Source organism: Magallana gigas, chromosome 3, assembly GCF_963853765.1.
Source record: "Magallana gigas chromosome 3, xbMagGiga1.1, whole genome shotgun sequence".
Classification (NCBI taxonomy): Eukaryota; Metazoa; Mollusca; class Bivalvia; order Ostreida; family Ostreidae; genus Magallana; species Magallana gigas.
The window spans coordinates 4,053,790-5,145,108 of NC_088855.1; the positions used below are offsets into that span (position 1 = coordinate 4,053,790).

The 1,091,319-nt window shown below is 34.2% G+C and overlaps 64 protein-coding genes, 7 long non-coding RNA genes, 7 other non-coding genes and 2 pseudogenes across 140 annotated transcripts in view; 35 read left to right on the forward strand and 45 right to left on the reverse strand.

Annotated features, from left to right (window-relative positions):
- Positions 1-4,715, reverse strand: part of LOC117692581 (uncharacterized) — an 8,040-nt gene extending 3,325 nt beyond the window's left edge. Inside the window, exons 1-4 of one of the 5 annotated variants that reach the window (XM_066078146.1) lie at positions 3,881-4,715; positions 3,320-3,370; positions 2,520-2,593; positions 2,065-2,147 (exon numbers count right to left, since the gene is read on the reverse strand). In XM_066078146.1, coding sequence (XP_065934218.1) covers positions 2,065-2,147; positions 2,520-2,533 — 97 coding nt within the window. In that variant the 5' untranslated portion in view covers positions 2,534-2,593; positions 3,320-3,370; positions 3,881-4,715. Of the gene's footprint in view, positions 1-2,064; positions 2,148-2,519; positions 2,594-3,319; positions 3,517-3,628; positions 3,846-3,880 lie in introns of those variants that run through there. The other 4 variants (XM_066078147.1, XM_066078148.1, XM_066078150.1 and 1 more) reach the window with 4 other exon arrangements.
- A 55,898-nt stretch (positions 4,716-60,613) lies between these two features.
- Positions 60,614-66,687, forward strand: LOC117688367 (retrovirus-related Pol polyprotein from transposon 412). Its single transcript, XM_066078151.1, has 2 exons — positions 60,614-61,537; positions 63,198-66,687. The coding sequence occupies exon 2, from the start codon at positions 63,243-63,245 to the stop codon at positions 66,636-66,638; it is 3,396 nt and encodes a 1,131-aa protein (XP_065934223.1). The 5' UTR covers positions 60,614-61,537; positions 63,198-63,242; the 3' UTR covers positions 66,639-66,687.
- A 31,789-nt stretch (positions 66,688-98,476) lies between these two features.
- LOC136273390 (uncharacterized) lies at positions 98,477-99,296 on the forward strand. Its single transcript, XR_010711598.1, has 3 exons — positions 98,477-98,630; positions 98,715-98,865; positions 99,189-99,296. It is a non-coding gene; the product is annotated as an uncharacterized lncRNA (long non-coding RNA).
- A 32,479-nt stretch (positions 99,297-131,775) lies between these two features.
- On the reverse strand, positions 131,776-136,200 carry LOC105329359 (uncharacterized). Its single transcript, XM_066077711.1, has 7 exons — positions 136,130-136,200; positions 133,830-133,880; positions 133,620-133,676; positions 132,989-133,138; positions 132,448-132,599; positions 132,168-132,315; positions 131,776-132,076 (listed from the first exon to the last, which is right to left on the reverse strand). Exons 1-6 carry the CDS (start codon positions 136,194-136,196, stop codon positions 132,280-132,282), a joined length of 513 nt encoding a protein of 170 aa, XP_065933783.1. The 5' UTR covers positions 136,197-136,200; the 3' UTR covers positions 131,776-132,076; positions 132,168-132,279.
- A 1,983-nt stretch (positions 136,201-138,183) lies between these two features.
- Positions 138,184-142,977, forward strand: LOC109619690 (uncharacterized). 3 transcript variants are annotated; one of them, XR_010711714.1, is made up of 3 exons: positions 138,184-141,194; positions 141,439-141,593; positions 142,858-142,977. XR_010711714.1 is itself a non-coding variant. In XM_066078152.1 (2 exons), exon 1 carries the CDS (start codon positions 138,387-138,389, stop codon positions 139,158-139,160), a length of 774 nt encoding a protein of 257 aa, XP_065934224.1. In that variant the 5' UTR covers positions 138,184-138,386; the 3' UTR covers positions 139,161-139,172; positions 141,439-141,572. The 3 variants fall into 3 exon arrangements, 1 of the variants encoding a protein (XP_065934224.1); XR_010711713.1 differs by lacking the exon at positions 142,858-142,977 and having other exon boundaries at positions 141,439-141,577; XM_066078152.1 differs by lacking the exon at positions 142,858-142,977 and having other exon boundaries at positions 138,184-139,172; positions 141,439-141,572.
- LOC136273554 (integrase/recombinase xerD homolog) lies at positions 141,737-142,459 on the forward strand (annotated as a pseudogene).
- Positions 142,978-163,261: 20,284 nt separating the features above from the next.
- LOC136273284 (uncharacterized) lies at positions 163,262-170,266 on the reverse strand. Its single transcript, XM_066077685.1, has 3 exons — positions 170,231-170,266; positions 166,542-166,655; positions 163,262-166,273 (listed from the first exon to the last, which is right to left on the reverse strand). Exons 1-3 carry the CDS (start codon positions 170,264-170,266, stop codon positions 163,262-163,264), a joined length of 3,162 nt encoding a protein of 1,053 aa, XP_065933757.1.
- LOC117681601 (uncharacterized) lies at positions 166,670-169,660 on the reverse strand. The gene is made up of 2 exons (XM_034446869.2): positions 169,478-169,660; positions 166,670-168,992 (listed from the first exon to the last, which is right to left on the reverse strand). Exon 2 carries the CDS (start codon positions 168,872-168,874, stop codon positions 166,670-166,672), a length of 2,205 nt encoding a protein of 734 aa, XP_034302760.2. The 5' UTR covers positions 168,875-168,992; positions 169,478-169,660.
- Positions 170,267-191,336: 21,070 nt separating the features above from the next.
- Positions 191,337-200,482, reverse strand: LOC136273556 (uncharacterized). 3 transcript variants are annotated; one of them, XM_066078154.1, is made up of 9 exons: positions 200,404-200,482; positions 198,222-198,315; positions 197,317-197,497; positions 194,808-194,858; positions 194,595-194,651; positions 193,915-194,061; positions 192,846-192,997; positions 192,567-192,711; positions 191,337-192,474 (listed from the first exon to the last, which is right to left on the reverse strand). In XM_066078154.1, the coding sequence occupies exons 3-9, from the start codon at positions 197,456-197,458 to the stop codon at positions 192,290-192,292; spliced, it is 879 nt and encodes a 292-aa protein (XP_065934226.1). In that variant the 5' UTR covers positions 197,459-197,497; positions 198,222-198,315; positions 200,404-200,482; the 3' UTR covers positions 191,337-192,289. The 3 variants fall into 3 exon arrangements, with proteins under 3 accessions (XP_065934226.1, XP_065934228.1, XP_065934227.1); XM_066078156.1 differs by lacking the exon at positions 200,404-200,482 and adding an exon at positions 200,229-200,371; XM_066078155.1 differs by lacking the exon at positions 200,404-200,482 and having other exon boundaries at positions 198,222-198,493.
- Positions 200,483-204,308: 3,826 nt separating this feature from the next.
- LOC136273557 (uncharacterized) lies at positions 204,309-221,155 on the reverse strand. 2 transcript variants are annotated; one of them, XM_066078158.1, is made up of 8 exons: positions 221,053-221,155; positions 212,588-212,673; positions 211,783-211,833; positions 210,997-211,053; positions 208,832-208,981; positions 207,437-207,588; positions 207,124-207,271; positions 204,309-207,030 (listed from the first exon to the last, which is right to left on the reverse strand). In XM_066078158.1, the coding sequence occupies exons 2-8, from the start codon at positions 212,652-212,654 to the stop codon at positions 206,825-206,827; spliced, it is 831 nt and encodes a 276-aa protein (XP_065934230.1). In that variant the 5' UTR covers positions 212,655-212,673; positions 221,053-221,155; the 3' UTR covers positions 204,309-206,824. The 2 variants fall into 2 exon arrangements, with proteins under 2 accessions (XP_065934230.1, XP_065934229.1); XM_066078157.1 differs by lacking the exon at positions 221,053-221,155 and adding an exon at positions 214,125-214,266.
- On the forward strand, positions 214,612-215,850 carry LOC136273285 (putative nuclease HARBI1). The gene is made up of 3 exons (XM_066077686.1): positions 214,612-214,668; positions 214,918-215,094; positions 215,536-215,850. The coding sequence occupies exons 1-3, from the start codon at positions 214,612-214,614 to the stop codon at positions 215,848-215,850; spliced, it is 549 nt and encodes a 182-aa protein (XP_065933758.1).
- On the reverse strand, positions 217,721-220,885 carry LOC136273555 (uncharacterized). The gene is made up of 4 exons (XM_066078153.1): positions 220,770-220,885; positions 220,032-220,120; positions 219,532-219,674; positions 217,721-219,293 (listed from the first exon to the last, which is right to left on the reverse strand). The coding sequence occupies exons 1-4, from the start codon at positions 220,805-220,807 to the stop codon at positions 218,712-218,714; spliced, it is 852 nt and encodes a 283-aa protein (XP_065934225.1). The 5' UTR covers positions 220,808-220,885; the 3' UTR covers positions 217,721-218,711.
- A 1,150-nt stretch (positions 221,156-222,305) lies between the features above and the next one.
- Positions 222,306-224,853, reverse strand: LOC136273558 (uncharacterized). The gene is made up of 2 exons (XR_010711716.1): positions 224,149-224,853; positions 222,306-222,641 (listed from the first exon to the last, which is right to left on the reverse strand). It is a non-coding gene; the product is annotated as an uncharacterized lncRNA (long non-coding RNA).
- A 5,780-nt stretch (positions 224,854-230,633) lies between these two features.
- On the forward strand, positions 230,634-243,241 carry LOC117692575 (proline dehydrogenase 1, mitochondrial). Of its 4 annotated transcripts, XM_066078159.1 has the most exons (15): positions 230,634-231,010; positions 232,580-232,788; positions 233,346-233,401; positions 234,087-234,113; positions 235,309-235,335; positions 236,142-236,288; positions 236,815-236,882; positions 237,014-237,186; positions 238,206-238,287; positions 238,545-238,637; positions 238,925-239,071; positions 239,463-239,558; positions 240,400-240,584; positions 240,754-240,842; positions 241,065-243,241. In XM_066078159.1, the coding sequence occupies exons 1-15, from the start codon at positions 230,681-230,683 to the stop codon at positions 241,262-241,264; spliced, it is 1,929 nt and encodes a 642-aa protein (XP_065934231.1). In that variant the 5' UTR covers positions 230,634-230,680; the 3' UTR covers positions 241,265-243,241. The 4 variants fall into 4 exon arrangements, with proteins under 4 accessions (XP_065934231.1, XP_065934232.1, XP_065934233.1 ...); XM_066078160.1 differs by lacking the exon at positions 235,309-235,335; XM_066078161.1 differs by lacking the exon at positions 234,087-234,113.
- A 112,541-nt stretch (positions 243,242-355,782) lies between these two features.
- Positions 355,783-359,253, reverse strand: LOC105333760 (3-oxoacyl-[acyl-carrier-protein] synthase, mitochondrial). Its single transcript, XM_011436920.4, has 5 exons — positions 358,942-359,253; positions 358,269-358,451; positions 357,816-357,973; positions 357,387-357,538; positions 355,783-356,523 (listed from the first exon to the last, which is right to left on the reverse strand). Exons 1-5 carry the CDS (start codon positions 359,087-359,089, stop codon positions 355,878-355,880), a joined length of 1,287 nt encoding a protein of 428 aa, XP_011435222.3. The 5' UTR covers positions 359,090-359,253; the 3' UTR covers positions 355,783-355,877.
- A 166-nt stretch (positions 359,254-359,419) lies between these two features.
- On the forward strand, positions 359,420-373,883 carry LOC105333759 (rabankyrin-5). Of its 2 annotated transcripts, XM_011436918.4 has the most exons (26): positions 359,420-359,451; positions 359,675-359,864; positions 360,254-360,375; positions 360,765-360,900; positions 360,988-361,111; positions 361,541-361,690; positions 362,133-362,144; positions 363,431-363,596; positions 363,832-364,036; positions 364,286-364,415; positions 364,714-364,819; positions 364,940-365,037; positions 365,216-365,435; positions 365,835-366,087; positions 366,318-366,486; positions 366,774-366,892; positions 367,012-367,074; positions 367,379-367,472; positions 367,937-368,137; positions 368,660-368,836; positions 369,047-369,194; positions 369,491-369,581; positions 369,679-369,803; positions 369,939-370,085; positions 370,435-370,525; positions 370,803-373,883. In XM_011436918.4, exons 1-26 carry the CDS (start codon positions 359,442-359,444, stop codon positions 370,933-370,935), a joined length of 3,480 nt encoding a protein of 1,159 aa, XP_011435220.2. In that variant the 5' UTR covers positions 359,420-359,441; the 3' UTR covers positions 370,936-373,883. The 2 variants fall into 2 exon arrangements, with proteins under 2 accessions (XP_011435220.2, XP_011435221.2); XM_011436919.4 differs by lacking the exon at positions 362,133-362,144.
- Positions 373,884-374,483: 600 nt separating this feature from the next.
- On the reverse strand, positions 374,484-380,652 carry LOC105333758 (phytanoyl-CoA hydroxylase interacting protein-like). Of its 4 annotated transcripts, XM_034480974.2 has the most exons (6): positions 380,342-380,651; positions 380,159-380,207; positions 377,277-377,577; positions 377,040-377,083; positions 375,282-375,549; positions 374,484-375,198 (listed from the first exon to the last, which is right to left on the reverse strand). In XM_034480974.2, exons 2-6 carry the CDS (start codon positions 380,159-380,161, stop codon positions 374,513-374,515), a joined length of 1,302 nt encoding a protein of 433 aa, XP_034336865.2. In that variant the 5' UTR covers positions 380,162-380,207; positions 380,342-380,651; the 3' UTR covers positions 374,484-374,512. The 4 variants fall into 4 exon arrangements, with proteins under 4 accessions (XP_034336865.2, XP_065934235.1, XP_034336866.2 ...); XM_066078163.1 differs by having other exon boundaries at positions 377,277-377,573; positions 380,159-380,650; XM_034480975.2 differs by having other exon boundaries at positions 380,159-380,650.
- Positions 380,653-381,091: 439 nt separating this feature from the next.
- LOC105346549 (phytanoyl-CoA hydroxylase-interacting protein) lies at positions 381,092-385,820 on the reverse strand. Of its 2 annotated transcripts, none has more exons than XM_066077713.1 (5): positions 385,459-385,820; positions 383,512-383,806; positions 383,377-383,420; positions 381,938-382,217; positions 381,092-381,835 (listed from the first exon to the last, which is right to left on the reverse strand). In XM_066077713.1, exons 1-5 carry the CDS (start codon positions 385,459-385,461, stop codon positions 381,159-381,161), a joined length of 1,299 nt encoding a protein of 432 aa, XP_065933785.1. In that variant the 5' UTR covers positions 385,462-385,820; the 3' UTR covers positions 381,092-381,158. The 2 variants fall into 2 exon arrangements, with proteins under 2 accessions (XP_065933785.1, XP_034336870.2); XM_034480979.2 differs by having other exon boundaries at positions 381,094-381,835; positions 383,377-383,423; positions 385,459-385,816.
- A 2,165-nt stretch (positions 385,821-387,985) lies between these two features.
- LOC105338194 (uncharacterized) lies at positions 387,986-392,759 on the reverse strand. Its single transcript, XM_011443195.4, has 5 exons — positions 392,600-392,759; positions 392,086-392,332; positions 391,782-391,834; positions 391,129-391,582; positions 387,986-390,877 (listed from the first exon to the last, which is right to left on the reverse strand). The coding sequence occupies exons 1-5, from the start codon at positions 392,609-392,611 to the stop codon at positions 390,189-390,191; spliced, it is 1,455 nt and encodes a 484-aa protein (XP_011441497.3). The 5' UTR covers positions 392,612-392,759; the 3' UTR covers positions 387,986-390,188.
- Positions 392,760-398,148: 5,389 nt separating this feature from the next.
- On the forward strand, positions 398,149-400,371 carry LOC109618329 (uncharacterized). Its single transcript, XR_010711717.1, has 2 exons — positions 398,149-399,560; positions 399,784-400,371. It is a non-coding gene; the product is annotated as an uncharacterized lncRNA (long non-coding RNA).
- Positions 400,372-403,982: 3,611 nt separating this feature from the next.
- Positions 403,983-410,641, forward strand: LOC105341021 (uncharacterized). 2 transcript variants are annotated; one of them, XM_066078164.1, is made up of 2 exons: positions 403,983-409,565; positions 410,064-410,641. In XM_066078164.1, the coding sequence occupies exon 1, from the start codon at positions 405,548-405,550 to the stop codon at positions 409,220-409,222; it is 3,675 nt and encodes a 1,224-aa protein (XP_065934236.1). In that variant the 5' UTR covers positions 403,983-405,547; the 3' UTR covers positions 409,223-409,565; positions 410,064-410,641. The 2 variants fall into 2 exon arrangements, with proteins under 2 accessions (XP_065934236.1, XP_065934237.1); XM_066078165.1 differs by having other exon boundaries at positions 410,154-410,641.
- Positions 410,193-415,709, reverse strand: LOC105325001 (uncharacterized). The gene is made up of 6 exons (XM_066077687.1): positions 415,479-415,709; positions 414,975-415,221; positions 414,668-414,720; positions 414,084-414,489; positions 410,688-410,884; positions 410,193-410,435 (listed from the first exon to the last, which is right to left on the reverse strand). The coding sequence occupies exons 1-6, from the start codon at positions 415,488-415,490 to the stop codon at positions 410,193-410,195; spliced, it is 1,158 nt and encodes a 385-aa protein (XP_065933759.1). The 5' UTR covers positions 415,491-415,709.
- Positions 415,710-423,607: 7,898 nt separating this feature from the next.
- LOC105324973 (argininosuccinate lyase) lies at positions 423,608-431,401 on the reverse strand. Its single transcript, XM_011424269.4, has 16 exons — positions 431,172-431,401; positions 430,984-431,091; positions 430,618-430,704; positions 429,546-429,629; positions 428,081-428,235; positions 427,782-427,859; positions 427,291-427,368; positions 427,117-427,169; positions 426,944-427,006; positions 426,404-426,518; positions 426,154-426,238; positions 425,624-425,683; positions 425,426-425,509; positions 425,259-425,339; positions 424,860-424,966; positions 423,608-424,578 (listed from the first exon to the last, which is right to left on the reverse strand). The coding sequence occupies exons 1-16, from the start codon at positions 431,175-431,177 to the stop codon at positions 424,431-424,433; spliced, it is 1,392 nt and encodes a 463-aa protein (XP_011422571.2). The 5' UTR covers positions 431,178-431,401; the 3' UTR covers positions 423,608-424,430.
- A 1,931-nt stretch (positions 431,402-433,332) lies between these two features.
- Positions 433,333-445,897, forward strand: LOC105324972 (E3 ubiquitin-protein ligase RNF34). Of its 2 annotated transcripts, XM_011424267.4 has the most exons (8): positions 433,333-433,483; positions 439,176-439,361; positions 441,113-441,412; positions 441,609-441,809; positions 442,250-442,387; positions 443,088-443,295; positions 443,410-443,436; positions 443,565-445,897. In XM_011424267.4, the coding sequence occupies exons 2-8, from the start codon at positions 439,194-439,196 to the stop codon at positions 443,747-443,749; spliced, it is 1,227 nt and encodes a 408-aa protein (XP_011422569.3). In that variant the 5' UTR covers positions 433,333-433,483; positions 439,176-439,193; the 3' UTR covers positions 443,750-445,897. The 2 variants fall into 2 exon arrangements, with proteins under 2 accessions (XP_011422569.3, XP_019921352.3); XM_020065793.3 differs by lacking the exons at positions 433,333-433,483; positions 439,176-439,361 and adding an exon at positions 440,032-440,205.
- Positions 445,898-446,309: 412 nt separating this feature from the next.
- On the reverse strand, positions 446,310-470,011 carry LOC105324971 (segment polarity protein dishevelled homolog DVL-3). Of its 9 annotated transcripts, none has more exons than XM_034480980.2 (17): positions 469,759-470,009; positions 466,894-466,963; positions 466,463-466,587; positions 465,798-465,877; positions 456,923-456,976; positions 455,246-455,463; positions 454,197-454,266; positions 453,933-454,020; positions 453,677-453,805; positions 453,333-453,559; positions 453,076-453,207; positions 452,597-452,764; positions 452,177-452,194; positions 450,726-451,028; positions 450,232-450,492; positions 448,179-448,376; positions 446,310-447,531 (listed from the first exon to the last, which is right to left on the reverse strand). In XM_034480980.2, the coding sequence occupies exons 1-17, from the start codon at positions 469,917-469,919 to the stop codon at positions 447,509-447,511; spliced, it is 2,325 nt and encodes a 774-aa protein (XP_034336871.1). In that variant the 5' UTR covers positions 469,920-470,009; the 3' UTR covers positions 446,310-447,508. The 9 variants fall into 9 exon arrangements, with proteins under 9 accessions (XP_034336871.1, XP_011422566.1, XP_011422568.1 ...); XM_011424260.4 differs by lacking the exon at positions 446,310-447,531 and adding an exon at positions 448,750-449,073 and having other exon boundaries at positions 448,237-448,376; positions 469,759-470,010; XM_011424264.4 differs by having other exon boundaries at positions 446,310-448,376.
- A 235-nt stretch (positions 470,012-470,246) lies between these two features.
- Positions 470,247-480,486, forward strand: LOC105324970 (E3 ubiquitin-protein ligase MIB2). Of its 3 annotated transcripts, XM_066078166.1 has the most exons (19): positions 470,247-470,684; positions 470,765-470,831; positions 471,688-471,915; positions 472,034-472,205; positions 472,319-472,440; positions 472,581-472,775; positions 472,866-473,005; positions 473,106-473,216; positions 473,363-473,467; positions 473,673-473,841; positions 474,318-474,451; positions 474,680-474,828; positions 475,058-475,214; positions 475,682-475,836; positions 476,030-476,156; positions 476,407-476,616; positions 477,275-477,453; positions 478,397-478,569; positions 478,757-480,486. In XM_066078166.1, exons 3-19 carry the CDS (start codon positions 471,693-471,695, stop codon positions 478,951-478,953), a joined length of 2,718 nt encoding a protein of 905 aa, XP_065934238.1. In that variant the 5' UTR covers positions 470,247-470,684; positions 470,765-470,831; positions 471,688-471,692; the 3' UTR covers positions 478,954-480,486. The 3 variants fall into 3 exon arrangements, with proteins under 3 accessions (XP_065934238.1, XP_011422559.1, XP_011422561.1); XM_011424257.4 differs by lacking the exon at positions 470,765-470,831; XM_011424259.4 differs by lacking the exon at positions 470,765-470,831 and having other exon boundaries at positions 470,249-470,684; positions 472,319-472,434.
- Positions 480,487-495,755: 15,269 nt separating this feature from the next.
- Positions 495,756-499,173, reverse strand: LOC117692590 (uncharacterized). The gene is made up of 2 exons (XM_034480990.2): positions 499,072-499,173; positions 495,756-497,471 (listed from the first exon to the last, which is right to left on the reverse strand). The coding sequence occupies exon 2, from the start codon at positions 497,273-497,275 to the stop codon at positions 496,433-496,435; it is 843 nt and encodes a 280-aa protein (XP_034336881.2). The 5' UTR covers positions 497,276-497,471; positions 499,072-499,173; the 3' UTR covers positions 495,756-496,432.
- Positions 499,174-501,367: 2,194 nt separating this feature from the next.
- Positions 501,368-502,563, reverse strand: LOC117692591 (uncharacterized). Its single transcript, XM_034480991.2, has 2 exons — positions 502,430-502,563; positions 501,368-502,327 (listed from the first exon to the last, which is right to left on the reverse strand). The coding sequence occupies exon 2, from the start codon at positions 502,312-502,314 to the stop codon at positions 501,511-501,513; it is 804 nt and encodes a 267-aa protein (XP_034336882.2). The 5' UTR covers positions 502,315-502,327; positions 502,430-502,563; the 3' UTR covers positions 501,368-501,510.
- A 239-nt stretch (positions 502,564-502,802) lies between these two features.
- On the forward strand, positions 502,803-507,348 carry LOC105324968 (E3 ubiquitin-protein ligase RNF185). Its single transcript, XM_011424255.4, has 5 exons — positions 502,803-503,081; positions 503,302-503,433; positions 504,632-504,686; positions 506,759-506,876; positions 507,103-507,348. Exons 1-5 carry the CDS (start codon positions 502,936-502,938, stop codon positions 507,198-507,200), a joined length of 549 nt encoding a protein of 182 aa, XP_011422557.1. The 5' UTR covers positions 502,803-502,935; the 3' UTR covers positions 507,201-507,348.
- A 905-nt stretch (positions 507,349-508,253) lies between these two features.
- Positions 508,254-520,080, forward strand: LOC105324966 (uncharacterized). 2 transcript variants are annotated; one of them, XM_034480993.2, is made up of 31 exons: positions 508,259-508,399; positions 508,506-508,521; positions 509,026-509,076; positions 509,298-509,497; positions 509,602-509,648; positions 509,874-510,052; positions 510,289-510,405; positions 510,729-510,804; positions 510,970-511,055; positions 511,441-511,601; positions 511,731-511,867; positions 512,087-512,321; positions 512,607-512,699; positions 512,911-513,034; positions 513,498-513,574; positions 513,910-514,021; positions 514,182-514,274; positions 514,490-514,573; positions 514,666-514,741; positions 514,947-515,020; positions 515,212-515,336; positions 515,933-516,048; positions 516,160-516,269; positions 516,693-516,840; positions 517,276-517,439; positions 517,628-517,710; positions 517,819-517,885; positions 518,035-518,205; positions 518,591-518,809; positions 519,132-519,317; positions 519,467-520,080. In XM_034480993.2, exons 4-31 carry the CDS (start codon positions 509,355-509,357, stop codon positions 519,692-519,694), a joined length of 3,531 nt encoding a protein of 1,176 aa, XP_034336884.2. In that variant the 5' UTR covers positions 508,259-508,399; positions 508,506-508,521; positions 509,026-509,076; positions 509,298-509,354; the 3' UTR covers positions 519,695-520,080. The 2 variants fall into 2 exon arrangements, with proteins under 2 accessions (XP_034336883.2, XP_034336884.2); XM_034480992.2 differs by lacking the exon at positions 508,506-508,521 and having other exon boundaries at positions 508,254-508,399.
- A 117-nt stretch (positions 520,081-520,197) lies between these two features.
- On the reverse strand, positions 520,198-525,855 carry LOC105324967 (probable ABC transporter phosphonate/phosphite binding protein PhnD2). Of its 2 annotated transcripts, none has more exons than XM_011424251.4 (6): positions 525,671-525,855; positions 522,286-522,478; positions 521,837-521,984; positions 521,575-521,720; positions 521,310-521,489; positions 520,198-520,966 (listed from the first exon to the last, which is right to left on the reverse strand). In XM_011424251.4, the coding sequence occupies exons 2-6, from the start codon at positions 522,473-522,475 to the stop codon at positions 520,785-520,787; spliced, it is 846 nt and encodes a 281-aa protein (XP_011422553.2). In that variant the 5' UTR covers positions 522,476-522,478; positions 525,671-525,855; the 3' UTR covers positions 520,198-520,784. The 2 variants fall into 2 exon arrangements, with proteins under 2 accessions (XP_011422553.2, XP_011422556.2); XM_011424254.4 differs by lacking the exon at positions 525,671-525,855 and adding an exon at positions 522,874-523,008.
- Positions 525,856-525,892: 37 nt separating this feature from the next.
- Positions 525,893-531,988, forward strand: LOC105324965 (SWI/SNF-related matrix-associated actin-dependent regulator of chromatin subfamily B member 1-A). The gene is made up of 10 exons (XM_011424248.4): positions 525,893-526,037; positions 526,776-526,881; positions 527,178-527,304; positions 527,629-527,769; positions 528,067-528,194; positions 528,320-528,486; positions 528,589-528,697; positions 528,812-528,893; positions 529,131-529,262; positions 531,692-531,988. Exons 1-10 carry the CDS (start codon positions 525,948-525,950, stop codon positions 531,729-531,731), a joined length of 1,122 nt encoding a protein of 373 aa, XP_011422550.1. The 5' UTR covers positions 525,893-525,947; the 3' UTR covers positions 531,732-531,988.
- A 1,836-nt stretch (positions 531,989-533,824) lies between these two features.
- On the reverse strand, positions 533,825-538,350 carry LOC105324964 (NFATC2-interacting protein). The gene is made up of 8 exons (XM_011424247.4): positions 538,231-538,350; positions 536,747-536,948; positions 536,142-536,283; positions 535,688-535,813; positions 535,245-535,410; positions 534,876-535,020; positions 534,669-534,787; positions 533,825-534,579 (listed from the first exon to the last, which is right to left on the reverse strand). The coding sequence occupies exons 1-8, from the start codon at positions 538,237-538,239 to the stop codon at positions 534,415-534,417; spliced, it is 1,074 nt and encodes a 357-aa protein (XP_011422549.3). The 5' UTR covers positions 538,240-538,350; the 3' UTR covers positions 533,825-534,414.
- Positions 538,351-541,060: 2,710 nt separating this feature from the next.
- Positions 541,061-543,506, reverse strand: LOC105345602 (lectin). The gene is made up of 4 exons (XM_011453790.4): positions 543,163-543,506; positions 542,960-543,033; positions 541,848-541,935; positions 541,061-541,611 (listed from the first exon to the last, which is right to left on the reverse strand). The coding sequence occupies exons 1-4, from the start codon at positions 543,461-543,463 to the stop codon at positions 541,358-541,360; spliced, it is 717 nt and encodes a 238-aa protein (XP_011452092.3). The 5' UTR covers positions 543,464-543,506; the 3' UTR covers positions 541,061-541,357.
- Positions 543,507-551,015: 7,509 nt separating this feature from the next.
- On the reverse strand, positions 551,016-559,496 carry LOC105345600 (methylcrotonoyl-CoA carboxylase subunit alpha, mitochondrial). The gene is made up of 17 exons (XM_011453788.4): positions 559,387-559,496; positions 559,145-559,188; positions 558,887-559,026; positions 556,846-556,941; positions 556,586-556,707; positions 556,014-556,161; positions 555,575-555,696; positions 555,327-555,438; positions 555,154-555,235; positions 554,679-554,806; positions 554,085-554,268; positions 553,744-553,853; positions 553,239-553,452; positions 552,492-552,578; positions 552,076-552,263; positions 551,407-551,586; positions 551,016-551,298 (listed from the first exon to the last, which is right to left on the reverse strand). Exons 1-17 carry the CDS (start codon positions 559,413-559,415, stop codon positions 551,164-551,166), a joined length of 2,121 nt encoding a protein of 706 aa, XP_011452090.3. The 5' UTR covers positions 559,416-559,496; the 3' UTR covers positions 551,016-551,163.
- LOC105339124 (dihydroorotate dehydrogenase (quinone), mitochondrial) lies at positions 552,828-823,166 on the forward strand. The gene is made up of 10 exons (XM_066078184.1): positions 552,828-552,838; positions 811,607-811,692; positions 811,924-812,139; positions 819,828-820,027; positions 820,128-820,195; positions 820,942-821,129; positions 821,618-821,731; positions 822,122-822,275; positions 822,734-822,893; positions 823,036-823,166. Exons 2-10 carry the CDS (start codon positions 811,657-811,659, stop codon positions 823,088-823,090), a joined length of 1,191 nt encoding a protein of 396 aa, XP_065934256.1. The 5' UTR covers positions 552,828-552,838; positions 811,607-811,656; the 3' UTR covers positions 823,091-823,166.
- LOC105345597 (cytochrome P450 1B1) lies at positions 562,109-574,181 on the forward strand. Of its 2 annotated transcripts, none has more exons than XM_011453784.4 (4): positions 562,109-562,758; positions 563,037-563,843; positions 564,245-564,344; positions 573,495-574,181. In XM_011453784.4, exons 1-4 carry the CDS (start codon positions 562,341-562,343, stop codon positions 573,730-573,732), a joined length of 1,563 nt encoding a protein of 520 aa, XP_011452086.3. In that variant the 5' UTR covers positions 562,109-562,340; the 3' UTR covers positions 573,733-574,181. The 2 variants fall into 2 exon arrangements, with proteins under 2 accessions (XP_011452086.3, XP_065934241.1); XM_066078169.1 differs by lacking the exon at positions 573,495-574,181 and adding an exon at positions 564,535-565,109.
- On the reverse strand, positions 566,345-569,873 carry LOC136273559 (uncharacterized). Of its 3 annotated transcripts, XR_010711720.1 has the most exons (10): positions 569,762-569,861; positions 569,606-569,638; positions 569,353-569,475; positions 569,068-569,251; positions 567,926-568,192; positions 567,698-567,840; positions 567,310-567,483; positions 567,139-567,186; positions 566,971-567,045; positions 566,386-566,750 (listed from the first exon to the last, which is right to left on the reverse strand). XR_010711720.1 is itself a non-coding variant. In XM_066078174.1 (9 exons), exons 6-9 carry the CDS (start codon positions 567,460-567,462, stop codon positions 566,685-566,687), a joined length of 342 nt encoding a protein of 113 aa, XP_065934246.1. In that variant the 5' UTR covers positions 567,463-567,483; positions 567,698-567,840; positions 567,926-568,192; positions 569,068-569,251; positions 569,353-569,475; positions 569,762-569,871; the 3' UTR covers positions 566,345-566,684. The 3 variants fall into 3 exon arrangements, 1 of the variants encoding a protein (XP_065934246.1); XM_066078174.1 differs by lacking the exon at positions 569,606-569,638 and having other exon boundaries at positions 566,345-566,750; positions 569,762-569,871; XR_010711719.1 differs by lacking the exon at positions 569,606-569,638 and having other exon boundaries at positions 569,762-569,873.
- LOC136273261 (uncharacterized) lies at positions 571,281-572,190 on the forward strand (annotated as a pseudogene).
- On the reverse strand, positions 574,314-579,584 carry LOC117692594 (cys-loop ligand-gated ion channel). 3 transcript variants are annotated; one of them, XM_066078171.1, is made up of 10 exons: positions 579,492-579,584; positions 579,102-579,213; positions 578,685-578,807; positions 578,387-578,584; positions 576,896-577,162; positions 576,656-576,811; positions 576,279-576,452; positions 576,108-576,155; positions 575,940-576,014; positions 574,314-575,719 (listed from the first exon to the last, which is right to left on the reverse strand). In XM_066078171.1, the coding sequence occupies exons 2-10, from the start codon at positions 579,108-579,110 to the stop codon at positions 575,654-575,656; spliced, it is 1,116 nt and encodes a 371-aa protein (XP_065934243.1). In that variant the 5' UTR covers positions 579,111-579,213; positions 579,492-579,584; the 3' UTR covers positions 574,314-575,653. The 3 variants fall into 3 exon arrangements, with proteins under 3 accessions (XP_065934243.1, XP_065934244.1, XP_065934245.1); XM_066078172.1 differs by having other exon boundaries at positions 579,102-579,152; positions 579,492-579,510; XM_066078173.1 differs by lacking the exon at positions 579,102-579,213 and having other exon boundaries at positions 579,492-579,516.
- Positions 580,837-582,126, forward strand: LOC136273286 (uncharacterized). The gene has a single exon (XM_066077688.1). The coding sequence runs from the start codon at positions 580,837-580,839 to the stop codon at positions 581,863-581,865; it is 1,029 nt and encodes a 342-aa protein (XP_065933760.1). The 3' UTR covers positions 581,866-582,126.
- LOC117692595 (cytochrome P450 1A4) lies at positions 582,743-585,681 on the forward strand. The gene is made up of 3 exons (XM_066077689.1): positions 582,743-583,350; positions 583,593-583,701; positions 583,891-585,681. The coding sequence occupies exons 1-3, from the start codon at positions 582,852-582,854 to the stop codon at positions 584,147-584,149; spliced, it is 867 nt and encodes a 288-aa protein (XP_065933761.1). The 5' UTR covers positions 582,743-582,851; the 3' UTR covers positions 584,150-585,681.
- On the reverse strand, positions 584,713-590,699 carry LOC136269595 (cys-loop ligand-gated ion channel-like). Its single transcript, XM_066078170.1, has 9 exons — positions 590,530-590,699; positions 590,105-590,227; positions 589,810-590,007; positions 587,808-588,074; positions 587,566-587,721; positions 586,687-586,866; positions 586,522-586,569; positions 586,354-586,428; positions 584,713-586,125 (listed from the first exon to the last, which is right to left on the reverse strand). Exons 1-9 carry the CDS (start codon positions 590,536-590,538, stop codon positions 586,060-586,062), a joined length of 1,122 nt encoding a protein of 373 aa, XP_065934242.1. The 5' UTR covers positions 590,539-590,699; the 3' UTR covers positions 584,713-586,059.
- On the reverse strand, positions 597,671-597,809 carry LOC117680815 (U4 spliceosomal RNA). The gene has a single exon (XR_004595734.2). It is a non-coding gene; the product is annotated as a U4 spliceosomal RNA (small nuclear RNA).
- On the reverse strand, positions 601,529-609,596 carry LOC117691247 (uncharacterized). Its single transcript, XM_066078175.1, has 7 exons — positions 609,084-609,596; positions 607,908-607,969; positions 607,328-607,372; positions 606,833-606,904; positions 604,207-605,577; positions 603,464-603,659; positions 601,529-602,918 (listed from the first exon to the last, which is right to left on the reverse strand). Exons 5-7 carry the CDS (start codon positions 605,377-605,379, stop codon positions 601,882-601,884), a joined length of 2,406 nt encoding a protein of 801 aa, XP_065934247.1. The 5' UTR covers positions 605,380-605,577; positions 606,833-606,904; positions 607,328-607,372; positions 607,908-607,969; positions 609,084-609,596; the 3' UTR covers positions 601,529-601,881.
- On the reverse strand, positions 612,469-617,222 carry LOC105345598 (cys-loop ligand-gated ion channel). 3 transcript variants are annotated; one of them, XM_034480999.2, is made up of 10 exons: positions 617,066-617,222; positions 616,409-616,520; positions 616,000-616,122; positions 615,701-615,898; positions 613,889-614,155; positions 613,638-613,793; positions 613,237-613,416; positions 613,077-613,124; positions 612,900-612,974; positions 612,469-612,686 (listed from the first exon to the last, which is right to left on the reverse strand). In XM_034480999.2, the coding sequence occupies exons 2-10, from the start codon at positions 616,415-616,417 to the stop codon at positions 612,621-612,623; spliced, it is 1,122 nt and encodes a 373-aa protein (XP_034336890.2). In that variant the 5' UTR covers positions 616,418-616,520; positions 617,066-617,222; the 3' UTR covers positions 612,469-612,620. The 3 variants fall into 3 exon arrangements, with proteins under 3 accessions (XP_034336890.2, XP_065934248.1, XP_065934249.1); XM_066078176.1 differs by having other exon boundaries at positions 617,022-617,153; XM_066078177.1 differs by lacking the exon at positions 617,066-617,222 and adding an exon at positions 616,696-616,878.
- LOC105317127 (uncharacterized) lies at positions 632,652-640,388 on the reverse strand. Of its 4 annotated transcripts, none has more exons than XM_011413678.4 (2): positions 640,251-640,388; positions 632,652-636,528 (listed from the first exon to the last, which is right to left on the reverse strand). In XM_011413678.4, the coding sequence occupies exon 2, from the start codon at positions 636,266-636,268 to the stop codon at positions 634,475-634,477; it is 1,794 nt and encodes a 597-aa protein (XP_011411980.3). In that variant the 5' UTR covers positions 636,269-636,528; positions 640,251-640,388; the 3' UTR covers positions 632,652-634,474. The 4 variants fall into 4 exon arrangements, with proteins under 4 accessions (XP_011411980.3, XP_011411979.3, XP_011411978.3 ...); XM_011413677.4 differs by lacking the exon at positions 640,251-640,388 and adding an exon at positions 638,744-639,055; XM_011413676.4 differs by lacking the exon at positions 640,251-640,388 and adding an exon at positions 637,554-638,311.
- LOC105324295 (thioredoxin reductase 2, mitochondrial) lies at positions 654,382-670,395 on the reverse strand. Of its 2 annotated transcripts, none has more exons than XR_010711722.1 (17): positions 670,256-670,395; positions 669,917-669,988; positions 669,438-669,494; positions 669,105-669,249; positions 668,789-668,863; positions 668,459-668,537; positions 667,807-667,869; positions 667,403-667,473; positions 667,256-667,275; positions 667,008-667,099; positions 666,747-666,921; positions 666,437-666,582; positions 665,396-665,491; positions 665,201-665,293; positions 659,345-659,438; positions 656,982-657,069; positions 654,382-655,000 (listed from the first exon to the last, which is right to left on the reverse strand). XR_010711722.1 is itself a non-coding variant. In XM_066078179.1 (17 exons), the coding sequence occupies exons 1-17, from the start codon at positions 670,323-670,325 to the stop codon at positions 654,876-654,878; spliced, it is 1,539 nt and encodes a 512-aa protein (XP_065934251.1). In that variant the 5' UTR covers positions 670,326-670,395; the 3' UTR covers positions 654,382-654,875. The 2 variants fall into 2 exon arrangements, 1 of the variants encoding a protein (XP_065934251.1); XM_066078179.1 differs by having other exon boundaries at positions 659,367-659,438.
- LOC105324294 (serine-enriched protein) lies at positions 671,247-673,884 on the forward strand. The gene is made up of 5 exons (XM_011423361.4): positions 671,247-671,416; positions 671,553-671,736; positions 671,832-672,082; positions 672,462-672,619; positions 673,374-673,884. The coding sequence occupies exons 1-5, from the start codon at positions 671,398-671,400 to the stop codon at positions 673,467-673,469; spliced, it is 708 nt and encodes a 235-aa protein (XP_011421663.3). The 5' UTR covers positions 671,247-671,397; the 3' UTR covers positions 673,470-673,884.
- On the forward strand, positions 674,170-694,099 carry LOC117692597 (uncharacterized). 2 transcript variants are annotated; one of them, XR_004603920.2, is made up of 3 exons: positions 674,170-674,379; positions 679,994-680,101; positions 691,553-694,099. It is a non-coding gene; the product is annotated as an uncharacterized lncRNA (long non-coding RNA). The 2 variants fall into 2 exon arrangements; XR_004603919.2 differs by lacking the exon at positions 679,994-680,101.
- LOC105337439 (uncharacterized) lies at positions 689,652-716,493 on the reverse strand. Of its 13 annotated transcripts, none has more exons than XM_034481004.2 (8): positions 716,117-716,493; positions 706,791-709,293; positions 697,758-698,178; positions 696,759-696,877; positions 694,881-696,656; positions 694,629-694,771; positions 690,662-690,946; positions 689,652-690,566 (listed from the first exon to the last, which is right to left on the reverse strand). In XM_034481004.2, the coding sequence occupies exons 2-8, from the start codon at positions 709,036-709,038 to the stop codon at positions 690,474-690,476; spliced, it is 5,085 nt and encodes a 1,694-aa protein (XP_034336895.2). In that variant the 5' UTR covers positions 709,039-709,293; positions 716,117-716,493; the 3' UTR covers positions 689,652-690,473. The 13 variants fall into 13 exon arrangements, with proteins under 13 accessions (XP_034336895.2, XP_011440461.3, XP_011440460.3 ...); XM_011442159.4 differs by lacking the exon at positions 716,117-716,493 and adding an exon at positions 714,973-715,166; XM_011442158.4 differs by lacking the exon at positions 716,117-716,493 and adding an exon at positions 710,264-710,479 and having other exon boundaries at positions 690,662-690,943.
- On the forward strand, positions 715,254-720,463 carry LOC105337441 (uncharacterized). Its single transcript, XR_901629.4, has 2 exons — positions 715,254-715,479; positions 718,350-720,463. It is a non-coding gene; the product is annotated as an uncharacterized lncRNA (long non-coding RNA).
- Positions 738,301-745,568, reverse strand: LOC105337438 (uncharacterized protein CXorf65 homolog). Its single transcript, XM_011442154.4, has 5 exons — positions 745,159-745,568; positions 743,819-743,905; positions 742,358-742,474; positions 740,922-740,993; positions 738,301-738,917 (listed from the first exon to the last, which is right to left on the reverse strand). Exons 1-5 carry the CDS (start codon positions 745,205-745,207, stop codon positions 738,787-738,789), a joined length of 456 nt encoding a protein of 151 aa, XP_011440456.1. The 5' UTR covers positions 745,208-745,568; the 3' UTR covers positions 738,301-738,786.
- On the reverse strand, positions 745,272-761,863 carry LOC105339127 (mitochondrial sodium/calcium exchanger protein). 2 transcript variants are annotated; one of them, XM_034481007.2, is made up of 16 exons: positions 761,569-761,863; positions 761,145-761,297; positions 760,701-760,753; positions 760,507-760,564; positions 759,929-760,040; positions 759,354-759,521; positions 758,662-758,763; positions 758,476-758,529; positions 758,054-758,247; positions 757,811-757,943; positions 750,692-750,813; positions 750,430-750,507; positions 749,572-749,647; positions 749,246-749,326; positions 748,392-748,453; positions 745,272-747,899 (listed from the first exon to the last, which is right to left on the reverse strand). In XM_034481007.2, exons 1-16 carry the CDS (start codon positions 761,809-761,811, stop codon positions 747,705-747,707), a joined length of 1,884 nt encoding a protein of 627 aa, XP_034336898.2. In that variant the 5' UTR covers positions 761,812-761,863; the 3' UTR covers positions 745,272-747,704. The 2 variants fall into 2 exon arrangements, with proteins under 2 accessions (XP_034336898.2, XP_034336897.2); XM_034481006.2 differs by having other exon boundaries at positions 758,054-758,250.
- Positions 765,105-804,241, reverse strand: LOC105339126 (mucin-3B). Its single transcript, XM_066077690.1, has 8 exons — positions 803,893-804,241; positions 780,421-800,501; positions 768,107-780,303; positions 767,938-768,008; positions 766,738-766,892; positions 766,597-766,644; positions 766,420-766,498; positions 765,105-766,299 (listed from the first exon to the last, which is right to left on the reverse strand). The coding sequence occupies exons 2-8, from the start codon at positions 800,480-800,482 to the stop codon at positions 765,405-765,407; spliced, it is 33,507 nt and encodes an 11,168-aa protein (XP_065933762.1). The 5' UTR covers positions 800,483-800,501; positions 803,893-804,241; the 3' UTR covers positions 765,105-765,404.
- On the reverse strand, positions 807,301-808,540 carry LOC105339125 (uncharacterized). Its single transcript, XR_010711725.1, has 3 exons — positions 808,381-808,540; positions 808,169-808,280; positions 807,301-807,460 (listed from the first exon to the last, which is right to left on the reverse strand). It is a non-coding gene; the product is annotated as an uncharacterized lncRNA (long non-coding RNA).
- On the forward strand, positions 807,372-808,248 carry LOC136273562 (uncharacterized). Its single transcript, XR_010711726.1, has 3 exons — positions 807,372-807,497; positions 807,857-807,878; positions 808,111-808,248. It is a non-coding gene; the product is annotated as an uncharacterized lncRNA (long non-coding RNA).
- On the reverse strand, positions 813,499-819,040 carry LOC105339123 (uncharacterized). 2 transcript variants are annotated; one of them, XM_011444535.4, is made up of 6 exons: positions 818,671-819,040; positions 818,188-818,329; positions 817,626-817,827; positions 817,338-817,461; positions 816,266-816,957; positions 813,499-816,137 (listed from the first exon to the last, which is right to left on the reverse strand). In XM_011444535.4, the coding sequence occupies exons 2-6, from the start codon at positions 818,297-818,299 to the stop codon at positions 813,665-813,667; spliced, it is 3,603 nt and encodes a 1,200-aa protein (XP_011442837.3). In that variant the 5' UTR covers positions 818,300-818,329; positions 818,671-819,040; the 3' UTR covers positions 813,499-813,664. The 2 variants fall into 2 exon arrangements, with proteins under 2 accessions (XP_011442837.3, XP_019927310.3); XM_020071751.3 differs by having other exon boundaries at positions 818,721-819,039.
- Positions 823,167-824,882: 1,716 nt separating the features above from the next.
- LOC105339122 (CD151 antigen) lies at positions 824,883-826,915 on the forward strand. Its single transcript, XM_011444533.4, has one exon. It carries the CDS (start codon positions 825,267-825,269, stop codon positions 826,122-826,124), a length of 858 nt encoding a protein of 285 aa, XP_011442835.3. The 5' UTR covers positions 824,883-825,266; the 3' UTR covers positions 826,125-826,915.
- A 12,229-nt stretch (positions 826,916-839,144) lies between these two features.
- Positions 839,145-839,286, forward strand: LOC117680808 (U4 spliceosomal RNA). Its single transcript, XR_004595727.2, has one exon. It is a non-coding gene; the product is annotated as a U4 spliceosomal RNA (small nuclear RNA).
- Positions 839,287-840,478: 1,192 nt separating this feature from the next.
- On the forward strand, positions 840,479-840,617 carry LOC117680816 (U4 spliceosomal RNA). The gene has a single exon (XR_004595735.1). It is a non-coding gene; the product is annotated as a U4 spliceosomal RNA (small nuclear RNA).
- Positions 840,618-841,639: 1,022 nt separating this feature from the next.
- Positions 841,640-841,778, forward strand: LOC136274205 (U4 spliceosomal RNA). Its single transcript, XR_010712527.1, has one exon. It is a non-coding gene; the product is annotated as a U4 spliceosomal RNA (small nuclear RNA).
- A 5,194-nt stretch (positions 841,779-846,972) lies between these two features.
- LOC117680805 (U4 spliceosomal RNA) lies at positions 846,973-847,111 on the forward strand. The gene has a single exon (XR_004595724.1). It is a non-coding gene; the product is annotated as a U4 spliceosomal RNA (small nuclear RNA).
- Positions 847,112-848,130: 1,019 nt separating this feature from the next.
- On the forward strand, positions 848,131-848,269 carry LOC117680813 (U4 spliceosomal RNA). Its single transcript, XR_004595732.2, has one exon. It is a non-coding gene; the product is annotated as a U4 spliceosomal RNA (small nuclear RNA).
- Positions 848,270-850,988: 2,719 nt separating this feature from the next.
- On the reverse strand, positions 850,989-860,903 carry LOC105335030 (purine nucleoside phosphorylase). Its single transcript, XM_011438691.4, has 6 exons — positions 860,714-860,903; positions 852,886-853,058; positions 852,672-852,775; positions 852,352-852,527; positions 852,076-852,266; positions 850,989-851,768 (listed from the first exon to the last, which is right to left on the reverse strand). Exons 1-6 carry the CDS (start codon positions 860,821-860,823, stop codon positions 851,566-851,568), a joined length of 957 nt encoding a protein of 318 aa, XP_011436993.3. The 5' UTR covers positions 860,824-860,903; the 3' UTR covers positions 850,989-851,565.
- Positions 860,904-863,818: 2,915 nt separating this feature from the next.
- Positions 863,819-863,957, forward strand: LOC117680814 (U4 spliceosomal RNA). The gene has a single exon (XR_004595733.2). It is a non-coding gene; the product is annotated as a U4 spliceosomal RNA (small nuclear RNA).
- A 4,107-nt stretch (positions 863,958-868,064) lies between these two features.
- LOC105321089 (purine nucleoside phosphorylase) lies at positions 868,065-877,823 on the reverse strand. 2 transcript variants are annotated; one of them, XM_011419277.4, is made up of 6 exons: positions 877,640-877,823; positions 870,733-870,905; positions 870,514-870,617; positions 870,142-870,317; positions 869,833-870,023; positions 868,065-868,652 (listed from the first exon to the last, which is right to left on the reverse strand). In XM_011419277.4, the coding sequence occupies exons 1-6, from the start codon at positions 877,798-877,800 to the stop codon at positions 868,450-868,452; spliced, it is 1,008 nt and encodes a 335-aa protein (XP_011417579.2). In that variant the 5' UTR covers positions 877,801-877,823; the 3' UTR covers positions 868,065-868,449. The 2 variants fall into 2 exon arrangements, with proteins under 2 accessions (XP_011417579.2, XP_011417580.2); XM_011419278.4 differs by lacking the exon at positions 877,640-877,823 and adding an exon at positions 872,435-872,592.
- A 14,715-nt stretch (positions 877,824-892,538) lies between these two features.
- LOC105321090 (DNA repair-scaffolding protein) lies at positions 892,539-911,892 on the reverse strand. 4 transcript variants are annotated; one of them, XM_011419281.4, is made up of 20 exons: positions 911,803-911,891; positions 911,493-911,652; positions 910,882-911,117; positions 910,372-910,467; positions 909,892-910,091; positions 909,485-909,588; positions 908,925-909,096; positions 906,272-906,450; positions 906,068-906,138; positions 905,763-905,965; positions 905,095-905,250; positions 904,778-904,904; positions 904,077-904,214; positions 903,825-903,878; positions 902,744-902,927; positions 902,448-902,573; positions 901,731-901,824; positions 898,687-898,840; positions 898,089-898,142; positions 892,539-896,105 (listed from the first exon to the last, which is right to left on the reverse strand). In XM_011419281.4, exons 2-20 carry the CDS (start codon positions 911,650-911,652, stop codon positions 895,989-895,991), a joined length of 2,625 nt encoding a protein of 874 aa, XP_011417583.3. In that variant the 5' UTR covers positions 911,803-911,891; the 3' UTR covers positions 892,539-895,988. The 4 variants fall into 4 exon arrangements, with proteins under 4 accessions (XP_011417583.3, XP_011417581.3, XP_011417582.3 ...); XM_011419279.4 differs by having other exon boundaries at positions 908,925-909,099; XM_011419280.4 differs by having other exon boundaries at positions 908,925-909,099; positions 911,774-911,863.
- Positions 911,893-912,082: 190 nt separating this feature from the next.
- LOC105321091 (bromodomain-containing protein 7) lies at positions 912,083-919,242 on the forward strand. The gene is made up of 14 exons (XM_011419282.4): positions 912,083-912,245; positions 913,295-913,488; positions 913,604-913,812; positions 913,959-914,103; positions 914,860-914,970; positions 915,121-915,275; positions 915,404-915,521; positions 915,908-915,980; positions 916,080-916,190; positions 916,387-916,522; positions 916,718-916,829; positions 917,184-917,334; positions 917,631-917,836; positions 918,647-919,242. Exons 1-14 carry the CDS (start codon positions 912,194-912,196, stop codon positions 918,917-918,919), a joined length of 2,046 nt encoding a protein of 681 aa, XP_011417584.3. The 5' UTR covers positions 912,083-912,193; the 3' UTR covers positions 918,920-919,242.
- Positions 919,243-919,246: 4 nt separating this feature from the next.
- On the reverse strand, positions 919,247-922,496 carry LOC105321126 (arylacetamide deacetylase). The gene is made up of 6 exons (XM_066077691.1): positions 922,415-922,496; positions 920,989-921,314; positions 920,602-920,724; positions 920,384-920,504; positions 920,169-920,232; positions 919,247-920,084 (listed from the first exon to the last, which is right to left on the reverse strand). Exons 1-6 carry the CDS (start codon positions 922,494-922,496, stop codon positions 919,280-919,282), a joined length of 1,521 nt encoding a protein of 506 aa, XP_065933763.1. The 3' UTR covers positions 919,247-919,279.
- A 3,111-nt stretch (positions 922,497-925,607) lies between these two features.
- Positions 925,608-927,718, reverse strand: LOC105321092 (forkhead box C1-A). The gene has a single exon (XM_011419283.4). It carries the CDS (start codon positions 927,464-927,466, stop codon positions 925,964-925,966), a length of 1,503 nt encoding a protein of 500 aa, XP_011417585.2. The 5' UTR covers positions 927,467-927,718; the 3' UTR covers positions 925,608-925,963.
- Positions 927,719-964,642: 36,924 nt separating this feature from the next.
- Positions 964,643-966,495, forward strand: LOC105321094 (forkhead box protein C1). The gene has a single exon (XM_011419284.4). The coding sequence runs from the start codon at positions 964,889-964,891 to the stop codon at positions 966,044-966,046; it is 1,158 nt and encodes a 385-aa protein (XP_011417586.3). The 5' UTR covers positions 964,643-964,888; the 3' UTR covers positions 966,047-966,495.
- Positions 966,496-982,001: 15,506 nt separating this feature from the next.
- On the reverse strand, positions 982,002-1,006,284 carry LOC105321095 (GDP-mannose 4,6 dehydratase). The gene is made up of 12 exons (XM_011419286.4): positions 1,006,152-1,006,284; positions 1,005,092-1,005,136; positions 1,002,669-1,002,756; positions 993,491-993,600; positions 991,180-991,372; positions 990,724-990,828; positions 988,564-988,691; positions 987,331-987,449; positions 984,977-985,073; positions 983,004-983,072; positions 982,498-982,570; positions 982,002-982,266 (listed from the first exon to the last, which is right to left on the reverse strand). Exons 1-11 carry the CDS (start codon positions 1,006,203-1,006,205, stop codon positions 982,508-982,510), a joined length of 1,071 nt encoding a protein of 356 aa, XP_011417588.3. The 5' UTR covers positions 1,006,206-1,006,284; the 3' UTR covers positions 982,002-982,266; positions 982,498-982,507.
- Positions 1,006,285-1,006,409: 125 nt separating this feature from the next.
- LOC105321096 (uncharacterized) lies at positions 1,006,410-1,011,141 on the forward strand. The gene is made up of 5 exons (XM_011419287.4): positions 1,006,410-1,006,734; positions 1,007,547-1,007,744; positions 1,009,761-1,009,925; positions 1,010,050-1,010,219; positions 1,010,344-1,011,141. Exons 1-5 carry the CDS (start codon positions 1,006,548-1,006,550, stop codon positions 1,010,719-1,010,721), a joined length of 1,098 nt encoding a protein of 365 aa, XP_011417589.3. The 5' UTR covers positions 1,006,410-1,006,547; the 3' UTR covers positions 1,010,722-1,011,141.
- A 4,488-nt stretch (positions 1,011,142-1,015,629) lies between these two features.
- On the reverse strand, positions 1,015,630-1,016,670 carry LOC136273287 (paraneoplastic antigen Ma3 homolog). The gene has a single exon (XM_066077692.1). The coding sequence runs from the start codon at positions 1,016,668-1,016,670 to the stop codon at positions 1,015,630-1,015,632; it is 1,041 nt and encodes a 346-aa protein (XP_065933764.1).
- A 3,421-nt stretch (positions 1,016,671-1,020,091) lies between these two features.
- On the reverse strand, positions 1,020,092-1,029,188 carry LOC105321097 (probable aminopeptidase NPEPL1). The gene is made up of 13 exons (XM_034481013.2): positions 1,029,086-1,029,188; positions 1,024,130-1,024,318; positions 1,023,693-1,023,875; positions 1,023,186-1,023,440; positions 1,022,782-1,022,863; positions 1,022,283-1,022,425; positions 1,022,116-1,022,193; positions 1,021,853-1,021,953; positions 1,021,611-1,021,665; positions 1,021,166-1,021,247; positions 1,020,856-1,021,019; positions 1,020,436-1,020,546; positions 1,020,092-1,020,302 (listed from the first exon to the last, which is right to left on the reverse strand). The coding sequence occupies exons 2-13, from the start codon at positions 1,024,274-1,024,276 to the stop codon at positions 1,020,144-1,020,146; spliced, it is 1,560 nt and encodes a 519-aa protein (XP_034336904.2). The 5' UTR covers positions 1,024,277-1,024,318; positions 1,029,086-1,029,188; the 3' UTR covers positions 1,020,092-1,020,143.
- On the forward strand, positions 1,029,189-1,034,240 carry LOC105321098 (gigaxonin). Its single transcript, XM_011419290.4, has 5 exons — positions 1,029,189-1,029,502; positions 1,030,784-1,031,137; positions 1,031,401-1,031,763; positions 1,032,251-1,032,390; positions 1,032,674-1,034,240. Exons 1-5 carry the CDS (start codon positions 1,029,300-1,029,302, stop codon positions 1,033,483-1,033,485), a joined length of 1,872 nt encoding a protein of 623 aa, XP_011417592.3. The 5' UTR covers positions 1,029,189-1,029,299; the 3' UTR covers positions 1,033,486-1,034,240.
- A 749-nt stretch (positions 1,034,241-1,034,989) lies between these two features.
- On the reverse strand, positions 1,034,990-1,036,282 carry LOC105321127 (transcription factor AP-2-alpha). The gene has a single exon (XM_034481014.2). The coding sequence runs from the start codon at positions 1,036,280-1,036,282 to the stop codon at positions 1,034,990-1,034,992; it is 1,293 nt and encodes a 430-aa protein (XP_034336905.2).
- A 1,156-nt stretch (positions 1,036,283-1,037,438) lies between these two features.
- Positions 1,037,439-1,054,327, reverse strand: LOC105321099 (MTOR-associated protein MEAK7). Of its 2 annotated transcripts, none has more exons than XM_066078186.1 (8): positions 1,054,045-1,054,327; positions 1,042,049-1,042,270; positions 1,041,616-1,041,748; positions 1,041,083-1,041,198; positions 1,040,688-1,040,994; positions 1,040,046-1,040,164; positions 1,039,643-1,039,849; positions 1,037,439-1,039,219 (listed from the first exon to the last, which is right to left on the reverse strand). In XM_066078186.1, the coding sequence occupies exons 2-8, from the start codon at positions 1,042,088-1,042,090 to the stop codon at positions 1,039,061-1,039,063; spliced, it is 1,083 nt and encodes a 360-aa protein (XP_065934258.1). In that variant the 5' UTR covers positions 1,042,091-1,042,270; positions 1,054,045-1,054,327; the 3' UTR covers positions 1,037,439-1,039,060. The 2 variants fall into 2 exon arrangements, with proteins under 2 accessions (XP_065934258.1, XP_011417593.3); XM_011419291.4 differs by lacking the exon at positions 1,054,045-1,054,327 and adding an exon at positions 1,042,804-1,043,193.
- Positions 1,054,328-1,054,374: 47 nt separating this feature from the next.
- Positions 1,054,375-1,088,203, forward strand: LOC105321128 (uncharacterized). Its single transcript, XM_034481018.2, has 7 exons — positions 1,054,375-1,055,860; positions 1,063,715-1,064,005; positions 1,070,452-1,070,596; positions 1,071,249-1,071,368; positions 1,076,288-1,076,461; positions 1,080,422-1,080,480; positions 1,087,341-1,088,203. The coding sequence occupies exons 1-7, from the start codon at positions 1,055,279-1,055,281 to the stop codon at positions 1,087,518-1,087,520; spliced, it is 1,551 nt and encodes a 516-aa protein (XP_034336909.2). The 5' UTR covers positions 1,054,375-1,055,278; the 3' UTR covers positions 1,087,521-1,088,203.
- Positions 1,088,204-1,091,319: the final 3,116 nt, after the last annotated feature.

Sequence of the window (1,091,319 nt, forward strand, 5' to 3'; positions counted from 1 at the left end):
GAGGGGTCGAAAATTAAATGAGCTTAATCAGGGCTGTAAAGAAAACATCGTAACATTTACAGGGTGGTAAAAGCTTTTCATCGAACATACCTAATTAAACTGTGTATACTCTGTGAGAAAAAAATTAGGATACACGATTTGATAGAAAATAAAGTGGACGCAGAAAATAAGTGGATGAGCGTGCAGCACGGATACTTGATAGACAGATTCGGGTGCATAGAAAACGGCCTCTATCAGATCACCCCTGCGAATCCTATTGTCATTGAAATTTAGACCACGTTGTCTTTTTATTTTTTACTCTTTCAGTTTCGCAGTAAAAAAAAACTTGCCTCTTGTTTATAGTCTATTTCATAGAATCTAGGTACTTGTAGTCAAAAATAAAATCTAGACTTTTATTGATTTAAAACTTTACCTCTAATAATTGTTGGATAAAATGAGTTCTAGAAATAAATGTTGCAAAAGAAATATAGGTTTTTTCTGCTCTTGCAACAGTTAACATGCTTAGTAGCTCGGGTCGCAGCGATGACAAGCGAGTGCATTCTCCACTACGCTACTTGGACACCTGTGAAAGGATTTTCTTTTAAATTGGCTCGGTATACTAAGTTTAAAAAAAAATCATACATCCATTCATTTTTTAAAAAGCATGGTATTGCACACCAACAGCATCTAACATAATTTGATTGAGCAACCCATTCTTTATTTTTTCAACCACGTGTAGAGTAGTTTAAAACAACGATAACACTGTTCTGAATATCATTATATCATATTATAGCATATAGAATATCATATTAAATAAATTAAAGAAGGATATGATATGAAAAACGACCAGTACTTACGTATTTTGAAAATATTATCCGAACACTTATACTTCCGCTCGAAATTTCACAGGAACTGAACAAACCTTGGGAAAGTCTCGTGAACTTTAATTCGAGCACCTCTGGATTTGTTACATTTTTAGCAAAGATAAAGAAAACAATCCGAACACATACGCAGAGGTGAGACGTGACAAGTAAGTTTAACGAGAATAATAATGTGAATGTGTCATCAAAAACAATCTGGCTTAGTTTGAAACGTTATGGTTACAGAATAGTTGTATGTAAAAAGAAAATACGGTTCCGAGTGACAGATCATGTGAAATGAAAAAAATGAACAAGTGCGTTGACCAGTGTGCAAGAAAAAAAATTTGGACTGTTGAAAATGACTGGAAAGAAGTAATTTACTCCGATGAAAGTCAAATTGTCATTGGAAATGACTGTAGGGTTTACATATGGAGAAAGAGTTACGAATCCTGGCTGCCAGACTGTATATCCCCTGGAACTACTAAGAAAATAAGTGTCATGATCTGGGGATGCATTACGTATCATGTCGTTGGTACGTTTGATAGAGTGAATGGCAACATAAACTCCGAGAAATACATAGATATTTTAGATAATAACATGTGGCCTGTGGTAGCAAGACATTTCCCCGACAATACATGTACAATTTATTAATGTATGATAATGCACCTGTTCATCGGCATCATCTTTTCACAACTTATAAAATTAACAACAACATCCCAACGCTGGGGTGGCCCGCACAGTCCCCCAATGCAAACCCCATAGAAAATGTTTGTTAGTAATTAAAAGAAAGTCATGTTCACATTAAATCAGTTGATGAACTATATGAGAAAATGTTGGACATTTGAACTTCATATACCGTGGATTATGTAAAAAAAAAAAACCCAACTTGTATGCATCAGTTCCGACATGAGTGCATCGAGTTCAACGGGCCCGCGGGTACATCACAAAATATTATGGTAACGCCTTGTTTTCTTCCTATTATTGATCTTTGAAAAATTATTACATAGTTTTCTGCAGTTTTATGCACATTTCAATTTATTTGTGCAATCCAAATATAACAAAAAATACGTTTTATTACCGGCAGGTGTTTTTGATAAACAAAACGGCAACATGTTCATCGTGCGAATACTTTTGTCCACCGTCTGTATATATAAAGTGAGAAATCACATACTTAATTACTGTATTGATAAATTAATCGTTGTTTAACTCCTTTAATGCTGCCTACCCGATTGTTGCATTGCCAACGAAGAAATCCAAAGGACAACGACAGCAAAGACGAGTGTTTTCATATTTTTCAAGATACCATCGCTGAAATTAAAATGACAATAAAAATAATTCTTACATTTTTTAGCTTCTTTTAATTTTAAGTTTAATGTTTTATTATTGAATAGGTTAAAAAATGTTATGTCTCCTAAATTTATGAAATAGTTGGGAATAGGTTGATTTTTCTGAACACATAAAAGTATGACTTGAAAAAAAAAATTTACAAATTGTTACATAGCTTGACTTATACAAAGTTAAGAAATTTTAGAATGTATGCAAAAAATATGAAAAAATTAAATGATTAAAACATTAAAAATTATTTTTATAGAGAAACACATTTTTACCTATAGTCACTTCAATTAACATGTAATGAATAATCAATTAATATTTGTCGAAACTTATGAATGGTTGTTTAACCTTTTAAGGTGCATATCTCTATATGTCGCTAGAACCTTTGAATTGCTGAGGCGAAATAACTTTTAATGAACATCCTACAAAATGAAATAATTTTGTTGGGATAAAATGTCATTATGATTTGAAAAAAAAAATTAATTTAATATAGCAGTAGAGAATCAAATCGATTTATTGTACTTTTTAAGTTGAATATTTTTGTTTTTTAATTTTTTTAATTTAAACCACCGAAGTATAAGAATGAGTCTTTGCTACGGTACCGAAATTATTCTTTTGAGCATTGTACTGTAATCTTCAGAAAATCGTTTTAACCCCCCCCCCCCAGAAAAAAACATAATAAACCCCTTGAAATCGCTCTACATACAAATTGACCTTGACCTGCTGCTCACATCTCGATCACCACGTCACTTGAGATTGATTGGGGTGGGGGGGGGGGGTTATGCCAGAATGCATGTTCAATGGTTGTTGTTCGTATTTGGCGGTCGTATGTAACTTTCGATAGCTAAGCTACCTTACATAATTCCTATTATCGAACTTCGAAAGTGAAAGAAAAAGCGCTGTGGTTCTTGGTAAGAGAAAGTGGGGAATACTTAACTGCTGTACTTATTTTCTGTAAAAGTGGGGAATACCAAACTGCTTTGGATGCGGGGAATTCTTAATTTTCTGATAAACTGCTTCGCGCATTGATTACATTTCAGCCAACGTACTTTCTAATTTTCAAACACAATTGGTTGTCGATAGTAATGATTGCTAAGTTATCATAATGTCATAATGAGTTTTTTGATTTCAAAAGTAAACAAGATTACCTTTCTTTAATGGTAAACGCTTCAAATCTTCCTATATAGCGATCGAATTGCCTAAATGGAGAACAGTAGGACTAATCAACGACTATAAGTAGATTACAAACGACTTGAGTTCAACTTAAACGGATATATCTCTCAAAAAGTATTCAATTAACCAGCATTATCAGATCAACTGCTCCAAGCCACGTCTTTAAAAGTAGCATTTTATTTCATATTTTCATTATCTTGAATGAAAAAGAAAGTTATCAATGACTACAAAACTGTTCATAAGACAAAATCGTCTGATAGACGAATATTATGAATTTCAATTACCTAACCTTTCTGAACAGTCATATATTCACTACTAAAGTCATCTTCACAGAAGTCTGTGGGGGCATAACTGATGAAGTAACTAGATGTATATCTTTATTCTTGGCTATATATTTTTGTTCAACTCGGTGCACTATAGATAAACCTGATCTAATTCCTGATGTCTAGTTATTTGCATTTTTTTAAATATACATAAAAACGAAAGTTAGGCTATTACTGATATTGTACGTTTCTTCACCAAATAAAACAACCTACCTGATTGAAAGTATATCAGTTCACTCGCCAAATATAATGAAACAAAAAGAAAAACAAGAAGATATACGCAATTTATATAAGGAATGGAAAAATATAGGTCACGTTCAAATGATATGTACTTTGCTTTATAAAAAATCTTCTGCATTGCAAGACATTTAAACAAGAGGAGAGAACTCGAAATAGGTTTTGTCCCGGAGAGGCTGCATTGAACGTTAAACGTTACAACATTTAGATAAACAAGTTTTAAAAAAAGCTGACCCTCTCTCTCTCTCTCTCTCTCTCTCTCTCTCTCTCTCTCTCTCTGCTGTATAGTTTAATATAACTTAATCTTGCATTCTTTGTTGCCGTTTACATAGTTTGTGCAATTAAAAATACTAAACATATAGTTAGCATACGTATAAATAATGAAACTTGAAATGATATATTATTAAAGAATAATTGTTGCGTTCACAATTCATAAGCGGTACGCATACTCCTATATTATGTGACCATAATACTTTTATTATATATAATGTACATTATTGAAGAGTGGAGAGATTTCATTCAAAAAAGTGGGATTTACGAGCAATATATAGAAATAAAAAAGTAAACAAAAAACAAAACGTTCAAAACGTTTAAATATAGTCACCTCGCCTTACCTACCCTCTCTGTGCTCGCTGGTCACGAATGGAGAACACGAATGGAAGACACATACCATTGCAATGACATGGCACCAAGAGGGGAGAGAAAATTGACCAAGCAACACTAACATGGAGGAGAAGCACAGGGGTGGAGCGGTCTGTTGCAACCACTAATGAAATAAAACCACTATTGAAATAATTTATTTCAATAGCGGTTGGGAATGTATTTCATTTGAAAAATCACCTTGCAAGCACTATTGAAATGAAACCACTATTAAAATAAATTATTTCAATAGTGGTTGGGGACGTATTTCATTAAACGAATCACTTTGCAACCACTATTGAAATCCAACTACTATTGAAGTAATGATTTTAATAGAAGTTAGGGATGTATTTCATTATAAGAACTACTTTACAGACACCATTAAAGTTCAACTACTATTAAATTTATTTTTTCAATCATAGATGGGGATGAATTACTTTATAAATATAACTTTGTAATCACTATTGTAACTCATTTGGAAAGAAAGAAGTTGTATATCATATTTGCAAACTATTTGAAATGCAAAAAATATAACAAATAATTTCAAATACACAATTATGTTACAATTTTCACTGCTGTGTAGAAATAAATAACCAATTCTCGCAAATTAACATGCATATACAATTATTTTTATCTAACAAACAATTTCAAGTACACAATTAAGGTACTAAAGACTTGCATATTTTACGGTAATAATAATCAAGACTTTGAAATAAATGTACTTATTCTAAGATTTTTACTGTTGTGCAGAAATAACCAATCCTCGCAGATTAACATATCGAATTGTTTTCATATTTTTTCTTTACCTTATCATGTTTTATGAAAATTATAAATTATTTGTACTAGAAGACAACCTTTAAATTGTCAGAACTCTATTCAAAACCCCTGCATATTAAAAAATAATTTATAGCTTATATATCATTATAGATATATGTTATAATGAATATCACTATTGAGATAAATAATTTCAATAGTGGTTGGGGATGTACTTCATTATGACCAATATTGAATGAAATAAATTATTTCAATAGTGGTTAAGGATGCGGTTCATTACAACCATTATTGAAATAAAATATTTCAATTGTGGTAGGGATGCATGTCATTTTAATGTCTATTATTCCGACTGTGCATAACACTTTCGGTTCCAGATGACAGATGGTGTGGGAAAAATGACCATATAGAGGTAAATCAAAGAACATCATAATCAAAAAGGAATTCATCATCTCATAAGACATACTTCTTATCTTAATAAACTCCCCTATAGCATAAAGGAAAGTGTTACAAACAGACATAATAATAGAAATAAAACTTAAATGCATCATTAACCACTATTGAAATACCTTATTTCAATAGTGGTTGAAATGAAAGGTATCCCTAACCACTATTGAAATACTTTATTTCAGTAGTGGTTGAAATGAAACGCATCCTTAACCAATATTAAAATAATATATAACATTTCAATGGTGGTCATGATGAAGTACACCCTAAACACTATTGAAATAATTTATCTCAAAAGTGATATTTATGATAATATCTATCAATAAATAATTATTCAATATACAAGGGATTTGAAAAGAAGTTCTGGCAATTTACAAGATGTTCACTATTGTGCAAATAATATACAATATTCATATGTCTGTAGAAAGAGAAATGTAAAGAAAAAAATATAAATTTTCAAAGTTATATTTATAAAGAAATTCATTCTAAGCTATGATTGAAAAAAATAATTTTAATAGTAGTTGTACTTCAACAGTGTCTGTAAATTGATTTTCAAAATGATATACATCCCGGAACACTATTTAAATTATTTATTTCAATGGTGGTTGTATTTCAATAGTCGTTGCAAAGTGATTTTCTAATGTTATGCATTCCCAACTACTATTGAAATAATTTAATTCAATAGTGGTTTTATTTCAATTGTGGTTGCAACAGCGGTCTCATCCCGGGTGAAATTGTTGGAATAAGTAATTAAAACAGTTAGAAATGGAGGCAGGTGGAAGCGATTTAATAGGACCTTATGAAACAGCTAAACTAGAGAATAGGTGAGGTGACTGTATTTAGTTGTTTTATTTCTATTAGACACTGTGAATAAATAGCATTTGTGGTGGCTTAATTTTGTGGCATTTGTGGGTAGCCACCCCCCACGAATTTACATTAAAATAAAGACTAGGTACAGTATAAGTTATATTTTCCTGTTTAAAGTGATTTTTAAAAATATAACAAAAAATGAAGTGTTTCATTTATTTACTTAAGAATACCAATAAATTAAGATTTTTTAAATAGTTTCCTGATTAGACTTTAACACTGGTATTTGTGACGTCATAAACAGTGCATTTTCCCGTATGTTTTATTAAAAATAAGCAAATGACACCAATTTTTCAATGATTTTTTTAAATAGAAAATAATGTCCGCAGCTGTTGCCCACGATGAAAATTTCATTATAACTTTATCATATGATATCACATAAAATGTATAAATTTCGTTTTGGGCGACGGCTGCGGACACATTTTCCTCTTCAATAAATTATGAGGAAATGTGCTGTTTTTGACTGCATCTTAGAAATATGACAAAATGTTGAAGTCATTATTCTTTTTGAAATGCGATAAAAATGTATATCTTGGTACTTAATGTACACATGTATTCAAGATATTGTATACATGTTTTCAAAAGATTTACAACAACGTTTAAATTTTAGGGCAAATATTAAAGTAAACTGTACCTCCTTCTTTAAAAATCCAAGAATAAGCAAAAAATCTACAATCCATGAAAATTGTCCCCAACAAAATTAAATGATTCCAGAGTATATAATTTTACTTGATTTGCCATGTTGGCAAACTTGTATATTATATAACCTTCATTCAAATACAATGGATATTCTCAACGAGTGAAGGGATTCTGAGTCTTTACATTAAAATAAATGAAACATACGGGCTGTTATACACCTCTTCTACCTCTATTTGTCTTTGGCTATTGCCATTGCTTTGCTCATCAATTCCACCCAAGCTGAGACCGCTCCTGACCAGTACTTCTCCTCCATGTTGATTTTGGTTGGCCCAATTTCTCTTTCCTTCTGGTTGTCATTTCATTGCATTGGTACATGTCCTGGTTTATTAAATTCATTTCCATTCCAGTTGATTCACATAACTAATCAGGGCGAAATAATCCAGACTAAACAAAACCAGACACTCGCTCTCTAGTTTTAAAAGGATTACTACCTGTATCCATGTACAAAGTTAATGACTACCACTCCTAATCAGTCAAAGGGTAAAAACAAACAATTATCACTTCTTATATTACAAAAAATAATCTAAAATAGCTGGAAGGATGGGATGGTTCAAAAAGAAAGAAACGTTTTATAAACAAATAGCACAAACGTCATTACATTATCAGAGGTTTGGTATATCATGGCTTTGTGCAGCGCAAATCAGCAGCGCAATAAAGCATTTTAACAAATTTTATTTTTAAGTAAATTTCATGTTTGGACTTAAATATTAAAAACAAAATTGCAGTGTTAATAAGCATTAAATATAAAAAAAATTTAAGCCATGCCAGCTTTAAATGAAATTGCAGAGCAACAAAAGTGAACAAGCATGAATCAAATAAAAAAAAATCAATATGAAAATAACACCAATTCCCATTGACTGACTACGAGTCATTGAACAATGGATATCATTCCAACCACCACTTCGCCCGAAAAGGACATTTACAGAATTTGTAATACCAGATTGCTAGAGAGTTAAAAGGTTAAAAAACATTGATAAGAAGGATGTTAATTAGAAAAGCATTTGTATTATTAATGACAGCACAAAGTATATACAATGAATGTGAATTAAACACCTTGCAAAATATAGCATTTATCAGTTCTTTCCATTGTAAGATCAAGTACAGATATACCAATATAGTATTTATTTCAAAAGAATAAAGTTGCCCCCCCCCCCACTTTTATAGCACCATGTAAAAAATTGAATTGAAAATAAGAAAATATTCAGTGAAATTGAAGTTGAAGGTATGCTACCCCCCTCCCCCCACAACCACCACGGGTTAGGATTTTCAGAATTTTGCAAAGTTCCTTTTTTTCCCTTTTCCTTCGCTTAACTATAAACGGGGCTAATGATTTGTTAATTCTTTTTCGAGTGGTCTCGCTGGCATTATTTGATAACATACGTCTGTAGTAATTTCGTGGGAGTATCTGGGACCATATGAATCTAGTATACGGCAGAACTGTCTGTAGGATAACAACGGTTGATTTTATGATTTTTGCCGTCTTAGCAACGGCATTGTCCCAATACTATTGTCCCCGCAATGTAACATTACCCAATCTGGGTGGCCCATTTGTTCAGTGATACTTGTAATTGTGGGATCTACATCCTCCTAGACCATACCACTCTTTCCGTGCCAAAATACTGTGATATTATGTTTCTAAAGGTCTATCTTATCTGTGGTATCAATACCTAGACCTAAGAGATATAGACGAGTATAGGGAACCTCAGTTTTTTTGTCGTTTATTGGGACGCCCAACTCACTGCAAGTTAACTTGAACATTTCAGCAAGCTTTGAACATTGTAATGTATTTTGCTTGCAAACAAACAAAAAATCAACAAGATAATGAATGATATTTGAGCTACGAGCCAATGCAAAAATGGTGAGAATTTTTCAAAAGATTAACAAGCTTTGGTACAATCAAAGGGCATGGATCTCTTAAAATAGCATTTATCTTGAAAACATATTCATTACAGTGAAAAATCTGAAAGGTGAATAGGTAAAAGTCTGCGCTAGATTTTACAATTTTACAAAGCAATGCACCTTTACCATTCTCTTGGATTATAGAAATGACCTTATAAAAAGAAGCTAAGACACTGAGCACAGAATTGTATCAATATGCTCGTTGACGCTATTGCCAATGGTCGCCGACAAATTTGAAATTAACCTGTAACCTCCATCTTTCTTGGGCAGGACCCCAACAGGGTTACACCTTATGTTCGGAAAAGGGGGTTGGGAAAAGGGGCCTGACATCCTTCCTAACGTAATTTTTTTCTCATGATAGCCAAAAGTTTATCAGCACGTTCGCTCGCGGACTTCATATATTTGGATTGTAAGTCGACTCTTGGGCCTATGTAATTCAAGTAAAACCCGGATTTGAAACCATTTAATAAAAATTGAGCATTCTTAATTTCTGGATATGTAGCGACGTAATGCTCTAAAACGGAGATCTTAATTGGAGTTGAACCTAGGTGCATGATATCTTGGTGGCTGCTAATGCCTTGGGCGTAAATCGAGACTGTAGATAGTACAGTTTTATCAATGTTGTATCAACTTGTTTGTCAGTAGCTTGTCTTGCCCTTACGTATCGAATTAACTGAGAGACAAAAACTCTATGTGTAGGAGATAAAGGTGCACTGCTACATAAGTTAGAAAAGTTGACCTTGAAAAAGTTTTGTTGTTCAATATCTCTTTTTAGGAAAATAATCAAATATGAAACAGATAATGCAGAATCTGTGGTATCTTTTATTTCAAGTTCGCTGTGATATATCGAGTAGACGTGAGTATGGAAGTACCAGATGTTGGTAAATAATACGTCGTCGATATACCTGAATATTGAGTTGAAGGCAAAAGCGGGTGTTTTCTTTTTTTAACGTACAAGATTTTGAATAAATTTTACTTCATATGAATACAAAAAAGAGGTCAGCTAAACCATTAATGCGGTTTTATGATTAACTGCACGAATTCCCTGACTCGGCATTTCAAATGTTTGTATACGATCACTTTAATATTACGAAAGTTAGATATGATATTGTGGGTTTTCCACTGGTGGGAATTTTTTTGTCGCAATGAAAAGATACAAGCTGATAATAGATAATAAAAACATGAACTAGGTTAACATGGAGAATCCTGTAAAAACCCTGTTTGAATGAAACAAGTTTTAGAAAGATTTGTTTCAGCAAGTTTCATTTGTGTCGATTTATCTGATCCAAACATGTACTTTTGTAATTAAGACACGTAATAAAATTGTCGTTATTTTTTTTTCTTAGAATGTTTACATTTTTATAAAAAAAAAAATCATTTTTTGAACGAAAGATATGATGTATTCTTCCTGTGACTATGTTGAGTTGGAAGTGATTAAACAACGTTATTTCCTTTCCGAGAGAATAATTAATGGGTCCAGTCACAATCTTTAGTAAGATTTTAAGGCAGATGTTTAGAAATTTCTCTTTTAAAATAGAAAAGCATTTTGTATTGTTCATGTCAAAGTCGTAATTTAGGTGAATAACCAATTCTATCGTACTTTTTTTTTATTGCGCAATAATACGCCACCAAAGCCAGTTTTCTCTTTGCGCTTTTTTTGTTATGTTTTGGTATCTAAAAGTTGGTTTAAAATACGATATTTTTAAATTAGAGTGGTGTAAATAGCAGCCAATCACAAAATGAAATAACACAAATAACCATTTTTAATTTTTTGCTGTGGGCTATGAAGGCAGTTATCAATTGACATAAACAAAACTCTATTAAAAAGAGTATTCATTTCATAAAGATTTGAAGCTGCTAAGAATTTTGAATTCTAATTTTACAATTGACAAAGGAGGCAGAGATAACCAATGCTTTGTTTACACAGGAAGTGGTTGTAGCCATGTGCTATGTATCAGCACAAATATTATACCTTAGCATTGATTAGAAATTATTCCTTCACATGAATTACATTGTTACAGTGATAATTATTTAAATCAAATTAGAATTACTAAAATTACAGTTTTCTATGATTATATTAATCCAAACGTCAAACGATAAGCGCGTGCAGTAGCGAGAAATATTCGCGGCGAAGAAGAATTCGTGGTTTTCTTACGGAATAAAAGTTGATTGACAGTATATATCTTTAAAAATGAAAAATCTTACAAAAATAATCTAATTTTCCAATGCCAACGCATTTCAGACTTGTTGAATGGAATCCTCACCGTTTTAAATCAAGAAATGAATCATTTTCTTATAAAATATTTTTTCATAGTATTTTGATTACGTTCAGAATATAAACTGAGAAGACAAAGGCATGAACACAGATAAAAAGCATGAACATAGATAAAGGTATGAACACAGAGCTACTGTATACACACATTTAGTGTTGTTCTTTTGTGCAAATTTGAGCTTACAGGGAATTAATGTAAATACTTGAAAATATAAATATTTTGAATTGAATTTATTATTTGAAAAAAGACAATACTTTTTGCGCCCGTGTTATCAATTAGTTTTATGAATAGAAAAACTTTGGTCTACGATATGAAAAAAGAAACAAAATTACTAGTAAATAAAAACTTTTCGGTGCATCCTTCATTTTTATTTGTTTACTTAAAACAAAAAAACTTCAGTGAATGTTTTTAAACCAATTTAATAGAAAACATCATTCAATGCAACCATAAACATTAACAAAGCCATTATATCACTTGCCATTTTTATCAAGGTCACCGTAGATCTGATTTGTACAAAGACGAAAACAATATCATTATCAATAGAATGTTTCAGAACATGCAGGAATTTTGAAAATAGGTAGTATTGCAAATTAAACATACACACACACGGTTAAACATGTTGATTTTCGAAAATAAGTAGTATTGCAAATTAACCATACACACACGCTTAAACTGTAAAATAAAACACTTTGATATTTTAAAAAACAAATGTGCATAGATACTAAATATATACTCGGAAATAAAAGTTTATGAAATATAACTTCCCTTATACACCTTTTAAATACAATAATATTATGTACCCGATTTTATACTATAATTCTAATATCGAGACACATAACTCAAAGAGGCTTGTTAAGGCTTCTTTAAAAAAAGGAAAATTTTAAACACACACAAACAAAATCCTTTTCTGTATATAATTCTTCTCCGTTTACATTAACAGATTGAACATTATATTACGATACAAACAAGTAAAATGTACATCGATTTAATGCAAATTAGAGCTATTTTCATATGTATTTTACTTCAATGTATCCAAGTACGATATACTTTGAAAATAGACAACTTTACATCTCAAAATATGGACCTTAATGTATTTTTTGATATTTAATACATGTACAAGAATGCATTTAGAAAAATCAAAAAAGGGTTTAAGAATGTATAATTTTCGTCCTTCTTGCGATATATGTTTGGTCATTGTTTGGAAAAGTTACATACTAAATTGACTTCATAACAATTTGACAGTTCTATTATCTTCCGCATGGAGATTATTTTTATCGCTCAAATTACTGAATGTTTACGCAGAAACTTGCTTAAAGGGTTTGGGAGAAAATCTGGCCTAAAGGTTTTAAAAATACGATTTAAATCAGTCGAAATGTTGCATTTTTTTACGTTTTAAAAGTACAGAAATCTACAATCTTGTGAGATAGATTCTCTTGCGCTGATCCATGAAAGTTTTTACGAAGATTTCATTTTTGTTTAATAACTTGAATAAAAAATACAATCATGGATGTTTTGTATTTTTGCGGGCACAATATATCCAATGTTAATAATACCCTTTCATTTAGGATCTCATAATTGTAGTGATAGTGAAATAAATGTTAAAACATATGTAGACAAAATTATATCTGCAGATGAATTAAACTATAATCCGGCTCAGTGGGATTCATTGTTGTCGGGTAAATTGGGGCTCTAACAGGTAATTGTGTGGTATCTTCTGTGTCAACGCACAGCGGTAATCCTGTAAGAATGAAGATTGTTTCAATTACAAACACATAGATATATACATTAAAAGTGATGTTTTAAGAAATTTAACTTGTTTGCTCTCACCTCTTCTCTCCTGGGAGGTATCGGTCTCCTGACATTTGTAAGCGTACCGACGATGTCTACTGAAGGTAACACATTCCATTTTTGTCGAGTCACACCTTGTCAGGCCATTTGTTGATGAGATTCTATTACATATTCTCGTTACCTGATTTTTTTATGAATATAGAACATGCACACTTTTAAGCTAAACGTAATAAACTCTGAATGAAGATAATAACTATTTATCATTATACTCTTAAGTAGAAGAGCAAAGAAAGAAGAATAAATACTAACATTTTCTAATTTTTCCTCACAGAACATCCCCTTGTAGTTCGGTGGACACAGACACTTAATATTAGGAACCACTTCGTTACCTTTACATGTTAGAATACCACCATTGATACAAGGTCCATTTCTATTCATGCTATACTTCAAGCAATCAGGGCCTTAAAAACAAGATATACATATAGATTATTTTGTCAATGAATATCATAAAGCTGTCACCTGTTCTTGTCATGTGTTTTTCATCATTTAAACAGAGGTTTTCTCAGTGAATTTCCGACACTTGCATTTGAACACATCATTTGTTACAAAAAGGTGACTTCTTCAGACATTTACGTCTAACTTAATAGTTAGTTAACACATTAAACAATTTTCTCATAAATGTATACAGTAGCTATTCCTTGTTCAAAATATTATAATATTCATAAGTTTGAACTTTGCTTTTTATGTACTAGACATTTTGATTTTCTTGCCTACATTTTAATTTTGTGACATCATCTGATTTCTCTCCGTGAGGACAAGAGGAATAATCGTGGTATTTTGCCTCATATACGTTGAAGAAAGAACAGACACACTCGGGATTTATGTACACGTTTGACGTTCCACATCTCAGCATCCATTGTCTTGAAACAACGTAGAACTTACCAAGTGTTTTCGCAATTTATATCTTTCATATATTTGATTCAGTTATGTAAATAAAATGCTTGGTTCTTATACGCCAGATTTATTTTTGGAATAATGATCCGATTTGGTAAATCATACTTTTTCCATTAATATTTTGAACTCTTATACATGTATTTTGTCAATAACTGATAACCTTAAGTAGAATCCTCAAGCTCGATTTTACATCTTAAATACGTTTGACTGTTGCAAAAAAGGAACCCTTTTAATGTAAAATATATTAGCTATATATCATATATTGCTTTACACACTCCAGTACTACACTTTGTAGTTACCTGACCCATAAACTTGACACTGTGTTTTGATGCTGGAGGTAAAAAACGATGGATGATCTGTAAGGAAAAAATTTAAAACTTGCGTTAAGGATTACGTTTACTCAGGGGCGAAAAAAATTCCACTAATAGGAACGAAAAAGTACTTATTGTTCATTGTAGCACCACTATTGTGGTGCTATTTTTCACTTTCAAATAACTAGGTCAATGACCTACTTTTTCTGCTAGTGACCTCTAAATGTTTTTTGAAAAAAATTGTCAAAATTTGTCAAAATTGTCCACCATTTTCAAGGTTTTCTTTATTTTTTAATTATTAAAAATAATAAGATAATTTGTAGGTAGGGAAATTTTTTATTGTCTGTATTATGTTGTCTTTAATATTATATAAAGTCAATGATCAAAATTTCGAGATATTTTATCTTGAATTGATTTTATGTATTTTAAAGATTTTTCCAATCGCGTGCCAGCCATTGATATAAATTTATAGACGAGTAAATACAACCATAAAATACGTAAAATGATATTTAAAAACACTTAACATTTGCAATTACACAGCAACAGAAAGTTTTTAAGAGAAAATAAGAAAATGAAAAATTTAGTCCGAATTTCCTCTGTGTCAATTATAATCTACCTTTGTCAGAGCATATCTTCCTCAAATAAACAAATCATGGATATCAATATCGATATTTGTTAAAAACGTTGTTATTTTGTGTGTTTAAAACAACTTTGGACTTCAGATATTGAACTTTGTAAAAATATTTTTTTAAATCTCAAACCCTGAGTAAACGTAATTCTTGATCAATTTCCCATCTGTAACTATCTGATACAAAAGTACAAGCTCTTTTGATGTATTGAGAGTTTTTTTTTATGAAAAAAATTACATCTCGGTGAAATATCAATGCAACAAGACTCAAAGAAAGCCAGAGTAGTTTAAGTTCCACTCACTTAACGGCACTGTTAGACCCTGTTTATCTTGGATGATTACACATTGTAAAGGTCCGTCTAGAATCAATTAAAAATATACATCAAAAGATCAGGCTCCACCGTCACCAACATTTTCAAATCCCTCAACACATTCCTCAACTCAAATCCTTTAAAGAAATGTGCATTAATTTGAGGTAAAACCTCAGATTTGAGGCCGAGTATTGACTTGAGGAACTTTGGTGACGGCGGGGCCAGTATTGTTTTAATAACTTACTTTATGGCCATAAAGTAGTTCTGAATCTAACACCTTTTTAAAGTCTACAATCGGTAAACTGTGCTTGTTGGATAAAAATATAATTTCTAAAGGCTTATTTTGAATATTTTAGGCAAAATACTCAAGACTGTGTACATACAATAATTCATACTTTCTCTTTTTGTCATTCGATATTAAATTAGTATAAAATAGAAGTAGGATACATTTTTTCAATATCCTAATCCTTCTGTGTCAATATAGATAAAGAACCAAAAAATCAAAACGGAATTGTTCTCTATCTTTTCTATTCTTTTTTTAACATGTTACGATGATTTATGACTATTCTTAGTCGCTAAGGTGATATCTTAAGTGAAGCATCAAGTCATATACTAAACCATTATGTTGATTTATGTCTAAATTAATTGTTGTATAATTCCTATAATGCTGCCTACCCGATGGTTGCGGTGCTAACGAAGAAATACGAAGGACGATGACAGCAAAGACGAATGATTTCATAGTTTTCTACCATCGCTGAAATTAAAAGGATAATAAGAATAAATTTTCTGACTCCGAATAATCTAGAGTTTCATTAATGAATCGGTATCCAAAATGTAATTCCTCCTTACTTTATAAGAGATTTAGGAATAAGTTGATTTTTCTGAAAATAAAATTTGACTTATTATTAACAAAGAACTACATAGTTTGACTGATACACAGAGAAGAAATTCTAAAATGTATGCATTTAATATTAAAACATCTAAAATTATTATTATAAACAAAACATTATACCTATAGTCAGTATAATCTTAAAATGTAATGAATTAAAATTTAATGTTTGTTAAAAAATCATATATTGCATGTTTAACCTTTTAAGAGATATATATCTCCATATGTAGCGGGAACCTCTGAATTCCTGAGGCAAAATAACTTATAAGAACATCTGCAAAATAACTATTTTTGTTAAGATGAAATGTAAGTTGAAGGAAACTTACATATAATTTTATTAAATATTAGTGAATCAGATCGATTAATTTTATTTAAGTTGACGATTTGTGTTTGTCTTTTTCCATTTAAACTGCAAAAAGAGTGAGTCTTTGCAACAGCACCAAAATGACCCTTTTTCGGTATTGTCTTGTGATTTTAAGAAAATCTTGTGATTAATCTTGTGATTTTCTGTACTGTGGTTCTTTCACCCCTCTTTAAAAAAAATGATATTGCTCTGAAAAACCATCTGACATTGACCAGCTGCTCACGTCTCGATCACCACATCATATAAGGATCAATTGGAGGTTATGCCACAATGCTGTTTTATATATCCAATCCAAAGATCGTTTTTAATTTTATATCAATTGTTTGAAAGTTAAGATAGTTTAAGGTACCTTCAATAATTCAAACTGTTATAAAATTCGCAACGCGAAAGAGAACGTGCTGTAGTTCTACTAGAATAGTAAATATATTTAAATTTTTGTAAAAGAGGGGAACACATAATTTCTGTAAAGGCGGGTATACTTAATTATTGTATAGGTGGGAAATACCTCAAACTTTCTGATATATTGCTTCATGTGATGGTTACATTGCATCAAACGGTTCATTTGTGTCTTCTCTAATATTTAAACACATTATGTAGTAGATAGTAGAAAATTGCTAACAAATCAAGTTATACTGAATATTTAAATTTTAAAAGTCATCAAGCTTCCTTTTATTTGGAATAGCTATCTGTAAACAAATTAAATGTTCCTATAAAAAGTGACTGGGTTTCCTTAATTGGAAACAATAGGATTAACAATACACTATTAGTATTTCACAAACGGTTTAATGTGTAAGAGTACATATTCATAAAGAAGCAGGTTTAATAAACAGCTACAATCTAGCATTTAGATAAAAAAAAAAGACCAAGATAAACGATAATACTTTTGTCCTTGACATAATATTTGGTACACTGTAGCTACACTTCATAGTGATTTAAATTTTTGATAACTTTAACAGGTGCACAGGTCCCTACATATTCCCACTTCCGGGTTCATTTCTTTACTATAACACCGACGAAGCGTGCAAAGTTGCATAATATTTTTGCAGCATTTTAATAAAACTTTGAGTTTGACTTAAGCAAATATACTTCTCAAATTGATATTTGTATCACATTAACGTTCTAAGTTATGTCTTTACAAGTAGCATTTCTCCCCATATGTTCATCATTTAAATGAATCAGAAAGTTGACATTATATGTAAGACAAAATTAACATTGATAGACGATTGCTATAAATTTCAAGTTTTCTTGGTTTAAAAATGAGGAAAGTTTCCTAGGTTTGAGACATGAAATAATAAAACAAGCAAAGGCACTTTTATTGATAATCATTTTGATAAGTAAGATGTTAAAAAACTAGTTCAAGTACAAATGTTAGTGAGGAACTCTAACACATTGAGCTAAAATCACGAATTATCTTGACACAAATTTAAGTAGTTTTTGAAGAATTTCGAAAAGTGTCAACAAGGTTACAGGGACTATGTATTTAGCTGAAATGTGTAAGAAAGTGGGCATGAACAATGTTGAACTCGGTGCAAAGTAGATAAACATGTCAATCTCCGCGTGAGGTCCAGTTATTTGTATTTTCGATTTGAATACTTAAAAATAAAAAATTCCACGTCTATTTCAGTTACTGTACGTTTCCTTACCAAATACAACCTATCTGGTCAATGGTATATAAATTCACTGGTCAATTGTTATGAAACAAAAAGGAGAACAAGAAAATATACACAACTGAAAAATCTACGTCATATTTAAATGGTATGTCATTTTTTAGTGTACAGAATAGTGTACATTCTAGAATAATGGAGCGATTTTGAGTCATTTCACTAAATATGTGAAACGTACCGGCAATTGAAATCAAAAAAGTCAACAGGAAACAAAACGGTTACACAAAGTCACCTCACCTATCCTCTCCGTGTCAGCTGGCACATAAGGCCTTGTTGCATCGCGTCACTGTTTCTGTCTCTGCCTTCTGCTATTGCTTTGCTCAGCAAATCCACCCCAGTTGAGACCGCATCAACCCTGTGCTTCACCTCCTTATGCATGTTGATTTTGGTCGGCTTGTTTTCTCTTTCCTTCTAGATGCCATTTCTTTACAGTGGTTCATGATTTTTTAAAAATAGCCGGCATGACGGGGAGTGTCCAAAATAAAGGAAAAGTTTTACAAACAAATGACACAAACGTCGCTGCGTTATCAGAGGTTTACTCTATTAAGCTATATGCAATTCAAATCAGCAGTGCAATAGAACATTTTTACAAATGTTAGTTTTAATTTAATTTTCATGTTTGGACTTAAATATTGAAAATAACATTTCAGTGTTACTGAGCATTAGATATAAAACATTTTTTAAACGAAGTCAGATTTCAATGAAAGTGCAGAGCAACAAAAGTTAACCATAAGCATGAATTTCCCTCCCAAATAAAAAAAATTAATATAAACATTACACGGAGTTCCATTGACAGATACAAGGCATTGAACAATGGATATTATCTCCACCCCCACCCCCACCCTTCCCAAAATATGAAATATACAGAATTTGCATCTACAGAATACTAGAGAGTTAAAAGGTGGAAAACATCTCTAAGAAGCATGTTAAATAGAGAAGCATTCGTATCAGTAATGACATACACAAAGTATATACAATGAATGAACAACTTGTAAAATAGCATTTATCAGTTCTTTCCATGGTAAAATTAAGTACAAATATACCAATAGAGTATTATCTACAATTTTTCAAATCAACTTTTTAAACAAATGTTCAGGACAATTACATAATGTAGAGGAATGAATAATGTTTTTAATTACAGCAACATTCACAACGATGTACACAGTATGGAAATCATGCAAACTCAAAGCAAGGGTTGTCATATTATTATAACGCAAAAGAATCACTTTTAATTGACCAACAGATGATGATATACAGTCCTAAGAAGGAGCACATGGTATATCAGAGGTAACCACTTTAGAAATCAACAGCAGAAGTATAATATCTAGCGAGACAAAGATAATGCTGCTGATTGGCAACTATGATTTAGTTTAAGCTGAAGTAATTAGGAAACAAGTAAGGTTTCTACATCATGAAATACAAATAGGTGTTTGTTGTGCGCTTTAAAATGAAGTTAAATATTCATGAATTATGTAAATTTTACGCTTGACTTCTGTTAAATTCAATTTATAATCATGAGATTTTTATTCCGTAGAGGTAAGATAGGACCCCTTTTCATCGTTTATATAACCCAACTTGAAAGATGACTGAACTTTGTAGAAAATGTAATTTGATAATCGGTACTGCGTAAAGTCAATCATGAAACACCGGGTTTTATTTTATTGAAAATCGCGTAAAAGAAATGATATAGAGGAAGGATAAGGTCCATTAGCTTTTATGTCATTCAAATCAATTCTATCCATTACCTCTAATGTCATTCAACCTTAGATATGATTTGATTGATCTTAAGTGTAGTTTTCTACAGGGTACACTGTAAGTACAAACTAAAAAAAAACTAGATTATATAAATTATACATACACATTATCATGATTCCATGTTTTTTGCCGAGAGTTTCGACCAATTGATACTCGATCATGTAGATTCCAGCATTGTCAGTTTCTATAACGCTGTAAATTACAATCGGTTTGCTAAAGAATTATAATAGAGAAAATACACAGTAAATGTAAATGTGAAATATTATTTTAAAAATGTTTACATCGATGTATACAGACTGTGATTTGAATTAACCTATAACAATAACCTATAACAATGGAAATATATCATTGAACATCATTTTCAATTATAGATTTAATTTTTTTTAAATTATTCATTCTTTTATTATGCACAATATATAAGTGAACTTAGCACTTAATAAATCTACACTAAATAAACTGCCTGCCAGATGTCGTTCTATGACTAAGAACGTATTGGGTTTTCCAGCCGTAGATATTTAGGAGGTACAAATGTAGAGGGTGTCAGGTAAAAATGCAGAATGATAAGGTTTTCAGTGTAATACAACAAAATTCCTGGTAAATCACAGTTTCTATTTATCTAGGGTCATTTAGGGATAGCTAATTTGATGTCGACAGAAAGAAAACGAAAGTCATCTTGGATTTCCAATGATTTCACATATGAATCTGTTTAGGAAACAGATTGAATTTTCGAGGACAGCAAGATCAGTACAATTTAATAGGAAGACACCCTGATAAATTCAATATGCAGTATTTTAAACCCCTGTCTTTGATTTTTTTTAAATCAGCTGAACTGAAAGCTCAAGAGAGCTATTCTGAACACATTTTGTCTGTCGTCCGTCCGTCCGTCCATCTGTCCTTGAACTTTTCACATTTTCAACATCTTCTCCAGAACCGCTGAGCCAATTTCAACCAAACTTGTCACAATGCACTCTTTAGCAAAGGAAATTAAGGATCACACCCTTTTACAAAGGGAGATAATTAAGAATTATTGAAAATTTTGGAGAAATCTTTAAAAATCTTCTTCTGAAGAACCATCTGGCCAGGAAAGCTGAAACTTGAGTGGAAGCATTCTCAGGTAGTGTCAATTCAAAGTTGTGAAAATCATGAATCCGGGGCCACAATTGGGGTCGAATTTTTACGTAGGAATATATAGAGTAAATCTTTAAAAATCTTCTTCTCAGAAACCAATCAGCCAGGAAAGCTGAAACTTATGTGGAGACATCCTTAAGTAGTGTAAATTCAAAGTTGTCAGCAATAATAAAATGGTTGAGGTTTTTAAAAAAAACCAATGTCAGCTTTCAAGCATCCCAAAAACGAACATGGTGGTAAGAAACAAACTAAAGAACCCTCTACCTAATGATGGCTTTAAGACTTGTTCTGACACCTGGGCTGTGTTCAAGATCGTAGCAGCTAGCCTAGCCGCTAGGTCGTAGATATCTAGGTCTATTGAACGGACCGCTAGGTATAAGGGGTAAATCAAAATGTCTGACAAAATACTCTTTGTTGACTTAGACGTTTAATATTTTTGGGGATAAATGGTTTTATTCTGCTGTATGAATCTGGGAAGGTATTGATTTCAGTTTAGATTTAGTTTGGGCCTTACGGACATGCGGTTTGACGCATAAAAGACGTTCAACAATATATTGTCCTAGAGTTGAGGGTGTTTCCACGGGTTAAATTGAATGAGAGTGAGATTTTGTGTATCCGATGAGCACTATTGTTGAAAACAATACCATTGAAGTGCCATAAGATATGATAATTTCCAGTTCTCTTAATTTTCATCAAACGGAACAAGTTGTATAGTATGCACGGAATGAAATATACACATTTTCCAAGATTTAAGGGTATTTCCACGGGTAAAATTGAACGAGAGTGAGATTTTGTGCATCCGATGAGCACTACTGTTGCAAACAATACCATTGAAGTGCCATCAGATATGATAATTTCCAGTTCTCTTAATTTTCATCAAACGGAACAAGTTGTATAGTATGCACGGAAAGAAATATACACATTTTCCAAGATTTAAGGGTATTTCCGCGGGTAAAATTGAACGAGAGTGAGATTTTGTGTATCCGATGAGCACTTCTGTAGCAAACAATGCCATTGAAGTGCCATCAGATATTATAATTTCCAGTTCTCTTAATTTTCATCAAACAGAACAAGTTGTAGTGTATTTGGGGAGTTAACTTCCCCTTTATTTTTATCGGGCTCGGCGTCCTTTTCGCGGGCTTCTGACTCTTTTTTTTTTCGCGATCTGGACAGAGAAGGCACGAGAAGGTCTGCTGTTGATTGTGTTTGCTTTTTTGTATTTGTTATCGTAATAATATACCTGTTTTTTACTAAAGTGATTGTTGGCTTATTTATTGACCGCGGAAATTACTTCATTGGCGTCGCCAGTAGGATTTCTGGCGGTCAATTTGGACCGGCGCGGTGCCTAGGAGACACCGCGCAGTTCGGCTATGTATTAACATTTGTAAATTATTTGTAATGTTTAATTTTTTGTAAAGTTAAATTGTATTTTTGCTTATGTAAGTAGCCTTGCTAGGCAACGGCGGTGAGACCTATAGCTGTTAATCATACATTTGTTGTTATTGGTTGTGGGGGAAAATGGCGGAAAGTCAGGGGTCTTTTGGGTCAGGTAGGAGCGGTTCCTGGAAAATGAGTGGCATGGGTGTCCCAGGGGGCAAGGGAGCTAAGCCAGCTGGCATAGCTGGGGCCCAAGGAAGGGATATGGATGCCATGGGGGCCCTGTACCCGACAGATTTGACCAACTGTTCGGATTTGTGACCCCATTTAGGCCACCGGTCTACAGTACTCCTCAGACCCGGACAGTTGAAGATAGCACTGTGGTAGGGGAAGTAGATATGTCCCTTACTAGGGAGATGAATAGAGGTGAAGCTGTAAGGGGAACAAATGTATTGAGAACAGCTGAAGGAGAACATGGTAATGTTGGGGCAGGACAGAGGGACCCTGTAGTTATGACAAGGCCGGTAGCCATGGAGTCTGCCCGAGGGGATCAAGGTTTGTCTGAATTGTAGGCATGGGTTGGAGCTATAGAGTCACAGCTAGCCCAGATTACGCAACTGTTGGTGGGGATGTCAAGGTCCTTGGGGGGAACTCTCTCTCAGAGATCGAGCCCCAGGGATAAAGCACATGACAACTTGCCGCCAGAGGTAGGAGTGAGCTCGCAGTCTGGGGGTCAAGGCACTGTAGACACTGTGCTTCCTCTAGCGGATGCTTACGTTCCCAAGGTTGCAAGCACTGTGAGCAATGCTCGGGTGACACCAAGTAGCATGGGGGGGGGAGTGGTCCTCATCGGGGTGGTTCTCCGGGCCAGGGGCAGGTTGAGGGGCTGCGGCCAGGTGTTGAGACAAGTGGTTATGGTGAACACCACAAGATTGTAGTGTCGGGGCTAATGCCCGTCAGAGTAAGGGGGCTGTGCCCTGGGGGGAACCCTTGTATTGTGGGACATTCTCAGATACGCCTGTATTTAAGTGTCTGTCATCTCACATCGGGGTTATGCATTCTTTTGCGGAGCCATCTGGAACCTATAGCCACTGGCACTCATCCCTGGGTAGGGGTACAATGTCACCTTCAGTACTCCGGCACCACGGAGTGCCACAGTTGATAGTCAGGCTAGGTCTGCTTACCCATTAGTTAGGGAGAACATGTCATTGGGGACCCCGGGAAGGCCGATTGGAATTTTTTCAACCTCTAGCAGTAGTTGGGGACGGTCGGGGCGAAACATCCCAGCAGAGGCCAAAAGTCTAAGGTTCATTGGTAGTTTAGAGTGGGGTTTTTTTACGCCGAGTTCCGAACCTTAGCAAGGTACTAAGGGTGGACAGATGACACCAGTTTGTTGGCTCTAAGTGTATCAGTTGAAGGCCCTGCGTTGAAGTATGTTCATATCCTCTCCTGGCGGGGGGAAGAAATGAGCTTCGGGGAATTAGCTTTGCGCTTTGAGCAGCGGTTTGGGAAGGGCACGCTTCAAGCTGCATCTCAAGTAGAATTCAACCAGGTTATGGAAGTAGCACAGCGTGCTCGATTTTTTGTCAGTATTGATTTGAAGGATGCCTATTTGTCAGTACCCATTTATAAAAATGACAGAAAGTATTTGAATTTTTTTTGGAAAGGAGTCCTTTATCAATGCAGTGCATTAATTTTTGGTTTGGCATCAGCTCCGAGAGTTTTTACGAAATTAATGAAACCCATTTTTGCTTTTATACGACAACAAGGAATATCTTCATTTTATTATATTGATGACTCTTTAATTCAGGCTAATAATTTTGCTAAATGTGAACGGGATGCAAAAATTTTAGTTAATTTGTTAGAAAACTTGGGATTTGTTGTTAACAGAGAAAAATCGGCTTTAATACCATCTCAAGAAATACATTATTTGGGTCAAATTATAGACTCTGTCAAATTCAAGGTATATCTGCCAGATGAAAAAGTTGAACAAATCATTTCTTATTGTAACTTACGTTCAACCAAAACAGTATGTTTTATTAGGGAGGTTGCAAGATTAATAGGATTATTTACTTCCTCCCTTCATGCCATAAATCTAGGAGCTCTATTTTTTAGATACTTAGACAGAGGTAAAGTTCAAGCTTTGGCTAAAGAGAAAAACAATTATGATGCACAAATGTTGTTAAGTGATATGTCTATTAACGAAATAGTTTGGTGGAAAGAAAATATAACACTTAGGAATTGGAAATGGATACGGGACCCAAAAGTAGATATTTATTTGGAAACAGATGCTTCAAAAGCTGGATGGAGTGCAAATCTAAATGGTAAAATCACTGGTGGCAGATGGTCAAAAACAGAATCGGTTTTGCATATAAATATTTTAGAAATTATGGCTATCAAATTTGCATTACAGAGTTTATGTCAGAATATGAAAAATATGCACATTTGTATTAGATCAGACAATAGCGCTGCTGTCTCATACATTAATAATCAAGGTGGATCTGTATTATCATTATTTGAAGAGGCTAAAAATATTTGGCTTTGGTGTGATAATAAGAATATACTGATTTCTGCTGTTCATATTGCGGGAAAAAATAATGTTACTGCTGATTATATGTCTAGATCCTTCAGTGATTCAACAGAATGGAAATTGAATGAAAAGGTCTTTGATGAATTATGTAGAATATTTTTTTTATCCAGACATGGATCTCTTTGCATCTAGACTAAATAGACAATTAGAAAATTATATTTCCTGGTTTCCTGATCCTTTTGCTTTTACTTCAGATGCATTTTTTATCAGTTGGTCAGATTTTAAACCTTATATTTTTCCTCCTTTCAGTTTGATTGGGAGAGTTTTACAGAAGTTGGAGGACGATCAGGTGAGCAAGGCAATTATAGTTGTACCAAAGTGGGCAACACAAACCTGGTATCCAATGCTACTAAACATGTTAATAGGAATTCCAGTGCGTCTGCCAGTAATTCCAAATCTACTTCGGTTAGCTCACAACAATCAGTTACATCCTCTAAACAGAAAAAAAATGTTTCTATTCGCTTGTATGGTATCAGGAGAAATCTCAAAAGCAGAGGTCTTTCAGAGAAATCTATTGAGCTCATTTTAAATTCATGGAGACAAAGTACCAATAAAAAGTACAACTTTATTTGGGCAAAGTGGAATTTTTGGTGTAATCAAAGGGATGTCAATCCCATGCAACCAGCTTGTAATCAGTTAATTAATTTTTTATCAGAATTGGTCGAAAATATTTATTCATACAACACTATTAATGCATACAAAGCTGCAATAGCTCAGACACTTTCAGTCACTGGAAATTTTTATTTTAATCAAAATCCTTTGCTGATACGATTTATGAAAGTAGTATTTTTGAAAAATAGACCTAAACCAAAGTATACCTCAACATGGGATGTTGGTAAGGTTTTGACATATTTAAAATCTCTTTACCCATTGGAGAATTTAGATTTGAAAAATTTGACTATGAAATTGGCATCACTGATAGCTTTGACTACAGCACAAAGGGTTCAGACATTAATATCATTGAATATCAAAAATATGTCTGACCATGGTGAATACGTGGTGTTCACCATTTCTGATTAACAGAAAACTTCTAGACCAGGTCATGATATGAAAAAAGTAAAAATAAATTCTTTCTCTGTCAAAAGTTGTTGTGTATTACACACATTGCGATATTATTTAGAAAAAACAAGGGATTTAAGAAAAACGAGCAAATTATTAGTTTCATTTAAAACTTATACAGTTGCTCGATGGCTGAAAGAAATATTGAAAAAAGCTGGTATTGATGAGAAAGCTTTTTCGGCTCATTCTTACAGAAGTGCTTCTACCTCAGCAGCTTTTGCTAGAGGTGTGCAACTTACAGACATTTTAGAAACTGCATATTGGGCAAATGCAAAAACATTTTATACATTTTATAGAAGAGAATTGAGCAACACTTATTCTGATACTATTTTAAGCTCATCTAAGAATTGATGATTTTCTTATAGAAGTGATTTCCCAGATTTTCATCGATGGACCGATTTACGAGTACGGTACCCGGATACAGTCTCAGGATTATTCTTAATATGATTGCAGAGGAGGAACATGGTCACAGTGACATATTTTTGTGTGTTAGTGAACGATGAACTGTATAGACTGTGGTGTGTTCTTGATGACATGGATATATCGGACTTTGGAGTAATTATTGCGTATAATTCAACTTGGTTAATAAATGTATTTTTCTTTTCAAAATGTTGTTATTTTATTTTCTCTTATTACGTTGATGTTTTAAATTTGTTGTCTTTATTGCTTTAAAGATTCAATTTAAACGAGAGTAAAGCCTGGAGGCTCAATTAGGGAAAATGGAACCCTTATCCAAGCATCCTTAAAGATGTGATGGATGAGGGTCATTTTCCGAATTAGCCGTAATGCTACGAGGGTTTAAATACCCTCCCATATATTTCTTTTGGTGCATTGATGCAGAAACAATTATCCTAAAAATCCCACCACTAAACAACAAATTTAAGAACATGAATCTAATAATATAATTATTAAGTTGCTTTAAAACGACTCGAAGTGTGGCCAGGTAAACCTTATATACCCTGGGTGAACAGTATTCAATAGTGATATAAATAGCTTTTATTTTGATTTCTTTAAACAAGATACACGTGGACTAGTGTCGCACGATATTCCATTTAAACCCTCGTAGCCTTACAGCTATTTAGGAAAATGACCCTCATCCATCACATCCTTAAGGATGCTTGGATAAGGGTTTCATTCCTAAAGCACTGTAAATTATAAAAAAAAGAAAAGAAAAGTAGAATTTGACCAAATGACCATGCCCCTTTAAAGAATCAACAATTGTCAAAATGCTTGCATATAGGTACAACCATATATCATAACATTTGGGTTTTTGTGAATTTGTTTTCCTTTGTAAAATTGGACTCCCCAATGTAGCCCCACTAGTCTAGTCAATTTAGGCTTGAAATTGAACAAATTGCAACAGAATATGTGCAAAGAAATTTGAATAGTTTTAAGTCCATGTTTTAACATACTAAAACTTTACAAAAATTTTGTCAGGGGAAAATTGAAAATTGAAAAAAATTAAGTCCAAATTTTAAATTTTGCTTAGATAATTTATGTCACTTTCCAGCTGCCGTATCATCAAAGGGAAACAATAAATAAACATCCTTTTGCAGCAGACCATGTGTAATGTTGCTTACAACAACTTCGCTAATGATAATAAATACATAAATAGCAGGTAATTTGTGTTAAACTTTCTTTTTTAAATGATTGTTGATGAATATCAATAAAATCGAGCAATTGGTTCAAAAAAATAATCAGGTTAATGTAAACATCTACCGTAGATATTTGATCTGTTTAAGTTGGTATGTGTGCTAAAATTAGTTAGGTTGTATTATCTAAACAAGAGAATAACAATTACTATAGACATAAATGTTCAAATGTTGCATGATTTAATTTTCTTTAGTAAAAACTACGAAAAAATTAACACTTTATATAGAGTTTAGATTAGGTATGGAACACCATTACTAGCATAATTAACTATAAAATCGTGTTTTTTCTTTTGTTTTGTTTCCGTGAATTTTCGTTCTGTGTTTTATGTTTTCTCTTGCTACAACACGAAATACAAAGGACTGTCTAAAACATCCAGTGAAAGCTAAGTTTTATCTTTATTTCATTTTTATTTATGTAACATTATTGTTTAGTTTACATATCATTTCAACTTCTTAATCATAAAATTTTATTACTGTGATTAAGTTAACTTAATTTTGAGTCGCACATTACTTTATTAATTGATACTTTGATGCAAGCATTTTTGTTTTAAAACATCAAATTCAAATATGATCATACCTTTTTACATGATTTAGTCATTCTTTAATTTCAGATGATAAGCAAAAATGGCAAAGTGTGTCATGTGTTTGAAAGACGATGATCAGCAACTTGTATGTCTAAGGGAAAAGTGTTGTAAAGGAATAAATGATGCTGCCCAAAAGAGAGGAGATAAGCTTTGTACAGAAGCTGGACAGTATGTTTATTCAAAATGTCGCGAAGTCTACATAAACGAATTTAGCATTAAAAAAAACTGTTACATCGAAATCAGTTCCAGATGACTCTGCTTCGAATCAAACTCTTACTCGTTCCAAACAGCAATTCATGTTTGCTTCTCAATGTTTGTTCTGTTAACAAACAGCTAAAAAGGACAAAAAAGGTCAATAGAGGTATATCCTGTTCGAACTGTTGATTTTCAAAAAAAATATTCTGATGATATGTGATGAAAGAAGAGACGAGTGGTCAGCTGAGGTTCGTGGTAGAATAAAATCTGTAAATGATTTGCATGCAGCAGATGCTGTCTATCATCAAAGTTGTAGTGTTAATTTTTGAACAAAAAAAGCTAAGCCACAAACAGTTTTACCCGAACCGGAGCGCATCTTAAAGAAAGGTAGACCAAACACTACAGATGAATACTTTCAGTCTATTGTTTTGTTTTTACAGCAACATGACGATGAACAAGTCACAATTGCTGATCTTGTAAAAAAAATGAAACAGCTGTGTGGAGAAAATGCTTATTCTCCACGGTACATGAAAAAGAAATTGATGGATCACTTTGAAGATGAAATTATCATTTTTGATAAATATGGGACATCTGGAGTTGTAACTCTTTGAGACACAGCAAAAAAAATTATGCAGGATTTCTACCATAATTCTAAATTTAAGGATGCAGAGGAAGAAAGACTTTCAATTCTTACAACAGCAGCAAAACATCTTAAAAGTGAAATACGCTCCATTAATGTATCAACAGATGTATATCCATCTGCCAGCTTAATTTCTTCATTGTCCGAAAACTTGAATTATATACCAAAAGGCCTACGTACATTATTACAAGGGTTACTTGCTGAAAAGGAGAATCATATTAAAGTTTCATCTATAGGACAGGCCCTGATGCAATCGACTAGACCGAGGTGTTTGCTGTCACATCTGCAGATTGGGCTTGCAATTCAAATGCACCACAATATTCGTTCCAGGTCACTTATAGATACCCTGTATAACATGGGATTTTGTTCCTCTTATTCAGAAGTACAAAGGTTTGAAAAGTGTGCTGCATTTGCACAGGGTATATCCTTGCCAGGTTGCCAGGAAGAGAGTTTCGTGCAGTGTATTGCAGATAATGTCGACCATAATATTTGTACTCTTGATGGGAATGAAACATTCCATCGGATGGGCATTGTAGCTGGCATTACTCCTGGTGGTTTTGCAGACAATGCTGTTATCAAAAGATACCATGTTACTATTGATGACTTGAAATCAGTAGGAAAGATTGGCTTGACATACTACAAGGCCCCTATTATACATGTAAGCACGTCTGAATTGAAGTTTATTAGACTAGAGGATTTCAGTGTGAATGACCACACTTACATCATTGATATCTTTTTACAAATTGCATGGCCTCTGAAAACACCAACACCTGGTTGGTCTGGTGTTTAGCAGATGATATCCACAGGATCTTACCCTGGGAGGACATCTGTGGTATTTCTACCTATGATTGACTTAAGTCCTAGTGATCCATCATGTATTTTTTCAACCATGTTGTATGTGTCAGATCAAGCTCTACAACACAAGAAAACAGCTATACTTACCTTTGACCAGCCATTGTACTGGAAGGCCTATGAAATAAAGGCAAAGAAACAGGCAAACAGCGATTTGAAGAAGATGGTATTGCGCTTGGGAGGCTTTCACATGTGTTTGCGTTTTTTGGGAAGCATTGGACATATCATATTTGGGTCTAGTCTTCAAGAGACTTTTGAACTGATATTTGCAAAAAATGCAGTCCCGCATATCTTGAGTGGCAAGGCAGTATCAAGAGCAAGTAGGGCACACATGCTTTTAGAGACAGCACTTTTTACACTGATACAATCTAAATCAGTGGACACATCACAGGAAGAGCAGCCAAGTCAACGATTGACAACAGTTTCAGATGAAACAGATTTATCAGATATGAGTTTTTTAACTAGCCAATCCTTTAGAGTAACAGTTCAAGAATTATATGATCAGTTTCTGTCAGGAGAAAAATCAGTTGAAATGATGTGCAATGATGAGGAAGTAAAACGACTCTGTAGAAAATTTGAAAATGTTGTTCAAATCCTTATGGCCAATGGTAGAACTGCTAAGCTCTGGGGAAAATACCTTGAAATGATATCAATATTCAAGACCTTTTTAAAAGCTGAAAGAACTGGAAACTGGGAATTACATCTGAAATGTGTGCGAAATATGCTGCCTTACTTTGCTGCATCAGGCCATAATTTATATACAAAGTCATCTTACGTTTATTTGACTGACATGCAGAGCTTGGCAAACACACATCCAGATGTTCATGTACAATTTGTAAATGGACACCACGTAATGAGGCTGGCCTGTTCACAGATCTCATTATAGAACAGGTCTTGATGAGAAGTGTTAAGTCGTCAGGAGAGCTAACAAGAGGACGTGGTTTGTCAGAAAATCAGAGGTCACAGTGGTTACTTTCTATGCCTGCCTGTGCAGAGGTTACAAATGTAATAAATGAATTTACAGGTGTAGCATATACAACTAGTGAACAGCACAAAGAAGCAGGAAATTTCAGAATGGAAAGGGACAAAAAGGATATTGTGAGCATGCTGAGATTTGTAAAGGAGAGAGATCCTTTTGGAGAGTTTCCATCACTAAGAAACATTGAAACTGGGGTAACAGCAGACAGTAAAGTCAATGTAGATAGTGCAAAAGAAGTTGGTGAAAGAATCATTGAATCAATGAGTGGGCAATCTATTTCAACATACTCTTTTAAAAGATCTCAGCAAGTTGTCACATTGAACTCAAAAAACTTTATGAAAATTGATGTGGAACCTATTTTCATTGACCCTCAATTGCTTTTTCAACGGTTTGCCACATTGGCAAATAGCTTGGACTTGGATTTGTCTGCGGTTCTCTCTTTTTAGTTGTGCAGCATACCTCCAGCACTGTTTGATGCGAATGGTTTACCCAGAGAAGCATAGAAGATATTCTCAGATTAAGAAAATTTGGGAGTAAGGTAGCAGCGGGGTCTATATCTGTTCAAGTTCAAAGTTTACCACCAACAGCAGATGCAGCCAATTTCCATATTAAGCGAGCATATTTACAATGCCGATATTGGATGACCGGTGAGAATTTAGATCAATGCCAATGGGGATGGTACTTATCGTCAGGGAAGCTATTTCCAGTTAAAACAAGCAAGCCTGCAGCACCAGCCATTCTTCTTAAAACAGTCAAATGCAATTGCAAGACCAACTGTGACTCTAAAAGGTCCACTTGCAGGAAGAGTGGTTTGGATTGTTCGGTAAGTTGTGGCGAATGCCGTGGAACTTGTTCCAATTCTTCCGAGCCCGACCTATTGGACACTTTAGATGATGCCAATAAAAATTACCAATATTAACTGTTTAATTACTCATGTATATGTATTTTGTTAACATTTCAAATGAAAGTGAATAAAGTGCTGCAATATGTTGTAACCTTGTTCTGAAAGTTTTTGTATATTTGGCAATGACTCAAATTTAAAAAAAATACTATTTTAAATAAATGTAATAAAACTATAAAAATGTTTTAATACTGTTACACAGCAATATTTATAAACTTTATTTACAATTTGATGTAATTATGTAATAATTTTTCATTTAAGAGCGAAATACATAAAGCATTTTTAAGTTAAAAGCTTTTTTTTTCTATGTTGCAATTTGTGTCAAGGCGTCCATCTTTAGGACCTAAAAGAATCACTTTCCCCTAACTTGAATGCTCTAAACCTTTTATATTAGCTTCAGAGTGCTTATTGCTATTCTAAACAAGAGAAAAAAATTATATTGCAATTTGTTCAATTTCGGACTAATTTGAGTTGACTAGACTACACCCTCCTCCTGAAAAATATGATTTAGACAAATTTGAATTTACACTATCTAAGGTTGCTTTCAATAAAGTTGCACCTTTTTAAGAAAATGGTTTATTTTCGAAAAAAGATTTTTCTCTACACATTCCTATGTAAAAATGTAACCCCTTCCCATTGTTCCCTCGCCCTACCCCTGGGTATCATGATTCGAACAAACTTTGAACAACTACCTCACCTGAGGATACTTAACAAGTTACAGCTTTTCTGGCTCATCGTGTTCTGAATAGAAGATTCCACAAAAATATCTTTATATATTCCTATGTATAAATTTGACCCCACCCCCAATTGTGGTGCCACTTATCTCCAGGGACCATGATTTAAACAATCTTGATTCTCAACTATCTGAAGATGCTTCCACATAAGATTCAGCTTTTCAGGCTAAATGGTTTTTGAGAAGATTTCTAAAGATTAACTCTATATATAATATTCCTATGTAAAACTTCGATCCCCCATTGTGACCCCATCTTACCCCCGGTGTACCCAAGTTGAACAAACTTGATTTTACACTATTTGAGGATGGTTCTACACAAATTTCAGCTTTTCAACATGGGCATATGGTTTTTGAGAAGAATATTTTTTTTGAAATACCAAATAATCTTAAATAATTTCTTATTTTCTCCCCTTGAAAGAAGGCGTAGTCCTTAATTCCTTTAAACAAATTGAATCCCCTTTACCCAATGATGGTTTGTGCCAAGTTTGGTTGAAATTGGCGCAGTAGTTCTGGAGAAGAAGTTGAAAATGTAAAAAGTTTACAGAGAGACGGACAGACAAAAAGTGATCAGAAAAACTCACCTGAACTGAAGCTAAAAATGGTTACCAGTGCATATTAAACCCATTTTTGCATACATATATTTAAGAAACTTTTTAATTAACAAGAGGTCCATGAGCCACATCATTCACCTGAACAGTTCATTGTGAGGTCATTTTATTTTATTTTTAAAACATTTTCCCTAAATATTTCTTTATTAAAATTTGAACCCCTTTTGGGGTCCCAGTTAAAGTACCGGGGTCATGTTTTTAACAATTTATAATAAACACTATCTGAAAATGCTTATATAGTAATATATCACAAATTGTAGCATTGTAGCTCTTGAAAAGAAGATTTTTTAAAGATTGCTCCCATATATTTCTTTGTTAAACCTTGAACCCCTCTTGGGGCCCCAGTAACGGTCAAGGAGTCTCAATTTTAACAATTCAGAATCTTTAATATCGGTAGTTACAAGATTTAGTGCAAAAATTACATTTTCTGGTGAAGTGGTTCTTAAGATAATTTGATTTTTCATGACAAACACCTTATTTTTACAGTTTCACAATTATCTTTCTTTTAAAAAGGGTTTTGCTCTTTATTTTAACAATTTCAAATCCCCTTTTTATAAGCATGCTGTGTACTAAGTTTAAATAAGTTTAGCCCACTGGTTCTAGAGAAGAAGTAAAAATGTGAAAAGTTAACAGAAAGACAGAAAACAAGTGATCAGAAAAGTTCACTTGAACCTATAATTCAGGTAAGCTAAAAAAAGCTCAAATGGGGTTCCAAACATCATACCTCAAAACTATAAATATGTCGAAGTGAGTTGGGGTGTTTAAACAACTGATCCTTCATATATTTTCACCTTAACGTCTTTAATCGTTGGATTTCTTTTTAAATATTAACTAATATATAACAAGGCATATGACGTAGTGGAATTATACACATATACAAAGTATCTGGAGCAATGAATGACAAAAATTTGCATTCAAATTTCCTTATTATCCTATTATACAATCTAAGCATAATTTTTCTATGCATGTTTTTTTTAAGTTTTGGATCCCATCAGGGATCAATTTTAAGTTGAATTTAAAACATTTCTGATTTATATATACTCTTCTCACTGTCTTTATATACATTGCATTGATAGAATATAATTTGGAATCATTAGATTTTGAGGTGGCTCAATTTTCGTAGAATTCGTGGGTACCTCTTTTCAGCGAATTTACATCCTCCATAAATAAATAAATTAGAGTTATAAAATATTATTTGCTTTTGTAAGTATAGAAGAATACAAAAAATGACATCCCAACAAACTTGTAAAATTTAAGCAATCAACGAAAATTAGCCCCCACGAATATTAATAATTCCACAGTAACTGTTCAAAATGGTAAGAACAAATGGATCCCCAGAACAAATAGAAAATTTGACTTTCTCAGATCAGTTTTTAATAAACTGAGAATTATTTTAAGGATTTTGTAAGTATGCCGATTAAGTTTCTCCGAATGTTTTTTTCCATCCATTTTGTCATGACATCTTCTCTAAATTTTCTCATTTCCTCTTTTTCTTTGTCATTTGTTTTGGGTTTTTTTTTGCTTCTATTTTGCGGCTGGTTCTGAGGATGCTTCCTCCTTTCTTTTAGAAGATGAGGACGAGGATTCGCTGTCATTATCTGGATAAAGTAAATCAGAAATGAAATGCATGTACATGTAAAGTGAATGTGCATTTGAAGGCCATATTCTGTCCAAGTTTCTGTTAATTTCCACAGGTTTTTACTTGATATTTTGATGTTAATCAAAACCTTTGAGCCCAAACTATATTCATTTGCTAGAAGAAAAAAAATTCAGTTTTTTTCTGTTTTTAAATGTGCCCTCTATCGGTTCAGGTTTCAATACACAGCTAAAAATTAAAAAAATCTTTAAAATTTTGCATAGCAAATGACATAAGAGCCACAAAACAAATATGATAATGTTGAAAATTGTAGGAGGAGTCCTAAAATGTCTAAATAATCAATGACCCCTTCACATTAACATTCGTGCCAATGTGAGATATTGATAAAAGTTGCAAAACTTGTTTACAAATTGTTGTAAAATAAATTTTAAAAACTTCAGTTTTTAAGAGAAAAATTTCTGAATGAATAAGAAATGTCACATTTTTCCATTTTAAATTCCCTTGGACATACATTTTTGTTCCTGTGAATTTCTTCGGATATGTAGAGAGAACTTTTAAATGAAGATACCTTGGAATTTTCATTAACATGTATGTGTATTTTTTTTTTAAAGAAAATCAACAAAAGGTGATGGAAACTGTAACTTGGGACAAACTCATTGTAATGGCAGGGTGGAAAAAGCTGAAGATAACAGTTTACAGAATTCTGAAAAAGAACCTTCTTATTATCAAAGATTGTGAAACAGTTGGATAATATTAAAACAAAATTACTACGTTCTTTCAAACTATGTCATTTTAAAAAATGTATAGTTTCACATGAGCTACTGGTCGCCGCTGGCTCTGTCGCTCTGTCCTTATGTAGGATGGCATTTATTTTTTCAAAAGACACCCAGCACGTCCTGCCAGCTCCAGATTTACCCATGCTGTCGTTGATGGCTCTGTAGCTAACGTGCGTAACACAAGAAATATACGATGATTAAAGTCTTAAAGTTCAATATACAAGTACTGAAAATGAAAATAACCGTAAAGAAATCTGAAAACAATTAGAGAAAGCCATGGATAATAATACATGTAGCTATTAATATTTATATTTCATATTTTTTCAAATGTTGCTCTTTTATTTCATACTTCAAAGTTCTAAATATAAGTTACTGTGGTTTCATCAATATTTGTTGGAAAACCAATTTCTGTGGATTTCAATGTTAAGTTGATCGTCAAAGATAAATGTTAATTGACATGCAATTTCTACTTACATTTTGTATTGTTAGGGCCATTGGCCACAAATTTACGCATCCTTGAAACTGTGAATATTATTGAATCCACCAAAATTGATAACCACGAATATTAATGAAACCATAGTATGTATTCATATTAATTATAATTTATAAGCACTAGTAAAGTGGTGTAAAGCAATTGACATTTTTTATTTATTAGTTTTCATTTATCTTTAATCTTACAGTATGTGTAACTGAGAGTAGTAGTACATGTAATATTAAAGATCAGTGTTCCTCCACCAGAACAGTAAAAGAAAGAAGAAAATCAATAATAACTTAATCAGAAATGATTAACCATCACCAAATTTATAAACAAGGAGATGGGTAGTATTGGGAATTGTACCCATGTCATTGACTATCCTTACACTACCTACATTTACTTTTAATAAGATGTTTTGTTAGTTATACATGATTAAAAAAGGGATATCTTCCCTGCAACTTCCCAAATTAAAAATATATTTTTCCTCTCTTAGAAAACCTTTCAAATCTTAATACAATACAAAAATGCAAATTCAAAATTTGTGTTTAAAATTATCAACGAACCATAAAAACTGCATTTGAAGCAATACAGTTTGTATTTAAAATGACCTCTGAAAAGCTACATGAAAAGTCATACAAGATGCAAAAATTTAAATCATTATGCACCTCAAGTGTAATGTTACTCATTTTGAAAGGATCTTAACGGTTTACGAGGAGTTGTGCCACCAAAAAACCATGAATAACCCACTGACTTACAGACGTATAGGTCAAAACATTGTACCCCCAACACATGAGGTGTCATAAACATCTCAATATTATGATGACTTTCAGATTTAAGACAACATGAAACAATTAAAAATACGGAATTTTCAGATTGTTCCACTTTTTCTCGCACGTGGCTGAAGATTTGTAAAATTCTTCAGAATTCAACTTATCTGCAATCCGATTTCAAACTTCACATTTCTTTAAAGTTGGGTTATCGAGTTCATCTTTTTTCGACTCCACCTCCATTATAAGAGCAAGGACCTCATCATGAGTCCACTGGCTGGCTTTCATGTCTGAAAACATTTATGACAGTAAAAACACAATTTCTGGGACATTGACATCTGGGGCATATTAACTGGTATAAGCACTCACTTGGTTTCTCATCATGGGTCAATGTGGCATTGGAGTCAGACCTCCCCATCTTTTCTAGATTTTAGAACAAAAATAATAAGACAACACTTACAGTGTATATGGCATTGATTTCTAAAAAATAAATAAGCTACATACATCTTTTTTTTATCTACGAGCAGAGGATACTTCCCCAAATTCTCGTTTTTTCTTGAAGTTTTCTCATCTACCGGTATGTTTTTAAAAAATCAAAAATATAAACACACATAAAAATTCTTTCTACTTCAGATATTATTTCATATCATATGTAATATGTCACTACTAGATCGGTATTAATAAATAGACAGTATATAACCTTTAGCAGCTGGGCCATTCTAGCTATGACTTCAAAGTAAAGTAACATATTTAAAGTTGAGCACAACAAATAATGTAAAAAGTATTGTTATGGCTGACAATCTTTTTTGAAATAAAATAAAACTAATAAATACTTCTTAAAAGATGCCGATCCTGAATCTAATAAAAAATTAATTATCTATTAATATAATGCAATGTCTAGTTTACCCTTCTGTGATTTCATGTGACCTGAATTAAAATTGATAATTTTCAAGAATTTATACACAAAATGCTTACATTTTTTATGACACTGGAAACATATTCTTTAATCTTGTAAAAGAGAAAATCTTCGATATAACTAGGTGTAATAGAAGAGAAGGAATGAGCTAGGCACAAACCCAAAACTCTTCAGTTTAAAAACCAAGGCTTTACTGATTGACACACTAGCAAGTAGTATTATCAAGTGTATCATTCATACTATTACATTCTTCCCCCTCTTCTTTTTAGATTTCGATCCTTTAGAAATCTCACAAGAGACTCCCTTAACCACTCCACTTAAATAAGTTATTTTGTTAGGCGCCAATGTATTTGGAGATAAGAAGGAATGAGCTATGCTCAAATCCAGGACTCTTCAGCAAGTGCTAATTAGAGCAAGGCGGTAGTAAGCCTATTATATACCTAATACTCACTATAAAAGGGACCTGGACACGATTTCAGATGAAAATTTTATTTTTGATTTCTATGTATAAAATATTTTACTCTTGTATTTTGAATGATTCACCAAAATTTGAATGTCAGAAGTCATGTTACAAGCGAGATATAAAAGAAAGAAGTCGTTAATATGTAAACAAAGCTTGAGTAGTATATTTGTTTACAAATACTGTAAAGTAAATAAACTGCCATTTCTTTATTAGAATAACTTGTGGAAATAAAATAGACTGATTCAATGGGCTCATATAGATTGAAACTTATACCAATGCAACAATTATGTAAACATTAACAAGACACGAACCTTGTTTACAAAACAAAGAATTTTAACCTCTGTAACTTGCTTGTAACTCGATATTTGACTTTGAAATTTTTTTAAAGCATTGAAAACATCTATATTACCAATTCTGGACATAAAAATTGGAAAAAATAAATTTTGAAAATTTTGAGCTCAAATCGTGTCCAAGTCCCTCTAAAGAGCTCATCTGATACCGTAATTCTCACTGTCCTTCGCTGCCTCGGACTCTAACAGACTTTCTTTGATTTTATTTACGAAGTCAATGTCTGAAAAACAGTGTACAAGTATTAAAACCATGCATACAATTAACAATTATAGAAGTCAATCATCTTAATATGAAAACATTATTTTAAGTGAAATAACGACATTTAACAAATGGCTTTACAAGTGGGCGTTCCTTTGACTAAGTAAAAAAGAGATGTATCTCATAAAGACATTTATATCTAAAGTTTATTGCATTTGATGGAATTGAGTCCATACATATCAAAGTATAGTCAGACTGTCTGTCCCAAGATATTTATGCAGCACATTTTTACAATTTAAATAAAATTCCAAACCTGTGAAAGAGATGCAATAGAAATAGATGAAATGGAAAATATCCACTAATTAAAAGATAATTTCATTCACACATTGTCATTTTTCACTCAGAAAAATTCACAGGAACATAACTGATTTCTTTCGGAGATTTATAATGGTGAATGCTAACATTAAAAAGTCACTTGGAATACCTTGCACAACTTTTTAACATGAATATTATCCGGGTCTGTTGCAATACAAAATCCCCATATACATCACATTATTATAGCTGTGTATTGAAACCTAATAAGCTAGAGAAAGCATTTCAAAGATGAACTCTTGGAATTTTCCAGACTTTTGAATGAACTTCGTTTGAACCCTGAGGTATATACAAATATTGAGTAATTAACAAAAATGTGAATCGCAGATATCTTGGGACAGAGTATAATCTTTCTATCAGTTATGTTTATATATACAAAGAGTATATATCTCAAGACCTCCTGATTTTACACTCTCAGCATCATATCGGTTCAAAACCACTTTAACATCTGGATGTGACCCATCATCAAAATGTAATAAAATCTCTTCATAGAATCTGAAAGATGTCAAGAATAACCACACGTTTTAATATATTAACATTTTCATTTTTTTTTACATGTAGAAAAATAAACATGATCATCATGCTTAAAACTTACTTTTGTATTTTTGATCCGTTGATTATCAACATGATGAAATAAATTAATTGTTTAAAACTAAGACTGATCTATTTTTTTTAAATAATATTTTAACATGTCAGACATAAAAGATTCTGCAATTAATGTACTGTAAACATCAACTCTCGGAACTTTAACACCCGCCATAGTCAAAGAGCATCAAACCTTTATAGACAGTCTCATCAATCAAGCAGACGATATTGAGATGTAACAGACGAACCACTAAATAGTCGTTCTGATTTTTAAAAAATATCTCACAAAGACAAAAAGTGGTCAAATTTGTCACATCTCCATATACACGGTTCAGATTGAAAATCCTTTCCTTTTTATGTTTAAGTAATCCTACCTCCAGAGAAAATCGCAAGGCAAAATTAATTCGGGAGAGAACCAAATACGGTTAGAGCGTCTATTTGCCGTACATTACATATCTTAGTCATATCAAATTGATTATAAATAAAAGTCGGCCATTTTGATTTCATGATTTAGCCCTCAAATTTTAGGCTAGCTTTCCTTACGTAGCCGAGAGGCTAGCATACCGTTCAACAAAGTAGCCGCTACCTAGCCCTACCTAGCCGCTACGATCTTGACCACATTTTATCCACCAATTAAATTAAGATAAAGTTTAAATTAAATAAACCTCTAGATTTTATATTTGACTACAAGTATATAGATTCTATGAAATAGACTGTAAACTCGAGGCATGATTTTTACTGCGAAACTGAAAGGGTCAAATAAAATCATGTGGACTAAAATTTATATGACAATAACATTTGGAGGGGTGACGTTACCATGGACGAAAAGACGTGCCGAAATGTTTCAAATCCGGTATTTTATATATTATTAAGATTTTAGTTTAGTGCTAATTTTGTAGATGTTTTTCTCCTTAAATATGTAGTTTTTATTTTGTTGTCCTAAAGAGGGGATGGGTTGTCAATACGCGATAGAAAAAAACCAAGCAATACATTTTTTCATGTTGTATAGCTGCAGGAAGGATAATGGAAATAGGATTTTTTTCAATTCCTAATATAAGGATATGTATTCAGTTAAACTTCCACCTCATACATTTTCTTTAAGAAGCCCAAAAGCTCATTCCTGAACCATTAAAAACTATGTGATAGTTTTCCTTATGTTATTATTTTAGATGTTATCCTAATATAAAATTACGATTGTTATAACCATTAATTTCTTTTAAATCATAACATTCTGATTCACAATTAAAAACAAATATTTATATTAACACCTGGTTTTATGCAACAAATATAAAACAATTTTAAAAAATGATATATTTTGAGGATATAGATGGACAAGGGATGCCGGGATGCTGAGTTGCGAAAATATAAAAGAAACATTGCATATACCTTGTAAACATGACAAATAACTGTCACCTCAAGGATTGCTTTTTCGTTTTGATTTACCTTGGAAACGATTTAATTTTAAGCATTTGTTTTCAAAGGACCTACCAAATGTATGAACTTTCAGGACAGATTGTACTTTACACTAACTCGTAAGTGTTGCCTACTTCAATAATATCTTTATCATTAAAAAGCTAGACAATAATTTACCCAAACGTTATATTGGTAAATTATATTTAACTATCAAAATATAAAACACACACAATAAATGATTTATTGAATGATCACGAAATTTATTTCTTCTCTTACAGAACGTCCTTCTTTCTTGTTAAAAAACAACAAAACTGCTGAGTACAGGGAGCAGGTAAATAAGAAAGTAGTGCCACCGCCAGAATGAGTGCTATTGAGTCTTTAAAATGATTCGATAAAAGGGTTTGTAAAGAGTGTCTACAATAAGATAGGTAATTTACGCCTACTGTTTTTTTTTTTTGCTGAAGGAAGATACTGCTTTTAGTGCAGTTTACTTCAAATTGGAATATTAGCATACAGAACATTTCTGTCAACAAATTAGCCATACTTAAAAGTTTACACAGAAGTAGCCAGATTTGTAACACGAATGAACAATATGATTTAGCCTATTGTTCTCTAATAGTAATACACAGTTAAACTGTGGAATACTAGTACATGATTTACTTGCAGAGGGGATTTCTACCATAGGATAAAAGCACCTCAAAGAATCTAATTAATTTTTTGATAGATATTTTTTTCAATTGACTCATTACACAAAACCAACGATATCTTGATATATTTTTTTTCTAAAACTGTCATGCAACAGAAAAAAAGCTTAAATTTACAATATAAAAAAATTAAATGCAATAGATCATGTTGGTTTTTTTAAATATCCCTAAATTACAAATTATAATAAATCATTAAGCATTTAGGCTACATGTTGTTAGATTTGCAAGAGATAATCAAAAATCATGAGCTAACACCATAAAAATCAGCCATTCGATAATAAATATGAAATGCGTTCATTAACGGTTCTTCGTGCAACAATTTACTCCCTATTTTTGTCTTTGTAAACATATTCTATCATATATTTCATATAATCACTTTTTCATTTTTCTTTCTAGAACAAAAACCGTTTTAATACCTTTTCTTTCATAAAGTTAATACATTTTGTTGGAAATAAAGCACAACATTGAATTAAATTTTTTTTAATGGCTTAAAGGTGGCTTAAAGGTAGCTTAAAGGTGGCTTAAAGGTGGCTTAAAGAAGTTTGGACATTAAGGACCTATAAGTTGTCCTTAAAGGTGGCTTAAAGGTGACTTAAAGATAGTCTTTAAGCTGCCTTTAAGCCATCTTTACGCTTTCTTTAAGCCACCTTTAAGCAATACATATAGCTTAAAGGTAGCTTAAAGGTGGCTTAAAGATCGTCTTTAAGCTACCTTTAAACACCTTTAAGCTATCTTTAAGGAGGACTTAAAGATGGTCATTCATCCTGTGAACCGGGTAAATCAAACAACTCTATCAAATAAGATAATTTTAATCATTAGATTTATTCAATTTTGTGATCCAATGGGAAAATTTACAAGTCGGACGGTATCAGTAATAAAAGTTTTATGAAAACCTCGAGAACTCTAAAACTGCTGAATTAACAAAGTGAACATTTGTATACCGATAACAAACACAGGCACCCGACGTTAGAAATATTTTTTTTACAATAAGATTCCAAGAACTTTGACAGTATAAAGTTTTGTCACGGTCGCCATTTTGGTTTTTAAGACCGACTTATCTGGCTCGATTTTCTTCATTTGTGATTCATGGAAAATTAATTGGTAAAAATAAATCCGTTCGCCACTTACTACTTTTTTTGTGTAGACTCGTGCATCACCTACACGAATTACGATACAACCGTTCCTTTCCTTAAAAATCATACTCCGAAAATCAGAGACATAAATAACAGAGATTGTCAACTCTGCCATTAGCGTGTAATTGTTACGGGACCAACCTTACTTGAGAACTACAAGTGCAACAGCAATCTTGTATAAGTCATTAAATTTGAACCTGATAGTAAACATGAACATGAACCTGTAAATAATTTAAGCATGTTTTATTTATCAAAAATTTACATATTAAACTCTTTATTTAGTTTTTAAATTACTTTTTTAAAACTTCTTGACTTTTCACAAAGTAAGTATAAAGCATTACTTTACTCATGTAATGGTAATGTAATGCATTACTTCAAGAAAATTAAGTAATGGTAATGGTAATATAATGCCCAATTCATGAAGTAATGGTAATGTAATGCATTATTTTACAATGTAATTCACCCAAGCCTGATTCCAACTAAGCCGGAAAACATGAACATTAACATTTAACTTGGTTCTTCAATCGATAAGATTGTATATATCATTTGATGTATAAGTCTTCTAAAATGTATAATCTATTATAGATTTTGCTTACAATGCATTGTTTAAAATTTAAATTCAGTTTAATCAACTAAAGAGCCATCGAACGAGAAGGCAAATTCAGACTTGTTTTTATTTTCTTTGTACAAAATTCCTTTCGAGGCGAACAGCAGTCATACCGCAAGTAGACCGGAAGCCAATGAAACACCTATTGAATTTGTAAAACATCTGTGTATAACCCGTCCAGATGTTAACCTCGGCTTGCGCATTAAGTTTGGTAGTTTTAAGGTGAAAGAATGTCAAAATAAAATTCACAACTTTTCGAAAATGGCACACTGCGTTTGGGAACTATAATTTCGATTCCACCATCAACCTCTTCTATTGATTAATGAGGTCGTTCATCAACTGAATCGTCAACGGCGATGTGCATTCAGTTACATAACTCATTCCACATTTGAACCCGAGCAAGAATATTTTGATCAATAAAACTATTTGTTTATTTTCTAAATAGAATTTTTATTTACACAGAGGACTTAAAAAGATTTGATGCGTGTTTTTATAATACATATTTACTGAAATGAATGAAAACTTTCTGCACTATTTTCTTACGCGTAGACTCAATTCATGTGTTCTACGCGTGCCATCCGGTTTGAGACTTCGGCTGACAGTAAACCAATAGACGGGGTCACGTAAAAGAACTCTACACAAAAAGTGTGTCTTTCAAATTCAAATAACATTTACCTTTCAAATTTAAATAACATTTACCGATATGACAAGGCCCCATTATCAACATATATTCAAATAGTGATAATTTGACTTTGAATGTTTAGATAGATTACGAATGTAGAATATTTCCAAATAGAATAAATCCAAAATGACATCATCATTTTTTACCATTGATCTTTTGATATGACCGTGATATTTAATGTGCATTAAGTTTAAACTCTTGTGATGATTATATTCAAATTTCAGTTCACAGCTATTAACGAAGCAAAAGTTACAGATTTTTAAATGTAAAAAGACTAGATTGCACAAAGATCAAATGATAACCCGTCTTCGGTAGCCAAGGGTTTTCAGTCCACTTTGCTCCCCAGCAAAGTGAACCGAAAACCCTTGGCTACCGAAGATGATGATAACCATTCAAATGTAGACTTGGAAATTATCAAAATACGCTGTACCTCTATTTCTTCTGCAATTAGTAAATGATGGGTATCATTTATATTTTATTCTTAAGATAATGATTGAAATAAGTTTTTTCAAAATATTCAGCCATTATTTTGTGCATTGAAAATATATTTCAAATAACCTCACAAGTGTTTTGTACTACCTTAAGTTTGTATAAACATTTAATAAAGAAGTTTAAATATGACTTAAACTTATAACAAACACCCATCAGAGATAATAAAAAAAGGAGATAATTTTTTGATTAAGAAGCAGAAATTAAATATTAATTAAATCACACTCGACTGTTTGACAAAGTATGTTACGTGAGTCATGAGGAGCACATTTAAAAAGACGAAGTTTGATTTTAAAAAAGGCTAAATACACTAAAGGTAAATTATATTTCTCCTATTGTGATGTCTGACTTTCTATTGATGTTGGCCAATCTCTCTCTTTTCTCTCTATTTTCTATTAGCTTTAACTAATCTCTCTCTCTTTTCTCTATTTTTTTCTCAGATCTTGCAAATGTAGGGTTTAAACACTATTTACTTTTGTTTTGCCTCGGACTAGAATGCCTCGACGTCATAATATGAATCGCGTCACGTGATTGCCTTATAAATTTCTTTACACGGCAAGCGCCAAAATTTATACGGCAACTTGGCAGACGTAACGTTATTTGAGCTGATTTTGTACACAAACGTTCAACCAAACTTTTACTTTTTAAGCCGCAAAATATTTAGAGTAACCCTCCCTTTACCCGTGACGTAATATTATGATCCTACCATGGATTCCACGTTTGCACAGACGACTGACGAGGAAGGTACAACAATTTGAGAATTGACCTATGAATTTAATTCTTATATATTATCTTTTGTTTGTTTACATATCAAACTTTAGGTCCTCGACAAAACAAAACACTTATTAGGTTTGTTACTGACTGTTTACAGAAATTTGTGGGGTCAGTAAAGTCCATAGAAGGATCGGATCCGCCCGCCTCGCCTTCTATGGACTTTACCGACCCCACAAATTTCTGTAAAAAAGTCAGTAACAAACCTAATAAGTAATATTGTAGGAGGATAAAAACTTTTAAACTCTAATTTAAGATTGACAAGTGTCTTTGGATGCAAATTGATGGTTTTTTACCCAAGATTCACTAATGTGAAAATAAAATAATCAATTTATGAGGTTAATACAGCAATAACTGGTTATTGAAGAAAAAATAAATTTTTTACTGCAATGTCGCCGCCTTCATATTCCACATGAATCACCAACGAAAGCATTTTATTACTTATATTAACTTATGTAAGTGTCTTGTCAAAAAAGCAGTTAAAAAACGAACTTAAAAAGTATGTTGACTATTGTACTGGGAGATGAAAAAACAAGTTAAAACCTATTTTCTTTCAAAAGCAAATGTTACAGAAAAGAGAAATTTAGTACTTAATGTCCGTTGATTATTTGTTACCGTGCATAAAATTAAATAAACGCCGTAACCTTATAGCAAACAATCTTAAAACATGCAATTTAAACATCAACAGCAACACATGTTCAAGGACAATTTTGATTTTTGCATATACAGATATATATATATAATATTGAACAGTACACTTTTCATTGGTGTTTGCTAACTAAAAGGTAAGCTGCTAGCCGAAATTATAAAATTAACATTTTGAAATAAAATCACTCCAAAACTGTTTATTACAGTTTAAAGAAGAGCTTGCATTTTTTTTTTATTAATTCAAAGATAGTTAAGTTACTTTTTAAGACCGACAAAATAGTTAATGATTTGAATCTTTGTATTTCTGTTTCCTTTAGATGAGGCTTTCAGTTTTACTCCTTGTATTCACATGTTTTTTGATTGACGGCTCCGAAGCTTGGGGATCAAGATATAGATGGAGAAGAACCATAGATACATTGTGTAGAACAGTCTGTCCATACCATTGTAAGAAACTTTGCGATTGGTGTAAACCCGTTTGTCACTATGCGTGCAAACGCGTCTGTGGCAGAAAGAAAAGACAAGCAAGTACTCTTTTAAATTTATCCATATGATCGAATTTCAGGACCGTCTGTCGATTTTACATCTTCATAACCGTTTAATATTAGGTTTTGGGAACTGTCTCTCTGCCCTGTGACTTTGCTGATTGGGACAAAAACGGAGACGGCCATGTTGATATGGAAGAGTTTTCTTCTACTGCATACTCAGTTGTCGAGAAAGGAGACATGGCTTTAGCCTTCCAAGCCACTGATACTGATGGTATGCAAACACAACTATGACTTCTTTAACTATAATTTCATACATTGAAAATTTGAAAAATAGCACATTTTCATTTGAAGGGGCCGATGTTGCGCTAATTGAATTGTCAACTTTTAAAACAAGTCCCAATTATAAAATTCGAAGTGATGAATTCTATGCATCTTTTTGATAAATTTTCTTTTTAGTTTTATGTAAGCATTTCAAGAAACTGTCGTGGCATAACTGCAATTTGCTCACAGTGCCATTTTTGTGTCTTCGTTAACCTTGGCTCAAAAATACTATGTTGAAAATTAAAGTGTGATTTACCTTTTTTTTTCTTCAAGGGAACCAAAGAATTTCAAAAGAGGAGCTCTTCAAAGCTGAATTACTATCGCTGAAGTGTTAACAATATATCATGAAAGAATAAAGTAATATCTTAGCATGAAACACAATTGAATTTTATTTTGTCTAAAGAAAGTAAATGATTTGATTTGTCATGGCACAAAAGTAACCTTGGTATTGTAATCTGATGAGAATTCAACCAATTCACTGTAAGAGTAAATGCGACTTACACTTCCGGTTTAGAAGATTTACAAGTTTGGCTTCCTTGCTCATCTTATCCAGGCCCTTAAATTTACAGAAATACAGTATTTCTGTAAGGGAATAATGCGGCATGCATTTTCTTTGTATAATAATAATAATAAAAAGCCACCCTTACAATAAAAAAACCAAACCTAAGAACTAAAGCAATGAAATAACAAAGGACGAGTGCACTTATGCGCCACGGTAAAAAGTGAAAAAATGAAGATTCAGATATAGCAATTTTTTTACCTAACATCACCTACTGATATTTAAATAAGAATCAGCAAGTTTTAGCGGTAAATTTACTTTATATAAAAGCACGAAGCTTTACAACATAGTAGGGGTCAGCCAACATTCGTGGTTTCGCTTAGTAAATCGAGGACGGGCATTTATTTCAAAGCCTTTGTTTTCTTTCCGCCAAACCGAGTACAAACTTGTGGAAAAGACAAAATACGCATTATAAATTTAGAAAACTCCTGTGAAAATAAAAAGTTTGTGCAACATTAGGCTGGTACTTAAAAAATGAAAAACGTATGAAAATTTTAAGGTTTTTCCTATAGCAAGGAAAAGCTATTACCCGCGTGACCAATGTTTGAACCCACGCATGGAATAGATTAGGCTCTTTCAAACAATCTAGTGGGTTCTATCCACGAAGACATTTGTCAAATGTGCTCATTTTAAAACATTGACACTTTTTAGATCGCTTTCCATCAACTTTGTATAGTCAGGAATGTTTGTTTGATCACTATGGTAATATGCAACTTCAAAGCTTTATTCGATTTTTTTCAGACGTAAAATAATGCATAAAGTATAATTCAGCAAACCCGCCAATCAATCCATCAACAGAATAAAGTTGATTTAAATGTCTCCTCCCTCTCATATAAACAGACACATTTCAAGTAGATTCGGTTCGATTTTTCCTGATTTAGATTTTGAACAGGCATTTAAATGTCATCAATTTTTTTAACTGTATGCTTATTTTGGTAAATTTAAGCGTACATATGAATGAAAAATATCCAACAATGCTTAACGTTTACGGAAAAAATACAATTTGTAGATTTTGGGGAGTTGATTTTAATCAACTTTTCTATGCAGTTACTCTGGCAAACCGAAAGTGAAACAGTGTTTGGACATAAGCACAAATCATCACCGCTGACAAGACTTAGTTCTTGAAAATAATAGAAAAATTCAAAGTAATGTTTGCTGAAGCATTGTTTTTCAAGGAAACTTATCAATAAACACTTCGAAAATAGTCCGATTTTATATAATACACACAACTAAGATATTTTTATAGTCCCATGTATTCCTACGCCAGAGTCTAATTTAGCCTCGTTCAACCAAACGCTCTGCTGTCTCCGTAAATCTCCGACAAGCAGAAAGGCTCTCTTGCTTGTCGGAGATTAACAGAGACAGCCGAACGTCTGGTTGAACGAGACTAGAGTTCAATATCAATAGTGCTTGGGTCCATAAAATTTTTAGAATTGCTTCGATTACTTATACATAGTTTGAAATCTATCTTTAAATGTTACACAACATGATTCATATGGGGTTTCTCGAAATTCTTGTCGGAAAAGTCATAAAAATTCATATAATAAAAAAGTGCGTAATTCAAATACAGACTAGAAACTAATTACCATGCAAAATAAGTTGATTTTAAAATAAATGATAATCGATAAAATCAACTCCCGTCAGTACTTCAGTACTTTGATTTCTACATAAAAACGGCACTGAAAAAAGGGCCCATTCTCTTTGTAAACAGATAGCAATGCTATGACCTTGAATTGCTAGTATTACAAAATGGTCACTATGATATTTATGTGTACCTAGGTGCTGCGCACTGAATGATTTTTAGGATAATTAACATAATGAACTCTGTGATTCTTGTAGCACTGCGTAGTATTCCTAAATGATGTTATAAAACCAGGTGAATAATATGGGCATAATAATATTCAAATTGAGAGTTTAAAAACAAGTGTCATATTTGGCGATTCTGTGTCTGCAACGATAGCTCTGGTACTCTATATTGAGTCATGTATTGTATATTCTATATATTAACCTTTGTAACCTTTTATGCCATGTATGAATGAACGTATTATGAGTAAGTGATGCCTCATACCTATAGGTGGGGGACTCCGAGACTCAGTACTCGGAGACTCAAATCCTGCATCCGTACTCTTTGATTGGCAGTTTTGACAGTTCGTTACTTTATTTAGAAATAAAATATTTATCTTAATTTTGAACACTAAATGTTCACTCATGATCGTAGTAAATGGGCCGAACTAGTCAGAACTGTCCATCATAAGTACAATGTTATATATTCCTAGGTGAAATGATATTGACGAGACTTTTTGCTTTGGACTGCTTTTAATTGTTGTAATTGTTGTAACTATACGATCACGCTTTAATAAAACCGCTTGAGAAAGAAATACTGTACTTGTGATCACTAAGTTTGAGCTGACCCTCAATTGGATCCGTAAGACAGAAGGCTTACATCTTTAGCTCAAGTGTATTTGTTCCTTTGTAGAATCCTTCTCATAAAAGCATCTGCAATGTCAGATATCTGTGAGCTGTTGATTTACCTTATATTTTCAACATTTTCTTCCTTTAGTTCGCAGTAGCCGAGGTAGACAAAGATTTTGCAAAATTTACATAACTAAATTGTATGTGATAGATTTTAAGTACATTTCATTTCGTTCTATGTTTTTTTTTTAAATTGCTGCTTTTAAAATGTATTTAAGACATCTCCTCTTTACCTGTATAAAAATCATATCAAGGTGAAGTATTACTTATATTAGTGGTAATTCAAATTTTGCCAATGTTCTTATTTTCAATGAACTTGTAAAAAAAAATCATAAAATGCAATTAGAAACGATAAATGAAAAATAATTTACAAATGAACTTATTTGTGACATGCTCTGTGAAATACACACACCTTTTATGACAAGTGCTTTCATAAGCGCATTTCATAAAATCTTTCTGAAGCAATTTTGCATCACACCAGGATATTTTATCAATTTTTTAAAAGAAGAAATTTGTTTAACATATATTTAGTTCAATTATTAAAGACCATTACCCCGCCCCCCCCCCCCCGCCCCCCCCCCCGCCCCCCCCCCCCCCCAGTATCTGATTCCCTAAGACAAAAGCGATTAATTTGAACAATTTTGGTAGAAGACTTCATGAACATCATTATATTTATGCATTCAGATTATCCCCGTCCTCTGTGAAAAAAGATGATAGTTCAAGATTTAAGAGCCATTCTCTGTAAGCATTTAAACACTTGTATAGGAGGTTCGGCACGCATAGTCACCGATTTTTCTCAAATTTTAATAAGATGCATATTATCATATATCTATCATAAAAACACATAGGCAACTCCGTTACCATGGATACACATACCCATCATTCTTAGCACAAAGTGGTCTTGATTTTTACTGAAGAACACACTTTTTCTGCTAAAGTATTTATTTCAATTAGATTTGTTTGTGATAAATCTTTATCAAACTCTCAGAGCATCACATATTTACTATTGAATAATACATTTAGCAAATCAAAGCAGCTATCTTTCTTTATTGTTCCAAGGGCTTAAAAGTACTTGATTAACGACTTTGTAAAAAAAACCCTAGAAATGAGGCATTTTTGGTAATGCCCTGTAAATTCTTGCGGACAGGTTGATGCAAACCGACACCAATCCTGAAAGACTGGGTCTTCTGCTATCAGAAACAATCAAAACATTATGGGGAAGTTTCCTCAAAATTGTTGTTTCCATGGAAACAAAAGTGTATATTTTACAACTTTCAAACTTTATAAAACCCTTACTATGGTTCATTAATATGTGTAAATTATGTCCTTTTGAGAAAAAAAAAATATGTGAAGTTTTACATATGCAATAAATTGAGAGTGTTTGCAATATTGGTTTACAAATTATCAAATCTAGGTAAGATATATGTACAGTCGTTACACATGATAAAAAACGTTCGTTCAATTCTATGTTTAATAGACAGTTTATGTCTTTTTATCTCATTTCATTATGTAATGAATACCAAATTTTGATGAAAAAAAAGAGAGCATATTTTATCAAACATATTTTTAGCTCACCTGAGCTGAAAGCTTTTTATCCGTCCACCTATGAACTTTCCACATTTTAGCTTTTTCTCCAGAACCACTAAGCCAATTCTAACCAAACTTAGCACAAATCATCCAGAAGTTTAGGGGGTTCGAATTTGTTAGAATAAGGGTAACACCCTCTTTCAGGGGGGAACTAAACATCTGCTTTAATCTTAACATTTGACCTTGAAATTGGTTCAAGGTCACTGCACACTTTTTACATAAAAAGTTCTCTTCAATGGGAAGTATGAGCCAGACAGAGCTTAAAGGAGGGTGTATATGCTTATAATTTTTTTAGAGTAATCTGATATGACCTTCATTAGTTGGACAGATGTTTGGATAGATGAATGTTCAGACAAACAGATCACTATAGGTCACATTCAGAGAACGACTCTTATTCATTAAAACGTTGTTGGCATTCTTAAAAAATCTTCTCAAAAATTATTTAGCCAAAAAAGCTGAAACTTGTGTGGAAGCATCCTTTGGTAGCGTAGACTAAAGTTTGTCCAAATCATGATTCATAGGAGTAGGATGAGCCCACAATCAGAGGGAGGTGAATTTTTCCATAGGAACAAAAAGAAAAAATTCAAAATGTTCTTCTTGAAGAAAAAACAAGTCTGACGTTTAACATGAAAATATGATCATTTAATATTTATTCGTTTGATGAGATTTCGGCGCTTCTGATTGGTTGAAAAATTTCTTTGATACCTGCATCAATAAAATTTTTGCCGGATCTACTTTTCTCAACTGTTCTGATTTAACACTATTTATAGAATGGGAATTTCCAAGATAAACACTGTCAACAAAATGTAAAGTTGTGTCTGTTTTATTGTCAGCAAACAAAATGCAACCTTGTGAATATAAAAACTTGAAAGTTTAACCTTCAAAATTAAACAAAACACATTGTTTGATTCACGAAATAGAAAATTAAGCGTCTTCTCACGATTTCGTCTGCTTGAGATCAATCAACATTTACAGCGAGGCTGGCTGTCTCTTTTCCAGGAATATTATAACGAACAAATAGGCCTATAAACTTTCACGGTAACACTGCTGTTCAAATTTGGTAACGATAATTTTTTTTATTTACACACGTAGATGATCGGTCATCAGAATAAGCGTCGTAAAGAAAAGCTATGAGTACTCAGTAACTAATGCATCAACTCCTTCGGTGCATTCCAAGCGGCAGATATACCATTTAAGTACATCACTGGCTATCTAGTTACCACAACGTTTACAAAAGTCGCTTATACATACTGTTCTTTGTCGATATATCAGCTATTTTCGTCCACGATCGCCTTTCCTTGGATGGTTATGTCCAGTTGCATATTTCAGCGATTTCACATGAAAACTAGTTTTATTACGAGTTTTTCTGCACAGTGAATAATATCACAAGCTATCGCATGTATTTTCCTTTCGTTTTCAATTTAGCCGGTTCAGATTTTAACTCACTATTTGTGTTAAATCCATTAAATTCAGCACAATACTCTGCATCAGCTGAAGGCGCATCCATTTTGAATATTGTTGCTGTTGTTGTTTTGTATTCATACGCGCCGCTTCATTTACATTATTTACATTTCTGATCAATGACACTTCACGTTTTTTTATTTGAAAATGTTTAATTAAATGATAAGAAATGAAGATAATAATTTTTCTATTGATCGACGTATCAAAGAAAAAATTGACCGGAAAACTTTTTCATCAATGCGCTACGCAATTCAAGTGTATATATTTATGTAAAAATATAATCATGCAAATGTTGTAAGTAATGATCCATGTGTTGATTAATTATATACTATGTTTATGAATGCTTGCATTTTTCTTAGCTGCAAAATAAAAATAAGAGTACTTCTAATTATAAATATGCTGGTGAAAATCCAAATTGTTGTACGTAATTTCCATTTCTCCATTGCTTAAAATGCCAATTCACTCACTCAAACAATTTGAATTTTCAATTCATGGATGAACCCATATGCTTATAACCAAGCAGTTTGAAGAAAAGTTTAAAGACTTAAAAACTTGTCTGGAAACTGCTACTCAGCATACATGGTTATTTTTCAGTTACCAGATAAACACCTTTTAATACCAAGTAAGTCCTAGTAATAGAACTGTATTTGAAACAATCTATTCCCTTTAGTCAAAGTATTTACATGGCTGCTAATTTTATTCCATATTTCCTGTTTAACTGTAATCAAGGATCATGCAATTTCAAATTATCTTTTTTAAAACTTCACAATCTATATTATACAAGTACCCGATACGATATCATAATTATTAATTTACATGCATTATTTACAAAAATATGCGTACAGTTCCTGCAGGTTACCAATGCAGAGAATTTTTAAACATTTTCATTCAAATGGCAAGTTTGTATTTAATGTTATTTTTACATTCCCAATGCATAATAGTCCATTCCTTTCATTGTTTCATACTAATTAACAGTTTTGGCTGAATCAGAATGGCTCATTTATATAGAACTCAGCATAGGAGTTATGCATATTTTTCAGCAGAAAAAAATATTACTTTCATCAAGTTAGCTATAAATTTATTACTTATCCCAAATTTGATGCTGATTTCAAAAGTTTATAATTATAAATCTTAAGGTATGTGAACTTCAATAGATAATAATACAATGGACCCCACAATGCATTTTAATAAACATGATTTTAAGTGTTTTCCTGGGTAGGCCGGATTCACTGTCATTTTTTAGTTCTCTTTATGAAGTTTGTAATTGTAACTACAAAAACATGATAAGGCATTGGATGGGATTTCAGAAACACTAATAGTGGTTCATATTAGAGGTGTAGTGACAATATCTATGGTCATAACAAAAATAAAGATAAAATCTTGAAGATTGAAAAAAACCCACTTTGTTGACATGCTGTTTCAACATTTCTCTTTTTGAACTCAGCACAAAAGAGTTCTCAATTGCAAAGGGAGATAATTCATTTTCCAAAAATGTAATCATTTTTTAACTTATTATTTCACAACAATAAGTATAGCCTCCCCGTCATGTTTTTACATTTTTAGATAGATGAAGGATTGATGATTTTAATTCTATGCTTGTTAAACTTTGAGCTTGCCGCATTTTTTTTACAACACTCAGTAAAAATGGCCTATTTTGAGAACGAATTATGTTTGCCTCGAGTTTCCATGGAAACTGGTTAGAATATAGACAATTTGGCATGTGCATTTAAGATAGCTTAATAAGGTCTACATTCTGGAAAATTTTCGGCAAAATCCGTTTCTATGCGTGCCAAAAAAGTTTAAATGCTTGCAGAGAATGGATCTTAATACATTTCTATATCACCCTATTAGTTCCGCCGAAGGACATGAACTCGTAACCAAGGGACCAGGAATTTCAATATTAAGATAAAAGGCAATATGGACATCATAACAATGTATTTTTTAGAATTAGATAGTGAAGTGGAGAACGAGATTTTGTAAGATCTAATTAATTTCCATTATAGTCACATTGGCCCCGCCCTAATACCTGAACCCCTGACCCAGAGACCCTAAACTTACAATTTTGATAGAGGGCTTCATTGACCTTATAGATATGCATTTAGTTTTTCAACATGCTGTTGCGTTCAAAACAAGATTTTTGAAAATGTTGCATTTTTTTCATATATAGTACCGCTAGTGAGGCCCCGGGGACGTTAAAGTTATAAGTTAAAAATGTAATAGTGTTAACTGAAAACGGACTATGCAAGTTGACGGACGAAGCCAAGCGGTAATAAGTCACCAAAGTGCATGACTCAAGTAACCTTAAATTCCAGTATTCTACTTAGTGGGGCATGTATTTATCAGGGGTCGTCTCAAGATATTGAAATGCCCAAATGTTCTATTAATTTTGAGTAATACAAACGTAGATTCGTACAATGAATTCATTCCAATTTTAAAAAAAAATAATTCTAGGATTACAGACTCTTGTTTGTAATATTTAGAAGGCGAACTCTTTATACTTTTTTATGTCCATTCTTATTAACGTAGCCTTACAAAGCTTCATTTCATCAATTTATCATTATGTCTTACAAGCATATTGGCGATTGTGACCAAACGAATGACGGAGAGAATTAACAATAAAAAAAAAGGCCAACAGGCCTTGACTGTCACCTGAATACCACATTCATTTTAACACATTTTAGTCACATAGACAAGTGAGGTAGTCTTATGTTTGCATTTTAAGCTTCAAGTTTAAGTCTGAGCCCTAATCTAAGACTTATATGACGTTTGCGAACATCAATTCATAAATTTGGGAGGAGGCCCTTAAATAGTACCTGTAACGACGAAAAGTGACCCCCGTAAAATATTGACCTGGGTGTCAAATTCCTACGGTGAAAACTGACCCAGGGTCAGTATTCTATGACAAGTAGGGTTCTTTTTCTACAGTAGAAAACCATTCCAGACCTGTAGATTTACGACCCCCCACACTTTGAACACTGACCCCCATAAAATTTTGACCTCACTTATAAAGTACATAGAAATAATAGAAAGTAAAGGGGGCAGCGGAAGCATATAAAAGATAATAGACAGAACTAAGTATGCACTTCCCGCTTTACCGTTTTAAATATATAACATCAATTTAAACAAAGCCATGTCTGTGTTTTTCTTGAAGTACTTGTCACCTTGCCTTGTGGAACCACTTCGCTAAGCCTTTTTTGGGTTGTGCCCCCCCCCCACACACACTCCCCACACCCCAGAGGTATAGTTATGCATTATGATGTGCTCGCAGGCGCTCCCTTTTTGCATTATGCTCGCTTTGCTAAATAGGCTACATTATTAGAGTAGATGATTTGAAATATACAAACTCAAACTTAATGACTACGTATTGCATATTTTTAGAAGAAAAAACCTAGAAGACAGAAGTTAATCTGTTCTATTTAGCTTAACTGAATGTCTGACAACAAAACAAAACACCGTCACACCAACTTAATTATCTTACAGGTACACATAAGACAGCAACTCGCGTGTAAATTCGGAATTTTGGATATAGCACGATTGCGCTAACGTTACACTAAATGTCTGATAACTTTAACTTCAAACTCTGCATCGCCGCCATTATATGCTCAATAAAGTTGTTTAAATACAGGCACATAGCATCGTTTTTTAAAGGAAATAGGACAGACTAATCCGAAATCAGAACAAGCGAAAAGAAGAAAAAAAGGAAAACATTTTTCGCCAGTTTTCAAAATCCTAATGCGTTAGGGGGGGGGGGGGATAAATGTTTTTCTATAATTTTTTATCTGCTTCCAGAGACGGGGTGGGGCTCCTTATAAATTAAATCTTTTTACCTTGTAAACCTAAAAATGTTACCATGGGAGGAGAGGTTTGGAATTCGACTGCATTGTTTTAACCATAAACAAAGTGGCCAGCTCTTGTAATTAAAAGCTGGAAAACAAATAAACAAAAAACAAATACTTTTGGTCTCAAATTTGGCTTGGCCTCAAATTCTGGCACGACCTCAAATTTGGCCTGTACAAAAAATGTTTGTCCTCTTTTATATTTTCATATTTTATTTTCATATTTGAATCATCACACTAGATGGTTTTTAGTGTCTTATAATGATAATTCTATTGAAACATATTTATGACTACAGGTACATGTATAAGTGATTGATTCTAATAGATTTTGATCAAGTCTGCATTTAAATTCCAAAGGTAATTTAAGAATATAATACTGCCATTGCATTAGCATGGCATGGGTTTTTTTTCAATGTATATTGTAATTTAACTCAGACTGCTCTCAGTGTCAGCCAATACCTATCTTAAACACTTGTTTGAGAAAAAAAACTGCAGACACCAATTTGTGTTTATTCCAACCAACAGTAAAGGTCACAAAACGTTTTGGCAATCGGTAACGTTTTGTGTTGTTCAATGCATGAAACTCTACTCTAATCAAAAGGTAATGACTAATGGCCTCGCTGAATCAAGTTATTGGAGGAGGCAATGTTGCAATCATTCACAAATGACCCCATATAAGACCAAATGCTTTTTACCTGACAGATGTATTTTGCCTAAAATAACCGTTAAAACTAATCAGATTTATGACGAACCATCAAGCAATGCTGTAAAGGGACCACTTCCCTACTTTCTGCATGCCATATGCAACAAGTTGATGATGACTTCGTTTTTTACTCTTTTTCTGATTGAATTTTCCACTTTCACAACATATACATGTACATACGTGACATATCTCGTGCATTAGTTGATACAATCATTTTGGAAAACAAGTAACAGTAAATTTTAAGAAAGAGAGATAGAGAAGTAGGGGAGAGAGCGAGGAAAGGGGGTAGGGGCATTGTTTACATATGTATGTATTATATAAACCATATTCACGTGATAGGACCCTGTTTTACATTGAAACATTGATAGAAAAAACACAATAAAGAAACAATTTAACATATATACTACAGTACAACAGCTTATCACATATTTTTGCGATAGCTTTCATACTCCTTATACATGTATCTACAATTTTTCATTTAAGCATATATTTTTTTATCAAAAGCCTTTCTATTATTACAGTCTTTTATCCATGTATATCTGGATTTGCGTCACTTTTATATTTACTAGAAAAAATATATTGCTTCACAATAAGAACTACCAAATTAAAATCAAAGTACTGAAGAACTGACGGGAGTTGATTTTGTCGATGTTTATTTATTTTAAAATCAATGATATGTTATTTTGCTTGACAAGTACATGTAGTTTCTAATTTGAATTACGCACATTTTTATAATATGAATTTTTTTACTTTTTCGACAAGAATGTCGAGAAACCCCCAGATGAATCATGTTAAATAATATTTAACGATAAAATGATTCAATCAAACTATGTATCAGTAATAGAAATATTTCTCGAAAAATGTATGGATCCAAGCAATGTTGAACTCTAGTCTCGTTCAACCAAACGCTCAGCTGACACCGTAAATATCCGACAAGCACAAGCCGAGCGTCGAGTTGAACGAGTTGAACGAGACTATATTGAACTCTGGCGTAGGAATACATACGACTACAAAAGATATTTAAATTGTTCGTACCATTTAAAATCTGACTATTTTCAAGGTATTTATAAATAAGTTTCCTTGAAAAACAATGCTTTTGCACACATTACATCGAATTTATCAATTATTTTCAAGAACTAAGTCTTGTCAGCAGCAATGATTTGTGCTGAGGTCCAAACACTGCTTCACTTTCGGTTTGTCTGAGTAACTGCATAGGAGAGTTGATTTTAAAAATCAACTCCCAAAAATCATGAATCTCTCTAATTTTATATTTTCTAAAGAGAACTGATTGTTTATTAAATATTTTAACAAATTAAACTGTCTCAAAATCTATTCTTCAACATCATTCCATAATTCTTTTACTACAGTACATTAATAAAATAAATGTTAAATACTCCTTTCATCTTTTTTACAGAAAGTGCACACAGGAGACCCTGCTTTTTTGTTTTGAAAAGATATTTTGTTCCATGTTTCTTGTGCATAGTTATGACCCTTTTCTCTCCATTTTGATTAAGATGCACATGTTTCTCTCTTTTTATCTAATATAAATAAGTTGTACATAAGTTTGCAGCCTTTATACTCTCAATATTAATTAGCTAGTGGAAGTAAACTCAAGATAATCTCTATTATATAATTGCTAGTAAACAGTAGGATATGATCAGGGAGAACAGGTCCATATTCTATTATGATTTGTAAGTTTGGTACGTATAAATCTTTGTGTTTGCAATCTGGTCCTTACAGCAATTCTTATACCTCATTTTTTACTTATCAACAAATATATCTCAATAGATGTTATACTTTATTAACACTCAGTTAAGAGATCACTTTTTCGATAAAGGTTACAAAAAGCAGCTGTTGTTTCTACTTTTAGAAACTGCCAAAATGAGTATGATAGCCTGGAATTTATATGGGAAATCCAAGTAAAGTTAAAAGTTATGTAAGGATATCCCCGTATTATTTATTAGATTCAAATATTGTCGTTTTTAAATACCAAAGTTATATTCAAATGGAGTCAAAGTCAATGCCAAAGCATTTAGTGTCATTGTTTCTTTGCAATTTGCTCTAACTGTTACATACCAAAGTTTGCACGAGGTTTTTTTTTCATTATTGATTGATATTGTTCCTATTCAGTCATGGTTGAATAATGTACTTTGGTAAAATAAATATATATCTTTTCTTTTTTATTTGAAAAATTAAAAAACCGACTGAAATAATGATGATAGGCAATGACAAGTGATCAGAAAAGCGAACTGAAGCTGGTTGTTCGTACAAGGTTATACGATTAAAAAAAAATCTAAATACCAAGCAGGCAATGTAAATCCCCCCCCCCCCCAATCACAATCAACCCTGTATCCACCGTAAGGAAAAAGAATGAATCAAAAACATGTAAACATGGAATATGTAATAAATTTAGTCAATTTTCTACGGGGTCATTTTTCTACAACCAACACAGAGAAATATGACCCTAAGGTCATAATTTTTACGATGTAATCCATTTATTCTGCAACTGAGTGGGTCATTTTTCTACGTAGAAAAATTACCCTCTGTCGATATTCTACGGGGGTCACTTTTCGTCGTTACACCCGCAGGTCAGCCTAAACGAAACTCATGTCATAGAATGTATCTATCAGAATTAATTGCAAAAACCGCATCGAAATCGATGTAAAAAAAAAAAGAAGGAGTTATGCGGTCTTAAAATGGATGTTCCTACCTGCTTTAAAAATTGAATAAAGAAAAAATAGAATTAGGCGATAATGAGGTCTCATCGGAAGTGACGTGTAACACAATTGACCCCATTTTTAATTGTGTTTAATTGTCATAACAATTATGTACTATTTAATGACTTAATATTAATTCCTATGTTTTCGCTGTTTACCTGTACTCTTATAGTAGTCTGTTTACCTGGACGCATGAATGACAGAGGTCATTCGACCGTGCAGAATGCAGCGCTTAGACAAGGACGTACTTGTACACGTGCCGGGGGCAACAGAGCAGAACCGTGAAGACCGCTACCTGGACGCCAATCAAGGACACAGTTACTGGTGAACCAACACTCTTCTCGATGATCTACTCACTGACCAGGACGTTCTGACAATTGTTGTCATTCGAGTGTGGCTGATTGACAGTTAAACTAATTACTACACAAAGACTGTGTAAACGTATTTTAACGACTGGATCTTTTATGGACAGTTTACGAGCTTCAAAAGTAATGACCACGTTAATGCCCACGCATGAGTGACAAGGGGGCGTTTCTAGTGACCGTTTATACGAACTGACATGGACAGAGTGAAGCAGTCCTCAACCGACCACCAGTGAGGAACGGTCTCCCTCTGTTGTTACACCCGGCTTCCCAAAGTGTTGTCTGACTTTTTATTATTATATTTTTCGTTACTCTTGTTCAGTGACTCTGACATTCTAAAAGACTTTAAATTATTGTCAACAATTATTCTTTGATTGTAAAATCCTTAATTGTTTTTCTTTATTGTTTTTGCCTTATTATTGTAATTATTCAATTACTATAGTATTTTTGTTAACTCTATTAAAGTAGTATTTTAATTGGATCTGTTGTTGGCTTTCTTTGTGCTGTGTTACAGATCCTCGTTGGTGCCGTGACCAGGATATGCTGCATCTATCAGCGTCAGTTGCATCACGAACGGGTTCAACTTGCCAAGGAAATTTAATTCGGAATCTTCTACATTCTCTCTGGTAAGTTTTTGTTCTGTATTTTGCCACTAAACACAACGCGAACTAACATGAGTGAAGAAGCTTTTCTTAACGCAATGCAAGGGTTAGCAACTTCTATAGTAGATAACATTGGTCAGGCTTTTGGGGCAACTCAAATCAAACCTTTTGAGGGAGATCCTAAAGAATTTAAGAAATGGATAAAGGCTATCGAGAAATTTGCTTTGTTGAGAAGGGTCCCTGATGAAAAAATCAAACTTGTAGCTTATGAAACTAGTTCTGGACATGCTAGCGAGTTCATGCACCGTTATTTGTCGGGAAATCCGGGGGTTAATTGGGAGACAATGAAAAAGGAACTAAATCAAAGGTTCAACGCGGTAAACGACCCACAACATGCCCTTCAATTATTAAGAACGGTAAAACAAGAACATGGCGAAAACGTACAGATTTACGCTGAACGATTGCTTTCTCTCGCTGAACAAGCTGTAGGGGTTCTGGAAGTACAGCTAGTGGGTATTTTTACAGATGGGTTGCATTCAGATCGCGTAAGGTTAAAGGTAATGAGAGATAATCCTCAAACAATGACCGATGCAATCGCATCCGCGAGACAAGAGATAAATTTACAAATGCGTTTTCAGTTACGCACAGGACGCGACTACTTCTCACCGCGAGATACTAAGGGCGAGCCAATGGACATTGATCATTTTAGGGTTAGGCGCGACCGACAGCAACATAAACGCCAACCGCGACCTGAAAACAAACCAAGAGTAATTCACAAGAAAGTTTTGGCAGTCGATGAGCATCGACCGCGATCGCAAATCACTTGTTGGAATTGTCATAGACGGGGCCATTTTAGTTTTGAGTGTACAAATGCACGCGTCGCAGCGCGAGGTGCCGATGCAAGATTTACACCACGGAAAACAACACCGCAAGTCGCAGCGATTGACGAGATCGCGATTCATGATCAGGAAAGTCAGGAAGAGTTAAACTAAAACGCTCCGTCCATGCCGGGACGATTGGGGGGAGCAAATATAAAATTGAAAATAAATTACCAACTGTTACAATAAATTCGGTTGAAAATCCAAATTCATGTATCATTAAAATTGGAAAACGAAGATTTAGACCCCTTTTGGACACGGGCGCCGCCGTTTCTTTGGTTAACGCAGACGTTTATTGGTCGCTTCCTTATCCTTCAAAATTATCGAAACCGAAAGTAAATTTAAAATCTGTAAATGGCGCCGATTTGAAAATTGAAGGTTGTGCAAATATTAGATTCAAAATTGGTGGATTGACTTTAGATCATGAGTTTTATGTAGTCAAAAATGTAAATAGATCATTCATTTTGGGAAGAGATTGGTTAATTAAAAACGGGGTTAGACTTTATTTTGATTTGGGAAGTTTAAGAATTGGTAAAACTTATGTCCCTATGGTGGAAGATATTCATATAGCTTCTATCTTACGTGCATGCAAAAAGACTGTTCTTAGACCTCAGACCTCGACTGTGTGTTATGCAAAACACAAGAACCATTCGAACTTTGTGAATAAAACTGTTGAAATTAATGCAATTGATAAATGTTTTCTAAGTGATGAACCAGGCCTTATGATCGGAGGTGCAATTGCGAAAACAAGACAATCGTGTAGAGTGCCTGTATTGCTGGTTAACAATACTAACAAGATTTTTAAGGTGAAGCGCGGCAGCATCATTGGTAAGATCAACGCCGTCGACGAAATGTGCATCGAACCAACTACCAGTACGGGGAAGGATGATGATCTTCAAGACATCACAGCGGAGTTAAACGTTCCACCCGAACATCGCCAACGGATAGAGAAGTTAATCTCGCAACACCGAGACCTATTTGCTGTGTCGGACGCAGACCTAGGACACACCAATACCATACAGATGAAGATCGATACTGGAGATCATACCCCGATAAAGATGAAACCATACCGGACACCTTTGAACAAACGTAAGATTGTAGATCGCGCCATAGACGATATGTTAGCAGCTAACATCATCCAAAGATCAAAATCACCATGGAGTTTTCCTATCGTCGTGGTGGACAAGAAAGATGGCTCCAAAAGATTCTGCGTAGACTTCCGACGATTGAACAAAGTGACCAAGACCAATTCCTGGCCCTTACCATTGATTGACGATCTACTGGACCAGCTAGGAAAAGCGTCGTATTTCACATCGCTGGATCTAAAGTCCGGATATTGGCAAGTTCAAGTACAAGAAGAAGACAAAGAAAAGACTGCTTTTACGTGTCACCGAGGACTCTTTGAATTCAATGTGATGCCTTTCGGATTATGTAATGCTCCACAAATATTCTCAGAACTGATGAGTGTAGTGCTTCTGGGCTTAGATTCATGTGCTTTGGCCTACCTTGATGACATTTTGATCTTTTCCGAAACTCTGGAACAGCATGAACAACATATCAAGACTGTGTTCGATAGACTTAGAAAACATGGATTAAAACTAAAAGCGAAAAAGTGTTCATTTCTCAAGGAACAAACACAATATCTGGGATTTATCATCGACAAAACTGGAGTTAAACCAGACCCGAACAAAGTGGCTGCTATTCGATCCTTACCGAGCCCTACAACTGTCCGAGAAGTGAGAAGTTTCATAGGAATGTGCAGTTATTACCGCAGGTTTGTTCCTAATTTCTCAAAGATTGCTGAACCATTGGTCTCCCTAACGAAGAAGTATGCGAAGTTTAAATGGAACCCACAGTGTCAACTAGCCTTCGACTACATTAAAGACAGTTTGACGGTTATTCCATTGTTGTCATATCCAGATCCGAGCAGAGAGTACGTTCTGTATACGGATGCTTCAGACACAGCAGTGGGCGCCTGTTTAGTACAAGAAACAGACGACGATGATCAAGAAATTATTCCGGGTATCCGAAGAGAGAAACCACTCTACTACCTGTCCCACAAACTGAGCGATACACAGACTCGTTGGTCAACCGTGGAGAAAGAGGCCTTTGCGATACATTTTGCACTTCAGAAACTGGATCATTACCTACATAACGCAAAATTTGTGATAAGAACTGACCACAAACCTTTAAAGTATCTACTTGATGCTCCTATGAAGAACAAGAAGATTCAGCTTTGGGCTCTCGGCATCGCGGGATACAATTGTACGATTGAGTACATTCCAGGGACAGAAAATACTTGTGCTGATCTTCTGTCCAGGACTCCAACAACTACAGAAGTTAGTACGACGGAATTTGACGAGCCTGATGTTCATGACAACACATTGGAAATCAACTTTATTAATTCCAACGCAATCAATCCTAGAGAACACACAAACTTGGACATTGGAGAACCAGACATCCCTTATAAGCCCAAGATTGAGTTACAAGAGAACGGAGAACTCAACATTGCTGAAGAACAAGCTAAGGATCCAGAAATTGCATTCCTTGTAAGACAGCTACAACAAGGCCGGGCAACAAAATCCACAGGAAGTAAGCATCTTTTAATTGATGATGTTCTCTATTATCTCACCAACGCAGATAATGATCCTGTATTACGCCTGTTTGTACCAATGCATTACCGATCTGGAGTTATCAAGCAGTACCATGATGACAATGGCCACTTGGGAATCGACAAGACGTTTGATGCAATTAGGCAAAAGTACTATTGGCCTAATTTGTACAAAGAGTTATATGATTATGTCGGCAAGTGTGTCATATGTGCAACAAGAAACCTAAAACAACTTAAACCAACAACGCAGATAACGGATGTTCCACCGTTCCCGTTTGCAAAGATTGGTTTAGATCTATCAGGTCCTTATCCGAAGTCTTTATCGGGAAACAAGTATATTGTGGGATTTGTAGATCTACTTTCTGGATGGCCAGAAGCATACGCAGTACCAGATAAGACAGCTGCTACGATCGCTCATTTGATTATTGAGGAAATCTTCCCTCGTCACGGAGCTCCTATGGAAATAATCACAGACAATGGAACCGAAAACGAAAACAGAACTGTGAAAGAAACTTTAGAAGCACTGAACATATCTCATGTGAAGACCTCATACTATCATCCGCAAAGCAACGCCAAGGTTGAACGATTCCATAGGACTTTACATGATGTAATGGCTAAGAAGATGGACGACAACCTAACAACGTGGGATATTCATCTAAACCAAACTTTGGCTGCCATCAGATTCAACGTCAACGAATCAGCAGGATACACACCATTCTACCTATTGTATACCAGGGACGTTGTTCTGCCAATTGACAACATCCTGAGACCAAGACGACGGTACCTTGGAGAAGATCCTCACAGAATTGCGCTTGAACAACAACACAAAGCATTTACTACAGTTCATAGGATCTTAAGACGCTCGAAGAAACGACAGGCTAAATACGCTAACAGAACAGCAGTAGATATCGACCTGAAGGTAGGCGATCCTGTTTACTACAGAAACAATCAGCGCCAGAGTAAACTTCAATCCAGATGGAAGCCTTTCTACAGAATCATTGAACAAACATCACCAGTAACGTTCAAGATCAAGAACCAACTCGATGGCAAGGTCACTAAAGCCCACAAAGAGTTGCTGAGATTTGCCAAGATCGATCAATGGGAGATTCCAAAGGATGATACAGGAAAACCTCTACGTAAAACAGCGTATGTTATGCCACAAGAGTCAGAGTCAGACGATGATGAACCACAAGAAGAAGAAGAGGACGTGAATAATGAATCACACTCAGCGGCACCAAACTCTGATGATAATTCAGAAGCGCGATCTGTAGTTTCAGATCAAGATTCATTAATGACTGAAGAACACCATGATCACGAAGTACTCCCTAGCGAAAGTGAAGATGAGGACGACAATGTTCCGCTTGCACAGCTAGCACGACAGTATCGAAGAGAACGAGAAGACTCCTCTTCCGAAGATGATATTCCTCTGTGGGAACTTCAAAAGAGACTTAGAGCAAAAGACAATGTTAAAACTGACAAAGACTTGGATCTTACTACTGACACTGACAATGGGAATGGGTCTCTTTTGGATATGGATGTTAACGCATGTCATATTAAACCCAAGACCACTCGTAAACCAAAATCGGCTGAGAATAAGTTCAGATTCCTATTAGAAACTGCCATTCGACTTATGTAAACTATGTGTTTGAATTTCGAATTGCGCATAACCTTCTCTGTTCATTTCCGTTACAGATCATGATGTCGCTGAAGTCCCTGCCGCCCGTTGTGCAAGTGCACATCCTTGATAAATATCTAGATAAGTGTTTTAAAGACGAGCATAAACAGAAATTGAACGTAGTTTTTAAGAATTTAAATGCGCTTGTCCTCCTGTCAAATTCTGTCCGGTCACACTCTGAGGAAGTAAGGCCGTTAGTCTTACCTTCCTGCAATAGACCATTACGCTACCTGATCGAGCAAATCGAACGGGACAGTAGGTTCATGTGGCCTAGAACCAAGATTCTGGAGTGGTTAGAGACGCCCTCCGGCCACCAGTGCGTTTGGGACGCACGCATATACCCCTCGACGACGTATCAACAAACCCTGAATGCCGTCAGTACGGGTTTCTACATCCGTAAATATAAAATCAATCATAGACACGCACGTCTCGATCTTCTTTTCGGAACCTCATCTGACCTGGGAGACATTTTGGCTGTCCAGCCATTTGAACCCAACGGTCAGCCAACCCATAAACATAAAGAAGTTATGGGGAATATATCGGTGTTCTTGAAACTCACGGAACATTCTCAGACCGTCCCTAAGTATGACATATACGACAGGGACGCCCTGAGGTTCCTTGGGGGACATGAAGTGTTACGAAACGTATTCGGGGATGATTTTTGGGATCTGCTGGGCGAACCTTATCGGTCGACAGGTATCTGTCAAGCAGATCCCACAAAGTTGATCCTCCGGTATATGAGTTTTGTGTGACCGGCTAATATAAATTTTATCAATATTAAGAAAACGTAATTTATGTCATTTATTAATATTTTTTTTGTATTGCAGATCATGGCATCGACCATTCTGCCTTTCTTAATATTGATTTGGCTGACCAACGGCAACAGTATGATAGTAAGAGAAAATGTAATTTTTGAACAATCCCATGAAATTTCAACCACACGAAGTCGCTGGCTTGTAACGATGGTGATCGATTTGTCAGTTTATGATCAGTCCATTGACAAACTATATTCCGCTCTGGACGAAATTAATAGGATAAATAATGTTCTTGTCAAATTCTATGATGTTCCTCTTAAAGACAAATATTTCCAAACATTTAAAGGGTTAGAGTTAGAAATAATAAATTTAAGAACTGCTCAAAACGCTGTTTATAATAATTTCCAAATTCTGAGTCCTTTACATGATCTCACGGGTTATCGTCGTCGACGATCACTCTTACCCATTATTGGTAAAGCTTTTAGTTTTCTATTTGGAACAGTGTCGGAAGATGATTTACAGGGGATACGTAACAATATAAATAATTTGGCCAATAACCAACGAAAAATTACTCACGTAATACAAGAAAGCCTAAGGGGACGGATGTAACACAATTGACCCCATTTTTAATTGTGTTTAATTGTCATAACAATTATGTACTATTTAATGACTTAATATTAATTCCTATGTTTTCGCTGTTTACCTGTACTCTTATAGTAGTCTGTTTACCTGGACGCATGAATGACAGAGGTCATTCGACCGTGCAGAATGCAGCGCTTAGACAAGGACGTACTTGTACACGTGCCGGGGGCAACAGAGCAGAACCGTGAAGACCGCTACCTGGACGCCAATCAAGGACACAGTTACTGGTGAACCAACACTCTTCTCGATGATCTACTCACTGACCAGGACGTTCTGACAATTGTTGTCATTCGAGTGTGGCTGATTGACAGTTAAACTAATTACTACACAAAGACTGTGTAAACGTATTTTAACGACTGGATCTTTTATGGACAGTTTACGAGCTTCAAAAGTAATGACCACGTTAATGCCCACGCATGAGTGACAAGGGGGCGTTTCTAGTGACCGTTTATACGAACTGACATGGACAGAGTGAAGCAGTCCTCAACCGACCACCAGTGAGGAACGGTCTCCCTCTGTTGTTACACCCGGCTTCCCAAAGTGTTGTCTGACTTTTTATTATTATATTTTTCGTTACTCTTGTTCAGTGACTCTGACATTCTAAAAGACTTTAAATTATTGTCAACAATTATTCTTTGATTGTAAAATCCTTAATTGTTTTTCTTTATTGTTTTTGCCTTATTATTGTAATTATTCAATTACTATAGTATTTTTGTTAACTCTATTAAAGTAGTATTTTAATTGGATCTGTTGTTGGCTTTCTTTGTGCTGTGTTACAGACGTCAAGAAGTCAACAGGAGTGAAAATTTCTTACAAAGCTATGCAAAAAAAATTAATAGATATATGTCTGATGTTTTGACGTATCTAGTTATTTTAGGTATTGTTTATTCAGAAACTTTTATCCGTTTATATTTTATTTTAGCCAGATTTCTTTTAAAAGAATTTTAAAATTTGCTATTATCATCGCTTTTTTACCGATGACTACGATATCTTAAAAACTTGCATGCGCAGATTTATGTTCTTTATTCTTTTTTTTTTAATTGCACAATATCATTTTACACACGAATGATCCGAAAAAATGACTCAGGTAAAAAATTGAAATAAGAAGCTATACACTTGGTACACGGGTCTGATGAGAGGTTTCTAGACTGGTAAATTGATTTGTGTACATATAGCTACTCAATTTTTATCAGATAAAAGAGGAAAAAATAAATTAGACTGTCAAATCAAGCGTACATAGAATAGTACGTCAATCAGTATTTATAGTATCATAAGACTAATGTTAAAAATAAATGCCTTAATTATTAAATATAAGATTGTAATGAAAATTCCTTTGATTATGTAAATAAGGCAATCGGGTCAATCAAAATATTCAACCATATGCTATTCCTTGGGTGTGGTAAGCTGTCTCAAACGTCTTAATGACCATGCAATGAGTCAGCAGAATTGACAAAGGGTATAAATAGGAAGCGCGTCTGCATCATGGTTATTCTGCCGGTAAACGCAGAGGAGACAAGACCTCATTCAGAGAGCAAAGATACAGCGATATTAGAAGGTGCGGTTTATGTTTCATTTGCGGGATCCCAAAATACTGCGGGTGGACCATTTGAGACATTAAATCATTTAATATAGTTTGGGAGAACAAGCTCAGAAAAAAATAGTTCGGACGAGGTTCAGAACAGGGTCTAAAACGGTGGTTTTAGACCAAGTGTCGAGACTTGTTCAAGGATAGCTTGAGGAAAAGTATATCTCAAGTCAGTTAGAAATAATCATCGTGTTTGATTCAATTTGACTAATACTGTGGTTTCATCAATATTCGCTGAATACCAATTTTCGCGGATTTCGTTGTTCAGTTTATCCATATGCATGAAATTAAATGTTCATTGAAGTGCAATTTTTATTATCAATTTGTATTAATGGGGTCATTGGCCATGAATTTATGTATCCTTGAAACTGTGATTTTCACTTTATCCACGAAAATTGATACCCTTGAATATTAATGAAATCACAGTACTGTTTAAGAGTTGATTTTATTCAAATCATTTAGAAATGTTAAGGGTTTGAACCCACTTTACAGGTTACAAAATTTGGCAATTTAAATCTTATTTTCAATAGAATCGATTATTTATTTCGAAAGTAATTACGTTGATTATTGATTCGATCTTATCTAAGAAGTGCAACGTTCTATGGTCAGCAATTATACTCCATACAAGAGGCCCATGGGGCCACATCGCTCACCTGAGCAACAATGGGCGTTCAAAATATATTGTGCCATATGGTCCCTCGGTAGAAAAACAAAAAATAAATATTGTAAAGTATTCGAATTTTACACTAATTTTTGTATACATGTAATCTTTGACATTGTACCTTCATGAAATATTATTTTTTACCAGAATAAGAAAATTCTACGCAAGATATAAAACTAAACATTTGGTAGAGGTATACTGTTAAGCTTTTACTTCCAAATCCCTATATTTTCGTTTTGCCCCCCCCCCCCCTTTGTAAAGAGATCAAAATATATGAGAGCATATAGGTACATTTTTTTCATCAAATATTCAGTACTTACTAGTTATTGTATTAAAAAAAATAGTAGTTATTGTTTTTTATTTTAAAAACCCTACATGTATAGATGTGAAGAAGAAAATTGTACCTCAATGTGCTCAATTCCACAAATTAAAAACATTCAAAAATTTTATTTGTCTTCTCCATTATAATTAAATGACTGTTATTTACTTCGCGTACAAACCAGGATAATTTTCCGCTGTAGTATTCTTAGGAATAGCGATAATTACTTTATCCCCGCAACAGAAATGTGTCAGAAATATGAAAACTGTTTTAAAGATGTCGTTTTTATTTACTCGTGTCTGAAAAACTATCAAAATTGATGTAGATTTCACATTATTTATTGTATAAAGAGAGGGCCCCAGAGAGTAGATATATACAGAATACTGTGGAATCATTAAATATCGTGGGGGCCAATTTTCGTGGATGACTTAAATTTTACAGGTTCGTGGGGACGTAATTTCGTGTATTCATATATATCTACAAAAGGGAATATGACTTTATTACCCTAATTCATCAATTCGTGATGGATGTTATTTCGTGGATGAGAGGTACCCACGAATTCCACGAAAAATGAGCCACCACGAAATCTAATGATTTCACAGTATCATTCTTTTATTTTGTTTGTACAAGTATTAAACATGCTCTAATTCATAGAGATTTTCTAATGATCAACCAAAATTTCAGCGTCAATTGTAGAATTATAAGCAAGATACAGAGCTCACAGTTCGCCTAGGTTTGATTCATATTTTGTTCACATGAGTTTATTACATTCAGCTTATGATTTTTAACTTGGTATTTCCTATTCAGCATTTAAAATGGAAAAAAAGAATGGCCTAAGATTTTATATTCTTTTATTAACTCAAGACCAGTTCACTGGTATTTGAGGTTCAAAATCAGTGTATACAAATGTACACAAACACAGTGAAGGATCACATGTACAGTAGGAGTAATAATGACGAAAAATGTTAAGTTTACAATACAATAAGATGTTAAAGTTGGTTTTCTGACTTTGAAAATTTTCTTAATAAATATTGACAAATTTTTTACTTTTTTAATCTTTAGTTTTTAAGATCTGTGTATAAAAATAGAATTGTGAGCAAATCTCTGTATCGTGCTTATAATTTTAAGCTTAACACTCAAATATGGTTAGTAAATAGAAATTGAAAACAATTAAACACAAGAAACGTTCACTATAACAAATAAAGAACACAATTTATTTTTTCGAAATGAATCATATATATATACATGTATATACCTACATATTTCCGTCAGCAATGTCAAACTTTATATAAACTGAATACACTCGAGAAAATGCCGAGCATTGCAACAAAACCTTTTGCATTAATCTACCATTACGCAAAAGATAATGCCGATCGAATGACCGATAGAATGAATTGTATTTCATTATTTTTTGATACATCAGATTTTGCTTAATTTGCGCAGGTAAACAGTTAACTGTTTGATTTACCAAAGTCTCTGTTTGATTAGATACGTAAAAATCACAAAATAATACAGACGATAGTTCCCAGGTTACAAGCAGAAATAATGAAAACGAAACGAAAATCGGAACAAGCTAACACCAACGTCATGTGTGAAAACTGTCAACATTGAAATATTTAGCCTCAATTTATGCATGTTTCAAAAATTTCCCTTCATACGCGAACTGTTGCACAACAAGCAAATTCATCATAGTCAGATCGACCCTTTTTCGTATAATGTCATGGCTGCTTTCAACAAAGAACCTCGTTTTAGAAGTATGGAATACGCGTCTAGGTAAAATGGGTATGCAAACCCGGGCCGTGGCAAAATAAAAGCCAAGGCAGATCGACAATCGTCAATTCCAAATACGCATTATTTTGCAGCAATATTTACAGCGAATACAAATATACTACTCCATCAAATATCCTGAAATTTTAATGAGATTGGCAGATTAATAACTTCCAATCTTTGTTTTGCCCAGACCAAGTCTTGCCTACCCATTTTACCGGATGCCGGATTACCGGATGCCGAACCCGAAGCTATTAAACTGATTGAAACACGCATTTCCTTTATTATTATTTTCGTAATAACTCAGATTTGAAACAGAATTAGCACTTACTTTTTGCAATTTATATTTTCCTTCCCATAAGGATAATTTATGCTAAAATACGTTGAATTGGAATCAGTAGTTCTTGAGAAGATTTTTAAAAATGCACCCCCCTTTTACTACAGTTTCAAGGTTTTCTCCGCTTTGAATACAGATCGGACTTTTATTTTTGCAATTTATATTTGCCCTCACATAAGGATGCTTTGTGCCAAATTTGGTTGAAATTGGATAAGCGGTTTTAGAGGAGAAGTTCAAAATGTAAAAAGTTTACAGACGGACAGACAGACAGACGGACAGACAGACGGACGGACGGACGACGGACAAAATGTGATCAGAATAGCTCACTTGAGCTTTTAGCTCAGGTGAGCTAAAAAGTATATATTGTTGCAGGCACGTAGCATCAGGGAAATTTTGGTAGGGAAGAAGAATTTTTTTTTTTTGAGCTGAGGCTACCCCCCCCCCCCCCCCCCCCCCCACGGATTAGGATTTTGAAGATTTTTGGAAAACTTTAAATTTCCCTTTTTTTGCTTGTCAAGATTTTTTGGATGGGTCTGGCCCCCCCACTTTCAAAAACGATGCTACGTGCCTGTGTTGAACTGACTTTGAATCATTATGAAATATGAATAAGACAGACTTTATCACGCAGCTATTCTTGGACTTGGGCTATAATCCGTTCATGATCCTGAGTTTGTTTTATATGCATGCTATTTTGATTGTTTATGGTCTCAAATCAATATCTATAAATAATCGGGCGACATAGTTGTAATTTTAGGTCCCATACGAGGAATAGACTCTGCGTAAGCTTTTACACAGTATATATTGTCAATATTATTGATAATATCATGGAAAAATCATCCAAAAGAATGACAATATTAACAAAGAAATACAAAAATAAATATGTTCCTTTCAAGAATAATGTTTTGATTGATTATCATTTTGCTACCTAGGCTGTGAATTTATATAAAAGTGTGTTACATATTGAAGTAAATCCACGAAGCAAACATTTTTCCGAATTCGGCATTTTTGTACGATTTAATACGGGTGAAATCTCAAACAACAGTCTACATAGTCATACAGGGTTGATAAGGAAATAAAAATACAGAAACAACTGTTACTATATCGATAAGACAATGCAAGAAAACAAGTAGTTTTCATACGAATTTTTTTGGTTTCTCATGCATTCGTCACAGCTCATCCTACGCCAAATCGGCTTGATTAAATCAAAGTACTGAGAGTACTGAAAGACGGGGTCTTGAAAGTTTGAATTTGTAATTGTCCTAGATTTCCTAAAATATGCTTCCAAAATTTATGAGTTTGAATTAGTTGTTACAATCTATGTTAAGATGGCTTTTTTGCAATTGTCTGATACTTTGTCTAAATTTTACTCAATCCCGGCCTTCATAATTGTAGAAAATTGACACAATGTAATATATTATGTAAAATAAGACCCCAAGGAAAAATGTTAAAAATTACTACTAACCGGGAAAATCAAACAACTATATCAAAGTAGATAATTTTAATCATTAGATTTATTCAATTTTGTGATCTAAGGGAAAATCCACAAGTCGGACGGTATCCGTAATAAAAGTTTTATGAAAACCCCGAAAACTCTAAAACTGCTGAATTAACAAACAAAGTGAACATTTGTATACCGATAACAAACACAGGCACCTGACGTTAGAAATATCTTTTTTACAATAAGATTCCAAGAACTTTGACAATGAAAAGATTTGTCACGGTCGCCATTTTGATTTTTAACACTGACTTATCTGACACGATTTTCTTCATTTGCGATTCATGCAAAATTAATAGGTAAAAATAAATACGTTCGCCACTTACTACTTTTTTGTGTAAACTCGTGTATCACCCACATGAATTACGATACAGTCGTTCCTTTCATTGAAAATCATACTCCGAAAATCAGAGACATAAATAACAGAGATTGTCAACTCCCCCATTAGCGTGTAAATGTTACGGGACCAACCTTACTTTGAGAACTACAAGTGCAACAGCAATCTTGTATAAGTCATTAGATTTTAACCTGATAGTGAACATGAACATGAACCTGTAAATATTTTAAGCATGTTTTATTTATGAAATATTTACAAAACCTCTTTATTTAGTTTTTAAATTACTTTTTTAAAATTTATTGACTTTTCACAATGTAATGGTAATGCATTACTTTACTCATGTAATGTTAATATAATGCATTACTTCAAGAAAATTAAGTAATGGTAATGGTAATTTAATGCCCTAATTCATGAAGTAATGGTTATGTAATGCATTATTTCACAATGTAATTCACCCCAAGGCTAATTCCAACTAAGCCGGAAAACATGAACAATAACAATTAACTTGGTTCTTCAATCGATAAGATTGTATATATTATATGATGTATAAGTCTTCCAAAATGTATAATCTATTATAGATTTTGCTTACAATTCATTGTTTAAAATTCAAAGTCAGTTTAATCAACGAACGAGAAGGCAAATTCAGATTTGTTTTATTTTCTTTGTACAAAATTCCTTTAGAGACGAACAGCAGTCATACCGCAAGTAGACTGGAAGCCAATGAAACACCTATTGAATTTGTAAAATATCTGTGTATACCCGTTCCGATTTTAACTTCGGCTTGCGCATGAAGTTTGGTAGTATTAAGGTGAAAGACTGTCAAAATAAAATGTACAACTTTTCAAAAATGGCACATTGCGTTTGGGAACTTTATTTTCGATTCCACCATCAACCTCTTCTATTGATTAATGAGCTCATACACCAACTGAATCGTCAACGGCGCTGTGTATTCAGTTACGTAACTCATTCCACATTTGAACCCGAGCAAGAATATTTTGATCAATAAAACTATTTGTTTATTTTATAAATAGAATTTTGTTTACACACAGAGGACTTAAAAAGATTTAATGTGTGTTTTTTAATACATATTTACTGAAATGCATGAAAACTTTCTGCACTATTTTCTTACGCGTAGACTCAATTCATCTGTTCTACGCGTGCCTTCCGGTTTGAGACTTCGGCTGACAGTAAACCAACAGACGGGGTCACGTGACCCCGTCTAAAAATCGTTCAGGTGTGAGTTCGGGGTTCCCCCAAATAGTAACATTTTCAGGATTACGTTTTTTCACATAGATCTCTATAATATCAAAAATTTATTATAACTGCTGGTACCGTTTAATGGTAAATCTGTTATAATATTCAGTGTCATTTAAAATGAAAACAAGTATAGAATGCACGGGAAAAAAAATGTGTAAGATTTCTGGAAATAGAACACATATTGAACCAAATATTGCAAGGAACAATTTACCTTGAGGTTTTCAAGTTAATGTAAAATTGTTTACAGCATCGTACGATCAATAAGTTACCCGAGTGTTTCAACTGAACAAAAATAATGCATGTTCAATATAAAGACATATTTTCACCCGACCCCCAACCTCCCGCCTCAATAAAAAGCCTCCCCATTGCATAATGGGCAGTAAAGTTCACTATTTAAAAAGAGGAAATTATGGACATAATCAAAATGTATTTAGTTTATCTTCAACAACAGTGAAAGTATAAAAAAAATTAAAAATTCTCTACATTGCGTTTTGGCCCTACCCACGGGGCCTTAAACCCTGACCATGGGGTCACACAACAAATTAACAATTAAGGTAGAGGACTTTATTGACATGATACCCATGCATTCAAATTTTCTCAAATATATATGGGATTAGAGAAGAAGATTTTTTAAAGACACTTTTAACGCATGACCCAGCAGCTATGAATATCACAATTTTGGTAGAGGGCTTCATGGACTTCATAACCACATGTGTTGGAATAGAAAAGATTTTTTAAGATTGTATACATTTTCACTATATGGCTGTATTAGCCCCGCCCTAGAGCATGAACCCCTGTCTAAGGGCCATAAATTTCACAATATTGGTAGAGGGCTTCGTGGAAATCATAATCATGCATTAAGTTTTTCTCAAATATCTATGGGAATAGAGAAGATTTTCATTTAGTTTTTCCCCAAAACGTGTGAATATTAATAGAAAATATTTTTGAAAAACAATTGGGGGGTGGGGGTTGCATATCTGGTCCCGCCAATGAGGCCCCAGGGGTGGAAAAGTCATGAATTTCACAATTAAAATATTTTACCATAGAGATATTTCAAACTGAACTTCTTTTTTTTAAATTATCTATTTTTAAAACTGTTTAATTTAATAAAACAATACAAAAACAGGTCTAAATATATGGTATTTAACAGAAATTTGCAGGCGCAAAGAAAACAAAAGCTGTCACCTTAGATCTACCATATATCAGAAAGAGCATGCAAAATATGTGATAAAACATTTATTATAGGATTTTCTATTCTAAGTAAAAGGAATTTAACATTTAATCTTATTTTTATATTTTTCTGAATCTTTCCAAGGAAGGAACCTATGCCCAGTTTATCTAGTGGTTTTACAGAAGACGATAAAAGTATTTGTTCACCATATTATTTTTGATCGCTGAACTACGGCTACATAGATATATATATACCAGTCGAGAAAATTAAGGTCGGTTGTTTTCCGGTCGAAACCTTCAGGTTGTACGGACTTCTAAAATCATTAGCTATATTTTGTTGAATAAAAATGATAAAAGAAAATGATAAAAAATGATAATTTAAAATTACAATCCATAAAAAATAGAAGATGGTATATTTTTGGAAAGAATTGCCAAGGTATTCGAAGTATCTTTCACAGATAGTGCTGTGTGACTTCGCTTGCATATCGAACACGTGTGTTGTTCATGCAGAATGCATAACGTCTTCATAAGAATGTAGACCTTTGGTGCATTATATCCAAACAAGTTAACAGACAGAATAAATGCTCAGAATGAAAAAAGTATTATCCTTTTTAAAAATTCCGATTTAACCCCCCCCCCCCCCACTCCACCCCCAAAAACCGTTTTGTGAAGTCCATTCTTTTACTGTACGGTCTACTACAGTGCATTTATTTAAAAGTGCTTAATACAACAGCTGTTTGACGTAGCAGAACTTCAAAACCCATTCTACGAATAATCACTGTATCGTGTAATTGTGCCTAAAACATCCCTATTCGTTGAATACCAATTTCTTTGATTTCGTTCGTTTACAAAAAAAAAATGTATCTTTTTTCGAACTAAGCTGTTAAGTGCATAAGAATAGATTTAAGCACGGAATTGCCACTCATTTAAAAATCCTTGATGCTATAAACTTAACAATGAAGGAGTATAATTAGAGTGAGTATAATATTGGCAGTGAGTTTGATTTGAAAAAAAAAACCAGAAAAAATAGAATGTATAAGTTGACAAAAAATAACTTCTTTTATAGTCTAACTGAATAACAAATTAAATGAACCTATTATGGAAAATGTTTGGTCTACAGAATTTAGTGATATTAATTAACTCTTTTGACAAACTAAAATCATAAAAATCATTAACAAAAACATTGCTGAGTTAAAGGGACGTAGGCACGATTAGAGACCAAAATTTATTTTTTATGTATAAAATGTTTAACATGTATATTTTGAATGATTGACCAAAATTTCAATGTTAAGAGTCAAGAGAGATACAAAGGTAAGAATGCATTTAATGTAAACGAAGCTCGAGTCTATATTTGTTTAATTACAAACGTGTAAATTATAGGAATTACCAATTATTTGATAAAATGACTCATGGCAAACAAGATAAACAGATTCAGAAAAATATCATAAAAAACCCGCAGCATTTCATTGAAACTGATGCAATTACAACACATATGTAAAACAATAACAAGACTCGAGTTTTGTTTACAATACAAAAAATTTCAAACTCAGTATTTTGCTTGTAACTTAATATTTGACTTTCAAAATACGATGAAGCATTAGACATACTCAAACTCATCATTCTACACATTAAAAATGGAAAAATAAAATTTGTCTAGATCCCTTTTATACATTAAAATGTTACCAAATAATTTAAACCTGATCAGCTAATAGAATACATATTATGAGTCAAACATAATAGAGTATCATCAACAGTGAATATCAAAATCGTTTGGAAACATATTGTTATAGGGTTTAGATATATCATAGACACCACCAAAGTACTTTTATACTGAATAATGTCATATCGTTCATATTTTATTGAATTTTCAAACAAAAATATGATATGTAAATTACGAAGGAAATATCACTAACGAAAAGCTTGCACCATTTTTAAGTCATCACTGATATTTTTTCCTTGTAAACAAACAATCTAGACATGCACATACGAGTTAGGTATTTTGAAAACTCTGTACAAATATATTTCTCCTCTAACAGAAATAAAAATCAAAGTACCGAAGTTCTGTCAGGAGTAAATTTCATTGATTATTATTAATTTTAAAATCAACAATATGTTATGCAAATTTTTATAATATGAATTCTCGAAGTTTTCCGACAAGAATTTCGAAAAAATCCCATATGAATCATGTTGTATAATATTTAAAGATAGAATTAATTCCATCAAACTGTGTATCAGTAATCGAAATGTATACGTCTGGATCCAAGCAATATTGAACTCTAGTCTCGTTCAACCAGACGCTCGGCTGTTTCGTTAATCTCCGGCTACCAAGAGAAACTCTCTGCTTGTCGGAGATTTACGGAGACAACCGAGCGTCTGGTTGAACGAGACTATATTGAACTCTAGCGTAGGATATATGCAACTACAAAAAACAATTGAATTGTTCATATTATATAAAATCTGACTATTTTGAAGGTATTTATAGATACTTTTCTTTTGAAAAACAATGGTACAGCATACAGTACACCGAATTTATCTATTATTTTCAAGATCTACGTCTTGTCGGCGATGATAATTTGTGCTTAGGTTCAAACACTGTTTCACATTCGGTTTGCCAGAGTTACTGCATAGGAGAGTTGATTAAAATCAACTCCCAATTACGCGATTCCGTTCTAAAAAGTTTAGCGATCGATTTAAACCTTTGTATAAACCAACAGAAATGAAAATTACACGCTTTCATTCTAAATAGTTTATTGATCGGTTGAAACCTTCAGCAACCTAAACATCTCAAAGGACGAGAGCTGATTTTTATTCATAAGTTGATCAGTTCTTGTTCAAGATGAATCATTATTTGCAACAAAGACATAATTGTCAATAAGGTGTTTTTTCTCTGTAAATGATTTCAATGTGTATTAAAATTGTTTTCAAGAGATTACAATTAAATTATCCTATAGCTTTGAATGCTATTAAAACGATGAAAAAATCTCCATAAACGTTTTTTTTTTATAACAGACAGCAAGTCAGGCATACATACAAGAACATTGGGAAAAAAGGTATCGAAATATCATTAAAATTAGAGTGATTCAATATTTACTGTCTTAATATTTTGAACCCCTTTCCAATAGCAAAAGAAACTTAAGAAGAGGGCAATGTTTTGAAATCCCTCTCCAAAAGCGATGACGGGTTGGGGGGGGGGGGGTCAATATAATGAGGCCATAATATTTGGGACCCCTCTCCAATAGCAATTACAACAATGGGAATAAAAAATCTGAGTGCGCTTTAATATTTCACCGACATAATATATTAAACAAACTCTCTTACAGCAAATGAAAATATTCAATAGTTTGCAGCCATAATATCTTACATCATAAAAACACGACTTACTTGCATAAATAACTTGTTGCAGCCTTCTTAACGTTGCGATATCTGACGGGGCTGTTCTTTACTACCGTTATCAGGTTCCTTGTCTGGTAAAACCTGTTACCAAATCGTATGCAATTGATATCAAAGCGTCTGTGATACTAGGTATAGCAAAATCAATAAAATGTTGCCACTCTGAACTTTTCGGATCATTTTCAAAATTTTGCTCGCAAAAACATATGTAATGTTTTAAAATATTATACAGATATGTACACCAAATACATGCAAGACAAATTCACTAAAACGATGGGGTATCTTATCATAATCGTTCCCTTAAATAAAGCAAGTAGGTTTTAATTTTGTTGCTTATGACATTTTGAAGATACAAACTCATACCTTAAAATAGTTATCAAAATAATTCTAATAAGGTAGATCATTTGGTGTTTGGCACACACGCACGCACGCACACACCTCTTATTGAGCTTCACCTTCGCTCTGAACAGGATTTGAAGTCTTGACCGATTGTAGCGATATACAGTGCATAGACGTATACATAAGTCCAAACAAGGATTATAATAACTATTAGATTGACATATAACGCTTAAAGTGTAAAGTTCCTTTCCGCCCATGTTTCATGAAAAATCTTAAGAGCAAAAACATTTAAGATTCGAACATTCCAACGGCTCTGGATTTTCTCCTCAGTAGTAATTCTGCACTTTTTAAGTGTTTTTCATTCGAGACTATGACTAAAGACAAATTTTAATCGCCAAAAAATGTCACCGATAAGAGACACGTGCTGAAAACGCCAATCTTACGTCACGGATAATTTACTTCAATCAATATTGCTATATTTTGTCAGTGCAATTGATGAGAAGACATATCGGTTACAAAGTGTTGAAATTTGAAGAGGGGGGAATAAGATGGCGCAAATTCCCATTCGGTTTAGTAGTGAAATACAATTTTAAATTTATTTTCCCTCAATTGAATCTATTCAAATATATTATAATACAACTTTGCAAAAGCAAAATTTCTAACTATAGTTAGTTTTTAATATATTTATCAAAAAAATAAGAAAAAAAATATTGTCGGAAATTTTGGTGGTATCAAACCCGTTACATAAAAACCCTAGATATATACGGTTAGGTTATTTCAGGTACTTTAACTTTATATTCTTCTTTTGACAACAGTTTTGGTCGGTTTTTGGCACAAACATTGTTAACATTGTGCACATGCGTACAATATGACCAGATATTCCCCATAACGTGCTTCCGATCTTATGTCAGATATTCAAAGAACATATTCAGACCTTGTTCAGCATATTTAAAGAACAAAAAATCCCCGCCCACCACCCCCAAGATTGAACTCTTGCACCTAGAGGCAAGGGCTACCAAGTTATGTTTACATGTTAGACAGCTCTATTCTCCCATGTAAATGTGTATTCGTCATTCATTCAAAATCAACAGCAGAACAAAAGAAGATTTTTAAACATTCTATATGTTTTACTCTTCCCCTTTCCGAGGACAGAACCCTGCCAAAGGTATCTGAATTAAAAAAAAAACAAACAGGTTTATGGGTTTTTCTAGATATGCAGTCATTGTTTTTTTTATGTGTAAGAAGAAGAAAGAAGAGGATTTTTTAAATATTATATACTTTAACACTGTATGACCTTTTTGGCCCCACCCTAGAGTCAAAACCCTTTTCCCGGGGAAAATTGTTTTAAGTTTGGTAGAGACTTTCTGACCCACACTTAACGAAACTGTGTTCACCGTAATAAATATAATAAGTTGAAAAGTGTGATATAAAACTTTCAAAATTTGTAAGCAATTTGTCTTCTCAACAATAGCACAGATGAAATATAACAATACTGATTGGAATCAATGACGATACCTCAAAACAACAAATTAGTGTTTTTAAGCACGTGCTCCATATTTATTGTAATTTTTTGCAATTTACATTTGTCTTTAGTAATAGTCTCGAATGAAAAACACTTGATATTTTTAAAATTATCATTAAGGTAGCACGAGAGTGTTTAATGCTACGATTTTTTTTAACTTTGTTCATTAAAAAACTAAAAGTAAATATTTCCACTTCATATTTTTATTTGGAATATTTTTGCTTGTTAAGAGATTTTGATAGAACATAAGCATTTCCCCCAATATTGCATTGGTTTTGTTTATTTTCAATCCCTCTTTTGAGTTTATAAACACTTTTAGCTTTTCAAAGAATTCGCTCCTGTTATTGGCGTTATTCGGAGCATATATATACCAGTGTAAATATTTTACTGTCGATTTCAAAATGGATCAGAATTTTTCTCCCATCAATAGACTATTTAACATTCATAATGTTTGATTTTATTTTGTCGTTGAATAACAAAGACACACCTCTTACCCTAAAGATGCGTCACACCACATTAAAAAAGAATAAGCTATAAAGTTTAAAAGAAAACGTTAAAAAGGTTAAAATGCGAGTAGCCATTATTGCCGAAAATTACAAAGTTTTCTCTATATTACTCTCTTCATGTAAGCTGTCATGTAAAAAATTCAATGCAAATCTTAATGTTTATTTTTTTGACTTGAGTATTTTTTCAATTTCATTCTCATTAAAACTGACTTACTTCTGGCTAAAAATAAACCCTGTACATGACCTTTGATTAACAGGAAGTCGAGTACCCATTATTGCCGCATACATCTTGTCGTCATTTGTACGTAATTAACAAGACCGAGTACAGTTCGAGTGCGCATAACTTGCGCATCATTTTATTTTCATGCAGCCGTATGTGCAAAGTTGTAACTTTCTTTTGAATTGTGTCCTTATACAAAATTCATATGTAACGTTTATTAGTTAAGAAATTGTGATTTTAAGAATTTTGTCGGGAAAACTGCTAAAAAAGGCGCTTACGCACCATCAATTTCCGGTATTTTATTCTAGGCAAAAAAAAAAAAATAAAGAAAAAAGTACAATAAGTTCATTTATTCGAGGCGGCGATGAATTTTAAAAATAAGAATTTATTTCAAGAGCTCAAAGAGAAACATAATTGCATTTTATAAGTGTTATTTGATTAAAAGTAACTTCTTTAAGCCAGTATATACCCGATATGCCAATTTTTGGAGAAAACAAAACCAAATTGAATATTATCCCTGGACCAAAACACGAGGTTAACTTTTTTTCACCATTTTGTGACTTTTTGCAATAGTTTGCAAATATCTGAAAGAAAAAGAAATTTCTAGGGCAGAAATATAAAAAAATATAGGGAAACCATGAAAATTAAGCGCCTTTAAAAAATTTCCAATAGGGTCCTAAAGTAAAAAGTGAAACTTTTTAGAGGACCCTTACGAAATCGGGGTTGTAAATAAAAAAAAAATTTTGATCTTAAAATATTTTTTTTAAAATTAGTTTTAGTGCGATCAAGTAAAGGAAATAATATGTGTGGAAGTTAATAGCAACGCCTCTATGTTTCATCGCAGGTGCGTGGTAATAAAGCTTTGATCCACCCCATGTTACAGACAAAACGGCGTCTTACAAGCAAGCAGACGCTCGATGTTCTTTGTTAAATACTATGTAGTAGAAATGTCATCTTGGACATCTTTGTCAAATATCATAACAGGGAGGTAAATATTCTTCAAATTTAGACCTTAAAAATAATGCCCCGTCATTAAAATGGAATAACGTTTCAAGTCAAACATTCAGGGCCATAGTCATCACACGGATACAAATGAGATTCGTTTTCATAGGCTTACATTTTTTATGGTAAGTTAACAGAATAAGAACGTCCTTATCAACATAGAAATAAACATTTACTTTACTAAGATATATCCTTTGATTAAATCAGGTTACTAAAAGAGAAACTGAGATATAGCATACACTTTTTGTGTTTTTATTAGGTTGACATTCTTGTATGTAGAACAGAAAACTAATAAGATACAGGAATTTCTGTGACTCAGCGCATAATATCTTGCACTACTGAAACTTAAACCTTGTTGGCATTCCAGTTATGTGTATAAGATTAAAATAACATGGTCTTTGAGAAGCATAAATATGTTGACACTCAAAAATATTTTAAAGATTAGATTCTCGACTTCAGTTTACAGTGTGTATACAAAATCGAAACTCGTTTGGGTTTCAAAAGATTTCCCATCCACAAAAGAGAAAAGAAGTCCAATATACTTCAAAAAAATTGATATGGCATTTTTTGGTTTATTTTCCTTCTCAGAAATTAGCATCCTGTGGTTTGGTTTCTTTATCCTTTTAATTTTACGACACATAAAGTGCATTTCTTCCGCTCACGTGCAGATAACTTTTACATTTATTTGGTATTACAATCTATTATAGTTTATAGGTTACGTTTATACCTTTTTAAATAATATTAATTAACTGACACAAAAAAGTCTGAAAAATGTACAATGTATATTTATTGGAAAAAAATTATCAATTCTATCGGCAATCTAACAACCTGACACTTAAAATGCGACATTCATTAGCTACAGCTATTTTGAAAAAAAGTATTTTAGTACACATTGTTAGAAATGGGCCAGAGTACAAACAAGTGGGCAGTTGAATTGAAATATTAAGTCTAAAGGTGATTCGATTTAAATAGTTTGATATTCTACGATATATTCTCGTGATTTTTGTCATAAGATTTGAAAACAATAGATGTTAAGGTCTGAAAGTACGTATAATATTCTATTTTATATTTATTTAAGCAAACAAATTACAATTAATTTGTTAAAACAATGAAACCAAGGGTATTAGATGTACTAATACGTATTGACCCTCCCCAATTTATTTACTTCAGTAATTTATTAAATCGTTAAAGAGTAACTTTCTTGTAATAAATTTGTTTTTGTTTATGCATAGTTGCATTTAAAAATTATTGAAACATTATTATGTCCTAAAAGTATCTCCGAAAGTTGAAAGACATTTTAAAGAGAGGTATTTTAAACCTAAACGTCAAAATTTCAATTTAGGAATTTATATTTATTTGACTTAAAACTTATGATTTACCAGCATGACCGTGAAAATGGTTTAAACTATACTTAAATTGAGGTTTTTATTCATAATCTTAATGGATATTTAAGTATGTGGAATTTATGATTACAGTTTTATGGTGGAATGGACGAATTTTCTTACTCAACATTTGTATGTTTGCATACAGTCACTTAGAAAACGAAAGTTTATAGATTTTTTTTAGATAAAACATTAATTTGTCATTTTTCATTGGTGATTGTTTTATGACGTTAAGAAAAGATAAAAGCTGATAATATGTCAAAAGATCAATGTGTACTTTAAAATTTAAAATGAAAATACATTTCAAATCAATTTTTGATAACTTTGTTAAAATCTTCTAATTTCTGATTTATTTTTCAGAAAAATGAAACTAATCTTAGAGAAAAATTTTTTAACTCGTTTGTGTGCTTTAATTTATCTTAAGAGATAAAAATATAACTTTAAAAATTTGTTGTTTGGACATGTAAAAAATAAAAGATTTAAAATATATAATTCATGTCATCTAACTTCATTTTTACCAGGTATTTTTTTATTGTTTAAATTCGGTTGAAGCAAAAGTCACATGACTCTAAATTGAACTAAAATGCATATTGAATCAGAAACGGATTGAATTATGATCAACACGAAGAGTGTATTGATTCATGTACTTGTATACCTATCTCTCAATTGTTTATTTGTTGATAATGTTAATCATATGACATATGACTTTGTGTTTAAAGTTATGATTCTTTGTGTTAAATGTAGTACTTCGATATTGTACTCCTCTACACGACCCTGCAAAGCGGTTTAACATTATTATATCACTTATTTTCAAAGCATAAAAAATTTAAATTTTATGATATGGTTAGTTTAGCTATAAACTATTATTTAGCAAAAAATAAATCCTTATATTTTGCCTTTAAAATTTTGGTTTATCCTTATTTTTTGAAACAGAGCTCTTTTTCTAAAGGAGATCAATAGAGCTACGTACATCGAGCCCTCTTAAACAAATGTTCCTGTGTATATTGTAGATACTTTAATGTATAAAATTACAAAAATCAACGCTTGCTTGCTTAATATTTCTATATGCATTGCCAATTTAAGCATCTAAAGTATCTAAAGTATTTTTGTACACTTTATTAATAATATTTATATTTTTAGCATGAATCTAGTTAGTCAGGTTTTAAAGCATATAAATAACATTTTTATAACCAAATGTATTACTGGTATTTAAGATAAGAAACACAACTGAGTTATAATGTTCTGTGTAGATATGAATTTTTTTAGATTTATAAAAATAATTCCATTTTTTCACATATTTGCCAGCATCACATATCTATTGGATAATCACCAAATTTGTAAAATTGTGTCATAACCTTTTTATGTCAATTTGCAACATAATAGAGAAATAACTAACCTTTCGATTTTGGACACATTTTGAAAGAAACTGAACTAGCGTATTTTATTGTAGTTTATTTTGAAAATCTCTTCAATTACTGCTAATAATTAAAATGAAATAATCTTTAATAGACAGAGATTTCTTTGTACCTTTTTAAAACTATACATGTTAATATGTGTAATTAAATATCCAGAGGAATAATTTTCAATAGAAATATAAAACTCGAAATTGAGAACCACTGCAGGTATATTAAAATAGACAGTATATAAACTTTAGCAGCTGGGCCATTCTAGCTATGACTTCAAAGTAAAGTAACATATTTAAAGTTGAGCACAACAAATAATGTAAAAAGTATTGTTATGGCTGACAATCTTTTTTGAAATAAAAAAAAATAATAAATACTTCTTAAAAGATGCCAATCCTGAATCTAATAAAAAATTAATTATCGATTAATATAATGCAATGTCTAGTTTACCCTTCTGTGATTTCATGTGACCTGAATTAAAATTGATAATTTTCAAGAATTTATACAAAAAATGCTTACATTTTTTATGACACTGGAAACATATTCTTTAATCTTGTAAAAGAGAAAATCTTCGATATAACTAGGTGTAATAGAAGAGAAGGAATGAGCTAGGCACAAACCCAAAACTCTTCAGTTTAAAAACCAACGCTTTACTGATTGACACACTAGCAAGTAGCATTATCAAGTGTATCATTCATACTATTACATTCTTCCCTCTCTTCTTTTTAGATTTCGATCCTTTAGAAATCTCACAAGAGACTCCCTTAACCACTCCACTTAAATAAGTTAATTTGTTAGGCGCCAATGTATTTGGAGATAAGAAGGAATGAGCTAGGCTCAAATCCAGGACTCTTCAGCAAGTGCTAATTAGAGCAAGGCGGTAGTAAGCCTATTATATACCTAATACTCACTATAACATAGGTAAGGACTTCAAATTTGAATACATTTATGGACTACAAAGTTATTGCTAAAGTGAACCAATTTCGTTGGATTTTACATATTGACCCAAAAAATGATTTAATCAAAGGGACCTGGACACGATTTCAGATGAAAATTTTATTTTTGATTTCTATGTATAAAATATTTTACTCTTGTATTTTGAATGATTCACCAAAATTTGAATGTCAGAAGTCATGTTACAAGCGAGATATAAAGGTAAGAAGTCGTTAATATGTAAACAAAGCTCGAGTCGGATATTTGTTTACAAATACTGTAAAGTAAAGAAACTGCCATTTCTTTATTAAAATAACTTGTGGAAATAAAATAGACTGATTCAATGGGCTCATATAGATTGAAACTTATACCAATGCAACAATTATGTAAACATTAACAAGACACGAACCTTGTTTACAAAACAAAGAATTTCAACCTCTGTAACTTGCTTGTAACTCGATATTTGACTTTGAAATTTTTTTTAAAGCATTGAAAACATCTATATTAACAATTCTGGACATAAAAATTGGAAAAAATAAATTTTGAAAATTTTGAGCTCAAATCGTGTCCAAGTCCCTCTAAAGAGCTCATCTGATACCGTGATTCTCAATGTCCTTCGCTGCCTCGGACTCTAACAGACTTTCTTTGATTTTATTTACGAAGTCAATGTCTGAAAAACAGTGTACAAGTATTAAAACCATGCATACAATTAACAATTATAGAAGTCAATCATCTTAATATAAAAACATTATTTTAAGTGAAATAACGACATTTAACAAATGGCTTTACAAGTGGCCGTTCCTTTGACTAAGTAAAAAAGAGATGTATCTCATAAAGACATTTATATCTAAAGTTTATTGCATTTGATGGAATTGAGTCCATACATATCAAACTATAGTCAGACTGTCTGTCCCAAGATATTTATGCAGCACATTTTTACAATTTAAATAAAATTCCAAACCTGTGAAAGAGATGCAATAGAAATAGATGAAATGGAAAATATCCACTAATTAAAAGATAATTTCATTCACACATTGTCATTTTTCACTCAGAAAAATTCACAGGAACATAACTGATTTCTTTCGGAGATTTATAATGGTGAATGCTAACATTAAAAAGTCACTTGGAATACCTTGCACAACTTTTTAACATGAATATTATCCGGGTCTGTTGCAATACAAAATCCCCATATACATCACATTATTATAGCTGTGTATTGAAACCTAATAAGCTAGAGAAGGCATTTCAAAGATGAACTCTTGGAATTTTCCAGACTTTTGAATGAACTTCGTTTGAACCCTGAGGTATATACAAATATTGAGTAATTAACAAAAGTGTGAATCGCAGATATCTTGGGACAGAGTATAATCTTTCTATCAGTTATGTTTATATATACAAAAAGTATATATCTCAAGACCTCCTGATTTTACACTCTCAGCATCATATCGGTTCAAAACCACTTTAACATCTGGATGTGACCATTCATCAAAATGTAATAAAAACTCTTCATAGAATCTGAAAGATGTCAAGAATAACCACACGTTTTAATATATTAACATTTTCATTTTTTTTTTTTACATGTAGAAAAATAAACATGATCATCATGCTTAAAACTTACTTCTGTGTTTTTGATCCGTTGATTATCAACATGATGAAATAAATTAATTGTTTAAAACTAAGACTGATCTATTTTTTTTAAATAATATTTTAACATGTCAGACATAAAAGATTCTGCAATTAATGTACTGTAAACATCAACTCTCGGAACTTTAACACCCGCCATAGTCAAAGAGCATCAAACCTTTATAGACAGTCTCATCAATCAAGCAGACGATATTGAGATGTAACAGACGAACCACTAAATAGTCGTTCTGATTTTTAAAAAATATCTCACAAAGACAAAAAGTGGTCAAATTTGTCACATCTCCATATACACGGTTCAGACTGAAAATCCTTTCCTTTTTATGTTTAAGTAATCCTACCTCCAGAGAAAATCGCAAGGCAAAATTAATTCGGGAGAGAACCAAATACGGTTAGAGCGTCTATTTGCCGTACATTACATATCTTAGTCATATCAAATTGATTATAAATAAAAGTCGGCCATTTTGATTTCATGATTTAGCCCTCAAATTTTAGGCTAGCTTTCCTTACGTAGCCGATAGGCTAGCATACCGTTCAACAAAGTAGCCGCTACCTAGCCCTACCTAGCCGCTACGATCTTGAACACATTTTATCCACCAATTAAATTAAGATAAAGTTTAAATTAAATAAACCTCTAGATTTCATATTTGACTACAAGTACATAGATTCTATGAAATAGACTGTAAACTCGAGGCATGATTTTTACTGCAAAACTGAAAGGGTCAAATAAAATCATGTGGACTAAAATTTATATGACAATAACATTTGGAGGGGTGACGTTACCATGGACGAAAAGACGTGCCGAAACGTTTCAAATCCGGTATTTTATATATTATTAAGATTTTAGTTTAGTGCTAATTTTGTAGATGTTTTTCTCCTTAAATATGTAGTTTTTATTTTGTTGTCCTAAAGAGGGGACGGGTTGTCAATACGCGATAGAAAAAAAACCAAGCAATACATTTTTTCATGTTGTATAGCTGCAGGAAGGATAATGGAAATAGGATTTTTTTCAATTCCTAATATAAGGATATGTATTCAGTTAAACTTCCACCTCATACATTTTCTTTAAGAAGCCCAAAAGCTCATTCCTGAACCATTAAAAACTATGTGATATTTTTCCTTATGTTATTATTGTAGATGGTATCCTAATATAAAATTACGATTGTTATAACCATTAATTTCTTTTAAATCATAACATTCTGATTCACAATTAAAAACAAATATTTATATTAACACCTGGTTTTATGCAACAAATATAAAACAATTTTAAAAAATGATATATTTTGAGGATATAGATGGACAAGGGATGCCGGGATGCTGAGTTGCGAAAATATAAAAGAAACATTGCATATACCTTGTAAACATGACAAATAACTGTCACCTCAAGGATTGCTTTTTCGTTTTGATTTACCTTGGAAACGATTTAATTTTAAGCATTTGTTTTCAAAGGACCTACCCAATGTATGAACTTTCAGGACAGATTGTACTTTACACTAACTCGTAAGTGTTGCCTACTTCAATAATATCTTTATCTTTAAAAAGCTAGACAATAATTTACCCAAACGTTATATTGGTAAATTATATTCAACTATCAAAATATAAAACACACACAATAAATGATTTATTGAATGATCACGAAATTTATTTCTTCTCTTACAGAACGTCCTTCTTTCTTGTTAAAAAACAACAAAACTGCTGAGTACAGGGAGCAGGTAAATTAGAAAGTAGTGCCACCGCCAGAATGAGTGCTATTGAGTCTTTAAAATGATTCGATAAAAGGGTTTGTAAAGAGTGTCTACAATAAGATAGGTAATTTACGCCTACTGTTTTTTTTTTTGCTGAAGGAAGATATTGTTTTAGTGCAGTTTACTTCAAATTGGAATATTAGCATACAGAACATTTCTGTCAACAAATTAGCCATACTTAAAAGTTTACACAGAAGTAGCCAAATTTGTAACACGAATGAACAATATGATTTAGCCTATTGTTCTCTAATAGTAATACACAGTTAAACTGTGGAATACTAGTACATGTATATAGTCGAATTATTTACTTGCAGAGGGGATATCTACCATAGGATAAAAGCACCTCAAAGAATCTAATTAATTTTTTGATAGATATTTTTTTCAATTGACTCATTACACAAAACCAACGATATCTTGATCTATTTTTTTTTCTAAAACTGTCATGCAACAGAAAAAAGCTTAAATTTACAATATAAAAAAATTAAATGCAATAGATCATGTGAGTTTTTTTAAATATCACTAAATTACAAATTATGATAAATCATTAAGCATTTAGGCTACATGTTGTTAGATTTGCAAGAGATAATCAAAAACCATGAGCTAACACCATAAAAATCAGCCATTCGATAATAAATATGAAATGCGTTCATTAACGGTTCTTCGTGCAACAATTTACTCCCTATTTTTGTCTTTGTAAACATATTCTATCATATATTTCATATAATCAGTGTTGGTAAATCACCTAAAATGATTCATATTTTTTTTTATTTATGGTGTTTTTTTTTTAACTTTCCATTCAAATTAAACATGAAGTGAAAACAGTTGTTGAGATTTTTGTACATCGATTATAAATACATCAAGCATACAGTGGTGCAACTTTAATCAAAGTACTGAGAGTACTGAAAAACGGGGTCTTGAATTTGTAATTGTCCTGGATTTCCTCAAATAAGCTTCCAAAATTTATGAGTTTGAATTAGTTGTTACAATCTATGTTAATTTGTTGTTTTTTTGCAATTGTCTGATACTTTGTCTAAATTTTACTTAACCCCGGCCTTCATAATTGTAGAAAATTGACACAATGTAATATATTATGTAAAATAAGACCCCAAGGAAAATTTTTAAAAATTACTACTAACCGGGTAAATCAAACAACTCTATCAAATTAGATAATTTTAATCATTAGATTTATTCAATTTTGTGATCCAATGGGAAAATTTACAAGTCGGACGGTATCAGTAATAAAAGTTTTATGAAAACCTCGAGAACTCTAAAACTGCTGAATTAACAAAGTGAACATTTGTATACCGATAACAAACACAGGCACCCGACGTTAGAAATATTTATTTTACAATAAGATTCCAAGAACTTTGACAATATAAAGATTTGTCACGGTCGCCATTTTGGTTTTTAAGACCGACTTATCTGACTCGATTTTCTTCATTTGTGATTCATGGAAAATTAATTGGTAAAAATAAATCCGTTCGCCACTTACTACTTTTTTGTGTAAACTCGTGCATCACCTACGATAAAACCGTTCCTTTCCTTAAAAATCATACTCCGAAAATCAAAGACATAAATAACAGAGATTGTCAACTCCGCCATTAGCGTGTAAATGTTACGGGACCAACCTTACTTGAGAACTACAAGTGCAACAGCAATCTTGTATAAGTCATTAAATTTGAACCTGATAGTGAACATGAACATGAACCTGTAAATAATTTAAGCATGTTTTATTTATCAAAAATTTACATATTTAACTCTTTATTTAGTTTTTAAATTACTTTTTTAAAACTTATTGACTTTTCACAAAGTAAGTATAAAGCATTACTTTACTCATGTAATGGTAATGTAATGCATTACTTCAAGAAAATTAAGTAACGGTAATGGTAATTTAATGCCCTAATTCATGAAGTAATGGTAATGTAATGCATTATTTTACAATGTAATTCACCCAAGCCTGATTCCAACTAAGCCGGAAAACATGAACATTAACATTTAACTTGGTTCTTCAATCGATAAGATTGTATATATCATTTGATGTATAAGTCTTCCAAAATGTAAAATCTATTATAGATTTTGCTTACAATGCATTGTTTAAAATTTAAATTCAGTTTAATCAACTAAAGAGCCATCGAACGAGAAGGCAAATTCAGACTTGTTTTTATTTTCTTTGTACAAAATTCCTTTCGAGGCGAACAGCAGTCATAGCGCAAGTAGACCGGAAGCCAATGAAACACCTATTGAATTTGTAAAACATCTGTGTATAACCCGTCCAGATGTTAACCTCGGCTTGCGCATTAAGTTTGGTAGTTTTAAGGTGAAAGAATGTCAAAATAAAATTCACAACTTTTCACAGGATGAATGACCATCTTTAAGTCCTCCTTAAAGATAGCTTAAAGGTGTTTAAAGGTAGCTTAAAGACGATCTTTAAGCCACCTTTAAGCTACCTTTAAGCTATAAGTATTGCTTAAAGGTGGCTTAAAGAAAGCGTAAAGATGGCTTAAAGGCAGCTTAAAGACTATCTTTAAGCCACCTTTAAGCCACCTTTAAGGACAACTTATAGGTCCTTAATGTCCAAACTTCTTTAAGCCACCTTTAAGCCACCTTTAAGCTACCTTTAAGCCACCTTTAAGCCATTAAAAAAATTTTAATTCAATATTGTGCTTAATTTCCAACAAAATGTATTAACTTTATGAAAGAAAAGGTATTAAAACGGTTTTTGTTCTAGAAAGAAAAATGAAAAAAAAAACAAAAAAAATCGGCCACGGCGAGAATTGAACCCGGGACCCTTAGCTTACTAGCATCACCACACATCCTCTGCGCCACCGCAACTTACATATTTATGAGCGTTTTTATATCCTATATATCAGTGGATATTGAATCACTGTGACAAACCATTCAGTTTGTAACAATCAATTATATCTAATTTATAAATTACATGCATGCATGTATTTGAATGAAATACGGAACTTGGTCTTCAGTGAACGAAAATATATTATACCTAAATGGAAACCGTTAGGTTCACTATAGTAGGCTTTCTAAGTTAATAAATTTAAACCGAGTAGATATACGTTCATTTAATTTATAGCTATAAAAATGTAAGAAAGAAAATGAAATCATTTCTTTTATTAAATGCATTGATACTATTAGGGTATTTGTTCAATTTCCCGCAATTTCCCGGTTTTCATGATCGCGGCGCCGTTCCAATATGTTTAAATATTTACATGTAATTGTATGTACATGTACATGATTTTTAAACTATCAATTCTATAACAAACAAAATTACCAATTACCGGTGACGTATTTACTGCATGTGGCAATTGCAAATGACTTGTACATACAATTGTATGATGTGCCAGGCCGGGTATATTTGACATATTTACCCTTATACATATATTTAAATAATCAACCCCTATTTATGATCACCGGTACATTAATTAATTAGCCTCAAGATTTTACTCTTACATACATGTATCGTTAATTTGTAGACGTAACATCTTTGAAACCCAGAGCTAGGAAATAATACTTTGAAAATGAATTACAAATGTAAATTAACTTTTATTCACTAGAGTTATCGTATACTCGTACATACTAAGATTCAACGCCTTTAGAAACCCTGACGTGCACCTGGGCACACGACACACCTGTTGTGTATATCTTGTATATTCTGTGTTAGTTCCAGGGGTTTTCTTAAGTTGGACAAACAATAGACTTTAATTAGATATACACAAACATGCACCTGGGCACACGACACAACTGCTGTGTATATCTTGTATATTCTGTGTTAGTTCCAGGGGTTTTCTTAAGTTGGACAAACAATAGACTCTAATTAGATATACACAAACGAACAAAACTATGTCTAGACAAACAAAGCAGTAATATCCTGCCCGATATAACAAAGGCAGTTGAGAGTCTTTTCATCTTTAACATGTATCTAGCAGTTAGAAATAATGAAAATTGAAAAAAAAAATACAAACCTTAAACCGATTAACAAATTAAATCATGCATTTTTGGTTCATTATCTTTATTTTGTTTAATAACCGGATGAACTGAGAGAGAGAGAGAGAGATTTTTCACCGATTAATTTATAATAGGAAACAAACATACTTTAATTAGTTTTATGCACATATTAAGATACAGAGACTGCGCTCATACCTACAATAATTTTGAAACCCCCCAAAAATTATAAAGAATTTTATAACGGAAATCTGTGTCCATCAGAGCGGTGCTGATGATAGCGATCTGTGTTTAATGGAGCGACGATTAAAACCGCCTGGAACACCCCCCCCCCCCCTTCCTTGGAAATTATATTATCACTCGGATGACCCCCTCCCATCTCTATAAAAGAGCTTTTGCATTTAATATATGTTTTTATTGTTCAGCTTGATCAATATTGACTTAAAGGCCACTTAAAGACAGTGTAAAGGCAGTGTAAAGAGAGCGTAAATGCCACTTAAAGATGCTTAAAGGTGGCTTAAAGGTGGCTTAAAGGTAGCTTAAAGAAGTTTGGACATTAAGGACCTATAAGCACTTGCTTAAAGGTGACTTAAAGGCGGCTTAAAGGTTGTATAGCCTTTAAGCTCCTTTAAGTCACCTTTAAGCCACCTTTAAGGACTTGCTTAAAGATGGTTTTTCGCCGTGTGTTTCGAAAATGGCACACTGCGTTTGGGAACTATAATTTCGATTCCACCATCAACCTCTTCTATTGATCAATGAGATCGTACATCAACTGAATCGTCAACGGCGCTGTGCATTCAGTTACATAACTCATTCCACATTTGAACCCGAGCAAGAATATTTTGATCAATAAAAGTATTTGTTTATTTTCTAAATAGAATTTTTATTTACACAGAGGACTTAAAAAGATTTGATGCGTGTTTTTATAATACATATTTACTGAAATGCATGAAAACTTTCTGCACTATTTTCTTACGCGTAGACTCAATTCATGTGTTCTACGCGTGCCATCCGGTTTGAGACTTCGGCTGACAGTAAACCAATAGACGGGGTCACGTAAAAGAACTCTATACAAAAAGTGTGTCTTTCAAATTCAAATAACATTTACCTTTCAAATTTAAATAACATTTACCGGTATGACAAGGCCCCATTATCAACATATATTCAAATAGTGATAATTTGACTTTGAATGTTTAGATAAATTACGAATGTAGAATATTTGATAGGGGTAAAAATCCAAAATGACATCATCATTTTTTACCATTGATCTTTTGATATGACCGTGATATTTAATGTGCATTAAGTTTAAACTCTAGTGATGATTAATTCAAATTTCAGTTCACAGCTATTAACGAAGCAAAAGTTACAGATTTTTAAATGTAAAAAGACTAGATTGCACAAAGATCAAATGATAACCCGTCTTCGGTAGCCAAGGGTTTTCGGTCCACTTTGCTACCCAGCAAAGTGGACCAAAAACCCTTGACTACCGAAGATGATGATAACCATTCAAATGTAGACTTGGAAATTATCAAAATACGCTGTACCTCTATTTCTTCTGCAATTAGTAAAGGATGGGTATCATTTATATTTTATTCTTAAGATAATGATTGAAATAAGTTTTTTCAAAATATTCAGCCATTATTTTGTGCATTGAAAATATATTTCAAATAACCTCACAAGTGTTTTGTACTACCTTAAGTTTGTATAAACATTTAATAAAGAAGTTTAAATATGACTTAAACTTATAACAAACACCCATCAGAGATAATAAAAAAAGGAGATAATTTTTTGATTAAGAAGCAGAAATTAAATATCAATTAAATCACACTCGACTGTTTGACAAAGTATGTTACGTGAGTCATGAGGAGCACATTTAAAAAGACGAAGTTTGATTTTAAAAAAGGCTAAATACACTAAAGGTAAATTATATTTCTCCTATTGTGATGTTTGACTTTCTATTGATATTGGCCAATCTCTCTCTTTTCTCTCTATTTTCTATTTACTTTAACTAATCTTTCTCTTTTTTCTCTATTTTTTTCTCAGATCTTGCAAATGTAGGGTTTAAACACTATTTACTTTTGTTTTGCCTCGGACTAGAATGCCTCGACGTCATAAAATGAATCGCGTCACGTGATTGCCTAATAAATTTCTTTACACGGCAAGCGCCAAAATTTATACGGCAACTTGGCAGACGTAACGTTATTTGAGCTGATTTTGTACACAAACGTTCAACCAAACTTTTACTTTTTAAGCCGCAAAATATTTAGAGTGACCCTCCCTTTACCCGTGACGTAATATTATGATCCTACCATGGATTCCACGTTTGCACAGACGACTGACGAGGAAGGTACAACAATTTGAGAATTGAGCTATGAATTTAATTCTAATATATTATCTTTTGTTTGTTTACATATCAAACTTTAGGTCCTCGACAAAACAAAACACTTATTAGGTTTGTTACTGACTGTTTACAGAAATTTGTGGGGTCGGTAAAGTCCATAGAAGGATCGGATCCGCCCGCCTCGCCTTCTATGGACTTTACCGACCCCACAAATTTCTGTAAAAAAGTCAGTAACAAACCTAATAAGTAGTATTGTAGGAGGATAAAAACTTTTAAACTCTAATTTAAGATTGACAAGTGTCTTTGGATGCAAATTGATGGTTTTTTACCCAAGATTCACTAATGTGAAAATAAAATAATCAATTTAAGAGGTTAATACAGCAATAACTGGTTATTGAAGAAAAAATAAATTTTTTACTGCAATGTCGCCGCCTTCATATTCCACATGAATCATCAACGAAAGCATTTTATTATTTATATTAACTTATGTAAGTGTCTTGTTAAAAAAGCAGTTAAAAAACGAACTTAAAAAGGTATGTTGACTATTGTACTGGCAGATGAAAAAACAAGTTAAAACCTATTTTCTTTCAAAAGCAAATGTTACAGAAAAGAGAAATTTAGTACTTAATGTCCGTTGATTATTTGTTACCGTGCATAAAATTAAATAAACGCCGTAACCTTATAGCAAACAATCTTAAAACATGCAATTTAAACATCAACAGCAACACATGTTCAAGGACAATTTTGATTTTTGCATATACAGATATATATATATATATATATATATATATATATATATATATATATATATATATATATAATATTGAACAGTACACTTTTCATTGGTGTTTGCTAACTAAAAGGTAAGCTGCTAGCCGAAATTATAAAATTAACATTTTGAAATAAAATCACTCCAAAACTGTTTATTACAGTTGAAAGAAGAGCTTGCATTTTTTTTTTATTAATTCAAGGATAGTTAAGTTACTTTTTAAGACCGACAAAATAGTTAATGATTTGAATCATTGTATTTCTGTTTCCTTTAGATGAGGCTTTCAGTTTTACTCCTTGTATTCACATGGTTTTTGATTGACGGCTCCGAAGCTTGGGGATCAAGATATAGATGGAGAAGAACCATAGATACACTGTGTAGAACAGTCTGTCCATACCATTGTAAGAAACTTTGCGATTGGTGTAAACCCGTTTGTCACTATGCGTGCAAACGCGTCTGTGGCAGAAAGAAAAGACAAGCAAGTACTCTTTTAAATTTATCCATATGATCGAATTTTAGGACCGTCTGTCGATTTTACATCTTCATAACCGTTTAATATTAGGTTTTGGGAACTGTCTCTCTGCCCTGTGACTTTGCTGATTGGGACAAAAACGGAGACGGCCATGTTGATATGGAAGAGTTTTCTTCTACTGCATACTCAGTTGTCGAGAAAGGAGACATGGCTTTAGCCTTCCAAGCCACTGATACTGATGGTATGCAAACACAACTATGACTTCTTTAACTATAATTTCATACATTGAAAATTTGAAAAATAGCACATTTTCATTTGAAGGGGCCGATGTTGCGCTAATTGAATTGTCAACTTTTAAAACAAGTCCCAATTATAAAATTCGAAGTGATGAATTCTATGCATCTTTTTGATAAATTTTCTTTTTAGTTTTATGTAAGCATTTCAAGAAACTGTCGTGGCATAACTGCAATTTGCTCACAGTGCCATTTTTGTGTCTTCGTTAACCTTGGCTCAAAAATACTATGTTGAAAATTAAAGTGTGATTTACTTTTTTTTTTCTTCAAGGGAACCAAAGAATTTCAAAAGAGGAGCTCTTCAAAGCTGAATTACTATCGCTGAAGTGTTAACAATATATCATGAAAGAATAAAGTAATATCTTAGCATGAAACACAATTGAATTTTATTTTGTCTAAAGAATGTATCCTTTGCCACCAACCAAGAAACTACGTCGTTTTGAAGCATATTTCTCCAACATTTAAACATGTTTGTTTAAAAAAACAATTCATGGAATGAAAAATATGAGGGAAAGAAAATATAAACCTGAAGGCACTATGCAGTAAATGATTTGATTTGTCATGGCACAAAAGTAACCTTGGTATTGTAATCTGATGAGAATTCAACCAATTCACTGTAAGAGTAAATGCGACTTACACTTCCGGTTTTGAAGATTTACAAGTTTGGCTTCCTTGCTCATCTTATCCAGGCCCTTAAATTAACAGAAATACAGTATTTCTGTAAGGGAATAATGCGGCATGCATTTTCTTTGTATAATAATAATAATAAAAAGCCACCCTTACAATAAAAAAACCAAACCTAAGAACTAAAGCAATGAAATAACAAAGGACGAGTGCACTTATGCGCCACGGTAAAAAGTGAAAAAATGAAGATTCAGATATAGCAATTTTTTTACCTAACATCACCTACTGATATTTAAATAAGAATCAGCAAGTTTTAGCGGTAAATTTACTTTATATAAAAGCACGAAGCTTTACAACATAGTAGGGGTCAGCCAACATTCGTGGTTTCGCTTAGTAAAACGAGGACAGGCATTTATTTCAAAGCCTTTGTTTTCTTTCCGCCAAACCGAGTACAAACTTGTGGAAAAGACAAAATACGCATTATAAATTTAGAAAACTCCTGTGAAAATAAAAAGTTTGTGCAACATTAGGCTGGTTCTTAAAAAATGAAAAACGTATGAAAATTTTAAGGTTTTTCCTATAGCAAGCAAAAGCTATTACCCGCGTGACCCATGTTTGAACCCACGCATGGAATAGATTAGGCTCTTTCAAACAATCAAGTGGGTTCTATCCACGAAGACATTTGTCAAATGTGCTCACTTTAAAACATTGACACTTATTAGATCGCTTTCCATCAACTTTGTATAGTCAGGAATGTTTGTTTGATCACTATGGTAATATGCAACTTCAAAGCTTTATTCGATTTTTTTCAGACGTAAAATAATGCATAAAGTATAATTCAGCAAACCCGCCAATCAATCCATCAACAGAATAAAGTTGATTTAAATGTCTCCTCCCTCTCATATAAACAGACACATTTCAAGTAGATTCGGTTCGATTTTTCCTGATTTAGATTTTGAACAGGCATTTAAATGTCATCAATTTTTTTAACTGTATGCTTATTTTGGTAAATTTAAGCGTACATATGAATAAAAAATATCCAACAATGCTTAACGTTTACGGAAAAAATACAATTTGTAAATTTTGGGGATTTGATTTTAATCAACTTTTCTATGCAGTTACTCTGGCAAACCGAAAGTGAAACAGTGTTTGGACATAAGCACAAATCATCACCGCTGACAAGACTTAGTTCTTGAAAATAATAGAAAAATTCAAAGTAATGTATGCTGAAGCATTGTTTTTCAAGGAAACTTATCAATAAACACTTCGAAAATAGTCCGATTTTATATAATACACACAACTAAGATATTTTTATAGTCCCATGTATTCCTACGCCAGAGTCTAATTTAGCCTCGTTCAACCAAACGCTCTGCTGTCTCCGTAAATCTCCGACAAGCAGAAAGGCTCTCTTGCTTGTCGGAGATTAACAGAGACAGCCGAACGTCTGGTTGAACGAGACTAGAGTTCAATATCAATAGTGCTTGGGTCCATAAAATTTTTAGAATTGCTTCGATTACTTATACATAGTTTGAAATCTATCTTTAAATGTTACACATGATTCATATGGGATTTCTCGAAATTCTTGTCGGAAAAGTCATAAAAATTCATATAATAAAAAAGTGCGTAATTCAAATACAGACTAGAAACTAATTGCCATGCAAGATAAGTTGATTTTAAAATAAATGATAATCGATAAAATCAACTCCCGTCAGTACTTCAGTACTTTGATTTCTACATAAAAACGGCACTGAAAAAAGGGCCCATTCTCTTTGTAAACAGATAGCAATGCTATGACCTTGAATTGCTAGTATTACAAAATGGTCACTATGATATTTATGTGTACCTAGGTGCTGCGCACTGAATGGTTTTTAGGATAATTAACATAATGAACTCTGTGATTCTTGTAGCACTGCGTAGTATTCCTAAATGATGTTATAAAACCAGGTGAATAATCTGGGCATAATAATATCCAAATTGAGAGTTTAAAAACAAGTGTCATATTTGGCAATTCTGTGTCTGCAACGATAGCTCTGGTACTCTATATTGAGTCATGTATTGTATATTCTATATATTAACCTTTGTAACCTTTTATGCCATGTATGAATGAACGTATTATGAGTAAGTGATGCCTCATACCCATAGGTGGGGGACTCCGAGACTCAGGACTCGGAGACTCAAATCCTGCATCCGTACTCTTTGATTGGCAGTTTTGACAGTTTTGTTACTTTATTTAGAAATAAAATATTTATCTTAATTTTGAACACTAAATGTTCACTCATGATCGTAGTAAATGGGCCGAACTAGTCAGAACTGTCCATCATAAGTACAATGTTATATATTCCTAGGTGAAATGATATTGACGAGACTTTTTGCTTTGGACTGCTTTTAATTGTTGTAATTGTTGTAACTATACGATCACGCTTTAATAAAACCGCTTGAGAAAGAAATACTGTACTTGTGATCACTAAGTTTGAGCTGACCCTCAATTGGATCCGTAAGACAGAAGGCTTACATCTTTAGCTCAAGTGTATTTGTTCCTTTGTAGAATCCTTCTCATAAAAGCATCTGCAATGTCAGATATCTGTGAGCTGTTGATTTACCTTATATTTTCAACATTTTCTTCCTTTAGTTCGCAGTAGCCGAGGTAGACAAAGATTTTGCAAAATTTACATAACTAAATTGTATGTGATAGATTTAAAGTACATTTCATTTCGTTCTATGTTTTTTTTTTAAATTGCTGCTTTTAAAATGTATTTAAGACATCTCCTCTTTACCTCTATAAAAATCATATCAAGGTGAAGTATTACTTATATAAGTGGGAATTCAAATTTTGCCAATGTTCTTATTTTCAATGAACTTGTAAAAAAATCATAAAATGCAATTAGAAACGATAAATGAAAAATAATTTACAAATGAACTTATTTGTGACATGCTCTGTGAAATACACACACCTTTTATGACAAGTGCTTTCATAAGCGCTTTTCATAAAAACTTTCTGAAGCAATTTTGCATCACACCAGGATATTTTATCAATTTTTTTTAAAGAAGAAATTTGTTTAACATATATTTAGTTCAATTATTAAAGACCATTGCGCCCCCCCCCCCCCCAGTATCTGATTCCCTAAGACAAAAGCGATTAATTTGAACAATTTTGGTAGAAGACTTCATGAACATCATTATATTTATGCATTCAGATTATCCCCGTCCTCTGTGAAAAAAAGATGATAGTTCAAGATTTAAGAGCCATTCTCTGTAAGCATTTAAACACTTGTATAGGAGGTTCGGCACGCATAGTCATCGATTTTTCTCAAATTTTAATAAGATGCATATTATCATATATCTATCATAAAAACACATAGGCAACCCCGTTACCATGGATACACATACCCATCATTCTTAGCACATAGTGGTCTTGATTTTTACTGAAGAACACACTTTTTCTGCTAAAATATTTATTTCAATTAGATTTGTTTGTGATAAATCTTTATCAAACTCTCAGAGCATCACATATTAACTATTGAATAATACATTTAGCAAATCAAAGCAGCTATCTTTCTTTATTGTTCCAAGGGCTTAAAAGTACTTGATTAACGACTTTGTAAAAGAACCCCCTAGAAATGAGGCATTTTTGGTAATGCCCTGTAAATTCTTGCGGACAGGTTGATGCAAACCGACACCAATCCTGAAAGACTGGGTTTTCTGCTATCAGAAACAATCAAAACATTATGGGGAAGTTTCCTCAAAATTGTTGTTTCCATGGAAACAAAAGTGTATATTTTACAACTTTCAAACTTTATAAAACCCTTACTATGGTTCATAAATATGTGTAAATTATGTCCTTTTGAGAAAAAACAAATATGTGAAGTTTTACATATGCAATAAATTGAGAGTGTTTGCAATATTGGTTTACAAATTATCAAATCTAGGTAAGATATATGTACAGTCGTTACCATGAAAACATGATAAAAAAGTTCGTTCAATTCTATGTTTAATAGACAGTTTATGTCTTTTTATCTCATTTCATTATGTAATGAATACCAAATTTTGATGAAAAAAGGAGAGCATATTTTATCAAACATGTTTTTAGCTCACCTGAGCTGAAAGCTTTTTATCCGTCCACCTATGAACTTTCCACATTTTAGCTTTTTCTCCAGAACCACTAAGCCAATTCTAACCAAACTTAGCACAAATCATCCAGAAGTTTAGGGGGTTCGAATTTGTTAGAATAAGGGTAACACCCTCTGTCAGGGGGGAACTAAACATCTGCTTTAATCTTAACATTTGACCTTGAAATTGGTTCAAGGTCACTGCACACTTTTTACATAAAAAGTTCTCTTCAATGGGAAGTATGAGCCAGACAGAGCTTAAAGGAGGGTGTATATGCTTATAATTTTTTTAGAGTAATCTGATATGACCTTCATTAGTTGGACAGATGTTTGGATAGATGAATGTTCAGACAAACAGATCACTATAGGTCACATTCAGAGAACGACTCTTATTCATTAAAACGTTGTTGGCATTCTTAAAAAATCTTCTCAAAAATTATTTAGCCAAAAAAGCTGAAACTTGTGTGGAAGCATCCTTTGGTAGCGTAGACTAAAGTTTGTCCAAATCATGATTCATAGGAGTAGGATGAGCCCACAATCAGAGGGAGGTGAATTTTTCCATAGGAACAAAAAGAACAAAATTCAAAATGTTCTTCTTGAAGAAAAAAAAAGTCTGACGTTTAACATGAAAATATGTTCAAAAAAATTTAAAGATTATTTTTAAACAAGAATTACTTTACTAACTTGTCAAGACACATTGTTCTGATTTCATCAGAGTTATGGCTACAGTTGCTCAGGCGAGCCATGAGGCCCTTAGGCCTCTTGTTTGCCTAATTGCTATGGTAATATTTTATTATTTGGTAAGAAAGATCGTAATGCTACATGTACATGTACTGGTATTCATTCAGTGCGAAAAAAAAGTTGACTTCTTCCTTGATGTTAAATTTTCATTCAAAGTATGATTTAGGTATCAAAAAATAATTTGATAATTATTGCTCATACCAGTTATAAATAGTATTCTAATATAAATTATCATGAAATCCTTTGCCATCTTTTTTTGTCAATCCCTCAAGTTATTGTTGCAGCACTAATAAAATCATACATCTGTATTTTATTTAATTATAACTTTAATGAATTTAAAAAAAGGCATAAAGATGAGAATGCTGAAATAGTTTTTCAAATCAAGTGTATATATTTATGTAAAAATATAATCATGCAAATGTTGTAAGTAATGATCCATGTGTTGATTAATTATATACTATGTTTATGAATGCTTGCATTTTTCTTAGCTGCAAAATAAAAATAAGAGTACTTCTAATTATAAATATGCTGGTGAAAATCCAAATTGTTGTACGTAATTTCCATTTCTCCATTGCTTAAAATGCCAATTCACTCACTCAAACAATTTGAATTTTCAATTCATGGATGAACCCATATGCTTATAACCAAGCAGTTTGAAGAAAAGTTTAAAGACTTAAAAACTTGTCTGGAAACTGCTACTCAGCATACATGGTTATTTTTCAGTTACCAGATAAACACCTTTTAATACCAAGTAAGTCCTAGTAATAGAACTGTATTTGAAACAATCTATTCCCTTTAGTCAAAGTATTTACATGGCTGCTAATTTTATTCCATATTTCCTGTTTAACTGTAATCAAGGATCATGAAATTTCAAATTATCTTTTTTAAAACTTCACAATCTATATTATACAAGTACCCGATACGATATCATAATTATTAATTTACATGCATTATTTTCAAAAATATGCGTACAGTTCCTGCAGGTTACCAATGCAGAGAATTTTTAAACATTTTCATTCAAATAGCAAGTTTGTATTTAATGTTATTTTTACATTCCCAATGCATAATAGTCCATTCCTTTTATTGTTTCATACTAATTAACAGTTTTGGCTGAATCAGAATGGCTCATTTATATAGAACTCAGCATAGGAGTTATGCATATTTTTCAGCAGAAAAAAATATTACTTTCATCAAGTTAGCTATAAATTTATTACTTATCCCAAATTTGATGCTGATTTCAAAACTCTATAATAATTATAAATCTTAAGGTATGTGAACTTCAATAGATAATAATACAATGGACCCCACAATACATTTTAATAAACATGATTCTTAAGTGTTTTCCTGGGTAGGCCGGATTCACTGTCATTTTTTAGTTCTCGTTATGAAGTTTGTAATTGTAACTACATAAACATGATAAGGCATTGGATGGGATTTCAGAAACACTAATAGTGGTTCATATTAGAGGTGTAGTGACAATATCTATGGTCATAACAAAAATAAAGATAAAATCTTGAAGATTGAAAAAAAAACCACTTTGTTGACATGCTGTTTCAACATTTCTCTTTTTGAACTCAGCACAAAAGAGTTCTCAATTGCAAAGGGAGATAATTCATTTTCCAAAAATGTAATCATTTTTTAACTTATTATTTCACAACAATAAGTATAGCCTCCCCGTCATGTTTTTACATTTTTAGATAGATGAAGGATTGATGATTTTAATTCTATGCTTGTTAAACTTTGAGCTTGCCGCATTTTTTTTACAACACTCAGTAAAAATGGCCTATTTTGAGAACGAATTATGTTTGGCTCGAGTTTCCATGGAAACTGGTTAGAATATAGACAATTTGGCATGTGCATTTTAGATAGCTTAATAAGGTCTACATTCTGGAAAATTTTCGGCAAAATCCGTTTCTATGCGTGCCAAAAAAGTTTAAATGCTTGCAGAGAATGGATCTTAATACATTTTTATATCACCCTATTAGTTCCGCCGAAGGACATGAACTCGTAACCAAGGGACCAGGAATTTCACTATTAAGATAAAAGGCAATATGGACATCATAACCATGTATTTTTTAGAATTAGATAGTGAAGTAGAGAACGAGATTTTGTAAGATCTAATTAATTTCCATTATAGTCACATTGGCCCCGCCCTAATACCTGAACCCCTGACCCAGGGACCCTAAACTTACAAATTTTGATAGAGGGCTTCATTGACCTTATAGATATGCATTTAGTTTTTCAACATGCTGTTGCTTTCAAAACAAGATTTTTGAAAATGTTGCATTTTTTTCATATATAGTACCGCTAGTGAGGCCCCGGGGATGTTAAAGTTATAAGTTAAAAATGTAATAGTGTTAACTGAAAACGGACTATGCAAGTTGACGGACGAAGCCAAGCGGTAATAAGTCACCAAAGTGCATGACTCAAGTAACCTTAAATTCCAGTATTCTACTTAGTGGGGCATGTATTTATCAGGGGTCGTCTCAAGATATTGAAATGCCCAAATGTTCTATTAATTTTGAGTAATACAAACGTAGATTCGTACAATGAATTTATTCCAATTTTAAAAAAAAATAATTCTAGGATTACAGACTCTTGTTTGTAATATTTAGAAGGCGAACTCTTTATACTTTTTTATGTCCTTTCTTATTAACGTAGCCTTACAAAGCTTCATTTCTTCAATTTATCATTATGTCTTACAAGCATATTGGCGATTGTGACCAAACGAATGACGGAGAGAATTAACAATAAAAAAAAAGGCCAACAGGCCTTGACTGTCACCTGATCACACATTCATTTTAACACATTTTAGTCACATAGACAAGTGAGGTAGTCTTATGTTTGCATTTTAAGCTTCAAGTTTAAGTCTGAGCCCTAATCTAAGACTTCTCTGACAAGTACCCCTCCTTTTATTATATGACGTTTGCGAACATCAATTCATAAATTGGGGAGGAGGCCCTTAAATAGTACCTGTAACGACGAAAAGTGACCCCCGTAAAATATTGACCTGGGTGTCAAATTCCTACGGTGAAAACTGACCCAGGGTCAGTATTCTATGACAAGTAGGGTTCTTTTTCTACAGTAGAAAACCATTCCAGACCTGTAAATTTACGACCCCCCACACTTTGAAAACTGACCCCCATAAAAGTTTGACCTCACTTATAAAGTACATAGAAATAATAGAAATTAAATGGGGCAGCGGAAGCATATAAAAGATAATAGACAGAACTAAGTATGCACTTCCCGCTTTACCCTTTTAAATATATAACATCAATTTAAGCAAAGCCATGTCTGTGTTTTTCTTGAAGTACTTGTCACCTTGCCTTGTGGAACCACTTCGCTAAGCCTTTTTTGGGTTGTGCCCCCCCCCCCCCCACACACACACACACACTCCCCACACCCCAGAGGTATATATATGCATTATGATGTGCTCGCAGGCGCTCCCTTTTTGCATTATGCTCGCTTTGCTAAATAGGCTACATTATTAGAGTAGATGATTTGAAATATACAAACTCAAACTTAATGACTACGTATTGCATATTTTTAGAAGAAAAAACCTAGAAGACAGAAGTTAATCTGTTCTATTTAGCTTAACTGAATGTCTGACAACAAAACAAAACACCGTCACACCAACTTAATTATCTTACAGGTACACATAAGACAGCAACTCGCTTGTAAATTCGGAATTTTGGATATAGCACGATTGCGCTAACGTTACACTAAATGTCTGATAACTTTAACTTCAAACTCTGCATCGCCGCCATTATATGCTCAATAAAGTTGTTTAAATACAGGCACATAGCATCGTTTTTTAAAGGAAATAGGACAGACTAATCCGAAATCAGAACAAGCGAAAAGAAGAAAAAAAGGAAAACATTTTTCGCCAGTTTTCAAAATCCTAATGCGTTGGGGGGGGGGGGGAGATAAATGTTTTTCTATAATTTTTTATCTGCTTCCAGAGACGGGGTGGGGCTCCTTATAAATTAAATCTTTTTATCTTGTAAACCTAAAAATGTTACCATGGGAGGAGAGGTTTGGAATTCGACTGCATTGTTTTAACCATAAACAAAGTGGCCAGCTCTTGTAATTAAAAGCTGGAAAACAAATAAACAAAAAACAAATACTTTTGGTCTCAAATTTGGCTTGGCCTCAAATTCTGGCATGACCTCAAATTTGGCCTGTACAAAAAATGTTTGTCCTCTTTTATATTTTCATATTTTATTTTCATATTTGAATCATCACACTAGATGGTTTTTAGTGTCTTATAATGATAATTCTATTGAAACATATTTATGACTACAGGTACATGTATAAGTGATTGATTCTAATAGATTTTGATCAAGTCTGCATTTAAATTCCAAAGGTAATTTAAGAATATAATACTGCCATTGCATTAGCATGGCATGGGTTTTTTTTCAATGTATATTGTAATTTAACTCAGACTGCTCTCAGTGTCAGCCAATACCTATCTTAAACACTTGTTTGAGAAAAAAAACTGCAGACACCCATTTGTGTTTATTCCAACCAACAGTAAAGGTCAAAAACGTTTTGGCAATCGGTAACGTTTTGTGTTGTTCAATGCATGAAACTCTACTCTAATCAAAAGGTAATGACTAATGGCCTCGCTGAATCAAGTTATTGGAGGAGGCAATGTTGCAGTCATTCACAAATGACCTCATATAAGACCGAATGCTTTTTACCTGACAAATGTATTTTGCCTAAAATAACCGTTAAAACTAATCAGATTTATGACGAACCATCAAGCAATGCTGTAAAGGGCCCCCTTCCCTACTTTCTGTATGCCATATGCAACAAGTTGATGATGACTTCGTTTTTTACTCTTTTTCTGATTGAATTTTCCACTTTCACAACATATACATGTACATACGTGACATATCTCGTGCATTAGTTGATACAATCATTTTGGAAAACAAGTAACAGTAAATTTTAAGAAAGAGAGATAGAGAAGTAGGGGAGAGAGCGAGGAAAGGGGGTAGGGGCATTGTTTACATATGTATATATTATATAAACCATATTCACGTGATAGGACCCTGTTTTACATTGAAACATTGATAGAAAAAACACAGTAAAGAAACAATTTAACATATATACTACAGTACAACAGCTTATCACATATTTTTGCGATAGCTTTCATACTCCTTATACATGTATCTACAATTTTTCATTTAAGCATATATTTTTTTATCAAAAGCCTTTCTATTATTACAGTCTTTTTTCCATGTATATTTGGATTTGCGTCACTTTTATATTTACTAGAAAAAATATATTGCTTCACAATAAGAACTACCAAATTAAAATCAAAGTACTGAAGAACTGACGGGAGTTGATTTTGTCGATGTTTATTTATTTTAAAATCAATGATATTGCTTGACAAGTACATGTAGTTTCTAATTTGAATTACGCACATTTTCATAATATGAATTTTTTTACTTTTTCGACAAGAATGTCGAGAAACCCCCATATGAATCATGTTAAATAATATTTACCGATAAAATTAATTCAATCAAACTATGTATCAGTAATAGAAATATTTCTCGAAAAATGTATGGATCCAAGCAATGTTAACCCTAGTCTCGTTCAACCAAACGCTCAGCTGGCACCGTAAATATCCGACAAGGACAAGCCGAGCGTCGAGTTGAACGAGTTGAACGAGACTATATTGAACTCTGGCGTAGGAATACATACGACTACAAAAAATATTTAAATTGTTCGTACCATTTAAAATCTGACTATTTTCAAGGTATTTATAAATAAGTTTCCTTGAAAAACAATGCTTTTGCACACATTACATCGAATTTATCAATTATTTTCAAGAACTAAGTCTTGTCAGCAGCAATGATTTGTGCTGAGGTCCAAACACTATTTCACTTTCGGTTTGTCTGAGTAACTGCATAGGAGAGTTGATTTTAAAAATCAACTCCCAAAAATCATGAATCTCTCTAATTTTATATTTTCTAAAGAGAACTGATTGTTTATTTAATTCTTTTACTACAGTACATTAATAAAATAAATGTTAAATACTCCTTTCATCTTTTTTACAGAAAGTGCACACAGGAGGCCCTGCTTTTTTGTTTTGAAAAGATATTTTGTTCCATGTTTCTTGTGCATAGTTATGACCCTTTTCTCTCCATTTTGATTAAGATGCACATGTTTCTCTCTTTTTATCTAATATAAATTTAGTTGTACATAAGTTTGCAGCCTTTATACTCTCAATATTAATTAGCTAGTGGAAGTAAACTCAAGATAATCTCTGTTATATAATTGCTAGTAAACAGTAGGATATGATCAGGGATAACAGGTCCATATTCTATTATGATTTGTAAGTTTGGTATGTATAAATCTTTGTGTTTGCAATCTGGTCCTTACAGCAATTCTTATACCTCATTTTTTACTTATCAACAAATATATCTCAATAAATGCCGGTAAACGCAGAGGAGACAAGACCATTCAGAGAGCAAAGATACAGCGATATTAGAAGGTGCGGTTTATGTTTCATTTGCGGGATCTCAAAATACTGCGGGTGGACCATTTGAGACATTAAATCATTTAATATAGTTTGGGAGAACAAGCTCAGAAAAAAATAGTTCGGACGAGGTTCAGAACAGGGTGTGAAACGGTGGTTTTAGACCAAGTGCCGAGACTTGTTCAAGGATAGCTTGAGGAAAATTATATCTCAAGTCAGTTAGAAATAATCATCGTGTTTGATTCAATTTGACTAATACTGTTGTTTCATCAATATTCGCTGAATACCAATTTTCGCGGATTTCGTTGTTCAGTTTATCCATGAAATTAAATGTTCATTGAAGTGCAATTTCTATTATCAATTTGTATTAATGGGGTCATTGGCCATGAATTTATGTATCCTTGAAACTGTGATTTTCACTTTATCCACGAAAATTGATACCCTTGAATATTAATGAAATCACAGTACTGTTTAAGAGTTGATTTTATTCCAATCATTTAGAAATGTTAAGGGAAAATTAATATCCGTGGTTTGAACCCACTTTACAGGTTACAAAATTTGGCAATTTAAATCTTATTTTTAATAGAATCGATTATTTATTTCGAAAGTAATTACGTTGATTATTGATTCGATTTTATCTAAGAAGTGCAACGTTCTATGGTCAGCAATTATACTCCATACAAGAGGCCCATGGGGCCACATCGCTCACCTGAGCAACAATGGGCGTTCAAAAGATATTGTGCCATATGGTCCCTCGGTAGAAAAACAAAAAATAGATATTGTAAAGTATTCAAATTTTACACTTATTTTTGTATACATGTAATCTTTGACATTGTACCTTCATGAAATATTATTTTTTACCAGAATAAGAAAATTCTACGCAAGATATAAAACTAAACATTTGGTAGAGGTATACTGTTAAGGTGTTAACTTCCAAATCCCTATATTTTCGTTCTGCCCACCCACCCCCCCCCCCTTTGTAAAGAGATCAAAATATATGAGAGCATATAGGTACATTTTTTTCATCAAATACTCAGTACTTACTAGTTATTGTATTAAAAAAAATTGTAGTTATTGTTTTTTTTATTTTAAAAACCCTACATGTATAGATGTGAAGAAGAAAATTGTACCTCAATGTGCTCAATTCCTCAAATTAAAAAAATTCAAAAATTTTATTTGTCTTCTCCATTATAATTAAATGACTGTTATTTACTTCGCGTACAAACCAGGATAGTTTTCCGCTGTAGTATTCTTAGGAATAGCGATAATTACTATTTCCCCGCAACAGAAATGTGTCAGAAATATGAAAACTGTTTTAAAGATGTCGTTTTTATTTACTCGTGTCTGAAAAACTATCAAAATTGATGTAGATTTCACATTATTTATTGTATAAAGAGAGGGCCCCAGAGAGTAGATATATACAGAATACTGTGGAATCATTAAATATCGTGGGGGCCAATTTTCGTGGATGACTTAAATTTTACAGGTTCGTGGGGACGTAATTTCGTGTATTCATATATATCTACAAAAGGGAATATGACTTTATTACCCTAATTCATCAATTCGTGATGGATGTTATTTCGTGGATGAGAGGTACCCACGAATTCTACGAAAAATGAGCCACCACGAAATCTAATGATTTCACAGTTTCATTCTTTTATTTTGTTTGTACAAGTATTTAACATGCTCTAGAGAGATTCATAGAGATTTTCTAATGTTCAACCAAAATTTCAGCGTCAATTGTAGAATTATAAGCAAGATACAGAGCTCACAGTTCGCCTAGGTTTGATTCATATTTTGTTCACATGAGTTTATTACATTCAGCTTATGATTTTTAACTTGGTATTTCCTATTCAGCATTTAAAATGGAAAAAAAGAATGGCCTAAGATTTTATATTCTTTTATTAACTCAAGACCAGTTCACTGGTATTTGAGGTTCAAAATCAGTGTATACAAATGTACACAAACACAGTGAAGGATCACATGTACAGTAGGAGTAATAATGACGAAAAATGTTAAGTTTACAATACAATAAGATGTTAAAGTTGGTTTCTGAACGAACAAACTTTGAAAATTTTCTTAATAAATATTGACAAATTTTTTACTTTTTTAATCTTTAGTTTTTAAGATCTGTGTACAAAAATAGAATTGTGAGCAAATCTCTGTATCTTGCTTATAATTTTAAGCTTAACACTCAAATATGGTTAGTAAATAGAAAATGAAAACAATTAAACACAAGAAACATTCACTATAACAAATAAAGAACACAATTTATTTTTTCGAAATGAATCATATATATACATGTATATACCTTCATATTTCCGTCAGCAATGTCAAACTTTATATAAACTGAATACACTCGAGAAAATGCCGAGCATCGCAACAAAACCTTTTGCATTAATCTACCATTACGCAAAAGATAATGCCGATCGAATGACCGATAGAATGAATTGTATTTCATTTTTTTTTGATACATCAGATTTTGCTTAATTTGCGCAGGTAAACAGTTAACTGTTTGATTTACCAAAGTCTTTGTTTGATTAGATACGTAAAAATCACGAAATAATACAGACGATAGTTCCCAGGTTACAAGCAGAAATAATGAAAACGAAACGAAAATCGGAACAAGCTAACACCAACGTCATGTGTGAAAACTGTCAACATTGAAATATTTAGCCTCAATTTACTTCACAAAATCGGCAACAATATATTTTGCATGTTTTTCGTATAATGTCATGGCTGCTTTAAACAAAGAACCTCGTTTTAGAAGTATGGAATACGAGTCTAGGTAAAATGGGTATGCAAACCCGGGCCGTGGCAAAATAAAAGCCAAGGCAGATCGACAATCGTCAATTCCAAATACGCATTATTTTGCATCAATATTTACAGCGAATACAAATATACTACTCCATCAAATATCCTGAAATTTTAATGAGATTGGCAGATTAATAACTGCCAATCTTTGTTTTGCCCAGACCAAGTCTTGCCCACCCATTTTACCGGATGCCGGATTACCGGATGCCAAACCCGAAGCTATTAAACTGATTGAAACACGCATTTCCTTTATTATTATTTTCGTAATAACTCAGATTTGAAACAGAATTAGCACTTACTTTTTGCAATTTATATTTTCCTTCCCATAAGGATAATTTATGCTAAACTACGTTGAATTGGAATCAGTAGTTCTTGACAAGAAGATTTTTAAAAATGCACCCCCCTTTTTCTACAGTTTTAAGGTTTTCTCCGCTTTGAATACAGATCGGACTTTTATTTTTGCAATTTATATTTGCCCTCACATAAGGATGCTTTGTGCCAAATTTGGTTGAAATTGGATAAGCGGTTTTAGAGAAGAAGTTCAAAATGTAAAAAGTTTACAGACGGACAGACAGACGGACAGACAGACGGACAGATGGACGACGGACAAAATGTGATCAGAATAGTTCACCTGAGCTTTCAGCTCAGGTGAGCTAAAAAGTATATATTGTTGAACTGACTTTGAATCATTATGAAATATGAATAAGACAGACTTTATCACGCGGCTATTCTTGGACTTGGGCTATAATCCGTTCATGATCCTGAGTTTGTTTTATATGCATGCTATTTTGATTGTTTATGGTCTCAAATCAATATCTATAAATAATCGGGCGACATAGTTGTAATTTTAGGTCCCATACGAGGAATAGACTCTGCGTAAGCTTTTACACAGTATATATTGTCAATATTGTTGATAATATCATGGTAAAATCATCCAAAAGAATGACAATATTAACAAAGAAATACAAAAATATATATGTTCCTTTCAAGAATAATGTTTTGATTGATTATCATTTTGCTACCTAGGCTGTGAATTTATATAAAAGTGTGTTACATATTGAAGTAAATCCACGAAGCAAACATTTTTCCGAAATCGGCATTTTTGTACGATTTAATACGGGTGAAATCTCAAACAACAGTCTACAAGGTTGATAAGGAAATAAAAATACAGAAACAACTGTTACTATATCGATAAGACAATGCAAGAAAACAAGTAGTTTTCATACGAATTTTTTTGGTTTCTCATGCATTCGTCACAGCTCATCCTACGCCAAATCGGCTTGATTAAATCAAAGTACTGAGAGTACTGAAAGACGGGGTCTTAAAAGTTTGAATTTGTAATTGTCCTGGATTTCCTCAAATATGCTTCCAAAATTTATGAGTCTGAATTAGTTGTTACAATCTATGTTAAGATGGCTTTTTTGCAATTGTCCGATACTTTGTCTAAATTTTACTCAATCCCGGCCTTCATAATTGTAGAAAATTGACAACGGTATATTATGTAAAATAAGACCCCAAGGAAAAATTTTAAAAATTACTACTAACCGGGAAAATCAAACAACTATATCAAAGTAGATAATTTTAATCATTAGATTTATTCAATTTTGTGATCTAAGGGAAAATCCACAAGTCGGACGGTATCCGTAATAAAAGTTTTATGAAAACCCCGAAAACTCTTAAACTGCTGAATTAACAAACAAAGTGAACATTTGTATACCGATAACAAACACAGGCACCTGACGTTAGAAATATCTTTTTTATAATAAGATTCCAAGAACTTTGACAATGAAAAGATTTGTCACGGTCGCCATTTTGATTTTTAAGACTGACTTATCTGACACGATTTTCTTCATTTGCGATTCATGCAAAATTAATAGGTAAAAATAAATCCGTTCGCCACTTACTACTTTTTTGTGTAAACTCGTGTATCACCCACATGAATTACGATACAGTCGTTCCTTTCATTGAAAATCATACTCCGAAAATCAGAGACATAAATAACAGAGATTGTCAACTCCCCCATTAGCGTGTAAATGTTACGGGACCAACCTTACTTTGAGAAGTACAAGTGCAACAGCAATCTTGTATAAGTCATTAAATTTTAACCTGATAGTGAACATGAACATGAACCTGTAAATATTTTAAGCATGTTTTATTTATGAAATATCTACAAAACCTCTTTATTTAGTTTTTAAATTACTTTTTTAAAATTTATTGACTTTTCACAAAGTAATGGTAATGCATTACTTTACTCATGTAATGTTAATGTAATGCATTACTTCAAGAAAATTAAGTAATGGTAATGGTAATTTAATGCCCTAATTCATGAAGTAATGGTTATGTAATGCATTATTTCACAATGTAATTCACCCCAAGGCTAATTCCAACTAAGCCGGAAAACATGAACAATAACAATTAACTTGGTTCTTCAATCGATAAGATTGTATATATTATATGATGTATAAGTCTTCCAAAATGTATAATCTATTATAGATTTTGCTTACAATTCATTGTTTAAAATTCAAAGTCAGTTTAATCAAAGAACGAGAAGGCAAATTCAGATTTGTTTTATTTTCTTTGTACAAAATTCCTTTAGAGACGAACAGCAGTCATACCGCAAGTAGACTGGAAGCCAATGAAACACCTATTGAATTTGTAAAATATCTGTGTATACCCGTTCCGATTTTAACTTCGGCTTGCGCATGAAGTTTGGTAGTATTAAGGTGAAAGATTGTCAAAATAAAATTCACAACTTTTCAAAAATGGCACATTGCGTTTGGGAACTTTATTTTCGATTCCACCATCAACCTCTTTTATTGATTAATGAGCTCATACACCAACTGAATCGTCAACGGCGCTGTGTATTCAGTTACGTAACTCATTCCACATTTGAACCCGAGCAAGAATATTTTGAGCAATAAAACTATTTGTTTATTTTCTAAATAGAATTTTGTTTACACACAGAGCACTTAAAAAGATTTAATGTGTGTTTTTATAATACATATTTACTGAAATGCATGAAAACTTTCTGCACTATTTTCTTATGCGTAGACTCAATTCATCTGTTCTACGCGTGCCTTCCGGTTTAAGACTTCGGCTGACAGTAAACCAATAGACGGGGTCACGTAACCCCGTCTAAAAATCGTTCAGGTGTGAGTTCGGGGTTCCCCCAAATAGTAACATTTTCAGGATTACGTTTTTTCACATAGATCTCTATAATATCAAAAATTTATTATAACTGCTGGTACCGTTTAATGGTAAATCTGTTATAATATTCAGTGTCATTTAAAATGAAAACAAGTATAGAATGCACGGGAAAAAAAATGTGTAAGATTTCTGGAAATAGAACACATATTGAACCAAATATTGCAAGGAACAATTTACCTTGAGGTTTTCAAGTTAATGTAAAATTGTTTACAGCATCGTACGATCAACAAGTTACCCGAGTGTTTCAACTGAACAAAAATAATGCATGTTCAATATAAAGACATATTTTCACCCGACCCCCAACCTCCCGCCTCAATAAAAAGCCTCCCCATTGCATAATGGGCAGTAAAGTTCACTATTTAAAAAGAGGAAATTATGGACATAATCAAAATGTATTTAGTTTATCTTCAACAACAGTGAAAGTATAAAAAATTTTAAAAATTCTCCATATTGCGTTTTGGCCCTACCCACGGGGCCTTAAACCCTGACCATGGGGTCACACAACAAATTTACAATTAAGGTAGAGGACTTTATTGACATGATACCCATGCATTCAAATTTTCTCAAATATATATGGGGTTAGAGAAGAAGATTTTTAAAGACACTTTTAACGCATGACCCAGCAGCTATGAATATCACAATTTTGGTAGAGGGCTTCATGGACTTCATAACCACATGTGTTGGAATAGAAAAGATTTTTTAAGATTGTATACATTTTCACTATATGGCTGTATTAGCCCCGCCCTAGAGCATGAACCCCTGTCTAAGGGCCATAAATTTCACAATATTGGTAGAGGGCTTCGTGGAAATCATAATCATGCATTAAGTTTTTCTCAAATATCTATGGGAATAGAGAAGATTTTCATTTAGTTTTTCCCCAAAACGTGTGAATATTAATAGAAAATATTTTTGAAAAACAATTGGGGGGTGGGGGTTGCATATCTGGTCCCGCCAATGAGGCCTCAGGGGTGGAAAAGTCATGAATTTCACAATTAAAATATTTTACCATAGAGATTCTTCAAACTAAACTTCTTTTTTTTAAATTATCTATTTTTAAAACTGTTTAATTTAATAAAACAATACAAAAACAGGTCTAAATATATGGTATTTTACAGAAATTTGCAGGCGCAAAGAAAACAAAAGCTGTCACCTTAGATCTACCATATATCAGAAAGAGCATGCAAAATATGTGATAAAACATTTATTATAGGATTTTCTATTCTAAGTAAAAGGAATTTAACATTTTATCTTGTTTTTATATTTTTCTGAATCTTTCCAAGGAAGGAACCTATGCCCAGTTTATCTAGTGGTTTTACAGAAGACGATAAAAGTATTTGTTCACCATATTATTTTTGATCGCTGAACAACGGCTACAGAGATATATATACCAGTCGAGAAAATTAATGTCGGTTGTTTTCCGGTCGAAACCTTCAGGTTGTACGGACTTCTAAAATCATTAGCTATATTTCGTTGAATAAAAATGATAAAAGAAAATGATAAAAAATGATAATTTAAATTTACAATCCATAAAAAATAGAAGATGGTATATTTTTTGAAAGAATTGCCAAGGTATTCGAAGTATCTTTCACAGATAGTGCTGTGTGACTTCGCTTGCATATCGAACACGTGTGTTGTTCATGCAGAATGCATAACATCTTCATAAGAATGTAGACCTTTGGTGCATTATATCCAAACAAGTTAACAGACAGAATAAATTCTCAGAATGAAAAAACTATTATCCTTTTTAAAAATTCCGATTTAACCCCCCACCCCCCCACTCCACCCCCAAAAACCGTTTTGTGAAGTCCATTCTTTTACTGTACGGTCTACTACAGTGCATTTATTTAAAAGTGCTTAATACAACAGCTGTTTGACGTAGCAGAACTTCAAAACCCATTCTACGAATAATCACTGTATCGTGTAATTGTGCCTAAAACATCCCTATTCGTTGAATACCAATTTCTTTGATTTCGTTCGTTTACAAAAAAAATGTATCTTTTTTCGAACTAAGCTGTTAAGTGCATAAGAATAGATTTAAGCACGGGATTGCCACTCATTTAAAAATCCTTGATGCTATAAACTTAACAATGAAGGAGTATAATTAGAGTGAGTATAATATTGGCAGTGAGTTTGATTTGAAAAAAAAAACCCAGAAAAAATAGAATGTATAAGTTGACAAAAAATAACTTCTTTTATAGTCTAACTGAATAACAAATTAAAGGAACCTATTATGGAAAATGTTTGGTCTACAGAATTAAGTGATATTAATTAACTCTTTTGACAAACTAAAATCATAAAAATCATTAACAAAAAACATTGCTGAGTTAAAGGGACGTAGGCACGATTAGAGACCAAAATTTATTTTTTATGTATAAAATGTTTAACATGTATATTTTGAATGATTAATCAAAATTTCAATGTTAAGAGTCAAGAGAGATACAAAGGTAAGAATGCATTTAATGTAAACGAAGCTCGAGTCTATATTTGTTTAATTACTAACGTGTAAATTATAGGAATTACCAATTATTTGATAAAATGACTCATGGCAAACAAGATAAACAGATTCAGAAAAATATCATAAAAAACCCGCAGCATTTCATTGAAACTGATGCAATTACAACACATATGTAAAACAATAACAAGACTCGAGTTTTGTTTACAATACAAAAAATTTCAAACTCAGTATTTTGCTTGTAACTCAATATTTGACTTTCAAAATACGATGAAGCATTAGACATACTCAAACTCATCATTCTACACATTAAAAATGGAAAAATAATATTTGTCTAGATCCCTTTTATACATTAAAATGTTACGAAATAATTTAAACCTGATCAGCTAATAGAATCCATATTAAGAGTAAAACATAATAGAGTATCATCAACAGTGAATATCAAAATCGTTTGGAAACATATTGTTATAGGGTTTAGTTATATCATAGACACCACCAAAGTACTTTTATACTGAATAATGTCATATCGTTTATATTTTATTGAATTTTCAAACAAAAATATGATATGTAAATTACAAAGGAAATATCACTAACGAAAAGCTTGCACCATTTTTAAGTCATCACTGATATTTTTTCCTTGTAAACAAACAATCTAGACATGCACATACGAGTTAGGTATTTTGAAAACTCTGTACAAATATATTTCTCCTCTATTTCTAAAGCACATCAATTGCGATGCATAGCTTTTTATAAACCAACAGAAATAAAAATCAAAGTACCGAAGTACTGGCAGGAGTTAATTTTATTGATTATTATTAATTTTAAAATCAACGATATGTTATGCAAATTTTTATAATATGAATTCGCGAAGTTTTCCGACAAGAATTTCGAAAAAATCCCATATGAATCAAGTTGTGTAATATTTAAAGATAGAATTAATTCCATCAAACTGTGTATCAGTAATCGAAATGTATACGTCTGGATCCAGGCAATATTGAACTCTAGTCTCGTTCAACCAGACGCTCGGCTGTTTCGTTAATCTCCGGCTACCAAGAGAGACTCTCTGCTTGTCGGAGATTTACGGAGACAACCGAGCGTCTAGTTGAACGAGACTATATTGAACTCTAGCGTAGGATATATGCAACTACAAAAAACAATTGAATTGTTCGTATTATATAAAATCTGACTATTTTCAAGGTATTTATAGATACTTTTCTTTTGAAAAACAATGGTACAGCATACAGTACACCGAATTTATCTATTATTTTCAAGATCTACGTCTTGTCAGCGATGATGATTTGTGCTTAGGTTCAAAAACTGTTTCACATTCGGTTTGCCAGAGTTACTGCATAGGAGAGTTGATTAAAATCAACTCCCAATTACGCGATTCCGTTCTAAAAAGTTTAGCGATCGATTTAAACCTTTGTATAAACCAACAGAAATGAAAATTACACGCTTTCATTCCAAATAGTTTATCGATCGGTTGAAACCTTCAGCAACCTAAACATCTCAAAGGACGAGAGCTGATTTTTATTCATAAGTGGATCAGTTCTTGTTCAAGATGAATCATTATTTGCAACAAAGACATAATTGTCAATAAGGTGTTTTTTTCTCTGTAAATGATTTCAATGTGTATTAAAATTGTTTTCAAGAGATTACAATTAAATTATCCTATAGCCTTGAATGCTATTAAACCATGAAAAAATCTCCATAAACAGTTTTTTTTATAACAGACAACAAGTTAGACATACATACAAGAACATTGGGAAAAAAGGTATCGAAATATCATTAAAATTAGAGTGATTCAATATTTACTGTCTTAATATTTTGAACCCCTCTCCAATAGCAAAAGAAACTTAAGAAGAGGGCAATGTTTTGAAATCCCTCTCCAAAAGCGATGACGGGTTTGGGAGGGGGGGGGGTCAATATAATGAGGCCATAATATTTGGGACCCCTCTCCAATAGCAATTACAACAATGGGAATAAAAAATCTGAGTGCACTTTAATATTTCACCGACATAATATATTAAACAAACTCTCTTATAGCAAATGAAAATATTCAATAGTTTGCAGCCATAATATCTTACATCATAAAAACACGACTTACTTGCATAAATAACTTGTTGCAGCCTTATTAACGTTGCGATATCTGACGGGGCTGTTCTTTACTACCGTTATCAGGTTCCTTGTCTGGTAAAACCTGTTACCAAATCGTATGCAATTGATATCAAAGCGTCTGTGATACTAGGTATAGCAAAATCAATAAAATGTTGCCACTCTGAACTTTTCGGATCATTTTCAAAAATTTGCTCGCAAAAACATATGTAATGTTTTAAAATATTATACAGATATGTACACCAAATACATGCAAGACAAATTCACTAAAACGATGGGGTTTCTTATCATAATCGTTCCCTTAAATAAAGTAAGTAGGTTTTAATTTTGTTGCTTATGACATTTTGAAGATTCAAACTAATACCTTAAAATAGTTATCAAAATAATTCTAATAAGGTAGATCATTTGGTGTTTGGCACACACACACGCACGCACACACCTCTTATTGAGCTTCATCTTCGCTCTGAACAGGATTTGAAGTCTTGACCGATTGTAGCGATATACAGTGCATAGACGTATACATAAGTCCAAACAAGGATTATAATAACTATTAGATTGACATATAACGCCTAAAGTGTAAAGTTCCTTTCCGCCCATGTTTCATGAAAAATCTTAAGAGCAAAAACATTTAAGATTCGAACATTCCAACGGCTCTGGATTTTCTCCTCAGCAGTAATTCTGCACTTTTTAAGTGTTTTTCATTCGAGACTATGACTAAAGACAAATTTTAATCGCCAAAAAATGTCACCGATAAGAGGCACGTGCTGAAAACGCCAATTTTACGTCACGGATAATTTACTTCAATCAATATTGCTATATTTTATCAGTGCAATTGATGAGAAGACATATCGGTTACAAAGTGTTGAAATTTGAAGATGGGGGAATAAGATGGCGCAAATGCCCATTCGGTTTAGTAGTGAAATACAATTTTAAATTTATTTTTCCTCAATTGAATCTATTCCAATATATTATAATACAACTTTGCAAGAGCAAAATTTCTAACTATAGTTAGTTTTTAATATATTTATCAAAAAAATAAGAAAAAAAAAATATTGTCGGAAATTTTGGTGGTATCGAACCCGTTACATAAAAACCCTAGATATATACGGTTAGGTTATTCCAGGTACTTTTTTTTTTTTTTTTTTTTTTATCTTTTATTGATCAATCATACATATTCCAGGTACTTTAACCACTGAGCCATTTCAGACACAACAAAGTCGGCTTTTTAAATATTATGTGTGACTAAGGTCACGAATTACCGGACTTGTATTATTTTTTTCAAAAGTTCAGTTGTTGGGATACAAAATGATATTTTTAATGTATAGTGGGTCATCTCTCCACGTTTTTGTTGATTGAAATCGGGTTGTTTTCCATTAGACCTTAATTAGACTATGAGAAAAATATGGGGCACAGACCTACTCTATAAAAGAAAATGCCTTGAAGTTCTAAAAAATGACAATATTTGCAGGTGTTGATACGTATACGCCTGTTTGAGACAACATATTCCAAGTACTGAACATACCTACAGGTTACAAATCAATGATTCGTTAAATATATATTGTTTTAAATGATTTAAAAAAAAACCCATCAGATTTGTTGATACTTCATTTTTTAGTAGCCTGTCCGACCGCGTATGGGCTTTTTACACATCTTATCCACCCATCTTCTTTTATATTATTTTATTTTATGGTTTTTAAAATATTTTATTCCTCAGAAAGATTCGTTAAGTGTACACAATCGGTATACTCTATTGTTGACGGGGATATGTGTCCGGCCTGTTGTAGATTTTAGGACCAACTGTTAACATTTCTTGACGTGGCTTGTTTCTCTCAAATACTTGTACGCATAATTTGTATGCATAATTTGCATACAAAACAGCTTGTAAAACCTTCATTTTTACCGCTTTATTCTTCTTTTGACAACAGTTTTGGTCGGTTTTTGGCACAAACATTGTTAACATTGTGCACATGCGTACAATATGACCAGATATTCCCCATAACGTGCTTCCGATCTTATGTCAGATATTCAAAGAACATATTCAGACCTTGTTCAGCATATTTAAAGAACAAAAAATCCCCGCCCACCACCCCCAAGATTGAACTCTTGCACCTAGAGGCAAGGGCTACCAAGTTATGTTTACATGTTAGACAGCTCTATTCTCCCATGTAAATGTGTATTCGTCATTCATTCAAAATCAACAGCAGAACAAAAGAAGATTTTTAAACATTCTATATGTTTTACTCTTTCCCTTCCCGAGGACAGAACCCTGCCAATGGTATCTGAATTTAAAAAAAAAATAAACAGGTTTATGGGTTTTTCTAGATATGCAGTCATTGATTTTTTATGTGTAAGAAGAAGAAAGAAGAGGATTTTTTAAATATTATATACTTTAACACTGTATGACCTTTTTGGCCCCACCCTAGAGTCAAAACCCTTTTCCCGGGGAAAATTGTTTAAAGTTTGGTAGAGACTTTCTGACCCACACTTAACGAAACTGTGTTCACCGTAATAAATATAATAAGTTGAAAAGTGTGATATAAAACTTTCAACATTTGTAAGCAATTTGTCTTCTCAACAATAGCACAGATGAAATATAACAATACTGATTGGAATCAATGACGATACCTCAAAACAACAAATTAGTGTTTTTAAGCACGTGCTCCATATTTATTGTAATTTATTGCAATTTACATTTGTCTTTAGGAATAGTCTCGAATGAAAAACACTTGATATTTTTAGAATTATCATTAAGGTAGCACGAGAGTGTTTAATGCTACGATTTTTTAACTTTGTTCATTAAAAAACTAAAAGTAAATATTTCCACTTCATATTTTTATTTGGAATATTTTTGCTTGTTAAGAGATTTTGATAGAACATAAGCATTTTCCCCAATATTGCATTGGTTTTGTTTATTTTCAATCCCTCTTTTGAGTTTATAAACACTTTTAGCTTTTCAAAGAATTCGCTCCTGTTATTGGCGTTATTCGGAGCATATATATATTTACCAGTGTAAATATTTTACTGTCGATTTCAAGATGGATCAGAATTTTTCTCCCATCAATAGACTATTTAACATTCATAATGTTTGATTTTATTTTGTCGTTGAATAACAAAGACACTCTTACCCTAAAGATGCGTCACACCACATTAAAAAAGAATAAGCTATAAAGTTTAAAAGAAAACGTTAAAAAGGTTAAAATGCGAGTAGCCATTATTGCCGAAAATTACAAAGTTTTCTCTATATTACTCTCTTAATGTAAGCTGTCATGTAAAAAAATTCAATGCAAATCTTATCGTTTATTTTTTTGACTTGAGTATTTTTTCAATTTCATTCTCATTAAAACTGACTTACTTCTGGCTAAAAATAAACTCTGTACATGACCTTTGATTAACAGGAAGTCGAGTACCCATTATTGCCGTATACATCTTGTCGTCATTTGTACGTAATTAACGAGACCGAGTACAGTTCGAGTGCGCATAACTTGCGCATCATTTTATTTTCATGCAGCCGTATGTGCAAAGTTATAACTTTCTTTTGAATTGTGTCTTTATACAAAATTCACATGTAACGTTTATTAGTTAAGAAATAGTGATTTTAAGAATTTTGTCGGGAAAACTGCTAAAAAAGGCGCTTATGCACCATCGATTTCCGGTATTTTATTCTAGGCAAAAAAAAAAATAAAGAAAAAAGTACAATAAGTTCATTTATTCGAGGCGGCGATGAATTTTGAAAATAAGAATTTATTTCAAGAGCTCAAAGAGAGTGTTATTTCATTAAAAGTAACTTCTTTAAGCCAGTATATACCCGATATGCCAATTTTTGGAGAAAACAAAACCAAATTCAATATTATCCCTGGACCAAAACACGAGGTTAACTTTTTTTCACTATTTTGTGACTTTTTACAATAGTTTGCATATATTTGAAAGAAAAAGAAATTTCTAGGGGAGAAATATAAAAAATATAGGGAAACCATGAAAATTAAGCGCCTTTCAAAAATTTCCAATAGGGTCCTAAAGTAAAAAGTGAAACTTTTTAGAGGACCCTTACGAAATCGGGGTAGTAAATAAAAAAAAAAATTGATCTTAAAATATTTTTTTAAAAACTAGACTTTGACCCGTGCGTGCACGGGTTGACGTTGCATATCGGATATTTACGAAATAGGTACATCGACACACCTTTTTATTGACATTTACATAACAAAGCTATAAGCCTACAATAATGATATTAATTTCACTACACTTTCCTTAGTTTGAATAATCTTACTGTGTCTCGGGAAAGGCCCTCACCACAATTAGAATGCCTCCCATATACATGTATATACCCATAATGTAGCAGAAAATTGCAGAATCACTCCGGAACGATTTTGGAGAAAATTAATGAAGTTGCCTTGAAAATAACAGTCAAATTCATCACAACAAACCTTTTTGAGACTGCAAATACCTTTCAACTAAAAATTTTAATCCATAGAATGGAAGAATTTAACACCTTTTAACCAACGTACACGTATTTTCTTTGTAAAACTGGGTCCGTAGGACATTATTCATTTTTACGATAAAACGTATTCTATCTTCACTCTCATAACAAATAAAATGTAACTTTTTTGGCATGTAATCAACTATTTTTTGTCATCATGAAGACAAAAGTAAGTACTTAGTTGAAATGTATATTTGTTATTTTATACTTTCTCTCATAAGAAATCATTAATATATATGAACAGAATATAAAGCAAAAGTCCAATGAAAATTTAGCCGTATTTGTATTATCATTTGAATTTTCTGAGTTTATTCATTGTGGAAACATAAACTAAAGATCCCGTTAGCGTGAATGTATTGCGCAAGCGCAAGATTGTAAAATCCAAAAAATCCAGGTGATTTCCGGGATTTTTTGAGGAATTTTCCTTGATTATTAATTAGCGAAGCTTAACTGAGAAAAAATTAAAACAAATTGGTAATCTTCAAGTACCAATGATGTTTAAAATAACCAAAACAAAAGACGGTATTCTTCCGATTTCTCATTATTGAAGACCAAAAATTCGAGTCTATTATTTTAATATAGTGGTATAGATTAGTTTTAGTGCGATCAAGTAAAGGAAATAATATGTGTGGAAGTTAATAGCAACGCCTCTATGTTTCATCGCAGGTGCGTGGTAATAAAGCTTTGATCCATCCCATGTTACAGACAGAACGGCGTCTTACAAGCAAGCAGACGCTCGATGTTCTTTGTTAAATACTATGTAGTAGAAATGTTATCTTGGACATCTTTGTCAAATATCATAACAGGGAGGTAAATATTCTTCAAATTTAGACCTTAAAAATAATGCCCCGTCATTAAAATGGAATAACGTTTCAAGTCAAACATTCCGGGCCATTGTCACACGGATACAAATGAGATTCGTTTTCATAGGCTTACATTTTTTATGGTAAGTTAAAAGAATAAGAACGTCCTTATAAACATAGAAATAAACATTTACTTTACTAAGATATATCCTTTGATTAAATCAGGTTACTAAAAAAGAAACTGAGATATAACGTACACTTTTTGTGTTTTTATTAGGTTTATATTCTTGTATGTAGAACAGAAAACTAATAAGATACAGGAATTTCTGTGACTCAGCGGATAATATCTTGCACTAAAGAAACTTAAACCTTTTTGGCATTCCAGTTATGTGTATAAAATTAAAATAACATGGTCTTTGAGAAGCATAAATATGTTGACACTCAAAAATATTTTAAAGATTAGATTCTCGACTTCAGTTTACAGTGTGTATACAAAATCGAAACTCGTTTGGGTTTCAAAGATTTCACATCCACAAAAGAGAAAAGAAGTCCAATATACTTCAAAAAAATTGATATGGCATTTTTTGGTTTATTTTCCTTCGCAGAAATTAGCATCCTGTGGTTTGGTTTCTTTATCCTTTTAATTTTACGACACATAAAGTGCATTTCTTCCGCTCACGTGCAGAAAACTTTTACATATATTTGGTATTACAATCTATTATAGTTTATAGGTTACGTTTATACCTTTTTTAAATAATATTAATTAACTGACACAAAAAAGTCTGGAAAATGTACAATGTATATTTATTGGAAAAAAATTATCAATTCCATCGGCAATCTAACAACCTGACACTTAAAATGCGACATTCATTAGCTACAGCTATTTTGAAAAAAAGTATTTTAGTACACATTGTTAGAAATGGGCCAGAGTACAAACAAGTGGGCAGTTGAATTGAAATATTAAGTCTAAAGGTGATTCGATTTAAATAGTTTGATATTCTACTATATATTCTCGTGATTTTTTGTCATAAGATTTGATTTGAAAACAATAGATGTTAAGGTCTGAAAGTACGTATAATATTCTATTTTATATTTATTTAAGCAAACAAATTACAATTAATTTGTTAAAACAATGAAACCAAGGGTATTAGATGTACTAATACGTATTGACCCTCCCCAATTTATTTACTTCAGTAATTTATTAAATCGTTAAAGAGTAACTTTCTTGTAATAAATTTGTTTTTGTTTATGTATAGTTGCATTTAAAAATTATTGAAACATTATTATGTCCTAAAAGTATCTCCGAAAGTTGAAAGACATTTTAAAGAGAGGTATTTTAAACCTAAACGTCAAAATTTCAATTTAGGAATTTATATTTATTTGACTTAAAACTTATGATTTACCAGCATGACCGTGAAAATGGTTTAGACTATACTTAAATTGAGGTTTTTATTCATAATCTTAATGGATATTTAAGTATGTGGAATTTATGATTACAGTTTTATGGTGCAATGGACGAATTTTCTTACTCAACATTTGTATGTTTGCATACAGTCACTTAGAAAACGAAAGTTTATAGATTTTTTTAGATAAAACATTAATTTGTCATTTTTCATTGGTGATTGTTTTATGACGTTAAGAAAAGATAAAAGCTGATAATATGTCAAAAGATCAATGTGTACTTTAAAATTTAAAATGAAAATACATTTGAAATTAATTTTTAATAACTTTGTTAAAATCTTCTAATTTCTGATTTATTTTTCAGAAAAATGAACCTTATCTTAAAGAAATTTTTTTTTAACTCGTTTGTGTGCTTTAATCTATCTTTAGAGATAAAAATATAACTTTAAAAATTTGTTGTTTGGACATGTAAAAAATAAAAGATTTAAAATATATAATTCATGTCATCTAACTTCACAGAAATAGTTCTTTTTACCAGGTATTTTTTTACTGTTTAAATTCAGTTGAAGCAAAAGTCACATGACTCTAAATTGAACTAAAATGCATATTGAATCAGAAACGGATTGAATTATGATCAACACGAAGAGTGTATTGATTCATGTACTTGTATACCTATCTCTCAATTGTTTATTTGTTGATAATGTTAATCATATGACATATGACTTTGTGTTTAAAGTTATGATTCTTTGTGTTAAATGTAGTACTTCAATATTGTACTCCTCTACACGACCCTGCAAAGCGGTTTAACATTATTATATCACTTATTTTCAAAGCACAAAAAATTTAAATTGTATGATATGGTTAGTTTAACTATAAACTATTATTTAGCAAAAAATGAATCCTTATATTTTGCCTTTAAAATTATGGCTTATCCTTATATTTTGAAACAGAGCTCTTTTTCTAAAGGAGATCAATAGAGCAGCTACGTACATCGAGCCCTCTTAAACAAATGTTCCTGTGTTTATTGTAGATACTATAATGTATAAAATTACAAAAATCAACGCTTGCTTGCTTAATATTTCTATATGCATTGCCAATTTAAGCATCTAAAGTATTTAAAGTATTTTTGTACATTTTATTAATAATATTTATATTTTTAGCATGAATCTAGTTAGTCAGGTTTTAAAGCATCAAAATAACATTTTTATAACCAAATGTATTACTGGTATTTAAGATAAGAAACACAACTTAGTTATAATGTTCTGTGTAGATATGAATTTTATTAGATTTATAAAAAAAATTCCATTTTTTCACATATTTGCCAACATGATATATCTATTGGATAATCACCAAATTTGTAAAATTGTGTCATAACCTTTTTATGTCACATTTGCAACATAATAGAGAAATTACTAACCTTTCAATTTTGGACACAGTTTGAAAGAAACTGAACTACCGTCTTTTATTGTAGTTTATTTTGAAAATCGCTTCAATTACTGCTAATAATTAAAATGAAATAATCTTTAATCGACAGAGATTTCTTTGTACCTTTTTAAAACTATACATGTTAATATGTGTAATTAAATATCCAGAGGAATAATTTTCAATAGAAATATAAAACTCGAAATTGAGAACCACTGCAGGTATAAGTAGTTGTTATTCGTAACACAAAACATAAACTTGGCACAACAATATTGCATCAACAAAAGTTATGTTAGTCACTATTTAAAAACAAAAATAACTTTTATAGTTTATTTCTAAGACAGGATTTATTTCAATTATTTTAGTTAAAAAAATATTTTGCTCATATTTAGAACCGGATCAGTAACAAATCTGATGTTGTTGTTTTTTTTCTCAATGTAAAATGTTATCATGTATTCTGAAAGAGACTGAGTGGTACTGCTCTATACGACCTTTCAATCCGGTTTAACATTATTATCTCGCTTATTTAAAGCACAAATCAAAATTTGCTTATCAAAAGATCTACCTTTAGGAGGCTGAGTGGTCAACAAATTATCCATCAGATCTACCTTAAAATTTTGACTGATTTGTTCAGCTATAAACTACTAAGTGAAACACATTCTAATACTTTAACTTTATAATGTGAATGTTTTCCTATACCTTTATAAAGAGTTTTTTTTCTTTAAGGAGATACAATTTATCAGAGGGTATGGATACAATGCCTGCCTTTTATGGAGGTTTATTCATAATAAATGTTACTTATAAACATTTCTGTGTATCGTTGAACATGTATCTTTAACCATGCATTATAATGAGCATATATATCATTAAAACACGTGTTTAAGTATGTGTATACAAGAATGTCTATGTTTGAAAAATAAAAATCAACAAAAAATGAAACTATAATCATAAATCACTCAAAATAACATAAAAAAATGGGTTTTTTTTAAGCCTGATTTGGAGCCAAAATTAGGTCCCAGTCCCAATCGGAAATTTCCTAATATTTACCCAATTTCGGACCCAAAGTTCCTCCATTCTAATTTGAAACAAAATATTTGTACCATTTGGCAAAAGTTTACATAGGTCTTGTCTAGCATGTTCTGGTAATGAATACCTCGTGTTTAACTACTATTACTAGAAGTAGTTAGTCTGATAACATCATGTCTCATAACAGCAAGTATTCTGTACAAATATCTTAACCAAAAAAAAAAATCCTTGGCTACTAGAATCAAACCAAAAAATATCATCGTTCTTCCGGAAAGTAAACAAAGAATCGACAGAAGTTCAACGTGATGCCGAGTTTGAAAACTTATGAATTTTCCCAATTATCCTGTTTTAACGCTATTTTTCCCAATTAAAAGGGCCAAAAACCCCAGTCTCAAATTGGTAAAAATAAGTATAAAACGAAAACAAATAAGCAATTTTGGACAATGCATTGATGTCAATTGTAAGTACCTTAAAAAATGGGTGATATGAATGTAATAACATAATAAAAAAACAAGAGGAAAATTAAGTAAAATAAGAATGATTTCATGGTATCATGTATGTAGATGTATTATCATGATCAAGAACCGATGCCTTAAGTATATACAACCATAAAAAATTACGCATACATAAGTTTGGCACTGTTGTGATTGAACATTATAAAGAGTTGTGAATAAACCTAATAAATTGGAACAAAAGTTTGAAATTTTATATTTAAAAAAAAAACTCTTAACACATTGGTACTGGCTTCATTCTAAATATTACAATACCCAATAAATTGTTGTGTATTTTGCCATTTCTACGATGTTTCCCAGACATAAAAATATACTTGCATATTAAGTTGGATAGACTTTGAATGCTATACATGTACATTGTAACAAGAAGTACTAGTTGGCTTTAAAAAAACCAAAACATCAACAAGACCTACACGTTTAACCAATATTAGCCAAGTGTTATTTAGATAGAGACGCAAGCATTCGATCAATACAGATGCTATTTAACAAAATAACATTATATTTTTCATGTGGGGTAACAGGTATGATGCAAAGAAAAAATTATGATCAGTGCATCCATCAATATTCATATCTTATATTTTCTTTGAGGAATTCCAATATAAAAAAACCCCGAAATAAATGAGTCTTTTCCAAAAAAAAAAAAAACAACAACCAATAATCTGTACGGCTTAATATGAATATAAAAGATAATGATAATTGTAATTGTTGTTACTGTCACAAATAGTATTAGTGATTTTTGATGTAAAGTAATAATAATGGCCAGCATAACATCCAACTTAATAAAAAGATCTCACAATTGTAATGTTAGTGAAATCACGGTCAGCACGGGGATATATGAATGTATTTCTGCCGCAGCATTTACATAACGTGATTTCGCCCGAACCATCTTTGCATCTGTAGGGACAATCGAGTAAGGAACATCAGTGACAACAGGAGGCACTGTGATATCCTCTGTGTCTTTGCACAATGGCAATCCTGTGAAATAAAAAATCACACAATGACTCATCTGGAACCTGTCCTATGTTTACATATATGACGTTATTATTTATGATTTAAACACCCCCACCTCCTCTTTCTTGAGATGTCTCGGTTTTGTAACACTTGAAAGCATAACGCCTGTTCCTGCTGTATGTGACACAGTCTTCTTTTGTGTCGTTACAATTCTTTAAAGTGTCAGGCTAAGCGTTTGAGATTATATCACAAAGTCTCGTGATCTGGAATTGCATACATAGAGGATATAGCGTAAGATAATAATATAATAACTATCATGTTTGCATTTATGTTTGTCAAAAAGATTAGTACAAGTGGACAAGAAAAAAGAAATTAAAGTGAATAAACACAATTACATTTTCCATTTTCTCCTCGCAAAAATTTCCCTTGTAGTGCGGTGGGCATTTACATGTGATAGTTGGAGCTACTTCATCCCCTGTGCAAGTCAGATTGCCTCCGTTGATACATGGTCCTTTGTTATTCAAACTGTGCATTTTACAATCCGGACCTAAACAGGCGAGAAAGAGAAATATTGAAAGAATGTAGGTGGTTACCCAGCAAAGGTGATTTTCAAATAAATCTGATGTGTAGGACCATAACTAAAACATGTTAAGTTTGAAGATCTTAAGGTCCGCTTGACATACATGTATGTAATGTTACTTAATCATACATAAAAAGTATTTATATAAAACATTTTAAACCCTTTTTTCATTCATTGCGACAAATCAAATGATATTTTTGATTTGTCATCTACAAGTATATGCTGCATGCTTATTCAATACTTTTTAATCGACAACAAAAATCTGCACATATGCAAAAAGCAACAAATGTATCGTTTGCACATTTCAGGAAAATCATATACCTGAAACTGTAAACTTTAATGTTTAGTTTACTAACATTTTAATTGCGTCACAACATCTGATTTCTCGCCGTGTGGACAAGAGGGGTAACTGTGGTATTTTGAGGCTTCATAAACGTTGTGGAAGGAACAAACACATTCCTGTTTTATGTACACTTCCGATTTGCCACATCTCAGCATTCCTACCACTAAAAAACATTTTAACTCTATTTTATAAACGTTCAATTATGACAATATCTGCACATTTTAAATCTTTACTTGGCATAGTTTGGTGAGAAATTTGCTCCGTAAATATCAAATTTCATAAGCGATTCGGTAAATTTATGTTTCGAAGGATACTGCTGTGTAAAAATTAAAAATTAGCTACTGTTTTATCAGAAATGAGATTATAACATAAAACAGATATGATTGGCTTGTGCGCTTATATTCCCATTAAAATAAACTGCGCTAAAAGCAGTATTTTCCGTTAGCCCAAACAATTAAACAATAGATCAATGTTACTTACTTTTTAATAGATCCTAGTTGCAAACCCTTCTATCGAATCATTTTGCAAACACATTATTTGCCTCAGTTTACAGACACGAATAACGACTAAATTGCAGATACTCATACATGCTTAATACCGACACTTTTGCAGGAACTATTTTGCCTTTTATTTTTAAAATTTACCTGCTCTGTTTGCTTGACACTCTATTGTGTTGTTTTTTGCCAAAAAAGTAGGAATTGCTGTAGAGGAAGAAATATATTTAGTGGTCATTTAATAAATTATTTATTGTGCTTTTTTATTTTGGATAGATAATATTATTTTCTAATATAATGCTTATGTTAAATAATTGTTTAGCTTTTAAATATTTAATAATCAAAATAAGCAACACTTACGAGGTGTAGAAATGTACATCTTGTCTTGAACGATCACGCATTGTGTAGGTTCTATAAAAAAAGAAAGCTTGGTGCTAGTTACATCGTTTACAGAGAGCAAAGTGAAAACAACATACCATTCTTTGCGTTAACAATAATAAATAGTTGTTTGAAGATCCACTCTGTCATACCATGTTTCTGTTTGCCCTTACACATTGGACCACCATCGATCTCAATGATCGGTCTAGATTCATGTGTTTGTTTCCACTGTTCGATATACCGGTAACATCTTTTTTAATCTGATTATTTATCTGCTAATAAGTTTTAAACATAAGTAATCAGTCCCCAGCGTTTATCACATTTATTTTAGGTTTAAACCTTGAATTTTCTTTTTGAACATTCAAAATGAAAACAAAACCATGACATGGGCATTTTTAACATAACTATGACATATGGGTTCTTCTCTCGATTACAACTCTACGACAGTCACTAAAATTTTGGATGACTATTAGAAATGCATTTTAAACATTATAAACGAAAACATAAATTTTGACAAAGATAAAAGGTCTATCTTTAGATTGATATGAATCTTGAATATTTCCTAGTTACAGTGTACGGGTGTTCTATACACTTTTTAAAGTTCCGATCAATATTTTGAGGGTTTTTAATAATTACACAGGTGAAAATATTACCTGTATTGAATGAGTATATTTGATTTAATCATTTGTTTAAAGTGCAACTCCTTCTAAATTATGCTGTAAGAACACACCTGACGTTTGACTTAGAAATGTATTTGTTTTTAAGGAAATGAAGTTTATGATAGTTTTGCTTTCATTTAGTTCGAAATAAAGATAGAGCGCAGCACTGTTAAGGCTTGCTATGAAAATATCAGCGGATTTAAATGTTCATAGAACGATGCACCTTTTATTACAAAATATTTATGTTTAATTGTTTTATCATGATATTTAATGTGATCTTAAATGAAACAGTATAGTAAATGCTACTTTTTATGACACTTAGTGTGGTCCCTTGAATTCATAGTCACGTGACATGTGTTGATAATTCTCCCGAATGGAGGTTATAAACAAATTTCAATATTACAAGGGTATACCCTTATCTGAAAAAAAATTAAATTATTAGAATAAATATAAAAGAAATGAGCTCCAGCTTGAATTTATATGACCTTCGCTGAATATATTTACGCATTAATTGATTCATTCTATAAATTTCATCGAAGCAGCAGCACTTTTTAATAAATCAAACATTCCCTAAATTTATATTCAAACGATCGCAATGATCTGTTTAGTGTATGCCCTTGTAAAAAGCGGATTTAAATAGGCTTCCCTGTGTCGAACACATAGAGCTTGTATACATTGAACGCTCTAGAAAAGAAATAATACACGCTCTCAAAAATAATCACATGCCAAATCAAAACAAGCATAATAGATAGGTTTTAATGGTTTTATAATTGTTTTAAGATTATGCTCTGTTAAATTATAAAATGCGTTTTTCCATGTTAAAAAATTGATTGATCCGCCTCTCTCTACACAAAATATGCGTCAAAATTTACAGCTAGTTGTTTATATTTATCGTTGTTGGACTTATTTGTCCCCAAAGTTGTCCGCATACAGTACCGATTAGACCCAACCTAACACCAGAGTAAACCCCAACTTAACCCCGGGTTTACTTTCTCGGTTTACTTTGGGTTTACTTTCTGAAAATTTGGGTCTACTTGGGATTTAATTTGGGTTTACTCGGGGTTTACTTTGGGTTTACTCGAGAATTGCTTTTTGAGTCAACTATACGCACTGAAGTGTGAAGCAGACTTGTATTTTATCTTATCATCCTACTGCCTGTGGTTCCTGCTCCTTGTATATTCTGAATACACATATAGAGTCTGCTTTCAGGGGTATACTTCTGATCGGGGTTTACTCTCTATGTCCACTCTGGGTTTACCTGGGGTTTACTCTGGGTCCACTCTAGTAAACCCAGAGTAAACCCAGAAAGTAAACCCATGGTTTAGTTGGGGTTTACTTTCTGTTAGGTTGGGTCTGATCAGTACTGTAGGTAATTTTTAGTATAGTTTAATGTTTTCGTCCCCATAAAAATCAGAAATTACTTTATTTATTAGCATTTTTGACGTCTTGTTGTTTTGTATGATGTCATAGTTAACATTTCCCGTATTTTTTGGTCGGCGTAACCACAAAGTACATGTAAGCCTTAACAGTGCTGCAAGTCTAATTATCGGTGTCTTTTCATCACAGTACACATAATAAACATAGAAATAACTGACTGGATGTTTCTGACAAACTGATGCTTACCTTTTTGTTGCAGCAACACAAAACGAAACCAGTTCAGGAGACTGACTACCGTTAATTTAAACTTCATTTTTGTTTTAGATTCCCATTACAAAAAACGAAAGTACCAAGACTGTATTTAAACTATATAAGTTGGGTTTTTGGGGGGTCGTGGACTACACTTCACATCTAAGGAACTTTTTTTTCAAGTACTTTATTTTAAAAATCCTTTACTTAGTATTTGTTACGCTTGTACTTTTATATGCATTTTTATTTTGCAAATATATCTGATATATCTATCATGAACAAGAACAAAGCAACCTATATAGAATAATATCCTACGCTTTCCTTTATATTAATACAATTGGTTAACATTAGTTACATTGTGGGAAAACACACGTCATAAAATAAGGAGTACAGTGCATGGTTGAATGAACAAATTATTTGAATTTAAGAAATATTTTTTAAAATGAAGCCGTAGAAATGAATATTCAATGTGGATTTATAGTGAAGTGTTTTTTCAAAGAAATGGTCAGAAATAAAACGTAAACGTTAATGAAAACGTGGAGGGTTTGATAATGGCGTAAAGACTGGATATTTTCGACCTCACGCATGGCCCCGCCTGGCAAAAGTAGTTGTTACCAATTATTTTTTTTTCTCAAGAAATAAGTAAGGCAGGCATTTGAAATTTCAGGAATTGTTAAGAAAAATATCAAAAAACAAAACATAGTCGTATTATCAAATCTATTGGACGGATTTCAAGGTGTTTGTGTGTGTGTGTGCAGTCTATGAAATTTTGGGAGAACATTAATTAGTACATGAAATATAAGATTACATTTCAGAAATAACGTGATTTGGTAAATATCTTTAAACAAACAAATTATATTGACAAAAAAAACCCCACCAAAATATATAGTTGTGGGTCAATGGTCAAACGTATAACTGAGAGACACTCGCATTATATGTATATTCAATGTTCAATCGTCCTTTAATTTCAAAACGTAACACGTCCTCTATATATATATATATATATATATATATATATATATATATATATATATAAACAAAGCAATTCCTATAAAATGGTTTAGACCATAAAATATTTGATGAAAAATAAAATCATAATTTAAACCTAAGACTTAAATCTTTAAAATTAATTCTTACTGGCAAAATAGTCTCAAGAGAAATGGATCTGTAGGACAATAGTATATTCAATTTATAAATATTTCTCATATTGAAGTTCAATTAGAATGTCTTTCTATGTGATAGTTTTTGTTCACAAAATTGGTCAAAAGACGGAAAGACGAGCTAAAAATTGAAGAACGTTATGAAGTAAAAGTTCCATATTGAGATATATATATATATATATATATATATATATATATATATATATATATATATATATATATATATATATATATATATATACTTTTCTTTGTCTTTGCCTGTGATAACACTACGTATCGATTTTGTATTATAAAACCCATAACTTCAAATGACGTATAATTGGGGTTTACTTATTTATATTTAAATATTTCATCGTTTCATTATACTCAAAGAATGATTCCTTATTTCTTATATCAATACTCTTTGTTATTGATATATGACAGTCGTGTGTAGTTAGTGATACGTTTTATCCAAGTACACAGAAATAAACTAGGCTCGTCGTATGCTGCTTTTTAAGTAACTTAGGGATCACATCGATCCATTGATATTTAAAGAATATATGCTTAGATATTCATGAATTTTTATTTTACTTTCGATAGGCCTATATTTTCTGCGAAAAATGAAGTATAAATACTGGATTAGGATTGTACTCTATACATTTTTTGATCAAGCATGTATATATATTATTTATTTTTAAATATATAGACTGTGTTACTTACAATGAACAATAGTACGCACACATAAGTATTGAACATACAATTGATATTTATACTTATTTTTAGAATCAATGGTACAATTGTGCTTTTGTACATTTATTCATAAAAAAATTGTTTATTGTGTGCTTACATCAAAGTTGATTTGCAATCGTGGGTGTGTGTGTGTGGGGGGGGGGGGGGGTAAACTAAAATAGATATATTTATAAATGGTAAGGGAAACACGTGTTGTTATTGTTTCCGGTGTTATTTATAGTATAACGATTTCGATTGGTTTATTGACGAGTATACGGGGTTAAGTGTACTCGTGCGGAACAGGTTGTTTACCTGTGTCCAGGTACTAGGGAATTAAAGTCATTCGAGGTTTCGCTGCTTTACGTGCAACAGCCCTTTTTGGACAGATGTCTCGACAGAAAACAGATTTTCTCGCCCCATTTCGGGAAGAAGAAGACTCTGCAGAAGAAAATTTACTGAGGGATACACCATCTGAGAGAACCATACCTCAGGCTGGAAACGTCTCAGAACCTCAGGACCACCAGCGCACCGACTTAGCAGACACGTTCAACCTTTTCAAGTCGTACTTGGACAGTAAATTAGAATCCCTTAAGGAGGAACTTTCAACTGGTAACGACATTGAAAATATTACAAAAACCATTACGAAAGAGGTATCTGTAAAATTCAAGAACGAGGGCAATAAAATTCAGTTTAACTTTAATTCAGAACTACTTGGTGATTTGAATAAGTTGCAGAAGCGTGTGTCAGATTCTTCCTCCCTAGGACTGATAGCTGGGCTCATCAACAAGATAAACAAACGAAACAAGCTCATCAGGATAGCAGACAAGTCTCCGGCGGGGTGGTCCACTGTGCGTGAGTACGAGAGCGATGATTTGGCCTCGGACTCGGAGGACGAGAAAAGGCTGCGACAGGCAGAAAACCGCGCCATGCGTGCCATCAAGGAGAAACGACGTTATCAGCCATATACAAAGCCGTCCGCCACTGCTACTAACGTACCTGACGGCAGGCCTTCTTCTAATCGTCCTTTTCGTCCCTACAAGCGCAAGGAGGCCTCTCCATACGACGTGTGCTACAACTGCCACAAGCTTGGACACTGGAAGTCGTCATGCACAGCCTCAGCTAAAACAGGCAACCCCAGCACAAGCTCAGCAACGCAGTAGTTCCGATGATCAGTATGTATATTTTATGGGTGAATCGATCTTTACTGATCAGTTTGAATCATATATTCAACAAGTTGAGTTTTTTGAAAATTTACCTGATATTGGTAAAGGAGTTAAAGGAAGTTTGTGTAGGCATTATGAGTTTTGGGAAACTATTGGTGCAAATCAGTTCATTTTAGATACAATCAAAAAAGGTTATGTTGTTCCATTTAAAACAGTGCCTCCGCGTATGAGAATAAAAAATAACAAATCTGCTATTAAAAACGAACATTTTGTAGATCAGTCTATTTCAGATCTCCTGGACAGTGGGTGCGTGCAGGAAGTTCCTTTTGAGCCTTACGTGATTAGTCCACTGAGTGTTGCCGAAAATAATGGGTCTGGTAAAAAGAGACTTATCTTGGACCTTAGCCAGTTAAATTTCTTTGTAGAGAAGAGAAAAATCAAATTTGAAGATTGGAATGTCGCGCTTAATTTCTTTGATAAAGACTGTTTCTTGTTTAAATTTGACCTGAAATCAGGCTATCACCATAAAGACATTTGTAAAAAGCAAATTTCCTACTTTTCATTTAGTTGGAAGAATAAGTTTTATTGCTTCAACGTTTTACCGTTCGGTTTAACCTCTGCTCCGTACATTTTCACAAAATGTCTAAGACCTATTGTGAAATATTGGAGAAACAGTGGGATCGACATTGTTTTGTATTTAGATGATGGACTCGGTTTTGGTAGAGATTTACTAACTTGTTTAAATGCATCTAAATTTGTACAAGATACTCTTACACAAGCAGGTTTGCTCATAAATAAGGAAAAGTCTATTTTTCAGCCCGTTCAATGCTTAGAGTGGCTAGGCCTGGTCTGGGACTCCAGGCTATACTCGCTTAGTAAACCAGACAGACGGATTGCTGATACTAATGATTCAATCAAATTTCTTATTGACAGATTTCCAAAATTTACAGCTCGGGATCTTTCCAGGGCGGCAGGAAAAATTATCTCCATGTCACCAGTTGTTGGTAATGTTACAAGTCTAATGACCAGACATATTTATTTAGCCATAGAGAGCAGAATTCACTGGGATCGCTTTATTAGCCTTTTATTTCCAGACGCAGTAAAATCAGAATTGCAGTTTTGGTTGCAGAACTTGAGAAATTTGAATCAAAAACGCTTGATTCAAGATTCTTTACCAGCTACTTTTGTGTTTTCAGATGCAAGTGACATTGCAGCCGGTGCATATACGGTAGAAGTCAATGAAAAGATTTTTCACAAAACATGGTCTAAACAAGAATCTGTTATGAGCTCCACGTGGAGAGAACTCAAAGCCATTCAATTAGCTTTAGAATCTTTTGCAGGTGCATTTATGGGAAAAAGGTTACTTTGGCATACAGATAATCAAAACTGTGTAAAGATTGTACAAAGAGGCAGTACTAAAATTCATTTACAGAAATTGGCATTAGATATTTTTTCGAAATGTATTGAAAATTCTATTTCATTCAGTATTACATGGATTCCTAGAAACGAAAATACAAAAGCAGACTACTTGTCTAATTTGATTAATTATGAAGACTGGCAAACGACTGAAGAGTTCTTTTGTTTTGTCGATAGTATTTGGGGTCCTCATACAATCGATAGGTTTGCCAGTGATTGTAATACTAAATTAGAAAGGTTTAATTCTCTATGTTGGTATCCAGAGTCTGAAGCTGTTGATGCATTTACACAGAATTGGCGTTTAGACAATAATTGGCTCGTACCGCCCATAAGTTTAGTGAGTCAAACTATTAATCATATTATTATGTGTAAAGGTGAGGGCACACTTATTGTTCCGAAATGGCCGTCTAGTGCTTTCTGGACTTTATTGTTTGATAAGAACATGAGATATAAACCATGTGTTATCGATGTATTAGAATTCGAACCAAACCAAAATGTTTTTAAGCACGGGAAGAATTCGCATTGTCTTTATGGTTCTGATTGTTTTAATTCGAGAGTGTTAGCAGTAAGACTCTGCGGAGACGAAAAATACAAGACAAGGCCACTTAAGGCAAGGTCTGAGTTCATGTTTTGATATAATTTTTTCAGTTTTGTGTTCTGTTCGACAAGGCTGGTAACTTAGAATATGGCAAGGTCGAGGAACAAGTCATGACGAGGCCCTTAATAAGAATTGAATTGTTCTATTTAAGCTGGCAAGGTCAGAGGTGAACAGACAAGACTGTTTTTGATCAGCATGGTCTAAGAGCGACAAGGCTTGGACATCCAAGCATGGTCGATTAACAACTCGATTTTATTTTAGTTTTTCAGATGTTTTTAAAAGCACAAAATGGAAATCATCATGGACGACTTCAAATCCATCATTAAAGCCACTTGTGAAGAAACTTCCGGAATTATGCCTAAAATCAAAAGCTGATACTACGAGGAAAAAATATGGATATGCATTTGCAAAATTTCGTAAGTGGTGTTTACTACATGATATTTCTTTTCTTCCTGCCACGGAATTTCATGTATCTTTGTATCTGACAAGTCTTGGTGATAATTGTAACACTACGGGAACAATTGATGAGGCTTTCTATGCAATCAGCTGGGCACATAAAATGGCGGGATATCCTAATCCTTGTGCATCAGATCTTACTATATCGGTTAGAGAAGGTTGCCACAGAACCATTGGACATAAAGCAGTTAATAAAAAAGAACCGATTACTTCTAATATATTGAAGCAACTGTGTAGTATTTATGGTAGTGAATCGTCTTCTTTATTAGATATTAGAACATGTTGTATGTGTCTATTAAGCTATGCTGGTTTTCTAAGATTTTCGGAACTTGTTCAACTGAAGAGATCTGATATATGTTTTTGTGACAATTATATGACTCTGTTTATTCAAAAGAGCAAGACGGATCGTTATAGAGAGGGGAGTAATGCTATTATTTCTTGTACAGATGAAATAACATGTTCTGTCAAAATGACCAAGAAATATCTCTCTCTTGCTAAGATAAACGATCAACCTGACCAATATTTATCTAGACCTGTAAATTATTGTAAGAATTCCAATACATATGTTTTAAGGGGCGATAAGTGTTTATCTTACACAAGAGCTCGAGAGATTCTTCTTGGTGCGCTAACATCATTAGGCTTAGACAAGTAAAAGTTTGGCCTACATAGCCTTCGCGCTGGCGGGGCTACTGCGGCGGCTAATCAGGGTGTATGCGATCGATTATTTAAAAAACACGGTCGATGGAAATCAGATTCTGCTAACGATGGTTATGTTTCAGAAAATATTTTGCAAAAACTTACAGTTTCGAAAAATTTAGGTATATAAGGGAGGGGCCATTTTTTGCTGTCTTTACTGTTCGAGGTCTGTTGCACAGACGCAGGCGAAGCAGTTCCTATATATGTGTTTGAGTTTTTAATTTATAAATAATTTATGTTCGTTTGAACTGGTGAATAAGAACATAAATATATTTATAAATGGTGAGGGAAACACGTGTTGTTATTGTTTCCGGTGTTATTTATAGTATAACGATTTCGATTGGTTTATTGACGAGTATACGGGGTTAAGTGTACTCGTGCGGAACAGGTAGTTTACCTGTGTCCAGGTACTAGGGAATTAAAGTCATTCGACGTTTCGCTGCTTTACGTGCAACAGCCCCCCCCCCCCTCCCCTCCCTTTACGTTTGCTGTCTACATGTATCTAATGTTTTATTTTTTATATTGTAGAATGTTGATTATGAACCAGAAGATTAAATACCTGTTGTAAAAATTTTGAATTAAAATTTAGTCTGTTGCACAGACGCAGGCGAAGCAGTTCCTATATATGTGTTTGAGTTTTTAATTTATAAATAATTTATGTTCGTTTGAACTGGTGAATAAGAACATAATATGCTTTATTGTTTATTATTTGGTAAGTTATCTAGAAAATAAGAGGCAAAAAGTATTGATCTTCTGGACGCAACATCAAAAATAATGTTTTCAAAGCAAAAATAAACTAATTGTTTGTTTGATTCCATGCATAAAATTTAATGTAAAAACAAAATATAAGCTACTTAAAATGAATAAGTATTAAATTCTCATTCTTCGTTCAAACCGAAAGTTCATTTTGACTCTGTCAGTACGTTTGAATATTGATATGACACCGCAGTCGATAATACGTGTACCATCGTTTCTTTTTACTAGGTCTCGAATTGAGGTCAAAAATTCACTATTTTCTAAAATGTTTAATGTTTAATATACTACACATAGTATACACGGTTTCTAGCGTTTGGCACATTCCTTGATTGATACCTTGTAGTTTCTAGATGGAAAGAAGAAAATGACCAAAACTCTGTTTACAAACAATAAAGAAATTATCTAGCTTATAACTTGACAAAAATGTACCAGACGCTAAAATCAGATATCGTCATGAAGTATATACAATGTACTTTAACATTAAAATGGAGAGAAAAATTCTTAAAATTGCTGTTTTAAATCGTGGTCACGTCCCTTTAATACATATTTATTTTCTTCATTATGGTTGAATTTTGAAATGTTTATAAAATGTAACAATGTTACAAAGTGTTATATGACAGCTCCCAGATTCTATATTATATGCAAACGATGCAATGTGCACATAACCCTACCAAGGCTAAAGCCCATAATCATATAAAAGTAGGTCAAGACAATATGAGGCTGGGAGTAGTGTCGCAAAGACTGAGTTTTGCTATTGTTAAAAGATGACATAGTAAGTAATTTCACAACACCGGAAATTGAACTCGGGGAACTTTTCCATTTTCCATTTAAGAATAAACCGTTAATTTTGACTTATGAACAATCAACAATATTTCCTGGCGTGCTGTATAATAAAGGCCCTGCTGATCTTTGACCATCCAAACTATATACTTAGCTCTAGTATGGGTCAAGATTTCTTCTGGAATGATATGCCACCCCAGTAAAGTTCTGAAAACCAGACTGAAATCAGCAAATCCATAAAACTTGATGGTGTTCAGGATAACTTATTATTCACACATAAGATGGTGTTTAGATATGTATCATTTTGTTTCAGGACAAATGAGGACAAAAACAAGAGGTTTAATTTTAGCATCTGAAAATAAAATATCTAAAGTTTAGGTTTGTCCATACGAACAAAACTACTAAGCATAGAAAAAAATCGGAGCTGCTTAACGCTAGCTGCATTAATGTAGCCCTCTTCGAAATTGTTATGTGATGTTTACTGATGTTAACCCCCCCCCCCAAAAAAAAAATAAAAAATAATTATTCCGATAAATCAAATCAATTTACTTAAATTTATAGTTCATTTGTAGTACGTAAAGTTCAAATTATCTTCGCATACAAAGTACTATATAATATTATCTTTATTACAACGATGAATTAATGTGACTTAGATTTTAAAAACGAAGATACTACGGCATAATCAAGGTATAACGATCTTGTAAGCTTTTTTGTCGTTCGTTTGCTACAACTATGTAGCCTTTTCCATATATTTTAGATTAAAAAAATCAGAGAGTGTTACATCATTGCAGCTAGTTGTTCGTTCATCTGTTTGTCTGTATTTGTGTAATCTCTCTGCTCTCTTATGTTTTCACCCGTGGTGCTATGCCAAAATTAAAATGGCTGACATTTAAATCGTAATTTACGGTGCCTTGAGGTTTAAGGTAATGTCACGTTTTGAGTACCGCACAAGATTTGTTGAGACCAAAGACATTTTTCATATGTTTCCATTCCTTTGTATTAAGTTGAGATACGTTAATAGATGATTGTAGATTTCAACGTATGACGTCACACTGATCTCGCACTATATTTCACGCGATAACTTTAGAGGTAGATCAAATATATGTAATGCGTGTACTAGCGATATAAGTATAGAATGCGGTTCCTGCCTAAGATGATCGATGTTTTTTTATTTCTATACCTCCCGCAAACAAAGTTTGGGGGGTATATAGGAATCACCTTGTCCGTCTGTCCGTCCGTCTGTCCGTCCGTCTGTCCATCTGTCTGTGCAATCGTGTCCGTCTATATCTTTCTTATGGGGAAACATTGGAAGTTTTTACTTCATACAAAGATTGCTTATGACCTAAAAGTGTGTCATGACCTTGACCCAAGGTCATTTGGGCAAGGTCAAGGTCACTGGTAGAAAAAGTGCAAAATTCGTGTCCGGTCCATATCTTCCTTATGGAAAAGCATTAAATGTTTTTACTCCACACAAGGATTGCTTGTGACCTAAGAGTGTGTCATGACCTTGACCCAAGGTCTTTGGGAAAGTCAAGGTCACTGGCAGAGAAAATGCAAAATTCGTGTCCGGTCCATATCTTTCTTATGGGGAAACACTGGAAGGTTTCACTTCACACAAAGATTGCTTATGACCCAAGAGTGTGACATGACCTTGAACCAAGGTCAAATAATTCAAAATGTTTAAATATTAAATTTTCTTAGCGGGTGGTATCAATTGTGAGCTTGCTCACAGTACCTCTAGTTTGTTTTGGTTTTGATAGAGAGATTATATATACATATTAGCAAGAGCCATACTTTACTGTCATATTGATCCAATTTTAAGCTAATTTTGCATGCATGTACAGTAAGCATAAGAAGGGAATATTAAAAAAGAAAATTGTCATTTTGAACTTACGTGTAATTGATAAAGAATAAAGAGAAAAAATAACAATTTAAAAATCTATACAGATAGTGCATATTGTCAAACCATTAAGTAGGAAAATAGGAAAGTACACACTTATGTTGCAACCACTATTTAAATAAATTATTTCAGTAATGGTTATGAATGTATTTCATTAGAAAAATCACTTTGCAACCACTATTGAAATAAAACTTTTATTGAAATAAATTATTTCAATAGTGGTTTGGATGTATTTCATAAGAAGAATCACTTTGCAACCACTTTTGAAATACAACCACTATCGAAGTGATCATTTAAATAGTAGTTGGGGTGTATTCATTATAAGAATTACTTTACAGACACCATTTAAGGAAAAACTAACTACAATTGATTTTATTTTTTTAATCGTAGATGAGAATAAATTTCTTTATAGATATTACTTTGTAATTGCTCTTGTAACACATTGGAAAGAAAGGTTTTTCAGACTTACAAATTTTACGGTAATAATAACCGTTACCAAAAAATTAATGCAATAATGTTCACTGCTGTGCAGAAATAAATAACCAATTCAAGCAACTTTACATGCATTTAAGATTGTTTTTAATCTAACATACAATTTCAAATACACAATTAAGGTATTAAAGACTTGCATATTTTACGGTAATGATAATCGAGACTCTGAAATTAAAGTGCATGTTCTTATGTTAGGATTTTCACTGTTGTGCAGAAATAACAGATTCTCCGAGATTAACATGTAAAAATGTTACCATAATTTTTCTTAACCATTCTATTTCTAAAGATATCATGTTCAAGGAAAATTGTTAATTATTTGTACAAGAGTAAACACCTTCTTGGAAATTGCCAGAACTTCTATTCAAACCTCCTGTGTATTAAATCATTTATAGCTAGATATATGGTATAATGAATATCACTAATTACATAAATTATTTCAACTGTGGTTGGGGATGTACTTCATTACAACAACTATTGAAATATAAAATCTCAATAGTGGTTGGGTATGCATATCATTATAACCACTATTGAAATAAATTATTTCAATGGTGGTTGGGTATGCATTTCATTACAACCACTAATGAAATAAAATATGTCAATAGTGATAGAGGTGCATGTCATTTTTTGCCTATAATTCCGTCTGCGTATAACACATTTGGTTCAAGATGACAGGTGATATGGGAAACATGACCATATAAAGGTAAATAAAAAAAATAATTGAAAAGGAATTCATCATCTCATAAGTCATACTTCTTATATTAAGAAATTCCCCTATCGGAAAGGAAAGTGTTACACACAGACGGAATAATAGACAAAAAACTGAAATGCATCCATACCACTATTGAAATACTTTTATTAATTGTGGTTTTAAGAAAATGCATCTTTAACTACTATTGAAAAAAATTAGTTCAATAGTGGTTCACTCTTGTACAAATAATTAACAATATTCATAGAACATATGTTTATAGAAAGAGAAAAGTAAAGAACACAATATGAAAACAATTATCTGTTAGTCTGCAAAAACTGGTTATTTCTGCACAACAGTGAAAATCCTACTATGAATACATAAATGTAATAGTCTCGATTATTATTACCGTAAAATATGTAGAACCTGAATTGTATATTTGAAATTGTTCGTTAGATAAAGTGTTTCTTGCATTTGAAAATAGTTTGCAAAAATGGTTATACAACTTCTTTCTTTCCAAGTAATTACAAGGTAATATTTATAAAGAAATTCATTCCCAACTACGATTGAAAAAGTAATTTTAATAGTAGTTGTACTTAAAAAGTGTCTGAAAAGTGATTCCTTTAAAATAAAATACATCCTAAAACACCATTGAAATAATTACTTCAATAGTAGTTGTATTTTGATATGTAAAAACTAATAGCATTGAACTCATTGCTTATAATTCAATTTTTTTTCTCTCTTCATTGTAGGTACAAACGGTCATTTGACCTTTAAAATGACGTACGATTGTTCAAAATTCAAACGTAAAGTCAAGCGTATTGATACGTTTTTGACGTTACTCTTACTATGACCTAGGCGACATTCTTTATACAATATAAAATAATTTTTTAGCCAATCAGAAAGCGCGTTACATTACAGAGTCAAATTAAAAGTTTTATATATTTAGTTTGACATGTATATAGTTAAGTTTGACATTGTATACATACAGTGTCATTATTTGTTAAAAGAAATAGTAAATTATTATAAAGATATCTCTAAAGAGACTTAAATTTGTGCGATTATCTGCTTATGTTTACTTAATGTGTCCCCAATGTTTCCCGAATTTTAATTGAATATGAATAATACTTAATGATGTATCAAATGCACAACGCAACGTTATTCCGTATAGAAAAAATTCATATGCAATGCTATACACTTGTTTAAGCAAGGGCTTACATCTATTTGTAAACAGTCAGTAATTAGTCATTAATGTCTATGATAACGGACATTATCGCATTTTTAACGTGGTTGAAATTTCATTGATGATTATTAAACAACAAAACACTATGACAAAAGTGATGACTCCAATTTTTCTATAGTCGACTTTCCTTACTTATGTAGCAATATACTTTTATCACCTTCACCTGCATATGTAGTTTTGGTTTCTCAATTAATTCAATACGCAAGGGCATGTTCTACTGGCTTTCATAGTGACGATACACAGATATTTCATTAAAAACATCAATAAGAATATAAATACAAAAGGTTAATGATAGCCCACTCAATACTATAGAAAGTTTACGTCTGTTAATTAAGTCGACACCCTTTGCATTTGTTAGACCGTCATTAATAGCTTGTATAAACACTCTGACCTCACAAATTACTTTCAAAGAACAAGAGCACTGATAGGCCTCGGTAAAGAGTGGAAAAGGTTAAGATTCAAATTAAGCATAATTTTTTTTATCTCATACCATCAGTTGATATTTAAACCATAAGAATCAACAAGTTTGAGCGCTGAATTTAGTGTATATTAAAAGCACGATACTTTAAAACATAGCAGGGTAATCTAAACTATCTGCTACTACTTTGACTTTGAATAACATTGTTAATAATCATTCAATACATGTCATTTATATATCACATTTAAACTGCTATACCTGTCATTTTAAAATATAAGTAAATACGGAAAAACGTTGACGTCGTCATGACAGTCTGGACAGCTCTCATTTCTGCTGAAGTCATTGTGCCATAAACTCATTTCGTTCAGGACGGACTGCGTTTGGCCCTAATTTAAACCCACTGGATTGTTTTCTGTGCAGATATCTCAAAGAAAAAATGTATGCCCCCAAGCCAAACCATCTGGAAGATCTAAAACCAGCAATACGTTGAGAAATTTGAAATGTTTCTCAAAACATATGCAGAAACGTGATCAATAACTTTAAGAAAAGACTTGAACTTCGTTTAAAATGGTATCAGATATTTTGGACGGGCATTTTTTTTTTAAACTTTCGTTTAATAACAGCTTAATAGTGTACAAAATTTGTGGAAAAGACAAAAGACGCATTGTGCATTTAGAACACTCCTGTGAAATAAGAAGTTTTTACAACATTAGACTGGTACTTAAAATTTTTTTAAAAAATATGAAAATTTGAAGGTTTCTTCAATAGAAAGCGAGAGCTATTACCTGCGTGACCCATGTTGAACCTACGCATGGAATAAATTATTTTAAATAATCACGTGGGTTCTATCTAGGTAGACGTTTGGCAAATGTTATCATTGTAAAACACTGACAAGTTTTAAATCACTTTCTATCATCTTTGTATGGTCAGAAATGTTTGTTTGATCACTATGGTAATATGCAACTTCAAAGCTCTATTCAATTTTCTCCAGACAAAAAAGAACGCAATAAGGATAATACAGCAAACGCGCAAACTGATCCACCAACAGAATAATGTCGGTTTAAAATGTCTTCTCGCTTTCTCTCCATGCGATTCTAATAGATTCAGTACTTTCCCGAATTAGATTATCTGTAAGCATTTAAAAATCCCCAATTATTTAAAATGTATGCTTCAATTGCTAAAGTTCAGCGTGCATTTAAATAAAAAAAAATCTAAAGTTTCCATCAGTACTTAAATATGACGAAAAAAAGCAATTTGATATTTTCTAAATAAAATCGGCACTGAAAATGACCTATTCTCTTTAGCCTGAGGGGGCACTATACATCCACAGGTTTTTTTTTCCAATTTTAGATAGCAAACTACAAAACATATACTCATCAAATATTTAAAATGATGATAGTGAATCTATATGTATTTCAATTTATTTATTTTTGTAAAATAATTTTTAATAAGTTAACTATAAATACATTGAAAGAAAATTGTTTGTCAAATGATGGACATTTTCTTCAGACACATAAAAAATATAACACTTCATAACTCTCAAAAATATTTTTATTGCAAATGGTTGGGTTTTCTCCACAACATGTAATTTTTGACATCTTCTTACTCTGTTGACAAACCATCTAAAACAAACTGCTTGATGTTATAAGGAAAAGGTATTTTAATAAATATGACATTTAAAAATTGAATGAAAATCAAACACAAAACACAAACAAAAAAGTTATTCGGTATGAAGGTTCCTCATAATAAGTATTCATCGGCTCGATAGTATCTCTTGGACGAGAACATTTTTACTATAGCTTGTAAGTTGTAAACATTGTAAAATATATTAAAATTCATCACACATTGTACATTTCTCAAGTTTTAGTCAATATTATTACATCTACCTGTTACTATTAAAAATCTTTTTTTTTTTTTACGTATTTAGGGGGTTAATCTACTCAAGGAAGTTGTCTTAAACGAATTGCCTCATGAATGCCTTGCTAGATTAAGTCCAAACCGGAAGTAGACTAAGAAAACAAAAAAACATCATCAAGAGATCGGTGGATCTTAAATTTGTTTAGCTAGTAGCAAATAATTTCATTAATCATATAACGTTTTGGGGGAATAAAAAATAAAATATGAAAATACATTACCAATTATTTTAGAAATTGGCGAGTCGTGAAATGTAAATTTAGAAAAACTATAACGTAAATAAGCACCATCACATGAATAAGCTAAGATATTATTTTAGTCAGGTTAATATCTTTTCTGATGAAAAACGACATAAAGCGGTGTTCCTTAAATGTATCAAAAATGTAAATTTCTAACAGCCTTAATTTTGATGTGTTTGCTAATACGCATGAAGACAGGGCCGGATCTAGAATTTGAAGTTAGAGGTGCCACTTTCGGCAAGGGGTCTGGTGGCCGCCTTGATGCCCCCAATGCATATGGTTCCAAGGCAAAGCACTGGTGGGGGCCCAGGGGGGCTTCTGGATTCTAGAGATTTTGTAAGGTAAAAATGAAGTCTTCAAATTTATACTTTTGTACTATTTCTTCTCGTGATTATACTTAAAAGTAATAAAATTGTAAACAATTTTTAAAGCTTTGGGGATTTAAGACCTGCAGTTATCCCATCAAAATCCACTACTTTTCCGAAATAAAAGAAGGATTTCCTTTAATTTACGGGGGCCCAAGGGGCGACGTCCCCGAAAGCTTATGGATTCTAGAGATTTTGTTAGGTAAATAAGAAGTCTTAAAATTTAGAAATCTGTACATATTGTTATTGTTCACCAAAGTAATAAAGCTATTTTAAATTTTCAAAGGTTTGTAGATTTGAGACCAGTAGTACGGTAATCCCATGAAAAGCCTCTGCCTTTCAAAAATATTAGAACTTTTATTACGAATGGCTGTATATTTATCAGTTTAAAAAAAGTTAAATGGGTATACGTAAAGGAAGTAAAAAAAATAAAGATTACCATAATAATTATGAAATAGTAGTTAAAGCACTATCTAGTACATGAATAACCAATAACTCAGAGGCGGGTGACTAATCGCATTTGAAAAAGCATAACTAAAATGGGATTTCTATGTACTTTACACCATATCACAAGGGTTTTGTTCAGACTATAGCGTTAAATTAAGTCTAATGTAGAGAGATGCCTTAAGTTTATATAAAGTTGATAATTGAGACTCGCAATTGTACAATTTTTTTTAATTCGCAAGAAGGAGTATGATTTATCTTTATTTTGACAATTTTAGGGGGCGCTGGGGAAACTGGAAAGGCAACGAAAACAGTATTAACGCTTTTTGAAACAAATACTTTATCATTTGTGTAAACAATAGACTAAATTTAGATATCCAGACGCTTCACCTATCCGAACGAGTTGACTTGGGAACGAAAGCGTCCGGATAACTGAGGCTCCAATGCATAAGTATTTAATCCATAGTTTAGGATATCGTCGGTCCTTAAACACGCCATGCCGTACAGATAAATTATCATACCGCGCTTATGCACACTAATCAATTTGTGTGTTATGCTTAAATGAAATCAGCTGCCCAATATCAGTATTATCTTACTTGAAATATCACATTTGTTAACAAATACATACTGTAAATGTATTAAATTTGGCTGTGTATTCTATTTAGCGTTTTTCGGCGGAATGTGGCTTCCCTTTATTATGTACATCCATAAATATCATGCATATATGTATCGAAATAGTCACATTCAGGAAAACCCTTATTCAGCTTGTTTAAAAACTATTATCCGCCAAATATCGTACACGCCAAAAAGAATACGCTAACTGTAAATTCTAACATATTGATGGACATAATGTATTCCTATCGCGGAATTGTGAGCAAAGTCAGACCGACTCACATGTGCTGCATTGCGATCAGTTTTAGGATTGACAGTGGTGTTTTCTGTGTCGTTACACAATGGTAGTCCTGTGTAAAAAATATAATATAAACTTATAAAACCTAATTATAATCATTATGTGAATTCATGTTACATCTACTCTCAAGTATACAACAACCCCCTTACCTTGTTTATCCATAAATAATATTGTTGTGTTACATTTGTAAGCGTAGCGTCTGTTTCTGCTATATGTGACACAATCATTCCGTGTAAATTCACACTCTTTCAATCCTTCAGTTGATAACTTTGGAATTTTATCACAAATTCTTGCCACCTCCAAATCGATAATGAAAAACATCAAAAGTTGAGACCATCGATTAAAAATATATATGTTTGCATTATATACAGTATATTATCTCCTTTTCTCCAGGGTCTAACAAAAATATGGTTGTACAAAATCCCCCTTAAGTTTATATGTATTGACAATATAACTGTATGTCAATATACAATTATTGACTGAGTAATGAAGCAAAATATAATTTGTTGAATCTTAAAACACAAATGTTTCCAAAATCACAACTACAAACAACTTTTTTCTCACGTTATTTACCAAAAATGCATGTATTATTTCAACTTGCAATCATATGTTCAAATCACAATGCTATTCCGACAAAACTGCACTAAATGTCAATTTGTCTGTCACAAATTGTTGCTAACATCACATTTGGACTATTTTGAATAAAAATACACATATCTGTGAAAAAGTAAAGTTAAAATCATTGGAAGAAAAATATCTAAGATATCTGATTGGAAACATTTTCATTTTTCACTCGAAAAAATTCACAGGAACAAAAACAGATTTTTTATTAATGTCGAATCGTTTTTCTTCGGTAGCAATAAAGTTATTCAGAATACACTACACAAGTTCTCAACGCTATCATCTGCGTTCTTTACTGCCTGTTGCTATGCGAAAACCTCGTAGATTCCTTTATTTTCAGCGTATAACCTCATAAGCTAGATGAGACGTATTTTATCAATAAATTTTAAATTATAAAAATATTTTGAAATTGTTCCATACTTTTAATTCAACATCGTTTGAACCCGAACGTATTTATAAATATCGAATAATTCAGATAAATGTCAATCGAGATTATCTTTGGACAGATGATAGCTGTAAGGAAGCAGTCACTCATGTTTTTGTTGGACTAGCAGATTGGTCAACGTTAAATTCGTTAAGGAGGAAGGAAAGTCGAACACATATTTTATTTATATAAATAAAGTACTTTAAAAAATCACATATAGTCATGCTGTTTTGAAAATAAACTTTATAATTAAGTTTTAATGCACGTTTGAGAAAGTTAGAGAAATCGTATTTACTGAAGGCCGACATGATGTATGACGTCACACCATCTATTCCTGTTTGGTTTACATATACAATGTACACAGTGCTCTGATTAAAACGCTAACTTGTGCCTCTCTGTAATCGACTGAAGAAAATTGATAATGTTTAGGTTCACACAACATTCTAAAAAATAAATATATGTATGGATAAATATATGCACTTTTATGAATTAAATGACAGCTGTCATCTCCTATCATTTAAAGTTGAAAATAGCCTCGAGTAAATTTTTATTCCAAGTCAAGTTCTTATCTATTTAAATACATATGTTATCATTGTAATCGGGATGTTTAAATATTTTCTCTAAAGTCGGAATTACTATGACGAAATAGCGACGTCACACATTTTCTATGATATTGAAATTTGGGATGGAATATTTGTATAAATTATTCCTGAAAACATTGAATCAATTTAGTTTTGCTGCCATTCATAAACTTTAAACTGTCTGAATTCTAAGAGTTTGATTATTTGTAATATTTTCTAAATTAAGAAAATCTTAGTCAAAGAGTAAAATTATAAGTCATTTCTCCTTTTTTTCTTAGGAAATATTCAATGACCAATAGCTCAAAAAGTGGGTCATTGACCTGCAGCTTTAATAAAAGTAAAGCATAACGCTTTAATCAAAGGTTTATACCATTCAAAAGTCTGAGATGGTTTTTGTTTTATCGTCGGTGTTTTTTTTTTCATTCTGAGTATACATCATCCTTAAACAGATCAATATAATTATTCAACGTTCAACAAACATGATGTTACGTTTAAGATAAAATTTAAGAAATTATATGTCGAAGGACGAAGCACAAGAGGTTGAAGACAGATGATGGGGGGGGGGGGGGTGGCAGGCATGATTACAATAAGTGATCTAAGTGTCTTGAGGGATCTAAAAACAAATCAAAAGTACTGAAGTACTGAAAGCCGGGCTCTTTTGGTGTGTCTTTATGCATATTGTGTAGTAAAGACTGAAAATCTCTCTCTCTTTCTCTCTCTCTCTCTCTCTCTCTCTCTCTCTCTATCTCTCTCTCATGCTTTTAATGTCGGCAAAGCATCAGAGAGCGACCAAATTTTGTAAGCGGCTATAAACAAAAAATATGTCTGTCTAGTAGAAGTTAAAAAGTTCAACAGTTGCTGCCTTGAATTTTGCAACAAACATTATATATTCAATCCCCATTTCTTCATCGCGCAGCAAAGTAGTTCATGGAAATTCATGCGCATTGTATGTGTCCAAAATGCATAGCAATGTTTTAAAAACACGTTATTAATAAGAAAAATAAAAAAGATAGACAATTCATTCGAAATTTAAAAAAAAGAAACAAAATGCCAACACTTCTGACAAAACGTGGCTCTTTGTGTAACTATTTGGTATAGCGGAAGCTTTACCTTGACGCTGTTTGGTTTTTTGTTTACTTGTGCTATTTATAGTAACATTGGCGATTTGCCTGCCTATAGCGAGGACTCTGCTTTCAGCAGAGCTCGCCTAAAAAATGAAATGATCGTTATTTACCTTTTCTATTTTTTCTTCGCAAAAGGCCCCTCTAGCGTTCGGAGGGCATTCACATTTGATTTTATGGGCCACTTCATGTCCTTTGCAAGTCAGCTTGCCTCCGTTGATACAAGGCCCTGTATTGTTCAAACTATATCTTTTGCAATCACCACCTAAAGGAACAAATATATAAAAAGTGTCACAATTCCAACACGTCTTAAATCTTTGTGAAGTACAGTCGGATAAATGTGTACAGTTTGAAAAATACAGTAAAGATGTCAATATGCAGTACTTTGCAGCGCTTGCATAAACATCAATAATAATGCAGCTTGGTCCGATTTTTGAGCTATTACAGCATCAAGTAGTTACGAAATAAGAAATCGTTTTAGGATGTATATCGGGATATAGATACGTGTTGGTCACGTGATCAAATCCACCCAAAAGATTTGATCACGTACTAACCCGTTTTTATATCCCGATATACAGCATAAATGATACCTAATTATAATTTTTTTTTTCGTGACGACTTCGATTAACATGACAATATCAATAACGATGTTGCAAGTATTTGATTATCAAGATAAATAAATAAGACACTACTTTTGACAAGAAAACACTTTTTATGCTACTAATAAAGTAAAACAGTTAAGATAATTCACTTGATAAAAACTATTGAAGCTTTACAAAATAGTACAACTTCTGATAAAGTCGCAAAACGGTAAAAAAAAAAAAAAGGAAAACAAAGCGATTGCATGCTGGGTTGGAGTCTTCTAAGGCATTTTTAGAGGAAATGTAGAAGCAACAGGAGTTTGACCGTGAATGGACTAAACATGTAAGGTATGTGATATTGCTTTAGCTATTAAAATCGAGGCTTGATATAAGAGCCAGATATGAGTTACACCTGATTTAAACTCCTTCGACAAATTCACTATTTGGTATGTTTTAGCATAAGTCCGTTAGTTTGAGTACATAGATAAAGTAGTGACATGGATTATTCATGCTCTACTTTGAACTCTTGATCCAGGCTTGTGTTATGCAGGAATAACAGCGGATTATACAAACAATTTTTAATAAGGGAAACCATTTGCATGTACAAACATTTTTAATAATAAAAAAAGGTATCATAGAAAGTTATAGACTTTTACCTATATACAACAGAATTTTTTTTTAATTTCTTTTAAAGGTAGAGTTCGAAGTAAACAAAAAGTTTGTATGGTAATACAAATAACCAAAAAAAAAAAAACCAAGCTCAAACATTAAAAGCAAAAAATAACGCACGCGTTTAGTCCTCCGATTGCTTGGGACTATTTTAGCTCGCATATTGTGCATCGATGGCAAAAATCAACATACTTTAGAAAGGTATAAGAAAAAAAATGTAGACAGGTTTTATTTTGATTTGCTAAAATCTGTCAAAAGCTTACCTCCGTCATTTTTAACAAATGCCAAAGTCTTAATACGTTTATACACGCCTTGATATTGTGGTAAATCTTTATTAAGGATAATATCAAGCGTTATCCCATTATAGAAATATATATTGTAAAATGACTTTGTACCTATTTTTGTCCAAATTACATCGCTTGAATGATCGGGAAATCATTGCATTGCCCTTGATTTTACAAAGAGCTAATTGAACCATCGTTTGACAATGACTTAATATTTTATATACAATAAAACAGTAATTTTTCTTCATTTTTATTGTCATAAACTTTCATTGTAAAATAATAGCTCACAACGTTTTATGACCGAAAAGAGTTTTGCCTCTTGTTTATAATTTTTTATTGGCTTGTTTTTGTCTTAAAAGTTATTTGAATGCACTAATTAAAGCACATTCCAATCTCTTTGTCTCCTGAACAGAAATTAGTTTGCTTTATACTCCGTACTTAAAAGATCCTTCTTTTGATAAAAATTAATTATATATTTCAGTCTTAATTGGCTTAAAAAATTAACGTTAAATCCAAAATTATCATTTCAGTGGGCTGTGGCAACAAGCATAATTTCAATTTTTGAAAACAACAACACATTGCTCAAAGTCATTGCTGTTTGCTTTATACTCCGTACTTAAAAGATTCTTCTTTTGATAAAAGTTAATGAAATAGTTCAGTCTTAATTGGCTTAAAAAATTAACGTTAAATGCAAAAAAGAATTATCATTTCAGTGGGCTGTGGCAACAAGCATAATTTCAATTTTTAAAAACAACGACACATTGCTCAAAGTCATTGCTGTTTTGTGAGCAAATGATGCAAGCCAGTATTCATTTCTAAGTCCGTATAAACTTTTGATCATTGTACGTGGGTATTTATTTTTTAAACAGGTTGGTTTGCATTTCATGATACAAATTCTTACAACGAAAAATTAAAATTGTGTTATCTTTAGTAATGATCAGCTATTATCAAATTAAAGTAGTTTTGAACCTGCAATTTAACTTTAAAATACATAAAAGTATCCCTTAATGAAGAAAAAAAAACCGTTAACAATTGACAGTTTTGACACTCGGCTCAAAATAAAAACAAAGTTGTCAGCAAGTTGTTATGGAAGTGTTATATTTCGTAACAGTAAAAAATGAAATGTATTTTAACTATCACAGATAGATCTGTTAAAAATTATAAGGAGTTTTGAAGCAGTTTTTGGAATAAAGTGGAGATCGCGCCAAGAAAACATGCCTAAACAAGGAGGTTTATAGATACATTTGATACATAATTTCCTTTCACATAAAGTCAAACGCAATATTTGTTTGAAGCTAATATTTGCGCAAAATGAACCTGGCTTAAAAGGACATTTTTGGAAACTCTAAACGTCACCTGACTAGAGTATTATAAAGGAAATTTGTTGGATATTAATGGGTTCTATTTACAGAAAAATGCCGTATTAAACACTATATTTTCAGGGAAAATATTGCCTTTTTTCATTAAGCTTTTTCATTTTCTGCAAGTAGGACAATTAGATTCATATGCATTTAAAAGCAACGAAAATATTATTTTCAATTATTTTTGCCTCCTCGGTTTAAAATATAACGTCAGAAAAATGGTTGGCTTGTTGGTTGTGGACTAACGTATTAAAAGACGGAAGAAAATTACAGAGGTTTAAAAGGAGAAACACAGTTAGTACAAAATCATAATTAGGAGGAAAGCCTTATGGGAACCATTTTAGCATTAGGGCATGCGAGGAGGTAAACTGTACTTACAAATCATGTAAACTTCTTGCTATAAACGGGTCATTACGTCGCATAACCATTTCATTGTTTTATTTGTTCAATATGGTATATTTTTATATCAGGGAAAAGTATATGACGTATAAGTATATGAGCCCATTTTCAACCGACAGCTTAGAATATTTTATGTTGAAAGGTTAAATTGTTTTAGTGAAGAGGCCCCTGAAAAGAATAAAAACTGACATTCTATTTTGTTCATTCTTTGATCAGGTATGTATGTTATTAATATCCTTGAACATGAGATTATTAATCGAGTGTACTAACAAAAACCTTGCGACAAATTCAAAAAGAATATTCATTAGTATAAATTGAATTCAGGCATATATAATGCAAAAATAAACAATTTTTAAGGCATATTTATGAACAAGTATGTGAATATTTTTGCATTTGCGCAAAAATTTTGAAAAAGGGTTAAAACAAAACAGATGAAAATCTAGGAAGATGTACATTTTAATTATTCTGACAAAATGTCAACACTGCAAAATAACATTTAATATGGTATATAAAAATATGTAATGAGACCTAAAAATCGTTATTGTAACTGAAACAAATTTTAAAAGAATGCTTTGACTGAGTAAAAAATTAATCTTTGAATGAAATCTGCTTTTCTTAATTTCTTAAAAAAAGAAAGAAATAATAGTTGTTTACGTACACTTTAATTGCGTAACTATGTCAGATTCCTCGCCGAGTGGACAAGACGAATACAAATGATAACGAGTTGCCTCAATGACATTGTGGTAGGTACATACACACTCTGGCTTTATGAACACTTCTGTCTGACCACATCTTAACAATCCTCCTACTACGTGCAAAATAGTAAAAAGAAATATTTATTAAACGTATAAAAATCATGTTAATGGTACCAAGTGAATAATTTATAACAAATTTTTCTTTCTGTCTTATTTTTTAAACAAATATTCATACATTTCAATAAAAGGAAATTGATATCCGTATAAGAAAGTTAGTCCAAATTTTCTTTAATTTGTTGAAAAGTCCCCTCTTGTTATCCCCAAAAATACACAAAAATGAAAACAAAAGAGATCATAAAACATTGAACCTCCATAATTAACATTTTCCGTTTTATGACAAAAATGATTAAGCAATTTTCATTTTTGATGGTATAGAATATGACACAATGTGGCATCTTTTACGTTCCCTATTCATTTATTATCAAAACCGCTTTGGTTGACTTCTTTTGATAGCGTCACGCGTCACAGGATGAAACTCTGTCATTCAGTCACCCTTCCAGACCTTTTAGTAAACATTCAGTTGACTGAATGGCACGGATTTATCCTGTGGCGATTAGTTGTGTCAGCTACGTCAGGCTTAAAAAAAAACATTCCGTTGGTGTGAAAACTTTATTATTGGTCAATTTCTTTTCTTAGGCGGATTTATCTGTACACGCTAATGCAATGGATATCTCAAAACAGTAATTTCCTCGAAATATCAACTATCCCAAAGGTATAAATTCTGGGCAGAATCAAGTCTCTCTCTCTCTCTCTCTCTCTCTCTCTCTCTCTCTCTCTCTCTCTCTCTCTCTCTCTCTCTCTCTCTCTCTCTCTCAGTGATAGATATGAATTCCTCGATTTGTACACCTTTCGATCGGCAATCGTCAGTCAATAAACGAATTTTACGATGATATAAAAAAAAAACTTGAGACGGTAGTGGAAAGTGCAAGGAGGTATGTACATGTTCTTCGTTAGGCAATTGTCCGATTTGTTTCTTCTCCGTTACCCTACCACATTCGGTGTATATATATATATATATATATATATATATATATATATATATATATATATATATATATATATATGATCTCTCATGATTTGCCCTGGTTTTATCCAATGAGTTGTTATGATATAAACACCGGATTGAAACACACAACGAGTTGAATAAAAACCACAAACCATCGCAAATCATGAGAGATTCTTTTTATCACATGTTATACCACAAGTTAAACCTCAATATTCTGTTAAACCTCGATCTTTTTGTAAACATTATAATTGTTAGCCGCACAACATATTCACTAAAAGACGTCAACAACTTTACGCATGAAAAAAGGTTCCTTGAAGATTAGCAAACAAACATTTCATTTTCCGGTATATTTAATCAATTTATAAAAAATTTAAACAACATTAAATGTTGCACTTTTATAATTCTACGTTGGTCAACTGAATTATTTTGTTACTTTTTCATCCTAGGTCAATATTCTGCCAAAAGCTACGTAATGTTTAATTATGATGTCACGTGGCATAACAACACACAGTTGAATATCAAAAATTTCTCCCAGGAGTGATTTCTACCGTAAATTGAGATAAACATGTGATATAATAAAATATCCTGTAACTTTTTATCGCAGATTTCATTATTTTACTTGACTCTGAAAAAAAGGCGACTCTTGATCCGCTTCCCGAATCAGCCAAAGGTTGTATGATAGAAGGGAATCTAGGGCAAGTAAACGACAATTACTTCCATATTAGTAAACTAAATGAACATTCTTTAAAATGTTTTTTTTTGCTCTAAATGTGGAATGATACAATGTAAATTTTTCAAATCTTAGTATCGTATGCACTGTAGTTTTGTATTTACAAACCTTAATTTTCTTTGTAGAATTACAGCTATATGTACCTTATGTATGTTTTGTCACAACTATACACTTTCGAAAAAATACCCCAATTTCGACAGTAACGAGAAAACCGATGAATTCTCTTATAACTTGTTGTTCTGTCCGTGCCGATCAGCAGTAAGCTGAATCCAAAAGTGTGTGTTTAAAGTGCAGGAATATTTTATGTATGGCGTATAGTCTCTTGTAAAAATTATTCGTAAAAACATGGTGTCGCTCATGTTGAAACTCGGCTTGTTTTTGACATTGTTTTCAGAAAAGAAAGTAGAGTTATTGCTCTTACTCTATATCTAACTTCCATAGGACAGACATTTATCATCTGATTGGTTGATGTCGTATTTTACCGTCTGTATTAGTTACTTTCGGTCTGTAAGCAGCCATGGGCATAGAAAAGGGGAAGGAATTATGTTTGCAAGAGAAACAATCCATTCTAACACTTAAAAAGGCAAGTTTGACCCTAGAAGAAATATCGAATATTATCAAAAAGCCGTTATCTACAGTACACACGTGTTTGAATCGCCATGGAAAAACTTAAGATGTTAAAAAACAAACCAAATCAAAGTACTGAAGCACTAAAGGGAGTTGATTTTGTCGATGTTTATTTATTTTAAAATCAATGATATGTTATTTTACATAACAAGTAAATGTAGTTTCTAATTACGCACATTTTTATAATATGAATTTTTTGGACTTTTTCGACAAGAATGTCGAGAAACCCCCGTATGAATCATGTTGAATAATATTAATTTTAAAAATAAAATTAATACAATCAAACTATGTATCAGTAATAGAAATATTTATCGAAAATTGTATGGATCCAAGCAATATTGAACTCTAGTCTCGTTCAACCAAACGCTCGGCTGACACCGTAAATTTACGACAAGGATTTACGGAGACAGCCGAGCGTCGAGTTGAACGAGACTATATTGAACTCTGGCGTAGAATTACATACGACTACAAAAAATATTTAAATTGTTCGTACCAAATAAAATCTGACTGTACTGTTTGAAAAACAGCAAGTATAACCATATTCAATTGGTAAACTTTATTGAATGTAGATCTGATGTAGATCTGATGTGGTAAATTGCTGAAACAAATTATAAACAATTTATAAATACATGGAATAATATGCAAACTGACATTTTAACAATTCACACAATAATACATTTATATCATATATGTATATATATATCATAGTTCTCATAAGAAATAAATTGACAATTATCAAAATAGACGAATTCCAAAATGTGCACCCAGTATTGAAACAGTAGCCCGAGGGAAATTATGGAATGTAGGTAAAAAAGGGAAAATAATTTAATTGAAAAATATAAATATAGAATTCACACTTTATAGGTGTGCTGTGTACTTATTAATGACCAGTAAATCATATAAATGATGAAGGTATCCTTATATGTTTAACATCAACAAATGTAAACACGAGAAAATATGGCGCCTACAACCTACTACAGTAACAGTCATTACGAGGGTGCTTATGTTTGCTTTTATAAACATGTCATGGCAAAAACAACAAATAAAATGAATATTTCATATATCTAAATGCATATGATACTTACAATTTGAGGGGACAAGGATGAAACATGGAATATGTTGGTAAAGAAAATGTGTAGCACTGCGGCGGGACCGCACGTACACAGCGTGAAAAACTGAACATAGAAGAGTTCCACATAAAGAGGAATAACTCTCAGACTGTATAATACAAGATCAAGAAAGATAACTCTTGGTTCCACTACACTCCCCGCCTGGCATCTTTGAGATGCCACTACTCATATGCATGCACAAAACATTTCAAATTGTGATAAACTAGTTGATAAACAATACATCTCGTGATCACTTGAATCATGAATCATAATACAAGTCAATGTTTACAAATTCATTGTTAACAGTCCATTATTCACAGTCCATAAGTTACAGTTCACATCTAGTCACTGTTCACTTTCTATTAGCAACACGAGATCATGAATTGGTCGAATGTAAAATGTTGGTTTTCCTGCTCGAATAGTTCGCACAACAACTTTTCTCACGATTCCATCGTCACTTGGAAATACGCGGTCGATAATACCAGTTGGCCAGTTGTTCCGATGCTCAGCGGGATCTTTCAACAGTACCACATCATCTTCTTTAACGTTTCTGGTTTCGCTTTTCCACTTACGTCTACTTTGTAGGATAGATAGATACTGCTTACGCCACTGATTCCAGAAAATATCTGCAAGGATTGCGCTCTGTAAACGTCTTGTAGACTGAGTGAATCAGACACGACTGGTAGGAAATCAACTTTACCGGTGAGAATCATAGTTGGTGTAAGAATCATTGGGTCATTTGGATCCGAAGGTATCGGTGCTATAGGTCTAGAGTTTATGATGGCACAAACTTCACATAAAAATGTTGCTAATGTCTCATGTGTTAGAGGTTTACCACTAGATTCCAAAAGCATTGAATCGAGGATTTTCCTTGTCATTCCTATGACTCGCTCCCAGACACCACCCATATGGGAGGAATGTGGGACATTGAAAATCCAGGTGATGTAGGATTTGTCCAGGAACTGTTGAACTGGTCCCTCTTCTACTTTTATCATGTTCACTCTCATTTCCTCAGCAGCTCCAATGAAATTGGTGCCTCGGTCAGATCTTATTATCTTCACTGGGCCACGGAGTGATAGAAATCTACGCAGTGCATTTATAAAACATGAACTCGACATCTCTTCAATAACCTCTATGTGAGCCGCTCTTGATGTTAAACAGGTAAACATCAGTCCCCATCTCTTGCTGTTTGCAGCTCCTCCTCTAGTTCTGCGGGTACAGACTTCCCATGGTCCGAAGACATCAATTCCAACAGATGTGAAAGCTGGGCCTGGTGTGATCCTGTCCTCTGGTAAGTCTGCCATCATCTGTGTTTCGAGGCCACGGCGAAGTTTTCGACAAGTGTGAATGAAAGATGAAATCATGCGCTTGCCTCCCAGGATCCAGTAACCTGCCGTACGAAGTGCACCTTCAGTGAATAATCTCCCCTGATGTTTGACTTGCTCGTGAAAATGACGAATCAAAAGAACAGAGATATGACTGTTCTTGGGAAGAATAATTGGATTGATTTCCTTTGATGGTAAAATTCCAGCAGCTTTGTTCAATCTTCCACCAACACACATTAGTCCATTTTCATCTAAGAATGGTGCAAGTGTGGATATACTTGTGTCTTTGTTCAAAGGTTTTCCAGACTTTAAACTGTTTATCTCTTTAGAGAAGAATTCTTGTTGAATCTGTTGTAGGACAAAGGTCTCTGCTTCACGAATTTCATCATGACGGGTAAGTTGCATAGGTTTCTGGTCACGACAAGCTCTAAACCTGCGGCAAACTCGCTTGAGACAAGCAATGCCCACAATGAGACAACTCCAACGATCAAATCGATCAAATTTCTTGGTAATGAGATCAGATCCTGTTGTTGTAATGGTAACGTCAGTTTGTGAACATATTACTGGTATATCGATTGGACGGACTTCTCTGTCACTATCAGGTTCAACAAGTGGAAACTGTGTAGGTTTCATTTCCGTCACATCACACAACCATTGTGGACCAGTAATCCATGGTAACCGCATAATGTTGATCACATTAGTGTTGCATCTTGTACAAGAATCTGCAGGATTCTTTTCACTGGAAATGAAGTTCCATTGATTGGCATTAGATATTCGTAGAATACGATCAACTCGGTTGCTTACATAGGTGTAAAATCTTCGAGTCCTATTACCAATGTAGCCTAACACAACTCTGCTATCTGTGTAAAATCTCATGGTTTGCAATGGGATGCCAAGTTGTACAGATATGATCTCTGCGAGTTCCGTTGCTAAGACAGCTCCACACAATTCTAGGCGAGGAATGGTGTGGCCATTAAGAGGTGCTAACTTGCTTCTTCCCATGATGAATCGAACGCTTGTTTGTCCATCACTTACAGTTTTTATATATGCTGATGCTGCTATTGCCTTTTCTGAAGCATCTGAGAATATGTGAACTTCTGCTGTCTGAGCTGAACTAACAGAGGTGTGAGACATCATACGGGGAATGGCGATATCACTGAGACAGTGAAGAGACGATTGCCACTCCTTCCACTTTTGAAGATTATTGACAGGTAATGGTTCATCCCAGTCAACTCCTTCAGGTGTGCATTCTCGGAGAAGTATTTTACCGCTGATGATGATTGGTGATATGAAACCTAATGGGTCGAATAGGCTGTTTACAGTTGAGAGCAGACCGCGACGAGTAAAAGGCTTCTCTTCAGTAGGTACCGTAAACACAAAAGTATCGTCCTTCAGTCTCCAACAAAGTCCAAGAGATCTGTGTATCATGTCATCACTATCTATTTGTTTCAGCTGTTCTCCATGATCACTGACATCAAAGGCGTCCATCACAGCTTGTTTGTTGGACGTGATTTTGTGAAGACGAATCTGACCTTCCTGTTTCATGGTTGACTGAGTACGCTTCATCAGGCTGATAGCATCTGATTCATTTGGTAAAGAGATTAACCCGTCATCAACGTAGAAGTTATGCTGTACAAAGTTTTTCACATCTCGATCAGCGTGTTCGACAGTCTTAAGGAGTCCATAAGATGCAATAGCAGGCGACGGACTGTTGCCGAATACATGTGAAGTCATTCTGTACTCTATTATGATGTCATCTGGGTTGTTGTCTTTATACCAAAAGAAGCGTAGGTAATTGCGGTGGTCTTCATCAACACGAAATCGGTAAAACATCTGCTCTATATCTGCTGCCATCGCCACCTCATCCTTCCTAAAACGAAGCAAGATCCCAAGAAGACTGTTGATCATGTCTGGACCAGACATGAGTACTGAATTGAGGGAAACTCCACCATACTTAGCCGACGAATCAAAAACGCCTCTTATTTGATCTGGTTTCTTTGGGTTACGAACGCCAAACAAAGGTAGGAACCAGCAACCTGTGCTTGTTGGAGGTGGCGCAACTTCTGCTGCTCCACTGTTTAGAACTTTCTCCATGAATTTCACAAACTGTCTCTTCTTTTCTGTATCTCTCTGTAAACTGTTGTGTAGAAAGATCAGGTTGGTTCTCTCGAAAAGGAAGAGGTGCAGTCCACATGCTGTCCTTGTCTTTAGTGAATGATCTATCCATCAACTTTAGGAATAGTCTGTCTTCTACCGATAAACCAGTACAATCATCTTCAGGGGTCTTCATGAAGACATCTTCACCATGAAATTGAAAGTCACGCTCACCAATTATATAGTTAGACACAAGTGTTTGCTCTTTCACATCAATGTTGTTCTGACACGGTTGACTGCACGTAACTCTACCATCATTGAGAATAGACACTTTGTTGACATTCACGGAGGTTCTTCTATGAAGTCTACCGAGACAAACTTCACCAATTATAGCCCAACCAAGACTAAGTCTTTGAGCGAATGGTTCCCCTCGAGGTCCAGTGATCTGCTCTTCAATGTGATGGGCCTCAATCAAGTCTCTACCAATAAGGAGCTGTATTTTTGAATTCACATCAAACTCATTCTGAGAAGGTGAGGGTAGCTCTTAGCAACTTCTGGTGTAGGAATTTCAGAGGTTTCGTTAGGGATGTCATCACATTCCATCAGAAGAGGAAGGTCCATTGTCACAGCTGTGTCCAATGATCGTATCTTCATACTATGTGCTTGCCGACCATTTTGGGCTGTCTTTCCCATACATGTTGTCAAAGTGTAATGAATGGGTGAGGACATAATGTTCAAGGCATCAAATAGTTCTGGAGATGCAAGAGACTGGTTGCATTGGTCATCCACGATTGCGTAAACACGATACATGTTGTTAGGACAGTCTGTGTGAAATACATCCACAAGGAAAATTTTGCTGCATGATCTGCCTTGATAATGGTCGCCACAGAATGTAGTACACTTGACACTAGTGTTTGTTGAAGCTTTCATAGGTACAGGCGATATGTTGTCTGTTTCTGACTTCATGGTTTGTAGAGCTGAGTTATACATTTTCTCCCCGCCATGCATGCTTGGGCTTGATGATGGACCTTTGTTTATATGCAAAGCAGTCGAATGATAAACACTCCCACAAGCAGTGCATTGGATTTTGACTTGACAGTCTTTTGCTGTATGACTAGTTGAGGTGCAACATCTAGTACAAATGTTTTTGCTTTGCAAGAAGTTCTTGCGTTCAAAGAACGGTTTTGCACGGAAGGCTATACAATCATGAATGCTATGATCTGCCTTATGATATGGACAGCCGGCGTTGTTGTTGTTGTCTGTTGACACCTCAGACTTTTTGGAGTATACCTGTCTCTTGAGAGCTGGTTGTCGGCTGTTGGTGAATACAAATGCCGGATCATTTCTGATTTCACTCATTTCGCGTACAAATGTCACAAAATATGAAAATGGTGGGAACGGCACTTTGTTTAACTTTTTGAAATTGGAGGCTTTGGCGATCCATTTTTCCTGCAGGTGAAATGGTAATTTGTTGATGATAGGATTCACTCCAATTGACGAGTTAAAATACGATAGGCTTGTAGAAAATGTTGAATTGGCCATCAGTGATTCTATCTTAATGAGAATGTTTAACAAGTCATACAGGCGTTTGTTTTTAGCTGATGTCACTGGTCGGAAGTTTTCTAGCTGGTGACGTATCGACGCTTCTATCATTTCTGGTCTCCCGTACATCTCATCTAGTCTTTTCCAGATTATCTGAAGTGCTTCCTTAGGTTTCCCAGGATTTGCATTGCGAATTCCAATTGCTGTAAGTTTGGAATTGCCAGTGAGTCTATTTAACATTAACTCAAGTTCCTCATTACAGGAAACTTTTAGTTCACTGATAATATTGGTAAATGTTTCCTTCCAGGCATTGTACGAATCTGGCGAGTCATCAAAGTTTGAAAAACGTTCAGGAAGCATTTGCTTTTTAATCATAAGCAGGGCCATTTCAGATAGCACATGAGGCGATTCAGTTGTGGGTATCTGGACATCAACAGGATTGGAAGGGATGTTTTCCACAAACTTCTGTGTTCGTTCCCCTGAGCTCTCTCTCTCAATGTCTTCAAGGTCTCGCTCCATTGAAAGTTCATCATCACTAGCACTCTGTTCTTGTTTCAGTAAATCTAAGTCAATGTCCAACTCACACTTTTTCCTGTTCATTTCAGCTATACGTATTGATTCATCTTCCTCAAGGCGAAGTTTCTGTTTTCTTAGCTCAGCTTCTTTTTTCATTATTTCCAACTTCCTCTCTTTTCTTCTTTTCCTCTCGGTGCTGGTTGTTGATATTTCTGAGGCTGTTTCTAAGAGGTCTAATTTTGCAGCTTTAATGTTGTCTAAGGCCTTGTAAACCACTGACTTTCCTTTCTCAAAGTCCTCGGTACATCGTTTTATCTCACTTTTACCTTGTTCACTTCTAGAGTGTCTTTGTAGAAAGACAAGGTACTGTTTAATACTGCTGTGAAACTCACTGAATGTGTTCTCTATATCACTCTGTAAGATTTGATATTGTTCAATGTTTCTGTCACATTTTTGCACACGTAGAATGCATTTCTCGACTTTCCCCCATGTTTCGAATATAGGTTTCTTATAGTTTGAACATTCTTCTTCAAATGCTAAGAGTCCTTTCTCACTCAAGATAACATCACGTTTATCCTTGGTAGAGGTGTTGGTTTCTTCAATCTCGTTCTGGGAATCACCGTTCCGTGGTAAGGGGAGCCCTCCCATAGCCATGTTTCCTTGGTGTGTAAATTCAATTTACTGTACTGTTTGAAAAACAGCAAGTATAACCATATTCAATTGGTAAACTTTATTGAATGTAGATCTGATGTAGATCTGATGTGGTAAATTGCTGAAACAAATTATAAACAATTTATAAATACATGGAATAATATGCGAACTGACATTTTAACAATTCATACAATAATACATTTATATCATATATGTATATATATCATAGTTCTCATAAGAAATAAATTGACAATTATCAAAATAGACGAATTCCAAAATGTGCACCCAGTATTGAAACAGTAGCCCGAGGGAAATTATGGAATGTAGGTAAAAAAGGGAAAATAATTTAATTGAAAAATATAAATATAGAATTCACACTTTATAGGTGTGCTGTGTACTTATTAATGACCAGTAAATCATATAAATGATGAAGGTATCCTTATATGTTTAACATCAACAAATGTAAACACGAGAAAATATGGCGCCTACAACCTACTACAGTAACAGTCATTACGAGGGTGCTTATGTTTGCTTTTATAAACATGTCATGGCAAAAACAACAAATAAAATGAATATTTCATATATCTAAATGCATATGATACTTACAATTTGAGGGGACAAGGATGAAACATGGAATATGTTGGTAAAGAAAATGTGTAGCACTGCGGCGGGACCGCACGTACACAGCGTGAAAAACTGAACATAGAAGAGTTCCACATAAAGAGGAATAACTCTCAGACTGTATAATACAAGATCAAGAAAGATAACTCTTGGTTCCACTACACTGACTATTTTCAAGGTATTTCATAAATAAGTTTCCTTTAAAAACAATGCTTCTCAATACATTACATCGAATTTTCGATTATTTTCAAGAACTTAGTGTTGTCAGTAGCAATGATTTGTGCTGAGGTCCAAAAACTGTTTCACTTTTGGTTTGTCTGAGTTACTGCATAGGAGAGTTGATTAAAATCAACTCCCAAAAATGGCAAACCCAAAAAGTGCAGTGCACAGGATGAGCGACAACTTTTTTGGTTGGTTAGTGAATCGCAGGCAATGTTTAACGGAATTAACGAATGTTGGAAATAAAATTGGTCCTGAAACTGTCTCAGAAAGCACCTTGAAAGAATTTTAAATCGAGATGGATACAGAGGGAAACTTGAAAAGAAGAAAATGCATGTGCAAAAAGTGAAAAAAACAAAGCATGTTAAATGGCGCAAAGTAGCAAAGAAGAGAACTAAGGATGACTAATGGTAAAACGGATTTTTTACAGATGAATGTAAGGTTATGATCGATGACAGACGATATGTATATGGAGAAAAGCCAGTGAGAATTGGACCCACCTTGTACTGCACCACCCACCTGACGACGTTTAGGTTTAATTATCTGGAGATGCATTATTTACAATGGAGTCGGCAAACTATGTGTTGTAGATAGGAATATAGATGTTAAGAAATATATAGAAATAATAGACAATCATCTTTGGCCTGTCGTTGCAGCACATTTTCCATCAAATGATTAGCTATTTTAAGATGACAATGCTCCCGTTCATAGGGCAAGGTCTGTAAAAGAATTAATGGAACAAGAGAATATTTCGACAATGGAATGGCCTGCTCAAAGCCTAGACTTGAATATCATTGAAAACTGATGGTAAAAACTTAAACAGGAACTGTGTAAACGGGTGCAGAATTTGAGAACTGCATATGACCTGGAAAAGGTGATACGACAACTCTTGCAAATATCCATCATAACTTTATCCAGGACTTTTTTACGAATAATTTTGACACGATACTGTATCTGATAGAATAGCCTAATCCACACTTTGCAAAAGTCGTTCCCCTTTGCGGGGTCAACCCAAAGGTCAAAAGGGATAAAACAACTTTTCCCTTTTTTATGCAAGCAAATATTTCGGCGTCCTGTGAAGAAATCTCTTGGAATTTAATTTAATCCTTAAATGTGTGGGTTGCCCCAACTTGGGACAATCAAAAGCGGAAACTGATTTCTAATGTCAAATGACGAAGTTACAACCCTTTAAACTACAAAAGCTACTGTGGGAAATATATGGGTTTTCCCCAAAGATGGCGGCCAAGGGACATAACTTTTGTAAAGTGTGGACTCGTCTATTGAACGCCGCACAATCGGAAAAAAGTCAACAAAATCGCTCCTTACAATATTAAGCACCATTGGAAATGTAATTCTGGTTATTTGCATTCACTGCGATTTGTGTGTTGTATGCAATGAAATTTAAACAGCATTTACTTATTGCTATTTTTGGAGAATATAGAACAGTTGATGTCAAACAGTACAATGTAAACTTGATTTTTCAGACGGCGAGAACTGCATGTGAAATTTCTGAATTGAATCCGTGCAAGCGGGGTAAAAAAGTTTTACTCGGTAACGAACTGGATTCCGACGTGCAAACTTGCATTCGTTCATTAAGAAAATCGAGGGCAGTTATTAACACAGCAATCTGCATTGCCATTTCGGAGGGCATTGTCCGTGCCCATGACGAGCAGCTACTATCTTGTAATGGCGGACCGATTACGTTATAAAAGAGCTGGGCCCAGTCAGTGTTTTAAAAAATAAAAATAGACTTTTTTTGTTTAAATGTCTAGTAATAAAATTCAATAAAAATAAACTTAAGTGTAAAAGTGAAATCGCAAAAAATAAATATACCTATTTCAGGATCAAATCGCAAAAATTTGCACCCGCATTAAAAACCAGTTACGGTATATATGTTAGCAATATTATTGTATAAAAAAGAAACCGCGTCATATATATCTTATCTTTGTACAATATCAGTGTCAGTATGATATTAAGAGAATATTAACGGTGTTCCGTTTAGGCCTCTCGCATCTTCCCCTTTTCGCCTTTAGGGCGAAGATGCACGATGGCGAGGATAAGAATGCAAATTTGCAAAGGAGTGCAAGTGTGACAACGCGAGGACGAAACGGGACATCCGAAGGCGAAAAAGCGTACCAAGGTGCAAAGGTGAAGGAGTATTACTACTATCGCTATCGAGTACATATTGAAAACTATATATAATCGACCGAGGGAGAGAAACAAGGCGAAGGCGAAAGTGCGAAGTTGCAAGGGGAGGAAGCGACGTAAGTAATTCTCCTATTCTTTCGAAACTGTTGCATCTTCGCGCTTCAGTCGCATCTTCGCATTTTCGTTCATATGCTATCGCAACTTTGCACTTTCGCCTTCGCATATCAACTCTTTCGCATCTTTGCCCTAGAGGCTAAAATGTGGAGTTTTGGAAGGCCCCAATGGAACACATACACATAATGGATGTATTATATATTAGCTTTCAATAAAAGTGACCACGGGATTATACAAGTTATTATATATATATATATATATATATATATATATATATATATATATATATATATATATATATATATATATATATAACAGTAATCAAGGAATTACCATTGTTATGATCTTGACATTGTGTCTTGTTCGGCTGCGTCAGAAAGTCTGGTACTTCTGTAAAATGCGTTGATGAGGAAAAAAACATTACATTCATTTGTAATATTTACACATAGAAAAACTAATTTACTAAACAATATTCATTTGAATGAAGAATTTTGAAATCTTTCCAGATTACCAGATGTCACGAAATTTGTTGATCGTCAATAATATTTCAGGTATCTTTTTTATCAGTATATCAGTATTTCTCATGATTTGTTTTAAAAACATACTTCTTCAATTAAAATTCTTTTTATCCTTTTATTTAGTTAGCTGTTTTACACCTATTTGACCTTTCAAGTCTTTTTGTCGCTTATCAAAACCCAAAAAGACATCTTCTCTGACCCAATATACAACATATTTGCAAAAGAAAGTTAAAAGTCTTGTTTTTGTCTAAAACTGACCAAAGCTATTGCCAGAAGATAAAAATGCAATAACTATAAGGTTATACATGTTGCTTTGTATGAGAGAACCTCATAGTTATTGGTTGTATTATCTTTTGGCAACAAATTAAGTCTGATTCTTGGCGAAAAAAAAACCATTTCAAGAAATGTTTACAGTTTTATCCTAAATTGATTGCCGCACATCCCCTTAAATCTTATAATGAAAACAACATGTTGAATTCCATTCTTAAAATATTGTAAAACAGAGTACTTACCTGGTGTTTTGTAAGAAGTTGTGTCCTGAATAATCAAGCATCTGTCGGGTTCTTTTGTAAAAAGAAAACTAGTTATATTTAATGATACCATTACGGTGATATACAGTAACAAGTTCTGAAAAAAAATATTTGCTATGATCATCATAGAACATTTTTTTTTAATTAGCTTTTTCCCCTAATTATCTTACATTTCTTGGATATTTTCCTTTTTCGTTTTTGTTTCGTTTCTTTTCAATTTTGTTTTTTCCTTCCTTTTGTTTTTTGGTTTTTGTTTATGTTTTTTTTTATTATTATTATTGTTATTTTTTTTGCTTTGCTTCTTATAAAGCTTACACCAGGGTTTTCTCTGGAAATTTATCTTCGCAATTTTATTTGTATATTACAGAGAAATAAATTAATAATCTAAAATAGTTGAGTTTAATACTTAAAAAGCTATACGATTCAAAAAGATATGTTAATAATATACAGTACCTGTTGAATCATTGAATTTTACCAGTTAAATTGGACTTATTCATTAGGACAAACTGTTTGTCAAAAAGAATGAATAACAATATGCTATTAACTATAAAATAACATATTTCAGTTAATGACTTGGGTACCTGATTATGATAGTTTAATAAAAACAAATTAGTGTTAATACAGTTTATAAAAACAGTCCGTCTTGAGAATTGTATTATCTACCTACGTTGATGTTTACAGATAACCATCTCAAATCAGTGAAGATAATTCATACAACAAATCAAATGTTGTAATATATCTGTTTATATGCAACTTATTTATACACATATACATAGAGAATAAACATTTATAAAAGCAGTATTTATTCAATATATCTTGCCTGCTAATTGCTTGCAACAACATCTATAGATAAAGATAAAAACCAGCAATTCCACTGCTTTCTTCATAGTTATTTAAAATTCTAAAAGATGAAAAGAACAATTATTATAATATACATGTGTATCTTTTATAGGAGTCGTTCTCATCCATTTACACAACTTAAGGAAATAAAGAAACCTGTGTTGTGTAATTACACTTGTTTTCATAACATGGTAAAAATATGAAATAGTAAGAAAATTATATTTTCGTGGTTATCATGTTACAAATTTATGAAGTGTTGATTCACCGATTCTCGATCGTCCTCGGTAGTTATTGACGTAAATAAACAAATACACCATATATCTCCCGCATTTTACGCCGTTTCAGTTTCGGAGTCATACGCAGGTTGTTATTCAACGAGGAAAAATAACTAAAACGGTAAGGATAAGATTCAGTTTTTATATTGTTTCAGATTGTTTTAGAAAATGTAAATGAAAAAGATTCAATATCCTTATTATATGTTTCGAAGTATGCATATTTTTGTGTGAAACAGTTGATTGGGGGGGGGGGGGGGGGCATATTTTCAAAATTGATTCTTCTTCACATTTTACCAATAATATTTAAAACTTCATTTTCAAGATAAAAAGATGTCCAACATCAAAAAATACTCTATAGATTTTTTGTGAAAAAAAAATGTGCTTGTTTAATATTGGACCCCTCTTTTTGATGCATGATATAGACCAAGTTTCGGTTTCACTGTCTATAAATAATTCCAGCAAATTCAGAAACAGAAACCGGCATATATACCTTTTATTATTTACATTTCTGTTCTGTACACGTACCTGATTGTAGAATAATAACAATGTGTTTAAAGAAATAAAAATGAAATTAATATCTTTGTATTGTTTTAGATGATCTAGGAAAGTCAAAATAAAAATTATCGTATATACATTTTTTTCAGAGATGATGATGTAGTGTATAATTCATTATCTTTAACTTACTTTATAGTTGTAATATATGTCACTTATAATCAGTACCCTTTAACGTTCAAAATCAGACAATCATGTCTGAAATTAAAGTTCTCATTATAATTGTATAAATTCTAGACTCATTCGTTTCTAGGATATGTATATAAAATAGCTCGCAAGTTAATTTTAATTTCTGGTAAACGATGAAAAATTCGCTCTAGAGAGGGATCTATTTAAATCTTCAAAGTAAAATGACCAGAAATATACATCGGATCCCCCACTCTCGTAAACATTTTCTCTATCAGCGCACGACTCATATCGAAACTATGACTTTGTCCTTTAAACGAGTCTGTGATCAGTATTTCTTTAAACATCCATCGGGCGTCATTCTTTATAAGTTTGGGTGTTAATTGCTAACAGATTAACGGTTTTTACAATGGTCTAAAAACGCAAAAGGGATACTGATTAACTTTCGATTTTGTTTTTACGCTGCTTCGTAGATTCTCAAAGTCATAAAGAATTAAACTTCATTATTTGATTAGTGTTTCAGTAAATGTATTGTCATTCATAATGCTAGATTACTTGATTGATTTTATCAAATAAAAAAATACTCACCTATGTGCAATCTGTGACACCTTGATAGATAAAGTGTTTACGCTTAACCTGTCAAAAGAATTTAATAATGATCAATTATACGGAGGCCTCTCAACGTCATATATTGATCAATAAAAATGAGACTATCACAACACACGTACATGATAGATGATGAATGTTTTTATAGATGCGTATTATAGAGCCTTTGAATTGTTATTCATTAATTATCTAATTTGGTACAATTCATAGGTGGCGAAAGCTGAGAGAGAGAGATATTCAGGCATTGTAAACATGTATAATCCATACTATCCGCAACTGAGTACTTGATAGGAAAAAGAATGAAGTAAATGAATAAGATAACTAAAATCGTTTCATGTTTACTGTTTGCCACAAAGTTAACAAAAAAGGAAACTGTCAAATATAATTAAAGCTTCATAGAAATTAAAACAAACATTATAGGTATCCAACCCAATGATGAATGTTCTTTGATTCTCTTTGTCTTGCGGTCGGTCCTACAACGTCTTAGTTTATGATCGAGTTGCCTTTAACAGCACTCTTAATGCATTCATTCACAATTATTGAAAAAAAAACTTCTTCTTTATTCAGAATCTAAATTTCTTATAGTTGGGTGAAAGTTGATATTTTCATGAAAATGAGATTCCCCTGAGTATCTGTTTTGATGTTTCATTACATATAGATACTGAACTAAAGTTTTAAGTGTTCTCTCAATACTTTTCTGAAATAGACACAAATGATGAAAAAAACTTTCATTTATAAATGATGATTCGTGTTGCATAATAACCCGCCTATTTCTCAAAAGTCTTACAAACTCCCTCTGACATGACACAATCTCACTTTAATCTCTACAAGACAACGCTGCCTTATCAATATACATTTCGGAATCATAGGTTACCCTATCTGCTGCGACATTGTTGTGCATAACTTTCAAAATCCTAACACTCTTTTAAACCACAATGACTTTTAAACGTTATTTTGGTATTTACACAAAGAACATTCGCCCAGCAAGCTCTAGTCAATCTGAGGTGTCTCTGAGTCAGTATTTTACCTCTCTTTTGTTAACTGGCGGATAAATGTATCTCTTTCAAGCGGTTGTTGACAGCCTGAGAAATTTTGCAAAAATGACGAAGATGCAAAATTATACTAATTTTTTGTTTTTTTAGGTTTAGTCACGAGTAATTTATTTCAATCGGTAAGGTCTTATTTCATCTCAGTTCTTGTTAAGAAGACACGTTGGTTAAAAAAACATTCATTTCATTTCGTTTTTTATAAAGTGTTATATTTATCAGGGTGACTCTTTGAAGTTTTATAAGTGTATTTAAAACATGGTTTTTTAAACACTGTGGATAAAAATTCATAATTAGATCTACATGAGATCACATTCCATATCTCTAACTTATTTCTTTATCGAATTGCAATTGGACGCCTTTAAATATGCATATCAGTATTATAATAGGAAGTACAAAAATTATGACGTAATAATGTAAACTTTCGTCCTTCTATTAGCCATTTTTGGGAGTTAATTTTAATCAACTCTCCTATGCAGTCACTCTGGCAAACCGAAAGTGAAACAGTGTTTGGACCTAAGCACAAATCATCACCGCCGACAAGTCTTAGTTTTTGAATATAATAGAAAAATTCGACGTAATATATGCTGAAGCAATGCTTTTCAAGTAAACTTATCTATAAACACTTTGAAAATAGTAAGATTTTATATTATTCGAACAATTTAGATATTTATGTAGTCTCATGTATTCCTACGCCAGAGTTTAAAATAGTCTCGTTCAACCAAAAGCTCGTCTGTCTCCGTAAATCTCCGACAAACAGAGAGGCTCTCTTGCTTGTCGGAGATTACGGGAGACAGCTGAGCGTCTGGTTGAACGAGACTGGAGTTCAATATCAATAGTGCTTGGATCCATACAATTTTTAGCCGGGCTCTGCTGAAAGCAGAGTCCTGGCTGTAGGCAGGCAAATCGCCAATGTTACTATAAATAGCACACCTTCCAAAGTAAACAAAAAACCAAACAGCGTCAAAGTAATTAAAAAGCCTCCGCTATACCAAATAGTTACACAAAGAATCACGTTTTGTCAAAAGTGTTGGCATTTTGTTTCTTTTTTTTTAATTTCGAGAGAATTGTCTATCTTTTTTTAGTTTTCTTATTAATCACGTGTTTTAAAAACAAGACTATGCATTTTGGACACAAACAATGCGGATGAATTTCCGTGAACTACTTTGCTGCGCGTTGAAGAAATGGGGATTGAATATATAAGGCTTGTTGCAAAATTGAAGGCAGCAACTTTTTTCTACTATATTTTTGTTTTAAGTCGCTTACAAAATTTGGTCGTTCTCAGGCGCTTTGCCGACATTAAAAGCATGAGAGAGAGAGAGAGAGAGAGAGAGAGAGAGAGAGAGAGAGAGAGAGAGAGAGAGAGAGAGAGAGAGAGAGAGAGAGTTCAGTCTTTACTACACATTATGCTTAAAGACACACCAAAAAAGCCCGGCTTTCAGTACTTCAGTACTTTGATTAAAATTGTTTCGATTACTAACACATAGTTTGAAATCTATCTTTAAATATTACACAACATGATTCATGTGGGGTTTCTCTAAATTCTTGTCTGAAAAGTCTTAATTAAAATTCATATTATAAAAAAGTGCGTAATTTAAATACAGACTAGAAACTAATTGCCACGCAAGATAGGTTGATTTTAAAATAAATGATAATCGATAAAATCAACTCCCGTCAGTACTTCAGTACTTTGATTCCTATTAGAAGTAAAAGTTGTCGAACGAGGAGATAATGATCTAGAATAGAGAATAGTTGAATTTAATACTTATATACGATAATGCTATACGATTAAAAACATGTTTATGATATACAGTAACTGCTGAATCATTGAATTGTACAAGTTTAATACGATTTATCCTTTAAGACAAACTGTTTGTCAAAAAGAATGAATAACAATATGCTATCAAATATAAAATAACATACTTCAGTTGATGACTTGGGTACCTAATTGTAGTAGTTTAATAAAAGCAAATTAGTGTAACTGCAGTATGTAAAAGACAGTCCGTCTCGAGAATTGTAATTTCTACCTACATTGTTGTTTACAGATAACCATCTCTAATCAGTAAAGTTAAACCATACAACAAATCAAATGTTGTATTACATCTGTTGATATGCAACTTACTTAGATACATGTACATAGAGGATACACATTTATAAAAGCAGTACAGTGTATTCATTCAATATATCTTGCCTGCTAATTGCTTGCAACAACATCTACCAATAAAGATAAAACTAACAATTCCACTGCTTTCTCCAAAGTTATTTAAAATACTAAAAGATGAAACGAACAATCATTAAAATATACATGAGTACCTTTTATAGGCGTCATTCACATCCTTTTACACAACTTTTTTTTTTTTTTTCATGATTTATTTGACAAAGACAAAGACAGCAGAAAGAGATACAAAGGATACAAGTACACATATATCACAATGTAATAGCTTGTCTCTTAAAGAGAAAGATCATAATGTAGGTCTATATATTATGCATATATATACATATATCTTTACAAATGTACCTGTATACTACTTGAAAAAAGAAGATAGTGAGAATAAGATGAAAGAAAAGAGTTTGTGTGCGAGGTGGGGTGGGGGGGGGGGGTAGTACATTATATAACCTATTGAATCTAATGAATATAGCTAGTATATCATAATAATAAGTCACATATTTTTTTCCAGTGCCTTTCAAACTCTGAGAATCTACAATTTTTAAGCAAAATATATTTCTCCACGGAAATTCTGTTTTTCATTATATTTTCGAGTGCACCAAAATTCAGCTTTGGAACTTCTTTATATCTACTTACAAATATGTATTGTTTTATTATTAGAATTAAAAGATTATGTACTTTATACAAATTTCTCTCTTTATATTTTCCAAATAAAATTGAGTTTTTGTCAAATGTTACTTGCATTTCCAATTTCCTTAACAACCACTCCTCACATAGTTCCCAAAGTTCTTTTACACAATAGCAATCTACAAATAAGTGTTCAATAGTCTCATTAACTCTTTTACAAAAGGAGCAGACTGGGGATTCTTTAACCTTAATCTTGTGAAGATAGTCATTTGTTGGTATTATTCTGTGTAAAATTTGAAATTGTAGCCATTGTAGTTTTGACTCTTTAGTAATTTTAAACGGAAGTTCAAATATTTTGTTCCAGTCTTTGTTGTTAAAAATAAAGCCCATTTCTAGCCATTTATTTACAGATGTAATTGGATCTCTTTTCTCCTTAATAAGTTTGTTATACATGTCTTTACAACCTTTTTTATTGGTGAAGAAGATATTTATATGACTGGGGATACTTGGGCCAGACTTGTATTTGATTTCATTGATATTTTACACAACTTAAGGAAATAAAGAAACCTGTGTTGTGTAATTACACCTGTTTTCATAACATGGTAAAAATATGAAATAGCAAGAAAATTATATTTTCGTGGTTATCATGTTACAAATTTATGAAGTGTTGATTCACCGATTCTCGATCGTCCTCTGTAGTTTTTTTTAGTAAATAAACAATCAAACCATATATCTCCCGCATTTTCGATTGTTTAAAACACCGTTTCAGTTTCGGTTTCGGGGTCATACGCAGGTTGTCATTCAACGATTCAAAGATTGTTCTAGAAAATGTAAATGAAAAAGAATCAATATCCTTATTTTATATTTCGAAGTATGTATATTTTTGTATGAAATAGCTGATTTTTTTCTTGGTGGGGGGGGGGGGGCATATTTTCAATAATGATTCCTCTTAACGTTTTACCAGTAAAATTTAAAACTTCATTTTCAGCATAATTGACATCATGCCCAACATCAGAAAACACTCCATAGATTTTTGGTGAAGAAAAATGTGCTTGTTTGATATTGAACCCCTCGTTTCATGCATGGTACAGACCAAGTTTCGCTTTCACTGTGTATAAATAATTCCAGAAAATTCAGAAACAGAAACCGGCATATATACCTTTTATTATTTACATTTCTGTTCTGTACACGTACCTGGCTGTAGAATAATAACGATGTGTTTAAAGAAAAAAAAAATGAAATTAATATCTTTGCATTGTTTTAGATGATCTAGGAAAGTCAAAATAAAAATTATCCCGTAGACATTTTTTCAGAGATGACGATGTAGTGTATAATTCATGACTAACTTTAAAGTCGTAATATACGTCATTTATAATCAATAGCTTTTAACGTTCAAAATCAGACAATCATGTATGTCTGAAATTAAAGTGCCCACTTGAATTGCTCTAATTCTGGACTCATTCGTTTCTAGGATTAAAAAAAAAAAAGCTCGCAAGTTAATTTTAATTTCTGATAAACGATGATAAACTCGCCCTTCAGATGGATCTCTATTAATTTTCAGAGTACAATTACCAGAAATATACATCGGACCCCCCACTCTAGATCTCGTAAACATTTTCTCTATCAGCGCACGACTCATATGGAAACTATGACTTTGTCCTTTAAAAAGTTTTTCTCTATGCAACCATCAGGCATCATTCTTTATCAGTTTGGTTGTAAATTACTAAAAGATTAACGATTTTTACAATGGTCTTAAAACGAAAATGGCTATTGGTTAACTTTCGATTTTGTTTTTACGCTGCTTCGGTGAATTCTCAAAATCATCAAGCATTAAACTTCATTATTTGATTAGTGTTTCAGTAAATGTATTGTCATTCATAATGCTAGATTACTTGATTGATTTTATCAAATAAAAAAATACTCACCTATGTGCAATCTGTGACACCTTGATAAATAAAGTGTTTACGCTTAACCTGTCAAAAGAATTTGATAATGATCAATTGTACTGGAGCCTCTCAACGTCATATATTGATCAATAAAAATGAGAATATCACAACACACGTACATGATAGATGATTAATGTTTTTGTAGATGCGTATTATGGAGCCTTTGAATTGTTACTTATGAATTATATAATTTGGTACAATTCAAAGGTGAGAGAGAGAGAGAGAGAGAGAGAGAGAGAGAGAGAGAGAGAGAGAGAGATTCGGGCAGTGAAACCATATATAAACCATACTATACTCAACTGAGTAATTGATAGGAAAAAGATTGACGCAAATTAAAAAAAATTAACTTAACATTGTAGCATATTTACAGTTTGCCACAAAGTGAATAAAAAGAGGAAACTGTCAAATATAAACAAAACTTCATAAAATTTAAAACAAACACCATAGGCACTAAACCCTTATTTTTTCTGTGTTCTTGTTAAGATGACACATTGGCTAAAAAAAACCCATTCATTTCATTTCATTTCGTGATTTATGAAGTGTTATATTTATAAAGGTGAACTCTTTGAAGTTTTATAAGTGTATTTAAAACATGGTTTTTTAAACATTCAGTATAAAAATTTATGATTAGATTTACATGAGATCACATTCCATAACTCTAACTTGTTTGTATATCGAATTGCAATTGGACCCTTTAAATATGCATATCAGTATTATAATAGGAAGGGACTACAAAAATTATGACGCAATAATGTAAACTTCCGTCCTTCAATTAGTCATGTTTTCTATTAGAAGTGATATATTTCGAATGAGGAGATATTTTTATTAGTTGTGAAAATACGCGAACGATATGTGCATTATTCAGTTCAAATTTATTAATATCTTAGTGCATGTCAAAATTAAAATTAGTTTGTTCATAGAGGGGACTAAGGGGATAACGATTGATAAGATTTTTAAAATTCAAAATCGAAACTCGATAGAGGTTTCAAAGATTTCACTTCCTTAAAAGAAACTCCGGTAAAATCATCATGTGAATTAAAGAGGCACAGAGGCCACTTCGCTCACCTGAACAATAATAGCTGCAACTCTGAAACTTTAAAACTAAAAAAGCTTAAAACCTAAAGATGAACACACATATTTAGGGATTTTTTTGATAATATTATATTGTTCATATAATTATTTCACCACCTATCCTTTTAATATTTCCCACCCTAAATTCTTTTGTCAAAGATAACATTTTTTGTAAATTACTTCTAAAAGACATATAAATATACATGTAATGTACTCTGCAATATAGATTATTAAATCATAATGTGACTTTTTGTATCATTGTGTGTAATGAATGCTTTTTAGTATTTATTTTATATGACAAATTTAATACGATCAATACCTAGACAACTGGGATTAATTTTCCTCCTCAAAGCACACAAACTGTTTCCGATTGTCTCAAATATCCGTCATTAATGTAAAAATACAGGGACTTTATTTCTTCAAAATGATATAGAACGTTTTTTCTACAAACAAGTTGACAGGAATTTGTTATAAGGCACGTTCCTCGGAATTCTATTTTAATCTCCCATTCGTGATGAATTTATTCAATGCATCCAAGGATAAAATTTTAATTAGCTCTGAGTTCTAGAGAATCTGGGAAGTACATTTACAGCAAAATTACGATCAGATGTTATCCAATTACATACCAAAGACTTACGCTATGACAATTCGATGTATTTTGTTAGAATACAATTCTATTCAATTATTATCAGTAACAAAATGAGGTAGCATCACAAACAACAGCAATCTAAACAATCAGACAATGCAATCAAAAGCCAAACAATAATGTAATGTAGATGAGCCAGGCGTTCATCAAATAACAGTTAAGACAGCTTCAATTTTATTTTTTTTACAAGAGAACAAATGAAATACATTTACAATATCACTTTCTCATCCACACTCGATTACACCCCATACTCATTTAATTTGCTTTGATTTTTAACCGTACTTTACCTCTTGTAAAAATTAAAACAAATCCTTTTAACAGACAGACTTAATACCGGTACACAATAAGTTTCTTTTAATTCAAAATATGGTTGCCACACCTTCCATGATTACTTATTCACTTAAACTGATTTACACATCTCAACCACAAAACAGTATATCACTGATGTTCCAGTCTCGATCACTTATCTCGATCTCGATCACAGATCATCTGTATTCTGTAACTATCTAAATTTCTTGCTGACGTGATAATGTAGACTTCATTTTCTCCCTTAAATCCACCGTGGATTCCTTACAGGGATGTAGTCCTTGACCTACATGTAAGGTGCCGTGCTGGTGTTAAACATCAGAGTGGTTCTCCCCACTGGAACTTCAACGTTGTATGACCAAGTCAAAATGCATGCCCACTATTTAACAAGGTTCATGCACGATGCATATACCAATAATGACGCTCTGTACAGTCAATATGAGATGTCCCTCAAATCGCGTCTCGTCACACGGCAGACAACCCGGGAATGTCAAGGTGTCAGCGGTTTTACCTGACAGCACATTTGCAGAGAATGATGGGTATCCCTTATTACAAAATTAAAGGACCACGAAGATAGCGCGGGGCTAGTATACAAGTGATTGTAATCACAGATGGGAAGGCTCACCGAGACGAGACATCAACTTTATGAAGCATCACCTTTATGAGACCATCTATATCATATTATATGAAAATCATAGTTAATGATCTTGGATATATATGGATACTGTTTGACACATTATCGTATTATTATATCGTATGTTAAAAAATTGTATGATAATCATATGTTCATTTCATATGGTATTATGAGACACAACATTTATCAATACAATAACATGAAATACGATATTACATCCTATGATACTTACAATATATATAATATAATACAACAGAATACTGTAAAAAAAAATAATGATGCAATATGAAACTTTAACATATAATATGACAGTGTATTGTGTTATACATTATTTTATTTGATCACATAATACAATATCATAATATATAAAATACGATACATATAATATTATATGAAACAATATCATATCACATGATACATCACAATGTTGTAACATATGATAATGTATTGTATAATGTATTATACATAGTCAGTAGAAAATACTACCCCTTCAAGCATTATGACGTCGTTTAAGAGCATTTTGACGTCAGGTTTCATACTCAAATTGAATAATTTAATATTATTATTAAAGCTTGATTTCAATTGTTTTATTTACTTTTTATCATTCAAAAAAGAAAGTCGGTAAGATAAAATCGTTACATGGTTTGAAGATGACCTAATGTAGTTGACTTAATATGGTTTATACATGTACATGGTCAGTAAATTCCATATAGAACTTACTGACATTGTATTAACCATATTAGGACTACTGCAAACCATGTAAAAAATAATATCTTATAATACAATTGACATAATAATATATTATGTAATCCAATATCATATCATACAGTATCGTATCATATCATATGATATTATATATTACATATGTATATAATATTGTATCATATGATACAATTATATATATTATTTATATTGCAATATCATATGACAAAAATAGTATGAACTACAATATTAAATTATACATATTGTATCATAATATACGATAATATACATTACAATATCATGATACAATATCATATCATCATGTACAGAAAAACTTCATACAATATCATTTCGTATCGTAGAACTTTTAACAATAATGATATTGTATGATACAATATTGTATCATATAAAACAAAAGTGTATCAAATCATACAACCCTATATCATAGAAATCATGTTATGTCATTTAATAACAAACACATCTTTCAAGCAGGTTTGAGTGAGGTAGGAGATTTGTTTTAGTATTCTTGATAATGGAGATCATGATCTGTGTCTGAAGCTACCTCTGCCATTCATTTATATTATAGTTAAATCAACTATGCAAGTTAATATCTATAAAACATGTGACCTGTTCCAAAAAAATAAACCTAATCCAGCATCCAAAACCTAGGCTCGGATTCAGCATTCAAGCCTGTCAGGTGCATCAGTATCATAAGACTTACCATTCATGCAAGTTTGGTGAAGTCAGGACAAGCAATAACTAAGATATAATCATAAGAGGGCACCAGCTCTAAAAATCTTAACCCCATCCAGCATCCGTAACCTTTGGTTCAGATTCAGCATTCAAGCTTCTCTGGTGCATCAGTATCATAAGACGCACCATCCATGCAAGTTTGTCGAAGTTAGGACCAGCAGTAACTTCAAAATGGCTATCAAAGGGCACCTGCGCCAAAACCCTAAACCTGTTCAAAAACCTTAACCTCCTCCAGCATCTAAAAGTCATGGCCCAGAATCAGCATCCAAGTGTCTTAAGTCCATAGGTAGGTCCAGATACATCATCCATGCAAGTTTGGTGAAGATAGGACAAGTAATAACTTAGATACAGGATCCATAAGCTTCCCCGACTTCGTCTTGATGAGCATGCAAATGCTACTCGACCAGCCGCTATTATTACAGCACCTCGGAAACACAATTTAAGGTTAAAAATAACTCTCAAATATACATTATACAATCTAAAATCAACCCCCATACCCTAGTAAAAACATATTTTTTGTGGAAGCCCATATGATTACGATATTAATGGCAACTTTTTGTAATTGACAGTTGTCTTAAGTAATAGTCGCAAATGAAAATAAAAAAACACTTTCCGTAATATTACTATTGAAAGCTGGACTCTGTATTGTTCCTACGACAGGTTGTACTTACTTTAAATATATTGATCATTTAGTCCATGATATTGATTTAAATATTTGACAATCTGTAAAAAGTTATTCAAACATTAATTTTGCAATGCAAAAAAGGATTGTCATTTCCATCGACCACCAAACAAAAGCTCTGTGGGAAATTTAATCAAAGCGAAAGTGTTCTTGATATTCAACATAGGCAACAATCTTGGGCAAGACCGCTACATCTTTTTTAATTTTAAGATAAAAAGATAAAAATCAGTCACTTACAAAGCCATGTCAAATAAATGTGTCTTTTCATATGACCATATCAATTTTATTTAACTATGTATTCAGATTTGATATAGTGTGTGCAAAAGTAGAAAAGATGATGTTTAAAAAAATATTAGTATATTTTGTTGACCCTGTTGCTTGAGCCCCTGAGGAACAAGAGTTATGACATTTTCACTTTATGTTTCTCTTACCTCAAAGATGCATTTTTTTACATTTAAAAGATTAGCTATGTATTTTCAAGTTTAAAATGGAAAAACCAGACGACTGACAATGACGGACGAAAACCAATTAGCAATATGTCAAATATTGGTGTTCTTGTACGCAATACAGTTAAATGAACTTCCAAGAATTCATGTGACTCAGCGGGTAATATCTTACACTAAACATACTGAAATATTTTTTAAAAATCAAATTGTGGTATTCCCCTCTTCTGACCAAAATAAAATAACACGATACTTCAAAAGTTTAAATGTTTTGACACTCAAAACACTTTTAAAATTAGGTTCTCGACTTCGCTCTACAATGTATATAGAGCGTAACGACCGTTAAGATTTTGTTATTCAAAATCGAAATTCTGGGTTTTAAAAATATCACCTCTACAAACGAGAAAATGAAGACAAATTTACTTCTGTAAATAACGATATGATATTTTTAAATATCAGGTTTTTCTTTCGGTTTATCATTCGTAGAAACTGCATTCTGGGGCTTTTTTTAGTATCGTTTCAATTAAAGATAAACAAGGTGCATTTCATCCACACACGTGCAAATAACTTTAACTTTATCACTTTTATCACAACTGGTGATCCTGTACTCTTAAAAAGGCTGGGTGGTCAAACTATTAGCCATCAGATCTACCTTATTTTTTTTAAATGATTTGTTCAGCTATATAAACTACTATCATGTAAAACAAATTTGATACAGACACGGTTCTAAAATACAAGCAAAGTATTGTTTTAAATCAAAAGTAATTGAAATCAATCTTGTCTTTAAACAAATCAATAAAAGCTATTATCGTTTTTAACAGGTTTCTTATATCACTTCGTTTATGCAATTTTAATGTGTCCTGTTTATGTTACGTACAAACAACTACATGTACGTATAACTGCCATGGTTCTCAAGTGGTTTGAATTGCATGTCTCTATTATAAGGTTTCTAGAACCTATCATTAAACATTATTCCCTTGCTTTATAGGTATTAACATGTAAATACTTTTTTTAAAACAAGACACCTCTTTTTGAGTATCGATCGATTAAAGACTATTTTGTTCTGATTATAAAATTAGGGCAAAAAAATTAATAATACAAAAAGACAGTAGTTCAGTGTCTTTCAAAATGTGCCTTAAATCTAAAGGTTAGTCATTTCTCTAGTTTTTTTGGAAATGTGACATGAAAGGTAATATCACAATTTTAAAATTTATTTATTCAAATTTTTATGATAAATTTGTTTGTAAGTTTCAGTACATTAAAAGAAGTTGGATTTAGGTCTACACGTGGCAATCCAACTTGTACTCAGAGCTGTCTTTCCAAGGAGAAAATTTTCAACATTCCAAACCATCAAAATCATTTTGAATTATCTTTTCTGTATTGAATATCTAACCTCCATAAAAATCTTTAAAAACAAAGATATATAGCGGGTTCCAGTAAACCTTCTTCACAGTCTCTTTCTTTACTCCTTTCTAAAATATTTACAGCAGTAAAGGAGAAACTTAAAGTGTACTGCACAACAGTATGTTCAAAAAGCGTTGTAAATCAGATGTAAATATTTAAAATTCCATGGAATTTTTTGAAAATTTGAAACCACAAAATGTTGCCGAAATCATTGACTCAAACATGACTTTTCTCCACTTTATACAACCAATCTCCCAGAATAAATGAACGTTCAGGTTATTTGATATCCTTGATAGATGCTTTATCAGTAAAAATTAGTCATTTACAAAACTATTTTGTTAAAAAGCAATCGGATTGCGTACAAAAATAATCTGAAGAGAATATTAAAACGATGCTTGCGTTTCTGATTGTCAACATCTATGAAGTTTTTTAAAAATCAGATCCTCTAACAATCAGTTGGAATTCCCATTGGTACCAAGTGTACTCCATTGTTAGCAGACCTTTTTTTGTATTCATAAGAAGCAGAATTTTTTCAAAGAGTTGTACATGAAAAAAATGAGATAACTCGCTGTAATATTCAACTCGACATTCGGGTATATCGACAACGTATTATTTATCATCAATTGTTACCTTTATTCTTACGTCGACTCGATATGCCCCAGTGAACTTGAAGTGAATTGTACCACATAGTCTGAGTCATCTGTTTCATATTTAGATATTTAGCTAGAATATGACATTATTGGTTAATGGTAATCTAAATAAAAAACGTTATGACAAACGTGATGACTATCAGTATTTCTATTGTCAACTTTACTTATGTAGCAATTACCCTCATCACCTGTATATGGAGGTAAGTTTTTGTCTCTCAGTTGATTCGATACGCAAGGGAATGCTTTATGCCTGATCAATTTCTAAAACGGGACAAGCTACTGACAAACAGGTTGATAAAACAAGATTATCAACAGTCTCGATTGACGTCTTCATTTTGTATGTTCTATGCACCCCTGCAAATGTGTTCGGAATGTTTTCTTTATCGTTGCTAAGTATGTAATAAATCAGGAGGTGCTCAAATGAAAGATCACGAGACTTCCCCGAGATTTGCTCAGTCCATGTGAAATCTAGCGGAGGTTTAGCGTTCGGATAATATTCTCAAAATACTTAAGTACTGATCGTTTTTTAATATAATATCCTTCTTTGATTTATGTTAAAACATGAAAAAATATTAAGATATGTCTTGTTTTATCATCTAGCAGTTATTTAAACTCAACGATGATATCTAAAACAGAGTTATCGTTGTTGTTCAACGTGGTTGAATATATAAACATTGGGTTGCTTAATAAAATCATGGACATGTTTGATGTTTTAATACCATTCTTTAAAAAAAAAGTATGGATGTCTGTTTTGAATTAAAACTTACTATATCAAGACAATTTCAAGGAACATTCTGCATAAAATAGTATAGTCTGTTTCACTATTGGTGCTATTAGAAGGTCAAGCGCGGATCGAAAATTAATCCTTAGGAGGATCGCTATTAAGCATGTTAATTGTTACAAAAGCAGAAAAAATCTATATTTTCTATTGTCAAAATTATTTCTATAACTCAAATCTTTCCATCATGTTTTTTGGTTTAAATTGGTTTTTAAAAAGTTTTAATTCAATAAACGTTTAGATTTTATATTTGACTACAAGTACCTAGATTCTTGGAAATAGACTATAAACACAAGGCACGATTTTTGCTGCAAAACTGAAAGGGTCAAATAAAACCACATGGTCTAAATTCAAATGAAAATAACATTCGTAGGGGTGTATGGTCGATACAAACACCTTGTCAGCAAATACAATCCCCGCTAGTCGAATGCTGACTGACGTTGTTCATACTTATTAATCGGCCATTATTATTCACCAAATTGTCTTCGGATTTTCCCGTTTTCCCGATTTCGACAAAGCGCATACGGCGGATGTGACCGGTCAACAGAAGATGTTCACTTCTCCATGGCACCTGGCCCTGTCCTTAATTTTAGTAGAGCCCAATGTTTGCCCTGCTCATGTTTTGTATATTTCCTCTGGATTTGTGATTAAGAACACTGTTCGTTATCGCCACATTTTATATAAAAATAAAGTTTAAATTGTTCATCGTTTCAATGAAGAAATACAGCTCAAAACTGAGAACATCTACAGGTCTACGCAATTGTTTATTCGTAACATAAATGCAACATATCAAAATTACATGAACAAAAATAATGTATGTCATTGATAAAAAAAAAAAAAAAACCTTTTTATGGCTTATTCAAGACAGGATTTATTTCAAGTATTTTTAGTTCAAAAAACTATTTGCTTTCATGAAGAACCGTTTTGATATTAATCTGACTTTTTAAAGATGTAAAGTGTAATTCTGTATTCTGGATGGTCAACAAACTAGCCTTCGCATATATCTTATTTTTTATAAATGATTTGTTTAGCTATAAACTTTTATTAGGTGAAGCAAACTTTAGTATATTTTAACTTTTAAATAAAATTCAAAATTAAAATTCAAAATACTAAACATGCAATCAAAAAACAATAAAGAATTTGTTATTCACAAAAGCGATTGGGAAAATACTTATATGAATAAAATCGTTTTGCTGCAAGACAAAAAGATTTCGGAATTTAATTACAAATTGTTAAAAATCTACTTTGAAATAATTATTGTGTAAGTAAGATTAATAAACATTGTGATTATATGTGTAAAATATGTACAGACACCACCTTATTTTTGCGTGTGTGAATGTACAACATACATGGAAGATAGTGAGCAATATTTATGATTTTGTTGAATGGAAACACATAGTTATTGGCTTTTACTCTGTTACAAATGAAACCACTGCCATGTATAAATTACTTTTATCTTTTGTTGCATTAAAAATTTACAAATAAAAGATGTATTGTAGACAAGAAAATATTGTTGAAACATCAGAAGGAATGGTATGTAATTTGAAACAATGCATTCAGAAATACTTCTACATTGTATCGGAAATACTAGATATTCTTCATTCTTCAAAACGCTCTTGGATAAGTTGTAGCTAGTTTTATGTCGCCATGGGTGACCTGGCTCATGTTTTTTCACATAAATAGGGAGATAAAATATAGACTGTGATGACGGTGGATCTACCTCCCTACGAAACGCTTTCTCATTAAAACCTATTAACTTATCTTTGTAAAAAAATAACTTTGATTTTGTATTAAATAGTTTTGTAACTTTAAATATAGTGCTTAGACAGATATGATAGGTGTTATTACTACTACTATTACTCTTATTATTTTTATTATTATTATTATTATTATTATTATTATTATTATTATTATTACTACTACAAATACATTTGAATATTGTTTTTGTAACATGTACTTTTGTAAATAAATATTTGAAAAAAGAAGTATATTTTAACTTTAAAGATTTGAATGTTTCCCTGTATCTTTACACAGAGCTCTCCTTCTTAAGAAGGTTAAAATAGTCTAATAATGGCCAAAACTATCCAACATTCATATCAACTTACATAGAAGGTGATGGTACATTGGTACATTGCTTATTTCTTATCAAAGTTGAGGTTTATTGTGATTCCCTCCAGTATATAGTTGTTATGGTTATAAACATTTCTGAGTATCATTTCACATGTATCTTCAATGCATGTTGTTTATATTGGGCATAAACAAAATATATCATTAAAACACGTGTTTTAGTACAAGAATGTTTATATTTGAAAAATATAAATCAACAAAAATAAGAATCAAATAATCATGCAACATTTAAAATAAGTATAAAACAAAAACATATTAGCCATATATGATTATAAATTGAGATCAAATACCGGTCCGGATCTGGTAACAAGTGCCTGAAATCATTGAGATTCAAACGTGAAAACATAACATAAATGAAGTAAATATGGAACATTGAGAGTAATGCTTACATGGTATCAACTTAGGTGCATCAGTAAAATCAAGAACTGATGCCTCAAGTATATATATTATATACATATAACCTAAGTTAAAGAAATTATCGCATACATTAGTTTGGAACCGTTGTGAATGAACCTTACAAAGTAAAAACAATTTTGAAGTCATAAATTTTATTACAAAAACGGAACAGCTCTTAACACATTATTCATGGTTTTATTCTAAATACTACAATATTTTGTCATTCGTTGTGTATTTTGCAATTACTGCCACGTTTTCCCTGATGCAACATTCGTTCAAATAAAAAAAAAATGAAATAAAGTTGGTTATACTTTGCACACAATATATGTATATTGAGACAGATAGTATTAGTTGCCTAAAAGACACCTAGACATCAATAACTTGTACGTCTTTAACCTATAAAGTAAAATGGTTTTTGAGATACGTGTTGTGGTGGTGATGTTTGAAATAAAGTAAAAATAATGACCAACAACCAACAAAATGAAAAGATCTCACAATTGTAACGTAAGTAAAATAACGATCAGCACGTGGGTGGATAAATGTATTCCTGCCGTAGAAATCATATTTATTGAATCAACCCGAACCGTCGTCGGATCTTCGGGGACAATCCAGTAAGGGACATCGGTGACAGCGAGGGACTCTGTGATGTCTTCTGTGTCTTCACACAATAGCAATTCTATGAAATGAACGATCAGACATTACCTTATTTGGAGACTATTCTACATTTACAATATGACGTTTCTATTTACCATTTAAACATTCTCTCACCTCTTATTTGAGATGCGTGTGTTTCGTAACACTTGAAAGCATACCGCCTGTTCCTGCTGTATGTGACACAGTCGGTTTTCGTATGGTCGCAATTCTTTAAAGGAGCAACCGTAGAGTTTGAGATTCTATCACAGAGCCTTATTATCTGAAATTGCATACAAGTGTTCGAGATAAATGACAATAAAAATTACCAATACGAATGCCATTTATGGGCAAGGAAAAAAATTGAGAGTGAATAAAATTAAGAAATTAATCAATGAAGTGAATAAATACAATTACATTTTCCATCTTTTCTTCGCAAAACATTCCCTGGTAGGGCGGTGGACATTCACATGTGATATCTGGTGCCACTTCGTCTCCTTCACATTTAATCTTGCCTCCGTTAATACAGGGTCCATTGTTATTCAAACTATACATTTCACAATCTAGACCTACTCTGGCCAGTAAGAAAAATAAATCGTTATTTGAGATACTTTGAATAGCTACCTAAAGGTATTTGTGAGCAAGACTAGGGTATATTTTTAACAATATACTCTTTATATTATATACAATATACTTTATTTATTCTTACAAATAATCTAAGAATAAGGAATTTTCAGTTGATAAGCTAAATTTTTCAAGCATTTAGTCTTTGGAACACTCAATTTTAAAACATCGATATCACTGACCCCCATCAATTAGATCTTGTCAAAGTAATACTAACATCATATCTAGACAAACTGAGTTAATTTGATAAAACTGTTGATATTCAGAAAGCAAATTTAAGCTACTGAAGAAATAAACTTTTATGTGCAAAAAATGTCACAATAAATTATGCAGCTGTTAAGAGAATTTTTCTTATTCTCCCTATTCAAACAGATCATTGTGTAATTGAAAACAATATTTGATGTAATAATAACCCTTCATTTGAAATAGTGGCAATAAATGCCAATTGGGCTTAAGATGCTTTTAGGTGCAAAAAGGTAAAACTACAACGTAAATGCCACATTACTCAAAACAATGAACGCTGACCCTCTTTTTGTATTTTGAAGTAGGCCTATATTTTGTCCACAGATTTCGGGGATATTCTTCTAAAGAAATTCTTAATACAAGAAGAGGAGGCGTGATACACCTTAGATTATAAAGTTTTAGTAAATGTACGATTTTGTATAATGATGCAAACCGCGCGTGTGTCCAAACAGTACGCTATATGCGTCACTGATCAAACTATTGAACTATACATTAGAATTTGATTCGTAGCTTTACCACAGACAAAAACAGTGATAAGTGGTAGTGTGTACAGATACTAAACGCAAAAAATTCATGGTTCGCAGTTAAATTTTTTAAGTTAACTATCTAATTTACTGACATTTTAATTGCGTTACAACATCCGATTTATCGCCGTGTGGACAAGAGGAGAATTGGTGATACATGGCTTCATACACGTTGTGGAAAGTACAGACACACTCCGGTTTTATGTACATGTTTGACGTTCCACATCTCAGAAATCCGTCTTCTTAGAAAACGATTTAAAAAAACTTGTTTTAGTACATGTATATGTCCAATTGTGATAATATCTGCAGATTCTAAAGTTCAATTTGGCATGGTCTGCAATATGAGTCTAGTATTAGTATCTGATCTGCCAAGTATAAGTATGGAATTTCTGAAGCTTAAAGCAAAGCATTGCCAATTCTAATGATATTATATACTTTGATTAGCATAATTATATGTTTATTTGACTAAAGCGTTTGGTTTAGAATTTTTCTACGATATAATTCTACAGTTTTATGGCTACCACTGAGTAAAAATTAATATGCATTGGCTATTGCATTATCAGAAATAAGATAATATTAAACAAATATGATTGGTCTGTATGCAGATATGCTTTTATTTCAGAAGTAGATAACACTAATTGCAATTTATTTTAACCTAAGCAGAAACAATTGTTTCCAAAAAAATGATAAATGATCGACTTTTGTTCAAGACTCGTATTGCCGACACTCATACCGACAAAAGCAGGCACTTTTTTTTTTTACAAAATCTATTTACCTGCTCCGTGTACTTGACACTCCGTTTTGTTGTTGTTAGACAAGAAAGAAGGAGTTTCTATAAAAACAAGAAATCTAGTGATCCTAATAATTTATAACTCATAGTTTGTGTTTTATGTTTGATAGATAATTATAAGAATAAGTTACATATATAGAGTTTTTAAAATTTTGGGCTGTTAATGATTAAATTGATCCTAAGAGAAGCAAGACTTACGAGGTGTAAAAATGGACATCTTGTCCTGAACAATCACGCATTGTGTAGGTCCTGTAAAACGAATGTTTAAATTTAAGGGGACTTGGACACGGTTTGACTTAAAATTAAAAAAATTATTTTTCCATTTTAAATGTTTGTATTGATAAATATGGACGTTTATAATATCATGTCAAAATTTGAAAGTCAAATATCAAGTTATAGGCAAGATACGGAGGTCAAATTCTTTGTTTTGTAAACAAAGCTTGAATATTGTCAGTTTGTACATATGTGTTGTATTAGCGAAAGTTTCAATCAAATGTAACTTTCTTATGTTGATAATATATATATAGCATTTATGAAGATACTGAGTTAGTTTAAATTGTTTTTTTACATGTCATTTTGTCTACAAAATGCTAATTCTCTACATTTCATTTTTGTAAACAGCTATAAGACTCGAGCTTTGTTTACATAACAACCAATTCCTACCTCTGTATCTCGCTTGTAACTTGACTTTAACATTCAATATTTTGGTCAATCATTCAAAATGCACCAGTAAACCATTTTATACATAAAAAATAAAAATAAGATTCTTGATCTCAAATCGTGTCCAAGTCCCTTTAAACGCTTGTGAATAAATTCAAAAAAACAAATTATTATGGGGTCAATTACATTGGAAAGTAATTAATTAAATTACAATTACTTGCTTAAATTCTTCAATTAAATTACCATTACCATTACAAGAGTTTTCAAATGTAATAAATTAAATTATATTTACTTTGCAGATGTAATTAATTAAATTACAAATTACATTTTGCATCAAAATTTACAAAAACCATGATTTATCTACAACACAAACATTTAAGGAGGTATGAACACAATTCCCTCAGAATCAAAATAATTTGACTGTTTGAGAATTTCCTGACTACTCTGATAAGTTACAATTTTTGGAAAGAAAATATATAAATTTGGTTTTATATTCATTGTTTATTTCAAAACGCAGGTATTGGTAGTCGCAATATGGAGGTGTCCCATACCACCCTGATAATCAATAAACATTTAAAAGTCATATCCCCTAGCCTACACCTACCATGTCAACTAAAGTATTTCCTGCATGCAAAACTATTATATGAAAATTTTCTCCTTTGCATTTTTATACACCATTTTTTTCTTTCTAAGTACAATACCAAAGTACAGGATAATCTCAGGTAGAGGACAGACTATAATTGTTATCAAAACACAATTCACACCTGTTGTTTTATACCTAATTAGCAAATTTTTGCAATAAGGGAACACACCTTGTAGACAAGTTAGGCATCAAAAACTTAAAACCCATTTGAAGCCATGCATTTTAGCTTTATGTATTTTAGGCTATCAATTATAAAGCATGACTTGATAGTTTATATAATTTCGATAACACTGATTTTGTTTGTAAATTAAACAGTGATGTTTTAAACTAACCCAATGATAATTGGCACACTAATTATTCTAATAAGAAGAGAAATAAGTATTTTAAGAAGAAAAAAATCAAACAAATCATCAAATACATGTACTTAATTAAATTTGGGAAACTTATCATTAAATATTGAATCACTGAAAAAATCCATTTTGAAAAATATTTAGTATGATATAAATGTATAACAATAGTTCAATGTTTTTTAACTACTCTTTGTAACTTGACTTTGTACCATTGTTAGTGTGGGGAACCATGGGTAGTAGACAGCTTCATATTTATATATACATCGGTGTGTAATTGAAAAGTAATTGGAATTACATGCCTTTTTGAAAGTAACTAATTAAATTACATTACATGTAATTGAAAATTTTCAACAACAACTCTTGATCTGACTTTAGAATTATGTATAAGTTTGCGTTAAAGGGGCAATATCTCGATTTTGTTAAAATTCATTTTTCTATTCTTATTGTTTAGAATACTTTTGTAATTTTTTGATAATAAACAAAGATTTTGGTGTAGGTCATCGAGCTAAATACAAAATATAGAGCTCACATTTTTTGTTTGGTAAACAAAGCTCGTGTTTTGTTTTTGTTCACCTGTTGGTTTGATATACCAGTAAAGATTCTTTTTCAAGCTGAATTTTCTATTTGATAATTCGTTTTGAACATACCCTAACAATTCTTAGCGATTGCCACATTTCTGGAGATGTTGAAACTTGGAATTATCTGGTCAGCCTTCACAATGCAAAAAATCTACTTGAGCTGTGTTTACGTAATAAAGAATTAAGAGCTCTGTTTCTCACTTATAACTCGACGACTGATAGTCAAATTGTGGGTCACTATTTAAAATGCCTAACTTAAGCATTGTAATCATTAAAAACGTGATATTATTTTTGACAAAAATCGTGGTCATTCTTCTTCAAACGCAATGCTATTATGGAGTGTGTTACTTCTGCTTTCATAATAAGAAAAACGGGCCGAGTACTTCCGGCGAGTTTTCATCAAAGTGAGTCTTATAACAATGGAGGCACTCGATTAACTTAATGACTAGATGATTGTGACATACACAATAGTTTACCTGTTTGTTGTTGTGACACAAAACGGAACCAGTTCAGCAGACTGACCACCATTAGTTTAAACTTCATTTTTGTTTTTGATTCCCAATATTCAAATTGAAAGAGGTGGTTTAAAGCTGTGATGTCAAGAGCTACATAACTCATCTAGGAGAACTTTTCCCCAAGTACTGGTTATTTAAGAAGCTAAAATATTTATAAAAAAATATGATTAGCTCATGCTTTAATGCATTTTTTGCAAAATGTCTTATATTATCAACAACCATTTATAATAAATTCTTTAGCTTTCCCGAATATACTAATTGGTGAAATTTATTAAAACTGCTCTTCGGGATTGAATGATCGAATTTGAAATAACAAATGAAATGTTACACTGGAAATATTGAATAACCTATCAAGGAGACATGAATCTCTAAGACACACATGTATTAACTTCTTACTTCTCACAATGTGTTTTAAACTGGTGTGCTATCTATTATATAAACAAACTAACTTAATTTATCTAAACCTATTCTTCACTTTATAATATATTTTGCTGATTCCCTGAAAATTACCGTAAACAGACTGATTCCCTGCAAAACAGATTAATTAATTCCCTGCAGAAAGATGCTTAAGTTTTATGAACTGATACACACCTCTTTATTTTAACGATTCGAAATGTTCCGAAAACAATCATGAGTATTTAAGTATTCAGAATTTAAATTGTATATATTTGGTGGCAACACATTTTCTGATTGGCTATTATGATTCATCTAAATTATATACCATAACTTGCTTACGCCACAATACGACGCGAGTGCAATTAATTTATTATTTTGACGTTATAACTTGTTGGATACATAAAACATCAAATTTAATACTTTTCTTGTTTGATTTTTTGTATCGGACAAATGAAACAATCAAAATATACCATTTAGGGAGTCAGCAAGATGCCAAATCTGAACGTCTTCGCCTCGGGAAATATAGACTTGTCTAGGTGAAGTGAAATCTTGCCCAATGGTAAACTGAAATTGTATAATGTCCGGAATGTTATACTGAATGGTTGAAAACGAAACGACGAGCTAGAAATAGGACAACGTAATAAAGTGAAAATTCCACAGTGATAAATCGATACACGTTGTTATAGATATTAATATGTATTTAATGATACGCTTTATCAGGTCGAAACCACTGGGAATAACAATGATCAATTGACGAAGCATTTTTAAAATAAGCTGTTCAATCATCTGAATATCACTTTAAAGAGGTTCGCTCCTTAGGTTTTGGGTAGCCATTTTCGGTCACCTCCAGTCTGAAAATCTGTATCACATATTAATTCTAGAAGTATATTTATATTTTACAATGCCAAATAAACTATACATGTTCAATCCAGTAAAATAAATCGTTATTAAAGTGATCAGGTTAGACCATCCTTGTGGAGTTACTGTACTCGAGCACTTGTGCCTCAACTTGTGAAAAACGCCGATGTTTTACCAATTGAAAGATTTTCATTTATAAGCGCAGTTTTTCAACGCTGCGATTGGATCAGCTACTCGCAGCTGCAGCCAATCATAAAACGGAGCTTGTCACCGAATTTTCGTAATGAAATCTGCCATGGGTTTATGGGGAGCGGAGTGGACCGAAAACACTTGGCTATCGAAGAAGATCTAGGGCTTTATTGAATTCGACGCGCCCAACCAAATCTACCAAATAATAAAGTATAACTTATTAAGAACCAAATTGGATGTAGCGACATCTTGGATATAGAAAAGTTGGGTTTTTTTTAGTCCCGGCAAAATTCTTGCAAACTTGTATGGTTATAACAAACTAGCTTATAAGAAATTTACGGATAAAACGAACATATTATGAGGATCATAGAGCTGAAAATAAATGAATTTTACATCTTTTATTGCGAATCGTTTCATAGTTTTAAAACCTAGAAATAGCAATAGACATAATTGTTGGAATGAATATAATTTAAAAACCTTTTATTTACCAATTAAATAGGATTTCTAAAGAAAGTATTTTATCTACTGTGGTTTCATAAATATTCGTTGAATACCAATTTTCGTGGATTTCGTTGTTTAGTTGATCCACGAAATGTAATGTTCATTGAAGTGTAATTTCTATTAACATTGTTGATTGATAGGGTCATTGGCCCCGAATTAACGTATCCTTGAAACTGTGATGTTCACTTTATCCACGAGAATTGATACCCTTGAATATTAATGAAACCACAGTATGCCTCAAAAACCACAAATGTCAATAATCTTGAAGTAATTACGAATTCGCTGTTCGGATATAACGAATTACGGTTAAAGAGAAATATTTACATTCAGTGCATATTTCCCCTTATGTTTGCATTGGAAAACTGCAAAGTTCAATTTTCTATGAATACATTTTGCTAATTCATTAGCCATGAACACATATACAAACGTCTTTAAGTGTTTTGAGTATAATTATTTAGTTTTGTTAGATAAATGAAAATACATCTTACAAATTTAATAAGTACTTTTAAAAACAATCATAAACATATATCTACTCCTTAATAAAAAAGATTTTTATCCACAAAGTTTCTGGCACAATATTTTTGTCACGGAAGCTAACATAAAAACAGATTTATACTACTGTTCCATGTATGTTTCATACCCCTGACTAAGAGCGCACATAATGGCTTTATAGCGGCGATACATAATATTTCATACAATTAGACATCATTATGAAAATATCAATATAAGCATTGGATGCTTATTTTTGGATGTCGTCGGTCCTATGACACACAAATAACTAACGCGCGGTTTTCAATTTTTCTGCATCGCTTGGTGTGCCATAGGACCGACGACATTTAAAAATGAGCATTCAATGCTTTAGTAAATCAACTGGTCCCTAGGGCTGTGCAATGACCGAGTTTTTCTGTACTCAAATATTGATTCCTTACCTCATAAATAAAACGTTGTTGCTATACTTGGTACAATAGGAAACAAATTAGACGCAAACATATTGAATTTCAATATGCATAAAAAAAGTAATTTCTTCAACCAAACATATTTACTAAACGTTCAATTATATGCACAATGAAGTTTTTTAAAACAATGTCAATTTATAGAACTTACAAATGCTGACCTCACTTCGCCAAACTGAAAGTTGATTTTACCTCCCAGGTATATTTAATACGGTAGCTTTTAAAGGGACATGATCATGATTTTGGTCAAAAAATATTTTTCCGATTTTCATATTTACAATGCTTCAGAAAAGCATTTTTAATAGGCAACCGAAATTTGAGTGTCATTTGTTGAGTAATAAGCGAGTTTCAGAGCTTGTAATTCTTCGTTATGTAAACAATGCGTTATGTTGAAGTAAATATTTCAGTTTCAAACCTAAAAGAATGTAATAAACATAAGGAACTGTTAATTTATGCTTTAAATAAGTAGTAAGATGGAAAATGATTTTTTACTGGTATATTGAACATATGTAAACAAAAACAGGGCACGAGCCTTGTTTTTGTGAGCCCTGTATCTTTCTTATAACTCTACGAGTGACTTTTAAATTTTATTTGATCATTAGAAATGCATTTTTAAAGCATTGTAAATAGTAAAAACATAAAAATAAAATTTGACCAAAGTCGTTACCATGCCCATATACTACAATGTAGCTCTATATTTTCTAGTTTATTTCTCACAATCAGGATTGAATGTTTAAACCAATGTTTCATTTAGTATAATAACTCCTCTTAAAATTAAATTAAACAGCATTCATAAATCTCATTGAAAGAAAATCATGCAGCTGGACCATTTCTGCACAAAGTAGTACATGTACGAAACTTAAACTTGAAATCCATCGAGTCCAATGTCGATATTTCTTATGACAGTAGGTCAAGAAAACAGAATAGAACTAAGACCGCGGGGATTGAATTTTGTCTAGTTAAGAGATGACCCAGGTGTCATTTAATTAATTATGCTGTTAATTTTTCAAGGTTGCTTATTCATTTACGTCTTTTAAAAACTTTTGTCGTATGGTAGCTCAATCGTCTTTTCTGGTGTATTTTAATCATAAGGTGTATTAAGTACATTTGGTTTTAAATCCCTATAGGTCATTTCATATCTAATATAAAGGATAACTTGTATATAACAAAAGGATAGGGTAGATCGATTTTCCAAATTTTTATTTAGAACCTAGTATAATGCACTTGTAATTCCTAATTCAACAAAGTTGGCAAACAGATTATTTTTGCATTAAAACTGTCTATTTCTGCATGAATATTGGGCTAGAAATTCATCAGGGTAGACCTGCCTCTAAAAACAAACTTAGTTGTTTTGATAGTTTTGATCAAAAGAATGAATCAAGATTTTGTTAAGGCCACCCCTGCCCTGAGGTAGAAACTTAAAAAAAAACCACTACAGTATATTGAAAAACTTATTTGTAACTTAGTGGTTTATGTGAATATGTTACATCAGTAAGGTTTGCATACATGTAGCACAGTTGGTTTTATTGCTGTCACGTACCGCACATCTAACGGGGGCTTTTTGTATCTTGGTTCGATTCCACCTGTTAACATTATTTTTTATATTTTTTAAATACCGGTCTGTAAAGTGCATTAACACTTTTTTCAATTTTTTATGCATGATTGTTTATTTTGTATCTTACTCCAATTGTCTTCCTATAATGAATGTTTGCTTTTCAAATTGAAGATACTTGTATAAAAAGTATACACTGAACAGCATTCAACCGTAACTACAACTTAGTGTAAGTTTTGTCTGATGACAAGAATCATTCACTCTTTGTAACTCGTAAAAAGTCGTGCCGAGCAAAAACTGTTGCAAACAGATTACAGCTTAGTTATAAGAAAAAATACAGGCCGAATTGAATGTGTTCAATAAATCCAATATGGCTGCGATGGTTTTTATGTGTATTGTTTTTAGAAGGGGTTATTATTTTATTGATAGAAAAGTATATAACGTCAGTAGCCTGTGAACAGAACAGGAGCCTCGCCGATTGACAACAAGCGGTGCTATTTTTTTTAAATGATATATTGACAATATTCAGTATCGATACAACTTCTAACTTTTTTATAATTTGCATTTCTTATACCAATTACTTATTGGAAATTAAAAGTATCATAAATGAGTTGCACAAGGATCTATTTCATGAATTTTAAAATATCATGTTTAAAATTGAATGAAATATAAGGGAATGAAAATAAGTTTTTAAAGATAACAAAGCAAACAGCGTCTTTAACTCATACTGCTCGGACAACGACAGTGAAACTTTTTTCAGTCACTATAAATTATGAGAACAAGAACCTAATAGTTAACTATGTATGATCTAAAATTTAAAAAGTTGAACGGTAACATACAAGTAATCCTTTAAAAAACATTTTAAATAGATATCAAATATAATAAACTGTTTAAGTTCTCTTTTTGAATTGACAGGTATTAACCTTCAAAAGGTAAAGCATGATAGATATCAACCTACATGTTCAACAGATAAAGCATAATTTCGACAAGGCACTAGGATTAAATTTCAACATTTGAAAAGACACTAAGCAGATAAAACATATATGCCTTATAGAGACAAATAGAATATCCTTGCCGGTTAATGCGGGTTAGTACACCCATATGCCACAGCTTTATACTGAAAGTATGCAAATGAGGCACGTATCATCGTTTTTAAAAAGAGGGAAGGGAAGGGAAGGCAAAAGAAACGTGATCGAAATACTTTAAACTTCTACATTTATATCACCTTTCATTTTCCTATAATTCTTAAAGGGTCTTGATAAATAGGGGTATCTTCTGTAAAAATCAATTTTCTATACATGCGCAATTTTAAAACATGTTTGTTGCAAGAAAAAGTAAGGGACGCCCTCCCCCTCTTCTTTCATTTAAAATTCTTGCCTTTCTGTTAGCGACATAAACAGATACGAGGGTTGTCCAAAAAGTTCGTGGAATAAATTTAACTTTATTCAAAATAACGGCGCCATTTTCATGAAAGCATTATGATATTTTGAAATATAGTATAATAAAGTATATGTATAAAAATCAGAGCAATATGCATTGATTTGGAGTTATCATTATATTTACAATGCCTACAAAGGCCGCAAGGTCCAGTCCGAGGTTGAGTTATAACGCCTTTTCTATAACGTCGTCGTCCTGGGTTTACCCGAGGGTGATATGCTTCATTCTCTGACTGGCCAGGGGGTATAATCGCATGCTTCATCAAAAAATCGCTCGTGTCACTTGTAGATAGGTAACCTGGAACTATTTTGATGTTTTCATGTTTCCTTCGTCATTTGTTTTTTTTTTCTTTTTCTATCGGTGTTTTACCTCAATCGACACAGAATTTTATGATGGCGCGCTGTTCCGTGTTTTATGCCGACGTCGCTTTCTTTAGCGTTTTAAAGGCATGTTCTTGCAGTAATATCTTTTAAAAGTCCTTTGCTAGTTTAAAAACAGCTTCAAATGACGTATAAAATGACGTAGACGATACATACTACATCACAATAGAAGATTATGAAGTTTTTACATGTTTTATAAAAACTGTAAATATTCATATTTAAAGACTCAATTACAAAGTTTGGAAAAATTTTACACCGGGCCGTGCTTTCTTTCCGGGACCCTTTGATACATTAATATTTTAGTTTAATATAATGAAAAACATCCAAAACCATTTTATGAAACTTTATGACAAACATTTCGATCTACAATATGTATATAAAAATCCATTTAAAGTGACAAAAACACGATTGTCCACGAACATTTTGCCAACCATCGTAGCACATCAAAATTGCATGACCAAAAGTAATGTAAGTCACTCTTTCAAAAAAGTTTTAATGGCTTATTGTTAAGACAGGGTTTTATTTCAATTACTTCAGTTAAAAACATGTTTCTAATATTTAGAACCGTCTCAGTATCAAATTTGATTTTGTACGATGTATAAAGTGTTATATTCTACTTTCTTTTACTCAACCGAACATAAAGTATTTAAAAGTACTTAAAGTAATTATAAATAAAAACGACACAGGTTTTAGAGTGAGTAAGCTATCAACCAGTTTATTCGCCGTAATGTACAATCAGCACGCGACTTTAACAGCGATAAACTGGAATCAGGCCTAATAAATGTTTTATTTACAAATAGATCTACAAAATACAACGTACATTTTAATACATATCAAAAATACTCCAACGTACGAACACAGATGTACTAGTAAACAAAAAAATGGTGTTCGATGACCTGTCTATACCTGATTGGTTCTATATATATCATAAAGTCAAACAACTACTTGTGTAACTGCGCTTAAAGAAGTAGTCCGTAAAAATACAACTTACAGAAATTAATTGATCTATGGATGCTGGATGGTCAACAATAAGTAATCAGATCTACCTTAACTTGTTTAAATGAATTGTTCAGCTATGAGGTTTGTTCAGCTATAAGATATTGTAAAGTGAGGCAAAATTCAACATACCTAAACTTTAAAGAATTGAATGTTTCCCTGTATCTTTACACAGAGCTCTTCTGCTTAAGAAGGTTAATATAGTCTTAAAATGGCCACGACCATCCAACATTCATATCAACTGACTTAAAAGGTGAGGGTACATTGTATATTTCTTATCAAAGTGGAGGTTTAATTGTGATTTATGATGTATGTTACTTTTAGTGTATCTGCATATGGTTGATATGGTTAAAACATTTCTATGTATCATTAGGCACGTACTTTTAATAGATGCATAAAGCCATTAGATTGAGCACAGACAAAAATATATCATTGAAACACTTATGCTAAGTACGTGTATGCATGAATGTTAATGTTTGACAAATATAAAACATAAATACAACATAAAAGAAACATTTGATATCCATAAATAGTATATATCTAAAACAATTAATACTTTGGTGAAGATTATGAATTGAGATCATATAACAATTGCCTTAATTAAATCAGTCGTGATATGAATGTATTATTACAGAATATGAAAACAGAAAGGAAAATTGAGTAAATACTAGTATAGAGTGTTGAGAGTAATGATTACGTCAACTCAGATGTATCATTATGATCAAAGGCTTCAAATATTTCCATTATATACATATACACCATAAAGAATTATCACATATATATGTTTGGCACTGCTGTCAATTAGTTTTATAGAGAAACAAGTTCAAAACCATTTATTATTGAAAATACGAAACAACTTTTTGGACATTGACACTGGTTTCATTCTAAAACCTACAATATTTAGTAATTCGTTGCATATTTTGCCATTTTTATGCTTTTCCCCGGATATTTGTTTATCTATTTAGATAAAAATACCTGCAAATAAAGTCCGATACCCAGTGCTTTGCACGTCATATACATGTATATACATTGTAACAAGCAATATTGGTCTGATTACGAAACCTATTAACAACAATACCACATGCATGCACATTTTTATAACTTCTATTTAAAATGTTGTTTTGAGATGAAAGTATACTGGTTATTAAAATACAAAAGAACACAAATCTGTTTATGTGATGCAACTAAAAATTATGAGAAAAAAGATAATGATCAGTGCATCGATCATCATAAATATCTAAAGTTTCTTTGAATTATTACCAGGCACGTAACATCGTATTTTGAAAGTGGGGGGGGGAGGGGGGGGGCAGACTCATCCAAAAAATCTTGACTAGCAAAAAAGAAAAAAAAACGGATAAGGGACAGGGGGAGGCAGGTATACTTTTCACTTCAATTTCACCGTTTATTTCCTTATTTTTTTGATAAATTTTTACATGGTCACAGAAAAGTGGGGGGGGGGGGGGGGGGGGCAACTCCATGTTAATTCAATTTTTTGTATGTAAAATTAAGCCCCCCCCCCCCCCCCCGTGCCTGATTGCAAAACAACAAAATAAAAATTAATAAATACTTTCCAAGTAGTGTACTTTAAGCATGAACAAACCAACAATCAGCATGGCTTCATGTAAATATTTTAGGAAATAAATGATTGTAAATGTCATTTCCTTTTAGATGTAGTTGTGGTTATATTTGAAGTCAAAGGGTATGGTCACGATTTTGGTCAAAAATTATTTTTCTGATTTTAATGTTTACAATGCTTCAGTAAGGCATTTCTAATAGTCAACCAAAATTTGAGTGTTATTCATTGAGTTATAAGCAAGTTACAGAGCTTAAAATTCTTTGCTATGTAAACAAAGCGTTTGTTTACATTTTGAATTTTGAATTGAAAATTCCTGTTATAGACCAAAAATAAATGTGTTAAACGTTAGGAACTGTTTATTTATGATTAAAATGAATAAAAAGATATAAAAATCGGTTTTGAAAAATATTTTAACTGGTATATTGAACCTATGTACACAAAAACAGGACTCGAGCCTTGTTTACATGACAAAGAATTGTGAGCTCTGTATCTTTCTTATAACTCCATGAATGACTTAGATTTCATTTGATAATTAAAAATGCATTTTTAAAGCATTGTAAATAATGAAATCAGAGAAATTAGAATTTGGCCAAAATCATGACCATGCTCCTTTAAGAAATATTTGTGGCCATCATGTCATCCAGTTATAGAAATATCTCACAATTGTAACGTTAATCACGGTCAGCAAGGGGATAGATGAATGTATTTCTGCAGCAGAATTCACATTACGTGATTTAGCCTGACTCGTCTTTTCATCCTCGGGGTCAATCGAGTAAGGGACATCATTGGCAGCGGGAGACAGTGTGATGACTTCTGTATCATTACATATTGGCAATTCTGTGAAATGTAAAATCAAAAATCAATACTGAATGCTGTCCTACATTTATAACAACAATTATATATATGTTTATGATTTATACACCCCCTCACCTCCTCTTTCTTGATATGTATCACTTTCGTCACACTGGAAAGCATATCGTCTGTTCCTGCTATATGTGACACATTTTTGTTTCGTATTGTCACAGTTTGGTAAGGTTTCAGCCGAAGAGTTTGAGATTCTATCACAGAGTCTTGTCACCTGTAATTACATGCAAGTTTTCGTGATTTATAGGACGTTGCAACAATAAATAAATATAAATGTAGAGTACCATCATGCTTGCAATTTATGTTTTTTATAGTTGAGCACATATGAGCGATGGAAAAGAAATGAGATATAGACACAAAAGATAATAATCTCAATTACATTTTCCATTTTTTCCTCACAGAACATTCCGCCGTAGTTCGATGGACATTCACAAGTTATTTTAGGAGCTACTTCATTTTTTTTACATGAAGGCCTGCCACCGTTAATACAGGGTCCATTGTTATTCAAACTATACATTTCGCAATCCGGACCTAAATGACGAGAAAGAGAAATAAATTGTTTAATTAATAACAGAATACTTTTGGTCTTTAACTCAAGGGTAATTTCAAGTCAGACAAAAGTTAGTTTTACCCATAGGACCATTACTAATACATATGTTTGAACATTTTAAGGTCTGCTCGACTATATGACATCTCATTTTATTCAACAAACTGTAAGTATATGACATAACAAGAAGTGACGCTTGCGCTTTATTAAGAATTCAATCAAAATCAGTCAAACATGTACATTTTTTTAATCTTTTATCGAATGGAAAATATACATTTGAATTTCTATGTGCCGTGTCAAATAAATGACTATATAATGTATTAAGTTTTCATTCAATACAATGCAAGTTGAACTTTTTATTAGAGTAATGTAAAAATCAATGTGTTCTCCATTACTTCATACTATGGCAATGATCATACAATTTCCGTTAGAAATGCTTACAGTAACGAAATCGATTCTTTATGATAATAGTAAATGTTAAACTTCAAAACAAGTTGCTGAAAGTATATTAAAATTTAGCATACAAATTAGTACAACCAACTCTTATTTTCTTCTTTGTGGTGTGTTTTTATGTAAACAACCAATGATTTATACAACAATTATATTTTTTGCGGCCCATTTGACGCTTGAGTCAATATGATTTCTTGTTTTAATCTTTTTTCGAATGGAAAATATACAAAGCAGCATTGAACAAGCAAAGTCCGTCTGTCAGTAATTAGTCTTGGATTGATAAATATTCTGTTTATGAATTCATGCCTGTGCTTATGTTTTCTGAAAGTAAAGCTGCTATCTTTAAATAAGCTTTTTTATTTAGAAAGAGTTAGGAAGAGTCTTTAAGAGTTGATTTATATTTATCAAATTTCGAAATTATGGGGAAGTTGATCAAAATAAAATTATAACAAAACTTTGCATCTACATACTTACAAAAAAAATATATTATACTATAATAGCACATGAGCAGTTAAAATATGATGTTCTTTTTTTAGACCCTTATTACATAGACTTCTTTGAGGTTTGTCATTTATTAATATGTTTAGTTGTGTATCATTCTTTTTAAATACTTTTCTACATACTAAAATTTTCTACAAAGTCAAATACAAAAGGCAATGGGTGTGTTGTTTGCACATTTTTCGTGTAATACAAGTGAAAAAATCATAATTTTTTTTAATTCAGTATTTAAATTCAATATTCAAACAATTTAGAGTGTAAAATTATTTATTTACTCACATTTTAATAGCGTTACATCATCCGATTCTTCGCCTTGGGGACAAAAGGAATAATCGTGATATTTGGAGGCTTCATACACGTGGTGAAAAGAACAGACACATTTCGGTTTTATGTACACATCCGATTTGCCACATCTCAGCATTCCTTCCCCTAAAATAAAACTTTTTTGATTTTAAAAAAACCCAACTCTTTACTGTAAATGCTTAATCGTAACACATTTTAAATTTTCTACCTGACTTTGCAATATGATTTTTGATAACCGATCTGCGCAGTATATATGAATTTCATAGGCAATTGAGAATTTCTTAAAGCAGATCATCTCCAGTGATGATCGATATACTGTAATGTATTCTACAGATCAGGCTTGGGGTAATGCTAAATGTAATGGTAATGCATTGCAATGCATTACATGTTTTCAAAGTAATGCTAGTAATGTGTAATGCCTCAAAATTAGCATTACAAGTAATGCTAATGTAATGCATTACCTTCCAAAATCTAGTGTAATGCTGGCATTACATGGCATTACTTTGCATTACTATGCATATTTATGCATGTTCACTTTAAAAAATGTGATGAATAAATGAATAGTTGAAATTGAATTTGATTAAATTTATTCTTAAAGAAGAAAGAAATAATTCTAATTGAGAAAAAAAAGTTTTAATTGTACATGTTTTATTAAAAAAGGTTTTTTAAAATTCATTTTTGAATTGTTTATATTACTAAAGATAACAGCACAATTTCATAACATTTTTAAGAGTGTTGTTTTTAAGAGTTTTTAATCATTTAAACAATTTACTCCAATTAGTTTGCACTTCAATAAGAAATGTGTCAACAACACACTATGCCCCCAGGATAATCTAATTATCAAAACAATCTATTGTTATAAGAAGTGCTAAACACCCCAATCCCCTTCCCTTCGCTATGTCACAACAGAATAGGAGACAGACATGCACCTTTAAAAGCAAAATGAATGCACTGTCCATCCATGATGAAAATCAATATCACTTCCAATATTATATAAACCTATTTGAAAATAATCTTACTTGTTTTCTCTCTTTCTCTCTCTCTCTCTCTCTCTCTCTCTCTCTCTCTCTCTCTCTCTTATATTAATTACACTGTACATTAGTTTGGACTGATAGAAAATACAAGATTTATGTATTTAATCTATTATTGCACTTAATATATCCTAAAATAAAGATCGTCAAACAGTATTTTCCAGTCCAAGCTTTGACTGCTCCTGCAAAACATTTATTTAGTATAGCACGGAAGATGGATGCATTTAAAAGATGAACCCTTTGAAACTTCGATCATAAAGTGCAACATCAATCTTTTGTCTTAAAGTGTCCTCCGTAAAAAGAAATACGATTAAAATATATTAAGAAATATAACTGGGAAAAATCATCTGTTTATAAATTATTTAAAATTAAGTGTCCAAAATTATAAAGATTTGTGTAATCTGGGGATATATCTATATTTAGCTTTTAAAAACCGCAACATTATTTCATAAATTGTTTTTTGTTACGCATGTTATCCTGTGTCTCTATTTCATATCTGATATTGTATCATGCCAAATGTCTATAAATATCATTTTACTTATGTTTAATATGTTGTTCATATTGCCACAATAAGATTTTATATTGAGCAAAGAAAGAGTGACTCTTGTTTATTCATTGAATTTGAACCTGATACTGAATTAGTCTATTGTTCTCTATAACACCGTTAATCTGTAGTACAGATTAACGGTGTTATAGAGAACAATAGACTAATTCATATCGTTTATTTATGTTGCAAAATCGGCTATTATCTGCAAGTATAGAAACTGAACATAGGTTCACACAATAATCAGATATAGGATGATAAGAAAGACAGACATATTTGGCCTATGAGCTGGTGTTCTTTAATTCAAGAAGAAAACTCTAAATGAAGTTTTTTTTTTACCGAAACCATCAACTTGTTCGAGAGCGAGATTAACATATTAACATAAGTCTTTTGGCTTGTTCCTCAACCTGCTACATGTATGCACTGTTGCTGTAATATGTATGATGCTAATTACTAAATAAATATTGTTTAAACTAAACTGTTTATGTTACCGACTTTTATTAGACCCCCATTGTAGACACTTATACCGACACTTTAGCAGGCACTATTTTACAAATTCTATTTACCTGCTCCGCGTACTTGACACTCTGCTCTGTTGTAGTTTAACAAGAAGGAGGGAGTTGCTGTAGGAAAAGAAATATAGTGATCATCTATTATGTTTGTCTCATTTTTTGTAGTTAATATAACAATACTTTACAATTATTTAATGCTTGAGCAGTCGATAGACCCGAATATTTTTCGTGAGGTGCAGGGAACAGCTCAGTATGATCTATTGTCCGAGGCCAACGGCGGAGGGCAATAGATTATACTGAGCTGTTCTCTGCACCAAGGGAAAAAATTCTGGTCTATTGACTGTTCAGGCATGAAATAATTGTTTAATAACCTAATTCCGTTTTAAGTATATTGTTTTCACAGTTATAAATCACAGAAGGTTTTCATACCATGATAAATTTTAAGAACAATTGTATAAAAAACAAAAACAAAAACAAACAAAAAAAAAAAAAAACATAATAGAGTTATCTTTTAATCTTGTAGCAATTTTACTATTTCTAAAATACGTTGTCGGATACGTTGCCGGTTCAATAGATTGCAGTCTATTGACCGGCGGTCCAATAGATCGCAGTCTATTGACCAGCGGTCCAATAGATCACAGTCTATTGACTGGTAATCTAATAGATCGCAGTCTATTGACCGGCAGTTCAATAGATCACTTTCAAATCTGAATATACACATACAAAATAGACGAAAAATTTTCCTTTGTAATAACACAACTAAATCCCTTTGATTAGGTAATAAATGTGAATGTTGAAATGTTAGTTGATTAAATTGATCTTTAAATAAACAACACTTACGAAATGAAAAAATTGACATCTTTTTCTGAACGATCACACATTTTGAAGGTTCTGTAAAAATAAATGCTTTAATTCAAACGTTTGTAGAGTAAATTCAAAACAACAAATCATTTTTTGAGCTGACAGCTATTTCTTGTTTCTGGTTACATTTATTTTACATTCTTCTTCACTTTATTTTTTCTTTACAGTGGACACCAATATACAAACAGTTTTTATTGTCAATCAATTTTTATTTTTGATAAGGACTTTTTGATTACAGTTCAACTACCTATGAATGAACAAAAGCAAGGCACTGTCCTTTTAGCATAACAAAGAATTCTGCTGTCTATATCTTACTTATGACTCGTGTTTGGATTGCCTAGATTCATATATACTCGGCTGAATAATCATAATTTGAATTCTTATGTGAAAACAGAACAGAAAAAGTGAGATGAATTAGATTGATATAAACATGCATACTTTATAGCCATCAGATTCTCTTTTCATAAAATTAATCAATATTTTTCAAGGGATTTTTATTGATTAATCAGAAAAATTCAAAATATCCGGTTTAAAAGTGCATATTGATTTTTATCCCATTTCAAACGGTACAACTTTTGGTAAATTGTTTTGTAAAATCCCATGGCGTCTGACTCATGAGTGTTTGTGTTAAAAGAAATGAAGTATATATACTAGTTTTGCTTTCGTGTTCTTAGAAATGAAGACCGAATCTTACTATCGGCGAATTTACATCATAGTAAACGTAATAAACATTAAAGCACTATAATATTGACTGACTGGATGGTTTTGACAAACCAATAATTACCTGTTCCTTGCAGCGACATAAAACGAAACCAGTTCAGCAGACTGGCTACCATCAGTTCAAACTTCATTTTTGCTTTAGACCCATTGCTTAAAATGAAAGTAATAAAAAGGTTGTATTTTAAAGTTAAAGTTAGTTTTTAAACTTCCTTGTTATCAACTCTCGACGAGATTCCAGAGTTTGTCTCAGCATTTCAATATATTTTAAATTTCATTTTATATTACTGGCAAAATAATCTCTGAAGAAATGGATTTTTAAGACACAAATATATTGACTTTCTCAATTGTTTGAAAAACGAGACGACGAGCTAGAAATACAGGCACGTAGCATTGTTTGTGAAAGTGGGGGAGGGGGTGGGCAGACTCATCCGAAAAATCATGAAAAGCAAAAAAAAAATGGTAAAAAATACACAAAAACAAATTAAAACTTCCCCAAAAAATCAAGAAGTTCCTAATCCGTGGAGGGAGAGGGGGTAGCTTAGTATATATATGACTTCAATTTCACTGTTTATTCGCTTAATTTCATTTCATGCAATTCTTTCCATGTACCCCAAAAACTTGTGGCCTACTCTATGAATATTCATATTTTCTGATAGGTCAATATAAGAAAATTGTTTTCTGTGAGAAAAAGCTAGTGCCCCCCCCCCCCCCCCCAATGCTACGTGCTTGAAATAGGACAACGGAATGGAGTGAAAGGTCCATACTGATATATCAATACTCGTTGTTATTGATATATGTATTTAGTGATAAGTTTTGATAAAATACACAGAGATATAAAATAGGGATGTGGGACACTTCTCTTCGTTGTTATTTTAGACCACAGTTACGAAGTAATGTGCAAGCTTGTTAAAATTTTGTTCATAAACGAAAAGATCAACTAGAAATAAGACAGCAGAATAAAACGAAAGTTCGATATTGATATATCAATACTCGTCGATATTTAGCGATAAGTTTTATTAAAGTACACAGAGATAAACTGGGTTGTGGGACATATCTCGCCGAGACCTCCTGGAAAGAAAGAGCATTTACGTGGCTATTCAAACATTTTAATTATACTTAAGAATATTTCATTTATTGCTGCAAGAACTAGATAAGATTTCTGCGAAAAAGGAAGTATAAACACTGAATAATGGTGGCTGTACTCTTTACACTGTATGGCTAAGTACATGCATTCTATTTAAATAGACTGTGTTTACTACAATGAATAATAGCGCGCACATATAAACATTGAATACAAAGTTGATAATTATATTGATTTATCAATAAAACACTTGTGCATTTGTAAATTAATTCATGTAAAAGTTGTTTAATGTGTGCTGACATCAAAATTTAATTGCGATTTCTTAGAGAGAGAGAAAAAGAGAGTAAACTAAAAATAGTATTTGTTTATTACTCGGTAGGTTACCTAGAGAGTAAGACGCAAAAATTATTGATGTTCTAGACGCATCATCAAAAAGATGTATTCAAAGCAAAAATAAACTAATTGTTCATTTGATTTCATACACAAAATTAAGTGTAAAAATGAAATGCTAGCTACTTACAATGTACAAATATTATCCTCACATTCGTCTCGCAAACCGAAAGTTGATTTAATTTAACTCAGGTACAGGTATATATTACAAGACACCGTGAAATTTTAAATATTGACACTATGAGCGTTTTCTACTGGAACTCGAGTTTTAACTCTAGATACCCAACTCTTGATGCGCACGCATGTATTAAGATAAACACGTCAATTTACCTCTAGAAACTCTCCAAAATGGAGTATGTTGATAAACAAATTATTCAAGAATTGATAGTTTCAGTTGAAAATGAATATGAAACCCTCTTGATTAAACAGACTTGGTCTTTCCATCTCCTCGCCCTTGTCCTTAACCAGGAACGTTGTCATATTTCAAGGTTAGGCGGGTTTTCTGAGGATATCGTCCCTCAACTTAACAACAAACAATTTCTCAGACATTTTCGTGTCAGTCCTGAAATTTTTATTATAGTATTGAATAGCATCACACATTCGCTTGACGATAATCCATGGCCAGGTGGTTCCGAACCTATCTTACCAGAAAAACAGCTCCTAATATTCCTTTGGTATATAGCAAACCAGGAATCCTTGCGAGAGGTGGGGAATACGTTTGCCGTTGGTGTTACAACCGTGCACGAGGTAGTTGCCAGAGTTTCAACGGCTGTCAATGACAACCTAATTAACGCAAGTATATCGTATAATTAGTACAGGCACCTTTTCAGCCATTCAAATATTATTATTATTTTTATCATAATTATAATTATTTACATAAATTAATAGAAAACACAAATCTTACCACCTTCGTTATGATATAGGTTATAAATTGGCCTGATGCTCCAACGCAAAACGCTCTGTCTCGAGAGTTTCAACTTAATTCTGGCATACAAGGAATCATTGGCTGTCTTGATGGATCGCATATTCGCTTGTCTGCAGCTCCTGGCGGCGACAACGATTATTATAACCGAAAAAAATTTCCGTCAGTTCAATTACAGGTAAAATGATGCAATTTTTTATGATACATACATTTTTTGAAGCAAGACAAAACTTAATTAAATTCTGATATTTTGGCAAGGAGGATATGACACAGGCACATAGCATCGGGGGGGACCCCCCCCCCCCTACTTTTTATCGCAGCAACAGATTTTCTAAAATATACAAAATTGAATTATAATATGGAGTTACACCCCTCCCCCCCCCCTCCCCGACTTTTTTGCAAGTATGTAAACAAATGGAATGAAAATAAGGAGGAAATGAAAATGCTACGCTACTCCCATCCCCCCCCCCCCCAATATAGGAATTTTTTGTTTTTGCTTGTCAAATTTTTTTTGGATGAGACTGCGCCCCCCCCCCCCCCACCCTTCAAAACGATGCTACGTGTCTGTGACATATTTTTCACTTTTAAACGTTTTGCAATATGCCTATTATTTTTACAGGTTGTTGCTGACAGCGACATGCTTATACGTGACGCATATACTGGATGGCCTGGGTGTACGCATGACGCCCGCGTACTCCGTAATTCGTCATTATTTGATAAAGCTGAAAATGGACAGAATGTGACGCAAGGGAAATTCATAGTGGGAGACAGCGCATATCCTCTGACAAATTGGTTGGTCACTCCCTTTCGAGACAATGGTCGATTAAACGCTCAACAAAGGCGATTTAATCAAAGGCTGTCTTCTGCGAGACAAGTTGTTGAGCGTGTATTTGGTCATCTAAAGAGGAGGTTCCGTAGGTTGCGAGAATTGTGACCGCGTAGATTTTACGGTGCTAGGGAATTCCTCTGGATCTGCATCGGTCGTGTGCAGTACGAACCGGGTGAGGGAATGTTGGCGTAAAGGGTATAAGGTATAAGGTGTAGGCGCGCTGTAGGCCGTAAGGTAAAAACGAAGGGTAGGATTGCCGTATTCCCGAAGGTCCACCAGTATACAGTTCCAGAGATTGATGCAGGATTCCACATTTATTGGACGAGATTCAACGATGGCAACATTCTAACAATTTAACAGACAGACATTTTACAAACAAGTCGGATATGGCCAGTAGTGGCCTCCGGACTCAAGACTCTGGGTGAGTCGGACGTGGCCGAGGCTGGCCACCGTATTCCAGACTGCCGATTGACCATTGTACATAATTATTTATAAGAATCTGAAGAATGAGTATAAATTGACAGGTGATGACATAAGTAAGCTGAGTGAAAGGTTCACAGATATAAAACAATTAAATAAACTCAATGAGTCTTTGATGTCCAAGACATGAAAAACTGATAATTGCACAATGTTGTTTTAAGAGATTAACAGTCCTTGAGACATGGCACTCTGTCTCTTTGAAATCACATATAGAGTCCGAAAAGTGTCAATCACTAAATAAATAAGTAACTTTGTAAGAAATAAACTGTGAGAAAATATTACGAAACAGATGTTGAATTTTAAAAGAAAAGTCCAAAATAAAGTTATAATTAAACAGTGAATTTTGCATGGTGATAGTTTCCCACCGCTCCGGGGAAAACACGTCCTCGTGTTTTGAATGGAATATCACATTTCTTCCTCTGTTCTTTGATTTTCTTCCACCGGTGACGGACGTTTGAGGACAGCTGAAGTTTCTACAGTTGACCGTTGTTTCCTGGTGATGAACAGAGAAAACTGTCTGCATAGTTCATGGCGGCTGGAACTTTTGTTGTCCATCGTTGTTACGTTGAGACTGAGTTGATGTTCAATGGGGGAAACTCGCTGGCTGAAGAGGTCCAGGATCTGACTACTGCAAAATATATGCAGCAGCCCCGGGCGTTGTTGTTACGCTTAGGATTCATCCACCAATTGTGACCGCGTAGATTTTACGGTGCTAGGGAATTCCTCTGGATCTGCATCGGTCGTGTGCAGTACGAACCGGGTGAGGGAATGTTGGCGTAAAGGGTATAAGGTATAAGGTGTAGGCGCGCTGTAGGCCGTAAGGTAAAAACGAAGGGTAGGATTGCCGTATTCCCGAAGGTCCACCAGTATACAGTTCCAGAGATTGATGCAGGATTCCACATTTATTGGACGAGATTCAACGATGGCAACATTCTAACAATTTAACAGACAGACATTTTACAAACAAGTCGGATATGGCCAGTAGTGGCCTCCGGACTCAAGACTCTGGGTGAGTCGGACGTGGCCGAGGCTGGCCACCGTATTCCAGACTGCCGATTGACCATTGTACATAATTATTTATAAGAATCTGAAGAATGAGTATAAATTGACAGGTGATGACATAAGTAAGCTGAGTGAAAGGTTCACAGATATAAAACAATTAAATAAACTCAATGAGTCTTTGATGTCCAAGACATGAAAAACTGATAATTGCACAATGTTGTTTTAAGAGATTAACAGTCCTTGAGACATGGCACTCTGTCTCTTTGAAATCACATATAGAGTCCGAAAAGTGTCAATCACTAAATAAATAAGTAACTTTGTAAGAAATAAACTGTGAGAAAATATTACGAAACAGATGTTGAATTTTAAAAGAAAAGTCCAAAATAAAGTTATAATTAAACAGTGAATTTTGCATGGTGATAGAATTATCATTTCGAAAGTTAGACCGAATAGTCAGGCTCATTATTTCAGGATGTATACTACACAATTTATGCATTCTACATCATGATGATGTTGAGGCTTTTATTGAAAATGATCAGGATGGCCACCCAAATGCCTATCCAAATATATATGCTAACAGAAGGGATGGTGCAGCATTTCGGCAGCACATCATGAACACCATGCAGGCATGAAGTCTTGTCGTGTCCTAGTCAGGAAATTTGTTTTGAATATGGTGTATGTGATAAACAATAAAAACAGTTTATGACACATTAAACAGTTACTTTTATATATCATTGTGCATGTTCATCTACTCCTTGCAACATAAGTAACAAAAAATAATAATTATCAATAGGGAGACTGAAGTAATAAAAAAACATGTGCATGAAAAACACATCTCTGGTAAAGGTCTGCCCTAGCTATCAGCTTACATTTTAAAAATAAATGTTAATGAATACTTGGTATGCCTTCATTTTTTGTTCACATTGTGCATGTTCATCTACTCCTTGCAACATAAGTAACAAAAATAATAATTATCAATAGGGAGACTGAAGTAATAAAAAAACATGTGCATGAAAAACACATCTCTGGTAAAGGTCTGCCCTAGCTATCAGCTTACATTTTAAAAATAAATGTTAATGAATACTTGGTATGCCTTCATTTTTTGTTCACATTGTGCATGTTCATCTACTCCTTGCAACATAAGTAACAAAAATAATAATTATCAATAGGGAGACTGAAGTAATAAAAAAACATGTGCATGAAAAACACATCTCTGGTAAAGGTCTGCCCTAGCTATCAGCTTACAACATTTTAAAAATAAATGTTAATAGTCAACACTTGGTATGCCTTCACTTTTTGTTCACATTGTGTATGTTCATCTACTCCTTGCAACATAAGTAACAAAAAATAATAATTATCAATAGGGAGACTGAAGTAATAAAAAAACATGTGCATGAAAAACACATCACTGGTAAAGGTCTGCCCTAGCTATCAGCTTACAACATTTTAAAAATAAATGTTAATAATCAACACTTGGTATGCCTTCACTTTTTGTCCACAGATTTTTCCATGATATCTAACATCCGATCAATCCGTTTCATCTTATCATCATGGTGACGTTCAATTGACTGCATTAAATCTCGATTCTGTTCCTGTATATTTTCAATCAATTTTGTTGTTTCATTCATTTTCCGTTTCTTGGACTTAACCTTAATATCAGGTTTCTTGAAAGGAGATGATGGACTACAAGTTGGCGTCTCAGCTTGTGGTGAACTATTATCATGAGAAACAGCAAGTTTTGTTTTCCTTCCCGTGTCAAATGAAACAGCAACTCTAGTTGACGCTTTACAGCCATAAACTTCACTGAATCTTTCAAAATGCTTCCATGTTTGTGCATTATTACCCGTTTTACTGTTTTCATCATTCACTTCTTTATACTTCATTTTCAGGGATTTCCATTTGTTAAGAAGCTGTAATTTGGAAACAACAATTCCCATATCCTTCATCTCATTAGCAATCTCTCCCCACAAAGTGTCATGTGACTTTACTCCTAAGAATCTATCTTCCCTCTGAAGTCTAAGATCGATCAATAGCTTTTCCTCGCTTTCTTTCCACAAATGGAATGTCTGTAATTAAATCAAGTTTTTCTAATAAGAGAGAGTGAAATTCTTCAACATTTACAGCTATGTCATTAGATATTCTTATAATGTTTTTTTGTGTAGCAGAATCTGCATCTTCAATGACTGAATTTGTCCATAATGCTGTGAAACATTTTGTGCTTTCACAAGTCGACATTAACAGAAAATCTAAATTTTTATCTGGCAAAGATTTAGGAGAATGATTTTCCTGAAAGTTCCAATCTACCTGAGAATCTCCTGAGCAGCTTGAAAATGCCGTGTCTGAAGAGGATGAGTGTGTGTTTTCATGTGATGCAGAATCTTTTGGGGTGTCACGATTGTCAAATGTTGATATTATTGCGTCTTTAATGGCTTTTTTGGTTTCTGGATCTAATATAAAGGTTAATAAAAACATTCTCAGTTTGTAAATGACATGAATTTATATTTTATCATTTAATTGAGTAAATTGACATGTATTAATAACTTCCTTGAACTAAATTAGCCTGGTTAACTCAACCCAGACTTATATCTTTCTTATAAGACATAAAATCAGACAAAATGACTGCAGAAAACAAATCCAATATCTCACATCTCTATGCAGGAGACATTTTTTTCCTTCTAAAACATGCACATTTATTCAGTCTTATTTCTATGCAAATTAAATAATCATTAAAATACTTTTGGGAAATGGGTATGTTCCTTTGTTACTAAGATATTTGAATACTTGTTATTTACTTTCATACTTACCACCATTCGGGGAAGCGTAAATATCTGCTAGTTCTTTTGATACAAAAGCCGAAATCACCGACCCATTCTCGTCTACCTGTATGGACACACTGTCAAACAACAATAAAATATCAGAATGAGATATTAATAATTTTTTCTGCACTGTACATTTATTGTGGAACATGAAAACAAGGGTATTATCAGATGAAAAAGATCAGGATAGCAGCAAGTGAAAATTTTGCCCCCTTTTTTGGTCAGAAATCATTGAAACAAAATATTAATTTTATATATATAATACTTGTCTTTTTTATCTTGTAACAAATAATTTGATGATGATATAATCCTATCCTTTATTAACGATTTCCAATTTCATGACAATTTATTTGTGATTAATAGCTTTAACAATTTACTGAAAATTAAGTGCACAGGAAAGTAAAAATAATTGTATAATTTTGAAAGAAAATGTATCGTATACTTTTTCTATTTTGAAATTTATGTTCTTGGACTCTTTCATATCAAAATACTTTAAAATGCTGGTAAAAAAATTAACGGCCGATTTGATGTTTTCCTTCAATTTCAGTTGTAACACCTGTTCTACAGTTATCACCGCTATTTATCACCAAAATTCCAATTAAATCGTCAGGAAATGTATATTTAGGAATAGTCGTTTGTGTATCAACATAACAATATCGTACGTGATGCATATTTGTTCATGTAACATAAAAATTCGTCAAATTAATTCAGAAAATGAAAACCTACAGATCTGCAGTATCCACTTCTCGAAGTTCTCCCGCCATGTTTCAGAGTTCTGACCACAGGGGCTCGTCACGAAGTTTTTTCAATCTTTTATATATACCACCTCTATACTATAAAATACGTATAGAGGTGGTATATATAAAAGATTGAAAAAACTTCGTGACGAGCCCCTACTAAGATGAAGAGTCGGACTCGGGTTTAAACTCTCGTTGTTTATCTCGAACTCTCGCGACTCGATACGAAACTCGGGTTCCAGAAGAAAACGCTCTATATAGTACGTACGTACGTAGTGAACCTCCGTATTTTTTCTGCTCTGTCACGATCTGAGCTCAAAGTTTATTTTCATTTTTTTGAATATATGTTTACACCGCCTTCCTGGGGTATTTTGTAATAAAAAATCTGAATATGTCAGTTGTCAAGTTTATGCGACATACATCACTATTCTTGGTTATGTAAACAAAGATCGTGTATCATTTTAGTTTAAATAAATGTTTAATATGCTAGTTTTGTTTCAAGCAGTAGTTGCAGATAATAATGTTATCACAGTAGCATTCCCATTATAGTATTTAATCTAGATAAAATTGATACGTGGGTTTCCACGTGAGCTGTAGATTTCAACCCTAATAAAACTTTGACATACATTATTCAAGAGAGTCAAATAATCATCCCCCTGTTCACTTTGGTTTTTAATTGGTACTACTATCAATGAAATTAGTGCAAGCACTGCATGTCATTTTGCTCTTATATTCCAAGCGCTAGCGATGCTAGATGGTCATGACATAGGAATAATAAATATGAACTAGAGCAGAGCTCGTGGCAAAGCCCCGAGTAGGTCTTCCGTTGTTGCTGCGAGTTGAAAATATATGTTACGATTATAATGACTATACTTTCAGTTCTGCTTTTGTTATAAAAATGTGTTGTAATTGAAAGTCTGTATATAAAACGTGTTTTGAAAAAAGAAAGGAAGAAAATATTTTAGGAAAACTATTTGTCGAGCAGAGTTTATGTAATCGTTTCAAACATTGTTTAAAAAATGAGATCATGTTTAATGGCGAGTTAAATTTTCAAAGGGTAGCAAGCATTGTTATAAACATTAAACAGTATGTACTCATGATTCATGTCAGGAATTGTATTTCTTTTTTAAACTGAACTCGCCTACAAAACACGTAAACTTTTCTCAAAGATAACTTCTATATTAAAATATTTCTAAATTTTAGAAGACTATGTGCAAGTTTAGAATTGCGTGCTGACAAAATTTACAGACCCTAAAACGTACTACTACACCAAAAAAGCGTGCGGCCAACGTGCGAGAAACGTTTCGTGTAAACCTTTTAGAGTTTCATGTAAACCGTTTAAGCGTTTCGGGCAAAGCGTGTAAATCGTTTCGAGCAAAGCGTGCGAGAACCGTTTGAAACGTTCATCAGATTTCATTCGGAACTCTCTGACAAGTTAATTGTTTCAAAATGGCGCGCGTGTTTTACATTACTTTAACAAAATTGAACGAATTTTTAACAAACAAAAGAAAGGTATATGTATTAAAAGACGACTAGTTACAGAGTACATGTATATTTAACGTTTTCATGCGATGTTTCAGTACTGAAACAATATTAAAATTCGCTATACATAAAAAATATTAAATACAGTTAGCGAAACATGATTTCTATTGGAACAAACCTAAATCAACTTTAACTTGCACGATCATGTTTTGATAAGCATGTATTTTTATTATCTATTTACATCGATAACTCTTACTGAGACCATTCGGCTGTGTACAAGCAGCACACATAACCTCGGACATCGGGCGAGACCTGCACCTGGCTGAACCTGTCAATCAAACTCTGTGTATTTGTTTTCATTGGATGGTCAGGCGTCTCTCTTTTGTCAAAAGCCAATGGAAAATTAATGAATTCAAGGTAATCGGAATCAGAATTTGATAAAGCACACAATTTAAATGATAGAAAATTTATTAATTATTTGAACAAAATTAAATGTAAACATTGAAAGGAAATAAAAAAATTAATTATTATGGGAATCTATACGCATGGTACTCAATTAAAATAGATTATATTATGATTTTATTATTTTATGTAGTAAAATCACCCTTCCAACTGTTACTCAAATACATACCAATTGATGACCTGGGGCTATAAATGTTCTGAGCTGTGTGCGCTGAAGCGGCACAAGATTCTCGATCGCATGCGGCAATTGAATTAACACAGACTGGCCGAATAAACAAAGGGGTGGGAAAGTGAAACAAAATGTTACACATAAGAAGAAACCACCAAAAATGTTTTTCGACAGATCTTGATATCTTTTCTCCAATTAAAAAAAAATCCAGCGCGAGCACCTGTCAGCGGGGCGGGAGGAGTGGGGGGGGGGGGGGGCAGCAATGAGTTCGCTTCCACAATGAAACTACAGAAGTGATTAATATGTGACCGATAGAATCTAATCTAAAGTTGTTTAAACTCATGTGAATATTTTCTAAAATAATCATCGAATGCCTCAATTCAGGGCATTCCTTTATCGTGCTAGCACCTACCGCAAACATGTAACATGGAACTTTGATTATAATTTGATTTGATTTTTAAACTACCTTGTACGCTATCGTATAAATCAATGCTTCATCAACTGTAAAAGTAAAATAACTTTATCTTAAACCAATATAATAGTTGAAAACATAATAAAATAAAGTTGTGTCCGTGCAAAATATGAAACATAAACGCGTCATAAGGTACATGTAGAAGAACACGAACCGACCGCGGATCACTTAACCACTCGCGCCGGATCTCCTCAGCCATGTGCGAGGGATGATCATTATTTAAAGGTTTAATATTTGAGGGGGGTGGGGTGGGGGTGTTGATTTAAAACATTAATTGTACAGTTTTTAAAGTAGTTTACATAAACCAACCAACCATTAGTTTATGTCTAACGATTTTTCCGATATGGAGTAATATCGTTCATTAATATTCATTTACACTCAAATATTTAATTAAATATATACAAGTAGGACAAACCTTTATAACATAAAACTAAAACAGTTCTTGTATATACGGCTATATTAACTCAAACACGTTCATATGCATGCAAGTGTAAGTCGCGGTGTGCGAATCTTGTGTATTAAATAACCGCTTACCGCTAGGTAATGCAGCCGTGGCTGATCTCCTCGGCCGTGGGCGAAGGATAGATTACGTAAAGGTACAACGCACAGAAACGCACAGCTCAGAACCAAGGAAGATTTGAAAAGTTTGCAGTATAATGACCTTACTCTATCAAATAGAAGTTCTTTATTTTAAACTAAAAACCCACAATTGATCTATGTCTATTATTGCTTTAGAGAATGACATTGCTTTTATTAATTAAATGAACTACATGTATTTCTTACTTGACATCCAATCGTTTAATCCACAAAAGATTTTGTGTAATCAAAACTAAAACAATTCTTGAGTTCGCGGCTAAATAAATTCATATATGAGAGACGCAACTCTCGTGTATTAGATAACCACTGACCACTAGGTAGTCCAGCCGCGACCACGGTGACCGACTTTCTCGGCCGCGGGCGAGGGAGAGCTTACGTAATGGTACACACACAGCTCTGATTCAAGGTAGATTTTGAATGCATGATGTTTATATTAAAAAGGTAATGCATATATTTTTTCATTCCATATTTTGTGTTTTACTAGAAAAGAAAAAGAATGTTTTGTTTTCCAATTCCCGTTTTTAAGGATTGTGCACTATAAGAACTTAACAACGACTTAAACTCCTAAAAAAAAGCATGTATTCTAAAAAAAAAAATTCTTATGAATTAATGCCTCCTGTATAAACCAGCATACTTTCTGCGGTAACTTCATGCCAGTTGTACGCACAAAGTCTTTCGTTAACTTGTCAAATAAAAACAGGTACATGCTAACATGTAAAGCTTTTTACACTCATACTACACAAACCACTTACAAAATAACATTGAAACGACCTTCATGAGATCCCAACAAACAACTTTTCCAGCGACAGCCATATCAAAATCCTAACCGTTTTTGAGTTATTAAGCAAAATGTTTTAGGGGCCATTGGCCCTTAATTTAAGGGGCCAGCCCCTTTTTATCGGTGTCAAATGAAAGCCCTTGTTATTTTGCACAACTTTTATTCTACATGTCTTTACAAAATTTTTTTCGTTCAAAAGATATAAAGGAAAACATGTCTAAATTTTTGCACTTTTTTGAATCCTGTTTTTTGACCCCCTACCTTTTCCTAAATAAAAAACGTAATCTAAAAACATAAACAGATGTGCACAACTACAATGTCTCTGTTATTCAAATTCGTTGGATTCCCATTCCCTGCTATCATAGTCTCGGAGCCTTTGTCTGGAAACAAAAGGCCCTAAAAAATTTAAAAGGGGAATAACTCTTTAACGGAAAGGGAATTCTACATTTTATGAATTGCTTAAGATACTGTTTTGTAAAGTACATTAGCCCTGAAAATTTGAGCAAAAACCGTTTAGAAATGAGCAAGATATGAAGCCTCAAAGTTCGCGTCTAGGAAACAAAAAAAAAAAGAACTAGAGCAAAGCTCGTTGCAAAGCAACGAGTGGGTCTTCCGTTAATGTCGGAAGTAAAGCTGGAAGTTCCTGTAAGAAGCAGAGCTCTTAAGCCAACAAAAAGAGTAACTAAAATAAAATATGAAAAATCGAATTATTCCTGGTACGACTTAACAAAATCCGAATGATTTTAAGTATGACTTAACAAAAACCTTTCCGATTTCAAGAACGACTTCACAAAAAAAAAAAATCCGAATCTGTTCAAGTACGACTTAGCAATTATTTTTGGTACGAGTTAATTTTATTTTGAACATTACGCTATTTTTTAAACCAAGTACGCGGAATCAAAATTTCCGGAAAACTAAATTTTTAAATCCCAATATTATTGTAATGCATCGTCCGATTTCCAAACGGATTTCAGTTTAAAATTAAGCATACAAAAGCTTCTTTGTTGCTTCATGATTAATATCAAATTATTGGTGAGAAAAGAGTTATTATAAAAAGACTTAATAGCCCTTCAGGCCCCTAATTTGAGGGGTCAGCCCCTTTTTCTTGATATCAAATAAAAGGTCTCGCTAATTTAAACATATTTTGTTCTACAAGTGTTCACAAACTGTAAAACTTTATCGAGATATCTAAACAACTGTGTTTTAGGGGCTGACCCTTTAACCCCTTATAGGGGCCACTAACAACAACATTTTTTGTATCATTTTGTTAAGAACATTATTTTGAACAACTTTTGTTCTACATTACTTTTCAAAATATTTCTCCTTTTTCAGATATTAATGATCAAATTTTTCAACTTCTGGCCCCTTGAAACCCCTAATTACGTAACATATGACTTAGGTATGATACTGTGTAGATAAACAGCTGTACAATGTGCATTTTTGCTTCAATAAATAATAACAAAATATTTTTCAGTAAAGAGTTATGATAAAAAGACTTTAGAGCCCCCTTGGCCCCTAATATGAGGGGCCAGCCCCTTTTTCTTGATATCAAATTAAAGGTCTTGCAAATATAAACATATTTTGTTCAACAAGTGTTTAGAAATTTTTAACCTTTCTCAAGATATCTGTATAAATGTGTTTTAGGGGCCGACCCTTTAACTCCTTACCGGGGCCAACAACAACAAATTTTTTAGATTTCGTATTGTTGAGAACATTATTTTAAACAACTTTTGTTCTAGAGTGCTTTTCAAAATATTTCTCCTTTTTCTGATATTAATGATCAAATTTTTCAAATTCTGGCCCCTTGAAACCCCTAATTACGTAACATATGACTAAGGTATTGTACTGAATAGATAAACAGCTGTACAGTGAACATTTTTGCTTCTATAATTAATAACAAAATATTTTTCAGTAAAGAGTTATTGTAAGAAGACTTAAGAGCCATCTTGGCCCCTATTTGAGGGGCCAGCCCCTTTTTCTTGATATCAAATTAAAGGTCTTGCAAAATTAAGCAACTTTTGCATTACATGTGTTAACAAAATATTTATACATCAAAAGATATTACAGAAAATGTGCGAAAATTTCGTGAAAAAATTTGGTGCTAATTTTCAGGTTCAGACGAGCTTCGAGGCCTTTAGCAATTTTCATAATTGAAAGCATGGGGGTACATCTACATACATTCATCTACAATCCCTGAAAATTTCAGGCTTCTATCTTTATTAATTTTGGAGGAGATGCGTGGACAAAATGACCCTTAAAAATTTACAAAATCGTCAATATCTGAAACCGGAAGTGACGTCATCATTTTAAAAATTTATAATATGTAGCACCGATCATGCTTTATCAGTCCTGAAAATTTTGTGCATATCGGTTGTATAGTTTTTGAGAAATAGCGCTCCAAAAAAGTCAGAAAAAGAAAAAAAAGAATAATAAAGAAAAAGAAACCGTAGAATAACAAGAGGGTCTTCCGTTGGAAACGGAAGACCCTAAAAATAAGAACTAGAGCAAAGCTCGTTGCAAAGCAACGAGTAGGGTCTTCCGTTAATGTCGGAAGTAAAGCTGGAAGTTCCTGTAAGAAGGAGAGGTCTTAAACCAATAACAAGAGTAACTAAAATATAAAAGATGAAAAAAAATCGATTTATTCCTGGTACGACTTAACAAAATACGAATGATTTTTAGTACGACTTAACAAACACCTTTCCGATTTCAAGAACGACTTAACAAAAAAAATCCGAATGTGTTGAAGTACGACTTAACAATTATTTTTGGTATGAGTTAATTTTACTATAAACATTACGCTATTTTTTAAACCAAGGACGCGGAATCAAAATTTCCAGAAAAAAAATTTTTAAACCCCGATATCTCTGTAATGCATCGTCCGTTTTTAAAACGGGTTTCGGTTTTAAATTAAGCTTAATAAAAGCTTCTTTGCTGCTTGATGATTATTATCAAATTATTGGTCAGAAAAGAGTTATTATGAAAAGACTTAGTAGCCCTTCTGGCCCCTAATTTGAGGGGTCAGCCCCTTTTTCTTGATATCAAATAAAAGGTCTCGCTAATATAAACATATTTTGTTCTACAAGTGTTCATGAATTGTAAACTGTTCTCGAGATATCTGTACAAATGCATTTTAGGGGCCGACCCTTTAACCCCTTACCGGGGCCACTTACAACAAAAGTTTTGGTATCATATTGTTCAGAACATTATTTTGAAGAACTTTTGTTCTACATTGCTTTTAAAAATAGTTCTCCTTTTTCAGATATTAATGATCAGAGTTTTGAGTTCTGGCCCCTTGAAACCCCTAATGACGTAATATATGACTTAGGTATGGTAATGTATAGATTAAAAGCTGTACAATGAACATTTTTGCTTCTATAATTAATAACAAAATATTGTTCAGTAAAGAGTTATTGTAAGAAGACATTAGAGCCCTCTTGACCCCTAATTTGAGGAGCCAGCCCCTTTTTCTTGACATCAAATGTAAGGTCTTGTAAATATAAACATATTTTGTTTAACAAGTGTTCACAAAATGTTTACCGTTCTTGAGATATCTGTACAAATGTGTTTTAGGGGCCGACCCTTTAACTCCTAAATGGGGTCATAAACAAAAACATTTAAGGTAGCATATTGTACAAAACATTATTTTGAATAACTTTTGTTCTACATTACTTTTCAAAATATTTCTCCTTTTTCAGATATTAATGATCAAAGTTTTGAACGTCTGGCCCCTTGAAACCCCTTATTACGTAATATATGACTTAAGTATGGCACTGTTTAGATAAACAGCTGTACAATGAACATTTTTGCTTCTATAATTGATAACAAATTATTGTTCACTAAAAAGTTATTGCAAATAGACTTTAGAGCCCTCTTGGCCCCTAATTTGAGGGGCCAGCCCCTTTTTCTTGATATCAAATAAAAGCCCGTGCAAATTGAAACAGCTTTTACATTACATGTTTTAACAAAATATTTATACGTCAAAAGATATTACGGAAAATGTGCAAAAATTTTGTGAAAAAATATGGTGCTAATTTTCAGGTTCAGGCGAGCTTCTAGGCCTTGCGCATTTTCCGCAATTGGAAGCATGGAGGGAAATCTACAGACATTCATCTACAATCTCTGCAAATTTCAAGCTTTTATCATGATTAGTTTCAGAGGAGATGCGTGGACAAAATGACCCTTAAAAATTTACAATATCGTCCATATCTGAAACCGGAAGTGACGTAATCATTTGAAATTTTAATAATCAGTAGCGACATTGATGCTTTATAACTCCTAAAAATTTGGTGTAAATCGGTTGAATAGTTTCTGAGAAATAACGCTCCAAAAAAGTCAGAAAAAGAAAAAAAAGTATAATAATAAAGAAGAAGAAACCGTAGAATAACAAAAGGGTTTTCCGTTGAAAACGGAAAACCCTAATAATCTTAATTTTTTTCCCGCACAATAATAGAAAGGTCTTCCGTTGGAAACGGAAGACCTTAAAAATCCTGTTCAAGGTTAAACTTATTTTAAAAGAATTCATTCACTAGACAGAAATACATTAATTAACATTTATTTTGCTTTTATTCGGCCAATTCTGGAGTATGTTAGTAATGCATGGAATAATTGATCTCAAGAAAATTCCAATCTCTTAGAATATGCCCAGATAGAAGCAGGAAGAATAATTACAGGGGTAACCACAGGGGCATCGTATCCGCTCTACACTCTATGACACACACATGTATATATGTGTGTGTGTGTGTGCGTGTGCGTGTCATAGAGTGTAAAGCGGATACGATGCCCCTGGTGATTAACCCCTCAAAGGGCCTCACTTACAAACTAATTATAGGTTTTAGCAATTTCTGTGATAAAACCGCAAAAATGATAGTTCTGGTTATTTTAAAAACTTAATTTGAACAATTATTACCTGGGAGAATTCAAGTAGAAAATTAAGACATATTTCTATTCACAAACCTGTCCAAGAGAATCTTTGCAAGCCCATCATGTGTTTTGTATATAGTAAATACGCGTGTATATTGAAAAGTACAGTTGTTTAATTTAAAATCAAACAAAGAAGATTTAATTTAATTCACTTTGTCTGAAGAAATTTCTCAGGGATGAATGTTTGCCTAAACTTTTATTTGGAGAATGTGTAATCTCAGCGAGATTGAAAAAAAAGTAAGCTCTCATATATTGAAATGTATCTCACCGATTGTACTTTGAGCGTATCAGTGCACATCAATTTTCAGAGACCGTCGGGGTTTTTCGTTGAACGCCAGAGAACTATTCCTTTGTCAAACAGTTTTATTCTAAATCGGAACACATTTATCCACTCAACATTCATGTATATAGTTCGTTGACACATTATAAACACGAACAGACAACAACGAACCGCGGCGCAGTGACCTTGCAAAGCGGACGTAAACTCTTTTTTGGGGGGGGGGGCAAAATAAGAAAAGTTTTGAAAAATGATATGTACATATATATAACGTTTATATCATCCTGGGGAACTTTGAGCAATTTTATAAATATCAATTAGTTAATTAAAAGACGCATGTACGTGCACATGCACGTACAGTACATGCACGTACTACAGTACGTACGTCCCTGATTGATAGAATCTACTAAATCTAAAGTACATTCATGTAAATGTATCATATTAGTCGTCTTTGTTGTGTGCTAATGCTTGTCCTAGATATTAGAATTTTAAGTTGATTGTACAATTTTTGTTATTTTGGGTTGTTGTTTTTTTTGGGGGGGGGGGGGGGGGGTTATCTTGTGATAAAGAGGTGTGTGAAAATACAAACAGTTGATTGGTCTTTTGATGCTTTCCGCAAATCTCGGATTCGTCGTACAACAAGACGAAAATTCTAGAGGCGTACCAAAAGTGAAACAACACTGGTTCTATCCGGATGTTTTTAGAGTTGCGGGCCTTGTTGTTTACTACACGAATGTTGAGGCATGGCGGCAATGTTACGGTCTACACTAATTCGAAATGTTTCGCCCCATGTGCGGATTTTAGAGGGAAAGTATTTACAACTACAATTTAGTCATTTAGGGAGGAGTAAGTTTACTTCAACTCAACGCCTGAACCAGGAATCTGTGACTGCGGGAGGGACTTCAAACATTGAACATGACAACTCAACCAGGGAACATCCAATGCCAGTTCTTGACTTGTCATTTAACAGTGCTAAGGAGGCATATAGGAGCAAGACCACGCCAGAACTCCTGAGGGCCCTGTTCGTGTTCAACATGTGTTCCATCCCATTTCTTGTCAACAACAACAAAATTGTGAGATGTGTTGCGTAACCTCAGCTTCCTTAAACTACATAATGGCTATTACGTATTATGAGTTGCCATCACTGCGTTTGTTTGCCGAATTGATTAATGTCGATTTAATAGACCCTTTAGAACAGTCAATACTATAGGCATGATGAAATGAAAACTAAACTTGTATTTTTTTTTATTGTTACATATTGGTTTTAATTTTTGCGCCAAGACTTGGCACATCACCAATTTTTTGATTCACAAGCATAATTCAATAACAATCCTTTAAATTTAATCCAAAGAGTCCAGTTAACTAAAGAAAATTTACAGGAGACCAACGTTACCCAATAGACGTAGTGTAGAATGGCCTATTTGCCAAAGAACTTACCTGAATTCTTCAATTCATTGTTTTTACATGACCTATTCATATTTTGACAATCTGTCAACCATGGCAATTTAAAATTGAATTCCACTGAACTCGGTGAAGGTCAATTCAGTGAACATTATATAAACATACATTCATGGTTCAGGTCCATGTGCTGCATGTAGATACTTCAATCTTGTTCTGCTCTAGTTCAGTTCAAATAATTCTTGCATTCAAATAATTCTTAAACATGCTTAAATCTGTACATACATTTGTTATACATGTATGCAATAAACAGTCTCTTAGATAAACATAAATGACTTAAGGTCCTATACCACCTGTGTATCACGAATATAAAAAATTGATGGACTTTTGAAAGAAAAAAACCAATGCCAGAGAAGTTAATGATGATATTATCTGAATAAATAATTGCAACAGTTTTTGAAGTTACAAGATTAACATTGTTTCTCTTGCTATCGTATCAAAATATTTACATCCATATAGTATTTTCTCTATTTTCTTAAGAAAATCAATTGTCATTCATAGCTCTGTAGATACTAACAGGACTGAAATATACGTGATCCAGTTCTAACCTGTTACCAGTTCATTGATCAATAAAAACTCTCAGCAACCTAATTATTCATACATAAAAGAATGGCAGTTTTTTATTTAATGAAACTGATGTACCTAACACCAGTCTATAGTCTCTTTACTGTACATTGGATAAATTCTGATTATGAGTGATAAACTAGTTTAAAAAAAGATGTAAATACAAACAAAAGGGTTATGTTAATTTTTTCTGCAATGATCGCTATCTTCATAACCCACATGAATCACTTAAAAAAAAACATTTTATTGTTTAAGTAGAAACGTTGTTATATTGTCCCTATCTTCATAACCCACATGAATCACTCAAAAAAATATTGTTTAAGTAGAAACATGTTATATAGTGTGTGATAAGGTAAGTACAGTTCTGCCAAACTTCTACCGGTTCTAGCTAGACGGTCAGCCCTGTAGTTCAGTCGGTAGAACATTGGTTTGTAGACTGAAGTTCGAATCTATTTCTACTAACGGTCATAATTCCCACATAAATCTGTTGCAATTTATCAAAGACCTATCAATCGAAATTTTCTTAGGGCATTAATACATCATGGGATATTTGCAACAATGAATAGATTTTTAAGACTTCATGAATGTTGAACTTTGCAACTCATTTTTGCCTATTCTAGATTTTAAAATGGAGCCGCAAAGTATTAGGGAAAAAACTCTTCTGTAACATCATGAAGGCTACATTCTATGGCCATTTCGTCGCTGGTGAGGATCAAATAACCATCCGCCCAGTCGTCAATAACAATCGCAAATTTGGTGTCAAATCCATTTTGGATTACAGTGTAGAGGAGGACCTCTCTGCCAAAGAAGCAAAAGAGGCAGAGTTGAAGTAAGATATCATCTTTATTTATGTACTTTAAACTGTCCAATCAGTAAAAACACTCAGAAACTTCCAGAAATAAAATTGCCTCTATCCAGTTCTAGGCGGAAAAACAAGATATTGTTCTTGAGGATTGTTTTGGGGGATACTCGAAGTTTATCTTAAAAGCAATGCTAAAAATTAAAGATGTATAAAACTTGTCGATGAAATGAAGATCAAAATTTGGAATCTTTAGGGATGTTGCATAAATAGAGGAATTTTGAATTGAAAACCAAGCTTATTTTTTAGATCTGAACTTCAAAGTTGACAAGATAAAAAATCTTTGAAAAACTGTTCATGTGCATATCGAGAAAAATTTTCCAGGGGGGTCCAATGGTTATTTGAGTTTGCGAGGGGTGTGGGTAGGGGGTGTCGGAGGCATATTTTTGGTAATTTTATAATGTAATTCAAAGAAATTTGAATTTTGTAAGGGATGATGGGGGTTCCGGACCCTCCTGACCCCCCCCCCTCCTCTTCTAGATCTGCGCATGCTTTCTTGAAACTGATGTTTATTTTTCTTCTAACAGGAGCTGTGCACCCCCTGATCTAGAACCTCTTAGTGCACAAGGACCCAGTGATGAATGTAAGTTACAGACTCATTAATATCTAATATTAACGGAACTCAAATAAACTCTGTAAACAGGGTAATGTTTGCCCTCTGTTTTATGTTCGCTTCATTCGCCCTGATTGTTTGTGGACTGATTCATAAAAGTATTTGTCTTTCTTCATGTTCTTAAAACACAATTGTGTCATGGGACATTAAAATTGAGCAAAATATTTTACAAGAAATAATTTCATGTTCAAATTACTTTGTTTACAGCCTTCACAGACCTACAGTATATTTACATGTAAAAAATGTTTGTTAGACTTTCAGGAATGCTGAACCAATAGCAGTAAATGACTGCTCGAGACTGCTGTAAAAGTGGTTATTTACGTGTTAGGGGAAATTTACACTATACTAGCTACGCGGTAAGCTTAAAACCATGTAAAATGCCCCCACATGTATGGTAAAAAAATCAAAACTTTATAGTGGTAAATCATGCATCAGCGTATTTAATACCCACACTTATTGTTTGATCATAGAAAACCCGTACCTAACCACCAGCGCAAATAACCACTTTTACAGTATGCCATTTACTTAATAACAGTACTTAGTGCATTTTTTCCACAGCTGATTGAAGGAACAGTAATTTTCATTGTGGAATTTTCTTAGAATTGAATTATACAGGAGCTCAGCCTTGAGATTAATTTTTGTCAATAATATATAGCTCCCCAGGTTCCACAGCCTAGAACTGGTGAGATGTGTGCACTGGAAGTGAAGTATACTTGCTAACAAATGATAGCACTCCCATACCTATTTATATACACCTTGGGTTTTACAGGTGCCATCAAACCCTCTGTTAACTACTCCTTCAATATTCATTTAGTGGTTCATCTATGACAGTTATGTATGATAAAAACTAATGATTCTATATCTTATTAAATAAACTTTCATGTCAAAGAATTCCTTCATCAATATTCAAGGTTGATTTCTCAATTACCTATTTCTGCCAACACCTATATGAATTTTTAAATTCAAAAAAAGAAAACTGGCAGCGAAGTTTTTGTTAAAAATTTCTGGTAAATTGATGTTAAAACCATACACATTTTTTTAATTCAACCCTTAACAAAATGTATACAATTGATTGTTTAATATTTCAATTAATAAACAGATGGAATGAGAGATTTTCTCCACAATCTGACCAATGGTATTGTTATCACAGCGGTATATAAGTTACTCTCTGTCACGTAATATATCGCCATGGATACAAGTATATATCCTGTTGGCTATAAAAATCTTGGAATGATGTAAACATTTGCAAGAGCGATGTAATAGACATAATATCATTAGATATTTTTGTATTCATGCACATATTTTCTCTACTTTTTTCCATCCTACTGACTTCCCTGGAATCAACTGACTGGTTTTTTTTAATTTTCAATTATTTTCAATCACTTAGTCTATTAGTATCTAGTGTGTAGTCATATATCTCTTTCTACCACATTCATATAATTCATGTTGTAAAGTGTATTAGGATCTTGCCTACAGTGTATGTACATTTGTTTTATAATGATACATATGTACTGGCAATATTTTGTGAGGGTTTCTTTTTCTTTTTAGAATGGATGCAGTATTTTCAGTTAGACTAGCTGTTTTAGTCTTGTAGGCTTGATACATGTTATGCTTGGTTTAAGACCACTTTTCTACATATCATTTTGGACATGACTATCCAAAAATTCTAGAATCACCCATGCTATTTAGATATTTCTACCTTGTCAAACATGGTTAGTGGTTTCAAGGAAAGCTAGACATTTGAATTCTGAAAGTTTAGTTCATTGAGTGGAGAATATGGAGATTCAGTTGTGTAGTTACAAACTTAAGAAAGCCTGCAGGATCAGATATTGTATTTGTGTCTAAGGCGTAATGTAACATCGACATCTTTATTGCAGTGGATAGAAAAAGAAAACGAAAGAATCGTAAGTGGAACAGGTTGTAAAGCTGGAGTGATTTAACTTGATTGTGGTCATTACATATCGCCGTGTTCACAAAGTGTGAGATGTTACGCCACGCAATATTATTCATTATGAATTGACATCTCTTTTATGTTAATATATTCATCTTTATATATATTCATCAGACACAATTCATTAGATGGCAATGAATAACCCGGGTGTTCACTTCCATCCAGTGTGATAGATTTGAAATTTAGCTGAATATTTGTGTGTGTTTGAACTGATTCAATTTTTTTAATATTGAAGAGACAGCAAATCTGTTTTTTCAGCTAGCAATTAAATTTCATTCCATTCATTAATTGAATTAATAGAAGTCCTGTACTTGGGTTGCAGTATACTATATTGTTCACCAGGGTATATAAACCAATCAACGAAATATCATACATGTACACCATGTTCATTTTAAAGAACACACTAGACCTTCTTGTGTGTAATATGCACAGTCTTGTACTTAATTTATTCATTTCCAAATTAATCTATCTGACCTTAAAATGGTAAAAATGAATGTAATTATATATGAAGGACCATACATGTAAACATTTTTTTAATCCAAAAAATGATTTTTTTAAAAACATAATGTGAATGAAGATGAATTGAATTAAAACTTTTATATCTTTCAAAGATGTTGGATGCTGAATGTAAAAATATGGATTTTTATCAGTTCAATGGAAATGGAAGATGTGGTTGTGAAGTAGAAATAAAATGAATTGTAGACGAATGTCAGGTAATTAGCATGAGGCTTAATGTGATTATAATTTTTGATTCTCTAGCTCCGGATGCACTTCGGTTCCAGGCTCACGAGGAATTTCTGGACAGAAGAGAGGGGGTGGTCAGTGCCAGGACTTACTTCTACGAGGACGAGGCAAAGTGTGACGAGAACCTTCAGACCTTCAAGGACTGTATTGACGCTGTTGCAGGTCAGTAGTTCTCTGTGTCATCTGTTCTTTAAACAGCTGTTGGGTGTGTAAATCTCAAATTTTCAATTTAGTTTGCTGTTTTAGCATATTTTTTGCAGCAGTAGCACAAAGAAAATAATCACTAAAGTCAAAATGAGTAGTGAAGGAGAGATGAAAAGGATTTAAAACTGGTTTTGAAGGCAATAATGACTTTTTCTGTAATTGTTGCTCTTGCCAGGATTTGTAGTTTCTTGGCTGCAGATAACTTGAAACTTAGTATGTAAACTGAATTTCCTTGGCACTAACTGTAGGGTCCTATCTTCCTGAATGAATTTGGTGCCTAATAGCTTAATAAGTACAGTAGAAAAAAAAACTATGATCATCAATTTTTTTTTAAACTTCTCAGTGATAACGTTAATTTTTAAGATGTTTTGTTGTAAGATAGGTATTCACAAGGACAGCATTACTTTTGCTGGTTTAATGTCATGGGGCTACTGCTGTTATTAATTATAACACTTTTTGACGTCTTGTGTCTTGAACAACTTAGGTGCTGTGCCGGATGGTTCTGGATTCATTGCTATTAAAATGACAGCCCTGGGAAGACCACAGTTTCTGGTCAGTTCATTTGTTCATTTGTCAACTAATGCGTGCTTAATTTGCCAGTATAATGTACATGTAATACAGTGATTCAGTAAAAAAGGAAACTGTGTACAAATCCCTCACATAATTGTGTTGATCATTTACAGCTTGAACTTTCGGAGGTCATCACATCATGGAGAAACTTCTTTGAGAAATTCGCTAGGGATAAGACCAAATTCTCTGAAGAGGATTTTAAGACGACCTTAAATGATTTCGGTGTTCAGGTCACACGTGACGACAGAAAGAGATGGTTCGCATTGCTGGACGTTACTTGTGATGGGTATGTCAGTTTAAACTGTTGATGAGGGTACATATCATAAATTTTTTTAATGATTATTTTGGGTTGACAAGCTACTCTATGGACGTTTCAGCTCTCTACTTACCTGTGTTCTCATTATCAGTTGATTTCACACAATCATGCTCTTTTGTTTTCTGTGGTCATATATTCTGGCTCTCATCACTAGAGTCTGATAAGGATGACGGGATCATAGCCTTACCTATTCATGTTGTGTGTGTAATGCTGGCTATTTCTTTTCAGCAAAATGACATTCATGATGAAGCCATCATGTGATTAGGTTTATCTTAAAGAGTATTTCAATTTCAGAGAGATATTTAAAAATAATCAATTATTAGACTACAAATACCACCCTTTTCCAAAGGTCTGTATCAACTTTTCACTTATTTTCTTATTTCATATTGCTAAGAACATTTTTTTTCATCTATATATATTTATTATTATTTAAGAAATGAATTTAATATCTACCTATGTTTGAAATATAAAAGAATCCTGGACTGTTCACTCTTTATAAATCACAAAGCAACTTATAAAAGAAGTTGTAAACTGACCCAAGTTACATTAAATATTGTTTAACATAGGTAGATATCAAAATCATTCCTTATAATTCAATTTTCTGCTAAAATCGTGCAGATAATAAGGCACATTATTTAAAAAAAATGTGTTAATATTTGCAAACATCGAATGTTACATTGTGCAGATTAATTAATATTATGTTTTACTATTCGTATTGGGATGTAGGCAAGCTATATTATACGAAATCAATGAATTTGTTAAGCCAACCAAATGCGGCATTGCAACCAGAATTAAATTACTCAACAATACATGTACTTACATTTGAGAGATAATCATGGTACATGACCATATGTGTAGTCTATAGATTTACACATTAATAGAAATCACATTCATACACCTGTCATCAAGAGCCAGATCATTCATACACATAGATTATGATGATGATTTCCCGGTCTCACCACTTTATCTTTTTTGTCTATTTATTTTAGGGAGGTAGACCTACTGGACTGGGACAACTTGCTGGACATGAACACACAGATGGGGCGCCACCTGGTGGTTCCTAATGTCAAGGTCAGGTTATGGTCATGTTCTATTAATAGTCTTAATCCCCATGGTCCGGTCAGGTCATTGTCATATTAAAATAGTCATTGATTAAGTGTATTGGACCATACATTACAAAGTTGATCTCGGTGTCTCAGTGTCCAGGATAAAATTAGAATCAAATTTGTAATATATGGTCCATTTTCAGTTACCCCATCCCTGTCAGACAGAGACACTGGAAAATGAAAATATAGTTGCATAATACCTATGAGTATTATTTATTTCAGACTGGAGAACTACAGCCATTGGTTGCCTCACTCCAGGTCGAGGAGGAGGAACAGCTCAATCAGATGTTGTCAAGGCTCAATGAAATAGCAGAGGTAATTCTGGACAGAATGAAGGTCCAACAGATGCCATATGTACCATAAAACATTGAATTACAAAGATATTAAATTAATTAAACACACAATATAAATGTTTAGTAGCAGTGAATTAAATCAAATAAACACGCAGTTTAAATGTTAAGTAAAAACAACATGGTTTGAAAAGATAAGTATCAACTGAGGTTTTTATGATGGTTAAGTGTTGTTAAAAGGTATTAGATGGTTTTGCTCTTGTTTTATATGTTCTTGAATACCTCTGTGTCATCCAGCGTCTTTTTTTGTAGTATGCCATCAAGAAGAACGTGCGGGTGATGGTTGACGCTGAACAGACGTACTTTCAGCCCGCCATTAGTCGACTGACCATTGAAATGATGAGGAAATTCAACAAAGAGAAATCTGTCATCTTTAACACCTATCAGTGCTATCTCAAGGTCAGATAGAAGAGATGTACTCTAAACTAACATTCCCATTCTAGACGTTTTCGTGAGGTTAATGAGAGCCTCATCATTGAAAATATTTCTCACAAAGACCATTTCCTTAAATGTCTCTGGTATTTTTTTTTCTTTGATAATCTACATCTGGATCATGAAAATAAGCATTGCATCTTTCTGTGAACATCCCATTTGTTTTTGCTTTACAAATGGAATTGAATATCTATTTTAATTTTCTTTATAGAAGCTTTAAATAATCTAAATCTAGTAAAGTATTTACATACTAATTTTTAAATATAACCAAATTGAATATAAATGAAAATTTCACTTTGTTTTTTAAGCACATTGCAATACTGTATGTGAAACTGAATTTATTTTTTGAAATTTATAGAAAGCTTTCACCTCAGTCACACATGATCTGGAATTATCCAAACGGGAAGATTTCTATTTTGGAGCCAAAATTGTGAGAGGAGCCTATATGGAGCAAGTAAGTGGAATTTTGTGATAAGTTTTGATTGTATAGAAGGCATGGCAAAGCACTGATCAAGGCAACAATATAGCTTGTATCTGTAATACCAATACCTGATAGCTAATACAATCATATAAAACTACTAAAAATTTAAAATATCCTTAAAAAAATTTCATTCAAGTATCATTAAATCACTTCCCAGTAATGTATTGTTTTCTATTAAATATTTTGTTTGAATTGGCCATTCAATTTCATAAATTTTCATTTTCTTGTTTTAAATGTAAACATTTTGTATGTACAGTACCTGCAACATTATTTTTACAAGATAAACTACAGGATAGGATTCATGCACACTAAAACAGAATGCACACATGATATGATGGGGTTGATACATGATATGAAAGGATAAATATGATGTTCATGATACCATTTTAATTGCATTAAAGAATCTTCACAATTAACTTGTTAATATCAGAATTTGATAAAGGACAGATACAAATTAAGACAGATTCAGAATTTTTTTATTAATAATATATCATGTTGTTGATTTTAGCTGTGTCATTTTTGGATATACAAAAATGACTAGTTAGAATTTATGAACTCCAAATATGAGCTTAAATGATTCGTAAAATATGTTAACATTGTTTTCATTATAGAACTTTCCAGCCAATTATCGTATACAGTGTACTGAACGACTTATATCTGCTAAATAAAATAACTTGCTTATGAAAAGGCACAATATGATTAAAACGGCACTTCGGTATTAGAGGTTTTTACTGTATACCGGTATGTGTTGAGTACCCTGTTCAGGGTACTTGTTAATAGCTTGTTAGTGCTAATGCCTATCTCTATACTGTAGGAGAGAGAGCGAGCAGCCACCATTGGTTACGAGGATCCGATCCAGCCGACCTTTAACTCCACCACCCATAGCTACCACAGCGTAATGGAGGAAATAATGACCCAGATCAACCACAGACCCAAGGGACGGATCGCAGTGATGGTGGCCAGTCACAACGAAGACACTGTCAGATTCTGTGTCGAAAAGTGAGGAAGGACTGTCTTTATATATGCTTTTATTTGATAGATCCATGTTCTATTGCTCTGACCTTCTCATCTTTATGATAAGATATTTATGGTCGACAATGGTTCTGAATTTAGAGGCAATTAGATACAACAGTTGAATATTATCAAATGCTGTTGTTGTTCTTTGCAGAATGAAAGACAACAGCATTGGACCACAAGATAGACTGATCTGTTACGGACAACTTTTTGGCATGTGTGACCATATCAGTTTTCCTTTAGGTAAATATAACGGCACACAAACAAGTTTGGTTCAGTGATATGATGACATGCTACATGATCTCAAAATACCATTTTAGAACATTACCAAACATTTAATGGTAATCAGCTTATAATTAGTTCTGATATTTGTTAGTTATAGTACAGCAAATCCTCTTGATGTGTGTGTGCTAATGTCTGATTATTCCTTGTCTGTTTTTACTGACTACTGTTTTGCTACCACAGGTCAGGCTGAGTACTCGGTGTACAAGTATGTACCCTACGGACCGGTGGAAGAGGTTCTTCCGTACCTCTCTAGAAGAGCCATGGAGAATAGAGGGGTTCTGAAGAAGGTCAAGAAAGAAAAGAGGCTGCTCTGGCAAGAACTACGGAGAAGGTTAAAGAGTGGGGAGCTCAGATACAATCCAATGAAGATTTCTGCCTAAGAAACATCCGGCTGTGCGGGGGAATATGTCTTCTACAGTATGATAAGGAGACCAGGTCAAAGATGACCCATGTGTCCAATCTCAGAATTTTTTTAACTGTGAACTGTGACCTTGGATAAAAAAAGAACTAAATTTACATTTTGTTTATCAATGTAAACAAAGAGGCCCTCCATCTTGATGTAAATCCTTTCAGTGTGCGTTAGTGATCTACTTGATGGGTCAGTCATTCCATGCATAATACTGCTGTCTTTTTCACCATTATATGGTGCACTGTATATTGGGATTGAATGGTGCATTTTATGATATACTTGTTCTTTAATTGTGTTTTCTTTTAATTGTTATACTACTGTGATTTTTGCAGAAACTGTTGGAATCTCTATAACATGAATTTCATTATGTAGGACTCTAAAGAGTTTATTTCAGTCAGATCTGATTTTTTATATTAATATATAGATTTGCCGCTTGAAAATTGAGTTATTGATTGATATATTGAATGAGTTTTTAATTCAATGTTGATTTATTGTCTTAAAAGATTCACAGATATAGGGATCATTTTGACATTCCCCCAGATTAAAAGTGCTAATTATGCATCATAAAAAATATTGTCCTACAAGGTTAAATGCACTTGATAAATGTCAAATACAGTTCCAAATGAAAATAATATCTGATGATTAAGGCCCATTGAGAATAAATTGCACCCAAACCAACTTGTACCCAAATATTTGAGTACGACTTCACTAGTCAACTCGTACCCACGGGAAAAATATATTTATACTAGGAAAATAAAATTCAATAGTTTTCATTCATATGTTATGTTTTTTATTTATATTTTATTTTTTTATAAAATATGTTTTAATTATAAAACAACATCTAATATAGTGATTTACTTACCATTTTCTTGCAGGAAACACACCTGTCTCGAACCATGTTGATCTTCCAAAAGTGATGAAAATGTGTGTTTCTTAATTATGAGCAGCATGTTTATCATAGTTTTGTGCTGACAAACTCATTGGTTGATCGGTTGAACGGAATCACATAAAGCAATTAATTTTATTTTTAACTGATGATAGTTAACCTGCTCATAATCATTCTTTGATCCGTTCGCATTCAAGTACAGAACTATAGTATACTAGATTTTTATAACAAATTCTTTTAAATTTGTTTTACAATTCACATATTAATGTTATCGATAATATACAAAACATAACAACATACGAATAAAAGCCATTCATTTTATTTTCTTATAATAAATATTGATCTGCCCGTATTCAAATACACTGAGATCTAGGACTAGGACTCGAGTGAACCACATAGTTTTGGGTACGACCTGACCATTTGAGTACGAGTTGGTTTGGGTGCGAGTCGGGTTGGGTACGACTTGACTGTAATTCAAATATACTGGTAGTTTTCAAAATATTGCCAAAGGTTTTTATTGCAAGAACTATTGAATAACATCACGAAAATGCTGTTTAAAGCTTAAGTATGTATTGAGGAAAGAGATATTTTTTTTTAAAGAATTTCCAAAAGGAATCTATGCAAATATCTTCAAGATAAGTTTTTTTCCCTTGAATAATATGAAAGATTTATAATGTACTTTGCGCATGGCTTTCTATTGGGGTCAGCGCATACTTGAATTTTATTTGTATGCCACAATGACAACCAAGCTGGAATTAATGATGAATTTTCATGATTTTGCTTTTGAAGTTCAATGCTGTTATACTCTTTCCCGAGTTTTTGCTTCCACCACTTTTTGCTTTGATATTTTGATAATCATAAATACCTTTGTGCTCAAACTATGTCCATCCACTAATATGAAAAATGTCCAAATTATTTGTTTGAAACGCCCCCTCTACCGCTTCAGGTTTTAATACACATCCCAAGATGAAAAGTCTACGGGGATTTTGAATTGCTTCAGCCATTAATAAGCCCGGATGATAACGTTGAAAAATTGCACGAGGTATCCCGAGTACCGGTACTTCCGAATGGAGAAAAGATGTAAACATTTCCCATTATAAATCTCCATAAGAAAATTGTTTTCGTTCCTGTGAACTTTTATGAGTGGAAAATGATAATTATTCAAAGAAGATAGCTTAGATATATTCCCTTTCATCGATTTCAACTTTCTTTCATAGGTATGTGTATTTTTATCAATAATCATCAAAAAGTGATGGAAGCAATAACTTGGGATAGACTATAGTATGCTAATACGACATTGTTTGTACTATACATGCATGTAGGAAGAATTAGATGTAATGACAGCTTTTGATGTGTACATTGTAAGCAGCCGTTTAGACATGCTACATGTATGTTTAAAAGAAATACTTAAAGACATGTTATATTTATTTTTTTTTAAATCTGATGTGGTCGACATTTTTTAGTAATGTTTCGACAATTTTTTCATGAAAATTATCAGAGGGTGAAAGTCTCTGTCTATTGAATAAACTCATGTTATCTTACTCTGTTACAAAATAAAACAAAAGTTTTAAAGCTTAGAGTTTTAATTTGTTATTCAATCTAAGGGTTTCAGTTCAGTTATTAGCTATTGTTACGCTGAGAATTTTTTTATATAATTAATGATACAGAACTTTTATTAATTAAATGTGTCTGGATTTATCGTGATTTTGGTCAGAATTCATTTTTAATTTAATTTTGATGTTAACAATGCTTTAGTAAGGCATTTCTAATAGTAAAAAAAAATTAAATCTGAGAGTCAGCCATCGAGTTATATGCAGATTAAAAATCAGCTAGAAGAATGAGCTCTGTATATAAATATCACAATATTTTTGTTTTAAAGGGTAAATTTTGATGATTAAAAAGGGGCGAGGTCGTAGTGTTTTTACACATTTAGTGTAGCGGATAGTGGGCAAAGTATTTCACTTGTGGAGACAAGCACCAAATTTTGCATCAAGGTTCCTTGAACATTACTTGAATGAGAAATATCGTTGGCTATTCAAGGTTGGTCATTTTAAAGATGGCTGCCTCATATTTCAAAATGGCGTCTTTTTTCGTAATGTTTTCCTGATATTTTATGTATACCTGGGCAACATCTTAATTTTCTGTGAAATTAAGAAAAAGAATTTGTTGTATGATATAATTAGAGGTTCATTCTATATATGAACACTCTGCGCATGCGTCTAAAACAGCTTATTTTTTTAACCTACATGATCTAATCGTCTGACCAGTTGCAGCTGCAAAGAGCTATGCAAAGTGATTCGGACTAGAAACATTTGCAATTCCCAGAACAGCTGATTTTACATCCAAATTTTAGTAGATCTTGACATGAAGCCGCACTTGGTGGTAAGGATGTCCAGTGTGGAACCTTTTTTCTAACCACATCTAGAAGGGGAATGTAAGATTAAGTAAAATATATATACTTAAAACAAGTGAAGACGTTTTTATTTGTGCGCATGGATTAGCAGAGTGTATTCATAGAAAATTGAACGTCGCATATTTTCAATGCAAAGATAAGGGGAAATATACACTGAATGTAAATATAAACTATTATACATATATTTAAGATGTTTGTGTTTTTGAATTTGTTATACTACTGTGATTTTGCAAAAGCTATATGAATCTCAATTAAGTTGCTTGCATTTCATCGTATAGGACTCTAAAGGGGTTTTATTTCAGTCCGATCTGGTTTTGTTTTTAGTTTGTAGGTTTGCTGCTTGAAAATGGAGTATTGATACAATGTATTATTGAATGAGTCTTTAATGCAGTGTTGATTTATTGTCTCTAAAGATTCACAGATTTAGGGATCACTTTGACATCCCCCGTGTAAAAGTGCTATGATACATCATAAAGTATAGTTCCACTAAGTTTTATTACAGCTTCATATATGCAAGTATCTTCAAGATGAGTAATTTTTCCTTGAATAGTGAGAGATGTTCTTTGCTAATGGTATCCTTTCTGGTTTTAATGTTTATGTGTATGCCACAATGACAACTCAACTTGAATTATTGATGAGTTTCATGCTTTAGTTCAATGCTGTTGGTATGTACGCTGACACAACACTGCTGTATAAACAAGTATGTATGAAGAATTAGATTTAACGACAACTTTTGGTGTGTAAACAGTAATTTGATTAGTCATACTGTATTCAAAAGAAGTATTTGAAGAATTGTTAAAATTTTAAAATATCTAGCATGGATAACACATGTCTTGATTCATGTTTCTACAAATTTTTCATACAACTTATCAGAGAGTGAAAGTCTCAGTTTAATGTAAAAACCGAACTCATTATGTTATCTTCATTTACACTGTAAACGTTATAAAATAAAACAAAAGCTATCAAACCCTGTTGATGATGGATTAATTTTGAATAAAAACACAAGGGAATGTCACTTTCATATCAGTTAGAAGTAATATGGACATACAGAGGTACATGTATTACTTATATAGTAAAACTCGTTTAGTACGAACACGGATATAGCGAAATCTCGGATAATGCGAGGTTTTTTTAGTCCTCCGGTAAAATTCTTCAGAAGTCTTTTCAAAATATTACGGTTATAACGAATTCGGATATAACGAATTTACTGATATACATGTAGCGAAGTGGTTTTGAGTCCTGCAGAGGTGAATAATAACGAAATTCAACACCTATATAACGAATTTCTTTACAGTTTAAAAGGTTTAAGATACCATTTATCATAATAGTTTGAATAAATTTATTTTCACATAAATTCTTCAATTCACAATCCGATTAATAAAGGTATCAAGAGATTGTACATGTATTTTAATTCTAAGCCCTAATAAGCCAAAATTGTAGTCAGTTGAAAGGAAACATGTATACAGTGAATTCGCTATTACGAATTCGTATACGGATATTATCAATAAATTACGAATATAACGAAGCAAATCCACTGGTCCGTTGGACCAATTTTTCTGGCGATACAAGAAATATATCTGAATTTTCTTATCATTTACACATGTAACAATACCAGCTAAATCTTTTCAACCTGATGCATTGAACAAATGCGGAATTCACAACTTTTTAGAGTTTTACTTATTAATGAGAAAAAGTTATAATTTTTAAAAAAAAATTATACAAGGAACTATTCTTTGAGTATTGTGAGGTGATAATTTTGGTCGCCGCGTGGACAAATCCAGTAATGCCCAAAGGGCTTAATGATGGATTTGATTTATGTAATTTTAAGTAATTATACGATATGATTATAGAATATTCATATATTTATGTGATTTTTTCATATCTTTTTATCATGCAAACTCCGTTTGCACCCTAAGAATACTACTTTTTGATTCATTGGACTGTACATTATACTAGTATATGTACATGTAATATCGATTTTTAGTCTTATCAAAGACAAAGATACGAAAAAAATTACATGTCTGTGATAACACTATACAAATCGATTTTGTACTGTACAGTCCGACAAATTTGAACTTCTTATTGTTAGGTGCAAGCGGGGTTTGCATAATCAATATAGTAGTATTTAATCGCACAATTGCTGTGAATTTTGTAAATAATATAATGAGGTGATAATTTTGGTTGGGGCGTGATTAAATCTATCAGAAAAGCCTTCGGGTTTCATTGGATTTGACCACACCCCGGCTAAAACTTTCACCTCTTAGTGCTCGGAGAACGATTCTTTATTCCTTTAATGTATGTAATATAATTAGAGAAAGATTTGTTATACTTTAGACGTCCACTTGTTCTACAGTGAACCCCGATTTTGATAACAACATATATATTTCATTGATGCATGTTTAATTAAGAATTCCGTACGCTTACAGATAGTGAAACAGTTTAAATTTACTTTAGTATACAGCTATATTGTGAAAACAGTGTCAAAGAACCCTGTAACGTAGGGAAGATTTTGCACTATGCCTTCAAAATACAATGTATGTGATGATTGGTATATTATTCAAACAACTATTGTAGTTAAACCGATAATATCATTAATATTCTACATATTCATCGCTGCTAATATCAGATTGTTACTAAATCCCTTCACATACTTTGTTAAAAACATTTTAAAACTGAATGCAATAAGATGTATGTCATACACAATAAAGGAAGTTGAAATCTTTTGCGAACATGTGAATCGTGATATTATTCGGTGGCATAAATTTTCGTGTAATTAGTTTTAAGAACTGTTTCAATATTACGTAAACTATGACTAAAGATTTTATTAATTCAATATGCCTCTAGAAAATGCACTTCAATTAACATGAAAAATCGTGGTTCAACTCAACAACAAAAATTGGTATTTGACAAAATTTATGTAGGCCTCACTTGCTTTGGTGTGCGCAAGCGTCACGTTACTGCCTGCCAGAACATTTTATTAATAGGTCTTTCCAACGTAATATTCTGCAAAAACTTAGTAAAAGCCAGCAGCAAACAAAATAAATAACAAAACATAACAAAGCAAACATGTATTTTAATCTGTGAAGATAGTAAAATGTTCTTTTTTTGTACGTAAAATGTTTGCTTGATGTGGTTTCACACTCTCTGTTATTGGCATCCCACAAAGTACTTTGCCACGGCCACTGTTCGCCAAATAAAACTAAAATCAAACATCTTGTTCTCATTTCCCTCTATAAATAACTTTGGCGAACAGCCAAAAACCTCTAATACATTAAACTTGGCACACTTTCAAACTTCTTCTTTTTTTTTAAACTTGATACACTACAGTGATTTTTGCAAAAACTGTTGGAATCTCAATTTAGTTGCATCTCATTATATGGGACTCTAAAGGGTTTTATTTCAGTCCGATTTGATTTTTTATTTGAAGATTTTATTGCTATGAAATACAGAGATTATTTGATATTTTTGAATTAGCTTTAAATGCAGTGTTGACTCATAGTCTTCTAAGAGTTACAAATATCGGAATCAGTTTGATATTTTCCCCTAGATAAAAGTGCTATGATATTTCATGAAGAATGTTGTTCTACTAGGTTCTATTACAGCTTTCACTGTTTCAGTGCTTTTCATTATTCAAACATTATGTCAGTTCCAACACACAGCCTTCAAATTTTTTTTGTAGTAGTAAAACATGGTAATAAACTCTTTGTCTTTGATGTATTTTTAAATCACTCGTATGTGAATATAAGTAATCTACAGATATTATTCTTATAATAAATGCCATATACAGATCTATATATAAAAACATAAATGTCTAAATATTTAAGACCATTTGAGCTGAATAGTGAATGATGATTTACAAACACAAGTCAATGAAAAATAATGCAAAAGGTGAATTTTTGGATTGCAAGAACAATTGACATCGCAAAATTGGTTGTAAAAAGTGTAATTTTCAAAGGGGAAATTTTAACTCAAGGAATTTATGGAAGTCTCTTCAATATGAGTACTGAGTATATTTCCCTGTAATCCGCTGATACAGATACAGGTTTTAAGATGTGTTTTGGTTAAATGAATGGTGTTGAAATAAACAAAATGGTCCTTTTGAACGACAGATGTACATTGTTAAAATTAAATAAAAAACTTCAGAATTGATTTTTAAATGTCAGATTGTGCATGAAGATTAAGTTAAAACTTGTATAAGAAATTCAGTTGCATGTCCAAAAAGGAATCATTTAGGACTGGTTCATTTTGGTTGAAGAGCACAGACCTGCCACAAGAAATTGAACATTCCTGCTGCATTATTTATGATGTAAGTGTTTTAAATTTAATCAAATAACTGAATTAATTTCTCAATTATAGTTTTATTTACTTTATCGAATAACATTGCAGAAAAAAATAAATAACTCGCTTTCCTAGCTTCAAAGTCTATATGAAATAACTAAAAATAGCAGTATTCTGTTATATTTAATATAAAATAAATATTGTATTATTTACACCCTTCCCTAAACCTTTCTCCCATTATTTAATGACGTGAGCAGACGTATGTAAATTGTGGTCATCAGTCACAAACACTTATCCATTTCTTCCAGCAAACATGTGAATTGTGGTTTCATTGTTATTTGAGGGCCTACATTTAAAGCACAGTTCAAAAGGATACGTATATCGTGGATAATGACCCTTTTAATGCAAAATGTACTTCGATTAATATTTAAGTTCGTGGTTCAACTCAATAACAAAAATTCGAATTCAGCAAATTAAATACAATAAAAAAAAGTCATCGAAGCACTAGCTTGCCAAAATATGCAAGCTATTTCATAGAATTTTCGAAATATTCTCGGAAGAATTCAAAGTTAAAATAGCTGTTCTCATGAGTATGTTTGTTTGTTTTTGTTGGTTTATTTATCCAGATTTCCATACCAAAAGCTTTGAATATGTACCATAGTAACGTGCGCTGTTGACAATCTTGATAAAACCTATTTTGAAATCGTTTTAAATGATTTTAAGATTTTTGATACATGCACAAAACTCATTTATTTATAATGTAGACAGCATTTTAAATCACACAATAGCCGTTTCTTTGTCCTTGGTGTGTTGCTATGCGCGTTTGTATTATAAACCATGTTTGTATGTTATTTATATATCTGATAAACTTGTGAAAAAAGTTTCCTATTTTAAATGCATATACCTTATAGATATTGATATAAAGAAAGATTGAAACTTGTCAATTATATTTTTTGGGAGTTGATTTTAATAAACTCTCCTATTGACTTACTCGGGCAAACCGAACGTGAAACAGTGTTTGGACCTAAGCACAAATCAACACCGCTGACAACACTTAGTTCTTCAAAATAATCGATAAATCGGATGCAATGTATTCTGGAGCATTGTTTTTCAAGAAAACTTATTTATTAATACAAGATTTTAAATGGTACAAACATTGCAGGTATTTTTTGGAAGTCATATGTATTCCTACGCTAGAGTTCAATGTAGTCAGGTTCCCGAGACCCCTCTGTTTTTATTATTAATAATAATAAAACAGAGAGGTCTCAGGAACCTGACTAGAGTTCAATGTAGTCTCGTTCAACCAGGCGCTCAGCTGTCTCCGATAATATCCGACAAAACATAGAGTCTCTCTTGCTTTTCGGAGATAAACGGAGTCAGCCGAGCGTTTGGCTATCACCCTTGGGTAGGCGTAGGTTTTGGGCTTAACTTAGGCCGGTGTTGTATAGCAGTTTTTCCCCCATAGTAGCTTTTCCCCCTCGGAAAGCCTACTATATAGTAGCCTTTCCCCCCGGGGGGAAAACTACTATATAGTAGCTTTTCCCCCCATAGTAGGGTTTCTCCCGCACGTTTTTGGTTCAGATTATATAAAAAATATTTATGGAAATCCAGTAAGGATTAAAATCAATGTTTCTACACTCCCATGTTGCATGTTGCATACATGTATATTTGCATTCAACTGTACAGGTTAAGTTTCGTTTTGCCGATTTATCATCTTTATAGACGATGCTGAAAGTTGAACATGTGTGTAATGGAATTACACATAGAATTTAATTTAGGTAATTTATTGAAAAAAGTTTTACAAGTTAAACACTTATATTCATAATTCTGTGTTCTGAAATTGTATTAAACGAGAATGTTTAAAGAAATTCTTGATAAATCTATCAGACTGTTTGTCTGTTTGTGAAAATTTCATCCAGGCTAAACCTCTGTTTTAGAGAAATTTTGTTTCCGATGTTTCAGAGCCTGATTTGTAAAATCTTATTATAATATTTATAGTGCATATTCTTTAGGGTCCAATGTCTCATAAACTAGAGATGACCATATCACCATATTTTTTAAGTTGCAAAGGTTTACCACTTGAAAATGTCAGCCCTCAGGGTAGGGACCCTTAATGTTTCAGGGCCTGATGTTTAAAACCCCATTATAATGATTGAATAGTGTTCTATGAGTGGTGACCCGAATCTCAAATTCTAGAGATGACCAATTAACCATATGTTCACAGTGATAGTGGTATACCACTAGTAGATGACACCGAAAATTTAAGCCCCCATGCAGGGTAGGAGCCTTTGTTGTTTTCGAGCCCGATGTTTGAAATCCAATTATAAAGAATATGTATTTTTAGGGCCCCATATCTCAAAAACTATAGATGACCACATGAACATATTTTTACGGTCATTTAAAAGTAAAACCATCATTTAAAAATACACAACCACTCACATATTTCTTTATCAAAATGATTGAAAATTACTTTAATTTTGCTGCTTTTTTTTTTTTAATTTACAAACAAAATTTTTTAAAAAGGTACGCGGGTAAAATTCATTATTCTTCAAAACATTTAATCAATTCATACGATGACTAATGATATAATAGATAATTAGATAAATAAATCAATGAACTTTTATTCATAAAAGGAGAAACCGAAAATCAAAAATAAATAACCAACCTAAGCGCATATACGACCTTTTTACTTGTTAGTTGATTAGAAAAACAAGCTTATATTTTAAAAAAAAAAAGTCAGCTCATCACAATATATGTGTTGGTTGTTTTTTGAGGGTTTTTTTTTTGTTTTGTATTTTTAATTACCCTTGTTTAATTGTTCGAAGAAATAATATGGTACACAAGTAAATCTTGATTGCAAAAATATGAAACAAATAGTATAAATTTTTAGGTAATGGAATCGTACATCTTGATTTATATGGCATCGTTTTCAAAATTGTATATTTATAAATCACGTTGCAAACTTAAAAGTGAAAAAATTAGCAAATAGTGAGTGACAATATAAACATAAAGTTAGTTCAGGATCCATTTCACATTTTCCAAAGTAACCAGGAAAGATACCGACATTGTTCTGGTTGTGAAGACATTTCATTGTTTTTTAAAATGTTAAAATCATAATATCTCGCGTTTCGTAGAAATGTGCTTAAAAATATGAATATGCGTAACTTTAAAACGAAATGGTAAACACTAACTTCACATATGCTTTTAATACATAATTAAAATACCCCTTACCTATGATTTAGAACCCCATCAATCAAAGTAAAACTAAACATTTCAGTTTCTCATCTGACATATCATTGCATCCTGTCTCCCGTTTGATATTTAGCAGAAGAAATATATATTTGTTTTTAAGATCGTCAATTCTAACGGTATTAATTTAAAATTGATAACCTTTTGGACGAAGGGAGTAATACATTTCCACTTTTTATTCCCTTCCTCTACACAATTAAGTCAAGATTGGTCAGTTAGTTCTCTGGGAGAAGCTTATACATTGATGGTAATACATTGGAAAATTAAATTTCCAAACCAGCGTATTTTCACTCAAATGTGTTCTCGCGTGTTCATAACGTCGAAGTCAAAACTGTGGATAAGCATCGATTAGATGAAAAAGATTCGAGGTATTCCGAAATCCGTGTAAAAGGTGTTCCAAAAAGGGATGAGAACAGGTGAAATAAACGATGATGACACATGCATGTTATGAAGGCGCATGCCTTAGTTCATATTTGGGGTTGAAAAACCATGTATTTTATTCTATGTATTAATAAATGCCATAATTATCCTTTTTGTGAGAAATTAATATCATATCAGTTATTGCAAATTATTGTCACGAGTGGTCCGCAATAAACATGGCCGGAAAGTAAAAATGGGGGAATATCCACTATACTGTAGGTTTTCCGTGGGGGTAATCTGGCTATAAAAAGGGGGAAAGCCCACTATATAGTCAGCTTTCCGTGGGGGAAAAACTGCTATATAACAATTTTTCCGGGGGGAAGAACTGCTATATAGCCATTTTTCCGGGGGGAAAGATGGCTAGGGGGAAAAGGTACTATATAACACCGGGCGCTAATTTACGCCTTTTTATTGAAACGGACCGTAGACCGTCCTTAGTCAAAATAATTGACTTAAGTCCAGATTTACGCCAGGCGTAAAGTTACGCCGGGCGAACGCCTTTTAGTGAAACAGGGCACAAAAACATAACGTGTGACATAGTCGGTGCTTTAACCTACTGAGCTATCCAGGACTTACTCTTTTTTTATATAAAAATTAACCGATATGAAAGAAATCAGTTTTCAAAGTTTATGTCGGTTTTTTGCAAAGTTCGATCCCAGGTCCAGGCCCCCCCCCCCACTAAGAAACTTTAAATTCATTCCTTTGAACAAAATCTATCGAAATATTTAAAATTTTTATTGGCCAAAAAAAAAAACCCCTGCAGAAAAATACTATTTTTTCTGAGATAATGCTGTTTTAGCAAACTTTGAAGATTAATTATAAAATTGTAAGAGCAATATGATAGGTTTAAAATGCAAATTCGAAAAAAATTAAAATATGTAGGATAGAAAACACATAACCGTTTTTGATATTCGGGCTTATTTGAAATTGAAAAGTGAACTGCGTTCTAGAACACAGTTTGCATTTCAAAATTTATTACTAGTATTCATATTTGGGGCCTGAAAATTTCAAGGTCATCTCCTATTAATAATATACAACTGCCACTGTGAAATATGGTAATGTGGTCATCATTAGGATTTTAGATTCGCGCCAACAATATTCGCATTTCAAAAGTGACTGCGTTTTAGAACGCAGTTCGTAATTCAAAATTTATATTTCATATTTTGGGCCTAAAGTTTTCATAGTCATCTACTAGTGGTATACCATTGTGAATATATGGTGAAGTTGTCATCTCTAGTTCATAAAATACAGGTTTTTCGCAATTGAAAAGTGAACTGCGTTCTTGAACGCAGTTTGCAATTAAAAATTTAAAATTCATATTAAGGGCCTGAAATTTTCAAGATTATCTACTAGTGGTATACAACTACCACTGTAAAAATATGGTAATGTGGTCGTTATTAGATTTTTAGATTCGGGCCCTACTCATTCAACACTATTCGCAACTCAAATGGTTCGCAGTTCGCAATGCAAAATTTATCATTCATATTTGGGGCTTTAAATTTATAGGACCATCTTTTAGTGGTGTACCATTATCACTGTAAAAATATGGGGATGTGATCATCTGTAGTTTTTAAGATATGGGGCCTGAAAATATTAACTATTCATTTTTGGGATTGTAAACATCGAGGACCCCTACCCTGGAACTTTAGAATTTTGCTGACTGAAAATACACCTACGCTTATATTGAATATTTCCAGCTCTATTAACTCTAGAATATTTCTTTTATATGAGTGATTTTGCTCCTTTTAAGGATGTTATTTACTCTTGGTGTCATGAAAGAAATGTGTTCTAAACACATAATTATAAATGAAATGAATTATTCTTGACGGAAAATATTCGACATCTTTTCACTCTATTATTGAATTATGCTGAAAAAAAAATCTGGAAATTTGACTTAATTTTGCAGATTGTTTTCTGCTTAAACATTTTTGAAAGAACATGTATTGTCCTCGATGTTTTCGAGCCCGATGCTTATAATGAAAAGAGTTCTACACGTGAGAGCCCGAATCTCAAAAACTAGAGAGGACCACTTCACCAAATCTTCACGGTGGTAGTGGTATACCACTCATACATTGAAGATGACCATGAAAATGTCAGGCCCCTAATAGGAATTATAAATTTTGAATTCCAAACTGTGTTCTAGAATGCAGTTTACTTTTCAATTACAAATAAGCTCAAATCTCAAAAACTACAGATGACCACATCACCATATTCTTTGGGTGGTAATGGCATACCACTAGTAGATGACCCTGAAAATTTCAGGCCCAAAATATAAATTATAAATATTGAATTGTGAACTGCCTTCTTGAACGTAGTTTACTTTTCAATTGCGAAAAAACCCGAATTTCATAAATTTAGATGACCACTTTACCATATATTCACAGTGGTAGTGATATACATGTACCACTAAAAGATCGATGACCCTGAAAATTTCAGGCCCCAAATATGAATTAGAAATTTTGAATTACGAACTGCGCTCTAGAACGCAGTTCACTTTCAACTGCGAAAAAACCGAATTTCAAAAACTAGAGATGACCACTTCACCATATTTTCCAGTGTAATGGTATACCACAATGTGGTGGCCCTCAAAATTTCAGGCCCCAGATGTCGATCAACATTGCGATGTAGGCGATGTAAACAGGAAAGAAGGAACACAATATAGACACGATGTCGACTCGATACTGGTCAGCATTGCGATATCGACAATGTCGACGATTTAAACAGGATGTAAGAGGTACGATGTAGACACAATGTCTACACGATGTCGATCAACATTGCGATGTCGGCGATGTCGACGGTGTAAACAAGTTATAGGAGGTACTATGTAGACACGAAGTCTACACGATTTTGATCAACACTGCAATGTCGACGGTGTACACAGAAAAAAAGGCACACGATGTTTACATGATATCGACTCGATGTCGATCAACATTGCGATATCGACGATGTCGACGATGTAAACAAGAAATAAGAGGTGCGATGTAGACACGATGCGAGCCGATGTCGATCAATATTGCGATGTCGACGATGTAAACAGGAAACAAGACGCACGATGTGGACACAATGTCGACTCGATGTTGGTCAACATTGCTATATCGAAAATGTACACAGGATATATATGGTACGCTGCAAATGTCGGACTAACTTTAAGCTGACATGAATTCATAAAAGCATTTGGTCGCTATATTAGTTTCGGTCGGTCATCTACTGCCACTGTCGTATATATACCGGTTGAGAAAGTAACGGTTGGTTGCTTTTCGATCGAGGCATTCAGGATGCACGGACTTCTAAATGTATAAACTACACATTGTAGTAAAATGTTTGTAAAAATGAAAGGATATACATTCAATAGAACACAAAATATATTTATTCTTCTAAAGAATTTCCAACGAATACGTGTTATTTTGTACCGTTAAAAATGCTTTACTTCGCATGCACATCGAACACGTGTGTCGTTCATTCAGAGTGCATAACGTCTGCATATTTTCTAATGACCCAGTGGCACTACATCCAACACATTAGATATATGTTGATAGTAGGGATGTCAAATCGGTCAATTTTTAGTACTCGGTTACTCGGACGTTTTTCCGATCGAGTACCCGGGTACTCGGTAAAAGTGTAAATAAATATGAACAAGTACATTGATAACTGTAAAACCTTGGTCACTTTTGTAGAAATAAAACCACATGATCTAATGGGAGGTTTCCCCTTAAGTGTGTTTCTCACAGGGCGAAAAACCATCTTTAAGCAAGTCCTTAAAGGTGGCTTAAAGGTGACTTAAAGGAGCTTAAAGGTTATACAATCTTTAAGCCGCCTTAAATTCACCTTTAAGCAAGTGCTTATAGGTCCTTAATGTCCAAACTTCTTTAAGCTACCTTTAAGCCACCTTTAAGCATCTTTAAGTGGCATTTACGCTCTCTTTACACTGCCTTTACACTGTCTTTAAGTGGCCTTTAAGTCAATATTGATCAAGCTGAACAATAAAAACATATATTAAATGCAAAAGCTCTTTTATAGAGATGGGAGGGGGTCATCCGAGTGATAATATAATTTCCAAGGAAGGGGGGGGGTGTTCCAGGCGGTTTTAATCGTCGCTCCATTAAACACAGATCGCTATCATCAGCACCGCTCTGATGGACACAGATTGCCGTAATAAAATACTTTATAATTTTTTGGGGGTTTCAAAATTATTGTAGGTATGAGCGCAGTCTCTGTATCTTACTATGTGCATAAAACTAATTAAAGTATGTTTGTTTCCTATTATAAATTAATCGGTGAAAAAAATCTCTCTCTCTCTCTCTCTCTCTCTCCCTCTCTCTCTCTCTCTCTCTCTCTCTCTCTCTCTCTCTCTCTCTCTCTCTCTCTCAGTTCATCCGGTTATTAAACAAAATAAAGATAATGAACCAAAAATGCATGATTTAATTTGTTAATCGGTTTAAGGTTTGTATTTTTTTCCAATTTTCATTATTTCTAACTCTAGATCTGCTAGATACATGTTAAAGATGAAAAGACTCTCAACTGCCTTTGTTATATCGGGCAGGATATTACTGCTTTGTTTGTCTAGACATAGTTTTGTTCGTTTGTGTATATCTAATTAGAGTCTATTGTTTGTTCAACTTAAGAAAACCCCTGGAACTAACACTGAATATACAAGATATACACAGAAGTTGTGTCGTGTGCCCAGGTGCATGTTTGTGTATATCTAATTAAAGTGTATTGTTTGTCCAACTTAGGAAAACCCCTGGAACTAACACAGAATATACAAGATATACACAACAGGTGTGTCGTGTGCCCAGGTGCACGTCAGGGTTTCTAAAGGCGTTGAATCTTAGTATGTACGAGTATACGATAAGTCTAGTGAATAAAAGTTAATTTACATTTGTAATTCATTTTCAAAGTATTACTTCCTAGCTCTGGGTTTCAAAGATGTTACGTCTACAAATTAACGATACATGTATGTAAGAGTAAAATCTTGAGGCTAATTAATTAATGTACCGGTGATCATAAAAAGGGTTGATTATTTAAATATATGTATAAGGGTAAATATGTCAAATATACCCGGCCTGGCACATCATACAATTGTATTTACAAGTCATTTGCAATTGCCACATGCAGTAAATACGTCACCGGTAATTGGTAATTTTGTTTGTTATAGAATTGATAGTTTAAAAATCATGTACATGTACATACAATTACATGTAAATATTTAAACATATTGGAACGGCGCCGCGATCATGAAAACCAGGAAATTGCGGGAAATTGAACAAATACCCTAATAGTATCAATGCATTTAATAAAAGAAATGATTTCATTTTCTTTCTTACATTTTTATAGCTATAAATTAGATGAACGTATATCTACTCGGTTTAAATTTATTAACTAAGAAAGCCTACTATAGTGAACCTAACGGTTTCCATTTAGGTATAATATATTTTTGTTCACTGAAGACCAAGTTCCGTATTTCATTCTAAATACATGCATGCATGTAATTTATAAATTAGATATAATTGATTGTTACAAACTGAATGGTTTGTCAAAATCTTTTCAAGTAAACACATTCAATACAGTGATTCAATATCCATTGATATATAGAATATAAAAACGCTCATATATATGTAAGTTGCCGTGGCGCAGAGGATGTATGGTGATGCTAGGATATTAAGGGTCCCGGGTTCAATTCGCGCTGTGGCCGGTTTTTTTTTTTTTTTCTTTTTCATTTTTCTTTCTAGAACAAAAACCGTTTTAATACCTTTTCTTTCATAAAGTTAATACATTTTGTTGGAAATTAAGCACAATATTGAATTAATTTTTTTTAATGGCTTAAAGGTGGCTTAAAGGTAGCTTAAAGGTGGCTTAAAGGTGGCTTAGAGAATTGTTTGGACATTAAGGACCTATAAGTTGTCCTTAAAGGTGGCTTAAAGATAGTCTTTAAGCTGCCTTTAAGCCATTTTTACGCTTTCTTTAAGCCACCTTTAAGCAATACTTATAGCTTAAAGGTAGCTTAAAGGTGGCTTAAAGATCGTCTTTAAGCTACCTTTAAACACCTTTAAGCTATCTTTAAGGAGGACTTAAAGATGGTCATTCATCCTGTGTCTGTTGTAAGAATTATGAGCACTTCGTATTTCAAGACCTTTGAAGTCGGTGTCGGCATTTTAGGTCTGTTCAATTTCTCTACTGTGTGCTATCTTTTTTATATAATAGACTATATCAACGATGTTCAGTGAAAACAAATCATTAAAGTAAGCCAAAAATAAGGGTAGAAGACAGCCAAAGGTGAGAAAAGCTAGGTAACAGGTGCTTGGTCACGATAATTACTATATAAACACTGCCACAGGCGATAACGGTCATTTAGCATATTTAGAGGCGTAAGAAATCCTAATTACTGTATGTACAAGTGCAATGGACATTTTAAGTTTTTAAACCGATATTATTAGATAAACTTAGAAATATTAAAAAATATAGTAGATCCGAGTAACTGAGTACCGATTTTAGTATTCGATACTCGGACGTTCGATCGAGTACCCGGTTAACCGGGTACTCGTTGACATCCCTAGATGATAGTAAATACAAGAAAGTAAAAACGTAACATCGTTTCCATCGGTTTCCATAAAAACACCCCTTTCTATATTCCATGCGGTCTTTGACATTGCTCCATCTGCCACAGTGTGGTTTGCGCATGTGCGATGTTATAACATACACAGGAAAACGTTCTACAATTATCGGGGATTTATGAAATATGTGTGCCAGGATTTTAGTCTGTCATGTTTCGTCGTTCATTGGATATTCCTTACCAGTGCAGTGGTTGTCATACTATTTTTGTTCAATACGCGTTTTTACAAATTTCGTCCCACGTAACGTGTTCGGGTGAATGAAATACCTGAATGCGATGAAGCATAGCTCGTGCTATCGGCCTTATATAGGGGGTGTGTAGCGATGAGCAGAACAATAGAAATCAACAACTAATATGGCGGTTGTCGGAGATAAAAAGGGAAATAATGCGTATTTATGAATTCATGTCAGCTTTATGCCCACATTTACGCCTTTTTGAAAACGGATCCTGATAAATTCGTAAATTCTTCGTCTAGGTGATCTTAATACATCGTTTGTATACAATGTATACACGTATAACGGGATAGGTAAAGTATTGACGGACCAGACCGGGATTCGAACCCGGGCTCCTTGAATCTCTAGTCAGGTGCTCTATCAACTGAGGTATCTGTCGCCAGTACTAGTATTCAAGCCGGTTGACCGTCACATTCCTTCCACCTTAAATGATCTTCGTCTCGAAGATCATTCAGGTTCTTCCGTGATGGCAGGAGTTCACCTGTCAATTCCAGAGGTTGGCCACGGCACCGAATGTAACGGGATGGGAGAAATAATGACGGACCAGACCGGGATTCAAACCCCGGCCCCCTGAATCTCTAGTCAGGTGCTCTACCATTTGAGCTATCTGTCGCCGATATTCGAAGCTGTCTGACCGTCACACATTGTAAATGATTTGTTAATACGTGTACTTAATTTGACTGCAGCAATCACTTCACAAGAACTTTTTTAAAATACATGTTTGTATTCGTTCCATGAATGAAAGATATACTTTCTCATGGCTTCCCTTTGTAGACAATGCATTCTTGAGTTTTATGTGTATGCAACAATGACAAACCAGCTGTAATTAGCAATTTTGAGGATTTTGCTTTGAAGTTAAATGGTGTTATTATGAAACTGACAAAACATTGTTTGTACTATACTTGTATGTATATGACCTTTGGTTTGTAAGCCATGTCTTTAACTGCTTGAAACAAAACCAAAGTTAGATAGCTTTTGGGTTTTTTTTTTCATTATAGAGTAAATGAAGATGACACGATAGTGTATACTTTAGAATTACAATAGACTCAGACTTTCACCCTCTAATAAATATTGTGAAAAATTGTCCGAACATGAACTAACACATGTCAACTAATATGTTTTAAAAGATATATCATGTCTTAATATTTCTTTTCGGTACATATTATGTTAAATTTTCTCTACTATATTCAGTATATTGTGTTTATAACAAAACAGCGAAAATAGAAATTACGTACACTTATCTTTGTCTATATGTGCTTTGACAACGATAAAAATGAATATAAAAAGATGCTTTGTGCGTGATATTGGAGCTGAATTAAATAGTTACGAACTTGTTCACATGTATTATTTGTTTATTCTTTCTCTTAAACATTTGAATTAACTTAAACCCGAGGCCGACCGCATTAAAACAATGAACAGAAAGAATTAACATTAAATACATGTGAACAAATACTTAACTGTGTTTTGAGAAATATAGAAATGCATGATAACACTCTGGTAAAAATATGCATGTTGGTTGTTATATTGTTTGGCGGATTTTGTGTATATTGGAAATTAATAAAATTTAATAGAAAACAAAAAAATAATTGGAAATGTACGATTTACATGTATCTAAGTTTATTTAATTATTTAATATTTACATTTTTATGTGATAACACGACTAATCGATTTTGTAGATTCCAAAAAACTCAAATGACGTATTGGTGGGGTGCAAGCAAAAGCTTACTCTAAATTCCTAACTAAACTCGAGGAATTATTATCGGCGTAAAATCGCGAGAAGCACATCTCGCGGATTTTGAAATCTTGCTATTATATTTTGGACAGATGTTAACGATTTGGAATCTGTACAACTTTATTAAAATGATAGACTCATATTTTTGGCCTTTAATACTAATAAATCAGAAGATTACTGTCTTTTTTATATATTTTAAACATCATTGCTACTTAAAGATTATCAATTTGTTTTTAGTTTTTCTCAATCAAGCTTCGCTACATGTAACCAATAATCAACGAAAATTTCTCAAAAAATTCCGGATATCATCTAGTTTTTTTAGATTTAAAAATCTTGCGTATGTTAATTGCATTCACGCTAAATCTTGGGAGGCTCTTTAGTTTATGTTTCCACAATATCACATTTTCGTGGATAATCTCAGAAACGATTATACAAAGACGTTGGAAATTTGCTATAAATTCTGCTATATTTGCTATTTCTGTCACCGTTTCTGGGGATCTATTCACGAAAAATCGTACGTCTACGATTACACTTTAAACTTACGACAAACGTACGTTTACGTTTATGGTGCTATTCACAAAAGTTGTCGTAAGATAATAACGTTGTCGTACGTCTGTTACAGTCGTAAGTGCGTCTACGTTCTTAGTTACCGACAATGCTCATGCGCAGTCGGCATTGTGGAGAAATGACGTCACGCTGTATTTTCGCTCATTTACATTCGCAGAACTTTTTAGCGCCTTTGAGAACCCATATAACGAAGTTACTTCTTTTCTATTTATATAGGCTTCTTTTCTTTCTATACGCCTATACTAATGTATGTATGTAGACAATTATCGACAGAAAAAAAAATCCAAATGTGCCTGTTGTTAAAAATATTTCTTATATATAATAATACAATATTTTCCTGTTTTATAATAGTGTTGTTATATCCCTGGGGATAATTTTGTTATAAAAAGGAATATTTTTATCGTAAGACGCATGTGAGAAAATCTTATTTCTGTATGAAAACTATTTCATGTTTTAAACTTTAAAAAAAACTACTAAAGAATTTGTTTGTAGGGGGGGGGGGGCAGACGGACGGACCCCCCTCCCCCCGTCTAGATCCGTGCATGATATGTAGTAAGCTGTTACATTACATACTGATATATAATCAGTGTGTATGCATATGACTATCGTTTTACTGATTTAATGCATTTTTAGGAATAGAAGAAAACGCCTACATTATCAAATAATTTTCGTAGTTTTCCCTAATGCTCATTCAATATACCCGGATTTGATGGCTCGTAATATTTCTCTTTTCCTATATGTGTAGGGTTTGTAATAGTGATTAATTGTGCTTCAAATATGATTAAGAAAAATAAATTCCACCCACCAGTTATATATTTTGCATCACGGGATACAAAAGGAGCCCTGGCACTGTCTTTTCATGGTAAACCATAGCGCGTTATTAAATAGAAGTTTCTTCTCTTAATTTTGCTTATGACAAAATGAAGGTAATCCCTAGAACTGCCATTACTCAACTATAAACATATCCATTATAGACTAACGTCAACCCAGTAGTAGACTAAACATAGGACTGTTTTGACGTAACCTCTAACATACCATATTTAGTGAATAAATAAAATCTTACGAAAAAATCTTACGCCAAACCTACGTCTACGATTAAACGTACGATTTTTTGTGAATAGATCTATTCACAAAAAACCCGAATGTCCATGGTGTGTAAATTCGAAACGAGTAAAAAAAGTTGGTGAAAAAGTGTTGGATTCTTCAATAATTACATTTTTAGATGAAAGGTATTTATAGCATCAAAATGGGTTTTATGAATAATTTGACTGTTATTTCAAATGCAACTTCAGTTATCTTCTCCAAAATCGTTTTGGAGCGATTCTGCTATTTTCTGCTATATTACGGGTATATTGAAGGCATTTAACTGTGGTAAAGGTCTGTCTCGAGACACAGTTAGATTATTCTAACTAAGAAGAGTGTAGTGAACTTCATAGCTTTATTGAAGGTTATGTAAATGTCAACAATACGGTGTGTCGATGAATCTATTTCGTAAATATCCGATATCATATGCAATGTCAACCCTGCATGAACGGTTCAAAGTCTAGTTATGATAAAAATTCGGCGTTTGCGATTTTATATTCTCGCTAATTGGTACGAAACCGTTGAATCGCGGAATTAAGTATTTTCAAGGAAACAAGGAATCTACAGTAAAAGAAATGAAGATCACATAGATGTGTCAATATTCTAATATATGTGTAACCGAGCAGTCAAGGAAAATGAAAATCGTGTACTGTGTATCTGATGACTTTATTTTTATTTTGAATATAGAGGCATTGACCTACAAAATAATACATAATATGAGAAAACTGACAAAATGGAAGAAAATACATTAGCTATAAGTTGCCACAAATATATTATACGTTTCATAAAAAATCAATTACAGTACGTACTGTAAAGAAAGCTAACCTTTGAACTTTACAGACACATTCCAAGTATTGTAACTTTAATTACAAATATACACTTTAGTATTGACAATGCAATTAAAGTAAAACTAGAGACTAAACATTTACACTGATAAGTAAAAAATAAGTTAATATGAAATTTATATACCATAAGATGCCACAGATATCAGCTGGATGGTATTTTCTTAAAACGTATACTGCTCTAACCTAATTAGAATTATAGGTAACTTATTTATACACCTAGCTTCAATATAATTGGTTAATATTATGAACCAATGAAATTACAGATAGGAAGAAATCAATTTACTTGCGCAGTAAAACTTGGACTGATATAATTTTCAGATTCTATTGAACAAACCGAAAAATAGAAAATACAAAACGAATAAATACACATAGACATATTACTCTACTATCACATACTCCCCCGGAACTTTATTAATCTGGCCTCAGATTACACAATTTAATACTAGTATCAAAATGAATACACATAGAAATATACAATCGAATAATTAAGAACTCGACATCAATTGAACACTGTTGTATTCACAAACACACGTTTCACTACATAACCGGTTTTATTTCAGCTCTGTTTACAGTTCTTTTCCCAGAATCACCATTTTCCGCTTTAACCGTGTACACTGAATGGAACGGTTTGTCAGTTATGACGTAAACGTCCGGTTTCCACTTATCTTGGATCTTATCACGACCTTTGACTCCCCTGTTTCTGACATACACTCGATCACCGATTTCCATTTCTTCTTCGCTTCTACCGGTGTCGTGTCTTCTCTTACGTTCGTCTGCATTTCTGTTGATTTCTTCTTTTGCCTTGTTATACGCAAACGTCAACTTTTCGGAATGCAGTTCTATCCACCGGTCGATATTGACATCGTTGAACTGAATAGTATTTCTTCCGAGCATGAAATAAATAGGTACATGTAAGTTGGGATGTCTTCCAAACATGAGGAAATAAGGTGAGTATCCCGTAGATGCATGGGGTATTACATTGTAAGAAAACACAAGTTCTCTGATATATTCCGGCCACCTTCTTTTCCTAGCAGGTGGTAACGACTGTAGTAAGTCATGCAGGGTCCTATTGAAACGCTCGCACTGGCCGTTACCTTGAGGGTGGTATGGCGTTGTTCTCGTCTTCTTCACCTTGTAGAGATTGCATAGTTGTTTTATTATTTCCGCTTCAAAACATTTCCCCTAGTCCGAATGAATACGCTTACATACTCCGAATTTGAAGAACAGTTCGTTCATTCACTAAAACTTTAGCCACCGTCTGCGCCGTCTGATCTCTTGTTGGTACAGCGATCGTCCATTTACTGAATATATTCGTTATCACTAACACATTCTCCAATCCTTGTGCTTTCTCCAACATAGAAATGTCTATTGCTACACATTCTAATGGTTCAGATGCTGTTAATTGTTCCATGTTGGTATGCACTTCTGGAGGAGGAATCTTCGAAACTGCGCAACGATTACACTTTTTACAATAGTTTTTTTATTTCCGCAAACATTTCGGGCCAGTAACACCTCAGTCGAATGGAGTTTAACCTTCTTTCAATACATTGGTGGCCTAGTTCATCATGAAGACTCTGTAAAACGAATTCCTTTAAACACTCTGGTAATAGAATCTGTGTAAGTTCTCCAAGTTTTGGATCCTTAATCTCCCTGTACAATACTCCATCTTTCACTGTAATATGTCTTAACTGTCTTATAAGAATCTGAACACTTTTACTTTGCCTCCTCGCGAAACTAGCTTTCGGTACTGTATTTGTTTCTATAAACACTTTACACACGCTAATCAATTTATCTTTTGACTGCATCTTGGCTAATTCTTCCATAGAATAAGTTGGAAAGGTATTCACAAAAGAAACATCAGAAAATTCAATGAATATAATCGAGTTTTGTGCTGATTTAATTTCCGGAGGAATTATGGATCCCTGAATGCACTCACAAAGAATATCACTAGATAGACGAGATAACACATCAGCGTTCACATTCTGCTTTCCAGGTCTGTATTTGATTCCGAAGTCGAACTCCGCAAGTTGTGATGCCCACTTCTGCTCAGACGCACCGAGCTTCGCTGTTGAACGGATTATTATCTGTCATCACAGTGAATTTATTTCCAAGAAGATAATCTCTAAACTATTCCGTGACACTCCATTTCAGGGCCAATAACTCTAACTTCAAACTGCTCATATTCTTTGCCGTCCGCTCATTTGGTCGAAGACTTCGGCTAGCGTATGCGATCACAACCACCTGTTTGTTTTGATTTTGCGACAATACGGCTCCAAGTCCGTGTGCGCTTGCATCCGTTTCCACCACAAAAGGTAAGGTTAAATCCGCATATCCGAGTAACGGGGCTGTCGACAACACTTTCTTTAGCTCTTCAAAGGAATCTTGACACTGTTTAGACCACTTATCTTAAAATGTAGTTTAGGGTGTTTCATGTTGTTTTTAGATATTTCTAATAAAGGTGCGGCGATCTGAGAAAAATGGCGAATGAAACGGCGATAGTATCCTGCAAATACCAAAAACGATTTCATTTCTTTCACTGTTTCTGGTACTTTCCAATTGGTAATACACTTAATCTTTTCTTCATCTCTACTAATTCCGTTTTTGCTCACCACATGGCCTCAATATTTCACAGGTGGTTTAAACAATGTGCACTTTTTCATTTTCAACTTTAATCCATGTTGTTTTAATATAGTAAACACTCTGTCAAGTAACTTGATGTGTTCCTGAAGGGTCTTGGAATATACGATGATGTCATCTAAGAAAATAAACAGAATATTGAAAACTTCTTCTCTAAAACAGTGCTGCATAAGACGTTGGAACGTTGCCTGTGCATTTGTAAGTCCAAATGGCATGCGGTTGAATTCATACAATCCAAAGGGAGTCGTAAACGCAGTTTTCTCCTTGTCTTCTTTTGTTAATGCTATCTGGTTGTATCCTGAGGTAAGATCCATTGTGGAAAACATAACGGAACCATGCAGAACGGCAAAGGTTTCTTCGACTTTTGGTAACGGAAACTTGTCCTTATTGTTTTGTCGTTTAACTTCCTGTAATCTACGCACAGTCAGAGTGAGTTATCCTTCTTTCTATTTTCACGTATCACATTATTCTTCAATAATTTTCGAATATGTTGCTTCACTTCGTCTAATTGGGATGGTGGAATGCGACGATACTGTTGTGAGATAGGTTTACTGTCAACGAGGTGAATCTGATGTTTGATGGTATCTGTAAAGCCAATGTCATCATCGTCCTTTAAAAACACGTTTTTATGTTTCTGAAATAATGATGTAATTAACTCTTTCTCCTCCATGCTGCAATCCAAATGATATATATCAGCCGGTATTTTAAATTTCTGTTCTGATGATGTAACCACTACTTCTTCGCTCTGGAGCTCATGATTCCTAATTTCTTCTACATTTCCTACACTTTGAAATTCAATTTTAGAATGTTCACTTTCAATTTCACATCTTGATACGGTCCCGATTCTTGTTCTTGGTTTGATGAATATGTCCTCATCTCCCACATTTGCTGCCCGAACACACATTTGACCTCCAACAATATGGGTACAAGTATATACCGTTTTGAAATTTCTGTGAAGATGCGCTCCGTTGGTCAAAGGATTCACTGATATTGGGTCCGGTACAACAAAGCACTACAACGGTATTGGCTGGTATGCGTATAGGAACTGTTCCACTTAATCTAGCAAATCCATGAATAGATTTTCTATCGCATTCGGTTGTTTTTGCGAACACTTCACTTAAAATCCCGTCAGTAGGAACATCAGAGTTTGAAAGAATATCCCTGCATAAATTCAGAACGTTAATTCCTAAAATGTCGGGTACAGCTTCTTTACGTTTTCTTGTAAATGCATCAGTTGCATCTTTGACAATAAGAAAACCACGCTGTTCTAATACATTTCCACAGTACTTCACATCAAATTCATTGTACTCAATGTATGGAATAATTAATCCATTAACAGCTTTAAGTTGTAACATACATTTTTCACGAAGAGTTTTTCCAAGGGGCTCTAAGAACTTCTTGTAAAAACTTTCAGTAATCGTAGATACCATGGATCCTGTATCGACTAAACACGGAATGTCTACATCACACACTTTAACACCAATCACCGGACACTGTCCTATTGCTCGAACCTTGAATGAGTTTTCTTCATAATCATCTATTGGTTGACTCGTAGCAATAGAAGCTACTAGTTTTCCGAATCGTTGTTCCTGTACGCTGTAGCGCGACAGTTCTTCTGAATATGACCCTGTCTTCCACAACCGTAACAATACACAGATTGATTAAAGGCCGGCGATCCATAGGATACTGATTGGAACGGCGCTCCGTAGATGACTCGTTGGCGTTGGTAAAACGTTCTATAGGTGTCTGAAAGGTATGGCGTTCCATAGTTTGTTGTTTGTTTTCGCCATCTTTCATATAGCCGGTCAGGGAATCAATCTGTTTCTGTTGTGCTTGAATGATTTTTATTAGGTCGTCTGTACTATGCACATTGGACGATTTGGTGTTTAAATTTGGATAATCGCTGATCACTGACTGTGGTCTGTCTGAGGTTTTCTTGGTTTCACATGGTGAGACTTGAGTCGATTCGAATTATTCTTCTTCTTCACTGAGTAAAATCATTTCATCCCGCTAATGATAAAAGTCCTATTTGTCAAACTTTCTTCTGAACAGACGTTTAGCTTCTTTCCGCATATACTTGTCATGAAGTCCGTTAACAAAACGCTCACACAAAGTTCTTTCTTTGTCAGGAAATACGGTGTTGTCTTTCTTTATCACTGTTTGGTATAATTTTAAAAGGACATATGAATATTCTCGGATCGTTTCACTTTCCCTCTGCTGACGTTCAAAGAATCTTTGTTGAAGCGTAATGATGCTTTCCGGGTTTTCGAACGCTGAACGTAGACATTCCAATATCGCTTCAGGGTAATGGCGAATATCGACGCGAAACTTTTTTTTCCTCCCTTGCTTGGCCCTCTAGATGGTTATATACCAAATCAACCTTCTTTGCGTCGGTCCTTCCGCGGGCTGAGAAAGCTTATTCCAAATCGTCTATCCAATCATCAATGGAAGGATCACCATCATTCTTTGGTCTACCCGAAAATGTTTTAGCTTACGATTTTCCGCAAATAATGTATGTTTCTCAATAACTTTGGCCTTAGATATTTTTGCTTCAAGTAACTCTTGTTCCAGTTCATATACACGATTTTGGAGTTCATTTTGGACAGAATAACGGTACATAAAAAACAAACAGTTCACTTTATATATACAGTTCCAAGTAAAGCCTATCGGTAAACACTACTCATACCGTTGACACAGCGGGCCCTGAGTTTAAAGTCCTAGCTATATTGGTAAACTCTACTCACGGACGTATTTCACCCGCACCGATTTCTGGCATCTCTGGAATATAATTTCCTGAATATGGTCAATACCTCAAATGTTGTTGTTTTCTCGCAGCGCCATGATGTAACCGAGCAGTCAAGGAAAATGAAGATAATGTACTGTGTATCTGATGACTTTATTTTTATTTTGAATATAGAGGCATTGACCTACAAAATAATACATAATATGAGAAAACTGACAAAATGAAAGAAAATACATTAGCTATAAGTTACCACAAATACATTATACGTTCCAAAAAAAATCAATTACAGTACGTACTGTAAAGAAAGCTAACCTTTGAACTTTACAGACACATTCCAAGTATTGTAACTTTAATTACAAAAATACACTTTAGTATTGACAATGCAATTAAAGTAAAACCAGAGACTTAACATTTACACTGATAAGTAAAACATAAGTTAATATGAAATTTACATACCATAAGATGCCACAGATATCAACAGGATGGTATTTTCTTAAAACGTATACTGCTCTAACTAAATTAGAAATATAGGTAACTTTTTTATACACCTAGCTTCAATATAATTGGTTAATATTATGAACCAATGAAATTACAGATAGGAAGAACTCAATATACTTGCGCAGTAGAGCTGTGACTGATATAATTTTCAGATTCTATTGGAAAAAAAAAACGAAAAATAGAAAATACAAAACGAATAAATACACATAGACATATTACTTTACTATCACATATGACATGTTTATTCACAAATCAAGGGTCCTCGGGGGCATGTGCATTAAAACAATAAAACAACATGAGTATAACAAATAATGGATCAAATACATAGATATTGTTAAGTAAGCATAGTAAGTTACAATGGGAGGTACACCTGATATAACACATACCAAGTTGTCATACACATATGCAAGGGTTTACATTTATTTCCAAGTACAGAAATAAATAGCTGCAAATACACAATCCCTCAAAGCAATACATTGGTATTGATACAGGCACATTATATTCAACCCCTAACATGTGTTTGTATTCCATATACAATTGTATGTAGACATATTATATAATTATACATTTGCAATATATTTTCAAGGAAGGACAGTGAGTAGAAGTACGATATAATAATATAATTTTATTCAGAGGGATGAAACCTGTATTTTGTTGGCCTGGCCACGTAGGGCACCAAGGGACAATACCTATTGCAGTATATGGCTATGCCATATCTGTACGGTCTTGTACCCTAAGCCCTCAGGCCAGCTTAAAGAAGCAAAAGTTTTTGAAGTGTTGTCTTGACTACAGGGCACCAGGGGCAATGCCTATTGAACACTCAGTGCAGTGTTGGCAACTTGACAGTCAGTCTTGTACCCCATGAAGTCAACACAGCTTGTGAGTGTAAAATGATAAGCATAAGTTGAATAAAATGCTACACAATATGCAGTATTTGTGCTTGTTAAAATCATATTCCATTGTCCTGAATCATATTACATATTTCAGTTAGAATTTCGATGTTTTTAGTGGTCATTATCCATATGAGCTTTTCATCAGTGTCCATTTTATCAAGTGCTTACTATATTTCTCTATTAACTTATATAAAATAACTCTTACCTCCTGAACATGACTACATATGATTAAACAAATATTCCTTTTAAAGGAATGATTGGCAAAAATGATATATTGATAGCTAGAAGCAATCAACATGATCAGTTTGATGTAAAATAATTAAAAAAGTACTGTATTTAACACGTCGAACTCTTTTTTATGTATGTTTGCACCTCTTAATGTAAATGAATTGAAATAAAACTGAGTAAAATGTTATATAAATACTAAAGAACAATTTTTTATAAGAACTACTTATGCAAGCGGAATGTGTGCGCACGTGGAAGCACTTGCCGGATCCCTCATATGGACACAACAGTGATCGGCCTTCGTCCGATCATAAAGATGTTTCTCATCATCAACTAAGTTATTGTTGCATATAAGACAAAACCTTTCATTTTTGGGAATGCTTTGATATCGCCCTTTTTCAATTTGAAGTCTATGAGCTGATATACGAAGACGAGTAAAATTTCTTCAAATTTTTTTATTGATCTTAAATAATTCTCAAGGCAAAAATTTTGTTTAAAAATTCAGTAGCTCCTTAGCTTTTTATCAGAGTTTACTTCAAGTTGAAAATGCCATTCTTTGATATAGTGTTTAAGTAAACGGTTTTTAAGTGTAATTGTTCAATTGTATGGTTTTGCAGAAGGCAGATCTTTATTTCCAACGATATTAAGGAGAAAAAGTTGATGGAGCCATCCAATGAGGATGTTTTTTGTTGAAAAAGTAATTTGATTTCAAGTAGGCATTATATTGTAAGGGAAAAAACTAAGATTATCAAGTCTGAACCAGTAACTTTGCATGCTTCTTAGTATGTCACAATGCAGAGGAAAACTTCCCAGTTCGGACAATACTGCAAAATTTGTTGTGGATTCATGTATTCCTAAAATTGATTTGCAAAATTTAAGATGGAGTTTCTCACACAGTAAATTTGAATAAACTCTTTCCATGGAACAATTAGGGAAATGAGCCTTCTCTGTAAATGGATTAAAGCAACCCCAGATTTCATAAGAGTACAGCAGTATTGGTTTGATGGTGTGGTCAAATATATGAATAATAGTTTTGATATCAGGATTTAATGAGCTTATGTCTTTCTTGAGTTTGAATAAAGTCTTGAGAGCTTTTTGGTATAGTTGTTTTTGTGCAAGAGAGAATGAACAAGAGGCGCTAAATGAGATCCCTAGGAATGTATACACTCGACCTTCTTTGGTTTTACAGTATTTATCAACTATAGTCTTGAGAATAAACATATGATCACATGTTCTTGCTTTTCGAGTAAAACTTATCTGGCATTCACTAACAATATGATATTTTGTATGAAGTTTATCTACTCGAGTGTCAAGAATTTTATTAAACAATTTGCCAATAGCATATGTCACTGTATTCCTCTGTAGTTATTTAGATCACAGATGTCATTACTTTTGTGAATTGGAGTAATGTAGCTCAAGGACCATGATTTGGGATAGTGGCGAATAGTAAGGCAGCTGTTAAAAATATTGTAAAGGCAAGATAACAGAGAAGTTTGACCATTCTTGATCATGTGGTTAGAAATGTTGTCTAAACCAGAGGCATCCCGCTTTTATTTTGGAAATAACATTTGATATTTTTCATAGGGATATGTATTGGTCTAGTTCATTAAAGCATTTTTCCTTTTCTAACTTATTAAGGATACTATCAAACGTGTTAGACGATGGTTAAAGTTTGGTTGAACTAATTTAAGGTCTTTATATTGAGAGACCCAAGTTATAGGGTCAATTGCCTCAGAATGGTTTTTGTTCTCCCCTCCTTGAAGCTTATTTATCAAGTTTCGGTAAGATTGAGGGTTCTCATCATGCAACATTTCTAGTTGTTTTAATAGCGATTGTTTTATATTGACGACATATTTATAATATATAATCAGAAGATTGCTGAAAATTATTCAAGCATTGAATGCTTATTTTTGGATGTGGTCGGTCCTATGACACCACCTGCGAATGTTATTGTCATTTAAATTTAGACCACCTGATTTTATTTGACCCTTTCAATTTCGTAGTGAAAATCGTGGCTCGTGTTTGTAGTCTATTTCCTAGAATCTAGGTACTTGTAGTCAAATATAAAATCTAGACGCTTATTGAGGTTAAACTTTATCTCATTTAATTGGTAAATAAAATTAGTTCTAGAAATAAAAGTGACAAAAAAAAATACTAATATAGGTTTTTCCGCTCTTTCAACAATTAACATGCTTAGTAGAAATGCCCATAAGGATTAATTTTCGATCCGCGCCTGACCTAGTTAAAGCGTCAATAGTGAAACAGACAACACTATTTTATGCAGAATGTTACTTGAAATTAGCTCGATATATTAAGTTTTCTTAACAAAACAGATACCCATTAATTTTATTTAAAAAGCATGGCAATGCACACCAAACGAATCAAACATGACTTAGATTCAGGAATGGGTAATGGTAATTTGTAATGGTAATTGAGTGTAATTAATTACAAATTTTGATGTTATTATAAGTATGTGTAATTGGCCAAATGTTCAATTACATGTAATGGTAATTTAATTAATTACTTTCAAAAAAGGCATGTAATTCCAATTACTTTTCAATTACACACTGCTGTACATATAAATATGAACCTGTCCACTACCCATTTTCCCACACACTAACAATGGCACAATATCGAGTTAAGAAGAGTAGTTAAAAACTATAGTTGAACTATTATTATATATATCATATTAAATATTTTTCAAACTGGATTTTTCCACTGATTAAATATTTAATGATAAGTTTCCCAAATTTAATTAAGTACATGTATTTGATGATTTGTTTGGTTTCTTTTTTTAAAAAAATAAATACTTATTTCCCTTCCTATTAGAATAATTAGTGTGTCAATTATTATTCAGTTAGTTTAAAACATCACTGTTTAATTTACAAACAAAATCAGTGTTATCGGAATTATATAAACTATCAAGTCATGCTTTATAATTGATAGCCTAAAATACATAGAGCTAAAATTCATGGCTTCAAATGGGTTTTAAGTTTTTGATGCCTAACATATCAACAGGGTGTGTTCCCTTATTGCAAACATTTGATAATTAGGTAGAGAACGACAGGTGTGAATTGTGTTATGATAACAATTAGTGTGCCCTCTACCTGAGATTAGCCTGTACTTTGGCATTGTATTCACAAAGAAAAAAATAGTGTATAATTTGCAAAGGAGAAAGTTTTCATATAATAGTTTTGCGTGCAGGAAATACTTTAGTTGACATTGTAGGTGTACGTTAGGGTATATGACTTTTAAATGTTTAATGAATATTAGGGTGGTACAGGACCCCTCCATATTATGACTACCAGTACCTGTGTTTTGAAATAAACAATATTTATAAAACCAAATTTATATATTTTCTTTCAAAAAAATGTTAACTTATCAGAGTAGTTAGCAAATTCTTAAACAGTGAAATTATTTTGATTATTAGGAAATTTTATTCATGTTATAGACATTTAAGCATTGAATCATTTTTTTTTAAAGATGTGGTCTCATAACTGCAACGGTGTGTGCAAACAAATTTTCATAACGCGCGTGTTATGAAAAATTTGTTTGCACACACCGTTGCAGTTATGAGACCACATCTTTCAAAAAATAATGATTCAATGCTTATATTTACATTTTTTTAACATTTGTTCTCCACAAATATGATTTATTTTAAAAAATATCGGGCTTATTCAACGTGTAATGCGCAATTAACGGAAGAGCTTTTGGAACAGCCGAATTATGGTGTCAAAAATAGTGCACAGCGTTTTAAATTCTAATAACACAATTTTATTTTTCATTCTGTAATTTGATGAATCTATTTTTGGTATACTAAGAAATAAATCAATTGAATTCATATAAATCTTTAAAAAATATTTACATCCATGAAATATTAATCAGCCCAAGTATAATATCAGGTCGTTATCCGGTTTGAAGTCGGGAGGAGAGTCAGTCATGTTCTGAAGGAAGACTGAATGTATTCATACGCACCAAATTTGGTGATTGGGTCTTCTGTGTTATGCGTAAATATCACTCAAATCGATCAATGCAATTTAATAGGGGGAAAGAAAGTGAATGTAAATATACCCCCTTAAATGTTTATGCGTTGTAGATATCATATTAATTTAAATGTAATTTAATTAATTACATCTGCAAAGTTATTGTAATTTAATTAATTACATTTGAAAGCTCTTGTAATGGTAATGGTAATTTAATTGAAGAATTTAAGCAAGTAATTGTAATTTAATTAATTACTTTCCATTGTAATTGACCCCATCCCCGTAAGATTTTATTACGCAACCCAATGTTTATATATTCAACCACGTGTAGTGGTTGAACACGAAAGATAACTCTGTTCTGAATATCATTGTTTAGTTTAAATAACAGCTAGATGATAAAAAAGACATGTAGCTTCATGTATTTTCATGTTTTAACATAAATCAACTTATACTTCCGCTCAAAATTTCACATGAACTGAACAAATCTCGAGGAAGTCTCGTAAACTTTAAATCGACCACTTCAAGATTTATTACATACTTACCAACGATAAAGAAAATATTCCGAACACATTCGCAGGGGTGAAGCGGTGCAGACAAGTAAAATACCGCGCTTAAGCGCGGTATGATAATTTGTCTGCATCGCTTGGTGTGTCATAGGACCGACAACATCCAAAACAAGGTTTCAATCCTTATATTTATATTTCCATACAGTTCTTGATGTTTATTTGAATGAAATATTGTGTATCGCCTTTATAAAGTCATTATTTACGCTCAAAGTCAGGGATTGAAACATACATGGAACAGCCATATCAACATGCTATTTAATTCGCTTCCGCGACTAAAAATGCCAGAAACTTTCTAGAAAAAAATCCTTTTTTTTTTAAGGAATAGTATGGTGGCATATCTCTGCCCCTTGTATGCAAATTATTTTTCCATCAAATATGTCGACATGCAAGATAAATATGTTGACATGCAGGATATTTATGTCAACATAACTATGTTGACATGCAAGAAACTTGCAATAAAAGAGAATTATAAAAAAATCTCAAAAACTATCAAATTTCGAGATGCTGAATGCTACTTATTTATGTCGACAAGCAACTTAATGTTAACATGCGAGATAAATATGTTGACATTCAACTTGTTTATATTGACATGTAACATAATTATATTAACCTGCAATTTCTTTATGTCAACATGCTACTTCTTAATGTCGACATGCAACTTCTTTATGTCGACATGCGAAATAAATATGTTGACATGCAACATATTGTTGTCGACATGCAACTTAGTATGTTGATATCCAACTTATAAGTTGCAAGTCAACATATTATCTCGCCTTTGAACATAAGTAACTTGCATGTCAACATACTAGTATTTATTTCGCATGTGAACATACCTCAGTTGCATGTCAACATATTTATCTCGCATGTGAACATAACTAAGTCGCATGTTGACATAAATAAGTAGAATTAATCTTGGATGTCTCCTGTGGGCGATATTTGAATTTTTTTTAGATTTTCCATAATTCTTACTTGATAGCAATTTGCTTGCATGTCAACAGTTATGTTGCATTTTGACATAACCATCTTGCATGTCAACATATTTATCTTCCATGTAGACATATTGATAGAAAAATAACTTGTACACAAGGGGCAGAGCTATGTCACCATAGAATAGATATAGTTTAATGATTATTTGTCAAAAGTACACATCAAATTGGTTATGTAAGATTGAACGTTTATTTTAATCTTACAAAATTAAATATACTCAAAACGCGTGGAGATGTTTATATTTGTGCACATGGCGCATGAATTATCAAAGTGTATTCATAGAAAATTGAACTTTGCAGATTTTCTATGCAAACATAAGCGAAACATACACTAAATGTTAATTTAAGAAATTGAATGTCGCAGATTTCCAATGCAAACATAAGAGGAAATATACACTGAATGTAAATATACAAACATAACTAATAAGGAATCATTCTTTGAATATTTTGAGGTGATAATTTCGGTACTCGGTTTGAGCGTGATCAAATGTATCTATATCCCTTCGGTCTAAATCATATTACCCGAACGGATATAGATTGGATTTGACCATGCTCCGACCAAAATTATCACCTCATAATTCTCCATGATACGCAAAAAGAATGATTCTTATTTCTTTATTTGCAACGCATTAATCAATTAATTCTCTCTCTCTCTCTCTCTTTCTCTCTCTCTCTCTCTCTTTCTCTCTCTCTCTCTCTCAACCTTTTTTTTTTTTTTTTTTTTTTTTTTTACATTTTTCATAAATTTATTGTCAATGACAATTAAAAGTTATTAAAATATAGGGAAGATCGATTTCCAAAGAAAATTACTTTTAAAAACTAAAGTTCATTTGATATTTTCCACTGTTCATGTTTCTAAATTTTTCGAATTTAATTTAGGGTCTAGCATATAGCGCTTGTAATTTTTAAAGCTGACATGAAGTTTCGATCAGTCCTCAACTGTCACTGGGGTATATATCACGACCAAGAAAGTTACGCTCGGTTGCTTTTCAATCGAGGCATTCAGGTAACACGGACTTCTAAATGATAGAGTTACACAATGTAGTTATATGCTAGCTAGCAAAAATGAATAAACTAACGCACACCTGTTATGGCATGATCTTCTTTTAGTTGAGACGAAGCAACCATATTTTGAAATGAAGATGTTAAATATAATAAGAAATATCCCAACGATAATAAGCTATTCCTAAAACAAACTAACCCGTTTCCCAACAGCTAAATACACTGTTCCTCTGATATAAGATTGACACACTCTCTTGTAAGTATCAACTTACGATTACGTTCAGTAAACATTATGTGAACTGTTGCTATATGAGATGCATTATCGAACGCAAAAAATCATTAAATCTCTCTTTGAGAAACAAGCAGTGAATTTTAAAATTCAATAGTTTGAGTGTGAAATTAAAATGGCGTTCGTCTTTTTAAATTTTATTTGGTTGGTTGTAAGATTATAAAAGACGCATGGTACTTCTTTAACTTAGTAGGACTAAAGTAAGACGAAAACATTTATTTATCATCTTAATGTAAAATTCTAGGAACAATACGTATGACACTAAATGTATTTCTGCGTCTTTCTTCGGAAGCACTTGCAAGATCAAATAATGATAAAAATAGTTTGAAGCTGATCAAATCCAAAGCTTAATAACATGAATAATATTTCAATGAAAAAATTAGTTCATCTAGACCGAATATTCTTGTGAGCTTTTCTGGTCACCATAAATCGTCATCCATATCTTTAATCAATTTTTACCTTTTCTAACACCACTGGGCCAAATGTAACAAAACCTGATATAAAGCATCCTTATTGAAAGGGGCTTAAAATTTAAAAAAGGAAATGAAAAGCGTTAATTTCTTTTTTTTAAATGGTCCCAGGAGGTGTACAAATAAAGTTCAACGTAAAAATATTTAAGAAAAGTCTTCTTTTTCTACGAGCGACAGAGCTGCTATACGTGTGAAATTACTATATAATCATCCTCAGTCTTAAAGCATTATAACTAGGTTACAGTGACCTAAGTTTAGTATTTTACATTAAAAAACTTCTAGCTTATTATCATTATTCATTTTTATTGATGTTATAAAGTGATGCTACAGGGTCACAGCTCCCGGTCTGCAAAAATTATGATGAACAGCCCAGATAGTGTTAATTTCGAGCAGAAAAACCTTGCACTTATGACTAAATGAAAATAAAAATATGTGCAAATATATTCATGCGCAATCAATCTGTTCTCAGCCACGTTAAACAATTTGCTGTTTATATGCATTTTTAAAAGGTATTTATAACTCTGACACATTCCTTTTTCAGCACGCCTTAAAAATTACAGGTTTTGGAATATTTTTTACTTATCATTATGGAGCTATGGTGTCCTTGTAGTTGTATGTGTTATTTAATCCATAGTTCTAGACCAAAGTTCTCCTTAACTTTTCGTTTAAGTTAATGAAATTCGAAATCAAAAAATTAACAATGGTCTTTTCAAAAGATAAGTTTGCGCAGTGTTAACAATAAAATCATTTAGAATTTCTTTTTAAATGTCTGATCAAGCATAAAATCAAACTTGTTCGATAAAAGCAGTAGGCTATTTTGTTTCCAAAGTAATCATTCGGATCTAAGGATTCCTTTAAGTGGCAATAAAAATTGTACAGCTACATATTTCAATGATGTAAGTATTTGAATTTTGTGCAATATTTTTTTTTATTTAAGTGTGAATGATACTTTGTGAATTTATACTTCTTTTGGTTCTGACTCGTGATTTATGACATTTGATCACGTTACCAAACAGTATTTATATCCTCATAGACAAACAAAAGATTATATTTTACGGGAATAGGATTTTGCAATCAAATCTAAAAAGTATTATAAAAGGGTGTGTGAGTGCCAAAAACATTCACCTTGTTCCTTTGTTTTCATTGTAATAATTATGAAAAAGACGATATTTTTTAGAATAAAAATAGCCTAATAAAATTTTAAAGTTTTTTTGCACGCACAGCGCTACTTTAACTCAAGATTCGGGGATCTATTGTCTTTTTTATGCGTCCCGGTGCATGTAAGGTGACCTTTCTGCACTGAAAACTGCAATTTTCTCTAGTTTGTTCTTGCTTCTAAAACGGTTTATTTTAAAATACTGATTCATTATAATAAGGTTCTCTTTCTATACCTTTAAAATGCTTAATATTGTTTCTATCATTAAAATTAAACTTTCTACTTCCATCATATTTATTTGTTATTAAGATTTAGATAATCGCAACTAACCATGCAAATTTATCAAATAGAATTCAAAAGAGTCCAAATTTTCTTTTTAGACCCATCCCTCTTTTACCCCCTCCAGGTTCAATACACAGTAGAAAAAGAAAGTCCACGGGGATTTTGCATTGCAAACGACAAGAAAGTAGCCCGGATGATAATGTTAAAAAATTGCATGATCTGTCCCGAGTAATTTCGAATGGGGATTTAAATTGTTCCCATTATAAGTTTCTATAAGAAATTTGTTTTTGTTCACGCTTATTTATTCGGGTTTTAAAATAGATAAGTGAATAAATAAATGGAGAAAACTTGAAAATTGTCCCCTTGTATTGGGTTCTTCATAAAAAGAAGTACTTTATTGTACTTAGCAGATATCTGTATTCTCATTTAAGAGGATGGGTGGATACGGCGTGTAAATACCTATATATTGACGAATATGGTGTTTAAAAATTATAATAACAATAAATCAAATAGTTTTTAAATCACTCAAAACAATGAATATGTTTACGAAACATCGAGTTTTAACCCTTAAATATGTTATATACTTTGAATATGTAGATTTAAACTGGCGTATGCGTATCAAAGTCTCCAAATACATGTAGTATCATTTTTTTTTTTTTAAATTTGTCTTTTCATTTATAGAGTGGTCTGTGCTCAATATGTTCATCATTGTCTAAATAAAGGCTGATGAAAAAAAAACGATATCAATAAAAATCAAACTTGGGGAGATGACCCCTTATACATTAGAAATATCATTTTGAATCCCAACAAGTGAACGTTTGGGGAAAATAATACAGGTCCGTATAAATTCGTGGCCAAAGTCGCATTTTGCATCTAAACAACATTTATTTAATTGACTTTGTTCTGACTGAGATGGCTCAGAGGTTAGAGCACCATAACTCAGATAACCTTTTATAACTATGCTGTTTAGGTAGTGGCTTTGATACCACCAAAACTTTAGCCAATATTTTTTTTCTAATGGTTTGTTAACATATTCTAAACTGAATTTAGTTAGCTATTGGCTTTTGCAAACTTGTATTATAAAATAATCAAATAGATTTAATTTAGAAATAAAAATAAAATGTATAATGTATTTTACGACTAAAACAAATGGTTTTCTAATGGTTTGTTAACATATTTTAAACTGAATATAGTTAGATATTGTGCTTTTGCAAACTTGTATTATAACATTATCAAATAAATTTAATTTAGAAATACAAATAAAATGTATTTTACGACTAAAACAAATGTGCATTTGCGCTTTCTAATACACAACGGTAACCTGGGACAGATTATCATCATTATTGTCCTTTACACTCTGTTGTGCGTAGTGCAGCAATAAACTTCCTCCATCCCTGCCTATCCTGGGCCAACCTCGTTGATGATCCCCAGGTCTGCTTAATGGTTTTAAGCTTACTCTGCACTGTCCCTCTTCATGATGTTTTTGGTCTTTCTCTTGCCTTCTGGAGTCCAGTGCAGGGATATTCTCGTTGTTGACTGAGGGTCTTGTCGTAGGACATGCCCTATCCATCTCAACTGGCGTTTCTTAATGATGGTTCCCATGTCCTATTGGTTGCACATGCTCAGAAGTTCTTAATTTGTTTGGGTTTTTTTTTTTTCAAAATTTTAAGTTCTCTGTACATGCATGTCGTGCGGAATAATTGTAATATGAGAGGTCCGTCTCTGTAATTCTTCAACATTCCGATCCATACAGGAGTATAGAAAAATGCAGCTCTGGTAAAGATTCAGCTTGGTGCTGGTGCTGTTCTGGGCAGACCTCCAGATGTTGTTCAGAGACTATAATATACAATTAACCGGTCGGAGAAATCTTACTGATTATATAGAAACAAAATCTATAGCAAATTTAGTGTACAATTTTAGATAAATTATGACTGGTGTAAATACCGCTATAAGGCTAAAAGTGTGTTTTGTTATTGACTTTTTTAATATATAAGTGTTATATAAGACAAAATATGTCGATAACATTAATTTTTTAAAAATGAAAAAAAGCTATCCAGGATAAACTAAGATATTTTGCGATTTTACACAAATTGTGTAGTTTGCAATTTAAGACAGTGAACCTTTCAATATTACTGTAACTATATTCTTTATGGTTATTATGGCATGTTTTCATACAACTTAAATTGTAAACGTTTTTTAAGTTCACAGTTATATTAGCGCTTCTAAGTATTTGAATTTATAAGGAAATACAAAGCCAAGTGTGTCTCACGTGAATTTCACGTAAAAAGAGGTTCACGTGACCTCACGTGTAGTTTCAACAGAGAATCACATGAAATTTGTGTGAAGTGAAATTTTCAAGTGAAATTCATGTGAAAGTTCACATGATTTTAACACAATTTATTGTGAAATCCCTTACACGTGAATTTCATGTGAAAAATTTTCCATTAAAATTCGTGTGAGTGCTCTTTTCACATGAATTTCACGTGAAAATTTCACGTGAAATCACATACAATTAACGTGGATTTCACGTAAAGTACAATTGCCTGTATATTGCTAAAACTTATTAGGTTATCATATATTTAGAAAATTATTAGTACAAAAGAAGTGGATCATGAAAACTTTATTCTTATGTTTGTATGTTTGCGAGTATGAATAAGGTGGTTGGTTTGAAAATGACGGGATATATATATATATATATATATATATATATATATATATATATATATATATATATATATATATATATATATATATATATATATATATATGTGTGTGTGTGTGTGTGTGTGTGTGTGTGTGTCAATAAAATGTTACTCTGTAAACTGATAAACCTATAATTTAAAGATTATTTTATAACACAACTACTTAAATTTGCATTTTGGCAGGCACGTAGCATCGTTTTAAAAGGGGTGGCAGATTCATCCAAAAAAGTTATATGCAGATTTAAAATCAGCTAGAAGAATGAGCTCTGTATATAAATATCACAATATTTTTGTTTTAAAGGATAAATTTTGATGATTAAAAAGGGGCGAGATCGTAGTTTTTTTTTACACATTTAGTCTAGCGGATAGTGGGCAAAGTATTTCACTTGTGGAGACAAGCACCAAATTTTGCATCAAGGTTCCTTGAACATTACTTGAATGAGAAATATCGTTGGCTATTCAAGTTTGATCATTTTAAAGATGGCTGCCTCATATTTCAAAATGGCGTCTTTTTTCGTAATGTTTTCCTGATATTTTATGTATACCTGGGCAACATTTTAATTTTCTGTGAAATTAAGAAAAAGAATTTGTTGTATGATATAATTAGAGGTTCATTCTATATATGAACACTCTGCGCATGCGTCTAAAACAGCTTATTTTTTGAACCTACATGATCTAATCGTCTGACCAGTTGCAGCTGCAGAGCTGTGCAAAGTGATTCGGACTAGAAACATTTGCAATTCCCAGAACAGCTGATTTTACATCCAAATTTTAGTAGATCTTGACATGAAGCCGCACTTGGTGGTAAGGATGTCCAGTGTGGAACCTTTTTTCTAACCACATCTAGAAGGGGAATGTAAGATTAAGTAAAATATATATACTTAAAACAAGTGAAGACGTTTTTATTTGTGCGCATGGATTAGCAGAGTGTATTCATAGAAAATTGAACGTCGCATATTTTCAATGCAAAGATAAGGGGAAATATACACTGAATGTAAATATATACTATTATACTTATCTTTAAGATGTTTGTGTTTTTGAATTTGTTATACTACTGTGATTTTGCAAAAACTATATGAATCTCAATTAAGTTGCTTGCATCTCATCGTATAGGACTCTAAAGGGGTTTTATTTCAGTCCGATCTGGTTTTGTGTTTAGTTTGTAGGTTTGTTGCTTGAAAATGGAGTTATTTTATACAATGTATTATTGAATGAGTCTTTAATGCAGTGTTGATTTATTGTCTCTAAAGATTTACAGATTTAGGGATCAACTTTGACATCCCAGATGTAAAAGTGCTTTGATACACCATAAAGAATATTGTTCCACAAAGTTTTATTACAGCCTCATATATGCAAGTATCTTCAAGATGAGTATTTTTTCCTTGAATAGTGGGAGATGTTCTTTGCTAATGGTATCCTTTCTGGTTTTAATGTTTATGTGTATGCCACAATGACAACTCAACTTGAATTATTGATGATTGAGTTTTCATGCTTTAGTTCAATGCTGTTGGTATGACGCTGACACAACACTGCTGTATAAACAAGTATGTATGAAGAATTAGATTTAATGACAACTTTTGGTGTGTAAACAGTAATTTGGCCATACTGTATTCAAAAGAAGTGTTTAAAGAATTGTTAAAATTTTAAAATATTTAGCATGGATAACATGTCTTGATTTATGTTTCTACAAATTTTTCATACAACTTATCAGAGAGTGGAAATCTGTGAAGTCTCAGTTTAATGTAAATACCGAACTCATTATGTTCATTTACACTGTTATGCAATAAAACAGAAGCTATCATCCCCTGTTGATGGATTAATTTTGAATAAAGACATAAGGGAATGTCACTTTCATATCAGTTAGAAGTAACATGGACATACAGAGGTATTACTTGTACAGTGAAACTCGTTTAGTACGAACACGAATATAGCGAAATCTTGGATAATGCGAGTTTTTTTAGTCCTCTGGTAAAATTCTTCACAAGTCTTTTCAAAATGTTACGGTTAAAACGAATTCAGATATAACGAATTTACTGATAAAGCGAAGTGATTTTGAGTCCCGTTATGATGAATAATAACGAAATTCAACACCTTTATAATGAATTTCTTTACAGTTTAAAAGGTTTGCAATACCATTTATCATAATAGTTTGAATAAATTTATTTTCACATAAATTCCGATTATTAAAGGTAGCAAGAAATTGTACATGAATTTTAATTCTAAGCCTTAATAAGCCAAAATTGTAGTCTGGTGAAAGGAAACATGTATACAGTGAATTCGCTAAAGTTATTACGAATTCGTATACGGATATTATTAACGAATTACGAATATAACGAAGTGAATCCATTGGTCCCTTGGACTAAGTTTTACTGGCGAGGCAAGAAATATATCTGAATTTTCTTATGATTTACACATGTAACAATACCAGCTAAATCTTGCATTGAACAAACGCGGAATTCACAACTTTTTAGAGTTTGACTTTATGAGGAAGTTATAATTTAAAAAAAAAATATACAAGGAATTATTCTTTGAGTATTTTGGTCGCCGCGTGGTCAAATCCAGTAATTTTGTTCTGTACAGTCCAACAAATTCGAACTACGTATCGTTGGATGCAAACGGGGTTTGCTTAATCAATATAGTAATATTTAATCGCAAAATTGCTGTAAATTATATGAATAATATAATGAGGTGATAATTTCGGTCGAGGCGTGATTAAATCTATCATAAAAGCCTTCGGGCTTCATTGGATTTGACCACACCCCGGCTAAAACTTTCACCTCTTAAAACTCAGAGAACGATTCCCTATTCCTTAAATACATGTATGTAATAAACTAGTAATTAGAGAAAGATTTGTTATACTTTGGACATCCACTTGTTCTACAGTGAACCCCGATTTTGATAACATATATATTTCTATTGATGCATGTTTAATTAAGAATTCCGTACGCTTACAGCTATTGAAACAACCTGTATACCAGTAATCATATATCTTTTTTACCATAAAACTAATTATAAGACGCATCTAACCATTAATTAATTAACTTCAGTTGGATTTACATGATATTCATATTTTCATGAAAGCTTTGAAAATTGATTAGCCCCAGTGATTAAAAAAGATGCACTATTGAATATACATTTTAGATGTATATTGTTTTGGTTTTTTTCAGTAATGAATAATTATTGTGATAATGAATATCCAAAGATGGTTCCAGACCAAAGTTCTTACGCGGTTCGGTCTCTGCAATCCGTTCATGATAATTGAGAAAAGGATTAAAAGAGGTTTTAAAATTAATGAAAGACAAGAGGAGTTTTGTTAAATAAATGATCTGGTCAAACGAAAGACCTGCATTGTTAAAACTAAATAAAGAACTTTAGAATTTATTTTTAAAATGTCTGACTGTGCATGAATATCAAGTTAAAGCTTGTTCGAAAAAATTTAGTTGCATGTCTTTTAATGTATCATTTAGATAAATTTAATTCTGCTTGAAGAGCACAGACCAGGGCAAGAAATTGTATATAACTGCTGCATTATTTATGATGTAGGTGTTTTAGATTTTATTGATTTGCTGAATTACTTTTTATATTTTCGTTTTATTCAATTTTTCGGGGAGCTTTGCCAAAAACAAATACATAACTCGCTTCGCCACCTTTAAAGTCTCTATGAAATATATATCCAAAAATGACTATTTTGCTATTATATTTAGGTAAAACAAAAAATGTATTATTTACATCCCTCTCTTAACACCCCCCCCCCCAAACACACACACACACACACACACACACACCGTTATCAAATAAAGTAAGCAAAAGTATGCAATTGTGGTCAATCAGTAACATTTTCTTTTATTATAAGGTCATGTTATGAAAAATGTTAGAAGAGTGGGAACAAAATTTGAAAAATATATCAAACTGGGCGCTAAACATCAAGGACGGACAAATTGTTTGAAATTGGTTTAGGCTATATCTGGGATGACCAAGACACAGTGTATTATAAAAAAATTGACATGTAGTGATAACGAACAGTGTTCAAAATCAAAAGTCCAAATGAAAAATACAAACTTCATTTATTTTTACTTATAAAGCGAAGAATTTTTGACACTTTTGTGCAAAATCTTATTGCAGATATAAATTATTCATCTAGATGTATCTTATATAGAAACTTTTTTGACCATTTTCACTATAATTTTTTTTGGTGAAAACAGTTCCTTATATTTACAAAAACCAACTCAGTAAAATCAGAATGTCATCACATAAGCCATAGAAAGTGTACGCCATAGAAATTTTTTGTGTAATAACAAAATATGTGAATTCTGCAGATCCGAAATTGAGAATGATTATCACTTTGTTTGAATATGCCCACGCTATCAGCAATTACGAGTTAATTATATAAGAAGGGAAAACCATCAATCATGTTTAAATTTACTTAAGTATACAGCTATATTGTGAAAACGGTATCAAAGAACTCTGTAACGTAGGGAAGATTTTGCACCATGCCTTCAAAATACAATATGTATGTAATGATTGGTATATTATTCAAACAACTATTGTACTTAAACCGATAATATCATTACTCTTCTACATATTCATCGTTGCTAATATCAGATTGTTACAAAATCCCTTCACATACTTGGTTAAAAACATTTTAATACAGAATGTAATAAGATGTATGTCATACACAATAAAGGAAGTTGAAATCTTTTGCGAACATGTGAATCGTGATATTATTCGTTGGCATTAATTTTCGTGTACTTAGTTTTAAGAACTGTTTCAATATTACGTAATTTATGACTAAAGATTTTATTAATACAATATGCCTCTAGAAAATGCACTTCAATTAACATAAAAAATCGTGGTTCAACTCAACAACAAAAATTGGTATTTGACAAAATTTATGTAGGCCTCACTTGCTTTTGTGTGCGCAAGCGCCACGTTAGTGCCTGCCAGAACATTTCTGGAAACGAACTTATTAATAGGCCTATCCAACGTAATTTTCTGCAAAAAATTTAGTAAAAGCCAGCAGCAAAAAAATAAATAACAAAACATAACAAAGCAAACATGTATTTTAAACTGTGAAGAGAGAAAAATGTTAAAACATTTTGTACGTAAAATATTTGCTTGATGTGGTTTCACACTCTCTGTTATTGGCATCCCACAAGTACTTTGCAATGGCCACTGTTCGCCAAATAAAACTAAAATCAGACATCTTGTTCTCATTTCCCTCTATAAATAGTTTTTTGGCAAACAGCCGAAAACCTCTCATACATTAAACTTGGCACACTCTCAAACTTTCTTTTTTTTTAAACTTGATACACTACAGTGATTTTTGCAAAAACTGTTAGAATCTCAATTTAGTTGCATCTCATTATATAGGACTCTAAAGGGTTTTATTTTAGTCCGATTTGATTTTTTATTTGAGGATTTTATTGCTATGAAATGGTTAGATTATTTGATATTTATGAATCAGCCTTAAATGCAGTGTTGACTCATAGTCTTTTAAGAGTTACAAATATCGGAATCAGTTTGACATTTTTCCCTTGATAAAAGTGCTATGGTATTTCGTTCTACTAAGTTCTATTACAGCTTTCACTGTTTCAGTGCTTTTCATTATTCCAACATTATGTCAGTTCCAACACACAGCCTCCAATTTTTTTTGTAGTAGTAAAACATGGTAATAAACTCTTTGTCTTTGATGTATTTTTAAATCACTCGTATGTGAATATAAGTAATCTACAGATATTATTCTTATAATAAATGCCATATGCAGATCTATATAAAAAAAAATAAATGTCTAAATATTTAAGACCATTTGAGCTGAATAGTGAATGATGATTTACAAACACTAGTCAATGAAAAATACAGTATTTAAAATAATGCAAAAGGTGAATTTTTGGATTGCAAGAACAATTGACATCGCAAAATACGCTGTAAAAAGTGATAATATTAAAGGGGAAATTTTAACTCAAGGAATATATGGAAGTCTCTACAATATGAGTATTGAGTATATTCCCCTGTAATCCGGTGATGGTTCTTTATAAAAAAGATACAGGTTTTAACATTATTTAAAGCCAAGATGTGTTTTGGTTAAATGAATGGTGTTGAAATAAACAAAATGGTCTTTTTGAACGACAGATGTACATTGTTAAAATTAAATAAAAACTTCAGAATTGATTTTTAAATGTCAGATTGTGCATGAAGATCAAGTTAAAACTTGTTTAAAAAATTCAGTTGCATGTCCTAAAAGGAATCATTTAGGACTGGTTCATTTTGGTTGAAGAGCACAGACCTGCCACAAGAAATTGAACATTCCTGCTGCATTATTTATGATGTAAGTATTTTAAATCTAATCAAATAACTGAATTAATTTCTCAATTATAGTTTTATTTACTTTATCGGATAACATTGCAGAAAAAAATAAATAACTCGCTTTACTAGCTTCAAAGTCCTATGAAATAACTAAAAATAGCAGTTTTCTGTTATATTTGATATAAAATAAATATTGTATTATTTACACCCATCTCTAAACCTTTCTCCTATTATTTAACGACGTGAGCAGACGTATGTAAATTGTGGTCATCAGATCCATTTCTTCCAGCAAACATGTGAATTGTGGTTTCATTGTTATTTGAGGGCCTTAATTTAAATCACAGTTCAAAGGATACGTATATTGTGGATAATGACCCTTTTAATGCAAAATGCACTTCCATTAACATTAAAGTTCGTGGTTCAACTCAATAACAAAAAATCGAATTCAACGAATTAAATTCAAAAAAAAAAAGTCATTGAAGCACCAGCTTGCCAAAATATGCAAACTATTTCATAGAATTTTCGAAATATTCTCTGAAGAATTCAAAGTTCAAATAGCTGTTCTAATGAGTATGTTTGTTTGTTTTTGTTGGTTTATTTATCCAGATTTCTATACCAAAGCTTTGAATATGTATCATAGTAACGCGCGCTGTTGACAATCTTGATTAATCCTATTTTGGAATCGTTTTAAATGATTTTAAGATCGTTGATACATGCACAAAACTCCTTTATTTATAATGTAGACAGCATTTTAAATCACACAATAGCCGTTTCCAACGAATCAGTAAAGGCTTTAACTTTATTTGTCCTTGGTGTGTTGCTATGCGCGTTTGTATTTTAAACCATGTTTGTATGTTATTTAAATATCTGATAAACTTGTGAATGTTTCCTATTTTAAATGCATATACCTTATAGATATTGATGTATAGAAAATTGAAACTTGTCAATTATATTTTTTTCTTGTTGTGTTTCCGTAACAGGAGAGAGAGAGAGAGAGAGAGAGAGAGAGAGAGAGAGAGAGAGACAGAGAGAGAGAGACAGACAGACAGACAGACAGACAGACAGACAGACAGACAAACAGACAGAGTAAAGTTACGATAACCCTTGGGTAGGCGTCGGTTTTAGGCTTAACTTAGGCCGGGCGCTAAGTTACGCCTTTATATTGAAACGGACCTAGGACCGTCCTTAGTCCAAATACTTGACTTAAGTCCCGATTTACTCCAGGCGTAAGGTTACGCCGGGCGATCGCCTTTTAGTGAAACAGGCCACTTTTTTAAGGGCACAAAAACACTACGTGTGACATAGTCGGTGCTTTAACCTACTGAGCTATCCAGGACTTACTATTTTTCATATAAAAATTAACCGATATGAAAGAAATTGGTTTCCGAAGTTTTTGTCGGGTTTTTTTTTTTTGCAAAGTCCGACCCCAGGGACAGACCGGTCCTTAGGGATATCTAGGTAAAAAAAAACATGCAGAAACATACTATTCTTCTAAGAAAATGCTGTTTTAGCAAACTTTGAAAATTAATTATAAAATTGCAAGAGCAATATGATAGGTTTAAAATGCAAATTCGAAAAAAATCATAATATATATGTATGATAGAAACTGACAGTTTTTGAGATTCGGGCTTATTTGAAATTGAATAGTGAACTGTGTTCTAGAACACAGTTTGCATTTCAAAATTTATTATTCATATTTTGGGCCTGAAATGTTCAAGGTTATCTCCTAATGGTATACAACTGCCACTGTGAAATATGGTAATGTGGTCATCATTAGGATTTTAGATTCGCGCCTAACTTATTCAACAATATTCTCATTTTAGAACGCAGTTCGTAATTCAAAATTTATATTTCATATTTTGGGCCTGAAGTTTTCATGCTATACCACTACCACTGTGAATATATGGTGAAGTTGTCATCTCTAGTTTATAAAATAAAGGTATTTCGCAATTGAAAAGGTCAACTGCGTTCTTGACCGCAGTTCGCAATTGAAAATTTATAATTCATATTAAGGGCCTGAAATTTTCAAGGTCATCTACTAGTGGTATACAACTACCCCTTTAAAAATAGGGTAATGTGGTCGTTATTAGATTTTTAGATTCGGGCTCCACTCATTCAACACTATTCGCAACTCAAAAGGTTCGCAGTTCGCAATGCAAAATTTATCATTCATATTTGGGGCTTTAAATTTATAGGGTCATATTTTAGTGGTATACCATTATCACCGTTAAAATATGGGGATGTGATCATCTATAGTTTTTGAGATGTAGGGACTGAAAAAATTAACTATTCATTTTTGGGGAGATTTTAAACATCGAGGACCCCTACCCTGGAACTTGAAAGTTTATAAGCTTTAGAATCTTACTGACTGAAAATACACCTACGCTTATATTGAATATTTCCAGCTTTATTAACTCTAAAATATTTATATAATTTGAGTGATTTTGCTTCTTTTAAAGATGTTATTTACTCTGGGTTCGATTGGTTAAATTCGGATTGTTATAAAGATCAATGTATTAAAAGAAATTTGTTCTAAACACATAAATGATATGTATTATTCTTGATGTAAAATATTTGACATTTTATTTTACTATATTATGGAATAAGGCTGAAAGGAAAATAGACTTTTCGAAAAAAAGAGGAAATTTGACTAAATTTTGCAGATTCTGTTTTCTGTGTAAACATTTTTGAAAGTAAATGTACTTTACTATTAAAAGTTAACCTTTTATATTTAAGTCAATGTAATTTTGCATGTTTTTCTTGATATTATCTCACTTAATCATTAAAGCTGACATGAACTCATAAAAGCGTTTGGTCGCCATATTAGTTTTAATAGCTCCTCTACTGCCACTGGGGTATATATACCGGTCGAGAAAGTTACGGTCGGTTGCTTTCCAATCGAGGCATTCATGTTACACGGACTTCTAAATGCATGGACTACATATTGTAGTAAAGAATAAAGGAAACAGCAATCAATAAAATACAAAATATATTTATTTTTTGGAAGAATTTCCAAGGTATCCGTACTATTTTGCACAAATAGTGCTGCCTTACTTCACATGCACATCGAGCACGTGTGTCGTTCATATAGAGTGCATAACGTCTGCATCTTTTTTGAAAACCCCGGCGGCACTACATCCAACACAGTAGATAAATGATAGTAAATCCAAGAAAGTAACAATGTAACATCATTTCCATCGGTTTCCACAAACAAATCCATGCGATCATTGACATTGCTCGATCTGCCACAGTGTGTGGTTGCGCATATGCAATTTTATAACATACACAGGAAAATGGTCTACAATTATCGAGGATTTTTGAAGTATCTGCGCCTGGATTTCAGTTTGTCTTGTTTCGTCGTTCATTCGATATTCCTTGCCAGTGCTGTGGTTGTCATATTATTTTTGTTCAAACCCCGTTTCTACACGTCTCTTCCTCCAAGGTAAAGTGTTCGGGTGAATAAAATACCTGAATGCGGTGAAGCATGAATAGTGCTTTCGGCCTTATAGAGGGGATGTGTAGCGATTGGCAGAACAATAGAAATCGACAACTAATATGGCGGTAGTCGGAGATAAAAGGGAAATAATGCGTATTTATGAATTCATGTCAGCTTTAAGATAAATACATGACCCACAATGCAAAAAAAAAATGAAAAATGCTAAATAACGATAAAAGACACTTCATCTCATTTTTTTTATCATTGACCTCATATTAATTTTATACCCGCAAAATAATATCAATATAGGTAGTTTAGTTCAATTATTGTTTTTTGTATTTCATAATTCAATTATTTTGGAAAAATGGAAAGGGATTTGAAAACTAATAGAGGAAGTTCAAGCTGGAACATTTTTTTAAAAAGTTACTTCAAACTTAATCCTTTGTTTTTATTTAGTACCACAAACATTCATAAACTGTCTTTCATTTTTAAAGAGTCGGAAGTGGTCAATCTGATCCTTTATGCGGCGTCGACGAGAAACTTATTGTATTGTTTATTGATCGAGACATCATCAATAAAAAATATTTTACTATTACGCAAACATCAATAACTTATCATATCTTAAAATTTTCAATAAATTTAACAAATTAAACACATTTGAAATTTTCCGTACATGGGTTTAACCTTTTTTACTTACATCGATCAATTTAGCCTGTTAATGGACAGTAATGTAATTGATACCAGAAATTCTACAAATTATACAAATTTATAAAATAAATATGGTTAAAAAACATTTCCAGCAAACATAGGAGAAAAGGAAGGATTGCGTTTAAATAGACGCGGATCCAGAAATATTTTAAAAGAGTAGGGAGGGGTGGTGGGAAATTTGGATATATGGAGTACATGTTTGCTTGCAGGGTTTTCAAAGGGAGTGAGATTTAGGGCTGCATAAAAACTTATTTACAGCGAACCCCAATTGATGTAAATTGTATATGTAGGTTAATAAGAAGTTTATTACATGTCTGGTTGATTTTCTTTTCCCTTTCTCTCCCTCTCTTTTGTTTATTTTTTTAGGGAGGGGGGGGGGCGAAAGGACGGAGTTGGAGGTAGGAAGCGGAAGCACTCTTTTCAAAATTCGCAACAATGAAAACCATTAAGATATGAAAAAGAAACAATACGATAATCTAAGATTGTTAATCATACCATAGACTTATCAAATCTGATGATATAATGACCCCCCCCCCCAAAAAAAAAAAAAAAAAAAAAACTGACATAAAAAAATTCAAATGATCTCGTCATTTTAACAAAATGGAAAAGTCTTACACCTAACATAATGGTTTTCATCTCATTATATATATGCCCCTAACGCGAGCCAAAACGTCGCAAAAACCACCAAGAAAATTGAGAATTATTTTCCCTCTGTCATGTTTTGACGTAAACCTTAAAAAAATACTTGTTGAGAAAATCAGAGAATTCCAAGCCCAGTGTTTAAAACCCCATTATAATGAATAGTGTTCTTTAAGTGGGAGCCCGAATCTAAAAAAATAGAGATAAACACATTATCATCACAGTGGTAGTAGTATGCCACTAGTAGATGACCCTAACATTTCAGGCCCAAAATTTGAATCATAAATTTTGAATTGCGAACTGCGTTCTAGAACCCAGTTACTTTTGAATTGAGTAAGTGTTTAATGAGTGGGGCTCGAATTTAAAAAATACCAATTCTGACCACATTACCATTTTTACAGCCCGAATCTAAAAAACTAGAAATGACCACTACACCAAATTTTCAAAGTGGTAGTGGTATACCACTAGTAGATGACCCTGAAAATTTCAGCACCCAGGGTAGGGGCCCTCGTTATTTTTGAGCCCGATGCTTAAAATCCCATTATAATGAAAAGAGTTCTATAAGTGAGAGCCCGAATCTCAAAAACTAGAGATGACCACTTCATCAATGTCCAAGACCAACTTTGTTTTTGATATCGACGATATCGAAAACAAAATGACGATATCGACATCGATATCGAATTTTTAAAATGCTTAACAAATTTTGATGTCGATATCGACGATATCGTACACAACTTGACGATATCGACATACACTGATGAAGTTGCAAAATCAATTTTATTGTCCATATCGACGATATCGTGCACAAAATGACGATATCGACATCGATATCGACACTAATTAGTTTTCAGGCTTACTAATTATAGGCGATATCGTACATAAAATGACGATATTCTAATCAATAGCGATCCTAATTATTTCAGTTAAACAAATTTAACAATATTATTGAAAATGACAATATCAACCTCAATATTGACTCTTATGAATTCTTTTGAAATCATCGGTAATAAAATTTAATCAATAACAATGAGAAGAATGTCTGAATGATGGGTTTTAAGGATTGTAAGATGATAGATAATTGTGATCGTCTAGATAGTCAAATCTTACGATAAGCATGGTACAGTTTTCCAAAGTACTTGATTACATTCTGCAGAAAAGCAAATTGATATTGATACAGCTTTTGTTGTGTACATATGTCAATCGATATCGTTACGATATCGTCGATATCGACGACATCGATGTATAAAATATAATGAGTTGCAGTTGTGTTTATATGCAAATCGATATCGATCCGATATCGTCGATATCGCCGATATCGACATAAAATATGGACAACTTAAGTTTATCAAAGGAAAATACATTTTGATACGGTATTGTCGATTTCGTCGTTAAATATGGACAGAATTGAGTTCTGTACATATGCAAATCGATATCGATACGAAATCTTCGATATAAATGATATCGACGTTAAATATGGAGAACTGTAGTTGTGTACACAGGCAACTCGATATCGATTCTATATCGTCGATATCGGCATGAATATTAACAAATTCAGTTAAGGACAAACAAAATCGATATCGATACGATATATCAACGATATCGACGTTAAATGTGCATGTTAAATTTTGTCAGCTGTAGCTGTGTACATACGAATTTAAGTTCTATTATATTGAAATCAGTGAATCGATATCGATACAATATCGTTGATATCATCGATATCGATACTACATCGTGTCTTGGACATGATTTTCACGTGGTAGTGGTATACTACTAGTACATTGAAGATGATCATGAAAATTTTTAGGCCCTTAATATGAGTTATAAATTTTTTATTGCAAACTGTGTTTAAGAACGCAGTTCACTTTTCAATTGCAAATAAGCTCAAATCTCAAAAACTACAGATGACAACATCACCATATTTTTAGGGTGGTAATGGTATACCACTAGAGGATGACCCTGAAAATTTCAGGCCCCAAATATGAATTATAAATTTTGAATTGCGAACTGCACTCTAGAACGCAGTTCACTTTTCAATTGCGAAAAACCGAATTTCAAAAATATAGATGACCACTTCACCATATTTTCCAGTGGTAGTGGTTTACCACTATGTCGTGGCCTTGAAATCTTCAGGCCCCAAATATGAAATATTAATTTTGAATTGCGAACTGCGTTCTAGAACGCAGTTCACTTTTCAATTCCGATTGTCCTCATGCTTTTGATGTCGAAAAATAATCTCCCATTTCTTCGATGTGCAGCTGATTACCAATCCTTTGCAAAGTAGTTCGTAAAAATTCATGCGCCTTGAAGGCGCTTAAAATACATTGTATTGCTTTTAAAACACCTCATTAATGAGAAAAAAACCAGCAAACGAACCCATTCTTTTCTTGATTTATTCACAAGCATAAAAAATATACAGTTGAGAAAACTTGGGTTTTTTTTGTGTAACAATTTGGTTTAGCGGAAGCTTTTACTTTGACGCAGTTCGGTGTTTTGTTTACTTTTTAAAATAATAGTGTTTATAGCATCATTGGCGATTTGCCTGATTACAGCTAGGAATTTGCTTCTCGCTTTTGGCAGAGCCTGGCTAAGAATGAATAGAGTGGGTTGACCTTTCACGTACAATAGACGATATGTATATGAAAGAATTAAGCAGACTCATTACTTATCAAGTGACATTTTATCGCTTAATTTTAACTATCGTAGGGAAAAGTTGGCAATCAGAAATCAATTTCTTTAATAATACAACTTACAAATAATGTGTTAAATTAAGCCCCTTTCACAATTGGCGCACGAGCACTTTACAACACTTTGCGATCGAAATTCGTTAGATTCGCACAAGCTCTCTCATACGTTGCATGCGTTTTACTGCTCGCATCAAGTCTCCTCAAAATATTGGACATGCACACTATTCAGACGCGACCGAATACGATCCAAATCATCGCAGTGCAACGCGCAAACATTAGTACGAACGTTTTACAACGTTTTGTGTACTCGCAAGAGTGATGCACGATTTTTAAAGGTCGTAAGATGAATCACGGTTGTTTATGCACGTATTGTGCGACCATGAGAATGTTGCTCAACATGTCTTATGTTATCTTGCAACGTTTTACTATCATTGCACGATTTATCAGTAATATGACATGCTTTGGCACTAGGATATATATACCCTGTATAAGCATCTCTGTTTCAGACCATAATTCAACAATATACATTTATTGCGTGATGGTAGGGGAAAAATGAAGATTTATTTCTCCAAGAAAAAAATCATATATTTCCTGAGGGCATCGCCCGAGGGAAATTTGTTTTTCTTCGGGGAATAGATTGATAACGTTGATTTCTAAAAAATTTTGATAGCAATAACGTCGTGATTGTTTAATTTCCTCTGTTACTGTCTCACTTTTCTTTCATAATTTCGAATCTTAGATAGTTAAGTTTGTTTTGTGATATAAAGAGAATCATAATGATTTAATATTTTTGATTTTATAATACTTGTTTACATCATATGCTCATATCGGCTTCTTCACTCCTACGACCTCGCCCTGCCAATTGACTTTCTAGACCAATCAAATATAATAGAATAATCATATTGAGGTAAAATGATAAATGCTGCTGCACTTCTGTTTCTTTTTTTTTTTGGGGGGGGGGGACATGTTCTCTCTCTTTCAACTATGTCTACTGAAGAGCGTCAGAAATCGGCGGTATATACATGTATAACCCTCTGACTCGCACAAGCATTCGTACCATGGAACGCATAGTCTAGTCCGATTAATATTTTTCGAAAAAAAAACTTTTAACGGCAAATAATTATTATTTGGCCCATATGGTTTTTTAACATAATTAAAGTGTGCTGATTCCAAAAAATATGCTGGCCTTCATGAAAATGGCGTTAAGTAGCTCAAAATGGCGATTCAAAATGGCGGACAACCAAATTTTATATTTTTTTCTTATTATATAAAGTCTTTTCATTATTGACAAACAATAATAAAATGATCCAGCTTAGTATTTTATCATACCTAAAGTGTGCTAGTTTGAAAACATTTGCTGGCCTTCCCGAAAAAGCGTTAATTAGGTCAACATGGCGAATCAAAATGGCAGATACCCAGATTTTATATTTTTTTCCTAAAAAAAATTTAAACTAGGGAAAACGCATAAAAACAATACTAATTTAGTCCAGCAAAGTTATTTTTGCATATTAATTAAGGCGTGCTTAGTCTGAAAAATGTGCTTGCTATGACAAAAATGTCATAATTAGATAAAAATGGCGGTCAAAATGGTCGACAGGCAAATTCTATAATTCTCTTAAGTCTTAAAAATTGGTCTAGCAAACATTTTTATCATAATTAGGTTGTACCAAGTTTAATGAAATGTGTTGGTCTTCATGAAAATAACGTTAATTTTGTCAAAATGGCAATTCAAATTGGTGTATACTAGTAGCCAAATTTCATTAATCTCTATTTAGAATACTAAAGGCCTCTTAAATGGGAAAATTATTTGAATATCATAATTTCAATACTAATGATGTAACTGACAATCAAATTTGAACACTTGTATTATTAGAAAAAACTCCACCAGGTTTTTATTTGGATTTTTTTTTCTGTTTCCCTTGTTAAGCTATAGTACATAATTATGTTATTTATACAATCTTTTTTTAATGATACGATTGTGATTTGAAATTTGCAAATGTCTACCCGGGAAGTAGGCACGTTTACATTCACACATAAAGGTTCTGCAACCTGTGGGGCAGTTGCAAGATATCAAATCTAAGAAAGCTTTAGGTATTAGATCTTAAGGTCATTAGTTCCAGCAACAAACAACCATCACTTAATTTTTTTATCCCATCTCGACTGGGCATGGTAATATGGGCATGCCTATACATGCCTGTCTCCCTATCATTACCTTGGTGTGTGTTTGTTTCATAAGCAACGTAAGGCAAATCCTAGGTTGGGACATATTCCCGGGCTTTGGTTATAGGAAGAAAGCAAATTAAACCGTGTCATAGGGCAAGGGTTTTGGTTATCCATATAACTAAAGAACTTCTCGAACTCTTTGATTTTCTGGTAAGTTAGTTCCCCCTTTTCATACTTGTTTCTGTTCACTTATTATGTCGATTTTCTCGATATGCTGTAGAAATAAGAAGTTGTGTCACACCATATCAGTGAATGAAATAAACCAAGTGCTAATTCAAAGTTCTATAAAAGGGGAACATTTTCTCTTCAACAACATTGACAAGGATGTTTATCGGTTTTAAAGAGGTTCATACATCCATCAGCAAACTTAGTTGTGAGGATATATGTTGCAAATTAACACTGGCATGGCTAGCATAAAAAAGCCTCAACTTTTTCTCTGAATATGAACACGCATTGCTATACTTTCCCCGGCACATTTGGCCAAACACATGTTAACATTTTTGCAAGAGGTTCTTTTATCTTTAACGAAGACAACGGCAGCTTGATTCCTTATACAATACATAAATTGTCCCTGGTAATGTTAAAAAGAGTAAAATTCTTTGGGTTGCCCAAAACATATTGCGCATTCTTATCAATATATATAAAGCTGGACGATATGTTGATCTTGGCTCATTTTGAATCACGAGCTTTTCAAGTGTATATGAAGATATATTAGTTAGATTTATTTGCTAGAAAGGTATTAAAGGAAGAGACAGACATATACTTGAATAGTTCTTCATGTCGTACACTGTTCTTAAGTACCTGATTGTATCTCTGTTATCATATATGACATCGATGTCTTTAAAGCCTTATATTTACATTTTCCGGTGTCTTTGCCTGTGATAACACTACGTATAGTTTTTCTACTATATAACCCATAATACAAATGACGCCAAAATCGAGGCGCCAGCGGGGTTTGCTATTTTATATTTAAATATTTAATCGTATGATGGCTCAAAATAATATAAATATAAGTAATAAGGAATCATTCTTTGAATATTATGAGGTGATAATTTCGGTCGGGGCGTGATCAAATCTATCTTAAAGCCCTTCGGGCTTTATTGGATTTGATCACGCCCCGACCAAAATTATTACCTCATAATACTCAAAGAATGATTCCTTATTCCTTATAAAACACTAGTTTTATAGAGCAGAAATATTTCTCCTATCTCAAAATTTGCTTTGTAAGCATTTGTTGTATTTCACGAACTTAATTAAACTTAGATGATTAAATAAAATCCAGAAAGGTTAATGAACAAGATGGATATTAAAAAGCATGAACACAGAATGTTTAAACAAAATACCGGTATAAGCCTTAATAAGACAAAACGGTAAAAATTAACAAGTTTTAGTATAATATGGAATTGTTCTTTTTCTTCGTTAAAGTGTTCCAATCTAATTTTTCATGTGCATATTTGTATAATGTAATACTTACACGTTTTATCCCTGTAACCGGCTTTAAAAGAGAATTATGAATTCTGGCTGTCGGCCATTTTGAAACGCCATTTTGACCCAAATAACGCCATTTTTGTAAAAATAAGATTATATCGTCATACTCTGTATTACCTTATTATGAATAAAATCTTTTTGATGGACCGGACTATAATTGTTTTAATGCTTTGTTTCTTGTTAAAAAACTTAAATAGAAAGTGATGAAATCTGGCTGTAGGCCATTTTAAATCGCCATTTTGACCTATTTTACGGAGTTTCTGTCATAGCTTGCATATTTCTTAGGACTCAGCATGTCTTAGTTATATTGATAAACTTTGCTGGACTAAATTACACTTGTTGGTCTCATGCTTTTTTCAGTTTTAAGAAACTTTATAGAAAAAATATGAAATCTGGCTGTCCGCCACTTTGACATTAAGGCATCGCTTTGGTGGAAACCAGCATGATTCCCAAGACTAAGCACGTCTTATTAATGATTTGAAAATGTATTTAAAAAATTATAATTGTTTGTTTCTCGCCTTTTCACCATTTAAGAAACTAAAGGGAAAAAATATAAAATCTAGATGCCCACCATTATGAATCGCCATTTTTTTTTTGGTTAATTTAAGACATTTTCTTAAAAATGGCATATTATTCCTGACTATCCGCACCTAAATTATGATTAAAAGCTAAGCTGGACTAAATATTCATTGTTTGTCCCACGCTTTATGTCCATTTATAACGAATTAACAAAAGTTTGTTATCCACCATTTTAAATCGCCACTTTGACCTAATTAACCACATTTGTGGAAAGCCAGCATAATTGTAAGACTCAGCACACATTGGATATGATGAAATGCTATTTTGGATCAATTCATTAGTGATTGGCATTATATTTTCCCATTGAAGAGGCTTTAAGAGAAAAATTTGTAGATTGGCTGTCCGCCATTTAGAATTGCTATTTTGACCTACTTAACGCCATTTTCATGAAGGCCAGCATATTTTTTCAGACTTAGCATACTTTAATTATGATAAAAAACCATGCTGGACCAAATAATAATTTTTTGGCGTTAAAACGTATTTCTAGAGTTCTTTTTAGAAATTAGAACTAGACAAGCATGATCGCACGTCCAATCGCATTGGCGCACGTTCAATCGTCCGATCACCTGGTCTCTCGCACGATCCTATCGCAATATCTTTCAACAGTTGCTTTCATTGTACAACAGTCGCATACAGACGCAAGATATATTGCAAGATTTAATGCGATTACATCGCACAACGCTAGCTTCGATCGTGCAAATTTCGTTCGAAAACTTTTTATCAAATGCAATTATTTCGGCAACGGTTTACGATTCATATCGATTCCATAGGTCGCACGAATATTCAATCGCTTCTGGTCGTGTGCCAATTGTGAAAGGGGCTTCAGATGGGTAAAGGACATATACAGTCACGTCGAATAGTTTACCGAAATCTATGTCAAGTTAAATATTTGCATCTTAACGTATAAATAAATGTATGCCGGAAAATAAGTTGAGTGCGTAAGAGGTATTTTTGCATCCACAGTTTATAAAAAAAATCATACATGACACGATTTTTAGTCATATTTTGTGGCGTATTTGGAGTAAAAAGTTTTACATGAGGTTGAGTAAAAATATACATCATGCTTCTTATAATTAGACATTTCACTAACTATAGGCCAATAAAACACGGTTTGTCTTTAGTAATTCATCTCTTAACTTTGCTACACGTCTGATGAATGTTTATGTGATCCGCCATTCATATCGCCACTACGCATGAGTGTATTCCTTTTAAAGGAATGATCGGCAATAATGATATATTGATATCTAAAAGCAATCAGCATGATCAGTTTGATGTAAAATAATTAAAAAAGTACTGTATATTTTTACAAAATATAGAATATTTTGAATCTGTACACCATTATTTCATCATTATAAACCGTCAACAAATTTAATTTTGAAATAAATTTGGGGAAAGCCGTTCGTAAACTCCTTTTCTAGTTTTATATTTTTAACGTAATTATTAAATGTTAATGTATCTTCTTCTTCTTCAGAATACTGAGAAGGGCTCTTCAAAGAGCATTAAAACGTATACAAAGAAAAAGTTGTATTAAAATAATTTAATGCGACTGAAAAACATTGAATGCCATCATAACTTGCTATTGGGGTCGCATTATAACGTAACCTTGTTTTTAAATCAAGCCGTCTTCCTAACTACTATTATGCAACATCAATAGATCGAGGTCAGTTCATGGAGCATCTTCTTATGATTGAGGTCAGTTCATCGAGGTCAACTGCATTACTGAATGAATCTTTCGATCGAAATTCTTACGCGTGAGACAAAATGTGCATTCTTGAATTAACAGGTCGAACTGTATTTTATGTGTGTTTGCATCTCTTAAGGTAAATGAATTGAAATAAAACTGAGTTAAATGTTATATAAATACTAAACCAAACTTCAAGTTTTATAAGAACTACTTATGCAAGCGGAATGTGTGCGCACGTGGAAGCATTTGCCGGATGCCTCATATGGACACAACTGTGATCGGCCGAAGCCGATTACAAAAACCTAGCATTGAAAACACTATGGAAGAACAGTTTGTTTACAAAATAGATTTACGTTTGTTATGTCTTAAATTAGATAATTCTTATATCAGATGATACTCGAAGCATAATTATTCCCATATTTATTAATGTAGAACGATATAAATTGTTAATTATGTGTAATAAAGATGAAATACGATTTAAGCATCATTGACACGGTAAACGGAGTAAATATCCCCTCTCTTATTTAGGGATACATGTACTGAAAGTGTTTATTTATTCTTTATTAAAAATTCCTCTAAACAAAATTCCACATGTGGTTTATAACTTATGAAGTAAAGACACGGAACACATGGAGCACGAACCTGATAAGCAAAACCCTTACAACTTCACGAAAAAATTATGTTTCATTCGGCTTCAATTCCTCTTCCATCAATCTACATGGTCTTCCCTTTTTTCCTATCCCTGTCGGTCTGTCTCCTTTTTTTTTTCATTGCCAACCTGTCAAACTTAACGATATACCTATCTTTCTCGTCGTCGCCATTGTTGTTAATACACCGAGATGGGTGTCACATGACCCATTTAAGGCGGGGTTATTCAAATCTTTTGTATTTTTTTTCTTTGAGTTTACAACACGACGAACGACACACAAATTCTGGTTGACTACTAGAAATGCATTATTGGGGCATTGTATGCATTAAAAAAACCCAGAAAATTAAGTTTTCACCAAAATACTGACCATACCCTTTAACACTTTACACCTTCCAAGGGTTACAAAAAGATGCTTGACCAAAAGATAGCTTGGTACCATATAAAAAATTACCGCACGGCGACAGTTTCCTGAAAGAAAATATGGTACATTTCATTATATTAAACAACTCACGTGTTTCTCTAATTTCTTTCAAATGTTAAAAAACATGATTTTTTAAATTTCTTAGATCTTTGTTATTCGATTGATTTATAAAGTGTAATTTTGTGAAAGTTATATCTTTAAGCAAAGAAATGAAGCAAAAAATCAGATCTTATTATTGTTATTCACTAAAAATACGCCATATATAGCTTTAAGTACCGTTTTGGTATTTCGATTTTCATTTTAGACATTTACATTAATATAATTCCAGTGCAAAAATATCATTTCTATAAGAAAAACATTTTTGTAAGATTTATAGAATTTTCTACCTATATTCTTAAAGTAATTATTTTTGAAATTTATATTTAGACGGGATTTTAACAAATCTTTTATAGGATTTTACGTTGTATCAAGAATTCATTATTTTGTGAAAACAAAAATTCTTATAGGAAAACTATCTGTCTACATTAAATTTCTACATGTTTATCTTTCAAATTTTTATCTTTGGAAAATTTGTTTCTCTCTTTAGGTTTTATAATTTCCCAATCAATATTAATTTTGGAAGACAAATATCTCGTCTGTTGGAGGAAGCACACTAAAATAGTGAATTGCACTCCTCTGTTATATTCTTTCATTTACCTTTTTTTTTTTTTACGAAACTATATCAAAAGTTGGAGCAAAAATGTCTCCATGGTACTGTCATAGATATCCGGTGTGATGTTACATAAGTTTATATTTTTAATGACAAACTGTATTACAAAGGAGAAGTTATCATTCATAAGATTACTATATAAAAATAAAGTTATAATAAAAACTTATTTAATGGTATCTGTCCCAACGTCGTTAAATGCACATTCCTTTAAAAGATAAACAGTAGGGCACGATATTTTTATGACATGTCTTCCATTTTACTTAGAGAAATTGACTACAATAAAAATAAATTGTTTCTGTGCATTTATAATAAAAAAAAATTTACAGAATTTATTGAATTGGAAGATTTTGTAATACTTTACAATTTTTTAAAACATTATTCTGTGGGTACTTTGAGCGTTTTGCAATACATAAATAATCTTCGCAGTAATTTCATTTTGCTGTTTATCTTTAGCTGTTTTTCCCTGATGCGACAAAGAGAACAAACAGAAATGATCTTTACCATTAAAATAATGAGTGTAGTTTAAACAAAAGGGCATATATAAACATTGAAATGTTAAGTAAAAGTCGCGGTAATTCGGGACAGAATATACTGGTTTAATATTTTCACTTTAATGCTAGTTTCATAAATTTTGTTAAAATTTCATTGGGTGACTTCGTCATCTTTGTTTTTAATACTGATTTTAATGTATTTATTACAGGGTTTCTTCCAGCATGTTTCTCCTGGGTTACTGTATATCAACCATATACAGTTGTTTTGCCATTTCAGCTGATTCCTGCATCATGAATTCATTATCAATGAAACACGAGCAGAAATCATTTGCAGACCTTCTGCTTGAGGAACGAAATATGATTTTTTTTAATTTGGTTTTCAATCAATCAAATTCTGATAAATTTGTGGAGGAAAGAAAATTAGAAAGATGGGTTTGGGTTGCCAACGACTATCGATATATTTTGAGTTATCCTGAAGATGTGGATGTTTTCAGCTTTGGTTTATTGAAAGCTAAACAAGGTACCATAGAAGTGGAAATAAACATGGAGAATCTAACCGAAGCTTGTAAGAGTCATTTCAATTCCTACTTGGCTCAACATATTTCAAAGATTGTACAGAGAAACAGTTCAATCACAGATAACGCCTTCAACCCATCTGAAGGATACATATGCCATTCTAAGCTTGAAATTGGCAACTTGAAACAAAAAGTCAGCGATTTTTCCGCTGTTAAACTTGGGTATCAATTCTGGTGTTACACGGACAACAACACATGTGCGGTTGTAGAGAAGTCATATGTAAACTACATAGTCATCTTTATAATATTTTTTACCTATTGTTTCTATCCCCTTGCAATAGAATCCGCATTTTATATAGAAGATAAAAAAACGGTTCAGGGTTCATATTATATGTCCGAGTCTCCCTATAGTCCTTCAGTGTTTTGTAAGCGAATTCTTTTCGCAGGAAATAATAAATACCTAGCAACGCTGCGTATAATATCATTAGTAACAGCCCTAACAACTGGAATTTATTACATCAAATCAGAGGTTCATGACCGTTGTAACTGTTTGTTGAGGTCTTCAAATGATAATCAAAGTTTTCAGCATGCAGAAAATATGTATATCAACAATAAATTTGCTGTAGCTTTAGGAGTTATACAATTTCTGATGATCAATATATGTGTTCTGGTAAATTCTAATGGTATTTTAGATGATTTCATTATTTTGGATACCACAAACAGTTGTAAACAAGGCACGTTTTTAAAAACAGTGAAAGTCTCTGAATTTTTATTAGAAGATGACGAGGAAAGAAATCAAGACAAGGAACAAATAGAACAGAGAAATAATTTAGTGTCCCGAAAAATTCAAAAAATATTTCTTGTACTGACTTATTCCTTTTGGTCAAAATTATTTTTCATTAATAGTTGCACACGCTCATGTTGTTGTAATAAAGACAACGGTTGCGTATGTTTCAGTGTGCGCATACAGTCAGGCATTTGTTTCTTTATAAATGTTGCCCTCGTGTTAGGTAGTACGTTTTGCCCTTTGGTTTCAAATGTTTACATATTTTTTGTCAATTTCTTAAATGTAGTAACTTGTAAAGGATGTAAAGCATTAATACCGTGTGTGGAAAAATGTCAGAAAAGCGAAATTAAAGATCAAATACCAAACAAAAATGGGGAAAAAGATATCAGTAGAACAGAAGATGTAAACATAGGAATAGTTGGCGAACCGATTGAGAACGTCGGAATTGAAAATGTTAACTTAGAAATATGCGATGAACAGAGTAAGCACACCGGTAATGAGGAAATTTGTAAGGGAGAAATAAACGAAAATGTTAATGATATTTCAAAGACTGAGTCTTGTAAGAATTTCTGGTTACAGTCATTTTCTCACGGCATTACGATTTTTCTCCTTGTTTTGATGTACAAGTTATCATTCAATATCTTTTTTTGTGGTTTGAGCTATGTAATACAATTCTTTATATTTACATTGTTACTGGCTGTGCCTCATTTTCCAATTCAATATTATGTTTACATTATTTTTTTTACATCTGTTATCATTTATATTTCCAGGTTTGTTTTTCAATTCATCAAACTTTACAGAAATTTATTGGAAACAATTCTCGAAATCCAAGAGCAAACTAGTATTCCAATTAATCATTTTGATAGGATCGTTGCAAAACACTTTCCTTTATCTAACGAACTGTTTTACTTGCTTGTGAAAATAATGCTTTCGGGTCTATTTTTTGCAATAATATATGATACAATGCAGAATGTAGGTTATATAAGATTTGGAGCACAGCCAGATTTGACTACTATTATTTCCTTGATTTTTTTATTTGGACCACCACGTATAGTAGAGGCAATGTTGGTGAGAGACTTTACAAGTCGTGTTCACATGAAAGAAAAGGAAATTAAAGATGAACTTGTAAAAATTAAAGCGGAGAAGGATACTAAAAGATCAAAGTCTAATAAAACAATGTCAATTCTTCATGCAGTTTTAACTGAAGAAGAGAGGGAACTCACTTCTGTGAAAAAATGTATAGAATGCTGGAGAAAAGTAAGACCCGGAGAAGCATACACAACAGAAGAGAAAACACCTGGATGCTGTCTTTGTATTTTCAGCTTGCTGTGTTGTGGCTGTTGCAACTTTGCGTTTGATGATAAAGGAAATAGTAAATGTTGTGTCAAATTGAAAAAAAAATCCAAAACAAAAAAGAGATTTGAAGAGGAATCAACCACATCGAAAGAGGAAACATCCACATCGGAAGAAGAAACATCCGAAAAACCCACAAACAACCGTTGTAATTATGTACCAGACTGCTTTTGGTGTAGGTGGTTAGGCATGTTTTTCTGTGGCTGTTGTAATTTTCCGTTAGACGATGAAGGAAATTGTAAATGTTGCGTCATATTGACAACAAATGCCAAATCAAATAAGACAACCGACAGCTCTGAAGAACATTATAAAATTCCGTGTTTATGTGTAAAAGACTGTCTAAACAAAGACACTGGCGAAAACCCTGAAGAGAAAATGAATCTTTTTAACGAACTTAAAACAGACACTTTATACAAAATAACAGTAGATACTGTTGATGAAATCAGACCCCGCATCATATACAATGCCAAAGCTGAAATTATAAACGACGGCATAATAGAGCTTGAAAAAATAAGCATTTCAGATAAATCCGATGAAAACAAACAACGAAATGAAAATAACAGTAATGAAACTAGCATAGAAAAAAGCAATGAAAGCATTAACAATTGTTCGGAAAATGAGCTCAGTACAAAACCTAAAATAATAGATATTGTATCCCAAAAAGATGAACATGACAATGGAAAAAACAACGCGTTCGGCAATGCAGGAAATGCTCGCACCGCAGACGCTGCCGATGAAAAATTACAACAGCATGAAACCAGCAACAGTAATGAAACTGGCAACGAAAGTGTTAAGATCGTATATGAACGTTCTGCAATTGGACCCTTTGCAAAACCCGGTACTAAAAATAAAGTTGCCGCAATAATTGAACATGGTGCCAGTAAACCAAGCCTCATTAAAGAAGAAAATGATAATCACTTAGACAAAGAATCTGAAAATCAAGACAACGAAGAACATAAAGGAAAAGACATTGAAGATACTAAATATAAAGTCGATGAAAGCATTGAACTTCAATCTTTTAAAACTAAACTCTAATCAGAAAATGAAAATAAGCAAAAGCCCAGAGCAAACGATACTTGAGAAATTAAATTCATAATTTTATTCCATGATAGATGAATTATCGAAGGAATAAAAAAAGACAGGTAAAAATGGACACTTGCTGCGGTTAACACTATACTTAAAATGACGCAAAAAACAAGCAATGAACTGGTTTGACCAAATGTAATTTCTGGATAAATATGTACATATAATACTATCATTTAAATCACGTGATCGGAAAACTGTTTTATATTTTTAGTTTTTTAGATAACGATCAACTGATACTCAATATTTTTTTTTTTGCTTGTTAAGAGTTTTTGGATGAGTCTGGCCCCCCACTTTCAAAAACGATGCTACGTGCCTGTACTGAAAATAAAATTTAAAGTAAAAAAAGAAATTCTACCCCAGGGCCAGGGTGCCCCTAAAAGAATTCTACCTTAATTTATTCCATAGAACAGAACTTATCAAAATATTCTAGTTTTTCTTTTAGAGGCAAGCCGGTCCTGAAGGATATCTAGGCCAAAAACCATGCAGAAATATATTATTTTACTGAGAAAATGCTGCTTTCGCCAACTTTGAAGACTAATAGTTAAACTGCAAGAGCAATATGATAGGTTCAAAATGCAAATTCGAAAATTTTAAAAATATACGTATACGATAGAAAAAAAAAACTTCCTCAGCTCCCATTCAGCACAAATATCTTTAATTAACTTCTTATAAGGCCATTCACCATTATTTGAGGTACTAGTGTAATATTTTCTACATACCGGTTTTTCTGAGACTTCGACCCTATTATATTTCCCCCATATTTCGTGATTTTCAGCTTTTTAGACCTCTCCCAGCTAAGTCCTTGCAAAGGGTTAACATTCCACAGTGTGTGCATGTTGCACCATCACATGTCAGAAACATAACAATGTGTAGATTACTATATCACATCCACATACTTTTTACGTTATTTTACCTCCCACCTGCAACTTGCAATTTCATTTTGTAAAGTCAACACAACAATCATAGCCGCAATTTTTGCATTTTTACTTCTGATTCTCATGTACACTATGGGCCTACATAGTGCATACTAATTTAAACAAGAGACATCCCTCTAACTAATGATAATCATTAAAATTCATTTCATGAATTTAAGCAACACTGATTAGCCTTCAAGTACTGCAACTCTCAATTTTACAATATATTCACCGAATACTCTATCCGAAACGTTCCCCTTTCTATCTGATGTTAATGAGTGGTCTCTTTTTTCCATTTTGAAACTTGCCTTAATATATGCATAGTACAATTAGGTCTTGTATTTTTCATTCAACACTTCCCGACTTTTTGCAATATATAATCGCACATTAATTTTCTAACATTTAACGTGAATATAATTTCTGAAAATTTTGATGTTTCGTAGAGAATTACTCTGTATATCTTTTTTTTTCTGACATGTTATCAATGTATATATAACCTTTTTTCAAAATAAATTTTATTCCTAAAAATTTAATCTTTTATTTTCTTTTTTAAAAATTGTATTCAAATTTTCAAGTACAAGTTCATAGCTTCACATATAATTAGATTACAATGCATTACAGTGCATACACATCACATTTTTTTTCATTCTGGACAGAGATATAAACACAGTCACATACCGTAGATAAACATGCAAATGTACAGACAAGTGTGTACACCGACAAACAGACATATATATACAGAAAACAATGTCAAATATGTTCTTTAATCTACTCCTTAACCATGGAAGTATGAAGTATTTTTGGGAGTTGATTTTAATCAACTCTCCTATGCACTTACTCGGGCAAAACGAAAGTGAAACAGTGTTTGGACCTAAGCACAAATCAATACAATACCGATAAATTCGATCCTATGTATTCTGAAACATTGTTTTTCAGAAAAACTTATTTATTAATACCATGACAATAATAAGATTTTAAATTGTACAAACAGTTTATATATTTTTTTAAAGTGGTATGTATTCCTACGCTAGAGTTCAATGTAGTCTCGTTCAACCAGACGCTTGGCTGTCTCCGTTAAGAGTCTCTCTTGCTTGTCGGAGATAAACGGAGACAGCCGAGCGTTTGGTTGAACAAGACAAGAGTTCAATCTTGCCTGGATCTATATAATTTCTCAGAAATATTTCGATTACTGATATTACTTGCCATGCAAAATCACATATCGTTGATTTTGAATAAATGATAATCGATAAAATTAACTCCCTTCAGTACTTTGGTTGGTTTAGGGGGGTGAAAGTGGGTAGAGAAAGAAAAGGGAACACTAGCTATCAAAACGTCATATATATGTAAGTAAATACATAGTTATAAGCTGATAACTTCTTTTGACATAATTTGCTTACAATTTCCTTGCAGCTTTTATAAACACATTTTATAACATATCACAAATATTTTTCCAGCGCTTTCCATACTCAATTTACAATTCTTAAGCAACAATATTTTCTCAATATGTATTATATCAGTGACAGTTCGTTTAAACATGAGCGTCGAAAGTTTTTGGATATTCTTATATTTACTGGCAAAAATAAATTGTTTTTCTTTAAGAATCAATAAGTTTTGTATTCTACACATATTTCTATTTTTGAATTTACCGAAAAGTATTTAACTTGCTTCTAAACCATTCTTCAAAGTAGTGCCATATTTCTCTGACATGAAAACAATCAACAAATCAATGTTCTGTAGTTTCTATATCTTGATTACAGAAAGAGCATGCTGGTGAATCAATTACATCGAGTTTTAAAATGTATTTATTTGTTGGCAAAATCCTATGTAAAATCTGGAATAGCAACAATTGAAATTTGGATTCTTTTAAGGTTTTAAATGGGAGTTTAAAAGTGTTATTCCATTCTATTTCTGTATACACACATCCGGTATCTGTCCACTTCTTTACTGAAAGAATTGATCATTTTTTGTTATTTATACGTATACAATATATATCCTTATACCCTTTGCTTTGTTTGTAAGAAATACTGAGGGAACTTGAAATTAATGGTCCATATTCTACCTTATTATTTGTTTAGGCTTTCTATATCTCAAACATTGCCTCTTTCAAACCCATATATTTTTAAAGCCTTGGTCTTAACATTTGAGTTTCTGAGAGTTTCGATATAGGCTTACAAAATTGCTTTCGTCTGTCATCAAATCCCTAATAAATTTATACACAGGGTTAAAAAAATTCTTTATAAAAAATTATGAGTTATTAATTCTGATGTTTGGATTAAACAATATAATTATGTTTATTAAGCACTTTTATGTCATTTTGGCTATAAGACTTAATAATTCTATTCCATTCTGATAGAACTTCTTTCCAAAAAATAAAATCGTATTTACTAGTATTGCTTATTGCTAGCGCTCTCGATCGCTAGCAACTACGTTAGTCTTTTCACTGTAATACGCATGCTCGACTCCATGGTAGGAAATTCTGGGAATACTGTACTGCTGAAGATAAACTGTGCCATTTGAATTTTGTTATTTCCATATTATGATAAATAGCTGGCTTATCTTAAATTCCTTTAAGCTTGGAAAACAACTTCGGATATGTTTTCCGAGCTTGCCGGAAAGGCCTGGGAAGATACGATTGCTATAACACAGTACTAATGGTTCTTGAAGATTTTCACATCGAAATGAAAATTACAGTAGATACATAATGATTAAGGCACAGTCAGTAAGCTATGCCATTGCTGATGTGAAGCCCATTCTAGATTCACAATTCTAAATTGAGACCCCACTCTAGCACAATTCCAGTACACCAATGTGTCTTCCTATTCAGGGATGGGGTAATTGAAAAAGTTATTTGTAATTGAGTGTAATTAATTAATTTTTTTTAAGTAATTGGAAATAATTTGTAATTGAGTCTGTCTTCAATTACAAGCAATTGAATGTATTTAAATACATGCCCAGAGCAACACGTAAAGGTCAAATTTGTCTAGGTGTGAACTTCTCTAATACCCAAGACCCCCCTATTTTAGTTTTAATAGAGTCTAAATGTCACATTCTTGTGAATTATAGTCATTATTATTTATATACTGATATGTTGTAATGCCCAAAGTTGTACTTTCTGAATAAACATATATAAGTGAAAAAAAATTAATTCACTATAGAGAAAACCTTGTTCAGAACCAAACATGAACTCAATGGTACTGAATGAATTTAGTGTTAAAGAAAGTTTTTATAGAAATTTCAAGAAATCTATAAATGATCATTAAACTTATCTCCAACCTTTAAAAACATAACCATGTATAAAGCCTTGTATATATTGATGCTGCTCATATATGTATATGTACTCAATATTTTTAAAAATAAAACTAACGTAATTGAATTGTAATTGATAACATTTATCAAGTAATTGAGAATAAATAATTACATTTTAAAAATCAATGTAATTGTAATTGCTAGTAATTGAAAAAATTGTCAATGTATTTGAAAGTATTCAATTACTTTTCAAAGTAATTGACCCCAACCCTGTTCCTATTGTTAATTAATCGGTTAAGAAATTTAAACCAATGTTTTAGAAATCTGCTCCTTTGTTTTATGATGGCTACAGCGCTAGCTCACCAATCTTATTAAAAATAAGCTTGTTGACAAAACTATTAAACAAGAAACAGTCAAAAGAAGTCATGGACATATGGAGAAGCTATGTACACGCCGAGTCTATAACACTTTCGGGATCTCAGCCGACGATGCTGATATAATTGATGTTTTGAAAACTAGATTCAAAGAATGCTGTGAACCACGTAAGAACTTAACATACATCAGACATGTGTTTTTCACGCGGAACCAGGGTCCGGATTAACCCATAGACAATTACTTGAAGGATTTGAAAACCAAAGCGCAGCCGTGTGAATTTGGAAATTTATCTGACGGACTAATCAGATAGAATAGTTTGTGGAATTCATGATAAAGCGTGTCGTGCACATTTACTCAGAGAATCGAATTTGATATTGGCGAAAGCTATCGATGTATGTAGGGCTCAGGAAATGAGTACAAAACAGTTAAAGTCCCTGAAAGTTAGTGAAGAACAAACAGTAGCGGCGACAAGTCAGTCAAAAAGTGGACGAAAGGTCAGCTCGCAAAATTATAGTAAACATACAAAACATGCAAAACAAAGAACTGGAAATCAAAGGCCGGACAGTACTGATGGAAGGTCATGTTTTAATTGTGGAAGAAGACACAAGAAAGATGCATGTCCTGCATTTGGGAAAACTTGTCATCATTGTCAGATAAGAATCATTTTGCGAAATACCGTTTGACAGAATCATCATACAACTCAAAGAAAATTCACACCGTTGGAGTACCAGACGATGAAGACTCGTACGAGGATACAGAACTTTTCATTGGAACCATACAGATTAACACAGTGAATCAAGACCAGAGAGATTGGATTGAAACCTTGACCATCAATGACCACCATACAGACTTTAAGTTAGACACAGGTGCCCAAGCTAACATTATTCCGAAACATGTCTTTACAAGTTAAATTTGAATGACCAACACCTGACAAAGACAAGCGTCAAGTTGGTTTCATATGGCGGAACTGAAATTACATCGAAGGGTATCAAGACTTTGGAGTGTTCTGTGTGTGGCGAAAAGTACGTCTTGTCATTTTTCATAGTGGATGCGAATACTCAAGCAATTCTGGGAAAGAAGGCCTGCACAGAAATTTGATCTATAAGGAAAACCTACTAAAATCATATGAAGATGTTTTCAAGGGACTCGGAGAACTTCAACATTGACGACACTGTTACTCCAGTCATTCATCCACCGAGGAAGGTCCCTGTCGCACTCCGTGATAATGTGAAAAACGGAACTTCTGAGAATGGAACAGTTAGGAGTTATCGCGAGACGAGATGAGCCCACCGATTGGGTACACAGTCTGGTTACAGTCCGTAAACCAAACAAGGTAAGACTTTGCATTGATCCAAAGGACTTGAATCGTGCAATTAAGAGAGAGCATTACCACTTAAAAACAGTCGACGAAGTGATTGAAAACCTTCCGCAAGCCAAAGTGTTTTCGAACCCATGGATTTTGGCACATCAAACTTGATGAGCCCAGTTCAAAGCTGTTGATATTCAATACCCCATTTGGTCGGTACAGATACCTGCGTTTACCATTTGGAGTAAGCTCTGCAGCAGAAGTGTTTTCTAAACGAGTTCAAGAGATGTTTTTAGACTTAAAGGGCGTAGAGTGCATAGTAGACGACATCCTAGTATGGGGAGAGACCATTGCTAAACACGATTCCCGGGTACAACAGATGCTACAAAGATGTCGCGAAATGAACTTTAAGTTAAACAAAAGCAAAGTGGAGTTCCATATACATGAAGTGAGGTATATCGGACATTTGATTATGAACAGTGGTATTAAGGTAGACCCTGAAAAAGTACGAGCGATAGTAGACATGCAAGCACCAAAGGACGTGCCAGGAGTCAGGCGCATTTTAGGCGTCGTACAATATGTAGCTAAGTTCATTCCGAAATTGTCTGATGTGACTGCACCACTTCGTACACTCCTTCAACAAGACGTCGAATGGCATTGGGATACACTCAGCAGGAAAGTTTCGACAGACTGAAACAACTAGTCTCCAGCGCAGCAGTGCTCAGTATATATGATGTGCACAAGCCTGTTACAATTTCCGATGACGCAATCTCCAAGGGACTTGGCGTAGTCCTTCTCCAAGATGGACATCCGGTAGCATTCCAGTTCGAGGGCTTTAACAGAGACACAGAAGAGGTACACTCAGATTGAACGTGAAATGCTAGCTATCGTACGGTGGTTTCATTAATATTCAAGAGTATCAATTTTCGTGGAAAAATTGAAAATCACAGTTTCAAGGGTACGTAAATTCGTGGCCAATGGCCCTATTGATACACAATATTAATAGGTATTGCACTTTATTGAACATTAAATTTCATGGATCAACTTAACAGCAAAATCCACGAAAATTGGTATTCAACGAATATTGATGAAACCACATGCCGAAAGGTGACCATGGAGACGAATATATATAAACCCCTTGTCGCGATCTACCACAAACCACTGTATCGAGCGACACCTAGACTTCAACGAATGCTTATGAAGTTACAACGCTATGACCTGAAGTTAGTGTATGTACCAGGAAAGGATATGCATATTTCAGATGCATTGAGTCGGTCTTACCTGCAAGAAACTCCTGAGATTCTAGTGGATGTTGAGGTCGATGTTGATTCGATTGAGGCACAACTACCCGTGTCTTCAGCAAAACTACAGCAACTCAAAAAGGCGACTGCTGCTGATGAGACATTTCAAACGCTGAAAAATACCGTTTTGATTGGTTGGCCAGTCGACAGATCAAGTGTGCCATTGAACATCTTACAGTATTGGAACTACTGTGATGAAATTACTGTCATCGATGGCCAACGACTCATGGTGCCAATCAGCTTGAAAAAAGAAATGTTCAATAAGTTACACAAAGCAACGTTACCCAACATGGGTATAGTGAAAACACAGACAAGAGTACGACAGCTGTTGTTTTGGCCTAAAATGAACCAGGACATTGAAAACTTTATGGGACAATGTGCAGTTTGTAACAAGTACAGGAATTCCAACTGCAAGGAACCTTTGATATCACAGGAGATGCCTTCACGTCCATGTTCAAAAGTTGCTACAGATATGTTCCAGTTTAAAGGCTCTGAATACTTCCTGTGTGTTGACTACTACTCCAAATTTCCTGAAATTGTCCGTATGTCGTAAACTACCAGTTCACAAACAATCACATGTTTCAAATCTCTGTTTGCTCGTCATGGCATTCCGACAGAACTATTTACGGTAATGGACCTCAGTTCTCGAGTTATGCATTCAGGAAATTCGCAACTGAGTGGGTCTTCATTCACACCACCTCAAGTCCCAGATACACGCAATCGAATGGCCAGGCGGAGAGATGTGTCCAGACCGTCACGAACCTGCTCAGAAAAGCTGACGAATCCGGAGGCGAGATCTACGCCAATCTTATGAACTACCGCGCATCGCCGATTGACGGAATAGGACTGTCACCATCGCAGCTACTCATGAACAGACAGTTGCGTAAAGTTACCAATCACAGCTGACTTGTTGAATTCGAATGCTGTTGAATCCTGCAAACCTCAACTTATTGCACGCCAGGTGAAACAAAAGTACTAGTATGACCGTCATTCCGGAACGTTACCCAACATCAACAAAGACGAAATAGTTCGCGTACAGAAAGATTCAAAACAGTGGGAGCCAGCCATAGTAGACCAGAAACTTGCAGACAGATCGTACATAGTCCGCACGGGTGACAATCAGCTATACCGCAGAAATCGCAGACAACTTCTGAAGACCAGAGAAACTACTCTGCCGTCTGCCGTCTCTGATCATTCCGAAACAATGTATGACGCACCACCACAGAGTCATTCAGAACCCGATCCGCCAAACACCACACCTGCGAAACCAAACCCACATGAAAGTGCTGCCACTCCACACAGAGAGCGCAGACCACAGCGAACACTGAGACAACCAAAACATCTGGAGGATTTCATTTGTAAACAAACTGTTAACTGGTTGATACATACGTGTTTATGGTTAGACATGGTTTTTTTTGGTTCAATATTAGTAATCTTTTCAAGAATGGAAAATATTTTTTTAAAGGGGAGATGTTATGTTATTGCATTATTATTTGTTTATTGACATAAGCGACAGTCTGTATCAAAATGATTATCTGTGATGTAAGCACCTTGTCACGTGATCTTTTGAGTAAAGAGTTTGAACGCCATTATTAAGTGTTGTGACTTTACAAAAATAAACATTTTGAATGTAACAGTAGAATGTGAGCGTCAATTTGACTATTACAATGCTCAATATGTTTCAGAAATGTAAATAATTGTACAAACTGATATTTTGAGTAAAGAGTTTGAACGCCATTATTAAGTGTTGTGACTTTACAAAAATAAACATTTTGAATGTAACAGTAGAATGTGAGCGTCAATTTGACTATTACAATGCTCAATATGTTTCAGAAATGTAAATAATTGTACAAACCCAACTACAGAGTAGACTCATCCAAAGGGTATATATCAATTCCAAAAGTGTTAAAAAAACGTTGTGTGAGAATACATAAGTAATATATCTGCCGTCAATATCGGATATCCATTTACATCTGTTGTGGAAAAATCGTATGCCAACCACATCGTTATCTTCATCGTATTATTTTACCTACTGTTTTTATCCACTTGCAATGTAAATAACATTTTAAATAGAGGACAGAAAAATGCGCCAAGGATTTTATTATATGTCGGAGTCTCCTTATGGTCCATCTGTATTTTGTAAAAGAATTCTTTTCGCAGGCAATAATAAATACCTCGCAACATTGCGTGTTATTTTGATCGTAACAGTCTTAACAACTTTAGTTTACTACATAAAATCAGAAGTCCACGATCTCTGTAAATGCCTGTTAAAGTCTTCAAATGATAATCAGAGTTTTATGCACGCTGAAAACATCTATATTAACTCACCGGAACTTGTATTTTGGGGAGCTGTGCATTTCGTGGTAATAAACGTATGCATTTTGGTGAATTCAGATGGTATTCCTTGAATTTCTTCCTTTAAAGAAGGCGAGGAACTTCATTTTAACAAGCTTGAATTTCCGATGATGTTATATGCTAAGTTTGGTTGAAATAGGCTAAGTTTTTCAAAAAAAGTCGAAAATGTTTAAATTTTACTGGCGAAAGTACGAACGGGCAGACAGACAAACAGACAGACAGACAGACAGACACAGGACAAAAACAGACAACACATAAAGGTTTTACAAGAGCCGAGAGAAAAGAAAATGAAAATTTTGTCAAAGAAATCTATTTAAAAAATTAACTTTGGTGGGGGGATGTCAAATTTTGTCGTATAATTAACATGTATTTCTGAGAGAACTGGAGTCACTTGGGTAACCATTATATAAATTGCGCCTTTTTGGGAGAGTAAGAGTTGTAATTGACACCCCGGAAAACCATTGTCAACCGGTTCTTTTTTACAAAAAGTTTGCAATTAGACACTGGAGCTAGGGAATGGATAAATCGAGATTCCTTTGACTCCCCTCCCCTCCGCCTTGATTTTATGAATCAATACATTTTAAATATCAAATAATAAAAGCGGGAGCAACAATCAAACGAGTCTCGGAATATTTTTGGTCTGTCTATTTAACAGCTGTGGTACTTAGGCGACCGTTAAGGTATCGAGGCCTCTTGCTAATAAAGTGTTGCGTTTATTCTCCAGCTTTTCCATTTTTTCTCCATTTTGACACCACTCGAGGAAAGGAATCAAATCTTCCCTTACCAAAGTAAAATTATTGCTGCAACAATGCCGCAATATTGCGGCTATATTGCAGCAACACATTTTTGTTACCAGAAACCAGATTTTGAGACTAGTGAAATGTTGCCGCTAGCTGCAACAACTTCTGGTAACATTTTGGCAATACTGCCGGAGTGTTGCCGCTAGCGGCAATAACTTCTGGCAACATTCTGGCAATACTATTAGAGTTATTTCTGTAAAAAATTATATTAACATGCACCTAGAATATTGCCACTAGCTGCAACGACTTCTGGTAATATTCTGGCTACACTCAGTATCATACTGCCAGAAATAATTTTCTGGTAACATCTACATGACATTGTATTTGATCATTTAAATCATGAACTAATGTATAAATTATATATATGATTCGATCTGGCAATACTGCTCGGCATCATATTTGATTTCTGCTTTAATTATAATTTAAGGATCGAGAAGCCGAGCAGTGGAGGGGGGTTACAAAATTGTCAATTAATTATTTCGATATGATTTCAATTATAACACCTCAAAATTTGCCAGAAGTACAGAGAGTGATTTAATTAATCATGTTGATATTGACATTAAGCTAACATAATACAGAAAAGGATAAATACATTCAATACACGTAGATTAAATTTTGCAAATAATATTAGTTTTTATTTTGAATTAAAAGATTAATTTATTTTTTTTCTTTGCCTGTTGTTTTCTATACATTACATGCATCTACAATACAAAGACCTTTGGAAATTTTAAATCATCTATTTACCTACTGAACACTTGGAATATACATCTCTCTCATTATTACACACATGCTCCAAGTTTTTAAAAATAAAATATTTTATAAAAATAAAAAAAAAATCCTACCTACCTACCCTAATTTTTTTGGTCAAGTGACAGGAAACAGGACTATTTTTTTTTTTGGCCTTATGCAAATGAATTGTCAGAAGGGTGTTGCAGCAAAATTTTTGCTGTAACACTTTTCTGGCAATATTGCTGCAATCTCAAGTATTGCCAGAAAGGTGTTGTCGCAACAATATGTTGCAGCAAAACTTTTGCGGCAACATCTTTCTGGCAATATTGCCGCAATCTCATTTGCATACGAAAAACGCTACTGCAGCAACATTGCCGCAATGTATTGCCAGAAAGGTGTTGTCGCAACAGTATGTTGCAGCAAAACTTTGGCGGCAACATCTTTCTGGCAATATTGCCGCAATCTCATTTGCATACGAAAAACGCTACTGCAGCAACATTGCCGCAATGTATTGCCAGAAAGGTGTTGTCGCAACAGTATGTTGCAGCAAAACTTTTGCGGCAACATCTTTCTGGCAATATTGCTGCAATCTCATTTGCATACGAAAAACGCTACTGCAGCAACATTGCCGCAATGTATTGCCAGAATGTTGCTGCAGTATTGCTGCAATAATGCAAGAATGTGTTGCCTGAAGGGTTAACATATAAATATGCAGAGATAATTTTCAGAAATTTTCTTCTCAAAGACTAATTGGTCAGCAAACTGTAACTTGTGTAGGGCCACCATGGGGCGGAGGGTGCAAATTTTACGTCTATAATACAGTGTGCATGACAATCGTGGTTGAATGTGGATAAACCCGTGTATGTAAACAATGCGCCTCAAATTTCTAAAGTGTTCCGTTCTTCGCGAAAATGTTGCGATCTGTCACAAATTTTAATTTTATTCGCGGAATTTCGGAGCAATATCGTTAAGATTTTACATTTTGCATAAAGATTCCGCACTAAATCGTTAAAGGAACGCGTTAATTTATAAAAAGAATCGTTTTTTACCTAGTTGGAATGGGCTCAACGGGTTCTCGTAGTTAAGTAATTATAAGTTCTGGGCTTAAGTATGTAGGTATTGGCTATTTTCAACTTATTCATGAACATGGTTCCCAATTCCTAGTAAAATATTCTTTAGCTTTTGAAATTTTGAAATATATAAAAGCAAGATGTGTATTAAGTAAATATATACGCCTTTAAAAAAGTTGAAAAGATATTTTTTTTTCATTTAAAACTATTTTTTTAGGTTTTTAAATATGCCTATTTGTGCATCACGATCGATCGAATTTAAATTTGATCGGTAAATTCAATGGCACGTCTTTAGATTTAAAGGTTAAATTTAACTGGTGGAAAAACAGAGATTAAGAAGAAGAAAGTGCTATTAACTACTCCACGTTCAATGATGTAAGTAAATTAAACTTTAGGAATCGACTTTGTATTGTTTTGCGTAATTGATAAATGACTGTTCGCGTCGCCTTAAAAGTGAATGGGGTTGATGTCTCGTTATTAAAAGAGATATATATGATGAGTTTTTACCAGAATAAGGATCACTATACATAACCGAAGCTACAATATATGACAGAAGTTTTAAAATTCAAAAAACATCTTTTAGACGGACTGTAACTCTGATTCAGTACTCGATCTTTTTTATAATCTTGAGTTCTGAATTTCTTAAACATGTAAACATTTAATAAAGAATTGATTTCATTTACTGAAGCCAATCAAAAAGCTGTACGAAATTTTAAACAGATGCAACATTCTTAGTTAACATGAGTTGACAGTTGAGAGCTCAGGTGAGCTTTCCTAACAATCTAATTAAAATTAGACTTTTGATCCGCCCCAAATATAATGTGGTGATATACCAGGAGAGAATCTAATCAGACTGCTTTTCTTATCACCTGTTTTCCGGCGTCTGTCTGACCATCTGTCTGTCTGTCCGTCCGTCTTTAACCGTTTTACGTTTCTATTTCCTCTTCAGAACCACTGGGCCAATTCCAACTAATTTTGGTACAAAGCACCCTTGAGCGAAAGGAATTAATGTTATTTAAGTACATCGTAATAACAATACTTTCACTGCTTTCAAATTTTAAAATGTTTACAATATTTAACCAAATATTACGTGTAAGAAAATTTTGCAAAGATAAAAAGTAAATGCATAATTATCATCCGTGTCACTCTCTACCTAGAATGTGAAATTCTTGGCCTTTTAATCAGGGGGTCGGGCCCCAAGGCTGGGCCAATATGGCTAATAGAGTAAAAAAAATGATTTTTTTAAAAATAATTTCTCCACTTCCATATTTTTTGCCAGTGCCTTTCAAACTCTGAGAATCTACAGTTTTTTTAGCAAAATATATTTCTCTACAGATATTCTGTTTTTCATTATATTTTCAAGTGCACTGAAATTCAGTTTTGGAACTTCTTTATAACTACTTACAAATATGTATTGTTTTATTATTAGAATTAAAAGGTAATGTACTTTATACAAATTTCTCTCTTTATTTTTTCCAAATAAAATTGGGTTTTTTTCAAATGTTACTTGCATTTCAAATTTCCTTAACCACCACTCCATAGTTCCGCATAGTTCCAAAAGTTCTTTTACACAATAGCAATCTACAAATAAGTGTTCAATAGTCATTAACTCTTTTACAAAAGGAGCAGACTGAAATAAAAAAAAATATGTGACTTATTATTATGACATACTTGTTATATTTATCAGATTCAATATGTAATATAAAGTACTAACCCCCCCCCCTCCCACACACACACACACACACACACACACACACACACACACACACACACACACACACAGTTTTCTCTCAAAAATTTCTCTCTTTCATCCTACTTTCACTGACTAACTTCCTTTTACAAGTAGTATATAGGTACATTTGTAAACAAGTTATTTGTGTAATATATAGTATATGCGATTTAGGTCTATATTACATGTATATTTTTATACTTTAAGAGACAATCTGTTACATTCTGAGATATGTGTACATCTATCCTTTGTATCCTTTTCTACTGTCTTTGTCAATAAAATTTAATGGCAAAAAAATAATTCTCCACTTCCAGAGCAGGAGGAATAAACGGAATGCACGGTTACGATTTTCACAAAGCCCTCTACGTAAATTCATAATCCCCGGGTCATAATATAGCCACACAGAGAAAATGTAAAAAAAAATAAAAAAAAAATTACAATATTTTCATATCTTCTTTTGTAGTTTTATAGTCGAGATAAAGATATATTTCGAGATATAGATAAACTAAATGTATTGTTATTATGACAATAATGTCCTCTTCTTTGTGATTTATAACTGATTATGCATAGTTGCTAATTCCACAAAGCTATTAATTCTTTCAGGATTAGAAAGGGCAAAATAAGGCAAGGATATAAAATTTTACAACATTCTCGGTTGCAAACTTTCATTTTATTCATTGACAAGTGTCCTGCGGGTCTCTTTTTACCAAAGGTTTTAATAATTGCAATTGGTCCCTAGATATAGTTTGAAGATAACCTTAGATTCCTCGGACTCTTGCAATTATAAATTGATGTTAGCAAACGCCAAATAATAAAAGCACGGGTACCTATTCAACCAGTTTTGGATAAGGATTTAGACTCCAAAAATGAAGCTTTAAATGTAAACATGAGACTCCCTGTCAGATCCATCCACGGGCAAAGGTACGCATGTGACCGCCACGGCCTGTGGGCAACTTTTTATTTCTATATTAATGAGTTTGTTGTCTTTTCATTAAGTAATTGTGGATGTGTAAATATCTTTATGTAATATGTACTTAATTTGACATTTTACACAGTTTAAAGAGAAGGAGGAAATCGAATTGGAACAAAAAACTTTGAAAACTTTACAAAAAATATGTTCTTCCTAATGAGTATAAGTCTTGCGTATGAAGGCCAACACAGGCACACGCAAAGATAACATATTCTATCACATTTAAGTGATATGCACTTGTCTTTTAGTAGAGTGCTAAATCATTAATTATCTAATTACAGGAATCCTTCCAGAGCGGTATGGTTTCTTTTCTGTACTGCCTTCGTATGCAGAGGTGTTGCTCTATCGAACAATAATTCCTGCATCGAAAATTCACTATCATTGAAACACGAGTTAAAGACTTTTGCTGATCTCGTACAAAACGGAAAAAATATTATATTTCTGAATCTATTCTTTGATAACTCTTCCTATAATTTAATTCCTCATGAGGACATGTCAAAGCAGTGGATATGGATAACAGAAGCTTATCAATATATCCTTAGCTACTCACAGGATGTTGATGTTTTCAGTTTTGGACTTTTAAAAGCAAAAAAAGAATTCCTTACTGTTAAAATTAGCGTTGCAAATCTTACCGAAGGCTGTAAATTCAACGTTGGTCAGTATTTGCTCCATCATTTTTCACATGCCAGAGAAGGAAGTAATACAACTACTGACACTATCCAAGAGACACCCAAAGGACATCTATGTTTTGCAAAACTCGAGAGGAACAAATTTGAGGACTTCATCAGTGATATTTCTGGCGTTAAAATAGGATTTCCGTTTTGGTGTTACACAGAAAACAACGAAAGCGTGTTCATTGGAAAGTCATATGTTATCTACATCGTCATTTGTATCATACTTTGCATGTATTCATTTTACCCGATCTTCATGGAAATGGCATTCTATGTGGAAGACAGGAAAGCTGACGATTGAAAATATTACATGTCTGATTCACCTTACAGTCCCTCGATTATCGGAAAACGTCTTATATTCCTTGAAAATAATAAATACTTAGCAACACTTCGCATCTTAGTAATTGCAAAACTTTTAACATCCTTGGTATATTATCTTAAATCAGAGATTTATCATTCCTGCAATTGTTCTTTAAAACTGCCCAATGACGACAAAAGTTCTCCCGACGTTGAAAACTTTTATAAAATCTTTTCATCTGAATTTGCCTTGGGCGTAATACATTTTATAATAGTTACTTCTTGTGTGTTTTTAATTCAAATGGAGGTTTTGATGATTTTATATTGCTTGATTTCACAAACTTGTGGAAGCAGTATTTTTTTATGACAACTGTACCTGTATCTGTGTTTCTCCCGCGTGCTTGCTTTAAAGTCTTACAAAATACAAAAATTATCCCTCCTTTTTTCCTACAGATTTTGACTCAAGTTTTATTCATTAATTCACGCAAATCACTTGTTAAACGTGGTTGTTTGTTGTTTCACATATTATGTCCAATCCAGTTTATTGTTAACTTTGTGTTAGTTTTGTGTAGCATACTGTGTCCCGTTGTTTTTCCTGTTTATGTATTTTTTGTTAAATATAGTAGTATCGGTGTGATTTCATGTGTAATAAAATGGTGTTCTAAATATATCTGTTGTAAAAAATAGAAATTACTTCATATAGATAAACGAAATGGCATAAGGATTTTATGGAACATTGCATGCCATATATCTGCAATTGTTTACTTGTACTGCATGTATGTGTATACTTCGTCTTTCAATATATTTTTTAATGGCACGAGTTATATTGTTCAGTTTGTTATTTTTACCTTACTTTTTGCCGTGCCTAGATTTTCAATTCAGTCTCATATTTATGTTATTTTCATTACGTCATTAGTATTTCATATTTTTCGTTACATTTTATCAATTTACAAAACTTTATAAAACTCTTTTAGAAACAGTTCTAAAATTACAGGGGGAAAACAGTATTTCAATACAACATTTTGATCTAATCTTGTTGTAACACTTCCCTGTTTCTAACGAAGGTTTTTATCTATTTCTACAAATAATGCTTTCTCCTCTATTCTTTATCATTATTTATGATACCATGCAGAAAGTTGGTTACATCAGATTCGGAGCCCAGCCGGATTTGACTACCGTCATCACCTTTTTTTTCTTTTTTGGACCACCACGTTTAATAGAAGGTCTTTTTGTGACAGACTTCACGAGTCGCGTTTATATGAAAGAAGAGGAAATCAAACAAGACATCGATGTTCTTTTGAAAAATGATGGATTGGATTCAAATTCATATCTTATGAAACAGGTTGAAGAAATTAAAATATGTGTAAGGTGGAAAACTGATGGTCTTATCTGCAAAAAAATGAGATACGTCTGTACATTTTGTTTTGGATGTTTTCAGTGTCCAGTTGATGACGAGGGATTTTGTGAATGTTGTGACTTATTAACATTAAACTCGGACCGACTAACAAGAACAATTATCAAAATCCCAACTGTTTGTTTATATAAGCGACGTAAAAATGAAGAAATATTCAATCGATGTGAGCCTCCTACCTGAGCAAACAATCCAAATTCAAATGAAACAATTAGTTTATATTTAAATGATTCAAACATCTTAACTTCAAGTGAATCAGGCTCTCAAAATACAACTGAATTAAAAACTGTTATTTCAATAAGTTCGAGCCATAGTGAACCAGGCGATCTGAATTCAATCGAATCAAACAGTCCGCATCAAATTAGATCCAACATTTTAAACTCAAATAGTCCATCTCATGGCGAACCAGACAGCCCGAGTTCAAGACAATTAAACGGCTCAAATAAACGCAGATCAAACCTTCTAAATTTAACCGAATCAGTCAATACAAATCAGAATGGTTTCGAAGAGACAGGTTTGCATGTAACAACAATCCAAAGTACAAATGGATCAACTTGTCTTATTCCAAGCGATTCGGAATCTTTGAATACTTGTTTAGAAGGACCTCGTCTTCAAAACGATCCTGTTTATGATAATAAAGCTGTGTCAAATAATTTGAAACTTATAGAATCCCGTTGTAAAAAGGTTTCGGACTTGACGATAGCCCAAATGATTACTAGTCTATGAATAGAATATGACCTCTAATTGATTCGAAATTATATCTTTCTTTTTGCAGATACATGTATTTTCTACAGTGTTGCCTAGATCTTAAGACAACAGAACGTAACCAGGATTCACCGTTTTGTTACAGTTCTGCGGCTGTACGTGTATATTCTTTACAGCTTTTCATGTACAGTACAGGCAACGCGGATCCCGTGTTTCCCGCGCCCCGTCACGGTATAAACACATCGAGGTGATCGGCCAGGTGATACAGGTATACCGCGTTCCCATCACGGTAAACTCATCATCTACCTGTCCCCGCCACGGTAAAATTATCGATGGAAAAGTATCGTATACAAGCGGGAGTTATCTCCCCGAATGACAAATAAATTGCATGTTTCTTTATATTTAATGACGATATTTAAACAGATTTTGACAGAGATTATAATCGAAATACTTGGAGTCTTTTTTACTATTTTTTTAATTTCATAGCTATTAAATAAATTATTAAAGTATTTAATTTAATACTTGTGCAGCAACTGCAAATAAAATATTTTCGAATCCATTACCATATTTTAAGAAGGTCGTTAAATTAAAAATTATCATGAAATGACTTAAATTGCCAATAATATAATGTGTACGCAGTGTGATTGTGTTTTCTTAACAATTAATTGGTCCGCCTACATTTGTATTGTTTGTTGTTGAAGTCCATGCGTGGCAACTAATGATGAGCAAGTGATTAAAATTAGGACTTCCTATAAAACTACCAACCCGGTATTTTAGCACGTACCGTTCATTTCTTACAAGGTTCATTTCTTACAAGGTCTTCTACGTAAAAAGAACATTTTTTTTTAATTCACGTTTTAGTGAATTTGTTTGCGTTAATTTAAGTATGGCTCGTCGTTTGTCATTGCGCGAGGATTCCCACTTTCTAGTGCGTTATGTAACGTCACCGGAATTTACGGTGCCGGTCAGTTTTGGGTTCCTAATTTACTTGGTGATAATTACATCCGGTAAGCTGTTTCTGGGAGACAATATTTCCCGCGCGTCTGGGACGCACAGATCCATTTTGAAGACCCTCTACAGCGTATGGGACGCTTCGTCACCACTTTGCGTTGTGTTTATTTTTGTTTTGAGACTGAATTTGACCTCTACATTAAGAATTAAACTTACTAAATTATAGATAAGGTATGAAAACGACTTTACTCTCACTATAGATAAACCAGATATAATAAACCAAACCCAAAGTAAATGAAAACCAAGATTAACAACCCTTTATAAATTTATTATAACAAAATAGGAACACAAGGCAATAGCATATACTTAAAATCCCCCAACCCTAAAACCTAACTTTAACAGGGACCTTAAATAGACAGACGAGACGGGTCGGGACTCAGGAGAAAAGTAGCTAGCGAAACCAGCTGTCTCCCTTCCTCTCTCTCTCAGGAGAAAAGTAGCTAGCGAAACCAGCCGTCTCCTTCCCCCTCTCTGCTTCGGGAGAAAAGTAGCTAGCGAAACCAGCCGTCTCCTTCCCCCTCTCTGCTTCAGGAGAAAAGTAGCTAGCGAAACCAGCCGTCTCCTTCGTCAAATAAGGACTTACACGGCTTTATATATGGGACAGAACAATAGACAAAGGTCATTAAAGATATTGGCTATCGTATAAAGTGGGCGTTACCAAAGTAATAGAATAAATTACATCGGGATCGGAATACTAATAATAATAAATAGAAACAAAATCCCGATCTACCACATTCCTCCCCCCTTAAAGACAAATGGTATGCATTTGACTAAAATTAAGTGATGCATTTCAATCAAATTCCCTCAAAAACATACATAATATAAAATATAAACAAAACATAACACAATCAGAGGAATATGTCACATTGCTAAGTTCACCTTGGCTTCACAGTACCAGTCTCCATGGTCCTCAGCAATCACGAATTGGAACACATTCCGGAATATAATACTAAGGGAACAACACAACATTTACATACGATTAACACAATATTCACGGATATCGCTGATTCCAGAATGAACACAGTGGATACCGGTATAACATCGGATATTATGAAGGCGATCAGACACTTGAAATATATGGAGTTGAATGTATCAGGTTCCAGTCCAATTCCAAACTTCACATTGGTCAACCTGGTGTCTGGATAAACTGCAATAAAACTGGTGAAAACATGGTTTGAAAAATCAAGAAAAATTATTAATAAACATGTCATAAATATCATAACTGAATCCATATATCAAATCATTACACTATCACACAGAACACGGAAATTTACAGTACATAAAAGTATTATGTTTACACGGGTTATTAACAGGCATACTATCCCAGTTTTGTCAACAAGATCGACAGAGGATAGTTACTGTTAGACTAACCTTCTAAATTTATGCGTGTTTAATAACCTATTAAATTTTACAAAAATCTAATTTAGTTTATAAGCCAAAAAATAAACAAATCAACGAACACGTAAATGCTACACCGCTCTAACTTTCAACTAACATCGTTATATCAAAACACATTTAGCCAATTCCCTTCGGATGCTCGGGTCGGCAGTAAGGGTACAATACTGGGTCGACGGGCTTGTACATAGAAGTAGTACCCACGAACGACAACTGTAAGGGGATTTCACCGCTCAGACAAGAATTAACTTTACCAGGGGGAATAGTTCTTCCATCGAGCTTCCATTCCAGGACAGAATCTGCCATGTGCTCGTTCTCTCTCTTTCCTGGTAAATCTGAACAAGTCTGAGAGTTTGATATAAAAACATTTGCTTCGGGGTTCAACGTTGACAACATTACGCCATTATCACTTAAATTGTAAACTGTCTGTAACTCAATGTCAGAACACTCGGATTCATCTATTACAGAATTACATGTAGAACTGGACTTAAAGTCAACAGGCACATCGTGTGCTACAGTAACTTCACCAAAACATGCATTTTCTTCAAAACATTGAACTTTACCCGGCGTTTTACCAGTTTCTGTTTGGTTCTGCGACTCTACCTCGAATGGTCGACTGTGCTCGGTAAGGTTTGAACGGCCTGAAACTAATGACCCGACCATGGCATTAGTCCCTGAAGGTTTTTCGAGAGTAAGAGTTGTTTCTAACGAGCTTAAATTTTCAGAACAATGACCAACCAGATGGCACGATTTACTGGTAATATTATGTGAAAAGTTTTGGCAATCAGACATGTTTGAATTCTGTAAAGAATCAACTTCATCAACAAAATGTTCACAAAACGCTTTCTGAATTTCTTCCTTAATAAATGCTTTTAAATCTTTAAAATCGCTGTCACTTGTGTGAACTGAAACAGGCATTTGGTTCGCAACAAAAGTACTTACGAAACTCTCATATTCTATTGCTAGACCTATCGCTTTCTCAATTGTGGAGGGATGTTTAAACTGAACATGCTTTTGCAAATCAATATCCCCTAAACCAAAGATAAACTGGTCAACAATATGAGGTTCTAAGTATTTATAGGGAATATGTGGATAAGATTTTAAGGCTAACCTTTTCAAAGCATAACCAAAATCTTCGACTGTTTCCCCATTTTGTCTACGCGCTGTTTTAAACTCAACTTGGTAAGCTTTCACGTTTTCTCCGGGATTGAAATAGCTTTTACAAATATTTTTTAAAACATCATAATTGTCAGACTTTGTCAAAGGAATTTCGGATAACACATGTCTTGCAGACCCCCGTAAACTCATAATAAGCTGACTTGCACATTCTATCTTACTCCACCCATTCCACACAGCAACCTGTTCAAACTGAATGAAAAATTCATGAATATCAAAACTACCATCAAATGTTGGCGACTTAATTTCTTTTCTATACTTTGAATGACGTGACTGTGCCAAATAATTGTCAGATTGCACGTGCGTTCGATTCTCTCTAGCCGTCTGACTAACATTTTCAAAAGCAAGACCATTTTTAAAATACTTCGTTTTGAGCTCTTTCTCTAAGAAATCACACTTTGCTGATAACTCTTCTATCCGTCTATCGATAGCATTAATTTCGCTGGACTTACCCAAACTTTCACAACGGACACCATTCCCGGTCTGAATATGTGCTGGGGAATAATTTCTCTCACGCAAAAATTCTCTATCATCTCTAAACATAACTGCATGATGAAAAAATGCAGCGTAAAAAATCAAGTACAAAAATAATCTACTAAATATTTCAACTCACGTACAGCATGAATTCTCAAACCCACAAATCCATTACACAGCTAAAGAAATAAAAAAAAAAACCACAATACAATAGAAACTGACAACAAAAGAATTCAGCCAAGTCCGAATCACTGAAAAGGGCTCTCAAAGTGAGTAGCACGTGCCACTGACCATTGTAGTACAAACCCTATCCTGGTCACGGTTCACCAAATAATGTAGCAGGTCAGTGCCGTATAGGTTTTTATCAGTACTTCGCGTTGTGTTTATTTTTGTTTTGAGACTGAATTTGACCTCTACATTAAGAATTAAACTTACTAAATTATAGATAAGGTATGAAAACGACTTTACTCTCACTATAGATAAACCAGATATAATAAACCAAACCCAAAGTAAATGAAAACCAAGATTAACAACCCTTTATAAATTTATTATAACAAAATAGGAACACAAGGCAATAGCATATACTTAAAATCCCCCAACCCTAAAACCTAACTTTAACAGGGACCTTAAATAGACAGACGAGACGGGTCGGGACTCAGGAGAAAAGTAGCTAGCGAAACTAGCTGTCTCCCTTCCTCTCTCTCTCAGGAGAAAAGTAGCTAGCGAAACCAGCCGTCTCCTTCCCCCTCTCTGCTTCGGGAGAAAAGTAGCTAGCGAAACCAGCCGTCTCCTTCCCCCTCTCTGCTTCAGGAGAAAAGTAGCTAGCGAAACCAGCCGTCTCCTTCGTCAAATAAGGACTTACACGGCTTTATATATGGGACAGAACAATAGACAAAGGTCATTAAAGTTATTGGCTATCGTATAAAGTGGGCGTTACCAAAGTGATAGAATAAATTACATCGGGATCGGAATACTAATAATAATAAATAGAAACAAAATCCCGATCTACCACATGTGCAAACACTAGTGACATGTGACATATCGGTAACTTTATATCAAATAATATGTTGACATTATTTGAAATGAACAATACTACAGATATTATAGATTGATCGTGATCATATGCTATGTCAAATATTTTTTCTGGTCAATTGGTGTTGAATATTTTCTCAATACCAGATAACTCTGTTCTATGCATCAGTACTTTGAAAGGAAGCATTAATAATTTTCACGTATTTTGTGGTGTGCATGTGAATTTGAAAGTTAATTGTGCATTTTTTCTCATCTAACATGTCTAATGCCATTTTTAGCATGTGTATATATTTTCAAAATTTCATGGCATAATTTCATGTGAAAATCACTACAGTATTATCAGTATGGCATCTGGTGGAAAACCCATACCCATAGTTGACGTGGAGGAAAGTGAAGAGGAGACAGTTCTTTCAGAGGAAGGTGAGGGAAAACGACTGAAAACGCAGACAAAGAAAGGCATGGAACAGTTTTTGACATTTCTTAAGAAATATAGTTCTCAAGAACAAAAGGCATGGACAATGATTGAGAAATCTTAGTTGATATAGATGAAAATATAGACCAGAAGAATTTTAAAGACTTACGCAAGATTAAAGCAGAGCTTCAGAAATTTAAATGTACTTACTTTGATTGTGCAAATGACTTTCTTTCATTTCTTAAAAGAACAAACACAAGAGAAAGTAATGAAGAATTTTCTATTCAAGAACCAAGATTTTGTAAACGTTCTGACATCATAGATCAGCTCATGAACCGTATTGAGGATGCCCTTCTGGACGCAGCAGACACCTTATCACGAGCAAGTGGTTCCGAAGGATCCCGATCACAGTAGAAGTTCTGTCAGTGAAATGTCAAAGTCTCGTGTCCTGTTAAGACAGAAGGCAGAAGCAGAAAAAGCTAAATTAGCTTTCGTCAGACAGCAAGTTGACCTTCAAACCGAGAAGTCAAAAATTGAAGGACAAATACAAATTCTGAATCAAACGTGTTCAGCAGCAATCGCGGATGCAGAAGCCAAAGTGTTCGAAAGAGAAGAAAGTGAAACCAAAAGTGAAAGAAATTCAATCTTAGATAAACTACCCAAAGACAGAGGTCAGCGTGTTGCAGATTATGTGGAAAGTGTTTCTCGAGATCAAGAATCAAGTGTTCGATCACATGTGAATCCAAAAATCGTTCAATCAATCCCCTCAAGTTATAACTTTGATGTTCCTTTAACTCAACCAAAGGAGGATTCAGTGGAAACTGTGACTAAATTCTTGTTAAGGAAGGAAGTGTTGTTATCCCGGTTTAGTAACTTTAATGATGAACAAGAGGCTTACAACGCATGGAAACTAAACTTTATCTCAATCATAAAGGACCTGCAGATTTCAGAATTCGAGGAACTTCAGTTACTTGTGAGATGGCTAGGACCGGAGTCCTCTAGACATGCAGCGGACATCCAACAAGCAAACGCCGGAAATCCTGGAAGGGGACTACGTCAGATTTGGGCAAGATTAGATGAGAGATATGGGGCATTCGAACTCATCGATGATTCATTAAAATCGAAGTTGGCCGCTTTTCCGCAACTTACGATAAAGGACCCTAAAGAACTTTACAAACTGTCTGATCTACTGACACAAGTGGATGGTGTGAAGAAGAACCCTAAATATTCAGCAGCATTATCCTATTATGACACCTCTCTTGGAATTGCACCAATAGTAAGCAAACTTCCTTATCAATGGAGAGAAAAATGGATCAACAGGGCCTCAGAATATAAGGAGCATCATAGTGTTCCATACCCACCATTTACATACTTTGTGAAATTTATACAAGACTTATGTCGTGTGAGAAATGACCCTGGATTTCAGTTCAGTGAACCAACAAAGAAAGAGACTAAAACCAAAAACACTGGACAGATTCGTTCAAGAAAAACTGATGTTAAGCCTAGCAAGTCAACAGGACAAAGAAAATCATGCTTTTTAGAACATAGAGTTGAATCCAATCATAATATCAAAGACTGTCGTAAGTTTCGTACCCTTCCTATCGGTTCAAGGAAAAAGCTTCTCAAGGAAAATGGAATTTGCTTTAGATGTTGTGATTCCAAAGAACACTTAGCAAGAGACTGTAATGTGAAATTAAGGTGTGACATGTGTCAAAGTGATAGACATTGTGGGGCCTTACATGTTAACATTTCCCAGGGCGGGGAGGATAAGGAAAATTCGCATGGCGGGGAGAACAGTATATCATCTTTTACAACTAACTGTACTCAAGTCTGTTCACCCGCATTCAGTGGCAAATCTTGTGCAAAGATTATTTTAGTGAACATTTTTCCAGTTGGCCGTGAAGATTTAAAGAAAAGAGCATATGTGATTCTTGACGACCAAAGCAGCAGGACACTTGCGAAGTCATCATTCTTTAACAAGTTCGGAATCAAGGGACAAGATATTTCATATACATTGTCATCATGCAGTGGTTCGGCCATGGTCTCCGGGAGACAAGCCTTTGATTTCGTTGTATCTTCAATACAGAGTGGCGAACAAATATACTTACCATCAATTATTGAATGTGATGACATCCCTGTTTCATACGAGGAGATTCCAACCCCAGCTGTAGTTAAACCAACCATACAAACATTTATCAGACTTGGAGTTTGATATCCCACCAATAGACTATAAAGCAGAAGTGATTCTTATTGGACGGGATGTTCCCAGTGCTCATCATGTGCTGGAACAAAAGATTGATAAACCAAACCTACCTTTCGCACAGCGACTTCCCTTAGGCTGGGCCGTTATAGGAGAATGTTGCCTAGGTAGAGTACATAGCCCACAACATGTGGCTGTGAACAAGACTCAGATTTTACCGTCTGGACGAGGAACTCATTTTACCCCATGTTCATCAAATCTGAGAATCTCAACATATCAAGATGATACAGACATTCAGTGTTCGTGTGAGAATGGAATTCAACTTTCTCAGATCTTTGGACGCACCAAAGACGATAACATTCCAGGAATGTCAATCGAGGACAGAGAATTCTTAGAAATCATGAAGGAAAAGTGTCATAAAGATGAGAAAGGACATTGGTCAGCTCCGTTACCATTCAAGTTAAACAGAAATAGACTACCTAACAACAGAGAACAAGCGTTGAAAAGGACTTATTCACTGCTAAAAACTAAGCGTAATCCTGTGAAAATGAACTTAGCCATAAAGTTTATGGAAAATGTGTTTGATAATGGATTTGCAGAGGAAACTCCAGAGATCCAAGAGGGAGAAGAATGTTGGTATCTTCCCATATTTCCAGTATTCCATCCAAAAAAGCCCAACAAGATCGGTATGGTTTTTGACTCTTCAGCCATTTATCAAGGACATTCATTGAACTCTTCCTTACTTCAAGGACCGGATCTTACTAACAATCTACTCGGCGTACTTTTGCGTTTTCGTAAGGAGCGTGTCGCCATCACTGGAGATATAGAACAGATGTTTCATATGTTTCACATTGATGAAGAACACAGAAATTTCGTTCGTTTCATATGGTTTAGAGACAATGATCCTACCAAGTCTCTTCAAGACTACAGAATGTGTGTACATCTATTCGGGAATTCACCGTCACCCGCTGTCGCCACATATTGTCTCCACAAATGTGTAGAAGAATCTTGTGACTGATAGTGATGTGAAATATTATGTTACAAGAAACTTCTATGTTGATGATGGACTGTCGTCTTACGATACAGACAATGAAGCTTTAGATATTTTGTTAAGAACACAGAAAATTCTAAGAGATAGAGGTAAAATTAGATTTCACAAATTTGCCTCCAACAGCCAAATTGTTATAGATGCTTTACCACCAGAGGATAGAGCAAAGGATTTAAGCGATGTACATTTAGATCTACATACAACTCCTGCACAGAGTAGTTTGGGCTTAATCTGGAATTTATCACTAGATGCTTTTGTCTTCTCAACAGATCTCAAAGATGTACCAGAAACAAAGCGTGGTGTGCTATCTTGTTTACATAGCCTGTACGATCCTATAGGATTCCTGTCACCTGTCATTTTGGCTGGAAAATTTATTTTTCGTGACACTACACAGTTACAACTTGGATGCGACGATCCTCTTCCTAGAGACATAATCCTGCGTTGGCGGTCATGGCGAAGCTCTCTTCATCACCTATGCGATGTGAAGATACCTAGGCGATATGTTGCAGTATCTATGAAGAATGCTGAAAAGATCGAGCTCCACACCTTTGCGGATGCATCTGAAAAAGCTATATCTGCTGTTTCCTACATCAAAGTTACAAACATGGGAGAAACCTACATAGGATTTGTAACCGGAAAATCTAAACTAGCTCCTCACCATGGACATACAGTTCCAAGGTTAGAACTATGCGCAGCTCTTCTTGCAACAGAAATTGCTTCATTTGTCGAGCGTCAACTTGATACACAGATTCATGATATGCAGTTCTACTCTGACAGTCGTGTCGTATTAGGATACTTATATAACAAGACCAGACGATTTCACACGTACGTGTCAAACCGAGTCCAACGGATACTTACAAATTCCAAATCAGAACAGTGGACCTTTGTGAAATCAGACCAGAATCCAGCTGATATAGGAACACGTTCTGTTTCTGCAAACGAACTTGCAACATCTGTGTGGTTAACTGGGCCAAAGATTACTTTGGATCATAATCAACAAGATTATTCAAAATACCCGTTATTGGACCCTGATAATGACTGTGAAATTAGAAGGACTGTCACTGTAGTTAAGACAAGTGTACTTCATGGATTGAACTCAAATGTGTTCACAAGATTTTCCACCTGGGATTCTCTAATTCGTGGACTATCATTCATGCGTAGTGCTATTCGCCAGAAAATCAACCTTGAAAAGCTCAGTCAAACAAAGCTTTACCAAAGTATGGAGAAGATTGTTATCAAAAGTATACAGTTTGAAGCTTATGGACAGGATATAGAAAGACTTAAGGAGCACAAACCAGTCACCAAAGGTAGTCCGCTACAAAAACTAGACCCTTATCTGGATAACGAAGGTCTGCTACGTGTAGGAGGCAGAATTCTCACCGGAGATGTACTGGCTGGATCCAACGGACCTATTATTGTTCCGAAAAAGTCGCATGTAGCAAGATTGCTTATAAAGCACCATCATCAGAAATGTAAACATCAGGGACGTCACCTCACTGAAGGCGCTGTGAGATCCGCAGGTTACTGGGTAATGGGTGCCAAGAGACTTATTTCATCATTATTAAACTCGTGTGTAATTTGTAGAAAGTTACGACGTAAACTTGAAACACAGAAAATGGGAAATATACCTGATTTTCGATGCAAGCCATCACCACCGTTCACATATGTGGGAGTAGACACCTTTGGGCCCTGGGAGGTGACAGCTAGAAAAACTAGAGGAGGAGTTGCTAATGCTAAAGATGGGCAATCTTATTTACATGTTTGACGAGCAGAGCAGTACACATAGAGCTGGTGGACGAGATGACATCCAGTGCCTTTATCAATTCCCTCAGGCGTTTTGTAGCAATGCGCAGTAAAGTCACTGAGTTTTATTCAGATAGAGGAACTAATTTTGTTGGGAGTACAGATGCACTTAACATCAATGCAATCAACATAGAATCTCCAACCCTGAAGAAGTATATGGTGGAAAATGGCTCTACTTGGATATTTAACCCACCACATGCATCCCATATGGGAGGGATATGGGAAAGGATCATTGGAACAGCGCGCAGAATTCTTAATGCTATCATCATGGAGTCAAAGAAACCACTTACACATGATGTTTTGAATACATTTATGTATGAAGTTTGTGCTATTATCAATAGTCGACCATTAGCGAACGTGTCGGTAGATCCAATACAGCCATCAGTTCTTTCCCCTTCAGTATTGCTGACACAAAAGACTGAAGTTGATTATGGACCATTTCAAGCAGTTGATGTGAAGGACATGTACAGATCATCATGGAAACACACACAACTATTAGCCAACCAGTTCTGAAAAAGATGGCAGCAAGAATACTTTTACAGTCTTCAAACCAGGCAGAAGTGGACTTATTCTAAGGAAGACATCAAAGTTGATGACGTAGTACTCTTAAAGGATTCTGACACCGTTAGATACGAATGGCCAATGGCAGTTGTTCAACGTACCTTCCCAAGTAAAGTTGGACATGTTCGGAAAGTAGAGCTACGCACCGTTAGAAACGGAACTTGTATTAACTATGTGAGACCTATCACCGAGATAGTTCACTTATTTACACCTTAAGAAGAGTGACATTATAGAACGTCAGGCGGGGAGTGTAACGTCACCGGAATTTACGGTGCCGGTCAGTTTTGGGTTCCTAATTTACTTGGTGATAATTACATCCGGTAAGCTGTTTCTGGGAGACATTATTTTCCGCGCGTCTGGGACGCACAGATCCATTTTGAAGATCCTCTACAGCGTCAGGGACGCTTCGTCACCCATATTTTCGTGGTGCAAAGGTGCAACGATGTATGTCTTTTTTCTTACACCTACATATTTGTAATATTTTCTGATTATTTAAGGAAAACTTCATTCGAGATTTTTGGCAAGTGTGTATGAAAGTGCAGTGTGTGATAAATTTTTCTAATTATATTAGGTATAGTAAGAATGTCTATATGTTGTTAAATTTCAGTTGTTACCGTAAATTTCCTGCTATATTGGCTGAATAAAGAATGTAAAAAGCTGGGCGTTTTACTTCAACGTAGAAAATGGGCCTGTGGCGACGAAAATCTTTTAAGTGCGAAGCCGTGTGTTCTTCAAGACTCAGTCTGACTTGGATATTCAGTGTGGAAATGAGTATGACGTTCAGTGGGGCCGGCCTAAGGAAGTCGATCGAGCTGTGGTCTTGCATGCTGGATGTAAGCAGGATATGAGGGCCAAGCTGCGAGAGATGGAAGATACCGAGTGTCTACCAGCCTCTCCTTCCACATCAACTTTTTGCCACCTTCGAAAACGCCCCATCGTTATGCGAAAAATCAAATTAACATGTATCTCTCTGAACTGAATTACATGTATAACAAATAGAGAGTAAGGAGCCTTAGAGATACACGGAGTTGCATAAAATTATGTAATCGAAAGATATTGTGGGTATCCCTTGTCATGTTGTCGTGATGGTGTACCAGCTACCCGCCGTGACGGAGGTTAGCGTTCGCTCATGACCGAGTCTCTCTCTCTCTTAACAGAATAACTAGACAATTTTTTTTGAGAAGGAAATGTTGATAAACTGTTCTTATGTTTTTACACATTTCAAAGAAATTAAGAACATGTTTTGGAAGTTTTGCTGTTGATATTTCATGCCGATAAAAAACATTTAAACATTTCATTAAATGTATTGATATCATTTTATGTGTGCATGTACATGTAATCTTATTGAATATAAAGCTACTACAAATATGTAAACCCGTTTCCCGTTTTCGTAACCTTACCCCGCCATCATGACTATCGAAGTTAACTTTGTTTGACTTTAGTCCCAATTGTTTTACACAAAGGTGTGAAACCATCGCACTGACAGGAAATCACTCTACGCTTGAACGCACAGAATACACAGGAATGAGGCAGGTAGATAATCTGTGTAACGATTGACCAAGAAGAATTCTACATGCATATCAAACAATTTTACTAATAGTTATATCAAATAATTGATTCATTTAACTGCGTTCTTTAATCGCTAAACGTGTTTAAGATGTTCCTTCCCGCAAAAAACCATTATAAACTAAACGAGAGATAGAGAAAAAACACACCGAATTTAACTTTCCAAACACAGTATATCATGCATCGCGAACATTGTAAAAAAAAACTTAACTGTTAGACATACTTAATTTAATTTTAATTTAAACATATTTTATTGAGTAATCAAATGGATTAGGCAACAGGCAAAGCCTATATAAACCCTCTCCAAAATACAAAGTCAAGAAGTGGTGTTATAAAATAATCATAGAATATAGTATATAGTATGTAATATAATTTACCAGTTTACAGAGTGATATATTATTGATATATTTGTATACAAGACAAAGGATAATTGGATAATAAATAATAAGCTTGACTTTTGTCATATGATGATAAATTAACTTGTTGTTTTACATATACACAACTGTACATGAACATTCGTTCCTACATTTATAAACCCATCACCTCATTCATTCATACCGACAGACAGACATTGAATATTGGGGTCATGATCCAGCCCATTTGAAAAAAAAAATCAAAAACGCTTAGAAGCTATAATATAACTATGAACATAAGAAACAATTTTACAATTTAAGTTGTATGAAAATTCAGAACTACCATAAAGAATATAGTTAATATGAAAAGGTACACTAATATAGACATACTTCTTATTTTCTTTATTAAAAATAAAACTGATAGAACGAAACTTTATCATGGAGGGAACATGTGGTAGAGCTAGCGGGCTGATTTGATTGACAGGTGCAGCACGTGGACTCAAATCTGAAATTGCATGATGGATTCAATCACAGTGTACCATATTCCTTTTATGAATACTAATTTTATGAATATTTAGTATTGGATATCAGTATTATTTAACATAAGTGTACGTGAAATTAGGCTACGCCTAAACGCGCCTCTCTCTCTCTCTCTCTCTCTCTCTCTCTCTCTCTCTCTCTCTCTCTCTCTCCTGTAAGGTGTTGTGCGATTAGACGAAGCCATACGCGATGTAGACTTTTTCTTTTGTCGTGAATAGGTGTGAAAACCCTCAAGGGCATGTCGTTTTCTACCCTGAGTTTGATAATCACTACATGTATACACAGAAAATGATCGTGACTTAAACTTTATATGTATACACAGGAAACGCATACTGACATACCACGTTATGATTCCATGTGCTTTAACGCAGCACCAACTTTATATATGAATGATAATTTTATTATTGAATGGAAAAATAGATTTGTTAGTTGATTCCCGACATGTGTTCATTTCTCAATTTAAATCATACACATGTATTGACAGTTTACGGCGCTATACGTGTCAACTTATAAAATGAGAAGATGAAATTGCTCTGCATTGATACGAGTTCATCTAATATAAATATTTAATTTTAAGATTGTTATAAAAACAGGATTATCAACTAATAGAAATAATAACTGAAATAAGCACGTCAAATACAAAGATATGTGTTCTTATTTACACATCACAAAATTTACCAGCGTAATAATCATGTTATGTTGTAATTCGAATGTAGTTTCCGATTTCAGGAAATTCTATTTCATAAATATAATCTATTCATTTTATAATAATATGGACCACAATTTATTTACAATGCTTAAATCCGATATCTCATATTTGACGTGTATTTACGCGACCCGCATTGTCTGTAATGTACAGTACAGGTAAAGTAACAACAACAAGCAGCAGCAGGACTAACGGTAAATCACACCGTCGCGGTGTCATCATGGTCGCAATCCATACCGCGATCAAAAACCGCGATGGTGTATCGCGGGAACGATAAAAATACCGTGACGGTAACGCAGGCCAATACGGGATCCGCGTTGCCTGCACTGTACCTACTTGCTTATGATTTTGTGATTGTTTAACTTTACCCAAGGTTTAATATACATGTAATGTAATATGAATTAATTAAGAGAAAACCTGTCATCATTTGTTATGATTTTGTTTTTGCCAACTACATGTATGCGTATTAAGATTTATTATTACGGGCCGCCGGAAAGCGGTCCGTTCTTTGATATACATTTAAATATTGTTACTGCGTTTCTGCGGAATAGTTCTTTTTTGATAGAATTAATAATATTATGCTTCTTTTTATGAATTAAAAGTAAATTAGCATGTAGAAATATGTGTTATGCCTTTTAAAAAATATCACATATTTTTTGTTTTACTCGTAAATGAAAAATAGGTCATACTAAGTAGACTATCGTGTTTGGCGCGATTTTATCGAGACTATCATCTATTCGGAAAATTTCTTCATTCTTTTCAAAACAATGCATCTGGATCGGTATGCGGGACATACTAAAGACCTGAAATACTAAAGACCTTAATGTCATTAAATTTTATTTAAATGATTTATTTGAATTTCTATGTGCCGTGTCAAATAAAATGAACTTGTGTGTGTATTTATTATATCTACATGTAAAATGTGGTAAAAATATCATGAAATGACAGCCATATCAATTATTTACGCAAAAATATGACAGAAATGAAATTTTGAATTGACTGGAAAATTTGAACTAATCCATTTTTATTTTATCATGCGGTCCCTTGAAATCATGTAAACTAATGCATTAAGTTTTCATTCAATATAACGCAACAACAACAAAAAACCAAAATGGTTTGAAATACATAATCTCCAACAGGAAAATGATAAGTTGAACTTTGTATTAAAGTAATGTACAAATCAATGTGTTCTCCATTACTTCATACTATCACAATGATCATACAATTTCCATACAATTAGAAATGCTTACACTTACGAAATCGATTCTTTATGATAATAGTAAAATGTTAAACTTCAAAACAAGTTGCTGAAAGTATATTAAAATTTACCATAAAAATTAGTACAACCAACTTTTATTTTCTTCTTTGTGGTGTGTTTTTATGTAAACAACCAATAATTCATACGACAATCATATTTTTTGCGGCCCATTTGACGCTTGCGTCAATATGATTTCTTGTTCAAAATTTGAGATAGGATATAATTTTTCCAATTGTAATTTGAAAGTTGGAAATTTTATCCTGCTAATTTTATTCTATAAAACGATAAAATACAAATTTTTAGTCAGTGTTTGATAAAAACTGATATATTTTATGATAAGGTATGAGCCTACAATGGGTATATTAGGAGAAAACCAAATACATATTTTTAAAAAATGAACAAGTACAAATTGGCTTTATTCGGACCCCTTACCATGCCACTTGCCTCCTTCCCTGACAATGTCGGTAATGTGTCTTTCTACCTGTCTTTCTATCTAAACAATGAATACCATACACTGAACACCTTTAGCTCTATTCGAGTCCTTAAATCGGTAGTATATAGCAAAGCTCATTGTTAACTGGAGCGCAAACTAGCGGTAAACAGTTTGGGAACAATTGCCCAAATTATTAATGAAAGCCCACTTTATATAGAATATTAATTTTAAATGAAAAAATGACTTTCTAAAAAAGCAGTAATTTTTGGAACAATTCTGCAAAAATCGCCCCTTCAAATACAACAACATTTGCATCGTTAGTTTTTTATAACTCTATAGATTATAAGACTAATTTCCAAGATTTATTATTGAATGGAAAAATAGATTTGTTAGTTGATTCCCTAATTTGCATTCGAATCTACACGTGATTTTGGAGTTCTTTTTTTTAAATTGCAAAAAATTATGTGTTGATTATCAAAACAAACGCGTTAATTCACAAACAATACGTGATTCAAAAAAAAAGTTTCTCATTATTTGGCAAAAGTAGATGCAAGAGTTTTGTTTGTTTGTTTGTTTGTTTGGTGATACCCTCGCAAAAGTTAGGCTTTTATTTGTTATAGATACAAGCTAAAGCTTCACGTTTGGTCGCAAGAGTTTTGCGTTTTGCCGCGAAAGAATTAAATTTATTCACAAAACTTTCGCATTGTACGCAAACGTTGTGGGTCATGTCGTTGAAAAGCTCGCTTTTGTTCGCAAAAAAATTGCTACAAAACTTAGTTCAAAGGAATTTCGTAGGTATTTGATCAGTAGTTAGGTATTTGATATTTGCTCTATTCAGTTCATTGGAGATGTATAGTAAAAACGATTCCTTAGAATTCTTTAGGTTAAAACAATGATTAGACATGATTTTTACTTTTACTGAATGTATGCCTTTGAAATTAACACTGACATAATTATTTCAAAAGATTTGTTTGCATTGCTTGATTTAAGAACAAAATCTTTGACGGTCTGATTGCGTGCAGATCGAATTTAAACTTGATCGTTAAATGCAGTGACTTGCCTTTAGAACATTTATAATGATTTGGGGTTTTAATTTGGTTGGAACTGTGGAGATTTAAAATCAGAAATAATACATAACTGCAGATTTTCGTGATGTAAGTATCAAAATTTTGGAAATTTATTTTTTTATACAAATAGACATCAAAAAATAATTTTGATTCAAATAGCATACATTATAGAAATTACGCATTGTATTGCATAAAATACATTGAAAAACGTTTATGTACATATATTTACATTCAGTGTATTTTCCCTCTTGCGTTTGCACTGAAAATCTGCGACGTTCAATTTCCTGTAAACACACTTTGTTTGTCATATCGCATGAGCAGAAGTATAAGGGCCATCATGTGTTTAAATATATTTATTATTGTAAGATTAAATAAAACGTCCAAACTTACAAAACCAATTTGATATGTATTTATACAATATAACCGATAAATCATATCCATTCGATAGTATAAAGGTTTTTTTAGACAATGATTCTTGAAGTAAGCGAACTAAAAAGCATGTTGATAAGGCTGTTCAATGTATGCTTTATACCCCTGACTAAAAGTGTCTATAATGGCTTTAAAGCGACGGTACACAAACTTTGAAACAAATAAGCATCGATATGAATATAAATACGGGCAATGAATGCTTATTTCCGGATGTCGTCGGTCCAATAAAACACAAGGCGGTGCAGACAAACTTACGCTGATTTTGTGTAAGTACTGCTTGAAGTCTTGAAATTTAAAAGAAATAGTTAATCAAATTATACCATTTCTATTAAATTAATGTTTGTTTTAAAATGTTGTGGATATCATCCATCACAGGTACCTTTTTCTGTAAATTGTAATCATTTTTGCTTTTGGACCAAACGCAATGGAAAAGGGGTACTAGGATGATTTACCTACAAAATTATAGGTGCCCTGCTCACATCAGTTTAAGAAATAAATAGCATGTCAAAATGAACTTTATCTCATGATTACATGAAAATCATGAGAAACCGAAATGGCTTCTAAGAAGATTTGATAACGTACCAACAAAGTTCATATATCCCTGTGAACTTTTAAACATTGTTGTTTATTATTTTTATTTACTTTTGAGAAAAATCAATCAAATTAACATAACCGTGTGTTTATCTTTCTGTTATCAATTATCAAACAAAAAGCGCTTACGGTAACCATGGTTACCTCAATAAAATGTCCACTAAAGGAATAAACAGCAAGTTAAAAAAGGATATGAACTTGGTTGGTCACGTGATCAAATTTTGCGAAGCCCGAGGACCAAAACCGTATTCTTCGTGAAACCATGTCATTTTATAAAGAACAATAAACAAAAAGTTTTGATTACCATGATGTTCTCGAAAGTCATTAAAAATTAAAAAAAAAAAAGACCACCACTGAACGAAACTTCTCGGGGCTTTCCGACAAAAGAAAAAAAACAGATCTCTACCGGAAAAGTGCGAGTTGGTCTCAATTTAGACCAAATTACTGCGACGTTTAATGCCAAAAATAATTTTTGGCAGCAGAACTATTTTTCCACGTCATATACTAGTAACGCAGGTGGGGTAATGCTTAATCGAGCAAATAGTTGCATTGACTGATCAATAATCTAAATAAAGGTTCTAAAAGTGTCTATTTAAAATAATTGATCAAACAAATTAAATTCGCTTTAAATGCACTTCACTGCAAAAATGTTTAAATATCAAACCAATAAGGAAGTGCCCACGGAAGCGTATTTGTGCCACATATACACTTCACATTTTTTTATTTTCTACACTTTAAAGTGTAAATTTCACACTTTAATCTGTAAAATTCACACTTTAAAGTGTAAATTTTACACCTTAATCTGTCGTAAATTTTACACTTTAATCTGTAAAATTCACACTTTAATCTGTAAAATATACACTTTAAAGTGTAAAATTCACACTTTAAAGTGTATAATTTACACTTTCATCTGTAAATTTTACACTTTAATCTGTAAAATTCACACTTGAATCTGTAAAATTTACACCTTAAAGTGTAAAATTCACACTTTAAAGTGTAAAATTCACACTTTAAAGTGTAAAATTCACAGATTAAAGTGTAAATTTTACAGAAAAGTGCGAGTTGGTTTCAATTTAGACCAAATTACTGCGACGTTTTATGCCAAAAATAATTTTTGGCAGCAGAACTATTTTTCCACGTCATATACTAGTAACGCAGGTGGGGTAATGCTTAATCGAGCAAATAGTTGCATTGACTGATCAATAATCTAAATAAAGGCACCTTAAAGTGTAAAATTTACACCTTAAAGTGTAAAATTCACACTTTAAAGTGTAAAATTCACACTTTAAAGTGTAAAATTCACACTTTAAAGTGTAAATTTTACACTTTCATCTGTAAATTTCACACTTTAATCTGTAAAATTCACACTTAAATCTGTAAAATATACACTTTAAAGTGTAAAATTTACACTTTAATCTGTAAATTTTACACTTTAATCTGTAAAATTCACACTTTAAAGTGTAAAATTTACACTTTAATCTGTAAATTTTACACTTTAATCTGTAAAATTCACACTTTAATCTGTAAAATATACACTTTAAAGTGTAAAATTTACACTTTAATCTGTAAATTTTACACTTTAATCTGTAAAATTCACACTTTGATCTGTAAAATTCAAACCTTAAAGTGTAAAATTTACACCTTAAAGTGTAAAATTCACACTTTAAAGTGTAAAATTCACACTTTAAAGTGTAAAATTCACACTTTAATCTGTAAAATTCACATTTTAAAGTGTATAATTTACACTTTAATCTGTAAATTTAACACTTCCATCACTTCCGGTCCACACAGGAAGAGTTCAAAGAAATACAATGTAAAGCTGTTTATCAATTTAACTGTTTTCCTTTGATATTTGTAGTGAAGTCGATGAAAAATTAAGTAGAAAGAGCAAGTACAAAAAAAATATTAATTACAATTTACATTGAGCACTTCCGTTTGTCCGTTTCCTGTTCCGAGACAAAAAACCTTGATTCCTGGAGATCTCAAAAACGGTAACGACTTGAACAATCAAACTTTGTGGGATGATAAACCTATTTATGTACATGTGTATACATTATTTTGTTTTGTTCGGCGTAACTTCCGGTCGTCACCGGAAGCACTTCAAAAATTTGTTTTATTCATTTTACATAAAATGAAAATATCAGTATACAATCTTACATATGTCATCTATATAATGTTAAATTGGCAAATAAATTTTACTTCCGGTGAGATATCTCAAATATCTCTTTGTAGCTTTCCTTTTTACAAATTTGATGTCCGCGAGATTTTCGTCATTGTAAGTGATTGAGACACGAATCTTTCATGATTGATAGAATTTTGATTGGGGATGTGTTTAACGGGTTTAATTTTGTCAACTGTCACTTCCGGTTCTTACCGGAAGGGTTCAAACAAATCCTGTTTTTAACAAGTTTAACTGATCGACTTTCTTGGAATTTCATCTAGCCTGATAAACAGTGATGTACATTAAGCAAATGTACGAAAAATACCAGCTTTTGTTTTTATTAATCACTTTCGTTCGTCCGTTTCGGTCCCGAGACAAAAAATATTGTTTCAAAGAGATCTTAAATTTGGCAGAGACGTAAACAACCAAACTTTGAGGAAACATATGATTGTACAAATGGTTAACATATTTGTGACATTTTGTCTTTTTGTTTTGTTTAACTTAACTTAAAACAATTTCTTGGGAATTTCTTTTTAGTATATAATATATTCCTTTTCTTTTCATAAGAGAAATTGATTTTTATGTGCAGATTTTTGCATGAAGAACGGAAGACCTTTTTGTTGCTATATCAACAAGAGTCTAGTTTTTCTTATCGTTTGTTAAAATATTCAAAACTGAATATAGTTAGAAATTGTGCTTTTGTAAACTTTTAATATAACATCATCTAGTATTTTTGGTTGAAAAAAAAATAATTTGAAATTGTTTTTTACGATAAAACCAAATGGGCATTTGCGCTGTCTTGTTCCCCCATCTTCTTTTGTATTTCAGTGATATATGCCAGGGTGCTCAAATAGCTTTTGATGACTTTTAAAAGTTTTTGACAAAAAATAAATAATAAAGTTAGGTATGTACCCTGTTTAAAAAATTGCATTGGATAAGAAGTATATTATAAATTCCTTATCTTGAAGGGACATAGCCAAGATTTTGGTCAAATTTTATTTTCATATTCTTTATTGTTTACAATGCTTTTGTAATGCAATTAATGACCAACCTCTAAAAATTGATTTACAGTTACGATGTATTTATTTTTTAAAGACATGAGCTGGTGTGTAATTCTCCTCTCGCCATTAAATGCAATTAATGACAGATTTTGCAAAATTGTTTTGTTCTATTGATTTAACTTTTCTTGCAGGGTTTTCACCAGTACAATTTCCTTGATTTTCTGTATATCAATACATATATACAGTGGTCATTGTTTGTCAGCAAATTCCTGCATCGTGGATTCTTTATCTATTAAACACGAGAAAAAATTATTTAATGACATGATGGAAAACGGAAAAAATATTGTATTTATGAGTTTAAATTTTAATCACTCGTATACGAATACCTTCCTTCAAAACAAAAAACTAGAAAGATGGGTATGGGTTGCCAATGACTACCGATATATTTTGAGTTATCCTGAAGATGTGGATGTTTTCAGTTTTGGTCTGCTGAAAGCAAAACAAGATTCGTTAGAAATAAAAATAAACATTCTGAATATAACCGAAGAATGTGAGCGTCATTTTGACTCTTACATTGCTCAATATGTTTCACAAATTGTGCAAAATAGTACAAAACCCGACTTTAGAAAAGATGCATCCAAAGGATATACATGCCATTCCAAAATTGTAAAAGACGTCGTGGGAGAATACATAAGTAATATATCTGCCGTCAATATCGGATATCCATTCTTGTGCAACACCGACAACAGTACATCTATTGTAGAAAAATCGTATGTCAACCACATCGTTATCTTCATCGTATTATTTACCTACTGTTTTTATCCACTTGCAATGGAAATGGCATTTTATATAGAAGACAGAAAAATGCGCCAAGGATTTTATTATATGTCCGAGTCTCCGTATGGTCCATCTGTATTTTGTAAAAGAATTCTTTTCGCAGGCAATAATAAACACCTCGCAACATTGCGTGTTATTGTGATCGTAACAGTCTTAACAACTTTAGTTTACTACATAAAATCAGAATTCCACGATCTCTGTAACTGCCTGTTAAAGTCTTCAAATGATAATCAGAGTTTTCAGCATGCTGAAAACATTTATATTATTTCTCCGGAACTTGTATTTTGGGGAGCTGTGCATTTCGTGATAATAAACGTATGCGTTTTGGTGAATTCAGATGGTATTCTTGATGATTTCGTAATTTTTGACATTTCAAATATTTTCAACCATGGTACGATTCTTAAAACCGTGAGAGTGTCTATATTTTTATCAATTAACGACGAAACGCAGAACCAACAACGACAGAAGAACGATCAACAAGATGTTCAAGATGAGGAAGAATCATTCTCTTCTAAAAGAGAAAGCGTCAAAACAAAGCATTTAGTTTCGCACAAAATTCGAAAAATATTTCTTATCTTATCGTTTTCCTTTTGGTCAAAGATATTTTTTCTTAATAGTGTCTGTCGTAGAGATAACCAGTGCATTGTTCTTCTGCAGTCTGTGGTGTGTTTTCCTGTTAATGTCATTCTGGTGTTCGGTAGTACGTTTTGTCCGGTAGTATTCACTGTTTACGTGTTTTTTGTTAAATATTTGAATGTATTAATTGGCAAACTTATTTGTAAAATATTCAGATGTTGTAAAATATCCAAATGCTGTAAAATATTCCAATTGTGTAGAAGATCAAATTGCTGTGAAAGATCAAAATGCTGTGAAAGATCAAAATGTTGTAAAAGATCAAAATGCCCTAATGCAGGAAAGAAACCCAGCAAAGCACTTGATGCATTTTTACAAACTGTATCTCACGTCATTACTATTTCCTATCTATTTTTGACATACAGGTACACATTCAATATATTCTTTTATGGTATGAGCTATGTTATACAGTTTTTTATATTTACTCTTTTTTTGGCAGTGCCTCATTTTTCTATTCAATCTTATATTTATATTATTTTTTTAACATCTGTAATAATTTATATCTCTAGATTCGTATTTCAATTTATAGACCTGTATAAAAGCCTTTTAGAGAAAATTCTTGACATACAAGATAAAACCAGCATACGGATCGAACATTTCGACGAAATCGTAGAAAAACACTTTCCTCTATCTAACGAAATATTTTACTTATTTGTAAAGATTATGTTTTCATGCCTATTTTTTGCCATTATTTATGATACCATGCAGACGGTTGGCTACATCAGAATCGGAGCACAACCGGACTTGACAACTGTCATTTCCCTTATTTTCTTATTTGGACCACCACGTCTTGTAGAGGCATTATTGATGACAGATTTTACAAGTCGTGTTCACATGAAAGAAAAAGAAATAAAAGACGACCTTGAAAAAACTATGGAAAGAAATACTAAAGAGAATGAAACTATCAAACCAATTTACCCTCCATTTTTTACAGAGAGGGAAAGGAAACTTTGTTGCATAGAGTGGTTGATAAGCCAGTGGAGAAACGTAAGACCCGGTAATTCAAACGTAGCGCTCAAACATTCGGAATACCGTACGAGCAGTTGTTGTAAATATAATCCAAAGTTATTCTGGTTGCGGTGGTTATGCATGTTTTGCTGTGGTTGTTGCAACTGTATATTTGATAGTAAAGGATATTGTGAACATTGTGTTATATTGAAAACGGGTTTCAGATCACCTGAGAATTCCACTGATGAAGATGAAGAGTCAAAAAATGACAATGTACAAATTACTACCTTGAAAATACCATGTGTTTGCATTGAACAGGAACTTACAGAAATTGAAATTAATGACGGGGAAGACACTGTAGATGAAACACGCTTCTGAGCAGACCTATATTGGCATTGATAAGGAATGTTTACCAACTTTAAGAACCCCAATAATTATACTTTTTGCAATGTCGTTTTTGAAACCTTATATCTTTAATTATTATCATTTTTTATATGTTCTCTATTTTTTATATTAAGTTATATTGTAATGTTTTATAAATTGCATCATAACTTTAACGACTGTAAAACGTTTGCAGATTTAAGAAATGAAAGCGCTTACGTTTTGCAATTAGTGTTGCTTTTTTTCTCTTTTTTTCATAATGTGTGTGTTTTCTATTATTCTTTATATTAAGTGTTGTTTCAGTATGTTATACATGTATATGCATTTCTATTAAAAGTTTACTTACCTTTATGTACTTGAGTTTTCTATCACCATAGCAAATAAAGGATTTTATTTTTTACATTAACATCTTTCTTTTAACAGATTGTTTCACTGATTGTAAAAAGTAAGTTAAATTAATTAAATTACTGTTAATGTACATCCGTACGTTAACTTAAAAAAACCCAGCCAAATCGCCTCCTATGGAATTTCTTTAGAGATATGAATTAAGGAGGTTGGCACCTGAAATGCTAGTAATGTCAATCACCCAAAAACCACTTGGATATAAAGATTAGGACCAAAAATGTTCATTTATTTTATTTGTGACCCATGTTACATGCCATTTTTTGGAAATTTTGGGCCTAAAACAGAAATGATAAATTTTCTGAAATATTTGCTAAAATTCGGCATGGAAATTGATTATTGGAAGAGATCAAACAAATATTTATAGTTTGAACTATTATTTAATTATGATTTTAATACAGTATAATACAGTATAAAGTTGAACACATGTAGTGACTATAAAAGTAATATCTAAGTCAAAGTTTTAAAAATCTTGCTTTACTGGTGGCTTCAAATGCCAGTATAAAATGAACACAACAACAGATGTTCCAAAATTTTGAAGTAATCAAATTATAACGCAAAAACAATAAATATTAGTGATGTCATCTTTCCAAAACTTTGCAGACAAATAGACATACATTTAATGTCTCATTAAGTAAAACAAAAGTGGGACTAAAAAATTTGAGATGTGTATGGAATAAGCTAATTTTAGGCCAAAAATTAAGTTAATTCTTTTCTTAACACTTATGAAATATAAGCTAAATATGCCAAAATATATCGATAGAAATATCAAAATATTTTTCAAATATGTTTTTAGAATACCATGAATATATTGTAATACACAAAATATCTAGAAGTTTGGTCACCGCTGCAAATTAGGAAGCTAAAGTAACAGTACTACAAACTTTTGAGTAATGAAAATTGTTCATTTCCTTCTTAAAAACCTTCCGCCACAAAAAATAGTCCCTTTCTAAACTCTGAAAAAAAGCAATTTTGTTTGAACAATTTTATTCAATAAAGTTTATTTGGCATTGTAAAATATAAATATACTATTAGAATTCATATGTGATGCAGAATTTTCAGACTAAAGGTGACCCAAAATGGCTACCCCAATCCCGAGGAGCGAACCTCTTTAACTAAAAGTTTTCGTAGGAAATAGAGGGAATCATACTCGGTAGATGTAAATATATACTAGTACTTGTAAAATAGAACGTCAATCTTGCACTTTTGGGGCCCCTAGACTGAAAACATATTTTATACAATTTATAGATTTTAAGTATTCAGGTGAGAGCTATATACAAGTTTTATCATATTCGGACATGAATATCGTACCATACACATGAGCTTTTTAGCTCACCTGAACCGAAGGTTCAAGTGAGCTTTTCTGATCACCCGTTGTCCGTCGTCCGTCCGTCCGTCCGTCCGTCTGTCTGTCCGTCCGTCTGTAAACTTTTCACATTTTCAACTTCTTCTCAAAAACCAATGGGCCAAATTTAACCAAATTTTGTACAAAGCGTCCTTATGAAAAGGGGGTTATAAATTGTTAAAATAAAGGGCACAGCCTTTTTCAAAAGGGAGATAATTGCGAAACAGTAAGTAAAGGGTGCATGTTTTTAAAAATCTTCTTCTCAAGAACCACTGCACCAGAAATGCCAATATTTACACAAAAGCTTGTATATATAGTGAAGATTCTAAATTGTAAAAATCGTGACCCTCGGACCAAAACTGGGGCCCCAGGCGGGGTTCAAAGTTTAACATAGAAATACATAGGAAAATGTTTAAAAAATCTTCTTCTCAAGAACCACTGCACCAGAAATGCCAAAATTTACAAAAAAGCTTTTATATATAGTGAAGCTTCTAAATTGTAAAAATCGTGACCCTCGGACCAAAACTGGGGCCCCAGGCGGGGTTCAAAGTTTAACTACATATGGAAAATGTTTAAAAAATCTTTTTCTCAAGAACCACTGCACCAGAAATGCCAATATTTACAAAAAAAAACTTGTATATATAGTGAAGATTCTAAATTGTAAAAATCGTGACCCTCGGACCAAAACTGGGGCCCCAGGCGGGGTTCAAAGTTTAACATAGAACTACATATGGAAAATGTTTAAAAAATCTTTTTCTCAAGAACCACTGCACCAGAAATGCCAATATTTACAAAAAAAAACTTGTATATATAGTGAAGATTCTAAATTGTAAAAATCGTGACCCTCGGACCAAAACTGGGGCCCCAGGCGGGGTTCAAATTTTACCATAGAAATACATAGGAAAATGTTTAGAAAATCTTCTTCTTAAGAACCACTGCACCAGAAATGCCAATATTTACACAAAACCTTGTATACATAGTGAAGATTCTAAATTGTAAAAATCGTGACCCTCGGACCAAAACTGGGGCCCCATGCGGGGTTCAAAGTTTAACATAGAAATACATAGGAAAATGTTTAAAAAATCTTCTTCTCAAGAACCACTGCACCAGAAATGCCAATATTTACACAAAAGCTTGTATATATAGTGAAGATTCTAAATTGTAAAAATCGTGACCCTCGGACCAAAACTGGGGCCCCATGCGTGGTTCAAAGTTTAACATAGAAATACATAGGAAAATGTTTAAAAAATCTTTTTCTTGAGAACCACTGCACCAGAAATGCCAATATTTACACAAAAGCTTTAATATATAGTGAAGATTCTAAATTGTAAAAATCGTGACCCTCGAACCAAAACTGGGGCCCCAGGCGGGGTTTAAAGTTTAACATAGAACTACATATGAAAAATGTTTAAAAATTTTCTTCTCAAGAAATGTAATGTTACAAGGAACTGCTGTTCAGGTGAGCGATGTGGCCCATGGGCCTCTTGTTTTTTCTTTGAGAGTAAATATCTTATTAAACAAAGGAAACATAAATCGCTGCATGACTCATCTGTTTAGCAAGCGCATGGTTAAATACGAAGTTTAGATCATTACTAGCACGTGTCAATTCTCATTTAACAAAGTCTCTGTTAAACTGTGTCTTTCTTCATTTTATCTCCAAACGCGTTATTCCACTGCCAACGTGCCGACCACGTTTTCGCGTCGACATCTTGTGTACGTTCTAAAATTAGCATGTCACATCAGGTGCTTATGAATATTTTAAAGTTGGGCGTTTACTGACCGACCCGATCATTAAATAAATTATTTAGAATTTATATTTAATACTTTTAAATGCGTATGATTTAAACTGTAAAATTTGCAGAAAGTTTAAAACTGTTGTAGCTTAAGGGGAAAACACAAATATTTCTTTCTTTTAAAATTTCCATTTAAACGGTATATATACCTTTAAGGAATAAACATTTATTCTATGAATTGTATGGTGTTATCATCACAGTCGTGCAAGTGATCAAATCTAATAAAGACCCAAGGATTGAATAAAAGATTTCATAAACACTTCTCAAATCTGCTTCCCTAATCTTGACTAAATCTGGAGTTTATCGTGTAAAGAAGAGAGAGGAGGTATAACAGTTCCGAAATTATAAACCCCTTTATTCCTCAAAGGCATACATACCATTTAAGATCAAAACTGTTAAAAAAATATTTTTCAAACAAACAAAGCAACTGTTTACCTTTATATTACTATATTACTAATATTATGAAAATGCTTTAAAGCTACGTTACGTTTAAATGTGTTTTTATCACAAAATAAACCTTACTTTAAAACCCCACCTATTTAAGCCAAAAACTGTTCAGTTTTTCACTCTATCTTTTGCAACTTGTGGGGCGCGCTTGATTTTCCAAAAAGGTGTACACCTACCCGGTGTACACCTTTTTGGAAAATCAAGCGCGCCCCACACTTTTGTTAATCAAGTGCAGTGGTGTAGCGTTTAAGTGTACACCGGGTGTACACTTTTGTACACCGAGTCAGGGGCATGTGTTGCATTGGCGGATCCAGAGGGGGGGGTTCCGGGGCTCGGAACTCTGGGCCCTGGGACATATGAATTTTTTGGAAAACTTGCAATGCCTATTTAAAGGCAATTTTTCCCATTTATACCATAAATACTTTTATTATTTCAAATAAATACTTTTAAAATTGCTCATTTAAAGAATTTCTTATGCGGGTTATGCTATTTTTCTGGAATGCTAGCTACCTTGATACCTGAATCACAAACGAAGCCTCCCCCCCCCCCCCCCAAGAATAGGAAATTACGTTACAAAAATACTCTGTAAGGGGTTTCTATGTAAACCATTATGTAAATGCACAACTTTTCTCAACTTTCTTGAATATGATCGTATCTGTACTAGTGCCGGTGATGTTGCGCACCCATTACAGAGGTCACATCAAGTTCCCTTGGACGACTTTTGCTTGTACCGTAGTATTACACATGTACAATCTATTCCGCAGATAAAGTATCCCCATTTTTTGTCATATCCTATCATTTAGACCTTTATTTAAGAAGGCAATCGATAGAAATCAAAATTGATAAATAGTTCAGAATTTAAACATCATTTGAAGACATAAAAAAAATTACCAAAAAATTCATTTTTATAATAGCTTGTCGTAATAAGTCTGAATCATTTTTTGTTTTTTTGTTTTTAGTGTTTCTTTCTATTAAGCATAGACGCACGTTCTCATTGCTGGAGACTTGCTTTTTTTCTAAGGCTAGAAATGATAGGTATGAAATACATGTAGATATTGACGAGATAACTGTTAATTAAATTTACGCATGGAAAATGTTCAAAAGGCCTTGTTTGTTGAAAAATAATGAATTTTGCACGTATTGATTATCATTAATTGGAACCCTCCCCCCTTTCCAAATTACTGGATCCGCCTCTGTGTTGTTGGGTGTAGCACTGAAACCAATATGGCGAACGAATGTTATGACTGGAAACTTGACAAATGATTTTTTAAAAGTAGTATATCGGATTAGAAGTTGCAAGTAAATTGTCTTTTGTATGAAAGCAATTTAATTTTAAAAAATGTGTTTATTTTATTGCATTCAAATAAAAAAAAGCCTTGGATTGTTGCTGAACATTAAATTTCTTGTTAAAACAGCATCCCTTTCCGTCATATATTTTTTTATCTTCCCTACACCATGTACACTAATCCCTTTAAGTGCACTTGATATACAATACAAAATGTTTACACCGGTGTGCACTGGTGTACTACACCAAGTTAAGCTAAATCAAGCGCGCCCGTGAAGAAGGTATTGAAATTGAAACTAAAAATGATATCAAGTAAAAGATGATTAAGAACATGATGAAGGAAAAACTACAGTGAATGCTCGCACCTCAGACATTGTCATTGAAAACAACCTGAAAATTTAAATTATACTTCGAGAAAATCTTTCATTATTACCTGTAATCTATTTATAAGTTAGAACTTGTTAGTTAGAGAGGAATGAAGGGGTTTATAATTTCGGAAATGTTATACCTCCTCTCTCTTCTTTACACAATATACACCAGATTTAGTCAAGATTAGGGAAGCAGATTTAAGAAGTGTTTATTAAATCTTTTATACAATCCTTCGGTCTTTATTGGATTTGCAAGTACAAAGTTTAATCTTCATTTCACTGTCAATTGCAATTCAGTTGTAATTTTTAATATCATGATGCCATACATTTTGAAAATTGGAATAATAAACTATTTTTAACACTTTATAAAGTCTCCTGCATAGATCAATTTTGCAGAAAAATAGCGAAAAGAGAACCAATGCATGTAAGTGAAACAGAGAAACAAAAACCCTTAAATTGATTTAATAAAGGTTGTAATAACAAATATCATTTTGCACACAATTTCATGCAATGAACACAAACACCAGTTTGTCATACATGTAGATATTAGACAGGATCACTAAAAGACCTTATACACAGGGTCCCATTTGTTCCACCAAATCCAAATGAATTAGTTAAAGCTGTCCTTACATCAGCATTCCATTTCCGGGATACTAATGGGACATAATCGAGTTCCACTCCAGTGTCTGGTTGGTGCAGATTGAGAGTGGGCGGGGCCACTCCTGAGTGACAGGACAAAACAGTAATGGCTGCTTCCACACAACCTGCTGCCCCCAGCATATGTCCCAGGGCCCCCTTTGTTGAGGACACTAAAGGTTTATGATTATATTCCTTAAATATCCTCCATATTGCTTGACTCTCGGCTCTGTCACCTAAAGGAGTGGAAGTAGCATGGGCGTTGATGTACCCAATGTCCTCTGGGTTGACCCCTGCATCTTTAATGGCTGCCATCATGCACCTGTATGCACCCTGTCCATCTGTTCTTGGGGCAGTCATGTGGTGGGCATCACCTGATAAACCGTACCCTAAAACTTCGGCATAGATGGATGCCCCACGGTTAATGGCATGAGACATTTCTTCCAGAATCAAGATTCCCGCTCCCTCTGACATCACAAACCCATCTCTGTCTTTGTCAAACGGACGAGAGGCTTCAGCGGGGCAGTCATTGAACTTTGTACATAATGCTCTCATCCTAGGAAAACAAATCTTGTATAAGCCACTGAACATGTAATATACATGTAGGTTATGCTTGAACATCCTACATACAATATATAAATCTAAAGCTTACACAATTCAAATCTTCCACCATATCATGATGCATGCCTAGAAATAAGTTTGCAAAGGACTATATATGATAAGGGCCTAAAATGGCCCCCTAAAATGAACATCATTTTACTATCATTCTTTGTTTTCTTAGTACAGATATGTATGTGATGTGTTTACATAATATTCATTTTGGTTCAAGTGCCCACAATTTAGAAATATGACATTGTAAAGACAACCTTTTCCCGCCATGTTTGCATTTTTAGCGTAAAACAGCTTGTTTTCAAGCAGTTTTTCCTTCCGAAAACACAGAGCGCATTCTTGAACAAATAAAATATTTTAATCAGAGATGTATCTAGCCAAGACTGATAAGTGACAAAAAAAATTTCCTTGTTCAAGCATGTGTTCTATATTTCCCATTCGTAAATAGATAAGAAAAATGTCAATTTTTGGCCGATTTTGATTGAATTATAGAAATGGCGTCACTTCTGACGCCATATACTGCCAGTGAGTGCAAATAAATCAAATAAATAGATGAAAAATTTATTCTATATCAACTCTTCTAAAAAATTAGTTAACATTTTATTGTACCCGAAACACTTAAAAAAATGGCAAATTATGGGGGCCAAATTGAACTCTTATCATATATAGTTCTTTGCAGAAATTCAAAAGCAGCTAACAATTTATCATTTAACACCTAAATCGAAGGAATCATTGGGTTGTTTAACTTTCTGTAAAATGTGTCAATAAATTAATGACACATTTCAATGCATTGATAATTCTGATAAATACCTTGAGAATCCTGCTACAATCAGGGGGTTAGGGCTTTCCTCTGCACTGCCTGCTACCATCACATCAGCCTCCCCCCTCTGTATGAACCTGAATGCATCCCCCACAGCATGAAGACCAGTCGTACAAGCAGTGGACACAGCATGGTTGGGACCCTAAACCAAAAAAAACATACAAACAATAGTGACGGTGTAAAATTGGGACTCTGTGTGCCAGTAGGAGTCAATTTATGAAATGAGGGTAGAAAATTTTGAATTCAGCACTCAGATTATTTAATCATTCAACACACTGTCAACTTCCAAAACGTTTTACCATCAGATTACTCACTTTATACCAGGTACTATGAGTATTAAAATTTGTTTACATTTGCATGCAAATTGGGAAAAAAAACTCAGACTGGAAATAAATACAAGATTGTTTGAATTTACAAACCTGAAATCCATATTTTAAACTGACATGCCCAGCAGCCATGTTGATCAAAATTTTTGGCATAAAGAACGGATTCACCTCTCTATATCCTTTGTTAAACAATCGATCAGCTGTTGTGTATATTTCCTTCATTCCATTCAATCCCATACCCACTGCCACACCTTGAATCTCACAAAAAATAAACACAATGTGAGCTGCTATTCATTGAACGGACCATAGATTGATATACCAGAATATGAATATGGCAAATCTGTTTTTTATTCAAGAAATAAAATTGAGGTTATCTATCAAATGCTGATACAGTTAAACTACATGTATATTATTAAATTATACTGATCTCTTTTTTGTTTACAAAAACAATTCTAAGCTATGTTTCACAATAAGCAACCTACATGTACATTACACATTCAGTATTATCTCTAGATTTTGGTTTTACATTGCTTTGTTCAAGAGTACCCGTTTTTTCTAGTTGTACTTGTGTGCAAGGTTTCCAGTTGGCGTCTGTCAAAGCTTCCTCTGCTGCAGTCAGTGTATACATTATCCCTTCAGACAAATGTCTCTGCTCAGTTGCCGTAAAGAGATCGGTGGCCCCCTCAGGAATGTATCCTGCTATTTTACAGGGAATGCTTGGTGAGAACTCTGAAATGGGATATCATTCTACAAAGTTTAATAAAATTAAGCTATTTTGACTATTCTTAATCATTCTTTTTCATTCTATTCTTGACTATTCTATTTAACTTTAATTGGTTTTATAAATGAAGAAATAATAGCAAGAAGGCATTCAATGTTTAACAAATATTTTAAGAAATAAAGTTAAATGAATACTCTGTGCAAAATACACAAATTTTAAGAACAAATTCCCAAACTCCTATTTTGGGTTTACATTATCATAAACCAATCTAAGAATCATGAACAGTTCTCAATTATTTATGTTTTCCGGTTTATTGAGCTCTGGTAATTAGAAAGTTGGAGTCCTTCCTTGTCGAGTTATCTCGCTTATTAATGGGATCCCCTTATTAATGACATTTTGTTTGTTCTTTAATGAACGATCTATGTAGAAATGAAGTTTTATCAAATATTTGCTTCACGGCTGTTAAAATAAAAATTCTTTTTATTAAAGTTTACAAACCTTCATCCTTAATCCTTCGTATTCCACATCTATCTCCATTAATAAGACGGTTCCATACTTTGTTTTTTCCTATACCTAAACATGTGACAAGTCCTACCCCCGTCACAACCACTCGCCGGGCCGGGATAAGGCGAGCTGGCAGCGTCATTCTTTCAGGTGTTCTGCTACTTTAGCATTGGATATTCATAATTTACATTCTACAAACAAACATGTTGTTCACTATCTGTTATCAACGCATCGAAACATTTTTTGGGTAGCTTGTAGTCGGTTATTCAAAACTGGAAATGGTCATGAGCTCTATAACAATAAAACCAGACAAGGATATATCTGAAGACGAATTGAGCGGAATTATTTTACTTTCTAAATTTCAAGTTTCACTGATATTGGCCTTGCAATATTGTATGACAAAAAACACATTAAACGATGACGGAGTTACAAATTTTTATTTAAATATATTACTTTAAAGTCCACAAAGTCACATGATCTTACATTGAGACAAAATGGCGGAAGGTACATAGTTGGGAGTCGTGATTATCAAAATATGTGTTTCTGTATAATGTCTTATGCATAAATTTCTCTTAATTTTCTGATGAATCATTGCTTTGAAAATTATTTTTATCTGGAAAATAATTGTGTAGAATATGCACAAGCTGTTTACTCATTAGATCTAAATATCGTCTGAAATCTCTTATGAACTAGAGGCCTTCTGTACGCATTCTTGTTGCATTTTCAGGGGAGGTGGCTAAGCTACAGAATCATCTCAGTCTGCTGAGAGAGGAGTATGTCAAGCTCCAGAACCGCTTGGCCGAGGTGGAGAAGAAGTACCAGATTGCAGTGGCTGCTTCGGGACAGGGAGGGGACGACAACTTTGTCGCCAGGTTACTCAAAACCGTCTCCGACCTGTTTGACAAAGAATTGTACAGGTACATACACATGAGGGTTTTTTTTCCTACATAATAAAGAATCTCTGGAAAATTTAATCAGTTAGAAATGTTATGTGCATGAAAAGTGCTGGAAAAATCCTGTTTAAAGGAATAAGGAGACACTAAATAAATTATACTACTGTTAATATCATACATGTGTACACATGTACATACTTTTAGCAATGTTGACCTCTTCAGAGTAACTGTGATACTGCTCTTTTGCAGAGCAAAATGGCATAGTTTGCTGAAATATGAAATAACATCAATTGTTTCACTTATGTCATTTAATCACCTAGCTACTAAAACTTCGGCAAAGTATATCAATTTGCCCTGTGAGGGAGGATGCACTAAATATTTCCAACATGAAAAGAGAATCCTTTGTATTTTAGTGATTTGACCATTAGTCTTGAAGGATCCAGGAATTTGAGGGGCCATCGCTTTGTTTTGGCAGCAAGGAGTGACTATTGGGGGGTGGAGGACCTCTCTCAGGTCACCACTTTAGACCTCTCAGGTAAAGGACGTTAAAATTTTTAATTGTACTTATTAAACTGCACAATCAATTTATACATGTATTTGTATGAAATATGATCATTGACAACATAAAGATGAAGTGAAGTTTATGCAATATATGCATGTGTATCATTTTAGTTCCTCAAAGTGGTCCAAACCATATCATTTTATACAATGCTTTTACATTTTGATTCCCCTTGTGATTACCGGGTAAAATCAAACAAGGAAACAGATTTGACTACTTAGTATGTAGTCTTGTACACATAATACATATTTTAACTTTGCATCTTGTTTGATCAGATGATTTGCACTTAGGAACTTGACTAGATCCGACCCTTTGGATCAAGTAACAATTATGATAATATATATTTATCTTTTGATATAATACAGATATCAAGTATGAGGTTTCCTATGCCCTGATGAAATGGGTGTACACGGACAGCATTGACATTAAGACAGACGAGTTGTTTCTGTTGGAACTTCTGCGTACTGCCACTCGTTTCAAGTTGAAGGTTTTACAAGAAAGGTATTTTAATTAACAGCTGCGATTCTGATTGCTACTGTCAAGGAATGTTTAAACCTCCAGCTTAATTTTGCTGCTTTGCATTAACAGGTGTGAGAATGGACTGATGTCTTTTGTCAACATGAAGAATTGTATCAGGTTTTATCAGACAGCTGAGGAAATTCAGGCAGAGCTATTAAAGAATCATTGTTCAGAGCTTATTTCAAACCACTGGGTGAGTAGGAAGAGAGAGAGAAATAGATAGAGAAGAATAGTGTTCATGATCAGTTATTCTCATTCTTTTATTATCTTACAATAGTGCAGATATGTTCTGATTAAAATCATGACTTTTCAATAATAAATAGGAATGCATCTAGATAGATTTAGCTTGGAACAAAAATAAACAAGAACAGGTTTAGAATAGCTAACAACATTTTTAATTTAAAAGTGCAGTGTATATTGTCTTTGCTTCTAGGCTTGCAATAGACAAACTGGAAACTCAATTATATTCTCTAATGATATACTGTCATTTTTTGTCCAAATCATATAACTTTCAATCACATTTAAATGTAAATGAATAATCACAGACACTATAATAATTGATTTAATAATTTCTCTGAGAATGCCGCACTTTAATGTCATTATGGTGTACATGTTGTTATAGAATGATTTTACCAGTGAGGACTTTGAACACATGCCTGCCCCCCTGCTGTATCAGATGTTTAAGACAAAGACCGAGTACCCACTCCACACTGCCATCCGGGCCAAGCGGGAGGATGTGGTCTTCCTTTATCTGATTGAGTTTGATGCCCAGGTAGGACAGTAAAGAAATTTTGAAAACAGATAAAGATCAATTTCATGCATGTTATGTTAACTATGTACATGTTTGTGGTTATTGAATCAAGTTGTGACTTTTAAGAAATATTTCTGTTTATCTAAAGTAATAAAAATTACTTTTCCCTTTGGTCACATAGGGAATATTTCACTCTGAGTTTTTCTCCTTTTGTTGATTTATTCAGTTGGAATATGGATATGGAAAATGTTTTAATTCCAGTCTAATTATTAATAATAATTTTCACTAGAAAATATTTACATGCATCTTGTATGCAGATATTATTCTGCTTTGTTGTTCACACAAATTTCATTGCATGATGTCAAAAGAACCAAAATCTGCAAGAGAATGTCTATATTAATATTAAAAATGTGACTTAAACTTTCACTTGATTATTAATGTGTTAACAATTGTCCTATGCTAGCTCCGTGGAAAGGTAAGAAATGATCGGATCATAGGATCCAGCGGTTAGAGGACCATCTCTTATTATAATCGTTCATCTTATTAACATTTACACAGACGTGCATGCACATGGCCCACATTGGCATGAAGTTATGCATTTTGTCCCCTTAACAGATTCTGTTCATTGATACAATCATAACATCACAGTGTACACATACTAACTGTATTTACACACATGTATCTTTGCCTATTCAGGCTGTGTATTTCATGTGGAATATCTTTTCTTTCTTGATCAGTTTATTCATGTAGATCCCTGTTTGGGCTAACTGTCTTGAATGGCTTATTCTGCAATATTTATCTATTGTAACATAATCATTATCTTAGTCTATTTAGCAGTCATTTATCACAGATATCACTTACAAACAAGATTTACACTTTACATTTTAGGTTAAATACTGGTGTATTTTGTTTCCTCCTGAGTAAAAACTCAGTTTATCATGTACTGGTAATTTTGACATATTTGAACTGGTAGTTGTGTTTGCAAATAAAAGAACATTGCCAAACACTTAAGTGCACATTTTTTCACTCTAGATTTACACTAGTAATTAATTTGAAATACTAGTGTGCTAAATTGAATTTTCCAATCTTTTTCAAGGCCCAAATAGCCCACTTTACATGTAGGTTGTTTATCATTTCCTAGAAAATTATATAACTAACCCAGAATTACATGTAGATTGTATATAATAGACTCAGGTATAATGTATCCATGTTAAATTGTTAATGGTTAATTGAAGTAGATAAATCATGGGAATGGCATAACTTATATTTTCATTTACATGTCTGGTAAATGGGATATCTATTTTATTTCACTTAATATGTAAAATCTTGTGTCAATGTACATTTACATTGTCTATTTAAAAAAATATTATAAGTTATACACTCTTTCTTATTTATTTTTCCTTCCCCTAGCATGGTTCTTGGATATAAATGAAGTTGAATTTTAAGTGATTTTTTTAAAACAGTTTGTTTGAAATTCTGTTCTATATCTACTGCAGTAAAACACATGTATAGCTAATTGCCAGGGACTTCTGATTTTGATTCAATATAAACACAAATTTCATACACTGCATTTAGCATATCAGAAAAGAATAAAGTATGTTTTAAGATTAAGGGGAATGAAACTGACTTTACTGCAAACTTGAATTGGTTACAAGGCTGGACATGTTTGCCGTAATCCTGTTTTATTGTTTATGATCATTGATGGTTTCACTGTTTTCATTATTTTCACTGATTAACAAATCTGTGCTCCCTCTCTTACAGTTAGTGGAGAAGCTGAATGAGGTGGACAACCGGGGTGATCTCCCCTTGGATCTAGCACTGAGCACTAAACAGGAGAGCATTGCCATGACACTTGTCAATCATAAAGTGGACGTCAATCGCCGTGACAATGCAGGGAAATGTCTACTTCACAAGGCTATCAAAAGAGGTTAGAAATTCTCTCCAGTTGCCAAAATGATCAACAATCACAATGAACAAGTATCTTACATTGTAATCATCCCCCCATCCTTCATACTCATCATAATTATGTAATACAGCTGATTGATTTTTGTCTCTGACTGGGAAGTTATGCTAGCCATATTACCTTCAGATAGATGGACCACAGTATTTTATCATTGAGTAATTTCAGAGTGATCTGAAGAATTTGACTATAAACTATACAGGTGATGAGTTCTCTGCCACATTCCTGATTCAGCATCATGCTGATGTAAATCTGACAACTTACCTGGACAAGGAGAGTCCACTTCACATGGTGGCCAGCTATAACCCGGAGGTCACTGGGTCAGAGGTCATGGCAGGGATGGCCAGGCTAGCACAGAAAATGATCGACTTCGAGGCTGATCCCAACCTACAAGATGCCTCAGGGAGGTAAATGTAGATATTGAATTAGTCTTTGTGCAGTGGTTGCTGTATTTCTATCAATTGACTGCCTATTATGTTTAACAAGAGTTAGAATTTATTCCTCATCAAACTTTACCAGAGTAATGACCACTATTCTAATGACATAGAATACATGTATTGCTACAGTCTGTCTGTTTTAAATTTGAATCATGTGAGTGACTGATCAGAATTTTACAGGTTAGACAGAGTATTACAAGTGAATATTGTGTCTTTCAGTACGCCACTTCACTGTGCTGTGTTCAGTAAGAATGAGCCAGTGTTGAAGATACTACTGGATTGTGGGAAGGTCAAGTTTGAGCTGAAGAACTCGGATGGTCACACCCCTCTCTGGCTGGCTTTACAACAGGTATCGTACAGTATACATTTAGGTGTCATAGTATTACATCAGATGTATTGTTCTTTTTGCTTTTTGTGCTTCATTCATTCCGTAGACTACAAGATTTTGACATTGCTGAAGACAACAATGCTGCTGAACAAAATGTGTTGTAGCATTGATAAATACCGGTACCACAGGGGCAAAGCCCGTTTTAACATTAATTTCAATGTACAAATGTAAATTGAAATTAATGTTAAAACGGGCTTGGCCCCTGTGACCGGTACATGTATATTTGAGAAATACATTGATTTGATTGACCTGTGTTTAGGGGGAGGAGCTAGGTGGGACATCAGAACAGGTGTACAGTCCTTCGAGTTTTGCTGCGCAGCTTATCAGTAAGGGAGCCTCCCCAGATGCAGTGGAACCAGAGACAGGTACATAGATCAGATACTCTGCTCTCACCACAGACACACATGTTAGCATGTCTTAACTTATTAACTTATTAAAGGTTGGTACTTGGAACAGTTGATTTGATTGAATGGTCTCCATTTCAGGTGATTGTCTTTTACATCTCTGTGCTCAGTGTGGTAACTCAAGGGCAGGAATATTTTTAGCCAAACATGGAGCAAAAGTGAATCTCACAAACAGTAAGGTAAGGCTGCAATATTCCAGCTTCATTTGTTGCTATAGATACCGGGGTACTGATATCTCCTGAAAGTTGTACCTGTATTTACTCTTTGAAATGTTTGATATTACTAAACACAATTTAAATATGTTAGTAAGATTATCAACCGCTCCTTGTCTATAAATTTTTGATATTCTGATTTCAGGGAGAGACTCCTTTACATTTAGCTTGCTTAAAAGGATTAACTGAATTAGTAGAAGTTTTATTAGACAAGGGAGCCAATCCCAACTCACAGACTCATACTCCCTCTACTGGACATCTGGGTCTTGAAGAGGAGACAACTCCTGTATCACAACAAACACCACTTCACCTTGCCTTGGTCAACAACCATTCCAGTATTGTAGAACTCTTTCTTCAACACAAAAGTAAGGAATTACAAATGATTGATCTGATTGACTTTGGAATATATTTAGTTATTTTTGTGTTGCATGTGCTGTTTTTTAAACCCCTTAGTTTTGTAACTGTACTTGGCTTTGTGATTTAATGCATAAAAAATGCCAGTAATACATGTTCTTAAGGTTCATCATTGTGTGTGGTAGTCTAATGTTTGTGAATTTTTTGGATGCTTCTTACCCAGAAATTGTCATCCCCAAGAATTTGCTATAGGTATACACAGAGTCTTTTGGTTTGGTTACCTGCAAAATTACTGATATGCTTCTATGAACCAATTTATTTTAATAACCCATGAACATTTGCCCCCCAAAAATAAAACTTGATTTTTATCTTGAATAATCCTTTAATCTAACTGTCTGTATTATTAACAGTCCATGCTGCACACAGTGTAGACTCCCTGAAGATTATACCAAGCTTCAACATCAAGGATTCTGAGGGTCAAACAGTGCTGGGTCTGGCCCTGTGGTCTGGACTCCACGAAGAGGCTGGGCGACTCCTTGGGGCAGGGGCCAACATCAACGAGAAAAACTCAGAGGGCATGACCTTACTTCACCAGGCCATAGAAAAACAGGACACCAGCAGTGCCTTGTTTCTGATAGAACACAAAGCTGACCTAACCATTAAGTACATATCAGAATGTCTCCCTGTCACATGTAGTATAAATCATGTTTATAATGATGTATCAGTGTACAAGAGAAAGCTTTTGTACATGTGTCAGAGAATGAATACCGGTATTTAAAAAGACAAGCTCATTTCACTTTTAAAAATCAAAATTAAAAACTTGTTCAGCATAAATTTCAAAAGACAGATAATAACATATACTGTTTAGTGATTAAAGAATTTTATTTTTCCAGAACCAATGATTTTGAGACCCCACTGCAGCATGCTATACGGCGCCACCTACCAGTAGTTGTAGATGTCCTCAGTAAAAAGGGAGCCAACTTAAACATCAAAAACCAAGAGGGAGACTGCCCATTGTGGCAGGCATTGGACTCGGGCCAAGAGGACGTCGCTCAAGTTCTGGTGAGGAATTACTGACCATTGAGGCATTGTCGAATGTACAGAAAGAATTCATTATTTGATTAATTACTGGTAAAGAATAAGATTAGTTTAATGTCATTGTCCATTTAGTTTGTTAATATATTTGATATTTTTTTTCATTAGAGAAATAAAATGAGATTTTAATGTTCAGAGAATATGATATGAATATTTTGAATGCAAATTTGACCTGTTTTCACTCTGTTAGATAAACATTCTAAATGTATAAAGTTAATATCATCTAACAATCTTGGTGTCTCCTGTTCATGTAGGTAAAGCATGGTTGTGATGTAGATCTGTGGTCGGAGGGTCCAGGGAAATGTCAACAGACGCTGCTTCACCGGGCCATTGACGAGAACAATGAATCCATCGCCTGCTTCCTCATCAAAAAGTACGAAGCTAGTTCTAACTGGTGTAGTGCAAAGAAAAATTCGTCAAGGAGGATTATGAAAGGTTTTTATGTCAGAGTTCTGTGTGTGATTTTTAATGCTTTGTTTGTTTGTTTGTCAGTGGCTGCGATAAGAACAGTCCACGCCGACCCGGACTGAACGGAGAGGGAGAGGATGAGGCAAGGTAATGCTCAAGACTTGCTAATATTAGGGAATTTCTCAATCAACATTTCAATAAAGTATTGTAAAAATGAACTATGGAATGTCATATGAATTCATACAGGAAAAGAAAAAAATGCTGCAAATAATTTTCAGAGCTGAAATTACTATTTTGTTAATAAAAAAATCTTAGACAAGTCATTGATACATACATATTTTGTAAAACTACACTGTAAGAAAAAAACCAAGAGTGTTTTTGTTTTACATCTGGAGATATGGATATGAAAATTGATGTAATTGAATGTGCATGTACATGTATGTTTTCGAAGGGATGGGTGTTCCCCACTTCACTTGGCCTGTACCTGGGGCCTGGAGCTAGTGGTACAATGTCTGATGGAGTACAACGCTGATGTCAACACCAAGGTAACAGAGGCACTGTGTTTATGTTCTAGTACATGTATACCTCTGCATTAATTTTGAGCCTTAATTTCCTCTTTATTTCAACCATGTACATCAATGTCCTCTTCACATATAGATGTTAAATAAAACATTAGTAAATGCAGATAAATTTTGAAATTACTTCTGTATTTACAAGTTGCCATTGCAACTGAAAGCAAAAGAACTGTAATTCTTATAAATTAATGATGCACGTGTATGATGTCATAATAAATTACCAAATATTAAATAACATCTATGTATCAGGCATGAAGCGTGCATCAGTTTGCTTTACATTTGATTGCAAATATATGAAAACTTGATTTGTGTCAATATACCAGTATTCAACATTTATTAAATAGTTACATGTGCATTCCTGTTAACAGGGCACAGCTTTTGCATAATGTAGAGTTTCGAATAATAACTGGCTTGTATTTATATTTTTTATTTAGGATGCAGAGGGAAAGACTCCTATCCACATTGCAATAGAGAACCAGCATGCAGTGATTATCTCCCTTCTACTGGCTCACCCAGGACTAGATCTGACTATCAGGGACAGGGCGGGATTAACTCCCTTTGCCGCTGCTATGACAACCAAAAACAACAAAGCAGCACAGGCTATTCTGAACAGGGAACCTAATGCAGCAGAACAGGTAGTGCTTCATTGCATATTATCGCTATCATCAGATCCATTTAGAGTGGTAAATCTGTTGAGACATACATATAAGAACCACTTCACCAAAAATCATAACATTTACAAAAAGCTTGTGTAATAAAATTGGGGGATTCCACAACCAGGCTTTAACCTAAGACCCTTCAGTTTTAAAAACAACTTTCTACCAACTGAGATAAAGGGTTAATCCATTAGCTAGTGCAAGTAGGAGCGTGGCCGTACTGAGTCTAAGTGCACTCTATCATACTTGTATATATAGCATAGATTCTAAATTGTTAAAACTGTTGCCTTCAGGCCAGCAAGCAGAGTCTGACTTCAAGTCTTTTATTCTTTCATCTTGAATGTTGATATAAAGAAATTTGCAGCTGTTGTCTTTATTGATAGATTAGCATTAAATTGAATGTCTTTTCTTTGATTCAGCATGACTTCTCCCTACCATATCATTATGAAGGAAATAAATACATTATATACGTATTATTCTGATTTTCTTTTTGTCATTTAGGTGGATAACAAGGGGTATAACTTTCTCCACACTGCCATACAGAAGAGTGACATAGAGAGTGTGTTGTTTCTGATGAGTGTCCAGGCCAATGTGAACTCCCCCACTCAGGACTCCAAGAAGCTGATGCCTCTCCACCTGGCGGTGATGGCCGGCTCCGAGATGATCGTCAGGAACTTGGTCAGTCAAGAAAACTTCACCAAAATACTTTGAAGCCTTTTTTTTTTTTTTACAAACATAGCAGATTTTTATCAGTAGGGAAGATCTGATGGTTAAACTGTTGACCACCTAGCTTCCTTAACACACTTGATTATCTTGTTCAATGTGTAGAGTGTAGCTACAACTGATCTACTGTTTTGTGTTGACGTACTGTTTGGTGTTTAATTTCAGTTACTTGCTGGAGCAGATATAAATGCCAGAACCCGACATGATGAGACCTCCCTCCATCTGGCAGCAGAAAGGGACCACGCCTCCATCTGTTCCATTCTCCTTGGCAACAAAATTGACTTTGATGCTTTGGATGAGAACCAGAAAAATGGCAAGTCTATAACACGAGAACCACGAATTGCCATTAAAGTATTACATTTGGTAGTGTATTCTTTTTAGGGCTTTTGGCAGAAAGCAGTTTTTGCAAAATCAAGTACATAGCTCAAAATCCTTGACATGTAAAATTATTTGTTTTAAATTCAAAAATGTGCAAAATCAGATCTACTCTGATATGATTAAAAACAAAATTTCCACCAAATGTCACATGTCTGATAAGAAGTACAGGTATCTTATAAAAGCAAGACAATCATGTATCTTCATATAAATTGAGATATTTTTTGCATCTAGCTCTTCACATTGCCACTCAGGCGGGAAACATCAACACTGTGAGAGTGTTACTGACCGAATCTCGAATCAACGCTGAAGCTGTTAACGCCAAGTAAGATCCTCTATCAATTGCTATTTAATTGTTTAAAATAAAAATGCTTGCCTTGGAATGATGTGAAATCAATTTATTAAAATCCCTTATAATCTAGGGGACAGACCCCTTTGCATAATCTTGGTCAGTATGGAAAAGAGAATGCAGCAGCCATGTTTGAACTATTCCGAGAAACCATGCCTGACTATCCACTGGATATTCCAGACTCAGAGGGGAATACTGGTAATTTTGTCACCCTGTTTGCCTTCAAAACATCTTTAAACTCTGTCAATAATCTGAATTTAAGAGACCAAACCTAAGTTATCAATAAGGTGATCATGTTGAAGGTTTTTGATCTTTTATTTTGTGTTTATCCAGTGCTGCTCCTAGCCTATATGAATGGTAATGGCAACCTTTGTCGCAGTCTGGTGAGGGCAGGTGCTCGTCTAGGAACCATGAACAAACAGGGAATCAGTATATTCAATGCTCCAGTCGCCACAAAACAACTACTCTTTAAACTTTTAGGTAAGGGCAGCTGCAAACAAAATTTTGTTCAAACTTGAAAGGGGGTGGAATTGTAAATAAAAAAAGGTACAGTGTTTTGTAAAAAAAAAAAAAAAAAACAGATTGTTAAGATCTCATTCATTTTATTCCTGCTCAAGTCTGAATTTTTTCTATAATAAATGCTGCAAAATATTACATTAAAACTCGAAAAGAAGTGAGATCACAAGCAAAATAATTTGGTGTATTTAGGAGACCAAACCAAAAATAATTTAAGTGGCTAAGATCTGGTCTGCATTTTTACTGTATTGTAACCTGCTCTGTGTATCGTCTAGTAGCATGAGCTGTAGTGTTTTTACTCTGGTCTTTCCAGATATGTTATCCTCAGAACCTCCTTGGTCTGAGGGGGAGATTTGTCTGGAGTGTGGGGTCAAGTTTGGCATCAAAACCAGAAAACATCACTGGTAAGTTAACGTTTGTGGATTCAATAAAATTAAATGGAATTTGTGAAATAAGATGGAACCAGTAAAAATTTTAGGTAGCCAATTAATGGATGAATTGAACTTATTTAAATAATTTACATTCTTTTGGGTGACTCTCTACTTAAGTTTGCAGAAGTTTCAAAATGTTTTTCATCGAAACATTTTGTTGACTTTGAAACTATCAATTCTGTTTGATATGGCTGTAATCTAAAAAAAAAAAAGTCAATAAGAACTGATGCATTTGATTGTGACCTTTCAGCCGCCATTGTGGACGATTACTGTGTTCCAAGTGCTCAGCTAAAGACATGCCTATCATTAAGTATAACCTGTCCAAACCTGTACGTGTTTGTGAAATGTGCTTCGATGTTCTAAGCCTCGGAGGGACGTTTTAATCGCCATTCAACTTAGTTTTTTTCTCTGTTAATGCTTACAGTAGTCAGTGATATATTTGCTTTGTAAGCTGTACTTTTTTTATTTGAAAAAAAAAAAAGCATAAAAAATTCTCCAGTTATTGTGGACAATGTCTGAATTAGCATTCGCATTTATTTTGACAGCTTAGCATCAAAATGAATTTTTTTTTTATCAAATGGGAACAAAATAACCTCTGTATTAATTGTACTTCCTTTTTATTTTGAATGTATGTACTGTAGTTTTGGTAGTAGTTGAAATTCTCTTTTATGAGACATGGAGAGAAGCTCTAAGTATAAATTTCTAGTAACCATGTCTTTATACATTCTGGGAACAGATTGATTTCTTGGGATTGGACAGTAAAGGTTAAGCGTCTAAGTACTGCTCTTTTTATTTGGATGGAGAGATTATGTTTCCTTAAACAGTTTTTAAAAACAACAAAAAAAACACTTTTCATTTTGAATTTGTGAACAATTCTTCCTAAGACACTGTTTTCCAGATAAATACAATCTTCCATATTGGAACTTTCTCAAATAATATCGCCCTGGTACATATAGATAGGCATACACTTCTTGTGATTAAGAAGTCTGTGTCATTTGAGTACTAATAAACTGCTCTTTAGCCATGTCTTCTAGAACTTGTTACATGTAGATGCACAAGTGATACTGTATGTTCCTAATTAAACGTGAAGAATTAATATCTGCATAAAATCGCGAGAAGCACATCTGGCAGATTTTAAAATCTCACTTTAATTTTTGGACAGATGTAAACTACATATGTAAATGAAACTAGTGTGGTAAAAATTGGGCATTCGCAATTTTATATTGCAGTGACTTGATGCAAAACTGTTGAATCGCATAATTAAGTACTTGCATAAAATAAGGAATCTACAGTTATCGGTAATTAGTTACATGTACTTATTTCGTCCTCTTACCTTTTGTTTATAAGCCTATTATTTTCTGAGAACTGTAAATCAATTTACTTCAAAACAAGTTTTTATCTTGTAAAACCAGTGAAAAACTTGTTAGAATGAAATAATTTTTAAAGTAACTGTTGAAACCTTCATTGATGATATCAGGGACTTATATACTAAATAATTATGAGAGGTATGCTTTGTGGCATTAGATCTTTTTAAGTTGAGACTCACAATCCGTGCAAGATGTTTTTGCAAACAAAAAAAACTCATTTCCAGAACTAAAATCTTGTATTTGTGGATCAAAAAAAACTTTCCATCCATTAATGGATGAAAAACAAAATTGATAGAACCACGCTACTTATGCTACATATAAAGATGGGATGATTGTTTTCATGAAATGAATCCTTTGGATTTTTTCTGTGTTTGATTAATAAAGACATCAAACCACGATATACAAAGTTAGAGTGGAAATCAAACCATTTGACCCTTTATTTGAAAGAAACTAAAAATAGGACAAGTTGGAATTGAACTTATTTACTGGTAATACTTACTGGTATATTATTGTAAATTACCTGCATATGTTGTCCATTAGATAATATAAATATAGGGTCTTTTTATGGTGTTCAAATATCGTAAAATTACAACCTTATTACTGTATTCCTTATACTCATTTTTATTCACTTATAAATTACCTCAAATATAAGTTGAAGCATATCTAGAATATAACAGTATGTATACTACTTGTATGGTAAAATCTGTCTTGGAAGTTGGATTAATTCAAACATGATGTTTGTATGTGAACTGTAAAGTTAAATGTTAGCTTGATAGTAATGAAATGTAATTTATTCTGTCAAGTAAGTTCCTGATTTTATTTTTGTAAGCTGGAACTTATAAATCCTGTATGTTTTAATTGTTTTAATCTCTGTAGGCATTTTGTATCAAGATAACACTGTCTGTTGTTAATGAAAATTACAAAGACACAATTAATACTAATTAATATTAATACACAATATTAAACGTAAAGCAGGCATTACATATTATATAAATAGTGCCTGTTTGGGAGGGTAACAGTTGAAATTGACACCCCGAGGAAACCATTGTCAACCGACGCATAGCAGAGGTTGACAATGGTTTTCGAGGGGTGTCAATTTCAACTGTTATCCTCCCAAACAGGCACTATTTATTTTATTATACTGAATGTCTTAATTTTAGAGAATTTTTATATAGAAATGACGTGAATTCTACGGCGAACCGTACGCGCATAATTTACGCGCATGTAACAATAATCGTTGTGTTACCAGCTGCCAAGTGTTTTGCTAAAGCTGAGGGTAATAGAACGGATTATCAACTGCGTCTAAACCAATCAGATTTCAGTATTTAACATGAAAGTATAAAAGATAATGGTCAACCTGTTGTAAGTTTATAGCCATATCAGCTACTTAAACTATTTCTGGACATCTTAATCATACAATTTGTAAATATGCCTATTACTCTGACTAACCTCAGACTTGCATATCTACTCTGTGGTATACTGAGGGTAATAGCAATTACAATTTTAAAGCTTAAGTTAGAAGTTTACTTATATCTTTCACAACAATTTTTTGCAAAAAATTACATGGCTTTTCTAAATGGCATTTTATTTCAAACAGCTAGGTAATATTTGAATAAGTTTACACTTTTAACGTAGTTACACGGTTGAAATGACTACCGGTATGTGTATACTTCGGCACGACTGGTGTCAGGGTCTTAGGAGTCAGGTCAAGGTCTGTCAAAATGAAACTAGATGATAGATCCACTCACATACTGCTTCAGTAACAAGTGATGGAGGGAATCTAAAATCTGACTGAACGGATTGACCCAGTCACACACAACTGAGTGACGTTCAGAACAAATTAACTTTTATATCCTGAAGTACAGGGTCTATGTGCAATACCAGGAACTGATTTTGTTATATTTATTTACAGTTTGTTACTGCTTTTTAAGTACTTGTAATGCATTAAATGTGTCCAAATACATGCCACTGTGTTTTTTGTTTCATATTGTCACTTCAGAAATATTTGCAGCAATATGGGGGTGGGTGGGTTATGTTGAATTGCAGACGCGAAATTTTTGAGATTGAAATTTAAAGTAACACCCAGGATAAGATATATTTTGAGATAACTTGTATAACATAATTCTGGATGTAACGCGCTTTCTGATTGTCTAAAAATTATTTTATATCGTATAAAGAATGTTACCTAGTCATCAAAAACGTATCAAAACGCCTGACGTTACGTTTGAATTGTGTACAATTTTACGTCATTTTAAAGGTCAAATGACCGTTTTTATCTACAATGAAGAGGTAAAAAATTAAATTCTAAGCAATGAATTCAATATTTATTAGTTTTATACGATATAAAATGGTTTTAAACAATTTACGCTTTTTTATAAACCGCTTCGCGGTTTATAAAGCGTAAACTGCCCCAAACCATTTTATATCGTATAAAACAAATAAATATTGAATTCATTCCTTAAATGTAAAATGACAATTCACGGTTTTTTATTAAATAAGACAAACTAAAAAAAACTGTTTTTACAACATTTTTATTTTATAAACCATTTAATCTTAAACCATTTTTTTATTATATAAACCATTTCATCAAGTTTTATGAAGTATTTAAGTTACAAATGTTACAGTTTACATTTTTCCTCTGGCCTATAAAAGACTTTGTTCTAGAATCACCTACTGAGCTACAAAAAGTAAAAAATGCATAATTTGAACCACATAATAACAATCTACCGATATTTATGTTTTCTGTGTAGAATACTTCAACATTAACAGAAGTATTAATGAAAAAACAATGTTTTGATCTGTTGTAGTACAGAAAAGGATTGTTAAAACTTTCCAAGAAAATTAGATTTTCTTTACAAAACTTATCTGATTCACTATTGGCTTCTGTAACTACCAGGGTTACATGATGATTTGTATAATGACAGTAAAAGTCTGCAAAGTACAGATTATTTTTAGAATTGAGAAAAAATGGCACAGCCACGTGAAATCTTTGATCCCCAAAAGGGGAGTCCGGGGGTAAGATTAATTGTCCGTCAGGGGTCTTTAAATAGAAGGCACTAAAGAAGAGGCCTGGTATAGCCCTGTTCAATGGAGATGCCTGGTCCCCACCATCATTTTTCATATATCTTTTCATTTCTCCACGATTTTGAGAACGAATTTTATCAAAGTACTGGTGTGGTTTGTTCCTGTACAAGAAATGAATGCGACGATGGAGATCTCGATCATTGCAAAACTCGGTCGCTCGTTTGTGTAGCGACGACAAACGACCTTTACTCATTGCTGTAAGATAATTTGAATTTCGTTAATTTTATTACTGGTTAAAATGTTTTGCAATGCAAATTGGCAGAAACATGTTGATATACCTGCTTGAAACTTTAAGGATCCATGCTCACTAAGTGTGAATCTACCAGGATCTAAGCATTCTCCACGAAATACGTTTATCTCGTACTCTTTGGTTGGCTTCAATGGAAAGGGTATCTCGTACTTAGTTGTGCCGCTTGCACATTGGAAGAAATGTTTTTCGTCCGTTTCGCTCTCCGTCAAAAATATAAACTTGGTTCCGTCAGAAGAAGAAAATCTTATTTCGTATTTTGCTTTAGATATATGCCTGCGGGACAATTGAAGCTGGTTCTGCAAATAGAATCAACGATACCATTCTGTAGTGGTATTATATATATACACTAAACTATAAGTATTATCTACATAATAATTCAGATTGTGTGTATATATATATATATATATATATATATATATATATATATATATATATATATATATATATATTATAAAGCACAGAGAAATTCACTTTTGTTGGAGCTCCACCTTCCGCCCCGACCGAGGCTTGAACTCATGACCTCTGGAACCCATTCTCCTAGCAGTGAGCGGCCACCGCGCTCACCACTAGGTTATCTAGGCAAGACTAAAATCTTGCTTTCGATAACGAACCGAACCTAGCGCGCTGGCCACGCACTACACAGTCTGGAACCCATTGCTAGGAGAATGGGTTCCAGAGGTCGTGAGTTCTAGCGTTGATCGGGGTGGAAGGTGGAGCTCCAACAAAAGTGAATTTCTCTGTGTGCTTTATATATATCTATATCACTCACTATCGGCAGGTACATGTCAATTTGAGAGTTATTGCAATGTTTGTGCTTATTATATATGTTTGTATCTATGCAATGTGTATCGTTCCGATCCTCTCAAATTGTCGTTTAATTGTATTCCACCTGTATCTCAAGCGACTGTGTAGTGCGTGGCCAGCGCGCTAGGTTCCGTTCGTTATCGAAAAGAAGATGTTTTGTCTTGCCTAGATAGCCGAGTGGGGAGCGCAGTGGACGCTCACTGCTAGGAGAATGGGTTCCAGAGGTTGTGAGTTCAAGCTTCGGTCGGGGCGGAAGGTGGAGCTCCAAGAAAAGTGAATTTCTCTGTGCTTTATATATATCTATATCATTCACTATGGACAGGTACATGTTAATTTGAGAGATATTGCAATGTTTGTGCTTATCATATATATATATATGTGTGTGTGTGTGTGTGTGTGTGTGTGTGTGTGTGTGTGTGTGTGTGTGTGTGTGTGTGTGTGTTGGTATGATGCTTCGTGAACATACTGTAGACAGTACATGTAGTTGGAATTGGTTGGTGTATAGTTCTTATCACATTAGTAGCTCTGAGTCACTTAATTGTCTGTGGTACTATGATATTAGAGACGAAAAGCAGGCTATCCATTTTTTGGAGACTTCTATTTGAAAAAATATCTTATTTGGATAAACCACTTGTTTGGGTACTCGGAGGTATTTTTGGCAGTGTAGGAACGCAAAGAAAATCAGACAGACACTCTAATATTCAGAAGATTTAAATACCAATAGTTATAAATCATCTTAAATTTAATCATCTAAATTTGATCATCTGGGTATCTTTGTTACTAAAGCCTTTCCAGAATATTTTTAAGCAATCTTTTTAAATGTTAATTTTTTGATCGTTAAAGTTTTGTGTGTTTTTTTTCTTCCTTGTAAAATCTTTATATGAGAGAGAGAGAGGGAGAGAGAGAGAGAGAGAGAGAGAGAGACGTTCTTTCTTTGCTCGCTCTCTATTGAACGTCCTGTTGTCTCTATGGATTTACTTACCAAGCCCTCAACAGGATCAATCGTCTCGTTTTGTTCGTTTGGATCTGTTAAATATTTGGAAAGATATTAGTTTTTTTATATACCAGTATTCAGAAATTCTTAACGCTGTGAGAAATATATTAGTTTTTTTTATATACCAGTATTCAGAAATTCTAAACGCTGTGAGAAATATATTAGTTTTTTTATATACCAGTATTCAGAAATTCTAAACGCCGTGAGAAATTCAAGTTGTTTTACCCAGGGATCTAGTACAGCATGTCACAATCTTGCTATTACTGTTTACACCAAAGATTTCCATAATGAAGTCGCTGGCTCTGTTGGAATAACTTTTATTGTGTGGGACTTCGACAAGCACCTTCTTGTGGTTTTTTGCGTCCAAAACGACAACAGCTAACCTCTGACTGGAGGATGTGTGGGTCAGCATTACCACAGAGTTGGTCCACTCATGTACTATGTGCTCCTCAGATTTAATACGCATCGTCCTCAACTTTTCACCCGAGCCGTCTCGGACTTCGATATCATGCATCAGTATTGCTGTCTAAAGAAATAAACACTTCAAATACAAGATTTTAAAATTAAAACTGAAATGTTAAATATATTGTTTCTTTTCTTACTTTTTATTTTGTCCTTTTGTGTCTGAAATAATTTGTATATTTTTATGCTTTTTCTTTGTTTTAATTACTAACGTAAGCAACAAAAATCGAGATGTAAGTTATTAGGTGCGTAGGAAATACATGTATTTCGCCTTTTCCTAATTTTATTAATTTTATGGCGTTGATACCAACATTCATTCATTTTAGCTACATTTGCACATGCACATTATATATATATATATATATATATATATATATATATATATATATATATATATATATATATATATATATATACACGAACAATAAAGTAAAATATTGTCAAATTTTCGGGACAACCCGTCCCTTCTTCAGGACAACAAAATAAAAACTACATAAGAAAGAAGAAAAACATCTACAAAACTTAGGGGCCTAAATGCAGTCCTAAAGAAGAACCTACCAATCCTTTACAGCAATGATAAAATGGTTGAGGTTTTCAAAAACCCCCCGATGGCAGCTTTCAAGCGCCCTAGAAACCTTAAGGACATGGTGGTAAGAACCAAACTAAAGAACCCTGTCCAGTTAGGGTTGTGATCAATGACCAAAACCATCATGTCCTCCCATTTGTGATCATCTAAATTAAAATGTTCCCCGACGGGTTCTTTAATTTTCTTAGTTTTGATGGTGGAACGATGATTATTGATGCGCCTGCGGAGGTCTCCTGTTTCCCCTACGTATTGTTTCTGACAAAATTTACAATTGATGAGATATACACAATTGTCCGTACGACAAGAAGTATTTGCGAAAATTTTGTAAGTACGGCCAGTAATGGGGCTAGAGAAGTCGTCTGCATCAGAGATGTGTTTGCACAACAGACATCTGGTGTCAGAACAAGTTCTAAAGCCACCATTAGGCAGAGGGTTCTTTAGTTTGGTTCTTACCACCATGTCCGTAAGGTTTCTAGGGCGCTTGAAAGCTGCCATCGGGGGGTTTTTGAAAACCTCAACCATTTTATCATTGCTGTAAAGGATTGGTAGGTTCTTCTTTAGGACTGCATTTAGGCCCCTAAGTTTTGTAGATGTTTTTCTTCTTTCTTATGTAGTTTTTATTTTGTTGTCCTGAAGAAGGGACGGGTTGTCCCGAAAATTTGACAATATTTTACTTTATTGTTCGTGTCGTTGGTTATTTTTAGTGCTTTTTTATATCTCAACTTATAACCTTGTATCTTTATCTTATATATATATATATATATATATATATATATATATATATATATATATATATATATATATATATATATATATATATATATAGATTTATATAGATATAGATATATATATATATAGATAGATATATATATATATATATAGATATATATAGATATATATATATATATATATATATAGATATATATATATATATATATATATATATATATATATATATATATATATATATATATATATATATAAATAATCAAAAAAGAAAAAGAAAATGAACAGTTCCAAAGTTTCTATTCACTAGCGCTTTCTGGATTTACATCCTTCTTCAGGTGAACGTACATAAGTTATGTACGTTCACCTGAAGAAGGATGTAAATCCAGAAAGCGCTAGTGAATAGAAACTTTGGAACTGTTCATTTTCTTTTTCTTGTTTGATTATTTATACTGTGTGATATCACCTTTCACTCATTTTGGATTTTATATTTATATATATATATATATATATATATATATATATATATATATATATATATATATATAGTGGGTATGCAGGAGTCATTACTAGAATGTAACACGGTTTTATCAGAACAATCGGTACATGGTATAATGCACACTGTTGTAATTTTGCACGAGAACATGTATAGTATATCTATATGTTTTACGTTACATATTTGCTGTACCTCTTAGTTATAATCATGCTTACTCAAATGCTCAACCAGTACAGTGGTTTTTATTGATTCTAAAACATGTTGTTAGCGTTTACGATTCTATTAATTTGGTTTCATGGAATGCATTGATACATTATTGTTTTAGATTTTGATTAGTTAATAAACGTACTTTATTTAATTTCAGTTTTATGATCTTTTAATATCATTGTTTTATAGATCTTTTGAATGTTAAAAGATGATTTGTAATTTCAAATTGATAATGTGTTATAAATCGTACGGCCCTAATATGCTTCCATACCTGCGAAATCTATTAATGTCGACTAAAAATCATGTTATCACTGTCCCCAACAAATGTCAACAAAATATTCTATTTGTAAATATATGTAGACCAATCACAAAATAAACATCGATTATTAGTAAATATTGATATGTATTTATAAATTAAACAGTTGTCGTCCACAGACTTTGTTCTGCAGATCATTATCCGTTGGGGGTGATGACTAAATTAAATAGTCAACAATCTACTGATGTTAGATATGTTTCTCTTCATAAATAGGTAGGTGGTATAATTCTTTTCATCGAGAAATTCTTGTATATAACGTAAGGTGCCCGTGTTCAATTTTACAATTCTTATCAAAATACAAACTACATACTCACCATGATGTTGATAGATCAAACTACTCGCAATCAACTAGTTTGTGAAAACCTGAGGACAATCATTTATATAAAAAATTTTATCTGTAAATTTTGTAAATCCAATGGATTTAGTGATAGGCTCACTTCTATACAAAGAATGGAAACCGAAAGAAAAAGAATTCGCTTCATTTTGTATGTACTTACATTTTGACTCATTTAATCAATAGTAGGTATAACAAAACACGACAATCGTTGAATGCAAACCAGGTAACCCGATGTATTTTCTGAAATGGGTTGACCTAAATCCGAGTTCAAGGAATAGTATTTGGAATATATAAACCATTACTACTATGTTTAGTATCTTGTTGGTGGTATATTTCATGTATTGAAAATTTAACATCTAGTTATTTTTTCCCTTTTAAATTCCTTCTTTAATTTCGACGAGTCGCTCATTTCAGGATTGGATTGGTAAGTAGAAACTAAAACCATACTTTACACTGAGATATAACCCTACAAATAAATAATGGACATTTGTAGGTTTGTTGTTGTTGTTGTTTGTTGTTGGGTTTTTTTCTTGTTTTTTTTTTTCTTTTCTTTTTTTGTGATTTTGTTTGGGTTTTTTTTTGGGGGGGGGGGGGGGTGGAGGGGGGTGTTCATTTAATGAAATAATTCTTGTTATAATTAAATATAACAACATTCAATTGATGTGCTGAATGGTTTCAGGTGCACATATTACATTAACTCACAGGTGTTGGCAGGTCACACAGTGACGAGTCGTTATCCACAATGATTTTTAATTTATACAATTTTTCACTGAATGACATGTAATAAATAGGCTACCCGTTACGATCACACAACAGACACAGTTGACGCATTGGTTTCGCATCATAATAATTTGGTGTTACAACCCATTCCAAAGATTCGTTCATAATTTAGTGTTCAATGTACGGATCACATTGCTTCTAAATGTATAGCTTTATTTTGTAAATGATTTACAAAACATCGAAATATTTTAACAAATTTATAGATTCAGGTTACAAACGCTACAGCTTTCATTTTTTCTTTGTCCAATGAAAGACTTTTTTCTAGAATAACCCGTTGAATAACAAAACGTAAAATACGCAGCTTTGTCTGATAGCAGTTCACCAATATCAATGTTTTCTGTGTAAAATACTTCAATGTTTACTGCCAAGTTTGTAAAAAAGCCATTTTGCCACATATTGTAGTAGAGGAAAGGATTCCCCCTGCTCTTTAAGGGAATCAAATTTTCGCTGCAAAACTTATCCGAATAACTGTTTGCCTTGGTAACTACAAGAGTTATATGGTGATTCGTATAATGACAAAAAAAGTCTGCAAAATACAAATTGTTGCTTGGGTTAAGAAAAAATGACGCCCCCACGTGCAATCTTTGGTTTCCAAAAGGGGAGCACGGGGGCACAACCGTGCGTCTATTTGGAGTCGTTTTGAGAAGAGCGCTGAAGAAAAGGCCCTCAATGGCCCTATTCAGCGGCGAGGCCTGGTCCCCGCCGTCATTTTTCATGTATTTGGTCATTATTCCACCATTCTGAGAACGAATTTTGTCGAAGTACTGATGTGGTTTGTTCCTGAACAAGAAATGGATGCGGCGGTGTAGAGATCGATCGTTGCAAAATTCAATCGCTCGTTTATACAACAACCTCAGGTGACTCTTGTCCATGGCTTAAACAACATCAAACATAATCATTTTAATGCATGCATTGCATATAAAACATATAAAACAAAACATAATCCAAATGTACTTGTATATACATCGTCATATACCTGCTTGGAATTTTAAGGGTGGATAAGCATCAAGAGTGTATCTACCAGGACCATCACAGCTTCCACAAAATACGTTTATTTCATACTCTTTGGCTGGCTTCAATGGAAAAGGGATCTTATATCTAGTTGTGCCGTTCGCACACTGGAAGATATGTTTTTCGTCGGTTGAAACCTCCTTCAGGAATATGAATTTGTAAAATGAGTGTCTGATAAACATTGGCAGTCTGACCTCGTATCTTGCTTGTGAAATGTGTTTGCGGGTCAGTTGAGACTGCAAGTTCTGTAAATCAAATTGAGTTATTTGGTGTACAGTGTATATTCAACTGTATCTGTTGAATGATTAAAGATTAGTCAAACTCGCTACAAAAGTAGACATTATATGTAATATTTTACTGAATGCTCTCGGCTTAAATCTGGAGATTTCCCAATTGTGATCAATGACCTACAGTCTTCTGTTATAAGGGCATGGCCAAATTTTGAGCTTAAACATAATTTTAATTTTTTTGAAATTTTCAATGTTAGTTTTCAAGTCAAGTAGTAAGCGTGACATAATCCCAGAATTATTTAACTCAAATCGTGACCTTTATACACTAAGAATGAACAGTGTAAAAATCTGATATGCTTTTAAGATTTAATAGGTTTTTAACAAGAAGAGTGATGTTCATTTTTTATTCAGTATTCGTAATCAAATAATGGACTATTATAAGCTGCAATAATGTAGCCCCCTTCAGTTTTCTTATATCTGATGTTTACTTTTAAAAAACCGGGAGAGGGCTACATTAATGTACAATACTGAGATACTTTTTGGGAGTTGATTTTAATCAACTCTCCTATGCAGTTACTCAGACAAACCGAAAGTGAAACAGTGTTTGGACCTCAGCACAAATCACTGCTGCTGACAAGACTAAGTTCTTGAAAATAATCGATAAATTCGATGTAATGTATGCTAAAGCATTGTTTTTCAAGGAAACTTATTTATATATACCTTGAAAATAGTCAGATTTTAAATGGTAGGAACAATTTAAATATTTTTTAACATTGTATGTATTGCCACGCCAGAGTTCAATATAGTCTCGTTCAACTCGACGCTCGGCTGTCTCCGTAAACCCTTGTCGGAGATTTACGGTGTCAGTCGAGCGTTTGGTTGAACGAGACTAGAGTTCAATATTGCTTGGATTCATACAATTTTCGAGAAATATTTATATTACTGATACATAGTTTGATTGAATTAATTGTTATCTTTAAATATTATTTAACATGATTCATATGGGGGTTTCTCGACATTTTTGTCGAAAAAGTCCAAATATTCATATTATAAAAATGTGCGTAATTCAAATTAGAAACTACATGTACTTGTCATGCAAAATAACATATCATTGTAAATATCGACAAAATCAACTCCCGTCAGTTCTTCAGTACTTTGATTTCTCATTACTAACCGTAATCTGCCTAGAATCCATGCCCTCATTTTGCTGATCGGAATCTGCTGTAAATAGAACCGATACAATCTTTACTTTTACAGTCTCTTTTCATTTAATGATCAATTTGAAAAATGTGATATATATCAAAATTACCTAAAGATTTGGTATCGTATATCACAACCTTGCCGTTACTGTTTATGCCGTAGATCTCCATATAAAAGTCGCTAACTCTCCGGGATGTTCCCCGATTTCCAGGAATCACAACAAGTGCCCTCTGATGTGCCCTTGTGTCCAAAAGGACAGCTAACTTCAGACTTGAAGATTTGTGTGTCAACATTATCACGGAACTAGCACATTCTTTTACCTTGTGCTCATCAAACTTTACAGGCACGTCGATTTTCTCACTTCCGCTACTGCGAACTTCAATTTCATGCATTAGTATTTTTGTCTATAAATGAAAAAAAAAACGGAATTTAGTTTTAAAAGAACAAAATCCCATCTTTAATTCTTTCGTACAAGCATGGTCAGTCAAAACATTTAATGTGAACCCTTTGTGTCAGGAAAGAAAAGAATGTGCTTTCAATACTGTGTCGTGTGTTTATAAAACAAAAGTTCAATCTCAAACGTTTCAATTATGCCTGGACCATCGACGATTATTTCGCTCACAATTTATCAGCTAAGCTTAGATTTTAATGATACATAAAGTTTTCTGAAACTTCATGTTAATATTTTTAAGAAGGAATCACTAAATAAAAAATTAACAATAGTAAAGTTTACTGGGTGACAGTATATACAGAATTATGTTTTAAAATGATATAGTTTAAGGCTGGATACAAATCAGTCAAATGTTAATCTTGCTTTGTTATTAATGTCATTATAATCATTAACTGGAATGCATTTTACTTTTCTTTTAAATTAATCGTATTTTTTGCTAGTGGTAATGAAACTGTTGCTTACGCATTATATAATCTTAAATATATAATAATTCTTTTAAATTGTTTTATAATTGTTATAGATGGGCGTAACAATGTGTAAAATAATTATGGCAATGCCAAGCTTGCATTTTGTGGACCAATCCTAGGTGCATGTTCCAAAAAATGTCAATTGATAATTGACCATTAGAAGAAGTTTACTGTTGCTTTACTCACCTCCAGGTAAGATATTGACGTTTATAAATAATATGTTTTTATGATTTTATTTTTCCTTAGTAAATACAATATTAAAACATACTCAGAATCTCCTACCGAATTAAAATTACTCCCGATGGAGTCAAATATTCGGTAGGCAAATATAATGTCTTTAGAAAAACTACCTCACCTGTCTGCATTTTATCCCACTTGGAAACGCTTATATCCTATAAGTTCATATAATTCCGGTAGAATGTTTTGAAGTTTATACAGAATTTTTAAATCACCCTGAAAAATTATACTTCTCTTAGAAATTGTTATTTTCCCATGGGATATTTATTTCAATAGGTAAATATCTCACCTGCCACGTGATAAACTTAAAACAAAAGTGGTTATATATACTCTCTAGCATTGACAAACACCTAGGCTTTTGTTTGATTTATTTGGAATTGTACGAAACGCATCTAGAGCAGGTGCAAAAAATGCAATCTTTGCACAGGGATAATCATCCGGCATAATGTGTCAAACACCTTCGTTACATCGCATTTTTATGCTTATGATAACAAATGTCTTCAGCACCAGGTAACATCTACAAAATGTAGCAGTTTATTAATTAGTTTGTTTTTCAGAAACTTTGCGTCTTGATCAAACCAATGTTGATAACAACCTCGTCCCCCACCCCAAAGTCTGATGTCATCTCTTATTGCAAAACGATAGGAATTTTAATTTTGAATATGCTAACTCTTTAAATCTTGGTCGTTAAAAATCAATTCGGCCTACTTTTTGAAACTCTAAATACTGGTTTGAATGTAACAATGTTTATCATTTTAATTTCGCGAAGGGTTGTGGTTTATAGTGAACCCTCGTTTTTTGTTTATTTTACTCAAAAGCGTTTTATTAAATTTCATCGAAATAAGCAGTATTATCTTTTATAAGCTATCCATTCACATGAAATACTGAAAACAGAACTTACCATGATATCGGACAGATCGATCTATTGAAGTGAACTGCTCGGGTAATTAAAGCTAGAACGCCTTGGTTTAAAGCGCAGCAATATATTCGTAACTACAAGTATGCACATGCAAGTTTGTCTGGATTGTCACAGCCATTAACCCCCGAGTGTTTACATCGACGAATTACGTGAAAACACTGGCTTCTATTTTTAATAATCCATAGCAAAATGGTTCTGTGAGTTAATGTTTGACTTTAGCAAGACTGATGTTTTATAGTAGCGATTCATCCACATTAACTTAGCTTCACATCCCCACCAATAACGTCATTACAATTAGTACTACTCTTTACAATTGAACATAACAGAAAAATTGATAAGAATCAGTCATGTGATAACATGAAAAAACTATGCTAAAATGAACCTTTCAATACATTTATATTTATTTCTTCATCTAGAGATACAGACTTTTTAAAAAGATTTACTGAACTATTTACAAATTTTATGAAACTGGTCAGAAATCAGTTTTGTCTCATTTCTTCTTACTACTTTCTTCAGCGAAAATCGAAAGTTTAAATCATACATGTAAAGTTAAGTGTTAAAATAGTTTTATTCTCAAATACTTGTAAATACACATCCACATTAATAAGTTATACTTATATGTAAGTTCTAAGCAGATAGAAATACAGTAACATCAAATGTCATAAAATACACAAAGATAGGTGTAGAAATACAAAAAAGGAAAGAATAACAATAGCATGATAAAATTTCAATAATATCACTTATTAAGTGTACATTTGCTATGTTTAATTACTTTTGAAATACGTTAGATTCAATTATAAGCAATAAATCTTAAGTACCTTTCACAGGCATATGGAAAGTTCGATTTACAAAAGGCTTTTGACACCGTTTACCATGCAATATTGTATGATAAACCAGACATGTGGTGTTATCTACCCAGTGACAAGTTCAACAATGTTTCATCAAATGTTTATGTAATATATCACACTTTTCCATATTGGAATAATGTCGGCCCTTTCTTTATTCTAATTAATAATCTTTTATTGTTGCAGAAAAAGAAGACAATTTTCTTAAAGGGGCATGGTCACGAATTCGATCCAGTTTTAGTTTTCTGTTTTCATTATATACAATGCTTTAGGAATGCATTTCTAATGTTAAAATGAAATTTGAGAGTCATTCTTTGAGTTGTAAGCGAGATACAGGGCTCACAATTCTATGGCATTTAAACAAAGCTCGTGCCCTGTGTTTGTTTACTTGTTCAACATACCAGTTAAAAAATATTATTCAAGCTGATTTTTCTATCCTCATATTTTTAAAGCATAAATAAACAGTTCATAACGTTTTAAAGATTAATTTTAGGTTGAAAACTGGAATTTTAATTTCAACATTCAACATGTAAACAAAACATAGCGAAGAATTGTTAGTTCTGTAACTCGCTTATAACTAAACGAATGACACTCAAATTTGGTTGCCTATTAAAAATGCCTTACTGAAGCATTGTAAGTAATAAAATCGAAAAATATATTATTTGACTACAATCGTGACCATGTCCATTTGATAACAGATTGCACTTCATTTAGCCAAAACAGAAACAATTCTATTTGTTTTTGTATTTCATTAACTATGAAGGATTACAAATAATACGTACTGTTATTTAAAATATAGTGTAATGATCATATTATGACAGGTTCTAAAAAGTAAAATATTAAGGAATTTCTTGGTTTTGAAAACCTTTGATTTGGCATTTCAAATTAAAATGAAATATCTGAGATAATGTAATTTTTGAAATGTATAATATGGCTTTAATGCAAAAGAAAAACCCTATGTACTGCTTTGATATAATGTTTGCCAAATGTTTGCACTTCTAGGTATTGTGGAATAAACAATGAATTTGAACATTGATAAAATTGATCAAAGTAGTATGGTTAATTCAAATTTGGTCCCTGAGAAAGTTTAGACTTTAAATATGTTCAGGTTGAGGATTGGGTTACAAACAAACATTAGAATACTTTATCATGGAAATTCGCCGATATATCAATGTTACGATTTTGTACCAAAAAAATCATTTTAAGAGAAATTGTACATTAAATTATTTTTTTACCATATAAGGTAAAAGGTTCCCATGCCACTTATACAGTGCGAACTTAGACTGGAATGCATTAACACTGTAAGGAAGTGAAAATCATTATCTTAAAAAACAATATATAGTATGTATTTTTTTCATATCATTTAAAGTTAATAAATTTATGATTGTTGAAAAACCCCACTGGGCTTTCAGAACTGTAAATGATTATCCTTGTGGAAAATTCATTATATGTATGACATATATACTATATACTAGTAGTTGCATATTAGTAAAAAAAAATGTCTGTTTTCTAAATGCTGTAATTCACATGTGCACACGTGGGTTCTCTCCGGGTACTCCGGCTTCTTCCCACCCCAATGACCCCTCGCGCTAACATCCGTGCCAACGAGAGATATTAATATAAGTTGTAGAACTTGCTTATCAATTGTTGTTAAATAAATAAAGTTCAGGTATGTTTTGATTTATTGACTCTGATGAAGTGAAATGCAAATTTTTTTTCAAAAATATGTTACGTGCGAGGTGTCGCAACTAAGCTACAATATTAACAAGAGGCCCAGGGGCCACATCGCTCACCTGAGCAACAATTGCCTTAATTCTGATCAAATTAGCATTACAGTATCAAAATATCTTGACAACTGAGTACAGTAGATCTTGCTAAAAAAAAATTGAAAATCTGCCAATTTTTATCCACCTCTTATTTTTTAGTAAAGCCCCTTTTGTTGTTGTACCTGTAAGAAGATTTTTCTCTATTCCTATAACCCCCCCCCCCCCTCCCCATTTCGTGGCCCCACTATTCTCTAGGGAATCATGGTTTCATCAAACTTAAATCTACCTTTAATCTCATAACCTGTGCTTTCACACTAAGTACTGAGTTTTGGACCGAAAACTTTCCCAGAATATTTTTAAGGATTGTAAAACTTGATCCCACAATTGTGGCCCAACCCTACCCCCGGGGACCATGATTTGAACAAACTTGATTCAACACTTCCTGAGGATGCTTCCATTTTAATTTGAGCTGTCCTGGTCTAATAGTTTTTGAGAAGAAAATTTTTAAAGATTTTCTCTATATATTCCTATGTAAAACTTGATCCCCCAATTAAGGCCCCACCCTACCCCCGGGGACCATGATTTGAACAAACTTGATTCAACACTTCCTGAGGATGCTTCCATTTTAATTTGAGCTTTTCTGGCCTAATAGTTTTTAAAAACAAATTTTTAAAAAGATTTTCTCCATATATTCCTATATAAAACTTGATCCCCCAATTGTGGCCCCACCCTACCCCCGGGGACCATGATTTGAACAAACTTGAATCTACACTACATGAGGATGCTTCCAATCAAATTTGAGCTTTTCTGGCCTAATAGTTTTTGAAAAGAAAATTTTTAAAGATTTTCTCTATATATTCCTATGTAAAACTTGATCCCCCAATTGTGGCCCCACCCTACCCCCGGGGACCATGATTTGAACAAACTTGAATCTACACTACCTGATGATGCCTCCACACAAGTTTAAGCTTTACCGGCCGAATAGGTTTTGAGAAGAAGATTTTTAAAGATTTTCTCTATATATTCCTATGTAAAACTTGATCCCCCAATTGTGGCCCCACCCTACCCCCGGGGACCATGATTTGAACAAACTTGTATCTACACTACATTAGGATGCTTTCAATGAAATTTGAGCTTTTCTGGCCTAATAGTTTTTGAAAAGAAAATTTTTAAAGATTTTCTCTATATATTCCTATGTAAAACTTGATCCCCCAATTAAGGCCCCACCCTACCCCCGGGGACCATGATTTGAACAAACTTGATTCAACACTTCCTGAGGATGCTTCCATTTTAATTTGAGCTTTTCTGGCCTAATAGTTTTTAAAAGAAATTTTTAAAAAGATTTTCTCTATATATTCCTATGTAAAACTTGATCCCCCAATTGTGGCCCAACCCTACCCCCGGGGACCATGATTTGAACAAACTTGAATCTACACTACATGAGGATGCTCCCATTTTAATTTGAATCTTTCTGGCCCGATAGTTTTTGAGAAGAAAATTTTTAAAGATTTTTTCTATATATTCCTATGCAAAAATTGATCCCCCAATTGTGGCCCCACCCTACCCCCGGGGACCATGATTTGAACAAACTTGAATTTACACTACCTGATGATGCCTCCACACACGTTTAAGCTTTACCGGCCTAATAGTTTTTGAGAAGAAGATTTTTGAAAAATACCAACAAATTTTCAATAATTCTCAATTATCTCCCCTTTAAAAAGGGCGTGGCCCTTCATTTGAACAAACTTGAATCCCCTTTACCTAGTGGTGCTTTGTGCCAAATTTGGTTGAAATCTGCCCAGTGGTTCTTGAGAAGAAGATGAAAATGTGAAAAGTTTACAACGACGACGACGACGACAACGACAACGCCAACGACGACAGACAACGGACAAATTGTGATCAGAAAAGCTCACTTGAGCCTTTGGCTCAGGTGAGCTAAAAAAGATACGATAATTAAATTTAAAACGAATGGTTTTATAAACATCTGAAATAAATATCGCAATATAATACATCCGAAAATCTTTTATGCAAGAAAACATAGCATTTCTGAGAGCAGATACTATTTTTACTTTAAAAAATATCAATGAATAAAACAAAAAGTTCATGAAGGCTCCTTAATATTGCAAATTTTACAATCTTTTCTTTTCGGAAGACCAATAACTGTTTTTAATGCAGCATTACCTGATTGTTTTACTGAACTTAAATATGCTAATTTTGACCGTAAAAATTCGACTATATCTATGCTTTCAGTATAAAACACTTCCACTGTGACTTTAGTATTCACCATGGCATGTTGTTCATGTGGACGGCGGTACAGAAACTCGTTATACGCAGGGTTTAAGGCCAGGAGTCTTGGTAGACAAAATGCGTCAGCTTCGCTTCCTTTCAATGTAATAACTAATGTCACGTGATGGTTGACGTAATGACAATAAAAGTCTGCGAAATACAAATTCGTGCTTTGGTTAATCATAAAACCGACGGGGATGTGGATTCTCTGGTCCCCGTAGTAAGATACAGCCGGGGGCTGGCCAGTGAGGGGGTCCACACTAGCACTGAAGAACAGGCCGTGAAGCTTCCTGTTCAGTGTTGATGCTGGGTCTCCTCCAAAATTCTTGATGTATTTGTACATGATACCGCCAGTGTTGTTAAATATGTTTAGGAAATGTAGAATTGGTTTACTACGATATAGGTGCGTGACAGGGTAAAAGTCATAGGGTGGCCCTGGTCCGGGAGATAATGAATGGGTACAGGCTTTTCCATACAGCAAATACAGTTCATTCTGTGTCATGTCTACAAAATAGCAAAACAAACGTTAGAAAGAATCAAATAAATCGATCGCGCAGCTGTTTGAATAGATATGAACAATACAAGAGCTTTGTATAAAGCGATAAGGGGAAAGAATTGTTGAAATCATATTTTTCCAGAATAAATAAATGTCAAAATAAAACTTGTGTCATGACCTCTTTTAAAAATTAATCCAAAATTCGAATAAATAAAATTTTAAAAGTGTTATTATATGGTGTTTAGTTTAAGTAACTTACATGATTTAAATGAACAAAAAGCCACAGCATTAATAATAAACAAGCATCTCTTTGGCTCATATCCTCTTATTACCAGCAATTCATAATCACACACAGGCCGAAGTTGAAAAGGGATAGTCAATTCAGAATCCATGGTTGAAAATAGAGAAATAATTCCTGTTTCGGTATCTTTTAGAAAAACAAGACATATATGCGGTAGAAATTTCCTGCCAGCTTTATTGAATTCACTTTCCAGTGGAGCATGTATGAGTCCACTAGATGTCTTTGTAGCAGAGAGACACAACTTCCGCAGACCCCTTTGAATGAAAAACGTCGGGTCCTCTAATGCTACACTTCTGGTCTGACTGATTTGACTGAATGGCCTCGAGGGTTCATTGTCGAAAACACCCGAGTACAGGTCTTTCACAGTGTATGTAGAAGGGGGATGATGAGATACATCTACAGAAAAGGTTCCCTGAAGTCAAAAAATTACCAAAATTTCAGGCACAGTATTCCTCTTTCAATTTTTTTTTTTAAGATTTATTTTTAAACTTTCATTTTTTGAAATACATGTAAATGATTTTAGTAAACTTATTTATTTTAATAAATTCGCTTTCGATATCCCCTTGCATTGTCAAAACAACAAATCATTATTTATCAAAATGAGTTCTCACCACATTTGAATTTTTCTTTATATTATTAACACTTTCTTGTTCATCTCTGCCATCTAAAACATTCATTGAATTCTTATTTAATATTTGGAATAAAATCATCTACCTATATATATCTTTGTCACTGATAAACATAAAATATAAACTTTTCACTTTTATACATTTAATTTCGTTTTCTTTTCTCGTAAATTGCAACCGTGAACTGACTTAGGGCGATAAAATTCATACTTTTGACAGACTGCTGTACACTTTAAAATTCGCAGTTTTATGGTATAATTGTATTTTATGGTAAGAGCAATGATTTAACCTTGAAATAATGTTTCACATGTGTAGTCCGTGACGTCAGATGACAGACCGACGAACAGAGGCACAGTCAAAGTGATGGGAGTCGAACCCTCGACCCCAGTACTGAGATACAGGTGCAGCAGAGCTGTTCGTGCCTTCCTCTCTGTAATTAATAAAGGTATCCACACAGGAGTCAGGCATCTTTCGAGTGTAACAGTAACCACTTTCGTTGTGAGTCCTGACTGAAAAATAACTTCCTGGTTGTAGATCTGAAATTGATAAAAGCGACGATGACTAATAAAATCTATCTTATATATCTATTATCCATCAACCTTATCGGTTAGATCTCCAAGGTCCCATATCGAGTCTTTTTATCTTTAAACATTCAAGAAAGTTAAAAAATTGATTCGCTGATAAATATGTAACTTAATAAACAAATATTTATACAGACAAGTTTAAAGTAGACAACACACAGTAAAGATGTTTAATATAGCAAGGAATCCTTTATCTTAAAAATGTTTAGAAGTATGTCTTACCTTGCTCGCCATTTAAACTATTGACATATAAATACGTATATTGCGTAAGATCGAATGCATTTCCTGGTCCACGGTACAAACGCATGCGCAGCAAGAGCGCGTTTACTAGGTTTGTCACATCAGTGACAAAGGTTAACATGTTCATTCTGTATTTTATTTCAATATGTGAAATGCAATGTATACACGATATCGACTCGATGTCGATCAACCTAGCCATATCGACAATATCGACGATGTAAACAGGATATCAGAGGTACGATGTTGACACAATGTCGACTCGATGTTGGTCAACATTGCGATATCAAAAATGTCCACAGGATATATATGGTACGCTGCAAATGCAAATTTAATAATTATGCTAATATGATACTAACACAATGTCTGCTCGGTATTGGCCAGAATTGCGTTGTCGACAATATTGATAAAACATCGTGCATTTGACATAAAATCGATGTCCTTCAAATACAAGCTAAAAAATTTCAAGATATAGACAAATAGAGTGAATGGGTTGCTGTGAAAATGTTAAAAGTTTTTTTATTTTGTCTGAGTTTGGTATCATGACAAACGAGTTTGAAAGGACTAAAGCATAAAATATGTGATTACATCCTTTTCAGCGTTCCCCATGAAAGGGTGTGTCATTAAGAACGCATTGCCTGTTCCTACGAAACACTTAAAGTAATCAAAATATCTAAATTGCAATTTCTTGCCCTACCTGGCCTGAATGCAAGAAAAGGAAAAATTTATTTATAAAAATTAGCACAATTCATTTGTAGCTGGGGTCATTGGAATTAAAAACAAGCGCCCTCTGGTATGCCCTTGTGTATCAAAAAGGACAGCTAACTTCAGACTTAAGGATTTGTGTGTCAACATTATCACGGCTAGCTAGCACATTCTTTGACCTTGTGCTCATCGAACTTTACAGGCACGTCGATTTTCTCACTTGCGCTACTGCGAACTTCAATTTCATGCATCAGTATTTTAGCCTATAAATGAAAAAAAAAACGGAATTTAGTTTTAAAAGCACAAAATCCTATCTTTAATTCTTTCGTACAAGCATGGTCAGTCGAAACATTTAATTTGAACCCCTTTGTGTCAGGAGAGAAAAGAGTGTGCTTTAAGGTCAAGATCTATTAAATGAAAGATGCCTACAGGTTTATGAAATTCAAGATATAAATTCTTTTAATGATGCTTCATTACAATATCTTTGTTTTATAGGATGTACCGGGGCTTAAATATTTGGTAAACACAATGAAAAATCATGTTTTAAACAACCATTTTCTATGAAATATTAAGAATAAAAGTAACAAATCTTGGAGTTTTATCCATTTTTGACTAATGAAATATATCCAGAATGCCTACAGTCTCTCCAAATACGACATAAAACAAGCTCTTGCCATCCTCATTAAAATGATGTCAAATTGAATATAGGTACCGGGATTATTTTTTCCGATTAAATATAGAATGTCAAAATATTGTTTTATTTTCTACATAATTCTTTTAAAGCCGTGAAATACGGGAACAGATTCATCAAATCAATTATGACGTCATAATGGTTCTAGCACCAAAAAGACAATCTGGAATCATTTACTAGATTTTGACCTTAAATACAGTGTCATATGTTTATAAAACAAAAGTTCAATCTCAAATGTGTTAGTTATGCCTGGACCTGGACGATTATTACGCTCACAATTTATCAACTAAGTTTAGATTTTAATAATACATAAAGTTTTATGAAACTTCATGTTAATATTTTTAAAAAGGAGTTACTAAATAAAAACTTTACAATAGTAAAGTTTACTGGGTGACAATATATACATAATTATGTTTAAAAATGATTTAGTTTAAAACTGGAGACAGTAGACTCAATTCAGTCAAATGTTAATCTTGCTTTGTTATTAATGTCATTATAATCATTAACTGGAATGCATTTTACTTTTCTTTTAAAATAATCATATGTTTTGCTAGTGATGATGAAACTGTTGCTAACGCATTATATAATCTCAAATACATATTAATCCTTAAAAATTGTTTTATAATTGTTATAGATGGGCATAACAATGTGTAAAATAATTATTGCAATGCCAAGCTTGCATTTTGTGGACCAATCCTAGGTGCATGTTCCAAAAACTGTCAATTGATAGAGACCCTTAGAAGAAGTTTACTGTTGCTTTACTCACCTCCAGGTAAGATATTTACGTTTATAAATAATATGTTTTTATGATTTTATTTTCCCTTAGGAAATACAATATTAAAACATACTCAGAATTTCCTACCGAATTAAAATACTCCCGATGGATTCAAATATCCGGTAGGCAAATATAATGTCCTATAGAAAAACTACATTTCTGAATTTTATCTCACTTGGAAACACTTTTATCCTATAAATTCATATAATTCCGGTAGAATGTTCAGAAGTTTATACAAAATCTTTTAATCACCCTGAAAAAATTATATTTATCTTAGAAATTGTTATTTTCCCATGGATTGTTTATTTCAATATGTAAATATCTTACCTTCCACGTGAGATAAACTTAAAACAAAAGTGGTTATGTATACTCACTAGGCATTGACAAACATCTAAGCTTTTGTTTGATTTATGTGGAATTGTACGAAACGCATCTTGAGCAGGTGCAATAAATGCAATTTTTGCACAAGGATAATCATCCGGTGTAATGAAGAATAATGACCCCCGTAGAATAATGACCGGGGGTCATTTTTCGACGTAAAATAATGACCCCCGGTCATTTTTCTACGCAGAAAAATGACCCCCCGGTCATTATTCTACGTAGAAAAATGACCCCTTTGCCAGAAGAATAAGTGTCATTTCCATAAAAATGAGCACACTCCACATGAAGAAAAGTGACCCCTGTAGAATAATGACCCCCTTGTAGATTAAAGTTTTTTAGTATATTTTTTTATTATTTATGAAATAGTCTTTACACTATTGTAATTTTTACTGCTGCAGTTTACAGAAAGTAACAGAATTATAATTCATATTCAAATAAACTTAAAGTGAAAGAATGGGTATATCTTTGAAAATAAAAATCCTTCCGTTTTAACAAGACTTTGACGTATTGCATCGGGGTATAGCTGTCATCTTAAAGGGGCATGGTCACGATTTTAGTCAAAAATTATTTTTCCGATTTTAATGTTCACAATGCTTCAGAAAGGCATTTTTTATAGGCAACCAAACTTTAAGTGTCATTCGTTGAGTTATAAGCAAGTTACATAGCTTGCAATTCTTTGCTATGTAAACAAAGCTTTTGTTTACATTTGATCATTTTGAATGTTGAAGTGAAAATTCCAATTGTAGACCTAATGAATGTGTTAAACGTAAGAAACTGTTTATTGATGCTTAAAATGAATAAGAAGATAGACAAATCAGCTTGAAAAAGATTTTTTACTGGTATATTGAACTGTGTAAACAACAACAGGACACGAGCCTGTTTACATGACAAAAAATTGTCAGACCTGTATCTTGCTTATAACTTTACAACTGATCCTCAAATTTCATTTGATCAGTAAAAATGCTTTCCTTAAGCATTGTAAATAATGAAAACAGAAAAATAGAATTTGACCAAAATCTTGATCATGCCCCTTTTAACAATTACATTTTCATATATCTATGGTGTTCCGATAGGGCCAAATGTGCGAAGATGCGACGACAAAGCGCGAAGATGTGATGCCTTAAGTGCGAAGGTGCGAAGGCGAGCAAGCGATACTACTATCGCTCCTTCCCAACTTCGCACTCTGGCCTTCGCATCTTCGCACTTTCGCCTTCGCCTTTTTTTATTGCTTTCAGCAAGTCTCGGTCGATTACATAGAACTTTATGCAGGCACCGTACTCGCCACGGTTTTCCTAATAATCCCGGCTATTATTGATACGCATGTGCTAGGCCATCGCGCTTACTATGAATGTCTATAAATATTTTAATGTGTACATGTGACATACATGTATATGTTTACCAGTGCTAGCTATGCCTATCATTATCTACTCCACACAAAATTTAATGTCCACCATAATGTGTACATATGCACTTCCAGACTCCTGTCTCTTACCAGCCGTCTGTTTACCGTGGACCAAACACAGCAAATTCTAATTTCATTATGCGACACTCCTTGCTCATGCATGGATCTAGAGGGGGAGAGGGGGTCCGTCCCCCCGAAAAATTCAATATTTATAATTTCACGCAGTAAAAGGGGAGAGGGGGTCCGGACCCTATCCCCCTGGATAATTTAATTATATTAATTTTATAAAAATAAAAATTTCCAAAATATGCCTCGGAACCCTTAAACGATAGAGAGCTCCGCAATTATAAAACATAGGTAATCACAGATTACAAAGCTCACCGAGACGAAGCATCACCTTTATGAGGCATCACCTTTATGAGACCATCTTTATCATATTATATGAAAACCGTCCTTTTTGATCTTGGATATTCATGGATTCTGTTTTGACACAATATCGTATATTATCTATTATAAAATTGTTCACTCAAACGTCACAGCTACTTATAGCAAAGCATGTCAGTATATACAAGACTCGGCATTATAATAACAATAGTGTTGTGTTGTGCATGTGCTATGCCTAAATAGTAGTAGGCATAGTACATGCACAACACAACAGTGGTGTTTGCATACAAATTTTCACAACGCGCTAGCGCACGTAACTCAATTTGTATGCACACACCGCTGCAGTTTTGAGACTATATCTTAAAAAAAAACAATGATTCAATGCTTAAATATAATATTGTATTGTATTATCATAATGTATTATATGATACAATATAATTTGATAAAACATTGTATCATATCAAATGATACATTATCATGGGATAAAATGAAATATTACAAAATACAATTATATTATACATATTGTATCATATGATGCAATAATACAATTTCATGTGATATGATAATATATCATATAAACCAATATCGTATTATACAATATCGTATGATACGATATTTTATGATATAACAATATCATATATACAATTTCATTTGATATAGTTCTATATTACAGAAACCAATATCATATTATACAATAATGTATGATACAATATCATAAAATTTACAATATTATATCATATTATATATTATATATTGCAATATCATATATAATTTCATTATGTTATTAAATAATTAGTAAATGATACAATATAATATTATTCAATATTGTATCATAATATACAATACTATACATAACAATATCATGATACAATATCAAATCATAAAATATAGAAAAAAATATACAATATCATATCGTATTATATAACGTTTTACAATATAACATATGGTATTTTATTGTATCCTGTTAAACAATAGTGTTTCATATCATACAACACTATATCATAGGAATCATGTTATATCATTTAACGACAGCCACATCTATCTATCAGCAGGTTTGAGTGAGGTAGGAGATTTCTTTAGCATACTTGATAATGGAGATCAGGCTCAGCATCTGAAGCAACCTCTGCGTTCCATTTATAATAAAGTTAAATCAACTATGCAAGCTATCATCTATAAAACAAGTGACCTATTCCAAAAAATTAACCTCATCAAGCATCTTAAACCTTTGGCTCAGATTCAGCATTCAAGCCTGTCAGGTGCATCAGTATCATAAGACGCACCATCCATGCAAGTTTGGTGAAGTTAGGACCAGTAATAACTTAGATATCATCATCAGAGGGCACCAGCAATTAAAACCTTTACCTCCTTAAGCATCCCCAACCTATGGCTCTGATTCAGCATCCATGCCTGTCAGGCCCATCTGTATCATAAGGCACACCATCTATTCAGGTTCGGTGAAGTTAGAAAGTTTGGTGAAGATAGGACAAGTAATAGCTTAGATACAGGACCTGCAACAAAAACTTTAACCAGCTCCGGACGCCGACGCCGGGGGTATAGCATAAGCTCCCTTGAGATCGTCTCGGTGAGCTTAAATGGCGAAAGCGCGAGATTCGAAGGCGAGAGTACGAAGTTGCAAAGGCGAAGAAGCGATAGTAGTATCACTTCTTCGCCTTCGCAACTTAGCACTTTCGTCTTCGCATCCTCGCGCTTCGCCGTTGCATCTTCTATATTCTTCATATTGTTCATGAATTATACTTGCAATGAGTTTTTTTCACTATTACAAACTGCTGGGTATGCACGTGCATCACCTAGAATTAATAATGAAACCAAAATTATGAAAAGTTTACTCCACTGTTAGGCATCATAACTAAGCTGAAGTTAGTAGGCACTGACAGCAGCCATTACGCCAGTAGAGGTGAACGACCAATAAGGAAAATCGTCAAAGTACTGATAGTATTCGTACAGAAAATATATTTTACTTTATTGTCGGCATCCTTGAGTAAGTTTAGTTAATATCAATATGATTATTACATCAATAGTTTGTATGAGCATTGGTAACTTTGGATACAATAAAGATCGTGTGATCAAAATCAAGGGGGATATAAACCCCTAACATGGGCCCTAACCTCTTATCAACGCTTTCAGAAACACTCTTTTCTTATTATAATCGATCAGTGTCTATTATCCATTAAGATTTACTATAGTCAGGTACTCTTCACACATTTGCTCTAAAAGAATAAAGTCTTTTCATGATCACAAATACAACATTACAACAAATGTTTAGAATATTGATGTTCATGTATTACGTAGATGTCACAATTTTGTATATATGTTCAATTAAAGTTTTATTAGTCTATTAATTTTTGTGAGTAACGGCGCTCCATAGAGTGCCACGGTCAGCTAGTCATTGTTTGTTAGACCGGTTTTCGTGCATGAGTTACTAGTAGTTCCGGCCAGGTCGTTGATGAGAGAAGGTGTGTCCTTCTGTATGAACCTTCGTGGAGTTTGACAATATGTCTTAGGACCTGTGTGGCCTATGTCTAATCCTGTGTGGAGTGTTTGAATAGTGTGGTGAAAGTACGATAAACCGTGTTGAAAAAGAACAGCAGTAAGTGAGAAGTATTTTTCATTATCATTTCAATTTAGAATGCGCATACTTAAGTATCTATATTGTCTATATATCTATATTGTCCTTTGCTAAGTGTTTTATGACATTTTTGTTTGTTTGTATAAGAATTTAAAATATGGTAGCCCGACGGTTGAATCTAATGTGTGTTTTGAACAGTGTAGTGTAATTTTCACTGAGGACCCGACAATGAATTGAATTTTAGGTGACTAGCTGAGTGGGTGTGGTTGGTTATATACATGACGGTATCATCCGTGGGTGCAGGACAACGACAAGCTAACCATAGTGGACCCATAGTCAACGTGGGACATGTGACACACGCGGACGCACGGGCACTATATGAGCTGGTGATATGGTCCAGTAACATCCGTGACGAAAGGTTTGGTTTACATGACAGTGTGTCTACGCACGTGTACCAGTTTATGCGATATACATAACGTGTGAATTATCCTTACCACCAATGATGAACATGAATTGTGGTCTCAACTATGCGTGTACCTGCTGCGGGTGAAATTATTTATTAAAGTACAACTTCTCAAAAGCATTGTCCGGACTTAGTATTCATAAGTGACATCAGCCAAAGTCGGGTTATTTATTCTGTTTCTATATGTTGGGGTTATTTAGGGGGTAAGTTTTTTTTTTGTTAATATTGTTTGTGCGAATGCGTTGTGTGATTTTTCAGCTATTTGCGTGTGTGAATTGAGTGTATGAGTGTGTGTGTGTGTTTAGAGAGGGTTGTATGCATTAGCTTTATATGTTTTCTTTACACTGTAAATAAAGTTATTTTCACTGTTCTGCCTCTTGATCTTTTCAAAGTTCAGTTTATAAACGAGGGAATTTCCAAGCCTTTTAACACAAATTGTGACAGTAGAAGAAAACAAAACTAACGCAAAATGATTTTTAAAAAAACTACTTTCCTCAAGAAAGTAATTAAGAATTCATACTCCTACGTTACCTGCCCCTTTAGTCTTTTTCCATAAAGATAAATACATGTATCATTCTAAGATTGACAATTCATTCACCAATGAATATTGCTTATATTATTACAACAATTATTCTTTCATAATTATTGTTCGTTAATTATCACACAATATCCTCATTGTGTATGAATCTTTATTTGCGTCATTTCCCGCCGTATGTCGACAAGAGAAGTGACGTAACTGTTAAAAATCAATTTGTGGCAATGTAAGAGTGTTTTGTGTGTGCTTGCTACGGATATGAAAAACTATATACAGCGATTTATTTACAAATTCTGTGTTTATGATCTCAAAATCAGTTAAACAGAGTGAAATATTAAGTAATTTCAAAGTCATATCTTTGATACGGGGAAATCAATGTTTACGGGGGGGGGGGGGGGTCATTTTTCTATAGGAGTCATGTTTAACATGAAGAAAAATAACCCCTGGGTCTTTTTTCTTCAGAAAAATCCAATTATTCTTCAGCTAGGGGGGTCATTATTCTACGTCGAAAAATGATTAAAGTCATTATTCTACGAGGGTCATTATTCTTCATTACACCGGCATAGTGTGTCAAGCATCTTCATTACACTTTTTATGCTTATGATAACAAATGTCTTTGGCACCAGGTAACATCTACAAAATGTAACAGTTTATTAATTAGTTTGTTTTTCAGAAACTTTGTTTTGATCAAACCAAGGTTGATAACAACCTCGCCCCCCCCCCCCCCCCCCCAAAGTGTCTGACATCATCTCTTAATACAAAACGATTGAAATGTTAATTTTGAATAGGCTAGCTCTTTAAATATTGGTCGTTGAAAATCAATTACTTTGTGAAACTCTGAAGACTGGTTTGAATGTAACAATGTTTATCATTTTTATTTCTCAAAGGGTTTTGGTTTATAGTGAACCCTCGTTTTTTATTTTACTCAAAAGCGTTAAAATTCATCGAAGTAAGCAGCATTATCTTTTATAAGCTATTCATTCACATGAAATACTCAAAATAGAACTTACCATGATATCGGACAGATCGATCTATTGAAGTGAACTGCTCGGGTAATTAAAGCTAGAACGCCATAGTTTAAATTGCAGTAATATATTCGTAACTACAAGTATGCACATGCAAGTTTATCTGGATTGTCACAGCCTGTAACTTCCAAGTATGTAAATCGACGAATTACGTGGAAACATTGGCTTCTATCTTTAATAGTCCATAGCAAAATGGTTCTGTGAGTTAATGTTTGACTTTTGCAAGACTGATATTTAATAGTAGCAATCCATCCACATTAACTTAGCTTCACATCCCCACCAATACTGTCATTACAATTACTACTGCTCTTTACAATTTCACATGAGCAGGAATATGATAAGAATTAGTTAGATGATAACATGAAAAAACCGCTTAAATATGAATCTTTAAATACATTTATGTGTATTTCTTCATTTAGAAATGCAGACTTTTTTATAAAGATTTACTGAACTATTTACAAATTTTATGAAACTGGTCGGAAATCAGTTTTGTCTCTTTGTTCTTCTTACTACTACCTTCAGCGAAGATCGACAGTTTTTATCATACATGTAAAGTTAAGTTTTAAAATATTTTTATTCTCAAATACTTGTAAATACACAACGATATTAATATCTTTATACTTAAGTTCTAAGCAGATAGAAAAACAGTAACATCAAATGACATAAAATACACAAAAATAAGTATAGAAATAAAAAATAAAAAAGAATTACAATAGCATGATAAAATTTCAGTAATATCACTATCAAATGTACTTTGCGACGTTTAATTACATTTGAAATACGTTAGATTCAATTATAAGCAATACATCTTAAGTACCTTTTAACGGCGTGTGTTAAATTTCAATTTAAAAAAGCTCTTGACGCCGTTAACCATTAACTAGATTCCTGTGGTGTTATCTACCCAGTGACAGGTTTACTCAATATATCACAGTTTTCCAGATGGAAATAATTTCGGTCCTTTCTTTTTACTAATTAATAATCCTTTATTACTGCAGAAAAAAGACAGTTTTCTTAAAAGTACTTTTCATAATTCGGTGATAACAGATTGCATTTCATTTAGCCAACACAGAAACAATTCTGTCTTTTTTTTAATTTCATTAACTATGAAGGATTACAAATAAAACGTATTATTGATGAAATAATCATGAAGGTTATAAAAATGGTAAAATATTGAGGAATTTCTTAGATTTGAAAATATTTGACTGGTATTTACAAAAATGAAATGTCTGAGAGAATGTAATATTTAAAATGTAATACATGGCTTTGATTTAAAAAAAGACCCCATGTACTGCTTTGATATAATGCTTTTGTCTAATTTCTGTATTTCTAGGTATTGTGGAGTTAACAATGAACTTGCAAAATTCATCAGAATAAAGTAGTATGGCTCATTTCATTCTTGGTCTGCGGGAGAGTATTTATGTAATATTTTATACTCTGAATATTTTCAGGTTGAGGATTAAGTTATAAACAAACATTAACTTCATCATGGAAATTCTCCAATATAACACTGTGACATTTTGTACAAAAATAAAATTCATTTTTAGAGAATTTGTAGATTTAATTATTTTTATATACCATAAAAGGTAAAAGGTTCCCATGTCACTTTAACAGTGCGATATAAGACCGGAATACATTAACGAAATTAGGAAGTGAAAAACATTATCTTTCATAAAAAACAGTATGCATTTTTTCAAATCAATTATATTTATTAAATGTATGATTGAGCTTTTAGAGCTGTAAAGATTTGTCCTCAGGATTACTTAAATTCAAAACATCCGGATTGAATATATCAATATACATAAAAAAAACTAGTATGCAAGAAAAAAATAGCATGTCTAAAAGCATACTAATTTTTTTACTCCAAAACTTACCAAAGTAACCAAAAATATTACAAAGGTTTCTTAATATTGCCAATTTTACAATCTATTCTTTTCGGAAGACCAATTACTGTTTTTAATTCAGCATTACTTGACTGTTGAACTGAAGTTAAATATGCTAAATTTAATCTTAAAAGTCTGAATATATTTATGTCTTCAGTATAAAACACTTCCACTGTGACTTTAGTATTCACCATGGCATAATGTTCATGTGGACGGCGGTAGAGAAACTCATTATACGCAGGGTCTAAGGCCCGGAGTCTTTGTCGACAAAATGCGTCAGCCTCGCTTCCTTTCAACGTAATAACTAATGTCACGTGATGATTGACGTAATGACAATAAAAGTCCGCGAAATACAAATTCCTGCTTTGGTCAATCATAAAACCGATGTGGATGTGGATTCTCTGGTCTCCGTAGTAAGATACAGCCGGAGGCTGGCCAGTGAGGGGGTCAGCGCTAGAACTGAAGAACAGGCCGTGAAGCCTCCTGTTCAGAGTTGATGCTGGGTGTGACAATCACTGTTCATATCGAACACACCCGATTTTATTTTTCCCATAATTCTTTGCAACGTGCTTGGCCGACGCTAACAATAGGCGCTAAGATATACCCGGCCGAGCTGTCCAGCAATAAAGACGTGCTTAGTGTATGAAGGGGGTATCGTGTTAGAAGCCTGTGTGGCATGTTTTAGTTTCACAAGTTCAGCATTTGACGCGGACACGGATAGCTGACCGTGGTAAGTATTTATTTAGTTTGGTGTAGTTTATTTGTAAATTTTTGCCTTTTTATTAGTATTACGCAGTCGTCCTATAAAGTCACCTTGACCATTGTTCACTGTAGAGTTACCTGTGTGTTCACTGATGTGTGACTTTAGCGAGAGTGTTTAAATGGAATTCGTCTTTTTCTATAGTACAGTTTTTGCTATTGCTGTATAAAGAAACGGTGATTTAAAGGGCTATTTTCTATGCGTTATTTTATTTTACAATTTATTGTCACTTTTTCCACTTAACTACTTGGGCGGAAGTGCGTCACCGGAAGTCTCAGACGCCATATTGTTTACTGTAAACAAATAACTTAGTTACCATATACTTACAATATTTTGAGATGTTGCCTTTAATATAATACTATTTATACATTATCATAGTTTGATACTATCAGTGAGATACTTATATGATGTATTATACAATATTGTTTTTATTATGGTGTTATGGTGTCACTTGTACACTTATTGTAGTGTCATATTGTTGATGTTGATGATGACGATGATGTTATGATGTCGACGACTACGATGATGATGATGGTCATGTCGATGATGATGGTGTAGATGATGTCGTTCATGGTGAAGTCGATGACGATGCGATGTTCATGTTGATGACGACGATGATGTTATGATGTCGATGACTACGATGATGATGATGGTCATGTCGATGAAGATGATGTAGATGATGTCGTTCATGGTGACGTCGGTGATGATGATGAAGTAGATGATTATGGTGATGACGATGATGTCTATTATGATTATGGTGTTGTAGGCGATGGTGTTGACGATAGTGTCGATGATTATGATGGCGATGGAGATGATGATGATTGTGGTGACGAAACTACTCTAGTTGTGGTTGTCCGTAGTTGGTCCAGGACTACAGCCCCGGAGATTCGGACACTCTTCTAATTTATTTTTGGTCATTTGTATAAACATCATATTTTTTCTTGTTGAGTGAAAGTTGTGTGAGTGTTTGTGTGGTTTAGTGTTTATATTTCTATCTTTTCTTTCTTTCTCTTATTTTTTTTGTTATTAAATTTTGTTAAATTTAAGATGTCTTGTTGTTGTTTGGAGTAGCCTCCGCTCATCCCGTTACAATTGGTGGCAGCGGTGGGATGAGTTGACTCCTCCAGATACTACAAGATATCTTTATAAGTGAACAGTTGCCAAGGTTTATTTTATTTTTCATTTTTTGATCTCTTTTGTAGTACATGTAAGAGCAAGTGTAGGTCGTTGTTTCCTTTTCCCTTGGTGAGTACATTACGTTAGGCAGATTGTTTTGTTAAAAGTTGAGAAGTTAGTCCCTTTATGAGATAATTTTGAGGTAAGTTGGTTTGTCAGTCAATGCACCATGTCTACTGTCAAGGAGATGCTGGAGCTACTTGAAATGGGGACCAAGATGGGGATGAAGGATGAAGACCTTCAACAATTCGTGAAGGACGAACAGGCCAGAATGCGGGACGAACGTGAGAAACATAGAGTCGAGAGACAGGAGGAGAGAGACCAGGAGGAGAGAGACCGCAAATTCAAACTACAGATGGAGGAGAAAGACCGCGACTTCAAACTACAGATGGAGAAAGAGCGCGCCGCAAGAGAACATGATGAGCGAGAGCACGCCCGATTGATAGAAGAAAAGAGACATCAGCAAAAACTAGAAGAACTGGAACTTGATCACAAACTGCAACTCGAGAGATCTCACATAAAGCCGAGTGTTGTGACTAAAGAGGAGAAAGAAACTTCTCAAGTGATAAAAGGACCAAAACTTCCTCCGTTTGAGGATTCGAAAGACAACATTGACGCGTACATTCAAAGATTTGAGATATACGCAACAACGCAGAAATGGAATAAAGACACGTGGGGGACTCATCTTAGCGCATTACTCAAAGGAAAGGCACTGGATGTGTTCGCAAGACTCTCACCCGAAACAGCACTTGATTTCAACGAGTTGAAGAACGCCCTGTTGAAACGATTTGACATGACGGAGGACGGTTTCCGCAAGAAGTTCCGATTTTCAAAACCAGACGGAAGTGAAACTTTTATGCAATTTTCTACCAGACTGGACAGTTACCTTGAGCGGTGGATTCAGCTGTCTAAGACTAACAAGACATTCGATGATCTGAAGGACTTGTTCTTACGTGAACAGTTTTTATTGTGTTGCTCGAAAGAACTTGCCTTATTCCTAAAGGAGAGGATTCCTACTTCGATCCAAGACATGGCGCGATACGCGGACCAGTTTGCTGAGGCCAGAACAGTGACATCTTCTTCACTTACGCAAAAACCGCTCTTTGACAGACGACAGCAGTCCGATAGACAACCGCCGTACAAAGATTCCGTGCAACAAAACCAATCTGGAAATGCAGTGAAGTGTTATGAGTGCGGACGACAAGGACATAAAGCCTTTAACTGCAACTTCCGCAAAAGTCCGAATAACAGGCCGTTTAATTCGAGCGAGAAACAAGAAACAACACCGAAACATACTTACCCTAGTGATTTTCAACGTGGGTCGTACAATAATGGGAACCATGGATATCCAGGACGCGGTAGAGGTCGCCAAGGAGCCGCGAGTGTCGTCGAGAAACATGGAAACTTACCGTGTGTTGGTGATTCGGTTGCTTTCTGTGAAACGGAAATGCCAGTTGTGAAAGGATGTGTTGGCAATAGACTAGTGACTGTGCTAAGAGACACAGGTTGTAGTGGTGCCGTTATTCGTAGAGAACTGGTAAACGATGATCAACTAACAGGGACATCTCAACGATGCAAGTTAGCAGACGGTCGTATTATTGATTCAGATGTGGCTAGAATTGATGTCGATACTCCTTACTTTACCGGAAGTGTTGATGCTTGGTGCTTTGATTCGCCTTCGTACGATCTTATTCTTGGTAATATTCGTGGAGTAAGGAAACCACATGAACCAAATCCAGCCTGGATTCATTCCGTTGAAAACATAGCAGCTGTTGAAACGCGTGCGCAACTGAAAAAGAAACAGTCTCCATACAAACCATTGAAAGTACCGGAAGCAATACGGGATGTATCGCCGGAGGATATCTTACAAGAACAACGAAACGACGAGACACTGAAAAAGTTATGGAGCTTAGCTGAGAGTGGACAGCTTAAACATTTCAGTGACGGCGGATTTTCAAAAATGTGTGAACGGAAGCAAATGTTGTTCAGAGAATTTTGCAGTCCCAAAGTGTCCAGTGGAAAACTGTTCCGACAGTTAATCGTTCCCCGGAAATACAGAACTATCGTTATGAAGATAGCACATGAAACGCTGATGGGTGGTCATCTGGGATCAAAGAAAACAACCGACAGAGTAGTGTCCGAATTTTACTGGCCAGGAATTCAGTCAGACATTAGACGGTTTTGCAGATCATGTGACGTGTGTCAGCGGACTATTCCGAAAGGAAAAGTACCTGCAGTACCGTTAGGACAGATGGATTACAAGATCGATATGGGAGGCAAGCTGAAAACTTTCCACGCAAATCTTCTTAAGAAGTATGTTGAACGAGATACATTGAACTGTGGTGTTTTGTCAACATGTGCAATTTCACTCATAGACTTTAGTGACCTAGATGATGATGAACAACAGGACTCTATTCTTATGCCACCTGTTACTCAAACCGAAACAGCAAAGGACATAAAGTTTGCAGACAGACTAACACCAGATCAGTTGGAAACTGCTAAATCACTGTGTGATTCGTTCTCAGATGTATTTACGGATATACCTGGAATGACGAACTTAGTGGAGCATAAGATTGTTGTGACATCGTCTGAACCTGTGCGTGTGAAACCATATCCAATTCCGTTCAGTACAGAGAAAACAATTACAGAAGAAGTTCAGAAAATGCTACAGTTGAATGTGATTGAGCCATCATCTTCCCCTTATTCAGCTCCAGTTGTCATAGCTCGGAAGAAAGATGGAACGAATCGATTTTGCATTGATTATAGACGACTGAACTGTGCTACGGTATTTGATGCAGAACCAATGCCCAGTCCAGAAAGCATATTTTCCAAAATGACCGGAAAGAAGTTTGTGTCAAAGATAGACTTAAGCAAAGGATACTGGCAAGTACCGATGGCTGACGAGAGTAAGCCGCTTACAGCCTTTTCCACACCATCCGGATTGTACCAATTCAGGACAATGCCGTTTGGTCTTGTAAACGCGCCGGCAACATTTAGTCGTATGATGAGAAAACTACTTCAAGGTATGAACGGCGTAGAAAACTTTATCGATGATGTCATTGTTTTTACAGATACCTTTGAAGAACATCTACACATACTGAAGACTGTGTTCGAACGACTCAGAGATGCGGGACTTGCGGCCAGACCGACAAAATGTTTCATCGGATTTGACAAGATTGACTGTTTGGGACATATGGTGGGCAACAAGTGTCTAGAACCAGAACAGGACAAGATTGATGCAGTCAGAAATGCGCCAATACCACAAACCAAGAAACAGGTTCGTGCCTTCCTAGGCTTAGCAGGATTCTACAGAAAGTTTATTCCGAATTTCTCTGCGATAGCCATTCCACTTTCTGATCTTACGAAGAAGGGCCAACCAAATAAAGTTATTTGGACTGAAAGTCAGCAACGAGCTTTTGATACATTGAAACACATGTTATCAGAAAGGCCAATATTGAAGTTGCCAGAATTTAATGAAACCTTCATTTTACGCACGGACGCTGCAGATGATGGGATAGGTGCTGTGCTGTTACAGATGGAGGATGACGAGAAACTACCCGTAGCGTACGCCAGTAGGAAACTTCAACCAAGAGAAAAGGCATACGCTGTTATCGAGAAGGAGTGTTTGGCGGTAGTGTGGGGAATACAGAAGTTCCACCAGTACCTTTATGGACGCGAGTTTCTACTTGAAACTGATCACCAACCCCTGACCTACCTTAACAAAGCAAAGACAGAGAACTCCAGACTGATGCGTTGGGCTTTGCAGCTTCAGCCATACCGCTTTAGGATCATTGCAATCAAAGGAAGCGACAATGTGGGTGCGGATTACCTGAGTCGTCAGTGAGATGTATAGTAGACAGTACAGGTATGTGTATAGGTTTTATTGTAAATACGTGAGAATTTTCAAAATTCAGTGATTGTTTATTTGAAATTGCAGGACAATTTTTTAAGGGGGGAGGTGTGTGACAATCACTGTTCATATCGAACACACCCGATTTTATTTTTCCCATAATTCTTTGCAACGTGCTTGGCCGACGCTAACAATAGGCGCTAAGATATACCCGGCCGAGCTGTCCAGCAATAAAGACGTGCTTAGTGTATGAAGGGGGTATCGTGTTAGAAGCCTGTGTGGCATGTTTTAGTTTCACAAGTTCAGCATTTGACGCGGACACGGATAGCTGACCGTGGTAAGTATTTATTTAGTTTGGTGTAGTTTATTTGTAAATTTTTGCCTTTTTATTAGTATTACGCAGTCGTCCTATAAAGTCACCTTGACCATTGTTCACTGTAGAGTTACCTGTGTGTTCACTGATGTGTGACTTTAGCGAGAGTGTTTAAATGGAATTCGTCTTTTTCTATAGTACAGTTTTTGCTATTGCTGTATAAAGAAACGGTGATTTAAAGGGCTATTTTCTATGCGTTATTTTATTTTACAATTTATTGTCACTTTTTCCACTTAACTACTTGGGCGGAAGTGCGTCACCGGAAGTCTCAGACGCCATATTGTTTACTGTAAACAAATAACTTAGTTACCATATACTTACAATATTTTGAGATGTTGCCTTTAATATAATACTATTTATACATTATCATAGTTTGATACTATCAGTGAGATACTTATATGATGTATTATACAATATTGTTTTTATTATGGTGTTATGGTGTCACTTGTACACTTATTGTAGTGTCATATTGTTGATGTTGATGATGACGATGATGTTATGATGTCGACGACTACGATGATGATGATGGTCATGTCGATGATGATGGTGTAGATGATGTCGTTCATGGTGAAGTCGATGACGATGCGATGTTCATGTTGATGACGACGATGATGTTATGATGTCGATGACTACGATGATGATGATGGTCATGTCGATGAAGATGATGTAGATGATGTCGTTCATGGTGACGTCGGTGATGATGATGAAGTAGATGATTATGGTGATGACGATGATGTCTATTATGATTATGGTGTTGTAGGCGATGGTGTTGACGATAGTGTCGATGATTATGATGGCGATGGAGATGATGATGATTGTGGTGACGAAACTACTCTAGTTGTGGTTGTCCGTAGTTGGTCCAGGACTACAGCCCCGGAGATTCGGACACTCTTCTAATTTATTTTTGGTCATTTGTATAAACATCATATTTTTTCTTGTTGAGTGAAAGTTGTGTGAGTGTTTGTGTGGTTTAGTGTTTATATTTCTATCTTTTCTTTCTTTCTCTTATTTTTTTTGTTATTAAATTTTGTTAAATTTAAGATGTCTTGTTGTTGTTTGGAGTAGCCTCCGCTCATCCCGTTACACTGGGTCTCCCCCAAGGTTCTTGATGTATTTTTCCATGATACCGCCACTGTTGTTAAATATGTCTAGGAAATAAAGAATTGGTTTACTACGATACAGGTGCGTGACAGGGTAAAAGTCATAGGATGGCCTTGGTCCGGGGGATAATGAATGGATACAGGCTTTTCCATACAGCAAATACACTTCATTCTGTGTCATGTCTACAAAATGCCAAAACAAACACTATAGAAAGAATCAAAGTCAAACTTGCAGCGGTTTTAATAAAATGAAAAACCATTCAAAGGCTTTGTACCAAGCGATGCTCAAGAATTGTTGAATTCTTTTCTTATCAGAATAAATAATTGTAAAAATAAAATTGTCATTTAAAATAAAAATAAAATATAACAAGAGGCCCATGGGCCACATCGCTCACCTGAACAGCAGTTCCTTGTAACATTACATTTCGTAGCATATGCTTTTTCTATTTTAAACATTGAACCCCTTTCTGGGGACCCAGTTATGGTCCGAGGTTTATGGTTGGCTTGAACAACATAAACAGTAACATAGGAATGAAAATGTGTAGCACTGCGGTAGGACCGCACGTACACAACCTGAAAAACTGAACGTAGCAGAGTTCCACTTCAAGAGGAATAACTCTCAGACTGTACAGAACATCAAGAAAGATAACTCTTGGTTCCACTACATTAGAGTTTACACAATTTGAGGATCCTTGCATAATAATCTCACAAACTGTAGCATTATAGTTCTCGAGAAAAACTTTTTAAAAACACTTTAAATATATCTTTCTATGTTAAACTTTGAACCCCTCTTGGGGCCACAGTATTAGTCCAGGGCTAAAGTTTTAATTATTTGGAATCTACATTATTTAAGGATGCTTGCATAGTTATCTCACAAGCTGAAGCATTATAGTTCCCTAGAAAAAGATTTTTCAACATTTTCCCTCTATATTTCTATGCTAAACTTTGAACACCTCTTGGGGCCCCACTTTATTAGATTGAGGTCACAGCTTTTATAATTTCGAATCTACACTATTTGAGGGTGCTTACGTAGTTATCTGACAAATTGATGCATTGTAGTTCTCGAAAAGAAGATTTTTAAACATTTTCCATATATACCGGTACTTCTACATTTAACTTTAAACCCATCTTGGGTCCCTAGTATTAGTCCAGGGGTCACTATTTTAAAACTGTCGAACCTTCATTATCCAAGGTTGTATGCATGATAGTAATCTCACAAATTGAGGCATTGTAGTTCTCGAGAAGAAGATATTTTAACGTTACCTTTATATTTCTATAATAAACTTTGACCCCATCTTGGGGCCCCAGTATTGGTCCGGGGGTCACGATTTTACCAATTAGGAATCTACATGAGCGAAGGCATAGAAATTCCACAAACTAAAACATTGTAGTTCTTGAGAAGAAAATTTTTAAACTTTTCCTTTATGTTTTTTAAAATGTTTAAATTTTGAACCCCTCTTGGTGCCCATCAATTGTCCGGGAGTTACAATTTTTTGAATCTACATTATTTAAGGATGTACATGTATGCATAGTAATATCCCAAACAGTTGCACTATAGTTCTTGAGAAGAAGATTTTAAAACATTTTCCTATATATGTTAAAATCTAAACCCCTACTGGGGCCCCACTTTTTATTCAGGGGTCACGATTTTTACAATCTTCACTATATATACAACCGTTTGTGTATGTATTGGCATTTTTGGTGAAGTGGTTTTTGAGAAGAAAATTTTTAAACATTTTTCATATGTAGTTCTATGTTAAACTTTGAACCCCGCCTGGGGCTGCAGTTTTGATTTGAGGGTCACGATTTCTACAATTTAGAATCTTCATTATACATACAAGCTTTTGTGTAAATATTGGCATTTCTGGTGCAGTGGTTCTTGAGAAGAAGATTTTTTAAACATTTTCCTAAGGTATATCTATGTCAAACTTTGAACCCCGCCTGGGGCCCCAGTTTTGGTCCGAGGGTCACGATTGTTACAATTTAGAATCGTCACTATATATACAAGCTTTTGTGTAAATATTGGCATTTCTGGTGCAGTGGTTCTTGAGAAGAAGATTTCTTAAACATTTTCCTAAGGTATATCTATGTTAAATTTGAACCCCGCCTGGGGCCCCAGTTTTGGTCCGAGGGTCACGATTTTTACAATTTAGAATCTTCACTATGTATACAAGCTTATGTGTAAATATTGGCATTTTTGGAGCAGTGGTTCTTGAGAACAAGATTTTTTAAAAATTTTCCTATGTATTTCTATGTTAAACTTTGAACCCCGCCTGGGGCCCCAGTTTTGGTCCGAGGGTCACGATTTTTACAATTTAGAATCTTCACTATATATACAAGTTTTTGTGTAAATATTGGCATTTCTGGTGCAGTGGTTCTTGAGAAGACGATTTTTAAAACATTTTCCTATGTATTTCTGTTAAACTTTGAACCCCGCCTGGGGCCCCAGTTTTGGTCCGAGGGTCACGATTTTTACAATTTAGAATCTTCACTATATATACAAGCTTTTGTGTAAATATTGGCATTTCTGGTGCAGTGGTTCTTGAGAAGAAGATTTTTAAAGACATGCACCCTATACTTACTGTTTCGCAATTATCCCCCTTTTTAAAAGGGCTGTGCCCTTTATTTTTACAATTTATAACCCCCTTTCCATAAGGATGCTTTGTACCAAATTTGGTTAAATTTGGCCCAGTGGTTTTTGAGAAGAAGTTGAAAATGTGAAAAGTTTACAGACGGACGGACGGACGGACAGACAGACAGACGGACGGACGGACGGACGGACGACGGACAACGGGTGATCAGAAAAGCTCACTTGAACCTTCGGTTCAGGTGAGCTAAAAACTCACTACGTCATGACTTCTTATAAATCGTAGAAATCCAAAATTGAAATGAATAGAAATTTAAAGGGGCATGGTCACGATTTTGGTCAAAATTATTTTTCTGTTTTTATTATTTACAATGCTTTAGGAATGGATATCTAATGATCAAATGAAATGTTGGTGTCAATCGTCTTGTTATAAGCGAATAAACAAAGCTTCGTTAACGTTTTGAATGTAGAAGTTATAAATTCCAGTTTTAGACCCAAAACGAATGTGATAAGCGCTAAGAACTATTTATTTATGCTTAAAATGAATAAGAAAAGAATAAATCATTTAGAAAAAGAACATATATTGAACCAATGTAAACACAGACAGGGCACAAGCCTTGTATTGGAAGCTCCTGTATCTTGCTCTTAACTCTACGACAGACGCTCAAATTTTGGTTGATCATTAGAAATGCATTATTAAAGCATATCAACACTAAAAATAGACCAATGAAATTTGAACAAAATCGTGACCATGCCCCATTAAAAGTGTTATGGTATTTAATTTAAGTAACTTACATGATTTAAATGAACATACAGCCACAGCATTAATAAAAAACAAATATTTCTTCGTCTCATATCCCCTTATTACCAGCAAATTATAATCACACAGAGGCTGAAGTTGAAAAGGGAAAGTCCATTCAGAACCCAAGGCGAAATGAAGAGATTTGAATCCTGTTTCGGTGTCTTTTAAAAAAACAAGACTTTTATGTTGTATGAGTCCATTTGATGTGTTTGTAGCAGAGAGACACAGCTGCCGTAGACCCTCTTGGATGAAAAACGTCGTGTCCCCCGATGCTACACTTCTGGTCTGACTGATTTGACTGAGTGGCCTCGAGGGTTCAATGTCAAATTCATCCGAGTTCAGGTCCTTTACAGTGTATGTAGAAGGGGGATTATGGGATACATCTACCAAAAAGGTTCTCTGAAGTCAAAATTACAAACATTTAGAGTACAGTATTCTCTTTGCAATTGATTTTTTTTTAGATTTACTTCTAAAATTTCATTTTTGAAATTGATATTTTTTCTCCAACAAATTCGCTATCAATATCCCCTTGCATTGTCAATACGACAAATGATTATTTATCAAAATGAGTTCTCACCACATTTGAATTTTTCTTTATATTATTAACACTTTCTTTTTCATCTCTGCCATCTAAAACAATCATAAATACTAATTTAATATTTGGAATAAAACATTTACCTATATACATGCATCTTTGTCACTGATTAACAAACATTTAAACTTTGTACTTCTATAGATCTAATTTCCTTTTCTTTTCTCGTGAATTGCAACCGTTAATTGATTTTGGGTGATAAAATTCATACTTTTGACAGACTGATATACACTTTAAAATTCACGGTTTTATGGTTTGGTTGTATTTATGTACGTAAGTGCAATGATTTAACCTTGAAATAATGCTTCACACGTGTAGTCCGTGACGTCAGATGACAGACCGACAAACAGAGGCACAGTCAAAGTGATGGGAGTCGAACCCTCGACCCCAGTACTGAGATACAGGTGCAGCAGAGCTGTTCGTGCCTTCCTCTCTGTAATTAATAAAGGTATCCAAATAGGAATCAGGCATCTTTTGAGTGCAATAGGAACCACTTTCGTTGTCAGATCTGACCGAAAAATAACTTCCTGATTGTAGATCTGAAATTGATAAAAGAAAAGATGACAAAACACTTAGTTTATAAACCTTATCGATTAGATCTCCAAGGTCCCATATCGAGTCTTTTTGTCCTTAAACAACCAAGAAGGTTTGAAGAATTGATTCGCTGATAAATACGTAACTTAATAAACTAATATTTATGCAGACAGGTTTTTAATATATCAACACACGGTTAGAATGTTTTATATTGCAAGAAATCAATCTTTTATCTTAAAAATATTTTAGAAATATGTCTTACCTCGCTCGCCATTTAAACCATTTACATGTAACTACGTATATTGCGTAAGATCGAATGCATTTCCTGGTCCACAATACAAACGCATGCGCAGCAAGAGCACATTTATTAGGTTTGTCTCATCAGTCACAAAGGTTAACATGTTCATTCTGCAAACTGTATTTTATTTCAATATGTGAAATGCAATGAAAACTAGTTCAAAAGTTTTTAATAAAATGAGTCATATTGAGGGACGGCAAATAGTGAACAATTAAAGTACTTTATTTATTTACACAACCCACATGCAGCCACTTGCTCTAAAAATATTTCTTTTCATAGATAGTTTTTCTAGTATAATAACAAGAGGCCAAATGGGCCACATCGCTAACCTAAGCACCACTGGCTTTATATGGGCGTTCAATAAAGAAATAAATGGCAATTTAAAACGTTCACCGGGAAATGAAGTTGGTTTGTCATATGATCAAATCCTGTGAAGCCCGAATGGCTACTCAGCAGATCTGATCACGTACCAACCAACTTCATATCCCAGTGAACTTTTTAACATTGCAATTTATTACTTATATTTACGTTTGAAAAAAGACAAATCGTTCAGAACTGTTAAAATTACCGAAATTTTAAGTTTACAATAATCCAAGCGATAAGTGCGTGCTGTGATCATTGTGACGTCATGAAAAAGTTCATACAGAATTGAATGTGTTTGCTGTTTCATAGGTTCATATATGGAAACTTATTTGCAAATGTAAATATACAGAACTGGACGGTTTCGCTTTTCTATAGGTTCATATAAGGAAAAATATTTGCAATTGTAAATATAGGATATTGTGAAATGTGGCCCCTCGGTAGACTAACCAAAAATGAATACTAGTATCCGAATTTTACACTTATTTTTGCACATACTTAATCTTTGACATATTTACCTTTATGGAATACCATTTTTACCTAAAATAAGATCAAACTCAATATAAATAACTAAATTTTCAGTTGGTGCTCACGGTTAACTTCAAGTTCCCTTTATTTTAGCCCCCCCCCCCATCACTTTATAAAACGATTAAAATGCATGAGAGCATAAAGATATATTTTCTCCCTCCACTACGCACTATACTCTGTCCCGATTTTTCGCTTCCACCACTTTTCGCTTGATATTTCGATAATAATAAATACCTTGTGTTCAAACTATGATCATCCACTAATATGAAAAATATCCAGATTATCTCTTTTGAAACGCCACCTCTATCGCTCTAGGTCTCAAAACACATCCCAAAATAAAAAGTCTACAGGGGTTTTGCATTGCATCAACCATTAATAAGCCTGTATGATAACGTTGAAAATTTGCGCGAGGTGTCCCTAGTACTTCCGAATGGAGAAAAGATGTAAACATTCCCCAGGAGTGAGCTGTTGTTTCAAGTTTTGTATTTTTGAAAAACAAAAAAATGCGATTAAAACTTGGGTCTAAGATGAGGATCTTAGCTATGAAATATTGAACTTTTTTCTAAAAAGAAATACATGGTGTATTAACTTTATGAAATCGAAAATGAAAACAAGAAAGTATCTAGAAGTTATATTGCAAAATGACAACCTGGAATTATTCAGAAGTGACATTTGGTTTTCGATTTCTTAGAAAAATTTGTATGAAGAGTTTCTTTTAGTATTTTAAAACCAATAAATTTTTGGGAGTTGATTTTAATCAACTCTCCTATGCAGTTACTCAGACAAGCCGAAAGTGAAACAGTGTTTGGCACTGTTTGGACCTCAGCACAAATCATTGCTGCTGACAAGACTTAGTTCTTGAAAACAATGGATAAATTCGATGTAATGTATGCTAAAGCATTGTTTTTCAAGGTTCAATACAGTCTCGTTCAACTCGACGCTTGGCTGTCTCCGTAAATCCTTGTCGGAGATTTACGGTGTCAGCTGAGCGTTTGGTTGAACGAGACTAGAATTCAATATTGCTTGGATCCATACAATTTTCGAGAAATATTTCTGTTACTGATACATAGTTTGATTGAATTGATTTTATCTTTAAATATTATTTAACATGATTCATATGAGGGTTTCTCGACATTCTTGTCGAAAAAGTCCAAAAATTCATATTATAAAAATGTGCGTATTTCAAATTAGAAACTACATGTACTTGTCATGCAAAATAACATATCATTGATTTTAAAATAAATAAACATCGACAAAATCAACACCCGTCAGTTCTTCAGTACTTTGTTAAATAGCAGCACCGACCTTTATCAACGATTTTAAAGGATTTCTATACCGACACGAGTTGAAAAAGTCGCCGATTATTTCTAAATATTGAGTACCCTACTAGTACCATTGTCTTTTCTTTTGATACAAAGATGTTGCCACATACGTTAAATTTCATTTTATTATTACTATGAAATAGTTTTCTAAAGTACCTTTATTTCTTTTTGGAGTTTAAATTTCTTTTTGCATTTTGCTGTTCACTGTTCAGGGTAAATCACCTTAAATAATGGTCATGATAACGTTTCGAATGATGGGAGCCATGCTCTGTACCAGCTTTAAGCTAGTCTCTGGCTCACAAGTGTCTGACGTTATTAATTTTATTTCTCTCTCCATAACAGGAAAATAAGAAAAATAACATCAGACGCATGTGTATGTATGTGAATAAAATCGATGTGCTCCAAATAGAAGCTGAACAATTTCAAGGTCTAGACGAAAATAGTGAATTAAGGTTGCAGTGAAAATGTTGAATTTTTTAATTTTGTCTGAGTTGGGTATCATGACAAACTAGTTTGAAAGGACTAAAGCCGAACACAGCTTTGTCCTCTTGTCATCTATGCAGCATAAAATATGTGATGACATTCCTTTTAGCATTCTCCCATGAAAGATCGTGTGTGCCATTAAGTCTAAGAACGATGATCTTGGTATTGTTGATGGTGCTGTGTTGACGCTTTTCTAATGAATACATAAAAAAATGAGCATTTTTCGAGATAGAGTTATTTTGAGAAATTGCAAGTAACTTTTAAACAGTTTAGACAAATTTATCAACTGTTTCTGTGCGTAAAGAAATAATGATTTTAAAAAAATTATTTAAAAAAGTTTATATGTGTTCTCGCTAGATTTTTTGCTATTTCATCTTTATTTTTGATAATTTTACCGAAAATTGCCGTATTTTCGTATTTGACGTCGTTTGATGACGAAAGTATGGTGGCATATCTCTGCCCCTTGTGTGCAAGTTATTTTTCCATCAAATATGTCGACATGCAAGATAAATATGTTGACATGCAAGATAATTATGTCAACATGCAACATAACTATGTTGACATGCAAGAAAATGGCGTTAAGGTATCCGATCCATAATAGCCTCAGATTCAATGAATCTGGGTGCATAACAGATATATATGGGCTTAACACTCAGTATACTTGAACATAATGTTCCTATTTAAGTATCAATATGTAAGTGTGGAATGTGTCCTAATTAATGACCTTTTCCTTTTTTTGAAGAGTTGTCCCCCTTGCTTTTATTCTATAAAAATAAATTCTAAAAAAAATCTACATGGTATAAAATTTATTTTTAATAGTTTTTGTATTTCTATTGATAAAATACATCTTTCCACCAAAGCATTTTTTAATACTCCTAGTAATTATTTTTTTATCTTAAAAAAAATGTGCTTGTCTCCGTAGACTTTAATGCAATCTTCATTAATTAATTACTGCTTAGTTAATAATATTTTAGAAAATTTCTCTCGGTAAATCTTTTTCTACTCTTAAGTGCTTTAAATGAATATCAAAGTATTAAATCCATGATGAATATTCAAGGTTGGAAAACTTGGTCCTAATATGGATCGGTACCTAAACAGAGAAGAATTATACAAAATCTCAAAAGTTCTCAAATATCGCCCAACTGTGACATCCAAGATGCTAGATGCTACCTTTTTATGTCGACATGCAACTTATTTATGTTAACATGCAAGATAAATATGCTGACATTCAACTTATTTATGTCAACATGCAACTTATTTATGTCAACATGCAACTTACTTATGTTGACATGCAATATGAATATGTTGACATGCAACTTAGTTATGTTTACATGCGAGATAAATATGTTGACATGCAACTTATAAGTTGTATGTCAACATAACTAAGTTGCATGTCGACATAAATATGTTGCATGTCATGTTTCCCGCAAATATCTAAATGTTCGCTAACTTTTATTTTACGGTATTCTGGATGTTGAATTTGCTGTTTGTGTACTCGGCTCCTAGTACGGAGTGTAGTTCCGGTTTCGTCGATGTAGTATTGTCCACATCCCACGTACGTTATACAATATATTAAATTTTTGGTTCCGCACGTCATGATGGGGCTTACTTTAAATTCCCTGTCTCCGATTTTGAAGATTTTTCCTTCCTTTAAATATGGACAGGTTCCACATCGTTGATCTGGACATTTTCTTACTGTATGCAAATTGTTATAGCGAAAGTTAGATTTGCAAAATATGCATTTCAGATTTTTAGGTTGTCTTTTACTTTCTAATACGCGGAAATTTTCAAGAACTTTAGACATCCTTTCATCTGTTTTGAGTAATTCGTTTAGGTGTTTAACAAACGGTGTAATGTTCTTATTTTTAACTTATAACTTGTACCTTCCATTTGTCGCGAAACGAATTGAAAGTGTCATGATTCTTTTCCTCAGCAAAAAAATGTGGCAGAGATTTATGAAAACCAACTTTTGCTCAAAACGCTGATATACATGTAACCTTTGACCCAACCGTAGTGGTTCACAAGTAGAAAGATAACCCAGAATTACCACAGTAAGTGCCAGGATAGTTTTACTAAACGACTTGTATTTGTAAGACCTTAAGGTCTATAAAAGAACACTATCAGCTGTTTCTTGATTTGAAGGAAGCAATTTTCCGTATGTCAACAGTTCAAAAACATGAAAAGTTTAGTTGTTTGCCTTTCTCTGCCGAAGACACTATCAGTTGAAGGCTCTTCCGTTTGCTTTGTCGTCTGTCTTATAAGTGACATCTGTAATAGGGATACTCTTTGGGCTTCAATGAACACTATCGTACCAGTATTTAGACTGTTTGGAATAGACAACATATTTGTGGTTCTACTCAACGAAGAACAAAATTGAACATTTGGGAGGACTTTGTTCTGTAGTTGGGAAAAATTAGACTTGCCGAGAACCCAAACAATCAGCTACAGGAGGCAGTGACCAGCTGGTTAATACAACCATACACAGTGTGATCTGTTTTTTCTCCATCTGTTCTCCATCTGTCTAAATTTATGATCTTTAAAGTACCGTTATCTACTTGCATTATGGAGGTCAATTGCACTCCGAAAGCATTTTTATCCCCTGATTAGCATATTCCGTAGTATGATTTAGACAGAAGCAATTACAATGGTTTTTTACATCAGGAAACAATGTGTGGGAGCTCCTTTCAATCCTCTTTCCTATGAACATGGAAATTGTGGTATCAGTCAAAGGTTATACCATTAACCATTCATATAGCAGGAGCAGGCATCAACAAAGAGGACATACTTTTAAGGAAGATGGTCAGATACACACTTCTCATAAGATCAGAGTCAGGCATTATATTTCTATTGGCATCGGCAGAAAATCACAAACGACTTACCGTTCTTGAAAAGAACTCCCTTAACCTCTGTCGTATGTGTCCTGATGAGGGACAACCGAATATATACTGTTTCTGAACATAAGGCTATAGGAACGAGAAGACAAATGTCATGTTTTGTAAATTGCGCAACTTTAGCCTCGTAGATTGTCGTTCCCAGCGAATCTTAGACTGAAAATCAGAAGATGGAGTGATTAGAATGGGGAAATTCCTGAATTATCACAGGAAGCAGAACAAGAAAATGACCTTGGTTTTTACAGCCGAACAGCTACTAAGGTGAGTGTGACACTCTGGTAAGCAAAGTAGCCAACTAGTATAGCTTGTTTGAATTATCTGTATTTTGCATAGACATCCCACATCCCCCATCTTAATTTGTAAACCGCCTATACAACAAAATGAAGAAGGCGTTGATTAAGAAGTATAGAAGGTATACTTTTTTATATACAAATTAAATGAAAATTGCATTTATTGTTATTACCAACTGGTCCATATAATAATTTGTTGATAAGTAGTTGTGTACTGTTTGAGATTCGTGAAAAACATGCCAACTGAAACCATTACCAAGTGGTGGACAAAATTGTTAGTAGATTTCTCTCCAAGCCCCCCCCCCTCCCCCCCCCACAAAGCTACGTGCCTGCGCAGGATAAAATATGATGTAAAGGATTTTTACCGTTCGCTCCAAACGCTGAGATGATGACCCAATCAAAGTGGTTTACCATGGGAGAGTCCAAAATTACCGCCTAGTGCCTAAATGATAATTCACATAACAATTTTTTCTTACCACTCCACACCCCCCCCCCAAAAAAAATTAAAACAACAACTGAGGAACTGAGTCTCATGATGACTGAGTACATGTATTGTAAAATTCAACTGAATATTTGGAAGGTAGAGAGTACTATCTCCTAAAACTTAGAGAGTTTTCGGGACTTGAAGGAAGCGTTGTTCAGTTGTTGACAGTTTGACAGCATTTATTTGGGATTTTTTCTGACAGTTTTGTCATTGGGAGTTATCAGTCTCACTTTTCGAGAATTCAAACAACCACCTTGAGGAGGCAGTGACTAGCTGGTGCAACAACCATACACAACGTGCTCTCCTGTTTCTTCATTGATTTCAATGTTAGAAATCATTTCAATGTCTTGGCAGTATTACTATCAAGCATAATGGAAGTCAACTCCACTGGACTATAACATGGACTTGGTGGATGAGTCGGATCTAGAACTTTCTGCCATCATCCGCCAATTATAGCAGGAACAGGATTCCTGATGCACTCTTCAGGATGAGGGTTAGAAAAATTAGAAAAAAGTGGGCATTAGATAAGGTGAAAGTCATGTGATTTATGGCAATTAGAATATTTTGGCATAGAGAGAAAATAAACGTCCTCCTGTCCTTTAAAAGACCATTGAGCTTTGTGGATAGATAGTTTTTCAGCATCCTCTTGAGGGAATAGTGGATATATACCATTAATTCGATCATTTTAAAGGTTCTAGAAAATATAGAATCAAAGAATACTCAGATTCTGTAAATGTGCATCGTGGTGGCTTCGCAGATCGTGATTTCCACCAAAGTGGTGAGCGAAGTTGCCCACGAGTAGGTTGTTCAAAATATTAGTATTTTGTTGTGACATAGAGAGAGAGAGAGAGAGAGAGAGAGAGAGAGAGAGAGAGAGAGAGTGTGTGTGTGTGTGTGTGTGTTGATTTCATTTATTTATTTGGAGTGCATGCGAGGTTTGCATAATTATACGAAATGGAAAAAAATGATTGAATATTTAATTGCTGAAAATTATATAAATATAAGCAATAAGGAGTCATTCTTATATTTATGTTCGGGTGTGATCAAATCTATCATAAAGCCCTTCAGGCTTTATTGAAAATGATCACATTCCGACCAAATTTATCACCTCATAATATTCAAAGAATGATTCTTATAATATTCAAAGATTGATTCTTGAAAACTGTATGTGAAAAACAAGCCAGCTGAACAATTACCACGTGGTGAATGTTCTTTTATAAATAATTTCCATGATAAAATTTAGCAACGTTTGCAGATGTGTCTAACATTCATAAAGGTTGTATTATTCAGTAGATAATAATTTTAGAAATTTTTCCAAAATTGCTATGAATGAAGATGCAATACAGATCAAAGAAATTGTAACGAAAATAAATTGCATACGAGTCCAGCAGTGCTTGATCTGATATTCAAATACCTGATTACATACTGACATTGCTGTAATTGACGGTAGCATACAAATTACAACCAAACAAAATCTGCATTTATATATAATCATATACCACACATCACCCCCCCCCCCCCCAGTGTTGGTGACAAGTGTTAATTAAACCAATAGAAACAAAGAGGGGGTGTTGATGATACAAACTGCTACAGAAGTAATTCTATCAGTTAATAATTTCAGTGAAACATTCTAATAGGATCTTATATTGGCAAAACGTTGATGCATCTAATAAGTTCCAATTTTAAACAGGCATTTCAACCATGTTATCTTTTTTTTAAATAAAGAAATAAAGAATTCTGGATTATTTCTTTATTGCTGTAGTCAGTAGGTTCTCACACAGTTAACTGCTGTAGCCAGGACTGTAAGTTTTCTATCTGTGCTGTAAATGCTGTAGCCAAGACTGTAAGTTTTCTATATGTGCTGTAAATGCTGTAGCCAGGACTGTAAGTTTTCTATATGTGCTGTAAATGCTGTAGCCAGGACTGTAAGTTTTCTATATGTGCTGTAAATGCTGTAGCCAGGACTGTAAGTTTTCTTTTCTATATGTGCTGTAAATGCTGTAGCCAGGACTGTAATTTTTCTATATGTGCTTTAAATGCTGTAGCCAGGACTGTAAGTTTTCTAAATGTGCTGTAAATGCTGTAGCCAGGTCTGTAAGTTTTCTATCTGTGCTGTGACTGCTGTAGCCAAGACTGTAAGTTTTCTATCTGTGCTGTGACTGCTGTAGCCAGGACTGTAAGTTTTCTATCTGTGCTGTGACTGCTGTAGCCAGGACTGTAAGTTTTCTATCTGTGCTGTAAATGCTGTAGCCAGGACTGTAAGTTTTCTATCTGTCCTGTGAATGCTGTAGCCAATACTGTAAGTTTTCTATATGTGCTGTAAATGCTGTAGCCAGGACTGTAAGTTTTCTATCTGTGCTGAAAATGCTGCAGACAAGACTGTAAGTTTTCTATCTGTGCTGTAAATGCTGTAGCAAGGACTGTAATTTTTTTCTATATGTGCTGTAAATGCTGTAGCCAGGACTGTAAGTTTTCTATCTGTGCTGAAAATGCTGCAGACAAGACTGTAAGTTTTCTATCTGTGCTGTAAATGCTGTAGCAAGGACTGTAATTTTTTTCTATCTGTACTGTAACTGCTCCAGCCAGGACTGTAAGTTTTCTATCTGTGCTGTAACACTCTCCTTTCCTGTCCCTCCATACACATTGTACTGATCCACTGACATCTCATAATTCCAGATGGATAAAATGTCGTCAGTGAACTCTTCACTGCAAAATATATAGCAAGAGATTTTGTGATTAGTTGAAGCTCATGACCTTTAAAAAGAGCCAGATGGTCACATCCATTTTGGAACTTCTTAACAAAGGAGTTCTGTATAGAATTACAGGAAAATATTTAAAATACATTTAATTCTAAAGCTGTTAATGATGATTTCAAATTTATCAAGAAGTAGTTTATGGCTAGGAATATTATGTTTAAATGAAATCTGATTCAACTTCACTGTATTCAAAATTCCTCTGAGCCTGGATCATTTTGGTGCTTGTCGTACCTTACGGATTTAAAGTCTTCCAGACTTAGACTAGATAGAGGGCACTGCTTCTTCTCAGCGAGAGCCACACACATTCCAGATAAACCATGAGCTTCTCGGAACGGGATCTGTAAGTTACCAAAGTTATAAGAAACTATATTTGACAACTCTAACTTTACCACTTTACCTAAAACAGAACTTTATAATATTGTTAACTTTATAACATTTTAAGAAATTCCAAAGATAAATTCATGTAAAGGCCATTACAGTAATTTATTTACATACCGGTATATCTTTTTTGATTAAAATTGAGGTAAATAGAACAGCAATAAAAACTGTGAAAATATTCCATTTTTCAGCTTTAAGATTTTAAGAATAAACAAGGTATATGTACTAACTGTGAGTACTTTTATGACTTACTCCTTTTCTGACCAGATAATAGGCTATGTCTGTGGCCAACATCTCAGGACTCAAAGCCTGTCGCATCTTGTCTCCATATATCTGAAAATCAAGGTCATTCCACATCATGAAATCTCAAACAAGACTTTCTTAATGTTGTATAGTTATCGTAATTCTATTAGACATACCTTTAAGGTAGATAGCACACCTGTGGCCACCTTGATCACACCTAACAAAGTGTCATACACATCAAACATGGCTTCCTTATCTTCCTGCAAGAAGAGAAACAGTCATTAATGTTTGCAACAAAACATCCTCAAAATTAATTGAATCTTCTAGGTAAAATGTAAAACATTTCTGAAATGGAGGTGAACATAGAGGCTTGCCTGTAGGTCTTTGTTGTAGGTGCTGGGAACACCCTTCAGTGTCATCATAAAGCCCGAACACTGGGTAAATGAGAGAATAAGGGATATGGTTGAGGCTACATACTGACTTAACATAATACGAATAAAGGTTTAGCATTATAAAAGGCCCATTAGGATCTCTTTTGACCATTAATACATGTACCCATATTTCATAGCGTAAGGGTGGTTAAAAAGAAAGAGAATCAAGAGGAGTGATTGTGATTAAAAATTATAAAATTAGGAAGACAATAAAACACTACAACTATCTTACTTGACAAGCAACCAAATGCAGAGTTTAATATCATTTTATCTATTACCTTAGTCTTTTCATTTCTAACCATGTAACCAATTATAGCTTTTTTGCACGAGAATAATTGAATATTCATTTAAAGGAAAAGAATTTGAAGGCAATTAAACAATATAAAATCAGTTCTGAAGTGTATGCCTCTATAAAAATTCTATATCTTCTACATTTTTCTGTCAAAATTTAAGATACATTTTAGAAAACTGACATGACCAAACATCCTTCCCGCCTTTCCTCTAATTAGCTCCAAACTGTCGGCGTTCTTCTTCTGGGGCATCAAACTACTTCCTGTGCTAATATAAAGACAAGATACAAGTGTTATTCTGACCTATGACAATGAAATGAGAAGGAGGGGAGTACCCAGTCAGTAAAACTGTGAATACACGATTAAAACTGATTAAAAGAGGAGATTTTGTTCTCACAAATAGAATATCAGTAAAAAGTACAGTCCGACAGACCTGTAGGCATCTGCCAGTGTCACAAAGCCAAACTCCTTGGAGCTGTACAGGATAAGATCCTCGGCCCAGCGACTCAGGTGGGTCCCCAACATGGACGCCCAGAATAGGAACTCCGCTACACAAACACAAAAATTATATATATAGTAGGGTGTGTTATTTGTTTTAACATTTGGATCTTATATCTTGACCAGCATCTACAAGGTGAGTAAATTGTGAATACTACTCCATACCATACAATGAAGCTGTGTGTTTTTTGTGTAAACAACATCTACGACAATAATCATTTTATATATTTCATTACTGTGTACAATTAAATTCATTTCACCTGTCTGCATTTTACACAAATTTATTTGATACCATACCATCATCATCAATATGCGTGTAACTATTACTTGGTTACATACAGAACAAACTTTTTTTACAGACCTCAAGATGACCTGCATGATCTCACTTATTATTTTTGCTACTGTTTTGCTTTTATTTTCAATCTCACTGTATATCATTAAGAATATTACAGTCATCAGTTGAATCTTCACCTACCTACAAAGTCTCTATCACTCACTGCATCCAGGCTGTTACCAGACACCTCCATAAACCCAAGGTCTGCAGCAAAACAAGACCAGAATCTATACAATTACATTAGGTCACATCTACCTTGAAACTTACGAGAGCAGCATCAGCAAATATCATGATTCACCTGATTCGTTTCTTACCTGTTGCCAATGATTTTCTGTCAATGGGGAAAGGATTTCCTGCCAGAGCCCCACTAGAAAAAAAAAGTTTCCTCATGTTTATATCTAATGGGGAAAATTAGGAAATTTCAATTAGTAAACGTTGATTCATTTTAACTTCTTTAAATGTTTATAACATTGGATTGTAGAGGTCACCTTCCCAGTGTCAAAGAGCTCACACGTGTCTGCAGTCCCAGCATGCGCTCAATGTCTCGCTTCAACATCCAACCATAACTGAAAATAATCAGGTGAAATATTGGTTGAAGATACCAAATACCATTGTTAAAGCACCTGGTAGGGGCAATTTTGAATCGATGTAACTATATTTTATTTATCCAATAAGTTTACAATACAAATGTATGGTAAGGTGGTTGAGACTGACTTCACTGTGAATTGATATAAGAGTGTTTGCTGTATAATAATTAGGATTAGTTGAGTCAAGGTCAAAGGGGTCATAGTCAGAAAATTAATAAACAGATGGTCTCCTCAATATGCATCTTTTCAAAATTTGATGCAAATATATGTACATGTATCTTCAGCAGAGTTTTGAAACTGGGCTATAGGCAAAGTGTGATGAACAAACTAAAGGGCGAGAAGATGGATATGACACAAACTATATGCAAGGCAAAATTTCTATCCTGCTCTACCTGAGCAGCCAGTGGCTCCATCTGATTGGCTGAGCCCTCTGAAGATGTGTGTAGCCAGGCATTAAAACATCTATCTCCCTGAAAAACGATGTTGATAATAATAATAATAAAACAATAACATTAATGCAATATATATGTGCAAACTCAATATTCTGTCCATTAAAAACCTAGCTTGCTGAAATTGATACATATTTAAATTAAAGGATTTCATTTTTAAATGAATTGTTTCAATGAATATTTTTAGCAGAATATAAAAAGAAAATGAATTCTTTAATCTGAAATGGGTGATTGCTACTTACTGCTTGGCTCGTGTGATGATGACCGACATGAAATTCTGCACCTCGGCCCCAAGTTCAGGAAGAGCGTTCTTCATCCATAGCCTCATGTCAGTGCTGACCTGGTCGTTACGACTACGACCTGTGTGTAGTTTGCTGGCAGTTATACCGATCAACTCCTGTAAAAGATTACTGCAGACTTTAGCTGATTTGTTGAATGAAAATAAATTATTAAGCTAACTGTTCAGCTCTCTTGGAGGTTATCCAATAACAAACATTTAATGTTGGCCACAACTAAATGATAGAATTCTTTGGATTTTAATAATATTGCATGACTGAATTAATCCCACGTCTCCAACAGGCTGATATTCACATTCTTGAAATCACAAAATATTATCACACCTTCATTTGACATTAGGTGAATATATCATTTGATTTCTTTTTATTTAGGACTAAAAATTATATATAGATTATCCCTCATGATTTCGTGATGGTATATGATTTCTTCCTATGAGTAGTGAGTAATGCAGTATATTTATAACATACAAACAAAGTATAAAAAGTGCAGTGCTGTTTCAAATGAAAATGAGCCATTTCAACAAGACCTTGGACTTTCAGTAGGACGTGACTTTCTATTTCTTGCATCAAAACAAGTTAAAAATGATGCTGATTTCGTGTGAAATATGCATAGATTGCATAGTCTTAGCTCAAAAGCAAGAAAACTTGTGTTGATTTCAAAGAGCCATGGCTGAGTGGCCAGCAATGAAATAGACAGACCTACGTCACATTGCTGTTCGACACATCTACACTAAGTCCAAGCTCATGTTATAACAGCTCTAAGTATATCACTCCTCCAATCACTTGTTAAATAAGCTTCATTTGTGTTTACCCGCCCTGTTAGTAATTTATTATACACACCCTTAGATTTTGTTGTGTATGTGTTAAAAATTGTTCTTATTAATTAGTACAAAAAGATTAGGGTAATGAAAACATAAAACTTGTTAGTCCACTTCCAATCTTCATACATACCACAGTTAGAGACCCTGTAAGAGATTCCATTACAGCAAAAGTGATCATATAAAATTACAGATGCTGGAGCTGTCCAAAGCAAATATAATCAACTTCAAGTCAGCTACTTGGCTTATTTGCTTTAACTATTACATTGATTTTCTGCAGTTATTAAATCTCCCCCTCTTGCTAATAAAAAATATTGCCACAATTAATTCTAAATTAATCAATATAGCTGCAGGTAAAATTATGGTTTTTCTAGTATTTGAAGGGCTGGAAATCAAACATATGGATGAAATTTGCTTTGTTGATTATTTCTCCAGATAACATCTCTAAGATTTATTGAATGATTTAATACATCCAAGATATGGAAAATTTTAGTAAATAAAAAGTTTCAAACTATAATGCACTCCCAAATGCTAAATCATGCACCTTGCCATAATACATCAGTATGTACACAAGGATACTATGTAGATCATACCTTGAGTCTCCTCTCATTGGCAGTATGAATGTCTTCATCAGTCTCTTTGATCTCAAACTTTCCACACTCCCATTCATCTGCTACCTGACATATTTATTGGAACATTTATTTTAACACAAAAAGTATAGGTTTCTGTTGACAATGTGGACATTAAATGAGATAAAATAAACAAGAGGCCACATCGCTCACCGTGATAAAATCAGCTATGACTATCAGTATGGAGTTATAAATTATACAAAATATCTGAACAATGTAGTAAAATAGATCCTGTATAAAAGGATTTTCAAAATTTTCACCAAATAGTATTATGCTAAACATTGGGCCCCTTTTGTAACTGGATGATTTCATGGTCATAACACATATTAAACATTAAAGTTCTCAAGAAGATTTAAAAGATCAAGTTTTCACATTAATATAAACCTGAATCAAACTTGAATTGTCCAGGGGCCACAGTTAATCGAAAACCAAAATATGTCAAGATGCTTGTATATAGGTACATGCAATACCATATATTATAACAACTGAGTTTTTGAGAGTATAATCAACTTTATTTCCTCCGTAAAAAATGCACTATTGCAGGTCCCATTGTAGCCTCATTCTATCCCCAGAGATCATGTTTTGAACAAACTTGAATCCACACTACCTGAAGATGCTTCAACACAAGCTACAGCTTGTCTGGCTGATTGGTTTCTGAGAAGTAGATTTTTAAAGACTTTTCTCCACATATATATATATATCTACCTAAAAATTCTACCCCCCAGTGTGGCTCTACCATACCCGCTGGATCATGATTTGTACAAATTAAAGTACTCTAGCTAGTCTAACTAGCTATTTAAAAACTGCTTCTGAGAAGAAACAAAATTTTTGCAGAACTGAAAATTAAATTGAATTTGAGAGATAAACTTCTGTTTACCTATATTCTCCATCAGAGATTTATTCTCATTCCTTGTAAAAATTTATGGTTCCACTTTCAATACTTATACGTGTACATAATTGTTTTTTTTTTTATTCTAAACTGACTTATTCATTTCAAGAAAGGTGTTTAGATAAAAAAAAAAAAAAAAAAGCTTACTTTTTCTAATCCTGACAAAATCAATTTGCATTCATCTTCTGTTACTAATCCAACTTTCTGGATAGCTTTGACATAGGCTTTGCTTCCCTGGAAATCAAAAGTTAGCGTTTATATTTTTTGGCAGATTCAACAACAAATCTCTCTCTCTCTATCTATCTCTCTCTCTCTCTCTCTAACAACATCCCTTCCAAATTCTTTTGTCATTGTTAATTAAATGCATCCTCTGCATTCTCTTAATTGCCAGTCAATAAAAGACGAATGCACCTTTCCTTCCTGAAACATCTCCCTTTCTCTCTATATTCGGTTGTCTCTCTCCCGAGATTTTGTCATTGTGATTGAATACACCCCCTCTCTCTATCTTTCTACCTGAACGTCCTCTCTCCACATCCTCTTGTCATAATGAATGGATGCGTTGAATTTCTCCATGACTGGGTCCGTAGCTCCGGTAAATCGTCCACCCCATAGCTTCTGCTTCTTCAAGTCAAGAAAATCATATTTAAAATTGTACCGAAATTCAAAAATAATGTTTATTTGTTTGTTTGTTCAGTTTTTACCTCCATGTCTTGATTATTTGGCGCTAAAACGTCGACTGATACGCAACACTAAATAGATTCAATATGTGTCCACTTTGCAATCGTTTTAAGTCTCACAATCGCTTGTATTATAGAAAATCTATCCGCAATCGAGCAGAGGCAATGTCAGCCCCAGTGAATTATCGATGCTAAATCGCTAATGTACATCACACATTGACATTGGTAGTACTTTGTTGACATCACGTGATCAGAGTTTTGTTGGAAAGATAGTGCGGATAGAATTGGAAAATAAAATTTCATGCTCTCGAAAAAATAATTTATTTTTAATCAGATATACAATGTTTACAAATACATTACGTAGTATTTACAAGAATATTGATTAAAACTAAAAAATGGCAAAATAAATTGGTTTTACTCACATCCTAAGGAACTGAAAAACTTAAAAAAAGAATTGGTTCGCAAAATATTCTTGTAATATGCCAGACACAATTAAGAGACATAAATAACGTTATTTATGTCTCTGCATGGCAGTGCAGGCACGTATCATGATTTTTAATGGGGGAGGGGGTTACACTATACATAAATCTTGACGAGTATTGAATAAAAAACGTGCAGCGCGCATAGTCTCAGGTGCGACAAAACTCGTAAGTTTAAATGATCTGTATCGAGAGGTTGGATGGGACACTCTACACAATCGTAGACAAAAACATAAACTAATCAAATTCCACACCATGGTCCATAGAAGTGCTCCAGATTATCTATCTTCTCTAATCCCCTTAAGAATCAGTGAAACACATCATTATCCCACAAGAAGATCGCACTGTATTACTCAACGAAAGTCTAATACAAACCACTATTCACAATCTTTTCTACCGTCCACTTTGGAACGATCTTCCGATAAGTGTCCAAGAAAATCCTCCAGTATCCAATTTGAAACGTGTGCTTAACTCAAACTGTTGTAAAACCCCAAGACACTTTCTATTTGGTAAGCGCACAGAACAGATCTTACACACACGACTTAGACTCAATTGTAGTATACTTAATTCGCATTTATCTGAAAAACATATCATAGATAATCCTAATTGTGCCTGTGGACAAATTGAAACAACAATACACTTTTTATTGGAATGTCCTCTATACACTGATGCAAGGAAAAAAATCATTGACCCATTAAGACCGGTCACTTTAAACATTCTATTATTTGGAGACCCAGATAGAAATTATTCCTATAATACAAACATTTTCAAACATGTACATCAATTTATTTCTGCTACTAAACGATTTGTAACTTAATTCCACTTGCTACCATATATTGTCGATTTTGTTATTTTTGCATCGTACGACTGTTTATTACTCGTCACTTTTAATGCTAATTCAAGTTATGATATCTCTCTCTGTATATTTTCTATCATATTTTTTCCTTTTCATTTTTTTGTTAAATTTTTCATCTTTTTTTTCATTTGTTGTTCCTAATATACTTGCCATTCAGCAAGGGCAATTATTGTTTTTAATAGTTGAAAGTCAACTTAAGGAAATGGATTAATATATGTTGTAACAACTTGTTTCCGAATCCTGTTTGTATTATTTATTGTTTATATTGATGTACAATTCAAATGAAATAAAGTTTAAACTAATAAAAAACACTTTCGCGAATCCTCAAAATCAAAAATTATAATCCATTGGGGGATAGTGAAAAGTACTTAAAACTTCCACATCTAATAATTTTCTCAATTTTATCAAGTTCTCAACAAGTTAAAGTGGGTGTCGGCCCTTTCAAAACTAAATTTTTTATATTCGTAAAGAACTTTAATCAAAAATTCAGCGTGTTATGCTAAACACGTGCTTAATTGTACTGAATACAGTATTTTTTCTATATTTAATTAACATAAGTCTGAATAAAATTTTAATGTATATTTTATGAATTTTCTATTGAACACCTAGATACACTGTAAACCATCAAAATATACTTGCATAACAAATGTAAGACATGAGAGAGAGAGAGAGAGAGAGAGAGAGAGAGAGAGAGAGAGAGAGAGAGAGAGAGAGAGAGAGAGAGAGATGTTATGACTATGCCACTAGGTAGTTTGCTTGATGTTTTAAAGCACATTTTCCGTATTAATCCGTAAAAATACCGGGACAATTTTTTTTACTTCTGTAAAGCATCTTTTAGAATCCGATGATTTATAAGCGTATCAAAGATTCGGAACTTGTGACGTAAATTTGAGGCATTGGAGATTATGGCGCATTGACAGAAGAAACTAGAACTTGAAGTTGTCATGAAACCGAAAGAGTGAAAAGACAACATTTAGTCTCCGTTTCTTTAATCTTTGAATGTAAGTATGTTGTCATCCCTATCGTTTTTACGCACAGCTGTTAATTTGACGTTCATTTACTCGAATCTTGTCAATTTACCTGGTCAATATCAGATTTTAAAATGAAAGCTGCAATCATATACTCAGTAACATGGTCTTCAACATTCAATGGGTGCGTTCTTACAGCTTTCAATATATCATTGGTACAATTGGATGACAATGGTACTGTACCAGTTGTACCAATAAACCCTGAACGGGTTTGGCATACAAATGCTGTTGACAATGTAACCATGCAATGGGAGTCTAGATTGGTCAGGTCCAGTGCAATCACTAAATTTAGCTAGCAGGGGTTTTCCTACTGTTTTTAAACTGGGTCCAGGGTCCGTGGAATTGGGAAAATTGACGCGTAAACTGTTCAAATTGGGAAAAATTACAAAAACATACTAGTTTTAGTTGATGACCAACCTATGGCAGAATTTTATATGCCCACAGAAATTAGTGAGAAGTTTGGAAGACTTAATTTATTTTACGATGTAACAATGATATATACAGATTTTAAACTGAATTTTTAAATAATAAGTGTTACTGAAATAAAATAGAAGGAGACACACACTTACATTCAAAGATTAAAAGAAAACAGTTTCCTCCAAATTTCTTAAAGTTTTCCAATTTGTAAAAGTTAAATAAATTCATGCATTTTAACCTTTTATAGATGAAATGTTTTATAATTATGTAAGCCAATTGACAAACATGCAATGAAATAATTCTTTGCATTCTATGGCAATGATATTTGCATTTTGGGGTATTAGTCTTATCCTTTGACCCAATTACAACCATTATACAACTGCAGAATTACAATTTTATGATAGTTTTAGCATTTAATTGGCACAATTATTAATAATTATAAATCACCAATTTTAAAAATCATCACTTAATAAAAGCAAATAACATCGGTTGAAATTAATGCACAGGATGAGGATATTCTGGCGAAGTTACGGAAAGCGAATGTGTCAATGAAGTTGCCCCTCAAGTTGGACTATTATTTATGCTCAGTAATAAACAAATATGAAGAAAAAAAGCTGTTTATTAAGTTGCATTTTATATACCAGCAGAACATGTTCTGATATTTTAAAAATATTGACACTTGATTGGGAAAAATGGATCTGGATTTGGGAAAATATCAGTAATTTTTGGATTGTGAATGGGTCTGGTAACAGACCCAAAACTAAGCAAGGAAAACCCCTGGCTAGGTAGCTTGAATTACCTACATAGCTTTATTTACCTTTAACCTACCTTTATGAAATTTTGCATTTTATGTAAAACAGACAAAAGTCGCAAGGAACTGTCAGCCTATATTTGTACTGTGTAGTTTTAGAAAAGCAACTCGGAGCAAAATATGGTTGACAAAACATTGCTGCTTTTGAGCAGATTTAAGCAAAACATGCATTTCTATTGTTTGAGTAACTGCATGACACCTTATGTGCAATGAGGCATATGGATATATGTGATTTCTTCATATTGCATTTTGCTGAATTGTAACAAATCAGTTATGATGTTAACCAGAACTGTTCTCTGTTATTCCATTTAAGAAGTACCTGTTTGGTAACACATAAACAGTTACACTTAGCCTCAAAACTGCAATTGTGCTGAAAGAGCACCATTTTAAAGAGTGATTTTTTCATGAATTTTTTTCAGATCAGTTCAAAGTGGAAATTATTTCTGCAACTAAGTGTGACTTTTTGTACAAATGCCCATATAAGATAAAAAGTATGATTGAGTAGCTGAATGAAATTACTTCAAGTAGGTAAATAAGCTAGGTAAGAAAATTCAAGCTTACATACCTAAATCTAGTGATTGTACTGGACCTGATGGTAAAGTTGGTATTTGTAAACATGTCAAACAACAAACATCTTTTTACTGCAGTAATTATACAACAACAACATTTTTATCATATATTGCACATCAGTCATCATATTAAGAATGAAAATCGCTCACCAAAACTGGGATCTAATGGCTTGATTTTCGTGGCCTTGTCTATCATGAGTTGTGACGTCATTTACCAATACTTCCTACGCTCTAGATCGTCTGCAGAAAAATATACCATTTGCAAAAAACATTTACATGTATATTACCAATGACATGCCAATGGTAGTTAAAAATTTACCAACAGCAACTTTTGTTTACCAAAGGCAGAACTATGAACACGATCTTTCGATTATCATTAGCTTCAATTTATACAGTATCGGGGAATGTCAAATTTTTGTTTTTTATTTGTTTTAAAAATCCCAAACGTAATCATAAATAAAAACCAACAGGTGAAGTGCTTACCAAGCTTAAAGTACACTCTTATTTCTGTTATAAGTTTTATAAGAGAAGTATATATACGAACATCTTAGCTGCAGGTCTGTAGCTCCTGGTCTGTAATTTATGGCGCACAAAAAATTGCACTAGTTTTGGACTGATTAACCTTATTTTCACACAAATACTGTGGAAAAAATTAGTACCATTAAATTCTTTAGTCAATTTACTACAGTAACTGATATAGGTACTTTACGTGTCTCAAACTTAAACATGCCAACTGACCTCGGAAATTGAAATTTGTTAAATTCATAATGAGAACAAGAGTCGCCATTTTAAATGTAAACAAACTGCACCACTTCGCTAAAGGAGGCTGGTGATGGTGTTTAGAAGAATATCAGAGGCAAGTAAATTGTTGATATCTGTAGTAAAATGTATGAGGAATTTTTCGGAATCAAATATTTGAATATTAATTAAAGATACATTTGGAAATAAAGTTAATCAGTTCAAAACTATTTTATACAAATATTTTGCACATTTATCTGAGAAAGAAAAAATTAGAAACTTAGATTATGTTAGATTAGATTATATGAAGGAAATGATAAAAAATGTCTTTTCAATAATAATATTATCCACAGTTACATGAAAATTGTTGTGCAAATGATTAATTAAAATTTCTTTAAAATAATTTATAGTTTTGAAAACGTGCATAAAATATGTTCCGTAATCATATAATGAGAAATGAAGCAATGCATCAGGGCTTGTAGAGAATGCAGACTCTTATGTTAGGTGGTTGCCTTATTTTCTAAGAGTGTACAGGTAAAATTAAATCTATCACCTTGTTCAATGGTAGGTCACACTGCCACTGTTTAAGATGGCTGCAGTGATGAATTAACCACGATGGTGTAACACGGAAAGGATTAATTAACCTCTGGGGGAGCTTGGTTAAATAAGGGATCTGCGGTGATGGTACTGTATAATGCAATAACCCACTCAGATTTTGATCACATATGTCGATTATGATTAAGGGACTTTGGCAATCGCTATTTTCAAAAGTCATTTGGAAAAATAATTACAGTAAAACCAGTTTAGTTTTAACACAGGTAGAGCGAAATCTTTGATAAAGCGAAGTTTTGTGGAGTCCCTGGCAAAATTCTTAACAAATCCTTGCTAACTTTTACGGTTAAACGAACTCAGTTATAATTAATTAATTTACGTATATAACGAACTGATTTTGAGTGTCGTAGAGGTGAAAATTAATGAACTTTACATCTTTTATACAAATTGTTTTATAGTTTTTAAAATTATACTTGAACCAAATACCAATAGACATAATTGTTTGAATGAATTTATTTTTGCAAAAATCCTATTATTTGCCAATTATTATTTAAGGTTTCTAAGGAAGGTATTTTATTTTATGCCTCAGTAACCACAAATGGTAGTAATCTTGAAGAAAACATGGATATGACAAATTTGCTATACTTATTATTACGAATTTGCTATACGTATATTTAAGAAATAAAAATATGCCAGCAGAGCAGTTGCTATTCATAACGCCATGTTCACCAAATAATTGTTGTTTATTACTTATATAATTTGCATTTTACCACTTGCAAATACCCTTTATTAGCCTAGACCTTGACATTTAGCTATTGCATCAAAAATAAACATTTAGACTGTTATTATAAGACATGTTTTAATTAAATACATTAATTTTTTGGAATTGGAAAAAAACACATGATGTATCGTATAGTGGTTTAAATCTATAACGTCATGGAAAAGTATATGACGTCACACCTTTATGATATCATAGTATACAGACAGAGCAATTGCGATTATAGAAAAATAATTGCAGTTCCTCCGTGTGCACTTACAGTGGGAAAGAACAATGGATATACAAATTAATATAACGAATTACACAGCGAAGTAAATCCAGTGGTCCCTTGGACTTCACTATAACCGAGTTTTACGTGAACTGACAAAATGTAACAGGGATATCTGTCTGTCTACTTAACTATTCTTCTCTCATTCAGTCCTTGACCACTGTTTCTCTGTATGACTGAAGTCAACTACTTAGTTTGTGATCAGTCTGTCTATCTCCCTTACTCAGTACATCTACGGTATATATTGTCCCTTTGTCACCCAATTAGTCAATCTTTGGTTACTTTGTCAGTGTGTGTGACTGTCCCATTGTCAATCACTCTGCCTGTAATGGATCTGATCATCTGTCATTACTCAGTCTATGGTCACTTTATCTATCTGTCCCTTTGTCACTCCGTCAGTGGTCACTGTGTGACGGTGACTGTCCATTAATATTTGCACATCTCTCTCTCTCTCTCTCTCTCTCTCTCTCTCTCTCTCTCTCTCTCTCAATTACTTTTAGCTATATGTTTTTTCAAAAGATATGATTACAATGTATATATGGAGCTCATGTCTTGGTCACATTTCCTGTGTACAGATTCAGTGTCCTTATATTTATTGTGGTGAATGAATATCGGTATACCTTTGTGAATCAATTTTACTCGGTGGTCTTTCTGTAATGGGATATCTCACAGTTCCAAATAAAATAGCCTTATTAGTTAATGAGGAGGAAGAGTAATGAGCATAATGAAAAAATCAATGCCGTCGGGAATTAAAAGACTCTGCTCGCTTAGACAGGTGTACTGAGCAGTTTCAAGGCCAGTCGTCATGGTTACTGGACATCTCGAGCTCCTTTGTTGCAATCTTTAATCTGACTAATCTTTGATTCAGTGTTAAATAATTGATCCATTGGCAGACTGAGTAACTTGTATTTTTGTTTTAAATATTTCCTTCAAAGATTCTGGAACAGGCTGGCCGGCTTATATCATTTAATTATTATTTGATAATCATATTTAATTCATATCTTAATGTAATTAAATTAAATAATCAATCAGAAGATTTTATCAGTAAATTGTTGCATTTTGTTTTTAAATATTTTCTGCATGGAATGTGAATCAAATCTTTCATTCACTGTATGAAGAATGTGTTTTAAGTATGTGAATCAATTGCCAATCTTTCATTTATTGTAAAGTGTTTTTCTGCAAAGAATATGTACCGGTATTACTAGAGTAATTTCACCAAAATGTCATTAACACATGATGACAACGGCTTAGGTCAGTGCTATTTATTGCTTCAAGTATTTCGCAAAAGTTCAGTCATGTATAACGTAAGCGTGACTGTGACATTTATATCCTTCTTGTATCAGTGATTATTTAACTCCTTGTTTATCTATGATCATACCTTATATTTTTTTAAAATTTAGTTTTGACTACTTCTTGCCCGGCTAGCTATGCTTTAATACACAGCTGTTTATTTACTCTGCTCTACAGAGAAATGAGTTGTGTGAAGTGCCCCTGATCTCTAATCATGCAGCTGACTCTGTTTACATACTTAGGTGTCGTCATCTTTCTGAATGGGACAAGGAGCCAGTTTTGTGCGCGATGACATTCAGACAACACATGCGTACACGACATCACAGCGTGGCACCAACCTAGCTAACCCCACTAACCCCGCTAGACCCACCTCCCCAGAGATGGTGTGCGAGTCCTGCAATGCCAACTTCCACATCTTCAACAGAAAGGTCAGTCAGTCAGCGGACAGTTGTCATTTAATCTGTTTATTTTTATTTGTATACTCTTTCTGGGAACCAGGAAGTTCTTTACTATACAACTGATAAACAACGTGAAACTGGGTCAATTTACGCCTGTAAAAGTTTCCCTCATAGTTTGACGTGTCCTGAGATTGTAACAATGTATGGTGACAAAAAGTTACAATAATTGTATTATAATACATGTATTTATGTTATTTATTGTATTTAGTACATTGTTGTGAGTCTGATGTCAGAGTTTCAATGCTAGACTTAACAAGGAAATCTTGTTTACTCTCATGTGTAAAGGATTCGTAGAAGTATTAAAAATCTGCTTACATAACCTTATCATAAAATCAATAGAATTTTTTTTTAAATTTAATGGTTCATAAATTACAGATAAAAATTTGAAATTCAAATGCAGTTACAGTAATAATGCAGATATAAACATCTAACATAAACATCCGGTAAATGTAAACAGGTTGGACTTTGTTAGGAGATTAGGAAGGGTTGCAAGCTTAAGATAAATTTAATCTTTGAATGCACAACTTTATGATTTTGGTCTATAAGTAAAGAAACTAAACTCTTGTGCATGTTGTGTAAGAAAATGCAAGAATACATTCCTATGAGGAAGCCAGCCACCAAGGTCAGCCATTAGTGATGTGTTTGATGTAGACTGATGATAAGTGACGTGTATGTAAACTTACATATAAACATCAGAAGGAAGCATTTCACATTTACTCCAGTCTGTCACACACTCTATAGTCAGTACGGTATAGTGGTGGGATGTAGATGTGAAGATCAGCCTTCAGACATTGTCTATCTTTTGCAGACTCTGGTGAGGCTTTCTTTGAGAAATATCAACAGTATTTTGCATCATTTAGCAATTGAATGTTTTCATTAGAGTTTATAATTATTCGTTTTAGGGCTGTGAATTTTGGTTTCGGTCTCATGTCATACATTGACATACTGCTATATGAAATTCATATTTGCTGAAAAATTCCTACAAGATGACGTCACTGAAATGTGATACATGTATATGATCTGTATGAAAGTCAGGGTTGGAAACATAACTTTAATTTTTCACTACTCCAGTCTCTTGGGCTTTTATCTGGAATGTGCATGCACTTGTCAATTTAGGATTTTCACAGCCTCATGTCCCATTAGACCAATATGTTGAAAAGAATTAACCGGCCTAAAGAGAAAATACTATTCAGAAAACAATATAAACCCAGTTTTAAAAAATAAAAATAACTGATTAGAGACAATACGGCCATTAATTATTTGTGAGCCCTGTAAGTGTTTAATACACTCATATATCCGGTATATTTATAAAACCTGGAAGATTAGAGTGCAGTGCAAGACTTAAATGTAAAGTAAACAACATGAATGGTAATTACATAAGCATACAACCTAAGTATGAAGTGTACAAAATCAAGATGTTAGAAATCTGTTTGATAAGTATTTAACCTGTATGTTTGGAATGTGAAGATTAAAGTATGCATGAGTACAACTTGTATCATATGTTATTGTACAATTTATTTAATAAAATTTAATAAAGATCAAATCTATATAACAAGCATACCATAAGTGTATTTTAAGTGAAATAACCTGGCTGGAATGTATATCATTCTGTGTACTACAGATATAATCTGCATGATATATGTACAAACTGTTTGATAGGTATATATAAACAAATCTGATTGTGGTAGTTATATCGCTCACGTTCATTTATTTGCTTGTAGAAACTATGTAAGGACTGTGGTCGCTACTTCTGTGCTAACTGTGTGATGCAGCTACAGGAGAATGTCAAAAAATCACATCGCCAATGTAAGAAGTGTAACATCCTGACCTCGGGTAGATTCACACGACAAGACCTCCAGAAATGGAAGGTCAAGGACCTGCGGTGTGTGCTGCACAAGCGAAACATCTCCACGGAAACGTGCCGAGAGAAGCACGACCTGATTGACCTGTTGGTAATCACGTTCGGTGTGGTCAGTCAGAACAACTCAGAGGAAAGGTCTTCCAGCTCATCTCAGTCTACCGTAAGCTTTAGTTATCTTATTGTATGGGTAATTTCACTTAGTTTTTAATAATATTTTTTGACTGTTTAATATTTTATATAAATTTCTTGACTGTTCCTCTAAGTTTATAATGTAAATCAGTCTTTTATAGAAAACTTTTTTGGCTGCATTTAGAATTTAATGTATTTTTGAATTTTTATATATTTTTTTTTTGTAGACTACAAATATACATGGTAACCGTGGTAATATCCCCAATCCAGATTCCTCATCAGGCAGTAGTAGTAGAACATCACCCTCCAACTCTCAACAGGAAATTCCCCGGGGGTCCCGGATGGCCACGGATCCTGTCCCTCCCCCAACCACATCCACCAATCAGCAGCGATCTCAGTCCCTCCAGGAGGGCCTTCCTCCTCACCAGGTATACTTATAATGATCTGCGTACATGTATACAGTAAAATACAGTTATAGCGAACGCTTATAATGAATTGACACTTACAGTGAAAGGATTTTCATTCCCCATGACTAATTAATTACATGTAAACTTGACAGGTATAACGAATTACAATTAAAGTGAAGGAAAATCTCCGTTCCCTGGCACTTTGTTATAAGGAAAACATTATACCATTGATCTCTGTATAAACTCTGGCCTTTCTCCACACTTAGTGTACTTATGATCTGGGTATAATGCCTGTAAAGAAACAATCTTCATGTTTGGTGTAGTATGATCATGGGAAAGTAATCTTCAAGTGATTCCATGCCAGTTTAACAAATTTCTTCTTTATAAAAGAATATGATACTTTTATCTGCATGGTGATACTGAATGGAATTCATGGTATATTTTGTGGGGGGTTTTTCCAGGAAGAGCCCCAGCGATCCCAATCTTTGCAACAGAATGAATCCGAGGCAGCTAGAGCGGAACGATTACGTCAGCGTCAGCAGGAGGAACTGAGGGCTGCTGCGAGACTTCAGGAGATGATGCGGCAACAGGAAGCTCAGGTTAGAGATCATCACAGAATCATTATGATGGGCAGTAGTTAAAATTGTGTTTAAGTGTTTTTCTGTCTGGCTGTCAAAAGATTAGTTTTATATAATCATCAGATTTTTTGGAGGCAGTGTTTTCATGGTTTTTGATGGTGTGAATTTATGGTGTCACTTATGAGACTGTTTTCACTATTTGTTGGAGACCCCATTAAGAGGGCTGGATGATAGTGGCCACTTTTAGGCTATATTTACCTCTTTTAAACAAAGAGCTCTGTAAAAGATAAAGGAAAATTTTCAAATTTTAAAGCTAAAATACTGTGGAATCATTAGAATTCGTGGTGGCTCAATTTTCGTGGTATTCGTGGGTAACCCTCCCCCATGAATTTACATCCTCAACAAAAACAATTTTGAAAGAGTATCTTTGTTACTGAAACTGAAAATCGGTGCATCCACGAAATTACATCCCCACAAATAAGCAAAAAACCCACAATCCACGAAAATTGGCACCCACGAATTTAAATGATTCTACAGTATTTTTTTGTTTTTTTCTTTACTAAATTTAAGTTTATGGCCAAAAATATGAAATTTAATTGTTTACGACAGACTGTTGACCATCCAGCCCCCTTAGATCAATGAAATCTGCAAAAATTGATCAAACATTGACCAAGCTGAATTCACAATACTCTAGTAATGTTTTACAAATGTTAACTCACAGAACCAAGTTCAAGAGCAGCAGGAGAGAGTGAAACGGTACACATTGGAGGACATCAAGTCGGAGGAGGAAATCGACGGCCTGACCGTGCGACAGATGAAGGAGGTGCTGGTCAATAACTTTGTGGATTACAAGGGCTGTGTGGAGAAGAGTGAACTACATCTGAGGGTCACTCGGCTGTGGAAGGAGCATCAAGTCAATAAACAGAAAAGTAAGTTTAGGAAAATGGGTTTTCCTCAATCTTCCAATCGGCTTTGTAAATTTGTTTAATCTCCATAAAAAGAACTCTTCGAAAAATATATTTTGGGGATGTTTTTTCTTTCAGCACAAGAAATAATTAGTGCGTCTGACAGTGAGTACCTATTTTTATGTCCTGTTTTAATCAAGTCTAAAGGAAACTTCTGCTTCCTGCAATTTGTACTGAATTCTCAAAGCTATTTTTCTTTCTACATTCTTTCACCGAGTTTAAATATTTTGCAGGTGCCCCCAGTAATGTGGCATCCGCGGAGGATGAGCTGTGCAAGATCTGTATGGACGCAGCAATTAACTGTGTCCTTCTGGAGTGTGGCCACATGGTGACATGTACCCAGTGTGGGCGTCGCCTTGCGGAATGCCCTATATGTCGGCAGAATGTGGTGCGAGCAGTCCACATATTCAGGAGTTAATGACCATGTCATTTAAGTGCTCTGATTTTGGACAATGTCTACAAAGGACCAAATCAATTGTGATAAAACATTATATACAGGAATCAATCTTACTTTTGAAGACAACTATATAGTTCCCCAGCACTGCACAGTCCAGTACCCTGGTGCCATATACGAGTGACATGAGCAATTTTGCTCTTTTCCGCCTAGCAGGCTGTGGTAGAAAATTTTTTTACATAAACATCGCTGAGTGTGTGTGCATGTGTTATCTGAGATTATTATATGCTTTCCCCCTGTAAAAATTTTATATGCCGTACAGAACTTACAATTAATTGTGATATATCAGTATTAATTACAATGTCTTGTCTATGGAATACACTTGCAAAGTGGGTGACATTATAACATGCTGAATGCAGGAATTAATTAATATGCTTTATTACATATCAGAAAAGATCAGAATATGCTTCAGAGTGTTTCAGTCACTAGGGAGGATTCCAGAAATCTATTGTAGTGAAATAATTTTGTTTGTAGTGTTGAAATGTACCTTTGTAAGTTTTTGTTTTAGCTAGGCTTTTATACTGGCAGAGAGAATACATGGAGGGTTGCTACATGTATATTACCCATATCCCAAAAATACATGTATTTGATAAGTTCTTGGGGTATTAATGTTTAGATGCTGTTGAATACCCAGATATAGTTATTTTTTTACAACATGCAGATTTATTGGCAATCATACTTTACCTAGCTGTTCCAACATTTACATGACTGTAGAACGGTACCAGCTTAAACAACAGTCAAATTGTCTATATGAATCCTGATGAAAGTACTCCAGTCAAATTGTCTATATGAATCCTGATGAAAGAACTACAGTCAAATTGTCTATATGAATCCTGATGAAAGAACTCTACAAGTCCAGAGCAAACGCATCATAACAATCATGTGTCTATTAATGTCTATTTTAGTTTTCTTGTTTTTTTTTTTAAACTTGCACAACTGCTTTCCACTAATGATATGTCTCGTATACATGTTATTTTATTTCTTATTTTTTCAAGATATGATCAGGAAATAAACTCAGATATATGTAGCTATTTTTAAGAAACATTCAGAACCCAATGTTAGCATGACTAACAAGATGACACTAGCACTGGACAGTAGTAATTTACAGTATTATCTGGAGACAACAACGTACAATGATAATGTTCAGTATTATCTCTGACAGTGTACAGTAATGAGATATTTGAGTCAATATCTACAATAATGAGACACGATATATGTTAAGAATCACCTTTGTACAGTTTTATGTCAAGATAACATTTTACAGTATCATTAAGAAGGTACTGTACAGTATTATCACAAAACACCATCAAGTTGTAAAGTAATGCTAGACAAGATCAGATTTTCTGTAGGAATACCACATACAGTAAACTCTTACAAGTAGTGCTATCCTTTAAAGAGTATCATAAAAGCATCAATAATTTTTTTTTTTTTTTGTGAACCAGAGACTCAAACTTCAGTATAGCAAGTTTTTGTGAGTGTATTTATTACATTTTAATGCAAAAAGCATTCTTTTTTTTTTAATGACTTTTCACGCTCTTCAACACTGTCAGTGTTTAAAAAAATAGTACTATTGGAAACAAGTTCTGCCATGCAGATGTAACGCTCTGACTAAGAATTGTTTTCTGTCACAGCGAAATGTTTTAATATTCATTGTTTTTCAATCACAATTAACTATGCCTAATTGTTTTTGTGTATTCTTTTTGTTTGATTTGTAAAATCATTTTTACAAGCTGTTACTTTTTGATTTAGAATAAGCTCAATATTCAGAATTCAGGTGAGGGCCAATTGTTAAAACAGCAGTCTGATTTATGTCGAATCCCTTCTCCATTAGGAGAAGGAAGAAAAATTCTGTTCAGACTGTTAAAGCAGAATTAAATGCATTTATCATTATATTTTTGTGATGGATTGTGGCTTTTGTTCATTTACTCTTGAATATCACAGCAAGTGTTTTGATACATCATCATGACTCTGCGAGTCCACTGTAGTTTAGAATACGTTTTGTTTTACTTTGTTCTCGAAGACAAGGGTTAAAAAGAAAGTACAGTGTACTAATTCTTGTCACCAGGATAATTTCCATTTTGTTTGAAAAATAAAAGTATTTCTGAAAAACAATCATTCTTTGTTTCTTTTAACCATTCCTTTGCAAGGTTCTTTGGTATTGTTTCCATGTATATATCGATTGTTACAGTTCATGTTGTCATGGAAATAAATAATCAAATAAATACTGGTAACTGGCATATGCGACCTTACGTGCAGAATGTTGCTCATACGGGTACAGTGTATTTAGCATTTGCTACTGGAATATTTCTAATCACCAGTGGGCCGAGAATCTGTTTCTCAATTTGAACAGCATTTTCTTATTCAAGCAAGTAAACAAACCATATTCACCCTCCTTTATAATCAGGAGGAGATGCATGAGCACATTCCAGATTTAGGAACTTTTGTGGCAATTGAAAGGGTAGATAACACAAGCTTTAACTACATATATGTAGTTTTGGATAAAGATATAAAAATAAACACTCTATGCTTGTGAAATTTTTTTAATATGGTCATGTGACCCTCATGTACATTCTACAATTCAGCATATAATACTATCAGATGTGACAAAAGGTTAAGACAAATGTGACATGATTTGTTGGGGACTTGACAGAACCCACGGTTTGTTCGATGTACATGTATCTACAAATGGTTTAATAGGACATTACTACAACCACACTACCTCTCTAATTACTGGACAGTCTTGCCATGTTCCGCTATCAATGGCAGTTTGTTTCGATAGAACACAGCTACACTCAATTCCAACATGTCTACATTTGGGTTATTCATTTTTCAGTCTGAAGCAGTTAAGAAATGTATGGACATAAAAGAAGGCACAGCTTAACAACCTTTTATAAGCATCATTTTAAATTTTTGATGAATTTCAGCATGCACATGGTGATTTGAAACTGAACTGATAAAGTGATTGCAATATAAAATTCTTTACACACTAGAGAATAAAACTCTCTATCATTGTGTGTCTTCACAGAGCAGGGGAAATCCCCCACTAAACAGCCTGCTCATTACAGCTAAGGAGATGGTTTATAATGCCTTGCATAAAGATAAGATATGTTTGGTGGGCAAATCACAACAATTGGTACAAAACTTCACTGATTTTGGCAGCTGTTACCAGGGTAACAATTCACAGAATTAAATTCACATTTATCAGCACCAAATGAAACAAGAACCAGGGAAAAACTGAAAGCAAAATGTTGGGAAAAGAAACTCAATGACAGAAGAAATAATTCCGAAACAGTTAGATCTGAGATGTCATGCACAACTTAGGCTGAACAAAAGGAAGAGAGATTTGAGAGCAAGGTCTAACTCATGCAACGAACTAAATATTGAAATACTGTAGACATTTTGAAATAGAGTAAAACAAAGAAACAAGATTAAAGAGTTTTGATCCCAGTTAAAAGAAAACATAATGGGAAGGTGAAAAGAATGAACATGAGGTCAGAGCCATGCCAACTGATAGGTAGCCACAACACGGACCGGTTATCACATGTGGGATTGAAGGAGTAAAATATGAAGAGAGATTATGTGTCAGGATTCCTCTTATGATTACATCAGCCAACCAATCAGCACCAAGCATAGACTCCTAGCAGCGGGACATGCACCACGTCAGCCACTCCACATATGGAAGTCGTTGCCATGGACACTAGAGGGATCTAGGAAGGCCAAAGGTCATGAATCCATGACAGAGTCGCCTAAAGGAGAGAAAAGTCAGCATCATCAGCAATGTAGAACATAGATCCGATAGTGTTGTTAGCTATGACTTGTTTCTTTATGTAAGCAACAGAGGAAAGCACCATTTAAAATTCTGAGGATATTCAGTAACCTGTGAAATAGTGGTAATGGTTAAATATGGGAAATGACTTGTTTAACAAAATCAAGTTTACAACAAATGAAATACAATGTAATTGCACTCTGAAACACTTATTTATAAAACAAGCATAAAATAATACAAAAAAATCACATCCATTTTGGAAAGATTTTCTTTCACACTCTCACACTTCATTATCTTTCTCACAAGTTTTTTTTTTTCTAAATAAATAATACTTCTGCTGGCATGCTATAAAACATCAATTAAATGTTGACAAATAAAATGAATTATCATGCAACTATAAAATTATTCTAATATACAAAACAGATTTGTACCATAATGCTCACACGTCATTACACAGAGTCTCTGGCTGCCTTGTACAAACCAGTTGTATTGACCATGTATTGTAGTCATATTGCAGCCAAAACCAAAACAAAGTATAGAAGAAAGGATCATGCAAACTTGTGTATGAAATCTGATGGCTGTAAAGGGGCCACATGACTGATCACATGACATCCACAAAGAACTCACAAGGATTTCCCATTGCCATTTTGAAAGACTGTCTACTACCACTAAGGTCCTGTGGCACATTGGATATATTTCTGGGTGATGGTTCGAGGGTTACCCGCCTTGCGCTGGCCAAGCTTGCATTATCCGAGTCGCTTCCACTTCCCGCCGGACTCCCAGACTTCCCTTTGTCTTTCCTACTGCTTCCCGAAGCACTGCTTCCTAAAATGACAAGAAGAGAGTTTAATAACATGGCATATAGTTAGGTCAAGCAATATCAGGATTACAGAATCCAGTGGAAAATAGGACACAATGATATAGCAAACTCCATGCGGAACCATATCTACAGAATTCTATATAATATAATGTCATCACTGCATTACTCCGGTAATCTGCTGCACACAGACTAGCAGACAGACTGTCACTCGGTGAGAGTGGTGTGCTGGAGGCCACAGAAGCATGAAGCAGGTTGTCATGGCTACACTCTGGTGGTTGGAAGTCAGTGTCTACAGAGTTAATAGAAGGCCATGCATTACTTCCCCTGAAGCTCTGCGCACTTCATCCCACACACATGCACACAAGTAAACAGAAGTACCTTCCTACAGGAAGATGTGAACCTTGTCACCTTCTGGTGACTCGGCCTTGACCTCCTGACCTTCCTCAACACTGTCCTCCGAATTCTCTTTAATTCTCACCATCTTAGCTGGTTTAACTTTGTTTTCATTTACGTTTTCCTGTTTGGTGTCATCAGATTTTTTCACAATTTTCTCTTGCCCCTCCTTTTTTATTTCTTTTGGTGAGTCGGTGGGTTTTTTCCCCTTTACATTGTTGTTTGGTTCACTTCCCTCACAAAATGCTTTTGAGAAAAGTTTTTGTGCAGCGGGTTGTAGATTTACCGGCAAACAACAGGCATTGTGAACTGCCAAAAATTAAGGGTACAGGGTCAAACGGAGACATCACAATCTACAAGGTTTGCTAACTATCTTTATCATAAAACATCGTGTGATTATCAGATCAAGGAAAAGACATTTCAATAGAATCATGCTTAGACAGAAAGATATTGGTACATAGGGGAGTTTTGTTAACAGTATAATCTTAGCTGTTTAGGAATTCAGTAAATGTATCAGGTTTTTTATAAGTACCAGTACATTAACAGTAAAGGGACAAACTCCTCTGAAGTAGAAAACAAATATATCTCTCTTAGAAAACCATGAATGGTAGTTAAAAATTACAAGCTGGGTTATGAAAAAAAGGATTTGTTTAAACAATAAGAAGCAAAATCTGAAAAGCAATTGTGAAAGCTAATAAAAGTTAAAACATAAAATGTTAAAGAAAAAGCTTATATTCTTGAACATTGATATACTCGACATTTATCAAATCAATTAAGAAGCTTTAGTCAGGATCCAGAAGTCTGTTTTTTAAAGTACAAATCAAATGGGCAAAACATTTTTTGCATTATCATTTATATTACAATATTCATTAAAACCCCTTTCCTAAGAATATTTAATCACTGAATAAACTGCTCTTAGGCTTAAATGAGACATGTTTGGAGTTGCAGCCAAAATTAATGCTTCATTTTGTTTTAAAATTGTCCGTTCCCATGTTGAGACAAAATAAGGCAACATAAAAATGAAGGTAGTTATTAATATATAAATATATGTCTCATCAGGTCATTAATGTTAATCAAAAGCGGATGAAACAAATAAAATAGAAATGAAGGTGGCAGGGTGTAACAACAAATAAAACAGGAAGTAGCAAAGAGCAACAGGGGGGCAGAGAGATGAAATGACAATACGACTTGTTACTGTGTTACTGACAATTTGACATGAATCTTCAGTAGCATGCACATAGAGAGATAACAGTGTAGTTTTGGCAATTCACAAACCCCTGTGTGGACCAGTAACTCTAGAGGATGTTCTGCACAACAGCTGTACATTACACACACCTGCAAATACTCCATCACAAACACCCCCAAAAACTGCACTCACACCCTTAACATGCAAGACCTACAGTAAGGAGCCTCCACAGTGTATACTGGGGCATTGATAATGAGGTGAAGTAATCAAATAGTCATTACCAGTTGAGCTAGCTAAAGACGTTTTCGAATACGCTGCTTGGATCCTGGGATCTGATACACAGTTAGCTCCCCCTGTCAGCGTGCCCTGGGTCCTGGCGTGATCATGCCGGTGATCTGTGGGGTGGGGGTCTCCCCCTGTGTGGGTCCCTGTGCTATGAACATGCTGATGTTGATGATTATAAAGTTCTTTATCTTTGTCTGTCCATAATTTTCGGATATGATTGTAAGTACTGAGTATACATGTGCAGTCTTTGGGGGTGACTGGAAAAACAAAACATGGACATGCAAGCTTCAGTACAAAACTACCGGTAAATCAAAAAGCTGACAGGATTAGTTGCATGACAATCTAGCAAAACAAAATAAAGCTACAACAAAATCAGAGTCAGGGCCATGGACCAATTAATCAAATACATACAAGTAAAATTGAAAAACAAAAATAAGATGCATTTTTCTGTAACAATTACAAACTTTGCTCATGCAATACAAGACCTTACCTGAGGCACTATGGACACTTCCTGCACTGTTATTGCCCCCTCCTGCACCCCCGGCTCCCGCAGTGAGCCCTGTCATACCACTGACCATGCTCTTATCCCCGTCCACAAAGCTACCAATATAGCTCTGAGAGTCTGTGCTGGTATAGCTATAGGGAGGGATATAACTTAGGTTTGGGGGCAGGTACCCTGGGTTACTACCGTAGGGGTACTGGTTGTTCCAGTGTGGGGGTGGGAGGGGGGCCAGGGTGTCACGGTCGGCCTCTGACACAGAGTCCACGTCCTCCAGACTTAATGCTGACAAATCTGTAACAAAATAATTGACAGAGTGCAAACAGTATGAAAAACAGAGTTACCTGAAAGCAGAAAGAGCTGTCAACAACTACCTATCGCATTGAATGATTGATAATGAATGACTGGATGACATATGATAATGAAACCATACCGGTAATCAATTTTCTACATTTAGAAGTTAAGTTCATTTGATATCAAAACAGCTTTGATACAAGGTAGCAATCATTTTGTAACAGCAGCTTGATGAAGAGGATAAGACTGATAGCAAAAGATCGGCTATCACGTTCATTACAGTTTTACACTGGCATGCATTTATAATATGGAAGCCAAGCATGAGTATATGACAGCAACAGCATAGAAATAAAGTCATAAATAAATGCAACAGACTGAAACTTACATGTAAATTGATACAGTTCTTAAGCACTAAATCAAAACAGACTCTTACTTATATGCAGGCATAATAACATTTTGTAAGATAATTGAGTAGTTAAATGATGATGAAAAATGGCATGAAGAGTTATACAAGGACATATTCAATTAAGCTGCATTCTTTCTTGTTTTGCAGTGATTTGAAAATGGCTTAAATGATATATTTTATGAAAGGAAGGGGTGAAAGAAAAGATGCTGAATGAATCATTGCAAATGAAGTGGTAAAAGTTTGTACCAAGAATAGTTCCCCAAAACCCAGAACACTACTAACTAGTAATGAAAAGAACAGGTCACTTTTTGGAATGTGAAAGAGGAGTTAACTGTACCCCTTAACTTTAGAAGGTTCATAGCTAAAAGTAGCACATCAGCTGTATTAAACTGACAAACATGTAACTGCATAATCAAAGAAAGTTTAATATTGTAGTATTTAGAGAGAAACAATATCATGCTGTTAAAATATTTGAAAGTTGATAAATATAGATAAGTTGTTTTCGTATTTAACTGGAAAATTTGTTAGGAATGAAAGATCAAGCTAAGTGTATTCTGCATGCAGTAAAATAAACAATTATATAGATGCAACCTAATATGTTATTTCTATGAAAATAACACATTTTCTCTTTAGGTCATTTTTGGTATATGTATATGCAAAACTAAAATAAATTGAAATGACCACAAGATACTTATGCGTCTCTACTTCTAACTGTACAAGGCAATAACCTTGACCTACTAACCTGGATACATGGGCCCATCTACAAGGACAATAAAGTCTGGTTAACCATATTAGCCCATTGGGCAAATGTTGAAGAATTGTAGTTTCCACTGAAATCATGTGGTGAAGCTTCTGATGACAATGAAATGAATTTTTCAGCTCTTGGATACAACTTTATGATTCTGGCCTTGGTCAGAAGACTTAGCTATGGAGTGCTTGATTGAGTAGTTGGGTTTGACCGACAAAGCCGAGTGAGGGAGTTGCCAAAGTGCTGGGTTAACCTACACTGTTATTGTTACTACCTCTCACTTGCACTTGGTCTACCTTGATACCAAAAACCATTGTTAGCCAATTTCTGATTCCAACAGGTATATATCAAAAAGCTCCAATTAAAACATCAATGTCCAAAAATACATTTCACTGTTTACAAATGTGTACTTACTTCCGTAAATATCTCCAAATATATAGTAGCACTGTTCTGAGAATGTGATTTTGTTGACCGTGTGTCGGATAAATCCTGCTTTCAACAAGTTACAGGCATACTTCCTGGCATCTCTTCTATCAGCAAAACCATCTACATGAGTGAATAACCAGTCCACCAAGTCTGAGCCTGCAACACAAGACAAGACTTACACAGTAACTCAATGTGTCACAAATATACATACCACAATCTCTCAGATAGCTACTGAATATAACACATGTATATGTATATATAAAATTCAACATCAACATGGCAAGATTTCTATGTAAGATTTCTTATTGCTGGCATGATTATCCGTTGTTTATTTCTGAATTCCATAGAAACATAAGCATTCCATCTATGAGTACATGTATTATCTAATATTTCTGGATTCCACAGAAACATAAGCATTCCATCTATGAGTACATGTATTATCTAATACTACATATATTGTGACCAACCTATAAATGCGTTGGGAATTGTGATTTTTAGCCACATTCTATCACGGATTTCCAAGCCGGAGTCTGGCTGAGCCATGGCTTTAACCACAGTGGCCATGTCAGTGTTGATTGAGAGATTCAGGTCATCGAATCCTGAAAATCAGAGAAAAACAGGGTACGTCATTGAAGCATTCCCACATGCACTTCATTAATCTAAATCATTTCACAGTTAGTCATTAAATTGTACAGCAATTACATGAAGAGCTGGTTGAACTTACTCTCTGACTCAGGTATTGAGCTGGTCAGTGAGGAACTGGTGGATGTCATATTGCTGATGGAGGGGGCGGGGCCACCAATACGACTCATGTACTCCCTCTGCATTGCCGTAGTGTGAGCCACCCAGGCCGAGGGGTCAATAGGTCGCACCGGTTCCTGGCGAGGCACGGTAAAGTACCCTTTAGTGGGGTTAGGGTCCCAGCATTTGGCTACGACTAGAGTGATGGGACTGAAACAGTTGTTTGTACACATTAATACAAGCCCCTCATTTCTTACCTACTGGTGAACAATATACTGAGGTCTATAAAAACAACAATGTACTTGGTAATTTGGAATTGGATTTTACCCTGGTTTTGTTACAGCCTCTCGTAGAGTGCGTACAGCATCGTCGTTACTCATGTTCTCGAAACTAACACCGTTCACCTCCAGAATCATATCTCCTGGTTCTATACGACCGTCCTGTGCCACTGCACCTCTGTACCAAAGCAAGACTCTCATGTTATATCACATTGTATCACATAGAAATAATTGAATGAAATCATGTAAAATTTCTGAGTTAATGACATATGTAAACATTCTTACTCTACTGTGTTGTCACCTACCCTTTCATTATGGACCCCACATAAATTCCTCCATCCCCTCCTTTGTTACTTTGGCCAACAATACTGATTCCCAGGAAATTAACTGTGTCTGAAAAACCAAACATCATACCATGACATGAAGATTCCAACTGCATCAAATTTTAAGTATACTAAAATAAATCTTTACATTCAATAGAAGTTTGATAACTTGAGCATATGAAGTGCAGTCCACAGGAATAAAGTACCTTGTCACAGCACCAGAGTAGAGTGTACAGAGAGACTTACCCATATTAAGAGTGACTGTGATAATGTTCAGAGACATGGTGGAGTCAGTGATACTGCTGAAGGATGAGGCCTGAAAGTACAAGGTTCCTAGTCAGCATACTAATCAACTTATATACTGTTACAGTCCCAAATAGAGAAAAATTGTTAAAGAATGCAACCAAGGTTTGACTTTCTGTCTCTTAACATTAAGGTATTCAATGTATAATCAAGGGATATTGAACAATTTTGAATCGTTTAAAACCAGTTAAATAAGTACTGCTAAAAAACAATGAAAGTGAAATGAACCAAATTCACATGACTGACAACATATAAGAAGCCGGTCATTTTGCACCTTAAATTTTTTTTAAAGAGTTATCTCCCCTTGTTGAAAAAAGAAAATTTTAATTTCGTCAGAATATCTGCGGTAAATGATTCATTTTAATTCATATTTTGATAAAGAGAAAGTTTATGCATGTATTAACCAAGAGTGTTTTACAAATTTTAAGTTTCTTTTTACAATATCGCATTAAAACATACGTTGCCCATAGACTTTAATACAAAATTCAAGGTGTAATTAGTTGAACCATAATTAATATTTTGAAAATTCCTTTGGTGGAGTATTTTCATTTGATAACACCTTCAAAATGATACCATGATTAGGAAAATCGGACCATACATTTCTTAGGTACAAAATATGGTCGTTATACATCGAATACCTTAAATCAAGAAAAAATGAAGTAAGCTTGCCATTACCAGTTTAAAGTAAGTGAAGTGAATTCTTCAAGGCCCATTTTCTGTGCAAGGGACAGAACAATAAGAACTGAACAATCTGTATTACAGAAATGATTCAAGCACTAATTGGTGGGACTTAAATGTACAGAAATGAGCTTATTTCTTACTCAGTTCAAAGGATGGACTATGTGCCAACTTACTGGAGATTTCTCAGTGTACACATGAATTACAACACCTTAGTTTAAGTCTTACCCATCCTATCCATCTACTGTTAGTGCTTTAGTCTAACCTAACTCTAACTCGACTTATAACAGAAGTGCTTTATTCTAGTCTCTTACTCGGCTTATCGGCGGGAGCTTGTGCTTCCTCCTCCTCCGTCGTTGTCGGCCGTAGCGGGAGGAGGATCTATTGGTGGTGTCTGTTACTGTAGAGAAACGACTGTCGTCCTCTGAGTCAAAGAAACTTGTGGTGTCAAGGTCACTGCTGGCCATAGTGGACGTGTCGCCATACATGTGCCGGTGTCGGTCACGTTTAGGGTGGCCATTAAGACGAGGAGCTGCAAGGGGAAAATCATCACTAGTTACCATCAAAATACAGACAAAATTTGATCAGTTATATCTAAAATAAGTGAGAAATCATTATAAATATATTTAAAATATGTTAAACAAATTTATCAATAATAAGAGTCTATGAAAAAAACAGACAAAATTTGAATATGGCTATAGTTGTAAAAAGTGAGATACCAGTCTAAAAATACTACAACTAAGTTAAACAGATAGAAGTATCTTCAAAATAACCATTTCTGTTTATATATAAAACTAAGGAGTGCAATTGGATAATTTCTGTTTGAATACCAAACTGCCATGTAATCTTATGCTTACAATAAATCAACTTTAATTTTTTTTTTCTTCTTTGAAATGTCATCCAGCATGAAGTTTATAAAAATTTTGTTTGCATCTGATTTACATTTCAATGATTAAATCCATGTGCTAAACATCCATATGCACTTTAAAATGACTTAAATCAGAGTGCTGTGGAAAATAAACAGAAACGAATGTGAGCCTAAAATTAAACTATTTTCATATTTGATTTACAAGCCCAATCTATTCATCATTGGGAATGGAAATAGACCGCATTCACACCCACTTGAAATCTTTTAAAGTTTTAAGTTATTAAAACATCATACATAAAAACAGGTGACATCAATGATATACGTCAGTTCCTGACATAGTAGGCCACCCTACACTTCACAGCTCACCGACAAGTGTAGGTAAACAGACTATACCTGGTCATTAATTAGTATATACAGGGCGACATGAACAGAGAGAGGTGTACTTTAACAACAAGACAGGCAGGTGACCAAACACAGAGAGAAAGGTAGTCTGGATCTGTCTGTTGAATTTAATTACACATAAGTCATTACAAGTAGACTTCAAGGTAACATAAAAACAATCTAATGAATGAATCTGTGTATTGTCCAAGACCCATTTAGGGATAGAGGAGTGAATGCATTACCTCACTTTCAATAGGGAATTGCAACAAATCAAATTAATTATTTCTATGGGTATAATAAGTAATTCAGTTATCCAAATCTTCCCTCCCCTTCCTTGCATAAATATTGCAGAAAGCTGTAACTCAGAGTTAGTGTAAAATGCTGTAGACTTTATTTGCATTATGTAGCAGCAAGATTCCTGAGACAGGGGGTGTAAGCAGAGCAGCTTCAATAGCCAACAGCAGAGGTAACATTACATACATAAACCAGCAGACTTACGGTACATACACTTTAGTGCAAAGCTACATTAACCAAGTTTTTATTAGAATGAACATTTAATTCAAACAGAGTATTTTAGTGAAGCGACACAGCATGGCCTCTCCTCAACAAGACATGACTGAGTGACTGAGGGGTTAGGCAGCAATAGATGTGAGCCTCGTCAGAAGCAGAGAGAGGCGTGTACAGTGAAGGGGGGATTACTGTTAGGTGCAGAGGGTGGGAAGGGATGCCACATGAAGCTTACCATTTGGATCATTGTTAAGGCGGTGGTGGTTTCTATAGTGCCTAGATCGTCCATCTATTGAAACAAAAACATGAGCTACAGTCTACCAATGGATACACTCTGTCTACCAATGGATACACTCTGTCTACCAATGGATACACTGTCTACCAATGGATACACTGTCTACCAATGGATACACTGTCTCTACCAATGGATACACTCTCTCTACCAATGGACACACTCTGTCTACCAATGGATACACTCTCTCCACCAATGGATACACTGTCTACCAATGGACACACTCTCTCTACCAATGGACACACTCTGTCTACCAATGGATACACTCTGTCTACCAATGGATACACTCTGTCTACCAATGGATACACTCTGTCTATCAATGGACACACTCTGTCTACCAATGGATACATTCTGTCTACCAATGGACACACTCTCTCTACCAATGGACACACTCTGTCTACCAATGGACACACTCTCTCTACCAATGGACACACTCTGTCTACCAATGGATACACTCTGTCTACCAATGGACACACTCTTTTTACCAATGGACACACTCTGTCTACCAATGGACACACTCTTTTTACCAATGGATACACTCTGTCTACCAATGGATACACTGTCTACCAATGGATACACTCTTTTTACCAATGGACACACTCTCTCTACCAATGGACACACTCTGTCTACCAATGGATACACTCTGTCTACCAATGGATACACTGTCTACCAATGGACACACTCTCTCTACCAATGGACACACTCTGTCTACCAATGGACACACTCTGTCTACCAATGGTTACACTGTCTACCAATGGACACACTCTGTCTACCAATGGATACACACTGTCTACCAATGGATACACTCTGTCTACCAATGGACACACTCTCTCTACCAATGGATACACTCTTTTTACCAATGGACACACTCTGTCTACCAATGGATACACACTGTCTACCAATGGATACACTCTATCTACCATAGACAAACTCTGTCTACCAATGGACACACTCTCTCTACCAATGGACACACTCTGTCTACCAATGGATACACTGTCTACCAATGGATACACTCTCTCTACCAATGGACACACTCTCTCTACCAATGGACACACTCTGTCTACCAATGGATACACTCTGTCTACCAATGGACACACTCTCTCTACCAATGGATACACTCTCTCTACCAATGGACACACTCTCTCTACCAATGGACACACTCTGTCTACCAATGGATACACTGTCTCTACCAATGGACACACTCTGTCTACCAATGGATAAACTCTGTCTACCAATGGACACACTCTGTCTACCAATGGTTACACTCTGTCTACCAATGGACACACTCTCTCTACCAATGGATACACTCTCTCTACCAATGGACACACTCTGTCTACCAATGGATACACTGTCTCTACCAATGGACACACTCTTTCTACCAATGGATACACTCTCTCTACCAATGGACACACTCTTTCTACCAATGGATACACTCTCTCCACCAATGGACACACTCTTTCTACCAATGGATACACTCTCTCCACCAATGGATACACACTGTCTACCAATGGATACACTCTCTCCACCAATGGATACACTCTGTCTACCAATGGACACACTCTCTCCACCAATGGATACACTGTCTACCAATGGACACACTCTGTCTATCAATGGATACACTCTGTCTACCAATGGACACACTCTCTCTACCAATGGTTACACTCTGTCTACCAATGGACACACTCTCTCTACCAATGGATACACTCTCTACCAATGGACACACTCTCTCTACCAATGGATACACTCTTTTTACCAATGGACACACTCTGTCTACCAATGGATACACACTGTCTACCAATGGATACACTCTGTCTACCAATGGACACACTCTGTCTACCAATGGACACACTCTCTCTACCAATGGACACACTCTTTCTACCAATGGATACACTCTCTCCACCAATGGATACACTGTCTACCAATGGACACACTCTGTCTATCAATGGATACACTCTGTCTACCAATGGACACACTCTCTCTACCAATGGTTACACTCTGTCTACCAATGGACACACTCTCTCTACCAATGGATACACTCTCTCTACCAATGGACACACTCTCTCTACCAATGGATACATTTTTTTTACCAATGGACACACTCTGTCTACCAATGGATACACACTGTCTACCAATGGATACACTCTGTCTACCAATGGACACACTCTGTCTACCAATGGACACACTCTCTCTACCAATGGATACACTCTGTCTACCAATGGATACACTCTCTCTACCAATGGACACACTCTCTCTACCAATGGACACACTCTGTCTACCAATGGATACACTCTGTCTACCAATGGACACACTCTCTCTACCAATGGATACACTCTCTCTACCAATGGACACACTCTGTCTACCAATGGATACACTCTCTCTACCAATGGATACACTCTGTCTACCAATGGATACACTCTGTCTACCAATGGATACACTCTTTTTACCAATGGACACACTCTGTCTACCAATGGATACACACTGTCTACCAATGGATACACTCTGTCTACCAATGGACACACTCTGTCTACCAATGGACACACTCTCTCTACCAATGGATACACTCTGTCTACCAATGGATACACTCTGTCTACCAATGGACACACTCTGTCTACCAATGGATACACTCTGTCTATCAATGGACACACTCTGTCTACCAATGGATACACTCTGTCTACCAATGGACACACTCTGTCTACCAATGGATACACTCTGTCTACCAATGGACACACTCTGTCTACCAATGGATACACTCTCTCCCAGGCTCTAGTGCAGATCGATACATGATGATTAAGAAAAGAAAATTGTTCGATAAACTATGTATTTTTTCTTTATTTTCTCTCCATTTAAATGGTTTTTGAGAGAATAAATAAATTCAACTACTGTTACTAAATAGCCACTGACCAAGATTTCATTATTTGTTTTATCAATATCAAATGTCTACCGGTAATCAATTTCATGTCTACCCAAATTTGTTTTTATTTGATCACTTCTCAGATGACAAGAATTGCCTAGTTTAATGGATAAACTTCCTCCCATTGTTATCAATTATTAACTTCCACTAAGATAACATAAGCTAGAAAATCTTCAACAGCTATTGTTTATTTAATTCCTTATTCAGATATTGCAATGTTTTGCGGTGTTCCAGCAAAAATCTTAATTTCTTTTAAATCCAATCTAATTAACAATTAAAACAAATTTTGATATAACAAATCTATAGATAAAGCAAATTAATTAAAATCTAATAAACATTGAAAGTAATGAAATTTACATCTCATATTATAAAGCTAACAATATTTTAAACTGACTTAATTTTTACAAGTTTCTACTAATATTTCAATAAAAATACATAAAATTACAAAATGATAGTTTCAGTTCTGCTAGCCAAAGTAAGTTTGGTGCTTAAATATATGACCTCACTGGGTAATCAGAGAGAGGAAAACTTGTTAATTCCAAGATCTTTATACTTATTATTACAAACTTGTTATATGGAGATATAGTGAAGTAAGTCAGAGATCCTTGGTAATAGCTGTAATCAAAATAACAAGACTTCTTCTTGCCAGTAATTTAATTGCAAAAACAACTTTGTTCCAAAAGGTAGCTTATTCTAAATGATTTGTTTTATTTCCCCATCAATCACTACCCAAAATTTTTCAAAAACATTGGGGACATCTAGATATGTAACAGCAAAATTTTCTGGTTTGCGCAAAATAGAAATAAAGTTCAGAAAACCAAAAAAGACAAGGCCAGCATTAATCATTTATATGTTTGATATACTCCGACCCAAATTTTTCATGGTTGGTAGGTAGGTAGCTCTTTTTTGTTTTAAATTTTCTTGCACATTGATATTCTAAAAATCAGACAATTTTTGTGTTAATTTCTATGCTGAGAAAGTAAAAAAAATTCAATATTTGTTGATACAAAAGCATAATCCAATTTTTTTTTTAATATGACAATCAATTTTTTAAAAAATCATCAAATTCAAAATGCTAAAAAAATTATTGGGTAGGGGCAATTTTGATGGGTTGATCAAATTACATCAAAAAAGTTAATTTTTAATTTTGGCTCAAAGCCTTTTTTGTATTTTGGATTTTTATTATTTTCCCCCAAAAGAATTCATTATCCTATTAGGAGAATGTGTTATTAGGACCCTGCAGACTTCAGAGAGAAGTCCAATGATCAGCCAGGTACCTGTTTGAGACAGCAGTTCCTTCCTCAAGCTGTCCGAGTTGTCGATTCTAGTACAAGAAACCACAAACCAAGCCATACAGGAATAAACACAGAGCTGGTTTACACAAACAACAGTGCCTACACAACTAGTCCACAGGTCTACATCATCTCAGAGAATAATGCAGGACTCGCTAGCAGAGGCCTACAACATCTCAAAAATAGTCCAGGACCTACTCGCACAGGTCTAAATAATTTCAAAGAAAGCTCCAGGACTCGCTAGCAAAGGACTATAACGGTCAGACTCGCATGCATGGGCCTTTACAATCCCATAGAGAATAGTCCAGGACTCGCCTGTGAGGACCTATAAAATCTCACAAAGAACTGTTCAGGACTGATTAGCTTTGTTACATCAAGCCTGTACAGATCTCCATCCTAGGTGACCGACAGCCGAAACAACAAATTACCCTACTTGCTTTAGGTACAAGTTTAAATTCTCAGTCGATAGTATCTGCTAGCCCTTTTTTCCACGTTTTAAACCATGAATTAGTAAACAGTTCTCTGTTGTATCCTTGCACCTTGGATGGCATGTAAGAAATAATTACTCCCTTTCCCTCTTGGGTTTTAAAACTTCTTTTTTCAGAGATCAGCTGATATGTAATCATTTAGGAACAAGCAAATTGCACCCTTCTCCTTTTATCAAGTCCATCAAAATGATTCCTACAGAAACCTGCCATGGACCTGTTGATAAATAACGCCTGTGTGACCTTATTGAAATTTTTGAAATCACACCTGATATTTAATTTTCCAGAAGCAACAATAGGTTGATATTTAGAAGTCCTTACAATGAGTCTACCATTTGCAGCCAAGTGGGGATTATACACCTGTTCTTAATACCTAACATTAAAGACATGGATCCTGATTTTTAATTTAATCAAACTATTCTTTTATGACATATTCATACATTGGTGTTAAAATTTCGAAGCCTAGAATTTTTCAAATTGTCAAATGTCTTTCTGGAAACCAAGTGTCATTTATGTCATCAAAGGGCTTTATGAATTCCAGCGACAAGAGAAAACTGCCCATGTAACACCCAACTGTCTGCGAGACCGGGCAAGAGAAAGCCAGGACGGGGAGAACTTTATATCCCTCCCAACATTTATCAAATCTCTTCACTTCAAAGCGGCTCACTAGCACGCTCATCACACACTCAATCTTGGGCCTGATACCCTGACTCAACTAACCCTCAACAGAGACCCATTGATAGACTAACATGCTTCTTGAGGCAACAGTTTTATTACAGCTAGCATGTCTGACTGCAAATTAAACTTATTTTGTGGAGGCTGCAAACTCTAATTTTCTAAACTCTTCTCCTTTGAGATAAAGCTTGCATCTGTATACTGCAATATTTATTTGTGTTTTTTTCTACGATGCTGAAGAGAAAATTCATCCAGGATCTATAATTTCACAATTACACAATTCATCATCCATACACAAATGGAATTAGAAGTAACACTACTGAGTGAATGAAAGACAAACTAGCAGTATATTGTAGGTTTAGCAATTCAGTGTTGAATGAAGTCTGGTAAATGTGTCACTTTTTTGTCATATGTAAATCAAGAGGATTAGAGTAAGAATGCTACCTCATTGTATCTCCCCTTAATCACAAAACTGTCCCCAACAGTGAGATGTTTAAGCAAACAACCGTTATCTGTAGAGTGAATATTGTGTCAATCACTAGTCAAAAATTTGATTTAAAGAGTTTAATTTCTTCAAATTCTTGGGTTGAATAAATACAAAGAAGATCAAAATGTTGTGTGTTATCTCACCATATATAAATCTCTGTGTGTATCCAATGTTTTGGCGGACAGCTGCATGAGAAATACTGTACACAGTGGCAGTTGAATTCATTTTATCTTAACAGGGAATTGGTAAAAAATTAAAATTTAATATGAGCGAAAATCCCTCTGAAGATTTAATACCTAGAGATCATATCACTCAGCAAATATTCTGTGATTAGGACTTGATTAGAACCCTGGTTCTGAATGCATTTTCCTTCTCCTTCAACAATGCGATTTCCACCATTGTTTTGAATTTATTTACTTTCATTTAGAGCGTTGCGTTTGGGGGATTAGGCAGCATTGGAGTGTTGTTGAGTTTATCTGGCTGCCTACAGTAACGGTGGGTAACCATCTCAAGCTGGGGATGACTAACCCGCCAACAACAACACTCCCAGGCCTTTGTTCCTGCCTCTCATTTACAGTCAAGGAGATATAACTAAAAGCCCCTCGTACACTCTTCAACACACACATAAATTTGCAATCCATTACCAGCTGTAACATTGTTTTCAATTTGTTGGTTTTGCCATATCATTAATGGTCTTGATGGCTGTCAAGGTATTTAAATTATGTGCACAAATGTATTCCTGTTATGCTGAATCAAATATTGACTGTTTTTGCACCAAGGAGTTTAGGACTATTTCTGTTTAACTACATTTCACACAATATTATACTTCGTAAACATGAAAAATATGCAAATTTTATGTGCCTTGTTCATGTTATTCATTTAAACAAGAAAGTGCTTATCAAAACACACACAAAAAATTAGCACTAAAGCTGGCTACTGCAATTCTAAAACTTCAGTATACACCACATATTCCCTTCAATTCTTTTTCAATTCCAAAACCTACTTCACATTAGCATTTCATACATACATTCAAAAATAGTTTAAAATTGTAACTAAAGGAATGCACACAGAGGATTTAATTGCAACAAGATAATGCTGCTGATGCATTCAAGCTTAAACACACGCACATTCAATATGCCATCATTAAACGTCCGCTCAACACTGAATTAAACCTACTTCTTGTCTGAGTTTTTTTCTCTTAATGACTTTGTACTTTCGACAAAAAAAAAAAATCAATAGAAAAACACATTTTAAACGTTAATTAAAGACCTGGGCTCATCTGATGATGGTTAATATTACCTTGACCCTAATGACTGATGATATTCTATTCAAAGCTTTCAAGGAGACCTTTCTGCTCACAATAACAAAGTCTTCATCTTGATTAAAAGTTATCGTATGACCCTAAATGAAATTTGGAAATTACAAAAACCTCAACAAAGACAATATGCCATGTGATCTTTGCTATATTGAGCAAACAAAATGATAACATGTTACATGGATTCCTACTAAATGCATTTCTCCTTTCTAAAGACATCAGAGACATTTGTTACAAACAGTCTTCTTTACATCTACAGGTTTCCTTACCCATATAGCTGGCATGCTTCTATCTATAGATGTTCATTTCAAATAGCACAAAGACTTAAATTTCATAAGTAATCGCATCCCACCCTGCTGTCCAATGTTCATTTTACATTTGATGTTATCTTTGAAATACAAACCTAAACATGAAATTTTCAAATAGGTGATTATTTTCATTTACAGGTGACTCTCAATGGTTCGAAGACCATGAGACTGAGGAAAAACTTCAAGGGATCAAGTGTTCAAGTTTTCAAGAGTTCCCAATTTTCCAGGTCGACCGTCAGGTTTAAAATTTAGTCTTACCGGATGCTATGGTTAAGCCATTTAATTTAGTGCTAACCTCATGCATGTTCTTTAACAAAGTTTGTTGTGATTTATATATACAGATCTGGATGTTTTAAAAACTGAATTTGAAATAAATATTGAATGAAGTCATGATATTTATTTATTTAATGCATCATGACAGAATTGCTCAGTACTTCTGCACTGCATGACAACTTGTTGTAAACTGAGTATTACCCACGGTACAGGTTCTTCACCCGATTGCTTAGTGGTGCTACTCAGTTCTATTAATATTCTAAGTTTTAAAGTTACATGTAGAACAGTTGAAAATAATATGTTCTTTAAGTTATAAAGTCAGTCCCAGAGAGTATGCAATATTTTAATCCATAATATATTCTAAATATTTTGCATTGAAAATTCCAACAGATTGCAGTTTTATAGTTGCTTAAAGTAAAACACATTGAACATATTGGAAAGGATATTATTAAAATCTCCTTAACCTACACACACATGCAACACTCAGGGTTGTCTCTAAGACCCGGGAAGCGGGGAATTTCCCCGCCTAAACTGACGTAATTTCCCGGCTATTATTGCATTTCAAACACAATCTAGCTATAAGCTAGACCTCCAGACCCCCTTCTACTTTTTCATTTCTCCCTTCTACTTTAATTTTTAGAGACAACCCTGAACACTAAACATAGAATGAACTTATATACACAATGATATGACCTCCACAATCACCCAATCAGGACAGATGGCTGTTTTCATGATCAAATTTCACAGAAAAGAAATAATACCTGTCACTCCAATTACCTACTCCTCATGCTATGTCAATAACAATTTAACAAGACTTCACTGAGTCTTAGAACTATAAAGCATTCATTGCCCTAACCAACATTTTGGACCATATGTGTTGTAAAAGAAATTTTAGTTTAAATTTGGTTTCAACATTAATTTTGAATTATATGTAATGGCAGTGCTATCAATGGTACAAGTTTCTACTTCTACTTTGCGGTTTATATATGTACAAGATATAATCAAAATCAAAACATGCAGTGCATGACTACAGACTACACGTATACAGGGGGTAGTGTATTGAGGGACTCACCGCGGCGCGAGCTGAGGACAGAGTCAGTCTCTGTGCAGGTATCACAGGTCTGGTCACGGCTGCCTACAGAGGCGTTAGCGCTACAATGAAAAACAAGATAACAATCAAACAAAACATTATAATGACCAGAAGGATGCCAACAAGCTAATAAACATAGCAGATTTATATTGATGAGTATGGATTTATCTGAATATCATAAAATAGTTGTTCATTGGCAAAAATATGTTCAGGTATAATCAATATGGTTCAATATTGCATTTATAGAACAACCACTATCATGCAATGCAATATAAAAGAATAATAACTTTGGACACTAAGGACAACCCATTGTCGCCTGGTTATCTGCCCTTGGTATGTGCGGACCAAGTTATTATCATTTTTGTCTTTAAAGTCTTTCTCCATGATTAATCATGTCAATTAACTAGAGCAACTATCACAGCTGTGAAAGTCTATCTCACTATCCTGCAGAGTACGTGAATAAAAAAACCACATCTATCTCTTCAATATAGTTTGTACAAGTTGTCATCATAAAATATCAACAATGTGTTTTATTTGATCTTGATTAAGTTCTCAAGCAAAACTCAGTAATCATTTTCACTGCAAGAAACACTAAAGATCAGCGGAGTTGTCTCTCTTGATAATGGGATTTTTATAATGGCACTTACTGAAAAGAAGGTGGTCGGCTATCTCCTATCCCCCCGACCCTCTCCTGGGGGACATGAACATCTCCCGTCCCCGAGTCTGTACACTGGGACTGAGTATCGGATGTGCTGTTCTCTGCAGGCACCAACTACAATAAAAACATATATTGTATACACAGCAGTCGTTATCTACACTGTGCAAGACAGTGTGCACCAATATCTTGTTTAAATCTCAAATGGAGTTTATTCTATCTCTCTAAATATTTGTGGAATAAACTTGTTCTTTTGTTTCAAATCTGACATTTCAGAGAGGCTTCAAAATATTACGAGCATGCACTTATTACATAACTTGAAGTGTTTGGCATCTATCAGCTTAAGATGGATCATTTTTTTGTCTGACAAGAACAGACTGTGGAACATAATCAACACCAAATGTTTTAAAACTGATTACTTACCCAAGACACGACACGGCCATTAAAACATGGCAACCGGGCTTCATCATCAATTATTTCTTCCTTTACAACCCTGTAAAATAATTTCATTTCATTTATTAAGTCTTAATATACATGCACTTTTTAAAAAAAAGCAATTTGTGTAAGCGATGAACAATGGTAGTGACATGTCAAAGACTCAAAATGAGCCTGTTAGACTAAAAAGACTATCATGCTAAATTGGTATGTAACTGAATTAATCAAACGTAGCATCACATGCATATAATACTAGTAACCTATGTCATCCATATGTTCATGTTTGTTTCACAACATACTTAACAAATGAATTAGAACAAGTCTTCTAATCACATGCATAAGAGTTTTGGCATCTAAAACTGGAGAAGTTATTATCTGAAATCCATCATATACATGTATTGAAAAGTGCTAAATAAAGAAATATTATTTTTTAAACTACTGAATTTTCTTCTGTGTTATAATAAATAAATTGTTTATAGTGTTAGCCATTGGGTCATTACTTTATTACTTTGTAGTATTGGTTTTATTTATTGGGGTGTGGAGGTCTTGAGAAATTACATCTGTAAATGGTAAAAGTGCCAAATAAATACATGTATTATTTTTAAATCTACTGAATTTTCTTTTATGTTATACATGTAATACATAAAGTGTTCATAGTGTTAGCCATCGGTTCATTACTTTATAGTATCGGTTTTATTTATTGGGTTGTGGACTCCACACTGTGGAGGTCTTGTGAAATTACATCTGTAAATGGTAAAAGCCTAATACGACACATTTGTATGTTTTGTAAGTACAGTTCATAATGAATCATTGAGATTGGAAGTCTAGAATGGGTCCTAAAATTTACTCATTATTCTGTTTTTTGAAAAACACAAAAAAAGATGCAACACATGAATAAATAAATGTAAGAGAATGCATAATTTTTAACATAAGGTTATATAAAATATGTCAGCAAACAAAGGGTCTAAGATTCATAGCCCACATGGATACTTAGTTGATCATTCTGTGTCCTTATTCAACAGACAGTATCCACCAGAAGCATCAACACTACTTATATTGAATTACAAACAACATGCCCCCAATGTCAAATCTGTTCTCATCTTCAGCCAACCTGCCCCTACTAGCTCAACCCCACTCAGATACTGACTTGTCCTACTCAGTACATGTACTCAATTCATCCATATACAACTTGATCAACCCCATTCAATAAAAAATTTACCCCCATGCCAACTTGGATGCACATAAATTTGTCTCTCTATTTAATAAAATGAAAGTAATTATCTTCACATTTTGAGTTAGGTCATTAGGCTACCATGCAGGCACAACATAATCAGTTATAATATTTAGCAAAATTAGCTAACAAATAAAATTTAAATTCTTCAAAATCACAATAATATCTCCCAATATGGCTAAAGTCTACGTTAGTAATTATCAAGGATGTACGGTAATGTGGGTATTATATGAAAGCTATAAGCAGCTGTATATAAAAAGATAATTAATTTTTGAATGAAATTATGAATTTTTAAAACAAAACTTTGGACTAATTTAAGAGATTTGGAAGGGACGAGTTGGAAATAGAGCTAAGGTTACTTGAAAAACATGAGTTCAAGTTATAAGGGGGTGGTGAAAGGTGATGATAATAAGATAAATTGTCTTGCACCCTTGAGTGTGTATATTTTATTAATACCGGGGTACTATTTATCTCTGTTTCTTAATACTTATTTGTGTACAAATGTTTTATACAGGAACACAATGTAAACTAGTATATAGTTACTAATTGTGCTATCCTGTCTGAATAAAAGACTTTATCTAATTATTATTACCCTTGATGATTGACTTGATCATGATCACAGTGGTTTGCTGACAGGGTCAACTATAAAATCAGAATTGTTTTTCAGCTTTGACTGTATCTCATCTATTGAGGTTTCCTATCCAATTTTAGGGAGTAATTTTATAAATAAAGATCCATACTAGTACCCCAATCTACCTTTAGTTAAATCAATGAATAGGAAAAATTAATGAAGATACAGCATGTACACGTCTCCTTTCAAATTGAAACCTTTAACATTAAACAACATTAAAGTTTTTTCATAAAAAAAATAAAGTTTCCATTCATAGCATTTTTAAACCATTATAAACAACATTGCACAATATTACAGTAGGTATTGTGTCAATATTCACAACACTAACTTCTTGTAAGAATAAAGGGTGGGGTTTTTTTCCAAACCAAAATGCAAAATCAATGAGATTTAGAGAAGCTTCATACATTCATAACTAGAATTTTTTTCCTACATTGTTTTTACTCAAAATGAAAAGGTTAGACATAAATGATCTGCAACATTTCTTAACCCAATTGTCTGAAAGACACCTAATTGAATCAACAAAACAGATCTATTATTTCCCAAACACTGGATACAAGTTGATCCTTTGAAGTAATAGTTATAAGTATCAAATTTGTGGTGCAAAAAGTTTTAACACCAGATAAACGTTCTGCTATTAAAGACTATAAATCTTTTTGTATGCTAGCTTTTTTGTTAATATATACTATTAGGTATCAGTCCCTTCAGGAAATGAACACTTTAAGTAGTTTCATTACCAGTATGCTTTATGTTCTTATATGCATGCTTCTGCATGGAAGCAATGCTACTGATTGAATATGAAGGCCTAATGGCTAATGAAAATTATCTCTAGTCTATTATAGTGCCGACTGACCTCACATTAAATTATCATGAGAATCATGCATCCCCCAAAGACATGACAGAAGTACCCAAAATTCACAATCAAACTACAATAATTATGGCAACTGCTAATATTCACAAAATAATCAAAACACAAGCCATGAAAGAAACTCACCCAAAATCATCATCCACACTTTTGAAAAAGAATTTATAATTTGGTCGATTCAATGCATTCTTGAAATCGCCTAACGTTACCCGATCGGCAGGTATGGGTAGTTTGATCAGATATGGAGTATCTTCATCGTCAATATAGTATATTATTTTTGTTTCTTCCATCCCGAAGGAAGGAGAAATCAAGGGAAGTTCCTACAATGACTGTTTACAATTAAAACCAAAATGGCTGCCCCGTTGATCTGAAATGCAGTGAACCGAACGGAAATATGTAAAGTCATTTTCGAATCATTCATTGTCAAAATTCACTTTAAAAGTTGATAATAAAATCTTAATTTTTCTAACATAGATTTTTATAATAAACGTAGAATTAACTATGCCATACAACACAAACTAAAGGTATTCGGTTGTACATTTAGCATATATATGTTCATTTCCGATATATCCCATACATACTCCGTTTTAAAGTGCGATGACAAATCGGCTTTTTTATGAGTATTAGAACATAAAGAGAGGAAAATTGTAAAATATAGAAGTTTTAGGGATGTAAGAAAATTTTTGACTCGCAATTATATGATCGAGAATATGCAAAATGTTAGTTTCAACCTTTAAAACCTTTGCATAACAAGAGCATTTTGCATAGGGGGTGTGTTTACCAGAAGAAACTTCCGTAAACAAATGGCTTCAAACGTTTAATTTGGATGAAAATGCTCGAAAACATGTAGAGAAATTACTGTCTCATGCGTTATGAATCATATGTAATATAGTTTTTGAAAGCAGTAACATATATGGAATCTGTGAATTTTTTTATTTGCTGCTGAAAAGAAAATCTACTTCCGGTACATTTTTCTTCATATCAATAATGAGAGATTGTCAGACTTTGTCTCCTTAGACAATTCTACATGAGAAGACTAGTAGTCTGTTGATAAGGTAACTCTTCTTCTACTCTTGAGGGAGAAAATGTTGGTGTGTGTATTTATAGAATTCTGATTTCACTTTTTGTTGAACAGACCTTAATCCAGAAGTGAATTGTGATCTATTGGCAAAAGTTGGAACAGTTCTGTGATTTTTATCAATGTAAGAAGTTAACATTTTAGATAACATTTTCATACACTGTGTAAAAATATTACAAGACCATATAATTGGCGGATCAATATTAAATCTGTGATTTAGAATTGTAATTTTTTGTAACAGTGGTTGCCAAAGCTGTTGAATTATAACGTTACTGATCAAGCATCTCCTTTATTGGTGCATTGAAATGTCATGGTGCATTGTTGTTCACAAAGCAGTGTAGTATTACATTGCCATTATATCAGCCTGGAGAATCGGGCTGCACTGTACATAAAGATTAAAGTGACGGCATGTACAATTTTAATGACAGGTTACAAAGTATGTCTTTAAAAAATAAATTGAAACATCAAAATTGTTACTAGGATGTTAATTTTTTTTGTCCATCATGTTAGCTTTAATTAACTTTTTAAGTAAAAAGTTAATGATATCTGATCTAAATATGCAAGTTTGCTCCTAATGTACTTTTTTATAAAATGACTGGCCCTTATTTTTCTGAATTTACCTGGTAACTTCCAGTATCTTGTGAAAATACCTGGGGTCTAATATTTATATGAAATCAAATGCATGATTTTTTACTGTGTGATGCATTACTGAATTTTCTTTCAGTAATTAATGAAAACTTAACATATCATTATGGTTTTCATTGTCTCAAAGATGCCACTTGATTGTCAAATATTTAAAACATTTTGTCATTTCATAGTTTTTTGTGTTAGTTAGTTTTATTCTAAAATCATTATGTTACTTTTTTTTAATTATTGTAGCTGATGTTAGTTTTGTTACTTTGATATGATTAAAGAACCGGTAACCAATTCTTATGTTATTGTTATTGTGATATTAAAATAACATTATTTGATTTTTACAGGTAGTATGGAGGTGGGTCTGAGAGTTGTCAGAGGCCCTGACTGGAAGTGGGGAAATCAGGACGGTGGAGAGGGACATGTGGGGACTGTTGTTGAAATCGGGAAACCGGGGAGCTCCACCTCACCAGACAAAACCGTGGTGGTGCAGTGGGACTCTGGGTCCAGGACAAACTATCGTGTGGGATATCAAGGAGCTTATGACCTCCGAGTTTTAGACAACGCACCCATAGGTATATAATTAGTTAACACATACTAGTAGATATACATAGGACTACATGTGGCTACAGAATAATTTAAATCATAGACCAATTCGGATATACCTTATGAAATAGTTTTTTTTTATATTAGGTGTCAAACACCAGAACATAATTTGTGATGCCTGTAAAAAGCAAGGAATTCAAGGCATGCGATGGAAATGCACCAAATGTCATGACTTTGACCTGTGTACTGCATGTTACATGGCCGACAAGCATGATCTAGGACATGCATTTCTAAGAATAGAAAATGCTCTGTCTAGAGGGTTAGTAGATTCTTTTATCTTCTTTAAAAATTACATATGGTATGGACTGAAATTCTTAAAATTTTAACGAAATGTATTTGGTGTTATCAAATTTCATTCTAAATGGTTTTTAGTGAAAAAATGCCGAAGAGAAAGGACACTCAGAACAGTACCCGAGCTCAGTCCTTTGGTATATTTTCTGGAGCCAAGGTCATTCGTGGACCTGACTGGGACTGGGGCAATCAAGATGGTAAAGGTTAAATATGATTTCCTTTTTGCATTTGAATCTCTTTTTACTATTTTATTATGATCTTGAATTTAAAATCAAAAACAGTTGGTATTTTACCATACACATTGATCATTCAAACCATAAAGCTCTTGAGTTTATGATTACAGGTGGAGAAGGGAAGATAGGAAAGACAACAGACATCCGGGGCTGGGACTCCGAATCTGGGCGCAGTGTGGCCCATGTAACCTGGCAGTCAGGCTCAACCAATGTATATAGGGTGGGACACAAAGGGAAGGTGGATCTCAAGTATATCCAGTCAGCCCCGGGCTGGACTTACTACAAGGAGCACTTACCTGTTCTAGGTAAGTAGATACAGCAAGTGTACAGAATCATCTTGTCAGAATTTGTTATGTGTGTATTTTACATAAAATCTTTTTTATTTCAATGATCAGGAGAATTTACGGATGTTGTGGCCCAAGGTGGCATTCCTTGCCAGTTTAAAGTTGGAGATAAAGTCCGGGTGGACCTGGAAGCAGACATACTGAAGTGTATGCAGGAGGGACACGGAGGCTGGAATCCTCGAATGGCCGAGGTACTAAACATGTCCAACTGACAAAAAATGTGTCTTAATTATTTCTAGACTTATTTGATAATATTCCATTATATATATTAATGTGTCTTTTTTATTTTAGTACATTGGAAAGGTTGGAACAGTCCACAGAATAACAGAGAGGGGGGATGTCAGGGTGCAGTATGAAGGGTGCTCCAACAGGTGGACATTTCACCCTGGCGCTCTCACAAAGGTTATTACATGCAATTTCATACTTCTTTTCTCCCTTTATTTTTTCCACAATTTTTACCTGGTACATGTACATCCTTAATGAGATAAAAAATGATGTCTCAAAACAATTCAGCCAATCACTGACCTCTCGTGTTTGTTGGTGTCAAGGTTCATGTGTTTGCTGTTAACGATTGTGTGAGGATCTCAGACAACATCCATCAAGTGAAGGAGATGCAGAAAAGCCACGGCGAGTGGACAGAGAACATGAAAACAGTGAGTTACTGGCTTCTTATTGCTGCATTCAATGCTTTGAATTCATAGAATGGAAATAAGTGAAAACGATGGAATTTCCTTCACCTAAAAACTGCTACAGAAATGAGGAATAGATCAATAAAGGAAGTAGAACATACAAACCATTAGATTTTATTTATCACCTGAGCACTGTATGGTATCTTGATAATACATGTTCCTGTTACAGACCCTGGGTAGAGTAGGCAGAGTGTTAAAGGTTTACGCCGATGGAGACCTGCGGGTGGCAGTGGCCAATCAGACGTGGACGTTCAATCCAGCGTGTTGTTCTATTGTTCCGTCAATAGAGCCAGATAATAACAACACAAATGGCGGACATGAACAGCGAGATCACTCAAGTAAGTCTTATAGCCAAATCTCAATAAAAAATACAGGTCTTCAGTACATACAATGTTCTGCACACAGGCGCATGACGACAGGACAGACACCCCACTAGTTAGATTAGAAGTCATAAAAGGATGATCTAATGGGCAAAAAAGGAGTCTATACGTGGGGGTGGAGGAGGGATTGAGGGGTGGTCCTGTCCTCAAGCACCCTCATTCATCAACATCTTTAAACTATTGATGACTTTGCTATACATGTACTTAACAAAATATAGGTATATAAGACAGCTTTTTAGTTTGAATGATTTTTCTTTGTTAATACATATATGTTTAGAAGAGGCTAAACTGGAGCAGATTAAAATATTTCATTATTTACCCTGAGAAACTTTTTATTCCTTATTTTTTGCCTTTCCCTTTTTCTGATACATATATCCTTAGTAACCATGTAAGTACTTGTTTATATCAGCTAATGGTCTTTATTATTTTTACAGCAACCCTCTCTGACCTTTTGGAGCAGTTGATGGACATCAGAGCTGATACCACCGGCCCTGAGAGATTGGTCAGGGAGGCTGCTCAAGGTCATGCTGATGCGGTCAAGGACATTGTCACAAAACACCCAGATAAGGTCAGTAGCGCCATGCAGTCACTTCAAACTGTGTATTTACAAGTTATAGCAAAGGAGAAAAGGATAAGTATACTGAAGTATGTGTTGATACTTTTTATGTTGCTTTGTTAATGTTTTTATAATGTTTCTGTTTGTGACACTAAGGCGTTTGATTGATTGAAGAGGTTTGACAAGTACAGTTTGTGATGTTAAAAGACTGACCACTCAAGGTGTTGATATCACTTGTAGGTGGACCAAAAGAGTTCTGGGAAGTCGGCTCTCCAGGTGGCCAGTCATCAAGGTCACAAAGAAATCGTTCAGATCCTCCTGACTCACAACGCTAAGCTCACCGTACAGGACGAGGACGGTGATACAGCTCTCCATTACTCCGCTTTTGGGTGTGTTTTTTAAAAAATAATATACAATCATTAATTTTGTTGGACTTATTTTAAGCTATATAGATAAAACATTGCATATTGTACAGCTGAAAATTGCAGTAAGGTAGGAAAGTTTAGAATAACAGTCAATTAATCAAATGTCAATCCAACTTGAACTTCAATAAATGTGGATCTTTGTTATTGTTGAGAACTGTTATACTGATGGTTTGTAAATATCTCTCCTTGTCAGAAATCAACCTGAAGTGATGGAACTTCTACTCAAGAAAGGTGCTCAAATTAATGCATTGAACAATGGCGGATGTAGTACATTGCATGTGGCTGTCAACAAACAGCATGCGGAGTGTGTCCGAATCTTGCTTAAAAACAAGTGTAATGTAAACATACAGGTAAACAAATCAGAAAGGCTTGTACTGTAAAGAAAAGACATTTTATTATTATTTTTTGTCAACAAGTTTCTGTGCTTTTGATGAAACGAGGGAGATGATTTATGTCATTAAGAATCTAAATTTAGAGAAGAGAATTTAACTGAGAGAAAATTTACATGTTGCTATAACGGAGAGGTAGATATGCCAGGTTGCATTTTTAGGAGTTTGCTTGGTGCATGTAAATCTTTGTATTGCTGAACCAAAATTTGCTTGATTATTTGTTTTCTGAAGATAACTTTAAATAAGAGCATTGAAAGTGAATAAAGCCTAATGGAGATATTAGTGCAGGGCATTACATGCACAAGTATGATGCCTTCTGTTAGCTGTAGGGATATGCAGTGTGATTCATAGATCTGACTGGAGACTTGTAAGATGAACCAGTTGATGCTGCCTATTTGTAATTTGACAGTGAGTCTTCTGTGTTGTAGGATTCTTATGGCGACACAGCTTTACACGACGCCATCGGTAAAGAAAAGCAGGACATAATAGACGGCCTGATTAATTACCCAAGTATTGACTTCACTCTAAAGAACAAGCGAGGATTCAATGTACTGCACCATGCTGCCCTAAAGGGAAATAATTTGTAAGTTCATTACCAAATTTAACCCCTTCACCACTCTAAATAAATTTTATAGGTTTTTTTTATATTTTTGTTTACAAGTAATTTCAGTCATACTATGTTGGCTACTTGTATTTGGGATTTGAATTGCTAGGCTGGTAAATGAGAAGACATGTATGGTCCTATATTTCCATGTATATCAAAAATTTTATTACAGTGCTACAGAGAAGATTCTTCAAAAATGTCGACAGATCGTGGATATCAAGAAGGATGATGGATTCTCTGCTATTCATTTGGCAGCACTAAATGGACATCGAGATGTCACCTTTTCACTTCTGACACTGGTCAGTGGCTCATTATCTAATGTAAAACAGATAACTGAATATGTTTGTAGTGACTAACATTATCTTATTATATTTTCAAAATTCAAACTTATGCTTTTAATATTTAAAAAAGGGTACCCTTCCTTACTGAAATGTATTTGTAAATTCTAAATTTTATAAGAAAGATCGATCCCATTAGAAATACTGAAGGTTTCTCCATCTGTAAGGGTAATGGAAGAGTCATTTAAATGATGTATTATTGTGTCTGCAGGGCCAAGCTAACATCGAGATCAGAAACAACCGCCAGCAGACTCCGCTACTTCTGGCGGTGTCTCAGGGCCACACCTCCATTGTTGAGCTCTTGGTCAGCAGCGGTGCTGACCTGAGGGTGGAGGATGAGGATGGAGACACCACACTCCACCTGGCACTGATGCGGCAGAGTGTGACCTCAGAACAGGAGAACACACCAATGTTGGATTCGGTAAGTGTGAAATCTGAACTGTAAAACGTGTAATTGTAAGGTTTTGTAAGTGTGACCTCAGAACTAAAAGAGGTTAGTGTATGATGCTGTAAATGACACTTCAGAATTGTTTAACATGGAGACATGTAAGTGTGACCTCAGAACTTTGAAACATCGCAATGTAAGGTTCTTTAAGTGTTACATCTGATTCTTCAAGTTCTTTAAGTGTGGCCCCAGAATTGCAAAAACATGCCAATGTAAGGTTTTGTTAGTGTGATCAGAATTGTAGAAGATGCCCAAGTAAAGTTCTGTAATTGTGAACTGTAAAAGATGTCAGCAAGGTTCTGTTAGTTGACTTCAGAATAGTAATCCATTTAGTGTTATATTGTGTGTATGTGTTAATGAATAATTTGACTGCAGATTTGTAATACATGCCAATGTTCTATTACAGGTACCGTAATTTGACATGCTTATTTTCATTAAGTATGAATGCGGTTTTTGTACCTTCACTTGCTCAATTCTTCCTTCACACTATCAATCTTTGGTTCAGAGTAAAAAAAAAAACCAATTTGTATATTAGACTTTTTTTATATTTCATTGCTGCACAGTAATTTTAGTTCCTGATCATGCCATGTGTACATGTATGTCTGTTTCAAATACTTTTGTTTTGTTTTGAAAGATTCGAGAACATTTAGAGAAGAAGGGTTTGGAGGACATCACCTGGGGAATTCTGATGACGTGTTACCTGGCGGAGAAAGGAGCCGACCTGTATCACAAGAACCACCAGGGAAAGACCCCCCTCAGTATCATCGGGGACTCCAAAACAGAGGAGGTGGTGCAGGAGTATGCCACTGGAAAGTGAGAGCTCTTCACTTTACAATGTCAAATTACTGTAAATTTCTCTAGGAATTATGAGATGACTTGTTGATGAAGACATCGTGGATTTTCCCCTTTCATTCATCTTAATTGTACTTCTTTGTCAGGCTTGTGTATTTCATTTAAAGCTGCATGGTCCGATTTTTTTGCTCTTATGGTATCAATAATTTTCCATACAAACCAATTATCTTAGAAAGTTATAGACCTTTGCCTATTAACACCAGCAGAATCGGTCTCCTTTCAAAGTTAAAAATATACAAAGTAAATAAGATAATTTCTTTATGGGCATAAAGAAAAACAAACCAAATTGCATCATGTGAATATTTAGAAAAGGAAACCGTTTGGTTTCGTCCCCTGAATGTTTGGGTTTATTCAACTCGCATGTTATGCATCAACTGTAAACAAAACAAACTTTAGAAATTCATGTATTAGTAAACAAAATGTACACAGGTTTATTTTTGATTTGCCAAATTATTACAATCACAGCCGCCTCGACATCGGGGGCGAATTTTGATATGAGGCGAAATAACACGGTACCTCTTTATGTCATTTGTTTTGTTAACAAATTTATTCATCTTTTTTTTTATTCTTGATTGACAGGGAAAACTACCGCAATATCTTTAATTATGCACATACTTAGTAACTATCTTTTAAAACCGTTCACAAAATTTGATATGAAATCAGACCAAGCAGCTTTAAAGATCACCAAAAAAGTGACGGAAAAACACATCTATATTAATTTTCTGAAATTAAATATGAAAGACATAGTTTTACCCATAACAATCATTCTAGCAAATCACAGCTTTCCTGCATCTTTTGACTTTGATTTGATTTAACCTATCTTGCTGGTTTCTTCTGTATGTAATAACACTACAAAATGCTACACCTAGGATCCTTATATCATGCCTTGCTTTCTATATTACAGTGTCACCAACATTCCCTCCTCGGAGAAGGAGTGTATTATTTGTGAGGATCAGCAGGCCAGTATCAAGTTTGAGCCGTGCGGACACGTCGTGGTCTGTCAGGAGTGCTGTCAGAGGGTCAAGAAAATCAAACGATGTTTTACGTGCCGCGCCAACATCGAATTCAAGAAAATAGGTACGCAACATCTTGTATTCTAAATCCTACTCAGTACTGCTAATTTTATCTCTTTTTAAGGTGTTTGTTATGAAGTACATGTAACCAAGACACATCATCATAGAATTGTTTTACTTTTTATGCAATGTTAAGTTTAACTTTGATTAACCTGTTATTTTTTATTTGTATGATTTTTATGGTCATTCAGGTGACAAGGAATTGAGTGAACCGATTGACAATCCGTCAACGGATGAAGACATTACGGTGTGTACAATCTGTATGGAGAGAAAGAAGGACACGGCTTTCCTGTGTGGTCACATGGTATGCCATGTGTGCGGGGAGTCGTTGCGGAACTGCCACATGTGTCGGAGAGTCATCACCAAGAAGATTCCAATCTATTTATAGATCTTATGGATACATATTGTTTATGGTTGTTTCTACAAATAAAATGATTGACTTCAGGGGCATCCATTTTTGGAAAGCACCTGATCAGAGACATAATGTCAATAGACAAGCACTGTATATGAATTACAAATGTTTGGGAGTTTTTATTGCTCTATAGAATTGTATTGAATTATAGCACATGTAATGTGTTCTGTGTGACTGTGCAATTGTGTGGAGATTTGTACATGTGGTTTTTTTTATGCATTTACATGAAATAACTACAATATTGTAACATTAGTGGCATTTTTTCTGCATGAATTCATTGAGTTTTATGATAATTTATGACTCTATTACAGCTTATATTTGCTTATGAATTTATTATAAGTCACTCTAAAATTAAATTAGTTTTTTTGATAATTTTCTGTTAATGTTGAAAGTAAGAAGACAGCTAACAAATAAGACAGTATGTCATATAAAGAAAGAAATGATTTTGGTCTAGATTTGAGGAGGATGAATAGTATTCTGTGATAGAGTGGTCTCCCTTGGTGAGGCTCTCCAGGGGTTCACAAAGTGTGATAGAAGGATTGGACTCAACTGTCCGCTTCATACAAACTGTGTATTTGATATCTTTTGTTGTTGTATTTGATACACTACATTCGATGTAAACCATTGCTTTTGTTTATATGCAACCGTTCGTCGTCTCTCTCTCTCTGTCCTATTTTTGTGTGATACTTTCTCTCTCTTCCAGTAATGTGCCTGGCTCCAATGTTGGGCATTTTCGCACATGTAGTTTGTTTCCTGTTTGCTGAATGCATGTAGCCATCCTTGTAATCTATTTGAAATTATAGGTAAGATCTGCTCTCTTAACGCGTAAGTGAACGGATCTAACATCTTATTTTTAATTAGATTGCTAACAATGGTTTCTTATCAGAAATTACAATAATTAATAAACGATGGATTTTATTTGTGCAAGCTTTGATAACTATTACCTTTTGAAACTTAACTTTATTTCGAAGAAAAAAAAGTGTTATACTACAAAGAACCAAAGAGAAAATGCTTGTTTCTTCATATTGTAAGGAGATGAACTGCTTCCTGTGGAGAGGGAAATGAGACTGCATGCATTCAACCACAGGAACTATAGAAACCTGTTTAATTTATTTATTATTTTATATAATTGATGGTCTATTTCTTGTGTTGGAATTATGTTGCTACCTCTTTGAATAAGGCATGTCCGTGATACGATTATAATGATGACAAGAACACCAAATCATGCACTACTGTAATTAACTGTAATTAAGTAGTGGGGTTCAAACTGAGAAAATACCTAAGATAGTACGATGCAAGGAGGATTTATATAGACATTTTTATTTGACGATTTTTTGTACACCAGGTTATGTTTTCATTATTGATATAGACCTCTGTAATAATTTTATCTATTGATAAGTGTACAACACCTTGAATGGAGAATTTGTTTTGAATGTTTAAACATATGATAGTGCTACTGAATCAATACAACCTGGGGTTATTTTAACCAATAAATGTGTCATTTAGAAGGCTTTGTGTTCAGTTGTTCACTTGCATTGTAAGGTTATCATGACATCTAGATATAAAAAAGATTTCATTGCTGTATACTACTCACACAGACTCCTGAAGATCAAAGTCTGCTACAGCACATATACCACCCAAATTAAACTTGGTATAAGAGGATGAATGAAAATGACACCACAAAACCGCCACACAGGCTAGATTGGATTATAGAAGATATTAGACTGTGAAGAGATCAGTATATAGCAGACAATGCTCCGTAAAGTTACCAAACTACAATAATTAATGCATAGCTTCATTTATAATGTTTTAGACGGATTATGAATTGAAAAGGCGTATTTCTCAAATTCTTCAATATCAACAACATAAAAAAATTGTAGATTTAGTTTTAAGTTCGTACGTGTGAGTAAGTGCCGTTTCTATAATACTAGTATATACCACAGGCACCTGACGTTAAATGTTTCTATTGTAATTACCGGAAAAATATCCTGTATTACGAATGCCCATTGAGATTATTTTCGTAGATAATGTTTTTTTCGTGAATAAACTCGTAAATTTCGTGAATAAATGCGAAATTTTCGCGAATGAACAAATTACTTCACATATTAACACAAAACTTTCGCGAATAAACGCGTAACTTTCGCGATGTTACGCGAAACGTTCGTGCAAAAAAAGTGTTACATTCGGGTTTACACTAAACAGTAAAACTACGAGATGCAATAAGTGCATTTCCAACCAATATCGGTTCAATATCACGTAAATATTTGGGTTTTTTTAAATGATAAAAGATATATAATACACTAGTGATATATTTCAGTACATATATTTAACAGTAATGTTACATTTATCTTCATATTTATAAGTGCTTCCAAAATGATAAAAGAAGTTTAAAATGAAATCATAGAGGAATTAATATTTATACAAATATGAATATTTATAGCTTATTTTAATCAAATATCATTGTAAAATAAAGGATATCTTTTTTTTAAAAATGTTATATATACATATTTGTGATACCTCCGCGACATAAATTAACGTCTAGTTTGACGGTTTTATATCAGAAAAATAAGTATCAAGCTTAGAATTGAAATAAGTTCAATGTACACATTTTTTCAAGTTATTGTTCAAATTCAAATAACGTAAATTTGTCCTCGAAAATCACCTACAGATTTCCTACGTTTGAATTTGTATTAATTTCAGAAATAAGATAATTAACTAGATCGTTCTCGTTGCGAGCAACGAGTGGGTCTTCCGTCCGATTTTTAAGTAATTGAGATAAAATCCTTCACATTTAAGACTAAATTACTCAAAAAATTAGGGAACAAAATTTCGGCACCCGAGGCTTGAACCCTGGTCGCCTGGGCACATGTCCACGACTCTAACGACTGAGCTACTCAAACTCTCGCTTCAGGTCTTTGATGCTTAATATCTCGGGGACACATCAATCGATTTCAAAACAAATTACATATTCTGAATCAGTAAAAAAGTCTCTATCAACCCGTTAGAAAAATATATAAAAAGCAAAAAGTTGAAAAAACCGATTTTTTATCTTTCCTTCCGGTGACGACCGGAAGTGACGGCGGACGTTTTTATGACCATGTTGCAACAGGTACAATTTATGTCTATCCTCACTGAAAATTTCAGCCCTATATCTTTATTCGTTTTTTGGATCTCTAGCCGACAAAATTGACTTTTAAAAATCGTAAACGGGCGATAACTTCCGACCGGAAGTGGTTATCAAAAAATTGAAACGGCGGTACAAACTTCAGATGCCGACACATCAACCCTTAAAATTTGAAGAAAATCGAATGAGCCATCTTCGAGAAATCGCCTGCACAAAATTTGTAAGACAAAAAAAGAATAAAAAGAAGACTAGAGCAAAGCTCGTTGCAAAGCAACGAGTGGGTCTTCCGATAATGTCAAGAGTAATGCTTGATGTTCCTGCAAGAAGCAGAGTGTTTAAATTAATAACAAGAGCAACTTAAAAGTAAAAGATAAAAATAAATACGAATGATACTATGTACGAATTAACAAAAACCTTAACGATTCTAAGAACGACTTAACAAAAATATAATTCCGAAGGTGTCAAAGTACTTAACAAAATTCGAATTATTTTTGGTACGAGTTGGAATTTTACGCTATTTTTAAAACCAAAAACGCAGAATCAAAATTTCTGAAAAATCAATTTTTAAACCCCGATATCTGTTATTCATCGTCCGATTTAAAAACGGATTTTAGTTTTGTACTCATCATGAAAATTACCGTAGGTTACATATGTTTAATTTTTAATTTTGAAAAACAATGAAAAACTAATACAAGAGGCAAATGGGCCACATCTCTTACCTGAGGAACAATAGGTATGATAAAATCAGCTTAATGGGGTCACAATGCAAACTACCTGGACAATGTACAATATTACATGTAGATCCTGTATAAATAAAATCCATTTTCCCCCCTAAATATTTTTATGTATATAATCATAAGTTCCTTTTCTAAAAGGATGATTTTATATTGATTTTATAGTCATATCGCATGTTGAGTATTGCAGTTCTCAAAAAGATCCTGAACAATAGTTTATATATGTATCATTATATTATATTCATATACTCTGAACCTTCTTGTGAGGCCAAAGAACTGTCCTGGGGCCAAAGTCTTAACAATTATAAAGAATCATCTGGCTGATTAGTTTCGGAGAAGAAGATTTTTAAATATTTACTCTATATATTCCTATGTTAAACTTTGACCCCCCACCCATTGTGGCCCAAACCTATCCCCGGGGTCATGATTTTCACAACTTTGTATCTAACACTACATGTACCTGAGGATGCTTCCACATACATGTAAGTTTCAGCTTTCCTGGCTGATTAGTTTCTGAGAAAAAGATTTTTAAAGATTTTCTCTATATATTCCTAATATGTAAAAATTCATTCCCCCCATTGTGACCCCACCATACCACCTGGGACTATGATTTGAACAAACTTGAATCTACACTACCTGAGGATGCTTCCACTTTAATTTGAGCTTTTCAGGCCTAATAGTTTTTGGGAAGAAGATTTTCAAAGATTTTCTCTATATATTCCTATGTAAAACTTGATCCCCCTCTTATGGCCCCTCCCTACCCACGGGGACCATGATTTGATCAAACTTGAATCTACACTACCTGAGGATGCCTCCACACAAGTTTAAGCTTTGCAGGCCGAATAGTTTTTGAGAAAAAGATTTTCGAAAAATACCAACAAATTTTCAATAATTCTCAATTACCTCCCCTTTAAAGAGGGCGTGGCCCTTCATTTAAACAAACTTGAATCCCCTTCACCTAGTGGTGGTGCTTAGTGCCAAATTTGGTTGAAATCTGCCAAGTGGTTCTTGAGAAGAAGATGAAAATATGAAAAGTTTACAACAACGACAACGACAAATTGTGATCAGAAAAGCTCACTTGAGCCTTTGGCTCAGGTGAGCTAAAAACAAAATAAAGGAAACATAATTGCATACTTTTATTGAAAAACAATTTTTCACAGCTAACAATTGTAAATTACTTTAAACAGCCATAATTTTGTTTGTTATAATTTCTTATTAAACACAAACCACAACAAGGCATGATGTTTTCTTAAAGTTCCATTACAGTAACTGTTCATGAATTATCCGATTTAATTTGAATTACTGGTAAATAGTCTGTAGAACACATTAAGGAATATGCATGTGGGTAGAGGTGACAGGTTAACCTCAAGAGCTGAAAAGAATCAACAGGTAAAAACCATGTGGCCACCAATAGCTGAAATTAAAAAAATTAATAAGCTGTGTTAATACATGTACCGGTACTAATAATAGCTGTGTTTACATTAACATATGCATAGTATTTCTGAGAAAAAAAAATACACTGACCATGCAGTGTAATTAGTGTGACATATCCCGATACGTGACATTAGATGACACAGGACAGTTTTTTTTATACATTTCATTGTAGCCTGGGGACGTGTGTCTTCGGAACCCTGTAACTAGAATTTCCTCAGTTCCCATTCACCACAAATACCTTTAATTCACTCTTTATAAGGCCAATCACCAATTTCTGAAGAAAAGTACTAGTCAATTAACCTGTAAAATTTTCTACACACTGGTTTTTATGAGATTTTGACCCTTCCATATTTTGCTAATTTTTCATGATTTTTCAGCTTTTTAGACCTCCCCCAGCCAATTCCCTGCAAAGGGTTGACCTTCCATACCATGTGCATGTTGCACCATCACATGTCAGAAACTTACCGGTGTATAGTTTATAATGCCCCGTCCACCTACTTTTCGTGTTATTTACCCTCCCGTCTGTAACTTGCATTTTCACTGTCTAAAGTCAACACAACAGTCATGGCCGCAGGTTTCGCATTTTACTTCTGAATCTCATGTACCTAACATATGGGGCCTACATATTGAATATCAATTTCAACAAGAGACATCCCTCTAACTAATGATAATCATTAAAAATCATTTCATGAATTTTAGCAACACTCATAAGCCTTCAAGTACACCAACTCTCAATTTTACAAAAATATTGACGGGTACTTTATCCGTAAACTGTCCCTTGCTGCCTTTAACTTACACTAACATTCTCTGAAAAGTCATCTTGTCTTAAACTTACAAAGCTTATGCTATTCTGAGAAAAAGTATACCTCATTTTGCCAATTTCATTAAGGATTAAGAAAAATATCGCCATTTAAGTGAACCCAGCATTTCCACTTTCTTCTATTTAACACAGATTCATAGGGCTCTCCATAAATAAAGCATCTTTACCTAATCTTATAGTGGTCAACTGTTGTTCAACCTCCCTAAATAAGAAACCTTATTCAAAACTACATACATATACATGATATTATCATGACAGAAGCATCACATCACTTAGAAATACCCTTACATGTATACCCTCCCCCTATTTTTTGATTTTCCTAAGAAGCATAAGTTTGAACACTTTAACCTAATATTATGAAACTTGTGGCAATTCCCTTGAGTCATTTCTCACACATATTTAAAAACAACCATCACTAATATTGAAAATTGATCTTTTCTTGATAAATGGATGAAATGTAACATTTTTTTTCACAAAAAGACATGCAGCCATACATGTGATTTCTTGTTTTCATGAAACAGTAAGCTTATAATCATTTTTAGTGATTATCTTATTTATTCTGGTTTCTAGTCTCCTTTTAACTTTGCTAATATAGTAAGACCTACAAGTGTGATGTCTGCTCTTAATTAAAATGAAATTCAAACACAACCGGGTACCTGGGGACGGATGAGAATTCCATGATAAATGTTCAAATTTTACATGTTTTCCTACATTTTTGATGTATATATACAATAAAAGGGTAAACAATTGTTGTTTCTTGGTCATTTCAAGAGTAATTATTATAGCAGAAGTTATTTCAAGGTCAAATGTACATTTACATATCCAACATGTAATGGTAATGGAGACAATTGGAAAGAGGGGGTAGCTTTTTGAATTCTGTAAATATATCTAAAATATCACTTTTGGATAGGAAGGAGGAAAAACTTGAGTTTTTTGACATATTGTATACTTTGATAACTGCATTTGTCTACATGTGAATTTTATTTGAAAGAAAAATATGCTGTTTTAAAAAAATTGAGTTATATAAATCAGGTTGCTTATTATGTTATTTCATGAAATCAGACAGCAAAATTGCTGCAAATTTATAATTTCAATAATTCAATTGATCAAAACTCTTTTACTGTGCAGTATTAATTCTTATCTCGGTAATTAACTTATTAATAAGCCTATTAATTGTCATCAGGATAGGAAATACCTACTTTCTAAGCCAATTTACTCTAGTGGTGGTCATTCTACACATTTAAAAGGGATATACTTCCCTTGTATATTATAGCTAATAAATCATGTAATGACATATATAACAAACAAAATCATCCATTTTCCCATAATAGACTACTTTTGGTACAAAATCCACTCAAAATTATAGTTAAATGAGAAATCTGAAAAAACCATGTAGTCTTGAAACTTACACTAACCTTCTCTAAAGTCATCTTGTCTTAAACTTACAAAGCTTATGCAATTCTGAGAAAAAGTATACCTCATTTTGCCAATTCTATTAAGGATTAAGAAAAATATCGCCATTTAAGTGAACCCAGCATTTCCACTTTCTTCTATTTAACACAGATTTATAGGGCTCTCCATAAAAAAAGCATCTTTACCTAATCTTTTAGAGGTCAACTGTTGTTCAACCTCCCTAAATAAGAAACCTTATTCAAAACTACATACATATACATGATATTATCATGACAAAAGCATCACATCACTTATAAATACCCTTACATGTATACCCTCCCCCTATTTTTTGATTTTCCTAAGAATCATTAGTTTGAACACTTTAACCAAATATTATGAAATTTAAATGCTTCTATTCTGATCAATTGAATTTTTAAGCAGCGTGAAATTAAAACCATCGAAATTGATACTTTAGTCAAAATCATGAAATTTTAACACGGTGGAATTAAAAAGACTTACAGTATTTCATCCGAACAGCCTCAAAGTATAATTTTCTGCTATACTATTTTTTTTAAATGAATTCTACTGGGTTTTTTTTTTTGCAAATAAATTTAGCGAGGATTTTTTTCTCTTTTCTTACTAATGACAGGTTTTAAAAACAATATTATGTTTAGCATGTATAAAATTCCATAAACAATTTTACAAAGCTTTGGATTTTAGTTGCACAATGAAAAAATGAGGGATTGCACGATAATACATGCTCATTTTCAAATTTAAAGCATTGTTGATTTCTTTTCCTAGATAGAGATATGCACAAAATGATGTTGCTCTGTGATGCTTTGCCAAGATTAAAAGCATGAGAGAGAGAGAGAGAGAGAGAGAGAGAGAGAGAGAGAGAGAGAGAGATCTGAGGCACATGTAGTAAAAATTATTACATACATTTGTCTTACTGTAAAAATTGTTTACAATGTAGATGTGTTCTGCATGTAAAGTTTACCTAAAATGAATCAATAAAATTCAATATATATAAAAGATAAACTAATCTCAAAGAATTTACAATGTTCTGTGAAATAATCAAATCTTGAGAAGAATGTTTTATAGATATCAGGGAATATTAACTTAAAATCTGAACTTAAAGTTCTTTTCACCTTGCACTCTGTTTTACATGCTCTTTCACAGGCGATAATCATATATAACGGCGAGCCAGACAAAAGTTCTAATTTTAATTAGAATGAATATTTACCATGTTAAATATATTTATTTAATTAAGCACAAGCCTGTCTGATTTCTTTAATTCATTAATTAAGTGGAGGTGATATGGTAAAGATCTGCTATATTCAAATATTTAGGGTAAAGTTATCATCATGCAAACATGCACTCTAATTACAACATTCTACTCTTGTGTGCCTTTGGACCCCCACCCCTTTTAATTGCACTGTTTCACAGTGTGTGGTGTGTTGTTCAATACAAAATAAGACATACATATACATAATAATAAATAGAAATTCAAAAGAGTAGTGTGCAAAACATACACGTGAAAATACATTGGACAGATAATATCGCGAGATTTCTCAGACTCAAATGCCCGCTTTTATATTGTTACGCACGTCAAAAGCGGAGGTTAGAGTCAGAGGAATGCCGGATTAGATTGAAAAGTGCACAAACACTTTGAAAAGAAAAAGTAAATACGACATATCCTGTATTGAAACATACCTTTATAATCTGTCATACGTTAGTTGAGCTGAAATTTCCACTATCGCGGTCTTGCAGGCCATTCTTCTGAGACACCGCTATCAGCTGTTGTTCGCGGTCAAAACATGGCGACTTGACATGGGGAATCGTACGATAATTATTTCGATTAAAACTAATAAGACTAATAAAAACTAACAACGTAATTATCGATCGAAGTAAGGAAATCGTTTCGATAAACACTCTGATTAACTATATAAAAAAGGAGTTCGGTTTTATGACCTGTACGAAATCTTTTCAGCGGGAGTTACTTTCAGTGGGAAGTTTGCACTATTTTTTAAACCAATAACGAGGAATCCACATTTCCAGAAAAATCAATATTTAAACCCCGATATCTCTGCAATGCAGTATCCGATTTTAAAACGAATTTAAGTTTTGTATTTAGCTTTGCAAACTTTACAATATGCATATAATTTTATGTTTTTATAAAGTTTTATGACCAGTACGAATTGTTACAGTAGAAGTTACTTTCAGTGTGAATTTTGCACTATTTTTGAAACCAAGAACGCGGCATCAAAATTTCCGGGAAAATCAGTTTTTAAACCCCGATATCTCTGTAATGCATCCTCCGAATTTTAAACGGTTTTCAGCATTAGATTCAGCTTAAAAATCTCTACAAAATACGTATACGTTTTTTGTTTGATCAAAAAATTCAATTTTTCGAAAAATTTGATTCGCTTCCAGTTTCGACCGGAAGTGACGGATTTTTATTATATAGCCTCATTACAGAGGTAAATCGACCAAATCATAACCATTGAAAATTTCAAGCCTCTATCATAAAGCGTTTTTGAGAAAACTCCCGGACAAAATCACTTTTTTAAAATTTAAAAAATGACGTAACGTCAAAACGGAAGTGACGTTGTCTTTAAAACTTTAACATCTTGGAGGGACGATACCTTGCTAAAATCTCTGGAAGTTTCATTGAAATCGGTTGAAAACCTTTTGAGTAATGAAGCAAAAAAGGAGTCAGAAAAAAAAGAAAAAGTATAATAATAATAAAAAGAAACCGAAGAAAAACAAAAGGGTCTTCCGTTGGAAAACGGAAGACCCTAAAAAGTGAAAAAGAAACAATAGAATAATAGTAGGGTCTTCCGCTGAAGACGGAAGACCCTAATGATTGCCTGTTCAAACACAGGATCGACGAACAATGAAAAATGATGCTCTACCTCCTTATTTACTTGGAACATCTTACATCTAACAGTTTTATGAAGTTTTATCAGATTTATTTATATCTATGTATATAAAGAAATATTAAATTTTTTTGATAAATCAACGTAAAAAGATGATATGATATTAATGAATAGTATTTATTTAAAACTATCAATTTATATCAAAACGCGTTTATTCGCGAACGTTTCGCATTTATTCGCGAAAGTAATGCGTTTATTATAATCCGATTATTAATCGATTTAATTATACATTGTACCTGGATCTGTAATAGCTTTCTAAGCTTCTTGCACATTTCTACACTATTATATATCTATTTTTTATTTGTTACCTTTATGATGAGTAATGGGGCATTTGAAAAGTATAAATTTTGTAAAATTTTCATTGTTCTGCAAGTTTTTTAATCTATGTAGCTAATCATTCTTATTTCTGTTGACAATAGGAAGAGGGTCTGGTTTTTAATAAGAGTGATTGGTGAATTTTTTAAATCAGTTTTTTACTCATAGGAAATTGGTGCCAAAGTAATAAAATTGACATGTTTTGTGTTAAAAAAATTGCGGAATAAAAGCATACTTTTCAGGGTATTAGTTGTTTCCTCTCTATGACATCACTGGTACTATGACGTCATAATGATCTATGAGGCATACCGGGAAATTTTTTGGATATTGATAGTTTGCAACAGTCTTGCCAACTTCGTCGTGTGCTTTCTGGCGTTGAATCTCCGTGATGATTTGATTTTTCTACGACCCCTCGCAGTCACGAAATTTGGGATCAATAGTACAGAACTCATCAGGTAAAACTCGGCAGCATCTAAATAAATATACTTCTTTAAGAAATTGTCCATGATATGTCCCGTGTATTTTTAATGCTGGGAAATAAATTATTTCTTAATTGTTCATATATTTTAGACGAAATGTATATTATTTTCATCCATAATTTTTCGTTTCAGTCGAAAAAAACTCCTGAGAAATGGATTTCACAAATAGGAAAGACTTCTTGGTAGGAAGACTTCCCTTTAATGATGACAGAGATAGCTTGGACAGCTGTTCACTGGACAGCTATATGGACAGTGACGCCTCTTCTCTCGGTCACTCGCCTTCGTTCCATGAGAGCGGCCGCTTGATTCCAGAGAGTGCCTACACAGAGTTGACAGACTCCACCCTAACCTTGACCCCACAGAGTGCCAGGTGGCGACCCCCCACTGGCTTCTCGCCAACCAGTCCACCACCGATGTACTATCACCCCGGTCGGCATCATGGTAAACACTGCCGAAATGTGATGGGAGTCAAGGGACAGAAAGGGACCAAACCTCATGGGATCCCTGGTAGAGGACACCAACCGACGCGATATGGCGGACAGTACGTAGAGGTCAGGCATGTAGACAGATATGGCCATGAGTACAAGAGCACCAAACTCCCTGCTATCCATACAAAACTTGCTTCTGTGTATGGCATCCCTCAGACAGTCAAGACTAGAAGATGTGCAACGGTGGTCCACAAAAACACCGGACAGCGAAAGACTGGCCCAAAGCAAGAGTCCATCGGAGTGACCCTACCTCCCATACACACGGCGCATGCTCAAAGTCAATGCAGGAAAAAACAGAACAAAGCCACCGAGAAAACGGCCTCAGTTCAGACCAAGGCGACCTCAGGGACCGTCCGATCAGACCTGGATGTCTTACAAACCCGTGCTTTGGCCCCACCCTTCAACACGTATGTAGACGAGGCAGCATCAGCCCGATTTGTCTGTCATTATTACGGCGAGCATCGCTGAATACAAAGGCAACTTTACAACCTAGCAAAGTATTATGATGTAATGCAACAAGCAATAACCTGATTTTTTTTTTGGGGGGGGGGGGTGAAAGAACTTTCTGAGTCAGGGTCTGGTTCTTAGATCTTTTCTTGGCCTCTCTAACGTGTTAGAATTTGCAAGCTGTTTTCATGGGTAGCTACAAATACATTCGCCCGTACAAGAACTGTGTATTTTAGACAATTCATGATATGTCGATTTTTTAAATTCATTGGCATAAATTCCAATGCCCATCGCAATAACTCCGGTTAAAGGACACATGTATCCAAAGCTAGTATTCCAGTTTTATAGCTAGTACTCCGCTGCATGGATGACTGGATTCGGCAAGAAAGGCAAATATATACGTCGGTGTCACAAAAGCAAGGTAGCCAAAGCAAACATTCCAGTGTATCAGGAACCCGGTACCCATCGCTAGTACTTTGTGCGCTATAACATGATTCCGGTACCCGTTTATAACAATCCGGTGTAACAGATCTCTGGTACCCAAAGCTAATATTCCGGTATATCAGGGATCCATTACCAATCGTTAATGCTCCGGCATAACAGGAATCCGTTATCAATCGCTAGTCCCCTGTTATAACAGAACTCCGGTACCACAAGTACTCCGGTATCACAAGCACTCCGGTATAACATGACTCCGTTACCAAAAGTACTCCGGTATATCAGAACTCCGGTACCACAAGTCACCAGTATAGATAACAGAACTCCGGTACTCATAGCTAATGCTCTGGAATAACAGGACTTACTACCCATAATTAGTACTTTGGAGAGTCTTTCGTAACTATATTTTAAATTGAAATTTACTTTGGAATATTTATTATCTACCATATTGAGTTTTAAATGTTACTTATGTTTATTTTATCTGAATATGTATTTACTATTTACACGATTTAACATGCTAAACATATGGTCTTTTTGCAATATGCATATACCATATACATGTATTTAAATTTTAATCAATAAATAAAATCAAATGAATACTATTTAACTTGTTTTCGTCAATTTTAATACCTTTCTGGTTCAAACATTGAGGATTTATTTATTTAAGGTGGTATGGGACACCTGTCGATATTAATGTGGATAAAAGAATATTACAATTGAAATACTTTCACCGGTACATAATTTCCAAATTTTACATTATTTTACAAAAAAAAAAAAATGTTTTAAATATTTTTGGAAAGGTAAAACTTATAAAAGCCGCAGTGGGATTCGAACTCATGGCTTACAGATTCATAGTTAACGCTCTAACCCATTGCGCATTCTATATTTTGATGTTGACATTATTTATCAATTTGATTTCTAGTGTCAAGGCCTGAAGTTAAGTATTTTTCTCATATAAACAAAAAAATAAATAGATAAATAATAAATCCTCTTCCTAATAGGTAGAGGGTATATATGATTTCTTTTTATATATGTGAAAAATATCACTCTTTAGAGCTCTATGAATAAATCTGATTATTACCGTAAGGGTTGTAATTATAATCATTGCATGTTTCTATAATATCCTGTACATTTAAACAATAAAATGCTTCCTTTTGGGGATTCATTCGGGATATGAAGGTAGCGACATTGCAGAAAAAATACATAACCCGCGTTAGCGATGATCGCTACCTTCATAACCCGCATGAATCATCAAAGAAAGCATTCTATTATTTATATGAACATCTTTCTTTAACTAATTAATAAATTGATTATGAAAAGTTAGTAAAATTCACTAAATTACTGTTAATGTACATAAGTACGTTAGCTAAAAGAAACAGCCAAATCGTCTCCTGTGAGACTTTGAGTCTGACATCATCATGATTATTTTGTGCAGTCCGTGATTTTTCTTAGGTTGCTGGTGGCTTCGACCAATCGATAAACAGAACGTGTCCATTTTATTCCTGTCAGTATCTTGTCAGTTTCAGCCGTTGTAGATTTCGACCAATCGATAAACGGGGCGTGTAGATTTCAGTCTGGCTGTTTCTATAGAGCTATGAATTAACTATATGTTTCCGTAAGAAATAGAGGAAATAATATTTAGTAGATGTAAATATATATCGTTGCAAACGGCATACCTGGTTATCTCACAAAGAAGGAAAAAGTAAATCAATTTTCTACATTAAATGATACGGTCAGCGTTGATATTCTTTCGGGGTTTTCCCAATTATTTTGTTTTGTTTCTTTGTTATTTTTCTTTTTTCTACATGAAATCAAATAGCTTGGAACAAATTTAAGAAATTCAAAAAATAACAATAAAACAACACACCAACAGAAACCAAAAAGTTAAGTTTTTAAATGGACAACCAAGACAATGCTGTCATTTACTGAACTTTATTTTATCAAATTAGATTTAGTACAAGAGTGCCTAATTTATTATGATAAAATAATTTAGTAATGATAAATGACTGGAATGAGACTATAGAGGGTTTTTTGTTGACTAGTTGCAGAATTTCTCAAGCAACTTTATGTCTGCTTTTTTTGTCCAATAACGCAATAAAAGTTGTAATTTAGTGTTACTAGTACCATAAAATGCAAACGTATTTATTGTTTGTTTTGAAAGAAATAGGGTGGCAGTTTACTTTCTCCTTAACCAAAACTGTGCTCTGTTGCTTCTTTTCAAATACGAATTGGTCAAGCACCAAGTCGATTGTAATATGAAATGCAATATAAAATAGTTGTTTCTTCCTTAATTTTATATGGATCTGAATTTTGAACCCATCACAATGCATAATAAAAACACAAGTTATCTAACTCCGAAGTACGTGGAGTACCCCTTACGTGAATTACATTCATTTTTGGATTCGCTTTTAACGAAAAATCAGCGAACGTGTTTATTCCTTTCTACGGTAATTTATCTATGACATGCTTGCCTTTATTGTGTTTTACCTGAATAAGCAGCGTTCAAACAAAGCTCGCCGAATGTATTAAGTTGTTTCATCTAACGAGCCCCCTTGTAAGATGAAGTGCGCGTCACTTGATGAGGTTTCACATGTAGGGGGGTTGGGAGAAGCTATTAAAAGATACATTTTATGTTACGATGTGTGAACAAGGCGTGGCTTTCAGATATTTTTGGTTGATGGTTACCGTCCTTGATGTTTGCAATGTTTCATCTTATTTCATAAAACAGGTTGAAGAGAATGGTAGTAAGCACTTTACCACTGCGTTTCGTCTAAAAGCGAAATTTATGAATGCCTTTTCCAGAAGGTGAGGAGGGGGTAGTAAAAGGAATTCGAAATTCGAAGTAAGATACCTTTTGTTATAATATTATACTGAACTATACTGTAAAAACAAGCGCCTGTGGAACAAGTTCGTTATGCTTCATGAAAAGTTTCGGCACAACCCCAATTTTGGATTTGCAATAAAAAAAAATACAATTTTTGAAGAAATGGGATTAAAAAAATGTAAGCACGTGCTTACACTGCTTCAATGTAGCTACGCCACTGCCACGCATGAAAAATATTACATTGACAAACGTTTAACTAATTTTATTCTGACATTCTTGAGTATCTATATACGTACATGTACATTACCTTTATATGCAATTAAAAGAAACATGTTTAAAAAAAATTCCAACTGTTCCGTGATTCGAACCCAATCAAAAAATTTGGATTAATTTACAATCTATATACTTACTGCATAACCACTCTACTAATCTAGACAAGACACAAATTGGGGAAATTTAACACAGCGTTCATAGATTTTTAAGGTATTCATGATTTTTTTCAAAAGTTAGATTTTGAGAAAATACGCCTCCTTGAAACAAAAATCGGGAATGGCAGTTCTCAAGAAATTGTCTGACTCTAAACGTCAAGATTAAATTATTTTTGTTTCAAGGCGGCAGTTTTTCACAACAATGAGGATTCCTCTCTTATAAGGCATGAAATCTGCAACATTTGTTTGTGTAACCAGGGTTTATATCAAGGTCATATAAAAGTTGAGTGAGTTTTTATGAATAATTAAAATGTTTTCCTTTGTAAAATTGCCCCCCCCCCCCCAAAAAAATGTGGCCCAACCCTACTCCTCAAGATTATGATTTTGACTAATTTTAACCTATACACACTATCTGAACTGATTAAAATTACAGCTTTTCTAAACAAATTGTGTTTTAGAAGATGATTTTTAAAGATTTTTCCCTATTTATTCCTATGTAAAAAATTTGAACCCCCCTCCTCACGAATGGTGGACCCAACCTACCCCCGGGGATCATGATTTGAACTCACTTGAATCTACCCTACCTGAGGATGCTTCCACACAAGTTACATCTTTTCTGTTCGATTTGGTTTCTGAGAAGATTTTTAAAGATTTCTCTCTATATATTACGATGTGCCCCCCCCCCCCCCTTTGTGGACCCACCCTATCCCTGGTGATCATGAACAAACTTGAATCTACCCAATTCTGGCCAAATTTTTAAAAATACCAAAATTAAAAAAAATAATTTTTAATTATCTCCCTTTGAAAGAGGGTATGACCCTTAATTTTAACAAACTTGAATCACCTTAACCTAAGGATGCTTTGTGCCAAGTTGGGTTGAAATCAACTTAAGTGAGCTAAGAACCAATTCAAAAAGTTGTTTACAAATTATTTATTAGACATAATAAGACACTATTTAAGGTATACAATGCACAACTGCAGGGTTTATTACCGGTACTGGTGTGCATGAAACAAAAGTTACTCTTTCTTCGTGGAAAGAAATCATAATCGAACAAAGTCAAAGAACGCCATTCAAATGTTCAAGAAATGTTGTACCTTCGTTTTTCAGCTTTGAGAAAAGAAAATGTATGCAGAATTATATTTTTATCTTTAAGAAAACGATTCAAAATTAACTCCTAACTCCTAAGAGAGCTAAAAAAAAAAAGTCTTTTTTTCAATTCAAACTTTAGTGTCATTTTTTCAACAATAAAATGTTTTGATTTTTTGGACATATACCAAACAATGTTTTTCTGATTGTATTCATATAATGCACATAGTTTGTTTTGACATTAAATGCATATACAGTCAATTTGTTGACAATACAATCAACACACTAAAACAAATACCAGTAGTTTCTTTCCATGATGTACATGTATAAACATGAAAAACAAAACAATGATATTGTTGACATGAACATATATTTTATATGCAAGAATCTATTATACAATATACGGTAGTTAATTATCTTTATGCAAATACATGTTTTATATATACCCACAGTCAGTTAATCAACATGTAATACATAAAAACAATGTTACACTGCTGTGTAATGTTCTAGACATATTGTATTTTCTTCACTATGCCTGTTCCTACCTCAGCCACAAAGAGGTTGTCTCTGGTGTCCACATATAAACCCCATGGATGGTCAAAATGACAGTTGTCAATGTAGCGGAGGAACTGTCCATCCTGATCCAGGATGTGGCTACGGTCGTTGTCAAAGTCTACAGTCAGGATCAGACCCTGGCTGTCTGTTGTGATGCCGCATGGACCAAATGATCCTTTGGTAGTAGAAGGAGGACCAGTGTAGGTAAACCGGAGTTTTCCAGCCTGATTGACCACCACTATTGCACTGGCCTCATAGTCTGACACACAGATATCTAGGTTCCTGTTCTCACTGATGTATTTAGTGCCACCAGATGAATAGAGAGGTTGTCCTTTGTCATCGTACTGGATACTTTGTTTCTCTGTGGAGCCAGAGTAACACATAACTTTTGTTTGTTTATAACAATCACTGTTTACAACAATCAGAAGGTCACCAGAGGAGGTACTACAGACACTGCGAGGTTTCCACCCCTGTAGTCTGATCACTGTCTGTATCTGTGTATTCTTCACAATGTTCACAGTTCCACTGTAATCAGTATAAACTAGATCCCCACTCCATGTCACTGCTATGTCCTGTGGACCATTCCCTGACTTGGTTTGGATTGACTTCACTAGTTCCCCCTGCAGGTTATAGAGTCTCAGGATTTTGTCATCACCACACGTCCACATCTCCTCATCACTCAGACAGGACACACTGCGTAATCCTCCACACTCGGTGTTTATCTGTGTGATGATATGTGGTATATCGATGAGTGGTCTGTCCGGGGGAGAAGACTCAGCACTGGGAGAATTCATTGTGTGGCAATGTTCTTCTGTTTTGATAGATAACGCTGACTGGATTGATCAGAGAGTTCTTCCCCCTCACAGGGTTTACACAGATGTATGACAAATGTCAAAGCTACATAGGGGGGGCTGGGGGTCTCACAGAAATGACACCGTAACACATCCTGGGCCCAACGCTCATCAATGGTCAAATACTTTTACTCATGTTCTGAAAAGTAACAAGAGGCCCATTGGCCACATCGCTCACCTGAGCAACAATAGGTATGATACAATCGGCTTAACGTAGTCATAATACAAAGTATCTGGACAATGTTGTATAATACATGAAGATCCTGTATAACTTAAAGTGCATTTTTTTCACCCTAGACATTCTTATGTTTATATAATCAAGTCCCTTTTCTAACAGGATGATTTCATAGTCATATCACATGTAGAGCATTGCAGTTCTCATAAAGATCCTAAACAATTGTTTATATATGGGATATAAACGTACATCAAACTCTGAACCCCTTGTGAGGCACAAGAATTGTCCAGGGGCCAAAATCTAAACAATTTGAAAGAATCAGCAATACGTCAAAATGCTTGCATGTGAGTAAATCCATATATCATAACAATTTCATTTTTTGTGAATAATTGAAATATTTTCCTTTGTAAAATTGAATCCCCAAAGTGAATCTACCCTACTTCTCAATATTTTGATTTGAAAGTATTTAAATCTACATTATCTGAGGATGCTTACAGTAAAGATACAGCTTTTCAAGGCAAGTGGTTTTAAATAAAAGATATTTTAGAATTTTTTCTATTTATATACATATATAAATTTTTGCCCCCTCCCCCTATGTTGTGACCCCATCCTACCCCCCGGCGATCATGATTTCAATCTACCCTACTTGAGGATACTTCCACACAAGGTTCAGCTTTTCTGGCCAATTGATTTTTGAGAAGAAGATTTAAAAGATTTATACTATATATTCCTATGTAAAAGTTCCACCCCCCCCCCCCCATTGTGGCCCCCACTCTACCCCTGGGGGTCATCTTTTGAACAAACTTGAATCTACACACCATGAGGATACTTCCACACAAGTTACAGCTTTCCTGGCTAATTGGTTTCTGCAGATTTTTAAAGATTTACTCTATATATTCTATGTAAAACTTTGACCCCCCCCCCCCCCACTGTGGCCCTACCTTACCCGCAGGGGACCATGATTTGAACAAACTTGAATCTACACTATCTGAGGATGCTCTCACACAAGATTAAGCTTTTCTGGCCTAATGGTTTTGGAGAAGAAGATTTTTGAAAAATATCAACAAATTTTCAATAAATCCTAATTATCTCCCCTTAAAAGAGAGCATGGCCTTCATTTTAACAAACCTAAACTCCCTTTACCTAATGATGATTTGTGCCAAGTTTGATTGAAATTGGCCAAGTGGTTCTGGAGAAGAAATCGAAAAGGAAAAGTTTACAGACAGACAGACAGATGGACACTGGACAAAGAGTGATCAGAAATGCTCACTTGAGCTTTCAGTTCAGGTGAGCTAAAAACCATTAGTATTTTGACAATAATTTTTATGTACACCATTTAGTCTTTTTATTTTAAGTCTCGTCCGGTCCGGGATAAACAGCCGGTTTAATTATCAATGAAGATATCTTGGGTATCATTGACAAGGTTGGGTACAATAATGATTACGCTATTTATGATAATAAACGTGATTTTGACACGTTCTTCCATTCACGTCTTGTTTTCCTTAAACCGAACAATAAGCGCAAGAATATTTTTACATTTTAAAAACAACAAGGACCCACTTACTATCACTATGTGTATGCCTCAAACAGAATCCAGTAAGTGAGTAACATAAACATCCAACAACAGCAAATTTCTTACGGTAGCCTCTATGGATAATAAATTGGTTATTCTGTACACATGTAAATCGTACATAGAATTTTGATTGGAATGAAGTTTTTTCTAAGTAAATAAAGTTTTATATCATTTTTAATGATTGTTTACGATAAGTATTCAAGTCATTGCTGGTACAAGCTTCCGTAGTTTATATGGTATTCCAGAGAGTAAATCCAAAGTCAACAACAATTTATGCATTTATTTTTTTAAATTCTCTTGCATTCTGAAGCTGTGTCATTTCATTGAACAGAAATCTGATTTTTTTTTTGGGGGGGGGGGGGGGGGCAAAAAAAAAGCAATCTAGCAATGGAAAATTCACGATCAATGCAAGAATACTCACGATTTCCACGAGTTCGATCAAAATTATTCACTTACCACGAGGTCAGTTCACAGAACTTTTCACAGAAGCGGTGCGGATCAGAAAACCTTGGCTAGCGAAGATGAGGTCAGTTATACAGGCACAGAGCATCGTTTCTTAAAGAGGGGGGGGGGGGCAAATTAACTCATCTAAAAATCTCGACAAGCGTGAAAAAAAAATCAAAATCATGACAGTCCTGATCCGTGGGTGGAGGTGGGGGGGGGGGGACATATATAACATTAATTTCACTGTTAATATCCTCCCATTTAATTCCATTTTTACATGCTCCCACAAAAGTTGAGGGGGTTGGGGGAATATACATGTTAATTTACTTTTTTATATGTAAATTAAAAAAAAAATGTTTGCTTAAAAAAAGGGGGGTGGGTAGCCCCTGCCTAGCGGCAATGTTACTGTGTTTGAACCACGGTATTGATATCAGGTTAACAGACATCTGGTAAGTGACAGTAGTTGAAAGTGCATGTGTAAACATTGTTATGGTGTTCCAATGGGACCACTTCAACCTTCGCGCTTTCGCGTTTTGGGCGAAGATGCGAGAATGCGAGGTTGCGAAGGAGAAAGTGTGAAGGTGCAAAGGGGGAGAAAAGAAATCGCGATGCGCGACGATGCGAAGACGAAAGTGCGAAGTTGCAAAGGCGAAAGAGCGATACTACTATCGCTCCTTTGCCATCGAAACTTCGAAATCTCTTAATTACTAGTACTGTATTTCGTTATAACAAGTCAATGAACTTTATTCTCTTAACTGAATTTACAGTGTAGAGAAAATGAGTCAGTATAAGTATCACTTTATAGCAAATTAGATATCTCATTTTAACGAGTTCATTAGCTATTTCGTTATAACGGTTAAATCATCTCTTTATAATGCAATACATGTGTATATACCGGTATAATGTCAATTATCCATCGTTACTCTGGAATAAGCCGTTCTTTATTAAATCAATTTTCAATTCCGCATTTTATGATGTAAGCAAAGACAAGAAACAATGTATTCAATAAAATCTGTTTATTACAATCATTCATCGTGATAAAAGACCATGTGAAATTCATATAAATACATATTGAAATAAAAAAAAAAAAGCATAAATGACATATTATTGACTTTATACGACTTTCTGTAATATATATTACACGCAAAGCAAATTTCAACTTTGAGAAAATATAATCACGAATGATTCTTCACCGGAAAACTATCTATGCATGGGTACCGGATTCCTGTTACAAAGGAATATTAACATTATAATGAATATCAGACTCCTGTTAAACACCGAAGTTCATTTGTAATAAAGTACCAGCGTACTGGAACCCTGTTATACCGGATCTCGAGTACTAGTATCAGCTATGCCGGGATACTGTCCAGGATCCTTTTATACCGGAGTTTTAGCTATGGGTACTGGAGTCATGTTACCGGGGTATTAGCTAAATCTGGGTACCGGAGAACTAGCTATAGGTATTGTTCACTGTCCTTTTATACCGGAGTATTAGCTTTGGGTACCGGAGTCATGTTGCCGGGGTATTAGCTTTAATTTGGGTACCGGAGTACTAACATATGGATACTAGAGTCCTGTTACACCGGAGTGTTAACAATGTGTACTCAGTCCTTTTCTATTGGAGTGTTAGCTTTGTGTCCCCGAGACCTGTTATACCGAAGCATTAACAATGGTTACTGGAGCTAGTCCTCTTACATAGGAGTACATGTTAAGTTATAGCGATGAATAAAACATTGAAAAACCATACATTGTCGTCAGATACGGTGATAAATAGGGGATGGGGGTTGTTGAAGATATACACATGTAAACAGATTTCAACTGCTAACATAAAATAGAAATCAAGAACACTATTTCTACCACACAGACCATATCTGCATGCCAAAACTCGCGCAACAAAGTCTCAAAACTAACCAAAAATGTTTCTTTACAGGTTCCATATACCGGTATGATATATTTCGTTCAGTTGTTAAATTATTGCCTTTGTATTCAGCGGTGCTCGCCGTAATAATGACGGACAAATCGGGCTGATGCTGCCTCGTCTACATACGTGTTGAAGGGTGGGGCCATAGCACGGGTTTGTATGACATCCAGGTCTGATCGGATGGTCCCTGAGGTCGCCTTGGCCTGAACTGAGGCCGTTTTCTTGGTGGCTTTGTTCTCTTTTTTCCTGCATTGACTTTGAGCATGCCCCGTGTGTATGGGAGGTAGGGTCACTCCGATGGACTCTTGCTTTGGGGCAGCCTTTCGCTGTCCGGTGTTTTTGTGGACCACCGTTGCACATCTTCTAGTCTCGACTGTCTGAGGGATGCCATACACAGAAGCAAGTTTTGTATGGATAGTAGGGAGTTTGGTGCTCTTGTACTCATGGCCATATCTGTCTACATGCCTGACCTCTATGTACTGTCTGCCATAGCATGTCTGTTGGTATCCTCTACCAGGGATCCCATGAGGTTTGGTCCCTTTCTGTCCCTTGACTACCCTCACATTTCGGCAGTGTTTACCATGATACTGACCGGGGTGATAGTACATCGGTGGTGGACTGGTTGGCGAGAAGCCAGTGGGGGGTCGCCACCTAGCACTTTGTGGTGTTAAGGTTAGGGTGGAGTCTGTCAACTCTGTGTAGGCACTCTCTGGAATCATGCGGCCGCTCTCATGGAACGAAGGTGAGTGACCAAGAGAAGATGCGTCGCTGTCCATATAGCTGTCCAGGGAACAGCTGTCCAAGCTATCTCTGTCATCATTAAAGGGAAGTCTTCCTACCAAGAAGTCTTTCCTGTTCGAAAAATCCATTTTTTACTTCTCTCTGAAATAAAATTACAAATATGAAGTTTTTTCTAAAAAGACAATGCATGGTTGTCAAAAAGATACAATTATAATGAAGGCTATACAGTTTTAAATAATTTACCTGTAAATCGTTTTCAATGTCCAAGCTTACAAGGCTTTATTAATACGATTTACTATGAAAATTGATATTTGGCGAAGTTTCACAACTTTTATCAAACTATGGATATACCACAATACATTGACGTCATAATAGAATAATTCTTAATAGAATTCTGGGAATGCATTATGACGTCATGAATAGGGACGGTTGAAAATGCTATGGGTCGCCAGTCTTTATTTTTTCTGTTTATCAACCAGAATTAAATTGGGCTTAGTTTCACCTACAAAATATATAGACCATTTATCATTTAAAAAAAAAAATAGACCTCTTCTGTATTCGGAAATAAAAACTGCTCATAGAATATTTTGTCGTTTATATTCGTATTAGAATTGCGCATGATTGAAATAAACTGCGTGTACTTCCGGAATATTCTGACAGGTTTTGTGAAAATTGCGTTATGTCAATTAACAAGTAGATTTGCTACTCGGAATTCAGTTTCCAGTTATTTTAACCTCGTTTAGCAACAGATGGCCGCGTCAGAGTCATCGCAGGACAACGGCCCGGGGGGAGCGACGGGTGGACCCGAGGAGGACGGCAGGGCTTTTTTCGAATGCAATATTTGTCTTGATACAGCAAAAGATGCCGTTGTTAGCATGTGTGGTCATCTTTTTTGGTAATGAATATGAGTCATGTGTCCCAATTATACCAAACATCTCTATTCATAATAGATTGATATAGAAGTTTCGCAAGAAAAAAGAATAAAATTATTGTGATGAAACTGTTACAACAGAGACATAAATAAGTACGACTTGATTAGATGTATTAGAATAATGCTTGTCACCTCTTAACGCATGTACTACCTAGTGTGTCTTATATCTGTTTCAATTTTGTAGCTGGCCTTGTCTGCATCAATGGCTCGAGACAAGACCAAATCGTCAAACATGTCCTGTGTGCAAAGCAGGTATCAGTAAAGACAAAGTAATTCCAATTTATGGAAGAGGGGCATCAGAGCAAACAGACCCAAGGTAAATCATTGTAAATTTTCTTTAGGAGAAAGGCAGTCAGTTTGAAATATATGACTATACTCTGAGGTATTCTTGAATCACATCTTCTTTGACATGAATGTGTTTTTTAGTTTAAAATCAGAAAATCTGTTATAAACGATTACTTGGGACAAACTACAATATCTTTGTCATTTTTATAGTTGATACAGGGGTAGAATTTTAGAGTACCTGCCCTCAGACAGGTCACAATCACAAAATTACCTGCCCTACCTTCAACTGAAACCAAAAAACCCCACCAAATCACTGTTATCTAGTTCATTTATTATTTTATAACAGACTCATAGATTAAGTCATCAAAATCTGACACTTGATCAGGCATTTATCATCCCGTGCTTTAATGTAGCCCCTCTGACGTTTTGTTTGATTGTTTTAGCATGTTTGGATGGAATGTTGTTGTCATAGATCTGTGTCTGCCGTGTGTTTTTATACTACGGATTTGGTTTTCCATTTTTCTATTGCTCTATGTTAATTTAAAGCTTGCATCGTTACTCAGATAAACATCCCATAGAAGCGTTTAAACGACGAGAAGAACACTCATTACGACCTTAGAGGGGGATATAAATAATTTACTTTATTATCGGAACCTCTCTTTATTTTATGAGTTTCATGTTTGTGAGTTTAGTTTACTTTCGTTTCTCAATACTCGGAAAACTATCGTCAACTTTTTAATCGTATTGGAAATACAAATGATTTAATGGCTAAGAAATAAGTACATGTCCGAGGACTACTACTACTTAACATATTAGTTGTCCGACCAGTAAAAATACTCGCCCCAGGCGTAGGGCAATGCTATTTTTCTGGCCCTGGTTGATAGAGGGCTTTAAATTATGTCTCAAGGATTCATTTAATCTTGGTTGAGATTTGACTGTGCTTGATATTTAAAATGGCACCGTCACCAAATCTCTTGACAGTCCTTCATATTCATGCCTGGAAGTACAGCCCAAATGTTGGCCTCTTGTCTTGGTTATACTCGTAATATTTATGTGTCTTGCCTGCCTTAAGATTGCAATTCTCCCCCATTCCCACCCTTAAAAAACAAGGTGGAAATCTATTTAAACCCGATTGATGCATGCATGATTATATCAATTAGTCATTGTGATTAGATCATTATGTAAATGGGTTACCGGTATATGCTAAATGAATTTTGTTACTTTTTCAGAGAAAAATTACCCCCCAGACCTCAGGGTCAGAGGTCAGAGCCTGAAAACAACAGGGTAAGCATGTAAACTTAACATAAACCCATGCTTGTAGTGAACTGTGCACAGATTATTTGAATTAGATATACATGTATAGATTTTTAAAAAAGGGTTATGAAGATTAAGGCATGACAAAAAATGTTTTGTCTTGTCAATTACTGTAAACTAACTTTTATTTGTGCGTGAAAATTTTTTGTGAGATTTGCGTGGCCCTTGTCATCATGAATTTTTTATGCTGTGGATCAGTCTTGAAATATGTCTAGCATTTTTGTAGCATCTAGTTCTTGATCACAAAAATTAGTCAACACGAACCAGTTTATCTTTGGTAGGTCGTGAAATAAAATAAGCAAAAATTGATATATGTTAATAACAAATATATACAGAAGACTATTTCTTCTGCTTTATTTTGACTTATTTATATGCAATCTAATAAAAATCAGACTCAGGAATATTTGATTAATAGGCATTTTGTATTGTAGATGTCTTGTTTTAATTATATTGAGCTATACATTCAAACGCAAAGATGATTTAGATTATACCAAATGTGAATCCTCTTCCCTCACAGACAGCTACATGTATGTAATATGAAGGCCCAGAAAAGTTGCATAATTAGAATACATGTGTATTGAAATTCAAATTCTGTGCAAGTCGTTAAGTAAGTGTCATACAGAAAAAATACCTTAAAAGTTTTATTTTAATATAAACTATTCTTATACCAGTTTTCTTTATGTAAATTGAAACACACAAATTTTGAGTCCATAATTATTATTTATATAATAGTGCTGTGTTGTGCATGAACTATGCCTAAATAATAGTCAGGGTTTGATACATGGTGCAGGAGCCGGAGGCGAGTGTACTATGTATCAAACCCTGACTACTATTTAGACATAGTACATGCACAGCGCAAAACTATTGTTATTATAATGCCGACTGTTGTATATACATGTACTGATGTGCTTTGCTATAAGTAGCTATGACATTTGAGTGTTGTCTTGTCCCTCAAAATAGTAACTGGAAGAGCAAGCATTTGTTCTTTCAAATTAATCTATTGATTTAATTGATTTTTTAATCAACAAGTTCTTGTACAATAAAAAAATCAACAAAGGTTTATGTTTTTTTCAAGAAATGAGGGATGTTTGACCTTTCCGAGAAAACTGGAAATGTTTAGCAGACAAAATCTGATTGATTTTTTTTCTTGTACATTCTTTATTAAGCGTCATTTAAAAAAGCATTTATGCGATTCTCATGTAGAATTTTGTTGAAAAATCTTTAATCAATTTGTTCAAAAGTTTATTAGAAACTTTAACTTTAAAATTACCATCAGTATTGAGGTGTTTTTGGAAAGATTAATAATTTTAGTTGCTTGATGTCAATCGTATGTATCTACATTTTATATTATATAAATACCATTTTACACATCAACGGCTAATGTTGGGATTCAAGAGGTAAAGATTTTAGGGTCGAGAGTATGGAACCCGCTGTCGGCGCTTGTAAGATTTTCGTTAAAACATTTGACATGCTCTATTTTGGTATAGTATGCTTAAGCTTTATAAACCCTATATGAACTATGCGGAAATAGATGAGTATTGAAAATATAGGGACAAATTGACAGGAGGTATAATAAATACCAGTAGTCATCCAGACTTGAAATTCATGTACTGGTACAAATACAATTTGGCATTGAATTTTCTATGTGAACTTTGACTAAAAGAGTCTGACTTAGACAACCAAAGTTCAAAGATGCACATTTTCCAAAATCGATATTCTCTGACTTATTACATTGTTACTGTGGTTTCATTAATATTCAAGGGTATCAATTTTCGTGGATAAAGTAAAAATCACAGTTTCAAGAATACGTAAATTCGTGGCCAATGACCCTATCAATACAAAATGTTAATAGAAATTGCATTTCAATGAATACTTAATTTCAAGGATCAACTTAATAACGAAATCCACGAAAATTGGTATTCAGTGAATAGTGATGAAACCACAGTATGTTATTTCAATTGAGAAAATTAGTTACTACATAAACATTTGCAACTCATATAAATGGTATTAAATTTTGAAAATTTATTTATAAAATATCTCAGGGTTTCCCAGGCTTTGCCTTTGGAGATGGTGGCTTCCAAATGTCTTTTGGAATAGGAGCCTTTCCATTCGGAATCTTTGCCTCCACATTGAACTTTAATGATGGAAGACCAGGTCCAGGTATACCTAGAACTAATTTGACTCGTCAAGAGTTTTGTGTTAGCTTTCATCAATTTGAAATAAAATGATACAGGTACATTGTGTAGTTTTGATTTCCAGTACTTGTAGAATCAATAATCACAATAATCACCATTTATGATAACTTTGTTATAACACATTTTAAATATTGATTAACTTTAGCTCTGAATATGAAATGAGAACTTATCTATGTTGTTGTTTATTTCAGCTCCACCTGGCACTGCACATCATAATGAAGAACAGTTTCTGTCAAAAGTCTTCCTTTGGGTGGCTGTTCTCTTCATATTTTGGCTCTTAATAGCTTGATGTAAACATGAAAAAACTTAAGAGGGAGGATTATTATTATTGTCATAATGATTAAACAGAAGAGAGAAAATGTGGTGTATGTGGGTGTGTGTGTGAGAGAGAGAGAGAGAGAGAGAGAGAGAGAGAGAGAGAGAGAGAGAGACTTAAATTAACATCACTGTGTGTGGAGTGTATATTTTGATTTATAAATGGGAATACATATAATTAGTAAACTGATTTAAATTTGTTTGACATAGAATTTCACAATACCTAATGTTAGTATATATTCTGAGCTGCTTAGAAATTCCAATTGTGAAAAGGATAGATATTTGTATGTGTGATGAATGCATTTGATTGTTTAAGTTTGTGTGAGATTAAATTTTATATTGTTTTCAAATTGATATTATTGTGCAACACTAGAGAAACATTGTACATGTATACGCATATATAGCAATGTCATATAATTATATGTTAGTACATTTATTGAAATAATATGCTGTAGGCGAATTTTATCAAAAGAATTGCAAAGTTTGTATGATTAATGGAAAAGAAACTCTTCTGTCGTATCGTGCCAGTGCAGGTATACAATATGTTCCAATATTCATTAATGTGTTAAAATCAAAGATTATTGTGATAAAATAGTCTTAACTTGTTAATTGTTGTTATGAAAATAAAACTCATTGAATGAGATGTATACAGAGTTGGTTTTATGTAAACAGTGATTTTAATTTTAAGTCACTTTTTTTTAGATTCAATCATCATTGTGATAATTGTATATTTACATCTACCAAGTATTATTCCATCTATTTCTTACGGAAACTTATACTTAATTCATAGCTCTATAGAAACAGCCAGACTGAAATCAACACACCCCATTTATAGATTGGTAAATATAAAGTGTATGAGTTCCTATGAACAATATCTAAAACTTTTTTTTCTATATAGTAGGCCAAGTGGTTATAATTATTATCAGTGACATAGGTACATTATCATTTGCTGGAATTTTGAAAATTAGATTTTGATACCGGAATATTGTAGTTTGACTGTTTGTGGTTTATTTTTTAAACTAATTTTACCGGAAGTGGACAAATTGTTTACATGAGAAACGAGTTGAGAAAGATATCTAAATTCGTTTCTGTTTGACTAAAGGACAGTCCGAAGATGGATTGATTAAATATTAACTCAAAATAATGTCGAGACAAACAACTTCACAGTCACAGGTATAGCGTCACTTGATCAATATTCATTATATGTGAAAATTCCATGTTTCGAATTTTCTCTTCAATTTCAAGGAATGAAAATGTCCGGAAAATTTTATTTTCATAGATAACATTGACTGTTGGTAAGAAAGGTTTGCAGATTTTTAATGATGCTTATGATTAACATAATTTGTTATGCAGTTGCTTTTAATTATTGTTGGATTCGGAGCAATCGTATAAATATTGTGATGGAATGATCACATGCAACTCGGAGTTTGTAAACATTCCCATTTAATATAATACCATATAGTCAAAATGTTTATATAACATCTGTATGCATGTGATGCTAAAAAATTTAATCAATATAACGAATGATATGATACTCTTTGTATACAGTGGAATGAGTAATAATTAAATTTATATTAATCATGTTTTGCTTGATTTACATCATATGTAACCGTTTATTTTATAATATTTGATGCATATGCAAGTGAGAGTTAATGCTGGAGAAAAGAACATCACAAATTCAGTAGAATAAATCAACTCTATCACAACTTTTTTATGTTAAATGAGATGAGAGGTATTGTGGATTTAATTTGTTAATTGTGAACATGTATATCAGAAAAATTGTGGATGTAAATTTACAGAGAGGAAGCCAGCGTAGTAATGTTCCATCTAGAGCACAGTCACAAGGGAGGGTAAGTTAATATGTGAATTGGCAACTAAGCCTTCATTCTACTGTTGATTCCTATAATTAATCATGAGGAATTATATTAGCGTAAAATCGCAAGAAGCTTTCCATTTTTTAATCATTAAGAGGTTGAATCTGTTTTAAGTCCCTCAGCAGAGCAGGCACTGTAGTAAATTAATGTATACTAGCAGTAGCTCGATCATGTCATAATGGTTTTTGGTTTTCTAGGAGGAACCTATAGACAGGCGAACATACATTCCTCCCGATGGATATGATACAGATGCCATGAAGCAATTCAGATCATACTTGGCAGAAACAGGTGTAGAGGAAACCTTCAAGAAAATGGTCAAGTTGCTGCTGAACCGACCCACCCTTCCTTACAATCCCTACCCAGGGTTTGTCCTGAGATTCAGACAGTTTGCAGAAAAGTAAATCTTGCCTTGTCTTTATGCTTTGGATGAGTCACTGATTAGCATGCGCACTTTGCACTCTTAGACATTTTAAAATCAAACCATCTATTTCCTTTATGTAGATTTCACATGGAACAGGAATCCATAGAAAAGATCCAACAATCTCTAAGTAAGTATGATAAGACGTCTTAAACTTATAAATGTACCGGTATAAAATGTTGGGGTTTTTTTGTACTCAAGGCTATTTTTTTTACTTACCAATAAACTTTGAACATGATGATATGAATGATAAGGATGTTTTCTTTTATTTGGCTATCTGACTTTTTCATGGATGTTTAACCATCATTTGTTAAATAGGAAAGTATCTGATATTGATGTAAACTTTTTATCCTAGGAAATGCTCTACAGGAGACCTACATACCTAACCTGTTTTGTGTGAAGGGACATGACACAGTGTGGGGTTTGTCCAGCATCCTGAGGGCTGTGAATCCGTCATCTCTGGAGAAATATCAGTGGCTGATGGATGACCTCACCCCCCACCCAGAGGACATCATGTCCACACAGGATTACTCAGTAAGTATATATATATACGGGGTCAGTAGAGTGTAGACAAATACATGTACATGTATATGTAAACATTATTTCAGCCATCAGCATTTCAAATCTAGAAATGAAATTTCTTGACTTGATTTTTAACTTCATGTATAGATAAAGAACAGTACAGTCACTTTTGATGATGGATTTTCAGCATTGATTTGATAGGTCAATCATGTTCCATTTAGAAATGTTTAGTGTCATTTGATTTACAGAATCAAGTGATGTTAGCATTGGTTGGTCCAGCAGTGTTTGATGGAACATTCTATCCTTATGTACATAACATACAGATCAGAATGGAGCATTTGGTCACCGGTCCAGACGTTAAGGAGGTCAGTATAAAATCAAGGTACTGACATTACTGAAAGTCAATATACTCAAGATCAAGACTTTCATTACTAACCCAGATGCTAATAGGTCGATCGATCAGTACATGTATAAGGTCAAGGTTCCCTTTACCAGCCCAGATATCAAGGAGGTAATTTGAAGGTCAAAGTTATCATTTCTTTGTATCGTAATTTCTTATAATCATGTGATTTTTTTGGGCAGGGGAATAACAGTCTAAAAGACTACATTGACTGAATGCTGGTCATGTACCATATGTACGTGTTAACTTTTGAATGTATGTATGCGATCTAATGCAATAATTTTGTAGGGAGTGGCTGTCTTTGTGAACAGTGTAATGGCTTACATTGATTCTATGTACTCCAACCCTCGACACCTGATCCTAGGTAAGAATCTTGTTTGTGCTGTTATCAAAAGTTTATGTTCACTTAATGTGAACAATTCTTTATTTGAAAACAAGAAGGAAAAATTAAATAAGGATTTTCTCTTCTGAGACAAATCATATATAAATACACAAACACTCACCTGCATTTTATCTACATTTCATCAAGGCGTGAATATACCAGATATTGATGAGGAATACCCAGATATCACAGTGTATGATCTATGGGACCCAGATAAAATTCAAGAGGAAAAGGTAAAAACTTCGAAAAGACTCATGGCATGTGTAAAGAATTTCTTTGATTTGGACATTCCTAGTACATGTATTTCATTGCAATATTTTATACAATGGAATTGGGCACATTAGTTCTAAAAATTTAATTTTTCCTTTCCCTTAATTAATACTTTTTAATTTACTGCTATGCGATGCTGATGTAAAATTAGCAAAATATGATTGGGTCTAGTTCCTGAAGTTAAGATAAATCTGAACCTAGAAGAGAGATATGTTATTGAGGATTTAAATGCTTTTAATTTGTTTTGCCCAATGTAATTTTACATAAAGATGTGAAGAACTTAAATTAATGCAGCATTATGGAAAATTTCCCAGGTGTTTATTGTAACCATGTTCATTTAATCTACAGGAGGAGTTTCTACAAGTTTTGAGTGACACCGTGATTGGAAACAAGTATATTTGTATGGAATGTATATTAAAAGCTGATCCTTACTACCCAAAGTACATCAGAGCACAAGTTCAGTTTGGTCTCAACTTCATTGAAATCAGTGAAGAGAATGTGGAAGAGGGGTAAAGTATTTGTTACAATTGATTAGATCTTTATCAAGATTGGCTGGATTCTAAATGTTTCATTGTGTGAAGATGAAGACCTTTGGTTATTACATGTAGTGTGTGTATATGCATCTTATTTTGTTTCAGACTTGTCAGTTTCTGTGAGTTTCCAATGGCTTGTTTACACGAGGGAGTGTTCCTGAGCAGGTCCCATGCAGAGCAGTACATCTCCATTTTCTCTCCACAAGTGGATCCGTTCCAGAGGGATGGACCAAGATCAGCTTGTATGTCATGGTCATCATTCTTTTCACAACACACTCAGCCAGAATAAAAAATTTTATTTTATCGTAGAATTGCAAATTAAATTCACATTCTAAAAATTGTTTTACATTATCATATATGAGATATAAGGACTTTAATGATTGATTGGTAATACATTGTACTTTGAAAGATGCACTAGATTTTCAATAAAGATAGACTTATAACACTATATGTATGATTAGTGGGACAGCCCGCTGGGGCAGACAAACTGGAGATTGGTGGTCCAAGGAGTATGAGTCGACAGAGTAAGAACCGCCAGCCCACCTCTGCTCAGGACCAGGGCATCAGAAACATCAAGCGCCACATGTACGACAGAACCACCCACATCATGCCCAGGAAAGTCCGGATTGACGGCTTCCGAATCGGAGACGAAAATAGCTATGGTCCCTATGCTTGGCAGATTACTACTCCAATCAAGTATGTACCTCCATGACATACTGTAAATGTCTTATGTTGAATATGAATAATATTTCGTGGAAAATAACTTTTCACAATTAGCTGACATTTGATTTAGCACGTATCTATATGTACCTATTTAAATTTGTTTAAATAGGACATTTGGCAATATACTTGATTTTGCTGAATATAATTGCTAAAAAAAGCTAAATAAAGTACATCGACAAATGTAATAAAATTTAAGTGTTTTCTGTTTGTTTTAAGAAAATAATGTTAGAGTGTATTTCATGAGCTTTTTCCTGTCAGGTCACACTTCCAGAAGAGGATAGCGGGCCATCATATGCACGCGGAGCTGTGTGACGCAGTGTACTGTGCCATCATACTCCTTCTGCTGGACAGGTCCGTCCTCTGTCTTTTGTCTTTATATGTCAAAAATGTAAAGACAGCCAATATGTTAACACAACTGATAATTAAAATATTGCATCATGTATTATGATTGAATATTTGTTATTACCAGGATGCATGCACTGGTACAAAGTCATGACCATACGTGTGTCATTAAGCTTATAATCAATGATGTTTGAAGATTCAGTATCCTTTTGCCTTGCAGAGATTCCTACGCACAGGAGCTTCCATTTGAGTTGTTCCGACTCCTACACAGTACTGTGGGCCTGTTGTACCTACTGATGGAGCAGAATAAGTCAGTGCGCTACATGGTGAAGGGTTTCTCCAATGTAAGTCATTCAATGAAATTCCACATTGGTGTTTTCATCCATGAACTGTCAATACATTTGGCTCCCCTTTGTCGGAATAATTGCTGTTGCATTGATATCATTGGCGTTTCTATTTTGCCAATTTACTCTGATGTAGAGCCTTCTAGACTGCTCCCGTAGGATACTTTAAGTTATGAATCTTCCAAACAACTGTTGTATGTATTAAACTAGGCTTTAGTTATCAGGATATAAATGTTAATCAATTCTGAAATTTATTTAGATATTCTTACATTTTAAATCTTTAATCTCAACAATTCTGTTTAAAATGAAAGTGTCAGGTTTAACAAGTCTCCATTGTACATGCAAATAGGTAAAACAATTAAATACAGTTGCAGTATCTGTTAGATAGGTAGATTTAGATTCACACATACTCGGATGTGAATGGACCAGTATAATCTTCTCTAACTTGATTTTTTCACTTCAGACAAGTCAGCTTCAAGTTATCCGAGAATACCTTGCTCTCTACAGAGAAGCAGTGGTGCATTTGTTCCAGAGTTCACTGTAAGTCTCATATCAATATATCTAGTCTGTAAAAAGTACAAAAATATTGAGGAAACTATGTGATTTTCCAGTACAAATGTGCTTTGGGAAAATACCTGAATGAGAACATGTACAATGTATGTTTCGTATCCTCATATCTAGCTAGTAACAGATATTTGAAGGTAATATCTGAAGATTCTTGTGTGCTTATAAGTGACAAACAGTGTTCAAAGTTGCAGGAAATTTGATTTGCCCACTGCTTAGAAAAAGAATTCAGTTTTGTGTATCCTTAATTATATTTTGTATATTGGTTCAGTGTAGGAGACTATAAATACTTGTCCTATAATACATTTTAGAAACGACAGAAGCCTGGAACAAAAGACGGCTGGGAAGATCATTGTGGCCCAGGTGGAGGATTTCCTGCCGGGGGAGGGGATGTCCTTTGAATCAGTTCTAGATGTCCAAATGGTAACATTTATTTAGGTCATTTTTAACCTCAAGGTCACTGTCACATAATATGTAAATAATCGAATTTTATTTTATTTTGCCCATGGAAGAAGATTAGCTCTGTATCTAACTATTAGTGCTCAAATTCTTAACAATGATTTTCTGGTATTTTTTGTTCTAGGCTCTGAAGACATTAAAGGACATCAACTGGTACTGTCTAACATTGTCCATACAGTTAGCAGAAGACTCTCTCAGCCAGACCCCAGTGCTAAAGGTATTCTCTCTCAGATGTACATATAAATATCCTGTGTTAATATATATCTCAGGTGTATATGTAAATACACAAGTACATTAACATCCAGTGACATTCACATATGAAGGCTAAATTTTCATGGCCTGCTAAATTGAATCTGACAAGAATTAAGTGTAGCAGTAGAACTACATGTACAGTGTATAGAAGTAAAATTCATGTCTCATTGTCATATTTAGGAGGTGATGATTGCCATGAAGAACACATTTCCCAAGGTCATTCCTCAACCTTTGACCCGTCATAGACAAAGGCGTGACCCAACGGTAACAATCTCACACTGCAATTAAACTGGCCGTTAAATGTCAATACACTTTGATAACTTGATGAAAAAGGAGGTTATTCTTTGTCTCTCTAGGGTACAGAGATGGACGCCGATGTTTCCCATGGACTGGAGCATGAACATATGAAAGATCTACTGCATGAAAAACTCAGTGAGTTGTATAATGAAAAACCCATCCAATCTTACTCCCAAATATCATAAGAAATAAAAACTTTAAATTGTTAAAGTAGACCAGCAATCCAATTTGTTTTATATGTAAACATATAATATCCTCAATTTAAGTGTGTCTGTGTTGGGGCTTGATTAAAAATTTTTTTTTTTTTAATTAACAGTATTTTTTTAAAAACAAATTTTAGTTATTGATGTAAACAACAGTATGGAAAGTGGAGATTACAGCAAAACTATAGCAAAAGAAGCAATTCTCATCCAGGTAAAACACAATAATATTAAATAGAAATGTTTTGCTCCTGTTGTTTGAATCCTTCTGTATATTCTATGTGGTACTGTAGTAAGTTTTGGTTAATTACCAGATAGAGGGAATACTTTACCACAGGCACATAATTACAACATGGATTTTATTCTTATTCCTTTTATCTTGTATCTTCATTCCCCTTGTTGTAGTACATGCTGGACACACATCTAGATGGGGTGTGGAAGGAGTATTTACTGGAGATAGCCAGAGCACAGTACTTTCCCCCCAACCCCTACCCCAGACTTGTCTCTCTCCTCAGACAGCAGGCCATGAGGTATTGTAACATACATTATGTAATGTAAATGTTTAAGGAACATTATATAAATAGTGCCTGTTTGGGAGGGTAAGAGTTGAAATTGACACCCCGAGAAAGCCATTGTCAACCGACGCGAAGCGGAGGTGACAATGGTTTTCTCAGGGTGTCAATTTCAGCTCTTACCCTCCCATACATGCACTATTTGTTTTATTATACTGAATGTCTTAATTCTAAGGAAAGCTTTACGGAATAACGTGGATTCTATGGTGAACCGTACGCGCATAATTTACACATATGTAACAATTCGTTGTGTTACCCGTTGTCAGGTGTGTTGCTAATGCTGAGGGTAATAGAACGGATTATCAACTGCGTCTTAACCAATCAGATTTCAGTATTTAACATGAAAGTATAATAACAATATTTAAACGTCTTGTTTATATCCATGATGAAAATGAGGCACCTGGTCATTACCAAATTTATGTTATTTGAATGTTTCTCCACGATGAAAATCTTTCATTGAGGAAGTATGTATTTCCATGTATTTTTCATCATCTCCATGTGTTAACTTTCACATGTACAATGAGTAAAGAATGATTTGAACGTTTTTTTGTCAGAATGGACCTATTTTTTGAGAAGCCAGAGCAGACAGAAGCCGTGTTACTGGCCACAGAGCTAAAGATGGAAGATCCAGAAAATTTTATCTACACAATCAATGGAGTCGATGCATATGGTATTTCTAATAAAAATTCAATTTTGTTCAGATTCCCATTCAACTACCGGTATAAAACTACCCTTTGTTAAGCAGATGCCATTATAATTTTGCCATGCTCTCAATTTGTAGGGACATCCAGTGCTGTACGAGTGTTGGACACTGGAGCTTTCATACCACTGAGCCAGATTATTCAGCTCTTTGTTCAACAAGACTACATTCAAAGGAAAGGAACCTACAGGGTATATCTGAATTCGATTTTAAAGAAACGAGGAAATGTAATAATTTATGGATAGATATTTGTGCTTGGTTCAAGTATGTGTACCGGTACTTGTATAGATTATTAGAATCAATATTTCCCATAGCTGCAGGTTTGTAGCTCCCGGTCTGATAAAAATTGGATGGATGGATGGTACTAATTTTTTCCACAGAATTTAGGTATAAATAAGGACAATCAGCCCAAAACTAGTGCACATTTTTGTGCACAAAAAATACACAATTTTTTTAATGGGTGGCGCTTTAGGTCCCAAGTTGTCCATCCGATTTCTTTCAAACCGGGAGCTACAGACATGCAGCTACATTCCCCATTTCTTGGGCATTTATACGAAGTTTAATTATTTAATATTCAGTATGTGTATTTACATGTATTTGAGATTGTGTTGTAGGCAGGGATCTGCCTGGCCCTGAGTGGACCCAGTATTCTGTACGGGAAGATGCAGCCATTCCTAAATGAAGTTGAACTGCATGAGCACTATTACATACAGGGACCCCCAGGCTGTTCCGGGGATGGCATACAACTCTTCGCTATGATGGGTACGATTCATAGAGTCCTAGTACTATGCTAAACATGATTCAAATTTAGCTAACCTACAGTGGGTAGTGCAAAAGTTGCCTTACCACAAGAAGTTTCCCGAAAAATTAAAGAGCAAACTTTTCACGACTTTTTTTTTTACAAAATTATCTGGTAAATGTAAGTTATACGTATAACTTATAATCCATCGCTTTCAAAAGTGTCTATATTTTTAGTTACTATCATGTATCACAATGAAAAAAGTTGCTTCTTTAAACCCCAATATTTAGTATTCCTGAAATTTCCAATTGCAAGGAATTGTAATAGAGTGTGGTTGTGCATTACTAGATCTTTCTCTTTTTACAGTATATAACCATGTGATGTGTATCACTATATTTGTGTCTGTTTACAGTGTATAACCATGTGATGTGTATCACTATATTTGTGTCTGTTTACAGTGTATAACCATGTACATGACATGGTGATGAAGAACACCATCCCGGTGGTGGGGGTATTTTTCGGGGAGATGAAGTGGTCCTGGGAGGAGGTGGTGACCAGAAAGCAGGCCTTTATGGACATGTTAGTGGGGGCCACCTCTAGGAGTGAGCCTGTCTTCTTAAAGGTACACAATGTGAAAACCAGTAAAATTAATTGTTAAAGAATTAAATGATGAAATCAATTGAAACTCTTAAGACAGCAAAAGGAATTTGTATTAAGTACCGGTAGTCAAGAAATAATACTAGAGTTATTCCCCCTTTTATTATTTACAGGAAATAGAGTTTAGGTGTACTTGTATGTTTACATTTACAGGCATTCATTCTGATGGACCACTGGAGATATATCCCTGTGAGGAAGTACTTCTTACTTCACTTTATCACAGATGATGAGCTAGAGTAAGTACACTTAATGGCAGTAGTTTTAGAGTGACAGCTTTTAAATTAAAAGCTTATTGTGACTAGTCCATCATTTAATACATGCATATTATTTTGCTTTTTTTTCAGTGCTGAGATCTTTTACCCTGATAACCCTGTAGCCTTTTATCAGAGTGTTTTTCTTTCAAGAGACAGGGTAACTTTTAACACTAAGGCAGACTACATTTACTTTTATTCATAAAGGCATAAATATGTAATTGATTGTTTAAAAGATATTCAAATTAATAACAATATTTATCAAACTGTACAAGGGTGGATTTTATGTAAATTACATTGTAATTGCAGGCAGCCTTCCACTATCAGAATGGGGGACCGACCAATGGCGGCGACCCAATGAATGCAACCAATGTCCGACAGGCCCAGCAGTTCCTGGATAGAATGATCTCTGTCTCCAAGGATCGCTGCGATTGGATGACTGTTCACCGAGGGCTGCTGCTTAAAAGCCTGATGAATCAGGTAATATCCACAGCATGAAAAATTTAAGATCAATGCCAAATTTGTAACTACTGTGGAATCATTAGAATTCGTGGTGGCCCAATTTTCGTGGGTAGCCCTCCCCCACGAATTTACGTCCTCCACGAAAACAAGTTTTGAAGTTATTAAAACTGAAAACTAACACATCCATGAAATTACATCCCCATGAATAAGCAAAAAACCAACAATCCACGAAAATTGGCCCCACGAAATTAAATGATTCCACAGTAACTGATATTTGAGAGATTTTTAATAGATGTAATTTATATATAAAGTACATCTGTAATCAAAATCCTAATCAATACAATGTTGGCATCAAGTTCATTAAGTGCAATTGAATTCATGATTGATTCTCATTTTTACCTAGGATAAGGTGCACCTTGTAGAGTCATGGAGAATGTTACATAGCATGGCCGCCCAGATAGAGTATGTTATAGGGATGCTGGACTCCCTGCAGGACCTTCTGGTCATCACGATGGAGTCTCTGGAGTACGCAAACAGAAATGGTAGCCGTGGGGCCACAGGCAACAGCCAGAGGACCAAGAGTCGAACACCCCGCCAACTAGGGGTCATTCCTGACTTTGAGGTACATGCAGATACAGCTGTCTGATTCTAGGCCAGAGAAAACTAATCTATAAGTTTCTCAGGTCAATATTTTAACAAACAAGTAGAGGTATAAAAATGTGCCATGCTGGAATTTTATTCTTATTGCATTGGTTGATAATTTTATTTGACTTTTAAAAAAATAAAAATTGAAATATTTCCCCTTCATAATATATATATTATATATACATAACAAAAAAAGTAATCAGTGTGGCAGCATTTGGCATGATGCCATAATGCCAGATATACTAAGAGCCAAGGTTATAAGAATTTAAGGGAAGTAACTCTTGTTCAATGTTTATCAGTGTACGGTAGACGAAGCCATTTTTGGGCGGATGACCATGGTCATGCATAAAAAGTTAGTGGAGGTCACTCGGGCGCGGATCTTCGTGACTGGCACCCCCCTCACTGAGTTCCTGAAGGCCAAACTAAAGACCTGCATCGAGGAAGACCCACGACTGGATAATTTCTACCTTGCTTTTAATACAGAGGTAACCATTACAGTTCAGACGCGATAACAACATTTTAGCATCTGCATTCAGTTATTATTTGTTGTCTTATGAAAATGTTAAAGCATCCTATTTAAAGTTTCTTGTGATCTTTTTGGATTTCTCTTTAAATATCAGCATTTACTTTACAGTCTCTTTTCCGATTGGAGGAAGTGAAACACATGCTGCGTTTTGTGCAAGATAGTTTAGCAGCAGATGTTCACCACATTTCTCCTAATGCTATTTCCGCAACAGAGAACCTTGCTCCTGACGAAATTCTTCAAGGGCGACCCAGTTCTGTGGTGTCCTACATGCTCAATGACCCATATGTGTACCGTCAGCGACCCCAGGCTCAGATGATGCAGACCATTCTAGAATGACCAAACCAGTTCAGCTGACATTGAAGAAAGCTTCCAATTTGTCTTGGACTTTTGGCATTCCTTCTAGATCTCTAGTGGATACATGTGTATTGTAGAGGACAAATATACATTAGTAGAGAGACAAACAGAGGAAATCCTTCTAATGTGAACCCTAAAGTGATAGGAGTTATCAAGGTCCTTCCTTGAGACATCAACACAACTGGTGAACTTCTATTGCCCGTTTTCTCTGGATGTCCAGTATTACTATATGACGAATACTCATACCTTGCTCAGCTTCATAAAAAAATGATTACAATACATTGTACATGTATTTAAAAAATTTATTTGAATAATACATAGACTGTGATATAAATAAAGCTGTGATATAAATAAAATATGTAAATATAATTTATGCAATACTTACAGTAACCATTAAAAATTTTGGAACCCCCTTATATTAAAAACATAATACAGACAAAGAAAAATCATAAATTATAAAGATTATATTCTTTGTTATCATAATAGCAACCTTATTATTAAAGTACTATTCAAAGTTAATTTTTTTTCTCTCTAAAAGGTAATCAAAATGATAAACATTATTTACTTTACAGATTACCTTCCTATATAAAAATTCTTAAGCATGAAAATATAATTTTCTCTTATTCATCTATACTGCTGAAAAGCATTTCTTTGGCAACAGATAAAAAAAATCCATGATAGTTAATATCAACTCCATGTACATACAAATGCAACCTTTAAATGATGATTTATACAACTGTCCCCTACCTGAAGTAATGATATTTTTCAACAGTCTTTGACTGTGAAGAATTTTACCTGATTACATAGATACACAGAATGCAAAGCCAAGCCTTGTAATCTAAACTAGAAATTTCAATCACAGACAAAACTAAATGACTAGGGCATTACTTTGGTTTTACCTCTAGAATTGAACACAAAAGAATAATGCTGAGAAATACATGGTAACTAATGAGCTATCTCCCCTTATACCGGTATAGTAGTAAAATAATCACAATAGTACAGTCATAGAGGTGGTGTATTCGTAGATATATCACTACACTGAGGTGGTCATTGCACAGTACATTGCGGTAGTTTAGTAGTAGACACTGGATAGACTAAGCCCCTTACACAGGTCCATCAGGCTGGTCTCTAGATCATACAGAGAGTCATCGATCTTCGTGTACCTCTCGATGTTCCACTCCTCTAACTGTGGCTGCCATTCCGGTAACTTGTGCATTCCTAGTAGAGCTTCAGAGATCTGTTTCTTCACGTTGGCTGAAAAAGAGTCAACTTTCTTTTCAAGAAAATAGAAAAGTGCATTCAAGATGGTATGGATTTCATCAAGTTTATAGAATTTATACCAAAACACATCCTTGATAACTATGGTCAAGGGTCTAGTTCATAAACATTGCATGTATTTCTATTTTGTATCAAGTTTTGTAAGTTCATGTTAAACATCAGATGATCATGAGGCCAGGACACATTTTACTGCCTTGAAAAAGGAATGTTCCTGCATAGTTGTGACAACATAAGCTGCGTAGTCAATAATGAAAATATAATCAATTTATCTGAGTAAAGTGTAGGTATGAAGAAAAAAAGACAGGATCTACAAGCTTACCACTAAGTCGAGAGTTGAAGACAATAGGGTAGATTGGCATTGGACCCAGTGAGGTCACAGTGGACAAGTTCTCCTCGTCCTGTGGGTTTTGTTGTAGATAAAATTTCAGGACATTGGAATCAATGGCGGCAACATCTGCCTTGTTGTCCAGAATCATCTTAATGGACTTCAGATGGGAACCTGTGGAGTGTAGGTGAAGTAAAAACAACAGAAGAGAATAAGATAAAAAGGTGTTAACAGGTAACGCTTTATGACTGGGACCTACCTGAGTGAAGCATGTTGCCAAAAAAAGAGGAGTTGTATCCATTTTTCTTCAGGTGGCCCAGGACAACAAGACTTCCACTCAAAGAGATTGGATCATTGAAGGCAAAAGTCTGTCCTTTTAAGTCAACAAAGTTACCATAAACTGACCTATATATATGTTGGAAATGAAAATTCCTTTAAAAAACATTCATACAACTGTGACCCAGCCCTTTGAATTAACACTTCCAGTTGTAAACAAGTCAAACAAAACAAAGAGTACTTGCTTTTTGCTGCTGTTGACCACAAGGTCGGAGAAGTAAACTGGTTCCCCGCCACCTTTCTCATGCCTGTGGACAGGGGCTACCGGACACAACTCCATGTATTCATTTTTGTCGTGTTTCAGGCGCAGGTATGCTGAACTGCACATAAATACTGAGTTATAAAAAAAAATCCATAAAAGATAAGCTACATTGGTACACAGCAATCGTACTTAATACAAAGTAATTACTGAAACAGCGAATGTCAGTCTGCCATCAACAGAATAGGTTCTCAACTTGCCATCAAAAATGTTTTTTGTACTTCAAAAATTATTCATCTGACATGGTAAAGCAACTTTATATCTGTAACCATCTATACTTAAATATATGTACTTCAAAGAACTCTTCATTGTTAGTGAACTCATCATGTTTAATCCCCAACATCAACAATTGCATCACCCACCCCCACAACTCACCAACATCAGCAATATCGTCAATGAAAGGGTCGCCCCGCTCTGCTGGGGGTCCGCTCCATCGGGACTCGGTGATCAGGTACCCCTCCATCCCCGTCACTTCCTCCAGGTAGTGCAAGAGCAGCTCAAACACCTGGATGGGAATCCCCGAGGATAAGTAGGTCATCAGGCGCAGCTTCTTTGGGCTGGACATACTCTGGAAAAGGCACATAAATATATTTTGGTTACTTATTAGCACAGCTAGTGTAATTTCTTGTAGAAATTAAATGAATGGACAGTACTTTTGTGATTTGGTGAAGCTTTAATTAGGCTTGAGTGAGACGGGATGAAGTTTTAAGGGAATACCGATAAATACCTATGAAATATATTCATAAATGATTACATGTACTTGATATTATCTGTTTAATAAAAATAGCACTTACAATCTTTAATTTTTTACCGTGACAATCAAGATGCATTTTTGCCCGGTGGATAAGGGGATTTTAAAAAGTACAATTTTCAAGTACAAGTACACACTACCACTGCTAAACAAGAAAGGTTATGAAAGCTGGTATGCATAGTTCTAGCTTGTAACCTTACAAGTACACTTACCCACTGGTCTGCTAAACCTCTCCGTTAGATTATGAAATCCTAAACTATCTATGTACAAGATATACAGTTACTGGGCATATTGTGAATACAGCAAGAACAGTTATAGTTGAACCGTGGTTTTATTTTTACTTTAAATAGCTTCACTTTTAAATGTCCCCATTATTTGACAATCTTTAAAAAGGAAATTTTTTATCAAAACCCTTACCCAAACACTTTACTCAGAGACCTTTTTTTGGGAGTAACTCGGTAACCAATCAAATCATTCCCTTATTGGTTGTTCTACAGAATGGCTAAATGAAATAAATACAGCATAACTAGCCAGTTATGACTGGATCCTTGCTGCCTTTCCTTTAGTACAATTTTCCTTGTAACCACCAGTTTATTCTTCTACTCTTTAGAAGATCTACCAGTTGTTGCTATCACTGGGCTAGCAAATGATTGATTTTATGAACTATAAGAAGAGAGGGAGGGGGTCTTGAAACTAAGTTGAAAGAGAAATAATTTGATGTGTGACTGGAACTGGTATCAAAGCCAGGAGTCAGCTCTACTGCAGCTGTTCCATATAAAGCTACCCTTGTCAACAATGGTAATGAAAATGTGAGGACCTAGTCTGCATGACTTATTGTTAATAATTTAGGTGCTCTACAACCCTGGATTATAATAAAGGATCTCTACCAAAATGGACATTTTCAACTTATTTTAAAATAATTTTAATATTTACATAAGTAAAGTTACCGAAAAATTAGTCTAAAGATACAGAAAATTTTACAAGGGATAATTTTGTTTGCCTGGTAGGAAATGAAAGCATTACATACCAGTGGTAATTGCATTAAATATTTTGGTCAGACTACACACATTTACACACCATAATCTAAATTTCTGGACTCTGCTTCATATTTTGGATGGCTTCTTCACCTGAAGAACCATTAGCTTTTGAATTTTTATTGTTTTACAAGAATGAAAGGGAGGGAGACATATGGGTGTGTTCCCGTTTTGCACACATTTGATAATTGGGTATAGAACAATAGGTGTGATTTGTGTTGTGATAGCAATTATAGTCTGCTTTCGGTCAAAGATTTTACCTGGATTTTTACCTGTGTTTTATCAGTGCCTTAACGATTAAACAAGAAGAATACAGATATTTTGTTGTGTTTAAGGTCTAATAACTAATAACTATCACCATTTTTTTTGGATAAAAAAAAGATAACGATATATTTAAAAAGTCTGATAAAAAATAATGATTAGATTAGACGAATTGACTTTTACATTTTTGTCCATTTACCTTAAATATAAAACCAAATGAATTAGGAAAAATTGCTGGTCCAAAGCCAATTGGAAGCTGATTCAATGGATACTTATATGATGAAGGGGGAAACTACATAAACAGTCATATGGGGTGCTCTGTGTCTCTTTTTACAATTGAGTTGCAAATTATGTAAAACGCATGTTAATAATTGATTGTTTGATATCAACAGAAAGAATATTATTAAAGAAAACAGATCTTTATCACAGAATATTTCAATGTTTGGAGTAGCGACCTTGACAGTAGTTCTTATGACATCACCGCTTTAGTATATGGCGGGTCACTTTCTAGTTTTTCAAATCAGATGTTAAATACATAAAAATCTGACAAAAATAATGCGATATACCTCTTCCTATAGGCAGTTAGTTAAACAAAGGCGCTACATATTCAACTTTTTTGCAATAATCTTTCTTGTTTGAAAAAAATAATGAAATTGTCCATGACCAAATTGATGTTTGAAATCAAATGCATGAATATGGATGTCAATTATGATTTAAATGTGCTTTTATGCAAGTTATATTGTAACATAAAATACATGTAAATTTCAATTGCGAGTAGATATGTCAATTGCCCTCGCAGGAATTGTGATATAGACTATAGCAATTAAGCAATTATCTCACCTGATGGTCAAATTCCCGTTTCGCACACATTTTTTCGATACGTAATTTTCAAATGTGTGCAAAACGGGAACAAACCGACATATGTACCCCACTCTCCATATATATATATATATATATATATGTTTTTATATAGACTGTAATAACTGTAATAGGATGGGAGAATTACAAACCAGACCATGATTCCAGTGGTTCACCAAATATCTGGGGCTGATAACCAAACTGGTCTGACTTTCACATAAACTCTCCCTCCCCCCTTTCAAATAATCTTTCCCTTAAATGATCAACTTCCCGGGTTCTTTCATTTGTCAATTCAAGTGGTTGGCATGATACCAGATGTAAGAGAATGGGAGAAATGATGACCGACCAGACCAGGATTCAAACCTGGGCCCCCAGAAAGTCTAGTCAGGTCCCTATACCAACTGAGCTATCTGAAGCTGGTCTGACCATCTCAATAGAAAGGGTACATACAACACTAGTCACATAAATAGAAATTTAGAGGTCTATGGAAGGATTCAGTCCAAAGAAATTACAGGTAAACATCCCAATACTTCAAGAATAAAAACTCTACATTAGTACATGTACCTCGCTAAATCGAAATATAATTTATATAATGAGGGTTCTTAATTGTTTGGTGAATAAACAAAGGGCTATATTTATGATAGATTTGATTATTCCCGATCGACCGTATTTGATCACCTCACAATACTCAAGTAATTATACGATATACGATGGAGGATACAACGTCACATATCACACATTTAACGGCATATTAAGCTGATTTAATTTATTGATAGAAATTTAAAGGCTTGTGGAGAGAGAGAGAGAGAGAGAGAGAGAGAGAGAGAGAGAGAGAGAGAGAGTAAAAGAGGCTTACTGGTCTGTTCTGTCGAGTCACGTTCTCAAACTATACTTAAAGATCCTTGAATTTTCTGAAATAAGTTATGTGTTTCACAATTCAGCACTTCTGACTTAATTGTTCACAAAAATACCGCCCTTGACAAAGTCATGATGCACAACAAAAACATTTAAATGCGGCGTGAACTTCTCCTTGACCGGTTTAAACAGGCAAAGCGAAAGTAAAAGCTTCTGCTTCTTTGACTGGTTCCCCCTGCCCCGATAACGCTAATGATAGAGGGCGCTCTGTACAAAATATGGCGATGTTTGGCACAAAGACTTTCGGCGAAAAGCCGAAACCCTTTCAGATAGAGGAGGATGGGGAATTTTATTACATTGGATCAGAGGTTATCATTTTTTTATAATGAAAGAATGCATTATTATCTTAGACTTAAAGTGTGATAATCCAGAATTGTTATAAGGTAATTTATTCAGAGGCCTCTGAATTCATCATTGTGACTGCTCTTCATAAATACATAATGTGTACATTAAGGGTTATACATGTCATCCGGAATTCTGATTGAAAAGTTCATCGATAAAAACGCAGAGGCTTGCACACAATTTTTATTGTTTTATTATAAACACACATCAGCCTATTTTGTTTATTATGGCATCCTGTGGGTTGATATCGTTCATAGTTGACATACTCGCTGTTTAAACTGTATCACCAGACTGATCACCTCACCAAGGAAAAGCCAATAGGTACTTTATTTGTGCAATAGGAATGGAGAATAATGAGAAACTAGACCAGGATTTGAATCCTGAATCTCTAGTCAGGTGCTCTACCGAGATATTTGGTGCTAGCCAACAAATTTAATTGGTTTGGGATTCCTCCCTTAAACTGTTAAATCATATTCACCCTCATAGATCAACATCTTAGGTTCTCTCCATCCAAGAATTAACCTGTCAATTCTAATGGCTTGTTAAGGCACCAAATAAAATGTTAAGGAATGGGAAAAATAATGACAGAGCCGACCAAGATACAATGGGCCCACTAAGTCTCTAGTCAAGTGCTTTATCAACTGAGCTGGGTAACAAACCAGTCTGAGTGTCACACTTGTAACCTTCTTTTAATACTCTATCAGGTTGGAAATTATTTACGAATGTTCAGGGGATCTCTCTACAAGAAGTACCCGTCTATGTGGAGGAGGCTGCTTACCGTGGAGGAGAGGAAAAGAATATCAGAACTCAGTAAGTATTTTTTTGATGTGAATATGAAATTACTGTACATTATTTAATCAGCCTAGGTTTTTATTCTTTATCTTTTTTGACAATTCTTCAGAATAAAAAAGCAATGAGCTGTCTGTGAAGAATGATTGAATTCAATGTCTCATATTTCTTTATTGAGAAGTCATCTATTTTTACTCATATATATATTGACAAGAACAAAAATCAAATATTGTATTTAGATTTATATCAATTAAAATCTAATTAAAACTACCATCAATCAGAAAAATAATATTGTTATTACTTGGCTTCTTTAACAGACACAGGAGCGCCATCCCTAGCTACCAACATCACGCTGTTGAAGGCCAGTGAAGTGGACGCCATCTTTGAGGGGAATGATGACATGTTTAAAACAGTATCCATCAACAGTGATTCTTCTTACCAAATGTAAGAACAAATGTCAACACAAGTTGGAAATATTGTTTGAGCCTGGATATTTCAAAATGGTTTAGCATGCATCTCGCTTTAAGCATTAGCAAAATTACATATTGGAAAGTTTGATGGTTTTAATTTTATTTGATTATAACTTTAACCTGTGAATCTAGCATATAAATTAAATTTTTGATGTGAAGTTTGTATACCAGTATGTTTAATACTTTGTTTTTATCTAGTAAATTATACTTGCAAATTTTAACATATGTAAAGATTTGAATCATTGATTTACGGTAACAATCTTTATTGAATGGCATACTACTTGTGGTTACATTACAGTAGCCGTGATTACAAATCCAAGCGTAACAACTGGGTTCCCACAGTTCCTAGCAGCTCACACCATCTGGACGCAGTTCCCTGTGCTACCCCAATCAACAGAAACAGATTAGGAAAGAAGCAAGTCAGAACCTTTCCCATGTGGTAAGTAGCGTCAATATAAAATCAGCATCATTGTACAAATATCTGGTTGAATATACTGCACCGGGATATTATTTCTTCAACACTACATTTGCATTTAACTGTATTATTATGTAGCACTGCATTGTTCTTTCATTAAATAGAGGTAAGCAATGAGTAAAAAAATAAAAAATGAAAACTGACTATTTTAAATAAAAATCAGGAAGAGAAACCTTTGATACTATTTACCAAGTTATTATAAATTTATTTTGCATTTATTATAAATTGTAATATGTAAATCTGTATTTTGGTGATTTTCAGTTTTGATGACACTGATCCAGCTGGTATCCATGACAACGCTAATCAACAGGAACAGCTTGTTCCCATCCGTCTGGATATGGAGTATGAGGGTCAGAAGCTTCGAGACTGCTTCACCTGGAACAAGAATGGTAAGATGACAAATCTGGATGAAATTCACTGTAGTAAAAGTTTTGTGCAAGGGGTCAACAAGCATTTACCATCATGTATACTGATGAGCATCATATGCTTACCGGTACTGTTGTTTATTTTGCAGAGAGCCTCATCACTCCTGAGCAGTTTGCAGAGATTCTGTGTGATGATTTAGATCTGAACCCCATCAACTTCATACCAGCCATATCTCAGGCCATTCGACAACAGATTGAGGCATACCCTCAGGAAAACTTGTTGGAGGAGCAAAAGGACCAGAGGGTCATTTTGAAGGTCTGTCTGACAAAGCCTGTAGTTTGTGCGAAAAATTGTATCATATATGAGGGTTTTCCTAAATCCCAGTATTAACTGAATAATGATATCTTGTTTTTGCAGTTGAATATTCATGTCGGTAATATATCCTTGGTAGACCAGTTTGAATGGGACATGTCTGAATCAGATAACTCACCCGAGGACTTTGCTCAGACCCTGTGTGCAGAGCTTGGTGTGTATCTAGCCTCATAATCATACATTCTTCTTCAGCTGGGGTGGGTTCTCAATTTAAATTTACAAATTACTTGTATCACTGACGTGAACATTTTGCCTGTCATTATTTCAGGTCTGGGTGGAGAGTTTGTCACATGTATAGCATACAGCATAAGAGGGCAGCTGAGCTGGCATCAAAGAACCTACGCATTCAGGTATGGGGCTTTTCTTGAAATAAAATGGTACAATTGGTAAATTTCAGTTATTAGGTTCTTTTTTTTTTCAACCAAAGCCTACCTTTCTTGACACAACATGCAATATCTCAAAGAAGAAAGTCACCTTCTTACCTTGAAACTGAGCAGATATCGAGATATTTTGTTTTACGTAGGAAAGGAAATGTTTTTCACCACCTGTCAGATATATGTTTAAAGTGTACGTGGCATGTATTGCAGTGATCAGCCATTGCCGATTGTTGAGGTTGCCATTAGGAATCAGAATGAAGCAGATGCATGGTGTCCATTCTTAGAAACCCTCACAGATGCAGAAATGGAGAAAAAGATCCGTGACCAAGACAGAAACACAAGGTTATATGTTGTTCATGTTCATGTTCAGGTTTTTAGGTGCCTCACTACACCTTGAAATAGTTTCTCAAATCAGTAAAAAATCACTTGATTATGATGCATAAAAAGTATATAAGTGAAATAGGAGAAAAAGACAATTTTGGATACAAGTGTGTGATATACACAAGACTTTATAGTAAACTTTTGATTTTCAAAAATCTAATTCATTAAAGATAAACACACGCCTCAGATGGTTTCAAACTTGTTTTCTGCTCTTCACATGACCGATACTTTAAAGGGGAAGGAAACTAAAAATATGTTGTACAATAAATCAATTAATTATCATCTACTATAATTGTAAATCGTATTTATTTTCATTAAAAATCCCCGAAACAATGAATAAATCAAGAATATCGATCGCTTAATTTAAATTTCCCGCCGCCATGGGGGCTGCCATTGAACTTTAATCTATGACGTCACACCATCTATTCCGGTTTGTCTTATCAACATAACATCAGTATTAGTAAATCATGATATTCGCTCTAAATGACAAGTTCTGGAAAATTTGAAACAATATTGATTTGAGACCGTTCTTTTACCTTTGCAAACTACAAACTAACGTCAAATGGAGCATGTTCGTTGAAATCTATAAGCGGAGGTTAGTGTCGGAGAAATATCCGCGTCAACAGATGCCAAGTATCATAGAAAATGTCTGCCATCGTTATTTCGACATGGTAATTCCAACTTTAAAGAATGAATTTTAAACATCCCGATTACAATTATAACATTTATTCATTTAGCGAAGAACTTGACTTGGAATAAAAAATTTAATCGAGGTCATTTTCAACTTTGAATGATTGCAGATTAACAGCTGTCATTTACTTATAAAAATGCATATATGTATGCAATGACTATTTATGCATACAATGATACATGTATTTATTCTTTAGATTGACGTGTGAACTCAAACATTATCAATTTTGTTTAGTCGATTATTTGAGTAACAGAAAGGTATGAACCAGCGTTAATTATATTCAGAGCACTGTGTGCATTCATTTGTATATGTAAACCAAACCGGAATAGATGGTGTGACGTCAAAATAATTGATTTTTTGGGTTTTTATTACAAAAGAGTTCTACATCATGTCAGCCTCCAGTAAATACGATTTCTCCAACTTCAAACGTTCATTAAAGCTTAATTACGTATTTTATTTTCAAAACAGCATGACCACATGTGATAATTTACACCACTTTATTAAAATAAATAAATTATTAGGGTCTTCCGTTTCCAACGGAAGACCCTCTTGTTTTTCTTCGGTTTCTTTTTATTATTATTTTATTTTTTATTTTTTTTCTGACTCTTTCTTGGCTTTATATCTCAGAAAGTTTTCATCTGATTTCGATGAAATTTTCAGAGCTTTCGTAAAGTTACCGTGCCTCAAAGATGTTAAAGTTTCAGCATTTACGTCACTTCCGTTCAAATTTGGCGGCCATTTTTAAATTTTAAAAAAGTGATTTTGTCCGGAAGAAATCTCCGTAAACTTTAAAGATATCGCTTTGAAATTTTTACTGATGATAGATGTACCAATTCTATAATGTACTGGGGGGTTTAAAATTTTGTTCATCAATTTTACTCAAAACTGGAACCAGTTCCAAATTCTGGAAATTTTTATTTTTTTGAACAAAATAAGACAATACTACAGTCTTATAGAACTTGCCATGGTGAATTCAAATCTGAAATCCGTTTGAAAATCGAACGATGCATTACAGAGATATCGAGGTTTAAAAATTGATTTTTCCGGAAATTTTGATTCCGCGTCCTTGGTTTAAAAAATAGCGTAATGTTCAAATAAAAATTAATTCGTACCAAAAATAATTGTTAAGTCGTACTTGAACACATTCGGATTTTTTTTGGTCAAGTCGTTCTTGGAATCAGAAAGGTTTTTGTTAATTCGTACTTAAAATCATTCGGATTTTGTTAAGTCGTACCAGGAATAATTCGATTTTTCATCTTTTTATTTAAGTTACTCTTGTTGTTGGTTTGAGACCTCTGCTTCTTACAGGAACTTCCGGCTTTACTTCCGACATTAACGGAAGACCCACTCGTTGCTTTGCAACGAGCTTTGCTCTAGTTTTTTTTTTACTTTCCTTCCCCTTTAACAACTGAGCTATGATGATATTCAACCAAATTGATTGATACAAAGAATTAAACACTACATTTAAATCCCCATCTTGTGACGTGGTGTCTTAAAGTATTTAAGTCTTCATGTAGTGAGTTATCTTAATAGGATTTTTAAAATGACCACTTTGAATTGTTTATTTATTTCCACCAGATAAGTGAATCATTCCTTCTAATCATTACTGACATTTTGTACTTGTATAAACATGAGGAGATACAATGTACAAAGGGTTCATATATATATTTGGTAAAAATCTTTTTGTTTACATTTGCAGGAGAATGAGGCGTTTGGCCAACACAGCGCCATCATGGTAGCCTTTCATGACATCAACTCGCTCATCAAATCCTGCATTTCCATTTATTGTTCCCTCTTGGAAAATTTGAAAAAGCAAATTCTTGTCATATTAGCATGACGTACAGTTGGCATAGGTGCAAATGGAAATGACATTCCTGCATTTGGCATATTTTACATGTCATCCGTGGTGTGTGTGTGTGTGTGTGTGTCTGGGAAAGAGATTATGTTGTGTAAATGTAGATATTGAGAGAGAATAAAAATTAAATGTTTAAAACACTGGAATGCCTTTTACATTCATTTAACATTCCTAACCAATCTCATAGAAAACTTTTAATAAAATTTCATGGCTTTATATTATGCAAAGATGTCTCAAAGAATGATTTCCAATCAAGTTCATTGATAAATGATGTGTCTTTTCAAGGCTACTTCACATGGGAGATAACTTCCTCCAAATGTGATACACTTGGATATTTGATGAAAGGACGAGTGCACTTATGGGCCCCGGTGAAAAGTGAAAAAATGAAGATTCAAATTAAGCATATTTTTTCCCCTAACATTATCTATTGATATCTATTCCATAAGAATTAACAAGTTTTAGCGCTGAAATTGGTGTTTATAAAAAGCACGAAGCTTTAAAACATAGTAGGGGTCAGCAGACATTCGTGATTTTGTATAGTAAATTGAGGACAGGCATTCATTTTAAAGCCTTTGTTTACTGTCAGCCTAACAGAGTACAAACTTGTGGAAAAGACAAAATACGCATTTTACATTTAGTAAACTCCTGTGAAAGTAAGAAGTTTGTACTCGGTTAGGCTGGTACCTAAAAAATAAAAAAACGTATGAAAATTTCAAGGTTTTTCCTATAGCAAGCAAACGCTATTACCTGCGTGACCCATGTTTGAACTCATGCATGGAATAAATTATTTCAAACAATCACGTGGTTTCTATACAGGTAAACGTTTGTCAAATGTGCTCACTGTAAAACACTGACACGTTTTAGATCGCTTTCCATCATCTTTGTATGGTCAGGAATGTTTGTTTGTCACTATGGTAATATGCTACTTCAAAGCTTCATTCGATTTTTTTCCAGACGTAAAATAAAGCATAAAGTATAATTCAGCAAACGCTCCAATCGATCCACCAACAGAGCAATGTTGATTTAAATGTCTCCTCCCTCTGATTTAAATAGACACAATTCAAGTAGGTTCTGTTCGATTTTTGCGGATTTAGATTATTAATAGGCATTTAAAAATCCTCAATTTTTTAAATTGTATTCTAATTTTGGTAAATTTAAGCGTGCATATAAATCAGAAGTATCCATGAGTGCTTAACTATTACGAGAAAAAAGCAATTTGTTGATATTTTCTACATATAAACGGCACTGAAAAAGGGCCCATTCTCTATAGCTTAAGTGCACTTGTTCTTTCTCAAGTCCTAAAAGTTTATTGTTCTGCATTTCTTCTGAACAGTCAGTATTAATTAAAATGTATAGCTTAAATTTTGTAACTGACTGTTCAACATCCATCATTTTCTATATTAAACTTTCATGCTAAATACTGAAATCTGATTGGTTTAAACAGTTGATAATCCGTTATATTACCCTCAGCGTTAGCAATGGGTAACACAACGAATTGTTACATGCGTGTAAATTATGCGCGTACGGTTCGCCGTAGAATTCACGTCATTTCTACATAAAAGCAATATAAAAATTCTCTAAAATTAAGACATTCAGTATATTAAAATAAATAGTGCCTGTTTGGGAGGATAACAGTTGAAATTGACACCCCTCGAAAACCATTGTCAACCTCCGCCTCGCATCGGTTGACAATGGTTTCTTCGGGGTGTCAATTTCAACTGTTACCCTCCTTAACAGGCGCTATTTATATAATGTAACCATGTAGGAATGCCATAGCAGCAATTTAAAGAGGAATATTGATCTGCTCTAAATGTAAAGTACTGATAATAGGGCAAAACCATCCTGGCATTAAATGTATCATCTACAGTGTAAATAAAAATCTAACATATAATATAACAAAATGATCCCCAATCATTTAACAGTAATTAGCATTGTTATATGAACCAAACTTTTCAAAAATAGAAAAAGATAACCAAATATTGTTAACAAATTCATATTATTAAAACTTCAAGATACAAAGTACCATGGAAATGGTAATTTTGTAAGGTACAAGAACATGTAAGTGGCATTTACACAAGTACACTAACTGTATATTGTATACTGTAAGTGTTTTCACAGAGACAGGAAGGTTTCCTTTGCAGAAGGTTGAAACTTGATGCATGTTTGAAGCAACTAAAATATACAAACTGTTTTACTCAATACACTTATTGTAATGCCCAATGGCTTTAACATTGAAATGTATCTCTTCTAAGAGAAACATACTACACATTATAAGGGAACTACAAACATAAGTATACATGTACACTATAAAATAGCAAAATATTAGGTATCTACATATAAACTTGTAAAGCTGAAATTCCCAGTGGTGTGGTCAGTTTGAAGTGACGGAACAATTAGAAACAAGTTTTTTCACGTAACAAAAGTCTTATATCAATGTATATGTATTTTTTGGCACATCATGTAATGGAATAAAACATTTTGACGAATGGTGGTCACAATAGAAAACTGACCAGAGAGAGTTAATTTCTTTCACAGAGTAATTCTTGACCAGAGAGCTGACTATGTTATTAGGTGGTTTCTATAATGTCCAGACAAAAGCCATCTTCGAGCTCCAAATCTGCAGGGGTATCCTGTGGTAAGACATCTTCCCCATCGAACTGCAGGCGGTAGTGGGAGGGGTCGGTCTTTGTCTGTATGCTGTATTTGTTGATAAGCAACTGAAGAGGAGCCATCTATAAGAGGAAGTGATAACAAAATTAAAATTTCGATGAATAAATGAAAAACAATTTAAAATCTATCAAGAACTCATATAAGTATTTACCGGATCTATATGAAACTCAAGTTTCTTCTTAGAATTTCGACTTTGAACAACCAGCTGAATCCCTGATAAATCTGAGCTATCCTCATCACCAAAGACTTTTCCCGAGTTTTTGTACATCACTGAAAGACAAGCACAAAGTGTGATAAAAGGATGACAAATACTGTACATATAAATAGAACATGAAAACTGATATCTATGGTAACCCACCTATTGTGTCTGCAGACTTGAGGTTGACGGAATGTGGTGTGTCTGAGGGCCGAATAGTCACGTCATTCAGTGATAACATGATATCCCCAAAAGATATTTTCTGTTGTTCAGCAATGGTGTCGAACAACTTCTTAAAGGGGTCCCACTAGAATAAAATTGGGTTCAATAATGACAAAATCATAGGTGAACTATCTAGTTCACACAACTAAACAAGGTGAAAATGACCCAGCTTGCATATGACCAGTGGTCAAAAGTTCACTTCCGAGTTTTTTTAATCTGCATTGCATGAAGTGTGTATGTGAATTTTGATGAAAGTTACAAACTTGGGGAGAGAATTTTGTTGCTTTCAAATGTTAAAAAATGTGTTACCTTCCCCAGCCTATGTTTTTGTAACTCAGCATTACATTGCACAAAGAAAAATATGGATTTTTCATCCAGGGAGTCATCCAGACATATCACATCATCCACATCTGTACAGGAAGTGTTTAGCATGGACAGCTCCCTCTGGAGGTAAGATTTAGCATCCGACAGCTGTCTGTAACCAAACAAAAGACTGAGTAGAAAAGACATCAAAACCATATTGTTCAATTTTACCTATGAACACCTGGTATATACATCAAACCTCATTATTTCAAACTCAATGGAATGGACAGAAAATTTCATGAGGAACTAGCATTCACGATATTGAGGAAAAATATCTTTAGAAAAATGAAATAGCTGGAACCACTTCACATACCCAAAGTTTAACTATATTTATTCAAATATCTCATAAAACTAACCTAAGTCTTATTTGAAGCTGAAACGTCACTTACTTTATGGCCTTTGACATGCGCGGTCGTTTGGGGTGGACAGGGACGTCTAGGGGGGGATCTGGGGGAGGTGGTGGGGAAGGTGACTTCTGATCGTCAGCAGGGGAGAAATTTTTTTCTGTTGATGTGCTATGGTACAAGTATGTAATGTAATGAAATCAATATTTAATGTGATCAGCTCTGTTTCATTGAGCGAAATCAATGAATATTAAATTCTTGATATACATAATTTGGTTCCTTAATGATGAAACCCATTATATGTACTTCATATATCGTATCCTAAATCAGCTAAAATATGAACCTAAAACCAACAATTTTCTAAAATACATTGTATACGTTTTAGAGCATTTACAAACTAATTTCTCTAAAAACTTAAGAAACTAGCTGATATCAGCTAGTAGAAAAGTTTAATAGTAAATAAAAAGAAGTTGAAACTGTGCAATGGAGGAAAACTAACCATGATATATTCTCTGATATATTCTCGTCTTCATCATCAGAGAGGAGAATGCTGATTTTTGGACTCATCCCTTTCTCTGAATTTTTCTTGGCTTTACATTTCTTGCTAGGAATAATTTCATCATTTTCATCGCTGTCATCACCTTTAAACATGATCATCACATTAGTTTTATTCATTGTTTTGAAATAATTAGCATACAATAACATAGATTTGGTCAAAATTTCATCCCATTGGGGCATATATCATCAATGTTGCCCTGTATCCAAGTCAACTTTTGTATAAAGTCACTTCTTGGAATACAATACATGTAATATCTTAATATTTTACATTTTCCAATGCTACCCTCACTAATGTGCATTTGTTTATGATATATATCTGACATAAATGATATTCATATGGTTTGTATAGTTTTTTTCTTGTCACACTACCATTATTTGATACATATCACAGCAATTCTGAACCTATAGGAACGATGAGCAGCAGCATTGTTAAAAACCAGAGTCTTTCCTAAATCTATGAATAACTAATTAATACCTGATAAAGTGCTTCACTTATTATTTGTGTGGATAGCAAGTTGAATTACATTAAGTGTATCATGAACTTACTTAACAACTGAAGCTGATTCGCATCAGGAAGTCCTCGTTTGCTAAGCATTCGTGCCACCTGTGTGGAATAAACAGCCGACTCCTCGCTGATTTCTGACGAATCATTCTCTTCACTCACTTTTTCTTTTTTGGCTGCAAGTCTTGCTGCTAGTCCACGTTTACATTTGGATGGAACTTTCTTGAGAGGGGAAACCTGGGCAACCTAAATTACAAACATTTCTCTACACTCAATTACTATTCTCTACACTCAATAACTATTCTTAATATAATCGAAACACTTTTACATACAGCCTACAAAAACATGTGTTTATGTAATCTACTTATATATATAGCCAACATATAACATGTGGGTGGGACTCAATGTCAAAATATAAAAGCGGGGGGTAACAGTCAGAGGAATCTTTTCACTCTTCAATTTATGAGAAAATTAATTGATTTAGGCATGTCACAACCTTAATTTCACATGGTTTGGATTTCAAACCATGTGTATCTAAATGTGATCAAAGTTACTTGCCCTTTTTTCTTCTTCTTACAGGTCCAGAACAATCTCTTGATTTAGCTATATAGCTTGAAAAAGCTATATAGCTTTATAAAGCTATTCAAAATAGCTTGATAAAGCTATATATGTACAGTTTTTGAAGCAACTATTTATTGTAAGAAATGAACAAAAAATCGCAATTAACTTGCTACTCATATTTGCACAATTGACCATTATAAACTTGACCACAATTAAAGATAGTTTTAACACTGCAGCTTTTAAACACTTATAAGCAAAAAATATATTTCCATTGTTTGGGTAACTGTTTACCACTTTGTGTGCAATGAGCATGGATAAGTATGATTTCTTCTCATTGAGATCAATTATTACCAACCAGTTATCTTGTTTACCATAACTGACCTCCTTTATATTTCATTCAAGAAGTAACTGTGTGGTCATGAATCAGTTGCCCCAAAACGTTTAGTGCAAAGTCTCTTAAGGAGACGCAAATTGATGAGTATTCTTTACATGCATTGTTCACAGAACAGGTCAAAGTTGAAAACTATCACTGGACTAAAGTGCGATTTTTTATACATACTGATAAAATTACAAATTTAAGAAAAATGTATGACAAAATAGCTAAATGAAGCTACTCTGAATAGCTTAATAAAGCTATTAAGCTTCTTCAAGCTATATAGCTAAATCTGGAGATTGTAATGGACCTGTCTTAAACAGCTAAATTAGGATAAATTGTTCAAGCATTTCTTAGATATAGGTGAGTTAGGAATAATGAAATGAAATACTATTTCAATGAATTTTAAAATAATGTACTTTATATCCAATTTGGAAATAATATGTAACATAATTTTCCTTTTATTGGAGTACAATCTCTATTTATAGGAATATCTAAGTGGAAATCCATGTGGTATTGTTTTCAATGTTGACAGTGTTTTAAAACAATGCGACACTTATTAACAACAACAAAATAAATTACACATATACAAACCTCTTCCATTGTGACAAAGTGCAGTATATCTCTTTCACCGAGTGTTTTAAATACAGTATATAAATAAATATTATTGTTTGTATGAACCTCTCCCCGCCATTTGAAAAACTAATTTATGAGACAATTCATATCCGGAAAATTACATCCCTCTAGAATTTGTCCTTACATTGATTGCCACCCCCCCCCCCCCCCCCCCCCCAAATGTAGGCTTTCGCAAATTTTACTATGGAAATCTGCATTGATTTAAAAGTAAAACTTATAGGCAAACTCAGTTCTAAAATATATGGTGTGCGCAAATAGCAATTATAGTAGACTATAGATGAATTTCCATGAAACATTATTCCTTAATTCCTTACTCATTTTTTCTGACAAAATTCAGACCAACTTACCAAGCTAACTTTGGAGCCGAAATATTATTGATTTTCATTATAATTATACCATGCATGCAAAATGCAACTGAAATGGGTGTTACTACAAGTGGCGTAGCTAGGGACACTTGTTAGCAATTAGCCCCCCCCCCCCCCCCCCCATCACATAGTTATACCATGTGATGCAAAGCTTGCTTTGAAATTTTGAAATGTCATGGAACTATGGCAATTAACTTTCCCTTTTACTAGGTAAAAGAGACGTTCTTTTTTTTTTTGGGGGGGGGGGGTAGATTTTGTCATCCGATATTGGAGGATAAATGCTTATCAAAACTGTGCTCTGAAAAGGAAACTGTGCTGCTTCTTTACATTTTGATACAGATTGATGCGCTGATCACTTGGTTGTAATGAAAATATGTGGTAATTTGTACCATATGAATTGCAAAGTTTGAACTTACGACTCAGTCGATATTTCGAAAGGTGCATTAATACATGTAGTTCGAGATGCTTCAGGAAATGTTGGACAAAAACGCAAAAAAGGTTTTCGGGATTGTCACTGAAAAAACGACTGTTTTAAAAAAAAAGATTCAAAACAAATTTTTTAGCACGTATACTTACATTACATCAATGTAGGTACGCTACTGTTATCTATATATATATTTTTTTATAGCTGTCTCCATCAGGTTGATGCTGAATAGGACTTAAATTTTAATTAAAATACAGACAACAAGTAATGAGCAGATCTACAACTATACTCATGGAGGCACGTAGCATCGTTTTTGAAAGTGGGGGTGGGGGGTGGGGGTGGCAGACTCAACGCAGACTCAACCAAAAAATCTTGACCCCCCAAAAAAAAAACAAATAAAAAAATGCTATTCCCAGAATCCTAATTCGTTGTGGGGGGGGGGGGGGTTATATCTATATCTACAATTTCATTGTTTATTCCCTTATTTTCAATTCAATTCTTAACATTGTCCCATAAAAGTGAGGGGGGGGGACTCAATGTTTATTCATTTTTATATGTAAAATATAAAAAATCATTGCTGCGTCAGAAGGCACCCCCCCCCCCCCCCCCCGCCCTGCCCCCTGATGCTACAATTTCAATTTCAATTTCAATTTCAATTTCTTTATTAACCAATTAAGGGCCCTCAAGGGGCAACATGAAGACTGTTGACATACAACATCCAATGAACATAAAACATTCAATAAACATATACAAGAGGGAAAGAGCTGGATGATTAAAAGAACTATGACAGACTACATGAGACTCCCTTCATTCACTAGATCTTGAATGAGTAATGATAAAAGGAGTTAACATTTATATTGCTCAAAAACTGCTACACCCCCCTCCCCCACCTTTGTTATCGATCGTTTTAACGCGCGTTGATATTTTTCGCACACACCTGTATTTACAGTGCTCGGTAACTCTGACAAGGACAGCAGCACGCAATGTCCCGAAAGGAGTGCGGATGTCCCTGATCAGAGTGCAACAGTTTTTGTGAACGCACCTTAGTCAAATGCAGATGTACTAAAGATCCGGTTTTATCTATACGATTCAAAACGCTTTGCTAAATTTCAATTTCATAAAGTTATTATGAACGAAATGTGACGGAAATGCACATACTAAACTTTTAAATGATTCCGGGAAAAATATTGGATCCTATAATGCATGTAAGAGAGAGAGAGAGAGAGAGAGAGAGAGAGAGAGAGAGAGAGAGAGAGAGAGAGAGAGAGAGAGAGAGACGGTGGTGTATTAAATTCTTTTAAATAATGATTATAGATTATATAGTCTTTTAAGCTGGTTGCAATATAATTAGCATCTTACAACCCATGTATTTTTACCCCAGTGACTGTATAGTTGCTCGACCTTTTTAAATGTATTTTATTAAATCAAAGGTCAAAATCGTACAATGTCGGTAATTATTCCGTCTCTGCCGATTTACGAGCTAATATTAACCTGAACTCAATATAAGAGGAAACACCATACTATGGAACGCCATAGCTGCCTTATGTGGCTATTTCATGTGAAGACGGAGCTTTATTTAAGCATTGAATGCTTATTTTGGATGTCGTCGGTCCTATGACACACCAAGCGGTGCAGACAAATTGAATACCGCGGGTTAGGATAATTTGATAATATTTATATTTTCATACTGATATGTATATTTGTATGCAATAATTTTTATCGCCGCTATAAAGCTATTATTTACGCTTGATCTAGTCAGGGATATGAAACATACATGGAACAGCCATATTAACATCATTGTTATTTGATTTGTTTCCACGACAAAAAATATAGTGTCAGAAACTTCGTGGTAAAAATCTTTTTTATTAAGTAGTAGATGTTATATTATGATGGACTGATGGTGCGTCATTATAGGAAGATGGTGCTTTATAATATAAAGATGGTGCTTTATTATATGATGAAGATGGTGCTTTATAATAAAAAGATGGTGCTTTATTATATGATGATGATGCTTTTTTCTGTGATGGTGGTCACTCGAAACTTCTCCTTTTGAAGACTGAGTTGAATAGATATTATCTCGAAATTTCGAGCTCAATCAAACGTATTATTGGCAACTATAAAATGACTGAATCGACAAACACAATTAATAGAATATTATAATATTTTGTCAGAATTTTTAGGCATTTTATCTATCAATGTTCTTAAAAAAAACACCAAAAAAACGGGTGACTAACAGGCATAAAATACAAAAACGATTAAATTAGAATAAATCAAAGCACAGAATGTATCAGTATTGTTACGATGTTTTTTCACAAATGAATGGGTTCAAATGCGAACATTGTCTGTCATTCCATTTCCCATTCCGAAATAAGTCGACACAGTCACGGGTCACAGCATCAGAGGAACCCACAGGGCTGGGGTTATTTGGGGTCCAGTTGGTGAAGCCAAAGGTCGTGTTTGATCGGTCCCATACAAATAGACCTTCGGTGTCAATGTCATTCCCACCGGTCCAAGCTGTACAGTGTTTTTGAGTGAAAGTAGAACAACTGTCTGAAATTGAGAATTTTTTTTCTTTAACCATCTAAATAAATTTATTGGCACTAAAAGCCACGCTACATGATGTTGGCTTTCATATTACATTTAAATTATGAGGAAGCAACAATTCATGAATATTCCACCATTAATATCGCTTTTTACATTGGAAATTCACGAGACATTTAAACTTAAAAAACATCCGCTTAAAATGATTAAAGTGTAGAAATTCAAACCAATGAAACACAATTTACCTTTCATGAGAAATGTAGCCGCTAGCCAATCAGATTCCTCTATAGTTTCAATCTCCACCAAATAAGCACACATTTTCTGGCACTCCAGCTGTTTTAAATAAAAGGGTTTTTTTTTGGTTTAACCAGAGAAATTGTTAAAGTAAATAGTTTATAACTAAAAATTACACAGAGCAAAGGTATGCAAATTATTTTTCCTCTATGAAAATCAACAATTTTACCCAGCAACGAGCCGGTAACTTAAGGCGCAATGGTTATAACCCAGAGGAAGTGGTTCTTTCTGATAAACGTGTTTACAACAATTAGCTTTCGTATTCTATTATAATGTGCAATATTTACATCTACCGAGTATGATTGCCTCTATTTCTTACGGAAACTTTAATGAATTCATTGCTCGATATTTACATTCAGTGTATATTTCCCTTTATGTTTGCATCGGAAATCTGCGACGTTAAAGTAAAGTACATATCATCAGTACATGTAATACTTCCAGCTTTTTAAGAACACAATTTTCCACAATTAAGTTAATTTTCACAAAATATTTTAAATTTTCTTTTGACATTCTTTGTTCTTTTATTCTACAAGACATTTTGTATTTATAAATTGAAAAGCAGATAAATGACAAAATATTATTCAACCTTCTAGTTTTGACATTATTTTCATAATGGAACCCCAATACTAATATATTCCATGATATTCCAAACTTAAAGAAATTTCCCACCTCTTGCCATATGTGTTTTACTTATTTACAGCTAAATAACAGATGTTGACAGTCCTCGACCGTTTGACAACATTCACATTCGGCTGATACATCTTTGTTCCTAAACGTACTTAGATTATTGTTGAGTACACTGTTCAATAACTTATAATTGAATTCAGCAACTTTCTTATCATACATGCATTTTATTTTTTGATTATAAATATTTTCCCAAATAATTCCAGCCGATCGCGGTATTCAATTTGTCTCCGTTTGTTAGAGCGTGTAGATTTCAGTCTGACTGTTTCTATAGAGCTATGAATTAACTATAAGTTTCCGTAAGAAATAGAGGGAATCATATTTGGTAGATGTAAATATGAACGTAATATAAACTAATTTCTTTGATTAGTTCTAATACCTTAGCGTCTGTCCATGTGACGTTTTGTTCCCCATAAAAGTAATAGTGACCAGAATATTCTACCCAATTGATCTCTGAAAAAAAATGATGGCATCAAACTTTAATATAGCAGACTGTTCGTGATGAAAGCTATTTTTTTTGCAAGGCATTTTTAATTGTCACTTGAATTATTATAAAAAAGGGTCATTAATAAAAAAAATTACCTTTTCCAAAATAAAGCTTTTGGTCAGATGCTGATACGACGTACTGATACGAGTAGCTTCCCTTTTTTAAACAGTGAAGTCCAATGCACTGTTTATCTGTCTGGTTGTAAAGAAATTCAGCGCAGTTGTCGTCTCCAAAACAAAGTCCTGCACAATGAACAACACTATCCACGTCCCCCAAAAGCACTGCTGCGGGTGAGTTGGTCACTTGTGTGTCCAATCTGGAATATAGAATTTGTCTTTGTATACACTGGACTGAAAATAGGAGAGCAACAAGAAACCAACACGATAAGCTATACATGGTCTGTCTGTATGATAGGTTACTGTTTGAGTTGATATGTTTATATAATACAGACACAATTTATATTCTAGCATTTCATAAATCAATACAAATATTGATTGTTATAAATATTTATTTGGTATATAGACCAAAAATATAACTGACAAATTCAAAGATCATGTTAAACATCATAGCGTTTTAATGAGAAAAATAAAATGTTTTGTCGTTTTTTTTAAAGCAATTGCAATCAGAGTAATTGGCAATCAACCATAAGAAGACTTAATGGTTCAATTTCAAAGGATGGTTTGATTTTCAGGGATGGTTTTCTGATCCACCGAACAAAGTATGTCCTGAATAATGAAGACATTTCACACTTGAACAGAGAGAATAATCAGTAAATACTTGTTTATAAAAGTACAGAAAGATTATAGCATGCAATGTTTATCACATTGACCCTCTCCGACTGACGTGCAACAGTATTTTGACTCTTTCCCAAAGGTATTGTAAAGTAATGAATCCTACATAGAGTCTTATATACTTTGCATCTAGTCAGCGTGCAGTTAATAAATCTTTCACTAAGAGGTGGGCGGTGGGCTAAATTGTTTCTAACTTTCTGCGTTCATAGTGACGTCTGATTCTTCCTTTAAAATTTCACGAGACCTTATGTAGACTATGAGAAAAAAGGAAAAAGCCTTAAAGTTAAAAAAAATTAGCTTTAATTTAATTTTTGTCATCCCCACTTTAACTATCTTAAGTTTACGTTAATGAACATCTTCCTGATTTTTTTAAAATCTTATAAAGCGTTTTGATTTTCCCTCATGATATTGCAGTAAACAATTTATTTATCTTGTGTAAAATAATCAAATATTCATAAATATTTGTTTGCATATTGTAAAGCCCTGAGGGCGCAGATCGATATTATCTGGGGTTGATTGCAACGTGGAATAGCCAGGCGTTCTTTGCGTTCTTAAAGGGACTTGGACACGATTTGACTTAAAATGTTCAAATATTTTTCCATTTTCAATGTTTATACTAATTAATATAGAAAATTTAATGCTATGTCAAAATTTGAAAGTCAAATATCAAGTTAGAAGCATGATACAGAGTTCACAATTCTTTGTTTTGTAAACAAAGCTCGAATATTGTCATTGTTTACATATGTGTTGTATTGGTGTAAGTTTTAATCAAATGTATCTTTCTTTTGTTAAAAATAGTATTTATGAAGATATTGAGTTAGTTTAAATTGTTATTTACATGCCATTTTGTCAAAGTAATGGTAATTCTCTACAATACATTTTTGTAAACAACTATAAGATTCGAGCTTTGTTTACATAACAACCAATTCTTACCTCTGTATCTCGCTTGTAACTTGACTTTAACATTCAATATTTTGGTCAATCATTTAAAATGCCCCAGTAAATCATTTTATACATAAAAAATAAAAATAAAATTGTTGATCTCAAATCGTGTCCAAGTCCCTTGGTTATATTTTCAGACCTTTCCCATTCTTTGGGCCCAGCTCTAAATTTAGGTCACTGACCTATGCTCCCCAAGGAGCGAACAGGAATAAGTGAAGTGAAGACCTATATATTGTATGATTTCTAGTGCTCTAGAATAAATAAAAAAGAATTTCATGAAATCGGTGATATAAGAAAATTGAGGAGTGAGAAACCTTAAGACACAGCCTCATTTTAATAAATTTATCTACAAAAGAACAATTTGAAGTGAATTTCAAATACATGTTTATTAAAAACATCTTCTTCTCATCCACACTCTTTCACATCTCACATTTATACAATTTGACTGTAATTGATGAGACCTACTTTACCGGTACTCATAAATTTGGAAATTAGCGAAGATAAATAATCTATATCATCAGATCATTATGTTACTCAAACTAGAATATATATAAAATGGTTCTTTTTCTTTCATTTTTAGGCACACGCGTTGGTTATAAAATCTTGCCCCCTTTTTGCAATGATGCAATCAAAACTTGTCATTAATTTACACATAAAACCATAATTATAATAATCAATCAAACATAAAGCCATACAAACTGAAATATTGTTTTTTCTGCTATTTGTATTTTAAAATTGTGTGGGTAAAAGTTTCTGGGTTTTTTTTTCTTAAAACATTTTACGTTGTATGACTTATATGGCACGCCAAATTAACCAAAAATGGGATATACATAGTTTCACATTTGATAAATAAGGTTTATCGACTGTTCCCTTAAGTTTACGAACCACAAACTATTGTTAACGAATCCTTAACTATAGTTTTCATCTGTAAAACTATATTTACCGGTTGTAAACTATAGTTTGCGAATGATAATCTAAGTTTATCTGTCTGCAAATAACGTTAACAATAGATTTTGCTGATAAATATAGATTCACGTCTGTAAACTATAATTTACATTTGTTAACTACATGTATAGAGTTGTTAATCATAGTTTCACAATCGTAAAACTATATTTATCAGATAAATCATGTTTTGCAATCGCAAATGGTTGTTTTCAGTGTTAATTATTGTGTAACATTTCTGAAACATAGATGATCGCGTTAACTAGGGTTTACAGATGTGAAATATAGATTAACGTCATTTACCATAGTTTTCTGTCTGTAAACTATAGTGTGGTTTGGTTTGAACATAATTATTTTATTGTATATTTACACAATGGGATTGGGCACAAGTTCCATAACTTATTAAGCCCTCTCCCTACAAAATTATTAACAAAAATAATAAAAAGCATAGTAAAAGGTCACATATTTACAGCTATTTTACGTCTTGTACTTAAAGAATTCCAACCCGTTTCTAAGTAGAGCGAGTCTCTGGAAGCAAAAATTGATAAACCAGTAACAATTCTAGCAGCAGTTAGTTGTACTTGTTCAAGCTTTTCTGTGTCTGCAAGAGAACACCCTCCCCAAACTTCTGAAGCATATTCCAAATGTGGCCTAACGAAGGATGTGTACATAAGCGATAAAGATTTACGATTTAATTTATATTTTAGTTCTTTCATTAGATTTCTTAATTTTTTGTGTGCCTTTGCTATTATGTTATCAATAAATGCTGTCCATTTGAGATTTTCGCAAAAAGTTAGTCCTAAGTGTTTATGGCTAGACACAAACTCTATGTTACAATTTTGAATTTAGAGATGGATATTTAAAAACATTTTTTGTGTTAAAATCCATAGTTTTGTTTTTGTTTATAGTCTATAGTTTACAACCGATAAACATAGTCAAGATCTAGTAAAATTGAAATCATTTAATGATTTCAGAGTCGTTTTGGTGCTAGAACCATTATGTCGTCCTAATCAAGTTGATTTGAAGATTCTTTTTGCCGTACTTTACGACCTTAAAGGAATTATGTAGAAAATTAAACAATTTCTTGACACTTTATGTTCAATCATGGAAAAAGTAATCTCGATACCTATATTCAATTTGACATCATTTTAAAGATAAGGTCAAGAACTTCTTAAATTCTGTTTTTGGAGTGACTGTAGGCATTGTAGATATATTTTATTAGTCAAATATGATTCAAAAGGACTTTAATCATAAACTATGGGTTTTTTTTGCATTCAAGCGCATATTCTTAATATTTTAAAGGGAAAAGAATATTTCCTTTTCATATTTTTTAAAATAAAGTGGAGGGACTAAAGTGTCTGGTCCGAAATGCATTGGAGTCAAATACAGCATTCACAGTGTGGTTATTCCCCTTTGGTGAGTTGGAATCATGAATCCAAAACAGAAAGTAGCAGCAGGTTTCCTTGTATTCAGACGACTTGGAAAAGAAATACAGTATTTATTGCTTCAGACTTCATACGGTGAAAATCACTGGTCACCGCCAAAAGGTTAGGAATCGCGTTCAATTCTCTGTTTAATCTTCAGTCAGATTTAGAAGTCATGGAATAAGGATGTGATGTTGATTCCTCTTTGGCCGACAGGGATGGGATCCCTCGCCCATTTTAAGGAAATGAATGCATAAGAGACGCAGTGGGCCCTCTCTTTCTTTCTCTGTCTGTCTCTCCTTTAGGCACCTAAACCATTTCTTGTCAACTTCTACAAGAAAATCTTGTCATAATTTTGCCAGTGGAATGGTTACTTTTCATCGCAGGAGAGAATTGGTCCCAGAAGCAATTTAAATTTTAAACTCTGGTCCAAATTGATTAAAATATCCATCCACAATGAAATGATATTGAAGATAAAATGTTCACACCGAAATCAACCTTTCAAATACTGAAAAAAAAAAACCCCAGTTACATCAGAAATGAAGCATTGATTTCTGATTTTTTTTTTCTAATTTTTTCAGGTCATGTTGACCCTGGCGAGACTGAATTACAGACTGCTTTGAGAGAGACCGAAGAAGAGGCAGGACTGAAAGAGAGTGATTTTACCATGTATACAGAATTTCAAAGGACACTTAACTATGAAGTGCAAGGGAAGCCAAAACGAGTAGTGTACTGGCTCTCAGAACTAAAGAATCCCAGTACCCCTGTGACACTATCAGATGAACACATAGATTTCAAGTGGCTAAATCTACCACAGGCTTTAAATTATGTTGAAAAATACAAGGATTTTCAGCAAGTGTTGAATGATGCAGATACTTTCATTAAGTCTAATTTATGATAAATAATATTTATGTAAATGTATAAAGATTTTCAGTTTTGATTAAATGTGAACATTCTATAGTTTTTTATTTTCATTTATTCATTGTGTTGATGAATATATTAATTTTAAACTGTAGCATGTTTTGTACACAATTATGTTTTAATAAAATGCCCAGAAGCTTAAACATTACAGCAATGTAATTGTTTATTTAAATTAGCAATAAAAATACTTTGACCAGGAGTATTTATTTAAATCTTTATTACATGAATTAAAACAGCACCATTCAACGATCTTTTTTGTAACTTTGTTTTATACATATTTACCGGTATTTCTCTGTAATTTCTCCTCTTTTTCTTATAAAAAATCCCGATGATATATGTTACAGGCTATAAAAACTGACAGGGCTGAGATCAACACAATCCTGTTCTAACCAGTATAATATATATTGATCAGTTGAAACCTTCAGCAACCTTGAAAAAATCACGGACTGCATGAAATAATCATAATGATGTCAGACTCAAAATCCCATATTAAAAGACTTAGCTGTTTCTTTATCTAACGTACTGATGTGCACATCGTCGGATACCCATGGGTGATCGCGTTTTTTACTTACATGATATATTGTGATAAGTAAAAGATCACCCGTGGGTATCCGACGATGTGATGTGCAATAAGAACAATTTTGTTAATTTTACCTTTTTTGGCACTTTATTTATTAATTTGTTCAAAGAAAGATGTAAACATTAACAATATAATGTTTTGTTTGATTATTCATGCGGGTAATGAAAGTAGCTACCTTCATATCCTGCATGAACCACCAAAGAATGCATTTTACTGTTTAATTATGCACAAAACGTGCCTATCCTACACGACAAAATTGGGGTGAAGTTGTACATGTGTTTCCCCTGCATTAGAACTTATTTTCTATGGCGTGCTCAGGTTGATCTAGTAGGTGGTCACTTCATGTTGTGTGTTGAGTCAAATTGAATTAATGATCATAAATTATGAAACTTATACATGTAAAAGGTTTTCATTTTTGGCTTACCGAGATGAAGTCGGGGGGAGCTTATGCTTTCAGCATCAGGACCTGGTTAAGGGTTTTATTGCAAGTCCTGTATCTAAGTTATTACTTGTCCTATTTTCACCAAACTTGCATGGATGATAGATCATCTGGACCTACTTATGAACTCACTGTCTTACAAGATATTGTATAATATGATATTGTTTTATATAATATAGAAAATTGTATCATATGATAATGTAAAATATAATACTCTATCAAATGCTATGACATTGTACTATATGATATTGTATTATATAAAAAGATACACTGTTGTATCATATTATATTGTATCATATGATACAATATCATATTACTATCATATATAATACAATACCATGATACAATATTATAATTTTTATCATTGTAAATATTTTATTAAATCATGATTCATTATGGTATAATATAATATTGTATAATAAAATATATTATTATATCACATAAAATTGAATCATATGATAATGTAAAATATAATACTCAATCAAATGCTATGACATTGTACAATATGATACTGTATTATATAAAAAAAATACACTGTTGTATCATATCATATTGTATCATATGATACAATATCATATTACTATCATATATAATACAATATCATACAATACCATGATACAATATTATTATTTATATCATTGTTATCATATCATACAATATAATATCATATGTTACAATATTGTGATGTATTTTGTGATATAATATTGTATCTTATAATACTATGTAATATTATATTATGATATTTAAGAAATGAACTCAATGTCTACCCAAGTTATACGAGTATAACCTGGGTTGGGGCAATTTACGCTTTATAATCCGCGAAGCAGATTATAAAAAAGTGTAAATTGCTCCAACCCAGGTTATACTCGTATAATTTGGGTAGATATTGAGTTCATTCCTTATAATTTAATTTTCTGTAATTTGCTGTACAAAATGAGTCCGTTTACTTTTAGAAATGATATTAATCTATTCAAAATTCAAACGTAACGTCAAGCGGATTAGTACGTTTTTGACGTTAGTGCATTGTGACGTGTCTTGTGACGTGCAAACCAGGTTATACAAATTTAACTTAATTTTTCTATCCAATCAAATGCCGCGTTACAACCAGAATTAAAAAAAATTATAATTGTATATATGATGAAATATAATAATATAACTTGATACAATACAATATTATGTTTTATGATACAATATCATATCTTGATACAATGTCATATGTAACAATATCATATTGTTTCATTCTAAATTACAGTATTAAATTGCATCATATGATATATTATGACAATATTGTATAGTTTTATAAACAATTTTTAACATATGATATTATATGCTATTGTGTCAAACCACACTAGAGTATCCATGAATATCCAAGATCATTAACTTGTCTATGATTTTCATATAATATGACAAAGGTGGTCTCATAAAGGTGATGCCCCGTCTTGGTGAGCTGTGTAATCTGTGATTACCTATGTTTATATTAAAAATTTTATTATCTAGAGCTGATGATTGTGTTGATAAATGGGTTTTTTTTTTCAATGTGAACCTCAATATATGTGGTAAATGTAACCAATGAATTTTATTAGTGCGCGATAAAAAATCCGTTTGTTTAACCTCATCAAACTCATTGTCTGAACTTTGGTTTTTTAAAATAGTAGGCAAAAATATAATTTTCATCTTTTAAAGTTATGTGAAAATTTTAATTTAGATCCTTTCATTGAACTATTTAGCAAACAGATATGCAAACTTTATCAACTGTATATAGAAATAAAAATTATGATGCTTAGACTGTTATCAAATTATGAAAATAACTGAGTCTGGGATATTTAATCTGTGGGAAGAAGGAAATCAAACTCTTTCTGGTGACCTCGAGCATTTTTCTTATCATACGGTTAATTAACAAAGAACAAAACTTGTTTGAATATTTTCATTGACAAGATATATAAAGAATTTCAAAGATATAATTCACACCCACTCTGACTTTCAAAATTTATATAAATGTTCACCACAAATACATTTCATCACATTTAATGTAGATGTAGAACTGATTCAACAATTCATCATTCTGACTCGATCTCTTTCTTGGACTGGTCCTCCTCCTCAAAGTGAACCAGGGTAGTTCCTTTGGCCACAGTTTCTCCTTCATTGTATGAAATGGTCTGCACTTTGGCATCTTTTGGCGCTTTGATGATATACTACAAAATACCCCAAATCTTCAGTGTTTTGTATAATCCAAATTATACATCTGTTGCTGTCACAGCCAAGAAAATTGCAACCATATTATACAGTAAACTCCTCCTTACCTCCATTTTCATGGCAATCATGACCACCAATGGGTCACCTTTCTGCACTTGTGTGCCAGGGGTCACTAGCACTTTCTCTATCACCCCAGGCATGGGGGCTAACACATCTTCAGAGAAGCCCGACTCGTCCTTTGACTTCAGGTATGACGGGATGGGCAGGGTCAGGTCATATTTACCCTCCTACAAAGTAGTCAAGATAAACTTTAATGAAGAAATAGGAGGAAAAACTATTATGATAATCCCAATCTTTATCCCTAGAGAGGGAAGCTTTGTTGTCAGACTGTGCTGTCACTAGATTCAACAAAGGCAGGATGTTCTAACATGTAATATTTTTATGAAGTTTAACATATTCACTGTGCAAAAAAATAACCATATTGACTATCTAACTTGGAGTCTTGCGCAACCAACTGATGATATCCTTCTCTAAATATATACCCAATCATACAACTACAGATATATAACGGAGGTCAAGGCCATTGTTAAACTACATAAGAACTTTGTATAAAGATACAGTAAAACATTCAAATAAAGCTTATATATTAAGAACTTCTCTTTACTAAAAAAAGTTTATAATTACAAAATCATGTTAAATTTCAAGGAAGATCTGAAGGTAAATTTGTTGACCATCCAGCGTCCTCAAGTCTCTGAAGTAATACACTGGTGACTTACAGTGGAGAAAACATGCACTGTGCTGTTGTTGAGGACAACATCAGCCTTGGAGAAGACCCCGTCCACGCTGCAGGTCAGTTTGACCCCCTCCCCCTCCTCGTGAATCTCCCCTGACACATGGAACAATTTCCCTCCAAACGTCAGGCAGTAACTCCGGTCTGGATTGGTTTGAATAGCGATATCCAGCTCTGTAACAAAGATAGAATTCACAGATCATAGGCACCTACAGCTCTAGTACATGTATTAAGAATTTACATTAATATACTAGTAGTCAACTTAGGTTTCAACACAGTCATATACATTATCAATATCTAAAATTTTGAAATAAACTGTAGGCAAATTTATAAAGTTAAGAAAAACTGTTGAATTATTTTTGTAATCAGTAGAAGTTCTTGTAATATTTTAGACTGAATTACTTTTGTCCCCATCCTGTAGTGACAGTTTGTGGACAGCGGCAGTATTAACACGCACTGAGGACAGAGCAGAAAATGGCGAGAAGGGATCTATAACACAAAGAATAGAAAATCAATTAATACAATGTATACATCAAATCATTTTATTAATACCACATTTTTTCATTCAAAGTAATAATAAAAGTCCAAAAGTAACCCAAATAATACAAATGTATGCAGAGCAGCATTTATATCTAGGTAAGAAATTAGATCTACAAAAGGGGCCATAACTCTTCCTTGATATATGTTCTACATTGTCAAATTGCTATTTACTGTGGTTTCATTAATATTCAAGGGTATCAATTTTCGTGGATAAAGTGAAAATCACAGTTTCAAGGATACGTAAATTCGTGGCCAATGACCCTATCAATAGAAAATATTTGTAGAAATTGCAGTTCAATGAATATTTAATTTCAAGGATAAACTTCACAACGAAATCAACGAAAATAGGTATTCAACGAATATTGATGAAACCACAGTAATTCCCAAACAATCACATCTTCCAGGATGGATTTTAATCCATTCCTCCTCTCACAAAACCTTTGATCAGAAACCCTTGACTTAAGAAGATGAAACAACCAGCGTCACTCTTTTTCTTCTGACCTCTTTCCCTCACCCTCACTAAGGCTTTATTTTTTCCCAATCCTTACCAACACCAAGTACTGTTCCTGTGATAATAGGATAATCCAGAGAAATTAAAGGAAGAGTTACCCAACGTGCTGCAGGCCTGGTGGTGGACCTTCTCCTGCTCTATCAACATCAGAGCTACGGCGGCCTGGCAGATAGTTTTGTCCGACAGACTGCGGACAGGAAACAGTTGTTCATTGTACTGCGGGATGAAGTCTGTGTGGACATTCCCCGCCTCAAACTCTGGGTGTCGCGCTAGGTCCATTAGGAACTGAATGTTGGTGCTTAGTCCAAGCACCTACAAATACACAGTCACAAATTAACATACCTGTCTGTTTACCAACTCTTATACATGCATTTATATGCCTGTGAAATAGACACAATACTGAAAATAAACAGTCACAAATTGATATTCCAATATGTTTACCTTCTTACCATAATAACACATGTAAATGTAGACTGTATTTATATCGCTATGAAATTAAGACTTCCCTGATACTGAAAATACATTCAATATGCAACATATCAGTAAGTTTACCTACTCTTTATTATCAAATCTGTAAATGAGGACTGCAATATGACGACTTACATGATACTGAGAGAGAGCTGAACGAATGCTTCTAAGGGCAGATAATCTATCATCTGACCAAACAACAAGTTTAGCAATCATCGGGTCATAATGAACAGATACTTCATCACCTGTAGGAGAAAAATATCATATGATAATCAATAAACAACAATAAAAACTTTTATCAAATAATTACATGATGTGGAACTAGTTATAAGCCTAATTATATAATTATCAAATAACATATCATATATCTTCGGTGGCTTCCTATACACATCTTTCTTATCATGTTATTCCATAAACAATTACCTTCTCTGACACCTGTTTCAATGCGAGTATCATGTTATTCCATAAACAATTACCTTCTCTGACACCTGTTTCAATGCGAGTATTCTGATCAGGTTTGGGAGTTCTGAGGTAGTCTAGAGGCCCTGCCCCAGGCATGAAAGCATTGCTGGGATCCTCTGCATAAATTCGAGCCTCAAATGCATGTCCCTTTAGTTTGACTTCTCCTTGAGTGATTGGCAAAGGCTCGCCTCCAGCGACCTGTATGAAAGGTTTGTTTTAATACAATATCACAATTTCAAATAGTTTAATTTTTTCAGTAATGGGCAACTCTTAGCAGGGACCAGCATCAACTCTTCAATCATTTACAACCAGGCAGGTGTAGGCATTAGGCAAACTCACCTAATTGGGATGATGTGCAAAATGGAGTAGATACAGTGTATTGGGAGAATAGGTATTAGATTTACAAGTATATTTTTCAAATTTCAATAGCACTAGTGTTTTGAATAAAATTTAAGTTCAGTTGTTTAATTCAACAGATATAAGTTCAGATCATTTTGTGATCCTATAGTGTAGTACAGGTATATGATACATGTCATGAACAGGCCGTTCTGTATATAAAGTGGAAACCTTTATAGACCACTAGAGTCCATTGTCTCTCAGTTGTGTACCTTGATCTGCCACTCTACAAGATCTGTGTCGGTGACCATCTCTGTGACCGGGTGTTCTACTTGGAGCCTGGTGTTCATCTCCATAAAGTAGAACTTTTGGTCCTTATCCATAATGAACTCCACCGTACCTAAATGTTGGTTATACCGGTATCACTTTTTAAAAAACTTGACTGCCAACATTATTTTGATTAACATAATCTAACATTACAAACTTAAAGATTAGAACTGAATACTGTATACATAATACATTTGGCTTTGTATTCTATTTAGAATTTTTAGTAGGAAAAGGCTTCCACCTAATCAAGTTACTAAATGCCATTCATACTGGTATGATATGTAAACAGGTACATGTTCTTTCAAAAATGGGCAAAATCAAATCGAAGTTTCCATGTTGAAAAAATCAAATTAGGTCGATTGTTGTAGTCGCAAAATATAATATGTATAGAGTATACAGTAACAGCTTGTCATTATTTACCTGCCCCTACATAATCCACAGCCTGGGCGGCTCGTACAGCAGCTTCTCCGATAGAACGCCTCACTTCTTCATTCAAACCAGGCTATACCAGAAAATAAAATAGTATAACAAACCTAAGGACCAAGTTAACCATGCAAACTGTGTGCCACAGAAAGGGAGTTAGATTTTTATACCGCAGGTGCCTCCTCGATGATCTTCTGATGCCGTCTCTGTACACTGCAGTCTCTCTCAAACAGGTACACGTAATTCCCATGTCTGTCTCCAAACACCTGCACCTCTACATGTCTACGTAAAGCAAGAGAAAAAGAATTTCGTGAAAACCTAACATTCATATACTGAACCAAATGGGCCTAATGAGTCACGGTTGAAAGTAAATGGAAATGGTGAAATCATGATTCTAAAACAGGTGAGGTAGTGATACCTTGGTGTCTCTACAAATTTTTCCAGCAGCATCACATCATCCCCAAATGATTTCCTGCCTTCAGTCCTCGCTGACTCTAACTGTCCTTCAAACTCCTCAGCATTCATAGCTATCCTCATTCCCTGTCATAAGAGGAGGTACCCATTATTTCTACCCAGTAAGTGAATTGTGAAATTGCCATCTCTTGAAACATCTCAATTTATAAATACTACATGTTATCTTAAATAGGATCTGTCACTAAATATTATAAAGACAACAATGTAAAAGAAAAGACAGCTGTAAAAATTTGTTTTATCTATCAACTTTGTTTATGTATGATGTTTTTATTAAAGTAAAAGACATTCTATAATACACTTTTTTTCAATAAACAGCTGATAAAAATTCAGAAGATAGTTTTACGAACTGAGAATACAAAAAAGGAGTCTCTACAACTTATTACCTTTCCTCCACCTCCTCTCACAGCTTTGATCATTACAGGGTAACCAATCATCGCTGCTTCTTTCTTCAAGGTCTCATTTGATTGGTCCTCACCATGGTAACCCTCAATAACTGGTACTCCTGCACTAGCCATGATTGACTTGGATGTACTGAAAAATAAATCAGTTTTCACCTCATACATTTTGTTAAAAATAAAGCTTAATCAACTACAGTGTATGATTTTTTTAAGTAAGCTCAAGGTTTTTGGAGAGGTCAATGTCAGACATTATGACCCCTTAAATACTCTCACAAATTCATATTTTTGTATGACTTTTAGACTAAGCCTTGAAAATATTTTTTTTAACTGAGTTGGAACCAGAGTAGAAAACAATGAAGTCAATGCCATATTGAAGATCAAGGTCAAAAGATTTTAAATTATGACACGGCTGAATTGCTCTGATGATTGTGTCTATAGTTTTTTGAAACTTTGCTGCAAGTCTGATGAACAGAGAGAAGGTCATAAGACAGAGTAATTTTTAATTCAGACTTCAAAACATATCTTGTGATACCGGTAACTTGTGATTATTGTGATACCTTTTGATACCCATGTCCCTGATGGCTGATGCTGGGGGTCCAATAAATATAACTCCCTCTTTGCTACAGAGCTCTGCAAATTCTGTATTCTCCGAAAGAAAGCCATAACCAGGGTGGATAGCCTGTTGGAATTGTTGGATGAATCACTATTATAATAGTTGTTATATTGTCTTTTAAGAGTATCCGCTCCATATTGGTAGATGCATTAAACCTGACAAAGCAAGCTATTACTTTTGTTATAATAGCCTACATGTAATTACCTGTGCCCCTGATTGTTTCGCCACCTGGATTATTTTGTCTTGTTGGAGGTAGCTCTGAGAGGCTGCTGGAGGTCCTATGTGGAAGGCTTCATCGGCCTGGGAAAATCAAGAAGCCTTAAGATTATACATTACATTTTTATGACCAATTGTTTAAAATTAGAAAATGAAATAAATATTTCAGTATATTGTCAATACTGTGTTGTGATATAAGCTACCAAATGACCCTGGATCAAATTTATGAGACACTCTCTAGTCAAAAGCATCCTTTGCACATAGAATAAGCTTTTTGTTACATGAAATTAAAATCTTGTACATTTTTTCCCCCTATATATGTATATAATTATTATCTTATGACATATTTCATTGGATAATAAATGTCATTCCTTCAAATTCTCCAAACTTCTACAGGTCAACAACAACTTTTGTGTGAGCATTAGTCTCTGTTGGATACTGTAAATTCCTTATATAACGCGAGTACTTAATTCCGCGATCCAGCTGTTTAGTATCAAATAGCGAGAATATAAATCGCGAACACGGAACAATAATACATATTTCTTATAAATACCAACTCACAGAAAATACTAGCGAGATTTTAAAATCTGCGAGGGGTGCTTCTCATGATTTTAGGCGGATATAAACTCCTTGCGTTTAATTAAGAATTTACAGTAAAACACAAACTTTCAGTGAAATACAGATGGGCTTGAATCACATTGTTTATAAGGAAACCCATACACTCTACCTGCATATGGATATATCTAGTAAGTATAGTGACAAAATGGCCATGTCTTCACTACTGAATACCAACAATGTATTTTTAAAATTAGAAACATTATAGTTCAAATAAGAAATAGAAATAATGTGATGACTGTTTTGATGTTAATAATCTCTCCTAGGTTACCAATTCCTTCACTTTTTGATGAATTTTAACAAAAATACACACACCTGCCAATGAAATAGAATTGAAATCAATGTATGAGAAAATACCCAAGATTTCTTCTTTGACACTTCATTTATTTTTCCCCGAAGAAATTAACATGAACAATCAAAGTACTGAAGTACTGACGGGAGTTGATTTTATCGATTATCCTTTATTTTAAAATCTACTTATCTTGCATGGCAATTAGTTTCTAGTCTGTATTTGAATTACGCATTTTTTTATAATATGAATTTTAGACTTTTTCGACAAGAATTTCTAGAAACCCCATATGAATCATGTTATGAATCATGTTGTGTAATATTCAATGATAGATTTCAAACTATGTATTAGTAATCGAAGCAGTTCTAAAAATTGTATGGATCCAAGCACTATTGGTATTGAACTCTAGTCTCGTTCAACCAGACGCTCGGCTGTCTCCGTTAATCTCCGACAAGCAAGAGAGCCTCTCTGCTTGTCAGAGATTTACGTAGAAAGCCAAGTGTTTGGTTGAACGAGGCTATATCAAATTCTGGCTTAAGAATACACGAGACAATAAAAATATCTAAATTGTTTGTATTATATAAAATCTGACTAATTACAAAGTGTTTATTGATAAGTTTCCTTAAAAAACAATGCTTCAGCATACATTACATTGATTTTTTCTATTATTTTCAAGAACTAAGTCTTGTCAGCGGTAATGATTTGTGCTTAGGTCCAAACACTGTTTCACTTTCGGTTTGCCAGAGTAATTGCATAGGAGAAGTGATTAAAATCAACTCCCAAAAACAAATTTCTTACAGAGTGTTGTAATGGGAAATGTTTACATCTTTTCTCCATTTGGAAATACTCCAGACACCTTGCACAATTTTTCAACGTTATCATCCAGTATTTTTCATTTGTTTGTAATGCAAAATCCCTGTAGACTTTCTATTTTGGACTGTGTATAGAAACCTGATGCGGTAGTAGAGGGGGCATTTTAAAACAGAAAATGTGGACATTTTTCATTCCAGTGGATAAATGTAGTTTTGGTACAAAGGCACTTATAATTATCCAGATATTGAGCTACTTGTGGAGGAAGCAGAAACTTCGGACAGAGTACTATAGCAATCTAATTAAATTATATACCATTGCCACATGTAGAGACTCTCGATCAGCATCGCTGTAGACAGCCACTGTCTGAATACCAAGGCGGCGAGCTGTCCGAATGACACGGCAAGCAATTTCTCCCCGGTTGGCAATCAAAATCTTGTTTATGGGTGTTGCATCTAACGAATAAAATTTCACTTGATGTTTTAACAATTCTCAATGGATAGGCTATTTACTGCAGCCAAAGATGAAAAAAAATTGATTTAAGTTTTCATGTTCAAATGCATTTAGATTTACCTTTACTGCTTAGCTTCCTTAACTGATTAACAGTTGAAGAAAACCTGAAATAAATACTTGAGTTAAATATTACATATAATCAAGATTACATGTAATGACCTAGGCCCTACTGCAGTAGGCCTGTAACCAACTAATGCATGTAGCATACATCTGATTTTCTTAAATTTAGACGAAGGTCACGTAAAAAAAAGAAACTAATTGCAGTAACTATAATGATTATTTTTTCCTGTATAATGTCGTACCTGGAACAAAGTTTTAATTTCGGAAACATTCTTCTCACGTTACCGAAGTTGAAAATGTTTACACTTTACCCTTGCCATTCCATAAGCGGCCTAATGGTAAATTTATACGATATCTGCATTCAGACAATATTTTCCATCTTCATTTATAATTATTGTTATTTATCTTTAGAAATGACCAAAGGCAGGTTTTTAAAGAAAAATATTAGAAATTCAACACTTTGAATGTTTATTTTCAACATCATAAGCTTATAAGGCTGGCGTCTGGTTAACGAATGCTGGTGAACCCGGCACCTGGTAAACCCGGCACTTGGTGAACTCGGCACCGAGAATAGTGAACTCGGCATCCGGTAAACTCGGCACCTGGTAAACCTGGCACCTGGTAAACTCGGCATCTGGTGAATTCGGCATTTGCATAGCATTCATTTATCTCTTTGTTTCTAGACACACATTTTTGAAAAAAAAATTGATTACACAATGTATACGACTGCATCTTTATCATATAAATGTCTGTTTATGAAGAAAGGTGAGTTTTTCAATGTAACTTATTAATTACGACCACATTTATCAACTGATACGAAATAATTCACTAGCTACTGGCTTAACATATATTTTGAATTGATATACTTTTTGTAAGAATTTATCTTTCTAAATATCATTTGCACATTTGGTTGTTATATGACCAGTTTAGTTTCATCTTGGCGCATGTTCTTCACATTCATCAATGAGCATATCAGAGGCGCTCCCAAGCTAATTACGGAGAAAATAGGCCTAGTTAAAAGATGAATTGAGACAATTAATCCATATAACCATATTATTGCTAAATGTAGTAAAAATACATACAATAATTACTATAGGCAGAAATAATTAAAGGAGACAGATTGAATATCAGAAATGATTATTTTGTGGTTTTTAAATCATTTTCTTATCATGTCCTTAATTTCTTGCATTGTAGTATGTTTACTACATTTTTTTTACCATTAAAGAGCAACTTTTTCACTTGCCACTGAAATTATTGATTCTGTGTGAACTATTATATTGCTTGTAGTTGTATATTCAATTAACTCATTTTGCAATTTTGTCTAATTTAATTCATTAAAATCCTTTCAAGAGCAACAACGATTATTATATATTATTTAGAAAGAAAGAAGCATTTGTACACTTGTTTTTAAGAAAGACACACAAAAATTATATAAAACTATACTTATGATATGAACTGCCAGTTTTTCTTTCAGGGAAAATATCCGAACATGGAAATCATTTGCAGGCAATTAAAGGATATGTTGTTTGGTACTGACGTTGGATAACTTGTAAAATGCTTTTTCAGGTGTAAACAGAATTCAATATGGTATCTTATTGTTACATGAATATAAACAATATGTGAATTTAAGTTTTTTTTACTTACCACCCATTGCTGTTGTCTTCTTGAAGTCGCAAGAAAAAGTGACATTGGGAAATCAAACAATATGTACATGTAGTTATAACTGGCTTAAGTCAGTAGTTAAGGAAATATTACAAAATCAATTTGTACAAGATTGGAGAAGTATAGTTACTGTAGATAACTCACCAAAATGCATTAATTATAGAATTTTTAAAACAAATCTCAATTTAGAAAAGTACTTGTTGATTTTACCTACAGATCTACGGATCACGTTTACAAAATTACGAACATGTAATCATCGATTCCCCTTTGAAACAGGTAGATGGTATAATATTGAAAAACATTTAAAAGAAAATGTACAATGTGTGATTCTAATAATATTGGGGATGAATTTCATTATGTTTTAGAATGTACACATTTTGTAAACGACAGAAAAATGTTTTTACCCAAGAGATATTATGAAAACCCAAATATTATAAAATTTAACGAGCTCATGAATACTTTTAATGTAGAAAAACTAAAAAACTTGTCAATATTTATTATGAAAATTTTCAAAGTCTGTTCTTCCAGAAACCAACTTTAACAACCTATTGTATTGTGATTTTAACTTTTTTTGTCATTATTACTTCTACTGTACATGTGATCCTTGACTGTATTCGTGTACATGTGTATATACTGATTTTGAACCTCAAATACCAGTGAACTGGTCTTGAGTGAATAAAGAATTGAATTGGAAGCCCATGTGTTGACAGGGTCTCTTCATTTACATTAACCTCCTCATAATTAGTACCTCACCCCTTCTATGTGTACGGGTAATACACGGTCTAATAGCACCTGGTAGCCCCTTCCATGTGTATACTAGGAATACCCCGCTGTCATCTTGTTGTTTTAGCAATTTAAACAAGGTACACACTGGATAACACATGCTTAAGTACAGTACGTTGTGGATACGTAATTATATTAATATGTTTACAAATCCACCTTATTTCTTCGTTTTTATATTTAATTATTATATTAATCATAAGTATCCTCTTTGTAGTTAGTTGTTTTTAACTGCTTTTATTCACGGTATACGTGAAATTTTTATTTGTCACAATTGCATCATGGTTTTGTGTTTCTTCGATGTTTTTTTTTATATATCTGAGTTATGATAATAAAAAAATAACGAGGTTTTGTATTTCTTCTATGTTTATTTATAGTTATGATAAGAAAAAAATATCGAGGTGCCGAGTTCACCAGATTCCTGATGCCGAGTTTACCAGGTGCCGAGTTTACCAGGTGCCGACTTCACTATTTACGCAGGTGCCAAATTCACCAGGTGCCGAGTTCACTTGTTACCTGGTTAACCATGATTGTCTTCGGAGCGTTTGTAAATAATGTAAACACATGTAATAATCTGAAATCAATACAAATTGATTTGAAATTCTTTTAAAGACGTTTACTGAAAAACTGTTTTGGAAATAATGGTGAAAACGTTGAAAAATTTAAAGCTATCAAGTTTTCTGTATATGGACGATTAATAATACAGGAAACGTTGTTTTCTTCGTAGCTCGAATTATCTCAGTGTTTTGTAATCATGAACGATTCGGTAATTTCATCGGTATCAAAACTGATTCTTTCCTCAGATGAAGTCATTCAGAATTATTTGACCAACTACTCTATCAAACTGCCAAACGTATTTTTTCTAGCTCTTACTTTCTGTGTGAGTTTTGTGTATTTATGGCGGAAACAATTATTGAATTATCCTCCGGGACCAATATCGCTGCCATTCATTGGAAATTTGGACTTCTTTAAATCTAAATCACATATACGAATAGCAAATTTAAAAGAAATTTATGGAGATATATTCAGTTTGAAAGCAGGTAAATGGGATGTGGTAGTTGTGTGTTCAAAAGAAGGAATCACTGAGGGACTGACAGATCCTGAGAATAACTTTGATGGCAGACCAGATTTTTTAGCATTCCATAAATTGTTCATGGGAAATAGACAATTAGGTAGGTCAATCATTAGCTGCAGATCTATAGCTCTGGGAGAAACTTTGGTTTGACAGAGCATAGAATACTACCAATAATAAAGGTTAATCAGTTGAAACCTAGTGCAAATTTTTTCTATACTGTGAATTGCAAGTTTTTTTTTAATGCAAGACACTGTAGCTCTATGGTCTGTTAACCTGAATTTTTAGGTAGAACTACAGATTAATTAATTAATGTTACTCATGCATATCAATATTTTCTTCGTCGTGCGTATTATCAAATATTTATATAAATTCCAGGCATTTCAACAGCTGACCTTGATCTGAAAACACAAGTGAAGAAGGAATATATAATACAAAGTCTGATCAGCCATTGGAATCCTGAGCCGGGGCAAGGCCAGTTATCATATTCAATAGAAAAGTTGATAGTGAAGGAGATCCTCAGTTTAATGTGTTTCTTTATCAATGAAGAAGGTGCTTTTGATCCCGCAGAGTGCTTTAAATTTGCTCATCTACATATCATGATGTCATTACTTTTTGAGGATGCATATGATGTAGATGATCCCATTACACATGAAATATATGATTGTTTAGAAAACAGGAAAGATGCCATGAATGTTCAACTTTATAATTATTTTCCAATTTTGAAAACCATCTTTAAGCAAAAGATAAGCCAACTTGAGGAGAGGAATGCCCTACTGACCAGATACCACCGAATTCTATTGAACCAGCACAAGGATACTTACAATCCCACTGAATTACGGGACTTGGTTGATCAGCTCCTGATTTTTATTGAGACAGGAAATGATCGTGAGTTATTTGACTCCGATGACATGGACAGCCTCATTCTAGAGTTAGCAGGGTGTGGCTTCTCCTCAGTTCCCGCTCTGTTGACCTGGCTGATGGGATATATGGCAGTTTTTCCCGACATTCAAACAAAAATGCAGGAAGAGATGGACCAAGTTGTTGGCAGGGATAGATTTCCAACCTTAGCAGATCAACCCTTCCTTCCCTACACAATGGCTGTGATATTTGAAGTTCAAAGAAATGTTACCTTATTTCCATTTCTGCATCCTCACAGAGCGATAAAAAACTGTGAATTTTTAGGTATTACTGTGGAATCATTAATTTTTGTGGTGGCTCAATTTTTGTGGAATTCGTGGGTACCTCTCGTCCACGAATTGACATTATCCAGGAATTACTAAATTAGAATTATTAAGTCATATTTCCTTTTTAGATATAAAACACAAAATTACGTCCCCACGAACATGTCAAATTTAGACAATCCATGAAAATTGGCCCCCACAAATTTAAATGATTCCACAGTATATCAATTAATATTTAAATTTTAAATACACTGGATGTATTAATTTTTTTTTAGTTAGATATATTTATACATTGTACACCTCTTTTTGCATTAAACATGTTATAATTAAGCCTTTTTCAGATTCATGGCAGCCTTTTTCATTAAAATGATTAAAAAAATTTCCTGTATTTTTCATTAATAGGTTATAACATCCCAAAGAACACTGTCATGCTGTTTAGTGTTTGGAGTCTTCACCATGACAAGAAACTCTGGAAAAATCCATCAAAGTTTGACCCATGCAGGTAATAAACATGGTTTCATTATTTATTACTTGTACAACATTTTGCACCCGTAAAACTGTATTGTCGACCCTTCAGAAATCAAGGAAAATTGAGTCTCAAAGTGCTGACAAATAATACTTTGTGTACATGTTCCCTGATTCTTTTATATTGGTTTAAGGGCTTTTTGTAAATATTTGTCCATTTTTGTCAGGTTTCTAGATTCCTGTGGTAGATTGACCATCCCTGAGCACTTTATCCCCTTTGGCCTGGGGGAGAGACGGTGCCCGGGGGAGGCACTGGTCGATATGGAGGTGTACCTGTTCTTTACACACATCATGCATCAGCTCAATGTCCGGGCAGAGGGAACTATCCTGAATCTGGAGTCGGACTACAGACTGGCCATCCAGCCCAAACCTTTCAAGATTAGGATCAGTAGTAGGGAAGATTGAAGCATATGTCATAGGCAGTAGTTGTAGCTACATTTAAAATAAAATGGGTTAAGATATTTAAGAATCTATTTTAGTAAAAACTCTCACCAGAAAAATAGTGAAAGGAATGTGCCTTGTTAACGTTTAACCCATCTACTGGCAATGCTTGAGATCAAAGTTATGTTAATGTTGTAATCGTGTCTTGTATTTTGTTTCATTTACTTGTGGACATCAGTTTGTCATAGATTTTGTGAAATCCACATTTCAAGAATAGATGTATTCATCATGTTCATGAGCAATGGCTCTCCCAATACAATTTTTTGTCGTGTTTCTTACTTTGATGGAAATCAAATTTTGTTGATTGCTTAAATCATGTATGTTGTACATGAAAAAAGATTCATACTGGTAATTCAGAGCATTATCAGTGAGCTTTGAAAATATCAAGTCACTGGTTCAAAACCAGTTGTGGCCACTTGATGTTGCATGGTTTATTTTTGGACAAGGTCCATCAAGGGGTAGTCACGGACTCTTACTGACCCAGCACGTCAGACACAGGGTTACAGATCTGACCATTTGTACCTCATGGCTTGGAAAGGATTAAATTAATTGAAGACACCACTACTGGTTTTATTTAGAAGTTACATGTAGCTACTATTGAAGATGTACTTAGGATTTAGTCAAACATTTTACAGAAATTGTACTGTGTATCATGGATGTTCATCAACCAATCATAGGATTTTTCTTAACCTGTAATAAATTTTATATAGAGAATCAATTGCCTGATGTGTGTTTGAAATGTAAGGCTCAGGGGCTCCAGCAATTAAGTGCAATAGGCTGAGGGATGTCTTTCCGTCCAAAACTTTAAGAATTAACAAAGGAAAAATAATGAGAGAGAATATAAGATGTTCCCATACTGGTATATTGTTGACCGCATCATTAACGGTAATACATGTATTTTGATACATAGTGAACTATTTAATTAATCAGTTAACCAAAGACATATCAAAACTACATGTATTTTGATGTTTTGTTGTCCGTATTTCATAAAGATTTTGTGATAGCTGAATTTATTGAAGTTTGACTGTGATAGCTGTAATATATAAATACAGGAGTATTACAAACTGGAGTATACTCATGTTGAAGTGTTATCATAGATCTTTTGATATACGTATGATGGTAGATGTTTATATACAATGATCTCCAATCTGATTAAAATTAGAATTGAGTCTAATTGTAATTAGATTGCAATGACCTTATAAAGGTTTGAGTTTATATGTCTATGGAAAATATGTTTGTGAGTTGTGTAGATATAGTTACCCCCAAGATACGGTCATTTATCGACACAATAACTTCTAGTCATTTTTTTCTGTTTACACTACAGTCATTTTTGAGTTTATATATGAACATGAAATATGTTTTAATTTGTGTATATGTAGTTATCCCCGAGATACGGTAAATTTTTGACATAGTAACTTCTAGTCATTTTTCTGTTTACACTACAGTCATTTTTAAAAATGATTTATTTGTATTGGTTTAGTAACACAAATTGTAATTGTTGAATAAAGTGTTTAATAAATATAACAAAATCTACGTGTAAAGCTTTAATATGGTTATCTTTGTGAAAACTGAGAATGAAGCACGAATAGTATCTAATTATTCAGAGAGAGAGAGAGAGAGAGAGAGAGAGAGCAACTCAGCATGCATTCTCATTGTTTTGAAGTTTGCGTTTTTGTTTAGTTGTTGCCACCAGGTAAAACAATGGAAACATTTCTGACCATGCTGTGGTTTTTAGCAAGTTTTACGGGTTTTTTTCACTATTCATTTATATTACAACTCTTGGTTATTATGCATGAAAATGTATATATATAATAATGGAATGCCTTTGATTTAATATCACAAGTGTATCTGGTGGAGTCCAGAAGGAGGCTGTGATTCAGGTATCCATGGGATACACAGCCGACGCTGTCCCTGGCGTGGCGAAGGACAATCCCGCACGTCTCTAAAAATGAACAAAGCACTGATTATAACAAAATCTGTAGGCAGTGTTACATTGTAAAAGGTTTAGCCTTAATAAAAAGCGACACAGGGAATCATAAATCTATAAATAAGTGCACAATTACCAAAAGGAAAGGAAAGACGCAGTACTTGTGAATCATTCACCGGCATCGCGAGGTTAATGGTCGGATGACCGAAATCCAGAACATGCAAAGTTTCCTTACCCTAATTGTGACGTCCTCCTGCTCCTTCGAGCGGGAATCCTTCCAATGACCGCCTAGTAACTTCTCCGCCTTCTCCTACAAACAGATCATAACATAGTGCAAAAATAACACTTAACGCCTGATTGGAATGCATTCATATTGCGACGTATAACACTAGGTGTTCCCTACCTCGTATATCTTCAGCTTTGATTGTAGTTCTTTATTTCGTGACACATACTGAAAGAAAACGAATCAATAAAAATCATAAAGAACGTTGATAGATTACACGTAAATTACTTCTATATTAAAACCATAAATCGCATGTATTACAGCTAAATTGACTGTATGGAGTATCCTTACTGTAATGAGCACTAAGGAAACAAAGACGACTAGGAAGAGCCCGTATGCAATGAGGAAGACGAGGAAAGCCCATTTGTCCATTGTCGCTTGTAGGTCATCGTCGAACCTCGTTATGACCGCGTGCCAGGCTATCACCAGCCAGTTAAAGAACATGTTGGCTAGGATAAACTTGTCCTACAAACATTACTACTTTGAATTTTACATACAAAAACACGTTAATTTATTATTATTAAAAAAATTTGTTACTTATTTAGGAAAAGTCCTTAAAATCAATATTTAGTGACAGACCAGATAGCATACGATTTTAAGCTGACACTTGTAAAATTACCGATAAATATAGTATAATATGATTAAACATTTAGAGAATTTACAGCACTGAAACACTGACCAGGCAGGTGTGATAGGATATTTTGGGGGAGATTAGCGTTCGTCGTCAGACGGAAGGTGACCGCCGTCAACATGAGAGTTATGGACAGCCCTAACCGGTTCTGAGTTAGGAAATGTGGCGAAGGAAGTGACACATATAAGAGTCTGAAACAAAATAAACCTCGTGTTAACCTCAGAAAGATGAGACATAAAAGCTAAGATATACCAAGAAAGTTAATGAAATTCTTGCCATGATGACGATAACGTTCAAGACGAAGAATCCCGCGCGTCTGACTGCGCAACATACGACGGAAATGCCGGGAAATTTGGTGTTGACGTTCCGTTTCTGAGAGAAGACTTTGGATTATGTGTAGGGTACGGAGGCCACGTAGTCACACAGGGACCACTCCTGGACGTCCACGAAGCATGACACATTGATGGTACTCAGCTCGTCCTTGTCCTCCTGGAACTCCAGATCAGTGGCGGGGAGCTCAGAGGTAATGACCAGGTTCAAATACTGCAAAAACACAAACAGAAACAAATCATATAGCATAGTTTCTGTCAAACCATTCAGTAGTGTATCGACCTGTACACATGCAGTAAAATACTAAATGCTAAATGGTAACAAACACAACCAAAAATCACGTTTATTTTTCATAACTATCAGCTTAATTGATGGTTGCGATTTAGAAGATTGATTTCTATATCTGGTACTTGGAAGTTTACGAACTGTAATTCATTAACAGGGCAGCACAAATTAAACGCCACATTCTATGATTGCAATAGAGAGGGTATAGTTAATTAAAGTATTTAGCTCTTCCCTGTATTTAAAAAATTAGCTAGAAAACATTCTGTTTGGTCATGCCCTGGTTGTGATAGAGAACAATCTGTTTGGTTATGCCCTGATTGTGAAAGAGAACATACTGTTTGGTCATGCTTTCAGTTTGATAGTGAAAGAGAACATTCTGTTTGGTTATGCCCTGATTGTGATAGAGAACATACTGTTTGGTCATGCCCTGAATGTGATAGAGAACATACTGTTTGGTCATGTCCTGATTGTGATAGAGAACATACTGTTTGGTCAAGTCCTGATTGTGATAGAGAACATACTGTTTGGTCATGCTCTTATTGTGATAGAGAACATTCTGTTTGGTCATGCTCTTATTGTGATAGAGAACATACTGTTTGGTCATGCTCTTATTGTGATAGAGAACATACTGTTTGGTCATGCTCTTATTGTGATAGAGAACATTCTGTTTGGTCATGCCCTGATTGTGATAGAGAACATACTGTTTGGGCATGCTCTTATTGTGAGAGATTATATACCTGATATTGTTCTTATTGTTATAGAGGATACACTTTTGCACTCTCATTATGTGGTTTATAACAAACCTGGTGATCAAACGGAAAGTCCATCAGCTCTAGCTTCTCCGAGAACTGTCCGCTAATTTTTCTTTTCTCCGTAATGAAAGCCTCACCATGGGGGTTAAAATTCAACTCTTTTAATACTTTCTTCTTCTTAGAGTCGATTACATTCTGAACAGATATTTTGGGACAAGTTCCTGTTTTCCAGATGCTGCAAAAAACGATTTACAAGAAAGAATAGTTATCTGCTTCTTATGATGTATTATATTGTTAAGCATATTTTTGAAAAAAAAAAATTTGAACTGCACATACTTGACTGTGATCCAATGCCGGTTCCCGCCATCTTGCCTGCACAAAGACATCGGCAAAGTATTTCTCCTTGACCATGTCAATCTCCCCCACCTTCAGGAACTCCACGCGGATATAGACCGTTCTCTGTAACATGCAATAAAGAAAAGGTTAAAAAATCATAAAGTGTAAACAGGAAGAACGGTAAAGCATGCACATGTAATAAGTCTGTAATCGTTATATCAAGGAAGTGACTATTTTTATCTACGAGACTTACCATGTAGCAGAGCAAAACAGTATATTACCAAACCTGAATAAATTTGATTAAAATCATTAAATACTGATGAGTAAACAACACTTTTCTTTACCAAACAGGATTTTATCTGATTAAGGAAGTTTGTAAATATTTTGATCAATACAAAAGTCAGATTACCTTTACCATGGCTTCTTTTTCCTGATATATTCAGCTGAGATCAGTTCATTACTAGGAAGTGGTTAAAATCAATATCTTTTCACCAGTATCAAACATTCCATTCAATATGTCCCTGAAAAGCAAGATTGGAACGATTATGTTAGTATGTGAATATTTATATGACATGAAAACCAATCAAATATACCTAACGTTGATGACATTTCAAGGGGATTACTGAAAAAATTAAAAGGATTTAGAATCGATTTTCCGAATCCCCACTCCTCAATTAAAAATAATAATTGGTCAAGACAATTATGGGGCCCTCTAAGGGGACACAGGTAGACTTTACCTGTATATACTTTGGGACACCGGTAGACTTTACCTGTATATACTTTGGTTCAAAGGTAGACGACATTGTCTTATTTTTAATTTAAAAAAAATAAAAAACTGCAATAAATAGTGATAATGGCTGCATTTTCCTGACATTATATTAAAAGTACCATATCATTTAATAACCTAAATGTTTCAGTGAAATAAAATAATCATTAAATATTATTAAAAAAAATTAAATACATTTCTTCATTTTTAAAATTACATCTTAACAAAATAAAAATAAAACATTATATCTTAAGGTATAAATTAATATCAGAGATTTTAAATGATGATTATTTAAATTATGACGGAGATAAAATTATGATAAAAAAATCACTTTCTCAAACAAATCAGTCCAAGCTGTGAATAAATGAATGACATAAGCTTAAATATATTTTAATTAATATGTCATAAAACCAAGTAATTGAACATCATTATGGTAAAAAAAATTACTTTGATATTTTTTAAATATTAGTTTTAAAATCAATTACTGTAAAGATGTTGAACTGAACTCATCCAAGCTGTAAATAAATGATGTTAAACTGAACTCATCAAAGCTGTAAATAAATGATGTTGAACTGAACTCATCAATGCTGTAAATGAACACAAGCTACAGAATTGTATAAAAGAAGGAAAGAATCCAAACATCATTACTTTTCACTCACAATGGCAAATGCACAGATCAACGTTAAGTTCATCACCAGCAGACGAGGGGGACGTAATATCGCATTCAATGGCTACATTTACTGGGTAAATCGAAGGACGGACAACAAGATCTTCTGGAGGTGCATTACATCTGGATGTTTCGCCAGTATCTTAACAGAGAATGACACCCCCAAAGGTTTTGGACGACAGCAACACACCTATGCAGGGGACCACACTGAAGTTGTTGCCAAACAAATTATGACAGCCATCTCCAGAAGATGTACAGATAAAGTTAGGCCTATCCCCTCCATTTTCAGCGAAGAACTCAACAAACTCCGAGACAACGAATGGGACGACACCAGCAGAGATCTCATCGAGAGGCTGCCGACTTTCAACACCGCCAGGTCATCACTCTACAGAGCCCGCAGGAAACAGACACCACCACTTCCAAAGACTTCAGCAGACATCAGACTGGAGAGGAAATGGACAGAAACAGAGACGGGACAACCATTCCTTCTACTAGATGACATCTTCCAGAACATCAGGATACTTGCGTTTGCGACAACAGACAACCTTCAAGACCTCCCTGCCTCCGAGACCTTCTTCTGTGATGGAACCTTCTACACCTGCCCCAGCCTGTTCTACCAGATCTTCACCATCCACATCATGACTGACGACCAGATGACGCATGCTGTGTATGCCCTCTTCCAGGAAAGAACCAAGCCACCTACACAAGACTCTTCACTCTCCTTTCCGACAAGATGAACGACCTCAGCCTACAGTTCTCTCCCACCAGTGCCCTTGCGGACTTCGAAACTGCAGTTCATAACTCCATCAGAGATGTTTTCCCCGGAATCACCACCAAAGGATGTTTCTTCCATTTCACACAGGCTGTTTGGCGCAAGGCACAGATCACAGGTTTACAGATCCCCTACAGAGAAGATGACAACGTGAATAAACTGATAAGGAGAGCAGCCGTCCTACCCCTAGTTCCTCTAGACAGCATCGAAAACGTGTGGTTCCAAGCCCTGGACGACCGCAATAAAGCCGACCTGACGGAAGTGACAGAGACCTTTACAGACTTTGTGACAGAACAGTGGGTGAATGGTGACAGACTTATTTGGAATCACTTCGGAACCAATGGACCACGGACCAATAACAACTTAGAAGCATGGCACGGGAAGCTGAAGAGGATGGCCCTACACGCGCACCCAAACATCTACACTGTCATCAAGATCTTTAAGGACATCCAGAACAGCAAAGAAATTCTACAGATCCAGAAACAAGCAGAAGGAACCATTCGTCAACCGACAAAGAAGTACGCGAACATCAAGAGGAGACTGCAGACCCTGAAGGAGCGATACCATAATCGGCATTATGAATTATGCTTTTTAAAACTTTTTAAATATTTTGAATTGTTTTTTATGTTTTAGTCAACCATGTATTTATAAGTTAATTATAAAACAGAGCTATGTGTCAAAATAAAAGGAAAATTGTATATAAAATGTTATGCAATTTTAAAACATTATCTTAATGTTTAAAATTATATGTAGAGCCAATAAATTAAATAAATATATTAAAATTGATTCAATGTTTTCTTTTTATTTATGCAACAATTTTAATTATAAAGACATTCAACATTTAACAAAAAAGACAAACTGTTATATTATTTTTCATGAAAACACAGGTAAAGTCTACCTGTGCCCCTTTAGAAGGCCACATAATTGCTTAGTATAATTGAATAATGATAATCGGGCAGAAGGCGTTCGGAGATGCCCAGATGTTTTAGCATTCCATAAATTGTTCATGGGTAATAGACAATTAGGTAGGTCATTCATTAGCTGCAAATCTATAGCTCTGGGAGAAACTTTGGTTTGACGGAGCATAGAGGACTACCAATTATAAAGATTAATCAGTTGAAAACTAGTCCCAAATTTTTGTATACCTAATAGAATTGCAAGTTTTTTGTATGCAAAACACTGTAGTTCTATGGTCTGTTAACCAGAATTTTTAGGTAGAACTACAAATAAATTAATGTTACTCACGCATATCACATTTTTTTGGGTGCTGATCATCAAATATCTAATATATAATTGTCAGGCATTTCAACAGCTGACCTCGATCTGAAAACACAAGTGAAAAAGGAATATATAATACAAAGTCTGATCAGCCATTGGAATCCTGAACCAGGGCAAAGACAATTATTATACTCAATAGAAAAGTTGATAGTGAAGGAGATCCTCAGTTTAATGTGCCTCTTTATCAATGAAGAAGGTGCGTTTGATCCCGCAGAGTACTTTAAATTTGCACATCTACATATCATGATGTCATTACTTTTTGAGGATGCATACGATGTAGATGATCCCATTACACATGAAATATATGATTGTTTAGAAAACAGAAAAGATGCCATGAATGTTCAACTTTATGATTATTTTCCAATTTTGAAAACCATCTATAATCAAAAGATAAGCCAACTTGAGGAAAGGAATGCCCTATTGACCAGATACCACCGATTTCTGGTGAACCAGCACAAGGATTCTTACAATCCCACTGAATTAAGAGACCTTGTAGATCAGCTCCTGATTTTTATTGAGACAGGAAATGATCGTGAGTTATTTGACTCCAATGACATGGACAGCCTCATTCTAGAGTTAGCAGGGTGTACTTTTGTGTACATGTTCCCTGATTCTTTTATATGGTGGGTTTTTTGCAAATATTTGTCCATTTTTGTCAGGTTTCTAGATTCCAGTGGTAGATTGACCATCCCTGAGCACTTTATCCCCTTTGGCATGGGGGAGAGGCGGTGCCCGGGGGAGGCACTGGTCGATATGGAGGTGTACCTGTTCTTTACACACATCATGCATCAGCTCAATGTCCGGGCAGAAGGAACTATCCTGAATCTGGAGTCGGACTACAGACTGGCCATCCAGCCCAAACCTTTCAAGATTAGGATCAGTAGTAGGGAAGATTGAAGCATATTTGATCGGCAGTAGTTGTAGCTACATTTAAAATAAAATGAGTTAAGATATTTAAGAATCTATTTTAGTAAAAACTCTCACAAGAAAAATAGTGAAAGTGATGTGCCTTGTTAACGTTTAACCCATCTACTGGCAATGCTTGAGATCAAAGTTATGTTAATGTTGTAATCGTGTATTATATTTTGTTTCATTTACTTGTGGACATCAATTTGTCATAGATTTTGTGAAATCCACATTTCAAGAATAGATGTATTCATCATGTTCATGAGCAATGGCTCTCCTAATACAATTTTTTGTCCTGTTTCTTACTTTGATGGAAATCAAATTTTGTTGATTGCTTAAATTATGTATTTTGTACATGAAAAAAGATTCATACTGGTAATTCAGAGCATTATCAGTGAGCTTTGAAAATATCAAGTCACTGGTTCAAAACCAGTTGTGGCCACTTGATGTTTTTGGACAAGGTCCATCAAGGGGTACTCACTGACTCTTACTGACCCAGCACGTCAGACACAGGGTTACGGATCTGACCATTTGTACCTCATGGCTTGGAAAAGATTAAATAAATTAAAGACATCAGTATTGGTTTGATTTAGAAGTTACGTGTAGCTACTATTGAAGATGTACTTAGGATTTAGTCAAACATTTTACAGAAATGGTACTGTGTATCATGGATGTTCATCAACCAATCATAGGATTTTTCTTAACCTGTAATAAATTTTATATAGAGAATCAATTGCCTGATGTATGATTGAAGTGTAAAGCTCAGGGGTTCCAGCAATTAAGTGCAATAGGCTGATGGATGGCTTTCCGCCCAAAACTTAAAGAATTAACAAAGGAAAAATAATGAAAGAGAATTTAAGATGTTCCCATACTAGTATATTGTTGACCGCATCATTAACGGTAATACATGTATTTTGATACATAGTGAACTATTTGATTAATCAGTTAACCAAAGACATATCAAAACTACATGTATTTTGATGTTTTGTGTCCGTATTACGTAAAGATTTTGTGATAGCTGAATTTATTGAAGTTTGACTGTGATAGCTGTAATTTATAAATACAGGAGTATTACAAACTGGAGCATACTCATGTTGAAGTGTTATGATAGATCTTTTGATATACGTATGATGTTTATATACAATGATCTCCATTCTGATTAAAATTAGAATTGAATCTAATTGTAATTTGATTGCAATGACCTTATAAAATTTTGAGTTTTTATGTCTATGGAAAATATGTTTGTGATTTGTGTAGATATAGTTACCCCCAAGATACGGTCAACTATCGACATAGTAACTTCTAGTCATTTTTTTTTCTGTTTACACTACAGTCATTTTTGAGTTTATATATGAACATTACATACATGTTTTAATTTGTGTATAATTATGTAGTTATCCCCAAGATAGGGTAATTTTTGGACATAGTAACTTCTAGTCATTTTTCTGTTTACACTACAGTCATTTTTAAAATGATTTATTTGTATTGGTTTAGTAACACAAATTGTAATTGTTGAATAAAGTGTTTAATAAATATAAAAAAAATCTACGTGTAAAGCTTTAATATGGTTATCTTTGTGAAAGCTGAGAATGAAGCACGAACAGTATCTAATTATTGAGAGAGAGTGAGAGAGAGAGAGAGAGAGAGAGAGAGAGAAAGAGAGAGAGAAACATCAGCATACATTTTCATTGTTTTGAAGTTTGCGTTTGTGTTTAGCTGTTGACACCAGGTAAAACAATGAAAACATTTCTGACCATGATGTGGTTTTTAGCAAGTTTTACGTTTTTTTTACCATTCATTTATATCACAACTCTTGGTAATTATGCATGAAAATGTATATATAAAAATAAAAGGAATGTCTTTAATTCAATATCACAATTGTATTTGGTGGAGTCCAGACGGAGGCTGTGATTCATGTATCCATGGGATACACAGCCGACGCTGTCCCTGGCGTGGCGTAGGACAATCCCCCACGTCTCTAAAAATAAACAAAGCACTGATTATAACAAAATCTGTAGGCAGTGTTACATTGTAAAAGGTTTAGCGTTAATAAAAAGCGACACAGGGAATCATAAATCTATAAATAAGTGCACAATTACCAAAAGGAACGGAAAGACGCAGTACTTGTGAATCATTCACCGGCATCGCGAGGTTAATGGTCGGATGACCGAAATCCAGAACATGCAAAGTTTCCTTACCCTAATTGTGACGTCCTCCTGCTCCTTTGAGCGGGAATCCTTCCAATGACCGCCTAGTAACTTCTCCGCCTTCTCCTACAAACAGATCATGACATAGTGCGAAAATAACACTTAACGCCTGATTGGAATGCATTCATATTGCGACGTATAACACTAGGTGTTCCCTACCTCGTATATCTTCAGCTTTGATTGTAGTTCGTTATTTCGTAACACATACTGAAAGAAAACGAATCAATAAAAATCATAAAGAACGTTGATAGATTACACGTAAATTACTTCTATATAAACACCATAAATCGCATGTATTACAGCTAAATTGACTGTATGGAGTATCCTTACTGTAATGAGCACTAAGGAAACAAAGACGACTAGGAAGAGCCCGTATGCAATGAGGAAGACGAGGAAGGCCCAGTTGTCCATTGTCGCTTGTAGGTCATCGTCGAACCTCGTTATGACCGCGTGCCAGGCCGTCACCAGCCAGTTAAAGAACATGTTGGCCAGGATAAACTTGTCCTACAAACATTACTTCTTTGAATTTTACATACAAAAACACGTTAATTTATTATTATTAAAAAAGTTTGGTACTTATTTTTGGAAAAGTCATTAGAATCAATATTTATTAACAGAACGATTTTAGGTTGACATAAGAAAAAATTACCAATAAATATAGTTTTCATAATTAACATTTAGAGAAAATACACCACTAAAACACTGACCAGGCGGGTGTGATAGGATATTTTGGGGAGATTAGCGTTCGTCGTCAGACGGAAGGTGACCGCCGTCAACATGAGAGTTATGGACAGCCCTAACCGGCTCTCAGTTTTGTCGCAACTGACTGCGAATGTGGCGAAGGAAGTGACACATATAAGAGTCTGAAACAAAATAAACCTCGTTTAACCTCAGAAATTTGAGACATAAAAGCTAAGATATACCAAGAAAGTTATTGAAATTCTTGCCATGATGACGATAACGTTCCAGACGAAGAATCCCGCGCGTCTGACTGCGCAACATCCGACGGAAATGCCGGGAAATTTGGTGTTGACGTTCCGTTTCCGTGAGAAGACTTTTGATTCTGTGTAGGGTACGAAGGCCACGTAGTCACACAGGGACCACTCCTGGACGTCCACGAAGCAGGACACATTGATGGTACTCAGCTCGTCCTTGTCCTCCTGGAACTCCAGATCAGTGGCGGGGAGCTCAGAGGTAATGATCAGGTTCAAATACTGCAAAAAACACAAACAGAAACAAATCAAATAGCATAGGTTGTGTCAAACCATTCAGTAGTGTATCGACCTTTACACATGCAGTAAAATACTAAATGCTAAATGGTAACAAACACAACCAAAAAATCACATTGCAACGTTTATTTTTCATAAAAATCAGCTTAATTGATGGTTCCGATTTAGAAGATTGATTTCTATATCTTGTACTTGGAAATTTACGAACTGTAATTCATTAACAGGGCAGCACTAATCAAACGCCACATTCTATGATTGCAATAGAGAGGGCATAGTTGAATAAAGTATTTAGTTCTTCCCTGAATTTAAAAGATAAGCTAGAAAACATTCCGTTTGGTCATGCCCTGGTTGTGATAGAGAACATTCTGTTTGGTTATGCCCTGATTGTGAAAGAGAACATACTGTTTGGTCATGCTCTAATACTGAAAGAGAACATTCTGTTTGGTCATGCCCTGATTGTGATAGAGAGCATACTGTTTGGTCATGCCCTAATTGTGATAGAGAGCATACTGTTTGGTCATGCCCTTATTGTGATAGAGAGCATACTGTTTGGTCATGCCCTGATTGTGATAGAAAACATACTGTTTGGCCATGCACTGATTACTGTTTTGGCATGCCCTGATTGTGATAGAGAACATTCTGTTTGGTTATGCCCTGATTGTGAAAGAGAACATACTGTTTGGTCATGCTGTAATAGTGAAAGAGAACATTCTGTTTGGTCATGCCCTGATTGTGATAGAGAACATTCTGTTTGGCCATGCCCTGATTGTGATAGAGAGCATACTGTTTGGTCATGCCCTGATTGTGATAGAGAACATATGATTTGGTTGTACCCTGATTGTGATAGAAAATAAACTGTTTGGTCATGCCCTGAATGTGATAGAGAACATACTGTTTTGTCTTGCCTTAATTGTGATAGAGAACATACTGTTTGGTCATGCCCTGATTGTGATAGAGAACAAACTGTTTGGTCATGCTCTGATTGTGACATGGAACAAACTGTTTTGTCATGCCCTAATTGTGATAGAGAACATACTGTTTGGTCATGCTCTGATTGTGATAGAGAACATTCTGTTTGGTCATGCCCTGATCGTGATGGAGAACATACTGATTGGTGTGCTCTTATTGTGAGAGATTACATACCTGATATTGCTCTTATTGTTATAGAGGATATACCTTTGCATTCTCATTATGTTGTTAATAACAAACCTGGTGATCAAACGGAAAGTCCATCAGCTCTAGCTTCTCCGAGAAATGTCCGCTAATTTTTCTTTTCTCCGTAATGAAAGCCTCACCATGGAGGTTAAAATTCAACTCTTTTAATACTTTCTTCTTCTTAGAGTCGATTACATTCTGAACAGATATTTTGGGACCCCAGTAGTTGTCCAAGTTCCTGTTTTCCAGATGCTGCAAAAAACGATTTACAAGAAAGAATAGTTATGTGCTTCTTATGATGTATTATATTATTGAGCATATTTTTGAGAAAAAAAATTTGAACTGCATATACTTGACTGTGATCCAATGCCGGTTCCCGCCATCTTGCCTGCACGAAGACATCGGCAAAGTAATTCTCCTTGACCGTGTCAATCTCCCCCACCTTCAGGAACACCACGCGGATATAGACCGTTCTCTGTAACATGCAATAAAGAAAAGGTTAAAAAATCATAAAGTGTAAACAGGGAGAACGGTAAAGCATGTACATGTAATACGTCTGTCATCGTTATAACAAGGAAGTGACTATTTGTATCTACGAGACATATATATTTACATTGTAGTAGAGCAAAACAGTATATTACCAAACCTGAATAAATTTGATTAAAATCATTAAATACTGATGAGTAAACAACATTTTTCTTTACCAAACAGGATTTTATCTGATTAAGGAAGTTTGTAAATATTTTGATCAATACAAAAGTCAGATTACCTTTACCATGGCTTCTTTTTCCTGATATTTTCAGCTGAGATCAGTTCATTACTAGGAAGTGGTTAAAATCAATATCTTTTCACGAAAATCAAGCATTTCATTCATTATGTCCCTGAAAAGCAAGATTGGAACGATATGTTAGTATATGAATATTTAAATGATATGAAAAACAATCGTATATACCTAACGTTGATGACATTTCAAGGGGATTACTGAAAAATTAAAGGGATTTAGAATCGATTTCGAGGTGCACATTGTTCGTGCATACAAATCAACATATATTTACCTGTTTATGTTTTTTTGACACATGATGTGTTGGAACCGTTTCAATAGTAGGTATCTGATTAAGGAAGTTTGTAAATATTTTGATAAATACAAAAGTCAGATTACCTTTACCATGGCTTCTTTTTCCGGATATTTTCAGCTGGAACATTTCTTTACTAGGAAGTGGTTAAAATCAATATCTTTTCACCAATATCAAACATTCCATTCATTATGTCCCTGAAAAGCAAGATTGGAACGATAATGTTAGTATGTGAATATTTATATGACATGAAAGCAAATATACCTAACGTTGATGACATTTCAAGGGGATTACTGAAAAAATTAAGGGATTTAGAATCGATTCTCCGAACGCCTCAATTAAAAATAATAATTGGTCAAGACAATTATGGGGCCCTCTTATAATTATGGGGACACAAGGAGACTTTACCTGTATATACTTTGGGACACGGGTAGACTTTACTTGTATATACTTTGGTTCACAGGTAGACGACATTGTCTTATTTTTGATTTAAGAAAATAAAAAACTGCAATAAATATTGATAATGGCTGCATTTTCCTGACATTATATTAAAAATATCATATTTTTTAATAACCTAAATGAAATAATCATTAAATGTTATTTAAAAAAAAATTAAAATTAAATATCTTTCTTCATTTTTAAAGTTACATCTTAACAAAATAAAAATAAAACATTATATCTTAAGGTATAAATTAATATCAGAGATTTTAAATGATGATTATCTAAATTATAACTGAGATAAAATTACGATAAAAAATCACTTTCTCCAACAAATTTGTCCAAGCTGTGAATAAATGAACGACATAAGCTTAAATATATTATAATTACAAAGTCATAAAACCAAGTAATTGAACATCACTATGGGAAAAAAAATTTACTTTGATATTTTTTAAATATTAGTTTTAAAATCAATTACTGTAAAGATGTTGAACTAAACTCATCAAAGCTGTAAAAAATGATGTTAAACTGAACTCATCCAAGCTGTAAATAAATGATGTTAATCTGAACTCCTCCAAGCTGTAAATAAATGATGTTAAAATGAACACATCCAAGCTGTAAATAAATGATGTTGCACCGAACTCATCCAAGCTGTAAATAAATGATGTTGAACTGAACTCATCAAAGCTGTAAATAAATGAACACAAGCTGCAGAATTGTATAAATAGAAGGAAAGAATCCAGACATCATCACTTTTTACTCACAATGGCAAATGAATAGATCAACGCAAAGTTCATCACCAACAGAAGAGGGGGACGTAATATCGCATTCAATGGCTACATTTACCGGGTAAATCGAAGGACGGACAACAAGATCTTCTGGAGGTGCACTACATCTGGCAGTATCTCAACAGAGAACGACATCGCCACAGGTTTTGGACGACAGCAACACACCCATGCAGCGGACCACACTGAAGTTGTTGCCAAACAAATTATGAGAGCAATCTCCACAAGATGTTCAGATGAAGTTAGGCCCATCCCATCCATTTTCAGCGAAGAACTCAACAAACTCCGAGACAACCAATGGGACGACACCAACAGAGATCTCATCGAGAAGCTCCCGACTTTCAACACCGCCAGGTCATCACTCTACAGAGCCCACAGGAAACAGACACCACCACTTCCAAAGACTACAGCAGACATCAGACTGGAGGGGAAATGGACAGAGACAGAGACGGGACAACCATTCCTTCAACAAGATGGCATCCTCCAGAACAACAGGTTACTTGCGTTTGCGACAACAGACAACCTTCAAGACCTCCCTGCCTCCGAGACCTTCTTCTGCGATGGAACCTTCTACACCTGCCCCAGCCTGTTCTACCAGATCTTCACCATCCACATCATGACTGACGACCCGATGACGCCCGTTGTGTATGCCCTTCTTCCAGGAAAGAACCAAGCCACCTACACAAGACTCTTCACTCTCCTTTCCGACAAGATGAACGACCTCGACCTGCACTCCTCTCCCACCAGTGCCCTTGCGGACTTCGAAACTGCAGTACATAACTCCATCAGAGACGTTTTCCCCGGAATCACCACCAAAGGATGTTTCTTCCATTTCACACAGGCTGTTTGGCGCAAGGCACAGATCACAGGTTTACAGATCCCCTACAGAGAAAATGACAACGTGAAGAAACTGATAAGAAGAGCAGCCGTCCCACCCCTAGTTCCTCTAGACAGCATCGAAAACGTGTGGTTCCAAGCCCTGGAAGACCGCGATAAAGCCGACCTGACGGAAGTGACAGAGACCTTTACAGACTATGTGACAGAGCAGTGGGTGAATGGTGACAGACTTATTTGGAATCACTTCGGAACCAATGGACCACGGACCAATAACAACTTAGAAGCATGGCACGGGAAGCTGAGGAGGATGGCCCTACACGTGCACCCAAACATCTACACTGTCATCAAGATCTTTAAGGACATCCAGAACGGCAAAGAAATTCTACAGATCCAGAAATAAGCAGAAGGAACCATTCGTCAACCGACAAAGAAGTACGCGAACATCAAGAGGAGACTGCAGACCCTGAAGGAGCGATACCAAGACCGTATGACCTACGCAGATTCAGCATCAGAACTTCTTCATTTAGGACATTGACATAGTGACAGTGAAAGTGAAAGGACATTAAGACAGACTCCGTGCCCATACTAGCATCTGTGTAAATATTGTATATATACTGGTATGAATTATACTTTTTAAAATTTTATGTCATTTTGAATTGTTATTTATGTTTTAGACAACCCTGTATTTATAAGTTCATTATAAAACAGTGCTATGTGTCAAAATATAAAGATAATTGTATATAAAATGTTATGCAATTTTAAAACATTATTTTATTGTTTTAAATTATATGTAGAGCTAATAAATTAAATAAATATGTTAAAATTGATTCAATGTTTTCTTTTTATTTATGCAACAATTTTAATTATAAAGACATTCAACATTTAACAAAAATGACAAACTGTTTTATTATTTTTCATTCAAGGAAACACAGGTAAAGTCTACCTGTGCCCCTTTAGAAGGCCCCATAATTGCCCAGTATCATTGAATAATGATAATTGGACATAAGGCGTTCGGAAATGCCTACTGCCCAATTATTGAAAACTGGCAATTATTGAAAACTAGCACCAAATTTTTGTATACTGTGAATTGCAAGTTTTTTGTATGCAAGACACTGTAGTTCTATGGTCTGTTAACCAGAAGTTTTAGGTAGAACTACAGCTAAATTAATTAATGTTATTCATGCATATCACAATTGTTTTGGTGCTGATTATCAAATATTTAATATATAATTTTCAGGCATTTCAACAGCTGACCTTGATCTGAAAACACAAGTGAAAACGGATTATATAATACAAAGTCTGATCAGCCATTGGAATCCTGAACAAGGGCATGGTCAATTATCATACTCAATAGAAAAGTTGATAGTGAAGGAGATCCTCAGTTTAATGTGCTTCTTTATCAATGAAGAAGGTGCTTTTGATCCCGCAGAGTGCTTTAAATTTGCTCATCTACATATCATGAAGTCATTGCTTTTTGAGGATGCATACGATGTAGATGATCCCATTACACATAAAATATATGATTGTTTAGAAAACAGAAAAGATGCCAGGAATGCTCAAATTTATAATTATTTTCCAATTTTGAAAACCATCTATAAGCAAAAGATAAGCCAACTTGAGGAGAGGAATGCCCTACTGACCAGATACCACCAAATTCTGTTGAACCAGCACAAGGATACTTACAATCCCACTGAATTAAGAGACCTAGTAGATCAGCTCCTGATTTTTATTGAGACAGGAAATGATCGTGAGTTATTTGACTCCGATGACATGGACAGCTTCATTCTAGAGTTAGCAGGGTGTGGCTTCTCCTCAGTTCCCGCTCTGTTAACATGTCTGATGGGATATATGGCGGTATTTCCCGACATTCAAACAAAAATTATAGGTATTATATATCAATTAGTATTTAGTTTTTAAGTACACTGGATGTTTTGAATATATATATATATATATATATATATATATATATATATATATATATATATATATATATATATATATATATATATATATATATATATATATATATACATTGTACACCTCTATCTGCATTTAACATGTTATAATTAAGTCTTTATCAGATTCATGGGAGCCTGTTTATCTAAACAATTAAAAAAAATTCATGTACTTTTGTAGGTTATAATATCCCAAAGAACACCGTCAAGCCTTTTAGTGTTTGGAGTCTTCACCATGACAAGAAACTATGGAAAAATCCAACAAATTTTGACCCATGCAGGTAATAAACATAGTTTCATTATTTATTACTTACAGCATTTTGCACCAGTAAAACTGTATTATTGACCCTTCAGAAATCAAGGAAAATTGAGTCTCAAAGTGCTGACAAATAATACTTTTGTGTACACATTCCTTGATTCTTTTGTATAGTTTAAGGTTTTTTTGGTAAACATTTGTCCATTTTTGTCAGGTTTCTAGATTCCTGTGGTAGATTGACCATCCCTGAGCACTTTATCCCCTTTGGCCTGGGGGAGAGGCGGTGCCCGGGGGAGGCACTGGTCGATATGGAGGTGTACCTGTTCTTTACACATATCATGCATCAGCTCAATGTCCTGGCAGAAGGAACTATCCTGAATCTGGAGTCGGACTACAGACTGGCCATCCAGCCCAAACCTTTCAAGATTAGGATCAGTAGTAGGGAAGATTGGAGCATATGTCATAGGCAGTAGTTGTAGCTACATTTAAAATAAAATGGATTAAGATATTTAAGAATCTATTTTAGTAAAAACTCTCAACAGAAAAATAGTGAAAGTGATGTGCCTTGTTAACGTTTAACCCATCTACTGGCAATGCTTGAGATCAAAGTTATGTTAATGTTGTAATCGTGTCTTGTATTTTGTTTCATTTACTTGTGGACATCAATTTTCATAGATTTTGTGAAATCCACATTTCAAGAATAGATGTATTCATCATGTTCATGAGCAATTGCTCTCCTAATACAATTTTTTGTCCTGTTTCTTACTTTGATGGAAATCAAATTTTGTTGATTGCTTAAATCATGTATGTTGTACATGAAAAAAGGTTCATACTGGTAATTCAGAGCATTATCAGTGAGCTTTGAAAATATCAAGTCACTGGTTCAAAACCAGTTGTGGCCACTTGATGTTGCATGGTTTGTTTTTGGACAAGGTCCATCAAGGGGTACTCACTGACTCTTACTGACCCAGCACGTCAGACACAGGGTTACAGATCTGACCATTTGTACCTCATGGCTTGAAAAAGATTAAATCAATTAAAGACATAAGTATTGGTTTTATTTAGAAGTTACATGTAGGTGGTATTGAAGATGTACTTAGGATTTAGTCAAACATTTTACAGAAATGGTACTGTGTAGAATGGATGTTCATCAACCAATCATAGGATTTTTTTTTAACTTGTAATAAATTTTATATCAATTGAGAATCCATTGCCTGATGTATGATTGAAGTTCAAGTGTAAAGCTCAGGGGTTCCATTAAGTGCAATAGGCTGATGGGTGTCTTTCCGCCCAAAACTTAAAGAATTAACGAAGGAAAAATAATGAGAGAGAATTTAAGATGTTCCCATACTAGTACATGTATATTGTTGACCGCATCATTAACAGTAATACATGTATTTTGATACATAGTGAACTATTTAATTAATCAGTTAACCAAAGACATATCAAAACTACATGTATTTTGATGTTTTGTGTCCGTATAACGTAAAAATTTTGTGATAGCTGAATTTATTGAAGTTTGACTGTGATAGTGTAATATATAAATACAGGAGTATTACAAACTTGAGTATACTCATGTTGAAGTGTTATAATAGATCTTGTGCTATACGTATGACGGTACCTGTTTATATACAATGATCTCCAATCTGATTAAAATTAGAATTGAGTCTAATTGTAATTAGATTGCAATGACCTTAGAAAGGTTTGAGTTTTCATGTCTATGGAAAATATGTTTGTGAGTTGTGTAGATAAAGTTATCCCAAAGATACGGTCAAATATCGACATAATAACTTCTAGTCATTTTTTTCCTGTTTACACTACAGTCATTTTTGAGTTTATATATGAACATGAAATATGTTTTAATTTGTGTATATGTAGTTATCCCCAAGATACGGTAAATTTTTGACATAGTAACTTCTAGTCATTTTTCTGTTTACACTACAGTCATTTTTAAAATGATTTATTTATATTGGTTTAGTAACACAAATTGTAATTGTTGAATAAAGTGTTTAATAAATATAAAAAAATCTACGTGTAAAGCTTTAATATGGTTATCTTTGTGAAAGCTGAGAATGAAGCACGAATAGTATCTAATTATTCAGAGAGAGAGAGAGAGAGAGAGAGAGAGAGAGAGCAATATCAGCATACATTTTCATTGTTTTGAAGTTTGCGTTTGTGTTTAGTTGTTGCCACCAGGTAAAACAATGGAAACATTTTTGACCATGCGGTGTTTTTTTTTAGCAAGTTTTACGGGTTTTTTCACCATTCATTTATATTGAAACTCTTGGTAATTATGCATGAAAATGTATATATAAAAATAAATGGAATGTCTTTGATTTAATATCACAAGTGTATCTGGTGGAGTCCAGAAGGAGGCTGTGATTCAGGTATCCATGGGATACACAGCCGACGCTGTCCCTGGCGTGGCGTAGGACAATCCCCCACGTCTCTAAAAATAAACAAAGCACTGATTATAACAAAATCTGTAGGCAGTGTTACATTGTAAAAGGTTCAGCCTTAATAAAAAGCGACACAGGAAATCATAAATCTATAAACTGATAAATAAGTGCACATTTACCAAAAGGAAAGGAAAGACGCAGTACTTGTGAATCATTCACCGGTATCGCGAGGTTAATGGTCGGATGACCGAAATTCAGAGCAGACAAAGTTTCCTTACCCTATTTGTGATGCCCACCTGCTCCTTCGAGCGGGAATCCTTCCAATGACCGCCTAGTAACTTCTCCGCCTTCTCCTACAAACAGATCATGACATAGTGCGAAAATAACACTTAACGCCTGATTGGAATGCATTCATATTGCGACGTATAACACTAGGTGTTCCCTACCTCGTATATCTTCAGCTTTGATTGTAGTTCGTTATTTCGTAACATATACTGAAACAAAACGAATCAATAAAAATCATAATTGATAGATTACACGTAAATTACTTCTATATTAACACCATAAATCGCATGTATTACAGCTAAATTGACTGTATGGAGTATCCTTACTGTAATGAGCACTAAGGAAACAAAGACGACTAGGAAGAGCCCGTATGCAATGAGAAAGACGAAGAAGGCCCAGTTTTCCATTGTCGCTTGTAGGTCAACGTCATATTCGAACCTCGTTATGACCGCGTGCCAGGCCGTCACCAGCCAGTTAAAGAACATGTTGGCCAGGATAAACTTGTCCTACAAACATTACTTCTTTGAATTTTACATACAAAAACACGTTAATTTATTATTATTAAAAAAGTTTGGTACCTATATTTGGAAAAGTCATTAGAATCAATATTCCTCGCATTATCATCGGTGTGAGATCGGTTTGTCCGGTGTGAGACAACAGTGTGAGATTTTTCTGTCTTACGCTGTGTATTACTACGCCGTTTTAAAACTTAAACAAATGTTGTCTGCTGTAGGGAAATGTAAAATGGTGCATTGAGATTATCCATTAAGTAATTGTGTTGCTTAATTAATTACAATTAACATATTTTTAATTAAAAAACTGTCGTATGCTCTCATTTTGACTTGCACCATTTGAAGCACGCGGAGGGATATACAGAAAGTAATCTTTTGAACGTCATAACAGAAAGTTGTCAAACATCATTTTTTAAGGTAATATAATGCGAGAAAAATAATCATTCATTATATACTCGTGTGGGATAGTAAATTTCACCTCGGGGCCAAGATTCACGGTCTAGGACTCGGCAAAGCCTCGTCCTAGACCGTGAATCTTGTCCCCTCGGTGGAATTTCACTATCCCACACTCGTAATAATGAATGATTCTATTAATATTAACAGAACGATTTTAGGTTGACATTAGTAAAAATTACCGATAAATATAGTTTGCATAATTAACATTTAGAGAATATACAGCACTAAAACACTGACCAGGCGGGTGTGATAGGATATTTTGGGGAGATTAGCGTTCGTCGTCAGACGGAAGGTGACCGCCGTCAACATGAGAGTTATGGACAGCCCTAACCGGCTCTCAGGTTTGTCGCGACCGACTGCAAATGTGGCGAAGGAAGTGGCACATATAAGAGTCTGAAAAAAAAATAAACCTCGTGTTAACCTCAGAAAGATGAGACATAAAAGCTAAGATATACCAACAAAGTTATTGAAATTCTTGCCATGATGACGATAACGTTCCAGACGAAGAATCCCGCGCGTCTGACTGCGCAACATCCGACGGAAATGCCGGGAAATTTGGTGTTGACGTTCCGTTTCTGAGAGAAGACTTTGGATTCTGTGTAGGGTACGGAGGACACGTAGTCACACAGGGACCACTCCTGGACGTCCACGAAGCAGGACACATTGATGGTACTCAGCTCGTCCTTGTCCTCCTGGAACTCCAGATCAGTGGCGGGGAGCTCAGAGGTAATGATCAGGTTCAAATACTGCAAAAACACAAACAGAAACAAATCAAATAGCATATCAACCTGTACACATGCAGTAAAATACTAAATGGTAACAAACACAACCAAACAAAATCACATTGCAACGTTTATTTTTCATAACTATCAGCTTAATTGATGGTTGCGATTTAGAAGATTGATTTCTATATCTGGTACTTGGAAATTTACGAACTGTAATTCATAAACGCCATATTCTATGATTGAAATAGAGAGGGCATAGTTAATTAAAGTATTTAGGTCTTCCCTGAATTTAAAAGATTAGCTAGAAAACATTCCGTTTGGTCATGCCCTGGTTGTGAGAGAGAACATTCTGTTTGGTTATGCCCTGATTGTGATAGAGAACATACTGTTTGGTCATGCTCTGATAGTGAAAGAGAACATTATGTTTGGTCATGCCCTGATTGTGATAGAGAACATGCTGTTTGGTCATGCTCTGATTGTGATAGAGAACATACTGTTTGGTCAAGCCCTTATTGTGATAGAGAGCAAACTGTTTGGTCATGCCCTGAATGTGATAAAGAACATACTGTTTGGTCATGCCCTTATAGTGATAGAGAACATACTGTATGGTCATGCTCTGATAGTGAAAGAGAACATTCTGTTTGGTCATGTACTGAATTGTTTGGGCATGCCCTGATTGTGATAGAGAGCTTACTGTTTGGTCATGCTCTGATAGTGAAAGAGATCATTATGTTTGGTCATGCACTGATTACTGTTTGGTTATGCCCTGATTGTGATAGAGAACATACTTTTTGGTCATGCCCTTATTGTGATAGAGAGCAAACTGTTTGGTCATGCCCTGAATTGATAAAGAACATACTGTTTGGTCATGCCCTTATTGTGATAGAGAACATACTGTTTGGTCATGCTTGATTGTGATAGAGAGCATATTGTTTGGTCATGCCCTTATTATTATAGAGAACATACCGTTTGGTCATGCCCTGATTGTGATAGAGAGCATACCGTTTGGTCATGCCCTGATTGTGATAGAGAGCATACTGTTTGGTCATGCCCTTATTATGATAGAGAACATTCTATTTGGTCATGCCCTGATTGTGATAGAGAACATAATGTTTTGTCATGCCCTTATTGTGATAGAGAACATACTGTTTGGTCATACCCTTAATTGTGATAGAGAAAATACTGTTTGGTCATGCCATTATTGTGATAGAGAAAATACTGTTTGGTCATGCCCTGATTGTCATAGAGAGCATACCGTTTTGGTCATGCTCTGATTGTGATAGAGAACATAGCGTTTGGTCATGCTCTTATTGTGATAGAGAACATACTGTTTGGTCATACCCTTAATTGTGATAGAGAAAATACTGTTTGGTCATGCCATTATTGTGATAGAGAAAATACTGTTTGGTCATGCCCTGATTGTCATAGAGAGCATACCGTTTTGGTCATGCTCTGATTGTGATAGAGAACATAGCGTTTGGTCATGCTCTTATTGTGATAGAGAGCATATTGTTTGGTCATGCCCTTATTATGATAGAGAGCATACTGTTTGGTCATGCCCTGATTGTGATAGAGAACATACCGTTTGGTCATGCCCTGATTGTGATAAAGAACATACTGTTTGGTCATGCTCTGATTGTGAGAGATTACATACTGTTTGGTCATGCTCTTATTGTGAGAGATTACATACCTAATATTGCTGTTATTGTTATAGAGGATACACCTTTGCATTCTCCTTATATGGTTAATAACAAACCTGGTGATCAAACGGAAAGTCCATCAGCTCTAGCTTCTCCGAGAAATGTCCGCTAATTTTTCTTTTCTCCGTAATGAAAGCCTCACCATTGGGGGTAAAATTCAACTCTTTTAATGCTTTCTTCTTCTTAGAGTCGATTACATTCTGAACAGATATTTTGGGATCCCAATAGTTCTTCAAGTTACTGTTTTCCAAATGCTGCAAATAAAGATTTACAAGAAAGAATAGTTATGTGCTTCTTATGATGTATTATATTGTTGAGCATATTTAAAAAAAAAATTTGAACTGCACATACTTGACTGTGATCCAATGCCGGTTCCCGCCATCTTGCCTGCACGAAGACATCGGCAAAGTATTTCTCCTTGACCGTGTCAATCTCCCCCACCTTCAGGAACACCACGCGGATATAGATCGTTCTCTGTAACATGCAATAAAGAAAAGGTTAAAAATTCATAAAGTGTAAACAGGAAGAACGGTAAGGAATATACATGTAATAAGTCTGTCATCGTTATATCAAGGAAATGACTATTTTTATCTACGAGACATACATATTTACATTAATATATTGTAGCAGAGCAAAACAGTATATTACCAAACCTGAATACATTTGATTAAAATCATTAAATACTGATGAGTAAACAACACTTTTTTTTACCAAACAGGATTTTATCTGATTAAGGAAGTTTGTAAATATTTTGATAAATACAAAAGTCAGATTACCTTTACCATGGCTTCTTTTTCCTGATATTTTCAGCTGAGATCAGTTCGTTACTAGGAAGTGGTTAAAATCAATATCTTTTCACCATATATAAAACATTCTATTCATTATATTCTTTTTCCTGATATATTCAGCTGAGATCAGTTCGTTACTAGGAAGTGGTTAAAATCAATATCTTTTCACCATATATAAAACATTCTATTCATTATGTCCCTGAAAAGCAAGATTTGAACGATAATGTTAATATGTGAATATTTATATGACATGAAAACCAATTAAATATACCTAACGTTAATAACACTTCAAAGGGATTACTGAAAAAATTAAAAGGATTTAGAATTGATTCTCCGAACGCCTCAATTAAAAATAATAATTGGTCAAGACAATTATGGGGCCCTCAAAAGGGACACAGGGAGACTTTACCTGTATATACTTTGGGACACACGTAGACTTTACTTGCATATACTTTGGTTCACAGGTAGACGACATTGTCTCGTTTTTTATTTAAAAAAAATGCAATTAATAGCGATAATGGCTGCATTTTCCTGACATTATATTAAAAATATCATATTTTTAATAACCTAAATGTTTCAGTGAAATAAAATAATCATTAAATATTATAAAAATTAAGTATCTTTCTTCATTTTTAAATTTACATCTTAACTAAATAAAAATAAAACATTTTATCTTAAGGTATAAATTAAAACCAGAGATTTTAAATGATGATTATCTAAGTTATGACTGAGAAAAAATTATGATAAAAAATCACTTTCTTCAACAAATTTGTCCAAGCTTGAATAAATGAACGACATAAGCTTAAATATATTTTAATTACAAAGTCATAAAACCAAGTAATGTTGTAAAGATGTTGAACTGAACTCATCCAAGCTGTAAATAAATGATGTTAAACTGAACTCATCCAAGCTGTAAATAAATGATGTTAAACTGAATACATCCAAGCTGTAAATAAATGATGTTGAACTGAACTCATCAAAGCTGTAAATAAATGAACACAACCTGCAGAATTGTATAAATAGAAGGAAAGAATCCAGACATCATTACTTTCACTCACAATGGCAAATGCACAGATCAACGTTAAGTTCATCACCAACAGATGAGGGGGGCGTAATTTCGCATTCAATGGCTACATTTACCGGGTAAATCGAAGGACGGACAACAAGATCTTCTGGAGGTGCACTACATCTGGATGTTCCGCCAGTATCTCAACAGAGAACGACATCCCCACAGGTTTTGGACGACAGCAACACACCCATGCAGCGGACCACACTGAAGTTGTTGCCAAACAAATTATGACAGCCATCTCCAGAAGATGTACAGAGGAAGTTAGGCCCATCCCATCCATTTTCAGCAAAGAACTCAACAAACTCCGAGACAACCAATGGGACGACACCAGCAGAGATCTCATCGAGAGGCTCCCGACTTTCAACACCGCTAGGTCATCACTCTACAGAGCCCACAGGAAACAGACACCACCACTTCCAAAGACTACAGCAGACATCAGACTGGAGGGGAAATGGACAGAGACAGATACGGGACAACCATTCCTTCTACTAGATGGCATCTTCCAGAACATCAGGTTACTTGCGTTTGCGACAACAGACAACCTTCAAGACCTTGCTGCCTCCGAGACCTTCTTCTGCGATGGAACCTTCTACACCTGCCCCAGCCTGTTCTACCAGATCTTCACCATCCACATCATGACTGACGACCAGATGACGCCCGTTGTGTATGCCCTTCTTCCAGGAAAGAACCAAGTCACCTACACAAGACTCTTCACTCTCCTTTCCGACAAGATGAACGACCTCGGCGTGCAGTTCTCTCCCACAAGTGCCCTTGCCGACTTCGAAACTGCATTACATAACTCCATCAGAGACGTTTTCCCCGGAATCACCACCAAAGGATGTTTCTTCCATTTCACACAGGCTGTTTGGCGCAAGGCACAGATCACAGGTTTACAGATCCCCTACAGAGAAGATGACAACGTGAAGAAACTGATAAGAAGAGCAGCCGTCCTACCCCTAGTTCCTCTAGACAGCATCGAAAACGTGTGGTTCCAAGCCCTGGAAAACCGCGATCAAGCCGACCTGACGGAAGTGACAGAGACCTTTACATACTACTGTGGAATTATTAAATTTCGTGGGGGCCAATTTTCGTGGATTGCTTAAATTTTACAGGATGGTGGGGACGCAATTTCGTGTATTCTCTTAAACATACAGAGGAAATATGACTTTATTACCCTAATTTATTAATTCGTGGAGGATGTTTATTCGTAGATGAGAGGTACCCACGAATTCCACGAAAATTGAGCCACCACGAAATCTAATGATTCCACAGTATGTGACAGAACAGTGGGTGAATGGTGACAGACTTATTTGGAATCACTTCAGAACCAATGGACCACGGACCAATAACAAATTAGAAGCATGGCACGGGAAGCTGAAGAGGATGGCCCTACACGCGCACCCAAACATCTACACTGTCATCAAGATCTTTAAGGACACCCAGAACGGCAAAGAAATTCTACAGATCCAGAAACAAGCAGGAGGAACCATTCGTCAACCAAAAGAAGTACGCGAACATCAAGAGGAGACTGCAGACCCTGAAGGAGCAATACCAAGACCTTATGACCTACGCAGACTCAGCATCAGAACTTTTTCATTTAGGACATCGACATAGTGACAGTGAAAGTGAAAGGACATTAAGACAGACTCCGTGCCCATATTAGTATCTGTGTAAATATTGTATATATACTGGTATGAATTATACTTTTTAAAAATTTTATGTCATTTTGAATTGTTATTTATGTTTTAGGCAACCATGTATTTATAAGTTTATTATAAAACAGTGCTATGTGACAAAAAAGAAAAGTGTACATAAAATGTTATGCAATTTTAAAACATTATTTTATTGTTTTAAATTATATGTAGTGTTAATAAATTAAATAAATATATTTAAATTGATTCAATGTTTTCTTTTTATTTATGCAACAATTTTAATTATAAAGACATTCAACATTTAACAAAAATGACAAACTGTTTTATTATTTTTCATTCAAGGAAACACAAGTAAAGTCTACCTGTGCCCCTTTAGAAGGCCCCATAATTGCCCAGTATAATTGAATAATGATAATTGGGCAATAGGCGTTCGGGGATGCCAACTGCCCAATTATTGAAAACTGGCAATTATTGAAAACTAGCACCAAATTTTTGTATACTGTGAATTGCAAGTTTTTTGTATGAAAGACACTGTAGTCCTATGGTCTGTTAACCAGAAGTTTTAGGTAGAACTACAGATAAATTAATTAATGTTACTCATGCATATCACAATTTTTTTGGTGCTGATTATCAAATATTTAATATATAATTTTCAGGCATTTCAACAGCTGACCTTGATCTGAAAACAGAAGTGAAAAAGGATTATATAATACAAAGTCTGATCAGCCATTGGAATCCTGAACAAGGGCAAGGCCAATTATCATACTCAATAGAAAAGTTGATAGTGAAGGAGATCCTCAGTTTAATGTGCTTCTTTATCAATGAAGAAGGTGCTTTTGATCCCGCAGAGTGCTTTAAATTTACTCATCTACATCTACTCATCATGAAGTCATTGCTTTTTGAGGATGCATACGATGTAGATGATCCCATTACACATGAAATATGTGATTGTTTAGAAATCTCTGTTAATTATGTCTCTGATTTTCGGAGAATGATTTTTAATGAACGGAGCGGTTGTATCGTAATTCGTGTAGGTGATGTTCGAGTTTACACAAAAAGTAGTAAGTGGCGAACGGATTTATTTTTACCAATTAATTTTGCATGAATCGCTGCAAGAAAATCGTGTCAGATAAGTCGGTCTAAAAAATCAAAATGGCGACCGTGACAAACCTTTTTATTGTTAGGGTACTTGGAATCTTATTGTAAAAAGAAAATTAACATTTAAATTAAGGTTAAACTTTTATATATGGACATGCCACTGCCAATGCATTTTTGGTCCTCAGTCGCCATCTCATTTTTACAATGAAAGGCTGACATTGATCCCATATATTTTACTACTTTTGAATTGTGTATCCGTTTTCTAGGCTTTGGGACAAATATTTAAATGTGTTTTTTATCATTAACACATCATCTATGAAATGATTGCAAAATTACAACAGACAAAAATCTACACACCTCTTTAAATGAAATTTTTGGTTTTACCTTTTATTTTGTGTTTTGTTGTATACGAATGGTTTAGGAGTTAATTTAGAAGCGCGCCATTCTTATAATAGATAGCAATATACGTTAATGTTATTTCACATTCCATTGTTATTTGGTTACTCTTTAACAAATTTTGTTTGTGATGCATCGGATATTTGGAATACATCGATATCTCAGGCGATGCGATTTAAAAAATTGGTTTTGGGTTACACCAGCTCAGGTGCTCCAGTACCTCTCATATTCTTCACTGATCAGAATATTCAAGAACATTCTCACACGATCATTCATTGTTTTCACCAACAGTTAACTTACACATGTATTTATTAAAATAATTAATCCAATTTACGTAATCTTTGTCATTAAATTTAGTACTGTCCATAATGCTGAACACATACCGTATTTCATACAATACTATGTAAGCTAACATTCAGGTATTCGTATTCCTTTTGTATCATAGGATTACTTAGTAATATATGTATAATAATTATCTTACACAGATACTGGTATATGTATTCTTGTAATTATAATGCTTATAGGAATATGTCAACATAGACACTGGTTTTCTTATTCTAATTTTTTGTATTTGGAAAACTTACAACAATATGGAAACTGAGACGGCTGGTTTTCTATTTCTTATTGAGACAAATGCATTGAACCAAGTTGGATTGAGGTGATATATAAAAGTTTGAGTAAATTACATAATTTGCACACTGTTATTTGTAATCAATGTAATCAAGTCTATCTGTTTATTGTACTCTTTAAGCACATGTTTAAACTTTAAAGATATTTTTGTTGTGGTATATTTTTATATACCAGTGATCTCATATGTAAAAATAAAATTATTTAAAACAATCTTTGTCTTAAGAATTTATACAGACTTGAACGTGTGACAGGAGTCCTCGTGCTGGATAAGATACAGATCAATTTTTTTAACAAAGAAAAAACAAACTAAATTTAAAAAAAACGAAGAGCAAAAGAGTCAGAGGAAGAGCATGAATTTGCCAATATGATTGTTTAACGATTACGTTTACTCAGGGTTTGAGATTTAAAAAAATATTTTTACAAAGTTTAATATCTGAAGTCCAAAAGTGTTTAAAAAAAAAACAAAATAACAACGTTATTAACAAATATCGATATTGATATCCATGATATGTTTATTAGAGGAAGATATGCTTCGACAAACGTAGTTTGAAATTGAAACAGAGGAAATTCGGACTAATAATTTCATTTTCTTATTTTCTCTTAAAAACTTTCTGTTGCAGTGTAATTACAAAAGTTAAGTTTTTATATGTTTTTTCATATCATTTTACATATTTTAAAGTTGTATTTACTCGTCTTTAAATTTATATCACTGGCTGGCACGCGATTGGAAAAATCTTTAAAATTCATAAAATCGATTCAAGATAAAATATGTCGAAATTTTGATCATTGACCTTATATAATGTTAATGACAACATAATACAGACAATAAAAAACAGTATTAGGCAATCAATGGTTTGGAGCTCCTATTAGTCAGTTTTTTGTAAAACTCGACCAAAAATGGGTATAATTTTGGAAATTGATAGAGGAAATTCGGACTAAAGTAAACTTAAAATATGAGCTTAAATCGATTCATTTAAAGCTATTCGTATTTTATCATTTCCGAACCTACCAATTGTTTTATTATTTTTAATATTTAAAAAATAAAGAATACCTTGAAAATTGTGGACAATTTTGACAATTTTTTCAAAAAAAAACATTTAGAGGTCACTAGCAGAAAATTTAGGTCATTGACCTAGTTATTTAAAAGTGAAAAATAGCACCACAATAGTGGGGCTACAATGAACAATAAGTAGTTTTTCGTTCCTATTAGTGGATTTTTTTTCCGCCCCTGAGTAAACGTAATCCTTAAAGACTGGAATTTAATACCAAAGAAGTGAGCCTTATTTAAAACATTTATTATTTACACCCAACGTCGACCTTAGTGAGATGGATAATTATCCAAAAACAGAAAAACTAAAATTCCAGAACGACAAAATTGTGTCTCAAAATGTCAAAATAATATCATGGTATATTGACTTAAATAAACCATGACGTGGAAATTGTTTCTGAGGAAGAAAAAGATATAGTGGAACCAAAAATATCCACTCATCAGCTTTCCTTAATCTTATCCTAACAATGGAAATTTTCAAAAGGCAGTTCAAAGCGCATTTATTTGTGTTTTAAATAGCTATTGAAAGACATGTACAAGAACATGTAATCTGTTTTCCTCTCATTGCATTATTAATTTTGATTAGACACTTACAATTGTATTTTCACGAGTATAACAAACCTGCAGACAAAGAAGGACATTTTTGCTTTTAAAATGAAATTTAAAATAAATATTTGACAATAAAACTAACGAAAACGTAATAAGTTTATTGCATGATTTACTTATATTGATAATGCATGTAAGTTTGATCAGTAACGCAAGAGACATATTAATGTTCATTATCAAAAGTTTTTAGTTTTTAGAAAGTGTAATCACGCATTTCTTTTCAAACTGTAAATCTAGAACCTTGTTAAACATAAGAACAAATTTTTTTTCCCTATCTTAGAAACATGGAACGAGAAGGATGTTTTGTTTCCTATATTTTCAATAAGGTAGAACTGCCGGTAATCAGATTAATTGAGAAACAAAGACGTAAAAGTTTATCAATCCAAGGAATAAAGTATATAATCATATCTGCATGAATGTGCAATCCTCCATTTCCTTGGACGATTAGCTTATGCAAACCAACTTCCAAATGTATGCGAGATGACGAAAAACAAAAAAGAGTGAATGTCTACGAAGGTTGCGTCTTACGATGACAATCTTTGGAGATGCTTCTCAATTCCTCCTCCACCTTACTAGAAGGTGGAATTAAACAAATTGAAGCGTTTCTTTTTATTTATAATTGTTTTGTTGCTCCCGTGGGAGCTATCAAAAATTGCGCTAGCGGCCATGTTTCAGGCCACTGCGCGGGGTATTGGGTATAGTTTTCAACTAGCAATAACCACGCCTCGGATTAACCTCATTGGCTATGGTACCGCTACTGCGCAAAGCTAATTCCTGGAGAGGATTGAGTTTATTATATAGAATAGTCATTGTTTGCTATAGTGGTGTTTAGCGATTATTGCCTTACTATCTCCCAATCTGTTGGATCAAATATAAGATGAATTTCTATAATATGGATCTAGCAAGATAAATCAAAAACAAAAGTGTATATATTTCTTTTAGATGATCTAAAGCTTTTAAAATCAAATTGAATACAGAGATGACAGAAACGTTTGTGGCACGTTGAAAAGGGAGGTAATAAAATCAGTGTTAAACCTATACAAAGAAATGAAAGTTGTTTTTCATTACATTCACTGCACTATAACAACTTATTTTACTACACTATACTAAATTAGTTCACGATGTTATTTTAACCATTATAAAAAAAGTAGATATCTAATTTTGAATTTTCACCATCAAAACAGTTTCTGCTCACCTATAGCTCACAGTTTTCATTTTGACACTGAAAAACAAGACAAAAATTTGATAATTAAAATAACGAAAATATTATAAAATTTAAAATTATTAAAATATTTTATCCAATACTGCATATCAATCGTGCATGAAACATGCCAAGGGGAAGCACAATAACATATACCTTGTTTTTCAGACAATCTGTTACTAATCGGACACTGTGAATATTAACAGCCATCTGTTCCAATAATACATTATTACATATTCTATATATTGTAACACCGTTGACCTACAACCCCGCAAAACATCAGAACGAAATACAGGTGTATATATATATATATATATATATATATATATATATATATATATATATATATATATATATATATATATATATATATATATATATAAGCACTGAATAGAATCAACAACTGGTTGTCCCGAAAATTTGACAATTTCTATTGTTCGTGTCGTTAGCCATTTTTAGTGCTTTATATATATATATATATATATATATATATATATATATATATATATATATATATATATATATATATATATATATATATATGAAAAAAATAACAACACTAATCGTAAAACGTAAGCGCTTTCATTTCTTCCTCAGACGTTTCCCAATACATTTAAAACCAAATGACGTTAAAACCAATGACGTTATACACACACTATTATGACGTCACAATATAGTATAAGGAAACAGTTAATAACGTTATTGCATAGTAATGCAAAGTAAATACAGATACATTTTAATTTTTGGCTAAATCACTGTTCAAAGATGGTTTGAGAGTTTGTATAAAATGTTTTTCTTTTTCTAGGTGGTAACAATTGGAATGATTTCTTGTGTTGTTACATCAGGGGACGGAGTATTTATCAATTGTTTCCGGTCGAGATTTTTAGATTTTTTATTTGATTAGATTTTATTTGGATATATATATATTTACTTTGAAATCCCGGTCTCCTATTTTGAAAATATTTCCTTCCTTCAAATATGGACAGGTTCCACATCGTTGATTTGGGCATTTTCTTACTGTATGCAAATTGTTATTGCGGAAGTTAGATTTGCAAAGTATGCGTTTGAGTTTTTAGGTTGTCTTTTACTTTCGATTACGCGGAAATTTTCGAGAACTTTAGACATCCTTTCATCTGTTTTGAGTACTTCGTTTAGGTGTTTAACAAACGGTGTAATGTTCTTATTTTTCTTATTTTTAATATATATTACCGGACACTGTGAATTTTTATTTTATTTGGATATATATATATATATATATATATATATATATATATATATATATATATATATATATATAGATTTACTTTGAAATCCCGGTCTCCTATTTTGAAAATATTTCCTTCCTTCAAATATGGATAGGTTCCACATCGTTGATATGGACATGTTCTAACTGTATGCAAATTGTTTATTTTACTTCAAATATGGACAGGGTCCACATCGTTGATCTGGACAGTTTGGATCATGGTTTCATTATTTATTACTTACAGCATTTTGCACCAGTAAAACTGTACTATTGACCCTTCAGAAATCAAGGAAAATTGAGTCACAAAGTGCTGACAAATAATACTTTGTGTACATGTTCCCTGATTCTCTTATGTGGTTTAAGGTTTTTTTGTAAACATTTGTCCATTTTTGTCAGGTTTCTAGATTCCACTGGTAGATTGACCATCCCTGAGCACTTTACCCGCTTTGGCCTGGGGGAGAGGCGGTGCCCGGGGGAGGCACTGGTTGATATGGAGGTGTACCTGTTCTTTACACACATCATGCATCAGCTCAATGTCCTGGCAGAGGGAACTATCCTGAATCTGGAGTCGGACTACAGACTGGCCATCCAGCCCAAACCTTTCAAGATTAGGATCAGTAGTAGGGAAGATTGAAGCATATTTGATCGGCAGTAGTTGTAGCTACATTTAAAATAAAATGGGTTAAGATATTTAAGTACCGGTCTCACTAAGAATCAGACAGAGAGTGAATCATAGGGGTTACCCAATTGATATAACCTTTCTTTATTACAAGAGACTACAATCATATAAGCTAAACCTAAACACCATTCGGCAAAATTCAAGCTGTTGCTATGGAAATATCCACGTCATATTTTCCATAGCAACAAGACTCCAAATAGCTCTGTACATTAAAGGAAAATAGCATTTAAAATTCCATGACAGCAAGAAAATGAAAAAAGAATGATATTTTGTTTTTGTTGGTTTATTAAGAGGATAATATGGTGTTTTAAAAAATCATTCAAATTTTTATAGATATTAAGCACATTTTTCTTGAAATGCAAATGAAAAGGGGTTCATATTGCAAAAAATAGCCAAAACCGAAAACTACAAATTTGGTCTTTTTTATGTCAAAATATTAAAAACTTCTGATCAGCTTTTGTTCCCAATTATAAATAGTTATAAAAGTCATCATATGAATAATAAAATTCCAGAATTAGATATGTGTGATTTTACCAATTAGAGGTGGTATCCATGGCAACAAAACCACAATATTTCAAAATTCACATTTGCAAACCTTTTTCACTATAACTTTTTGGCAATATATGTTCACAAAACAAGATAAAAATTTTCTTTTGTTATTTTAGAAAGTATCTTGTCTCACATAAAAAGGTTTCTAAAAAGAAAATTGCCCATTTTTTCCTAATAAAACTATACCACCATAAACAGAATCAATGGATTGTTGAAATCACTTCCTATGAAAAAATTGGCAATAACTTCATGTATTGTTATTATTATATCTTTTGTTAAAATCAGTTTATATCTATAAAGTTGACAAATCTATGAGGACTATGAAGAACTTGTAAAAATCATTTAATTTTAGAACAATAGCCTCGAAAATTAACCTTTAAGCATTTGACTTATGACAACACATAAATTGACAGAACTGTACAGTAAGTGAACATGTAAATTCTTAAGTGCATATGTGAGATAAAAATACATGTGATTAACAAAAAAAAGACATACCTATTGTTTTTTGCATAATATTGTCTCCAAAAGAAAAAATTAGAAAACAGCAAATACTATGCTGTAATTTTATCAAGGGGGCGGGGGAGGATATGTAACCTCCAACATCATGCACTTCAGTTATTGCTTGCAACATACCTACATATAATGTTATTGCTATTTTTCAATTTAGAAAAAAAGAAATAAAATTTAATTGCACAAATAAATTCAAAAACATTTGAAGAATATATCAAGTGTAAAAAAAAATTTGATTTTGTTCCATAACAATGAAAATGGTAAAAATGTGTCCCTGCATATTGGTAACCTTTTAACAATAAGAAGTTAAAGTCATCATATATATTGCAAGGGTAAAAAATTGAATGGAATACTGGTATCAGTTACACACTATTTAAAATAAATACTGGTTATTTGAATTTTAATACAGAGAAAGAATTCTAAATTACAGAACTTGATTATGCAACCTTAGGAAAATTTTGAAATAACATTTATCTTGATTTGTCTTATACATGTATATAATATATATTGTAGTCATAAATATGATAAAACTAATTTGTTCGAAATTCTAGATATAGAGTTAAGGTTTACAGTCATTTGCATTTGGAATTATGAATCTGTTATAAAATATCTAACGTAAATTACATGTACATAGCTGAACAAAGGTTTCTCTTTCCTGATCACAGCGCATTCACAGTGTCTTTGATTTCCTGAATTTCAATTTCCCTGATAACGTGTTCCAGGTATTCATCATCCTCTTCTTCTGCTATTTCTCTGCTCCCATGTTTCGAGGAATCCTTGGATTGTGATGTGAGCCTGGAGAAATAGGAAATTATTTGACTTGGCTTTAAACAGTCCTGAGCTGCAAAAATGCGCTCTCCCCTATCGTTTGTCAGTGCTCTCATGTTCAAAGCAACCTCTGCTGGATTAGCCTTCCTCCCAACCTCCGCTCCAGTCTTGAATACCTCGTTTAGATAATCGCGCACGTGCTGTTTGAACCGAACTTGTTTCTTTTCTTTCTTAAGAGCCCATCCTCTTATGCTAGAACCTTTTCCATCACTGTCAGACAGGGCTGTTGGCATGATGACCTGCTCTTCACTTTCATGCAGGTTACATTTTTCTGCCCATCTCAGCTTAACTTTGTCAAATGTAGACATGTTTGAATTTTGATGAAATTCAAACGTGTGCCTCTCAAAATACATATGTTCCTCATATTCTTCAAAGGTGCAAAAACTTTGTAAACAGCCTTCTTCGGAACAAGGGAAGCACTGAACAGGTTCTTTTACAGTACTTGGAGTTTGTATTTGTCCTTCCTGCTTTTCTGGTGTCATGAAGTTGGAGAGTATTCGTAGATCCGTTGAACTCTGTGGTAAGGAGACCATCAATGTTGCGTCAATAACATTTCCCTGACCAATGTCAAACGCACGGTGAGTGGTCATCAAGGAAGAATCAATTTCAAAATCAGTGATGAAACGTACATCCCTCCATTTGTGGCCAAATAACAGTTGATGGGTGTAATCAACATCAACAACTGCTACCTGGCATCCAGCAACTCCTCCACTTGTATCTAAGGCCATCTTCATGTCAGCTGGAAACTTGATGTCATTGCCATCTGCTACATACAATCTCATTTTCTTCCTAAGATGAGCAATTTTGGCATCACAATATGATTTTCCTGCTTGTGCCTCACTAAAGTTGAATCTTTTAACAACGATTCCTGCAAATGTTACAAGAAAATTACACATAGCAGTTTACAGAATAAAAACATCACAGATTTCATGTAAATGCTGATATTTACATTTCACATATTTTTTGCTTGTATAGTGTGTTGAAAGCTACGGCAGTTATAATACTGTAATGCACACAGGGTACTCAAAGGTTAAAATGATGAGTTTTATTATGATGTCAAAAACGTTAAACGCTGTTAACTGCAACGTCACAAGCGAAAATCAAAGTTCACTCTTGCGGCTGTTACTGTGGCTCTTCCATTAATATGAACTTACCCTTAGGATAAGATAGGAATTTTAAGGTATAAATCACATTTTCAGACAAGGCATAAAGTTAAAATAATGTAAATATAAGCATTTAATCATGATTTTTTTAAGTATACAGTCTCATAACTGCAGCGATGCTTGCATACAAATTTTCATAACGCGCGTTACTCAATTTGTATGCACACACCGCTGCAGTTATGAGACAGTATACTTAAAAAAAATCATGATTCAATAATATTTAGCATATTAAGAAAAGTTTCTTATTCACCTGTTCTCTCAGATATGCTAGGAATTGAACTCCAGAGAAATCCATTGTGATAACATCCAGCATTGTCAGATCTTAGGAATGCCTCTTTCATATTGGGATACTGCTGAGCCACAGTTGAAAGAGTATGTTCCAGGATTGATGCTACAGCAAACCAGTCCTGTTTGCCACTTTCCAGAATGTGCACCCAAGTACTATGCTGAAAAAATTAGAACATTTGTTTTAATAAGTGTACAATAAACTCGTACTACCTTAGAGTTAAAATTTTTCTACTGCTCATCTGGCAGGATTTTTATCATATCTGATATTTTATTAGATAAAAACTCACTTGTTGATTAAATTATTGCTTTTGTAATAATTCCTTTACAATATTTTCTTCATTTTAATAAGAAATAAACATCAATTTAAAAAGTTCACCGGGTTATGAAGTTGGTCACGTTATCAAATCCTGTGAATCCCAATGGGCTTCTCGGTTGATATGATTACATACCAACCAACTTCATATCCCGTGAACTTTTAAGCATTGCTGTTTATTACTTATATTTACATTTGAAAAAGACAAATTAATCGCCTAGATCTGTCAAAATTACCAAGACTTTAAGTTTACAATAATCCAAGCGATAAGCGCGTGCTATGATCATTGTGACGTCATGAAAAAGTTCATACAGAATTGAACTTTTTCGCTATTCGCTATAGGATTTTATAAGGAAACATATTTGCAAATGTATGTAAATATTGATTGTTACCTTTAGAGATCCATTATTATCTTTAGTGATGCCAACAGTGACATGCCATGAGATCCCTTTTTGACCAAACCAGTCTGACTGCTTCTCTCGATGTAAAAGAGGGAGAAACTTCATGGCCCAGTCCATCACCAGCAGTATTTGAGATGTTTTCAAAGTGTCTAGAAGATCTACTCTGCTGCGGTCTTGGTTGATTGTTCTTACGATGTGGGCTTTCCATGCTTGGATGTTGTTTCTTGCCTCTATAACATCTACTGCCTCATCATCATCTAGATTCAAAGAGCACATCTGATCAAGGACCACTGATAATTTTTCACACTCTTGACAGCTGTCTGTGTGCTCATGGTTGCATACGGACTGAAATTTGACATCTTTAGGATCACTGCAAGCCCACTGCATACAATGGTCAGAACAAGCTGAGTCTAGAGAGACATGGAACTTGAAGGTTCTCTTCAGATAATTTTGACCATCTGTGAGAAGTTGTGTCAAGGTAGATTTCATATCTTTGTCTATGGTTCCTTTGAGCTCTAGATTCTTCAAGATGTTACACAAAGACTTAAAAGCAGCAAAGCCATCTGCTGTAATGTTGTCTAAGCCATGGGGGTTGCGCCGTTTGGAAGCCGAGCATGCATGTAGGATGCGAAATAGTGTAGCCCTTGACAGTGGTGAGAAGTCAGTGTCTTTGCAATGTTTTTCATACATTTCAATTATAGAAGAATGGCAAGCAGTGCGAACCACATCTGGAATTACAACTGTTTCACCAGAGTCAAGCTCCAAATCTCTTGTACCATAAGACACCAGTTGGTGAAAAGAGGAGCTGAAGAAAAATGAGAGACAGTGCTCTAGTTTAGTTTGGTCCATTTTTTGTCTTTTCTTTGGAGGTTGGTTTACCTTCTGAAATATTTGGTCTGGTGTAACAGCTCGAACTTTGTCAATATGATAGTTTGTAAGTCCTGGGATTCTGCTCTTGAGGTCCTCTTTTGTTGTAAGTCCAGCCATAATAGATAGAGTCTGATCTTTCACAGCCTTGTATGTGGAATCGTTGTAGATTTTAGTCAGTATTTCCAAAAGGTTTTCAGTTTCTTGGTGTTTGGTGCTTGTTACAGACTCCACCATGAGTTTCAGTAGATCTTCTGATTGTCCAGGAGCAACCAATTCCAGGATACTATGTACCATTTGAGATGCTTTCCTCTGTATGTAATTTCTACTTTGTGACGTAATGTCCTGAAGAGGTTTTTGCAGTTGGTACTTCAATGGACTGAGTTTTCCATTAGAAATGGTATGGACAATACTGTTCAATGTCTCTAATCCTAGAGAATTTTCCTCACTCCAGTTTGAAGTTTGAGACAGATGTTGGCTCTCCTGTGATGAAAGCTGAAAGCAATGCAAACCATATTAATCATTAAAATATTTCAGAACAGTAATGAACAGAATCATAAAAGTTTAAATACTTATCATGAAATATGATGCATCTTAATTTCCATTGTTACAGTATATATGTATTTTTATATTAAAATTGCATGATTTGTTTAGACAGATACATGTACATGGTTCAAACTTGTCAATATATATACCAATCATTCTACATCTACCAGTATTTTGATTGTAAAATGTGAGATGAGCTGCAACATTTAAAATGAAATAACATGGATGGGGAGCTCAAAAATGTTGAACACTACTCCAGTCAAGTTCAACTTCATAAGCAAAAATCATACTTCATGGTAGTGGCTGTTACAGTGGTTCTTCCATTGATATTAAATATTCTTAAAAAAATGTATAGGGAGTTATATTATAGTTATAGGGTCACCATTTTAATAATTTAGAATCCCCACTATAAAAACTAAGATGTTTCTGTTAAATATTGGTATATTTCTAGTGCAATTGTTACCCTACTTTCACTGTTTAGTAATTATCTCCCCTTTGAAAAGGGTTAAACCTTTATTTAAACAGTTTCAAGTTCCCTTTTCATAAATATGCTTAAAAGTTTGTACCAGGTTTATGTTAATCACCCAGAATCACCAATTCACACCATGTGGTTTCATCCATTTAATCACCCAAAAACTAACTCCCCAAACTGGAATTAAATTTTGCCAGGGATGTTATTGTAGTTAGCAGTAAAACATTTGAAAAGTTTACAGACGGATGGCAGGCAACAGCTCACTTTAACCTTTGGTTTGGGTGAGCTAAAAAAAGATAGTAAAAAGTATTTACACTATCGGTAATCTCTGCTATGACCTTGACCAATAATTGACATCAAAATCTATAACTAACTAATAAGGGATATGTTTTTTCAGGTTTAAATGATTAAATTTGAATCTTAAAAAATACAATAGTTTTTATAAGAATGTTTAAGACACCAACTCTATGTTCTCTATTCTGTCTGTTTCTCTCTCTATTGGGGTGGGGGTGGGGGGGGGGGGGCACCCTTTGTGTACAATTTAAAGAAAATTGCTCAAGTATACTGTGTGCTAATTTTAATAGATAAGCACAAGGGTACTAAAGAAAAAATCTAATTTGTGATAAGTTTACAGATAGACAGACAAATGATATTTAAATATAATTATTGTGGATGATTAGAAAAATATGAAATAAGTTCTTGATCAACACAAGTTCCCTTAATATTTTGTACCTGGTCTTAATGTTCAATGCAATCCCCACCATTCTCAATGTTAATTGGACGAAGACTGTACGCAGCACATCTCTGTAAATAAATTTATCTGTAATTAATTTCTTTAAAAAATGTTTGCATCAAAGAATTAGCTTGATAAAATCTTAAGTAAAATTTAAAATTACCACTGACATAATTATATGTTTTGTGATTTTAGGATTTCAAATACATGTACTTTAAGGCCATCCTTTAAAATTTGTTTGCTTGGAATTGCGGCCTGGAGGTTTCTGGACCCAGGAGGGAGGGAACAATTTTTTTTCTTTTTTTTTAAAGTTTCAGTAATCAAAAATTGGTAAATAAAAATCTCCATATTAAAAAAAAAGGCTTCCTTTCTGATAATCAAATTTTATAAACTGGAAGCAGTTCAATGAAGCGGGAGGCAATTCCAAACAAACAATTATGTTATTTTGGCCTAAATGTGAAATTTTCTTATGATAGAATTTTATAAAAAGTTACCTGTGTGATATCAGCTGATATATTCTTCTCATTATCATTATCATTCTGAGAAGAAAAGAATAAAAATTCAAAGAGTTATAAAAAATATGAATAACAGTAGGTCCTACATGTACATGTATATTAATTTTGTATATTGTACAAATTGTAGAATTTTCTAGAAGTGGCGATGCAATAACATTTTTGGCATTTATAAATAAATTTTCTTTAACTCGAGTCGTGATAATTAAATTTAATTGTTATTAAAAGATATCAAAATATTTTGATACTTTATTACCGTATTTGCATCAAGCATTTACATTTCTAGACAATAAGGTGAGCATGAAAGAATTTTAGTTAGAGTACTCTATTAGGAACCCCACATTTTTCAAGATGGGTTAATATGAGGTCGGTATTTTTAAAAATTAGCTTGTACATAGATAATCATAATAACAATCAAGTATTTTTTGCGAACAAAATAAACCTTAAAACTAAACTAGTAATATTTGGGTTTCAGCATGCAATTTTTAATTTGCAGGTCTGTTGGAGTGCATCAAACAAATAATTCTTTTTTGTTGGTTTTATAATTGTAATGTAGTTTTACCTTTATGTCCTCATGATTATCAGGTAGGTTGTGTACAAGGTCAATACACTTACGACATATGCCTAAAATATAAACAAATTTTTCAAAATGATTAAGTACAGATTATAACATACATACAATGATTATGTTAAATTTATGGAAATCCTACTTCTTTCCCCTGGAATTTTTGTTATTTTATATAGTTGCAGTCAGTCAGCTGATTTGATAAGATACATTCCTAAGGTGGCTACATGGGATGCCTTGAAAATTGCATAGTTTTAATATATTTACATTCCAAATATTTTTTGCATGTAAAGTGTGTGAAAAGACATTGCAGTTATAAGACTCAAAGGTTAGAATGATTAGTTTTATTATGACGTCACAAACGTTGAACGCTGTAAAATGCAACGTCACAAGGGAGAATCAAAGTTCCCGCTTGTGGCTGTTACAGTGGCTCTTCCATTAATTTGAACTTACCCTTAGGATAAAACAGAAATTTTGACGTATAAATCACATTTGCAGGCAAGGCAAGAAGTCAAAAAAATGTAAATATATAAGCATTAAATCATTATTTTTTGAAAGATATAGTCTCATAGCTGCAGCGGTGTGTGCATACAAGTTTTTATAACGCGCTAGCGCGCGTTACTCAATTTGTATGCACACATGCACCACTGCAGTTATGAGACTATATCTTTCAAAAAATAATGATTCAAGGCCTAAGTATATAACTTTGCATGTTTAAGTCCACTAGTTTAATTTATAAATATTCGTAAAATATGCTGAATACTTTAAATTTCTAAAACATATTTCATATATTATTAACATGACAAAATGGTGTTAAAAATAAGCATAAATCAATCAATTATTTGAGTTGGAGATGGGGTATAAGCAATAAAATTTGTTATAAATTTGAATCATATTCTCAGGAAGTAAATAATTGGCAACATGAAATACCACTGAATTTTAATTCGACAATTTTTATATGTACCTGGTAGTAATATTAATATACAATAACAGTGAAGATCTTGTTAAAGAATGGCACCCCCCCCCTAAAAAAAACCCATAAATTTCTAAAGTCTGACTTAGTAAATAACTCTTGTATATAAGCTTTTTATTATATTTTCATTGTCTCAAAAAAATGTGCAAAAGCAAAATGAAATAGTATATTCATTATTATGACATGATACATGTACATACCTGAGCCAACTGGTACCAAAGTAGATAAGCTTGACAAAACAAGTCTGCTCATTCGGAGAGAAAAACTACGGTATGGTTTAGCTTTCCCTTCGTGAAAAGGATATTGACACTTGACTCTCTGCTGCCATGCTAGTCCTAGAGAGTCTCTATGAAATGGGCACACGGTGAATGAGCTAAGATCTGTGTCGAACAGTCCGCATCGAAATGCAATCAATTGCCCTTCACTTGTAATGTCGGCGCTGTTAATAGAAAACTGACGCAAATGGTTGAAAATGGGCCTGTTACAGTCACTCAACCTCCTCACTTCACAGTCATTTCGATATCTTGAAGATACGTTGCAGTCTGTTTTAACTACACTAGATATACAGGCGATCGAACACCTGCCGTCTGCCATTTGTTTACATCAGTAACACGAAAGAGTTTTCAAAGGGGAATAACTCTTACCTCAAAAACGGATTTTCAGAACTGTATTTTATACCGTTATATTTCATAAAATATATATAAACACACCAGTTTTTTGTATCATGGCCTAGGATTAGTATTCAAAGTAACTGTTTATTATATGTATGGGATTGTAGCTAACAAGTAATAGGTGTCAAGTCGATGTAAATTTTTAACATTTTGTATACACCGTAATGGCGGAGCCTGATTCGTAAGCTTATAAAATAATAGTGATTAGAGAAATTCTATAGAAAGTTACTTGATTTTAAAATTATCTAGTGTTATAATAATAATTTTCAAGCATGAAAAACACTTTAAATGTACATCATGTGGCCATGTCTCATTTATTTTTAAACCACGGTACCTGATTCTTAGTGAGACCGGTACTTAAGAATCTATTTTAGTTAAAACTTTCACCAGAAAAATAGTGAAAGTGATGTGCCTTGTTAACGTTTAACCCATCTACTGGCAATGCTTGAGATCAAAGTTATGTTAATGTTGTAATCGTGTATTGTATTTTGTTTTGTTTACTTGTGGACATCAATTTTCATAGATTTTGTGAAATCCACATTTCAAGAATAGATGTATTCATCATGTTCATGAGCAATGGCTCTCCCAATACAATTTTTTGTCGTGTTTCTTACTTTGATGGAAATCAAATTTTGTTGATTGGTTAAATCATGTATGTTGTACATGAAAAAAAGGTACATACTGGTAATTCAGAGCATTATCAGTGAGCTTTGAAAATATCAAGTCACTGGTTCAAAACCAGTTGTAGCCACTTGATGTTGCATGGTTTGTTTTTGGACAAGGTCCATCAAGGGGTAGTCACGGACTCTTACTGACCCAGCACGTCAGACACAGGGTTACAGATCTGACCATTTGTACCTCATGGCTTGAAAAAGATTAAATCAATTAAAGACATCAGTATTGGTTTTATTTAGAAGTTACTATTGAAGATGTACTTAGGATTTAGTCAAAGATTTTACAGAAATGGTACTGTGTAGAATGGATGTTCATCAACCAATCATAGGATTTTTCTTAACCTGTAATAAATTTTATATAGAGAATCAATTGCCTGATGTATGATTGAAGTGTAAAACTCAGGGGTTCCAGCAATTAAGTGCAATAGGCTGATGGGTGTCTTTCCGTCCAAAACTTAAAAATTAACAAAGGAAAAATAATGACAGAGAATTTAAGGTGTTCCCATACTAGTATATTGTTGACCGCATCATTAACGTTAATACATGTATTTTGATACATAGTGAACTATTTGATTAATCAGTTAACCAAAGACATATAAAACCTACATGTATTTTGATGTTTTGTGTCCGTATTACGTAAAGATTTTGTGATAGCTGAATTTATTTAGGTTTGACTGTGATAGCTGTAATTTATAAATACAGGAGTATTACAAACTTGAGTATACTCATGTTAAAGTGTTATAATAGATCTTGTGCTATACGTATGACGGTACATGTTTATATACAATGATCTCCATTCTGATTGAAATTAGAATTGAGTCTAACTGTAATTAGATTGCAATGACCGTATAAAGGTTTGAGTTTATATGTCTATGGAATATGTTTGTGATTTGTGTAGATATAGTTACTAGTACCTCCAAGATACGGTCAACTATCGACATAATAACTTCTAGTAATTTTTTTTCTGTTTACACTACAGTCATTTTTTTCTGTTTACACTACTGTCATTTTTAAGTTGATATATGAACATGAAATATGTTTTAATTTGTGTATATGTAGCTATCCCCAAGATACGGTAAATTTTTGACATAGTAACTTCTAGTCATTTTTCTGTTTACACTACAGTCATTTCTAAAATGATTTATTTGTATTGGTTTAGTAACACAAATTGTAATTGTTGAATAAAGTGTTTAATAAATATAAAAAATCTACGGGTAAAGCTTAAATATGGTTATCTTTGTGAAAGCTGAGAATGAAGCACGAATAGTATCTAACAAGTTGCTATCCTTTAAAATGGACTACAATACGTGGACCATTTGCATGCGTTTCCAACGAAAACATGAAAGCCTTAAGATTATCAGAGATTCCAGCGACTCTTGCCCTCTGCTTTTAACCACTACATTCGTACGTTGTATTACGTATATAGCCCTGACTTTTTATCTCTGAATTTAAAGGGTCTATACTTCTAAAATAATTATGATCTATATATGACAGGTTTGCATGCATAGTATCAGGCATTCAGTGAATTCTACTTTTTGCGAACACATTTCGATTCGCACTACTTTGTTCACTATGCAGTGACAGCTTTGTGTAAATTAAAAATTTCATACTTTGATGCATTTTTCTTGAGAAACTTGTAGACAGTGACATAATTATTCAATCATACTTAAATGCTAAAAAAGATTTAATCGGGAAGTACACTAGCCTCGCCTACTATAAAAGTGAAGTTAAGTTACATGTGTATTCGGAAAACAACAAAACATAGCAAATTATGCTATTTGATGCATGTTGTAGTTTCGGCATAACATTAACTTAATTATTTCATAATACTGATAGTTCATATCACATGCCAATCATTTCTTTAAAAGGAATACTTTGTTTCTGTATTGTTACCGACAACTTTACAATTACAGCGCCTTTGAACTTATGTGTGTATATGGCACGGAATCCCGATCCCGATTCAGATAAACGTGTGCTAGTCTGGTTCCCTCAGCTACCCATTAAGCACAGGAACCAGGCTAGCTCATGCGCAAGCTGAATTTCCCCCATTGCATCCGGTTTAACCTCGCTTATATATTTTCTGCGTGGACCTCAGGGTCCACGCAATTATTGAGAGAGAGAGAGAGAGAGAGAGAGAGAGAGAGAGCAACATAAGCAGACATTCTCATTGTTTTGAAGTCTGCATTTGTGTTTAGTTGTTGCCACCAGGTAAAACAATGGAAACATTTCTGACCATGCTGTGGTTTTTGGCAAGTTTAACGGGTTTTTTCACCATTCATTTATATTACAACTCTTGGTAATTATGCCTGAAAATATATATATATAAATAAATGGAATGTCTTTAATTTAATATCACAAGTGTATCTGGTGGAGACCAGAAGGAGGCTGTGATTCAGGTATCCATGGGATACACAGCCGACGCTGTCCCTGGCGTGGAGTAGGACAATCCAGCACGTCTCTAAAAATAAACAAAGCACTGATTATAACAAAATCTGTAGGCAGTGTTAAAAGGTTTAGCCTTAATAAAAAGCGACACAGGGAATCATAAATCTATAAATAAAAGCACATTTACCAAAAGGAACGGAAAGACGCAATACTTGTGAATCATTCACCGGCATCGCGAGGTTAATGGTTGGATGACCGAAATCCAGAACAGACAAAGTTTCCTTACCCTAATTGTGACGTCCTCCTGCTCCTTCGAGCGGGAATCCTTCCAATGGCCACCTAGTAACTTCTCCGCCTTCTCCTACAAAACAGATCATAACATACAACTGTAGTGCAAAAATAACACTTAACGCCTGATTGGAATGCATTCATATTGCGACGTATAACACTAGGTGTTCCCTACCTCGTATATCTTCAGCTTTGATTGAAGTTCGTTATTTCGTAACACATACTGAAAGAAAACCGAATCAATAAAAATCATAAAGAACGTTGATAGATTACACGTAAATTAACATCATTAATCGTATGTATTACAGCTAAATTGACTGTATGGAGTATCTTACTGTAATGAGCACTAAGGAAACAAAAACGACTAGGAAGAGCCCGTATGCAATGAGGAAGACGAGGAAGGCCCAGTTGTCCATTGTCGCTTGTAGGTCATCGTCATAGTCGAACCTCGTTATGACCGCGTGCCAGGCCGTCACCAGCCAGTTAAAGAACATGTTGGCCAGGATAAACTTGTCCTACAAACATAACTACAGCTGTACTTTGAATTTTACATACAAAAACACGTTAATTTATTATTATTTAAAAAGTTTGGTACCTATTTTTGGAAAAGTCATTAGAACCAATCTTTATTAACAGACCAGATAGCATACGATTTTAAGCTGACATTAGTAAAAATTACCAATAAATATAGTTTGCATAATTAACATTTAGAGAATATACAGCATTGAACACTGACCAGGCGGGTGTGATAGGATATTTTGGGGAGATTAGCGTTCGTCGTCAGACGGAAGGTGACCGCCGTCAACATGAGAGTGATGGACAGCTGTAATCGGTTCTGAGGTAGCTTGCGACTGACTGCGAATGTGGCGAAGGAAGTGGCACATATAAGAGTCTGAAACAAAATAAATCCCGTGTTAACCTCAGAAAGAACTACTGTGGAGTGACATAAAAGCTAAGATACACAATCAAAGTTAAAGAAATTCTTGCCATGATGACGATAACGTTCCAGACGAAGAATCCCGCGCGTCTGACTGCGCAACATCCGACGGAAATGCCGGGAAATTTGGTGTTGACGTTCCGTTTCTGGGAGAAGACTTTGGATTCTGTGTAGGGGACGGAGGCCACGTAGTCACACAGGGACCACTCCTGGACGTCCACGAAGCAGGACACATTGATGGTACTCAGCTCGTCCTTGTCTTCCTGGAACTCCAGATCAGTGGCGGGGAGCTCAGAGGTAATGATCAGGTTCAAATACTGCAAAAAAACACAGAAATATCATAAAGCATAGTTTCCGTCAAACCATTCAGTAGTATGTACACATGCAGTAAAATACTAAATGGTAACAAACACAACCAAAAAATCACATTGCATCGTTTATTTTTCATAACAATCAGATTAAGGTGGAATAACACACCTGGAAAAAAGTCACTCAAATTAACTGTAAATTATTTGATTATGAAAGATATAATGATAAATAAACTATACATATGTCAAATAAGCGAAAAATTTGCAATTTGGGGATGAAAAATAAATTCCGTAAGTAACAACAAAAGCCCCTGCGAGCTTCGAACTCGGTATGTACGGAACATAAGCTCGACACTTTATCCACTCGGCTATGTGGTAAGTTATATGTTGCCATCGGTAAAATCCTTTTAATAAAACGAAATGTCTTTCGATCAAATGTAGCCATTTTATGACGATGTGTTATTCCACCTTAATTGATGGGTGCGATTTAGAAGATTGATTTCTATATCTGGTACTTGGAAATTTAAGGAACTGTAATTCATTAATAAGGCAGCACTAATTAAACGCCACATTTTATGATTGCAATAGAGAGGGCATAGTTAGTATAGATGGCGCATTTAGTTCTTCCCTGATTTTAAAAGATTAGCTAGAAAACATTCTGTTTGGTCATGCTCTGATTGTGATAGAGAACATTCTGTTTTGCCATACCCTGATTGTGATAGAGAACATAATGTTTGGTCATGCCCTGATTGTGAAAGAAAACACACTGCATGGTCATGCCTTGATTGTGAAAGAGAACTCACTGTTTGGTCATGCTCTGATTGTGATAGAGAACATATTGTTTTGTCATGCCCTTATTGTGATAAAGAACATACTGTTTTGTCATGCCCTGATTGTGATAGAGAACATACTGTTTTGTCATGCCCTTATTGTGATAAAGAACATACTGTTTGGTCATGCTCTGATTGTGATAGAGAACATGCTGTTTGGGCATGACCCTTATTGTGATAGAGAACATATTGTTTGGTCATGCCCTAATTGTGATAGAGAACATACTGTTTGGTCATGCTCTGATTGTGATAGAGAACATATTGTTTGGTCATGCTCTGATTGTGATAGAGAACATGCTGTTTGGGCATGACCCTTATTGTGATAGAGAACATATTATTTGGTCATGCCCTAATTGTAATAGAGAACATACTGTTTGGTCATGCCCTAATTGTGATAAAGAACATACTGTTTGGTCATGCCCTGATTGTGATAGAGAACATACTGTTTGGTAATGCTCTGATTGTGATAGAGAACATACTGTTTGGTAATGCTCTGATTGTGATAGAGAACATACTGTTTGGTCATGCTCTGATTGTGATAGAGAAAATACTGTTTGGTCATGCCCTGATTGTGATAGAGAACATGCTGTTTGGTCATGCCCTAAATGTGATAGAGAACAAACTGTTTGGTCATGCTCTGATTGTGAGAGATTACATACCTGATATTGCTCGATTTTTATAGAGGATATACCTCAGCATTCTTGTTATGTGGTTAATAACAAACCTGGTGATCAAACGGAAAGTCCATCAGCTCTAGCTTCTCCGAGAAGTTTCCGCTGATTTTTCTTTTCTCTGTAATGAAAGCCTCGCCATGGGGGTTAAAATTCAACTCTTTTAATACTTTCTTCTTATTAAAGTCGATTACATTCTGAACAGATATTTTGGGACCCCAGTAGTTGTCCAAGTTACTGTTCTTCAGGTGCTGCAAAAAAGATTAAAAGAAAGAATAGTTATGTGCTCCGTATGATGTAATATATTGTTGAGCATTTTTTTGAAAAAAGGCAAATTTTGAACTGCACATACTTGACTGTGATCCAATGCCGGTTCTCGCCATCTTGCCTGGACGAAGACATCGGCAAAGTATTTCTCCTTGACCGTGTCAATCTCCCCCACCTTCAGGAACACCACGCGGATATAGACCGTTCTCTGTAACATGCAATAAAGAAAAGGTTAAAAAATCATAGTGTAAACAGGGAGAACGGTAAACCATGTAATAGGTCTGCCATCGTTATATCAAGGAAGTGACTATTTTTATCTATGAGACATACATATTTACAATGTAGCAGAGCAAAACAGTATATTACCAAACCTAACTTAATTTGATTGAAATCATTAAATACTGATGAGTAAACAACACTTTTCTTTACCAAACAGGATTTTATCTGATTACGGAAGTTTGTAAATATTTTGATAAATACAAAAGTCAGATTACCTTTACCATGGCTTCTTTTTCCGAAAATTTTGAGGTGAGATCAATTCATTTCTAGGAAGTGGTTAAAATCGATATCTTTTGACCAATATCAAGCATTCCATTCATTATGTCCCTGAAAAGCAAGATTGAAACGATAATGTTAGTATGTGAATATTTATATGACATTAAAACCAATCAAATATACCTAACGTTGATGACATTTCAAGGGGATTACTGAAAAATTAAAAGGATTTAGAATCGATTTCCAGGTGCACAATGCACGAGCATACAAATCAACATATATTTACCTGTTTATGTTTTTTTGACACATTATGTGTTGGAACCGTTTCAATAGTAGGTAAAAACCTTGCATATGAATGAGTTTAAACCTCCACATCGATCGCTGGGCAATGATCTTTTCACTCTAAAAGCTGGATGTTGACTCTAATACATAACCGCTACACACTGCTTCACGTTAAAATCGATCGGGTTTTCTATTAATACTTATGTATATATATGAAGTCTATGATATCAATCTATTCCAAATTTGTTTACATCTAGATCTATTTGTATGTTTGAAAAGTTTCAATAGACATTTCGACATCGTTATCGTTCTAAGTGTTTCTGCACTTACCTGCGCCAGGCTCGATGGCCTGATGCAGCCACTGAGCAGCCTACCTGTTGCTGGGAAATGTCACGCGAGCTCCTGATCCTAGTCGTTCTCCTGGAAACAGGTGCTCGTTGGAGTTACTGTCACGGTTCAACTGTCAACCAAGGGATCGAACAAGAAAACAAGTATAGGGTAGTAGAATAGTTCACGTAATCTTCTGTTGACTTCTATTGAACAAAATTAAGAGGATTTCAATTCCGTCATTGTGTCCACCACAATTAAATCGGAATTAAGGATTAGCGGAATAATTTACACCAGTGTAACGAATCCAAAGCAGCCGAACACATCGCTGACCACTTGACCTTGCACGTGCAACTATTGCCACACCACATCCAATGTTCTGATCTTTAAGAGAGAACTTATGACATATACCTCCATTTATTTAATGCTTACTATTCTGACGACGAAAATGTTCAACGAAATACCAGTCAAATATCTTTGCGGCTTTTAAAATAGTTTGGAAAGAATGAATCAGAAAAAGACTTTGCATATTGAAAATCATACTTTAGACTCTTGAAATTTGTCATTCATTTGTAAAACGCAGTCCTACATGAAGAACAGGAAAATGGTTCAACAAAAAGCTGAAAACCTGAACAACTGTGGACATAAATCATAAACCTCATAATGTAATGTGTATATACCGGTATATTCGTAAATGTTTGTTAAGTTATAATACAACACAGGTTTTCAAATTTATTTAAAGTGGGCCAGTTGTACAACATTACATTGTAAAGAATTTGGTTAAGAACGTATAAGTAAAGGCGACATAATGGTTTACAAATGTTTATTCTGTACTTGTTGAACGCCGAAGAGAACATAACTATTTCATTGTCCCCGGCCACTTGATTCCTTGTCTGTGGTTATGCTGGTCTCGGTCCCACTCTTCCCGTGGAAACTCTGACAAACAGACAGAAATCTGGCTCCCTGACGGGGTAACACGGTCCTTCTCCCGCCTCTCTACCCGAGTCTGACCTACTCATGTTAATGTACGAGACAATGTCGAAGACGGTCGCGCTCTCTCGTCTGTGAGAGCCGATAAAATAACTAAATAATGCACGAATGTAGTATTGTCAATGAATGTGTACAAACCAATGCTTTACACCCAGAACAAAACTGCAGAACTTACTTAAAAATACACCCGAAATTACCTTATAGACGAAATCGACCAAAAGCGCGTACACTTTCATGGTTTGTCCAGAATTTTAAGAGGTATCCTCTCCGGAGAAAAAACAAATTACCTAGGGTTGTCTTTCTTCCGTTAGACATTGAATAATTGTGATTTTAAAACGACTTTGTGGCTACATTAATTTTACAATTTTTTTAAACGTTGTTTGCTAAATATCTACAACAAACTTTATTTACGCTAGCACTGAAACTTAACCATCATCGTTGAGGTATAAACATTGTACATGTAATTATAGAAGAATAACATACACGAGCAGTGACTTCTGTGATTCAAGTGCAAATAATGTAATCCTATAAAATTTTTGAATATTTTGATGAAATGTAAATTTTAAAAAAGATCATTGGATAGTTAAGGAAATAAAAAATAAGATTAAATATTTTATTTTTATTGGTGTTTTTTTGGCATTACAAATTGGAAATAACAAACAAAGCCAATTTTCTCTCTCTCTCTCTCTCTCTCTCTCTCTCTCTCTCTCTCTCTCTCTCTCTCTCTCTCTCTCTCTCTCTCTCTCTCTCATATGCCAGAATTGTTAAAAGGTTAAATAAATTGATAAATTAATCACGAATCCTTGCACTAGCTCTTCGTTTCCCTTGGGACCCGGTATAACGGGAGAAAGGGAGACAACCCAGACAGAAATCTGGGGCCGCGCTATGTTGTTGGCTCCAATTTTAAGCGCTCTCGGACACAGTGCTGGGACCTCGGACACAGAGGGATAATTTTACTTCAATACCCAAAGCCGCCTTGAAAGAAGATCCATTGCGATCAACACAAGCTTCTGTGGCGCCTCCAAGATTAGGCTCGGTTTGGCTTGTCATAGCCATTGGTAACAATCGACAATTTTTATACAGTTTTTGTCTCAAAGTTTTTTAGATTACACTCCTTAACTATCTCTTTGTCGTCCGCACTGAGTGTAGACGAGTCGCCGAATTAACTTTATTCCTTAATTTCTCTGGGTATTTTTTTATATTCTCTGAACATGATGTAAATATACACTGTTGCTCTAAATCCCGTTCATTATTTACAGAGCGCTGAAGGTCATATACAATTACTTTCATAATTTGATCCTGTATTTTTATGGCACCCTTCTTACCTGGAAAAGAAAATTATACAAAAATGTATTAGTGCCTCAATCGTTGAATTTGTGTGTGCAACGAATCAGTACATCGAAGTTTGGGTAACCGAGGCGCAATTAAAAAACTATATATTCAGATGAGTAAAAGCATGCGCTGATCCAGAGGGGGGTGTCTGGGCCCCCTGGAAAATTCAAATTTCCTAAATTCACATACACGTAGTAAAATTTAATTTATCGAAAATAGTAGATCTTGGATCGCCCTCCATGGAGAACATAGATCCTCAGCCCCCACCCCGAAAACTTTTTTTGGATCGCGTGAAAAGTATTAATATTCAACTTATTTGTGAATGAATTGAACAACTTTCTCAATATTAATTATAAAGAAAAAGACTAATCGAATTTTGTTAGTAGATATCTTACCCCCGTATTTAAATCAGTACACGCAATACAAGTATTTTATTGGTACAAACACAATTACAATAACTGGCAAAGGCCTAATACATAACAGAAGCTTTATTTTTTTTTTTTACACATTAGTATGAAAGATATACATGTATAATTATATTTCACATTCACATGAGAGGAAAATAGTTTTGACAATTATGTATGTATTATGCATGTATTTAAATTTCTCTGCTACGATATGTAAATAAACTAGACACGATCTCGTTGCGAGCAACGAGGAGGTCTTCCGTTCGATTTTTAGAATGAAATATGACATCATCGACTTTGATTTTCGACAACAAAACATGTTATGGAAAAAGGAGTGAAGTACTAATGCTTTATTGTATCGCTTTTTATAAGTTCTCTTGCTTTTTTTAAATACTTGCATTTCTTTCAATTAAGATAGAAAAGATCAAACTTGTTTACCTCTGGTCCCTCAAAAACCCTAATTGGGTAATGCAAGAGAAAATCATTATATTGTAAGGATATATAAACGTATTATACCTAATCTAGCTTTAATAACCTTTCACAAAATGGTTCTCATTAAAGGGCTATAGATAAAAGATTTTAGAGCTCTTTGATTCCCTAATTTAAGTGGCAAGTCCCTTTTTCTTGGATTCAAATCAATGGACATTTAGTTCTGAACACATTTTGTCAACAAGTGTTTAGAAATTCGTTACCGTTTTGGAGATATATGAGAAAGAAGGTTTTAGGGGCCGATCCCTGATCTCCTTTTAGGGGGCGTTTAACGAAATTTTGAAGGTTGCATAATGTTAAAAACATTAATGTGAATAACTTTCCTTCTGTATTGCATTACAAAATATTTTTCCTTTCTGAGATATGCGTGATCAAAATTTTGGACTTTTGGTCCCTAAAAACCCTTAATTACGTAACACATAATAAAATCATTACATTGCTTGGATACAAAACTGTGAGATAAACACATTTGCTTCTATAACATTTCACAAAATATCCCTTAGTAAAGGGCTTCAGATTAAAGAATTTAGAGCCCTTTGATCCCCTTATTTTAGGGGCCAGCCCCTTTTTCTTGATATTAAATGAAAGCTCATATAATTCTTGACAAATTTTGTTCAACAAGTGTTTAGAAATTCGTTACCGTTCTGGAGATATATGAGAAAGAATGTTTAAGGGGCCGATCCCTTATTTTCCTATAGGGGCCGTTTAACGAAATTTTGAAGGTTGCATATTGTTAAGAACATTAATTTGAACAACTTTTCTTCTGTATTGCATTACAAAATATTTTTCCTTTCTGAGATATGCGTGATCAAAATGTTGGACTTTTGGTCCCTAAAAACCCTTAATTACGTAACACATAATAAAATCATTATATTGCTTGGATACATAACTGCGAGATAAACATATTTGCTTCTATAACATTTTACAAAATATCCCTCAGTTAAGGGCTACAGATTAAAGACTTTAGAGCCCTTTGGTCCCCTTATTTAAGGGGCCAGCCCCTTTTTCTTGATATTAAATGAAAGCTCATATAATTCTACACAAATTTTGTCCAACAAGTGTTTAGAAATTGGTTACCGTTCTGGAGATATATCAGAAAGAAGGTTTTAGGGGCCGATCCCTTATTTCCTAATTATAGGGGCCGTTTAATTAAATTTTGAAGGTTGCATAATGTTAAAAACATTAATGTGAACAACTTTCCTTCTGTATTGCATTACAAAATATTTTTCCTTTCTGAGATATGCGTGATCAAAATTTTGGACTTTTGGCCCCTAAAAACCCTTAATTACGTAACACATAATAAAATCATTACATTGCTTGGATACATAACTGTGAGATAAACACATTTGCTTCTATAACATTTCACAAAATATCCATCAATTAACGGCTACAGATGAAAGACTTTAGGGCCCTTTCGTCCCCTAATTTGAGAAACCAGCCCCTTTTCCTTGATATCAAATGAAAGGTCTTGTAAATGTAAAAAAATTTTACATTACATATGTTAACAAAATATTTTTCAGAAGAGAGATAAACAAAGAAAACGATAAAAAATTATCACGTATTTTTATTCTCAATTTTCGGGACCAGGCGAGCTTTAACGCCTTTTAAGCATGACAAATATGAATGCCAAATGGCACATCTACAATCTATTGTCTACAATCCCTGAAAGTTTGAACTCAATATCTTTTACCGTTTAGGAGGAGGTCCCTGGTCAAGCCGACCCTCTGAAAATCGCTAAAACGTCACTATCTTAAGAACGGAAATGGCGTCATCAAAATAAAAAAATGTATATTAAGTTTAGATTAATATCTATTAGATCTGAAAGTTTCATGGAAATCGGCCGAGTCGTTTTTGAGAAATCGCGGGCACAAAATTTGTAAAAAAAAAAAAAAAGAAAAATAATAATAATAGGGAAAAAGAAACCGTACGAAAACAATAAGGTCTTCCGTTGGAAAACGGAAGACCTTAATTACAAAATGGAGAGTTTAAATTAAAACCACGTACGTTTTAACTTATGAAAGATATAAACCATGTATGTTTACACTTAAAAAAGATATTTTAATAAACAGTCTACTTTCTTATATGATCAGTAATTCTGTCTAAAAATATTTAACAAACATTGTTTAAGATTTGAGTATTTCCTGTTGAGATAAAATAGAATGGTGGGATTGTTTGGTAGACGGTGAAATACTGAAAAATATATTTCTATATACTATATAAGAGTAAATACATCTATGGAAAATACTTACAAAGCAAACAACCATCTTTTCTGACACCAGTTTAATTGGATTTAAAATGGGTTTGTGTTCAATGCATCAAATGATTTTCAGTTGCTTCAGGACGAGATATAGACACCTGCAGTATGAGATATATTTTTCATTTAAGATATCTAACAGTAACATTGAACAATAACCAATTATTATCTTTTAACGTCTTGTGATCTTTGAATCCTGGGTTCAAGTCTGATTCGTTATTTCACTTTCGTTTAAAGCAATTCAATAAATTTTATGATTACATTCAACAGGCCAAGTTTTAAAATTTTAATATATCCCAAAATCGTGATTATATCTTTTAAGTGCTGTACTTTCATCTATAATAATATCTAAAAGTAACTCAATCTACATTAATATACGGATATTAGGCAAAAAAAATTCTTTAATATAACCATCCACTAGTGCAGTGAATAAAAAGTGTATTAAAATATTTTTCAGGTGGGTGTAAAATGTTAAAAAATAAGATAACAAGCATAAAATAAATCTCTCTATAATCACGAATGACTCACTGGGTTCTCTCAGTAAATTTCGTCCTCTAATTGCCCACGTTAGATTTTTAAAACACCGAGTTGAACTATTTTCTGATTTGTAATTTACTTTTTTCTTTTTTTTATAATTCCTTACAGGGAATTAACTCAACAAATAAATCATTGTTGTTTTCAGCTCACCCGGTGTGTAAGCTTAACTTCTTTTTTTCTGATCACATGTCCAGATTCGTCTGTTTGTAAACTTGCCATATTTTTTACTTTTCCTCCAGAATCAAGATTGCAACTGGCCAATATTGACCAAACTGAGTAAACCACACCCCTCTCTGAAGATGAATCAAAAGTTTTGTAATGAAGTGTCTTATTCTTTTTTTTTAAAGTTGTTAAAAAAATCAGGGATTGATGATCCGAACAATCATATCTAATAAGTCAACTGTACAGTAAAACTCGGTAAAGCGAACTCCGATTATTAAAAGTTTAACTGCATAACTAGGTAGATGTGCTTTACCAAAACAAGTCAAGGACATATACTAAGTATTAATGTACATAAATTTTGTGCAATCATTATCCTTAATTCTTCATATCAATCTATACGTATTTACTTGTAATTCACATTTCTTCATATTTGTTTTAAAAAACTTAAAGATATTCTACTCAAGCACAATAATGTTATGAAACCAAGACCAGATAAGAAACATTGAAGGAGCTAGGTTTATCGTTAAAGAGAAATGCAAAATGACACAAACATTTGGCTTAAAATTCAGAAATACACAGGAATGCTTTCCAATAGCGATTCTTTTCTTTTCATTCATTTTTTGGAGATCTCATTACTAAGACGAGGCTGCAATATTATAAGAATTAAAAAAAAAAGGAAAATTAGAGGAAGTTATATACACAAAAAAAACTCACTGTTACTCGGTTGAGCTATATGGCCCATAAACCTCTTGTTTGATCTTTTTCTATTTAATTTTTTTTTTTTTGCTTTAAAGTACAAGTTATGAATGAAATTTTGCTAAAAATGAGTTTCCGCATGGAAATCAAACCATAAAACTAACAGCCACGTGTTCAATCTTCGAGTTCCGACCTCGTATTCTTCTAAACTTTAATAAACCTGAACTTACAAAGATCCTTGGCGGTTACTTAATGCTCCTGCGATCTCCCAGGGGCGGTTACCCTGGCCGCTCTGTCACGATCGGGCCCAAAAAACACTTTATTGGAATTTTTTGTCAGTTTTGTTATTAACTGAATCACTGTCATGAATATGTATGCTGGATAAAAAACAACAGAACTTGTAAGTCGTCACTGGTACAATGGAATTCCCGGTGTGTCTACTTAGCTCTGCTTGTTGCTATACAGAATGAAGGACAGGACGTCAACCCTAAAGAAATCCAAGTGTAATAAAATAGACGATGAAAAAATGTGGTGCGGATAAGAAAAAATTAGTTCTGAATTTAGCTATTCAGGTAATTTGCATACTATATGAATTCTCTCTCTCTCTCTCTCTCTCTCTCTCTCTCTCTCTCTCTCTCTCTCTCTCTCATTGTACACTGTAGTTTTCAACAAAGCTTTAATTTGTGGGAACAACAATTAGGGGAGGAGCATATGGAGTAGTTGACGTGTTTTTATAAAGACATTTTGATTAACAGATCTAAGTAGAGTCTTTAAATATTAATAAAGAATTTAACCAAGAAACGTTTAGAATGTTTCTTTTTCTGGTCTCTTTGCTTCCATAACATTACTTACACATTATATAAGGAAGAGATTTTATACGATGCTTTAGCAAGGGTTGGTTTTGTTTCAATTAATAAAACCTAATTAGAAATTAGTTCAAGGTACATAAAAACCGCACAAAGGAGTCCAAGGTATCGAAGATTTTTGCTGATGTACGGATGAGCCACGGTTCCGCCATTACAAAATATAGCTATATGCATTGTTGCATACAAAACACAAAAATGTGCATACATTTTTATTTTTGTTTTTATATAAGTCATAGCCAGATACTCTCGTTAAATGGTAAACATAGCCGTCAAACTGGCGAAAGTAATGAAACTCGGCACGTCAAATACGCGTCAATCCATCCAAAAACATTACATTTGAATTTTATAAATAATAAATTCCAGCATTTTACAATTTTACAGAGGACAATGATTTTAATGAAATGTTTATTTAGATGTATGTATCTATTTAAATGTACTTTGTAATTACATCATCGTTTTAAAATTTCAGTCCGATTTTATCATTATAACAAAATATACACCGTGGCCTTTGCGTTCTGAAGTAACGAACAGCTATTCTTATATAATATATACAGCATAACGATATTACATAGAATGCTATCTAGTCTTGTTACGGATTTCCATTAAATTTCAATGTTAAAAATTCTCAAAACTCAATAAAATACATAATATTCTCCAAAATGCAATACTATATTCCTGCACATCTTTTAGACAACCAATTTAAAAATTCTATAGATCACCCAAGAGAGGAAATATAAAAACCAAATGTCGTGCCAGGTATAACTTTAGAGAAGTTACAATGTCTGCTGACAACTTGCGCCATCTACCGCCCAGGGCTGCGTGTTTCTGGAGTCGCTACTCCGGCCCTGCCTATACTTAAACGATCTCTGACATTGACAGCGACCGTTTTACCAATTCCACGACATCTCGCATTAATCTGTAATGCCTTATACTTTTGTATATATGTATAGTTTGCACTCTGTTGAAAGACAGATATGTCTTTCACATAAGCTCAATTGCAATTTCATATGAAGAATTTTTAGTTTTTATTCTTAGTTTTAGCTTACTTGAGCTGAAAGCTTAGGTTGGAAATTTAGATAAACTTTTGTTGATGCGGCTGCTATTCTGTCTGTCCAAAAATTCTCCATATTTTGACTTCTTCAGAATCACTGTGCCAGTTTTAATCAAATTTGGCAAAAATTCCATTGGTATTTCAAAATTGTTCAAACGAAGGATCCGACTCCTACGCAGGGGAGATAATAACAGAGAATGGGGTGGGGTATTTTAATTTTTTACATGCTCCAAAAAATTCGGTGGCCACCTCCATCTTATTTTACTTTTTTATATGTAAAATAAAATAAAAAAAATGTTTGCCGCGAGAAAAAGGGGGGAGCCCCCTCCCCTCACCCCCCCCCCCCCCACCCGATGCTACGTGTCTGTTAAGAACAAGTCATGACTCAAAGAGTGATAAATTTTTTTTTATAATAAATGTAAAAGCAAGCAACATCATTATTACTGCTCAGGTGAGCGATATGGCCCATGGATCTCTTGTGATTTTGAAAATTTTAGGTATTACTAAATCTAATACTGAGTCAAAATTGAAACACCATATCAATGCTGGTTTTTTTAAAAAATTCTTTTAGTGCACGGAATAACATCGGAAAAGTTTTATTTCAATATTACTTGTATTTTTCATGTTAATAATCAACACAACCAATACAGATATACAGATTTTGGCTAAGTAGTAAACACTCAAATAATGGTGAATTATACCCTTTTTGATAAGTCAAAGCTTGTCAGCTGAATAGAAGGGGAAGGGGTGGTGGTGATTGGTCGATTAATATTAAAATAGCTGAATTGTACTTAAGCTTTTACTTCAAAGCACAAGAAATCCCTCACCAAACCCCTTGACTGAATGATTTGGCATACATCGTTTTCGAAAACATCCAGAATTCAAATTAATTTAGGTCAATAAACTAAATGATAATTACTGGATCGATATTATTTGTGTTTGAAAAAATCTTAAACTTACAAAATTTTAGAAAAAGAATTTAGAATTTCCATAGAAAAATTAACAACATCGAACAAAATATTATATAGACTGTCTGACCCACTAAGTGCATGTATTCTTCTGGAATAATTCGACTTTGCTGCACAATCAAAGCCGGGTATCTCTTTTAGAAAACGAGTCAAGCAACCGGGATTCCTTAAGAAATGGGGGCAATCAATAAAAATCAAGGTAGATAAAATTAGGTCACAGCTTGCTATACGATGACAAATGGATTTATAATGTGAGGAATTTAAGAAAATATGTCTTTCATGTATTGTACACCTTTAGACGTGTGGGCCTACAATTTTCACGAACAACAAAAAAGATCGAAATTCTGAAATATCATTTACTGTTTTTATTGCTTTGTGTCTGCAATTAGTCTGTGCTAATCGGTTTCTAAAATAGACATGCTTGTTCTAGAGCGTTATGTGAACAGCGCCCTTTACGTATGGGAGTCATGTATATACATTTGTAGTCTGCTTACCTGCGCGCCAAGGTGAGCGCGCTCTGGGGAGCCAATAAGGGGCCGGGAGGGTGAGGAGGAGGGTGAGTCAGAATGTTCAGTTCAGTCTGAAATAAAACGCAGCGAAGCAAACAATGTACTAAATAAGTATGTCATACAAGATATATTACTCATAATGGATGGGAAAATGAGATTTATACAGACAATAAAAACTACTGACTTATTGTCCCTCTCGAGATCAATTTCTAAAATTCAATTTCCTCCACAAAATTACATAAATTGTACAAAAATTAGGATTAAAATGTGAATCACATAAAGCTAGAATAACTGTACTTTTGCTCGCTTCTAATTGGATAAATCAATATTTCTAATATGATAAAGATTAACACGAGAAAGGCAAATTTTGGTTTAGCATAAAATGGAATTAAGTATTGATAGATTCATGTAAAACAGAAAATTTGTCCTCATTATTACGACGGAACTAGTAAAAATTTAATTACATAAAACTCCAGCCAAGACATATATAATATGGACTGTATTCAATATCAGATGAACTGTACATAAATTTTTTCATGAATATAAGACTTTATTTCTTACATGTAGCACTATTGTTTGCGTGCATGTACTATGAGTATCTATTAGAGTTTTACTATTTCGCCTCTAGACTCTCTTGGATCTCAGATCTTTCCAATAGCCTCATTGTACTACAGTGTTTCACCATTGTCCCTATTCTTTCAATAATCGAATGCCTTCTATCTTGTCCTCCTGTGTCACATTGTGTTGCACTGTACTATGTAGAAGTATTGTCGGCTGTACTGTTAATCTTGTATCCGATGGCCATGCGTGCCAGCTTATTTGGCATCTCTTTGATAGTAGTTTTATTAGTCTATGTTACACCTGTATAGGTACTCAATGGTCACATGTATTTTACATTCTCTATTTTCAAGTACACGTACAAAATACCTTACCTTAAACCATGTGAGGTACACAAAAGCAGTACAATTACGATATATTTTAGGACACACGACTGTTTAGTACTGAATTTGCCAAGTTGAAATGACCATGTTTACTACGATTTTATCAATACAGTGCTTGTCTAGTACACAGTGATTTACTAGTACATATTCACTAAGTTATAACAAGTTACCAATCTTAAGGTAGATGTTCAATACACGAACAACCAACTACACTGTTTATACAGAGTGTCTGAACAAGTATACACTAGAACCACTCTCTAAACCTAGAGAGCTAGAAACCACAATAACATTGGGTGATCTAGTTCATGAGATACTCTAAACGCAATATATTTAGTGTGATTGCTATTTGGCGGAATTTTTAAAAACAAATTAGCGATGATTTATATTAGTGTATTTCTGAATGACTTTTCGTATACATTTATGAATATCATTTAGCGATGTACTGAAATTTAGCAGGAGCGGCTTTCCGCCAAAAACGCTAAAATAATACACAGCCAAATGTAATACGTTGACAGTATCAGCAGCCATTTCCGTAACGATGGCAGATATATACATTTATTTAGTTCACGGTGTGTCAGCACTTATCTTGCTGTTTCGATGATGATAAGTTATTTTTACTGATTTTTACTAGTTCATAAGATATTTTTGCTTTATAAATTAACTTGACTCTACTTTTTTTTTCAAATTCTTAAAACCTAATAAAAGAGTGGCCTTAACTAAATCCATGCATGTACATTCACATACACGTGCATATCGTTACAGTTATTATCTAAGTCATGTTGACTCGAATGTCTTCAGAGAGTTTGAGATGGACTGATTACAGGGCTTACTAGTCACATGTTATGACAGAGTCGGGCATGTCAAGCACGACTCTACAGTCAGGGAATCAATAAGGTGACAATGCCTTGATGAACTTTACCGGTGAGAATATTTACGTTCAACATCATCCGGCTGATTAAACAGACAACCAATGTTCTGTCATAATTGGATTACAATCCAGTTTTGCATTACAATAGAAGAATTTCACTTCCTATTTGAAGTTCGAACTTTGGGCCTGATAAACCAAATTATCTTTATACCATCTCGCACAGCGGTTGGACCAATCCAACTTTCTAGTCACGTGTATCTTTTTTTAAAACTTGGCTTAACATCACTTTTCTTTGCGACAAATCTTTGCCATTTTCTGTTCATGTCAATTATTTATTTTTGATGAAACATTTCCCGTTATAACGGAACTACATGATACCCCGCTTCCGTGAATCCGTTCTTCCCCTCAAGCTCTGGGATGTCACACATTTTCCTTCTTCGGACATTTCTAATCCCCGATACCAACGTTAAACAGCTTCAGTGCGAATAGAACGAATCGAATTTTTGGCATCTTCCTTGTCGGCGCGACGAGCTTCCAATTGGATTATCAATCAAAGCACTGGTCGAAATAACGGAAAATAGAATTTTATGGACAATGATAAAATAAGGGATTCTTTAACGTCATGATATTAGAATTAGGAACCTTTAATGTTTTCTATCAAAATCAACACCAAAACCGTTTTCCTCTGCGCCTGAAGATAATTCGATTTGAAGTATTTCAACCGACTCATAAAGGAAAGATTTACTATAGTTAATCGTTTTCTACGTCATCATATATTTTGTAATCCTGTGTTAAGAGGCCACCTTAGGGAAATTTTGAAAGCGGCCACTTTGAACCATTTTAACAAAAGCTTGGTAGTTGTGTCAAACAGCAATATGACGTAGGACTGCATGTCTATTTCATTTCTGGTCGCTCAGTCATGGGTCTTTGAATTAACAAGATTTGTCTGGCTTTTGAGCCAAGACTACGCAATCGGTGCATATTCACTTGTTTTGACGTAAGGAAAAGGTAGTTACATCCCGCCGAAAGTCCAAGGTCTTGTTAAAATGGTTCTAAACAAGTGGTCTTTTTCAGTTTGGCCTAAAAAAAACCCAGAATATCATTATCTTTATGCATGTTTGTGTTACATTAAGTATCAAAATTCAGAGAATTTAAAATTATCCATAACAATATCAATTGATTTAGTTTTTAATTTTCAGAGAGAGAGAGAGAGAGAGAGAGAGAGAGAGAGAGAGAGAGAGAGCTTTAGATAACTTTTGGGTTGCCTAGCCATCCAAGGTCTGTTGCAAAAAAGCAGACCTGATGACGCAGACTGTGATTCCAAATGCGGAAATGACATTCACTACACATTCCAAATCCTGCACCAAGTTTTATACTACTGTCTCTCAAAGCTTACAGCATCAGAGACAAATGGTTTTCTGCCGATTATCAACATCATCACAGACCTGCTTTGATATGTATCAATATCACAGACAGGTTTTTCTGCAACTTACAGAACAGTTTTGCATTGGTAACGCCAGCATATATCAATAAATTGAATCATTAGTAATACCCCGTAGTCTCAAGCGCAAGGGAAACCAAATCTCAATTTTAAAACAATTTGGCCAGTCCTGTGCGTTGGCACCATAAAGTACAGAATTGGAAGTTTGCAGGTGTCGTTTAAAAAGAGGCTGGTTGTAAACACTGTGTATGATGCACGGCGAAAAACAGAGCATACATCACCCAATCTCTGACAGTTCTCAGCACTTCTTTGTAATACAGTCTTAATGTCTTTCTGGGTCGGAGAAGTACATAAGAACTTAATAATTATTGGTCTTTCTAGCTCGTCATCATTTGACCGGTTCTTGATTTATTGGGCCGTTTTGTCAAAAATCCATCCGATTGGATAATTATAGTTTTTTGCAACGTCATGACGCATGCTCTTTTGCTGAATTCACACATTGTCAATCGTAAATAAGGTTAAATAATTGTCATGTTTTCTAACTGTGGTGTTTGTGAAAGTCTTGTACTTAAAGTTTATTTGTTTAAGAACACGGTAAATAAAATAAAACAGCTAAGGAAAGTACTACTTAGTAGTCTTAAAGTTCAAAAAACAAAGTGCCATATTATTAGTACATTATGCAACATTCTATAGTCCAAAGGTAAATCCTTCCTATGCATTGTCTTGTTGTTTTAACTGCCTATCAAGGGTCATCGCTCGTAGCACGGGATGCTGACAATATCTTACTGACAGACAACAAGACACGCCTCGTGTATATTATGGAAATGGTAAAGTTCTGATACTTTTATAACAGTGGATATATATCTTATATATTGTTGGACATAATGATTAGCTTACAAACACATTATTATTATATCTTTTTTAAAAGTTGTGTTTCTAGTGTATCTAGTCACCACAATTCATTACAACGAACTGAACAATAAGTAACATTGTTTCTAGTCATCATATTTAATTATTATAGAAACTAAATAATAAGCTGATTCTCTCAGTTAAATCATTTTACAAAGTGAACAAAACTGTTCTATGTGTATAATTGTATATGTAATCATAATTGTTATATGTTAAAATCGTCATATTTTTGAACCAGTGTTTGCATCAACTATGCACAAGGTTATAAAGCTTATTAGTTTCATATATGCAACTGAAAAATAAAATAAATGACGTTACTACGCGAAGAAAAGTACTATAAAGCTATAAATTTCTACCTTCCAAAAGACTCTATAAGGCTACTTGAAAAGGCGTTGTGTAACGCCTTTATTTGCGTAAAATGCCATTTGAAAAAGCGTTATTCGCAGTATTGTGCTTTTTAGCGTTATAACGCCATTTCGCGTTATATGTATTACGCTTTTTGCGTTATTACGCCTGTTATTATTTTTTTCAATTACATAAATTATAAAAGGCTTTCATATTGTCATGTCCTTATTCAGAGATAATTTTTTATTCTTTTCTATATTATCAATCTTTATGAAGCCATCAAACGCTTTCGCTTGATTTCGATGAGAGACCCACCGTCTATCGTATACCATTAACTTTGAAAAACTGCTGACGATGAACTAAGGTCAAAGAGACATTTGATATGTACAGCCTGGTACATTAGTCGAAACTCCATTTATCATTTTTTGACCATGAACAATAGGATAATCACTTTCCTTTTATTTCACGGTTTGGTGTTCTTATTGCAACACGTGTGACAAAAACTACCTGTAGAAACTATTGATTCTTATCCGTGCAATGTGCCTCCTTTGTGTACATTGCCATGGTCTTTTCTCATCAGAAGACACAGATGTTTCATTTTTATGCACCTCCTCGGATAAAACACTGAAGCTTATTCAGACATCGAGAATACATCCCTCGTGTTAAATTTTTAAGCACAAGAAATGCAAACATTTAGAATAGAAATCGTGTTAATTTTAAAGTCTAAAAGAAATGCAAACTTTGCAAATACAGCTTGGTTTCAGTTTCTTTAGTGAACTTCCAGTAATTCGGGGTGCTAACTTTGCTGCAGATTGTACGAGTCGCTTTACATCCTCGAAATGTCCACAAACAATTATAATAAAGCAAATTTTATAAAAATAATTTATTCAGTAGGTCAACAAAATTGCAAAATGTATCACACAGTTTTGATAAATCATAAGACGTACAAATGTCAGGATAAACACACCTCTCTTCTCCAAGAAAATCTCTCTTGCTCTCTCTGGGTTTCTCTCAAACCCAACATGAAAAATATCTTTTGTAATTTTCTTTAAAAGTATTAAATATGAACACAAAATTGGCCAATACCTTTAAAAATAAGGCAGATATATTTTAAAATAAAACGTTGAACAGTAAAACAAAACCTTCTTCTGGCTTGGTGTCCCCCTTGTGACGACCAATACTGGAGATGAACGTTAATCAATTTCGAATCAATTTGTCCACAGAAATCATCATATTTTTGAACCAGTGTTTGCATCAACTATGCACAAGGTTATAAACAATTTTACTGGTATAAACTGTGGCCACGCAGTGAGCCCAGATGTAAACAACGCTTACTTTATCACAATCCAAGTTAGATTAAAAAAAATACCCAAACCACAAAATGCAATAACAGTCTACTATTCTTTGAATAAACAACCAATTATCATAACATCAAGTTTTGTGCTCAGTCATGCAAATGCAGGAATAAAATTCTGTACAATTCTAGACAGTCAATTTATCCGTATTCTTCAGAGACTGAAAAACGGCCTAAAAAGCATCGAATGTCTCCAAAACATTTATAACTTGTCTTTGTATTCGTTCTAGCCAGTAAGAATAATACATCATACAAACAAAAATTGATATAAATTGCGGATTGTTGTTAGTTTAAAGCCACAAAGAGGTTTTCTCATAATGTTGCTATTTCATTGTTATTGCCAACAAGGAACGAGGGGGTGTATAAGAACTAATCCCAACAGTTTTTGTGTACATGTACTTCAGATCTCAATGCGAATCAACTTGAACCACTTCCGAGTTTTCACCAAAATAATCCCAGAGATATATATTTATGATTGTTAGCGTTGACTTCCAGAGCATTGCTATATTTTGTGCACCATTGCCGATGTACCATATGCACGGCTTTGATGTTTTTCTCCTAGTGTTTCTATTTCAGTCCCTCGACACACCTTATTTTTAGAGAGAAACGGGATTTTACTTTTTTTTGAAAATGGAAGCTTGATTACCCAAACAAAATGTCTTACATGCTCCAGCTATGTAAACTAGTTCAAATATTTGAGAAATTTTTTTCGATTTCAAAATACTGAATAAAAACAAGAAGAAAGGACAGCGGCAGGAAGTCGTCTGTACATTTGAGAACATACAGTCAATGGTTAATGACACCTTCTGAAATCAACATGGCAGCAAAAGTCGGTCAAAGATCCACAATGACTTGTTGATGTGCGGGTTGAAATTAAAATCGTCTGCCAACAACCTGGTTATAGTTTGACATTCACAGGAGAAAATATATGTATTGTGTTTTCTATAAATTGATCTGTCTGCGGGGATTAAGATTCTAACGAGTACTTTTATGTATATCTGTATCGTGCACAGGCCGCCCCAGGGCTCGCTGCTGTAGAATGTTGCAGTTAATGTAGGTACAAGAACAATGCAAGTACATACACAATAATCAAGCAATAGGCCTTACTTTTACCGTCCGAGATTTTATGCTATCTTCATATAGTGCTGTGTTTTCAGGTAATAAATTAATACGAAAATGGGCGTTATCAAACACTTAAAGTACACAGGCCTGAAATATGGGTGAAGTTATTTTTCTTGAATCAGAATAAAGCGTGCTGTAATTTGCAAAATTATGTCAAACACTTCCTGGAAACATTCAAATGGTTTCCATGCTCTGTGGGTATCGGACTTTTGAGGTCAATTACCATCCTGTCCACAATTCTTTCTCCTCAAATTTAACACGTCCTTAAGAGAAGACAACGAATTCCCGATGTTCTTCGACTTAAATATGGAAGATGACTCTTGTGATATGGCACCAAGTGAAAACTTTCTATTATTATCACAGAAACACTTTGTCCGATGAACCCCAATGGGGGAGATTTTGGCGTTTTTGCCTAGCGACTTTTGGATGAGATCGCAGCTTTTCCTCCTACAGAGGTTCTCTGTTGAGTTGTTGTTATTGTTGTTTTTAAACAAGTCTGTTTCGGATTTTGTTTTGGGCGGAATGCTAGGACAACACAGGAGTGACGACATAACGGGGGGAGGGGACTGCTCCTCGGGGAGGGAGATGTCATCACACGGGTTGGCGATGATGTTTATCTTAATCTCAGGACATTCATTTGTTTGCGATGCTGAATCAATTTCAGTTTCGCTATCAAAATCAATCTGAATTCCCTCCGAGACCTCTCTTACATCAGTGTTTCCATCGCTCTGAGAGATTACACGACAGTTCCCAGAATTGTCTTTCTCTTTCAAAGAATGGTCATTATTTGATCCACTGAGTCCCTGTTTTGTTTGAGGTTTTGATGCTTTGTAAACTTCTACATCTACTCTTACCAGCTTGTTTTTGTGTACCCGAGGGCTAACTTCATTGTTTAGGCCTTGTAAGATATTTCCCTGACTTTTTTCTGCATTTTCGTCAGTTTTGATATCAAAAGAGTCAACGTTCTCTCCATTCTTAGATTTACCTCTTGAAATGTTCGATTTCTGAGAATTGGCTCTTTTGTTACGACGAAAATCTACATCTACCTGAGTTTGTGCGTCGACCATTTTGCACGTTCGTGGTCGTCTGCTCGGTTCAAAGTGTTTATTTTTCTCTGTGAACGACACTCTACTCTTTTTATTCCTGCGCGGTATCGCACCCGTCTCCGACCCGTTGGATGACAGAGTATCCGGGGATTGGGATGCTGTTCTCATTAGTTTCGGAGATTCAGGCTGAGACGGAGATTTGTTTAAACTTTTCAAACGTATGTAGTTGTCGAGGGCAGGCACTATTGAAAATCGCGTTCCTGGAATTTTTCGCGGTCTTTGTGGAGTTTGTCGACCATTAACTAATTTATCGTTTTCGACAATGTCCCTCTTATCAAAGTTGAACGTCTTTCTACCCTGGGGACTCTGCAGGTAGGATCGATATGACGTCACAGTATCGTACATTTGAGAATCGATGCGACTTTGAAGAGAAACGAATGAAGGCATTGCCGAGTGGGCTCGCCATGGGCTTTTCGGGACCCCTGAGATATAAGAATTCACAGTGTCATAATTGGACAGATTGTCAGATCTCATGTCAACATCACTGTAATCGGCGTCATTTTGACTTAGTATGATGTAATTAGTGACATCATAGCTACAGCCACGGTCTTTGAACTTTTGGTCCTCTCTTTGCCACGTGCAACACCGCAGCGATATCATAACAAGGAAGCAAACCAACGCAGCAACAGGCAGCAACACTAAGTTCACATAGGGGGAATTTTGGTTGTTTTTAGGTTGGTGCCAGGTATTTATAAGAAATGAATCGAGCAGGCCGGTTTTGTTTTGAGAGTTTTCGGAATTGGTTTTCTGTGTGTTTCGGGTAGTGTTTAAGGAATCGGTATCATTGTGTGTTGAAATACTAGATGAAAATGTCCCATTTACAGGCAAACCGTTTATAAACGTTTCTTGTTCGTGTAAAATCCATATGAATGCGATAAATAGCCATTTGAATCGTTGCTGCATACCACCCGCGGACCAATACACCACTATCAAGAACGGTATCTAAGAGTAGAGCACGAGTTGACAGTAATGGTTCGTTATCACATATATCTACCAAAGCTTTCCCCAAGCCTGGTGTAGTACCCACTCACTAACTATTCATTAGATGCAAATTTCAGCCAAGAAATTGGTCATTTTAGGTGTTATCATTTTAGGTAAAGTCCGGAAACTTCATGTTGTAACGATCTGCTAGTTTAAAAGTTGGGCTTTCCTCCTCACCAAACCTGAAAAATAACAAAACAACCCATGAAAAATATTGCTGACAAAAGTCAATGGGAAACAACTTTTCAATGTTTGTACTTTTCATAAAGCTCCAAAAAATAACCAGAAAAAACCCCAAAATAAGATATTTAAAAAAAAGGAAACAAAAAGAAAGAAGAAACGCTTCTCTGCACCTGCTGGGTTATTAAATAGGTAAATAAATAGTTTAAATTGCAGTGACGATTATACCAAGCGGAAACACGGAATCTGATTCTGTTAAAGGCTTCTTTGTTGTAAGGTTAGAGGAGTGACAAAATGTAAAGCAAGATTAAAACTGAAGCCCTTCATAAAATATCAATCTCGGTAACACAAGCCTTCACCTACCGCTTCAAAGGATTTATAAGTGTGATTATCGAACAGCAATTAAAAGGTATCTCAGTATGTTCAGGTTTTTAGGGAAAATCCCCGAATAAGACAGATGAGAAAGAGAGAAAGAAAGAAGGGTGTCCCACCTGTCCCGCCTATATATGATTACGTCAGCGTAATATTTATTTAGTTTCTGGGTCAATTCACTACAGACCAATTTCACTGCGGGAGATCTCGTTAACTATTTTACTGAAATCAACACTTTTGTCAACGAAATAGCATACCTTAACTTTTTCTAAGTATTTTGATTTAGATTCACGCGAAGATCCATTTAACAATTGAACAACAGAGAACCCTTGAATTATAGTTTAAATTTCGGTACATTCTGTGCAAATATGGGGGCGATTCATGGAGAACAAGAGAACTAACGCCCTACCAGTTGACGTATGAATACGTGAATGCATCCCATTCCTGTTTGTGTATATTACAGTAATGCACTGCACGTGCATTGTGTGTAACAACTATGTAACAACAATGACGGGTATGTTAATAATTTGAGGAGTCAGATTTCACCAGTTCTACTGTATCAAAGATGTCACTGACCTTCAGAGCACCGACTCAACATTTCTCCAAAACGAACTACAACACAGTGACACTATAGATTCTATATATAAAATCTTACCTTGGTTAAATAAAATTGTAAACATTTAATCCAGACAGCAGTGATTTAACCTAACATTTTTCGAACCACACAAATTATTTTCCGCTGTAACTGTGTTCCGTATCAAAGGATTTAGTGAGTTTTCCATTCCAAGAGTTTTATGCACTGTGCAACCAGTGAATCGAGACAGTCAAGATATTCAAACACGATAAAGTCCTCAAAATTCACACAGCATGACCTAGCCTTTTTGTGAATAAATAACATAAAAAAATTACACCCGTTTCAGCGTTATTTCTCATGCGATTGCAATTTACATAACACACGTCTACTCGCTGTGTTTACTCGGTCAGACACGTTAGCTATTGATGACAAAAGTATCTAAATCTTTCCTCTCTTACTTATCGTCAACTCCCGGGCCACGTGTTACAGTGAAAGCGGATGCAGCATGTTCCGCACGTGCATACAAGCGCGTCTGTTTCTGTCGATGTCGCGAGTTCTGTCCCGCCACTTCATGTGTTCACGTCTCGAAGCACACAAAACATTTAAAGGATCCTGGCTGGGGATTTCTTTTTTGTCTGTTCGTTTCTCTCTCTCTCCCTCTCTGTCTATTGATTACGTATTGTAATCTCAACGAAAAAGAGAAAATGAATCGTCATGATAAACGTATCTTAACGGCAGCCAGCACTGCAGCAGCGAGACTCTTTATTCTGTTATTGAATTATGATGTTACTGAGATGAATCGATCTCAGTCTCACTACGCTAATCTGATCGCGGTAATCGAATGACCTGACCTTAAACAAACCAAGAAATCTCGCGGATTAACGGGTTTACTTGCTTAAGATACGCTCTAGTTGCAGTTTGCAACCAACTTCTTTAAGACGTGATTTAAAGCAGATTATTTAATAACATTTGGAACAAACTGAACATGAGGATCTTAGACGTCTTTTGTTTCGCTTACGCAAATTGCCGATTACCGAAGTTTTAAAAGCATAAAACGAATTTAAGCTCATTATGAACGGGGCTTTTACTTCATTTCCGCGTTGTTTTTTTTTGGGGATCATAACGAATCTTGAGTAAAATGTAGTCACTTAATTTGACACTGATATGTTGGATCGGATGAATAGACAAACATAAGCTAATGACTGTAATGTAAAACAGTAAATAACTACATGTACTAATAACTACATGTACTAATAACTACATGTACTAACCTTAATGTAAGAATGTAATATCAACAGCCCATTCAATAACATCCTTGTTTATATTTGTGGTGACGGAACAAGGCAACATGGATAAGTATTTCCCATTGAAGAGGATATGAGCCCCAGACGTGATTGACAGTTGTTAATCTATACGTAAAATTTACACTTCCCTTGCCCTAACAGAAACTTAACTTTTTACAATTGAATTTCTGAAACTGTCGATAAGAGCTGCTGACTTGTAATAAAAAAGGCAGAGTGTTCATGGAATCACCCCTACCCCTGATTGGGTTGCTGGTTAACCCTATTCACAGCGTATTGGTGGATTATCTAATTCTTGATGTTAATGTCTAATTGTTAACGGATTCAAAACGAGGATCTAACGCAGTAATTTCTATCCCGTTGTTTTATATTCAAATAACCCCGAGTGTACCGCGGTTAGAAAATAAAACCACTTTTTAAAAAAAAAGTCCGATAATGTTTCTATTGTGCAAGAAACAGGAAGTTTCTTTGTGTGAAACTATCAGCTTTCAAGCTCAATATTATCCGAGACTTAAATACTTATGATAACATTAATGGAAAGGAAATTCGTTGTTTCACGCCAGAGTTGAACGGTCATTGAGGTTGGGAGTTTTGGTATTTTTGACAGAGACTACTGAAAACAATAGCCGGGACCTTGGAAAAAGTCAAAATAGGGATTTCATGACGAAATCTTCAAACAATAAGTAACAATGACTCACAGTGCTAAAGTCGTGAGGTGAAATGTTTTATGCTGGTATCAAGATTTCGGGTGCCGACTTATTGGTCAATGCAGTTGTCTTAATCTTTTAAAATCGGTGAAATCTTGTAGGAATGTGGCTAATAACTGGATAAAAGAAGTGTAGTAGTGTATCGTAAATGTACGGAATTGTCGACACAGTTTTGGACTCTTTGACTTTCTACATGAGTAAACTGTCAGACAATCGCACGATGCCAGATCCATCACACTTGCTAGCTCTCTCGGTGTGGGAGCGAACTCTCGCCCCGCTCCTTCTTTTGGAGTGAGCAACTAATTAAACGCCGCGCACGAAATGCGAGTCCTTACAACAAATTATTTCCGTGTGTTTACGAGATGCATTTTTTATCGTCTTGCCCGTATTGAGATGATATATCGATACATTGGGAGGGTTGTTTGCATACAGGAAGAAAAAAAAGAACCCGAATGAAGATTAACCGTAAAGTTATCTCCAAAGCAGGTTTCTAATCTCATTCATCAGTTTTTAGGAAAATCCAAGTTGAAGACATGTTATTTCAGAATTTGAAATCTCTTTTGTCTCATCAAGTGCAGGAAACCCTATTAATTACTAAATCAAAGATTTCCTCACAATGAATGGAGATAGAATCTGGAAGAAACAACTGAAGATTGGACCCTAGACAAATCTCCAGAGATCCTTGTTTTGTGACTGAGATAGAAAAAAAACCCGTGTTTGTAAATGGGCCAAAGTAAATAAAGCATATCATGCTAAACAATATAATTTACCTTAGATTTCCCCGACAGGTGACAGTTACTGTATACAATACATGGCCTGGGTAGATACTCATTAAGATGGTGTCAATATACTGAGAAAATACGCAGTGATATAGAGACGTAGGGGCAACACTAGGAATTCGTCAACATCAAGCCTATTGTCCGACCCGTCTGCATCAGGGGCTATTGAAATTTACGCTTTATTCAAATGCTATCAATGATCCAACGATTTGAGAATTTTTTTTCAAAGATATTTACGTATAGCTAAAGTTAAAGGTCCGGGCAAAAGACCTTGTCACGTCTCTTTGAATCTCGTATATAAATAGAAAAGATTCAGGTGATAAATAGTCTGAGAAAACGAGCTGACTAAAAATATAACTAAGACATGATTACCGAAATACAACCAAGGCGTCACATATGTGGCAAATATCTAAATGCTTAAAGAATCGGGTTTGAGTGAATTTTAAGTAAGCGCATTAAAATGAGTAATCAAACTGTAAGAAGTAGAAGTCGGACAATCAATTTAACCTAGTTAATACTCAAATTGACCTGAATGCTACTTCATACGTTTTTTTTTCTTTTTAAAAAACAATTTGGTTGATGATTTTTACGCCATGTTCCAGAACGAAATCTGGTTTGAAAATCAATTTAATTCCAGGGTTTGAGGAATTATTCTTACGTTTTTACGTGAATTGTTCTGCAGTGAGTCCATTTCAAATAACTGGAGGCTCATTTTTATATAGATACATGTAAATCATTATTCAAGCCTGCACGGTTTGACTCTACTCATATAAATGGGCAAGTGTAGCGGCTATAATAGGAGGTGGTTCAAAGAAACCAGCGAAATTGCCAATGAAAAATTAGTAATCTCGTCAGAGAAAATTAAAAGAAATCGAGTATATGATACCTCGTAATCATAATTCTATTTTTCTTATTTTTTAAAACTTTATGAAAATATCATTATATAAAAACGATTGCCAGGACATGAACATTGAGAAAGTACATATTTTTTCCCTTTGCAAAAGTTAGCAAAATGTTGCAATTTTTGCAAAATGGCCGAACTCGATGTGTGCAGTTCAGGGTATGTTGTTTCAGTATGATTAATAAATTAGGAATGCATAGCCGATATGAATATTTATACGTCCACCGTCAATTTACATTGCGATAAAGACGTCATGTACATTAACCACAATAAGATCATATTCAAAGTTTTTTTTCAAGATACTAGTATTGGGCAACAGTGGTGAAATAGTATTGTTCAATTTCAAAATACCCCTCTAATTTGGAAACAAAAACAACCCTATTCCGTTGAATGTAGAATATATCCCAGTTGGTTAACCACGCAACCTATTAAACTCCCATGCAGATATTTCTATTAGAATTTTAATCTACAGTTAAAACTTGTGTGTGAAATACTAGAATCAGACTCATCATATACGTTTGTTTATATAAAACAGACAGAGGAATTATCCACATGCTTATGGTTTTAAAAATACATTTAAAACACAAGAGCACACAGAAAACTGACGTCAGGGGGCGAAAAACCGCACGAACCGGTCAAACGAGGTCATAGTCTGCAGAAATAAAACACGAATGACCATTCACTCAGAAAACAAAATTAAGTCGAATTCAAGATTTTGAATATCTTTATTTTAACAAAAAAAATATTGTATAAGATATTAATTTGTTAAGTTTAAAAATATAAACATCATGAAAGTATTATTTTATTCCAGAATCATTTTTCGAGTAATTTTTTGAAAGTTTGACAAACGCCTGCTCTCATTTTATGGTTTTGGGACAGATAGTGGCTTCAAGACCATGCACGCATATATCCCAGAATAAACTTGCGGCAAAATTTTGGATCAATTTTAGTTCTGAAATAATTTCAACAATTAAATGAAATTTTCGTTGTTGGTTTGCAGGCTTAAAACTTGACAAAATGGTGCATCTGATCGTTAATTTTTTTTTCAAGTGTTGATGAAGAAATAAAGAAAAAACATATTTTATCTGATGCATGTCTACTTCAGTTTAATTCTTTGGAAGTGGAAGAATAAATCAGAAAAAAAAAAATCATTTCAATTGTTAATAGATCCTTTGTTATAAATAAGTTCTTATCTCTCACTGTTAATTTATCCCAATATGCCGGAATGCATTGATTCATATTAGGAAAAAAAAAGCTTGTTCTTATCATCTTGAATAAAAAAAACAAATATTTTCCTAGTTTTCTTTTCCATCGCAGTAATACCGGTAAATCTCTGTATTACACTTGATCTCTCTCCAGGGTGAATTTTATCTATAAAACCCCCGATTAAGATATATCAAGGTTTATTTTAGCCAATTTATATGTATTTTTTAATGGGACTCCCTATAACAATGACCGTTTTTTTCCAAGTTTTATATATTAAAAAAATATCTACTTTATTCGGTCATTTATCTCAAAGCCAAACACCCCATTTTCAGTTTCAACGATTTTAATCTCGGTTTGTGATATCAAGTCGCGCGATAATAATCCAAACATTAATTGATAAAACAAAAATAAAACCTCACTTGTAATTTTTACCTCTTAGAGCAATCTTTATCTAAAAACTGATAAATCCAGCTACATCACCGGATCTATTTTGAATTTAATGTGAAAAAAAGCAAACCACCCATCACATTTAATAACTAATAGGTTTTAGTGAAAGACATAACAAATTTTACTCCCATTTCCTTTTAAAAACCCCAGAGAGCACAGAAATTAATTTAGTCACGTGATCAATTGTCAGTTGCTGGCACTGGGGAGACCTCAGAAAACGACCAGTAATGGAAGAATTCCAGTAAATCTCGGATCAACTGTCGCTCGCCAGGGAAACTATGTCACGTGTACGATATTTGGAATGTAGGTTAAATGGGAACAATGAAGGGGAAACATCCCTGGTAATGATTGGAAATCAATCTAAATATGGAAGAGCAGAATACAAAAATAAACGTGACATTATTAACTCTTAATATATGGAACTTAATACATATGTCTGTTTATAGTTACAGTGACCATGAACTATCAAAATGATCAATCGTATTTGGGAGACTTTGGTGTGTTGTTTGACTACCGGAAGTCAGACATACACATGTACCTTCCAAGGTGCGCATGCTTCTTTAAAACTCTGTAATTCCCGAGTCAATAAATAATATTTACAAAATACAAAATTTTCTATATATCTGATATTCGCTTTGATACCCAAATGATAAATTGAGGAACAAATTATAAACTCGTATTATAAACTTTATAACCCTAATATTAAACATGCATACAAATCCCATAACACGTCAAGTGTTGGTTATACGATAATGAACAACAATACATTAGTATATTAAATCCATTTACCAACAATTTGTAGCATAACCAATAACCCAGCTATTAAGTTATTCTCTGCAAAGGTAATCTATGTAGCATATATTTATTGTAATAGAATCTACCAACCCGGTAATTCATTAGACCTAAGTCTGTGTAATATGTTCAGAGATATGGCAGTATAGAGTACTTCAATTAACAACATGCATTAGGGTGCATATAGAGTGAATCTGTATAAAATGCTCGTTTACATGTTGTACACTTATTATTCCATCGCATAAACACACTATACGCCATTGTTTGCACTCTAGAAGAGTATTTTGGGTTTATATCCGAGATGCCCCGTACATGATTTCTCTATTCATAGAGTTCCGTATTGTAACAGACGGAAGTCTGAGAAGTCTTAGCTTCCGGTTGGTATGTTTATCAAAATACACATCGACGACGTAAAACTAAGTGCATGTATTTGCATAGTGTGTACATCTATACTCCAAGTACTTTCTTTGTTGTTTCATACATGATGTATTTACATTATCCAGCGTCTTTGCCTGTGATAACACTACGTATCGATTTTGTACTATATAACTCATAATACAAATGACGCCAAATTGAGGCGCCAGAGTGGTTTGTTTATTTATATTTAAATATTTAATCGTACGATGGCCTAAAATTTTATAAATATAAGTAATAAGGAATCATTCTTTGAATATTATGAGGTGATAATTTCGGTCGGGGCGTGATCAAATCTATCATAAAGCCGTTCGGGCTTTATTGGATTTGATCACGTCCCGACCAAAATTATCACCTCATAATACTCAAAGAATGATTCCTTATTCCTTATATAAAACAATCGTTACAACCAAACAATAATGTGGCATATTGCTTTTAACCATAGATACCGACGTAATTTAAAATATTTCTCTAAAATGAGAGAAATATAGTATCATCCGTCGGTATGTTTCATAGATGGAAGAGCCAGCAAGACCTTCAACATTTCTGCTGCCATTAGATTTTTTTTTAAATGTCTAAGGAAAACACTGAATGAATGTTAATAGAATCTAATGAACATTTTGGATGTTAAGCTTAAAGAGTAAATGAAAGAAAAAACTCTTGACTTGAGATTTTACTTCAAGGGAAACGCATTTACAAAAGACAAATAAAACCAAACTTATAATGAACAACGTTGACAGTAACACAGGAAGCATCAACAACAACAACAACAACAACAACAACAACAACAACAACCTTCTTATATTTTGTGGTATAGTTTAGATAATGTAACCATCCAATTCTGTGTAAGTTTGCCCTAACTGAAAATCTTCCTCCAAACAATTTTAACTGCTTAAAGAGGTAAAACGGTACATTTTAAAGGATAGAAATCTCCGAGAAAAAGGATTTCGGTGAATTTTAGGTCTACATTACTGTATGATTATAATGTCAATAATTAAACAAAATGCCAATATGTCAAATGTCCTATTTTATTTAGTTTATCGATTCCGAATAGTGATATTATTTTTATAAGATGCTGTTACGGGACAAAGTAATTTACAATTTATTCTCCACGTGTACAAGAAAAGAGTTTAACCATCTTCAAGCAATGGAAGTTAAAAATGACTTAAAATAAGGGAGCGAGAAGCAGGTACATGTAGATGATTTAATGATATCAACGACCAGTTTTATCAGTCTTTTACTGCTTCCCCTCGATGTTTATAATTACTAAGCTCTCTCCCCCGGGGCACTCTCTTCTCACAATGGTCGTGTTCTCAGTGACTTTTCTGTCCGGAACACCTGACAAGGTTGTCTGCCGAATTCCGTTAACGGGTATAGAAGTCGAATTGTCATTGGTGACATCAAATAATTATAAGTTGTACAGTTAGCTGGGTTAAGACGGGTACCATGTTTGCATTGAAAGCTAACGAAAAACGAAAGGTCCACCAAATTTCGTTTTGGGTACGGATGTTGTATTGTCACTGGCGACAGACGATGGATTTTGTTCTTTCATGACAGGTATATCATTTAGCTTTTAAATTAGAGCTTTTCAATATATTATATGTACGGGAGTTTAATGACATCAATTGCAAAGATGGCAAAGTTTTACACATCTATCTAGTAAGTGTAAGAGTTTACTAACTGCTGTGAGTTTAGTTTCAAGAACCAAAATATCAATTAAAATGCCACAAAAATTTTGCAACAATGCGTGTTCGAAAATAATTTAAAAAACATATTTATAGACTTGCACCTATCAACCTTTTTATTGGCTAAAGATTTGAAAGAACACACAACGATTTCAGATGATTTTGAAGATATAAAATTTCAATGTAAAAGCCAGTTACAGCAATTTTCTGATTCACATTTGTCATTTCAACAATTATTAAAAAATCAAATAGTTATTGCAAACTTTTAACAAATGGTGTTTTTTTCCATTTCAACACAAGTATTTTCAAATTTATTCGTAAAAGGTGGACCTTTTCCAAACATTTTGCTTGTATGCCCTTTTTATTAACTGAAATTTAGTTCAGATTTGAGGCGCAAGAGGTCTAATAAGAATATAAACATGTTCTGATTGAACATCTACAGGGATTTTACGCCTAAAAATAAAGATGTCCTTGAGTTCTTACTGGTGTTCCAGCAGCAATGTAGGCAATTAACATTTCTCAGACAGATCACTTTATACAAAGATGGTAATTTTCTATTTCCTAAAATGGCTACCCAAGGGAAGTGTAGAGAATTGATTGACAATTTCCTGAAATGTAGCATTACTGCTAATTATGAAAATGATGCCTCGCAATGCCAAGCTATTAATCAGAACATTTTTCGACACCTGCTATGGACCCTCGCCCATAGAGAATTAAAGATCATTATACATAACAAGGGCAAAACATCATCCAATGTTTCATGGTGATATATACAAATATATATATATATATAAAACGAAACAAAACTTGTATTGCGGTTACGCGGTTACAAATTTCAACCTTGTCGAGAGAATCAATTTAAAGAAATTGCGGCGATTCAGTGCAGCGACTCGCTTTCAAACCCGGTCTGTTTAAATTACTTAGTTGACAATCTTCGGAGAACAATTGGAAAAATTATCTGAAAACACTTTCCTGAAATATCTCTAATGTACAATTCCTCTTATCACAGGCCCTAATGACTGTTTACGACCTGCTTAACTCACGTGATGCGCCATTAAATTGGTCGTCGCGTAAGTTAATTTTTCCTGCACATTTGATTTCTGACCTGTGATTTTACAAGCACTTACATGACACGGGTACGTGTCAGTTTCTCTTTTATTCTCGCTGCATGCAACAGAACAGTAAAAATAATTAAACCGAATTCTACTCCGATTCCAGGCACTGTGATTTATTTTTCTTTCTTATAAGACTTAGCGACCTTGCCGAACAGGATCTTTCAAGTTCTGGAGCTGTGTAATTACACGATCAGATTTAGAAATATTTACCAAAAAAGCCTGATTATATATGGTGATTCAGGTGCAGTCCCGGGTTGACAGGTGATTCTACATCGAGGTGTAAAGGTAACATATTCAGGCCGACAGTTCATCAAATGATGAACAAGTTCCCCAAGATATAAACGGAGAATCACGGCAATAAAACTTGAAGCAACTGCCAGTAACAGCAAGCATCAAAACAAAGCGTTAGCAGAAACCACGACAGAAAAGAGAGAAATAGAAATATCGTTTTGAATGTAGAACTGTCGACTGTTAGGATTTTTTTATGATTTTAAATGAGAGAAAATTGACCCGATCTCATTGAGTGTTAATGAAACAATTAATGACATCACCAAATGTAACAGCGTTGACAGTGACCTAATTGTGCTCAAAATTGAAATTGCAACAAAGTTGAGAATGGCATAATTGTATTTAAATGTAACAAAGTTAACTATGACCTTAATGATTTCAACTGTATCTTAGTTGGCTGTGACCTTAATGATTTCAAATGTAACTTAGTTGACAGTGACATCATTTATTACTACATATGACACTGTCATACAGGTATACTTCTCAATGAAAATAATTTAATACTTAACTTAATATTCAATTTTTTATTAACCTGCTAAGTTATGGAACAAACTTATCTATAATACGAGGAGTTTTGCAAAATAATGTCATTTCACCTTCTTTGCGTAAAAATCGGGTAAATATCTTACTGAAACCATAGGAGAAGAAAATTTAACGTTCACAATTTGACCGACTAAGCTACAGTGTACATAGGTTTATAGCGTATTTGTTACACGATACAAAAATGACCGCAAAAAGAGAAAACACTGCACTTGAAATTAGGGTCAACATAAAATGTAGGTCCTTCCTTGGCATTATACCCGTAGGTATTCATCTAGAGGTTTGTAATATCATGGTAATGTTCTTTCTTGGCATTATACCCGTAGGTATTCATCTGGAGGTCTGTAATATCATGGGAATGTCCTTCCTTGGCATTATACCCGTAGGTCTGTAATATCATGGGAATGTCCTTCCTTGGCATTATACCCGTAGGTATTCATCTGGAGGTTTGTTATATCATGGGAATGTCCTTCCTTGGCATTATACCCGTAGGTATTCATCTGGAGGTCTGTAATATCATGGGAATGTCCTTCCTTGGCATTATACCAGTAGTTATTCATCTGGAGGTCTGTAATATCATGGGAATGTCCTTCCTTGGCATTATACCCGTAGGTATTCATCTGGAGGTCTGTTATATCATGGGAATGTCCTTCCTTGGCATTATACCCGTAGGTATTCATCTGGAGGTCTGTAATATCATGGGAATGACCAAATGTCTCATAGGTCTGTTTGTAGGCGGGTAGTTCAAAACAGGTTGCGAACACCCCAAAGATGCTGCTCGCCAAGGTCGCTTTGCAACAGTTACAACCAATAATAACATCGTAAAAATCCACGAAATCTTACAAGGAGATGCAAGATATGCCGTGCAGGCTTGGGGTAATGCTAAATGTAATGGTAATGCATTGCAATACATTACATGTTTTCAAAGTAATGCTAGTAATGTGTAATGCCTCAAAATTAGCATTACAAGTAATGCTAATGTAATGCATTACTTTCCAAAATCTAGTGTAATGCTGGCATTACATGGCATTACTTTGCATTACTATGCATATTTATGCATGTTCACTTTAAAAAATGTGATGAATAAATGAATTGTTGAAATTGAATTTGATTAAATTTATTTTTAAAGAAGAAAGAAATAATTCTAATTGAGAAAAAAATGTTTTAATTGTACATGTTTCATTAAAAAAGGTTTTTAAAATTCATTTTTGAATTGTTTATATTACTAAAGATAACAGCACAATTTCATAACATTTTTAAGAGTGTTGTTATTAAGAGTTTTTAATCATTTAAACAATTTACTCCAATTAGTTTGCACTTCAATAAGAAATGTGTCAACAACACACTAATCCCCCCGGATAATCTAAGTATCAAAACAATCTATTGTTATAAGAAGTGCTAAACACCCCAATCCCCTTCCCTTCGCTATGTCACAATAGAATAGGAGACAGACATGCACCTTTAAAAGCAAAATGAATGCACTGTCCATCCATTATGAAAATCAATATCACTTCCAATATTATAACCTATTTGAAAATAATCTTACTTATTTTCTCCCTCTTTCTCCCTGTCTCTCTCTCTGTTTCTCACTCTGTTTCTCTCTCCTCTCTCTCTCTCTCTCTTGTATATTAATTACACTGTACATTAGTTTGGACTGATAGAAAATACAAGATTTATGTATTTAATTTATTATTGCACTTAATATATCCTAAGATAAAGATCGTCAAACAGTATTTTCCAGTTCAAGCATTGACTGCTCCTGCAAAACATTTAATTTAGTATAGACCGGAAGGTGGATGCATTTAAAAGATGAACCCTTTGAAACTTCGATCATTAAGTGCAACAGCAATCTTTTGTCTTAAAGTGTCCTCCGTAAAAAGAAATACGATTAAAATATATTAAGAAATTAGATAGGGAAAAATCATCTGTTTATAAATTAATAAAATTAAGTGTCCAAAATTATAAAGATTTGTGTAATCTGGGGATATATCTATATTTAGCTTTTAAAAACCGCAACATTATTTCATAAATTGTTTTTTGTTACGCATGTTATCCTGTGTCTCTATTTCATATCTGATATTGTATCATGCCTAATGTCTATAAATACCATTTTACTTATGTAATATGTTGTTCATATTGCCACAATATGATTATATATTGTGCAAATAAAGAATGACTCTTGTTTATTCATTGAATTTGAACCTGACACTGAGCATGAAGATGTAGATATGTTAGAGAATGTTGTATATTTATAACATTTGCAAAAACTCTTTATTAGCTTTACTTAAAAAAAAGTAATGGTAATGGCAATGCATTACTTTACTCATGTAATGGTAATGTAATGCATTACTTCAAGAAAATCAAGTAATGGTAATGGTAATTTAATGCCCAAATTCATGAAGTAATGGTAATGTAATGCATTACTTTACAATGTAATTCGCCCCAAGCCTGATGCCGTGAGGCAATTGGCTCGGATGACAAACTTGCCGTAAGCACAAGTTCGTGGTATTTTGAAAAAAAATCTAATATTTTAAAAAAGCTTCTATAGAAAGATTACCGCTAGCTGGATACCTCATTTGTTTAACGATAAACAAAAGAGTCTGTTTTAAAAATGCTAAGAAATTATTGAAATTGTATCTAAAATATTGTTACATTAAAAGTTTAAAATCGAAGATTTCTAAACTTACATTGTATCTATAACAATCTATTTATAGATTTAAAATTTACAAGCTGCTATGAGAAATTAAGTTTATTATTTTTTCTCTCAGACTAATTAAGCAATTTAGTAACAAAAAGGGGAAATAACCAAACAAACAAACGGAGATGCTTTCATGTGACAAAAATGTTAATAGTCTTGACACTAGTCTTTGATATCTTCTTTACTTAATCTCCAGGCAAATTAAATAATTGTTGGACAATAGAAGTGTGAAAATATCGTAACAGCTATATGTGTTAATGTTTATTTTTCTGGCATGCCATTACTATCCCTTTGTCATAAAAAAGCGATGCCTGTCAACAAAAAAATTATAAGAGAAAATGGTTTAAGATCTGGAAGAGAACGGTTGGGCTAATTGTGCTGGAACCCCGCACGTTAACATAGAGTGGTATGTTGGGTATGATTTCTGCACATTAGTGTCGATTTTTTGCACAGAATTATATCGCGGACTGTCCGTGCTAGAATCTCCGCACGTTATTAAGTTCTCTCGGAGCTCCGAGAATCGGTTTTCATTGGAATACCATGTTTCATCAACCTAAATACAACTTGTTGAACTTCATCGTAATCTTGAGCGAGTGTAACGAACTGAGCTTTCCCTTGAATTCACCATATGGATTTTATGAACTCTTACATTAGGATTTACAGTTTACAATACATATATAATACAAGATACGTTGGTGAAAGTTGGGTAGTATTTTAGTAGAAAGCCGAGTGGCATGCTATCGGGATAACCGTAACTTCACGGAAAATTCGCGATAGAAACTTAAAATTCATTGGTGAAAATATACCAAAATCACTTTTGATAGTTAAGTTACTGGTGATGAAACCTGGGTGTACCATTTTGAGCCAAAATGTAGGGTTTTAACAAAATATGGGCATCAAAGAATGCAAAACTACCTAGTTTTGCTAGAAGATTACAAACAGTAAAGATGGTTTTAAATTTTATTTTCTTTGACAATAAAGGTTCTGTCATGCAAATCCCTATGCCAAAAACCAAAACATTTACAGGTAACTTCTATAACAAGAGGCACATGGGCCGCATTATTCAAAGCAATTCTCATATATTCCAAGAATTGACAATACATAAACAATGAATAGAAAAATTGTTTGAATATCATATCCTAAGACCAAAGATGAATCAACTGACCAATATCTTTATCCTTGGCCAAACGTATCAAATATAACATTGTAGAATGAACTTAAAATACTAGTAATCATATCAAGCGAACGATGATCACTATGACATATGTGGGTATGAGGATACTTCGGTTCAAAGGTTAATAAATGTGGATGAAAACAGCTAATTGTCATTTTTGGAACATCCCTCGGATAACAAATTATACACCAATTTATGCCTACGGTTGATTGATTACGTGGATTACAGTCCAAAACTAAAGTGGCGACCGTCAGCTAATTAAGTAACAGCCATTAAAAACAAGTCGTCGGAAACCCACGGCCAGTCTCGCATATGCTTACTGACCGTGTGCAAACTCATTAAACTTTTCTCGTTCTCGTGAATAATTAATACTCTATTTTGGTTGTCTCTTCATAAATTCGTAGAGAACATCTCACCAATCCCATAAATGTATAAGAATGCATCTATCAACAGCAGCATAGGTTTTTGGAACATGATAGTCATTTTTATACCTCAAAAAAGTAAATAGGTTTGCTAAATCTCATTAGTGAATCGAGAAAAGTAAAATATTCATGAATACGAGATAAGTTCAATGAGTTTGCCCACGGTCACTAAGTGTATGCGAGGCTGGCCGTGGGTTTCCGGCGATGTAAGAAACATTTCTGATGCTGTACTGCCAGACAAAAAGGCACATGGCACTTACAGGCTTTCGTAAATTTTAACAAAAAACATAGAAAATGCAAATCAAGCGGAGGTCTCCTCCATTCTTTCTTTGATGAATTTTCTTCAATCGACTGTTCATGCAGTAAAATTATACAGCTTATTTCGCATAAAATTGCCTTTTTTACACATCGAGATATTGAGTTTCTCATTTAAAAACAGGTCTGAACCAGTGTTTTCCAGCGAAACAAAGCGACTGTAACTACTAGCTGTGCTTATGGCATGCACAATAAGAAAGTTTATAGATTCATAATCAATTCTTGTTTCAAATGTAATAAAAATATGAAGATTTTTTCTCAAAATGAGTCTGTTTCTCTGGGCGAGTGGAGACATAACGCGCTATATAGCAGGCCACTTTGTCGTCTGCTTGTTCACGTCAGCGGGGTTTTTTTTCATAATAATTAACCGCGTTATTGTTATAAGGTGTCATTTACCAATTTTTTTAAAGGGGCATGGTCACAATTTTGGACAAGAATTATTTTTCCAATTTTAATATTTACAATGCTTCAGAAAGGCATTTTTAATAGGCAACCGAAATTGGAGTGTCATATGTTGAGTTATAAGCGAGTACAGAGCTTGAAATTCTCCGCTATGTAAACAAAGCGTTTGTTTACATTTTGAACGTTGAAGTAAAAATTTCGGGTTTAAACCTAAAATGAATGTGTTAAACGTTAGGAATTTTTTATCTATGCTTAAAATAAATAAAAAGATGGACAAATAAGCTGGAAAAAAATTTGAACCTATGTAAACAAAAACAGTGCACGATCCTTGTTTACATGACTATAAAATTTTATTTGATAATTAGAAATGCATTTTTAAAGCATTATAAATAGTAAAAACCTAAATATAGAATTTGACCCAAATCGTGACCACGTCCCTTTAAGGAAAAGAGACGATACATAACGCTTTCAGATCTTTACAATGAATTACCCCCATCACAGCTAATAACATCATGCGAATGAATTATATGTGTCTAATGGTATGGTCACAAGATACTAGTATTACTGTTATGAGCAATTCGATCTTGAGTTTGGCCTTGAACTTTCAAAGATCATACATTTATCCTATGACCTCTAAGGTCACCATGTATGGAGTTCAAAAAGGAAATTGGACAGAACATTACCATAGTGAGCTGATAAATTTCAGTCTTGGGATGCAAAAAATTGATTCTGGCATTAAAATCAAAGAAGATGGGGATAAGATAACGCAAATGCCCATTCAGTTTAGTCGCAAAATACAATTTTGAATTTATTTGTTTCCAGTTGAATCTATTCAAATATATTTTAATTCAAGTTTGCAAAAGCACAATTTCTAACTATATTCAGTTTTTAATATATTTAACAAAAGATAACAAAAATTTTTGCCACCGAGTCACTCCACTAAGCCATTTCAGACACAACAAAGTAGCGTGTTTAAATAATATGTGTCACTTTGGGCTCGAATTTACGGACTTGTATTATTTTTTCAAAACGTTCAATTGTTGGGGTACAAAATGATGTTTTTAATGTATAGTGGGTCACCTCTCCACGTTTTTGATGATTGAAATCGGTTTGTTTTCCTTTAGACCTTATTTAGGCTAAGAGAAAAATATGGAGCACAGACCCACTCTATATAAGAAAATATCTTGAAGTTCTAAAAAATGACACTATTTGCAGGTTTTGATACGTATACGCCTGTTTGAGTCAACATATTCCCGGTATTGAACATATTCATAGGTTAAAAATCAACGATAAGTTAAATATATATATTGTTTTCAATGATATTTTAAGAAATATCAGATTGATTTGATATTTTAATTTTTCAGTATCTTGTTCGACCGTGCATAGGCAATTTACACGCCTTATCCACCCATCTTCTTTATTGTTAAAATGTCCAATTTTATAAGTTTATCCCAACAAAATGTTAAATCTGATAACGTTAGTGTAGAAATGCCAGCACAGTCTTCAGTAACACAGGATGAACAGGGCTGTGTGGCACACAGAGACATTTTGGTATTAAATACACCGGAAATCCAAACGGATATCCAGGGATGGGCGCGGCTAGATCCACAACGGCCGGACAAGACTATGGAATGCCGTAATGAGAGCGAGAGAAGCGCTGCACACCGCGGAAATCAATGCTACCAGACTCATCAATGTGATCTAACTACAGATAACGCACGTGTTTACAATCAGCAAAATGCTTTAATGACACTGCAGAAATGTAATATGACAATGGAATTTGAAATCGACATATTGATATATAAATTATGTCACAATCTGGGTCAAGGCGGAAGCACGTGGCACCTGTTTCATCAGATCCGAATCTCTCGGTGTCGAGGTTGAATCCAGACCGCCATACTAGGTGTCAAAGAAGCCCATGACATCACAACCTCGCTCAACTTTCGGCTAGCTTCGTTATCATTTTGGCAGCAATGTTAAATATGCATAATACAAATCACACTTAATTAATCACAATGGTTACACAAATTAATTCCACACGCACGGCTTATTTTATCCTCGTCTTTATGCAAGGAAAAACTCCGCATCTTAGTTTCGTTAAATTCAATCTGATTCACGAGTACATAACTAAACAGCCCACTGCAATAGCAATAAACTATATAAACAACAATATATCACAACCGATGTCTAGCCGAACGCGAGCGAGGGCGGCTAACCTCAGCAACCCGTGACCGTTGGGTCAGCTCCTGACCTCTTTGTGATGTGGAGCTTGACCACTTCCTCCGCGGTGGTAGGGTGGATTCCTACAGACCCAGATAAACCACTCCATGTGGCGCCACATCTTGAAAACAAAAATAAACTTAATTTTACAGTTGTTTCATATTAAAAATCTGGAGTCATCATAAATCTTATCATTAAGAAATATTTAATTAATTATTTTTAATTACCAGCTAAAGTGGTAGTATGAATAGAAAAAACTAACGTTCAAAATGTCGCTTTTTCAGCATTTAAATTTTTAAAACCGCATATAAAAATCCACGGATATCAGCTATCATACAAATGTATGTCTGATGTTGAGGTTATGTAATTGCAACATTATGGTACATTGTAGCTCTCTTATTAAAAGAAAAATCAGGTATTATTCATCACATTATTTTAATCAAATTCAACTCCCCTAAATCTCGCGAGAGTAATGTATCTACATAGATCATATGTACCAGGTCTGTACAATTTTCCCCTTTTGGTTACCTTAAAGGCCGGGGTCGACCTAGATTTTCTGCCACCTGGTAGACAATTAAGCCTATAAGGGCAAAAAGGCGGGGCTACCTCCATCACTGTCGGTGATGCTGATAAGAGTAAACATTGCATGTGGCTCAGTCCGCTTTGTTTATATACTGGGGAAAACCCAATCTATTAAGAGGGGCTGTGTAAATTTTCATATAGAGGGATTTTGATCAGTTTTCAATTTCATTTATGTTGTTTTGTAACATATATGTGTGAAGATGATAAAATTTCAATACTGATATATGGCATCCCTGAAACAATAATGGTTTCAAGCATGAAACTTGATCCAAGTAACATTTAGCAGTTCCCCGCTTACAAAGAATAATCAGAGGTTCTCTAGGGATATTTTTCATTCAACTGATTAAAATCTCAGGAGATTGTCATTACAATGTGAGAAGAAAATATGGACACTAATTAACAGCTGGTTGTTGAGAACTCAATTACAACGTTTATAAAACTTTCATTTGCTTTTACAAGCAAACATATATTCATATACCCCTTCTTTACCCCATATTTATCATCCTCTGGTGGGAACTAGGAACCAGAGTGAAATTGGAGGGAAATGGAAGGACATCACAATAAGCAGGGAGAATTGAATATTCCAGCTTTGGAAGTAACTAAATGTCGTGGAGAAACTTTTTTTAGCTTTTGACACACTGAGTTGGGATTTTAATGAAGTTCCTGTTGAGAAAAACAGTAATGGGTTTATTACAAAGTTCTTAGGACAGTGACCCACATTTTGATGACTTCGTGATAAGTCAGGTTCGGGAGACTGAAGATTGAAGAATGTCAGCATTGCTTGTGTTGTTTCGTACATCACATACCAAACTATGGTGGGTAGTGGAATGTGCAGCTCGTGTAAAGTAGGTCACACCATTGGAAGGACAGAAACTTGATTTAATTTTCGACACAGGAATTTTTGGGAGATATCAAACATAACCCAGATGTATTAATAAAATAGGAAGTTTTGCATATGAATTAACTTGCATTTTTGACAATTTATCTACCAAAGACGGGACATTATGCATCTTTATTGCGGACTCATGAAGATGTGGAACTAAAAGCAATGTGATAATTTTAACTTTAGGTTTTTAATAAATTTCAATAATTATCACACCAACAGTGTTATTCATGTGATGGATTAATTTTTAATCAATGCAAAGGTAAAAGATTTTCGCCGATACATTTCTCATGCTGTGATGAGTAATCTACAGAGCACATGGCTACAGCCACTTCCTGTGTAAACAAAACATTGGTAATCTCCGCCTCAAATGTCAATCACTAGTTTGGAATTCAAAATTTTGAGCTGCTTCAGAACTTTATAAGATGAATACTCTTTTAATAATTTTTTGTTTGTAAAAATTTTGACGTCAATTGATAGCTGCCTTGGTAGCTACTTCCACACCAAAAATTAGAATTTTTTATTCATGAATAATGCTATTAATTTGAAAATATTCTCTCTGAACTGAAAGCTGCAAAGAAAATTGAATTTCCCATTCATTTTGTGATTGGCTGCTATTTATACCTGGGCCCCGGCCTTTAAAGCGACTGCGAATCCCTGAATAACTTCACCGGCATTTGGGCCAATCAGATGCAGACCTAATATTCTGTCACCAAAACAAATGGCCTGAAATTCGATAAATTGGCACCGTTTCTTTAAAATATACAAAAAAGTACAAGAACATGACGACATGGCTTGCACCCTTAAAAAAACACAAAATATAAATAAATCTCAATTAGAATACATAACCCCGGGATAAAGAATGACTTCATCATCGCTTTGGATAATAGTTCCAATATGTCGGCATAAAAACAAAATAAGAAAAGTCAAAGGTTGTGTTCCGACACTGTAATGAATAATTCCCCTCGTTATAGCTGTATAGGCGGCAAAATGGCCTAATTCACGAATTATTCTACATTTTACATACTAATTGTTATCTTGAACTGATTTTCTTTAAATTGGTATATTACTCATAACACTGCTACGATGTACTTTAAATTTCAACTTATTTTGTTATAATCAAGAATAAATTGAGAATATCAGGCGAGAAGATTTACCTATGGAGAACATGTTTAATAAACAAATGAGAAAGAATCAAAGCTCTTCTGGAAACGCAACTGTGTATCTACGATATCGCGATGTACACATCAGCAACGCTTTGTGCGGGTTAAAGTGTCTGAGCCATCTGCCGCAATCAGCGGTATCGTTACCACTAAAGCGGTGTCGACACGGTTCGTTACCCCGCTTCTTCACCTCACTCTGCACAGCTATCTGTTTCAGCAATTGCATCAGCAGTTTTAAATTGATGCGATTGGTGTAGCAGGTTCATCTAGTGTTTTCAACTTAACACATATCATTCATGTTTTGGCTTCAAACACAATGACACAGACTTCCAAACTTAAAACAGATGGCTTATCGCTGTGGAACTTTTAGTGAAGACTCGCTTTAATTATCGCGTCAATATTTCACAAAGCTTCTGAAATATCAAACAAGTTGTTGGAACTGCAGGTGGCAAATTTTTTGATTCACTTTAAAACATCAAGGTTAGGCTGCGCTGCTTCCCATGAAACAGACGGCTAACAGAATAACTGACAGGACTGATTCACAGAGGAAAAGACCAAAAAAATGTGTCATTAGGTCAACGATCCCCCCGCCCAACAGAGCTGGCACCGGGACAGATACTTTAACCGGGTATATTTGTGCAAAAATAGGTTCAAGAGTCGAAAATACTAGTAATTAAGTCGCTAAGGGTTACACATAAATTTTAATTTATTTGCATCAGCATGAGTCAATGCCAACAAATAATATTTAATGGTATACGATTAAACTATATTTTTAAACATTTACACTTCATAGATAGTAAACAGTTTATGCACAAAATCAATCACCAACGTGAATTCAAAAAGAAGGTAGACGGAGGTCGTAAGATTTTGTTAAGATTTTGATAATCGTGAATCTGATACAATTTGTTTAACTCATCGTGTTAAACAAAATTCAACCAAATACCTTCCGCTGAAGCTTTTTTTAAAAAATAGGGGCTAAACGGAAGGAAGTATGGGGAGGAAGTAGCGATAACAGATGGTGCCCCCTATAGGAGAATGTAAATATAGTCCAGGGGAATCTCTGATGTGTCACCTAATGCTTCACAGAGGAAGGTAGCACCAGACAGGTGGTGTGCTATTTTGGATAAAAACCACTAAACATGAAAATCGTGAACTGGGTAAAAAAGGACGCCATTAGCAAGCAAGGAGATTGTTATTGATTAAAGATAGACATAACTGCAGAAGCGTATGCACTTTGCATCTTCACTGCTAAATGGTATACAGAGACCTAGAATGTTATCATTTTGCAAAGACCAAGAAAACCACATCCTAACATAAAAGATATCTAAATCTCTTTCATATCCAAGGATTATGGTTTCGCTCGTTGCCTTAAAACGATCGACTTCCGGTGAGGACAGAGGTTTAAAGCTTACCCACATCAATAAAATATTAGTTCAAGTCTACATCACGTGACTTTCCGGAGACGGATTCACCCAGTGTCTTTATCTCAAGGTAAAGGTACCGGTACAATACAAATGCAAACAGAATGAGACTATATTGGCTATCTTTTGAACAGAAGAATAAAGAAACCTGAGCGAAGTGATCTTTTATTTACAAGGATGGTGAATGGAAGGAGACATGTAAGCTACATTCAATAGTTCTATAATAATCCCAGCCTGAAAGTTCAGTTAAATTAGAATTTGGGTCTTTGGTCTTTTTTAAATAGTAATCTGTTTCCATTTATGTGTCGACTTTCACATTATCCATTTATTACCCTATTCAGATTGATTTCTTAAAATACTTACCCCATTGAGACCAAATCTTGTAATATATGTCTTGTACAATATAATATGGTATACCTATGCGGATTGTCTTGTGTACCTTGATGTAGCAATGGGAGGCGTCCCTCCGTGGAACTGCAAATTCCAGCGGCGTATAAAAGGCGTGATATACCTGGAAACACAAAGACCAAGCACGTGCAATTACACATCATAAGATGGACATGAATTACAATAAAAATTGTACGACAAGACTACAATTCCCCAAAACTACATAAAACTATCGCTGATTATACGGGTTACCCCCACCCCCATCGTTTGAATTTTTCAATTACATGCAGTTCTGCTCCGAGACAACTTGTACAACAATGAGAACTCATTCAATGTACGTAAAAATCAACTTGTACAATAATGAGAACTCATTCAATGTACATAAAAATCAACTTATACAACAATGAGAACTCATTCAAGGTAACTTAAAATCAACTTACACAACAATGAGAACTCATTCAATGTACGTAAAACTCAATCATTGCTTTAGATGAGTAACAATGTCTTCGACTTTAAAAAGATTTCATTTTAACCGAACCAAGTTGTGTTGAAGAGTATTTTCACAGTATCAAAAGCAAAATTTCATAGGGAAAAAAGAGAAAAGATTGTTTAAAGATAAAATCTATGGATTACATTTATAAAATGACTTACTTTTAACTTTTTTCCTGTTGCATTCTTTTTAAACTAGAATACTCTCTCTCTCTCTCTCTTGTATCTAAATATTTTATTTCAAGTGACATTCTCTCTCTCTCCTCTCTCCCCTCCCCCCCCCCCCTCTCTCTCTCTCTCTCTCTCTCTCTCAATCAGAATCCCGAAATTAATTTTGTCTGATAGATTCAAAGAAGAAGAAAAATGATTTCTTAAATTGCATCAATTTATACCTTTCATTTATATCCACTCGGGATTGCGTCCAAGAACTTTTATTATGGAACGCCTCAACTGCCTTATGTAGATAATCTTCATAATATGAAGATACTTTAACATTTCATGCTGATACTTCAACATTACATGCTGATACTTTAACACTACATGATGGTCTTTTAACATTACATGCTGATACTTTGACATTACATGATGGTACTTTAACATTACGTGCTGATACTTCAACATTACATGCTGATACTTCATTATATGGTGGTACTTCACTATGCGGTAGTTCTAAAAATATGGAAGCGTCGCCTAAGGATCGAAATACGCTAAAACTCAAGAACACGTGGATGCCTGTAAAGTTTTTAACACTGGGCTGTTTCTCTGTTTCATAGATTGATCAGATTGGACTAAGGTCCACGAAAACTAGTTTAGATCGAGATACTCAACAAATGCTACCATTTGATTAAGTGTAAGTTGAGACCATTGGGGCTCAGCGCATAATCAGGGGGTACGAAAAGTCCTTCAGGGGATTTTTGGTCTAAAACTGTGCATTCAGAACCAAATCTTTTAGTGCTTAGTCAGAGCGGACAGCTAAAAATTTTAAAATAGCACCTACACAAAGACGTCTGTCGTTCATGTTAGATTGGACTTATGGGAATTAATGGGCTCTCCCTGGAGATCCACGTGAAGGAGTGGGCAATGTAAGCACTTATTTTTTCAACGGTACAGTTACTGCTAAAATTCAAAAGATTCAACAGCAATGCAATGCTTTATCCTTTGCGTGAATGGGGCCGTGATCTTATAAGTTGCATGTGTGGTTGTTGTTTGCCTAAAATGACCCAAACTAGTCTCAGTGGACCTTAGTCCTATCTGATCAATCTCTGAAACAGACACACAGACCAGTGTTAAAAACTTCCCTATTTTTAGAACCAACGCATAGTGAAGTACCATTATATAAATATTGCCTGTTTGGGAGGGTAACAGTTGAAATTGACACCCCGAGAAAACCATTGTCAACCGACGCGAAGCGGAGGTTGACAATGGTTTTCGAGGGGTGTCAATTTCAACTGTTATCCTCCCAAACAGGCACTATTTATTTTGTTATACTGAATGTCTTAATTTTTAAGAAAATTTTACTGCTTTTATATAGGAATAACGTGAATTCTACAGCGAACCGTACGCGCATAATTTTCGCGCATGTAACATTTTTTAATGTTACCCGTTGCTAAGTGCGTTACTAACGCTGAGGGTAATAGTAAATATTATTAACTGCGTCTTAACCAATCAGATTTCAGTATTTAACATGAAAGTATAACAACATGTAATGTTAAAGTATCAGCACGTAATGTTCAAGTACCATCACGTAATGTTGAAGTACATGTATCAGCATGTAATGTTAATGTACCATCACGTAATGCTAAAGTATCAGCATGTAATGTTAAAGTATCATCATATTATGAAGATTATCTACCTAAGGCAGTTGAGGCGTTCCATAACTTTTAATTTATGTTCCCCTTTTCGTACAGATGCTATTTACCAAATTTGGAAGCAGCTGAGGAAGCTGAAAATGTTCTCAAGTTTACTACAGACGAACAGGTAACAATGCACGACGCTGGGCGAAAATGGCTAGCAAGGGTTACCTGAGTGACTCAGGTGACCTAAATACAACCAAATAGTGATGCATCGTTACAGATGCGATGCAGAATGATTATCAAATATAAAATAAAAAAGTTGTAATGCTTTGCCAGTTCCTGGAAAATGCCCTTAAGATTTAATTTCGTTGAGAAGTGGTACGCATTGAACGGTAGAAAACAATGCGGTGTGCTTTTGTTGCATCCTCAAAAACGGAGGAATTAATCAGGAACCGGCCATCGCTTTGTTTTAATTCATTAAACATTACATAATTCGGCAATCTGCATTAAAACAATGTGCATTATGAAATCACACTGGAATTCTTATAAGAAGTCAATGCGTTCAGATGAGGTATAAATAATCACCAACGAAACAGAGTTGAAGGCCAATGCAATTAAGATGCTGACTCAAATCTTGATTATAGCTGCTCTGGAGGAAATTATGAGCAAGAAGATTAAGGGTTCAATTTGTAATCATTTTAGAAAGAAAAGTACATTTTGTGTTAATTAAAAGCTTATTGTAACACACCATCCATCGGAACACTTCATACCCCCGTGCGCGCGGCCTATGATGACTGTATCGATATTGGTAAACAGAAGATTGAGTTTCTGCTTCTTTCATAAAACACAAACAGGGGGCGTAAATATTGACGAGAGGTCTCCGTGAAGTGTTTTCTGCAGCCTGTGTTTGTCCTTCCTTTTCTCAGCATAACGAGGTTCTTGACTCTGAACCCAACCAAGGCCGTGTAGGTTGTCTGGGTGGTTTATAGCCTCGTTCTGAGATTCCGTCACGGCATCGGGTGAGGGCAGTGTGGAGCGAGAGGACTAATCTCTGCCTCCCGGTCGGATCCATCCAAGGCCATACCAGGGCGGCTGATACGTTGGACACGATTTGTGACTACAACTTCTGGTCCTTTGGGGTGGAACTGTATGAGATCATCTATGGTAACTCCGACCACCTGGGCCGCAAAATCAATTTCATATTATTTAGAATAGCTTTGTCTCTCTCGGGCACGGCTTAAATTAATGACCTTAATTTGTAAGGTGCACATAATTTTCATCACATTAAACGGTTATTTTGTCTTTGTATCAAAACAAATCAGGGATATTATGCGCTATTAACTTTCAATCTTTTTTTTATTCTTAAAGTTCAACCATTCCCATCGAAATCTTTGTACATGGATTCCCGCTTTTGATTCTGGTGACAGTGTCGTCTGGTGTAAGTCTTTGATCGTCTGCACGTTGAACGGGCTTCTTTTAATGGCGTGAACTGGTGAAAAGGTCGATAAACCTGTTCTGAGTTGACGGACTCCCGTGGTTTGTGTTTACTTGGTGTGACAACTTCTCACCGCACAGCATCTGAAGCTATGGATCCGATCTATTGACTCCTGCATTTTTGTTAATTAGAGCACATAATCATACCGCCATTGATTGCCCATATTAAAAAGATAAAGTTCAGAAACATTCTGCACTCGATTTCTGACATCAAACAAACATGACCTGAAGTGCACAGCCAGCATTCCACTTGTGTGTTGACGAAACTGACATCCGTTGATTGGTTCAAAGTGGCGAGTTGGTCTTGATATCGTTATACGATTCTCAATGAAAAGGTATCGGTCCCTTGTTTATTTCAAGTGTCATTTTTAAAAATTTTATTCAGGTATCTGGTACCCAGAAGTCCAAGTCCTGAACCAAAAGTGCAGCTGCGCGGAGTTAAATCCGATATAGATTTATCAGAATGTAAATGAAGTCGTTTTAGCTTGCAGAAGAAATTAAGCGGTGCGAGGGCAATTGCTTTGAATTTCAGAGTAACGAAACAATCATGCATACAATGTAGTCGTTCAAATGCATATTCAATTCAGAACACACCATGAATGCATATCAAAATCATTGTGAAAATGTGATGTATTGAACATGTTAACATAAAATCAATGTGCTTCCTTTAGGGTTTAGATAAATTTGGAATTCTTTTCTCTCAAATTTCCAATCAAAACTGATTTCTGACACTTTGGCTACATATACCGGTATATACATTGAGATCTAAATGAACTAGTGAAATACTTATATAGATCATGATACCATCTTTATATTTGTATTAACTACTTTTATGACTACATAGATATGTATATTGTTAATATGTTATGACAAACTGATGTACATTTACCGGGCCGGTACATGTGTATGGACTATTTTGTATGTAGAAGCTCTCTTTTAGACATTGATTTTCTCTCTAATAACTGAAATCTTGTATATCCCTCTGGGCCCAAAATTGGAAACAAAACTATTATTATAGATTTATGCATTGTTTCCAATAAGTAAGACATCACTTTACTTAATATTTGTCAGATTTTTATAGCAGGCAATGCATGTACATATTTATATTATGTCCTTCACAAAGATAGCTGCCAAATTGCAAGGTACTCAGACAGATGTGATTTGTCAGTGAAATAAGTTATGATCCCTCTCTTCACATTGATCAGTGGTTAAATGTGTACATTCTCTTTTATCTTAGAGGGTATTCCATTGAGGAGTCCAAATCTCAAGCCACTGATATCCTTTGCATCCATATAAAACTTACACTATTGGTGCAAACGTACTGCCATGTATGTTAAACATGTACAAATTGATACAGTTTACATTGTTTGAGATTATGTATTGCATTTCAGTACAGTATGCATATTTTTTCCTGTTTTATTTTTTGCCTAGGTAAGATCTTCAACAACAACTGAATATTGTTAAAAAAATGACTTCATGAAAAAAAATATGCAGATTAAGTTTTCAAATACTGTTACCTTATTTTATTCTTTTTAAAAAAAGTTTCTATTTTTTACCTATTAGAAAGATCTTCAAGTACTACTCAATATTGTTAAAAAATGACTTTATAAAAAATCATGCAAATCAAGTTTTATCAGGGTCTAATATCAGGTTAAGATAAACAAATTATTCAAGGAAAATGTCATGCACAAAAGGTCACATCTTTTTTATTTCACACTAAGTGGTGAAACACTGCAACTAAACAAAAGTATCTTGAAGTATATGCGCAGAGTAGAGGATCTTTTCAATGAACAGGGGTTTTGCACAAAATACTGGTGTCAGAGGAAAGCCCGCTGATAGAATAAGTAAATCTGATACTGTGGAATCATTAGATTTCGTAGTGGCTCAATTTTTGTGTAATTCGTGGGTACCTCTCATCTACGAATTAACATTCTCCACGAATTAATAAATTATGGTTTCAAAGTCATATTCCTTTTTGTAGGTATAAGAGAATACACATATTACATCCCCATGAACCTGTAAATTTTATGCAATCCACAAAAATTGGCCCCCACAAGTATTAATGATTCTACAATAATTACAAATGCATGAAGATGAAACCCTGACTGACCTCGATGTTTTCTTCTCCGTGGTGAGAGACAGCCTTTTCTTCAGAAATCCCCACTACTCCATACTCCAGGGGTGTGAATACTGTGGTGGGAATCTATAACAGGAATAAGTATAAACTTAAGAGTCAGGGAAGAGGAGCCTACAAAGTTGTCCACTTCACCCAAAACAAATCCTGGGAACACCTCCCCATGCTTACCATATCGTAGTCCATCTGGACCTGACTGCCCCCAAACAAGCGGTCCGCCAATAACTGTCCAGCCTTAATGGCCACAGGGGTGAGTTCTGGACGATTCTAAAACAGAAGGAGATTTCAAACTGGATTACAGGAATCATGGATAATAAGAACACATATAGAAACTATTCCATTCACATACAGAGCCAAACTTTCTAGTGTTTTCTTTAGCTCCTTTTGTTATTATCAAACACACAAATTTTGAAGTACTTTTTTTTCAAAGTTTAAATATTTGAGGTTTAAGACAAAGGTACTTGTAAATTAACAAGATACAATGCTTTTTCTGCATCATTTAATAATTTTTGTTTAATATGGGGTAATATTAATTTATAAGTTTTAACTATACACATTTGCCCTAATTTAAAGTAATTACAATATATCATTAGTAACATGGTTTGAAGTAGACCTATTATGGTTTACATGGTCAGTAAATTCCATATGGGGTGAGAGCGGAGCAAGAGACCTCATTTGGAATTTACTGACCACATCTAAACCATGTTAGGTCAACTTCAAACCATGTAACAAATATATCTTACCAACTGCCTTTGTTTCACTGACAAAAAGTACCATTAAATAAAACAATGAAAATCAAGTTTTCAATTAGGGTACAAATCCTGACGTCATGATACTCCAAGATGACATCATAATGCTCAAGAAGAGGTTTATTTTGTACTGATGGTGCATGGAATATACATGGTCTCCACAAGACTGCTGTTAACCAGTAATTTTCTTAGAATTTAGCAGGAGGTAAGATATAATGTTGTATATGACCGTGCCATGATATAAAAGTATGGAACATGTTGACCAGCAGGTTTAATTTTTGATCAATAAAAACTTATTCTACTAAAAATACTTTCTTTCACATGGCAATGTATTAGTTTATGGTTATATCTTGACATGGATAATGGACCATGATAATACATGTAATGGTCTAGCCCAGCATATGTCCCCATTCTTGTGAGCTGTTTGCCCCTAGTAATTCAACTTCAAAAGAAAATTACTTACATGTAAAATATCACCAATAGCATAAATGTTTGCTACACTAGTTCTCTCATGGTCGTCACTGTGACCCCCAAAAACCTTCTGGGTCGTTTGGTCAACTTCAATTCCTAGAGCCTCCAAGTTTAGATTATTTGTGACAGCGTGCCTACCTGTAAAAAAGGAAATGAAAAATCCCAAATATGCAACTTATTCATACAACACTTCCAACATTTAAAAGAGAAAATGAGAGAGAGAGAGAGAGAGAGAGAGAGAGAGAGAGAGAGAGAGAGAGAGAGGGGTCATGAGTAAAAGAGGCAGCTAATAAGCTACTAACCCGTTGCAAACATGACAGTATCAAAGACTTCTTCCTTTGTCTGTCTGTTTGTCAAGTCTTCATACTTGACGACTAGCCGCCCTCTGCTGTCTTTCTCTATGCTGACTGGCACACACTTCCTCAGGAACCTTGTTCCTTTAGATTCCATAGACTCTGCAACAAGTTCTGCCATTTGCTGCATTGAAGGGAATGTAGAAAACAAATATAGGTAGTAATAATCACAAACTTGTTGCACAAGGAGAGATAACTGGGGATATTTACCTGATCAAACTGCTTGAGAGGTCTGGATCGAACCATTATGCTAGTATCAAATCCTAATCCATTCAAAAAGCCACCACATTCTAAAGCAATATCTGACTTAGTCAGGATAATAACAGGAAATAGAGATTAGATGGTTTATAATTTCATTAAAAGTTTTCAAAACCTAACCCTAACCACCCAATTTTATAAAATAAATATTTGAGAACCAAAATCAACAGAATGATTTTTGTGGGTGTGTCAAAGGATACAACTAGCACCAATCAACAATCTGAAAGGACAGAAAAAATCAAATCTACGAGGAAACTACCGACTTGCATACGATGTGCTTTATATTCACACTAGACTTAAATTGAAAGAGAAAGACTGATATATACTAGTGTTTGAATAGTCCTTACGTTTTTCCAGGTGTTTTCTTCAACCAGAATAAATCATCACTTGTCGCACCATACTCAACAGCACCAGGTATCTGCAGTCAAGAGAAATTTATTAGTTCTACCTAGCAGTCACAACCATTTAAAGGCTGGATGGTCCACAAAGTAACCATTAGATCAACTTTAAAATTTCTTATGTGATATTTTTTGACATAAACTATTATCAAATAAAAAGAACATTTGAATTAATTTTAGCTTTGAACTTTTCCAGGCCTATAACTTTAAACAGTCTGTGCTAGAGCCCTCTGTTGAAAGGAGATTTATAAAGTCAAAAAATGGCCATGACCTCCAGCCCTTTTCATCAGTAATACAAATTGGTTTTGCCAGATCACCTTGATCTAGCAGATAAATTGATGACCTTGACCGACCTGAGAAGGAACATAAGGTCTAACTCCTACAGCTATCACAGCATTCCTTGTCTTCAGCAGTCTCTAAAACAGATCAACAAAGGGGAACTCTGTTCAAAATTTTGGCTGTAAATGACCTAGTGTGTTTGAAATACACACACCAATATTTTCTTCTACTGTAACAGATTTATTCCTATAAGATTATTGAATAAAACAGAGTTATCGATAAACAACTAATCATCCTTTTAAATTATTAAACATGGTGAAATCATGTGTTTATAAACATTGGTTTTTGACCTGATCAAATCACTTGTAAAACTTTTCTTGTTTTAACTTTCAACTATTCACTGGAAGAATTTGATTTCCCTTATGCTCTTTTTTGGAACTTTGTGGTTTTGTCTGGATCATGATGTTAAATCCACAGTCTAATTAACTGACCATTCAGATGGCAGCAAGTTCACTGCCCCCCCCCCCCCCCCCACAACTGCCTGACCTGCAACTCAGGAAGTACAATGTAGATGCTGTCTCTGCATGAGGTCAATGAGCTTACTATTGTCCGTCTTTTCAGTAAATAGGTGTACAATATTACTTTTTACAGTCAATAGCAAATTTTCCAGTATCAATAATGAGCTCCCAGTATCCCACTTCCTGGTTATACATTTGTATGTCTTACCTCTGTCCCATTACTCTCTTTAACCCTCACAGTGTGGGGGTCCTTAAAACTCCCTAACCCGTTGATGTACTCAACATTTCTTAAAAATAAATGCATTTGATGAGTGCACAATTCAAAGTGAAAATAAAATTACATATATCCTTATTTCTTACTAAGTATCAACTTCAAGACCGAGAGTCTTACAGGTATCTATATCTACAATTAATAATCAAGCAAAATTTAGTTTTCACAAAATTAATTCATTTGATTTTTAAAACTCAGAAATATGTAATTGATTCATATAGTTTGAATGTATGCATCAACATAATAAATATATGTAGAAAGAATTACTTGTCTCGGAGTTGCACCCTGTGACCCCAGTTCAAGGATTTCACGTGATTCTGTACAGCTGTTGATAAAGTCGTCCTGGAATTAAACCATGATAAGATTAATGCCAATGGCAGGGGGGTTTCACATGAAAATCTATTTAAAAACTGTAATATCAGTATCATACAATCATATACCTATTAGAATTCTCTGAATTTAATATGTGACAGGAAAACAATCGCTTGCCAAAACTTAATACATACTGAAATTGTTTTGTATGATACAAATAGTATCCTTATTTGTAAACAGTGAGAGAAAATGTCAATTAACAATAGATTACCAGTCACTCTGGACTTCATCAGGAACATTCCAGCCATAAGCTTTGGAATCTCTAATGGCATCACCAAGCAGGGAGGCATGATGCATTAGTTTCTTTGGTATGCACCCCACATTGACACATGTCCCTCCCAAACCCCATGTGGTTCCTGAAAATGATCAAGATTGTGAAATAAACTTCTTCTTTGATTGACAGTCCTGTCATAATCTAACCTATAAATTATTTGCAAAATATTTGTGGATCTGTTGTGTTTGATTCATTTAGGAATTCAGAACATGTATATGTAAACAAACAGTACACATGTACATGTACCCAAAAGCAATTTTTTTTACCTACCTTGGGTGGATGGAGTAACAAAATCTAAGACAGCTACTTTTTTCTGAAGTTGGGAGGCTATCAAAAAATTCAATTTCACTTTTAATTATCAATTTTTCAGTTCTTGACAACACTCACAGTTCAACATTTCAAATACCATGACCAATTCTTGATTTTTCATAATTTTTCTTGAAAGAGAGGTGAAGTTAGTATTACATGTATGTGCCTGTTGCTTGTGTTGTATTTCTTAGCCAGAGCATTATATTAATTATAAGTTATATAATTGGTTACACAAGTAATATGCACATTTGCAAAGATTTAAATCCAGCTTCATTCGATCACTTGTATAAATCTGACCCAATTATTAACAAGAAAAGCAAAAAAAAAAAAACAAAGGCAGATTTGTAAAATTGAATTATGTGGTCAGCTGGTCTAAATGATTGCATGCTCATGTGGAACATAGAGAGAAAGTATGTAAGTCTTTGTACTGCTGTCCATACCAGCCTTTGCACATGCCAAGCCCCCAGATCCTCCTCCGATCACCACAAGGTCATAGTCCTCTGTAGAGGAACCTGTTAACAGGTTAAGATTACACTAACAATGTATTCATTCGTGTGTATTCAAATGCAACCATACTGTTCTTTAGTCAAATAAAAAATTAGCATAGGATACATTTATGTCAAATTTACTTGTATTCTTCTTGAAGATGAGAGAATTTAATTGCAGTGAGCATTATTATTTAATTCTACTTCACCTAACTTTGCTGCTATGCAGATTAGTCTTATTTATCTCTCATATTCTGGAAATAATTGTACAAATTTTGTGGTTTATACTCTTACTTGTAAATTGTCTGTAATTTCTCGGCAGCCGTTTATAAATGAAAGTTCTTGAATGTTTATTTACAAACATTGTTTATGGGCGCAGACATCTTTTCCTTACAATATCTTGGATTTCAAACCCGACTAAAATTGATGTCGTACTGAATTATTCATTAAAATTAAAAAGAAAGCCAAAATTCTCACTAAAAGCTTTGCTTTTCATGGTGGTTTTCATTAACATGAAATCATATTTTGTCAAAATATTATCTAGAAAAACACTTATAATTGTGCAATAATTGTCTGAATTATCAAGGATTTATCAAACTATAACAATGTAATTGGTAGTAACAGCTGTTTTATTTGTTAATTAATTAAAGAATGTAAAATGCCACGCGCTTCATCAATTATCTCAATGAGATTAATTTAGAGATGAAGTACATGTACTCTTTTATGACATACACAGACCATATATAATGGTCTTCCTAGTAAACCAAACTCGAGATATAAGAAAATCTTTCATAAAAATAAAAAGCTTCAAAGGGTTTGAAAAGAAATTTTAACATGGACGTGGATCTTACAAGAAATGATGGTATTTTCTTTTTACAATCTTTGCATTATCATAACTATATGTACTTCTATGCCCAATTCGACTTCAAAGTATCTTTTTATTATTTTTTTAAACGCGTATTTGAGATAAGGAGACTGCTTTTTAGCTCTGAAATAGAAATTTAATCGATAGTCTAAATAAAAATTTATCTCATATAAATCTGATTATAAAAAAAAACCCAACGATGTCAATGGCGCCAAAAACATTTTAAAAAAATGAAAGAAAAGGAAAGGAATGCGATAATCATGCCACTGTCCTTGATAAAGATCTAAACGTCACTGACGACACAATCTCAACCACGCGCCATGTTTGTTTACATTTCTCATTGTCCACGTGGAGGGTGACATGTGCGTGAAATGTCAATATTGTTACGGTGGTCTAAATTAATCTCAACACAGTGATGTAAAACTATGATAACAATCACAGACTTATATTCTCGTCCCCTACAGTACTTATTCCATAGATGTATTCTGACCGCTCTGACAATCAAATCTGTCAAAAAAATAGAATTGCATGTTTCAATTGTTAAATGATGATCGGAGATTGAACACTAAAAATGACTTGCAAGGATGAAGGTATTTCTCAATTCTTAACGTATTATATATGTACAATGTATATAATTTCAGCATATATTGGTATTTTTTAAAAATTAGTGGAATATTTGTGTTATTTTCTTAAAATTCATGTACATTTTTTCTCTCCAATTTCAAGGTGACTTCTGGGCCCAGAACAAGAACAGCGACCCCTTTGTGATGGTGCTGAAAAACAGATACGAACTCTGCGAGGACCTCAAGTACGTCATTTCCGTTCCAGATCTATGCGACGTCCTGTTTCTTGTTGGACCGGAAAAGACGCCCGTGTACGGCATTCGAGCAATTCTCGCAACAAGAAGCAGGTATTACTTCATCACTTTACCATGATTTTTGTAACAAATAAAAAAAACCGGTTTGATAGAACGCTGAAATTTTATGACACTTTTTTCTTTTCTAGACTGATGTACCAAATGATTTTAAGAAGCCAGCAATCTACAAACACTGTGGCTAAAGAAACATCTACTATCAAGAGGGGACTGAAGTCCGTCAAGCAGGCTTTGAGCAGAAAGAAAGCCAGCCCCAAGACGATGCGACCCAGCCCCGACAAGGTCACGATTGAGGTCAAGGACTTTGAGGTGGGCGTGTTTGAGCGCCTGATGCGGTACATTCATTGCGGTGTGGTGGCCGTGGATCCCAGGACTGTGGCAGGTCAGGCATTTGAAAATCACATATTGGTAGTTACTGATATACTCTTTTTTTTTATTTATCGAAATCAAAGACATAACTAGCTAGCATGTGCAAAGCCCTGTCTGGTGTTTGCTTGGATAGCCTCTTAAACAGTCCGAGGCTTCGATAATTTTCGTTGATACAATGCATATTCATTGTATTGATTTTTTATGTGGAAAAAATAAATTTCTATTATTCAGTGATATACAATATTGTATATGCATTTGAGGTATTAAAACATAAACGTTGTCATAACTTTTACTAAACTTTAGGCCCCCAAAATGTATATATACAGAAGGAATATTTATACACACCACACAAGCAATGGAGCTCCTAGAGAATACGTTGATTATTATTTCAGGTATGATCAACGCCGCTAAGATGTTCGAATTTCCGGATCTTCACGCTGCATGCTGGGAGTTCGCCATGGAGTGCATGCGCCCCGACACACTGCCCCTGATGGTAGAGGGGGCCACCTTGTACAGTCAATTCAAAGAAACCAGAAAACTCATGCAGAAGGTATAGGATTTTTCTTTAACCAGTGCATGGAAAAAATTGCTGGGTTGATTTGAACATATTGCATTTTCATTACAATTAGGCTGGACAGTTTCCTAATATTTGTGAAAAAACTTTTTGCATGTCTAAAAATGGCAAGATATATCAAAATACATAGTAATGTTTGTACATACATGTACAACAGAGTAAAGTTTCCAACAGAGCATTTTGATACAAATGAAATGTGAAGAATTCCCTGAATATATTAAATATAATCGGTCATTTTTGTTATGATACAAAAATATCTATTATTTTGCACAAAATACATGAAGAGTCAGACAAGTGAATTTTATTGACAAAAGAAATGAAAATTGATGCATATTATATAAATAGTGCCTGTTTGGGAGGGTAACAGTTGAAATTGACACCCTGAGAAAGCCATTGTCAACCGACGCGAAGCGGAGGTTGACAATGGTTTTCGAGGGGTGTCAATTTCAACTGTTATCCTCCCAAACAGGCACTATTTATTTTGTTATACTGAATGTCTTAATTTTTAAGAAAAGTTTACTGCTTTTATATAGGAATAACGTGAATTCTACAGCGAACCGTACGCGCATAATTTTCGCGCATGTAGCATTTTTTAATGTTACCCGTTGCCAAGTGCGTTGCTAACGCTGAGGGTAATAGTAAATATTATTAACTGCGTCTTAACCAATCAGATTTCAGTATTTAACATGAAAGTATAACAATCTTAGATGTTGTTTTCTTGTCTTTACAGGTGATTTCTTACCTGGGAGATACCCCTGACGTTATTCAATGTTGTCCGGAAATTCAGAGCCTGATTCCACTTCGTTCAGATGAATTCATGTGCTAATTCATAGAAATGTTCACTTGTTCCATAGACATGATTATATTCATGTAATAATTCATAGTCATGTTCGTTCGTTCCGTGGTCAAGTTCATGTTTATGTGTTAATTCATAGACTTGATAAGACATGATAATTTCATTGTATTCATAAACATAATCATGATCATGTTTTAATTCACAGACCTTTCTTTGTTTATGTATGTAATTCACAGACATGATTTTGTTCATGCATAAGTTGATTCATAAAATATAATCATGGACTTTTCAAATGTTCCGAAACCGAGGATGAAATGTGAACTTTGGAACATAGTGACCACGATTTCTACAACAGTGCCAAAAGTTACACCAGTCTGAAGTAACACAAAATGTATATTTGTATAACTATTTATTTGTAAATAAATGTCTCGATCCCGTACAAAGTGATATTATTTGTTGTTGTTTTGCATTCAGAGAACTTTGAATGAAATAAAAGTGTAGATTTTTTCTATGCATCCGCATATTTCCGAATAGCAGTAATGTTAATAGCCAACAGAATGCACGAATTTCACTATGGCATCAATAATGTAGCCCTTTCCCATTGGGGGGGGGGGGGGGGGTATGGTATTCTCTTTTGAGAGTGGACAAGCATAGCCCACACTGGTGTAGGTTATGCATGTCCACTTCTCAAAAGAGAATGGGGGGGGGGGGGGCTATAACCGAAGAGGGCTAGATTATTGCGGGTAGAATTGCATGTACTGTTTTTAAAGTCCATGATATCCTCAAACAAATTTCAAATGGGTGGGTTTTAATTTATGAAACCGAAACTACTTGCCACCCGGAAGTAAATTTCAGTCGATTCGCGGAAGGCCGGGGAAGTTCTCGGAAAAGACTTGGCAGAAGTTCAGGAAATTAAAGCAACGCCCGGTCGGAAGAAACGGTAAGATTCACTGTATTTCTTTTACTTTTCTGATTTTCAAAAAATGCTCACACTCTCGCGTATCCTGTATAAAGAGCAAGGTACTAAAGGGGGTTGTTTCTATGCGATGCTTTGTTGATTGTTTTGAATGTGTGACAAGGGACCGCTATTTATAGCAACAAAACAGACAAATGTTACATCAAGAGAGCGCGGATCAAAATTCTCCATACACGTTTAAAACTATCGATCAAGATCAAATAGGGATATATATGTTATAGGAAAGCTTGCACGGGTCAAGAAATGCAGAGGGGGGAGGTGTCCGAGGCAAGGGATAATTTTGTTTGCCGGGAGAAGGGGGGGGGGAGAGTTCGAGTCTTACATGAAAGAGCACGGATCAAAACTATCTATTAATCACTATTATATAGGCTACTCGTAACTGTTGGGATGAGGTGGGGTGAAAAAACATGAAGGCAACTGTTGGTATGAGGTGGGGTGAAAAAACATGTAGGAAGATGAGAAATTCGAAAAAAAAAATACACCGTTAATTTTATTAACAATTTTTAAATCTCATAATGTCAATGTATATCAGGGAAATTCAAAATAGAAAACTTTCTGTCTCTGGAGGAATGAAAATAAGACAGTTCATGTTACCTAGAGTTACCTCTCATCGACTGAGAGAGAGAGAGAGAGAGAGAGAGAGAGAGAGAGAGAGAGAGAGAGAGAGAGAGAGAGAATATGTATTTTTGTGTAATCATATACAAAAGGTTCAAACGTAAGTTCTAAAAAGTTCTAAGGTTCGTACCACTGTCTATATTAATATTCAAATCGAAAGTACACAGATAAGCATATGATATATACATACTTGGATAAGTGTACATGTGTATAAATATTTAAACAGTTCTAGCTGGTTATAATTAGGGAAATATAATACAGTCCGGTCGTTCATCCGATTTTCTTTAGACGTTGGGAGGTACAGCTAAGTCTCTAAGATATACTGAACACATGAAAAGACCAATTTAAGACTTCATCATATAACCCTTTCCACCATAGCTTTTGTTCAGTTTGACACGTATACATGTTGGGTATACATGTACTACCCTTTACCAGTGCGTTTATGGATTGTGATGTGCAGTGAGGATTAGAATTTGTGTTGACTTCGGGAGTTTTTTATTAACTCACCTGAGCTGAAAGCTCAAGTGAGCTTTTCTGATCAAAATTTGTCCGTTGTCTGTCGTCGGCGTTGTCGGCGGCGTTGTCGTTGTAAACTTTTCACATTTTCTTCTTCTTCTCCAGAACCACTTGGCAGATTTCAACCAAATTTGGCACAAAGCATCACTGGGTGAAGGGGATTCAAGTTCAAATGAAGGGCCACGCCCTCTTTAAATCTTTAAAGGGGAGATAATTGAGAATTATTGAAAATTTGTTGGTATTTTTCAAAAATCTTCTTCTCAAAAACTATTTGGCCAGAAAAGCTTAAACTTGTGTGGAGGCATCCTCAGGTAGTGTAGATTCAAGTTTGTTCAAATCATGGTCCCCATGGGTAGGGTGGGGCCACAATAGGGAGATCAAGTTTTACATAGGAATATATAGATAAAATCTTTAAAAATCTTCTTCTCAAAAACTATTTGGCCAGAAAAGCTCAAATTAAAATGGGAGCATCCTCAGGTTGTGTAGATTTAAGTTTGTTCAAATCATGGTCCCCGGGGGTAGGGTGGGGCCACAACAGGGGGATCAAGTTTTACATAGGAATATAAAGAGAAAATCTATAAAATCTTCTTCTCAAAAACTATTAGGCCATATAAGCTCAAATTAAAATGAAAGCATCCTCAGGTAGTGTAGATTCAAGTTTGTTCAAATCATAGTCCCTGGGGGTAGGGTGGGGCCACAATAGGGGGATAAAGTTTTACATAGGAATATATAGAGAAAATCTTTAAAAATCTTCTTCTTAAAAACTATTAGGCCAGGAAAGCTCAAATATGAGTGGAAGCATCCTCAGGTAGTATTGATTCAAGTTTGTTCAAATCATGGTACCCGGGGGTATGGCGGTGCCACAATGGGGGAATGGATTTTTATTTAGGAATATATAGAGAAAATCTTTAAAAATCCTCTCTTCAAAAACCATCTGGCCAAAAAAGCTTAAACTTGTGTGGAGGCATCCTCAGATAGTGTAGATTCAAGTTTGTTCAAATCATGGTCCCTGGGGGTAGGGTGGGGCCACAATGTGGGGATAAATTTTTATAAAGGCATATATAGAGAAAATCTTTTAAAAAATCTTCTCAAAAACTATTAGGCCGGGAAAGCTCAAATTGGCGTGGAGGCATCCTCAGGTAGTATAGATATATTAAGTATGTTTAAATCATGGTCCCCATGGGTAGGGAGGGGACACAATGGGGGAATGGATTTTTACATAGAAATATATAGAGAAAATCTTTAAAAATCTTCTTCTCAAAAACTATCAGGCCAGGAAAGGTCAAATTTGAGTGGAAGCATCCTCAGATAGTGTTGATTCAAGTTTTTTTTTTAAAATCATGGCCCCTGGGGTTAGGGTGGGCGACAATGGAGGAATAGAGTTTTACATAGGAATATATAGAGCAAATCTTTAAAAAAAATTTTCTCAAAAACTATTAGGCCAGGAAAGCTAAACTTTGAGTGGAAACATCATCAGATGATATAGATTTAAGTTTGTTTAAATCATGGTCCCAGCGGGGGTAGGGTGAGGCTACAGTTGCGGATGAGTTATTACATAAGAATATATAGAGCAAATTTTTCAAAATCTTCTTTTTTAAAACTATTTGGCCAGAAAAACTTAAACTTGTGTGGAGGCATCCTCGGGTAGTTTAAATTCAAGTTGCTAAATCATAGTCCCTGGGGGTAGGACGGAGCCGCAATGGCGGTATGAATTTTTACATAGGAATATATAGAGAATATCTTTAAAAATATTCTGGGAAAGTTTTCAGTCCAAAAAGCAGTAACTTGTATGAAAGCACAGGTTGTGCATATTAAAGTTTGATGAAACCATGATTCCCTGGAGAAAAGAGGGGCCACAGAATGGGGGGGGGGGGTATAAAGGAATAGATAAAAATCTTCTTACAGGTATAACAACAAAATAGGCTTGGTATTTACCAAAAAAAAATATGTGGATAAAAATTGACAGATTTTAATTTTTTTTTTTGCAAGGTCTACTGTACTAAGTTGTCAAGATATTTTGATTTTGATACTGTTATGTTAATTTGATCAGAGTTAAGGCAATTGTTGCTCAGGTGAGCGATGTGGCCCCTGGGCCTTTTGTTTGATTTGGAACAAAACTGAGGACATAAATCAGGATATGACTTGGCAGACGTTACTATGTAACGTTATCTTTATATATTTATATTTATAATATTCCTGCAATTCTATGAAGTATAAACTAGTGTCATTCTCTCATCTATAAATCATGGAGCTGAGAGATAAACTTGCAATCAATTCAATATCGACTACACTAGTACTGTTTTTGGATAAGGTTTCACGTTCATCGTTTTATGATAACTTTACATTCTTATCCGATATTTGCGATAAACTAACACCCCGATTTTATTTTATATGTAACCATTATAGCATTGGACAACATGCATTCTGCCCATCAAAGTCATTTTCCAAGATGGTAAAGGACAAAATGCCACAAATACATGTAGCACAAACGATGTATTTGCATATTTATACGTAAGGAGACTAATGTCAATTTGTTAGATCGTATAATAACTGAAAAATGATTTTAAATATGTCTTTTGGTGTTTTTTTTTCTGAAATAGACAAACTACTTACAGAAAATATTGTAGTACACATGGGCAAAAGTTTATGATCACGTGATGCTGTTGAATTCGCCCACCAGGCCACGTGCCATGCATTGATTTATTAAACCAGACGATTAGTTGTGTTTTGTGGTTTCATCAAGTACAGAGAAGTTGAAAAATATACATAATGTCACCATAAATCAGCACGTTTAATGAAAGTAAAGTATGTGATTTTAAATTGTCAAATGCGTTGATAAGTAAATTGTCTTTGCTCAAAGTAATTGATGTCAGCACAAAGAATTGAGATAAAAAAAAATCATAAAATGCACTACAAATATCAAATTTAGGAATGTCTCGAAGACTGCAATTGTATAGTTCTAAGATGTTCAATGAAGACTTATGACGAAGTTTGGTATTTTTAATGGATGCTGTAATTCTATGAAGACAAATTCGAAAATTAATGGATTTTTAAAATAAAAATTTGAAATTGATTCTGAGGTTATTTGTAGTGGACATATAAAAATAATATTTTTGTCATAAAATTGTTAAAATTAGAAAGATCAATTACAAAGTAAATGTAATCTGTCAAAAAATGTTAGCCAGTGATTATAATTATGCGTTCAATCATATGAAAAGGTGAGTTTTAGCCCCTTAAGGTCCTTATTAACAAACTGCTGACCTCTAATTATCCGGATGAACTACACATAACCCGTCTAATGTAGTGATTTTAAAATAACACGATTAAAAATTAATGCTTTTGCACAGCTTGATTGTTGCCCCATCCCCCTCCCCCCCCCCCCCCCGAAAAAAATTAGCAACTAAAGAAAAAAGAAAAAAGAAAACCACTAAGCAAGGACCAATTTCATTGTTTGTGGGATGACTGCTATTATTTACCTAAAATGAACTCACTAACAGACTAGTCAGAGATCAAAAACATGTATAAAATGTGCATATAATCATAAATTTCATTCATGTCACTATACGGCTGCGCGATTTCTTCCTTCCTTGTCTAACTTGGAACTTTGAACTCTGATTCAGATTCATTTATTTCAATCTCAAAACCACTATACAATGGTATAAAGAGACTATAATTTACATAAACATGTAAGATTTTATAATTTAATAACAACGGCATACATGAAAATACACGTATTGTTTATTGGTCAACAGCTGTACAGTTCATAGACATATACAATTATTATACTAATATACACATGTTAAAATACATATAAACGGGTCACTTGTAAAAGGCAAGTTTATACATAGAATTTTTTTTTTATCACAAAAGCATTCTGAATATATTTACCTAAATTGCACAAATCCTTTACATTTTGTGTTGACAATAACTGGATTGATTTAAAGACATAGGGTTTAATATAATAAAACTTCTTAAAGGGGCATGGTCACGATTTTGTTCAAATTCTATTTTTAAGTTTAGAAATGCATTTCTAATGATCAAATAAAATTTGAGAGTAATTCTTAGAGTTATAAGCAAGAAACAGGGCTCACAATCATGTCATGTAAGAAAGGCTCGTGCCCTGTTTTTGTTTACATAGGTTCAATAAACCAGTAAAAAATCTTTTTCCAGCTTATATGTCTATCTTTTTATTTTTTAAGCATAGATAAAAACTTCCTAACATTTAAAACATTTGTTTTAGGTTTAAAACTGAAATTTTTACTTCAACGTTCAAAATGTAAACGAACGCTTCGTTTACAAAACGAGGAATTTCAAGCTCTGTAACTCGCTTATAACTCAACAAATGTAAAAATGCCTTTATGAAGCCTTGTGAATATTAAAATCGGAATTTTTTTAAAAACAAAATCGCGACCATGCCCCTTTATGGAATTTTTCTCTTAAATTACAGTAATAGGGACATTTCAATATACAATGATATTCATCTTCTATCTCTGAAGTACATAAAGGACATACACGTCTTTCTAATGGAACATTGCTGTATCTACCGGTTTCGACGGTAAGACAATGAGATGACAATCTTAATTTACATATAAGTTTCTTATATTGTAAAGGAATTCTTTTTGTTAGATATGACTGAAGAGTACAATGACCAGCTAAATATTTATAGATTGTACATTTGGAAGATGCATTTATTTCAGTTAATAGAGACTGTTTATAATTATCAAAAATACGTTGCTTGGCGACTGTAAAAAATGATTTCTGGCTTTTCAAAAAATTGATTTTCCCATAATTCATTAATCCAATACTTGATAACATGTGTAAAGAAAGATAGCCTCATGTTTTAATAATTGTGAAGCACAGAATTAAACTACTGGGGAAGCATATTTTATTTATTTTCCTAATTAATGAACATAGTTTTCTATAAAAAAAAAAAAACAACCAGTGTTTACTATTTAGCATTATATGTATAAAACTAATAGTATTTTTCATTTTGGTATAACTTGCTGATAAGTATTGATCAAAGATTTTGCTAAGACCACCGACTGTTTTCTGAAAATATATGACATTTCCTTCGTATAATTACTAATACTTAGCTCCCATGACAACAAACCTAGATGTCTGAGTGGTCCAATACTGGGGAAGGGTTCAGAAAAAAAGATACGTTTTCAATTAGGTCTCCCATGACTATGACAAGGTATCATATCGTAAATTTTAAATTTACACTCACCAAGTGAATTCAAAATTTTACAACATCACACAAATCTTTAGGAATCCATTGAATATAAAATTATATTATTATTCTAAGTCAACCATGTCTTTGATGTTTATCTGGCAGTTGTGTCGGTACCTACCTTGTTGGTAGAGTTTTTTGGCTAATGAATGCTTTTTTTACCAGGTAACACACCTCTGGTTGACGCAATCATTATTGATGAGGGAGATAATGTTACTTAGAATATCGCCAAAAGATGTCGAACAGTATAGAACTAAAATGAATAAGTTTATCTGATTAAAACATGAAATGTAAACGATTTCCTGTTAAAATATTAGATTTATAAATTAATGCATCTGCCATCTCTCTCTATATAACCTTGAAATCAGTGTCTGCAGTGTGAGTGTGCCGCTTCGGCGGAGCAATAGAATAGAAAATAAGTTTCGCATATCTCCTACGTCTATCATCCCACAAAGTTTTGATGTTTAAGTCTTTACCGTTTCTGAGATTTCACTGAGACAAGTTTTTTTGGTCTCGAAACAGAAAATGGATGACCGGGAATAAAATTTTAAAATAATGAAAAAAAATCCTCCAGGTACTTTCATTCTCTACCATCCCTGAAAATTTTAGGAACATCTATCCAGCCATCTCTAAAAAATTTTGCCGACAAAAAAGGGAAAAATGATAAAAAGAAAGAAAGAAAAAACAGTGCGATCACTATACGATGTATTGTGACGAAAGACCTTTAAAATAATAGGCCCATGGGTTACATAGCTCACCTGAAAAACCCCCATTAATGTACTTTTAAGTTGTATTGTAAGACCCCGATACCCAAAGATCTATCAACTGACAAAGTTTTTTGATATCCTACGCCTCATTTGCCCAAGAAATACATAGAAAAAATTGAAAAGCTTCGGTTCAGGTGAGATAAATAACAAAGAAAAATCTCACTTCCCTGTCAAAACAAACAGGAGGCCAAATAACTAAATCTTTCATTTTTTCTCTCAAAATCATTAATCTGATTTTTTTTCATGCTTCTTTATGAAGCATGAAGAATATCAAATTACACGTATCAATGTATGCTGCTCCCTTTACATACCAAAAACTGAAAATTCATATCAATAAATTTTGAATTAATATTGTCTGTAGATTTCCTTTGTGTTTGTCCCGCAATGGTGATGATATTAGAATTTATCATCTTTTTCTAAAGTAGCCAATGCTGTCATACAGGTTTACAAACTAATGTTATCAAATTTTTTTTTCTTTTCTGTAAGAATGGACCTCCTTCAAAATCAAATATAGATATTATTAAGCGAAAATAGATTTTTCAAAGAGTAAGTGCAAATTCCATTCAGCGCATTTCTGAATAAACCTATTTAGATACATATATGCATAAAATCTATTATTCTAATTAATTCAACAGAAACGTTTTACCACAGCAACAAAACAGCTACATAGAATTCACAACCAAATGTAACCATACCGTTACAGAATAAATTCTAAAATATTGGTTTTTCATACATTAATTTCACAAACAATATTTTTTATTTAATCTTAATTAGAAGTTTACGTATCTCTTTTTTCTGAACTCAGTATTGGACCACTCAGACACCAAGGGTTGTTGTATGACTAGATTTTTAAGTTTTGTGTATATTAATCTTGCTATTGTATGGATTATATTTTGGAATTTATGAATATGAATACAAGTTACTGTGGTTTTATTGATATTCAAAGGTATCGATTTTCGTAGATAAAGTGAAAATCACGCTTTCAAGGATACGTAAATTCGTGGCCAATGAGCCCTATCAATTAAAAATGTAAGTATAAATTGCACTTCAATGAACATTTAATTTCATGGATGAAATTAACAACGAAATCTGCGAAAATTGGTATTCAACGAATATTGGTGAAACCACAGTATAAGTTCATTTCCTTCACCAGGATTCGTTTCTCAGAAAATTGCCATCTCCTCGGATTATAATTACCCTAAGTTGTTATTGTATAAATAAATCTGACACACCCTATTAGATTTCTTTTATATTCATTTCACACATTTTACATTAAAGTTTATGAATGTATATGTTGAAAAGGAACTTACATCCATACATTTACTTCTGCCCCATGTACATGAAAGATAAATTATGTCAAAATGCAAGAAAAGTACGCCAACTTTCAATATCGTTATGTATACCTACAAGAAAATTATTTTGGCATGTGAGTTACCAGTCTTTTTGAGAGAATCTGAGATAATTATGGATAAACTTACTGTCGCCAGTATCGGACATTTTACAAACAAGGTTCAACATAATCATGCATATATGTATTCATGCGACTTGTTAAAAAGTAAAAAAAAAATTGAATTTAGCATAATTGTTTTGCATATTGACACAATTATCCAGCATGCTGACATACTTTTCTTGGACGTTGAAAAAATTCATCTTGCATGTAAGGGGCAAAACAATGTCACCATTATCAATGCTTTCATTGTAATTTCACAATTTTTAGCATTATATATTCTTGAAAACTTGAAAACTTGAAAAACTTGAAAAGTCGATTTTGTATATTCCAGTTTTGCACCCTTCTACGTGATCCTAATTGCTCTATTCAGAATATACACTATGTCTATAAATCTTTTCCGTAAATGCTAACATTTCTTGTGCGGCGGTTTTAAAGAGGATTTTATGGCATCCAATCCATTTTCATAGTTTTTGTTATTATTTACCCTTTGAATCACTTTATTTTGAGAATTCATAATCTCCATTACCTGATGATTTAAACATTTGGTTGCAAATGACTAAATGTGACTTGAGATGAAAACGTAACTGTTAATAGCTTAGAAACAAATGTATAAGACGGACGAAATGGGACTAGAATGCCAACTTAAACACAACTTGAAAGCAACAAAAATCCAGCAAAAATCTCAAACATAACTTAAGAAACAATTGAAAAAACACAAATAGAGAAATGTATTAGAAACAGTGATTCATAAAAGTCATTAAAGTTCGTGGGAACCAATTTTTCGTTGGTCTTTATCATTTACAGCTTCATGGAGACGTTATTTCGTGGATTTATTTTAATGATTATTGAATTAATGCTATATACAATATTCGTTTTGGATGTAGATTCGTGGGTGAGGGGTGTGGGTGGGAGACGCTACAAAAACCACGAAGATTGAGCTACCAAGAATGACACACAGTAATTGAATATTGTTCATTTCTGTTTTGTTACAAATGACAGAAATAAAACAAGTATTATAATTTAATGAACTGGAATGAAATCGGTTAATTAGCTGTCATGATGATAATGATCGACAAAATTCTAAGCTCAAATAAATACAAACAACTTTCACAAGGTTTGAACTATCGATTCTCTAGAGGAGATATCAAACAGGCGAATAAATTGTTAAAGACCTTTTAAAGTCAAGATTTAATGACTTCACAATATGGTTTCGGAGAATCGCAATAACAACAATTTCCATGCAAACTGTGTCACACTCATATAACCCAATATGCCCGATGTCTTTGTGACTTTAATTCCTATTGAAGTTTAGGTTAGTTTTGCAAAATGTTTGGTATCAGGAGTCGTTGATGCAGTTGTCAGATAAATAGTATGTAAAATCCCCTACAAAGTAACGCAAAGAAAATTGTAAGCGTTTGAAGTTTGTTTACAGAGCGCAATAAATAAGTGAACATATGAAGTTTTAATTTAATCCACATTGTCCTACGCATGAGTTTCCCTAACATATGCTGCGCTATTTGATACCTGAAGCAAACAAGTAATCAATAGAAGTAAAACAAGATGCAAACCAAAATCCTTGAGGTGGACTTTCTAACAAATTAGGCTTAAGCTTGAATTTAAAACGAAATCGTCAAGAGATTTACAGGACATAGATAGTTCAAAGATAGGAGTGGGGACGAGGATATTTAAGAAAACTTACTCTAGTGACCTAAAGAGAGAACACGATAAAGTACCCCTCCCCTATCGTACACAAAACTAAAAAAGAAAATTGTAACGTGCAAAGTTAGTATACAAATGTATTATGGCAGCTAGGGTTTTGTTGCGTTTTAAACATTTGTAGATCTATTAGAAAAGAATTGCTTAAAAAGTTTAAAATACACATTTCCCTTTTTTACCTTACGAAATAAATAGTTTTTTGTCCAAAGATTGAGGAAAAAAGTTAGTTGTGATCAGTCGAATCGCATTTGGGTTTGAAATCCGATAATATCTAGTGAGCATGTATGGTAGGATCAATATTCAATAATTTGTTTAAAGCTCCAGATGGAAAAGATATATAATGCAAGATGTTGTCATGACAGGAAACCGTATTGTTATCAGTTTGTAACACTACTTGACACAATGTGACAGGTGTATACGAGCCCAATCGGCGACAGTTTGGATGCATATTTCCGTTATATGGAAAAGTATTGTTCAAACGATTAAAAATAGACCTTGTATGGCCATTGCATTATTAAATTGTTTTCCATTTTTATTGATAGAACAGGCTCTATACATAGCATAACAAATAATGGTAAACACATGTTTTTGTTGTGGTATGAATTGCGCAATATTATTTGCCCGCGGAAAAGAAATTTTTTTTTAAGCAATGCTAGCTAACCACCAAACAGTATTTTCATATTTTGCTAATCACTCTTAAAATGTGTCAGATAAATCAAAGTTGTGATCGAAAGAGAAAAACTTGCATTAACATTCAATATATTCTAAAGTATACTGACAATCTGTATATATGTTTTAGGTAGACTGACAGACTGTGTATATGGTCTATGTAGACTGACAGACTGGGTATATGTTCTATGTAGACTGACAGTCTGTGTATATGTTCTATGTAGACTGACAGACTGTGTATATGTTCTGTATAGACAGACAGTCTGTGTATATGTTCTACGTAGACTGACAAACCGTGTATATGTTTTATGTAGACTGACAGTCTGTGTATATGTTCAGTGTAGACAGTCTCACAGACTGTGTATATGATCTATGCAGAATCACAGACTGTGTATATGTTTTAATCGAAAGAGAAAAACATGCATTAAGATTCAATTTATTCTAAAACATACTGACAATCTGTATATATGTATTAGGTAGACTGACAGACTATGTATATGTTCTGTATATACAGACAGTCTGTGTATATGTTCTATATAGACTGAAAGACTGTGTATATGGTCTATGTAGACTGACAGACAGTGTATATGTTCTATGTAGACTGACAAACCGTGTATATGTTTTTTGTAGACTGACAGACTGTGTATTTGTTCTGTATATACAGACAGTTTGTGTATATGTTCTATGCAGACTGACAGACTGTGTATATGTTTTAATCGAAAGAAAAAAAACATGCATTAAGATTTAATTTATTCTAAAGTATACAGACAATCTGTATATATGTATTAGGTAGACTGACAGACTGTTTTTATGTTCTGTATATACAGACACTCTGTGTATATGTTCTATATAGACTGAAAGACTGTGTATATGGTTTATGTAGACTGACAGACAGTGTATATGTTCTATGTAGACTGACAAACCGTGTATATATTTTATGTAGACTGACAGACTGTGTATATGTTCTGTATATACAAACAGTCTGTTTATATGTTCTACGTAGACTGACAGACTGTTTTTATATTCTATGTAGACTGACAGACTGTGTATATGTTCTATGGAGACTGACAGACTGCGTTTATGTTCTATGTAGACTGACAGACTGGGTATATGTTCTATGTAGACAGACAGACTGTGTATATGGTCTGTGTAGATTGACAGAATGTGTATATGTTCTATGTAGACTGACAGAATGTGTATATGTTCTATGTAGACAGACAGACTGTGTATATGGTCTGTGTAGACTGACAGACTGTGTATATGTTCTATGTAGACTGACAGATTGTGTTTATGTTCTATGTAGACTGACAGACTGGATATATGTTCTATGTAGACAGACAGATTGTGTATATGTTCTGTGTAGACGGACAGACTGTGTATATGTTCTATTTAGACTGACAGACTGGATATATGTTCTATGTTGACTGACAGCCTGTGTATATGGTCTATGTAGACTGACAGACTGTGTGTGTGTTCTATGTAGACTGATGGACTGCGTATATCTTCTATGTAGACTGACAGACTGGATATATGTTCTATATAGACAGACAGACTGTGTATATGTTCTATGTAGACAGACAGACTGTGTATATGTTCTATGTAGACTGACAGACTGTGTATATGTTCTATGTAGAATGACAGACTGTATATATGTTTTATGTAGACTGACAGAATGTGTATATGTATTATGTAGACTGACAGACTGTGTATATGGTCTATGTAGAATGTCAGACTGTGTATATGTTCTATGTAGACTTACATGCTCTGTATATTTTCTATGTAGACCGACAGGCTGTGTATATGTTCTATGTATACAGAACGATTAGATATATGTTCTATATAGACAGACAGACTGTGTATATGTTCTATGTAGACTTACAGACTATGTATATGTTCTATGTAGACTGACAGACTGTGTATATGTTCTATGTATGCTGACAAACTGTGTATATGTTCTATGTAGACTGACAGACGGAGTATATGTTCTATGTAGACTGACAGTCTGTGTATATGTTCTATGTAGACTGATAGACTGTGTATATGTTCTATGAGGACTGACAGACTGTGTATATGTTCTTTGTAGACTGACAGACTGTGTATATGTTCTATATAGACTGACAGACTGTGTATATGTTTTAGGTAGACTGACAGACTGTGTATATGTTCTATGTAGACTGGCAGACTGTGTATATGTTCTATGTAGAATGACATGCTCTGTATATGTTCTATGTAGACTTACAGACTGTGAATATGTTCTATGTAGACTGACAGACTGTATATATGTTCTATGTAAACTGACACATTGTATATATGTTCTATGTAGACTGACAGACTGTGTATATATTCTATGTAGACAGACAGACTGTGTATATGTTCTATGTAGACAGACAGACTGTGTTTATATTTTATGTAGACAGACAGGCTGTGTATGTGTTCTATGTAAACTGATGGACTGCGTATATGTTCTATGAGTACCAACAAGCTGTGTATATTCTGAATGTTTAAAGACAGACTGTGTATATGTTCTATGTAGACTAACAAACTTTATGTATGTTCTACGTAGGCTGACAGACTGTGTATATGTTCTCTGTAGACTGACAGACTGGGTATATGTTCTATGTAGACTGTCAAACTGGGTATATGTTCTATGTAGACTGACATACTGTGTATATGTTCTATGTAGACTAACAAACTGTTTATATGTTTTATGTAGACTGACAGACTGGATATATTCTATTTAGACTGACAGGCTGTGTATATGTTCTGTGTAGACTGACAGACTGTGTATATGTTCTATATAGAATGTCAGACTGCGTATGTGTTCTGTATAGACAGACAGTCTGTGTATATGTTCTATGTATACTGACAAACCGTGTATATGTTCTATGTAGACTGACATACTGTGTATATGTTCTATGTAGAATGTCAGACTGCGTATATGTTCTGTATTGACAGACAGTCTGTGTATATGTTCTATGTAGACTGACAAAGCGTGTATTTGTTCTATGTAGACTGACAGACTGTGTATATGTTCTATGTAGACTAATTGACTGTGTATATGTTTTATGTAGACTGACAGACTGTGTATATGTTCTATGTAGACTGATAGACTGTGTATATGTTCTATGTAGACTGACAGACTGTGTATATGTTCTATGTAGATTTATAGACAAAACTGACAGACTGTGTATATGTTCTATGTAGACTGACAGACTGTGAATATGGTCTATGTAGACTGACAGACTGTGTATATGTTCTATGTAGACTGACAGACTGTGTATATGTTCTATGTAGAATGTCAGACTGGGTATATATTCTATGTAGACTGTCAGACTGTGTATATGTTCTATGTAGACTGAAAGACTGTGTATATGTTCTATGTAGAATGTCAGACTGTGTATATGTTCTATGTAGACTGACAGACTGTGTATATGTTCTTTGTAGACTGACAGACTGTGTTTATGTTCTATGTAGACTGACAGACTGTGTTTATGTTCTATGTAGAATGTCAGACTCTGTATATGTTCTATGTAGACAGACAACCTCTGTATATATCTTCATGACTGATAGACAGATTGTACTTTATTCCATAAGATTGTCGCCTCTCATTATATTCTATGATGATTGATAGTCTGTCGATATCTGTAGTTAAAACTGACATGTGTTATAATTTTCAACAAATACAGTTACCCTGCAATTGTGAAGACTGTCAAACTACTGTAGATTACTATTTAAATGCGAGGAATAAATATCTGCGTAAAATTCGCGAGGGACACATCTCGCGAATTTTAAAATCTTTTTTTTTTCAGACATATGTTCACAAGATAAAACTACGACACAAATTTGACATTTTATGTTCCCGCAATTTGATAGAAAACGATCGAATCGCGGAATAAATTGCTCGCTTGAAATAGCGAATCTAAAGTATTTATTTTACTTGGTGTCTTTATTTATCCTGAATTTTAATGCAATCTTTTATAATTGAGACACTGTAATAACTTTGAAGGCAGATTTTATAACTATAAAATGCTTTGTAGTATTTCTAATTTAGTCTAGTAAAAGAAATATCTTTAAATTATAACTTATCAGCATAGATAGGTGCGGATCAAGATCATTTACCTAGAATAAAGGAGGTAAAAAAAATCTTCCTGTGTTGAATATGATAAATATAACCTGATAAAAAGACATTTTCGGTAATTGGTCGGAATCCAGATTCAAATACTACTTAAGGTTATTCGTTGCCAAAGAATAAATATATAACAAGAATAGAATCGAAGCTTTAACAGATTTATTTCTTATTTCATTCAATATATTCAAATCGTGACAAAACTCTGTCCATAAATTCTTATAAATAAATGGATGATAGTTAAACATGGAATGAATTCTTTTAAGCTATATGTCCAAATTTTTATTGGACTGGAATGATTAACGTCTTGCTGACGAAGGGATTTGCAAAGAAATGGCACTTCTGGAAAATGATTGATTGCAATAGAAAAAACTGTACAAAAATAGCAATCATTTCACTTCTACTATTAACATATTATGTAATATTGACAAATGATTAGTTATGCATGTAAGGTATAAAACATTCATAATACTAAAGTACAAATTGTGCAGCACACATACAGAATTAAATGCATTTTCCAAATCTGATGAAATGAAATAAAAGTTAGCAAATGAACAGAACACACCTTTTAATGCCCATTTAAAAGTTTCTTCTAATATTCAAATGCCAAAATGATACACTTGATAAACAATACAAAATATAATAGTTTTATTACCATGAGTAAACGACTTTCTCTAAGATAAAAGTAAAAGTGACCATTTACACAAGATCAGCAGTATGAGCAACTTAATCATTTTAGCACAGGTACAATGAAGAGATCCATTATAAATAAATACGCATAAAATCATCAAATACAATTAATCAACACCATTACACAGGTTTACAAAACAATCCAAATCTTTCAACTTGGTTGTTAAAATATAGTCTTTTTGTACTGTAAATACAAACAATTTATTCGTTATCATTGTCATTTTACCTTTATATGTATGAACACTTTTAAATATAGGTAAAAAAACGATAAAGTAAACATTAATTCTCCATAATTATTATATCCGTAGCTGATTGCTTGGACACAGCAGAAGAGTTCTTGCACTGGTGTTGATGGGTGACCCAATGTTTTAGCTATAATAAAAGAGAAGAAGATAAAAAAGAATAAATTAAACGAGATAAAAATAAAAGGAAATACGTAATTAAGAAAATGGTGACCTTCTACTTACTTGGCATTGAGGAGAACAGTACCAGAACAGTTGACACTTGGAACAGAGATACAAAGCAAACTTAGAACACACGATACACTTTCCATTGACGTTCATATGCACGTTTGGTTTTGTCTGTTGCGGAGATTGCGTAATAAGGACCTCAGCGTTGAGAGGTATTTTCTGAGTGTCGTGGTCGACTGTCGGATGTACTGTTGGGGGGACCCTGACCGAGGAGGCGGGGGCTAAAGGGCGCATATAACTGCGAGGTCGCATAGTTGGTTGGAGGGATGAAATAGCGGCCTGCTAAAAATGAAAGATGTTTAGTTGTGAAAAACTGTTGAAGAAAAGAAAATTAAAATAAGTTTAACACTAATTTGTTTTTAAAATCTCAAAATTGTCACGATTAAAGCGAGTTAAAAGAAAAAGTTTAAAACAATATGCACAAAAAACCAAAAATTTAGAAACTAAAACTAAAATGATGTGACAATCAGTAACGGAACATAACAAGAAAAGGCTAAAATATGAACAGTAACCCAACATGCTCATGAAACTTGTCTACCAAAAAAATAAAGAATTGTCTTCCGAGAATACCATGATAATGGACATATTAAAAGAGAGTGAAATGATAACCAAAATGCTATAAACAACAACAGTTTTCCTTGAATGCTGTGGAATAGTTTAAATTCGTTGGGGCTAATTTTCGTGGATTGTGGTTTTTTTTTTGCTCATTTGAGGGAATGTAATTTCGTGGATATTTTTAATTTTAGTTTCAGAAAGAAAAAAAACTCTTTCTTAATTTGTTTCGTTGATGATGTAAATTCGTGGGAAAGGGCTACCAGCATTTACCACGAAGATTGAACCACCATGAATTTTAAGGATTCCACAATAATGATTAATTTATCTTTACAGGTGCAAGAGAAAACTCGAAGAAGATGCTTGGGAGAAACAATCTGAGTTCATAAGATATAAAAAACCCTTTACTTTTATCAATTTCATGTACAGATGCAAATAGTTGAATTCAAAGTGTTTCAACGATTTTTAAACAACACGACATTTAGTTAGAATATTTAAGGAATTTGTTTTAAATGTCAGATCCTCTGTTTTACTTAATAAATAAAAAAAGCATTTTGTTGTATCTTAATTACGTTTTCAGTGTTATTAATTTATTCTATCATTATTATTGTTATTGTCATTATTGTATGTTATAAGCGTTATCAAATATATCATTATCATGAATACAAATTTATATTATTGTACTTTTGTATGCATTGAGATGAAGTAAAAGGCATAGAAAAACCTGAAATTTATTCCATGGATGGACAGCCATCCATGAAATTAATTTCAAATTTGTTTGTTTTTTTTTGTATCTCTTGCATAATAATTACAAAGTCAAAAATTCATAAATTTCGTTATATGAAATATAAAACAAACCTACGATGAACGACTTTAATCTTTTACATTTATGTATCTATACATTATTTTCTTACAAAAGGAATATGTAGTAAAAATGTGAGACAGAAACTAAAGGTGAGCCTTTATGGCCCCGAGGCCAGGTTGCAATTAGTTTTTAATATCCTCTTTGAGATTATTAAATTTTCAATAATTGGCAAGTAATCACGTAAACACAATTTCATTTGCAATTTTTTGGCATTGGAATTTTTTAATAAACGATTCAATTCTGGATACTGTGGTTTCATTAATATTCAAGGATATCAAATTTCGTGGATAAACTGAAAATCACAATTTCAAGGATACGTAAATTCGTGGCCAATGACCCTATCAATACAAAATATTAGTAGAAATTGCAGTTCAATGAATATTTAATTTCATGGATAAACTTAAAATCGAAATCAACGAAAATTGGTATTCAACGAATATTGATGAAACCACAGTAGTATAGAAGTAATTAGTTTGCATTTAAAATCAATAGCAATAATTGCGCATGTGTATAGTTCCTTTTTCCTTTGTGTTTTTCATTTTCTAAGTTAATGAGGATTTCTTGAGCGTAAACCCTGATTTGGAAAATTTGCAAAAAATCTTTTAATGAAAAAGCAGTTTTAATAACAAAGCCAATATGAAAAACGTCAATTTTTTTTGAAACTTTACTATCTAAGAGATGCGATTGGCTTGTGATGATATGAACCCACCTTTTTAAACTTAAAATATCGTTTGCTCGATAGTCCCTTCCGCGTAGACTTTATTTGGACTTGATTGCAAAAATGTATGGATTACAAAGGTAGGTAACGATTTCTGATTTATAATCGTAAAATGAATACATGTAGGCCATTAGTCAAGATACATGTAAAACTTCAATGGGATAATATATGTATTACATATATACATATTGTATTTGTATTAATGTCTTAGCATGGCCGTTCTCTCTGCATACCTGTAAATTTGCTTACACTGATTATGCATTTAATAATATATTGCCTATTAACCATAACGTTTTGAGCTAATAAACTAAAGAACCAGAAATGCATCTGATTTTTCATACCTAGTGTGAAGGACACTAGTAACTTCTTTTACGTATAACTTTCTATTATCAATCGGTTTAAACAATATATATTTCGACGCCAAGAAGGTTTTATAACTATCTATGAACTGTGAAAATTACTATTACTATTGGATAAATCATATTGACCACTATTTTTTCGAGAAACTGTGTAGAAAGTTGGTGTAATTTTTACCCGATATCATATTCCGGGAAAAGTTTCAATATTATATATAACAAATATTCATTTAACCATTTTGTATTACTTATAACTTACTTTATATTTGTATCTATGTCTTTCTAAATATTAAAAGAATAAATCTTTTTTTTAAACATTTATTTGGCTTTACTTCAGTTTTCTTGATTATATGTAACCATAATAAATGCCTTTATTTCCTCAAAAACTTTCCAATAAAGAGTTGTCAAATTACCCAAGATTAGAAAGTTTCTTCTCAATAGGGGAAAGAGGCACTTGCTAGATAGATTATTTAAGCACACAATGATATTCAATTAATTTTGTTTTCTTTATCTTAATTATAAAAAAAATCCAACATAGAAAAAGTTCTTTATAGTTTCAAGGATAGTTTGTTTTCAGACATTGCTTTGTACGAGTATTAATTAGTTATCCTAAGTGTAATTTGTGTAATACTAGAGAATAACATTATCACAAAATCATCTGCAATGTACCTCTGTCCAGTTTTATCTCGTATTTTGGTTTGTTTTAGTTAAATTTAGATTTTGAATACTCATGTGAGTTGTGGATATCAAAATAGTATAAATTAAATCATTTCAGTCAATGTTGTTATGTTGTGCCACATGCAATTATAAAATTAGTACGGCACATTTCTTATTTACAGACCACATATTGACCTATCATTGCTATTTCACGAAATAAAGTTCTAGAAATAAAAATCATGCAATGAAATAATATCTTGTTCTTCTAATAATAATTATCTAACGATGTGCAAAAGACAATTCAAAAATAAACTTTATACAATATAGTTTATAATTTCAAATTATTATGCACAGAACACAAGAACATAGAATGAATAAAGCATGCAAAAATAAATTTAACACCAATGAAAATTGACATTCATAGAAATACCTCTCAACTTTGCTTGAGATACGATATTGCTAGTCTATAATGAGTTGAATAGAATACAAAACATTCCATTGTACCAAACTTAAAAGCTTACAATGTGAGAGAAATGTGAAATCAGAAGGCCAACTTATGAAGTTAGGGTTTCTACGACCTGATCCAACCTCTAAATGATGCATCGACTGGCAGCAAAATAAAAGCATGAAGGATTTTATGCTATATTACAAATTTGTAAATTATGTCATGCTATCAATAACCGTTAAAACGAAAAAAAATAAAACTAAAAAAATCCCATGAAAATACAAATAAACTTCAAAATGTTTGATACAATAACTGTACAGTATTTGCAACAAAACAATTATTGTCCAGTTCTGTTAAACGAAGTACGCTACCTGAACGTATGACTCTCGTTGCGGATCTTCTGTGGTTCTGGCAGCCGTAATCGGAATATGTCGTAGAATTTGACCATTTTCTAAACTTTGCACTCCATTAGAGTAAGTGGTTCGAGTATTTGATTGAGTTGGACTAACGATACCTAAAATATAATAGATAACAAATGCCTAGTTTGTTTGACCGAGGGTAGCAAAATCTGGTCATGAAAACTGCAAAGAAAAAGCAACAAATCACTTAACATTGAACTTTACCTGGCACAGGTCTGATTGGCGTTCCTTGTTGGATCGACCCGGTGTTATGGTATGTGCTCCTCGGAAAAGACGAACCATAAGTGTGGTATGCTTGTCTTCCATCCATTGGTGGCTGCTGCCCATTCCCTAACGCTGTAGCTCCAAGGAGTCGAACAGCATGGGGACGAATCATGCTAGGATTAATAAGACGAGTGCTACATTTGGTCACTCTATCTAAGGACTGATTTTGAGGACTAGTCATTCCTCCATAAGAAACTGGTCTTATCAATTGATTGGGGTATGTATTAGGCGGATACTGATTTACTCCTCTGATATCTTTTGATTTTGTATTATGCAATTGGTGTGCATTTGATGGATGAAAAACATGTCTGGTTGAGTAAGATTCTTCAGCCTGTTGAGGCTCTCGAATCACAGAGATATCTCTTGTCTTACTGACATCATGTTTGATGTTTATATCTTGTTTTTGTCTCTTTGCTGCTAAAGCTCGACTAAGCTCTCGTTGAATTTCGACTTCTGAGTCAGTGTTCCTCTGAGAGAGATCAATGTAGGTGTTTCCTTGTGCATTGGGATTAAAACTATGTTTCACACTGTTAGTCGGCCTAGAATTGGTTATAGTACTAGTTATGTGTATAGCAGACGGTCTTGCATCTGAATAGGAGAGTGGATTATTTAAACCATTTTGGTTAAAACATGATACTGGAGCTGAAGATGCCCTGGTGTCACAACTTTTCTCTGTTTCGTGAGCATGTGGAATGTTGTTTGAACCGATACTAGCATCTTTTCTAGAAACATCATTCCTGACGGATGGCAACTGAGAATGAGCACTAGTTGAGCGTTTACTATCGACACAGGATTTAGGAGAATGTAAAGGGGTTTTTCGAGTACTATATGCACTGTATGTAGAACAGTCAATCGGGGTTTGGGAATGGGATCGATCCATCTTATCTAAAAGTTCTCTAATGTTTTGTTTGGGCCTTTGGTGGGCTGGAGGAGGACTGTTCATTTCCATATTGAAACTCTTTTGTCTGTCCATATTCCTTAGTTTTTCATTCAGAACTCGTTTGATTTCCATCTCTGAGTTGTTCTGTTGAATTTGTTGAAGATCTTTAAGCTTTTTCTCGCGGAGCTTTTTCACCATTTCTGCCTCCCGAGCTTTTTCCGCAGCTAATTGATCTAGTTCTTGAAATTCCTTTAGAGTTTTCTGAAGTTGATGATCAATATCGTTTTTGACCCTTGCAGCTATGATTTCTTTAAATTTATTAATGTCCATTACTGGGGAACCTTGGATTTTGGGACTTTTAATAGGGACATGATCAGGTATAGGGGGTTCAGAGTTTATCTTATCTTGTTCAACTATTTCCTCACACTCCACCAGTCTCCTCTTTCTTGCATTGGTTACATGTCCATCTACCTGATTTGCAGACACTCCACATCCTATATTAGATGTCACTATTAAAGTGGAGTCAGGAATAGAACTAGACTTTGTGACTACATCACAAGCATTGCCCACTTCCATTGCTGAGGTACAAACATTTGCGATCGTTCTTTGATCTTCCCCAGCAGTAGAGCAGGTTCCATTCCCTCTGGTATCTACCTCATCGTACGCGTCAACTGTGTCCTCGTCTACATCAGGCGCTTTAATGAGATGTGGCACGGGAGGTAGGACGTTGTCGGTAGATTTTTGTGTCTGTTCAATCTGCTCATCAACAGAGAGGGCGAATTCTCCAGTACCATCACATGTCTTTTTAGTTTCATCTGCCTCAATGGAACCATTTTCTGTGTCAAAATAAACATTTTCAAGATTGTAGTTTTAAAGCAATTCATATCATGATACCTACGAAATAGAATGAAAATATGTAAAAAAAAAAAATATAACACCTTTCATCTGACTGATATCTTGATTTTCTGTTAAATCGTCTGATGTTGTACAATCGTCAGAAGGAATACGGGTATCCATTTCTTGGTGATTCTGGTCCCCGTCAGTGACAATCTGAAGTCTAAAGATACAAGAAATAAGAAAGACTCAAACAATAGAACTATAAATTAAAATCCAAAATAAGAAAACGGTCAATCTATACGTGTTCATCTCAGAAAACCCAACACAAAACAACGCCCTTCTTCCCCCCGTAATATATATATATATATTTATTATACTTTCATGTTAAATACTGAAATCTGATTGGTTTAGACGCAGTTGATAATCCGTTCTATTACCCTCAGCGTTAGCAACTCACTTAGCAACGGGTAACACAACGAATTGTTACAATTATGCGCGTAAATTATGCGCGTACGGTTCGCCGTAGAATTCACGTCATTTCTACATAAAAGCAATATAAAAATTCTCTAAAATTAAGACATTCAGTATAATAAAACAAATAGTGCCTGTTTGGGATAACAGTTGAAATTGACACCCCTCAAAAACCTTTGTCAACCTCCGCTTCGCGTCGGTTGACAATGGTTTCCTCGGGGTGTCAATTTCAACTGTTACCCTCCCAAACAGGCACTATATATATATATATATATATATATATATATATATATATATATATATATATATATGTATGTATGTATGTTTATATATATACACTTTATAGTGAGTGAACAACTGAATAATTATTTACTTTTAACTACAGATTTCAATATTGTCAAATATATAATAACTTAGAAAACATATATTTCATTCATTACGTGGAATACACTCTGGTGATTTTTACAATTAATAAGTAATCTTGAATACTTTTTTTAACAAGCTGTAAGTGTAAAATGTTTCAAACTGATTACTGGAGTAGTTATGTGTACCCAGTAACACTCTCGTTACATAACTTGTTTTGGAAAAACCTCATGAGACATCTACTCCCGAGTATAACACAGTCGTACCTGTCATCTTCTGCCTGTTCTTCTTGTTTGTCAGCCGGATCAATGGAAATCGACGCATTAACCCGAGGCTCAGGGGTAAGAGCTATAGGATATTTAGGGCTGGAGTTTTCTACGTCTACCACAGGTTCCTGGGTGGTGATTTGCTTTTTCTCCGTAAAATGCTCCAGTGTTTCTATTGACTGCATTTTCCCCTCGTCTAATGAATATTCATATATTTCAGGTGAGGTGTTGGTGTCTTGGGATGGATCCCTTGCTGTTTCTTCGGTTTTGTATTTGTTTTCTAACCAGTTGTGTCGTGGAAATTCTTGTATCAATCTTTCCATATCATTTGATGCCAGAAAAGGCTTATTTTTCATTGCTGCGCCGCACTTAACATTCCGCCGTCTTTTCGGTGGAAGAATTTTTGGAAGATCATCTTCGTCTAAAATATTGAAACCAATAAATTTAAACAAATATTTTTTTTCATTTTACCTGATGAAGAATTATTCGTATTTCAATCAAATGTTTACGTAATATGCTTTTAGTATTTTTAATGTAAATGTTGAAATAACAATGAGGAAGAGAAACTGTAACTTTATACGATCTGATAGACCCCTTAACGGTAACTGCGGTACTGCTCTTTTATTATCGTTTTACTAACAGCGTGCCAGTTTGCTTGTCGGGCCGTGCTAAAATTTTGTACGCTGATTATCATATTATTCATCGGTTGGTTGTTCGATTTCATTGAAGTTAATACTAATTTGCATATTAAACACAGCAATGACATTACATGGTTTTATTTTTGGTAGTGAATATCAACACGTGGACAGTCCAAAGCTTGTTATTTGTTAAATGTATTAAATATATATGCTTAGAAATAAGTGATTTCAAGTATTATGTCTACATCATTTTACTCGGACCTCCTCGACGGGGTCTTCTGTATATGGTACTAACAGTTACATAACGTTTCATCCATTTTTCATATCGGTAACAAAACGCTAGAAAGGGGAAGATTGACAATGTATTCAAATGAAATAAACGTCATCCACCGTTTTTACTTGTTTAAAGAACGTCGCATCAATCGAATACTCCCCAGTAAATCTATTTATACTGGGAGCGTAAGCGCTCTAGCATGAAATAACCAGTCTTGTAGTAAACCAAATATTACGGAAACTATCGGATACGTAAAAAAATAAATTCAACAAATAAGAAGCTTTGGACTGTCCACGTGTTGATATTCACTACCATACGTCAGGTAATGTCATTGGTCAGTGCGTATCTAGGTTTAATGTTTGATATGCAAATTGTTTCATTTACGACGTTTATATATCGACTTAGTTAAACTTCAGCAAAGTATATCAATTTGCCCTGCAAGAGAGCAGTACCACAGTTATCGGAAAGGGTCTTTTTGTACAACTAAATGATAAACTCATCAAGTATCCGCATGTACCAATTTTCATTGGATTACATATCATTTGACGAAGAACTAAAAACTTTCAGATTACGTCAGAATGGTTAAATTTTTCCAAAAGGTGACACATAATTTTGGTAGAACCCGACACTTGACTTACCGTTGTTTTTGTAAAACATTTTTTTTTTATACGTCAACAACTTATATAACATTCTACATATCAAAGGTCTATGGACGCAATCGTTCATTTAGGTATAATAAAAGTAAAAAAAATGAAAAGGTTAGATATCTGTAAATTATCAGGATATTTTAATATAAATTAGTTGAACTGATTAAATTGAATTTTTTCCCATTAAACAAGGTAAGATAAAAAACATAGTTTGAACTGGCATTCTACAACGTTTTTAAAATGGTTGGTTTAACATCAGATTGGAGAGGGGATGAGACTTGGGAGCCATTGTCGATTGCATTAAAAAACCAAGATACATAAATATAACTATACATAATTAAGTTCAAAGGATTGTGTCCAAGGAACAATGAAAAATACCTTTTTCACATGAACCCAAAGATAACATTTTTATAGAACTTCCTTGCTCATCGTATAGGTAACTATTCACTAAGTTTGCTGTCAGATGCAACTAAGTAATGAATATATTATTTATTGACTGCAAACAGCAAAGCAATAAGTTTTCTGAATAAAGCATTTGATATGAAATATTAAAAGTACTACTTCCCACCCTCTAACGTAAAACAAAAATCTGACAATCCTTTCTTGATGATAAAAAATCGGCATTAAATAAGGTAAAGATATGTATTTTATTTCCATAGTAATGCATTGAAATGTAGAACTGATTCAACAACAAAATAAAAAATCTAGTTTTCATGATTGATTGTCAATCAGTAAACCACGCGACTGAAGGCGCCGACCGGAAGAGAACATATTTAAGAGCTTTATAATGAAAAAGAGTATAGTAACATACCTCAATGAAAAAAACCCCCTTTAAACCTTTTCGGAAAAACAACACTACAGCAATGACCATATCAAAACGACCTTGCAGTATTTCTTTAAGTTTGTTACTGTTGAAGGGACATCAGTTAGAGATAGTATCTAACTAGGTTATCGTCAATTTCAATATTGCGATTCAACAGAGGTGACAAGATAATAATGTTAAGGACACGTGTTGGGAGAAACAGATATTCTTATCGAAAGCAACGATAAACTGTTGTACCAAGGTGCAAGGTCTGCTCCTAATCAATTGCAACTTTAAGACATCGCCATATCTATTTCAGAATCTATATCTGCGATAACAAATACTACGGGAACAAATAAATCGATAAATGGTTATTCAGCTTGTGCATTAAATCAGGTATAATTTCATATTTGATACGGGTTTGACTAGCAAGGGGATAGTTAGATAAAAAAGAAGATAGATAGTTGTTTGGCAGGTAGATTTTAGATATATTGTAAAAATAGGCATAAACTGTATATGAAATACAGTTTAAGCTTTAAAATACAGAGAGCGTTCATCTGTAACATCGTGTTGTACATAATTTATGGATCATCAATAAAAGTTTGAAAAAACGGAAAAATATCAATAATTCATAAAAGGAGAAAAAAAAAAATCGGTATCTTTTAAAACCCCACCTAGTTTAAATTTGAATCTCTTTCTTAACATTACAATACCCATTTTTTCCTTTGTGTTTCTTTTTTCAATGAAAATCAATGGTTTGAAAAATTCATCAATTTCTGGTTCACCGATCGTAGAACGATGGTTGAAAAGCAAATTAAATATAGACTTGTTCAATGACTTTGTAAAATTGTCAAACGTTATATAGACCCCTGGGTACTTAAACATGGAAACATCAGCAACATAAAGCAAAGTGAATATTAACTGAATCATGCGAAATAACCACATTCGTCGTTTGAAGATAAGTGGTAAATTTAAAGCTTCAATTCTTTTTCCTAAAACAATGATTAAACCTTATTTTTAGTGCTTTTACCAGTTGTTGCCAGTTGACAATATAATTATCCATGGGGCAGATGTTATAACTTGATCCCATACGCATACAGCAATCATAGAGGAATTCATAGAACAATTATCAGACAGGGGGACACATGTTGCTGCTCCAAGCTGCTCTCATACAAGCAGCTTTTGTTTTTCTCTCGGAAAATATATGTACGTAGTTCAAAGTTTGTCTTTTGTTTGAGATAAACAGTAAGCTCGTGAAATATATGAATAAATGTATATTTAATTTAGATCTTCAATAAAGAGTAATTTCTACCCGTAGAATACGTAGGGAAACTTAAACATGTTTTTTTGGCAAGAAACAGGGTTAATTACAAGTATGTGAAATTCACATCTTATGACAAAGGCACTTTTTACAACTGAACCATTAATACTTAGATGCAATACATATAAACAGACCACAGTAAGTTACCTTAAAAACATCAAAAAGCAACTTACAATTATTCGTCTTCGTTACAAACGGCAGCATTCACCAACAAGCTAAACCTGTGTATCACATGTTTACCGCAAGTATACATTTCAGTAGTTCATTGATTTTAATTTTAACGTCACGTGTGTAGGCAATTACAGTTAATATGTATTATCTCTATTAAATCTTGATGCAAAATGACAAATATACAGCAAAGGTGCACAACACCACGGGTCGTTGCACTTGGATGATTTGATGACTAACTCATACATTAACAAGGTACCTTGTAAACCCAGTAAAATAAACACGACAAATTCCTTACTTTTCTTGCGTACATATCTCCCCTCTCTGTTACCCTTTCTAATTCGATTTCTCATTCCGATCATGAAGTCCACTACACAGCATTTGAATGTTAAGTCAATTACTATCAGATGGTACAGATTACAGACGACTAGTAAATTACAACAATCCTTTGGGTTAAACTGTCAACACAAGTAGAAAAAATGTCCTGTATCACTGTCCAACAGCGACCCGATAGAGCGAGTCGGGATGCTGATTATCTGAAGCACACAATAGATGAGTGAGATCGACGTGTCAGTATACGATGTCAACGCTCCTCTACTATAAGTGTTTATGTGGCCATCATTCAAGCGTGTATTTAAAAGGAATAGAAGAGTGTCGCTGATGAGTGATAAGTGCAATAAAAATCGTAAATACCATGACTCTAAATAAGGCCTCAACATAAAATCAATATATGTTTATACGTGGAGCTTTAAAAAAATTACTTCCCAGAATAGCTATGCTTGGTTAACTGTAAAAAGTAGCAGCGTGATATCGCATGTTTCCCGGTGCTGTTTTATCAAAGGCAAATTTTAACTTATTTTTAATGCATGTAACACACAGACTTGCATTTATAGATATCCGGAGAGAACAAGGAAAACTATTTTTTTTACAAAGTACGGTGTATGTGTGCACTAATAGATAGAAACAAAAAATAAAGTTGCTAAAATGAGTTTGATTGATTAATGCTTTACGTCACACCGAGAATAGTTCTGTTTGAAAACACTAATCTTTAAGAAAACATATTTTTTTTACAGGGGTAAAGATAAAACTTCTGCCATAATAAAATATAGATCAATATATCTGAATATAATAGGTTTTCAAAAAATGATTTGTTCATGAATATCTAGCAAAATCATATTCACTTGCTTTTTCTGTCTCAAAAGTGATCCTTCAATCAGCAACTTTTGATCGGATCTTGAAGGCTTTGTTTGAAAAATAAATTTACAAGTATTAAAACCATACTTAATTCAGTAAATGCTATAAAATTCTTATAATTGGTCTCAGATCGATTTGTGATTATAGTCATGATTTTGATTTATCTGCACATACTCGATCGCGAGAATTTGAGGCTGATTCCTTTTGGTAAATCTGACTCTGATTTACAAAATACTTACTATAATTAATCAAGTTAACATACAAACAGGTCATTTCTATCATTATGCTCCCACATATTGCACAAAATGAAAAACAAAACCTTTCAAAAACCGGATGTCAATAGTTTTGAAAGGAACTTCCACACAAGCAAAGGAAGTCAGCTTTAAGAAATAAAGACAAAATTCAATCCCAAGAAACTGTAGATGAATAAAAAGTATTTCGACCAAGGACCTATTTATGTTTAATTGCTTTTTATGATAATAAAAAAGTAAATGAGTGAAAGCAAATACCTTACACGACAAGGAAGATAACATTATCACCTATATTTTATTTTGACTGAAGTAATTCAGAGTTTTGATATCTATCAATGTAACAGGAAATGAACTGTGTGGTGATACTGTTCGGTGTAAATTACAGGCAAAAGGAAGAAATACAGAAAATTGGCAAAGAACTTAATAGGAAAATATGTGGTTTGAGATGTATGATAGTATAAATGATAATAGTATTAGCAGGAACACATTTTAACGTAATCATATATTATAAACGACGCCCAACTGACGTCATACACCACATACAGAAGTCTTTAGATGTTTTTGAATAAGATAGATAACTTACTATTGTTTACAATATCACTAAACTTCCACAGGACCAATCTATTGAATACTAAAGGACACAAATGAACAGGATAAGGCATAGAACATATAAACAGCTCTAGAGATATAATTTCATTACCCAATGGCATAACACAATCTGCAAAACATCCGGGCCCTTTGTCTGTGGTTCCTGATTGCTCTCCAAGTGCATGTGCTACATTATTCAACATGTTGCAAAAACGTTTTGAGTAAACACTTATGATAAGTTGCACATAAGTATCATATACAAAGCAAAATGATTCCTATGCAAGAGCAAGCTTACATTCATTTAATAAAGTTGTTATGAGTTATAACAAAATCGTGATTTATACTGAAAATTCTTATTGTGAACAAGAAAGACTTTATAGATATATTTGAAACAGATGAAGTAGAAAAGTTTTGCCGCACCGAGGCTAAAGGCATTAAACCCCAACAATCAACACAAGTGTCACGTGTATCAATACTCAATTAGACAACGTTAATAACATTACAATTTACCCATTAAGTTGATACCGGTTACAAATCATCATCATTCAAGAGGTTCTACATCCGTTTTGAAAATAAAATACTTATATCTTAATCACAGCAGGTCTCCAACCCTACATTTTGACATAAGAGTAACATTTTTTTTCACAAAAAACCCCCCAAAACTCACCAACACAAATTCATTGACAGGGCGTTTCCTTACAAATCCTATCACATTTTAAAAAACCGGCTCGACCTTGATAGGAAATCAAATGTTCCTCGTAGGAAATGACAGAAATCGTTGTAAAGCTGAGCTCTAAGTGTTCATGAAATATCTAAGTTTGATGACTCAAAGGAGGATGTCCGTAGCCCTTCACTCTATGGTGACATGGAGTGGTGTATTACAGACACATTGTACATGTAAGTGACAATGATTAAACTTCCTGGCGATAGTTAAAACAGTACCAAACCGACTTTTCCGGAAACGAGACGAGAGAGTCTGGTTCTATATATATAACTCTATACAAAATTAAAGTAATGATTGCCTTGCCCGGAAAAAATATATTAAAAAAACATGTATTCTGCTTCCTTCTAATACAATTCATGGAACTAATACGCCTTTTCTTTAAAATAAAAAAAAACCCGGAACTTTGATAACGAGCTTATTTGTAGAATCAAATAGGAACGTTTTACAATAGTATAGACATAAGGGTATACATAAATATATTAATCATTTTGATTATAAGTGTTCTGTGAAAAAAAAAATCTCTTACAATTTCTTCCAATATGAAGTTTTAAACTTTAGTTAGATTTTTGACTGATAAAAGAGAATAGTTTGCATATTGTTATGACGACACTATTCAAAATCATTTCATTACATGCCTCTGAAAAACCGTTTATATCAAATATCTATTTCTTTAACCAGGCATAACTTTCAATTCAAGAGTGTCGATGTTTTGGAAGTTTGAAATATTCTCCGCAGTTTTCGTAGGTTTTGACATGTCCAATATGAAAATTTATAGCAATTTCAAAAGCCATTTAAATGAAAATAAAAATTGCTCTGTGTTTCTATGAGTTTTTGTTTCCAAATTGTCCTTCTTTAAGAGTAAGACCAAAAAATTCAAAGAACTAACAAAAGCTGTAGCTTTACTATTTTGTGATTATAACAATTCATGACGTTTTGTGTTATTTTCATCGATTGCGTTGTTCATTTTAGTGATTTATATTACAAAGCCAAAATCAAAATGACAAAAATTTTGGTTTGTCCACTTAGAAAGAAGACAAGTTAAAATCACTAACAGTTTGAGCTAAATTAGTGCAATACTCAAATCCAACAAAATTGCAAACCCTGACACCTGTAACAAATGACTATATTAGCGAATACGTTATAGTACGAGTTATTTTGATGCAATACTAAAATGATATGGCTACAGAAATATCTAGGAACCAGCAGTCAATCCCGCCTGTAATCATCGACTTTTACGCAAAAGCATTGGATTTTTCTTGGTTTCATTGTTGATTCACTTCCATTTTCTATTTGAGTTCTTTGTTTGTCTGTTATGATTGTCAAAAAAATCGCCAAACTCAACCAAAACAGCATATGTTTTTTACATGCTTGTAAGGTCCTCTGGAAAGTTCTTAAAATTGGAGTTGTTGAAATGCAATGCACGTTCAAATTGCCACTAACAGGTTCGCTTGCTTGTTTGTTGTTAGTTAACTTTTGCGAGAATGATCTTGAATTTCCTCTTCAGATGGAATTTATACAAATAATAATGTTATATTCTTTCTTTCCATTACTTTGCTATCCTATATATTATACTTACTTTGAAATTTTGGAATAGTTTATTAATATTGGTATCAACATTTTAAAATTTGTTAAATCAGAACTGTATTGGCTATGAATTACGCAATAAATAAAAATAAGAACAAATAACAATTTAAATAAGAACCCGATATTTTGTGCAATCAAACATACACACACACAGTTTAGCGCCTTAACGCACACCAGCAAAGTTCTTAATCCGAGATCGTATTTTTGTTAGAAAATGTGTAGACGTACAAGTTTGTAGGTATGAATCTCAAGTCCGCCATTCTTGAGTTTTCTCAATTTTTTTCCTACATATATGTTATATTTTCAATTACTATACAACTCAGCAGGGAATAATGTTAGATATGTAAAGTTATTATTCAAAATTGATTCGGTAAATGCATGAAGTTATAAAAATCGATATGAATAAAAACCTTTAGTGTGCTGACTGAAAATCGGTAGTTAGTCTGACTGATGTTTATACATACAGTATGAGTCACCTAATTTTTTCATTTATACCACAGACAAAGAGCTTGAATTAATAATGTTTTGTTTGCATTGTTGTTTTTCTTTTCAATAATCAAAATATTTTATCTGATGTTGTTTATCAATGAGCAGAAAAAAATTGACTGTCTGATGAAACTTACACAATGCTCACCAAAGTTTGTTATTTTGTTTGTATGAAATTGAAAACGCTCTATATTAAGGTTTCATCTCAATATGTTTTACTCTCAGTCTAAAATGTCGTTCATGCCCCTATCGCATTGCAAATTAAAATATATACGCACCTACCTTGTTGACATTCATCATAGGTAGCAGTATAGGTGGGATTTACCCACAAATACCATACCAATGATATTACTCACCCGTATTTTCAGTGGCTCCTACGATCGTGGTTGTAGACAAAAATATATCCGAATTTCTTTTTCCTCTATGTACACCTTGCCTAATCGTGTTCTTCTTTCTCCTTTTTTTGCTTCTTACTTTTATCGTTGTTGAATCTTTTTTTATCAAACAATTTCTGTCGAGGGCCTTTGTTACATCCCCAACGTCATCACATTCGTCAAAATTGAAAACGTCATGTAGTTTCATTACATGATGTGGGGCTTTATTCAGTTTCCTACCTTCTGTTACAGGTTTGAGATTTTTTCTTGGGGATATAGTCAGAGTCAAATCTTTGCTAATGACATCAGTTTTGCTTTTTGTCTGTTTTTTACGTTGTTGTCGCTGTGGTTTTAGCTTTATTCTAAGTACATTTCTAGCTTTTTTACCCTTTGATTTTTTCAATACGGAGGTTTGCTCTGTTGAAGTCTCTGAATTTTGCTTGAGGAATTTACGTAAAGATAACGTTTTGTGAAATGTCTTTTTTAATTTGGCAACTCCTTCAGAATTTTTTATTTTTAGCGCTGAATCCGAGGGGCAGTTACTTGAAAAACAACTGTTTATAGTGCCCCCCTTTGCCAATTTATCTGACTGCATATTGTCGCGATCGTAGTCATCCTCGTCGTAAACATAGGTAGCATCACTGTCATAGCCATTTACACAAGCTGCTTCGCTTGGTTCTTTTGCAACAAGACAAGAACCATCACCAAAGCTTTTGTTGGTACGGATGGATTGAATGATTGGTAACCCCTGACATCGTTTGCTTTTCTCAAGCAGGTCAATCGATGGTTCGGCACACATAGTCAAACCTTCTGGACAGCCTGCTGTGTTCTTGTTTTCCATTTCATTTTGATTATGAGATGTCTTTTGTTCACAGACCCTACTTGACATATCTAGTTCTGAAACTTTTTCAGCTGTATTACTTTCAGAAGGGAAAGCACATGATGAATTTTCAAGCAAAGAATATGATGACTTTTGAATAGTAGTGAATTGGGTAGTTTGATGACTAATGGAAGAAGTTTTGCATGAGTGATTAGAATGGCTGTTTGAATCGATGATTAATGAATTTGTATTTGGCACTTGGTTTTCAAAAGTAGTTATTGCTAGTGGTGGAGACATGCCATCAACTTCTGAGTCACTGTTAGAATGACAATCGTCACTTTCTGTCTTCGAAGCTGAGCTTCTACTCTTCTTTGGTAGTGAAAGCATCAAATCTACATTGTCTAAGCCGCCATTTTCTAACTTCATTGTATCATCTGTGGAGTCTTTAGCTACAAATACATCCAAATGCTGACAGCGGCTTCCTTCACTACAATTTATGACACTGTCAAAATCATTTTTTTCAGTCAATTCTTCGTCAGTTTCTGAAATCGAACTCGAGGGCGTGTCTTGAATAGCCATTTCTCTGTTTAGCTCTGTTACGTCTGGCTTTGTTTCCAAATAAACAATGGGGCTATTTGTTGAACAGTTCATTTCAGGAATTAACGTAGGTGGTTGAAGACCATCTTCACAATAAGAAAATAAAGCTGTGTGATTTTCAACTTCAAGGTTTGGAAGACTTGGGGCCTCTTCTTTATCGTCTGCTTCGTTCTCTTTTGCGATGTGTATAGGTGATTTTGTTATCGATTTCTCATAGGAAACCGCCTTTAGTTTTGACTTTATCTTATTAAGGTGTTCTGGTGTGATTATTACAGTCTTTTTAGGAAAATCATCGCTGTTACAAACTTTAAAACTTGTTGGCGTGTTCTCCTTGTTCATTTTATCTAATGATTCAGTCTTTATGTACCCATCTTTGCTTAAGGTTTTCAAGTCTTCTTGATCAATTGGTTGAATGGAGATATTTGGTTTTTTCTTGAAAAAATGCGAAATACTGCTAGCTAACAATTTATCCTCAATTCTTTCTTCGTTTGAAGCAATACCAACACGCTTTAAATCTATTGTGAAATGTTCAAAATCGTCGCTTCTGTCATATAACTCGCTATCGCCGTCAATTTCAATTTTATCATCTTCTGAAGATTCGAATATTGGGGATTTTCTGCTTTCTTTCAATGGTTTCTTAGATTTGAAAATACGTTCCCTTTTTCTGTTTTGTTCAGTTCTTCGTCTTCTAGCCTTAATGAGGGAAAATTTGTCAATATATGGATCTAGAATATCACATTTTGTTCTTATTTCTAATTTTTCCTGCCGGAACTTTTTGAATCCTTGTTGGCTATCCCGCTTTTTTGTCTCCATTGTACGCTGACCATTCCGACACGATCTCACTTTAATCTTGATTGAAGTCCGCGAAGCTTGGAGGGATGATGATGATATGTTGGTAGATTCTACCCAATAAGTGCGATTTTCAACTCTGCTTCGTTCGTTTATTTCATGATAGAGGGATTGGGGGCGATAAAAAGGTGAAGTTAAAATATCAGTCTTTTTCTCTAGGTATGACCTTGTCTCGTGCTCATCTTCGTCTTCTTCGTAAAGCAAAGGGTCAAAAGAGTCCTGCAATTCAGAAAAAGAGACATAAAAGATTACCGCTGCAATTCAAATCTCTCTCTCTCTCTCTCTCTCTCTCTCTCTCTCTCTCTCTCTCTCTCTCTCTCTCTCTCTCTCTCTCTCTCTGAGAGTTTGGTTTTATTGGTAAGCGAGCATAACACTATGATTCAATAGAAATAAAACTTCATAGCACTTTATCGTATTTTTAAACGATTTATTTCTGAAAACATAGATACAGGAAATTCTACTGAGCAAAAATCAAAATAGAAATTTACTGGAAGAAAAATAAATTTAGGAAAAGGGGATAAATTCCGGAAAACAAGGAATTCCTTTTAAACAATTAAAACGATTATCAACAGGAAATGTTGTTCAGTATATGGACTATATGGCATGTACTTAGAAGTGCACGATGGTTAAAGTATTGTATGACATACACGCTGAAGTTTTCACACCACAAGTTTGCATATTATCTCCTATATGATTGAATTAAATTATGGCTGATTGGTACTAATTTATTACAGCAACTTTAACAAACCGGTTTTTCATCTCATAACCAAATAAGTTTTCCTTGATTTAAATGAGAAATAAAATAAAATTACTTACAGGTTTATTGGAAAACATTCGAACCGATTTTATGTATGGTCGGAATCGTCACTTTAATTAAATATTTAATATTCCAAACGAAAGTATAGATTTTCCACTCAATACGGCATTTTCCCAACGAAAAGAAAAAGCATCTTTAAACAAACAAACTTGGTTAGCTTTGTTAGATTTCACCTTTACCTGTACCCTAATGAAAACGATTTAACCCTTGAGAACGATGAACCGGCGACAGCTAAACATGTATGGTACCTAGATTGATTACTCTGCGATTCCTGAATATTTAAGAACCCAATGGAACTTGGACACGTCGCTGTACGAGACAATGCCATCCCGATATTGATCACTAGCCGTGTTATGGTAGTGGTTAATTTACCTTTTCCATGAAAGACTCCATCGCAAATAGTTAGAGAGCTAGCAGTCAGTACGAATGTTCGGTGTCACGCATGAATAACTGCCACAGTTTTAGTATGACTAAAACGTAAACAAGGGAACGCAAAGCGGTCTGACATAAGACGGAGCACGGAAGGATGTTGTCACGTGACTCGTCTACAATCAATAAAGCTTTAAGATAAGTGAGGCGGCGTTCTATCGGCTGTGTATAGTGTATAAATAAAACAATGCCTCTTTTTTAAATCTTGCGAAAATATGGTGCGTTTCCTCCAGATTTTTCTAGTGGATGATTGTTGTGTAACATACCGCCTCGAAACTTGAAACAAGCCGAGGACCCTGCAACAACATGTAACCGTCCGATAGGTTATCTAGAACGGTGAAATATAAACAACGACCAAAGGGCCAAATTTACGGCTAATCGTTATTTCATATTATTACCTTAATAAAAGATATAACCTGAGTATCCTAATTAGAGTAATACAAAAATCATATAAATTCATTATCCAGAGCTTTTCAATCGATTTGCGATATAACATGTTAAATCGTTAATGTTTTCTGTTTCAATACAGCTGTTAATAGTAATCTGTAAATGTACTTTTTGCATTCAAAATGTCTGTGATGTGTTTTTATTTGCTTTACTTGTATCTGAAAATCGGGCAAAGGTTTAACAACCGCAATTGCCATGATATCATATAACCAAATGCCAAGCTCGTGTCAGCCAAACAAATGCAGTAGGAATTTCACTAATTTGTTACAATGTCCCACAATGGAAGATTGTGTAACAAAAACCGTTTAATCTATCATACAAACGTATAATAAATGGATTAAGTATATAGAATTTTTTTGCGTTGATTATGTGTTTAATACGCACTTGTTCATGAGATAAACTGTCAGTCCTACCTCTTGATTAGTTTGTCACTTGGCTCACACACTGGTGCAATCGTACGACGCTCTGATTGGTGAGTGTTAACCTACACATAATGCGCAGTTCTCTTGATCCCGTGGTCATAGTACGGATTATTATCATATAGCTGGTAGGGACTGTTACAAAGATCAAACGGGTGAACCTTACGTGTACTTAGAATACATCATTAATCGGTCAAAGGTTTCAATCTTCACTATCTTGTACACCAACCTTCTTATACCACTATTCGTATGTTTTTTATTCAACACGGAGAACGAATCGGTCAATGTTCACAACTTTGCTCAAGTTAACGTTGGGACTTAACAATCCTCACCTTGTCTTGTGATAAAAAAGATAAACAGTTTCAATATCTTTGGCTTAATCAAAACTATCTTATCCTAGATAAACTATCTTATCATATCTTTTTTTACTTTTAATTCTCTTTTATCTATAAATGCCGATGAGACGATGTACCTGTAATACGGATATCGTTTTACAATCCTCCCAGACCACAGAATTATTTTAAACTCCTAAAGCTCTTAAGTTTTATTTTGAAATGTTTGTGGTTAAATCCAACTAGAGAAGATTTCAAAGATGGAAAAAATGGACTTTTCGATTTATGACCAAGTTCTGGTCTGAATTTATACAAAAGTGTCAGGATTGTATTTCAAAATGATTAAAATTTTTATAAGCAGATCTGGTTTCCATTTGCGAAAAAGGAGACACGGAAAATGCAAGTTTAATCTAGATTAATTAATAATAAGTTTTCTAGCAGATCACAGTACCGTATACAATATAAAGGCATGTCAAAGTAATTAAAACTGTTTTCAGAATTGCTCATACTATGACTCGACTCTTTTGAATAAGTGTAAATACAACATGAAAGCTCCAAAAATGTTAGGGGCAACTATGAAATAAGAGATTGAAGAACACCGATCTATAGAAGCAGAAAAAAGTTGGTTTAAATTTCAACAAAGCCACCTGAATAATGACGTACGCTACACAATATAATCATGTCGCGCTTGACAGCATAAACACAAGTAACGTCGGCAATGTCGGCATCATTGCGGGCTGTTTTAATGTATTATTTCATCTAAACGTCTAGATAAAAAACCTGATATTTAAAGAGAACATTGCTGGTTAAAAACTAATGCAATGCACGTGTGTATATGTGTTTTTCAACTGTCTGTAATGTTAACCATAAAGGAAAAACCCAAATTGTAAGATAATTCTCTTTTCAAACCGGTTGCTTTGTGTGGTGAATGTATGGGTATTCCCATATGCGGTTTCGTTACCTTTGTTTTGATGACCTAAACAGAGAACCAAACAAAAACATGAAGACTGACAAAACATGTCGTTCCTTAAATTTTCTGTTTGGTTGCAGGATTCACAATAGCAATAACGGATTCAAGATTTTCAATTGTACTTTCTATTTTGAAGTAATTACATTGTCGAAGATAAACACTTTATACTGTAGCTTGAGAAAAATCAAATGGAGAGTAGGATTTGTTTTCTTATGATATAATTCAAGTTTTCAACGTTATCTACTTTACAAATATAGATTACCAGTCGTAAATTTAATACCCTTTTTTATAAACTTACGATTGTATTTGTAGAATATTCATCTCAAAACTTAAAAAGTGGAATTAAAAGCGATTACCTTAGAAGTATCCTACTCACGACGTCATGAAATGCTAGTACAGACGCTACGCAATGATATATTTCAAAAACTGAATTCTGAATTTTTGTTAAAGTTTTAATTAATAATTCATACTGCAAGTAAAGAGGTTACAATTAATTCCGACAAAAACAACTAAATACAGGTCCAAGAGGGATTTAAATGATATTTCTGTCTGTGCTTGTTTGCAGGAAAATTGATTAAACGCCATTAATTTTGTGAAAACGTAAAATGTCCATACATGTATATATTTGGGTAAAAAACCAAAATATTAACTCTATGAAATAAAATTACATGTCTTTCAAATTTCAAATATTTTTCATTAACTATAAAAAAAACCAAAGTTCATTGAGAATGTTCGATTTTTTTTGTCGATTGCTGAGAGAGAGAGAGAGAGAGAGAGAGAGAGAGAGAGAGAGAGAGAGCGCGCAAAACAAAATGCTACGAGTTGCTATACTAGCTCTTAGCTGCAGAACTGTAGCTCCACGGGAAATTCGGGTTATTGGACCGTTGAGCGACAGTTCTGTCCATACAAAATATGTATGTGTAATTAATGCGCACAGAAGTTGCGCGCGGTTTTTGACTTGTTAAACTACCTTAGGAATATATTATGTGAACATTTTCATACCAATACATTCCTGAGAGATTTTTTATTTACTACTGATTCTCCATATAAATTGCCTCAAACGTTTTCCTAAACCCCCTAATCGACCTCGAAAAGTGAAGTATGTGTATTTCACGTCCGGTTAAGGGGTGGTTATCTTCACATGTAAACATACCACACCGTTTCACTTCACTGTGGTGAGGGTGTTTAAAATATGCATGCATTTACAGGCAAGTAAACTAACGGAATCCTTGGAATGTTTGGGTATTAAAATTTTCAAAGAATATATTCATGAATTAGTTTAATAAGTCCGAAACCGTCCGCACCTTTTTGTGCGCAATAAACATACAGTTTTTCGTATGGATAGAAATATAGCTCCACGGTCCGTCAACCCGAATTTCCCGTGGAGCTAAAGTTCTGCAGCTCACTAGATCTGAGCCAGTTATAGGCTATGGCCATGCAGTTATGAGCTTTTTCGAGGGTTCGGTAATTAAGTACACTATTACCCACAATATAGTTATTATGCTACCAAAAAATCCCAAATCATTAAACATCGAACATAATAAAAAAAAAAAAAAACAAACAAACAAAAAAACAAAAAAACAAACTACCAGTCTTTCGGCGGTGAGGATAATGACGTAACAAATTAAATAATTGTAGTCAATCTCCATAAAAAAATACTAGTACTGTTTTCTTTAAGCAAGTGTGCTAATTTGGCCATACTTTTTGGCGTCCTAGCAAGACTATTCATCTACATCCTTTTTCAAGTTTGTAATCACTGATTTATACCTTGCAGTACTAGGGGGTCCCTTTTTTATACATTTTTTGCCAGTCTTAGTAGGAAAAGTGTTTTCTGTAGTATTTGGTCAACGACCGGCTGAACTTTGGTTATGACTAATGAACAAATTTACACTAATATGGAAAACAGGTGACATAGAGGCATGTAATACCGATCACCAAAGTACCACTCTGTGTGTTTCTAGAGGCGGTATAGGCAAGTCATTGGTCAGGGTTCGGAGATTAAGGGTGTCTCTCTGGTGATAATTATACTGCCCTCGATTTCTGTTTCGTAACTCTTACAGTGTATTTATTTGGTCACCGATCTTCAATGGCTTTTACGACCTAAATTCTAGGAAGACTTGAATTGGGAAAATAATGCAAAATAATAAACGTGGATTAAAATTTTACTTTTCAAACTAGTTGGGACAGTGTATTTTGTGTCAATTCATCAATCCGATAGAACATTAACATGGACTTTATATTAGTTAATTAAACTAGAGAAAAAATGAGAATACACAGTTTCTGAACGCTGAAAATTAAATAAAACAAAAAAGCAATAAAAAGTTTATACGTATGGTTGTCTTTCTTTTGGATTTTTTTTAAAAATTGTATCAGTTAAAATCTTCGTTCAGTAAGAAATCGATGTTTCTTATTAAGTCTCTCAAACGGAGTTTGGAGACTTATTTTAAATTGATTTACGTTTATACCAGTCACAAATGTACTTACATGTTAGAGCGACCAAACCTCGAGAAAACCCTAAGTAATAGCGTTGGTCCTCAGCAGTGCCTCGCCTCGCTAGATAAGCGACTAACTAAATATAGAACTTTTGTGCATAACTAAAACATGGAAACCAAATCTTTGTCATAGCCTTTAAAAAATCTACCCCTGGCACAGATTCAACAAGATCTCATCTTGCGAGCTTACGAACGACGTAAAATCCGGCATTTGTCCACCGATTAATTAAATCGCTAAGTTTTTTTTAAAGTTATAACTTTAGAACTGACTATACGTGGTAAATAGATATATTGTTAACATAAAATAACTGTGTTTATCGCTAACACACCTTAACGCCGCATTTAAAAGAACAAATATCGGTCACAAAACTAGAGTAAATACTCAGGTAAATATTTGTTTTTGTAAAACTGACACGTGATCGAAGTTCTATTCTACTTTCGATTTAAAAGTTAAGTGTGAAAAAATGGCGACAAAGAAGGAGTAAACAGAATACGGCAAGTAAGCTTTTGTTTCAAACAGAATGACTCATATCCGTTTCAATTTTGATTCCAACTAGGTTGGGTTAATAATTTAACAAGTCTAGAATGTATTAATGATTTGTATAAAGCTCTTTCTATTTATATTCTCTGTAAGTGTTTAAACTTCCTCATTTTATATACATTTTTCTAATTTTTGTGTAGTTTTGATAAAGAGTATACACCAGTGAACTTAAGATTGTTGTGTCAAAGTTTATACAGTTATTGATGAAAAAACAAATGATCTTCAATATATCGTTTTGTGCATATATTGTTGGGTGACTATTTCGTAACGAATACACATGCATAAGAGCCCTATACCACTTGTTTGTTTTATTTGCTTGTTCCGGCATTTTTAGGTTTGGTTACAAATATGTGTATATGAACAATGTTCATTCAATTACGTAATGCCACTTAAAAAGTGTATATTATCTTTATTTCTAAGCATGCTTTTTAAAAACAACGTATATTCAAACTTGTAAATAAATTATCGTCAGCCAATATAATGGTGACAGTGTTTTCGACACCCATGACCTTATGTAAATTACCGTGACAATTGATGTTCACAAAAAAACAGTCGCATAACTTTCAAAACAATGTCATCAAATGCGTTGACTTACCTCGATTATAGTAACATTTGAAATAGCAATAACTCTCGATACCAGTCGATGCTAGCTGCCAAGTTTTTATTTCCTAATGACCGAATTACTTCCTTTTCCATCAGCCCGTTTTTTAATCCGCATAAATGGCGCCCTGGCAGAGACCGGAAGTGTCGATACTTGTTGATAGTTACGGCAGTAGATGGCGATCCTTTTTGCGTTGCCGGACCGATTCTCGTCAAGGTGCCTAGATCTTCGGGTAAAGCATGAATCACGTGATTTCACGTGACAATTACTGTTCAGTATCACCGCAGACGTAAACCGACGCTGTTTATCAGTAATCGCTGATGACTTAATGTCACTGCAAAATTCTTTTTTTCAAACAAGGAAGCATGAACAAATACAATATGCATTGTGTTGAATGGTTTGCTGTTAAAATTCGAGTTTAAAATAGTTACATGTATGTCTGTTTTTAAGAGTTTGGAAATAGTTTTGCAGTTAATTGAAAAGCAGTGATTTCTTTGAAAATAACTAAAGATGGGTCGCTGGTTTGCTTTCGTCCTTAAAATCTGTACGAAACTTAGACGATTCGAAAGGCGGTTTTGTGCACATTAACTATAATTATTTCGACCAAGAAAATGTATAAATCGGGAACCGAATAGTCTTGCACATACTTACAAATCTGTAAACCAACCTTCCTAACCGTGGATTAATTATAAATAATATAAAAATATTATGCATTAGAATTGGGGGGGGGGGGTAATGTTTTTTAGTTATTATCCTATATTATTATCAATTGTAGTTATTTAAAGGCCCGTACACGTAAGCTTTACCCCCTCCCTCCAGTCATATCGATTTCAAAACAATAATATGTTAAATCACTTATAAATTTCTGTAGTTTTGTGGGCTTAATTCATGTTATAAAGAGGGTCATCCTTTGAATCTTACACCAGGAATTTTTTTTTAGATCTAACAGTGTTGAATTTATTGTAAAGTTAATATTATTACTAAATTTGTGGGACAGGTTAAACAATATTGACGCTGTACTTATGACGTCAAAAAAAACAACCCACCATTTTTTGTTAAATAATCAGAAACATAAAATTAAATTGCTAAAAAAAAATCAAGCGAGAACGCATAAAAATATAATTTTTGACATCAATGATTTTTAAGGCTTTTCTTCTTTCCGCATACAAAAATTTGAAATGTTTAAAAGATATTTACATTTTCTCAAAATAACTATTTTTTCCTGTATATTTCATTAGAAAAGCGTCAAAACAGCATCACAAACAAAACTAAGTTTTAATTGGTTAAAATAGCTCGACAAAGTTGATAAAAATCAAACAATCCTACGAAACGATTTGACAAATTTTTAGGTTATTTTTTCTCATGAGAGTTTGTATTGGGTAAACCCGTGTCCAACTTTAACAGGAACACTGGCCAATATTTTCTTAAAGCTATCGCCGGTCTCGCTATCTAGAAGATAATTGGAACAGTTAAAATAATGTTTTCATAGAGTTGAAATAAACACCAGTTTATATTATTATACTTTTATGTTAAATACTGAAATCTGATTGGTTTAGACGCAGTTGATAATCCGTTCTATTACCCTCAGCGTTAGCATCACACTTAGCATAGGGTAACACAACGAATTGTTACATGCGCGTAAATTATGTGCGTACGGTTCGCCGTGAAATTCACGTCATTTCTATATAAAAGCAGTAAAAAAATCTCTAAAATTAAGACATTCAGTATAATAAAATAAATAGTGCCTGTTTGGGAGGATAACAGTTGTAATTGACACCCCTCGAAAACCATTGTCAACATCCGCTTCGCTTCGGTTGACAATGGTTTTCTCGGGGTGTCAATTTCAACTGTTACCCTCCCAAACAGGCACTATTTATATAATAATGAATCATGAAATTTGTTGTTGCTTCTGTTCACTTCGAGAATATTTCTCTCGTGTCTGTACATCTACTGTGTCGTAAAAATCGATTATTGATTTCTTTTGTCACTTACTTGTATGACACGTGACATGGATAAAGTGCCGTGTTGTGTAAAAAATAAATGGTAACTTGAATGGTAGCTTTATCAAACCTCTGTACACAGAGCAATGAATCAAACAATAAAAATCTTACTTGATATCAAATATTTAGCATAAATACCATCATTAGTTAGGTTAACACCATGTATACAAACTGCAAAAGTCTACATAGAATTTTCTTTACTGTATACATGTAACCAACTATTGTAGATAACAAAGACTGTATGGCTTCAAACTATGGTTTACTTAAAATTGAAAGCTATATGAAGAGTAGGATGCTCAAGTATTTGCCAAGTAAACAGGACACAGAACGTTAGTAAGATACGAAACTTATCTATAGATCACTTAAAAATGAAGAGCTAACGCCGCCTGAAATACAATAATAAGACAGATCTCGTTACATTGCGCCAAGGGTTGATATCCGCTTACATCCGTTTTCTACAAGAGACACTTTACAAGAGTAGTTTTAAGGGATTTACCAGACATTTATCGGCGGAAAGAAAACAGCCCAAAATAAAACACAATCTATATTTTCATGCACTTTTTCTAGTTTCAGTAAATTTACTGTGTTTTATTTAGTAAAATCCATATTGAAATCGAGATCTATTTCTAAAAAAAAAAAGCCACTCGATAGTTAGTTCAAATTTAGATGGTAAATCATAACTTTACGATTTTACATAATGTTACACTTGCCTAAATGTAAATGTATACATGTACATACCATTCAAAATTATATTGTTACAAGTGGAAATACTTGTGCAGGTTGATAGATGCTAACATACAATGTGATGAAAAATATGGTTTTTGTTGTCTTTATAAATAATAAGTTTATAAACTGTGTTCTTGGGTTTTTTTTTATTATATACAAAACAAAATTGTCAAAGGAAATTGGATAATAACACTATATTTCTCATATGTCTAATTCACATGGTTTAGGTTGAATTTGATTTTAGTTCAACTCGTCTCTGTTTCATTTTGTTGTTCATTCAGCTGTTAACCATTGCTTTTCGTTTAAGCTATGATAACATCTTATCTACGAAACGTTTCATCACGTGAATTATCGATTATTCCAAAAAGTAGTAGTATAGTTGGCAAAACGTCGTTTTTATAGCCAATATTGTCATTTACATCTATTTTTCGATTTATTGCAGAGTATTGATTTGTTTTAGTTAATTATTGTCCCAATATCAAATGGGTTTCGTTTGATTACAATCCGTTAGCCAGAACAAAGACTTGTAAATACCCAGAGTGAAATATCACTATCCAATTTCAACTAAATTAATAATTCAATTATTTGTGGAACCAACCATCAGTCAATCAATTTTTTTTTACACTGACAAGATACAAAGTTAATCATACAATTTTTACAGTGGGTTTTTCTTTTATTTGAATTGGTCTCAGCAAACAGTATTTCTTTAATTAAAGGGGAAGGAAAGTCAAAAACATAATTTATCTATTTTAATAAAGTGGTGTAAATTATCGCATGTGGTCATGCTGTTTTGAAAATAAAATACGTAATTAAGCTTTAATGAACGTTTGAAGTTGGAGAAATCGTATTTACTGGAGGCTGACATGATGTAGAACTCTTTTGTATTAAAAACCAAAAAAATTAATTATTTTAACGTCACACCATCTATTCCGGTTTGGTTTACATATACAAATGAATGTACACAGTGCTCTGAATATAATTAACGCTGGTTTATGCCTTTCTGTTACTCAAATAATCGACTTAACAAAAATGATAATGTTTGAGTTCACACGTCAATCTAAAGAATAAATACATGTATCATTGGATGCATAAATATATGCATTTTCATAAGTAAATGACCGCTGTTAATCTGCTATCATTCAAATTTGAAAACGACCTCGATTAAATATTTTATTCCAAGTCAAGTTCTTCGCTAACTGAATAAATGTTATAATTGTAATCGGGATGTTTAAAATTCATTCTTTTAAGTCGGAATTACCATGTCGAAATAACGACGGCAGACATTTTCTATGATACTTGGCATCTGTTGACAATTTCCACATTTACGCGGAGATTTCTCCGACACTAATCTCCGCATTTAGATTTCAACGAACATGCTCCATTTGACGTTAGTTTGTAGATTCTAGTTTGCAAAGGTAAAAGAACGTCTCAAATCAATATTGTTTCAAATTTTCCAGAACTTGTCATTTAGAGCGAATATCATGATTTACTATATGATGTTATGTTGATAAGACAAACCGGAATAGATGATGTGACGTCATAGATTAAAGTTCAATGGCAGCCCCCATGGCGGCGGGAAATTTAAATTAAGCGATCGATTTTCTTGATTTATTCATTGTTCCGGGGTTTTTAATGAAAATAATTACGATTTACAATTATAGTAGATGATAATTAATTGATTTATTGTACAACATATTTTAATTTTCCTTGCCCTTTAAGTTCTTGCAATGTTGTTGAAAAATGAAATGAATGTTTCGAACACTGTAATGTCAAATATTGTTTTCCATATGTTACAACTTACAAACTGTATCTCTCCCGTTACAGTAATGCTTCTATTGTTGTAAAGAATAAAATACAACTTTGTTTAAGTACAAATATGACAATGATTATCAAAATTTTTGTGATTGTATGTTTTGTGTGTGTGTATGTTTTTTTTTTGTAAATAGTGTTCTGAATGTTGAATGAATAATCATTGTTTACAGATTAATTTGTCGTCTCAGGAAAAAAATGAACGCTTTTAGTGACTCATCCAATAGTTTGTTCGTTATTTCCATTTATTAAATTAATTTTCAAGTGTTGTACTGTTCGGGCAAAACTAAATATAGTACCAGTGCATATCGTAATTAATTGCCTTGATATAATATTGGACTGAAATAATCAACATTAAACTAATTAACTAATTTGCAGGGTTTTAATGCGTTTATAAAGATATACCGTATATCCGGGTTTCTTCGCGTGTCACAAAATTTGTGAAAATTGGGAAAATGTGTAGCATTTTTAATTTTCGCGAGTCATTGTTTGCGATTTAAAAAGTTTCTAATAGAAAATAATACAGAGTATAATTTTTGCGTATTCAAAAATTTGCGATTTAAAAAACGAAAATTAGATCATCGCAAAAATCATCGCGGATATACGGTATTTGTTCAAGAGTATGCACAGTATACCTGTTTCTATGTATGTTTAATACAATATTCGAAAATAAATGAAAGAGTCTACTCCTTATTGTACTTGTTAAGTAATAATAACTGTTTTAAATGCTTAAATAAAAAAAATGAACTGCTTCCGAAAAACAAGATCAATTATGTTTTTTATTGCTTATATGAAATTAAACGTAAGTATAACGAATATATGATAAAACAAAGTTCCTTAAGACGGTATGTCTATTTATGATTTGGTTAAAAAATGCTTATTTCATTCTACCTTTATTACATTTTTTCTAGATCTATGCTCCATACAGACACTTTATCTTTTACATTTTTGTTCATGACATATTCAACTATGTAAGAGATTATTTTCATCATAGATTGTAACGATTTTAATAGCAGTTTTTTTTTAATATAGAAATTTAGAATATTAATAATACAATGTATCATCAAAGAAATTGATAAAAAAAAAATGACAAATACTACTAATGTGTAGACTAATATCTGTCTTTGCAAACAATTATATAAAAAAAAAAATCAATGAGAATTGATCGAAACACGTCAAAACAGTAATGATTTATTGTTATACCTTATTTAAGGTTTTAATAATGCAAAGAGATGCCTTTTTTACAAAACAATATTCAAGGAATATTAAAAAGCAATTTTTTGATTCAGTAAAGCTTTATAGATTAAGCCTGTAATTACATATTATAGTAGCTGTATCTTACCTAGAAACAAAAACTATCGTCAGCTGGTGTTCGACCCATCCGCTACAGTGGCACAGGTGTCGTCTGAACAATGGAGCATGCAGGTACTACCGGTATCACCTTTTTATCACGCGGTTTTGTTTTTGAATTTCATCAGTAATGAAATATTAAATTGGTCGCAACATAAGACCTTGTTGAAAATCATGACAATCAAATACAAAATGTACTATTGAATATATAATTGCACATAGTCTTTAAGTTTTAACTTTTTATTTAAAAGATTTTTTCTTTGTTTTGAAAAGGAAAGTTATTTACAATTTCAATTAAATTCTTTTGTTTTGTTTTCGTTGTAATAAACATGTTTTATGCTGAATGCTTTGTTCTTTCTGTATGCATTTTTGCTTCACTGTAATGTTTAAAATAAAATATTGATCAGATACAAACAGGGAATTATGCTTTTTGTCATGACTTATTACGTACGTTATTTTAAACGTCAATATTAACCGTTATTAACCAATTATGATTATCATTAATCAAATACTCTGAAATAAATTACGCACTTTATTAATTCCTTCTCAGAAACCCTCAAATCAAATACTCTAAAATAAATTGCGCACTTGATTAATTCCTTCTCAGAAACCCTTCAGTTCCATTTTAATTTTATATATTCTCAAACATCTGTCGCCCTTTAGAATGTGAGATACCTCAATTGTGTTATGTTTGCATGAATTGCTCGCTGGCAATTGGATGTTTTGTAAAGAAATCTGAGATTATTGTTGCATGCAGATATTTTTCCTTTAATAGTTTTGTAGAGGCGTATCTATTTTTTATGTTGAAACCATTGCTTCTGACTGGTATAAATAAAATATCAAGTTTGTTTTCCTTCATGACCTTTAAAGTATGTCATTTGGTGGAAGACCTGAAAACTAATACTCACGTGATGCAGGTGTAAATATGATGCCAGTATCAGGTATCTCAGGTGAACTGACATACCATACAATACACACGGCTACACGAAGAATGAAACTCTTAATATTCGTCTTAGTTTCGTTAAAAATTTTAATTTCAAAGATTTAAAAAAAACTAAGCATCTCATTTTAAGAAAATTGAGTTTACCACACCGTTTAAAGTAACTATTTTCATTAAAGTAAGGTTTTGCCTTCCATTCCACTGGTACTTAATTATGGGTTATGACCATTTAAAAAATCAACGTTGTTTACATTTATGGATTTAATCAGATAGCTAAATATAACGATTTTAGAATTTTCAAAATTGAGTGTTTTTTGTTTTTTTTAAAATTAAGTTTTATATTTGTGTAAAAAAAAATATATCACTTTGGGGATAAATACCAAACAAGAGGCGAATGGGTCACATCGCTCACCTCAGCAACAATAGACCTTTTAAAATCAGGTTTGTAATGTCATATCCAAAATATTTGGACAATGAATTATTAAAAAAGATCCTATATTAAAAGATTTCCAAAATTTTCTACGGATGTTCATATGTTGAGCCCTATGTGTAACTAGATGATTTCATAGTTATATCACATATTGAGCATTGTCATTCTCAAAAAATCTTAAACAACTGTTCATATAAATAAAAACATACATCAAACTTTGAACCCCTTGTATGGCCTAAAAATCAACAAATGTCAATAGGCTTGCATATTAGTAATACTATATACTAGATATTTTTGAAAATGGACACTTTCATTTCCTATGTAAAAATTCGACTCCAAACCCCCCCCCCTTCCCCCTCCCCACCAATTATAGTCTTATCCTTTTTTATTTGATTTTTAAAAGAGTTTTTTTCTATATATATTACACTATCTGTGGATGCTTCCAATCAAGTAACAGCTTTCCTGCGTAATAGATTTTCGAGAGGAAGATATTTCTCTTTACATTCCTATGTAAATATTCGACTTCCATGGCCCCACCGTATCCCCAGGGATCATGGTTTGAACAAACTAGAATCTACACTACCTCAGAATGCTTCCACACAAGGTACAGCTTTACTGACTGATTGGTATTTGAGAAGAATATTTTTAAAGATTATTCTCTAAATATTCCTATGTGAAAATTCAAACCTCTCCCCCTACCCCTCGATGGTGGCCCCACGCTATCCCCGGGGATCATATGGTTTGACAAACTTTAATCTACACTACCTGAGGATGCTTCCACACAAGGTGCAGCTTTTAGGTTTAAATCATTTTTGAGAAAAATATTTTAAAGATTTTCCTCTATATATTCCTATGAAAAAATTTGACCCTCCGTGGTGGCCCCACCATACCCCCAAGGATCATGATTTAAACAAACTTGAATTTACACTACCTGGAGATGCTTCCACACAAGTTACAGTTTTTCTGTTCGATTGGTTTATGAAAAGAAGATTTTTAAAAGATACCAACAATTTTTTAATAATTCTTTATTATCTCCCTTTAAAAGAGGGTGTGGCCCTTCATTTTAAGAAAATTGAATCCATTTCACCTAAGGATGCTTTATGCTAAGTTTGGTTGAAATCGGTCGCGTTGGTCTGGAGAAGAAGTCGAAAATGAAAAAGTGTACAGACAGACGGACAGACGGACGCCGGACAAAAAGTGATCAAAAAAGCTCACTTGAGCTTTCAGCTCAGGTGAGCTAAAAAAGATACATGTATTTGGTATATTTTCAACATATTCTGGCGGGACAAACGGTAAAAATTGATGAACAGATAATGTACATTATTTAACACAATGTAAAAGTTGATATAAAAGTAAAAGGTTTTAAAGACATATACCAGTAAATAAAAAAATATATGGTTGAATAATAAGTCTTGGCAATGTTATGACCATAATAACTCTAATTTGCCCTAAGGTTGTGTGGATAAAATGTGTAAGTGTTACCCTATGGTAACCTTCTTTTTTCATACAATTACTAGAAACATAGAGAGAATAGACAACTAAACTTTACAATGTGGATGATTTAAATATAAGTGTTTTTCGCAAATTAAATCATTTTTTTCATAGGTAATGTGTTATCTTGAAACCTAAATTATATCATGGTCAACTTAAAAGAAATAAGTCGTTTCGTTTCATTTTCGATAACATACAAGGAAAGAATCGTTTGAAAGAGCTGTAGGTTTAAATTGTAATCTGATCTATCTAGAGATGCATTCATGCATCAATCTTTATCCTTGGTTATATTTTATGGCATTGTTATTACTCATGGGTGTGGTTTGTGTTATAAATCAAATATGAATTATACCTTTTACAGAATTGTTTTCTATTCATATTTTAATTCATGGCAGATGACATATCTATTTATCTTGAAACTTAGAGTCGAAATAGAAACTACGGAAATACCAAATTCGGGTTTTTAAAAGAGTTTTTCTTGAACAATAAATTATGAATTAATGTTATGTAAGGTACCCAAATATGTTAAATATCAAATTTCTATTGTGGAAATTAAAATTTGAACGACAGATGTTAAGGCAATTACCGGATATAGTGGCGTTTGTTTATTTTGGTTTTTAACTTAAAGCTGCTTGGTCCAATTTTATATCAAATTTGTGTACGCTTTTAAACGATGGTAATGCTAAGTATGTGTATAATAATAGACATTGCAGATGTTTTCCCGATTAATTAAGCCATGTTTCAATTAAAAATGATGTACAAAATCTTTTTACATAACAAACGACATAAAAAGGGTATCGCGTTATTTCGCCCCATACTCAAATTCGCCCCTGACGTCGAAATGGGGATGAATTATTACGTCTTTGACATCGTTTTTTATAGAAGTCATTCCGTTCTGGCAAATCAAAAATAAACCTGTGTAAATTTTGTTCACTATTATTTCTGAGGTTTGTTTTGTTTAACACAAACATACAGGGACGAAACCAAACGGTTCCCTTTTATAATCATTCCCATGATGCATTTGGTTTGTTATTTTATGACAATAAAGAAATTATATTCAATTACTTTGAGTATTTCTAACTTTGAAAGGAGACCGATTCTGATGTAAATAGGCGAAACTGTATAAAGTTTAAAGATGATTTGTTTGTATGGAACATTATTTGATAATGTAAGAGCCAAAAAAAATGGACCATAGCTTTGAGCTATCATGATATTCAAGTATGAAAAATTGTGATAATTTTATACAACATATGTAATTATGCTATATTGGGGCCAATTGATCTCGGGGCATTTAAAGAATGTCGTTGTATCTGTGTTGTTATTTCCCTCAGATATCTTTCTATACAGATATATAATTCCGAAAATTGGTACGTCTTTTGGGGTTTCTTTTGTTTTGTTTTTTAATTCAATGATGTTAGGGACCAATTGCATTCAAAATAAACACAGCGGCGGTCATCATTTCCACATGAAGTATAAAAAGTCAAAATCATGCTTATCAAAATTAGATTCATTTTCTTGATTCATTTCCTGCAGGAGTATGCAGTTAACTGTATGGTATTTTAGAAACTGTTACACTAGCCAACTACTCACAAACACATCCTCAAACACACACAACTCAGAACATTTCTATAATCCTTTAAGGACCAGCAATAGTTTACGTATTTTCACGAGGAACACCATCTATTTGGTCAAACACCAATTGTTACACCAATACAATGATATAAAATCTGATCTTAAGAGAGGTTATCATTGGCAAGTCGGTGTCAGCAAGGCTTTTTTTTAACTTTTGATTGTATAGATACCTTACAGTACATATTGGATCTGATATTAGGCTTTTTCTTAATATTTATAACTTTAAATTAGAAGCAATTACACCGAGCAACAGTAATATAGTAGAAGGTTTTATACTCTGGATAAACAGGGTTTACCCATGTATTGCTACACCCGGAGACCACGTGATGGACTATATGTAGGTGAGGTTGTCTAGCGGGCTAGCCAGGATATTACTTGGACATTAACGTAAACCTCTATATATTGCTAATATAACCTTATTTGTATACAAGCTTTTTACTAGCTCTATACGCCTGTCATTTGTGTGTACATTTATACTACACGCAAACTTTATTTGTAGAATCTATACGACTCAAAATATTTTACCATCGATATTTTATTTTGCAAATAAATACTTAGTATTTTAGGTATAAGACAATATGCTGTTTTGTAGATAACTAATTAGAAAAAAGTGTTGTTTTTTAAAGTGAATTTCAATGAGAGCATGTATATCTATATGTAACATATTTATAAACAATTATATAAACAATTCGGGAACTGTACATTATGTCTTTATACTGATTATTGTGCCTGAAGCTATTGTATACTTTGTTTGTTCTTATCAGTAAACAAATTTAAAAAAAGGATCTGATATTAGTTGCTCAACTAACAATCCATCTTCTCATGCAGTAAAGAAAACCTTACCAATAGCGTCTTCAGCCAAAGCTGAAAGTCTTGTTATCGTTTCAAAACTACAATAGATATAACCAATATAGCTCGAATGTAGATCAGAATGAATCACAATGCAGAAGCTAACAGAAGAATCAAATCATAAGAAATCCACAACATTTCATTCCTGAAATAAATCTGACACAGGAGAGGAAATCACAAAGAACATAAAATAGTGACGATCGTTTAAAGTTTACAAAACCGATAAGTGAGTTCAAATCTTTTTGTAACGCCAAAGACATACTAGTAAGGAGCAATGGAGTTCAGGTAGTGAAAGATTTTCATGTCTAGAAACCGTATAAAAGGAGAAAAATGAAAAATTACTTTTCCGAGTTGAAACGCTTCCCTGCCATACTGCACAATGAAGGTAACTCTTGAAAACATGTTACTGAGATTCTAATTCAATGCAGCAGACAATGAAAACATTTGTCTCAAGGGAGTAAAGGCTCAGTCACACCTCATTGGATAACACTTCCAGATAAAGGTATCCGATTGGTTACTTTGCTTGCGTATCCTGTTTTAATATTACGTTGAGCTTTGTTATGATGTTCTGTGTACCACATTATGATGTGATATGTTGTTTCTTGGAACATTAACCAGTGAAGAAAGAAAAAAGTCTTCACTTAAATTCACTAAATAAGATGACGTCGCTGAATGTCACGGGGAAAGGAGAAATAATAACAATATGAATTCCATTCGGAAAACAAAGAAGCAACCTTGATTATGCAAGATGGTGCAAAATGCATGACCAAAGTTAATTGCACATTTGCGTTTAATTTCATAAATTTTTGGTGGTGAAATACAAAATTTAACGAACTGCTTTTAGCTGAGAGCAGCGGTTGCAGCAACATAATTTTAGACTTGGGAATGGTGAATATGTAAAATCCGAGATAATACTTCTTTCTACATATATTTATAGTACATAGTAAAGTATAACAAAAATAAACATATTTACTTTGGCGTCAGTGGTGGCAGACTCAGCCTTCTGTTTTAATTAAACGATAACCAGATTAAGGCAACGGACAAGTTGCAGACACCGGAGGAAGGTACAGCTCAAGTGTACCAGTCAACTCAGTACAACAAGAGGGTCTTGAGACCAGTCTTACTTCTTGCTGATCTCAACTCAGTGTAGCTGTCATAAACCAGTTCCGGGCTACAGGAGTCGAGAGGGAGCCATTTGCGGATTGTTGATAACTTATTTACTCGGTGTAACTTCCTATGAAGAATCAGATTGTTAACAAAATAGTAATTGTATTTCTTTTAGAAGAAGTCGCAGGAGTCGGAAAACAATTTATATCTGTGAAAATGAAAACAGAATTTTTGGGTGGAAATTTGATGAATTGTAGCAGAATCATTACAATTAAGTAAATGGTGACCAAAAGTCAGTTAATTAGCTAAAAATGTTAAATGCTTGATAAACTTTATGATATAAAACTGGATGCCCCCCCCCCCAAAAAAATGAGGCAAAACTAAAACGTAATAATAGTACATGATATAAAGTTAATATAGCAAGTATTTTAAAATAATGGCAGCATTGAAAAATTAGAAACCATAGTAGATGTAAATACAAAATTATCAAATTAATAGGTAACGATTATGACCTTAATTTGAAAATTGTTATTTACAAACAACAATCAATCGATACAGGAATTGACAATAGGCCTGTAAGTGGTGACAAGAAATAGGTTTATTCCAGGCTATGTGATACTAAGAAACGTTGTGCAAGCTGGAGTTCTAATATATCTACAATAAACATCAGAGGACCAACTACCCAAAACTTTAATGATATGGTCCTCCACATGAACAGAAGTTGCATTAATGGCAGTACCAATGCGGAAAGAGTGCCCATTGTAACCATCTACATTGCAACCAATACAAATTTGAACATGCTTAATGCCGAAATAGATTCAAATTTTTGTCAAAGGATCACCATTTTGATTTACAAACAATGGACTTGCGATATAACTGATCAAAGATTTTAGGACTAGAACGGCATCCAAATCACAATTTGTTGTGATCATAATAGTTCGACATCCACAAGCAGTGTGTTGGATTGCCACAAATGATTACGGTGGTAAACATTTACTCCATTTGTTTGACAATTGATTACTTTTGAACGTCCAGAGGAAGATAGAAAAAGAAAAACAAATATGAAATTTTAATTTTTGTTTTCATCTTTTCACTTAGCATGCCCATGGCACTGCATAAAACTGAAGAACCAACAATTTGTTTAGAATTTATACCTAGGCATAATTCTAGATTCTGAGGCTATGAAAGCCAGATAACCAAATGACAAACTGTCCAGAATAAAGGAGATTTAACCTCGTTCTATTCATGACGAAGTTGCACGAAAAGGGAACTCCTGCAGCTATAGGACATCTAAATTTAGCTATTACCAAGACGATCTGTTGAGTCCCATCTCATCCGACTGTCAACTACGGTGAAAGAACTGCACTATCACACTAACCTATCACATTGAACTTAATGAAGAATGCAGGGAGGCCATTCCCCAAGTTTGTATAATTTAATGGCGTCGTCTATCTTAACATACATGTTTGATAAGAGCACTCCTCTTTGTTAATCATAGAGTTAACACTTACATGTTCATTATCATGTGGTGAGGATAAGTCAACAATCAACCGAGGCGTTTTAGAATACTTGCTAGTAGGAATGACTAGTTTATCTACGTTTTCAGGTTCTGTTATTGCTGACAATAAGTCTTTGCATTCTAATGTTTCTATTCGTATACTAGTATTCGAAATCATAGTATCAAAGCCAGAATTAAATCCGTCACACATATAGAGATAGGGTATTAAAAAAACTGTCCATGCGTCATGTTCACGTCATGTTTTTAAAAAGTTACCTTGCTGCGTTGTGACAAAACATGTTTTGAAAATCTAGTTACAAAAAACACCTCTTCATTAATTGGAATTAAACTTATATCAAAGAAATAAATAATAGTCCCTGGGAAGTTTGTTAGTGATGACTTTTATAAAAAAAAATATATGATAGACAGCGATATTATTCACGTAATTTTTCATTGAACCTCGTATAAAATTTAAATGAAAATTTAATGTATTCCTTGAAATACGGGAAATATTGAATGGATGATTGATTTATAATAGGATGGTACAGGAAAGGGAATAATGGGTTTGATTTGCATCTCATTTTCTTCATCTTACATCCAATCATATCCTACCTATTATCGAAAATTGCATTGCATGTCAATGTATAGGTTTTTCCGTTAGATTGATTCTGTGTTTAGATACGTCCCTTGATTGTTGTCAGAAGATGTTCGTTTCAACATTCAAATTGATTTTTTGATAGTTTTTCCTGTGTATTTATCATTCGGTAAATTGCTATGCAATATTTATTTGAGAACATATTTGTTCTTTCTAAATTGCTCTTAGACAAGATGTATTTTTATGCGCGATGTTAAAAGTTTTTTCATCGATTTATAAATTAATGTCTGTTTTTTATCGCCAATTGCTTTAATTATGCACTCATTATTAAATAATTATATTTTAAATTGATGAAGATTTAACAGTATTCTGAACGTTTATGATTGCCTAGAAGCTGATCAATAGCTCTGGTTGTCTATGATGATATCTATCGGCATATCTGTAGCAGGATTGCTGGATAAGGTTTAGACCACAGAATATGATTTGCCGAAATTTGATATACACAGCATCAACAAGAGTCAAATGAATCGAAACTAGTGATTAAAAGTATTCTCTTATTCATTTGGTGGTCCCTGTACAAATTATCGGGTATATTGATAACATTTAATAAAAACGCATCTTATTTGCTTTTTGTTATAACTTACAATATCAAAGATCGTATTTTTGGTAGTCTCGAACTTTGAATGTAATGACTATGAGCAGTGGGATAGCTTCATGTAAAGGCATCATACCTCATTTATAATTCTATTGTTTTCACTTTACTTCCACCCTAACTATTCACGTTTCCAATGTTTTGCAGTGTTATGTTAAATTTTCAAAGATGGTTATTCTTTTAACAACTAGTGTAGATAATCAATATTTTTTAAATACACCTACAATCTGCAATATTGTTGTTGTCCTCTCGGAGACACGATCTGGTAGGTCATTAATTAACAAGAGGAACGCCCATTGTCCAAGTATAGTACCATGGTGGACCCCAGGCCATTGAGCCGTAACAAACTCACATTTGGTCTCAGTCTTATTTTTTTTTCTTTGAAAATTCTTTTTGAAAAATGCAGATTGAGATCAGAAGTGGGCTGCTCTAAGAATTATGACCACAGAGCCGGATTGGATTGTGGGATTTTTATGGTGTAAATTGAAAATTATTTCTACTTTATTCTTCTCTCTTTCTCTATTATGGAACTTTTCCTATTTTCCATTCTGTGGGAGTATATGTCTAGAACCTTTGACATTGGAGCAATCTCTCTGATAGTTTCTTTCAGTAGCTTACATTCAGCTCTTCCAGGACTGTCCTGTTTATGATGTCCACGAAGTCCAGAACAGAAATGGGGACGATAGAAGGCTCCGATAATAGGTTGCTTCAGTTTTTCTAAGGTAACTGATAGATATAAAGCCTTTCGTGATGTGCTCTTATGTGCGGTCATAGACGATACCTAAACAGACAGTAACAAATAGAACGCCTTCAATTCCGACTATCTTGTATGAAAACTAATCTGGGAGAAACAAACAGAACTGAGTGTACATTCTTCGTACAAAACAGAGCACAGGGGTTGTAATTAATTCGATATTTTGTCTGGATAACCTGAGAGTTCACATTTAGGATTATAGTAACTTCATGATTTACCTCTAATATTTATGAATATTTATATCAAACTATAATTTTAAAGTTCGAAAGTGTGTTTTTCAATGAGAATGGTAAATGAAGGCAATTTGTTTACGTTATTTATTTATATGAAAATTCCCCGTAATTTAACTTCAACCAAACGATGTACATGTATTGATAGTTGTAAAGAAAAAATTCAGAGAGAGAGATTTAAGAAATATCGTAACATTTATTGCATTTTGATAAGCTCCACACCCCGTAATAGTAACACCAAAAAAACATACTGTAACATTGTAATTGTCTCTGTATTTTCGAAGTTTTTTTTTTCTGTGAGATACTGTATCTGTTCACGATTGTGCTTTTTTATTTGCAAGGCACTTACATTTATTCCAACCTGATTGAAGTCGGTAAAATGTATGATTAATGGAAAACAAAAATTGATTTCAAATACGTACAAAATCAATAACAGTGCATCATGGTTTTTTTTACATTGACTGGCAATAAATTAAAATTAATTATTGATAGTGCATTTTTCACAGCCAATTGAACATAAAAGATTGATAATTGGTTTTTTTCTTCTATTACTGTTTATCAATTTCGAAATTTTAATATACAAAGTACTCTCCAAATACATATATTGATATTTTCTTTCATAACTTTTATAAATGAATGTTACTTTTTGAGTTTATAAAAGAATACGCAAATTTTAGAACAAAACTCTATAAAAGTTTTTGAAATAGACTATACTTTTTTTAAAGTGACAATTTCACGGAAACAGGAACAAGTTTTTACATGAAGCACAGATGTTTTTATAACACTTCCTTGTAGATAAACAAAAACCGTGCTTACTTGGAAGAGACCTTTTCATATTTTTGAGAAACCAATACAAACACATACACAGAATGCCAAAAATAGAAAAACACATCGGGAACAAGCACTGCTTTTGTGTTTCCTTTTAGATAAAACTAACTTTCTGATTTTCTAGCATGACAAAAGGACAGAGCCGTTAAAAATAGAACTGCTTAAAAATTAAAAACTCATTATGGTTTTTCACTTCGTATCCTTGTTTACTAGCTCACGGTAATGACTAATTAGTGAAGCAATTTAATTGTATTAAGGTCAAGATTCCAGAGTGTCCTTTTGGTGTTTGAACCTTTGAACAATTGATTTGGTAATTTTTTCTCGCACTTTACGGCTTTAAAGGAATTACGTAAAAAAGAAACATGCAGTTTTTTGACATTCGATGTTAAATTATGTGAACAAAAATCCCGATACGTATATTTAATTTGGCATCATTTGAAAGAGCTTGTTTAAACCCGTTTTAAATAGACTGAAGGCATTTTAGATATATTTCATAAGTAAAAAATGGACTAAAATGTAACATTTGTCACTTATTTCCTTCATATTGAAAAATGACAGTTTAGAATATGATTTTTCATTTTTACGCCCCGGTACACCCTATCAAGCAAAGCCATTGTTAAGAAGCATCATTTAAAGAATTTACACCATGAATTTCATAAACCTGCAGGCACTTTTTATTTACTAAATCTTGACCCTACATGTAAATAATATCATGAGTCAACATTGACAGAGTAAGACACTCTGTAAAATAATGAAGCCCTATTGTATTATCACTGGTGGACTGGCAAATACAGTTACAGATGCAGAACGTTGTATTGATAAACCCTGGTTTAATGATATTTGTAAATCAAAATACCGTGATTATAGAGGTGCACTGCATAATTTTAATGTATGCAAGTCGGATGTAAATAGAATTGTACTTTGTGCAAAGAAAAAGGTTTATAAAAAAACAGTCCAGAAGTTTAAGCATAACTACGAACGATATCAGGGAGACAGAATGGAATACCTAAGAAAATGTAACCCAAAGCAGTTTTTCCGTTTATTTAAGAAACATAAAAAAATCAGTTGTGATGTAAGTGCCAAAGAGTTTTTTGAGCATTTTAAGAACCTTTTTGAAAATGTAAAAACTACTACTTATGACAACACTAGTGATGATTATGAAATATTACCATGTTATGAAGAGTTAGATGTGTGTATTTCAGAATTAGAGGTTGAGAAAGCTATTTTGAAACTGAAAAGTAACAAGAGTAATGCTGAAGATGGTGTAATTAATGAATTTTTTTCGAAATGTAAAGAGGCTATGATACCTATTTTGTGTAGACTTTTTAATAATATATTCGACTCTGGTTTTTACCCAGACAATTGGTCAAAAGGTTGTATTGTACCAATTTTTAAAAAAGGTGAAATGCAAGATTTAAACAATTATAGAGGTATCACATTAGTTAGTTGCTTGGCAAAACTATTTACAAGTATTATAAATACTAGATTGTTAGAATGGGACCAGAGATATAATATCATTACTGATGCTCAGTTTGGTTTTAAACCAGGGGTAGGTACAATTGATGCCATATTTGTACTACAGAATCTCATAAGTAGAACTTTAAAAAACAAAAAAAGATTGTACTGTTGTTTTGTGGATTATACAAAGGCCTTTGACTTAATTGATAGATCAAAACTATGGTATAAATTGCAAATGGAGGGTTTTGGAGGAAAATTGTTACGTATTATTAAGTCTCTATATAAAAATGTAAGAGCATGTGTTAAACATAAAGGTACATTTACAGAAATATTTAGAATCTCAGCTGGAGTTCTACAAGGTGAAATATTGTCTCCATTATTATTTTCAATGTACCTTAATGATTTTGAAAGATATTTTATAAATAGTAATTGTACATCAATTGAATTACAAATGATTAATATGTTTTTAATTATGTATGCTGATGATACTGTCCTTTTGGCAGAATCGCCCGAGGGTTTACAGGATATGCTGAACACATTGCACAGATATACTGATGAATGGAACTTATCTGTTAATGTACAAAAAACCAAAATTGTAATTTTTAGAAACGGAAAATGTGTTAAAGATAATGAAAAATGGGAATACAATAGCAAATACGTAGAAGTAGTGAATCAATTTAACTATCTTGGTATGTTGTTTAACTACAATGGTAAATTTTTATCTACACAAAAGCACTGTGCAGCACAGGGAAATAAAGCAATGTTCAGCATATCTAGTAAAATGAAAGATTTGAATTTTAATGTTGAAACTCAATTGAATGTTTTTGATACTTATGTAAAAAGTGTACTTAGTTATGGTGCTGAAATTTGGGGATTCCATAAAGGTCAAGATGTAGAAAAAGTCCATATAAATTTTTGTAAGAAGGTTTTGGGTGTCAGAAAAAATACTTGCAACAGTGCAGTTTATTATGAAGTAGGTAGATTTCCATTAGAGCTTTTCAGGAAACAAAAAATTTTTAAATACTGGTTTAAATTAAGAAACAGTAAAAACTGTATTTTAAAAGCATGCTACGAAGACATGGTGAAAAATAATGACATATGGATTTCAAATATTAGGAAAGAATTGTCCATCTTAGGCTTAGCCGATTTATATCAAAGTACTATGAAAGAGTCTGTTATTTTAGATATTATATTTAATAGAATGTGTGATGTCTTTAAACAAAAAGTTGTTAACGATATAAGCAATGCATCAAAATGTATATTATATAAACATGTTGTTGATCATTTTTGTTTACAAGTTTACCTAAAGAAACCAATTCATGTAAAATATCGTAAATTAATTACACGCTTACGGTTGTCCTCACATGACTTAAAGATTGAAACAGGGAGGTATGATAATTTAACACGTGATTGTCGAAAATGTGAATCTTGCAACTTAAATGTAATTGAAGATGAGTTCCATTTTTTACTTATTTGTCCATCACTTTGTAGTTTAAGAGATAAGTATATTAAAAAATACTACTCCCGAAAACCAAATGTCTATAAAGTTATACAGTTATTATCTACCTCTAATACTAAAGAACTGTGTAATTTAGGTAAATATTTATATTATGCAAACAAGCAACGAACTCTCCATGTGAATTATCCAAATTGATTATGTACACTTTGTTTTTCTTACTGTTTATTTAATATGTATATGTTCATATGTATAACCTATGAGACATTTGTCTCTTGGAATAAAGAACTTGAAACTTGACAGATTTTCAAACTAATTATTAGGCTTTAACATGCCATGTTCTGATACTTGACGTCAATTAAACTTAATGATGTAAATATACATAAACTAAGTAATATCAGATCTAGCTGGAATATATTCGATTGAATTGAGTAACTATCAATTCAATGTTCAGTTGTGACTCAAGTGTAACGTCATATTCTGTGATAGTTTCAAATAAGCTATTAAGTATTTCTACCATCAGAATGATACATAAGAGTGATGTGAATATTTTGTTTTGATGTATATTAGTAATTAAACGGCTACAAATTATGAGAAATTTGAAAAAAAAAATCAAAAATGAGAGAAACCTCAATTTTTAATTAATAAATAACAGACGTTTATATAAACAATACACATAATAATTTAAAAAATGAAACAGCATACTTTGGAATCATGTAAGTTCATGGGAATCAATTGTCTTATTTTTTAAAGAAGATTCATGAGATGTTTTTTCGTGGATTTGTTTTGACAGATGATGGATTATTATTTCCGGTATTTTTATTATTCGTTTTTTCGAAGAGGAGAGGTAAAGACGAAAATTAATCCACAGCGAACGCTGTCTATTCCAAGATTCAAGTTTGCCATATGTCAAACTGTAGAGAAGATAATTCTTAATTAAGAAGAAATGCATATTCAATATAGTTTTACTAGAGTCCCGCCTTAAGACACTGAGTCATACATTTCACTTTGTTAAAGGTTTTGTAACCATAATCATGTGCTTTGTTTGTTTGCCGAGTTAATAGTAGACAAAAAAAGAAACGTTTTCACAATAAGATTTTTAATGCCCCACCTTAACACCTAACACCTTAACCCAAGGACCATAAATTCACAATTTTGGTAGTGGTTTTCTTGCTCAGTGTAACCATGTGCTTAAAGAAACTTCTAATTGTTTCAAAAGCTGAAATGTTCAGATGTTAACGCACGACGGCCAATGTCGACAGAAAACAAAAAGCAATGGTCATCTGGGTGACTCAGGTGTTAAAAAAAAAATAGCTTCAAACTTGAGCTTTACTGATTTCTCATACTTTTTTCCCGGAGCAGAAATTTAACAAAGTACTTAATTGAAGTTTTTGATATGTGAAAGATTTTTACATTTTAAGCAGTATGTTTTGCATTATAATTGAATACCAATATATTTTGGTGTGTTATATTTTCTTTTACGTTTTATTCCTGCTGTTAAAGTAAAAACAAATAATATGTAGATCGAAAAGACGAAAGCTTTTACCAATTTTGTTTCTAAAGCTTTTCTCATGTAAAATTTATAATTAATTCTGTTTAAAGATATGTTTGCCATATAATTTTAGTATGGTTGGTCGGTGTACATTTTAGCACCAAAACCGAAACGATTCGTTTGTTTTATGTATTTTAAAGAAGAAACACCTGCAGAGAATAATTCCTGTTACTGAAAAGTAGAATGTCTAAGGTAAGAGAAATAACCCCTACAGAAATCGTATTTCTAATGACGTGAGGTAAAGGTTTTTGTCCCGCAAAAAAAAATTATTTCCATTATTGTAAAATGCAAGCAGATGTCAGTAGTATATAAATAGTGCCTGTTTGGGAGGGTAACAGTTGAAATTGGCACCCCGAGAAAACCATTGTCAACCGACGCGAAGCGGAGGTTGACAATGGTTTTCGAGGGGTGTCAATTTCAACTGTTATCCTCCCAAACAGGCACTATTTATTTTGTTATACTGAATGTCTTAATTTTTAAGAAAATTTTACTGCTTTTATATAGGAATAACATGAATTCTACAGCAAACCGTACGCGCATAATTTTCGCGCATGTAACATTTTTTAATGTTACCCGTTGCTTAGTGCGTTACTAACGCTGAGGGTAATATAAAATATTATTAACTGCGTCTTAACCAATCAGATTTCAGTATTTAACATGAAAGTATAACAAAAACTAATATTATCCTATTTAAGTTCACAAGAGTGACAGTCCAGAGAAAAAACTTTGAAAACCCGGATGTAAAGGCAATTTACAGGCAATTCTCTGTTTCTTAGTATACAAAAGCAAAAAGGCAGTGGATAAACAATCAAACAAAACAATTTGAAAATTGCATAATCTTTTTATTTGATTTCATAACAGAAAACCTTTAATTGCCCTATATAGGCAAGTAATAGTTAAGTTAACATTCAAATGCATATAACCCTTTATACATGTATAATACATGAACCTCATGTCATGACAACTTTAAGTTAACGTACGACAAAACGATATACCATACATGTGTATATCAAAAGTATATAAAAGGAATTGCAAAATAAGTATAAATAACATACGGTTTTAACAAATATGTCCTATAAAAAACATTGTAAGCTTATTAAACGAAATGCTTTATCCTCTATAACCAAGCATTCACTTGCTAAGGACAGTCGGTGTAATGAAATCACAGTTGTAACCATTAGTTTTGTTGTGTACCCTAGGCCACTAGACTTTCTACCCTGTATTTTGATCAGTACCATGATATGATACACAGCTATAGGTCAATAAAAAGTCTTTAATCATATTATCGGAATTCACAGTCGCCAGAACTACTTTTTCTTCTCACTACTTCTTGGCCTCTTTGCAGACTCGTTGCGAGAACTCTTTGGTGTTTTTAATGGTTTGTTGTTTTTCTTTCCTTTTACTCTCGTCTGTGGTCTTGACATCACGCTCAATTTACCTAGTATAGAATGTATGTGTGTTTATAGAATTCTTCTAGTATTAGTACATGTAATATAAGTAGTATCATCTAAGGAAGAGCTATTTTAGTAATTTTTATAATATAATTAAAATAAATATTGCCAATAACTTGGACAAAGAAAGATACATTTTACATGTATGTTTAAATAGTGAAATACATACTATTTTAAAAATTACTGTTAAATTCATTAATGACTGCTTTGAACACAGATGTCAATTAGTCTAAGGAAATGTTAAACTGATCTATATAGATCAGTAAAAATATATATACTGTACAAGCAGTTATTGTAAACATACAATGATGTTCCTATATATACATTGGGCCTTTGCCAATTATTGTAATTGTGTTTGTGCCAATAAAATATTTGTATTTGTATTTCAAATAACTTTATGACATTCTAATCCCTTTTTGTTAGTCTTACGTTGCTTTCAAATCGCATTGAAAAGAATACCAAAATTTAAGTAATCTGTTGCGAACCTTTGCATCATTTATTCGTAAAAGAAATAAAAAGCAAGTTAAAATAAACTTCACTGGGATATGAACTTGGTTGGTCACGTGATCAAATCCTGTGCTTCACAGAGGTTTTGATCACGTACCAACCAAGTTCTTATCCCACTTAACTTTTTAACATTGCTTTTTATTATTTACATTTAAGAAAAGTAAATCGTTCAGAAGATTAATATAACACTATTTTTACGCTTAGAATAATGCAACCGTCAAACGATAAGTTCTTGCGATAATCATTGTGACGTCATATAAAATTAACACAGAATAGAACGTTTTTGTCTTTCTAATGGTTCATATAAGGATGCATTATAAAATGGAAATATAAGTGTTGCATTAAAAATCGCCGTATCATATTTGCACTAATTTTTTTTTAATCTTTCTGGTTTTTAAGGAGGCCGACTTTAGTTTGCATTGCGCATGTTTTTGCGCATTCTAATATAATACAATTGATTTATACTTCTTATGATTTTTTTTCGATATCATTTATAAAATTGAACACAATAAACAAAATACAGATAAAAATATTTAGATTTTTAAAGGACATTTTTATTTTTTACACGATTTTTACGTTGGTATTAGGGGAGCATTGCCATTGCGCTTTTATGACGTCATGATAAAATGAGGCTTTGTAGGAGTACGTTATAAAAAATAACATAAAAGAAAAAGTAAAAATTGTACGCTGTTGAAATTTTATATACAGAATGATGCTATCCTCGAGGACATTTTCCTCATTTTTGGAATGAATCCATTATACCAATCATCATTCGTGATGATCCAAATATATAGCAAAATTTGGTGCATTTTAATATTTTGAGATGGCTCCCACTAAAAACCAGACGGTAGAATTTTGTGTTTTTTACATATAAAGTTGAAGATGATATTACTAATCATATATAACAATTTGAGAGAAAAAAGCTATTGTAGTATTTTTTTAACTGCTTTGATGTGCGGAAAATGACAGTTTCCTATATATTCCTATAGTAAATGTACCTCTATTTTGAGATGGTCCCTAAAAAGAACCAGACCGTCGATTTTCATGAACCTTCGCAAATAAACTAGAGTTGGTTTAAATTACATATGGTTAAAAAATAAAGAGTTATGCTATTGTAGTTTTTCCGCAAAAAAACCCCAAATCGGCCTCCTTAATTGAGATTCTTGTATAAATATCAAGAGCTAAGACATTCTGTACATGGAACTGATTTACCACGGTGTCTCAAAATATGTTTCACAATGAACTACGTTATGTAAATATGTTTGTTTATCATTACAATGCTCGCTTACTTTCAACTGACATTCATTTTACTGATTGGTATAAAAAGTAGAAAGGAAAGAGAATTTTACCACACTTTAAAAATACTCATCTTTATATCTACTACACAGTGTAACTTTTAAATAGACGTTTTAATAAAAGAACCATATTTTTAATGGGTTCTAAGAACACTTAATAAGCAGGATTACACCGCTTGGTTGACTTACCGAATAGCTCTGGGTTGACGTCTCCTAGATTGTTCAGCAGAGACGTATAGTTGTACTTGCCATCTCCAATCTCTGAAATGTAAATACAGGGATTTATTAGAAAAACAAATAATTTAGATAATAAATCATGTACTTTTTATCAGTAAGACCTTCCAATTGTGAGAACATAAATAATATGTTCATCAATGATATTTTAAAGATCGAATCATGAAATCAGAGCAGACGTTTCTATTTTTTAATTTCTTAACAATTTCTGGTTTCTAACGACCGAAAAACAAAGTTTGTGATTCACTGTGAATCAGCATTTGCCAATCTCTACATGTTGAATTATTCATCGTCAAGGCTAAAGGGATTCTTAAGATTAATGTTCTTAGCTATCAGATTTCCCTTTTTCTGTAGATGCACTGACGGAATGAAATTCTTAGTTTGTGTAGAGTGCAATTCTATTGTTCACCAGACGGTGTGGGACAATTATCCAAGGGTACCCGGGAAACAATCGAATTAATGGAATAATCATTGGACAACTGATAACTAAAATTCCATCGGTTTGATAACATTCTGATCTCTGCACGAATTTGATACCGGAGATTTTCTCTATTGCAATGTAATTAACGGGTAGGTGAAATAATTTAATCCGGATAGAAACGGAATCAATGGCGACTTCGCGTTGGTACTCTTCCGATTTAATTCATTGGTTTCCTTTATTAACCATTCCATGCTCTTCGTACAGGATGATGGTATTTTTGGATGCAATGAATAGCTAAGGAACTTTTATGCTAGGGCAAGCTTTAAACATGCTATTTTAATTCTCCGTTCAGGGTCATGTAATGTTAAACTATGTCTTTTACGGCAGTTAGTGAACTACTTAATTCGATTAAAGGGAAAACTGCAGAGAGCATTTAGTTTCTGACTAAATTTAGATGCCCTTTAAGAGATCGGATATTAAATAGATTATCAATTCAAGGTTACAGACATCTTGCACTGAAAATAATTGAATTGAATCCAGCTTTCACTGTGAAAATGTGTATTATTTAGGACTATCCATTGAAACCCGTCCAACACAATGAGTAAAAATAACTCCAGATTTATTTGTTTGTGCAATATATTACCGCAGTATTGGTATCGCTCTACCGGTAAACTTTCTGTCGATCATATTGACAAGCAACAAAAACCCTAATCAAAATATTGATATGTATTCCAATACAAAATTTTCAATATACATGTACAATGGCTTTCACTGATTTTATGTTTCACAGTGAGAGAAATATAACGATCGGAAACGCAAGTGCCAAAAATGTTGAAATGTAATTTGTATATATACATTTTAGTTATTCTTTATTTGACGTGTGTTTGATTGATAGTTATACAGGTCCAAAAGACACTATAAGAGATCATATTTTTCCCTAAAAGATTATCAACTCTGACCAATCACTCACTTTCCACGCGGATTAGTACATAGGTTTCCCTGCCGTTGACCACTTCACTTGCGTATTCCTTGGAACGACCTGACAAATTCTTCACTTGACCGTCCATATCCACTAGGTCAATCAAAACTGGAAATACAGAACATATCAAATCAGATAAACTTCAAATTAAGTTTTAATTAATTAAGTTTTAAGCTTAAAATCTGAAGTGTCGCATGTAGCTAGTGTATAAAGTGTCGCATGTAGCTAGTGTATAAAGTGTCGCATGTAGCTAGTGTATAAAGTGTCGCATGTAGCTAGTGTATAAAGTGTCGCATGTAGCTAGTGTATAAAGTGCAAGATGAGACCGGAATTGAACGGCATTACGGACAGAAACATGAAAGAGGTCATTGTCAGGTGCGAATCATAAACGTAAGGTGCTTTTACAAGTACATTTCCATATACACCTGTTTTCATCAAAAGGCATATACTTTTAGAGCATTCTTAACACATGTGAATTTTGACTTAAGCAGTAGTAATTCAGCTTTAAATTAGCTTTGAAGTCTAGGATTCCAGACGGCCATAACGCAGAAGAACAAAGTAACCAGGGTTATGTCATAGCCTTGATGATCCAATCCGATTATCCCCATTGCATTATCAGTCATGTAAAGCACTTAATGCAGAGGCGCTTCCTTGACTACATTCGATAAAACTTTCAGACCTGAAATGGCGAATTCAATTAAACCCTTGTAATAGAATTGCAGTTATTGTCGTACCCAGTTCAATAGACCCCAACTCTTAATTTCCCTTGTTATAGATATTCAGCCTAAAGTCTGCGATAAAGAATTACAGTGTACTGTAGTTCTGAGTTACTTATATGGTTTATTACCAGCATTTAATAGAAGTGCATGGGTTGTTTACACCTCCCTTTCTCAAGAAGCAGCGACTGATCATTACAAATTAAACGGCTGGCACCGCTATCTAGTAAACTGAGATGTGACCATTACATGTTTCTAGTTGTTGAAATTCTTTTTCGGTTTTTTATTTCACTTTTGATTGTTCACTTGTAACAAAACCAACTGAAAAAAAAACTACTTTAAAAAAACTAATAAAAAATTGTTCTCAAGAACACAGACTCCAACACTGAGGCTTCTTACTCTGTAGGTAAACAAGCGCGTACATGAGAAGATCTACTGCACTTCAACACATTACTTAAAATACGTTGTGCTACATTGAGTTCATTAGTATGATGCAGTAAGTTAATATGTTGCGAGGTGTATGTTGGCAAATATGGAAATACCATGCGACGTCGTGGTAATTAAGACTTGTCACTGAGATAATATCAACGGATTTTACAAATCATATCATGACAATAAGCTGTCACTGCAATGCTAGCCAATTAAGATTTTTCAGTGATGGTCACCATAGAATGTTGCCATAGTAACAAGAGCCGCTGCCGTTTTTCCTGGGCCAAGGTTTTGGTAGGACACTTACTGTCACTATCACAGTTACACTTCTTTCTGATCCACTCCATCAAGGTGTAGCTGGAGCACCAGGGGTTAAAGATGGCCTCCTGGTTATCTGCAAGATAGAGCACGGGCAGACATAAGAACATTAATGACAAATGGAACAATTTATCACGACTGTTATGTCAGACCACTCCGATATTGAAACAGTTATTTATGGCTAATACTGCTGATACATATAGTTTCAGGTAAAGCTAATTCAATGACAATATTAATTATATTTTCATATTAGTGCAAATAGAGACAGAGAAGCTGTAAAACAATCGAAGTCATTTCTTCTCTTTACGAAACACGCCTCAGTGCCTGTCTTCTTTCGCAACGACCAAGGTAAACATCTCTCTAACGCCAAAGAAGGCAATTATCCGTCCTATAGTTTAAATATTTGGGTGGTAAACCCCTTAAGAGCTTCTTGAGAGAAACTAAATATTGATCGAACCTGGTCTTACTCTGTTGAAAATATTAAATCGATTTCAATTTTAATGGATTAGATTGAAATCAGAATAGTAAAGTAGGACATCTCTCTCTCTCTCTCTCTCTCTCTCTCTCTCTCTCTCTCTCTCTCTCTCTCTCTCTCCCCATTGATCTGTACGCTGTTGTAAAAGAACGGCGCTTGGTAATTACAAAAATTATTATTAATGACAAAATTTTATTTCAATTTTATGACAATATAATATTGGTTCTTCAGCAGCAAAACAATTATCGTGAACAAAATAACAACAGCCAGCAAAAGAACCAACAAAGTAGACGTTTATTGCTTCTATCATTCCAAGATAAATTGTAACTTAAGATTCTGTTCGGAGAAAGAAGAAAAGAAAAAATTACAGGTGCATTTCCAACACCGACATTTAAATTCCTTGCCAACGTCAGAGCTGTGTATCCGTAATGAACCATTCTAATACACATATATCACCAGTATGTTCCATAATTACATCTTTATGTTGATTTATCTCTAGAACTTGATTCGAAACAAATCGGGACAAGAGAGTATTATTTTTCCCCTTTCCTTTTTCTAATGGGTTAATTATGAAAGAAAGAGTATCTGTTGCCATTGATTTTCATTTATTATATATATTGTAGTTTGTACATACTGTACATATGTTTTTTCTCTTCACTGTAAATTCAGTTATGAGAATAAAGTTCATTGTCATTGTCATTGTTGCCGAGACGGACCCCAAAGACAAAAAGAGCAGAGTTTGTATTAACTTTCCTACCCATTCCCCATCTTATATTAGCAGTTTAATTAGACTCACGTTCAGACTCAAATAAATGACCGGTCACTCTTAATTATGTTTATATCTAGACACTTACCTCCATACTTGACTCGGATAAATGACTGGTCCCCGTTGTCTGTCATCATGTCCTTGCTCCTATCAATCCAGTTCCATTATATCTCACAACTTTCAAAGTTTCAATAAAAAAAATTCTGAAATTTTCTATATAACAACACTAGTAATAATTCCTACATTCTCCTTGCTGAAGTAAAATTCACAATTTGATCCCTTCGATCAAAATCGGACTTGAATTTCCCGTGAGGTTCTAGGTTTCCACGAGTAGAGGCAGATAATACAGCGGGGGAAACGACTCCTAAATACGATTGTTTGTGTTTTGACCCCTCTTACAGGTAGCAATGCACAGAGGTCGCGCTTGTCTTTATCGTCGTGGTATCAGGTTCGGAAAGCTGTCTTCACGCTTTAACTTGTTTCTTTTAACTATTATAATATATGTCGATGGGGTTTAAATTTTAATTTGTCTACATTCGCTTTGTTTACGCCTATATACCGCTGTTCGCCAATCGCCACAAAGAGGTTCCGCTAGCACAGTAAATTCAGTTTCAGCGAATTAGCGTTTGTCCACATGCACGAGAAGAATGGGCGCTATTGATTATAATAATGCAGGTATATAACTCTATACTCTCGCACTACGTCGGAATTTATTGGGTCATTCGACAAAAACTTCCAACAAAACTTATGACAGCAGTTTACTTAAAGCTTGGATATAATTCCTGCTGTCGTTCATAGTACAAAACTTAATCCATAATAGGATTAGTATCGGATTAACGCGGTAGTTAGGCACGCGCGTGATTAATGACTGACTAATTAATTTACCCTTTTCGTTCTTCATTGAAAGTATATGTTCTAAATATAGAATTATTTGTACAAATTAAGTTCATTTAACAATAGAATTGAACGTAAACAATCAATAAGTCTTAATGAGGATATGCCATTCAATTATCTAAAAGCTCCTTATACACCCGATGAATTCCATTACCTACAGAATACTTATATAAACAGGTAAATAAAAGTACACGGTTGTCAAGGTGAGTCCACTCAAGCTCAGAGCATTAAATCGATGACACTTCAATGTGCACTCGAACACATCCAGACTTTAATAAATTACAACATATACTACTGAAAACAACCTAACAATTTAATTGTATTTTCTTATCACAGATGGATCTTTAATATATATACAGTACAATGTATGACATATAATGCATAATGCTCAACAAAAACCACTTCGTATATATACAAGTACGTAAATATAACAAAGAGCATGGCGACAATGATAAATACGTTTGGCATTCTCACGAGGATTCAAGTCTCTTTTGGTCCCTTATCTTGATAAAAAAAAATTGACCAAACTTTGTCCAAAATTAGACAGGTTAGAAAATTAACCGAGAATTGACAATATATGAAAAATGAATGAAAGGCACTTTAAATATACTAATCAAAACTAAAAACCCGATGTTGGGTAATTTTGCCCCGTTAATTAATTCATAAAGCTACAAAGCTTACAATGTACATGTATACAACAAATCATGTTTTGATTTACTTCAAAATTTAAAGCATTATAAATGCTGCATCATTAAAATCATATTATATTTTAGCACTTTATCAAACTTATACGAAAGTAGAAAAAAGACATCTTGACTCTATAAATCATTTCTAGATGATTCTGAACGTAATTGATTTTAAAACCGATGAACATAAATATTGGCTATTCATGATATCCTACATTGAGTATTTTATGGCCAGCTATATAATGTAGCAATGAATGGACCCAATGGTGCGATCTTCACCGCCACGTACATACAACGTCAAGTTTCACGTTCTTGAAAGTCTCATGTTTTTGGTTTTTAACTACATGTACTACATTACAATAAATCATAAAAAATAAAAATGAAATTAATATTCAACAACACTTCTAATTTTTACTGCTAAAAGATTAGTTCTTCGATGAAGTGAATCTTATAACCAGTGAGATCTCTCCACTATATGACAAGGGTATACCATTAGTGGTTGGCAAAATCTGGTAAACATACACCGGCTTTCTCGCGTTTCAAACTTAGGAAACACATTGAAATACTGACAGGAACTCATAAAATTCACTACGACAAACGTATCTAAATAACAATGTTCATGTCTAATTTGTACAATTAAGCATAACATTAACGAAATCAAATAAATTATTAATAGGCTGCATTGCAGCTGTAAAACACGATTTAAAGGAAACTCTTAATCCGAGTATCAAACATATACCGGTACATGTAGATGCCATATTGAATACTAGTCTAACTAGCAATTTGTAAATTAAATCAACAAATATATACAACATATTCCTTTCCATAAAATCAAGATAAAACTAATATCAAACTCGCTCTATCAATTTTACAAACTAGTTTAAGTGCAAATAAATCCTAAGGTTGTTTTATGATGGTAGGCTTTTTTCTAAACAATAGTAGCTTGAGATCAAAACTGCCTTGACTGAGTATTTCATTCTAAAGAAAATATGGATTTCTCAAGTTAACAAGATGATATAAACCTGTCAAATGTTTAAACATCTCCCTGTATAAATCAGTTAATGTCCGCTGTGATGACGTTAGATTCCGTGAGCAGCGCCACAACAAGAAAGATGACGTACAACACAATAAGTCCGATACCGTAAGGACGTGACATCCGGAATTTCGACAAGGGCACAACAATCAATGACGTCAGCAAACTAAGCGCCAAAAACCCTGCCAACACGTACTCCTCTAGTGTAATTGAAAGCTGCAGAAATAGAAAACCAACGTACACCAATGTACTGAGAGGCGCAATGTGACTTTGCAACTACATGTATCTATCATGGAGACTCGACCACCCCACCCCTTTAAGCATAACAATATTGAGTACGCTGTTGGTCAGTGAAGTACCGATTCAAAGTATAAAAGATACCCCAATACTTAACTTAAATTTTGATAAATGGGTCTTGACTGATACTTTACATAATTATATACAGGTACGGTAAATATGAATTCCTACAATATACATATATATCATAAAATCGACACGATGAAATTAACAGAGCGATTGTTGATATGGGACCGATACAAACATCTTTATCAACACACTGATAAATATTCTGTATATGAACATACATGTATGTAAGAAGACTGAAACAGAGGACTTTATGATACACAATGTTGTTTTTCTTGAAGACTGGATCAGATTAGCCAGACCTTATATTTACATGTTGGTGCATTAATACAAACATAACCTCACCTCATAATCACCTTTCTTTATTGTTGCTATTGTGAATGGAATACCTATACCTAACAATAAATCTTGTCTGCTAAGGAACCAAACATTATGGTAGTAGGATGCCTGTAACACTCTGTATTCTACTGTATAAAATCGATGAGAAAATTATACCATTTTTGTTTGTTAGAAAATTAATATAGTGTATAATTATCTACTTCATGTTTGAAACATTCTAAAGCAAATACAGTCAGCAAAATGAAAAGATAACAAACAGTTATATGGACAATAGAGAAATGTGATAATGCTGTCGAGTACACAATAATACAATGGCATTTATCTTTTGACAGGGTATTTAAATGTTATGCTGTAGATAGAGATAATGTGTTGTATATGTTAAGAGATCTTAATCTAAGCTATCTTTTATTTAGCTGTGTGGAATCTCTAAGTAATTCAAACAATAATTCAAAACATTAGTTCACACCAATATTCCGATGCTGATCACTTAGTCAGATGTGGGTCTGAACCAAAAAATGTATTGGGGGCGATACAAAAATTCCCAGGAGTCAAATTACTTTCCACTTGTTTAAATTTACAAACTTGTGTAAAGGTTTAATCACCCATATAGGCCCTGAAAGAACTGATCAACTAATATATCTAACAAATATGTCATTAAGTTCTACTAAAAGGTTTAAATAAAGTAAATCAAGATCTAATCTTTAATACGTACAAGAAATATTTTTTTCACAGTATCACATCTTTGGAAATTACATAAAAATTTTAACATATATTGAATTTTCCAGACAATCATTATTTCCTGAATAATATTATGGTAACAGCCCCAATCATTTTTATTTTTAGTTTTCATAAAAGGATACTAAACAGAGGTCCTCCGAAACATGCAGATATGCCGATCCTGGGGTAACCTTGTCTGGCCATCACTGTATCAGCTATCAAATCTGCAACCAAAACAAAGAGGCACATAGGCTACATTGCTCACCTGAGTAACAGTCCTTCAGATTGTTTTTTATATTCCTTCTAACATTTTCTTACATTCAATGACAATGCTAACAGCTTCATTAATGACAAATACAGACAACAGCAAGTTTTGATCAGAAAAGCTCACTTCAGCTTTTGACTCCGGTGAGATAAAAATATTTTTACAGGTGTCCAATAAATGTCATCGATTAACTAGTACACAAACCTCCTATACTGTTTCCCCATGCCAGCAGAGTCAGGCCCAAAACAGCATTACTGATACTGAACACAACTCCAAAAGTCTGCAAACAAATTAAAACCTTTATTTTGAAATAATCTTTTATTTTTATTACATATAAAAACTTTTATTATCAAACTTTTTAGTTTTTGTATGCACAGAAAAAAATCTCTCTTAAATAACATATTAATACAATGTACATGTATTTAAAAAATTACTGTCTTTAGGGTCATGCTGGATAAAAGGGAAGCAGACAAATAAAACTGAAATAATACAATGGCATTTTTCAAAGATCACATAATAACACATAAGAAAAATGATAAAGAGAGGAAGGATAAAATGCAGAATCAAACACAATTATTCAGGATGTTTGAAATAGCTATTTGCATGAACAGCTAAGTCATACAGTATATATATCTAAGATCAAAGAGACATCTAATATTTGTTTGTTTTCCTGCTCTACATTCACTGATAGTGGTAGGTGTCTTAATTTCATGCAGCATCAACTCAAGTAAAGACATTAAACTATTTGCATAAAATTTGTATTTTAGTAAAAAGTAAAAGCAAAGCAACATCAATATTGTTTCATGCTAAAACACTCATCATCAATTAGAGAGTTCAAACAAGAACAGCAAGACCTTCTATCATTCATATAAACAAATATTTACCATCCATCAGATTTCTCATTTCATTGCCAATTCAATCAAACTCAGCATGTCGCTACCTCCAAGGGCCATTACTCAGACAAATAACGCATTTAATTCAGCCGCTTGATGATCCCATACAGAAAGTCAAATTTAAGGCATTAATGGAAACTGTGGGATAGAGCTGGTAAAAGTTTGATACCTGTAGAATGTTGACCACCTCATTGGCCACAGAGTAGATCCAGACGACTGCCACCACAAAGCCTACATAGGCAAATAGCTGAAACAAGGAAAAGCAAAATACTAAAATAATTTAAAACTTTGAGAATTTTAATAATTTATGCATTTTTTTTCCAAAATGCAAGACAAAATAAATAATTCCCAAAGAATAACTAAATAATTAAATATGTAAAAAAAAAAATCCTATAAATGTATATCATAATGTATGTAAACATGATAATCACCGGGTGATACTTGGGTTGCTGGTCGTTTTTAGAGGTGAAGAAGACAAGGAGACTGAGAGCTACTCCAATAATGAGAACCAGTGCCCACACAGGGAAGCTGCCACCAATGGTGTTCAGGCCCACTGTAATCAATGCAAAATATAATTAAAGTCCCTCATAATCAGAAGCATTTAAATGCAAAAATGGTGCACTGTAATTTGAAACAATATGAAATGATGGTCATCTGTAAACACACCAAATGGTGATGATGGCGCACTGTAATTATAACAAATTATAATGATGGTCCACTGTAATCAGAAACAGTATGAAATAATGGTCATCTGTAATCACACCAAACGGTGATGATGGTGCACTGTAATTATAACAAAATATAATGATGGTCCACTGTAATCAGAGACAATATGTAATAATGGTCCAATAAATATGAAAAAGTATGTAATGATGTTCCACTGTAATCATCACAAAATATAATTAAAAAGCACCATAATCATAACAAAATGTAATAAAACTACTTGTGACAATCACTGTTCATATCGAACACACCCGATTTTATTTTTCCCATAATTCTTTGCAACGTGCTTGGCCGACGCTAACAATAGGCGCTAAGATATACCCGGCCGAGCTGTCCAGCGATAAAGACGTGCTTAGTGTGTGAAGGGGGTATTGTGTTAGAAGCCTGTGTGGCATGTTTTAGTTTCACAAGTTCAGCATTTGACGCGGACACGGATAGCTGACCGTGTGTCATATTGTTGATGTTGATGACGACGATGATGTTATGGTGATGTCGATGACTACGATGATGATGATGGTCATGTCGATGATGATGGTGTAGATGATGTCGTTCATGGTGAAGTCGATGACGATGCGATGTTCATGTTGATGACGACGATGATGTTATGGTGATGATGACGACGACGATGATGATGGTCATGTCGATGAAGATGATGTAGATGATGTCGTTCATGGTGACGTCGGTGATGATTATGAAGTAGATGATTATGGTGATGACGATGATGTCTATTATGATTATGGTGTTGTAGGCGATGGTGTTGACGATAGTGTCGATGATTATGATGGCGATGGTGATGATGATGATTGTGGTGACGAAACTACTCTAGTTGTGGTTGTCCGTAGTTGGTCCAGGACTACAGCCCCGGAGATTCGGACACTCTTCTAATTTATTTTTGGTCATTTGTATAAACATCATATTTTTTCTTGTTGAGTGAAAGGTGTGTGAGTGTTTGTGTGGTTTAGTGTTTATATTTCTATCTTTTCTTTCTTTCTCTTATTTTTTTTGTTATTAAATTTTGTTAAATTTAAGATGTCTTGTTGTTGTTTGGAGTAGCCTCCGCTCATCCCGTTACAATTGGTGGCAGCGGTGGGATGAGTTGACTCCTCCAGATACTACAAGATATCTTTATAAGTGAACAATTGCCAAGGTTTATTTTATTTTTCATTTTTTGATCTTTTTTGTAGTACATGTAAGAGCAAGTGTAGGTCGTTGTTTCCTTTTCCCTTGGTGAGTACATTACGTTAGGCAGATTGTTTTGTTAAAAGTTGAGAAGTTAGTCCCTTTATGAGATAATTTTGAGGTAAGTTGGTCTGTCAGTCAATGCACCATGTCTACTGTCAAGGAGATGCTGGAGCTACTTGAAGTGGGGACCAAGATGGGGATGAAGGATGAAGACCTTCAACAATTCGTGAAGGACGAACAGGCCAGAATGCGGGACGAACGTGAGAAACATAGAGTCGAGAGACAGGAGGAGAGAGACCGCGACTTCAAACTACAGATGGAGGAGAAAGACCGCGACTTCAAACTACAGATGGAGAAAGAGCGCGCCGCAAGAGAACATGATGAGCGAGAGCACGCCCGATTGATAGAAGAAAAGAGACATCAGCAAAAACTAGAAGAACTGGAACTTGATCACAAACTGCAACTCGAGAGATCTCACATGAATCCGAGTGTTGTGACTAAAGAGGAGAAAGAAACTTCTCAAGTGATAAAAGGACCAAAACTTCCTCCGTTTGAGGATTCGAAAGACAACATTGACGCGTACATTCAAAGATTTGAGATATACGCAACAACGCAGAAATGGAATAAAGACACGTGGGGGACTCATCTTAGCGCATTACTCAAAGGAAAGGCACTGGATGTGTTCGCAAGACTCTCACCCGAAACAGCACTTGATTTCAACGAGTTGAAGAACTCCCTGTTGAAACGATTTGACATGACGGAGGACGGTTTCCGCAAGAAGTTCCGATTTTCAAAACCAGACGGAAGTGAAACTTTTATGCAATTTTCTACCAGACTGGACAGTTACCTTGAGCGGTGGATTCAGCTGTCTAAGACTAACAAGACATTCGATGATCTGAAGGACTTGTTCTTACGTGAACAGTTTTTATTGTGTTGCTCGAAAGAACTTGCCTTATTCCTAAAGGAGAGGATTCCTACTTCGATCCAAGACATGGCGCGATACGCGGACCAGTTTGCTGAGGCCAGAACAGTGACATCTTCTTCACTTACGCAAAAACCGCTCTTTGACAGACGACAGCAGTCCGATAGACAACCGCCGTACAAAGATTCCGTGCAACAAAACCAATCTGGAAATGCAGTGAAGTGTTATGAGTGCGGACGACAAGGACATAAAGCCTTTAACTGCAACTTCCGCAAAAGTCCGAATAACAGGCCGTTTAATTCGAGCGAGAAACAAGAAACAACACCGAAACATACTTACCCTAGTGATTTTCAACGTGGGTCGTACAATAATGGGAACCATGGATATCCAGGACGCGGTAGAGGTCGCCAAGGAGCCGCGAGTGTCGTCGAGAAACATGGAAACTTACCGTGTGTTGGTGATTCGGTTGCTTTCTGTGAAACGGAAATGCCAGTTGTGAAAGGATGTGTTGGCAATAAACTAGTGACTGTGCTAAGAGACACAGGTTGTAGTGGTGCCGTTATTCGTAGAGAACTGGTAAACGATGATCAACTAACAGGGACATCTCAACGATGCAAGTTAGCAGACGGTCGTATTATTGATTCAGATGTGGCTAGAATTGATGTCGATACTCCTTACTTTACCGGAAGTGTTGATGCTTGGTGCTTTGATTCGCCTTCGTACGATCTTATTCTTGGTAATATTCGTGGAGTAAGGAAACCACATGAACCAAATCCAGCCTGGATTCATTCCGTTGAAAACATAGCAGCTGTTGAAACGCGTGCGCAACTGAAAAAGAAACAGTCTCCATACAAACCATTGAAAGTACCGGAAGCAATACGGGATGTATCGCCGGAGGATATCTTACAAGAACAACGAAACGACGAGACACTGAAAAAGTTATGGAGCTTAGCTGAGAGTGGACAGCTTAAACATTTCAGTGACGGCGGATTTTCAAAAATGTGTGAACGGAAGCAAATGTTGTTCAGAGAATTTTGCAGTCCCAAAGTGTCCAGTGGAAAACTTTTCCGACAGTTAATCGTTCCTCGGAAATACAGAACTATCGTCATGAAGATAGCACATGAAACGCTGATGGGTGGTCATCTGGGATCAAAGAAAACAACCGACAGAGTAGTGTCCGAATTTTACTGGCCAGGAATTCAGTCAGACATTAGACGGTTTTGCAGATCATGTGACGTGTGTCAGCGGACTATTCCGAAAGGAAAAGTACCTGCAGTACCGTTAGGACAGATGGATTACAAGATCGATATGGGAGGCAAGCTGAAAACTTTCCACGCAAATCTTCTTAAGAAGTATGTTGAACGAGATACATTGAACTGTGGTGTTTTGTCAACATGTGCAATTTCACTCATAGACTTTAGTGACCTAGATGATGATGAACAACAGGACTCTATTCTTATGCCACCTGTTACTCAAACCGAAACAGCAAAGGACATAAAGTTTGCAGACAGACTAACACCAGATCAGTTGGAAACTGCTAAATCACTGTGTGATTCGTTCTCAGATGTATTTACGGATATACCTGGAATGACGAACTTAGTGGAGCATAAGATTGTTGTGACATCGTCTGAACCTGTGCGTGTGAAACCATATCCAATTCCGTTCAGTACAGAGAAAACAATTACAGAAGAAGTTCAGAAAATGCTACAGTTGAATGTGATTGAGCCATCATCTTCCCCTTATTCAGCTCCAGTTGTCATAGCTCGGAAGAAAGATGGAACGAATCGATTTTGCATTGATTATAGACGACTGAACTGTGCTACGGTATTTGATGCAGAACCAATGCCCAGTCCAGAAAGCATATTTTCCAAAATGACCGGAAAGAAGTTTGTGTCAAAGATAGACTTAAGCAAAGGATACTGGCAAGTACCGATGGCTGACGAGAGTAAGCCGCTTACAGCCTTTTCCACACCATCCGGATTGTACCAATTCAGGACAATGCCGTTTGGTCTTGTAAACGCGCCGGCAACATTTAGTCGTATGATGAGAAAACTACTTCAAGGTATGAACGGCGTAGAAAACTTTATCGATGATGTCATTGTTTTTACAGATACCTTTGAAGAACATCTACACATACTGAAGACTGTGTTCGAACGACTCAGAGATGCGGGACTTGCGGCCAGACCGACAAAATGTTTCATCGGATTTGACAAGATTGACTGTTTGGGACATATGGTGGGCAACAAGTGTCTAGAACCAGAACAGGACAAGATTGATGCAGTCAGAAATGCGCCAATACCACAAACCAAGAAACAGGTTCGTGCCTTCCTAGGCTTAGCAGGATTCTACAGAAAGTTTATTCCGAATTTCTCTGCGATAGCCATTCCACTTTCTGATCTTACGAAGAAGGGCCAACCAAATAAAGTTATTTGGACTGAAAGTCAGCAACGAGCTTTTGATACATTGAAACACATGTTATCAGAAAGGCCAATATTGAAGTTGCCAGAATTTAATGAAACCTTCATTTTACGCACGGACGCTGCAGATGATGGGATAGGTGCTGTGCTGTTACAGATGGAGGATGACGAGAAACTACCCGTAGCGTACGCCAGTAGGAAACTTCAACCAAGAGAAAAGGCATACGCTGTTATCGAGAAGGAGTGTTTGGCGGTAGTGTGGGGAATACAGAAGTTCCACCAGTACCTTTATGGACGCGAGTTTCTACTTGAAACTGATCACCAACCCCTGACCTACCTTAACAAAGCAAAGACAGAGAACTCCAGACTGATGCGTTGGGCTTTGCAGCTTCAGCCATACCGCTTTAGGATCATTGCAATCAAAGGAAGCGACAATGTGGGTGCGGATTACCTGAGTCGTCAGTGAGATGTATAGTAGACAGTACAGGTATGTATATAGGTTTTATTGTAAATACGTGAGAATTTTCAAAATTCAGTGATTGTTTATTTGAAATTGCAGGACAATTTTTTAAGGGGGGAGGTGTGTGACAATCACTGTTCATATCGAACACACCCGATTTTATTTTTCCCATAATTCTTTGCAACGTGCTTGGCCGACGCTAACAATAGGCGCTAAGATATACCCGGCCGAGCTGTCCAGCGATAAAGACGTGCTTAGTGTGTGAAGGGGGTATCGTGTTAGAAGCCTGTGTGGCATGTTTTAGTTTCACAAGTTCAGCATTTGACGCGGACACGGATAGCTGACCGTGTGTCATATTGTTGATGTTGATGACGACGATGATGTTATGGTGATGTCGATGACTACGATGATGATGATGGTCATGTCGATGATGATGGTGTAGATGATGTCGTTCATGGTGAAGTCGATGACGATGCGATGTTCATGTTGATGACGACGATGATGTTATGGTGATGATGACGACGACGATGATGATGGTCATGTCGATGAAGATGATGTAGATGATGTCGTTCATGGTGACGTCGGTGATGATTATGAAGTAGATGATTATGGTGATGACGATGATGTCTATTATGATTATGGTGTTGTAGGCGATGGTGTTGACGATAGTGTCGATGATTATGATGGCGATGGTGATGATGATGATTGTGGTGACGAAACTACTCTAGTTGTGGTTGTCCGTAGTTGGTCCAGGACTACAGCCCCGGAGATTCGGACACTCTTCTAATTTATTTTTGGTCATTTGTATAAACATCATATTTTTTCTTGTTGAGTGAAAGGTGTGTGAGTGTTTGTGTGGTTTAGTGTTTATATTTCTATCTTTTCTTTCTTTCTCTTATTTTTTTTGTTATTAAATTTTGTTAAATTTAAGATGTCTTGTTGTTGTTTGGAGTAGCCTCCGCTCATCCCGTTACACTACTGTAATCAGACACAAAATGTGGTAAAATTTCATTGCATTCAGACACAAATAGTTATAAAACCCCATTGTAATTAGAATCAAACTGTAAGAAAACCCCACTGTAATCAGTAATAGAATGTAAAAAATGTCCAGGTAACCAGACACAACATGTATTGAAACTCCACTGTAATCAGTTACAAAATTCAATGAAAATAAACTGTAATCAGAAACAGAATGTTATAAAAACCAACTGTAATAAGACAAATGAAATGATAATCAATCAAAATCAGATATAGAATAAATCAAAGGTCCGATGTAATAAGAAACAACATGTAATGAAACCCCACTATAATTGGACATAAATTGTAAGAAAAGTCAGACATAAAATTTAAGAAAGTTCACTGTAATCAGAAACAATTCATAACCATATGAAGCCTTACGGGCACGAAACATATTCTTTTATGACCACACTTTGAATGGCCTCTCTGAAAAATAAACATTTGGAGTTTTAACAACATAGAGCTGAAAGGCAGCACATGATGAGTGAATTATTTAAGCAGTAAAACACAGTGGAAGAGTATGTACAATTAATAGAGGAAATTATATTTAAAATGTAAACAAACATGTACTGAATGTTTTTTGCCCAGTCAGGTGCAAATATATAGTAAACATTCTAGGTTTTATTTATATTTAAAGGAATGTAAAAATTGTATTATCTGATTAAATTAGGGGTCTAAACAAATAAAGTTTAAAAACTGAATCTTTAAAAATCAAAACTGCAAGTTACATTGACAATGACATGGCTACCATTTAACCAGAATCCCACTAAAGTGACTAAAAACTGAAAACATCCAACGAAATTTCCTAGCAACAAAGAAGAGAGCAGACCTTTTGTGGCAAGAGAGGCAAACAATAGTCCTGTGGTCAGCTGTAGAGAATTAAGGTAGCGGTTCCACTTGTGAAGTTCTTCATCATAATCTACTACAGGTGTTGTAATTACTAGCAGGAAAACCATCGGACACTGTAAAATACAACCAAATAAGCAGCATGATAAATTAATTAACACACACTCATTTAAGAATACAATTCTTAAAATGATATTTCATTTAGAAATTTATGGTCAATATATACCTTGAACACTTCATAAATTTTTTTGATTAGGTTCATTTCTGGCCAGTTTTCGGTATCTATTGGATTAATGGCATATAGGAATTGCTGGAATGGACTCGGATCCTCGGGACTACTCTCCATACTCTCTGTGGAGATGTTTACATTGCCTCTTGTTTCTGAGCGTAAACTGGACAACAGGGGCTTACTCTCAGAACCTGCTGGTAAAGGTGCATTCATGTTTTTATGATTTTGATAAATACATGTTTGCACTGAGTGTGAAACATCAATGGCAACTACATGTGGTCAAACAATCAAAATGATTCGTAAGATTCCACAAATCAAATAAGAATTTTGGTTATTCAATCAAACTTTAAGTCTTAAACAGTTAAGTTCCTGTATAGAAACATATTTGGATATTTTGGAATAGAGCTAAAAAGTTTTACCGCTGTCTCCTGTTTCCTCTACATCACTAGCTGTTTCATCTTTATCTTCATTTTCTGCAATCAAGAAATTAAGACATATCCAACAAGATTTTAAAATTACAACAGAAAACACTTCCTCTGTTTTAATGACATGAATTTGTATGTTGACAATGTTATTAACAGACAGTAACAGACAGAATCACTCACTGACTGTGATTTCTCCAATGACATCAGGTGTCTTGAATCTCTGATAGATGTATCTCCCCAGCACCACAACCAACACATAGACAATGTACAGCAGGATAAAGCCTACAACACATGCCAGATACACACACAAATCATACATTTGGACATGTTTCAAATGTATTCCCTCACTCCTTATCTTGTCCATAGAACCTGAATGTTTTCTACACAAATTTTATCTGACCTGAAGTTTGCATTTTTAGCAATTTGAGACTAAGGGAAGCCAAATGAACAGGAAGTAATGTCAAGGTCAAAGGAAAGGTCCTTGTAAACAGAAACAAAATTTGCATTGCTCCTCTGTATTTTGAAGCTTGAGCAAAATACTTGGATCACAAGCTTTGTACAGTTGTCAGCTTAAACCCACTACATACATGTACATGTACAGTGTGTGGTTGGACATAGAAGTCTTGACTCTCAAACACTCACATACTTAAATTACAGCTTCTTTATTTATATTCATAATATTGTTTAATTCATTTAATAAACTAATGTTAATAATATTACAATTCAACTTTGCCGCAATTTACAATTTTTTAAAGGAAGATATTACTCTAATTGTTTGAATTTATCATATTGTGCTCAACTTTTCTGAGAGTGACTATTTGTCACTATTATGTATTACCGGTATATAGATATATATCTCAGGTTCAGTTTACCTATAGCTTCTATTTTAGTGATCTTTTTGTCCCACATTACACTGAATGTCCAGAAAACAGCTGCCAAATAGAAAACAATGTCTCGGAGAAACGGTCTCTGCATGGCATTAAATGGGTGAATGATAGCAATAGTGCCTGCCACTACAGCGGTAACAAACACACCGGCCCCTGAAACAGAGGGTCAGGAACTCAAATGTAATTACACCGAATATCAAATCGATGGTATGAAATAAATTCATCTACACACTATAAATCTACATGACATTAGAAATACTACATGTAGTTACTGGCTGAAAAATGTCTGATATACATGAAATTTTTTTACATGTATGTATAGTTCAGATCTACATTTTCATTTAATGCCGATAATATATAATATTTATCTCCTTTTTTCCTCAGTCTATTGTAATTGTAACTTCAAAGACTTTAAGAGTGGAATGTGTTATCTAGATCACTAGAGTTATATTTGTTTAGTTTTATTATATCTGTTATTTCTACATTCTTTATTCACTACATTCATTCAGCTGGATGCTCTCTAATTAGTATTGTTCAACTATCAAACAGGCAATACAAACCAAATAACGCTCCAAAAGCCAGGCCTGCCTCTCCATTCTTAGCATTGCCAATGGCTGCAATAGCAGAGAAAATGTCTGGTGCTCCATTACCGAAGGCAAGGAAAGTCACCCCCTGTACACAGGTCAAGGAACACCCGACAAGGAGCAATACTTGCACGTGTTATCATTGTACAAGTAGTATTTTTACTACTGTCTTATTTTTTTGGTTTTTCAGTCTTAAAAAATATCCCACATAATTTTTTGGAAGTGATACATTGGGTTTTGTAATTTATAGAGTACCTCAAGTTATGACCTTTGTGTAAAGACTATCACTATGAAATGTGCTTTATATTTCTTTGATTGAATGGCCAATTCAAAATACAAAGTGTAAAATATTTAAATAAATTACAATTTTTATACATTCAAATTAATCTAAAACAAGTAAATAAATGCTGATCCTAGTTAATTGAAATTAATTTCATTTCAAAGTTTTGTTTATCATTTAAATTTGCAAAGAATGGAGAAGAGAGATGTACAAGAATCATCTTTAACCTAAATAACAACAGAATGTTCAGTTTCTGCTCCTTAACAAAGGATACAGCAATGTTATGGCTGAGATGCAGGGTCTTTGATATGACTGTCAATGCAGGGCAAAAACTAAAAAAAACATGGAAAACAATATCTTACAAACATGCAATTACCCTGCTTGGTTACAGAGAGAGAGAGAGAGAGAGAGAGAGAGAGAGAGAGAAAGATGTTTCTCGTAGAATTAAGCGCAATGGTATGTACTTACTAATCATCTGCTGTGATGGCCAGGCCAATAAACAAGAACAGCCACCAAATAAACTGCAAAAAACCCATTCAGGGATGCATTAATTCAAAGTAATTCACACTGAATCATTCACTTATTATTTTTTTTTATGCTCTCAAGCTTATCAGAGTAGTTAACCTACAAACAGGTGCAGCTCTAACAACTAAAAACAACTGCAGACTTTGAAAAGAACCTGTAACACAATATATTTTGTGTCTCATATGTAGATTATACATGTAGATTTGTCATTAACAGGGTGTAACATATACATGCAGCTTTCGATTGGCCAACAGGAGCCAGCAGAATCAATAATTTTGAAATACACCTGTTGGTGGGCACGTAAAGTAAATTATATTCTAAGGTTATAAGAGCATATTTACATAATTTATATACATGGTTATATATGACAATTGATATAAACCATACCAAAATCACAAGAGCCAGTGGCAGAAGGGAAGGAGTGAACTGGCAGTAAGCAAAAACTGTGTAGTCAACAAACCCCTCGTCAACAGAACAATCATCCGTCGTCTTTGTGAAATCACAGCGCATTGATTTGTTCACTTTGTGAACATCACTGCACTGTAAAACAAAAGTTTAAAAATGTCATTTTACTTTGTCAGGATAAGCTGTGACCCATTTAAAAAAAAAAATTCTTTTCTGACACTTTGTGCTATTATTATAATAATAAGGTTTAAATTAGGCCAAGCTACTTCTTTTCTGAGTGATAAAAACCCCATCATTAATCAGTGTTGATAATTGTTTTATGTGACAGGAGCCCTATATATAAATTTTTACACTAAGTAAACCTGTCTTCAAATAGATAAAATAATATTTCATCAAAATAGCATACATCTGCGTCTGAATCAGAATCATTTCCAAACAGGCTGTATCCAGAGCCATTGGTCCATCCATCGGCACCAGTATCGCTGTACCATAGGAGGGCCCGTAACACAGAACTGTCAACATTGAGACGCTCGGGATCGGAGTCCACAGATGCAACGACGGGTACACCTTTCTTCAGAACTGTCAGCAAGACGACAATTAAACTGGAGAGCGCCAGTAAGACGATGCTTAAAGGTGAAAAACGCTTCATGCTTGGTAAACTCGATTTTCCATTACATTGTTGACAATGATTTTACTGTCTATACTCAGTCTAGACGGGACTCCCAAAACGGAGTTAACTCCCAAAACGGAGTCTTTGGCTCCATCATGCATTGCGGTAAAATGGCGTTTCTAATGTAAACATTGTATGAGTTATGCCCCTTAGTTCTAAATAAATCTCTAAAATTGGCCAAAACACGACAAAAATTAATTTTAAACTTTCAAAAACATTTCTGAACGTTTATTTGTCATATTTATGTCAAATGTTCATAACTGTTTACTTGTATTACGTAAGATTAATTTTTAAAATGAAAAATCCACCCATATCTTCGATCGCGCATAACTATAACTTTTCAGAAATAAATTAAATGCTTGGATATGATTATTTATCATTGTTTGTTGAAATATAGTCTCATTTACATCATTTTCAGGCTTAATTACTTAATTATCTTCAATAATTATGCATTTAATATGGTTAACTAACATCGGAAACGCCGCGAGCGATTATAATTGTTTTAATGATATTTATCTGTTTAATTTAAAGAGTTATTGTATCTAGAATGACAATTTGTTGAATTTTCTAGGTTTTTAAACTACCAATTCTATTTTTTCAAAACAAATAAGACGTTTTTAATCATCGCTAGAGCAGCTAGTTTTTGTTAGTAGTCGGGGCCCTTTTCGTTTATGCACTTATCAATTTGTGTTTTTGGTGACTTTAAATTGTAACACAATACGAAGAAAGTACAATTTAATGCAATTTACCTTTTAGTAACGATAATATTCCATGAAAAACACAAAAATATCACTTTTTAAGCATCGTCCAAACATCCAACTTCGGAGATAAATAACTTTCTTAAGTGCAAATAAACACCTATTTCGTGCAAATACGATCGATAGTAAATTATATCCTGGGTCTTTTAAAACATGTTAGAAGTCTGCCAACACATGCAGCACTTTGCAAGATGATTTCTCGTGGACCCCATGTTTTCATCGAAAAATTGCCATTTTTTGTACAAGTGCGCATGCGTAGACTCCCAAAACGGAGTCCAAAATACTTGCAGAAATTCACTTCCGTTGACTCCGTTTTGGGAGTCCGTCTAGACTGATACTTCCCTCCTTGTGGTCACATGCTGATTGAACTCCGACCCCGAGAAAATGTAAACAAACCGAAGTTACTCCTCTTTTGCCATATACGGGAAATGAAATAGACTTTTCCGGGGGCGGGGTCTTATAATAATTAATCGATTATTCCGAGTCCTCATTTTTGAAGAAAAAAAAACCCGAAAGTAAAAAAACCCAATAAAAACCAACAATTAGAACGTAACAACAAATATAACGTGCGAGTACCCATTATTGCCGGAAAATACACAATTTTTCTCTATTACTCTCTTCGTGTAAGCTGCATGTCATGTAAAAATGTCTTGGCAAATCTCTACACTGTTCACTTATTTAATTTGAGGAATAATTTTTGTTTTATTTTCATCTGTAGTGTCTGGGTCAACTTTATGCAAAACTCTATCTCTGAGAGTAGCATTTGGCACTTTAAATATCATTGATGCCCTTTTCACTGAAATTTTCATATTCTTTAACCATTTTGTATGCATTTGTGAAATTTGTTGGGGAATACATTCTGTTATTGTTTCTTTTTGGAAACGGGATTAACCTAACAATAACACAAAACAAACTTTAAATGCTATAAGGAACTTTACTTCTCGTAACTTTAAATTATCCTTGATTGGCCTTGAATATTTAAATCAGATCATATGAATTTCATTGACTGCATGGACTGGATGTCAAGAAAAGAGACAACCGCTGTTATATTCTTAAATTTTAGGTTTAGACGAGTATTTGGCCATTTTCATCTGTAACTTTATTTGGGAATAAGAAATCTCAGCAATAGTTGAAAATAAAATTTGAAATAAAAAATGTTACCTTTTTTGATCGCATTATCGGCTACTGTATAGTAAGAAGTGATGCCACTTATCGTAGTAAAAAAAAATTTTCACGGAATGCCTAGCCTAGAACCTAATCTCGAGAAATACGCGAAGAAAACAAAAGGGACACGACTCAAGGACCGTAACGAATTTAGGACCTTCGACGATATATAACAAGTAAGTAGAAAAAAAGTAATTTTGGATAAGCTCACGTAACGAAAATTGCTAGACTATCGAAAACATATAACGACACTTCTTGAAATCGAGCAAACTGACTATTAATATAATTTTTAAATGATAAACAAAATATTGCAATTGTCTGCTTCTTATCAGATTCACAGATTTTTTGGGTCAAACTTTCAAACGAAACTTCTTCAACTGCGTTAATATAAGTAACTTGATGCATGCAGATGGTGTTGTAAATTACTACAGAGTAAAAGATATGAATAAAAAAGGTTAGTTTGAGATGCATCTCGTTCAGCTACTTAAGAGTGTGTTTTATATCGTTTTCATAATTTTAAAACAGTTCTTTGTTATGTGTTATGTGCAGATGACAGGTTGTGTCACATGTGAGTGTCCCCCTATTTTAGAGCACTGATCATACATTTTTAAAGCGCATTTGAGGTTCATTTTTAAAACATATAGTTATTGTACTAAACCTTAAGTTATAAGTTAAAAAAAAATTAGTTGATATATCCTGAAGTAAAAATTATATGACTACTTTATTCTAATTAATGAAATAATTGAGAGAGGGATCAGTATTATTCCAATCTAGGTCTATATCAATTCTATGATATTATTGTGCCTAAATTCTTTTCATGATTTTGTTGGCGAAGTGATACCGTGACCCTCTATCAAAACCAAAAGCAAAAAATTGACAATCTTATTAAATTCATATAGTAAAAATATCGAAAAAAAGATCCCTCCCCGGCAGATGAAATCCCCCCAACCAACCCGAAATAGTCTGGATCAGCGCATGACTTCCCCCATATCCAAAGAGTTGCCTTTTTTTAACATATTGATTTTAGATATGAAACAAGGCAAGCTTATGGATTGATCTGTATTCTTTAAAATATGGCTCGATAGTGCATTCGTAAAATATTTTTTGAATAATATTAATTTCCTTGGTACAGAGTTGAGTATAATATCTAAATTTAAATTTCAATTGAAATAATTTGAATGTCTAGACTTAGTTACTTGGTTCGTAGTTTTGAGAATCTTGATTATACATATATTTATATAAGGAAAAAGTTAAATAATTAATTCTATTGGTGTCGAGTATATTATATGAATTAAAGCTTCTTTTTTTTTTGCTCAGCAGTAAAATAACTTCGTATACATGTACCTTTAAATAGGCAAATTTATTGAAATAATGTAAAATGCAATCCAAAATGACAATATTATACATATAAATTACATAAAAAATATATTACAATATGTAAATTCAATGTTTAAACAAATGTAAAAATATAGCATCTTCAATATTATCACAAATATGTATCGCCCATACAATCATCAGAAAATAAATAGGTTATGTCTATTAGATCAAAGAGGCAACAGAATCATTTACTCTGTCATGGAAGAAAATGAAATATTGAATCGTAAAGTTTCTTAATGCCCCCCAACATCATTGTAACATTACACAGAACCCCTAACAGTCCGATTCGTTCTTGGACTGGTCCTGTGGGAATATCTTGGTCACCAGACTCCGCCACACTTCTCCGTGTGGGTTGTACAGTTTGTCCTCGTTTTGCTTGGCAATCTCGCTCAGTTTTTCTTGTAACTTTGACTTGTTGACTTTGAGAGGCTGGTTTGACTTGTAGATTTTAGGCTTTTCTGGCTTTGGCAGGCGTTTGCTGAGAGGAACATACGGCCTGCCTTTGCTTCGTCTCTTACGACCCTTCTTTACGGGTTTGGTGCCGCTTGTCTCGGTAGAGGCGCCCTTTGACGTTCCTTCCGACGTCTCAGACATACCTTTCGATGAGGTGGCATTATTACTGTATTCTGGCGAAGTTTCAGATTCTTCATCAGAAAGGTCTGCGGAGGAAACTGATCTATCCCGAGATGAAGCACCACTTGATTTCGGGGATCTCACTCCTTGAGACGCTTTGTCAAGTGCGTCCGCTTGTGCTGACGTTGAGGGTCTATTGGCTAGGTTGCTGGACATTTGTGAAGCAACATCCGGTTGCTTTTCCATTGGGGGCGTTATTTTATCGTAGCTTGGTGGTCTCTCTTCTGGAATAGATGCCTCGTGACAGAACTCGTTGAGGTAGGCTAGGTTATCCGGTGTCGGTAACATGTCTTTTTCTTTTGCCAGTCTTGCTTTTCTGATATGAGGAAGGGTGTCCTCTCGCGTCCACATGTGAGTGCTTGGTGGGACCATTCGGGTTGCCGCCACAAAAGACGGAATCTCGAACTTATATTCGGTATTGTGATATTCGTCGTCATCATCCTGTATGGAGAGGTCTTCTGAGGAGTGGTAGCTGCCCGTTTCCGAATCTTCTTTGAGAGGATCCTTGTGCGCCACTTTTCGTTTCCTCCGAAATCTGTTAAGAAAATAAATTGAAAAGAAATTTGAAAATAAATTGAAAAGAAAATAGGAAACATTGTTTCTTTGTTAGAGTGATATAAAATCCAAATAAAATCGTAACGAATCCACATTTTACCTCTTAAAGGCTAAAATAAGACAAATTGAACACAGAATCATGAACAACAGGCTTATCGCTGTGACCACGCCGATGATGACTGAAAAAGAAACAAATGTAATGATATAGACAATGCACACTAGAACAATAAAAACATGTCAAAAGCAGGTAGACTTTATGACTTTGAAGAGCACTTACTGGCAGCGGATGAAGAAGAATCGGTTTTCTGTATCTCGGTCTTGGTTACTGTAACATACAAAAATACTTTAACAGCTACTTATTAAACGAGATAAAAGTTTTCAGTCTACATTTTTTAGTACATGAAGACAAAACACTTACAATACACCAAAGTGGAACCAACTATTATAGGTAGAGTTTTTGGTGCATTTTGAAGAGTTGACTTCACTCGTGTTACTAAGTTGTCGTCACTTCCTGTCAGATGTATGTGTGATTTTGAATAGTATACCTCACTCAACACATGTATACTTCCATTGCTGCAAAAAATCAAAGTTTGAAAATAAGCACTATCAAAAATTCTAAAGGATACTCGAGCTTAATGTTTGCACAAGCACAAGACAATATAAGTTATGGCATGTTTATTATCTAAATGTTTACTATAAATAAATCTACATGATATATTAACATCAGTTCATTGAACAGTTGACAGAAAGGTCTATCTAGGAAACCTTTTTAATGATGCTGTGCAAATGTAAGCATAAAGTTACGTCGAGTGCCGACTTTAATCATTTAACTTTTGTGCCCATTTTCCTAGTTACAGTGTTCAGTGAATTTATGCTCAAAATGTTGTAAAGTATCATAATGCAGCATTATACTCTGCGCATGAATATGTTCAATTTTCTGTTACTGTTATATAAAGCAGTGGAGATATATTTTGGCTAAAATAATAAAACTCATTTTATCCATGAAATAATAAAAATTAGGAGAGTATTTAATTAAATAATCTTGTCAAATTCTATAAAGTATTTCGACTGTAACTGTAACAATTACGTTGCCATTTGAACTCCTAAATCTCAAATCAATCGGTCTTACAAAAGGCGCAAATTGATGTATGTATTTTGAATCTCCGTCTACAAAATGGTAATAAATAGGTGAAATAAATCTATTGCTATATTTTTAATAAAGTGAATAGGGTGACACATCCTAGCCACTAAGGTGCTGCTAGCTTACTATTTCTTACCTCCCTTGGCTGTTGCACAACATGTAATGAACATATCAATATAAACAACGTAAATAAAAAAGACAAACTAGTTATTTCTTTGATTCGCCCCAATTAAGTGGAAGTGTGAGAAAAATGATTCATTGATAGTTATGTTTCACAGATGGAAACCAATATCAAATGAGAATCACCCAGTAAGACACGGTCAATGACCTGGAATTATAAGATCACACAATTTAATGTTTCCTAAAAAGTATTGACTGAAATACTCCGTCGATTTAACATTAATAATTGTTGCCTGAACTTTTTGCATAAATCGTTTATCTAGATTGCATATAGAAAGTAAAGAAATAACTATTTACCTGAATGATGTGACTTTGCTTGAATTATAGTATGTTGATTCATTATTCCCGCTACTAAGAATTCTGTCCAACTGAAATCAATTTTGAACAATGGATATATAACGAAATCATTCTACGAGCAATACATATTTTAGAATAACAGCACTACAATATATAACCACCATCATACCTCTGTTTCAACCATTTTAGCTTTGTCTTTAAATGTTGACGAACTACTATTTGCTAATTCTGGATTCCATGGTTCGTTTAATATCAGCTCAACATAGAGTGTGACAACTTCGGGATCCATATAGATATCAGTAGTAGTGGCGCTCGTAGTTGTTGATGGCGAAAATGTTGTTGAAATCAAGGACATGTTTCCTGCAGTTGTAACTGAAGTAGATGTAGTGTCTAATGTTGATGTAGCCACTGAAGTGGTTGTGGCGACCGATAATGTTGATGTAGCCACTGAAGTGGATGTGGTGTCCGATAATGTTGATGTAGCCACTGAAGTAGATGTGGTGTCTGATACTATTGATGTAGCCACTGAAGTAGATGTGGTGTCCAATACTGTTGGTGTAGCCACTGAAGTAGATGTAGTTTCTGATACTGTTGGTGTAACCACTGAAGTAGATGTGGTGTCTGATGCTGTTGATATAACCACTGAAGTAGATGTGGTGTCTGATACTGTTGGTGAAGTCACTGAAGTAGTAGATGTGGTGTCTGATGCTGTTGATATAGACACTGAAGTAGATGTGGTGTCTGATGCTGTTGGTGTAGCCACTAAAGTGGATGTGGTGTTTGATACTGTTGGTGTAGTCACTGAAGTAGTAGATGTGGTGTCTGATACTGTTGGTGTAGTCACTGAATTAGTAGATGTGGTGTATAATACTGTTGATGTAGCCACTGAAGTAGATGTGGTGTCTGATGCTGTTGATGTAGCCACTAAAGTGGATGTGGTGTCTGATACTGTTGGTTTAGTCACTGAAGTAGTAGATGTGGTGTCTGATACTGTTGGTGTAGTCACTGAAATAGTAGATGTGGTGTCTAATGCTGTTGATATAACCACTGAAGTAGATGTGGTGTCCGATACTGTTGATATAGCCACTGAAGTAGATGTGGTGTCTGATACTATTGGTGTAGCCACTAAAGTGGATGTGGTGTCTGATACTATTGGTGTAGCCACTGAAGTAGATGTGGTTTCTGATACTGTTGGTGTAGTCACTGAGGTAGATGTGGTGTTGGATACTGTTGTGGTCTCTGTCGACGAGCCTGCCAGTGATGATGTTTCAGGAGCAGTTGAAGTACTTTCTGTACCAGAACTTGCAGAGTTTTCAGTAGAGATTCCTTCTGTAGAGACCGATGTGGCCTCACTTGTACTCTCCTGACTTGTGAGTGTAGAAGTCAATGTTGTTGTTTCCTGCGATGTTGGCAATTGTGTACTTTGTTGTGTGGTCGACGAAGTTTCGCCAGTGGTTTCCGTTGAGCTTGTAACGGAAGAAGTTTCAGGCTGTGTTGCTGACGGCGTTGTTGTTTCTGCAGTCAAGGATTCAGTGCTTGTCTCGCTGGTGGTAGTGGTGAACGCAGCTGTACTTTCTGCGCTACTGGAAGATGTTGTTGAGGGCTGCTCAGAGGAAGTTTCCGACACTGACACCTGGCTGGTGGTACTTTGTTCAGTTGATAAGCTAGTTGAAGTAGTACTTTGTTCACTTGCTGGGCTAGTAGATGTGAAACTTGTTTCCAGGGTTGTTGTGTCCGTCTGTGCACCTGATTGTGTGGTAGTGGATTCTTCCGAAATGGTAGAGCTTGAAATAGATTTCGTAGAAGTAGTGGCTTCTGTGGTGGTCTCTGTCGACGAGCCTGCCAGTGATGATGTTTCAGGAGCAGTTGAAGTACTTTCTGTACCAGCGCTTGCAGAGGTGTCAGTAGAGGTTCCTTCTGTAGAGACCGATGTGGCCACACTTGTACTCTCCTGACTTGTGAGTGTAGAAGTCAATGTTGTTGTTTCCTGCGATGTTGGCAAATGTGTACTATGTTGTGTGGTCGACGAAGTTTCGCCAGTGGTTTCCGTTGAGCTTGTAACGGAAGAAGTTTCAGGTTGTGTTGCTGACGGCGTTGTTGTTTCTGCAGTCAAGGATTCAGTGCTTGTCTCGCTGGTGGTAGTGGTGTACGCAGCTGTACTTTCTGCGCTACTGGAAGATGTTGTTGAGGGCTGCTCAGAGGAAGTTTCCGACACCGACACCTGGCTGGTTGTACTTTGTTCAGTTGATAAGCTAGTTGAAGTAGTACTTTGTTCACTTGCTGGGCTAGTAGATGTGAAACTTGTTTCCAGGGTTGTTGTGTCCGTCTGTGCACCTGATTGTGTGGTAGTGGATTCTTCCGAAATGGTAGAGCTTGAAATAGATTGCGTAGAAGTAGTGGCTTCTGTGGTGGTCTCTGTCGACGAGCCTGCCAGTGATGATGTTTCAGGAGCAGTTGAAGTACTTTCTGTACCAGAACTTGCAGAGGTTTCAGTAGAGGTTCCTTCTGTAGAGACCGATGTGGCCACACTTGTACTCTCCTGACTTGTGAGTGTAGAAGTCAATGTTGTTGTTTCCTGCGATGTTGGCAATTGTGTACTTTGTTGTGTGGTCGACGAAGTTTCGCCAGTGGTTTCCGTTGAGCTTGTAACGGAAGAAGTTTCAGGTTGTGTTGCTGACGGCGTTGTTGTTTCTGCAGTCAAGGATTCAGTGCTTGTCTCGCTGGTGGTAGTGGTGTACGCAGCTGTACTTTCTGCGCTACTGGAAGATGTTGTTGAGGGCTGCTCAGAGGAAGTTTCCGACACTGACACCTGGCTGGTGGTACTTTGTTCAGTTGATAAGCTAGTTGAAGTAGTACTTTGTTCACTTGCTGGGCTAGTAGATGTGAAACTTGTTTCCAGGGTTGTTGTGTCCGTCTGTGCACCTGATTGTGTGGTAGTGGATTCTTCCGAAATGGTAGAGCTTGAAATAGATTGCGTAGAAGTAGTGGCTTCTGTGGTGGTCTCTGTCGACGAGCCTGCCAGTGATGATGTTTCAGGAGCAGTTGAAGTACTTTCTGTACCAGCACTTGCAGAGGTTTCATTAGAGGTTCCTTCTGTAGAGACCGATGTGGCCACACTTGTACTCTCCTGACTTGTGAGTGTAGAAGTCAATGTTGTTGTTTCCTGCGATGTTGGCAATTGTGTACTTTGTTGTGTGGTCGACGAAGTTTCGCCAGTGGTTTCCGTTGAGCTTGTAACGGAAGAAGTTTCAGGCTGTGTTGCTGACGGCGTTGTTGTTTCTACAGTCAAAGATTCAGTGCTTGTCTCACTGGTGGTAGTGGTGTACGCGGCTGTACTTTCTGCACTACTGGAAGATGTTGTTGAGGGCTGCTCAGAGGAAGTTTCCGACACTGACACCTGGCTGGTGGTACTTTGTACAGTTGATAAGCTAATTGAAGTAGTACTTTGTTCACTTGCTGGGCTAGTAGATGTGAAACTTGTTTCCAGGGTTGTTGTGTCCGTCTGTGCACCTGATTGTGTGGTAGTGGATTCTTCCGAAATGGTAGAGCTTGAAATGGATTGCGTAGAAGTAGTGGCTTCTGTGGTGGTCTCTGTCGACGAACCTGCCAGTGATGATGTTTCAGGAGCAGTTGAAGTACTTTCTGTACCAGCACTTGCAGAGGTTTCAGTAGAGGTTCCTTCTGTAGAGACCGATGTGGCCACACTTGTACTCTCCTGACTTGTGAGTGTAGAAGTCAATGTTGTTGTTTCCTGCGATGTTGGCAATTGTGTACTTTGTTGTGTGGTCGAAGAAGTTTCGCCAGTAGTTTCCGTTGAGCTTGTAAGGTAAGAAGTTTCAGGTTGTGTTGCTGACGGCGTTGTTGTTTCTGCAGTCAAAGATTCAGTGCTTGTCTCGCTGTTGGTAGTGGTGTACGCAGCTGTACTTTCTGCGCTACTGGAAGATGTTGTTGAGGGCTGCTCAGAGGAAGTTTCAGACACTAACACCTGGCTGGTGGTACTTTGTTCAGTTGATAAGCTAATTGAAGTAGTACTTTGTTCACTTGCTGGGCTAGTAGATGTGAAACTTGTTTCCAGGGTTGTTGTGTCCGTCTGTGCACCTGATTGTGTGGTAGTGGATTCTTCCGAAATGGTAGAGCTTGAAATAGATTGCATAGAAGTAGTGGCTTCTGTGGTGGTCTCTGTCGACGAGCCTGCCAGTGATGATGTTTCAGGAGCAGTTGAAGTACTTTCTGTACCAGCGCTTGCAGAGGTGTCAGTAGAGGTTCCTTCTGTAGAGACCGATGTGGCCACACTTGTACTCTCCTGACTTGTGAGTGTAGAAGTCAATGTTGTTGTTTCCTGCGATGTTGGCAATTGTGTACTATATTGTGTGGTCGACGAAGTTTCGCCAGTGGTTTCCGTTGAGTTTGTAACGGAAGAAGTTTCAGGTTGTGTTGCTGACGGCGTTGTTGTTTCTGCAGTCAAGGATTCAGTGCTTGTCTCGCTGGTGGTAGTGGTGTACGCAGCTGTACTTTCTGCGCTACTGGAAGATGTTGTTGAGGGCTGCTCAGAGGAAGTTTCCGACACCGACACCTGGCTGGTTGTACTTTGTTCAGTTGATAAGCTAGTTGAAGTAGTACTTTGTTCACTTGCTGGGCTAGTAGATGTGAAACTTGTTTCCAGGGTTGTTGTGTCCGTCTGTGCACCTGATTGTGTGGTAGTGGATTCTTCCGAAATGGTAGAGCTTAAAATAGATTTCGTAGAAGTAGTGGCTTCTGTGGTGGTCTCTGTCGACGAGCCTGCCAGTGATGATGTTTCAGGAGCAGTTGAAGTACTTTCTGTACCAGCACTTGCAGAGGTTTCAGTAGAGGTTCCTTCTGTAGAGACCGATGTGGCCACACTTGTACTCTCCTGACTTGTGAGTGTAGAAGTCAATGTTGTTGTTTCCTGCGATGTTGGCAATTGTGTACTTTGTTGTGTGGTCGACGAAGTTTCGCCAGTGGTTTCCGTTGAGCTTGTAACGGAAGAAGTTTCAGGCTGTGTTGCTGACAGCGTTGTTGTTTCTGCAGTCAAAGATTCAGTGCTTGTCTCGCTGGTGGTAGTGGTGTACGCAGCTGTACTTTCTGCGCTACTGGAAGATGTTGTTGAGGGCTGCTCAGAGGAAGTTTCAGACACTGACACCTGGCTGGTGGTACTTTGTTCAGTTAATAAGCTAGTTGAAGTAGTACTTTGTTCACTTGCTGGGCTAGTAGATGTGAAACTTGTTTCCAGGGTTGTTGTGTCCGTCTGTGCACCTGATTGTGTGGTAGTGGATTCTTCCGAAATGGTAGAGCTTGAAATAGATTGCGTAGAAGTAGTGGCTTCTGTGGTGGTCTCTGTCGACGAGCCTGCCAGTGATGATGTTTCAGGAGCAGTTGAAGTACTTTCTGTACCAGCACTTGCAGAGGTTTCAGTAGAGGTTCCTTCTGTAGAGACCGATGTGGCCACACTTGTACTCTCCTGACTTGTGAGTGTAGAAGTCAATGATGTTGTTTCCTGCGAAGTTGGCAATTGTGTACTTTGTTGTGTGGTCGACGAAGTTTCGCCAGTGGTTTCCGTTGAGCTTGTAACGGAAGAAGTTTCAGGCTGTGTTGCTGACGGCGTTGTTGTTTCTGCAGTCAAAGATTCAGTGCTTGTCTCGCTGTTGGTAGTGGTGTACGCAGCTGTACTTTCTGCGCTACTGGAAGATGTTGTTGAGGGCTGCTCAGAGGAAGTTTCAGACACTGACACCTGGCTGGTTGTACTTTGTTCAGTTGATAAGCTAGTTGAAGTAGTACTTTGTTCACTTGCTGGGCTAGTAGATGTGAAACTTGTTTCCAGGGTTGTTGTGTCCGTCTGTGCACCTGATTGTGTGGTAGCGGATTCTTCCGAAATGGTAGAGCTTGAAATAGATTGCGTAGAAGTAGTGGCTTCTGTGGTGGTCTCTGTCGACGAGCCTGCCAGTGATGATGTTTCAGGAGCAGTTGTTGAAGTACTTTCTGTACCAGCACTTGCAGAGGTTTCAGTAGAGGTTCCTTCTGCAGAGACCGATGTGGCCACACTTGTACTCTCCTGACTTGTGAGTGTAGAAGTCAATGTTGTTGTTTCCTGCGATGTTGGCAATTGTGTACTCTGTTGTGTGGTCGACGAAGTTTCGCCAGTGGTTTCCGTTGAGCTTGTAACGGAAGAAGTTTCAGGCTGTGTTGCTGACGGCGTTGTTGTTTCTGCAGTCAAAGATTCAGTGCTTGTCTCGCTGTTGGTAGTGGTGTACGCAGCTGTACTTTCTGCGCTACTGGAAGATGTTGTTGAGGGCTGCTCAGAGGAAGTTTCAGACACTGACACCTTGCTGGTGGTACTTTGTTCAGTTGATAAGCTAGTTGAAGTAGTACTTTGTTCACTTGCTGGGCTAGTAGATGTGAAACTTGTTTCCAGGGTTGTTGTGTCCGTCTGTGCACCTGATTGTGTGGTGGTGGATTCTTCCGAAATGGTAGAGCTTGAAATAGATTGCGTAGATGTAGTGCCTTCTGTGGTGTTTTCTGTCGACGAGCCTGCCAATGATGATGCTTCAGGAGCAGTTGCAGTACTTTCTGTACCAGCACTTGCAGAGGTTTCAGTAGAGGTTCCTTCTGTAGAGACCGATGTGGCCACACTTGTACTCTCCTGACTTGTGAGTGTAGAAGTCAATGATGTTGTTTCCTGCGAAGTTGGCAATTGTGTACTTTGTTGTGTGGTCGACGAAGTTTCGCCAGTGGTTTCCGTTGAGCTTGTAACGGAAGAAGTTTCAGGCTGTGTTGCTGACGGCGTTGTTGTTTCTGCAGTCAAAGATTCAGTGCTTGTCTCGCTGTTGGTAGTGGTGTACGCAGCTGTACTTTCTGCGCTACTGGAAGATGTTGTTGAGGGCTGCTCAGAGGAAGTTTCAGACACTGACACCTGGCTGGTTGTACTTTGTTCAGTTGATAAGCTAGTTGAAGTAGTACTTTGTTCACTTGCTGGGCTAGTAGATGTGAAACTTGTTTCCAGGGTTGTTGTGTCCGTCTGTGCACCTGATTGTGTGGTAGCGGATTCTTCCGAAATGGTAGAGCTTGAAATAGATTGCGTAGAAGTAGTGGCTTCTGTGGTGGTCTCTGTCGACGAGCCTGCCAGTGATGATGTTTCAGGAGCAGTTGTTGAAGTACTTTCTGTACCAGCACTTGCAGAGGTTTCAGTAGAGGTTCCTTCTGCAGAGACCGATGTGGCCACACTTGTACTCTCCTGACTTGTGAGTGTAGAAGTCAATGTTGTTGTTTCCTGCGATGTTGGCAATTGTGTACTCTGTTGTGTGGTCGACGAAGTTTCGCCAGTGGTTTCCGTTGAGCTTGTAACGGAAGAAGTTTCAGGTTGTGTTGCTGACGGCGTTGTTGTTTCTGCAGTCAAAGATTCAGTGCTTGTCTCGCTGTTGGTAGTGGTGTACGCAGCTGTACTTTCTGCGCTACTGGAAGATGTTGTTGAGGGCTGCTCAGAGGAAGTTTCAGACACTGACACCTTGCTGGTGGTACTTTGTTCAGTTGATAAGCTAGTTGAAGTAGTACTTTGTTCACTTGCTGGGCTAGTAGATGTGAAACTTGTTTCCAGGGTTGTTGTGTCCGTCTGTGCACCTGATTGTGTGGTGGTGGATTCTTCCGAAATGGTAGAGCTTGAAATAGATTGCGTAGATGTAGTGCCTTCTGTGGTGTTTTCTGTCGACGAGCCTGCCAATGATGATGCTTCAGGAGCAGTTGCAGTACTTTCTGTACCAGCGCTTGCAGAGGTTTCAGTAGAGGTTCCTTCTGTAGAGACCGATGTGGCCACACTTGTACTCTCCTGACTTGTGAGTGTAGAAGTCAATGTTGTTGTTTCCTGCGATGTTGGCAATTGTGTACTTTGTTGTGTGGTCGATGAAGTTTCGCCAGTGGTTTCCGTTGAGCTTGTAACGGAAGAAGTTTCAGGTTGTGTTGCTGACGGCGTTGTTGTTTCTGCAGTCAAAGATTCAGTGCTTGTCTCGCTGGTGGTAGTGGAGTACGCAGCTGTACTTTCTGCGCTACTGGAAGATGTTGTTGAGGGCTGCTCAGAGGAAGTTTCAGACACTGACACCTGGCTGGTTGTACTTTGTTCAGTTGATAAGCTAGTTGAAGTAGTACTTTGTTCACTTGCTGGGCTAGTAGATGTGAAACTTGTTTCCAGGGTTGTTGTGTCCGTCTGTGCACCTGATTGTGTGGTAGTGGATTCTTCCGAAATGGTAGAGCTTGAAATAGATTGCGTAGAAGTAGTGGCTTCTGTGGTGGTCTCTGTCGACGAGCCTGCCAGTGATGATGTTTCAGGAGCAGTTGTTGAAGTACTTTCTGTACCAGCACTTGCAGAGGTTTCAGTAGAGGTTCCTTCTGTAGAGACCGATGTGGCCACACTTGTACTCTCCTGACTTGTGAGTGTAGAAGTCAATGTTGTTGTTTCTTGCGATGTTGGCAATTGTGTACTTTGTTGTGTGGTCGACGAAGTTTCGCCAGTGGTTTCCGTTGAGCTTGTAACGGAAGAAGTCTCAGGCTGTGTTGTTGACGGCGTTGTTGTTTCTGCAGTCAAAGATTCAGTGCTTGTCTCGCTGGTGGTAGTGGTGTACGCAGCTGTACTTTCTGCGCTACTGGAAGATGTTGTTGAGGGCTGCTCAGAGGAAGTTTCAGACACTGACACCTGGCTGGTTGTACTTTGTTCAGTTGATAAGCTAGTTGAAGTAGTACTTTGTTCACTTGCTGGGCTAGTAGATGTGAAACTTGTTTCCAGGGTTGTTGTGTCCGTCTGTGCACCTGATTGTGTGGTAGTGGATTCTTCCGAAAAGGTAGAGCTTGAAATAGATTGCGTAGATGTAGTGCCTTCTGTGGTGGTCTCTGTCGACGAGCCTGCCAATGATGATGCTTCAGGAGCAGTTGAAGTACTTTCTGTACCAGCGCTTGCAGAGGTTTCAGTAGAGGTTCCTTCTGTAGAGACCGATGTGGCCACACTTGTACTCTCCTGACTTGTGAGTGTAGAAGTCAATGTTGTTGTTTCCTGCGATGTTGGCAATTGTGTACTTTGTTGTGTGGTCGATGAAGTTTCGCCAGTGGTTTCCGTTGAGCTTGTAACGGAAGAAGTTTCAGGTTGTGTTGCTGACGGCGTTGTTGTTTCTGCAGTCAAAGATTCAGTGCTTGTCTCGCTGGTGGTAGTGGAGTACGCAGCTGTACTTTCTGCGCTACTGGAAGATGTTGTTGAGGGCTGCTCAGAGGAAGTTTCAGACACTGACACCTGGCTGGTGGTACTTTGTTCAGTTGATAAGCTAGTTGAAGTAGTACTTTGTTCACTTGCTGGGCTAGTAGATGTGAAACTTGTTTCCAGGGTTGTTGTGTCCGTCTGTGCACCTGATTGTGTGGTAGTGGATTCTTCCGAAATGGTAGAGCTTAAAATAGATTTCGTAGAAGTAGTGGCTTCTGTGGTGGTCTCTGTCGACGAGCCTGCCAGTGATGATGTTTCAGGAGCAGTTGAAGTACTTTCTGTACCAGCACTTGCAGAGGTTTCAGTAGAGGTTCCTTCTGTAGAGACCGATGTGGCCACACTTGTACTCTCCTGACTTGTGAGTGTAGAAGTCAATGTTGTTGTTTCCTGCGATGTTGGCAATTGTGTACTTTGTTGTGTGGTCGACGAAGTTTCGCCAGTGGTTTCCGTTGAGCTTGTAACGGAAGAAGTTTCAGGCTGTGTTGCTGACAGCGTTGTTGTTTCTGCAGTCAAAGATTCAGTGCTTGTCTCGCTGGTGGTAGTGGTGTACGCAGCTGTACTTTCTGCGCTACTGGAAGATGTTGTTGAGGGCTGCTCAGAGGAAGTTTCAGACACTGACACCTGGCTGGTGGTACTTTGTTCAGTTAATAAGCTAGTTGAAGTAGTACTTTGTTCACTTGCTGGGCTAGTAGATGTGAAACTTGTTTCCAGGGTTGTTGTGTCCGTCTGTGCACCTGATTGTGTGGTAGTGGATTCTTCCGAAATGGTAGAGCTTGAAATAGATTGCGTAGAAGTAGTGGCTTCTGTGGTGGTCTCTGTCGACGAGCCTGCCAGTGATGATGTTTCAGGAGCAGTTGAAGTACTTTCTGTACCAGCACTTGCAGAGGTTTCAGTAGAGGTTCCTTCTGTAGAGACCGATGTGGCCACACTTGTACTCTCCTGACTTGTGAGTGTAGAAGTCAATGATGTTGTTTCCTGCGAAGTTGGCAATTGTGTACTTTGTTGTGTGGTCGACGAAGTTTCGCCAGTGGTTTCCGTTGAGCTTGTAACGGAAGAAGTTTCAGGCTGTGTTGCTGACGGCGTTGTTGTTTCTGCAGTCAAAGATTCAGTGCTTGTCTCGCTGTTGGTAGTGGTGTACGCAGCTGTACTTTCTGCGCTACTGGAAGATGTTGTTGAGGGCTGCTCAGAGGAAGTTTCAGACACTGACACCTGGCTGGTTGTACTTTGTTCAGTTGATAAGCTAGTTGAAGTAGTACTTTGTTCACTTGCTGGGCTAGTAGATGTGAAACTTGTTTCCAGGGTTGTTGTGTCCGTCTGTGCACCTGATTGTGTGGTAGCGGATTCTTCCGAAATGGTAGAGCTTGAAATAGATTGCGTAGAAGTAGTGGCTTCTGTGGTGGTCTCTGTCGACGAGCCTGCCAGTGATGATGTTTCAGGAGCAGTTGTTGAAGTACTTTCTGTACCAGCACTTGCAGAGGTTTCAGTAGAGGTTCCTTCTGCAGAGACCGATGTGGCCACACTTGTACTCTCCTGACTTGTGAGTGTAGAAGTCAATGTTGTTGTTTCCTGCGATGTTGGCAATTGTGTACTCTGTTGTGTGGTCGACGAAGTTTCGCCAGTGGTTTCCGTTGAGCTTGTAACGGAAGAAGTTTCAGGCTGTGTTGCTGACGGCGTTGTTGTTTCTGCAGTCAAAGATTCAGTGCTTGTCTCGCTGTTGGTAGTGGTGTACGCAGCTGTACTTTCTGCGCTACTGGAAGATGTTGTTGAGGGCTGCTCAGAGGAAGTTTCAGACACTGACACCTTGCTGGTGGTACTTTGTTCAGTTGATAAGCTAGTTGAAGTAGTACTTTGTTCACTTGCTGGGCTAGTAGATGTGAAACTTGTTTCCAGGGTTGTTGTGTCCGTCTGTGCACCTGATTGTGTGGTGGTGGATTCTTCCGAAATGGTAGAGCTTGAAATAGATTGCGTAGATGTAGTGCCTTCTGTGGTGTTTTCTGTCGACGAGCCTGCCAATGATGATGCTTCAGGAGCAGTTGCAGTACTTTCTGTACCAGCACTTGCAGAGGTTTCAGTAGAGGTTCCTTCTGTAGAGACCGATGTGGCCACACTTGTACTCTCCTGACTTGTGAGTGTAGAAGTCAATGATGTTGTTTCCTGCGAAGTTGGCAATTGTGTACTTTGTTGTGTGGTCGACGAAGTTTCGCCAGTGGTTTCCGTTGAGCTTGTAACGGAAGAAGTTTCAGGCTGTGTTGCTGACGGCGTTGTTGTTTCTGCAGTCAAAGATTCAGTGCTTGTCTCGCTGTTGGTAGTGGTGTACGCAGCTGTACTTTCTGCGCTACTGGAAGATGTTGTTGAGGGCTGCTCAGAGGAAGTTTCAGACACTGACACCTGGCTGGTTGTACTTTGTTCAGTTGATAAGCTAGTTGAAGTAGTACTTTGTTCACTTGCTGGGCTAGTAGATGTGAAACTTGTTTCCAGGGTTGTTGTGTCCGTCTGTGCACCTGATTGTGTGGTAGCGGATTCTTCCGAAATGGTAGAGCTTGAAATAGATTGCGTAGAAGTAGTGGCTTCTGTGGTGGTCTCTGTCGACGAGCCTGCCAGTGATGATGTTTCAGGAGCAGTTGTTGAAGTACTTTCTGTACCAGCACTTGCAGAGGTTTCAGTAGAGGTTCCTTCTGCAGAGACCGATGTGGCCACACTTGTACTCTCCTGACTTGTGAGTGTAGAAGTCAATGTTGTTGTTTCCTGCGATGTTGGCAATTGTGTACTCTGTTGTGTGGTCGACGAAGTTTCGCCAGTGGTTTCCGTTGAGCTTGTAACGGAAGAAGTTTCAGGTTGTGTTGCTGACGGCGTTGTTGTTTCTGCAGTCAAAGATTCAGTGCTTGTCTCGCTGTTGGTAGTGGTGTACGCAGCTGTACTTTCTGCGCTACTGGAAGATGTTGTTGAGGGCTGCTCAGAGGAAGTTTCAGACACTGACACCTTGCTGGTGGTACTTTGTTCAGTTGATAAGCTAGTTGAAGTAGTACTTTGTTCACTTGCTGGGCTAGTAGATGTGAAACTTGTTTCCAGGGTTGTTGTGTCCGTCTGTGCACCTGATTGTGTGGTGGTGGATTCTTCCGAAATGGTAGAGCTTGAAATAGATTGCGTAGATGTAGTGCCTTCTGTGGTGTTTTCTGTCGACGAGCCTGCCAATGATGATGCTTCAGGAGCAGTTGCAGTACTTTCTGTACCAGCGCTTGCAGAGGTTTCAGTAGAGGTTCCTTCTGTAGAGACCGATGTGGCCACACTTGTACTCTCCTGACTTGTGAGTGTAGAAGTCAATGTTGTTGTTTCCTGCGATGTTGGCAATTGTGTACTTTGTTGTGTGGTCGATGAAGTTTCGCCAGTGGTTTCCGTTGAGCTTGTAACGGAAGAAGTTTCAGGTTGTGTTGCTGACGGCGTTGTTGTTTCTGCAGTCAAAGATTCAGTGCTTGTCTCGCTGGTGGTAGTGGAGTACGCAGCTGTACTTTCTGCGCTACTGGAAGATGTTGTTGAGGGCTGCTCAGAGGAAGTTTCAGACACTGACACCTGGCTGGTTGTACTTTGTTCAGTTGATAAGCTAGTTGAAGTAGTACTTTGTTCACTTGCTGGGCTAGTAGATGTGAAACTTGTTTCCAGGGTTGTTGTGTCCGTCTGTGCACCTGATTGTGTGGTAGTGGATTTTTCCGAAATGGTAGAGCTTGAAATAGATTGCGTAGAAGTAGTGGCTTCTGTGGTGGTCTCTGTCGACGAGCCTGCCAGTGATGATGTTTCAGGAGCAGTTGTTGAAGTACTTTCTGTACCAGCACTTGCAGAGGTTTCAGTAGAGGTTCCTTCTGTAGAGACCGATGTGGCCACACTTGTACTCTCCTGACTTGTGAGTGTAGAAGTCAATGTTGTTGTTTCTTGCGATGTTGGCAATTGTGTACTTTGTTGTGTGGTCGACGAAGTTTCGCCAGTGGTTTCCGTTGAGCTTGTAACGGAAGAAGTCTCAGGCTGTGTTGTTGACGGCGTTGTTGTTTCTGCAGTCAAAGATTCAGTGCTTGTCTCGCTGGTGGTAGTGGTGTACGCAGCTGTACTTTCTGCGCTACTGGAAGATGTTGTTGAGGGCTGCTCAGAGGAAGTTTCAGACACTGACACCTGGCTGGTTGTACTTTGTTCAGTTGATAAGCTAGTTGAAGTAGTACTTTGTTCACTTGCTGGGCTAGTAGATGTGAAACTTGTTTCCAGGGTTGTTGTGTCCGTCTGTGCACCTGATTGTGTGGTAGTGGATTCTTCCGAAAAGGTAGAGCTTGAAATAGATTGCGTAGATGTAGTGCCTTCTGTGGTGGTCTCTGTCGACGAGCCTGCCAATGATGATGCTTCAGGAGCAGTTGAAGTACTTTCTGTACCAGCGCTTGCAGAGGTTTCAGTAGAGGTTCCTTCTGTAGAGACCGATGTGGCCACACTTGTACTCTCCTGACTTGTGAGTGTAGAAGTCAATGTTGTTGTTTCCTGCGATGTTGGCAATTGTGTACTTTGTTGTGTGGTCGATGAAGTTTCGCCAGTGGTTTCCGTTGAGCTTGTAACGGAAGAAGTTTCAGGTTGTGTTGCTGACGGCGTTGTTGTTTCTGCAGTCAAAGATTCAGTGCTTGTCTCGCTGGTGGTAGTGGAGTACGCAGCTGTACTTTCTGCGCTACTGGAAGATGTTGTTGAGGGCTGCTCAGAGGAAGTTTCAGACACTGACACCTGGCTGGTGGTACTTTGTTCAGTTGATAAGCTAGTTGAAGTAGTACTTTGTTCACTTGCTGGGCTAGTAGATGTGAAACTTGTTTCCAGGGTTGTTGTGTCCGTCTGTGCACCTGATTGTGTGGTGGTGGATTCTTCCGAAATGGTAGAGCTTGAAATAGATTGCGTAGAAGTAGTGCCTTCTGTAGTGGTCTCTGTCGACGAGCCTGCCAATGATGATGCTTCAGGAGCAGTTGAAGTACTTTCTGTACCAGCGCTTGCAGAGGTTTCAGTAGAGGTTCCTTCTGCAGAGACTGATGTGGCCACACTTGTACTCTCCTGACTTGTGAGTGTAGAAGTCAATGTTGTTGTTTCCTGCGATGTTGGCAATTGTGTACTTTGTTGTGTGGTCGATGAAGTTTCGCCAGTGGTTTCCGTTGAGCTTGTAACGGAAGAAGTTTCAGGCTGTGTTACTGACGGCGTTGTTGTTTCTGCAGTCAAAGATTCAGTGCTTGTCTCGCTGGTGGTAGTGGAGTACGCAGCTGTACTTTCTGCGCTACTGGAAGATGTTGTTGAGGGCTGCTCAGAGGAAGTTTCAGACACTGACACCTGGCTGGTGGTACTTTGTTCAGTTGATAAGCTAGTTGAAGTAGTACTTTGTTCACTTGCTGGGCTAGTAGATGTGAAACTTGTTTCCAGGGTTGTTGTGTCCGTCTGTGCACCTGATTGTGTGGTAGTGGATTCTTCCGAAATGGTAGAGCTTGAAATAGATTGCGTAGAAGTAGTGGCTTCTGTGGTGGTCTCTGTCGACGAGCCTGCCAGTGATGATGTTTCAGGAGCAGTTGAAGTACTTTCTGTACCAGCACTTGCAGAGGTTTCAGTAGAGGTTCCTTCTGTAGAGACCGATGTGGCCACACTTGTACTCTCCTGACTTGTGAGTGTAGAAGTCAATGTTGTTGTTTCCTGCGATGTTGGCAATTGTGTACTCTGTTGTGTGGTCGACGAAGTTTCGCCAGTGGTTTCCGTTGAGCTTGTAACGGAAGAAGTCTCAGGCTGTGTTGCTGACGGCGTTGTTGTTTCTGCAGTCAAAGATTCAGTGCTTGTCTCGCTGTTGGTAGTGGTGTACGCAGCTGTACTTTCTGCGCTACTGGAAGATGTTGTTGAGGGCTGCTCAGAGGAAGTTTCAGACACTGACACCTGGCTGGTGGTACTTTGTTCAGTTGATAAGCTAGTTGAAGTAGTACTTTGTTCACTTGCTGGGCTAGTAGATGTGAAACTTGTTTCCAGGGTTGTTGTGTCCGTCTGTGCACCTGATTGTGTGGTGGTGGATTCTTCCGAAATGGTAGAGCTTGAAATAGATTGCGTAGAAGTAGTGGCTTCTGTGGTGGTCTCTGTCGACGAGCCTGCCAGTGATGATGCTTCAGGAGCAGTTGAAGTACTTTCTGTACCAGCGCTTGTAGAGGTTTCAGTAGAGGTTCCTTCTGCAGAGACCGATGTGGCCACACTTGTACTCTCCTGACTTGTGAGTGTAGAAGTCAATGTTGTTGTTTCCTGCGATGTTGGCAATTGTGTACTTTGTTGTGTGGTCGATGAAGTTTCGCCAGTGGTTTCCGTTGAGCTTGTAACGGAAGAAGTTTCAGGTTGTGTTGCTGACGGCGTTGTTGTTTCTGCAGTCAAAGATTCAGTGCTTGTCTCGCTGGTGGTAGTGGAGTACGCAGCTGTACTTTCTGCGCTACTGGAAGATGTTGTTGAGGGCTGCTCAGAGGAAGTTTCAGACACTGACACCTGGCTGGTGGTACTTTGTTCAGTTGATAAGCTAGTTGAAGTAGTACTTTGTTCACTTGCTGGGCTAGTAGATGTGAAACTTGTTTCCAGGGTTGTTGTGTCCGTCTGTGCACCTGATTGTGTGGTAGTGGATTCTTCCGAAATGGTAGAGCTTGAAATAGATTGCGTAGAAGTAGTGGCTTCTGTGGTGGTCTCTGTCGACGAGCCTGCCAGTGATGATGTTTCAGGAGCAGTTGTTGAAGTACTTTCTGTACCAGCACTTGCAGAGGTTTCAGTAGAGGTTCCTTCTGTAGAGACCGATGTGGCCACACTTGTACTCTCCTGACTTGTGAGTGTAGAAGTCAATGTTGTTGTTTCCTGCGATGTTGGCAATTGTGTACTTTGTTGTGTGGTCGACGAAGTTTCGCCAGTGGTTTCCGTTGAGCTTGTAACGGAAGAAGTCTCAGGCTGTGTTGTTGACGGCGTTGTTGTTTCTGCAGTCAAAGATTCAGTGCTTGTCTCGCTGGTGGTAGTGGTGTACGCAGCTGTACTTTCTGCGCTACTGGAAGATGTTGTTGAAGGCTGCTCAGAGGAAGTTTCAGACACTGACACCTGGCTGGTTGTACTTTGTTCAGTTGATAAGCTAGTTGAAGTAGTACTTTGTTCACTTGCTGGGCTAGTAGATGTGAAACTTGTTTCCAGGGTTGTTGTGTCCGTCTGTGCACCTGATTGTGTGGTGGTGGATTCTTCCGAAATGGTAGAGCTTGAAATAGATTGCGTAGAAGTAGTGGCTTCTGTGGTGGTCTCTGTCGACGAGCCTGCCAGTGATGATGCTTCAGGAGCAGTTGAAGTACTTTCTGTACCAGCGCTTGTAGAGGTTTCAGTAGAGGTTCCTTCTGCAGAGACCGATGTGGCCACACTTGTACTCTCCTGACTTGTGAGTGTAGAAGTCAATGTTGTTGTTTCCTGCGATGTTGGCAATTGTGTACTTTGTTGTGTGGTCGATGAAGTTTCGCCAGTGGTTTCCGTTGAGCTTGTAACGGAAGAAGTTTCAGGTTGTGTTGCTGACGGCGTTGTTGTTTCTGCAGTCAAAGATTCAGTGCTTGTCTCGCTGGTGGTAGTGGAGTACGCAGCTGTACTTTCTGCGCTACTGGAAGATGTTGTTGAGGGCTGCTCAGAGGAAGTTTCAGACACTGACACCTGGCTGGTGGTACTTTGTTCAGTTGATAAGCTAGTTGAAGTAGTACTTTGTTCACTTGCTGGGCTAGTAGATGTGAAACTTGTTTCCAGGGTTGTTGTGTCCGTCTGTGCACCTGATTGTGTGGTAGTGGATTCTTCCGAAATGGTAGAGCTTGAAATAGATTGCGTAGAAGTAGTGGCTTCTGTGGTGGTCTCTGTCGACGAGCCTGCCAGTGATGATGTTTCAGGAGCAGTTGTTGAAGTACTTTCTGTACCAGCACTTGCAGAGGTTTCAGTAGAGGTTCCTTCTGTAGAGACCGATGTGGCCACACTTGTACTCTCCTGACTTGTGAGTGTAGAAGTCAATGTTGTTGTTTCCTGCGATGTTGGCAATTGTGTACTTTGTTGTGTGGTCGACGAAGTTTCGCCAGTGGTTTCCGTTGAGCTTGTAACGGAAGAAGTCTCAGGCTGTGTTGTTGACGGCGTTGTTGTTTCTGCAGTCAAAGATTCAGTGCTTGTCTCGCTGGTGGTAGTGGTGTACGCAGCTGTACTTTCTGCGCTACTGGAAGATGTTGTTGAAGGCTGCTCAGAGGAAGTTTCAGACACTGACACCTGGCTGGTTGTACTTTGTTCAGTTGATAAGCTAGTTGAAGTAGTACTTTGTTCACTTGCTGGGCTAGTAGATGTGAAACTTGTTTCCAGGGTTGTTGTGTCCGTCTGTGCACCTGATTGTGTGGTAGTGGATTCTTCCGAAATGGTAGAGCTTGAAATAGATTGCGTAGAAGTAGTGGCTTCTGTGGTGGTCTCTGTCGACGAGCCTGCCAGTGATGATGTTTCAGGAGCAGTTGAAGTACTTTCTGTACCAGCACTTGCAGAGGTTTCAGTAGAGGTTCCTTCTGTAGAGACCGATGTGGCCACACTTGTACTCTCCTGACTTGTGAGTGTAGAAGTCAATGTTGTTGTTTCCTGCGATGTTGGCAATTGTGTACTAGTTTGTGTGGTCGACGAAGTTTCGCCAGTGGTTTCCGTTGAGCTTGTAACGGAAGAAGTCTCAGGGTGTGTTGCTGACGGCGTTGTTGTTTCTGCAGTCAAAGATTCAGTGCTTGTCTCGCTGTTGGTAGTGGTGTACGCAGCTGTACTTTCTGCGCTACTGGAAGATGTTGTTGAGGGCTGCTCAGAGGAAGTTTCAGACACTGACACCTGGCTGGTGGTACTTTGTTCAGTTGATAAGCTAGTTGAAGTAGTACTTTGTTCACTTGCTGGGCTAGTAGATGTGAAACTTGTTTCCAGGGTTGTTGTGTCCGTCTGTGCACCTGATTGTGTGGTAGTGGATTCTTCCGAAATGGTAGAGCTTGAAATAGATTGCGTAGAAGTAGTGGCTTCTGTGGTGGTCTCTGTCGACGAGCCTGTCAGTGATGATGTTTCAGGAGCAGTTGAAGTACTTTCTGTACCAGCACTTGCAGAGGTTTCAGTAGAGGTTCCTTCTGCAGAGACTGATGTGGCCACACTTGTACTCTCCTGACTTGTGAGTGTAGAAGTCAATGTTGTTGTTTCCTGCGATGTTGGCAATTGTGTACTTTGTTGTGTGGTCGATGAAGTTTCGCCAGTGGTTTCCGTTGAGCTTGTAACGGAAGAAGTTTCAGGCTGTGTTACTGACGGCGTTGTTGTTTCTGCAGTCAAAGATTCAGTGCTTGTCTCGCTGGTGGTAGTGGAGTACGCAGCTGTACTTTCTGCGCTACTGGAAGATGTTGTTGAGGGCTGCTCAGAGGAAGTTTCAGACACTGACACCTGGCTGGTGGTACTTTGTTCAGTTGATAAGCTAGTTGAAGTAGTACTTTGTTCACTTGCTGGGCTAGTAGATGTGAAACTTGTTTCCAGGGTTGTTGTGTCCGTCTGTGCACCTGATTGTGTGGTAGTGGATTCTTCCGAAATGGTAGAGCTTGAAATTGATTGCGTAGAAGTAGTGGCTTCTGTGGTGGTCTCTGTCGACGAGCCTGCCAGTGATGATGTTTCTGGAGCAGTTGAAGTACTTTCTGTACCAGCACTTGCAGAGGTGTCAGTAGAGGTTCCTTCTGTAGAGACCGATGTGGCCACACTTGTACTCTCCTGACTTGTGAGTGTAGAAGTCAATGATGTTGTTTCCTGCGATGTTGGCAATTGTGTACTTTGTTGTGTGGTCGACGAAGTTTCGCCAGTGGTTTCCGTTGAGCTTGTAACGGAAGAAGTCTCAGGCTGTGTTGTTGACGGCGTTGTTGTTTCTGCAGTCAAAGATTCAGTGCTTGTCTCGCTGGTGGTAGTGGTGTACGCAGCTGTACTTTCTGCGCTACTGGAAGATGTTGTTGAGGGCTGCTCAGAGGAAGTTTCAGACACTGACACCTGGCTGGTTGTACTTTGTTCAGTTGATAAGCTAGTTGAAGTAGTACTTTGTTCACTTGCTGGGCTAGTAGATGTGAAACTTGTTTCCAGGGTTGTTGTGTCCGTCTGTGCACCTGATTGTGTGGTAGTGGATTCTTCCGAAATGGTAGAGCTTGAAATAGATTGCGTAGAAGTAGTGGCTTCTGTGGTGGTCTCTGTCGACGAGCCTGCCAGTGATGATGTTTCAGGAGCAGTTGAAGTACTTTCTGTACCAGCACTTGCAGAGGTTTCAGTAGAGGTTCCTTCTGTAGAGACCGATGTGGCCACACTTGTACTCTCCTGACTTGTGAGTGTAGAAGTCAATGTTGTTGTTTCCTGCGATGTTGGCAATTGTGTACTCTGTTGTGTGGTCGACGAAGTTTCGCCAGTGGTTTCCGTTGAGCTTGTAACGGAAGAAGTCTCAGGCTGTGTTGCTGACGGCGTTGTTGTTTCTGCAGTCAAAGATTCAGTGCTTGTCTCGCTGTTGGTAGTGGTGTACGCAGCTGTACTTTCTGCGCTACTGGAAGATGTTGTTGAGGGCTGCTCAGAGGAAGTTTCAGACACTGACACCTGGCTGGTGGTACTTTGTTCAGTTGATAAGCTAGTTGAAGTAGTACTTTGTTCACTTGCTGGGCTAGTAGATGTGAAACTTGTTTCCAGGGTTGTTGTGTCCGTCTGTGCACCTGATTGTGTGGTGGTGGATTCTTCCGAAATGGTAGAGCTTGAAATAGATTGCGTAGAAGTAGTGGCTTCTGTGGTGGTCTCTGTCGACGAGCCTGCCAGTGATGATGCTTCAGGAGCAGTTGAAGTACTTTCTGTACCAGCGCTTGTAGAGGTTTCAGTAGAGGTTCCTTCTGCAGAGACCGATGTGGCCACACTTGTACTCTCCTGACTTGTGAGTGTAGAAGTCAATGTTGTTGTTTCCTGCGATGTTGGCAATTGTGTACTTTGTTGTGTGGTCGATGAAGTTTCGCCAGTGGTTTCCGTTGAGCTTGTAACGGAAGAAGTTTCAGGTTGTGTTGCTGACGGCGTTGTTGTTTCTGCAGTCAAAGATTCAGTGCTTGTCTCGCTGGTGGTAGTGGAGTACGCAGCTGTACTTTCTGCGCTACTGGAAGATGTTGTTGAGGGCTGCTCAGAGGAAGTTTCAGACACTGACACCTGGCTGGTGGTACTTTGTTCAGTTGATAAGCTAGTTGAAGTAGTACTTTGTTCACTTGCTGGGCTAGTAGATGTGAAACTTGTTTCCAGGGTTGTTGTGTCCGTCTGTGCACCTGATTGTGTGGTAGTGGATTCTTCCGAAATGGTAGAGCTTGAAATAGATTGCGTAGAAGTAGTGGCTTCTGTGGTGGTCTCTGTCGACGAGCCTGCCAGTGATGATGTTTCAGGAGCAGTTGAAGTACTTTCTGTACCAGCACTTGCAGAGGTTTCAGTAGAGGTTCCTTCTGTAGAGACCGATGTGGCCACACTTGTACTCTCCTGACTTGTGAGTGTAGAAGTCAATGATGTTGTTTCCTGCGAAGTTGGCAATTGTGTACTTTGTTGTGTGGTCGACGAAGTTTCGCCAGTGGTTTCCGTTGAGCTTGTAACGGAAGAAGTCTCAGGGTGTGTTGCTGACGGCGTTGTTGTTTCTGCAGTCAAAGATTCAGTGCTTGTCTCGCTGGTGGTAGTGGTGTACGCAGCTGTACTTTCTGCGCTACTGGAAGATGTTGTTGAGGGCTGCTCAGAGGAAGTTTCAGACACTGACACCTGGCTGGTTGTACTTTGTTCAGTTGATAAGCTAGTTGAAGTAGTACTTTGTTCACTTGCTGGGCTAGTAGATGTGAAACTTGTTTCCAGGGTTGTTGTGTCCGTCTGTGCACCTGATTGTGTGGTAGTGGAATCTTCCGAAATGGTAGAGCTTGAAATAGATTGCGTAGAAGTATTGGCTTCTGTGGTGGTCTCTGTCGACGAGCCTGCCAGTGATGATGTTTCAGGAGCAGTTGAAGTACTTTCTGTACCAGCACTTGCAGAGGTTTCAGTAGAGGTTCCTTCTGCAGAGACCGATGTGGCCACACTTGTACTCTCCTGACTTGTAAGTGTAGAAGTCAATGTTGTTGTTTCCTGCGATGTTGGCAATTGTGTACTCTGTTGTGTGGTCGACGAAGTTTCGCCAGTGGTTTCCGTTGAGCTTGTAAGGTAAGAAGTTTCAGGTTGTGTTGCTGACGGCGTTGTTGTTTCTGCAGTCAAAGATTCAGTGCTTGTCTCGCTGTTAGTAGTGGTGTACGCAGCTGTACTTTCTGCGCTACTGGAAGATGTTGTTGAGGGCTGCTCAGAGGAAGTTTCAGACACTGACACCTGGCTGGTTGTACTTTGTTCAGTTGATAAGCTAGTTGAAGTAGTACTTTGTTCACTTGCTGGGCTAGTAGATGTGAAACTTGTTTCCAGGGTTGTTGTGTCCGTCTGTGCACCTGATTGTGTGGTAGTGGAATCTTCCGAAATGGTAGAGCTTGAAATAGATTGCGTAGAAGTAGTGCCTTCTGTGGTGGTTTCTGTCGACGAGCCTGCCAATGATGATGCTTCAGGAGCAGTTGAAGTACTTTCTGTACCAGCACTTGCAGAGGTTTCAGTAGAGGTTCCTTCTGTAGAGACCGATGTGGCCACACTTGTACTCTCCTGACTTGTGAGTGTAGAAGTCAATGTTGTTGTTTCCTGCGATGTTGGCAATTGTGTACTTTGTTGTGTGGTCGACGAAGTTTCGCCAGTGGTTTCCGTTGAGCTTGTAACGGAAGAAGTCTCAGGCTGTGTTGCTGACGGCGTTGTTGTTTCTGCAGTCAAAGATTCAGTGCTTGTCTCGCTGTTGGTAGTGGTGTACGCAGCTGTACTTTCTGCGCTACTGGAAGATGTTGTTGAGGGCTGCTCAGAGGAAGTTTCAGACACTGACACCTGGCTGGTGGTACTTTGTTCAGTTGATAAGCTAGTTGAAGTAGTACTTTGTTCACTTGCTGGGCTAGTAGATGTGAAACTTGTTTCCAGGGTTGTTGTGTCCGTCTGTGCACCTGATTGTGTGGTGGTGGATTCTTCCGAAATGGTAGAGCTTGAAATAGATTGCGTAGAAGTAGTGGCTTCTGTGGTGGTCTCTGTCGACGAGCCTGCCAGTGATGATGCTTCAGGAGCAGTTGAAGTACTTTCTGTACCAGCGCTTGTAGAGGTTTCAGTAGAGGTTCCTTCTGCAGAGACCGATGTGGCCACACTTGTACTCTCCTGACTTGTGAGTGTAGAAGTCAATGTTGTTGTTTCCTGCGATGTTGGCAATTGTGTACTTTGTTGTGTGGTCGATGAAGTTTCGCCAGTGGTTTCCGTTGAGCTTGTAACGGAAGAAGTTTCAGGTTGTGTTGCTGACGGCGTTGTTGTTTCTGCAGTCAAAGATTCAGTGCTTGTCTCGCTGGTGGTAGTGGAGTACGCAGCTGTACTTTCTGCGCTACTGGAAGATGTTGTTGAGGGCTGCTCAGAGGAAGTTTCAGACACTGACACCTGGCTGGTGGTACTTTGTTCAGTTGATAAGCTAGTTGAAGTAGTACTTTGTTCACTTGCTGGGCTAGTAGATGTGAAACTTGTTTCCAGGGTTGTTGTGTCCGTCTGTGCACCTGATTGTGTGGTAGTGGATTCTTCCGAAATGGTAGAGCTTGAAATAGATTGCGTAGAAGTAGTGGCTTCTGTGGTGGTCTCTGTCGACGAGCCTGCCAGTGATGATGTTTCAGGAGCAGTTGAAGTACTTTCTGTACCAGCACTTGCAGAGGTTTCAGTAGAGGTTCCTTCTGTAGAGACCGATGTGGCCACACTTGTACTCTCCTGACTTGTGAGTGTAGAAGTCAATGTTGTTGTTTCCTGCGATGTTGGCAATTGTGTACTTTGTTGTGTGGTCGACGAAGTTTCGCCAGTGGTTTCCGTTGAGCTTGTAACGGAAGAAGTATCAGGCTGTGTTGTTGACGGCGTTGTTGTTTCTGCAGTCAAAGATTCAGTGCTTGTCTCGCTGGTGGTAGTGGTGTACGCAGCTGTACTTTCTGCGCTACTGGAAGATGTTGTTGAAGGCTGCTCAGAGGAAGTTTCAGACACTGACACCTGGCTGGTTGTACTTTGTTCAGTTGATAAGCTAGTTGAAGTAGTACTTTGTTCACTTGCTGGGCTAGTAGATGTGAAACTTGTTTCCAGGGTTGTTGTGTCCGTCTGTGCACCTGATTGTGTGGTAGTGGATTCTTCCGAAATGGTAGAGCTTGAAATAGATTGCGTAGAAGTAGTGGCTTCTGTGGTGGTCTCTGTCGACGAGCCTGCCAGTGATGATGTTTCAGGAGCAGTTGAAGTACTTTCTGTACCAGCACTTGCAGAGGTTTCAGTAGAGGTTCCTTCTGTAGAGACCGATGTGGCCACACTTGTACTCTCCTGACTTGTGAGTGTAGAAGTCAATGTTGTTGTTTCCTGCGATGTTGGCAATTGTGTACTTTGTTGTGTGGTCGACGAAGTTTCGCCAGTGGTTTCCGTTGAGCTTGTAACGGAAGAAGTCTCAGGCTGTGTTGCTGACGGCGGTGTTGTTTCTGCAGTCAAAGATTCAGTGCTTGTTTCGCTGTTGGTAGTGGTGTACGCAGCTGTACTTTCTGCGCTACTGGAAGATGTTGTTAAGGGCTGCTCAGAGGAAGTTTCAGACACTGACACCTGGCTGGTTGTACTTTGTTCAGTTGATAAGCTAGTTGAAGTAGTACTTTGTTCACTTGCTGGGCTAGTAGATGTGAAACTTGTTTCCAGGGTTGTTGTGTCCGTCTGTGCACCTGATTGTGTGGTGGTGGATTCTTCCGAAATGGTAGAGCTTGAAATAGATTGCGTAGAAGTAGTGGCTTCTGTGGTGGTCTCTGTCGACGAGCCTGCCAATGATGATGCTTCAGGAGCAGTTGAAGTACTTTCTGTACCAGCACTTGCAGAGGTTTCAGTAGAGGTTCCTTCTGTAGAGACCGATGTGGCCACACTTGTACTCTCCTGACTTGTGAGTGTAGAAGTCAATGTTGTTGTTTCCTGCGATGTTGGCAATTGTGTACTTTGTTGTGTGGTCGACGAAGTTTCGCCAGTGGTTTCCGTTGAGCTTGTAACGGAAGAAGTCTCAGGCTGTGTTGCTGACGGCGTTGTTGTTTCTGCAGTCAAAGATTCAGTGCTTGTCTCGCTGTTGGTAGTGGTGTACGCAGCTGTACTTTCTGCGCTACTGGAAGATGTTGTTGAGGGCTGCTCAGAGGAAGTTTCAGACACTGACACATGGCTGGTGGTACTTTGTTCAGTTGATAAGCTAGTTGAAGTAGTACTTTGTTCACTTGCTGGGCTAGTAGATGTGAAACTTGTTTCCAGGGTTGTTGTGTCCGTCTGTGCACCTGATTGTGTGGTGGTGGATTCTTCCGAAATGGTAGAGCTTGAAATAGATTGCGTAGAAGTAGTGGCTTCTGTGGTGGTCTCTGTCGACGAGCCTGCCAGTGATGATGCTTCAGGAGCAGTTGAAGTACTTTCTGTACCAGCGCTTGTAGAGGTTTCAGTAGAGGTTCCTTCTGCAGAGACCGATGTGGCCACACTTGTACTCTCCTGACTTGTGAGTGTAGAAGTCAATGTTGTTGTTTCCTGCGATGTTGGCAATTGTGTACTTTGTTGTGTGGTCGATGAAGTTTCGCCAGTGGTTTCCGTTGAGCTTGTAACGGAAGAAGTTTCAGGTTGTGTTGCTGACGGCGTTGTTGTTTCTGCAGTCAAAGATTCAGTGCTTGTCTCGCTGGTGGTAGTGGAGTACGCAGCTGTACTTTCTGCGCTACTGGAAGATGTTGTTGAGGGCTGCTCAGAGGAAGTTTCAGACACTGACACCTGGCTGGTGGTACTTTGTTCAGTTGATAAGCTAGTTGAAGTAGTACTTTGTTCACTTGCTGGGCTAGTAGATGTGAAACTTGTTTCCAGGGTTGTTGTGTCCGTCTGTGCACCTGATTGTGTGGTAGTGGATTCTTCCGAAATGGTAGAGCTTGAAATAGATTGCGTAGAAGTAGTGGCTTCTGTGGTGGTCTCTGTCGACGAGCCTGCCAGTGATGATGTTTCAGGAGCAGTTGAAGTACTTTCTGTACCAGCACTTGCAGAGGTTTCAGTAGAGGTTCCTTCTGTAGAGACCGATGTGGCCACACTTGTACTCTCCTGACTTGTGAGTGTAGAAGTCAATGTTGTTGTTTCCTGCGATGTTGGCAATTGTGTACTTTGTTGTGTGGTCGACGAAGTTTCGCCAGTGGTTTCCGTTGAGCTTGTAACGGAAGAAGTATCAGGCTGTGTTGTTGACGGCGTTGTTGTTTCTGCAGTCAAAGATTCAGTGCTTGTCTCGCTGGTGGTAGTGGTGTACGCAGCTGTACTTTCTGCGCTACTGGAAGATGTTGTTGAAGGCTGCTCAGAGGAAGTTTCAGACACTGACACCTGGCTGGTTGTACTTTGTTCAGTTGATAAGCTAGTTGAAGTAGTACTTTGTTCACTTGCTGGGCTAGTAGATGTGAAACTTGTTTCCAGGGTTGTTGTGTCCGTCTGTGCACCTGATTGTGTGGTAGTGGATTCTTCCGAAATGGTAGAGCTTGAAATAGATTGCGTAGAAGTAGTGGCTTCTGTGGTGGTCTCTGTCGACGAGCCTGCCAGTGATGATGTTTCAGGAGCAGTTGAAGTACTTTCTGTACCAGCACTTGCAGAGGTTTCAGTAGAGGTTCCTTCTGTAGAGACCGATGTGGCCACACTTGTACTCTCCTGACTTGTGAGTGTAGAAGTCAATGTTGTTGTTTCCTGCGATGTTGGCAATTGTGTACTTTGTTGTGTGGTCGACGAAGTTTCGCCAGTGGTTTCCGTTGAGCTTGTAACGGAAGAAGTCTCAGGCTGTGTTGCTGACGGCGGTGTTGTTTCTGCAGTCAAAGATTCAGTGCTTGTCTCGCTGTTGGTAGTGGTGTACGCAGCTGTACTTTCTGCGCTACTGGAAGATGTTGTTAAGGGCTGCTCAGAGGAAGTTTCAGACACTGACACCTGGCTGGTTGTACTTTGTTCAGTTGATAAGCTAGTTGAAGTAGTACTTTGTTCACTTGCTGGGCTAGTAGATGTGAAACTTGTTTCCAGGGTTGTTGTGTCCGTCTGTGCACCTGATTGTGTGGTGGTGGATTCTTCCGAAATGGTAGAGCTTGAAATAGATTGCGTAGAAGTAGTGGCTTCTGTGGTGGTCTCTGTCGACGAGCCTGCCAGTGATGATGCTTCAGGAGCAGTTGAAGTACTTTCTGTACCAGCGCTTGCAGAGGTTTCAGTAGAGGTTCCTTCTGTAGAGACCGATGTGGCCACACTTGTACTCTCCTGACTTGTGAGTGTAGAAGTCAATGTTGTTGTTTCCTGCGATGTTGGCAATTGTGTACTTTGTTGTGTGGTCGACGAAGTTTCGCCAGTGGTTTCCGTAGAGCATGTAACGGAAGAAGTTTCAGGTTGTGTTGCTGACGGCGTTGTTGTTTCTGTAGTCAAAGATTCAGTGCTTGTCTCGCTTGTGGTAGTGGTGTACGCAGCTGTACTTTCTGCGCTACTGGAAGATGTTGTTGAGGGCTGCTCAGAGGAAGTTTCAGACACTGACACCTGGCTGGTTGTACTTTGTTCAGTTGATAAGCTAGTTGAAGTAGTACTTTGTTCACTTGCTGGGCTAGTAGATGTGAAACTTGTTTCCAGGGTTGTTGTGTCCGTCTGTGCACCTGATTGTGTGGTAGTGGATTCTTCCGAAATGGTAGAGCTTGAAATAGATTGCGTAGAAGTAGTGGCTTCTGTGGTGGTCTCTGTCGACGAGCCTGCCAGTGATGATGTTTCAGGAGCAGTTGAAGTACTTTCTGTACCAGCACTTGCAGAGGTTTCAGTAGAGGTTCCTTCTGTAGAGACCGATGTGGCCACACTTGTACTCTCCTGACTTGTGAGTGTAGAAGTCAATGTTGTTGTTTCCTGCGATGTTGGCAATTGTGTACTTTGTTGTGTGGTCGACGAAGTTTCGCCAGTGGTTTCCGTTGAGCTTGTAACGGAAGAAGTATCAGGCTGTGTTGTTGACGGCGTTGTTGTTTCTGCAGTCAAAGATTCAGTGCTTGTCTCGCTGGTGGTAGTGGTGTACGCAGCTGTACTTTCTGCGCTACTGGAAGATGTTGTTGAAGGCTGCTCAGAGGAAGTTTCAGACACTGACACCTGGCTGGTTGTACTTTGTTCAGTTGATAAGCTAGTTGAAGTAGTACTTTGTTCACTTGCTGGGCTAGTAGATGTGAAACTTGTTTCCAGGGTTGTTGTGTCCGTCTGTGCACCTGATTGTGTGGTGGTGGATTCTTCCGAAATGGTAGAGCTTGAAATAGATTGCGTAGAAGTAGTGGCTTCTGTGGTGGTCTCTGTCGACGAGCCTGCCAGTGATGATGCTTCAGGAGCAGTTGAAGTACTTTCTGTACCAGCGCTTGCAGAGGTTTCAGTAGAGGTTCCTTCTGTAGAGACCGATGTGGCCACACTTGTACTCTCCTGACTTGTGAGTGTAGAAGTCAATGTTGTTGTTTCCTGCGATGTTGGCAATTGTGTACTTTGTTGTGTGGTCGACGAAGTTTCGCCAGTGGTTTCCGTAGAGCTTGTAACGGAAGAAGTTTCAGGTTGTGTTGCTGACGGCGTTGTTGTTTCTGCAGTCAAAGATTCAGTGCTTGTCTCGCTGGTGGTAGTGGTGTACGCAGCTGTACTTTCTGCGCTACTGGAAGATGTTGTTGAGGGCTGCTCAGAGGAAGTTTCAGACACTGACACCTGGCTGGTTGTACTTTGTTCAGTTGATAAGCTAGTTGAAGTAGTACTTTGTTCACTTGCTGGGCTAGTAGATGTGAAACTTGTTTCCAGGGTTGTTGTGTCCGTCTGTGCACCTGATTGTGTGGTAGTGGATTCTTCCGAAATGGTAGAGCTTGAAATAGATTGCGTAGAAGTAGTGGCTTCTGTGGTGGTCTCTGTCGACGAGCCTGCCAGTGATGATGCTTCAGGAGCAGTTGAAGTACTTTCTGTACCAGCACTTGCAGAGGTTTCAGTAGAGGTTCCTTCTGCAGAGACCGATGTGGCCACACTTGTACTCTCCTGACTTGTGAGTGTAGAAGTCAATGTTGTTGTTTCCTGCGATGTTGGCAATTGTGTACTCTGTTGTGTGGTCGACGAAGTTTCGCCAGTGGTTTCCGTTGAGCTTGTAAAGGAAGAAGTTTCAGGTTGTGTTGCTGACGGCGTTGTTGTTTCTGCAGTCAAAGATTCAGTGCTTGTCTCGCTGGTGGTAGTGGTGTACGCAGCTGTACTTTCTGCGCTACTGGAAGATGTTGTTGAGGGCTGCTCAGAGGAAGTTTCAGACACTGACACCTGGCTGGTGGTACTTTGTTCAGTTGATAAGCTAGTTGAAGTAGTACTTTGTTCACTTGCTGGGCTAGTAGATGTGAAACTTGTTTCCAGGGTTGTTGTGTCCGTCTGTGCACCTGATTGTGTGGTGGTGGATTCTTCCGAAATGGTAGAGCTTGAAATAGATTGCGTAGAAGTAATGGCTTCTGTGGTGGTCTCTGTCGACGAGCCTGCCAGTGATGATGCTTCAGGGGCAGTTGAAGTACTTTCTGTACCAGCGCTTGCAGAGGTTTCAGTAGAGGTTCCTTCTGTAGAAACCGATGTGGCCACACTTGTACTCTCCTGACTTGTGAGAGTAGAAGTCAATGTTGTTGTTTCCTGCGATGTTGGCAATTGTGTACTCTGTTGTGTGGTCGACGAAGTTTCGCCAGTGGTTTCCGTTGAGCTTGTAACGGAAGAAGTTTCAGGTTGTGTTGCTGACGGCGCTGTTGTTTCTGCAGTCAAAGATTCAGTGCTTGTCTCGCTGCTGGTAGTGGTGTACGCAGCTGTACTTTCTGCGCTACTGGAAGATGTTGTTGAGGGCTGCTCAGAGGAAGTTTCAGACACTGACACCTGGCTGGTGGTACTTTGTTCAGTTGATAAGCTAGTTGAAGTAGTACTTTGTTCACTTGCTGGGCTAGTAGATGTGAAACTTGTTTCCAGGGTTGTTGTGTCCGTCTGTGCACCTGATTGTGTGGTAGTGGATTCTTCCGAAATGGTAGAGCTTGAAATAGATTGCGTAGAAGTAATGGCTTCTGTGGTGGTCTCTGTCGACGAGCCTGCCAGTGATGATGCTTCAGGAGCAGTTGAAGTACTTTCTGTACCAGCGCTTGCAGAGGTTTCAGTAGAGGTTCCTTCTGTAGAGACCGATGTGGCCACACTTGTACTCTCCTGACTTGTGAGAGTAGAAGTCAATGTTGTTGTTTCCTGCGATGTTGGCAATTGTGTACTCTGTTGTGTGGTCGACGAAGTTTCGCCAGTGGTTTCCGTTGAGCTTGTAACGGAAGAAGTTTCAGGTTGTGTTGCTGACGGCGTTGTTGTTTCTGCAGTCAAAGATTCAGTGCTTGTCTCGCTGGTGGTAGTGGTGTACGCAGCTGTACTTTCTGCGCTACTGGAAGATGTTGTTGAGGGCTGCTCAGAGGAAGTTTCAGACACTGACACCTGGCTGGTGGTACTTTGTTCAGTTGATAAGCTAGTTGAAGTAGTACTTTGTTCACTTGCTGGGCTAGTAGATGTGAAACTTGTTTCCAGGGTTGTTGTGTCCGTCTGTGCACCTGATTGTGTGGTAGTGGATTCTTCCGAAATGGTAGAGCTTGAAATAGATTGCGTAGAAGTAATGGCTTCTGTGGTGGTCTCTGTCGACGAGCCTGCCAGTGATGATGCTTCAGGAGCAGTTGAAGTACTTTCTGTACCAGCGCTTGCAGAGGTTTCAGTAGAGGTTCCTTCTGTAGAGACCGATGTGGCCACACTTGTACTCTCCTGACTTGTGGGTGTAGAAGTCAATGTTATTGTTTCCTGCGATGTTGGCAATTGTGTACTCTGTTGTGTGGTCGACGAAGTTTCGCCAGTGGTTTCCGTTGAGCTTGTAACGGAAGAAGTTTCAGGTTGTGTTGCTGACGGCGTTGTTGTTTCTGCAGTCAAAGATTCAGTGCTTGTCTCGCTGGTGGTAGTGGTGTACGCAGCTGTACTTTCTGCGCTACTGGAAGATGTTGTTGAGGGCTGCTCAGAGGAAGTTTCAGACACTGACACCTGGCTGGTTGTACTTTGTTCAGTTGATAAGCTAGTTGAAGTAGTACTTTGTTCACTTGCTGGGCTAGTAGATATGAAACTTGTTTTCAGGGTTGTTGTGTCCGTCTGTGCACCTGATTGTGTGGTAGTGGATTCTTCCGAAATGGTAGAGCTTGAAATAGATTGCGTAGAAGTAATGGCTTCTGTGGTGGTCTCTGTCGACGAGCCTGCCAGTGATGATGCTTCAGGAGCAGTTGAAGTACTTTCTGTACCAGCGCTTGCAGAGGTTTCAGTAGAGGTTCCTTCTGTAGAGACCGATGTGGCCACACTTGTACTCTCCTGACTTGTGGGTGTAGAAGTCAATGTTGTTGTTTCCTGCGATGTTGGCAATTGTGTACTCTGTTGTGTGGTCGACGAAGTTTCGCCAGTGGTTTCCGTTGAGCTTGTAACGGAAGAAGTTTCAGGTTGTGTTGCTGACGGCGTTGTTGTTTCTACAGTCAAAGATTCAGTGCTTGTCTCGCTGGTGGTAGTGGTGTACGCAGCTGTACTTTCTGCGCTACTGGAAGATGTTGTTGAGGGCTGCTCAGAGGAAGTTTCAGACACTGACACCTGGCTGGTGGTACTTTGTTCAGTTGATAAGCTAGTTGAGGTGGTACTTTGTTCACTTGCTGGGCTAGTAGATGTGAAACTTGTTTCCAGGGTTGTTGTGTCCGTCTGTGCACCTGATTGTGTGGTAGTGGATTCTTCCGAAATGGTAGAGCTTGAAATAGATTGCGTAGAAGTAATGGCTTCTGTGGTGGTCTCTGTCGACGAGCCTGCCAGTGATGATGCTTCAGGAGCAGTTGAAGTACTTTCTGTACCAGCGCTTGCAGAGGTTTCAGTAGAGGTTCCTTCTGTAGAGACCGATGTGGCCACACTTGTACTCTCCTGACTTGTGAGTGTAGAAGTCAATGTTGTTGTTTCCTGCGATGTTGGCAATTGTGTACTTTGTTGTATGGTCGACGAAGTTTCGCCAGTGGTTTCCGTTGAGCTTGTAACGGAAGAAGTTTCAGGTTGTGTTGCTAACTGCGAGGATGTATCTTCAATCAAAGCTTCCGTGGTTTCATCAATGTTAGTAGTAGTGTACGCAACGGTACTGTCTGTGCTACTTGACGATGATTTTGAGGGCTGATCAGAGGAAGTTTCAGACGCTGACCCATCGCTGCTGCTTTTTTGTTCTGTTGATAAGCTAGCTGAAGTAGTACTTTGTTCACTTGATTGACTAGTAGATGTTAAACTTGTTTCCAGGGTTGTTGTGTCCGTCTGTGCACCTGATTGTGTGGTAGTGGATTCTTCCGAAATGGTAGAGCTTGAAATAGATTTCGTAGAAGTAGTGGCTTTTGTGGTGGTCTCTGTCGACAAGCCTGCCAGTGATGATGTTTCAGGAGCAGTTGAAGTACTTTCTGTACCAGTACCTGTACTTTGACTCGTCGTTTCCGAGTTTTCATTGGATGTTGTTTGCGAAATCAATGTTTCAGAAGTATCAACTTCCGATAGTGTTGTTAAAATTTGTGTTGACGATAAAACTTGTGTACTTGCTTGGAATGTTTTATCTTGAGCAATTGTAGATTCTTCTGTTGATGTTATTTGAGCAGGTTCTGTCACCGGTATCGAGTGCTCTAAGGTATTAACAGTTGATATTGCCGATGTTTCATCCGTCATTTGAGATGAACTGGAAGTTGATTCCATCCCAATTGATGAACTAACTTCTGAAAAACTTGTTGAACTTTCCACATAACTTTTGCTAGAGGTCTCTGTTTTATAAGATAATGTACTATCTGAAACGATTGTACTTGAATCCGAAGTGACTTCGGATGATTGTTGAACACTTTCGGTTGAGGAAATAACGTCGGATGTGACATTGTTTAATATTTGCCCCGCGTTGGCTGGCTCGGGAGTCTGTGTTGATCCTTGATCAGTGGCACCAGGATGAGTTGATGTCAAGGTTGGTGACTCTGTTGATGAAAGATCAGTGGACGAGGGGTATACTAGCTGAGGAAGAAGCAGGAGTACTAATACCACCAGGTTGACTGTCTTTCTTAAAACTGTTTTGTTCATCACTTTATTTTCATTGTGTCTGAAAAAAAGATGACAAAAATAATCAATTGTAATAGTTGTAAGAAATAGTTTTTACTTGAATTATTTTTTTCTGTACATAATGTTTGATACATCATTGATATCCTTGTATATTTTTGTGGTCTGCTTAAAAGTGAATTGGTTCGTGAGATTTTTTTTATTTTACGTCGCGACTAAAGGTAAAAATAAATAAATGTTATCGTTATATAAATAGTTTACTATTCATAGTTCAAGGGGTTCATTATTTCTTGGGAACAAGGAACCAACCCGAGAAAATTAAGGTCCAATAAGTACTAATACTTTACTTTCACAACATGTTTTATAGTGATTTCTTAAAGCGCAGTGTATTAAGCATACGACCATTTCTTCTATTGTTTCATCTTAAAAATTTATGGGTTTTTTTATATAAAATTAATGTATACAAATGCAAGGGTTGTAAACTTCTTTGGTTGTAGATTGATTTTTTCATATAATGGTTAGCCTCAACTTTTTGATAACTAGGATAGATAAATAAAAACTACCGGTTTTTCAAATGAAGTACATAGCCCAAAAGATATTAGAAAGTATTTTATATCGCATTAGTAATTAACAACGTACTTGGTACAGTTGTTTCGCTAAAAACAGAAAGTATTGAAGTCAAGTAAGCAATCACCCGATTCGCATTTTTAAGACTAAGTTAACTCTCCTCAACTGTCCAACCATATTAGAACTTTGCAAAACGTATGGATAACAGTCAAACGACTCTTTACAATTTTTATCTATATTTTTATTTTTGTTTATTTTATGAAAAATATGAAATAACTTCCTTCGGTGATAACACTATTTTATAATTATTCGGGCATTAAAGAACTTGATGACTGTGATAGTGAACTAGTTTCTGTGCGCGTAGCAGAACTGCTTGAAACAACAGAACATCTGGCCTAATAAAGACAAAGTTTGTCATCATTGAACAATGTTTCTCTATTCTAGTTGTGTCACCACTGAACGCGACTCGGATATCAGTTAAATTCTAGATATTCTCTTAAAAGATTACCTATAAGCGTTCATGGGAATTTCAATACTGATTGTTTAAATCCTGGTGCCCCATAAGACGTTCGTGTGAGTTCTGTACATAAAACTGGCACACATGAAAAATTGGTATCGACGATAATGGAAAAAACAAAGTTTTGAAGATTTTTTGTTCCTGTTCTAATTTAATCAATTATGAATAAAGGGCGAGGCTGGTTGGTTTTGCTGACGAATCACTGGATAAGGAACAGGCAGGGTGGGATATCTTATCTGGGCAGCGAAACGGTTTTCAGGGGCTGTCCGGCGTGAAGTATGAGAAACTCTTAAAGAAAGCTTTACAGGTTTGGAAGTCTGATAAAACTGAATACTATCTGCGACTAAGAACTTCTGTACCTATTTATTGTTAAGGTCATTCAGATTAAAAATAATTTAAACTAATTAGAATTGCACTTCCATTATATAGGATCGACAACTTTAGGTGCATTGGTCTGTTAACCATTACCTAAAGACTTACAACGGTATTTCATGCAAGTAACTTGCACATGATGAATTTTTAAGAAGTTATAGGTTTTTCTAACAAATTAATAAAACTCTGCGAAATAAAGCGCACGCCATTAAATGACGATTGTTGGAATTATCTGAGTAAACACGTCTTTAAACATTCTAATGAGTTCTTTAAACTAGATGTCAATGAGACCTTGTGAGTTCCCAAGCTCAGGTGTAAACTATTACTCTCCCTACAATGGGATAGAGCCTCCTCTATCTCTCTGTTCTACAGCCTCGGGGAGGCCATTACACTGGCACTGAGTACCAATGCTGTGTGTAAGCAAATTTAAGAATTAGTAAAAGTGTATTTTATCAAATGTTTGAATGCCTGGCTATAACAGAACTTTCATCAAAGGCTAGATAAGAAGAAAACTGAACGAGGTACTTGTAAATTAGAATATATAAAAATCATGGGTACCCACGAAGTCAGTTATACATGTATTGTATACATGATCTGTATCAACTTATTATAATATTCTTGTTATAACATTCTTTATAAAATACCTCGATTCAGCCAGGAAAAAAATAAAACTATATTTCGATGTTAAAATTAGTTTTTGAGAACTGTGTGTAGTAATATTGCATTGTTCATAATTATTACCAATGTTGTGGACTTTGTTCATCAGATCCAAAACAGACACCGCAGTGTGCTGAACTGTGACCTAATGTCCCATGTCATTACAACAAACGGGGGCGTGGATGCGGTCACCCGGGGACAGAGCAGACAAATGCCTACCCTGACACCCGCATGTCCTCTTTAATGGGTGGTTAATTGGGTAAACGCATCTAAACACTATTTGAACAAGAACCCAAACATCTTGTGTGCACACTTATATTCCCCACACCCAGTTTATTGAATTATCTGGTTAGCAATGTTTATTTGATAAATAAAGCAAAGTGCGTTCTTTCGTCATTTTTTTTTCTTACGTTATCGTTTCCTAATTGACTGTAATGCTTAAGGACTCTACTAGTGCGGTCTAAAATCTAATGATTTAAATGTTTTCCTAAACATGTCCTCTCCCAATCGCTGCACGTAAGCAATCAACCCAAAAAATTAAATCTTTAAGGCTCTCAGAAATTCCTATTGTCCATCCTTTGTCAGGAGTATTTTATCTAAAATTACAAGAGAACCGGCGTGTTTGATTTTTTCCCCCAGTGAATTGGAACAGATTTTCAGAGTTATTTAGTAATATACAGAAACTTAGAGAACTTAGTTTTAATGAAATTTTTATAATAATGTTATTATTAGTGCAAAGAAAGATTAAATGTTTTAAAATGAGTTTCGAATAAAAGTCCCAATCTAATATTGGACAACCTTTCCTAAGAGCGTTGGGATTTTAATATGTTTCACATTAATTCCCAAGCCTAATTATCTACATAGGTAAAGTAAAGTCCTGTACTGTTCATAACTGACCACACGTCAATTCACAGAAAATATGATCTTGAAATTAATCACAGGTTCTACCGAAAATTTGAGTACGGGGGGAGATATTCTTTTGTCATTTTATCGGCGATGTTTTCCTTCGTTCAATATGACAACTTTTAGTTACTGTTGACAGTATGATATAGGGGCTATTTGCAGGTGAACCAACAAAATGAAAGATTACGGTTTCATTCAAGCCACCCTTACAAAATCACAAGAAAATAAGGTATATTCCTGCAATAATTTCTATATAAACTTTTGAAATTTGAACTAAAAATAAATAATTTATAATTTGGTTTTTGTAGAACAGTATGTAGGAATTAAAGTCTAAAACGGTTTTTATTTTTTTGCTGAAGTCTAAAATAAACCATTGTTGTTCATACAGAATATACTATAAGATGGTAAATTTTCTTACCCAGTATAAATATCTCCAAGTATATCCTCATTTTTTTTTTTATCAAATCGAAATCCGAAAACTAATTCACTAGAGCTTTGACTAAGCTCTCTCACCACTTGTTTAAAGTCCAAGACATTCTCACATGGTCTGATGTTAACGAAATGCGCGACGGAAAATCGTATTCATTTATTATCTTGATTCCACGTTTTCTGGCAATACCTTTTTGTTTGTTTGTTTGTTTATATTTAAAAGAATGTCATTTGTAATGTTACAATCTGCTCTTTAAATTCTAATTGTTTCGAAATAGAGCTGATAGTCAAGATATCCGAATTCTGAGCTACAGTCCAGGGATAGGCAGGGATCGAAGCAGTTACGTCACAGGCATCACCTTGGTTCCGTGTCAACATCAGGCAGGTACCCGCATCTTCATGCGTGTCATATTTCTCAACTATTTGTCTTATTTGTTTGAATTTGAACATCCACCTTTTTCATAATTAATCATCTTTTTTCAATAACTCTAAATTTACCGTAAAACAAATAATGGAATTCGCCTGAGTATCCGGTTCCATTAATGGCAAAATGAAATGCATCTTAACAGAGAGTAGATACCAATAATGTATTTTTTCTTTAAAATTCGATTGTAAAAAGAAACAAAGTCGATTTGCTGTTAATTTAAAATTCCAAGACGGACGGGTAAATATGATGCCAATGTGATATTTCGATCTTTGTTCCTAAAAGCAAACGATTTTAGACAGAGGCGTGTTTATTTTCTAAACTTTAAGTACACACAACTCAAACAATGGACATCAGGATACAGCTCATTTCTGTGATCATCGTTCTACACAACAGGGAATTATTGTAACAGATTTCTTTTGTGTTGTGATAAGTTTGTGTACACTGAATAGAAGATCTGTAGTACCTTAAACATCAGAGAGGGGAAACCGAGAGAAACAAGAGTGTATACTATGTGACATTTTTATCGGGCAAAAACAAATGTTTGTTCACCTTGATTACATTTATATCGAAGGCTAATGATTGTGATAAACGTAAGAATAATCAAAGTCTAAAAAACTTTTTTTCAAAAATGCTTTTTGAAGTTTTTTAGTTCTGGTATTCCAATTTCCTTTTTACCACTTTAGGAATAATTGAAATTGTGCAATAAAGATCTGTTGCTTTGACTTCCTATCTTATTAATGAAGGTACCTGCACAAAGTTTATCGTGGGTATTATACAAGAGGAGAACTGAAACTAAGTCCTTCCATTCACAGTCTAAGAACGTGAAAGCCATTCAAGAATGGGCAGGTCTCTCCCATTGGCAGCGTCTGATCCGATTTGTTTTTTCCTCTGATAACCACCCCGCATCCACCCACATCGGAGTAAGCAAAACCCCTGACAGAACCAGAGATCGTACCTTGGGACCAGATGACTACTGAATTGTGATGTCTGAAAGAAGTTTGGGTGTTTCCTCGCTTAATTAATCACCTGACTGGGCATGTGTGTCCGTCAATGATAAAAACCATCACGTCCGCACCCAGACAAAAAATTAAGACGACGGAGAAAACCACTGTGTTAAGAGCATTATTGCATCATGGTTCCACCCGAAGTTTTTTTTCAGTGAACATTTATTTCTTCCCAGTTTTTCTTTTCTTTTTATTATGTAAATGACACGTGTTTGATCATTCATTCATTCAAGGTTTATTTAATGGTGATTTACATAAACCATGTTAGATTTTTATTTCAATAACGTTATACTAGTTGAGTAATGCAACCTTTGGCAATGACTGTATTAACTTCTGATATCGTTGAGAAGAAAGAAAAAGCAATTAATCACTTTCTCGGGTCAGTATATACTTACCTTAACTCTTGTCTGACATTCAAAATGCTCCTCTCCTTTCAACGCCGCTCCATTCATTCGGCTATAACTGCATATACATCAAATCGTCGTTATGTAATTGACACATTGATTAATTTTGAAACTTATTTTAACTTTTTCTTTATGAGAAATTAATTTTATAATTGATGTATATGTGAAATTAGTATAATCCAGCCTGTTTCCGCGAAACCAAAATGAAAGAGAAATTTGTTTATGGGTGTAATATTCTACCCATAGATGGAATAAATTTCAAGAGAAAGAAGGGTTTTTTTTTTTTAAATGTCGGTTTTATTTTAAATTGAATGAAATAATTTTCAACAAAGAACTAGACTCTATAAATGGATCTTTTTAAATATGTTGGTAAAGACATGCGTAATTTTATAAAAAGAAAATAATTCTTTCACAAGATACAAGTGCGTTCTTGTCATGAGAAAATTTGATCGTTTACATGAACATGAATGACATTGCATCTAATCACTCAATCTGTTTAGGAACCCTCTTCTTTATCTACTGACCGGGGTCATATCGCATTAAAGATTCACAGAGAAGATTGCGTCTGATATTACCGTGTACCGTTAAATCATCTGCATGCAAACAAACCAAGTTCTCAGAAATTTTCAAATGAATGACAATCGTTATGTGTCGTTTAATTTTCAGTTATTGTGTATATAAATTCATTTATGAGTCGGAAACTCGCCGGTGTTTCTGTCATAAAGGTGTTTAAGGATTTCTCAACACCCTTTCTTTGTAATCATACCTATATCTGGAAGTGTTTTAAGCTGACAGAAATCTGTTGATGTGTTTTAACAGCTTTGTCGTTTTAAATCGTCTGTCATGTCCTAAGATTTATCCAAATGATGTTAGGTATTTAAACAATGCAGTGCTCAACGCAGCCCTCATTTGCTGACATCTAGGTCCCGACCTCTCTCACAAAAACCGTCAGATTAATCAGAGATGACGACCCAATGAGAGGAGTGTTTGATCTTCATCGGTAAACAATGCAACAGTGCACAAAGCTGTGGGGCTGTGTTGGGTAGTACCGATGACGAGTCGGGGACAACGAGCGTAAATGCACGAGATCGTGCAAGCTTCCTGCACCAACGTCTAAAGAATGCACCAAGGTCCATAAACAAATATCTTTAAATATTAATCGTTAAATATGTGATCGAATAGTCCGCTGTTCTGTGAAAAATCTTCAAACAGCGTAGAATGTTTGGCATCAAGTTATCTGTGGCCAATCAGCATGTTAAATCCCGTATTTCGAAAACAAAGGAGTACCTACCCCCCAAAAAACAACATAAAAAAATCGAGCCCATTGTGGCATCTCTTTCATGTTCCGAATTCCAATCACATTGTTACCTACTGTTCTCAAATTTTCAAACATCCTACGATAACACTGAACTATAAATATGATACTGTAAGTAATTGAGGGGTCTAGGCCAAGTTATTTTAGTGGGATCGTGTTGTTGTTTTAAAACACATCTTTAGAGTACACATCTTTCTTTTTATTAGTTAAACTCAACTATAGCAAATATTTACTGTACCTTGTGGTAGAAATTGTGTATTTGTTTATTGATTCATATTCTTGGTTAACAAAACAATATTTTCTTGTTTCAGATATTTTACGTAGGATTTCACGATGGGCAATTTTCACTGGCCACTGGTCTTAACGTTTTATCCAGTCCTTTGCAGACAGCTTGACCGAAAAAACAGCTGAAAAAAAAACAAATCTGAATTTACAAGAAAAAAAGTACAACAGAAAGTTTCAATTAAGTGCAGACGAAAATTCTTACCATTAACTCTGAACAGAGAGAGAGAGAGAGAGAGAGAGAGAGAGAGAGAGAGAGAGAGAGAGAGAGAGAGAGAGAGAGAGAGAGACCGACCGACCGACCGACCGACCGACCGACAATCTCAAGGTCACCGTACTAATTTATTGATTTATAACGCATTTATTATTTTTTTCTACATTATACATGCATGTCCTTCCGGCAGTATGTTCACTTCCTTCCCCTGCATCATAATCTAATTTTATTTTTTTTTTATTATTATTTTTAATCTTTACTTCTTGAAATGACTAAAAATGATTGAGGAATTTCTTTTATATTACAGTTATTTTGCTGAAACTGATAAGGTAAACACCCTCATTTCTAATATTATATACTATATACAGGGTAGTCCCGTCCAACCCGACACTCTGAATGCAATTTTGCACAGAGAGAGAGAGAAAGAGAGAGAGAGAGAGAGAGAGAGAGAGAGAATTGTTTTGTCGTGTAAATTTTGAATTTAGTGGGTGGATGCAAATACAAAATTTACAAATTGTTATGTACAAATTTTGATTCCCAATAATCTATTTTTTTGTAAAGGACAGGTTGATGGAACGAGACTGCATGCACCAAAAGGGCGGCTTCCTTGCTATAGTACCTGTTTTGGTAGAGTTGTCCGTCAGAGCCACAGACCGAGATATCAGCCTTCCCCGTGCACTCCATTTGGAGAAGGTGCTCGCATAGTTTGGACTCAGAAATGGCGCCGTAGGCTGGCAGGAATAAAACATGAGAACTGACGTAAAATAATCAGGAGGCGATGAAGATGATAGCTAAAGTTATTTTCTTTACCGAGTCAAAATTTAAACTTACCGTATGAAAGTAAAACCAGAACAGACAAAAGACGTATTACTGAGTGCGCAGACATGTTGACAGACACTGCACTTACAAATCCAGCTATGTAAATCCAAGTGTACCTTATTAACATATACGCATTAATTGCTTAGGTTCATAATTAATCAATTAGGAAGGTATGAAAGTAAGAAAATAAACTGAGCGCAATGAAACAAAGTTAGGATGTTCGATATGTTGTTTTGCTTTTTAGATTTTTTATTGTTATTATTATTATTATTATTTATTTTTAACAAGTACAAAGTGTTTATTATATTATATCTTTTATCGATTACGAATTAAAACAAAAACACACGTACTGGGTTATATGGGTCGTCGACCTTTATAAGTGGGTCAGTGACTCCAATACACGTACTTGTAAAGTGATTTTCATCAATCATAAACATTTACATGTAGCAGATTTCTTAAAGCCATCGCTATATATAGATCATAAGATGTCATATATTTATGTTTACTGGGTCAATCAAAATCGAGTCTACGTTCAGATGCATGAAAATTGCAGCAAATATTGTTTTAAAGAGTATCGAGTGAGAGTGTTTCAAACATACGATTTCCTTTTATTTATTTTTTTCTAGGTCTACAGGGTGTAAAAGAGTGCTCGGTCTATAGGGTGTAAAAGAGTGAGATTACTTGACTCAAAAAATTCTTATTCCAGTAACAAACTACGTAACTTAATTTAGCTTTTCAATATAAAATGCAGTTAAAAAATCTCAATAAAAATATACACTGACGTGTACGTACAGTGTAATTTATATCTGATCAAAGGACTATATATGATATGAGCCTAAAATGGCCCCCTAAAATGAACATTATCATTTTACTGTAAATCTTTGTTTTCTTTGTACAGATGTATATGTGATGTTTTTACATAATGTTCATTTTGATACAACGGCCCACAATTTAGAAATATGACATCATAAAGACCACCTTTTCGCACCATTTTTGCATTTTCAGCATAAAACAGCTTATTTTCAAGCAAATTTTTTTCAGGAAAAACAGAGCGCATGCTTGAACAAACAAAATATTTTAATCAGAGATGAACCTATCCAAGGCTAATAAGTGACAAAAAAAATTTCCTTGTTCAAGCATGCGCTGTTATATTTCCCATTCTTAAAACGATATAATTTAATTCTGGTTGTAACGCGCTTTCTGATTGGCTAAAAAATTATTTTATATCGTATAAAGAATGTTGCCTACGTCATAGTAAGACTAACGTCAAATACGTATCAATACGCCTGACGTTACGTTTGAATTTTGTACAATTTTACATCATTGTTAAGGTCAAATAACCGTTTTTTCTACAATGAAGAGTAAAAAATTAAATTATAAGTAATGAATTCAATATTTATTAGTTTTATACGATATAAAATGGTTTGAAACAGTTTACGCTTTTTCATAAACCGCTTCGCGGTTTATAAAGCGTAAATTGCCCCAAACCATTTTATATCGTATAAAACAAATAAATATTGAATTCTTTCCTTAAATGAAAAATGTAAATTTTTGGCCGATTTTGATTGAATTATAGAAATAGCGTCACTTCTGACGTCATATACTGACAGTGAGTGCAAATAAAACAAACAAGTATTCCTTTTAAAGGAATGATCGGCAATAATGATATATTGATAGCTAGTATGGAAGGGAATTACCGCCAAAATTCTATGTATCTTGCTTTTATTCTTACTATACTTACTTCTTTATTCTTCAGTACATTTACACTTGCATGTCACTTTATTGTTTTCATATTCATGCTTATATAATTTCAATTTGATTCTCTTTGATTCTTTATTGTTTGCTTATTTCTATGTTGCAACATTCTCTTCTTACTCGTGTAAATTCTTTCTTCTATCTCTGTACATGTTACAAACGTGAATTCAAACACGCAAACCATAAGGCACTATGAATAAAGACGAATACAAGTTGCATGAATTTAATGCTGCATTATGACGCCAGGCGGCAGTGCGTGCGCTACAATTGCTGCTCCCAAAGATTTATTAAAACGAAACTAAGAAATGGCGTATAGTCAACTTTTAACAAGCCATGATGTACACAGACTCAAAAAGATACTGTTTTTTGTATACATATACAATGCCTCCGTGCGGTCCTAAAAAAATCATATGGGGGGGGGGGGGGGGGGGGGTTCTCAGAGATAATTTTGTATTAATTATTTCATTGGTTAATTAAATAAATGTGAATTTTCCATTGGGGGTAGATCTGATCTCATTCTAGATCCGCAATGCAATGTACCGTGTATATATGCAGTATATCAAATTATTTGCAAATTATTTGCATGAACAGTTAATTTTTTGAAGAGGAACATGTCATACATTGTAAGTACTTGTCGGCAGGACTTTATTTTCATTTGAATTTAAAGAGGTGGGGTGGTGCACGGTTCTGTCCAGAGGTACCCGTGGAACATGTGAATGAAATATAAACCAAATTTAAAGATGTTTTTGAAAAACAATAAAAGGACTGGGGTACGAAATGCTTAGAAGTAGCTTTTCCTGTGCTCTAGTTCGTGTGAAAATTATCACTTGCATGAATCACTATGTATCTCTCGTTAGGCTACAGTACTGTGTATCCCTGATTAGATGCAATGAATTAATATCCGCGTGAAATTCCGGGTTAAAAACTTAAAATTACAGGTTTTAAAATCTCACTTATTTTTCTAAAAGAAAAAAAAGTTTGGTGCATGCGATTTTATATTCTTGCGATTCGGGACAGAACGGTGGAATCGCAGAAGTAAATATACGTATACGCGGTAAAATTAACGAATCTAAAGTATCAGTGACTTAATTACACCATGAGTTTTCCTTGAATGCTAGACTGTGTTGAAAAATTCCGTATCTACAATTTCAGGTGGCTAATTAAACAATGTGCCCCCCCCCCCCCCCCCCCACACATGCAGGGGTTGAGATGATTTGTAAAGCATACACACACAGATTCTGCTTTTAAACACTTATTGGGTGTAACTACAACATGAAAGATACATAAAAAAAACCCAACAAGATAGATAAACATGTAAGAGCACAGTACTGAGGACTGTATTGAGCTCATTCAAATCTGTATTTCATATCTTGATACATACCCTCATATTTTGCTTTTATTTCCACCGGACACGAACTCTTTTGTCAAAGAGGAAGAAAGATTACATTACAAGGTCCCACTGATCGCAAACTGATGTAAACAATTAACTGGGAATGAACAGAGAATATATTTGCAAATATAAATTAAAAGAGAATGTCTGACGTTGCCATTAAACTAGCCAAGTCAGCCGTAAGTGAAACTTTGTTGTTATCGCAATGATATTTAAGTGTGCATGTGTCAATCTGCATTTCAAAGTTGCGTAACCAGTCGGCTTTCGTTATTCAAGAGATATTTGCTTATCTAATTGATGCAAACGAAAAGACACGCTAAACATTGATATTGTTGTATTCAATCAACCCTTTTGTGACATAAATTACCCCATGTCAACAAGTTACTTGAATGTTTAACTGTTGATTTCAGAAGCGACTGAAGGACATCGCAATCATTGTGCCCGGCGCTTTCCTGACCTTTGCGGGGTATTCAATTTATGAAGGCAATGAGAAGTTCTACAGGGAATATGTCATGCCATTCACCCATAAGTTCTTTGATGCAGAGACGGCACACAGACTGGGGGTACTAGCGGCCAAGTACAACATTGTCCCCAGGAAACAAAAAACCCCAGACTCTCCTATCTTGGTGAGTGTTTTAGTTGTAAAGACTACTATTTACTGGAGCACAGGGCATAGTGGCCATAGGTATAAGACCAAAAGTTGCTGGTTCGAGTGCAATCAAGCCCTGTTTTGGTCATTTGATATTGCGTGTTCTGTACGTAGACTACAGAGGATCATCACAATCCTGTTGTCTTCTTTCTCTTTGCCACCCCTTTACAAGTACTATATATGAGGGAATCAAAACTCAATAAATTTGCTACATCCGGCTATCATTTTCCGTTATTTTAGTTGATTTTTCTTGATTGTTTGATTGATATCCTTTTTTTCCAACTTTAGAGAACAGCTTTCGATTACACTGGAGGAGTTATCTGCTCATTAAAATTATCCTTCTCATCAGTTAACAAATTAACCAGATAATTATTTCAATTGACAGCTCATTCTTAATGAGACTTCTCACGTGGGTATCCTGATCATAACTGAGCAACATTTATACAACGTACAACACAAATAAATAATTGTCACTTATCATATTAAAATGGGAAATTTCACTATTTTGACTTCATTCAGTAAAATAACTACTGTAAAAGTGGTTATTAATGCGTGGGGAAATTTACTCTAATTAAGTGGTAACCATAAAACCAATGATGTAAATACACCTATGCATATGGTAAAAAATACTCTAAACTCGTATGGTAAATCAGGTATATGCATATTTAATACCCAAACTTATTGTTTGACCATGGAGAATGTGCACTTAACCGCCAGCGTTAATAACCACTTTTTACAGTGATGCATACTTTAGGGTAAAGCATAATTGTGCTGCTTTAATATGTTGTGTTTTATTTCGAAGTAATCAACAATTCATTCGATTTGTTTGTGAACATTAGTTGCCCAATATGCAAATTTATATTTCAGACTTCCTATTCTGTACAGCACCTCAGTTTCTTTTACATTTATTTCTTGATGAACACATGATTACTTTACATTCACTAGCATGGAAAAAAATCTAGAAATCAGCTGATATAGTTTTACTTTAAATCTTTAATTGTCAAACAATGAGACTGAGGAACAAAAGGAATATTGCACAAAATCATGAAGAAATAATCAATTAGAATTTACATATAAGTAAATGTAGAATAAAGTAGATGTACAAATAAGATAAACAAATCATCAAAACAAGTAGTGGTACATCAATGGTATCCTAAAAATATGTCATTGGAGACTCTTTTCTAAGTACATGCATCTTGAAAGAGTTAAAGTTTCAATCACTGGTCTGCAAAGAAATAGAAAACGAACTCATTTTAAAGAATGTGAAAAGTATGGATTCATAAACAAAAAATAATTTTAGCTTTATTTGAGTAATTAAACTTTTTTCTTTGAGATATTAAGGTACAAATGTATATGTACAATGGAGGAATTTGCTGTTTACACACATATACTTAACAATGCCTTTAGAACACACAGTTAATTGAAAAGTATGTTTATGAAATATTTGCACCATGCAGGCAGAAAGAAAAGCATTGTAGAGCTGTTACAGAAGGTATTTAATGTCATCGCTGGGAATCAAGACTCTTGGGTTTATACACAGGGGCACTGGCCCTAGGGAGAGGCTTATTTCCAATGATAATGTCTGCTGTTTTCTCAGCTATCATGATAGTGGGAGCATTGAGATTACCACTGACAACACTTGGCATAATGGAGGCATCAACAACTCTTAGGCCCTCCAAACCGTAGACCCTACTAGAGGTCGGATCAACTACTGCCATGGGATCAGACTCTGATCCCATTTTACAGGTGCATGATGGGTGATAAGCTGTCTCACTCATGTTTCGGTTATATTCGTCAATTTCTTCATCGGATTGAACATCTTTTCCAGGTGTGAGTTCAGGCCCCCTGTAAGAATCAAATGCTTTCTGTTGAAATATTTCTCTGGTCAACTTGATGCAGTCTCTCATTTCTCTAATGTCTTGTTCAGTTGTTAAGTAGTTGGGCACTATTCTTGGATGTTCACGGGGATCACATGACTTTAGTTTGATATACCCCCTGCTTGTTGGGCGAAGTATCTGTACATGTGCCTGGTAAGCGTGTCTATCTCCCGATACTCTCCCATGGTCATTGATGATGGAAGCCAGAAAGTGATACTGAACATTAGGATGCTCTATCCCTGGCTCGCTCCGTATAAAAGCCCCTGTCTCAAAGTGATTGGTGGCCCCATCACCTGTCTGTCGGAGGAACCACTCCAGACCGATCCTGATCATTACATGGGGATACTTCCATTGGGCTTTGTACAGTGTGATTGGCTGTTTGCACTCCTGTTGAACAAGCACCTCTACATGGTCCTGGAGATTTTCCCCCACTCCAGGTAGGTGCTGAACCACTGGGATATCTAACTGGCAAAGTTCATCTGCATTTCCAACCCCTGATAACATCAGGAGCTGTGGAGAGTTGACTGCCCCACCGCTTAGTATTATTTCCTCACCGTACACCTTCTGAACACCAGAATCCTTGAGATACTCTATTCCTACAGCCCTCTTTCCTTCAAACAGAATGCGCCTTGCCAAGATATTTGTTTTCGTGGATAAATTTGGCCTGGATTTGATTGGATGAAGGTAAGCTGCAGCGGCACTGCATCGTTTTCCATTGTGAATGGTCATATCCATCCATCCAAAGCCTTCCTGCTGATACCCATTCATATCATCTGAGAAAGGATAGCCAGCTTGCACACCTGCATCAAGAAAAGCCTGACAGAGAGGATTTTTTGACCTTCCCCTGAAAACATGGAGAGGGCCATCCCCTCCTCTGTAGTCATTTGCTCCCAGCACATGTGTCTGAGCTTTACGAAAATAAGGTAGACAATCGGCATATGACCAGCCAGTGGCTCCCTCCTTCTCCCAGCGGTCGTAGTCAAAGGCGTGTCCCCTGACGTATACCATGGCATTGAGGGAAGATGACCCTCCCCATACACGTCCCCGGGGCCAGTACATGACACGGTTGTTCATTCCTTTCTCTGGCTCAGTGTGGTAGTACCAGTTGTATTTATCATCACACAGATTGTACATCAGAGCAGCAGGCATGTAAATCTTCCAGGAGTCCCAGTGCCACAAGTCTCTTGGTCCTGCCTCGAGTAGGAGCACCTTTCTGTTGCGATCTGCAGTCAGCCGATTGGCTAAGGTACAACCTGCAGAGCCAGCCCCAACAATGATGAAGTCATACCTCTCAGTGTCAGAGGCTATGTGGACTGAGTAAGGCCTAGAAGTTGAGAAGCTTCTGCAAGGTTGGTGCATTTGTGAACCAGAACCAGAAGCTGGGGACAAAATACTTTTTTGAAAACATGAAAATGTTTCCCTACCTTTGCCAGACACCCCAGAGCCATCAGTAGCTTCTGATTTTCCCTTTTCTAGGATGATATCATTGATGTTTTCAATGCTTGGAACTAGGCAGTCGGCGTAAGGTTTGAGTTCCTCTTCATTTCCTACTCCAGACAATACGCCGATCTTCTTCATCACAAAGGCAGAGCCTCCCATCTGAAGGTCCCCTACAGAATCCCCAACCACCACCGTCTTTGACGGATTCACACTCAGCTCGTTACAGATTAAGAGAGTGTTGTGGCCTGATGGCTTGGCTTGGGAGATGGGATCGTCTCCACACACCAGCATATCAATGTAGTTAGTTAGGCCAAGGTTCATCAGATCTAGCACTACAAATTCCCTAGGCTCTCCTGTGTTTATGGCAATCTTAACTCCATTTCGTTTGAGTTCCTTGAATGTTTCCTCTAGATTTGAGCTGAGTGGGGTTGGCTCCGACTTCAGGATGAATTCTCCCTCCGTCCATATCTTGTTAACCAGCATGATGGCCTCCTGGTAGGCAATTCCTTCCCTTCGAAGCGCCTCAACAACCACCCCTCTCGCCTCAGATGGTGTACCCTCAGTCAGGACCCCATGCATCATCCGAGTAGAATCTTCATTTAGTCCCAGTAGCTTTGTTAACTTGGCAAGCATGTCTATTCCAGTCATCCTTTTCAATCTAGAATTCAAAAAATAAAAAGAGATTTGTCATTTCTGGCATAAGAAAAAGATTTGCAATTACAATGTTAAGATGTTTTTAAAATGGGAGTTCAATTGTGTATTGTATATTGCTTTTCACTTGTTTACCTGGAGCAGAAGAACTCCACAAACTTTGGATATTTCCGGTGAATGCAGATAAGTGTTCCATGGAGGTCAAAGATCACCAAATCCATGGGAGATCTCACTGAGGGGACCCCAGTATGGTCCTGATCTTTAGGCTTCACCAGAAATCTGTCATTAGAAGAGTAAACATAGGAACTCTGCCAGTCATCAAAGGGCAGAATGATGGGCAGAATGTCCTCGATGTCCTCTACAATATGGTCAGCGTGGGGAAGTAGGTCACCAATCTGCCCCACCCCACTCAGTACCCCCACACTCCACCCCAGCTTGGCAGACTTCCCCAGCAGCATGTCTGTTTTAGTGTCCCCCACCATCACTGTGTCTGCCGGGTCAACCCCTAGCTTCTTACAGATCTTTAGGGCGTTGTAAGGGGATGGCTTGGGCTCAGAATCTGGGTCATCCCCGCAGATCACATACTCAAAATACTCTGTTAGTTTAAGCTCATCCAGTAGCTCGTCTGTGCCTTTGCGGTTGTCTGATGTAATGAGAGCTATTCTGACATTGTTTTTCTTCAGGATTTTAAACAGTGTTTCAAGTTCTCCGATTTTCTTCAGTTCATCGGGATTTCTTACATTTCCCTCCGTCCAGACTCGGTCAAGAATTTCTTTGACGTCAGTCTCCTGTAATCCCTCCCCAACCAGCATCTTTGTCATTTCAACCTGGAATGCAAATTTCGATGTCAACTAGCACTGTAATATGCTGTTTTTCCCCTCATTAATCATTTTATTTTGCCATTACTGGTACGTTTCTAATTAAGTTCTGCTTAATCACATTTGGATTATGAGTAAATTTAGTTACTATGATCAAAGGTCATTATGACGTTCATGGTGATGATGGAATCTAATTTCTGAGAATTAAAGCATTTTAAACTTCAAACTTTTTGACAGGAATAGCTATTTAGAGTGGCATGTTTACCTTGATTTTGGGGTAAAGTTTACTTTGATTTGTGGGATAATGTTTACCTTGATTTGTGGGATAATGTATACCTTGATTTGTGGGATAATGTTTACCTTGATTTGGGGGAGGGGGTAATGTTTACCTTGATTTGTGGGGTGGTGGCTTCAGCCAGCATCCCAGGTACCACCTTCTGTTGTTTTAAACAAAATCCCAGGATGTCACATATTTTTCCTTCAATCCCTGTCAAACCCGTGGCCTCCTGAATCCTGCGAATGCGATAAAGATGATATGTAACTATGCCTTCAACAAAGTGGACTATATCAGCTAGATTTTTAGGCTAGGGGACCTGAAGATACACAATTGCCTCCAAAAAGTAGACAGTTCTAGATTTGAATGTGTTAATTTAGAGTTGAAATAAGAACATAAGTACCTGGCGACCAGTTTCTTGGTCCATGGAGTCCACAGGGACTGGAAGTCAATAAGGGTTCCATCCTTGTCAAAAATCACCAGGGAGGCTTTTTTGGTCTGGTCTGTTCTGCGTTTGACATTATTGAATGTACCCCTGCCCTCTGACCCTACAGCGGCACTGGACCAGATCGGTCTGGCTATCGTAGATCTATGATGTTTGTCATCTGAAAGTGAATAATTAAGTCAAGACTGGTTCTTTTAATTATTGCCCTTTTTACCAAATGCAGGAATGTAGAAAATTTATATATAGAAAGATAGTACATATCAATAATTATCAAATATTGAAAAATTTATAGCTCTTATTGATATACTGGGATGTATTAAGTTATTGGGATATATATGGAATTGATAAAAGAAACATAAATTCATTATTATAATACCTATATTATTATAGTGCATTTTTAGTTTATATACATTATGTATCACCATGAATGTTGTCAAATTTCATCAAATTAAGTCAGAATGTCCTGCCAAAGAGCAGGCACCCCACACCTACCATCAAGCAGTTTACAAACAATGCTTACATTTTGTCTTGGACTGACTTCTTGCACTGACCACAGGGAGTGCGGATCTGTAGTGTAGGTATCTTTGTGACGACCGACTCAAAAGTCGAAAGATGGAACTGAGACTAAACATGGCTTCTACTTGCAGTTGTTTTCTCTTACCCTGGATAAAAAAAGGCTGGCATTTGATTGAAGAATATTGGTATTTTTTGTTTGGCACCTAAGGTTGTGTGCACCTAATACACATCCTAAAGATTTTGTAAGATTGTGTATACATCGAATATGTTAAATAAAAGTTGTTGAAACTTCAAGAGAATTGGCAAAGAGAAATATATAAAATGTTAGTTCTTGGTGTGATTATTGCATGTTTATTTGTAATGATTATAATCATTTATTATTGAAAAAATCAAACAAGACATAGGGACATGTAAAATTACCAAACTTCCACTTTGATAAGCAATTGTGTAAGACTTAGTTGTACTAAAGAGAAAGTCATGTACTTACATCTACAGATTAGCATGTACCCCTCAGTAGAACAACATGGATCTACAAACCTTGTATCATGCTGACAAGTTTTTTTTCTGGTGAATCTAGATGTGACAATTCAGAACACACTGCATGATTGTGATAAGATGTCTTTGGGTCTGAACAGAACTGCGTATGGAGGTCAGTATAGAGATTGGTAGATTATGGTCGTCTCGCTGGATAAACAAGTGTGACCTCGAAAATATCGGGAGTAATCTGCCTGTTAAATAACGCCATGCTGGGAGACTGTGACAGATCGGGAGAAAGCATGAACTGTGTTTAAAGGGCTGAGAACTAGAATCACATTTGTATTGGTTCCCATTGAAAGCAGGTGCCCTATCTATTGATAGTGAGAACTGTTATATAAAATAAACTTGACTTTCGTTGCTTTATATATATGTTGCTTCAATCAGTTGATAATATTTATAGTCAAGAAAGGTTTTAAAGATTGATCCTTGAAAAGAGATACCAATTAGTTGCAATGCTTCTCATAATTAACCATCTGATTACAAAATAAACATGAATTATATGCTTGTATAGTTTGTCCAAGATGTCATAAATATTTTACATCAAATAAAGCATGTAGTTTGAAATTGATCTATTGGTCTATTGGTACAAATTAACATCATCTACAAATATAGTTATTTTTTGGTCATATAGATGGCATTGTATAAAAAATCACTAGCTGTCACAAACATGCAAAATCTGATCAGCATTTTTATCTTAACAGCACATGAATCTGTATACAGCAGTGGTTTAATTTGATCTTGTATAAGCGTGCACTGTAATGTAAAATCTGGTCAGACATGATCCTATCTCTTTTCTGTTAAGACACATTTTTTCCCAATTACCTTGTGCAAGGGGTCAGATATATGAGTAGTTTAGAAAATATTTTTCTTAATTTCATTTATTAGTGCATTGTGTTCAGACGGGAATTTATTTATCCTGTGCATTGCTTCCCTATTTTAGTCGTCTGTGGTGTCCGGCCGGGAGTTCAGTCATCCTGTATATTGTTTCTCTGTTTCAGTGGGGGGTGGTGTTCGGCCGGGAGTTCAGTCATCCTGTATATTGTTTCTCTGTTTCAGTCGGGGGTGGTGTTCGGTTGAGAGTTCAGTAATCTTGTTTCCCTATTTCAGTCATCCGTGGTGTTCGGCCGGGAGTTCAGTAATCCTGTGGGTCTGGCCGCAGGATTTGACAAGGACGGTGAAGGGGTCCGAGGACTAACAAAGATAGGCTTTGGTTTTATAGAGATAGGGAGTGTGACCCCAGAACCTCAGCCTGGAAATCCTAAACCAAGGGTGTTTAGACTCAAAGAGGATAAAGCTGTCATAAACAGGTAATGCACTGTCACTTATGAAAAAATTTGTATTTGTCATTTCTTCTTTACGGTAATAATATGTCTTGACAAGCTTAAAACCACAGTCATTGCTTTGTAGATATGGATTTAACAGTGAAGGACACGAAGCAGTATACAATAGGCTCAAAGACAGAGTCACAGAGCAAGGTAAAGCTAGTTAAAAGCAGTACACAATATATTGTCTCAAAGACAGAGTCACGGAGCAAGGTAAAGCTAGTTAAAAGCAGTACACAATATATTGTCTCATAGACAGAGTCACGGAGCAAGGTAAAGCTAGTTAAAAGCAGTACACAATATATTGTCTCATAGACAGAGTCACGGAGCAAGGTAAAGCTAGTTAAAAGCAGTACACAATATACAGTCTCATAGACAGAGTCATAGAGCAAGATAAAGCTAGTTAAAAAGCAGCATACAAAATATAGTCTTAAAGACAAAATCACAGAGCAAGGTAAAGCTAGTTAAAAAGCAGTATACGATATACAGTCTCAAAGACAGAGTCCCAGAGCAAGGTAAAGCTAGTTAAAAAGCAGTGTACAATATATAGTCTCATAGACAGAGTCCCAGAGCAAGGTAAAGCTAGTTAAAAAGCAGTTTACAATAAACAGTCTCATAGGCAGTCAAAGAGCAAGGTAAAGCTAGTTAAAAAGTAGTGTACAATATACAGTCTCATAGACAGAGTCACAGAGCAAGGTTTAGCTAATTTTAAAAATATGTTCATTTTTAAAGAGAGAACATGCATTTATTCTTTCTTGAAAGATGCATCCTTTCTTTAATTGGTGACACATATACCGAATAAATAATTGATCTTATCACTGTGATTGTTTATTATTCAACATGGTTACATATTGCTCTTTATATTGTATTCTAAAACCATTTAAATCTTTGTTTTTCAGATAACTGTTTACTAGGCATCAATCTTGGTAAAAACAAGAGTTCCACTGATCCAATCAGTGACTACACTCAGGGAGTTGAGAAGTTCAGCCGCTTAGCGGATTATCTTGTGGTCAATATCTCCAGCCCTAACACACCTGGCCTCAGGGACCTACAGGGAAAACAGAAGCTACAGAATCTCTTAGACAAGGTAACAGCCAATACAATGTATAGAATTCACCAATGTCTTTGTTAGTCTTTTTACTACATTTTGAATTTTAGACAAAATATGAAATTCAATTTAAATTAAGTTATTCTCTTTTGCAAATCTTTCAGTAAGATTAAAAAATAGAATACCTACCTGCAGCATTATATTTTGATATTTTTTGGCCTAATCGGAAACTGAAGATTATTTTTTGGCCAAAGCATGGTACAATTAAGTTATTTGAAATTCTTTGTAGGAGTAATCTCCCTTGCATCAAGAAAACTACTGATTGCCATTATACTGGTTATATACAGGTTTAATCATATAAGTGATAGAAAAGAGAGACAAGTGTTTCAGTGATGAGACCACTGACTTCAGTTATCTTTTGCTTGATTCCTTTACATCAACAGATGATAGAGAGAAGGGATCAGATATGTGTGAGGAGATCCCTGATTTAAGTTCTTTTTAGGTTTTATATCTTTTCATATCAACAGGTGATAGAGAGAAGGGATGAGATGGAAGTCAGGAAACCTCTGCTGGTCAAGATTGCCCCTGACCTGACAGATAGAGACAAGGAAGACATCGCTGCCGTTGTCACCTCCAGAAAGGTGAACAAGTTAGAAATACTACAGTCTGTGTAATATTATAAATGTAAATATATAATATGTAATATATGTACTACTAGATGTAAGAAAAAACTACAACATTATTTTAACTAAAGCTCGAAATAGCAAACATAACAAATTGAATGTACATTTACTTGTAACATTTACTTCAGGTATAGTAAATGTAATTTAATAATGTAACCATAATTTTAGTAAGGAAAGGTAATAAATGCAACATTTACTGCATCCTTTCCTATGCATGTCTAGATCTGTATAACACATGCATCAGAAATTATAACATTTTTCTGCAAATATTTTTGTCACAACCTCGCTTTACCTAATTCTACGTAAAAAGTTTTGTTTGTTTGTACCTATTGACTGATTCTTTTGTAGGGCTATGTGAATGGTTTAATCATCAGTAATACCACTGTTAGGAGACCCCCCAGTCTTAAGAATCCCAGTAAGACGGAGGAGGGGGGACTTAGTGGACCCCCAGTGAGGGACATGTCCACGAAAACCATAGCAGACATGTACCGACTGACAAACGGTAGGAACCACTACCCTCGAGCAAGATTGCATGCAAATAGCCAGGACTGAGTTGTACAACCTACTGGTACAACCAAAAAATAAAATGGTCATTATTCAGAAGCCACCGAATGTGTTGAATTGATCCCAGTAGAATTACCTTAAATAAATTAAATAATGGGTTTTAATTGTTTTATATAAATGGGCATGAATAGATTTTGCACACTATAAAGGACCATTCCTGGTGCTAAAAAGATTTACGACTTAGTCATTTTTTTTTGTAAATTGTTTTTGAAATCAGCTACATATATGGGAAATACACCTTGATGCCAGCTAGTAATTCCAGTAGTACCGTACTTTAATTAAAAAAAAAAAGTAGCAATTTCTATTTTTTCAGTTTGATTATTCACAGGAAATGAGCTGGTTTTAATGAGCATGATGAGAGTCTTTATATTTATTTATTATTCTTTCTTTATACAGGTTCTATTCCTATCATTGGGGTGGGGGGAGTGAGTTCTGGTCAGGAGGCGTATAAGAAAATCCGGTCTGGTGCTAGTCTTGTTCAACTCTACACAGCCCTTGTCTACGAAGGACCACCTGTAGTCAAAAAAATCAAACGAGAACTGGAGGAACTACTCAGGTAGAACTATTTTAGAAATAAGTATAACCTTTTGACTTATATTTTATGAATTAGAAAAAAATATTTTGTTGTTAAATATATTGAAAAATGGTGAGTTTTTCACATTAAAATGGCTTAGATAACCATTGCTTTCTGTTTTTAGGCGGGATGGCTTTAAGAGTATATCAGAAGCGGTTGGAGCGGACGTGAAATTATGATGACCTATGAACTATCTACTATTTTCTCTTTTGTATTATTTTTTCCGTAGATCTAGTATATGTCCCAACGGCACAATTTACCAATTAAAACGTTTACTTATAAAGACATATGGCTACCTTGATGCTTCCAATACTAGTAGGTCAAAGCCACCGGAAGCTTCCAGATACTGTAATTTTTAACACCCATTATTCATAAAAAAAATTCCAACGATTTTTGAAATTCTAATACTGACGCGGACATGTATAATGGCTAGCAGAAGTCTCGTGATGTTACCCCGGTTCCAGCAATCATCTCTCTAAACGAAATTGTTAAATTCGTGATAAACCGTGACCAGATTCTTTGGTCGTTTTTCATACGTGATTAAATATTGTATATATTAAAAAAAGATAGAAATTGTAATTATAAAAATATTTGTGCATCGTTCTACTATAGTTTTGTTTTCCATTTAAGTATGTATGAATGTCTTAACAACTTTCGTGGTGCGTTGTAATAACGAGTCTATCAACACGTTCAGGGTAGATCGTATACTCTCAAATGGGGACTTTATCATTCCTTAGGAAATATATTTTTTAGTATATATTTCTAGCGAAATTACAAATATGTTAGTATCGTCACTGACGCGGTGATCTATAGCTTCATTGTATATGAATGTAATATTGGCTAATAAAGCGCTTTGAAAATGAAGTGGGGAAATGCAGACACGTAGCGGGGGAGCGGGGTGACCTCTATTTTTTTCTCAATGTTCAGTTATATTATAATCTTATAATCTTAAGAAGAAAAATTTATGTAAAAGTCAATTAGTCTCGCCGCTTTGATATATATAAATGACCTCAAGTTTTATAAACGATGCTAAACATTTATACATATCTGAAATGACGTAGTTGGTGTGTACGTTAGTCTAAAGAGAAAGCTTGGATTTAACCTATTACATGTAATTATTTGCTGGCGATATCAATATGTACAAATTCTGATAATATATTAATGCGGTTAAAAATTTATCAATGCACTGTTAGAAAATATACATTCATTCCATTACTTATTTTTAATGTATAAAGTTATTTAAAAGTGCATAAAAACCAAGGATCAGTCTTTATAGACCCATTCTTGTCCCGCACATGCCGACTCTAACTTGTGTTGTTTTTCATAGTTCGATATAATAATACTCCTGTTTACGAGAGAAAATGTACTTTTTGTAAATCTGAGGTAGAAGATGAAATTCATTTTATATTTAATTGTACATCAAACAATACATTAAGGAGACCTTTTATAGAATCCTTGGATAGCTTATGTAAAAAATTTAAAAATGTGTGTAATAAAGATAAGTTTATCTGGCTAATGTCTAATGAATGTGAAAATGTTATTGAAATTTTTGCAAGCTACATTTATAGTTGTTTTCAGCTGAGAAAAGCCTCATGTTTAACTGAGACTGTTATAGACTCATCTTTTATGTAAATATAAACTATCATTTAGAAACCTCTCTCTCTCTCTCTGTTAGTGTGTAGGTGTTGTTGAATTTCTTATAATTATTATTCTTTTTTTTTCTTTTTCTTTACATGTATCTTTGTATGCCCAAAAGGGCCCAGAAGTTGGAAATTATCTTAGTTCGGGGGGGGGGGGGGGGGGGGGGGGCTTGGCTTCCCAATATTTTAACCCTCATAATGTTTTGAAGAAACCTTGAACCTCGTTTCTTATAATCTAAGGTTTGAATGCAAGTTAAAAAGGGAAGGGTCGAGTGCTAAAATATGGTGGTGGTAACCTCCAACCAAACCGTTACTACGTCGCTGGTTAATTTAGGTAGAATTTAAATCATTTTTAACGAAATTAACGTCTTCGAAAGCGTGTTCAAAGGTTCGAAGCAGTCAAGGTACGCTTTGTTTAATAACACCTGTAATTTCTACCTGAGTAATTTTCACCTGATTTCCGGTATGACAGTAAACTTGGTCGATACGCAATATATGGCATTTTGGGGGAGAACTAGTTTATTATTTGATTACTAAAGAGAGCACTCGATTCAAAAAGAAGGTGAGGCCGGCAAAAGAATCCCAGGGGTAGATATCTAACTGGACAGAGGACTCGGTAATATTCGATATAATGGTCTGAGAAGTCAGTAATCTAGCTATCAGTATAAACAGATCTCTCTCTAACAGTTGAAGGACTTTTGAGTAAATATTCAAAATGGCATTTTTCTCGAGGGGAAAGCTGAGAATTTACTTGGCCATCGTGAATGTCTTATTCTTCATTCTGGGTGGAGCTTGTGTGGCGCTCGGGGCGTGGCAGGCGGTGGACAAAGTTTTCATATCTGATGTGGTTGGGTCCGACCTGTATTCCACAGCGGCGTACCTGCTGATTTTCTCTGGGTGCGTTCTGGTGATCATCAGTTGTGTGGGGTGTGTGGGGACAGTGATGCAGAACCGACCCATCCTGGTCCTGTACATGATGACCGTGCTTCTGACCATAATTCTGATGATTTCCGCCGGGGCAGTAGCAGCCTCTTTTAAGAATGAGATAAGCTCGAGCATGGTGACAAATATGAAAAACACAATTCTTTACAAATATGGCAACAACATACAAAATAATGCAGAAAACAAGAGAATCACTGAATCATGGGACACTCTTCAGAAGATGCTATCCTGCTGTGCGGTAGATAACAAGGGCTGGCGGTTATACCGAGATTCGCAGTGGTTCAAGCAGGTCAATCCGTACAATAGCATCCAATTTGACCAGAACACCATCTTTGTACCTTTGTCGTGTTGTGTTCATCAGGGTACCTACACCTCGGATGACTGGCTCAGAAAGTGTCAGCGAAATCCGTTAGGTCCACCGAGATACGACAAAGATTTCAGTCAAAACTCCGCTCTTATCTACGTTGGATGTAACGAAGCTGCTAGGACATTTGTGCAGGACAATATTGGTTCTCTCATCGGCTTTGGGTTTGGATTTGGATTTACTCTCATCATTGGTATCGTCTTGGCCTTCCTGCTCTACAGAAATCTTAATGAACCATTTGCGCCAGTACCAACCCGAGAGAAGTAAAATCTCTTTGGAGTTCCATCCATGAATCTACAATTCCATTTCATATGCAGTATTTGTGTAATATATCATATGATCAGAATGTATATATTTGTGTCTATGTAGATCCCAGTTATTTATATAGGAATATGTGTACCTGTAAATAATACAATGTCATTAAGATGTTCGGAAGTGTATGTGTTACATGCTATGATTTTATGTGAAAATGTTGTCATCTCACCTGTTTTGTTTTTAGTGATATAACTGGTGTGTATTTTTTTTTACCTGGGTGTACATGTAAAAAAAGGTCGACAATTTTTGTGTTATACATAATTTTATGAAAAGTTCTCTGGCATAAAGTAGAAAATAATCATCGATTTCAAGAAAATTTTGCCCTTAATTTGATTTGATGTTTTACATATATATTTTTACCATGGATGAACTTTTTTGTCATATTAAATGTACATTTCAATTCTCTGCTGTGATGTAGAATCAATAACAAAAGATAGCACTGTGTTGTGACATAGCATTACATGTATAAAGGGAAAAAAATAAGACATGACTCATGTATGAAATGGCATAAAACCCAAAAATATTCACTAGTCATGGTGTAATATAAACACCAGGAAAAAGATTTTATTAGGTATTTTGAAATATACATAGATTGGATAGGAAGTGTTTTTTTGGTGAAATCAAGATTGAGATGTATTTTATTTGATATGTGACTTTGAAGTCAGCTCTTTTAACTCAAATTCAATTTTTACATAAAGAATTGTAGATATATGTGATTGAATTTTTAGTGGGTTTTTATTTTAGTGGGTTTTTATTTTAAGAAAATTCTTTTCTCTGTGTAATTTTTCTTTGTCAAGTTTTTTTTGAAATATAATTTTAAGGCCATTTTCTGTGACAGAGGCAGCATTAACTTAAAAAATAAAATATCAAATGCTTAAATGCTTTTCACATTGGATGATACTCATTAGAAAATCTATAGATCTGTGAACTGAAATATTAATTCTATGCATGCATGTGTATTTGTAATATATGAAACTACTTTTGATTTTGTGCAGAACTATAAATTATAAAATCTTATTTCTAATATATGAAGTTTTTTTTTCACTGCGGTGTATAAAGTCTGAATTGGGTTCATTTATGTATTAGTGGCGTCGGAAGCAAATTGATAGTGGGGGGGGGGAGGGGCTAGACCTTTTCCGAAATCTTGACAAGCATATGAAAAAAAGAAGGATCATAGGTATGGTTATGTATAACTTCGCAAAAAGGGGGGGGGGGGCACCCCCGGTTCCGACGCCTCTGTGTATAGATCTGGATCCCCTAAAAGGGAACTGATTTGACGAATCTGGCACCAGGAACATAAAACCGTTTAAGGATCGATTCTTGTCTTTGAAATGATTTAATGTGGTATGGGACACCTCCATATTGTACTTCCTGTCGAAATAAACAAATATATTTTGTGTTACAATCAAGTATAATTTCAGAAAAATTTTCTTTCCCAAAATTGTTACTAACAACAGAGCGCAATGAGTTAGAATGTTCACTATGAATATGTACATGTAAGTCATGAGTTCGAATCCCGCTGGGACTTTTACATGTGTAATTTTTACCTTTTGATTTTTTAAAAAACATTTTGTTCAAATATTGTAAAAATTAAAAATTCCAAACCGATGAAAACGTTGATTATAAGGTACTTTTATCAGCGTTAATATTGACAGATGTCCAATACCAGTACAACCTTAAAGGTCACGTTTGAATAGTTCAGTTCAGCAAAAGAAAGTGGACGCTTAATATATAGATTCGACAGGAATCTGGGCGCACAAGGAGAGTGAGAATTTTGTAGATTATTTTTGTATATTTTTAGAATTATATACGTTATTTGGTTTCTGTTGAATGGGTTGAAAATTATTTGAAATGCAAAAGGTTTTATCATGATAGCAACATGACGGAATTGATGCAAAATCCTACATATTTACAGCTGTTTTAAAAAGATTTTGTTGTCTCTTCGTCTTCCCTCCACAAATTTGAAACATGTAAATATAACATATTCCAACATTAAAAATGTCGCTTTTTTAAAAAAGATGGAGAGATGACCCAGGGATGACTAATAATGTACTTTTTAGCTCACCTGAGCTGAAAGCTCAAGTGAGCTTTTCTGATCACCCGTTGTCCGTCGTCCGTCTGTCTGTCCGTCCGTCTGTCTGCCCGTCTGTAAACTTTTTACATTTTGATCTTCTTCTCTAAAACTACCTGGCCAAATTTAACCAAATTTGGCACAAATCATCCTTATAAGAAGGTGAATATAAATTGCAAAAATAAAAGGCCAGATTGTATTCAAAGCGGAGAAAACCTCGAAACTGTAAAAAAGGGGGGTGCATCAGTTTTAAAAAATCTTCTTCTCAAGAACTACCTAGTTAATCTTAACGTAATTTAGCATAAATCATCCTTAGGGAAAGGAAAATATAAATTGCAAAAATTATAGGAGAATTCTGTTCCAAATTTGAGATAATTGCGAAAATACTAATAAAGAATGGCTCGTTATTCCATATATCTGGCAATTCATTGCGATAGACTGGTCTTATGACAGGCATCGCCAATCTTCCGCATCTCGAAAACGAGGTACTTTGTTTGAAGCTGGCAGTTTGTTGTGCAACAGTTCACGTGCGAATATAATCTATGAAACATGGAAATAACATTGGTGCCGATTATTGTGAAGTAAATTGAGGTTAAATATTTCAACGCGTTGTCATTTTCACTTGTGAGGGTGGTTTTAGCTTGTTTTGAATTTTTCGTTTCATTTTGCTTTTTAACTTGGGAAACAATCGCCATGTATTTGGAACATAAACTTCGGTAAATAGGCAGTTGATTGTTTACCTGCGAAAATGATAAAATCTGATGCATTAACAACGTACTTAAGTGCATTTCCCTCTGTTTTTATTGTTCATGAATTTCAAATTGTGTCAACAAGGATCAAACAAGGGAGCGACTTTGATTGAAACTCGATTTTTGATCGGTAACTTCGCCGGAATTTCCTTCGAAAGAGAATTTGAAGTAGCCATGTATTCCGAGTTCATAATCGTGTAAATTAAATCCAAAGACAATAAAAAGATGTTTATGAATTTGAAAAGATGTTTTCACAGCCTCAGTTAAACCCTGTTGTGATTAATCACCCGCGACTGTCTTATCTTTAGAGGTTATAAATACTTTTTACAAGCGTTTTAAGCAGTCGACTTGAAATGTATTCTAATGATTTAAACTTAATTAGTGGTTGTCAGTCTGGATTTAGGAAAGGATATTCTACTCTTGATAACATTATATTATTGCATTTTTTGTCACATACTTTAATGCATTGTAAAAAGAAACTGTTTTGTGCTTTTATTGATTTTAAACAAGCATTTGACACTGTGTGGCGCGAGGGTTTATGGTTTAAAATTCATAAAAGTGGTATAACTGGCAAATGCCTTACATTCTTAAAAAACATGTACAACGGTATCAAGTCAAAAGTAAAATTGAATGATGAAACTTCACCTTTTTTCTTTTGTAACCTTGGCGTACGTCAAGGAGAAAATTTATCACCTTTTCTTTTTTCCATGTACATCAACGATATAGAAAACTTTATGAACGAGAGAAATGTCAATGGGTTAAGTAGTATCACAAATGATTTAGAAGAAGAGTTGATTGTTTACAGTAAACTTTTTATTTTGTTTTATGCTGACGACACTGTCATACTAACAGAGTCGGCTCAAGATTTACAACATGCGCTTGACGAATTTTGTATATATTGTAAATACTGGAAACTTACAGTTAATGTCAAAAAAACCAAAGTTATGATATTCTCCAGAGGACATGCTCCTAAGTGCTCATTTATATACAATAAATTAATGATAAATTAGAAGTAGTTAAAGAGTATAACTACCTAGGAATATTATTTTCCCGATCTGGCTCTTTTTGTAAAGCCAAGAAACACTTGTGTACTCAATCCCAGAAAGCTATGTATGGTATTATTAGAAAAATAAGATATTTTGACATGTCCTTTGATATTCAATTAGACTTATTTGACAAGGTTGTTTTACCAGTTTTACTATACTCTTGTGAAATATGGGGTTACGAAAATATTGATGTTATCGAGCGTGTACATTTAAGGTTTCTTAAACACATACTTAACTTGAAAAGTAGTACCCCCAGTTTTATGGTTTATGGGGAGACAGGTCGTTTTCCATTATATATAACAATTTATACGAGAATGATTGGATTTTGGGCAAAGATGATGTTATGCCAGGAGAATAAGTTATGTAAAACTATGTATATGTATCTTTACAATTGTTACATTAGAGGTGAAATCAATACTAGTAATAAGTGGCTAGTTTGTATAAAAAACATTCTTGATAGCTGTGGCTTATCCTTTGTATGGCACCAGCAAAATCCTGTTAGCGTAAAATGGTTAGAAAATATTGTCAAACAAAATCTTAAAGATCAATTTGTCCAAAAATGGAATAGTGAATTAGATAGTTCGTCAAAAGGTGCTATATATCGTATTTTTAAATGTAATTTTTGTTGTGAAGACTATTTATTAATACTTTCACGAAGATCAAGAAACTTGTTTGTAAAATATAGAACTACAAACCATCACCTCCCTATAGAAATTGGTAGGTGGAACAATACTCCACGTGAAGACCGCAAATGCGGCTTATGTGAAGCCAATCAAATTGGCGATGAATTTCATTATGTTTTAGAATGTAGTGCACTGTTACCTGTAAGAAAAAAATTGTTTAGTAATTATTATCTTAAAAACCCAAACATCTTAAAATTTAGAACACTTATGTCATCTTCAAATCATGTAATACTTATGAAAATGTGTACTTTAATTAGAAAAATATTTGATTTGGTCGGTCATCCTACGTAACAACTATAACAAATTCATTGTTTACTTTATTCTGTTTCTTTTTGTAAATCCTGATTTTCTTATACTTTTGTATATAATTCTTCTGCACCTCATGTAACATTATATGTTATGAGTGAAAATAAATGAACTTGAACTTGAAATACGGGTGATGCAAACACAGATACCGTGCACTGAAAATTACAATCGATAATCATTACATTTCTTGTTGATAATACAATTAGAAGGTAACTTGTAATTATTTAATACATGTAATTCTGCCAAATTAATGCAAAACCCTTTGTTTACAGTTATAGATCTTCAAAACTAAAAACTGTTGTAATTGGGTCATAGGGTAGGACTAATTTCTCCAAAATACACAGTGCATAAACTGATTTTGTGTCACCTGGCTAACTCAATTACAAAACATTTTATCTATATAATGTATGAATGCATTAAATAAAATGAAATTTAACAAATTGGATAAGTTTTTAAAAGTTGCTTATCATTCTACGACTGACGCTGAAATGTTCTTTGATCATTGGAATTGTCTTGCTAAACATTGTATACTTGTGTACAGAAAAATCAAAAGGATGATGTGCTATAACTACTTTCTGGGGTCCTTTCTCATTTGATAAATTATTTGAAATCTGCAACAATTTTGGTATTTTTCAAACGAGTAAATAAAAACTTCGTTTTAACAGTTCTGACACATTATAATTATGAGGATATCCGTGCATTATCATTATTTTAAAGAAAATATTGCAGCATAAAATCATCTTGGTTTGTAGCCGTTTGTTGTTTTTGAGGGAATATGAAATAATTAATGGGCCTTAGTACAGAACTGATACCTGTATGCCTAACAATACATTAAATTATATAGCTTTTTAACACATCATGTGACAACATTTTCCAGTCAAATGTTTTCATCGATCAAGTGAGTAAGGATATTAAACGTCACAAAAGTTTACATCAGGTAAACAATTATTTAAGGGAAGACCAATTAAGTTTTTTACTGTAGCCTTTGAAACTTTTGCCACAGAGTTCAAACACTGCGTACTGCCTTCCAGACTAGCTGGCGATTCTCTGTCCGTCAATCTTTGTTAACTTTCACATATGAGATATCAGCTGTGAAAATGAAATGTATCTCATCAGCATGGTATATTCATAGAGCTTGGCATCTTAAATAAACACACTAAAAATATTCACGTAGATGTGGAAAATGATAATTACACTAATTTAAGTTCGATATTTTTTTTCCTAAATACCAATATACCAAACAAGAAATATTGCAGGTAAATGGTAACTACCTTTTCCAGTATTTTCATCATATAAAATAAATATGCATTGTATGGCCTCTAAGACAACATATTAATGAAATAAAATGTTGGCATCCTTTAATTGTGTAGATTCAAAATGTTCAAATTATGATTACACACAATAAGGTAGGCCCACAATGGGTGCTGATTTTTTAACTGATATACGTCTTAGGAAATGTATGAATTTTTTTATCTTAAATGAGCTAATACTGTTCACATATGTGCAAAAACTGTAGGAAATAATATACCGGTGTTATATATAATTAATATATCATAATATATTTTCACCCCTACCCCTTTATAAAATATTGAGTTTTAGGTCAGAAAATTATCATGGTACTTAACTTTGCTAAATATTAAATTTTACTGTTCATAATTATTTAAGGACACACGAGACGTTCCTCAATTTTATATAATTTTCCTTGATAAATTATTCCTTATTTATTAACATTTAAACCTGTTAATTCACAAAAATTCATGCATTTGAATGCTTATAAATAAAGTCATAGTATATATTTTCAATTGAACACTTTATATCTAAATAAAAAAAGTATCATATAACAGGAAAATATAATTATGGAATTACTTGGTGGAAATCTTCACATTGTGGAGATAGGAAAAAATAGAAAATAATGGAAGATAGGTCGCGTCTGATTGTAAAGTGTATTAAGTCAATGTAGTTCGCCATTGTTGCTCAGGTGAGCGATGTGGCCCATGGGCCTCTTGTTTCAAAATATTTTTAGAGGATAAAAAACAAAGTCCAGAGATGTGACAACGTTGTTTTGAACACTACTTAATACCACATTCTGTGAAGTCTCGCATGGCTCACTGGTTTTGTTCTAGATTAATAGATACAACCAAGCAGTGTTTGGGGTTCAGATCCTCTTGGCGATTCCTTTTTTCTTTAACTTTTATGTTTTTAAATGTATGATGATATAACATTATGTTGAATTATAGCATACCGGTATATTTTAATTAGTCTCTATTAGTATAGTTGTTCCTAACTATGCCGCATGCGAATTAAATAGGGATTTGACATTTCTGTTTAATGAAGTTTGTTTAGGGGGGTTACCTAGCTAATACATTTGAATTTAAAGTTCTTAACATCTTTTAATTAACTAGAAAACTGATCAGTCAGGAGGGGCCCCACTGTGACAATTAATATAGAGAAGTGAAAAAAACTTTGAATTCCATCCTTTTTATATTAACAATGATGAAAAATAAATGCCCGGCATAAGATGTAAAGAACTGCAATATATAGGATCTCATGATTTGTAGTTGGATATGATTTTCATCCAACAATTAAAGTGTTAAACTGAGGGGTAAAAATATATTAAGGGTGCAGCTCATGGAATGAGAGTTAAATTTGATTACATTTTTTAAAAAATATGAAAATTATAAGTAACAATTGTATTTTTAAAATTTCAAGATAATTCCTGAATGTCCAAAAACTCTAAATAGTAACCTTGTATCTGCATAAAACAGGGATAACCTCATGTCTTATAAAAAAAAAAACCTAAATTAAATGTGTATTTAAAAAAGATTTAAACAGGTGTTTTTTTAAAATGCCAGCCTTCAGTGAATGCAAATACATTGTATCACCCAGGGTTGACCTAAAATTCAAAACAAACATCAGTTGCAGACAAAGGTGTTCATTAATCTTCATATGGCAGATAGAGATAAGCCTCTAAATTTTCTGCAGCAGGCAAGATAATTAATCCCAGGGGGTTAATTGTTCTGCTCTCTCATTCTTTTCTTCTAAATTTACAATAAGATTTTTTTTTCAGAAATGACAGAATGTGGTTATTTTCTGATTACCTGTTAAAATTAACAGCATTAAGGCAGAAAAAAATAAAATAAATAATTAAAAAATAAAATAGTGAAAAAGGATATCTTAATATATATCTTGATTTTAGAATTAAATAAAATTTTAACCAAAATTAAGTATGAATATTATATCTTAAATCCATATTTCAAAGAATGTACACAATACTACACATCATTCAAAATTGACCTTAAAGCTATACACGCTATAATTTGCGTCAATTTTGAATGACAGTGAAAACGCATGTGTTTGTCTACTTATAAAAGTTATCCTTAATCTGTAAATTACAAGGGTGAATTCCATCTCGTTACAAAGATATAGATTTTTAATTGTTTATTTTCCTGCCAGGAAAATATACCTTTTCATGAATATTGATGAAGGAAGAGCAAACCGACCTCATTGCGCATGTCCACGGAGAACTAGGTGGTCGTTATTGTTTGCCTACTTAAATTTCCAACTTGATTTTTAATATGCTTAACAGTTGTTAATTTGAAATACATACATGTATAATGAGTAAAATACGCTTGCCATTCACGATACCCTTACTTCTGCATTAACACTTATAGGATCTATAAATAGCACATAGGGGAAAAACACAGGTCTACGTCATTTTTTTAAAGGAAGTATTCATATCTACTCACAGGCTTGTATTTTTTTCTTTTGTTTGTACCCGTATATCGGACAAACTTATGCTTTACTGAAAATATCCTTTCCTTTGTGAAACTATCACAATTATGAAGATGTTGACCCTTCACCAGTTTTGGTATGATAGGCTAAATTTAGCTGTCGATATCACGTGATAGATTGATATTCACAAGGAGGCATTACTTTCCTGGCAGGAAAATAAATATTTTTTATTGTTTAATATTTGATGTATTTGTTACGTGATCGAATTGAGCATTATAATTAACAGAATAAAGGTAACTTTTATTAGTAATCAAACACATACATTTTCCCCTTTATTCAAAATTGACGCAAATTATAGCGTGTATAGCTTTAACTTCAAAACAAAGTTCATTTGCAGACACAGGCAGTGCAGTAATTAATCTCAATGTGACAGACAAAGATAAAGCTTAGGATTTTCTTCCTGTGGGAGGTTAATTAATCCCAAAGGACAAATATTGCACAGCTTTCCAAGTATACAATGGTAACATTCTCAGCAGTTACTAAGTATCTCTCTTTGCCCATTCATTCTTAAGCATAGTTAAGGAATCTACCCCACCACCCCAGCTCCAAACCAGAAGACATAGAGAACTTGGCATCAAAATATGTATTTCTGCCTACTGAACTACCATACCAAATTTGAACTTGAGTGGGCAACCCTAAAAAAAGTTATTAGAAAAAAACAGAAAATTTGTGGACGGAAGAGTGACAGACGGACAGACAGATGGACGGACAGACAGAGTGATTACTATAGGGCACCCGCAAATCCTTGCAAGGTCCTAACTAGTTAAAATCAATTATCTTACATTGAACCAAAATTGAAAGGCAAATACTAGTAATGTATTGGTGTTTGGTTTTTTCCCATAAGTTCGAATTCTGCGACTCAGTAATTATTTTGTCTTCATTTTACAGGATTGTAAGGTACTTGTGTGTGAATAAAAAATAATACAAACTATATAATAAAACGTCTTATTGTCATTATTGGACCTGATTTATCCACACCAAATTTCAAACTCAACAGTGCTTTACTAGGAACCGAATCAAAATTTTCACTTTCTTTAAAAAAAACACAAAGAAAAATAATCATACAAAATAATTAAGAGCCTATACATCTCGTTGAACAATGGAATTATGATTCAGAAATGGTTCTTTATCAATCCATAAAATAAAATTTTGATGTAGCATCCCACCTTAATTTACTTCAATAACGTTAAAGCTATACACGCTATAATTTGCGTCAATTTTGAATAAAGGGGAAAATGTATGTGTTTGATTACTAATAAAAGTTACCTTTATTCTGTTAATTATAATGCTCAATTCGATCACGTAACAAATACATCAAATATTAAACAATAAAAAATATTTATTTTCCTGCCAGGAAAGTAATGCCTCCTTGTGAATATCAATCTATCACGTGATATCGACAGCTAAATTTAGCCTATCATACCAAAACTGGTGAAGGGTCAACATCTTCATAATTGTGATAGTTTCACAAAGGAAAGGATATTTTCAGTAAAGCATAAGTTTGTCCGATATACGGGTACAAACAAAAGAAAAAAATACAAGCCTGTGAGTAGATATGAATACTTCCTTTAAAAAAATGACGTAGACCTGTGTTTTTCCCCTATGTGCTATTTATAGATCCTATAAGTGTTAATGCAGAAGTAAGGGTATCGTGAATGGCAAGCGTATTTTACTCATTATACATGTATGTATTTCAAATTAACAACTGTTAAGCATATTAAAAATCAAGTTGGAAATTTAAGTAGGCAAACAATAACGACCACCTAGTTCTCCGTGGACATGCGCAATGAGGTCGGTTTGCTCTTCCTTCATCAATATTCATGAAAAGGTATATTTTCCTGGCAGGAAAATAAACAATTAAAAATCTATATCTTTGTAACGAGATGGAATTCACCCTTGTAATTTACAGATTAAGGATAACTTTTATAAGTAGACAAACACATGCGTTTTCACTGTCATTCAAAATTGACGCAAATTATAGCGTGTATAGCTTTAACAAATATTTTAAAAGTTGAAAGTAGTAAATAAAGAATTGAAAGAAAAAAGTATCAAAAAATTGGATATCAAAATATCACAATTGCATTTATAAGTTATAACGTGTCAAGCTACCATAGCGACCCCTCGGTAGTCATCCAAGCGGCATAACTCCGATCTTACTTGGTAACCTCATCTTAAAGGACAACACGTCGGGGACTTTAGCAACGGATGCTTGGAAATGACTCCATAGACAAGGCCTCGGTATGAAACTGAGTGCGTCCATTCTGGTGGGGTACCGTGGCATCTTCTTGGTGTGTGCTGCTCTATTCCTGGTCCTTGATGGGGTAAGACACTTTAGTAAGGGATGGATGGGCTACCAGGTTCTTGTGTGGTACTGTAGCATCTTCTTGGTTTGTGCTGTTCTATTTCTGATCTTAATGGGGTAAGGTTTTAGTAAATGGTGGATGGATTACCAGGTTATTGTGTAGCATCTTCTTGGTGTGTGCTGCTTTGTTCCTGGTCCTTGATGGTGTGAGGTACTTTAGGAAGGAGTAGATGGATTACCAGGTTATTGTATAGCATCTTCTTGGTGTGTGCTGCTTTGTTTCTGGTCCTTGATGGTGTGAGGTACTTTAGGAAGGAGTGGATGGACTACCAGGTTATTGTATCAGGCAAGTGGGGGGGGGGCAGACTCGTCTAAAAAAATCTTGACAAGCAAAAAAAAAAAAAAAAAGAAAAGAAAAGCAAAAGAAAGGAAAAAAGGTTATTTTCCAAAATCCTGAAAATCCAAATCCGTGGGAGGAGGGGGGGGGGGGGGGAGGGAGTATACCTTTTACCTTCAATTTCACTATTTATTTCGTTATTTTCAATTCAATTCTTTACATGGTCCCATAAAAGTGGGTGGAGGGAGGGGGCAACTCCATGTTAATTCAATTTTTGGATGTAAATTTAAGAAAAAACTCCAAGGTACTTTAGGAAGGAGTGGATGGATTACCAGGTTCTTGTGTGGTACTGTAGCATCTTCTTGGTTTGTGCTGCTTTGTTCTTGGTCTCTAATGATGTGAGGTACTTTAGAAAAGAGTGGATGGATTACCAGGTTATTGTATAGCATTTTCTTGGTATGTGCTGCTTTATTCCTGGTCCTTGATGGTGTGAGGTACTTTAGGAAGGAGTGGATGGACTACCAGGTTCTTGTGTGGTACTGTAGCATCTTCTTGGTATGTGCTGCTTTGTTCCTTGTCCTTGATGATGTGAGGTACTTTAGGGAGGAGTGGATGGACTACCAGATTCTTGTGTGTTACTGTAGCATCTTCTTGGTGTGTGCTCCTTTGTTCCTGGTCCTTGTTGGGGTAAGATTAGGGTGGATGGAATGTTTACCGTATGGCTACAGATCATTGCATGATAACACGGTGAGCTACATCGTTTACTACAATATCTTACAACGCCATACACTTTTTGGTTGATTTCATTCATCTTGAAAGGGTATAAATTGTGTTTCCCATTGAATAAACATAACCCAGTTATGAATAGTGTGTCTGTTTATTTAACAGATTTTACAAAAATCGATCTAAAATAAAATATATATCGTTTTTACAAAACAAATGTTAAAAAAATGATTTTACCTTCTCCCAATGGATCCATGGCTGAATTCATTCAAAGCATCGGAGATCTTATCCTTTGTGTGAAAGGTTAAGCAAGACTCGCGCCATAATATCGCATTCATAATTTTTACTCAGTGGACGAGTCCAACTTGGGATCATTTTATAGCGCTTTACTACATGTATAATGAGAATAATAGTACCCCGAAACACACCTGTGTGCAAATGCAGCTTTATTTGAAAAATAAAAACCTTTCCTGTTACTTTCTTTTGCTTGGAAAGGCTTTTGATCAGTTGATTTTGTCTTCTTGATATAACAAATACAAGAAGATGGATGAATAAGGCGTGTAAATTGCCTATATGAGGATAGATAAGATACTATAAAATCAAAATCTGAACAAATCTCATAAATTTTTTTGTAAATTATCGAAAACACTGTATATTTACCATAACATCGATTTATGATCCTTAAATATGATAAATATGGAAGTAATATTTGGAAGTTGATTTAAACTGGCGTATGCGTGTCAAAACCTTCAAATCGTGTAATTTTTAGAACTTCAATGGTGCCTTTTCTTTCATAGAAAGGGTCTGAGCTCCATATTTTCTGTCAGGTTTAGAGGAAATCAAACCGATTTCAATCAACAGAAACGTGGAGAGACAAAAATTTATTGCTTCTTGAATCTTTATGCTTCTAATGGAATAATTTTGTTTATTCTGGCAAGATTTTTGAAAAGCCGTTACTTGTGGATGTTAGTAGTGGCGGTACCATAGCTGATGAGGTTAATCCGATCGCGAAGCGTGGTTTTTGCTAGTTGAAAACTATACCCAATACCCCGCGCAGTGGCCTGAAACATGGCCGCTAGCGCAATTTTTGTTAAGTCCTATGGAAGCAAAAACATGTACCATCTATAAACAAGTAGAAAGGTTTTATCATTTGATTATCAACCCATTATTTAGGGTAAATAATTTGGGGCTTCAAATTGTTCATCCAAATCTCCAAAAAAAGCATTTGTACAATGCTACTTTTGTAGACACACTCTTTCGGTCTGTATATTCTCACCTGCACTCGGAAATGTTTGGTGTTTTGAAGAAGCAAATATGGACAAGGTTGATTCATTATTTATGCATAAAATATATTTGATGGTAAAGACCTAGTAAGTTGTCAAAACTTGAGTCCGAACCATTTGTATATGCATCTTGTATATAGGTATACAATAAAATATGTTCAAAATTTCAAATCATTATTTAATAAACTATAATGAGTTCGATGCCTTTCATATCAACAGTTCTACCAAAATGAAAATAATATCAAACAGAAAAGTCCTCAACGGCGTTCACTCTCCATGTTTCTACGAAATTAACTAAACATTATTTTGTCCTAGGTATGTTTTACAGAGTTGTAGGTCCACGGTGTGACAATATATAAAAAAATATAATTCTTTATTATTGGAGCAGATGCCTATAAACATTCAGAATCTTCGTTTAGTAACAGTTTGTCTAAAAAAAACAAAGTATTATGTTATTGTGCTACTCTTTGACTCGTTTATGCATGATTGATATGGATAATGCGATAAAATTTTAACATTTTCGTTATTTTTATTGTCAAATTGTCATCGTATTTTTCATTGTAAGAACAAAAACTGTGTAGCTATTGGTGTGAGAAATTGTTTTACTGGTGAAAATTCAACATTAGGTATCTACTTTGTTTATTAAGGTTTAAATAACATTATAAAATTAGTTTTTATAGTGTAGTAAACTAAGTTATCATAATTGAGTGAATGTAATGAAAAACAACTTTCATTTCTTTGAATAGGGTTGACACTTCATTACCTCCCTTTTTGACTTACCTTTGACCTACGTTTCTAGTAATCTATTTATTTAACTAGATTGTTAAGTTTTAATTCATTCAAATGAAGAAACATTCTCTTTTGTTTTTGGATTCATCTAGCTAGATCCATATTATAGAAATTCACTTTATATTTGACGCAACAAAGCGGGAACTAGTAAGGCAAAAATTGCTAAACACCACATTAGCAAACAATGATTATTCTATAAACCAAACTCCGTCCCCTTTGATGGTTAGCTTTGCGCAGTGGCGGTACCATAGCCGATGAGGTTAATCCGAGGCGTGGTTATTGCTAGTTGAAAACTATACCCAATATCCCGCGCAGTGGCCTGAAACATGGCCGCTAGCGCAATTTTTGATAGCTCCCACGGGAGCAAACCCAAATTATCACGAAGGTCGTTTATATGATTATAAGGTCAGTATCAATGTGAAAAATTCAGGGCGAAGCATCTCCAAAAGAAGCTTTTGTACAATGCTACTTTCGTAAACACACACTCTTTTCGATCTGTATTCTCGCATGCACTCGAATTTTCAGTTAGATTAAGGATGCAAATATGAACATAACTGGTTCATAAACTGAAGGAGTTCGTTGTCTTTCATCATTAAAAAACCATTTCTAGCAGAATATGTTCTGCGTTCACTTTCCATGTTTCCATGAGATAAAATAAACACTATTTCTTTCTGATGTTTTGCGGGGTTGTAGGTCAACGGTGTTACAATATATAGAATATGTAATAATGTATTATTGGAACAGATGGCTGTTAATATTCACAGTGTCCGATTAGTAACAGATTGTCTGAAAAACAAGGTATATGTTATTGTGCTTCCCCTTGGCATGTTTCATGCACGATTGATATGCAGTATTGGATAAAATATTTTAATAATTTTAAATTTTATAATATTTTCGCTATTTTTATTATCAAATTTTTGTCTTGTTTTTCATTGTCCGAATGAAAACTGTGAGCTATTGGTGTGCAGAAATTGTTTTAATGGTGAAAATTCAAAATTAGATATCTACTTTTTTTATAAAGGTTAAAATAACATCGTGAACTAATTTAGTATAGTGTAGTAAACTAAGTTGTTATAGTGCAGTGAATGTAATGAAAAACAACTTTCATTTCTTTGTATAGGTTTAACACTGATTTTATTACCTCCCTTTTCAACGTGCCACAAACGTTTCTGTCATCTCTTTATTCAATTTGATTTTAAAAGCTTTAGATCATCCAAAAGAAATAAATACACTTTTGTTTTTGATTTATCTTGCTAGATCCATATTATAGAAATTCATCTTATATTTGATCCAACAGATTGAGAGATAGTAAGGCAATAATCGCTAAACACCACGATAGCAAACAATGACTATTCTATATAATAAACTCAATCCTCTCCAGGAATTAGCTTTGCGCAGTGGCGGTACCATAGCCGATGAGGTTAATCCGAGGCGTGGTTATTGCTAGTTGAAAACTATACCCAATACCCCGCGCAGTGGCCTGAAACATGGCCGCTAGCGCAATTTTTGATAGCTCCCACGGGAGCAACAAAACAATTATAAATAAAAAGAAACGCTTCAATTTGTTTAATTCCACCTTCTAGTAAGGTGGAGGAGGAATTGAGAGGCATCTCCAAAGGATATCATCGTAAGACGCAACCTTCGTAGACATTCACTCTTTTTTGTTTTTCGTCATCTCGTATACATTTGGAAGTTGGTTTGCATAAGCTAATCGTCCAAGGAAATGGAGGATTGCACATTCATGCAGATATGATTATATACTTTATTCCTTGGATTGATAAACTTTTACGTCTTTGTTTCTTAATTAATCTGATTACCGGCAGTTCTACCTTATTGAAAATATAGGAAACAAAACATCCTTCTCGTTCCATGTTTCTAAGATAGGGAAAAAAATTTGTTCTTATGTTTAACAAGGTTCTAGATTTACAGTTTGAAAAGAAATGCGTGATTACACTTTCTAAAAACTAAAAACTTTTGATAATGAACATTAATGTCTCTTGCGTTACTGATCACACTTACATGCATTATCAATATAAGTAAATCATGCAATAAACTTAATACGTTTTCGTTAGTTTTATTGTCAAATATTTATTTTAAATTTCATTTTAAAAGCAAAAATGTCCTTCTTTGTCTGCAGGTTTGTTATACTCGTGAAAATACAATTGTAAGTGTCTAATTAAAATTAATAATGCAATGAGAGGAAAACAGATAACATGTTCTTGTACATGTCTTTCAATAGCTATTTAAAACACAAATAAATGCGCTTTGAACTGCCTTTTGAAAATGTCCATTGTTAGGATAAGATTAAGGAAAGCTGATGAGTGGATATTTTTGGTTCCACTATATCTTTTTCTTCCTCAGAAACAATTTCCACGTCATGGTTTATTTAAGTCAATATACCATGATATTATTTTGAGACACAATGTTGTCGTTCTGGAATTTTAGTTTTTCTGTTTTTGGATAATTATACATCTCACTAAGGTCGACGTTGGGTGTAAATAATAAATGTTTTAAATAAGGCTCACTTCTTTGGTATTAAATTCCAGTCTTTAAGGATTACGTTTACTCAGGGGCGGAAAAAAAATCCACTAATAGGAACGAAAAACTACTTATTTTTCACTTTTAAATAACTAGGTCAATGACCTAAATTTTCTGCAAGTGACCTCTAAATGTTTTTTTGAAAAAATTGTCAAAATTGTCCACAATTTTCAAGGTATTCTTTATTTTTTAAATATTAAAAATAATAAAACAATTGGTAGGTTTGGAAATGATAAAATACGAATAGCTTTAAATGAATCGATTTAAGCTCATATTTTAAGTTTAATTTAGTCCGAATTTCCTCTATCAATTTCCAAAATTATACCCATTTTTGGTCGAGTTTTACAAAAAACTGACTAATAGGAGCTCCAAACCATTGATTGCCTAATACTGTTTTTTTATTGTCTGTATTATGTTGTCATTAACATTATATAAGGTCAATGATCAAAATTTCGACATATTTTATCTTGAATCGATTTTATGAATTTTAAAGATTTTTCCAATCGCGTGCCAGCCAGTGATATAAATTTAAAGACGAGTAAATACAACTATAAAATATGTAAAATGATATGAAAAAACATATAAAAACTTAACTTTTGTAATTACACTGCAACAGAAAGTTTTTAAGAGAAAATAAGAAAATGAAATTATTAGTCCGAATTTCCTCTGTTTCAATTTCAAACTACCTTTGTCGAAGCATATCTTCCTCTAATAAACATATCATGGATATCAATATCGATATTTGTTAATAACGTTGTTATTTTGTTTTTTTAAACACTTTTGGACTTCAGATATTAAACTTTGTAAAAATATTTTTTAAAATCTCAAACCCTGAGTAAACGTAATCGTTAAACAATCATATTGGCAAATTCATGTTCTTCCTCTGACTCTTTTGCTCTTCGTTTTTTTAAAATTTAGTTTGTTTTTTCTTTGTTAAAAAAATTGATCTGTATCTTATCAAGCACGAGGACTCCTGTCACACGTTCAAGTCTGTATAAATTCTTAAGACAAAGATTGTTTTAAATAATTTTATTTTTACATATGAGATCACTGGTATATAAAAATATACCACAACAAAAATATCTTTAAAGTTTAAACATGTGCTTAAAGAGTACAATAAACAGATAGACTTGATTACATTGATTACAAATAACAATGTGCAAATCATGTAATTTACTCAAACTTTTATATATCACCTCAATCCAACTTGGTTCAATGCATTTGTCTCAATAAGAAATAGAAAACCAGCCGTCTCAGTTTCCATATTGTTGTAAGTTTTCCAAATACAAAAAATTAGAATAAGAAAACCAGTGTCTATGTTGACATATTCCTATAAGCATTATAATTACAAAAATACATATACCAGTATCTGTGTAAGATAATTATTATACATATATTACTAAGTAATCCTATGATACAAAAGGAATACGAACACCTGAATGTTAGCTTACATAGTATTGTATGAAATACGGTATGTGTTCAGCATTATGGACAGTACTAAATTTAATGAAAAAGATTACGTAAATTGGATTAATTATTTTAATAAATACATGTGTAAGTTAACTGTTGGTGAAAACAATGAATGGTGTTCGTGTGAGAATGTTCTTGAATATAAATGCATCTTTATCTGATCAGTGAAGAATATGAGAGGTACTGGAGCACCTGAGCTGGTGTAACCCAAAACCAATTTTTTAAATCGCATCACCTGAGATATCGATGTATTCCAAATATCCGACGCATCACAAACAAAATTTGTTAAAGAGTAACCAAATAACAATGGAATGTGAAATAACATTAACGTATATTGCTATCTATCATAAGAATGGCGCGGTTCTAAATTAACTCCTAAACCATTCGTATACAACAAAACACAAAATAAAAGGTAAAACCAAAAATTTCATTTAAAGAGGTGTGTAGATTTTTGTCTGTTGTAATTTTGCAATCATTTCATAGATGATGTGTTAATGATAAAAACACATTTAAATATTTGTCCAAAAGCCTAGAAAACGGATACACAATTCAAAAGTAGTAAAATATATGGGATCAATGTCAGCCTTTCATTGTAAAAATGAGATGGCGACTGAGGACCAAAAATGCATTGACAGTGGCATGTCCATATATAAAAGTTTAACCTTAATTTAAATATTAATTTTCTTTTTACAATAAGATTCCAAGTACCCTAACAATAAAAAGGTTTGTCACGGTCGCCATTTTGATTTTTTAGACCGACTTATCTGACACGATTTTCTTGCAGCGATTCATGCAAAATTAATTGGTAAAAATAAATCCGTTCGCCACTTACTAATTTTTGTGTAAACTCGAACATCACCTACACGAATTACGATACAACCGCTCCGTTCATTAAAAATCATTCTCCGAAAATCAGAGACATAATTAACAGAGATTGGCAACTTCGCAATTAGCGTGTAATGTTACGGGAGCAACCTTACTTTGAGCACTACAAGTGCAACAGGAATCTTGTATTAGTCATTAAATTTTAACCTGATATTGAACATGAACCTGTCAATATGTTTAAGCATGTTTTATTTATGAAACATCTACAAAAACTCTTTATTTAGCTTTTAGATTACTTTTTTGAAACTTATTGACTTTTCACAAAATAATGGTAATGCATTACTTTATTCATGTAATGGTAATGTAATGCATTATACTTAAAGAAAATGAAGTAATGGTAATGGTAATTTAATGCCCTAATTCATGAAAAATGGTAATGTAATGCATTACTTAACAATGTAATTCACTCCAAGCCTGATTCCAACTAAACCGGACAACATGAACATTAATATTTAACTTGGTTCTTCAATCGATAAGATTGTATATTTTATTTATTGTATTGATCACCCAAAATGTATAATCTACATGTATATAGATTTTGCCTACAGTCCATTCTTCAAAATTTAAATCCAGTTTAATTAATTAAAGAGCCAACGAACGAGAAGGCAAATTCAGCCTTGTGTACACAATTCCTTCAGAGACGAATAGCAGTCATACCGCAAGTAGACTGGAAGCCAATGAAACACCTATTTAATATGTAAGACATCTTTGTATAATCCGTCCTGATTTTAACTTCGGCTTGCGCATGAAATTTCGGTAGTATTCAGGTGAAAGATTGTCAAAATAAAATTCACGACTTTTCAAAATTGGCACATTGCGTTTGGGAACTTTACTTTCGATTCAACCTTCAACCACTTCTATTGATTAATGAGTTTGTACACCAACTGAATCGTCAACGAAGTTGTGCATTCAGTTACGTAACTCATTCCACATTTGAACCCGAGAAAGAATATTTTGATCAATAAACTATTTGTTTATTTTCTAAATAAAATTTGGTTTATACACAGAGGCCTTAAAAAGATTTAATGCGTGTTTTTATAATGTATATTTACTGAAATGCATGAAAACTTTCTGCACTATTTTCTTACGCGCAGACTCAATTCATGTGTTCTACGCGTGCCTTCCGGCTTGAGACCTCGGCTGACAGTAAACTAATAGACGGGGTCACGTGACCCCGTCTAAAAATGTAATTCTTTATTATTGGGGCAGATGCCTATAAACATTCAGAAACTTCGTTTAGTAACAATTTGTCTATAAAAAAAACCAAAGTATTATGTTATTGTGCTACTCTTTGACTCGTTTATGCACGATTGATATGGATTATGCGATAAAATTTTAACATTTTCGTTATTTTTATTGTCAAATTGTCATCGTATTTTTCATTGTAAGAACAAAAACTGTGTAGCTATTGGTGTGAGAAATTGTTTTACTGGTGAAAATTCAAAATTAGGTATCTACTTTGTTTATTAAGGTTTAAATAACATTATAAAATTAGTTATTACAGTGAAGTAAAGTTAATGTAATGAAAAACAACTTTCATTTCTTTGAATAGGGTTGACACGGATTTCATTACCTCCCTTTTTGACGTACCACGAACGTTTCTAGTAATCTACTAGTATTTATTTAACTAGATTGTTTAGTTTTAATTCATTCAAAAGAAGAAACATTCACTTTTGTTTTTGGATTCATCTAGCTAGATCCATATTATAGAAATTCATCTTATATTTGACGCAACAGATTGGGAAATAGTAAGGCAAAAATTGCTAAACACCACATTAGCAAACAATGATTATTCTATAAACCAAACTCCGTCCCCATTGATAGTTAGCTTTGCGCAGTGGCGGTACCATAGCCGATGAGGTTAATCCGAGGCGTGGTTATTGCTAGTTGAAAACTATACCCAATACCCCGCGCAGTGGCCTGAAACATGGCCGCTAGCGCAATTTCTGATAGCTCCCACGGGAGCAACAAAGGAGAAAGGTCGTTTATTTGATTATAAAGTCAGTATCTATGTGAAAAATTTAGGGCGAAGCATCTCCAAAAGAAGCATTTGTACAATGCTACTTTCGTAGACACACTCTCTTTTCAAACTGTATTCTCGCATGCACTCGGATTTTCAGTTAGATTAAGGATGCAAATATGAACATAACTGGTTCATAAACTGATGGAGTTCGTTGTCTTTCATCATTAAAAAAATTTCTAGCAGAATATGTTCTAAACGGCGTTCACTTTCCATGTTTCCATGAGATAAAATAAACACTATTTCGTTCTGATGTTTTGCGGGGTTGTATGTCAACGGTGTGACAATATATAGAATATGTAATAATGTATTATTAGAACAGATGGCTGTTAATATTCACAGTGTCCGATTAGTAACAAATTGTCTGAAAAACAAGGTATCTGTTATTGTGCTTCCCCTTGGCATGTTTCATGCACGATTGATATGCAGTATTGGATAAAATATTTTAATAATTTTCAATTTTATAATATTTTCGTTTTCTTTATTATCAAATTTTTGTCTTGTTTTTCATTGTCCGAATGAAAACTGTGAGCTTTTGGTGTGCAAAAATTGTTTTAATTGTGAAAATTCAAAATTAGGTATCTACTTTTTTTATAAAGGTTAAAATAACATCGTGAACTAATTTAGTATAGTGTAGTAAACTAAGTTGTTATAGTGCAGTGAATGTAATGAAAAACAACTTTCATTTCTTTGTAATGGTTTAACACTGATTTTATTAACTCCCTTTACAACGTGCCACAAACGTTTCTCTCATCTCTTTATTCAATTTGATTTTAAAATCTTTAGATCATCCAAAAGAAATAAATACACTTTTGTTTTTGATTTATCTTGCTAGATCCATATTATAGAAATTCATCTTATATTTGATACAACAGATTGGGAGATAGTAAGGCAATAATCGCTAAACACCACTATAGCAAACAAAGATTATTCTATATAATAAACTCCGTCCTCTTCAGGAATTAGCTTTGCGCAGTGGCGGTACCATAGCCGATGAGGTTAATCCGAGGCGTGGTTATTGCTAGTTGAAAACTATACCCAATACCCCGCGCAGTGGCCTGAAACATGGCCGCTAGCGCAATTTTTGATAGCTCCCACGGGAGCAACAAAACAATTATAAATAAAAAGAAACGCTTCAATTTGTTTAATTCCACCTTCTAGTAAGGTGGAGGAGGAATTGAGAAGCATCTCCAAAGGATATCATCGTAAGACGCACCCTTCGTAGACATTCGCTCTTTTTTGTTTTTCGTCATCTCGTATACATTTGGAAGTTGGTTTGCATAAGCTAATCGTCCAAGGAAATGGAGGATTGCACATCCATGCAGATATGATTATATACTTTATTCCTTGGATTGATAAACTTTTACGTCTTTGTTTCTCAATTAATCTGATTACCGGCAGTTCTACCTTATTGAAAATATAAGAAACAAAATATCCTTCTCGTTCCATGTTTCTAAGATAGGGAAAAAATAAATTGTTCTTATGTTTAACAAGGTTCTAGATTTACAGTATGAAAAGAAATCCGTGATTACACTTTTTAAAAGCTAAAAACTTTTGATAATGAACATTAATATGTCTCTTGCGTTACTGCTCAAACTTACATGCATTATCAATATAACTAAATCATGCAATAAACGTATTACGTTTTCGTTAGTTTTATTGTCAAATATTTATTTAAAATTTTTATTGTAAAAGCAAAAACTTCCTTCTTTGTCTGCAGGTTTGTTATACTCGTGAAAATACGGTACAATTGTAAGTGTCTAATTAAATAAAAATTAATAATGTAATGTGAGGAAAACAGATCACATGTTCTTGTACATGTCTTTCAATAGCTATTTAAAACACAAATAAATGCGCTTTGAAATACCTTTTGAAAATGTCCATTGTTGGGATAAAATTAAGGAAAGCTGATGAGTGGATATTTTGGGTTCCACTATATCTTTTCCTTCCTATACCAGAAACAATTTCCACGTCATGGTTTATTTAAGTCAATATTCCATGATATTATTTTGACATTTTGAGACACAATGTTGTCGTTCAGGAATTTTAGTTTTTCTGCTTTTGGATAATTGTACATCTCACAAAGGTCGGCGTTGGGTGTAAATAATAAATGTTTTAAATAAGGCTCACTTCCTTGGTATTAAATTCCAGACTTTAAACAATCATATTGGCAAATTCATGCTCTTCCTTTGACTCTTTTGCTCTTTTTTTCGTTTTTTTTAATTTAGTTTGTTTTTTCTTTGTTAAAAAATGATCTGTATCTTATCTAGCACGAGGACTCCTGTCACACGTTCAAGTTTGTACAAACTCTCGAGACAAAGATGGTTTTGAATAATTTTATTTTTACATATGAGATCACTGGTATATAAAAATATACCACATCAAAAATATCTTTAAAGTTTAAACATGTGCGTAAAGAGTACAATAAACAGATAAACTTGATTACATTGATTACAAATAACAATGTGGAAATCATGTAATTTTCTCAAACTTTTATATATCACCTCAATCCAACTTGGTTCAATGCATTTGTCTCTATAAGAAATAGAAAACCAGCCGTCTTGTTGTAAGTTTTCCAAATACAAAAAATTAGAATAAGAAAACCAGTGTCTATGTTGACATATTCCTATAAGCATTAGAATTACAAGAATACATATACCAGTATCTAACTAAGATATACATATATTACTAAGTAATCCTACATACAAAAGAAATACGAACACCTGAATGTTAGCTTACATAGTATTGTATGGAATACACGTTCTGGGTTACGGACAGTACTTAATTCAATGACAAAGATTAAGTAAATTGGATTAATCATTTTAATTATTAAGTTAATTGTTGGTGAAAACAATGAATGGTGTTCGTGTGAGAATGTTCTTGAATATAAATGCATCTTTATCTGATCAGTGAAGAATATGAAAGGTACTGGAGCACCTGAGTGTAACCCAAAACCAATTTTTTAAATCGCATCACCTGAGATATCGATGTATTTTAAATATCCGATGCATCACAAACAAAATTTATTAAAGAGTAACCAAATAACAATGGAATGTGAAATAACATTAACGTATATTGCTATCTATCATAAGAATGGCGCGCTTCTAAATTAACTCCTAAGCCATTCGTATACAACAAAACACGAAATAAAAGGTAAAACCAAAAATTTCATTTAAAGAGGTGTGTAGATTTTTGTCTGTTGTAATTTTGTTATCATTTCATAGATGATGTGTTAATGATAAAAAAACACATTTAAAATATTTGTCCCAAAGCCTAGAAAACGGATACATAATTCAAAAGTAGTAAAATATATGGGATCAATGTCAGCCTTTCATTGTAAAAATGAGATGGCAACTGAGGACCAAAAATGCATTGACAGTGGCATGTCCATATATAAAAGTTTAACCTTAATACGAATTTGATTGTTTTAATCATCCAATAAGATATGTAATTTATAAAGAAAATATACAACCTGCAAAAAGCAAAGAACACAGCGGTAACGAGTGAGCTAATAGTTCTACAAGCAGTCCACCTGTCTATTTATAACAATATACAGTACTAATATAATATATTGTGGGGTAAAAGAGATCCCCTTGCATCAATCAATGATACTCATATTTATATACATAATAACTAGTACATTACAAAACCACCGTGTAGAGAATGATATATCACTAATAACATATGCATCAATCCTTTATCACTGGATAATCGGGTCCTGTATGGAAACTCTATGTACAATACGTGTTGTTATGCGCATAAACATACTCTACTTAAAATATTAAAATCTTTAAAAAAACACTTTCACTAATACTTTATATAGACTTAGGAAAGATATTGTGTGCTGAAGAAACTGTTTGCATATCTGACGCAAGGGTCTGTCTGAATTTATAATGAACACAATATGTATCCACCATACTAGTCATTCAAAATAAGCATAAAATAAACATATATCATAAAGGCCTTAAATGAGCCCTATGAAAACGTAATCAATGTTACTTAATGTAAAGGTTTACTTTGCATTAATCTAAGGATAAATCTAAAGGAAATATAGTTTCTAATCTTCAGTTTTAATCTAAATCTTATAAAATGTAAATAATTCAAACACCTTTTCCTCCAAAAGTAAACATTGATAGCAAAATATTATCAATAACCTATCTATTCAACTAATTACTTCAAAAAATATGTCTTTTGTTAAAAACTGCGCTCTATGTTCATAATAACAATAACGTACGTTTATGGATTTCAAGAATTAGCATCATTTCTGACGTCACAATCTGCCTGTCAAGAGTGCAGATTCTGAGAAGTATGGATTAAAAATGTATCTTTTATCAGATCTTCTAGAAAATAACAAGTGACAACTTTCCATTCCTGCGATGTGTTGAAAAACAAACATGGATTATGAAGCAATTTTCTCTACAATCTTTGAGATTAGTTTTTGCATGTCCTTGGATCGGGCTTTTCCAGTCTCCAATACTTCCTCGTGATTGGCTGTCAGATCCGAGTCAAACTCCATCACACAACAGTTTGTAATCAGGGACATTGCTAGCACTTCCATTCCACAATGGCGGGCAACAATGGCCTCAGGAATGACACTCATTCCTACACGGCAAAAAACCAAACATTTAGACCCAGAAATTATTGGTATCAATGTAGATGAATTGATAAAAAGAGTTGGTCTTCAAAAATCATAATTACACCAAAATTAAAATCATTATTTTAAGAATGTAAATTTTATATAGTATGTTTCATTCCTTTGAAAAGATTTACGACAAACAAATGTACATTAGGCATATTAAACAATTTTCTGATTTTGAATCCTTAACCTCGTTCCTGTTCAAATACGTATTAACTCTTATATCTAGATACCATTAAGTTAAGGGTAAAGTACGGCATTATCCATATATACCTGTAGCATCAGCTCCAATCAGTTTTAGTAGCCGACATTCCGTGACTGTTTCAAAAGACGGACCTGTCAAAAAGCTTAAAACTCCTTCTTGAACAAAGTCGGTGAATCCAAGTTCCTTGGCCGTTCCTTTGGCAATGTCCCTATACCTTTTACAGTAGGCATCTGACATTGGCGGAAATCTTGGTCCAATTCTATAAAAACAACTCGAAACGTTGCGATTCAAATTGAAAGAAGACAATCAAGACTCAGTGTTTACCTGTTGGTGGTTGATCTCACCTGTCGTCGTTGATTCCCATCAGGGGGTTGATTCCACAAAATCCAGGTAGATTGATGTGATCCTTTACTATCATGACATCACCAACTTTGTATTTGGGGTTGATTCCTCCTGCCGCGTTGGTTAGAATCAGGTTCTTGACTCCCATCTTCCACATAACTCTGACTGGCAAGACAACCTAAAAACATATAAAATCCAGAGGTTGATTATTTTGAAATGTAAACCTTGTTTACCATTTTTATAAAACAAAAAAAAAGTATTGGATTGCTGAGCTGAATGTAAATGTGAGCTAAATTTGTACTATTGCACTTATTGTACTCACTCGATGGAGAGGATACCCTTCATACGCATGGACCCTTCCCTGCATCAACATGACTGGGACATTATTCATCATTCCGAAGACAAACTGCCCAAGATGACCAGGCACTGCAAACACAAACAAAAGTCCAACAATTAAGTACAAACGTTAACGTAAGGTTACAGGACTTACACAAACATTACAGTTGGTCGTCTTTCTTCTTTATCCCTTGACCTACCAGTACTGATAGGAAATCCGTCCAGTTCGGAGTATTTGATGATTTGTTTGTCCTCCACCATCTCCACGAGTCCGCCAAGCCCCGACCCACACACGATTCCAACTTTGGGAGCATGCTTGATCTTGCCGCTGATCAGCTTGGCCAATGTTTCGATTTCCTCGAATGATCCTTGACTGAAACAACGGAATACGCTTTTATCACAAACCAAGAGTTACAAATATACCGTCAAACTACGTTATCACGAACTAGATGGTACTTAAAAAAATAAGTGGTTGGGACTTACAAATCACTTCGACATATCCATTGTATTGGAGATATCGGTGCTCGAGATACCGAAGTTCATATAATATATGAGTATAATGAATTATTCATAATAAACAAGTACAACTTGTATTGTGTCAGAGATCGTGTAGACAGATACAGTCACCAATAGTTTATAGTTTGTACGGAGGTGCAGATCTATTCTCAGCTGTATTTATCCAACCTAATCAGATTCATTTCATTGACAAAATCAAAAGTGCATCCTTTTGTTGGTTAACTGTTCTCTACAATAAATAAAGTCCTTAAATGAATCCAAAGTTATCATTTGAGAGGACTGAGAGGAAGTAATATATTCAAGTTTGGTATTCTTCTTAAGGGTTTCCTTTCTTTATAAAATATATGAAACAGATATTATACTTCTTACAAGAAAGAAAAGTAGGAATTGTAAGAAACTTTATTAAACAAAATCACAAAAGTCTGCAACAAAACTGTTCTTTAGCCTCTTTTTACAAAGAAGTAAGACTCACTACCTGACTGGAGACTTGTTACATCACAGGCACTCAGGTTATGTCTTCAAGGTGGTTTTTTGGGGTTTTTTTGTTTTTTGTTGTTTTTTTTTTTGGGGGGGAGGGGTTGTTTTTTTTCTCTATTAAGTGACATTTCCTTTCTTTTATAATGATTTTGAACATTCTTTTTTATAATAATGTAGTCGAAACCTAATAAAATGATATATATTTTTTGTGACTGAATATACTTGTTCATTTGTTGACAAACAAGCATTTTATGAAAGAGAATGTATACAAATTTGTACTAGGTCTAAGATTACTAAATACATGTTTCACCAATAGTTTTTTTTCGTAAAGTTTTACGTGAAGTTTCCGTGATCTTTGTGGTTAGCCCGATGGATGTTACTCGGCTTTAAACTAAAACACTATCCAACTTTCATGAACTACCTTGTATCTGATTTGTACTGTAAACTGTTCATTGTAATGTTAAAGTTCTTAAACTCTATATGGTGAATTAAGGGAAAAGCTCAAATCTTTACAATCTATCAAGTTTACGTTGAATTAAAGCAAAAACGAAAGATCAGCCAGTTGAATTAAAGTTGGAAATACTTAAACGATACATGATATTCCAATGAAACCGATTCTCGGATTTCCGAGAAATAACTTCGACAGTCATCATGCGCGAAGTGTACATTACAGAACTGATATGGTTAAGGTTGCATGCTTGGTAATGCATTTCTGTGAAACATTCTATGTATGTGGCCATCATATTTCTGTAGAATATCTAGTTTGATGCCAAAAAATCTTACGACACACCTCCAAGGTTATCCAATGAAATCGCTCCAATCACTAAACAAAAAGACCCACCTCCATGACGATAAATTTTATCATGACCAAAAAAAGCTTTAAACGACAATCTTCTGATAATAAATTAATGTTTCAAAAAGACTTAAATTCGACAGAGTTATATTAAATATACATGCATTACTAAATCTATTGCGGAATGACTGATTTTGATCAGCCAAAAATAAAAGGACCTCAGTTAACCAAATAAAATATGTATAGTCTTCATTAATTTTATTTTTTATCCATAGATACGTTCATTATAGTATAGTATACCGTTACTACATGTAGTTCCTTTTTGAATTTGTAAAGCACAAAAAACTGTATGTCATAATGTCTTTTTAAAAATATATCAAAGGGACTCCCTTCTTTCATAGTGATTTTGAACATTCTTTCTTTACAGTGATAGTCGTGTGTGGTGTAATCTTATTTGTTGACAAGATTTCATGTAAAATATTTCTTGATTTATTACTAAAACGCAAGTTGTGGTCTGATCTTCATTTGTTTAAGCTAGTTTTTTGGGTTTTTTAATCTCCCCTCCTTTCATACTAGCTGAAATGATGCAATAAAATTCTTACGACACACCTATAAGTTTATCCAATGAAACCGCTCCAAACAGTCAACATAAAGACCCACCTCCATGACGATAAAAGTGTATCGCGACCAAAATAAACGAGAATCTCCTGATTATGTTTCAAAAAGGATTTTATATAATTTTAAGCTCACTATTAAACAAAGTTATATTAAATATACATATATTACTAAATCTGTTTAATTGAGGAATGATAGATATAGAACAGTAAAACGCTTATTTACAAATACAAAGACCACAGTTTACCAAATAAAAGAATTTATATTCTTCATTGATTTTATTTTTTTCTTATTAGTTCACTCTAGTTCTTTCCCACGCACTGTAAAGTGTTCGTTGAAACGATAAAACAATTTGTAGCATACTTTCCAACTTAGAAATAGAAAAGAACCGAGAATATCTTTAATACATGATTTATTATTTAAAACAGTTTACGATTGAAATAAGAAGTATATTTTAAATTTTCTTTGCAGTAATCGAATGTTTATTGCTTGCATCAAATCTGTACGTGTAATTTGGTGTTAGTACGTACAACATAGGTCATTGTTTCGCTTCATACCACACTGTTGTGCTGCTAATATATAACATTACTATTTTTTAATAAACATTGTGGATATGTTTAGTTTGGTTTAGCGTGACAGTAAACTAAATATAACTACATGTCATCGAAACTGAAGGACTACTTTCCAAAACACGACATTTCATTGGGAAAGTGTTTGTGTTAGAATTTCTTCGCAAATAATAAATACTCAAAACAGTCAACAAAATGACCACACCTCCAATTTTCCATGAAACAATCGCCCAATACCTATAGATCCTTACTACTGGATATCAATCTTTTTATGTTCTATTCTTTTTATTATAAAAATAAGAAATTGATTATATTATAACCATCATTATCATGAGAAGCAGTTTTTGAGACCAAAGAGATTATCGTCAAACAATTAGCAAATATTTATGTTCGTATCTTTTCTTTTCTAAAAATAATACCGTCAAATGGTTTAAATGACAGATATTTAGGTCAGACAAACTTGAACTGATACCATCTTGACTTGTTCTGTCCTGAATTACATAATATTGTATTTGACTGATAGACGATAAAACGAAGTTGGTACCGAACATTTGTTATAATGACCTTAAAATTGGAAATATTTCTTCAGAACATTTGTTATAATGACCTGAGATTTGGTAATATTTCTTCAGAACATTTGTTATAATGACCTGAGATTTGGTAATATTTCTTCAGAACATTTGTTATAATGACCTGAGATTTGGTAATATTTCTTCAGAACATTTGTTATGATGACCTTAAATTTGGAAATAATCTTTCAGAACAAATTGTACAATTTGATTGGTATCCAATGTGCTCTCACTATACATCTCAAAATTACATAACTATAGTCAATTCCCCACGAGAACGCTTCATCCATGTTTGACAATTTCCCAGTCTTGTTACGTTTACACACACAACACGTAGTTCTTATTTATAGTAAAACACAAGAAAAACTGTGAATCAAGAATAAATGTAGACAAACAATCATCTAATACTTCTTACAAGAAAGACAAGTCGGAATAGTAGGAGACTTTATTAAACAATATCAGAAAAGTCTGCAACAAAAATGTTCTTCAGCCTCTATTTACAAAGAAGTAAGACTCACTTCCTGACTGGAGACATGTTACATCACAGGCACTCAGGTATGTCTTCAAGGTTTGTATTTTTTTTATTTTATTAAATGACATTTCCCTTTCATAATGATTTTGAACATTCTTATTTCAAATAATGTAGTCGAAAATTAATAAAATGACATGTGAATTTTTTGTGACTGAATATACTTGTTCATTTGTTGACAAACACGTATTTGTATGAAAAAGAATGTATACAAGTTTGTACTACGTTTAAGATTACTGAATACATGTTTCATCAATAGATTTTACAGGTTGTGAATAGTCCGACAGGATGCCACTTGGTTTTCCACTAAAACACTATCCAAATTTCGTGAACATATCTTGTATTTGATTTCTTCTGTTAACTGTTCATTGTAATGCTCAAGTTTTTTCCATATGCTGAATTCAGAGTAAAGCTCAAATCGTTACACTCTCTCAAGTTTACGTTGAATTAAAACAAAAAAGAAACGAAAGTTCAGCAAGTTGAATCAAAGTTGGAAATACTATAACGATACATGATATTCCAATGCAACCGATTCTATGAGTTCCGAGAAATAACTTCAAAACCAAGTATTACGTACGTTTATCTGAGAGAAAAAAATCAAACTTATGTTCTCATAGCAGCTGGTTCATTTTAAATTTATATAAACCGTTACATTAGAGTATAATAGATTAGTTTAGAAATCTTTGGTTTTAATCTTTAAATGTAACACATTACGAAAGTTACATAGTAATTTACCCACAGGGTTCATTTTTATTTTTTATTTTTTTGGGGGGGAGGAGGCGGGGGGGGGGTCAGGGAAAGGTTTAGTCATACTATGCATTGAAAAATGATTGCTTCTGACGATACTGAAGTGTTTATTAATTGTCATGTCACCATGCGCGAAGTGTATATAATTACAGAACTGATATGGTTTCGGTTGCAAGCTTTGTAATACATTAACACAGACTGTGAAAAATTCTATGTATGTGAGCATCATATTTATGTAGAATATCTCTTGATTTATTATAGGACAGCCAGTTGTTACGTAATCTCCATTTCTTTAGTTTGATGCAAAAAATTCTTACGTCACACCTCCAAGTTTATCCAATGAAATCGCTCCAAACAGTAAACAAAAAGACCCACCTCCATGACGATAAAGTGTATCGTGACCAAAATAAACATTGAACGAGATCTTCTGATAATGTTCCAAAAAACCTTAAATTCAACACAGTTATATTAAGTATACATGTATTACTAAATCTGTTTAATTGAGGAATGATAGATTTTGAACAGTAAAACGCTTATTAACAAATACAAAGACCACAGTTTACCAAATCAAAGAATGTACATTCTTTATTGATTTTATTTTTTCTTATCAGTTTACTCTAGTTCTTTCCCCATTGTAAAGTGTTTGTTGAAACGGTAAAACAATTTGCAGCATATATTCCAACTTAGAATAGAAAAGAACCGAGAATTTCTCCAATACATGATTTATTATTTAAAACAGTTTACGATTGAAATAAGAGATATATTTTAAATTTTCTTTGCAGTAATCGAATGTTTATTACTAGCATCAAATCTGTACGTGTAATTTGGTGTTAGTACGTACAACATAGGTCATTGTTTTGCTTCATACCACACTGTTGTGCTGCTAATATGTAACATTATTATTTTTTAATAAACATTGTGGACATGTTTAGTTTTTGTTAAGCGTGACAGTAAGCTAAATATAACTACATGTCCTCGAAACTGAAGGACTACTTTCCAAAACACGATATTTCATTGGGAAATTGCGTGTGTCAGAATTTCTCTGCAAATTAGAATAGTCAAATTAGTCAAACAAAATGACCACACACCCAATGTTTCATGAAACAGTCGCCCAATATCTACAGATTCTTACAACTGTATATCAATCTTTTTATGTTCCATTTTTTATCATAAAAATAAGAAGTTGGTTAAATCATAACCATCATTTTATTCAGAAGCACTTTTATGGGCCAAAAGGATTATCGTCAAACAATTTAGCAAATATTTATTATCGTATCCTATTACCTTTTCTAAAAATAATCCCGTCAAATGGTTTAAATGACAGATATTTAGGTCAGACAAACTTGAACTGATACCATCTTGACTTGTTCTGTCCTGAATTACATAATATTGTATTTGACTAATAGACGATAAAACGACGTTGGCACCGAACATTTGTCATAATGACCTTAAAATTGGAAATATTTCTTCAGAATAAATTGTACAATTTGATTGGTATCCAATGTGCTCTTACTATATACAGCTCAACATTTCATAACTATAGTCAAATCCCCACGAGAACGCTTCAGCTCTGTTTGACAATTTCACGGTCTTATTACGTTTACATGAACGCAAAAAAGCTTTGTCAAAACAGAATAAGGGACTAAACACGGCAGACATTTAGGTCAGGGCTAAACCTTGGTTTATACCCCAGGTTCTCATACAGTAGTACATGTATATGTATTTCCTCTCAATAATTCGTAAGTAATAAAAAAATATATATTTTATTTAAAATATATATTTATGTTATTTGAAAAATGTATTGGTAATTTAAAAATATATAAGTAATTTAAAAGCATGTGGATTCTATATTTTAAATCTTTTAAATCGGATGTAAGAAAATGCTGTACAGATATGCTTTCTCTGTTGGTACAGACTTTTGGAGTGTAATAAAACATTAACGAATAAAACATCATTAATTTCGGCTGATATGTTCATGCAACCTTTCTCGTTTGTCCCCAGTTCTTTATTTCTATGTCATGTAACCAAAGATATACTAACTGCTGAGTAAATTGTATGGTTTGGTTAACAACTTTATCTAATGAACATGTTCAACACTTATCGATTAAAGAGTTGTGATACAATACAGCATATATGGATGCATCAGTTTGAAAGGCGTTCTCATGTTAAATTTGAATTCAATAAATAGATTTAGTATAAATTGTCAAAATACGTTTTTCATTCTGCTGTAGTCTGAATGGTGTTGTCTAATTCAAAATAAAGTCAATAAACTGATAAAAATAAAATAAGAGTCGTAGAGGCTACCGAATTACCAACAGAAGTACGTTTTGCATTCTGTTACTGCTAGTTTTGCGACGAATAGTTAACAATGAGAGAAATAATAGCATAAAAGTCACTGAAAGTGTAAATCATTTTTCTTTAAATTATCTCAGATCTTTACTTGATTGCAGTTTGTATTATATTGTTTAAAGGGGCATAGTCACAATTTTGGTCAAAAATTATTTTTCCGATTTTAATGCTTACAATGCTTCCGTGAGGCATTTTTTTACAGGCAACAAAAAATTTGATCACTTGACCTAGATATGTTAAAGGTCTGCTAGAATACAAACAAGTAGATCAAATTATTTGACTAAAATAATCATTCTAAAATCTACTTGATTTTTTTTAAAAGCTTCAATTGTTATAGCAGCAACTTTAAAGGTTCGTTATAAAATCATTTCTTTAATCTATGAATGATGTTTGAAAGAGAAAAAATAAAGAATCATAGATGGACCCATTTTGAGGGTTATTTTTCCCTCGGTCAGGCCCCGCGGTCACCAAAATTTTTAAATCAAATCACACAACTCAGTCTTGAACTCAAATCCTTAAAAATGTGCATTAATTTGAAAGTTGGTGACGGTTGGACCAGATGATATACAACAAACTGATACAATTATACAAGTGTGGTGATTCTTAATCTTCATTGCACCTTATCTTGCATTGATCAGGTGTGCCTGGACACCTATTTGATAAGGAACAAAGAAGTTTAATAAATTTCTAATAAACCTTGCATGGCAATAAACTGAATACATTCAGCATAAACCTACAAAATGTAGAACAGTTTTAGATGTGCTGTTTAAAAATTCTTAAATTATTTTTTTAGTGAAAAAAATAATTTTCAGCTGGGTCTGCACGTGTACAGAAAGCATTCATGCTATATTTAACACAACTTACTTGCTATTTGGTGTATTTACTCTATTAATCTTCCGTTGTTTGGTTGTCATATCGCCATTGAGCTGCTCAATAGTTGAAATCCCATTTAATCTATCCTCTATCTTACTCATCTTGTCGTTGTCAGGTGTATGTTGCGGAAACTACACGTGCAGCTCTTAAATATTTTTGATAACGAGGCGGATGAATACAATCGGGTTACATATATTTTAAACAGATTTTATATGCATAAGGGAGGCGGGATTATAGTTTTTATAATAGAAGGATAGCAGATCATTTGTTTGATTTTCTTTCCAAGAATTCTTCTTTTCAATGTGTTATGAAACATGACGCACTTTATGTTTAAAAAAAGAGTACCGAAACAGAAAGTAGATGGCATATTGTATAAAGTGGACTGTGCAAAATACCAAGTGATATATGCCCATTGCAAGGACTGTATACTTTACAAAAAAAATCAATTCTAGAAACTTTACAAAAATAAATTAAAGACAATTAGTCAATGATATTTAGTTTTAAATCAGTAAATAAGTACTTGATAATTACTAGTATGAAATCACCAAAGTATGTCAGATCCCTAAAAAGGATCTTTCTAAATAAACCAGCTCCCAAATTATAAATTACAAGTAGATTTTGTTCAAATTATTTTCAGCAGTGTCGTAACTTTAAAGTAAGGAAAATCTGCAAACACATCCCAAAATTGAAATAAAAAAATATAAATTTAAAAAATCGCATGATTTCTGATCTAAAGAGAGCTTAACATTATCTTTGATGATTTGTTTCTCCAGAAACCAATAGGGCTAAAACTTAAAAATAATGGGTAGAATTTTGAGTCTCAAAGAAAGAAAGGTGGAAGCTGGAGTAGATAATTAATCCCCTTAAAAGAGGCCATTTTTACCAGATTCAACATTCACTACCACACTCTTTCTCTCCAGTTCAATAAATATGTATACCAATTTTTTTAAGAAAAAAGACATACTGTGGTTTCATCAATATTCGTTGAATACCAATTTTCGTGGATTTCGTTTTTAAGTTGATCCACGAAATTAAATGTTCATTGAAATGCAATTTCCAGTAACATTTTGTATTGATGGGGTCATTGGCCATGAATTTACATACCCTTGAAACTGTGATTTTCACTTTAGCCATGAAAATTGATACCCTTGAATATTAATGAAACCACAGTATATGTATCAGGTTACAGGATAATACATAATCTATTCACAAACTTCAAGTATAGCACAATAAACAATAAAATATGAATATTGCAGATTGAAACCTGAAAATATAATTGTAGATTTGAAAAAGCAATGTAACCGTCAAAAATGCTGAGATCTACTTTCTTTTGTATGTTGACGATGATCTATCGAGTCTGTTGATCAGTTCTATTAACTCTGTAGATGCACCACCTTTGATAGTTCTGCTCGGATCTGATGCTATTTATGCCGTTGTTTTTTTTTTCCTTCTGATTATTGCTTTCTTAAACTTCCTCTTCTTTTATTGGTAATGTATCTGTTCATGTTTTTGTGTTCCCTTGAACGATTTTTTGTGCTTCTGTTGGGACTATAGAAACTTCCCCAAAGTATTTTGCCATCCCTACATCTTCACTGAATAGTTTACTATTTTTCGATCTAAAGCCACTAAAGTTTTGGTCCTCTTGTATTTCTACAGAGCTGTTTGGTCATCTTGTATACTTTGCACATGTGGTTTGTATTTATGCATTTTTTTTTTTGGCCTTGCGCGGTATATCTTCCAGGTTTTACTTGTTTTAGTTTTTCCTCTTTATATTACACTTTTTTATTTTCTCCTATTGTTTGTAGTGTTTCTTCCTTTTCCTTTCTTCAGTCTCAGGCTATGGATCTGTACATTTCTGTAGTGGGCCAAACAACACCAAATGTAACGAGTACAACAGTGCAATGGGAAGTACGCAGTTCAGTCACATACGTCTTTATTAGTTCCCAGTCACTTTTTCAATGGATGAATTTCTTTATTTAGCATCGTGGTCTTTCCATAGTCATTACAGTTGTAATTCTGTTTATGGATGTATACTAGCAGTCCATCTTACAACAGTGTAAATCTTTTTTTATTTTCTAGTTTTGGAATCGATAATATTTCACAAGTACATGTTAAAAATGTATTTTGATGCTATATGCTTGTTATATCCAAATTGTTGCATATTTGTCGTCATCACATATAATTATCTCTTTCGTTGACATTTTCGACTGTATTCTTTCTTCTGAACTATGAGCTAACTGGTACGTATTACTTTGTTTTGTTTGTATACAAGTTTTATTCCCTTGAATTACATGTAGTAAGAAAGAACAAAATTAGCGATATGTTTAGTAATAATACAAACTTCAACATTCCATTGTATTTAAAAATAAAAATTTCATTTCAGTAGGTTCGTGAGGTCATAACCCTCAACGCCTCACAGTGCTTTGTCGATAAAATATGCCGGTGTGAAGCGTAGTAATAATTAACTAAAGCTAAAATTGGAAAAGAAAATAATCTCCTCTCTTTTATGGATGGGGAGGGGTGAAAATCATTAATATTTACGTTTCAGAAAGTCAGATCATGTAAAATATAAATCTTTCCCTGGTTTAACTTTTACATTTGTTTTGCTTTTCTTTATTCCTTATTATATTTTTTCATTTGTGCACTAATATTGCAAAGATAATTGTGACGTCATGAAAATGACCTCTTGACCTATTAAAACACAGCTATGATTATTTTTGTTTCTTTGTTTTCTCAATATAAGTAAAGGTACTTGAATTACACGGGTAAATATTAATTCATGAACGTAATATATATTTCTTTAGTACAAATTCTATTACCTCCCTTTCAACGTATAATACACGTTCTTATAGACATTTCATAGGTAATTCCTAAATTTGTTTAAAAATTGTTTGAAAAAAATTGCTAACATGGATGAATTTTTATAATATTTTGAATATGTTATTTTCTGTTATTTTTGTCTTAATCTAAAGGTATTATATACAAATTTTCATTTCAATGCCAGTTGCAAAGAAGAAATCTACATATTAATCGCTAAACACCACTATAGCAAACAATGACTTTTCTATAACACCAATTTCATCTCTCAGTTTAGTTAGCTTTGCGCAGTGGCGGTACCATAGCTGATGAGGTTAATCCGAGGCGTGGTTATTGCTAGTTGAAAACTATACCCAATACCCCGCGCAGTGGCCTGAAACATGGCCGCTAGCGCAATTTTTGATAGCTCCCACGGGAGCAACAAATCAATTGAAAAATATAAGACATGAAATCAGATAAATACAAATTCATAGTATTCTTAAAAATCTGTTTCGTGCAATGTAATAAATGGAAACCAGTATACATGCCAGTTATAAAGAATTTTATATAAATATTTCAATGTGATCAGAATATAAATTATGGAATTTTTTTTCAGGTGTGGTGATATGTTTAAAATTATAGTTGGATTTGAGTTTTAGATAATCGTTCAGACGAGCAGCATTCCATATCTTTATTTTTTATTTTTTTAATTTTGATTTATGAAAATACATTTGATAAGAGTATAATTATTTTATATTCGGACAAACAAAGTGAGGGAGACTTTAACACATCTTCCACTGGAATACGTTATATTGATATACAAGGTACATGAGATTGAACATTAAATCTAGTTCGCGATTTTGTGAATTTCTCAACATTTATGTATTTTAGTGTATTTTAATTACTAATGCATCTTCATATCTTACAAATCATTTTTTTGTAAAATATCGATCGATGCTTTCAAAAAGAAGATTTTTCAAATTAAACAAAGTAAGTTTCTCTGGATAGCAGACACTTAGCCTGGTTCCGGCCTACCCATAATGCTCCGCACAGTACTGTGCGGAGCATTATGGGTAGGCCGGAACCAGGCTAAGCAGACACTGTCATGAAATTTTTATTTTCGAGGAACTGTTTGCGTTTGCTTAGCTAAATTTCAAACCCGACGTAATTAATTTGCAGAATTATTGCACGCGAGGGTTATATAACAGTTTCGAGAGGGCAATATAACCATTTCCTGTGAAATGTAACTTTTTTCGGGAGGGCAATATAACTATTTCCGGTGTGAATCAGCAATTTTCGGGGCATAGTAATAAAATTATCTCATTTGTGACATAACGAGAAAACTTATTCGAAAATGTTACATAAATATATATTGCTATAAAAATTATGTTGCTTATAATTGTGATGGAAAATAAACTTTTTCCAGAGGTTCTGTATGGTTGTTCAGAAATTATTTTCATGATGCAAATTCCAAGATTATGTTTCTGTTAAATCGTATAACACTAATTTCATTACCTCCCTTCCCAACGTGTTATGAACGTTTCTGAGCAGTCTTTTTCATAATTTGAATTTAAGGGTTCTAACAAATCCAAAGTTTAACTAGAAGTGACAAGTATTCAAACTATTTATTGCTTTCATCTTGCTACATCCAAATGATAGAAATATATCTTATAATCTAAGACAACATATTGTGAGATATAAAAGCAACACCACTATAGCAAACAATGATTATTCTATATAACAAACTCAGATTAACGTCTTTAACAATAGTTTTCGATCCGTAAACTATAATTAAGGTGGCTCTATACACCCACAGTTTATTCCAATTTTCAATAGAAGACCACAAAACATATACTTATCAAATATTAAAATGATGATAGGGATACTATAATAATTTTTAAAGAATTTTTTAATGTTTTTTCGTGTTTTTGTAAAATATTTTTTAAAAAGACAGCTATTGACAAATTGAGAGAAATTTTTTTATCATATGATGGATATTTCCTTCGGACACATAAAAAGAAATTAACACTTCTAATCATTCAAAAATGTTATTATTGCAATTTTTTTTAGTATTTCCCCAAAACATAATTTTTCATATTTTCTTACTCTGTTGACAAATCATCTGGCATAAAAAATTGAATGGAAATCATTGCAAATAATACCAACAATATTCAAACCAACACTCCCATCCCCTTCAGGTGTCGATATTAATGTGCATTAAAGTATATTATAATTGAAATATTTTCACCGGTTTATAATTTTCTTTCACAGTATTCAACCAAAAAATACATTTTAGAAAATTTTGGAAAGTTAAAAAAATTATTGTTCTCAAGGGGAATCGAACTCATGACCTCCAAGTTTGAAGTGTACCCACTAACCCACTGCGCTACGGTGTAACATGTTGATGATGGGAAAGAAACTATTTAAAAAAGTATACTTGATTTTATTTTTTATTTTGATAAATAATACCACACAACGTGAAGGTGTCACATACCACATTACTGGTAAGTAATGAATTTTCCAATTATCAAATTAAATCTATTCATTTAACAAATTTTTCAAAAGAGCGGTCCCCATACAGTTCGCCTCAGTTTCAATCAGCCAGTACCGGAATTGCATGCTTCCAGATTTACTTTTTTGCGTACTGCGTCATCAAAAAGTGGTGTATAGAGCCACCTTAACAGTCGATAAACCTAGTTTATCGATTATGAAACTATGTTTAGCTCATTTTTGTGAATTTGGCGTGCCATAGTAGACAACCTAGACATCCAAACAGTTTGACCACCAATTTACCAAGGAATTTCAATTTTTTTCCCTTTGTAGTTGCGAGATTGTCGTAAGCAAAGCAACACTGTGGATATAACAGGCTAGGTGAAACAGTTAAACTCTAGAACCAATGAAGGCACCAACAGGCATGTCATGGACAGACCCCCCCCCCTCTGCCCCCCCCCCCCCCCCCCCGAGACTGCCGGACAGTGGTGAGAATTATCCAAGGTAATAAAAAATATCAAGGCTCTTTATTTAACACTTTTATTATTTTTCTGTTTTAAATATACATATATAAATAAATAACATTAGAAAAATATCTATAGAGAAAACATACTCTGGTAAAAAATTCTAAAATACTGACGACCAGCTAATCACACAGTACAACAGAACAACAATGATGTTTCTCTTTGTCACCCATCGCGTTTATTTGATTGATTCTACGCAAAGGTCTTTCCAACAGCAAAATAGTAATTAAGACTTTGAAAATGGAATTCAAAAAACCATAGTCTGCATTATTTATTACCAGTAAAAATTATCAAAAGTATTTGAATATTTCAATACTTTATCATATTTTATATAGAACATTATATATAAATTGCTATATTCACATAATTTAAATTTCAAAATATTCAGAACAAAGGAAGAAAATCCGAAAAAGATAACAAAAACAGTTGAACGAAAAATTATAATACTGGTCCCTGAAGGAAGGTGTGGTTCAATCACAACCAGAAACTATGTGTGATGAGCAGGGCTGTTCATGGGACATATACCCAAGTATAATTACATGAGGGTTAAAATAAAACTCAAATCTAGTCCATCTTTTGAAAGTACGTACAATTGATGTAAATGAAATTAAAATTTATATATACTTTTATGAAATCAGATGATAAAATAAAGTATCAAAAAAAAAAAATTAGCAAAAAAAAAAGCATCACAAATAGCTTCGTGTAATAGCTTACAAATATGATAGTGTATATCAATATAACAGTGGAATGTGAGACTAATAGCAAGTGTTAATTGAGATATTATAAAAAAACAAAACAGTGTAAATGGTACATCATATTAATGGTACATTAACAAAACTGAGATTTCCAATAAAGAGATGAATTATCACATCTGCCTAGGTTACAAACCTGTTTCATTGACTACCTGAGTGATAATGATGAAACATCTTTACAGTATCAGGTCGTAAAGTTACAGGACAGGTAAAGCACACAGGATACAGGTTATGTTTAAGACAGGTAAGGATTGTAATTCTTAGAAACATCAATAACATCATAAAATTATGCCAGCCTTCTGTTTCAAAAATGAATTAAAAACTGCTGACCAACACCTTTCTTTAAAATTGCTATTCCATGTAACAGATAAATCCATCACAGATCAACATCAGAATAAGTTTGGTTGTCTTAGCAACCCTTTATGATATGCAAAATATATCCATACACACCACTACCACCAGAGAGATAGAATAAAACACCTGAATGAAACACCTGTGACAGGTGAATAACAATTCAACAGCCATTCAACCTGTCTATAACATACAAGCAGTGTGCAGTGACAGAGATCTCCCCAGCAACAATCAATCGTACTAATACTTTAATACACTGGTAGTAAACTTACATTAATACAGAAAATAATGTGCAGCCAATGCACACAACTCACATCTACACCAGTCTGCTGTCATCATCTATCATTTCATAATCTGCTCCAACAAGGTATCTTTGCATTTTGAACCATAATCTTATAATCTTGTTTAAAATTTCACAAAAAAATTCTACATCTTCAGATTCCCTTATTTACTATGTCTGGAGTCTAAATAGATGTATTGCTATGTATCAACAATATATGTATTTCACTAACAAGCATACCTGACACAATGTACAGTGTAAAGATTTACAACAAGTATAATCATATACATTATGTATACTGTAATATTAATAATAATAATAATAATAATAATGGAATGTAAACTCTTTGGATGCAATCGGATTTAATGTTAACATGAATTTACATTTCCGAACAAAATATAAACGTTACAACAACTTCTGAATAACTCTGATTATCTGTCTTTCAAAAGAAAATTTGTACAAAATTTGTTCAGAAGTTGGTACAAACCAACACATCTACAATAATTGAATTTGTACAAAATTTGAAAACATGGATTATGAAGCAATTTTCTCTACAATCTTTGAGATTAGTTTTTGCATGTCCTTGGATCGGGCTTTACCAGTCTCCAATACTTCCTCGTGATTGGCTTTCTGATCCGAGTCAAACTCCATCACACAACAGTTTGTAATCAGGGACATTGCTAGCACCTCCATTCCACAATGGCGGGCAACAATGGCCTCAGGGACAGTGCTCATTCCTACAGAGCAAAAGATAAACAGCAATTATATTAGTCTCAAAATTTAACACAGAAGTAAACAGGTAGATACATGAGCAAGGAGCAAATTAAAAGAATACTCCCAACACAGAATGTCAAAAACAAATCAAAGTACTGAGGTACTGAAAATCAGCTCTTTTGATGTGTCATTACATTATTATGTAATAAAGACTAGCAATCTCTTTCTCCTCTCTCTTTCTGTCTTCCTCTCTTTAATGCTTTTAATGTTGGCAAAGCATCAGAGAGAGACTAAATCTTGTAAGCGTTTATTAACAAAAATATGTTTCTTTAGTAGAAAAAATCAACAGTGCATTGAATTTTGAGACACGTGTCATAAAAACAATTACCCATTTCTTCAATGAACAGACAAATACTACTGCTTTGTAATGTAGAAGAATTTCATGCATATTGTGTATGTGTCCTAAATGCGTAGTCTTGTTTTTTAAATACATAATTAATTAGAAAAAAACTCCTCTCTAAATTTAATGGCAAACAAATATTAACCAATAGATTTGACAAAACATGGCTCTCTGCGCAACTATTCGGCATAGCAGAAGCTTCCACTTTGACGCTGTTTGGTTGTTTATTTACTTATGCAGTTTTACAGAAACACTGGCAATCTGTATGCCTTTAGCCAGGATTTGGCTTTCAGAAGAGCCTGGTTAAAAATTGAATGATTAAAAATATACATTCACACACTGAATAATGCCCTAGCAAAATTTTCGAATGAACCAGTTTCTTCAGTGTTTAATAAGTTCTCCATTAAAATTCATACACTGTGGGGGAGACTGTGGTACCATGTACTAGATCTACAATAACCTGCCGTATATCTTGTTTACACATATCCCAACTCACTGAATTTTTCTTGTTCTCATCAGTAATTCATGCTTAACTCAACTAGCTTGTCACACTTATGTGACACACATTTTAATCTTGTTTATGCCTATGCATGTATCTATCCACATAATTCCATTAACACCTCAAAAATCTAGAATTTCACACAATGGAGGACTGATAGTGATAAATATTCATGAAAACAAGAAATGGCTTCTGGTCAGTAAGGATATGGTAAGTAAGACTTGCCCTGCATGTACTGTTATAATTTCCACCTCAGTACCTTTACTGGTGTGACAAGGCGAGATTATTTCCAACAACCAATTACCTGTTGCATCACTTCCTAACAGGCGTAGTAGCCGGCACTCCGTGACCGTTTCAAATGTGGGCCCAGTCAGAAAGCTGTAAACTCCTTCCCTTATAAAGTCATTGAACCCTAGCTCCTTGGCTGTTTCTTTGGCAATGTCTCTATACTTCTTATTGTAAGCATCAGACATCGGCGGGAATCTTGGACCAATTCTAAATCAATCGTAACATTTTGTTATTCAAATTCTAAACGGACCAAAAATGAAAATCATGCAATCTAAACAGACTTAAACAGAATTAACTTCATGCACTGCTTCTTGACTGATCTTACCTGTCGTCATTGATCCCCATCAGGGGGTTGACTCCACAAAACCCAGGTAGATTGAGATGGTCTTTCATGATCATGACGTCTCCCACTTTGTATTCGGGGTTGATTCCTCCAGCTGCGTTGGTAAGAAACAGGGTCTTGACTCCCATTTTCCACATCACCCTGATGGGCAAAACAACCTGAAGCAGGGGAAATGGTCATTAATGAAAGAATGAAATTGCAGTTTAAATACTATTGTTAGATTGACGATACCTCACAATGTTACCTATATTGACAATTAAGTCTATGAGCAGAGTGTGACTAGGAATATTAAGGGAAATGAGCATCTCTTATTTCATAAAATAGCAATTTGACCATGTTATTAATGGTACTCACTCGATGTAAAGGATACCCTTCATACACATGAACTCGTCCCTGCATCAACATGACCGGGGTACCATTCAACAGTCCAAACACAAACTGTCCTAAATGACCAGGCACTGCAAACACAAACAAATTCCAACTACCAAGTACAAACGCGAACTTTATTTCAATTACATGACATCAAAAGTCTAGAGGTTGCCCCCCCCCTTCATCTACTCGTCTAGTACATACCAGTACTGACAGGAAACCCGTCCAGTTCGGAGTATTTGATGATTTGTTTGTCCTCCACCATCTCCCCGAGTCCTCCAAGCCCCGACCCACACACGATTCCAACTTTGGGAGCATGCTTGATCTTGCCACTGATCAGCGTGGCCAAAGCCTCCACCTCCTCAAGAGATCCTTGGCTGAAACAAAGAAGAAACACTTTCATTACAACACCTAAAGATTAGATTTCGTGTGTACTGTCTTAATCATTATCAACTAACAACATTCTTTATTTGGTCAGAGAACAGCCAGCAGAAACAGACAGGATCTCTTTACAGCATGTATCAACTTTAGCTGTATTTATTCATGGTCATTTTTTTTTTTATCTCATTAAGAATTGTTCTAATGCAACATCACTTATTGACTTCTGAATGTCAGAACATTAGATAATTCTATGTAAAAAATATATATATATATAATTTATATATGTGAATGCAGTAGGCTTGTGCATTATGTTACCTAAATGCATCACAATGAAAATAACCCAAAATAAATCATTTTGTTGTGCCCAAACAATGTAAAAACACAGAATTTGCCTTCAGCTGAGAATAATGTACCACATATGTATTTGGGTTTTTCATCATGTCCAAAAAAGCATGGAAATTTTACCATTGCCAAGCTGTCATTATACCAATCTAATTTAAAGGATCACTGAAAAAGATATTTTATAATTTAGATTCTGGTTCTTTGCCTTCACACATGAATGTGGCATTTCAAAATTAAAGATCTTGGATGTATAATGTCATCTACTTTTAATTCATCCAGTTACATATTACAGTTGATTCACCGATTAAGGCCAAAATAAAATCATTGGTTGTTTGGAATTGCCTCCCGCCTCATTGAAAAAACCCTGCTGATAAAATTTTATTAGCAGATATTAAACAACTTTTTTTATTTGGTGATTTTTATTTTTTACCAATTTTTAACTAGTTAAACTTCAAATATGAAAAACAAATAAAAAATTTACTTCCCTCCCTCTTGGGTCTAGAAACCCCAAGGCGGCAATTCCAAACAAGAATTTTTTAAAGGATAGCCTAATGTTTATTGATTTGGGGAAATTTTGTTGTTCAGTTGATCATATGACAATAATGAACTAAATGTTCATTGAAGTTAGATATGTACCTGACAACAGCTTTTATTGATGAGACTTACATACTTGAGCTTGAAACTTGAAACAAAATCCACAAAAAATGATGCAAATGAATATTAATGAAACCATATCATTTTTTCATCTTCACAAAATCTGTGAAATGCAATTTGCTCTTGTTTAACCTAAAGCTTGTTAAACAAAAGTGTGTTCGACAATGAGAAGCATCATAGATCAGTTAATATCTAATGCTTAGCGACTTCATTAAAATAAAACAAAAAATATCACTATCAATCTCAATGCAACATTAATGCAAATTAAATGTCATACATGTGAAATAATTCCACAGCAACAACAAAACAAGAATTTACCAAACCTGTGCCCTCATGAGTGTGAACCAAACATTTGCTACATTTCATAGCAAAACCTTACATTTCGTAAAAAACCTTCGTTACTACATGAAGAAAGGCTATTCAACATTGAAGAAATTGCCAAAGAATAACAAAATTCAAATGCTTGAAGATTACCAATAAAAGAAAATGACAACAAATATTTGAACAATACAAAGTGAAAAACTCAAACCTTGGACATTCAGCCATGAGTGTTTGCTAGTGGTCGGTAATAAATCCAGGACCTAACTGATGATACACGTCAAGTTGGCTCAAAATGTACATAACATGTCGGAGGTGACAATGAGTTTGACCTTTGGAGAAAATCATGTACTAATGGTATCAACAGAGGGGAAAGACCATTTACTCGACAGCATTCATACAACCGTAAGCTTCTTATAACGTTCCAAAGAATTCAATGGGACTTGCCGATTTATTACACATTTCTTAAGAGACCTCTAACACTTTCACTGGGCTATATTTAATATCGAATTTAAACAGAGCTTGATCTTTGTCCAGTTTAAACTTGAGTTAAGCCAGAACGGCATGGATTCTGGACAATACCACTAAACCAACACCACATTATCACATTTTTAAATTCATTCCATTTTATCAAATATATTGACTCTCAAAGTCTTTCAGAGCTCTGCAAACATGTTTGTTAAGGGAAAGAGCTTGTTTAGAACAGAACAAAAGGCTGGACTTGATCCCTGATAAGACTGGTCAGTGGTCAACACAATGGGAATGTTACAGTACTTGTAAACACAGTACAGGATCTCAATCAAACCTACAACTGATTTATGTTTACTAACAAGCTTTACGTGTTATTGAGTTATAGGAAGTCAGTACTGTATGTCATATACCTGATAAGTCAGTGGCCAGTTACTCATAGCATGATGCAATTCAACCACCCACTGTACACTATGTCTGCCTCGTCATCATGTTCAACATGCATTTTACACAACTGAAAGGGTTCAAATTACATTCTTGAAAAGACATATTCCTGTGAATAACAATCCATTTTAATTCTGTTAAATATCATATGCATTATTAGATCTCTTATTCAATGTGTATGGTATTCAAAGTTATGCAACTATGAAACAGAACGATCAGTTGTCAAGTAATTTAAACCTCATCAAAGAAAAAGCTCTGAGTGTATTGCGTGTCAATAATCTCCCCATCTACATTGCCTATGTCATAATTGTCAACAAAAACTCATCCTTTATGTTTAACCAACAGAATTTGCTTGAAATAGTAAACATTAACATGCCGACACACCTCCATGCTGATAATGTGTTCTATTGGGTTAACACATGACAATTATTGGGTTAACACGTGACAAAAGGCTTGCGAAATTCAAACTTTGTTGGTAAACATCTGATCAAGATTTTACTCATCTGTTAAAAAATTCTTTCACTCTTTGAAAAAAAGTTTGTTTCTTTTCTAATATTTAACAAAAAATATCTTGAAAATGTCTCAGAAAATGTTTAGATGGAAATGGACATAGTATGACTACAGGTACCAGTACATTCATGTATACTGACACTCTAGATATGGGCACGGTCATTTTCAGCCAATCAGAATGCTCGAAACTGTCAACATAAGGGCGCACCTCCAAGGTTACCTCAAAACAACCCCAGGTGAACCTGAGCCTAGACATATAACGTTCTCTGTGGGGGTTGACACTGACTGGCTATAACCAGTAGTCTACATATTTCCAAAAAGAAAAAAATCAAATTAAGACAGTCATTTTATATCTTGGGCATTTTATTTGATAGGGTTTCTCTTATATTACAGTTAACAATTTTTGTTGTCCCATCCCACTTTCAACACTTTTATAACTTCAAAAATATAGATAAAATGACATTTTCTAGGTCAGATAAACATTGACTAACAATAAAACCAGTTTCTACTCGTCAGAGTGTTCTGCAGGGTATCTTTTTTCCCATTGGTACAGTAAACTGGTCTTATATTACTATTTCCCGCAATTTAGATTTGAGTAAATAATTATTTTTCTTAAACGTTAACACATAGCACTCTGTATATGAGGGTAACTCAACAGTAAAAATCAAAACCAATTAGATCTAGTCAACCATACTAAAATATCCTAATTGACAAATTATGGACATGGTATTATTATACTTGATGTACAATTTTTAATCCAAAATCACTTTATTTTCATAGTGAACAAGCTCATTATATAGTAAGGGACACCATTGGTCAGTTTACAATTGACCTTGGTTCACAGGTACTTGACCTAGTTTAAAAGGTTTGTGTACAAATATAAACATTGGCAGCACTAACTGAAGCACTGAAATAGTCAAACAATCACATGGCAGATCATTTTGTTTGGGGTTTTTTTTTCATAAATTTTAAAACTATTTAGTTTTTGATTTTGTTGATTATGAGATATCAAACGAGTTTTAATTTTTTAAGATGTTTCAAATCAAGTTAGTAATCATGGTAATTGACAATAATTTGTTTGAAACAAGAGGCCCAGGGGCCACATCGCTCACCTGAGCAACAATTGCCTTAATTCTGATCAAATTAGCATTACAGTATCAAAATATCTTGACAACTGAGTACAGTAGATCTTGCTAAAAAAATTGAAAATCTGCCAATTTTTATCAACCTCTTATTTTTTGGTAAATACCAAGCCCCTTTTGTTGTTGTACCTGTAAAAAGATTTGTCTCTATTCCTATATACCCCCCCCCCCCCATTTCATGGCCCCATTTTTCTCAGGGAATCATGGTTTCATCAGACTTAAATCTGCATAACCTTTGCTTTCACACTAAGTACTGAGTTTTGAACCGAACACTTTCCCAGAATAGTTTTAAAGTTTTTCTCTTTATATTCCTATGTAAAAATTCAAACGCCATCACGGTCCCGCCCTACCACTAGGGACTGTGATTTTGCAAACTTGAATTTACACTACCCGAGGATGCCTCTACACAAGTTTAAACCCTTTCTGGCCAAAAATTCTTTAAAAAGATTTGTAAAGATTTTCTCTATATATTCCTAAGTAAAAATTCATCCCCCATTGTGGCCTCACCCTACCCCTGGACTATTATTTAAACAAACTTGAATCTATATGATCTGGGGATGCTTCCACTCAAATTTGGGCTTTCCAAATTTGGACTTGAATCTACACTTCCTAAGGATGGTTACTTGCCAATTTGAGATTTCTTGGTCAAATATTTTTGAGAAGAAGATTTTTAAAAGATTTTCTCAATATATTCCTATGTAAAATTTGATCTCCCAATTGTGGCCCCACCCTACCCCCGGGGATCATGATTTGAACAAACTTGAATCTACACTACCTGAGGATGCTTCCATTTCCATTTGAGCTTTTCTGGCCTAATAGTTTTTGAGAAGATTTTTAAAGATTTTCTCTATATATTCTTATGTAAAACATGATCCCCCTATTGTGGCCCCACCCCACCCCGGGGACCATGATTTGAACAAACTTGAATCTACACTATCTGAGGATGCTTCCACTCAAATTTGAGCTTTCCTGGCCTAATAGTTTTTGAGAAGACTTTGGCTCAGGTGAGCTAAAAAAGGTTAAGTTTACAATACAATAATAAGTTGTTAAAGTTGGTTTCTGGAAGAAGAGACTTTGAAAATTTTCTTAATAAATATTGAAATTTTTTTTAGTTTTTTAATCTTTAGTTTTTAAGATCTGTGTACAAACATAGAATTGTGAGCAAATCTCTGTATCTTGCTTATAATTCGAAGCTTAACACTCAAATATGGTTAGTAAATAGAAATTGTAAACAATTAAAACACAAGAAACATGCACTATAACAAATAAAGAACACAATTCATTTTTTCGAAATGAATCATATATATACATGTACATGTATATATACCTACATATTTCCGACAGCGATATCAAACTCTATTTAAACTGAATAAACTCGAGAAAATGCCGAGCATCTCAACAAAACCTATTGCATTAATATACCATTACGCAAAATATAATGCCGAATTACCGATAGAATGAATTGTATTTCAGTACTTTTTTGATACATCAGATTTTGCTAAATTTGTGCAGGTAAACAGTTAACTGTTTGATTTACCGAAGTCTCTGTTTGATTTGATACGTAAAAATCACGAAATACAGACGATAGTTCCCAGGTTACAAAGCATAAATAATGAAAACGAAACGAAAATCAGAACAAGCTAACACCAACGTCATGTGTGAAAACTGTCAACGCATTGAAATATTTAGCCTCAATTTACTTCACAAAATCGGCACCAATATATTTTGCATGTTTCAAAAATTTCCCTTCATTCGCGAACTGTTGCACAACAAGCAAATTCATCATAGTCAGATCGACCATTTTTCGTATAATGTCATGGCTGCTTTAAACAAAGAACCTCGTTTTAGATGTATGGAATGCGAGTCTTGGTAAAATGGGTACGCAAACCCGGGCCGTGGCAAAATAAAAGCCGGGGCAGATCGGCAATCGTCAATTCCAAATACGCATTATTTTGCAGCAATATTTACAGCAAATACAAATATACTGGTCCATCAAATATCCTGACTTTTAATGAGATTGGCAGATTAATAACTGCCAATCTTTTGTTTTGCCCAGGCCAAGTCTTGTCTACCCATTTTACCGGATGCCGAATCCGAAGCTATTAAACTGATTGAAACACGCCTTTCCTTTATTATTATTTTCGTAATAGCTCAGATTTGAAACAGAATTAGACCTTAATTTTTGCAATTTATATTTTCCTTCCCATAAGGATAATTTATGCTAAACTACGTTGAATTGGAATCAGTAGTTCTTGAGAAGAAGATTTTTTAAAATGCACCCCCCTTTTTCTACAGTTTCAAGGTTTTCTCCGCTTTGAATACAGATCGGACTTTTATTTCTGCAATTTATATTCGCCCTCCCATAAGGATGCTTTGTGCCAAATTTGGTTGAAATTGGATAAGCGGTTTTAGAGAAGAAGTTCAAAATGTAAAAAGTTTACAGACGGACAGACAGACGGACAGACGGACGGACGGACAGACGGACGGACGGACGGACGACGGACAAAAAGTGATCAGAATAGCTCACTTGAGCTTTCAGCTCAGGTGAGCTAAAAAAGCTGTAAATTTTGTTCCATTTTGGCCTATATAGTACGAATACAATTTCTAAGTCTTGAAAAAAGATAAATATCCATGCATTCTTTTTCAGCTCTGGAAATTAATTTTGAATCTTATACAACCCTTTCTGTTACATGTGTTTGCTTTAACAATTATCTAATATTTAATATTACTGCGAAGAAAAATTGATCATATATGTATTGAACATTTATTTGACAGCGCACATGGTTTTTTTTTTACACGCGAGTGTAAATACATCGCAACGTGTTTATATCTCGGCAATCGTGAAAACTTACTTGCTTTGTGGTGTATCTATTCCCTTTATCTTTCGTCGCTTTCCATTCGCGACACCATTTATGTGCTCACGATTTCTCTTCCTATTTGGGACACCATTGATGTGCTCCAGAACGCCGTTTTTCCTTATCACTGTCGTACTCATTTTGTTTCTTTGCAGCATAAACAAAACGTGCAGTTCTTTAAATACACGACAGTCGAGCGGATGAATATTTATCAGGCGAACGAGTACAGAATTATTTTTATACATTTTTGTCATGCAAACTTAAAAGTATGGGGCGAAAATATTTATAAGGAATGGTAGATTGGCAACAGATGTTGCTGCCAAAATAATTCCAGGTGTTCAAAATTACACGAAACATGATGCACTATTTTATTTATCATTTCATCATCAAAACAAAAAAACGCAGAGGCATGTTGTAAAACGCGGGACTGGCAAAATTATTAAGCGTGAGAAGGTATTTCCGGAACAGACAATGGATTTAAGCAAATATTTGAATTAACCAAAGGTGATTAACCTAATCTCATTATTCCGAGAACTATTATATCGTATTAACCCAGAAAGTTCATGACTTGGCTTTGCTTGTAGAACGTGTATTTAATACGTTACATTATTACGAAGAAAGTATTGATATTTTCAAACGGCATTGTGTGAACAAAAATACAGACCTGGACACATTTATGTACTGTTTTGATGCATTAAATCAGAGACATATATAACAAATGATGTTATTTATGTCTCTGACTAAATGCAAGAAGGAAGGGGGAAAAGAATAAAAAATATAATCTTTTAGATTTCTATAACATTTCACTGTAACCGATAATGATGCATAAATGTTGTGATTATTTGGATGAGGATGAGCCAGAGGTATACGTACATTACATTACATAAATATCATTTACTCCTACTGTATAGTATATTCATATCTACTGAGTATTTCTCTTCTAATTCATTCCCAAAATATTACATTGTTTCTGTGTGTCATATTTTCTTCTAAATTAATTGCATCCATTTCTCCCCTTGATTTAAAATCCCAATATTTTTTTATTCTAGCTCGGCTAAATTAAATTTCTTGTTTGTTAATCAAAGAACTTATTGTTGGTTTTTGTTTGTTTTGTTTTTGTTGGGTTTTTTGTTTGTTTGTTTGTTTGTTTGGGTTTTTTTGTTTGTTTGTTGTTGTTCATGCGAGTATAATGGTAGTGGGCATCGTTGGAATATATAAAACCACGCGTCATCGGGTTACATAGCGTGTTGTTATACTTTAATGTTCAATACTGAAATCTGATTGGTTTAGACGCAGTTCATAATCTGTTTTATTACCCTCACGTTAGCAACACACTTAGCAACGGGTAACATTACGAATTGTTACATGAGCGAAAATCATGCGCGTACAGTTCGCCTTAGAATTCATGTTATTCCTATCTAAAAGCAGTGATGTTTTCTTTAAAATTAAGACATTCAGTATAACAAAATAAATAGTGCCTGTTTGGGAGGATAACAGTTGAAATTGACACCCCTTTGAAAACTATTGTCAACCTCCGCTTCGCGTCGGTTGACAATGGTTTTCTCGGGGTGTCAATTTCAACTGTTTATATTTATTGTTTACATATTGATCTATCCGACCCATATAAAGTGAGGAAAAGTACGATAATCGTTATTGTTAATCAGTAGGTTCAATAGAAGGATCAGTCCATTCTTTCATAAACTAATCAATCATATAAGTTTTATGCATTTATCTTGACCAATCATTATACAGATAATCTAATCGGCGCATAGTGTTAACCTCAAAAGTATAAATAAAAATAGAGGAGAGGGGTCAATATGAGCAAATCCCATTAAAATAAAAGTTCTGTAGTTTTCAGATCGTTCTTCATTTTCCACAGCTCATGGATATGGAGTGTAAACACATAAACAGTTCGCGGCCTAAACATTTGTGCATTCCAAAAACAGTATTTTTTTTATAATAAAAACCCCTATTTTGATGAATCGTTCAGAAGCAAATAAACCCACTGAAACAATGGAAAATCCAAAACAAACATGACCAATGCTTTATCTATTGTTTGTAGAAAATGTGACTTCTGAAAAGATAAAGTTCTGTTTGTGAAAAATTGCAGGGCAATGTACTATATAATTATTAGAGTACAAAGATATAGTAAACAGAATTATTTAAAATTTACGTTATGCGCCTGTAAATCTGACAAAATGATTGATTTCTGGATTTTTTTAATGCCTAATTAACGCACATGTACCATTCCGCTAACTTTGAAATGTATTTATGGCGGTTGTTCTAATGTTTTTTATTGTTAAACAGGTAAATAAAACTGCAAGATAAGAGCATGTTGAGTAAATTATTTATTTTGTAACGCGAACAACAAGCTGCGCTTATTGAACATACGAAACATGTGTGGAATTATATGTTATGTAAAACATCTTTTCAAAATAAAATAAAAATATCTTACACAACTTTGTTTATAAAAAAAAAGATCACAATTTTTTTTTATATGTTTAACCGTTTACAATGTTGTTAATATATTTTTGCAGTGTATACTATTAAAACACATATTTAGATTTTCGTTTGTTAGAAAATGTCATATTTTAAATATTTTACAATATATAAGATATGAGACAGTTTGGAACCTAACCATCAGGCACATAGCATCGAGGAGGGACCAGCCCCCCCCCCCCAATCTTTTTCTCGCAGCAAACATAATGGTGCCTAAATTTACATTAAAAATAGAAATATTAGTAGTGATAATGAAAATAGAAGTCATAGGTATACTACCGCCCCCCCCCCCTCGATTAGGGTTTTCATGATTTTTGGAATTGTTCTTTTTTGGCATGACAAGATTTCTGATGATCAGTCTAGCCCCCCCCCCCCCCCCCCCCCCCCCACTTTTAATTTGCTTCGTAGGCCACTGTTAGATATTCGTTTTTTATCCCCAAACTGCAAAGTTTTCGTTTATTTGACACATATACAATTTATTTATCATTAGAGAGGTTGAGATTTCAAACGTGTACGGGTACGTATACTAGGGGAATCACCTAAATTCTTCGCGTATTATGTCATCAGTTTTTGTGACGACATGGTTTCTACACGTTCTCTAAACTTAGAGTGTCGTCTACACGTAAGTACAAACATGTAGCTTTTTACAACAAATAAAATCTTATTGATGAGTGAATGTATTCTTGTGATACATTATATTGATTTTTAAACTTCATTTGAAAATTGAGAAGAAATTTACAATTTATTTAGAATTAACTAAATTAATTCATGTCACAAAACTGCGGCGATTTACGTACACGTTTATATCCTACAAGTTCAGAAATCTCAACTGATAAATTACAAAAACGTGTACGTGTAGTTTTAATACACATACACATAACGTACCCGTACACGTTTTAAATCTCAACCTCTCTAATATACCGTATCTTTCATAATCAAATAATTTACTGTTCATTTGAGTGACTTTTTCCAGGTGTGTTATTCCACCTTAAAAAGACACGTTCGACGATTGCAAGCTCTGTGCAATTTGGATGTACTTTCTCATGAATGAAATACTTTAATGAGATATATGCGTACTTTTTCATGAGTTAATGAGTATATCTGATACACCACACAGGAACGTAAACAACATAACAATTATACATATGTAAGAAAAAGTGCAGAAGTTTGACAGGTTAACCGCAAAAACACCTCGCAACAAAGGAATACGGACAAATATTATTTATACATACCAGATACTGAGTGACACTAGTACTCAAACAATACAGTTTATGTTTGAATAATCAATATTCTAATTTTTTCGTACTAGAATCATTCTTCTAATTTAAAAGCACAAGTCAAAATGTACTAAGCCACATCTTACTCTAAACTAAATGCAGATTCTATATTTCAACTACCATGCATATTTCAGTGTCATGTTAAACTCTCTATTTCGAACACTCTGCGGTTTTTCGTAAATAAAAAGTAAAAAAAAAATAGTAAAAAAACTTTAAAAAAAAACAACATTTATCATACAATAAAATAATGATGTTAATTAATTAGGTTAAATGCAGATCTATAAACTCCAAAAGCCTTAAAATAAGATATTTTTTAAATCAAATCATAGAGTTATATTTATAGGTTTTATTTAATTGATGGTATAGACAATTTATGTATCGTACCTATTATCATTAAAGGTAATAGATAGACTCTCTCTCTCTCTCTCTCTCTCTCTCTCTCTCTCTCTCTCTCTCTCTCTCTCTCTCTCCAGAAAATTGAGACGTTTGCTCCATTGAGATAGCACCAAAATCCAACGGTAAATACCACATAAATATTATACAACTTTTCCGCTATCTTGGTTAGGAACGTCCAATGTTTTCACGTGACATCAAATTTACTTTTTAAAATTTTTTTTATAATTTTTATATATTCTTATTTTGCATCTTTGACTTTCCATTGAGTGATTGATGTGTTTCATGACGTAATTATGAAGATTTTATTATAATTATCTTCAGTTGAAAATTATTAAAAAAAAATCTTTACTGCTTCATTGCTAGCTACCTCTTTTTTATATATATATATATATATATATATATATATATATATATATATATATATATATATATATATATATATATATATATATATATATATATATAAAAGTTAATAACATGCGTCTGTGATTTTCCTGTGAGAGATTGATGCATTTCATGATTGAAGGTCTGAAACAAATGTACTATGTCACTCTTTGGAATTTCAGGAGGGAAAATTTATTGAATATTTATTTATAAAGTTACCAAAGAACGTTACTCTAAATTTCAACGATACCCAATACTTTTATAATGCTGTATTTTTTTCTCCATAAATAGGAAAACTTTGCCTTTGTTGTTATGTACTTGATTTTAGGGTCATTTTTTTTTTGTTTGGGATTGCTGCACGTTATATGAAGAAAAACAAGAGGCCCATGGGCCACATCACTCACCTGAACAACAGTTCCTTATCACTTTTTTAAAAACATTTTCCCTATACATTTCTATGTTAAACCCATATTGGGGCTCCAGTATAAGCCCGGTAGTCACGGTTTTAACAATCTAATATCTACAACATTTGAGGATGCTTGCAAAGTAATACCGTATAACGGGTATTTTTTACGTGCTGCTAATTTTTACTTATTTTTACGAGTTTTATAAATCCGTAAAAATTAAACGCGTAAATTTTCACAGAAGTAAAAAAAAACACTGCACGTAAATTTTTTACATCGTACGAATGAGAGTAATGTTCATGACCTTCATGACGGCTGTACATGTAGCAATATTTGAGCGTTTTTGGTCACGTGGTGATAACATTTCGGATTTTCTATTCAGTATTTGAGCGTTTTTGGTCACGAGGTGATAACAGTTCTGATTTTTCTATTCAGTCTTCAGTATTTTTTTAAACTACGTATATTGCCACGTTAGTAGCTAGATGTCTTTTTTGGTTGGGAGAGAAAGAAAGAGAGAGAGAAAAAAAATTGAAATGGAGTTGTCTTTCTTTTTTTCCCGGTAAATTGAACTGAGACGAGCACATGGTGTACATCAATGATGATAGTCATACCCAGATAAATAGGAATAAGTAAAGTGTATATCACATATGAAATAAAGGTAAATGTATAAACACAATCAAAAATATAAGGAATCGTTAACAGAAAAACGATTTTCTGATTTGTATGTGTGTTAAAAAAATTACGCGTAAAAATTCAAATCACCCTATTTTATGACAAATTCGTATAAAACCACAGCAGCAAAAATTACCCGTTATACGGGTATCACAAATTGGAGCATTGAAGGTTCTGTGAAAAGAAGATTTCTAAGCATTTTCCCTGTACATGTATATTAATATGTTAAACATTGAACCCCTCTTGGAGCCCAAGTATTGGTTCGGAGGTCTCGATTATAACAATCTAGAATCTACATAATTCGAGGATGCTTGCATACTAATATCACAAATTGGAGATTGTTGTTCTTCAGAAGAAAATTTGTAAATTTCCACGTATATTTTTCTATGTTTAAACTTTGAACCCCTCTTGGGGCCCTAGTATTGGTTCGGGGGTCACGAATTTAATCATTTAGAATAAATTTTTCGAGGATGCTTCCATAGTAATTATAAATTGCAGCATTGTAGTTCTTGAGAAGAAGAATTCAAGTTTTTTTCATATAAATTTCTATGTTAAACTTTGAACCCCTCTTTTGGGGCCCCAGTATTGGTCCGAGGGTCACAATTTTATTAATTTTAACAATTTAGAATTTTCACTGTACATTTTAAAATACAATACCCGTAACAAAATGATATTCCTAGATGCAAATTGGAAGTATTCAATTGGTCATTGGTACCAGATTTGGTCCGAACATGGAATTATTTAAATTGAAAGCAATGCATAGAGACCTTCACGGTTGATATATTTCGTAAGAAAAAAAAACGTTTCAAAACCACCCCCATATTTTGAATTTGGAAAACGTTATATTCATATAATTCACACTAAGTTGAGACATAACTGCTTACTTAATTATGATTTATTCAGACGCAATATCATATATATCCCTTTTTCTTCAGCGGTAAAGAAAAGGATGCACTGTGGCAACGCACTTTTAAAAAAAATGCATTTTGAACACTTTTCAACGTGCGCACTTTAAATTTTTTTTTCAAAGTGCGTTGATATCGCATTTTGAAAAAAATTGTTCAGGGTTTAGTCTAGGGTAGAAATGATTATACTCGGCCTTGTAAATGGACTGCTATTTTGTCGATGTGTACAGTAGTTAGGAAAGTGAAGTTTGATTATTTTTATCATTTTGAAAACTGGAAGATTTACGTAAAATTAAGTTAATCAAAACAAAATATAATTAAGTAGAAAGCATTGTCGAGCCAAATTACACAAACCTTCGAAGGCTTAGCACTTCCACCACCTGTTGCGGACTTTAAACGACAACTGGATAAATAATTTTGCAAAGTTTTATGTTTGAATGATAAAACGTCAGTCTGACTCACGTCTGCATTGTCTATGTGTCTGTTTATCCCTCTGTCGTGTATCGCACTGCAGCATACAGGGCCGTCTTAGACCGGAATATATCCGCACAAGCACATGCAGTCAGTAAGAGTCGTCAGATTGTTGCTATACAATATATCAGAAAGGGCAGAAAGCCATGGCTCAAATCCAACAGCACTTGATATTTTCTCTTTTGGGTATACATACAAAATGTCTACAATCCAAATTCGCAAGTTCCCCTCACAAAGAATATTGTGTTTTCGTTATCTGCTCTTCGAATGTTAGACCAACCAGATGCCGTACACCATTCATTTTGGTGGAGTGTAAATATATAAATAGACTATAATATAATATAATTTGATATAATATAATATATATACACACACACACTCGAGTATATATTCTTATTTGAATATAAAATCTCTTTGCCAGAATATTCTTCATCTATACATATAAAGACCAGTTTAAAATGGTCAAACCACAAACGTCAAATGAAAAACCCTATTACCTTCAAAGTATGGAACGCCTCAACTGCCTTATGTAGATAATCTTCATAATATGATGATACTTCAACATTACATGCTGATACTTTAACATTACGTGCTGATACTTCAACATTACATGCTGATACTTTAACATTACATGATGGTACTTTAACATTACATGCTGATACTTCAACATTACATGCTGATACTTTAACATTACATGATGGTACTTTAACATTACGTGCTGATACTTCAACATTACATGCTGATACTTTAACATTACATGCTAATACTTCATTATATGATGGTACTTCACTATGCAGTAGTTTTAAAAATAGGGTTAGGGAAGCGTCGCCTAGGGAACGAAATACGCTAAAACTCAGAACACTTGGATGCCTGTTAAGTTTTTAACACTGAGATGTTTCTCTGATTCAGAGATTGATCAGATTGAACTAAGGTCCACTAAAACTAGTTTGGATCGAGATACTCAACAAATACTACTATTTGATTAAGTGTTGTCTTTTAAATGGGTCATTTTAAATTTTAAAGAATGGCTGTATTGTGAGTTCATTGGGGCTCAGCGCATAAAAATCAGGGGGTACCAAAAGTCCTTCAGGGAATTTTGATCTAAAAATGTGCATTCAGAACCCAATCTTTTGGCGCTTTGTCAGAGCGAACAGCTAATTTAAAAAAAAAAAAGCACCTAAACAAAGACTTCTGTCATTCATGTTACATGGAGAACCCTGGAGATCCACGTGAAAGAGTGGGCAATGAAAGCACTGATTTGTTCAACAGTACAGTTACTGCTAAAATCAGATTCAACAGCAATGCAATGCTTTATCCTTTGCATGATCTTATAAGTTGCATGTGTGGTTGTCGTTTGCCTAAATACATTGCACCAAAACAAGTCGTATGTTTCGACAATATTTTTATTCAATAGAGATCCTCTCTCGTGAGCTGTAGTGTATTGTGTACTTCTTCAGTTCCAGCTTTTTTTTTTTTTTTTTTTTTTGTTTACACATAAATCCACATACACACATATTTCAGACATATTTCATACATTTCAAGATTCTTCATATTGTAATATCTTATTAATCTAAAGGAAATAGATTATCCGTGTAGTGTGAATACGTGTTTTCTTGCAAAAAAAAATATATTTAAAAAAAATAGCAGTAAATGAAAAGAGAAACAGGGAGATATAGAAGATAAAAAAAATACAATAGAAAAGGGGGTACATGTATCAAAATATTTGTTCACAAGTCAATATAATTAAAAAAAAGAGAGAATAGTTTAAGCAATCACATATGTCATAAAACTTGTTATAATTTCTCACAAATTGTTTGCCAGTGGTTTTCATAATCTGAGTATCTACAGTTTTTCAATAACATATATTTTTTAAGCAGAATCCTGTTTTTTTATTATTTGTAGTTCCAGCTTTTTGACATGATCCAAACTAGTCTCAGTGGACCTTAGTCCTATATGATCAATCTATGAAACAGAGAAACAGCCCAATGTTAAAACTTCCCTATTTTTAGAACCACCGCATAGTGAAGCACCATCATATAATGAAGTATCAGCATGTAATGTTGAACTATCAGCACGTAATGTTAAAGTACCATCATGTAATGTTAAAGTATCAGCATGTAATGTTAAAGTATCAGCATGTAATGTTAAAGTAACATCACGTAATGTTAAAATACCATCATGTAATGTTGAAGTATCAGCATGTAATGTTAAAGTACCATCATGTAATGATGAAGTATCAGCACGTAATGTTAAAGTATCAGCACGTAATGTTAAAGTACCATCATGTAATGTTAAAGTATCAGCATGTAATGTTAAAGTACCATCATGTAATGTTAAAGTATCATCATGTAATGTTGAAGTACCATCATGTAATGTTAAAGTATCAGCATGTAATGTTGAAGTACCATCATATTTTGAAGATTACCTACATAAGGCAGTTGAGGCGTTCCATATCAAATCCTCACATTTTACGCCCCACTATGTAGCTAAAGGGATCATACATTCCAAAATAATAGAGAGGTTGAGATTTTAAACGTGTACGGGTACGCGTACGTGTGTTAAAACTACACGTACACGTACACGTTTTTGTAATTTATCAGTTGAGATTTCTTAACTTGTAGGATATAAATTTGTACGTAAATCGACGCAGTTTTGTGACATGAATTTATTTAGTTAATTCCAAATAAATGGTAAATTTCTTATCAATTTTCATGCAAATGAAGTTTAAAAATCTATATAATGTATCACAAGAATACATTCACTCATCAATAAGATTTTATTTGTTGTAAAAAGCTACACGTTTGTACTTACGTGTAGACGACACTCTACAAGTTTAGAGAACGTGTAGAAACCATGTCGTCACAAAAACTAATGACGTAATACGCGAAGAATTTAGGTGATTCTCCTAGTTCACGTACACGTAACCGTACACGTTTGAAATCTCAACCTCTCTAATAGCAAACAAAGCGTCGACAAAAACGGAAGGGTTAAATCAATGTAACAAATGAAACAAACTACTGATACACTCAAAGATTCAGTTACTCTTAATATAAAAGTATAAAAAGGTTGCCTACGATCTGAATGTCAAGGGTAGAGAGCCATGATGTAAAAACTCAGGTCCGTGCTAATGAAGTTGCTGGTAAAATATAGATCTGTATTAATGAGCCTAAGTGAATAGTACAACAAAGGTCTGTACTAAGGAGTCTATATTGCTGGTACAACATAGGTCTATACTAACTAGCCTAAGTTACTGGTGTAAAAAAATAAGGTATGAACTAACAAGCCTTTGTAAATGGTTAGACATAATTTAAGGTTGTACTAACGAGCCTAAGTTACTGTACCACATAGATTCGTACTAAGGAGCCTATATTGCTGGTACAACGTAGATGTTTACTAAGGAACCTAAGTTACTAATACAGCAGAGGTCTTAACTACCGAGTCAAAAAACCCTGGTACAAATAGATCTGTTCTAACGAGTCTAATATTCTTTTACAATGGAGGTCTTGAACTTTCAAGCCAAATTACTAGCTAGTATAACATAGGTCTGTACTTATGATCCTTTGCTGCTTGTACAACGTACAGTTGTAGAACATACTGACAAGCCATAGTTTCAAGTACTTAGTTCAACATAGGCCTTTCATAAAGATCCTAAATTACCGGTATGAATAATTCTGAACTAACTAGCCAAAGTTACTTGTACAACAACATAGGTTTAAACTATCGGGCCTTAGTTACTGGTATAACTTAGATAAACTAACCTTAGTAACTGGTATTAATAGGTCTGTACTAATGAGCCAAACTTACCGGTAAAATATAATAAGTCAGTACTAATGAGCTCAAGTAGCTGGTATAACACATGTATGTACTGCTGGAAAAATAAAGGTCTGTATTTACTAGACTAAGTTACTTGTATGACAAAATATAGGCCTGTATTAACAAATCTAAATAAATAGTACAACATAGGACTGTACTATTGAGCCTCGTTTCTAGAATAACATAGGTATGAATTTACGAGCCTATATGGATGGCACGGTATAAAGCAGTACTAACTAGCCTTAGTTACTGGTATAACATAGGTCTGTATTTACGATCCTAAGTCACTGGAAGAACAAAATATACGTTTGTATTAACAAGCCTAAATTTAAGGTACAACATAGAACTCTTCTATTGTGCCTACGTTTTTTGAATAACATACATGTAGGTCTGTTCTTATGAGCCTATATTGCTAGTATGACATAGATCTATACTATATTTGTAACGAGCCTATTAGTTACTGGTACAACTGAGGTCTGAACTAACTAGCCTAAGTTACTGGTACAACTGAGGTCTGAACTAACTAGCCTTGGTTACTGGTACAACTGAGGTCTGAACTAACTAGCCTAAGTTACTGGCCTAAGTTACTGGTACAACTGAGATCTGAACTAACTAGCCTAAGTTACTGGTACAACTGAGGTCTGAACTAACTAGCCGAAGTTATTAGTATAACATAGGTCTGTTCTTACATGCCTTCAGTACTGGTAGAAATAGGTCTATACTAATGAGTCTTAGTTACAGATATAAATAGCGATAGGTTTATATTAGCGAGTTACCGGTATAAATATGTTTGTACTAACGAATATAGGTTACAAGTATATATAGGTCTGTAATTACGAGCCTGATTTACTGGTATATCATAAGTCTGTAATAACGAATTTTACTGGTATAACATAGGTCTGTGCAGACAAGCCTTAGCTACTGGTATAACAAACTGCAGGTCTGTTTTGCTAGTACAATCATTCAATAGAACGAGAGAGCAGCCATATGTGAATGAGACTGACGATGGTTTTCCGATGATCGAGATGGTTTAGCAGGCACAGAACACATTTTTGATAAGGCCAAAGGTTAAATCCAAGTACGAGGGCTGTCCAAAAAGTTCGTGGACACATGTAATTTGATTTAAAATAACAGCGCCATTATCAGGAAAGTATTACAATATTGTAATATAGAGTATAATAATGTATATGTATAAAAATCAGAGCAATGTACATTTTTGTAATGGAGTTATCAATGTATATACATTACCTATACATGCCGCACGGCCTAGTCTGACGTTGAGTTATAACGTCGTAGTCCTGGGTCTACCTGAGAGTAATATGCCATATTCATCGTTTGTTCAGAGGGTACAATCGCATATTCAATCAAAATACCACATGTGCCACTTGTGGATATTAAGTAAACTCGAACTATTTTGTTGCGTTTCCTGTTTCCTCAATCGTTTGTTTTGTTTCTATCGGTATTTTACCTTAGTCGACACAATTTTATGACGGCGCACTGTTCCGTGCGGTCAGATGACGTCGCTTTTTTAGGCGTTTTTAAAGATATATTCTTGCGGTTATATCTTTTAAAAGTCATCTCCTGGTTTGAAAATATTTTCAAACGACGTATGACAATGACGTACACCATACAGACTACCTCACATTAGAAGATTATTAATTTTTAAAATGTTTTATAAAAACTAAATATTCATCTCTAAAACCTCAATGACAAAGTTTTGCAATTTTTCGCTGAGCGGTGCGTACTTTCCGCTTTGATACAATAAAATTTTACTTTATTTCTATGGAAAACTTTCAAACCTACTTTAGTTTGATTTGAAATTTTATGACAAAGATTTAGATATAGAATATGTATAAATAAACCCATTTCAAATGACAAGAACACAATTGTCTACGAACTTTTTGGACAACCCTTGTACCAGTCTGATCCCCAATATCTATCTGCATTTCTTATACAATACTAGAGTTTGACCCGTGCGTGCACGGGTTGACATTGTATATGATGGCCGACATTTACGAAAAAGATACACCGACACACCGTATTGTTGCCATTTTCATAATAAAGTTATAAGCCTACAATAGCGCTATTATTTTCACTACATTCTGCTTATTTAGAATAATCTAACTGTGTCTCGGGACAGACCTATACCACTTAAATTAAAATGCCTCCCATATTACCCGTAATGAAGCAAAAAATTGCAGAATAGCTCCGAAACGATTTTGGAGAAAATTAATGAAGCTGCTTTGAAAATAAGTCAAATTATTCATAATAAACCATCTTGAACCTGTAAATACCTTTCTTCTAAAAATTTTATTCATATTAATGAAGAATTCAACACTTTCTCCAGCAAGGTTTTTCACTTGCTTCGAGTTGACATTCGAAACTATCGTGATTTTTCATATTAAATGCACTGAGTAAGAGTTATCTCCCGTATATGGCAAAATTTTAATGAAAATTTACACGTATTTGTAATATCGTTTCTGAGTTTATCCATGCAAATGTGATATTGTGGAAACAAAAACTAAAGAGCCTCTCGGGATTAAGGGTGAATGTAATGCGCATGCGCAAGATTGTAAAATCTGAAAAATCTATATGATTTCCGGATAGTTTACCGGAATTTTCGTTGATTTTTAATTAGCGAAGCTTGATTGAGAAAAAATAAAAACAAATTGGTAATCTCCAAGTGCCAGTAATGTTTAAAATATATAAAACAAATGACAGTAATCTTTCGATTTCTCGGTATTAAAGACCAAAAATTCGAGTCTATTATTTTAATATAGTAGTATAGATACAACACATTGGTAATCACAGATTACAAGCTCACCAAAACTACATTGTATCATATATGATACAATATCATGTGATAAAGTAATACATTTTATAATAGAATATCATTTTATACAATATTTTATATTACAATATTGTATGATACAATATCATATGATACAAAAATATATTATACAATTTTGTATCATAATATACAATACTATACATAACAATATCATATGATAAAATTTCATATCAAATGATACAAAAATTTGATACAATATCATATCATACAACTTTTTATGATAAAACATATGATATAATATTGTATCATATTAAACAATAGTGTGTCATATCATACAATACATACCCAGTTTGACCTGAGCGTAGCCTGGTCACAGTAAGATCATTATTTCTATGTTGAAATCATTATCCTTCTTTTTACACATTTTTTTATGAATCAGACTTTTTTCTAAGTTATAATATTCATGGAATCTTGAAATGACGGTGACGGGGCCAGGGTTTATTTAGTTCTTGAGAATGTAACACAGTAAGTACATCTGAAATAAATAAAGACTTCTACTCTCTACCTCTCTATTAGCAGTTTATCTCCTCTTGGAAAAAAATAAAGTTCGTTCCTTTTCTTAAAATTAAAATATAGTTGTAAAGGAAAATAGGAGGTGTTAGGTTACCCTTTCCCACGGGGATCTCAACCTGCGAAAACCACATATAAATATAAACATAACCTATAAAAAAGTTATCCTAAATATTAATACAGACATCATAACTTGTTTTTGTGGGGTTGTTATTAGGGATGTTATTTAATCATAACCCATCATCAGAAGACCTGGTCCCAGAATTATGAAGCAGTCTAATAAAAAAGTCAAAACTTTTACACTCTCTTATTGTCTTGTGATTAAAAGAATTGAAAAAATGAAATGCTAATAAAATGTGTCTCTATATTATATTACGCTGATATTATGCTGATAATTACAAATTTTAAGCTTAATTTATGATGTATTATATTTTTATTAACAATTTTTCAGGCTTGATATTGGGTCCCTCCACCCCTCAAACAATAAAAGTTCAATTCTTTATACTGGCACACAAATCTACCTTATTCTATGATCATTTAATGTGATGGACATTCATTTGCAATAGGTTCCACACCACTTCCACGCTTTAAAAAATTGTCTGTTAAATTCAACAAATATGTTTAATAATTATTTTTCCATGGAGGTGGTATTTTTGGTTATTTGTATTGTGTTTTTTTTGTGTTTTTTTTTTGTTTTGGGGTTTTTTTTTGGGGGGGGGGGGGGTTTGAAATTTGGATTTGGTCCTTCTTCCTGAATTAAAAGATCACTAGATCAAGTATAAAAAAATGAAAAGATCAATACATGTATCACTATGTTTATCGAATTAGCAGAGAGAGAGAGAGAGAGAGAGAGAGGGAGAGAGAGAAAGGAGAGTTGTCAATCTGTAGTAAACAATATGTAAAAATACACACCAAGAGAGCCCGGCTTTAAGTACTTCAGTACTTTGAATTTTGTAGTTTTACCCCTGTAATTATTCATTCATGTATCTAATGGGTACTCTGCCTGTCTTAATGTGTAGCACTGGCAAAAAATTGGGTTGGGGGGGGGGTGTAAGCTTGCTTAATTTTTTTTTCATTAATAGTGAGATATACGAGATTTTTAAAAAATAGTTAAGTCCACTTCAGCTTACATGTATATATTCAAATTCCCATTTTCCCATGATTTCTCGTGTTTTAATGGCATTGATTTAAAAAAAAAAACCTGAATGTGTTGAAGCAACCCTTCAGTTCAGTAAAATATTGTTTGGCTCGCGAATATGTCGGGTTTTTCCCCATAATATACATGTGACAATGTAAAGCTAATGCTAAACTACAGATTCTGGAGAGTTTTGAAGGTAGAAAAATGTCCAACTTTAAGACAATATATTTGCAATATTATTGAGAGTCCAAAGACAGATTTTTGATATATTGTAAAGATAGATGTCCTTTTATAACTAGAAACAGATTTAGTGAATTTAAAGTGCCACTTTCTGACTTTAAAGCATTTAAAAAATGTATATTTTTACAATTTTACAAAAACATGCCAGATTCGTGACCTATCTGCACTTAACAGAAAGAATATTTGGGAATTCTCACAAAATGATTTTCACAAGTGTATCTTGTTAGTGTTAACTCTTAATGACTTTTTGAATTTATATTTGAACTAAACTCAGAATTCTTACCAACACTTTGGTGAATTATGCAAAATTTCATTCTTAAAAGGGTCAACATGCTATTTTTAGTAACAGTGCTGCAGAACCAAGTTTAGACTGATCACATCAAAAAAAAAAATTGTGGCAAATTAATTCATATAGATGAACACTGTTACACACAAAATATGAAGTTGATCAGAGAACCTTGCTCCCACCACCTTTTGCATGGTTTTCTGGTAGACATGCTCTTAACAACACAGACATCAATCAAGCAGGTTTGAGTGAGGTAGGAGATTTTTAGCATCCTTGATAATGGAGATCAGGCTCTGCATCTGAAGCTACCTCTGCGATTCATTTATATTATAGTTAAATCAACTATGCAAGTTTGAAATAGTACTATTATCTATTAAACATCTGGCCAGTTCAAAGAAAGTATACCTCCTCCAGCATCTGAAACCTATGACTATGATTCAGCATCTGCACCTGTGGATTGCTTAAGAAAATCACAAGATACATCATCTGTTCAAATTTGATAAAGACTGAACCAATAATAACTAACATTTGTCTATCAAAGGTCACCTGCTCTTAAAACTTTAACCAGCCCAAAAAACCTTAACCTCGTCCAGCATTTGAAACCTATGGCTCAGATTCAGCATTCAAACCTGTCAAGTGCCTAAGTATCATAAGACACACCATCCTTGAAAGTTTGGTGAAGTTAGGGCCAGTAATAACTAAGATATCATCATCAGAGGGCACCTGCTCCAAAATGTTTAACCAGCTCCAAAAACCTTAATCTCCTCAAGCTTTTAAATTCACCCCAAGATTCAGCATCCAAGTCTTTCAAGTCCATAAGTAGGTCCAGATCCATCATCCATGCAAGTTTGGTGAAAATAGGACAAGTAATAAGTTAGATACAGGACCAGCAGCAAACACTTTAACCAGGTTCGGATGCTGACGTCGACACCAGGGTTATAGCATAAGCTTCCCCTGTTTTGACCAGATTTATTCACTGAATGAGGCATTGCTGACCTTACTGAGGTAAATAATGGATTGGAAACTCAGTGTATATACAAGCATGAAATTCAAAACGTGTTTGAAGACCAAACAAAAAACATAGATATTCTTTTATAATACATGTACCGGGGTATTTTATTGGTAAAATAATCATTTCTTATTGTGCAAAAATACATAAAGAATAGAATGGAATTATACTTTCAACCAACTTCCATCATTTGGCTTTCCAGGAAAATTTTATTTCAGTTTTTATAGAAATAAAACATACTTAAAACCTAGCACTTCATTATCGAAGTCAGAATGCAATCTAATAAATCAGATTTTTTATGTACTTTTTTCCCTCATATTTCCCTATTTTCAAAAGAACCACGAGTCACCCAATCTTTTGCAAAATAACATTTCCAACCTTTAAGATTCTTTCTTTATCAATTCATACCGGTGAAGTTAAGTAAGTCAATTGTTGATATTTGCAATAGAAAAAATCAGCAAAACAGAGCCTCTCCTTGTGACCATGACCCCTCATGTTTTGTGCAACTGTTGAGACTCCCAGTGGCACCTGTTCATCCTTACTAAAATATTGTCCAAAAAATAGGTCCCTTGCAGACTGCTTTAAACAAGCCCCTCCCAGTTTTTAGCCAATTATGGTATATGTAAATTCTTCTTTACAATATGCCATTTTAAGGAAAAATTTGAGTACAATTAAGGCACATTTGGGTACATGTGAACTGTTTTTCACAAGGTGGAGATTAGAACTGCAAGGTTGCCACCGACAAAATGGAAACACTCTCAAAAGCTTATCACTGCGACTGTAAGGTCATGAAGGTTCCCAGACTTTACAGTTTCTGCAAAGTTCAGACCTCTTATCGACCAACAACATTCTGCATATTACAATGGCAAAGACTGGCATTCTGACCATGACCTCAATTTTAAATCTTTTAATTCTGTATATCTTTGAATTGAAAGTTGGCCTGTTTTGGTGCTCTGTTAGATAAGAAGACTCCGGGGTTAGCCTTCACTAGGTCTTGGGGGAACCCCCGGTAAATAGATCATTAGATTTGATTAGTTTGACTGTGAAACAATATTGTAAGGAGGAAATGCATGAAAAATTACCATAATTTATCATAAAAAATCCATTATGAAAGGAAATGTGCTTGCAATGTGAAATGTCCCATTATTTTAATTATTCAAAAAAAAATTATTTTGAATTATATGAAATTGATAGCAGATCTATAGAGAAAAAAAATAAAGCAAAATTTACAACAGAGTATAAATATTGACGGAATAAAAACATGTGTTTCAAGAAAATGTATTGCTAGAATTCAAACTTCAAATATTTTCTATTTCAATTATTAGTACCTTTAAAACTGCTATAAATAGATGTAAATAGTTGTTAATTGAGCACAAAATATTCTACCATTTATAACTTCTGCAACATGTACAAAACAGAACAATTCAACAGGGGTTATGAACGGCCCATGCAGCATACTGGTATTCACAGTTCTCTCATTCTAAAGGCCAACTATTTCTGTGGATCCACACTGACTTCTTTCAGCACCACCTCACTTGGCTTGCACTTGAGCACCACACAAGTCAAAGGTCCCATTTTTTGTCCCAAAACACAGGCCATGTCATACCCCTAAAACAAATCACAAAATGCTGAACCTGGTTGATATCATGGGTTTTGTTTATTTATTGCTTAATTCTAATGTTTCTGTGGAATCATTTATATCAATGGGGCCAATTTTTGCAGATTGCAGGTTTTTTGCTTATTTGTGGGGATGAAATTTCGTGGATGCGTCAGTTTTCAGTTTCAGTTAGAAAGACCTTTTTTAAAATTTGTTTTCAACAAGGATGTAAATTCCTGGGAGATCTAGGGCCACCCATGAACACAGTGAAAATTGAGACACCACAAGTTCTAATGATTCCATAGAATTTGAAATAAATGTCAGTTATTCTATTTATACATGTTTAATTTTTTAATGAGTTATGTGTTTCTGTAAATGTTTAAGCAAAAACATATTTACATTTAAAATGTTCGAGATAATTCTGGTAGTTTCACTAGAGAAAAAGCTGAAAATGTTCACATGTTATATTATGTCGCAGAAGAAGCAACAACGCACAAAAACAGGTAGCAATATGTAATAGGGTGACTCAGGTGGGTGACCTACAAATGGGATTTGTTTACAAACATACATAAATACAGTCACTTATTGTCGCTAAACAAGCCCACTTCAGCTTTAATCTAAGGTGAGCTAAAAATGGATCAAACTAAAGTTTGATTTTAGTCTCCATTTCTTTCACAAGAATGACAAAATAAATGATTTCCAAACAAAATCAATGAATTCAGTCTGTACACTTGCCCTGGAAGTGACCTGATTATAACATATTAGGGTTAGAAAAGGGGTCGATCTGTAGGTGTTCACCTAGGTCTGAGAGTCCCAGTGACTGCATGACATTTACTTAAGTCTTGTTTATCTAGACTCGAACAGGAAGCGTTTCTACTGGTATTACAACAAAATTAGAAGTTAGAGCAATGTTATGTAAACATCAGCACATAAATAGATGTTCAGAGGGTAATGGATTCAATCAGTATTTCCCAGATTTTTTTTCTTTTTTTTTTATCCTTTTTGAAGCCATAGTATATACCGTAATGGCATAACCTTATAAAAAATATATAGAACAGAATGTAAAATTTTGATGAAGAAATAAGGTTTTAAAAATTCTTACATATTTGATATGTAATAAAGTAATTTAAAGACTTAAAAAACAAAATAGTTTATTTTTTAGTCCTGTACATGTAGTATAATGATGTAAGGAATCAAAACAATGTGGGAAAGGGTAAAAACAATTAATGGGAATCTATCGTACAAGCCAACACACACACACACAGAAAGATCTATTAATTGTGGTATGCATGAACTTTTTTATGTTTTCCAGATTTCTTTCAATGATTCTGAGCAAAATGAAACTATAATAATATAGATGCTAGCATCTGAGGTACTCTTTAAGCAGTAAAGATATACTTAAGTGGTAAAAGGTAGATGATCTGATCGAGTTAATACCTGTACAGGTGAATTTAAAAAAAATAGTAACTTACTTCAAGTCGTAATATCTTAAAGATTATCGATAAAGAATTTTTGTTAACTTAAAAAAGAGTCTGTACAGTGAAATTCATGGAATTGTGTTGTGTTATTCACGTGTCCTAGGTAAAAAATTTTGGATACATTATGTAGCAAGAGGCCCACAGGCCACATCATTTACCTGAGTAACAACCTCTTTTGATCCTCAATTTTCATTAGATTTTTTCTACATCTATAAATATATATCTGATATGAAATTGGACCATTCACTCCCATTAAAATCTCTCTCTCTGGGAACATGGTATGAATTTATCTGAAAATTCTGTATACTAATTTTACTTGTTTGTACATGTATATTCATATCCTTCGGTAGTGAATAATCTAGAAAAACCAGTGGAAACACAGTTTTTCAAGATCATGCATGCAAGGTTTTCTGCAGTCACTGGGACTTCAAAAGAATTGTTATCATACTCCAACTAGATTTACTTCAAAGACCTTATCTGAGTTATCACCGCACACTTTGAGTAAACAACACTTACTTCTTGAGTCTGAGAGGCATCAGGCAGAAGTTCTTCTATACTAGACTGGAGAAGCTGTTTAAGATAGAGGTTTCCATGACTGATGAGTATAATTCAGTGGTTTTCCTATCAGATTACATTAATGTACTGATCTTCTCACTACCTCAATTAATTTCTTTTGATTACACTCAAATTAAAAATTTGGGAAATGATGAAGCAATAACATTGTAACAATGTCTAATGATTTCACTGACATACTTAAGTTATCACATGAGAATATAGCAATATTTACATTGTCAACTTGCATCAATGTAAAACTGTCTTTCTTTCTTTTACAAAACTTCAAAGTGCTGTAGATTCATATCTTTATCCCAGTTCTTAATTCTGCTGGGTTTTTTTTTATGAAATTGCATGAATACAAAATCATGCACACCAAACTTTTGATAAAACATCACAAAGTTCACAAAAGTGATAAAAATTATAATAGCCTGATTCAAAATTCATGAGGGTTGCTATTTTGCGATTTTACATAGATATTAATTCCTCGTATGTTATTATGAATCTACAGTAGGGCCTACCAAAACCTGGTTTATTCATCATCAAAATTTTGAACTTGTACCTCAACAGACACCTTTGATTCTGGTGGTAATGGTTGGCTCACATGACCTACTGGTGTTGAGTCACATTTTGAAGTTCCGGACAGGAACACCACCAACTTCATCCGGGTCTGGGGCTTCCTCACGACCTCCTTACAACTCAGACATACAAGTTGTCTTGAAAAAGAACCGAAATAAAAAGTGTATACAAGTTGATCATTAAAACAATTTAATCTGCGTGCGGACTGGTAGAAGAAAGGAATGACACACAGAGACACATAGACAAGCCTACAGGTAGTAATCACATCCACACAAAAAGGTCATCATTATTTGTTCATTAGAGCAGAATATTAAACAACTAAACAAGAAGACAACCTAATTCACTTCTCTTCTACTAAGAAGGTAAAAAAGTAGAAATTGCCTTTCAAAGATGTTATATCAGTGTGTTAAAAGTCATGCTGGGTTCTTTGCTGGGTTCTTTACAGTGATTCATAGTCCTGCAAGTCTGCTTCTTACTGGATTGAAATGATGTTATAATTGCTGTAAAAGTGGTAATTTATGCTGGTGGTTAAAAATGCATTTTCTATCATAAATAAAACTATAGTGGTTATTACAGAGGGTTCCGCTTAATCTGATAGTCAATTTGTCAGAGAAAAATTATCAGATTAACCGATTATTATATTAACCAATTTAGCGTTTTTGTGCTCTTTAATTTTGGTAAAGAATAAAATACAACTTGTTTCAATACATAATTTATCGACAAAAAGATATAATCTGTTTGTCAATAGTTTGAAATGAAATAATTTACCTTGCATTAGCAATGAAATAGCATTTTAGCCGTTATTTGTTTGTAAATGCTCAAAAGAAAATGTTTCCCTTCATCACTGTTCTTTACAATGGTTTCAATGTGGCGGCCATTTTAAGTGTATAATAAAATAGTGCCTTTTTGATAGGGTAACAGTTGAATTTGATGGATGGGTATTATAAACATGGATGAGGGTTTTACTACACTAAAGTTTTGGTTTTGTTACGCAGTTTTAAGCTGCCGCTAATGTAAATTTCACTAACATGTTAATAACCACTTTTACAGTACTAATTAGCATGAGGTGGTAATCCATAAGTTTGGTGGTAGTACTTACTGACATGAGGTGGTAATCCATAAGTTTGGTGGCAGTACTTACTGGCTTAAAGGGATTAATCCATAAGTTTGGTGGTAGTACTTACTGGCTTGAGGGGGTAATTCATAAGTTTGGTGGTGGTACTTACTGGCTTTAGGGGGTAATTATAAGTTTGGTGGTGGTACTTACTGGCTTAAGGGGGTAATTCATAAGTCTGGTGGTGGTACTTACTGGCTTGAGGAGGTAGTTCATAAGTCTGGTGGTGGTACTTACTGGCTTGAGGAGGTAATTCATAAGTCTGGTGGTGGTACTTACTGGCTTGAGGAGGTAATTCATAAGTCTGGCGGTGGTACTTACTGGCTTGAGGAGGTAATTCATAACTCTGGTGGTGGTACTTAGTGGCTTGAGGGGGTAATTCATAAGTTTTGTGGTGGTACTTACTGGCTTTAGGGGGTAATCATAAGTTTGGTGGTGGTACTTACTGGCTTGAGGAGGTAATTCATAAGTGTGGTGGTGTTACTTACTGGCTTGAGGGGGTAATTCATAATTCTGGTGGTGGTACTTACTGGCTTGAGGGGGTAATTTATAAGTCTGGTGGTGGTACTAACTGGCTTGAAGAGGTAATTCATAAGTTTGGTGGAGTTACTTACTGGCTTGAGAAGGTAATTCATAAGTTTGGTGGTGGTACTTACTGGCTTTAGGGGGTAATTATAAGTTTGGTAGTTGTACTTACTGGCTTGAGGGGGCACTTATAAGTTTGGTGGTGGTACTTACTGGCTTAAAGGGGTAATTATAAGTTTGGTGGTGGTACAAACTGGCTGTAGGGGGTAATTATAAGGTTTGGTAGTTGTACTTACTGGCTTGAGGGGGTACTTATAAGTTTGGTGGTGGTACTTACTGGCTTAAAGGGGTAATTATAAGTTTGGTGGTGGTACCTACTTGCTTGAGGGGGTAATTATAAGTTTGGTGGTGGTACTTACTGGCTTGAGGGGGTAATTCATAAGTAAGGTGGTGGTATTTACTGGCTTGAGGGGGTAATTATAAGTTTGGTGGTGGTACTTACTGGCTTAAAGGGGTAATTATAAGTTTGGTGGTGGTTCTTACTGGCTTGTGGAGGTAATTCATAAGTTAGGTGGTGGAACTAGCTCGCTTGAGGAGGTAGTTCATAAATTTGGTGATGGTACTTACTGGCTTGAGAAGGTAATTCATAAGTCTAGTGGTGGTATTAACTGGCTTGAGGAGATAATTCATAAGTTTGGTTGTGGTATTAACTGGCTTGAGAAGGTAATTCATAAGTTTGGTTGTGGTATTAACTGGCTTGAGAAGGTAATTCATAAGTTTGGTAGTGGTACTTACTGGCTTGAGGGGGTAATTCATAAGTTTGGTAGTGGTACTTACTGGCTTGAGGGGGTAATTCATAAGTTTGGTAGTGGTACTTACTGGCTTGAGGGGGTTATTTATAATTCTGGTGGTAGTATAAGTTTGGTGGTGGTACTTAATGGCTTGAGGGGGTTATGTATAAGTTTGGTGGTGTTACTTTCTGGCTTAAGGTGGTAATTATAAGTTTGGTGGTACTTATAGCTTGAGGGGGTAATTATAAGTTTGGTGGTGGTACTTTCTGGCTTGAGGGGGTAATTCATAAGTCTGGTGGTGGTACTTACTGGCTTGAGGGGTAATTCATAAGTTTGGTGGTGTTACTTTCTGGCTTAAGGTGGTAATTATAAGTTTGGTGGTACTTTCTGGCTTGAGGGGGTAATTATAAGTTTGGTGGTGGTACTTTCTGGCTTGAGGGGGTAATTCATAAGTTTAGTGGTGGTACTTACTGGCTTGAGGGGGTAATTTATAAGTTTGGTGGTGGTACTTACTGGCTTGGTGGTGGTACTTACTGGCTTGGTGGTGGTACTTACTGGCTTGGTGGTGGTACTTAATGGCTTGGTGATGGTACTTACTGGCTTGAGGTGTCCTGGGCCAGGTTTTCTTGCTGGCACCGGTCACAGACCTCCCAGCTGTAGGCCGAGTTCTCATCCACACCACAAACAGTACCTGGTGAATCAAGATAAAGGCCAATCAGCGATTATTCTGCGACACAGTGTACAGTGTAATTAACTTGAATTGAAGTTTCTAGGGTGTGTGGATTATCCAACTTCGTTCCAACTAGAAGATGTATATTTATTTATAAAATGATTCATAAAACAAGTTGGAAATATACATATTTACCTTTTATGACTATTGAATATGCTCTTGAAACACATGTATTACATGTTTTACTTTATATAATATAAAGTGATGTACAAATAGATAATAACATGTCCAGTTATAGTTAACAAATATCATAGTTTGAATTGGATAAATTTGTGGGATATTGCTTTGAACATTTAGTACTGAGAATGATTATAAATTTTTAAGACACAAATCAACTACTACACAGCTCCCTCTATATCAATAAATTTACTTTATCACTGAAACTGAAAATTGAAAGACTTTACAAAAATATTTTCAGGGATGCCCCCCCCCCATGACTTTGCTTCATTTCTATCAAAATCCCTGAATTCTGGATGATTCAACATACATCTGAATCCTCATAAACAACCAAATTATCATGTTTTAAAAACATCTTCAATTTGAGGCATTACTTTTACATGTAATTGATGTTACGCATTAGTTACCAGATACACTGCATAGATCCAAAACAGATAGCTCAGCATTTATAGGTAAAAGGTCAAGGTCACATGATGTGACAGATTCAGTGTTTTGAGGGATTACACAGCTGTACTTGTCACAGGCCATCTTACCTGTAAAGGTAAATGAAATAAAGTCAGATTCTGAATCAAATTTAATGCAGAATTAATTTTTTACTATAAACAGTATGAAGTCATATCTATGTATTCTATTTCATTGCACAGAACAAAGTTAAATGCTACAACCACTGCCATAACAAAATTAGAAAAAAGCAAAATAGAACCTAAATGGTAAGTAACATCTCGGAACATCCATGTTTTGTTTCTCATTTCATTCAGTTCTGGTAGACAGAAGCCCTCTGTCGTTGTCATAGTAACATATTTGGGATCAGAGGAATCTCTTACATACAGAATAGACCTGTGGGATCTCCTGACATCTGACCTTGGGAGACTGTCCTTGACCTCAGACTGAAAATAACATAAGTAAACACTATATAACATAAAGTACACACTTTATACCAGATGGTACCTACTAAATCACTAAACAACATATGGTAAACACTATATAACTTAAGGTACACACATAAATAACATGAGGTACACACCCATATAACATAAGGTACACGCCCAAATAACATAAGGTGCACACTATATAACATTAGGTTCACTCTATATAACAGAAGGTACACTACATAACATAAGTTACACACTATATAACATTAGGTACACATAATATAACATTAAGTTCACACTATATAACACACTATATAACATTAGGTACACACAATATAACATAAGGTACAACAGAGGGTTCACATTAATAACATTAGGTACATACTTCATAAAATTAGGTACACCCTACATAACATTAGGTACACACTATATAACATAAGGTACACACTATATAACATAAGGTACACACTATATAAAATAAGATGCACACTATTTAACATTAGGTACACACCTATATATCAAAAGGTACTGGTTTACACTATATAACAGAAGGTACACACCTATATAACAGAAGGTACATACTATATAACTTAAGGTACACACTATATAAAATAAGGTACACACTATATAACATTAGGTACACACTATATAACAGAAGGTTCAAAGAAACATCTGTCTTCTATTACACTATGGGCTTCTAGACAGTGGATTCTGATACTTGGTGAGTTTCTACTTATCGTTTGGAACAAAAAATGTGAGGACAACTTCAAATGCTTAGCTTGCTACCGAGATCAAACATGTTTTTTGGTGTACTGGTGTATTAGATTCTTATATGGTGAATTTGTTACATAATCATACACCATTTATCATTTTGTTGAGCAGAGGGTGATATAAAACAGAACCAGTACTCACCATATTAAGACTGAGGATCACTGTACAACAAACAGAAACTCGCTCTTGGTCCTCCTGCAAACAGCAAGAAGCAAATTATATGTCAACTGTACAACATCCACAGCTTGACAAACCAACTTCTTGTTTGAAGGAAAAAAATTGCAAACAAGAAAGACTTTGTGTAGACAGAATAAAATCCATTCCCTCATAAAATCCAACTTAATATGTAGATATCTTTTATCCTATTCATTGTAAAATAAGGAAAACCCGTACTCGACCAAGATGTGCTAGCCTGGTTTTCCTCTCTTTTACCACTGAACTATCACTCTCTATGGGTCTGATTACCATTCCTCCTTCACTGGCTGCTTCCTTCATTACATAGCAAAAAGCTGGAGCTGATGTTCTATGGAACTGTAGGATTAATTATACATTGTCAATGCTTTAACAGGCACGAATTTTCAACAATTGTTATGGTTTATTTTCTAATAACTCTTTGGTCTTAGAATATGCAAAAATGCAAAACAGTAGCAATACAGTTTTGAATTTTTATCATTTAAAATTTTAATTTATGATGCTCAATTACAAAGCATATGCATTCTATATCTCTAAAACCATGGAAACAGATATTTAATTAGAATCCAAGTATCATAATTAAGGTTGGTTAACAATACCGTACATGTACTGTAGATTCCTAATTAAAAGTGAGGAATTAATATCCGCGTAAAATTGCGAGAAGCAGCCCTTGCGGATTTTAAAATTTCGCTTATATTTTTCACACAGTTTTGAACTATAGAAAATAATAACAAAAAATTGGTGCCCGCGATTTTATATTCTCACCATTTAATATAAAATAGCCAAATCGTGGAATTAAGTACTCGTGTAAAATAAGGAGTCTACAGTATTGTACACAATCCTGATGACCAACTTTTATTCACAATGACCTTATTTCGTGATTTTCAGCATTGTGCATATACCTGTGAAATACTATTGGACTCCTCAGAACCTGCTGTACTCTCTTCCATGCTGGGAGTTGAGGAGCCTGTGTTTGACACACATTTATCACTCCAAAATCTGTCAATCACAGAAAAAAGGGCGGGCTCCCTGAAATTATTAAATATTTACCTTTTATCAACCCTTTCTACAAAAAAATTGCTAGTTAAATTCCTAGTTCACTTTTATTTCTACGCTTTTAACTGGCATACATTTACTGGCAAAAAAAATGTAACTGTACAATTCCAAAACAATCCCTTTATGAATACATACACAAGAAATAAGTTTCCAAATCATTTACCTGTCTCGTGTAGCCCTACACTGGACAGTGATTCCCCCAAACACATGAATCAGCCCCTCCCCTCTCTGTAACACTGAGGGAAAGCGCATCTCTGCATCCTCAGGACAAAATATCTGACACATGGTACCATGGCTGTCCTCTATAAGTAGGGAGTACCTAACAAGTAACAAAACCAGAAACAGTAATCAGAGATTTCTAATGTGTTGTTCCTTTTTTTAAACATTAAACATGTAGCAATTCCAAACTATTCTTTATGGAATACTGTAGAATCATCATTGTTCATGGGGAGACCAATGTTAGTGGCTTTCGTGGGTAACCCTTTTCCACGTATTTCCATCCCTAAGAACTTGTATACAATTGTTTGTTTTATATTTATTAAATTATCCTGATTATATTACCAATAAAATTATGTCCCCAAGGACAAGGAAAATTTTGGCTACCCACAAACATTGATCCCACGAATAAAAATTATTCCACAGTACATGTACTCAATACAATATGCATTCAATAATCTTTCTTCTTTTTTCAATTTTACAATCATAAAAAGAAGAGGATTATATTTTGATATTAAACCATGGAATCTTCAAAACATTACATTTTAAGCTATTTATAAATCAATTTGTATTCAACTTGAATGAAGATTTACTACACGTATATCTCAATGATACCGTTTCTCTGAGGGTGAGCCTTTGGTGTTAAAACAGAAGACCCTGAGGACTCTCCCCTGGAGCCTGGTGCTGGGGTCGTGACAGTCCACCCACTCCAGTACAGAGCTTTTGGTCAGTCTCGTCCTCACAGAAGCACTCTGAGTGGCTGGAATGGTGGCAAGGGCAGATAACTGGTCATCACCTTCTTCTGAGTCTTTTTCTGACTAAAAAATTTGTAAAATTGAATTCTAGGCTTTTATCATAAGTTATCAAAATTGATAAATTTTTCAAATGCTCAAAGATTAATTGAATCCAGTGTCCTTCACCTTGCTTGAAAACAGTCCTGGAATACCTGGATTCAGGTGAGCGGGACAGGTAGTGGGGGAGAAGACGAGCCCTACAACAGACAGAGCGGTCAGTGACAGGTCCTGTGATATTGTTTGTATTATCTGGATGTGAGCAACTTATTTTAAGAAGTCTTAACTGTCCGTAATACTTATACCCAAACAATTCACTAGACTACAACTGACCAGAGACGCAGGGGCACTTCCACACTCCCTGTATCACCCTCACAACCTCACGGCTGTCTTTGGACCTAGTGTCAGTTTGACACAATGTCATCGTCTCCGTCTGATCCTTGGGTGGAGTGATACAGTAATTAGAACAAAGCAGTACCAGCTCTGATGTGTGTTTCAATCTTATCTGCTGCCTGCAAATATACAACGTAGAATGCATTATCCAACCTCAGTTCTTTCAGATTTTATGTTCTTTCAAATTAACCTCACAACAAGTGAAAAGCTGTCAATGTGACAGCAAACCGGGTTTTCTTTTATGTGAACTGTATCCATAATCCATGTCAACCCGTATCCAGTGAAATGGATAAGGTGAAAGGGTACCCTATATGCAATTTTTTGCCAATAAGTTCAAAAGCTGGTATTTTTTTCATAAATTATCGGAAATCTAAATCCTAGCAATATGCACACCTCTGATATATGTACAATTGATCTGCAAAAGAACAACTTCCTATCTTGAAAACTGTAGGAGGAGTTACCCGTACAATGAGGGTACCCTATATGCAATATTTTGTCAAAAAATGACTAAGTTCAAAAGCTAGTATTTTTTTCATAAATTATCGGAAATCTAAATCCTAGCAATTTGCACACCTCTGATATATGTACAATTAATCTGCAAAAGAACAACTTCCTATCTTGAAAACTGTAGGAGGAGTTATCCGTACAATGAGGGTACCCTATATGCAATATTTTGCCAAAAAATGACTAAGTTCAAAAGCAGGTATTTTTTTCATAAATTATCGGAAATCTAAATCCTAGCAATATGCACACCTCTGATATATGTACAATTGATCTGCAAAAGAACAACTTCCTATCTTGAAAACTGTAGGAGGAGTTATCCGTACAATGAGGGTACCCTATATGCAATTTTTTGCCAAAAAATGACTAAGTTCAAAAGTTGGTATTTTTTTCATAAATAATTAGAAATCAAAATCCTAGCAATATGCACACCTCTGATATATGTACAATTGATCTGCAAAAGAACAACTTCCTATCTTGAAAACTGTAGGAGGAGTTATCCGTACAATGAGGGTACCCTTTTGGCAGCCGCCTGCCCCCCCCCCCCCCCCCGCCATTTTCACCATTTTAATAACCGGATTTTTCCGTTGGAAAACCCGGTTAAAAATCTTTCATATTTCAGATTATGAAACCTGAATAAATTTATTGTAACTACACTAAACCAGTAAGCCTACATGATAAACTGCTTTTTAAAATATCAAGTACTGGTAAGTTTACATGATCAACTGCTTTTTAGTCCCCTACCGGTTTTCACCGGAGGGGACTATAGCTTTCCTCTGCATTTGTCAGTCCATCTGTCTGTCCGTCTGTCCATCCATCCATCCATCTGTCTGTCTGTCCATCTGTCTGTCCCACTTCAGTTTTCCACACTTTTTTTCTTTATGCGTTTGAGGAATAATATGAAAGGACTATGTGCAGTATGGTCAAATATCTGCCCCCGATTTCAACCAATTTTTAAATAGTATCGTATAAAAATCAAATCTTCACAAATCATTGTATAGAGGATGCCTATAACTTTAATCTTGATTTTAGTCATCATTGCTCATTCGCTGTTTATCTATGACGTCACCTAAATGACCTAATTCCCGCAAATTTGCAAACAAATGAAAATATTCTTATTTTTGCTCTATATTTTGCATTCAGAAGTATAGAGCGCAGGTCTGCTCAAGTGCGATTTTAACATATGTTTTTCTTCAGATAGTTATACAAATTATACTAAAAAATTGCAATTGAGCAAGTCTGCGCTCGATGTTTCCCAGTCGAAAAACCATCGGAAAACACCCATATTTTGCTACAAAGCATCAATTTATCAAAATAATGCAATCTTCATGACGTCATTTCTACATTATGACGTCACTGTGGTGATAACCTTTTACACCTTTATTTTGAATATGATTTTAACTATCTTTCACCTTATTTTTACAGCTCTTTCAAAAACTTTGATTTTGGGGGCAAAAAATGCATAAAACCGCACATAGTCCTTTGCTGAACAGCTTCAAAATGTCAAACTACAGATCAAGTTTACACATATTTTCGAGAAAATTAATTTTTTATATTCCAATCTTTTAATGTTCAGGGTTGTTATTGGGTTCGATGTGTATTGAATAAACAAGGAAAGTATGTACTCATTAATAATATCGTGCATTACATGGACCATTCCTTTTATTGTTTCTAACAAACAAATAAGTTCTGTAAAATGGTGTCAAGCATTTTGTTGTAAATATTTAATCGAAAGGGTTTTTTGTATAATTAAAATCGGGTTCGTTATGGGGTTGGTCTGTTGATTCGGGGTACAGAAGATGGTAAGAAATGATATTCTGCATAACAGTGCATTGTTTTTACAATTTTCTACAAACCGGTAGGGGACGTGTATTGCTTATGCAATACTCTCAGAATGCTTGTTTAATATATCAGCAAGTCTACATGAATTATCAACTGCTTTTTAAAAATATCAGTAAGCCTACATGAATAATCAACTGTTTTTTAAAAATATCAGTAAGCCTGATGGTCAACTGGTTTTTTTAAATATCAGTAAGCCTAATGGTCAAGTGCTACTGGGGTATATAAAAATACATTGAAATAAACCACTCACCACGGAGCGAACACCTGGACACTGTTTCCCTCCTGTAGTGACTGGTCATAAAGAAACAGGACCAGCTGTTCTGTGAGGGATTCTCCTTCCTCCTGTATGCAGTGGGCCAGCTGTAGAGAAAAGAGGGGCTCCAGGCGCAGGATCTTCAGGGACAAGGACTTAGTGCCAGTGTCTGCTAGTGACCAAGAAAGAGGTCAATCAGTCACAATACATGTTCATCTATCTAACACAGACGCATCACAGTATATTATCAATTTTGTTTTGGCTGGACATAATCGGATCATTTAAAACATTTCTCTGTGTTCAAATGGAAAAATAAAATTTAAATTAGGAAAAAGAATTTCAAGAGGCAAATGTCAATACTTTGACCTAAAATTGCTGTAGAAAATTACTGAATTCACACACTACTGGTATTAAATATGTACCAACCAGCCATTATCTGTTAACAGAGTATCACGCAACTAAACTCCTCACAAATGTTTTACTTGATTATTGTCCAAAATATTTCTATCCATAATTAAACAAACATAAGTACAAGTAAACCCTAGCCACAGACGTACCAGGCTGGGGGGTCCTGGGGGTGGTGGACTGCTGGTGCCTGACCATGCTGATGTGTGACCGCTCTCTCCCCTTCAGACTCGACAGCTGGTCTGCCAGGCCTCCACTACAAATGTTTAACAACAATCAATCAATCAATCAATCAAGCCTACATCACAACTACTAAACAACAACAAAAAGGATTACAAAGCAATCGAATAGGCTCCACTACAACCACATAAAGATCTCAGCTGTTACAATTAAATTTGCTACATAAATTTTTATCACTTTATTCAATATGTGTTTGTTTTTATTCTATAAATGAAAATAGTTTGTCATACTCATATAATGCATGCCCAGACGTTCTCAAATCAAGGAGTAATACAATGTATAAAGAAGCACTAAATCATCAAGGAGTAGTGTAATGTACCGTTTGTATTTTTTCTTCTTCTTCTTTGCGGAGTCTTCTAGCTCAGGGAATGTGACATCCTGTGAGTTTTTTGTGGGTGTTTTGAGATCTAACATCTTGACCCACTGGCTGGCCTTGACCTTCCCTCCCTGGTCAGGGCTGTGGGACTGACTGGTTGACGCTGATGTTGCTTGACTTATGCACGGGGAGGTGCAAGTGACCTGAGACAAACAAAATCTGCTGTACAATGTTATGAAAACAATTACATGTAACTTACTGATAATCATCTTTGAAATATGTCATCTACTCTAATTGCACATAGCGTTCAAATTGTTTTCAATTATCTGGTAATTACAACTCCAAACCAAAAGCAAATCACTAAGTTCAATATAGCACATACTAATCTCCAAATAACAAAATTTATCAAAGGAGTGGACAGACTCAAAGTATTCACAATTTTAACATTGCCCAGTGTTTGCTACTGGCACCTTGTATTTTTACCTGTGTATCATTCTGAGACTCCGATGGCTGGGTCAGTATGGAGGATCTTGAATCTTCACACTCTATGTCAAATTCAATGCTCTCACCTACAGGTTCCTGTAATCATAACAAAAAAAAATTATTTTAGCTTAACTTACTTACTCATTAATCAACAATAAATAGTAGGAAATTTCTTCTTTCTTCATGATTATGAATATTTTATAGGTCTAAGGGACATAACCCTGCTAAGCATACCAAGTATGTAAATTAGAGCAAAAATTTAAACTGATCAAACAGTCATGAGTAAAAAAAAATCTGCTTTAATCATAAGTTAACAGTATAGCATCATGCATGCACATACATGTATCAAAACTAATGCTTTTTAATTGTGTGTTAGCAGACCAAAATATATTATAGAAAATTTTATAAAAAACGATCCAGAAATTACCAGAATGTGCCCTGTCATTTCACTGTGGGCACAAAGAACTTATATATATTTTTATTTTGCCCATTACTCTACTAATAACTCACACTCGTCTTTAGTCTGTCTACACTGGAGTTACATGTAGAATCATCCGAGTCACAGACCACGGTGACTTCCTCCTCCTCGGGACAAGAACTCTGCTTCCATTCCTGTTTTGTCCTCACAGAAGCTCTCTTTTCTGTACTTGACACCTTTACTCTCTTACTTCTTGAAGCTGTCCTTTGTTGACTTCTTGAGTCTTCATTTTCTTCTTCACTTGATGTCCATGAAATTATTTCTTCGACTAAGGTAATGTTCATATATAAACCATTCAATACAGTTTTAAAAAGGCAGATGTATAAGTGTATTATAAACTTATTTTAACTTTAAGATAAGATATATACAATATATACACTTATTCTTTAAAAAAAACCTTAATAAGCTTGAAAAACGTGACATCAAATTGACAATTACTTTTACTGGGGTAGCTAGAGAATTGAAATGAAATTACTATTAATACGGCAAACTTATCCTTTTGATCATTTGCTGTTTTAAAAATGTTGATGACCCTTTTTAACATTACTGTAATCCTGTCATCTATCACTGATAAAAGTATAAAATATGCCCATGGGAGTAAATAAATTACAAAAATGTAGTACTGCATTTATTTGAAACTAACTTGGGTCATCATTCATGTCCTTTTTGCTGGTATATAATCTATGAGCCCCTGGCAACCCTCTGTCCTTCTGTCGTTTCACTTGAGGTTTATCAACATCTAAACCTTCAAACCCATCACCCAATGTCCCCCAATCTCCAGGCCTTTTTCTTTTGAAAGACATCTGTGAAAAATGTAAAATTGATCAAAGAATCCACACTATAATTTGATTTGATTTCCTGAAATATTGACATACATAAAAAATGTTTTGTACGATTTAAAGGAGAATCTTATTTTGTCCTTACCTGCGATCCCTGATCAAATATTTACTTACTTTTATTAAATCAGACAGTCAGTCTGCAACTTTCACTTCTCGCAGTGCTCAGCCGATCAGAGTCTTGTAAGTGCTTTTTGATAATCGGATGTATAAGGTATTAATTCTACATAAATTCTATCTTTGAAAAATTCATTTTACTTATTTCATTACAATATGTACGTGAGTTTTGTGTTTGAACAGCATACATTAGATATTTTCCCACAAATATCTAAATTAGCGTATATTGTACATCCGTTTTATCCGAAATATAATATTTTAGTCCTGTGACAAGCTTCCAATAAACATTGACGTACGCCGCATAATTTTCCACAAAGAAGACGGTGATAGCGTCGAAAGGTCTACAAGAACAGCCAAGAAAGGCTAGTTTATAGGGGAATATATTTAAAGGATGGGATTTAAGAAGAAGCACAAGAAACATAAATCCGAAAAACGCTACGAAGGTAATTTAAGACAAATCTGATGATCAAGAACTGTTATCGTCTTTACCAGTTTACTGACTCCGTTAGCATGTTTAGCAAGTGAAGTTTAGGTAATATCCGAGACGTACATGTATATACTAAGCATTACAGATGTTCTTGCCTTATTACACTTACGAAATTAGAAACAAATTTATCCTTTGTTTTTAATAATAAGCAGGTCCAGTACAATCACTAGATTTAGCTACGTAGCTTGATTTACCTACATAGCTTTATTCACCTACCTGAAGTAGGTTTATTTAGCTACCTTTATACAATTTCGCATTTTATGTAAAACAGACAAAAAGTCGCAAGGAATTGTCAATCTATATTTGTACTGTGTAGTTTTATAAAAGCAACCAAGAGCAAAAATAGTTAAAACATCGCTGCGTTTGCAGTTTGAGCAGTTTTAAGAAACACATGCATTTCTATTGTTTGATTAACTGTATGATACCTTGTGTGCGATGAGGCATGGATAAGTGTGATTACTTCATATTGTGCTGAATTATTACCAATCAATCATCATGTTAACCAGAACTGTTCTTCTTTGTTGTTCCATTTAGAAAATAGCTGTTTGGTAACACATAAACAGTTATACATAGCCCCAAAACTTTTAAAACTTTGACTGCATTTGCGCAAAAAGAGCAGCAGTTTTAATAGTGATTTTTTTATGAATTGTTTTCAGATCAGTTGAAAGTTGAAAATTACTGCTGCACTTTAGTGTGACTTTTAGTACAAATGCCCATTTAAGACAAAAGTATGATTGAGTAGCTAAATAAACCTACTTCAGGTAGGTAAATAAAGCTATGTAGGTAAATCAAGCTACGTAGCTAAATCTAGTGATTGTATTGGATCTGATAAGTACTTACTGTACAAAGAGCACTACTGTTTCATCGTGCTGTATTGTACCGGAGTGAGTAAACTATTAATGTTAATGTGGGGTGTGGGTGAATCGAAATGGTTGCGAGTTTTAACTATATCATAACTCATAAGTATTGTGATATAATTATTACTCTCTGGAATTTTTTATCTAGACGATGAGCCACCACCAGAAAAGGAAATACATGGAGGTGGAATACGTCTTAAACTGAAGGTCAGCGGAGAAGTTTATAGTCCACTTCATGACACAGCCAGCACATCAGGAGAGAAAAAACACAAGCACAAAAAGAAGAAAAAGAAGAAGAAGGCTGAGAAAGAAAAGCGCAGACATGCAGAGGCCTCTATTCAAGTAATGTTTGATTATATTAATTTTGATGTAAAACTTTCAGTTGGTATAGTGTTTTGATGATTGCTTAGGTATTAAATCATTTTCAAGATTGAAAAAGTTCTGCCTTGCTTTGCAGGAAACGCCCAAAAGACCTAGACCAGAATCAGAGGAAGAGAAGGCTTCTCAGGAAGAAGAGGTGGAGCCACCAGCAAAGAAACCCGCTCTGGAGGAAAAGATTGTAGAACCAATCAGGGAGGAGCCTCGTACAGTTGGTCGTCCAAGGAAACAGGAAGAGCATGGCGTTCTTCGTATCTGTTTGAAACACATACACAAGATGCTGCAAAAGTAGGAACATCCCTCTATTATGCTGTTTTCATCATTTCATAACAAACTTTAAAACAGCAAGTTAAGCTTTTGAAAATGATTTTAAAGAAAAAGAAACTTTTTGGTTTCCTCTCTAAAGCAAGGGTGCATGTTCTCTATATTTACAGGAAGGATGTGAATGGATTTTTTGCTTACCCTGTCAATGACATGATTGCCCCAGGCTACTCCAGCATCATTCTGCACCCCATGGATCTAAGTACCATGATGTCTAAGATTGACAGCGATCAGTATAGAAATGTTGTAGAGTACAAGGTTAGTGCATATTTTCTCTATTCATTGTTATATCTTAATAACAATTTTCCTCAGAACCTTGTTTTTCTATTTTTTGTTCATAAGAAAACACCTGTAAAAAGATTTTAAAGTGCAAAAATCAAAAGTTCTTCTATTTTTGGGAGTTGATTTTAATCAACTTTCCAATGCAGTTACTCTGGTAAACCGAAAGTGAAACAGTGTTTGGACTTAAGCACAAATCATCACTGCTGACAAGACTTACCGGTAGTTCTTGAAAATAATAGAAAAATTCGATGTAATGTATGCTGAAGCATTGTTTTTCAAGGAAACTTATCTATAAACACTTTGAAAATAGTAAGATTTTATAACAATTTAGATATTTTTGTAGTCTTATGTGTTCCTACGCCAGAGTTTAATAAAGTCTCGTTCAACCAGACGCTCGCTGTCTCCGTAAATCTCCGACAAGCAGAGAGGCTCTCTTGCTTGTCGGAGATTAACTGAGACAGCTGAGCGTCTGGTTGAATGAGACTAGAGTTCGATATCAATAGTGCCTGGATCCTATCTTCAAATATTACACAACATGATTCATATGGGGTTTCTCAAAATTATTGTCGGAAAAGTCTAAAAATTCATATACCGTAATAAAAAAAGCATAATTCAAATACAGACTAGAAACTAATTGCCATGCAAGATAAGTTGATTTTAAAATGAATGATAATTGATAAAATCAACTCCGTCAGTACTTCAGTACTTTGATTTTTTTATTGCCTCTTGCAGAAGGATTTTGTGTTGATGTGCAATAATGCTATGACGTACAACAGACCAGAAACAATTTACTACAGGGAAGCAAAAAAACTGCTAAGTAGTGGGATGAAACTTATGTCAAAGGTAAGAAGGAATGAGAGAGAGGGGAGTAGGAGAGAGAAAGGAGAGAATGTATAATATTGGTACAATGTATCAGGTTTTTAGAACTCAAATGTTGATATTTTCATATCTGTATAGAGTTATTTATTATTGATCATTTCTGATGTTACTCAGGAAAAACTAATTAACATGAAGCGGACACTGCCATTCTTGGCCAGTATGACGTATGCAGAGCTCGGAGTGGAGGAGCCGGACGAGACGTCAGCGCTGATGGCAGCCATTGTGGAGGAGGAGAGACAGGAGAAGGAACGTGCCAAGGAGAGGGAGGAGTCAGTAGTCTTCATGTTCTATATATAGATCTGATGACATTCAATGATAATACATGCAGTTGCATATACAGTGTAAAGTTATATATCTTAGTATTGTACATGTATCTCTGAAATTCTGTGAATTCAAGGTTGGGCAGATTTGAAGCAATTCCTGACAATCTCAGCCCTGAGGAAATTCTGGCCCAGGCCAAGGCTGCTGCTAAGGATGCAGCTGATATGTTAACCTTGAGAGAGCCCAAGAGTAGGGTATGTATCAGAAACCAAAGACAAGGGTAAGGGATGAAAACACAATAGCAATATAAGTGATCAAAATCCCAGAGTAGAATACTCTTCAGTTTAGAAAACCCCAATAGCACAACTTTAGATATTCTAAAAATCCACATAGGATTAAAGAAACAATTTTAAAAAAACCAAAAGCTGGGTAAGAGAAAAATTTAAGTGCAGAGCAAGTGAGAAACATTCAAATGATAAAAAAATCTTTATAAGCGTAAAACCGAAGAAATGGGTAACTTAAATGTTTGACACAAAACAGATAAAATCAGAATTAAAACAGAATTAAGTTTGTCATATACATGTAGGACAATCTCAATATCTACTGAATTCAGATGATGATAAATTGTGTATGATTACAGTTTGGGTTTCTGAGGAGGAGGAACGATGGCAGTACTTCTATGACGTTACTGAATCCTGACAATGATGGCATCCGTAAGTGATATTTGTTAATTAAAGTGTATGTGAAGTCAGGGGATTAATTAAGAAGACTGTTGGTACCGTATTCATTGAGACAATTATGCTACCTTTCAGTGAATGAGAAAGAGAGAGTGATTAACCTGGGCTCACTGGTAGGGAAGCTGACCACTGGGTCAGGGACCATCACAGGATTCAAGGAGGACAAGAGAAATCGAATTACTCCAGGTAAGAATGAAGTAGTATTAGATAAGGTAAGCTAGAAATTAAAGCTTACCAGGTTAGAGTAAAATCACATTAAGTGACCTCCCAAGGGGCAATACATTTATTCTGTATGTTGCTTGAACTTGTATCAACAGCCATCTCAGTACCAAGTTTAAGTAGTGAAAGTTGAAGTTTACAATGGATTTTCTGTTGTTTACAGTGATGTACCTGAATTATGGCCCCTTCAGCTCCTATGGCCCACAGTATGACTCCACATTTGCCAATATGTCCAAAGAGGAGTCGGACTTGTTACTTTCTACCTATGCCGATGAAACGGGGGTGCAGTATGCTAAAAGGTAGTTTTCTTCCCAGTTGTTCAAAGTTTTTAAGCAATGAAGGTGTAAATCTTTTGAATGATCATAACCCTAATTTTAACTATTATGAGGTGATATTCAACAGCTACTTATATTTGTTTTTAATCTAGAAAAAAAAATACTTGGAAAAGTTCTCTTTTTCTGTTTAAAATAACATACGTTTTTTTTATACTTTAGTATCGGCTCTTTTGTGGAGAATTCTGGTGAATTTGCTGTTGCCATGGTGGATCATTTGTTGGACATTCTTACAAAGGGAGAGCACTCTAAAGCAAAACAGCAGTTGGGAGAAGTAAGAATCAACACGCTAGCATTACTACTGTATTTGTTAAATCATGTTCCTTTTAGTGGGGACTTGAATTCGTGATCAAGAAGCTGCACAAAATGTGCTAAATAGGACTTTACTGCTATTAAATTTGTACATTTACAGTAAGTATTGATTGCAAATAAAGCATTGCCTGTTAACAGTATAGGATTGTTCCAACATCAGTAATGTTGATAACAGGGCATTGTCAGTTAAGTTATATTCAGACTCAACAGCACTTGGCTGGTAATAGTGATTTCTATGAGAGCAACAAACAGGATTGGGAATCCTCCTTACTATTAGAAACAAACTGATGAAGCATGTTTTTGGTACCTGCTACAGATTCGTGCTGCTGAGGAGGAGAAGAGCACCGAGGCCTCAGGGTCCACAGAATCTCAGTCCGGCTCGGACACCAAACCAGTCAATATTGACATCAACTCACTGAAGAGTCTGGGAGATCTTGGGGTGGACGTGTCTTTCCTGGATGACTTTGGTATGTTACTGTTTCATATTTTTTCTGATTTCTATCCTATTTCCTTGGCTTCATTTCATTCATTCAGGAGACTACTGATTAGAAGGAACAGAAGTTATTCAGGACATAAATAAAAGATTATTTGTAGAATCTAACTACATTTAGATGGTTTTTTTTCAAAAAATGATAAGAATATTCATAATTTTATATTAGGCTTGGATTCAAAAACTCATAAATCAAACCTATGGCTTTTATAACAGCTTGACAGAATTGGTGATTATTTCCATTCTGAGTGAATTAATTTGCTTTGTTCACAGAGAAGATAACCTCACAACCTAAGAAGGACCCAGTTCAGGAGAGACTGGACCAGACCGCCAGTCTGATTAACGACCTACAGGCCACTCAGAAGGAACGCCTCAGTGCCAAGCTTCCCACACATCTGGCCCACGTACCAGGGCCATCAGAAAAAGAAATTCAGCTGGCCCAGAAAGTGACACAAGAACTCAAAGAGTTGGCCAAAGGGGTCAGTCAGCAACTACATTTTTGACAATTGATCAAGAAATAGTATTTTTTGTACCCCGCCGCAACGCAGAGCGGGGACATAGAAATGCTGGGCGTCCGTCCGTGGGTCCGTGCGTCCATCCGTCACACTTTTTTGTAAGCGCTCTCATGCCTACAAATTTTGACGGATTTTCATTAAATTTATACCAAATGCTTATACCACTATTACCTTGGTCAAGTTCGAAAATCAACATTGGTCAATACTTTTTGTTGGAGTTATGGAACTTTGACCACAATAATGACTCCGTTTTATCCAAAATTTGACCTTGTAAGCGCTCTCATGCCTACAAACTTTGACGGATTTTCATTAAATTTATACCAAATGTTTATACCACTAATACTTTGGTCAAGTTCGAAAATCAGCATTGGTCGATACTTTTTGTTGGCATTATGGGACTTTGACCACAATAATGACTCCGTTTTATCCAAAAATTGACCTTGCAAGCGCTCTCATGCCTACAAATTTTGACGGATTTTCATTAAATTTATACCAAATGTTTATACCACTATTACCTTGGTCAAGTTCCTAAATCAGCTTTGGTCAATAGACTCGATACTAGTATACTGCTTGACCGGCGGGGGACCCAGGAATTCTATTCTTGTTATGTATCAATTTTTATAGATGTGAAAAAACATTTAGTCAATGTATATTGATAAAAATGAAAGTTGATTCTACATGTATATACTTAATTTTTGGAATATCTCTACAAAGTAGATATATATGCTTTCATTTGAAAGGAATTGATGTGATACATTTTCTTTGTAATTACAGGTATCACCAGCAGATATTTCATCAGTTCAGGGACTAAGGTCAGCCATGGGCATTACCCTCCAACCAATCAAATCAGAGCCAGTGGAGGATGCTACTGAGTCTGAATCAACAACCAATCAGAACTCACAGAGCACAGACATTGGTCATGTGACTAACAACACCGCAGCAACAACCAATCAAGCAGACTCTAACAATGTAGTTTCGGGACCTCAGCTAGATGATGATTCTATGGACACAGACATTAGTGAATTTTTACAATTTCCCTCACAATGATTCAGCTAAGTGACATTTTCTGTGAAGGTATTCCCAAGTAACCTGTATCCACAGCTCCCGAAGTGTATGGTCAGTCAAAAGACTGTGGCAACAGCCCACCCTCAGTCAGTGTTGTTCTCATCTACTGGTGCTCTCATTACATCACTTGTGCTTAGATTTTTTTATTCATGTGAAAATGTGTTGTTTGTCAATGAATGTAAACAGATAGATTTGAATTTCATACATCATTACATTTGATAAATCTCTCTAAAAATCTGTTGATGCAAAATAAATGCATTTAATGATGAAAAAAATATGATATGATAAATATGGTGCAAAAAAGATTGATGGTTTGTTTAGTGTTTTATTTAATTTTAATCATCAGGATGCAGGGTTTTTCATCACTCTGTGAACCTGAAAGCTGATAAACTCCACCAGCTCTTGTAAAGCTTGGTCACTGACATTAAATCGGAACCAGCTTTTATTTCCTGCAAAGGGGAAGAATCCCTGGAAAGCCTGTTTGTAGTGTTTGAGTTTCACTTTGGAGCCACTGTCCTTATGTAGTCTTGTAATGTACATAACAGCTTCATCCCTGTGTACATCAAACTGTGATGTCACTATATAGGCATTAGGAACACCTTTGGTGTTACTGGCTAATGCCGGACACAGAGATTCTGAAGTTATGAGGTCTTTGAGTTCCTTGCCAATGGTACTGTCATAGTCTTTAGTGGTAACAGTTTTTGACTTGGTCAGCTCCAGATAAGACGGAAGGAATGTGTCAGCGTCAAGGTAGGATTGATGTTGTAAGATCTCACTGGATGGAAATCGGTGAGCATTGTTTAAAAGAGCTGGGTACCAGCTGACAGAACTTCCGGTGTATCTCAGCCAATCCACTGCCGATCTGGCTGATGACGTCACTCCGGTGAGAATGTTTTTGTGATCTTGGTATGAAGGGGTCAGAAAATCAAACATTTGTAGTTTGGGGTTCAAAAGAATTTGCATGTAAATTTTCGAGCGGAATTCCAAGGCAAGGGCAGCTGCCATGTTGCCACCGGCTTCATCTCCACCGATTATGACGTAACGCGGGTGAATGGGAAGTACACTTTTTCCCGCCAATGTTGACCAGGTCACATTTCGACAATCGTTTAGACTGACTGGATAGATATGACTAGGGGGTTGACGATATCTAAAAAATTGTATAAACATTGAAATACATTTACGATTTTTTTTTCAATTAAAATTTCAAGAAATGACGACGTAAGAGTCTTACCGTACTGCAATGATCATCAGGTTGGTAGCCATGCACAGATGACTGAGGAATCTGCTATAAACATCTATAAGAGATATCGCACATTGTGTAAATTGAAAGACAGAAGGCAGTCAGTCAAGGCGGTTTTGTACTAACTGGTTTCATTTGCTTATAATTCTGATCCAAGTTCGTAAGGTAACCGGTATACTATCACAGAACACCGAGATGCCACTCACCCACAGAGAGCCAGGGCCACCCCCCGCCGTGTAGGTAGATCATGGCGGGAAACATTGCTTTCTTTTGCTTCCTGGGAATAAACACTCGGACAGGAACCTCGGCTATTGTAGTGTCCCGGATCTAAGTGGAGAAAACATTGGAGAGTTATAATTTATCATCATACGGAGTTCTCTAATGTAGGAGTTGATGACGGAGTGTGTTACGATTTATTCATTACCTCCACATCTGTGTACGGTTCCGGGGACACTCCGTTCAGGATCAGAGAGTAGACACTGTCCACCAATAGTTTGACTGGTCTGTAGGCCGCCAGGTCCACCCCAAACCTCGCCGCCGTCAACAGCTACATGTAGCAACGAGAGAAAGAGAGGGGATTTAGTCAGTCGTTAAGTCAAACGCGGATCTAGAGGAGATCCAGGGTCCAGACCCAGCGAAAATTTGAAACTTATCAACTTCACATAGTGAAATTTTAAAAATAAGCCCCCCCCCCCCCGCACAAACAAAATCATCTTGGGCCATCTAACCCAGGGAAAATATCTTAGATCCAAATGTCAAGTACTCAGTACATGTCCATACATTTACTGCATTGAACTACAAGGGTACTAACCACATTGTTTCCAATATGGCCAATGGCATCCAATACAGCGACCTTATCCCTCTCCTCTAGCTCCGTAGGCACCGGATGCACGACACTGACGCAAATCTGGTAACCAATGGCAACCAGGACGCCGAGCCCCAGGAACCATTTCAGCATATCCAATGGATACAGGACACGGGACACCTGAACAGGTCCGGCGAGTCGGTCTCCCCTTGTGTTACTAGTATCAGTCGCTTTCTCGGCGGAGAATGTAGATGAACGCTTGGGGGTGGCTGACAGAACACTTGGGGTGGTTCGATTATCGTGGAGAGGACCGCTATCATTGACCCTTGGTCCTGGACACGTATCGCTCTAATCTCAGCGTTATCTGTTAACTAGCATGTACCCCTTTTTGAAGATTAACAAGTACTGGTATATATCAGTGTTTGGGTTTTTTTCGGCCTGCTGTATCAAAACTATAGAGCCGTAAAATAGTTTTTACGCCTGGGTGGAATTGTTCAAAACCACGAAATTCTTGTATTTAAGTTTAATGAACTTAATATCAAAAACTACTCAGTTTCCGAATTCAGCGCGAGTTATCGTTCTTCAGACAATCGTTCCTCGCTTTATTTCCGGAGCGTTGATGGATCGGCTCCCCCAGGCCCGTGTACCTCTGTGAATTCATTGTCCTTAGGAGTCTTTAATTACACGCTCAGTGGAGGGGAAGGGTTTGAAGTAGAGTCTGACTCGGACTACTAATCGCCGGAGCAGGTCGGGCGATGAAATCCCCGGTGTCGGGGAACGAACCCTAATGGGAATCCCACCTGGACACCCACCAAATTACCGCTACTACAGTGGGCGCATTTTGTGACAAAAAATTTCTGGCATTCCAAGATTGGGGAAGTGAAAGTTAACTCTTTTTTCTAATTTGAACACAAATCCAACCATTTGGGTAAAACCATGAATAGTCCCATAGGTGTATCTGTATTAGAAGGACTATGCCATTTGTACTGACAAATTCATATTTTAAAAAACTTCTTTGTTGAAGTTTGCTGAAATTGTCCTTCGTGTGGTAGAATATTGATAACATATATAAAACTTATCAATGCATGAAACCCGCTAAAAGACAGCAGCTTAAAATCTTCTCCTCTAAGGATTGATTGCGTTTGGAAAAAACTATTAAATAAAAAGAATTATGATCATTCGTGATTTTTTGCGACTCGATTTATGAAAAAAGAGGTAAAATCAATTAAGAAAAAGATAACTGATTTGTATTTTGAACAAATTATCAACTGTAATCGCAAACCAAATTCGCAGCGCAGAACATTGTAACCCCCCCCCCCCCAACCAAAAAAAAAAAGACAGAAAAAAGCACCGTCATTTTTCGGAATGAGTATAACACATTTTCATTACGGAGAAGTCCCATAATCATCTCTGTCTCTGCATAACCATTTACCGATTCCAATGGGTTTGTAATCGTTTCGTTTGAAAGATGGAGCAGAAATCTCTTCAGAAGTTTCGTGCAAACGAGAATTCATCAAGAACATTGTATTACGACGGCACAATTCGTCTGGAAATGTTTTGAAAACTGGGAATTTCACCTTTACAAATGTATACATACGCCTGTCTTTGAAGTTAGATGTGTACTTCGACAGAGAGAAATTAATTGGGGGAGAAGACTAGGAAACGATGCAATTACTGCAGGTTATGAGGAACACATGAGGCGGTCACTGGCAGACGAAGGAAGGGACTCGCTTCAACTTCGGCCTATCACCAACTGTTCCTCATCAGCCGAACCTGATGAATATTTACATTTTTGAAAGAAAAAAAAGAATAAGTGCAAGACATATTTTCTGAGTTTTTTTGGTGTGAGTACAAAGATTGAAGGCAATTGGTTTCAGATCGCCAGGCGGTGAGACAGCTGAGTCTGGTTATGTCCGGGGAAGGGTATTTATAAATCTCGTTAGGACATTTTACAGAAGTTCCAACAGGTGGAACTCAAGGTGATCTGTTCATAATCAAGGCGCGATCCTTCGCTTACATCGGTTATCCTAACACCGGTACTCTCCCCTTCTTCCAATCTTCTGAAGCTGCCGACTTGCAAAACACAGATATATTGATTTTAATTTTCTACCTATATATCTACTGTGACACAATAGAAGTTCATCATTGTTACAGCAGGTTATTGTAATAAAGAATAAAACAATGTCTCTCCATCTTTCTCTAGATCACTGAATTGAATATATTTTTGAATGTTTTGAAATAATATTATATTGACGTCATGGGGATATCTAATTTTAACAGTTTCTTTTTTATAATTATAGAAATAGTATCGCCTTCAGATGACCAAGTACAATTTTTTTTTTAAATAAATGCAAATATTTACACCTCAATAAATACATGTAATGCGTATTAGTAATTTTATATCTGATAGTCTTTTAATAATTGTCTTCTCCTTGTCAGTTTGTTTTTGTCAATTCAAATTGAATTCTTATTAAAAGTACAATGACTTATTCTATTGGACCATTCAATGGGTTGACATAATTTTACCCTTCGGACAATTCCGGCCGCTGAATGTGATCCGTATATATATTATCAGCGGAGTATTTTAATTTAGATTGTTGGTTTAAATTTCTACCATTTCTTTTCTTCCGATACCCTGGAGTTAAGTTTAGCAGTAAATTTAATTATTCCGGGTATATCACGGCCCTCCCTTCCCTTCGACCAGCACAAATATTATGATAGCTCTTTCAGACACCTGCGAGCTTTCCGGGCCCCTGTTTTGTTTGCCCTTCCGAAATTACCAAGATTCATTGCTTAATTATTCGACAAACCAAAAAGACTTACACAAACAGCATTCTTAGGATAACATTTTATTGTGAGGATTTTATCATTATTTTCTTTTAAATAGGCAAACATTATTAATCAATGTGAAAGGTTAAAGGGTTAAATATCTGTTAATTCCGTCCTTTTCTAAGATCCTGGAATAGCGATCATGACTTGTTGTATAAATGTAGAAGGATTGAAGGCGACAGCCACTGTACGGTCAGAAATGACGCAAATATTATAAAATCAGACGCGAGACGGGCTAAGAAGCCTTATTCTCACGTCATGGCCTCTGATATCCTTGATGTACATGTATATCGGTTTAGCAAATTTTTTTTCAATGGATGTGAGATTTGCAAATTTTTTTTCAAATTGATTAAAACATAGATATTGAATATAAAAATATGCGTTCCATTCAGAAAAGAACTTCTTTACTGACGCCTGATAAAGGGATTTATATTTCTCGGGGCTTTTGAGTTTTTTTCCAAATAAAATTACCTGAGATCTTTTCGAATTCATAATGGATAATATTAAGAATTACATTTGGAAAAAGGGCAACTTTTTTAAATTCGCTCTTGAATTTGTTTGGCCTACTGAAGGCGTATAGATGTATTGTAGACTCGACACAGAGTGGATTGGTTATCGCAGAAACATCTGACACCCCCACATGAGATGACGAAAGACAAGGACGGTAAAGACAAGGAAAAGATTATCAAGTTTTCGTCAAACACAATTTACATCCCTGATGGATCGAATCCAGAGATCTTACGTAACGTTTTCAGGTCCTTTTCGCGTAGACCCCCAAAAGCACCGCCAAAGCTTGGCTAAACCACCACCCCCGGTCAGAACTGATAGGGTTCAATGAAATTCCTACCCGAGGTAAACACTGACTTTAATGTAAATGTTCAATAGATATTGTTGAGGAATATTGACATTAACTATGGCATAGGTGTAAATAGAGATGACAGCTTTGATTTGTACTTTCTATGTTAGCACTTTTAAGTCTGCAATTCAATACATGTTCATTATTTAAAATAAATATACGTAGGAGTTTTTATACGCAATAAAAAGATTATAATTTTTTTTTAGAATAATTCTTTATTTTTATTTTCCAATATAATGAATTATATTCATTTATTTTAGGAAACATTTTTAACGTATTTTTTTAAATTTATTTTTAGTATATGAAAAGACAGGGTTTTTTATATACTTAAACTAAGCACTGTAAATTTCAAACAAAATAGTGCTTAATTATTCAGAGTCAAATATGCATATCATTTAGAGCATGTTGAAATATTTTATTTGGTATATGAAATTAGCACCAAACTAGATTTATTAGAACATTTGGGTTTGGGTTTTTTTTTTAATTTATTTTAATAATTACAACTTCTCTCTAACATTTTGAGTCTGACCCGGGGTTCTTCACGTGCATGCATGCTCGGTTGATTCCCTAGTATCGGATTATACAAGTATTTTACCAAATGGAAAACCCGTAAATCTGCTGTTTATTATCTCAATAATTGTCAAATAAACGCCTCAAATATTCACACGCCAAAATATTTCAGACTGAAATAAAACAAAACGAAATCTTTGTGATATGTCCATTGCTACAGAAATAATTTTAATAAAAACTAAAAGAAATATTATACTCAAGGTGTTTTCCCAGTTTGTTTTAATTATCCCCCAAGAATTGTTTGATAAATAGGCACTGAATAGATTTATTCGGATAAATTATATTAATAGGGATTCACAATACACTCTCACTGTTTTCGGGATTTTTGAAATTTTAAAGAAACTATATATCTATGTAATAAACTACCACCAACTTTTACACATTTAATGTGTAATATACAAAATATACTTATATTTAACAAAATAGATACCTCTATTAAATGGTACATAAAACGCTTCTTATATTTTTGGTAATTGTTTTTCAGTCATGAGAATAATCCACAGTTTCAGCAATTGTCGAATCACTTCACAAGCAACACTGTTCAAGCAACAGCCTGGTGATCTGTACAAATTATGACATAAACACAAATGTTTAAAAAAAATCGAACACCCTTCAAAACTTTGTTGTCACTTTAAAGTGTCAAGACTTAGCACTATTTGGCATTTACTGGATAGAGAAGAACAAAATAATTGTTTGCATATGTCTCTATACACGGAAACCATGGCTCTAGAATTTGCCGTAATCACAACTGTATGCGCTAGGGGATTTGTACGGATTCCGGAAGGCCGCGAGCTGACAGCTGGAGGGGGACTGGCCCTGCCCCTGGGCGCTCAGGAGCCGCTGACTCTCGAACACGTCCCTGACGGTGGAGAAGGGCGAGGTGGTGCTGAATTCCGGGTTACCCAGGTGGTTGATTTCGGACGGTGGTGCCATGTACCAGCCGTTCGGTGGACGCCCGTAGGATTGTGACTGCGACATGGAAAACATGGCGGGGTTCAGGGAGTTAGGCTGGGGGAGGGACGGGTGGATGTGGGCGGGGGACGGCTGAGGGGATCCGTCACCACCGCTCCCATCTTCAGTCGCTGACGACGACATATTCAGCGAGGGGTTTCCGGTTCCGGCGGTAGTGTGGTTGAGAAGAGCTTGAGCTGCCATATTGCTGGGGTAGTTGTAGCCGAGAGTTGGCGACACATTTTGGTTACAAGAAATGTTCCGGTAAATGTCGTTAGACCTGGAATACGAGAGAAGAGGTGGGCTGACTAGAGAGGTCGGGCGACTAGGGGCATAGTTACAGCCTGCTCCTGTGATGTCACAGTTAGAACTCACGTGAGAATTTGTCATGATATTCTCCACGGAAAAGTTGGAAGTGGTTGGTTCCATTGGATCGGCAGGGATCGGTAGAGAGCTGGGACTGGAATGGGATCGGTTGTTTTCATTTATTACATCAGAGTTCTCTAAAGGCTCTAGTTTGGTTGTTACAGTCGACCGCGAAGGTTTAACATCGGGTTCGCTTTCTCGTCCCTTTCCGAAACTTTCTTTTCCGCTATTTGAGTTTTCTGAATATTCGGAACTTCCTAAATCCTCCTTTGATATATGGCACCGATCTATGGGTGCGTCCAAACGATGATCCGGTTTTTCCGAGTCGTCGGATACTTTGGAATTCTTGTCTCTGGAGTCCTTCTTCTTGAACCTTCTCCGGCGCCGGAGGTAGCTCCCGTTGTCAAACATGTTATAGCTGTCCGGATCCAGGCTCCAATAACTTCCTTTTCCGGGCTTCTTGTCATCCCTGGGAATTTTCACGAAGCACTCGTTTAGCGACAGATTGTGTCGTATACTGTTTTGCCAGCCTTGTTTATTTTCCCGGTAGAATGGAAATCTGTCCATGATGAACTGGTAAATCCCGTTTAGGGTGACTTTTTTGTCCGGTTGGCTCTGAATGGCCATGGCAATGAGGGCGATATAGCTGTAGGGAGGTTTGACCATGTCTTTGGGTGACTGGTGAGGGGTTCCGTAATGGGAGTAAGGGGACGGGCGGCCCATGGCTCCATACTGATCCGGGGAGTACATAGCGGCGGAGAGTCCCCCCATAGCCATGGTGGGGTATCCCCCATGTCGGTAGTAGTTTTGGTCTCCGAATAACGCCGGCATCATACTCAGTCCCGGCCCGTTGCTGATCCCGGGAACGTTTGCTGTGGGGTGGTAGCGATGTTGCAGGGATCCCGGCTGCATTGTTATTCCTGAAACTCCGGCGAAAACTCCAAATATTATTTTTCTCCGTGAATCAAAATGTCACATTCACACGGGTTTATTTCTTTTAGTCCTCTTACACTCAATCAAAATGATTGAACAAGTTTTCACAAAATATGAAGTGAGTGTTTATGTTGTGGTGTCTGTTTCTCGCATCGAGTGTGATGAGAATAAGCAATCCACTGTTATTATAAGCAAAGATTCCTCAATCGCTGCGTGCCCCAAATCAGCACATAACTGATTTACTATCAGCCTCGATATTCCATATAAGGTAATAGGTCCGCCCCCGACCGATGGATGCACTAATCAGCGATCAGCAGTCGAGCCGAAGTCCCGCCTCATATTACGACGCACACTAGGATCTTGTATTTGTGAGACGAGCATATCGTGGAAATATCGGAATAGCTTTAGGTAATACACAAGGGATATCGCATTAATCTTTACAAATATTATTTTTTTGAGAAAATTGAGTTTGAATAAAGAAGAAGATTTCACCCGATCCTGGCGAGAGATGTTTTGTTAAATATTTAAACCCCCTTTCAAATGTTTATTTGATGTATTTGTTAATTAAATGTACTTTGGATTTTTCAAAAGAATCGAAACTTCAAATAATCAAGGTGTTTTAATTTGCAGTAATAATTTTGTAGATAAATATAATGATTTTTTTTAATACAAACTTTAAGAATAATTGAATAAAATTACATTATCTATAGCATGTTTTTATCTATTTCATAATATTATATTAAAGCTTACTTTTTCATTTATAATTAAGGTACAGTAAAATTCGCGGATTTCAATTTTTGTGCCAAAGTATAACAGCTTTCTTATATTCGTTTAGCAGATATGCATGTATGTTTTTATTCACTGTAACTACGATTTATTTTTACTTCTACCTTTTCTTACATTTTTTTTAAAAATATTATATTCAAGGAAAATGATAATGAAAAATTATGTGGAAACAAGTTTAATATCAATCATCAAATAATTCGCATTTATGAAAGTTGTACAAAAACCCGTGAGAAACAGCTGATTTCACGCACAGAGTGTTGAAAGGCGGAATTTACCGAGGACAACGATTGGATTCATGAAAATGACATAATAAATGTGTATCAGCGATACGAAAAAATAAATCAAGTAGTTAACGCTGGGCGCTGAATGAGTTCTAATTACTCGTCACAAAATGAATAAAGGAGCGGTGCGACTAATAGACGTGGATACCGGAGACCTTGATGGATGTCCTGACGGGGCCCAGCCTATGTGTAGGTATCGTCCTTTGGTATATCCCAGAGACGGGTATTTATCAGACAGTTTTAATTAAACGATAAGTGTCAGATTCTGCCCTGGTGGACGGACATTGCTACAGGTGCGTGGCGATCTCAGACCCTTATTGTCCCCGGCAGACTTCGCTCCGGCCCCGTGGAACCTCGCCAATGGTACGACCCCGTTAGTCCAACAACAGGCCAGATTTAAATGGTAACCCGATCGAGGGCGATTTTTCGCTGACTTTCTAATATTATACGACTGTCACAGAGCCTCAATCTGCCACTTCTCTGGGCTTGTCATTTTTCTCATAATATACGCTGCCTGCCATTCCACGGAGAAGTTGAGATTTTCCGGGGGGTGTTTGGTCAGGCTGGGGAGTTCTGCTGGGGGGCCCTGGTTAGTGTGTTTACTTTCGCTGTTGGCTGGTCCCTGCCCACTCAGGGTCGTAATCATTCGCAGATTACTCCCTAACATTCCGAGTAGAACCGGGCGCCAGGTGCGAGGATTCTGTTTGACATTGGTCAATATGTTCCTCAAAAATATCCCTCTCCTTTCAATGCTTGTACTAAACCGCGCGCTTCCCCCCCCCCCCCCCCCCCCATGTGTTATGTATTTTATATGCTCCAACGAGAAATGCTAAATCGATCTACATCATAATAATAACATCAGATATTAACATGTAAATCGTCATTCATGAATGTCATAAGATTGAAAAGCGTTATAAAAATGTGTGAAACATTGAGTTGATTTCAAGCAATACGAGATGTAAACCTATTTTTAGAAATTGATTTCGCTACAGAAATGAGTTTTTATGATAATCATACAAATAACTGAATTTTCAAGAAGAAAGATTTTTGTTATGATTCATGAATTAAACTATTACTTCAATCAGAAGGTTCATTTTAACAACTTTACCGAAAAAATATAAATAACATATATTATTATTTGTAATTATGGGTTTTCTGTCATTAAATAGTTAATAACATTTGTGCAATAAAAAAGAATTCTCAAGAAAAATTCTGGTCATTTAATATCAAACTGGGCATTCTATTTTCATTCATTAATATTTGATAAAATCATAATACTTTTTTTTTTAAATCTATATGCCCCCTGAGGGCCTTTGATTGGTGAATAAATAAACATATTGCTTTCCAATATTTTCCATTGATGATAAATTCTGCAAGAAAATTTTATATTACAAAAAAATAAAGTCAATATTATTCTGATTTTGTCTTTAGCATATTGAATCCTTGGGGGAAAATGAATTGCAAAGAAAACTACATCGTTGGGAAATATGAAAAAAAAATAGAATAAAGGAAATAGATATAACGCAGGAATAGAATCCTAAAACATATAAACCGAACTTGATTTAATATTTTGATAAGAATTTGGTAGCAAATTGTAATTTTCTTCTTTATCATCACTATACCGGTATTTTTTGTGTAAAATACTAGTAAATTCACGACTTCTGAAAAAAAATCCTTCGCTTTACATTGTTCGAAAACAATTACATTCAGAATGATACTTTATCTTTAGAAAATTTTTCTGTATTTTATCTTTTGGAATAAACAATTTTTAAAGCAGAATTGCTGTAACGAAGCGGCAATATCCTGACGACGCGGGAAGTCGTGTCGGACATTACACTGGACGGATCACCCGCGTTCCGGTGTAAAATCTGACAGGAAGAGCCGACGAATTTGTCAGTTTCTTAACGAGAGATGAACGCACAATTGAAACAGATAACAAAACGGATGATTATTGCAGTGTCAGGGTGAGGGATGCTTTCCATCAAACCACGAATCCCGAATACCCAACGATGTTTGGAATAGCATTAGGTTCTTAAATTAAGTATAAATATAGGAAAATAAAAACACAAAACCCAGTCTATGCGCGCTTGCTTCTTTTGTTCCGGGTTCAATCGAAATCTTTCTGGCCTGCCCTGCAGATTGGTCCAATGTTTTTCTAGGCGGAGAATAAATGCGGATTTCTTTTTAAGCCTCAGTGCTTGCATTTATTTAGGAAAACAAAATAATCCACAGACATTTTCCAGTTGGCGCATAGAATTGTACTGTGTATTCAAAGTAATTTAATGTGTGCTAGAATAACAGCACAGATGAGCGTTCAAATACTGTGGTATTTTTAGAAAAATATCGGAACAAAACCTGAAGACGGGTCTCAAAACTCAAGAAAACAGAGAATGAAACTTTTTGAAAAACAAATCAACATGGTATCCCGAAAGAATCGACATGTAATCAACTTAATAGAACTCGCTTTACATGTTTAGAGAAACAATAACCTCTGTTTATTATAAACAAATTAATTTGCCTTTCAAACATATAAAGTTAAGTCTGTTCTGTTGGAAGGATAGAGAAGTTTTTTGTGAGGATTTGAAGTGGTTTCGGATTGGGTGAAGTCTCGCCGCTATCGCACTTGGAACCTTTCACAGATGTAGCGTTGCTGTATACAGCCAGCAAAAAGCTCTCACTTGATGCGATCTAACGCGATCCATCGCAGATCGGTCCTGATAGTTCCCAGGACGTTCCGTAAATAATGATTCATGCACGTCAAAACAAAATTTCTTGGGTTTCAAACACTGTTGGAAGTTCTGAAACTTTGGCCATTTTTAAAAAGACTTGCCATGTGTACAACGACCGTTGTAGATCTTTATCTCTGGCTGATCAAACCAAAGCACAGAGGCAGCGAGTTCCTCCACTCACTCTGGGTACGATGGACAAATGCACATTTCATGGAAATATCAATATTTTTTGTTATCAAAATGTCTTAAATTTCCTGCAACAATTTCATCAAACATTTTTTATACAATTTAGGGTTTTTTTTCTTGTTTTAATTGTTTTGTTGTTGTTATTTTATTTTTTATTTTTTTTTGGGGGGGGGGGGGGGCTGATTGATGTGTCAAAGCAGTTTTAAATAACCTTGTAATTATTAGTATGATTTATTGACCATTCTTCTTCGATTTCATAAGCATCTAATTGTTTCCGAAAATTAAGTGCAATACACTTTTTGACGATAAAATATTATACCGGTCCTCTATAACTCCAAATTTTACAAATGCATGGTCGGTTTCCAACGTGTCGAAAATTGACGGATATTCTCAGATTCCTTCCAGTGGGCTTTGTCCATTTAATTAGATCAGTTAAAAGACTGGCCTAACGCCTAACGTTGGTTGATGTTTTAATTAAATGGCTAACCAAAATAAGCGATTTTTTTTTCAAAAGGTTCTTGGACACCTGCAATAGCAAAACCACACTCGATTGACCCCAGGAGAAGGCCCAGCATCAATTGGTAACAAGGCCCCAGGGACCGGGCTTTACACGATTCCCCGGCCGTGAGAGACTAAATCTCAGCAAAGTGAGTCGTCTTCAAAGCCTCGATGATGTGATGACGTCAGATGATCATCGGTTGTCATGGTCAATTTGGGACCGGGGGTTTTAGCAGTGGAGAACAGACAGCCTTTCTTTGATTAATTGTCTCCGTTTGATGTTCACTTCGCGCGAAATTCGTAGTTTTCAATTTGTGACGCGCTTTTTTTTAAATAAAAAAAACCTGTCAACGGTTAAACAATACCTTAAAAGCAGTTTGTAGACAGTTTGAAATTAAATAGATTAAAAGAACCATGAAAAACAAACAATGAATACACATTTCGATTTAAGTATAAATGAAATAAATAATCTTATTTACAAATAGAATAAGAAACCGGAGTTCTGTAAGTCCTCGGGAATCGGCCTCGGTAATTGTTTTGTATGTGGAGGGTCGTTAAGGCAGTGAGGAATTTCGTGTTATATACGTACCAACTTTTCGATTGGGGGATGGCAATAACACTGTGAAATGGAATCAATTGTCCATAATGGGTACATTGTATTTGATGGACAGCATCATTTTACAAACAATTCAAAGATATATTATATGAAATTATCAGAAAGATCTGAAAAACGCTGAAAACACATCAATTTTATTCTTAAATGTTTTTAAAACTGACTGTGTTATTTGGTTTTTAAACTCTCAGCTTTTTTTTTTTGGTTCTAGATTTGCAATCGTCACAACTGCAATCTGAACACTTGAAGAAAATCTCGTCGACATGGATTGCGTTAATAGCGTGTAGGACATATGGAGCGGTAAATCCGATGTTATTAAACAGATGATGAAAGAATGGAAGATATTCCGTCACACAATCTCCGATAATACCTTCTGTTTCTTTTATTTCATAACTCGCCACCAACACAAAATTAAACAAGCGACGAAAAATCTATGCACAATTTAATTTGGTTTTATCTGATAGATATTCTGATGCAAAGCTAGCACGATCGAGTGATTCGTATCTGTTTCAGAGGTGAAAATTGAATGACGCTGACTGTAAACAGAGTGACGAAGAATTTGTCTTTATCTTAGAAAGTATTCTGAAAAAGATGGCGTGGATAGGTGTTACGTAAGTGTTATCAGATGACATCTCATCACCCCTCATTGTAAAAAATATAGAAACCGTACGCACGCTGAAGTATGGTGTGGAAGAAAAAGAAAAACCTGATCATTGATAATTTTAAAGAATTAAACTGGACTTATAACGCATAATATAAATATTAGAAATACATAGAAATCTACAGAGATTATATTTGAGGTGAAGCAATGGGAGGTGAGATGTTGATCTTTGTAAATATTTAGACCCCCCCCCCCCTTTTCAATTGCTCACATTGACCAAAAGTACTCTTATTTGTTTATAAAGAATGCGATAGCTAGCCCTCTTGAATTGTTCTCAGACTTGCTGCAACAGTTTCTACAGGTCACTAGATTCATTCACTCTTTGGCCGTCAGTTGCTTGTTTTTTGCATTATTGCACTTGTTATAATGAGGCGTCGTAAGTCAGGTAACGCGTTACGTATATAGTACTTGTAGGACTAATTCCAGATATGAATGGGAGGCTGTGAGGGACGGCATGAATGTGGTAATGGGTCGGGAGTGTCGGGCAAATGACTCTACGTCCGAATCAGAACCAAAGCACATTCGTCAGAAATCACCTGCTACAATGTCCATCTAAAAGGGGGCCCGAAAATGCATGATATATAGGTCATTGGTTTCCAAGATAAACAAATTAAAATTCTTGCAATCACCAATCAAAGCACATCACCTGCCACCATGATGACTTTACAAACACCCTGTAGTTTGGTTTGCACGTGTTCCAATGATAAGTGTTTCACTGACGTGAGAACAAGTTTTTTTTTCTTCCTTGGTGTTCCCCCACCCTAACGGTCACAGCGAAAGAGTCCACGCTGACATTCCGGGAAAGGCAACAAGTGGACGAGTGTCACGTGACCAACGGCTGTGAGGAGAAAAATCAAAGTAGTGAAACTACTTACAGGGCTTGATTTTTTTCAATGGTTACTATATACATGTACATGTAATTAAAAAACATTGTGTTTTCCTAGTTGTATGGTTGCTATTCGATCATTGCTTTTCCATAAAATGAGTACATCACAAAGACTGGGTTATATTTTCTAAATTGAAGTCAAACGATCAGAAATATAAAAACTATAAATATTAATCTACTATACCAGTAAATAACAGTGATAACAATTTGTCCCTTTTTTCAAAGAACTATTTTTGTGTGCGGATTCTCTTACTGAGCAGAAGGTGTGTAGAGGTCTTTGCCTCATTGTCTTCATCCGCGGCATTTCCAGAACGTGGTGCTGAAATTCCAATAAAGCAATTCATGTCAATGGTTTTGTTATATTAATACTAGCTGCTCTAACATAAAAACCCCTTTTGAAACAACTTGTAGTCTGCCTTAGAAAAGTACTCTAGAATAAGTTTAAAATCCTTGTCCCGCTATTTTTGACGCTGTATGGAAGTGTTAGTATACATGTTATTCATAGCTACAACAAATAGATGTACCAATTATACCAAACAGCTCTAAATGTTAATAACGACCCTAATACTATAATGAAATTTTTTGACAGATATGTTGGAAAATGATCTTCAGAGGCCAACAAGAAGAAGTCATGTCATATCAGTGACACAGCAAATATTGATAGCTTTAAGATTCTATAGCAATAAAATTATTTTTTTCCCTTTTGAATTCCTACATATACATGTATTCATAAAGAACGGGCTGTAGCCATAACAGTTGTGTGCACTGCTAACTGCGTTTCTACGGTGTACTGCGCGCCGTTTCGTAAATACAACATGCATAACCTAAATAATGAGCAAATCTATCAATTAATTATGTGATTTGTTAATTAATTAGCACAGGGAAGGTACAATTCAGAATGAACTCGTATTAAGGTCACATGAAGGTCATCCAAACATCGAACCGTCTGCAATGGGAATGAAAGATGCAATCACCCCTAACGAAGAAAAGTGTAAACTGTTACAGGACTGTCCCGATTAATTAAGCTGAATAATGGAGAATTAACAGTCATGCTGATGAACGAGTTATCCATGAATTTTACCAATGAAATTAAGTATCGGTGTACGTATTAAAGAAACTATTTTTAGAGCTTCCATTTTGTTAAAATTTGTGTAATCATATATTCAAGTTCGAGTTAAACTATGATTTATTACCAAAAAAAAGAAGCTCGTACTATTCAGTATACTATTTAAAATATCTTATTTCAAAAAGTGTACGATCAAAATCTTATTTTTAAAATGTGTTAATCTTTGCTATCTAACGTTATATACCCTCTTCCCTACAGTTTACACGCAAACACTTCTTACTCAGTTTTTGAATGTCGACGGATCGATACACAGAAAACCATGGCATCAGTCATCGTGGCCTGCTCATTGTTACGCAACAGTTATACACCACAAGCGACTGACTGACAATTATAAGAGTCGTGGGAGAGGTCGACACACCGATAGCGGGGGTGGGGGAGGATAGTGGCGGGGGGGGGGGGGGGGGGGTAGTAGTAGTCTTGTGACCTTTATCGTTGCTGGAGAGTAAAGCACACAAAAACTGACTACATCCATTAAACTTAATACTTTTATGTTAATTAGTCTCAGAAAATGTAGAGATAACTTTGAGTTTGTGCATCGGAGATAACCGTTTAAACCTCTTTGCGGGAACTGTTGGCAACGAAGTTTTTGGCTGCGAGAGGCAGCCCCGACTAATCTGACCAAATCTCCACGCAGGAACCCTTTACATGGGTCCGACCTCTCCCCAGGGTCTGCATTGACATTCTGGCGCTAATTGACTCGTAACCACTATTAGTGATTGTGTATCGAGCTGCGCTTCTTAGCAAGTTTCCGGAACCGTTCTCAGCGATATAAATACTGATAATGTTTTCTCACAACAAAGGTGTTTGTTCAAAGGTATTTTTGTTGTGATTTCTATGCTGTTTCAGAAAATACTGCCGTTCCTGATCTATTTATCCAGGTCGACGGTAGTCATTAAAATACAATGAAACTGTTTTGTAGGGGCGACGGGGGAGTTACACGTATCTATATCAATCTGTTTAACGATTTTAAAAGATATTGCTGAAAAGTGAAACACCAGCCGTAGCTTTTTCAATTTCTCGGGGCTCACAAATTAAGACAAACTCTTTGAAAGCTTTGAAAGAACTTTGCTTATTATCTGTAAATCATCAGTTTTATGAGAGCCAGAATTGACTGTAAAAAGGGAGGGGTAAGTTAGATTCCCTCTTACGAGTGGTCAAGCAAATCCAACTCGATACCAAAATCTGGAAAATTCATTAAGAAATTGGATGTCATCCGCGAGAGGTCATTCCATGAGGAATGCGTGGAGTTTTGTGCGCTGGACTTGGGTTGTGTTGCTGATTACATACAAATGTGAAATTATTTCTGTCTGTACGGAACAATTAGTGCATTAATTTACTACATTCTTGTATGTTGTCCGGAATCTGCAAAATCTCATGGGAGAAATCGTGTTTCCATTATTTCAAAAACCATGCCAATACATATTTGAGGTGGGGCGAACGTGCCAAAGCACGTGCGCGTATTCTGATATCGAGATTATGTCCATTCATCAAGTGTACATCGGCAATGCTGGGTTGCCGCTAGGTGTTACATTTTATTATTCTCCCAATGTAATATCATTAATTGAAAGCAAACTGCCTAAAATCTTTTTTCTATAAGCACCATAAAACAACAATCCGTATAGATTTTTTTAGGTAATTTAATAAATCATCCAGATTGGGAAAACCTATTCCAACAATATGGGTATTCAAAAAATTAGTTCCAAGCAGTCCGATTTCCGCAACCCGGCTCCAATGGTCACGGGGAGGGATCCTACTTGGACTTCGCCTCGGTGCACGCTGAATTACACGCCTTTCATTCCGGTGATTTGACACCATCAAGTCGAATCTGAAGAAGCAGTGGGTTTCTTCATTTGACATGCGTGGCAGCCTACCACTAAACAGGAAAACGTGTAGGAAAACAAAAACCTCTTCCAGAGAAGTCCGGCTTTAATCAAGTTTTGTAACTGCTTGTTTCTCTGTCATTAACCAGTGTCGTTGAGGTATAAAATCGATTATGTATAACCACAATGAATTATTCTTTAATAACTGAGTTTCATATATTAGAATTTTCTGTGAATGGGGATATGAACAAAAATGTATAGGAAAAATGCATCAGTGCGCGATGCGCATTCATATAAGTAGTTTCCGTCAAATTTTAAATGATACCATCATTCTTCAAAACAAATACAATTTTCATGTAATTTATTGTAATGATTACCGTATTTATTTTTTTTCTTCTAATTCTAAAGGAATTTATATGATATTGACCATTAAAAGATTAAGTTTGTTCAAAAACGAAAGAAACTATTTTAAATAAATACTTTGATTTAAAGAAAAAATTAAATCAAGAAATATATACTATAGTACAGAACAATGTTTGAATTCGAAATCAATAGTTTATGATACAATTACAATACAAACATATGTGCATTCTTTGAGAGTAAATATTGTATGCAACCATTTAATGTTGTTGTCATTCCATATAAATCCATAAGCTGGAGTTATTTTCATAAAATCCTTTTTATGTAACCCAGTAATCTTTTTTTTTGTTTTTTTTTTGTTGTTTTTTTTTTATGGGGGGGGGGGGGTTTGTTTTGAATATATTGTTGTTGTAGTTGTTGTTTTACTTTTTATTTTCGGGGTTTTTTTTCAATCGATTTTATATATACATGTATAGAGTAACTAAAGTGTATTATGACATTATTTTGTTGTATAAAACAGATTATGAGCTATTACGTTGTGTGAAACTACTTTTTAAAGGAATACACACGCAAATTGAAGAATATACGTATTTGTTGACAATCAGAAAAATTATCTATACGTTTTTATATTACGAAAATACTACTAATATCCCAGTGATGTCATTTTCATGTCTTAAAAAATTACTAGTATTTTCTTTTTCGGGAAATTTTTAAGGTACACGTATATAATAGTTGGAGAAATAGAACCATCTACAACATTTGAATGTATCCAGAGGAGAAGAGTTTAATGAAAACCCTGAATAACTGATCATCCCACACAAAAGGAGACATGAATTTTCAATTTGACACGATAAAATCACATGTAGATACATTAAGAGTGCGGGAAAAGTTAAAGTAGCGGGTGGGACGTTTCGGAGCCGCCGGGATGAGGCTATTGTGTGACCGTTCTTGGTTCTGATATTATCTCATCACACACCATTGTAGGAAAAACTCACTGTTGATGGGGCATAACAAACCTGCATTAGATTTGACAAATAATATAGACGGCGATAGCCCGGTTTCATTATCTGGCCATGTCTTATATTTCAGACATGTTTCCTTTCAAAATATCGTAAACAGATTGTCCTATTTTGAAAGAAGCCTTGGCAAATTTTTATAACTAAAGAATATGGACATTAAAACGTTGGGAAACTATTAATCAAAATTACAAAAGAGTGACATTTTTGCGGCATCTCAATGACCAGTGCTCATTCTCAAGGGATTGAGAGTTTTTCAATGTCGTGAAATTCTCAGAACCATTGGTCATAATTATGTACACATTATACACAAACAACGTACACATTTTACACGCAAGATCTTCGAGAAAAAAAATACGGGAAAGGGTTGCAAGTATTTAACAAAAACTTTTATTTTAAATATACATTTACTTAGGCATTTGAGTATGTGCGCTTTTTAACGATAATGAAACAAGAATAATTTAATGAAGAAGGAAACAACTTTTTTAACATTCTATATTATCTATTACAGCAATGATTTTATGGTTGGGTTTGAAAGCTAATTCAAAAACAGATAACCTTTCAACAACGACAATGTTTTAAAAATCGATTCAGTTCCGTGAATTTTATTTATTATTTACATGTGCTTTTGAAAATCTGGTAATTACTGTACAGAATAGGAAGATTTCTTGATTATAAGTGTTAAACACATAGTATGACATCAAATGAATTCCATCTCGGAGTTTTGTTAGTTTAAGAATTTGAGAGTAAGAGTTGGGGTTCTGGGAACACATTTACATTTTGTTTCCTGCATTCTCTTCATCAAGTGAACCAAACTAAATACTCATTATATCAGAGTTGAGTTACTATATTGCTCCAGAAATCGGTTCCAGTTTTGCGGGGTCTAAGTCACAGACAAATAAACACAACAAAACATATGTTTCAATTTTCCAAGTTTGTATGTATATGATAGTCACTGATATGAAAGTAAATATTTTCTTTTTCCCGGGTTCTGCCACGCACGAGCGAAAGACGCGAAAGATTTCGTGTATGACTTAATTTCAAAGTGCATTTTTCATCCAGTGTTTTATTTTCTTGCTGGGTAAACTATTTTTTCAATTCAAGAATTCATGTAATTCAGACATGTATAAACGTTTATGTCGTTTTCCCGATGTTCATAATCTAAAATAAATAGTTCGCTTTTGGTTCATTGTGTGTACAAAATTTTCTACTCTTTTACCATCTGGTTTTTTCATAAGTTAAATAAATACTAAAAACACTGAATAAACAACAAAAACACGGACAAACTGCTCTCAAATCCCACAGGATTTGTCTTCGTTAACAGCAGAAAATGCCAGTAAGTTAATCATTTTTTTTTCTAAAATTTTTGATAATTATCAGTTTTCAGATTTTCCCTGAAGATTGATTCTGAGCAAAAGTCCTTTATACCTGCAGAGTATTGAATTTAAATTTGGTAACTTTCAAATTCCTCATTATAATATCTAATTTTTCCGGAGCTTATTGTGTGTAAAGAAAGAGATGAAAATTAAGTTAAGCTATATCAAAATACCAAATATCAAATAAACGACGAATTACTTTTTTTAAAGGAATTGTTCTTTCACCATACATCTATTTAATCGTATTAGTTTAAGAAATATTTTATTCAAAAATATACATATAAGTGAATCTGGATTAAACAGCAGGCAAAAATAGCCTATATTAGTTCTCTACATCTGAGATCAAGGATAAATATTTATAATACTAATCGTATTATCCTTAATCGTATTAAGTAATGAAAGTATAAACCGGAATTAATTTATTGAATCAGTTTAATTTTTTTTTCTTCTTAAATTGAGAAATAATTGATATAAATCCTGAGACCATCTACCTAACTAAAAAAAAAGAAATCCTAGTTCATAACTCAGACTGAAAACCAGACACCTGAAATCACATACATGTGTATATATACAGACCACTGATAGTAGTGTTTCATGAAATATCAGTATAATGCATTTATCAATATCAACAGGAGCAGGTGTGCCTTTGAAAGAGAGATGCTTGAAAGATTAGCGATGCTGATAAATTGAAATACACAAAAAAGATGAATAGAATAATGAAATTATTTTAAAAAATGATCAATATCTGTATAAAAAAAAAAAAAAAAATCTTTTAAATAAATCGCACATAGTAGGGTAAAGTAAAACTAATCTAATCTTATTTATTTTTTCTTCATTTGAATTATCAAAATTTAAATAGAAAAAATCTTATAATAATCTACATATTTTTTTTTAAACAATGCTACTCAGTTTTTGACCACTGTCTCTCAAGAACAATTCAGACGATGTAGCTCTTATAATGAGCCTGTGGGTACTGATGGATGTGATTACGATGTCCCGGGGGAGAGACTTCGGAGCTTGCCTGTCATCTACCCGTCTCCCTCCCTCCGTTAGAACTCCCTCTCTCCCCGGCCGGCCGATCATCAACCGATTCTTTGGGGAACTGAATCAAAAGGCCCGTTATCACCGAGAAAATAAACGGTAAATCAAAAGTCGAGGATCCAATGAAGATTTCAGGGCCCTCACCCCATTAGACATGAAAGGAAAACAAATATTATTTGCCGATTACTGGCGAGATATTGAGCTAAGGCGTGGACAGGGGTTAATTATCATTGGAACGATTGAGAAAGATCGTATTCATCCAAAGAATTTTGACAAATTTGTTCAAGTTTTATTGAGGAGATAAATCTATTGCTCGCCGATTGACAACTCTGTGTAATTTTATGTTTATACTTTATGTTTATAAGTTAAAAATAATAATAAATAGAAACATAACGATAGGTAATTGAATGTGAAAATAAATAGATAAAATATAAATAAATAGAAAAAAGAAAAAATAACAAGTGAATTAATAGATATATGAATAAATAAATATAATTTTGTCGCTTTCAGGAACTTTTAAAAGAAATTGATGCGTTCGATTGCGATAACGGTGAAAAGGAAATAAAGATAAATACACCCACAAAAAAGCAAAGATTTTAAAAAAAGGGATGATGACAGTGCAGTTTGTCTGAGGCCTCGTGACTAGGCACACCTGTTCCCAGGAACCATCTGACATTCGTTAGAGTCAGAGTGATTGTCAGATTCTCGGAAGGAAGTTGAGAACTTGCAAAAATTTGAGGAAGAAAGCAGAAGCGGTGCTGATACCTCTCTAAATCTACAGAATGGCGTGTAATCTGGTCCGCTGACAAATGGTGCAATCGTGTGTGGTAATTCGGCAGAAATCTTTTATTTGATAGATTTCAAAGACAATCGCCGTAGTGTTTCTCTCAAGGTGATCAAGAATTGATTAACGACGGGTTTTCTTACATTTCACTTAATTTCTACCACTTGTCAGAATTTTTGTATACTCTAAATCCCATGTGAACGTGTGAGAGAAAATAATTTGGCAAAAAAAGTCGAGAACGCAAGGTGAAGAACTTCAGAGGAAAGCGGCTTACGGCAGGTTTTTGTATCCTTTTAAAACTGCAGCACCAACAGTTCCGTAAAATCCTAGAAATGGTCAATGACTCAAGGCGCTGACAGGGTGAAAATAACACCTAAAATATAAATCTATCCGAACCTATATGGTATATCTAATTACCTTATCAATGAGACTTTAAAATTATAAGGAATTTAAAAAGCTGATTTTATTTGTTGTTATTTGATGGAATGTCAATCCTCCCGGCCTAGCGGGCCGCTTAGGACATTGATTCCGTTAGATCGGTCCGTGTCTTGTTAAATCTTGTCAACTCACGCTAGGGGTCAACACTTACAAATTAAAACCGTGACCCTCAAATAAAATTATTAAAATTCTTACAATGTATCAAAGGTTGACACAAATTAAATTATCTCGCGCCGAGATCGGACCGGGGTGGGATACATTGTGTATCCGTTTGGTGTGGGGCGAGGTTCGGCCGCGCGTAATGGAGGCTTGAGTGACACTGACAGGCTGGACCAGACCTCAGTGGTCAGTAATAACAGCTATTGTCAGGGACCAGAGTCCGGATTCAAACCCTCTTGTCCGTGTAATACACTCCGATTTGATTCGATCACTGGACAATAGGAACTATTTTTCTCCGGGCAATGACACGCTGTAGTACTCCGCCCTCGGGCTCGAAAACGATACCCGTGTTTGTTCATTCACACAACTCGTAATCAGCTCACGAGGAGTAGCCGTGAACGAAGCTTCATTTAACAATTGTAAAAGTTTAATCATCGCCCTAACTCCCTCATCCCGAAATCCACACAAGTTTCTTTATTACTTTAATCAATTCTTACATACCTAAAATAATTTGCGACAAACTGCCCGGTTTTCCTTCCCAGGTGCGCGGGTACAAGTGTCAATTTCCCAGGGTCATTCATTAGTGTACTTTATAAGTCTCGGGGTACGTGTTATTGGCCTTGATCAGATAAGTTTGTTATGTCCTCCTTAATGAACGCCCCTGTCTGTCAAAGCCCAAGAATTTATCTACATTTATTTATTTTACAAATAATTACAGAATGTCTCATACATGTACTTAAAAACCCGTTCTTTAATTCAAGTTACTTTTAAAATTATTACCAAATTTACTATAACTGTCTTGTGATCATGTCTTTCGCTTAATTTGAAAAGTTTCCTTCTTTAGTGAATTAATTTATGCTAGTTCGACTGTAGACTTTCTATCTATATGTGTAGCGTGCATTTCATCTCCGTGCTAAAATACAAGAAATTGTTTGTAATTCAAATGTTCCCCAAGAAGATGACTAAACTCTCCCCAAGGCCTTACTACCGAACCTGTTGACTTTAAGTCATATACCCCTCTTTAATATGGTGAATATATCTAACAATAACTCTGTAAAGTTTATTTTGAAAACATGCCGAGAATAAAAATCGTTTCGGTTTAAAGTTAGGCTCTTTGATAAAGTTTATGAAGGCTAATTGATGTGCCACCCAAACTCTTAGAATCCGATTTCTGACATCAACCAAAATAAAAAGAATTTAAAAAAAAACCAGAATTGAGAAACTAAAAAAGTTTTAAAAAACAACTAATCAAACTATTAAAAGAATATCTGTTAATAATTGAAAAAAAAAATAGCAGCGAATCTATTATTTTGAAAATCAGACAAACATGTTTTTTTAAAGACATAGCAATGAGAGAGAGAGAGAGAGAGAGAGAGAGAGAGAGAGAGAGAGAGAGAGAGAGCACCCCGGGGGACTATCACGATTTGGAAGTTTCCTCTGCTTTTTTGACATTCAATAGGGGACTTTTGCCCGATGTTACCCAAGGAAAAATTAGTTGTTTTTCTCGGGCTGACGGCAGAGTGATATGTTTTGAAAACCTGTCACTTCAACATTACATTATTTCGCAGTGATCTGCTGTGTGAACACCCCTCCGTCACTTTGCGCATTCCTCGGTCCTTTCTTACTGTAAATAACTCGCTATTCAGCGGTCTAAAATTTCGAGAGAATATCAACCCTCTCTAGTGATATTTTTTCCTCAAATGTATTTTTGATACCAATTTAATCTCCATGGATATTATTTTTTATCTGGTTTAATTAATTTTGTTCAAATATATATTAGATATATTTCTGCATGCTCGTGTTAGAAACATTCATAAATTCTAAAAACAAAGAAACAAAATAGTCATTGATTTCAGAATATTGTAAGTAATTCCCAGAGGGATAATTGTATTGAATTAAGTCTCTATTTTCGTCTTTATATCTCTGTTAGCTGCAATATTAAATGTACATAGATCTCTCCCCATTTTTCTTGTCGGATAAAAAAAATACTCCTGTCTAAATCAAATTGTGTATTAATAGGAAAAAAGTGAGTACATTAAAATAACTTACAGCTTTTATGTTATGTTTTCTTTTTCTTCAAAAAATCATTTGATTTTAGTGATTGTTGTATTTGGTCGTGTAGGGCTGTCTTTAAGAGTTATACGTGTTGATTATGGATAGTCTTTGGTTAAGACTCTACATTTCTATGTATAGCACAGGCGCTTGTTTTAGGAGAATGTAAGCGCCTGTGAAGTGTAGGACTCTGACACCTTCTAGTTTGGTGAAGGCGACGGAATCAGCCGAGGTTTGCCGAATGGTTTGGACTGTCTCTGAAATAGCTTCGGTTTCGTGTCTGACACTTGACATGTTACCAATGACATCCATGCGATGTTGGTTTAGACTAAATAAGCCATTCTTAGGCATCTATTCATAGAAAGGATTTTGCGAACCAGTGATGATATTCTGGCTACATACACAGATTGCAGACAGGAAGCGACGAGTTTGCAGCTAATTTGTCGATTTAACGTGCTCAATTTGACAAAATGTCAGGTTTCTTCCTCACTGATAAAGCCCATCTGATTTTTCTCCAAACTATCAACTGTCATAAATATATCTATACATTTTTATTGAAAAATCATAACCATAACCCAAATTAGCTTCAAACGAGAGAGCGCTTGGCTTCCGGGGCGCTTTCGGAGGCTGGAAACAGACAGGGGTCCCTTATTAGCGGATTAAGTAACTCCCCTTATCAGTTTTTCAATCTTAAAATACATGTGAACGATTGTGGTTTTCTTCTGATCAAGACCTGCTACGGCTTCTGAAGAGATGACGAGTAAATTGGATTCCTCAAACGATTGGTACACGCACGTGCATAAATGTAGGTTGTTGAAGACATCCTTAATTTTTTGATAAACAAGCAGTAGATGTGATAAGTATAAGAGCAGTGACACCGGGACCACGGCGCGCTACTAATCAACAGCGATAAGGACCAAAACGCTAACGTCTATGTTGAACTGTCTCAAGCGAGATAACTTTGAATTGAAGTTGCTAAATAGTTAAATTTTTTGAAAGACAATTTATCATTTTAAAAGAAGAGGGCAATTAAAGAAAGATAAAAGATACAGAGGAGATTAAGAACAAGGTACGCGCCACCCAAACTGTGAACACCTCTGGAAGGCGTCCACGAGCTGGTGCCGAGAGAACAGTCACGGACCCCCGGCAGGTGCCCGTTCGATCTTTTTGTGTGGGCCCCCAGTGATCCGAGTTTGACTGTCTGATAGAGTTTAAATAAACATCTTCAGTATCCGTTTGCGACCGCACCGTGATAGAACTGGTCTCCAAAACAATGCAGACCGCAGAATGACTATCAACCTTCTAATATACACGTCTTATCGACCAGGCTCTCAACAGATGATTCTCTTCTACAGATGACGGCTTCTTTTCCTTCACGGTAATTCTGCAGTTTCTGATGGAGTCCCGCTGATTTCGCTTGATTCGCACGTCATCACACACAGAAATGGTCCGTCACTAAACCCCGGCCCTAACGCACCCCCCCCCCCCCCATCTCCCCTCCCCCACTATGCCTAGCTTGTATTACACCCTCCTTCACAGAATATCATTGACATCACAACGGTTTCTCCCTCTAAGACGTGTTAATTACAGCAAAAATCGCGGGCCCCATCTCCTCAAAGCTTGGAATCTTAATAAGAACCGACGGAGAGGCGATTAGGTTTCTATTAATTTGAAGTTTTTCGGTGGTAAACACTTTCAGGATAATCCTGTATAGAATGCTGCCACCTTCGCGGCCGTTTCTGCCCTCTCTCTCTCTTTCTCTCTCTCCGCGGAGTTCGCGGTGGCTGGGTTGTTTGACATCTGTCGCGACGTCACGTCCTCTAGAGGGACTCAAACATCGCTCGACATATTTCATAACACCCTGCCAATATATGCAGTATTGATATCAGATACCCCCAAATCCGCATCTGCAATTTGAATCAGCAACAATATGAAACAGCAAAGCGACATGTTTGAATGGACGGGATTTATTTTTCATCAAAATATTCATTCTGACACAGCGTTTATTATGTACATACTGTTTGTATACTGCATTAACCCTTACAGAAAGAGTTGATGCCATTACACTTTGCTCTATATACAGAAAACAAGAAGCTTCCGGTTTGAATACAAAAGATATTTATTCGAAAATTGTCATTTTTTGACAAATGGAAATAAAATGAAAAATTAATATTTAAAATCGCTTGATTATTTTCTTTCGTTCTATATTGCAATTATAAGAAATAAAAAAAGAGCAACCACTAAATAGCTAGAATTATTATATCAAAAAATGAAGAAATGAAAATTGAAAAATAAATAAGTAAATGCATGATTTAGCTATTTTTTTTTAATTTCAGAATGAAAAAAAAACTTACATTTATTTCACGGCGATTTTAATTCAGGTTAACTTAATTTTCGCCGAACTAAATTTACATCTAAAAACTTTTCTATACCCTTTGAAAGTTTGTATTTTACATCCACGCAGTTTTTCAAAATTAACAATTCAAATTCAATCTTTCCTCACGATTATAAAAAAAAATTGAAACTTTTAAAACCAAAATATATCCATAAATAACAGCAGAGTATTTTTTTTTTAAACTTAACATTTAACAAATTATATATATTTTTAAATTTTAATATTTATTTATAAATTTTTATTTTTATTTTTATCAATATAATTTAAAAGATGTTAATACATTAAATAATTATTTTTATCTTAATTTCTTTTTTGAAAATTAAAAATGAGATATTACACTTACTGTCCTTGACGAATTATATTGTCAGCTGAGAGCAAATGTAAGGCTATAAGATATGTTAATTCATTCAAACAAATGATTCAAATCAGAGAAAGGTAAATCTTGAAATACTGTGTATATGTTTTTTAAGACAGATACTTATTTGAGAATTTAAAAATGAAATATAGTTTTGTGGAGTCACCTGAAAATAACATTACAAGATGTTGTAATTTGATTTACAAAAATACATTGTACATGGCATTCCTTTCGCTAAATGGACATCCGAGTACTTAGATATCATATTTTTAAAAAATACAGGAATGATCTTTGAGGACAAAGTGCCATTATGTATTTTCTATTTTTAGTAGCAATTCTGATGAAAGGAAGATTTGGAAAGAAAAAAATAAACATTTTACTGCTATTGGTGGTAATTATTATTTTTTTTTTAATTATTAATTTCATTATTTCTAGACTCCAACCATAAGTAAATATATGTATACATAGAATGCAGAATCATAACGAAATGAATAGCATTTACTAAAATATATTATTTTAACACTGAGATAGATGTAGCATACATAATAATATGTTCTTGTTTACTTTTCTAAATATTCCGGAATTATGAAGAATTTATTTTCTTAATAAGAACAAAATATCCGAACTAAACAGATCTAAATGGAATGAAACATGTTTTATTAATGACCAAAATACATGTATAGTAATGTAGAAGATAGACAAATCAATCAGCGTCAACAGAGGATTGTAAATAGAACTAAAACCTCGATTTTGTTTTTGAAGGATTTTGTATAGTGAACTAAAATAAATAATTTAATTCAATTCAATGGTTTATTGGCATCACCATGTTGGCATACAGTCAAATAAAATCAAATGACAGATTAACTTTTATCTTAATTTTTTTGGAAAATTAAAAATGAAATATTACACTTACTCTCCTTGACGAATTATATTATCAACTGATAGCAAATTTGAGGCTATAAGATATGTTAATTCATTCAAAAACAAATGATTCAAATCAGAGAAATGTAAATCTTGAAATAAACATAAAGCTAATAAATAAGCGCTGATAAATTGGTGATCAGCAGCTTCATTACAATCTTCATTTATTTTCTGTGTCTCAAAACAAACCTGTCCTGCGAAAACTTAGTAGACATTTCATAAAATGTATTTAAGATGATATTACATATCTGAAGAAAAATCGATAGAAAAGATAGAAGATGAATTTCTGGCTGTGAAAAATTGATAATGTCATGTATACCAGTATACACTATTTCTCAAATACTTGTACTAGATGTCATATTATATCACTTTTTATGCAATTACATAAATAGCGTTTTAATACAAATGTATATAATTCAACAGTAGCTAAATGCAAGCCAGTACCTACAGGAGTTACTTCTCTTTCTTCATTTGATCAACGCACATTCAGATGTTTTCAACAGACATAGCAAAATGTTTTGTGAACGGTTTAAAACTTAAATATTTAATCATACTTGTATTATCATTTGAATGCTACAATTACAAAATATCATTAGTTATCCATGTACGCCATTTATGCCGTAAATTTTATATAAATTAGCTAAGGTAATACTAAGCCCTTTCATTATATGTAGATTTCTTGGTCGAAGTTGTCTTTCTTTTCGGGTCTATGCAATTAAAAAAGCTAAAGAAAATTGAAGGTTCTAACAAATTTGCCTCGTTTTGAATTGCTTAGTTAGTCACAGATTCAATGTCGATTTTCAATTCAATTCAGTTTATTTTTTTTCTTTAAGAAAATCCATTAAGTATAAAAGAGATACAATTTTTATTATATGTACACAATTACAAAAAAAAAATTGCATTAATAATGCTTCGTGTGGTTCTCATTTGCTTAAACACTGATGATGAACATAATCATGGTATGAAGAAAATATCACACACTGTTTAGAAAATACTACATTTCATTATCAAAGAATAAAATAAAAAATATATACCATATATAACAACAATGTATGGTGTTAAGAGAATTTATAACATGTAAAATGTAGGGAGGCGGTACTTGAAAGAGTTACCTCTCTTGAAAAAACAAATAAAATTTTTCTACAAGAAAAAGTCTTTCATTATGCATACAATCTGGCCAATTCTTCTAAATGCTATTTATAAATGATGAGAAGAGAGACCCGATAAAATTCAAAAAATTAGATAATTCAATAGATTAATTTCCTGTCACACTACTGACTATGAATATTGAGATAACTTTCAGTAGTAAATGTCGGTGTTAAAAATGTATAGAGATGATTTATTTACTATTACAGGTAGATGCCATTTCTGTGGTCATAATAACTGACATCCTTTTCCTTTTTGGGAGTTGATTTTCATCACCTCATCTACGGAGTTACTCTGACTGGCAAACCGGAAGTGAAACAGTGTTTGGACATAAGCACAAATCAATACCACCGACAACTGTTAGTTCTTGAAATCCATAAATTCGATGTAATGTATTCTGAAACATTGTTTTTCAAGGAAACTTATCTTTAAATACCTTGAAAATAGTCAGATTTTAAATGGTACGATTAATTTAGATATTTTTTGTAATCGTATGTATTCCTACGCTAGAGTTCAATAGTTATAGTCTCGTCCAACCAGACGCTCGGCTGTCTCCGTAAATCTCCGACAAATAAAGAGTCTCTCTCTCTCTCTCTCTCTCTCTCTCTCTCTCTCTCTCTCTCTCTCTCTCTCTCTCTCCTCTCTCTCTCTCTCTCGTGTCAGAGATTAACGGAGACAGCCAATTAAGTGTCTGGTTTAACATTGCTTAGATCCTTACAATTTCTCAAAAATATTTCGATTACTGATACGAAGTTTGATGGAATTAATTATATCCTTAAGGTGGTATGCGACACCTCCATATTGTGACGTACTTTTTATCGAAATAAACAATAAATTCAAGTATAATTTCATAAATAATTTCTTTCCCCAAATTGTTAACAGCGTAGCGCAATGGGTCAGAGCGTTCACTACGATTCTGTAAGTCAGTCTGTGAGTTGGAATCCCGCTGGGTTTTTTTTTTATAATTCTTACCGTTCCTAGAATTTAACAACGTACTTTTGGCCAAATATTGTAAAAATTAAAAATTTTAAACCGGTGAAAGTATTTCAATTATAATGTACTTTTATCCACATTAGTATCGACAGAAGTCCCATACCACCTTGAATATTACACAACGTGATTCGATCAATAATTCATATGGGGTTTTCTCGAAATTCTTGTCGGAAAAGTCCGATAATTCATATTATAAAAATTGTGCATAATTTAAATACATATAAGAAAGCACTTGCCATGCAAAATAACATATTGTTGATTTTAAAATAAATAATAATTGATAAAATCAACTCTCGTCAGTACTTCAGTACTTTGATTAAATATCTCTCTCTCTCTCTCTCTCTCTCTCTCTCTCTCTCTCTCTCTCTCTCTCTCTCAAATGTATGACATATACAGTTTTATAAACACTGAATTATGATATTATGACAAAAAGATTCTTGTACACTCAGAATATGTGTGATATTAAAAGCAGAGATTACATAAAAATAGCATTTTTCGACCGAATTCTAACTCCACAAAAGTACGTATTTTTTTAAGTGGCCTCCTTGTTACTTATTATAATAAATCGGCAGTTTATCATACAGGTTTCGCATCTTTTCTGGTCCTTTGTTAAGCCTTATTTTGGATTAAAAGTCGACAACCTTAGACCTCTGGCGCGTCTAATGATATGTTGGGCTCGTGTTAATCACCTGTCTTATAGAAATATGAAGATACTGTCGATGATTTGGTGGACCCTTTTTGAAATATTTGATTTTTTCTTAATAATCTGATTTAGGAAAAACCGTTTGATTTCTTGTTTTTATAGACTATATATTAAATTAATGCCTTTAATTCTCTTTAATTTGGGCTGGCAGTACTGAATATACCTTTGGAAATGATTGAGGAATGCCATTTTAATGAACGAGTTATTCACAATAATTTTCAGCAACTTAAAAAATTGGGGAGAAAAAAGAACAAATAAGGAGTGGATGTTTGAAAAAACTGTCCCAACATTTTAAAGACGGGAAAACAGGTTTAGAATTTTTCTTCCCATCCAAAACAAAGGTCTATAAAGACACACAGTTGGAATCATTTTTCTTGGAGACAGGATTCCGAAGACATTAGTGAAGACGTCGGGGATATTTTAATGACACGGTGTCAGATGATTAAAACAAATGGAAGCCTGGGCTGATGTATGAGATGGTTGACACCAGCCTTTACAGTAAAACGTTTTAGTGACCCTGTGAGGAAAATAAGTAAAAAGTCCAAAAAAAATCTCTACTGACTCAACTCTAAGAGTATTTCATCCAAGACATCCCTACCGACCTGTAAATCCTGGCATTAGGAAACAGGAGGCCCATGGGCCACATCGCTCACCTGAGGAACAATAGTTATGATAAAATCAGCTTAATGGAGTCATAATACAAACTATCTGGACAATGTACAATAATACACGTATATCCTGTATAAATAAAATCCATTTCCCCCTGGATATTCTTATGTTTATAATCATTAGTCCCTTTTCTAACAGGATGATTTTATAGTCATATCACATGTTGTGTATTGCCGTTCTCAAAAAGACCCTTAACAATTGTTTAAATATATGGGATATAAACCTACATCAAACTCTGATACATCTTGTGAGGCCGAAGAATTGTCCTGGGGCCAAAGTCTTAACAATTATAAAGAATCATCTGGCTGATTAGTTTCTGAGAAGATTTTTAAAGATTTACTCTACATAATCCAATGTAAAACTTTGAACCCCCCCCCCCCCCCATCCATTGTGGTCCCACCCTACTCCCGGAGGTGTCATTTTTTTCACAACTTTGAATCTACCAAAGGATGCTTCCAAACAAGTTTCAGCTTTCCTGGTTGATTAGTTTTTGAGAAGAAGAATTTTAAAGATTTACTCTATATATTCCTATGTTAAACTTCGAACCCCCCCCCCCCCCATTGTGGCCCACCCTACCCCTGGGGGTCATGATTTTCACAACTTTGAATGTACACTACCTGAGGATGCTTCCACACAAGTTTCAGCTTTCCTGGCTAAATGGTTCTTGGGAAGAAGATTTTTGAAAATTTCTCAAAATTTTTCATTAATTTCTAATTATCTCTCCTTGAAAAAGGGTGTGACCCTTAATTTTCACAACTTTGAATCCTCTTTGCCTAAGGATGATTTTTTTTTAATTGATGATTTTATTTTGTTGAAATTGGCCCAGTAGTTCTTGAGAAGATGTTGAAAATGTGAAAAGTTTACGGACAGACGGACGAACGGACGGACAGACGGACTACAGACAAAATGTGATCAGAAAAGCTCACTTGAGCTTTCGGCTCGGGTGAGCTAAAATATGTATGGAGTTTTACATTCCGATTTATTTAGCAAACATATTGACATGCTTCACACATCGTATACATGTTTGGAAAAAGCTGACTTGGTAAGACTTGATTTCTAATACATGTACACATACATTTACTGCCCAAACAAATGAAAAGAATACCTATATTTCTTCATCTTGAACTATGCACCAAGATGAGTAAGCAAACTGTTTTAAATTCAAACCCCGCCACTGACTCTCCGATCATTGATAACGTATAAGCTATTTCACTTTTTGCTAGTAGGCTGAAATGTTTATTTTATCGCAATTAAGTCGATAATTGGACATTGACTATTCTATAATCCGGATTGGTCTGTGTGTCTGTATATGTCAGGTATTATACGTACTAAAACGACATGGAACCGTAAGCACCGAGTGCTCCCAAGACTTAGTCCAAACATTGAGAAATTCTGACGGGTTTTTGGAGACAGTATTTCGAAGAACTACAATTGCACACTTCAGAAATTCTCTTGTCTCAGTGTTAAATGGCTAATTTATTAATATATGGCAGAAAACAAGAAAATCTCATGTTAATTGGTAAGGTTAGTCATAATTTTTTTTCTGCAGTACTGGTCGAATTTTATGTTCAGACGCCATGCCTCTTAACCGATTTCATTCTCTCAAATAAAGCATTATGCGTGATTCCTGATTTATCATCATACATATCTCTACTGTACATGTGCCTGTAGATTAATTTATTACCTAGAGTAAATTTCATCGAAACCTCAAAATTCAAAACGGAGAGTGAATTGTTTGGTTTACTCAGTAAGGGTTTTATTTGGATTATTAATGGAGATTAGCAATAGAAGACGATGCATATCAAAATATTTGGCGATGTTTTTGTGGGGAGGTTTAGTGGCGATGGAGCCAACTGTTTATACACTATTACAAACAGATGCAGTTTGTTTATATTTATATTGAGAGCGGTCTTTAATAATTATTTAAAATAAACAAGGAACACACAGGGAATACATAAACACATTACCGAGGAGCGAATTTAGAAATGGGAGGGGGGGGGGGGAGGGTCGCAAATGAAGGAATTCATCCATTGCAATAGCAACAATTAAAGAACAACTCCGAAACTAGATTCACAGAATAATATTAAAACTTACAAAAGAACAGTGAGCAAAACCGGTAAACGTATTTGTTTTATCTGTCCGTTTGGCAATACACTTAATGCTTCTTAAAATAAACTTCAGCATGATTAGTCAGAGTATATTCATTAATAGTTGATTGGCCCGATTTTATACCAATTTAAATGTACATGACAGTGTATGTTGTAGAGTAATGTTTGTTTTAGGTTTATAGGTATAAAAATGGACAATGTAGAAATTTTGCCAATCATTGATGCGATATTTCTAATGCAAGTTTTGTATTTTTTCTGCAATGTTGCCACCTTCTTATCCCGCATGCTTTACCTTACCTGTCACGATTTTGAGTTACGATAGTGTACGAATTCAATAATCGTACCTATTCGAGGTTTATCATAGAAATAGTCGTAGGTTATTTCCTACATCTCAGCAAATCGCCAAACGCAGCGATTGTTTTGATCATGTTCAAAACAATCGTGCCCCACAGTACGATTTTTAAGCATTCGTAGACTTTCACACGACACTCGCACTACACTCGTGCACGTAGTCGCAATAAATCTTTGACATTCGTAGGAAACTCGCGAAACTTCGTAGTACTTACGATGCTACGAATAACCTACTATCTACCCCGAACATTCTACAATTGTTTCTCGAGTCTTCTCCAAGTGTCCTCCGAGTGAATGGGAATATAGTTCGATTTGATGCAAATACAATACGAAAATAGGCGATTAGCTAGGGGCGAGTGCAATACGAGAACCTTGCGACTGAACTACGAGTTAGTACAAAATACGAGGCTAGTTAGTGGTTCGCAATAGTATTCTTTTTTTATTACTAAATACATCGTTTAGTAATTATGTAAGTTTATTACAGAACCTTGTCTTTCGAAATTTTACATATACTTGCAATTTCCTCAGTCTAAAAAACGAGTTTTGTTCTTTATTGATAATATATTCAAGGAATAAAGTAAGCATTACTGCTGCCATTTTCATGATTATTTAAACAGTTCATGAATTAAAACAAAATCACAATCTTCTTGTTTGTTTACAGATACAGTAATTAACGTCCGTCAGCAAATTATGATAATAATTTTACTCACAATTGCAAACATTGTCACAATGTGTATTTTGTTGGTGGTCTCACAAATATAACTACATGTACATCTAGGTGAACGTGTTTTCATACATCTTTTATAATATATATGAATATTACTCTGATTGGATTATTCGTCTTATGTTTGAAATTAAAAAACGATATTTCCAGACAAGTATTTTATGCAAAAATGCAATCATTAATTTGTTGAATAATCACTTTATAAATTAACTCACCGGATATATAATCGTAAAAACTCGTATTTATTCGTGGTAATATCGTGTATCAATCGTACAATTTCGTACACATTCCTACGAGTATCGTATAAAGTTTTATTCCATCTTACCTACTCGTAGAAAGATCTCAAAGCGTTCGTTACTTAATCGACGAAATTAGTACATGAATCGCCACAACTCGTCCTTTTATTGCACAAACATCGCACAATTTTGAGAAGACATTGTAGTTTAGGCGTATTACATATAGATTCGTCAGTAGAATTATCGCAAGACTGACCCGGCGAATAATAGCGAATAATGGCGATTTTTAACTTTTAGTAATTCGTTGGCAGTCGTAGTATAAATCATGACAGTGTGACAGGGGCTTAAGAACGCACTTTATTGTTTAAATAACTCGCCATAACCTCTTGTGGCTGGTTGCTATTGTAAACTAGTTCTGGACTAGTAATTAATATACATGATTTTATTCAAAATACTAGTATATTTTGGGACTATTTTTATACTAAAAGAAGTGTTTCGAATAGGTGTGAATCAGTTCAAACAACCAAAACACCTTTTTGCAGGAAATCAGTCAGTTTACGGTGATTCTCAAGAAATAACGAAATATACCGCATAACTCTTATATAGTGAAAAATAAGAAGAAGCATAATACATGCAATACATTTTATTTTTTATGTGGGTCCAAGTTTCATACTTTTTCCAGAGTCTTATTAAATTATGGTGGAAAAAACTTTATGCATTTTAAGTTATGAATTTGAATTTTGTGTGATAATCCTCTATTCATTACAAAAATCACGTTTCAGAAAAATGGTACAAGTCTATTTACAAAATGTATTTGTGGCCAAAATTGTTATGTCTCAGCTCTTAAATCCCGAAATTCTCTCCGAACACGTTCTTCCACTGCCAACGAACCAACAACGTTATCTCGTCAACATCTTGTGTACGTTCTAAAATAAGCTTGTCACATCACGTGCTCATGAATATTTCAAAGTAGGGCGTTTACTGACGACCCAGTCAGTAAATAAACTATTTATATTTAATACTTTTAAATACGTTTGATTCAAACTGTTTAATTTGCAGGAAGTTTATATCTTTTGTAGCTGAATTGAAAAACGCAAACTTTTCTTTCTTTTAAAATTTTCAGTTCAAACAGCAAATATACTTTTAAATTGACTGTTGTAAATTGTGCTTATTTCAACAATTTATAAAGCAGGAAATGAAATCATTACGCTTTATGAATGTATGAGATTTTCGCGGACTATTTCATCTATCAGTGGTCGGCAGTTGCAGAGTTCGGGAACTGATACCGTGTAAAATGGCGGCTGTTTTCAGATTCACGGAAGTATTTATAACATTGTTTAGTGTATCTCGAACCGTCAGGATCCACGGTCAGGTGTATATTGATAATTTACATGAATGGGAACACATGTAAATGAAGGATATTAACACTTAACGCTTCTTCTCGACTTCTCTGGTGATCCCTACAACAACATTAGTCAAGTAGCCATAATCGGGGTCTGTTCTGTGTTTTTGCCGTGATCCAGGTCTGCTCAGTGTTTGTCGACAAAGCTCATGTGTTTGAGAGCTGAAACATCCTAAGCGGCCTCCTAAACAAATACCCGCACTGAAAGTGTTAATATCTTGTTCTCGCATTCACGAGCGATATGTTTACAGGGTTAGCATTTGGATTTACAGTACATGTAGTAAATTGTAAAATCGGGGAAGGAAGAGGGGGGTCAACAGAGTATATTATGCAAGCTTTGATAAAGCAAAACAGTAATTTAACTTGTAAAGATATTGTTGGTTTCTTTTTAGTTTAATGGTATTTTTGGGAGTTGGTAAAGAGTACTTTATTTAGGAAGAGGGTCAGTTTTTTTCTATTCAACTTAACATTGATTGATTACATTTTTTACTATACATGAATATCCTTATCACACATATTTTTACTGCCAAAGTATGACGTTGAGCACCATCTGTAATGAAGAAGTGAGCATCATTTTTTCCAGTTTAGTAATGCGCTACATTACTTTCTCCATTTTCGAATATGCTAAAATAATTCATAGTTTACCATACATATTTTAAGAAAATAATTTTTTTTTAAATTTTCCTTACGGGCAGACAACTCTTTGAAAAAGTTTTAAGTGCAAAAAGTTCATTTAATTGACTACATACATACACCCAAGTTTGGTTTATGTCAGCCTCATAATAGTTTCAAAATGTGTATTTGATGTAGTATAGATCAATCAAAATCGTCCAATTCACCTTAGTTATGGATGGACTACCTTAATTGACAATTGTACCCATGCAAAAGGTAAATAACAGTACAATTTGTTGAATTCAAATAATTACATTAAGATGGATTAGAATATCTCAAGCCGCGTGCATCATTCGCTTTGAATGCTAGTTTTAATACAACAGAAAAGGATTATTTGACAACATAGACAACATTCTTCACAATAAAACATATCTGTCCATGTGCTGAAACCTCAATATTGACACAAATTAATGAGGACTTCGCTCTAGCAGCTAGTCTTTTGATGATGGTAGTTTAAACATTTAATCATCCCTATAAGGCGATTCACAAGTTAGTTTGCCCAGTGGACAAAAGTAGTAGCCGGGATTTCTTCTTTCAGAGAAATGAGATTAAGCTTCTCTGACATAGTTTCGATGACCACTAAATGATTTCCAAACAGAAATACGCATTAGACACTGTTGTAGAATTGTCCGGTACGGGACGGATTTGCTCTTGATCAAATACAAGCACCTGTGTACGGACAAAGCGCTCACAAGACCCTGATGTAACATGGTTGCTGATCAAACACGCTCTCTAGTTAATCCTGTTTGTGGGACTAGAAACATATTGGATTGCATTGCTGTCATTGTATGCAAATAAAACATTGTCATCGCCCCGTCACAGCGCGTGCGCCAGCCATTCTCCGGAAATCTGGCAGGACAAACTTTGTCGTGTCATAGTCCACGGTCTGACACTGACCACAACCCCCATCCACCCTTCTATACATCTGTAATGGCAGCTTCTTAAACACGTTCAGTATATTAGCATGCATTATATAGATAAAGATAATCAAACTCTTCACAAGTAGAGAAACGCGCTTGCGTCAGAATGAATTAAGACAAATACATGTAGTTCAATTTAATTTTAATGTAATATACAGCAACTGTTTACTCATGGTGTATACATGTACATATATCATGAAAATTCAATTTATATGAGATCCAACATTCATTGCATCAGTCTCATTTAATACCCTTTAAGCCCACTTTTATCTCTAAATTAATTGGAAATTACTCCGCTGATTACAATATTGCCAAAGGCTTCACATACAAAATAGTATATTACTATTTATTAACTAAAGGCAAAGGATACATATGGCCAACACATGTAGATACGCAATGTATTTATTAAAGCATGCATCAATTTTACACGATAAACAAATAAATACCTTATGAATTTATCGTGCAAAACTGATTTTCGTGGAGTCATTAACAGTAAGGTTAATAAAATAATGTGTATGTCGTTAAGGATGACGTTTACTCAGAATGAAAAAAAAATCCACTGATGATAATGAAAAACCATCTATTGTGTGTTATAGACCTTTGCTTGTATTGTTATTTTTCACTTTCGGAAAAGTAGGTCAATGACCTACTTTTTGAGTTAATGGCCATTGAATATTTATTGAAAATTCAAGAAAAATCCCATAAAATTTTACACTACAATTGAGATTTTCTTAATCAAAAAAATATCACAAATAATTAAACACTTTAAAAAATAAGATACAGTTTACGAATGGTAGTGGCACTAAATAAGTACACAACATTAAGATTTCAGCATCATTTTTTTAAAAATAATTCAGTCCGAATTTCCTCTATCAGTTTTCAAATCCCTACCCATTTTTGATTCAATTTTACAAAAAATTGAATGATGATAATACAAAAACATTTATGATATTGACCTACCTATATTGACCTTATTCTGTTGGCATAAAATTTATATGAGGTCAATGATCAAAATTTTGAGATATGATGTCCTTTATCGTTTTTAAGCATTTTTCAATATTATCATTATTCGGGCCATAAGATTATTATAATGAATAAGTGAGGTAAAACCAACGGAAAATATGCAAAATTACGTAGACTTAAATATAAAATCCTAACTTTTAATATTAGACTACTGCCAAAAAACGTTTAGCAGAAAACAAAATCTGCAAAATGTAGTCCGAATTTTCTTTGTTTGGCTAAAAGTCAATTTTTGTTTGAGAATAATTCCATAATTAAGTAAAACTATTGAATGTTTTGTCAATAATAATTCATTTCATAAATACTTTTTGTGTTTAGAACAAATTATACTCATTACATTGAACTTTTTAACAATTGGAATTTGAGAACTCAAACCCTGAGTAAATACATGTAACACCCTTAAAATCATGGACACTGGAACACTGAACCTTTCTCATGATCACATTACAGAAACAATCTAGTATTATCAAAAACCTTATGTAGTACTAAGGTTTCAGATCCTGTAACAACTGTTATACTGTGTTGTGTTTTGTTGTGTTGTGTTGTGTTGTGTTTTGTTGTGTTGCGTTTTAAAATTTTGTTTTAATACTGGTGTTTGACTTTCGACGTATAATTCATTACAATTGTCAGTAATCAATCCTTAAAATGTTCAGTTGCCGGGTGCCTATGGGTAAAATTTGGTTACTTAACGCAGAGTATTTGAAAAGAGCTGTCTTGCAACGATTCAGCAACAAAGAAGACAACACAAATGTGATCTATCAGTTCTCACAGTGGGAGCTGTACACTACAGCGTCTCAAATTTCAGCCTTGAGGTGTGAAGGACAAACACGGTAGCCCGGATTTCCTCGCCTCCATGTTCAGACAGAAGCCTGTTTTGATTGCGGCTTTCCGAACACCCCCGGGCGCAGGGCTGACCTTTTTAATCGCTTCTACCATCTTCCAATATTTGTTTGAGTGGCCTGTCTGCGATTGATCGCTCTTTTGTTTATTTATACTAATGCTGTATTATTTTGTTTATTCATACTAATGCTGTATTATTTTTTCTAATGCCTCTTGATGTTGTTTAAACATTAGCTTTTGCTCATCATATTTGGTATCTTAAACACTCTTAATCGCACCCTGAAGTCATACGTTTCTGTACATCAGAAAGAATTCTTCTTTGACTCTACACAATTATGATGAATATTGCTTTCGAAAATCAATGATTTAATTCACGAAACAATCGGTAATTTACAATTCTGGGGCTGCGTTTTACAAAAGAACTTACGACAAAGTCGTAAATATCTTTAGTCTTATGGATTGATCTTTAATGAACAAAATTTATAGAACATCGTTCATTCACAAATATTTTGATTTCTATAATTATATTTCAATGGAACTAAATTGAAACACTGATTGATTTGTCATCAATTACCATCCGTTAATAAGGTCGTAAGTCGTAAGTTCCTTTGTAAAACGCAGCCCAGAATATACTAAAACGTTTGACTTGCAATACAACCAAAAAAATCCCCAAAATCATTTTAAGTTAGAACACATACATGTATACATTATGAATATTTCAATTTTTTTTTATTTTGAATTCATATTTGATTTCTAAAACGATTTGGATTCTATAGACAAATTTTGAAAAGTTATACTTCAATTGTGTTAACGTGTTAAAAGTCATTCGAAATGTGTTGAACGAGTAGGTTAAATTTTAATGGCGAAAGTTTCTTAGAATAAAATAATCAGTTTTCCCTTTTGACATTTGTAAACTTTACTGTGTAATTTTTAATGCAGATATCGGGAATAATACCATGTGCATTTAATTTTTGTTGGTCACGATTTTCAGTTTAATCAACTGTGTATGTACATTGTGAAATCTATTAATATATTTTGGCACAGAATTAAAAAAAAAAGTTCATGTTAATAAAATTGCAATAATTCTCGTCCAAAATTAATATACATAAAAATGATTTTAATATACTCATTTTATTTGAAGTAGTTTACCTCACCAACCCATGTTTTAATTTTTCTCTTGAATTGTATGTAAGAAAACCGAAAGTTTTTTTTTAAGAGTGCATAGTAAATTTGACACTTTAACTCTATCACTGTTTTAATGTATTTATGTTACATGCATTAGATACGTATTTGGTGCCATGATTCACTCAGGTAAGAATTATAATACCTAAAAATGGTTGAAATTAAAGTTGAAGGAGAAGTCCTTAGCTCTTAGAGATGCATAGTTGACCTCTTTTTGTCTTGAATTTGAGTAAAAACATCTGTGTACTAGTATTACAAAATATTTTCCAAAAATAAACCTTGACAATTTTGTCTGCGAGATCCATTCACAATAAATGCATTTATATATTAAATTCCAATCATCTAATCAATGTTTATTCAAATTTAATCCATAATTTGATGAGTTCTATATGTATTGTTGTTATATCTCCCCTATATAAATGATTTTATTATCAGGAAAAATTAAGGTAATGAAATATGAATTAGTGTATCTTAATCAGCTCAAAACTAATGAGGTTATTGGATTTTTATAATAAGATTATTTTTATCAGAAACAAATGAATGGCCCTTCCCTTAAGTTTATGATACCGGTATCCAGGATAAGAGATTCACTGTAAGGTAATGTAGACATATAATTATTGCTTGCTAATCCGTTTTAATCCGCATACACCTTTTTCATAGTTTTGCGATGAAGAATTTCCTGGAGATATTTTCTTTGACACATCTACTCTCACCCGTTTCCGGCTGGGACTTACCTGGATCAAAGTCGGCAAACGGTAAAGGTGGGATGTGAAACGGGTGCGTTTGATTACAGAGCAAACAGATTTACTAAAGCTCTAACACGGAGAGCCGAGGAGTTCCGCGCTGATCCCGAGACCCTCCGGTTGACTACAATGCGGAGGTGGTGGTGAATTACGATTTGGTGTTGATAAAATACTTACCAGCAATTAGGCCACTAAGCCGCCGATAAAGTGCCCTCACACCAACCACTATCTCCCCTCATAGACTGGGTGTGCAATACCTTTCTGACTATCAAGTCAATGTGTCCATCATTAGAAAAAAACGCGAAAACTACCGCATGTACAGTGTTTCAATAAAACACTATACAATGAATGAATATTAACTTTTTTTTTATTTATTTGTCTTTTTTTTTTAGAAAGACACATGGTATATCGAAGATAAGATTATATTTTATACTTTTATTACTGGAGTCATACATCTTTTTAGACCAAAATTTGTGTCGGTATAAATGAGACTTCGTCATCTCTTTAGAAGCAGCCACGCAATATAAGTCAGCCTCTTATATACGTGTATACAGTTAAATCAAACAACACGAGGGTCTTATCACGAAACAAGTCATTTGCACTAATTGTTTCTTTATTGCGCAGATATAATACTAAAAAATGAAATATATATATAATATTTGCCGACAGCCAAGGATTTTGTTTATCAACATCTTGTAATAATCATCTGTTATAAACGGGGGGTTAGCGGTTCATCAGAAATAAAGAGGTGGTGTAGAGAGACACGGAAACTCCATCTCTCTACCGGCCGCCGATGGCTGAAGATGGACCATCTGACTCTAGAGGTCTGACACAAGGTCCGCAAACAAATGGAGAGAAACAAACGACCGTTTTTGTAAGGTGAGGAGGGCATCCCAGTCGCTACTTAATGGTGGGCCGGATCCGAAGCGTGACTAGATCGTTTGTTTACACCTACAAAACTTACATGGTCTTAAGGATTAAAAATTGTATATAGAATTGATAAATAAAATTCAAAATACAGAAAAGGAACGCGTTAAAAAATTCTTTGTGGTTATATTTTCAAAAATATCTTGGATTATAGAACGAGTATTGATTTCTATTTCACTCTCGTAGAAAAATATGCTTTTGTGATTTATAAATATTATTCGCCGTGTAATTATTTCAAATGTTAATTTAATTTTCAAATTAGTCAAACAAAAATAAAACGATAGCGTTGATCATTTTGAATAGAGGGGAGTAAATGTAGATATTTTTGCTAATAGATTGGGATGTTTTAATTGACATTTTTATGATTATACAAAGAAACGTTAGAATTCGATAGCGGACTGACGCAAGAGTTAATGGAGAAGGGGATAATGGTCAATTAACCGGTGCCCGGTGTTAGGGATAATATTATGATTCCACAGAGGGTATAATGGAGTATTGCTTATTGGTGTCCCATTGAAGAGCTCGGGAGGTGTTGAAACGATTAACGCGCGGTTAAAGAAAACTAATTGATGGACAAAAAAGTTTGAACAAGACCTGTCTGCCGGCCTTTGTTACCGGCGTTACCAATGACCCGTAAAACGACTGTTATTTCAGCCACAAATTGAAACAGCCAAAGCCGTTTATTTAACCTTTAAAGCTTTCGATGGTGTTTTTCTTGTTAACTAAATTTTGAATATTTTGTTCGGTTTTCTCCGATGTTTTTGGAACAACTGATAATATTGTGGGTGTCCCCAGCCTCGTTTACAATACTGACCATTTCTTCTGCTCAATTTTCCTCCGAGAAATGCTTCGAAATTGGTTTACCTTTTATTTTTTTAATTCTTTAATAAATCTACCCCAAAAGTGGGTTGAAGTAAATACACGTACATAAAATTTGTTTGATAACATTAGCTTGAAAATTCTAAAGCTTATTTCAATTTATATTTTGTTTATTCCATTTTTTTAAAATCATATTTGATTTATTTATTTTCATTTTTAGCTTGATTTTCTTTTGTTCAAATCCCAAACTTTTATTTTTATATTTCTTATAATGGAAAGTATTCTATAACTTATATGTTTCAAATTTTTTTTTTGTAAATTTCTTTTTAAAATATGATTTCCGGTTATAGAATATCAACTACTGACATTTTTTCTCGTCGTGTGGTGAGTATGAACGCATCAATCTATCAAGTCAACAGGGGGAAATTACATATTGCAAAAAACCAAAACGAATCTTATTCTCCAATTTTTTTTTACTATTCTTCTTTTCTTTCACGCTTATATTTCAAATAGATATATTCCTTAATACGCTAATTTAGAAAAAAAGATAAATATAAATCAGGCGAAAAACCTTTGCACGAAAGAAATTTCTTTATCATCTACAGAAAAATCTATTGAAATATATATTCTTTTTATCGAGCAAACATGACCTCCAAAAAATGTAACATTTATGTAACATACAAATAAATAATTAAGTTATCGCTAAAATCTAATGCAGGTGACGGCAAAATTCAAAACAAATAAATGCCACAAAAGCAGATTTATACAACCTTTAATGATATCAAATACTACTAAAAATTTCGCCAAATTCCATAAAACAAAATGATATGTAATGCCAACACAAGCTTTTTGTGATTTAGTGAACAAGCATGCGTATTCGGTTTCGTTTTCGCATGTTTGAACCGTTTACACCCGGCTCTGCATAAAGATAGCGATCAGAACGGCTAAAAGCAGTTAATTAAACGCGGGCTCTGTGTAACTATTCGTAAAAATATCACTTAATACCTGTTTAAGAGAGGGGTGGTCAATTTCTCGATTTGAAATTTCTAAATAAACACTTTTTAGCATAAGGCCTGGGTGGGCGTAGAGATAAAGAGAGTCGGTGCTTTGGTTGCGTTTTACGTTCTGATTGGTCGCCGCGCTCGACAACGCGTGAAGGTACGCCTAACTGACAGGCCAAAAGCCAACAGGGAAAAAAGCTACTCTACAAATATTTATGGGCTTTGGCATTTATTTTAGCATCGAAAGTCAACGTGCTTTATGAAAACAATTAGATAGAACAATATATGTTATCAACTGGCTGGATAAACAGGGATTTAAGAATGTTTCTCCGGCGGCTAGCCGTTCAGTGAGGATCCGACCTCGCGAGCTGGAGGATGAGGCGCTGAATTAGTGGTTCTTACACACGCAATATCTAGAAAATTACGAAGTTAAGAAAATATCTGTTTTATTTTACTACAAGTATGTCCTCTTCTAACGATCTTGTTCGTGCCCACCAGATGGCAATGGTTGGAAATCCTTCCGCCGGGATTTATCCTCAGTACGGAAATCTTGGACCCGGAATGTCTCCGATTCCTTATCCCGCGGGACTGTATTGTCCCTCCCTGGATTTTAAACGAGCCTATGCCCTAAGGATGATCGAGGAGATGCAAAGGAGAGACCAGCCTCAGAAACCTCCTTACTCCTACATCGCCTTAATCGCCATGGCCATCAAAAATGCTCCGGACCGAAAGATCACCCTAAACGGAATCTACCAATTTATCATGGAAAGGTTTCCTTATTACCACGACAATAAGCAGGGCTGGCAGAACTCTATCCGCCATAATTTGAGCCTCAATGACTGTTTTGTTAAAGTAGCTAGAGAGAAAGGAAAGCCCGGGAAAGGGAACTACTGGACGCTGGACCCAAACTGTGAGGAGATGTTTGAGAACGGAAACTACCGTCGCCGCAAGAGGAGGGTGAAGGGTTCCAGCAAGGAAGACTGCGACCAGATCGAGGGTGGATCCGAAACGGAGGCTCTGTCCGACTCGGAGGAACACCCAGATGTAGAGTTGGGTGGTTTGGACGAAAACGACAGCGGGATAAACGTCGCCTGCTCCGACGAGGAGAACTCTAAAGACGGAACCGAGAACCGATTGAGTGGTGAGGGGAATCCGTCCAGTTCGTCGGAAATTCCGGCAATCCGAAAAAGACTTTTCACCATCGACAGTTTGATTGGAGACGACTCTCCTGCACATTTCCAGTCGCAGACGACCGCCGGAAAACGTAAGCTGGACAGCTACGACAACGAGCCAAATGAGAAAAAGAAAAAATATGACATTTTTGACAAAATACCCAGCCCTCCCCCAAAAATCATCGACTTGAAAGGACAATCTCCGACTTCTTTTCAAATTTCTCTTGCGTCGGGTCTCTACGGTAACAGTTTTCTTCGGAACCCTCCCCATGGGTTGTCGCCGCCCCTTGGGGCTTACCCCGGATACCCACCTTTCGGCGGGTTTTCCTTACCCATCAGTAACCCACAGGAACTGTTGCTGAGAGCCCAGGGATTGGGACATTTCCTAAACACCGGGACCAGTGACCGGGAATGGACATCGCGGAACTCTCCCGTCGGACTCCGATGACAGTGAAGAACTTTTGGACTTTAGAACTTCGTGCCTTGTGTAATTTTGATTTATGTCTGAATGGACGTTTGTTGTACTCGGAGGCCGTGTTTTTTTTTTATTTTTTATATTCAGTGTCACAGATTCCAGTATTGTTTATATTGCTGCACTAAGCCGTCAGTTCTTTCAACACTTCTGCCGATGTATTTGACAACGAGAACGGACCTTAATTGTGAAATATTGCTCTTTTTGGATGAATGATATTTTAATGACGAAAACCCACGAGTGAAACAGACAGTGTAGATAAAAACTGTACTCCCAAAATATTTGTTTTATTCGCGACTTCGTGGTGTCACCAGTGACCAGATGTTAGATGGCTTATTTTTCATTGTTAAGCAATAATTGTTAATTATTTGTACATTTTATTGAATTGTAAAAATAAATATAGTACTCTATGCTCATATAAACAACTATCATTTGTTGCGTATTTTTAGACAACACATAACAAATTAATTATTTTCATGAAAAAATTAATTTATCTTCTAAATTTGTGATTTTAAAACACGAGCAAATGCAAAATAAAATAGAGCCAATTTAATAATTTTTTTAATCAGACTTTTCCTGTACGTAGAGAAATCTTTAACATTTCTATATTTAATCTCTGAAAAAGAAGCCTTGTAATTTTGAAAAGTTGCTTCAAGTATTTTATTTTTATATTATGATATGTTGATTAAGTAAAAGAGATGGGTTTCCTACAGGATATGACATCCGTAATGCGTGCTCCCAGATACGTAATCAAAGGCTCTAGATTATTTACAAAAGAAATATGAGCGTTTTCTGGGAGTTCTGACTAGCTTCGGGATTTTTTCTGCTATGCTGTGTGATCATTAGCATGGAGTAAATATTTATAATGACATTGGGAGAACCACCTAGTAGATGAAGATGATAACCGCGATGATCTATAGCTCCAGTAGAAGTTATCAGGTCCTGTAGTATGTCGTCAATATCAGTCGGGAATAATCCTCGTATATTTCAAAATTGTCTATTGAAATATCTGGAAAGCTCTTTGCATATTGCGCTGAGACGAGAAAGAATATATTGTATATTTCTGCGATTAGATTTTTTTTTTTAAATTGTCATGAATTAGAAAATAGATAAAGGAATTAGAGATGTAGAGTAGATATAAATTTTTAGAATTTATATATGATTTAATGTCAAATGTTAGACGAGGAATTTACTTTATAAACCACGGAAAATCATCAGCCATTGTAATGTGGAAATGGGTTTTCTAAATAATTTCTTTGTTTTAAAAACATATCAATTAACAAACTCATGAAAATGAAGAACGGTTAAAATTAATCTTGTTTCTCTAGACATTTTAATTTTACAAGTATAAATGAACATATATCATCCGCAATAAAGTAAAAGTTCTTCTTTTTCTCTCCTGTAAATATTTGTAATCTAATTATACAATATACCTTCAGAACATTTATTTAATTTCCACAGAAATGTCTTATCAATTTGACGATGGGGGTAATAATACACACCGTTGGGTGTGCATATACACATTCTTTTCTCAAATATTTATAAAGTCAAATTTCAATATTTTTCTAATTAAATTTGGACACTGGACTAGTCTTTTTTATCGGTAAATAACTAATGCCAAGTAATCGCCGGTGTTTGCATTCTCCTGTAGACATAACGAAAGCCTTACAACTGCGAATATACTTGCACGACTTCGATTTAAAAAAAAAAAAGTTGGTTGCATATGAATTGCAACATCATAGCTTAAAATACTGCTGGATCTAATACATGTTAATAATAGAATCTCTTTCTTTCATAGTATAAACTTGGATAAAAATCTAGATGAAACTGTCAACTTAAATATCATTATGAAAAAAAATCAAATACAAACTGCCAAATATCTCAATTTGATTTATTCAGTTAGACAAAATTATCTGTACAAATCAAAGTAAACTCATGCGTTCAATCTACTGTATATACTATATATGTATATTCAAGATTTCAAAGTGACATATAGGTCCAATGGGCCGGGTGTAATTCGATAATGTATAATATTGTATTGTACTATATTCATGACATACACATGTCACTATAATAAAAATATTTACTTACTTACTTACTGTTAAAATTCTTCATCAAAAAGAATGATTTTTCGAATAATAACAGATATACCGGTACATATGTAAATGTAAGAATACGAGGTTTGACTTAATGTTACTGCAGACTTTTTATTCTGCAGTTTAAAAAATATTGCAGCTTAGACACAAGGAATTGCATGTATGAAGGGCAAAAAATGTATAGTTAGCAAAATAAAGATATCAAAATTATTCTGTAAAGTGACTTTTTGTACAACAAAAAAACATGAGATAGAGAATGCTTGCTACAGGTTATTGCTAAAGGGGACAAATTAAACATTGAAACTTTGCAGTACCGACATCACTGTCTGATGCTACCCTGTCACAGAGAGCTGGTCTGCTTTGAAAAATTGAAAACTTAGGACTTGCAACAAAATTAAAGCTTTTTATTCAGTATTTAATAGATGTTTCAACTTTATACCAGAAATATATTCATATATACGGTCATCGAAATACATGTAGTTTAGAAATAAATTGTTTTCGCCTAAATTTTGCATCATTCCAGGAATTTGCAACTTTTTTGCAAGTTCTTGTGTAAAATGCACCCCAGATATTCTTATAATTGAAGTTAGGTGATATAACTATGAATGTTCTTTATTTTAATATTTGTTGTCTTCTTTTTATTGCGATATTCAAAATTTAAAACAAAAAATAATGACAATTTATTTTCAACGTTCCTTTTCAGCACATAAAACATGTAAATCCTGAAATACTACTTGCGGTACCTGTACCATCACCTTTACTAGGTAACCAATTGTTTAATCAAGTTATTAACGTATATCAGTTCAGGTTTTCTCTCTCTCTCCCTCTCTCTCTCCGAAACATAATCAGGATCCGTAAGAGTGTAAAAAATTGTTTAGATGTAGTATTTGTTTATCATACTTTGTGATTTAAAATTATAATTCTTATCATAAAGTTCTTTAGGTTTTGTCTTTCGCTAGTTTTATTTCTTTTAGTAATTTAGTACACACACAATATAAACTTGATATAGAAAAATCAATTCAATCCTTTCTCTCTTCCAAACTCAACTATTAAAAATTATTATACCGAGACATAGACCCATGTTATTGACAAAGTCATCCACTATGAATCATAATATGATGTATATTATTCAGTTCCAGTAGTCTATAAATCATGAATAATGATATCACGTTTACGTAAAAGATTGACCTTCCATGGGCCGGATTAAGAAGTACAAACTAGACACGTACAGTAGAGTTCACGTCACCCGCGTCAAAAGCCGGGAATCTGTCAGTCCTAGAATGGAGGTGACATAACCAATTCCTCATCACTGAGTGACGCGCGGGTTTCAGCACCGCCATGTTTACCGCCGTACCCGAGTACAAGTTAATGAGTGTGATCAATTATGTTTAATTGGACTAGTTAAATGTGACATATTTTTGTAAACATATTGAGTAAGTTGATACGAGTGGGAAGCACTATACGACTTTGCAGATGAGTTTTCCCTCGCAAACTGTCCGTTATTAAAATATACCCGTCAACTTCCGGTTGGGTAACCAATTTACTGATCGTTACATTAAAATCTCATTTTAAACAAACCGAACACACACTCTTGCTGGCGGATATCGCGTGAGCACACTGAAGCGAGGAGGAAAGGTCAGTCGTTGTATTAACGGTGCGACCTTTTGACACGTGCGGAGCTTTAAATACAGTATTCGATTTCCGTGTGGTCATGAAATAAGATGTCAGGTGGGAATGGAGCACTCATCCATGATGCAAACCTCATCTTGTTGCTATCATTCAACAAAAAATATCGCAATAGTTTCATTATTGCTGTTATTGGTTCACACAAAAGGATTTATAAGAACGTTCTCTTTTACTTGAATTTCACTTTTTAATAGACAATGGTGAAAACAGTTCGTGTAAACCACGCCAAAGATCGCCCCGCGAGATCTGACATGCGTGATGTCAAAATAAATACTGCCCAGAGAAAGCTGTGTGTAAGCTGTTTACAGTTAAACAATATCATTTCAGTTCTCTGAAAATAATATCCAATAAACAGATGTCCCAACGTGATTCTGTTTGTTTTATTTAGAAGGAATGAACATTCCACATGTACAAGTCAAAATCATACTTCTTGATGCGCCTTATAGAATAGAATCTCTTCATTTTGTTTAGTATTTTCATCTGATATTGCATGCATATGCATGCACTTAAATTATGCCTTTTTTGTAGCTTAACTGATAAGATTGAAAATTGATGCATCGTATATTTTGCGTGTTTACAATTCTGACAGACTGTGCACATTTTGAGAATGTCGTTCACAAATTGATATCCTGCTATCATGCTTTCGCTACTTAAAATATAGTTTTTGTCAAACCGGACGGACGATAGCATAAACACTGCCGCTGGAAATCCGAGACCTAACAATAACTTTCAACAATTTCGGTCCTGTTTGTTTCGAAGACAGTCAGAGAATTGCACTCTTCGTGTTAAACCTCATCACCCAGGGCCCTCCACACGAGATAAATTTGCATGCGTCTTTGTGTCATGTTTTACAACCCGAATCTCCCTGACGATTCACAGTTGTCTTTAAAGATCTTGTAAAATAAACAAATAGTTATTTCCGAAAATAAATACACGAGTGCTTACTTTAAATGCCAAATGTCACAATAATTAATACGAATTTTTGAAAAAAACGAGTGATTACGTTACGTCATGAATGAAATCACGAACCAAATCACGCCCAATTGAGAATCTCGTGTTATCTGATGATCGAGTGCGCGAGAAGAAACCCGCGACACACCGGAGTGAACTCCAAATATCAACATTTATAAATTGTTTTTTAAGTGTCAAATCATGAATGAAAGCAGAAAAAATGTTCGTCGATCGTTTGGATGTACAAAAGAGGCATTCAGGAACGCTACATCAAACCTCGAGCCAGGAAGCTGCAGTGTAAACGTAATTGATTTTCAGCAGTCTGCCAAAAGATGCACACTTTGCAAAATGTATTTGGAAACACTTGGGAATAATTAAAATGAATGTTTCTCACCTTCCAATTGATACATCTGATGGCCAGTTTGAAATTAAACAAAAAGAGAAAAGAAATTCCTTCAACAATAACAATTCCTAATTGAAATGCTCGCAGTTTGAATTGGATTCATTTTGAGATAAAAAGGAGGCTGACACATCGCCACAGATTACCTCGGATTGCGCTAACTCTGTTAATCTGGGAAACATGAACATGGCATGGTTCATATCAAGTGCTGTATTTATATCAAAGTTTTAATTCATACATATTTATACGCCAGGCGAAGGGAACTATAGTGTAAATATTATTGAATTTTTATATTTTTAGGTTTACAAGATAATAATTAATCTTTGTAAAAAAGACTTACGCGGTATGAGTTGTTTAATTTAATGAAATTAAAAGTTCGGTTTTGTTTTTTGGTGGGTTTTTTTTTTTTTTTTTTTTTTGGTTAAAATTCAAATTTAAAATTTCAACATTTCAGTTAGATCTGTTTTGCAAAAAATAAATAAGGAAGCAAAATAGATATGTAACATATTAGTTAAATAAAGTTAAATACTATCAATTACAATTTAGACCTATTGTTACTACAGGATTTGTAAAAAGTTGGGTTTTTTATTTTTAACTTTTGTTTAAAATTTATATTCAAAAGAAAAAGTTCATTGAATTTGAAATTATTAATTTTTAAATCAAGCAAAAGTGAGAATAACATAAAGCGAGTAAAGAATGATATTATACCTCCATAGTTTTTAACTATCTTCACCTTGTTTATGAAATTAAGATAAAATTAAGAAATCGTTGTATTTATAATCTTAAGATATCTAGGCATTAACATTCCAATATCTGACCAACACATGTAAGGTTTTATTTCCTCAAAACTTTAAAATGACACGTTGTCTTTGTGATTTTCTTATTTTACCTTTCTATTAGAGGAATGGGGATATATTTTAAATAAGAATTCATACTTATAGTTCACAAGTACATGTATCTAGACTTTGATTACCAGTATATCTAAGATTGTTGACAATATATTCTTACATCAGCGCATTTACTAGACTTTCTTGTCTCATTTTACATGTATATACTTGTACCTTCAATTGTATATGCTGGTACAGTCAAAACTTATCGGTAAAAAAACACACATACACAAGTTCTAAATCCTGTAAAAACCCTATATGGTTAAACAATACTAAATAGCTTTAACATATCTTGTAATAAACAATATTGAATCTTTGTAATTTTCTATTTCTGACGATAATAACTTCGTTTTATTTTGTGATTGTTATTTTTTAAATAAGAAGTAATGGAATAATTTAGTTTTTATACCCACTTCGAAAGGTGAAGCATTCAAGAGGACAAGATATAGAGCACGTTCTTGATTTACTCAACCAGAAGGCAATTTTGTTGTAATTTTTATTTTTTTATTTTGTAAGCTGTTTCTCGTGGAATGTAAAAATCGGACAAGTCTATCTCCTTTTTAATTTCACGCGACAGTTTGTTGTCTTCATTGGCGGTGATGGGCGGTACACGAGGGTACAGACGTAAGACAAAGGACCAGGGTTCTCCAATTAAACCCCAGCAATACACGCAATGTGACGGGAGGCGGAACGGTCAGCGCGTGACAAAACCCGCCAATAATCACCGCACGCCGCAGTCACGAATAAACCTCGCTGTCTAATTTCAACATTCATTTATTTGACATATGTCTTACACTGCATAATCCATTATTTTTTTTTAAATTTTAATTCAAGAACAAGTAAAACCTTGCTATTTTAATATTAGATAGAGTTACGTCGTTTTATTAAAAAATAAGTGCTCAAGAAGCACATTCGTTCAAGATTAAAAAAGGTTATCTTTAAAATTTTCAAACGTATTCGAAAAGATTTTCTAGATTATTCTGATTAGAGATAAAATCTCGCGAGAATTTCTACGAGATGTGTGACTATGACGTGACTCTCAAGTTCTTATGTAACTGTGATAAGGGGACTCACAAAATCAACAAGCCACTTCCTAGAAAGTAAACTCAGATGTTGGTCGTATTAGATAATCAAATAACATCTCGCTCAAATCTCGTCCCGTCCGTTATCTGAAGTGACAATCGACATATGGAATGGTATTGTTTATTGTGAAAATATCCACTGTGCAGGGGCAGAGCTGTTTTTAACAAGGTATGTAGAGGGGTGTTTATTTTTCAACAGTTCCCGATATATATCTCGCTCTGATTTTGTGGAAAAACTTATAGTGAGTGTTGATTTTTTCTTAGGTCTGTCGAACGAGGAGATATCATTCTCGGCTCGCCGATGACAGATGAAACCGTGGAATTCACGTGTGGTCCTAGCAACAGATCCCGCGCCGGAAATTGAACTACAGAATTGGTTTTAAATATTTGAATTAAAGATAATACACAGTATTTGTAGCCCTGTTCACTATATATGTTTATAAAGATCCCAAAGAGAAACACAAACGATCTCCTAGTTACGTCAGAGAAGCAAATTCAATTATTTCTTGTCTATACTCCAATCATTTTATTTCCCACCCTCGAAGTCTTTCTCAGCAGGAAGTTTGAAGGCCCCTAGAAGAAGCGATGTTACGATAGGGCAATAATAAGTGGATGGTCAATATTATCCAGATGAGGCAGTTCATCACAAAGAGACCGGGCAATATGTAAGGGTTTCCGCTATGTTCACTAGATCTTGTTTGTAAATGTTGAATATATAAGTAAGTAGGAGTTGTACTTACATCAAAACCTTAGAATAAGATAAAAAAAAAAAGAGTACTTTACACTCTATCTGATAATTCATTTTAAAATAAAGTTTTAAAAAACGGGGGTACAATGTATGTAAATCAAATTTGTATTCATCATAGATATAAAACGCACGCATCAACAAATAATAAAAATATTAAAGCTTCGTGCTTGAATACTAAAACGCATAAACTGTTTCCATCGACCACAGTTTTCAATATTCATTTCGACTCTTAGCTGCTTTTATTCTTGCTTTTTCTTCTTTTTGGCTGCTTTTCGTAACTATTCTGCAAAAGACTGAGCTATTGGATACCTTGGTCAATATTTCTGAGAGGTTACCTGTAAACCTCTAATACCTGGAGTAGATTACGGCATTAACTCTTCAACACAGAATCAAGTCCAAATCTGGGCGCTCCGTAAGGGATTTCGCCTTGATCCATGGCAGAGAGTCGGGGGATTGGATCAAAACCTTATTATAATGTTTGTATAGCTGTACAAAGTATATCTACGGCAATCATTTAAATCTCACCGCAGGTTGGATCATTTTAATTGATATCTAATAGTCTTGAATAAAGCTGAGAAATGGGCCCAAGTCGCTATAATATTTGTACTTATCAGAGAGCTCTTTAGAGTCTATTTAGCTAAAATAGTGTAGAATTTAGAACTTATTTTGATAAACAGCGGATACCATCGTGCATGTGGATTTAAAACACGAAACAAAGTGAAGCATATTATTTTGTTTTTTCAAGCGATTCACGATTTCTCTTGTCCGTTTCTTTTTAATATTTTTCGTCAAAAGGTGCCGATGTAAGTAGTTAAATATATCCGTTTAGTTAAGTTTTATTTATATTTCGACAACCAACTCGAATTTAAAAACATCAAAGGAAATTTACGTAAAGTAAAAAGAAAAACAGTTGCTTTTGGCATTTTACGTATGGATAAATCATATTTAAGGTATGACTAATAGTGTTTTGATGATTTTTTTTTCATGTTTCAAAAGATCGCGGGAAAGCAAGCCTTTTGGTAAAGCACAGAAAATCACTGAAAGAAACAGTTTCCACGCAAGTTGCAAGTCTTCGATGCCAATTTTATCTGAGTTGCTTCTTTTATTTCTATTAAAAGGCAGATGTATATTTTTACTTTCAATTTTAGGGGAAGTACATGTACTCCTAAGTTGTTCCTTCTAATCCTTTTTTATCTGTTTTATATACAATATGTTCAGATCATTTAATTCACTTTATTTTAATTTTTTGACCAATTAATATTAACCTCTACTTGGAAAGATTTCAATCTTTGCTCAAAACGAGATTGAAAAATGCTTAAATAAAAATAACAAAGTTTTTTGCACTCATCAAGTGCAAATCATCGTAGATAATATATATTTTTTTTTATTTCGTAAAACCTATCTGTAGAAAAAGGTCTTATTATAGAATTTACCAAAAGGATAATCAAGAACGTTTTGAAAATTCAAAACAATTTCCAAAGGCTGACAGTTTATTATTTTTTAAATTATAAATCTTAATGAACATTGAAATTGACATTCTAATACTTTAACAATGCGTGTGCACACTCACGTGGTAAAATTGTTTAAAAGTTCCCTGCTATGTTTCAATCGTTCCAAAAATCATAATTGTTAGGAATATGAACCACAGTTAAGCGTGTGAAGTTATTGGCAATAAAAATGGTTATATGTGCATCATTTTCAAAAGTGGTAAAGAAATCGATTCTTTATACAGTTTGTATTGAATAAATGAATGATGAATCATATGAATATATTTTCTGAATATTTTTTTAAAGATAGTGATAAACGAAATTAAGGAATATTACAATAAATAAAATACATAGATTAACAAATACATGTAACTGAAATTTAAAATCAATAGATAAAATAAAATTATTCCACAGTGTATTTAACAAAATATTTGAATTTTATTGTATCTACACTATTTTCCATTTCAAAATTATGCAGATAAAAAAATCTATAATCGTACGACACATATTTTTTATTTTACATTATTACAAAGAATCTAAAAATTATTGATAACATCTTAATTTTCTTGGTTTTTTTTTAACAAATAAATCAAATAATATTATAATTTAAAAAAAAATATCTACGTAGATGTTTTAAAAAAAGGACGTTGCTTTATTTGAATTCTTTGAATAATTTTTCTCTGGTCAGATGAAGATTGTGTATCTCATTTTTAAACAAGTGAATTTAGCTTGAATTTAATGCGGTCTACATTTAGCTAATACACGTATATATATGTACAAAAAAAATATTCTCTCCATCTCTCGGGTTCAGGTGCAAGCAGCGCCATCTACAAGGCGAACCTTCTGTCACGCCCTTTATGTTCTCACATGACACGTCCTCTTTCTCCATTTGTATTAAAGTTAAACACAGAAAATACCTTTCTCTGACTAAAAAAAACATATGAACATATTTTCAAGTGTCGAAAACCAAACAAGAAGATTTCCTGGAACGCAGGAACATAAAAGGCTGATTGGCGTTGGTGAATGTGCGTCAATGTTGGACTGTTTGCCGTGCATTAGCAGGCGATGGACCAGTCGGGGAACAATTATTGACTCAGGTCTGACATGTTGACAGAGAAAGAAACAATTTTAGATTTGATTTCAATAAACTTTTCTTTAAAATCGAATTTTGTGTCCAAGACACATTGTCCATCTCGGCTTAAATATTTTTCGTATTTGTTTATCCAATTTGGGAAAATGTGGCCCGCAAACATGCGCGTTTGACCAGCAAACAGTCCATTCAAACTTGGCCCAATAGAACTAACTTTCCATTGAGCAAAACAAACTTCTCAATAGTGAGAAAGTGACGAATTCCCTCCCAGGGAAATTAATAAAAGTTTATATTTCTTTGGAATATGTTGTATATAAACCACATATGTGTATATATCTTGTTTTTGTAATTACTGCCATAGCCGTGTCAACAGCCCATTGTAGGCTGGGGAGCTGCTCCGATACTCACCGAACTTCCGAACACAGCAGCCAAAGAACGCTGTTTTTTCACATTTTCTTTAAACAAACCATTCTTTCATAGCCTGCACCTGGGCTGACAATTCCTTTCCGTTATCGATTTCTACGTTCGGATCCTAACACGTGTTCAAATAAAGCGCTATCATCGATATTGAATATATCTATGATTTGTAACGAGAGATGGGGGGAGAGGGTCAGAGCGTTTAGCGGTCAGCCTCGCCGCATTCCCATTCAGGGCGGGGTAGGGGGTTATCGATCCTCAGATCGATAAATTCAATCGATACTTAGTAATAATTGACGGGGTCTTTGCTCAAATTTCTGATGATAATAAACTCATTAACATCTTCATTAACATATAAATTTACAAATAGTCGATGTGTATATTATATTGTGATTGTACAGAGTCAAATCACATCTGCACTTATCGATCGTTACAGTGTTCGTGTAGCGGCATTTTTGTCATTCCGATAAAAAGTTGGAAACATTTGCTACCTTTTTAATATGTACACAGTACAAGGATTCAATTCCCTTTGAACTCCTATATATAATAGTGATAAAATTTTGTTTGTGTTTTTGTTTTCATTAATTATGAATTATAAAACACTGTTGTTTTGGGGGTAAAACAGCTTCAATTTGCTGCTAAATTTAATCATGGAATGAAAAGAAAAATTGGTCAGATCATCAAATTTCACTCAATATCATATATTAACCTGTGGAAATCCATATAGCACAAATTCATTTTTTGTTAAATTTGATGACACAAATTTAATTCGTTATCCTTAAATTACATTATTTTTTAATTATATTTTTTTACATCATATTCAATCCACTGTTGTCTTTAATCCTAACATACTAGCATTTCAAAATATGTTATATCAAGGAATAAACTCAGATATTACGATTTGCTTTTATAAAATTCGTGATAAATATCCACCCAATTTGTATGGAAGTATAACAATAAAACATTGTATATATTTGTAAATGTCCTCTCTCTTTTTTTTTTTTTTCGAAATTTTGGACTTCTTCATTTTCAATACTGGCTTCTCAAGCTTTCCGACTCTCTGAACAAATATAATAACCATTTGTTGATAACAACAGTTTAACATGCTTTAGGAGAGCTGTTGGGAAACTGAATTGCAGTGGTTAATTTTGGTAAATCCTTTATATAAGAAAATACGATTTTTTAAATACAAGGTTAAACATAGGTTCACAATTATGCATTAATGTATTTTTTTTCCCGTATATAATTTAACAATATTTATAAAGTATCGTATATTCAATAGTAAATTAAGCATAATTACTATAGTTCATTATAGTATATCATTGGTTACCATAGTATGATATTTTTATCAGTTAACTACAATTTATCATCGTAAATTCATTTTTGGGAGTTGATTTGAATCAACTCTCCTATGCAGTTACTCAGGCAAACCGAAAGTGAAACAGTCTTTGGACCTAAGCACAAATCATCACCGCTGACAAGACGTAGATTTTGAAAATAATAGATAAATTCGGTGTACTGTATGCTGTACCATTGTTTTCAAGGAAACGTATTTATAAATACCTTGAAAATAATCAGATTTTATATAGTACGAACAATTTAATTGTTTGTTTTTTTTTTGGAATTGTATGTATTCGTACGCCAGAGTTCAATATAATCTCGTTCAACCAGACGATCGGCTGTATCCGTAAATCTCCGACAAGCAAAGAGTCTCTCTTGGTAGTCGGAGATTAACGGAGACAGCCGAGCGTCTGATTTAACGAGACTAGAGTTCAATATTACTTGGATCCAGACGTGTACAATTTTAGAAACATTTCGATGACTGATACAGTTTGATGGAATTAATTCTATCTTTAAATATTACACAACATGATTCATATGGGGTTTTCTCGAAATTTATTGTCGAAAAAGTTCGAGAATTTATATTATAAATATGTGCGTAATTCAAATACAGATTAGAAACCACTTGCCAGGCAAAATAACATATCGTTGATTTTAAAATTGATAATAATCAATAAAATCAACTCCCGACAGTGCTTTAGTATTTTGATTTAATAAACTTATCATAGTTAATTTTACGTGTAGTTTATTACAGAAACCCACCCATGACAATGGTAAACTGTAGTATATATATATTTAGTACACACGATTACCGTATACCATAATAACACCATGAACTACACTACAGCCTATCATAATGAACTGTTGTTTTTTTTCCATACAGATAACTATAGTTCGACTTCATTATTTATAGTCTACCACTGCAAACTATAGTCTATTTCGGTAAATTAAAGTTTACCACTGTAAACTATAGTCTATTTCGGTAAATTAAAGTTTACCACTGTAAACTACAGTCTATCTCGGTAAACTATAGTCTACCACTGTAAACTACAATCTATCTTGATAAACTTTAGTCTATCAATGTAAACTACAGTCTATCTCGGTAACCTATTGTTTGTAATGGTAACTAAAGCTTTGTTATCTCGGTAATAAATATTTTATTGTTTACAATTGAAAATTTTTGCACATCGTACTTTTTCAATTTCGTAAGGGTCGGGATAACCCGAGTACAACATGTATATACAATAGTACATGTATATACATTGTATACCCAACAATTCATGCCCTCTGACTTTTATCCTAGACACCTATGGTCGAATGAGTTAAGGATATTGGGGGGGGGGGGGGTATTATTTTCAATGATATATATCCTCGTACTTTTCAAAAATTCAAATGTGGATACGCAAAATATTTATCAAATTATTTCATAATCCTCTTTAAATGTGGAAACCTTATGTCCCTACCCAGTTATTACATACGAAATTCTGTGATCTTGAATTCAAAATATTAATTATCTCTCGTTTTAAGTATTTTCGGCCTAATGTAGAATAAAGTTTACAACGGAAAATAGATAATGAAAACTTCGATTTTTTTGGACCGATTTCATACAATAAAACTTCGCGAAATAAGGCATTGTTGCTGTAATAAAGCCCAATCTGGAGAGGGCTGACCCTCCCTTATCTCGACAGTCAAGAATTCTTTACCCAACAAGGCATTGTCTCTTGGATAGAAGCAGCCTTGCCTTTTTCACACTAGAATTACCATTTTCTGTTACTCATTGTTGAAATAAAAGCTCAAGATTTTGGTTCTGTACACACAACAAATTCATTATCCCCCTGGTCCGAAGGTGACCGTCAGCAGTATTTAGATCGCGGGACTTTTGATCTCTAAAATGATACCAAATAGCTCAAGCTTTTAAGTTAATCGTTGTTTTATTTCTCTTTAAACAAATACAAACTTCATACTCTAGTCTTTCGAAACTGTAGTTTGTTTATCCCAAAAGAAAATTCAAAATCAAATAAATTTGCCTATTTATTTAAAGAATTTTTTGTTGAATGTAGAAAAAAATTAATCTCTTTCCTCCAAGGGTCTCTTCGTGTTGTTTAAGTGTGTTTGCTACATTCTTACTGAAGGAGAAGAAAGGCTCCAATCATCTGATTGCGGAGAAAAAAAGCTTTGGTTTAATATTCTAAGTCAATACTGATTCTTGAAAAGTCGTTGAAACGGTGGGAATTTATCTTTGGAGCCCGCTACAGCCGTTGCAATTTTAATTCGATTTCATTTATTGGCTTTATTCATTTATTGGCTGCTTAATATCTATATAAAACTTAAAATAAATATACATTTTTCCCATGCTTGCTTTTAGTAAAAAAGACACATTTTTTCAAGTTAAAAAACAAATGAAGAAGTCACACTTTTAAGCTAAAACTTTGAATGAGTGATATTGATTCCAAGTTTTGTTTACTTTACATACAAAACAACCATGTTAAACCCGAACAAAATAAAAACTTATTATCAAAAATAAAAACAAACTATTTATTAAAGCATAATTTATTGTTATTTTTAAATAGCATGTTGGATTTCTTCCTCACATTCTCATATGATTATTTTGTATAGAAATGGTTACAACTCAAATGTGAACAATCACTAATGGGTTGAGAAAAACAAACTATTTATTAAAGCATAATTTATTGTTATTCTTAAATAGCATGTTGGATTTCTTCCTCACATTCTCATATGATTATTTTGTATAGAAATGGTTACAACTCAAATGTGAACAATCACTAATGGGTTGAGGTAAAATATCTGATTGTACTGACGTCTCTGGCAAACTAGGGGGGGGGCTAAGGAGAGAGGGGGTGGTCAGGACTGCAGAGAGCAGGGATGTACCGTGGTAACAGAGAGACTAGGTGAAGAAAAACATATGCACTTGCACATTGCACTGTGTATAGTAGAACAGTCCTAACAATTGGGACAGAAAAGCAGCCCCAATGATAGACTTATAATCAATTTACAATGTAGTTATATTGTGTAATACACACATAGTGAAAGAGAAAATACTTAGCATTTCATTTTCAATAAATAAAGATTCATTTGAGATTCTATATTTTGAGATACATATACTAGTATCACCAAGAGCAAGGCCCAATTCTAAATGCAAAAAATATTCTTCCAACTAATATAAAAGCCCCTCATGGTTAGACATTATATACCAAGGAATTGGTTACATATCATACACAGACCCAGCCTTCCAAAACTTTGTCTGGAATTCAAATATTGTCAAAACACAACAAAACATACATAGATAAACCAAGTGAAAAAAATAAACACATCCAAAAAAATAGACATAATTCTTTTAAAATTATATATAAGACAAACAGGTTATTACAGTCAATATATTAATACAAAGTAATTTTACTAGTCCCTGTAGCCAAGTACTGTCATGTACTTCATTTGTACAGAGATGGGACTTGTCATATAAAGCTGTACGTACTGGCAGCACTAAGGCTTCAGGGTCTGGGGGTTAGATCTCTACTAGTTCGCACACAGTACTAGGACTACCGAGTGCTGGCCTGTAGCAGGACTGGAGCACAGAGCTGCCTCGTGCCACACCCAGCAATTGAATAACATTGGACACAAAACAGGGGCTCACTGAGTCCTTACAGATATCAGTCCAATTGATTATAACCAATGTATGTTAATTAATTAACAAAAAAAAAATGGACACAAAACAGGGCTCAGTGAGGTTGTTTTTTTTTTTTTTAATAAATTTTGGTCTTATTAATTATAACCCATGGAATAAAATAATAATATAAAAAAAATCTGGATACAAAATAAAAGCTATCTTTCTAATTGAAATTAATCCTAATGATTGAAACAAAATACTTAATTAATAAAAACACCCAATGAACGTAAATACATGTATGATAAAATGTTCACATATCAAGAGAAGGTCTAAGTTTGATCCCACAAGATTGTTCACATAACGGCTGAATGTGAATGAAAATGAACCTGAAAATAAAATAGAATTCAATAAATTCAAAATTTATTATATAAATCAAGAATTAAAAAAAGAAAACTTAAAAACAATGTTTTATTCATACTGGAAAATAAAATGTGTAATTTATAGATAATAATATAACTTAATTTGTCACTACACTTCAAAATTTGATTTTTTCACACAAATCAAAAATATAATTACCGGTATGATCAGAAGTAATTCAAGTCTATTATGAAGCCTACCTTATATGTATTATGCCCGTGGATTAGTTTTCATTAATGATACATCACTTTCAACCATTTCTTTGACCAATGCCTACAAAATCAAAAGTACATCCAACACTGTAAATATTGATACAAACATCATTTTAAAAGTAGGATACTGTATAATAATGAATCCGGTAAGAGGAAATAAAGAATTGTTGCGATGTTAAATCAACTTTATAATGAGACTTCATCACTTTGATGGCCCAGTACATATTAATTACACTGTAATATTAAATCCCATTCACCATTTAGAACCACATAAATGTTACTCTAAAACAATAAAAGCTAAAAGAATAAGATTGCACTTTGTCTTGTTTTTAATATTAACAGAAGATCATAAATGTCCGATAGTTGTACGATTTACACTTTATGCATTTTTGACTGTCCTTTAAAATTTTTTTTTTAATTTACACTTAAAATTTTGTAGGGTTAGATGGGTTTTAATCTTTCTAACATTTACATGTATTTACTTATATACTTACATCAAAGGAGTAATTGGGCTGCCACTTCAGGTCTGTCTTTGCTTTCGTACAATCTCCCAGCAGAAATTCCTGTGGAGGAAAATGAATTAAGGTTTTGAGAAAACTATAATTTAATAAATTCAGGAGCAATACAATATCACATATAGTGACAATGCTTTAACATATTTTGTACCAATGAATAGAAGTAATACTATATAACATATACCAGTATTATGGAGAATTTAATAATCAGAAGCAAATAAAAATGTATCATTAGCATCAAAATTAATCTTTTAAAAAATGCCTGCCATTTGAAATATTTTGCACTTTAAGAAAACAATAATTACATTCTTAAATATTCCATGATGATTTAAAATAGAAAATAGCCTTTTCTGCCAACTGCTAGGCCAGACTTCAACCCTTATATCAAAAACAAGACTCCACAGACATATATTTATCTCCAAGCCATTAAACCCGTCTCATTATTTACAAGTCCAGCAAACCAGCTTTTAATGTCAAAAACGTTTTTTGTGTAAGAAGTTTTGAGACTTGGTTTGGCTGTATGATGTATAGATAATGGCGGTGACAGCAGTACACAGTGTCAAACGCCAGCCATGGCACTACATCACCTGCCAGATAGTTTTGTAGAAAATATGAAATTTAATGGGGCTTTTTATGGTTAAAAGGGGTCATCAAACCATCAGTCTGTGATGAAAATAAATAAATAAATTAAGTTCTACAATAAAACAATAATGAACACTACATACTTAGAAACAACCCTCAGTAACAACCCTTTATCTTAGGTGGACTTCCTAATTTAAAAAGAATCATTCCATAATATTTACTTACTTTTGAACGTTAAAAAAAGAAGAGAAAAATACTGCTTTGGCATTATTGCATGGCAATCTTTTTTATCTTCTGCCTTAATTTATCATTTATATATTTTGATGTTTAATTAATATTATTGATGAATCATAAGAAGATTACAAAGCAATAACTGGTCAAGCAATTTAATAAATTGACATAATAGGTACAATAATAAGAAAAATGGAAATATATCTTATCAAATCTGGAACAATTAATTCCTAAGATTTTAAGGCTGTTTGGTATATGGAGTCTTATTTCCTGATTTATTCTCCTCCATTCATCTATTCCTGGCTCCTTCAGCAGATATTTCACGTCAGGCTAAGAAAGCCCGAAGGAAAATAAAACGCTGGCTGATATAAACAAATATAAAAAACATAGAAGTTGTATTATTTTTTTTCCGTTAGCTGAAGGTAATTTTTCTCCCCTGTCATTTACTGTTTTTAGTAGTTTTTTGACACTTTTGAACTGCTGCTTAATTTGTTGAGACCACTTCCCGCTGTGTACTGAAGTCCAACTACCTCAAAGCAGACCGATTCAATGATTAGTCTGTAATTTGTCAAAATGCCACAAACCAATTAAATACAACTTGTGTCATAAAACTGTGTAGTCAACAAACAGAGATGTATCCGCGTCACGGCAGTGTAAGATCACACTCTGTCATGTGCTCATACCGACACTAGTTTACAGATGCAAAGGGCTATAACTCTTGTAAATATTATCGTCCATTAAACTAAAAACTTTCATAATATACTAAATGGTAAGGCCAAAATAAAATTATTTTTTGTATGCTATTGCCCTCTCCCCTCATTGTAATACCCCCCGCTGAAAAAAAAAATTATATGGAAATATTTATTTTTGATGTAATTTTGATAAGTTAAACTTAAAGTTGGAAAAAAAAATCCCCTCCCTCTCTCCTGGGTCAAGATACATCCAGAATTAAGGATGGATTAATTTTTTTTTATTTTTTCCCCTGACAATTACAGCCAAGTCAAATACCAATTAAAGTTAAAATTTTGATTTTAAATAAATAAAAATGTGCCCTTTCAATGAAGTTGAGTCAATCAGAGTCAGATAGCATTATCTTGTAAATGTGTTTGGCAGACTAAACAAAGAGGGGCAACTCTTACCACTTCTGTGGGGCGGTAGAACTTGGGGTTGACCTTGACTCGAACCTCCCCGGTCTTCTTGTCCTTTCCTACCTCATTCACACCTTCTCCTTCCCACCTGGAATAAATAGGTCAGAAGATCATACCTCAGCTCATAACATTAATGGGTCAAAACATCATAGCATATACGATAACTTGTATTATCAATAGGTCATAGCTGCGACATACCTCAACTTGTAATATTAAATGGTCAAAACACATATACCTTGGCTTCTAATATTCAATGGTACATGTAATTTTGATAAAATACTTGTACATGTTTTAATTTTACAGAGTTTCTCAGATATTGTAGCCTATTTTAAGAAAAAATGTTTTCAATGTATTAAAATAATTTTTTCTACCATTTGTGTGAAAAAATTTTTTAGAAAACATAAATACAGTTGCTTTGATACTGTAGTGTTATTTTGAAGCAGAAAGCTAAAGCAGAAACCGTATCTCGAGTTTTGTGTGTTGGTAGATAGAGTACAACACCTGCGTCTTTAGGCATGACACATGCATCTCTATCCCCACTTTAATATCACTTAAGAAAACTCGTAATATTTAGAAAACAATGAAAACTCTGACACTCATTAATTTCAAAAGTGCGTTTCTCTGTCGAGAATTCATGTTGAAAAATGATTACCGGTGTGCGAAGTTTGGGAAGTGCAGCATTTCATAGACAAACATGTAAATGTCTTTTTTCCCAAAATGAATACTTAATCTTACTGAGAAAGATACACCACAGATGTTTGGGGACAAACATCACACTAGATTCATTAATAATCAAAAACAATTTAAATAATTTATACAAAAAACAAATTATGAGGCATTTTTCTGAAGGCGATCACAGGAAAAAAAATTGCCCCACTTCATACGACTCATTATTATATGTGATGTTTATCACATTTACTGGTTTAGTTTAGTTTATTTGCTCAAAACTACATGGTATATAGGCAATATATAAATAAATGCATATTCAGTGTACACAAATTTACAAGTTCATGTACACAGACATATCTGCTATGATAGGATATCACTACAAATAAAATAATTATATATAAAATACATATATTATCACATTAAGTCAAAGATATACAACATAATTAAATTGCAATAAAAACAAATTATTTCTGTTCTCAGTGGCTTTTTTTGGAGAAAAATACAGAGCATATCTTATTGTTTCTAAGCAGCTGAACAAGCCTGAAACAAGAAGGCTTTGACCGGTAATACTTATTCATATTAATTAATACATCGTAAATGACTGTACTTTCGACATTCTAGGATGAATCGAAATTAATCTTCAATCTTATTAGGAGCAAAAAATCAACTAATGCAACATAAACATTCAATTTGGATTTGTTCAATTGCCAATTTATGTGTAGACAGTCTATATTTTGTCAGATAATAAACAATAATTTCAGACATAAACAATACATTTCCTAAGATAGTACTGAAGACCAAAAGAGTCGGACAAATACTTGTAAAATTGGACACCCCAATTTTAATATATATACCATGGATTTACTGAAATGCAGTAACTATCTTTTGCAATAATTCAAATAAAAAATTCTGAATGTGACTTGAATCTGCTCTTGACCAATCATTACAATTTAATCCCTGATTTGTTAGTCAAAGATGATAAGTGTTTCCATGCAGTATTTTTTAATGATATTGATTTCACAGAACATTAATAATATTAATATTATATTTATAGTGTACATATATACACTTTTTATCCATATATCAACATGAAAGATCTATAACCACTTTCAATAAGATAAGTTCACCATATTCTCATGATATTGACGTCCACTTACCATATCTTAGAAAAACATGATCTTCATCTTTGCAAAGAAATGTGCTTGCTTATTCAAAATATCTTTTCAACATATCAACAGACTACCAGTATATTCAAATTGCTGTATTAAAATTTTAAATCCACACTGCATGATTCTATCCTCATTGCAGGATCTTATCCTGACTGAAATATCCTACCCATGTCCCAGTATCCTCTATCCATATCATTTTGCTAGGACATGAATAATAATTTTGGTGTTTATGACAGATATATCCCAACACATTCCATAATGCATATCCACTGAGCTTAACATGTACGGTAATATCCACTTCAAAGTATAATCCACATGGCTTTACATCAATTAAATTTATTCACATCAAAGTATCAAACATGTATAACTACAAATTACACCAATAATGTGTAGACATTACAACACATATTTCTTCCATTATATCCACATCCACTTAGCTACACATTTATTTACACTATAGTCTATATCCACATCAAGGTATAATCCACATAGATACACATTACTTACACAATATCCACGTTGACAACTTTGAAGGCTTTCTCCACAAATTCTCGGACACTGTGGCATTCTCCCATAGAGATCACAAAATCCTCAGGTTTTTCTTGTTGAAGCATCAGCCACATTGCCTATGGAGGAAACAGATTACACAACTCTGTAATTTCTAAACCTCCACTATCTCACACCTACACTCAGTCAAACTTGGACATTCAAAAGGTAATTCCAATGATGTAATTTTGATATCCTAAATCCTAAAGATTATTCAAATAATTTGATTTGTTATTGAAAATAGAATTATGATAAAAAGTTTGAAGGAATATAATTTTTCGCATATGGAATCTTAGCTTTTCAGAGAATTCCTCTTTTTATAGTACCGCATAAAACATAAGATTCTTAATAGCATAGTTAAAATAAAAGGGAAATAATTTTGAATATCTTGGATAAAAACAAAAGCAGAGTTTTATGACTTAACACCGCTCCACTCTGGATTATTCAAATTTTCACTGACAATTGTCACTTTATAAAAGTTTCAACATAGGAATCCACTACACAGAATCCTCCTTTCTTAATGCAGTAGACCACTAGGTCAGTACCTAGTCAGTACCAACTCCGAGACACACCAAACACTACTGGTGGTTGTCCCGGAATCTCTGTAGAAGAGTTTGAATCATGCGGACCACTTTTATAATTTCTTGGTGTTTACACATGAAAACTGAACTGCTTTTACTGGTGTCAAGTCATCAACTTGCACAGTCTCAATGACATTTAGGTTTTGTAAAGTTGAGGAAGAAAAAATATTATTGTGAGGATATTTTATTCTAGACAGAAGTTCGCTTTAGGAGTTCTTCATGTTTGGCTTGTGTTTACAAGACAATCTGGTGTTGTTTCTCATAACATCAGACAGAAAGATGCCAATTTCAGTGTTTTAATGTTTGTTTATTTTGTTTTCATCAAAAAGTGAAATTGTACTCTTTCAAGATCAGATGAATAGAAAACAGTTTGTCATTCAAACCAACTGCTAATCATTATTTTGAATCTTACCATATTCTGATTTAATTTTTTTCTGTTTTTAATGCTCATTGATACTGGATTGGTATTGTGCATGTGTGTTAACTATATGGTGTATGTTTTCTGTGAGTAAACTGTGTCCCTTTATTTCTGAACTTGATATAAGTGTATATGAGTTCCATGACTTTTACTGGCAGATTTTAATGAAACATATTTGCTGATGTGGGACTATACCTCTACATAGTCTTTGGCGTGGCCCCAGTCTCTCTTTGCGTCCAGGTTTCCGAGCTGTACGTTCTCTTGCTGACCAAGAGTTATTTTAGCCACGGCTCGTGTGATCTTCCTCGTCACAAAAGTCTCACCTACATGACAAACAAAACATTGCAATCAAACATTTTCATATTTTTTTAATATTACAAAGTATTCTGTGAGCTTCTGTGAGTAACTGTGAGCTTCTTGGTCTGCAAAGTTTGGTTTTGTTTACTTGGTCTGCAAATTTTGGTTTTGTTTACTTTAGAATGTAACGGTATACTAGTATGTATATTATACTGGTACATGCATCAATGTCTATCAAACATTATGTCATTTAGGATTAGTACTATAGAGTCTGTATAGTTCAATGTTAATCTTTGCTATATGTTGATGGTAGAACATTACACTAGATAAACAGTGTCCCTTGTCAGGACTTGTTTTTGTTCTTCATAAGCTTCAAAAGCCTACGTCTCCTTTCCACTCATCAATGGAAGTCAATTTTCATTTGTCATCATCCAATCATCTCCAATCTACATTGTCCGTGAACTGAGAATCACCCAGTATCACCCCACCATTTTGTTTTGATAACGTCAAACTAAGATGGAAATTCAGCCCCTTCTTTATTTCCAATCATGCAAATTCCACTTCCTATCACTTTGTTTTTCTGTTAAGATTTGATGTGGGATAAATTGGTTTTTGTCAAAGCCAAAGCAACTCTTGTAGTGATTTAACTTGATCCTGTGTAAGAAAACATTGAAGGGAATCTGATCGGCCTGTCAATCACCAATGATACTGCCTAACTCTGTCTGTGGGCATAAACATAAGAATACCAAAGTCTTTCTGTATATATCGATCTCTTGTTGCCCAACACTAAGATATTTTTTTTTATTTATCTCTGATCAAGCATTTTAACTCCAACAGAAATTTTCTTTGTATGAAGTAATTTTACAGAAAAGCAGAACTTTTGATAAATTTATTATTGAAGAGATTTGTATTCTATACATCCTATAAATTGTCTGGCTGTAGGGTAAACCATGATTTCTCCCACAGTGAGGAAGCCTTATTAAGTTACAAACCAAAACATAATAACATCTTGACATTCTGTCACACTGCGACAGATGTGGGAGAATCCAGGGGGCTGATGGGAAGGTTTTCTGTCTGGGATGGGGGTCAGGCGTTTGTTGGGGTTGGGGGTTGAGTGTCATTTTGTGCACAGCCTGCAGCAAGCCTCTTGTTGATAAACATTGGCCTGTCATTTCCATTTCATCAACAGGGCATGCCCGCTTGTTTAATGCATTATATCTCAGAGGATTAAACTCCACAAAAACCCATTACATCACCATTTATTCTTTGATGAAAAAGAGGGTGTTCTCCATAAAATGAAATATAATTGATATTTCTTTGTTGGCCGTGGCCCGAGGATATTCCGACAAGAATCGTACAATGAACTTCACCATCCTCTCCTCACGTCTGTAATTCACCGGTATCGCTTTCACTTTTAACCAGTTAAACATGTAATTTAAGGCTCAATCTCTTGACGCATGCCATTTTATATTTAAATTTGAATCTTCTAATAGATATCTCTAAGATACAAGTCTTGAGGAGTACCAACAACTACTGAAGAGTAAAGAGTTAAGGTATTAACTCCTTGTCAGTTCATTACACAACCAATGTATAACATATTCACCAAAGCATTCAGTCTGCTCCTTACAATATTTCACAAAAATCTTAGTATATCCTCAAAAATTATAATTTATATACATGCATGACCTATTGGCACTAATTGGCAATTTTTTTATTTACTTTAACATTCAATCTTCACTTCATCTAGCACTTGCATGTGAAATTTTATTTGCTATTATTTACCCAACTTATCCAATTAGTATTTAGTATAATTTCCTTATTTTACGCTAGTACTTTATTCAGCAATTCAACCGTTTTTAAAATCTGCATGATGTATTTTTTACGATTTTACAAGGATATCATTTCCTCACTTATTATTAGGAATCTACATTATGCATCAATTAGGGTCTTTTGCTTTTCTCAAGCTTTCCAGCTTCTGTTTATAAATTCCAAACAACAGCTTTACTGGTACATGTACCTGAGCTACTATATAGTGGACTGTAACATGACTTATCTCACCTCTCCTTGGACTCTCGTGGTTAAACAGGATTCCGTTACAGGCATACATGCCGTAGGCTTCTCGGTAGTTGATTACTATCCAGTAGGCGTACAGCTTGGCCACACCTGGAACATCAAACAGACAGACATACAGGTAACTATGTATCCTAGTACCTGGTATGTACATAACCCATACCAGGTACCCAACATTAATGTTCTTTTGATGGGCTGTAGCCAGATACAATAACAGATCTAGCGACCATAGAACAAGAAATTCTGTGAAAGGACACAACCTGAAATTTGTTTTCAGAACTTTTGATCCCTGAGAGAATGCAATTGATTTCATAATGAAAATAAAGAGTAAATTGTTGCAATGCTTTATTTCTTAACCAAAGTATAATTTGGGCAAAGAAAAAAAATTATTCAACAAGATTGAGAAATGTATTATTATAAGCTTTGGTTAAAGGACTAGCTTACCATAAGGAGATCTGGGGTAGAAAGGAGTGGTTTCTTTCTGGGGGATTTCCTGAACTTTTCCGAACATTTCGCTGGTGGATGCTTGGTAAAATTTGACTTGGTCGGCAAGCTGACATGTTCTTATTGCATCTAACAAACGCAGTGTTCCAACGGCATCAACATTGGCAGTGTATTCAGCCAACTCAAAGGAGACCTGAACAAGAAAAATAATACATGTACAATATATCGAAGTATGGTAAATAAAAACCCACCAAATAAATAATTCTGTGTGTGTGTGTGATAGGTGTGCACATAAATAAATTATCAAAGAAATTTATTGTTTTCAAATAATAAATGTTAATTTGTATGTACTGTAGAAGCAGAAATATTCGTTGAGGATTTAATTTCGTTATTTTCGTTGGTAGTATAAATCAACGAAATTTAATCCATGACGAATTTTTAACCCAAGTATTAATGTTTACGAGAGATTACAATGTGACGAAATTAAATGACAACGAAATCTTATTTCGCTTAAAAACAACTAAATTTTGACCCAACGAAAATATGTGCTTCTACAGTAAATAGTTTTGGACAAAGGAAAAGGCACAACTCTTATATTAATCTAAAAATTAATCAAGTATTTGCCAATGAAGTCTTGCAGGTTCAGAAAGCAATGAGTTTGATAAAAGTACTTGAAACTTGATAAGATTTTCAATTAGATGCACAATTTGACTGGATGCTGTGGGATGAGCCTGCCAGCAGGGGGGATATCTGAGGAGATATCGGGGGACAGATGAAATAACACAGCTGACAGGGAGGAGCTTCACTAAATAGGTCAATTATAACCCAAATTCACACCAACTGAGACATTTCATTAGATACAGATTGCCTGTTACATAGTAACAATCATTTACCATATGAAGCATCTATGTGTATCAGAAATTCTCTCAAAATGTATTCCATATAAAACAAATCTAATGTACATCATGAAAGAAAAACCTTTTACATACAGAACCAGTTTCTACCTGAGGAGCTGCACTGGTTTTTTTATTTGTTACAGTTTACCTGCATTTTTTTTAAACCCTGATTTATATATATATAAATAAGCCAAGTTATCTGCCCAATCACTCCTGTCAATGTCTTCCCTTCTTCTGGTCACTGTTTTTTATACTTGACACATCCTATTTAATTTACAGTAGGTTTAGCTGACTAGAACAAGAAAAGAATAAATATGTCAACTGTTTTTAAAAGCAAACTGAATGTTTCTTATAAATAATTAAGATGACATTTTCAATTTAGACGGTTGAATTAATTAGTGCATAAAACCATGTAGCCCAAGATGCACAGTTGTATACTCATCTTGGACAAAGAGAGATAACTCAGATTTGTGAGAACTTTTTGCATTTGCAATGTGAGAAAAAGAAAATTGTGGCCACTGGCCTGTGAAATTATGACATATAATTATGATAATTTAATATCTACAACAAATAATACGGAAATTTAAAACAAAAAATTGGAAGAATAAATTCTGCCAAATGCCTTCCTGAGATTTGGTGTGATATGATCACACTCGTAAAAAAAATACTATATTGTATCAAATAAACATTGAGTCTCAACACTTGGTTCCCCATGTTCAAGTTTTTTAGTAATATGGTGCTTGCTTTAATGTAGATTGTGTTCTGAATACATTTGCTCCTAACTTTTATGCAATACATTAAAATATATCTACTATTTACATATTTTCCATATGGGGGGGGGGGGGTGGAGGGGGGGGGTTCAAGGTATTTCTTTTTCAGTAATATAACTTTGTGATTTTAAAGGGATCCGGACACGATTTCAGATGAAAATTTTATTTCTGATTTCTATGTATAAAAAAGTTTACTTTTGTATTTTGTAATATGTAGACATTAAGAGGACTCAACCTTTGTTTACAAAACAAAGATTTTTCACCTCTGTAACTCGCTTGTGACACGATATTTGACTTTCAAATTTTGTTAAAGCATTGAGAACATCTATTTTAACAATTACAGAAAATTTTGAAAATTTTAAGCTCAAATCCCTTTAATGAGTCAGATTTTTTCCAAACTTTCTAGAACATGATACTGTAAATTCCTTATTTTACGCGAGTACTTAATTCTGTGATTCAACCGTTTTCCATCAAATTGCGAGAACAATAATTCGCAAATGCCGAATTTTTATCATAGTTTCTTGTAATTAACATATATTTGAAAAATTTAAGCGAGATTGTAAAATTCGCGAGACGTGCTTCTCGGGATTTTAGGCGGATATTAATTCCTTGCATTTAATTAGGAATCTACAGTAGTTGTCTTACTTTGACATGGCTCTGGGCTCCTAGGTTGTAGATTTCATGGGGACGAATTTGACTGATAATCTTGACCAAGCAGGTACTGTCTGTCAGGTCTCCATAGTGAAGGTGCATGGCTGAAGAAGAAAAGTGAAGCACTTCATTAATGGGTGGGCCAGCTTTCCCAAACATGCAAGAAGCTTACATGTAAAACCAACTGTTTAAGTATTTAAGTATGTGGTAGAGTGTTATCTTAATTTGTTTTTATTGATATCAAATGCAACTGTTAATTTCTACAATTCGCGTATTTGAATATCCATGATGTTTTTACTTTCTATAATAAATAGAAGCATACAATACGGTTGGTTTTTTATTTTACTTATTCATATAAGTCCTGAGGGTAGTTTATAGATCCGTGTTTTTCATTGCATGGTAAAAGAGAGGGTTTCCCGCGAAGTTCTTTGTGCTGGTCAGGGATAGAGCAATAGTTTTTCAGCCAGTTGAGATATTTTGACTACCTGACTATTTTTTTATTAATTACGAAAGACTTCAGGACATTGACTGTAAGTTGACATTTGTTTTCTTACTAATTCCTTATTTTCCATAAATTAATCTATTTCTTACTTTTAATGTAATTTTAATGCAACATACTGAGTTCAATTAATAATGATCAAATTAAGCTCTGATTGAATCAAAGTACATGTATATGAAGGTTTTTATATCAGTCTTGTATGTTTATTACCGTTAATATGGCTATCTGTCGTTCAGTATTCGCCCATTAATCGGGTATTGTACCAAATTGGAACCCTGATCCATAATCAGGTATACATGTATAGAAATATATATATTATATATTATGCATAAGAGCTATATAACTCATATGATTATTATTTATAAATGTGTATGTGAACTCATTAATGTTCAAGTTCATATATCACTTTGATATAAGGGGATTAACTCTTATAGTTCTTTTGCATTTACTCAGTATCTATTGTAAACTTTTAAAAGAAATTAATTTGTGTATACTTCTTTGAAAATATCATTGTATTAATATAATATGTTTGTTGTTATAATGTATGCTTAAATTGCTATTGTTAACCTTTTTACAGGGTTCATAATGAAATAATAATAAATATAGAGAACCTGAGACGTGGCGTTTTCGTTGATATCATACAAAGAAAACACTACTACAAGTATTTAAACTATTTAAGCCTTGTGAAAATCAAGTTAGTGTGCATTTGCTTAAAAAAAAGTAAATACATTAAATATCATATCAAATATAATGTACATTTATTTGTGAATATAAAGCCTTGTGAAAATCAAGTTATTGTGCATTTGCTTAAAAAAAAGTAAATACATTTAAGATCATATCAAATATAATGTACATTTATTTGTGAATATAAATGTGCATATTTTACCATTTCCCAAAACCTAAATCCCACTATGTCCATAGGCTACATTGCTCACCAATAATGATAACAAATTCGTTGAATGAGCCTGATCAACTACATGTACAGTAAATGTACAGTACATGTACTTCACTTCAGGATATTTTGTCAAACTTAATTTGAATATTGTCATTTGTACTGTTTGTCAAATTTAAAAGCTAAAGGAGAAACTAATTAAATGGAGGCAGACCACAGATCTTATTTGATCAGACATTTTAAGCTCACCTGAGCTTCTCTCTGGTAGACTATGAAGACTACATGCAAGACAAGATTGTAAATATTATTTTTATCTCCTAAAGGCCATATTTGTTTCATTAGTTCTTTATCAAGACTTTAAGGTAGGTAATAAAAAATACATACAACATAAAAGTAATACCACCCCAACCCTTAGAAATAGCACCGACCATTTACCCCAAAAGATTAAAAATTATCTCTTTTAATGGTTGTTGAAATCTCATTTTGTTCATATTGATTTTTCAACTGAATAAATATGATGGCTTGGCTAAACTTATTCACCTTATTCCACAAAAAGAAAAACAATGGGGGGGGGGGGGGGGGGGGGGGGGGGGGGGGTGTTGAAAATTTGGGTCGGTCAGTCTTAACAAACAACTAATGAAAGAAAAAATGACCCAAAGTTAATGTACTCATCTGATTGTGAAAAAACAAATTATAATAGATTCTGGAAAGTAAACTCAAATGTTTGATTTTGTCATGTAGTATGGCTATACATCATCTGTTCATATTGCACACTAAGCAATGTCTTTATATAAGGGTAAGTCAATGCTCTGACGGTTTAGTGTTCTATATTAATTACAAAAATATTCCTGGGATTTTCTTCTACAAGCAATATGAGGATTGTAGTCATGCTAATTAGCCAAATTAAAAATTGAGCGACCTTCTCAAATATGATGAAGTGCATTTAAAAAGACTTTCTTTTAACCTTAACCTTAGACTTTGAAATATATATCAAGGTCATTGCACATCTATTACCCATAAACACTCTATGAATGAAGTGCATGTTTAAGACAATAACTGTAGTTTAAAGTGGAAAGGAAAAACTGTAGAAATTTTAAGATATATTTTTACCTGAACTTTTGACATTAAACCTTGGTTTAAAGTAGTTGCACAATATTTAACTTTTGACATAAAACCTTGGTTTAAAGCAGTTGCACAATATCTTTCAACAAGCACTTTCTGGATAAAGTATAGCTTGATTAGGCCATAGGGAGAGAATATATGCCCCAGACAAGAATTTGACACTATTTCCTATAGCCTTGACCTTTGACCTAGAAACGTGATTAAAGGACACTGATCACTTTTTTACCAATGGCCCTCTGCAGATGAAGTATGATCCTGATTTTTGCATATTAGTATGAATACCTGGTATGTGTCAGACAAAATGACGTGTGATGAACAGACACATATGACTACAATGCACCAACAGAGAGGGGCTCTTACAGATATTGGTACATGCGTATTACATCATTAATGGCTGCCTGGGCTTCCAGTAAGACAGAGTTTGCTCTCCTTGCTGGTATCAGACACTCAAACGAATTCAATTAACAAAAGTGATTTAATTGTAATTTGAAAAATAATTAACTTGCATACATTAAAATTTTGCATTTTTTAATTTGCTTAATGTTGCAACAATAATACAAATATTTAGGTGACTTGTATAGGCTAATTGCAATAATCAACTTTTTTTATTATGATAAATAATGTCATTGTCTTTAGAAGATATTTTTATTTTTAAAGAATTCAAAAATTTTCAATCAGAGTATTATTTGAATTTGGAATTCTTTTGATTCTTGGAATTTTTGGCTTTTAAGAAAATTGCACTTACTTAGACTATATTCATAAGCAAATTTAAGTTAGTTAATTATGTTAGCTAAAATTAACACATCAAACAATAAAAATTCATGTTACTTGTCTAAGTTAGTCTAACTAAGGGGAATTTTCTTAAAAGCCCTAAGTTCCAGGAATCAAAATAATTCCAAATTCAAATAATACTCTGTTTTCATCTGATAAGAAGTTTTATGGAAATCTGTTTCTCCTAAAGTAAGAAACATTTAATACTGTCTAATTATCTAATGATAATCAATGATTCAACACCATTCAGAGGGGTGCAAATTGGCTAGAATGATAATTAGGAATTAGCAAAAAGATAAATAAATACAAAGAAATATGCAAATAATGAAAAATAATCAGGTAATATCATCCTTTAGTTAAGAGACATAATTAAAGCTAAAAAAGACTGTAATAGATCAGTATTGCATGCTATTATCTGTAAATGAATATATTAGAAAAAGATATAAAATTGGTATGTCATGTATTATTTAGAAAATGCTTTCTGTAACATATGATTACATACAGCTTCATAACATTAAACTTATATACATACTGTGGTTTCATTACTATTCAACAGCATTATTTTCCAAAAATTTAGTTAAAAGCAAAGCTTCAAAGGTACATAGTTTATATTCAACAGTTCAAACAATTGAATTGTTCTTCATATTTCTAATTTGAATGAGTATTTGATTTTATAAGCATTCTACAATAATTGACATAACAATTACATGATAATGAAACCACAGTCTACTGCATACTGGGAAATATTCACCACCATTTTATTTCTGCTCCTTTAGCCCTCTTTGTTTGCATGCAAATTTAAGACTGGGCGAATTTCAATGTCTCAAATTATCTCTCTTTAATTAAAAATTTGTCTGGACGAATTCAAGACGGGGCGAAAGTGTTTCCAAGTATTTAAGGGCGAATATTACACGGGGGAAAATAACCCCGTATACAGTATATTAATTCTTAAATGCTGTCAACTGCATTATATTTTCCACACTATGATAAGTACACATATATAGCCCATGAATGCTCAATGCTACTTACAGTTATCTAGCAGATCATGATGCAAAGAAAACAAAAATAACATGTAAGCTTTCACAATCAAAGAACTGAAACTACCAACGGGGGTTGATTAGGGTAAAGTAAAAACATTATTTGAAGTCGGACATCTGCTGAAAGTTGATTGGGTAAGATTATTGTCACTGTGTCTTACTAAATACCTGAAAGTTACATGTACTGGTTAATTTGGGCAAGACGAAGATGACATACTGTCTTACTCCCTGATAGTTGATGGGAAAGACTTACATGTAGTAACATATCCATAATATAACCAGCGAAAAAAAAGAAATAAAGCAGTTCATAGTTATTCTGTTTTATCAATAAATGAGGCCCAATTTTTTCCAGTGCCATATGAATGAATTTTTCTTTGCCCAGTCTTTCATGAATATTAATTTGTACAAGTCAGGTTTGGTCTTTTTGTCTCCATCCAGTGACTCCATAATGATTTAATTTCTTTAAAACTAATCAATTAGACTAAAATGAACAAAGACATAAATGACGATGCTTGAAGCTGACATGAATTCTTTATGGTATTTAGTTGCCATATATTACCTTGAGGTTCTTTCTATCCTTAATTATTAATCACCATATTAACTTGTTCAGAAATTTACAAATACACATACTATCCGGTATTTGGTACATTAAATAAATTTGAAAAATAAAATGAAGAATCTACACTTTTTGGGGGGTAAAAATAAATTGCCAAATTAAATTATTTTGCACAGACAGGGTTACATTAGATCCTTTACAGTTTACATCCTTAGCACACTGAACATTTGCTTAACAAAGGACATAAATGTTTGCATCTGTCTCTGACTGTAGATTCATTCAAACACAAGAATTAGGCTGTACTAGATCCAAGATAGTATCTTTGAGTGGTCATTTTTATCAGGGTTTTTTCAAAACTTACAATGAAAACACCATTTTTAATGGGTAAAAGAAATACATGTGCTACATATAGAGTGATTTCACCATGCATCGGACACCTTTGAATTTTTCCCTTTGTTCACACATCAAATATCGTCCAAATATAAATAAAACTTCTTTTAAAAGTTACAGGATTTCCGCTTGCTTAATTATTGTTGAAAAAATTGTGAAATTGTTAAAATGTAGAAAATAAAGCAAATTAATGAAGTGTTGAACTATTTCACCATGGATCGGACAATATTTACCAAGCATCAGACAGCTATAGCAGTACAGTAGGGATTAAAAATAACAACATTTTCTGGTTTTAGTGCAAAAATACAAAGGTTTGGGAAAATTAATTTACCGGGTATTCAATTGCTATTCAGATTTCTTTTAATGTAAATCCTCAAATCTACATATAGGAATTTAGACCGGTGCTTCTGTTTAAAGGAATATTTATCATAAGGGGTTCTTTATCGTGCCAGCTCCTACAGGAACTTTGGACTAAAAAGGCTGTATCCAAAAACTCAATTTTTAAGTGGTCTGGGAAAATGTTTGTACCAATCATTTTTTAAATTTTTATTTAACTTCACATTTAAAGTATATCACAAGGAATGGGCACATAATCTCCATATTATTAGAAGAAATCATGCACTGAAAACTGTCCGATGCAGGGTTAATTTGTGTCCGATCCATGGTGAAATGAACATACGGTGCAATAATGACCTTGACATTAATTGTTCAAAGAAGATGGGGGAATAAGATGGCGCAAATGCCCATTCGGTTTAGTAGTGAAATACAATTTTAAATTTATTTTCCCCAATTAAATCTATTCAAATATATTATAATACAACTTTGCAAAAGCAAAATTTCTAACTATAGCCAGTTTTTAATATATTTAACAAAAAATAAGAAAAAACTAGACACGATCTCGTTGCGAGCAACGAGGAGGTCTTCCGTCCGATTTTTAGAAGAAAATTTGACGTCATCGACTTTTATTTTCGACAACAAAACATGATATGGAAAAAGGAGTGAAGTACTTATGCTTCATTGCATGGCTTTTTATAAGTTCTATTACATTGCTTTTTTAAATGCTTGCATTTCCTCCAATCAAGATTGAAAAGATTAATTTTGTTTACATCTCGTCCCTAAAAACCCTAATTGGGTAACGCAAGAGAAAATCATTATATTGTTATGATATAGAAACGTATTATACCTAATCTAGCATTAATAACCTTTCACAAAATGGCTCTCATTAAAGGGCTATAGATAAATTTTTTTAGAGCTCTTTGATCCCCTAATTTAAGGGGCCAGCCCCTTTTTCTTTGAATCAAATGAAAGGACATTTAATTCTGAAAACATTTTGTCAACAAGTGTTTAAAAATTCGTTACCGTTCTGGAGATATATGAGAAAGAAGGTTTAAGGGGCCGATCCCTTATCTCCTTATAGGGGCCGTTTGGCGAAATTTTGAAGATTGTATATGGTTAAGAACATCTTTTTGAACAACTTTTCTTCTATATTGCATTTCAAAATATTTTTCCTTCCTGAGATATGGGTGATCAAAATTTTGGACTTTTGGCCCCTAAAAACCTTTGATTACGTAATACATGACAAAATCGTTACATTGCTTGGATACATAACTGTGAGATAAATATATTTGTTTCTATAACATTTCACAAAATATCTCTCAGTAAAGGGCTACAGATTAAAGACTTTAGAACCCTTTGGTTCCCTAATTTTAGGGGCCAGCCCCTTTTTCTTGATATCAAATGAAAGGTCATTTAATTCTAAACAAATTTTATTCAACAAGTGTTTAGAAATCTGTTACCATTCTGGAGATATATGAGAAAGAAGGTTTTAGGGGCCGATCCCTTATCTCCTTATAGGGGCCGTTTAACAAAATTTTGATGATTGCATATTGTTAAGAACATTAATTTAAACAACTTTTCTTCTGTATTGCATTATAAAATAATTTTCCTTTCTGAGATATGGGTGATCAAAATTTTGGACTTTTGGCCCCTAAAAATCCTTTATTACGTAATACATGACAAAATCGTTACATTGCTTGGATACATAACTGTGAGATAAACATATTTGCTTCTATAACATTTCACAAAATATCTCTCAGTAAAGGGCTACAGATTAAAGACTTTAGAACCCTTTGGTTCCCTAATTTAAGGGGCCAGCCCCTTTTTCTTGATATCAAATGAAAAGTCTTGTAAATATAAACTTTTTTTGCATTACATGTGTTAACAAAATATTTTTCAGAAAAGAGATAAACTAAGATAACCATGAAAAATTACGACATTTTTTTAGTCTCAATTTTCGGGACCGGGCGAGCTTTAACGCCTTTTGAGCATGACAAATATGAATGCCAAATTGCACATCTACAATCATTTGTCTACAATCCCTGAAAGTTTGAACTCAATATCTTTTACCGTTTAGGAGGAGATCCCTGGACAAGCCGACCCTCTGAAAATCGCTAAAACGTCATTTTCTCAAGAACGGAAATGACGTCATCAAAATAAAAAAATGTATATTAAGATCGGATGAATATCTATTAGATCTGAAAGTTTCACGAAAATCGGTTCAGCCATTTCCGAGAAATCGCCTGCACAAATTTTGTAAGAAAAAAAAAAATAATAATAATAGGGAAAAAGAAACCGAACGAAAACAATAAGGTCTTCCGTTGGAAAACGGAAGACCTTAAATATTGTCGGAAATTTTGGTGGTATAGAACAAATAACATAAAAACCCTATATATATAAGGTTAGCTTATGCCAGGTACTCTAACCACTGAGCCATTTCAGACCCAATAAAATGGGGTTTTTAAATATTATGTGTGACTAAGGTCACAGACTACTGGACTTGTATTGTTTTTTCACAACGTTCAATTGTTGGGATACAATGTATAGTGGGTCATCTCTCCACGTTGTTGTTGATTGAAATCGGTCTGTTTTCCAGTAGACCTTAATTAGACTATTAGAAAAATATGGAGCACAGACCCACTCTATAAAAGAAAATGCCCTGAAGTTCTAAAAAATGACGGTATTTGCAGGTTTTGATACGTACACACCTGTTTGAGTCAACATATTCATAGTATTGAACATACCTATAGGTTAAAAATCAATGATTCTTTAAATATATATTGTTTTAAATGATTTAAAAACAAACCATCAGATTTATTGATACTTTAATTTTTCAGTGGTCTGTCCGACCGCGTATGGGCATTTTACACGCCTTATCCACCAATCTTCTTTCTTGGACTTATTTTAATCAAATTTTGTTTCAAAACTTACTTCTTTCTAATTATTTTACGCAGAGAGTGCATTTTCACTTATTCACAATCAAACGCACAACATTCAAATAATGCTTTAGTGTAAATTCTTCGTAACTAAATTTTCAATAATGGCGTATTTGATGGCATTTTACAATGCCTATATTGCTTTTTCTTTGACAATGTGACTGTCAAATTCTTAATAATGATAAAGTTTATTTGTTCTAATTCAGGAATATACGAAACAACACATGAGCACATGCACATTTTTTGTATATTTATAAACAAAGTTGTCCGATCCAAGGTATGTGTCCGATGCATGGTTAATTCACCCTACACAGTGTTTAGCAATTATCATAACATTAATACAGAAGTTATCAGCGACAAAAGGAAGATAATCCCTATTTCTGAACTGTTATCAAAGTAGTAGTACAAATTAAATAATGATGCAACAGAAGCAAATCATATTGTTCAGGGAACAGAAAGTTTAGGCTCAAAAGAGAATCTGTCATTCAGCTTGGAACATTGACAGAAAATTACTGTTCCCATCATTTTATGGTACCAGTACTAGTGACACATATTTCAGTCAAATAAATTTTACAATAACATGCACACAATATTCAAATGAATGGTTGACTAAATATTAGTCTTTGTACATACATCCTTCGGTGTGTGACTTGGGGTCAGCATACAGATGCTCTATTCTGGAGGTGTTGAAGGAACTGGACCTCCTAATGATTCCATGAACCTAAAACAGACCAAGATTATATCAGTGGGGCAATAAAAAAACATCCGTCAACAGACACACATTAAGTTACAGATGCAATACACATATTATTAAGTCAATCAATACACAAACAAGTTAGATATGCAATACACATTTATATTAATCAATCAATGCACAAACAATACACAAAACATCAGGTCAGTCAATATTACACTAAATATCAAATTAATGAGGCAATACACTAAAAAATATCAAACTAGTGAGTCCATACTCAAAATATCAAATTAGAATGGCTATGCATAATATATCAAATTATTGATGCTATTCACTAAAGAATAAATCAAAGAGTTAGTAAACAAATCATTAAGTCAATCAATTGCAAGTAAATGTTGCAATATACAAAAGATCACATGAGGGAGGCCATACACAACAAGAGGCCCACAGGCCTTGATGGTCACCTGGTTATCATGGCACATAGATGGATCTGTCAAGGAGTCTCACGTTTGCATTTCAAGCTTCATTTTGGAGTCTCAATCCTAATCCCAGTTTCCTCTAACTGTTACCCCTGCTTTTATTATTTGATGTGTGCAAACATCAAGTGATTAAAGGGGGGATGCAAGAGTCAGGGGAATCTCGGATTATCTCTGAGAGTCAATTTGGTAAAAAGAGACCTACAGGCCTTTAATGGTCATTCTTTTATAATATTCACAGTTTCATTAATAATTAATAATGCACACTACATGCATATTGTTCATTGCTACAAGCATACAATGGACAGGAATTAAAGTTTAATTGAAGTTAAAAATGTAAAATTGTTGAGTGACTAAAAATCATGTCCATGAGGCAATACACAAAGACCAAGCTGGTAATCCAACACACAAAGGATTATACACGTATTGATGGAATTTTTTTTTATCTATAATCAAACAGATTGGTCTGTATAAATTTATCAAAAAACACCATATCAAGAAAAGAAGACAGCCACTATTACAGCAGATGTGGTTTTACTTTAAAATCTTTCAGTGGACAAAAGAGATACTATCAGCAATGCAGTATTTGATGTGGTTTTGTGATTGATTATTAGATGCTTGTAAGATTCATTGATTAGTAAAGTAATCTTTGATTTGTTGTACTCAGTCCGAAATAAAAGTGATGGAGTTTGGAAGTGTCATGAGAGTTTAAGAAGATTTTGTAAGTCTGAAAGACAAGCTGGCCCTCCAGTGCATTGCTTGGTTGTAACAATGATAATGCATAGATCATGATAGGTACCCCCTGTTTCTATATTTTTTTAATTTAACCTATACCATGTTCTACGTAATAATCTCTCCACAGTAGAGCTGTTGGCGTGGTTGGTTCTGTTTTATACTCTAGCTGATACAAGTGTAGCAGGTAATAAAGTGCATTCCCTGACAAATTGACATTCTGTTTAGATTGAAATATACATGAAACCTATACATTTAAAAAATAAAGACTACATATGTATGTTGAGACCATTTCAAGCTGTCAACACTCTCCATTCAAATTGTTTTAATTATTAATTCTTTAATTATCAATTTTTAAGTTACCTTATCTGCTGATTATAACCTTTTTAATTTTTTTGTTTGTTTTTTTTTTTTTTAACAATTTTTACTCGGTTTTCAGTGTACAGTATTTTTACCCCAAGTCAAGTATTTTTAGGCTCCTGTACCATGTGTACAGTACCTAGGTCTTCAACTTATCACATGTATGATTAATCAAGTATAAATCTGATGGGGGTAGGGGATTAATGTTAGTTCTGATCAGGATGTATTACTGATTTATGAGAATTAACAATTAAATAAATAAGGAAGTGAATCCTAATCCCAGATTAAAAACAGGATTCACCGAAAGATAATCGGGTCACAGGACATGTCTGCTGTCTGCTACATGTAACACTAACAGTCCAATAAAGAAGCCAAAAACAACATTACATCATAGTAACAAAGCCCTTACTGACATGCAATATTTTAAACTCTTCCATGAAATTTTTTACCTTCAAATTTGAATTATTCAGTCCCCATTTTTTCTGTTGTTTGTCTTTGGTGGCGTCTTATAAAAGTAATTCTTTTTTACAACATAGAAAAACACTTCTCATGCAGCCAAACACTGAAACTCCGAACTACAACCAGTTCATGACAGACTAAGCAGCCAAGACAATGTTTGGGGTATACCAACTACTGGTTGTTAGTTACATGTACATGATTTCTTAAACATCACTGAAAGTTTGGTCTAATTACTCGGTTGCCTTGAGACAAAATCAGGAATGGAGCTTTTCAAGAAAGCAGGAGAAATATAGGATAAATCAGCCACTAAAGAGATGAAAAACCTTAAACCTTACCTGGTATCCTTTGGCCAGTAAAAACTCTGCCAGATACGAACCATCCTAAAATACAAGAGAACATTGACATTAGTACAAATCACACCACTGACCAACGCACTTGTCTCAGTGTATCAACCATGACCGTTCATCTACTGCCCCACCCTCCATCCAAGTATGCAAAAACAGAAAGCATCCAAGTAAAAGCATGCACTAACTTAGAAAGAAATTGGGTTGGTAATTTAAGCCAGACAAGGTTTCTTTAGAATTTAACAATGTCAAAGAAATCAAAGGTTAGCCAGAATGGACATTTGGACATACTTGTGAGGTGTCAATTTCTACATGATTTACTGTATATATTATTAAAGATTTCATAGAAAAAAGATTGTTGTGATTTCATCTCACTAACTGGGCATTGTACACAGTCAGACTTGGCTCTTACACAGGCTAGATTAGGATCAGTTTTATGTATTACTTGCAAATTCCCAAATGACAAATAAAATTGCACCAGCTTTTAAACGATGAATACTGATTGCCATCCACAAACAAATTCTTATATTTTTTAAGTAGGCATGTATATATATTGTATTTCTTTCCAGACAAACTTCTTTTGTCATAACAAACAACAAAAAACAATTTATTTCTGCCAGATGCTAAGATTAAAATCAATCAAAATTTTAAAGAAAAGAATGTGGATTTGTTTACAGGTTTTAAATAAGTTCCTACCTTTTAACATCAACTGAGTTTTTAACAGTTTAATTGATTCAGATTACGTTACACAATACTCAATATTTATTTTTAGGCCTATAAGTTCGCACATTTTCTACCAAAAGCCTATGTTCCTTTACTCAACAATGTAATTTAATCAAACTCGGTTTGCCATTCAACTGGGATTGCTTCAGCGGCATATGAAATGTACTTGACATGTCATAACGAAGAAAAAACAAAACCCGAAATCAACGGCAACACCCAAACACTACTCACCCGTGACCCAGAGAGAGATTTGTAAGCGGTAAGTAAAAGAAAATATTGTGAGAAAGCCAGAAAAAACAATAAGCATATCTAGTATTGTGATATATACCTGTCCTGTGATGCCGGTAATAAGAGCTATCTTCTGACTTGGTTTGGACGCCATCTTCGTTAATGTCAACGTGGTTAAAGAAAATCCCGTAGTCACGTGATGAAAACGGGAATATACCACTAGCGTAGTTGTTCTAAAAATATATAACAAAGGAAACCCCCTTCATAACGGTACATAGATCTTTACAATCGATATTGTCATTGGATACCTTAAACGTCCCATTTCAGGCGACATCCAATCAAAACAGTCGATTTAAAGCTTGTAGGTTTCAAACCATGTGTTGACATTTTTGCTAATACACGCCGAGGAAGTTGTTACAACAAACCCCAACAGTCATAAAACATGCAATCGACCGTGCAAATATGAATTTATGGAATATAATAATACAAAGGGACGATGACCGAACGCATGCAGACCATTCCGGTGAAAGAATTCCTGGAGAACATGGGATTAATGCAGTACTTCGACATGTTTATCATCAAAGGATTCGACCATGAAAAAGACATAGTCACTCTTGATGAAGACGACTTGGATGCCATGTTGATCTCGGATCCTGATCACAGGCACCAAATATTGCAGGCCGGTGAGTATGAATTATCTCCCATGTCTAGTTTTGGAAGTTCATTACTGAAGTATAACATATGTGTCGGACTAGCTGTCTCCCATTCAAATCTTACGATTATAGATGGGGAAAGTTGTTTTTTAATCGTTTTAACTGGTGGGCACTCTAGGAAAATTATAACAAAGTACCCGTGTAAATTAGTATGTTTATTATCACTGTTAAATGACTCTATAGTGCATGCATAATTTAAACAAAATAACCAGTTCTATTATCTAGGTATAGTTGTGGGGACTTTGCATGACTTGTTTAACCATTTGTCTCCGCCATTCTAATTGATACCTTGACAATCTGCATTATTGATAGACTATACTGTATGAAATTAAGTACCTGGCGCGCACCTGTCATTTTGTATTAGGCATTCATTTTGCATTCTACCACAGAGAAAGCGATAATCGAAGTGAAATGAAAATTATGTATTGATTTCACCATCTCTATCACGGTGGGAAACAGATAAATGAAAACGTTTAATGGTGTAGTAACAGACACATTTAGCCGCTGCAGCAAGTCTATTTGCAGCATTGAGTCTATTGACCCATTGACAGGTGATCAATTGGTTTCCCAGTTAGCTCTTTGAAATAAAATGTCTGGAGGCAGGTCCTAATCCTTTATACTGGCGTATTTTTTTTTATTAATACATTTCATTCACGTTAATGTTGGAACGACTTTTTCATTTTGCTACATATACGCTCTTATACATTCTAATAAAATATAAAATAAAAGGGAGAACTTCTAGAATTTCGAATTTCTGTAAAAATGTTATTTATCTGTTTCAGCGGCCCAGTATCGGAGTTCAGAGAAGTACAGACTGCTAGACTGGTTACAAGGAAAGGGACTAGAATATTATTACGTTAGTTTTATACAGAGCGAAGTTACGTCACTAAATGACGTGAGAAATTTGACGGTGGATGAAAACCTATTTGATGAACTTGAAATCACTCTGCCAGGACATAAAAAGAGGCTGAGAAAAGCAGGTATCTTCAAAAAGTTGTATATACTTTTTACTTGACCGAAAGACGACACAAGAACGTCGCCTTGTAATTTCATACCCTGCGTATTACGCAAGAATTAATGTTTGAAGTCATATTCCTTGGGTAAAAGTTGGTAGAGCTTGCTGAGGGTCGATCCTAGCGTCGAAAGTTCCACCTATGACATCACGATGACAGAGATCCTTGATGTTTATCTGTTGATCTTGATCAACTTGTAGAGATGAGGTCTTAATACGAGGAGAAATTACAAGTAATACTCGGTCCCATAATTCAATCATCGGTGAACCTAATGAAGGTGAACTTGATACTCTGACGGTGCCTTGATCCTGTATAGATTTCTGGCCGCGCTGATCAAAGTCCCGCTGACGTTTATTGAAAGTGTATTTTCCGGAGACGAATAAGACTAATTAATTAATTAATCAATTGGAAAACTACCGTACAAGACATATTGAGGAAAAGTAACGATTTATTGATTTTATTGATACTGATGACACGGTTACTTGCTTTAAAAAAAAAAGCTCCAAAACTCCCATCCCATAAGCTTCCCCGGTCCAATATAATTCTTTGAGTATAAATTGACAGGCTTTTTGGTTGTTTGGGTTTTTTTTTTCATGCATAAAATGTCACAGATCAATATCTGTACAAACAGCTCATTTCTTCTTTATCGGAAATCAAATCCGCAATTATTACACACCACGCTCATATTCTTGTACAGAATGTGTACTTTAAGGAGCAACGACCACATTTAATTATTTGTGTAATCATTTAAGTTATTTTGTAACTTAGTTTATACCTTTTAGTCAACGCGTACATCGTTTAACCTACCTATAAAATCCATTTTTATATACTCATGTACTACCGGTATATACTCGCCATTAAATGATTTCAAAGTGTTTGTATGCCAGGCTGTAAAATATCTTCTATGTCTGAGACTTTCGATTTGTATGCATGGTATGTGGCTCTCGTTCAATAAGTCTTTACACGGCATCGATTTAATTTTTTCCCGGTAAAATAAATATGTCTCTTTTCTCCATAAATATGATTTTATATCCCGCGTTATTGGCAGGCTCGCTCTGTCGCCGGCCCAGGATTTATCTTTTTCTACCCGTTATCGACGTTTCCCTCCAGTCTGTCTGTAGCCGATGCTGTATCGATTTCGTCTTCCATTTTTAATCTCGGATTATCAATCCTTTGAAATCGACTCCTGTTTAGTTGGACTATTATAAATAACAGGTGTGTGACGACTATTGGTACCCGAAGGAATTTCTGTTAATTTTTTAATATCAGTAAACAAAGAAAAACCTGTTTCGGTTCTAGTGTACGTTTAGTGACACCGGCAATACATATTTTATTACCCTTAATAATTAACGAATGAGCAATGACCTCATGAAATGTTTTTATGAAAGCTTTACCATATTTTTTCTTTTTTTTAAACTCTCGTCGGTGCTTTAAATCAAACATGACGTCATAGTTAACTGAAAAGTGCCATGATTGTTACGTCACAGTGGTATTCTGACGTCATAATCACTGTCGTAGTAATCTGATTCCAGTCTGATTAAAAAGTGTCGCTTTGTTGCAACGTATTGTTAATTAAATGATAGCAATGAGGATCTGGTTTTAATCAGAATTTTTAGTCATCATAATGATATTACATGTATCTGTTCCTCGTCCAAAATGTATACATTAAAATAAACAGAATAATAAGGCATCTAGGTGTTTTACAGAGTTACATCCCAGCTTAGTTGGAATCGTAAAAAGATTTCGAAAGTGGAAATAATTTTTTGTTAACTTGTAGTGTCTTGAACAAATGTCTGGTAACGATATTCTCTATGTTACCACTAAACCAAAGTAATGGGTGATGTAATCAATATGAAACTTACATAGAATATGTTTTCCAACATAAAAGCCGACTGTGTTACATAAAGAATTATACTCTAAAATTGTGGAACATTATCAATGACCTGACGTCGTAAATCGATCAGTGTTCTTTAATTATTTCAGTGGCCCAGTTACAGAGGGAGGAGAGAGGGGAACCCCCTACAGAGGATGTACTGGCGTGTGGCCGCTGGAAGAAGCCAGACACCTTACAGGACGCCAAGTTTGACTTTCTTGTAACAGACGCTTGTATTTACTCGACCAAAGATCCATCCAAATACCACCGTATAGGTAGATATCCGGGTCCAAACCTTAACGGACCGTTCTCTTAAACTGTATATGGCTATTATAGATATTTTAATAAAATCTATAAGGTTCTGTATTTCGATGGGTTTATTCCCTTTTCTCTTTCTAGAGTTCATGATTGACACAGGAAGTGACGTGACCACAATCCGACAAGAAGTTCTGGATGAACTGGGGTTAGAAATCTTGGGGCGCATCCACAGTAAAGGTGTCCATGGATCCAAAACTACAAATCTGTACAAAGCAAAACTATTCATAGGAAATCAGGAAATGGAGATTGAAGTAAGTCCTGTTCTGTCTCACATCTCAAATCTGGATCCGCGTCTTATCCCAGACTTCATTAAATATTACATACATAAAAAGGAAGCTTTCTTTGACTTGTTCTGATGCCTCATTTATTTGCTAGGTGATGGGAGAGAGTTATGATTCCCTGGGAAGTCGTGTCGTCCGCCACTTCCGCCATTACATTGACGGCAAGCATCACGTGTGGTTGCGCGGTAACTTCTGTGACGAAGATAGCAGACTGTGTCAGACGGCCAAGCACCAGGCACTTCATGAAGTCCCCTCCGATAAATCCGTGATCACAGACTCCCTCAAGAGTGCAATAGCTTCCAAACCTTGTTGTTCGAAATTCCAAAACAATAACGTTGACGTAAATGGTCCCCCGTGTAGTTCTACCTCTAACAAAAGGAAAAGACAGTGCTCGGGCTCAGAAGAGGACGGGGTACCGTCCAAAATGTCCAATACTTACCTTCACGTGTCTCCTGATGAGCTTGACACCTGAATCATTTTGTAGCTAGAATTAACCCAGACTTGTGTCGACCACTCCAATCATTGACATATTATTTGTGTTTCCGTCCAACTGTTTTATACAACAGGAGAAAACCACCCACGGAGAGAATGATCAGCCATGTATCATTCAAAATCTGTGTCTTATATATATAACATTTGTGTTCAACTCCCGCAAAACCGTTTATTATTGTGATATTTAATCTTATATATATCTACCATAGAATGAAATATAATACATGTGTTCTTCCATAGCATTCTTCGATAATTTGGTGACCCCAAAAATTTTACTAAACTCTGTCCGTAGATATTTATGCAGCGCGTTTTCTAAAAGTATTCGATACTCATGACTAATTCACGGTTAAAAGAATGATCATTCACTTGAATGAAAACTTTTTTTCCAACAAAAACCGATCCCATATGTAACCGAGCAGTCAAGCAAAACGAAGATGGTGTACTGTATATCTGATGACTTTTTATTTTGAATATATATAGAGGCATTGACCTACAAAATAATACATAATATGAGAAAACTGACAAAATGAAAGAAAATACATTAGCTATAAGTTACCACAAATACATTATACGTTTCATAAAAAATCAATTATAGTGCGTACTGTAAAGAAAGCTAACCTTTGAACTTTACAGACACAATTTAAGTATTATAACTTTAATTACAAAAATACACTTTAGTATTGACAATGCAATTAAAATAAAACCAGAGACTAAACATTTACACTGGTAAGTAAAACATAAGTTAATATGAAATTTACATACCATAAGATGCCACAGATATCAACCGGATGGTATTTTCTTGAAACTGTATACTGCTCTAACTTAATTAGAATTATAGGTAACTTATTTATACACCTAGCTTCAAAATAATTGGTTAATATTATGAACCAATGAAATTACAGATAGGAAGAACTCAATTTACTTGCGCAGTTAAACTTTGGCTGATATAATTTTAAGATTCTATTGAACAAAACGAAAAATAGAAAATACAAAACGAATAAATACACATAGACATATTACTCTACTATCACATACTCCCCCAGAACTTTATTAATCTGTCCTCAGATTACACAATTTAATATTAGTATCAAATAAATACACATAGAAATTTACAATCGAATAAATAAGAACTCGGCATCAATTGAACACTGTTGTATTCACAAACACACGCTTTACTAAATAACCGGTTTTATTTCGGCTCTGTTCACAGTTCTTTTCCCAGAATCACCATTTTCCGCTTTAACTGTGTACACTGAATGGAACGGTTTGTCAGTTATGACGTAAACTTCCGGCTTCCATTTATCTTGGATCTTGTCACGACCTTTGACTCCCCTGTTTCTGACATACACTCTATCACCGATTTCCATTTCTTCTTCGCTTCTCCCGGTGTCGTGTCTTCTCTTACGGTCGTCTGCATTTCTGTTGATTTCCTCTTTTGCCTTGTTATACGCAAACGCCAACTTTTCGGAATGCAGTTCTATCCACCGGTCGATATTGACATCGTTGAACTGAGTATTATTTCTTCCAAGCATGAAATCAATAGGTAAGTTGGGATGTCTTCCAAACATGAGAAAATAAGGTGAGTATCCCGTAGATGCGTGAGGTGTTACGTTGTAAGAAAACACAAGTTCTCTTATATATTCTGGCCACTTTCTTTTCCTAGCAGGTGGTAACGATCGTAGTAAGTCATGCAGGGTCCTATTGAAACGCTCGCACTGGCCGTTGCCTTGGGGATGGTAAGGCGTTGTTCTCGTCTTCTTCACCTTGTAGAGATTACATAGTTGTTTTATTATTTCCGCTTCAAAACATTTCCCCTGGTCTGAATGGATACGCTTACACACACCGAATTTGAAGAACAGTTCATTCACTAAAACTTTAGCCACAGTCTGCGCCGTCTGATCTCTTGTTGGTACAGCGATCGTCCATTTAGTGAATATATCCGTTATTACTAACACATTCTCCAGTCCTTGGGCTTTCTCCAACATAGAAAAGTCTATTGCTACACATTCTAATGGTTCAGATGCTGTTAAGTGTCCCATGTTGGTGTGCACTTTTGGAGGAGGAATCTTTGAAACAGCACAACGATTACACTGCTTACAATAGTTCTTTATTTCTGCAAACATTTTGGGCCAGTAACATCTCATTCGAATGGAGTTGAACGTTCTTTCAATACCTTGGTGTCCTAGTTCATCATGAAGACTCTGTAAAACGAATTCTTTTAAACACTCTGGCAATAGAATCTGTGTAAGTTCTCCAAGTTTTGGATCCTTGATCTCCCTGTACAATACTCCATCTTTTACTGTAATGTGCTTTAGCTGTCTTATAAGAATCTGAACACTTTTACTTTGCCTCCTTGCAAAACTAGCTTTCGGAACTGTATTTGTTTCTATAAACACTTTACACACGCTAATTGATTTATCGTTTGACTGCATCTCGGCTAATTCTTCCATAGAATAAGTTGGAAAAGTATTCACAAAAGAAACATCAGAAGATTCAATAAATATAATCGAGCTTTGTGCTGATTTAATTTCCGGAGGAATTATGGATCCCTGAATGCACTCACCAAGAATATCACTAGGTAGACGAGATAACACATCAGCGTTCACATTCTGCTTTCCAGGTCTGTATTTGATTTCAAAGTCGAACTCCGCAAGTTGTGATGCCCACTTCTGCTCGTAAGCACCGAGCTTCGCTGTTGAAAGATACTTTAACGGATTATTATCTGTTATCACAGTGAATTTATTTCCAAGAAGGTAATCTCTAAACTTTTCCGTGACACTCCATTTCAGGGCCAATAACTCTAACTTCAGACTGCTCATATTCTTTGCCGTCCGCTCATTTGGTCGAAGACTTCGGCTAGCGTATGCGATCACAACCACCCGTCCGTTTTGATTTTGCGACAATACGGCTCCAAGTCCGTGTGCGCTTGCATCCGTTTCCACCACAAAAGGTAAGGTAAAATCCGCATATCCGAGTAACGGGGCTGTTGACAACACTTTCTTTAGCTCTTCAAAGGAATCTTGACACTGTTTAGACCACTTATCTCCAAATTTGGTTTTGGGGTGTTTCATGTTGTTTTTAGATATTTCTAATAAAGGTGCGGCAATCTGAGAAAAATGGCGAATGAAACGACGATAGTATCCTGCAAATCCCAAAAACGATTTCACTTCTTTCACTGTTTCAGGTACTTTCCAATTGGTAATACACTTAATCTTTTCTTCATCTGTACTAATTCCGTTTTTGCTCACCACATGGCCTAAATATTTCACAGATGGTTTGAAAAATGTGCACTTTTTCATTTTCAACTTTAATCCATGCTGTTTTAAAATAGTAAACACTCTGTCAAGTCGCTTGATATGTTCCTGAAGGGTCTTGGAATATACGATGATGTCATCTAAGAAAACTAACAGGATGTTGAAAACTTCTTCTCTAAAACAGTGCTGCATAAGACGTTGGAACGTTGCCGGTGCGTTTGTAAGTCCAAATGGCATGCGGTTGAATTCATACAATCCAAAGGGAGTCGTAATCGCGGTTTTCTCCTTGTCTTCTTCTGATAATGCTATCTGGTTGTATCCTGAGGTAAGATCCATTGTGGAAAACATAACGGAACCATGAAGAACGTCAAAGGTTTCTTCGACTCTGGGTAACGGAAACTTGTCCTTAATTGTTTTGTCGTTTAGCTTCCTGTAATCTACGCACAGTCGGAGTGAGTTATCCTTCTTTCTAACTAAAACAATTGGCGATGCAAATGGACTTGTGCTTTCACGTATCACATTATTCTTCAATAATTTTCGAATGTGTTGCTTCACTTCGTCTAATTGGGATGGTGGAATGCGACGATACTGTTGTGAGATAGGTTTACTGTCAACGAGGCGTATCTGATGTTTGATGGTATTTGTACAGCCAATGTCATCATCGTCCTTTGAAAACACATGTTTATGTTTCTGAAATAATGACGTAATTAACTCTTTCTCCTCCATGCTGCAATCCAAATGATATATATCAGCCGGTATTTCAAATTCCTGTTCTGATGACGTAACCACTACTTCTTCACTCTGGAGCTCATGAATCCTAATTTCTTCTACATTTCCTACACTTTGAAATTCAATTTTAGAATCTTCACTTTCTATTTCACATCTTGATACGGTTCCAATTCTCGTTCTTGGTTTGATGAATATGTCCTCATCTCCCACATTTGCTGCCCGAACACACATTTGACCTCCAACAATATTGGTACAAGTATATACCGTTTTGAAATTTCTGTGTAGATGCGCTCCGTTGGTCAAAGGATTCACTACTATATCACCGTCGATATTGGGTCCGGTACAACAAAGCACTACAACGGTATTGGCTGGTATGCGTATAGGAACTGTTCCACTTATTCTAGCAAATCCATGTATAGATTTTCTATCGCACTCGGTTGTTTTTGCGAAAACTTCACTTAAAATCCCGTCAGTGGGAACATCAGAGTTTGAAAGAATATCCCTGCATAAGTTCAGAACGTTCATTCCTAAAATGCCAGGGACAGCTTCTTTACGTTTTCTTGTAAATTCATCAGTTGCATCTTTGACAATAAGAAAACCACGCTGTTTTAATACATTTCCACAGTACTTCACATCAAATTCAACATACCCAATGTATGGAATAGTTAATCCATTGGCAGCTTTAAGTTGTAACATACATTTTTCACTAAGAGTTTTTCCAAGGGGCTCTAAGAACTTCCTGTAAAAACTTTCTGTAATTGTAGACACCATGGATCCTGTATCGACTAAACACGGAATATCTACATCACACACTTTAACACTAATCACCGGACACTGTCCTATTGCTCGATACTTGAATGAGTCTTTTTCACTATCATCTATTGGTTGACTCGTAGCAATAGATGCTACTTGTTTTCCGAACCGTTGTTCCTGTACGCTGTAGCGCGGCAGTTCTTCTGGATATGGCCCTGTCTTCCACAACCGTAACAATACACAGATCGATTAAAGGCCTGGCGATCCATAGGATACTGATTGGAACGGCGCTCCGTAGATGACTCGTTGGGGTTGGTAAAACGATCTATAGGTGTCTGAGTGTTATGGCGTTCCATAGTTTGTTGTTTGTTTTCGCTATCTTTCATATAGCCGGTCAGGGAATCAATCTGTTTCTGTTGTGCTTGAATGATTTTTAAAAGGTCGTCTGTACTGGGCGCATTGGACGATTTGGTATTTAAACTTGGATGATCGCTGATCACTGACTGTGGTCTGTCTGAGGTTTTCTTGGTTTCACATGGAGAAACTTGAGTCGATTCGAATTCTTCTTCCTCACTGAGTAAAATCATTTCATCCCGCAAATGATAAAAGTCTATTTTGTCAAACTTTCTTCTGAACAGACGTTTAGCTTCTTTCCGCATATACTTGTCATGAAGTCCGTTAACAAAACGCTCACACAAAGTTCTTTCTTTGTCGGGAAAAACGGTGTTGTCTTTCTTTATCACTGCTTGGTATAATTCTAAAAGAACATATGAATATTCTCGAATCGTTTCACTTTCCCTCTGCTGACGTTCAAAGAATCTTTGTTGAAGCGTAATGATGCTTTCCGGGTTTCCGAACGCTGACCGTAGACATTCCAATATCGCTTCGGGGTCATGGCGAATATCGGCGCGAAACTTTATTTCTTCCTTTGCTTGGCCTTCTAGATGATTATATATCAAATCAACTTTCTGTGCGTCGGTCCTTCCGCGGGCTGAAAAAGCTATTTCCAAATCGTCTATCCAATCATCAATGGAGGGATCACCATCATTCTTTGGTCTACCCGAAAATGTTCTTAGTTTACGATTTTCCGCAAAAAATGTATGTTTCTCAATAACTTTGGCCTTAGATATTTTTGCTTCAAGTAACTCTTGTTCTAGTTCATAAACACGATTTTGGAGTTCCTTTTTATTCATTTTGGACAGAATAACGGTACACAGAAAACAGTTCACTTTATATATACAGTTCCAGGTAAAGACTATCGGTAAATACTACTCATACCGTTGATACAGCGGGCCCTGAGTTTAAAGTCCTTACTATATTGGTAAACTCTACTCACGGACGTATTTCAATAGCACCGATTCCTGGCATTTGGACGTATTTCAATAGCACCGATTCCTGGCATCTCTGGAATATAATTTCCTGAATATGGTCAATACCTCTAGATGTTGTTGTTTTCTCGCAGCGCCATGATGTAACCGAGCAGTCAAGCAAAACGAAGATGGTGTACTGTATATCTGATGACTTTTTATTTTGAATATATATAGAGGCATTGACCTACAAAATAATACATAATATGAGAAAACTGACAAAATGAAAGAAAATACATTAGCTATAAGTTACCACAAATACATTATACGTTTCATAAAAAATCAATTATAGTGCGTACTGTAAAGAAAGCTAACCTTTGAACTTTACAGACACAATTTAAGTATTATAACTTTAATTACAAAAATACACTTTAGTATTGACAATGCAATTAAAATAAAACCAGAGACTAAACATTTACACTGGTAAGTAAAACATAAGTTAATATGAAATTTACATACCATAAGATGCCACAGATATCAACCGGATGGTATTTTCTTGAAACTGTATACTGCTCTAACTTAATTAGAATTATAGGTAACTTATTTATACACCTAGCTTCAAAATAATTGGTTAATATTATGAACCAATGAAATTACAGATAGGAAGAACTCAATTTACTTGCGCAGTTAAACTTTGGCTGATATAATTTTAAGATTCTATTGAACAAAACGAAAAATAGAAAATACAAAACGAATAAATACACATAGACATATTACTCTACTATCACACATACATTTTGTCATGTTGAAGGGCTTAAAGAAGTCTATACTCTGTCCTGAATTTTTGCTTCCACCACTTTTCGCTTGATATTGCGATAATAATGAATACCGGTACCTTTGTGCTCAAACTACTTTTCTCCATTAATATGAAAAATGTCCAGATTATCTGTTTTGAAACGCCCCCTCTACCGCTTCAGGTTTCAATACACATCTTAAAATAGAAAGTCTACGAGGATTTTGCATTGAATCAGCCATTAATAAGCCCGGATGATAACGTTGAAAAAGTGCGCGAGGTGTCCCGAGTACTTCCGAATGGAAAAAAGCTCCGTAAGAAATTTGTTTTCGTTCCTGCGAAATTTTATGAGTGAGAAGACTTAAGGATAATTTGTCAATGAAAATATCTTGGATATTTTTCATTTTATTAATTTCAATTGTACTTTATTCACAGGCATGTGTAATTTTATTAAAAATCATCAATAAGTGATGGAAGCAATAACTTTGGACAGACTATAGAGAAATTTATTCTGCATAAAAATACCAGTATGAGAACGTTGCAAAATTGAGCAAGACGTTTCTAAGAGGCTTAAGAATGGGAAACATGTAAGATTTTTCTCATTATAAATGTAATAAAGGAATCTGTTCTGTTTTTAGCTGTGAATTTCTCCAGGTAATGTGAGCTGACGTGTCGATAGAGAAATTTTGCATCGATTTATTGAAATTGAACTTCTTTGACTTGTATGCTTATTTTCGTTAAAAACCGTCTAAAAGTAACGGAACTTGCGACAGACTACAGTAGCATGTAGTTTTAGGCCCTGAGCGATGCACACTGTTTAATCAAACAATTATTGAGTTATCATTACGTCACTTTATTTCCTGTTTAAGGCCAGCGGAGCATGGACAACTCCCAACTGTAGAAGTCAAAGACGGCACCTGTTGATATCGATAAGTTACTTTTCAAGAGATACTTATATTTCTATCAGCATACATTAATAATTTTATCGACCTCAAAAAGACCAGAAACCTAGCAACAAAGGTAGGACAGCCCCCTCCCCCAATTACGTTTTCTAAAATCAAGAACCATTTCCTTGCATTACAAAACCTTTTCTCGTCAAGGTTTTTTTAAGGGGGTTTGCTCCCTAATCCAACTTAACTTTGAAAACGATATAATGTTACTTAAAGATTTCCGTTTAGAACATTTGATATAAACTTGAAAAATTTAAGGTGCGAAGAATTTATTTAAACAATAAAATGCTTTCTTTGGTGATTTATGCGTGATATGAAGGTGGCAACATTGCAGAAATAATAAATGTAATTTTTTCTTGCAATGATCTCAGAAGCATTTTATTGTTTTTATTTACATCTTTCTATCAACAAAATTAATTAATATATTGGTCGGGAAAAGTCTGAAAAATTAACAAACTTATTGTTTTATGTACGTTAGATAAAAGAAACAGCCAAATGGTCTAGTCCGACACCTTCATGATTATTTCGTGCATTCCGTGATTTCTCTTAGTTCGCTGAAGGTTTCGACCAATCGATAAACGGGGCGTGTAGATTTCAGTCCCCTCAGTTTCTACAGAGTTGAATGTACAAGTTATTTCCGTAAGAAATGGATGAAATCGTACTTGGTGGATGTAAATATAAAATAATAAAGAATGCCTTCAAGGAAGTCTAGGAGGTAGATTTGAATCTGAGGACCGTTATACATCAAGATAGATTAATATTGAAACTCTAACTGCATGGTAACTACCACAAAAAAATAATTTGTATATTTCTTATATAATATTTAACAATACCTTAATAACGACACAAAACTTACTAGGTCACTTTCTTCTTTAACCACTCCTACCGTAATAATACTGGTAATTTATGAAAGAATATTAGGTGTCATAAAACTTGGAATAAACTAACATGGTTGATTAACTGCCGTGTTCTGTTCACAGGGATCATCTCAAAGGTCCAGATCAGACATCAATTGTCGGCACGTGAAACGTGATATCACAAATTTTGTCCGTACCGGTATGTGTGTGTATGGGGTGGGGATGGGGGGTTACATGTACCTGTAATTTATGTAAAAAGGCAGCAAAACATGCTTTCACGTGGAATTTTTCTGGGTCAGTGAAATTTAAAATCACAGCAGACAGAATTACATACATCTGCTCTCATCTCTAGCTCAGTCCATTTATATTGATTTTCTTTCATCTTTATTTTTATTGAGAACTACATTTACAATTAAATTATAAATGTGTGGCAATTATTAATTGATACCATGAAATCACAAGATTGTTCAATTTGCATACATTAAATCTTTCCAAATACTTCACATGAACCTGAGACAACAGTTGCCTCACAGAACAGCAGCAAACAAATTTTGGATTATTCAAACGAGTTAAATTCTATTAAATGCCACCTTAGTGACTAAGAAACAGAGTTCGAGTGATATATATCTGAGTAAATTGCTTCTTCACTTCTCTACATATTACAACTTCTAAGGCAAAAGAAAATATATAAAGCAAAAATCAACAGACTCATTCTAATAAATAATGTATTTTTTGATCCTGGAATAAACAACATCACAGCTAGTGGCGTCGAATCTTCTTGGACGAGTCCTCGTTCTCTACCTCCATGGCTTCCTGTATAGACACAGGGGGCGCCACATACTTCAGCAGGGAATTGTGGGACATCTGACCGAACAGAGTGGCTAGAAGGGCTACTCCATACCCTGTGGCTCGTTCTCCCTGTTTAAAAATGTCATACACATTAAATGCCAATAAATACAGTTATACTGAAGGAAGACAAAAATTGGACAAGATCATTCACCATGTATAGTGATATTATGGTCATTATACGTATTATAAAGAGGTGACTCACATTGTATACAGGGGCCGCCATATCTATGTGAAGCCACACCCCGGGATAGTCGAAGCCGAGGTTGGAGGCAATGTAGAGACCAGCGCAGGAGACTTGGGCATTGCTTCTGTCCTACAAACAGGTACAGCTTCATGCATTAACATCTACCTCTACAAGCCATCAAACTGTTATGAAGTTTGACTAGTATTGTACTGGAATTGACTCAAATAATTAGCTATAATTAATTATACCTCTTACCATTACTCATTTAGCAGGAAAACACCACATTAATGTATTATTTTATGCAAGTACATACATCGCTTGCAGCTTTATATTAACATTTTTTTACTACCAAGATGTTTTTTGAAGAACTTCACCTGCAGTAAAAATTAACTGCAGGATGACCCACTGATACTTTGACTATGAGATATGTGTACGTACTGCTACAGAGTTTTTGGCGTCGGCTATTGCACTGTTGAATTCTCTGAAGTGGAGTTCGGGAGAGTAGGGCATGGGGTGGACCAGGTCCGCTGAGTTCTGCCCCGCCTTCACGCACCATAGCTCCATGTTCTCATCATTGGTCACGATGCTGCCATGGTATTTACCTAGTTCATGGTGAAAAGTTCTAACATTAATCAAGCCAGACTGAGAATCAATGAAATCAAAAGTCAGAAACAGAATCAGGAAAGTGAAGGTCTTCAGCCAAATGATCCTACAAATTGTAGACTTTGGAAAGGTGTTCAGGACTCACCAGTTGCTATTCCTTGAGCACCGGTCAGAGTTGCCATGTCAACCACCACATCAGCTTTCAAATCTTTTCTTGCATAAGCAACCTAATAAAGTATAAGAGATACATGTAGCTCTGAAGTGTTTTCTATATAACACTGTAATAGGTAGAGTGATGTTATCACTTTCTATACTGTACATAAATCAGGATACATGTGCATAAAAGAAAAATGCTAAATTCAGGAGGTACATGTATAAGAAGTGTACAATTGATTGGTAGGATTAATTAAGCTATTTAATATACCAGGTGTATGTACATGTATTTCATAAAGTTTGCTAATGTAATAATACAGTTACTTCATATGTCAAAAAATTAATAAATAAGAATGAATGATCATATTTAAGAATTTTTTAAACCAAGTCTTATCTATTGAAACACAGACTGTTTAACATTTTGTAGAGAATCTCACCCCATCAGCCAGCACAAGTCTTCCCTCTGCGTCTGTATTGTTGACCTCCACAGTTCTGACAAATTAAAACAGTTTGCTAATATACATGTATACACCAAGAATCAGCACAGAATGCCAAAATAGATGGTCAGAAAACCATGGAATGACATTAAGGACAACCATAACAAATCGCATGGGAACTTAATAACCAATACAGTGTAATAAAGAGAGCATTGATGTTGAGTATTTTGTCATTCTCTTACCTCCCTGAGTAGTGAGTGTAAACATCGTCCGTCCGTGTGGCCAGAGGGCCCACTGCATTCTCCGCCACACAAAACACTGCATGCAAATTCTCTGTAAAGCCCTAAAATAATTGAAAAGATGTACACTGAATACTAAGATCATGCAACCCCTATTATAAATGATTATAAAAAGGATTGCTTGTTTTGTTACCAAACTAAGATACCTGTAAAGAAGTAACAAGGGTAACAGTGTACCTGTAGTTTAAAAAATCACAATTACATACCAGTTTAACGGCAGCGTAAAAAGCTCCCAGAATTCCTGCTGCTCCTCCACAATCACGCTTCATTCCACACATACCTTGCTGTAATGAAAAAAAAAATATGCCGAAGATTATGCAGAGAATTACTCCGAACTATTGAATCTATTATATTTTTTATGAATAACACCTACCCTGGCCTTGATGCAGAGTCCACCAGTGTCAAACACAATCCCCTTTCCGACCCAGGCAATGTTTTTGGTGGCACCCTGCGGTCTGTGGCTGAGGACAATCAGAGCTGGGGGGTGCTCGGCGGCCCGTCCTACATTGTAGATACCTGTACCAAAATAAAACACCCAATTAAATCCAACAATTTAAACTGGTAGATTTCATAATTATATGTGTGTACTGATTTGTAAATTGTCACAAGTCTTTTATCAAAAAAGCTCCATAAATTTTGATATTTCAATGCCCGGCATGCTTTTACACTTTTCCATGAAAATAAAGAGGAAACCAAAAATCTTTAATTTTTGCTTCAAAAATAGGCATAAATTGCCTCATTATCTCAAAGCAGCTGCCATCACAATGACATTTAAATTTTAACAAAAGTTGTAAGTCTTAATAACTGATGAGCAAAATTTCAGGGTTTTCATCACCACATTCTTATTCATAGCATGTTTGACTGTCACTGACCTCCAAATCCTTTCTCTTTTAGTTCCTCTCCACGAACTATGAAAGGTGTAATCTGGAGTTCTCTGCCTACGACCTCGGCCTCCTACAAATAAAATATTCCAACATCATTTGGCATATTAACAAAAAAATGCCAAGGCAGGATATCTCATAAGGAAAAGGCTCAACTATACTGAAGCTTGAAACTAAAACTGAATACAGTTAATGCATTGACAAGCTTAAGTCATATGTTGCAAATTGCAAATAGTCCTGTCCTAACAGAGTTTTTCTTTGATACCTGATAAACAGCATGAAATGATACCGGTATTCTGTTTTTTAAAACTCACAGCAGCAATTAAATGATAAGCTAAATTTTGTCACAGCTTAATAGATTTTATAACCTGGTACATGTACACAAGTTACTTTACCTTGACAAAATCATCTGTATTCATGTGAGAGCAGGGCTTGTCTACGATTTCTGCAGCGAGTCGAATGCCATGAGCGGAGGCAGACATACAGTGAAGATCGTCCTTAGACAGAGGGATCTCCTTGTCCGCTCCCACTAACAGGAACTCCACTGTCAGGGTGTAGTTGGAGGCACCCCCAGACTTGCCTGAGTACAGTGGCAGAATCCTGGCCACAGCACATCCCAACGCATAGGCATCCTTCCTCTCACACACAATCTAAACCAAAGACAAGTATAGTTAAATTCACAAACATTTATTTTCTATAATTTTCAAAGATAATAAAGCCAAATTTTCAGGGTCATTGCACTATATACCGGTACTTAATACAGTTTGTCTGTTCTCTTAATAAGTGTTTCTTTGTGACTATCTTATTGAACTCTGTTAACTCCGCGGTAATATTTTCAACTTATTCATGGTCACAATTTTTAACATATTCTTGGTCATGCTGAATGTAAGCTGAATTATTACCACAACATATTCCTCCTGGTCAGTCAGGCAGCTTTTCACCAGTTTTGACAGAGAATGGGCTCGAGATGGAGTGTTGTGTCTGCTGCTTTTTAATGGTAGAGCAGCAATGATGGCATTTCTGAGCCACAGAGGGCAGGTGTCTGTGGGTGAGGGCCTCAGGTTACCTACTGCCTGGTCAAATGTCTGAAATAGAAATCATATAGAACTAAGTTTTGATTTCAAGTTTGAAAAAATTGGACTGACATCACCCATTTTAATCTATCATTTTTATTTTTTTCTAATTTTTCATCAAAAATAGAAATAATAGTAAAGCACTCAAACATATTATGTGATATGAAGCTAATCTATGAGTTGTTTTTATGGTTCTCAAAATCTAAAAGACATTTTTACTCAGTTCCTTGGTTGACTGTATCATAAAATTTACAGTATTTTAATACCTCTTTATCCACCCTTGGAGAGAGCTTGATTTTCACATCATCAAAAGAGATACTGGTCAAGTGGGGCAGCTGTCCAACAATGACCACAGGGAAATCCTTGGGGTCAGACAGGGTCAACTTCCCCCCAAACACCAACTTCACAGGCATCTTCCTTTACCGTGTTAGGCACAACTTGGCCTCAGATGCAGACTTTGCAATGAAAAGGAAGACAATATCAACAGATACTGTAATATAATATCAAAGAAAATTTTTCTTTGTTTGTTCCTTAATAAGACCTCTTATCACTTAAATATACAGGTAGGTTCAGATGACAGAAAGAGTTTGACTGTTTTTTATTATCTAGGCAAAGTTAATACATGTAATAAATGATTGTTATATGCAATCAATAGTATATTACAGCAAAAAAGGAATTACAAAATATTGCAATGCACAAATCTGCACTGAAAATTCAAAGCGCTAGTGTTTCTAAAAGAATCATTACCTTTCGACCTTCTGTATTTTTAATCCTTAGACAGTGAGCAAAATATCTTTTAACAATACCCTTTAAGTTGTTCCCTAATATCATCATATAATCTAGTCCGAGACAATATTAATCTCAGCAAAACTTGAAAAGCGATATATCTAAAGTCAATCCCCCTAAAAATAAGGTTTTGAGATTGACACCAATTGTTTTTCCAAGGTTTTAATGCATTCCACAATATTTTGGTAAATAATGAAAATAAAAAATTTATTTTTTTCCATTGTCACGTGAAGATCAAAGTGCAAAGTCATGTACAGTGAGGTTGCCTTTACCGAATCACTAAGTAAATTCGCGTTGATAGTACGTAACCAAGCCCGAGTTAAATTCATAATACAACATTGTTTTATTGTATCATACTTGACTCATAACATCATATATTTCTTTCCCAACAACCAATGATTAAACAAAAATTATCGCTGTACTTTGATGAACGATGTTTTCTCCTTTAGCGGATCATTTTCTCCATTACCGAATCACGTGATATACAGCCGATTATTTTTTGTTATGGACAGTGTCGAAATATTTTTTTTAAGTTTTAATATGCTTTAAAGCATGAATAAGAATAATATAAATGGAAAGACTAATAATTTTTTTTCATTTTGAGCGAAGTGTTCATTTTATTGAACCCGACAATTCATGAAAAAATAACAATGAATTCAATGGTAAAATCAAAGGCCTGAAGGGCCATAGTTGCTTACGGGTTTGATATGACTATATTTACATGGATCGAGTATGATTCCCTCTATTTCTTACGGGAACTTTAGTTTATTTATAGCTCTATAGAAAGTAACTAGCTACATGTAATTCATAGATCTATAGAAACTGACAGGACCCATATCAACATGTCCCATTTGTTGATTGGTCGAACCTTAGTGACTGAAACAGACAGGATTGAAATCTAGACGCCTCTTTTATCAATTGGTTGAAACCACCATTGCTTTTAGGAAAATCATAGACTGCATAAAATAGTAATGATGATGTCAGACTCTATCCAACGACTGAAGTACATTAACTGTAAATTCATTCAACTATAGAGGACACAAAAACACTTAAAACCAACATGCTCTCAAATATCAGTATACCTTGTATTCCTATGCACTATGAACTTGCGCGAGAGTTGGTGCACGGTGCGACGTAACAGGGCCACAGCCAGCGCAAAATCATTGCGCGTAAAAATAATATAACCAAATGATGAAATGTACTGTAGTGTATGTTATGTACTATAATTAATGAATGCTCATGAAATCTACACCAACAAGTATTATTCCATTTTATTTGTATTTCATAAATGTATATTTATTCATATTTTTGGGGTTTTTTTCTACTTTTTTAAGAGGCTGACCTTCACAAGCTTTTATAAGAAATATAGATTCACAAGGCAGTTCTAACACCTTCTATTTTATTTTTTTCCCTTTGTACAGAGATAAACTCTTTGGAGGGGGGGGGGGGGGGGGCAAGAAAAAGGCAGGACTATGCAATTACAGCAAACTTGTTTTGACATCAAATTTAATAAAAATTCAGTACTGCACTATAACTTTGCAGTCAGTCTCTCTTCACATGACATGTGTACACAGTCATTTTCAGAGGCATACTATACGATGTCTCTATGTTATAGTAATGTGACATCGCTTCCGTATATGACTTGCAATCAAGCTTAACTGTATATTCTTTTCGTATTTGAATACATTTGGTCTCAAGTTTCCAATATTTTTACAACAAATAAACAGTTTAATCATAGTACAACCAAGGTAACTCCATCGAGGGAACATTGTGCTATTTTTAGATCTTGGAAAATCCCCAACATTCGTTAATGGCGGAGGTGTCGAAGAAGGCACATTATATTAAACAAGTAGTAATTGCCCCTCTATTTATGCATTTATTACCGATTTATAATCCCAGTTTCAACATATCTCAATCATAAGTTCAGTCCTTTAACCGTTAAACACTTTCCCCCTTGCTGAGATCGATGTCGATCGAAGTTAGCGACGCTCTCTGCGGGTGCCAACGTTTTTATGAAGATTGAACGAAATAACGACAACTTTACATTTACTTATCACTGTTAGGATCTGAAATAATTGGGAAAAGATTTTTTGCTTATAATACATGTAAGTATGCATAGCGGAAAGCATGGCGGCACTGTGTGATGCATGGCAGGGGCCTTTACCTCTATGCAAAAACACTGCAGTTAATATTCATTCGCGTTAGATTTCGAGTTTATTTAAATAAAGTCAATTCATATTGGTTACAATAACATAAGTGATAATAACATAATTATGGAAAATATAATCTTGCTTACAGATATTTATTATGAACAACAAACAGTTAACTTTGAAACATTCGAATAGAACTATTTTTTGTCGCGCATGTTCAGCTAACTGAACTCTTTGCCGTAAAGATTATCCGGCAACTAGATGGCCGTAAGCCATAAAAATGACTGCATGATTTGTTAACTTTGATCCACCAATTTATTAAAAATCATTTAGTTTTTAGTCATTGTAAGTCATCAATATTGTTAATTCTATGAGATACATGTATATGAACATCTTTTCATGAAATTACAAAGAAATATACATGTAAATGGATCGAGAAAAAACCGAAATATGACACACGAGGGTTTTCCCAAAGCATAGACAAGTGACGTTATTCAGTTCATAGAACTCACAGAATGGTGAAGTTTGTGTCGCAACGGGTTTAATTTATTTGCAATGAAATTATGTGTCGATATTAATTAAATACTGTATCAGATTGGGTTTTTATAACATATATGTACTACATCATAGATTTTTCATGCGGAGCAACGACACAAAAAAAATAAAATAAAATAAACATATAGAAACTTTAAGAATATTGCGAGGAAAATAACTCATCGAATAAAAAATTTAAAAAAGAAGAAAAAAATGAATTTAAATTTCTGCATTGTTTTTTTTTAATTTATTAAAAAAAAAATTAAGCCATTCCGAATTTTTTAAAGATTTTTTAGCACGTACGTTAGAAAAGTTGAAGTTAGAATACATAACGGTAACTAATTATAAAAAAAAAGGTTTTAAAAGATCTATAGAAGCATATCCTAGGGCGATTTTAAAGTAAACAAAATAAAAAACACAAAATTGCCTAGAAATGTGTTTAGTGATTGTATAGTTAAGCAACCAAAAAACAAAAACAGGACCCAGTATTGACATCCAGAAAAAAAGAGAAATGGAAGAACAAATACCGGGAAGACAGACGTTTTGAATCGGCGATCATTTGTACTATGAAATATTTTAAAACAAATCTAGAAATGTATAGTGGATGACTGAATGTGCAAGCTGGATAGGTGTTCAAGGAAAATAAATATTTTCAGGATTGACCTGTACATGTATGGAATCGGCGATCGTTTGCCACGGTACTTATGAAATATTTTTAAAACAAAACTAAAAATGTATGGTGAATCTGCAAACTGGATCCATGTTCAAGGAAAATTATATTTTTAGGAAATAAACTACTAAATGTCATCGAATAACGAATAACTTTAATTTGATAGGCATGCCGGTTTTTAAATCAATAAATATCCGTATTAATCATAATCAAATGGAAAAATGTTCTAGAAAATGGGAATGAAATGTGTTTTTAAAATCTTTTATTGTTGTTTCTCGTTTTTTTTTTATTGAAGCAGATGTGCAAATAATCGTAGCGGTATCAATTAATTTTGACATGACCCCTCCGTGATCCCTGGATCTCGGTGATTCGTTATTGGAACCCTGACTACCCACAACATTTTAGCTAATATAATTATTCTCTGATTAAGAAATTGTTTGACGCTTTCAGTGCTTGTAGACAGATAATTCTATTAAACATCTGTACCAAATATGCTTACATACAATGAGCCGTTCACATCAGAGCTCAACCGAAAAGTGAAAGTAGTCAGCTGCACGCATGCTTTTTGTCTGCGTCTTCAAAAAGCTTGTTCATGTTTGTTTAGAAATTACGACATAAAACAATATAAAATTTAATAATTTCATGATAAATAATTAAAACAAGAATAACTCTACATAACAGGATATGTTAAGTTAAGTACTGAACCTTTAATAGAAAAATACAGAATTGTTTATCTGAAAGTGATTCGTTAATGGAGACGATTCGTTAATGGCAACCTCACTGTATTTAGAAAATAAAAAAACAAACAACATAAATGTTCCTGATAAGCAGGATTTTGTATCTTCCCAATTATTTCATTATCACACAATTATAGTCAACACTTGATAATGTTGAGCAAACGAGATATTCATCTTGGCCATTATTTGTAATTACCTCCCCCCCCCCCCCCTTTCTCAATATTGGTTGAGGAAATTCTGGTTATTGATCAGATTCTTTTTCTCTTGAAACTCCACATGACAATAACAAACCATGTCAAAAACACAATTTCTTCGATTATTCATTATACAAAAGTCCAATATTACCTATAATTTCTAATTCCTGTGTTAGCCTAATATCAAGGCAGGGAAATCCAAAATCCAAAAAGTGCATTAGATAGAGCGTACCTGAATCTGTTCGTACCAAGGATAATCTTTATTGTACGAGTTAACTTTAACCGGCGAACCAAAATTACAGCTGATTTAGAATGTTAGTCTAGAGAATTTTATTTTAAAGACATGTAAAATGATTTAAAAAGAAATGGCGTATTCTGCAGAGAAAACAGCTTCAGAGCTTCCCAACAGACCTCAAAAGTTTACTTGTGAGAAACACGCGAACAAAATTCTAGGTGCTCTAAACAGCATCAGAAAGAAGCGACACTTTTGTGATGGATGGGTTCTGATTGACGGAGCAGAAATTCCCGTACAGAAGGGTATACTGGCAGCGGCAAGTCACTACTTTAGGTAAATAATATATCATACCACTTATTTCTGAAACAACATACAACTGTACAAGCATACAGGTCCAGAACAGGTTGGGACAAATCGCCCAAATGGGATATAATTTTGGGATATTATAGCCCAAATGGGATATAAATTTTAAGTTCAAAAAATAAACATTACATTCTCTTGATCACTGTTGATTTAGCTACATAGCTTGAATTTAATTCATAAGTAAACATGCATGTGTTTGCAATGGTGGTCTGTGGCTGTTGAGATCATCAAGATCAAGAAGGCCATGTAATTTACTGGTAACATCTGCCTTCTGCAGTGCAATATACATACATGTATCCCATATATATCTACCTAGACCACAACCGTCTTCTACACAAGACAATATAGTTAAATAGATTATGCAATTGTTATTTGGGACATGCAAATGACAAACTGGAAATAGTACAACAGAGCAGGCAATCTGCATTGTGTATAATGACTGCAGGACAACCAGCTGTATCTACAAAATGAAAAGGATACAACAACCTGTAGGTGGACCTGACAACAGGAGTACAAAGCCCAGACCTAGGTTCAGACTTCTCATGATGTATTAGATTGTGTATCAGCTAACTGGCATCCTATCTTCTTTACTGATATGAACCATCTTCCAATGGAGAAACATAAATCTTCTTGTACTGTATGCCAGGACTACCAGAATTCATTCTTACCAGATAGAAACAGCTACCCAAATGCTGTCAGTGCAACATCAGTGGACAGCTTGAAGAAATCTATATTTGCTTTCAAAGAACCTTGATTTTATTCAACCTTTAAATATGCCTTACAAATAGCTATTATGATCACTGAAGACATCCTTTAGACCTTGCACCAAACAAAACAAAAATGTGAACAAGAGATTAAGTACCCTGTCAGAAGTAAAACCCACTGGCTAGTCTGTATTGGAAGTACAGTTTACTATCTGTTTTACTGTTGCATACTTTCAGATTTAAATTATTCTTACAATGTTAATGTATTTTAATAACTAAGATGAAAATTAAATTCCAGAAGCACAACCACCATCTCTGGTTTCTAATGGAATGGGGTTGTTTGTCTGTTACCTTAATATTAGAATGCTTTTCCATTCTAATCTTTAAAAGAGTTACCTACTTGGTATAAATGCCAACCATTGATGTGTTTTACATTGTTTAATGATTTAATTAACATATAAAACTAACAATTATGATGTCTGCAAATGCTTTTGTTTATTTTCAAGATTCACATAGATCTAACCACTACATTTTTTTTTCTTTTTAGGCTAGTATTTGACAAAGAAAATGATTGCAGTAATTCACCTGATTCAACATCATCAAGTGCAGATAATAGACCAGGAGTTGTGGATTTATCTCCCCTACAAATTACTGCAGAAACATTTGAAATCATTTTAGATTATTTATACACATCAGAGATTGTTGTAGACGAAGACAACATACAGAATATCCTCCAGGCAGCAGATCTTCTTTTATTAGTCGAGCTAAAACAGGCTTGTTGTGAATACCTTCTGAAATGTATCACTGCACAAAACTGTTTGGGCATCATGGATTTTGCCTCAAGATTCAACTGTTCGTGGGTTCATTTAAAAAGTACTCAGTACCTTGAAAACAATTTCAGGTAAATGTTTTACTAATAACTGAATTTTATAAAAAAAACATATTCAGGGTTCTGCTGTGCTTTCTGTAGGAGTGCAGATTAATATATGTATTACAAGTGCTATTTTATCATTGAATGAATCTCTTTCAATTTCTCTCTCTTGTTCCCTCTCAACTTTCCATAAACATACAGATGTAGCGAGTGACATGCAGATTTACTGTCTATAATCAATTACACAATGTGTAACTTAGTTGCTTTAGTGGTTGGTTTAATTTCTTTTTCAGAGACATCAGTTACTATGGAGAGTTCCTACAGCTTCCTGTCGAACTGCTCATTCCTCTTCTATCAATGGACACACTCCAGGTCCGGTCAGAGGAAGACATTCTGTACAGCATACTGCGGTGGGTAATGCACGACGAGGAAAAGCGAAAATCTCACCTCCCCAACTTGATCTCAAATTGTCTCAGGGTTCAACTGCTATACAAAGATTCTGTTAACAAATTGCCTGATTTGTATCCGGATATCCACAGTCTCAGGGTCATAGAAATGATTCAGGACAAATTGAAGAATGGGACGGGGGTTACAGAGAGATCCCGGGGGATAATAAATCTGTTGATGTGTGCGGGAGGGGACACACGAGTCATACAGTAAGTATTATATGCTATGCATGCAACTTGTAATTACAACATAACATCAGAAGTGTAACACAATAGTTGTACATGTAAAAACTCAACATTAAAGTGGTATGGGACACCATGAGATATTATCATGGATGAAGGAATATCAAAATCAAAATATACTCACCATTTTAAATTTAGAATGTATAAAATATGATCCTGAAATGCATTTCAAAAATTAGTAGAAAGGTAAACGCCCCATTGGAATTTGAACTCATGACTTGCTGTTGCAGATCAGTAGCTTATGTTTACTTATAGCGCTACACTGTTAGCCATCAAGATTGTGAGAAGAAAATATATGATGCTTTAGTTAATTTTATTGTTTATTTCGAAATAAAGTTTGTCTTTCATTGGAGGTGCCCCATACTACGTTAAATTACATCAGTGTGATTTGGAATGTTAATTGAGACAAAATGAATTGATATAAGACTGATTGTACATTGGATTCCATTGACAGTAATCCCGAGGAGTGCAGTGGAGTGAGGAGGGATGCCTACTGTTTCTACATCCCATACAATTCCACCAAGCCCGGTGGTCACTGGCTAGAGCTACCCCCCATGACACAGTATCGATGCTCTCATAGCTTGGTGGAGACTGGTAAATTAACGTTTCTTTTCCTTCTCATCTGATATAGAGGATTTACAAGATAAATGAACTATTATGCTTAGTTTCCTATCATAAGCCTGAAAAAAAAACACAATTTCTTGATGTAAATAATTACATAATGTATCCATTCACATTAATTACAATCTAAGAAAATATCAACTGCCTTTTTGTGTCTATTTCATTGCATACCAGTTTTAACTTGTAAATTTGATTCATGCCCAAAACAACTTTGTTATATGCTAAATAAATTCATGCTTTGACATTCCATTTGAAGGAGGATGCCTTTATGCTGTTGGGGGCAAAGATATAGAGGACAGAATTCTGACAACAGGGGAGAAGTTTGACCCCAGGGCCAATCAGTGGACCACCATCAGTCAAATGCATCATGCGCGGTTTGGTTTTGGTTTGGTCGCCATTGATGATAATATTTATGCTATTGGAGGCAGTAACGATGTCAGAGAGCCTACCACTTCAATGGAAGTCTATAATATCTTCAGCAACAAATGGGCTCCCCTCCCAGACATGAACTTAAAGCGGGTGTGGTCTGCATATGCAGTAGTGGACAAGAAGATCTACGTCATTGCTGGTGGAATGGTGGGGAAGTTATACGAGTCAGTGGAATGTTTTGACACAAGCACAAACACCTGGGCGTCAGTCTGTCCAATGAGGGAGAGGCGTTGTGATGCCCGGGCCACCGCTTGTAGGGGCAACATCTATGTGTTCGGAGGGTTCCGACGATACGAGTGTCCAAGTGCAATGCATGGTGGGAACAACATCAAATTCTGTGGAACTGAGATTTATAACACAGCCCTGGACAGCTGGCAGCAAGTTCCCAGACAGCACGAGTTTCTGTGCAGAATGACTGACGCTTCACAGATATTCTCCGTGGTCAAGAATGGAGAGGAGATTTGGGTCATCGGAGATTTGGAGATGGATGGGCGATTTGAGTGTATCAGGGCTTACAATGTATTTTCCAGGTCGTGGCGAACCGTTTCTGTATCTGGTCCACCTAACTGTCGGGGATACCCCTGCTGCATGCTTCACATACCAAAACATTTGATCGATCTTATGGTTAAAGACAAGTGAGTCATGTGACTATTACCATAAGAGATGGAACCTGTATTGCCTATATATTATCATGTTGTTATACATTTTAATTTATTCTTTCAAGAAATGATCAATGATATGTTATAGGTAGTTTTTTTTTTTTAATTATTAATTCTCAAAGGAGAGAGGAGTATATTGCTAACTTTTACGGCATTGTGTATCATTCATGTGTATTTCATGTCAAGATTTTAAATCTTTTTTATATACTAAATATTTTTTGCAACTTCCTAAGAACAGCCATCTTTGTCATGAAGGTGATGAAGGTTGTAATATCCAATGTTCATCTATATTGCCCCATGTATACAGTATATCAATACAGTCAGTGTATTACAGTGTATGCAGTCATTCATACATGAACTGCCTTATTGAGGTTTCAATGATTAGAATTATTCAGGTGTATGTTATCCTGTTTCATTGGTACTCTCCGTTTCATGTTTGGGTTTGTCCCATACAGCGATGTGCCATATTAACTTTTTCTGAATTTTATTTCAGGCATTAATGTAACCATGCAATTACAGCAGAGCAAATTCTGCACAACGCACTTGTTGTACCTCATGTTTGATCAGTAATCTATTTGTCATATTGTGTGTACCATGTCTCTGCGTATCAGTTTACATTTTATGACGTAATGTATAAAACAAAGGAACAGAGCCTTAATTTAGTGTCTGCAGCTTAATGAGTTTAGATATCCTTTGCAAGTTTAACTAATACTTTATAGAAATAAAACAGTGATTTCAGACATTTGTTTGTCTTGTGTCTCATAGCAATTTGATTTAATTTACCATGGTAAATGAATCAGAATTTGATTTTCTGTAATTTTGAGAAAGTAAAACTCCTGGTCATCGATATAAAGGTTAAAAAACTATTGCAATTTAACATGAATATATATGAATCAATATTCATGGCTTTTTTCCCTAAAATTCATTTTATCCCATCTTAATTTTTTAGGAAAAAGGATCTGTTAATCAAACATCACAGTCAAATTCATATTCACCCAAATTCACAAAAAAGAAAAGTGTTAGAGAAATCAATTTTATTAAAATTCATGTATAATCAAATCAAAATAAATATATCATTGTAGAAAAACACTTGTGTACATACATAACTTTACATGTAGAATACACTTTGAAATGTATTATGACAATCCTTTGTAGTAACAAAATTAAACTTGAATAAATTCTGTACACATACATACAAAAACATCACAGTGTATATGTTAATGTACATCTAGTTGATGTAAAAAAGAATATACAAAACATTGGATTAAGACATGGACAAACCCATTCTAAGTTTAGAACATTAATATTATGCAAGTGTTGTATACCTATATTACTGGATTCAATTGCAAATGACATTTTCAGAATATGTCAAAAATGAAAGTACCTGTATTTAGATGTAACAGTACTTGTTATAAATACATGCTAGATTGTCAGACATTGAACACAAAATGATGCAGAAGAAGCACTCTCTCTGAGGATGTCTCTCACTTTTCTTTCTCCAGGTGGAATCCTTTGTCCATCTGTTTCAGCATTTCTGTGAGGTAAGTCTGCACTGTTGCTAATGATGCCACGATGGCCGGTGAACCGAATCCGTGAGAAATCAGACTAAACCGGGTCAGGGGGTGTTGAACATCTTGGTCAAGGACGGGCTGTGGGCGGGAGTTACCAATAGGGGACCGGTCTTGATTCAGAATATCCATAAACTCTTTCAGGATCTGTTTGGAAGCAACAATCATGTTCTTTCTGGCCATTTGCTCTTCTGGAACATTGCTTTGGTATTTATTCACATTATGTTTGGCACATTGTCTTGAAGGAAATTCAGTTTCACACAGAAATCCAAAATCACGGGCCATTCGAATGGCCTCCCCTTCTACAAGGGATGTCATTAGTGTGACAGGGGCGGACTTCCTTCTTCCCGCTGGTAAAGCTAATCCAATCTTGTCCAGCTTCTCGCGCAGATTCTTTCCTCCATCTTTTGACTTGGCTCTTCTGAGAACCCCACCCAACAACGAGGCGTTGAGACATTCAGGTGCTCCCAATCTTCGCTGAATTTCTGCCACAGTTACTTTATATTTGGAGGTACTACTCAGAAGAGATAGGCGCCCATCCACAAGGCAGAAAACATCTGCTGGACCCGTGGAATTGGACAGAGCCATGTCACGCCTGGATTCTTTGTTGGACATTATTGCTCGCTGAAATTCCATCTGGTCAGCTATTTCCCGTGGAACATAACTTGTTGTGTGGTTCTGCGACTCGTTGCTGTTTGGAGAACCACTGTATGAAGACTCGGATCCATTGTGCAGGTTTTCAGGTGGGTGATTCTCATTAAACATGACTGGGTGATTCTCAGTCTCTTCTCTGTGGAAGGAATTTGGCTCCGTCTTATATTCTTGAACTTGGTCTATGTTGGTTGGAGGGAAATCTGTTGACTGGGCCTGATAAAAGTTCATTGGAGGATACTGGTCCCCATTATACTGAGGGGGCTGGAATCTCTCCATCCCTGGGGGTTGTGACACAAGGAATGGAGGGGGAAAGAAGGGGTACTCCACAGCCTGGGTCGTGGGAGGGTAGAAGCCATTGTGAGACTGTACTCCATTGGATGTGTACATCCCTTCCTGTGACTGTGTGGAGGATGGATAATGTCCATTAGCCAGGGACTGGCTGGCAGGGGGGTACATTCCATGCTGAGGGAGGGCGTTGTTGATTGTTGTAAGATGAACGGGGTGTGGGGTAGAATCAGAGTGTCCATTGTACATCACAGACTCCCGGGCTTCCATAGTTATCACAGCAATGAGAAGTCAACACAGATACACAGAATAATCTCCACAGAATGACACCTCTACAGAGCACACATACTGGTCAGCAAACTGTTGATGTAACACAGTGGACAGGTATTACAGTTGTACTAAACTTTTCCCAGGTCTGAGTCAGATTAAGGAATTTAGAAGACAGTGTTTGACCTGTGTGTCCCCAGGATATGTATATACACCACGCCTCACATAATACTCTCACACTCAAAGAGTCCTACTCCCTTTCATCATAAGTAGTAGATACTATCTCAATTAAACAGCAGACCAATCAACTGATGACACAGTACTGATGGGAGCCTCTGATAGCCACAACTAATTACAGGTAATTGGCCGAGGTCAAAGGAGACCCAAACAGGTGTGATAATGAGCTGTCAGGACAGGACCATTGTAATTAAATTATTTAATGAACTGTAAATCTTAAAGAAAAACATTCCAAGGTACTGTTAATTTATTTCACATTAAAAGTTTGCTAAAGCTGATGCCAAAATCACAGCACATATTTTTTATCTTTATATTCATATCAAATTAACACTTTGACAATAATTTCATCAAATCTGATAAGTAAACACAAATTGAAGTAACAACAAAAAAAAAGAAGTAAAATACATGCTTGCTTCATTGTTCTTAAAATAAGTGTCTTATACTCTTAAACAGGTGGATTCCAGTAGCGATATTGATTGGATTACTGGTAATCTAGTAGACTTCACATTTAACTTGTACATGTAAAAACTGGGTACCTCATGTACTGCTGTATATATACCGTATCATACAACATCTTCACTTTATCTGAATGTGTGTGCCAGGTTTTTTCCTAACTTTTACAAAATAAATTGATATGTCTATTGTTTGTCATTTGATAGGTTACCTGTTTGTCTAAACCCATTTTTTATTGTAAAACCTTAGTCATAAATATATACTATAATCTGTATGTTATTTTATTAACCAAAGAAAAATGCTGTCATATAGGCTTCTACACCTGTTGCAACTTACCAAATCATGTGTTTTATTTATGCATTTGTAAATATTAAATAAAAAGTTACAAATTTTTTTACAAATTTTTAATATACATCAACATGATACATTCTAAGTACCATAAACGCATATTACATTGCCTATAATTGACTGATAAGTACTATAACATATCAAAACATTGCACGAAAATTGCCTTTTTTCACTTATATTTAGTAATAAATGAAAGTATACTTGTGCAGTCTGTACACTGGTACAGTTTGTACACTGTACATCACAATGACTCTGTGCAGAACAGCTTCCTCTTACAGTAATCTGACTGAGTATCACCAACAATGTATTATTGTCATGTTTTATTATATCCATTTAATATAATTCTCTCTCTCTCTCTCTTTGTTTGCATATTACTAGTGAAAAGCCTTTGAAATAATTAAAGGGACTTAGACACGATTTGAGCTGAAAATTTTCAAATTTTACTTTTCCAATTTTAGTATCTAGAATTGTCAATATGGGTATTTTAAATGATTTGCCAAAATTTGAAAGTCAAATATTGAGTAACAAGCAAGATAAAGAGTTCGAAATTCTTTATTATGTAAACAAAGCTCGAGTCTTGTTATTGTTTACATATATGTAATATTGGTATGTGTTTCAATCTAATGTTGCTCTTTTGTTGATAATATTATTCATGCACATTGAATAAGTTAATCTTCTTTGGCAGGAGCCATTATATCAAAGAAATGGTAATTTCTGTACTTTGCATTATTTGTAAACAAATATAAGACTCGAGCTTTGTTTACATAACAATGAATTATTATGTCTGAATCTCTCTTATAACTTGACTTCTAACATTAAATTTTTTGTCAATCATTCAAAATGCACAAGTACACAATTTTAAACATTAAAAATGAAAAATGAAATTTTGATCTAAAATCATGTCTAGGTCTCTTTAAAATGATATAATGATATAATAATTAATACACATAACTATTTGTAAAAGGAATTCTGCACCAAGATTATGCCTACAAGTGTTCCATATAAATAAGTTAATATACAAGTACCAGGTAATGAGGTACAGAATTTACCAATCCTTTTAACAGTACACTAACATTTACTGATAAATAACATGCACAATTCACCATTTTTTTTTAAATATTAGTAAATATACATTCAATAACAGTTGACATGATAATTCAACGCATTACAGGAAGCATCATGTGTTAACAACACTTCAAAACTGTCAACAATAAGTCAAAAATTCAGGATGGTGGCTTTTGTATAATTTCACTGAATCAGAAGCAGCAATACTTGAATATATTGTATCCTATCACATTCACACAACCTTTCACCACCTTTTTTCTTCATTGTTAAGTAAATGTACAGTATTGTATCACAGATTTTTATGATAACACATGCATGTAGCAGTATTCCACAAGCAATTTTCTCATTCACTTCTGCAGTAGATAGTGGTCCACTTTTCTGATCAAAAATGTGTCGTAAATTAATCGTCCCCATCACAGTTTTTCAAACACATTTGAAGGATGACCACAAAGTCAATAGATCTGGAAAATTAGTTTTTTCTGGTGTTGAAATGACTATTAAAAGTGTATTTTTGAAATGGTGGCTGTTTTTGGATTTCAATGACAAGGTATGACATCAGAGGTTTGGAATAGCAGCAGTTTTTTTAAAGCTTTTTGTATGACTAGTAGGACTATGGTAATTCATCTTTTTCTTCATTTCCTCGAACTGATACATTATTTTTTTGATGACTAGATAGTATTACAGTAGTTTGGGAATGGTGTTCATCTTCCTCTTCATCTCCTCCGACTGATCCTCGTCCTCGTCAAGTTCCTTGAAGCCCTCACTGACCTGGGTTCTTCCCATCAACTCCAGCATGGCTTTTGATTCAGGGTCTCGCTGAAGAATGCTTTTCTTTACCTGAATTTGTAGCAGATAAATTGCAACATTTTAGAAAATGTACTGGTAATTCATTCAAAACAACTTCACTATGCTACATACTTAATAGCTCATAATGCACACATTTTGGGAAAGGCATAAACAATTAAAAGTTCTGTATAGTGTTTAAAATAGTAACTTCCTGTTTATTCCAAAATTTGGAAAACATAAGTCTAACTGAATATCTAAAAAATAAACAGTCATTAATATTCCAAAACTTGCTAGACAGAAGTCAATAAATTTACGGTAAAAGGATTCAAGAAATCAAGAAACTAACCGGTAAAACCGTACTTAAATGTATATGTGTGACCTCGGTAAATATATATTCTACACTTACATGATTATGACCTTGATCATAGAAGAACAAATCTTTTTTTTTTTTTTCGTTTGATTTGACCTACTCACATTTTTCTCCTTTTCTTCATCACTATCCTCCTCCTCTTTCTTCTCCGGCCCGAGGCCCCACACCTCAATAATGTCCACCTCAAACTCGGGATCTGCGGAGAGCTGGGGACTGCCGTACGTCGTACACTTAGGCTTGGCTTTACTGTGTCCGTGGTTAAAGCTGCTGTCTATCCACAGCCCAAAATAGTCCATCTGTCCTCCCATACCCTGAGTAAGTGAATAAAGTACCATGTATGGCCTGATTCAACTTGTCTGTCATCCCAAGTACACAATATATAGTCATTTGAGAAATCGTGTAAAAATACAGATAATATAATGTTGAAATTTCATTAAATAAAAATTGGGACACCCATTCATGTTTTATATTTTGTGTGGTCACTGGTCACAAGTACATATTTCATACCAGACCATTCAGAAGAGTTGCCTGCCCTTGATTAAGGTACATGAAGTTCTCATTATACATGGTAGGTGTGTAAATTCCATAGTGAGGATTCAGTGTAAACAGGAAACAGGAGGAAGAGCCTGAGAATTGATAACAATGTTATAATTTATTAGATGATATCGAAAACTTTACAATGTTATAAACTATTAGATGATATCATCAAATTAAACTTTATGTATTAGAAATGCAGTTTCACAGTGTTCTACAACCAGAATATAATCATCAATGTCTTTGGTTTCGTGAAAAAAATTGTGAATACTATTTCTTTAAATGTTAGAATTTCTGCTGAGTTAACCACTTCAAGTCAGCTGTTCCAAATTTTTTCACAGGTCTCGATTTTTCCTATATCTATAATTACAATTCAACTTGGAAATAAAGCTTGAACCTTGTCAAATTCCTGAATACCATAAAAGAACTTTTTTACTTTTAATATTCTGATAAAATAAGACATCATATTAAAGAAATTAACAATAATTTAAAATAGGTGGCTAAAGGAGAGACAAACTTAGAAACTAAATGTCTGTCAACACAAACCTTTGTAAATGCATATCAAAGATTGCATCCATACAAATGTACAAATACTGTAATGTTTATATATATTACCATAGAATTTGGGCCTGCATTCCCAGTTGTCTGCAGCCATGCCTCCAAAGAGGTGCCCCTTCTTGTCCCTGACCACCAGGAGGGTGGGGCCTTTATTTGTGATGTGAGCCACCAGCTGGGAGAAGCTGTCTCCATACACTGAATTACTAAACAGGAATCGCCACTCTGTTTGGTACATGCTGGGCAGATTATAGTTCAGATACAAGACAGAGTTGTAGTCGAGGACACTCAAAACTGCCTCATCACGGTGCCCCTCAAACAACGGGATAGGAACCATGGCAGGGATGTTTTCCATAATCTCATTCATCTGAAATGATAACAAAACATCTTGAGTCTTTCTCAGATAGACAGAGCTGTAGTTGAAATATCCAAGAAGAACTGGATAAATGTCTTACAGAGTGAAACTGGAATAGACTTGAGAACACAGTATCAAAGAGGTTCATCAGGTGAGGAGTTTTAGACATCCATGTCTCTATGTCACTGACAATAACCCTCTCATTCTCTCCACTGGCTGTAAAAAACAAAGCTACATAATAGACCACAAATCTTTTCAATACAGGTACCATCAAGACAACATAAAAATCCTTTTGCATCTGTTTTGACTGCTTCAGACCAATTTACTTTGAAATTCATTGTTGGCTAAACTGTCTACTAGTATTTAATGATACATCCAATAATGATAAAAATAGCAGAACCTCTAGTAATGCTTATTTCTTTGTAGCAGTGAGTTCTGAATATCAAAACAATCTTCTACACACTGTACAAAGATGTATTTAAAAGGACTGAATTTGCCTCTTCTCTCTATCATGATTTACTTCTACCAGTTTCTTAAAAATCATTACTGGTACATAAAAAGCAGACATCTATTGGACTGTATGTTAATTTTATTGTCACTACATAGGGTTTTGTGAGAGAGTTGATGACTTACCTGTGAGTCCCTTTGTAAGGTAGGACACAAAGCGCTGATTTCCCTCGGCCCCACTACTCATGGTATGGATTCCCCTCCAGTGGGGGAGACGAGTCACGTAATGCTTGTACACCTCCAACAGTCCTGTCGTCACCTACATTTATAGTGGAAAATAATCAACATTCACAGGTTATACGAAAATAATATAAACATTCATAGGCAAAAACCAAAAAGCACATTGTATCTCAAAATAAAAACATATTTAATTTGATAAAAGGTTTTGCTGATGAACAAACACTTTCCTCTCCCCTTCTGGCCCAAGGTGGTGTGAGGTTAATTTTACTTTATCGATAAATATTGTACAATGTAAGCTTTTCTAACATATTTATGAGTAGAATACCATCAGATTTCCACTTACTTTTCTAGTACATTTATTTTCAGAATGTTAAGGTACCTCAGAGACATCCTTCATAGTAATATCTGTGGAATTTTTCATTCCACAGAAGATGGTTGCCTTTTCCTCAAAAGTTCCTTTCAATGCATGGGCAGCAAACACATGGAATTGTTCAGGAGTTACTCCATGCTTGTGCTTTTGGTTGCTCTGGTGTGTCGGGATGTGGTTTATGTACTGGAACAGATTCTTGCTCAAATCTGTGCTCAGGGGAGCGAGTCCATCCTATCTCAACAAATTACAGTAATAATTGTTATCATACAACTCATTGTACGATCAATCTGATATATCCTTTCTTGTCATTTTCAGTTGGTCAGTTGTTTAGATACAATAACATAATACATGTATAATCATTCATATCCTTAAGAGCATTGATATTGAATTTAAAACATGATACAGTACAACTAATTTAGTACAAATATGGATATAACAGGATCCCAAATATAGCGAAGTGTTCTGGAGTTCCCAAGAAAATTCTTATCAAATCTTAGCTGAATCTTACGGATTTAATGAACCTAAATATAACAAATTAATTAAAGTTACATTGGTTCCAAGAACTTATGTCAATAGGTTATTGTTCCTCTTGCCAAATTTATTTTTTCTTGTCCCATTCAGATTATCATGATCTTGTCATACAAAATCAAACATTCATATGATTGGTTTAACATTATGAATCAGGGACCTCAGAACTATGGATCAGCTGATCTCAAAGATTCTGATCGTGAAACAGCCTTATCGAGACACCAAATTAACCTTACCTGAAATGACTGTGGAGATTTAAATAACTTGTCAAATTTAGAATGAAGATGCTGAATCTCGGTCTGAGTAAACACCTGCGGCCCGGGGGACCCCTTGCTTTCTGATCCACCCATTTTCCCCCTTTGTAACAGCAGCAGCTTCACGTTGACAATGTTTACGTTTGGAGTATTTGGATTAACGATCCCGATGTAATTAAACAAATAAAAGGAGGATTATTGCAAATTCTACATGCAGCATCTATTTGATATAGACACGGTATAATCTTGCATACAATTATATCGTGTGATTACGAGAAAAAGATATCGTATTACGACACTATTTAAAGAAATGTATTGATATCGTTAAGGATCCCCGACACCCCGTGTGACAGCGCGTCACAACGTGGCGATTTAAGGTAACTCCGTACCTAAACAATCATGGGTTCAAAGTTAAAAACTTAATTTTTTTTAACTTATTGGACTTGAATTTCATAAAAAAATAAATAAAATATATATGTATCCATACTTTTTAAGATGTAAGGTAATAAAAACCAAAGGCTGAAATTATCATCTGAAAATCACACGTTTTTTGTGTTTCAAAATTAAATATTAGTGGATGGATACTTGTTTGTCTATTTAAATTTTATTGCTTACTATGCCAGAAAACTAAAATTAATTTTAAAAAAAAGAAAAAATTGTTTACATTAGAAAAATTATAGCATTTAGATATATCACTTAATGAAAAGTAGAAAAGAGTTATTTCCCTTTGTCATTATTGAATTATGTAGAATATAAGGATGATAAACGTTTATTAAATATCTCCAAGTAAACAATGATTTGAGTTTTTGATGTGCACCTATGATAACATAGAAATTACAAATCTACTTGCAAGAATTTTAATGAATTCATGGTTTATGTAAAATGTATGACGTCACAGGAGGTCCGTTATTTGATACACATTTAAATATTGTCACCGCGTTTCTGCGGGATAGTTCTTTTTTAATAGAATTAATACTATGCTTATTTTTATCAATTAAACGTAAATTTGCATGTAGAAATATGTTTTATGCTTTTTAGAAAATATCACATATTTTTTTGTTTTACTCGTAAATGAAAGGTAGGCCATACTTAGTAGATTGTCGTATTTGGCGCGTTTTTATCGAGACTATAATCTATTCGGAAAATTTCGGAGTTCTTCATTCTTTTCAAAACAATGCATCAGGATCGGTATGCGGGACATACTAAAGACCTAAAATACGAAAGACCTGAATGTCATTAAATTTTATATAAATGATACATTTGAATTTCTATGTGCCGTGTCAAATAAAATGACTATATAATGCGTTAAGTTTTCATTCAATACAATGCAACAAAAAAAAAAAACAAACAAAAAAATGGTTTGAAATACATAATCTCCAAGAGAAAAATGATAAGTTGAACTTTTTATTAGAGTAATGTAAAAATCAATGTGTTCTCCATTACTTCATACTATGGCAATGATCATACAATTTCCGTTAGAAATGCTTACAGTAACGAAATCGATTCTTTATGATAATAGTAAAATGTTAAACTTCAAAACAAGTTGCTGAAAGTATATTAAAATTTACCATACAAATTAGTACAACCAACTCTTATTTTCTTCCTTGTGGTGTGTTTTTATGTAAACAACCAATGATTTATAAAACAATTATATTTTTTGCGGCCCATTTGACGCTTGCGTCAATATGATTTCTTGTCTTTCTCTGTGACGCAATAAGTGTAGCTTTGGTCTGCTAACCCGCAGGTCCCGAGTTCTAGTACTGCAGGATCGGTAAAATTTAAAAAAGTTGATATTTCCCCCCCTAAATTGAAATATTTTTTCGTCATTTCAAATCGAACACGTACTAAAAAGTCGTATCTTTAAGTAATTGAGAAAAATCAGCTTGTATGCGGAGCTTTTCCCAGGTGTGTGGAGACCTTAAAAAGCGAAAGAAATTTTTAGTGGCTTCGCAGGCCTAACCCTAGGTAAAACAAGAGATTCAGGGGCCACATCGCTCACCTGAAAATTTTAAAGGATCCTCTTTTTTACACATGGATACAATTACCATGCTCTGATTAAAAAAAACCCCGAGTTATTTGAAGTTAAAATTTGCCAGTATATGGTTTTTTTTTGTTTTTTTTTTTAACTCTGACGTACATTTGTTGTGTTAAGGATGGACATCGTTACACTTGTTTGGTAGACACGTAGGATTAATCAAGCCCTCCTCCACTTGTCTGTGACTTGGAAGGAGGGTCATATCATTCACGTAATAGAGGAATGCTAAATAAAAGGAGTCCGATCATCAACAGGTTTTAAGGTGTGATGAACAAAACAAGGAAAACAAATGACACCCATAAAACTTAGAATTTATATTCGCACTGACATCAAGTCCTGAGACTGTCCTATTCCGTTCAAAATTAAGAAAACGGTGCTTTGTTTAGTCTTTTGCACATAAAAGAAAAGAGATCATTACGAAACATACAGTGCCAAGATGTATTTAGGACAGAACACTCTCTAGCTATATAACTCAAAAAAAAAGAAACCAAAAAAAAAACCCCTAAAGCGGTATCAGAATAATTGACAGTGCCGTGAGAACTAACAAGCGATGAAGCAAGTATTCAGCACTGGTGGATGCCTGTCAACATCGGCTCATGAAACTTGGCTTGTACTGGTAGAGGCAGGATATCATGGATTTCCTGCATAGATTATATACATGTTCCTTATGGAAGCCCTCCCCAGAGACTCAAATTAGTGTATTAACATGACATTTTTTTTAGATCAACCGAGATATGCTAACAGATGAAAATTAGCAATGTTTCTTTAAGTTTTCAATTTATGAATTTCATATCGATTTTTAAAAGTTACAACTAGTCTATAACCCCAGTATGGAAAGCTTGATCGTAAAGACAATAACATACTACTACAAAAAGAACAATGGTTTGTAAAGCAGCTTTAAGTCACTAATCTTCACTGTAGACCAACTTTTAAAATGATTGATCAAAATTGTGTGTAACCTCTGGCCTTAAATGAATTTTTTTGCGTTACAATGTAAAATTGGAATATTTGAAATTGTTAATTAAATAAAAATATTATTGTACAACCCTTTTGGATATATTACAATCGAGATGCACCCTCCAAAAAACTTTGTAAAATAACTACTAGTAATTGATAATAGAATACGTAAAATATCATTAAAACAAATCACACACCCACATTCCTTTTTTATTCACTTTAGGAATAAAAAAGAAACTGTTGTAATTCAAAAAATAAATAATACTACAGCACAACAAATAATGTCACAAACGATCGAAGTCATACATCATAGTTATTTTAATTCAGATAAATATTTAAAAATATGTAAAAATATTTTCTAAATTTATTTTACGATGTAATAGTATTCACTACAGTCCACATTTTACGAATTGGACAGAAAAGGAACTCAACCCAGGGTTTCCAAATGTACTGAACTGCTGATCAATGACTCCATGAACCTGTCAGCAAGTCTGAGTTTTAGCACCTTGTTTATTGGTTGCACTATCTAGTAACTGGCTACTAGTAACTGGCTACTGGAAGTAAGAAAAGCTAGCTTCTAGAAACTGACTGAGAGATAAAATAAAAGCTGGCTACTAGTAACTAGTTATTTGTGACTGGCAACTATTTTTTAACTATTACATCAATTCATTTCATATAGTATAAATATATGTAATAGTGTTGTTAGTATAATCATTTTTCAGGCCATCCACATTATATTACATTACAATCACTCAAATATATCACTTATTCTTGTCAGCTATAGTGCATTTAATTTTACTTTTATATACATCTAACTCAAGTAGCTGTACGTATAGATTGAAGATATATACTAATTTTATTATTATCAACATTACTTTAGTTCATCCACATGATATTACATTACAGTTACTTATTCTCGTCAGCTACTAGTGCATTTTTGTACAAATATCTCTATGCTTTGTCAATTATAGTTATATATATACTTAAAATTATACTAGATCATCCACATGATATTAAAATACAATTATTCAAATATCTCTCCTAATTACGACAGCTACTAGTACATTTCCTTACGAATATCCCTATTTTTAGACAATTTTCCACAATTAACTTAAGTAGTTGCACAATTAAATTGAAAATATGTTATTGTTTATTATTATAAACATTTTTTCATCCACATGATATTACATTATAATCACTCAGATATCTCACTTCATCCCGTCAGCTACTTGTGCATTTCTTTACAAATATCTCTATTTTTAGACAATTCTGTCTACATAAAGATTGAAGATATCTACTGTTTTTTAAAAATTATCTTTAACATAACATTCTATCAGGTAATTCACATGATCTGACAATACAGTTGCTCAGACATCTCACTTAATCGCATCAAATTGTTTTACTTTTCATTACAAATATTTGTATTTTTGATAATTCTGTAAATTCAGCTCAAGTAGCTGTACCTATAGACTTAAGATATTTACTTATTTTATTGATTGTTTTTTTTTATTCAGGTCTTCTACATTATAATAAAATACAATTGCTCAGATACCTCAATTATTCTCGTCAGCTACTAGTGCATTTCTTTACATATATCTCTATATTTAGACAATTTTGTCGATTTAATTCAAGTAGATGGACATATTAATTGAAGATATCTAGTTTTCTATACATACATGTAACATTCTATTAGGTCATCCGCATGATCTTACAATACAGTTATTCAAATATCTCTCCTAATTACGACAGCTACTAGTACATTTCCTTACAAACATCTCTATTTTTAGACAATTTCCCCCTTATACTTAAGTACTTGTACACATAAATTAAAGATATGTTATATTTTCATTATTATCAACATTCTTCGAGGCCATCCACATGATATTGAAATGCATTTGCTTAAACTTCTCACTTTATCTTGTCAGCTAACATCGCATTTCTTTAGAAAAATTTCTATTTTTACACAATTTTATATATTTGACTCAAATATCGTAAAGAAAACAACCAATTTTATTGTTATATACATTCTTTCATGTCATCTACATTATAATAAAATACAATTGCTCAGATATCTCATTTAATCTCCTCAGCTACTAGTGCATTTCTTTAGAAATGTTTCTAGTTTTAGACAATTTGGTAAAGTCAATCAAGTAGCTGTACTTTAAGATTTGAAGATATCTACTAATTTTATTATTAAGATTTTTGCAGGTCAGACACATGATATCACATTACAATAACTTAGAGATATTTCATTTATTCTCGTCAGCGACTAGTGCATTTCTTTACAAATATATCTAATTTTCGACAATCTGTTTAATTTAATTTAAGTAGATGTACATATAGATCGAAGATATCCACTAATTTTATTATTTTGTACATTTTTACATTCGAAATCTACGCTAATATAAACATTTTTTCATGCCATCCACATATCAAAATGCATTTGCTCAAAACTCTCACTTAATCTTGTCATCTAATAGTGCATTTCATTACAAATACCTATAATTAAATGAACAAAATAGTCTAAAAATAGAGATGCACTAGTAGCTGACCAAATTACGAGAGTTATCCGAGAAATTCTACAAATAGATATCTTCAATCTTTGTGTACAGCTACTTGGGTTAAAACTGACTCTTGTAAAGTAATATCAAGTGAATGTCCGAATAGATTGTTGTTAAAATACCTAGCAGATATCTTTAAACTTAATGTACAGCTCCATGAGTTAAATCTAAAAATTGTCTAAAAAAAGATATTTGTATAAACATGCACCAGCAGCTGACGAGATTAAGTGAGAGGTCTGAGCAATTGTATTGTCAGATCATTTGGGTGACCCAAGAGAATGCAACAAATATTAAAACTGGTAGATATCTACAAATTATTTGTACAGCTACTTGAGTTAAATGGACAAAATTGAGATATTTGTACAGAAATTAAATGCACTAGTAACTGACGAGATTAAGTGAGATATCTGAGCATATTTGTATTGTCAGATCATGTGGATAACATTAAAGAATGTTAAAAATAATAAAACTAGAAGATAAATCCAACCTATATACAGCTATTTGAGTTAAATGTATAAAATTGTATATAAAAAAAGATATCTGTAAAGAAATGCACTATTAGCTGATGAGGTTACGAGATATCTGAGTAATTGCATTCAGATATCATGTGGATGACCTTAAAAAACGTTTACATTAACAATACTAGTAGATATCTTTATACTTTATTAAATAAATTAATGTAATAGTTAAAAAATAGTAGCCAGTTACAAGTCACTAGTTACTTCTACTCAGCTTTAATTTCATCGCATAGCCAGTTACTAGTAACAAGTTTTTCTTATTTCTAGTAGCCAGTTAGTAGTAGCCAGCAACTAGTAGTTAATTTGACCTAACCATTGGTACCATACAATGATAAAGAAAGATGTACTGCCAACTGTAATAGAGGACTTGTGCCAAATTGGAACATTGATAATATTTTTCTTAACATAACCAGGCTGTTTGTTGAACATGTTCATATCCTGAAGCTGTGACTGAAAATATCTTGCCAAAAATTATTTTGTTTTTTCATCTCTCTGATAAAATCATCCTCAAACTTTGACATTTTCATAACAAAATCTTTACCGTTAATTGCCAAATTAATATCCATCCATGGTTTGTGTTTACGAGTTAATAAAGGGGCATGGTAACGATTTTGGTCAAAATTATTTTTCCGAATTTAATGTAATGCTTACAAAATGCTTCAATAAGGCGGTTTTCATAGGCAACCAAAATGTGAGTGTCATTTATTGAGTTCTAAGCGAGTTACAGAGCTTACAGTTCTTCGCTATGTAAACAACGCTTTTGTTTACATTTTGAATGTTGAAGTAAAAATTCAAGTTTTAGACCTAAAATGAATGTATTAAACGTTAGGAACTGTTTCGTTGTGCTTAAAATGAATACGATGATAGACAAATCAGTTTCAAAAAGATTTTTTACTGGTATATTGAACCTAAGAAAACAAAAACAGAACACGACCCTTGTTTACATGACAAAGCCATTGTTAGCCCTGTATCTTGCTTATAACTCTACTGCTGACTCTCAAATTTTATTTGATCATTAGAAATACATTCCTAAGGCATTGTAAAAAAGAAAAACAGAAAAATAGAACTTGACCAAAATCGTGACCATGCACTTTTCAAACAATTTTTTTGAATTGAATTTTATAGATTAAAAGCAAAGGGGACAACTCTTCGATAACAGGAAAAGGTCAATTATTTGGACACATTCCACTCTTACATAATGATACTTTAACATAAAAAGTATGTCCAAGTATACCGAGTTTTAAAGGGGATGTGCGGCTATCTTTTACATTTGAGAAGAAAAATGTTAGTCTTGTCCCATGATCCCCTGCTCTTCGATTGGAGATCATTTCTTGAACTGTCTTGTTTCTGTCCAAATTTTACCAAAACTGTTGTCAAAAGATACAAAAGCAATAAATACGACGCTCAACCTGTTGTTTTGTAATACAATTACGCATTCAAAGGCAAAACAATGCATTTTTAAATCACTTTAAACTGCGCAGATTTGCACGATATTTTTGTCTGTGTCTGTGGAGGTAAATTGAAGTTATATTTTCATTGACAAATATATGTATATTTTTTGTTCAAGGCAATCAATTTTTTGGACCCCTTCCCTACTTTTAAATAGAATTTAGTTTAATTCATATTTATGGAACTAACACAAAACAACTGGAACTGGTATAGAGATGTCCGTCACATTCAGCCCAGATTGTTTTGAATTGACATTTATTTTTATCGATGAAAATATAACATCAATGTGCCTCCATAGACACTTGAGTTCTAAGTATAGTCTGGAATTTTCTTGTTCTAAAAATAGATGTTGTGCCGACTGATAGAATTAGGGTACCCTATTTTTGAGGCAAAGTTTCTACATTAAAGTGCAAAATTCAATCCTTTTCTCAACAAGTGGTTGTAGAGGACACCAATGAACCTCCTTCATATTTTTTCAGATTTTTAAATCTTCAAAATAAGTCAGCAGCTGCGTAGTTCTACAGCTCATCTAAGTGATTAAAATAGCACTATTCTGTTCCTAAATGCATAATTAGGTCACAAAGCAACACGAAAAACCTGATATTATTTTCATCTTTATACAACAGTTTTGGCCAGTTTTGTGGAGACCCAAGCCAGTTCAAGAAATGTTTACATTTTATTTCAGTTCATTCTCAAATGTAGAAGATGGCCGCACACCCCCCCCCCCTATGCCCATACATGTACATATCTGTCATGCATGCCAACTCAGTGAATATGTGCTATTATGGATCGGATACCTTAAAAACAATTTAAAGTCCTCTTTATTACCCGGCGGGTTATTCAATACTCATGTGTTTCAGCCTTTATCTCCCCGAGTCTCGCTCCAGTAAATATCTAACACGAGTATATCAGGGTTGTTGCTAAAACGCGGAAACGGAGAGCGGAACAGAACAGAAAACGAACGATCTGATATACATTGAAGCCTCATTTATCCAGACTATTTCGTTCCCAAGTCCAATCATCCGGATAGGTGAGGCTTCCGGATATCTGAAATGAGTCTTTTTTGTCTTAAATGATAATTCATATGTTTTTATGGGTTTTAATACTGTTTTCTTTGCCTTTCATACTAAATAGCAAAAAATTAAGTTTTTTCTTTGATATTCACATGTCTTAATACAAGGAAACCCTGCTTTATATTATTTTAGTCAGGAAATGATAACTAAACTATAATAATAGCAAAATGCAGCTAAATATATTGTGTCTAAGTGTGAAAAGAGCCTATTTACGTTAGGTTTTTTAACAATCTACATTATTATTGTATATCTGGACACGTCAATTTTCCACCAATGCTCTTTCGATCAATTGAAATGCTTTCCTTACTGTTTTCTTCCTATAATCTGACAAGGCATTCTTGAGACACTTCGTTTAAAATATGTTTTTCGTTCCAGATTTATTAAGTACATTTTTCCTTTGAATGCAGTGAGGCGTGACAAATCCAGTCTAACTAGCAATGTTGGTAATGTTTGAAAGTGATTTGGGAAGTCAGAGTATTGATACCAGCTACTCATGGGGGCTAGCAGGTAGAAAGGTGTGAAACTCAATTAACAGGCGTAATCTTTCTATTGTATTAATCGGAGTAACCTTACATTTTACCGTCCGGTTGAATGAAGCAAAATTTATAGTTAAACCGTGTTTTATGGTTAAAGCAGATCGCCCAGATCCGGAACGCGAAATTCCAGTTTTTCGGGACAAAATAACCTATATAAAAATCTGTTTCCAAATAAAATCGTCCGTTAACCGAAGCGTCCGGGTTTCTGGCGTCCGGATATATGAAGCCCCATTGTAATGTTATTTACTTGATAAAGTCTTAAACAAGCCATACACGATGTTTATATTCAGAAAATGTATGATTTCCTCAAAATTAACTGTGTATGCATTGACCACCAAGCCAAATTACCAAACAATCAAACCAGAAAACGTCTACCGCTTTCTGTTTGCATCATATACAAGTTCAGGCATGTTTTACAATGCAGCCACTTACACCCCTGCGAATGTGTTCGAAATGTTTTCTTTATCGTTGCTAAGTATGTAATAAATCCAGAGGTGCTCGAATGAAAGTTCACGAGACTTACCGAGATTTGTTCAGTTCCTGTGAAATTTCGAGCGGAAGTATAAGTGTTCGGATAATATTCTCAAAATACGTATAAGTACTGGGCGTTTTTCATATAATAGCCTTCTTGGATTTATGTTAAAACATGAAAACCTTCAAAGATGTATGTCTTATTTCACAATCTAGCGGTTATTTATATTAAACGATAATATTCAGAACAGAGTTATCGTTCGTGTTCAACCACGTGTAGAGTGGTTGAAAATATAAACATTGGGTTGCTTAATAAAATCATAGCCATACTTGTGGTGTGCAATACCATGTTTTTAGAAAAATAATGAGTGTCTTTTTTGCATAAAAACTTAGTATATCGAGCCATTTTCAAGGAACATTCTGCGTAAAATAGTAAAGTCTGTTTCACTAATGATGCTTTTACTAGGTCAGGCGCGGATCGAAAAATTAATCCTCAGGGGGGATCTCTGCAAGCATGTTAATTGTTGCAACAGCAGACAAAAACTATTTTTTGTATTGTCGCATTTATTTCTAGAACACATTTTATCAACCAATTAATAAATATAAAGTTAAAAATCAATAAACCTCTAGATTTTATAGACTACAAGTACCTAGATTCTATGAAATAGACTATAAACACGAGACATGATTTTTACTGCGAAACTGAAAGGGTAAAATTAAATCACGTGGTCTAAAATTTAAATGACAATAACATTCGCAGGGGTGACTTAGGCAAAAGTAACAAACGTACCTTTCGAAGCAATAGTGGACAAAAGTACTGTGTTATTAAAAAAACTTAAAGATTTAGATAACGATTGTACAAGATAGAAAAAAGACAACATGATATTGATTTAAATTTAATGATGTTATTTTCGATTTTAAAATGATATCTAAAATAGCAGGAAATAGTATAGGTTAGCAAACAGTTAATGCAGCAAAACTTCGTAATGGACGTCGTTCGTCAGACTCGTTTTCATCACGAATATCTAATTTACAAGTACTCTTAAAAAATTCCTAAGTAAGATACTCTGAAAAACTAATTATTTAATACGGATGAAAAGATTAAATCATACTCGAAAGATTTAGAATTTAAAATATCTCCCAGTTAGTTTCGACCTTTTCAATAACACATCAAACGCCATAACCAAATGCGCTACACTGTAAATTCAGCAATATCATAGAAAAATATTGTAAAAAAAAATATATAACCATTTGTTTTACATTATATAACAATGGATGTACATTTCATTTTTTACGTTTCATACTTTAGCATAAAAAATAATGAAATATAATAGTTGACGTTGACATTAATTCTCAATCCTATTTTTATCATGTGATATAGGAATTAATTAAATCAGCAGATATATACATAACAAAACATAATAATCAATGCAACATAATCTTCTAAAAATCAATTAGGCAGAGGTTCAGATAATAATACAGTGGCCATATTAACTTTACAAAATTACCAACGTATCTGTCTTCTTTTTTTGTACCAGTTAATGAACATACATATGTATATGTAGATTGTGTTGAATTAAGCAAGGGTTTAAAAACATTAAAACAGTTTTGATCAAGCCTTACCGCTAATACAATGTTTAACTGCAGAGTCTAGAATCTTCATCGCGCTTATTTACTGCAACCCATCTCGATCGCAGGTATCCTGAAGAACTTGACATTTACACCTGGTTTCTGTCTCCTATTACATGAAAATGTAAAGCAATGGACTGGCATGTTGATCATTCATAAAATGTGTTTTGCGAAGACTGTCATGTCTATTTCCCTTCATAGTACTTTCTGCTCCGGTTTTCGTTCCGTTTTTCGTTCCGCGTTTTAACAACACCCTATCATTTCGGCCATTTTTTGATCAGCTGTGTATCGATTTTCTTCTCGCTTTTCACAGGTCGAGTACACTACCTTATATGGATAGCATTATTTAACACGTGACAGAATTTTTGTCAAACAGATTCTCCAATCCAGTGAATGAGTTGCAATGCATGACGGTCTACAACGTGTGTACGATTCAACAGACGCACGTGGTTTTTGTCTGTTTTATTCACAATATTTAATTGCTTGCCGGAATGTTTGTACATCTTGATTTTTACTTTAGAAGGTAAAAAAGGAAAGATTACGTACCATTAACTTTGTTCCATGCTCACATTGAAAAATACTGTTGTTTTATTTGATCAATTGTTGCTTCAAAAATGATCAGTATCAAACGACTGACAAACATACGCATACAAGTACATACAGGTTTTGATAAGAAAAAGCTGCACAGTTGTGTATTGGTGACTTTTTCATTGTGCACTAGAAATAAATACAGGTAACCGTACATTTTTAACATACGTGAATAGCCACGGTAGTAGAAATGCACAAATATACAAACGCAGAAGCGCAAGCTGTGCAGCATATACTATTTTGTCCGTTAAGCATTCTGATGAATGTCCCTGAAGAAAATATCAACGCGCATTCTAATAATGTTGTCTTAAATATGGGATATCACGTGAAAAAACGGTACTCGCTGCTTCATATTCTAGAGGACGTACCTCTCTTTTGAACGTTGACAATGGGGTATTTAAATAGGTTGATATAAGTGCTCATATGCAATATTTTTTAAATGTGAGCATAGAAATTGAAGTTCAGACATAATTGTCCATATTAATTTCATAAATTCTGAAAAATCATTCAAAATGAGTTTCCAAAGAACAATTAAAAATGGTATATATTTTCAATACGCTTTGTATACACTGAAACTTGTAGTAGCCCACAATGCCTTGCAACTCATTCACCTGATTGGTTTGTCGATAAAAGTAAACAGATGGCTAATTTAGTATGCAGATTTATGCCGACGTCACAAAATATAGTGGTCTCGACCTGTTTCAGAACAATCGTTGAATTTCTTCAAAGTAAACAACTATATTTCAAAGTTTCGATATTTATTGATATGTCGGACCAAATTGGCAGCGTTTACTATATTCTTCTTGCCGATAAAATAGGAAAGAAGAAAGAGAGGGGAATCGTACGGACGACATCTGAATACGTAGAAGTGTTACCTGGAACTCTATTGTTTCTAACGGAAGAACGATTTGATAAACAGACGTACATTCTGTGGTGGATATTAGGGACTTTAGACCAAGAAAATATTGAAATCGAGTGTCAACCGATGGATACTAGACAACTGAGCAAGTCGGAGTTTGCCCTTCTTCAACCTATTCCCGATTGTGAAGAACGTCTGTCCATTTTGCAAGATCAGTTATGGCTTAAAGAGGGGGCAGAACTCCAAATTTATGACCATGTGACGGTAGCCGTAAAGGGACAACCTTATTTGAAGGGGATAATTAAATACAAAGGAGAATTACCCGGAGTGAAGGGGATTCAATTCGGAATAGAACTACTGGGGGTAAATATACTTATATCTTGTAATGTTCACTTAAGGAGGCCGATTTGGGGTTTTTTGCGGAAAAACTACAATAGCATAACTCTTTATTTTTTAACCATATGTAATTGAAACCAACTCTAGTTTATATGCGAAGGTTCATGAAAATCTACCGTCAGGTTCTTTTTAGGGACCATCTCAAAATACAGGTACATTCACTATAGGAATATATAGGAAACTGTCATTTTCCGCACATCAAAGCAGTTTTAAAAAATACTACAATAGATTTTTTTCTCAAATTCTTAAATATGATAAGTAATATCATTTCCTACCTTATATGTAAAAAACACAAAATTCTACCGTCTGGTTTTTTGTGGGGTCCATCTCAAAATATTAAAATTCACCAAATTTTGCTATATATTTGGATCATCACGAATGATGATTGGTATAATGGATTCATTCCAAAAATGAGGAAAATTTCCTCGAGGATAGCATCATTCTGTATATAAAATTTCAACATCGTACAGTTTTTACTTTTTCTTTTATGTTATTTCTTATAACGTACTCCTACAAAGCTTCATTTGATCATAACGTCATAAAAGCGCAATGGCAATGCTCCCCTACCGCACAACGTAAAAATCGTGTTGAAAATAAAAATTTCCTTTAAAAATCTATATATTTTTATCTGTATTTTGTTTATTGTGTTCAATTTTATAAATGATATCGAAAAAAAATCATAAGAAGTATAAAACAACTGTATTATATTAGAATGCGCAAAAACATGCGCAATGCAAACTAAAGTCGGCCTCCTTAAACCAGCTGAATGCTTTATTCATCTTTTTAATGGGTGGCATTCTTTAGGTATTCGTTTACTCAGAATGAAAAAAACTCCACCGATGATAATGAAACACCATCTATTGCGTGTTATAGATCTTATTTTCACTTTCAAAAAAAGTATGTCAATGACCTACTTTTCATTTTATGGCCATTGAATATTTTTTGAAAATTTAACAAAAATCCTTAAAAATTTTACACTTTCATTGAGATTTTCTTAATTGTGAAAATAATACAAATTGCTAAACTCTTTTAAAATTGAAATACAGTTTATGAATAGCAATGAAACTTAATAGATACATAGCATTAATTTTTCAACCACAATTTTTATAGATATTCCAGTCCGAATTTCTTCTGTCAGTTTTTAAATCCCTACCCATTTTTGATTCAATTAAACAAAAACCTGAATGATGATAATATTAAAACATTATAGTATAAAAACTTATTATATTGACCTTACTCTGCTGGCATAAAATTTATATGGGGTCAATGATCAAAATTTTGAGATATGCATGGTGTCTTTTATTGTTTTTAAGCTGTCTTTTTGTAGTGTATGCCATACAATGATCTAAATGAAAAATTGAGATAAAACCAACAAAAAATATGTAAAATTATGTTGACTAACAAATAAAATCTTAACTTTGAATATTACAGTATAAACAAAAATATTTCAGTGTAATACAAAATCGGAAAAATTTAGTTCGAATTTCTTCTGTTTTGCTAAAAGACCAACTTTGTTTGAGCCTTATTCCATAATGTATTAAAAGTATCGAATATTATGTCAATACTAATTCATTTCATAAATACTTTTTGTGTTTAGAACAAATTTTACTCCTGCCAACTTTATAACAATCTGAATTTGAGAACTCAAACCCTTAGTAAAAAACGTTTTTAGTATCCCACTTCTCACGACAATGTTGCCTTTTTGGGACTTGATTTTAATCAACTCTCCTATGCAGTTACTCTGGCAAACCGAAAGTGAAAGAGTGTTTGGACCTAAGCACAAATCATCACCGCCGACAAGACCCAGTTCTTGAAAATAATAGAAAAAATCCGATGTAATGTATGCTGAAGCATTGTTTTTCAAGGAAACTTATCTATAAACACTTTGAAAATAGTCAAATTTTATATACTATGAACAATTTAGATATTTTTGTAGTCTCATGCATTCCTACGCCAGAGTTTATATAGTCTCGTTCAACCAGATGCTCGGCTGTCTCCGTAAATCTGCGACAAGCAGAGAGGGGGCTCTCTTGCTTGTCGGATTTTAACGGAGACGGTCGAGCGTCTATTTTAACGAGACTAGAGTTCGATATCAATAGTGCTTGGATCCATACACTTTTTTTGAATAGTTTTGATCACTAATACATGTACATACTATTAGTTGAAATCCATCTTTAAATATTACACAACATGATTCATATGGGGTTTCTCGAAATTATTGTCGGAAAAGTCCAAATATTCATATTATAAAAAAGTGCGTAATTCAAATACAAACTAGAAACTAATTGCCATGCAAGACAAATGGATTTTAAAATGTATGATAATCGATAAAATTAACTCCCGTCAGTACTTCAGTACTTTGATTGGTATCCCACTTATCACAACCATGTTGTGATTTTGCTGGGCATCCCGCTTATATAAATTACTAGATGATAACCCGCGCAAGCGCGTGAATTAATAACACTTTACACATTATTGTGATAAAATGCTTAATATGTTTAACCCTATTTTTCGTTCATTTTTGTATACACTTTGTCCGATATTTTCCTTATGTGATTTTTTTCAAAATTGAAATAATTTATATTACTGTCCCAAATAAGATCTCAGATAAAAACAATCTGGAGAGGGATGATGGGGGGGGGGTCCCATTAAACTCCCCCGTTTTATGCATACCACATTTATCCATATAGACGTAGAATACAATAATCTGTTCATTAAATGTTTACAAATTAATGTCCAAGGTTTACAACCAATCTGTCGTAGTATGAAAATGTATGAAATTAAAACACGGTAGGTTGTGCGTTATTGTCCACATTTGCATGCGTTTTTAAAACCTGCCCGAGGGTTACCTCGCACTACGCTTTCCACCATGATGTCAATTAGGCAACCCGTTTCTGGACACCCTGCTATAGAAAGTTCTTTCCATTAATACTAAAGTCGCAATATTTTTCCATTTTATTTATCAAATGTTTGTATAAATCGAAGTCTGATCCAAGGTATCTACCCGCAATGCATAAAAAAATCATCCTACACTTTTCGTATTAGTCAATCCGCGTTCTTAGCTACCCCGTTCTGGAAAGTTCTATCCCACTCTCTCACCAGATGTCGTGCTTTGCAAGCGACTGAGTATCAAAACTTATATCGCCAACTAAAGAAACGAATTGACTCATTTTATTTATTCAACATTTGTCAAATATTAACTTCTATGTTTACTTGAAATAGGCTCACGGTAAAAATATTCACTTTTTACGTAATCATTCAATATTACTTCATTGCAAGTGTATATTTTGATTGAGACTATCCCTTATATGGATCCGCCAAAGCGTGTCCACCACCTTACTCTCATTCTTGTTTATCGAAAATGAAAGTAGGATTTTTATCGATTTCACAATAATAACTTATTAGTTAACATTCAATTATACCTTACGGACATCAACACATGTGTTGAAATACCAAAGGTGTAAGCAAGTTCTCTGGTGCAGGCATTTTGTAGTTTATTTGCAAAATGTCTTAATGTATAAGTATTGATATTATACCAATGTTGGGTTTTATTTTATTAACCTGGGATGTTATTCGCAACTTGTGGGTCTCCCAAATCTGTGGATTGGCATCAAAGAAAACTCTAAGTCAGGATTCAAATAAAATAAGGATATTTCCAATTTATTGAATAATGCTAGCTAATCCCGAGACTCTGGAAGTGTATATATAAAATCACTAAATGAATTCCCAAACTTGATGGGATGGCAATGCAAATATTATGAATAATCATATGCATCAAAACCCGTCATATTTCATCAGCTAATCTCAATTAACAATAAATAGAATTAATCATTGCAATTCCCAGAACTGGGTGTCAAGGGCAGACCTTGCTCTGCCGTGGCAGATCTGCACAAGTGCAGTACCCAACTGACTGTGCAAACAGCTAAGCTCATTATTTATTGGCATCAGGATCGATATTTTTGATATTTATGACGTCATGATGTCAACATACGAATACCCGCCCTAGTTTGAGCAGAGCAGTTTACAACAGAGAATTAAATCACGCGAATAAAAGCGCTGTAACAAGAAATTGACATGTATCATTCGTATTACAAATCAATCATTGGATTTTGTGACTGGAAAACATAAAACCAACAATGCATTACGATATGATTATGATATGAACCTGCCTGACATCAACTGGACAGATGTATCCATCAAAGGGAACCACTTTTGTTCGGCTGTCAACCTGAAATTCATAGACACTTACGGAATTGTGGCTTGGAATGGTGACCTTCCCTACTCGTCTAGACAGTACATTGGATATATTCCTATCAAACCGACCAAGTCTCGTCAACCGATGCACCCCCATACCTGGTTTATCATATCATGATGCAGTTTCTTAACAACTATGACTTTTCATCGTCGATAGAGGAAATGTGGAACTTCATCAGTACCACACTCAACAAGATCCTCCAATCATCGGTACCATCAAAGATAACAACCAGCAGATTTAACCAACCATGGATAAACCGAGAGATAATGGTTCACAGTTTGTTATTGTCATTTTTCATAAAAGCTCTGTTACGGAGAAAGGAGAGACAATTCATCAAGGCAAAATCAACGAAAATTTCTAAGGATAAAAAAGATAACAACATCTAAAAGTCAAAACCAGAGATGCATGCAGGAAAGCATATAACGAATACATGAATGACATCATCTCACCAGACTGTACATCCAACCCAAAGCGATTCTGGGGATTCGTCAACAGCTTGAACAAGGATAGTACCGGGGTAGCGCCATTAAAAGCAGGCGAAGGAATTACATATTCAGATCCTACCACCAAAGGTACAATCCTGAACAATCAGTTCTCTTCAATATTCAACTCCTACGAGCCGGTGAACAACGTAAAATCTATGGGTCCTAAAACACATCCTGCAATGAATTGTATTAACATCTCAGAAGCTGGTGTCAACAAACTAATTCAAAGTCTACAAATCAGCAAAGCCACTGAAGCTGACAATATTCCAGCAAGACTGCTGAGGTTTCTTGGGGCTGACATTGCTCCGGTCTTCACAGTTTCTTCCAGGCATCCATAAACCAAGGAGTCATCCGAAAGGAATGGAAAAGGGCAAACGTGGTACCTGTATAAAAAAAGGAGCAAAAACAAACCAGAAAATTACAGACCAGTGTCCCTCACAACTATAACATGTAAGATGCTTGAACAAATCATCTCCAGCAACATCATGCGGCATGTGGAAGGCCAGAGAATTCCAACGGATGCATAACATGGCTTCCGAAAACAACGATCCTGTGAGACCCAACTGATTGTTACTATGCAGAATCTTGCAAAGCCTGTTGACGACAAAGACCAGTCAGATGTTATACTGTTGGACTTCTCTAAGGCCTTTGATAAAGTCCCGCACATTAGGCTGATGAGCAAACTTCATCATTATGGAATTCGGGGAAACCTACACAGCTGGACTTCCTGCGGACACAAACAGTAATCCCTGAGAATGGAAAATCTGACTCAGCTCCAGTTCTATCAGGAGTCTCCTAAAGGAGTGTCTTTGTCCGACACTCTTCCTGCTATATATTAATGATCTTCCCCAGTACATAAAGAACGGTTCTTCAGTGCGACTCTTTGCTGACGACTGCATCCTTTATAGACGCATCAAAACACCGAAGGATGAAGTCTTCTCTCCAAGGGTGGGAAAAAGACTGGCTCATGGAGTTCCACCCCCAGAAATGCCTAGTACTTAAGATAAGCAAGAGGCAGCTAATATAACATCCATACACCATTCATGGGCACATCTTTGAGATATTAGAATCAGCAAAGTACCTCGGCGTCAACATTCACAATAAGTTCAACTGGAATCATCACATAAACCAGTTGACAAAGAAAGCTAACAACACAAGAGCCTTCCTCCAAAGAAACATCTACCAGTGTCCTAAGAAGACTAAGGAAGTGTGCTACAAATCCCTGGTTCAACTGGAGTCCAAATGGAGTTTGCTAGTGTAATATGGGACCCACATACGGCCACCAACATACACAACCTGGAGATGGTACAACGGAGAGCGGCCAGGGTTGTGACTGGTGATTTCCATCGCACCAGTGGCGTTACTACCATGCTACAACAACTACAATGGCCATCACCCCAAGAAAAAAGATCTGCAGATCGAGTCATTCTAATGTTCCGCATTGTGAGGGGTCTGGTGGCCATACCAACAACCTACCTTACTCCAACTTTGACTACCGTGAGAGGCCACCAAAAACGATTTTTGATCCCATATGCCAGAACTGATACATACGAACACTCGTTCCTCCCAGCGACCATCAGGTTGTGGAACAGTTTACTAACTTGTGTAATAGAGCGCAGTTCCGTAAACACCTTCAGGAACAAGCTGCACATCGTCCTACTTTGTTAACCTTCACCTGGACGATTTTATATGTACATAGTGCCACTATGGTTTTAAATCTGCACCTGTACATAAATGGTTCGCTCGCACCGCGCACTAGCGCATAGTTCGATACTTCACCAGATGGTTGAATGAACTATATAGGAAGAAGTACATGGGATGAAACAACTGACTGACAATGCCGTCGATGAAATTCGGTTTGATTTCTCGCCGATATTTTCGACAATGACTTGGTTATTGTAAACAAAAAATACATGAATAAAACATCTTAATATATGTACATAGTGAATTATCATCATACCATGTATTAAACAGAAATTTATTTCTTGATATGGTTTATTGGACTTTTGTTGCAACAGGGAATGTGTAATTTCGTGACCTAGATAGTTAGTATGTAGAGTCAACTAAATATTAGGATATAATCTCATTTTTAGCAAGCATGGCTATAGGTATATCGTTGTCAGACTTGTCAATATTAGGAGAGATAAGTTGGTTGTTTCAGTGAATCTTGATTTCAGATTGCAGAATTCTCACCTCTCAAATTCCGACAATTGGATGAGATTCAATGTAGAAAATTACAAATGTCCATGTTAGGGTTTTTTTAGCGCCCATATTCTGAAATCAGTGAGTGTTACTTTAAAGCTACAATTGATAACCAACAAAAATGACAGGTTCTTTTTTCAAGTTTTGTCTTTAATATGACGTCCTGTTTCAACTTGTTAGAACCATTTTAACAGGAGTTTGGACTTTGGGTATGTGTGTCAAACAGCAATTTGACGTAGGTAAGACCACACAATCTGTGTATATTTTTTATTGAAACCTGCGTCATTTTTAACTTGTTTTGACGCAGAAAAGATACATGTAGCTACAACATACCGAAAGCCAAGGTCTTGTTAAAATGGTTCTTATCAGGAACATAACAACATTGTAGCCAATAGATCCTTGGATCATGGCTAATGAACCATTTTGAGTTTTTAAAAGTTGTATTCAGTGAAAAGCATCTTTGTTACCCTCTTTCTAGCCATTAGATGTTTTAAGAGATTTCAGTTTTCTGAAACATCCTATAGGAAAGGTCATAGGTAAAGGCAACTTAACATCAGTATGTTATCTCATTTTGCAGCAGGTATGGCTGGAGGAATATGAATTGTCAAACAAGTTAATACTGTAGGAGTTGTTTGTTTCAGTGAACCTTGATTTTAGAATGCACTGTCATTAGCTACGTACCACAGTTGAATGAGATTTAATGTTGAAAGATACAAGTTTTTTCAACAATGGTCACATTCTGAAATCTGTTCCTTTCGAACGATATTTGATTTTAAACAAACTTACAATCCAATACACCAAATTGTAATTTGGACGTTTTAATATTTAGTTCAATATTGTAATGGAATTGTTTTTAGTTTTCTTATTTCACTCTTATAGGAAAGTAAAGGTAAGGGAACTTGTGATGGGATGATCCGAGATAGACGATTTTTTACCTGTGAAAAAAATTGTGGAATTTTTGCAACAATTCGCGACATACGGAGAGACCAATATGCTGACCGATCAGACCGATTGTACCAAGAGGAGCAAAAGCAGATTAGGGAGTCCGGACTTAAAGAGAAGGACAGAATCGTATGGATTAGTGACAATGGTCCGGAGTTTGGGGAGGTCAAATGGATTGGGATTCTGCCGGACAGTAACAGAATGGATATCACAGTGGGGGTTGAATTTGTAAGGTTTTATCTAAACTTTAATGGCATATTTGTAGTTCATAGCTTTGAAATGAAATCACAGTATGTGTCAGTTAAACGAGATTACTAAATTAATTAGTTAAAAGACGAGTTCTCATTCCAGAGGCACACAGAAATTACAAATCACATTGTTTTAGTACAATAATTATTAAAATACTCTTGATGATTGTTCGGCTCTTCCGTGATCAAATGTGACAAAATTTATTCGTTTATGACATGTTTTAGAAAATCTTATTTCCCGCGATAAAAAATTCCTTTGTCAGACAATTCTGTATGAAATTTTAAGGCATTTTGTAAGATATTTATGTCAACTGTGTGTAATCTGACAAGTTGACTCAAAGATAAAAGATTGTCATTATATGGGTTTTTAGCTCACCTGAGCTGAAAGCTCAAAAGAGCTTTTCTGATCACATTTTTGTCTGTCTGTCCGTAAACTTTTCACATTTTCAACATCTTCTCAAAAACTACTCGGCCAATTACAACCAAACTTAAAACAAAGCATTCATAGACAAAGGGGATTCAGACTTGTGAAAATTAAGACCCACGCCCTTTTCCAAGGGGAGATAATAAGAAATTTTTGAAAATTCTGGAGAAGTTTTTAAAAATCTTCTTTTCAAAAACCATCCTCAGGTAGGGAAGATTCAAAATTGTGAAAATCATGACCCTCGGGGGTAGGGTGGGACCACAATGGGGAATCGAATTTCTACATAGGATTATATAGAATCTTTAAAAATCGCCTTCTCAGAAATTAATCAACCAAGAAAGCTGAAACTTGTGTGGAAGCATCCTCAGGTAGTGTATATCAAAAGTTGTGAAAATCATGACCCTTGGGGGAAGGGTGGGGTCACAATGGGGGATTGAATTTCTACAAAGGAATATATTAAGTACATCTTTAAAACCCGTCTTTTTCAGAAACTAATAAACCAGAAAAGCTTAAACTTATGTCGAAGCATCCTCAGGTCGTGTAGATTCAAACTGTGAAAATTATTACCCCTAGGGGTTGAACGGGGCCACAATGGGAATCAAATTTCTACATAGGAATATATAGAGTACATCTTTAAAAATCTTCTTCTTAGAAATTAATCAGCCAGGTAAGCTTAAACTTGTGTGGAAGCATCCTCAGGTAGTGTATATCTAAAATGTTTGTGAAAATCATGACCCCTGGGGATACAGTCAGTTCAAGCATATCTTTTACAACATACACCATAGCATAGCATAGCATTGAAATCTCATAGCATAGCATTGGAATCTCATAGCATAGCATTGGAATCTCATACCATAGCATACACTCTCATAGAATCGCATTCGTCATATCATACCATAGCATAGCATACACATTATTTTAACTCGGTTTTAAATGTTTTTATTTGAAAAAATAAATGTTTACATGATAGATTTGTGGTAAACTTTGGCTTCTTATTATATCACTTCGAAATGTGTGGAACTCTTCTGTGTGTGGAGGCCTTTTTATTCAAATCTCATAGCATACCATAGCATAGCATACCATATCATTAAGTCCTTCATTTCAATTTCTCATAGCATTGCATACAAATCTCATAGCACATCATACAAATCTCATAGCATATCATTAAAATTGCATACCATAGCAAAGTATTAAATTGTAAAAGATATGCATTAAATGACTGTAGTATGGGGCCCACAGCGGGGGATCGAATTTCTACATAGGAATATATAGAATAAATCTTTTAAAATCGTCTTCTCGGAAACTAATAAACCAGAAAAGCTGAAACTTGTGTGGAAGCATCCCCAGGTAGTGTAGATTCAAACCCGTGAAAATTATCAACCCCGAGGGTAGAGTGGGGCCACAATGGGGGATCGAATTTCTACATGTACATAGGAATAAATAGAGTAAATCTTTAAAAACCGTCTTCTAAGATAATAATAAACCAGAAAAGCTGAAACTTGTGTGAAAGCATCCTCAGGTAATGTAGATTCAAAGTTGTGAAAACCATGATCCCTGCGGGGTAAAGTGGGGCCACAATGGGGGTAGAATTTTACATTGTAATATATAGAGAAAATTTTTAAAAATCTTCTTCTCAGAAACTATTCAGCCAGGTGATTATCTAAAATTGTTAAAACTTTGGCTTATAGATAACTCCTGGACGATTGGTTCTCACGAGGAGTTCAGTGTTTGATGTAGGTTTATATCCCATATATGAACAATTGTTTAGGATCTTTCTGAGAGCTGCAAAGCTCAAGATGTGATGTTACTATACAATCATCCTGTTAGAAAAGGGACTAATGATAATAAAAATAAGAATATCCAGTGGGAAAAATGGATTTTTATTTATACAGGATCTACATGTGTTATACTACATTGTCCAGATAGTTTGTATTATGACTCCATTGTGCTGGTTTTATCATACCTATTGTGCCTCTTAGGCAACTGATGATGGTTTTTTTCTTTTCAAATCCTTATGTTGACTTTTCAGAAAATAATAATTAAACCTGTGTGGTACAAATCGCGCATGTACACGCTTTTATTTTAAATATTTGGAATAAGTACGGGAACGTATAACCACCTCATGAAGTTGTGTTGAACTCTAAATGGCGAATTAAAATTAATGCCATCTTTCCAGAAAACGCTTATATCGACAAAATTATGTAAACGTGTACAAGGAGTAAAAAGCAATTCGTTATTTTTTTAGTATTTACTGCTCATTTCAAGCTTTGTGGCCTTTGATCAAACTGTAATATTATTTTGTGTGATAAATTTGTCGCATTAATACAGTAGCATAGAATTTTTTTTCACAATCTTTTAAAATGAGAATTAATTATGTTGAAATGGTACAATTTTTTAGGCTTTAGCGTCAATATTTTAATGACTTGCTTGCCTGTGGAAAAGGAATGGTAATTCAAATTTGTCACCTAAAGTTTGAGCAACATTGTAACCCATTATAAACACAATTACAGTGTACATAAAGCTGTACAAATTGTATCTGCCTGAGCGTAAGAGAAGGGGGCGAAGATGCCTGTACGCAGACCAGACATGGCGTGCACATTTTTAGAAAAAACGAAAACAGGAGGCCCACGAGCCTCATCGCTCACCTGGGCAACAATAGCCATAATAAAACCAGTTTTTAGAGTCATAAAATATCTGGACAATGTAGTGGAATAGATCCTGTTGAATGCTTTTTTCCATTTTCTCAAGATATTCGTATGTAAAACATTAAGCCACTATTTTACAGGATAGTAATTTCATATATTGAGCATTGTAGATCTCAAGAAGACTTTTAACAACTGATTATATATAACCTTCCAAACACTTTGAAATTCTAATGGGGGAGGGGGGGGGGGCAAAAAAAAATTTCACTCACTGCTTGGACCCCAGTCTAAACAATTAATAATCAACAATTTGTCATCATGCTTGCATATAAGTACATGCATATGTTATGCCATGTTTTTGTTAATAATTAATAAAAATTTCTGGATATGATTCATTCCTCCTATATTGTCCCATCCTATCTTCGACAATCCCATCTTTGCTAGCCAAGGGTTTCTGATCCGTACCGCTCCTCACGAACCCTCGGCATATCGTGCTAACAAAGGTCGGAATTTTTTTCGTCACGTGATATCCTATCCTAATTTTAAATTAGCTAAGTATTGAAAGATGCCGTACCTGAAGCAGAAATGCCAGCCTCTGTAGACATTGATAGTGACAAGTTAAAAGAATGTTTTAATGTCCTAAATATTCAAAAATAGGAATAATATTAATTGTTACAGATCAAATTCATTCGAAAGTTGTAAGACTGGAAGCGGGTGCGGCAAATCTACGAGTGCATGTCTCTGTTGATACACAATTTGGTGTACTTGTTATTGCATCATTGAATAAAGGCTCAAACAGAAAGACTAGAAAAACAAGCATTCTGAGAGTATTGCATAAGCAAAACACGTCCCCTACCGGTTTGTGGAAATTGTGAAAACAATGCACTGTTATGCAGAATATCGATCCCGAACATTAAAAAATTGGAATATAAAAAATTAATTTTCTCGAAAATATGTCAACCAGACGCTACAAAAGTGTAAACTTGATCTGTAGTTTGACATTTTGAAGCTATTCAGCAAATTTCATGTTATTCCTCAAACACATAAAGAAAAAAAGTGTGGAAAACTGAAGTGGGACGGACAGCTGGACAGACAGACAGACAGACAGACAAACAGACGGACGGACAGACGGACTGACGGACGCAGAGGAAAGCTATAGTCCCCTCCCGTGAAAACCGGTAGGGGACTAATAAGGGGTTTGTTCTTTTCGTGTTCAAGACACTTATGAATAAACAGTAGGAAAACATTGTTGATTAAATTAGATATGTTTTGCATTTTTTGATTGGTCGAACGTGTTCAGTAAACCCTAATCAAAATTCAGAGAAAAGATCCCGAGTTTTGAAAGCACGATATGCCAAGGATTCATAAGAAGCAGTGCGGATCAGAAACCCTTGGCTAGCGAAGATTCGACAATCCTGACATTGAGAAATCTGAATCTACACTATCTTAGGTTGCTTTTACTAAAGTTACAGCTTTTTAAACAGACTTGAATTAACCCTGCCTGAGGATTTTCCACACAAGTTTCAGCTTTTCTGGCAATATGGTTTTTGAGAAGATTTTAAAGGATACCGACAATTTTTCAATAATATCTAATTATATCCCTGTGGAGGAGAGCATGGTCCTTCATTTTAACAAAATTTAATTCCCGTCATCTAAGGATGCTCTATGCTAAGTTTAGTTGAAATCGGCCCTGTGGTTATGAAGTAGAAGTCAAAATTTCTCTCCCTAACTGATTTCTCTCTGTTCCGTTTTGTTGTAGGCATAAAAAAAAAGTTCCTAGCGTTTTTTCACATTTTGAGTCTAAAACTGAGATTTTCACCTCAACATTCAAAACATTCTAAACGTAAACAAAAACATGGCGTAGCTTTATTTACATGACAAAGAATTGTGAGCTATGCTAACACGACGACTGACTCTGACACTCAAATTTGGTTGATTATCATACTTGAAAGCTTTAAAAACAGAAAATCAATTTTTGACCAAAATCGTGACCATAGGCCTTTAAAACAAATATAATAAACCAAGATTTAAACAGTTTTTGACAAATTTACTAAATTCTTTAATCATTAAATTTGTAATACAAACCGATTTAACTTTATGTGGATTATAATTAAGTTCCAATTCATACATGTATCAGTACATGATGAGTTTTATCTAAATACAATTAGTGCTGATTCTACAGTCGAATTGCTTTTGAATGTACTGAGAAATTTAAAAGTAAAAAAGGAAATATAAGCCTTTTATATCTTAGATTATTTAGTGGCAACGAAAGATTATAAAGGAAATCACAAAAATGCACTTCCTGAAATGTTAAATGAACAATACCTGAAATTAAAAAAATTGTGTTTTTATTACTAAATAAGAATTAATTAAGGTTTCTCCACCCTCGATGTTTTTATGGTTTAATCTGTGTAATTTTTGTTTAAATTTGATGATTAATATGCAAACAATCAAATTAAAGTTAAATATTGGTATGTTGCAAATATTTTGTTCATGCTGTAGGAGCTAACACAAGTACACTATCAGGACAGTTATAGCAACGACTGCTCTCTTATCAAACATCACATTTATTTTAACTAATTTCGATATAATAAAGCAATTTTTAAAAGAAATTAATCGCAATCCTTTATTTTAAGTATTTTAACATTTTAAGGCCATTTAAAATTGCCAGTATGAAAGCTATCACATTTACATTGCAATCTGATTAAAATCAGCTGTCCTGATACGCTACCGCTCTCGAGCGTATCAGAACAGCTGATTTTAATCAGATTGATTTACAGTGCATTTTGATACGATTTTTCAACCATGAATAAGTACAGTTTAGCAACATAAAACGTCTATAACTTTTGAAATAATGGTTCAAACTCACTGAAAATTGGTACATTTGTAATTCATTATATATCCTATCGAAATCTGCAAAGAAATGTTTACCTTGCCAGGTAAAAAATTATGAATTGTGGTCTCTGTCAAGTTGGCCTATATACGGTTTTATCAGTTTTTCAATGAAATCAGCGATTTCAACTCAAACTACTCTCTATGAATTGTTAAACATTGGTGTCATTTCACTTTACATAGCTTAAAATGTGTTAAACACAAGTATAAATCAAGAAATTTTGGCAAAACTATGCACCACATAACACTATTATTATAACCGATAACGGTAAAATATTCCGGATTGCTCACAATGACGTCACACGACAATCGAAAGACCTTAATTTCAGTCGGCAACGATGGTTAGAGCATCTGGGAATTTACCCCCCCCCCCCCTTTCCATCCTCCACATAATAGCATTTAAAGCAAACTATAAATAAAGAATTAATAATATGTACAATGTTTGTGTATAAATTGGATATATTGCAGGACAATCCAGTTGGATCAGGTACTGGAAAGTACAAAGAGCACAGACTGTTTTTTGCAAAAACAAACCATGCATCGTTAGTTCCTATAATGGGTATAATGAAGGCTAGTGTGTACATGGAAATGAACCAATGGACAGGACCCTTAAGTAATAACTGCTTGCAAGCCAATGAAATGTTATGATGGCATAGATCTGCCACCACTTGTCAGATGATTATGTCAACTTATCAGATCTTCATGTTGACTTGTCAGAAAATAATTATACTTAGTCTAAATAAAAACTCAACGCGTGTAAGTGTCCATAACTGACATATTCTAGTCATCCTAATACCTAACAAGTCGACATTAAGGTCTGACAAGTTAACATATTTATCTAAAAAGTTAACTTTTCGAATGAAGATGATAAATATTTTGCCTTAACTGGTCTTTAAAATATCTGAAAAGTCGACATAAAGATCTGACAAGTTAACATACTTATCTGACAAGTCGATATATAGAGTAAAAATGATTATATTATTTGATTTCGACCTTTTGTTTTTTGCAAAAATGTGTATGGAGGTACATGTAGGCATAATACATCGAAACAAAGCAAATGTAGGTTTGCATAGCTTAAGCATTATTTGTTTGTAGTAAAAAAAAACATTAATCTAAGTATAATATACTGTGGATTTCAATTGAAAATTTTAAAATTATAACCTAGTAACTGACTCATTTGTAAAGATGAAAAACGGGCTTTTGAAAACAAAGCCACAGATTTCAATCGGGCTAGGACTTCTTATATACTTTTGCTTGAAATACAGATGACTTTATCGTGGCAAGCAATCCGCCCTGTTCTAAAAAACCGTACCAGGTTTGGAACCATGACAAAACTGTGGGCAGAATAATAAGTGCCTCAAAGCTAGAGGAACTGCAACTGAAAGGTAATAATTGCAGTCAGCTTTGGTTCAAAATACGTGACTTATTTTTAGCTCACCTGAGCTGAAAGCTCAAATGAGCTATTCTGACAACATTTTGTCTGTCGTCCGTCTGTCCGTCCGTCTGTAAATTTTTTACATTTTGAACTTCTTCTCTAAAACAGCTTGGCCAATTTCAACCAAATTTGGCACAAGACATCCTTATGGAAAAGCAAATATAAATTGCAAAAATGAATGACTGATCTTTTTTCAAAGCGGAGAAAATCTTGAAACTGTAGAAAAATTGGAAGCATTTTTAAAAATCTTCCCAAGAACTACTGAGTTAAAATTAACGTAATTAGGATAAATAATCCTGATGGCAAGGGAAATATAATTTGCAATCAAAGTACTGAAGTACTGACGGGAGTTGATTTTATCGATTATCATTTATTTTAAAATCAATTAATCATGCATGGCAATTAGTTTCTAGTTTGCATTTGAATTACGCACTTTTTTATAATATGAATTTTCAGACTTTTCCAACAAGAATTTCGAGAAACCTCATATGAATCATGTTGTGTAATATTTAAGATAGATTTCAACTACAAGTTTATATTAGTTATCGAAACAATTCTAAAAACTGTATGGATCCAAGCACTACTAATATCGAACTCTAGTCTCGTTTAACTAGACGCTCGGCTGTCTCCGTTAATATCCGACAAGCAAGAGAGCCCCCTCTCTGCTTGTCGCAGATTTACGGAGACAGCCGAGCGTCTGGTTGAACGAAACTGTATTAACTCTGGCGTAGGAATACATGAGACTACAAAAATATCTAAATTGTTCGTAGTATATAAAATTGAATATTTTCAAAGTGTTTATAGAAAAGATTCCTTGAAAAACAATGCTTCAGCATACATGACTGAAAATTTTTTCCAATTATTTTCAAGAACGTAGTCTTGTCAGCGGTGATGATTTGTGCTTAGGTCCAAACACTGTTTCACTTTCGGTTTGCCAGAGTAACTGCAAAGGAGATGTTGCTTAAAATCAACTCCCAAAAATTATGGGCTAATTTTTTCTCAAATCTGAGATATAACGACAATAATGATAAAGAAAAGGCGTGTTTCAATCAGTTTATAACCTCGGATTCGGTATTCTATATTTCAAAAAACGAGGTTCTTTGTATAAAACAGCCATTTTTGACGTATGATACTGTAAACCAGCTTTTATTCGCGTGCGAGAAATTTTCGCGAGGTTCGCGAGGGCCTCGTCGTCGCGATTCTTTTTCGCCGCAATGTCGTCTGGTTGTTTTAACAAAACGGGTCTGGATATGGCTTGATCGCGAACATAAATCGTCGCGAACCTTTTTTGCACGAGTAAAAGTTTGTTTACATTAAACTTGTCGATCTGACAAAGATGAATTTGTTTGCTGTGCAAATCTTGAAACATGCAAGATACATTGGTACCGATTTGGTGAAGTAAATTGAGGTTAAATATGTCAATGTGTTGACAGTTTTTTCATTTGACGGTGGTGTTACAATGAAGCGCACTGAAGTGGTAAAATTTTTGGTTTGAATGGAATGTTCTAAACTTTGTATCGAATGTCAATTGATACACAAGTCACATTTCTTTTAAAACGAAGAAAATAGTATTCGTCTCAATGTATATGTACCTAATTGGACCGTTTCCATACTTTTAGACGGTTTTAACATACAGGCACTTCGAATTCCGTACGGGAAAATACTCCCCATTGTACCAGTCACACCGTTTTTGCCATTCCCTATTAGTTACTGAATTAACAAGAATCTTAGGACATTTTGGCATGTATAACTGGGTTATGTTTGATATTTGAAATGCAAATGAATGTAAAAACATTTTCACTTTGAAAGAAAAAAAGGGGGTATTAAAATCGACATACATGAAAAACTGATCTGGTGCGTGTACAATGTACATGTACATATGGAGAGAAAAAAATGTCAAATTTCCAAATTTCTTGTTTTACCCTTGGACCCTGGAAATGTTGACAAAAGCTGCATCCCGATTTTTAATTATATGTAATTTTGTCTTTCGTGCTGTTTATGATATCATCTTTATAGTATTAACGGTGTACTTTCAAAATATTGAAGTGTACATTTCTCGTTTCAAAAGAAATGGGCGTGTCTTATGTATCAATTGACGTTCGATACGAAGTTTAGAATATTCCATTCAAACGAAAAATTTTACCACTTCAATGCGCTTCATTTATGTTAGCTTGTTTTGATTTTCGTTTCATTTTCATTAATTATGCTTTATAACATGGGGAACTATCGCCTATACTTCGTAATTTTTACGTATCAAATCAAACATAGACTTCGGTAAATCAGACAGTCGACCGTTTACCTGCACAAAATAATCTGATGTATTAACAAAGTTCTAAAATACAATTCGTTCTATTGGAAATTCAGTTTATTCTTATGCGTAGTGGTTGATTAATGCAATGTGTTTTGTTGAGATGCTCAGCATTTTCTCGAGTTTATTCAGTTAAACAGAGTTTAATATCGCTGAAGGCAATATGTAGGTTTACATTTGATTCATGTTGAAAAATAAATCGTGCTTATTATTTGTTTTAGTGCATGTTTCTTCTAATTAATTGTTAACAATTTCTATTTACTAACCATATTTAAGTGTTAAGCTTTTAATTATGAGCGAGATACAGAGCTTTGCACACAATTTTATGTTTGTACACAGATCTGAGGCCCTTATTTATTTATTTTTTGTGTCTACATTTAAAATGCTATATTTAAAATGCTGAATAGGAAATACCAAGTTAAAAATCTTTGGCTGAATGTAATAAAATAATGTGAAAAAATATGACTCAAACCTAGCAGAAATGTGAGCGCTGTATCTTGCTTATAATTCTCCGATTGACGCTGAAATTTTGGTTGATCGTTAGAAATATCTCGCTAAACGTTAAATACTTGTACTTGTACTATAAAAATTAAAGAATGATATGCTGTAACTACCTCATGGGGCCCCCTCTTTATACGATGAATTATATGAATTCTACATCAATTTTGATAATTTTTTCAGACATGAGTAAATTAAAACGACGCCGTTAAATCAGTTTCCATAGTTCTCTTAAGAAAATATTACAGTGGATAATCACCCTGGTTTGTAGGCATTTGTTATTTTTGAATAAAGATTAAAATAATGGTGGGCCTTAGTAAATAGAGTGATATGCCTGTCAATACATTCCCCCCTGCGAATGTGTTTGGAATGTTTTTTTTATAATAAATCCAGAGGTGCACGAATGAAAGTTCACGAGATTTCACCGAGAATTATTCAGTTCCTGTAAAACTTCGAGCGGAACTATAAGTGTTCGGATAATATACTCAAAATACGAGAGTACTTGCCGTTTTTCATATCATAACCTACATCTTTTAAGATATATGTCTTAATTTATCATCTAGCGGTTATTAAACTAAACGATTATATTCAGAACAGGGTTATCGTTCGTGTTCAACCACTCTACACATGGTTGGAAATATAAACATTGGGTTACTTAATAAAATCATAGCCATGTTTCATGTTTTTAACGTTTGCAATGCCATGTTTTTAAAAAAAGAAGAAGGACTTTTTGTTTGTATAAAGAATTAATATATTGAGCCATTTTCAAAGAACATTTTGCATAAAATAGTACAGTCTGTTTCACTATTGATGCTATTCCTAGGTCAGGCGCGGATGGAAAATAAATCCTTAGGGGGGTCGGTACTAAGCATGTTAGTTGTTGCAACAGCAGAAAAAACCCTATATTTTCTATTGTCACATTAATTTTCTAGAACTCATTTTATCCACTACTTAATGAAGTTTAACACCAAGAAACGTTTAGATTTTATATTTGACTATATATACTTAGACTCAAGGAAACAGACTCTAAACACGAGAAACGTTTTCACTGCGAAATTGAAAGGCTAAAAAAAACCACGTGCTCTAAATTTGAATGACAATAACATTCGCAGGGATGATATTGGTTATAATAGTTCTTTAACATGTCACGTGACAACAGTATTCATTAATCAAGTGAGTAAGGTTATAAAAGTCACACGAGATTACGCCAGCTAAACAACAGTCGTTATAACGGGAAAGACCAACTAGATATTTGAATGTTTTTTATTTGAGGGCATTGAGGTACTATTTTCTTCTTCTTCATATCTATCGGAATTTTTTAAATAAAATACAATAACTATTTTAAATTTTTCAAAAATACTATAAGTAGTAAGTAGTTGAAGAAAAAAATGTACCTACATGCTCTCAAATATTTTGATCGCTTTATAAAGTGGGGGAAACGGGGGGGGGGGGCAGAACGAACATATAGGGACTTGGAAGTTAACAGTGCACCCCTACCAAAAGTTTAGTTTTATATCTTGCATAAGATTTTCTTATTTTCGGTAAAAAATGGTATGCCGTAAAGGTACAATGTCAAAGATTAAGTGTTTGCAAAAAAAATTGTAAAATTCAATACTTTACAATATTTTTTGTTTGTTATTCTTCCGAGGGGCTATAAGACACAATATTCTTTGAACGCCCATATAAAGTCATTGTTGCTCAGGTGAGCAATGTGGCCCCATGTGCCTCTTGTATTCACATATTTTTAATATGTTTAAACGGATTTTTTATGTGAAGTGTAACTTTACATAAATTGATATGCACCTATAAAGACATCTGTATAATTTGATTTATAGAGCCTACGTCTTTTTTAATGACCATTAATATAATCAGAATGACTCTCCTTTAAAGATACAACATCATAAAGTGGAAATGTGGGGGGGGGGGGGGGGCGTTGTCGTAGGTTACCATAAGTGCCAGGTAGCTAAGTTGTTTACGCACATGACTAGATTAATCATGTTAATATGTACATCAGGAAGAAAATAAATTTTAATTTTGCATTTTTTTTAACACTGTGTTTGCAGCAAAGGAAAAATTTGACATTAGCACCAACGTTAAGCTGGTCCTAGAAAATGGGTGTATAATTGATGATGAAGAGGCCTTCCAGTTACTTCAGGGTAGTGTTAGTGCAGTGTTTTGCCTCAAAGAAGGTGAAAGTCTGTCATTTGCAGGACCATCCACTCAGTCTTCCGCATCAGGTAAGATTTAAATCAATGGTGTAAAGGTGATGTGGATAAACTGACGTTTCCGAGTTTTTGGGAGTCTCTCCTATGCACTTACTCGAACAAACCGAAAGTGAAACATTGTATGGACCTAAGCACAAATCAATATCGCTGACAACACTTAGTTCTTCAAAATAATCGATATATTCGAAGCAATGTATTCTGAAACATTGTTTTTCAGGAAAACTTATTTAAATTAAACCTTGTGAGATTTTAAAAGGCACAAATAGTTTAGCTATTTTTTAAAGTCGTATGTATTCCTCCACTAGAGTTCAATGTAGTCTCGTTCAACCAGACGCTCGGCTGTCTCAATTAATATCCGACAAAACATAGAGTCTCTCTTGCTTGTCGGAGATAAACGGAGACAGCCGAGCGTTTGGTTGAACAAAACAAGAGTTCAATCTTGCCTTGGTCCATACCATTTCTCAGATATATTTCGATTACTGATCCTACTTGCCATGCAAAATCACATATCGTTGATTTTAAAACAAAGGATAATCGATAAAATCAACTCCCGTCAGTACTTCAGTACATTGATTAAATTTAGGTACTACCTGGCTATTAGACTTTTGTTATGTATCTGATGCATTTGTTTGTGTCATAGTGAAGGCAGTTAAGGTGGTCTGACCACAGGCACTTGTGTACTATAATGTCAGTGCCTACGGTTCAATTAGAGTATATCATGTTTTGACGCAGATTATGCACATTAGAATACAACAAAAGTAAGCATGCTATATATGGTTGTTTAGATAATTTATTGTAGAAGAAAATGGTACTTAACACTTTTGCATTGTATTTCGTATAAAAGCGAAAACAACTGCAACACACGGGAGGGGGTGGTTTACCTCATTCGGAGTTAGATACCTTGTGTTATTATTATACTATAGGTAATTTTTTTTCTTAGAAACAAGTGCATGTGGTTTAGACACACCAAATGCATTATTTAATGAATCGATGAAGAATCATTTTTTAAGAAATGATTTTACAAAAATGGCACCTATATCAACTTCCAATTATTTTATATTAATTTTTTGTATTTTTTTATGGAAACCGGTCCGGAAACATCGTTTTAGCTAGGAACGGGATATCTTGAAGCTAAAAAATGTGGTATCACTTAATGCAATTATCCATAGATTGAAAAGGTATAACAGAATTCCGGTTTTGATTTCCAGAAATATTTTTGATAAAATATTAAAAACATGACCAAACGATCGTTCGCATGTATTTATTCATATTAATATTTTTTTTTTAATTGAAAGTTTTGAAGGGGCATGGTCACAATTTTGGTAAAATTCTTTTTTCTGTGTTTCTTGTTTACAATGTTTTAAGAATGCATTTATTGTGATCAAATGAAATTTGAGAATCAGTCATAGAGTTCTATGCAGTATACAGAGTTTACAATTCTTTGTCATGTAAACAAGACCTGTGTCCTATTTTTGTTTACATACATAGGTTCAACAAGACTTTGAACCGTGCGTGCACGGGTTGACATTGCATATTGGACATTTACGAAATAGGTACATCGACACACCTTATTATTGACATTTACAATAATTAAGCTATAAGCCTACACTACACTTTCCTTAGTTTGAATAATCTAACTGTGTCTCGGGAAAGGCCCTCACAAAAGTTAGAATGCCTCCCTTATACCCGTAATGTAGCAAAAAATTGCAGAATCGCTTCGGAACGATTTTGGAGAAAGTGAATGAAGTTGCCTTGAAAATAACAGTCAAATTCAACACAACAAACCTTTTTGAGACTGCAAATACCTTTCAACTAAAAATGTTAATCCACAGAATAGAAGAATCCAACACGTTTTCACGAACGTACTCGTATTTTCTTTGTGAAACTGGGTCCGTGGGACATTATTCATTTTTACAAAAAAACATTCTATCTTCACTCTCTTAACAAATATAATGCAACTTTTTTTGCAGTAATCAAATATTTTTTGGCATCATGAAGACACATTTGTTATTTTATACTTTCTCTCATAAGAAATCATTAATATATATGAACAGAATATATAGCAATAGTCCAATGAAAATTTACCCGTATTTGTATTATCATTTCTGGGTTTATTCATGCAGATGTGATATTGTGGAAACAGACTAAAGATCCCGTTAGCGTGGATGTACTGCGCAAGCGCAAGATTATAAAATCCAAAACATCCAGGTGATTTCCGGGATGGATTTTTTGAGGAATTTTCGTTGATTATCAATTAGCGAAGCTTAACTGAGAAAAAATAAAAACAAATTGGTAATCTTCAAGTACCAATGATGTTTAAAATATATAAAACCAAAAGACTGTAATCTTACGATTTCTCGGTATCTTGGTATTAAAGACTAAAAATTCGAGTCTATTATTTTAATATAGTAGTATAGATATACCTATAAAAATCTTTTTTAACCTAATTTCTCTATCTTCTTATTCATTTTAAGCATAAATAAACAGATCCTAACGTTAAACACTTTTATTTTAGGTCTAAAATTGGAAATTTTACTTCATCATTCAAAATGATAACAAAAGCTTTGTTAGCATAGCAATGAATTGTAAGCTCTTTAACTCGCTCATAACTCAGCGAATAAATCTAAAAATCTTGGTTGCCTATTAAAAATGCCTTACTGAAGCATTGTGAATATTAAAATCGGAAAATAGTTTTTGACCAAAATTGTGACCATGCCCTTTTAAGCTCTAAAATATCTTGTTTGTTCTTAAAACAGTTTTTTTTTCATTTTTCTAAAAAGTACTAAAATATTCATATAAAATAACCGAAAGCCGATATTGATCTCTGTTTTGTGGAATTACATTTCAAAATAAAATTCTCTATCGATCCATCAAATAAAATTCTAGTGTGTCGAATTACTTTTATCTCATCTTATAGTTTTAACTCTTTTTGGTATATGTGGCGTATTATTTAATAATAAGATCGGATTATTTTATATATATATATATATATATATATATATATATATATATATATATATATATATATATATATATATATATATATATATATATATATATATATATAAAGGTTATAAATATGAATAACCCCACCCTAAATGGGTCACGTGACATAAATTTCGGTCTATTAACAACAATGGCGACGACGAGAAAGAGGGGTAGACCGTTAAGTTTGGCAGATTTGGCAAGAAAAAAAAGAGACAAACAAGGAAAGGAACAAAGAGAAGATCGTAATTAGAGACCATGTAGATTGATGGAATAAGAATTAAAGCCGAATTAAATTTAAGTTTCCATCATGCTAGTCATGTTCGTGCTCCATGTGTCCCATGTCTTTACTTTATAAGTTATAAACCAGAAATGGATTTTCGTTTGGAGGAATTTTTGAACAAAGGGTAAAAAACACTCTCAGTACATGCATCCCTCAAGGAGAGGGATATTTATTTCGTTTACCGTATTAATGATGCTGAAATTGTATTTCATCTTTATAGCACATGCAATTAACAATTTATATCTTTCTACATTATTGAATGATTGAAATATAATGCTCGACTATCATCTGATATAAGAATTATCTAATTTATGTTATATGGTATGATTTGAAAATGTTTTTCTAATTTGTAAACAAACTGTTTTTCCATCGTATTTTTAATGCTGGGTTTTTGTGTACTCATCCGCAGGGGCGTTTTAAATGGCGGATCACATTAATATTCATCAGACGTGTAGCAAAGTTTAGAGACAAATAACTAAAGACAGAACTTGTTTTATTGGCCTAGCGTTTGTGAAACGTCTAATTATAAGACGCATGATGTATATTTTTACTCAAACTAAAAAACTGTCAAAATATTATTTCAAATACGCCACATATACCTGTAACAATTTGAATAAAGTCTGATACGTATTTTGAAGCATGATTCTTGTTGCATGAAAATCTACTTCGCTTTGCTTGACTTTCTTAAATTTACATTTCTACAGGTGGTAATTCCAGTCATCGCTTACATCTAATGCAACACACAAGAAATAAACAAACTTCCGTAAGTATGCTGAATTAAATTTAACAATATAGTCTCAAAAAAAAAACTTCAGCAACCCAAATAAACTGCTTGCTTTCATTTTTTAAGGTCTTCCGCTGGGAGCGGAAGACTTTACTATTATTCTGAAAAAATTTCAAATTTCTTATTTTTTTTTTCTTCTAGACGCCAACTTTGATCCCTAATATCTCGCTCGTTTGTTCACCGCTTGTTTTGAAATTTTCAGGACTGATAACATGCCGCGTGATGTTGTCGTTGCATATTTTAGTTGAGAAAAATCCCTATCTGGTTTTGAGTTATTCCCCTTTTAGTAAAATTTAACGACTTCTTTTGTCCAGGGGGGTTTAGCTTTAACGATGACTGGCAGAGTCTCAAAGATGGGCTGGTTTGGAAGCTAATACATTGAATTTGTGCGAGACATATTTTATTTATTTCTTAAATGCAAATAAAAGGGGTGGTATAGATGTTGAAACAAAGGTAAAAAAAAATTTTCTTAAAAATCGCGTATTTTTCGTGTTAGTTTTCTACCTGACATAAATTTGTTATAATATGTATTTTAAAAGTTCTTGGTCTTACCAAGACCTTTCATTCGGTATACAGAAAAAGGGGCTGGCCCCTATAATTAGGGAGTTAGAGGCGTCAAAAGTTTCTTCTCAATAACTTGTAAAGGAATAAAAATTCTAATGCATTATTGAAGCAAAGTTGTAGAAAAATTAATTTTGAATCCTTCCATAGTATTTAATTTAATGTTTTCGTAATTTATAGTCAGTATTTGCAAAAACAATTGTTGTCAGTTCGGTCCATCTATATTTAGATGCATTACGAGACTCAGGTAACCGATCGATAGGAGAGTCGACAGTGCATGTGCTTGTAGAGCTGGACGTACACGTTTAACGCCCCACTGTGTTACTGTAACAGAGACATTTTGAATTGTTTCAGTACTGGGAGATGTGTTAATAAAATGGTTCCAATGCATGGTAATTAAACTCAACTTTACTACAATACGTATACACGGCCGTCTTATAAAGCACAATGTGTATTACTGACATGACAAATGCACGCTGGCAATTTAAACGAACGCGGGATTGCTCCCGATAGAACATTTCTTTTAAAGCAAAACAAAATACTGATTTGTGATGGATATAATATTATCATCGTGGAGATGATTTGAAAAAGTGAACGTATACGATAATATTTGAATCCAAAGCCGCTAGTTTTAAGTTAAGGTTATCAGGGATATTAATTATGACTTGCCCTGCGTTTCACGCTTTTTACCTGCTAAACATCTACAAACGAAAATACCAAACAACCTTCAGCAGCAACTTATAAATTATTTATTCCATACACAATTCTAAAGAGGAAATTAAATAAATTTTATAAATACTTTATACTTGTACTCGCTATCTTCCATGGAAAAAAGTGGCATAGAAAAAATGTTGTTCGATGTTCATCAAATACGCTTTAGCCTTAGCAATCGAAAACAAGCATTCCTATTAAAGGAATGACCGGCAGTAATGATATATAGATAAGCTAGAACCAATCAACATGATCAGTTTGCTGTTAAATAATTAAAAAATACTGTACATGTATTTTTACAAAATATAGAATATTTTGAATCTGTACACCATCATTTCATCATTATAAACCGTCAACAAATTTAATTTTGAAATAAATTTGGGGAAAGCCGTTCGTAAACACCTTGTCTAGTTTTATATTTTTAACATAATTATTAAATGTTAATGTATCTTCTCCTTCTTCAGAATACTAGGTAGGGCTCTTCAAAGAGCATTAACACGTATACAAAGAAAGAGTTGTATTTAAATAATTTAATGCGACTGAAAAACATTGAATGCCATCATAACTTGCTATTGAGGTCGCATTATAACGTAACCTTGTTTATAAATCAAGCCGTCTTCCTAGCTACTATTATGCAACATCAATAGATCGAGGTCAGTTCATGGAGCATCTTCTTATGATCGAGGTCAGTTCATCGAGGTCAGCTGCATTACTGAATGAATCCTTACGCGTGAGACAAAATGTGCATTCTTGAATTAACAGGGCGAACTGTATTTTATGTATGTTTACATCTATTTAGGTAAATTAATTGAAATAAAAATGAGTAAAATGTTATATAAATACTAAACCAAAGCTTCAAGATTTAATAAAAACTACTTATGCAAGCGGAATGTGTGCGAACGTGGAAGCATTTGCCGGATGCCTCATATGGACACAGCAGTGATCGGCCAAAGCCGATCACAATAATTAACAAACTGTATATTGATAGATTGACATATCAACAAACATTCAGACCCGCAATGTGGTTTTTTTTACAAGTTCTATAAAATGTAGACTCAATGACTGAATTCTTTACCGTTTTCCGTCTGGGTTATTTTGAATCACGTGTGTACGTTATGCGTACAAATAGATTAGCAGCCATATAGATGAACACTTTAAGTGTTTAATTTTTAAAAGAAATTGTGTACAGCAATGCAATGCTAGGGCAATTAAATTCGAACAATGTATATGGTGAGGCCAGTCGGACTGATACTGGTTCTGCTTGTTCTACAAATAGCGAATGTAAGACGAAGTATTGGGGTGTTATATTTTAAATAAATATAAGTATTGCTTTCTTAAAAGCTTGCATTATTCAACAATTGAAAGTATTTTATTGGAAGCATTCTTAGTTACCTTAGCTGCATATATGTACCGCTCGGTCTGTATCCCGGAAAAATTGACTACCATCCGAAGTTTTTCATACAAGAGCTACAGACTTGCAGCTAACATTACCTTTAATTGAAATTGGTTCTCAGTCTCTCTTTATGCCTGTTTGTTAGCGGTTAATCCAATTTCATTTTGAATATCCTTTTGTAATTTAAAAAATGCGATGTGAATATTTTTTTCATGCAATATTTCGGATAAAGCAATGAAGAGTTGTTTCTTGAAATTTTATTAGACCATAAAATTGTAAAATGCTAACATTGAAAATTGGGCCCGATTTCTTTCTTTTTTTAAGGTAAAACTTTATTGATTTTAAAAATGATTATTGATTTAAAAAATGGTTCTTTGAGACAAACAAATTGACATAATCAATAAGAGTTTGACAATCTCTAACTGCAGGTCTGTAGCTTTTAGTCTTAAAAAAGAATCGGATGGACGACCTAGGACCCAGATCGTCCATCCGAATTTCTTGAAAATTGCTATTTCTTTCGTACGCGGACGCAATACTCACCGAGACTAAATGGTTCGTATCTTAAGTTTTAACTGCTTTGAAAGGTAATATTGGTTTTCTGATAATTATGAACATGAATAATTAAATAAAGACTCATATAATATGAATAGTTAAAATTACAGTAAAATTACCGGCATCGGTCTTCTCAATGCGCTGATCTAGAAGGGGAAGGGTTCCAGACCCCCCCCCCCCCAGCAAATTTTTTTTCAATTACGTGTACATTATAAACTTACCAAATATGCCTCGGACATCCCTTGGCAAACTCAAATAACCGTCAGACTTTTCAACACCCACCCCGGAAAAAATTTCTGATCCGCGCATGTTCCCATTCCTCGAAATACAAAATTATTCTTCAAAACCCCCTGTAAAATTTCCAGGATCTCCGCATATATACTAAAAGATTCATTGGCACTTGCGTTCGATAAAAATGCGTGTAAAACGTTTACCAATGGTCTTTTTACCTTCATACCGGGCATAACCACAGTCCCACTCTGTGAATAAAATGCTGCGAATCAAACTAGAAACAACGTGTTAAGATCTGTATTTGCTTATAAACATGAAGTATCATCGTGCAAAATTCACTGTTCAATTATAATTTTTTTTTTGGACTTTACTTGTATCTGTTTCGTCATTTTTTCTCACAGTTTATTTCTTACAAAGTTACTTTTTTATTTAGTGATTGACACTTTTCAGACTCTATATTATGTGATTTCAAAGAGACAGAGTGTCATGTCTCAAGGACTGTTAATCTCTTAAAACAACTTTGTGCAATTATCAGATTTTCATTTCTTGGACATCAAAGACTCACTGAGTTTATTTAATTATTTTATATCTGTGAACCTTTCACTCAGCTTACTTATATCATAACCTGTCAATTTATACTCATTGTTAAGATTCTTATATATAGTTATGTACAATTGTCAATGCGCAGTCGGGAATACTGCGACCAGCCCCGGCCACGTCCGACTCATCCAGAGTCTTGAGTCCGGAGGCCACTACTGGCCATATCCGACTTGTTTGTAACATGTCTGTCTGTTAAATTGTTATAATGTTGCCATCGTTGAGTCTCGTCCAATAAATGTGGAATCCTGCATCAATTGCCTGTTTATTTCTCTGGAACTGTATACTGGTGGACCTTCAGGAATACGGCAAACCTACCCTTCGTTTTAGCTTACGGCCCACAGCGCGCCACAACCTTATACCTTATACACTTTACGCCAACATTCCCTCACCCGGTTCGTACTGCACACGACCGATGCAGATCCAGACGAATTCTCTAGCACCGTAAAATCTACGCGGTCACAGTAGTATAATACTTTGTTTCTCAGTGTTTATACATCTAATATTGTACTATGGTCAGCTATCAATTTTTTGTATTACGTCACAAGTATGACGCAGCTACGACGGAAGACCTAATCGTTGCTTGCAACGAGCTCGTCTCTAGTTTTAATTATTACCCCCATGTTATGAAATGTTGCTCGTTATAAAGAGCCCTGAGGTCAGATTTTGACATTTGTGACGGGATGACTTAGTCGATATTGAGCTTAAATTAACGCCTGCTAATGGGTAAGTCTTAAGTCTGAACAAAAAAATAGCGATTGTTTCTATTGTAAGGCAAAGTAAATATGGAATCTTAATTTTGTGTATCTGTCACGTGTAATTTAGGGAAATATCTACATTTGTTATACATGTAAAATATTATAAAAATCTTCGACCTATTGGTCAATAATTCTTGTTGTTTCTTAATATATAAAGATTAAATCAATTTAATAAATAGCGGGCTTAACTCAGTACTAATATACATCAGTGCTCGTATATGAAGATTATCGTAGGTATGAAGAATTAAAGAAAGGTACATTGTATATCCGGCAAATGATATAAACACAATAATTAAAAAGATACTATTATCTAAATTATTAAGATTGTATACCACAACAAACACCCCTAGTTTGTTCATTGTTCATCGTATAAATGCATGTACCGATAGATTATTGTTTTTAATCAATTTTAAACATAGATCTCAAATCAAATTAAGGAATAGGAATCATTCTTTGAGTATCATGAGGTGATCAAATACGGCCGGAGCTGATCATTCCAGTAAAGCCCTTAAAGCTGCATGATATATTTAATCGCACCCGACCGTATTATATATATATATATATATATATATATATATATATATATATATATATATATATATATATATATATATATATATATATATATATATATATATATATATATACATGTATATATACAGCAAAACTCGTTTATAACGAATTTCAAGGGACCATAGAAAAACTTCGTTATAGCCGTAATTCGCTATACGTTTATAACGAATTTGTAAAAAATATTATAGTGAATTCGTTATAAAATAATTAAGGGTTTTTCTGGCTAACAGTTTTCTAAACTATTTCAAGTTATTAAATTAGTATTATCATCATTTACAAAAAATATCAATATAACCATTTCATTTCAATTTTTAAAAAAATTCTGTATACTATTTGAATTTGAGTATTTTATATATATGCATCTTAAAATTTCATGTTTCAATTTCATATTTGCAATGAAATTTGAAATGGAAAAAATTCGTTATAAAAATGATAAAATAAGTTAAAATTTTGCCAGCGGGGGTCTTAAAATTACTTCGTTATAACATAAATTCGTTATAGCCGTGTTCGTTATATGCATCAATTTTCTATAGGTTTATATACGAAATTTGCCGGGACATGAATAACAATTCGTTATAGCCGTAAATTCGCTATATTCGTGTTCGTTATATTCGAGTTTTACATATACACACACACACACACACACACACACACACACATATATATATATATATATATATATATATATATATATATATATATGATTTCAGCCAAGTGTACGATTAAAAATTAAAATTAAAATAGTCATTAGTGAAAAGTATTGGACTATATATTACAAAATTGATTCGTAGTATTATCACAAAGACACTGGAAAATGTAAATATTGAACAATACGTAACAAACTTGATTCGTAGTGTTATCATCAAGACACTGGAAAATGTAAATATTTCTTTATATCATATGAAGAGGTACCAAATGTATTTTTCAGACGATTCTCAAGACCAATATAATGTTTCTAAACCAAATTGAAGCTGTGAAACGAAATTGATCTCAAAATACATTTTCATTTTTAATTTGTACTAATATTTCTAAAGAAAAAGGTCTTCCTTAAGATTTGGATATCAAAAAAGCAGATTGACTGTATTTATTTGAAAACACAATTGTGTAGAACCATACTCAGATTTTGTTCAAATCATGATCTTCAGGGGGAGGAAGAGGCTTGTTTGGGGGTGGTGGGGTGAATTTTTACATAGGAATTAATAGATAATTTTTTTTGAAAATTTTCCTCTTATAAACTTAAACAAATAAAGGGAATTTTATGTTTCATAGGAATATGTAAAACAGAGATCAATATCGGCTAGTCTAGATTATTTGTATTTGATGCCATTAAGCTGATTTGATTAAAGTTCTGGTTATTGTTGCGTATGTGAGTGATGCAGCCCATGGGTCTCTAGTACTGACAATTAATTTGATATGGTACAATAATACTCAACAAATGTGCTAAATTTAGTTTTTACTTGTAGACTACTAGAATTCCTCAGGTGCCCGAATGCATAATTTGTGAAGAGAGATTCTCCGACACATTTTTCATCCCATGTGGACATATCGCCTGCACAGGTTGTGCAGAAGAGTTGACCAAGAGAGGAAAACAATGTCACATTTGCAGAGGAATTTTCACTTCAACCTCCAAATTGTTTTTTTGACATTTATACCCAGTCATTGTTTTTGTATTAGACACTTATTTGATTGCTAAATAGTGAACAACTTTTGTTTTAAACACTCTTGTAAATTTTAGTAGCATAAAAACTGACGTCCTGTATGTTTCAGTAGCAGAAAACTAATGAGTTGTTGACCATGGTTAGTGGAGAATTTCTTATTTGTAAACTGATCTTTTTTTAATTGGCCTGCCTGCTATTAACATTTTAATAATGTTTTAAGGTTTTGTGCAGTAGTAGAAAACTATTGTATATATAGAGTGAGGTCAAACTAATATTTACTAATTTTGATTCATTGTCAGGAAGAACATCTCGCATGTTTTAAAAGGTTTGACACTAGCCAAGATTTGCGGATCTGCATGTTAGATGGTAAAAAAATAGACATTCCTAGAGTTGATTTTAAAAAAAATACATTGAGGAAAAATTACACGGATTATCAGGAAGAGACGAGTTTTGATAAAATTGTAAAATAAAACTAATTGTCGTTTTTATTCTGTTTACCGTTTTAATCCAGTTTGCACTATCGGACATCTGCTCATCTACAAATTGTTACATGCGCGAAAATTATGTGCGTACGGTTCGCTGTAGAATTCACGTTATTCCTATATAAAAGCAGTAAAATTTTCTTAAAAATTAAGACATTCAGTATTACAAAATAAATAGTGCCTGTTTGGGAGGATAACAGTTGAAATTGACACCCCTCGAAAACCATTGTCAACCTCCGCTTCGCGTCGGTTGACAATGGTTTTCGAGGGGTGTCAATTTTAACTTTTACCCTCCCAAACAGGCACTATTTATATACTGTTAGATTAATTTGACCAAAATACGTTGGCATTTGGAGTTCTAAATGCTAAAATGCAAGGATTTAACATTTTCTATTTCTGAATATGTAAGTATAAAACTATTTAGTAAAGAACACTCAACTCTCACCTCTTGACAGCCGACTAGGTATTGCTTAAGTACTTTTCTAATTACGGACTTGATTCGTAAGAATGTACTGAATTCCTACTTAAAGGGACATGGTCACGATTTTGTTCCCAAAAAATTTCAAGTTTTTTATGAATACAATGCTTTGGTAAGGCCTTTCTAATCGTTAACCAAAATTTGGGCGTCAGTCATCGAGTTTTAAGATCGATTCTATGTAAGAATCAAAATTCGGTGGCCACGCATAGTCACGGATTTTCTTCATACTTGACAATTTGATACACTTTGGTGAGTAAAAAAGCCTAACACCATTTGTTTGTTGCTATGTGGTCCCGTTGCCATGGTAACCGAGGGTAAAGATGTAAAAAATGACATTTTAATGCTTATTTGAGAACATATTGTGAGTAATGTACAGAACTTGGGGTTTCCAGGGTAGAATATATCATTAAAAATAGTTTTCATTTTTCAAAAGAAAGAAAAAAATTCATGGAGAAACACATATTTTTAGAGCGTTTCCATGGTTACTAAACAGAAATTTTAAAATTTGTTTTCTTCATTTAATTTGAATGTTGGATTTTTTTTGGTCAACACTATTATGATTTTGCCATGACAGCAGTAGACCACGCAGAGAGCATGCTGGAAATTGACATACTTAGCAACACTTGCACAGGCAGAAAAGGGATTGAAGTGGCATATTTTCATCAAAAGGCAAAGGGTGACAAGACAGAAAGAAAGAGCATGGTGCAAGGAGAGGTGAATAAATAGGTTGAAGAAGTCAGAAGATGAAAGGCTGCAGAACTCGGCAATCAGGGAACCTGGATACGATGGGAGCTTCCAAAACGCAAAAATTCGTGGTCGGAGCAATGGAACAAGGACCAATACAGAACTGTGTTTTCGTTACGATCAGTGTACGATACCCTACCATCACCAGTCAACAATGGGGATTAATTGAAGGTCCTGCTTGCAAGCTGTGTGGAAAAAGGACACCATGGCTTATAGCTTATCCGGTTGCTCGGTTGCACTGACACAAATACAGTACAAATGGAGAGACGACAAAAACTTGAGAGAATTGGCAGATGTGGTGAAGGAAAGGACAAGGAAAATGAATAGCAGGAAGAAGTCAGGTTGCATCTAATTTATCTAGGAGGGTGAGAACTAAACAAATAAGAGGTGCAAACTGTGTTCGGTACAGAAAGAGACTAGGAACGAAGGTTGCCTTCCCAGACAAAGTAGAAATAACTCTTCGAGCTGACATGGTGGTGTTGTCGAAACAGGCAAAAACGATAGTTGTCATAGAGCTGATAGTACCATAGGAAAACGGCGATGACGCACACTAGAGAAAAATTCTGAAATACACGGACCTAAACGAAGACTGCAGGGAAAATGGCTAGAAAGCTTCAAGCTGCTTGGCCCGATTTTTTTGTTATTTTAGTATGAAATAATTTTCCATACAAACCAATTATCTTAGAAAGTTATGGCTTTTCTCCTAATTACACCAGCAGAATTGGTCTCCTTTCAAAGTTAGAAATTTTCAAAGTAAATAAAATAAATTCTATTTTGGCAAGCGAAAAAAACCCCGAAATGCATCATGGGAATGTTTAGAAAAGGGAACCGTTTGGTGTCGTCCCCTGAATGATTGAGTTTAGTTATTCATCGATTGTAAACAAAGCAAACCTCAGAAATATTAGTGAACAAAATGTACGCAGGTTAATTTCAATTAACTGAACATTATAACCTTTATTTATAGCGGTGTCAAAGTCGTAATACAACCATACCGGTGTCTTATAATTTAAGGTCCGCCCTGTAAAATGGTCCCATCGGACCTTTAATGATAACATTTAGGGTCCGGCTTTCCCTTCTAAGAAAAGGTCATACCCGTAGTCACTTCTTAAAAGTTCTCTTAAAGTAATTATTCTTTTTGCTCATGTACATGTATCTTAAAGATTTGTTTGTTTATGTAATCCAATTAGATATTTGCGTATCGCACATGTTTGACCGTATTAATTACTAATTAAATTACTTTTGGAATATTAGATATTGATAGCGGGTTAGATTTTGACCAATTGTTTAAGAATCTGAAAAAAAGGAAAACCAGGAGTACTTTGACAATAATTTTCGCACACTTTTAAGTCCCTTTGTTTTTAACTCTCTTCCGGTGTATATGTATTAACAGAGGGTGTAACGACAGGTAAACAAGGGTAAGAGAAGCCCTGCAGGTATTCACACCTGTGCTAATCAGAATAGACCTCTGAACTGTGAAAGAAAAAATGTCTCCGCTGTAGTGTTCTACACAACTTAGATTGTCTTTTTAGCCCGTGATTTGTATAATTTTCAGTAGATCAGGAACGTATGAATATATACTGATAATTTATACGTATCTAGGTAGATTTATCATTAGTGTAAGATTAGTAATAAGAGGCCGCATATATGGATTACCTGAACAAATGGGATATATGTTGATAATACACGTATAGTGTAAACGTAATGTGGTAACTATAAGGGCGTGAAAAAACAAAAGGAAATTAATTAGAGGATACATGAACATATTATTAAAAGCATGTTTTGATTGACTAAAGGTACATGTAAGAAATTTTATGATCTTAAAAGTTGCACAAATTTGAACATAGAAGATCTCCAAAAATATGGTTTGATATATTGTTTACGGTAAAGATCATACCAATGACACACCAACAGAAAATTATAGTGATAAACATTACAATATATACAATTTCTTCGATTTTGGGTGGTTCTATTCAATCGACCATTTTAAAAAAGTAATGAAAGTCTGATCGTGTGGTAATAATCTCTCTCTCTCTCTCTCTCTCTCTCTCTCTCTCTCTCTCTCTCTCTCTCTCTCTCTGGT

Bases quoted from the DNA above. Each gene is read 5' to 3' on its own strand.
- LOC117688367 (XM_066078151.1), top strand. From the start codon at position 63,243: ATGTGCATCGAACCAACTACCAGTACGGGGAAGGATGATGATCTTCAA.
- LOC105329359 (XM_066077711.1), bottom strand. From the start codon at position 136,196: ATGAAGTTTAAATTAACGGTAGTCAGTCTCCTGAACTGGTTTCGTTTT. The intron at 133,881-136,129 runs GTAAGCATCAGT...CTTTTTTTATAG, and splicing joins TGTGTTGCTGCAACAAAAAG to AACCTACACAATGCGTGATC. The intron at 133,677-133,829 runs GTAAGTGTTGCT...CTTCCTCTACAG, and splicing joins GATGTACATTTCTACACCTC to CAATTCCTACTTTTTTGGCA.
- LOC109619690 (XM_066078152.1), top strand. From the start codon at position 138,387: ATGTCTCGACAGAAAACAGATTTTCTCGCCCCATTTCGGGAAGAAGAA.
- LOC117681601 (XM_034446869.2), bottom strand. From the start codon at position 168,874: ATGGCTATGGGAGGGCTCCCCTTACCACGGAACGGTGATTCCCAGAAC.
- LOC136273284 (XM_066077685.1), bottom strand. From the start codon at position 170,266: ATGCATCTCCAGATAATTAAACCTAAACGTCGTCAG. The intron at 166,656-170,230 runs GTGGGTGGTGCA...TCAAAAATACAG, and splicing joins TTAAACCTAAACGTCGTCAG to CTCCTTATTGGTAGAGACTT. The intron at 166,274-166,541 runs GTTTGTCTCGGT...CATTCACTAAAG, and splicing joins GTTGGGCTATAATTGGTGAA to ACAAGGACAGCATGTGGACT.
- LOC136273556 (XM_066078154.1), bottom strand. From the start codon at position 197,458: ATGAGTTATGTAGCTCTTGACATCACAGCTTTAAACCACCTCTTTCAA. The intron at 194,062-194,594 runs GTAAATAGATTT...TCGTTTTCTAAG, and splicing joins GTGTCAAGTACACGGAGCAG to AAGACGGATTTCTGAGATGT. The intron at 192,712-192,845 runs GTAATTGTATTT...ATGCAATTTCAG, and splicing joins GCGAAGAAAAGATGGAAAAT to ATAATAAGGCTCTGTGATAG.
- LOC136273557 (XM_066078158.1), bottom strand. From the start codon at position 212,654: ATGAAGTTTGAACTGATGGTAGCCAGTCTGCTGAACTGGTTTCGTTTT. The intron at 211,054-211,782 runs GTAAGTGTTGTT...CTTTTCCTACAG, and splicing joins GATGTCAATTTTTTCATTTC to CAACTCCCTCCTTCTTGTTA. The intron at 207,589-208,831 runs GTGAGTAAATAA...CTCGTCATTTAG, and splicing joins TGATGTAACGCTATTAAAAT to GTCCGGATTGCGAAATGTAT.
- LOC136273285 (XM_066077686.1), top strand. From the start codon at position 214,612: ATGGCCAGGTGGTTCCGAACCTATCTTACCAGAAAAACAGCTCCTAAT. The intron at 214,669-214,917 runs GTATATAGCAAA...GTTATGATATAG, and splicing joins CAGCTCCTAATATTCCTTTG to GTTATAAATTGGCCTGATGC. The intron at 215,095-215,535 runs GTAAAATGATGC...TTATTTTTACAG, and splicing joins TTCCGTCAGTTCAATTACAG to GTTGTTGCTGACAGCGACAT.
- LOC136273555 (XM_066078153.1), bottom strand. From the start codon at position 220,807: ATGGCGGGAGAACTTCGAGAAGTGGATACTGCAGATCT. The intron at 220,121-220,769 runs GTAGGTTTTCAT...GTTGTTTGACAG, and splicing joins GAAGTGGATACTGCAGATCT to TGTGTCCATACAGGTAGACG. The intron at 219,675-220,031 runs GTAAGTATGAAA...CCTTTATATTAG, and splicing joins TTACGCTTCCCCGAATGGTG to ATCCAGAAACCAAAAAAGCC.
- LOC117692575 (XM_066078159.1), top strand. From the start codon at position 230,681: ATGGCGGCAATGTTACGGTCTACACTAATTCGAAATGTTTCGCCCCAT. The intron at 233,402-234,086 runs GTAAGTTACAGA...AATAATATATAG, and splicing joins ACAAGGACCCAGTGATGAAT to CTCCCCAGGTTCCACAGCCT. The intron at 240,585-240,753 runs GTGAGGAAGGAC...TGTTCTTTGCAG, and splicing joins GTCAGATTCTGTGTCGAAAA to AATGAAAGACAACAGCATTG.
- LOC105333760 (XM_011436920.4), bottom strand. From the start codon at position 359,089: ATGACGCTGCCAGCTCGCCTTATCCCGGCCCGGCGAGTGGTTGTGACG. The intron at 358,452-358,941 runs GTTTGTAAACTT...ATCCCATTTCAG, and splicing joins ACGAAGGATTAAGGATGAAG to AGTTCTCACCAAGCATTCCC. The intron at 357,974-358,268 runs GTACTCTTGAAC...GTGAGATTCAAG, and splicing joins AGTACAACTAGAAAAAACGG to GTGTGGCAGTGGGTATGGGA.
- LOC105333759 (XM_011436918.4), top strand. The intron at 360,901-360,987 runs GTATTTTAATTA...TTGCATTAACAG, and splicing joins TTGAAGGTTTTACAAGAAAG to GTGTGAGAATGGACTGATGT. The intron at 365,038-365,215 runs GTAAGGCTGCAA...TTCTGATTTCAG, and splicing joins TGAATCTCACAAACAGTAAG to GGAGAGACTCCTTTACATTT.
- LOC105333758 (XM_034480974.2), bottom strand. The intron at 377,084-377,276 runs GTAAAACAACTT...AATATTTAACAG, and splicing joins ATGCTGTACTAGATCCCTGG to ATCCAAACGAACAAAACGAG. The intron at 375,550-377,039 runs GTAAGTAAATCC...TTCTATTTGCAG, and splicing joins TTGATCCTGTTGAGGGCTTG to AACCAGCTTCAATTGTCCCG.
- LOC105346549 (XM_034480979.2), bottom strand. The intron at 382,218-383,376 runs GTTAGTAATGAG...TTTGATTTACAG, and splicing joins TGGATTCTAGGCAGATTACG to AACTTGCAGTCTCAACTGAC. The intron at 381,836-381,937 runs GTATATGACGAT...ATGTTGTTTAAG, and splicing joins ACCCTTAAAATTCCAAGCAG to CCATGGACAAGAGTCACCTG.
- LOC105338194 (XM_011443195.4), bottom strand. The intron at 391,835-392,085 runs GTTAAATCATTG...TGAATGTTTTAG, and splicing joins ATGTGAAACATTATTTCAAG to ATGGCAGAGATGAACAAGAA. The intron at 390,878-391,128 runs GTAAGTTACTTA...GCTATTTTGTAG, and splicing joins TTTTTGTTCATTTAAATCAT to ACATGACACAGAATGAACTG.
- LOC105341021 (XM_066078164.1), top strand. From the start codon at position 405,548: ATGTCTACTGTCAAGGAGATGCTGGAGCTACTTGAAATGGGGACCAAG.
- LOC105325001 (XM_066077687.1), bottom strand. The intron at 414,721-414,974 runs GTTAAATCATTG...TGATTGTTTTAG, and splicing joins GTGTGAAGCATTATTTCAAG to ATGGCAGAGATGAAAAAGAA. The intron at 410,436-410,687 runs GTGTAACGGGAT...AACCACAACTAG, and splicing joins AGAACCTTGGGGGAGACCCA to AGTAGTTTCGTCACCACAAT.
- LOC105324973 (XM_011424269.4), bottom strand. The intron at 427,860-428,080 runs GTAAGTAGCAAT...ATCGTTTTTCAG, and splicing joins ATCATCACACGAGCCAAGCA to GGAGATAGATGTTTTAATGC. The intron at 426,239-426,403 runs GTCTGTCGGACT...TCTTTATATTAG, and splicing joins ACACTGGCAGATGCCTACAG to CACAGGAAGTAGTTTGATGC.
- LOC105324972 (XM_011424267.4), top strand. From the start codon at position 439,194: ATGGGACAAGGAGCCAGTTTTGTGCGCGATGACATTCAGACAACACAT. The intron at 441,810-442,249 runs GTATACTTATAA...GGGTTTTTCCAG, and splicing joins AGGGCCTTCCTCCTCACCAG to GAAGAGCCCCAGCGATCCCA. The intron at 443,437-443,564 runs GTGAGTACCTAT...AATATTTTGCAG, and splicing joins AATAATTAGTGCGTCTGACA to GTGCCCCCAGTAATGTGGCA.
- LOC105324971 (XM_011424260.4), bottom strand. From the start codon at position 469,919: ATGGAAGAAACAAAAATAATATACTATATTGACGATGAAGATACTCCA. The intron at 456,977-465,797 runs GTGAGTCCCTCA...TTGTTTCAATAG, and splicing joins TGTCCTCAGCTCGCGCCGCG to ATGGACGATCTAGGCACTAT. The intron at 453,806-453,932 runs GTAGGTGACAAC...GCTTTGGTACAG, and splicing joins GTGGGGTCCATAATGAAAGG to AGGTGCAGTGGCACAGGACG.
- LOC105324970 (XM_066078166.1), top strand. From the start codon at position 471,693: ATGGAGGTGGGTCTGAGAGTTGTCAGAGGCCCTGACTGGAAGTGGGGA. The intron at 476,617-477,274 runs GTAAGTGTGAAA...TTGTTTTGAAAG, and splicing joins ACACACCAATGTTGGATTCG to ATTCGAGAACATTTAGAGAA. The intron at 477,454-478,396 runs GTGAGAGCTCTT...TCTATATTACAG, and splicing joins CAGGAGTATGCCACTGGAAA to TGTCACCAACATTCCCTCCT.
- LOC117692590 (XM_034480990.2), bottom strand. From the start codon at position 497,275: ATGAATTCTCCCAGTGCTGAGTCTTCTCCCCCGGACAGACCACTCATC.
- LOC117692591 (XM_034480991.2), bottom strand. From the start codon at position 502,314: ATGGATTTTTCGAACAGGAAAGACTTCTTGGTAGGAAGACTTCCCTTT.
- LOC105324968 (XM_011424255.4), top strand. From the start codon at position 502,936: ATGGCCGCGTCAGAGTCATCGCAGGACAACGGCCCGGGGGGAGCGACG. The intron at 503,434-504,631 runs GTAAATCATTGT...TTACTTTTTCAG, and splicing joins TCAGAGCAAACAGACCCAAG to AGAAAAATTACCCCCCAGAC. The intron at 504,687-506,758 runs GTAAGCATGTAA...AAAATATCTCAG, and splicing joins CAGAGCCTGAAAACAACAGG to GGTTTCCCAGGCTTTGCCTT.
- LOC105324966 (XM_034480992.2), top strand. From the start codon at position 508,370: ATGTCGAGACAAACAACTTCACAGTCACAG. The intron at 514,275-514,489 runs GTATTCTCTCTC...TGTCATATTTAG, and splicing joins GCCAGACCCCAGTGCTAAAG to GAGGTGATGATTGCCATGAA. The intron at 517,711-517,818 runs GTAAGTACACTT...CTTTTTTTTCAG, and splicing joins ATCACAGATGATGAGCTAGA to TGCTGAGATCTTTTACCCTG.
- LOC105324967 (XM_011424251.4), bottom strand. From the start codon at position 522,475: ATGTCCAGCCCAAAGAAGCTGCGCCTGATGACCTACTTATCCTCGGGG. The intron at 521,985-522,285 runs GTGAGTTGTGGG...TTTATAACTCAG, and splicing joins TGACGATATTGCTGATGTTG to TATTTATGTGCAGTTCAGCA. The intron at 521,721-521,836 runs GCAAGTACTCTT...ACATATATATAG, and splicing joins GTGGTCAACAGCAGCAAAAA to GTCAGTTTATGGTAACTTTG.
- LOC105324965 (XM_011424248.4), top strand. From the start codon at position 525,948: ATGGCGATGTTTGGCACAAAGACTTTCGGCGAAAAGCCGAAACCCTTT. The intron at 528,894-529,130 runs GTATGGGGCTTT...CATGTATTGCAG, and splicing joins CAAAGAACCTACGCATTCAG to TGATCAGCCATTGCCGATTG. The intron at 529,263-531,691 runs GTTATATGTTGT...TTACATTTGCAG, and splicing joins GACCAAGACAGAAACACAAG to GAGAATGAGGCGTTTGGCCA.
- LOC105324964 (XM_011424247.4), bottom strand. The intron at 535,411-535,687 runs GTAAGTGACGTT...GTTTGGTTACAG, and splicing joins CGCATGTCAAAGGCCATAAA to ACAGCTGTCGGATGCTAAAT. The intron at 535,021-535,244 runs GTAACACATTTT...ATTTTATTCTAG, and splicing joins AAAAACATAGGCTGGGGAAG to TGGGACCCCTTTAAGAAGTT.
- LOC105345602 (XM_011453790.4), bottom strand. From the start codon at position 543,463: ATGTATAGCTTATCGTGTTGGTTTCTTGTTGCTCTCCTATTTTCAGTC. The intron at 543,034-543,162 runs GTAATTTTTTTT...ATTTTTTTTCAG, and splicing joins AAAGCTTTATTTTGGAAAAG to AGATCAATTGGGTAGAATAT. The intron at 541,612-541,847 runs GTAAATTGTGTT...TCTCAATTTCAG, and splicing joins GGCTACATTTCTCATGAAAG to ACAGTTGTTCTACTTTCACT.
- LOC105345600 (XM_011453788.4), bottom strand. From the start codon at position 559,415: ATGTTTCCGAAATTAAAACTTTGTTCCAG. The intron at 554,269-554,678 runs GTACACAACTGA...CCTTTCATACAG, and splicing joins TTGTAGAGTGGCAGATCAAG to GTCGCTGGAGGCGAGCCTTT. The intron at 552,579-553,238 runs GTAACTCTTCCT...TTTGTGTTATAG, and splicing joins CCAGGCCTGCAGCACGTTGG to ATCCCTTCTCGCCATTTTCT.
- LOC105345597 (XM_011453784.4), top strand. From the start codon at position 562,341: ATGAACGATTCGGTAATTTCATCGGTATCAAAACTGATTCTTTCCTCA. The intron at 562,759-563,036 runs GTAGGTCAATCA...TATAAATTCCAG, and splicing joins CATGGGAAATAGACAATTAG to GCATTTCAACAGCTGACCTT. The intron at 564,345-573,494 runs GTAATAAACATG...CATTTTTGTCAG, and splicing joins TCAAAGTTTGACCCATGCAG to GTTTCTAGATTCCAGTGGTA.
- LOC136273559 (XM_066078174.1), bottom strand. From the start codon at position 567,462: ATGTTCTTTAACTGGCTGGTGATAGCCTGGCACGCGGTCATAACGAGG. The intron at 567,187-567,309 runs GTAAGGATACTC...GTTTTCTTTCAG, and splicing joins TTTCCTTAGTGCTCATTACA to TATGTGTCACGAAATAAAGA. The intron at 567,046-567,138 runs GTAGGGAACACC...ATCTGTTTGTAG, and splicing joins CAAAGCTGAAGATATACGAG to GAGAAGGCGGAGAAGTTACT.
- LOC117692594 (XM_066078171.1), bottom strand. The intron at 576,156-576,278 runs GTAAGGATACTC...GTTTTCTTTCAG, and splicing joins TTTCCTTAGTGCTCATTACA to TATGTGTTACGAAATAACGA. The intron at 576,015-576,107 runs GTAGGGAACACC...ATCTGTTTGTAG, and splicing joins CAAAGCTGAAGATATACGAG to GAGAAGGCGGAGAAGTTACT.
- LOC136273286 (XM_066077688.1), top strand. From the start codon at position 580,837: ATGAGAGCAATCTCCACAAGATGTTCAGATGAAGTTAGGCCCATCCCA.
- LOC117692595 (XM_066077689.1), top strand. From the start codon at position 582,852: ATGTGCTTCTTTATCAATGAAGAAGGTGCTTTTGATCCCGCAGAGTGC. The intron at 583,351-583,592 runs GTATTATATATC...AAAATTCATGTA, and splicing joins CATTCAAACAAAAATTATAG to CTTTTGTAGGTTATAATATC. The intron at 583,702-583,890 runs GTAATAAACATA...CATTTTTGTCAG, and splicing joins ACAAATTTTGACCCATGCAG to GTTTCTAGATTCCTGTGGTA.
- LOC136269595 (XM_066078170.1), bottom strand. The intron at 587,722-587,807 runs GCAAGAATTTCA...TTTTTTTTTCAG, and splicing joins GGAACGTTATCGTCATCATG to ACTCTTATATGTGCCACTTC. The intron at 586,429-586,521 runs GTAGGGAACACC...ATCTGTTTGTAG, and splicing joins CAAAGCTGAAGATATACGAG to GAGAAGGCGGAGAAGTTACT.
- LOC117691247 (XM_066078175.1), bottom strand. From the start codon at position 605,379: ATGGTACATAGTATCCTGGAATTGGTTGCTCCTGGACAATCAGAAGAT. The intron at 603,660-604,206 runs GTAACAATCAAT...TAATTTTTTCAG, and splicing joins ATAATAATGGATCTCTAAAG to CATAGTACTTGGGTGCACAT. The intron at 602,919-603,463 runs GTGAATAAGAAA...TAACATTTGCAG, and splicing joins TAGCATATCTGAGAGAACAG to GAATCGTTGTTAAAAGATTC.
- LOC105345598 (XM_034480999.2), bottom strand. The intron at 613,417-613,637 runs GTCAGTGTTCAA...TTATGTTTGTAG, and splicing joins TATCCTATCACACCCGCCTG to GACAAGTTTATCCTGGCCAA. The intron at 613,125-613,236 runs GTAAGATACTCC...GTTTTCTTTCAG, and splicing joins TTTCCTTAGTGCTCATTACA to TATGTGTTACGAAATAACGA.
- LOC105317127 (XM_011413678.4), bottom strand. From the start codon at position 636,268: ATGCAGCAACGATTCAAATGGCTATTTATCGCATTCATATGGATTTTA.
- LOC105324295 (XM_066078179.1), bottom strand. From the start codon at position 670,325: ATGTTTGTAAATAAACATTCAAGAACTTTCATTTATAAACGGCTGCCG. The intron at 669,989-670,255 runs GTAAGAGTATAA...ACCTGTTAACAG, and splicing joins AAATTACAGACAATTTACAA to GTTCCTCTACAGAGGACTAT. The intron at 667,870-668,458 runs GTAAGACATACA...GATCTGTTTTAG, and splicing joins AAGAGAGTAATGGGACAGAG to AGACTGCTGAAGACAAGGAA.
- LOC105324294 (XM_011423361.4), top strand. The intron at 671,737-671,831 runs GTATTACTTCAT...TTTCTTTTCTAG, and splicing joins ATTCTCGCAACAAGAAGCAG to ACTGATGTACCAAATGATTT. The intron at 672,083-672,461 runs GTCAGGCATTTG...TTATTATTTCAG, and splicing joins GGATCCCAGGACTGTGGCAG to GTATGATCAACGCCGCTAAG.
- LOC105337439 (XM_011442156.4), bottom strand. From the start codon at position 710,284: ATGGAGTCTTTCATGGAAAAG. The intron at 709,294-710,263 runs GTAAATTAACCA...TCTGAATTGCAG, and splicing joins TGGAGTCTTTCATGGAAAAG to GACTCTTTTGACCCTTTGCT. The intron at 698,179-706,790 runs GTGAGTAATATC...TCAATATTTTAG, and splicing joins AGGAGCCACTGAAAATACGG to ACGAAGATGATCTTCCAAAA.
- LOC105337438 (XM_011442154.4), bottom strand. From the start codon at position 745,207: ATGATGACAGACAACGGGGACCAGTCATTTATCCGAGTCAAGTATGGA. The intron at 743,906-745,158 runs GTAAGTGTCTAG...TCTATCTTGCAG, and splicing joins TATCCGAGTCAAGTATGGAG to ATAACCAGGAGGCCATCTTT. The intron at 742,475-743,818 runs GTAAGTGTCCTA...CTGTATTTCCAG, and splicing joins GTGTAACTGTGATAGTGACA to TTTTGATTGACCTAGTGGAT.
- LOC105339127 (XM_034481006.2), bottom strand. From the start codon at position 761,811: ATGAAGCGTTTTTCACCTTTAAGCATCGTCTTACTGGCGCTCTCCAGT. The intron at 761,298-761,568 runs GTATGCTATTTT...TTTGTTTTACAG, and splicing joins ATTCTGATTCAGACGCAGAT to TGCAGTGATGTTCACAAAGT. The intron at 758,251-758,475 runs GTAAAACTTTTT...CACCTTTACCAG, and splicing joins AGAGGAAACAGGAGACAGCG to CAGGTTCTGAGAGTAAGCCC.
- LOC105339126 (XM_066077690.1), bottom strand. From the start codon at position 800,482: ATGAACAAAACAGTTTTAAGAAAGACAGTCAACCTGGTGGTATTAGTA. The intron at 768,009-768,106 runs GTATGATGGTGG...AATTGATTTCAG, and splicing joins CTAAAATGGTTGAAACAGAG to TTGGACAGAATTCTTAGTAG. The intron at 766,645-766,737 runs GTAAGTGTTTTG...TGTATGTTACAG, and splicing joins TGGTTCCACTTTGGTGTATT to TAACCAAGACCGAGATACAG.
- LOC105339124 (XM_066078184.1), top strand. From the start codon at position 811,657: ATGTCTGACGTTGCCATTAAACTAGCCAAGTCAGCC. The intron at 812,140-819,827 runs GTGAGTGTTTTA...TCCCTATTTCAG, and splicing joins CCCCAGACTCTCCTATCTTG to TCATCCGTGGTGTTCGGCCG. The intron at 822,894-823,035 runs GTAGAACTATTT...TTCTGTTTTTAG, and splicing joins GAACTGGAGGAACTACTCAG to GCGGGATGGCTTTAAGAGTA.
- LOC105339123 (XM_011444535.4), bottom strand. From the start codon at position 818,299: ATGTTTAGTCTCAGTTCCATCTTTCGACTTTTGAGTCGGTCGTCACAA. The intron at 817,828-818,187 runs GTAAGCATTGTT...ATTCACTTTCAG, and splicing joins AAGTCAGTCCAAGACAAAAT to ATGACAAACATCATAGATCT. The intron at 816,958-817,337 runs GTAAACATTACC...TTTGCATTCCAG, and splicing joins CCACCACCCCACAAATCAAG to GTTGAAATGACAAAGATGCT.
- LOC105339122 (XM_011444533.4), top strand. From the start codon at position 825,267: ATGGCATTTTTCTCGAGGGGAAAGCTGAGAATTTACTTGGCCATCGTG.
- LOC105335030 (XM_011438691.4), bottom strand. From the start codon at position 860,823: ATGAGTAAGATAGAGGATAGATTAAATGGGATTTCAACTATTGAGCAG. The intron at 853,059-860,713 runs GTAAGTTGTGTT...CCGTTGTTTCAG, and splicing joins GTAAATACACCAAATAGCAA to TCAAGGATCATTCGAGGAAA. The intron at 851,769-852,075 runs GTATATATGGAT...TTTGCCGTGTAG, and splicing joins GATTGGAGCTGATGCTACAG to GAATGAGTGTCATTCCTGAG.
- LOC105321089 (XM_011419277.4), bottom strand. From the start codon at position 877,800: ATGCTGCAAAGAAACAAAATGAGTACGACAGTGATAAGGAAAAACGGC. The intron at 870,906-877,639 runs GTAAGTTTTCAC...TCTTTGTTTCAG, and splicing joins ATAGATACACCACAAAGCAA to CCAAGGATCTCTTGAGGAGG. The intron at 868,653-869,832 runs GTAATTGGTTGT...TTTGCTCTGTAG, and splicing joins GTTAGGAAGTGATGCAACAG to GAATGAGCACTGTCCCTGAG.
- LOC105321090 (XM_011419279.4), bottom strand. From the start codon at position 911,652: ATGTCTTTCAAAAGAAAAAGGCCTGGAGATTGGGGGACATTGGGTGAT. The intron at 905,966-906,067 runs GTGAAGGACACT...CAAATTTTTTAG, and splicing joins CAGGACTGTTTTCAAGCAAG to TCAGAAAAAGACTCAGAAGA. The intron at 898,841-901,730 runs GTAAGTACCATC...TTCTTTTTCAAG, and splicing joins GCCCAGGACACCTCAAGCCA to ACAACTTGTATGTCTGAGTT.
- LOC105321091 (XM_011419282.4), top strand. From the start codon at position 912,194: ATGGGATTTAAGAAGAAGCACAAGAAACATAAATCCGAAAAACGCTAC. The intron at 912,246-913,294 runs GTAATTTAAGAC...TTTTTTATCTAG, and splicing joins ATCCGAAAAACGCTACGAAG to ACGATGAGCCACCACCAGAA. The intron at 915,522-915,907 runs GTATGTATCAGA...GTATGATTACAG, and splicing joins TGAGAGAGCCCAAGAGTAGG to TTTGGGTTTCTGAGGAGGAG.
- LOC105321126 (XM_066077691.1), bottom strand. From the start codon at position 922,496: ATGAATTCTCGTTTGCACGAAACTTCTGAAGAGATTTCTGCTCCATCT. The intron at 920,505-920,601 runs GTAATGAATAAA...TTCTCCACTTAG, and splicing joins AACCGTACACAGATGTGGAG to ATCCGGGACACTACAATAGC. The intron at 920,233-920,383 runs GTGAGTGGCATC...TATCTCTTATAG, and splicing joins GTGGCCCTGGCTCTCTGTGG to ATGTTTATAGCAGATTCCTC.
- LOC105321092 (XM_011419283.4), bottom strand. From the start codon at position 927,466: ATGCAGCCGGGATCCCTGCAACATCGCTACCACCCCACAGCAAACGTT.
- LOC105321094 (XM_011419284.4), top strand. From the start codon at position 964,889: ATGTCCTCTTCTAACGATCTTGTTCGTGCCCACCAGATGGCAATGGTT.
- LOC105321095 (XM_011419286.4), bottom strand. From the start codon at position 1,006,205: ATGGCGTCCAAACCAAGTCAGAAGATAGCTCTTATTACCGGCATCACA. The intron at 1,002,757-1,005,091 runs GTAAGGTTTAAG...GGTCTGTTTTAG, and splicing joins TACTGGCCAAAGGATACCAG to GTTCATGGAATCATTAGGAG. The intron at 982,571-983,003 runs GTAAGTATATAA...TTGATTTTGTAG, and splicing joins AGCCCAATTACTCCTTTGAT to GCATTGGTCAAAGAAATGGT.
- LOC105321096 (XM_011419287.4), top strand. From the start codon at position 1,006,548: ATGACCGAACGCATGCAGACCATTCCGGTGAAAGAATTCCTGGAGAAC. The intron at 1,007,745-1,009,760 runs GTATCTTCAAAA...TAATTATTTCAG, and splicing joins AAAGAGGCTGAGAAAAGCAG to TGGCCCAGTTACAGAGGGAG. The intron at 1,009,926-1,010,049 runs GTAGATATCCGG...TTCTCTTTCTAG, and splicing joins ATCCAAATACCACCGTATAG to AGTTCATGATTGACACAGGA.
- LOC136273287 (XM_066077692.1), bottom strand. From the start codon at position 1,016,670: ATGAATAAAAAGGAACTCCAAAATCGTGTTTATGAACTAGAACAAGAG.
- LOC105321097 (XM_034481013.2), bottom strand. From the start codon at position 1,024,276: ATGCCTGTGAAGTTGGTGTTTGGGGGGAAGTTGACCCTGTCTGACCCC. The intron at 1,022,864-1,023,185 runs GTAAAGTAACTT...TTTTATTTGTAG, and splicing joins ATACAGATGATTTTGTCAAG to GAGGCCGAGGTCGTAGGCAG. The intron at 1,022,194-1,022,282 runs GTAGGTGTTATT...TTTTCATTACAG, and splicing joins GACTCTGCATCAAGGCCAGG to CAAGGTATGTGTGGAATGAA.
- LOC105321098 (XM_011419290.4), top strand. From the start codon at position 1,029,300: ATGGCGTATTCTGCAGAGAAAACAGCTTCAGAGCTTCCCAACAGACCT. The intron at 1,029,503-1,030,783 runs GTAAATAATATA...TTTTCTTTTTAG, and splicing joins GCGGCAAGTCACTACTTTAG to GCTAGTATTTGACAAAGAAA. The intron at 1,031,764-1,032,250 runs GTAAGTATTATA...TTCCATTGACAG, and splicing joins GGGGACACACGAGTCATACA to TAATCCCGAGGAGTGCAGTG.
- LOC105321127 (XM_034481014.2), bottom strand. From the start codon at position 1,036,282: ATGGAAGCCCGGGAGTCTGTGATGTACAATGGACACTCTGATTCTACC.
- LOC105321099 (XM_011419291.4), bottom strand. From the start codon at position 1,042,917: ATGGGTGGATCAGAAAGCAAGGGGTCCCCCGGGCCGCAGGTGTTTACT. The intron at 1,041,749-1,042,048 runs GTACCTTAACAT...CTATAAATGTAG, and splicing joins CTATGAAGGATGTCTCTGAG to GTGACGACAGGACTGTTGGA. The intron at 1,040,165-1,040,687 runs GTAATATATATA...ATCAATTCTCAG, and splicing joins ATGCAGGCCCAAATTCTATG to GCTCTTCCTCCTGTTTCCTG.
- LOC105321128 (XM_034481018.2), top strand. From the start codon at position 1,055,279: ATGGCTAATTTAGTATGCAGATTTATGCCGACGTCACAAAATATAGTG. The intron at 1,064,006-1,070,451 runs GTAAGGTTTTAT...GATATATTGCAG, and splicing joins TCACAGTGGGGGTTGAATTT to GACAATCCAGTTGGATCAGG. The intron at 1,076,462-1,080,421 runs GTAAGATTTAAA...ACATTTCTACAG, and splicing joins CACTCAGTCTTCCGCATCAG to GTGGTAATTCCAGTCATCGC.